The sequence below is a fragment of the Hypanus sabinus genome, chromosome 2 (genome assembly GCF_030144855.1).
Source record: "Hypanus sabinus isolate sHypSab1 chromosome 2, sHypSab1.hap1, whole genome shotgun sequence".
Classification (NCBI taxonomy): domain Eukaryota; kingdom Metazoa; phylum Chordata; class Chondrichthyes; order Myliobatiformes; family Dasyatidae; genus Hypanus; species Hypanus sabinus.
The window spans coordinates 107,821,959-108,864,007 of NC_082707.1; the positions used below are offsets into that span (position 1 = coordinate 107,821,959).

General features: G+C 46.3%; 4 protein-coding genes across 18 annotated transcripts; 3 read left to right on the plus strand and 1 right to left on the minus strand.

Moving 5' to 3' along the window:
* Positions 1-15,300: 15,300 nt before the first annotated feature.
* Positions 15,301-626,070, plus strand: paplna (papilin a, proteoglycan-like sulfated glycoprotein). Of its 8 annotated transcripts, none has more exons than XM_059951694.1 (26): positions 15,301-15,543; positions 68,578-68,693; positions 77,827-77,887; positions 81,392-81,494; positions 94,744-94,874; positions 99,364-99,487; positions 99,569-99,652; positions 100,614-100,786; positions 103,715-103,841; positions 154,303-154,429; positions 282,612-282,677; positions 292,591-292,798; positions 293,115-293,291; positions 449,912-450,085; positions 450,979-451,129; positions 452,090-452,155; positions 474,134-474,410; positions 478,180-478,285; positions 566,080-566,209; positions 593,365-593,635; positions 593,960-594,097; positions 604,121-604,248; positions 614,090-614,198; positions 617,818-617,978; positions 618,726-618,936; positions 625,879-626,070. In XM_059951694.1, the coding sequence occupies exons 1-25, from the start codon at positions 15,484-15,486 to the stop codon at positions 618,902-618,904; spliced, it is 3,447 nt and encodes a 1,148-aa protein (XP_059807677.1). In that variant the 5' UTR covers positions 15,301-15,483; the 3' UTR covers positions 618,905-618,936; positions 625,879-626,070. The 8 variants fall into 8 exon arrangements, with proteins under 8 accessions (XP_059807677.1, XP_059807686.1, XP_059807703.1 ...); XM_059951703.1 differs by having other exon boundaries at positions 99,572-99,652; XM_059951729.1 differs by lacking the exon at positions 15,301-15,543 and adding an exon at positions 69,454-69,518 and having other exon boundaries at positions 68,613-68,693.
* Positions 255,798-262,371, plus strand: LOC132382022 (mucin-3B-like). The gene is made up of 2 exons (XM_059951840.1): positions 255,798-255,961; positions 258,770-262,371. Exon 2 carries the CDS (start codon positions 259,368-259,370, stop codon positions 260,454-260,456), a length of 1,089 nt encoding a protein of 362 aa, XP_059807823.1. The 5' UTR covers positions 255,798-255,961; positions 258,770-259,367; the 3' UTR covers positions 260,457-262,371.
* Positions 626,071-626,682: 612 nt separating the features above from the next.
* Positions 626,683-905,744, minus strand: numb (NUMB endocytic adaptor protein). Of its 8 annotated transcripts, none has more exons than XM_059951802.1 (13): positions 905,689-905,743; positions 852,429-852,518; positions 841,815-842,083; positions 798,415-798,557; positions 790,137-790,211; positions 745,562-745,594; positions 734,976-735,050; positions 697,398-697,538; positions 692,323-692,527; positions 659,372-659,653; positions 648,106-648,267; positions 647,881-648,012; positions 626,683-628,269 (listed from the first exon to the last, which is right to left on the minus strand). In XM_059951802.1, the coding sequence occupies exons 4-13, from the start codon at positions 798,538-798,540 to the stop codon at positions 627,638-627,640; spliced, it is 1,863 nt and encodes a 620-aa protein (XP_059807785.1). In that variant the 5' UTR covers positions 798,541-798,557; positions 841,815-842,083; positions 852,429-852,518; positions 905,689-905,743; the 3' UTR covers positions 626,683-627,637. The 8 variants fall into 8 exon arrangements, with proteins under 8 accessions (XP_059807785.1, XP_059807770.1, XP_059807794.1 ...); XM_059951787.1 differs by having other exon boundaries at positions 905,533-905,739; XM_059951811.1 differs by lacking the exon at positions 841,815-842,083 and having other exon boundaries at positions 905,689-905,744.
* Positions 905,745-970,792: 65,048 nt separating this feature from the next.
* LOC132403810 (uncharacterized) lies at positions 970,793-984,089 on the plus strand. Its single transcript, XM_059987530.1, has 3 exons — positions 970,793-970,830; positions 976,203-982,270; positions 983,911-984,089. The coding sequence occupies exons 2-3, from the start codon at positions 980,962-980,964 to the stop codon at positions 984,087-984,089; spliced, it is 1,488 nt and encodes a 495-aa protein (XP_059843513.1). The 5' UTR covers positions 970,793-970,830; positions 976,203-980,961.
* The last annotated feature ends 57,960 nt before the right edge of the window (positions 984,090-1,042,049 follow it).

Consider the following 1,042,049-nt stretch of genomic DNA (forward strand, 5'->3'; position numbering starts at 1 on the left):
CAATGTTCTATAGATTCAGGAACAGTTCCTGCTGATTGGAGGGTGGCTAATGTTGTCCCACTTTTCAAGAAAGGAGGGAGAGAGAAAACAAGGAACTATAGACCGTTTAGCCTGACGTCAGTGGTGGGAAAGATGCTGGAGTCAATTATATAAGAGGAAATTACGACATGTTTGGATAGCAGTAGAAGGATCAGTCTGAGTCAGCATGGATTTATGAAGGGAAAATCATGCTTGACTAATCTTCTGGAGTTTTTTGAGGATGTAACTATGAAAATGGACAAGGGAGAGCCAGTGGATGTAGTGTACCTGGACCTCCAGAAAGCTTTTGATAAAGTCCCACATAGGAGATCAGTGGGCAAAATTAGGGCACATGGTATTGGGGCAGAGTACTGACATGGATTGAAAATTGGCTGGCTGACAGGAAACAGAGTAGCGATTAATGGGTCCCTTTCAGAATGGCAGGCTGTGACCTGTGGGGTACCGCAAGGTTCGGTGCTGGGGCCGCAACTGTTTACAATATACATTAATGATTTAGATGAAGGGATTAAAAGTAACTTTAGCAAATTTGCCGATGACACAAAGCTGGGTGGCAGTGTGAAATGTCAGGAGGATGTTATGAGAATGCAGGGTGACTTGGACAGGATGGTGGGCAAATGTATGGCAGATGTAGTTTAATGTGGATAAATGTGAGGTTATCCACTTTGGTGGCAAGAACAGGAAGGCAGATTACTATCTAAACGGAGTCAAGTTAGGAAAAGGGGAAGTACAACGAGATCTAGGTGTTCTTGTACATCAGTCAATGAAAGCAAGCATGCAGGTACAGCAGGCAGTGAAGAAAACTAATGGCAGGCTGGCCTTTATAACGAGGAATTGAGTTCTTCTGCAGCTGTACAGGGCCCTGTTGAGAGCCCACCTGGAATATTGTGTGCAGTTTTGGTCTCCAAATTTTAGGAAGGACATTCTTGCTATTGAGGGAGTGCAGCATAGGTTCACAAGGTTAATTCCCAGAATGGCGGGATTGTCATATGTTGAAAGATTGGAGCGACTGGGCTTGTATACACTGGAATTTAGAAGGATGTGAGGGGATCTGATTGAAACATAGAAGATTATTAAGGGATTGGACATGCTGGAGGCAGGAAGCATGTTCCCGCTGATGGGTGAGTCCAGAACTAGAGGCCACAGTTTAAGAATAAGTGGTAGGCCATTTAGAACAGAGATGCGGAAAAACTTTTTCACCCAGAGAATGCTCTGCCCCAGAAGGCAGTGGAGGCCAAGTCTCTGGATGCATTCAAGAGAGAGTTGGATAGAGCTCTTATAGATAGCGGGGTCAAGAGATATGGGGAGAGGGCAAGAACGGGGTACTGATTGTGTATGATCAGCCATGATCACAGTGAATGGCGGTGCTGACTAGAAGGGCCGAATGGCCTACTCCTGCACCTACTGTCTATTGTCTATTATTCTGAAGTTGTGCCCTATGGTCTGAGACTCACCACAGAAACATCCTCTCCACATCCTTTCTGCTTGGACCTTTCAACATTCAATAGGTTTCAAAGTGATTCTCCCTCATTCTTCTAAATGTCAGTGAGTAAAGGCCCAGAGCCATCAATTGCTACTTATATGATAACCTTTTCATTCCCAGAATCATTCTTGTGAACCTTCCCTGGACCCAATGTCAGCATATCCTTTTTTAAATAGGGGCCAAAACTGTTCGCAATACCCCGTGAGACCTCAATGCCTTATAAGGCCTAGGCATTACATCCTTGCTTTTATATCATAGTCCTCTTGAAATGAACGCTAACATTGTGTTTGCCTTCCTCACCACCGACTCAACCTAAAAATTAACCTTTAAGGAATCCTGCACAAGAACTCCCACATCCCTTTGCACTTAAGATTTTTTAATTTTCTCCCATTTAGAAAATAGTCTGTGCTTTTATTTCTTCTACCAAAGTGCATGATCATATAATTCCCAACATTGTATTCCATCTGCCACTTCTTTGCCCATTCTCCTAATCTGTCTCCTGCTGCAGCCTCCCTACTTCCTCAACAGTACCTGCCCCTCTACCTATCTTCATACCGTCTGCAAACTTGGCCACAAAGCCATCAATTCTGTCATCCAAATCATTGACATACGATGTAAAAAGAAGAGATCTCAACATCAACCCACGTGGAACACCACTAGTCACCAGCAGCCAATGAGAAAAGGCTCTCTTTATTCCCACACTTTGCCTCCTGCCAATCAGCTAATGTAATACCATCGGCTCTTATATTGTTAAGCAGCCTCATGTGCAACCTTATGAAATGCCTTCTGAAAATCCAAGTACACAACATCCACCAATTCTCCTTTGTCTTTTCCAACAGATTTATCAGGCAAGATTTTCAGTGCCTCCAAGTACCCCGAAACTATATCCTTAACAATCAACTCTAACATCTTCCTAACCACTAAGGTCAGGCTAACTGGACTATAATTTCCTTTCCTTGCCATCCTCTCTTCTTGAAGGGTGGATTGACATTTGCAATTTCCTCATCCTCCAGAACCATGCCAGAATCTATTGATTCTTAAAAGATCGTTACTAATACCTCACAGTCTCTTCAGCCACTTCTTTCAGGACCCTGGGGTGTATTCCATCTGGTCCAGGTGACTTAACTTCTTTCAGACCTTTCAGTTTCCCAAGCACTTTCTCCCTGGAAACAGCAACTACACTCACTTCTGCCCCCTGCCACTCTCAAACTTCCAGCATACTGCTAGTGTCTTCCACAGTAAAGATTGATGCAAAATATTTAAATCAGTTTGTCTGCCATTTCCTTGTCCCAATTACTACCTCTCCAGTGGTCCGATATCTACTCCTACTCTGTCTATCTGAAAAATACTTTTAGTATCTTCTTTGAAATTATTGACTAGCCTACCTTCAGATTTCATCTCCCCCCCCCCCCAAGGCTTTTTAGTTGCCTTCTGTTGGATTTTAAAAGTTTCCCAATCTTCTAACTTCCCAATAATTCGTGCTCAATTATACTTTTTGACTTCCCTTGTCAGCCATGGTTATGCCATCTTACCTTTAGAATACTACATTTTTGGGATATTCCTACCAAAGAAGCTCAAATTAAGCCCAAACCCAGCCAACCATTGGACTCTACTAACAACCTTTAAGAACAAAATGCTCTCCCGAATTCTATTTTTCCACAACTTTGGTTTTGAATAATGATTCTCAGAACTTCATCTCTAGGTTTGGGGTGTGTGTACAGTAATTTTGATGAACTGAATCCTTTGCCATTTGCACTCAGTTCCAGATTTTTTATTTCTTCAGCTACTGAGGTGGGGTTAAAACACACCTCCTTACATTAACTGATACATTAACCATTGTATTGGCAAACAATTGTGTGCAGAGACAGAGGATAGGGTCTTATAAGAGGCTTTTAGATAGATACATGGAGCTTAGTAAAATAGAGGGCTATAGGTAAGCCTAGTAACATCTGAGGTAGGGACATGTTCAGCACAACTTTGTGGGCCAAAGGGCCTGTATTGTGCTGTAGGTTTTCCATGTTTCTATTCTATGTGAGAGATGAATAGAGTTGGAGAGCAGTAATTTGAGAAGTACCAACTGAGCAAATTACGTATGTATCAGCACAATTTTCACTTTGGTCAAGCAGAGCTAACTTTTGTCTGTTAACATTAAAAATGATTGAAATCTGTTGGTTTTCTTGAATCCAATGCCACAGGTGTAGCTCTAAGTTGTTAAGAGCAGATTTGGAGATTAGTCGAGGCAAGGACCTTTGTTCTCCATGGACTCGCTTTGGCATATGCTGAGATGGTCCTGACTTCCTCCACCTTACATTCATGGAGGGAGGGGCTGTGGGTAGGGCCTGTAATGGAGGAAAGAGGAGGGGAGAGCTGAGCTGGACACATTATGGTTGCTAGGTGGCTGCTCTAAGATGTGTTCAGTGAATTTGGAGGGAAAAATTGTCTGGTAAAGGTATCCTGAAGTTTCTCAGCCTTGGGGTTTCGGGGACATCCCATACTGACTGTGGGACTCTGTTCTCCCTCAAACCAGAGTTGGAGTAACTGTTTCTTGCCCCTACAGTTTTCCTGTGGTAATCTCCCCTCTCCCTAATCTCTGTGCAAGGTCCCTGCCTCAGCAGAGACCCTGCAGGCACCCTCTCCTACCTCCTCTCTGACTCCGCACCATAAACTTGAATACTCTCCCCTGGTGTAAGGCCCTTCCACATCTTCTCCCTGCCCCTTTGTTGCACCTTCCTTGTCTCTCCAATCCCACTACATTTGCCCTCCAGCTCTAAATACATCTGCTCCCGCTACCCCATCACAGTTTGATGTGACTGGACCTCTTACCCTGATATACCTGACCCATTAAACTGTGCTTGGTTGCTCTCTACACGCAGACACTGTGTTACAGCTCTGCACTGCCTTTCTCTCCTCTCAGAATAAGGTATCCAACACATTCCCTGAGCTTCAAGTGTCCTTTGACAGAAACTGGGGGAAATGAATGTGTGCAGGACACCCATCTCTTGCAAAATACAAACTACTGGAGGAACTTAGCAGGTCAAGCAAGTGTTCGTATGAGCAGCATCTGCAGTCTCATACTGACATTTATCTCTTACAATAGAGATTCTGAAACCACATACCAGACTCTACATGGCCATCAGAAACTTTCCTCAGAAGCACAGGGATTACCTGATTTTAACTCTATACCTCTTCCTCCACATCTCTATTTGTCCTCTCAATTCTTCCAAATCTCCCACCATATGTGTCTTCACCCACCCACCTCTCCTCCTCACCCTCTGCACATCCCTCCTCCCTGTCTCCACTTCTCATTTCTCTTTTCTCCCCACTCTGCTCTCCTATTTTCTCTTTCATATCTATCCCTTTGGATTTTAGACACTTGTGATTTGTAAGCACAGCAAGATTCCACAAATAGGTGTTTGGAAGTGATTGGCAGATATGCAGAGTGGGGATGTCTCAGCTAGGACATCCTAGGTACCTCACACACTCCTTCAAATCTACTGTCTCACATCCAGCTGGAGAAATACATCCTGTCTCTGGGTCGGACACCCACTGCAAATGGTTCCGTATTTGGTCAGACAGGACAGGGCAACACACTTTGGGTTTCACCAGGACAACTTCAATACATCATAATGACAGAGGTGAAGGTGACTGAATAGCATCAAGCAGCCTCAGTAAAACTGAAGTCATTGAGCATCAAAGTGATAACACTAAAGTGGCTGCACCTGCTCCTCATACAAAGGGAGATAGTTGTGGTAGTTGAAAGCAAATTCCCCCAGTCATAGAAAGTACAGCACAGGAACAGGTCCATGATGTGTCAAACCAATCAAATGGCCAACTAAACTAATCGATTCTGCCTACTCAATATGGTCCATACCTTTCCATTTCCCTCACATTCCCATGCCTCTCTAAACATCTCTTAAAAAGCCCGATTGAGATTGAAAAGATACTGCCTGTCTACTCTGTGCCACTCATAATCTTAAAAACCTCTATCAGATCTCCCTTCAGCATCTGACACTCCAGAAAAAAATAACCCAAGTTTGTCTGACCTCTCATGATAGCACATGCTTTCTAATCCTGGCAACAAACAAGAAAATCTGCAGATGCTGGAAATCTGAGCAACACACACAAAATGCTGGAGGAACTCAGCAGGCCAGGGAGCATGTATGGAAAAGAGTACAGTTGACATTTTGGGCCGAAAGCCTTCAGCAGGGTCCTGGTAAACCTCTTTTGCACCCTCTCCAAAGCTCTGACTTCCTTCCTATAATAGAACAACCAGAACTGTTGCAATACTCCAGATGTGGCCGAACCAGAGTTTATAAAGCAACAATGTAACTCCTTGACTTTTGAACTCAGTGCCTTGACTGATAAAGGCAAGCATGCCACATGCCTTTTCAACCACCCTATCAACCTGTGTGCCACTTTCAGGGAACTCTGAACCTGGACCCCAAGATCCCTCTGCTCATCAATGCTCAGCATCTTATCAGTGTACTGTCTCTTTATGTGTAACCCACCAAGCTGCAACATTTCACACTTGGCTGGGTTAAACTCCATCTGCCATTTCTCAATCCATACCTACAACTGATCTATATCCCTTTTCCATTTTTCTGTGCTCTCCACAACACCACCAGGCTCCGTATCAACTGCAAGCTTATTAACACACCCATCTGTATTTTCATCTGCCCAGTCTGTTGAAGCTGACTTTACACGCAAGGACAGGCATGTCCCTATTTTACCAGGGTATGAGCCCGCCTGTCAAAGTGATGTACCAAGGTTTCAATAGGTACATTTAATGTCAGAAAAATGTATACACTATCCATCCTGTGATTTTTTTTTCTTTGCAAACATCCATGAAAATAGGAGTGCCGCAAAGAATGAATGAGTTAAAATGTTAGAACCCCAAAGACCCTCCCAGCTTCCCCCCTCCCACACACAAGCAGCAGCAAATCAATGATCCCCCAGCCCCACCAGCAAAAAAGCATCAGCACCCTCCACCGAGCACTCAAATGTGCAGCAAAGCATCAATAAAGACACAGACTTGCAGTACTCCAAAGACTACTCGTTCACCCAGTAATTAGACATACCACAGCCTCTCCCTGTCTCCCTAATAAGGGAAAAAGGCATCTCCATTTCACAGCAAGAGGGGACACATAACGAAACAATTGGCTGATTTGTTAAATCAGTCTGGGCAGACTGGGTAGATGGTGTTAAAAATCTGTTATGTCGATTTTTCCAGCTCTGTTCCCAGAGTTGGCCCCAGCAAGGCGCACCTCTCTGGACACACAGCCCACAGCTGCTAACCTGCTGCTCCTGTTGTTCTGCGTTCTCCCACGGTGATCAATTAGGGGCAACAGCCTAGAATCAGCCTGTCTCCAGAGTCAAGAAAATCAAACACCCTGAAGGTGCACTACTCTTCCAGGCTGCGTCCTTGGGGTATCAAAAAGTGGCCGGTCATGAGGCCCTGAGAGCGGGTCCCATTCCCGCAAAGAACCAGTCAGAGTGTAACTCCAGGTCAGTGTCTTCAAAAGAACCTTGAATAGGGAAAAAAAGGAGAGATATCAGAGAAAGAAATAGAGCTTTTTCTGGGTGTGACCGTTGTTATATGCCAGCAGCTACTTGAAACCAGAGGTGAGAGCTAAGCAGCTGAGTGGCCGGTGGTGACCAAAGGTGAGTGAGCTGCCCCTGAAAAGACATGACAGGCACCATCACCAGGGGTGCTACACCCCCTCCCCAGACACCCTATATACAGCAGCATACACTGGATGAATTCCTCCTATAATCATTAGGAACATTTATAGTAGTGTAGTATCATTTGTAGTGTTACAATTTGTTCTGTATTTCATTGAAAAATATAATTTATTACCAGTTAAACAGTAGTTTGTCATTTTTATCTATTTCCATCAAACTTTGGCTAATTGGAGCAGAAGTTTATTTACTTGGGACAAAATGTACTTGTCCCCATGTGTCCCAATTAACCGGAATCCACTGTATACTATAAAGAGCCAAGGGTCCCCAGTACAGATCCCTGTGGAACACCACTAATCACAGTCGTCCAGCTAGAATAAGGCCCTTTGACCACTATCCTCTGTCCTCTATGTGCAAGCTAGTTCTGAATCCAAATGGCCCATGCATCCTAATCTTCTAGATGAGCCTCCCATGAGAGAGCTTGTCTTACTAAAATGCATGAAGACATCATCCATAGCCTTTCCTTCATCAATCACCCTCATCAACTCATCAAAAACTGCAATCAGGTTAGCAAGACACAACTTGCCCCAGGACATAATTGCAGTGTCCTAGGACCAGTGACCTTCATCGGCGGCTGTGATCAGTAGTGGGGATGCTTACTGCTGACTGCATTTGCAACATCTTAACAAGGGAACCAGTCCATGCTGCAGGTAACAAGACTTCCAGACCATTCAATTATGGGCTAATGTGATGCAGCTGTTACACCAGGTGACACACAGCTCCGAGAGATTCGAGCCACATATTCTTGAATTTCAGTGATGCCATCAACCATCAGTACGCTTAAGGTCACTGTTATGAGGAGAGGCTGCACTGAACGTAGAATGCAGCACAGTGCAGTGAATTGGTCTTTTGGCCCACCATATTTGTGCTGCCGATCTAGACTCATCCCATTTGTCTGAACTAGTCTATATCCCTCCATTTCCTGCCTGTCCAATTCTTACATGTCTCTATCATATCTGCTTCCATAACTCCCTGGTAACATGTTCCAGGCACCTGCTGTTTTGTGTTTAAAAAAAATAATTACCTCGCAAATCTATAAGCTTTCCCTCCTCACCTCAAACCTGGGAAAACGATTAACCACTTAGCCTAGCTCTGTCTCTCATAATTTCATAAACTTCTACCAGGCTGTTTCTCAGCTTCTACGTTTGTAGCTCTCCAGAGAAAACAATTCAAGATTCCTCTAATACTCTATAGTCAAATAGACTGTAAGTAAAGAGCTAATACTTTCTGATCTGGGCAACACCCTGGTGAAATTCTCCTGCACCTTGCCTAAAACCTCCACATCCTTATTGCAATGGGACATCCAGAACTGCACACAATGCTCTGGGTGTGACTGAACCAATGTCTTATATAGCTGCAAAATTACTTGTCAGCTTTTATATTCAAAGTCCCAATCAATGAGGGCAAGTAGCCATATGTCAGATCAGCCATCATCTTACTGAATGGCAGAGCTGGCTTGACAGGCCAGGTGGCTGACTCCTGCTCCTATGTCATTCCCTTCCCCCACCTTTCTGCTTGTCCATTCGTCCCCCCCATCCCTGCCCACCGATCTCCCTCCTGGCACTTATCCTTGTAAATGGAACAAGTGCTACACCTGCCCTTACACTTCTACCCTCACCACCATTCAGGTCCCCAGACAGTCCCTCCAGGTGAGGCGACACTTCACCTGTGAGTCGGCTGGTGTGGTACACTGCGTCCGATGCTCCCGGTGTAGCCTTTTATATATTGGTGAGATCCGACGCAGACTGGGAGTCCGTTTCGCTGAACACCTACGCTCTGTCTGCCAGAGAAAGCAGGATCTCCCAGTGGCCACACATTTTAATTCCACATCCCATTCCCATTCTGATATGTCTATCCATGGCCTCCTCTACTGTCACGATGAAGCCACACTCAGGTTGGAGGAACAACACCTTATATACTGGCTGGGTAGCCTCCAACCTGATGGCATGAACATTGATTTCTCTAACTTCCATTAATGCCCCTCCTCCCCTTCTTACCCCATCCCTGATATACTTAGTTTTTTTTTTGGTTTTTTTCCCCCTCCCTTTTTTTTCTCTCTCTGCCCATCACTCTGCCTGTTCTCCATCTCCCTCTGGTGCTCCCCTTCCCTTTTCTTTCTCTCTAGGCCTCCCGTCCCATGATCCTTTCCCTTCTCCAGCTCGGTATCACTTTAACCAATCACCTTTCCAGCTCTCAGCTTCACCCCACCCCCTCTGGTCTTCTCCTATCATTTCACATTTCCCCCTCCCCCTCCTACTTTCAAATCTCTTACTATCTTTCCTTTCACTCAGTCCTGATGAAGGGTCTTGGCCCGAAACGTTGACAGCGCTTCTCCCTATAGATGCTGCCTGGCCTGCTGTGTCCCACCAGCATTTTGTGTGTGTTGCTTTCTATTTATATGGCAACTTTCAGGGAACCATGGACTTGGACTCTAAGATATCTCTGTACATTGAAGCTGTTAAGGGCCCTGCCATTTACTGTATTCTTTGATGCACCATCAATAACTCACTCTGAGACGTAAAGGCGAGATATCGGCTTTTTTTGACTGGAAGAAGGAACAAGCAGTGAGTGACCACCACACTGCATCCTGGAGACTGAGAGGCCGGGCCCAGGCTCTGATCGCCTTTATACAGGGGTCTGTGGGAGAAGCCACAGGAGCAGTCAGCAGGGGACGTGTCCAGACAGGCACACGTAGTTCACCACATTCTTTCCCTTTTGACTTCCCAAAATACAACATCTCACATGGATGGGTTTCTTTGCATTGCAGCATCCGAGGAGACTGAGGGGTACCTGACAGAGATGAACAAAGTGACACACAACCTTGGATAATAGAAAACATTTCCTTGTAGCAGAAATGTGTAAGACCAGAGGCCACAGGTGGAAAGGAAAGAGTACAAAGTTTCGGGGGATCTGAGGACGAGCGGTTAGCTGAAGTGTAGAACACACTGCCTGAGGGATGGTGGAGGGAGACACACAATATTTAAATACCTGAACAAATACTTGAATCAGGGCTGGTCAACAACAGAGTATAGATGGGTGGCAATAGACTGCATATGACCTCTTCCTGCACTGTCTAACTGCATCCACTACTCCACCTGCTTTGGACCCCTCAAGGGGTAACACTGGGCAGGAGGTTGGAGGCCTTGTGGACAAGAGAGGGCAAGAGGGATCACAGGATGAGGAGGGCAACAGGGAATTGAGAGGTACAGGAGTCTTAGGGGTTATAGGAAATCAGAGAAGTGGGTGCTGTTAAGGGAACAGGTTGGTGAGGGGTAACTCTGTTGCAGCCTGTTCTGGGAACTATGGGAGTCCAATACATTGACTACCTCGGGGGTAGTGAGGGTGGCTGTCCATGCTTGTGACGATGGTCCTTCCCTTCACTGTCCCTGATATTCCTCTCAACTGGTGACTGTGATGTTCTGCCAAACCAGCACGAGAGAGAGTTGATTTGAATGAAGAATAGCAGCTGAAACAGGGTGGGGTGGGAGTCTGAGGGACCGCTCCCTGTCTAATGCTATTGAAACTGTTCATGATCAAAAGGCCCAAACGCCCCAGTTTTGCAGGATTTCTGCAAGACAGAACATGCAGACAATCTCTGACATCCTATCATTTTTATGAGTTCAGCAAAGATGAGCCAGCTGCCACTAATCTTCAACACCCATACCGTCCTGATGGTCCAACCCCTCCTCCATTGCCTGCTCCCTCCCTCTAAACTGGACCAATTGAACACCAAGTTCATTTGGTGGTTTCCAGTGGATAGAGCCTACCTCCCCCTCTCCTCACAAAAACACACCTCACAACCCTCCTCACACCCACCCTACACCTGTCCACATCACCCACGCACCTCCCTCACGTCACACTCTTACTCCTTCTACCTCAAGTCAGTCTGCTTTTACACTGTCACCCTTCCATCTCACATCCCTCCCTCCCCCACCCCGCCCGGCTCTCACCCTCCCTCCCTCCCTCCCTGTCCTGCCCCGCCCCGCCCGGCTCTCACCCTCCCTCCCTCCCTCCCTGTCCTGCCCCGCCCCACCCGGCTCTCACCCTCCCTCCCTCCCTCCCTGTCCTGCCCCGCCCCGCCCGGCACTCACCCTCCCTCCCTCCCTGTCCTGCCCTGCCCCGCCCCGCCCCGCCCGGCTCTCACCCTCCCTCCCTCCCTCCCTCTCCTGCCCCCCCGGCTCTCACCCTCCCTCCCTCCCTCCCTGTCCTGCCCCGCCCGGCTCTCACCCTCCCTCCCTCCCTCCCTGTCCTGCCCCGCCCCGCCCCGCCCGGCTCTCACCCTCCCTCCCTCCCTCCCTGTCCTGCCCCGCCCCGCCCCGCCCGGCTCTCACCCTCCCTCCCTCCCTCCCTCCCTGTCCTGCCCCGCCCCGCCCGGCTCTCACCCTCCCTCCCTCCATCCCTGTCCTGCCCCGCCCCGCCCCGCCCGGCTCTCACCCTCCCTCCCTCCCTCCCTCCCTGTCCTGCCCCGCCCCGCCCGGCTCTCACCCTCCCTCCCTCCCTCCCTGTCCTGCCCCGCCCCGCCCGGCTCTCACCCTCCCTCCCTGTCCTGCCCCGCCCCGCCCGGCTCTCACCCTCCCTCCCTGTCCTGCCCCGCCCCGCCCGGCTCTCACCCTCCCTCCCTCCCTCCCTCCCTCCCTGTCCTGCCCCGCCCCGCCCGGCTCTCACCCTCCCTCCCTCCCTCCCTGTCCTGCCCCGCCCCGCCCGGCTCGCACCCTCCCTCCCTGTCCTGCCCCGCCCCGCCCGGCTCTCACCCTCCCTCCCTCCCTCCCTCCCTGTCCTGCCCCGCCCCGCCCGGCTCTCACCCTCCCTCCCTCCCTCCCTCCCTGTCCTGCCCCGCCCCGCCCGGCTCTCACCCTCCCTCCCTCCCTGTCCTGCCCCGCCCCGCCCGGCTCTCACCCTCCCTCCCTCCCTCCCTCCCTGTCCTGCGCCGCCCCGCCCGGCTCTCACCCTCCCTCCCTGTCCTGCCCCGCCCCGCCCGGCTCTCACCCTCCCTCCCTCCCTCCCTCCCTGTCCTGCCCCGCCCCGCCCGGCTCTCACCCTCCCTCCCTCCCTCCCTGTCCTGCCCCGCCCCGCCCGGCTCGCACCCTCCCTCCCTGTCCTGCCCCGCCCCGCCCGGCTCTCACCCTCCCTCCCTGTCCTGCCCCGCCCCGCCCGGCTCTCACCCTCCCTCCCTCCCTCCCTCCCTGTCCTGCCCCGCCCCGCCCGGCTCTCACCCTCCCTCCCTCCCTCCCTCCCTGTCCTGCCCCGCCCCGCCCGGCTCTCACCCTCCCTCCCTCCCTGTCCTGCCCCGCCCCGCCCGGCTCTCACCCTCCCTCCCTCCCTCCCTCCCTGTCCTGCGCCGCCCCGCCCGGCTCTCACCCTCCCTCCCTCCCTCCCTGTCCTGCCCCGCCCCGCCCGGCTCTCACCCTCCCTCCCTGTCCTGCCCCGCCCCGCCCCGCCCGGCTCTCACCCTCCCTCCCTCCCTCCCTCCCTCCCTGTCCTGCCCCGCCCCGCCCGGCTCTCACCCTCCCTCCCTGTCCTGCCCCGCCCCGCCCGGCTCTCACCCTCCCTCCCTGTCCTGCCCCGCCCCGCCCCGCCCGGCTCTCACCCTCCCTCCCTCCCTCCCTGTCCTGCCCCGCCCCGCCCCGCCCGGCTCTCACCCTCCCTCCCTCCCTCCCTCCCTGTCCTGCCCCGCCCCGCCCGGCTCTCACCCTCCCTCCCTCCCTCCCTGTCCTGCCCCGCCCCGCCCCGCCCGGCTCTCACCCTCCCTCCCTCCCTGTCCTGCCCCGCCCCGCCCGGCTCTCACCCTCCCTCCCTCCCTCCCTCCCTGTCCTGCCCCGCCCCGCCCGGCTCGCACCCTCCCTCCCTGTCCTGCCCCGCCCCGCCCGGCTCTCACCCTCCCTCCCTGTCCTGCCCCGCCCCGCCCGGCTCTCACCCTCCCTCCCTGTCCTGCCCCGCCCCGCCCGGCTCTCACCCTCCCTCCCTGTCCTGCCCCGCCTCGCCCGGCTCTCACCCTCCCTCCCTGTCCTGCCCCGCCCCGCCCGGCTCTCACCCTCCCTCCCTGTCCTGCCCCGCCCCGCCCGGCTCTCACCCTCCCTCCCTGTCCTGCCCCGCCCCGCCCCACCCCGCCCGGCTCTCACCCTCCCTCCCTCCCTCCCTGTCCTGCCCCGCCCCGCCCGGCTCTCACCCTCCCTCCCTCCCTCCCTGTCCTGCCCCGCCCCGCCCGGCTCTCACCCTCCCTCCCTCCCTCCCTGTCCTGCCCCGCCCCGCCCGGCTCTCACCCTCCCTCCCTCCCTGTCCTGCCCCGCCCCGCCCGGCTCTCACCCTCCCTCCCTCCCTCCCTGTCCTGCCCCGCCCCGCCCGGCTCTCACCCTCCCTCCCTCCCTCCCTCCCTGTCCTGCCCCGCCCCGCCCGGCTCTCACCCTCCCTCCCTCCCTCCCTGTCCTGCCCCACCCCGCCCGGCTCTCACCCTCCCTCCCTCCCTCCCTCCCTGTCCTGCCCCGCCCCGCCCGGCTCTCACCCTCCCTCCCTCCCTCCCTCCCTCCCTGTCCTGCCCCGCCCCGCCCGGCTCTCACCCTCCCTCCCTGTCCTGCCCCGCCCGGCTCTCACCCTCCCTCCCTGCCCTGTCCTGCCCCGCCCCGCCCGGCTCTCACCCTCCCTCCCTCCCTGTCCTGCCCCGCCCTGCCCGGCTCTCACCCTCCCTCCCTCCCTGTCCTGCCCCGCCCCGCCCGGCTCTCACCCTCCCTCCCTGTCCTGCCCCGCCCCGCCCGGCTCTCACCCTCCCTCCCTCCCTGTCCTGCCCCGCCCCGCCCGGCTCTCACCCTCCCTCCCTCCCTCCCTGTCCTGCCCCGCCCCGCCCGGCTCTCACCCTCCCTCCCTCCCTCCCTGTCCTGCCCCGCCCCGCCCGGCTCTCACCCTCCCTCCCTGTCCTGCCCCGCCCCGCCCGGCTCTCACCCTCCCTCCCTGTCCTGCCCCGCCCCGCCCGGCTCTCACCCTCCCTCCCTCCCTCCCTCCCTGTCCTGCCCCGCCCGGCTCTCACCCTCCCTCCCTCCCTCCCTGTCCTGCCCCGCCCCGCCCGGCTCTCACCCTCCCTCCCTCCCTCCCTGTCCTGCCCCGCCCCGCCCGGCTCTCACCCTCCCTCCCTCCCTGTCCTGCCCCGCCCCGCCCGGCTCTCACCCTCCCTCCCTCCCTCCCTGTCCTGCCCCGCCCCGCCCGGCTCTCACCCTCCCTCCCTCCCTCCCTCCCTGTCCTGCCCCGCCCCGCCCGGCTCTCACCCTCCCTCCCTGCCCTGTCCTGCCCCGCCCCGCCCGGCTCTCACCCTCCCTCCCTCCCTGTCCTGCCCCGCCCCGCCCGGCTCTCACCCTCCCTCCCTCCCTCCCTCCCTGTCCTGCCCCGCCCCGCCCGGCTCTCACCCTCCCTCCCTCCCTGTCCTGCCCCGCCCCGCCCGGCTCTCACCCTCCCTCCCTCCCTCCCTCCCTGTCCTGCCCCGCCCGGCTCTCACCCTCCCTCCCTCCCTGTCCTGCCCCGCCCCGCCCGGCTCTCACCCTCCCTCCCTGCCCTGCCCCGCCCGGCTCTCACCCTCCCTCCCTCCCTGTCCTGCCCTGCCCCGCCCGGCTCTCACCCTCCCTCCCTCCCTCCCTGTCCTGCCCCGCCCCGCCCGGCTCTCACCCTCCCTCCCTCCCTGTCCTGCCCCGCCCCGCCCGGCTCTCACCCTCCCTCCCTCCCTGTCCTGCCCCGCCCCGCCCCGCCCGGCTCTCACCCTCCCTCCCTCCCTGTCCTGCCCCGCCCCGCCCGGCTCTCACCCTCCCTCCCTCCCTGTCCTGCCCCGCCCCACCCGGCTCTCACCCTCCCTCCCTCCCTGTCCTGCCCCGCCCCGCCCGGCTCTCACCCTCCCTCCCTCCCTGTCCTGCCCCGCCCCGCCCGGCTCTCACCCTCCCTCCCTCCCTGTCCTGCCCCGCCCCGCCCGGCTCTCACCCTCCCTCCCTGCCCTGTCCTGCCCCGCCCCGCCCGGCTCTCACCCTCCCTCCCTCCCTGTCCTGCCCCGCCCCGCCCCGCCCGGCTCTCACCCTCCCCCTCAGAGTTGTAGATCCCGCTGGCGACGCGGCTGAAGCAGCGAAAAGGATCGGAGCGGCTTCTGGTGAAGGCGCCGCCCGGACCCAGAGAGGGATCAGGAGCGGCGAGGGAGAAGAGCCGGAGCGAGATCAGTATCTGGAGCCGGGGCCGACCGGGACCCGGACTCGGATACGATGCTGCCTCTCCAGCCGCTGCCAGTCGCGCTGCTGCTGACTTGGGTGTCCGAGTCTTTGGTGAGTACAAACTGCCGCCGGTTCAGGATGGGGTGGGGGGTAATCCCAGGATCAGCTGTGGGTGTTTGATGCCGAACAGTAAGGGGAGACCACTCGGCCCCTTCAGACCATGCTAGTCGGGGAAGCCTCCCCTGATCTTCACAGCGCTCGGTTAATTCCATGGCTTCCCTTCCTCAGGTTCTCCCCCCCCTCCCCGGTAACGGGTCAGTGAGAATAGGATTTACCCCTCTCGTCCCTCACCTTCCTCGCTCTGTCACTGTGAATCTGTGCTCATGATATCTGATCTCATTGTCTCAGAACCTTACTTTAAGCACCCTCTCTCCTCCCCTGTTCTATAGAAAATAACTTCAGCCCATCCAAAAGTCAGGCTGCACCTGTAGGGAGGAAATGAGCTAATGTCAGTCTCACCAGACAGAAACAGGCCCTTTTTAGCCCACGTTGTCCAGGCCAGTATACACTGATCCTATTAACATCGTTATGTTCCTATCAGCCCTGTCTCAGCAATTGTAGTGCTTGTCTTCATACTTGTGCTGAGAGTCCCTGCCTCCACTACCCTCTCAGGTGATGTATTTCTGATTTCAAACCTGTCTGGGGCAAAAATTCGCCTTCAAATCCCCTACAATAAAACCATAGAATATCTACAGCACATTACAGGCCCTTCGACCCACAATGTTGTGCTGACCGTGTAACCTATTACCTTTCAGCTCTATTTTCAGACATCTACTTTTGGGTAAAGTTTCTCACCTTCAGCCTTTATCAGTCTCCTATACTCCAAGGAGAACTGACTTAGCCTCTCCTCATCTCAGGTAACATCCCAGTGAATCTCCTTTGCACCTTCTGCGATGTAGCCACGTCCGTCGTGTGCTGTGCTGAACAGAGGTGCAAATGAAGGCTTGCCAGAGATGTAATTGAGATTCTGCAAAGCAGGAGGATGCAGAAAAATAAAGGCTTTTCTCCGACAAGGAGGTTCCTGAGTTTAAAGTGAGGAGCAGAGGCATGGATAAGGAATTTGGGTGAAGGGGAATTGTGATGGAAGTGATTCAGTGAACTTCAGAGGGAAATTGGAGATGAACTGGGATATCTTTCAGGCTGTTAGGACAGAGTGCGGAAGTGGGGTTAGGAGGGATCTTGCAGGCTGTTAGGAGGGCGAGGAGGAGAGAGTTAGCGAGAACAGGAAGGTAGCAGCACTGGGGAGGAGGTGAACAGAAGCAGGCAAAGGAAGAAGTGGCTGTATACAGTGGAGCTTAGAGATAGTATCACACAGCATATAATTCAGCCCTTCAGCCGTCCATGTCCATGCTGGCCAGCAAGCACCCTCCTGCACCAATCCCATTTGGTCATTTATATGAGACAGGGCAGTGATGGGAGGCACATGCCTGACAGTGTTGAGCATTTTGGTAGGTAGCCGGAAAGCCTTTGTGTAACAATGGAGACCCAGGTTCAGAGCTCTGTGGAAGTGTCTGCACTGGTGGTTATGAAGGCTTGATTGCCTTTATTAGGCGAGGTATTGAGTTCTAAGGTCAGGAAGTTGTGTTGCAGCTTTATACAACTCCAGCTGGGCTGCATCGGGAGTACTGCAAGCAGTTCTGGTCACCCCATTATAGGAAGGATGTCGAGGCCTTGGAGAAGGTACAGAAGAGTTCACCAATATGTTGCCTGGATTAGAAGCCACATGCTATCACAAGAGGTTAGACAAACTTGGAGTGGTGGATTGAGGGGAGACCAGTTAGAGGTTTATCTGATTATGAGAGGCAAAGATAGAGACAGACGGTATTTTTTCTCTCAGGGGTCAAGTGTGTAATACCAGGTAATATATATAAGGTGAGGGGGGTAATTTCAAAGGAGATGTGAGGGGCAAGTTGTTTTTACATAGAGTGGTGGGTGCCTGGAATGTGTTCCTGGGGTGGGGTAGAGGCAAATACAAACTTTGTACATTAGGGACTTTTAAGAGACGTTTGGATAGGAAAATGGATGTGAGGAATTTGGACAGATATGGATGTTGTGTCAGCTGAAGGGACTTGTTTAGTTGACCATTTGATCACTAATTGAATTGCTTTGCCACAACATTCTGGGCTGAAGGGCCTGTTCCTGTATCATTCCATGTTCTAAAGTTGGAGAAAATGGATCGATAAACCTTAGTTTCCAACTTTGTCACGAGTTGTGAGTGTGGTTTGTGAAATGGCTAAAGGAAATTTTGGCAAGTGTCCAGGTACTGTGATGGTTGCAGTCAACATTGCTGTGCTTGTTAACTGAAAGGGTTAGGCTAAGTGTTTTGGGCAGAAACTACTGTCATCACACAGTCGAGAACAGCAGGCGTGGGATCACTGTGTGCAATTTGCAATAACACTAGGGAACTGAGGGAGTATGAAATAAGTCAGAGCAAGGGTGTGACTTTGGTGCAAGCCTTTACTCAGGAGGCAGATGTTGGTGATGATGCACTGTGGAGGTGTGATTGAGTCCACAGAGGAGAGCCTATTTCCTTACCATGTTGAGGGGGTCATTAGTCACAGCCTGCAAATCAGAAGAGAATACTGTAGTCACCAACATTGATCCCAACAGAAAAACAGTCTAACTGGGCAGTTGGGTTGTACTGAACATAGAAAAATAGAAATCTACAGCACATTACAGGCCCTTTGGCCCACAATGTTGTGCCAACCATGTAACCTACTCCAGAAACTGCCTAGAATTTCCCCAGTGTACAGCCCTCTATTTTTCTAAGCTCCATGTACCTATCTTAAGAGTCTCTTAAAAGACTATTGTATCTAGCTCTACTGCTGTCACTGGTGATGCATTTCATGCACCCACCTCTTCCTCTATCAGGTCACCTCTCATCCTCCGTTGCTCTGAGAAAAAGCCGAGTTCCCTCACCTGTATTGGTCTCTGCCTTTCCTTTGGATTCAATCAGCTGCATGGAGAAGGAGAGCTGACTACATGGGCAACAGCTTGCTCTCCATATCATACGGCCCAAGCTTGCATACTGGCTGGCGTTTCACATAGTCAACTGGACCGCAACCTCCATGATCAATTCAGGGCCTCAGTGGGCTGTACTTCAGGGTCAGAGCTTCAGGAGTGTTACTGTGGTGATGAAGGATTGGCAAAGGATGCCTATATTGGAACTGAAGAGGAACTTGCTCACCTTGTCCTTCTGAGTAGTGGAGGTAGCCAGATCAGGAGGAAGCCCCAGTGAGCATCTAGCAGGGTGTGCAGTGCAGCTGTGGAGTAGAGGTAGCGGGTAGGAAAAGTGGTGTAACTATCACACTCTCACCGGACAGTGACGGGTGTGGAGTAATCCAATCACTCCAGATGTATATTGTGGTTGGTTGAAAGTAGGTGCTGAGTGATTTATAGAAGGTTTGTATTGTGTAAACTCTGGTGTGTGGTGATACCATTATCAGTGATGCACTAATCCCATTACCATCACTGTCAGTAAGAAGAACCCATTCCAACCGGACTTGCTGAATGAACCACTAACACTTAGGCTACTTAGCCTCCAGAGAAAGGCCACGTTGAAGTGGAGATTTTCTACACAATACTACCCTGAGCCGAGTTGCTTGCTGGCTGGATTTTCACATTGGAGGACACATCCTCTGGAAGGAAGTCCGTATAACCATATAACAATTACAGCATGGAAGCAGACCATCTCGGCCCTTCTAGTCCATGCCAAACGCTTACTCTCACCTAGTCCCACCTACCTGCACTCAGCCCATAACCCTCCATTCCCTTCCTGTCCATTTACCTATCCAATTTTTTTTAAATGACAAAATCGAACTTGCCTCAGTCCAGCATAACTGAGCATGTATATATAAACCAGGAATACACTGATAATCAAACACTCACTGGTAACCCATCCAAAGGACCTGTTTCCATGTGATAAAACTCTCATACTGTGTATTTTCTATAGATGCTGCTTGACTCAAAGAATTCCTTCAGTTTCTCCAAATGTTTCTAATATGTTTGGTTAGAAGTCTTTTGCTTGTTCATGAAGCAGTGTTAGTGACATTTTCCCTTCTGACTCAGGAGATCAAAATCTGATTGCGTTCACACCTTGCTCCAGAGTCCTGGGGACCAAGTGCAGTGCATTTAATGGGAATCCGGCACTGTCAGAGGCTCTGGCCTTGTTGGGACAATGAAGAGGACATTGATTACTCTCTAGTGGAGAGAAAAGTCCCAAAAACAGTAGTTAGAGAACTGGGAAGTTTTGCAGTGAAGCTGAAGCTAATTATATCATCACTGTTTGGTCTTGCTTTGCACAAATTGGCTGCTGGTTTCCTAGGTTACAACAGTGGTTACACTTCACAGAGTATAGTGTCAGAACAGGCCTTTCAGCCCGACTTGTTTGTGCCCACTACTTCCAGAACCCACTTTAGGCCTTCAGGGAGGTGGAGCTTTGCAATAAAAATACTTTGCTTGCTACCTCTCAGTTTAGGACAAACAGAAGTTGCCCAGAAGTGCAAATTTTCCTTGTACCAGTGCTTCATATACTACTTTATAAAAATAGTGCTTCATTCTTCGTGAAAATCAATCCTCTTTCAATGATCATCCAGCGACTGATTTAAAAAAAATCATTAAATTTGCAACTTCATTGTAGTTGTGATTTAAAGGAGTAAATGATCCTTTCCGTACAATGAAAGGCAAACTGACAATGGCTTTGCTTTCACTAAACAATCTGAGCACTCACAAATGTGCATTCCTTAGAGTCTGACGTCAGGCGTATTATCGTATTTGTTCCTTCAGTGCACTTTAGAATATCAGAACCACCTCATCCACCCACTTCAAGGCAGAGACCTTAACCCTTAAGAAGCCCGAGTAGGAGAGGATTTTTGCCCACAATGTACTGATGCAGTTTAGTTTTCCAGCCCAGTGTGTGCCAACAGCAGAGTTATAAGTGCAGACCTGACAAATAAGCTGATTCTGGGTGGCTCTTCTGAGATATTGTTTATAGTTGTGTTAGTTCCAAGGACAGACTGTGAGCATTCCACTCATTAAAATAATAACACACCATATTTATGAGTGTTCAAAAGCAGAATGCTGCAGAAACAGACTGTATGAAGAAAACATTACCCCATGTTTCAGCACTTGTGAGGTATGTTGTTTCTTTCTCATCAAGCTCTGTCAGTCACTGTCACCCTGTACCACACTGACACCTTAAATTCACATTCCCCTGTACTACACTGACACCCTACAGTCACGATCGCCCTGTACCGCACTGACACACTACAGTCCCTCTCCGCCTGTACTACACTGACATGCTACAGTCACAATCCCCTGTACCACACTGACACCTTAAATTCACATTCCCCGTACCACACTGACATCCTACGTCACAGTTGCCCTGTAACACACTGACGCTCTGCAGTCCCTCTCGCCCTGTACCACGCTGATACCCTACAGTCCCTCTCGCCCTGTAGCACACTTTTTATTACAAAATCCTTTATTACAAATATCGGTGCTATACAATATATACAAAACAGTGGCAAACACAGTTACTGCACTACAAATAGACAATAGACATTACACCAGAATGTTGCCATCTCTATCCACGATGGCATTTACACCCCGCGGAGCCCAACGGTCTCGAAACTCCTCTAAGGCCACTATGGACTGCGCGTGTTCTTTTTCAATTTTTACCTGGGCACGAACATACCCCCTAAACATTGCCAGGCAGTCTGCCCGGGGAGATCCTCCCGCCACCCGTTTCCAAGACCCTCGGATGGCGGATTTCGCCAGCCCCAGGAGCAAGTTGACTAGGACATCCTCATCCCTCCATGCCCCCTTCCTTACTGGGTGACCATATATAAATAGGGTGGGGCTAAAACACTGACATCCTAAAGTAATTGTCACACTGTACCACACTGACACCCTACAGTATCTGTCAAGTTGCACCACACTGACATTCTACAATCTCTCTCGCCTTGTACCACACTGACATCCTAAAGTCTCTGACACCCTATGCCACGCAAACACACTACAGTCAAGTTCCCCTGTACCACACTGACACCATACAGTCATGCTCGCCCTGTACCACACTGACACCATACAGTCATGCTCGCCCTGTACCATACTGACAAACTACAGTCACTGTCACCCTTTACCACACTGACATTCTACAGTCCCACTCACCCTGTATCACACTGACACCCTATAGTCATGCTTATCCTGTACCACACTGACACCCTACAGTCCCTTTTGCCCTGTACCACACTGGCACCCTACAGTCACACTTGCCCTGTTCCACACTGACACCCTTCAGTCACATACCCCTGTACCACACTGACACCCTACAGTCACACTCACCCTGTACCACACTGACATGCTACAGTCCCACTCACCCCGTACCACACTGACACCCTACAGTCACATTCCCTTGTACCACACTGACAGCCTACAGTCATTTTTCCCTGTAACACACTGATATCCTATAGTATCTGTCACCCTGTACCACACTGACATCCTACAGTCACTCTTGCTCTGTACCACATGACACCCTACAGTCACGCTCGCCCTGTACCACATGACACCCTACAGTCACGCTTGCCCTGTACCACATGACACTCTACAGTCACGCTCGCCCTGTACCACATGACACCCTACAGTCACTCTCGCCCTGTACCACACAGACACCCTACAGTCACGTTCTCCCTGTATCACACAGATACCCTACAGTCACTCTCACCCTGTACCACACAGACACCCTACAGTCACGTTCGCCCTGTAACACACAAGCACCCTACAGTTGTGCTCGCTCTGTACCACACGGCACCCTACAGTCACTCTCGCCCTGTACCACACAGCACCCTACAGTCACGGTCGCCCTGTACCACACAGACACCTTACAGTCACGGTCGCCCTGTACCACACAGACACCTTACAGTCACGCTCGCCCTGTACCACACAGCACCCTACAGTCACGGTCGCCCTGTAACACACAGACACCTTACAGTCACACTCGCCCTGTACCACACAGCACCCTACAGTCACAGTCGCCCTGTACCACACAGACACCTTACAGTCACACTCGCCCTGTACCACACAGCACCCTACAGTCACGGTCGCCCTGTACCACACAGACACCTTACAGTCACGCTCGCCCTGTACCACACAGCACCCTACAGTCACGGTCGCCCTGTACCACACAGACACCTTACAGTCACACTCGCCCTGTACCACACAGCACCCTACAGTCACGGTCGCCCTGTACCACACAGACACCCTACAGTCATGTTCGCCCTGTAACACACAGATACCCTGCAGTCAAGTTCGCCCTGTACCACACAGACACCCTACAGTCACTCTCACCCTGTACCACACAGACACCCTACAGTCACGTTCTCCCTGTATCACACAGATACCCTACAGTCACTCTCACCCTGTACCACACAGACACCCTACAGTCACGTTCGCCCTGTAACACACAAGCACCCTACAGTTGTGCTCGCTCTGTACCACACGGCACCCTACAGTCACTCTCGCCCTGTACCACACAGCACCCTACAGTCACGGTCGCCCTGTACCACACAGACACCTTACAGTCACGCTCGCCCTGTACCACACAGACACCTTACAGTCACGGTCGCCCTGTACCACACAGACACCTTACAGTCACGCTCGCCCTGTACCACACAGCACCCTACAGTCACGGTCGCCCTGTACCACACAGACACCTTACAGTCACACTCGCCCTGTACCACACAGCACCCTACAGTCACGGTCGCCCTGTACCACACAGACACCTTACAGTCACACTCGCCCTGTACCACACAGCACCCTACAGTCACGGTCGCCCTGTACCACACAGACACCCTACAGTCATGTTCGCCCTGTAACACACAGATACCCTGCAGTCAAGTTCGCCCTGTACCACACAGACACCCTACAGTCATGTTCGCCCTGTAACACACAGATACCCTGCAGTCACGCTCGCCCTGTACCACACAGACACCCTACAGTCACGTTCTCCCTGTATCACACAGATACCCTACAGTCACTCTCACCCTGTACCACACAGACACCCTACAGTCACGTTCGCCCTGTAACACACAAGCACCCTACAGTTGTGCTCGCTCTGTACCACACGGCACCCTACAGTCACTCTCGCCCTGTACCACACAGCACCCTACAGTCACGGTCGCCCTGTACCACACAGACACCTTACAGTCACGCTCGCCCTGTACCACACAGCACCCTACAGTCACGGTCGCCCTGTACCACACAGACACCTTACAGTCACACTCGCCCTGTACCACACAGCACCCTACAGTCACGGTCGCCCTGTACCACACAGACACCTTACAGTCACGCTCGCCCTGTACCACACAGCACCCTACAGTCACGGTCGCCCTGTACCACACAGACACCTTACAGTCACTCTCGCCCTGTACCACACAGCACCCTACAGTCACGGTCGCCCTGTACCACACAGACACCCTACAGTCATGTTCGCCCTGTAACACACAGATACCCTGCAGTCAAGTTCGCCCTGTACCACACAGACACCCTACAGTCACTCTCACCCTGTACCACACAGACACCCTACAGTCACTCTCACCCTGTACCACACAGACACCCTACAGTCACGTTCTCCCTGTATCACACAGATACCCTACAGTCACTCTCACCCTGTACCACACAGACACCCTACAGTCACGTTCGCCCTGTAACACACAAGCACCCTACAGTTGTGCTCACCCTGTACCACACGGCACCCTACAGTCACTCTCACCCTGTACCACATGGCACCCTACAGTCACGCTCGCCCTGGACCACACGGCACCCTACAGTCAAGTTTGCCCTGTACCACACAGACATCCTACAGTCACCCTTGCCCTGTACCACATGACACACTACAGTCACGTTCACCCTGTACCACACAGACACCCTACAGTCACGGTCGCCCTGTACCACACAGACACCTTACAGTCACGCTCGCCCTGTACCACACAGCACCCTACAGTCACGGTCGCCCTGTACCACACAGACACCTTACAGTCACACTCGCCCTGTACCACACAGCACCCTACAGTCACGGTCGCCCTGTACCACACAGACACCTTACAGTCACACTCGCCCTGTACCACACAGCACCCTACAGTCACGGTCGCCCTGTACCACACAGACACCCTACAGTCATGTTCGCCCTGTAACACACAGATACCCTGCAGTCAAGTTCGCCCTGTACCACATGACACCCTACAGTCACTCTCGCCCTGTACCACACAGACACCCTACAGTCACGTTCTCCCTGTATCACACAGATACCCTACAGTCACTCTCACCCTGTACCACACAGACACCCTACAGTCACGTTCGCCCTGTAACACACAAGCACCCTACAGTTGTGCTCGCTCTGTACCACACGGCACCCTACAGTCACTCTCGCCCTGTACCACACAGCACCCTACAGTCACGGTCGCCCTGTACCACACAGACACCTTACAGTCACGGTCGCCCTGTACCACACAGACACCTTACAGTCACGCTCGCCCTGTACCACACAGCACCCTACAGTCACGGTCGCCCTGTAACACACAGACACCTTACAGTCACACTCGCCCTGTACCACACAGCACCCTACAGTCACGGTCGCCCTGTACCACACAGACACCTTACAGTCACACTCGCCCTGTACCACACAGCACCCTACAGTCACGGTCGCCCTGTACCACACAGACACCTTACAGTCACGCTCGCCCTGTACCACACAGCACCCTACAGTCACGGTCGCCCTGTACCACACAGACACCTTACAGTCACACTCGCCCTGTACCACACAGCACCCTACAGTCACGGTCGCCCTGTACCACACAGACACCCTACAGTCATGTTCGCCCTGTAACACACAGATACCCTGCAGTCAAGTTCGCCCTGTACCACACAGACACCCTACAGTCACTCTCACCCTGTACCACACAGACACCCTACAGTCACGTTCTCCCTGTATCACACAGATACCCTACAGTCACTCTCACCCTGTACCACACAGACACCCTACAGTCACGTTCGCCCTGTAACACACAAGCACCCTACAGTTGTGCTCGCTCTGTACCACACGGCACCCTACAGTCACTCTCGCCCTGTACCACACAGCACCCTACAGTCACGGTCGCCCTGTACCACACAGACACCTTACAGTCACGCTCGCCCTGTACCACACAGACACCTTACAGTCACGGTCGCCCTGTACCACACAGACACCTTACAGTCACGCTCGCCCTGTACCACACAGCACCCTACAGTCACGGTCGCCCTGTACCACACAGACACCTTACAGTCACACTCGCCCTGTACCACACAGCACCCTACAGTCACGGTCGCCCTGTACCACACAGACACCTTACAGTCACACTCGCCCTGTACCACACAGCACCCTACAGTCACGGTCGCCCTGTACCACACAGACACCCTACAGTCATGTTCGCCCTGTAACACACAGATACCCTGCAGTCAAGTTCGCCCTGTACCACACAGACACCCTACAGTCACTCTCACCCTGTACCACACAGACACCCTACAGTCACGTTCTCCCTGTATCACACAGATACCCTACAGTCACTCTCACCCTGTACCACACAGACACCCTACAGTCACGTTCGCCCTGTAACACACAAGCACCCTACAGTTGTGCTCGCTCTGTACCACACGGCACCCTACAGTCACTCTCGCCCTGTACCACACAGCACCCTACAGTCACGGTCGCCCTGTACCACACAGACACCTTACAGTCACGCTCGCCCTGTACCACACAGCACCCTACAGTCACGGTCGCCCTGTACCACACAGACACCTTACAGTCACGGTCGCCCTGTACCACACAGACACCTTACAGTCACGCTCGCCCTGTACCACACAGCACCCTACAGTCACGGTCGCCCTGTACCACACAGACACCTTACAGTCACACTCGCCCTGTACCACACAGCACCCTACAGTCACGGTCGCCCTGTACCACACAGACACCTTACAGTCACGCTCGCCCTGTACCACACAGCACCCTACAGTCACGGTCGCCCTGTACCACACAGACACCTTGCAGTCACTCTCGCCCTGTACCACACAGCACCCTACAGTCACGGTCGCCCTGTACCACACAGACACCCTACAGTCATGTTCGCCCTGTAACACACAGATACCCTGCAGTCAAGTTCGCCCTGTACCACACAGACACCCTACAGTCACTCTCACCCTGTACCACACAGACACCCTACAGTCACTCTCACCCTGTACCACACAGACACCCTACAGTCACGTTCTCCCTGTATCACACAGATACCCTACAGTCACTCTCACCCTGTACCACACAGACACCCTACAGTCACGTTCGCCCTGTAACACACAAGCACCCTACAGTTGTGCTCACCCTGTACCACACGGCACCCTACAGTCACTCTCACCCTGTACCACACGGCACCCTACAGTCACGCTCGCCCTGGACCACACGGCACCCTACAGTCAAGTTTGCCCTGTACCACACAGACATCCTACAGTCACCCTTGCCCTGTACCACATGACACACTACAGTCACGTTCACCCTGTACCACACAGACACCCTACAGTCACGGTCGCCCTGTACCACACAGACACCTTACAGTCACGCTCGCCCTGTACCACACAGACACCCTACAGTCATGTTCGCCCTGTAACACACAGATACCCTGCAGTCAAGTTCGCCCTGTACCACACAGACACCCTACAGTCACTCTCACCCTGTACCACACAGACACCCTACAGTCACTCTCACCCTGTACCACACAGACACCCTACAGTCACGTTCTCCCTGTATCACACAGATACCCTACAGTCACTCTCACCCTGTACCACACAGACACCCTACAGTCACGTTCGCCCTGTAACACACAAGCACCCTACAGTTGTGCTCACCCTGTACCACACGGCACCCTACAGTCACTCTCACCCTGTACCACACGGCACCCTACAGTCACGCTCGCCCTGGACCACACGGCACCCTACAGTCAAGTTTGCCCTGTACCACACAGACATCCTACAGTCACCCTTGCCCTGTACCACATGACACACTACAGTCACGTTCACCCTGTACCACACAGACACCCTACAGTCACGGTCGCCCTGTACCACACAGACACCTTACAGTCACGCTCGCCCTGTACCACACAGACACCCTACAGTCATGTTCGCCCTGTAACACACAGATACCCTGCAGTCAAGTTCGCCCTGTACCACACAGACACCCTACAGTCACTCTCACCCTGTACCACACAGACACCCTACAGTCACTCTCACCCTGTACCACATAGACACCTTACAGTCACGTTCGCCCTGTACCACACACACCCTACAGTCAAGTTTGCCCTGTATCACACAGACATCCTGCAGTCACTCTTGCCCTGTACCATACGACACACTACAGTCACGTTCACCCTGTACCACACAGCACCCTACAGTCACTCTCGCCCTGTCCCACACTTTACTGTCTTCATTGAGAAACTTGCTACTCCAGACACAATGTCCACTTTTTCCCTTCAAGGGTCCTTATCCTTTTCTCCTCATGTACTTTAAATCTCTTTGGCTTCTCCTTTATCTTTGGCAAAGGCAACTGATGGTCTTTGTGAATTCCTTCTTCAGTGCATTTCTCAGGGTTTCATGCCTCCAGCTGCCTGTCCATGGTTCCTGCCTCTTTTTTCTAGACAGAGCCTCAATATCACTCATCATCCAGTGTTCCCTATTCCTACCAGTTGTACTCATCACTCTAACAGAAGTATGCACACCTCTGCATCTTACCTTTAAATGCCATCCACTTGCCAGATGGCTCTCTGCCTACAAACAATCTCTCCAATCAATTTAATACTGTGAAATACAGTTACAATTTGCTTTTTCCCAGTTTGGATCTCTGCCTTGTAGACCAGATCTGTCCCTTTCCATAACTATTAGAAGCATGGTCACCGGTCCCAAAGTGCTCTGTCACTGCAGTCACTTGACACACCCTAACAAAGAGAGACTGTTTTGAGGGTGGTAGGAGGGAGCTTAGGGAGTCGGAGTTAGGGGATGTTTAGGGTGTGTGATTGGGTGCCAGTAGATTGGCCGCTATGCCCAGGATGGTGTCAAAGTACTTGAACGTTCTTGAGGCCACACTCATTCAGACAAGTGTTTTATCAGGCTCCTGACCTGTGCCCTGTAGATGGAGACAGAGTTTGGGTGCCTCTGTGATAGTTACTCCTCCCCACAGGGTCCTGAGTCTCTGACCTACCGAGAGTATCTTGCCCCAAAGTGTTAGTGTTTCACCTTTGGCAGCCTGAAGACTGAATCCCCCTCACCTACACTCTTTGACCCTTTTGCAAAAGCTTCTCTTATAAGCCCGACTGCAGCTCAGCCAACACTGTTAAACATAGTTTGGTGTCTCTTCTGTAAGAGCAATGTTCGACAACAGTGACAGGAGCCTTAAGGAGAGCGAGGCACATCTTTGCTACTGTTGGGAGACTAAGTGTGATCCCAGCCCTGTTCAAGAGATCACAAACTCTTCTGCTAAGGGGGTGGTTCTGCAAGGAGCTGGTTGAATGAGCAGTGCCAGGGGATCTGAAAGGTACACAGTTGCCCTGGTTCACAGAACTCGGGGAAGTGCAAGGGTAACTCTCAAATCCACTCACCTTTTGTAGGGTGAGTGAGAATTAGGATGTCTGTGCTGTTGGCATACAGCCCCTGTGCACAGACACTCCAGTAACCCCATCCAGTGCACAGCTTGGATGGGGCCTGCACCTGCCTCCTGTGGTTTTAGTCAGTACTTTATCCTTCCATAGTTAATCTATTACTTCACTCCCCTATGATATTACTTCCTTTCACAGCAGTGATTCTATCCCCCTTTTAAGTTTGCATGAGACTCTTTCTTGGCCAGTTCAGAGAGGCTGGTACCTTTGACCATAGGTACGTTGTGGGGAATAAGTAGACTTGGGATAATCCAATTGCCAGACATTAGCAAAATTATGAAGCACCGAAGGTTGGTCAAGGCACCAAGGAGCACTGTTAGTTTGAGTACCCTGTTGTACATTCTCTGACAGTGAGCTGACATTCTGAAATCAGCTCCCTGGATTGGAACAGCAAAGCTGAGTGTATTGGATAGATCCACTTGTGCCCTGTAGGTGGGGGCAGTACTGCTGGAATAGTCACTCCCCACAGGGTCCCCAGTCTTTATCGGCTATAATAACTGGGTTTTTTGATCTAGACAATCAAAGTCTCCAAAACCTGCAGTAATTAATTTGTAGTTTGAATGTGCTGTTGTGGCCATTCTGTGCCGTTGCTTTGTGTTATTTGCGGGGCAGTAAATTGGAATAAAATCCGTTTCATTGATAGTGTATTTATGTGTTGCTATAACCAGAGGTCTCTCACCATTGAGCTGCTGGGAAGATACTTGCTCCATTAAATCAGAGCTTTTCATTAGGATGCTTCCTGGCTCTGTTGTTGCCTTTAATTAATCCTGCCAAGGCTGTAGGCCCTCTTGTTCGTCAGATAGGTTTGGCACTATTTCTGAAACCTACTAGAAGTAGCAATCTTGGATGCCATAGAATATTGTAACTCTGGTTAAGGAAAAGGAGGCTTGAGTCAGATCAAAATCAAATAAAGTCTAGAAAATAAAGAAATACAACAGAATTTATGTAAGACTAAATGTAAACAAACAACCAATATCAAAATCATGCAAATAAAAAAAAAAAATAATACTGAGACTATGAATTGCAGTGTCCTTGAAAGTGTGTCTTTTGTGGAGTCAGTTCAGCATTGAGGTGAGTGAAGTTATCCATGCTGTTTGATGAATGTAGGGGAATAGCTGTTCAGGAAAATGGTGATGTGGGACTTGAGGGTCTTGTACCTTCTGCCTGGTTGTAATAGGGAGAAGAGAACATGGTCTGTATATTGGTGTTCTTGATGATAGATGCTGCTTTCTTGTGGGAGGACTCTTTGTAAGTGTGCTCAGTGATGGGGAGACCGTTGCCTGTGATAGACTGGGTTGTATTCCACTCTCCCCCCCCCCCCCCCCACTAATTTTTTGTAGACTTTTCCATTCCTAGGTATTGGTTTTTCCATATCATGCTGTGATGTAATGAGTCAGGATACTCTCCGCTGTGCATCTATAGAGTTTTGTCAAAGTGTTAGATGACATAACAAATCTACACAAACATCTAAGAAAGTTGAGGCACTTTCTAGCCTTCTTTGTGACGGATCCTCCTCTCTGGATTTCTGATCCCCTAATAAGGACTGGCTCATGGGCCTCCATCTTGGATGATAGTGTTGAATGCTGAGCTGTAGTCAGTGAAGAGCAACCAGCTGTATGCAACTTCTTTCTCCAGATGTGATTCACTCCAGGGCAGAATGAAGAGTCCACTGTAAATTGGAATGGATACAAGTCACACCTCAAACAGGAGCTGATATGCTTCATGACCAATCTCTCAAAGCACTTTACCACAGTGAATGCAAGTACAACTGGAGGATAGGCATTGAGGTGGGCTGCCAAGTTCTTCTGGGACACCAGTATGATTGAAGTCTGCTTGAAGCAGGTGGGTGCCTCAGACTGCTGCAGTGAGAGGTTGAAGATATCAGTGATACTCTAGCTGGTTGATCAGCACCGGGCTGAGGTGTTACTCAGCCAGGTACAGCATTTGGGCCAGATGGGCTCATCCTCTTGAAGGATGTTAGCCTCAGACACTGAGATCACAGGGTCATTGGGGGCTGTGTGACTTCGTGAAAGTGCCCCCACTTTCTGTCAGTTAAAGTGACAATAAAAGGCATTGAACTAAGTAAATGAAACCTCATTGCCATTTATTTTGTTTGGTTTTGCTTTGTAGGAGGTGATGACATTCAAGCCCTGCCATAGTTGTTGGGCATTCTTTTGTGATTCCAATTTTGTTCAGAGTTGCCATTTTGCATGTCTGAACCTCTTGTACACTCCTGGGTTGCCAGCTGTGAACACCGCTAATCTGATCCTCAACAGATTTGCATCTCATGGTTCATCCAGGGCTTCTGGTTAGGATACTCTGCAGATGCTGGAAATCCGAGCAACACGCACACCATGCTGGAGGAACTCAGCAAGCCAAGCGGCATCAATGGAAAAAAATACCGTCGACGTTTTGGGCTGAAACCCTTTGGCAGGACTGGAGGAAAAAAAGATGAAGAATAGATTTAAAAGGTGGAGGGAAGAGGGAGATAAACACAAGGTGACAGGTGAAATCTGAAGGGGGAGGAATGAAGTAAAGAACTGGGAAGTTGATTGGTGCAGGAGATACATGGCTGGAGAAGGTGGAGTCTGATAGAAGAGGATAAAGGCCATGGAAGAAGAAAAGAGGGAGGGGAGCACCAGAAAGAGGTGATGGGCAGACAAGGAGATAAAGTGAAAGAGGGAAAAGGGGATGGAGAATGGTGAAGGGGGCAGGGGGTCATACCAGAAGTTCAAGAAATTGATGTTGATGCCATCAGGTTGGAGGTTACCCGAACGGAATATAAGGTGTATTTTCCTCAACCTGAATGTGCCTCTTCGCAACACTAGAGGAGATCATGAGATATCCTTGGGAGACAGAACAAAGGTAAATTCTAAGAGTTTTCTTAAGTATATCAAGAAAAACAATGCTAGGGAGTGAATTAGGCCCTCAACAATCAAGATAGAAATGTATGTGTGCAGTCTCTGGAGAAGGGCGGAGCTCTCAAGGATCTACTTCTACCATTGAGGAAAACCTGAAGATGGGGGACCTGGAAAGGTTAATGAAGATGTTTTAAAGAAAACATGAAGATGGGGGACCTGGAAAGGTTAATGAAGATGTTTTAAAGAAAACATGAAGATAGGGGACCTGGAAAGGTTAATGAAAATGTTTTAAAGAAAACATGAAGATAGGGGACCTGGAAAGGTTAATGAAGATGTTTTAAAGAAAACATGAAGATAGGGGACCTGGAAAGGTTAATGAAGATGTTTTAAAGAAAACATGAAGATAGGGGACCTGGAAAGGTTAATGAAGATGTTTTAAAGAAAACATGAAGATGGGGGACCTGGAAAGGTTAATGAAAATGTTTTAAAGAAAACATGAAGATGGGGGACCTGGAAAGGTTAATGAAAATGTTTTAAAGAAAACATGAAGATGGGGGACCTGGAAAGGTTAATGAAAATGTTTTAAAGAAAACATGAAGATGGGGGACCTGGAAAGGTTAATGAAGATGTTTTAAAGAAAACATGAAGATAGGGGACCTGGAAAGGTTAATGAAGATGTTTTAAAGAAAACATGAAGATAGGGGACCTGGAAAGGTTAATAACGATGTTTTAAAGAAAACATGAAGATAGGGGACCTGGAAAGGTTAAAGAAGATGTTTTAAAGAAAACATGAAGATAGGGGACCTGGAAAGGTTAATAACGATGTTTTAAAGAAAACATGAAGATAGGGGACCTGGAAAGGTTAATAACGATGTTTTAAAAAAAACATGAAGATAGGGGACCTGTAAAGGTTAATGAAAATGTTTTAAAGAAAACATGAAGATAGGGGACCTGTAAAGGTTAATGAAAATGTTTTAAAGAAAACATGATGATAGGGGACCTGGAACGGTTAATAACGATGTTTTAAAGAAAACATGAAGATAGGGGACCTGGAAAGGTTAATGAAGATGTTTTAAAGAAAACATGAAGATAGGGGACCTGGAAAGGTTAATGAAAATGTTTTAAAGAAAACATGAAGATGGGGGACCTGGAAAGGTTAATAACGATGTTTTAAAGAAAACATGAAGATAGGGGACCTGGAAAGGTTAATGAAGATGTTTTAAAGAAAACATGAAGATAGGGGACCTGGAAAGGTTAATGAAGATGTTTTAAAGAAAACATGAAGATAGGGGACCTGGAAAGGTTAATAACTATGTTTTAAAGAAAACATGAAGATAGGGGACCTGGAAAGGTTAATGAAGATGTTTTAAAGAAAACATGAAGATAGGGGACCTGGAAAGGTTAATAACTATGTTTTAAAGAAAACATGAAGATAGGGGACCTGGAAAGGTTAATAACTATGTTTTAAAGAAAACATGAAGATAGGGGACCTGGAAAGGTTAATGAAGATGTTTTAAAGAAAACATGAAGATGGGGGACCTGGAAAGGTTAATGAAGATGTTTTAAAGAAAACATGAAGATAGGGGACCTGGAAAGGTTAATGAAAATGTTTTAAAGAAAACATGAAGATAGGGGACCTGGAAAGGTTAATGAAAATGTTTTAAAGAAAACATGAAGATGGGGGACCTGGAAAGGTTAATGAAGATGTTTTAAAGAAAACATGAAGATAGGGGACCTGGAAAGGTTAATGAAAATGTTTTAAAGAAAACATGAAGATGAGGGACCTGGAAAGGTTAATAATGATGTTTTAAAGAAAACATGAAGATAGGGGACCTGGAAAGGTTAATAACGATGTTCTAAAGAAAGCATGAAGATAGGGGACCTGGAAAGGTTAATGAAGATGTTTTAAAGAAAACATGAAGATGGGGGACCTGGAAAGGTTAATGAAGATGTTTTAAAGAAAACATGAAGATGGGGGACCTGGAAAGGTTAATGAAGATGTTTTAAAGAAAACATGAAGATAGGGGACCTGGAAAGGTTAATGAAGATGTTTTAAAGAAAACATGAAGATAGGGGACCTGGAAAGGTTAATGAAGATGTTTTAAAGAAAACATGAAGATAGGGGACCTGGAAAGGTTAATGAAGATGTTTTAAAGAAAACATGAAGATGGGGGACCTGGAAAGGTTAATGAAAATGTTTTAAAGAAAACATGAAGATGGGGGACCTGGAAAGGTTAATGAAAATGTTTTAAAGAAAACATGAAGATGGGGGACCTGGAAAGGTTAATGAAAATGTTTTAAAGAAAACATGAAGATGGGGGACCTGGAAAGGTTAATGAAGATGTTTTAAAGAAAACATGAAGATAGGGGACCTGGAAAGGTTAATAACGATGTTTTAAAGAAAACATGAAGATAGGGGACCTGGAAAGGTTAATAACGATGTTTTAAAGAAAACATGAAGATAGGGGACCTGTAAAGGTTAATGAAAATGTTTTAAAGAAAACATGAAGATAGGGGACCTGTAAAGGTTAATGAAAATGTTTTAAAGAAAACATGATGATAGGGGACCTGGAACGGTTAATAACGATGTTTTAAAGAAAACATGAAGATAGGGGACCTGGAAAGGTTAATGAAGATGTTTTAAAGAAAACATGAAGATAGGGGACCTGGAAAGGTTAATGAAAATGTTTTAAAGAAAACATGAAGATGGGGGACCTGGAAAGGTTAATGAAGATGTTTTAAAGAAAACATGAAGATAGGGGACCTGGAAAGGTTAATGAAGATGTTTTAAAGAAAACCTGAAGATGGGGGAGCTGGAAAGGTTAATGAAGATGTTTTAAAGAAAACATGAAGATAAGGGACCTGGAAAGGTTAATAACGATGTTTTAAAGAAAACATGAAGATAGGGGACCTGGAAAGGTTAATAACGATGTTTTAAAGAAAACATGAAGATAGGGGACCTGGAAAGGTTAATAATGATGTTTTAAAGAAAACATGAAGATAGGGGACCTGGAAAGGTTAAAGAAGATGTTTTAAAGAAAACATGAAGATAGGGGACCTGGAAAGGTTAATGAAGATGTTTTAAAGAAAACATGAAGATAGGGGACCTGGAAAGGTTAATGAAGATGTTTTAAAGAAAACATGAAGATAGGGGACCTGGAAAGGTTAATAACTATGTTTTAAAGAAAACATGAAGATAGGGGACCTGGAAAGGTTAATGAAGATGTTTTAAAGAAAACATGAAGATAGGGGACCTGGAAAGGTTAATAACTATGTTTTAAAGAAAACATGAAGATAGGGGACCTGCAAAGGTTAATGGAGATGTTTTTAGGAAAACGTGAAGATAGGGGACCTGGAAAGATTAATGGAGATGTTTTGAAAACCGTCCATATCATAGTAGGAGAGGTGGTGCCTGTGTTAATGTGCATGAAGGTAGACAGATCTCTAGACCTGAGCAAAGCATATCCAAATGAACCTGGAGAAGAAATTGCAGCATCCCTCACTGAGATATTTGAAACATCGCCGTCTTTTGGCAAGGTGCTGGAAGTCTGGAGGATAGTAACTGTTGTGTCTGCCAGGATAGACCTGATAATTAGAGAACCATCAGCCTAACATTCATAGCAGACAAGCTGCTGGAAAACACTCCAGTGGGTAAGGTGTACTTACATTTGGAAAGGCAGAAATTGATCAGGGGTAGTCAGCATGGTTTAGTGTTACAAATTGGATTGAGTTTTTGTAATGGTGGTGAGGAAGGATGCTGAGAGTAGCGTGATCAGTGTAGTGTGTATAGATTCCAGCAAGGCTGTTGATAGGGTAGGCTGCTCTGGAAGGTTAGTTTGTATGGGATCCAAGGAGAATTAATAATATGAATAATTGGCTAGATAGCAAACAGAAGGTGTTGGTGGAAGGATGATTCTCAGATAGGTGGCGTGTGACTAGTGGTGTGTCACAAGAGTCAGTTTGTGCAGTCATCTATATTAATGATTTGGATGAAAACACAAAAATAGGCGGTGTTTTAGACAGTGAAATGGAGTATCAAGAATTTCAGCAAGATGTTGTTCAACCCCATTGATTGAGATGCAGCATGGAGTAGAGCGTAGACCCTTCTGGCCCTTTAAGCCACACTGCTCAACAGTTCCCCGATTTAACCCTAGCCTAATCACACAACAATTTACAAAGACCAATTAAATTATCAACTGGGCTGTCTTTGGACTATGGGAGGAAAGCGGAATACAAGGAGCAACAATGAACGTGGAATGCGGTCACGGGGAGAACATACAAACTCCTTACCAGCAGTGTCAGGAATCTTGTATCTGAGTAGATGGGCTGATGCCCAGAGGCAATTGGAATTTAAATAAGTGCTGAGAGAGTCATTTTGGAAGGATAAATCAAGGTGGGAGTTTTACATTGAATGAAAGGCCCCTGAGCAGTGTTGTAGACAGGTGTGTAGACAAGGCCATGACGAAGGCTTCTGCCATGCTGGTCTTCATCAATCGAAGCTCTGAATATGACAGTGTGAGGTGATGTGATTATACAAGATGTTGCGTGAAGCCATGTTTGGAGTATTGTGTTTATTTTGGTGACCCTGTTATGCAAAGGATGTGTTTAAAAAGGGAGAAGTACAATAAGGATTTCGATGGATATTTCTAAGACTCAACGGACTGAGGTTAGACCAGGGGTCGGCAACCTTTACCACTGAAAGAGCCATTTGGACCCGTTTCTCACAGAAAAGAAAGCACTGGGAGCCACAAAACCCGTTTGACATTTAAAATGAAATAACACTGCATACAATGTTTCTTTTTTTGCCTTTATGCTATGTATAAACAAACTATAATATGTTGCATTTATGAAATCGATGAACTCCTGCAGAGAAAACAAAATTACATTTCTGCATGCAACAAAAACATTTTGAACTCCGAAAAAAAGACGTTGGGTTGAAGGTTACTTTTAAGTAAAATACTCAATGTCTATTTGAGTCCTTCTTGTATTTATGACAAATGCCAAACTTAAATTTTCCGCCAGCAGAAAACCAAAAATAACGTCAGCCAGCTGTCAACCTGAATAATAAAAGGACTATTTCACTGAACAATGAAAAAATATGAATATACGTAAAATAATAGGCAATTAAAATATTTATCATACTTGGTTAATGGGATTTCTGCTCCTGGACCTCAGCTCACAGCGTCTGCACATTAGGGCTGTATGACATCACCTTCATCTTTACACAGGATCGCAAGCTGTCATCTGTGAGGCGTGCGCGATGTTTGTTTTTAATAAAGTTCATGTTGGAGAACACCTGCTCACATACATATGTGGATCCAAAGATTGAAAGGACTCCAATGTTTACATAAATGTCGGGGATAGCATTCCATGTTTCGAACACAAGTTTGTCCGGTTTGGGGAGGTTTTCAATATCACTCCATTTGTGATTCTGAGCAAGAACGGCCTTCTGACGGGGAACATCTTCAAGGTCTGCTGTCAAGCGTCTAAACTTGGACACCCATATGTCTTTGTCGGCTATGTCGGCCAGTTCCATCTCAAGATCAGGTTGACTCACACCTGCCAATGCAGTCGTATTCAGTAGGGATGGATCGATGCTTAGGGGAGTGACCGGGAAGGATAATGTGTTTTTTTCCTCTCTGAACTCACAGAAGCGTTTCCCAAAAGATGTTTGCATTGCGATGATTGCAGAATGTAAATACTCCGAATTTATCATGTTGTGAGCTTGTTTGAACTCTCTCAAATTGGGGAAGTGAGACCATGTGCCTTTCTGTAAATCTCTGGCAAGCACTGTCAACTTGCGCTCGAATGCCAAAACATCCTCCAACATGTGTAGGGCTCTACGTCCTTTCCCCTGAAGAGCTGTGTTCAGCGTGTTCAGGTGCGCTGTCATGTCTACCATGAAGTGTAGCTTTTCCAGCCACTCTGGCTGTTCCAGCTCAGGAAAGGTGAGCCCTTTGCTGCCCAGGAAAGTTTTCACTTCTTCCAGACACGCAACAAAATGTTTCAGCACCTCCCCTCTGGACAGCCAGTGATAAAAACACGTTGTAGCGGTGTGCTACACGCAGTCAGTAAAATGCAGTCAAAGATAACTTTATTCGAACTAAACAGCCTTGCTTTTAAGCCTCCCTCAACCCACCCCCAATGGGCGCGGATGCTCCAAAAGACACGTACTCACAAACCCCCGTAGGCTATCTCCCTTAGCCGGAACGGTGGCTAATTGTGAGCCGGTTCGGATGTGCCAGAAAATGGGTCGGCACAACGTTTTATTTCGGTTGTACAAGATCACCATAATCTTCAAATTTAGAATTACATTTCAAAAACTAACAAACTAACATAAAATACATTTTAATTAAATACTCATCATTTATCTTCCAAAGCCACAGGGAGCCGCAGCACAGAGATGAAAGAGGCGCATGCGGCTCCGGAGCCGACCCCCGGGTTAGACAGTGTAGTGCAGGAGACGGAGGGTGATCTCATGGAAGTATTTCAAAGCATGAGGGATATAGGTAGGGTGAGCAGTCTTTTTTCCAGGGTTGGGGAATCAAAGACTAGAGGACATAGTTTTAAGTAAAACGTGAAAGGAAAATAAAAACCTGAGGGTCAATTTTTTTATAGTGTGGGTGGTAGGTACAGTATATGGAACCACCTGGCAGAGAAAGTTGTTCTGTTGTTTAAGAAAGGCTGTAAGAATAAATTAGGAACTTATAGGGCAGTGAGCCTGATGTTAGTTCTGGGTAGATTATGAGGTGATTAAAGAGAATGAAGGGGATTTGATAGGAAACCAAATACAAAATCGTATTCAAAATCATGAGGGGTAAAGATATGGTAAGTGCAAACAGACTATTTTTATAGAGGTTGGGTGAGACTTGAGCTAGAGGTCATAGGTTAAGGGTAAAAAGTGAAATATTTAAGGAGAACCTGGGGGAATTTCTTCACTTGGAGGGTGGTGAGAATATGGAACAGGCTGCCAATGAAAGTGATGTATGTGGCTACAATTTCAGCAATGTAAGGCAAGTTTTGTTCAGTACATGAATGAGAGGGATGCTCAGGCCATGGTTCAGGTGTAAGGTGATAGCACTACGCAAAATAATAGTTCAGCATGGGCTGAAGGCTGTTTCTGTTCTGTAATGCTCTATGACTATTAATACCAATGAAGTTCTCCATCTATTTGTAAGAAAGTGTTGCCCAAAGCCCTCTAATGCTCTCTTATCTATCTTTTAAATGTTGCTGATGTTGCCTGCCCCAACCACTATTTATTGCAGTTCATTTCAAACACACACCATTCTTTGTGTGAAGATGACCCTTGATGTTCTTAAATCTAAGCCCTCTTGTTTTAGCACCACTGAACCCCACCCATCCTAGGTAAAAGACTATGTGCTTTCACCCTGTCTATGCCTCTCAGGATTTTATATATGTGTAACCCCCTGGGTCGCCTCAGGCTCGCTCAGCTCGTTCTCATCTAGGGGGAGCAGCCTTCGGCCCCGCCAAACTGGGTAATCAGCTGGTGTGGATGCTGTGTGATGTCCCCGCCTCGCCCAAAAACAGACAGTACACCATATGCAATTAAATGAGTACAATTTATAAAGGTTACTATAACTAAGTGATTAATAACGATACAGTATATATGAAGGGAAAAAAATAAAGGAAAGGCGCCAAACTTATCAAAGTCCAAACCACTTCGTGCACAACCGTTGGAGCTCAATTACTGAAGTCTTCTGGCCACCATTCAATCCCCTCCGAACTCCTCGACTCGCAGCTCAGGACCATCCGAAGTGGTCAACCAAGCACATCTAGCTTCATCTCCTCTCCTCGGAGTACCTCCTGGCCTTGGACCCCCGCTTGGGGTCCGTTCCTCGCCCCGTTTAGAGCATCGTGTCCTCTCTCTCTCTCACCCCCTTGCGCCAATCTCCCCAAAATGCCCGCCACCAATAGCTTACAGACTCAGAAGAAAGAACAACATTAATCCCAATTGGTTTACAAAGGAATACAATTCTAGTTATCAGTAAATTTTAACCCAAACAAGTGTCCAGCACTCTCTCACAACAAAGAAGCATTCCTACTTTTAACAAAACAAAGAAGCCATTTTGATTACATACACAGTAACAAAGAAAAAGAAGAAATCCCCTTTACATATGTACCTCTGTCAGGTCATCCCGCGGTCTGCTATGTTCCAGGGAATAAAGTCCAGATTGCACAACTCTGTAATTAGATCCTGGATTTCTTCACTTGCAAACTCCAGTCAATTCAGATTAGCAACTCCATCTCCTCCATGATCTCGATCAGCACTGGTGCACCTGCTCTCCTCACTTTACACCTATGACTGTGTGGTTAAATACAGCTCCAGCACTATATTCATGTTTGCTGATGACACCATTGTTGTGGGTCAAATTGAAGGTGGTGATGAATCAGCATACAGGAGAGACATTGAAAATTTAGCTATGTGGTGTAATAACAACAACCTGTCACTCATTGTCAATAAGATCAAGGAATGGATTGTAGACTTCATGAGAGGGAAACCAGAGGTCCATGAGCTAGTCTTCATTGGGGGATCAGAGGTGGAGAGGGTTATCACCTTTAAATTCCTGAGTGTTAACATTTCAGAGGACCTGTCCTGGGCTCGGCACGTAAGTGCAATTGTGAAGAAAGCATGGCAGTGCCTTTACTTCCTTAGGAATCTGTGGAGATTCGACATTTTATGAAAAACCTTGATACACATCTTTAGATGGTCATGGAGAGTATACTGAGTGACTGCATTACGGCCTGGTATGGGAACACCAATACCTTTGAAAGGAAAATCCTACAAAAGGTAGTGGATTCGGCCCAGTACATCACGGTACAGCATTGAGCACATCTTAATGAACACTGCCATAGAAAACAGCATCCATCATCAGAGATTCTCATCACTCAGTCCATGCTCTTTTCTCATTACTCCCATCAGGTAGAAGATATAGGTGCCTCATGACTTGCACCACCAGGTTCAGGAACAGTTGCTACCCCTCAACCATCAGGCTCTTGAACTAAAGGGGATAGCTACGCTCACATGCCTCTTCATTGTGATGTTCCCACAACCAATTATCTCTCTTTAAGGACTCTTGTGTCTCATTATTTTATGTTCTCATTATTTATTGCTATTTTATTTGTATTTGCATTTTGCACAGTTGTGTTCTGCACTTTGGTTGATCTTTGTTTGATCCTGTTATAATTACTGTTCTATAGATTTGCTGAGCATGTCCACAGGAAAAATGAATCTCAGAGCTGCATATGGTGACATATAGGTACTTTGACAATAAAGTTTAATTTCAACTTTGAAATTTGATCTCAGACCCTCAAGTCAAGGCTGGTAATCTTTTCTCATTCTCTCTAGTTTAATAACGTCTTTCTTTTGGTAGTCTGACCAAAACTGTACACAATATTCCAAATGTGGCCTCACTAATGTCTTGTATGACTACAGCATAACTTCAAAACTGCCAGGTGATGGCGACCAGACTTCTTCATCCCCCAGTCTAGGTGTGACGTTGCTCTCAGTGAATCATGCCCTTGTACATGTAGGTGCCTTTGTTCTATAACACTCCTGGAGGCCCGACCGTGTCTCTCTGAAATCGAAACACGAAACATTCAGCAGGTTGAAACTTTATTAAACATTGGCGAGGCTACATTTTGAGGCCTAATTGCCACACTGTAGGCAGGATGTGACTACATTGGAGAGGCTGTGGATGATTCACAAGGATGTGGCCTGTGATGGAGTGTTTCATTTATGAGGAGAGATGGGAAAAGCTGTGCTTATCCTTCCTGGAGGGGAGGAGGAGGCTGAGGTGGACCTGAGGGACATAAAAAGGGTAGGTAGTAGGAAACAGTCTAGCTAACTCCCTCCCTGCCACAGGTGTTGATGGTCAGAGGGCAGGTGTGTAAGGTGAGGAGTGGTAGGCGATCTGAGGATGAATGAATGCCTCCCCCCAGAGGCTGGGGGGAATCTGGATGGCGTTGCTTGAAGTGGTGGTGCGGGTAAACACTTTTACAATGTTTATGTATTTAGACAAACCATTGAATCACCACAGTAGACATGGCTATGGACCATGAGCATCATCTGGGGACCAAGAAATAGAATTAAGATAAAATCCCATGGCATTACAGGAAAGATACTGGCATAGATAGCAGATAGCTGACAGACAGGAGGCAGCAAGTGCGAATGAAAGAGGGCTTTTCTGGTCGGCTGCCAGTTACTCGTGATGTTCCTCAGGGTCAGTACTGGGACCGCTGTTTTTCACATTTTTTGTCAGTGATTTGCATAATGGAATTGATGGCTTTGTGGCAAAGTTTGCAGCTGATACAAAGATAGGTGGAGGGTTTGGTAGTGCTGAGGAAACAGTGCAGCAAGACTTAGACAATTTGGAAGAATGGGCAAAAAAGTGGCAGATGGAATACACTGTTGGGAAATGTATAATGCATTTTGGTGAAAGGAACAATAGTTTAGACTATTATCTAAATGGGGAGAAAATTCAAACATCAGAGGTGCAGAGGGACTTAGGAGTCCTTGTGCAAGACTCCCAGAAGGTTAATTTACAGGTTGAGTCTGCGGTAAAGAAGGCAAATGCAATGTTGGCATTTATTTCAAGGGGAATAGAATATAAAAGAAAGGAGATAATGCTGAGCCTTTATAGACACTACTCAGGCCACATTTGCAGTATTGTCAGCAGTTTTAGGCCCCATATCTCAGAAAGGATATGTTGTCATTGGAGAGAGTCTGGAGGAAGCTCACAACGATGATTCTGGGAATGAAGGGGTTAACATATGAGGAGTGTTTGACAGCTTTGGGCCTGGACTCACTGGAACTTAGAAGAATGTGAGGGGATCTCATTGAAACCTACCGAATGTTGAAAGGACTCGATAAGGTGGATGTGGAGAAGATGTTTCCTCTGGTGGTGGTATCCAGAACTAGAGAGCGCAGCCTCAAAATTGGAGGGTGGCTCTTTAGAACAGAGGTAAGGAAGAATTTTTTAGCCAGTGAGTGGCAAATCTGTGGAATACTCTGCCACAGACTGTGGTGGAGGCCAAGTCCATGTGCATACTTAAGGTGGAAGTTGATTGTTTCCTGATCAGTCAGGGTATCAAAGAATATGGCATGAAGGGAGGTTTTAGGGGTTGACTGGGATCCAGGATCAGCCATGATGGAATGACGGAGCAGACTTGATGGGATGAATGGCCTAATTCTACTCCCATGTCTTATGGTCTCATGGTCCAACAGCCAGAAGTTTGCGATCAGAAATTTAAGTCTGTTTCTCATTGTACAGATGCTGCCTGACCAGCTGAGTCTTCTGGCTTATTCTGTTATTGTTCAGGGGTGGGCTATCATTTGAGCAAGGTCAAGCTGGGTTGGGGTAGTGTTGCAGCTGTTAGGGTAATGCTATCACAGCACCAGCAATTGGGTTCAATTCTGCCACCTTATGCAAGGATATTGTTCGTTCTCCCCATGGCCATGTGGGGTTTCTCCAGGTGTCCAGTTTTCTTCCCACTGCCCGAAGGTATATGGGTTCATAGGTCACATGAGTGTAATTGGGTGACATTGGTTAATGGGCCAGAAGGGCCTGTTACTGTGCTGTATCTCTAAATAAAAATTCAAAAAAGTAAAAGTCAGGTTTGTTGTCATTTGCACAAGCATAGGTGCAATGAAAAACTTCACACATAGCATGAGGTACATAGCGTTCTGTACATAGAACCCAGAGGAATGAGGAGGAGAAACTAAAGACAGATGTATCAGTATTACAGTAGAATAAAGGGAATTCTAGAGGCATGAAAGAGAAGTTGGCCAGAATTGATTGGAAAAGAACACTGGCAGGGATAACGGCAGAGCAGCAATAGCTGAAAATTCTGGAAGCAATTCGTAAGGGAGAGAGGCAGAAGAAAGGAAGTTTAAAACAAAAACAGCATACACTTTCTTCAGAAAGGAAGACACAATCAAGTTTTTTAAGTTAGTACATTGAATAATTCAGGGTTGATAAACTGTGAGTACCAGGTGATGATAATAATTTTAAAAAGCAGAAATGGTTGGCTGTATTGGAAAGACTGATGGATTTGATCACAGGTAATTGGCTCACGTATACTGAGCTCGGAAGAGTATTTTGAAGCAAATTAAGTAGCCAATGAAAAGAGAATGCCAATTTTGCTAAAGGCATACAGTTTGCTTTGACATTTGACTGATCTAACCAAACCAACAGAAATGAGCATTGCTGCTGTGGAAAAAGTGATACAGGAACACTTAGAACCAAAGCCATTATTGATTGCAGGACCCTTTAGATTTCGTAAGCAGAATCAAAAGGAAGGTGAGTCCATATCAGCACATGTGGCTGAATTGAAGAAGCTGTCTGAGCATTGTCAGCTCAGTAATGGGATCAATTTGTGGAATCTTAAAAGAAAGCATTCAGAAGTAGTTCCTAACTGAAGCACAACATACATTCGAACAAGCAGTGGGAATTGCTGTTTCAGTGAAAACCACAGATGGAGACACAATCGAGTTACAGTCAGGAAGGCAAGTACAGTGCCTATAAAAAATATTCACCCCCTTGGAAGTTTTCATGTTTTATTGTTTTACAACATTGAATCACAGTGGATTTAATCAGGCTTTTTTGACACTGATCAACTTTTCGTGTCAAAGTGAAAACACATCTCTACAAAGTGATCTAAATTTATTGCAAATATAAAACACAAAGTATTTTATTGCATAATTACTCACCCCCCTTCAAGTCAGTATTTAGTAGATGCACCTTTGGCAGCAATTAGAGCCTTGAGTCTGTGTGGATCGGTCATCAGCTTTGCACATCTGGATGCTGCAATTTTTCTCCATTCTTCTTTACAAAACTGAGCAAACTCTGTTAAATTGCATGGGGATCGTGAGTGAACAGTCCTTTTCAAGTCCAGCCAATTTTCAATTGGATTGTGGTCTGGACTCTGACTTGGCCACTCCAGGATGTTGACTTTGTGTTTTTAAGCTTTTGCTGTGTAGCTTTGGTTTTATGCTTGGGGTCATTGTCTTGCTGGAAAACAAATCTTCTCCATTGCAGTTTTCCTACAGTTTTCTTGTGTGCCATACTCTGCCAGAGCCTCAGCGACCACTTTTTTTTTTCAAGTGGTTGTCTTGGAGGAAAGATTCTGTGAGTGGTCCCCCACGTCCTTCTCACAGCGCAGTTGTTTTTTTTAATGAGGTCGAGTTGCGAGCTCAACACTCGACCTGGCACAGATGGAAAGCATGTCCGGGAGCGGCCTGACTGGATTCGAACTCGGGAACCTTCACTATGGACTCCAGCACTGATGTCACTGCACCACCAGCCGGCCATCAGGTGTACCTCCTGGATTTCAGTGTGTTTTGCTGTATTCATTTTACCCTCTACCTTCACAAGCCTTCCTGAACTTGCTGCAGTGAAGTGTCCCTACAGCACGATGCAGTAACAACTGGGCTTCATGGTAGGGATGGTGTGTTTTTTTTAATCACTAATTTTTATTGCAACACCAACAAATTACATTCAATACAACCAGTTGCTGATTACATTTTGACTGTTTAATCCAACCACCCCCAACCCTCATTGCCATCCCCCCTCCACCCTTCCCCCACACTCCTCTCCCCTCCGCCAACCAACTGAATAGCAGTGCATACACAGACAGAGCATTCCTAGTTTAACAGAAGATCTTTAAAGTTAGATTAAAAAATTTGTCCACATTAAGATAGTGTTTGGTTGTGCATCATTTACCCTTGCTGATGGTAATTCCAGGTAAGAAATGTCCAAAAAGCTCCGAAGCAAGTGAGTACTTGAAATATCATGAGGAGGTTTCCAACGCTGGACTACAATCTTCTTAGCTCCAGTCAGGCCTGCCAGCCAGACTTTGCGTGTTTTTTCTGTAAGGGAAAGGTGGAAGTCATCATTTAGAAGATGTACAGCGGGGTCCATTGGTAATTGTACCCCCATTAGTTCTGTAAGAGTACTGATAACCTTCCCCCACAAACCAAAAACCCCTGGACATTCCCATACAACATATACAAAAGAGCCAATGGTTCCGTGGGGACAAAATGAGCAATATGGGTCAGGAACCAGTCCCATTTGATGTCTAATTCTTGGTGTTATATATGCTCGATGACAAAATTTCAGGTGTATATACTGATAATTCAGGTTTTTCGAAGCACCGGCAGCATTATCCCAAATCGCATCCCAGTCCAAGTCTTGTCCCAGTTCAGATATGTCCCTATCCCAGGCTTTCATTCCTGATGTGGGCATATATCTCTGGGAGTTTAATTTATAATAGATATATGACACCATCTGTCTTGGAGCACTCTGTACCCAACTTAAAATGGGATGGTCCTTCAAATCTGACCCCCAGATAACCCCGTAGGCTTGACAAGCTGATCTTACTCTAAAGTAGAAGAAAAGAGAGTGTTTATCAATAATATATTGAGATACCAGTTCTTGAAAGCTAAGAATAGCACTTACCTTATTAATATCTTGAAGAGTAGTAATACCTTTATCATCCCAAGTTCTTTTAGTGAATGGTTTCCCCCCAGATAAAAGATGATTATTGTTCCATAATGGAGATGATTTACACCATACGCTTTTAAATTTTAGGGATTTTTCTGCTGCTCTAAACACTTGTATCATATGGGTTATAATTGGACTGTAATACAAATCACAGTTTTTGATATACACACCCATAAGGAGAAAGTCCTTCAACCTTATTGGTACTATTAGATCTTATATAACCATATAACAATCACAGCACGGAAACAGGCCAACTTGGACCTTATAGTCCATGCCAAATGCTTACTCTCACCTAGTCCTACCGACCTGCACTCAGCCCATAACCTTCCATTCCTTTCCTGTCCATATACCTATCCAATTTTACTTTAAATGACAATATCGAACCTGCCTCTACCACTTCTACTGGAAGCTCGTTCCACACAGCGACCACTCTCTGAGTAAAGAAATTCCCCCTTGTGTTACCCTTAAGCTTTTGCCCCCTAACTCTCAACTCATGTTCTCTTGTTGGAATCTCTCCTACTCTCAATGGAAAAAACCTATCCATGTCAATTCTATCTATCCCCCTCATAATTTTAAATACCTCCATCAAGCCCCCCCTCAACCAACTACGCTTCAAAGAATAAAGATCTAACTTGTTCAATCTTTCCCTGTAACTTAGGTGCTGAAACCCAGGTAACCTTCTAGTAAATCTCCTCTACTCTCTCTATTTTGTTGACATCTTTCCTATAATTTGGTTACCAGAACTGTACACAATACTCCAAATTTGGCCTTACCAATGCCTTGTACAATTTTAACATTACATCCCAACTCCTACACTCAATGCTCTGAATTATAAGGGCCAGCATACCAAAAGCTTTCTTCACCACCCTATCCACATGAGATTCCGCCTTCAGGGAACTATGCACCATTATTCCAATATCACTCTATTCTACTGCATTCTTCAATGCCCTACCATTTACCATGTATGTCCTATTCTGATTATTCCTACCAAAATGTAGCACCTCACACTTAGCATTAAACTCCATCTGCCATCTTTCAGCCTACCCTTCTAACTGGCTGATGCACCATCAATAACTCACTCTGAGACGTAAAGGCGAGATATCGGCTTTTATTGACTGGAAGAAGGAACCAGCAGTGAGTGACCATCATACTACATCTTGGAGACTGAGGCCGAGCATCAGGCCTCGATCGCCTTTATACAGGGGCCTGTGGGAGGAGCCACAGGAGCAGTCAGCAGAGGGCGTGTCCAGACAGGCACATGTAGTTCACCACACTGGCGTAAATCTCCCTGCAAGCTTTGAAAACCTACTTCAGTACCCACAACGCCACCCATCTTAGTATAATCTGCATACTTACTAATCCAATTTACCACCCCATCATCCAGATCATTAATGTATATGGCAAACAACATTGGACCCAGTACAGATCCCTGAGGCACACCACTAGTCACCGGCCTCCAACCTGACAAACAGTTATCCACCACTACTCTCTGGCATCTCCCATTCAGCCACTGTTGAATCCATTTTACTACTTCAATATTAATACCTAACGATTGAACCTCCCTAACTAACCTTCCATGTGGAACCTTGTCAAAGGCCTTACTGAAGTCCATATAGACAGAATCCACTGCTTTACTCTCGTCAACTTTCCTCATAACCTCTTCAAAAAATTCAGTAAGATTTGTCAAACATGACCTTCCATGCACGAATCCATGTTGACTGTTCCTAATCAGACCCTGTCTATCCAAATTATTACATATACCATCTCTAAGAATGCTTTCCATTAATTTATCCACCACTGACGTCAAACTTACAAGCCTAGGTTTACTCTTAGAAATCTTTTTAAACAATAGAACAACATGAGCAATACGCCAATTCTCCGGCACCATCCCTGTTTCTAATGACCTTTGAAATATTTCTGTCAGAGCCCCTGCTATTTCTACACTAACTTTCCTCAATGTCCTATCTGGACCCAGAGAGTTATCCACTTTTATATTCCTTAAAAGTGCCAACACTTCCTCCTCTTTAATCATCATAGTTTCCATAACTTCCCTACTTGTTTCCCTTACCTTACGCAAATCAATATCCTTCTCCTTAGTGAATACCAAAGAACAGAAATTGTTCAAAATGTCCCCCATCTTTTTTGGCTCCACACATAGCTGTCCATTCTGATTCTCTAAGGGACCAATTTTATCCCTCACTATCCTTTTGCTGTTAATATAGCTGTAGAAACCCTTTGGATTTATTTTCACCTTACTTGCCAATCTTCTTTTAGCTTTTCTGATTTCTTTCTTAAGATTCTTTTTACATTCTTTATATTCCTCGAGCACCTCATTTACTCCATGCTGCCTATATTTATTGTATATCTCTCTCTTTTTCCGAACCAAGTTTCCAATATCCCTTGAAAACCATGGCTCTCTCAAACTTTTAACCTTTCCATTCAACCTAACAGGAACATGAAGATTCTGTACCCTCAAAATTTCTCCTTTAAGTGACCTCCATTTCTCTATTACATCCTTCCCATAAAACAAATTGTCCCAATCCACTCCTAAATCCTTTCGCATCTCCTCAAAGTTAGCCTTTTTCCAATCAAAAATCTCAACCCTGGGTCCAGTCTTATCCTTCTCCATAATTATATTGAACTAATGGCATTGTGATCACTGGAGCCGAAGAGCTCCCCAATACATACCTCCGTCACCTGACCTATCTCATTCCCTAACAGGAGATCCAACACTGCCCCTTCTCTAGTTGGTACCTCTATGTATTGCTGCAAAAAACTATCATCTTGTTCCATGTTTTTCCATGACGGAACTTTACCCTCCTCCATCCAATAGCTAAGACTTTTTAATACAAATGCCCAGTGATACAATTTAAAATTTGGACATGCCAATCCCCATCCGACTTTTTGATTTGTAGAGCTGACCACTTACCATTTACCATTCCAAACATAGCATTGTAGTAAGGAGACCAGTTTTTGCCAATATCCTGCTGGAGGCGCAAGTGGGACCATTGAGCGTCAAAATTAATGCGGGGTAAGATGTTCATTTTAATGACCGGTATACAGGTTGGGACTGATGCTGGCAGGTGTCTCCACCTATTAATATCTTCTATTTTTTTCAAAATTAAAGAGTAATTTGTTTTAGCCACAGACGATAGGGAAATATTAACTTTAATACCCAAGTAGCACTAACTAGCACCAACAAATTAGAAAAACAAATTAGGTTCTCATAGACAATCATATCAAAGAGACAAGAAAAAAAAACCTGGACAAACCTGTTAACCTATATAATTAAAACCGTTCCCATCTCAAATATATTATAACACATTATCAAGACTCCAACAGCTCTCTTGCGGGGGACTGTTGCTTTAATAGACCGTTGCTTAGTGATAACGCCAGTGATGTCTTATCTCGAGCCCAGGAACGTAAACAAGTCTACCGGAGACATAACCCGAAATGAACAAGTACAACTAAAGTTATTCAGAACAAACTGCTGTTTTTCAGCTTCATTCTTGATGAAGTATCTCATTTGGGTGTGTTGAATATCACCTTAGAAAGTAAAAGATATAAAGTATATTCTAGGCGGGCTTATATCACCTTACCATGTTATCCTTGCCTTAAAACTCTAACCTGCAATACTCAGAAACAAATTGGCCCTTTAATTAACTAAATACAAAAGTGCATCAAATGACTTTCCAATAAAAGAATAACCAGAAATCTTCACACCTAGTACGTTAACTTGACTGTGCCTGTTAGATTGTGCATACAGGCTGGTCTGAGCTCTTAATGCAGTTCCATCTGCTCCCGAGGGGTGTGTTGACTTTGCCAGGGTCTTCTTCCATATCTCCCAGCACCGATGATTTCAGGGCTTTTGCTTCCTCTGCTGAGTTAAACAACATCTTCATGCCCTTGATATTCACTCTCAAAATTGCCGGGTATATGAAGAACAAGTCGATCCCCTTCTGTCAAAACTTCGCACAGATGTCCTTGTATCCCTGCTATTCCTGCATCATGCTGGGGCTGTAGTTGGCAAAGAACTGCAGCTGGAGGCCATCCGGGAGAGTAGGTTTGGCTTTCCTCGTGCCCTCCAAGATAGCCTGCCGGTCGGTATACCGTAGAAGCTTAAAAACCATGGTCCGCAGTCTTGAGGTGTTGTTGGAAAAGATCCTATGTGCTCTATCGATCTCCAATGGAGTGCTGTGGGAATTCTTGAGCACTGGAATTCAATTAGGCAGCATCTCCTGGGGGTAGCCTCTCGGATCGTCACCCTCAGCGCCAGCCGCACATTGTTTCTCCTGGATCTGTCCTCCAAATCGTTTAGCTTCTTCCATATCTTAGTCACCTCTGCGAGACAGGAGCTAGTATCTTTCTCATTCTTGCGTAAACTAACCTGAATGTTGGCTATTTTGTTGAAGACTGTGCTAAATTTTTTTAGCATGAATGTCCGCTTGCTCCTTTAACTACCGGAGAATGTTGCCATTCTCTGCCATATGCTTCTGTATGGGGTTGAGACCCTTTTCCAGCGACTCCTTTAGCATGTGAGCTACTGTTTCTTGCAGCGATTCCATCTCCTTTGCCATTGTTTGCTTAATTAGCATAGCCATTTCCTCAGATGAATTGCTATCTTGGTGTTGTCTGCTGGTATCTTATTTCTTGGTTGAATTTGGATCTTTTTTTTGAGGTCATGTCTTTAGTTCGATCTTTCTCCAACTCAAGCTTGTATTAAGACTGTATATGAGCCCTGAAGAACGTGAAAAAGGAGGATTATATGTCAGCGCTCAGTGCTGTGCTACCATTTTGTCTCGTGCCTCACTGGAAGTCCCGGGATGGTGTGTTTTTGATGATGTGCGGTCTTTGGCTTACAGCAAACATAGTGTTTAGTCTGATAGCTGAAAAGCTCAATTTTAGTTTCATCAGAACATGGAACCTTCTTCCAGCTGACTTCAGAGTCTCCTACATGTCTTCTGGAAAACTAGCCGAGATTTCATGTGAGGTTTTTTTCCCAACGGTGGCTTTCTCTTTGCCACTCTCCCATAAAGCTGCGACTGGTGAAGCACCTGGGCAACAGTTATTGTATGCGCAGTCTCTCCCATCTCAGTCACTGAAGATTGTAACTCCTCCAGAGTTGTCATAGGTCTCCTGGTGGCCTCCCTCACTAGTCCCCTTCTTACACGGTCACTCAGTTTTTGAGAATGGTTTGCTCTAGGCAGGTTTACAGCTGTGCCACATTCTTTCCAATTCTTCTCTGTATCATTCCAATTTTAGTATATATGCTGCCAAAGTGAGCACATTCTTTCCATTTCTTGATAATTGACTTAACTGTACTCCAAGGGATATTCAGTGACTTTCTTGTATCCATCTCCTGACTTGTGCTTTTCAATAACCTTTTTGTGGAGTTGCTCAGAGTGTTCTTTTGTCTTCATGGTGTAGTTTCTGCCAGGATACTGACTCACCAGCAGTTGCACCTTCTTCTTCTTCTTGTGTTGTTTTATGGCGGTTGGCAAACCAGCTTTAGGGTGCATTATCGTCACCTACTAGACTGGAGTGTGGATCATTTGATAAACAGGAGGAATGAGAAGAATTGCATCCCCTAAATTCTACATAATAAACCAGTCTTCCAGATACTTCATGATGTAAGTCCATATTTCTCTTGAACTCCCACTTAAAATATCTTCTATACCCACAGCAGTTTTTTTGTTTATCTTAAACGCTCCTATCATCTTCACTCTTTCTCTTTTATACTTCTTACATTTTATCAGTACATGTTCAACTGTTTCTGGTTGATTACAGTATTCACACAACCCAGTTGGATGTTTCCCTATTTTATATAATGTGTAATTAAGACTTGTGTGTCCAATTCTTAAACGACTGATCACTTCTATCTTTCTATGCTCACCTGATATTCTTTGGTGTCTGCCTTGCCTTTGTATTTTGCACAGTTGCCTCCCTGTTTCACTCTCATCCCAATACTTCTGCCATGTCTCCTCAATATGTGTTTTTATAATGCTTTTGTCTTCTGCTTTGCTTAGAGGGATTTGGACCTCTATTATAAACAATTTGAGTGATTGTTTAGCTATAATGTCCACTTTATCATAACTCTCCACACCACAATGAGCAGGAGCCCAAAGGAAGCTTATTTCTACCCCATTTTGGGTCAGTGTACATAACTGGCAATAAAATATCCTGTCTACTTTCTGATTTTCTTGATTTGATGGAGGTTAATGCAGACAAACTGAACAAATCATGGCCTTTTTGACATTATTTTCTTCTATCCAAGGTAATGCACTCAATATTGCCATTAATTCTGTTATATACACTGATAAATAGTTTGATGTTCTTTTCCTAATGCTAGTTTTGCACTGAGGAACGTAGACTGCAATACCTGTGTGGCCAGAGAAAGAGTCTTTTGATCCATCCATAAATATTATTAATTCGTTTGTAAAATGCAGGTCTATATGTTCTTGTACTATCAGTTTGATTCCACAGTTAGACTTTTTTTTAAAAGTTGTTGCAGGTTTATATCCACTGTATGTATTGTAAAGAGCCATGGGGGAACATCAGATAATGGAACTGTAGGGCTATATTCCATCTCATGTAGTCCATATTTTTGTGCTGCTGCATCCCCAATCCATCCAACCCTATTATAATTTGAATTATTATGTTTTCAGCAGATTTTTAATATAGCTTTAGCTGGATGTGAATAATTATGCCCCATGATGTTAACCCAGTAATGTAGCATTAGCTTTATTCTTCTGTCTTAATGGCATTTCCCCCGTTTTGACATGAAGAGCTGATACCAGTGATGTTCTGAACGCACCAATGCATATCCTGAGGGCCTGAGCTTGCTCAACATCCAGCATTTTTAAAGGCAACACGAGTGAATCTGCAGATGCTGGAAATAAATAAAAAACACAAAATGCTGGCAGAACTCAGCAGGCCAGACAGCATCTATGGGAGGAGGTAATAACGACGTTTCGGGCCGAAACCCTTTATCAGGAGTGAAGTAACATGGGATGGTCGAGGGGGGATAAGAAGTGGGGGGAAGGATAAAGTAGAGAGCTGGGAAGTGATAGGCTGGAGGGAAATGGGCTGGGGGAAGGGGAAGAATTATGGGAAATAAAAGAGAAAGAAAGGTAGGGCTGGGGGGAGAGATTATAGTGAGGGGGGGAAAGAGAGAGAAAGAAAACCAGACTAAATAGGGATGGAGGTTAGGGTGGGGGGGCAGGAGTATCAACGGCAGTCAGTGGGTTGGATGTCCATGCCGGCAGGAAGGAGGCTACCTAGGCGGTGTGGTGAACTACATATGCCTGTCTGGATATGCCCCCCTGCTGACTGCTCCTGTGGCTCCTCCCACAGACCCCTGTATAAAGGCGATTGAGGCCTGAGCCCTGCCCTCAGTCTCCAGGATGTAGTATGGTGGTCAATTATTGCTTGTTCTTTCTTCCAGTCAATAAAAGCCGATATCTCGCCTCTTGTCTCAGAGAGTTATTGATGGTGCATCAATTTTATTGACTGGAAGTTTTAAAACATGGAAAGTATTTTACGTCTGGAAAAATTAGATTTGGACCCCCAAACTCCAGAAGCAGCTCTTGCCTTTGAACTCTGGCTTGCATGCTTCCAATCATACTTGGAGGAGGTTCGTGGGACTGAGGCCGCTATTATGCACAGAATTCTCCTCTCGAAGGTCACCCTGAAAGTTTACTCACTTATCAGGGACCTGCCGACCTACCAAGAGGCACTGGATGCCCTCAAAAGACAGTACCTGTGGCCGGTGAACACTGTCTACGCAAGACATCGCTTAGCGACGCGGCGGCAGCGAACAGGTGAGTCAAGCGGGGAGTTTCTCTGATCCCTATAGACACTCGTCCGAACTTGCGACTGCAAAACTCTGACGGTGGAACAACATGCAGAGCTGCTAGTACGAGACGCCTTCGTTATGGGGATCAGGTCAGTGTACGTGCGCCAGCGGTTATTGGAAAATGCCGATCTTACCTTACGCTCGGCGATCGAGCTGGCTGACACGCTGGAGGCTGCTCTGCACAATGCTGATGCTGTCCAGCCGCGTGATCCCCCGCCGGTCCCACGGACACCTCAGACCCCGCCACCTGCGAGCGAATTCACCAACGCTGCTGCTGGTTGCGGCTCCACGAACTCCCTGAACCCAACCACAGCTGCTGCCAGTCGCAGGTCCATGCAGTGTTACTTCTGTGTACTCAAAAAGCACCCCCGTAAATGCTGCCCGGCCCGAGAAGCGACCTGCTGCAGCTGCGGGAAGAAGGGCCATTTCGCCAAGGTCTGTAAGTCTGAACCACGAGCGGGGTCGGGCAGTGCTGCGAGTGAGACATGGGGGCCACCATCTTGCCTGCCCGCCTCATGCAAGGCATGGGGGCCGCCATCTTGCCTGACCGGATGGGGGCGGCCATCTTTGTCGCCCTCGACCCACCGGTGCTTACCGGGCACCAAGATGGCAGTTCAACTCTGGCCTCTGTAACCCTCGACCAAAGCGCCCCACACCAGCTTGCAAGGTCAATGATGGACATCCTGGTGGAGGGGCACAGGACTAGCTGCCTTTGACACGGGCAGCACTGAGAGTTTTATTGACCCGGACGCGGTGCAACACTGCGGACTCGTGACATGGCCGGTAAGCCAGAAGGTCACCATGGCTTCTGGGTCGTATTCCACAGACATCCGGGTGGGTTGTGTAGCGACATTGGTGGTGCAGGGCACAGAATATCAGAACTTTGCGCTACTGATCATGCCTCAACTGTGCACGCCTGTGCTATTGGGGCTGGACTTCCAGAGCCACCTTGAAAGTGTGACAATGGCATATGACGGGCCCCTCCCACCACTCACTGTCAGGAATCCTCAGTTTGGTGGGACTTCGCCATATACCCCGCTACTGACCACACACACACACCGAACCACACATCCCACCCAGCACCATGCCGACAGCTGCGCTACTGACACCACTTGCAGCCTCTCCACCCTCAAGATCCCTCCCCCACCGCTGTTCGCCAACCTGACCCCCAACTGTAAACCTGTGGCAACTAAAAGCAGGAGGTACAGTGCGGGGGACAGGGCCTTCATTCAGTCAGAGGTGCAGCGCCTGCTCAGGGCGGGGATCATTGAGCCAAGCACAAGTCCTTGGAGGGCCCAGGTGGTCATTGTTCGGACCGGGCAGAAAAATAGGATGGTCGTGGACTATAGCCAGACCATCAATAGGTTCACGCAGCTTGACGTGTACCCCCTACCCCGCATCGCGGATATGGTCAACCAGATAGCTCAGTACAAGGTGTACTCGACAATAGATCTGAAATCCGCTTATCACCAGCTCCCCATCTGCCCAGAGGACCGCCCCTACACCACCTTCGAGGCGGGCGGCAGGCTCTATCTCTTCCTGTGCATCCCCTTTGGTGTCACAAATGGTGTCTCTGTCTTCCAGAGGGAAATGGACCGGATGATGGACCAGTGCCAACTGAAGGCCACATTTCCCTTTCTGGATAATATCACCATCTGTGGTCACGACTGGTCGGATCACAACACCAACCTCCAACGATTTTTCCAAGTGGCCAAAGCCCTGAACCTTACTTATAACAGGGACAAGTGTGTGTTCGGAACCACCCGGCTCGCTATCCTTGGGTATGTCGTGGAGAATGGGGTCATTGGCCCTGATCCCGACCGTATGCGCCCCCTGTTAGAACCCCCTCTTCCCACCACCCTCAAAGCCCTCAGACAGTGCCTAGGCTTCTTTCAAAGCCCAATGGGTCCCCCATTACGCAGACAAGGCCCGCCCCCTGGTCAAGTCTACCACTTTTCCCCTCTCTGCCGAGGTCTGCGCGGCCTTCAGCTGCATTAAAGGGGACATTGCCAAAGCAATGATGCATGCGGTGGACGAGACCATTCCCTTCCAAGTAGAAGTAGACACCTCCGATTTCGCACTGTCTGCTACCCTCAATCAGGCAGGCAGGCCAGTAGCATTCTTTTCTCGTACCCTTCAAGGCCCTGAAATTCGGCACTCCGCGGTGGAGAAAGAAGCCCAGGCCATAGTGGAGGCTATTAGGCACTGGAGGCACAAACTCGCTGGCAGAAGGTTCACCTTGCTGACTGACCAGCGCTTGGTTGCGTTCATGTTCAGCAACATACAGTGGGGCAAAATCAAAAATGACAAAATTTTGCAGTGGAGAATAGAACTCTCCACCTACAACTCTGATATCCTGTACCGGCCTGGAAGGTTCAATGAGCCCCCTGATGCCCTATCCTGGGGAGAGTGTGCCAGCGCACAGCTCGACCAGCTATACGCCCTCAATGCACATCTTTGCCACCTGGGGGTCACCCGATTTTACTATTTCGTGAAAGCCCAGAACCTGCCGTACTCCCTTGAGGACATCAGGATGATGACCAGGGACTGCCAAGACTGTGCTGAGTGCAAACCGCACTTCTACCGTCCTGAAACGGTGCAACTTGTCAAGGCCACCTGCCCTTTTGAACGACTGAGTGTTGACTTTAAGGGCCCCCTTTCCTCCACTGACCGCAATGTCTATTTTCTCAATGTTATCGAAGAGTACTCGCGGTTCCCCTTTGCCATCCCCTGCCCCGACACCACTGCCACGTCTGTCATAAAAGCCCTGAGCCAGCTCTTCACTCTGTTCGGATATCCCTGCTATATCCACAGTGATAGGGGGTCCTCCTTTATGAGTAATGAGCTGCACCAGTACCTGCTGGCTAGGGGCATTGCTACTAGTAGGACCACGAGCTATAATCCCTGGGGAAATGGACAGGTGGAGAGGGAGAATGCCACAGTGTGGAAGGCCACACTTTTAGCCCATAAGTCAAAAGGGTTGCTGGTCTCTCGATAGCAGGAGGTCCTCCCCGAGGCACTCCACTCTATCCGCTCCCTGTTATGCACGTCCACCGATGCCATCCCTCACGAGCGTCTATTCTCTTTTCCCAGGAAGTCTGCCACTGGGACCACCCTACCAGTTTGGCTGACGTCCCCGGGGCCAATGCTGCTCCGGAGACATGTGAGAAACAATAAATACTCCCCGCTGGTCGAGAGGGTTCACCTTCTACATGCGAACCCCCAGTATGCTTACGTGGTCTTACCTGATGGGTGGGAGGACACGGTCTCCGTCTGTGACCTGGTACCCACAGGAGCAGCAGACCACTACCCCGAACACTCCACGGTAACTATGAACCCTGTACCCGAGGTGACACCGCGCACGCCGAGCCCTACACAGACTCCTCACGACACTCCTATACCGGGCGCCTCGCACACACATGAGGGATCACTGACGCCTAGTGGGCTGACACCTCCAGTTAGGCCGGAACCAGCACAACCACCGTCTCTGGTGCAATCACCACCGGCACCTGTGCAATCACAACCAGTGCTACGTAGATCGCAGCGACAGATTTGACCACCTGATAGACTTAGCCTGTAAATATACTTGTAAGAAACTTCGCCCTGTGGGGACTCTCTTTTAAAACAAAGGGGGGGGGGGTAAATGTGGTGAACTACATATACCTGTCTGGACACGCCCCTCTGCTGACTGTTCCTGTGGCTCCTCCCACTGACCCCTGTATAAAGGCGATTGAGGTCTGAGCCCTACCCTCAGTCTCCAGGATGTAGTATGGTGGTCAATTACTGCTTGTTCTTTCTTCCAGTCAATAAAAGCTGATATCTCGCCTCCCGTCTCAGAGAGTTATTGATGGTGCATCAGGCAGGAGATAAGGTATTGCTCCATCGACCTGCGTGTGGCCTCATCTTGACGGTAGAGGAAGCCATGGACAGACATATCGGAGTGGGAGTGGTCTGTGGAATTGAAGTGTGTGGCCACAGGGAGATCCCACCACTGCTGGAGGACCGAGCGTCGGTGTTCACTGAAACAGTCTCCCAGTCTGTGGCAGGTCTCCCCAATGTATAGATGGCCACATCGGGAGCACCAGATACAGTATATCACCCCAGTTGACTCACAGGTGAAGTGGTGCCTCACCTGAAAGGACTGTCTGGGGCCTGGGATGGTGGTGAGGGAAGAAGTGTGGGGGCAGGTGTAGCACTTCTTCCGTTTGCAGGGATGAGTGCCTGGAGGGAGGTCCGTGGGGAGAGATGGGGGGGTTGAATGGACAAGGGAGTCACGTAGGGAGCGATCCCTGCGGAAAGCCGAGAGTGGGGGGGGCAAAAATATGGTCTACACGAGATGGAATATAGACCTACAGTTCCATTATCCAATGCATAACCCTCCGTAACTTCCGCCACCTCCTACATAATCCCACTACCAACCACATCTTGCCCTCCCCCCACTTCTTATCCCCCCTCGACCATTCCACATCACTTCACTCCTGATGAAGGGTTTCGGCCTGAAACGTCGTTATTACCTCCTCCCATAGACGCTGTCTGGCCTGCTGAGTTCTGCCAGCATTTTTTTGTGTTTTTTTATGCGGCATTTTTAAATTGCTTTCAGCAGCTGACATGTATGCTACACATCCATAATCCAAGGTAGCCCTCGTTAGAGCTTGATAAATATTTAATAGCGATAACCTGTTCACACCCCAATCCTGTCCAGCAAGACACCTCAATAAGTTGTTTATTTTTTTACATTTGTTTGTAATTTTCTCAATTTGCTTTTTCCATGTAAGTTTCTCATCAAATAACAAACCAAATTACCTGAACCTGCTCTAATTTTTGTTCATATAATTTCATGGTAACTGGTTTGTGATTTCTTGAGAAATATATCACTTATCGCTTGCAAATTGCCTATAGACAATTTGAAACCCCATTTATTTGCCTACTCCTCCACTTTATTAATTACACTTTGCATTTTCCTTTGTATATAAATTAAATTTCTTCCCCTCACCCATAAAGCCCCATCATCTGCATATAAGGAGATGTTCAACTTGCACAAATATGTCATTTATCATTATGGTAAATAGTAATAGACTACAGACACTACCTTGTGCTGTTCCGTTTTCAACCAAATATATCCTGAAGTACTCTTCTTCCATCTTGACTTGAATTGTTCGATCAAAAAGAAAGTCTAGAATCCAGTTATATAATTTTCCTTCCTCCCCTAATTCTTTCAATTTAATTAACACTCCCTCTTTCCAGAGCATATCATATGCCTTTTCTGTGTCGAAGAATACCACCAGGACCATTTTTTTATTTGTTTGAGCCTAGGTGTGAAGTTAATGCAATTGGTCTATAGTTTGTTGGGTTTGATGAATCTTTACCAGGTTTTAATTTTGGAACAATAACAGAATGTTTCCATGCAGATGGTATTTTACCTATTTCCCATATATTATTAAACAGTCTCTGTAGAACTAGAAGTGCACTTCTAGATAATTGCTTCAGCATTATACTCTGTACTTGGTTCTTCCCAGGAGAAGTTGGCCGTGCATTCATAATGGCTGTTTCTGTTTCTGTTATGCTAATAGGTGTATCTAGATTTAGAACTACTTCTGATGTTGCTCTTTTGTCCGTCGTTCCTGAATTTTGCTTAAGCCTTCCTTTGCTGTTTCTTTTATATTGTATTGATGTTTCTACGGAATGTTGTCTTTTTAACACTTTAAATGCGTTATTTCTTACTTTTATACTTCTACATTCACAATTCCACCATGGAACACTTTTCCTCTCTCTTCTACCTTTACTTTTCGGAATTGTTTCTTCTGCAGAATTTATAATTGCTGTGACCAATTTATCATTCATTTCTCCTATATCCAATATATTTTCATCTAAAATCTAAAATCTAAAATCTAAAATTGGGAATATCTCCCAATCTGCCTTATTTAGTTTCCACCTTGACACTCTAGGTCCTTTATTTTATTCTATCTTAAGCTTAATCTGAATCCTTGTGAGTATGGGATAGCGATCACTTCCTACTGTAGTTTGTTTTAATACGTTCCAAATACTGATCCCTGCTAATTCTCTACTTACAAATGTTAGATCTATTGCAGATTCTGTGTTTTGGGAAATATTTTCTGCAGACCTGACTATAATTTTAACTTCCTCAGTTCTCTTGTCTGTCTGTGCTGAACAGTTAATTACATCTACCATAAACAGTACAAAATCCTTTCTACTCATTATTAGTGTATCCTTATTTATCATATTACAGCCCTCATAGTTCACTGGTTTATTATTCCCTATATTTGTTCGTTTGATAGCCTTTTCCTTTTCAGCGATTCCTTTCACTGCCTCTGCGTAGCTAATCCCTTGAGTTACTTTAACATATTGTATCTCAGCTGCCTTCTTGCTATTAATGCACCCTTGATAAGCTGCACTGTGTTCCCTGCCACAATTGCAGCATTTCAATTTAGTTCCTGCTTCACATTTCCTGTATTCATGTTCTCCAGCACATCTCCCACATCTTTGTTTCCCACTGCAGACCGCCGCAATATGCCTGAATTTCTGACATTTAAAGCATCGTAAAGGCAGTGGTATATGTATTCTGACCTCATAACACATATGCCCTAAATAAACTTTAGTCAGCAATCTTTCTTCATCAAAATTAATCATGACCGATAAACTATCACACTTTTTTACATTTCTTGTAACTTTCAAATGTTTGGCCTCAATAATTTTTGTTCCTTTTATGTTCTGTTTAATCTTATCTATAGTAACTTTTGTTGGTATCCCTGAAATAACTCCTCTAGTCCACTTTCTGTTGTTGGGTATTGAACATTGTACTTTTTTGCCATCTATTTTATTTAATCTTATCACTTTGCCTTGCTGAGCACTATCCAGACAAATCACTAATCCAATTTCATAAAATCTTTGCTCTTTTGACCTCGCCTATAAGTTTGTTGATTAACTTTGTCAAATGAATTGGGTTCCAATCATCAAAATACCTTCGCTCAGTTTTATAATTGCTTTAATCTCATCTTCTTTTCATTGTTTTGCTTTGGTCATCCCCTGACTCCTGACTCCTTAGAGTTTGACATCTCATACCTCTTTCTTTTCTTTCATTTTCCACTCCTTTCCATCAGCTTCCATCTCTAAGTCATTTCCCAAATCGTCACTTCCTCCTGCTATCCTCCGTCCATTCACATTCTATTTGTTTAGCCAACCGCCGTTCTTCCTCCACTCCAAGCTCCCAGTCGCAGTTGCACCTTCCAGATTGATGCACCATCAATAACTCACTCTGAGACGTAAGGCGAGATATCGGCTTTTATTGACTGGAAGAAGGAACAAGCAGTGAGTGACCACCATACTACATCCTGGAGACTGAGAGGCCGGGCTCAGGCCTTGATCGCCTTTATACAGGGGCCTGTGGGAGGAGCCACAGGAGCAGTCAGCAGGGGGCGTGTCCAGACAGGTATATGTAGTTCACCACATTCACCCCCCCTTGTTTTAAAAGAGTCCCCATGTGGCGAAGTTTCTTACAGGTTAAGTCTATCAGGTGGTCGAATCTGTCGCTGTGATCTACGTAGCACCGGCTGTGATTGCACAGATGCCGGTGGTGGTGATTGCACAGGAGACGGAGGTTGTGCTGGTTCCAGCCCACTAGGCACCAGTAGTCCCTCACGCATGTGCGAGGCGCCTGGTAAATATGCGTATGAAACGCCCGGTATAGGAGTGTCGTGAGGAGTCTGTGTAGGGCCTGGTGTGCGCGGTGTCACCTCGGGTACAGGGTTCGTAGTTACCGGAGAGTGTTCAGGGTAATGGTCTGCTTCACCTGCGGGCGCCAGGTCGCAGATGGAGACCGTGTCCTCCCGCCCATCAGGTAAGACCACGTAGGCATACTGGGGGTTCGCATGTAGAAGGTGAACCCTCTCGACCAGCGGGGTGTATTTAGTACTCCTCACATGTTTCTGGAGCAGCACTGGCCCCGGGGACGTCAGCCAAACTGGTAGGGTGGTCCCAGTGGCAGACTTCCTGGGAAAAGAGAATAGGTGTTCGTGAGGGGTGGCGTTGGTGGACGTACATAACAGAGAGCAGATAGAGTGGAGTGCCTCAGGGAGGACCTCCTGCTATCGAGAGACCGGCAACCCTTTTGACTTAAGGGCTAAAAGTGTGGCCTTCCACACTGTGGCATTCTCCCTCTCCACCTGTCCATTACCCCGGGGATTATAACTCGTGGTCCTACTAGTAGCAATGCCGCTAGCCAGCAGGTACCGGCGCAGCTCGTCACTCATAAAGGAGGACCCCCTATCACTGTGGATATAGCAGGGATATCCGAACAGAGTGAAGAGGTGGCGCAGAGCTTTTATGATGGACGTGGTAGTGGTGTCGGGGCAGGGAATGGCAAAGGGGAACCGCGAGTACTCGTTGATAATATTGAGAAAATAGACATTGCAGTCGGTGGAGGGAAGGGGGCCCTTAAAGTCAACACTCAGTCGCTCAAAAGGGCGGGTGGCCTTGACAAGTTGCGCCGTGTCAGGACGGTAGAAGTGCGGTTTGCACTCAGCACAGATTTGGCAGTCCCTGGTCATCGTCCTGATATCCTCCAGGGAGTACGGCAGGTTCCGGGCTTTCACGAAATGGTAAAATCGGGTGACCCCTGGATGGCAAAGTTGTGCATGAAGGGCGTACAGCTGGTCGAGCTGTGTGCTAGCACACATTCCCTGGGATAGGGCATCAGGGGGCTCATTGAGTCTGCCAGGCCGGTACAGAATATCATTCTATTCTCCACCGCAAAATCTTATCATTTTTGATTTTGCCCCGCTGTTGGTTGCTGAACATGAACGTAACCGAGCGCTGGTCGGTCAGCAAGGTGAACCTTTTGCAGCGAGATAGTGCCTCCAGTGCCTAATAGCCTCCACTATGGCCTGGGCTTCTCTCTCCACCGCGGAGGGCCGAATTTCAGAGCCTTGAAGGGTACGAGAAAAGAATGCTACTTGCCTGCCTTCCTGATTGAGGGTAGCAGCCAGAGCGAAATCGGAGGTGTCTCTCTCTACTTGGAAGGGAATGGTCTCATCCACCGCATGCATCGTAGCTTTGGCAATGTCCCCTTTAATGCAGCTGAACGCCGCGCAGGCCTCAGCAGAGAGGGGAAAAGTGGTAGACCTGACCAGGGGGCGGGCCTTGTCTGCATAATGAGGGATGTTTTCTGACTCCACAGAAATAACACAGCACGGGCTTTTGACGGGCCGCAGCCGTGGTCGGGTTCGGGGAGGCCGGACTCAGGCCTTGATCGCCTGAGTCTGTGGGAGGAGCCACAGGAGCAGTCAACAGGGGGCGTGTCCAGACAGGTATATGTAGTTCACCACACCGATACAGGAGTATTTTTACTACACCTTGACTGTACAGTCGGCCCTCATCCACGGATTCAACCAACTGAGGATCGGGAAAACCTGGAAGTTCTCTCTCCAGCACTCGTTGTTTGAGCATGTACAAACTTTTTTTTCTTGTCATTATTCCCTAAACAATACAGTATAACAACTATTTACATAGCTTTTACATTGTATTAGGTATAAGTAATCTAGAAATGACTTAAAAGAACAGGCTGTCCCCGGGTTATGAATGAGTGCCATTCCTGAGTCCGTCTTTAAGTTGGATTTGAAGTCGAAACAGGTACATCCGGTATTATTACTGTCAGTTAGTCAAACGTTTTTCTTTTTTTTTGTAATTTATTTTTTTATTGAAGTTCATCAGCAAACAAACATTTCCATAAGATGTATTCAGACATTGTACATATATATCATATAATCATATTTGTCACAAATCCACATCATATTCATCTGAGGTATACACTTAGAGAAATGAATGGAGAGAAAAAAGAAGCAAAAGGGAAAAAACTATGTACAAGTAGGGAGTGATTTTTTTTACAACATACTCATTGATTTGTGAGAATAAAATCTGGCCTATGAGGCATTATGTAGCTAAACCATTTTTCCCAGTATGAAGTAAATTGTTCCAGCTTATGATTAACAGATGCTGTTATCTTCTCCATTTTGTAAATGTCCATTATAATTTCCATCCATGCATTTAAAGTTGGGTTCTCCTGTGATAACCATTTCCTAGTAAGAGTCTTTTTACCAGCCACCGATAGTATATTCATTAAATATTTATCTCTTTTCAACCATTCTTGAGGTATATATCCAAAATATATGGTCTTACTCTCAAAGAGTATTTCACATTTAAAGATGTCTTGTAGGGCATTGTGTATCCCCCTCTTTGATAACAGGGCAGTCCCAAAAAATATGATAATGATTTGCATTTTGACTTCCACAATTTCTCCAGCAAACAGGGAGGTTACTATCATAATGGGATTTCTGAGAGGGTGTAATAAAATATCTTATCAAGTTTTTCCATCCAAACTCCTTCCATTTCTGTGAACTGGTACACTTCCATTGATACCTCCATATTATTGTCCATGTTTTAACGCTGGCAATGAGGCCAACTGAAAGTGAATTAAGAAGTATACTGGATGAAGCCGCAACTGTTTCCATGCTGAACACCATGAATCATTGCCCAACAGAGGACAAATAGGTGTTGGTGCCAACCATTGTGTCTTTGGTTTCTAAAGCATATTGGTCCAAAAAGGACCATGCTGCTCAGAAGACCTGTAAAAGTGATGAAAGCAGTAATCAGACTACAATTTTTGTAGGTAACTTATCCGTGAGAGCCTCTGATGTGTTAATCAGGCAGTTACTTGGGAAATGTGGCTTGGTTTTAAGCTGGAAGAGAGTTCAAGGAGCTGCAGGAACGTTACAACTATTCATCTTTTGTGAGTAAAAGGAAGCAGAGTCTACTCTGTGTGTAGTAAGGTTATTGCATGAACTTCAAGTGGGAGGCAAAAAGCTGCTTGTCAAAGTAGATGCAAAGACCAAAGCCCAGCTGGATGAATGGAAGGAGTCAATGAAGACAGGAAAACAAAGGGTTCATCAGATGATGTGGATGAGGAAACCAAGAGGAGAGATCAGATCATAAAGGGAAAAATAGAAGGATTCATGAGAATACTCCAGTGAACTAAATGCACCTTCCCAAGATATAGATGCACAAACTAGAAGAAGAAGAAGAAAAAGGATAAATTCTCCTCAGTGATTAAATCTTTAGACCTGAATGGAACAATTAAAAAATTTACTATGCTGTGGATGTCTGTTTATATAAGTTTCATTCTATAAAATACTGTGTAAATAGCTGAGATATAAACATATAACAATTGCAGCATGCTGACTGTTATCTAGTCCCACCAACCTGCACTCAGCCCATAACCCTTCATTCCTTTCCTGTCCATATACCTATCCAATTCTACTTTAAATGACAATACTGAACTTGCCTCTACCACTTCTACTGGAAGCTCGTTCCACACAGCTACCACTCTCTGAGTAAAGAAATTTCCCCTCATTTTATCCCTAAACTCTTGCCCCTAACTCTCAACTCATGTCCTCTTGTTTGAATCTCCCCTACTCTCAATGGAAAAAGCCTATCCACGTCAACTCTATCCCCCTCATAATTTTAAATACCTCTATTTTACACAATACTCCAAATTTGGCCTTACCAAAGCCTTGTACAATTTTAACATTACATCCCAACTCTTATACTCAATACTGATATATAAAGGCCAGCATACCAAAAGCTTTCTTCACCACCCTATCCACATGAGATTCCACCTTCAGGGAACTATGCACCATTATTCCTAGATCACTCTGTTCTACTGCATTCTTCAATGCCCTACCATTTACCATGTATGTCCTGTTCTGATTATTCCTACCAAAATGTAGCACCTCACACTTAGCATTAACTCCATCTGCCATCTTTCAGCCCACTCTTCACTCTTGCGTAAATCTCTCTGCAAGCTTTGAAAACCTATTTCATTATCCACAACGCCACCTACCTTAGTATCATCTGCATACTTACTAATCCAATTTACCACCCCATTATCCAGATCATTAATGTATATGAAAAACAACATTGGACCCAGTACAGATCCCTGAGGCACACCACTAGTCACCGGCTTCCAACCTGACAAACAGTTATCCACCACTACTCTCTGGCATCTCCCATCCAGCCACTGTTGAATCCATTTTACTACTTCAATATTAATACCTAACGATTGAACCTTCCTAACCAACCTTCTGTGTGGAATCTTGTCAAAGACCTTACTGAAGTCCATATAGACAACATTCACTGCTTTACCCTCGTCAACTTTCCTGGTAACCTCTTCAAAAAATTCAGTAAGATTTGTCAAACGTGACCTTCCAAGCACAGATCCATGTTGACTGTTCCTAATCAGACCCTGTCTATCCAGATAATTATATGTACCATCTCTAAGAATCTAAGAATAGAGATGTCTTCTTTATCGAGTTAGATTTTATAGCTAAGCTGGGAAGCGTGTTGTGTATTTAATATTTCAATAATATTGGAGTAATGTGTGTGCATGTGCGTGTGTGTGTGTGTGTGATCTTCATCAGTGGTTCTGTTCCACCACATGATCAGTAGTGGGGATGTTCACTGATGATTGCATTTGCAACATCTTAACAAGGGAACCAGTCGTGCTGCAGGTAACAATACCACGAAGTTATTCAGTTATGGGCTCATATGGTGCTGCTGTTACACCAGAATACACAGCTCTACCTTCAACAATCACCCTCATCACCTGTCAAAAAAAACTCAATCAACTTAGTAAGACATGACTGCCCTGCGCACTTGGCCATGCTGACTGTCCCTAATGATGCCATGGTTTCCAAACACTCATAAATCCTATCCCTCAGAATTCCCTCCAGTACCTTCCCTGCCACTGATGTGGGACTCTCCGGTCTATAGTTTCTAGGATTTTCCCTGGTTCCCAGCAATATCATCTTTGCACCTCTCAATAACCTAGGGTATATTGCATCAGGCCCCAGGGTCTTATCCACCTTAATGCTTTTGAAGAGACCCAACACTACCTCATCCTTCACTTCAATGTGTTTGGCATGGATCTCTCTTTCTTCCTGATTCATGGTAAATACTGATGTCAAATTACTCATTTAGAACCTCACCTGTATTCTCCACATCCAAGCAAATGTTTTCCTTTATCTTTTAGTGGTCCCACCCTCTCCTCAGTTATCCTCTTGCTCTTGATGTATGTATGGAATACGTTGGGATTCACCTTAATCCTACTTGCCAAGGACTTTTCATGGGCACTCCTGACTCACATAATTCCCTTCTTCAGTTCTTTCCTGGCTTCTTTATAATCCTAGCTTCCCAAGATTTACATACTTCCCCTTTTTCTTCTGAACTACATTCATTACCTCCCTGGACATCCACCTTGCCATCCTTGTCCTTCCTTCTGACTGGAACATACTTGCCTTGTTCTCTGTACAGTTCGTCTTTAAGCACCCTCCACACGTCAGATGTGGACTTGCCTAAAAACAACTGTTCCTAATTAACTCTCCCTAGTTCCTCCCTAATGCCCTCATAATCTGCCCTGCTCCAATTTGAATCTCTCCCACAAGGCCCACACTTCTCCTTATCTATAGCCATCTTATGGCCACTGTTCCACAACTGCTCACCCACCAAAAGGTCGGTCACCGGGCCAGGCTCATTACCAGGATCAGTAAACCCCATCCTCTCAATAGACTGTGTCCATGTTGGTTTAAGAAACCTGGATGCACCTAACAAATTCATCTAAGCTACTTGCACTAAGAAGGTGCCAGTTTATATTACGGAAGTTGAAGTCCCTCATGAAAACAACCCTATTACTTTTATACCTTTCCTTAATCCGCCTGCATATCTGTTCCTCAATGTCCCCATGGCTATTGGGGGGGCATGTCTGTTGTACAATCTCATCAGTGATTGCACCCTTCCTATTTTTGAGTTTTACCCATATAGACTCAGTGGCCAAGCTCTCCATTATTATTCCCTGTGAGCACAGCCGTGATTTGTCCCTGATTTGCAGCTTCCCACTCCCACTTTTTACCTCCCTCTCTCTTTTCAAAAATATTGAAACTCTGTGATATTCACCACCCATTCCTGTCCCTCTCTTAACCAAGTCCAGTTTGTGGATATATTCTGTTGCAGGCTGATGATGTACAAGTTCTCATTGTGTCCTGTTGGTTTGCACCCAGCCTGTAAGGAAGAACCGCCAGGCAGATTACTGGGGCCCGTGGGGAGAGTGGGGAGATTGCAGCCGGACATGTGGAATTGGTGTTACCTTCCGAGAGCGTCGCTGTTACTTGAACCGGTGAGTAGAGAGCTGGGAGCCCGGTTCCGTGTGAAACCGCACTGCACTGTGCCTGATTGCGTGAGGTGGCACAACTGCAGGCTGTGAGAAGGTGGGGTGCTTGATGGAGGGCATTTGAGGGCTATTCTAGCAGATAGTCATGTCAATATCTATCACCTAGACTGTCACCCCCTTCCCCGTCAGCTGGCTCCACCTGCTCCTTCCTCACTCCACCTTCTTCCTCTTCTATGTCTGCCTCCATCTATCATGTCTTCCCACTCCACCCCTCTCCTCTCCTACCCCTCATCCTTCACCCTTTCTCAATCCATCAATCACCTCGGACTTCTTCATCACCATTCCTTGTCTCTTCTTTATCCTGGCCACTCTTAGTCCTGATGCCAAAACATCAACAGTTACTTCCTCCCCTCTCTTCCCTTCCCCTCCTCAACCCACTGACACAACCAGCAGACTGTGCATTGCTTGGCATCAGTCACTTGGTGCATGGCAGATGTACAAACGTAGATGGGAGCTTGCTCTGGGAGAAATATGGAAAGTAGAGTTCTTCCTAATTCCAAATATCACCTCTGGCTCCACTTCATGTTATTTCTAAATGAGACCTAACATCTTTGCATTTGAAAAGATCTCTCTTGCCTGCTTCTGCTCTCTCTCCGGGAGCCCTCTCTCATAAGGTTATGAATCTATTACATATTAATAAACCTGCAGTAACCCAATCCATTCTCTTCAGGGCAAACCCTCTGTTTAATGTTCTGATTCAATACAGGTGACAACAAATAGGAGAGCAAGGCCCTGACTGTGTTATGGTGTTGGACAGTTCAGAAGCATGGGGTAAGGAAATGGCCCAGAATGGGCTCAGTGGTGATGGAGTTGAAAGTGCACAACATTATAAAATATTTACACGCTGGTCTTCCAATAAACAGAAAAGGAAGTTCCTTACTAGCAGATATTCTCAGCAGCTCACTGCACTGTTAAAAACTTTATCTGAAGAGCGCTGGGGTTGGAGTCAGGGAATTCCTGTCCGTGGAGATTCCCAGACAACCTGGATCCATTTTTTACTGTCCTTCCCTGTACCTAGATTTTGCAATAGTTCCAGAGCTCTAGTGTTTGGACACTGTTGGAGCCTATTATTAAGATGAGCTCTCAGGGTTCTTGGAGGCAGATGATAAAAAAGGCCAAAGTCAGTATGTTTTATTTTGCATGAAATGTTCCTTTGATTTCTCTAATCTTCTTGAATAGATCTCTTGTTTTTCCAATTCTGTTGGCTTCTTTAGCTTCTTTGCATCACTCCTTTGTTATGAACCCTGTAACTGGGTCACTTACCAGCAAAGATAGAGAGGTCCGTTGAAGTCTGATGATACGATTTTTAACAGTATTTATTAGTAAAAATACACAAAAATAATATCAATGCAAATATACAGATAATATACATCATCACTACTAAATCTAAAAATGCAGTTATAATAATAATCAATAAGAAATAAGCTCTATCGTTGTCTAGGGGATAATGTATTGTCCGATGGAAATACAAAGTTCACTCAGTTCATGCAGGCTGCAGCCTTTGGGGACCGCTGGGTTTGCAATGGTTGGAGAGAGAGAGAGTTTTGGGAGAAAAACTTGCCGGCTTTCCTTTTATGATTTCGATCCGTCAGGAGTCCCGTTGGTGTGGCCGTTCACTTGTGGCCTCTCCTTTAGCTAAACCCTTCCGTGATGAGCCCGCCACCCTGGCAAGGGAGGACACACATGAGCCCTTACTGGCTGTCGCTATTAAATGCTGTCACGGGGTCTCTAGCATTTCTCCTGGTGCATCTAAAGGGGTTGTTCCCCAGACCCTCTTTTATCCTTACTCACGGGGTCTCAGATGTCAATCAGGTTGGGATGATGCAATCCCTCAACCAGCCCACTCTGGTCTTCAATGAATAGTACAGTACTCAATACACAGTTCCGTCTCCAAGAGACAATGGCCGTTATCAGTGGTCCCGTTTTGCTGAGGGCAGGGCACATTCCAAACCCTGTGTATTCTGCGTCTCTCTCTCTCTCTCTCTCTCATTTCCTGGGTCCCAGACCCGAATTAATAGTGATCTTGCGATTCTCAAAAAGGAGGGGGGCGACTTTGTACCCTTTGGTCCCTCAGAGTTGCGTCACATTTGTAACACCTTTAAGTAAGTGTCCTTATCTTCTTGAACTTTGCATTTAGATAGAGGTATTTGTTCCAGTCTCCATTGGCCTTCACTTCTCTTAGCTGCTCAGCCAGTTGTAGAGCCTCCACAGAAAGCCATTTTGCTTTCCCGCTCTTTTAGTTTGCAATATTTTTTGTTGCCACCTCTTCTATGATGCTCCTTACTTCTATCCATAATTCTTCTGGCTTTCTCTCTACCAGGTTTAATCCATTGAATCTGTTCTTCACCTCTGCATCATATTATTGATGGATGCTATCAACATCAAGCTTTGCTGGTACATTGGTTTTTCTGATGCTCTGCTGTTTCAGTTCTGAATATTGCAACAAGCAGCAAGATTAGAGAAATCAAGGGAACGTTTCATGCAAAAATGAGTATAGTAAAAGACAAAGAAGGGAAGGACCTTACAGAAACAGAATACATAAAAGAGAGATGGCAGGAATATATATAAGAATTGTACAGGAAAGATTCCAACAGCAAAGACACCTGCAATGACTCCCTCATCGATCTAGAGCCGGACATTCTGGACAGTGAAGTCACATGGGCGTTAGAAAACATTGCCAATAATAAGGCTGTAAGATGTGACAGGATTCCAGTTGAATTGTTTAAAACTTTAAAAGGTGGTGCTATAAAAATGTTGCATGCAATTTGCCATCAGATGTGGAAAACCCAACAATGGCCTTTAGACTGGAAAAGATCAGTTCATATCCCAATTCCCAAGAAGGGAAATGTAAAGGAATATTCAAATTACTGAACAATTTCACTAATTTCGCATGCTAGCAAGGTAATGCTAAAGGTCATGCAAGCGAGACTTCAGCAATATATGGAATGAGAACTGCTAGATGTACAATCTGGTTTTAGAAGAGTTAGAGGCACCAGAGATCAAATTGCTAACCTACGCCAGATAATAGAGAAATTGTGGGAATTCCAGAAAAGTATTTATCTATGTTTTATTGACTACTCTAAAGCCTTCAACAGTGTGAACCACAATAAACAATGGCAAATTCTTAAAGAAATTGTGATACCTATACATCTGATCTGCCTTATGAGAAACTTGTATGAAGATCAAGAAGCAACAGTTAGAACTGAACACAGAACAATAAACTGGTTCAAGATTGGGAAAGGAGTACAAAGCTGGATGCTGTCACCCTACTTATTTAATCTATAAGCTGAACACATCATGAGGAATACTGGTCTAGAGGACTCAAAGGTTGGAATCAGAATTGCCAGATGAAATATTAACAACCTCAGATATGCAGATAATTGTACTCTAATGGCTGAAAATGAGGAGGATCTGAGGAAGTTTCTAATCAAAGGGAAAGAAGAAAGTGCAAAAGCTAGTTTGTTGCTCTTATTAAGAAAACCAAGATTATGTCGACCAGCCTTATTAACTCCGTGGTAAAGGAAGTGAAAGCAGTGACGGATTTTGTCTTCTTCAGTTCAAAGATTTCTATAGATAGTAACTGTAGCCACAAAATTAAACGGCGCTTACTTCTGGGGAGGGCAGCAATGGCAAATTTAGATAAAATACTGAAGAGTGTAGACATAACGTTGTTTACGAAGATCCATATAGTTGAGTCTATGGTATTTCCAGTTGTAATGTATGGCTGTTAGACCTGGACTATTAGTAAGGCTGAAAACAAAAGAATCGACGCCTTTGAATTTGGATGCTGGAGTAAAGTGTTAAGAGTTTGTTGGACAGCGAGAAGATCCAACAAGTCAATACTTGGAGAAATACAGCCAGACTGCTCATGAGGAGGCTTGATAATGAGACCAAAGCTCAAATATTTTGGACACATCATGAAAAGCCAGGATTCCTTGGAGAAGACTGTCATGTTAGATAAAAGAAGGAGAGGGTGACAGAGGCTACGATGGATAAATAATACTCAGACAATGCTGTTGTAAAGAAATACTTTTATAACGATCAAACACGAGGAAATCTGCAGATGCTGGAAATTCAAACAACACACACAAAATGCTGGTGGAACACAGCAGGCCAGGCAGCATCTATAGGGAGAAGCACTGTCGACATTTTGGGCCTTCTCCCTATAGATGCTGCCTGGCCTGCTGTGGTCCACCAGCATTTTGTGTGACTTTTATAACGATGATTAGTGAGGTACAGAGAAATCTTGTGTCTTCTTTAAAACATTGATCAAGCCCAGCATGTCAAACTCACAAAATGGAGAATAGAATGTCTTCACAAAATGGCAGCCTCCAACCCCAAGCATGCAGCAAGAACAAAGCCAGTTAGACTGTCTGCTTCCACTGCCCTTGATTCATTTGAATTCACTGATTTGTAGACTGTCATTCTTTCTGGCCAACAATGCGTAGATAGAGTGGATGTGGAGAGGATGTTTCCTTTGGTGGGGGAGTTAGAACCAGTGGGCTCAACAAAAGAGGGATGTCCATTTAGAACAGAGATGAGGGGGAATTTCTTTAGCCAGATGGTAGTGAAACACAAATGGCTGTGGCAGCCAAGTTATTTGATATATTTAAAGTGGAGATTGATATGTTCTTGATTAGTCAGGGTGTCAAATTTTACAGGGAGAAGGTAAGAGAATGGGGTTGAGAGGGATAATAAATCAGCCATGATGAAATAGTGGAGAAGACTCAATGGGATGAATGGCCTAATTCTACGCCTGTGTCTTATGGTTTTGTGCTTGCATTGGGTGGTGGTAGTGCAGCAGGTAGTTCCAGAATATTATCCTGCTACCAGTCTGTATAGAGGCACCTTTCACCCACTGCCTGGGGTTTTGGACAGAGATTTCCAATATGTCCCATTCCCTCAATGTGAATGCTGGTACAAGAATCAAAGTCAAAGAAGAGTTTATTGTCATGTACACAAGTGCAGTGAAAAACTTACTTGTAGCAGGATCTCTGGTATATAGCATCTGATAAACAAGAAAATCATAAATTATACATTTTTTCAAAAAAGAGCACATTCAGAACAAAGCAAGTTTGTTTTTATGGGAAGTGTTCAAAGTGGTTACAGGTGTGCCAAACCTTAGTGATTAGGATTGTATTGCTTGGTTCAAGAAACGAATGGTTGAATGGGAAATAGCTGTCCTTGAACCCTCTCCCAGTATAGCTTCACTGTCTCCACAGTCCTTCCCCTGCTTAACTCTTCCTTGGCTATGCCCAAGATTGGTTAAAGTTATTGGGGTGGAGTTGGAACCTACAACTTGATTTGAAGGTAGTAAGTAGATCCGTAAACAGTTCCTGAGGTAAGGTGGAGTGGACAACAGGACCTTGTGGGATGGGAAATGGTCAGAGAGACATGCAGTACCAGAACTAATCTTTTGGTCCAACTTGTCTGTCCTGACCAAGATGCCCATATAAACCAGTCCCGATTCCTTATGTTTGGTCCATATCCCTCTAAACCTTTCATATCCACTTGCCTGTCCAAATGTCTCTAAACACGAACTCTGCCACTTCCACTGGCAGCTTGTTCCATAAACCCACCACCATCTGTGTGAAAAACTTGCCCCTCAGGTCCCCTTTAAATTTCCCTTTCACCATAACCCATGCCCTCTGGATTTGCTCTCCTCTGACTGATCATTCACCTCATGATTTTATAAACCCCTTGGCCTCATTTGCCCCAGGGAAAACACTTCCAGCCTCTCTCCATATAACTCAAGTCTTGCTGTCCTGGGAGGATTGTGGGGAATGTTTTTTGCTCCCTTTCTGGTTTAGTGATTTGCAGTTCTCGGTGAGCAGAGTGCACACAGTGCTCCAGGTGCATCAACTCCCATCTGTTGTATCAAATGATCCCACATGTGTTTTCATTGTGTTTGTGGCTGCAGGAGAAATGATTGCTGCAAGTTTTGGAAGCATTTATGGACTGTGACTAATGACACAATTTAATCTTTGATGGTTAGTGATTCATCAGCAAAATTGAAATGTGAGCGTGTTTGTTCAAACCTAAATTGAGTCAAGTGCCTGGACTGGGAATGGGTGTGGTTGTAATTTGCTCAGGGCACTCTGATGATTAAAACATAGAACAGAACAGCACCTTACAGACCCTCCGGCTCATGATGGTCCAAACAAAGGTGTAATTGTTCATTCTTTACCTCTCTTATACCATCACAAGACACTGCCTGATAGTAAGAAGGTTGGAGAAAATGGTTGACAAAGCTGAGGCTCTTACGGAGGACAGGACGTTTTGTCTCAGAGAGGGGAAGGTCAGAGGGACTGGTGGAGACCTGGCATAGATGAGATCGGGGATCAGTGGGGGTGGGAAGGAGGTTGGTAGTCTGAGGAGAAGGGAGCTGGTGAGAGATGAGAGGAAGATGGAGTCTCCAAGGACCCAAGAGCTGGTGGTGGGTGAGCTCCCTGTGACTACCTGGATCTCCTCCGGTTTCCTCTCACATCATATGTGGGTTGGTAGTTTGGTAGGTTGCACAGACCCTAGGGGTTGCAAAGTTACGTAGTGGTTGGCTTAACAGCAGTGACCCAGATTCAGACCCACCGCTGTCTGTAAGGAGTTGAATGTTTCCTAACGTGACTACTGGGGTTTCCTCTGGGCATTCTGGTTTCCTCTCACAGTCAAAAGAGGTACGGGTTAGTAGGTTAATTGGTCACATGGGTGTGATTGGGTGGCAAGGGCTCGTTGGGCTGGAAGGGCCGGGCTGGTATCTCTATCTGGGGAGACTGCTGACGATCTGTGCATTGAGGTGAGTGTGGGCAGACCAGGATGGACTCAAAAGAATTCTGAACGCTATCATGTCGGCTGTAGCAGGAGAATTTTGCCCATTTAGCCCCTTTGCTTTGGTGGGATATGCGGGCCAGACAGACCATGCTTATATGTGGTGTTGGTGAGCAGGGTATGCTGGGTTCAGGAACTCTCACACATCTGAGCTGAGACAGGCGTCGAGCTCCAGTGCAAGGTTTTGCTCTCTCAGCAATGCAGGACATCAGCCAGAGCACCACAGAATCCGAAGAGCAAGAGCTTCTGTTGTAAGCACCTGGAGCTGGGATACCCCTTCCCAGGCTGGAGATAAAACGACTTGGCCTTCTGCCCCAGATTCTCCTCTCTGACTCTCCCAATTCTTTTTGGTGACCCCCTGACTCCCCTCTCTCGTCCCCCGAAAGCCTGCTCTGACCCCACTGAAACTCTTCTCTGAGACCCTGATTCCCCTCTCTGACTCCCGGATTCTCCTCTGACCCCCCGGTTCCCCCCCCCGAGCCCCCTGATTCCCCTATCTGACCCACCAATTCCCTTCTCTAACACCCCCATTCCCCTCTCTTGAGATCCCCAACTCCCCTCTCTCACCCTCTGATTCCCCTCTCTCGCCCCCGATAGCCTGCACTGACCCCTCCCCCAATTCCCCTCTCTGAGCCCCCAGATTCTCTTCTCCTCTCTGACCCCCCCCCCGATTCCCCTCTCTGACCCCTCCCTTGATTCCCCCCTCTGAGCCCCCCTGATTCCCCTCTCTGACCCCCTGGTTCCCCAATTGGCAGATCATTTCTCATACCATCAAAATTGCCTTTTCTCCATTTTATAATCTCAACCTGAAGACCAGACCTATCTTTCTGCATAATCACCTTGAAACTAATGGCATTGAGATCACTGGATGCAAAGTGTTGCCCTCCACAAACTTCTCTCACCTGCCTTGTCTCATTCTCCAATATGCAATCTAGTTTTGCACTCTCTCTTATTGGGACTTCTGTGTGCTGATTAAGGAAACTTTCCTGAGCACATTTGACTAACTCTTTCCCACTCTGCCCTTTTGTAGTAGAAGAATCCTGGAAGGTCTGGCTGTATCCACGATTCCCTGCAGTTGGTATGGTTAGACTTTCCCTTCATAAGTGGATGTTTGTATTATGCACAGCAGGAGTCACTTCACAGCATTTGAAAGTGACCCAAAAGGTAATTGGCCCAATGGAATGGACCAAGGCTCAGGCCCACGTGGAGTGGACCAAGGCTCAGGCCCAAGCAGAGTGGACTAAGGCTCAGGCCCACATGGAGTGGACCAAGGCTCAATCTGGAACCTCTGGTCCATATGTCAACCAGCATCATGGAGGTCTAAGCATTGCCACTACCTCCAAGTCTTCCTGTAAACCAAGCTGTCATTTCTGCTCTGGAATGGATGTTGAATGCTCTGTCTCTATTTGGCTATACTATAAGAAATCCTGTGCCCTGCACTAGGGATTCCTCAGCTAAGTGTTTACCTGCCAAATCATCCTATTCTTACCTTCATTGGCATGTGACACAGGCAACAAACTAGAGATGACTACCTTGGAGGTCCTGCTTATCAGCTTTCTATCTAGCTCTCTTCAGGACATTCCCACATTGCTACCTATGTCATTGGAGCAATTATGCACCAAGACTTCTGGCTGCTCCAACTCCTCCTCCTGTGGACCAGACCTAAGACATCCCCTTAGCTTTCCAGGGCCTTACTTAAGCCTCTAGTTGTAGATACTTCTGTTATGGGGAAGAGTCTCCTTATATCTACCCCTACTCTCCCTCTGCCTCTCATAATGTTGCATGCTTTCATCACCCACCACCCCGCACATTGCCTCCCTCCCCCTGTTCCAAAGGAAACAAACCTTGCCTTGTCCGGCCTCTCCGGAAACCCATTTGTTCTTGTTTGGCCTTTATTGCTCTGGATTTCCTGGAACAGCCTGCGATGTGAGTTTACTGCTTCAGGCACACAGGCCTTGTGCACCATCTCCACAAGATGCCCAAGGCTTGGTGGAGTGGAATGGGTGGGCAGCCTTAACAGGCCATGGAATTAGAATCCTTTGCAGCCAGGAAGGAGATGAGGCAATCTCTGGGTTAACGCAGCCATCTCTGAGATCCTTGTGCTGAACTCTAGGGCTGAGCTGTGACTATACATATCCCTGCCATTTTTGTAGCTTCTGGTCCCAGTCTGGGGATCCTGCATTGTCTAATGGTTAATCTGAATTCCTATAACAATGTATGTGCCTCCTCAAACCCCAGATTTTCACCTTCTTTGCAGGAGAGCTGGTGGGAACAGTTGTCTGGGACCGCTGAGAGACTACCGTGTTTGCAACATGCAGGTAGGGGACGCAGCTCTGCATCCCTGAGGTGCGGAGCTGCAGCCAGCGAGGCTTCTTGTAGGGATCAGTGTGTAGAGATCAGAAGCTGCAGTTAATACTAGGCTGGTGGGAGGGAGGAGATTCAGCCAAATGATTGGGACCTGAAATGGCTTAAGGGTGTGTCCCGATCAGTTGGGAGGACCAGGGTTGACGAGTGGTCCCGCATTTGGCTCAGGAGGAGCTGACTGGAAGAGAGGTTGCTGAGGGTCTGGATTGTCTGGGTGGTGGGGAGGGGGGAGGGTCTCAGTTCTGATAGCTGTGTTGTGGTTTGAAGGGAAGGATTCCTGTGCTGAAATGGTTTTCAACATTTTCAAGGTTTACTGTCTTCACTCATGTGCTATCTGTCAAGGATTGGGTGGGGTGTCAGGAGTAAATTGGTTTATTATAGTCATGTGCCCCAAGGTGCAATGAAAAGCTTTGTTTTCAAAGATTTGTTTCCATATACAGTGCTGAAATTTGCAGCCATCATCCAGATCACATAGAGTGTCACATTTATAGAGAAATTGCACATAGCCTAAACGACACAAGGTAGATTCTGAGGACTGTCTTATCACTGTTAGTTTTCTAAGAGTCGGTTGGAAGCAGTTCTTCAGCCTGTTGTTTTGTGCTTTCAGACTAGGCAGGGGAGAGGAGAGAATATCGCAGGTGAGTAGGCTTTTCGATGAGGCTGACTGTGAGCAGTCTGAGGAGCGGAGATAGTTTCTGTCATGTGCTGAGTTGTGCCCACGGCTCTCTACAGTTTCTTGTGGTCGTGGGCTGAAAAGTTATTATAAGTTGGTGAATGTTGGTGTATTTCTTTACCTTCCTGAGGAAGTCAGCTGTTATCTGGCTGTGATGCTTGTGGTGTCAGCGTGGTTGGACCAAGCCAGGCTGTTGGTGATATAGGAATGTGAAACTACTTTGGCCTCAGAGTTCACGTCTGTTCTCCCTGACGTTGAGCGGATGAACATGGGATGTAAACTAATGGGAGCTATACTGCAGCGTACATCTCCCCGTATCACAGGCAGATACAACGAGACCACACAGATGTAGGGTAAGGAGAGTTTAGACAGGATGTGATGGGCAGCAGTCCCTGGAATATACTGCCAGAGAGAATATTGCAGGCAAATTCATCAACAGTGACTGGATGACCATAAGACAATAAGACTTAGGAGCAGTAGACCATGTGGCCCATCGAGTCTGCTCCGCCATTCAATCATGGGCTGATCTAATTCTTCCAGTTATCCTCATTCCCCAGCCTTCTCCCCATCACCTTTGATGCCCTGGCTAATCAAAAACCTATCTATCTCTGCCTTAAATGCACCCAATGACTTGGCCTCCACAGCTGCACGCGGCAACAAATTCCACAGATTTACCACCCTCTGACTGAGGTAATTTCTTCGCATCTCAGTTCTAAATGGATGTCCTTCAATGCTGAAGTCATGCTCTCTTGTCCTAGGGATGAGAACTTAGATCACTGAGACATCTCAGGCTATGTGCTAGAAGATAGGATTGATATGGATGGGTCCACTGGTCAGCATTGACATGCTGGGCTGAATGGCTGTATGGTTGTGGTGTGGGGGAGAGGGAGAAAGGCCCAGAAGCAAGAGCAGCCATCCAGTCCCTGGAGCCTGCTCCAGCACCCATTGCTCCCCTGGCCTTTTGCCCCAGTGCCTGCAGCAGCTCCTTCAGTGTCGACTCATATTGACTTCAATCAAACCGGAAGACTGAATCTCTGCAACCCACAAGGTCTGGAGGTTCACCGCTCGTATAAACAGCAGATGTGAAGCCACGATGCTTTGTTCACTTAGCCGGTTCATTGCTGTGGACTCTGATAGTCTGGTGCACATGATATGCCCCAGCACTCACATCTGACAACTTACAAACATAGAAACATAGAAAATAGGTGCAGGAGTAGGCCATTCAGCCCTTTGAGCCTGCACCGCCATTCAGTATGATCATGGCTGATCATCCAACTCAGAACCCTGTACCTGCTTTCTCTCCATACCCACTGATCCCTTTAGCCACAAGGGCCATATCTAACTTCCTCTTAAATATAGCCAATGAACCGGCCTCAACTGTTTCCTGAGGCAGAGAATTCCACAGATTCACCACTCTCTGTGTGAAGAAGTTTTTCCTCATCTCGGTCCTAAAAGGCTTCCCCTTTATCCTTAAATTGTGACCCCTCGTTCTGGACTTCCCCAACATTGGGAACAATCTTCCTGCACCTAGCCTGTCCAATCCCTTTAGAATTTTATACGTTTCAATAAGATCCCCCCCTCAATCTTCTAAATTCCAGTGAGTATAAGCCTAGTCGATCCAGTCTTTCTTCATATGAAAGTCCTGCCATTCCAGGAATCAATCTGGTGAAGCTTCTCTGTACTCTCTCTATGGCAAGAATGTCTTTCCTCAGATTAGGGGACCAAAACTGCACACAATATTCTAGGTGCGGTCTCACTAAGGCCTTGTACAACTGCAGTAGAAACTCCCTGCTCCTGTACTCAAATCCTTTTGCTATGAATGATAACATACCATTTGCCTTTTTCACCGCCTGCTATACCTGCATGCCCACCTTCAACAACTGGTGTACGATGACACCCAGGTCTCGTTGCATCTCCCCTTTTCCTAACTGGCCACCATTCAGCTAATAATTTGTTTTCCTGTTCTTGCAACCAAAGTGGATAACCTCACATTTATTCACATTAAATTGCATCTGCCATGAATTTGCCCACTCACCTCACCTATCCAAGTCACCCTGCAGGTGACTTGAACCCCTTGAACCCCTAGGCTATGTAGCAGTTCATAGGTCAACTGGTTACTGTGAACTACCCCTAGTGTGTGAGAGAGGGCTCAAGTCTAGGGAGAGGCAATGGGAATGTAGCAAGAATGAAATGGGCTGGCAGGACAGGAAGGAGGTGGAGTGAGTGGATGAGGGGTTGAGAGGGAAAGGGCAGAGGAGGTAGTGATAGAAGATGAAGGACAATGGGTAGGGTTGGAGGGTGCAAGGAGGGGAGGTTTGGGAGAAGAGGTGATGGGGAGGAAAAGCAAAAAGTAGAGTGAGAGAGGGTGAAGAAGGAGGAGTTTGAGAGGATGAGGAAAAGTTTGAGAGCATTGGGACAGAGGAGTGTGAGTGAGTGTTGGGACAGAGGAGTGTGAGTGAGAGGGTGAGGAGGAGGAGATTGAGTGAGAGGGTTGAGACGGAGAGTTTGAGGGAGAGGGTTGGACGGAGGAGTGTGAGTGAGAGGGTGAAGAGGAGGAGTGTGAGTGAGAGGGTTGGGATGGAGGATGATAATTTGGGGAGTTGTGGAGCTGAAAATACGAAGAGGGCGAGAACGGGGAGAAGATGGTGGTGTGAGGGTGGAGGAGGGGGAGATGGACGGGAGGATTGTGTGGTGGGCAGTGATGGGGTTTGACTCCTCATTGGTCACAGAGAGTGGCCAGAGAGTTGCTTCCTTGGTCTGATTATTTAGGCTTTTTGTTCCACAGGACTGTCTGGAAGGTTCGAGGGATTTCCGGGAAGATCAGTGCTCTGCCTTTGATGGGACTGATTTCCAGGGAAAGAGGTACAAATGGCTGCCATATTACGGAGGTGAGCAGGTTCATGGATTTTGATGACATTGTAAACCCTTCCCTTTGTTAGCCTGCTTGCCAGAATGGTGACCCCTGTCCTTACACCAACGGTGCTGGCTGCAGTTTGTAGGGACACTGAATAGCAGTAAGCTCTGTTTACAATGGGCAGTGTCTTTCCTGAGCGTCACATCCCCCTCACTGATAAAGTGATAATCCTCTAGGGCGGGGGTCGGCAACCTGCGGCTCCCGAGCCATTTGTGGCTCTTTCACCTCTGTGCTGCGGCTCCCTGTGGCTTTGGGAAATAATTGGTCAGTATTTAATTAAAATGTATTTTATGTTAGTTTGTTAGCTTTTGAAATGTAATTCTAAATTTGAAGATTATGGTGATCTTGTACAATCTAAGTGTGGCGACACATTTCCTCACAATTAGCCAGCATTCCGGCTAAGGGAGATAGCCTACGGGGGTTTGTGAGTACGCGTCTTTTGCAGCATCTGCGTCCATGGGGGCTGGGTTGAGGGAGGCTTAAAAGCAAGGCTGTTTAGTTCGAATAAAGTTACCTTTGACTGCAGTCTTTATTTTAGCGCTGCGTGTAGCGCTACACCGCTACAACGTGTTTTTTATCGCTATTAATATACATCACCACTGCCAATGCCTGACACCCGCCAGTGCGCGCTTTCTTTTAATTCTTCGATCCAAGGTAGGCTACCTATGTAGTAACCTTCAACCCAACGTCTTTTTTTCAGAGTTCAAAATGTTTTTGTTGCATGCAGAAATGTAATTTCGTTTTCTCTGCAGGAGTTCATCAATTTCAAAAATGCAACACATTATAGTTTGTTTATACATAGCATAAAGGCAAAAAAAACCCGTTGTATGCAGTGTTATTTCATTTTGTGGCTCCCAGTGTTTTCTTTTCTGTGGGAAATGGGTCCATATTGGCTCTTTTAGTGGTAAACGTTGCCGACCCCTGCTCTAGGGTCAGTACTTCCCAGTGTCATTGGTATTAATTACTATCACATACAGTGAACAACTTGTTGGTATGCCTTCCTGACAGGTTGCTATGTAAGGAGGTACGTTGAGATAGTAGAAAAGGATAACAGAATGCAGAATAATGTGTTACAGGGATGATGCGGAGCTCATAGACATAGAATGTGCAAGGCCAGGGCCAGGTTGGCTGGTCAATCAAAGTTCATCTTTATCACACACTAGTTCCATTCAGGAGTCTTATATCAGTGGGGCTAAAGCTGTTCATGAGCCTGGGGTGTGATGGGAGAGGGCAGAAGGAAGAAAGGCCAGTGTGGGAAGCAGCTTTGATTATGTTGTCTGCTTTCCTGAGACAACAGGAAATTATAAATGAAAAGCAATGTGAGGAAGCTGGTTTTCGTGATACACTGTGCTGTAAGCACAATTTTGCAATTTCTCCATGCTCAAGAACAACTGCATTCCCATACAACTCTTGTATGATAAGAAGGCAGATATGGTTGTTTCCAGTGTCTGTTCTTTAAAGGTTCATGATTGACCATAAAGCAGTAGACTGACTCATCAATAGCTTTGCAGCAGGGTAAATGGTTTGTTTCTCTGAGAGAAAAATGAAAAAAGTCTCCATCTGACTGTGTTTGGGCATATGATTGTGTTTGGGCATATGATTGTGTTTCCTAACTTTATCTTGCGCTTCAGAGGTGTTGAAAATTGTGAAAGAATTTGATAAAGAGCCGGGGCAAAGGATGGGTGATGTCAGTCACACCACAATCCTGATTGGGTAACTGTGTACTCGTGCTCTACCTGTGGCAGCCCCTGACAGTGTCACCATTACTCCAAACTTCTCATTTAGCTCTCGACAAATCATCAAATTCACATCCATGTTCCAGCATATTTATCCCGTTGGTACAGAAGCTTTTTCGTTGACATGGGTTATGGACTGTTGTTTGGCAACAGGCAAGTTTTAGCTCAGCAGTAATTAATTCTGTTTTTTTCCTGGACTCAAATTTATCTGAGGACTCTGGCTACAACACAGAAGCTGCTCAACCCATGGACCAGGTTCAGCAGTGCAGCTGAGAGCAGAACAACAATGGTCTTTCAGACAGAGCCTGGGATTGAGGGTCGTACCTTTGCACTGGCCATGTGGGAATCACAGTCTGCCCAGAAGGCTGTGGGAGAATGGGGTGGGTGATTTTTGAGGTGGACTACTCTTACACAGGGTTCACAGACCTGCTACAGGTTCTCAAGAGCAACCTGGAATCTTTGCATCCTCCAATCATAGGGTTTGAAATCAAGTGTACCTTTAGGGAGCCTGCTGTCAGAAATGTAAATGAAGTGGACTGTCCCACAAAGCTGAAGTGAGAGACGGCCTCAGTTCTGGGACATTTCACAGGACTGGATTCTGATATTTGTTCAAGTATATAGAAGGCTCGGCAGGTATTGTGCTGGTGGTTTAAGGTGCCTACTCTAGATCATACATAAACTAGGGTCACTGTTGCTCAATATTCCATTAAGTTGCAGTTTCGATCTTCAAACCACCAAAAGTTGTGCTGGCAACGTAACGTAAGTGGAGAAAAGTACGGAAAATGCTAGGAACCACGGTAGCATAGCGGTCAGCAGGACACTATTACAGCTTGGGATGTCCTGCACAGAGTTCAATTCCAGTACAGTTCTGTAAGGAGACTCTGTATTTCCTCACTATAGAATGGCTGGGTTTCCTTGGGTCTTCTGGTTTCTTCCCACAATCCAAAGAGATACCGAGTAGGTTGGTTGGTTATTGTAAATTGACATGATTAGATTAGGGCTAATTGGTTTTCTCGGGTTGCTGGGGCAGCAAGGCTCAAAGGGCCAGAAGGGACTACTCCATACTGTATTGCTGAATAAATACAATAAAATTAACTTGGGTCAGGCAGCAACTCTAGAGACATTTTGTACTGAGACCCTTCATCAAGACTCCTTAAGGTTCTTAGCCCGGTACTTCAACTGTTTCCTTCCAGAAATGCTGCTGAGTTCCTCCAGCATTTTGTCTGTGTTGCTCAAGATTTCCAGCATCTGCAGAATCTCATGTGTGTGAAAACAGAGTACATTTCATCACTGATGGAGTTAATTGAATTGGAATAGGTTTGTATTACCACATGTACCGAGATACAGATGACCGGCTGGTGGCACAGTGACATTAGCACCGGACTCCGGAGCGAGGGTTCCCGAGTTCGAACCCAGTCAGGCTGCTCCCAGACATGCTGTAGGGATGCTTCACTGCAGCAAGTCCAGGAAGGCTTGTGAAGGTAGAGGGTAAAATGAATACAGCAAAACACACTGAAATCCAGGAGGTACACCTGATGGCCGGCTGGTGGTGCAGTGACATCAGTGCTGGAGTCCATAGTGAAGGTTCCCGAGTTCGAATCCAGTCAGGCCACTCCCGGACATGCTTTCCATCTGTGCCAGGTCGAGTGTTGAGCTCGCAACTCGACCTCGTTAAAAAAAACAACTGCGCTGTGAGAAGGACGTGGGGGGCCACTCACAGAATCTTTCCTCCAAGACAACCACTTGAAAAAAAAAGTGGTTGCTGCGGCTCTGGCAGAGTATGGCACACAAAAAAAAACGAGACACAGGAAAACGTTTGTCCATACAGGTCAAATCTTTACACAGTGCATTGAGGTAGAACAGGATAACACAGTAACAACACAGAATAAAGTGTAACGGCTACAGAGAAAGTGTAGTCTAGGTAAATAATTAAGTGCAATATCCTGGCTAGAAGGTTTGCTAATCCTACTCAGCAGAATTTAATCACAAACAAGAGAACAACTGCAGCTGTTGGAAATCCAAGCAACACACACACAATGCTGGAGGAACTCAAAAGGCCAGGCAGCAACAATGCTAAAAAGTACAAATGAGGTTTTGGGCTGAGACCCTTTGGCAGGACTGGAGAAAAAAAAAGATGAGGAATAGATTTAAAAGGTGGGAGGAAGAAAGATAAACACAAGGTGATAGGTGAAACAGTTGGGGGAGGTGGGGGGTTGGAGGGGTGAAGTAAAGAGCTGGGAAGTTGATTGTTGAAAGAGATACAGGGCTGGAGAAGGGGGAATCTAATAGGAGAGGATAGAAGACCTTGGAAGAAAGGAAGGGGAGGTGATAAGGTGAGAGAGGGAAAAGGAGATGGGGAGTGGTGATGGAGAGGGCGGGGTTTGAGAAATCTATGTTCTTGCCCTCAGGCTGGAGGCTACCCAGACGGAATATAAGGTGTTGCTCCTCTAACCTGAGTGTGGCCCCATCGTAACAGTGGAGGAGGCCATGGATAGACATATAGGAATGGGAAGTGGAATTAAAATAGGCGGCCACTGGGAGATCCCAAGCGTAGGTGCTTGGTAAAGCAGTCTCCCAATCCATGTCTAGTCTCACAGGAGGCCACGCTGGGAGCAACACAATATATAACCCCAACAGACTCACAGGTGAAGTGTTGCCTCAACTGGAAGGAATGTTTGGGGTCCTTAATGGTAGTGAGGGAGGAGGTGTAGCACTTGTTCCACTTGCAAGGATAAGTGTCAAGAGGGAGATCAGTGGGGAGGGATGAAGGGACAAGGTTTGTCGCATAGAATGGACAAGGTCTGATCCCTATGAAAAGCAGTAAGTGCGGGGATCCCGGTTGAGATGGCAGAAGTTATGAAGAATTATGTGTTGGTGGGGCAAATGCAAGGAGGCAGTGAATTGATAAAGGCAAGATCCTGAACAGTGGTGCTGAGCAGAGAGATCTTGGGATTCAAGTTCACAGGTTGATAAGGTGGTTAAGGCTTGTGGAATATTTGCTTTTATTAGTCGAGGCACTGAGTTCAAAAGTCAAGAAGTTACTTTGCAACTTTATAAAACTCTGGTTGGGTCACATCTGGAGTATTGCATATAGTTCTGGTTGCCCCACTATAGGAAGAATGTTGAGGCTTTGGAGAGGGTGCAGAAGATGTTTACCAGGATGCTGCCTGGATTAGAGGGCATGTGTTACCATGAGAGGCTGGATAAATTTGGGCTGTTTTCTCTAGAGCGCTGGAGGCTGGGGTGAGATCTGATAAAGGTTTATAAGATTATGAGAGGCATAGATAGAGTAGACGGGGAGTATTTTTTACCCGGGATCTAATATCAAAGGGCATACATTAAAGGTGAGAGGGGCTAGGTTCAAAGGAGATGAGAAGGGTAAGTGTTTTGCTCAGAGTGGTTGATGCCTGGAATGTGCTGCTTAGTATGCTGGTAGAGGGAAATATATTAGAGGCTTTTAAGAGATGTTTGGATAGGGACATGGATTTGGGGGATTGTGTAGATAGGAGGGATTAGTGTTTGGGTATTTTTGAGTTGCTTTTTAGCTGGTTTGGTACAACACTGGGCCAAATGGCCTGTTCCTATGCTGTACTGTTCTGTAATTCTGTTGTGAGCACAAGAGTCCATCATATACTAGGGAGCCATTGAATAATCTTATAACATTGTAGCAGGAGCTGTCCTTTGGCCTGATAGTACATGCTTTCAGACTTTTCAATCTTCTGCTAAATGGGAGAGGGTTGAAGAGAGACTGTCTGAAGTGAGTGGAGTCTTTGGCTGATCTAGTAAAGTACAGAGTCCATGGTTTCTGTGACATACTGAGCTGTGTCCACAACGCTCTGCAGTTTCTTGTGTTAAGGAAAAACTTCTCCCAGAGAGTTGTGGGTGTCTGGAATGCACTGCCTCGGAAGGTAGTGGAGGCCAGTTCTCTGGATGCTTTCAAGAAGGAGCTAGATAGGTATCTTATGGATAGGGGAATCAAGGGATATGGGGACAAGGCAGGAACTGGGTATTGATAGTAGATGATCAGCCGTGATCTCAGAATGGCGGTGCAGGCTCGAAGGGCCGAATGGTCTACTTCTGTACCTATTGTCTATTGTCTATTGATCATGTGCACAGCATTTGCCATGTCAAGCTGTTTTGCATCCGGATGGAATGCTTTCTATAGTATCAATGTAATGGGGGCATGCCAGAGTTTTTTAGCACCTGAGGATGTAAGAGGCATGGGTGAATTTTCTTGAATATACTTGGTTGACCAGTACAGATTCTCAATGTTCACTGCTAAGAATGTCTATGTGTTGGAGCAGGACAGACTATTGATGTCACTCCTAGGAAGCTAAAGCTGTCAACCTCACCCTCCATACTATTGGATAGTACAGCACAGAAAAAGTCTCTTACGCTCACAACACCCATGTCAACCTTTTTGTCCATCTATGCTAATCCTATTTGCCCACGTTAGGGCGATATCCTGCTACACCTTGCCTATCCAACTACCTGTCTAATTGCTTCTTAAAGCAATTAAGAATAGTGATTGTATTTGATTGCACCACCTCCTCTGACAGTGCATTCTAGATATCTACCAAATTAGATCCCATTTGGAACTACTTTCTCTCACTGTCACAGAATTGGTGGCTTTGTGGTCAAGTTTGTGGATGATACAAAGATAGGTGGAGGGGCAGGTTAGTGTTGAGGAAGCAGGAAGTCTGCAGAAGGACTTAGACAGATTAGGAGAATGAGTAAAGAAGTGGCAGATGGAATATAGTGTAGGGATCGTTGGTTATGTAGTTTGGTAGAAGGAATAAAGGCATGGATTATTTTCTAAATGGGAAGCAAACTCAGAAATCAGAGATGCAAAGGGACTTGGGAATCTTCATGCAGGATTTCCTAAGGTTAATTTGCAGGTTGTGTTGGTGGCAAGGAAGGCAAATTCAATATTAGCATTCACCATCAGAGTAAGGATGTAATGCTGAAGCTTTATTATCATTGGTCGGGCAGCATTTGGAATATTTGGCCTTTGGGCTCTATCACTTCGCAACACAATATCCTAACTTTTGTAGCAACACACACAAAATGCTGGTGGAACACAGCAGGCCAGGCAGCATCTATAGGAAGAAGCACTGTCAACGCTTCGGGCTGAGACCCTTTGTCAGGACTGGCCAGAATGAAATTCCATCTGCTGATGCTCTACCCAACTTACTGACTGATCTATATTGTGTTGTAGGATTAGACAACCTCCCTCGCTATCCACAACGCCACAAACTTTGGTGTCTTCAGTAAAGGTTCTACACGACTATCTTCAGTGAAGACTGTATGCTTAGTACAATTATTTTCCTGGCTGAGGTGGGCACTGGTGAATAGATAAATCAGGAAAAGCTGGTGATCCATAAGAAGGCCATTCAGTCCATCAGGTCTGCTCTACCATTCCATCGTGGCTGATTTATTATCCTTCTCAACCCCATTCTCCTGCCTTCTCCCTATAACCTTTGACATCCTGTCTAATCAAGAACCTATCAACCTCCACTTTATTGAATTGAATTGAACGAGTTTTATTGTCATTATACATAGGTACAATGAAACTCTGTTTGGCTTCCTCTCAGGCAATCAAACAAAGCGGTAGATAAAACAAGACAGTAATAGAAACAGTATTAAATAGATAAGTAGCAGAAAATACGTTACAGCAGCACCAGAATGACATTGTAATGCACAAAGTATTTGAGTTAGTGCAAGTATTTAAGTACTTGTGTGTGCTCGCAGTTTCATTCATTGTTCTGTGGGAGTGGTCACAGCTCTGGGGTAGAAGCTGTTCCTCAGTCTATTTGTTCTGGTTTTTAGTGTCCTGAACCTTTTGCTGGACGGAAGTGGGTCAAATAGGGAGTGGCTGGGGTGTGTGGTGTCTCTGGTTATACAGCTTGCTTTCCTCCTGAGTCTGGTGGAATAGATGGTGTCCAGTCCTGGGAGCTCTATCCTGACAATTCGCTGGGCCACCTTCACCACACGATGCAGGTCTTGTCGCTCAGCGGCTGTGCATCTGGCATACCACACTGTGGCGCTGTTGGTCAGGATGGTTTCAATTGTGCTTCTGTAGAAGTTAAGCAACAGCTTTTGTGGGAGTTTGGTCTGTTTCAGCTTTCTGAGGAGGAATAGTCTTTGATGTGCCTTTTTTACAAGCAGCGAGGTGTTAGTGTCCCTATCAACCTCCACTTTAAATATGCCCAATGCTTTGGCAATGAATTCCACAGTTTTGCCACCCTCTAGCTAAAGAAATTCATCCTCGTTTCTGGACATCCCTCTATCCTGAAGCTGTGGCCTCTCATCCTTGACTCCCTCACTATAGAAACTTAAATATTGCATTTGCCTTCCTTAATACCAACTTAACCTGTAAGTTAATCTTTAGGGAATTCTGCACAAAGCTTCCCAAGTGCCTATGTATATCTGATTTCTGAATTTCTCTCCATTTAGCAATGCCTTTATTCCTTTTACCAAAGTGCATGGTCACATATATCCTTTCAATATTTGATAGGTTTCAGTGAGGTTCATCCTCATTCTTTAAAGTTTCACTGAGTACAGATACATCAAACAGGTCCAGATACATCAAACTCTCCTCATATGTTGACCCATACAAAATGCTGGAGGAACTCAGCAGGCCAGACAGCATTTATGGAAAAATGAAAACTTGACATTTTGAGCCGAGACCCTTCATCAGAACTCAGCCATAATGTCAACTATATACGCTTTTGTACATTTGTGTGTGTTGCTTGGATTTCCATCATCTGCAGATTTTCTCTTGTTTGTCATTTGTTAATCTTTTCATTCCTGGAATCATTCTTGTGAAGCTCCTGTGGACCCTCTCCAATGCCAGCACATCTTTTCTTAGATATGGGGCCCAAAACTGCTCACATTGCTCCAAGTGTGGTCTGATCAATGTCTTTGAGCACAGCCCAAGCTGAATGGCATTCACTCATGTCTCTCCCCCTCTCCACCCCCTGCTCTGACACACATCCTCACATCCTGCTGCCCTTTGACCTTCCACCATCCCAGTGCTTACAGGGACTGTCTCTCTGAGCAGAACTTGTCACCATGTAAAGTATGCCTCCTTCTAGAGCATCTTAATAAATGCAGGAGGTGTGGCACAGGCAGCAGGTGAGGGAACTCCACAGAGGGCTGTGGACCAAATGTTGGCAGGTTTGGTATTGGAGGGTAATGGTGGGCACTGACGGGGCAGGTCAGAAGGCTTGCCTATGTACTCTATGACCCTGCATATTAAAGTATTGTGCTTTACTTGAAGGACATGGCAGTTGGGGAGTTCCTAACTGATCATACACTGCAGTGTTCCATATGACATGTGATAATGTTGTACTACTGTAATGGGAAATCCATGACACTCATGTCAAGCAACACACGCAAAATGCTGGTGGAACACAGCAGGCCAGGCAGCATCTATAGGGAGAAGCATTGTAGATGTTTTGGGCCGAGACCCTTCGTCAGGACTGATGTCAAATCAGGATTGCACACACAAGCAGAAGCACATGTTGCTAGTTTTTCAGGAAAGGTTGAATATAAAAGCATAACACCGTAAGTCATAGGAGCAGAATTAGGCCACTCAGCCCATTGGATCTGTTCCACCATTCCATCATAGCTGATTTATGATCCCTCTCAATTCCATTTTCCTCCCTTCTCTCCGTGACCTTTGACATCCTGAACATAGAACCTATCAAACTCTGCCTTAAATACACCCACGACCTGGCCTCCACAGCCACCTGTGGCAACAGGTTCCACAGATTCACCACCCTCTGGCTAAGGAATTTTTTCTTCATCTCAGTTCTAAGTGGATGTCCCTCTATTCTGAGGCTGTTTGCTCTGGTCCTAGTCTTCCCCACTATAGGAAACATCCTATTTATATAGGCCTGTCAATACCTCATAGGTTTCAATGAGATTACCCCTCATTCTTCTAAACTGAAGCAAGTGCAGGCCCAGAGTCATAAGATATAGGAGCTGAATTAGGCCATTCAGCCCATCAAGTACTTCTCATATGTTAACCATTTCATTCTTGGGATCATTCTCATGAACCTTTTCCGATGTCAGCACATCTTTTCTTAAATAAAGGGGCCAAAGCTGCTTACAATACTCCAGGTGTGGTCTGACCAATGTCCATAAAGACTCACCATTGCATCCTTGCTTTGTATTCTAGTCTTCTTGAAAGGAGTTCAATTGCTTTCCTTACCACTGACTCAACCTGCAAATTAACCCTCAGAGAACCCTACACAAGGACACCCAAGTCCCTTTGCACCTTGATTTTTTCACCATTTAGAAAATAGTCCATGCCTTTATTCCTTTTGCTAAAGTGCATGATCATGCATTTCGCTACACTGCACTCCATTTAGCCACTTTGCCCATTCTCCTAATCTGTCCAAGTCCTTCTGAAGACACCCTACTTCATCAACTCTACCTGCCCCTCCACTTTTCTTCGTATTGTCCGCAAACTTGACTACAAAGCCATCAATTCATTCCTCCGCAACACTGACATATAACATTAAAAAAAATCGGTTCCAACACTGACCCCTGTGGCCCCACCAGCCACCGGCAGCCAACCAGAAAAGGCCCCCTTCATACCCTCTCTTTGCCTCCTGCCAGTTAACCAATCTCCTATTGATGCTAGTATCTTTCCTGTGATACCATGGACTCTTAACTTGTTAAGTAGCCTCATGTGTGGCAGCTTGTCAAAGGCCTTCTGAAGATCAAAGTAAACAACATCCACTGACTCTCCTTTGTCTATCCTGCCTGTTATTTTCTGAAAGAATTGTCAGGCAAGATTTCCCCTTTAGAAAACCATGCTGACTCTGACCTATTTTATCATGTGTCTCCAAGTAACCTGAAATCTCATATTTAATAATAAACTCCAACGTCCTTTCAACCACTCAGATCAGGCTAACCGGCCTATTTCATTTCTTCTGCCTCCCTCCCTTCATTACTAATGTCTTCATAATCTCTTCAGCTACATCTTACAGAGTCCTGGGGTGTAGTCCATCTGGTCCACCTTACCTACCTTCAGACCTTTCAGTTTCCAACGCATCTTCTCCCTAGTAATAGTAACAACATTCACTTCTGCTCCCTGTCATTCTCACATTTCTAGCATTCTGCAGGTGTCTTCCACAGAGAAGACTGCCATAAAACTGTTATTCAGTTTGTCCGCCATTTCTTTGTCCCCATTACTGTATCTCCAGTGTCATTTTCCAGTGGTCTCATATCCATTTGTGCCTCTCTTTCACTCTTTATAAATAGGATAAAACTTTTGTATCCTCTTATACTATTAGCTAGCTTGCCTTCATATTTTAATGTTTTCTGTCTTTATAGTTTTTTCATTGCCTTCTGTTGGTTTTAAGCTTCTCAATCCCCTTAATTCCCATTAATCATTGTTCTATTATGTCCCCTCTTTAGCATTTATGCTGATTTCCCTTGTCAGCCACAGTTGCCTCATCTTCCCTTTAGAATACTTCTTCAGCTTTGGGATATATTGGAATTGCCCCCAGAAACTCCAGCTATCATCTGCCATCATCCCTGCTCGTGTCCCCTTCTAATCAACTTTGGCCTACTCCTCTCTCATACCTCTGTAATTTCCTTTATTTAGCTGTAATATTGATATATCCAATTTTAACTTCTCCTTCTCAAACTGCATGGTGAATTATATCATATTATGATCACTGGTGTCTTCTTTTACCTTAAGCTCCCTAATCAGATCTGGGTTATTACATAATACCAAATTCATAATTGCTGTTCTCCTAGTAGACTTAACCACAAGATGCTCCAAAAAGCTATCTCATAGGTATTCTACAAATTCTCACTCTTGGGCTCCAGCACCAACCTAATTTTCCCAATCTATCTGCATGTTGATTATCATAACATTGACTTTTTTACGCATCTTTTTTAATCCCCGTTATAATTTCTACTCCAAATCCTGGCTAGTTTTCAGAGTCCTCTATATAACTCCTATCAGTTTCTTAACTTTTCTGTGGAGTGCAGGAGAATGAGGGGCGATCTTGCATAGGTATACAAAATTACCAGGGATATAGATGGGGTAAAAGCATGGAGGCACTTTGCACTCAGGTTGTTTGAGACTGGGACTAAAGGTTGTAGGTTTAGAATGAAAGGTGAAGTATTTAAGGGGTATCTGAGAGGGAACTTCTTCACTCAGAGGATGGTGTGAACGTGGAATGTGCTACAAGATACAAACACAGTAGTACATGCACACAGATACACTGAACCATACACAGACAGACATGAGCTAGCAAACAATATCAAAGTGTAAAAGCTTTTAAAGTATGCAAAAAATAAAAGAGAGATGAGACTGCTAGAAATTAAGGCCAGAAAAATAATGATGGGGACAAGGAGATGGCAGATGAACTTAGTATTTTGCAACAGTCTTCACCGTGGAAGACTCGAGCAGTGAGCCAGATGTTGTATCACGTGAAGGAAGAGAAATGCGTGCAGTTACTATTTCAAGGGAGAAGGTGCTCAGAAAGCTGAAAGACCTAGGGATACGTAAGTCACCCAGACCAGAACTGCACGCTAAGATTCTGAAAGTGGTAGCAGAAGAGATTGTGGAGGCATTAGAAATGATCTTTCAAAAAACATTGGACTCTGGCATGGTACCAGAGGACTGGAAGATTGCAAATGTCACTCCACTCTTTAAGAAAGGAGGGAGGCAGCAGAAAAGAAATTATAGACCAGTTAGCCTGACCGCAGTGGTTGGGAAGATATTGAAGTCAATTGTTAAGGATGAGGTGATAGAGTACTTGGTGACACAGAACAGGATAGGACAAAACAGCATGGTTCCCTTAACAGAAAATCGTGTCTGACAAACCTATTGGAATTCTTTGAGGAGATTACACATGGGAGATTCTGGGAATGAAAGGGTTATCATATGAGAAACGTTTGATGGCTCCAGGTCCGTACTTGCTGGAATTCAGAAGAATGAGTGAGGGGGGATCTCATCGAAACCTTTGGAATGTTGAAAGGCCTAGACAGAGTAGACATGGAAAGGGAGTTTCCCATGGTGGGAGAGTCTAGGACAAGAGGGCACAGCCTCAGGATAGAGGGGTATCTATTTCAAATAGAGATGCAGTGTAATTTCTCTGGTCCACTCATCCCTCCCACCCAACACCTGCCCCGACACATCCTCCCTCAACTCTATCTAGGGACCAAAGCAGTCATCTCAGATGAGGCAGTTATTCTCACATAATCATCCAGGGTTATTTATTGCTTCTGGTGCTCCCAACATGATCTGCTGTACATCAGGAACACCAAACACAGACTAGGCGACCACTTTACCAAGCACCCGTCTTCCATCCGTCTTGGCCTTTCGGAGTTTCTGGTCACTAGCCCAGACCTCCTGCTGTCTGCTCTCTTCTCTTCCAGTCCAAGCAGGGGTCTCACTGTCCATTCCCTCAACAGATGGTGTTCCTCACTAACACTGAGCTCTTCACCCTCCCACAGCTTCCAATAAGTGTGAGCTGAACTGCATCCCTCAGGGGGAGAACTTCTACTACCGACATAGCCGGGCAGTGAAGGATGGCACGCTCTGTGAGCCTGGACACCGCCACATCTGCATACAGGGCGTCTGCAAGGTAAGGCTGACTGCTGGCTGGGCTGAGGAGCAGGACGCCTTCTGGCTGCTCTCCGCACTCCTCACCCACAGAAGATGCCGCTCCTGTCTGCTCAAATCTCTGGGAGCTTCCTTACTGCTTATCCCTCATTGCATCTCACCACTCACCAGGGCCCTCCACCTCACTCACCACTCACCGGGGGCCCTCCACGTCTCTCACCACTCACCAGGACCTCCACCTCACTCACCACTCACCGGGGGGCCTCCACCTCTCTCACCACTCACCGGGGGCCCTCCACGTCTCTCACCACTCACCGGGGGCCCTCCACGTCTCTCACCACTCACCGGGGGCCCTCCACGTCTCTCACCACTCACCGGGGGCCCTCCACGTCTCTCACCACTCACCAGGGCCCTCCACGTCTCTCACCACTCACCGGGGGCTCACACCTCTCACCACTCACCAGGGCCCTCCACGTCTCTCACCACTCACCGGGGGCCCTCCACGTCTCTCACCACTCACCGGGGGGCCTCCACCTCTCTCACCACTCACCGGGGGCCCTCCACGTCTCTCACCACTCACCGGGGGCCCTCCACGTCTCTCACCACTCACCGGGGGCCCTCCACGTCTCTCACCACTCACCGGGGGCCCTCCACGTCTCTCACCACTCACCAGGGCCCTCCACGTCTCTCACCACTCACCGGGGGCTCACACCTCTCTCACCACTCACCAGGGCCCTCCACGTCTCTCACCACTCACCGGGGGCCCTCCACGTCTCTCACCACTCACCGGGGGCCCTCCACGTCTCTCACCACTCACCGGGGGCCCTCCACGTCTCTCACCACTCACCAGGGCCCTCCACGTCTCTCACCACTCACCGGGGGCTCACACCTCTCACCACTCACCAGGGCCCTCCACGTCTCTCACCACTCACCGGGGGCCCTCCACGTCTCTCACCACTCACCGGGGGCCCTCCACGTCTCTCACCACTCACCGGGGGCCCTCCACGTCTCTCACCACTCACCGGGGGCTCACACCTCTCTCACCACTCACCGGGGGCTCACACCTCTCTCACCACTCACCGGGGGCCCTCCACGTCTCTCACCACTCACCAGGACCTCCACCTCTCTCACCACTCACCGGGGGCCCTCCACGTCGCTCACCACTCATCGGGGGCTCACACCTCTCTCACCACTCACCGGGGGCCCACACCTCTCTCACCACTCACCGGGGGCTCACACCTCTCTCACCACTGACCGGGGGCCACACTTCTCTTAAAACCTCTTAGATGTTTTAAGAGGGACAGGGCAGGCAGGGAGTGTGGTAAAAGTAGGGGAGGGGGAAGTAGCATTGTCAGTCAGGATAGTATCACAGCTACAGAAAGGGAGGACACCCTGATAGCAACAGAGACTCTGAGGAACAGATTGCAAGGCAGCTTTTGGAAAGGAAAACACTATTCTTTGAAGAATTAAACCTTATCATGTGTGGGACCAACATCCTGGTGGATAGATTTTGTAGAGCTGTTGGGGAGGGTCCAAACTAGTTTGGCAAGGGGATGGGAACCAGAGTGATAGGTTAGGGAATGTGGTAGTTGGTACACAAGAAGATGGAGCATGTAGACAGTCTATGAGGAAGGATAGGTGGTTGATAGGGCAAGGGGATAGGGTGAAGTGAGTCTAATTCAATGCAAGAAGTATCAGGAGCAAGGGTGATGATCTGAGAGCATGGGTTAGTTATCAGAACGACAATGTTGTGATCATCACGGACACTCGCCTGTCACAAGGGCAGAAATGACTGCTGGATGTTTCAGGCTTTAATTGGAGCATGTTCCAGGGTTGCGGTGGATTAAGTTGGTTGGTGGGGGTGGCATTGCTAATCAGGGATAGTAACCCATCTTCAGAAAGGGGGAGGTGGCTTGGAGATCATGGAGGAATTGTCTTCTGAGTCGTGTGGTGGAAGTCTGAAGCAGGAAGGGAGCAATCACTCTATTGGGAGTATCCTATAGAACCTCCTACAGCACCAAAGCCACTGAAGAACAGATTAGGAAGTAGATTCTGGAATGGTGCAAAAATAACAGGGTTGTTTTCATAGGGGACTTCAACTATTGATTGGCAGCTCCTTAGTACAAAAGGTTTAGATAGGTGGATCCCTGACAGGTCAGTTCGAGGAGAAGCCATACTGGATCTGGTACAGGGTATGAACCTCGGTCACTTGGTGGGTGAGTATTTCAGAGACAATGACCATAACTCACTGACCTTTACCATAGCTTCAGGTAGGGATCAGGGCAAACGGCAATATGGGAGTGTGTTTAATATGGGGAGGTGAATTATGGTGCTATTACGTAGAAACTTGGAAATCTGAATTGGGAACATGTACGCAGGCTAATAAACAATGGGAATGTGGAAGTTGTTTAGGGCTCTGTTTAGGTTAGTCCCAATGAGCCAGGGAAGGAACGATCTAGTCAACCAACTAGGAACCAGTATGCAACATCTAGTCAACAGGAAGAAAAAAACGTAATTACTGTTTCGAAAGCAAGAATCAGACGGTCTCTAGGGAATTACAAGTTATCCAAGAAGGAGTTTAAGTATGGACTGAAGAGAGCTAGAAAGGGGCATGAGAATTAAGGCGAGTAAGATTAAGGAAAAAGCTCTAGCTTCTACTAGTATGTGAAGAACAGGAGGATGAGTAGAGTGGGGGGAGGACTGATCAAAACGTGCCTGGAGTCAGAGGAGGTGGGGAGGCCCTAAATGAATACTTTGCCTTAGTGTTCACTATTGAGAGGGATCTTGATGTTTGTGAGGACAGCGTAATGCAGGCTGATATTGTGGAACATATGGATGTTCAGAATAAGGGTGTGCAGGAAAACATTAGGGTAGCTATGTCTTTGGAAGTGTATGGGATATACCCCAGATTTCTACAGAAAGCGAGGGAAGAGATTGCTGCACCTTTGACGATGATCTCTGTGTCTTCTCTAGTCTCCAGAAGATTGGAGGGTGGCAAATATTATTCCTTTGTTCAAGAAAGGTAATAGAGACAACCCTGAGAATTAAAAACCATTGAATCTTAGTTCAACGAGGGCAAACTATTGGAGGGGGTTCTTAGAGATAGAAATTAGCATGTGGAGAAATGTTCTTTGAGGAAGTAAGTAAACAAATGGATGAAAACAGAGCAGTGGATGTGGTGTATATGGATATTATTAAGGCATCTGACAAGGTTTCCATGGAAACTCATTCAGAATTTAAAGAAGCATGGGATCCAAGAAAACTAGGCTACATGGATTCAGAACTGATGACAAAAGGTGTAGGAGATGAAACTAGGAGGTTAGTGACCAGTGGTGTCTGCAGGGATCTGTTCCCTGACTCCTGTTCTTGGTGATTTTTATGAATGACTTGGATGCAGAAGTGGAAGACTGGGTTAGTAACTTGCAAAGGACATGAAGATTGGTGGTGTTGTGGACAGTGTAGAAGGTCGCCTCATTATGGAAGGATGCGGAAGCTTTGGAGAGGGTGCAGTTGGAAGTTACCAGGATGCTGCCTGGATTAGAGAGCATGTCTGGTTGAACAAGCCAGGGCTTTTCTCTTCGGAATTAGGGAGGAGTGTGAAGTGATTCGCTTTGGAAGGTTGAACTTGAAGGCAAAATACAAGACTAATGGTTAGAGTGTGGAGAAACAAGGGATCCATGCATCCCTCAAAGTTATCACACAAGTTTATAGGGCTATTGAGAAGGCACATGGTGTGTAGGTCTTCATTAGTTGGGAATTGAGGTCAGGAGTTGTGAGGTAATGTTGCAAGCTGATCAGACCACACTTGGAGAATTGTGTTCAATTCTGGTCACCTCATTATAGAAAGGATGTGAAAGATTTGGAGAAGGTGAAGACAAGATTTACCAGGATGCTTCCTGGATTGGAGAGAATATCTAATAAGGGTAGGTTGAGTGAGCGAGCAAGGGATTTTGTCTTTAGAACAGAGGAGGATGAGAAGTGACTTGAAAAAAGAGTTGAAGATAAAACGAGGCATAGATTTAGTGGACATTTCTTTGGATAGAAACGGCTAATACGATGGGATATAACTTTAAAGTGTTTGGAGGAAAGACAGGGAGAGGGTGATATCAGAGGTTACACAGAGACTGCTGGGTATGTGGTAGAGACAGGTACATTAGGGATTAAGGCACATGGATGAAAGAACAATGGTAGGCTGTGCATGAGGAAAGGGTTAGAGTATTTTAAATGGTCAATACAACATTGTGGGCAGAAGGGTGGTCATACTATGGTCTGTCATAATATATATACCTCTGTCAGGACATCCACCCCACCCCACCCTCCAAATCTGTAATGCCCCAGGGAAAACAAAACCTCTGCCCTTTTCTGGCATCCCTCAAAGTGAACAACCCATTCTAGTCAACATGCTAGTGAATTCGACCTCTCTCTCTGCAGTGCAAACCCTTCCTCCCTGTGTGCTTTCCGTCTGAGCAAGTCCCTATGCCTCTCGATAACACTGGCTTTCCTCATTCTAGACGGTTGGTTGTGACAACACGTTGGAGTCATTACAGACTGAGGACAAATGCTTGGAGTGTGGAGGGGACGGCAGCAGCTGTTATGAAGTCGGGGGGATATTTGACACTGTTGATTTGCCCAAAGGTATGGTGCTGTGATCCATTCCTGTCTGTGTAGGTGTGTTATGTGGCAGACCAGTGAGTCATCACCACTCATTTCTCACAGCAGGTTACAACCAGATCCACGTCATCCCCATTGGCGCCATGAGTATTCACATCCGGGAGGTGCTCCCAACACGCAATTTCCTTGGTAGGTCACAATCTTTCTCATCTCTCCCTACCACCTACTCTGCATCAGGATGTGAGGTGCGAGGATGGACATTGACTCCTCAGGTGCTGCTGTTCATCCTCCCACACCTCCTACTGAGTGTTTGTGATGCTGAGACACTCTCTGTCTGCTCCTTCTGGGAGAACTCCACACAGAATCACCACAGCTGACTCTTCAGCATTACCACCACCATCCTGATGATGGCCAGTCAGTCTGGGAATTCTGTTGGATGTGGCACAGGCAGGAATGGTTCCTGGAGACTGGAGTAGAATTGCTGTGGAGAGTCAGAAATTGACATGTCCTGTACCCCAACACTACCTTCCACAAAATCCCCTTTGTCTGGATGCTGGGTCTCAGAGTCCCTCTCCCATGGGACTTTGCACACCACTCGGATCCCCACACTTGCCATCACATTTGCCCTCACCCCTTCTCGCTTCTCCGCCTCACTCCCCCCACATCAACCCTCACACTCACACTCCCCCTTACACCTTCCCTCACTCTCCTCTGTCCCCCTCATTCGCCACCTCACACTCCCACTCATCTCCCACTCAGAATTCCCCTCACATGCCCCCTCCTCACTCTTCCCCATTGATATTCCTGCTCCTCCTTCACTGGGGAGCAGAGGCTTCGTTAAAGCGAGGACATACTGAGTGCCCTAGTGAACGATGAATGCCCCTTTCCTACCACCTGATCTGCATCATTAACCACCCCGTCGCCCTTGGTTCCAGGCCCCCCCAGCAATAGAGGCCATTCAGCCTGTTAGTGTGTGTTGGCCCAGTATAGAGTCCTTGCTGCTCCCACATTCCCAGCAATTACCCTATGGCCTTTTGAGTTTCCCCCTATCTGACCCTCCTGAGCCCATGCAGACCCCACTGACCCTCCCTCGATCCCCACTGCACATCCTGCGTCGTCCAGCGGTAATCCCCGGTCTTTCTGTCTACAGCCCTGAGAAACGCCCAGGGTGAGTACTACCTGAATGGAGAGTGGACCATCGACTACAGTCGCACTCTGCACATCGCTAGCACACTATTACACTATGCACGCGGATCTGAGGGAGACCTGGCACCCGAGGTGATCCACGCACGAGGGCCCACCTCTGAGCCCCTCATCCTCGAGGTTAGTGTCACAAGCACAGAGCCTGTAACTAGGGTAGCAGGCTACACAGGCACCAGATCCCTCACCGAGGGAGGGGCTCTCCCTTCCTGAGTGAAAGATCCTGTCTCTTCACAAACTGAGAAATTGTCCCCCGAGCAAGACATCCTCTCTGAGCAAGTGAAGGCTCATCCCCTCCCGAGTGAGCGTGCCTCCACTGACTGCTCTCTGAGCAAGAAATTAGCCCCTCTTCTGAGAGGGAACCTCCCTGAGAGGGCTCATCCCTGAGTGAGGGATCCTCCCCAAGGAAGGCATTTCCTCAGGGCACATGAGGAACCTTCCTCAGAGAGCAATCCTCTCTCAAGTGAGGAAACCTCTCCTCGCTCTGGGTCAGGATCTGTCGTATTAATGATAAGACTCTTGACAGTGTGGAGGATCTTGGGGTCTGAGTCCATAGCACACTCAAAGCTGCTGCACAGGTTGACTCTGTGGTTAAGAAGGCGTACATTGCATTGGCCTTCACTGATCGTGGAATTGAGTTCAAGAGCCGAGAGGTAATGTTGCAGCTATATAGGAGCCTGGTCAGACTCCACTTGGAGTACTGTGCTCAGTTCTGGTTGCCTCACTACAGGAAGGATGTGGAAGCCATAGAAAGGGTGCAGAGGAGATTTACAAGGATGTTGCCTGGATTGGGGAGCATGCCTTATGAGAATAGGTTGAGTGAACTCGTCCTTTTCTCCTTGGAGCGATGGAGGATGAGAGGTAACCTGATAGAGGTGTATAAGATAATGAGAGGCATTGATCGTGTGGATAGTCAGAGGCTTTTCCCCAGGGCTGAAATGGCTAACATGAGAGGGCATAGTATTTAGATGCTTGGAAGCAGGTACAAAGATGTCAGGGGTAAGTTTTTTTTTACACAGAGTGATGAGTGTGTGGAATGGGCTGCCGGTGGCGATAGGGTCCTTTAAGAGACTCCTGGATGGATACATGGAGCTTAGAAAAATAGAGGGCTATGGGTAAGCCTAGGTGGTTCTAAGGTAAGGGTATGTTTGGCACAGCTTTGTGGGCGGAAGGGCCTGTATTGCGCTGTAGGTTTTCTATGTGTCTATGTTTCTAACACCCCGATTGTCCCCAGGCTCTGGAAACTCAACTGGACTGGTCACTCACACTCTCAGTGATGAATCCACCTGGCACTATTGAGACAATCCAGCTGGATTCTGGTCAGTGAAAACTCCAGGATGGTGTCAGTGGGGAGCTGATTGTGTTGCAAAGACAAAGAGCATGGAGACAAGTCCTTTGGGCTACTGTGACCCTGCTGACCATCGACCTTCTCATCTTCATCCCACTTACACACACACGTTTCCCCCACTATCCAAAAGTAGAGCATTCTTATGAAACCTTTCGTAAGCGGAAATGGCGTAAAGCGAAGAAGCAATTACCATTAATTTGTATGGGAAGAATCTTTGAGCGTTCCCAGACCCAAAAAATAACCTAACAAATCATGTGCTATTTGGTATAAAACCTAAAATAACACTAACATATGGTAAAAGCAGAAATGATATAAATACACAGCCTATATAAAGTAGAAATAATGGATGTACAGTGTAGTTTCACTTACCAGAATTGGGAAGATTTAGCCAAAACCGATTTGTAGAGGAAAAAAATCAGCACGTACACGCATGCGCACACATCTGCCCGCGCAAGGCTTCACGGTCATGGTAGTCTTTCTTGAGGTAAACACAAGTTTAAAGTGGGTGCCTTTTTTCGTAAAAGTGAAAATCCTCTTCAGATTTCTTTCGTTTAGTGATAACAGGTTCTAATGTAAACAACAACACACACAAAATACTGGTGGAACACAGCAGGCCAGGCAGCATCTATAGGGAGAAGCGCTGTCAACGTTTCGGGCCGAGATCCTGACAAAGGGTCTGACGAAGATGCTGCCTGGCCTGCTGTGTTCCACCAGCATTTTGTGTGTGTTGTTGTTTGAATTTCCAGCATCTGCAGATTTCCTCGTGTAGGTTCTAACGTAGGTCTTTTGTAAAAGTGAAGTGGCGCAAAGCGAACTTTCGTAAAGCAGGGGATACCTGTACGCACACACTCACTCATGCGCATACACACACACTCACATATGCACACACTTGCCCACTCACACACCAACACACCTACATGCACACACAGACCTACACACAAACACACACACTCACATACACTTACGCAGACATACACACACACAGTCACTTATGCACACACAGACACACGCACATCTATAAACACACACAGACCTACACTCATGCACGCACACACACTCACATACATACACATGCTCACACACAAAGGCACACACACAGGCACACATAAACAGATACGCACACATACACATACACCCATACAGACACACACACACTCTCACACACACACTCACACACCACTATAATCCTTTCACTAACTATCCCCACTAAGGGCTTATTCTGAGTGGCAACATTATCTAGGAGTGGGGGTGGGGGTGGGTAGAACACCTGGAGAAGCTTCAAACGGCTAGTGGGGGAACGCTGGTCATCCTGTACTCTTGAAGACCCCACCAGTTACTGTGTAAATCCTGCCAAGTTAAAGTCACAGGGAGCATTGAGTGACTGGGGCTGTGCATGGAACCTTGGCCCTGCATTTTTGGGACACCCCAGGCCACAACTTGTGAACTGCTGATAGCCACAGCCGCTGGAATTTGTTAGATATATAACCCAGAAGCAGACCACTCATCCCAATACATCCATGCTGGCCTTCACATGATATGTGTCACTGGTCACATTCCCTGGCCAATGGGGAAGTCACAGTAACCTCTCTCCAAGGAGTACCAGATCGACGTACACCTTTTCTGGAGGAGACCATTTGCTCGGCCGTATGTTGATTTCAAAAGCACCAATGTTACATGTGAAATTACCTCTTGTGTCTTTGCAGATCATTAGCCAGGAGCCCAACCACGGCATTGAATACAAGTATTACCTCTCACGCCGCAGGAAGCAGTCACAGGGTTACATCTGGAGTATGGGCTCCTGGAGTGTGTGCAGCAAAGAATGTGGGGGTGGTGAGTGACTGTTTCTAACACATCTCCCCATTCCCTCTCAATGAAATTCTCTATAAGCAGGCAAAGCATCTTGTGACCAGAGGATGATCAGGGGTGTTTAACAAGCCAGACAGAAAAACTCTGAGTACAATGATCTCCACTCTAAGTATACCCAATGACTAGATCTCCACAGTTATCTGTGGCAACGATTCACCCCTGGTAAAATGCTCTAAATGGATGTCCTTCTAATCAGAGGCTTTGCCCTTTAGTACTAGACTTCCCCCATTCGGGGCAGCATGGTTAGCACAATGCTTTCCAATATCAGCAACCCAGGTTCAATTCCCACAGCTGCTGGTAAGGAGTTTATACTTTCTCCCTGTGACTACGCGAGTTTCCTCCAGGTGCTTCTGTTTCCTCCCACATTCCCAAGATGTACTAGTTGGTAGTTTACTCGGTCATTGTGTATTGTCCTGCGATTAAGCTAGGAACAAATCGGGGGTTACTGGGTGGCGGGGTTCGAAGGGTCAGAAGGGGTCTGTTCCATGCTGCATGCTAAATAATCGATATTGTTTCAGTGAGGTCCCCACTCTATATTCAATAGTATTGAGTATGGATCAATGAGATTTCTACTCTATATTCAATACCGCGTATGTTTCAATGAGATCCCCACTGTATATTCAATGCGATCCCCACGCTATATTCAATAGAGAGTACATTATCAATGAGATCCCCACTCTACTTTCCATACTGAGTATGTTTCAATAAGCACTCTCTCTATATTCAATACTGAGTACGTTTCAATGAGATCCCCACTGTATATGTAATACAGGCAGTCCCCGGGTTGTGAACGAGTTCCATTCCTGAGTCCGTCTTTAAGTCAGATTTGTACGTAAATCGGAACAAGTACTTCTGGTATTATTCAGCATCAGTTAGTCAAACATTTGTCTTAGTATATAGTATATATTTTACCTTTCTATGCATATAAAACACTTAAGAAACATATGTATTCCAATAATTAAATCACTGCATTGCTTAGTAATAATTGTAGCTTTCATTGGGGCAGGGCCTTTCACATGCTCCATTATTCTCACTTTATCTTTTAAAATTGTTCCGATCGTTGATCAACTGTAGCCTAATGCTTTTCCAATGACCGATGATGTTTCACCTCTTTCCAAACACTTTATTATTTCCAGTTTATTTTCAATCGTGATCGCTCCCCGTCAATGGAACAGAAACACTGCGGGTGGTGCGTCCCGAGCTCCGCCAGGTCCTAAGGACCACCGCACTGAATTCCCCGGGTCCTAAAGTCCACCGCACTGAGACAGGTTAAATGGGACAAGTGGGAGCTGTGATCCCCACTCTATATTCAATACTGAGCACCTTTCAATGAGATCCCCACTCAATATTCAATATTGAGTACTTTTAAATAAGATCCCCACTTTATATTCTATACTATGTTTCAAAGATATATCCACTCTGTATTCAATACTGAGTACGCTTCAATATGATCGCTACTCTATATTCAATACTAAATACTTTTAATGAGATCCCCACTCTCTATGAAATACAAAGTACATTTCAATGAAATATCCACTCCATATTCAATACTGAGGATGTTTCACTGAGATCCCTACTCTACATTAAATACTGAGTACATTTCAATCTTACCCTCACTCTCTATGAAATACAGAGTACAATTCAATGAGATATCCACTATTCAATACAGAGTATCTTGTCCCTGACAACGACACCAGCAAGAAGTGCATCCAGCTGCAGCTTCTAACAAACCGCATTAGGGAACTGGAGCAGGAGCTGGATGGCCTCTGGATCATTTGGGAGAATGAGGAGTTTATAGATAGTAGTTTCAGGGAGGTAGTTACACCAAAGAAGCAGCACGCAGGTACTGGGTTACCGTCAGGTGAGGGAAGGGGAAAGGGCAGGCAGAGCAGGGCTCCCCTGTGACCATTCCCCTCAACAAGTATACTGATTTGGATACTGTTGGGGGGGGGGGGATGACTTACCTGGGACAAGCTGCAGCAGCAGGATCTCTGGCACTGAGTCTGGTTCTGCAGTGTAGAAGGGAGGGTGGAAGAAGAGGAGGATGATAGTGATAGGGGACTCAATAGGTAGAGGTACAGACAGGAGGTTCTGTCGTCGTGACAGAGACTCCTGGATGGTTTGTTGCCTCCTGGGTGCCAGGGTCAGGGATGTCTCTGATTGCATGCACAGCATTCTGAAATGGGAGGGTGAGCAGCCAGATGTCGTACACATCGGTACCAATGACGGAGGAAGAAAGAGTGAGGAGGTCCTGAAGAGTGAGTATAGAGAGTTTGGTAGGAAGTTAACAAGCAGGACCTCGAGAGTGGTAATCTCAGGATTGCTACCTGTGCCATGTGCCAGTGAGGGTAACAATAGAATGCTCTGGAGGATGAACACATGGCTGAGGAACTGGTGTAGGGGGCAGGATTTCAAATTTCAAGATCATTGGGACCTCTTCTGGGGCAGGTGGGACCTGTACAAGAGAGACGGGTTACTCCTGAACTACAGGGGGACCAATATCCTTGTAGGGAGGTTTGTTAGAGCTGTTGTGGGGTGGGGGAGGGGATTAAACTAGATTTGCAAGGAACGGCAACCAGAGTGCCAGAGCAGAGCAGAGCAGGGGTGAAAATAAATTATTTTAAAGGTTCATGCAAAGTCACAAATAGAAGGGTTGTGTGTGGTGGTAATAATCTTCTGAAGTGTGTCTATTTCAATGCGAGGAGTATTGTGGGGAAGGCTGACGAGCTGAGGGCGTGGATTGACATGTGGAATTATGACATTGTAGCCATTAGTGAAACTTGGCTACAGGAGGGGCAGGACTGGCAGCTCAATGATCCAGGGTTTAGATGTTTCAGACGTGATAGAGGCAGAGGGATGAAGGGTGGGGGAGGGTGGCATTGCTAGTCAGGGAAAATATTACAGCAGTGCTCAGGCAGGACAGATTAGAGGGCTTGTCTACCAAGGTCATATGGGTGGAACTGAGAATCAGGAAAGGTAGGACCACATTAATGGAGTTGTATTATAGACCACCCAATAGTCAGCGAGAATTGGAGGAGCAAATCTGCGAGAGATAGCAGACAACTGCAGGAAACATAAAGTTGTGATTGTAGAGGATTTTAATTTTCCACATTTTGATTGGGACTCCCATACTGTTAAAGGTCTAGATGGGTTAGAGTTTGTAAAATGTGTTCAGGAAAGTTTTCTAAATCAATATATAGAGGTACCGACTAGAGAGGATGCAATATTAGATCTCCAATTAGGAAACGAGTTAGGACAGGTGACAGAAGTGTGTGTAAGGGACCACTTTGGTTCCAGTGATCATAACACCATTAGTTTCAATTTGTCCATGGATAAAGATAGATTTGGTCCTTGGGTTGAGGTTCTAAACTGGAAAAAGGCCAAATTTGAAGAAATATGAAAGGATCTAAAAAGCGTAGATTGGGACAGGTTGTTCGCTGACAAGGATGTGATTGGTAAGTGGGAGGCCTTCAAAGGAGAAATTTTGAGAGTGCAGAGTTTGTATGTTCCTGTCAGGGTTAAAGGCAAAGTGAATAAGAATAAGGAACCTTAGTTCTATAGGGATATTGGAACTCTGATAAAGAAGATGTATGACAGGTATAGAAAACGGAGCAAATAAGGTGCTTGAGGAGTATAAAAAGTGCAAAAAAAATACTTAAGAAAGAAATCAGGAGGGCTAAAGGAAGACATGAGGTAGCTTTAGCAGTCAAGGTGAAGGATAATCCGAAAAAGGATAGTAAGGGATAAAATTGGTCCTCTTGATGATCAGAATGGTCAGCTATGTATGGAATCAAAAGATATGGGGAGATCTTAAATGGATTTTTTTGCGTCTGTATTTACATGGAGTCAATGGAAATAAGGCAAACAAGTAGTGAGGTCATGGAATCTATACAGATTGAAGAGGAGGAGGTGCTTGTTATCTTAAGTCAAATCAGAGTAGATAAATCCCCAGGACCTGACAGAGTATTCCCTCGGACCTTGAAGGAGACTAGTATTGAAATTGCAGGGGCCCTGGCAGATATATTTAAAATGACAGTATCTATGGGTGAGGTGCCAGAGGATTGGAGGATAGCTCATGATGTTCTGTTGTTTAAAAAAGGCTCTAAAAGTATTCCGGAAAATTATAGGCCAGTAAGTTTGACGTTGGTAAAAGGTAAATTATTGGAAGGAATACCAAAAGATAGGGTCTACAAGTATTTACGTAGACAGGGACTTATTAGGGAGAGTCAACGTGGCTTTGTGCATGGTAGGTCATGTTTAACAAATCTATTAGAGTTTTTCGAGGAGGTTACCAGGAAAGTGGATGAAGGGAAGGCAGTGGATGTTGTCTACAGTAAGGCCTTTGACAAGGTCACGCATGGGAGGTTAGTTAGGAAGACTCAGTCACTTGGTATACATGGTGAGGTAGTAAGATGGATTAGAAATTAGCTCAATGGGAGAAGTCAGAGAGTGGTAGTGGAGGATTGCTTCTCTGAGTGGAGGCCCGTGACTAGTGATGTGCCACAGGGATCAGTGCTGGGTCCATTGTTACTTGTCATCTATATCAATGATCTGGATGATAATGTGGTAAATTGGATCAGCAAATTTGCTGATGATACAAAGACTAGAGGTGTAGTAGACAGTTAGGAAGGTTTTCAAAGCTTGCAGAGGGATTTGGACCAACTGGAAAAATGGGCTGAAAGTGGCAGATGGAGTTTAATACAGACAAGTGTGAGGTATTGCACTTTGGAAGGACAAACCAAGGTAGAACATACAAGGTAAATGGTTGGGCACTGAGGAGTGCAATAGAACAGAGGGATCTAGGAATACAGATACAAAATTCCCTAAAAGTGGTGTCACAGGTAGATATGGTGGTAAAGAGAGCTTTTGGTACATTGGCCTTTATAAAACAAAGTGGTAAGTATAGGAGTTGGAACATTATGGTGAGGTTGTATAAGGCATTGGTGAGGCTGAATTTGGAGTATTGTGTGTAGTTTTGGTCACTGAATTACAGGAAGGTAATTAATAAGGTTGAAAGAGTGCAGAGGAGGTTTACAAGGATGTTGCTCGGACTTGAGAAACTGAGTTACAGAGAAAGGTTGAATGGGTTAGAACTTTATTCCCTGGAGCGTAGAAGAATGAGGGGAGAATTGATAGAGGTGTATAAAATTATGATGGGTATAGATAGAGTTAATGCAAGCAGGCTTTTTCCACTGAGGCTAGGGGAGAAAAAACCCAGAGGACATGTGTTAAGGGTGAAGGGGGAAAATTTAAAGGGAACATTGTGGGGGGGCTGGCTTCTTCACACAGAGAGTGGTGGGAGTGTGGAATGAGCTGCCAGATGAAGTGGTAAATGCGGGCTCACTTTTAACATTTAAGAAAAACTTGCACAGGTATATGGATGAGAGGTGTATGGAGGGATATGATCCAGGTGCAGGTTAGTGGGAGTAGGCAGAAAAATGGTTCGGCACAGCCAAGGGCCAGAAGGCCTGTTTCTGTGCTGTAATGTTCTGTGGTTCTATGGATATCCACTCTGTATTCAATACCAAGTATGTTTCAGTGAGATCCCCACTGTATATTCACTACTGAGTATGTTTCAATGAGATATCCACTCTATATTCAATACTGAGTATGTTTCAGTGAGATCCCCACTGTATATTCACTACTGAGTATGTTTCAATGAGATATCCACTCTATATTCAATACTGAGTATGTTTCAGTGAGATCCCCACTCTATATTCAATACTTAGTACGTTCCAATGAGATTGTAACATGACCGAGGCAGTGGATGAACCCAAGTGCAGAACACAGGCTCGGAGGCAGAGTTGGGTGGCGTTCTTGACATAGCGAGCGTGAAATCGGTATCCAGGAGCAATGCTAGACATAGAACTGGCGGTCCTAAGAACCATGAAATGAGGTTACTCACACCAGAGTCAACCAACAAACTGGCAGCTCCTTGTTGTGGTCACAGGGTTTTTATCCTACACTTGCTGATGGAAAGCAGGTATGTGTAGTTAATGGAATCTGGGAATGATTGGAATCTAAACGAGGGGATTGAGGCCCAATTCCTGAGGTAAATAGCCAGGTGGGGGATTGCCAGAAGGGACCATGACAGAGATATTTACTCTATATTCAATGTAGAGTACGTTTCAATTAGACATCCAATCTATATTCAATAGAGTATGTTTCAATGAGATATCTGCTCTATATTCAACACAGAATATTTCAAAAAGATCCCGGCTCTATATTCAATACTGAGTATGTTTCAATGAGATATCCAATCTATATCAAAAACTGAATACATTTTAATGAGATCCCCACTTTGTATTCTATTCTGAGTATGTTTCAATGACAATAGACAATAGGTGCAGAAGTAGACCATTCGACCCCTTGAGTCTGCACCAAGATACGTTTCAAAATGAATATGTTTCAAAAAGATCCCCACTCTATACTCAATACCAAGGATGTTTCAATGAGATCCCCACTCTACATTAAATACTGAGTATGTTACAATCAGATCCCTGCTCGGTATTCAATACAGAGTACATTTCAATGACTATCAACTCTATGTTCAATACAGAGTATGATTCAGTGAGATATCCACTCTATATTCAATACTAAGTACGTTCCAATGAGATTGCCACTCTATATTCAATACAGAGTATGTTTCAATGAGATACCCACTCTATATTCAATAATGAATACATTTCAATGAGATATCCACTCTATATTCAATAATGAGTACATTTCAATGAGATATCCATTCTGTATGCAATACAGAGTACATTTCAATGACTATCAACTCTATGTTCAATACAGAGTATGATTCAGTGAGATATCCACTCTATATTCAATACTAAGTACGTTCCAATGAGATTGCCACTCTATATTCAATACAGAGTATGTTTCAATGAGATACCCACTCTATATTCAATAATGAATACATTTCAATGAGATATCCACTCTATATTCAATAATGAGTACATTTCAATGAGATATCCATTCTGTATGCAATACAGAGTACATTTCAATGAGATTGTCACACTGTAGGGGGCAATGGTGCTGGAGGAGGACCCAAATGCAGGACACAAACACGTTTTTGTCAGGTTAACTAAAATAGAGTTTATTACTCTTTACAAGGAGAACTGTGATGCAAGGATAGAACAGGGAAATCAAGGAGAGCAAAGAAGAGAGGGGACTAGGCGTAGTGGACGAGGGCTCAGGCCCGGGACTAGGCTGGGACTCAGGGTCTGGGGGAGCCAGGACTTAGAGATCGGGGATCAGACCCAGAACTTGGAACACAGACCTTGGGCTTGGAGACTTGGAACACGGAATGCCATGGCCAGGACTTGGAGACGAGGAACACTACGGCCAGGACTTGGAGACTTGGGACTTGGATCACCACAGCCAGCACTTGATACTTTGGACTTGGAACATCAGGGCCAGGACTTGATACTCAAACACAGGACATGAAACACTGAGCCGGGACTCTGCCTTAAGACACCAGGCATGGAGCCGGGACCCCTCTTCTTCAAGGGACAGTCAGACACAGGACATGAAACACTGAGCCGGGACTCACATCAGGCATGGAGCCGGGACTCTTTAACACCGGGGTCAGGACACTTCTAGGGTACAGGGCCGGGACCCCTCTTTAGACAGGACATGGATATGGAAACCACACAACGACAGTCTATTCGAGTAGTGACAAACTGAACTGGATACACGACAAGACAACGGACGGTACTATCACTGGACCCAAGTTTGTTCCAGGCTGCGGGAGCTCTTAACTCACTCTGGTGGGTTAACCTTGCCTGGACCCACTCTGGCAAGGAAGGCAAATTGCTGGCACTTGCTGCGGGAGGAGTTTTGGCTAGCTCCAGCAAGTAACTTAGTTGGCTCCAGCTAGATGACTTTGGCTCGCGGTAGCTACGGTGACTTTGCTAATGCTCCATAACACTCTCTCGCCGAACGGCTGAAGCTAGGGGCTTATAAACTGCCAGTTTGGTTGAGAGTAATTTACCTTAATCACCAAGCTCGAAGGACACGTGAAACAGGGAATTAAAGGGGAACAAGGAGTCAACGGTCTGGATCATAACACAACCTAGATAAATTTAAAGGGAAACCGATCTGGACCATGATAGAGATATACAATCTATATTCAGTGCAGAGTATGTTTCAATGGGATGTCTACTCTATATTCAATACAATGTACGTTTCAATGAGATATCCACTCTATATTCAATAATGAGTACGCTTCAATAAGTACCCACTCTATATTCAATAATGAGCACGTTTCAATGAGATATACAATCTAAATACTATATAGAATATGTTTCAATGAGCTATCTACTCTATATTCAATACTGAGTACATTCAGAGTATATTCAGTACCCTGACCTGACAGGGTATACCCTCGGACCTTGAAGGAGACTAGTGTTGAAATTGCAGGAGCCCTGGCAGATATATTTAAAATGTCGGTATCTACGGGTGAGGTGCCAGAGGATTAGAGGATAGCTCATGTTGTTCAGTTGTTTAAAAAAGGCTCTAAAAGTATTCCAGGAAATTATAGGCCAGTAAGTTTGATATTGGTAGAAGGTAAGTTATTGGAAGGAGTACTAAGAGATAGGATCTACAAGTACTTACATAGACAGGAACTTATTAGGGAGAGTTAACATGGTTTTGTGCATGGTAGGTCATGTTTAACAAATCTATTAGAGCTTTTTGAGGAGGTTACAAGTGAAGTGGATGAAGGGAAGGCGGTGGATGTTGTCTACATTGTCTTCAGTAAGGCCTTTGACAAGGTCCTGCAAAGGAGGTTAGTTAGGAAGTTTCAGTCGCTAGGTATACATGGTGAGGTAGTAAATTGGATTAGACATTGGCTTAATGGGAGAAGTCAGAGAGTGGTAGGGGAGGATTGCTTCTCTGAGTGGAGGCCTGTGACTAGTGGTGTGCCACAGGGATCAGTGCTGGGTCCATTGTTATTTGTCATCTATATCAATGATCTGGATGATAATGTGGTAAATTGGATCAGCAAATTTGCTGACGATACAAAGATTGGACAGTGAGGAAGGTTTTCAAAGCTTGCAGGGGGTTCTGGACCAGCTGGAAAAATGGGCTGAAAAATGGCAGATGGAGCTTGATACAGACAAGTGTGAGGTATTGCACTTTGGAAGGAAATCCCAAGGTAGAACATACAAGGTAAATGGTAGGGCACTGAGGAGTGCAGTAGAACAGAGGGATCTGGGAATACAGACAAAATTCCCTAAAAGTGGCATCACAGGTAAATAGGATAGTAAAGAGAGCTTTTGGTACATTGGCCTTTATAAATCAAAGTATTAAGAATAAGAGTTGGAATGTTATGGTGAGGTTGTATAAGGCATTGGTGAGGCTGAATTTGGAGTATTGTGTACAGTTTTGGTCACCAGATTACAGGAAGGATATTAATGAAAGAGTGCAGAGAAGGTTTACAAGGATGTTGCCAGGACTTGAGAAATGGAGTTACCGAGAAAGGTTGAATAGGTTAGGACTTTATTCCCTGGAGCGTAGAAGAATGAGGGGAGAATTGATAGAGGTGTATAAAATTATGATGGGTATAGATGGCTTTTTCCACTAAGGCTAGGGGAGAAAAAAACCGGAGAACATGTGTTAAGGGTGAAGGGGGAAAAGTTTAAAGGGAACATGGGGGGGGGGCTTCTTCACATGGAGAGTGGTGGGAGTGTGGAATGAGCTGCCAGATGAAGTGGTAAATGCGGGCTCACTTTTAACATTTAAGAAAAACTTGGGCAGGTACATGGATGAGAGGTGTATGGAGGGATATGGTCCAGGTGCCGGTCAGTGCGACTAGGCAGAAAAATGGTTCGGCACAGCCAAGAAAGGCCAAAAGGCCTGTCTCTGTGTTCTATGGTTCTATATTCAATACTAAGTACGTTCTAATGAGATCCCCACTCTATATTCAATACTGAGTACGTTTCAGTGGGATCGCCACTCTATATACAGCACAGACTGCGTTCCAATATTCTATATTCAATACTGAGCACGATTCAATGAGATATCCACTCTATATTCAATATGAGTATGTTTCAATGAGAACCCCACTCTATATTCAATGCTGAGTACATTTCAATGAGATATCCAATCTAAAGCCAATACAGTGTATGTTACAATTGGATATCCACTCTATATTCAATACCGAGTAAGTTTCAATAAGATCCCCACTATACATTCAGTACTGAATACGTTTCAATGACAAATCCACTCCATATTCAATACCGAGTACGTTTCAATGAGATCCCCACTATACATTCAGTACTGAATACGTTTCAATGACAAATCCACTCCATATTCAATACCGAGTACGTTTCAATGAGATCCCCACTATACATTCAGTACTGAATACGTTTCAATGACCAATCCACTCTATATTCAATACTGAGTACGTTTCAATGAGATCCCCACTCTATATTCAATACTGAGTACATTTCAATGAGATCCCCACTATACATTCAGTACTGAATACGTTTCAATGACCAATCCACTCTATATTCAATACTGAGTACGTTTCAATGAGATCCCCACTCTATATTCAATACTGAGTACATTTCAATGAGATCCCCACTATACATTCAGTACTGAATACGTTTCAATGACAAATCCACTCCATATTCAATATCGAGTACGTTTCAATGAGATCCCCACTATACATTCAATGCTGAGTACATTTCAATGAGATCCTCACTCTATATTCAATACTGAGTACATTTCAATGAGATCCCCACTCTACATTAGGGCGAGCCTTAATGGCCCTGATGACTACACCTGCAAAAGGTGCATCCAGCTGCAGTTCCTGTCAAACCATGTTAGGGAACTGGAGCTGGAGCTGGATGAACTTCGGATTATTCACGAGGCAGAGGCAGAAATAAACAGGAGTTACAGGGAGATAGTCACCGCTAAGAGTCAGGAGACAGGTAGCTGGGTAGACTGTCAGGAGAGGGAAGGGGATTAGACAGAATGAGCAGAGCACCCCTGTGGCTGTTCCCATCAACAATAAGTATACAGTTTTGGATACTGTTGGTGGGGTCGACCTACCAGGGACAAGTTGCAGTGGTTGCGTCTCTGGCACCGAGACTGGACCCTCAGCTCAGAAGGGGAGGAGGGAAAAGAGGAGAGCAGTAATGATAGGGGATTTGATAGTTAGGGGGGCAGGTAGGAGGTTCTGTGGAAGAGATCGAGAATCCTGGATGGTCTGTTGCCTCCCTGGTGCCAGGATCCGCGATATCTTGGATCGAGTTCTCAGTATTCTCAAGAGGGAGAGTGAGCAGCTGGATGTCGTGGTCCATGTAGGGACCAATGACATGGATAGGAAGAGTGAGGAGGTCCTGAAAGGTGAGTTTAGGGAGCTAGGCACCAAGTTAAAGGACAGGACCTCCAGGATAGCAATCTCAGGATTGCTACCAGAGCCACGTGCAGGCGGGTTTAGAAATAGTAACACAGTGCAGATCAATACATGGCTGAAGACAGTGCAGGAGGGATGGCCTCAAATTTATAGATAATTGGGCAGTTTTCCAGGGAAAGTGGGACCTGTTCCGGCGGGACAGTTTACATCTGAACTGGAGGGGAACAAATATTCTTGCAGGCAGGTTTGCTAGAGAGGCTCCTGTGGATATAAACTAGATACAAGGGGGGAGGGGAACCAGACTGTAGCAACAGATATATGGGAGAAGGAAGAAAAAGAAGACAGTAAAGTTCTTTGTACTGTTAGAGATAAACAGAGAGGAAGAGGTGGAGAATTTCTTAAATGCGTTTATTTTAATGCTAGGAGCATTGTAAGAAGGGTGGATGAGCTTAGAGCATAGATTGATACCTGGAAATATGATGTTGTAGCTATTAGTGAAACATGGTTGCAGGAGGGGTGTGATTGGCAACTAAATATCCCTGGATTTCATTGCTTCAGGTATGATAGAATCAGAGGGACAAGAGGGGGAGGTGTCGCATTGCTTGTCAGAGAAAATATTACGGCGGTACTCTTGCAGGATAGATTAGAGGACTTATCTAGGGAGGCTATTTGAGTGGAATTGAGGAATGGGAAAGGTGTAGTAACACTTATAGGGTTGTATTTATAGACCACCTAATGGGGAGCGAGAATTGGAGGAGCAAATTTGTAAGGAGGTAGCAGATATTTGTAGTAAGGCCAGGGTTGTGATTGTGGGAGATTTTAATTTTCCACACATAGACTGGGAAGCCCATGCTGTAAAAGGGCTGGATGGTTTGGAGTTCGTAAAATATGTGCAGGATAGTTTTTTGCAGCAATACATAAAGGTACCAACTAGAGAAGGGGCAGTGCTGGATCTCCTGTTAGGGAATGAGATAGGTCAGGTGACGGAGGTATGTGTTGGGGAGCACTTCGGGCCCAGTGATCACAATGCCTTGAGTTTCAATATAATTATGGAGAAGGATAGGACTGGACCCAGGGTTGAGATTTTTGATTGAAGGAAGGCTAACTTTGAGGAGATGCGAAAGGATTTAGAAGGAGTGGATTGGGACCATTTATTTTATGGGAAGGATGGAATAGAGAAATGGCAGTCATTTAAAGGTGAAATTTTGAGGGTATAGAATCTTTATGTTCCTGTTAGGTTGAAAGGAAAGGTTAAAAGTTTGAGAGAGCCATGGTTTTCAAGGGATATTGGAAACTTGGGTTTTTCCGGTGATGTCATTGTCGAGAATGGCAACTTAAGTCACTAGCTCCTCCGGAAAATCGTGTATTAAGCCGTTAACCCATCAAATAAAGTATTTTTTGAAAAATATTTGAACTGAAAAGAGGGGCAAGAATAGGAAAAAAGAATGGAAATTTAAAATGGCGATAAAAATATTAAACCACCAAGAAGGTAAACTGCTTGACCTGGAGGGAGGATCACGGTGGAAAAATATCAGAATATACAATGTTCCCGAAGGAGCGGAGGACTTGTCTATGATGGAGTTTGTCGGAAAGTTGCTGCGGGACACGCTGGAGCTTCCCTCGACTATGGAGCTATCATAAAGCTGCTTGATGATATTCATCATCTCTTCCAGTACACCATAGTGTCGTAAGCTGCTCCACATTGACTTTCTGTCCAGGCTGTCAAATGCCTTCTCAAAATCAATAAAACACACATATAGTGGAGTTTGCCATTCTATTGTCTGCTCCACAATGACTCTAAGTGTAGCTATCTGGTCAATGCATGATCTCTCTTTCCTGAACCCTGCCTGCTCATTTCTAAGTCTCTAGTCAATGGTGTCTTTCATCTGCTCCAAGATGACCCTGGTGAGAACTTTGCTAGGAATGGACAACAAGGTGATTCCCCTCCACTTGCCACGCAGTGAAAGATCTCCAGATTTTGGCAGCTTCACAAGGAGGCCCTTCTTCCAATCTGATGGGATCTCTCCTGTTCTCCATATCAAATTCAGCAGTATATGCAAATGGTCCACCATAACCTCTCCACCCCTCTTTCATTGCTTCTGCAGGAATGTTGTCTTCTCCAGCAGCCTTGCCGTTCTTCTGGCTTTTCAGGGCTTTTTGATTTTCTTGCTTGGTGATTTCACCTATGTTGATGTTGAGTGGGTCTCCAGGCTCCAGGTCAGGTGGGTTCTGTGGTGGTGGTCTATTCAATACTTCCTGGAAGTGTTCCTTCCATCTCGCCAGCCGATCTTCAACCAAAGTGAGCAGATGGCCTGTCTTGTCTCTGACAGGTCTGTTGAAATTGCTTTTCTTCCCTCTCAAAAGCTTAGTTGTTGTGTAGAGTGCTTTGAGGTCCCCTTTACTGACCGCTGTTTCTGCTTGCTCTGTTATTTCATTGAAGTATGACCTCTTGTCCTTTCTAAGCTGTTTCTACCCCTCCTTGGCCATCACGCTGTACCTGTTGGTGGCGATTTGTTTCTGTTGCCGTGTTAGGGCCTGATTCAACTCCTGTTTGAGCTTTTCCCTCTCCTCCACCTTCTGCCATGTCTCGTCCCTGATCCAAGGTTTACTGTTGACTGGTGGTCTTCCCAGTACTTCATCACAGGCTCCTACAGTGGCCTGCTTGAAGGTAATCCAGGCGTGTTCCACTGTTCTCTCATCTTGTTCTTCTATTTGAAGAGCTCCAAAGCGGTTTTGCAAGGCGATGTGGAAATCTTCCTTGTTCTCTTCCATCTGTAGTTTTCTAACATCAAACTTTATTCGCATGTTCTGTTGCTTCTTCTTGGCTGACAGCTTCATCTTCAGCTTTGCAACAACCAAATGGTGGTCAGATCCAATATCTGCTCCTCTTTTGGCTCGCACATCTTGCAATGAACTTCTCCAGCGCTGGCGGACTATGATGTGATCAATCTGGTTCTCTGTTTGATGGTCAGGCGAGACCCAGGTTATCTTGTGGCAGCGTCGATGGGGAAAGAGGGTACCTCCAATGGTCAGTTCATTGAAGGCACAGAGTAAGGTAAGGAGTTCTCCATTTTCATTCATATTCCAAACCATTCTGGCCCATCTCTCTCTCCTGCCAGTGTTATCGCTGCCTACTTTGGCATTCAGATCTCCCATGACGATCAACATATCTTGCTCAGGTACCTTTCCAACTACTGCTTGAAGCTGGGTGTAGAAGAGATCTTTTTCTTCTTCCTCTGCGTTGTTAGTTGGGGCGTAGCACAGGATAATGAATACCTTCTGGAATATGGACTCAAACCTGGCTGTGATGACACGGTGGGACACTGGTTCCCATTCTGTCAAACTTCTGGCTGCTTCTTTGGACAACATCAGGGCCGCACCAGCCTCATGCGGGTCTTCCTTTTTTACTTTGCCGGAATAGAGCAGAGTTTCTCCCGTCTGCAGTTTGGTCTCACCAAAAGTATTCCACCTTGCTTCGCACATGCCCAGGAGTGTGAGGTGGTATCCGTTCATTTCCTTCAGTGCCTGTGTGCATCTACCTGTCTCCCAAAGCGATGTCACATTCCATGTTCCGATTAGGATAGATTTCTTCTGTGAAAGCAGCTTTGGAACCTCCATTATGGTTTTCCTTGGGTGAAGGAGGGTTGTCAGCCCTGCAGCTTCCTGACGGGTTTGGTTGCAGCGTGTCGTCAGCCTCCTGAATGGGACCCTGCTTTTCCCGAGATCTGGGTTAGTGGTTGATAATCTGTTGACAGTTTCTGTAACAATTGCTTGTTTTACGTGAACGGGTTGTTAGCCCATTGCACAACCCCCAACCTGGAGGACCAGGGGTTTTCTGTTGGGGTCACCTGCCCGGGTTTGAAGTCAGAGTTTACCCTCTCCTAGATAGGCTGCCATCCAAGGCTAACGAGTCCTATCTACCCGGGTTTGGAATCGGAGTTCCTTCTCCTAGGCTATGTTGGTTCGCGGCACCTTCTTCCATATTATCCAGTGCACCCCTCACACGAGGGATCCCCCATCCACCACCCAGGGGACGCACCTCAACGCTGTATAGCCCCAGCGCGAGGGGTTATCCCCCACAGCTAGACATTTCCTCTAGCTCAACGCAGGGTCATCTACCAGAGATCTCAGCCTTGGAATCACACGTTCGTTGCCATTTTTGTTATTATTTACGTTTCTTGGTTCTTATTTGTTCAGGGAGTAGATCGATTAAGTTTTATTCTGCTAATTTCAATGATATATTGACAGATAAATACAGATGGCTAAGGACAAAGTAAAATTCATTTCTTTTAATGTAAATGGACTATTAAATCCAATCAAATGTAATAGAATTTTATCCAAAATGGAAAAAGAGCAAGCCCATGTAGTATATTTACAAGAAACTCATTTAAGAGATAATGAGCATAGAAAACGAAAGAGAATGGGCTTCACTAATTTGTTTTTCTCCTCATATAAATTGGAACATAGGAGAAGGAGTTGCTATTCTTATCTCATTCTTATTTGTTACATTAATGGCTAGAAGATCTATCCTATTGAACTGGAAAGAAATTAATCCTCCAACTATACTTCAGTGGTTTTCTCAAACTATCTCTTGTTTGAGCTTAGAAAAAATTAGAAGTGTTGACTTTGATTCTTCAGTTAAATTTGAAGAAACTTGGCTATTCTTATCTCAAGCCAGCTAAATTTTGAAAAAAAATATTCGAAATAGGAGATAAAGAAGGCAGATATATTCTGGTAAGGGGGAACATAGACAGCAATTCAGTTACTCTATTGAATATATATGCACCCCCGGGAAGTGATATTGGTTTCTTTCAGAAAATTATTGATATTATGGTAATGGAAACAGAAGGTCTCCTGATATGCAGGGGAGCCTTAAATTTACAATTACAGCCAAACTCAGACTCTTCCAATAGAAAAACCTATGAAACAAAATCTTTACATAAGAAAGTTAATACACTTTTTGAGGATGTTGGTTTAATTGATATATGGAGGGACCTTTTCCCTGACAGAAGGGATTACACTCATTATTCTGCTCCACATTCTGTATATACAAGAATAGACTATTTCATAACATTTGGAAAAGACAAAGACAAAATAAACACCTGTGACATTGGGACAATAGATGTAAGTGACCATGCACCTATATATTTATCTGTTGATTTTGACCTACAACCAAAGAATACTATATAGAAACTAAATTCAAGTCTACTCAATGATCCCTACTTTAAGGAACAAATTAAAAAAGAAATTGGTCTGTACTTAGAATTTAATGATAATGGAGAGGTTTCACCCCCCATTTTATGGGATACTCTGAAGGCAGTCTTAAGAGGGAAAATTATAGTGATATCTTCATATCAGAAAAAAATAAGGAATAAAACATTAGAGGAATTACAAAATAGGCTGAAGGAACTAGAGAAAAAACACAATTTGGCACAGGATGCATTAGTGGAAATTAAAAGAATTAGGAATGAAATAAATAAATTGGCTATGCAAGAAATCAGGAAAAACTTAATGTTTCTGAAACAAAGACATTATGAAAGTGGATCGAAATCTTTGAAAATACTGGCGTGGAAACTGAAAAAAAAGATAGCAGAAAATACAATTCATAGAATTAGGGACCCAAGAACGAAAATGATAAAAAAAATAAGCTAAGTGAAATTCAAGAAGCTTTTGAAGTGTTTTACAAAACTCTATATTCCACTTACCCACTTTAAGTGAAGAACAAAATAGAACGATCACTGCTGACATAACTAAAGTTGAATTAAAAGCTGCAATTAGTAGGCTTAAATTAACCAAGTTACCAGGATCAGATGGGTACACGGCAGAGTGGTACAAAGAATTTAAAAATGAGTTAATTCCTGTTTTACTCCCCACATTGAACTGGGCTCTAAAAAAGGCACAAATGCCACCCAGTTGGAAGGAAGCGATAATCTCAGTTATACCGAAAGAAGGCAAGGATAAAATGGACTGCAGGTGATTTAGACCAATATACGTTCTTAATGTAGATTATAGATTATTTACCTCCATCATGACCAAAAGATTCGAGGAGTTTCTACCCATACTGATACATAATGATCAGACAGGTTTTATACAACAATGCCAGACACAAGACAATATACGAAGGACACTTCACATTATGGATCATATACAAAAAAATAAAATCGAAGCAATAGTGATAAGCGTGGATGCTGAAAAGGCATTTGATTCAGTTAATTCGAATTTTCTTTACAGCGTTTTACATATATTTGGTTTCCAAGACACAATTATTAAAACTATACAGGCACTATGATGCATTCTTGGAACAGCTTGTATGAGAGCCGACCAGGGACAAGGCTATTCTGGATTTAGAGTTGTGTAATGAACAGGATTTGATAAGCGATCTTGAAGTAAAGGAGTCATTAGGAGGTAGTGACCATAATATGATAAGTTTTTATCTGCAATTTGAGAAGGATAAGAGCAAATTGGAAGTGTCAGTGTTTCAGTTGAACAAAGGAGACTATGGAGCCATGAGGGAGGAGCTGGCCAAAGTTAAATGGATGGATATCCTAGCAGAAAAGACAGTGGAACAGCAATGGCAGGTATTCTTGGGAATAATGCACAAGGTGCAAAATCAGTCCCTCCCCCAGAGAAGGAAGGATTCAGAGGGGGGAAAGGGGCCACAGTGGTTGACAAAGGAAGTCAGAGATTGCATAGCATTAAAAAAAAGAAGTATGACAGAGCTAAGGTGAGTGGGAAGACAAATGATTGGGAAATTTTTAAGGAACAACAGAACTTAACTAAAAAGGCAATACGGGGAGAGAAAATGAGGTACGAACGCAAGCTAGCCAGGAATATAAAGGAGGATAGCAAAAACTTTTTTTAGGTATGTGAAGAGAAAGAAGATAGTTAAGAACAATGTTGGGCCCTTGAAGAATGAATTGGGTGAAATTGTTATGGGAAACAGAGAAATGACAGAAGAATTTAATAAGTACTTTAGATTTGTCTTCACTAGGGAAGACAGAAGCAATCTCCCAGATCTATGGATGGGCCAAGGACATAGGGTAACAGAAGAAATGAAACAGATTGACATAAGGAAGGAAACAGCGATGAGTAGACTGATGGGACTGAAGGCTGACAAATCCCCAGGTCCAGATAGTCTGCATCCTAAGGTACTAAAGGAGGTGGCTCTGGAAATTGCGGATGCATTGGTAATCATTTTCCAATGTTCCTTAGATTCAGGATCAGTTCCTGAGGATTGGAGAATGGCTAATGTTATCCCACTTTTTAAGAAAGGAGGGAGGGAGAAAACAGAGAACTATCATCCTGTCAGCCTAAGATCAGTAGTGGGGAAGATGCTAGAGTCCATTATTAAAGATGAAATAGTGGCATATCTAGATAGCAGTGATAGGATTGGGCCGAGCCAGCATGGATTTACCAAGGGCAAATCATGCTTGACTAATCTGTTGGAGTTTTTTGAGGATGTAACCAGGAAGTTAGACAAGGGAGATCCAGTGGATGTAGTGTACCTTGATTTTCAGAAGGCATTTGATAAGGTCCCACATAGGAGATTGGTGGGTAAAATCAGAGCTCATGGCATTGGGGGGAAGATATTGACATGGATAGAAAACTGGTTGGCAGATAGAAAGCAAAGGGTAGCGGTGAATGGGTGTTTCTCGGAATGGCAGGTGGTGACTAGTGGGGTTCCACAGAGCTCGGTATTGGGACCACAGCTGTTTACGATCTGCATCAACGATTTAGATGAAGGCGTTGAGAATAATATCAGCAAGTTTGCTGATGATACTAAGCTGGGTGGCAGTGTGACATGTGATGAGGATGTTGGGAGAATTCAGGGTGACTTGGATAGGCTGGGTGAGTGGGCAGATACATAACAGATGAAGTTTAATGTGAATAAGGTTATCCACTTTGGGAGTAAGAACAGGAAGGCTATCTGAACTATCTGAACGGTGTAGAGTTAGGTAAGGGAGAAATACAAAGAGATCTAGGAGTCCTTGTTCATCAGTCACTGAAGGTGAATGAGCAAGTGCAGCAGGCAGTGAAGAAGGCTAATGGAATGTTGGCATTTATTACAAAGGGAATTGAGTACAAGAGCAAGGAAATCCTTTTGCATTTGTACAAGGTCCTGGTGAGACCACACCTGGAGTATTGTGTACAGTTTTGGTCTCCAGGGTTAAGGAAGGACATCCTGGCTGCAGAGGAAGTGTAGCGTAGATTCACAAGGTTAATTCCTGAGATGTCCGGACTATCTTACGCAGAGAGGTTAGAGAGACTGGGCTTGTACACGCTGGCATTAAGGAGATTGAGAGGGGATCTGATTGCAACATATAAGATTATTAAGGGATTGGACAAGATAGAGGCAGGAAATATGTTCCAGATGCTGGGTGAGTCCAGTACCAGAGGGCATGGTTTGAGAATAAGGGATAGGTCATTTAGGACAGAGTTAAGGAAAAACTTCTTCTCCCAGAGAGTTGTGGGGGTCTGGAATGCACTGCCTCAGAAGGCAGTGGAGGCCAATTCTCTGGATGCTTTCAAGAAGGAGCTAGATAGGTATTTTATGGATAGGGGAATCAAGGGATATGGGGACAAGACAGGAACCGGGTATTGATAGTAGATGATCAGCCATGATTTCAGAATGGCTGTGCAGGCTCGAAGGGCCAAATGGTCTACTTCTGCACCTATTGTCTATTGTCTATAATCCTACTGCTAGGATTAAAATCAATGGATATTTATCAAGTAGTCTTACCCTAGAAAGGGGCACAAGACAGGGTTGTGCATGGTCACCACTACTCTTCGCATCATATCTGGAACCATTAGCTCAATACATCAGACAAAATGAAGATATCAGGGGAATTTCTATTAAAGGGATAGAGCATAAGTTGGCTTGTTACATGGATGACATTTTGATCTATCTAGGGCAACCAATCTACTCTTTACCTAAATTGATGCAATCCTTTGAACAATATGGTCAATTATCAGGATACAAGGTCAACATAGATAAAACCCAGTTACTTTCATATTACTATAGCCCACCAAGAGAAATTGAAAGTAGATATCCCTGAGCATGGCACACAGAGTCTTTCAAATATTTGGGCATCATTATGCCAAAAGATTTGGCAAAATTATCAGAATGTAATTATCAGCCTTTATATAAAAACTAAAGAAGATATGGCAAGATGGAACCTGATTCCTTTTTTCAGTCTCAGTTCAAGGATTGAGAATATTAAAATGAATATACTGCCCAGACTGTTATATCTGTTTCAGGCCCTACCAATAGAGATTAATCAAAATCAATTCAATGAATGGAACAAGATGTTATCAAGGTATATTTGGCAGGGTAAAAGGCCTAGAGTTCATCTCAAAACTTTGCAATTAGCCAAGGAAGAGGGGGGATGGGACCTACCTTCTCTTAGAGATTATTATTTTACAGCACAGTTGAGAACTGTGATATGTTCCTGCAACCCATCATATGACGCTCAATGGAAAAACATTGAGGAGCGGGTACTTCCCATCCCCATACAAGCAATTTTGGCTGATAACAACCTGCAAAGGTACATAAATACTATTGATAACCCATGGATGAAGTTGACTTTTAAAATATGGGAATCTACTATACTGCCTAGACTGTTATATCTCTTTCAGTAGAAGGATCAGTCCGAGTCAGCATGGATTTATGAAGGGAAAATCATGCTTGACTAATCTTCTAGAGGTTTTTGAGGATGTAACTATGAAAATGGACAAGGGAGAGCCAGTGGATGTAGTGTACCTGGACTTCCAGAAAGCTTTTGATAAAGTTCCACATAGGAGATTAGTGGGCAAAATTAGGGCACATGGTATTGGGGGCAGAGTACTGACATGGATTGAAAACTGGCTGGCTGACAGGAAACAAAGAGTAGTGATTAATGGGTCCCTTTCGGAATGTCAGGCTGTGACCAGTGGGGTACCACAAGGTTCAGTGCTGGGACTGCAGCTGTTTACAATATATATTAATGATTTAGATGAAGGGATTAAAAGTAACATTAGCAAATTTGCTGATGACACAAAGCTGGGTGGCAATGTGAAATGTCAGGAGGATGTTATGAGAATGTAGGGTGATTTGGACAGGTTGGGTGAGTGGGCAAATGTATGGCAGATGCAGTTTAATGCAGATAAATGTGAGGTTATCCACTTATATGTTGAAAGATTGGAGCGACTGGGCTTGTATACACTGGAATTTAGAAGGATGAGAGGGGATCTGATTGAAACATATAAGATTATTAAGGGATTGGACACACTGGAGGCAGTAAACATGTTCCCGCTGATGGGTGAGTCCAGAACTAGAGGCCACAGTTTAAGAATAAGTGGTAGGCCATTTAGAACAGAAATGCAGAAAAACTTTTTCACCCAGAGAATGCTCTGCCCCAGAAGGCAGTGGAGGCCAAGTCTCTGGATGCATTCAAGAGAGAGTTAGATAGAGCTCTTATAGATAGCGGGGCCAAGGGATATGGGGAGGGGGCAGGAACGGGATACTGATTGTGTATGATCAGCCATGATCACAGTGAATGGCAGTGCTGGCTAGAAGGGCCAAATGGCCTACCCCTGCACCTACTGTCTATTGTCTACTATAAATGAACATAATCTAGAGGGAGATATTGCAATTCTTAAATGGTTTGCATATGACTCTGATTTCACACCAAATAAATTGGATGCTAGTTTTAAGGTCTGCACAGCTAAAGGAATAACAGTTCTTTGCAACATAATGAAAGAAGGAACACCATTCAGTTTTGAAATGCTTATTAGAAAAACAAGAATTTTATCAGTATTTACGGATGTGACAATATGTTAATAAGACACTTAAAAATGTAACCAAGGCAAATACATGCTTGATAGAGCTATTTAGAAAAACATATAGTTCAGATAACGGTAGTAGAATCATTTCAAGCATGTATAAGGGGTTGTCAAATCTTAAAACACTTTTGACTTCATACATTAAAACAAAATGGGAGAAGGAAGGAGGGATAATTATATCTGAGGAAGAATGGACAACAATATGGAGGTATCAATGGAAGTGTACCAGTTCACATAAATGGAGGGAGTTTGGATGGAAAAACTTGATAAGATATTTTATTACACTCTCTCAGGAATCCCATTATGATAGTAACCTCCCTGTTTGCTGGAGAAATTGTGGAAATCAAAATGCAAATCATTATTATATTTTTTGGGACTGCTCCGTTATCAAAAACTAGTGGAGGGGAATACACAATGCCCTACAAGACACCTTTAAATGTGATATATAACTCAAGAATGGTTGAAAAGAGATAAATATTTAATGAATATACTCTTGGTGGCTGGTAAAAAGACTCTTACTAGGAAATGGTTATCACAGGAGAGCCCAACTTTAAATGTATGGATGGAAATTACAATAGACATTTACAAAATGGAGAAGATAACAGTATCTGTTAATCATAAGCTGGAACAATTGGATTCACTGGGAAAAATGGTTTAACTACATAATGCCTCATAGGCCTGATTTTATTCTCACAAATCAATGAATATGTTGTAAAAGGAATTCACTCTGCAGCAGTGTGCTACACACAGCGCTGAAGTAACGACACGCAGTGGGTGAGTTGCAGTTGCAAAAGGGATTTATTCAAACTTCGCGGCCTAGCTTTAAAGCCTTCCTGTTCCTGCCCTCCCTGGGCGGGAATGCTGTAGAGATGTTCACAGTCCCGTTCCCTGCGCGGGCTTTTCCCCTTGTTGGTGAAGCAGGCTTGGTGCTCTCTTTGGAACCTGCCTCAATGCCGGCACGTGCTGCTTTGTGAGCCGGTTCGAGTGCGCTGGGAAGTGGGTCGCCGCATACCCCTCCCCCCAGAACCGACGATACACCCCGCAATGTCCAGTCTGGGCCGGACTCTGTTTGGGAGGTCTGCCTCTGCACCGCGGTGCCTGAATCTCGACCAGCTGCGCCAAGTCCACATGAGCCAGTTTGAGTCGGTCCACCGTGAAAACCTCCACTTGCCCCCCAATATTCAGCACGAATCTGGACCCGTTGTTTCTGATCACCGTAAACGGCCCCTCGTAGGGCCACTGTAGCGGTGCCCGATGTCCGCCCCGTCATACAAAAACGAACTTACAGTTCTGCAGGTCTTTGGGTACGCAGGTTGGGTTCTGCCCATGCTGTGAAGTGGGTATGGGGGCCAGGTTACCGAGCCTCTCGCGTAGTCTGTCCAGGACTGCTGTGGGTTCTTCCTCTTGCCCCCTTGGGGCTGGTATGAACTCTCCTGGGACGACCAGGGGTGCGCCGTACACCAACTCGGCTGACGAGGTGTGCAGATCCTCTTTGGGCGCCGTGCGGATTCCGAGCAGGACCCAGGGAAGTTCGTCCACCCAGTTAAGCCCTTTGAGGCGGGCCATGAGAGCCGACTTCAGGTGACGGTGGAAACGCTCCACTAGTCCATTTGATTGTGGGTGATAGGCAGTTGTGTGGTGCAGCTGTGTCCCCAAAAGGCTGGCCATAGCTGACCACAGGCTGGAGGTGAACTGGACGTCTCTGTCGGAGGTAATGTGGGCCGGTACACCAAAGCGAGATATCCAGGTTGCAATCAGTGCTCAGGCGCAGGATTCAGAGTTGGTGTCGGTGAGCAGGACTGCCTCTGGCTATCTTGGGAACCGGTCTACAATAGTCAGGAGGTGCCGTGCTCCTCGCGACACTAGCAGGGGACCCACGATATCCACATGAATGTGGTCGAAACACCAGCGGGTGGGGTGGAACTGCTGCGGCGGAGCTTTGGTGTGCCGCTGCACCTGGGCTGTTTGGCAGTGCATGCACGTTCTGGCCCATTCACTGACCTGCTTGCGGAGTCCGTGCCAAACAAACCTGCTGGAGACCAACCAGACAGTTGTCCTGATGGAGGGGTGCGCTAAGTTATGAATGGAGTTGAAAATGCGCCGCTGCCGGGACGACGGGGCGGGGTTGGCCGGTGGTGGTGTCACAGAGTAGGGCCCTCTCACCTGGGCCTACGGGGAGGTCCTGGAGCTGCAAACCGGAGACTGCGTTCTGTAACTAGGGATCTCCTTGTCTGCCTGCTGTGCCTCCACCAGCACTTCATAGTCTACCCCCTGGGGCAGGGTTGGATGTTAGGGTGAGAGAGGGTGTCCGCCACAACATTGTCCTTTCCAGAGACATGCCGGACATCCGTCGTGTATTCGGAGATGTAGGACAGATGCTGGCGGGATAACCAGGGGTCGGACTCTTTCGTGAACGCAAAGGTAAGAGGTGTGTGGTCCGTGAACGCAGTGAAGGGCCTACCTTCCAAGAAGTACCTGAAATGCTGGATTGCCAGGTATAGTGCCAACGGTTCCCGGTCAAAAGCACTGTATTTGAGCTCGGGTGGTCGTAGGTGTTTGCTGAGGAATGCCAGGGGTTGCCAGCGACGCTTGATGAGTTGTTCCAGCACTCCACCGACTGCCATGTTAGATGCGTCCACTGTGAGGGCGGGAAGGATGTCTGTTCTGGGGTGCACTAGCATCGCGGTGTTTGCCATGGCTTCTTTCGTTTTCATGAAAGCGGCTGCGGACTCGTCGTCCCATGTGACATTACATGCCCTTACCCTTACCCTGACCCGACATCAGGGCGCATGATACAGGCTGCTGAGGGGAGGAAGCAGTGGTAGAAATTCACCATACCCATGAATTCCTGCAGGCCTTTGATTGTGTTGGGTCGGGGGAAGTGGCGGACTGCGTCTACCTTGGCGGGCAAAGGGGTTGCCCCATCTTTAGTAATTCTGTGGCCCAGGAAGTTGATGGTGTCGAGCCCGAACTGGTATTTGGCCTGGTTGATTGTCAGACTCCACGTCCCTCCACAGACACCCAGTCCCTCCACAGACTCCACGTCCCTCCACAGAGTCCACGTCCACCCACGGACACCCAGTCCCTCTACGGACTCCACGTCCTCCCACGGATTCCACGTCCCCCCACGGATTCCACGTCCCTCCACGGACACCACGTCCCTCCACGGACTCCACGGCCCTCCACGGTATCCCAGTCCCTCCACAGACTCCGAGTCCCTCCACAGACTCCACGTCCCTCCACAGACTCCACGTCCCTCCACAGACTCCCAGTCCCTCCACAGACTCCACGTCCCTCCACAGACTCCCAGACCCTCCACAGACTCCACGTCCCTCCACAGACTCCACGTCCCTCCACAGACTCCACGTCCCTCCACAGACTCCCAGTCCCTCCACAGACTCCACGTCCCTCCACAGACACCCAGTCCCTCCACAGACTCCCAGTCCCTCCACATCCCTCCACAGACTCCCAGTCCCTCCACAGACTCCACGTCCCTCCACAGACTCCACGTCCCTCCACAGACTCCACGTCCCTCCACAGACTCCCAGTCCCTCCACAGACTCCACGTCCCTCCACAGACTCCACGTCCCTCCACAGACACTCAGTCCTTCCACAGACTCCCAGACCCTCCACAGACTCCCAGTCCCTCCACAGACTCCACGCCCCTCCACAGACACTCAGTCATTCCACAGACTCCCAGACCCTCCACAGACTCCCAGACCCTCCACAGACTCCCAGTCCCTCCACAGACTCCACGTCCCCCAACAGACTCCCAGTTGCTTCACAGACTCCAAGTCCCCCAACAGACTCCACGTCCCTCCACGGACACCCAGTCCCTCCACGGACTCCACGTCCATCCACAGACTCCACGTCCCTCCACAGTATCCCAGTCTCCCAGTCCCTCCACAGACACTCAGTCCTTCCACAGACTCCACGTCCTTCCACAGACTCCACGTCCCTCCACAGACTCCACATCCCTGCACAGACTCCAGGTCCCTCTACAGACTGACGTCCCTCCACAGACTCCACATCCCCCAACAGGCTCCACGTCCCCCAACAGACTCCCAGTCCCTCCACAGACTCCACGTCCCTCCACAAACAACACGTCCCTTCACAGACTCCCAGTCCCTTCACAGACTCCACGTCCCTCCACAGACTACACGTCCCTTCACAGACTCCCAGTCCCTTCACAGACTCCCAGTCCCTCCACAGACTCCACGTCCCTCCACAGACTCCACGTCCTTCCACAGACTCCACATCCCTCCACAGACTCCCAGTCCTTCCACAGACTTCACATCCCTCCACGGACACCAAGATCCGCTACGGACTCCACGTCCCACCACAGACTCCCAGTCCCTCCACAGTCTGCACGTCCCCCCACAGAGTCCACGTCCCCCCACAGACTCCACGTCCCTCCACAGACACACAGTCCCTCCACAGACACCCAGTCCCTCCACAGACACCCAGTCCCTCCACAGAGTCCCAGTCCCTCCACAGACTCCACGTCCCTCCACAGACACCACGTCCCACTACAGACTCCACGTCCCCCAACAGACTCCACGTCCCTCCACAGACTCCACGTCCCTTCACAGACTCCACGTCCCTCCACAGACTACATGTCCCTTCACAGACTCCAAGTCCCTTCACAGACTCCACGTCCCTCCACAGGCTCCACGTCCCCTCACAGACTCCACGTCCCCCCACAGACTCCACGTCCCTCCACAGACTCCACATCCCTCCACGGACACCCAGTTCCGCTATGGACTCCACGTCCCTCCACGGACACCCTGTTGCGCTACGGACTCCACGTCCCACCACAGACTCCCAGTCCCTCCACAGTCTGCACGTCCCCCCACAGACTTCACGTCCCTCCACAGTATCCCAGTCGCTCCACAGACTCCCAGTCCCTTCACAGACCCAGTCCCTCCACAGACTCCCAGTCCCTCCACAGACTCAACGTCCCTCCACAGACTCCACGTCCCTCCACAGACTCCACGTCCCTCCACAGACTACCAGTCTGTCCACAGACTCCACGTCCCTTCACAGACTCCACGACCCGCCACAGACTACATGTCCCTTCACAAACTCCCAGTCCCTCCACAGACTCCACGTCCCTCCACAGACTCCACGTCCCTCCACAGACACCCAGTTCTGCTACGGACTCCACGTCCCACCACAGACTCCCAGTCCTTCCACAGTCTGCACATACCCCCACAGTCTGCACGTCCCCCCACAGACTCCACGTCCCTCCACAGACTCCACGTCCCTCCACAGACTCCACGTCCCTCCACAGACTCCACGTCCCTCCACAGACTCCCAGTCCCTTCACAGACTCCCAGTCCCTCCACAGACACCCAGTCCCTTCACAGACACCCAGTCCCTCCACAGACTCCACGTCCCTCCACAGACTCCACGTCCCTCCACAGACTCCCAGTCCCTCCACGGATCCACGTCCCTTCACAGACTCCACGTCCCACCACAGACTACACCACCCTTCACAGACTCCACGTCCCTCTACAGACTGACGTCCCTCCACAGACTCCACGTCCCTCCACAGACTCCACGTCCCACCACAGACTCCCAGTCCCTCCACAGACTCCACGTCCCTCCACGGACTCCACGTCCATCCACAGACTCCACGTCCCTCCACAGTATCCCAGTCTCCCAGTCCCTCCACAGACACTCAGTCCTTCCACAGACTCCACGTCCTTCCACAGACTCCACGTCCCTCCACAGACTCCACATCCCTGCACAGACTCCAGGTCCCTCTACAGACTGACGTCCCTCCACAGACTCCACATCCCCCAACAGGCTCCACGTCCCCCAACAGACTCCCAGTCCCTCCACAGACTCCACGTCCCTCCACAAACAACACGTCCCTTCACAGACTCCCAGTCCCTTCACAGACTCCATGTACCTCCACAGACTACACGTCCCTTCACAGACTCCCAGTCCCTTCACAGACTCCCAGTCCCTCCACAGACTCCACGTCCCTCCACAGACTCCACGTCCTTCCACAGACTCCACATCCCTCCACAGACTCCCAGTCCTTCCACAGACTTCACATCCCTCCACGGACACCCAGATCCGCTACGGACTCCACGTCCCACCACAGACTCCCAGTCCCTCCACAGTCTGCACGTCCCCCCACAGAGTCCACGTCCCCCCACAGACTCCACGTCCCTCCACAGACACACAGTCCCTCCACAGACACCCAGTCCCTCCACAGACACCCAGTCCCTCCACAGAGTCCCAGTCCCTCCACAGACTCCACGTCCCTCCACAGACACCAAGTCCCACTACAGACTCCACGTCCCCCAACAGACTCCACGTCCCTCCACAGACTCCACGTCCCTTCACAGACTCCACGTCCCTCCACAGACTACATGTCCCTTCACAGACTCCAAGTCCCTTCACAGACTCCACGTCCCTCCACAGGCTCCACGTCCCCTCACAGACTCCACGTCCCCCCACAGACTCCACGTCCCTCCACAGACTCCACATCCCTCCACGGACACCCAGTTCCGCTATGGACTCCACGTCCCTCCACGGACACCCTGTTGCGCTACGGACTCCACGTCCCACCACAGACTCCCAGTCCCTCCACAGTCTGCACGTCCCCCCACAGACTTCACGTCCCTCCACAGTATCCCAGTCGCTCCACAGACTCCCAGTCCCTTCACAGACCCAGTCCCTCCACAGACTCCCAGTCCCTCCACAGACTCAACGTCCCTCCACAGACTCCACGTCCCTCCACAGACTCCACGTCCCTCCACAGACTACCAGTCTGTCCACAGACTCCACGTCCCTTCACAGACTCCACGTCCCGCCACAGACTACATGTCCCTTCACAAACTCCCAGTCCCTCCACAGACTCCACGTCCCTCCACAGACTCCACGTCCCTCCACAGACACCCAGTTCTGCTACGGACTCCACGTCCCACCACAGACTCCCAGTCCCTCCACAGTCTGCACATACCCCCACAGTCTGCACGTCCCCCCACAGACTCCACGTCCCTCCACAGACTCCACGTCCCTCCACAGACTCCACGTCCCTCCACAGACTCCACGTCCCTCCACAGACTCCCAGTCCCTTCACAGACTCCCAGTCCCTCCACAGACACCCAGTCCCTTCACAGACACCCAGTCCCTCCACAGACTCCACGTCCCTCCACAGACTCCACGTCCCTCCACAGACTCCCAGTCCCTCCACGGATCCACGTCCCTTCACAGACTCCACGTCCCACCACAGACTACAACACCCTTCACAGACTCCACGTCCCTCTACAGACTGACGTCCCTCCACAGACTCCATGTCCCTCCACAGACTCCACGTCCCACCACAGACTCCACGTCCCTCCACAGACTCCACGTCCCTCCACGGACACCCAGTTCCGCTACGGACTCCACGTCCCACCACAGACTCCCAGTCCCTCCACAGTCTGCACGTCCCCCCACAGACTCCACGTCCCCCCACAGACTCCACGTCCTCCCACAGACTCCACGTCCCTCCACAGACTCCACGTCCCTCCACAGACTCCACGTCCTTCCACAGACACCCAGTCCCTGCACAGACTCCCAGTCCCTCCACAGACTCCCAGTCCCTCCACAGACTCCACGTCCCTTCACAGACTCCACGTCCCTCCACAGACTACACGTCCCTTCACAGACTCCCAGTCCCTCCACAGACTCCACGTCCCTCCATAGACTCCACGTCCCTCCAAAGACTGCACGTCCCACCTCAGACTCCCAGTCCCGCCACAGACTCCCACTCCCTCCACAGACTCCCAGTCCCTCCACAGACTCCATGTCCCTTCACAGACTCCACGTTCCTCCACAGACTACACGTCCCTCCACAGACTACATGTCCCTCCACAGACTCCCAGTCCCTCCACAGACTCCACGTCCCTCCACAGACTCTACGTCCCTACACAGACTCCACATCACTCCACGGACACCCAGTTCCGCTACCGTCTCCACGTCCCACCACAGACTCCCTGTCCCTCCACAGTCTGCGCGTCCGCCCACAGTCTGCGCGTCCCCCCACAGTCTGCACGTCCCCCCACAGACTCCACGTCCCCCCACAGACTCCACGTCCCTCCACAGACCACGTCCCTGCACAGACTCCACGTCCCTCCACAGACACCCATTCCCTCCACAGACACCCATTCCCTCCACAGACACCCATTCCCTCCACAGGCACCCATTCCCTCCACAGACACCCATTCCCTCCACAGACACCCAGTCCCTCCACAGAGTCCCAGTGCCTGCACAGACTCCCAGTCCCTCCACCGACTCCACGTCCCTTCACAGACTCCACATCCCTCCACGGACACAGTTCCGCTACGGACTCCACGTCCCACCGCAGACTCCCAGTCCCTCCACAGACTGCACGTCCCCCCACAGACTACAAGTCCCCCCACAGACTCCACGTCCCCCCACAGAATCCACGTCCCTCCACAGACTCCACGTCCCTGCACAGACTCCACCTCCCTCCACAGACACCCAGTCCCTCCACAGACACCCAGTCCCTCCACAGAGTCACAGTCCCTGCACAGACGCCCAGTCCCTCCACAGACTCCACGTCCCTTCACAGACTCCACGTCCCTTCACAGACTCCACGTCCCTCCACAGACTACACGTCCCTTCACAGACTGCCAGTCCCTCCACAGACTCCACGTCCCTCCATAGACTCCACGTCCCTCCAAAGACTGCACGTCCCACCTCAGACTCCCAGTCCCTCCACAGACTCCCACTCCCTCTACAGACTCCCAGTCCCTGCACAGACTCCATGTCCCTTCACAGACTCCACGTTCCTCCACAGACTACACGTCCCTCCACAGACTACATGTCCCTCCACAGACTCCCAGTCCCTCCACAGTCTCCACGTCCCTCCACAGACTCTACGTCCCTACACAGACTCAACATCACTCCACGGACACCCAGTTCCGCTACGGTCTCCACGTCCCACCACAGACTCCCTGTCCCTCCACAGTCTGCACGTCCCCCCATAGTCTGCACGTCCCCCCACAGACTCCACGTCCCCCCACAGACTCCACGTCCCTCCACAGACCACGTCCCTGCACAGACTCCACGTCCCTCCACAGACACCCATTCCCTCCACAGACACCCATTCCCTCCACAGACACCCATTCCCTCCACAGACACCCATTCCCTCCACAGACACCCAGTCCCTCCACAGAGTCCCAGTGCCTGCACAGACTCCCAGTCCCTCCACAGACTCCACGTCCCTTCACAGACTCCACATCCCTCCACGGACACACAGTTCCGCTACGGACTCCATGTCCCACCGCAGACTCCCAGTCCCTCCACAGACTGCACGTCCCCCCACAGACTACAAGTCCCCCCACAGACTCCACGTCCCCCCACAGAATCCACATCCCTCCACAGACTCCACGTCCCTGCACAGACCACCTCCCTCCACAGACACCCAGTCCCTCCACAGACACCCAGTCCCTCCACAGAGTCCCAGTCCCTGCACAGACTCCCAGTCCCTCCACAGACTCCACGTCCCTTCACAGACTCCAAGTCCCTCCACAGACTACACCACCCTTCACAGACTCGCAGTCCCTTCACAGACTCGCAGTCCCTCCACAGACTCCACGTCCGTCCACAGACTCCACGTCCCTCCACAGACTGCACGTCCCTTCACAGACTGCAGGTACCTCTACAGACTGACGTCCCTCCACAGACTCCACGTCCCTCCAGAGACTCCATGTCCCACCACAGACTCCCAGTCCCTCCACAGAATCCCAGTCCCTCCACAGACTCCACGTCCCTCCACAGACTCCACGTCCCTCCACAGACTCCACGTCCCTCCACAGACTCCGAGTCCTTCCACCGTCTCCACATCCCTCCACGGACACCCAGTTCCGCTACGGACTCCACGTCCCACCACAGACTCCCAGTCCCTCCACAGTCTGCACGTCCCCCCACAGTCTGCACATCCCCCCACAGTCTGCACGTCCCCCCACAGACTCCACGTCCCCCCACAGACTCCACGTCCCCCCACAGACTCCACGTCCCTCCACAGACTCCACGTCCCCCCACAGACTCCTCGTCCCCCCACAGACTCCACGTCCCTCCACAGACTCCACGTCCCTGCACAGACTCCACGTCCCTCCACAGACACCCTGTCCCTCCACAGACACCCAGTCCCTCCACAGAGTCCCAGTCCCAGCACGGACTCCCAGTCCATCCACAGACTCCACGTCCCTCCACAGACTCCACGTCCCTCCACGGACTCCACGTCCCTTCACAGACACCACGTCGCTTCACAGACTCCAGGTCCCTCTACAGACTGACGTCCCTCCACCGACCCCACGTCCCTTCACAGACTCCCAGTCCCTCCACAGACTCCACGTCCCTTCACAGACTCCACGTCCCTCCTCAGACTGCACATCCCTTCACAGACTCCCAGTCCCTCCACAGACTCCACGTCCCTCCACAGACACCCAGTCCCTCCACAGACTCCCAGTCCCTCCACAGACTCCACGTCCCTCCACAGACTCCACGTCCCTTCACAGACTACACGTCCCTTCACAGACTCCCAGTCCCTTCACAGACTCCCAGTCCCTCCACAGACTCCCAGTCCCTCCACAGACTCCACGTCCCTTCACAGACTCCACGTCCCTCCTCAGACTGCACATCCCTTCACAGACTCCCAGTCCCTCCACAGACTCCACGTCCCTCCACAGACACCCAGTCCCTCCACAGACTCCCAGTCCCTCCACAGACTCCACGTCCCTCCATAGACTCCACGTCCCTCCAAAGACTGCTCGTCCCACCTCAGACTCCACGTCCCTCCACAGGCTCCACGTCCCCTCACAGACTCCACGTCCCCCCACAGACTCCACGTCCCTCCACAGACTCCACATCCCTCCACGGACACCCAGTTCCGCTATGGACTCCACGTCCCTCCACGGACACCCTGTTCCGCTACGGACTCCACGTCCCACCACAGACTCCCAGTCCCTCCACAGTCTGCACGTACCCCCACAGACTCCACGTCCCTCCACAGTATCCCAGTCGCTCCACAGACTCCCAGTCCCTTCACAGACTCCCAGTCCCTCCACAGACTCCCAGTCCCTCCACAGACTCAACGTCCCTCCACAGATTCCACGTCCCTCCACAGACTCCACGTCCCTCCACAGACTACCAGTCTGTCCACAGACTCCACGTCCCTTCACAGACTCCACGTCCCGCCACAGACTACATGTCCCTTCACAAACTCCCAGTCCCTCCACAGACTCCACGTCCCTCCACAGACTCCACGTCCCTCCACAGACACCCAGTTCTGCTACGGACTCCACGTCCCTCCACAGACTCCACGTCCCTCCACAGACTCCCAATCCCTCCACGGATCCACGTCCCTTCACAGACTCCACGTCCCACCACAGACTACACCACCCTTCACAGACTCCACGTCCCTCTACAGACTGACGTCCCTCCACAGACTCCACGTCCCTCCACAGACTCCACGTCCCACCACAGACTCCACGTCCCTCCACAGACTCCATGTCCCTCCACGGACACCCAGTTCCGCTACGGACTCCACGTCCCACCACAGACTCCCAGTCCCTCCACAGTCTGCACGTCCCCCCACAGACTCCACGTCCCCCCACAGACTCCACGTCCTCCCACAGACTCCACGTCCCTCCACAGACTCCACGTCCCTCCACAGACTCCACGTCCTTCCACAGACACCCAGTCCCTGCACAGACTCCCAGTCCCTCCACAGACTCCCAGTCCCTCCACAGACTCCACGTCCCTTCACAGACTCCACGTCCCTCCACAGACTACACGTCCCTTCACAGACTCCCAGTCCCTCCACAGACTCCACGTCCCTCCATAGACTCCACGTCCCTCCAAAGACTGCACGTCCCACCTCAGACTCCCAGTCCCGCCACAGACTCCCACTCCCTCCACAGACTCCCAGTCCCTCCACAGACTCCATGTCCCTTCACAGACTCCACGTTCCTCCACAGACTACACGTCCCTCCACAGACTACATGTCCCTCCACAGACTCCCAGTCCCTCCACAGACTCCACGTCCCTCCACAGACTCTACGTCCCTACACAGACTCCACATCACTCCACGGACACCCAGTTCCGCTACCGTCTCCACGTCCCACCACAGACTCCCTGTCCCTCCACAGTCTGCGCGTCCGCCCACAGTCTGCGCGTCCCCCCACAGACTCCACGTCCCTCCACAGACCACGTCCCTGCACAGACTCCACGTCCCTCCACAGACACCCATTCCCTCCACAGACACCCATTCCCTCCACAGACACCCATTCCCTCCACAGGCACCCATTCCCTCCACAGACACCCATTCCCTCCACAGACACCCAGTCCCTCCACAGAGTCCCAGTGCCTGCACAGACTCCCAGTCCCTCCACCGACTCCACGTCCCTTCACAGACTCCACATCCCTCCACGGACACAGTTCCGCTACGGACTCCACGTCCCACCGCAGACTCCCATTCCCTCCACAGACTGCACGTCCCCCCACAGACTACAAGTCCCCCCACAGACTCCACGTCCCCCCACAGAATCCACGTCCCTCCACAGACTCCACGTCCCTGCACAGACTCCACCTCCCTCCACAGACACCCAGTCCCTCCACAGACACCCAGTCCCTCCACAGAGTCACAGTCCCTGCACAGACGCCCAGTCCCTCCACAGACTCCACGTCCCTTCACAGACTCCACGTCCCTTCACAGACTCCACGTCCCTCCACAGACTCCACGTCCCTCCACAGACTCCCAGTCCCTCCACAGACTCCACGTCCCTCCATAGACTCCACGTCCCTCCAAAGACTGCACGTCCCACCTCAGACTCCCAGTCCCTCCACAGACTCCCACTCCCTCTACAGACTCCCAGTCCCTGCACAGACTCCATGTCCCTTCACAGACTCCACGTTCCTCCACAGACTACACGTCCCTCCACAGACTACATGTCCCTCCACAGACTCCCAGTCCCTCCACAGTCTCCACGTCCCTCCACAGACTCTACGTCCCTACACAGACTCAACATCACTCCACGGACACCCAGTTCCGCTACGGTCTCCACGTCCCACCACAGACGCCCTGTCCCTCCACAGTCTGCACGTCCCCCCATAGTCTGCACGTCCCCCCACAGACTCCACGTCCCCCCACAGACTCCACGTCCCTCCACAGACCACGTCCCTGCACAGACTCCACGTCCCTCCACAGACACCCATTCCCTCCACAGACACCCATTCCCTCCACAGACACCCATTCCCTCCACAGACACCCATTCCCTCCACAGGCACCCATTCCCTCCACAGACACCCATTCCCTCCACAGACACCCAGTCCCTCCACAGAGTCCCAGTGCCTGCACAGACTCCCAGTCCCTCCACCGACTCCACGTCCCTTCACAGACTCCACATCCCTCCACGGACACAGTTCCGCTACGGACTCCACGTCCCACCGCAGACTCCCATTCCCTCCACAGACTGCACGTCCCCCCACAGACTACAAGTCCCCCCACAGACTTCACGTCCCCCCACAGAATCCACGTCCCTCCACAGACTCCACGTCCCTGCACAGACTCCACCTCCCTCCACAGACACCCAGTCCCTCCACAGACACCCAGTCCCTCCACAGAGTCACAGTCCCTGCACAGACGCCCAGTCCCTCCACAGACTCCACGTCCCTTCACAGACTCCACGTCCCTTCACAGACTCCACGTCCCTCCACAGACTCCACGTCCCTCCACAGACTCCCAGTCCCTCCACAGACTCCACGTCCCTCCATAGACTCCACGTCCCTCCAAAGACTGCACGTCCCACCTCAGACTCCCAGTCCCTCCACAGACTCCCACTCCCTCTACAGACTCCCAGTCCCTGCACAGACTCCATGTCCCTTCACAGACTCCACGTTCCTCCACAGACTACACGTCCCTCCACAGACTACATGTCCCTCCACAGACTCCCAGTCCCTCCACAGTCTCCACGTCCCTCCACAGACTCTACGTCCCTACACAGACTCAACATCACTCCACGGACACCCAGTTCCGCTACGGTCTCCACGTCCCACCACAGACGCCCTGTCCCTCCACAGTCTGCACGTCCCCCCATAGTCTGCACGTCCCCCCACAGACTCCACGTCCCCCCACAGACTCCACGTCCCTCCACAGACCACGTCCCTGCACAGACTCCACGTCCCTCCACAGACACCCATTCCCTCCACAGACACCCATTCCCTCCACAGACACCCATTCCCTCCACAGGCACCCATTCCCTCCACAGACACCCATTCCCTCCACAGACACCCAGTCCCTCCACAGAGTCCCAGTGCCTGCACAGACTCCCAGTCCCTCCACCGACTCCACGTCCCTTCACAGACTCCACATCCCTCCACGGACACAGTTCCGCTACGGACTCCACGTCCCACCGCAGACTCCCATTCCCTCCACAGACTGCACGTCCCCCCACAGACTACAAGTCCCCCCACAGACTCCACGTCCCCCCACAGAATCCACGTCCCTCCACAGACTCCACGTCCCTGCACAGACTCCACCTCCCTCCACAGACACCCAGTCCCTCCACAGACACCCAGTCCCTCCACAGAGTCACAGTCCCTGCACAGACGCCCAGTCCCTCCACAGACTCCACGTCCCTTCACAGACTCCACGTCCCTCCATAGACTCCACGTCCCTCCAAAGACTGCACGTCCCACCTCAGACTCCCAGTCCCTCCACAGACTCCCACTCCCTCTACAGACTCCCAGTCCCTGCACAGACTCCATGTCCCTTCACAGACTCCACGTTCCTCCACAGACTACACGTCCCTCCACAGACTACATGTCCCTCCACAGACTCCCAGTCCCTCCACAGTCTCCACGTCCCTCCACAGACTCTACGTCCCTACACAGACTCAACATCACTCCACGGACACCCAGTTCCGCTACGGTCTCCACGTCCCACCACAGACGCCCTGTCCCTCCACAGTCTGCACGTCCCCCCATAGTCTGCACGTCCCCCCACAGACTCCACGTCCCCCCACAGACTCCACGTCCCTCCACAGACCACGTCCCTGCACAGACTCCACGTCCCTCCACAGACACCCATTCCCTCCACAGACACCCATTCCCTCCACAGACACCCATTCCCTCCACAGACACCCATTCCCTCCACAGGCACCCATTCCCTCCACAGACACCCATTCCCTCCACAGACACCCAGTCCCTCCACAGAGTCCCAGTGCCTGCACAGACTCCCAGTCCCTCCACCGACTCCACGTCCCTTCACAGACTCCACATCCCTCCACGGACACAGTTCCGCTACGGACTCCACGTCCCACCGCAGACTCCCATTCCCTCCACAGACTGCACGTCCCCCCACAGACTACGTCCCCCCACAGACTCCACGTCCCCCCACAGAATCCACGTCCCTCCACAGACTCCACGTCCCTGCACAGACTCCACCTCCCTCCACAGACACCCAGTCCCTCCACAGACACCCAGTCCCTCCACAGAGTCACAGTCCCTGCACAGACGCCCAGTCCCTCCACAGACTCCACGTCCCTTCACAGACTCCACGTCCCTTCACAGACTCCACGTCCCTTCACAGACTCCACGTCCCTCCACAGACTCCACGTCCCTCCACAGACTCCCAGTCCCTCCACAGACTCCACGTCCCTCCATAGACTCCACGTCCCTCCAAAGACTGCACGTCCCACCTCAGACTCCCAGTCCCTCCACAGACTCCCACTCCCTCTACAGACTCCCAGTCCCTGCACAGACTCCATGTCCCTTCACAGACTCCACGTTCCTCCACAGACTACACGTCCCTCCACAGACTACATGTCCCTCCACTGACTCCCAGTCCCTCCACAGTCTCCACGTCCCTCCACAGACTCTACGTCCCTACACAGACTCAACATCACTCCACGGACACCCAGTTTCGCTATGGTCTCCACGTCCCACCACAGACGCCCTGTCCCTCCACAGTCTGCACGTCCCCCCATAGTCTGCACGTCCCCCCACAGACTCCACGTCCCCCCACAGACTCCACGTCCCTCCACAGACCACGTCCCTGCACAGACTCCACGTCCCTCCACAGACACCCATTCCCTCCACAGACACCCATTCCCTCCACAGACACCCATTCCCTCCACAGACACCCAGCCCCTCCACAGAGTCCCAGTGCCTGCACAGACTCCCAGTCCCTCCACAGACTCCACGTCCCTTCACAGACTCCACATCCCTCCACGGACACACAGTTCCGCTACGGACTCCACGTCCCACCGCAGACTCCCAGTCCCTCCACAGACTGCACGTCCCCCCACAGACTACAAGTCCCCCCACAGACTCCACGTCCCCCCACAGAATCCACGTCCCTCCACAGACTCCACGTCCCTAAACAGATCACCTCCCTCCACAGACACCCAGTCCCTCCACAGACACCCAGTCCCTCCACAGAGTCCCAGTCCCTCCACAGAGTCCCAGTCCCTGCACAGACTCCCAGTCCCTCCACAGACTCCACGTCCCTTCACAGACTCCAAGTCCCTCCACAGACTACACCACCCTTCACAGACTCGCAGTCCCTTCACAGACTCGCAGTCCCTCCACAGACTCCACGTCCGTCCACAGACTCCACGTCCCTCCACAGACTCCACGTCCCTCCAGAGACTCCATGTCCCACCACAGACTCCCAGTCCCTCCACAGAATCCCAGTCCCTCCACAGACTCCACGTCCCTCCACAGACTCCACGTCCCTCCACAGACTCCACGTCCCTCCACAGACACCGAGTCCTTCCACCGACTCCACATCCCTCCACGGACACCCCGTTCCGCTACGGACTCCACGTCCCACCACAGACTCCCAGTCCCTCCACAGTCTGCACGTCCCCCCACAGTCTGCACGTCCCCCCACAGTCTGCACGTCCCCCCACAGACTCCACGTCCCCCCACAGACTCCACGTCCCCCCACAGACTCCACGTCCCTCCACAGACTCCACGTCCCCCCACAGACTCCTCGTCCCCCCACAGACTCCACGTCCCTCCACAGACTCCACGTCCCTGCACAGACTCCACGTCCCTCCACAGACACCCTGTCCCTCCACAGACACCCAGTCCCTCCACAGAGTCCCAGTCCCAGCACGGACTCCCAGTCCATCCACAGACTCCACGTCCCTCCACAGACTCCACGTCCCTCCACGGACTACACGTCCCTTCACAGACACCACGTCGCTTCACAGACTCCAGGTCCCTCTACAGACTGACGTCCCTCCACAGACTCCACGTCCCTTCACAGACTCCCAGTCCCTCCACAGACTCCCAGTCCCTCCACAGACTCCCAGTCCCTCCACAGACTCCACGTCCCTCCACAGACTCTACGTCCCTACACAGACTCCACATCACTCCACGGACACCCAGTTCCGCTACGGTCTCCACGTCCCACCACAGACTCCACGTCCCTCCACAGACCACGTCCCTGCACAGACTCCACGTCCCTCCACAGACACCCATTCCCTCCACAGACACCCATTCCCTCCACAGACACCCATTCCCTCCACAGACACCCAGTCCCTCCACAGAGTCCCAGTGCCTGCACAGACTCCCAGTCCCTCCACAGACTCCACATCCCTCCACGGACACCCAGTTCCGCTACGGACTCCATGTCCCACCACAGACTCCCAGTCCCTCCACAGTCTGCACGTCACCCCACAGGCTCCACGTCCCCCCACAGACTCCACGTCCCCCCACAGACTCCACGTCCCTCCACAGACTCCACATCCCTCCACGGACACCCAGTTCTGCTATGGACTCCACGTCCCTCCACGGACACCCTGTTCCGCTACGGACTCCACGTCCCACCACAGACTCCCAGTCCCTCCACAGTCTGTACGTCCCCCCACAGACTCCACGTCCCTCCACAGTATCCCAGTCGCTCCACAGACACCCAGTCCCTCCACGGACTCCACGTCCCTCCACAGACTCCACGTCCCACTACAGACTCCTTATCCCTCCACAGACTCCACGTCCCCCAACAGACTCCCAGTCCTTCCACAGACTCCACGTCCCTTCACAGACTCCACGTCCCTCTACAGACTGACGTCCCTCCACAGACTCCACGTCCCACCACAGACTCCACGTCCCTCCACAGACTCCCAGTCCTTCCACAGACTCCACATCCCTCCACGGACTCCACATCCCTTCACAGACTCCCAGTCCCTCCACAGACTCCACGTCCCTTCACAGACTCCACGTCCCTCCTCAGACTGCACATCCCTTCACAGACTCCCAGTCCCTCCACAGACTCCACGTCCCTCCACAGACACCCAGTCCCTCCACAGACTCCCAGTCCCTCCACAGACTCCACATCCCTCCACAGACTCCCAGTCCCTCCACAGACTACACGTCCCTTCACAGACTACACGTCCCTTCACAGACTACACGTCCCTTCACAGACTCCCAGTCCCTTCACAGACTCCCAGTCCCTCCACGTCCCTCCATAGACTCCACGTCCCTCCAAAGACTGCACGTCCCACCTCAGACTCCCACTCCCTCCACAGACTCCCACTCCCTCCACAGACTCCCAGTCCCTCCACAGACTCCATGTCCCTTCACAGACTCCACGTTCCTCCACAGACTCCACGTCCCTCCACAGACTATATGTCCCTCCACAGACTCCCAGTCCCTCCACAGACTCCACGTCCCTCCACAGACTCTACGTCCCTACACAGACTCCACATCACTCCACGGACACCCAGTTCCGCTACGGTCTCCACGTCCCACCACAGACTCCCTGTCCCTCCACAGTCTGCACGTCCCCCCACAGTCTGCACGTCCCCCCACAGACTCCACGTCCCCCCACAGACTCCACGTCCCTCCACAGACCACGTCCCTGTACAGACTCCACGTCCCTCCACAGACACCCATTCCCTCCACAGACACCCATTCCCTCCACAGACACCCATTCCCTCGACAGACACCCAGTCCCTCCACAGAGTCCCAGTGCCTGCACAGACTCCCAGTCCCTCCACAGACTCCACGTCCCTTCACAGACTCCACATCCCTCCACGGACACACAGTTCCGCTACGGACTCCACGTCCCACCGCACACTCCCAGTCCCTCCACAGACTGCACGTCCCCCCACAGACTACAAGTCCCCCCACAGACTCCACGTCCACCCACAGACTCCACGTCCCTCCACAGACTCCACGTCCCTCCACAGACTCCACGTCCCTGCACAGACTCCACCTCCCTCCACAGACACCCAGTCCCTCCACAGAGTCCCAGTCCCTTCACAGACTCCACGTCCCTCCACAGACTACACCACCCTTCACAGACTCGCAGTCCCTTCACAGACTCCCAGTCCCTCCACAGACTCCACCTCTGTCCACAGACTGCACGTCCCTTCACAGACTCCCAGTCCCTCCACAGACTCCATGTCCCTCCACAGACTCCCAGTCCCTCCACAGACTGCATGTCCCTCCACAGACTGCATGTCCCTCCACAGACTGCATGTCCCTCCACAGACTCCACGTCCCACCACAGACTCCATGTCCCTCCACAGACTCCCAGTCCCTCCACAGACTGCATGTCCCTCCACAGACTGCATGTCCCTCCACAGACTCCACGTCCCACCACAGACTCCACGTCCCACCACAGACTACATGTCCCATCACAGACTCCCAGTCCCTTCACAGACTCCCAGTCCCTCCACTGACTCCACATCCCTCCACAGACTCCCAGTCCCTCCACAGACTCCACATCCCTCCACGGACACCCAGTCCCTCCACAGACTCCACATCCCTCCACGGACACCCAGTTCCGCTACGGACTCCATGTCCCACCACAGACTCCCAGTCCCTCCACAGTCTGCACGTCACCCCACAGGCTCCACGTCCCCCCACAGACTCCATGTCCCCCCACAGACTCCACGTCCCTCCACAGACTCCACATCCCTCCACGGACACCCAGTTCCGCTATGGACTCCACGTCCCTCCACGGACACCCTGTTCCGCTACGGACTCCACGTCCCACTACAGACTCCCAGTCCCTCCACAGTCTGTACGTCCCCCCACAGACTCCATGTCCCTCCACAGTATCCCAGTCGCTCCACAGACACCCAGTCCCTCCACGGACTCCACGTCCATCCACAGACTCCACGTCCCTCCACAGACTCCACGTCCCCCCACAGACTCCACGTCCCTCCACAGACTCCACGTCCCCCCACAGACTCCTCGTCCCCCCACAGACTCCACGTCCCTCCACAGACTCCACGTCCCTGCACAGACTCCACGTCCCTCCACAGACACCCTGTCCCTCCACAGACACCCAGTCCCTCCACAGAGTCCCAGTCCCAGCACGGACTCCCAGTCCATCCACAGACTCCACGTCCCTCCACAGACTCCACGTCCCTCCACGGACTCCACGTCCCTTCAGAGACACCACGTCGCTTCACAGACTCCAGGTCCCTCTACAGACTGACGTCCCTCCACAGACTCCACGTCCCTTCACAGACTCCCAGTCCCTCCACCGACTCCCAGTCCCTCCACAGACTCCACGTCCCTTCACAGACTCCACGTCCCTCCTCAGACTGCACATCCCTTCACAGACTCCCAGTCCCTCCACAGACTCCACGTCCCTCCACAGACACCCAGTCCCTCCACAGACTCCCAGTCCCTCCACAGACTCCACGTCCCTCCATAGACTCCACGTCCCTTCACAGACTACACGTCCCTTCACAGACTCCCAGTCCCTTCACAGACTCCCAGTCCCTCCACAGACTCCACGTCCCTCCATAGACTCCACGTCCCTCCAAAGACTGCACGTCCCACCTCAGACTCCCAGTCCCTTCACAGACTCCCACTCCCTCCACAGACTCCCAGTCCCTTCACAGACTCCACGTTCCTCCACAGACTCCACGTTCCTCCACAGACTACACGTCCCTCCACAGACTCCCAGTCCCTCCACAGACTCCACGTCCCTCCACAGACTCTACGTCCCTACACAGACTCCACATCACTCCACGGACACCCAGTTCCGCTAGGGTCTCCACGTCCCACCACAGACTCCCTGTCCCTCCACAGTCTGCACGTCCCCCCACAGTCTGCACGTCCCCCTACAGACTCCACGTCCCCCCACAGACTCCACGTCCCTCCACAGACCACGTCCCTGCACAGACTCCACGTCCCTCCACAGACACCCATTCCCTCCACAGACACCCATTCCCTCCACAGACATCCATTCCCTCCACAGACACCCATTCCCTCCACAGACACCCATTCCCTCCACAGACACCCAGTCCCTCCACAGAGTCCCAGTGCCTGCACAGACTCCCAGTCCCTCCACAGACTACACGTCCCTTCACAGACTCCACATCCCTCCATGGACTCCACATCCCTCCACAGACTCCCAGTCCCTCCACAGACTCCCAGTCCCTTCACAGACTCCCAGTCCCTTCACAGACTCCCAGTCCCTTCACAGACTCCCAGTCCCTCCACAGACTCCCAGTCCCTCCACAGACTCCACGTCCCTTCACAGACTCCACGTCCCTCCTCAGACTGCACATCCCTTCACAGACTCCCAGTCCCTCCACAGACTCCACGTCCCTCCACAGACACCCAGTCCCTCCACAGACTCCCAGTCCCTCCACAGACTCCACGTCCCTCCATAGACTCCACGTCCCTCCAAAGACTGCTCGTCCCACCTCAGACTCCCAGTCCCTCCACAGACTCCCACTCCCTCCACAGACTCCCACTCCCTCCACAGACTCCCAGTCCCTTCACAGACTCCACGTTCCTCCACAGACTCCACGTTCCTCCACAGACTCCACGTCCCTCCACAGACTATATGTCCCTCCACAGACTCCCAGTCCCTCCACAGACTCCACGTCCCTCCACAGACTCTACGTCCCTACACAGACTCCACATCACTCCACGGACACCCAGTTCCGCTACGGTCTCCACGTCCCACCACAGACTCCCTGTCCCTCCACAGTCTGCACGTCCCCCCACAGTCTGCACGTCCCCCTACAGACTCCACGTCCCCCCACAGACTCCACGTCCCTCCACAGACCACGTCCCTGCACAGACTCCACGTCCCTCCACAGACACCCATTCCCTCCACAGACACCCATTCCCTCCACAGACACCCATTCCCTCCACAGACACCCAGTCCCTGCACAGAGTCCCAGTGCCTGCACAGACTCCACGTTCCTCCACAGACTCCACGTCCCTCCACTGACTCCACATCCCTCCACAGACTCCACGTCCCTCCACAGACTCCCAGTCCCTCCACAGACTCCACATCCCTCCACGGACACCCAGTTCCGCTACGGACTCCATGTCCCACCACAGACTCCCAGTCCCTCCACAGTCTGCACGTCACCCCACAGGCTCCACGTCCCCCCACAGACTCCACGTCCCCCCACAGACTCCACGTCCCTCCACAGACTCCACATCCCTCCACGGACACCCAGTTCCGCTATGGACTCCACGTCCCTCCACGGACACCCTATTCCGCTACGGACTCCACGTCCCACCACAGACTCCCAGTCCCTCCACAGTCTGTACGTCCCCCCACAGACTCCACGTCCCTCCACAGTATCCCAGTCGCTCCACAGACACCCAGTCCCTCCACGGACTCCACGTCCCTCCACAGACTCCACGTCCCACTACAGACTCCTTATCCCTCCACAGACTCCACGTCCCCCAACAGACTCCCAGTCCTTCCACAGACTCCACGTCCCTTCACAGACTCCACGTCCCTCTACAGACTGACGTCCCTCCACAGACTCCACGTCCCACCACAGACTCCACGTCCCTCCACAGACTCCCAGTCCTTCCACAGACTCCACATCCCTCCACGGACTCCACATCCCTTCACAGACTCCCAGTCCCTCCACAGACTCCCAGTCCCTCCACAGACTCCACGTCCCTTCACAGACTCCACGTCCCTCCTCAGACTGCACATCCCTTCACAGACTCCCAGTCCCTCCACAGACTCCACGTCCCTCCACAGACACCCAGTCCCTCCACAGACTCCCAGTCCCTCCACAGACTCCACGTCCCTCCATAGACTCCACGTCCCTTCACAGACTACACGTCCCTTCACAGACTCCCAGTCCCTTCACAGACTCCCAGTCCCTCCACAGACTCCACGTCCCTCCATAGACTCCACGTCCCTCCAAAGACTGCACGTCCCACCTCAGACTCCCAGTCCCTTCACAGACTCCCACTCCCTCCACAGACTCCCAGTCCCTTCACAGACTCCACGTTCCTCCACAGACTCCACGTTCCTCCACAGACTACACGTCCCTCCACAGACTCCCAGTCCCTCCACAGACTCCACGTCCCTCCACAGACTCTACGTCCCTACACAGACTCCACATCACTCCACGGACACCCAGTTCCGCTAGGGTCTCCACGTCCCACCACAGACTCCCTGTCCCTCCACAGTCTGCACGTCCCCCCACAGTCTGCACGTCCCCCTACAGACTCCACGTCCCCCCACAGACTCCACGTCCCTCCACAGACCACGTCCCTGCACAGACTCCACGTCCCTCCACAGACACCCATTCCCTCCACAGACACCCATTCCCTCCACAGACATCCATTCCCTCCACAGACACCCATTCCCTCCACAGACACCCATTCCCTCCACAGACACCCAGTCCCTCCACAGAGTCCCAGTGCCTGCACAGACTCCCAGTCCCTCCACAGACTACACGTCCCTTCACAGACTCCACATCCCTCCATGGACTCCACATCCCTCCACAGACTCCCAGTCCCTCCACAGACTCCCAGTCCCTTCACAGACTCCCAGTCCCTTCACCGACTCCCAGTCCCTTCACAGACTCCCAGTCCCTCCACAGACTCCCAGTCCCTCCACAGACTCCACGTCCCTTCACAGACTCCACGTCCCTCCTCAGACTGCACATCCCTTCACAGACTCCCAGTCCCTCCACAGACTCCACGTCCCTCCACAGACACCCAGTCCCTCCACAGACTCCCAGTCCCTCCACAGACTCCACGTCCCTCCATAGACTCCACGTCCCTCCAAAGACTGCTCGTCCCACCTCAGACTCCCAGTCCCTCCACAGACTCCCACTCCCTCCACAGACTCCCACTCCCTCCACAGACTCCCAGTCCCTTCACAGACTCCACGTTCCTCCACAGACTCCACGTTCCTCCACAGACTCCACGTCCCTCCACAGACTATATGTCCCTCCACAGACTCCCAGTCCCTCCACAGACTCCACGTCCCTCCACAGACTCTACGTCCCTACACAGACTCCACATCACTCCACGGACACCCAGTTCCGCTACGGTCTCCACGTCCCACCACAGACTCCCTGTCCCTCCACAGTCTGCACGTCCCCCCACAGTCTGCACGTCCCCCTACAGACTCCACGTCCCCCCACAGACTCCACGTCCCTCCACAGACCACGTCCCTGCACAGACTCCACGTCCCTCCACAGACACCCATTCCCTCCACAGACACCCATTCCCTCCACAGACACCCATTCCCTCCACAGACACCCAGTCCCTGCACAGAGTCCCAGTGCCTGCACAGACTCCACGTTCCTCCACAGACTCCACGTCCCTCCACTGACTCCACATCCCTCCACAGACTCCACGTCCCTCCACAGACTCCCAGTCCCTCCACAGACTCCACATCCCTCCACGGACACCCAGTTCCGCTACGGACTCCATGTCCCACCACAGACTCCCAGTCCCTCCACAGTCTGCACGTCACCCCACAGGCTCCACGTCCCCCCACAGACTCCACGTCCCCCCACAGACTCCACGTCCCTCCACAGACTCCACATCCCTCCACGGACACCCAGTTCCGCTATGGACTCCACGTCCCTCCACGGACACCCTATTCCGCTACGGACTCCACGTCCCACCACAGACTCCCAGTCCCTCCACAGTCTGTACGTCCCCCCACAGACTCCACGTCCCTCCACAGTATCCCAGTCGCTCCACAGACACCCAGTCCCTCCACGGACTCCACGTCCCTCCACAGACTCCACGTCCCACTACAGACTCCTTATCCCTCCACAGACTCCACGTCCCCCAACAGACTCCCAGTCCTTCCACAGACTCCACGTCCCTTCACAGACTCCACGTCCCTCTACAGACTGACGTCCCTCCACAGACTCCACGTCCCACCACAGACTCCACGTCCCTCCACAGACTCCCAGTCCTTCCACAGACTCCACATCCCTCCACGGACTCCACATCCCTTCACAGACTCCCAGTCCCTCCACAGACTCCCAGTCCCTCCACAGACTCCACGTCCCTTCACAGACTCCACGTCCCTCCTCAGACTGCACATCCCTTCACAGACTCCCAGTCCCTCCACAGACTCCACGTCCCTCCACAGACACCCAGTCCCTCCACAGACTCCCAGTCCCTCCACAGACTCCACATCCCTCCACAGACTCCCAGTCCCTCCACAGACTACACGTCCCTTCACAGACTACACGTCCCTTCACAGACTCCCAGTCCCTTCACAGACTCCCAGTCCCTCCACGTCCCTCCATAGACTCCACGTCCCTCCAAAGACTGCACGTCCCACCTCAGACTCCCAGTCCCTCCACAGACTCCCACTCCCTCCACAGACTCCCAGTCCCTCCACAGACTCCATGTCCCTTCACAGACTCCACGTTCCTCCACAGACTCCACGTTCCTCCACAGAGTACACGTCCCTCCACAGACTATATGTCCCTCCACAGACTCCCAGTCCCTCCACAGACTCCACGTTCCTCCACAGACTCTACGTCCCTACACAGACTCCACATCACTCCACGGACACCCAGTTCCGCTACGGTCTCCACGTCCCACCGCAGACTCCCTGTCCCTCCACAGTCTGCACGTCCCCCCACAGTCTGCACGTCCCCCCACAGACTCCACGTCCCCCCACAGACTCCACGTCCCTCCACAGACCACGTCCCTGCACAGACTCCACGTCCCTCCACAGACACCCATTCCCTCCACAGACACCCATTCCCTCCACAGACACCCATTCCCTCCACAGACACCCAGTCCCTCCACAGAGTCCCTGTGCCTGCACAGACTCCCAGTCCCTCCACAGACTCCACGTCCCTTCACAGACTCCACATCCCTCCACGGACACACAGTTCCGCTACGGACTCCACGTCCCACCGCAGACTCCCAGTCCCTCCACAGACTGCACGTCCCCCCACAGACTACAAGTCCCCCCACAGACTCCACGTCCACCCACAGACTCCACGTCCCTCCACAGACTCCACGTCCCTGCACAGACTCCACCTCCCTCCACAGACACCCAGTCCCTCCACAGAGTCCCAGTCCCTTCACAGACTCCACGTCCCTCCACAGACTACACCACCCTTCACAGACTCGCAGTCCCTTCACAGACTCCCAGTCCCTCCACAGACTCCACCTCTGTCCACAGACTGCACGTCCCTTCACAGACTCCCAGTCCCTCCACAGACTCCATGTCCCGCCACAGACTCCCAGTCCCTCCACAGACTGCATGTCCCTCCACAGACTCCACGTCCCACCACAGACTCCACGTCCCACCACAGACTACATGTCCCATCACAGACTCCCAGTCCCTTCACAGACTCCCAGTCCCTCCACAGACTCCACATCCCTCCACGGACACCCAGTCCCTCCACCGACTCCACGTCACTCCACAGACTCCACGTCCCTCCACAGACTCCACGTCCCTCCACCGACACCCAGTCGTTCCACAGACTCCACATCCCTCCACGGACACCCAGTTCCGCTACGGACTCCACGTCCCTCCACAGACTCCACGTCCCCCACAGACTCCCAGTTGCTCCACAGACTCCACGTCCCCCTGCTGATTCCTCCTCCCCCTGCAGACTTCACATCCCCATGCTGACTCCTCATCCCCCTGCAGACTCCTCGTCCCCATGCTGACTCCTCGTCCCCCTGAAGACTCCTCATCCCCCTGCTGCCTCCTCATCCCCCTGCTGCCTCCTCATCCCTCTACTGACTCCACGTGCATCTAGATTCCTCGTCCCCCTGCTGACTCCTCATCCCCCTGCAGACTCTTCGTCCCCATGCTGACTCCTCATCCCCCTGCAGACTCCACGTCCCCCTGCTGACTCCCTGTCCTCTGCAGACTTCATGTCCCTCCACAGACTCCCTGTTTCCTCAACACTACATGCCCCTTTCCCTATTTTGGTATCATATGCAAACCTGGTCTCAAAGCCATTAATTCCATCATTCAGAATATTAGCATATAGCATGAAAAGCAGCCTGCCCAACACCAACCTCTGTGAAACTCCATTCATCAGTGGCAGCAAGCTGGAAAAGGCTTCGCCTGCCCACACTCTTTTCCTTTTGCCCATCTTGCACGTATTGTTTCTGTTAGCCAATGGGCTTTTGTTTCACTGCCTCGTGTGGTACCTTGTCAAAGGTGTTCTGAAATCCAAGAAGGCAAATCCACTGACTGTCTATCCTGCTTGTTATTTCCACAAAGAATTCCAGTAGATTTTTCAGGCCTGATTTTCACTGAAGGAAATCATGCTGACTTTGCCTTATTTTATCAAGTGCTTCCAAATACCCTGAAACCTCATCCTTAACAATGGACTCCAACATCTTATTTACCACTGAAGTCAAGTTAACTGACCTATAATATCCTGTCTGTTGCCTCCCTCCCTTCTTAATAAGTTGAGTGACATCTACACTTTTCCAGTTCGCTGGATTCATTCCAGAATCTAGTGATTCTTGAAAGACCACTAATGTCAACCCATCTCTTCAGTTACCATTTTCATTGTCCTAGGGTGTAGTTGGTCTGGTCCAGGTGACTCGTCCACCTTCAGAAATTACAGCTTCTCAAAGCAATTCCCCTTTAGTAATTGTGACTCCACTCACTTCTGCCCCCGATGCTCTCAAATTTCTGGTGTCTTCCACAGTGAAGACTGACACTGGATTTAGTTTCTCTTTGTTCCCCTTTAACACTTTTCTGGTGTCACTTTCCTCTCTTTTCCTGCCCTTTCATATATTTGGAAAAACTATTTGTATCCTCATTCACAGTAATAGTGAAAGGTGTGTGCAGGCACAGACTCCTACTGTGCCTTAATGAATAGACAACATGCTCTGTCTCTGTCTCTGCTTTGGTGAATGCCTTTGTTCTGTGTTTGGAACAACTATTGGGATGTTCTGTCATCCCTGATGTTGCTGTCTGCCGTTTTCTGCCACATGCAGGTTTCCAGACCAGACTGGTCTTCTGCACCATTGACAACGAGGCATATCCCGACTACCTGTGCCGAGAACAGGTCCGGCCCAGCAATAACAAAACCTGCAATCCCCAGAGCTGCCCCAGGACTAAGCGGTGAGTCTGTAGCCAGCATGATACCACTCTGCCCACTTCCGACAGATGTCGTGCACCAGGGTCCACATTCTCATCCAGGGTCCACATTCTCATCCAGGGTCCACATTCTCATTCAGGGTCCACATTCTCATCCAGGGTCCACATTCTCATTCAGGGTCCACATTCTCATCCAAGGTCCACATTCACATCCAGGTTCCACATTCTCATCCAGGCTCCACATTCACATTCTCCTCCAGGGTCCACATACTCATCCAGAGTCCACATTCACATTCTCATCCAGGGTCCACATTCTCATCCAGGGTCGACATTCCACATTCTCATCCAGGGTCCACATTCTCATCCAGGGTCCACATTCTCATTCTCATCCAGGGTCCACATTCCACATTCTCATCCAGGGTCCACATTCCACATTCTCATTCTCATCCAGGGTCCACATTCCACATTCTCATCCAGGGTCCACATTCTCATCCAGGATCCACATTCCACATTCTCATCCAGGGTCCACATTCCACATTCTCATCCAGGGTCTACGTTCTCATCCAGGTTCCCCATTCCACATTCTCATCCAGGGTCCACATTCTCATTCAGGGTCCACCTTCCACATTCTCATCCAGGATCTACGTTCTCATCCAGGTTCCACATTCCACATTCTCATCCAGGGTCCAAATTCTCATTCAGGGTCCACATTCTCATCCAGGGTCCACATTCCACATTCTCATCCAGGGTCCACATTCCACATTCTCATCCAGGGTCCACATTCCACATTCTCATCCAGAGTCCACATTCCACATTCTCATCCAGGGTCCACATTCTCATCCAGGGTCCACATTCCACATTCTCATCCGGGTTCCAAATTCTCATTCAGGGTCCACATTCTCATCTAGGGCCCACATTCTAATTCAGGATCCACATTCTCATCCAGGGTCCACATTCCACATTCTCATTCAGGGTCCACATTCCACATTCTCATCCAGGGTCCACATTCCACATTCTCATCCAGGGTCCACATTCCACATTCTCATCCAAGGTCCACATTCCACATTCTCATCCAGAGTCCACATTCCACATTCTCATCCAGGGTCTACATTCCACATTCTCATTCAGGGTCCACATTCCACATTCTCATCCAGGGACCACATTCCACATTCTCATCCAGGTTACACATTCTCATCCAGGGTCCACGTTCTCATCCAGGGTCCACGTTCTCATCCAGGGTCCACGTTCTCATCCAGGGTCCACATTCTAATCCAGATTCCACATTCTCATCCAGGGTCCACATTCTAATCCAGGTTCCACATTCTCATCCAGGGTCCATGTTCTCATCCAGGTTCCACATTCTCATCCAGGGTCCACATTCTAATCCAGGGTCCACATTCCACATTCTCATTCAGGGTCCACATTCCACGTTCTCATCCAGGGTCCACATTCTCATCCAGGGTCCACATTCCACATTCTCATCCAGGGTCCACATTCTCATCCAGGGTCCACATTCTCCTCCAGGGTCCACATTCCACATTCTCATCCAGGTTCCACATTCTCCTCCAGGTTACACATTCTCATCTAGAGTCCACATTCCACATTCTCATCCAGGGTCCACATTCTTATCCAGGGTCCACATTCTCATCCAAGGTCCACATTCCACATTCTCATCCAGGGTACACATTCCACATTCTCATCCAGGGTCCACATCCTCATCCAGGGTCCACATTCTCATCCAGGGTCCACATTCCACATTCTCATTCAGGGACCACATTCCACATTCTCATCCAGGGTCCACAATCTCATCCAGGTTACACATTCTCATCCAGGGTCCACATTTTAATTCAGGGTCCACATTCCACATTCTCATCCAGGGTCCACATTCTCTTCCAGGGTCCACATTCTCATTCAGGGTCCACATTCCACATTCTCATCCAGGGTCCACATTCTCATCCAGGTTACACATTCTCATCCAGGGTCCACATTCTCATCCAGAGTCCACATTCCACATTCTCATCCAGGGTCCACATTCTCATCCAGGGTCCACATTCCACATTCTCATCCGGGTTCCAAATTCTCATTCAGGGTCCACATTCTCATCTAGGGCCCACATTCTCATTCAGGATCCACATTCTCATCCAGGGTCCACATTCCACATTCTCATTCAGGGTCCACATTCCACATTCTCATCCAGGGTCCACATTCCACATTCTCATCCAGGGTCCACATTCCACATTCTCATCCAAGGTCCACATTCCACATTCTCATCCAGAGTCCACATTCCACATTCTCATCCAGGGTCTACATTCCACATTCTCATTCAGGGTCCACATTCCACATTCTCATCCAGGGTCCACATTCCACATTCTCATCCAGGTTACACATTCTCATCCAGGGTCCACGTTCTCATCCAGGGTCCACGTTCTCATCCAGGGTCCACGTTCTCATCCAGGGTCCACGTTCTCATCCAGGGTCCACATTCTAATCCAGATTCCACATTCTCATCCAGGGTCCACATTCTAATCCAGGTTCCACGTTCTCATCCAGGGTCCATGTTCTCATCCAGGGTCCACATTCTAATCCAGGGTCCACATTCCACATTCTCATCCAGGGTCCACATTCTCATCCAGGGTCCACATTCTCATCCAGGTTCCACATTCTAATCCAGGGTCCACATTCTAATCCAGGGTCCACATTCTCATCCAGGGTCCACATTCAACATTCTCATTCAGGGTCCACATTCTCATTCAGGGTCCAGATTCCACATTCTCATCCAGGGTCCACATTCTCATTCAGGGTCCACATTCCACATTCTCATCCAGGGTCCACATTCCACATTCTCATCCAGGGTCCACGTTCCACATTCTCATCCAGGGTCCACATTCTCCTCCAGGATCCACATTCTCATCCAGGGTCCACATTCTCAACGAGTTTCCACATTCTCATCCAGGGCCCACATTCTCATCCAGGGTCCACGTTCCACATTCTCATCCAGCGTCCACATTCCACATTCTCATCCAAGGTCCACATTCTCATCCAGGTTCCACATTCTCATCCAGGGTCCACATTCTCATCCAAAGTCCACATTCCACATTCTCATCCAGGGTCCACATTCCACATTCTCATCCAGGGTCCACATTCCACATTCTCATTCAGGGTCCACATTCCACATTCTCATCCAGGGTCCACATTCTCATCCAGGTTACACATTCTCATCCAGGGTCCACATTCTCATCCTGGGTCCACATTTCACATTCTCATCCAGGGTCCACATTCCACATTCTCATCCAGTGTCCACATCCTCATCCAGGGTCCACATTCTCATCCAGGGTCCACATTCTCATTCGCGGTCCACATTCTCATCCAGGGTCCACATTCCACATTCTCATTCAGGGTCCACATTCCACATTCTCATCCAGGGTCCACATTGTACATTCTCATCCAGAGTCCACATTCCACATTCGCATCTAGGGCCCACATTCTCATCCAGGGTCCACATTCCACATTCTCATTCAGGGTCCACATTCCACGTTCTCATCCAGGGTCCACATTCTCATCCAGGGTCCACATTCCACATTCTCATCCAGGGTCCACATTCTCATCCAGGGTCCACATTCTCCTCCAGGGTCCACATTCCACATTCTCATCCAGGTTCCACATTCTCCTCCAGGTTACACATTCTCATCTAGAGTCCACATTCCACATTCTCATCCAGGGTCCACATTCTTATCCAGGGTCCACATTCTCATCCAAGGTCCACATTCCACATTCTCATCCAGGGTACACATTCCACATTCTCATCCAGGGTCCACATCCTCATCCAGGGTCCACATTCTCATCCAGGGTCCACATTCCACATTCTCATTCAGGGACCACATTCCACATTCTCATCCAGGGTCCACATTCTCATCCAGGTTACACATTCTCATCCAACGTCCACATTTTAATTCAGGGTCCACATTCCACATTCTCATCCAGGGTCCACATTCTCTTCCAGGGTCCACATTCTCATTCAGGGTCCACATTCCACATTCTCATCCAGGGTCCACATTCTCATCCAGGTTACACATTCTCATCCAGGGTCCACATTCTCATCCTGGGTCCACATTTCACATTCTCATCCAGGGTCCACATTCCACATTTTCATCCAGTGTCCACATCCTCATCCAGGGTCCACATTCTCATCCAGGGTCCACATTCTCATTCGCGGTCCACATTCTCATCCAGGGTCCACATTCCACATTCTCATTCAGGGTCCACATTCCACATTCTCATCCAGGGTCCACATTCCACATTCTCATCCAGGTTACACATTCTCATCCAGGGTCCACGTTCTCATCCAGGGTCCACGTTCTCATCCAGGGTCCACGTTCTCATCCAGGGTCCACATTCTAATCCAGATTCCACATTCTCATCCAGGGTCCACATTCTAATCCAGGTTCCACATTCTCATCCAGGGTCCATGTTCTCATCCAGGTTCCACATTCTCATCCAGGGTCCACATTCTAATCCAGGGTCCACATTCCACATTCTCATCCAGGGTCCACATTCTCATCCAGGGTCCACATTCTCATCCAGGGTCCACATTCTCATCCAGGTTCCACATTCTAATCCAGGGTCCTCATTCTAATCCAGGGTCCACATTCTCATCCAGGGTCCACATTCAACATTCTCATTCAGGGTCCACATTCTCATTCAGGGTCCAGATTCCACATTCTCATCCAGGGTCCACATTCTCATTCAGGGTCCACATTCCACATTCTCATCCAGGGTCCACATTCCACATTCTCATCCAGGGTCCACGTTCCACATTCTCATCCAGGGTCCACATTCTCCTCCAGGATCCACATTCTCATCCAGGGTCCACATTCTCAACGAGTTTCCACATTCTCATCCAGGGCCCACATTCTCATCCAGGGTCCACGTTCCACATTCTCATCCAGCGTCCACATTCCACATTCTCATCCAAGGTCCACATTCTCATCCAGGTTCCACATTCTCATCCAGGGTCCACATTCTCATCCACGGTCCACATTCCACATTCTCATCCAGGGTCCACATTCCACATTCTCATCCAGGGTCCACATTCCACATTCTCATTCAGGGTCCACATTCCACATTCTCATCCAGGGTCCACATTCTCATCCAGGTTACACATTCTCATCCAGGGTCCACATTCTCATCCTGGGTCCACATTTCACATTCTCATCCAGGGTCCACATTCCACATTCTCATCCAGTGTCCACATCCTCATCCAGGGTCCACATTCTCATCCAGGGTCCACATTCTCATTCGCGGTCCACATTCTCATCCAGGGTCCACATTCCACATTCTCATTCAGGGTCCACATTCCACATTCTCATCCAGGGTCCACATTGTACATTCTCATCCAGAGTCCACATTCCACATTCGCATCTAGGGCCCACATTCTCATCCAGGGTCCACATTCCACATTCTCATTCAGGGTCCACATTCCACGTTCTCATCCAGGGTCCACATTCTCATCCAGGGTCCACATTCCACATTCTCATCCAGGGTCCACATTCTCATCCAGGGTCCACATTCTCCTCCAGGGTCCACATTCCACATTCTCATCCAGGTTCCACATTCTCCTCCAGGTTACACATTCTCATCTAGAGTCCACATTCCACATTCTCATCCAGGGTCCACATTCTTATCCAGGGTCCACATTCTCATCCAAGGTCCACATTCCACATTCTCATCCAGGGTACACATTCCACATTCTCATCCAGGGTCCACATCCTCATCCAGGGTCCACATTCTCATCCAGGGTCCACATTCCACATTCTCATTCAGGGACCACATTCCACATTCTCATCCAGGGTCCACATTCTCATCCAGGTTACACATTCTCATCCAGGGTCCACATTTTAATTCAGGGTCCACATTCCACATTCTCATCCAGGGTCCACATTCTCTTCCAGGGTCCACATTCTCATCCAGGGTCCACATTCCACATTCTCATCCAGGGTCCACATTCTCATCCAGGTTACACATTCTCATCCAGGGTCCACATTCTTATCCAGGGTCCACATTCTAATCCAGGGTCCACATTCTCATCCAGGGTCCACATTCTCATCCAGGGTCCACATTTCACATTCTAATCCAGGGTCCACATTCCACATTCTCATCCAGGGTCCACATTCTCTTCCAGGGTCCACATTCTCATTCAGGGTCCACATTCCACATTCTCATCCAGGGTCCACATTCTCATCCAGGTTACACATTCTCATCCAGGGTCCACATTCTCATCCTGGGTCCACATTTCACATTCTCATCCAGGGTCCACATTCCACATTCTCATCCAGTGTCCACATCCTCATCCAGGGTCCACATTCTCATCCAGGGTCCACATTCTCATTCGCGGTCCACATTCTCATCCAGGGTCCACATTCCACATTCTCATTCAGGGTCCACTTTCCACATTCTCATCCAGGGTCCACATTGTACATTCTCATCCAGAGTCCACATTCCACATTCGCATCTAGGGCCCACATTCTCATCCAGGGTCCACATTCCACATTCTCATTCAGGGTCCACATTCCACGTTCTCATCCAGGGTCCACATTCCACATTCTCATCCAGGGTCCACATTCTCATCCAGGGTCCACATTCTCCTCCAGGGTCCACATTCCACATTCTCATCCAGGTTCCACATTCTCCTCCAGGTTACACATTCTCATCTAGAGTCCACATTCCACATTCTCATCCAGGGTCCACCTTCTTATCCAGGGTCCACATTCTCATCCAAGGTCCACATTCCACATTCTCATCCAGGGTACACATTCCACATTCTCATCCAGGGTCCACATCCTCATCCAGGGTCCACATTCCACATTCTCATCCAGGGTCCACATTCCACATTCTCATTCAGGGACCACATTCCACATTCTCATCCAGGGTCCACATTCTCATCCAGGTTACACATTCTCATCCAGGGTCCACATTTTAATTCAGGGTCCACATTCCACATTCTCATCCAGGGTCCACATTCTCTTCCAGGGTCCACATTCTCATCCAGGGTCCACATTCCACATTCTCATCCAGGGTCCACATTCTCATCCAGGTTACACATTCTCATCCAGGGTCCACATTCTTATCCAGGGTCCACATTCTAATCCAGGGTCCACATTCTCATCCAGGGTCCACATTCTCATCCAGGGTCCACATTTCACATTCTAATCCAGGGTCCACATTCCACATTCTCATCCAGGGTCCACATTGCACATTCTCATCCAAGGTCCACATTCCACATTCTCATCCAGGGCCCACATTCTCATCCAGGGTACACATTCCACATTCTCATCCAGGGTCCACATCCACATCCAGGGTCCACATTCTCATCCAGGGTCCACAGTCCACATTCTCATCCAGCTTACACATTCTCCTTCAGGGTCCACGTTCTCACCTAGGGTCCACATTCTCATCCAGGGTCCACATTCTCATCCAGGGTCCACATTCCACATTCTCATCCAGGGTCCACATTCCACATTCTCATCCAGGGTCCACATTCCACATTCTCATCCAGAGTCCACATTCCACATTCTCATCCAGGGTCCACATTCTCATCCAGGGTCCACATTCCACATTCTCATTCAGGGTCCACATTCCACATTCTCATCCAGGGTCCACATTCCACATTCTCATCCAGGTTACACATTCTCATCCAGGGTCCACATTCTCATCCAGTGTCCACGTTCTCATCCAGGGTCCACGTTCTCATCCAGGGTCCACATTCTCATCCAGGGTCCACATTCTAATCCAGATTCCACATTCTCATCCAGGGTCCACATTCTAATCCAGGTTCCACATTCTCATCCAGGGTCCATGTTCTCATCCATGTTCCACATTCTCATCCAGGGTCCACATTCTAATCCAGGGTCCACATTCCACATTCTCATCCAGGGTCCACATTCTCATCCAGGGTCCACATTCTCATCCAGGTTCCACATTCTAATCCAGGGTCCACATTCTGATCCAGGGTCCACATTCTCATCCAGGGTCCACATTCAACATTCTCATTCAGGGTCCACATTCTCATTCAGGGTCCAGATTCCACATTCTCATCCAGGGTCCACATTCCCATCCAGGGTCCACATTCTTATTCAGGGTCCACATTCCACATTCTCATCCAGGGTCCACATTCCACATTCTCATCCAGGGTCCACGTTCCACATTCTCATCCAGGGTCCACATTCTCCTCCAGGTTCCACATTCTCATCCAGGGTCCACATTCTCATCGAGTTTCCACATTCTCATCCAGGGTCCACGTTCCACATTCTCATCCAGGGTCCACATTCCACATTCTCATGCAAGGTCCACATTCTCATCCAGGTTCCACATTCTCATCCAGGGTCCACATTCTCATCCACGGTCCACATTCCACATTCTCAGCCAGAGTCCACATTCCACATTCTCATCCAGGGTCCACATTCCACATTCTCATCCAGGGTCCACATTCCACATTCTCATCCAGGGTCCACATTCCACATTCTCATTCAGGGTCCACATTCCACATTCTCATCCAGGGTCCACATTCTCATCCTGGGTCCACATTTCACATTCTCATCCAGGGTCCACATTCCACATTCTCATCCAGTGTCCACATCCTCATCCAGGGTCCACATTCTCATCCAGGGTCCACATTCTCATTCGCGGTCCACATTCTCATCCAGGGTCCACATTCCACATTCTCATTCAGGGTCCACATTCCACATTCTCATCCAGGGTCCACATTGTACATTCTCATCCAGAGTCCACATTCCACATTCGCATCTAGGGCCCACATTCTCATCCAGGGTCCACATTCCACATTCTCATTCAGGGACCACATTCCACATTCTCATCCAGGGTCCACATTCTCATCCAGGGTCCACATTCCACATTCTCATTCAGGGTCCACATTCCACATTCTCATCCAGGGTCCACATTGTACATTCTCATCCAGAGTCCACATTCCACATTCGCATCTAGGGCCCACATTCTCATCCAGGGTCCACATTCCACATTCTCATCCAGGGTCCACGTTCCACATTCTCATCCAGGGTCCACGTTCTCATCCAGGGTCTACGTTCTCATCCAGGGTCCACATTCTAATCCAGATTCCACATTCTCATCCAGGGTCCACATTCTAATCCAGGTTCCACATTCTCATCCAGGGTCCATGTTCTCATCCAGGTTCCACATTCTCATCCAGGTTCCACATTCTCATCCAGGTTCCACATTCTAATCCAGGGTCCACATTCCACATTCTCATCCAGGGTCCACATTCTCATCCAGGGTCCACATTCTCATCCAGGTTCCACATTCTAATCCAGGGTCCACATTCTCATCCAGGGTCCACATTCTCATCCAGGGTCCACATTCAACATTCTCATTCAGGGTCCACATTCTCATTCAGGGTCCAGATTCCACATTCTCATCCAGGGTCCACATTCCCATCCAGGGTCCACATTCTTATTCAGGGTCCACATTCCACATTCTCATCCAGGGTCCACATTCCACATTCTCATCCAGGGTCCACGTTCCACATTCTCATCCAGGGTCCACATTCTCCTCCAGGTTCCACATTCTCATCCAGGGTCCACATTCTCATCGAGTTTCCACATTCTCATCCAGGATCCACATTCTCATCCAGGGTCCACGTTCCACATTCTCATCCAGGGTCCACATTCCACATTCTCATGCAAGGTCCACATTCTCATCCAGGTTCCACATTCTCATCCAGGGTCCACATTCTCTTCCAGGGTCCACATTCTCATTCAGGGTCCACATTCCACATTCTCATCCAGGGTCCACATTCTCATCCAGGTTACACATTCTCATCCAGGGTCCACATTCTCATCCTGGGTCCACATTTCACATTCTCATCCAGGGTCCACATTCCACATTCTCATCCAGTGTCCACATCCTCATCCAGGGTCCACATTCTCATCCAGGGTCCACATTCTCATTCGCGGTCCACATTCTCATCCAGGGTCCACATTCCACATTCTCATTCAGGGTCCACATTCCACATTCTCATCCAGGGTCCACATTCCCATCCAGGGTCCACATTCTTATTCAGGGTCCACATTCCACATTCTCATCCAGGGTCCACATTCCACATTCTCATCCAGGGTCCACGTTCCACATTCTCATCCAGGGTCCACATTCTCCTCCAGGTTCCACATTCTCATCCAGGGTCCACATTCTCATCGAGTTTCCACATTCTCATCCAGGGTCCACATTCTCATCCAGGGTCCACGTTCCACATTCTCATCCAGGGTCCACATTCCACATTCTCATGCAAGGTCCACATTCTCATCCAGGTTCCACATTCTCATTCGCGGTCCACATTCTCCTCCAGGTTACACATTCTCATCTAGAGTCCACATTCCACATTCTCATCCAGGGTCCACATTCTTATCCAGGGTCCACATTCTCATCCAAGGTCCACATTCCACATTCTCATCCAGGGTACACATTCCACATTCTCATCCAGGGTCCACATCCTCATCCAGGGTCCACATTCTCATCCAGGGTCCACATTCCACATTCTCATTCAGGGACCACATTCCACATTCTCATCCAGGGTCCACATTCTCATCCAGGTTACACATTCTCATCCAGGGTCCACATTTTAATTCAGGGTCCACATTCCACATTCTCATCCAGGGTCCACATTCTCTTCCAGGGTCCACATTCTCATTCAGGGTCCACATTCCACATTCTCATCCAGGGTCCACATTCTCATCCAGGTTACACATTCTCATCCAGGGTCCACATTCTCATCCAGAGTCCACATTCCACATTCTCATCCAGGGTCCACATTCTCATCCAGGGTCCACATTCCACATTCTCATCCGGGTTCCAAATTCTCATTCAGGGTCCACATTCTCATCTAGGGCCCACATTCTCATTCAGGATCCACATTCTCATCCAGGGTCCACATTCCACATTCTCATTCAGGGTCCACATTCCACATTCTCATCCAGGGTCCACATTCCACATTCTCATCCAGGGTCCACATTCCACATTCTCATCCAAGGTCCACATTCCACATTCTCATCCAGAGTCCACATTCCACATTCTCATCCAGGGTCTACATTCCACATTCTCATTCAGGGTCCACATTCCACATTCTCATCCAGGGTCCACATTCCACATTCTCATCCAGGTTACACATTCTCATCCAGGGTCCACGTTCTCATCCAGGGTCCACGTTCTCATCCAGGGTCCACGTTCTCATCCAGGGTCCACATTCTAATCCAGATTCCACATTCTCATCCAGGGTCCACATTCTAATCCAGGTTCCACGTTCTCATCCAGGGTCCATGTTCTCATCCAGGGTCCACTTTCTAATCCAGGGTCCACATTCCACATTCTCATCCAGGGTCCACATTCTCATCCAGGGTCCACATTCTCATCCAGGTTCCACATTCTAATCCAGGGTCCACATTCTCATCCAGGGTCCACATTCAACATTCTCATTCAGGGTCCACATTCTCATTCAGGGTCCAGATTCCACATTCTCATCCAGGGTCCACATTCTCATTCAGGGTCCACATTCCACATTCTCATCCAGGGTCCACATTCCACATTCTCATCCAGGGTCCACGTTCCACATTCTCATCCAGGGTCCACATTCTCCTCCAGGATCCACATTCTCATCCAGGGTCCACATTCTCAACGAGTTTCCACATTCTCATCCAGGGCCCACATTCTCATCCAGGGTCCACGTTCCACATTCTCATCCAGCGTCCACATTCCACATTCTCATCCAAGGTCCACATTCTCATCCAGGTTCCACATTCTCATCCAGGGTCCACATTCTCATCCACGGTCCACATTCCACATTCTCATCCAGGGTCCACATTCCACATTCTCATCCAGGGTCCACATTCCACATTCTCATCCAGGTTACACATTCTCATCCAGGGTCCACGTTCTCATCCAGGGTCCACGTTCTCATCCAGGGTCCACGTTCTCATCCAGGGTCCACATTCTAATCCAGATTCCACATTCTCATCCAGGGTCCACATTCTAATCCAGGTTCCACATTCTCATCCAGGGTCCATGTTCTCATCCAGGTTCCACATTCTCATCCAGGGTCCACATTCTAATCCAGGGTCCACATTCCACATTCTCATCCAGGGTCCACATTCTCATCCAGGGTCCACATTCTCATCCAGGGTCCACATTCTCATCCAGGTTCCACATTCTAATCCAGGGTCCTCATTCTAATCCAGGGTCCACATTCTCATCCAGGGTCCACATTCAACATTCTCATTCAGGGTCCACATTCTCATTCAGGGTCCAGATTCCACATTCTCATCCAGGGTCCACATTCTCATTCAGGGTCCACATTCCACATTCTCATCCAGGGTCCACATTCCACATTCTCATCCAGGGTCCACGTTCCACATTCTCATCCAGGGTCCACATTCTCCCCCATGATCCACATTCTCATCCAGGGTCCACATTCTCAACGAGTTTCCACATTCTCATCCAGGGCCCACATTCTCATCCAGGGTCCACGTTCCACATTCTCATCCAGCGTCCACATTCCACATTCTCAGCCAAGGTCCACATTCTCATCCAGGTTCCACATTCTCATCCAGGGTCCACATTCTCATCCACGGTCCACATTCCACATTCTCATCCAGGGTCCACATTCCACATTCTCATCCAGGGTCCACATTCCACATTCTCATTCAGGGTCCACATTCCACATTCTCATCCAGGGTCCACATTCTCATCCAGGTTACACATTCTCATCCAGGGTCCACATTCTCATCCTGGGTCCACATTTCACATTCTCATCCAGGGTCCACATTCCACATTCTCATCCAGTGTCCACATCCTCATCCAGGGTCCACATTCTCATCCAGGGTCCACATTCTCATTTGCGGTCCACATTCTCATCCAGGGTCCACATTCCACATTCTCATTCAGGGTCCACATTCCACATTCTCATCCAGGGTCCACATTGTACATTCTCATCCAGAGTCCACATTCCACATTCGCATCTAGGGCCCACATTCTCATCCAGGGTCCACATTCCACATTCTCATTCAGGGTCCACATTCCACGTTCTCATCCAGGGTCCACATTCTCATCCAGGGTCCACATTCCACATTCTCATCCAGGGTCCACATTCTCATCCAGGGTCCACATTCTCCTCCAGGGTCCACATTCCACATTCTCATCCAGGTTCCACATTCTCCTCCAGGTTACACATTCTCATCTAGAGTCCACATTCCACATTCTCATCCAGGGTCCACATTCGTATCCAGGGTCCACATTCTCATCCAAGGTCCACATTCCACATTCTCATCCAGGGTACACATTCCACATTCTCATCCAGGGTCCACATCCTCATCCAGGGTCCACATTCTCATCCAGGGTCCACATTCCACATTCTCATTCAGGGACCACATTCCACATTCTCATCCAGGGTCCACATTCTCATCCAGGTTACACATTCTCATCCAGGGTCCACATTTTAATTCAGGGTCCACATTCCACATTCTCATCCAGGGTCCACATTCTCTTCCAGGGTCCACATTCTCATTCAGGGTCCACATTCCACATTCTCATCCAGGGTCCACATTCTCATCCAGGTTACACATTCTCATCCAGGGTCCACATTCTCATCCTGGGTCCACATTTCACATTCTCATCCAGGGTCCACATTCCACATTCTCATCCAGTGTCCACATCCTCATCCAGGGTCCACATTCTCATCCAGGGTCCACATTCTCATTCGCGGTCCACATTCTCATCCAGGGTCCACATTCCACATTCTCATTCAGGGTCCACATTCCACATTCTCATCCAGGGTCCACATTGTACATTCTCATCCAGAGTCCACATTCCACATTCGCATCTAGGGCCCACATTCTCATCCAGGGTCCACATTCCACATTCTCATTCAGGGTCCACATTCCACGTTCTCATCCAGGGTCCACATTCTCATCCAGGTTACACATTCTCATCCAGGGTCCACATTCTCATCCTGGGTCCACATTTCACATTCTCATCCAGGGTCCACATTCCACATTCTCATCCAGTGTCCACATCCTCATCCAGGGTCCACATTCTCATCCAGGGTCCACATTCTCATTCGCGGTCCACATTCTCATCCAGGGTCCACATTCCACATTCTCATTCAGGGTCCACATTCCACATTCTCATCCAGGATCCACATTGTACATTCTCATCCAGAGTCCACATTCCACATTCGCATCTAGGGCCCACATTCTCATCCAGGGTCCACATTCCACATTCTCATTCAGGGTCCACATTCCACGTTCTCATCCAGGGTCCACATTCTCATCCAGGGTCCACATTCCACATTCTCATCCAGGGTCCACATTCTCATCCAGGGTCCACATTCTCCTCCAGGGTCCACATTCCACATTCTCATCCAGGTTCCACATTCTCCTCCAGGTTACACATTCTCATCTAGAGTCCACATTCCACATTCTCATCCAGGGTCCACATTCTTATCCAGGGTCCACATTCTCATCCAAGGTCCACATTCCACATTCTCATCCAGGGTACACATTCCACATTCTCATCCAGGGTCCACATCCTCATCCAGGGTCCACATTCCACATTCTCATCCAGGGTCCACATTCCACATTCTCATTCAGGGACCACATTCCACATTCTCATCCAGGGTCCACATTCTCATCCAGGTTACACATTCTCATCCAGGGTCCACATTTTAATTCAGGGTCCACATTCCACATTCTCATCCAGGGTCCACATTCTCTTCCAGGGTCCACATTCTCATCCAGGGTCCACATTCCACATTCTCATCCAGGGTCCACATTCTCATCCAGGTTACACATTCTCATCCAGGGTCCACATTCTTATCCAGGGTCCACATTCTAATCCAGGGTCCACATTCTCATCCAGGGTCCACATTCTCATCCAGGGTCCACATTTCACATTCTAATCCAGGGTCCACATTCCACATTCTCATCCAGGGTCCACATTGCACATTCTCATCCAAGGTCCACATTCCACATTCTCATCCAGGGCCCACATTCTCATCCAGGGTACACATTCCACATTCTCATCCAGGGTCCACATCCACATCCAGGGTCCACATTCTCATCCAGGGTCCACAGTCCACATTCTCATCCAGCTTACACATTCTCCTTCAGGGTCCACGTTCTCACCTAGGGTCCACATTCTCATCCAGGGTCCACATTCTCATCCAGGGTCCACATTCCACATTCTCATCCAGGGTCCACATTCCACATTCTCATCCAGGGTCCACATTCCACATTCTCATCTAGAGTCCACATTCCACATTCTCATCCAGGGTCCACATTCTCATCCAGGGTCCACATTCCACATTCTCATTCAGGGTCCACATTCCACATTCTCATCCAGGGTCCACATTCCACATTCTCATCCAGGTTACACATTCTCATCCAGGGTCCACATTCTCATCCAGTGTCCACGTTCTCATCCAGGGTCCACGTTCTCATCCAGGGTCCACATTCTCATCCAGGGTCCACATTCTAATCCAGATTCCACATTCTCATCCAGGGTCCACATTCTAATCCAGGTTCCACATTCTCATCCAGGGTCCATGTTCTCATCCATGTTCCACATTCTCATCCAGGGTCCACATTCTAATCCAGGGTCCACATTCCACATTCTCATCCAGGGTCCACATTCTCATCCAGGGTCCACATTCTCATCCAGGTTCCACATTCTAATCCAGGGTCCACATTCTGATCCAGGGTCCACATTCTCATCCAGGGTCCACATTCAACATTCTCATTCAGGGTCCACATTCTCATTCAGGGTCCAGATTCCACATTCTCATCCAGGGTCCACATTCCCATCCAGGGTCCACATTCTTATTCAGGGTCCACATTCCACATTCTCATCCAGGGTCCACATTCCACATTCTCATCCAGGGTCCACGTTCCACATTCTCATCCAGGGTCCACATTCTCCTCCAGGTTCCACATTCTCATCCAGGGTCCACATTCTCATCGAGTTTCCACATTCTCATCCAGGGTCCACGTTCCACATTCTCATCCAGGGTCCACATTCCACATTCTCATGCAAGGTCCACATTCTCATCCAGGTTCCACATTCTCATCCAGGGTCCACATTCTCATCCACGGTCCACATTCCACATTCTCAGCCAGAGTCCACATTCCACATTCTCATCCAGGGTCCACATTCCACATTCTCATCCAGGGTCCACATTCCACATTCTCATCCAGGGTCCACATTCCACATTCTCATTCAGGGTCCACATTCCACATTCTCATCCAGGGTCCACATTCTCATCCTGGGTCCACATTTCACATTCTCATCCAGGGTCCACATTCCACATTCTCATCCAGTGTCCACATCCTCATCCAGGGTCCACATTCTCATCCAGGGTCCACATTCTCATTCGCGGTCCACATTCTCATCCAGGGTCCACATTCCACATTCTCATTCAGGGTCCACATTCCACATTCTCATCCAGGGTCCACATTGTACATTCTCATCCAGAGTCCACATTCCACATTCGCATCTAGGGCCCACATTCTCATCCAGGGTCCACATTCCACATTCTCATTCAGGGACCACATTCCACATTCTCATCCAGGGTCCACATTCTCATCCAGGGTCCACATTCCACATTCTCATTCAGGGTCCACATTCCACATTCTCATCCAGGGTCCACATTGTACATTCTCATCCAGAGTCCACATTCCACATTCGCATCTAGGGCCCACATTCTCATCCAGGGTCCACATTCCACATTCTCATCCAGGGTCCACGTTCCACATTCTCATCCAGGGTCCACGTTCTCATCCAGGGTCTACGTTCTCATCCAGGGTCCACATTCTAATCCAGATTCCACATTCTCATCCAGGGTCCACATTCTAATCCAGGTTCCACATTCTCATCCAGGGTCCATGTTCTCATCCAGGTTCCACATTCTCATCCAGGTTCCACATTCTCATCCAGGTTCCACATTCTAATCCAGGGTCCACATTCCACATTCTCATCCAGGGTCCGCATTCTCATCCAGGGTCCACATTCTCATCCAGGTTCCACATTCTAATCCAGGGTCCACATTCTCATCCAGGGTCCACATTCTCATCCAGGGTCCACATTCTCATCCAGGGTCCACATTCAACATTCTCATTCAGGGTCCACATTCTCATCCAAGGTCCACATTCCACATTCTCATCCAGGGTACACATTCCACATTCTCATCCAGGGTCCACATCCTCATCCAGGGTCCACATTCTCATCCAGGGTCCACATTCCACATTCTCATTCAGGGACCACATTCCACATTCTCATCCAGGGTCCACATTCTCATCCAGGTTACACATTCTCATCCAGGGTCCACATTTTAATTCAGGGTCCACATTCCACATTCTCATCCAGGGTCCACATTCTCTTCCAGGGTCCACATTCTCATTCAGGGTCCACATTCCACATTCTCATCCAGGGTCCACATTCTCATCCAGGTTACACATTCTCATCCAGGGTCCACATTCTCATCCTGGGTCCACATTTCACATTCTCATCCAGGGTCCACATTCCACATTCTCATCCAGTGTCCACATCCTCATCCAGGGTCCACATTCTCATCCAGGGTCCACATTCTCATTCGCGGTCCACATTCTCATCCAGGGTCCACATTCCACATTCTCATTCAGGGTCCACATTCCACATTCTCATCCAGGGTCCACATTGTACATTCTCATCCAGAGTCCACATTCCACATTCGCATCTAGGGCCCACATTCTCATCCAGGGTCCACATTCCACATTCTCATTCAGGGTCCACATTCCACGTTCTCATCCAGGGTCCACATTCTCATCCAGGGTCCACATTCCACATTCTCATCCAGGGTCCACATTCTCATCCAGGGTCCACATTCTCCTCCAGGGTCCACATTCCACATTCTCATCCAGGTTCCACATTCTCCTCCAGGTTACACATTCTCATCTAGAGTCCACATTCCACATTCTCATCCAGGGTCCACATTCTTATCCAGGGTCCACATTCTCATCCAAGGTCCACATTCCACATTCTCATCCAGGGTACACATTCCACATTCTCATCCAGGGTCCACATCCTCATCCAGGGTCCACATTCCACATTCTCATCCAGGGTCCACATTCCACATTCTCATTCAGGGACCACATTCCACATTCTCATCCAGGGTCCACATTCTCATCCAGGTTACACATTCTCATCCAGGGTCCACATTTTAATTCAGGGTCCACATTCCACATTCTCATCCAGGGTCCACATTCTCTTCCAGGGTCCACATTCTCATCCAGGGTCCACATTCCACATTCTCATCCAGGGTCCACATTCTCATCCAGGTTACACATTCTCATCCAGGGTCCACATTCTTATCCAGGGTCCACATTCTAATCCAGGGTCCACATTCTCATCCAGGGTCCACATTCTCATCCAGGGTCCACATTTCACATTCTAATCCAGGGTCCACATTCCACATTCTCATCCAGGGTCCACATTGCACATTCTCATCCAAGGTCCACATTCCACATTCTCATCCAGGGCCCACATTCTCATCCAGGGTACACATTCCACATTCTCATCCAGGGTCCACATCCACATCCAGGGTCCACATTCTCATCCAGGGTCCACAGTCCACATTCTCATCCAGCTTACACATTCTCCTTCAGGGTCCACGTTCTCACCTAGGGTCCACATTCTCATCCAGGGTCCACATTCTCATCCAGGGTCCACATTCCACATTCTCATCCAGGGTCCACATTCCACATTCTCATCCAGGGTCCACATTCCACATTCTCATCCAGAGTCCACATTCCACATTCTCATCCAGGGTCCACATTCTCATCCAGGGTCCACATTCCACATTCTCATTCAGGGTCCACATTCCACATTCTCATCCAGGGTCCACATTCCACATTCTCATCCAGGTTACACATTCTCATCCAGGGTCCACATTCTCATCCAGTGTCCACGTTCTCATCCAGGGTCCACGTTCTCATCCAGGGTCCACATTCTCATCCAGGGTCCACATTCTAATCCAGATTCCACATTCTCATCCAGGGTCCACATTCTAATCCAGGTTCCACATTCTCATCCAGGGTCCATGTTCTCATCCATGTTCCACATTCTCATCCAGGGTCCACATTCTAATCCAGGGTCCACATTCCACATTCTCATCCAGGGTCCACATTCTCATCCAGGGTCCACATTCTCATCCAGGTTCCACATTCTAATCCAGGGTCCACATTCTGATCCAGGGTCCACATTCTCATCTAGGGTCCACATTCAACATTCTCATTCAGGGTCCACATTCTCATTCAGGGTCCAGATTCCACATTCTCATCCAGGGTCCACATTCCCATCCAGGGTCCACATTCTTATTCAGGGTCCACATTCCACATTCTCATCCAGGGTCCACATTCCACATTCTCATCCAGGGTCCACGTTCCACATTCTCATCCAGGGTCCACATTCTCCTCCAGGTTCCACATTCTCATCCAGGGTCCACATTCTCATCGAGTTTCCACATTCTCATCCAGGGTCCACGTTCCACATTCTCATCCAGGGTCCACATTCCACATTCTCATGCAAGGTCCACATTCTCATCCAGGTTCCACATTCTCATCCAGGGTCCACATTCTCATCCACGGTCCACATTCCACATTCTCAGCCAGAGTCCACATTCCACATTCTCATCCAGGGTCCACATTCCACATTCTCATCCAGGGTCCACATTCCACATTCTCATCCAGGGTCCACATTCCACATTCTCATTCAGGGTCCACATTCCACATTCTCATCCAGGGTCCACATTCTCATCCTGGGTCCACATTTCACATTCTCATCCAGGGTCCACATTCCACATTCTCATCCAGTGTCCACATCCTCATCCAGGGTCCACATTCTCATCCAGGGTCCACATTCTCATTCGCGGTCCACATTCTCATCCAGGGTCCACATTCCACATTCTCATTCAGGGTCCACATTCCACATTCTCATCCAGGGTCCACATTGTACATTCTCATCCAGAGTCCACATTCCACATTCGCATCTAGGGCCCACATTCTCATCCAGGGTCCACATTCCACATTCTCATTCAGGGACCACATTCCACATTCTCATCCAGGGTCCACATTCTCATCCAGGGTCCACATTCCACATTCTCATTCAGGGTCCACATTCCACATTCTCATCCAGGGTCCACATTGTACATTCTCATCCAGAGTCCACATTCCACATTCGCATCTAGGGCCCACATTCTCATCCAGGGTCCACATTCCACATTCTCATCCAGGGTCCACGTTCCACATTCTCATCCAGGGTCCACGTTCTCATCCAGGGTCCACGTTCTCATCCAGGGTCCACATTCTAATCCAGATTCCACATTCTCATCCAGGGTCCACATTCTAATCCAGGTTCCACATTCTCATCCAGGGTCCATGTTCTCATCCAGGTTCCACATTCTCATCCAGGTTCCACATTCTCATCCAGGTTCCACATTCTAATCCAGGGTCCACATTCCACATTCTCATCCAGGGTCCACATTCTCATCCAGGGTCCACATTCTCATCCAGGTTCCACATTCTAATCCAGGGTCCACATTCTCATCCAGGGTCCACATTCTCATCCAGGGTCCACATTCAACATTCTCATTCAGGGTCCACATTCTCATTCAGGGTCCAGATTCCACATTCTCATCCAGGGTCCACATTCCCATCCAGGGTCCACATTCTTATTCAGGGTCCACATTCCACATTCTCATCCAGGGTCCACATTCCACATTCTCATCCAGGGTCCACGTTCCACATTCTCATCCAGGGTCCACATTCTCCTCCAGGTTCCACATTCTCATCCAGGGTCCACATTCTCATCGAGTTTCCACATTCTCATCCAGGATCCACATTCTCATCCAGGGTCCACGTTCCACATTCTCATCCAGGGTCCACATTCCACATTCTCATGCAAGGTCCACATTCTCATCCAGGTTCCACATTCTCATCCAGGGTCCACATTCTCTTCCAGGGTCCACATTCTCATTCAGGGTCCACATTCCACATTCTCATCCAGGGTCCACATTCTCATCCAGGTTACACATTCTCATCCAGGGTCCACATTCTCATCCTGGGTCCACATTTCACATTCTCATCTAGGGTCCACATTCCACATTCTCATCCAGTGTCCACATCCTCATCCAGGGTCCACATTCTCATCCAGGGTCCACATTCTCATTCGCGGTCCACATTCTCATCCAGGGTCCACATTCCACATTCTCATTCAGGGTCCACATTCCACATTCTCATCCAGGGTCCACATTCCCATCCAGGGTCCACATTCTTATTCAGGGTCCACATTCCACATTCTCATCCAGGGTCCACATTCCACATTCTCATCCAGGGTCCACGTTCCACATTCTCATCCAGGGTCCACATTCTCCTCCAGGTTCCACATTCTCATCCAGGGTCCACATTCTCATCGAGTTTCCACATTCTCATCCAGGGTCCACATTCTCATCCAGGGTCCACGTTCCACATTCTCATCCAGGGTCCACATTCCACATTCTCATGCAAGGTCCACATTCTCATCCAGGTTCCACATTCTCATTCGCGGTCCACATTCTCCTCCAGGTTACACATTCTCATCTAGAGTCCACATTCCACATTCTCATCCAGGGTCCACATTCTTATCCAGGGTCCACATTCTCATCCAAGGTCCACATTCCACATTCTCATCCAGGGTACACATTCCACATTCTCATCCAGGGTCCACATCCTCATCCAGGGTCCACATTCTCATCCAGGGTCCACATTCCACATTCTCATTCAGGGACCACATTCCACATTCTCATCCAGGGTCCACATTCTCATCCAGGTTACACATTCTCATCCAGGGTCCACATTTTAATTCAGGGTCCACATTCCACATTCTCATCCAGGGTCCACATTCTCTTCCAGGGTCCACATTCTCATCCAGGGTCCACATTCCACATTCTCATCCAGGGTCCACATTCTCATCCAGGTTACACATTCTCATCCAGGGTCCACATTCTTATCCAGGGTCCACATTCTAATCCAGGGTCCACATTCTCATCCAGGGTCCACATTCTCATCCAGGGTCCACATTTCACATTCTAATCCAGGGTCCACATTCCACATTCTCATCCAGGGTCCACATTGCACATTCTCATCCAAGGTCCACATTCCACATTCTCATCCAGGGCCCACATTCCCATCCAGGGTACACATTCCACATTCTCATCCAGGGTCCACATCCACATCCAGGGTCCACATTCTCATCCAGGGTCCACAGTCCACATTCTCATCCAGCTTACACATTCTCCTTCAGGGTCCACGTTCTCACCTAGGGTCCACATTCTCATCCAGGGTCCACATTCTCATCCAGGGTCCGCATTCCACATTCTCATCCAGGGTCCACATTCCACATTCTCATCCAGGGTCCACATTCCACATTCTCATCCAGAGTCCACATTCCACATTCTCATCCAGGGTCCACATTCTCATCCAGGGTCCACATTCCACATTCTCATTCAGGGTCCACATTCCACATTCTCATCCAGGTTACACATTCTCATCCAGGGTCCACATTCTCATCCAGTGTCCACGTTCTCATCCAGGGTCCACGTTCTCATCCAGGGTCCACATTCTCATCCAGGGTCCACATTCTAATCCAGATTCCACATTCTCATCCAGGGTCCACATTCTAATCCAGGTTCCACATTCTCATCCAGGGTCCATGTTCTCATCCATGTTCCACATTCTCATCCAGGGTCCACATTCTAATCCAGGGTCCACATTCCACATTCTCATCCAGGGTCCACATTCTCATCCAGGGTCCACATTCTCATCCAGATTCCACATTCTAATCCAGGGTCCACATTCTGATCCAGGGTCCACATTCTCATCCAGGGTCCACATTCAACATTCTCATTCAGGGTCCACATTCTCATTCAGGGTCCAGATTCCACATTCTCATCCAGGGTCCACATTCCCATCCAGGGTCCACATTCCCATCCAGGGTCCACATTCTTATTCAGGGTCCACATTCCACATTCTCATCCAGGGTCCACATTCCACATTCTCATCCAGGGTCCACGTTCCACATTCTCATCCAGGGTCCACATTCTACTCCAGGTTCCACATTCTCATCCAGGGTCCACATTCTCATCGAGTTTCCACATTCTCATCCAGGGTCCACGTTCCACATTCTCATCCAGGGTCCACATTCCACATTCTCATGCAAGGTCCACATTCTCATCCAGGTTCCACATTCTCATCCAGGGTCCACATTCTCATCCACGGTCCACATTCCACATTCTCAGCCAGAGTCCACATTCCACATTCTCATCCAGGGTCCACATTCCACATTCTCATCCAGGGTCCACATTCCACATTCTCATCCAGGGTCCACATTCCACATTCTCATCCAGGGTCCACATTCCACATTCTCATTCTGGGTCCACATTCCACATTCTCATCCAGGGTCCACATTCTCATCCTGGGTCCACATTTCACATTCTCATCCAGGGTCCACATTCCACATTCTCATCCAGTGTCCACATCCTCATCCAGGGTCCACATTCTCATCCAGGGTCCACATTCTCATTCGCGGTCCACATTCTCATCCAGGGTCCACATTCCACATTCTCATTCAGGGTCCACATTCCACATTCTCATCCAGGGTCCACATTGTACATTCTCATCCAGAGTCCACATTCCACATTCGCATCTAGGGCCCACATTCTCATCCAGGGTCCACATTCCACATTCTCATTCAGGGACCACATTCCACATTCTCATCCAGGGTCCACATTCTCATCCAGGGTCCACATTCCACATTCTCATCCAGGGTCCACATTCCACATTCTCATCCAGGGTCCACATTGTACATTCTCATCCAGAGTCCACATTCCACATTCGCATCTAGGGCCCACATTCTCATCCAGGGTCCACATTCCACATTCTCATCCAGGGTCCACGTTCCACATTCTCATCCAGGGTCCACGTTCTCATCCAGGGTCCACGTTCTCATCCAGGGTCCACATTCTAATCCAGATTCCACATTCTCATCCAGGGTCCACATTCTAATCCAGGTTCCACATTCTCATCCAGGGTCCATGTTCTCATCCAGGTTCCACATTCTCATCCAGGGTCCACATTCTAATCCAGGGTCCACATTCCACATTCTCATCCAGGGTCCACATTCTCATCCAGGGTCCACATTCTCATCCAGGTTCCACATTCTAATCCAGGGTCCACATTCTCATCCAGGGTCCACATTCTCATCCAGGGTCCACATTCAACATTCTCATTCAGGGTCCACATTCTCATTCAGGGTCCAAATTCCACATTCTCATCCAGGGTCCACATTCCCATCCAGGGTCCACATTCTTATTCAGGGTCCACATTCCACATTCTCATCCAGGGTCCACATTCCACATTCTCATCCAGGGTCCACGTTCCACATTCTCATCCAGGGTCCACATTCTCCTCCAGATTCCACATTCTCATCCAGGGTCCACATTCTCATCGAGTTTCCACATTCTCATCCAGGATCCACATTCTCATCCAGGGTCCACGTTCCACATTCTCATCCAGGGTCCACATTCCACATTCTCATGCAAGGTCCACATTCTCATCCAGGTTCCACATTCTCATCCAGGTTCCACATTCTCATCCAGGGTCCACATTCTCTTCCAGGGTCCACATTCTCATTCAGGGTCCACATTCCACATTCTCATCCAGGGTCCACATTCTCATCCAGGTTACACATTCTCATCCAGGGTCCACATTCTCATCCTGGGTCCACATTTCACATTTTCATCCAGGGTCCACATTCCACATTCTCATCCAGTGTCCACATCCTCATCCAGGGTCCTCATTCTCATCCAGGGTCCACATTCTCATTCGCGGTCCACATTCTCATCCAGGGTCCACATTCCACATTCTAATCCAGGGTCCACATTCCACATTCTCATCCAGGGTCCACATTCTCATCCAGGGTCCACATTCTCATCCAGGTTACACATTCTCATCCAGGGTCCACATTCTCATCCAGTGTCCACGTTCTCATCCAGGGTCCACGTTCTCATCCAGGGTCCACATTCTCATCCAGGGTCCACATTCTAATCCAGATTCCACATTCTCATCCAGGGTCCACATTCTAATCCAGGTTCCACATTCTCATCCAGGGTCCATGTTCTCATCCATGTTCCACATTCTCATCCAGGGTCCACATTCTAATCCAGGGTCCACATTCCACATTCTCATCCAGGGTCCACATTCTCATCCAGGGTCCACATTCTCATCCAGGTTCCACATTCTAATCCAGGGTCCACATTCTGATCCAGGGTCCACATTCTCATCCAGGGTCCACATTCAACATTCTCATTCAGGGTCCACATTCTCATTCAGGGTCCAGATTCCACATTCTCATCCAGGGTCCACATTCCCATCCAGGGTCCACATTCTTATTCAGGGTCCACATTCCACATTCTCATCCAGGGTCCACATTCCACATTCTCATCCAGGGTCCACGTTCCACATTCTCATCCAGGGTCCACATTCTCCTCCAGGTTCCACATTCTCATCCAGGGTCCACATTCTCATCGAGTTTCCACATTCTCATCCAGGGTCCACGTTCCACATTCTCATCCAGGGTCCACATTCCACATTCTCATGCAAGGTCCACATTCTCATCCAGGTTCCACATTCTCATCCAGGGTCCACATTCTCATCCACGGTCCACATTCCACATTCTCATCCAGGGTCCACATTCCACATTCTCATCCAGGGTCCACATTCCACATTCTCATCCAGGGTCCACATTCCACATTCTCATTCTGGGTCCACATTCCACATTCTCATCCAGGGTCCACATTCTCATCCTGGGTCCACATTTCACATTCTCATCCAGGGTCCACATTCCACATTCTCATCCAGTGTCCACATCCTCATCCAGGGTCCACATTCTCATCCAGGGTCCACATTCTCATTCGCGGTCCACATTCTCATCCAGGGTCCACATTCCACATTCTCATTCAGGGTCCACATTCCACATTCTCATCCAGGGTCCACATTGTACATTCTCATCCAGAGTCCACATTCCACATTCGCATCTAGGGCCCACATTCTCATCCAGGGTCCACATTCCACATTCTCATTCAGGGACCACATTCCACATTCTCATCCAGGGTCCACATTCTCATCCAGGGTCCACATTCCACATTCTCATCCAGGGTCCACATTCCACATTCTCATCCAGGGTCCACATTGTACATTCTCATCCAGAGTCCACATTCCACATTCGCATCTAGGGCCCACATTCTCATCCAGGGTCCACATTCCACATTCTCATCCAGGGTCCACGTTCCACATTCTCATCCAGGGTCCCCGTTCTCATCCAGGGTCCACGTTCTCATCCAGGGTCCACATTCTAATCCAGATTCCACATTCTCATCCAGGGTCCACATTCTAATCCAGGTTCCACATTCTCATCCAGGGTCCATGTTCTCATCCAGGTTCCACATTCTCATCCAGGGTCCACATTCTAATCCAGGGTCCACATTCCACATTCTCATCCAGGGTCCACATTCTCATCCAGGGTCCACATTCTCATCCAGGTTCCACATTCTAATCCAGGGTCCACATTCTCATCCAGGGTCCACATTCTCATCCAGGGTCCACATTCAACATTCTCATTCAGGGTCCACATTCTCATTCAGGGTCCAAATTCCACATTCTCATCCAGGGTCCACATTCCCATCCAGGGTCCACATTCTTATTCAGGGTCCACATTCCACATTCTCATCCAGGGTCCACATTCCACATTCTCATCCAGGGTCCACGTTCCACATTCTCATCCAGGGTCCACATTCTCCTCCAGATTCCACATTCTCATCCAGGGTCCACATTCTCATCGAGTTTCCACATTCTCATCCAGGATCCACATTCTCATCCAGGGTCCACGTTCCACATTCTCATCCAGGGTCCACATTCCACATTCTCATGCAAGGTCCACATTCTCATCCAGGTTCCACATTCTCATCCAGGTTCCACATTCTCATCCAGGGTCCACATTCTCTTCCAGGGTCCACATTCTCATTCAGCGTCCACATTCCACATTCTCATCCAGGGTCCACATTCTCATCCAGGTTACACATTCTCATCCAGGGTCCACATTCTCATCCTGGGTCCACATTTCACATTTTCATCCAGGGTCCACATTCCACATTCTCATCCAGTGTCCACATCCTCATCCAGGGTCCTCATTCTCATCCAGGGTCCACATTCTCATTCGCGGTCCACATTCTCATCCAGGGTCCACATTCCACATTCTAATCCAGGGTCCACATTCCACATTCTCATCCAGGGTCCACATTCTCATCCAGGGTCCACATTCTCATCCAGGTTACACATTCTCATCCAGGGTCCACATTCTCATCCAGTGTCCACGTTCTCATCCAGGGTCCACGTTCTCATCCAGGGTCCACATTCTCATCCAGGGTCCACATTCTAATCCAGATTCCACATTCTCATCCAGGGTCCACATTCTAATCCAGGTTCCACATTCTCATCCAGGGTCCATGTTCTCATCCATGTTCCACATTCTCATCCAGGGTCCACATTCTAATCCAGGGTCCACATTCCACATTCTCATCCAGGGTCCACATTCTCATCCAGGGTCCACATTCTCATCCAGGTTCCACATTCTAATCCAGGGTCCACATTCTGATCCAGGGTCCACATTCTCATCCAGGGTCCACATTCAACATTCTCATTCAGGGTCCACATTCTCATTCAGGGTCCAGATTCCACATTCTCATCCAGGGTCCACATTCCCATCCAGGGTCCACATTCTTATTCAGGGTCCACATTCCACATTCTCATCCAGGGTCCACATTCCACATTCTCATCCAGGGTCCACGTTCCACATTCTCATCCAGGGTCCACATTCTCCTCCAGGTTCCACATTCTCATCCAGGGTCCACATTCTCATCGAGTTTCCACATTCTCATCCAGGGTCCACGTTCCACATTCTCATCCAGGGTCCACATTCCACATTCTCATGCAAGGTCCACATTCTCATCCAGGTTCCACATTCTCATCCAGGGTCCACATTCTCATCCACGGTCCACATTCCACATTCTCAGCCAGAGTCCACATTCCACATTCTCATCCAGGGTCCACATTCCACATTCTCATCCAGGGTCCACATTCCACATTCTCATCCAGGGTCCACATTCCACATTCTCATTCAGGGTCCACATTCCACATTCTCATCCAGGGTCCACATTCTCATCCTGGGTCCACATTTCACATTCTCATCCAGGGTCCACATTCCACATTCTCATCCAGTGTCCACATCCTCATCCAGGGTCCACATTCTCATCCAGGGTCAACATTCTCATTCGCGGTCCACATTCTCATCCAGGGTCCACATTCCACATTCTCATTCAGGGTCCACATTCCACATTCTCATCCAGGGTCCACATTGTACATTCTCATCCAGAGTCCACATTCCACATTCGCATCTAGGGCCCACATTCTCATCCAGGGTCCACATTCCACATTCTCATTCAGGGACCACATTCCACATTCTCATCCAGGGTCCACATTCTCATCCAGGGTCCACATTCTCATCCAGGGTCCACATTCCACATTCTCATTCAGGGTCCACATTCCACATTCTCATCCAGGGTCCACATTGTACATTCTCATCCAGAGTCCACATTCCACATTCGCATCTAGGGCCCACATTCTCATCCAGGGTCCACATTCCACATTCTCATCCAGGGTCCACGTTCCACATTCTCATCCAGGGTCCACGTTCTCATCCAGGGTCCACGTTCTCATCCAGGGTCCACATTCTAATCCAGATTCCACATTCTCATCCAGGGTCCACATTCTAATCCAGGTTCCACATTCTCATCCAGGGTCCACGTTCTCATCCAGGGTCCACGTTCTCATCCAGGGTCCACATTCTAATCCAGATTCCACATTCTCATCCAGGGTCCACATTCTAATCCAGGTTCCACATTCTCATCCAGGTTCCACATTCTCATCCAGGTTCCACATTCTAATCCAGGGTCCACATTCCACATTCTCATCCAGGGTCCACATTCTCATCCAGGGTCCACATTCTCATCCAGGGTCCACATTCTCATCCAGGTTCCACATTCTAATCCAGGGTCCACATTCTCATCCAGGGTCCACATTCTCATCCAGGGTCCACATTCAACATTCTCATTCAGGGTCCAGATTCCACATTCTCATCCAGGGTCCACATTCCCATCCAGGGTCCACATTCTTATTCAGGGTCCACATTCCACATTCTCATCCAGGGTCCACATTCCACATTCTCATCCAGGGTCCACGTTCCACATTCTCATCCAGGGTCCACATTCTCCTCCAGGTTCCACATTCTCATCCAGGGTCCACATTCTCATCGAGTTTCCACATTCTCATCCAGGATCCACATTCTCATCCAGGGTCCACGTTCCACATTCTCATCCAGGGTCCACATTCCACATTCTCATGCAAGGTCCACATTCTCATCCAGGTTCCACATTCTCATCCAGGGTCCACATTCTCTTCCAGGGTCCACATTCTCATTCAGGGTCCACATTCCACATTCTCATCCAGGGTCCACATTCTCATCCAGGTTACACATTCTCATCCAGGGTCCACATTCTCATCCTGGGTCCACATTTCACATTCTCATCCAGGGTCCACATTCCACATTCTCATCCTGTGTCCACATCCTCATCCAGGGTCCACATTCTCATCCAGGGTCCACATTCTCATTCGCGGTCCACATTCTCATCCAGGGTCCACATTCCACATTCTCATTCAGGGTCCACATTCCCATCCAGGTTCCACATTCTCATCCAGGGCCCACATTCCCATCCAGGGTACACATTCCACAATCTCATCCAGGGTCCACATCCACATCCAGGGTCCACATTCTCATCCAGGGTCCACAGTCCACATTCTCATCCAGCTTACACATTCTCCTTCAGGGTCCACGTTCTCACCTAGGGTCCACATTCTCATCCAGGGTCCACATTCTCATCCAGGGTCCGCATTCCACATTCTCATCCAGGGTCCACATTCCACATTCTCATCCAGGGTCCACATTCCACATTCTCATCCAGAGTCCACATTCCACATTCTCATCCAGGGTCCACATTCTCATCCAGGGTCCACATTCCACATTCTCATTCAGGGTCCACATTCCACATTCTCATCCAGGGTCCACATTCCACATTCTCATCCAGGTTACACATTCTCATCCAGGGTCCACATTCTCATCCAGTGTCCACGTTCTCATCCAGGGTCCACGTTCTCATCCAGGGTCCACATTCTCATCCAGGGTCCACATTCTAATCCAGATTCCACATTCTCATCCAGGGTCCACATTCTAATCCAGGTTCCACATTCTCATCCAGGGTCCATGTTCTCATCCATGTTCCACATTCTCATCCAGGGTCCACATTCTAATCCAGGGTCCACATTCCACATTCTCATCCAGGGTCCACATTCTCATCCAGGGTCCACATTCTCATCCAGGTTCCACATTCTAATCCAGGGTCCACATTCTGATCCAGGGTCCACATTCTCATCCAGGGTCCACATTCAACATTCTCATTCAGGGTCCACATTCTCATTCAGGGTCCAGATTCCACATTCTCATCCAGGGTCCACATTCCCATCCAGGGTCCACATTCTTATTCAGGGTCCACATTCCACATTCTCATCCAGGGTCCACATTCCACATTCTCATCCAGGGTCCACGTTCCACATTCTCATCCAGGGTCCACATTCTCCTCCAGGTTCCACATTCTCATCCAGGGTCCACATTCTCATCGAGTTTCCACATTCTCATCCAGGGTCCACATTCTCATCCAGGGTCCACGTTCCACATTCTCATCCAGGGTCCACATTCCACATTCTCATGCAAGGTCCACATTCTCATCCAGGTTCCACATTCTCATTCGCGGTCCACATTCTCCTCCAGGTTACACATTCTCATCTAGAGTCCACATTCCACATTCTCATCCAGGGTCCACATTCTTATCCAGGGTCCACATTCTCATCCAAGGTCCACATTCCACATTCTCATCCAGGGTACACATTCCACATTCTCATCCAGGGTCCACATCCTCATCCAGGGTCCACATTCTCATCCAGGGTCCACATTCCACATTCTCATTCAGGGACCACATTCCACATTCTCATCCAGGGTCCACATTCTCATCCAGGTTACACATTCTCATCCAGGGTCCACATTTTAATTCAGGGTCCACATTCCACATTCTCATCCAGGGTCCACATTCTCTTCCAGGGTCCACATTCTCATCCAGGGTCCACATTCCACATTCTCATCCAGGGTCCACATTCTCATCCAGGTTACACATTCTCATCCAGGGTCCACATTCTTATCCAGGGTCCACATTCTAATCCAGGGTCCACATTCTCATCCAGGGTCCACATTCTCATCCAGGGTCCACATTTCACATTCTAATCCAGGGTCCACATTCCACATTCTCATCCAGGGTCCACATTGCACATTCTCATCCAAGGTCCACATTCCACATTCTCATCCAGGGCCCACATTCTCATCCAGGGTACACATTCCACATTCTCATCCAGGGTCCACATCCACATCCAGGGTCCACATTCTCATCCAGGGTCCACAGTCCACATTCTCATCCAGCTTACACATTCTCCTTCAGGGTCCACGTTCTCACCTAGGGTCCACATTCTCATCCAGGGTCCACATTCTCATCCAGGGTCCGCATTCCACATTCTCATCCAGGGTCCACATTCCACATTCTCATCCAGGGTCCACATTCCACATTCTCATCCAGAGTCCACATTCCACATTCTCATCCAGGGTCCACATTCTCATCCAGGGTCCACATTCCACATTCTCATTCAGGGTCCACATTCCACATTCTCATCCAGGGTCCACATTCCACATTCTCATCCAGGTTACACATTCTCATCCAGTGTCCACGTTCTCATCCAGGGTCCACGTTCTCATCCAGTGTCCACGTTCTCATCCAGGGTCCACATTCTCATCCAGTGTCCACGTTCTCATCCAGGGTCCACGTTCTCATCCAGGGTCCACATTCTCATCCAGGGTCCACATTCTAATCCAGATTCCACATTCTCATCCAGGGTCCACATTCTAATCCAGGTTCCACATTCTCATCCAGGGTCCATGTTCTCATCCATGTTCCACATTCTCATCCAGGGTCCACATTCTAATCCAGGGTCCACATTCCACATTCTCATCCAGGGTCCACATTCTCATCCAGGGTCCACATTCTCATCCAGGTTCCACATTCTAATCCAGGGTCCACATTCTGATCCAGGGTCCGCATTCTCATCCAGGGTCCACATTCAACATTCTCATTCAGGGTCCACATTCTCATTCAGGGTCCAGATTCCACATTCTCATCCAGGGTCCACATTCCCATCCAGGGTCCACATTCTTATTCAGGGTCCACATTCCACATTCTCATCCAGGGTCCACATTCCACATTCTCATCCAGGGTCCACGTTCCACATTCTCATCCAGGGTCCACATTCTCCTCCAGGTTCCACATTCTCATCCAGGGTCCACATTCTCATCGAAATTCCACATTCTCATCCAGGGTCCACGTTCCACATTCTCATCCAGGGTCCACATTCCACATTCTCATGCAAGGTCCACATTCTCATCCAGGTTCCACATTCTCATCCAGGGTCCACATTCTCATCCACGGTCCACATTCCACATTCTCAGCCAGAGTCCACATTCCACATTCTCATCCAGGGTCCACATTCCACATTCTCATCCAGGGTCCACATTCCACATTCTCATCCAGGGTCCACATTCCACATTCTCATCCAGGGTCCACATTCCACATTCTCATTCTGGGTCCACATTCCACATTCTCATCCAGGGTCCACATTCTCATACTGGGTCCACATTTCACATTCTCATCCAGGGTCCACATTCCACATTCTCATCCAGTGTCCACATCCTCATCCAGGGTCCACATTCTCATCCAGGGTCCACATTCTCATTCGCGGTCCACATTCTCATCCAGGGTCCACATTCCACATTCTCATTCAGGGTCCACATTCCACATTCTCATCCAGGGTCCACATTGTACATTCTCATCCAGAGTCCACATTCCACATTCGCATCTAGGGCCCACATTCTCATCCAGGGTCCACATTCCACATTCTCATTCAGGGACCACATTCCACATTCTCATCCAGGGTCCACATTCTCATCCAGGGTCCACATTCCACATTCTCATTCAGGGTCCACATTCCACATTCTCATCCAGGGTCCACATTGTACATTCTCATCCAGAGTCCACATTCCACATTCGCATCTAGGGCCCACATTCTCATCCAGGGTCCACATTCCACATTCTCATCCAGGGTCCACGTTCCACATTCTCATCCAGGGTCCACGTTCTCATCCAGGGTCCACGTTCTCATCCAGGGTCCACATTCTAATCCAGATTCCACATTCTCATCCAGGGTCCACATTCTAATCCAGGTTCCACATTCTCATCCAGGGTCCATGTTCTCATCCAGGTTCCACATTCTCATCCAGGGTCCACATTCTAATCCAGGGTCCACATTCCACATTCTCATCCAGGGTCCACATTCTCATCCAGGGTCCACATTCTCATCCAGGTTCCACATTCTAATCCAGGGTCCACATTCTCATCCAGGGTCCACATTCTCATCCAGGGTCCACATTCAACATTCTCATTCAGGGTCCACATTCTCATCCAGGGTCCACATTCCACATTCTCATCCAGGGTCCACATTCTCATCCAGGTTACACATTCTCATCCAGGGTCCACATTCTTATCCAGGGTCCACATTCTAATCCAGGGTCCACATTCTCATCCAGGGTCCACATTCTCATCCAGGGTCCACATTTCACATTCTAATCCAGGGTCCACATTCCACATTCTCATCCAGGGTCCACATTGCACATTCTCATCCAAGGTCCACATTCCACATTCTCATCCAGGGCCCACATTCTCATCCAGGGTACACATTCCACATTCTCATCCAGGGTCCACATCCACATCCAGGGTCCACATTCTCATCCAGGGTCCACAGTCCACATTCTCATCCAGCTTACACATTCTCCTTCAGGGTCCACGTTCTCACCTAGGGTCCACATTCTCATCCAGGGTCCACATTCTCATCCAGGGTCCGCATTCCACATTCTCATCCAGGGTCCACATTCCACATTCTCATCCAGGGTCCACATTCCACATTCTCATCCAGAGTCCACATTCCACATTCTCATCCAGGGTCCACATTCTCATCCAGGGTCCACATTCCACATTCTCATTCAGGGTCCACATTCCACATTCTCATCCAGGGTCCACATTCCACATTCTCATCCAGGTTACACATTCTCATCCAGGGTCCACATTCTCATCCAGTGTCCACGTTCTCATCCAGGGTCCACGTTCTCATCCAGGGTCCACATTCTCATCCAGGGTCCACATTCTAATCCAGATTCCACATTCTCATCCAGGGTCCACATTCTAATCCAGGTTCCACATTCTCATCCAGGGTCCATGTTCTCATCCATGTTCCACATTCTCATCCAGGGTCCACATTCTAATCCAGGGTCCACATTCCACATTCTCATCCAGGGTCCACATTCTCATCCAGGGTCCACATTCTCATCCAGGTTCCACATTCTAATCCAGGGTCCACATTCTGATCCAGGGTCCACATTCTCATCCAGGGTCCACATTCAACATTCTCATTCAGGGTCCACATTCTCATTCAGGGTCCAGATTCCACATTCTCATCCAGGGTCCACATTCCCATCCAGGGTCCACATTCTTATTCAGGGTCCACATTCCACATTCTCATCCAGGGTCCACATTCCACATTCTCATCCAGGGTCCACGTTCCACATTCTCATCCAGCGTCCACATTCTCCTCCAGGTTCCACATTCTCATCCAGGGTCCACATTCTCATCGAGTTTCCACATTCTCATCCAGGGTCCACATTGTACATTCTCATCCAGAGTCCACATTCCACATTCGCATCTAGGGCCCACATTCTCATCCAGGGTCCACATTCCACATTCTCATTCAGGGACCACATTCCACATTCTCATCCAGGGTCCACATTCTCATCCAGGGTCCACATTCCACATTCTCATTCAGGGTCCACATTCCACATTCTCATCCAGGGTCCACATTGTACATTCTCATCCAGAGTCCACATTCCACATTCGCATCTAGGGCCCACATTCTCATCCAGGGTCCACATTCCACATTCTCATCCAGGGTCCACGTTCCACATTCTCATCCAGGGTCCACGTTCTCATCCAGGGTCCACGTTCTCATCCAGGGTCCACATTCTAATCCAGATTCCACATTCTCATCCAGGGTCCACATTCTAATCCAGGTTCCACATTCTCATCCAGGGTCCATGTTCTCATCCAGGTTCCACATTCTCATCCAGGGTCCACATTCTAATCCAGGGTCCACATTCCACATTCTCATCCAGGGTCCACATTCTCATCCAGGGTCCACATTCTCATCCAGGTTCCACATTCTAATCCAGGGTCCACATTCTCATCCAGGGTCCACATTCTCATCCAGGGTCCACATTCAACATTCTCATTCAGGGTCCACATTCTCATCCAGGGTCCACATTCCACATTCTCATCCAGGGTCCACATTCTCATCCAGGTTACACATTCTCATCCAGGGTCCACATTCTTATCCAGGGTCCACATTCTAATCCAGGGTCCACATTCTCATCCAGGGTCCACATTCTCATCCAGGGTCCACATTTCACATTCTAATCCAGGGTCCACATTCCACATTCTCATCCAGGGTCCACATTGCACATTCTCATCCAAGGTCCACATTCCACATTCTCATCCAGGGCCCACATTCTCATCCAGGGTACACATTCCACATACTCATCCAGGGTCCACATCCACATCCAGGGTCCACATTCTCATCCAGGGTCCACAGTCCACATTCTCATCCAGCTTACACATTCTCCTTCAGGGTCCACGTTCTCACCTAGGGTCCACATTCTCATCCAGGGTCCACATTCTCATCCAGGGTCCGCATTCCACATTCTCATCCAGGGTCCACATTCCACATTCTCATCCAGGGTCCACATTCCACATTCTCATCCAGAGTCCACATTCCACATTCTCATCCAGGGTCCACATTCTCATCCAGGGTCCACATTCCACATTCTCATTCAGGGTCCACATTCCACATTCTCATCCAGGGTCCACATTCCACATTCTCATCCAGGTTACACATTCTCATCCAGGGTCCACATTCTCATCCAGTGTCCACGTTCTCATCCAGGGTCCACGTTCTCATCCAGGGTCCACATTCTCATCCAGGGTCCACATTCTAATCCAGATTCCACATTCTCATCCAGGGTCCACATTCTAATCCAGGTTCCACATTCTCATCCAGGGTCCATGTTCTCATCCATGTTCCACATTCTAATCCAGGGTCCACATTCCACATTCTCATCCAGGGTCCACATTCTCATCCAGGGTCCACATTCTCATCCAGGTTCCACATTCTAATCCAGGGTCCACATTCTGATCCAGGGTCCACATTCTCATCCAGGGTCCACATTCAACATTCTCATTCAGGGTCCACATTCTCATTCAGGGTCCAGATTCCACATTCTCATCCAGGGTCCACATTCCCATCCAGGGTCCACATTCTTATTCAGGGTCCACATTCCACATTCTCATCCAGGGTCCACATTCCACATTCTCATCCAGGGTCCACGTTCCACATTCTCATCCAGCGTCCACATTCTCCTCCAGGTTCCACATTCTCATCCAGGGTCCACATTCTCATCGAGTTTCCACATTCTCATCCAGGGTCCACGTTCCACATTCTCATCCAGGGTCCACATTCCACATTCTCATGCAAGGTCCACATTCTCATCCAGGTTCCACATTCTCATCCAGGGTCCACATTCTCATCCACGGTCCACATTCCACATTCTCAGCCAGAGTCCACATTCCACATTCTCATCCAGGGTCCACATTCCACATTCTCATCCAGGGTCCACATTCCACATTCTCATCCAGGGTCCACATTCCACATTCTCATCCAGGGTCCACATTCCACATTCTCATTCTGGGTCCACATTCCACATTCTCATCCAGGGTCCACATTCTCATACTGGGTCCACATTTCACATTCTCATCCAGGGTCCACATTCCACATTCTCATCCAGTGTCCACATCCTCATCCAGGGTCCACATTCTCATCCAGGGTCCACATTCTCATTCGCGGTCCACATTCTCATCCAGGGTCCACATTCCACATTCTCATTCAGGGTCCACATTCCACATTCTCATCCAGGGTCCACATTGTACATTCTCATCCAGAGTCCACATTCCACATTCGCATCTAGGGCCCACATTCTCATCCAGGGTCCACATTCCACATTCTAATCCAGGGTCCACATTCCACATTCTCATCCAGGGTCCACATTGCACATTCTCATCCAAGGTCCACATTCCACATTCTCATCCAGGGCCCACATTCTCATCCAGGGTACACATTCCACATTCTCATCCAGGGTCCACATCCACATCCAGGGTCCACATTCTCATCCAGGGTCCACAGTCCACATTCTCATCCAGCTTACACATTCTCCTTCAGGGTCCACGTTCTCACCTAGGGTCCACATTCTCATCCAGGGTCCACATTCTCATCCAGGGTCCGCATTCCACATTCTCATCCAGGGTCCACATTCCACATTCTCATCCAGGGTCCACATTCCACATTCTCATCCAGAGTCCACATTCCACATTCTCATCCAGGGTCCACATTCTCATCCAGGGTCCACATTCCACATTCTCATTCAGGGTCCACATTCCACATTCTCATCCAGGGTCCACATTCCACATTCTCATCCAGGTTACACATTCTCATCCAGGGTCCACATTCTCATCCAGTGTCCACGTTCTCATCCAGGGTCCACGTTCTCATCCAGGGTCCACATTCTCATCCAGGGTCCACATTCTAATCCAGATTCCACATTCTCATCCAGGGTCCACATTCTAATCCAGGTTCCACATTCTCATCCAGGGTCCATGTTCTCATCCATGTTCCACATTCTCATCCAGGGTCCACATTCTAATCCAGGGTCCACATTCCACATTCTCATCCAGGGTCCACATTCTCATCCAGGGTCCACATTCTCATCCAGGTTCCACATTCTAATCCAGGGTCCACATTCTGATCCAGGGTCCACATTCTCATCCAGGGTCCACATTCAACATTCTCATTCAGGGTCCACATTCTCATTCAGGGTCCAGATTCCACATTCTCATCCAGGGTCCACATTCCCATCCAGGGTCCACATTCTTATTCAGGGTCCACATTCCACATTCTCATCCAGGGTCCACATTCCACATTCTCATCCAGGGTCCACGTTCCACATTCTCATCCAGCGTCCACATTCTCCTCCAGGTTCCACATTCTCATCCAGGGTCCACATTCTCATCGAGTTTCCACATTCTCATCCAGGGTCCACATTGTACATTCTCATCCAGAGTCCACATTCCACATTCGCATCTAGGGCCCACATTCTCATCCAGGGTCCACATTCCACATTCTCATTCAGGGACCACATTCCACATTCTCATCCAGGGTCCACATTCTCATCCAGGGTCCACATTCCACATTCTCATTCAGGGTCCACATTCCACATTCTCATCCAGGGTCCACATTGTACATTCTCATCCAGAGTCCACATTCCACATTCGCATCTAGGGCCCACATTCTCATCCAGGGTCCACATTCCACATTCTCATCCAGGGTCCACGTTCCACATTCTCATCCAGGGTCCACGTTCTCATCCAGGGTCCACGTTCTCATCCAGGGTCCACATTCTAATCCAGATTCCACATTCTCATCCAGGGTCCACATTCTAATCCAGGTTCCACATTCTCATCCAGGGTCCATGTTCTCATCCAGGTTCCACATTCTCATCCAGGGTCCACATTCTAATCCAGGGTCCACATTCCACATTCTCATCCAGGGTCCACATTCTCATCCAGGGTCCACATTCTCATCCAGGTTCCACATTCTAATCCAGGGTCCACATTCTCATCCAGGGTCCACATTCTCATCCAGGGTCCACATTCAACATTCTCATTCAGGGTCCACATTCTCATCCAGGGTCCACATTCCACATTCTCATCCAGGGTCCACATTCTCATCCAGGTTACACATTCTCATCCAGGGTCCACATTCTTATCCAGGGTCCACATTCTAATCCAGGGTCCACATTCTCATCCAGGGTCCACATTCTCATCCAGGGTCCACATTTCACATTCTAATCCAGGGTCCACATTCCACATTCTCATCCAGGGTCCACATTGCACATTCTCATCCAAGGTCCACATTCCACATTCTCATCCAGGGCCCACATTCTCATCCAGGGTACACATTCCACATTCTCATCCAGGGTCCACATCCACATCCAGGGTCCACATTCTCATCCAGGGTCCACAGTCCACATTCTCATCCAGCTTACACATTCTCCTTCAGGGTCCACGTTCTCACCTAGGGTCCACATTCTCATCCAGGGTCCACATTCTCATCCAGGGTCCGCATTCCACATTCTCATCCAGGGTCCACATTCCACATTCTCATCCAGGGTCCACATTCCACATTCTCATCCAGAGTCCACATTCCACATTCTCATCCAGGGTCCACATTCTCATCCAGGGTCCACATTCCACATTCTCATTCAGGGTCCACATTCCACATTCTCATCCAGGGTCCACATTCCACATTCTCATCCAGGTTACACATTCTCATCCAGGGTCCACATTCTCATCCAGTGTCCACGTTCTCATCCAGGGTCCACGTTCTCATCCAGGGTCCACATTCTCATCCAGGGTCCACATTCTAATCCAGATTCCACATTCTCATCCAAGGTCCACATTCTAATCCAGGTTCCACATTCTCATCCAGGGTCCATGTTCTCATGCATGTTCCACATTCTCATCCAGGGTCCACATTCTAATCCAGGGTCCACATTCCACATTCTCATCCAGGGTCCACATTCTCATCCAGGGTCCACATTCTCATCCAGGTTCCACATTCTAATCCAGGGTCCACATTCTGATCCAGGGTCCACATTCTCATCCAGGGTCCACATTCAACATTCTCATTCAGGGTCCACATTCTCATTCAGGGTCCAGATTCCACATTCTCATCCAGGGTCCACATTCCCATCCAGGGTCCACATTCTTATTCAGGGTCCACATTCCACATTCTCATCCAGGGTCCACATTCCACATTCTCATCCAGGGTCCACGTTCCACATTCTCATCCAGCGTCCACATTCTCCTCCAGGTTCCACATTCTCATCCAGGGTCCACGTTCCACATTCTCATCCAGGGTCCACATTCCACATTCTCATGCAAGGTCCACATTCTCATCCAGTTTCCACATTCTCATCCAGGGTCCACATTCTCATCCACGGTCCACATTCCACATTCTCAGCCAGAGTCCACATTCCACATTCTCATCCAGGGTCCACATTCCACATTCTCATCCAGGGTCCACATTCCACATTCTCATCCAGGGTCCACATTCCACATTCTCATCCAGGGTCCACATTCCACATTCTCATTCTGGGTCCACATTCCACATTCTCATCCAGGGTCCACATTCTCATACTGGGTCCACATTTCACATTCTCATCCAGGGTCCACATTCCACATTCTCATCCAGTGTCCACATCCTCATCCAGGGTCCACATTCTCATCCAGGGTCCACATTCTCATTCGCGGTCCACATTCTCATCCAGGGTCCACATTCCACATTCTCATTCAGGGTCCACATTCCACATTCTCATCCAGGGTCCACATTGTACATTCTCATCCAGAGTCCACATTCCACATTCGCATCTAGGGCCCACATTCTCATCCAGGGTCCACATTCCACATTCTCATTCAGGGACCACATTCCACATTCTCATCCAGGGTCCACATTCCACATTCTCATTCAGGGTCCACATTCCACATTCTCATCCAGGGTCCACATTGTACATTCTCATCCAGAGTCCACATTCCACATTCGCATCTAGGGCCCACATTCTCATCCAGGGTCCACATTCCACATTCTCATCCAGGGTCCACGTTCCACATTCTCATCCAGGGTCCACGTTCTCATCCAGGGTCCACGTTCTCATCCAGGGTCCACATTCTAATCCAGATTCCACATTCTCATCCAGGGTCCACATTCTAATCCAGGTTCCACATTCTCATCCAGGGTCCATGTTCTCATCCAGGTTCCACATTCTCATCCAGGGTCCACATTCCAATCCAGGGTCCACATTCCACATTCTCATCCAGGGTCCACATTCTCATCCAGGGTCCACATTCTCATCCAGGTTCCACATTCTAATCCAGGGTCCACATTCTCATCCAGGGTCCACATTCTCATCCAGGGTCCACATTCAACATTCTCATTCAGGGTCCACATTCTCATTCAGGGTCCAAATTCCACATTCTCATCCAGGGTCCACATTCCCATCCAGGGTCCACATTCTTATTCAGGGTCCACATTCCACATTCTCATCCAGGGTCCACATTCCACATTCTCATCCAGGGTCCACGTTCCACATTCTCATCCAGGGTCCACATTCTCCTCCAGGTTCCACATTCTCATCCAGGGTCCACATTCTCATCGAGTTTCCACATTCTCATCCAGGATCCACATTCTCATCCAGGGTCCACGTTCCACATTCTCATCCAGGGTCCACATTCCACATTCTCATCCAGTGTCCACATCCTCATCCAGGGTCCACATTCTCATCCAGGGTCCACATTCTCTTCCAGGGTCCACATTCTCATTCAGGGTCCACATTCCACATTCTCATCCAGGGTCCACATTCTCATCCAGGTTACACATTCTCATCCAGGGTCCACATTCTCATCCTGGGTCCACATTTCACATTTTCATCCAGGGTCCACATTCCACATTCTCATCCAGTGTCCACATCCTCATCCAGGGTCCACATTCTCATCCAGGGTCCACATTCTCATTCGCGGTCCACATTCTCATCCAGGGTCCACATTCCACATTCTCATTCAGGGTCCACATTCCACATTCTCATCCAGGGTCCACATTCCCATCCAGGGTCCACATTCTTATTCAGGGTCCACATTCCACATTCTCATCCAGGGTCCACATTCCACATTCTCATCCAGGGTCCACGTTCCACATTCTCATCCAGGGTCCACATTCTCCTCCAGTTTCCACATTCTCATCCAGGGTCCACATTCCCATCCAGGGTCCACATTCTTATTCAGGGTCCACATTCCACATTCTCATCCAGGGTCCACATTCCACATTCTCATCCAGGGTCCACGTTCCACATTCTCATCCAGGGTCCACATTCTCCTCCAGTTTCCACATTCTCATCCAGGGTCCACATTCTCATCGAGTTTCCACATTCTCATCCAGGGTCCACGTTCCACATTCTCATCCAGGGTCCACATTCCACATTCTCATGCAAGGTCCACATTCTCATCCAGGTTCCACATTCTCATTCAGGGTCCAGATTCCACATTCTCATCCAGGGTCCACATTCCCATCCAGGGTCCACATTCTTATTCAGGGTCCACATTCCACATTCTCATCCAGGGTCCACATTCCACATGCTCATCCAGGGTCCACGTTCCACATTCTCATCCAGGGTCCACATTCTCCTCCAGGTTCCACATTCTCATCCAGGGTCCACATTCTCATCGAGTTTCCACATTCTCAACCAGGGTCCACATTCTCATCCAGGGTCCACGTTCCACATTCTCATCCAGGTCCACATTCCACATTCTCATGCAAGGTCCACATTCTCATCCAGGTTCCACATTCTCATCCAGGGTCCACATTCTCTTCCAGTGTCCACATTCTCATTCAGGGTCCACATTCCACATTCTCATCCAGGGTCCACATTCTCATCCAGGTTACACATTCTCATCCAGGGTCCACATTCTCATCCTGGGTCCACATTTCACATTCTCATCCAGGGTCCACATTCCACATTCTCATCCAGTGTCCACATTCTCATCCAGGGTCCACATTCTCATCCAGGGTCCACATTCTCATTCGCGGTCCACATTCTCATCCAGGGTCCACATTCCACATTCTCATTCAGGGTCCACATTCCACATTCTCATCGAGGGTCCACATTGTACATTCTCATCCAGAGTCCACATTCCACATTCGCATCTAGGGCCCACATTCTCATCCAGGGTCCACATTCCACATTCTCATTCAGGGTCCACATTCCACGTTCTCATCCAGGGTCCACATTCTCATCCAGGGTCCACATTCCACATTCTCATCCAGGGTCCACATTCTCATCCAGGGTCCACATTCTCCTCCAGGGTCCACGTTCCACATTCTCATCCAGGTTCCACATTCTCCTCCAGGTTACACATTCTCATCTAGAGTCCACATTCCACATTCTCATCCAGGGTCCACATTCTTATCCAGGGTCCACATTCTCATCCAAGGTCCACATTCCACATTCTCATCCAGGGTACACATTCCACATTCTCATCCAGGGTCCACATCCTCATCCAGGGTCCACATTCTCATCCAGGGTCCACATTCCACATTCTCATTCAGGGACCACATTCCACATTCTCATCCAGGGTCCACATTCTCATCCAGGTTACACATTCTCATCCAGGGTCCACATTTTAATTCAGGGTCCACATTCCACATTCTCATCCAGGGTCCACATTCTCTTCCAGGGTCCACATTCTCATCCAGGGTCCACATTCCACATTCTCATCCAGGGTCCACATTCTCATCCAGGTTACACATTCTCATCCAGGGTCCACATTCTTATCCAGGGTCCACATTCTCATCCAGGGTCCACATTCTCATCCAGGGTCCACATTTCACATTCTAATCCAGGGTCCACATTCCACATTCTCATCCAGGGTCCACATTGCAGATTCTCATCCAAGGTCCACATTCCACATTCTCATCCAGGGCCCACATTCTGATCCAGGGTACACATTCCACATTCTCATCCAGGGTCCACATCCTCATCCAGGGTCCACATTCTCATCCAGGGTCCACAGTCCACATTCTCATCCAGGGTCCACATTCCACATTCTCATCCAGGGTCCACGTTCCACATTCTCATCCAGGGTCCACATTCTCCTCCAGGTTCCACATTCTCATCCAGGGTCCACATTCTCATCGAGTTTCCACATTCTCATCCAGGATCCACATTCTCATCCAGGGTCCACGTTCCACATTCTCATCCAGGGTCCACATTCCACATTCTCATGCAAGGTCCACATTCTCATCCAGGTTCCACATTCTCATCCAGGGTCCACATTCTCTTCCAGGGTCCACATTCTCATTCAGGGTCCACATTCCACATTCTCATCCAGGGTCCACATTCTCATCCAGGTTACACATTCTCATCCAGGGTCCACATTCTCATCCTGGGTCCACATTTCACATTCTCATCCAGGGTCCACATTCCACATTCTCATCCAGTGTCCACATCCTCATCCAGGGTCCACATTCTCATCCAGGGTCCACATTCTCATTCGCGGTCCACATTCTCATCCAGGGTCCACATTCCACATTCTCATTCAGGGTCCACATTCCACATTCTCATCCAGGGTCCACATTCCCATCCAGGGTCCACATTCTTATTCAGGGTCCACATTCCACATTCTCATCCAGGGTCCACATTCCACATTCTCATCCAGGGTCTACGTTCCACATTCTCATCCAGGGTCCACGTTCCACATTCTCATCGAGTTTCCACATTCTCATCCAGGGTCCACATTCTCATCCAGGGTCCACGTTCCACATTCTCATCCAGGGTCCACATTCCACATTCTCATGCAAGGTCCACATTCTCATCCAGGTTCCACATTCTCATTCGCGGTCCACATTCTCCTCCAGGTTACACATTCTCATCTAGAGTCCACATTCCACATTCTCATCCAGGGTCCACATTCTTATCCAGGGTCCACATTCTCATCCAAGGTCCACATTCCACATTCTCATCCAGGGTACACATTCCACATTCTCATCCAGGGTCCACATCCTCATCCAGGGTCCACATTCTCATCCAGGGTCCACATTCCACATTCTCATTCAGGGACCACATTCCACATTCTCATCCAGGGTCCACATTCTCATCCAGGTTACACATTCTCATCCAGGGTCCACATTTTAATTCAGGGTCCACATTCCACATTCTCATCCAGGGTCCACATTCTCTTCCAGGGTCCACATTCTCATCCAGGGTCCACATTCCACATTCTCATCCAGGGTCCACATTCTCATCCAGGTTACACATTCTCATCCAGGGTCCACATTCTTATCCAGGGTCCACATTCTAATCCAGGGTCCACATTCTCATCCAGGGTCCACATTCTCATCCAGGGTCCACATTTCACATTCTAATCCAGGGTCCACATTCCACATTCTCATCCAGGGTCCACATTCTCATCGAGTTTCCACATTCTCATCCAGGATCCACATTCTCATCCAGGGTCCACGTTCCACATTCTCATCCAGGGTCCACATTCCACATTCTCATCCAGTGTCCACATCCTCATCCAGGGTCCACATTCTCATCCAGGGTCCACATTCTCTTCCAGGGTCCACATTCTCATTCAGGGTCCACATTCCACATTCTCATCCAGGGTCCACATTCTCATCCAGGTTACACATTCTCATCCAGGGTCCACATTCTCATCCTGGGTCCACATTTCACATTTTCATCCAGGGTCCACATTCCACATTCTCATCCAGTGTCCACATCCTCATCCAGGGTCCACATTCTCATCCAGGGTCCACATTCTCATTCGCGGTCCACATTCTCATCCAGGGTCCACATTCCACATTCTCATTCAGGGTCCACATTCCACATTCTCATCCAGGGTCCACATTCCCATCCAGGGTCCACATTCTTATTCAGGGTCCACATTCCACATTCTCATCCAGGGTCCACATTCCACATTCTCATCCAGGGTCCACGTTCCACATTCTCATCCAGGGTCCACATTCTCCTCCAGTTTCCACATTCTCATCCAGGGTCCACATTCCCATCCAGGGTCCACATTCTTATTCAGGGTCCACATTCCACATTCTCATCCAGGGTCCACATTCCACATTCTCATCCAGGGTCCACGTTCCACATTCTCATCCAGGGTCCACATTCTCCTCCAGTTTCCACATTCTCATCCAGGGTCCACATTCTCATCGAGTTTCCACATTCTCATCCAGGGTCCACGTTCCACATTCTCATCCAGGGTCCACATTCCACATTCTCATGCAAGGTCCACATTCTCATCCAGGTTCCACATTCTCATTCAGGGTCCAGATTCCACATTCTCATCCAGGGTCCACATTCCCATCCAGGGTCCACATTCTTATTCAGGGTCCACATTCCACATTCTCATCCAGGGTCCACATTCCACATGCTCATCCAGGGTCCACGTTCCACATTCTCATCCAGGGTCCACATTCTCCTCCAGGTTCCACATTCTCATCCAGGGTCCACATTCTCATCGAGTTTCCACATTCTCAACCAGGGTCCACATTCTCATCCAGGGTCCACGTTCCACATTCTCATCCAGGTCCACATTCCACATTCTCATGCAAGGTCCACATTCTCATCCAGGTTCCACATTCTCATCCAGGGTCCACATTCTCTTCCAGTGTCCACATTCTCATTCAGGGTCCACATTCCACATTCTCATCCAGGGTCCACATTCTCATCCAGGTTACACATTCTCATCCAGGGTCCACATTCTCATCCTGGGTCCACATTTCACATTCTCATCCAGGGTCCACATTCCACATTCTCATCCAGTGTCCACATTCTCATCCAGGGTCCACATTCTCATCCAGGGTCCACATTCTCATTCGCGGTCCACATTCTCATCCAGGGTCCACATTCCACATTCTCATTCAGGGTCCACATTCCACATTCTCATCCAGGGTCCACATTGTACATTCTCATCCAGAGTCCACATTCCACATTCGCATCTAGGGCCCACATTCTCATCCAGGGTCCACATTCCACATTCTCATTCAGGGTCCACATTCCACGTTCTCATCCAGGGTCCACATTCTCATCCAGGGTCCACATTCCACATTCTCATCCAGGGTCCACATTCTCATCCAGGGTCCACATTCTCCTCCAGGGTCCACGTTCCACATTCTCATCCAGGTTCCACATTCTCCTCCAGGTTACACATTCTCATCTAGAGTCCACATTCCACATTCTCATCCAGGGTCCACATTCTTATCCAGGGTCCACATTCTCATCCAAGGTCCACATTCCACATTCTCATCCAGGGTACACATTCCACATTCTCATCCAGGGTCCACATCCTCATCCAGGGTCCACATTCTCATCCAGGGTCCACATTCCACATTCTCATTCAGGGACCACATTCCACATTCTCATCCAGGGTCCACATTCTCATCCAGGTTACACATTCTCATCCAGGGTCCACATTTTAATTCAGGGTCCACATTCCACATTCTCATCCAGGGTCCACATTCTCTTCCAGGGTCCACATTCTCATCCAGGGTCCACATTCCACATTCTCATCCAGGGTCCACATTCTCATCCAGGTTACACATTCTCATCCAGGGTCCACATTCTTATCCAGGGTCCACATTCTCATCCAGGGTCCACATTCTCATCCAGGGTCCACATTTCACATTCTAATCCAGGGTCCACATTCCACATTCTCATCCAGGGTCCACATTGCAGATTCTCATCCAAGGTCCACATTCCACATTCTCATCCAGGGCCCACATTCTGATCCAGGGTACACATTCCACATCCTCATCCAGGGTCCACATCCTCATCCAGGGTCCACATTCTCATCCAGGGTCCACAGTCCACATTCTCATCCAGGGTCCACATTCCACATTCTCATCCAGGGTCCACGTTCCACATTCTCATCCAGGGTCCACATTCTCCTCCAGGTTCCACATTCTCATCCAGGGTCCACATTCTCATCGAGTTTCCACATTCTCATCCAGGATCCACATTCTCATCCAGGGTCCACGTTCCACATTCTCATCCAGGGTCCACATTCCACATTCTCATGCAAGGTCCACATTCTCATCCAGGTTCCACATTCTCATCCAGGGTCCACATTCTCATTCAGGGTCCACATTCCACATTCTCATCCAGGGTCCACATTCTCATCCAGGTTACACATTCTCATCCAGGGTCCACATTCTCATCCTGGGTCCACATTTCACATTCTCATCCAGGGTCCACATTCCACATTCTCATCCAGTGTCCACATCCTCATCCAGGGTCCACATTCTCATCCAGGGTCCACATTCTCATTCGCGGTCCACATTCTCATCCAGGGTCCACATTCCACATTCTCATTCAGGGTCCACATTCCACATTCTCATCCAGGGTCCACATTCCCATCCAGGGTCCACATTCTTATTCAGGGTCCACATTCCACATTCTCATCCAGGGTCCACATTCCACATTCTCATCCAGGGTCTACGTTCCACATTCTCATCCAGGGTCCACGTTCCACATTCTCATCGAGTTTCCACATTCTCATCCAGGGTCCACATTCTCATCCAGGGTCCACGTTCCACATTCTCATCCAGGGTCCACATTCCACATTCTCATGCAAGGTCCACATTCTCATCCAGGTTCCACATTCTCATTCGCGGTCCACATTCTCCTCCAGGTTACACATTCTCATCTAGAGTCCACATTCCACATTCTCATCCAGGGTCCACATTCTTATCCAGGGTCCACATTCTCATCCAAGGTCCACATTCCACATTCTCATCCAGGGTACACATTCCACATTCTCATCCAGGGTCCACATCCTCATCCAGGGTCCACATTCTCATCCAGGGTCCACATTCCACATTCTCATTCAGGGACCACATTCTCATCCAGGTTACACATTCTCATCCAGGGTCCACATTTTAATTCAGGGTCCACATTCCACATTCTCATCCAGGGTCCACATTCTCTTCCAGGGTCCACATTCTCATCCAGGGTCCACATTCCACATTCTCATCCAGGGTCCACATTCTCATCCAGGTTACACATTCTCATCCAGGGTCCACATTCTTATCCAGGGTCCACATTCTAATCCAGGGTCCACATTCTTATCCAGGGTCCACATTCTCATCCAGGGTCCACATTTCACATTCTAATCCAGGGACCACATTCCACATTCTCATCCAGGGTCCACATTGCACATTCTCATCCAAGGTCCACATTCCACATTCTCATCCAGGGCCCACATTCTCATCCAGGGTACACATTCCACATTCTCATCCAGGGTCCACATCCACATCCAGGGTCCACATTCTCATCCAGGGTCCACAGTCCACATTCTCATCCAGCTTACACATTCTCCTTCAGGGTCCACGTTCTCACCTAGGGTCCACATTCTCATCCAGGGTCCACATTCTCATCCAGGGTCCGCATTCCACATTCTCATCCAGGGTCCACATTCCACATTCTCATCCAGGGTCCACATTCCACATTCTCATCCAGGGTCCACATTCCACATTCTCATCCAGGGTCCACATTCTCATCCAGGGTCCACATTCCACATTCTCATTCAGGGTCCACATTCCACATTCTCATCCAGGGTCCACATTCCACATTCTCATCCAGGTTACACATTCTCATCCAGGGTCCACATTCTCATCCAGTGTCCACGTTCTCATCCAGGGTCCACGTTCTCATCCAGGGTCCACATTCTCATCCAGGGTCCACATTCTAATCCAGATTCCACATTCTCATCCAGGGTCCACATTCTAATCCAGGTTCCACATTCTCATCCAGGGTCCATGTTCTCATCCATGTTCCACATTCTCATCCAGGGTCCACATTCTAATCCAGGGTCCACATTCCACATTCTCATCCAGGGTCCACATTCTCATCCAGGGTCCACATTCTCATCCAGGTTCCACATTCTAATCCAGGGTCCACATTCTGATCCAGGGTCCACATTCTCATCCAGGGTCCACATTCAACATTCTCATTCAGGGTCCACATTCTCATTCAGGGTCCAGATTCCACATTCTCATCCAGGGTCCACATTCCCATCCAGGGTCCACATTCTTATTCAGGGTCCACATTCCACATTCTCATCCAGGGTCCACATTCCACATTCTCATCCAGGGTCCACGTTCCACATTCTCATCCAGGGTCCACATTCTCCTCCAGGTTCCACATTCTCATCCAGGGTCCACATTCTCATCGAGTTTCCACATTCTCATCCAGGGTCCACGTTCCACATTCTCATCCAGGGTCCACATTCCACATTCTCATGCAAGGTCCACATTCTCATCCAGGTTCCACATTCTCATCCAGGGTCCACATTCTCATCCACGGTCCACATTCCACATTCTCAGCCAGAGTCCACATTCCACATTCTCATCCAGGGTCCACATTCCACATTCTCATCCAGGGTCCACATTCCACATTCTCATCCAGGGTCCACATTCCACATTCTCATCCAGGGTCCACATTCTCATCCTGGGTCCACATTTCACATTCTCATCCAGGGTCCACATTCCACATTCTCATCCAGTGTCCACATCCTCATCCAGGGTCCACATTCTCATCCAGGGTCCACATTCTCATTCGCGGTCCACATTCTCATCCAGGGTCCACATTCCACATTCTCATCCAGGGTCCACATTGTACATTCTCATCCAGAGTCCACATTCCACATTCGCATCTAGGGCCCACATTCTCATCCAGGGTCCACATTCCACATTCTCATTCAGGGACCACATTCCACATTCTCATCCAGGGTCCACATTCTCATCCAGGGTCCACATTCCACATTCTCATTCAGGGTCCACATTCCACATTCTCATCCAGGGTCCACATTGTACATTCTCATCCAGAGTCCACATTCCACATTCGCATCTAGGGCCCACATTCTCATCCAGGGTCCACATTCCACATTCTCATCCAGGGTCCACGTTCCACATTCTCATCCAGGGTCCACGTTCTCATCCAGGGTCCACGTTCTCATCCAGGGTCCACATTCTAATCCAGATTCCACATTCTCATCCAGGGTCCACATTCTAATCCAGGTTCCACATTCTCATCCAGGGTCCATGTTCTCATCCAGGTTCCACATTCTCATCCAGGGTCCACATTCTAATCCAGGGTCCACATTCCACATTCTCATCCAGGGTCCACATTCTCATCCAGGGTCCACATTCTCATCCAGGTTCCACATTCTAATCCAGGGTCCACATTCTCATCCAGGGTCCACATTCTCATCCAGGGTCCACATTCAACATTCTCATCCAGGGCCCACATTCTGATCCAGGGTACACATTCCACATTCTCATCCAGGGTCCACATCCTCATCCAGGGTCCACATTCTCATCCAGGGTCCACAGTCCACATTCTCATCCAGGGTCCACATTCCACATTCTCATCCAGGGTCCACGTTCCACATTCTCATCCAGGGTCCACATTCTCCTCCAGGTTCCACATTCTCATCCAGGGTCCACATTCTCATCGAGTTTCCACATTCTCATCCAGGATCCACATTCTCATCCAGGGTCCACGTTCCACATTCTCATCCAGGGTCCACATTCCACATTCTCATGCAAGGTCCACATTCTCATCCAGGTTCCACATTCTCATCCAGGGTCCACATTCTCTTCCAGGGTCCACATTCTCATTCAGGGTCCACATTCCACATTCTCATCCAGGGTCCACATTCTCATCCAGGTTACACATTCTCATCCAGGGTCCACATTCTCATCCTGGGTCCACATTTCACATTCTCATCCAGGGTCCACATTCCACATTCTCATCCAGTGTCCACATCCTCATCCAGGGTCCACATTCTCATCCAGGGTCCACATTCTCATTCGCGGTCCACATTCTCATCCAGGGTCCACATTCCACATTCTCATTCAGGGTCCACATTCCACATTCTCATCCAGGGTCCACATTCCCATCCAGGGTCCACATTCTTATTCAGGGTCCACATTCCACATTCTCATCCAGGGTCCACATTCCACATTCTCATCCAGGGTCCACGTTCCACATTCTCATCCAGGGTCCACGTTCCACATTCTCATCCAGGGTCCACATTCTCATCGAGTTTCCACATTCTCATCCAGGGTCCACATTCTCATCCAGGGTCCACGTTCCACATTCTCATCCAGGGTCCACATTCCACATTCTCATGCAAGGTCCACATTCTCATCCAGGTTCCACATTCTCATTCGCGGTCCACATTCTCCTCCAGGTTACACATTCTCATCTAGAGTCCACATTCCACATTCTCATCCAGGGTCCACATTCTTATCCAGGGTCCACATTCTCATCCAAGGTCCACATTCCACATTCTCATCCAGGGTCCACATCCTCATCCAGGGTCCACATTCTCATCCAGGGTCCACATTCCACATTCTCATTCAGGGACCACATTCCACATTCTCATCCAGGGTCCACATTCTCATCCAGGTTACACATTCTCATCCAGGGTCCACATTTTAATTCAGGGTCCACATTCCACATTCTCATCCAGGGTCCACATTCTCTTCCAGGGTCCACATTCTCATCCAGGGTCCACATTCCACATTCTCATCCAGGGTCCACATTCTCATCCAGGTTACACATTCTCATCCAGGGTCCACATTCTTATCCAGGGTCCACATTCTAATCCAGGGTCCACATTCTCATCCAGGGTCCACATTCTCATCCAGGGTCCACATTTCACATTCTAATCCAGGGTCCACATTCCACATTCTCATCCAGGGTCCACATTGCACATTCTCATCCAAGGTCCACATTCCACATTCTCATCCAGGGCCCACATTCTCATCCAGGGTACACATTCCACATTCTCATCCAGGGTCCACATCCACATCCAGGGTCCACATTCTCATCCAGGGTCCACAGTCCACATTCTCATCCAGCTTACACATTCTCCTTCAGGGTCCACGTTCTCACCTAGGGTCCACATTCTCATCCAGGGTCCACATTCTCATCCAGGGTCCGCATTCCACATTCTCATCCAGGGTCCACATTCCACATTCTCATCCAGGGTCCACATTCCACATTCTCATCCAGAGTCCACATTCCACATTCTCATCCAGGGTCCACATTCTCATCCAGGGTCCACATTCCACATTCTCATTCAGGGTCCACATTCCACATTCTCATCCAGGGTCCACATTCCACATTCTCATCCAGGTTACACATTCTCATCCAGGGTCCACATTCTCATCCAGTGTCCACGTTCTCATCCAGGGTCCACGTTCTCATCCAGGGTCCACATTCTCATCCAGGGTCCACATTCTAATCCAGATTCCACATTCTCATCCAGGGTCCACATTCTAATCCAGGTTCCACATTCTCATCCAGGGTCCATGTTCTCATCCATGTTCCACATTCTCATCCAGGGTCCACATTCTAATCCAGGGTCCACATTCCACATTCTCATCCAGGGTCCACATTCTCATCCAGGGTCCACATTCTCATCCAGGTTCCACATTCTAATCCAGGGTCCACATTCTGATCCAGGGTCCACATTCTCATCCAGGGTCCACATTCAACATTCTCATTCAGGGTCCACATTCTCATTCAGGGTCCAGATTCCACATTCTCATCCAGGGTCCACATTCCCATCCAGGGTCCACATTCTTATTCAGGGTCCACATTCCACATTCTCATCCAGGGTCCACATTCCACATTCTCATCCAGGGTCCACGTTCCACATTCTCATCCAGGGTCCACATTCTCCTCCAGGTTCCACATTCTCATCCAGGGTCCACATTCTCATCGAGTTTCCACATTCTCATCCAGGGTCCACGTTCCACATTCTCATCCAGGGTCCACATTCCACATTCTCATGCAAGGTCCACATTCTCATCCAGGTTCCACATTCTCATCCAGGGTCCTCATTCTCATCCACGGTCCACATTCCACATTCTCAGCCAGAGTCCACATTCCACATTCTCATCCAGGGTCCACATTCCACATTCTCATCCAGGGTCCACATTCCACATTCTCATCCAGGGTCCACATTCCACATTCTCATCCAGGGTCCACATTCCACATTCTCATTCTGGGTCCACATTCCACATTCTCATCCAGGGTCCACATTCTCATCCTGGGTCCACATTTCACATTCTCATCCAGGGTCCACATTCCACATTCTCATCCAGTGTCCACATCCTCATCCAGGGTCCACATTCTCATCCAGGGTCCACATTCTCATTCGCGGTCCACATTCTCATCCAGGGTCCACATTCCACATTCTCATTCAGGGTCCACATTCCACATTCTCATCCAGGGTCCACATTGTACATTCTCATCCAGAGTCCACATTCCACATTCGCATCTAGGGCCCACATTCTCATCCAGGGTCCACATTCCACATTCTCATTCAGGGACCACATTCCACATTCTCATCCAGGGTCCACATTCTCATCCAGGGTCCACATTCCACATTCTCATTCAGGGTCCACATTCCACATTCTCATCCAGGGTCCACATTGTACATTCTCATCCAGAGTCCACATTCCACATTCGCATCTAGGGCCCACATTCTCATCCAGGGTCCACATTCCACATTCTCATCCAGGGTCCACGTTCCACATTCTCATCCAGGGTCCACGTTCTCATCCAGGGTCCACGTTCTCATCCAGGGTCCACATTCTAATCCAGATTCCACATTCTCATCCAGGGTCCACATTCTAATCCAGGTTCCACATTCTCATCCAGGGTCCATGTTCTCATCCAGGTTCCACATTCTCATCCAGGGTCCACATTCTAATCCAGGGTCCACATTCCACATTCTCATCCAGGGTCCACATTCTCATCCAGGGTCCACATTCTCATCCAGGTTCCACATTCTAATCCAGGGTCCACATTCTCATCCAGGGTCCACATTCTCATCCAGGGTCCACATTCAACATTCTCATTCAGGGTCCACATTCTCATTCAGGGTCCAAATTCCACATTCTCATCCAGGGTCCACATTCCCATCCAGGGTCCACATTCTTATTCAGGGTCCACATTCCACATTCTCATCCAGGGTCCACATTCCACATTCTCAACCAGGGTCCACGTTCCACATTCTCATCCAGGGTCCACATTCTCCTCCAGGTTCCACATTCTCATCCAGGGTCCACATTCTCATCGAGTTTCCACATTCTCATCCAGGATCCACATTCTCATCCAGGGTCCACGTTCCACATTCTCATCCAGGGTCCACATTCCACATTCTCATGCAAGGTCCACATTCTCATCCAGGTTCCACATTCTCATCCAGGGTCCACATTCTCTTCCAGGGTCCACATTCTCATTCAGGGTCCACATTCCACATTCTCATCCAGGGTCCACATTCTCATCCTGGGTCCACATTTCACATTTTCATCCAGGGTCCACATTCCACATTCTCATCCAGTGTCCACATCCTCATCCAGGGTCCACATTCTCATCCAGGGTCCACATTCTCATTCGCGGTCCACATTCTCATCCAGGGTCCACATTCCACATTCTCATTCAGGGTCCACATTCCACATTCTCATCCAGGGTCCACATTCCCATCCAGGGTCCACATTCTTATTCAGGGTCCACATTCCACATTCTCATCCAGGGTCCACATTCCACATTCTCATCCAGGGTCCACGTTCCACATTCTCATCCAGGGTCCACATTCCCATCCAGGGTCCACATTCTTCTTCAGGGTCCACATTCCACATTCTCATCCAGGGTCCACATTCCACATTCTCATCCAGGGTCCACGTTCCACATTCTCATCCAGGGTCCACATTCTCCTCCAGTTTCCACATTCTCATCCAGGGTCCACATTCTCATCGAGTTTCCACATTCTCATCCAGGGTCCACATTCTCATCCAGGGTCCACGTTCCACATTCTCATCCAGGGTCCACATTCCACATTCTCATGCAAGGTCCACATTCTCATCCAGGTTCCACATTCTCATTCAGGGTCCAGATTCCACATTCTCATCCAGGGTCCACATTCCCATCCAGGGTCCACATTCTTATTCAGGGTCCACATTCCACATTCTCATCCAGGGTCCACATTCCACATGCTCATCCAGGGTCCACGTTCCACATTCTCATCCAGGGTCCACATTCTCCTCCAGGTTCCACATTCTCATCCAGGGTCCACATTCTCATCGAGTTTCCACATTCTCAACCAGGGTCCACATTCTCATCCAGGATCCACGTTCCACATTCTCATCCAGGTCCACATTCCACATTCTCATGCAAGGTCCACATTCTCATCCAGGTTCCACATTCTCATCCAGGGTCCACATTCTCTTCCAGTGTCCACATTCACATTCAGGGTCCACATTCCACATTCTCATCCAGGGTCCACATTCTCATCCAGGTTACACATTCTCATCCAGGGTCCACATTCTCATCCTGGGTCCACATTTCACATTCTCATCCAGGGTCCACATTCCACATTCTCATCCAGTGTCCACATTCTCATCCAGGGTCCACATTCTCATCCAGGGTCCACATTCTCATTCGCGGTCCACATTCTCATCCAGGGTCCACATTCCACATTCTCATTCAGGGTCCACATTCCACATTCTCATCCAGGGTCCACATTGTACATTCTCATCCAGAGTCCACATTCCACATTCGCATCTAGGGCCCACATTCTCATCCAGGGTCCACATTCCACATTCTCATTCAGGGTCCACATTCCACGTTCTCATCCAGGGTCCACATTCTCATCCAGGGTCCACATTCCACATTCTCATCCAGGGTCCACATTCTCATCCAGGGTCCACATTCTCCTCCAGGGTCCACGTTCCACATTCTCATCCAGGTTCCACATTCTCCTCCAGGTTACACATTCTCATCTAGAGTCCACATTCCACATTCTCATCCAGGGTCCACATTCTTATCCAGGGTCCACATTCTCATCCAAGGTCCACATTCCACATTCTCATCCAGGGTACACATTCCACATTCTCATCCAGGGTCCACATCCTCATCCAGGGTCCACATTCTCATCCAGGGTCCACATTCCACATTCTCATTCAGGGACCACATTCCACATTCTCATCCAGGGTCCACATTCTCATCCAGGTTACACATTCTCATCCAGGGTCCACATTTTAATTCAGGGTCCACATTCCACATTCTCATCCAGGGTCCACATTCTCTTCCAGGGTCCACATTCTCATCCAGGGTCCACATTCCACATTCTCATCCAGGGTCCACATTCTCATCCAGGTTACACATTCTCATCCAGGGTCCACATTCTTATCCAGGGTCCACATTCTCATCCAGGGTCCACATTCTCATCCAGGGTCCACATTTCACATTCTAATCCAGGGTCCACATTCCACATTCTCATCCAGGGTCCACATTGCACATTCTCATCCAAGGTCCACATTCCACATTCTCATCCAGGGCCCACATTCTGATCCAGGGTACACATTCCACATTCTCATCCAGGGTCCACATCCTCATCCAGGGTCCACATTCTCATCCAGGGTCCACAGTCCACATTCTCATCCAGCTTACACATTCTCCTTCAGGGTCCACGTTCTCACCTAGGGTCCACATTCTCATCCAGGGTCCACATTCCACATTCTCATCCAGGGTCCACATTCCACATTCTCATCCAGGGTCCACATTCCACATTCTCATCCAGGGTCCACATTCCACATTCTCATCCAGGGTCCACATTCCACATTCTCATCCAGGGTCCACATTCTCATCCAGGGTCCACATTCCACATTCTCATTCAGGGTCCACATTCCACATTCTCATCCAGGGTCCACATTCCACATTCTCATCCAGGTTACACATTCTCATCCAGGGTCCACATTCTCATCCAGGTTCCACATTCTTATCCAGGGTCCACATTCTCTTCCAGTGTCCACATTCTCATTCAGGGTCCACATTCCACATTCTCATCCAGGGTCCACATTCTCATCCAGGTTACACATTCTCATCCAGGGTCCACATTCTCATCCTGGGTCCACATTTCACATTCTCATCCAGGGTCCACATTCCACATTCTCATCCAGTGTCCACATTCTCATCCAGGGTCCACATTCTCATCCAGGGTCCACATTCTCATTCGCGGTCCACATTCTCATCCAGGGTCCACATTCCACATTCTCATTCAGGGTCCACATTCCACATTCTCATCCAGGGTCCACATTGTACATTCTCATCCAGAGTCCACATTCCACATTCGCATCTAGGGCCCACATTCTCATCCAGGGTCCACATTCCACATTCTCATTCAGGGTCCACATTCCACGTTCTCATCCAGGGTCCACATTCTCATCCAGGGTCCACATTCCACATTCTCATCCAGGGTCCACATTCTCATCCAGGGTCCACATTCTCCTCCAGGGTCCACGTTCCACATTCTCATCCAGGTTCCACATTCTCCTCCAGGTTACACATTCTCATCTAGAGTCCACATTCCACATTCTCATCCAGGGTCCACATTCTTATCCAGGGTCCACATTCTCATCCAAGGTCCACATTCCACATTCTCATCCAGGGTACACATTCCACATTCTCATCCAGGGTCCACATCCTCATCCAGGGTCCACATTCTCATCCAGGGTCCACATCCTCATCCAGGGTCCACATTCTCATCCAGGGTCCACATTCCACATTCTCATTCAGGGACCACATTCCACATTCTCATCCAGGGTCCACATTCTCATCCAGGTTACACATTCTCATCCAGGGTCCACATTTTAATTCAGGGTCCACATTCCACATTCTCATCCAGGGTCCACATTCTCTTCCAGGGTCCACATTCTCATCCAGGGTCCACATTCCACATTCTCATCCAGGGTCCACATTCTCATCCAGGTTACACATTCTCATCCAGGGTCCACATTCTTATCCAGGGTCCACATTCTCATCCAGAGTCCACATTCTCATCCAGGGTCCACATTTCACATTCTAATCCAGGGTCCACATTCCACATTCTCATCCAGGGTCCACATTGCACATTCTCATCCAAGGTCCACATTCCACATTCTCATCCAGGGCCCACATTCTGATCCAGGGTACACATTCCACATTCTCATCCAGGGTCCACATCCTCATCCAGGGTCCACATTCTCATCCAGGGTCCACAGTCCACATTCTCATCCAGCTTACACATTCTCCTTCAGGGTCCACGTTCTCACCTAGGGTACACATTCTCATCCAGGGTCCACATTCCACATTCTCATCCAGGGTCCACATTCCACATTCTCATCCAGGGTCCACATTCCACATTCTCATCCAGGGTCCACATTCCACATTCTCATCCAGAGTCCACATTCCACATTCTCATCCAGGGTCCACATTCTCATCCAGGGTCCACATTCCACATTCTCATTCAGGGTCCACATTCCACATTCTCATCCAGGGTCCACATTCCACATTCTCATCCAGGTTACACATTCTCATCCAGGGTCCACATTCTCATCCAGGGTCCACGTTCTCATCCAGGGTCCACGTTCTCATCCAGGGTCCACATTCTCATCCAGGGTCCACATTCTAATCCAGATTCCACATTCTCATCCAGGGTCCACATTCTAATCCAGGTTCCACATTCTCATCCAGGGTCCATGTTCTCATCCATGTTCCACATTCTCATCCAGGGTCCACATTCTAATCCAGGGTCCACATTCCACATTCTCATCCAGGGTCCACATTCTCATCCAGGGTCCACATTCTCATCCAGGTTCCACATTCTAATCCAGGGTCCACATTCTCATCCAGGGTCCACATTCTCATCCAGGGTCCACATTCAACATTCTCATTCAGAGTCCACATTCTCATTCAGGGTCCAGATTCCACATTCTCATCCAGGGTCCACATTCCCATCCAGGGTCCACATTCTTATTCAGGGTCCACATTCCACATTCTCATCCAGGGTCCACATTCCACATTCTCATCCAGGGTCCACGTTCCACATTCTCATCCAGGGTCCACATTCTCCTCCAGGTTCCACATTCTCCTCCAGGTTCCACATTCTCATCCAGGGTCCACATTCTCATCGAGTTTCCACATTCTCATCCAGGGTCCACATTCTCATCCAGGGTCCAAGTTCCACATTCTCATCCAGGGTCCACATTGCACATTCTCATGCAAGGTCCACATTCTCATCCAGGTTCCACATTCTCATCCAGGGTCCACATTCTCATCCACGGTCCACATTCCACATTCTCATCCAGTGTCCACATTCCACATTCTCATCCAGGGTCCACATTCCACATTCTCATCCAGGGTCCACATTCCACATTCTCATTCAGGGTCCACATTCCACATTCTCATCCAGGGTCCACATTCTCATCCTGGGTCCACATTTCACATTCTCATCCAGGGTCCACATTCCACATTCTCATCCAGTGTCCACATCCTCATCCAGGGTCCACATTCTCATCCAGGATCCACATTCTCATTCGCGGTCCACATTCACATCCAGGGTCCACATTCCACATTCTCATTCAGGGTCCACATTCCACATTCTCATCCAGGGTCCACATTGTACATTCTCATCCAGATTCCACATTCCACATTCGCATCTAGGGCCCACATTCTCATCCAGGGTCCACATTCCACATTCTCATTCAGGGACCACATTCCACATTCTCATCCAGGGTCCACATTCTCATCCAGGGTCCACATTCCACATTCTCATTCAGGGTCCACATTCCACATTCTCATCCAGGGTCCACATTGTACATTCTCATCCAGAGTCCACATTCCACATTCGCATCTAGGGCCCACATTCTCATCCAGGGTCCACATTCCACATTCTCATCCAGGGTCCACGTTCCACATTCTCATCCAGGGTCCACGTTCTCATCCAGGGTCCACGTTCTCATCCAGGGTCCACATTCTAATCCAGATTCCACATTCTCATCCAGGGTCCACATTCTCATCCAGGGTCCACATTTCACATTCTAATCCAGGGTCCACATTCCACATTCTCATCCAGGGTCCACATTGCACATTCTCATCCAAGGTCCACATTCCACATTCTCATCCAGGGCCCACATTCTGATCCAGGGTACACATTCCACATTCTCATCCAGGGTCCACATCCTCATCCAGGGTCCACATTCTCATCCAGGGTCCACAGTCCACATTCTCATCCAGCTTACACATTCTCCTTCAGGGTCCACGTTCTCACCTAGGGTCCACATTCTCATCCAGGGTCCACATTCCACATTCTCATCCAGGGTCCACATTCCACATTCTCATCCAGGGTCCACATTCCACATTCTCATCCAGGGTCCACATTCCACATTCTCATCCAGGGTCCACATTCCACATTCTCATCCAGGGTCCACATTCTCATCCAGGGTCCACATTCCACATTCTCATTCAGGGTCCACATTCCACATTCTCATCCAGGGTCCACATTCCACATTCTCATCCAGGTTACACATTCTCATCCAGGGTCCACATTCTCATCCAGGTTCCACATTCTTATCCAGGGTCCACATTCTCTTCCAGTGTCCACATTCTCATTCAGGGTCCACATTCCACATTCTCATCCAGGGTCCACATTCTCATCCAGGTTACACATTCTCATCCAGGGTCCACATTCTCATCCTGGGTCCACATTTCACATTCTCATCCAGGGTCCACATTCCACATTCTCATCCAGTGTCCACATTCTCATCCAGGGTCCACATTCTCATCCAGGGTCCACATTCTCATTCGCGGTCCACATTCTCATCCAGGGTCCACATTCCACATTCTCATTCAGGGTTCACATTCCACATTCTCATCCAGGGTCCACATTGTACATTCTCATCCAGAGTCCACATTCCACATTCGCATCTAGGGCCCACATTCTCATCCAGGGTCCACATTCCACATTCTCATTCAGGGTCCACATTCCACGTTCTCATCCAGGGTCCACATTCTCATCCAGGGTCCACATTCCACATTCTCATCCAGGGTCCACATTCTCATCCAGGGTCCACATTCTCCTCCAGGGTCCACGTTCCACATTCTCATCCAGGTTCCACATTCTCCTCCAGGTTACACATTCTCATCTAGAGTCCACATTCCACATTCTCATCCAGGGTCCACATTCTTATCCAGGGTCCACATTCTCATCCAAGGTCCACATTCCACATTCTCATCCAGGGTACACATTCCACATTCTCATCCAGGGTCCACATCCTCATCCAGGGTCCACATTCTCATCCAGGGTCCACATCCTCATCCAGGGTCCACATTCTCATCCAGGGTCCACATTCCACATTCTCATTCAGGGACCACATTCCACATTCTCATCCAGGGTCCACATTCTCATCCAGGTTACACATTCTCATCCAGGGTCCACATTTTAATTCAGGGTCCACATTCCACATTCTCATCCAGGGTCCACATTCTCTTCCAGGGTCCACATTCTCATCCAGGGTCCACATTCCACATTCTCATCCAGGGTCCACATTCTCATCCAGGTTACACATTCTCATCCAGGGTCCACATTCTTATCCAGGGTCCACATTCTCATCCAGAGTCCACATTCTCATCCAGGGTCCACATTTCACATTCTAATCCAGGGTCCACATTCCACATTCTCATCCAGGGTCCACATTGCACATTCTCATCCAAGGTCCACATTCCACATTCTCATCCAGGGCCCACATTCTGATCCAGGGTACACATTCCACATTCTCATCCAGGGTCCACATCCTCATCCAGGGTCCACATTCTCATCCAGGGTCCACAGTCCACATTCTCATCCAGCTTACACATTCTCCTTCAGGGTCCACGTTCTCACCTAGGGTACACATTCTCATCCAGGGTCCACATTCCACATTCTCATCCAGGGTCCACATTCCACATTCTCATCCAGGGTCCACATTCCACATTCTCATCCAGGGTCCACATTCCACATTCTCATCCAGAGTCCACATTCCACATTCTCATCCAGGGTCCACATTCTCATCCAGGGTCCACATTCCACATTCTCATTCAGGGTCCACATTCCACATTCTCATCCAGGGTCCACATTCCACATTCTCATCCAGGTTACACATTCTCATCCAGGGTCCACATTCTCATCCAGGGTCCACGTTCTCATCCAGGGTCCACGTTCTCATCCAGGGTCCACATTCTCATCCAGGGTCCACATTCTAATCCAGATTCCACATTCTCATCCAGGGTCCACATTCTAATCCAGGTTCCACATTCTCATCCAGGGTCCATGTTCTCATCCATGTTCCACATTCTCATCCAGGGTCCACATTCTAATCCAGGGTCCACATTCCACATTCTCATCCAGGGTCCACATTCTCATCCAGGGTCCACATTCTCATCCAGGTTCCACATTCTAATCCAGGGTCCACATTCTCATCCAGGGTCCACATTCTCATCCAGGGTCCACATTCAACATTCTCATTCAGAGTCCACATTCTCATTCAGGGTCCAGATTCCACATTCTCATCCAGGGTCCACATTCCCATCCAGGGTCCACATTCTTATTCAGGGTCCACATTCCACATTCTCATCCAGGGTCCACATTCCACATTCTCATCCAGGGTCCACGTTCCACATTCTCATCCAGGGTCCATATTCTCCTCCAGGTTCCACATTCTCATCCAGGGTCCACATTCTCATCGAGTTTCCACATTCTCATCCAGGGTCCACATTCTCATCCAGGGTCCAAGTTCCACATTCTCATCCAGGGTCCACATTGCACATTCTCATGCAAGGTCCACATTCTCATCCAGGTTCCACATTCTCATCCAGGGTCCACATTCTCATCCACGGTCCACATTCCACATTCTCATCCAGTGTCCACATTCCACATTCTCATCCAGGGTCCACATTCCACATTCTCATCCAGGGTCCACATTCCACATTCTCATTCAGGGTCCACATTCCACATTCTCATCCAGGGTCCACATTCTCATCCTGGGTCCACATTTCACATTCTCATCCAGGGTCCACATTCCACATTCTCATCCAGTGTCCACATCCTCATCCAGGGTCCACATTCTCATCCAGGATCCACATTCTCATTCGCGGTCCACATTCACATCCAGGGTCCACATTCCACATTCTCATTCAGGGTCCACATTCCACATTCTCATCCAGGGTCCACATTGTACATTCTCATCCAGATTCCACATTCCACATTCGCATCTAGGGCCCACATTCTCATCCAGGGTCCACATTCCACATTCTCATTCAGGGACCACATTCCACATTCTCATCCAGGGTCCACATTCTCATCCAGGGTCCACATTCCACATTCTCATTCAGGGTCCACATTCCACATTCTCATCCAGGGTCCACATTGTACATTCTCATCCAGAGTCCACATTCCACATTCTCATCCAGGGTCCACGTTCTCATCCAGGGTCCACGTTCTCATCCAGGGTCCACGTTCTCATCCAGGGTCCACATTCTAATCCAGATTCCACATTCTCATCCAGGGTCCACATTCTAATCCAGGTTCCACATTCTCATCCAGGGTCCATGTTCTCATCCAGGTTCCACATTCTCATCCAGGGTCCACATTCTAATCCAGGGTCCACATTCCACATTCTCATCCAGGGTCCACATTCTCATCCAGGGTCCACATTCTCATCCAGGTTCCACATTCTAATCCAGAGTCCACATTCTCATCCAGGGTCCACATTCTCATCCAGGGTCCACATTCAACATTCTCATTCAGGGTCCACATTCTCATTCAGGGTCCGGATTCCACATTCTCATCCAGGGTCCACATTCCCATCCAGGGTCCACTTTCTTATTCAGGGTCCACATTCCACATTGTCATCCAGGGTCCACATTCCACATTCTCATCCAGGGTCCACGTTCCACATTCTCATCCAGGGTCCACATTCTCCTCCAGGTTCCACATTCTCATCCAGGGTCCACATTCTCATCGAGTTTCCACATTCTCATCCAGGGTCCACATTCTCATCCAGGGTCCACGTTCCACATTCTCATCCAGGGTCCACATTCCACATTCTCATCGAGTTTCCACATTCTCATCCAGGGTCCACATTCTCATCCAGGGTCCACGTTCCACATTCTCATCCAGGGTCCACATTCCACATTCTCATCCAGGTTCCACATTCTCATCCAGGGTCCACATTCTCATCGAGTTTCCACATTCTCATCCAGGGTCCACATTCTCATCCAGGGTCCACGTTCCACATTCTCATCCAGGGTCCACATTCCACATTCTCATCCAGGGTCCACATTCTCATCCAGGTTACACATTCTCATCCAGGGTCCACATTCTTATCCAGGGTCCACATTCTCATCCAGGGTCCACATTCTCATCCACGGTACACATTCCACATTCTCATCCAGGGTCCACATCCTCATCCAGGGTCCACATTCTCATCCAGGGTCCACAGTCCACATTCTCATCCAGCTTACACATTCTCCTTCAGGGTCCACGTTCTCACCTAGGGTCCACATTCTCATCCAGGGTCCACATTCTCATCCAGGGTCCACATTCCACATTCTCATCCAGGGTCCACATTCCACATTCTCATCCAGGGTCCACATTCCACATTCTCATCCAGAGTCCACATTCCACATTCTCATCCAGGGTCCACATTCCACATTCTCATTCAGGGTCCACATTCCACATTCTCATTCAGGGTCCACATTCCACATTCTCATCCAGGTTACACATTCTCATCCAGGGTCCACATTCTCATCCAGGGTCCACGTTCTCATCCAGGGTCCACGTTCTCATCCAGGGTCCACGTTCTCATCCAGGGTCCACATTCTAATCCAGATTCCACATTCTCATCCAGGGTCCACATTCTAATCCAGGTTCCACATTCTCATCCAGGGTCCATGTTCTCATCCAGGTTCCACATTCTCATCTAGGGTCCACATTCTAATCCAGGGTCCACATTCCACATTCTCATCCTGGGTCCACATTCTCATCCAGGGTCCACATTCTCATCCAGGTTCCACATTCTAATCCAGGGTCCACATTCTCATCCAGGGTCCACATTCAACATTCTCAGTCAGGGTCCACATTCTCATTCAGGGTCCAGATTCCACATTCTCATCCAGGGTCCACATTCCCATCCAGGGTCCACATTCTTATTCAGGGTCCACATTCCACATTCTCATCCAGGGTCCACATTCCACATTCCCATCCAGGGTCCACATTCTCATCCAGGTTACACATTCTCATCCAGGGTCCACATTCTTATCCAGGGTCCACATTCTCATCCAGGGTCCACATTCTCACCCAGGGTCCACATTTCACATTCTCATCCAGGGTGCACATTCTCATCCAGGTTCCACATTCTAATCCAGGGTCCACATTCTCATCCAGGGTCCACATTCTCATCCAGGGTCCACGTTCCACATTCTCATCCAGGGTCCACATTCTCCTCCAGGTTCCACATTCTCATCCAGGGTCCACATTCTCATCGAGTTTCCACATTCTCATCCAGGGTCCACATTCTCATCCAGGGTCCACATTCCACATTCTCATCCAAGGTCCACATTCTCATCCAGGTTCCACATTCTCATCCAGGGTCCACATTCTCCTCCAGGGTCCACATTCCACATTCTCATCCAGGGTCCACATTCCACATTCTCATCCAGGGTCCACATTCCACATTCTCATCCAGGGTCCACATTCCACATTCTCTTTCAGGGTCCACATTCCACATTCTCATCCAGGGTCCACATTCTCATCCTGGGTCCACATTTCACATTCTCATCCAGGGTCCACATTCCACATTCTCATCCAGTGTCCACATCCTCATCCAGGGTCCACTTTCTCATCCAGGGTCCACATTCTCATTCGCGGTCCACATTCTCATCCAGGGTCCACATTCCACATTCTCATTCAGGGTCCACATTCCACATTCTCTTCCAGGGTCCACATTGTACATTCTCATCCAGAGTCCACATTCCACATTCGCATCTAGGGTCCACATTCCACATTCTCATTCAGGGACCACATTCCACATTCTCATCCAGGGTCCACATTCTCATCCAGGGTCCACATTCTAATTCAGGGTCCACATTCCACATTCTCATCCAGGGTCCACATTCTCTTCCAGGGTCCACATTCTCATCAAGGGTCCACATTCTAATTCAGGGTCCATATTCCACATTCTCATCCAGGGTCCACATTCCGCATTCTCATCCAGGTTACGCATTCTCATCCAGGGTCCACATTCTCATCCAGGGTCTACATTCCACATTCTCATTCAGGGTCCACATTCCACATTCCCCTCCAGGGTCCGCATTCTCATTCAGGGTCCACATTCTCCGCCAGGGTCCACATTCTCCTCCAGGGTCCACATTCCATATTCTCATTCAGGGTCCACAGTCCACATTCTCATTCAGGGTCCATATTCCACATTCTCATCCAGGTTACACATTCACATCCAGGGTCCACATTCCACTTTCTCATCCAGGTTCCACATTCTCATCCAGGGTCCACGTTCTCATCCAGGGTCCACGTTCTCATCCAGGGTCCACATTCCACTTTCTCATCCAGGTTCCACCTTCTCATCCAGGGTCCACATTCTCATCCAGGGTCCACGTTCTCATCCAGGGTCCACATTCTAATGCAGATTCCACATTCTCATCCAGGGTCCACATTCTAATCCAGGTTCCACATTCTCATCCAGGGTCCACATTCTCCTCCAGGTTCCACATTCTAATCCAGGGTCCACATTCTAATCCAGGGTCCACATTCTCATCCAGGGTCCACATTCTCATCCAGGGTCCACATTCAACATTCTCATTCAGGGTCCACATTCTCATTCAGGGTCCACATTCTCATCCAGGGTCCACATTCCCATCCAGGGTCCACATTCTCATTCAGGGTCCACATTCCACATTCTCATCCAGGGTCCACATTCCACACTCTCATCCAGGGTCCACGTTCCACATTCTCATCCAGGGTCCACATTCTCCTCCAGGTTCCACATTCCCATCCAGTGTCCACATTCTCATCAAGTTTCCACATTCTCATCCAGGGCCCACATTCTCATCCAGGGTTCACGTTCCACATTCTCATCCAGGGTCCACGTTCCACATTCTCATCCAAGGTCCACATTCTCATCCAGGTTCCACATTCTCATCCAGGGTCCACATTCTCATCCACGGTCCACATTCCACATTCTCAGCCAGAGTCCACATTCCACATTCTCATCCAGGGTCCACATTCCACATTCTCATCCAGGGTCCACATCCTCATCCAGGGTCCACATTCTCATCCAGGGTCCACATTCTCATTCTTGGTCCACATTCTCCTCCAGGTTACACATTCTCATCTAGAGTCCACATTCCACATTCTCATCCAGGGTCCACATTCTTATCCAAGGTCCACATTCCACATTCTCATCCAGGGTACACATTCCACATTCTCATCCAGGGTCCACATCCTCATCCAGGGTCCACATTCTCATCCAGGGTCCACATTCCACATTCTCATTCAGGGACCACATTCCACATTCTCATCCAGGGTCCACATTCTAATCCAGGGTCCACATTCCACATTCTCATCCAGGGTGCACATTCTCATCCAGGGTCTACATTCTCATCCAGGTTCCACATTCTAATCCAGGGTCCACATTCTCATCCAGGGTCCACATTCTCATCCAGGGTCCACATTCTCATCCAGGGTCCACATTCTCATCCAGGGTCTACATTCCACATTCTCATTCAGGGTCCACATTCCACATTCCCCTCCAGGGTCCGGATTCTCATTCAGGGTCCACATTCTCCGCCAGGGTCCACATTCTCCTCCAGGGTCCACATTCCATATTCTCATTCAGGGTCCACAGTCCACATTCTCATTCAGGGTCCATATTCCACATTCTCATCCAGGTTACACATTCACATCCAGGGTCCACATTCCACTTTCTCATCCAGGTTCCACATTCTCATCCAGGGTCCACGTTCTCATCCAGGGTCCACGTTCTCATCCAGGGTCCCCATTCCACTTTCTCATCCAGGTTCCACCTTCTCATCCAGGGTCCACATTCTCATCCAGGGTCCACGTTCTCATCCAGGGTCCACATTCTAATGCAGATTCCACATTCTCATCCAGGATCCACATTCTAATCCAGGTTCCACATTCTCATCCAGGGTCCACATTCTCATCCAGGTTCCACATTCTAATCCAGGGTCCACATTCTAATCCAGGGTCCACATTCTCATCCAGGGTCCGCATTCTCATCCAGGGTCCACATTCAACATTCTCATTCAGGGTCCACATTCTCATTCAGGGTCCAGATTCCACATTCTCATCCAGGGTCCACATTCCCATCCAGGGTCCACATTCTCATTCAGGGTCCACATTCCACATTCTCATCCAGGGTCCACATTCCACACTCTCATCCAGGGTCCACGTTCCACATTCTCATCCAGGGCCCACATTCTCATCCAGGGTCCACGTTCCACATTCTCATCCAGGGTCCACGTTCCACATTCTCATCCAAGGTCCACATTCTCATCCAGGTTCCACATTCTCATCCAGGGTCCACATTCTCATCCACGGTCCACATTCCACATTCTCAGCCAGAGTCCACATTCCACATTCTCATCCAGGGTCCACATTCCACATTCTCATCCAGGGTCCACATCCTCATCCAGGGTCCACATTCTCATCCAGGGTCCACATTCTCATTCGCGGTCCACATTCTCCTCCAGGTTACACATTCTCATCTAGAGTCCACATTCCACATTCTCATCCAGGGTCCACATTCTTATCCAAGGTCCACATTCCACATTCTCATCCAGGGTACACATTCCACATTCTCATCCAGGGTCCACATCCTCATCCAGGGTCCACATTCTCATCCAGGGTCCACATTCCACATTCTCATTCAGGGACCACATTCCACATTCTCATCCAGGGTCCACATTCTCATCCAGGTTACACATTCTCATCCAGGGTCCACATTCTAATTCAGGGTCCACATTCCACATTCTCATCCAGCGTCCACATTCTCATCCAGGGTCCACATTCTCATCCAGGGTCCACATTCCACATTCTCATCCAGGGTCCACATTCTCATCCAGGTTACACATTCTCATCCAGGGTCCACATTCTTATCCAGGGTCCACATTCTCATCCAGGGTCCACATTCTCATCCAGGGTCCACATTTCACATTCTAATCCAGGGTCCACACTCCACATTCTCATCCAGGGTCCACATTGCACATTCTCATCCAAGGTCCACATTCCACATTCTCATCCAGGGCACACATTCTCATCCAGGGTCCACATTCTCTTCCAGGGTCCACATTCTCATCCAGGGTCCACATTCCGCTTTCTCATCCAGGGTCCACATTCTCATCCAGGTTACACATTCTCCTTCAGGGTCCACGTTCTCACCTAGGGTCCACATTCTCATCCAGGGTCCACATTCTCATCCAGGGTCCACATTCCACATTCTCATTCAGGGTCCACATTCCACATTCTCATCCAGGGTCCACATTCTCATCCAGGGTCCACATTCCACATTCTCATCCAGGTTACACATTCTCATCCAGGGTCCACATTCTAATTCAGGGTCCACATTCCACATTCTCATCCAGGGTCCACATTCTCTTCCTGGGTCCACATTCTCATCCAGGGTCCACATTCTAATTCAGGGTCCACATTCCACATTCTCATCCAGGGTCCACATTCCGCATTCTCATTCAGGTTACGCATTCTCATCCAGGGTCCACATTCTCATCCATGGTCTACATTCCACATTCTCATTCAGGGTCCACATTCCACATTCCCCTCCGGGGTCCGCATTCTCATTCAGGGTCCACATTCTCATCCAGGTTACACATTCTCATCCAGGGTCCACATTCTAATTCATGGTCCACATTCCACATTCTCATCCAGGGTCCATATTCTCTTCCAGGGTCCACATTCTCATCCAGGGTCCACATTCCGCATTCTCATCCAGGGTCCACATTCTCATCCAGGTTACACATTCTCATCCAGGGTCCACATTCTTATCCAGGGTCCACATTCTCATCCAGTGTCCACATTCTCATCCAGGGTACACATTTCACATTCTAATCCAGGGTCCACATTCCACATTCTCATCCAGGGTCCACATTGCACATTCTCATCCAAGGTCCACATTCCACATTCTCATCCAGGGCCCACTTTCTCATCCAGGGTCCACATTCTCTTCCAGGGTCCACATTCTCATCCAGGGTCCACATTCCGCATTCTCATCCAGGGTCCACATTCTCATCCAGGTTACACATTCTCCTTCAGGGTCCACGTTCTCACCTAGGGTCCACATTCTCATCCAGGGTCCACATTCTCATCCAGGGTCCACATTCCACATTCTCATTCAGGGTCCACATTCCACATTCTCATCCAGGGTCCACATTCTCATCCAGGGTCCACATTCCACATTCTCATCCAGGTTACACATTCTCATCCAGGGTCCACATTCTAATTCAGGGTCCACATTCCACATTCTCATCCAGGGTCCACATTCTCTTCCAGGGTCCACATTCTCATCCAGGGTCCACATTCTAATTCAGGGTCCACATTCCACATTCTCATCCAGGGTCCACATTCCGCATTCTCATCCAGGTTACGCATTCTCATCCAGGGTCCACATTCTCATCCAGGGTCTACATTCCACATTCCCCTCCGGGGTCCGCATTCTCATTCAGGGTCCACATTCTCATCCAGGTTACACATTCTCATCCAGGGTCCACATTCTAATTCAGGGTCCACATTCCACATTCTCATCCAGGGTCCACATTCTCTTCCAGGGTCCACATTCTCATCCAGGGTCCACATTCCGCATTCTCATCCAGGGTCCAAATTCTCATCCAGGTTACACATTCTCATCCAGGGTCCACATTCTTATCCAGGGTCCACATTCTCATCCAGTGTCCACATTCTCATCCAGGGTCCACATTTCACATTCTAATCCAGGGTCCACATTCCATATTCTCATTCAGTGTCCACAGTCCACATTCTCATTCAGGGTCCATATTCCACATTCTCATCCAGGTTACACATTCACATCCAGGGTCCACGTTCTCATCCAGGGTCCACGTTCTCATCCAGGGTCCACATTCCACTTTCTCATCCAGGTTCCACATTCTCATCCAGTGTCCACATTCTCATCCAGGGTCCACGTTCTCATCCAGGGTCCACATTCTAATCCAGGTTCCACATTCTCATCCAGGGTCCACATTCCACATTCTCATCCAGGGTCCACATTCCACATTCTCATCCAGGGTCCACATTCTAATCCAGGTTCCACATTCTCATCCAGGGTCCACATTCTCATCCAGGTTCCACATTCTCATCCAGGGTCCACATTCTAATCCAGGGTCCACATTCCACATTCTCATCCAGGGTCCACATTCTAATCCAGGTTCTACATTCTCATCCAGGGTCCACATTCTCATCCAGGTTACACATTCTCATCCAGGGTCCACATTCTAATTCAGGGTCCACATTCCACATTCTCATTCAGGGTCCACATTCCACATTCCCCTCCGGGGTCCGCATTCTCATTCAGGGTCCACATTCTCATCCAGGTTACACATTCTCATCCAGGGTCCACATTCTAATTCAGGGTCCACATTCCACATTCTCATCCAGGGTCCACATTCTCTTCCAGGGTCCACATTCTCATCCAGGGTCCACATTCCGCATTCTCATCCAGGGTCCACATTCTCATCCAGGTTACACATTCTCATCCAGGGTCCACATTCTTATCCAGGGTCCACATTCTCATCCAGTGTCCACATTCTCATCCAGGTAACACATTCTCATCCAGGGTCCACATTCTAATTCAGGGTCCACATTCCACATTCTCATCCAGGGTCCACATTCTCTTCCAGGGTCCACATTCTCATCCAGGGTCCACATTCTAATTCAGGGTCCACATTCCACATTCTCATCCAGGGTCCACATTCCGCATTCTCATCCAGGTTACGCATTCTCATCCAGGGTCCACATTCTCATCCAGGGTCTACATTCCACATTCTCATTCAGGGTCCACATTCCACATTCCCCTCCGGGGTCCGCATGCTCATTCAGGGTCCACATTCTCATCCAGGTTACACATTCTCATCCAGGGTCCACATTCTAATTCAGGGTCCACATTCCACATTCTCATCCAGGGTCCACATTCTCTTCCAGGGTCCACATTCTCATCCAGGGTCCACATTCCGCATTCTCATCCAGGGTCCACATTCTCATCCAGGTTACACATTCTCATCCAGGGTCCACATTCTTATCCAGGGTCCACATTCTCATCCAGTGTCCACATTCTCATCCAGGGTCCACATTTCACATTCTAATCCAGGGTCCACATTCCATATTCTCATTCAGGGTCCACAGTCCACATTCTCATTCAGGGTCCATATTCCACATTCTCATCCAGGTTACACATTCACATCCAGGGTCCACGTTCTCATCCAGGGTCCACGTTCTCATCCAGGGTCCACATTCCACTTTCTCATCCAGGTTCCACATTCTCATCCAGGGTCCACATTCTCATCCAGGGTCCACGTTCTCATCCAGGGCCCACATTCTAATCCAGGTTCCACATTCTCATCCAGGGTCCACATTCCACATTCTCATCCAGGGTCCACATTCCACATTCTCATCCAGGGTCCACATTCTAATCCAGGTTCCACATTCTCATCCAGGGTCCACATTCTCATCCAGGTTCCACATTCTCATCCAGGGTCCACATTCTAATCCAGGGTCCACATTCCACATTCTCATCCAGGGTCCACATTCTAATCCAGGTTCCACATTCTCATCCAGGGTCCACATTCTCATCCAGGTTACACATTCTCATCCAGGGTCCACATTCTAATTCAGGGTCCACATTCCACATTCTCATCCAGGGTCCACATTCTCTTCCAGGGTCCACATTCTCATCCAGGGTCCACATTCTAATTCAGGGTCCACATTCCACATTCTCATCCAGGGTCCACATTCCGCATTCTCATCCAGGTTACGCATTCTCATCCAGGGTCCACATTCTCATCCAGGGTCTACATTCCACATTCTCATTCAGGGTCCACATTCCACATTCCCCTCCGGGGTCCGCATTCTCATTCAGGGTCCACATTCTCACCCAGGTTACACATTCTCATCCAGGGTCCACATTCTAATTCAGGGTCCACATTCCACATTCTCATCCAGGGTCCACATTCTCTTCCAGGGTCCACATTCTCATCCAGGGTCCACGTTCTCATCCAGGGTCCACATTCTAATCCAGGTTCCACATTCTCATCCAGGGTCCACATTCGACATTCTCATCCCGGGTCCACATTCCACATTCTCATCCAGGGTCCACATTCTAATCCAGGTTCCACATTCTCATCCAGGGTCCACATTCTCATCCAGGTTCCACATTCTCATCCAGGGTCCACATTCTAATCCAGGGTCCACATTCCACATTCTCATCCAGGGTGCACATTCTCCTCCAGGGTCCACATTCTCATCCAGGTTCCACATTCTAATCCAGGGTCCACATTCTCATCCAGGGTCCACATTCTAATTCAGGGTCCACATTCCACATTCTCATCCAGGGTCCACATTCTCTTCCAGGGTCCACATTCTCATCCAGGGTCCACATTCTAATTCAGGGTCCACATTCCACATTCTCATCCAGGGTCCACATTCCGCATTCTCATCCAGGTTACGCATTCTCATCCAGGGTCCACATTCTCATCCAGGGTCTACATTCCACATTATCATTCAGGGTCCAGATTCCACATTCTCATCCAGGGTCCACATTCCACATTCTCATCCAGGGTCCACATTCCACATTCTCTTTCAGGGTCCACATTCCACATTCTCATCCAGGGTCCACATTCTCATCCTGGGTCCACATTTCACATTCTCATCCAGGGTCCACATTCCACATCCTCATCCAGGGTCCACATTCTCATCCAGGGTCCACATTCTCATTCGCGGTCCACATTCTCTTCCAGGGTCCACATTCTCATCCAGGGTCCACATTCCGCATTCTCATCCAGGGTCCACATTCTCATCCAGGTTACACATTCTCATCCAGGGTCCACATTCTTATCCAGGGTCCACATTCTCATCCAGTGTCCACATTCTCATCCAGGGTCCACATTTCACATTCTAATCCAGGGTCCACATTCCATATTCTCATTCAGGGTCCACAGTCCACATTCTCATTCAGGGTCCATATTCCACATTCTCATCCAGGTTACACATTCACATCCAGGGTCCACGTTCTCATCCAGGGTCCACGTTCTCATCCAGGGTCCACATTCCACTTTCTCATCCAGGTTCCACATTCTCATCCAGGGTCCACATTCTCATCCAGGGTCCACGTTCTCATCCAGGGCCCACATTCTAATCCAGGTTCCACATTCTCATCCAGGGTCCACATTCCACATTCTCATCCAGGGTCCACATTCCACATTCTCATCCAGGGTCCACATTCTAATCCAGGTTCCACATTCTCATCCAGGGTCCACATTCTCATCCAGGTTCCACATTCTCATCCAGGGTCCACATTCTAATCCAGGGTCCACATTCCACATTCTCATCCAGGGTCCACATTCTAATCCAGGTTCCACATTCTCATCCAGGGTCCACATTCTCATCCAGGTTACACATTCTCATCCAGGGTCCACATTCTAATTCAGGGTCCACATTCCACATTCTCATCCAGGGTCCACATTCTCTTCCAGGGTCCACATTCTCATCCAGGGTCCACATTCTAATTCAGGGTCCACATTCCACATTCTCATCCAGGGTCCACATTCCGCATTCTCATCCAGGTTACGCATTCTCATCCAGGGTCCACATTCTCATCCAGGGTCTACATTCCACATTCTCATTCAGGGTCCACATTCCACATTCCCCTCCGGGGTCCGCATTCTCATTCAGGGTCCACATTCTCACCCAGGTTACACATTCTCATCCAGGGTCCACATTCTAATTCAGGGTCCACATTCCACATTCTCATCCAGGGTCCACATTCTCTTCCAGGGTCCACATTCTCATCCAGGGTCCACATTCCGCATTCTCATCCAGGGTCCACATTCTCATCCAGGTTACACATTCTCATCCAGGGTCCACATTCTTATCCAGGGTCCACATTCTCATCCAGTGTCCACATTCTCATCCAGGGTCCACATTTCACATTCTAATCCAGGGTCCACATTCCATATTCTCATTCAGGGTCCACAGTCCACATTCTCATTCAGGGTCCATATTCCACATTCTCATCCAGGTTACACATTCACATCCAGGGTCCACGTTCTCATCCAGGGTCCACGTTCTCATCCAGGGTCCACATTCCACTTTCTCATCCAGGTTCCACATTCTCATCCAGGGTCCACATTCTCATCCAGGGTCCACGTTCTCATCCAGGGCCCACATTCTAATCCAGGTTCCACATTCTCATCCAGGGTCCACATTCCACATTCTCATCCAGGGTCCACATTCCACATTCTCATCCAGGGTCCACATTCTAATCCAGGTTCCACATTCTCATCCAGGGTCCACATTCTCATCCAGGTTCCACATTCTCATCCAGGGTCCACATTCTAATCCAGGGTCCACATTCCACATTCTCATCCAGGGTCCACATTCTAATCCAGGTTCCACATTCTCATCCAGGGTCCACATTCTCATCCAGGTTACACATTCTCATCCAGGGTCCACATTCTAATTCAGGGTCCACATTCCACATTCTCATCCAGGGTCCACATTCCGCATTCTCATCCAGGTTACGCATTCTCATCCAGGGTCCACATTCTCATCCAGGGTCTACATTCCACATTCTCATTCAGGGTCCACATTCCACATTCCCCTCCGGGGTCCGCATTCTCATTCAGGGTCCACATTCCACATTCTCATCCAGGGTGCACATTCTCGTCCAGGGTCCACATTCTCATCCAGGTTCCACATTCTAATCCAGGGTCCACATTCTCATCCAGGGTCCACATTCTCATTCAGGGTCCACATTCTCATTCAGGGTCCAGATTCCACATTCTCATCCAGGGTCCACATTCCACATTCTCATCCAGGGTCCACATTCCACATTCTCTTTCAGGGTCCACATTCCACATTCTCATCCAGGGTCCACATTCTCATCCTGGGTCCACATTTCACATTCTCATCCAGGGTCCACATTCCACATCCTCATCCAGGGTCCACATTCTCATCCAGGGTCCACATTCTCATTCGCGGTCCACATTCTCTTCCAGGGTCCACATTCTCATCCAGGGTCCACATTCCGCATTCTCATCCAGGGTCCACATTCTCATCCAGGTTACACATTCTCATCCAGGGTCCACATTCTTATCCAGGGTCCACATTCTCATCCAGTGTCCACATTCTCATCCAGGGTCCACATTTCACATTCTAATCCAGGGTCCACATTCCATATTCTCATTCAGGGTCCACAGTCCACATTCTCATTCAGGGTCCATATTCCACATTCTCATCCAGGTTACACATTCACATCCAGGGTCCACGTTCTCATCCAGGGTCCACGTTCTCATCCAGGGTCCACATTCCACTTTCTCATCCAGGTTCCACATTCTCATCCAGGGTGCACATTCTCATCCAGGGTCCACGTTCTCATCCAGGGCCCACATTCTAATCCAGGTTCCACATTCTCATCCAGGGTCCACATTCCACATTCTCATCCAGGGTCCACATTCCACATTCTCATCCAGGGTCCACATTCTAATCCAGGTTCCACATTCTCATCCAGGGTCCACATTCTCATCCAGGTTCCACATTCTCATCCAGGGTCCACATTCTAATCCAGGGTCCACATTCCACATTCTCATCCAGGGTCCACATTCTAATCCAGGTTCCACATTCTCATCCAGGGTCCACATTCTCATCCAGGTTACACATTCTCATCCAGGGTCCACATTCTAATTCAGGGTCCACATTCCACATTCTCATCCAGGGTCCACATTCTCTTCCAGGGTCCACATTCTCATCCAGGGTCCACATTCTAATTCAGGGTCCACATTCCACATTCTCATCCAGGGTCCACATTCCGCATTCTCATCCAGGTTACGCATTCTCATCCAGGGTCCACATTCTCATCCAGGGTCTACATTCCACATTCTCATTCAGGGTCCACATTCCACATTCCCCTCCTAGGTCCGCATTCTCATTCAGGGTCCACATTCTCACCCAGGTTACACATTCTCATCCAGGGTCCACATTCTAATTCAGGGTCCACATTCCACATTCTCATCCAGGGTCCACATTCTCTTCCAGGGTCCACATTCTCATCCAGGGTCCACATTCCGCATTCTCATCCAGGGTCCACATTCTCATCCAGGTTACACATTCTCATCCAGGGTCCACATTCTTATCCAGGGTCCACATTCTCATCCAGTGTCCACATTCTCATCCAGGGTCCACATTTCACATTCTAATCCAGGGTCCACATTCCATATTCTCATTCAGGGTCCACAGTCCACATTCTCATTCAGGGTCCATATTCCTCATTCTCATCCAGGTTACACATTCACATCCAGGGTCCACGTTCTCATCCAGGGTCCACGTTCTCATCCAGGGTCCACATTCCACTTTCTCATCCAGGTTCCACATTCTCATCCAGGGTCCACATTCTCATCCAGGGTCCACGTTCTCATCCAGGGTCCACATTCTAATCCAGGTTCCACATTCTCATCCAGGGTCCACATTCCACATTCTCATCCAGGGTCCACATTCCACATTCTCATCCAGGGTCCACATTCTAATCCAGGTTCCACATTCTCATCCAGGGTCCACATTCTCATCCAGGTTCCACATTCTCATCCAGGGTCCACATTCTAATCCGGGGTCCACATTCCACATTCTCATCCAGGGTGCACATTCTCGTCCAGGGTCCACATTCTCATCCAGGTTCCACATTCTAATCCAGGGTCCACATTCTCATCCAGGGTCCACATTCTCATTCAGGGTCCACATTCTCATTCAGGGTCCAGATTCCACATTCTCATCCAGGGTCCACATTCCACATTCTCATCCAGGGTCCACATTCCACATTCTCATCCAGGGTCCACATTCTCATCCTGGGTCCACATTTCACATTCTCATCCAGGGTCCACATTCCACATCCTCATCCAGGGTCCACATTCTCATCCAGGGTCCACATTCTCATTCGCGGTCCACATTCTCTTCCAGGGTCCACATTCTCATCCAGGGTCCACATTCCGCATTCTCATCCAGGGTCCACATTCTAATCCAGGTTCCACATTCTCATCCAGGGTCCACATTCCACATTCTCATCCAGGGTCCACATTCCACATTCTCATCCAGGGTCCACATTCTAATCCAGGTTCCACATTCTCATCCAGGGTCCACATTCTCATCCAGGTTCCACATTCTCATCCAGGGTCCACATTCTAATCCAGGGTCCACATTCCACATTCTCATCCAGGGTCCACATTCTAATCCAGGTTCCACATTCTCATCCAGGGTCCACATTCTCATCCAGGTTACACATTCTCATCCAGGGTCCACATTCTAATTCAGGGTCCACATTCCACATTCTCATCCAGGGTCCACATTCTCTTCCAGGGTCCACATTCTCATCCAGGGTCCACATTCTAATTCAGGGTCCACATTCCACATTCTCATCCAGGGTCCACATTCCGCATTCTCATCCAGGTTACGCATTCTCATCCAGGGTCCACATTCTCATCCAGGGTCTACATTCCACATTCTCATTCAGGGTCCACATTCCACATTCCCCTCCTAGGTCCGCATTCTCATTCAGGGTCCACATTCTCACCCAGGTTACACATTCTCATCCAGGGTCCACATTCTAATTCAGGGTCCACATTCCACATTCTCATCCAGGGTCCACATTCTCTTCCAGGGTCCACATTCTCATCCAGGGTCCACATTCCGCATTCTCATCCAGGGTCCACATTCTCATCCAGGTTACACATTCTCATCCAGGGTCCACATTCTTATCCAGGGTCCACATTCTCATCCAGTGTCCACATTCTCATCCAGGGTCCACATTTCACATTCTAATCCAGGGTCCACATTCCATATTCTCATTCAGGGTCCACAGTCCACATTCTCATTCAGGGTCCATATTCCTCATTCTCATCCAGGTTACACATTCACATCCAGGGTCCACGTTCTCATCCAGGGTCCACGTTCTCATCCAGGGTCCACATTCCACTTTCTCATCCAGGTTCCACATTCTCATCCAGGGTCCACATTCTCATCCAGGGTCCACGTTCTCATCCAGGGTCCACATTCTAATCCAGGTTCCACATTCTCATCCAGGGTCCACATTCCACATTCTCATCCCGGGTCCACATTCCACATTCTCATCCAGGGTCCACATTCTAATCCAGGTTCCACATTCTCATCCAGGGTCCACATTCTCATCCAGGTTCCACATTCTCATCCAGGGTCCACATTCTAATCCGGGGTCCACATTCCACATTCTCATCCAGGGTGCACATTCTCGTCCAGGGTCCACATTCTCATCCAGGTTCCACATTCTAATCCAGGGTCCACATTCTCATCCAGGGTCCACATTCTCATTCAGGGTCCACATTCTCATTCAGGGTCCAGATTCCACATTCTCATCCAGGGTCCACATTCCACATTCTCATCCAGGGTCCACATTCCACATTCTCATCCAGGGTCCACATTCTCATCCTGGGTCCACATTTCACATTCTCATCCAGGGTCCACATTCCACATCCTCATCCAGGGTCCACATTCTCATCCAGGGTCCACATTCTCATTCGCGGTCCACATTCTCTTCCAGGGTCCACATTCTCATCCAGGGTCCACATTCCGCATTCTCATCCAGGGTCCACATTCTCATCCAGGTTACACATTCTCATCCAGGGTCCACATTCTTATCCAGGGTCCACATTCTCATCCAGTGTCCACATTCTCATCCAGGGTCCACATTTCACATTCTAATCCAGGGTCCACATTCCATATTCTCATTCAGGGTCCACAGTCCACATTCTCATTCAGGGTCCATATTCCACATTCTCATCCAGGTTACACATTCACATCCAGGGTCCACGTTCTCATCCAGGGTCCACGTTCTCATCTAGGGTCAACATTCCACTTTCTCATCCAGGTTCCACATTCTCATCCAGGGTCCACATTCTCATCCAGGGTCCACGTTCTCATCCAGGGCCCACATTCTAATCCAGGTTCCACATTCTCATCCAGGGTCCACATTCCACATTCTCATCCAGGGTCCACATTCCACATTCTCATCCAGGGTCCACATTCTAATCCAGGTTCCACATTCTCATCCAGGGTCCACATTCTCATCCAGGTTCCACATTCTCATCCAGGGTCCACATTCTAATCCAGGGTCCACATTCCACATTCTCATCCAGGGTCCACATTCTAATCCATGTTCCACATTCTCATCCAGGGTCCACATTCTCATCCAGGTTACACATTCTCATCCAGGGTCCACATTCTAATTCAGGGTCCACATTCCACATTCTCATCCAGGGTCCACATTCTCTTCCAGGGTCCACATTCTCATCCAGGGTCCACATTCTAGTTCAGGGTCCACATTCCACATTCTCATCCAGGGTCCACATTCCGCATTCTCATCCAGGTTACGCATTCTCATCCAGGGTCCACATTCTCATCCAGGGTCTACATTCCACATTCTCATTCAGGGTCCACATTCCACATTCCCCTCCGGGGTCCGCATTCTCATTCAGGGTCCACATTCTCATCCAGGTTACACATTCTCATCCAGGGTCCACATTCTAATTCAGGGTCCACATTCCACATTCTCATCCAGGGTCCACATTCTCTTCCAGGGTCCACATTCTCATCCAGGGTCCACATTCCGCATTCTCATCCAGGGTCCACATTCTCATCCAGGTTACACATTCTCATCCAGGGTCCACATTCTTATCCAGGGTCCACATTCTCATCCAGTGTCCACATTCTCATCCAGGTTACACATTCTCATCCAGGGTCCACATTCTAATTCAGGGTCCACATTCCACATTCTCATCCAGGGTCCACATTCTCTTCCAGGGTCCACATTCTCATCCAGGGTCCACATTCTAATTCAGGGTCCACATTCCACATTCTCATCCAGGGTCCACATTCCGCATTCTCATCCAGGTTACGCATTCTCATCCAGGGTCCACATTCTCATCCAGGGTCTACATTCCACATTCTCATTCAGGGTCCACATTCCACATTCCCCTCCGGGGTCCGCATTATCATTCAGGGTCCACATTCTCATCCAGGTTACACATTCTAATTCAGGGTCCACATTCCACATTCTCATCCAGGGTCCACATTCTCTTCCAGGGTCCACATTCTCATCCAGGGTCCACATTCGAATTCAGGGTCCACATTCCACATTCTCATCCAGGGTCCACATTCCGCATTCTCATCCAGGTTACGCATTCTCATCCAGGGTCCACATTCTCATCCAGGGTCTACATTCCACATTCTCATTCAGGGTCCACATTCCACATTCCCCTCCGGGGTCCGCATTATCATTCAGGGTCCACATTCTCATCCAGGTTACACATTCTCATCCAGGGTCCACATTCTAATTCAGGGTCCACATTCCACATTCTCATCCAGGGTCCACATTCTCTTCCAGGGTCCACATTCTCATCCAGGGTCCACATTCCGCATTCTCATCCAGGGTCCACATTCTCATCCAGGTTACACATTCTCATCCAGGGTCCACATTCTTATCCAGGGTCCACATTCTCATCCAGGGTCCACATTTCACATTCTAATCCAGGGTCCACATTCCATATTCTCATTCAGGGTCCACAGTCCACATTCTCATTCAGGGTCCATATTCCACATTCTCATCCAGGTTACACATTCACATCCAGGGTCCACGTTCTCATCCAGGGTCCACGTTCTCATCCAGGGTCCACATTCCACTTTCTCATCCAGGTTCCACATTCTCATCCAGGGTCCACATTCTCATCCAGGGTCCACGTTCTCATCCAGGGTCCACATTCTAATCCAGGTTCCACATTCTCATCCAGGGTCCACATTCCACATTCTCATCCAGGGTCCACATTCCACATTCTCATCCAGGGTCCACATTCTAATCCAGGTTCCACATTCTCATCCAGGGTCCACATTCTCATCCAGGTTCCACATTCTCATCCAGGGTCCACATTCTAATCCAGGGTCCACATTCCACATTCTCATCCAGGGTGCACATTCTCGTCCAGGGTCCACATTCTCATCCAGGTTCCACATTCTAATCCAGGGTCCACATTCTCATCCAGGGTCCACATTCTCATTCAGGGTCCACATTCTCATTCAGGGTCCAGATTCCACATTCTCATCCAGGGTCCACATTCCACATTCTCATCCAGGGTCCACATTCCACATTCTCTTTCAGGGTCCACATTCCACATTCTCATCCAGGGTCCACATTCTCATCCTGGGTCCACATTTCACATTCTCATCCAGGGTCCACATTCCACATCCTCATCCAGGGTCCACATTCTCATCCAGGGTCCACATTCTCATTCGCGGTCCACATTCTCATCCAGGGTCCACATTCCACATTCTCATTCAGGGTCCACATTCCACATTCTCATCCAGGGTCCACATTGTACATTCTCATCCAGAGTCCACATTCCACATTCGCATCTAGGGTCCACATTCCACATTCTCATTCAGGGACCACATTCCACATTCTCATCCAGGGTCCACATTCGCATCCAGGGTCCACATTCTAATTCAGGGTCCACATTCCACATTCTCATCCAGGGTCCACATTCTCTTCCAGGGTCCACATTCTCATCAAGGGTCCACATTCTAATTCAGGGTCCACATTCCACATTCTCATCCAGGGTCCACATTCCGCATTCTCATCCAGGTTACGCATTCTCATCCAGGGTCCACATTCTCATCCATGGTCTACATTCCACATTCTCATTCAGGGTCCACATTCCACATTCCCCTCCAGGGTCCGCATTCTCATTCAGGGTCCACATTCTCCTCCAGGGTCCACATTCCACTTTCTCATCCAGGTTCCACCTTCTCATCCAGGGTCCACATTCTCATCCAGGGTCCACGTTCTCATCCAGGGTCCACATTCTAATGCAGATTCCACATTCTCATCCAGGGTCCACATTCTAATCCAGGTTCCACATTCTCATCCAGGGTCCACATTCTCATCCAGGTTCCACATTCTAATCCAGGGTCCACATTCTAATCCAGGGTCCACATTCTCATCCAGGGTCCACATTCTCATCCAGGGTCCACATTCAACATTCTCATTCAGGGTCCACATTCTCATTCAGGGTCCAGATTCCACATTCTCATCCAGGGTCCACATTCCCATCCAGGGTCCACATTCTCATTCAGGGTCCACATTCCACATTCTCATCCAGGGTCCACATTCCACACTCTCATCCAGGGTCCACGTTCCACATTCTCATCCAGGGTCCACATTCTCCTCCAGGTTCCACATTCTCATCCAGGGTCCACATTCTCATTGAGTTTCCACATTCTCATCCAGGGCCCACATTCTCATCCAAGGTCCACATTCCACATTCTCATTCAGGGACCACATTCCACATTCTCATCCAGGGTCCACATTCTCATCCAGGTTACACATTCTCATCCAGGGTCCACATTCTAATTCAGGGTCCACATTCCACATTCTCATCTAGCGTCCACATTCTCTTCCAGGGTCCACATTCTCATCCAGGGTCCACATTCCACATTCTCATCCAGGGTCCACATTCTCATCCAGGTTACACATTCTCATCCAGGGTCCACATTCTTATCCAGGGTCCACATTCTCATCCAGGGTCCACATTCTCATCCAGGGTCCACATTTCACATTCTAATCCAGGGTCCACATTCCACATTCTCATCCAGGGTCCACATTGCACATTCTCATCCAAGGTCCACATTCCACATTCTCATCCAGGGCCCACATTCTCATCCAGGGTCCACATTCTCTTCCAGGGTCCACATTCTCATCCAGGGTCCACATTCCGCATTCCCATCCAGGGTCCACATTCTCATCCAGGTTACACATTCTCCTTCAAGGTCCACGTTCTCACCTAGGGTCCACATTCTCATCCAGGGTCCACATTCTCATCCAGGGTCCACATTCCACATTCTCGTCCAGGGTCCACATTCTCATCCAGGTTACACATTCTCATCCAGGGTCCACATTCTAATTCAGGGTCCACATTCCACATTCTCATCTAGCGTCCACATTCTCTTCCAGGGTCCACATTCTCATCCAGGGTCCACATTCCACATTCTCATCCAGGGTCCACATTCTCATCCAGGTTACACATTCTCATCCAGGGTCCACATTCTTATCCAGGGTCCACATTCTCATCCAGGGTCCACATTCTCATCCAGGGTCCACATTTCACATTCTAATCCAGGGTCCACATTCCACATTCTCATCCAGGGTCCACATTGCACATTCTCATCCAAGGTCCACATTCCACATTCTCATCCAGGGCCCACATTCTCATCCAGGGTCCACATTCTCTTCCAGGGTCCACATTCTCATCCAGGGTCCACATTCCGCATTCTCATCCAGGGTCCAAATTCTCATCCAGGTTACACATTCTCCTTCAGGGTCCACGTTCTCACCTAGGGTCCACATTCTCATCCAGGGTCCACATTCTCATCCAGGGTCCACATTCTCATCCAGGTTACACATTCTCATCCAGGGTCCACATTCTAATTCAGGGTCCACATTCCACATTCTCATCTAGCGTCCACATTCTCTTCCAGGGTCCACATTCTCATCCAGGGTCCACATTCCACATTCTCATCCAGGGTCCACATTCTCATCCAGGTTACACATTCTCATCCAGGGTCCACATTCTTATCCAGGGTCCACATTCTCATCCAGGGTCCACATTCTCATCCAGGGTCCACATTTCTCATTCTAATCCAGGGTCCACATTCCACATTCTCATCCAGGGCCCACATTCTCATCCAGGGTCCACATTCTCTTCCAGGGTCCACATTCTCATCCAGGGTCCACATTCCGCATTCTCATCCAGGGTCCACATTCTCATCCAGGTTACACATTCTCCTTCAGGGTCCACGTTCTCACCTAGGGTCCACATTCTCATCCAGGGTCCACATTCTCATCCAGGGTCCACATTCTCATCCAGGTTACACATTCTCATCCAGGGTCCACATTCTAATTCAGGGTCCACATTCCACATTCTCATCTAGCGTCCACATTCTCTTCCAGGGTCCACATTCTCATCCAGGGTCCACATTCCACATTCTCATCCAGGGTCCACATTCTCATCCAGGTTACACATTCTCATCCAGGGTCCACATTCTTATCCAGGGTCCACATTCTCATCCAGGGTCCACATTCTCATCCAGGGTCCACATTTCACATTCTAATCCAGGGTCCACATTCCACATTCTCATCCAGGGTCCACATTGCACATTCTCATCCAAGGTCCACATTCCACATTCTCATCCAGGGCCCACATTCTCATCCAGGGTCCACATTCTCTTCCAGGGTCCACATTCTCATCCAGGGTCCACATTCCGCATTCTCATCCAGGATCCACATTCTCATCCAGGTTACACATTCTCCTTCAGGGTCCAAGTTCTCACCTAGGGTCCACATTCTCATCCAGGGTCCACATTCTCATCCGGGGTCCACATTCCACATTCTCATTCAGGGTCCACATTGCACATTCTCATCCAGGGTCCACATTCCACATTCTCATCCAGGTTACACATTCTCATCCAGGGTTCACATTCTAATTCAGGGTCCACATTCCACATTCTCATCCAGGGTCCACATTCTCTTCCAGGGTCCACATTCTCATCCAGGGTCCACATTCTAATTCAGGGTCCACATTCCACATTCTCATCCAGGGTCCACATTCCGCATTCTCATCCAGGTTACGCATTCTCATCCAGGGTCCACATTCTCATCCAGGGTCAACATTCCACATTCTCATTCAGGTTCCACATTCCACATTCCCCTCCGGGGTCCGCATTCTCATTCAGGGTCCACATTCTCATCCAGGTTACACATTCTCATCCAGGGTCCACATTCTAATTCAGGGTCCACATTCCACATTCTCATCCAGGGTCCACATTCTCTTCCAGGGTCCACATTCTCATCCAGGGTCCACATTCCGCATTCTCATCCAGGATCCACATTCTCATCCAGGTTACACATTCTCATCCAGGGTCCACATTCTTATCCAGGGTCCACATTCTCATCCAGTGTCCACATTCTCATCCAGGGTCCACATTTCACATTCTAATCCAGGGTCCACATTCCATATTCTCATTCAGGGTCCACAGTCCACATTCTCATTCAGGGTCCATATTCCACATTCTCATCCAGGTTACACATTCACATCCAGGGACCACGTTCTCATCCAGGGTCCACGTTCTCATCCAGGGTCCACATTCCACTTTCTCATCCAGGTTCCACATTCTCATCCAGGGTCCACATTCTCATCCAGGGTCCACGTTCTCATCCAGGGTCCACATTCTAATCCAGGTTCCACATTCTCATCCAGGGTCCACATTCTAATCCAGGTTCCACATTCTCATCCAGGGTCCACATTCTCATCCAGGTTCCACATTCTCATCCAGGGTCCACATTCTAATCCAGGGTCCACATTCCACATTCTCATCCAGGGTCCACATTCTCATCCAGGTTCCACATTCTCATCCAGGGTCCACATTCTCATCCAGGTTCCACATTCTCATCCAGGGTCCACATTCTAATCCAGGGTCCACATTCCACATTCTCATCCAGGGTCCACATTCTCGTCCAGGGTCCACATTCTCATCCAGGTTCCACATTCTAATCCAGGGTCCACATTCTCATCCAGGGTCCACATTCTCATTCAGGGTCCACATTCTCATTCAGGGTCCAGATTCCACATTCTCATCCAGGGTCCACATTCTCATTCAGGGTCCACATTCCACATTCTCATCCAGGGTCCACATTCCACATTCTCATCCAGGGTCCACATTCTAATCCAGGTTCCACATTCTCATCCAGGGTCCACATTCTCATCCAGGTTCCACATTCTCATCCAGGGTCCACATTCTAATCCAGGGTCCACATTCCACATTCTCATCCAGGGTGCACATTCTCATCCAGGGTCCACATTCTCATCCAGGTTCCACATTCTAATCCAGGGTCCACATTCTCATCCAGGGTCCACATTCTCATCCAGGGTCCACATTCTCATCCAGGGTCCACATTCTCATCCAGGGTCCACATTCAACATTCTCATGCAGGGTCCACATTCCACATTCTCATCCAGTGTCCACATTCCACATTCTCATCCAGGGTCCATGTTCCACATTCTGATCCAGGGTCCACGTTCCACATTCTCATCCAGGTTCCACATTCTCATCCAGGGTCCACATTCTCATCCAGGGTCCACGTTCCACATTCTCATCCAGGGTCCACATTCCACATTCTCATTCAGGGTCCACATTCCACATTCTCATCCAGAGTCCACATTCCACATTCTCATCCAGGGTCCACATTCCACATTCTCATCCAGGGTCCACATTCCACATTCTCATTCAGGGTCCACATTCCACATTCTCATCCAGAGTCCACATTCCACATTCTCATCCAGGGTCCACATTCCATATTCTCATCCAGGGTCCACATTCCACATTCTCATTCAGGGTCCACATTCCACATTCTCATCCAGGGTCCACATTCTCATCCAGGTTACACATTCTCATCCAGGGTCCACATTCTTATCCAGGGTCCACATTTCTCATACTCATCCAGGGTCCACATTCCACATTCTCATCCAGGGTGCACATCCTCATCCAGGGTCCACATTCTCATCCAGGGTCCACATTCTCATTCGCGTTCCACATTCTCGTCCAGGGTCCACATTCTCATCCAGGGTCCACATTCCACATTCTCATTCAGGGTCCACATTCCACATTCTCATCCAGGGTGCACATCCTCATCCAGGGTCCACATTCTCATCCAGGGTCCACATTCTCATTCGCGTTCCACATTCTCGTCCAGGGTCCACATTCCACATTCTCATTCAGAGTCCACATTCCACATTCGCATCTAGGGCCCACATTCTCATCCAGGGTCCACATTCCACATTTTCATTCAGGGTCCACATTCTACGTTCTCATCCAGGGTCCACATTCTCATCCAGGGTCCACATTCCACATTCTCATCCAGGGTCCACATTCTCCTCCAGGGTCCACATTCCACATTCTCATCCAGGGTCCACATTCCACATTCTCATCCAGGGTCCACATTGCACATTCTCATCCAGGGCCCACATTCTCATCCAGGGTACACATTCCACATTCTCATCCATGGTCCACATCCTCATCCAGGGTCCACATTCTCATCCAGGGTCCACATTTCACATTCTCATCCAGGGTCCGCATTCCACATTCTGATCCAGGGTCCACATCCTCATCCAGGGTCCACATTCTCATTCGCGGTCCACATTCTCATCCAGGGTCCGCATTCCACATTCTCATTCAGGGTCCACATTCCACATTCTCATCCAGGGTCCACATTCCACATTCTCAGCCAGGGTCCACATTGCACATTCTCATCCAGGGTCCACATTCCACTTTCTCATCCAGGTTCCACATTCTCATCCAGGGTCCACGTTCTCATCCAGGGTCCACGTTCTCATCCAGGGTCCACATTCCACTTTCTCATCCAGTTTCCACATTCTCATCCAGGGTCCACATTCTCATCCAAGGTCCACATTCCACATTCTCATCCAGGGTACACATTCCACATTCTCATCCAGGGTCCACATCCTCATCCAGGGTCCACATTCTCATCCAGGGTCCACATTCCACATTCTCATTCAGGGACCACATTCCACATTCTCATCCAGGGTCCACATTCTCATCCAGGTTACACATTCTCATCCAGTGTCCACATTTTAATTCAGGGTCCACATTCCACATTCTCATCCAGGGTCCACATTCTCTTCCAGGGTCCGCATTCTCATCCAGGGTCCACATTCCACATTCTCATCCAGGGTCCACATTCTCATCCAGGTTACACATTCTCATCCAGGGTCCACATTCCACATTCTCATCCAGGGTCCACATCCTCATCCAGGGTCCACATTCTCATCCAGGGTCCACATTCCACATTCTCATTCAGGGACCTCATTCCACATTCTCATCCAGGGTCCACATTCTCATCCAGGTTACACATTCTCATCCAGGGTCCACAATCTAATTCAGGGTCCACATTCCACATTCTCATCCAGGGTCCACATTCTCTTCCAGGGTCCACATTCTCATCCAGGGTCCACATTCCACATTCTCATCCAGGGTCCACATTCTCATCCAGGTTACACATTCTCATCCAGGGTCCACATTCTTATCCAGGGTCCACATTCTCATCCAGGGTCCACATTCTCATCCAGGGTCCACATTTCACATTCTAATCCAGGGTCCACATTCCACATTCTCATCCAGGGTCCACATTGCACATTCTCATCCAATGTCCACATTCCACATTCTCATCCAGGGCCCACATTCTCATCCAGGGTACACATTCCACATTCTCATCCAGGGTCCACATCCTCATCCAGGGTCCACATTCTCATCCAGGGTCCACATTCCACATTCTCATCCAGCTTACACATTCTCCTTCAGGGTCCACGTTCTCACCTAGGGTCCACATTCTCATCCAGGGTCCACATTCTCATCCAGGGTCCACATTCCCCATTCTCATTCAGGGTCCACATTCCACATTCTCATCCAGGGTCCACATTCTCATCCAGGGTTCACATTCTCATCCAGGGTCCACATTCCACATTCTCATCCAGGTTACACATTCTCATCCAGGGTCCACATTCTAATTCAGGGTCCACATTCCACATTCTCATCCAGGGTCCACATTCTCTTCCAGGGTCCACATTCTCATCCAGGGTCCACATTCTAATTCAGGGTCCACATTCCACATTCTCATCCAGGGTCCACATTCCGCATTCTCATCCAGGTTACGCATTCTCATCCAGGGTCCACATTCTCATCCAGGGTCTACATTCCACATTCTCATTCAGGGTCTACATTCCACATTCCCCTCCTGGGTCCACATTCTCTTCCAGGGTCCACATACTCATCCAGGTTACACATTCTCATCCAGGGTCCACATTCTAATTCAGGGTCCACATTCCACATTCTCATCCAGGGTCCACATTCTCTTCCAGGGTCCACATTCTCATCCAGGGTCCACATTCCACATTCTCATCCAGGGTCCACATTCTCATCCAGGTTACACATACTCATCCAGGGTCCACATACTTATCCAGGGTCCACATTCTCATCCAGGGTCCACGTTCTCATCCAGGATCCACATTCTAATCCAGGTTCCACATTCTCATCCAGGGTCCACATTCCACATTCTCATCCAGGGTCCACATTCCACATTCTCATCCAGGGTCCACATTCTAATCCAGGTTCCACATTCTCATCCAGGGTCCACATTCTCATCCAGGTTCCACATTCTCATCCAGGGTCCACATTCTAATCCAGGTTCCACATTCTAATCCAGGGTCCACATTCTCATCCAGGGTCCACATTCTCATCCAGGGTCCACATTCAACATTCTCATTCAGGGTCCACATTCTCATTCAGGGTCCACATTCCACATTCTCATCCAGGGTCCACATTCCACATTCTCATCCAGGGTCCACATTCTAATCCAGGTTCCACATTCTCATCCAGGGTCCACATTCTCATCCACGTTCCACATTCTGATCCAGGGTGCACATTCTCATCCAGGGTCCACATTCTCATCCAGGTTCCACATTCTAATCCAGGGTCCACATTCTCATCCAGGGTCCACATTCTCATCCAGGGTCCACATTCTCATCCAGGGTCCACATTCAACATTCTCATCCGGGGTCCATGTTCCACATTCTGATCCAGGGTCCACGTTCCACATTCTCATCCACATTCCACATTCTCATCCAGGGTCCACATTCCACATTCTCATCCAGGGTCCACATTCCACATTCTCATTCAGGGTCCACATCCTCATCCAGGGTCCACATTCTCATCCAGGGTCCACATTCCACATTCTCATTCAGGGTCCACATCCTCATCCAGGGTCCACATTCTCATCCAGGGTCCACATTCCACATTCTCATCCAGGTTACACATTCTCATCCAGGGTCCACATTCTAATTCAGGGTCCACATTCCACATTCTCATCCAGGGTCCACATTCTCATCCAGGGTCCACATTCTAATTCAGGGTCCACATTCCACATTCTCATCCAGGGTCCACATTCCGCATTCTCATCCAGGTTACGCATTCTCATCCAGGATCCACATTCTCATCCAGGGTCTACATTCCACATTCTCATTCAGGGTCCACATTCCACATTCCCATCCAGGGTCCGCATTCTCATTCAGGGTCCACATTCTCCGCCAGGGTCCACATTCTCCTCCAGGGTCCACGTTCCACATTCTCATCCAGGGTCCACGTTCCACATTCTCATCCAGGGTCCACATTGCACATTTGCATCTAGGGCCCACATTCTCATCCAGGGTCTGCATTCCACATTCTCATTCAGGGTCCACATTCTCATCCAGGTTACACATTCTCATCCAGGGTCCACAGTCTTATCCAGGGTCCACATTCTCATCCAGGGTCCACATTCCACATTCTCATTCAGGGTCCACATTCCACATTCTCATCCAGGGTCCACATTCTCATCCAGGGTCCACATTCCACATTCTCATCCAGGTTACACATTCTCATCCAGGGTCCACATTCTGCATTCTCATCCAGGTTACGCATTCTCATCCAGGGTCCACATTCTCATCCAGGGTCTACATTCCACATTCTCATTCAGGGTCTACATTCCACATTCCCCTCCAGGGTCCACATTCTCTTCCAGGGTCCACATTCTCATCCAGGTTACACATTCTCATCCAGGGTCCACATTCTAATTCAGGGTCCACATTCCACATTCTCATCCAGGGTCCACATTCTCTTCCAGGGTCCACATTCTCATCCAGGGTCCACATTCCACATTCTCATCCAGGGTCCACATTCTCATCCAGGTTACACATACTCATCCAGGGTCCACATACTTATCCAGAGTCCACATTCTCATCCAGGGTCCACATTCTCATCCAGGGTCCACATTTCACATTCTAATCCAGTGTCCACATTCCATATTCTCAGTCAGGGTCCACAGTCCACATTCTCATTTAGGGTCCATATTCCACATTCTCATCCAGGTTACACATTCACATCCAGGGTCCACATTCCACTTTCTCATCCAGGTTCCACATTCTCATCCAGGGTCCACGTTCTCATCCAGGGTCCACGTTCTCATCCAGGGTCCACATTCCACTTTCTCATCCAGGTTCCACATTCTCATCCAGGGTCCACATTCTCATCCAGGGTCCACGTTCTCATCCAGGATCCACATTCTAATCCAGGTTCCACATTCTCATCCAGGGTCCACATTCCACATTCTCATCCAGGGTCCACATTCCACATTCTCATCCAGGGTCCACATTCTAATCCAGGTTCCACATTCTCATCCATGGTCCACATTCTCATCCAGGTTCCACATTCTCATCCAGGGTGCACATTCTCGTCCAGGGTCCACATTCTCATCCAGGTTCCACATTCTAATCCAGGGTCCACATTCTCATCCAGGGTCCACATTCTCATCCAGGGTCCACATTCAACATTCTCATTCAGGGTCCACATTCTCATTCAGGGTCCACATTCCACATTCTCATCCAGGGTCCACATTCCACATTCTCATCCAGGGTCCACATTCTAATCCAGGTTCCACATTCTCATCCAGGGTCCACATTCTCATCCAGGGTCCACATTCTCATCCACGTTCCACATTCTGATCCGGCGTGCACATTCTCATCCAGGGTCCACATTCTCATCCAGGTTCCACATTCTAATCCAGGGTCCACATTCTCATCCAGGGTCCACATTCTCATCCAGGGTCCACATTCTCATCCAGGGTCCACATTCAACATTCTCATCCAGGGTCCACGTTCCACATTCTGATCCAGGGTCCACGTTCCACATTCGCATCCACATTCCACAATCTCATCCAGGGTCCACATTCCACATTCTCATCCAGGGTCCACATTCCACATTCTCATTCAGGGTCCACATTCCACATTCTCATCCAGGGTCCACATTCTCATCCAGGTTACACATTCTCATCCAGGGTCCACATTCTTATCCAGGGTCCACATTTCACATACTCATCCAGGGTCCACATTCCACATTCTCATCCAGGGTCCACATCCTCATCCAGGGTCCACATTCTCATCCAGGGTTCACATTCTCATTCGCGGTCCACATTGTCGTCCAGGGTCCACATTCTCATCCAGGGTCCACATTCCACATTCTCATTCAGGGTCCACATTCCACATTCTCATCCAGGGTCCACATTGCACATTCTCATCCAGAGTCCACATTCCACATTCGCATCTGGGGCCCACATTCTCATCCAGGGTCCACATTCCACATTCTCATTCAGGGTCCACATTCTACATTCTCATCCAGGGTCCACATTCTCATCCAGGGTCCACATTCCACATTCTCATCCAGGGTCCACATTCTCCTCCAGGGTCCACATTCCACATTCTCATCCGGGGTCCACATTCCACATTCTCATCCAGGGTCCACATTGCACATTCTCATCCAGGGCCCACATTCCCATCCATGGTCCACATCCTCATCCAGGGTCCACATTCTCATCCAGGGCCCACAGTCCAAATTCTCATCCAGGGTCCACATTGCACATTCTCATCCAGGGTCCACATCCTCATCCAGGGTCCACATTCTCATCCAGGGTCCAGAGTCCACATTCTCATCCAGCTTACACATTCTTCTTCAGGGTCCACGTTCTCATCTAGGGTCCACATTCTCATCCAGGGTCCACATTCTCATCCAGGGTCCACATTCCACATTCTCATTCAGGGTCCACATTCCACATTCTCATCCAGGGTCCACATTCTCATCCAGGGTCCACATTCCACATTCTCATCCAGGTTACACATTCTCATCCAGGGTCCACATTCTAATTCAGGGTCCACATTCCACATTCTCATCCAGGGTCCACATTCTCATCCAGGGTCCACATTCTAATTCAGGGTCCACATTCCACATTCTCATCCAGGGTCCACATTCCGCATTCTCATCCAGGTTACGCATTCTCATCCAGGATCCACATTCTCATCCAGGGTCTACATTCCACATTCTCATTCAGGGTCCACATTCCACATTCCCATCCAGGGTCCGCATTCTCATTCAGGGTCCACATTCTCCGCCAGGGTCCACATTCTCCTCCAGGGTCCACGTTCCACATTCTCATCCAGGGTCCACGTTCCACATTCTCATCCAGGGTCCACATTGCACATTTGCATCTAGGGCCCACATTCTCATCCAGGGTCTGCATTCCACATTCTCATTCAGGGTCCACATTCTCATCCAGGTTACACATTCTCATCCAGGGTCCACAGTCTTATCCAGCGTCCACATTCTCATCCAGGGTCCACATTCCACATTCTCATTCAGGGTCCACATTCCACATTCTCATCCAGGGTCCACATTCTGATCCAGGGTCCACATTCCACATTCTCATCCAGGTTACACATTCTCATCCAGGGTCCACATTCTAATTCAGGGTCCACATTCCACATTCTCATCCAGGGTCCACATTCTCTTCCAGGGTCCACATTCTCATCCAGGGTCCACATTCTAATTCAGGGTCCACATTCCACATTCTCATCCAGGGTCCACATTCCGCATTCTCATCCAGGTTACGCATTCTCATCCAGGGTCCACATTCTCATCCAGGGTCTACATTCCACATTCTCATTCAGGGTCCACATTCCACATTCCCCTCCGGGGTCCGCATTCTCATTCAGGGTCCACATTCTCATCCAGGTTACACATTCTCATCCAGGGTCCACATTCTAATTCAGGGTCCACATTACACATTCTCATCCAGGGTCCACATTCTCTTCCAGGGTCCACATTCTCATCCAGGGTCCACATTCCGCATTCTCATCCAGGGTCCACATTCTCATCCAGGTTACACATTCTCATCCAGGGTCCACATTCTTATCCAGGGTCCACATTCTCATCCAGTGTCCACATTCTCATCCAGGGTCCACATTTCACATTCTAATCCAGGGTCCACATTCCATATTCTCATTCAGGGTCCACAGTCCACATTCTCATTCAGGGTCCATATTCCACATTCTCATCCAGGTTACACATTCACATCCAGGGACCACGTTCTGATCCAGGGTCCACGTTCTCATCCAGGGTCCACATTCCACTTTCTCATCCAGGTTCCACATTCTCATCCAGGGTCCACATTCTCATCCAGGGTCCACGTTCTCATCCAGGGTCCACATTCTAATCCAGGTTCCACATTCTCATCCAGGGTCCACATTCCACATTCTCATCCAGGGTCCACATTCCACATTCTCATCCAGGGTCCACATTCTAATCCAGGTTCCACATTCTCATCCAGGGTCCACATTCTCATCCAGGTTCCACATTCTCATCCAGGGTCCACATTCTAATCCAGGGTCCACATTCCACATTCTCATCCAGGGTGCACATTCTCGTCCAGGGTTCACATTCTCATCCAGGTTCCACATTCTAATCCAGGGTCCACATTCTCATCCAGGGTCCACATTCTCATTCAGGGTCCACATTCCACATTCTCATCCAGGGTCCACATTCCACATTCTCATCCAGGGTCCACATTCTAATCCATGTTCCACATTCTCATCCAGGGTCCACATTCTCATCCAGGGTCCACATTCTAATCCATGTTCCACATTCTCATCCAGGGTCCACATTCTCATCCAGGTTCCACATTCTCATCCAGGGTCCACATTCTAATCCAGGGTCCACATTCCACATTCTCATCCAGGGTGCACATTATCATCCAGGGTCCACATTCTCATCCAGGTTCCACATTCTAATCCAGGGTCCACATTCTCATCCAGGGTCCACATTCTCATCCAGGGTCCACATTCTCATCCAGGGTCCACATTCAACATTCTCATGCAGGGTCCACATTCCACATTCTCATCCAGTGTCCACATTCCACATTCTCATCCAGGGTCCATGTTCCACATTCTGATCCAGGGTCCACGTTCCACATTCTCATCCAGGTTCCACATTCTCATCCAGGGTCCACATTCTCATCGAGTTTCCACATTCCACATTCTCATCCAGAGTCCACATTCCACATTCTCATCCAGGGTCCACATTCCACATTCTCATCCAGGGTCCACATTCCACATTCTCATTCAGGGTCCACATTCCACATTCTCATCCAGGGTCCACATTCTCATCCAGGTTACACATTCTCATCCAGGGTACACATTCTTATCCAGGGTCCACATTTCACATACTCATCCAGGGTCCACATTCCACATTCTCATCCAGGGTCCACATCCTCATCCAGGGTCCACATTCTCATCCAGGGTCCACATTCTCATTCGCGGTCCACATTCTCGTCCAGGGTCCACATTCTCATCCAGGGTCCACATTCCACATTCTCATTCAGGGTCCACATTCCACATTCTCATCCAGGGTCCACATTGCACATTCTCATCCAGAGTCCACATTCCACATTCGCATCTAGGGCCCACATTCTCATCCATGGTCCACATTCCACATTTTCATTCAGGGTCCACATTCTACCTTCTCATCCAGGGTCCACATTCCACATTCTCATCCAGGGTCCACATTCTCCTCCAGGGTCCACATTCCACATTCTCATTCAGGGACCACATTCCACATTCTCATCCAGGGTCCACATTCTCATCCAGGTTACACATTCTCATCCAGGGTCCACATTCTAATTCAGGGTCCACATTCCACATTCTCATCTAGCGTCCACATTCTCTTCCAGGGTCCACATTCTCATCCAGGGTCCACATTCCACATTCTCATCCAGGGTCCACATTCTCATCCAGGTTACACATTCTCATCCAGGGTCCACATTCTTATCCAGGGTCCACATTCTCATCCAGGGTCCACATTCTCATCCAGGGTCCACATTTCACATTCTAATCCAGGGTCCACATTCCACATTCTCATCCAGGGTCCACATTGCACATTCTCATCCAATGTCCACATTCCACATTCTCATCCAGGGCCCACATTCTCATCCAGGGTACAGATTCCACATTCTCATCCAGGGTCCACATCCTCATCCAGGGTCCACATTCTCATCCAGGGTCCACATTCTACATTCTCATCCAGCTTACACATTCTCCTTCAGGGTCCACGTTCTCACCTAGGGTCCACATTCTCATCCAGGGTCCACATTCTCATCCAGGGTCCACATTCCCCATTCTCATTCAGGGTCCACATTCCACATTCTCATCCAGGGTCCACATTCTCATCCAGGGTCCACATTCCACATTCTCATCCAGGTTACATATTCTCATCCAGGGTCCACATTCTAATTCAGGGTCTACATTCCACATTCTCATCCAGGGTCCACATTCTCTTCCAGGGTCCACATTCTCATCCAGGGTCCACATTCTAATTCAGGGTCCACATTCCACATTCTCATCCAGGGTCCACATTCCGCATTCTCATCCATGTTACGCATTCTCATCCAGGGTCCACATTCTCATCCAGGGTCTACATTCCACATTCTCATTCAGGGTCTACATTCCACATTCCCCTCCAGGGTCCACATTCTCTTCCAGGGTCCACATTCTCATCCAGGTTACACATTCTCATCCAGGGTCCACATTCTAATTCAGGGTCCACATTCCACATTCTCATCCAGGGTCCACATTCTCTTCCAGGGTCCACATTCTCATCCAGGGTCCACATTCCACATTCTCATCCAGGGTCCACATTCTCATCCAGGTTACACATACTCATCCAGGGTCCACATTCTTATCCAGGGTCCACATTCTCATCCAGGGTCCACATTCTCATCCAGGGTCCACATTTCACATTCTAATCCAGGGTCCACATTCCATATTCTCATTCAGGGTCCACAGTCCACATTCTCATTCAGGGTCCATATTCCACATTCTCATCCAGGTTACACCTTCACATCCAGGGTCCACATTCCACTTTCTCATCCAGGTTCCACATTCTCATCCAGGGTCCACGTTCTCATCCAGGGTCCACATTCCACTTTCTCATCCAGGTTCCACATTCTCATCCAGGGTCCACATTCTCATCCAGGGTCCACGTTCTCATCCAGGATCCACATTCTAATCCAGGTTCCACATTCTCATCCAGGGTCCACATTCCACATTCTCATCCAGGGTCCACATTCCACATTCTCATCCAGGGTCCACATTCTAATCCAGGTTCCACATTCTCATTCAGGGTCCACATTCTCATCCAGGTTCCACATTCTCATCCAGGGTGCACATTGTCGTCCAGGGTCCACATTCTCATCCAGGTTCCACATTCTAATCCCAGAGGTCCACATTCTCATCCAGGGTCCACATTCTCATCCAGGGTCCACATTCAACATTCTCATTCAGGGTCCACATTCTCATTCAGGGTCCACATTCCACATTCTCATCCAGGGTCCACATTCCACATTCTCATCCAGGGTCCACATTCTAATCCAGGTTCCACATTCTCATCCAGGGTCCACATTCTCATCCACGTTCCACATTCTGATCCAGGGTGCACATTCTCATCCAGGGTCCACATTCTCATCCAGGTTCCACATTCTAATCCAGGGTCCACATTCTCATCCAGGGTCCACATTCTCATCCAGGGTCCACATTCTCATCCAGGGTCCACATTCAACATTCTCATCCAGGGTCCATGTTCCACATTCTGATCCAGGGTCCACGTTCCACATTCTCATCCACATGCCACATTCTCATCCAGGGTCCACATTCCACATTCTCATCCAGGGTCCACATTCCACATTCTCATTCAGGGTCCACATTCCACATTCTCATCCAGGGTCCACATTCTCATCCAGGTTACACATTCTCATCCAGGGTCCACATTCTAATTCAGGGTCCACATTCCACATTCTCATCCAGGGTCCACATTCTCATCCAGGGTCCACATTCTAATTCAGGGTCCACATTCCACATTCTCATCCAGGGTCCACATTCCGCATTCTCATCCAGGTTACGCATTCTCATCCAGGATCCACATTCTCATCCAGGGTCTACATTCCACATTCTCATTCAGGGTCCACATTCCACATTCCCATCCAGGGTCCGCATTCTCATTCAGGGTCCACATTCTCCGCCAGGGTCCACATTCTCCTCCAGGGTCCACGTTCCACATTCTCATCCAGGGTCCACGTTCCACATTCTCATCCAGGGTCCACATTGCACATTTGCATCTAGGGCCCACATTCTCATCCAGGGTCTGCATTCCACATTCTCATTCAGGGTCCACATTCTCATCCAGGTTACACATTCTCATCCAGGGTCCACAGTCTTATCCAGCGTCCACATTCTCATCCAGGGTCCACATTCCACATTCTCATTCAGGGTCCACATTCCACATTCTCATCCAGGGTCCACATTCTGATCCAGGGTCCACATTCCACATTCTCATCCAGGTTACACATTCTCATCCAGGGTCCACATTCTAATTCAGGGTCCACATTCCACATTCTCATCCAGGGTCCACATTCTCTTCCAGGGTCCACATTCTCATCCAGGGTCCACATTCTAATTCAGGGTCCACATTCCACATTCTCATCCAGGGTCCACATTCCGCATTCTCATCCAGGTTACGCATTCTCATCCAGGGTCCATTCTCATCCAGGGTCTACATTCCACATTCTCATTCAGGGTCCACATTCCACATTCCCCTCCGGGGTCCGCATTCTCATTCAGGGTCCACATTCTCATCCAGGTTACACATTCTCATCCAGGGTCCACATTCTAATTCAGGGTCCACATTACACATTCTCATCCAGGGTCCACATTCTCTTCCAGGGTCCACATTCTCATCCAGGGTCCACATTCCGCATTCTCATCCAGGGTCCACATTCTCATCCAGGTTACACATTCTCATCCAGGGTCCACATTCTTATCCAGGGTCCACATTCTCATCCAGTGTCCACATTCTCATCCAGGGTCCACATTTCACATTCTAATCCAGGGTCCACATTCCATATTCTCATTCAGGGTCCACAGTCCACATTCTCATTCAGGGTCCATATTCACATTCTCATCCAGGTTACACATTCACATCCAGGGACCACGTTCTGATCCAGGGTCCACGTTCTCATCCAGGGTCCACATTCCACTTTCTCATCCAGGTTCCACATTCTCATCCAGGGTCCACATTCTCATCCAGGGTCCACGTTCTCATCCAGGGTCCACATTCTAATCCAGGTTCCACATTCTCATCCAGGGTCCACATTCCACATTCTCATCCAGGGTCCACATTCCACATTCTCATCCAGGGTCCACATTCTAATCCAGGTTCCACATTCTCATCCAGGGTCCACATTCTCATCCAGGTTCCACATTCTCATCCAGGGTCCACATTCTAATCCAGGGTCCACATTCCACATTCTCATCCAGGGTGCACATTCTCGTCCAGGGTTCACATTCTCATCCAGGTTCCACATTCTAATCCAGGGTCCACATTCTCATCCAGGGTCCACATTCTCATTCAGGGTCCACATTCCACATTCTCATCCAGGGTCCACATTCCACATTCTCATCCAGGGTCCACATTCTAATCCATGTTCCACATTCTCATCCAGGGTCCACATTCTCATCCAGGGTCCACATTCTAATCCATGTTCCACATTCTCATCCAGGGTCCACATTCTCATCCAGGTTCCACATTCTCATCCAGGGTCCACATTCTAATCCAGGGTCCACATTCCACATTCTCATCCAGGGTGCACATTATCATCCAGGGTCCACATTCTCATCCAGGTTCCACATTCTAATCCAGGGTCCACATTCTCATCCAGGGTCCACATTCTCATCCAGGGTCCACATTCTCATCCAGGGTCCACATTCAACATTCTCATGCAGGGTCCACATTCCACATTCTCATCCAGTGTCCACATTCCACATTCTCATCCAGGGTCCATGTTCCACATTCTGATCCAGGGTCCACGTTCCACATTCTCATCCAGGTTCCACATTCTCATCCAGGGTCCACATTCTCATCGAGTTTCCACATTCCACATTCTCATCCAGAGTCCACATTCCACATTCTCATCCAGGGTCCACATTCCACATTCTCATCCAGGGTCCACATTCCACATTCTCATTCAGGGTCCACATTCCACATTCTCATCCAGGGTCCACATTCTCATCCAGGTTACACATTCTCATCCAGGGTACACATTCTTATCCAGGGTCCACATTTCACATACTCATCCAGGGTCCACATTCCACATTCTCATCCAGGGTCCACATCCTCATCCAGGGTCCACATTCTCATCCAGGGTCCACATTCTCATTCGCGGTCCACATTCTCGTCCAGGGTCCACATTCTCATCCAGGGTCCACATTCCACATTCTCATTCAGGGTCCACATTCCACATTCTCATCCAGGGTCCACATTGCACATTCTCATCCAGAGTCCACATTCCACATTCGCATCTAGGGCCCACATTCTCATCCATGGTCCACATTCCACATTTTCATTCAGGGTCCACATTCTACCTTCTCATCCAGGGTCCACATTCCACATTCTCATCCAGGGTCCACATTCTCCTCCAGGGTCCACATTCCACATTCTCATTCAGGGACCACATTCCACATTCTCATCCAGGGTCCACATTCTCATCCAGGTTACACATTCTCATCCAGGGTCCACATTCTAATTCAGGGTCCACATTCCACATTCTCATCTAGCGTCCACATTCTCTTCCAGGGTCCACATTCTCATCCAGGGTCCACATTCCACATTCTCATCCAGGGTCCACATTCTCATCCAGGTTACACATTCTCATCCAGGGTCCACATTCTTATCCAGGGTCCACATTCTCATCCAGGGTCCACATTCTCATCCAGGGTCCACATTTCACATTCTAATCCAGGGTCCACATTCCACATTCTCATCCAGGGTCCACATTGCACATTCTCATCCAATGTCCACATTCCACATTCTCATCCAGGGCCCACATTCTCATCCAGGGTACAGATTCCACATTCTCATCCAGGGTCCACATCCTCATCCAGGGTCCACATTCTCATCCAGGGTCCACATTCTACATTCTCATCCAGCTTACACATTCTCCTTCAGGGTCCACGTTCTCACCTAGGGTCCACATTCTCATCCAGGGTCCACATTCTCATCCAGGGTCCACATTCCCCATTCTCATTCAGGGTCCACATTCCACATTCTCATCCAGGGTCCACATTCTCATCCAGGGTCCACATTCCACATTCTCATCCAGGTTACATATTCTCATCCAGGGTCCACATTCTAATTCAGGGTCTACATTCCACATTCTCATCCAGGGTCCACATTCTCTTCCAGGGTCCACATTCTCATCCAGGGTCCACATTCTAATTCAGGGTCCACATTCCACATTCTCATCCAGGGTCCACATTCCGCATTCTCATCCATGTTACGCATTCTCATCCAGGGTCCACATTCTCATCCAGGGTCTACATTCCACATTCTCATTCAGGGTCTACATTCCACATTCCCCTCCAGGGTCCACATTCTCTTCCAGGGTCCACATTCTCATCCAGGTTACACATTCTCATCCAGGGTCCACATTCTAATTCAGGGTCCACATTCCACATTCTCATCCAGGGTCCACATTCTCTTCCAGGGTCCACATTCTCATCCAGGGTCCACATTCCACATTCTCATCCAGGGTCCACATTCTCATCCAGGTTACACATACTCATCCAGGGTCCACATTCTTATCCAGGGTCCACATTCTCATCCAGGGTCCACATTCTCATCCAGGGTCCACATTTCACATTCTAATCCAGGGTCCACATTCCATATTCTCATTCAGGGTCCACAGTCCACATTCTCATTCAGGGTCCATATTCCACATTCTCATCCAGGTTACACCTTCACATCCAGGGTCCACATTCCACTTTCTCATCCAGGTTCCACATTCTCATCCAGGGTCCACGTTCTCATCCAGGGTCCACATTCCACTTTCTCATCCAGGTTCCACATTCTCATCCAGGGTCCACATTCTCATCCAGGGTCCACGTTCTCATCCAGGATCCACATTCTAATCCAGGTTCCACATTCTCATCCAGGGTCCACATTCCACATTCTCATCCAGGGTCCACATTCCACATTCTCATCCAGGGTCCACATTCTAATCCAGGTTCCACATTCTCATTCAGGGTCCACATTCTCATCCAGGTTCCACATTCTCATCCAGGGTGCACATTGTCGTCCAGGGTCCACATTCTCATCCAGGTTCCACATTCTAATCCAGGGTCCACATTCTCATCCAGGGTCCACATTCTCATCCAGGGTCCACATTCAACATTCTCATTCAGGGTCCACATTCTCATTCAGGGTCCACATTCCACATTCTCATCCAGGGTCCACATTCCACATTCTCATCCAGGGTCCACATTCTAATCCAGGTTCCACATTCTCATCCAGGGTCCACATTCTCATCCACGTTCCACATTCTGATCCAGGGTGCACATTCTCATCCAGGGTCCACATTCTCATCCAGGTTCCACATTCTAATCCAGGGTCCACATTCTCATCCAGGGTCCACATTCTCATCCAGGGTCCACATTCTCATCCAGGGTCCACATTCAACATTCTCATCCAGGGTCCATGTTCCACATTCTGATCCAGGGTCCACGTTCCACATTCTCATCCACATGCCACATTCTCATCCAGGGTCCACATTCCACATTCTCATCCAGGGTCCACATTCCACATTCTCATTCAGGGTCCACATTCCACATTCTCATCCAGGGTCCACATTCTCATCCAGGTTACACATTCTCATCCAGGGTCCACATTCTTATCCAGGGTCCACATTTCACATACTCATCCAGGGTCCACATTCCACATTCTCATCCTGGGTCCACATCCTCATCCAGGGTCCACATTCTCATCCAGGGTTCACATTCTCATTCGCGGTCCACATTCTCGTCCAGGGTCCACATTCTCATCCAGGGTCCACATTCCACATTCTCATTCAGGGTCCACATTCCATATTCTCATCCAGGGTCCACATTGCACATTCTCATCCAGAGTCCACATTCCACATTCGCATCTGGGGCCCACATTCTCATCCAGGGTCCACATTCCACATTCTCATTCAGGGTCCACATTCTACATTCTCATCCAGGGTCCACATTCCACATTCTCATCCCGGGTCCACATTCTCCTCCAGGGTCCACATTCCACATTCTCATCCAGGGTCCACATTCCACATTCTCATCCAGGGTCCACATTGCACATTCTCATCCAGGGCCCACATTCTCATCCATGGTCCACATCCTCATCCAGGGTCCACATTCTCATCCAGGGTCCACAGTCCAAATTCTCATCCAGGGTCCACATTGCACATTCTCATCCAGGGTCCACATCCTCATCCAGGGTCCACATTCTCATCCAGGGTCCAGAGTCCACATTCTCATCCAGCTTACACATTCTTCTTCAGGGTCCACGTTCTCATCTAGGGTCCACATTCTCATCCAGGGTCCACATTCTCATCCAGGGTCCACATTCCACATTCTCATTCAGGGTCCACATTCCACATTCTCATCCAGGGTCCACATTCTCATCCAGGGTCCACATTCCACATTCTCATCCAGGTTACACATTCTCATCCAGGGTCCACATTCTAATTCAGGGTCCACATTCCACATTCTCATCCAGGGTCCACATTCTCATCCAGGGTCCACATTCTAATTTCAGGGTCCACATTCCACATTCTCATCCAGGGTCCACATTCCGCATTCTCATCCAGGTTACGCATTCTCATCCAGGATCCACATTCTCATCCAGGGTCTACATTCCACATTCTCATTCAGGGTCCACATTCCACATTCCCATCCAGGGTCCGCATTCTCATTCAGGGTCCACATTCTCCGCCAGGGTCCACATTCTCCTCCAGGGTCCACGTTCCACATTCTCATCCAGGGTCCACGTTCCACATTCTCATCCAGGGTCCACATTGCACATTTGCATCTAGGGCCCACATTCTCATCCAGGGTCTGCATTCCACATTCTCATTCAGGGTCCACATTCTCATCCAGGTTACACATTCTCATCCAGGGTCCACAGTCTTATCCAGGGTCCACATTCTCATCCAGGGTCCACATTCTCACCCAGGGTCCATATTTCACATTCTCATCCAGGGTACACATTCCACATTCTCATCCAGGGTCCACATCCTCATCCAGGGTCCACATTCCACATTCTCATCCAGGGTCCACATCCTCATCCAGGGTCCACATTCCACATTCTCATCCAGGGTCCACATCCTCATCCAGGGTCCACATTCTCATCCAGGGTCCACATTCTCATTCGCGGTCCACATTCTCGTCCAGGGTCCACATTCTCATCCAGGGTCCACATTCTACATTCTCATCCAGGGTCCACATTGCACATTCCCATTCAGGGTCCACATTCCCATCCAGGGTCCACGTTCCACATTCTCATCCAGGGTCCACATTCTTATCCAGGGTTCGCATTCTCATCCAGGGTCTACATTCTCATCCAGGGTCCACATTTCACATTCTCATCCAGGGTCCACATTCCACATTCTCATCCAGGTTCCACATTCTCATCCAGGGTCCACATTCTCATTCGCGGTCCACATTCTCATCCAGGGTCCACATTCCACATTCTCATTCAGGGTCCACATTCCACGTTCTCATCCAGGGTCCACATTGCACATTCTCATCCCGGGTCCACATTCCACATTCACATCTAGGGCCCACATTCTCATCCAGGGTCTAAATTCCACATTCTCATTCAGGGTCCACATTCCAGGTTCTCATCCAGGGTGCATATTCCACATTCTCATCCAGGGTCCACATTCTCATCCAAGGTCCACATTCCACATTCTCATCCACAGTCCACATTCCACATTCTCATCCAGGGTCCACATTCCACATTCTCATCCAGGGTCCACATTCCACATTCTCATTCAGGGTCCACATTCCACATTCTCATCCAGGGTCCACATTTTCATCCAGGGTCCACATTTCACATTCTCATCCAGGGTCCGCATTCCACATTCTGATCCAGGGTCCACATCGTCATCCAGGGTCCACATTCTCATCCAGGGTCCACATTCTCATTCGCGGTCCACATTCTCATCCAGGGTCCACATTCTCATCCAGGGTCCGCATTCCACATTCTCATTCAGGGTCCACATGCCACATTCTCATCCAGGGTCCACATTGCACATTCTCATCCAGGGTCCACATTCTCATTCGCGGTCCACATTCTCATCCAGGGTCCACATTCTCATCCAGGGTCTGCATTCCACATTCTCATTCAGGGTCCACATTCCACGTTCTCATCCAGGGTCCACATTTCCATCCAGGGTCCACATTCCACATTCTCATTCAGGGTCCACATTCCACATTCTCAATTAGGTCCACATTCTCATCCAGGGTCCACATTCCACATTCTCATATAGTGTCCACATTCCACATTCTCATCCAGGGACCACATTCCACATTCTCATCCAGGGTCCACATTCTCATTCAGGGTCCACATTCCACATTCTCATCCAGGGTCCATGTTCCCATCCAGGGTCCATGTTCTCATCCAGGTTCCACATTCTCATCCCGGGTGCACATTCTAATCCAGGGTCCACATTGTACATTCTCATCCAGGGTCCACATTCTCATCCAGGCTCCACATTCTCATCCAGGTTCCACATTCTAATCCAGGGTCCACATTCTAATCCAGGGTCCTCACTCTCATCCAGGGACCACATTCAACATTCTCATCAAGGTCCACATTCCACATTCTCATCCAGAGTCCACATTCCACATTCTCATCCAGGGTCCACATTCCACATTCTCATTCAGGGTCCACATTCCACATTCTCATCCAGGGTCCACATTCTCATCCAGGTTACACATTCTCATCCAGGGTCCACAGTCTTATCCAGGGTCCACATTCTGATCCAGGGTCCACCTTCTGATCCAGGGTCCACATTTCACATTCTCATCCAGGGTCCACATTCCACATTCTCATCCAGTGTCCACATCCTCATCCAGGGTCCACATTCTCATCCAGGGTCCACATTCTCATTCGCGGTCCACATTCTCATCTAGGGTCCACATTCTCATCCAAGGTCCACATTCCACATTCTCATCCAGAGTCCCCATTCCACATTCTCATCCAGGGTCCACATTCCACATTCTCATCCAGGTTCCACATTCCACATTCTCATTCAGGGTCCACATTCCACATTCTCATCCAGGGTCCACATTCTCATCCAGGTTACACATTCTCATCCAGGGTCCACAGTCTTATCCAGGGTCCACATTCTCATCCAGGGGCCACATTCTCATCCAGCGTCCACATTTCACATTCTCATCCAGGGTCCACATTCCACATTCTCATCCAGGGTCCACATCCTCATCCAGCGTCCACATTCTCATCCAGGGTCCACATTCTCATTCGCGGTCCACATTCTCATGCAGGGTCCACATTCTCATCCAGGGTCCGCATTCCACATTCTCATTCAGGGTCCACATTCCACATTCTCATCCAGGGTCCACATTGCACATTCTCATCCAGGGTCCACATTGCACATTAGCATCTAGGGCCCACATTCTCGTCCAGGGTGTGCATTCCACATTCTCATTCAGGGTCCACATTCCACATTCTCATACAGGGTCCACATTCCACATTCTCATCCAGGGACCACATTCCACATTCTCATCCAGGGACCACATTCCACATTCTCATCCAGGGTCCACATTCTCATCCAGGGTCCATGTTCTCATCCAGGGTCCATGTTCTCATCCAGGTTCCACATTCTCATCCAGGGTCCACATTCTAATCCAGGGTCCACATTCCACATTCTCATCCAGGGTCCACATTCTCATCCAGGGTCCACATTCTCATCCAGGTTCCACAGTCTAATCCAGGGTCCACATTCTAATCCAGGGTCCACATTCTCATCCAGGGTCCACATTCTCATCCAGGGTCCACATTCAACATTCTCATTCAGGGTCCACATTCTCATCCAAGGTCCACATTGCACATTCTCATCCAGGGTCCACATTCCACATTCTCATCCAGGGTCCACATTCCACATTCTCATTCAGGGTCCACATTCCACATTCTCATCCAGGGTCCACATTCTCATCCAGGTTACACATTCTCATCCAGGGTCCACAGTCTTATCCAGGGTCCACATTCTGATCCAGGGTCCACATTTTCATCCAGGGTCCACATTTCACATTCTCATCCAGGGTCCACATTCCACATTCTCATCCAGGGTCCACATCCTCATCCAGGGTCCACATTCTCATCCAGGGTCCACATTCTCATTCGCGGTCCACATTCTCATCCAGGGTCCACATTCTCATCCAGGCTCCACATTCTCATCCAGGTTCCACATTCTAATCCAGGGTCCACATTCTAATCCAGGGTCCTCACTCTCATCCAGGGACCACATTCAACATTCTCATTCAGTGTCCACATTCTCATCCAAGGTCCACATTCCACATTCTCATCCAGAGTCCACATTCCACATTCTCATTCAGGGTCCACATTCCACATTCTCATCCGGGGTCCACATTCTCATCCAGGTTACACATTCTCATCCAGGGTCCACAGTCTTATCCAGGGTCCACATTCTGATCCAGGGTCCACATTCTCATCCAGGGTCCACATTTCACATTCTCATCCAGGGTCCACATTCCACATTCTCATCCAGTGTCCACATCCTCATCCAGGGTCCACATTCTCATCCAGGGTCCACATTCTCATTCGCGGTCCACATTCTCATCTAGGGTCCACATTCTCATCCAAGGTCCACATTCCACATTCTCATCCAGAGTCCACATTCCACATTCTCATCCAGGGTCCACATTCCACATTCTCATCCAGGTTCCACATTCCACATTCTCATTCAGGGTCCACATTCCACATTCTCATCCAGGGTCCACATTCTAATCCAGGGTCCACATTCTCATCCAGGGTCCACATTCTCATCCAGGGTCCACATTCAACATTCTCATTCAGGGTCCACATTCTCATCCAGGGTCCACATTCCACATTCTCATTCAGGGTCCACATTCCACATTCTCATCCAGGGTCCACATTCTCATCCAGGTTACACATTCTCATCCAGGGTCCACAGTCTTATCCAGGGTCCACATTCTGATCCAGGGTCCACATTTTCATCCAGGGTCCACATTTCACATTCTCATCCAGGGTCCACATTCCACATTCTCATCCAGAGTCCACATCCTCATCCAGGGTCCACATTCTCATCCAGGGTCCACATTCTCATTCGCGGTCCACATTCTCATCCAGGGTCCACATTCTCATCCAGGCTCCACATTCTCATCCAGGTTCCACATTCTAATCCAGGGTACACATTCTAATCCAGGGTCCTCACTCTCATCCAGGGACCACATTCAACATTCTCATTCAGTGTCCACATTCTCATCCAAGGTCCACATTCCACATTCTCATCCAGAGTCCACATTCCACATTCTCATCCAGGGTCCACATTCCACATTCTCATTCAGGGTCCACATTCCACATTCTCATCCAGGGTCCACAGTCTTATCCAGGGTCCACATTCTGATCCAGGGTCCACATTCTCATCCAGGGTCCACATTTCACATTCTCATCCAGGGTCCACATTCCACATTCTCATCCAGTGTCCACATCCTCATCCAGGGTCCACATTCTCATCCAGGGTCCACATTCTCATTCGCGGTCCACATTCTCATCTAGGGTCCACATTCTCATCCAAGGTCCACATTCCACATTCTCATCCAGAGTCCACATTCCACATTCTCATCCAGGGTCCACATTCCACATTCTCATCCAGGTTCCACATTCCACATTCACATTCAGGGTCCACATTCCACATTCTCATCCAGGGTCCACATTCTCATCCAGGTTACACATTCTCATCCAGGGTCCACAGTCTTATCCAGGGTCCACATTCTGATCCAGGTTCCACATTCTCATCCAGGGTCCACATTTCACATTCTCATCCAGGGTCCACATTCCACATTCTCATCCAGTGTCCACATCCTCATCCAGGGTCCACATTCTCATCCAGGGTCCACATTCTCATTCGCGGTCCACATTCTCATCTAGGGTCCACATTCTCATCCAAGGTCCACATTCCACATTCTCATCCAGAGTCCACATTCCACATTCTCATCCAGGGTCCACATTCCACATTCTCATCCAGGTTCCACATTCCACATTCTCATCCAGGGTCCACATTCTCATCCAGGTTACACATTCTCATCCAGGGTCCACAGTCTTATCCAGGGTCCACATTCTCACCCAGGGTCCATATTTCACATTCTCATCCAGGGTACACATTCCACATTCTCATCCAGGGTCCACATCCTCATCCAGGGTCCACATTCCACATTCTCATCCAGGGTCCACATCCTCATCCAGGGTCCACATCCTCATCCAGGGTCCACATTCTCATCCAGGGTCCACATTCTCATTCGCGGTCCACATTCTCATCCAGGGTCCACGTTCTCATCCAGGGTCCGCATTCCACATTCTCATTCAGGGTCCACATTCTACATTCTCATCCAGGGTCCACATTGCACATTCCCATCCAGGGTCCACATTCCCATCCAGGGTCCACGTTCCACATTCTCATCCAGGGTCCACATTCTTATCCAGGGTTCGCATTCTCATCCAGGGTCTACATTCTCATCCAGGGTCCACATTTCACATTCTCATCCAGGGTCCACATTCCACATTCTCATCCAGGTTCCACATTCTCATCCAGGGTCCACATTCTCATTCGCGGTCCACATTCTCATCCAGGGTCCACATTCCACATTCTCATTCAGGGTCCACATTCCACGTTCTCATCCAGGGTCCACATTGCACATTCTCATCCCGGGTCCACATTCCACATTCACATCTAGGGCCCACATTCTCATCCAGGGTCTAAATTCCACATTCTCATTCAGGGTCCACATTCCAGGTTCTCATCCAGGGTGCATATTCCACATTCTCATCCAGGGTCCACATTCTCATCCAAGGTCCACATTCCACATTCTCATCCACAGTCCACATTCCACATTCTCATCCAGGGTCCACATTCCACATTCTCATCCAGGTTCCACATTCCACATTCTCATTCAGGGTCCACATTCCACATTCTCATCCAGGGTCCACATTCTCATCCAGGGCCCACATTCTCATCCAGGGTCCACATTCTCATCCAGGGTCCACATTTCACATTCTCATCCAGGGTCCGCATTCCACATTCTGATCCAGGGTCCACATCGTCATCCAGGGTCCACATTCTCATCCAGGGTCCACATTCTCATTCGCGGTCCACATTCTCATCCAGGGTCCACATTCTCATCCAGGGTCCGCATTCCACATTCTCATTCAGGGTCCACATTCCACATTCTCATCCAGGGTCCACATTGCACATTCTCATCCAGGGTCCACATTGTACATTTGCATCTAGGGCCCACATTCTCATCCAGGGTCTGCATTCCACATTCTCATTCAGGGTCCACATTCCACGTTCTCATCCAGGGTCCACATTTCCATCCAGGGTCCACATTCCACATTCTCATTCAGGGTCCACATTCCACATTCTCAATTAGGTCCACATTCTCATCCAGGGTCCACATTCCACATTCTCATATAGTGTCCACATTCCACATTCTCATCCAGGGACCACATTCCACATTCTCATCCAGGGTCCACATTCTCATTCAGGGTCCACATTCCACATTCTCATTCAGGGTCCATGTTCCCATCCATGGTCCACATTCTCATCCAGGGTCCACATTTTCATTCAGGGTCCACATTCCACATTCTCATCCAGGGTGCACATTCTCGTCCAGGGTCCACATTCTCATCCAGCTTCCACATTCTAATCCAGGGTCCACATTCTCATCCAGGGTCCACATTCTCATCCAGTTTCCACATTCAACATTCTCATTCAGGGTCCACATTCTCATTCAGGGTCCACATTCCACATTCTCATCCAGGGTCCACATTCCACATTCTCATCCAGGGTCCACATTCTAATCCAGGTTCCACATTCTCATCCAGGGTCCACATTCTCATCCACGTTCCACATTCTCATCCAGGGTCCACATTCTAATCCAGGGTCCACATTCCACATTCTGATCCAGGGTGCACATTCTCATCCAGGGTCCACATTCTCATCCAGGTTCCACATTCTAATCCAGGGTCCACATTCTCATCCAGGGTCCACATTCTCATCCAGGGTCCACATTCTCATCCAGGGTCCACATTCAACATTCTCATCCAGGGTCCATGTTCCACATTCTGATCCAGGGTCCACGTTCCACATTCTCATCCAGGTTCCACATTCTCATCCAGGGTCCACATTCTCATCGAGTTTCCACATTCCACATTCTCATCCAGAGTCCACATTCCACATTCTCATCCAGGGTCCACATTCCACATTCTCATCCAGGGTCCACATTCCACATTCTCATTCAGGGTCCACATTCCACATTCTCATTCAGGGTCCACATTCTCATCCAGGTTACACATTCTCATCCAGGGTCCACATTCTTATCCAGGGTCCACATTTCACATACTCATCCAGGGTCCACATTCCACATTCTCATCCAGGGTCCACATCCTCATCCAGGGTCCACATTCTCATCCAGGGTTCACATTCTCATTCGCGGTCCACATTCTCGTCCAGGGTCCACATTCTCATCCAGGGTCCACATTCCACATTCTCATTCAGGGTCCACATTCCACATTCTCATCCAGGGTCCACATTGCACATTCTCATCCAGAGTCCACATTCCACATTCGCATCTGGGGCCCACATTCTCATCCAGGGTCCACATTCCACATTCTCATTCAGGGTCCACATTCTACATTCTCATCCAGGGTCCACATTCTCATCCAGGGTCCACATTCCACATTCTCATCCAGGGTCCACATTCTCCTCCAGGGTCCACATTCCACATTCTCATCCAGGGTCCACATTCCACATTCTCATCCAGGGTCCACATTGCACATTCTCATCCAGGGCCCACATTCTCATCCATGGTCCACATCCTCATCCAGGGTCCACATTCTCATCCAGGGTCCACAGTCCAAATTCTCATCCAGGGTCCACATTGCACATTCTCATCCAGGGTCCACATCCTCATCCAGGGTCCACATTCTCATCCAGGGTCCAGAGTCCACATTCTCATCCAGCTTACACATTCTTCTTCAGGGTCCACGTTCTCATCTAGGGTCCACATTCTCATCCAGGGTCCACATTCTCATCCAGGGTCCACATTCCACATTCTCATTCAGGGTCCACATTCCACATTCTCATCCAGGGTCCACATTCTCATCCAGGGTCCACATTCCACATTCTCATCCAGGTTACACATTCTCATCCAGGGTCCACATTCTAATTGAGGGTCCACATTCCACATTCTCATCCAGGGTCCACATTCTCATCCAGGGTCCACATTCTAATTCAGGGTCCACATTCCACATTCTCATCCAGGGTCCACATTCCGCATTCTCATCCAGGTTACGCATTCTCATCCAGGATCCACATTCTCATCCAGGGTCTACATTCCACATTCTCATTCAGGGTCCACATTCCACATTCCCATCCAGGGTCCGCATTCTCATTCAGGGTCCACATTCTCCGCCAGGGTCCACATTCTCCTCCAGGGTCCACGTTCCACATTCTCATCCAGGGTCCACGTTCCACATTCTCATCCAGGGTCCAGATTGCACATTTGCATCTAGGGCCCACATTCTCATCCAGGGTCTGCATTCCACATTCTCATTCAGGGTCCATATTCTCATCCAGGTTACACATTCTCATCCAGGGTCCACAGTCTTATCCAGGGTCCACATTCTCATCCAGGGTCCACATTCTCACCCAGGGTCCATATTTCACATTCTCATCCAGGGTACACATTCCACATTCTCATCCAGGGTCCACATCCTCATCCAGGGTCCACATTCCACATTCTCATCCAGGGTCCACATCCTCATCCAGGGTCCACATTCCACATTCTCATCCAGGGTCCACATCCTCATCCAGGGTCCACATTCTCATCCAGGGTCCACATTATCATTCGCGGTCCACATTCTCGTCCAGGGTCCACATTCTCATCCAGGGTCCGCATTCCACATTCTCATTCAGGGTCCACATTCTACATTCTCATCCAGGGTCCACATTGCACATTCCCATCCAGGGTCCACATTCTCATTCGCGGTCCACATTCTCGTCCAGGGTCCACATTCTCATCCAGGGTCCGCATTCCACATTCTCATTCAGGGTCCACATTCTACATTCTCATCCAGGGTCCACATTGCACATTCCCATCCAGGGTCCACATTCCCATCCAGGGTCCACGTTCCACATTCTCATCCAGGGTCCACATTCTTATCCAGGGTTCGCATTCTCATCCAGGGTCTACATTCTCATCCAGGGTCCACATTTCACATTCTCATCCAGGGTCCACATTCCACATTCTCATCCAGGGTCCACATTGCACATTCTCATCCCGGGTCCACATTCCACATTCACATCTAGGGCCCACATTCTCATCCAGGGTCTAAATTCCACATTCTCATTCAGGGTCCACATTCCAGGTTCTCATCCAGGGTGCATATTCCACATTCTCATCCACAGTCCACATTCCACATTCTCATCCAGGGTCCACATTCCACATTCTCATCCAGGGTCCACATTCCACATTTTCATCCAGGGTCCACATTTCACATTCTCATCCAGGGTCCGCATTCCACATTCTGATCCAGGCTCCACATCGTCATCCAGGGTCCACATTCTCATCCAGGGTCCACATTCTCATTCGCCGTCCACATTCTCATCCAGGGTCCACATTCTCATCCAGGGTCCGCATTCCACATTCTCATTCAGGGTCCACATTGCAGATTCTCATCCAGGGTCCACATTGTACATTTGCATCTAGGGCCCACATTCTCATCCAGGGTCTGCATTCCACATTCTCATTCAGGGTCCACATTCCACGTTCTCATCCAGGGTCCACATTTCCATCCAGGGTCCACATTCCACATTCTCATTCAGGGTCCACATTCCACATTCTCAATTAGTTCCACATTCTCATCCAGGGTCCACATTCCACATTCTCATATAGTGTCCACATTCCACATTCTCATCCAGGGTCCACATTCTCATTCAGGGTCCACATTCCACATTCTCATCCAGGGTCCATGTTCCCATCCAGGGTCCATGTTCTCATCCAGGTTCCACATTCTCATCCAGGTTCCACATTCTCATCCCGGGTGCACATTCTAATCCAGGGTCCACATTGTACATTCTCATCCAGGGTCCACATTCTCATCCAGGCTCCACATTCTCATCCAGGTTCCACATTCTAATCCAGGGTCCACATTCTAATCCAGGGTCCTCACTCTCATCCAGGGACCACATTCAACATTCTCATTCAGTGTCCACATTCTCATCCAAGGTCCACATTCCACATTCTCATCCAGAGTCCACATTCCACATTCTCATCCAGGGTCCACATTCCACATTCTCATTCAGGGTCCACATTCCACATTCTCATCCAGGGTCCACATTCTCATCCAGGTTACACATTCTCATCCAGGGTCCACAGTCTTATCCAGGGTCCACATTCTGATCCAGGGTCCACATTCTCATCCAGGGTCCACATTTCACATTCTCATCCAGGGTCCACATTCCACATTCTCATCCAGTGTCCACATCCTCATCCAGGGTCCACATTCTCATCCAGGTTCCACATTCTCATTCGCGGTCCACATTCTCATCAAGGGTCCTCATTCTCATCCAAGGTCCACATTCCACATTCTCATCCAGAGTCCACATTCCACATTCTCATCCAGGGTCCACATTCCACATTCTCATCCAGGTTCCACATTCCACATTCTCATTCAGGGTCCACATTCCACATTCTCATCCAGGGTCCACATTTCACATTCTCATCCAGGGTCCACATTCTCATTCGCGGTCCACATTCTCATCCAGGGTCCACATTCTCATCCAGGGTCCGCATTCCACATTCTCATTCAGGGTCCACATTCCACATTCTCATCCAGGGTCCACATTGCACATTCTCATCCAGGGTCCACATTGCACATTTGCATCTAGGGCCCACATTCTCGTCCAGGGTGTGCATTCCACATTCTCATTCAGGGTCCACATTCCACATTCTCATACAGGGTCCACATTCCACATTCTCATCCAGGGACCACATTCCACATTCTCATCCAGGGACCACATTCCACATTCTCATCCAGGGTCCACATTCTCATCCAGGGTCCATGTTCTCATCCAGGGTCCATGTTCTCATCCAGGTTCCACATTCTCATCCAGGGTCCACATTCTAATCCAGGGTCCACATTCCACATTCTCATCCAGGGTCCACATTCTCATCCAGGGTCCACATTCTCATCCAGGTTCCACAGTCTAATCCAGGGTCCACATTCTAATCCAGGGTCCACATCCTCATCCAGGGTCCACATCCTCATCCAGGGTCCACATTCTCATCCAGGGTCCACATTCTCATTCGCGGTCCACATTCTCATCCAGGGTCCACATTCTCATCCAGGCTCCACATTCTCATCCAGGTTCCACATTCTAATCCAGGGTCCACATTCTAATCCAGGGTCCTCACTCTCATCCAGGGACCACATTCAACATTCTCATTCAGTGTCCACATTCTCATCCAGAGTCCACATTCCACATTCTCATCCAGGGTCCACATTCCACATTCTCATTCAGGGTCCACATTCCACATTCTCATCCAGGGTCCACATTCTCATCCAGGTTACACATTCTCATCCAGGGTCCACAGTCTTATCCAGGGTCCACATTCTGATCCAGGGTCCACATTCTCATCCAGGGTCCACATTTCACATTCTCATCCAGGGTCCACATTCCACATTCTCATCCAGTGTCCACATCCTCATCCAGGGTCCACATTCTCATCCAGGGTCCACATTCTCATTCGCGGTCCACATTCTCATCTAGGGTCCACATTCTCATCCAAGGTCCACATTCCACATTCTCATCCAGAGTCCACATTCCACATTCTCATCCAGGGTCCACATTCCACATTCTCATCCAGGTTCCACATTCCACATTCTCATTCAGGGTCCACATTCCACATTCTCATCCAGGGTCCACATTCTAATCCAGGTTACACATTCTCATCCAGGGTCCACAGTCTTATCCAGGGTCCACATTCTCATCCAGGGGCCACATTCTCATCCAGCGTCCACATTTCACATTCTCATCCAGGGTCCACATTCCACATTCTCATCCAGGGTCCACATCCTCATCCAGCGTCCACATTCTCATCCAGGGTCCACATTCTCATTCGCGGTCTACATTCTCATCCAGGGTCCACATTCTCATCCAGGGTCCGCATTCCACATTCTCATTCAGGGTCCACATTCTCATCCAGGGTCCGCATTCCACATTCTCATTCAGGGTCTACATTCCACATTCTCATCCAGGGTCCACATTGCACATTCTCATCCAGGGTCCACATTGCACATTTGCATCTAGGGCCCACATTCTCGTCCAGGGTGTGCATTCCACATTCTCATTCAGGGTCCACATTCCACATTCTCATACAGGGTCCACATTCCACATTCTCATCCAGGGACCACATTCCACATTCTCATCCAGGGACCACATTCCACATTCTCATCCAGGGTCCACATTCTCATCCAGGGTCCATGTTCTCATCCAGGGTCCATGTTCTCATCCAGGTTCCACATTCTCATCCAGGGTCCACATTCTAATCCAGGGTCCACATTCCACATTCTCATCCAGGGTCCACATTCTCATCCAGGGTCCACATTCTCATCCAGGTTCCACAGTCTAATCCAGGGTCCACATTCTAATCCAGGGTCCACATTCTCATCCAGGGTCCACATTCTCATCCAGGGTCCACATTCAACATTCTCATTCAGGGTCCACATTCTCATCCAAGGTCCACATTCCACATTCTAATCCAGAGTCCACATTCCACATTCTCATCCAGGGTCCACATTCCACATTCTCATCCAGGGTCCACATTCCACATTCTCATTCAGGGTCCACATTCCACATTCTCATCCAGGGTCCACATTCTCATCCAGGTTACACATTCTCATCCAGGGTCCACAGTCTTATCCAGGGTCCACATTCTGATCCAGGGTCCACATTCTCATCCAGGGTCCACATTTCACATTCTCATCCAGGGTCCACATTCCACATTCTCATCCAGTGTCCACATCCTCATCCAGGGTCCACATTCTCATCCAGGGTCCACATTCTCATTCGCGGTCCACATTCTCATCTAGGGTCCACATTCTCATCCAAGGTCCACATTCCACATTCTCATCCAGAGTCCACATTCCACATTCTCATCCAGGGTCCACATTCCACATTCTCATCCAGGGACCACATTCCACATTCTCATCCAGGGACCACATTCCACATTCTCATCCAGGGTCCACATTCTCATCCAGGGTCCATGTTCTCATCCAGGGTCCATGTTCTCATCCAGGTTCCACATTCTCATCCAGGGTCCACATTCTAATCCAGGGTCCACATTCCACATTCTCATCCAGGGTCCACATTCTCATCCAGGGTCCACATTCTCATCCAGGTTCCACAGTCTAATCCAGGGTCCACATTCTAATCCAGGGTCCACATCCTCATCCAGGGTCCACATCCTCATCCAGGGTCCACATTCTCATCCAGGGTCCACATTCTCATTCGCGGTCCACATTCTCATCCAGGGTCCACATTCTCATCCAGGCTCCACATTCTCATCCAGGTTCCACATTCTAATCCAGGGTCCACATTCTAATCCAGGGTCCTCACTCTCATCCAGGGACCACATTCAACATTCTCATTCAGTGTCCACATTCTCATCCAAGGTCCACATTCCACATTCTCATCCAATTCCACATTCTCATCCAGGGTCCACATTCCACATTCTCATTCAGGGTCCACATTCCACATTCTCATCCAGGGTCCACATTCTCATCCAGGTTACACATTCTCATCCAGGGTCCACAGTCTTATCCAGGGTCCACATTCTGATCCAGGGTCCACATTCTCATCCAGGGTCCACATTTCACATTCTCATCCAGGGTCCACATTCCACATTCTCATCCAGTGTCCACATCCTCATCCAGGGTCCACATTCTCATCCAGGGTCCACATTCTCATTCGCGGTCCACATTCTCATCTAGGGTCCACATTCTCATCCAAGGTCCACATTCCACATTCTCATCCAGAGTCCACATTCCACATTCTCATCCAGGGTCCACATTCCACATTCTCATCCAGGTTCCACATTCCACATTCTCATTCAGGGTCCACATTCCACATTCTCATCCAGGGTCCACATTCTAATCCAGGTTACACATTCTCATCCAGGGTCCACAGTCTTATCCAGGGTCCACATTCTCATCCAGGGGCCACATTCTCATCCAGCGTCCACATTTCACATTCTCATCCAGGGTCCACATTCCACATTCTCATCCAGGGTCCACATCCTCATCCAGCGTCCACATTCTCATCCAGGGTCCACATTCTCATTCGCGGTCCACATTCTCATCCAGGGTCCACATTCTCATCCAGGGTCCGCATTCCACATTCTCATTCAGGGTCCACATTCCACATTCTCATCCAGGGTCCACATTGCACATTCTCATCCAGGGTCCACATTACACATTTGCATCTAGGGCCCACATTCTCGTCCAGGGTGTGCATTCCACATTCTCATTCAGGGTCCACATTCCACATTCTCATACAGGGTCCACATTCCACATTCTCATCCAGGGACCACATTCCACATTCTCATCCAGGGACCACATTCCACATTCTCATCCAGGGTCCACATTCTCATCCAGGGTCCACGTTCTCATCCAGGGTCCATGTTCTCATCCAGGTTCCACATTCTCATCCAGGGTCCACATTCTAATCCAGGGTCCACATTCCACATTCTCATTCAGGGTCCACATTCTCATCCAGGGTCCACATTCTCATCCAGGTTCCACAGTCTAATCCAGGGTCCACATTCTAATCCAGGGTCCACATTCTCATCCAGGGTCCACATTCTCATCCAGGGTCCACATTCAACATTCTCATTCAGGGTCCACATTCTCATCCAAGGTCCACATTCCACATTCTAATCCAGAGTCCACATTCCACATTCTCATCCAGGGTCCACATTCCACATTCTCATCCAGGGTCCACATTCCACATTCTCATTCAGGGTCCACATTCCACATTCTCATCCAGGGTTCACATTCTCATCCAAGGTCCACATTCCACATTCTCATCCAGCGTCTACATTCCACATTCTCATCCAGGGTCCACATTCCACATTCTCATTCAGGGTCCACATTCCACATTCTCATCCAGGGTCCACATTCTCATTCAGGGTCCACATTGCACATTCTCATCCAGGGTCCATGTTCTCCTCCAGGTTCCACATTCACATCCAGGGTCCACTTTCTAATCCAGGGTCCACATTCCACATTCTCATCCAGGGTCCACATTCTCATCCAGGGTCCACATTCTCATCCAGGGTCCACATTCTAATCCAGGGTCCACATTCTAATCCAGGGTCCACATTCTCATCCAGGGTCCACATACTCATCCAGGATCCTCATTCAACATTCTAATTCAGGGTCCACATTCTCATTCAGGGTCCAGATTCCACATTCTCATCCAGGGTCCAAATTCTCATCCAGGGTCCACGTTCCACATTCTCATCCAGGGTCCACGTTACACATTCTCATCCTGGGTCCACGTTCCACATTCTCATCCAGGGTCCACATTCTCATTCAGGGTGCACATTCCACATTCTCATCCAGGTTCCACGTTCCACATTCTCATCCAGGGTCCACGTTCCACATTCTCATCCAGGGACCACGTTCCACATTCTCATCCAGGGTCCACATTCTCATTCAGGGTCCACATTCCACATTCTCATCCAGGGTCCATGTTCTCATCCAGGGTCCATGTTCTCATCCAGGTTCCACATTCTCATCCAGGGTCCACATTCTAATCCAGGGTCCACATTCCACATTCTCATCCAGGGTCCACATTCTCATCCAGGGTCCACATTCTCATCCAGGTTCCACATTCTAATCCAGGGTCCACATTCTAATCCAGGGTCCACATTCTCATCCAGGGTCCACATTCTCATCCAGGGTCCACATTCAACATTCTCATTCAGGGTCCACATTCTCATCCAAGGTCCACATTCCACATTCTCATCCAGAGTCCACATTCCACATTCTCATCCAGGGTCCACATTCCACATTCTCATCCAGGGTCCACATTCCACATTCTCATCCAGGGTCCACATTCCACATTCTCATCCAGGGTCCACATTCTCATCCAGGTTACACATTCTCATCCAGGTTCCACATTCACATCCAGGGTCCACATTCTAATCCAGGGTCCACATTCCACATTCTCATCCAGGGTCCACATTCTCATCCAGGGTCCACATTCTCATCCAGGTTCTACATTCTAATCCAGGGTCCACATTCTCATCCAGGGTCCACATTCTCATCCAGGGTCCACATTCTCATCCAGGTTACACATTCTCATCCAGGGTCCACAGTCTTATCCAGGGTCCACATTCTGATCCAGGGTCCACATTCTAATCCAGGGTCCACATTCCACATTCTCATTCAGGGTCCACATTCTCATCCAGGGTCCACATTCTCATCCAGGTTACACATTCTCATCCAGGGTCCACAGTCTTATCCAGGGTCCACATTCTGATCCAGGGTCCACATTCTAATCCAGGGCCCACATTCCACATTCTCATCCAGGGTCCACATTCTCATCCAGGGTCCACATTCTCATCCAGGTTCCACATTCTAATCCAGGGTCCACATTCTCATCCAGGGTCCACATTCAACATTCTCATTCAGAGTCCACATTCTCATCCAAGGTCCACATTCCACATTCTCATCCAGAGTCCACATTCCACATTCTCATCCAGGGTCCACATTCCACATTCTCATCCAGGGTCCACATTCCACATTCTCATTCAGCGTCCACATTCCACATTCTCATCCAGGGTCCACATTCTCATCCAGGTTACACATTCTCATCCAGGGTCCACAGTCTTATCCAGGGTCCACATTCTGATCCTGGGTCCACATTTTCATCCAGGGTCCACATTTCACATTCTCATCCAGGGTCCACATTCCACATTCTCATCCAGGGTCCACATCCTCATCCGGGGTCCACATTCTCATCCAGGGTCCATGTTCTCATCCAGGTTCCACATTCACATCCAGGGTCCACATTCTAATCCAGGGTCCACATTCCACATTCTCATCCAGGGTCCACATTCTTATCCAGGGTCTTCATTCTCATCCAGGTTCCACAATCTAATCCAGGGTCCACATTCTAATCCAGGGTCCACATTCTCATCCAGGGTCCACATTCTCATCCAGGATCCACATTCAACATTCTCATTCAGGGTCCACATTCTCATTCAAGGTCCAGATTCCACATTCTCATCCAGGGTCCACATTCTCATCCAGGGTCCACGTTCCACATTCTCATCCAGGGTCCACGTTACACATTCTCATCCTGGGTCCACGTTCCACATTCTCATCCAGTGTCCACATTCTCATTCTGGGTGCACATTCCACATTCTCATCCAGGTTCCACGTTCCACATTCTCATCCAGGGTCCACGTTCCACATTCTCATCCAGGGTCCACATTCCACATTCTCATCCAGGGTACACATTCCACATTCTTATCCAGGGTCCATGTTCTCATCCGGGGTCCACATTCTCATCCAGTTTCCACATTCACATCCAGGGTCCACATTTTCATCCAGGGTCCACATTCCACATTCTCATCCAGGGTTCACATTCTTATCCAGTGTTCGCATTCTCATCCAGGGTCCACATTCTCATCCACGGTCCACATTCCACATTCTCATCCAGGGTCCACATCCTCATCCAGGGTCCACATTCTCATCCAGGGTCCACATTCTCATTCGCGGTCCACATTCTCATCCAGGGTCCACATTCTCATTCAGGGTCCACATTCCACGTTCTTATCCAGGGTCCACATTCCACTTTCTCATTCAGGGACCACATTCCGCGTTCTCATCCAGGGTCCACGTTCTACATTCTCATCCAGGGTCCACATTCTCATCCAAGGTCTACATTCCACATTCTCATTAAGGGTCCACATTCCACGTTCTCATCCAGGGTCCACATTCTACATTCTCATCCAGGGTCCACATTCTCATCCAAGGTCCACATTCCACATTCTCAACCAAGGTCCACATTCCACATTCTCATCCAGAGTCCACATTCCACATTCTCATCCAGGGTCCACATTCCACATTCTCATCCAGGGTCCATATCCTCATCCAGGGTCCACATTCTCATCCAGGGTCCACATTCTCATTCGCGGTCTACATTCTCATCCAGGGTCCACATTCCCATCCAGGGTCCGCATTCCACATTCTCATTCAGGGTCCACATTCCACTTTCTCATCCAGGGTCCACATTGCACATTCTCATCCAGGGTCCACATTGCACATTTGCATCTAGGGCCTACATTCTCATCCAGGGTATACATTCCACATTCTCATTCAGGGTCCACATTCCACGTTCTCATCCAGGGTCCACATTCCACGTTCTCATCCAGGGTCCACATTCCCATCCAGGGTCCACATTCCTCATTCTCATTCAGCGTCCACATTCCACATTCTCATTTAGGGTCCACATTCTCATCCAGGGTCCACATTCCACATTCTCATACAGGGTCCACATTCCACATTCTCATCGAGGGACAACATTCCACATTCTCATCCAGGGTCCACATTCTCATTCAGGGTCCACATTCCACATTCTCATCCAGGGTCCATGTTCTCATCCAGGTTCCACATTCTCATCCAGGGTCCACATTCTCATCCAGGTTCCACATTCTAATCCAGGGTCCACATTCTAATCCAGGGTCCACATTCTCATCCAGGGTCCACATTCTCATCCAGGGTCCACTTTCAACATTCTCATTCAGGGTCCACATTCTCATTCAGGGTCCAGATTCCACATTCTCATCCAGGGTCCACATTCTCATCCAGGGTCCAAGGTCCACATTCTGATCCAGGGTCCAGTTTCCACATTCTGATCCTGGGTCCACGTTCCACATTCTCATCCAGGGTCCACATTTCACATTCTCATTCAGGGTCCACATTCCACATTCTCATTCATGGTCCACATTCCACATTCTCATCCAGGGTCCACATTCCACATTCTCATCCAGGGTCCACATTCTCATCCAGGTTCCACATTCTCATCCAGGGTCCACATTCTCATCCAGTTTCCACATTCACATCCAGGGTCCACATTTTCATCCTGGGTCCACGTTCCACATTCTCATTCAGGGTCCACATTCCACGTTCTCATCCAGGGTCCACATTCTTATCCAGGGTTCGCATTCTCATCCAGGGTCTACATTCTCATCCAGGGTCCACATTTCACATTCTCATCCAGGGTCCACATTCCACATTCTCATCCAGGGTCCACATCCTCATCCAGGGTCCACATTCTCATCCAGGGTCCGCATTCTCATTCGCGGTCCACATTCTCATCCAGGGTCCACATTCCACATTCTCATTCAGGGTCCACATTCCACGTTCTCATCCAGGGTCCACATTGCACATTCTCATCTCGGGTCCACATTCCACATTCGCATCTAGGGCCCACATTCTCATCCAGGGTCTACATTCCACATTCTCATTCAGGGTCCACATTCCATGTTCTCATCCAGGGTCCACATTCCCATCCAGGGTCCGCATTCTCATTCAGGGTCCACATTCTCATCCAGGGTCCACATTCTCATTCAGGGTTCACATTCCACATTCTCATCCAGGTTACACATTCTCATCCTGGGTCCACATTCTCCGACAGGGTCCACATTCTCCTCCAGGGTCCACATTCCATATTCTCATTCAGGGTCCACATTCCACTTTCTCATTCTGGGTCCACATTCCACATTCTCATCCAGGTTACAGATTCTCATCCAGGGTTAACGTTCTCATCCAGGTTCCACATTCTCATCCAGGGTCCACATTCCACATTCTCATCCAGGGTCCACATTCCACATTCTCATCCAGGGTCCACTTTCTCAATCAGGGTCCACATTCTAATCCAGATTCCACATTTTCATCCAGGGTCAATGTTCTCATCCAGCTTCCACATTGTCATCCAGGGTCCACATACTCATCCAGGGTCCACATTCTCATCCATGGTCTACATACTCATCCAGGTTCCACATTCTCATTCAGGGTCCACATTCTCATCAAGGGTCAATGTTCTCATCCAGGATCCACATTCTCATCCAGGGTCCACATACTCATCCAGGGTCCACATTCTCATCCAGGGTCCACGTTCTCACCCAGGTTCCACATTCTCATTCAGGGTCCACATTCTCCTCCAGGGTCAATGTTCTCATCCAGGGTCCACATTCTCATCCAGGGTCCACATACTCATCCAGGGTCCACATTCTCATCCAGGGTCCACATTCTCATCCAGGGTCAATGTTCTCATCCAGGATCCACATTCTCATCCAGGGTCCACATTCTCCTCCAGGGTCAATGTTCTCATCCAGGGTCCCCATTCTCATCCAGGGTCCACGTACTCATCCAGGGTCCACATTCTCATCCAGTGTCCACATTCTCATCCAGGGTCAATGTTCTCATCCAGGGTCCACGTTCTCATCCAGGGTCCACGTTCTCATCCAGGGTCCACATTCTCATCCAGGGTCCACATTCTCATCCAGGGTCCACATTCTCATCCAGGGTTCACATTCCGCATTCTCATCCAAGGTCCACGTTCTCATCCAGGTTCCACATTCTCATCCAGGTTCCGCATTCTCATCCAGGTTCCACATTCTCATCCAGGTTCCACATTCTCATCCAGGGTCTACATTCTCATCCAGGGTCAATGTTCTCATCCAGGATCCACATTCTCATCCAGGGTCCACATTCTCATCCAGGGTCCACATACTCATCCAGGGTCCACATTCTCATCCAGCGTCCACGTTCTCATCCAGGGTCAATGTTCTCATCCAGGTTCCACATTCTCATCCAGGGTCCACATACTCATCCAGGGTCCACATTCTCATCCAGGGTCCACGTTCTCATCCAGGGTCAATGTTCTCATCCAGGGTCCACATACTCATCCAGTGTCCACATTCTCATCCAGGTTCCACATTCTCATCCAGGGTCCATATTCTCATCCAGGGTCCATATTCTCATCCAGGGCCCACTGAGGAAGTGTGTCTGCTGGGTGGAGTGCAGGTAGTAGCATGGTAGGAGGGGGTTTGTCAGTAGGAGTGTGGGGGTTCAGCATCCGACAGACAGGGAGAGCAGCAATCCCAATGATGTGGTTGTCAGATCCTGGAGCAAAGCTTCTCCATGAAATGCAGCGACTTTCACCTCATGCTGGTCTGGAATGAGCTCTGTGAACGTGATTGTCACTTCTATAAACAACCCTCCCATTTTTTTCCCAATTTGCAATCAAGAAATATTCTGCTCTGGCACCCTGGAGTCGGCGCAGGGATTGTGAGAAGTTGGGATGAAGAGTGCCATAAACCAAGGCGAGGACATTAGGGAGAGGTCAAGACTTGCTGTTCAGAATGTGTTATCACTGAGGTGTGGGCCAGCTCTGTAAGGGGACATGTAGAAGGATGTGGAGTCTGCCGGGGTCATGGAATCTGCAGGGGGTCGTGGTGTTTGAGGTGATAGATGTGCTCTTAAAATTGTGTACAGAATAAGCAGGACAGTTTTTAAACTTGGCTCTGTTCCACATGCAAGGATTTCATTCATAAATCCGCCCAGTCCTTGGAGTTGGAGGCAGTGCCTGAAACCCAGAATTTACAGGTAACCAAGGCCGCAACAGGCAACCAGTGGGAGCTGCTTTGTCGTTTGTAGTGTAGCAGACTCTGCTTGTGGTGGTGGTATGCTGCTGCTGCTGGGTGAGGTATTTGCAAATGCTGGCTCAGTAGGCGGGCTATCTGCCCTGATGTTGTGTGAGGCCCTGTGGGCTCAAGATCCCCTCAGCCCACCAAACCGATATTCAGCTTCCAGACACAAAACTCATCAAAAACATTTCAACACACCAGTCAATGCCAGAGTCCTTCAGGGAAATCTGACCCTTGCTTTGCCATTCACAGACCATTGCTCCTTCCCAATCCCTGTCCCCTCCTCTTCCCTGCAGTACGTCCCAACATTCCCATCATCGCTTCAATGGACTGTGCATGGGTGTACACATTCTCAATGGAATTGTGAACACGGGTATGTTGGTTTTGTGTGTGTGTGTCTCTCTCTCCCCCTCTCTCTCTCTCTCTCTCCCTCTCCCTCTCCCTCTCCCCCCCGGGAATGTTCTGTCTTATCTCTCCTTATAAAAAGTGTTAGTCTATAATAGTTTTGTATTTGAACATAGTTACTGAATTCTTTAAACCTTCTTTTGCACAGAGTATTAAGGTAACACTGATATGGTACTGCAGCCCAGCCCATAGTGTACTTGTTCCCTGCTTGCAGCAGGTGTATGAGAGGTAGATCTTTTCAGTTTGTGCGTCTGACTGTCTGTGCACTGAACTTGTATGGGCTTGTATCGCACCATCTCTCTCCACACATACCTTGTCCCACCCCTGTCTCACATCACTCCTTCCACAAACTTTGTCCCACCTCCATCTCACCACTCCCTCCCCATCTCCCCTCACTCCCTCCCCCATCTCACCTCACTCCCTCCACATATACCTTGTCCCACCCCCATCTCACCTCACTCTGCCCATCCTTTGCAGCTTCTGACTGCCTGCATACTATTCCCATCAGCCAGTCCTTGTAGACTGTGATCTCCCGGCCACACACATTTACCCAAATCTGTTGTTGGACCTGCTGGACTTTTGGCTTTGAGATCTGGTCCCCAAAAATGGAAGACTCTCTTTGACTTCCCCACAGACCCCGGTGCAAGGTTTCATCTGGTGCGCCCTGTTTGAGAATGTCTGGTCCTTTGCTAAATCCATTGATCGCTCTGTGTCCACTTCCTCACTGCCTCTGCTTATTGGTGGGGGTTGTGTGTTTTGCTGGAGTGCTTGTTCTTTGCAGAGCTGTGCAGCAGGGGCAGTGTGAGAGGTGTGGGATACTGTTCGAGCCAAGGGGACCATGTTAGATGTGGCACAGTTTTAGTGCTGGGGTAATGGTATAGAACATAAGAGATGGGAGCAGCAGTTGGCCATCTGGCCTGTCGAGCTTTTTTCTCCATTCAGTGTGATCTGGCCGTGGACTCAGTTCCATTTACCCGCCTTTTCTCCAGAATCTTTCATTCTCCTGCTATGCAAAAATGTATCTATCTGTTTGTTAAATGTATTTAATGAGTTAGTCTCTACTCTTTACCTGGGTAGAGTATTCAGCACTGCTCTCTGGGAGAAATGGTTTCTCTTCAACCCCGTCTTAAATCTATTCCCCCAAATCTTGAGACTATGTTCCCTAGTCCTAGTGTGATGTACCATTGGAAACAACTTCCCTGCCTCTGTTTCATAATTTGATATGTTTCTATCAGATCTCCCCTCATTCTTCTGAGTTCCAACAAATACAGTTCCAGGGGACCTAGTCTCTCCTCATAGTCTAACTCCTCATCTCCAGAATCAGCCTGGTTAACCTCCACTGCACCACTCCAAAGCTTTCCTTCCTCAAATAAGGAGACCAGAACTGCAAACTGTACTCCAGATGTGGCCTCACTGGTGCCCTGTACAGCTGCTTTTAAATGCAATTCCTCTAGCAATGAAGGCCAACATTTCATTTACTTTCTTGATAGCCTGCTTCACAAGCAAACCAGCCTTTGCAATTCATGCACAAACACTCTCAGGTCACTTTGAACAACAGCATACTTCACCATTTAAATAATAATCTGATTTTATTTTTCTTTGTAATGTGAATGTCCTCTCACTTAACCTGTCTATAGCTCTCTGAAGACCCTCAGCAAACTTTACATAATTTGCTGTTTTTTTTCACTCAGTTTATTGTCATCAGTAAACAGGCTACACCTGGTTATTTTACCTTCCAAGTCATTTATAAATAACGTGAACAGTTGTGTGCCCAACACCAGTGTTACTCTGCTCAACACTGACTGCTATCTAAAGAAAGAAGATCACCTTTATTTGTCACATGTACATCAAAACACCAAAACAAACAGTGAAGTGCATTGTTTCAGTCAAATCAAATCAACAAAAACTGTGCTGGAAGCCAGCTAGTGCCACCACGCTTTTGAAGCCAATGTAGCATGCACACAACCTACTAACCCTAACTTGTATGTACGGCTCCTATTTTTTTCCAAATTTAGACATGCTATCGTTTGGGAAAACCATTGAAATGTAGTGTGGGGGGGTGGGGGGTTGGAATCTTTCCATTTAAATAAAATGGATCTTCTGGCTAGTAATGTAACAAATGCAATTAAACAACAAGCTGATGAGGATAAATGACTGGAGTCTATCACTGGTAGTCCAAAAGTTGCAGTAATAGGATGAGGTTGTAAATCAACACACGTAGGACTACTGAAAAAATATCAAAAATATCTTTCCAATATTTTCCTATAAGAGGGCAAGACCAGAACATTGTGTCAAGGAAGCTACTTCAGAATTACATCTATCACAAACAGGATTTATATGATGGTAAAAATGAACTATTTATCCTTGGACATATGAGCCCTATGAACCACATTAAATTGTATCAAAGCGTGTCTGGCATACATTGAAGAAGTATTAACTAGTTTAAGAATTTTCTCCCATTTCTCTGTAGATAAAGATATTTGAAGTTCTCTTTCCCACTCATTCTTATTTTTATCAGATGTACCTAGACGTAATTTCATAATCAGATCATAAATAACTGCTATTAAACTCTTCTGAAAGGGGTTTAAACCTACAAATTTTTCTGTAACTTCAATTTGATGTGACATTGGAAAGGTAGATAAAGTAGCATTCAGAAAGTTTCTAATCTGTAAATATCTGAAAAAGTGTGATCTAGGCAAATTATATTTATTAGACAACTGTTCAAAAGACATAAAACATCAAAAGAATAAATCATGAAAGCATGTTATTCCTTCTGTTTTCAATTAAAAAAAGCTTGATCAATTCTAGGTTGGAAAAAAAGTTAGATATAATAGGACTCGACAGGATAAATTTATTCAATCCAAAGATTTATGAAATTTAAATCATATTTGTATTGTATGTTTAACTATTGGATTTATCATTAGTTATTGATAATCATTGATTATTGAATCAATAATATTAAAAAAAAGTTTAAGAATAAAAATTGATACTGCCTGAAAGAGATACAGAAATTTAGGTAAAATAAACATCTTAATAGCATTAATTCTACCAATCAAAGATAAGGACAGTGGGGACTATTTAGTAAACAGTTGTTTAACATGATCAATCAAAGGTAAAAAATTAACTTTAAATAGGTACTTATATTTCTTAGTAATTTTAACCCCCAAATAAGTAAAATAATCAGTAACCAATCTAAATGGTGATTGTCTATAAATTGGAACTTGAATATTTAATTGGAAAAGCACACTTATCAAGATTCAATTTATAACCAGAAAAACTACTAAACTGAGCAAGTCGTGCTATTACTGCAGCAGGTTAGAAATATGTAATAACAGGTAATCTGTATATAGTGATATTTTATGCATCCCATTCCCACGAATAATGCCAGGTATATTAGGTGAATCATGAATAGCAATTGCCAAAGGCTCCAGGGCAATATCAAATAGTAAAGGGCTTAAAGGACAGACCTGTCTAGTACCTCGAAAAAGCCTAAAAAAAGGGATCTCTGATTATTGGTAAATACAGCAGCCAAGGGTATATGATATATCAATTGAATCCAAGATATAAATTTTGAGCTAAAATTAAATTTCTCAAATGGGAATATTTATTTAATATACTTGAGAAATTTAATTTTAGCTCAAAATTTATATCTTGGATTCAAATGCCTTCTTGGCGTCAAGCAAAATAACACATTGTGGAGTATTAGATGAAGTAGTGTATACAATGTTCATTAAGCTCCTAACATTAAAATCTGAGTAACAATTTTTAATAAATCCTGCCTGATCCTCAGAAATAATTTGAGGCAATACCTTCTCTAATCTAACTGCTAATATTTTGGATAAGATTTTAGAATCCACATTCAACCAAGCTCTGTATGATACACATTCAGTGGGGTCTTTATCTGTTCCTTAATGAAATTAACAAAATTTAAATCCTGAAGCAAAATAGAATTGAACTGCCATTGTCTAGTACTAAAAGTTACTTCACTAAATTTAATTGATAACTTGAAAGACGCATGATCAGAAATGGCAATTACATCATACTCACGGGTAGTGACAGACGAAACTAATTGAGAATCAATAAAGAAGTAATCAATTCTAGAGTAATTATGATAAACATGAGAAAAGAAAGAGAACTCTTTATCATTAGGATGTAAAAGCCTCTAAATTTCTAAAATTCCTGAGTCAACTAAAAAGAAATTAATAAAAGTAGCAGATTTGTTTGGAAGTACCTGACTGGGTACAGACCTATCCATCATAGGATTCAAACAACAATTAAAATCTCCACCCATTATTAACCTGTATTCATTTAAATTGAGAAGAGAGCTAAATAAATACTTAAAGAATTCAGGATAGTCAGTATTTGGTACATAAACATTAACCAAAACTACTTTTTTGTTACCAGTAAACCAGTAATTAATAGAAATCTACCATATGGATCTGAGATTGTATCATAATGAACGAATGAGATCGAAGGGTCTATAAAAATGGAAACACCTTTCACTTTGGTCGATGACTTTCAGTGAAACTGTTGATCTTTCCAAAACCTAAAAAAGTTATCCTCCTTCCTCACATGAATCTCCTGTACAAAAATAAATCTGAGCATTCAATCTATGAGAAACTTTTAAATTAAATCTTCTTCCATTTAATTGGATGATTCAAACCATTTGTGTTCCATGAAACAAAGTTAATAATATTGTCCATTTTCCTTAAATAAACCATATGGTTTGTAAAGGTTTAACCAAATTGCATAAGAAACTCATGAACCAGGAAGAGGAAAAGAAGTTTGAAGAGGAACCGGAAGTTACGACAATACAGACATTTTTGTAGTTTCAAGGCAGCACAAATGAAAAATACTGAACTAAAATAAGATCCTCCCCCCTCCCCCAAAGCCATGAAACCTGGCCAATAGGCAGCCAGGAGACTATCTAAGAACCACCCAACCCCCATCTCTCTTGATGGCAAGTCTCCAAATTTTAAAGAAAAAACACCACCCGTAGCCAAAACATTACGAAAGAATGCCAAATACAAGCTAAGTGAAAAAACAACTTTTTGTAGACCATTTTAAAAAACAAGGTCTTAAAAAATAAAACAGAGTACAATCTTCATAATAATTAATCACCAAGTCAAAGTCTTAATAATTTTCTAAAACAAGCAATTAAAAAATAAAAAAAGTAGAATAATAAAGGAAAAGGAAGAGAAATTTAATATGAAACAGACATAAGCCGAAACAAAGTATCCAAGACATCAGCCCAAGGGCAAGACTCCACGAACTTAAAATGTCCGAATCTGTAAGCTGATTATTAACTAATAAACCCGGTATGTACAAGCATAAAGAAACGGAAAATTGATTAAACATCCAAGCTCAAGCAGCATTCTTTGAGAAATTGTTTTGCGCTGTCCACTGATATAAACCATTTAAACAATTTATCGGGTAAGACACTCTTAAATGGGTGGGGTACAGCAAAGCTGGTCGAAGATTCCTTTGATATAATTCTGACATCACCGCTTTAAAACGCAATCTTTCTTGTATTACCTCGGGACCAAGGTTATGATGATCAATAATTCCTTTACGACAAGCAATTTGAATTAAGCGCTCCTTAGTACTCACATAGTGAAATCGAAGAATAACGTGACAGGGTTTTAACTCTTTCAAAGGTTTTGGTTTAACAACCTATGCGCGTGATAGAGTGCTGGAGGAGAGGTAAAAACCTCCGAACCAAAAACTTCCATTAAAAATTGAGAGAAAAACTCAGTAAGGTCCCTGCTCCCGACGTCTTCACTGAGTCATATTATTCGCAAATTCTGTTTGCGATTACGACTCTCCAAATCAATAAACTTGGCTTTATACTGCTCCAATGTATGAGTAGTCAAATTTAATTTCTTTTCAAAAGAATCCATTCTAGAATCTCTCTGTTTCCCAGCTTCAGAAAGCTTGGAAATTTGCCGTTGTTGTTTTTCGTTCTCTTTTTCAGTTTACCTTTGTTCTCCTTCAACATTACTTCCAATCCAGCGATTCTTTTGTCAAGTTTTTCATCCAACTTTTCATCCTGGAAAGTTATTTGAAATAACTTATAAAGTAAGTCGAGGCTGTGTAAGTTGTTCTTCTTTCTTCCCGTTTCCATTACCAGTTTCCTAGCCTTTGGCTAATGCCTTTCTTGCTCTGGAAGTCATTTCCTTCAATTAAACTTCAAAATTCAAACGTATAAAGATGTTAAAGACACTTTGATATATATAATAAAAGGGTGATTAGGAAATTGAAAAAAGACCAGAGCAGAGCCAAAAATGTGACCTACTCCATCTAGCGCCACCAAGAGAGTCAGAGAGAACTCATAAAACCCTCTGAACCTTCTTCCCTTTTAGATAATAGTCTGCACTATTGTTCCTTTCACCAAAATGCATTATGGTACATTTCCCAACACTGTATTCCATCTGCCATTTTTTTTGCCCGTTCTTTCGATTTTTCTAAGTCCTGCTGCAATTACATTACTTCCTCAGCACTACCTACCCCTCCACCTATCATTGTATCATCCACTAACTTTGCCACAAAGCCATCAATTCCATTATCTAAGTTAGTGGTCGTCAACCAGTCGATTGCGATTGACCGGTTGATATTTGAGACTTACCCAGTAGGTCCCGAAAAAAAACAAAAATAAATACACAAATACATTATGCCTGATAAACCTTTTGATGCAAATATGTAGTAACTTATACTTTGTAAAAGGACCACTTGACAACTTCATGCCCAAAAGTAAACTTTATCTAAGACGGTAAAATGATATTCGCATAAAGGTTTTCACTAATGCGCACCAGGCAGAAAAGACTGGAAGGAAAACCCCACAACTCCAGAAACAATTTCTCTTAACAAACAGTTTCCGTAGTGGGAGTATTGCTATAATACCATGATCCTAATTGGTATTAACTTATCTTTATAATACTCACATTGCAACCCTTCTCCCACTTTAAATTCCAACATTCCCCAAACGTACAAGAAATGGGAAACAAAACCAGTGGTGTCATTAGCTTGCGTACCCCTGAAACTTGTACTAGTGTGTCAGTATGTTTACCAATACCAGGAAAGTTGAGGAGCTGAAATTGGGGTTGAAGGCCAAGCAAACATGCTGCTCAGAGGATGTGGATCGACAGTGTCAAGGACTTGTCAATCTGTGAATATTTTTTCACGACAGTTTGGATGTAATACAAATAGCTCAGCTTGTTGTATTTGTCAGAATGGCTTTCCAGGGTTTTGCAAAAAACGGAGGGCTTCCTCACTCTTTTGCACTTAAAGGAGAGAACAAGAGGTGAGGATAAATACAATGAGTTTTTAAAAAATGTCCGTGAAAATGACATCCCCATTCATAAGCTGGTGGCAATTACTGATAAAGAACGGCTGATAAAGAGAGAGCCTGATTTTCCGGACTTGCTGGATTATCACTGTGTGATTCATCAGCGGGCCTTGGCTGGGAAGGTTGTGGACTTTTCTCATGTACTGACACTGGTGGTCAAACTGATAAACTTGATTCGAGCAAAAGCGCTTCAGCACCACTTATTCAAGGTGTTATTGGATGAGCTTGATGCTGCTATGGCCTGTTTGATACGCTAGTTACAGTGTTTTCTTGGTTAAATTAATTTGAAAGTTTGACAAAAGCATTTTATGCAATTAAAATACAATTAGCCCAAATAAAGGCCTCAAGTTGGAAGTACAATCTGAGCTGTTTTTTCTCTAAACGATTTAGTAGGTCGATCTTGCCTTTCACTAAGGTGGAGGTAAGGGATCTTGGGCTTAAAAAGGTTGGTGGCCCCTAATCTAAATCATTGACAAACAGTGTGAAAAACAGTGGTCCCAATACTGACCCCCTGAGAAACACTACTAGGCACCAGCAGCCAATCAATAAAGGCTCTTTTTAATCCCACTAACTGCCTCCTGCCTGTCAGATATTCCTCTATTCATGCCAGTATCTATCCTGCAATACCAGAGGATTTTATCTTAAGCAGTTTCGTGTGAGGCCTTCTGAAAATCCAAGTAAATGACATCCGCTGCCTTTCCTTCATCCATCCTGTTGCTTATTTCCTCGAAGAACTCTCACAGATTTGTCAGGGAAGATTTCCCTTTATAGAAACTAGACTGACTGACTTACTTTATCATCAGTGTCCAAATACCTTGAAACCTTATCCTTAATAATGGACTGGAACACTTTCCCAACCACTGAGATTAGGCCAATTGGCCTATAATTTCCTTTCTTTTGCCTTCTTCCCTTCTTAAAGAGTGGAGTGAGATTTGCAATCTTCCACTCCTCTGGGACCATGCCAGAATCAAGTGATTCTTGAAAGATCATGACCAATGCATTCGTTATCTCTTCAGTAACCTCTCTATGGGTCTTTTGGCAGCCTGCTTTATAATTTAGCAGGCCTCCAGCTTGCCCTCATATTTCATCTTTTCACATAGCTTTTTTTACTTGCCTTTTGTTAGATTTAAAAGCTTCCCAGTCATCCAACATCCTTCTCACTTTTGCTACCTTATATTCCCTTTCCTTGGCTTTTATGGCTTAACTTCCTTTGTCAGCCATGGTTGCCTAGCCCTGCCATTTAAGAATAACTTTTTGTGTGGGACATATCTATCCTTCAGCCATTTCTGCTCTACCTTCATCCCTGCCATCATCCCCTCCAATCCACTGGGAAGCTCCTCTCTCATGTCTCTGTAATTCCCTTTATTCCATTCCGATACTGATACATGTGACTTGTGCTTCTCCCTCTCAAACTGCAGTGTGAATTCAATCATATTCTGATCACTGCCTCCTAAGGGTTCCTTTACATTAAGCTCCCTAATAAGATTCAGATTATTACACAACACCCAATCTAAGATGGCTTTTCCCTGAGAAGACTCAAGTACAAACTGTTTTAAAAAGCCACCTTGTAGGCAAATTCACTCTTGCGATCTGACACCAACATGATCTTCCCAATCCCCTTGCGTATTGAAGTCCCCCATTACAGTTGTGTCATTACCCTTATTGCATGCCCTTTCCAGCTCCCTTTTGTGATCTTAACCCCACATCTTGGCTACTATTTGGAGGCCTATATATGATTCCCATAATGGACTTCTTTACCCTTACAGTTTCTTAACTCCATGCACAAAGATTCAACATTCTCAGACCCTACATTACCTTTTTCTAAAGATGTAATTCCATCTCTTACCAACAGGGACATGCCACCAACAGACCCGAGGCCCTCTTGCCTGTCCTTATGATAGGAAGTATATCTTTTGATGTTAAGTTCCCAACCATGGCCTTCGATTAGCCAGTATGGAGGAGTCATTAACAATATGGTAACAGTTTAATAGCCAATGAAGTTGGGGGGGGGTGGAAATGATGTTAGAGCAGTGGGAAGGAGAGTTATTTCACTGTTGCATCTTATCCTCACCTGATCACCCATGCCACTGTGATGTATGTTTTCTCTTGTTGGATTGAGCAGCTGGAAGACAGGCGGCTGGAGCAGGTGTTCAGCAACGTGCGGAGGGGGAATGCAGACACGTTCTGTGTACTGCTCCCTTTTGGACAGCAGTGGAAGAGAGTTGGTGTGGGACGACTCTGACTGTGCTGCCATCAGGGAAAAGCCACCCTCGCAGCAGGTGTGCAACCTGCGACAGTGTGCGAGCTGGAGCACCGGCCACTGGTCACAGGTTTGTGAAACAGAGTGCTCCCATCAACCGGTCCGACCCACCCAGGCCTTGTCCCTCATTTGGCCTCGCCCATCAACGGGTCCCATCCATCAACAACCCACCAATCAGTTACAGGCCTCTGCCATCTCCAGCCCAGGCAATTCAACCTCCCTTCTTTTCCTGGGCTCCATGTCTCTTCCAGTGCATCATACAGTTTCTCTAGTTGGTTTCAATGACTATTCAGTGGCACCCTGCCATTGCAGGTCAGGAGATGTGCTGCACAGGTCCCAGTTGCAGAGTGCCACTGAAGCTGACAATGCCATCTCCTGTGTTGCAGTGCTCAGTAACCTGTGGGGAGGGGTTTCGCTCTAGGACCCTCTCATGTGTGACGCCATCAGGTAGCCAACTCCCGGACTTTGCGTGTTCCTCCCAGTCGAAGCCCACCAACACCCAGACCTGTGTGCTGCAGAGCTGCAGGGACATGTTCTCCTGGTACATCGGAGCCTGGGGATCGGTGAGTGTGGGGCAGGGGCAAGGGGGTGTCTGGGTCAGCATGTGGGAGGTCTTGGTCTGAAGTGGAAGCGGAGTTATGAAGGGGAGGATGGAGTATGGTTCTGTATTGGAGAGGGATCATAGAGTCATACAACATGGAAATAGGCCCTTGGGCCCAACTGGTCCATGCTGACCACAGCATCCTCCCTAGTAGGCCCAGTTGCCCTTGTTTGGCCCATTACACTCCAGGCTCTCCTCTCAATGTACCTATCAAAGCGCCTCTTAAAAGTTTGCAATGGTACCCTCATCCACTAAAGTCCAAATTATTATCCAAGTACTGTATGTTATGTCAACGTGTGCCACCCTGGCTTTCACTTTCTTGCGGGCATTCACAGTAGAACAAAGAAATACAATAGAATCAATGAAAAATTCCACACAAAGAGAGGTTAACAAACAACAGATATACAAAAGAAGACAAACTGCAAATACAACAAAAAATAATAAATAGTGAAAGGACAACACTGAGAACATGAGTTGGAGAGTCCTTGAAAGTGAGTCAAGGTTTAAAGTTCAAAGTTACTTTATTATCACAGTACATATGCCACTATATACAACCCTGAGATTCATTTTCAGTTGGGCATACTCGGGAAGTCAACAATAGAATATCCGTAATAGAATCCATGAACGCCCACACAAATCTAAGTGTTCAACCAGTGTGCAAAAGATAACAAACTGTGCAAATACAAAAGAAAGAAATGATAAATAAATAATAAGCAATAAATATTGAGAACATGAGATGAAGAGTCTTTGAAAGTGAGTCCATATTTTGTAGGAATATTTCAGTGAAGTTAACCCCTTGATGATTGAGCGATATTAATTGATCCTGGACCTGGTGGTGTGGATCTTGAAGCTCCTGTACTTCCTTCCCGATGGCAGCAGCGAGAAAAGAGCACATCATGGACAGTGGTTGTCACTGATGATGGATGCTCCTTTCCTGCGACAACACTTCATGTACAGTGCTCAGTGCTGGGGAAAACTTTACCTGTGATGTACTAGGCCATATACACTACTTTTTGTAGGATTTTCCATTCAAGGGCATTAGTGTTTCCATACAAGGCTGTGATACAGCCAGTCTATATAACCTCCAGTTTGTCAAAGTTTTAGATGTCATGCTGAATCTTCACAAATTCCTAAGGAAGTTTGCTGCCCTGCTTTCTTTGTAATTGTACTTAAGTGCTCGGCCCAGGACAGACCCTCTGAAATAAGAACACAGAGGAATTTAAAGATGCTGACCCTCTTCACCTCTGAATCTCTGATGAGTTCTGGCTCACGGATCTCTGGTTTCCTCCTGTAGTCAATAATCAGCCCCTTGGTCTCGCTGACGTTGAGTAAGAGGTTATTGTTAAGGCACCTCCCAGCCAAAGTTTCAGTCTCAATTAAAAAAGGTTGTGGAATCAGTTCAGTGTTGAGGTGAGTGAAGTTATCTATGCTGGTTCAGGAGCCTGATAGTTGAAGGGTAACAACTGTTCCTGAACCTGATGATGTGGGACCTAAGGTTCCTGTTCCTCCTTTCTGATGGCAGAGGAAAGAAAAGAGCATGGTGCAGATGGTGATGGATGCTGCCTTCTTTGGCAGTGCTCCCTGCGAATGTGCTCAGAGGTAGAGAGGGCCTTTCCTTTGATGGACTGAGCTGTACCCACTACCTTCTATAGGCTGTTCTGTTCTTGGGCATTGGTGTTTCCACACCAGGCCGTGATGCAACCAGTCAGGCATCTACAGAAGTTTCTCATGGTTTTAGATGCCATGCGGAATCTTCTCAAACCTCTAAGAAAGTAAAGGTGCTGCCGTGCCCTCTTCCTGATAGCACCTACATGCTGGTCCAGGACAAATTCCTTGAAATGATAACATCATCAACTATATAACCATACAACAATTACAGCACGGAAACAGGCCTTCTCAGCCCTTCTAGTTCGTGCCGAATGCTTACTCTCACCGAGTCCCACCAACCTGCACTGGGCCCATAACCCTCCATTCCTTTCCTGTCCATATACCTGTCCAATTTTACTTTAAATCACAATATTGAAACTGCCTCTACCACTTCTACTGGAAGCTCGTTCCACACAGCTACCACTCTCTGAGTTCCCCCTCGTGTTACCCCTAAACTTTTGCCCCCTACCTCTCAACTCATGTCCTCTTGTTTGAATCTCCCCTACTCTCAATGGAAAAAGCCTATCCACGTCAACCCTATCTATGCCCCTCATCATTTAAATACCTCTATCAAGTCCCCCCTCAACCTTCTATGCTCCAAAGAATAAAGACCTAACTTGTTCAACCTTTCTCTGTAACTTAGGTGCTGAAACCCAGGAAACATTCTAGTAAATCTTCCCTGTACTCTCTCTATTTTGTTGACATCTTTCCTATAAGTCGGTGACCAGAACTGTACACAATACTCCAAATTTGGCCTCACCAATGCCTTGTACAATTTTAACATTACATCCCAACTCCTATACTCAATGCTCTGATTTATAAATGGCAGCATACCAAAAGCTTTCTTCACCACCCTATCCACATGAGATTCCACCTTCAGGGAACTATGCACCATTATTCCTAGATCACTCTGTTCTACTGCATTCTTCAATGCCCTACCATTTACCATGTATGTCCTATTTTGATTATTCCTACCTGTGGTAAACTATGTATACCTGTCTGGACACGCCCCTCTGCTGACTGCTCCTGTGGCTCCTCCCACAGACCCCTGTATAAAGGTGATTGAGGCACTGCTCCTCCCTCAGTCTTTGAGATGTTGTGCTCCCTTTTCGCTGTTAATAAAAGTCTATCGTTCACTTCCAGTCTCCTAGAGTTATTGATGGTGCATCACTACCAAAATGTAGCACCTCACACTTATCAGCATTAAACTCCATCTGCCATCTTTCAGCCCACTCTTCTAACTGGCCTAAATCTCTCTGCAAGCTTTGAAAACCTACTTCATTATCCACAACGCCACCTACCTTAGTATGCTCTGCACACTTACTAATCCAATTTACCACCCCATCATCCAGATCATTAATGTATATGACAAACAACATTGGACCCAGTACAGATCCCTGAGGCACACCACTAGTCACCGGCCTCCAACCTGACAAACAGTTATCCGCCACTACTCTTTGGCATCTCCCATCCAGCCACTGTTGAATCCGTTTTTACTACTTCAATATTAATACCAAATGATTGAATCATCCTAACTAACCTTCCGTGTAGAACCTTGTCCAAGGCCTTACTGAAGTCCATATAGAGAACATCCACTGCTTTACCCTCATCAACTTTCCTCATAACCTCTTCAAAAAATTCAATAAGATTTATCAAACATGACCTTCCACGCACAAATCCTTGCTGACTGTTCCTAATCAGACCCTGTCTATCCAGATAATTATATATACCATCTCTAAGAATACTTTCCATTAATTTACCCACCACTGACGTCAAACTTTCAGGCCTATAATTGCTAGGTTTACTCTTAGAATCCTTTTTAAACAATGGAACCACATGAGCAATACGCCAATCCTTCGGCACCATACCTGTTTCTAATGACATTTGAAGTATTTCTGTCAGAGCCCCTGCTATTTCTAAACTAACTTCCCTCAGGGTCCTAGGGAACATCCTGTCAGGACCCGGAGATTTATCTACTTTTATATTCCTTAAAAGCACCATCACTTCCTGTTCTTTAATCGTCATAGTTTCCATAACTTCTGTACTTGTTTCTCTTACCTTACACAATTCAATACCCTTCCCCTTAGTGAATACCAAAGAAAACAAATTGTTCGAAATCTTCCCCATCTGTTTTGGCTCCACACATAGCTGTCCACTCTGATTTTCTAAGGGACCAATTTTAGCCCTCACTATCCTTTTGCTGTTAATATAACTGTAGAAACCCTTTGGATTTATTTTCACCTTACTTGCCAAAGCAACCTCGTATCTTGTAGCTTTTCTAATTTCTAATTTCTTTCTTAAGATTCTTTTTACATTCTTTATATTCCTCAAGCACCTCATTTACTTCATGCTGCCTATCTTTATTGTAGATAAAAGTAGACTAAAGTTACTGACCCTCTCTGTTTCCAATGCTCTAATAAGGACTGGCTTGTGGGCTCCAGTTTCCTCCTCCTAGGGTCAGTAATCAGCTCCTTGGTCTTACTGATATTGTGTGAGAGGTTGTGCTGTAGCACCACTCAACCAGATTTTCAACCTCCCTCCTGTTTGATCATTTGTCACCACCTTTGATTTGGCCAGCAACATTAGTCAGTAAGCTTAAATGTGGCACTTAGCCACACAGTCATAAGTGTAAAGGGAGTAAAGCAGAGGGCTAAGCACTTAGCCTTGTGGTGCACCAGTGCTGGTGAACATTGTGAAGGAGATGTTGTTGCCAATCCAAACTGACTGGGGTCTGCATGCCAGGAAATAGAGGATCCAGTTGCACAAGCAGGTATTGAGGCCAAGGTCTTTAAGCTTATTGCTTAGTTTCGAGAGGATGATAGTGTGGAATGCAGAGCTGTAATCAATGAACAGCACCCTAATGTGTGCATCTTCATTGCCCGGATGTAAGTGCCTCCATTTCCTCTGGCAGCCCTTTCCAGATACTCACTAACCTCTGTGTAACAAAGATGTCTCCTAGTGTCATATCCCAATGATTTAATAAACATCTGAAGTTACCCCTCTATGAGTGTCTCCTGAATTCCAAGGAATAAAGATTCAGCACGCTCAACCTCTCCGTGACACAGACTCTCTAGTCCAAATAGCATAACAAAATCTGTTTAAATTTAAATGTTTAAATCTACATAAATCTATTTTGCATGCACCATCTAAACAGTTTTTCTAACCACATCCTCATGATAGACTTGTGTAACGGTAACATGGTGTCTGTAATCCTAAACTTAATGTTCTGGCCTTCTTCGCCACCTTCTTTACTTGCAGTGAACTGCGCACTTTGTACTTCTCAGCTCCCCCTGTTCACAACACTGCCCAGTACCCGCCATTTACTGTACAGATCCTACCCTGTTCAGAACACTCCCCAGTGGCCACCATTTACTGTACAGGTCCTACCCTGTTCACTACACTCCCCAGTGCCCGCCAATTACTGTACAGGTCCTACCCTGTTCGCAACATTCCCCAGTGCCCGCCATTTACTGTACAGGTCCTACCCTGTTCACAGCATTCCCCAGTGCCCACCATTTACTGTACAGGTCCTACCCTGTTCACAACACTCCCAAGTGCCCGCCAATTACTGTACAGGTCCTACCCTGTTCACAACATTCCCCAGTGCCCGCCATTTACTGTACAGGTCCTACCCTGTTCACAGCATTCCCCAGTGCCCACCATTTACTGTACAGGTCCTACCCTGTTCACAACACTCCCAAGTGCCCGCCAATTACTGTACAGGTCCTACCCTGTTCAGAACACTCCCCAGTGGCCGCCATTTACTGTACAGGTCCTACCCTGTTCACTACACTCCCCAGTGCCCGCCAATTACTGTACAGGTCCTACCCTGTTCACAGCATTCCCCAGTGCCCACTATTTACTGTACAGGTCCTACCCTGTTCACAACACTCCCCAGTGCCTGCCATTTACTGTACAGGTCCTACCCTGTTCACTACACTCCCCAGTGCCCTGCATTTACTGTACAGGTCCTACCCTGTTCACAACACACCCCAGTGCCCTGCATTTACTGTACAGGTCCTACCCTGTTCACAACATTCCCCAGTGCCCTGCATTTACTGTACAGGTCCTACCCTGTTCACAGCATTCCCCAGTGCCCACTATTTACTGTACAGGTCCTACCCTGTTCACAACACTCCCCAGTGCCCGCCATTTACTGTACAGGTCCTACCCTGTTCACTACACTCCCCAGTGCCCTGCATTTACTGTACAGGTCCTACCCTGTTCACAACACTCCCCAGTGCCCACCATTTACCGTACAGGTCCTACCCTGTTCACAACATTCCCCAGTGCCCTGCATTTACAGTACAGGTCCTACCCTGTTCACAACACTCCCCAGTGCCCTGCATTTACTGTACAGGTACTACCCTGTTCACAACACTCCCCAGTGCCCTGCATTTACTGTACAGGTACTACCCTGTTCACAACACTCCCCAGTGCCCTGCATTTACTGTACAGGTCCTACCCTGTTCACAACACTCCCCAGTGCCCACCATTTACCGTACAGGTCCTAACCTGTTCACAACATTCCCCAGTGCCCTGCATTTACTGTACAGGTCCTACCCTGTTCACAACATTCCCCAGTGCCCTACATTTACTGTACAGGTCCTACCCTGTTCACAACATTCCCCAGTGCCCTGCATTTACTGTACAGGTCCTACCCTGTTCACAACATTCCCCAGTGCCCGCCATTTACTGTACAGGTCCTACCCTGTTCACAACATTCCCCAGTGCCCACCATTTACTGTACAGGTCCTACCCTGTTCACAACATTCCCCAGTGCCCGCCATTTACTGTACAGGTCCTACCCTGTTCACAACATTCCCCATTGCCCACCATTTACTGTACAGGTCCCACCCTGTTCACAACATTCCCCAGTGCCCACCATTTACTGTACAGGTCCTACCCTGTTCACAACACTCCCCAGTGCCTGCCATTTACTGTACAGGTCTTACCCTGTTCACTACACTGCCCAGTGCTTGCCATTTACTGTACAGGTCCGACCCTGTTCACTACACTCCTCAGTGCTTGCCATTTACTGTACAGGTCCTACCCTGTTCACTACACTGCCCAGTGCTTGCCATTTACTGTACAGGTCCTACCCTGTTCACTACACTCCTCAGTGCCCGCCAATTACTGTACAGGTCCGACCCTGTTCACAACACTCCCCAGTGCCCTGCATTTACTGTACAGGTCCTACCCTGTTCACAACATTCCCCAGTGCCCGCCATTTACTGTACAGGTCCTAATCTGTTCACAACATTCCCCAGTGCCCGCCATTTACTGTACAGGTCCTACCCTGTTCACAACACTCCCCAGTGCCTGCCATTTACTGTGCAGGTCTTACCCTGTTCACGACACTGCCCAGTGCCCGCCATTTACTGTACAGGTCCTACCCTGTTCACAACATTCCTCAGTGCCCACCATTTACTGTACAGGTCCTACCCTGTTCACAACACTCCTCAGTGCCCACCAATTACTGTACAGGTCCTACCCTGTTCACAATACTGCTCAGGGCGTGCCATTTACTGTACAGGTCCTACCCTGTTCACAACACTGCCCCGTGCCCTGCATTTACTGTACAGGTCCTACCGTGTTCACAACACTGCCCAGTGCCCGCCATTTACTGTACAGGTCCTACGCTGTTCACAACACTCCTCAGTGCCCGCCATTTACTGTACAGTTCCTACCCTGTTCACAACATTCCCCAGTGCCCGCCATTTACTGTACAGGTCCTACCCTGCTCACAACACTCCTCAGTGCCAGCCATTTACTGTACAGGTCCTACCCTGTTCACTACTCTCCCCAGTGCCCTGCATTTACTGTACAGGTCCTACCCTGTTCACAACACTCCCCAGTGCCCGCCAATTACTGTACAGGTCCTACCCTGTTCACTACACTGCCCAGTGCTTGCCATTTACTGTACAGGTCCTACCCTGTTCACAACACTCCCCAGTGCCCTGCATTTACTGTACAGGTCCTACCCTGTTCACTACACTGCCCAGTGCTTGCCATTTACTGTACAGGTCCTACCCTGTTCACAACACTCCTCAGTGCCCGCCATTTACTGTACAGGTCCTACCCTGTTCACAACACTCCCCAGTGCCCACCATTTACTGTACAGGTCCTACCCTGTTCACAACATTCCCCAGTGCCCTGCATTTACTGTACAGGTCCTACCCTGTTCACAAAAATCCCCAGTGCCCACCATTTACTGTACAGGTCCTACCCTGTTCACAATATTCCCCAGTGCCCACCATTTACTGTACAGGTCCGACCCTGTTCACAACACTCCCCAGTGCCCACCATTTACTGTACAGGTCCTACCCTGTTCACAACATTCCCCAGTGCCCACCATTTACTCTACAGGTCCTACCCTGTTCACAACATTCCCCAGTGCCCTGCATTTACTGTACAGGTCCTACCCTGTTCACAACACTCCTCAGCCCGCCATTTACTGTACAGGTCCTACCCTGTTCACAACATTCCCCAGTGCCCAACATTTACCGTACAGGTCCTAACCTGTTCACAACATTCCCCAGTGCCCTGCATTTACTGTACAGGTCCTACCCTGTTCACAACATTCCCCAGTGCCCTGCATTTACTGTACAGGTCCTACCCTGTTCACAACATTCCCCAGTGCCCTGCATTTACTGTACAGTTCCTACCGTGTTCACTACACTCCCCAGTGCCCTGCATTTACTGTACAGGTCCTACCCTGTTCACAACATTCCCCAGTGCACACCATTTACTGTACAGGTCCTACCCTGTTCACAACATTCCCCAGTGCCCTGCATTTACTGTACAGGTCCTACCCTGTTCACAACATTCCCCAGTGCCCGCCATTTACTGTACAGGTCCTACCCTGTTCACAACATTCCCCAGTGCCCTGCATTTACTGTACAGGTCCTACCCTGTTCACAACACTCCCCAGTGCCCACCATTTACTGTACAGGTCCTACCCTGTTCACAACATTCCCCAGTGCCCTGCATTTACTGTACAGGTCCTACCCTGTTCACAACATTCCCCAGTGCCCTGCATTTACTGTACAGGTCCTACCCTGTTCACAACACTCCCCAGTCCCTGCCATTTACTGTACAGGTCCTACCCTGTTCACTACACTGCCCAGTGCCTGCCATTTACTGTACAGGTCCTACCCGGTTCACTACACTGCCCAGTACTTGCCATTTACTGTACAGGTCCTACCCTGTTCACAACACTACCCAGTGCCCACCATTTACTGTACAGGTCCTACCCTGTTCACAACATTCCCCAGTGCCCTGCATTTACTGTACAGGTCCTACCCTGTTCACAACATTCCCCAGTGCCCACCATTTACTGTACAGGTCCTACCCTGTTCACAACACTCCCCAGTGCCCACCATTTACTGTACAGGTCCTACCCTGTTCACAACACTCCCCAGTGCCCACCATTTACTGTACAGGTCCTACCCTGTTCACAACACTCCCCAGTGCCTGCCATTTACTGTACAGGTCTTACCCTGTTCACTACACTGCCCAGTGCTTGCCATTTACTGTACAGGTCCTACCCTGTTCACTACACTGCCCAGTGCCTGCCATTTACTGTACAGGTCCTACCCTGTTCACTACACTGCCCAGTGCCCACCATTTACTGTACAGTTCCTACCCTGTTCACAACACTCCCCAGTGCCCTGCATTTACTGTACATGTCCTACCCTGTTCACAACATTCCCCAGTGCCCGCCATTTACTGTACAGGTCCTACCCTGTTCACAACACTCCTCAGTGCCCTGCATTTACTGTACAGGTCCTACCCTGTTCACTACACTGCCCAGTGCCCGCCATTTACTGTACAGGTCCTACCCTGTTCACAATACTGCTCAGGGCGCGCCATTTACTGTACAGGTCCTACCATGTTCACAACACTGCCCAGTGCCCTGCATTTACTGTACAGGTCCTACCGTGTTCACAACACTGCCCAGTGCCCGCCATTTACTGTACAGGTCCTACGCTGTTCACAACACTCCTCAGTGCCCGCCATTTACTGTACAGTTCCTACCCTGTTCACAACATTCCCCAGTGCCCGCCATTTACTGTACAGGTCCTACCCTGTTCACAACACTCCTCAGTGCCCGCCATTTACTGTACAGGTCCTGCCCTGTTCACAACACTCCTCAGTGCCCGCCATTTACTATACAGGTCCGACCCTGTTCACAACACTCCTCAGTGCCCACCATTTACTGTACAGGTCCGACCCGGTTGACTACACTCCCCAGTACCCGCCATTTACTGTACTGGTCTAACCCTGTTCACAACACTCCCCAGTACCCGCCATTTACTGTACAGGTCCGACCCTGTTCACAACACTCCCAGTGCCCGCCATTTACTGTACAGGTCCGACCCTGTTCACAACACTCCCCAGTGCCCGCCATTTACTGTACAGGTCCGACCCTGTTCACTACACTCCCCTGTGCCCTGCATTTACTGTACAGGTCCTACCCTGTTCACAACACTCCCCAGTGCCCGCCATTTACTGTACAGGTCCTACCCTGTTCACAACACTCCCCAGTGCCCACCATTTACTGTACAGGTCCTACCCTGTTCACAACACTCCCCAGTGCCCGCCATTTACTGTACAGGTCCTACCCTGTTCACTACACTGCCCAGTGCTTGCCATTTACTGTACAGGTCCTACCTTGTTCACAACACTCCTCAGTGCCCGCCATTTACTGTACAGGTCCTTACTGTTCACAACACTCCCCAGTGCCCACCATTTACTGTACAGGTCCTAGCCTGTTCACAACATTCTCCAGTGCCCGCCATTTACTGTACAGGTCCGACCCTGTTCACAACACTCCCCAGTGCCCGCCATTTACTGTACAGGGTCGACCCTGTTCACAACACTCCCCAGTGCCCGCCATTTACTGTACAGGTCCGACCCTGTTCACAACACTCCCCAGTGCCCGCCAGTTACTGGACAGGTCCTACCCTGTTCACAACACTCCCCAGTGCCCACCATTTACTGTACAGGTCCTACCCTGTTCACAACACTCCCCAGTGCCCGCCATTTACTGTACAGGTCCTACCCTGTTCACTACACTCCCCAGTGCTTGCCATTTACTGTACAGGTCCTACCCTGTTCACAACACTCCTCAGTGCCCGCCATTTACTGTACAGGTCCTACCCTGTTCACAACACTCGCCAGTGCCCACCATTTACTGTACAGGTCCTACCCTGTTCACAACATTCTCCAGTGCCCGCCATTTACTGTACAGGTCCTACCCTGTTCACAACACTCCCCAGTGCCCGCCATTTACTGTACAGGTCCGACCCTGTTCACAACATTCCCTAGTGCCCTGCATTTACTGTACAGGTCCTACCCTGTTCACTACACTGCCCAGTGCTTGCCATTTACTGTACAGGTCCTACCCTGTTCACAACAATCCACAGTGCCCTGCATTTACTGTACAGGTCCTACCCTGTTCACAACACTCCCCAGTGCCTAACATTTACTGTACAGGTCCTACCCTGTTCACAACACTCCCCAGTGCCCACCATTTACTGTACAGGTCCTACCCTGTTCACAACATTCCCCAGTGCCCTGCATTTACTGTACAGGTCCTACCCTGTTCACAACATTCCCCAGTGCCCTGCATTTACTGTACAGGTCCTACCCTGTTCACAACATTCCCCAGTGCCCTGCATTTACTGTACAGGTCCTACCCTGTTCACAACACTCCCCTGTGCCCACCATTTACTGTACAGGTCCTACCCTGTTCACAACACTCACCAGTGCCCACCATTTACTGTACAGGTCCTACCCTGTTCACAACACTGCCCAGTGCCCACCATTTACTGTACAGGTCCTACCCTGCTCACAACACTGCCCAGTGCCCACCATTTACTGTACAGGTCCTACCCTGTTCACAACACTGTCCAGTGCCCTGCATTTACTGTACAGGTCCTACCCTGTTCACAACACTCCCCAGTGCCCGCCATTTACTGTACAGGTCCTACCCTGTTCACAACACTCCCCAGTGCCCGCCATTTACTGTACAGGTCCTACCCTGTTCACAACACTGCCCAGTGCCCTGCATTTACTGTACAGGTCCTACCCTGTTCACAACACTGCCCAGTGCCCGCCATTTACTGTACAGGTCCTACCCTGTTCGCAACACTGCCCAGTGCCCGCCATTTACTGTACAGGTCCTACCCTGTTCACAGCACTGCCCAGTTCCCGCCATTTACTGTACAGGTCCTACCCTGTTCACAACACTCCTCAGTGCCCGCCATTTACTGTACAGGTCCTACCCTGTTCACAACATTCCCCAGTGCCCGCCATTTACTGTACAGGTCCTACCCTGTTCACTACACTCCCCAGTGCCCACCATTTACTGTACAGGGCCTACCCTGTTCACAACACTCCGCAGTGCCCGCCATTTACTGTACAGGTCCTACCCTCTTCACTACACTGCCCAGTGCTTGCCATTTACTGTACAGGTCCTACTCTGTTCAGAAAACTCCCCAGTGCCCTGCATTTGCTGTACAGGTCCTACCCTGTTCACTACACTGCCCAGTGCTTGCCATTTACTGTACAGGTCCTACCCTGTTCACTACACTCCTCAGTGCCCGCCATTTACTGTACAGGTCCTACCCTGTTCACAACATTCTCCAGTGCCCACCATTTACTGTACACGTCCTACCCTGTTCACAACACTCCCCAGTGCCTGCCATTTACTGTACAGGTCCTACCCTGTTCACAACATTCCCCAGTGCCCGCCATTTACTGTACAGGTCCTACCCTGTTCACTACACTCCTCAGTGCCCGCCAATTACTGTACAGGTCCTACCCTGTTCACAACACTCCCCAGTGCCCGCCATTTACTGTACAGGTCCTACCCTGTTCACAACACTGCCCTGTGCCCTGCATTTACTGTACAGGTCCTACCCTGTTCACAACACTGCCCAGTGCCCTGCATTTACTGTACTGGTCCTACCCTGTTCACAACACTCCCCAGTGCCCGCCATTTACTGTACAGTTCCGACCCTGTTCACAACATTCCCTAGTGCCCTGCATTTACTGTACAGGTCCTACCCTGTTCACTACACTGCCCAGTGCTTGCCATTTACCGTACAGGTCCGACCCTCTTCACAATATTCCCTAGTGCCCTGCATTTACTGTACAGGTCCTACCCTGTTCACTACACTGCCCAGTGCTTGCCATTTACCGTACAGGTCCGACCCTGTTCACAATATTCCCTAGTGCCCTGCATTTACTGTACAGGTCCGACCCTGTTCACAACATTCCCCAGTGCCCGCCATTTACTGTACAGGTCCGACCCTGTTCACAACACTGCCCAGTGCCTGCCATTTACTGTACAGGTCCTACCTTGTTCACTACACTGCCCAGTGCTTGCCATTTACTGTACAGGTCCTACCCTGTTCACAACACTGCCCAATGCCCGCCATTTACTGTACAGGTCCTACCCTGTTCACAACATTCCACAGTGCCCACCATTTACTGTACAGGTCCTACCCTGTTCACAACACTCCTCAGTGCCCGCCATTTACTGTACAGGTCCTACCCTGTTCACTACACTGCCCAGTGCTTGCCATTTACTGTACAGGTCCTACCCTGTTCACAACATTCCCCAGTGCCCACCATTTACTGTACACGTCCTACCCTGTTCACAACACTCCCCAGTGCCTGCCATTTACTGTACAGGTCCTACCCTGTTCACAACATTCTCCAGTGCCCACCATTTACTGTACACGTCCTACCCTGTTCACAACACTCCCCAGTGCCTGCCATTTACTGTACAGGTCCTACCCTGTTCACAACATTCTCCAGTGCCCACCATTTACTGTACAGGTCCTACCCTGTTCACTACACTCCTCAGTGCCTGCCATTTACTGTACAGGTCCTACCCTGTTCACAACACTCCCCAGTGCCCGCCATTTACTGTACAGGTCCTACCCTTTTCACAACACTGCCCTGTGCCCTGCATTTACTGTACAGGTCCTACCCTGTTCACAACACTGCCCAGTGCCCTGCATTTACTGTACAGGTCTTACCCTGTTCACAACACTCCCCAGTGCCCGCCATTTACTGTACAGTTCCGACCCTGTTCACAACATTCCCTAGTGCCCTGCATTTACTGTACAGGTCCTACCCTGTTCACAACACTGCCCAGTGCTTGCCATTTACTGTACAGGTCCTACCCTGTTCACAACACTTCCCAGTGCCCACCATTTACTGTACAGGTCCTACCCTGTTCACTACACTGCCCAGTGCTTGCCATTTACTGTACAGGTCCTACCCTGTTCACTACACTGCCCAGTGCTTGCCATTTACTGTACAGGTCCTACCCTGTTCACATCATTCCCCAGTGCCCGCCATTTACTGTACAGGTCCTACCCTGTTCACAACACTCCTCAGTGCCCGTCATTTACTGTACAGGTCCTACCCTGTTCACAACACTCCCCAGTGCCCGCCATTTACTGTACAGGTCCTGCCCTGTTCACAACATTCCCCAGTGCCCTGCATTTACTGTACAGGTCCTACCCTGTTCACAACACTGCTCAGTGCCCACCATTTACTGTAAAGTTCCTACCCTGTTCACAACATTCCCCAGTGCCCTGCATTTACTGTACAGGTCCTACCCTGTTCACAACATTCCCCAGTGCCCTGCATTTACTGTACAGGTCCTACCCTGTTCACAACATTCCCCAGTGCCCGCCATTTACTGTACAGGTCCTACCCTGTTCACAACATTCCCCGGTGCCCAACATTTACTGTACAGGTCCTACCCTGTTCACAACACTCCCCAGTGCCCGCCATTTACTGTACAGGTCCTACCCTGTTCACTACACTCCCCAGTGCCCTGCATTTACTGTACACGTCCTACCCTGTTCACAACACTCCCCAGTGCCCGCCATTTACTGTACAGGTCCTACCCTGTTCACAACACTCCCCAGTGCCCACCATTTACTGTACAGGTCCTACCCTGTTCACAACATTCCCCAGTGCCCACCATTTACTGTACAGGTCCGACCCTGTTCACAACACTCCCCAGTGCCCGCCATTTACTGTACAGGTCCTACCCTGTTCACAACATTCCCCAGTGCCCACCATTTACTGTACAGGTCCTACCCTGTTCACAACACTCCCCAGTGTCCGCCAATTACTGTACAGGTAATACCCTGTTCACAACACTCCCCAGTGCCCGCCATTTACTGTACAGGTCCTACCCTGTTCACAATACTCCTCAGTGCCCTGCATTTACTGTACAGGTCCTACCCTGTTCACAACACTCCCCAGTGCCCGCCATTTACTGTACAGGTCCTACCCTGTTCACAACATTCCCCAGTGCCCTGCATTTACTGTACAGGTCCTACCCTGTTCACAACACTCCCCAGTGCCCGCCATTTACTGTACAGGTCCTACCCTGTTCACAACACTCCCAAGTGCCCACCATTTACTGTACAGGTCCTACCCTGTTCACAACATTCCCCAGTGCCCTGCATTTACTGTACAGGTCCTACCCTGTTCACAACACTCCCCAGTGCCCGCCATTTACTGTAGAGGTCCTACCCTGTTCACAACATTCCCCAGTGCCCTGCATTTACTGTACAGGTCCTACCCTGTTCACAACACTCCCCAGTGCCCGCCATTTACTGTACAGGTCCTACCCTGTTCACAACACTCCCCAGTGCCCACCATTTACTGTACAGGTCCTACCCTGTTCACAACACTGCCCAGTGCCCTGCATTTACTGTACAGGTCCTACCCTGTTCACTACACTGCCCAGTGCTTGCCATTTACCGTACAGGTCCGACCCTGTTCACAATATTCCCTAGTGCCCTGCATTTACTGTACAGGTCCTACCCTGTTCACAACACTGCCCAGTGCCCTGCATTTACTGTACAGGTCCTACCTTGTTCACTACACTGCCCAGTGCTTGCCATTTACTGTACAGGTCCTACCCTGTTCACAACACTCACCAGTGCCCACCATTTACTGTACAGGTCCTACCCTGTTCACAACACTGCCCAGTGCCCACCATTTACTGTACAGGTCCTACCCTGCTCACAACACTGCCCAGTGCCCACCATTTACTGTACAGGTCCTACCCTGTTCACAACACTGTCCAGTGCCCTGCATTTACTGTACAGGTCCTACCCTGTTCACAACACTCCCCAGTGCCCGCCATTTACTGTACAGGTCCTACCCTGTTCACAACACTCCCCAGTGCCCGCCATTTACTGTACAGGTCCTACCCTGTTCACAACACTGCCCAGTGCCCTGCATTTACTGTACAGGTCCTACCCTGTTCACAACACTGCCCAGTGCCCGCCATTTACTGTACAGGTCCTACCCTGTTCGCAACACTGCCCAGTGCCCGCCATTTACTGTACAGGTCCTACCCTGTTCACAGCACTGCCCAGTTCCCGCCATTTACTGTACAGGTCCTACCCTGTTCACAACACTCCTCAGTGCCCGCCATTTACTGTACAGGTCCTACCCTGTTCACAACATTCCCCAGTGCCCGCCATTTACTGTACAGGTCCTACCCTGTTCACTACACTCCCCAGTGCCCACCATTTACTGTACAGGGCCTACCCTGTTCACAACACTCCGCAGTGCCCGCCATTTACTGTACAGGTCCTACCCTCTTCACTACACTGCCCAGTGCTTGCCATTTACTGTACAGGTCCTACTCTGTTCAGAAAACTCCCCAGTGCCCTGCATTTGCTGTACAGGTCCTACCCTGTTCACTACACTGCCCAGTGCTTGCCATTTACTGTACAGGTCCTACCCTGTTCACTACACTCCTCAGTGCCCGCCATTTACTGTACAGGTCCTACCCTGTTCACAACATTCTCCAGTGCCCACCATTTACTGTACACGTCCTACCCTGTTCACAACACTCCCCAGTGCCTGCCATTTACTGTACAGGTCCTACCCTGTTCACAACATTCCCCAGTGCCCGCCATTTACTGTACAGGTCCTACCCTGTTCACTACACTCCTCAGTGCCCGCCAATTACTGTACAGGTCCTACCCTGTTCACAACACTCCCCAGTGCCCGCCATTTACTGTACAGGTCCTACCCTGTTCACAACACTGCCCTGTGCCCTGCATTTACTGTACAGGTCCTACCCTGTTCACAACACTGCCCAGTGCCCTGCATTTACTGTACTGGTCCTACCCTGTTCACAACACTCCCCAGTGCCCGCCATTTACTGTACAGTTCCGACCCTGTTCACAACATTCCCTAGTGCCCTGCATTTACTGTACAGGTCCTACCCTGTTCACTACACTGCCCAGTGCTTGCCATTTACCGTACAGGTCCGACCCTGTTCACAATATTCCCTAGTGCCCTGCATTTACTGTACAGGTCCGACCCTGTTCACAACATTCCCCAGTGCCCGCCATTTACTGTACAGGTCCGACCCTGTTCACAACACTGCCCAGTGCCTGCCATTTACTGTACAGGTCCTACCTTGTTCACTACACTGCCCAGTGCTTGCCATTTACTGTACAGGTCCTACCCTGTTCACAACACTGCCCAGTGCCCGCCATTTACTGTACAGGTCCTACCCTGTTCACAACATTCCACAGTGCCCACCATTTACTGTACAGGTCCTACCCTGTTCACAACACTCCTCAGTGCCCGCCATTTACTGTACAGGTCCTACCCTGTTCACTACACTGCCCAGTGCTTGCCATTTACTGTACAGGTCCTACCCTGTTCACAACATTCCCCAGTGCCCACCATTTACTGTACACGTCCTACCCTGTTCACAACACTCCCCAGTGCCTGCCATTTACTGTACAGGTCCTACCCTGTTCACAACATTCTCCAGTGCCCACCATTTACTGTACACGTCCTACCCTGTTCACAACACTCCCCAGTGCCTGCCATTTACTGTACAGGTCCTACCCTGTTCACAAAACTCCCCAGTGCCTGCCATTTACTGTACAGGTCCTACCCTGTTCACAACATTCTCCAGTGCCCACCATTTACTGTACAGGTCCTACCCTGTTCACTACACTCCTCAGTGCCTGCCATTTACTGTACAGGTCCTACCCTGTTCACAACACTCCCCAGTGCCCGCCATTTACTGTACAGGTCCTACCCTTTTCACAACACTGCCCTGTGCCCTGCATTTACTGTACAGGTCCTACCCTGTTCACAACACTGCCCAGTGCCCTGCATTTACTGTACAGGTCTTACCCTGTTCACAACACTCCCCAGTGCCCGCCATTTACTGTACAGTTCCGACCCTGTTCACAACATTCCCTAGTGCCCTGCATTTACTGTACAGGTCCTACCCTGTTCACAACACTGCCCAGTGCTTGCCATTTACTGTACAGGTCCTACCCTGTTCACAACACTTCCCAGTGCCCACCATTTACTGTACAGGTCCTACCCTGTTCACTACACTGCCCAGTGCTTGCCATTTACTGTACAGGTCCTACCCTGTTCACTACACTGCCCAGTGCTTGCCATTTACTGTACAGGTCCTACCCTGTTCACATCATTCCCCAGTGCCCGCCATTTACTGTACAGGTCCTACCCTGTTCACAACACTCCTCAGTGCCCGTCATTTACTGTACAGGTCCTACCCTGTTCACAACACTCCCCAGTGCCCGCCATTTACTGTACAGGTCCTGCCCTGTTCACAACATTCCCCAGTGCCCTGCATTTACTGTACAGGTCCTACCCTGTTCACAACACTGCTCAGTGCCCACCATTTACTGTAAAGTTCCTACCCTGTTCACAACATTCCCCAGTGCCCTGCATTTACTGTACAGGTCCTACCCTGTTCACAACATTCCCCAGTGCCCTGCATTTACTGTACAGGTCCTACCCTGTTCACAACATTCCCCAGTGCCCGCCATTTACTGTACAGGTCCTACCCTGTTCACAACATTCCCCGGTGCCCAACATTTACTGTACAGGTCCTACCCTGTTCACAACACTCCCCAGTGCCCGCCATTTACTGTACAGGTCCTACCCTGTTCACTACACTCCCCAGTGCCCTGCATTTACTGTACACGTCCTACCCTGTTCACAACACTCCCCAGTGCCCGCCATTTACTGTACAGGTCCTACCCTGTTCACAACACTCCCCAGTGCCCACCATTTACTGTACAGGTCCTACCCTGTTCACAACATTCCCCAGTGCCCACCATTTACTGTACAGGTCCGACCCTGTTCACAACACTCCCCAGTGCCCGCCATTTACTGTACAGGTCCTACCCTGTTCACAACATTCCCCAGTGCCCACCATTTACTGTACAGGTCCTACCCTGTTCACAACACTCCCCAGTGTCCGCCAATTACTGTACAGGTAATACCCTGTTCACAACACTCCCCAGTGCCCGCCATTTACTGTACAGGTCCTACCCTGTTCACAATACTCCTCAGTGCCCTGCATTTACTGTACAGGTCCTACCCTGTTCACAACACTCCCCAGTGCCCGCCATTTACTGTACAGGTCCTACCCTGTTCACAACATTCCCCAGTGCCCTGCATTTACTGTACAGGTCCTACCCTGTTCACAACACTCCCCAGTGCCCGCCATTTACTGTACAGGTCCTACCCTGTTCACAACACTCCCAAGTGCCCACCATTTACTGTACAGGTCCTACCCTGTTCACAACATTCCCCAGTGCCCTGCATTTACTGTACAGGTCCTACCCTGTTCACAACACTCCCCAGTGCCCGCCATTTACTGTAGAGGTCCTACCCTGTTCACAACATTCCCCAGTGCCCTGCATTTACTGTACAGGTCCTACCCTGTTCACAACACTCCCCAGTGCCCGCCATTTACTGTACAGGTCCTACCCTGTTCACAACACTCCCCAGTGCCCACCATTTACTGTACAGGTCCTACCCTGTTCACAACACTGCCCAGTGCCCTGCATTTACTGTACAGGTCCTACCCTGTTCACTACACTGCCCAGTGCTTGCCATTTACCGTACAGGTCCGACCCTGTTCACAATATTCCCTAGTGCCCTGCATTTACTGTACAGGTCCTACCCTGTTCACAACACTGCCCAGTGCCCTGCATTTACTGTACAGGTCCTACCTTGTTCACTACACTGCCCAGTGCTTGCCATTTACTGTACAGGTCCTACCCTGTTCACTACACTGCCCAGTGCTTGCCATTTACTGTACAGGTCCTACCCTGTTCACTACACTGCCCAGTGCCCGCCATTTACTGTACAGGTCCTACCTGTTCACAACACTCCCCAGTGCCCACCATTTACTGTACAGGTCCTACCCTGTTCACAACATTCCCCAGTGCCCTGCATTTACTGTACAGGTCCTACCCTGTTCACAACACTCCTCAGTGCCCACCATTTACTGTACAGTTCCTACCCTGTTCACAACATTCCCCAGTGCCCTGCATTTACTGTACAGGTCCTACCCTGTTCACAACATTCCCCAGTGCCCTGCATTTACTGTACAGGTCCTACCCTGTTCACAACATTCCCAGGTGCCCAACATTTACTGTACAGGTCCTACCCTGTTCACAACACTCCCCAGTGCCCACCATTTACTGTACAGGTCCTACCCTGTTCACAACATTCCCCAGTGCCCACCATTTACTGTACAGGTCCTACCCTGTTCACAACACTCCTCTGTGCCTGCCATTTACTGTACAGGTCCTACCCTGTTCACAACACTCCCCAGTGCCCGCCATTTACTGTACAGGTCCTACCCTGTTCACAACACTCCCCAGTGCCCACCATTTACTGTACAGGTCCTACCCTGTTCACAACATTCCCCAGTGCCCACCATTTACTGTACAGGTCCGACCCTGTTCACAACACTCCCCAGTGCCCGCCATTAACTGTACAGGTCCTACCCTCTTCACTACACTGCCCAGTGCTTGCCATTTACTGTACAGGTCCTACCCTGTTCACAACACTCCCCAGTGCCCTGCATTTGCTGTACAGGTCCTACCCTGTTCACTACACTGCCCAGTGCTTGCCATTTACTGTACAGGTCCTACCCTGTTCACAACATTCCCCAGTGCCCACCATTTACTGTACACGTCCTACCCTGTTCACAACACTCCCCAGTGCCTGCCATTTACTGTACAGGTCCTACCCTGTTCACAACATTCTCCAGTGCCCACCATTTACTGTACACGTCCTACCCTGTTCACAACACTCCCCAGTGCCTGCCATTTACTGTACAGGTCCTACCCTGTTCACAACACTCCCCAGTGCCTGCCATTTACTGTACAGGTCCTACCCTGTTCACTACACTCCTCAGTGCCCGCCAATTACTGTACAGGTCCTACCCTGTTCACAACACTCCCCAGTGCCCGCCATTTACTGTACAGGTCCTACCCTGTTCACAACACTGCCCTGTGCCCTGCATTTACTGTACAGGTCCGACCCTGTTCACAACACTCCCCAGTGCCCACCATTTACTGTACAGGTCCTACCCTGTTCACAACATTCCCCAGTGCCCTGCATTTACTGTACAGGTCCTACCCTGTTCACAACACTCCCCAGTGCCCGCCATTTACTGTACAGGTCCTACCCTGTTCACAACATTCCCCAGTGCCCTGCATTTACTGGACAGGTCCTACCCTGTTCACAACACTCCCCAGTGCCCGCCATTTACTGTACAGGTCCTACCCTGTTCACAACATTCCCCAGTGCCTGCCATTTACTGTACAGGTCCTACCCTGTTCACAACATTCCCCAGTGCCTGCCATTTACTGTACAGGTCCTACCCTGTTCACAACACTCCCCAGTGCCCGCCATTTACTGTACAGGTCCTACCCTGTTCACAACATTCCCCAGTGCCTGCCATTTACTGTACAGGTCCTACCCTGTTCACAACATTCCCCAGTGCCCTGCATTTACTGTACAGGTCCTACCCTGTTCACAACACTCCCCAGTGCCCACCATTTACCGTACAGGTCCTACCCTGTTCACAACGCAGCCCAGTGCCCGCCATTTACTGTACAGGTCCTACCCTGTTCACAACACTCCCCAGTGCCCACCATTTACTGTACAGGTCCTACCCTGTTCACAACACTCCCCAGTGCCCTGCATTTACTGTACAGGTCCTACCCTGTTCACAACACTCCCCAGTGCCCGCCATTTACTGTACAGGTCCTACCCTGTTCACAACACTCCCCAGTGCCCACCATTTACTGTACAGGTCCTACCCTGTTTACAACACTCCCCAGTGCCCGCCATTCACTGTACAGGTCCTACCCTGTTCACAACACTCCTCAGTGCCCGCCATTTACTGTACAGGTCCTACCCTGTTCACAACACTCCCCAGTGCCCACCATTTACTGTACAGGTCCTACCCTGTTCACAACACTCCCCAGTGCCCGCCATTCACTGTACAGGTCCTACCCTGTTCACAACACTCCTCAGTGCACGCCATTTACTGTACAGGTCCTACCCTGTTCACAACATTCCCCAGTGCCCTGCATTTACTGTACAGGTCCTACCCTGTTCACAACAATCCCCAGTGCCCACCATTTACTGTACAGGTCCTACCCTGTTCACAACATTCCCCACTGCCCTGCATTTACTGTACAGGTCCTACCCTGTTCACAACATTCCCCAGTGCCCTGCATTTACTGTACAGGTCCTACCCTGTTCACAACATTCCCCAGTGCCCTGCATTTACTGTACAGGTCCTACCCTGTTCACAACATTCCCCAGAGCCCGCCATTTACTGTACAGGTCCTACCCTGTTCACAACACTCCCCAGTGCCCACCATTTACTGTACAGGTCCTACCCTGTTCACAACACTCCGCAGTGCTTGCCATTTACTGTACAGGTCCTACCCTCTTCACTACACTGCCCAGTGCTTGCCATTTACTGTACAGGTCCGACCCTGTTCACAACACTTCCCAGTGCCCACCATTTACTGTACAGGTCCTACCCTGTTCACTACACTGCCCAGTGCCCACCATTTACTGTACAGGTCCTACCCTGTTCACAACACTCCCCAGTGCCCGCCATTTACTGTACAGGTCCTACCCTGTTCACAACACTGCCCTGTGCCCTGCATTTACTGTACAGGTCCTACCCTGTTCACAACACTGCGCAGTGCCCTGCATTTACTGTACTGGTCCTACCCTGTTCACAACACTCCCCAGTGCCCGCCATTTACTGTACAGTTCCGACCCTGTTCACAACATTCCCTAGTGCCCTGCATTTACTGTACAGGTCCTACCCTGTTCACTACACTGCCCAGTGCCCACCATTTACTGTACAGGTCCTACCCTGTTCACAACACTGCCCAGTGCTTGCCATTTACCGTACAGGTCCGACCCTGTTCACAATATTCCCTAGTGCCCTGCATTTACTGTACAGGTCCTACACTGTTCACTACACTGCCCAGTGCTTGCCATTTACCGTACAGGTCCGACCCTGTTCACAATATTCCCTAGTGCCCTGCATTTACTGTACAGGTCCGACCCTGTTCGCAACATTCCCCAGTGCCTGCCATTTACTGTACAGGTCCGACCCTGTTCACAACACTGCCCAGTGCCTGCCATTTGCTGTACAGGTCCTACCTTGTTCACTACACTGCCCAGTGCTTGCCATTTACTGTACAGGTCCTACCCTGTTCACAACATTCCCCAGTGCCCTGCATTTACTGTACAGGTCCTACCCTGTTCACAACACTCCCCAGTGCCCGCCATTTACTGTACAGGTCCTACCCTGTTCACAACATTCCCCAGTGCCCTGCATTTACTGTACAGGTCCTACCCTGTTCACAACACTCCCCAGTGCCCGCCATTTACTGTACAGGTCCTACCCTGTTCACAACACTCCCCAGTGCCCACCATTTACTGTACAGGTCCTACCCTGTTCACAACACTGCCCAGTGCCCTGCATTTACTGTACAGGTCCTACCCTGTTCACTACACTGCCCAGTGCTTGCCATTTACCGTACAGGTCCGACCCTGTTCACAATATTCCCTAGTGCCCTGCATTTACTGTACAGGTCCTACCCTGTTCACAACACTGCCCAGTGCCCTGCATTTACTGTACAGGTCCTACCTTGTTCACTACACTGCCCAGTGCTTGCCATTTACTGTACAGGTCCTACCCTGTTCACTACACTGCCCAGTGCTTGCCATTTACTGTACAGGTCCTACCCTGTTCACTACACTGCCCAGTGCCCGCCATTTACTGTACAGGTCCTACCCTGTTCACAACACTCCCCAGTGCCCACCATTTACTGTACAGGTCCTACCCTGTTCACAACATTCCCCAGTGCCCTGCATTTACTGTACAGGTCCTACCCTGTTCACAACACTCCTCAGTGCCCACCATTTACTGTACAGTTCCTACCCTGTTCACAACATTCCCCAGTGCCCTGCATTTACTGTACAGGTCCTACCCTGTTCACAACATTCCCCAGTGCCCTGCATTTACTGTACAGGTCCTACCCTGTTCACAACATTCCCAGGTGCCCAACATTTACTGTACAGGTCCTACCCTGTTCACAACACTCCCCAGTGCCCACCATTTACTGTATAGGTCCTACCCTGTTCACAACATTCCCCAGTGCCCACCATTTACTGTACAGGTCCTACCCTGTTCACAACACTCCTCTGTGCCTGCCATTTACTGTACAGGTCCTACCCTGTTCACAACACTCCCCAGTGCCCGCCATTTACTGTACAGGTCCTACCCTGTTCACAACACTCCCCAGTGCCCACCATTTACTGTACAGGTCCTACCCTGTTCACAACATTCCCCAGTGCCCACCATTTACTGTACAGGTCCGACCCTGTTCACAACACTCCCCAGTGCCCGCCATTAACTGTACAGGTCCTACCCTCTTCACTACACTGCCCAGTGCTTGCCATTTACTGTACAGGTCCTACCCTGTTCACAACACTCCCCAGTGCCCTGCATTTGCTGTACAGGTCCTACCCTGTTCACTACACTGCCCAGTGCTTGCCATTTACTGTACAGGTCCTACCCTGTTCACAACATTCCCCAGTGCCCACCATTTACTGTACACGTCCTACCCTGTTCACAACACTCCCCAGTGCCTGCCATTTACTGTACAGGTCCTACCCTGTTCACAACATTCTCCAGTGCCCACCATTTACTGTACACGTCCTACCCTGTTCACAACACTCCCCAGTGCCTGCCATTTACTGTACAGGTCCTACCCTGTTCACAACACTCCCCAGTGCCTGCCATTTACTGTACAGGTCCTACCCTGTTCACTACACTCCTCAGTGCCCGCCAATTACTGTACAGGTCCTACCCTGTTCACAACACTCCCCAGTGCCCGCCATTTACTGTACAGGTCCTACCCTGTTCACAACACTGCCCTGTGCCCTGCATTTACTGTACAGGTCCGACCCTGTTCACAACACTCCCCAGTGCCCGCCATTTACTGTACAGGTCCTACCCTGTTCACAACATTCCCCAGTGCCCTGCATTTACTGTACAGGTCCTACCCTGTTCACAACACTCCCCAGTGCCCGCCATTTACTGTACAGGTCCTACCCTGTTCACAACATTCCCCAGTGCCCTGCATTTACTGTACAGGTCCTACCCTGTTCACAACACTCCCCAGTGCCCGCCATTTACTGTACAGGTCCTACCCTGTTCACAACATTCCCCAGTGCCTGCCATTTACTGTACAGGTCCTACCCTGTTCACAACATTCCCCAGTGCCTGCCATTTACTGTACAGGTCCTACCCTGTTCACAACACTCCCCAGTGCCCGCCATTTACTGTACAGGTCCTACCCTGTTCACAACATTCCCCAGTGCCTGCCATTTACTGTACAGGTCCTACCCTGTTCACAACATTCCCCAGTGCCCTGCATTTACTGTACAGGTCCTACCCTGTTCACAACACTCCCCAGTGCCCACCATTTACCGTACAGGTCCTACCCTGTTCACAACGCAGCCCAGTGCCCGCCATTTACTGTACAGGTCCTACCCTCTTCACAACACTCCCCAGTGCCCACCATTTACTGTACAGGTCCTACCCTGTTCACAACACTCCCCAGTGCCCTGCATTTACTGTACAGGTCCTACCCTGTTCACAACACTCCCCAGTGCCCACCATTTACTGTACAGGTCCTACCCTGTTTACAACACTCCCCAGTGCCCGCCATTCACTGTACAGGTCCTACCCTGTTCACAACACTCCTCAGTGCCCGCCATTTACTGTACAGGTCCTACCCTGTTCACAACACTCCCCAGTGCCCACCATTTACTGTACAGGTCCTACCCTGTTCACAACACTCCCCAGTGCCCGCCATTCACTGTACAGGTCCTACCCTGTTCACAACACTCCTCAGTGCACGCCATTTACTGTACAGGTCCTACCCTGTTCACAACATTCCCCAGTGCCCTGCATTTACTGTACAGGTCCTACCCTGTTCACAACAATCCCCAGTGCCCACCATTTACTGTACAGGTCCTACCCTGTTCACAACATTCCCCACTGCCCTGCATTTACTGTACAGGTCCTACCCTGTTCACAACATTCCCCAGTGCCCTGCATTTACTGTACAGGTCCTACCCTGTTCACAACATTCCCCAGTGCCCTGCATTTACTGTACAGGTCCTACCCTGTTCACAACATTCCCCAGAGCCCGCCATTTACTGTACAGGTCCTACCCTGTTCACAACACTCCCCAGTGCCCACCATTTACTGTACAGGTCCTACCCTGTTCACAACACTCCGCAGTGCTTGCCATTTACTGTACAGGTCCTACCCTCTTCACTACACTGCCCAGTGCTTGCCATTTACTGTACAGGTCCGACCCTGTTCACAACACTTCCCAGTGCCCACCATTTACTGTACAGGTCCAACCCTGTTCACTACACTGCCCAGTGCTTGCCATTTACTGTACAGGTCCTACCCTGTTCACTACACTGCCCAGTGCCCACCATTTACTGTACAGGTCCTACCCTGTTCACAACACTCCCCAGTGCCCGCCATTTACTGTACAGGTCCTACCCTGTTCACAACACTGCACTGTGCCCTGCATTTACTGTACAGGTCCTACCCTGTTCACAACACTGCCCAGTGCCCTGCATTTACTGTACTGGTCCTACCCTGTTCACAACACTCCCCAGTGCCCGCCATTTACTGTACAGTTCCGACCCTGTTCACAACATTCCCTAGTGCCCTGCATTTACTGTACAGGTCCTACCCTGTTCACTACACTGCCCAGTGCTTGCCATTTACCGTACAGGTCCGACCCTGTTCACAATATTCCCTAGTGCCCTGCATTTACTGTACAGGTCCTACACTGTTCACTAAACAGCCCAGTGCTTGCCATTTACCGTACAGGTCCGACCCTGTTCACAATATTCCCTAGTGCCCTGCATTTACTGTACAGGTCCGACCCTGTTCGCAACATTCCCCAGTGCCTGCCATTTACTGTACAGGTCCGACCCTGTTCACAACACTGCCCAGTGCCTGCCATTTACTGTACAGGTCCTACCTTGTTCACTACACTGCCCAGTGCTTGCCATTTACTGTACAGGTCCTACCCTGTTCACAACACTGCCCAGTGCCCGCCATTTACTGTACAGGTCCTACCCTGTTCACAACATTCCACAGTGCCCACCATTTACTGTACAGGTCCTACCCTGTTCACAACACTCCTCAGTGCCCGCCATTTACTGTACAGGTCCTACCCTGTTCACAACACTCCCCAGTGCCCACCATTTACTGTACAGGTCCTACCCTGTTCACAACACTCCCCAGTGCCCACCATTTACTGTACAGGTCCGACCCTGTTCACAACATTCCACAGTGCCCACCATTTACTGTACAGGTCCTACCCTGTTCACAACACTCCTCAGTGCCCGCCATTTACTGTACAGGTCCTACCCTGTTCACAACACTCCCCAGTGCCCACCATTTACTGTACAGGTCCTACCCTGTTCACAACATTCCCCAGTGCCCTGCATTTACTGTACAGGTCCTACCCTGTTCACAACACTCCCCAGTGCCCACCATTTACTGTACAGGTCCTACCCTGTTCACAACATTCCCCAGTGCCTGCCATTTACTGTACAGGTCCTACCCTGTTCACAACATTCCCCAGTGCCCTGCATTTACTGTACAGGTCCTACCCTGTTGACAACATTCCCCAGTGCCCGCCATTTACTGTACAGGTCCTACCCTGTTCACAACATTCCCCAGTGCACTGCATTTACTGTACAGGTCCTACCCTGTTCACAACATTCCCCAGTGCCCGCCATTTACTGTACAGGTCCTACCCTGTTCACAACACTCCCCAGTGCCCTGCATTTACTGTACAGGTCCTACCCTGTTCACAACATTCCCCAGTGCCCTGCATTTACTGTACAGGTCCTACCCTGTTCACAACATTCCCCAGTGCCCTGCATTTACTGTACAGGTCCTACCCTGTTCACAACATTCCCCAGTGCCCTGCATTTACTGTACAGGTCCTACCCTATTCACAACATTCCCCAGTGCCCTGCATTTACTGTACAGGTCCTACCCTGTTCACAACATTCCCCAGTGCCCTGCATTTACTGTACAGGTCCTACCCTGTTCACAACATTCCCAGGTGCCCAACATTTACTGTACAGGTCCTACCCTGTTCACAACACTCCCCAGTGCCCACCATTTACTGTACAGGTCCTACCCTGTTCACAACATTCCCCAGTGCCCACCATTTACTGTACAGGTCCTACCCTGTTCACAACACTCCTCAGTGCCTGCCATTTACTGTACAGGTCCTACCCTGTTCACAACACTCCCCAGTGCCCGCCATTTACTGTACAGGTCCTACCCTGTTCACAACACTCCCCAGTGCCCACCATTTACTGTACAGGTCCTACCCTGTTCACAACATTCCCCAGTGCCCACCATTTACTGTACAGGTCCGACCCTGTTCACAACACTCCCCAGTGCCCGCCATTAACTGTACAGGATCTACCCTCTTCACTACACTGCCCAGTGCTTGCCATTTACTGTACAGGTCCTACCCTGTTCACAACACTCCCCAGTGCCCTGCATTTGCTGTACAGGTCCTACCCTGTTCACTACACTGCCCAGTGCTTGCCATTTACTGTACAGATCCTACCCTGTTCACAACATTCCCCAGTGCCCACCATTTACTGTACACGTCCTACCCTGTTCACAACACTCCCCAGTGCCTGCCATTTACTGTACAGGTCCTACCCTGTTCACAACATTCTCCAGTGCCCACCATTTACTGTACACGTCCTACCCTGTTCACAACACTCCCCAGTGCCTGCCATTTACTGTAGAGGTCCTACCCTGTTCACAACACTCCCCAGTGCCTGCCATTTACTGTACAGGTCCTACCCTGTTCACAACATTCTCCAGTGCCCACCATTTACTGTACAGGTCCTACCCTGTTCACTACACTCCTCAGTGCCTGCCATTTACTGTACAGGTCCTACCCTGTTCACAACACTCCCCAGTGCCCGCCATTTACTGTACAGGTCCTACCCTTTTCACAACACTGCCCTGTGCCCTGCATTTACTGTACAGGTCCTACCCTGTTCACAACACTGCCCAGTGCCCTGCATTTACTGTACAGGTCCTACCCTGTTCACAACACTCCCCAGTGCCCGCCATTTACTGTACAGTTCCGACCCTGTTCACAACATTCCCTAGTGCCCTGCATTTACTGTACAGGTCCTACCCTGTTCACTACACTGCCCAGTGCTTGCCATTTACTGTACAGGTCCTACCCTGTTCACAACACTTCCCAGTGCCCACCATTTACTGTACAGGTCCTACCCTGTTCACTACACTGCCCAGTGCTTGCCATTTACTGTACAGGTCCTACCCTGTTCACTACACTGCCCAGTGCTTGCCATTTACTGTACAGGTCCTACCCTGTTCACATCATTCCCCAGTGCCCGCCATTTACTGTACAGGTCCTACCCTGTTCACAACACTCCTCAGTGCCCGTCATTTACTGTACAGGTCCTACCCTGTTCACAACACTCCCCAGTGCCCGCCATTTACTGTACAGGTCCTGCCCTGTTCACAACATTCCCCAGTGCCCTGCATTTACTGTACAGGTCCTACCCTGTTCACAACTCTCCTCAGTGCCCACCGTTTACTGTAAAGTTCCTACCCTGTTCACAACATTCCCCAGTGCCCTGCATTTACTGTACAGGTCCTACCCTGTTCACAACATTCCCCAGTGCCCTGCATTTACTGTACAGGTCCTACCCTGTTCACAACATTCCCCAGTGCCCGCCATTTACTGTACAGGTCCTACCCTGTTCACAACACTCCCCAGTGCCCACCATTTACTGTACAGGTCCTACCCTGTTCACAACACTGCCCAGTGCCCACCATTTACTGTACAGGTCCTACCCTGTTCACTACACTCCCCAGTGCCCTGCATTTACTGTACAGGTCCTACCCTGTTCACAACACTCCCCAGTGCCCGCCATTTACTGTACAGGTCCTACCCTGTTCACAACACTCCCCAGTGCCCACCATTTACTGTACAGGTCCTACCCTGTTCACAACATTCCCCAGTGCCCACCATTTACTGTACAGGTCCGACCCTGTTCACAACACTCCCCAGTGCCCGCCATTTACTGTACAGGTCCTACCCTGTTCACAACATTCCCCAGTGCCCACCATTTACTGTACAGGTCCTACCCTGTTCACAACACTCCCCAGTGTCCGCCAATTACTGTACAGGTACTACCCTGTTCACAACACTCCCCAGTGCCCGCCATTTACTGTACAGGTCCTACCCTGTTCACAACACTCCTCAGTGCCCTGCATTTACTGTACAGGTCCTACCCTGTTCACAACACTCCCCAGTGCCCGCCATTTACTGTACAGGTCCTACCCTGTTCACAACATTCCCCAGTGCCCTGCATTTACTGTACAGGTCCTACCCTGTTCACAACACTCCCCAGTGCCCGCCATTTACTGTACAGGTCCTACCCTGTTCACAACACTCCCAAGTGCCCACCATTTACTGTACAGGTCCTACCCTGTTCACAACATTCCCCAGTGCCCTGCATTTACTGTACAGGTCCTACCCTGTTCACAACACTCCCCAGTGCCCGCCATTTACTGTACAGGTCCTACCCTGTTCACAACATTCCCCAGTGCCCTGCATTTACTGTACAGGTCCTACCCTGTTCACAACACTCCCCAGTGCCCGCCATTTACTGTACAGGTCCTACCCTGTTCACAACACTCCCCAGTGCCCACCATTTACTGTACAGGTCCTACCCTGTTCACAACACTGCCCAGTGCCCTGCATTTACTGTACAGGTCCTACCCTGTTCACTACACTGCCCAGTGCTTGCCATTTACCGTACAGGTCCGACCCTGTTCACAATATTCCCTAGTGCCCTGCATTTACTGTACAGGTCCTACCCTGTTCACAACACTGCCCAGTGCCCTGCATTTACTGTACAGGTCCTACCTTGTTCACTACACTGCCCAGTGCTTGCCATTTACTGTACAGGTCCTACCCTGTTCACTACACTGCCGAGTGCTTGCCATTTACTGTACAGGTCCTACCCTGTTCACTACACTGCCCAGTGCCCACCATTTACTGTACAGGTCCTACCCTGTTCACAACACTCCCCAGTGCCCACCATTTACTGTACAGGTCCTACCCTGTTCACAACATTCCCCAGTGCCCTGCATTTACTGTACAGGTCCTACCCTGTTCACAACACTCCTCAGTGCCCACCATTTACTGTACAGTTCCTACCCTGTTCACAACATTCCCCAGTGCCCTGCATTTACTGTACAGGTCCTACCCTGTTCACAACATTCCCCAGTGCCCTGCATTTACTGTACAGGTCCTACCCTGTTCACAACATTCCCAGGTGCCCAACATTTACTGTACAGGTCCTACCCTGTTCACAACACTCCCCAGTGCCCACCATTTACTGTACAGGTCCTACCCTGTTCACAACATTCCCCAGTGCCCACCATTTACTGTACAGGTCCTACCCTGTTCACAACACTCCTCTGTGCCTGCCATTTACTGTACAGGTCCTACCCTGTTCACAACACTCCCCAGTGCCCGCCATTTACTGTACAGGTCCTACCCTGTTCACAACACTCCCCAGTGCCCACCATTTACTGTACAGGTCCTACCCTGTTCACAACATTCCCCAGTGCCCACCATTTACTGTACAGGTCCGACCCTGTTCACAACACTCCCCAGTGCCCGCCATTAACTGTACAGGTCCTACCCTCTTCACTACACTGCCCAGTGCTTGCCATTTACTGTACAGGTCCTACCCTGTTCACAACACTCCCCAGTGCCCTGCATTTGCTGTACAGGTCCTACCCTGTTCACTACACTGCCCAGTGCTTGCCATTTACTGTACAGGTCCTACCCTGTTCACAACATTCCCCAGTGCCCACCATTTACTGTACACGTCCTACCCTGTTCACAACACTCCCCAGTGCCTGCCATTTACTGTACAGGTCCTACCCTGTTCACAACATTCTCCAGTGCCCACCATTTACTGTACACGTCCTACCCTGTTCACAACACTCCCCAGTGCCTGCCATTTACTGTACAGGTCCTACCCTGTTCACAACACTCCCCAGTGCCTGCCATTTACTGTACAGGTCCTACCCTGTTCACTACACTCCTCAGTGCCCGCCAATTACTGTACAGGTCCTACCCTGTTCACAACACTCCCCAGTGCCCGCCATTTACTGTACAGGTCCTACCCTGTTCACAACACTGCCCTGTGCCCTGCATTTACTGTACAGGTCCGACCCTGTTCACAACACTCCCCAGTGCCCGCCATTTACTGTACAGGTCCTACCCTGTTCACAACATTCCCCAGTCCCCTGCATTTACTGTACAGGTCCTACCCTGTTCACAACACTCCCCAGTGCCCGCCATTTACTGTACAGGTCCTACCCTGTTCACAACATTCCCCAGTGCCCTGCATTTACTGTACAGGTCCTACCCTGTTCACAACACTCCCCAGTGCCCGCCATTTACTGTACAGGTCCTACCCTGTTCACAACATTCCCCAGTGCCTGCCATTTACTGTACAGGTCCTACCCTGTTCACAACAGTCCCCAGTGCCTGCCATTTACTGTACAGGTCCTACCCTGTTCACAACACTCCCCAGTGCCCGCCATTTACTGTACAGGTCCTACCCTGTTCACAACATTCCCCAGTGCCTGCCATTTACTGTACAGGTCCTACCCTGTTCACAACATTCCCCAGTGCCCTGCATTTACTGTACAGGTCCTACCCTGTTCACAACACTCCCCAGTGCCCACCATTTACCGTACAGGTCCTACCCTGTTCACAACGCAGCCCAGTGCCCGCCATTTACTGTACAGGTCCTACCCTGTTCACAACACTCCCCAGTGCCCACCATTTACTGTACAGGTCCTACCCTGTTCACAACACTCCCCAGTGCCCTGCATTTACTGTACAGGTCCTACCCTGTTCACAACACTCCCCAGTGCCCGCCATTTACTGTACAGGTCCTACCCTGTTCACAACACTCCCCAGTGCCCACCATTTACTGTACAGGTCCTACCCTGTTCACAACACTCCCCAGTGCCCGCCATTCACTGTACAGGTCCTACCCTGTTCACAACACTCCTCAGTGCCCGCCATTTACTGTACAGGTCCTACCCTGTTCACAACACTCCCCAGTGCCCACCATTTACTGTACAGGTCCTACCCTGTTCACAACACTCCCCAGTGCCCGCCATTCACTGTACAGGTCCTACCCTGTTCACAACACTCCTCAGTGCACGCCATTTACTGTACAGGTCCTACCCTGTTCACAACATTCCCCAGTGCCCTGCATTTACTGTACAGGTCCTACCCTGTTCACAACAATCCCCAGTGCCCACCATTTACTGTACAGGTCCTACCCTGTTCACAACATTCCCCACTGCCCTGCATTTACTGTACAGGTCCTACCCTGTTCACAACATTCCCCAGTGCCCTGCATTTACTGTACAGGTCCTACCCTGTTCACAACATTCCCCAGTGCCCTGCATTTACTGTACAGGTCCTACCCTGTTCACAACATTCCCCAGAGCCCGCCATTTACTGTACAGGTCCTACCCTGTTCACAACACTCCCCAGTGCCCACCATTTACTGTACAGGTCCTACCCTGTTCACAACACTCCGCAGTGCTTGCCATTTACTGTACAGGTCCTACCCTCTTCACTACACTGCCCAGTGCCCTGCATTTACTGTACAGGTCCTACCCTGTTCACAACACTCCCCAGTGCCCACCATTTACTGTACAGGTCCTACCCTGTTCACAACACTCCCCAGTGCCCGCCATTTACTGTACAGGTCCTACCCTGTTCACTACACTCCCCAGTGCCCGCCATTTACTGTACAGGTCCTACCCTGTTCACAACACTCCCCAGTGCCCACCATTTACTGTACAGGTCCTACCCTGTTCACAACACTCCGCAGTGCCCTGCATTTACTGTACAGGTCCTACCCTGTTCACAACATTCTCCAGTGCCCACCATTTACTGTACAGGTCCTACCCTGTTCACAACACTCCCCAGTGCCCACCATTTACTGTACAGGTCCTACCCTGTTCACAACATTCCCCAGTGCCCTGCATTTACTGTACAGGTCCTACCCTGTTCACTACACTCCCCAGTGCCTGCCATTTACTGTACAGGTCCTACCGTGTTAACAACACTGCCCAATGCCCACCATTTACTGTACAGGTCCTACCCTGTTCACAACACTGCCCTGTGCCCTGCATTTACTGTACAGGTCCTACCCTGTTCACAACACTGCCCAGTGCCCTGCATTTACTGTACAGGTCCTACCCTGTTCACAACACTGCCCAGTGCCCGCCATTTACTGTACAGGTCCTACCCTGTTCACAAACTGCCCAGTGCCCACCATTTACTGTACAGGTCCTACCCTGTTCACAACACTCCCCAGTGCCTGCCATTTACTGTACAGGTCCTACCCTGTTCACAACACTCCCCAGTGCCCGCCATTTACTGTACAGGTCCTACCCTGTTCACAACACTCCCCAGTGCCCTGCATTTGCTGTACAGGTCCTACCCTGTTCACTACACTCCCCAGTGCCCTGCATTTACTGTACAGGTCCTACCCTGTTCACAACACTCCCCAGTGCCCTGCATTTACTGTACAGGTTCTACCCTGTTCAAAACACTGCCCAGTGCCCGCCATTTACTGTACAGGTCCTACCCTGTTCGCAACACTGCCCAGTGCCCGCCATTTACTGTACACGTCCTACCCTGTTCACAACACTCCCCAGTGCCCTGCATTTGCTGTACAGGTCCTACCCTGTTCAATACACTCCCAGTGCCCTGCATTTACTGTACAGGTCCTACCCTGTTCACAACATTCCCCAGTGCCCGCCATTTACTGTACAGGTCCTACCCTGTTCACAACATTCCCCAGTGCCCACCATTTACTGTACAGGTCCGACCCTGTTCACTACACTCCTCAGTGCCCGCCATTTACTGTACAGGTCCTACCCTGTTGACAACATACCCCAGTGCCCGCCATTTACTGTACAGGTCCTACCCTGTTCACAACACTCCCCAGTGCCCACCATTTACTGTACAGGTCCTACCCTGTTGACAACATTCCCCAGTGCCCGCCATTTACTGTACAGGTCCTACCCTGTTCACAACACTGCCCAGTGCCCGCCATTTACTGTACAGGTCCTACCCTGTTCACAACATTCTCCAGTGCCCACCATTTACTGTACAGGTCCTACCCTGTTCACAACACTCCCCAGTGCCTGCCATTTACTGTACAGATCCTACCCTGTTCACAACACTGCCCAGTGCCCGCCATTTACTGTACAGCTCCTACCCTGTTCACAACACTCCCCAGTGCCCACCATTTACTGTACAGGTCCTACCCTGTTCACAACACTCCCCAGTGCCCACCATTTACTGTACAGGTCCTACCCTGTTCACAACATTCCCCAGTGCCCACCATTTACTGTACAGGTCCTACCCTGTTCACAACATTCCCCAGTGCCCTGCATTTACTGTACAGGTCCTACCCTGTTCACAACACTCCCCAGTGCCCACCATTTACCGTACAGTTCCTAACCTGTTCACAACATTCCCCAGTGCCCTGCATTTACTGTACAGGTCCTACCCTGTTCACAACATTCCCCAGTGCCCTGCATTTTCTGTACACGTTCTACCCTGTTCACAACATTCCCCAGTACCCTGCATTTACTGTACAGGTCCTACCCTGTTCACAACATTCCCCAGTGCCCTGCATTTACTGTACAGTTCCTACCCTGTTCACATCACTGCCCAGTGCCCTGCATTTACTGTACAGGTCCTACCCTGTTCACAACACTGCCCAGTGCCCTGCATTTACTGTACAGGTCCTACCCTGTTCACAACACTGCCCAGTGCCCTGCATTTACTGTACAGGTCCTACCCTGTTCACAACACTGCCCAGTGCCCTGCATTTACTGTACAGGTCCTACCCTGTTCACAACATTCCCCAGTGCCCTGCATTTACTGTACAGGTCCTACCCTGTTCACAACACTCCTCAGTGCCCGCCATTTACTGTCCAGGTCCGACCCTGTTCATAACACTGCCCAGTGCCTGCCATTTACTGTACAGGTCCGACCCTGTTCACAACACTCCTCAGTGCCCGCCATTTACTGTACAGTTCCTACCCTGTTCACAACACTGCCCAGTGCCCTGCATTTACTGTACAGGTCCTACCCTGTTCACAACACTGCCCAGTGCCCTGCATTTACTGTACAGGTCCTACCCTGTTCACAACACTCCTCAGTGCCCGCCATTTACTGTACAGTTCCTACCCTGTTCAGAACACTGCCCAGTGCCCTGCATTTATTGTACAGCTCCTACCCTGTTCACAACACTCCCCAGTGCCCACCATTTACTGTACAGGTCCTACCCTGTTCACAACATTCCCCAGTGCCCACCATTTACTGTACAGGTCCGACCCTGTTCACAACACTGCCCAGTGCCCTGCATTTACTGTACAGGTCCTACCCTGTTCACAACACTCCCCAGTGCCCGCCATTTACTGTACAGGTCCTACCCTGTTCACAACACTCCCCAGTGCCCACCATTTACTGTACAGGTCCTACCCTGTTCACAACACTCCCCAGTGCCCACTATTTACTGTACAGGTCCTACCCTGTTCACAACATTCCCCAGTGCCCACCATTTACTGTACAGGTCCGACCCTGTTCACAACACTCCCCAGTGCCCGCCATTTACTGTACAGGTCCTACCCTGTTCACAACATTCCCCAGTGCCCTGCATTTACTGTACAGGTCCTACCCTGTTCACAACACTCCCCAGTGCCCGCCATTTACTGTACAGGTCCTACCCTGTTCACAACATTCCCCAGTGCCCTGCATTTACTGTACAGGTCCTACCCTGTTCACAACACTCCCCAGTGCCCGCCATTTACTGTACAGGTCCTACCCTGTTCACAACATTCCCCAGTGCCTGCCATTTACTGTACAGGTCCTACCCTGTTCACAACATTCCCCAGTGCCTGCCATTTACTGTACAGGTCCTACCCTGTTCACAACACTCCCCAGTGCCCGCCATTTACTGTACAGGTCCTACCCTGTTCACAACATTCCCCAGTGCCTGCCATTTACTGTACAGGTCCTACCCTGTTCACAACATTCCCCAGTGCCCTGCATTTACTGTACAGGTCCTACCCTGTTCACAACATTCTCCCAGTGCCCGCCATTTACTGTACAGGTCCTACCCTGTTCACAACACTCCCCAGTGCCCACCATTTACCGTACAGGTCCTACCCTGTTCACAACACTCCCCAGTGCCCACCATTTACCGTACAGGTCCTACCCTGTTCACAACGCAGCCCAGTGCCCGCCATTTACTGTACAGGTCCTACCCTGTTCACAACACTCCCCAGTGCCCACCATTTACTGTACAGGTCCTACCCTGTTCACAACACTCCCCAGTGCCCTGCATTTACTGTACAGGTCCTACCCTGTTCACAACACTCCCCAGTGCCCGCCATTTACTGTACAGGTCCTACCCTGTTCACAACACTCCCCAGTGCCCGCCATTTACTGTACAGGTCCTACCCTGTTCACAACATTCCCCAGTGCCTGCCATTTACTGTACAGGTCCTACCCTGTTCACAACATTCCCCAGTGCCCTGCATTTACTGTACAGGTCCTACCCTGTTCACAACACTCCCCAGTGCCCACCATTTACCGTACAGGTCCTACCCTGTTCACAACGCAGCCCAGTGCCCGCCATTTACTGTACAGGTCCTACCCTGTTCACAACACTCCCCAGTGCACACCATTTACTGTACAGGTCCTACCCTGTTCACAACACTCCCCAGTGCCCTGCATTTACTGTACAGGTCCTACCCTGTTCACAACACTCCCCAGTGCCCGCCATTTACTGTACAGGTCCTACCCTGTTCACAACACTCCCCAGTGCCCACCATTTACTGTACAGGTCCTACCCTGTTCACAACACTCCCCAGTGCCCGCCATTCACTGTACAGGTCCTACCCTGTTCACAACACTCCTCAGTGCCCGCCATTTACTGTACAGGTCCTACCCTGTTCACAACACTCCCCAGTGCCCACCATTTACTGTACAGGTCCTACCCTGTTCACAACACTCCCCAGTGCCCGCCATTCACTGTACAGGTCCTACCCTGTTCACAACACTCCTCAGTGCACGCCATTTACTGTACAGGTCCTACCCTGTTCACAACATTTCCCAGTGCCCTGCATTTACTTTACAGGTCCTACCCTGTTCACAACAATCCCCAGTGCCCACCATTTACTGTACAGGTCCTACCCTGTTTACAACATTCCCCACTGCCCTGCATTTACTGTACAGGTCCTACCCTGTTCACAACATTCCCCAGTGCCCTGCATTTACTGTACAGGTTCTACCCTGTTCACAACATTCCCCAGTGCCCTGCATTTACTGTACAGGTCCTACCCTGTTCACAACATTCCCCAGAGCCCGCCATTTACTGTACAGGTCCTACCCTGTTCACAACACTCCCCAGTGCCCACCATTTACTGTACAGGTCCTACCCTGTTCACAACACTCCGCAGTGCTTGCCATTTACTGTACAGGTCCTACCCTCTTCACTACACTGCCCAGTGCCCTGCATTTACTGTACAGGTCCTACCCTGTTCACAACACTCCCCAGTGCCCACCATTTACTGTACAGGTCCTACCCTGTTCACCACACTCCCCAGTGCCCGCCATTTACTGTACAGGTCCTACCCTGTTCACTACACTCCCCAGTGCCCGCCATTTACTGTACAGGTCCTACCCTGTTCACAACACTCCCCAGTGCCCACCATTTACTGTACAGGTCCTACCCTGTTCACAACACTCCGCAGTGCCCTGCATTTACTGTACAGGTCCTACCCTGTTCACAACATTCCCCAGAGCCCGCCATTTACTGTACAGGTCCTACCCTGTTCACAACACTCCCCAGTGCCCGCCATTTACTGTACAGGTCCTACCCTCTTCACTACACTGCCCAGTGCCCTGCATTTACTGTACAGGTCCTACCCTGTTCACAACATTCCCCAGTGCCCTGCATTTGCTGTACAGGTCCTACCCTGTTCACAACACTCCCCAGTGCCCACCATTTACTGTACAGGTCCTACCCTGTTCACAACACTCCCCAGTGCCCACCATTTACTGTACAGGTCCTACCCTGTTAACAACACTCCCCAGAGCCCGCCATTTACTGTACAGGTCCTACCCTGTTCACAACACTCCCCAGTGCCCGCCATTTACTGTACAGGTCCTACCCTGTTCACAACACTCCGCAGTACCCGCCATTTACTGTACAGGTCCTACCCTCTTCACTACACTGCCCAGTGCCCTGCATTTACTGTACAGGTCCTACCCTGTTCACAACACTCCCCAGTGCCCTGCATTTGCTGTACAGGTCCTACCCTGTTCACAACACTCCCCAGTGCCCACCATTTACTGTACAGGTCCTAACCTGTTCACAACACTCCCCAGTGCCCACCATTTACTGTACAGGTCCTACCCTGTTCACAACACTCCCCAGTGCCTGCCATTTACTGTACAGGTCCTACCCTGTTCACAACACTCCCCAGTGCTTGCCATTTACTGTACAGGTCCTACCCTGTTCACTACACTGCCCAGTGCCCGCCATTTACTGTACAGGTCCTACCCTGTTCACAACACTCCCCAGTGCTTGCCATTTACTGTACAGGTCCTACCCTGTTCACAACACTCCCCAGTGCCCGCCATTTACTGTACGGGTCCTACCCTGTTCACAACACTCCCCAGTGCTTGCCATTTACTGTACAGGTCCTACCCTGTTCACTACACTCCCCAGTGCTTGCCATTTACTGTACAGGTCCTACCCTGTTCACAACACTCCCCAGTGCCCGCCATTTACTGTACAGGTCCTACCCTGTTCACAACACTCCCCAGTGCCCGCCATTTACTGTACAGGTCCTACCCTGTTCACAACACTCCTCAGTGCCCGCCATTTACTGTACAGGTCCTACCCTGTTCACTACATTCCCCAGTGCCCGCCATTTACTGTACAGGTCCTACCCTGTTCACAACATTCCCCAGTGCCCACCATTTACTGTACAGGTCCTACCCTGTTCACTACATTCCCCAGTGCCCGCCATTTACTGTACAGGTCCTACCCTGTTCACAACATTCTCCAGTGCCCACCATTTACTGTACAGGTCCTACCCTGTTCACAACACTCCCCAGTGCCCACCATTTACTGTACAGGTCCTACCCTGTTCACAACATTCCCCAGTGCCCTGCATTTACTGTACAGGTCCTACCCTGTTCACTACACTCCCCAGTGCCTGCCATTTACTGTACAGGTCTTACCGTGTTAACAACACTGCCCAATGCCCACCATTTACTGTACAGGTCCTACCCTGTTCACAACACTGCCCTGTGCCCTGCATTTACTGTACAGGTCCTACCCTGTTCACAACACTGCCCAGTGCCCTGCATTTACTGTACAGGTCCTACCCTGTTCACAACACTGCCCAGTGCCCGCCATTTACTGTACAGGTCCTACCCTGTTCACAAACTGCCCAGTGCCCACCATTTACTGTACAGGTCCTACCCTGTTCACAACACTCCCCAGTGCCTGCCATTTACTGTACAGGTCCTACCCTGTTCACAACACTCCCCAGTGCCCGCCATTTACTGTACAGGTCCTACCCTGTTCACAACACTCCCCAGTGCCCTGCATTTGCTGTACAGGTCCTACCCTGTTCACTACACTCCACAGTGCCCTGCATTTACTGTACAGGTCCTACCCTGTTCACAACACTCCCCAGTGCCCTGCATTTACTGTTCAGGTCCTACCCTGTTCACAACACTGCCCAGTGCCCGCCATTTACTGTACAGGTCCTACCCTGTTCGCAACACTGCCCAGTGCCCGCCATTTACTGTACACGTCCTACCCTGTTCACAACACTCCCCAGTGCCCTGCATTTGCTGTACAGGTCCTACCCTGTTCAATACACTCCCAGTGCCCTGCATTTACTGTACAGGTCCTACCCTGTTCACAACATTCCCCAGTGCCCGCCATTTACTGTACAGGTCCTACCCTGTTCACAACATTCCCCAGTGCCCACCATTTACTGTACAGGTCCGACCCTGTTCACTACACTCCTCAGTGCCCGCCATTTACTGTACAGGTCCTACCCTGTTCACAACACTCCCCAGTGCCCGCCATTTACTGTACAGGTCCTACCCTGTTCACAACACTCCGCAGTGCCCGCCATTTACTGTACAGGTCCTACCCTCTTCACTACACTGCCCAGTGCCCTGCATTTACTGTACAGGTCCTACCCTGTTCACAACACTCCCCAGTGCCCTGCATTTGCTGTACAGGTCCTACCCTGTTCACAACACTCCCCAGTGCCCACCATTTACTGTACAGGTCCTAACCTGTTCACAACACTCCCCAGTGCCCACCATTTACTGTACAGGTCCTACCCTGTTCACAACACTCCCCAGTGCCTGCCATTTACTGTACAGGTCCTACCCTGTTCACAACACTCCCCAGTGCTTGCCATTTACTGTACAGGTCCTACCCTGTTCACTACACTGCCCAGTGCCCGCCATTTACTGTACAGGTCCTACCCTGTTCACAACACTCCCCAGTGCTTGCCATTTACTGTACAGGTCCTACCCTGTTCACAACACTCCCCAGTGCCCGCCATTTACTGTACGGGTCCTACCCTGTTCACAACACTCCCCAGTGCTTGCCATTTACTGTACAGGTCCTACCCTGTTCACTACACTCCCCAGTGCTTGCCATTTACTGTACAGGTCCTACCCTGTTCACAACACTCCCCAGTGCCCGCCATTTACTGTACAGGTCCTACCCTGTTCACAACACTCCCCAGTGCCCGCCATTTACTGTACAGGTCCTACCCTGTTCACAACACTCCTCAGTGCCCGCCATTTACTGTACAGGTCCTACCCTGTTCACTACATTCCCCAGTGCCCGCCATTTACTGTACAGGTCCTACCCTGTTCACAACATTCCCCAGTGCCCACCATTTACTGTACAGGTCCTACCCTGTTCACTACATTCCCCAGTGCCCGCCATTTACTGTACAGGTCCTACCCTGTTCACAACATTCTCCAGTGCCCACCATTTACTGTACAGGTCCTACCCTGTTCACAACACTCCCCAGTGCCCACCATTTACTGTACAGGTCCTACCCTGTTCACAACATTCCCCAGTGCCCTGCATTTACTGTACAGGTCCTACCCTGTTCACTACACTCCCCAGTGCCTGCCATTTACTGTACAGGTCTTACCGTGTTAACAACACTGCCCAATGCCCACCATTTACTGTACAGGTCCTACCCTGTTCACAACACTGCCCTGTGCCCTGCATTTACTGTACAGGTCCTACCCTGTTCACAACACTGCCCAGTGCCCTGCATTTACTGTACAGGTCCTACCCTGTTCACAACACTGCCCAGTGCCCGCCATTTACTGTACAGGTCCTACCCTGTTCACAAACTGCCCAGTGCCCACCATTTACTGTACAGGTCCTACCCTGTTCACAACACTCCCCAGTGCCTGCCATTTACTGTACAGGTCCTACCCTGTTCACAACACTCCCCAGTGCCCGCCATTTACTGTACAGGTCCTACCCTGTTCACAACACTCCCCAGTGCCCTGCATTTGCTGTACAGGTCCTACCCTGTTCACTACACTCCACAGTGCCCTGCATTTACTGTACAGGTCCTACCCTGTTCACAACACTCCCCAGTGCCCTGCATTTACTGTTCAGGTCCTACCCTGTTCACAACACTGCCCAGTGCCCGCCATTTACTGTACAGGTCCTACCCTGTTCGCAACACTGCCCAGTGCCCGCCATTTACTGTACACGTCCTACCCTGTTCACAACACTCCCCAGTGCCCTGCATTTGCTGTACAGGTCCTACCCTGTTCAATACACTCCCAGTGCCCTGCATTTACTGTACAGGTCCTACCCTGTTCACAACATTCCCCAGTGCCCGCCATTTACTGTACAGGTCCTACCCTGTTCACAACATTCCCCAGTGCCCACCATTTACTGTACAGGTCCGACCCTGTTCACTACACTCCTCAGTGCCCGCCATTTACTGTACAGGTCCTACCCTGTTGACAACATACCCCAGTGCCCGCCATTTACTGTACAGGTCCTACCCTGTTCACAACACTCCGCAGTGCCCACCATTTACTGTACAGGTCCTACCCTGTTGACAACATTCCCCAGTGCCCGCCATTTACTGTACAGGTCCTACCCTGTTCACAACACTGCCCAGTGCCCGCCATTTACTGTACAGGTCCTACCCTGTTCACAACATTCTCCAGTGCCCACCATTTACTGTACAGGTCCTACCCTGTTCACAACACTCCCCAGTGCCTGCCATTTACTGTACAGATCCTACCCTGTTCACAACACTGCCCAGTGCCCGCCATTTACTGTACAGCTCCTACCCTGTTCACAACACTCCCCAGTGCCCACCATTTACTGTACAGGTCCTACCCTGTTCACAACACTCCCCAGTGCCCACCATTTACTGTACAGGTCCTACCCTGTTCACAACATTCCCCAGTGCCCACCATTTACTGTACAGGTCCTACCCTGTTCACAACATTCCCCAGTGCCCTGCATTTACTGTACAGGTCCTACCCTGTTCACAACACTCCCCAGTGCCCACCATTTACCGTACAGGTCCTAACCTGTTCACAACATTCCCCAGTGCCCTGCATTTACTGTACAGGTCCTACCCTGTTCACAACATTCCCCAGTGCCCTGCATTTTCTGTACAGGTTCTACCCTGTTCACAACATTCCCCAGTACCCTGCATTTACTGTACAGGTCCTACCCTGTTCACAACATTCCCCAGTGCCCTGCATTTACTGTACAGTTCCTACCCTGTTCACATCACTGCCCAGTGCCCTGCATTTACTGTACAGGTCCTACCCTGTTCACAACACTGCCCAGTGCCCTGCATTTACTGTACAGGTCCTACCCTGTTCACAACACTGCCCAGTGCCCTGCATTTACTGTACAGGTCCTACCCTGTTCACAACACTGCCCAGTGCCCTGCATTTACTGTACAGGTCCTACCCTGTTCACAACATTCCCCAGTGCCCTGCATTTACTGTACAGGTCCTACCCTGTTCACAACACTCCTCAGTGCCCGCCATTTACTGTCCAGGTCCGACCCTGTTCATAACACTCCCCAGTGCCTGCCATTTACTGTACAGGTCCGACCCTGCTCACAACACTCCTCAGTGCCCGCCATTTACTGTACAGTTCCTACCCTGTTCACAACACTGCCCAGTGCCCTGCATTTACTGTACAGGTCCTACCCTGTTCACAACACTGCCCAGTGCCCTGCATTTACTGTACAGGTCCTACCCTGTTCACAACACTCCTCAGTGCCCGCCATTTACTGTACAGTTCCTACCCTGTTCACAACACTGCCCAGTGCCCTGCATTTACTGTACAGCTCCTACCCTGTTCACAACACTGCCCAGTGCCCTGCGTTTACTGTACAGGTCCTACCCTGTTCACAGCACTGCCCAGTGCCCGCCATTTACTGTACAGTTCCTACCCTGTTCACAACACTGCCCAGTGCCCTGCATTTACTGTACAGCTCCTACCCTGTTCACAACACTGCCCAGTGCCCTGCGTTTACTGTACAGGTCCTACCCTGTTCACAGCACTGCCCAGTGCCCGCCATTTACTGTACAGGTCCTACCGTGTTCACAACACTCCCCAGTGCCCGCCATTTACTGTACAGGTCCGACCCTGTTCACAACACTCCTCAGTGCCCGCCATTTACTGTCCAGGTCCGACCCTGTTCATAACACTCCCCAGTGCCTGCCATTTACTGTACAGGTCCGACCCTGTTCACAACACTCCCCAGTGCCCGCCATTTACTGTACAGGTCCTACCTTGTTCACAACACTCCCCAGTGCCCGCCATTTACTGTACAGGTCCTACCCTGTTCACAACACTGCACAGTGCCCGCCATTTACTGTACAGGTCCTACCCTGTTCACAACACTCCCCAGTGCCCGCCATTTACTGTACAGGTCCTACCCTGTTCACAACACTCCCCAGTGCCCGCCATTTACTGTACAGGTCCTACCTTGTTCACAACACTCCCCAGTGCCCGCCATTTACTGTACAGGTCCTACCTTGTTCACAACACTCCCCAGTGCCCGCCATTTACTGTACAGGTCCTAACCTGTTCACAACATTCTCCAGTGCCCACCATTTACTGTACAGGTCCTACACTGTTCACAACATTCTCCAGTGCCCGCCATTTACTGTACAGGTCCTACCCTGTTCACAACACTCCCCAGTGCCCGCCATTTACTGTACAGGTCCTACCCTGTTCACAACACTCCTCAGTGCCCACCATTTACTGTACAGGTCCTACCCTGTTCACAACATTCTCCAGTGCCCGCCATTTACTGTACAGTTCCTACCCTGTTCACAACATTCCCCAGTGCCCGCCATTTACTGTACAGGTCCTACCCTGTTCACAACATTCTCCAGTGCCCACCATTTACTGTACAGGTCCGACCCTGTTCACAACACTGCCCAGTGCCTGCTATTTACTGTACAGGTCCGACCCTGTTCACAACACTGCCCAGTGCCTGCCATTTACTGTACAGTTCCGACCCTGTTCACAACATTCCCTAGTGCCCTGCATTTACTGTACAGGTCCTACCCTGTTCACTACACTGCCCAGTGCCCACCATTTACTGTACAGGTCCTACCCTGTTCACAACACTCCTCAGTGCCTGCCATTTACCGTACAGGTCCGACCCTGTTCACAACATTCCCTAGTGCCCTGCATTTACTGTACAGGTCCTACCCTGTTCACTACACTGCCCAGTGCCCGCCATTTACTGTACAGGTCCTACCCTGTTCACAACACTCCCCAGTGCCCACCATTTACTGTACAGGTCCTACCCTGTTCACAACACTCCCCAGTGCCCACCATTTACTGTACAGGTCCTACCCTGTTCACAACATTCCCCACTGCCCACCATTTACTGTACAGGTCCTACCCTGTTCACAACATTCCCCAGTGCCCACCATTTACTGTACTGGTCCGACCCTGTTCACAACACTCCCCAGTGCCCGCCATTTACTGTACAGGTCCTACCCTGTTCACAACATTCCCCAGTGCCCTGCATTTACTGTACAGGTCCTACCCTGTTCACAACACTTCCCAGTGCCCTCCATTTACTGTACAGGTCCTACCCTGTTCACAACACTCCCCAGTGCCCACCATTTACTGTACAGATCCTACCCTGTTCACAACATTCCCTAGTGCCTGCCATTTACTGTACAGGTCCTACCCTGTTCTCAACACTCCTCAGTGCCCGCCAATTGCTGTACAGGTCCTACCCTGTTCACAACACTCCCCAGTGCCCACCATTTACTGTACAGGTCCTACCCTGTTCACAACATTCCCCAGTGCCTGTCATTTACTGTACAGGTCCTACCCTGTTCACAACACTCCCCAGTGCCCGCCATTTACTGTACAGGTCCTACCCTATTCACAACATTCCCCAGTGCCCTGCATTTACTGTACAGGTCCTACCCTGTTCACTACACTGCCCACTGCTTGCCATTTACTGTACAGGTCCTACCCTGTTCACTACACTCCCCAGTGCCCACCATTTACTGTACAGGTCCTACCCTGTTCACAACACTCCTCAGTGCCTGCCATTTACTGTACAGATCCTACCCTGTTCACAACACTCCCCAGTGCCCACCATTTACTGTACAGGTCCTACCCTGTTCACAACATTCCACAGTGCCCGCCATTTACTGTACAGGTCCTACCCTGTTCACAACATTCCCCAGTGCCCTGCATTTACTGTACAGGTCCTACCCTGTTCACAACACTCCCCAGTGCCCACCATTTACTGTACAGATCCTACCCTGTTCACTACACTCCCCAGTGCCTGCCATTTACTGTACAGGTCCTACCCTGTTCACAACACTGCCCAATGCCCACCATTTATTGTACAGGTCCTACCCTGTTCACAACATTCCCCAGTGCCCACCATTTACTGTACAGGTCCGACCCTGCTCACAACACTCCCCAGTGCCCGCCATTTACTGTACAGGTCCTACCCTGTTCACAACATTCCCCAGTGCCCGCCATTTACTGTACAGGTCCTACCCTGTTCACAACACTGCCCAGTGCCCGCCATTTACTGTACAGGTCCTACCCTGTTCACAACACTCCCCAGTGCCCACCATTTACTGTACAGATCCTACCCTGTTCACAACATTCCCCAGTGCCCGCCATTTACTGTACAGGTCCTACCCTGTTCACAACCTTCCCCAGTGCCTGCCATTTACTGTACAGGTCCTACCCTGTTCACAACATTCCCCAGGGCCCTGCATTTACTGTACAGGTCCTACCCTGTTCACAACACTCCCCAGTGCCCTGCATTTACTGTACAGGTCCTACCCTGTTCACAACACTCCCCAGTGCCCACCATTTACTGTACAGGTCCTACCCTGTTCACAACATTCCCCAGTGCCCTGCATTTACTGTACAGGTCCTACCCTGTTCACAACACTCCCCAGTGCCCACCATTTACTGTACAGATCCTACCCTGTTCACTACACTCCCCAGTGCCTGCCATTTACTGTACAGGTCCTACCCTGTTCACAACATTCCCCAGTGCCCTGCATTTACTGTACAGGTCCTACCCTGTTCACAACACTGCCCAGTGCCCGCCATTTACTGTACAGGTCCTACCCTGTTCACAAACTGCCCAGTGCCCTGCATTTACTGTACAGGTCCTACCCTGTTCACAACACTGCCCAGTGCCCGCCATTTACTGTACAGGTCCTACCCTGTTCGCAACACTGCCCAGTGCCCGCCATTTACTGTACAGGTCCTACCCTGTTCACAACACTCCCCAGTGCCCACCATTTACTGTACAGGTCCTACCCTGTTCACAACATTCCCCAGTGCCCGCCATTTACTGTACAGGTCCTACCCTGTTCACTACACTCCCCAGTGCCCGCCATTTACTGTACAGGTCCGACCCTGTTCACAACACTCCCCAGTGCCCGCCATTTACTGTACAGGTCCTACCCTGTTCACTACACTGCCCAGTGCTTGCTATTTACTGTACAGGTCCTACCCTGTTCACCACACTCCCCAGTGCCCTGCATTTACTGTACAGGTCCTACCCTGTTCACAACACTCCCCAGTGCCCGCCATTTACTGTACAGGTCCTACCCTGTTCACAACACTCCCCAGTACCCGCCATTTACTGTACAGGTCCTACCCTGTTCACAACACTCCGCAGTGCCCGCCATTTACTGTACAGGTCCTACCCTCTTCACTACACTGCCCAGTGCTTGCCATTTACTGTACAGGTCCTACCCTGTTCACAACACTCCCCAGTGCCCTGCATTTGCTGTACAGCTCCTACCCTGTTCACTACACTCCCCTGTGCCCGCCATTTACTGTACAGGTCCTACCCTGTTCACTACACTGCCCAGTGCCCGCCATTTACTCTACAGGTCCTACCCTGTTCACAACACTCCCCAGTGCCCGCCATTTACTGTACAGGTCCTACCCTGTTCACAACACTCCGCAGTGCCCGCCATTTACTGTACAGGTCCTACCCTCTTCACTACACTCCCCAGTGCCCACCATTTACTGTACAGGTCCTACCCTGTTCACAACACTCCCCAGTGCCCACCATTTACTGTACAGGGCCTACCCTGTTCAAAACACTCCGCAGTGCCCGCCATTTACTGTACAGGTCCTACCCTCTTCACTACACTGCCCAGTGCTTGCCATTTACTGTACAGGTCCTACCCTGTTCACAACACTCCCCAGTGCCCTGCATTTGCTGTACAGGTCCTACCCTGTTCACTACACTCCCCAGTGCCCGCCATTTACTGTACAGGTCCTACCCTGTTCACAACATTCCCCAGTGCCCGCCATTTACTGTACAGGTCCTACCCTGTTCTCAACACTCCTCAGTGCCCGCCATTTACTGTACAGGTCCTACTCTGTTCACTACACTGCCCAGTGCTTGCCATTTACTGTACAGGTCCTACCCTGTTCGCAACACTCCTCAGTGCCCTGCATTTACTGTACAGGTCCTACCCTGTTCACAACACTCCTCAGTGCCTGCCATTTACTGTACAGGTCCTACCCTGTTCACAACATTCTCCAGTGCCCACCATTTACTGTACAGGTCCTACCCTGTTCACAACACTCCCCAGTGCCCGCCAATTACTGTACAGGTCCTACCCTATTCACAACACTCCCCAGTGCTTGCCATTTACTGTACAGGTCCTACCCTGTTCACTACACTCCTCAGTGCCCGCCATTTACTGTACAGGTCCTACCCTGTTCACAACATTCCCCAGTGCCCGCCATTTACTGTACAGGTCCTACCCTGTTCACAACACTCCTCAGTGCCCGCCAATTACTGTACAGGTCCTACCCTGTTCACAACACTCCCCAGTGCCCGCCATTTACTGTACAGGTCCTACCCTGTTCACAACACTCCCCAGTGCCCACTATTTACTGTACTGGTCCAACCCTGTTCACAACACTCCCCAGTGCCCGCCATTTACTGCACAGGTTCGACCCTGTTCACAACACTCCCCAGTGCCCGCCAATTACTGTACTGGTCCGACCCTGTTCACAACACTCCCCAGTGCCCGCCATTTACTGTACAGGTCCGACCCTGTTCACTACACTCCCCAGTGCCCTGCATTTACTGTACAGGTCCTACCCTGTTCACAACACTCCCCAGTGCCCGCCATTTACTGTACAGGTCCTACCCTGTTCACAACACTCCCCAGTGCCCACCATTTACTGTACAGGTCCTACCCTGTTCACAACACTCCCCAGTGCCCGCCATTTACTGTACAGGTCCTAACCTGTTCACTACACTGCCCAGTGCTTGCCATTTACTGTACAGGTCCTACCCTGTTCACAACACTCCTCAGAGCCCGCCATTTACTGTACAGGTCCTACCCTGTTCACAACACTCGCCAGTGCCCACCATTTACTGTACAGGTCCTACCCTGTTCACAACATTCTCCAGTGCCCGCCATTTACTGTACAGGCCCTACCCTGTTCACAACACTCCCCAGTGCCCGCCATTTACTGTACAGGTCCGACCCTGTTCACAACATTCCCTAGTGCCCTGCATTTACTGTACAGGTCCTACCCTGTTCACTACACTGCCCAGTGCTTGCCATTTACTGTACAGGTCCGACCCTGTTCACAACATTCCCTAGTGCCCTGCATTTACTGTACAGGTCCTACCCTGTTCACTACACTGCCCAGTGCCTGCCATTTACTGTACAGGTCCTACCCTGTTCACAACACTCCACAGTGCCCGCCATTTACTGTACAGGTCCTACCCTGTTCACAACACTCCCCAGTGCCCACCACTTACTGTACAGGTCCTACCCTGTTCACAACATTCCCCAGTGCCCTGCATTTACTGTAGAGGTCCTACCCTGTTCACAACACTCCCCAGTGCCCTGCATTTACTGTACAGGTCCTACCCTGTTCACAACACTCCCCAGTGCCCACCATTTACTGTACAGGTCCTACCCTGTTCACAACATTCCCCAGTGCCCTGCATTTACTGTACAGGTCCTACCCTGTTCACAACACTCCCCAGTGCCCACCATTTACCGTACAGGTCCTACCCTGTTCACAACATTCCCCAGTGCCCTGCATTTACTGTACAGGTCCTACCCTGTTCACAACACTCCCCAGTGCCCTACATTTACTGTACAGGTCCTACCCTGTTCACAACATTCCCCAGTGCCCTGCATTTACTGTACAGGTCCTACCCTGTTCACTACACTCCCCAGTGCCCGCCATTTACTGTACAGGTCCTACCCTGTTCACAACATTCCCCAGTGCCCGCCATTTACTGTACAGGTCCTACCCTGTTCTCAACACTCCTCAGTGCCCGCCATTTACTGTACAGGTCCTACTCTGTTCACTACACTGCCCAGTGCTTGCCATTTACTGTACAGGTCCTACCCTGTTCGCAACACTCCTCAGTGCCCTGCATTTACTGTACAGGTCCTACCCTGTTCACAACACTCCTCAGTGCCTGCCATTTACTGTACAGGTCCTACCCTGTTCACAACATTCTCCAGTGCCCACCATTTACTGTACAGGTCCTACCCTGTTCACAACACTCCCCAGTGCCCGCCAATTACTGTACAGGTCCTACCCTATTCACAACACTCCCCAGTGCTTGCCATTTACTGTACAGGTCCTACCCTGTTCACTACACTCCTCAGTGCCCGCCATTTACTGTACAGGTCCTACCCTGTTCACAACATTCCCCAGTGCCCGCCATTTACTGTACAGGTCCTACCCTGTTCACAACACTCCTCAGTGCCCGCCAATTACTGTACAGGTCCTACCCTGTTCACAACACTCCCCAGTGCCCGCCATTTACTGTACAGGTCCTACCCTGTTCACAACACTCCCCAGTGCCCACTATTTACTGTACTGGTCCAACCCTGTTCACAACACTCCCCAGTGCCCGCCATTTACTGCACAGGTTCGACCCTGTTCACAACACTCCCCAGTGCCCGCCAATTACTGTACTGGTCCGACCCTGTTCACAACACTCCCCAGTGCCCGCCATTTACTGTACAGGTCCGACCCTGTTCACTACACTCCCCAGTGCCCTGCATTTACTGTACAGGTCCTACCCTGTTCACAACACTCCCCAGTGCCCGCCATTTACTGTACAGGTCCTACCCTGTTCACAACACTCCCCAGTGCCCACCATTTACTGTACAGGTCCTACCCTGTTCACAACACTCCCCAGTGCCCGCCATTTACTGTACAGGTCCTAACCTGTTCACTACACTGCCCAGTGCTTGCCATTTACTGTACAGGTCCTACCCTGTTCACAACACTCCTCAGAGCCCGCCATTTACTGTACAGGTCCTACCCTGTTCACAACACTCGCCAGTGCCCACCATTTACTGTACAGGTCCTACCCTGTTCACAACATTCTCCAGTGCCCGCCATTTACTGTACAGGCCCTACCCTGTTCACAACACTCCCCAGTGCCCGCCATTTACTGTACAGGTCCGACCCTGTTCACAACATTCCCTAGTGCCCTGCATTTACTGTACAGGTCCTACCCTGTTCACTACACTGCCCAGTGCTTGCCATTTACTGTACAGGTCCGACCCTGTTCACAACATTCCCTAGTGCCCTGCATTTACTGTACAGGTCCTACCCTGTTCACTACACTGCCCAGTGCCTGCCATTTACTGTACAGGTCCTACCCTGTTCACAACACTCCACAGTGTCCGCCATTTACTGTACAGGTCCTACCCTGTTCACAACACTCCCCAGTGCCCACCACTTACTGTACAGGTCCTACCCTGTTCACAACATTCCCCAGTGCCCTGCATTTACTGTAGAGGTCCTACCCTGTTCACAACACACCCCAGTGCCCTGCATTTACTGTACAGGTCCTACCCTGTTCACAACACTCCCCAGTGCCCACCATTTACTGTACAGGTCCTACCCTGTTCACAACATTCCCCAGTGCCCTGCATTTACTGTACAGGTCCTACCCTGTTCACAACACTCCCCAGTGCCCACCATTTACCGTACAGGTCCTAACCTGTTCACAACATTCCCCAGTGCCCTGCATTTACTGTACAGGTCCTACCCTGTTCACAACATTCCCCAGTGCCCTGCATTTACTGTACAGGTCCTACCCTGTTCACAACACTCCCCAGTGCCCTACATTTACTGTACAGGTCCTACCCTGTTCACAACATTCCCCAGTGCCCTACCTTTACTGTACAAGTCCTACCCTGTTCACAACATTCCCCAGTGCCCTGCATTTACTGTACAGTTCCTACCCTGTTCACAACACTCCCCAGTGCCCACCATTTACTGTACAGGTCCTACCCTGTTCACAACACTCCCCAGTGCCCGCCATTTACTGTACAGGTCCTACCCTGTTCACAACACTGCACAGTGCCCACCATTTACTGTACAGGTCCTACCCTGTTCACAACACTGCCCTGTGCCCTGCATTTACTGTATAGGTCCTACCCTGTTCACAACACTGCCCAGTGCCCTGCATTTACTGTACAGGTCCTACCCTGTTCACAACACTCCCCAGTGCCTGCCATATACTGTACAGGTCCTACCCTGTTCACAACACTCCCCAGTGCCCGCCATTTACTGTACAGGTCCTACCCTGTTCACAACACTGCCCAGTGCCCTGCATTTACTGTACAGGTCCTACCCTGTTCACAACACTGCCCAGTGCCCGCCATTTACTGTACAGGTCCTACCCTGTTCGCAACACTGCCCAGTGCCCGCCATTTACTGTACAGGTCCTACCCTGTTCACAACACTGCCCAGTGCCCGCCATTTACTGTACAGGTCCTACCCTGTTCACAACACTCCTCAGTGCCCGCCATTTACTGTACAGGTCCTACCCTGTTCACAACATTCCCCAGTGCCCGCCATTTACTGTACAGGTCCTACCCTGTTCACTACACTCCCCAGTGCCCGTCATTTACTGTACAGGTCCGACCCTGTTCACAACACTCCCCAGTGCCCGCCATTTACTGTACAGGTCCTACGCTGTTCACTACACTGCCCAGTGCTTGCCATTTACTGTACAGGTCCTACCCTGTTCACAACACTCCCCAGTGCCCTGCATTTACTGTACAGGTCCTACCCTGTTCACAACACTCCCCAGTGCCCGCCATTTACTGCACAGGTCCGACCCTGTTCACTACACTCCCCAGTGCCCGCCATTTACTGTACAGGTCCGACCCTGTTCACAACACTCCCCAGTGCCCACCATTTACTTTACAGGGCCTACCCTGTTCACAACACTCCGCAGTGCCCGCCATTTACTGTACAGGTCCTACCCTCTTCACTACACTGCCCAGTGCTTGCCATTTACTGTACAGGTCCTACTCTGTTCACAACACTCCCCAGTGCCCTGCATTTGCTGTACAGGTCCTACCCTGTTCACTACACTCCCCAGTGCCCGCCATTTACTGTACAGGTCCTACCCTGTTCACAACATTCCCCAGTGCCCGCCATTTACTGTACAGGTCCTACCCTGTTCTCAACACTCCTCAGTGCCCGCCATTTACTGTACAGGTCCTACCCTGTTCACTACACTCCTCAGTGCCCGCCAATTACTGTACAGGTCCTACCCTGTTCACAACACTCCCCAGTGCCCGCCATTTACTGTACAGCTCCTACCCTGTTCACAACACTCCCCAGTGCCCACCATTTACTGTACAGGTCTTACCCTGTTCACAACACTCCCCAGTGCCCACCATTTACTGTACAGGTCCTACCCTGTTCACAACACTCCCCAGTGACCACCATTTACTGTACATGTCCTACCCTGTTCACAACATTCCCCAGTGCCCACCATTTACTGTACAGGTCCTACCCTGTTCACAACACTCCCCAGTGCCCGCCATTTACTGTACAGGTCCTACCCTGTTCACAACACTCCTCAGTGCCCGCCATTTACTGTACAGGTCCTACCCTGTTCACTACATTCCCCAGTGCCCGCCATTTACTGTACAGGTCCTACCCTGTTCACAACATTCCCCAGTGCCCACCATTTACTGTACAGGTCCTACCCTGTTCACTACATTCCCCAGTGCCCGCCATTTACTGTACAGGTCCTACCCTGTTCACAACATTCTCCAGTGCCCACCATTTACTGTACAGGTCCTACCCTGTTCACAACACTCCCCAGTGCCCACCATTTACTGTACAGGTCCTACCCTGTTCACAACATTCCCCAGTGCCCTGCATTTACTGTACAGGTCCTACCCTGTTCACTACACTCCCCAGTGCCTGCCATTTACTGTACAGGTCCTACCGTGTTAACAACACTGCCCAATGCCCACCATTTACTGTACAGGTCCTACCCTGTTCACAACACTGCCCTGTGCCCTGCATTTACTGTACAGGTCCTACCCTGTTCACTACACTGCCCAGTGCTTGCCATTTACTGTACAGGTCCGACCCTGTTCACAACATTCCCTAGTGCCCTGCATTTACTGTACAGGTCCTACCCTGTTCACTACACTGCCCAGTGCCTGCCATTTACTGTACAGGTCCTACCCTGTTCACAACACTCCACAGTGTCCGCCATTTACTGTACAGGTCCTACCCTGTTCACAACACTCCCCAGTGCCCACCACTTACTGTACAGGTCCTACCCTGTTCACAACATTCCCCAGTGCCCTGCATTTACTGTAGAGGTCCTACCCTGTTCACAACACACCCCAGTGCCCTGCATTTACTGTACAGGTCCTACCCTGTTCACAACACTCCCCAGTGCCCACCATTTACTGTACAGGTCCTACCCTGTTCACAACATTCCCCAGTGCCCTGCATTTACTGTACAGGTCCTACCCTGTTCACAACACTCCCCAGTGCCCACCATTTACCGTACAGGTCCTAACCTGTTCACAACATTCCCCAGTGCCCTGCATTTACTGTACAGGTCCTACCCTGTTCACAACATTCCCCAGTGCCCTGCATTTACTGTACAGGTCCTACCCTGTTCACAACACTCCCCAGTGCCCTACATTTACTGTACAGGTCCTACCCTGTTCACAACATTCCCCAGTGCCCTACCTTTACTGTACAAGTCCTACCCTGTTCACAACATTCCCCAGTGCCCTGCATTTACTGTACAGTTCCTACCCTGTTCACAACACTCCCCAGTGCCCACCATTTACTGTACAGGTCCTACCCTGTTCACAACACTCCCCAGTGCCCGCCATTTACTGTACAGGTCCTACCCTGTTCACAACACTGCACAGTGCCCACCATTTACTGTACAGGTCCTACCCTGTTCACAACACTGCCCTGTGCCCTGCATTTACTGTATAGGTCCTACCCTGTTCACAACACTGCCCAGTGCCCTGCATTTACTGTACAGGTCCTACCCTGTTCACAACACTCCCCAGTGCCTGCCATATACTGTACAGGTCCTACCCTGTTCACAACACTCCCCAGTGCCCGCCATTTACTGTACAGGTCCTACCCTGTTCACAACACTGCCCAGTGCCCTGCATTTACTGTACAGGTCCTACCCTGTTCACAACACTGCCCAGTGCCCGCCATTTACTGTACAGGTCCTACCCTGTTCGCAACACTGCCCAGTGCCCGCCATTTACTGTACAGGTCCTACCCTGTTCACAACACTGCCCAGTGCCCGCCATTTACTGTACAGGTCCTACCCTGTTCACAACACTCCTCAGTGCCCGCCATTTACTGTACAGGTCCTACCCTGTTCACAACATTCCCCAGTGCCCGCCATTTACTGTACAGGTCCTACCCTGTTCACTACACTCCCCAGTGCCCGTCATTTACTGTACAGGTCCGACCCTGTTCACAACACTCCCCAGTGCCCGCCATTTACTGTACAGGTCCTACGCTGTTCACTACACTGCCCAGTGCTTGCCATTTACTGTACAGGTCCTACCCTGTTCACAACACTCCCCAGTGCCCTGCATTTACTGTACAGGTCCTACCCTGTTCACAACACTCCCCAGTGCCCGCCATTTACTGCACAGGTCCGACCCTGTTCACTACACTCCCCAGTGCCCGCCATTTACTGTACAGGTCCGACCCTGTTCACAACACTCCCCAGTGCCCACCATTTACTTTACAGGGCCTACCCTGTTCACAACACTCCGCAGTGCCCGCCATTTACTGTACAGGTCCTACCCTCTTCACTACACTGCCCAGTGCTTGCCATTTACTGTACAGGTCCTACTCTGTTCACAACACTCCCCAGTGCCCTGCATTTGCTGTACAGGTCCTACCCTGTTCACTACACTCCCCAGTGCCCGCCATTTACTGTACAGGTCCTACCCTGTTCACAACATTCCCCAGTGCCCGCCATTTACTGTACAGGTCCTACCCTGTTCTCAACACTCCTCAGTGCCCGCCATTTACTGTACAGGTCCTACCCTGTTCACTACACTCCTCAGTGCCCGCCAATTACTGTACAGGTCCTACCCTGTTCACAACACTCCCCAGTGCCCGCCATTTACTGTACAGCTCCTACCCTGTTCACAACACTCCCCAGTGCCCACCATTTACTGTACAGGTCTTACCCTGTTCACAACACTCCCCAGTGCCCACCATTTACTGTACAGGTCCTACCCTGTTCACAACACTCCCCAGTGACCACCATTTACTGTACATGTCCTACCCTGTTCACAACATTCCCCAGTGCCCACCATTTACTGTACAGGTCCTACCCTGTTCACAACACTCCCCAGTGCCCGCCATTTACTGTACAGGTCCTACCCTGTTCACAACACTCCTCAGTGCCCGCCATTTACTGTACAGGTCCTACCCTGTTCACTACATTCCCCAGTGCCCGCCATTTACTGTACAGGTCCTACCCTGTTCACAACATTCCCCAGTGCCCACCATTTACTGTACAGGTCCTACCCTGTTCACTACATTCCCCAGTGCCCGCCATTTACTGTACAGGTCCTACCCTGTTCACAACATTCTCCAGTGCCCACCATTTACTGTACAGGTCCTACCCTGTTCACAACACTCCCCAGTGCCCACCATTTACTGTACAGGTCCTACCCTGTTCACAACATTCCCCAGTGCCCTGCATTTACTGTACAGGTCCTACCCTGTTCACTACACTCCCCAGTGCCTGCCATTTACTGTACAGGTCCTACCGTGTTAACAACACTGCCCAATGCCCACCATTTACTGTACAGGTCCTACCCTGTTCACAACACTGCCCTGTGCCCTGCATTTACTGTACAGGTCCTACCCTGTTCACAACACTCCCCAGTGCCTGCCATTTACTGTACAGGTCCTACCCTGTTCACAACACTCCCCAGTGCCCGCCATTTACTGTACAGGTCCTACCCTGTTCACAACACTCCCCAGTGCCCTGCATTTGCTGTACAGGTCCTACCCTGTTCACTACACTCCCCAGTGCCCTGCATTTACTGTACAGGTCCTACCCTGTTCACAACACTCCCCAGTGCCCTGCATTTACTGTACAGGTCCTACCCTGTTCACAACACTGCCCAGTGCCCGCCATTTACTGTACAGGTCCTACCCTGTTCGCAACACTGCCCAGTGCCCGCCATTTACTGTACACGTCCTACCCTGTTCACAACACTCCCCAGTGCCCTGCATTTGCTGTACAGGTCCTACCCTGTTCAATACACTCCCAGTGCCCTGCATTTACTGTACAGGTCCTACCCTGTTCACAACATTCCCCAGTGCCCGCCATTTACTGTACAGGTCCTACCCTGTTCACAACATTCCCCAGTGCCCACCATTTACTGTACAGGTCCGACCCTGTTCACTACACTCCTCAGTGCCCGCCATTTACTGTACAGGTCCTACCCTGTTGACAACATACCCCAGTGCCCGCCATTTACTGTACAGGTCCTACCCTGTTCACAACACTCCCCAGTGCCCACCATTTACTGTACAGGTCCTACCCTGTTGACAACATTCCCCAGTGCCCGCCATTTACTGTACAGGTCCTACCCTGTTCACAACACTGCCCAGTGCCCGCCATTTACTGTACAGGTCCTACCCTGTTCACAACATTCTCCAGTGCCCACCATTTACTGTACAGGTCCTACCCTGTTCACAACACTCCCCAGTGCCTGCCATTTACTGTACAGATCCTACCCTGTTCACAACACTGCCCAGTGCCCGCCATTTACTGTACAGCTCCTACCCTGTTCACAACACTCCCCAGTGCCCACCATTTACTGTACAGGTCCTACCCTGTTCACAACACTCCCCAGTGCCCACCATTTACTGTACAGGTCCTACCCTGTTCACAACATTCCCCAGTGCCCACCATTTACTGTACAGGTCCTACCCTGTTCACAACATTCCCCAGTGCCCTGCATTTACTGTACAGGTCCTACCCTGTTCACAACACTCCCCAGTGCCCACCATTTACCGTACAGGTCCTAACCTGTTCACAACATTCCCCAGTGCCCTGCATTTTCTGTACAGGTTCTACCCTGTTCACAACATTCCCCAGTACCCTGCATTTACTGTACAGTTCCTACCCTGTTCACATCACTGCCCAGTGCCCTGCATTTACTGTACAGGTCCTACCCTGTTCACAACACTGCCCAGTGCCCTGCATTTACTGTACAGGTCCTACCCTGTTCACAACACTGCCCAGTGCCCTGCATTTACTGTACAGGTCCTACCCTGTTCACAACACTGCCCAGTGCCCTGCATTTACTGTACAGGTCCTACCCTGTTCACAACATTCCCCAGTGCCCTGCATTTACTGTACAGGTCCTACCCTGTTCACAACACTCCTCAGTGCCCGCCATTTACTGTCCAGGTCCGACCCTGTTCATAACACTCCCCAGTGCCTGCCATTTACTGTACAGGTCCGACCCTGTTCACAACACTCCTCAGTGCCCGCCATGTACTGTACAGTTCCTACCCTGTTCACAACACTGCCCAGTGCCCTGCATTTACTGTACAGGTCCTACCCTGTTCACAACACTGCCCAGTGCCCTGCATTTACTGTACAGGTCCTACCCTGTTCACAACACTGCCCAGTGCCCTGCATTTACTGTACAGGTCCTACCCTGTTCACAACACTGCCCAGTGCCCTGCATTTACTGTACAGGTCCTACCCTGTTCACAACATTCCCCAGTGCCCTGCATTTACTGTACAGGTCCTACCCTGTTCACAACACTCCTCAGTGCCCGCCATTTACTGTCCAGGTCCGACCCTGTTCATAACACTCCCCAGTGCCTGCCATTTACTGTACAGGTCCGACCCTGTTCACAACACTCCTCAGTGCCCGCCATGTACTGTACAGTTCCTACCCTGTTCACAACACTGCCCAGTGCCCTGCATTTACTGTACAGGTCCTACCCTGTTCACAACACTGCCCAGTGCCCTGCATTTACTGTACAGGTCCTACCCTGTTCACAACACTCCTCAGTGCCCGCCATTTACTGTACAGTTCCTACCCTGTTCACAACACTGCCCAGTGCCCTGCATTTACTGTACAGCTCCTACCCTGTTCACAACACTGCCCAGTGCCCTGCGTTTACTGTACAGGTCCTACCCTGTTCACAGCACTGCCCAGTGCCCGCCATTTACTGTACAGGTCCTACCGTGTTCACAACACTCCCCAGTGCCCGCCATTTACTGTACAGGTCCGACCCTGTTCACAACACTCCTCAGTGCCCGCCATTTACTGTCCAGGTCCGACCCTGTTCATAACACTCCCCAGTGCCCGCCATTTACTGTACAGGTCCTACCCTGTTCACAACACTGCACAGTGCCCGCCATTTACTGTACAGGTCCTACCCTGTTCACAACACTGCCCAGTGCCCGCCATTTACTGTACAGGTCCTACCCTGTTCACAACACTCCCCAGTGCCCGCCATTTACTGTACAGGTCCTACCTTGTTCACAACACTCCCCAGTGCCCGCCATTTACTGTACAGGTCCTACCTTGTTCACAACACTCCCCAGTGCCCGCCATTTACTGTACAGGTCCTAACCTGTTCACAACATTCTCCAGTGCCCACCATTTACTGTACAGGTCCTACACTGTTCACAACATTCTCCAGTGCCCGCCATTTACTGTACAGGTCCTACCCTGTTCACAACACTCCCCAGTGCCCGCCATTTACTGTACAGGTCCTACCCTGTTCACAACACTCCTCAGTGCCCACCATTTACTGTACAGGTCCTACACTGTTCACAACATTCTCCAGTGCCCGCCATTTACTGTACAGGTCCTACCCTGTTCACAACATTCCCCAGTGCCCGCCATTTACTGTACAGGTCCTACCCTGTTCACAACATTCTCCAGTGCCCACCATTTACTGTACAGGTCCGACCCTGTTCACAACACTGCCCAGTGCCTGCCATTTACTGTACAGTTCCGACCCTGTTCACAACATTCCCTAGTGCCCTGCATTTACTGTACAGGTCCTACCCTGTTCACTACACTGCCCAGTGCCCACCATTTACTGTACAGGTCCTACCCTGTTCACAACACTCCTCAGTGCCTGCCATTTACCGTACAGGTCCGACCCTGTTCACAACATTCCCTAGTGCCCTGCATTTACTGTACAGGTCCTACCCTGTTCACTACACTGCCCACTGCTTGCCATTTACTGTACAGGTCCTACCCTGTTCACTACACTGCCCAGTGCCCGCCATTTACTGTACAGGTCCTACCCTGTTCACAACACTCCCCAGTGCCCACCATTTACTGTACAGGTCCTACCCTGTTCACAACACTCCCCAGTGCCCACCATTTACTGTACAGGTCCTACCCTGTTCACAACATTCCCCAGTGCCCACCATTTACTGTACAGGTCCGACCCTGTTCACAACACTCCCCAGTGCCCGCCATTTACTGTACAGGTCCTACCCTGTTCACAACATTCCCCAGTGCCCTGCATTTACTGTACAGGTCCTACCCTGTTCACAACACTGCCCAGTGCCCGCCATTAACTGTACAGGTCCTACCCTGTTCACAACACTCCCCAGTGCCCACCATTCACTGTACAGATCCTACCCTGTTCACAACATTCCCTAGTGCCTGCCATTTACTGTACAGGTCCTACCCTGTTCTCAACACTCCTCAGTGCCCGCCAATTACTGTACAGGTCCTACCCTGTTCACAACACTCCCCAGTGCCCACCATTTACTGTACAGGTCCTACCCTGTTCACAACATTCCCCAGTGCCCACCATTTACTGTACAGGTCCGACCCTGTTCACAACACTCCCCAGTGCCCGCCATTTACTGTACAGGTCCTACCCTGTTCACAACATTCCCCAGTGCCCTGCATTTACTGTACAGGTCCTACCCTGTTCACAACACTGCCCAGTGCCCGCCATTTACTTTTCAGGTCCTACCCTGTTCACAACACTCCCCAGTGCCCACCATTTACTGTACAGATCCTACCCTGTTCACAACATTCCCTAGTGCCTGCCATTTACTGTACAGGTCCTACCCTGTTCTCAACACTCCTCAGTGCCCGCCAATTGCTGTACAGGTCCTACCCTGTTCACAACACTCCCCAGTGCCCACCATTTACTGTACAGGTCCTACCCTGTTCACAACATTCCCCAGTGCCTGTCATTTACTGTACAGGTCCTACCCTGTTCACAACACTCCCCAGTGCCCGCCATTTACTGTACAGGTCCTACCCTGTTCACAACATTCCCCAGTGCCCTGCATTTACTGTACAGGTCCTACCCTGTTCACTACACTGCCCACTGCTTGCCATTTACTGTACAGGTCCTACCCTGTTCACTACACTCCCCAGTGCCCATCATTTACTGTACAGGTCCTACCCTGTTCACAACACTCCTCAGTGCCTGCCATTTACTGTACAGATCCTACCCTGTTCACAACACTCCCCAGTGCCCACCATTTACTGTACAGGTCCTACCCTGTTCACAACATTCCCCAGTGCCCGCCATTTACTGTACAGGTCCTACCCTGTTCACAACATTCCCCAGTGCCCTGCATTTACTGTACAGGTCCTACCCTGTTCACAACACTCCCCAGTGCCCACCATTTACTGTACAGATCCTACCCTGTTCACTACACTCCCCAGTGCCTGCCATTTACTGTACAGGTCCTACCCTGTTCACAACACTGCCCAATGCCCACCATTTATTGTACAGGTCCTACCCTGTTCACAACATTCCCCAGTGCCCACCATTTACTGTACAGGTCCGACCCTGCTCACAACACTCCCCAGTGCCCGCCATTTACTGTACAGGTCCTACCCTGTTCACAACATTCCCTAGTGCCCTGCATTTACTGTACAGGTCCTACCCTGTTCACTACACTGCCCACTGCTTGCCATTTACTGTACAGGTCCTACCCTGTTCACTACACTGCCCAGTGCCCGCCATTTACTGTACAGGTCCTACCCTGTTCACAACATTCCCCAGTGCCCTGCATTTACTGTACAGGTCCTACCCTGTTCACAACACTGCCCAGTGCCCGCCATTTACTGTACAGGTCCTACCCTGTTCACAACACTCCCCAGTGCCCACCATTTACTGTACAGATCCTACCCTGTTCACAACATTCCCCAGTGCCCGCCATTTACTGTACAGGTCCTACCCTGTTCACAACCTTCCCCAGTGCCTGCCATTTACTGTACAGGTCCTACCCTGTTCACAACATTCCCCAGTGCCCTGCATTTACTGTACAGGTCCTACCCTGTTCACAACACTCCCCAGTGCCCTGCATTTACTGTACAGGTCCTACCCTGTTCACAACACTCCCCAGTGCCCACCATTTACTGTACAGGTCCTACCCTGTTCACAACATTCCCCAGTGCCCTGCATTTACTGTACAGGTCCTACCCTGTTCACAACACTCCCCAGTGCCCACCATTGACTGTACAGATCCTACCCTGTTCACTACACTCCCCAGTGCCTGCCATTTACTGTACAGGTCCTACCCTGTTCACAACACTGCCCAGTGCCCTGCATTTACTGTACAGGTCCTACCCTGTTCACAACACTGCCCAGTGCCCGCCATTTACTGTACAGGTCCTACCCTGTTCACAAACTGCCCAGTGCCCTGCATTTACTGTACAGGTCCTACCCTGTTCACAACACTGCCCAGTGCCCGCCATTTACTGTACAGGTCCTACCCTGTTCGCAACACTGCCCAGTGCCCGCCATTTACTGTACAGGTCCTACCCTGTTCACAACACTCCCCAGTGCCCTGCATTTACTGTACAGGTCCGACCCTGTTCACAACACTCCCCAGTGCCCGCCATTTACTGTACAGGTCCTACCCTGTTCACAACATTCCCCAGTGCCCGCCATTTACTGTACAGGTCCTACCCTGTTCACAACACTGCCCAGTGCCCGCCATTTACTTTTCAGGTCCTACCCTGTTCACAACACTCCCCAGTGCCCACCATTTACTGTACAGATCCTACCCTGTTCACAACATTCCCTAGTGCCTGCCATTTACTGTACAGGTCCTACCCTGTTCTCAACACTCCTCAGTGCCCGCCAATTGCTGTACAGGTCCTACCCTGTTCACAACACTCCCCAGTGCCCACCATTTACTGTACAGGTCCTACCCTGTTCACAACATTCCCCTGTGCCCGCCATTTACTGTACAGGTCCTACCCTGTTCACAACACTCCCCAGTGCCCGCCATTTACTGTACAGGTCCTACCCTGTTCACAACATTCCCCAGTGCCCTGCATTTACTGTACAGGTCCTACCCTGTTCACTACACTGCCCACTGCTTGCCATTTACTGTACAGGTCCTACCCTGTTCACTACACTCCCCAGTGCCCACCATTTACTGTACAGGTCCTACCCTGTTCACAACACTCCTCAGTGCCTGCCATTTACTGTACAGATCCTACCCTGTTCACAACACTCCCCAGTGCCCACCATTTACTGTACAGGTCCTACCCTGTTCACAACATTCCCCAGTGCCCGCCATTTACTGTACAGGTCCTACCCTGTTCACAACATTCCCCAGTGCCCTGCATTTACTGTACAGGTCCTACCCTGTTCACAACACTCCCCAGTGCCCACCATTTACTGTACAGATCCTACCCTGTTCACTACACTCCCCAGTGCCTGCCATTTACTGTACAGGTCCTACCCTGTTCACAACACTGCCCAATGCCCACCATTTATTGTACAGGTCCTACCCTGTTCACAACATTCCCCAGTGCCCACCATTTACTGTACAGGTCCGACCCTGCTCACAACACTCCCCAGTGCCCGCCATTTACTGTACAGGTCCTACCCTGTTCACAACATTCCCTAGTGCCCTGCATTTACTGTACAGGTCCTACCCTGTTCACTACACTGCCCACTGCTTGCCATTTACTGTACAGGTCCTACCCTGTTCACTACACTGCCCAGTGCCCGCCATTTACTGTACAGGTCCTACCCTGTTCACAACATTCCCCAGTGCCCTGCATTTACTGTACAGGTCCTACCCTGTTCACAACACTGCCCAGTGCCCGCCATTTATTGTACAGGTCCTACCCTGTTCACAACACTCCCCAGTGCCCACCATTTACTGTACAGATCCTACCCTGTTCACAACATTCCCCAGTGCCCGCCATTTACTGTACAGGTCCTACCCTGTTCACAACCTTCCCCAGTGCCTGCCATTTACTGTACAGGTCCTACCCTGTTCACAACATTCCCCAGTGCCCTGCATTTACTGTACAGGTCCTACCCTGTTCACAACACTCCCCAGTGCCCTGCATTTACTGTACAGGTCCTACCCTGTTCACAACACTCCCCAGTGCCCACCATTTACTGTACAGGTCCTACCCTGTTCACAACATTCCCCAGTGCCCTGCATTTACTGTACAGGTCCTACCCTGTTCACAACACTCCCCAGTGCCCACCATTGACTGTACAGATCCTACCCTGTTCACTACACTCCCCAGTGCCTGCCATTTACTGTACAGGTCCTACCCTGTTCACAACACTGCCCAGTGCCCTGCATTTACTGTACAGGTCCTACCCTGTTCACAACACTGCCCAGTGCCCGCCATTTACTGTACAGGTCCTACCCTGTTCACAAACTGCCCAGTGCCCTGCATTTACTGTACAGGTCCTACCCTGTTCACAACACTGCCCAGTGCCCGCCATTTACTGTACAGGTCCTACCCTGTTCGCAACACTGCCCAGTGCCCGCCATTTACTGTACAGGTCCTACCCTGTTCACAACACTCCCCAGTGCCCACCATTTACTGTACAGGTCCTACCCTGTTCACAACATTCCCCAGTGCCCGCCATTTACTGTACAGGTCCTACCCTGTTCACTACACTCCCCAGTGCCCGCCATTTACTGTACAGGTCCGACCCTGTTCACAACACTCCCCAGTGCCCGCCATTTACTGTACAGGTCCTACCCTGTTCACTACACTGCCCAGTGCTTGCTATTTACTGTACAGGTCCTACCCTGTTCACCACACTCCCCAGTGCCCTGCATTTACTGTACAGGTCCTACCCTGTTCACAACACTCCCCAGTGCCCGCCATTTACTGTACAGGTCCTACCCTGTTCACAACACTCCCCAGTACCCGCCATTTACTGTACAGGTCCTACCCTGTTCACAACACTCCGCAGTGCCCGCCATTTACTGTACAGGTCCTACCCTCTTCACTACACTGCCCAGTGCTTGCCATTTACTGTACAGGTCCTACCCTGTTCACAACACTCCCCAGTGCCCTGCATTTGCTGTACAGCTCCTACCCTGTTCACTACACTCCCCAGTGCCCGCCATTTACTGTACAGGTCCTACCCTGTTCACAACATTCCCCAGTGCCCGCCATTTACTGTACAGGTCCTACCCTGTTCACTACACTGCCCAGTGCCCGCCATTTACTCTACAGGTCCTACCCTGTTCACAACACTCCCCAGTGCCCGCCATTTACTGTACAGGTCCTACCCTGTTCACAACACTCCGCAGTGCCCGCCATTTACTGAACAGGTCCTACCCTCTTCACTACACTCCCCAGTGCCCACCATTTACTGTACAGGTCCTACCCTGTTCACAACACTCCCCAGTGCCCACCATTTACTGTACAGGGCCTACCCTGTTCAAAACACTCCGCAGTGCCCGCCATTTACTGTACAGGTCCTACCCTCTTCACTACACTGCCCAGTGCTTGCCATTTACTGTACAGGTCCTACCCTGTTCACAACACTCCCCAGTGCCCTGCATTTGCTGTACAGGTCCTACCCTGTTCACTACACTCCCCAGTGCCCGCCATTTACTGTACAGGTCCTACCCTGTTCACAACATTCCCCAGTGCCCGCCATTTACTGTACAGGTCCTACCCTGTTCTCAACACTCCTCAGTGCCCGCCATTTACTGTACAGGTCCTACCCTGTTCACTACACTGCCCAGTGCTTGCCATTTACTGTACAGGTCCTACCCTGTTCACAACACTCCCCAGTGCCCTGCATTTACTGTACAGGTCCTACCCTGTTCACAACACTCCTCAGTGCCTGCCATTTACTGTACAGGTCCTACCCTGTTCACAACATTCTCCAGTGCCCACCATTTACTGTACAGGTCCTACCCTGTTCACAACACTCCCCAGTGCCCGCCAATTACTGTACAGGTCCTACCCTGTTCACAACACTCCCCAGTGCTTGCCATTTACTGTACAGGTCCTACCCTGTTCACTACACTCCTCAGTGCCCGCCATTTACTGTACAGGTCCTACCCTGTTCACAACATTCCCCAGTGCCCGCCATTTACTGTACAGGTCCTACCCTGTTCACAACACTCCTCAGTGCCCGCCAATTACTGTACAGGTCCTACCCTGTTCACAACACTCCCCAGTGCCCGCCATTTACTGTACAGGTTCGACCCTGTTCACAACACTCCCCAGTGCCCGCCAATTACTGTACTGGTCCGACCCTGTTCACAACACTCCCCAGTGCCCGCCATTTACTGTACAGGTCCGACCCTGTTCACTACACTCCCCAGTGCCCTGCATTTACTGTACAGGTCCTACCCTGTTCACAACACTCCCCAGTGCCCGCCATTTACTGTACAGGTCCTACCCTGTTCACAACACTCCGCAGTGCCCACCATTTACTGTACAGGTCCTACCCTGTTCACAACACTCCCCAGTGCCCGCCATTTACTGTACAGGTCCTAACCTGTTCACTACACTGCCCAGTGCTTGCCATTTACTGTACAGGTCCTACCCTGTTCACAACACTCCTCAGAGCCCGCCATTTACTGTACAGGTCCTACCCTGTTCACAACACTCGCCAGTGCCCACCATTTACTGTACAGGTCCTACCCTGTTCACAACATTCTCCAGTGCCCGCCATTTACTGTACAGGTCCTACCCTGTTCACAACACTCCCCAGTGCCCGCCATTTACTGTACAGGTCCGACCCTGTTCACAACATTCCCTAGTGCCCTGCATTTACTGTACAGGTCCTACCCTGTTCACTACACTGCCCAGTGCTTGCCATTTACTGTACAGGTCCTACCCTGTTCACTACACTCCCCAGTGCCTGCCATTTACTGTACAGGTCCTACCCTGTTCACAACACTCCACAGTGCCCGCCATTTACTGTACAGGTCCTACCCTGTTCACAACACTCCCCAGTGCCCACCATTTACTGTACAGGTCCTACCCTGTTCACAACATTCCCCAGTGCCCTGCATTTACTGTACAGGTCCTACCCTGTTCACAACACTCCCCAGTGCCCACCATTTACCGTACAGGTCCTAACCTGTTCACAACATTCCCCAGTGCCCTGCATTTACTGTACAGGTCCTACCCTGTTCACAACATGCCCCAGTGCCCTGCATTTACTGTACAGGTCCTACCCTGTTCACAACACTCCCCAGTGCCCTACATTTACTGTACAGGTTCTACCCAGTTCACAACATTCCCCAGTGCCCTACCTTTACTGTACAAGTCCTACCCTGTTCACAACATTCCCCAGTGCCCTGCATTTACTGTACAGTTCCTACCCTGTTCACAACACTCCCCAGTGCCCACCATTTACTGTACAGGTCCTACCCTGTTCACAACACTCCCCAGTGCCCGCCGTTTACTGTACAGGTCCTACCCTGTTCACAACACTGCACAGTGCCCTGCATTTACTGTACTGGTCCTACCCTGTTCACAACGCAGCCCAGTGCCCGCCATTTACTGTACAGGTCCTACCCTGTTCACAACACTCCCCAGTGCCCACCATTTACTGTACAGGTCCTACCCTGTTCACAACACTCCCCAGTGCCCACCATTTACTGTACAGATCCTACCCTGTTCACAACACTGCCCAGTGCCTGCCATTTACTGTACAAGTCCTACCCTGTTCACAACATTCCCCAGTGCCTGCCATTTACTGTACAGGTCCTACCCTGTTCACTACATTCCCCAGTGCCCGCCATTTACTGTACAGGTCCTACCCTGTTCACAACATTCCCCAGTGCCCGCCATTTACTGTACAGGTCCTACCCTGTTCACAACATTCTCCAGTGCCCACCATTTACTGTACAGGTCCGACCCTGTTCACAACACTGCCCAGTGCCTGCTATTTACTGTACAGTTCCGACCCTGTTCACAACATTCCCTAGTGCCCGCCATTTACTGTACAGGTCCTACCCTGTTCACTACACTGCCCAGTGCTTGCCATTTACTGTACAGGTCCTACCCTGTTCACAACACTGCCCAGTGCTTGCCTTTTACTGTACAGGTCCTACCCTGTTCACTACACTGCTCAGTGCCCACCATTTACTGTACAGGTCCTACCCTGTTCACAACATTCCCTAGTGCCCGCCATTTACTGTACAGGTCCTACCCTGTTCACAACACTCCTCAGTGCCCGCCATTTACTGTACAGGTCCTACCCTGTTCACAACACTCCCCAGTGCCCACCATTTACTGTACAGGTCCTACCCTGTTCACAACATTCCCCAGTACCCTGCATTTACTGTACAGGTCCTACCCTGTTCACAACACTCCCCAGTGCCTACCATTTACTGTACAGGTCCTACCCTGTTCACAACATTCCCCAGTACCCTGCATTTACTGTACAGGTCCTACCCTGTTCACAACACTCCCCAGTGCCCACCATTTACTATACACGTCCTACCCTGTTCACAACACTCCTCAGTGCCCGCCATTTACTGTACAGGTCCTACCCTGTTCACAACACTCCCCAGTGCCCACCATTTACTGTACAGGTCCTACCCTGTTCACAACACTCCCCAGTGTCCACCATTTACTGTACAGGTCCTACCCTGTTCACAACATTCCCCAGTGCCCACCATTTACTGTACACGTCCTACCCTGTTCACAACATTCCCCAGTACCCTGCATTTACTGTACAGGTCCTACCCTGTTCACTACACTCCCCAGTGCCCACCATTTACTGTACAGTTCCTACCCTGTTCACAACATTCTCCAGTGCCCACCATTTACTGTACAGGTCCTACCCTGTTCACAACATTCTCCAGTGCCCACCATTTACTGTACAGGTACTACCCTGTTCACTACACTGCTCAGTGCCCTGCATTTACTGTACAGGTCCTACCCTGTTCACTACACTCTCCAGTGCCCGCCATTTACTGTACAGGTCCTACCCTGTTCACAACATTCCCCAGTGCCCGCCATTTACTGTACAGGTCCTACCCTGTTCACAACATTCCCTAGTGCCCTGCATTTACTGTACAGGTCCTACCCTGTTCACAACACTCCCCAGTGCCCTGCATTTACTGTACAGGTCCTACCCTGTTCACAACACTGCCCAGTGCCCACCATTTACTGTACAGGTCCTACCCTGTTCACAACACTCCCCAGTGCCCTGCATTTACTGTACAGGTCCTACCCTGTTCACAACACTCCCCAGTGCCCACCATTTACTGTACAGGTCCTACCCTGTTCACAACATTCCCCAGTGCCCTGCATTTACTGTACAGGTCCTACCCTGTTCACAACACTCCTCAGTGCCCTGCATTTACTGTACAGGTCCTACCCTGTTCACAACATTCCCCAGTGCCCTGCATTTACTGTACAGGTCCTACCCTGTTCACAACACTCCCCAGTGCCCACCATTTACTGTACAGGTCCTACCCTGTTCACAACATTCCCCAGTGCCCTGCATTTACTGTACAGGTCCCACCCTGTTCACAACACTCCTCAGTGCCCTGCATTTACTGTACAGGTCCTACCCTGTTCACAACATTCCCCAGTGCCCTGCATTTACTGTACAGGTCCTACCCTGTTCACAACACTCCTCAGTGCCCTGCATTTACTGTACAGGTCCTACCCTGTTCACAACACTCCCCAGTGCCCACCATTTACCGTACAGGTCCTATCCTGTTCACAACATTCCCCAGTGCCCTGCATTTACTGTACAGGTCCTACCCTGTTCACAACACTCCTCAGTGCCCACCATTTACCGTACAGGTCCTACCCTGTTCACAACATTCCCCAGTGCCCTGCATTTACCGTACAGGTCCTACCCTGTTCACAACATTCCCCAGTGCCCTGCATTTACTGTACAGGTCCTACCCAGTTCACAACACTCCTCAGTGCCCACCATTTACTGTACAGGTCCTACCCTGTTCACAACACTCCCCAGTGCCCACCATTTACTGTACAGGTCCTACCCTGTTCACAACACTCCCCAGTGCCCACCATTTACTGTAAAGGTCCTACCCTGTTCACAACACTCCCCAGTGCCCGCCAATTACTGTACAGGTCCTACCCTGTTCACAACGCTCCCCAGTGCCCACCATTTACTGTACAGGTCCTACCCTGTTCACAACACTCCCCAGTGCCCACCATTTACTGTACAGGTCCTACCCTGTTCACAACATTCCCCAGTGCCCACCATTTACTGTACAGGTCCGACCCTGTTCACAACACTCCCCAGTGCCCACCATTTACTGTACAGGTCCTACCCTGTTCACAACACTCCCCAGTGCCCACCATTTACTGTACAGGTCCTACCCTGTTCACAACACTCCTCAGTGCCCGCCATTTACAGTACAGGTCCTGCCCTGTTCACAACACTCCCCAGTGCCCGCCATTTACTGTACTGGACCTACCCTGTTCACAACACTCCCCAGTGCCCGCCATTTACTGTACAGGTCCTGCCCTGTTCACAACACTCCTCAGTGCCCGCCATTTACTGTACAGGTCCTACCCTGTTCACAACATTCCCCAGTGCCCTCCATTTACTGTACAGGTCCTACCCTGTTCACAACACTCCCCAGTGCCCACCATTTACTGTACAAATCCTACCCTGTTCACAACACTGCCCAGTGCTTGCCATTTACTGTACAAGTCCTACCCTGTTCACAACATTCCCCAGTGCCTGCCATTTACTGTACAGGTCCTACCCTGTTCACAACATTCCCCAGTGCCTGCCATTTACTGTACAGGTCCTACCCTGTTCACTACATTCCCCAGTGCCCGCCATTTACTGTACAGGTCCTACCCTGTTCACAACACTGCCCAGTGCCTGCCATTTACTGTACAGGTCCTACCCTGTTCACAACATTCTCCAGTGCCCGCCATTTACTGTACAGGTCCTACCCTGTTCACAACACTCCCCAGTGCCCGCCATTTACTGTACAGGTCCTACCCTGTTCACAACATTCTCCAGTGCCCACCATTTACTGTACAGGTCCGACCCTGTTCACAACACTGCCCAGTGCCTGCTATTTACTGTACAGGTCCGACCCTGTTCAGAACACTCCTCAGTGCCTGCCATTTACTGTACAGTTCCGACCCTGTTCACAACATTTCCTAGTGCCCTGCATTTACTGTACATGTCCTACCCTTGTCACTACACTGCCCAGTGCTTGCCATTTACTGTACAGGTCCTACCCTGTTCACTACACTGCCCAGTGCTTGCCTTTTACTGTACAGGTACTACCCTGTTCACTACACTGCCCAGTGCTTGCCATTTACTGTACAGGTCCTACCCTGTTCACAACATTCCCCAGAGCCCGCCATTTACTGTACACGTCCTACCCTGTTCACAACACTCCTCAGTGCCCACCATTTACTGTACAGGTCCTACCCTGTTCACAACATTCCCCAGTGCCCGCCATTTACTGTACACGTCCTACCCTGTTCACAACACTCCTCAGTGCCCACCATTTACTGTACAGGTCCTACCCTGTTCACAACACTCCTCAGTGCCCACCATTTACTGTACAGTTCCTACCCTGTTCACAACATTCCCCAGTGCCCTGCATTTACTGTACAGGTCCTACCCTGTTCACAACATTCCCCAGTGCCCTGCATTTACTGTACAGGTCCTACCCTGTTCACAACATTCCCCGGTGCCCACCATTTACTGTACAGGTACTACCCTGTTCACAACACTCCCCAGTGCCCACCATTTACTGTACAGGTCCTACCCTGTTCACAACATTCCCCAGTGCCCTGCATTTACTGTACAGGTCCTACCTTGTTCACAACTTTCCCCAGTGCCCTGCATTTACTGTACAGGTCCTACCCTGTTCACAACATTCCCCAGTGCCCTGCATTTACTGTACAGGTCCTACCCTGTTCACAACACTCCTCAGTGCCCACCATTTACTGTACAGGTCCTACCCTGTTCACAACGCAGCCCAGTGCCCGCCATTTACTGTACAGGTCCTACCCTGTTCACAACATTCCCCAGTGCCCGCCATTTACTGTACAGGTCCTACCCTGTTCACAACACTCCCCAGTGCCCACCATTTACTGTACAGGTCCTACCCTGTTCACAACACTCCCCAGTGCCCACCATTTACTGTACAGGTCCTACCCTGTTCACAACATTCCCCAGTGCCCACCATTTACTGTACAGGTCCGACCCTGTTCACAACACTCCCCAGTGCCCGCCATTTACTGTACAGGTCCTACCCTGTTCACAACATTCCCCAGTGCCCTGCATTTACTGTACAGGTCCTACCCTGTTCACAACACTGCCCGGTGCCCACCATTTACTGTCCAGATCCTACCCTGTTCACAACATTCCCCAGTGCCTGCCATTTACTGTACAGTTCCTACCCTGTTCACAACACTCCTCAGTGCCCACCATTTACTGTACAGGTCCTACCCTGTTCACAACATTCCCCAGTGCCCACCATTTACTGTACAGGTCCGACCCTGTTCACAACATTCCCCAGTGCCCGCCATTTACTGTACAGGTCCTACCCTGTTCACAACATTCCCCAGTGCCCACCATTTACTGTACAGGTCCTACCCTGTTCACAACATTCCCCAGTGCCCGCCATTTACTGTACAGGTCCTACCCTGTTCACAACATTCCACAGTGCCCTGCATTTACTGTACAGGTCCTACCCTGTTCACAACGCAGCCCAGTGCCCGCCATTTACTGTACAGGTCCTACCCTGTTCACAACACTCCCCAGTGCCCACCATTTACTGTGCAGGTCCTACCCTGTTCACAACACTCCCCAGTGCCCACCATTTACTGTACAGGTCCTACCCTGTTCACAACACTCCTCAGTGCCCGCCAATTACTGTACAGGTCCTACCCTGTTCACAACACTCCCCAGTGCCCGCCATTTACTGTACAGGTCCTACCCTGTTCATAACACTCCCAGTGCCTACCATTTACTGTACAGGTCCTACCCTGTTCACAACACTCCCCAGTGCCCATCATTTACTGTACAGGTCCTACCCTGTTCACAATATTCCCCAGTGCCCACCATTTACTATACAGGTCCGACCCTGTTCACAACACTCCCCAGTGCCCGCCATTTACTGTACAGGTCCTACCCTGTTCACAACATTCCCCAGTGCCCTGCATTTACTGTACAGGTCCTACCCTGTTCACAACACTGCCCGGTGCCCGCCATTTACTGTACAGGTCCCACGCTGTTCACAACACTCCCCAGTGCCCACCATTTACTGTACAGATCCTACCCTGTTCACAACACTCCCCAGTGCCCACCATTTACTGTACAGGTCCTACCCTGTTCACAACACTGCCCGGTGCCCGCCATTTACTGTACAGGTCCCACCCTGTTCACAACACTCCCCAGTGCCCACCATTTACTGTACAGATCCTACCCTGTTCACAACATTCCCCAGTGCCTGCCATTTACTGTACAGGTCCTACCCTGTTCACAACATTCCCCAGTGCCCGCCATTTACTGTACAGGTCCTACCCTGTTCACAACATTCCCCAGTGCCCACCATTTACCGTACAGGTCCTACCCTGTTCACAACATTCCCCGGTGCCTGTCATTTACTGTACAGGTCCTACCCTGTTCACAACACTCCCCAGTGCCCACCATTTACTGTGCAGGTCCTACCCTGTTCACAACACTCCCCAGTGCCCTGCATTTACTGTACAGGTCCTACCCTGTTCACAACACTGCCCAGTGCCCGCCATTTACTGTACAAGTCCTACACTGTTCACAACACTCCCCAGTGCCCGCCATTTACTGTACAGGTCCTACACTGTTCACAACACTCCCCAGTGCCCGCCATTTACTGTACAGGTCCTACCCTGTTCACAACACTCCCAGTGCCTACCATTTACTGTACAGGTCCTACCCTGTTCACAACACTCCCCAGTGCCCGCCAATTACTGTACAGGTCCTACCCTGTTCACAACACTCCCCAGTGCCCGCCATTTACTGTACAGGTCCTACCCTGTTCACAACACTCCGCAGTGCCCGCCGTTTACTGTACAGGTCCTACCCTGTTCACAACACTCCCCAGTGCCCGCCATTTTCTGTACAGGTCCTACCCTGTTCACAACACTCCCCAGTGCCCGCCATTTACTGTACAGGTCCTACCCTGTACACTACACTGCCCAGTGCTTGCCATTTACTGTACAGGTCCTACCCTGTTCACAACATTCCCCAGTACCCTGCATTTACTGTACAGGTCCTACCCTGTTCACAACATTCCCCAGTACCCTGCATTTACTGTACAGGTCCTACCCTGTTCACAACACTCCCCAGTGCCCACCATTTACTATACACGTCCTACCCTGTTCACAACACTCCTCAGTGCCCGCCATTTACTGTACAGGTCCTACCCTGTTCACAACACTCCTCAGTGCCCACCATTTACTGTACAGGTCCTACCCTGTTCACAACGCAGCCCAGTGCCCGCCATTTACTGTACAGGTCCTACCCTGTTCACAACATTCCCCAGTGCCCGCCATTTACTGTACAGGTCCTACCCTGTTCACAACACTCCCCAGTGCCCACCATTTACTGTACAGGTCCTACCCTGTTCACAACATTCCCCAGTGCCTGCCATTTACTGTACAGGTCCTACCCTGTTCACAACACTCCTCAGTGCCTGCCATTTACTGTACAGGTCCTACCCTGTTCACAACACTCCCCAGTGCCCACCATTTACTGTACAGGTCCTACCCTGTTCACAACACTCCTCAGTGCCCGCCATTTACTGTACAGGTCCTACCCAGTTCACAACACTCCCCAGTGCCCACCATTTACTGTACAGGTCCTACCCTGTTCACAACATTCCCCAGTGCCCACCATTTACTGTACAGGTCCGACCCTGTTCACAACACTCCCCAGTGCCTGCCATTTACTGTACAGGTCCTACCCTGTTCACAACATTCCCCAGTGCCCGCCATTTACTGTACAGGTCCTACCCTGTTCACAACATTCCCCAGTGCCCACCATTTACCGTACAGGTCCTACCCTGTTCACAACATTCCCCGGTGCCTGTCATTTACTGTACAGGTCCTACCCTGTTCACAACACTCCCCAGTGCCCACCATTTACTGTGCAGGTCCTACCCTGTTCACAACACTCCCCAGTGCCCTGCATTTACTGTACAGGTCCTACCCTGTTCACAACACTGCCCAGTGCCCGCCATTTACTGTACAAGTCCTACACTGTTCACAACACTCCCCAGTGCCCGCCATTTACTGTACAGGTCCTACACTGTTCACAACACTCCCCAGTGCCCGCCATTTACTGTACAGGTCCTACCCTGTTCACAACACTCCCAGTGCCTACCATTTACTGTACAGGTCCTACCCTGTTCACAACACTCCCCAGTGCCCGCCAATTACTGTACAGGTCCTACCCTGTTCACAACACTCCCCAGTGCCCGCCATTTACTGTACAGGTCCTACCCTGTTCACAACACTCCGCAGTGCCCGCCGTTTACTGTACAGGTCCTACCCTGTTCACAACACTCCCCAGTGCCCGCCATTTTCTGTACAGGTCCTACCCTGTTCACAACACTCCCCAGTGCCCGCCATTTACTGTACAGGTCCTACCCTGTACACTACACTGCCCAGTGCTTGCCATTTACTGTACAGGTCCTACCCTGTTCACAACATTCCCCAGTACCCTGCATTTACTGTACAGGTCCTACCCTGTTCACAACATTCCCCAGTACCCTGCATTTACTGTACAGGTCCTACCCTGTTCACAACACTCCCCAGTGCCCACCATTTACTATACACGTCCTACCCTGTTCACAACACTCCTCAGTGCCCGCCATTTACTGTACAGGTCCTACCCTGTTCACAACACTCCTCAGTGCCCACCATTTACTGTACAGGTCCTACCCTGTTCACAACGCAGCCCAGTGCCCGCCATTTACTGTACAGGTCCTACCCTGTTCACAACATTCCCCAGTGCCCGCCATTTACTGTACAGGTCCTACCCTGTTCACAACACTCCCCAGTGCCCACCATTTACTGTACAGGTCCTACCCTGTTCACAACATTCCCCAGTGCCTGCCATTTACTGTACAGGTCCTACCCTGTTCACAACACTCCTCAGTGCCTGCCATTTACTGTACAGGTCCTACCCTGTTCACAACACTCCCCAGTGCCCACCATTTACTGTACAGGTCCTACCCTGTTCACAACACTCCTCAGTGCCCGCCATTTACTGTACAGGTCCTACCCAGTTCACAACACTCCCCAGTGCCCACCATTTACTGTACAGGTCCTACCCTGTTCACAACATTCCCCAGTGCCCACCATTTACTGTACAGGTCCGACCCTGTTCACAACACTCCCCAGTGCCCGCCATTTACTGTACAGGTCCTACCCTGTTCACAACATTCCCCAGTGCCCTGCATTTACTGTACAGGTCCTACCCTGTTCACAACACTGCCCGGTGCCCACCATTTACTGTCCAGATCCTACCCTGTTCACAACATTCCCCAGTGCCTGCCATTTACTGTACAGTTCCTACCCTGTTCACAACACTCCTCAGTGCCCACCATTTACTGTACAGGTCCTACCCTGTTCACAACATTCCCCAGTGCCCACCATTTACTGTACAGGTCCGACCCTGTTCACAACATTCCCCAGTGCCCGCCATTTACTGTACAGGTCCTACCCTGTTCACAACATTCCCCAGTGCCCACCATTTACTGTACAGGTCCTACCCTGTTCACAACATTCCCCAGTGCCCGCCATTTACTGTACAGGTCCTACCCTGTTCACAACATTCCCCAGTGCCCTGCATTTACTGTACAGGTCCTACCCTGTTCACAACGCAGCCCAGTGCCCGCCATTTACTGTACAGGTCCTACCCTGTTCACAACACTCCCCAGTGCCCACCATTTACTGTGCAGGTCCTACCCTGTTCACAACACTCCCCAGTGCCCACCATTTACTGTACAGGTCCTACCCTGTTCACAACACTCCTCAGTGCCCGCCATTTACTGTACAGGTCCTACCCTGTTCACAACACTCCCCAGTGCCCGCCATTTACTGTACAGGTCCTACCCTGTTCACAACACTCCCAGTGCCTACCATTTACTGTACAGGTCCTACCCTGTTCACAACACTCCCCAGTGCCCATCATTTACTGTACAGGTCCTACCCTGTTCACAACATTCCCCAGTGCCCACCATTTACTATACAGGTCCGACCCTGTTCACAACACTCCCCAGTGCCCGCCATTTACTGTACAGGTCCTACCCTGTTCACAACATTCCCCAGTGCCCTGCATTTACTGTACAGGTCCTACCCTGTTCACAACACTGCCCGGTGCCCGCCATTTACTGTACAGGTCCCACCCTGTTCACAACACTCCCCAGTGCCCACCATTTACTGTACAGATCCTACCCTGTTCACAACACTCCCCAGTGCCCACCATTTACTGTACAGGTCCTACCCTGTTCACAACACTGCCCGGTGCCCGCCATTTACTGTACAGGTCCCACCCTGTTCACAACACTCCCCAGTGCCCACCATTTACTGTACAGATCCTACCCTGTTCACAACATTCCCCAGTGCCTGCCATTTACTGTACAGGTCCTACCCTGTTCACAACATTCCCCAGTGCCCGCCATTTACTGTACAGGTCCTACCCTGTTCACAACATTCCCCAGTGCCCACCATTTACCGTACAGGTCCTACCCTGTTCACAACATTCCCCGGTGCCTGTCATTTACTGTACAGGTCCTACCCTGTTCACAACACTCCCCAGTGCCCACCATTTACTGTGCAGGTCCTACCCTGTTCACAACACTCCCCAGTGCCCTGCATTTACTGTACAGGTCCTACCCTGTTCACAACACTGCCCAGTGCCCGCCATTTACTGTACAAGTCCTACACTGTTCACAACACTCCCCAGTGCCCGCCATTTACTGTACAGGTCCTACACTGTTCACAACACTCCACAGTGCCCGCCATTTACTGTACAGGTCCTACCCTGTTCACAACACTCCCAGTGCCTACCATTTACTGTACAGGTCCTACCCTGTTCACAGCACTCCCCAGTGCCCGCCAATTACTGTACAGGTCCTACCCTGTTCACAACACTCCCCAGTGCCCGCCATTTACTGTACAGGTCCTACCCTGTTCACAACACTCCGCAGTGCCCGCCATTTACTGTACAGGTCCTACCCTGTTCACAACACTCCCCAGTGCCCGCCATTTTCTGTACAGGTCCTACCCTGTTCACTACACTGCCCAGTGCCCGCCATTTACTGTACAGGTCCTACCCTGTTCACAGCACTCCCCTGTGCCCGCCATTTACTGTACAGGTCCTACCCTGTTCACAATATTCCCCAGTGCCCACCATTTACTGTACAGGTCCTACCCTGTTCACAACATTCCCCAGTGCCCTGCATTTACTGTACAGGTCCTACCCTGTTCACAACACTCCCCAATGCCCACCATTTACTGTACAGGTCCTACCCTGTTCACAACACTCCCCAGTGCCTGCCATTTACTGTACAGGTTCTACCCTGTTCACAACATTCCCCAGTGCCCTGCATTTACTGTACAGGTCCTACCCTGTTCACTACACTGCCCAGTGCTTGCCATTTACTGTACAGGTCCTACCCTGTTCAGAGCACTCCCCAGTGATCGCCATTTACTGTACAGGTCCGACCCTGTTCACAACATTCCCCAGTGCCCGCCATTTACTGTACAGGTCCTACCCTGTTCACAACATTCTCCAGTGCCCGCCATTTACTGTACAGGTCCTACCCTGTTCACAACACTCCCCAGTGCCCGCCATTTACTGTACAGGTCCTACCCTGTTCACTACACTGCCCAGTGCCCTGCATTTACTGTACAGGTCCTACCATGTTCACAACACTGCCCAGTGCCCTGCATTTACTGTACAGGTCCTACCGTGTTCACAACACTGCCCAGTGCCCGCCATTTACTGTACAGGTCCTACCCTGTTCACAACACTCCTCAGTGCCCGCCGTTTACTGTACAGTTCCTACCCTGTTCACAACATTCCCCAGTGCCCGCCATTTACTGTACAGGTCCTACCCTGTTCACTATACTGGCCAGTGCCCTGCATTTACTGTACAGGTCCTACCATGTTCACAACACTGCCCAGTGCCCTGCATTTACTGTACAGGTCCTACCGTGTTCACAACACTGCCCAGTGCCCGCCATTTACTGTACAGGTCCTACCCTGTTCACAACACTCCCCAGTGCCCACCATTTACTGTACAGATCCTACCCTGTTCACAACACTGCCCAGTGCCTGCCATTTACTGTACAAGTCCTACCCTGTTCACAACATTCCCCAGTGCCTGCCATTTACTGTACAAGTCCTACCCTGTTCACAACATTCCCCAGTGCCTGCCATTTACTGTACAGGTCCTACCCTGTTCACTACATTCCCCAGTGCCCGCCATTTACTGTACAGGTCCTACCCTGTTCACAACACTGCCCAGTGCCTGCCATGTACTGTACAGGTCCTACCCTGTTCACAACATTCTCCAGTGCCCGCCATTTACTGTACAGGTCCTTCCCTGTTCACAACACTCCCCAGTGCCCGCCATTTACTGTACAGGTCCGACCCTGTTCACAACACTGCCCAGTGCCTGCTATTTACTGTACAGGTCCGACCCTGTTCAGAACACTCCTCAGTGCCTGCCATTTACTGTACAGTTCCGACCCTGTTCACAACATTCCCCAGTGCCCGCCATTTACTGTACAGGTCCTACCCTGTTCACTACACTGGCCAGTGCCCTGCATTTACTGTACAGGTCCTACCATGTTCACAACACTGCCCAGTGCCCTGCATTTACTGTACAGGTCCTACCGTGTTCACAACACTGCCCAGTGCTTGCCATTTACTGTACAGGTCCTACCCTGTTCACAACACTCCTCAGTGCCTGCCATTTACCGTACAGGTCCGACCCTGTTCACAACATTCCCTAGTGCCCTGCATTTACTGTACAGGTCCTACCCTGTTCACAACACTCCCCAGTGCCCGCCATTTACTGTACAGGTCCTACCCTGTTCACTACACTGCCCAGTGCTTGCCATTTACTGTACAGGTCCTACCCTGTTCACAACATTCCCAGTGCCTGCCATTTACTGTACAGGTCCTACCCTGTTCACTACATTCCCCAGTGCCCGCCATTTACTGTACAGGTCCTACCCTGTTCACAACACTGCCCAGTGCCTGCCATGTACTGTACAGGTCCTACCCTGTTCACAACATTCTCCAGTGCCCGCCATTTACTGTACAGGTCCTTCCCTGTTCACAACACTCCCCAGTGCCCACCACTTACTGTACAGGTCCGACCCTGTTCACAACACTGCCCAGTGCCTGCTATTTACTGTACAGGTCCGACCCTGTTCAGAACACTCCTCAGTGCCTGCCATTTACTGTACAGTTCCGACCCTGTTCACAACATTCCCCAGTGCCCGCCATTTACTGTACAGGTCCTACCCTGTTCACTACACTGGCCAGTGCCCTGCATTTACTGTACAGGTCCTACCATGTTCACAACACTGCCCAGTGCCCTGCATTTACTGTACAGGTCCTACCGTGTTCACAACACTGCCCAGTGCTTGCCATTTACTGTACAGGTCCTACCCTGTTCACAACACTCCTCAGTGCCTGCCATTTACCGTACAGGTCCGACCCTGTTCACAACATTCCCTAGTGCCCTGCATTTACTGTACAGGTCCTACCCTGTTCACAACACTCCCCAGTGCCCGCCATTTACTGTACAGGTCCTACCCTGTTCACTACACTGCCCAGTGCTTGCCATTTACTGTACAGGTCCTACCCTGTTCACAACATTCCCAAGTGCCCACCATTTACCGTACAGGTCCTACCCTGTTCACAACACTCCCCAGTGCCCGCCATTTACTGTACAGGTCCTACCCTGTTCACAACATTCCCCAGTGCCCTGCATTTACTGTACAGGTCCTACCCTGTTCACAACATTCCCCAGTGCCCTGCATTTACTGTACAGGTCCTACCCTGTTCACAACGCAGCCCAGTGACCGCCATTTACTGTACAGGTCCTACCCTGTTCACAACACTCCCAAGTGCCCACCATTTACTGTGCAGGTCCTACCCTGTTCACAACACTCCCAAGTGCCCACCATTTACTGTACAGGTCCTACCCTGTTCACAACACTCCCAAGTGCCCACCATTTACTGTGCAGGTCCTACCCTGTTCACAACACTCCCAAGTGCCCACCATTTACTGTACAGGTCCTACCCTGTTCACAACACTCCTCAGTGCCCGCCATTTACTGTACAGGTCCTGCCCTGTTCACAACACTCCCCAGTGCCCGCCATTTACTGTTCAGGTCCTACCCTGTTCACAACACTCCCCAGTGCCCGCCATTTACTGTACAGGTCCTACCCTGTTCACAACACTCCCCAGTGCCCGCCATTTACTGTACAGGTCCTACCCTGTTCACAACACTCCCAGTGCCCGCCATTTACTGTACAGGTCCTACCCTGTTCACAACACTCCCCAGTGCCCGCCAATTACTGTACAGGTCCTACCCTGTTCACAACACTCCTCAGTGCCTGCCATTTACCGTACAGGTCCGACCCTGTTCACAACATTCCCTAGTGCCCTGCATTTACTGTACAGGTCCTACCCTGTTCACAACACTCCCCAGTGCCCGCCATTTACTGTACAGGTCCTACCCTGTTCACTACACTGCCCAGGGCTTGCCATTTACTGTACAGGTCCTACCCTGTTCACAACATTCCCCAGTGCTTGCCATTTACTGTACAGGTCCTACCCTGTTCACAACACTCCCCAGTGCCCACCATTTACTGTACAGGTCCTACCCTGTTCACAACACTCCTCAGTGCCTGCCATTTACCGTACAGGTCCGACCCTGTTCACAACATTCCCTAGTGCCCTGCATTTACTGTACAGGTCCTACCCTGTTCACAACACTCCCCAGTGCTTGCCATTTACCGTACAGGTCCGACCCTCTTCACAATATTCCCCAGTGCTTGCCATTTACTGTACAGGTCCTACCCTGTTCACTACACTGCCCAGTGCTTGCCTTTTACTGTACAGGTACTACCCTGTTCACTACACTGCCCAGTGCTTGCCATTTACTGTACACGTCCTACCCTGTTCACAACATTCCCCAGTGCTTGCCATTTACTGTACAGGTCCTACCCTGTTCACAACATTCCCCAGTGCCCTGCATTTACTGTACAGGACCTACCCTGTTCACAACACTGCCCAGTGCCCTGCATTTACTGTACAGGTCCTACCCTGTTCACAACACTCCCCAGTGCCCACCATTTACTGTACAGGTCCTACCCTGTTCACAACATTCCCCAGTGCCCTGCATTTACTGTACAGGACCTACCCTGTTCACAGCACTGCCCAGTGCCCTGCATTTACTGTACAGGTCCTACCCTGTTCACAACACTCCTCAGTGCCCACCATTTACTGTACAGGTCCTACCCTGTTCACAACATTCCCCAGTGCCCTGCATTTACTGTACAGGTCCTACCCTGTTCACAACATTCCCCAGTGCCCTGCATTTACTGTACAGGTCCTACCCTGTTCACTACACTGCCCAGTGCTTGCCATTTACTGTACAGGTCCTACCCTGTTCACAACACTCCCCAGTGCCCACCATTTACTGTACAGGTCCTACCCTGTTCACAACACTCCCCAGTGCCCACCATTTACTGTACAGGTCCTACCCTGTTCACAACATTCCCCAGTGCCCTGCATTTACTGTACAGGTCCTACCCTGTTCACAACATTCCCCAGTGCCTGCCATTTACTGTACAGGTCCTACCCTGTTCACAACATTCCCAAGTGCCCGCCATTTACCGTACAGGTCCTACCCTGTTCACAACACTCCCCAGTGCCCGCCATTTACTGTACAGGTCCTACCCTGTTCACAACATTCCCCAGTGCCCTGCATTTACTGTACAGGTCCTACCCTGTTCACAACATTCCCCAGTGCCCTGCATTTACTGTACAGGTCCTACCCTGTTCACAACGCAGCCCAGTGACCGCCATTTACTGTACAGGTCCTACCCTGTTCACAACACTCCCCAGTGCCCGCCATTTACTGTACAGGTCCTACCCTGTTCACTACACTGCCCAGTGCTTGCCATTTACTGTACAGGTCCTACCCTGTTCACTACACTGCCCAGTGCTTGCCATTTACTGTACAGGTCCTACCCTGTTCACAACATTCCCCAGTGCTTGCCATTTACTGTACAGGTCCTACCCTGTTCACAACACTCCCCAGTGCCCGCCATTTACTGTACAGGTCCTACCCTGTTCACAACACTCCTCAGTGCCTGCCATTTACCGTACAGGTCCGACCCTGTTCACAACATTCCCTAGTGCCCTGCATTTACTGTACAGGTCCTACCCTGTTCACAACACTCCCCAGTGCTTGCCATTTACTGTACAGGTCCTACCCTGTTCACTACACTGCCCAGTGCTTGCCTTTTACTGTACAGGTACTACCCTGTTCACTACACTGCCCAGTGCTTGCCATTTACTGTACAGGTCCTACCCTGTTCACAACATTCCCCAGTGCTTGCCATTTACTGTACAGGTCCTACCCTGTTCACAACATTCCCCAGTGCCCTGCATTTACTGTACAGGTCCTACCCTGTTCACAACATTCCCCAGTGCCCTGCATTTACTGTACAGGACCTACCCTGTTCACAACACTCCCAAGTGCCCACCATTTACTGTACAGGTCCTACCCTCTTCACTACACTGCCCAGTGCTTGCCATTTACTGTACAGGTCCTACCCTGTTCACAACACTCCCCAGTGCCCTGCATTTGCTGTACAGGTCCTACCCAGTTCACTACACTCCTCAGTGCCCGACATTTACTGTACAGGTCCTACCCTGTTCACAACACTCCCCAGTGCCCGCCATTTACTGTACAGGTCCTACCCTGTTCACTACACTGCCCAGTGCTTGCCATTTACTGTACAGGTCCTACCCTGTTCACAACATTCCCCAGTGCTTGCCATTTACTGTACAGGTCCTACCCTGTTCACAACACTGCCCAGTGCTTGCCATTTACTGTACAGGTCCTACCCTGTTCACTACACTGCCCAGTGCTTGCCTTTTACTGTACAGGTACTACCCTGTTCACTACACTGCCCAGTGCTTGCCATTTACTGTACAGGTCCTACCCTGTTCACAACATTCCCCAGTGCTTGCCATTTACTGTACAGGTCCTACCCTGTTCACAACACTCCCCAGTGCCCGCCATTTACTGTACAGGTCCTACCCTGTTCACAACACTCCTCAGTGCCTGCCATTTACCGTACAGGTCCGACCCTGTTCACAACATTCCCTAGTGCCCTGCATTTACTGTACAGGTCTTACCCTGTTCACAACACTCCCCAGTGCTTGCCATTTACTGTACAGGTCCTACCCTGTTCACTACACTGCCCAGTGCTTGCCTTTTACTGTACAGGTACTACCCTGTTCACTACACTGCCCAGTGCTTGCCATTTACTGTACAGGTCCTACCCTGTTCACAACATTCCCCAGTGCTTGCCATTTACTGTACAGGTCCTACCCTGTTCACAACATTCCCCAGTGCCCTGCATTTACTGTACAGGTCCTACCCTGTTCACAACATTCCCCAGTGCCCTGCATTTACTGTACAGGACCTACCCTGTTCACAACACTCCCAAGTGCCCACCATTTACTGTACAGGTCCTACCCTCTTCACTACACTGCCCAGTGCTTGCCATTTACTGTACAGGTCCTACCCTGTTCACAACACTCCCCAGTGCCCTGCATTTGCTGTACAGGTCCTACCCAGTTCACTACAATCCTCAGTGCCCGACATTTACTGTACAGGTCCTACCCTGTTCTCAACACTCCTCAGTGCCCGCCATTTACTGTACAGGTCCTACCCTGTTCACTACACTCCCCAGTGCCCGCCATTTACTGTACAGGTCCTACCCTGTTCACAACATTCTCCAGTGCCCACCATTTACTGTACAGGTCCTACCCTGTTCACAACACTCCCCAGTGCGTGCCATTTACTGTACAGTTCCTACCCTGTTCACAACACTCCCCAGTGCCCGCCATTTACTGTACAGGTCCTACCCTGTTCACAACATTCCCCAGTGCCCGCCATTTACTGTACAGGTCCTACCCTGTTCTCAACACTCCTCAGTGCCCGCCATTTACTGTACAGGTCCTACCCTGTTCACTACACTCCCCAGTGCCCGCCATTTACTGTACAGGTCCTACCCTGTTCACAACATTCTCCAGTGCCCACCATTTACTGTACAGGTCCTACCCTGTTCACAACACTCCCCAGTGCCTGCCATTTACTGTACAGGTCCTACCCTGTTCACAACACTGCCCAGTGCCCGCCAATTACTGTACAGGTCCTACCCTGTTCACAACACTCCCCAGTGCCCGCCATTTACTGTACAGGTCCTACCCTGTTCACTACACTCCTCAGTGCCCGCCAATTACTGTACAGGTCCTACCCTGTTCACAACACTCCCCAGTGCCCGCCATTTACTGTACAGGTCCTACCCTGTTCACTACACTCCCCAGTGCCCGTCATTTACTGTACAGGTCCGACCCTGTTCACAACACTCCCCAGTGCCCGCCATTTACTGTACAGGTCCTACCCTGTTCACTACACTGCCCATTGCTTGCCATTTACTGTACAGGTCCTACCCTGTTCACAACACTCCCCAGTGCCCTGCATTTACTGTACAGGTCCTACCCTGTTCACAACACTCCCTAGTGCCCGCCATTTACTGCACAGGTCCGACCCTGTTCACTACACTCCCCAGTGCCCGCCATTTACTGTAGAGGTCCGACCCTGTTCACTACACTCCCCAGTGCCCGCCATTTACTGTACAGGTACTACCCTGTTCACAACACTCCCCAGTGCCCACCATTTACTGTACAGGTCCTACCCTGTTCACAACACTCCCATGTGCCCACCATTTACTGTACAGGGCCTACCCTGTTCACAACACTCCGCAGTGCCCGCCATTTACTGTACAGGTCCTACCCTGTTCACAACACTCCCCAGTGCCCTGCATTTGCTGTACAGGTCCTACCCAGTTCACTACACTCCCCAGTGCCCGCCATTTACTGTACAGGTCCTACCCTGTTCACAACATTCCCCAGTGCCCGCCATTTACTGTACAGGTCCTACCCTGTTCACAACACTCCCCAGTGCCCGCCATTTACTGTACAGGTCCTACCCTGTTCACAACACCTCCCAGTGCCCGCCATTTACTGTACAGGTCCTACCCTGTTCACAACACTCCGCAGTGCCCGCCATTTACTGTACAGGTCCTACCCTGTTCACAACACTCCCCAGTGCCCGCCATTTACTGTACAGGTCCTACCCTGTTCACAACACTCCCAGTGCCCGCCATTTACTGTACAGGTCCTACCCTGTTCACAACACTCCCCAGTGTCCGCCAATTACTGTACAGGTCCTACCCTGTTCACAACACTCCCCAGTGCCCGCCATTTACTGTACAGGTCCTACCCTGTTCACAACACTCCGCAGTGCCCGCCATTTACTGTACAGGTCCTACCCTGTTCACAACACTCCCCAGTGCCCGCCATTTTCTGTACAGGTCCTGCCCTGTTCACAACACTCCCCAGTGCCCGCCATTTACTGTACAGGTCCTACCCTGTTCACTACACTGCCCAGTGCTTGCCATTTACTGTACATGTCCTACCCTGTTCACAACACTCCCCAGTGCCCACCATTTACTGTACAGGTCCTACCATGTTCACAACATTCCCCAGTGCCCTGCATTTACTGTACAGGTCCTACCCTGTTCACAACACTCCCCAGTGCCCACCATTTACCGTACAGGTCCTAACCTGTTCACAACACTGCCCAGTGCCCTGCATTTACTGTACTGGTCCTACCCTGTTCACAACACTGCCCAGTGCCTGCCATTTACTGTACAGGTCCTACCCTGTTCACAACATTCTCCAGTGCCCGCCATTTACTGTACAGGTCCTACCCTGTTCACAACACTCCCCAGTGCCCGCCATTTACTGTACAGGTCCTACCCTGTTCACAACATTCTCCAGTGCCCAACATTTACTGTACAGGTCCTACCCTGTTCACTACACTGCCCAGTGCTTGCCATTTACCGTACAGGTCCGACCCTGTTCACAACATTCCCTAGTGCCCTGCATTTACTGTACAGGTCCTACCCTGTTCACTACACTGCCCAGTGCTTGCCATTTACTGTACAGGTCCTACCCTGTTCACTACACTGCCCAGTGCTTGCCATTTACTGTACAGGTCCTACCCTGTTCACTACACTGCCCAGTGCTTGCCATTTACTGTACAGGTCCTACCCTGTTCACAACATTCCCCAGTGCCCGCCATTTACTGTACAGGTCCTACCCTGTTCACAACACTCCTCAGCCCGCCATTTACTGTACAGGTCCTACCCTGTTCACAACACTCCCCAGTGCCCACCATTTACTGTACAGGTCCTACCCTGTTCACAACATTCCCCAGTGCCCTGCATTTACTGTACAGGTCCTACCCTGTTCACTACACTGCCCAGTGCTTGCCATTTACTGTACAGGTCCTACCCTGTTCCCTACACTGCCCAGTGCTTGCCATTTACTGTACAGGTCCTACCCTGTTCACAACACTCCCCAGTGCCCACCATTTACTGTACAGGTCCTACCCTGTTCACAACATTCCCTAGTGCCCTGCATTTACTGTACAGGTCCTACCCTGTTCACTACACTGCCCAGTGCTTGCCATTTACTGTACAGGTCCTACCCTGTTCACTACACTGCCCAGTGCTTGCCATTTACTGTACAGGTCCTACCCTGTTCACAACACTCCCCAGTGCCCACCATTTACTGTACAGGTCCTACCCTGTTCACAACATTCCCTAGTGCCCTGCATTTACTGTACAGGTCCTACCCTGTTCACTACACTGCCCAGTGCTTGCCATTTACTGTACAGGTCCTACCCTGTTCACTACACTGCCCAGTGCTTGCCATTTACTGTACAGGTCCTACCCTGTTCACAACACTCCCCAGTGCCCACCATTCACTGTACAGGTCCTACCCTGTTCACAACACTCCCCAGTGCCCGCCATTTACTGTACAGGTCCTACCCTGTTCACTACACTCCCCAGTGCCCGTCATTTACTGTACAGGTCCGACCCTGTTCACAACACTCCCCAGTGCCCGCCATTTACTGTACAGGTCCTACCCTGTTCACTACACTGCCCAGTGCTTGCCATTTACTGTACAGGTCCTACCCTGTTCACAACACTCCCCAGTGCCCTGCATTTACTGTACAGGTCCTACCCTGTTCACAACACTCCCCAGTGCCCGCCATTTACTGCACAGGTCCGACCCTGTTCACTACACTCCCCAGTGCCCGCCATTTACTGTAGAGGTCCGACCCTGTTCACTACACTCCCCAGTGCCCGCCATTTACTGTACATGTACTACCCTGTTCACAACACTCCCCAGTGCCCACCATTTACTGTACAGGTCCTACCCTGTTCACAACACTCCCATGTGCCCACCATTTACTGTACAGGGCCTACCCTGTTCACAACACTCCGCAGTGCCCGCCATTTACTGTACAGGTCCTACCCTGTTCACAACACTCCCCAGTGCCCTGCATTTGCTGTACAGGTCCTACCCAGTTCACTACACTCCCCAGTGCCCGCCATTTACTGTACAGGTCCTACCCTGTTCACAACATTCCCCAGTGCCCGCCATTTACTGTACAGGTCCTACCCTGTTCACAACACTCCCCAGTGCCCGCCATTTACTGTACAGGTCCTACCCTGTTCACAACACCTCCCAGTGCCCGCCATTTACTGTACAGGTCCTACCCTGTTCACAACACTCCGCAGTGCCCGCCATTTACTGTACAGGTCCTACCCTGTTCACAACACTCCCCAGTGCCCGCCATTTACTGTACAGGTCCTACCCTGTTCACAACACTCCCAGTGCCCGCCATTTACTGTACAGGTCCTACCCTGTTCACAACACTCCCCAGTGTCCGCCAATTACTGTACAGGTCCTACCCTGTTCACAACACTCCCCAGTGCCCGCCATTTACTGTACAGGTCCTACCCTGTTCACAACACTCCGCAGTGCCCGCCATTTACTGTACAGGTCCTACCCTGTTCACAACACTCCCCAGTGCCCGCCATTTTCTGTACAGGTCCTGCCCTGTTCACAACACTCCCCAGTGCCCGCCATTTACTGTACAGGTCCTACCCTGTTCACTACACTGCCCAGTGCTTGCCATTTACTGTACATGTCCTACCCTGTTCACAACACTCCCCAGTGCCCACCATTTACTGTACAGGTCCTACCCTGTTCACAACATTCCCCAGTGCCCTGCATTTACTGTACAGGTCCTACCCTGTTCACAACACTCCCCAGTGCCCACCATTTACTGTACAGGTCCTACCCTGTTCACAACATTCCCTAGTGCCCTGCATTTACTGTACAGGTCCTACCCTGTTCACTACACTGCCCAGTGCTTGCCATTTACTGTACATGTCCTACCCTGTTCACAACACTCCCCAGTGCCCACCATTTACTGTACAGGTCCTACCCTGTTCACAACATTCCCCAGTGCCCTGCATTTACTGTACAGGTCCTACCCTGTTCACAACACTCCCCAGTGCCCACCATTTACCGTACAGGTCCTAACCTGTTCACAACACTGCCCAGTGCCCTGCATTTACTGTACAGGTCCTACCCTGTTCACAATACTGCCCAGTGCCTGCCATTTACTGTACAGGTCCTACCCTGTTCACAACATTCTCCAGTGCCCGCCATTTACTGTACAGGTCCTACCCTGTTCACAACACTCCCCAGTGCCCGCCATTTACTGTACAGGTCCTACCCTGTTCACAACATTCTCCAGTGCCCAACATTTACTGTACAGGTCCTACCCTGTTCACTACACTGCCCAGTGCTTGCCATTTACCGTACAGGTCCGACCCTGTTCACAACATTCCCTAGTGCCCTGCATTTACTGTACAGGTCCTACCCTGTTCACTACACTGCCCAGTGCTTGCCATTTACTGTACAGGTCCTACCCTGTTCACTACACTGCCAGGTGCTTGCCATTTACTGTACAGGTCCTACCCTGTTCACTACACTGCCCAGTGCTTGCCATTTACTGTACAGGTCCTACCCTGTTCACAACATTCCCCAGTGCCCGCCATTTACTGTACAGGTCCTACCCTGTTCACAACACTCCTCAGCCCGCCATTTACTGTACAGGTCCTACCCTGTTCACAACACTCCCCAGTGCCCACCATTTACTGTACAGGTCCTACCCTGTTCACAACATTCCCCAGTGCCCTGCATTTACTGTACAGGTCCTACCCTGTTCACTACACTGCCCAGTGCTTGCCATTTACTGTACAGGTCCTACCCTGTTCACAACACTCCCCAGTGCCCGCCATTTACTGTACAGGTCCTACCCTGTTCACAACACCTCCCAGTGCCCGCCATTTACTGTACAGGTCCTACCCTGTTCACAACACTCCGCAGTGCCCGCCATTTACTGTACAGGTCCTACCCTGTTCACAACACTCCCCAGTGCCCGCCATTTACTGTACAGGTCCTACCCTGTTCACAACACTCCCAGTGCCCGCCATTTACTGTACAGGTCCTACCCTGTTCACAACACTCCCCAGTGTCCGCCAATTACTGTACAGGTCCTACCCTGTTCACAACACTCCCCAGTGCCCGCCATTTACTGTACAGGTCCTACCCTGTTCACAACACTCCGCAGTGCCCGCCATTTACTGTACAGGTCCTACCCTGTTCACAACACTCCCCAGTGCCCGCCATTTTCTGTACAGGTCCTGCCCTGTTCACAACACTCCCCAGTGCCCGCCATTTACTGTACAGGTCCTACCCTGTTCACTACACTGCCCAGTGCTTGCCATTTACTGTACATGTCCTACCCTGTTCACAACACTCCCCAGTGCCCACCATTTACTGTACAGGTCCTACCCTGTTCACAACATTCCCCAGTGCCCTGCATTTACTGTACAGGTCCTACCCTGTTCACAACACTCCCCAGTGCCCACCATTTACCGTACAGGTCCTAACCTGTTCACAACACTGCCCAGTGCCCTGCATTTACTGTACAGGTCCTACCCTGTTCACAACACTGCCCAGTGCCTGCCATTTACTGTACAGGTCCTACCCTGTTCACAACATTCTCCAGTGCCCACCATTTACTGTACAGGTCCTACCCTGTTCACAACACTCCCCAGTGCCCGCCATTTACTGTACAGGTCCTACCCTGTTCACAACATTCTCCAGTGCCCAACATTTACTGTACAGGTCCTACCCTGTTCACTACACTGCCCAGTGCTTGCCATTTACCGTACAGGTCCGACCCTGTTCACAACATTCCCTAGTGCCCTGCATTTACTGTACAGGTCCTACCCTGTTCACTACACTGCCCAGTGCTTGCCATTTACTGTACAGGTCCTACCCTGTTCACTACACTGCCCAGTGCTTGCCATTTACTGTACAGGTCCTACCCTGTTCACTACACTGCCCAGTGCTTGCCATTTACTGTACAGGTCCTACCCTGTTCACAACATTCCCCAGTGCCCGCCATTTACTGTACAGGTCCTACCCTGTTCACAACACTCCTCAGCCCGCCATTTACTGTACAGGTCCTACCCTGTTCACAACACTCCCCAGTGCCCACCATTTACTGTACAGGTCCTACCCTGTTCACAACATTCCCCAGTGCCCTGCATTTACTGTACAGTTCCTACCCTGTTCACAACACTCCCCAGTGCCCTCCATTTACTGTACAGATCCTACCCTGTTCACAACACTGCCCAGTGCCTGCCATTTACTGTACAAGTCCTACCCTGTTCACAACATTCCCCAGTGCCCTGCATTTACTGTACAGGTCCTACCCTGTTCACAACACTGCCCAGTGCTTGCCATTTACTGTACAGGTCCTACCCTGTTCACAACATTCCGCAGTGCCTGCCATTTACTGTACAGGTCCTACCCTGTTCACTACATTCCCCAGTGCCCGCCATTTACTGTACAGGTCCTACCCTGTTCACAACACTGCCCAGGGCCCTGCATTTACTGTACAGGTCCTATCCTGTTCACAACACTGCCCAGTGCCTGTCATTTACTGTACAGGTCCTACCCTGTTCACAACACTCCCCAGTGCCCGCAATTTACTGTACAGGTCCTGCCCTGTTCACAACACTCCCCAGTGCCCGCAATTTACTGTACAGGTCCTACCCTGTTCACAACACTCCCCAGTGCCCGCAATTTACTGTACAGGTCCTGCCCTGTTCACAACACTCCTCAGTGCCCGCCATTTACTGTACAGGTCCTACCCTGTTCACAACACTCCCCAGTGCCCGCCATTTACTGTACAGGTCCTACCCTGTTCACAACATTCTCCAGTGCCCAACATTTACTGTACAGGTCCTACCCTGTTCACTACACTGCCCAGTGCTTGCCATTTACCGTACAGGTCCGACCCTGTTCACAACATTCCCTAGTGCCCTGCATTTACTGTACAGGTCCTACCCTGTTCACTACACTGCCCAGTGCTTGCCATTTACTGTACAGGTCCTACCCTGTTCACTACACTGCCAGGTGCTTGCCATTTACTGTACAGGTCCTACCCTGTTCACTACACTGCCCAGTGCTTGCCATTTACTGTACAGGTCCTACCCTGTTCACAACATTCCCCAGTGCCCGCCATTTACTGTACAGGTCCTACCCTGTTCACAACACTCCTCAGCCCGCCATTTACTGTACAGGTCCTACCCTGTTCACAACACTCCCCAGTGCCCACCATTTACTGTACAGGTCCTACCCTGTTCACAACATTCCCCAGTGCCCTGCATTTACTGTACAGGTCCTACCCTGTTCACTACACTGCCCAGTGCTTGCCATTTACTGTACAGGTCCTACCCTGTTCACAACACTCCCCAGTGCCCGCCATTTACTGTACAGGTCCTACCCTGTTCACAACACCTCCCAGTGCCCGCCATTTACTGTACAGGTCCTACCCTGTTCACAACACTCCGCAGTGCCCGCCATTTACTGTACAGGTCCTACCCTGTTCACAACACTCCCCAGTGCCCGCCATTTACTGTACAGGTCCTACCCTGTTCACAACACTCCCAGTGCCCGCCATTTACTGTACAGGTCCTACCCTGTTCACAACACTCCCCAGTGTCCGCCAATTACTGTACAGGTCCTACCCTGTTCACAACACTCCCCAGTGCCCGCCATTTACTGTACAGGTCCTACCCTGTTCACAACACTCCGCAGTGCCCGCCATTTACTGTACAGGTCCTACCCTGTTCACAACACTCCCCAGTGCCCGCCATTTTCTGTACAGGTCCTGCCCTGTTCACAACACTCCCCAGTGCCCGCCATTTACTGTACAGGTCCTACCCTGTTCACTACACTGCCCAGTGCTTGCCATTTACTGTACATGTCCTACCCTGTTCACAACACTCCCCAGTGCCCACCATTTACTGTACAGGTCCTACCCTGTTCACAACATTCCCCAGTGCCCTGCATTTACTGTACAGGTCCTACCCTGTTCACAACACTCCCCAGTGCCCACCATTTACCGTACAGGTCCTAACCTGTTCACAACACTGCCCAGTGCCCTGCATTTACTGTACAGGTCCTACCCTGTTCACAACACTGCCCAGTGCCTGCCATTTACTGTACAGGTCCTACCCTGTTCACAACATTCTCCAGTGCCCACCATTTACTGTACAGGTCCTACCCTGTTCACAACACTCCCCAGTGCCCGCCATTTACTGTACAGGTCCTACCCTGTTCACAACATTCTCCAGTGCCCAACATTTACTGTACAGGTCCTACCCTGTTCACTACACTGCCCAGTGCTTGCCATTTACCGTACAGGTCCGACCCTGTTCACAACATTCCCTAGTGCCCTGCATTTACTGTACAGGTCCTACCCTGTTCACTACACTGCCCAGTGCTTGCCATTTACTGTACAGGTCCTACCCTGTTCACTACACTGCCCAGTGCTTGCCATTTACTGTACAGGTCCTACCCTGTTCACAACATTCCCCAGTGCCCGCCATTTACTGTACAGGTCCTACCCTGTTCACAACACTCCTCAGCCCGCCATTTACTGTACAGGTCCTACCCTGTTCACAACACTCCCCAGTGCCCACCATTTACTGTACAGGTCCTACCCTGTTCACAACATTCCCCAGTGCCCTGCATTTACTGTACAGTTCCTACCCTGTTCACAACACTCCCCAGTGCCCTCCATTTACTGTACAGATCCTACCCTGTTCACAACACTCCCCAGTGCCCTGCATTTACTGTACAGGTCCTACCCTGTTCACAACACTGCCCAGTGCTTGCCATTTACTGTACAGGTCCTACCCTGTTCACAACATTCCGCAGTGCCTGCCATTTACTGTACAGGTCCTACCCTGTTCACTACATTCCCCAGTGCCCGCCATTTACTGTACAGGTCCTACCCTGTTCACAACACTGCCCAGGGCCCTGCATTTACTGTACAGGTCCTATCCTGTTCACAACACTGCCCAGTGCCTGTCATTTACTGTACAGGTCCTACCCTGTTCACAACACTCCCCAGTGCCCGCAATTTACTGTACAGGTCCTGCCCTGTTCACAACACTCCTCAGTGCCCGCCATTTACTGTACAGGTCCTACCCTGTTCACAACATTCCCCAGTGCCCGCCATTTACTGTACAGGTCCTACCCTGTTCACAACGCTCCCCAGTGCCCACCATTTACTGTACAGGTCCTACCCTGTTCACAACACTGCCCAGTTCCTGCCATTTACTGTACAGGTCCTTCCCTGTTCACAACACTCCTCAGTGCCCGCCATTTACTGTACAGGTCCTACCCTGTTCACAACATTCCCCAGTGCCCGCCATTTACTGTACAGGTCCTACCCTGTTCACAACGCTCCCCAGTGCCCACCATTTACTGTACAGTTCCGACCCTGTTCACAACATTCCCCAGTGCCCGCCATTTACTGTACAGGTCCTACCCTGTTCACAACACTGCCCAGTGCCAGCCATGTACTGTACAGGTCCTACCCTGTTCACAACATTCTCCAGTGCCCGCCATTTACTGTACAGGTCCTTCCCTGTTCACAACACTCCCCAGTGCCCGCCATTTACTGTACAGGTCCTACCCTGTTCACAGCATTCTCCAGTGCCCACCACTTACTGTACAGGTCCGACCCTGTTCACAACACTGCCCAGTGCCTGCTATTTACTGTACAGGTCCGACCCTGTTCAGAACACTCCTCAGTGCCTGCCATTTACTGTACAGTTCCGACCCTGTTCACAACATTCCCCAGTGCCCGCCATTTACTGTACAGGTCCTACCCTGTTCACTACACTGGCCAGTGCCCTGCATTTACTGTACAGGTCCTACCATGTTCACAACACTGCCCAGTGCCCTGCATTTACTGTACAGGTCCTACCGTGTTCACAACACTGCCCAGTGCTTGCCATTTACTGTACAGGTCCTACCCTGTTCACAACACTCCTCAGTGCCTGCCATTTACCGTACAGGTCCGACCCTGTTCACAACATTCCCTAGTGCCCTGCATTTACTGTACAGTTCCGACCCTGTTCACAACATTCCCCAGTGCCCGCCATTTACTGTACAGGTCCTACCCTGTTCACTACACTGGCCAGTGCCCTGCATTTACTGTACAGGTCCTACCATGTTCACAACACTGCCCAGTGCCCTGCATTTACTGTACAGGTCCTACCGTGTTCACAACACTGCCCAGTGCTTGCCATTTACTGTACAGGTCCTACCCTGTTCACAACACTCCTCAGTGCCTGCCATTTACCGTACAGGTCCGACCCTGTTCACAACATTCCCTAGTGCCCTGCATTTACTGTACAGTTCCGACCCTGTTCACAACATTCCCCAGTGCCCGCCATTTACTGTACAGGTCCTACCCTGTTCACTACACTGGCCAGTGCCCTGCATTTACTGTACAGGTCCTACCATGTTCACAACACTGCCCAGTGCCCTGCATTTACTGTACAGGTCCTACCGTGTTCACAACACTGCCCAGTGCTTGCCATTTACTGTACAGGTCCTACCCTGTTCACAACACTCCTCAGTGCCTGCCATTTACCGTACAGGTCCGACCCTGTTCACAACATTCCCTAGTGCCCTGCATTTACTGTACAGGTCCTACCCTGTTCACAACACTCCCCAGTGCCCGCCATTTACTGTACAGGTCCTACCCTGTTCACTACACTGCCCAGTGCTTGCCATTTACTGTACAGGTCCTACCCTGTTCACAACATTCCCCAGTGCCCTGCATTTACTGTACAGGTCCTACCCTGTTCACAACATTCCCCAGTGCCCTGCATTTACTGTACAGGTCCTACCCTGTTCACAACATTCCCCTGTGCCCTGCATTTACTGTACAGGTCCTACCCTGTTCACAACATTCCCCAGTGCCCTGCATTTACTGTACAGGTACTACCCTGTTCACAACATTCCCCAGTGCCCTGCATTTACTGTACAGGTCCTACCCTGTTCACAACATTCCCCAGTGCCCTGCATTTACTGTACAGGTCCTACCCTGTTCACAACATTCCCCGGTGCCCACCATTTACTGTACAGGTCCTACCCTGTTCACAACACTCCCCAGTGCCCACCATTTACTGTACAGGTCCTACCCTGTTCACAACATTCCCCACTGCCCTGCATTTACTGTACAGGTCCTACCCTGTTCACAACACTCCTCAGTGCCTGCCATTTACTGTACAGGTCCTACCCTGTTCACAACACTTCCCAGTGCCCACCATTTACTGTACAGGTCCTACCCTGTTCACAACACTCCCCAGTGCCCACCATTTACTGTACAGGTCCTACCCTGTTCACAACATTCCCCAGTGCCCACCATTTACTGTACAGGTCCGACCCTGTTCACAACACTCCCCAGTGCCCTCCATTTACTGTACAGATCCTACCCTGTTCACAACACTGCCCAGTGCCTGCCATTTACTGTACAAGTCCTACCCTGTTCACAACATTCCCCAGTGCCCTGCATTTACTGTACAGGTCCTACCCTGTTCACAACACTGCCCAGTGCTTGCCATTTACTGTACAGGTCCTACCCTGTTCACAACATTCCGCAGTGCCTGCCATTTACTGTACAGGTCCTACCCTGTTCACTACATTCCCCAGTGCCCGCCATTTACTGTACATGTCCTACCCTGTTCACAACACTGCCCAGGGCCCTGCATTTACTGTACAGGTCCTATCCTGTTCACAACACTGCCCAGTGCCTGTCATTTACTGTACAGGTCCTACCCTGTTCACAACACTCCCCAGTGCCCGCAATTTACTGTACAGGTCCTGCCCTGTTCACAACACTCCTCAGTGCCCGCCATTTACTGTACAGGTCCTACCCTGTTCACAACATTCCCCAGTGCCCGCCATTTACTGTACAGGTCCTACCCTGTTCACAACGCTCCCCAGTGCCCACCATTTACTGTACAGGTCCTACCCTGTTCACAACACTGCCCAGTTCCTGCCATTTACTGTACAGGTCCTTCCCTGTTCACAACACTCCTCAGTGCCCGCCATTTACTGTACAGGTCCTACCCTGTTCACAACATTCCCCAGTGCCCGCCATTTACTGTACAGGTCCTACCCTGTTCACAACGCTCCCCAGTGCCCACCATTTACTGTACAGTTCCGACCCTGTTCACAACATTCCCCAGTGCCCGCCATTTACTGTACAGGTCCTACCCTGTTCACAACACTGCCCAGTGCCAGCCATGTACTGTACAGGTCCTACCCTGTTCACAACATTCTCCAGTGCCCGCCATTTACTGTACAGGTCCTTCCCTGTTCACAACACTCCCCAGTGCCCGCCATTTACTGTACAGGTCCTACCCTGTTCACAGCATTCTCCAGTGCCCACCACTTACTGTACAGGTCCGACCCTGTTCACAACACTGCCCAGTGCCTGCTATTTACTGTACAGGTCCGACCCTGTTCAGAACACTCCTCAGTGCCTGCCATTTACTGTACAGTTCCGACCCTGTTCACAACATTCCCCAGTGCCCGCCATTTACTGTACAGGTCCTACCCTGTTCACTACACTGGCCAGTGCCCTGCATTTACTGTACAGGTCCTACCATGTTCACAACACTGCCCAGTGCCCTGCATTTACTGTACAGGTCCTACCGTGTTCACAACACTGCCCAGTGCTTGCCATTTACTGTACAGGTCCTACCCTGTTCACAACACTCCTCAGTGCCTGCCATTTACCGTACAGGTCCGACCCTGTTCACAACATTCCCTAGTGCCCTGCATTTACTGTACAGGTCCTACCCTGTTCACAACACTCCCCAGTGCCCGCCATTTACTGTACAGGTCCTACCCTGTTCACTACACTGCCCAGTGCTTGCCATTTACTGTACAGGTCCTACCCTGTTCACAACATTCCCAAGTGCCCACCATTTACCGTACAGGTCCTACCCTGTTCACAACACTCCCCAGTGCCCGCCATTTACTGTACAGGTCCTACCCTGTTCACAACATTCCCCAGTGCCCTGCATTTACTGTACAGGTCCTACCCTGTTCACAACATTCCCCAGTGCCCTGCATTTACTGTACAGGTCCTACCCTGTTCACAACGCAGCCCAGTGACCGCCATTTACTGTACAGGTCCTACCCTGTTCACAACACTCCCAAGTGCCCACCATTTACTGTGCAGGTCCTACCCTGTTCACAACACTCCCAAGTGCCCACCATTTACTGTACAGGTCCTACCCTGTTCACAACACTCCCAAGTGCCCACCATTTACTGTGCAGGTCCTACCCTGTTCACCACACTCCCAAGTGCCCACCATTTACTGTACAGGTCCTACCCTGTTCACAACACTCCTCAGTGCCCGCCATTTACTGTACAGGTCCTGCCCTGTTCACAACACTCCCCAGTGCCCGCCATTTACTGTTCAGGTCATACCCTGTTCACAACACTCCCCAGTGCCCGCCATTTACTGTACAGGTCCTACCCTGTTCACAACACTCCCCAGTGCCCGCCATTTACTGTACAGGTCCTACCCTGTTCACAACACTCCCAGTGCCCGCCATTTACTGTACAGGTCCTACCCTGTTCACAACACTCCCCAGTGCCCGCCAATTACTGTACAGGTCCTACCCTGTTCACAACACTCCTCAGTGCCTGCCATTTACCGTACAGGTCCGACCCTGTTCACAACATTCCCAAGTGCCCTGCATTTACTGTACAGGTCCTACCCTGTTCACAACACTCCCCAGTGCCCGCCATTTACTGTACAGGTCCTACCCTGTTCACTACACTGCCCAGTGCTTGCCTTTTACTGTACAGGTCCTACCCTGTTCACAACATTCCCCACTGCCCTGCATTTACTGTACAGGTCCTACCCTGTTCACAACACTCCTCAGTGCCTGCCATTTACTGTACAGGTCCTACCCTGTTCACAACACTTCCCAGTGCCCACCATTTACTGTACAGGTCCTACCCTGTTCACAACACTCCCCAGTGCCCACCATTTACTGTACAGGTCCTACCCTGTTCACAACATTCCCCAGTGCCCACCATTTACTATACAGGTCCGACCCTGTTCACAACACTCCCCAGTGCCCTCCATTTACTGTACAGATCCTACCCTGTTCACAACACTGCCCAGTGCCTGCCATTTACTGTACAAGTCCTACCCTGTTCACAACATTCCCCAGTGCCCTGCATTTACTGTACAGGTCCTACCCTGTTCACAACACTGCCCAGTGCTTGCCATTTACTGTACAGGTCCTACCCTGTTCACAACATTCCGCAGTGCCTGCCATTTACTGTACAGGTCCTACCCTGTTCACTACATTCCCCAGTGCCCGCCATTTACTGTACATGTCCTACCCTGTTCACAACACTGCCCAGGGCCCTGCATTTACTGTACAGGTCCTATCCTGTTCACAACACTGCCCAGTGCCTGTCATTTACTGTACAGGTCCTACCCTGTTCACAACACTCCCCAGTGCCCGCAATTTACTGTACAGGTCCTGCCCTGTTCACAACACTCCTCAGTGCCCGCCATTTACTGTACAGGTCCTACCCTGTTCACAACATTCCCCAGTGCCCGCCATTTACTGTACAGGTCCTACCCTGTTCACAACGCTCCCCAGTGCCCACCATTTACTGTACAGGTCCTACCCTGTTCACAACACTGCCCAGTTCCTGCCATTTACTGTACAGGTCCTTCCCTGTTCACAACACTCCTCAGTGCCCGCCATTTACTGTACAGGTCCTACCCTGTTCACAACATTCCCCAGTGCCCGCCATTTACTGTACAGGTCCTACCCTGTTCACAACGCTCCCCAGTGCCCACCATTTACTGTACAGTTCCGACCCTGTTCACAACATTCCCCAGTGCCCGCCATTTACTGTACAGGTCCTACCCTGTTCACAACACTGCCCAGTGCCTGCCATGTACTGTACAGGTCCTACCCTGTTCACAACATTCTCCAGTGCCCGCCATTTACTGTACAGGTCCTTCCCTGTTCACAACACTCCCCAGTGCCCGCCATTTACTGTACAGGTCCTACCCTGTTCACAGCATTCTCCAGTGCCCACCACTTACTGTACAGGTCCGACCCTGTTCACAACACTGCCCAGTGCCTGCTATTTACTGTACAGGTCCGACCCTGTTCAGAACACTCCTCAGTGCCTGCCATTTACTGTACAGTTCCGACCCTGTTCACAACATTCCCCAGTGCCCGCCATTTACTGTACAGGTCCTACCCTGTTCACTACACTGGCCAGTGCCCTGCATTTACTGTACAGGTCCTACCATGTTCACAACACTGCCCAGTGCCCTGCATTTACTGTACAGGTCCTACCGTGTTCACAACACTGCCCAGTGCTTGCCATTTACTGTACAGGTCCTACCCTGTTCACAACACTCCTCAGTGCCTGCCATTTACCGTACAGGTCCGACCCTGTTCACAACATTCCCTAGTGCCCTGCATTTACTGTACAGGTCCTACCCTGTTCACAACACTCCCCAGTGCCCGCCATTTACTGTACAGGTCCTACCCTGTTCACTACACTGCCCAGTGCTTGCCATTTACTGTACAGGTCCTACCCTGTTCACAACATTCCCAAGTGCCCACCATTTACCGTACAGGTCCTACCCTGTTCACAACACTCCCCAGTGCCCGCCATTTACTGTACAGGTCCTACCCTGTTCACAACATTCCCCAGTGCCCTGCATTTACTGTACAGGTCCTACCCTGTTCACAACATTCCCCAGTGCCCTGCATTTACTGTACAGGTCCTACCCTGTTCACAACGCAGCCCAGTGACCGCCATTTACTGTACATGTCCTACCCTGTTCACAACACTGCCCAGGGCCCTGCATTTACTGTACAGGTCCTATCCTGTTCACAACACTGCCCAGTGCCTGTCATTTACTGTACAGGTCCTACCCTGTTCACAACACTCCCCAGTGCCCGCAATTTACTGTACAGGTCCTGCCCTGTTCACAACACTCCTCAGTGCCCGCCATTTACTGTACAGGTCCTACCCTGTTCACAACATTCCCCAGTGCCCGCCATTTACTGTACAGGTCCTACCCTGTTCACAACGCTCCCCAGTGCCCACCATTTACTGTACAGGTCCTACCCTGTTCACAACACTGCCCAGTTCCTGCCATTTACTGTACAGGTCCTTCCCTGTTCACAACACTCCTCAGTGCCCGCCATTTACTGTACAGGTCCTACCCTGTTCACAACATTCCCCAGTGCCCGCCATTTACTGTACAGGTCCTACCCTGTTCACAACGCTCCCCAGTGCCCACCATTTACTGTACAGTTCCGACCCTGTTCACAACATTCCCCAGTGCCCGCCATTTACTGTACAGGTCCTACCCTGTTCACAACACTGCCCAGTGCCAGCCATGTACTGTACAGGTCCTACCCTGTTCACAACATTCTCCAGTGCCCGCCATTTACTGTACAGGTCCTTCCCTGTTCACAACACTCCCCAGTGCCCGCCATTTACTGTACAGGTCCTACCCTGTTCACAGCATTCTCCAGTGCCCACCACTTACTGTACAGGTCCGACCCTGTTCACAACACTGCCCAGTGCCTGCTATTTACTGTACAGGTCCGACCCTGTTCAGAACACTCCTCAGTGCCTGCCATTTACTGTACAGTTCCGACCCTGTTCACAACATTCCCCAGTGCCCGCCATTTACTGTACAGGTCCTACCCTGTTCACTACACTGGCCAGTGCCCTGCATTTACTGTACAGGTCCTACCATGTTCACAACACTGCCCAGTGCCCTGCATTTACTGTACAGGTCCTACCGTGTTCACAACACTGCCCAGTGCTTGCCATTTACTGTACAGGTCCTACCCTGTTCACAACACTCCTCAGTGCCTGCCATTTACCGTACAGGTCCGACCCTGTTCACAACATTCCCTAGTGCCCTGCATTTACTGTACAGGTCCTACCCTGTTCACAACACTCCCCAGTGCCCGCCATTTACTGTACAGGTCCTACCCTGTTCACTACACTGCCCAGTGCTTGCCATTTACTGTACAGGTCCTACCCTGTTCACAACATTCCCAAGTGCCCACCATTTACCGTACAGGTCCTACCCTGTTCACAACACTCCCCAGTGCCCGCCATTTACTGTACAGGTCCTACCCTGTTCACAACATTCCCCAGTGCCCTGCATTTACTATACAGGTCCTACCCTGTTCACAACATTCCCCAGTGCCCTGCATTTACTGTACAGGTCCTACCCTGTTCACAACGCAGCCCAGTGACCGCCATTTACTGTACAGGTCCTACCCTGTTCACAACACTCCCAAGTGCCCACCATTTACTGTGCAGGTCCTACCCTGTTCACAACACTCCCAAGTGCCCACCATTTACTGTACAGGTCCTACCCTGTTCACAACACTCCCAAGTGCCCACCATTTACTGTGCAGGTCCTACCCTGTTCACAACACTCCCAAGTGCCCACCATTTACTGTACAGGTCCTACCCTGTTCACAACACTCCTCAGTGCCCGCCATTTACTGTACAGGTCCTGCCCTGTTCACAACACTCCCCAGTGCCCGCCATTTACTGTTCAGGTCCTACCCTGTTCACAACACTCCCCAGTGCCCGCCATTTACTGTACAGGTCCTACCCTGTTCACAACACTCCCCAGTGCCCGCCATTTACTGTACAGGTCCTACCCTGTTCACAACACTCCCAGTGCCCGCCATTTACTGTACAGGTCCTACCCTGTTCACAACACTCCCCAGTGCCCGCCAATTACTGTACAGGTCCTACCCTGTTCACAACACTCCTCAGTGCCTGCCATTTACCGTACAGGTCCGACCCTGTTCACAACATTCCCAAGTGCCCTGCATTTACTGTACAGGTCCTACCCTGTTCACAACACTCCCCAGTGCCCGCCATTTACTGTACAGGTCCTACCCTGTTCACTACACTGCCCAGTGCTTGCCTTTTACTGTACAGGTCCTACCCTGTTCACAACATTCCCCACTGCCCTGCATTTACTGTACAGGTCCTACCCTGTTCACAACACTCCTCAGTGCCTGCCATTTACTGTACAGGTCCTACCCTGTTCACAACACTTCCCAGTGCCCACCATTTACTGTACAGGTCCTACCCTGTTCACAACACTCCCCAGTGCCCACCATTTACTGTACAGGTCCTACCCTGTTCACAACATTCCCCAGTGCCCACCATTTACTGTACAGGTCCGACCCTGTTCACAACACTCCCCAGTGCCCTCCATTTACTGTACAGATCCTACCCTGTTCACAACACTGCCCAGTGCCTGCCATTTACTGTACAAGTCCTACCCTGTTCACAACATTCCCCAGTGCCCTGCATTTACTGTACAGGTCCTACCCTGTTCACAACACTGCCCACTGCTTGCCATTTACTGTACAGGTCCTACCCTGTTCACAACATTCCGCAGTGCCTGCCATTTACTGTACAGGTCCTACCCTGTTCACTACATTCCCCAGTGCCCGCCATTTACTGTACATGTCCTACCCTGTTCACAACACTGCCCAGGGCCCTGCATTTACTGTACAGGTCCTATCCTGTTCACAACACTGCCCAGTGCCTGTCATTTACTGTACAGGTCCTACCCTGTTCACAACACTCCCCAGTGCCCGCAATTTACTGTACAGGTCCTGCCCTGTTCACAACACTCCTCAGTGCCCGCCATTTACTGTACAGGTCCTACCCTGTTCACAACATTCCCCAGTGCCCGCCATTTACTGTACAGGTCCTACCCTGTTCACAACGCTCCCCAGTGCCCACCATTTACTGTACAGGTCCTACCCTGTTCACAACACTGCCCAGTTCCTGCCATTTACTGTACAGGTCCTTCCCTGTTCACAACACTCCTCAGTGCCCGCCATTTACTGTACAGGTCCTACCCTGTTCACAACATTCCCCAGTGCCCGCCATTTACTGTACAGGTCCTACCCTGTTCACAACGCTCCCCAGTGCCCACCATTTACTGTACAGTTCCGACCCTGTTCACAACATTCCCCAGTGCCCGCCATTTACTGTACAGGTCCTACCCTGTTCACAACACTGCCCAGTGCCTGCCATGTACTGTACAGGTCCTACCCTGTTCACAACATTCTCCAGTGCCCGCCATTTACTGTACAGGTCCTTCCCTGTTCACAACACTCCCCAGTGCCCGCCATTTACTGTACAGGTCCTACCCTGTTCACAGCATTCTCCAGTGCCCACCACTTACTGTACAGGTCCGACCCTGTTCACAACACTGCCCAGTGCCTGCTATTTACTGTACAGGTCCGACCCTGTTCAGAACACTCCTCAGTGCCTGCCATTTACTGTACAGTTCCGACCCTGTTCACAACATTCCCCAGTGCCCGCCATTTACTGTACAGGTCCTACCCTGTTCACTACACTGGCCAGTGCCCTGCATTTACTGTACAGGTCCTACCATGTTCACAACACTGCCCAGTGCCCTGCATTTACTGTACAGGTCCTACCGTGTTCACAACACTGCCCAGTGCTTGCCATTTACTGTACAGGTCCTACCCTGTTCACAACACTCCTCAGTGCCTGCCATTTACCGTACAGGTCCGACCCTGTTCACAACATTCCCTAGTGCCCTGCATTTACTGTACAGGTCCTACCCTGTTCACAACACTCCCCAGTGCCCGCCATTTACTGTACAGGTCCTACCCTGTTCACTACACTGCCCAGTGCTTGCCATTTACTGTACAGGTCCTACCCTGTTCACAACATTCCCAAGTGCCCACCATTTACCGTACAGGTCCTACCCTGTTCACAACACTCCCCAGTGCCCGCCATTTACTGTACAGGTCCTACCCTGTTCACAACATTCCCCAGTGCCCTGCATTTACTGTACAGGTCCTACCCTGTTCACAACATTCCCCAGTGCCCTGCATTTACTGTACAGTTCCTACCCTGTTCACAACGCAGCCCAGTGACCGCCATTTACTGTACAGGTCCTACCCTGTTCACAACACTCCCAAGTGCCCACCATTTACTGTGCAGGTCCTACCCTGTTCACAACACTCCCAAGTGCCCACCATTTACTGTACAGGTCCTACCCTGTTCACAACACTCCCAAGTGCCCACCATTTACTGTGCAGGTCCTAACCTGTTCACAACACTCCCAAGTGCCCACCATTTACTGTACAGGTCCTACCCTGTTCACAACACTCCTCAGTGCCCGCCATTTACTGTACAGGTCCTGCCCTGTTCACAACACTCCCCAGTGCCCGCCATTTACTGTTCAGGTCCTACCCTGTTCACAACACTCCCCAGTGCCCGCCATTTACTGTACAGGTCCTACCCTGTTCACAACACTCCCCAGTGCCCGCCATTTACTGTACAGGTCCTACCCTGTTCACAACACTCCCAGTGCCCGCCATTTACTGTACAGGTCCTACCCTGTTCACAACACTCCCCAGTGCCCGCCAATTACTGTACAGGTCCTACCCTGTTCACAACACTCCTCAGTGCCTGCCATTTACCGTACAGGTCCGACCCTGTTCACAACATTCCCAAGTGCCCTGCATTTACTGTACAGGTCCTACCCTGTTCACAACACTCCCCAGTGCCCGCCATTTACTGTACAGGTCCTACCCTGTTCACTACACTGCCCAGTGCTTGCCTTTTACTGTACAGGTACTACCCTGTTCACTACACTGCCCAGTGCTTGCCATTTACTGTACAGGTCCTACCCTGTTCACAACATTCCCCAGTGCTTGCCATTTACTGTACAGGTCCTACCCTGTTCACAACACTCCCCAGTGCCCACCATTTACTGTACAGGTCCTACCCTGTTCACAACACTCCTCAGTGCCTGCCATTTACCGTACAGGTCCGACCCTGTTCACAACATTCCCTAGTGCCCTGCATTTACTGTACAGGTCCTACCCTGTTCACAACACTCCCCAGTGCTTGCCATTTACTGTAGAGGTCCTACCCTGTTCACTACACTGCCCAGTGCTTGCCTTTTACTGTACAGGTCCTACCCTGTTCACAACATTCCCCAGTGCCCTGCATTTACTGTACAGGACCTACCCTGTTCACAACACTGCCCAGTGCCCTGCATTTACTGTACAGGTCCTACCCTGTTCACAACACTCCCCAGTGCCCACCATTTACTGTACAGGTCCTACCCTGTTCACAACATTCCCCAGTGCCCTGCATTTACTGTACAGGACCTACCCTGTTCACAACACTGCCCAGTGCCCGCAATTTACTGTACAGGTCCTGCCCTGTTCACAACACTCCTCAGTGCCCGCCATTTACTGTACAGGTCCTACCCTGTTCACAACATTCCCCAGTGCCCGCCATTTACTGTACAGGTCCTACCCTGTTCACAACGCTCCCCAGTGCCCACCATTTACTGTACAGGTCCTACCCTGTTCACAACACTGCCCAGTTCCTGCCATTTACTGTACAGGTCCTTCCCTGTTCACAACACTCCTCAGTGCCCGCCATTTACTGTACAGGTCCTACCCTGTTCACAACATTCCCCAGTGCCCGCCATTTACTGTACAGGTCCTACCCTGTTCACAACGCTCCCCAGTGCCCACCATTTACTGTACAGTTCCGACCCTGTTCACAACATTCCCCAGTGCCCGCCATTTACTGTACAGGTCCTACCCTGTTCACAACACTGCCCAGTGCCTGCCATGTACTGTACAGGTCCTACCCTGTTCACAACATTCTCCAGTGCCCGCCATTTACTGTACAGGTCCTTCCCTGTTCACAACACTCCCCAGTGCCCGCCATTTACTGTACAGGTCCTACCCTGTTCACAGCATTCTCCAGTGCCCACCACTTACTGTACAGGTCCGACCCTGTTCACAACACTCCTCAGTGCCTGCCATTTACTGTACAGTTCCGACCCTGTTCACAACATTCCCCAGTGCCCGCCATTTACTGTACAGGTCCTACCCTGTTCACTACACTGGCCAGTGCCCTGCATTTACTGTACAGGTCCTACCATGTTCACAACACTGCCCAGTGCCCTGCATTTACTGTACAGGTCCTACCGTGTTCACAACACTGCCCAGTGCTTGCCATTTACTGTACAGGTCCTACCCTGTTCACAACACTCCTCAGTGCCTGCCATTTACCGTACAGGTCCGACCCTGTTCACAACATTCCCTAGTGCCCTGCATTTACTGTACAGGTCCTACCCTGTTCACAACACTCCCCAGTGCCCGCCATTTACTGTACAGGTCCTACCCTGTTCACTACACTGCCCAGTGCCCGCAATTTACTGTACAGGTTCTGCCCTGTTCACAACACTCCTCAGTGCCCGCCATTTACTGTACAGGTCCTACCCTGTTCACAACATTCCCCAGTGCCCGCCATTTACTGTACAGGTCCTACCCTGTTCACAACGCTCCCCAGTGCCCACCATTTACTGTACAGGTCCTACCCTGTTCACAACACTGCCCAGTTCCTGCCATTTACTGTACAGGTCCTTCCCTGTTCACAACACTCCTCAGTGCCCGCCATTTACTGTACAGGTCCTACCCTGTTCACAACATTCCCCAGTGCCCGCCATTTACTGTACAGGTCCTACCCTGTTCACAACGCTCCCCAGTGCCCACCATTTACTGTACAGTTCCGACCCTGTTCACAACATTCCCCAGTGCCCGCCATTTACTGTACAGGTCCTACCCTGTTCACAACACTGCCCAGTGCCTGCCATGTACTGTACAGGTCCTACCCTGTTCACAACATTCTCCAGTGCCCGCCATTTACTGTACAGGTCCTGCCCTGTTCACAACACTCCCCAGTGCCCGCCATTTACTGTACAGGTCCTACCCTGTTCACAGCATTCTCCAGTGCCCACCACTTACTGTACAGGTCCGACCCTGTTCACAACACTCCTCAGTGCCTGCCATTTACTGTACAGTTCCGACCCTGTTCACAACATTCCCCAGTGCCCGCCATTTACTGTACAGGTCCTACCCTGTTCACTACACTGGCCAGTGCCCTGCATTTACTGTACAGGTCCTACCATGTTCACAACACTGCCCAGTGCCCTGCATTTACTGTACAGGTCCTACCGTGTTCACAACACTGCCCAGTGCTTGCCATTTACTGTACAGGTCCTACCCTGTTCACAACACTCCTCAGTGCCTGCCATTTACCGTACAGGTCCGACCCTGTTCACAACATTCCCTAGTGCCCTGCATTTACTGTACAGGTCCTACCCTGTTCACAACACTCCCCAGTGCCCGCCATTTACTGTACAGGTCCTACCCTGTTCACTACACTGCCCAGTGCTTGCCATTTACTGTACAGGTCCTACCCTGTTCACAACATTCCCAAGTGCCCACCATTTACCGTACAGGTCCTACCCTGTTCACAACACTCCCCAGTGCCCGCCATTTACTGTACAGGTCCTACCCTGTTCACAACATTCCCCAGTGCCCTGCATTTACTGTACAGGTCCTACCCTGTTCACAACATTCCCCAGTGCCCTGCATTTACTGTACAGGTCCTACCCTGTTCACAACGCAGCCCAGTGACCGCCATTTACTGTACAGGTCCTACCCTGTTCACAACACTCCCAAGTGCCCACCATTTACTGTGCAGGTCCTACCCTGTTCACAACACTCCCAAGTGCCCACCATTTACTGTACAGGTCCTACCCTGTTCACAACACTCCCAAGTGCCCACCATTTACTGTGCAGGTCCTACCCTGTTCACAACACTCCCAAGTGCCCACCATTTACTGTACAGGTCCTACCCTGTTCACAACACTCCTCAGTGCCCGCCATTTACTGTACAGGTCCTGCCCTGTTCACAACACTCCCCAGTGCCCGCCATTTACTGTTCAGGTCCTACCCTGTTCACAACACTCGCCAGTGCCCGCCATTTACTGTACAGGTCCTACCCTGTTCACAACACTCCCCAGTGCCCGCCATTTACTGTACAGGTCCTACCCTGTTCACAACACTCCCAGTGCCCGCCATTTACTGTACAGGTCCTACCCTGTTCACAACACTCCCCAGTGCCCGCCAATTACTGTACAGGTCCTACCCTGTTCACAACACTCCTCAGTGCCTGCCATTTACCGTACAGGTCCAACCCTGTTCACAACATTCCCTAGTGCCCTGCATTTACTGTACAGGTCCTACCCTGTTCACAACACTCCCCAGTGCCCGCCATTTACTGTACAGGTCCTACCCTGTTCACTACACTGCCCAGTGCTTGCCTTTTACTGTACAGGTACTACCCTGTTCACTACACTGCCCAGTGCTTGCCATTTACTGTACAGGTCCTACCCTGTTCACAACATTCCCCAGTGCTTGCCATTTACTGTACAGGTCCTACCCTGTTCACAACATTCCCCAGTGCCCTGCATTTACTGTACAGGACCTACCCTGTTCACAACACTGCCCAGTGCCCTGCATTTACTGTACAGGTCCTACCCTGTTCACAACACTCCCCAGTGCCCACCATTTACTGTACAGGTCCTACCCTGTTCACAACATTCCCCAGTGCCCTGCATTTACTGTACAGGACCTACCCTGTTCACAACACTGCCCAGTGCCCTGCATTTACTGTACAGGTCCTACCCTGTTCACAACACTCCTCAGTGCCCACCATTTACTGTACAGGTCCTACCCTGTTCACAACATTCCCCAGTGCCCTGCATTTACTGTACAGGTCCTACCCTGTTCACAACATTCCCCAGTGCCCTGCATTTACTGTACAGGTCCTACCCTGTTCACTACACTGCCCAGTGCTTGCCATTTACTGTACAGGTCCTACCCTGTTCACAACACTCCCCAGTGCCCACCATTTACTGTACAGGTCCTACCCTGTTCACAACACTCCCCAGTGCCCACCATTTACTGTACAGGTCCTACCCTGTTCACAACATTCCCCAGTGCCCTGCATTTACTGTACAGGTCCTACCCTGTTCACAACATTCCCCAGTGCCTGCCATTTACTGTACAGGTCCTACCCTGTTCACAACATTCCCAAGTGCCCACCATTTACCGTACAGGTCCTACCCTGTTCACAACACTCCCCAGTGCCCTGCATTTACTGTACAGGTCCTACCCTGTTCACAACGCAGCCCAGTGACCGCCATTTACTGTACAGGTCCTACCCTGTTCACAACACTCCCCAGTGCCCGCCATTTACTGTACAGGTCCTACCCTGTTCACTACACTGCCCAGTGCTTGCCATTTACTGTACAGGTCCTACCCTGTTCACAACATTCCCCAGTGCTTGCCATTTACTGTACAGGTCCTACCCTGTTCACAACACTCCCCAGTGCCCACCATTTACTGTACAGGTCCTACCCTGTTCACAACACTCCTCAGTGCCTGCCATTTACCGTACAGGTCCGACCCTGTTCACAACATTCCCTAGTGCCCTGCATTTACTGTACAGGTCCTACCCTGTTCACAACACTCCCCAGTGCTTGCCATTTACTGTACAGGTCCTACCCTGTTCACTACACTGCCCAGTGCTTGCCTTTTACTGTACAGGTACTACCCTGTTCACTACACTGCCCAGTGCTTGCCATTTACTGTACAGGTCCTACCCTGTTCACAACATTCCCCAGTGCTTACCATTTACTGTACAGGTCCTACCCTGTTCACAACATTCCCCAGTGCCCTGCATTTACTGTACAGGTCCTACCCTGTTCACAACACTCCCCAGTGCCCACCATTTACTGTACAGGTCCTACCCTGTTCACAACATTCCCCAGTGCCCTGCATTTACTGTACAGGACCTACCCTGTTCACAACACTGCCCAGTGCCCTGCATTTACTGTACAGGTCCTACCCTGTTCACAACACTCCTCAGTGCCCACCATTTACTGTACAGGTCCTACCCTGTTCACAACATTCCCCAGTGCCCTGCATTTACTGTACAGGTCCTACCCTGTTCACAACATTCCCCAGTGCCCTGCATTTACTGTACAGGTCCTACCCTGTTCACTACACTGCCCAGTGCTTGCCATTTACTGTACAGGTCCTACCCTGTTCACAACACTCCCCAGTGCCCACCATTTACTGTACAGGTCCTACCCTGTTCACAACACTCCCCAGTGCCCACCATTTACTGTACAGGTCCTACCCTGTTCACAACATTCCCCAGTGCCCTGCATTTACTGTACAGGTCCTACCCTGTTCACAACATTCCCCAGTGCCTGCCATTTACTGTACAGGTCCTACCCTGTTCACAACATTCCCAAGTGCCCACCATTTACCGTACAGGTCCTACCCTGTTCACAACACTCCCCAGTGCCCGCCATTTACTGTACAGGTCCTACCCTGTTCACAACATTCCCCAGTGCCCTGCATTTACTGTACAGGTCCTACCCTGTTCACAACATTCCCCAGTGCCCTGCATTTACTGTACAGGTCCTACCCTGTTCACAACGCAGCCCAGTGACCGCCATTTACTGTACAGGTCCTACCCTGTTCACAACACTCCCAAGTGCCCACCATTTACTGTGCAGGTCCTACCCTGTTCACAACACTCCCAAGTGCCCACCATTTACTGTACAGGTCCTACCCTGTTCACAACACTCCCAAGTGCCCACCATTTACTGTGCAGGTCCTACCCTGTTCACAACACTCCCAAGTGCCCACTATTTACTGTACAGGTCCTACCCTGTTCACAACACTCCTCAGTGCCCGCCATTTACTGTACAGGTCCTGCCCTGTTCACAACACTCCCCAGTGCCCGCCATTTACTGTTCAGGTCCTACCCTGTTCACAACACTCCCCAGTGCCCGCCATTTACTGTACAGGTCCTACCCTGTTCACAACACTCCCCAGTGCCCGCCATTTACTGTACAGGTCCTACCCTGTTCACAACACTCCCAGTGCCCGCCATTTACTGTACAGGTCCTACCCTGTTCACAACACTCCCCAGTGCCCGCCAATTACTGTACAGGTCCTACCCTGTTCACAACACTCCCCAGTGCCCGCCATTTACTGTACAGGCCCTACCCTGTTCACAACACTCCGCAGTGCCCGCCATTTACTGTACAGGTCCTACCCTGTTCACAACACTCCCCAGTGCCCGCCATTTTCTGTACAGGTCCTACCCTGTTCACAACATTCCCCAGTGCCCTGCATTTACTGTACAGGTCCTACCCTGTTCACTACACTGCCCAGTGCTTGTCATTTACTGTACAGGTCCTACCCTGTTCACAACACTCCCCAGTGCCCACCATTTACTGTACAGGTCCTACCCTGTTCACAACACTCCCCAGTGCCCGCCATTTACTGTACAGGTCCTACCCTGTTCACAACATTCCCCAGTGCCCACCATTTACTGTACAGGTCCGACCCTGTTCACAACACTCCCCAGTGCCCGCCATTTACTGTACAGGTCCTACCCTGTTCACAACATTCCCCAGTGCCCTGCATTTACTATACAGGTCCTACCCTGTTCACAACATTCCCCAGTGCCTGCCATTTACTGTACAGGTCCTGCCCTGTTCACAACATTCCCAAGTGCCCACCATTTACCGTACAGGTCCTACCCTGTTCACAACACTCCCCAGTGCCCGCCATTTACTGTACAGGTCCTACCCTGTTCACAACATTCCCCAGTGCCCTGCATTTACTGTACAGGTCCTACCCTGTTCACAACATTCCCCAGTGCCCTGCATTTACTGTACAGGTCCTACCCTGTTCACAACGCAGCCCAGTGACCGCCATTTACTGTACAGGTCCTACCCTGTTCACAACACTCCCAAGTGCCCACCATTTACTGTGCAGCTCCTACCCTGTTCACAACACTCCCAAGTGCCCACCATTTACTGTACAGGTCCTACCCTGTTCACAAACCTCCCAAGTGCCCACCATTTACTGTGCAGGTCCTACCCTGTTCACAACACTCCCAAGTGCCCACCATTTACTGTACAGGTCCTACCCTGTTCACAACACTCCTCAGTGCCCGCCATTTACTGTACAGGTCCTGCCCTGTTCACAACACTCCCCAGTGCCCGCCATTTACTGTTCAGGTCCTACCCTGTTCACAACACTCCCCAGTGCCCGCCATTTACTGTACAGGTCCTACCCTGTTCACAACACTCCCCAGTGCCCGCCATTTACTGTACAGGTCCTACCCTGTTCACAACACTCCCAGTGCCCGCCATTTACTGTACAGGTCCTACCCTGTTCACAACACTCCCCAGTGCCCGCCAATTACTGTACAGGTCCTACCCTGTTCACAACACTCCCCAGTGCCCGCCATTTACTGTACAGGTCCTACCCTGTTAACAACACTCCGCAGTGCCCGCCATTTACTGTACAGGTCCTACCCTGTTCACAACACTCCCCAGTGCCCGCCATTTTCTGTACAGGTCCTACCCTGTTCACAACACTCCCCAGTGCCCGCCATTTACTGTACAGGTCCTACCCTGTTCACTACACTGCCCAGTGCTTGCCATTTACTGTACAGGTCCTACCCTCTTCACTACACTGCCCAGTGCTTGCCATTTACTGTACAGGTCCTACCCTGTTCACAACACTCCCCAGTGCCCTGCATTTGCTGTACAGGTCCTACCCTGTTCACTACACTCCCCAGTGCCCACCATTTACTGTACAGATCCTACCCTGTTCACAGCACTCCCCTGTGCCCGACATTTACTGTACAGGTCCTACCCTGTTCACTACACTGCCCAGTGCCCGCCATTTACTGTACAGGTCCTACCCTGTTCACAGCACTCCCCTGTGCCCGCCATTTACTGTACAGGTCCTACCCTGTTCACAATATTCCCCAGTGCCCTGCATTTACTGTACAGGTCCTACCCTGTTCACAACATTCCCCAGTGCCCTGCATTTACTGTACAGGTCCTACCCTGTTCACAACATTCCCCAGTGCCTGACATTTACTGTACAGGTCCTACCCTGTTCACAACATTCCCAAGTGCCCACCATTTACTGTACAGGTCCTACCCTGTTCACAACATTCCCCAGTGCCCTGCATTTACTGTACAGGTCCTACCCTGTTCACAACGCAGCCCAGTGACCGCCATTTACTGTACAGGTCCTACCCTGTTCACAACACTCCCAAGTGCCCACCATTTACTGTACAGGTCCTACCCTGTTCACAACACTCCTCAGTGCCCGCCATTTACTGTACAGGTCCTGCCCTGTTCACAACACTCCCCAGTGCCCGCCATTTACTGTTCAGGTCCTACCCTGTTCACAACACTCCCCAGTGCCCGCCATTTACTGTACAGGTCCTACCCTGTTCACAACACTCCCCAGTGCCCGCCATTTACTGTACAGGTCCTACCCTGTTCACAACACTCCCAGTGCCCGCCATTTACTGTACAGGTCCTACCCTGTTCACAACACTCCCCAGTGCCCGCCAATTACTGTACAGGTCCTACCCTGTTCACAACACTCCCCAGTGCCCGCCATTTACTGTACAGGTCCTACCCTGTTCACAACACTCCGCAGTGCCCGCCATTTACTGTACAGGTCCTACCCTGTTCACAACACTCCCCAGTGCCCGCCATTTTCTGTACAGGTCCTACCCTGTTCACAACACTCCCCAGTGCCCGCCATTTACTGTACAGGTCCTACCCTGTTCACTACACTGCCCAGTGCTTGCCATTTACTGTACAGGTCCTACCCTCTTCACTACACTGCTCAGTGCTTGCCATTTACTGTACAGGTCCTACCCTGTTCACAACACTCCCCAGTGCCCTGCATTTGCTGTACAGGTCCTACCCTGTTCACTACACTCCCCAGTGCCCGCCATTTACTGTACAGGTCCTACCCTGTTCACAGCACTCCCCTGTGTCCGCCATTTACTGTACAGCTCCTACCCTGTTCACTACACTGCCCAGTGCCCGCCATTTACTGTACAGGTCCTACCCTGTTCACAGCACTCCCCTGTGCCCGCCATTTACTGTACAGGTCCTACCCTGTTCACTACACTGCCCAGTGCCCGCCATTTACTGTACAGGTCCTACCCTGTTCACAGCACTCCCCTGTGCCCGCCATTTACTGTACAGGTCCTACCCTGTTCACAATATTCCCCAGTGCCCACCATTTACTGTACAGGTCCTACCCTGTTCACAACATTCCCCAGTGCCCTGCATTTACTGTACAGGTCCTACCTTGTTCACAACACTCCCCAGTGCCCACCATTTACTGTACAGGTCCTACCCTGTTCACGACACTCCCCAGTGCCCACCATTTACTGTACTGGTTCTACCCTGTTCACAACATTCCCCAGTGCCCTGCATTTACTGTATAGGTCCTACCCTGTTCACAACATTCTCCAGTGCCCGCCATTTACTGTACAGGTCCTACCCTGTTCACTACGCTCCTCTGTGCCCGCCATTTACTGTACAGGTCCTACCCTGTTCACTACACTGCCCAGTGCCCTGCATTTACTGTGCAGGTCCTACCATGTTCACAACACTGCCCAGTGCCCTGCATTTACTGTACAGGTCCTACCGTGTTCACAACACTGCCCAGTGCCCGCCATTTACTGTACAGGTCCTACCCTGTTCACAACACTCCTCAGTGCCCGCCATTTACTGTACAGTTCCTACCCTGTTCACAACATTCCCCAGTGCCCGCCATTTACTGTACAGGTCCTACCCTGTTCACTACACTGGCCAGTGCCCTGCATTTATTGTACAGGTCCTACCATGTTCACAACACTGCCCAGTGCCCTGCATTTACTGTACAGGTCCTACCGTGTTCACAACACTGCCCAGTGCCCGCCATTTACTGTACAGGTCCTACCCTGTTCACAACACTCCCCAGTGCCCACCATTTACTGTATAGATCCTACCCTGTTCACAACACTGCCCAGTGCCTGCCATTTACTGTACAAGTCCTACCCTGTTCACAACATTCCCCAGTGCCTGCCATTTACTGTACAGGTCCTACCCTGTTCACAACATTCCCCAGTGCCTGCCATTTACTGTACAGGTCCTACCCTGTTCACTACATTCCCCAGTGCCCGCCATTTACTGTACAGGTCCTACCCTGTTCACAACACTGCCCAGTGCCTGCCATTTACTGTACAGGTCCTACCCTGTTCACAACATTCTCCAGTGCCCGCCATTTACTGTACAGGGCCTTCCCTGTTCACAACACTCCCCAGTGCCCGCCATTTACTGTACAGGTCCTACCCTGTTCACAACATTCTCCAGTGCCCACCAATTACTGTACAGGTCCGACCCTGTTCACAACACTGCCCAGTGCCTGCTATTTTCTGTACAGGTCCGACCCTGTTCAGAACACTCCTCAGTGCCTGCCATTTACTGTACAGTTCCGACCCTGTTCACAACATTCCCTAGTGCCCTGCATTTACTGTACAGTTCCTACCCTGTTCACAACATTCCCCAGTGCCCGCCATTTACTGTACAGGTCCTACCCTGTTCACTACACTGGCCAGTGCCCTGCATTTACTGTACAGGTCCTACCATGTTCACAACACTGCCCAGTGCCCGCCATTTACTGTACAGGTCCTACCCTGTTCACAACACTCCCCAGTGCCCGCCAATTACTGTACAGGTCGTACCCTGTTCACAACACTGCCCAGTGCCCTGCATTTACTGTACAGGTCCTACCGTGTTCACAACACTGCCCAGTGCTTGCCATTTACTGTACAGGTCCTACCCTGTTCACAACACTCCTCAGTGCCTGCCATTTACCGTACAGGTCCGACCCTGTTCACAACATTCCCTAGTGCCCTGCATTTACTGTACAGGTCCTACCCTGTTCACTACACTGCCCAGTGCTTGCCATTTACTGTACAGGTCCTACCCTGTTCACTACACTGCCCAGTGCTTGCCTTTTACTGTACAGGTACTACCCTGTTCACTACACTGCCCAGTGCTTGCTATTTACTGTACAGGTCCTACCCTGTTCACAACATTCCCCAGTGCCCGCCATTTACTGTACACGTCCTACCCTGTTCACAACATTCCCCAGTGCCCAGCATTTACTGTACAGGTCCGAACCTGTTCACAACACTCCCCAGTGCCTGCCATTTACTGTACAGGTCCTACCCTGTTCACTACACTGCCCAGTGCTTGCCATTTACTGTACAGGTCCTACCCTGTTCACAACATTCCCCAGTGCCCGCCATTTACTGTACACGTCCTACCCTGTTCACAGCATTCCCCAGTGCCCACCATTTACTGTACAGGTCCGACCCTGTTCACAACACTCCTCAGTGCCCGCCATTTACTGTACAGGTCCTACCCTGTTCACAACACTCCCCAGTGCCCTGCATTTACTGTACAGGTCCTACCCTGTTCACAACATTCCCCAGTGCCTGCCATTTACTGTACAGGTCCTACCCTGTTCACAACATTCCCAAGTGCCCGCCATTTTCTGTACAGGTCCTACCCTGTTCACAACACTCCTCAGTGCCTGCCATTTACCGTACAGGTCCGACCCTGTTCACAACATTCCCTAGTGCCCTGCATTTACTGTACAGGTCCTACCCTGTTCACTACACTGCCCAGTGCTTGCCATTTACTGTACAGGTCCTACCCTGTTCACTACACTGCCCAGTGCTTGCCTTTTACTGTACAGGTACTACCCTGTTCACTACACTGCCCAGTGCTTGCTATTTACTGTACAGGTCCTACCCTGTTCACAACATTCCCCAGTGCCCGCCATTTACTGTACACGTCCTACCCTGTTCACAACATTCCCCAGTGCCCAGCATTTACTGTACAGGTCCGAACCTGTTCACAACACTCCCCAGTGCCTGCCATTTACTGTACAGGTCCTACCCTGTTCACTACACTGCCCAGTGCTTGCCATTTACTGTACAGGTCCTACCCTGTTCACAACATTCCCCAGTGCCCGCCATTTACTGTACACGTCCTACCCTGTTCACAGCATTCCCCAGTGCCCACCATTTACTGTACAGGTCCGACCCTGTTCACAACACTCCTCAGTGCCCGCCATTTACTGTACAGGTCCTACCCTGTTCACAACACTCCCCAGTGCCCTGCATTTACTGTACAGGTCCTACCCTGTTCACAACATTCCCCAGTGCCTGCCATTTACTGTACAGGTCCTACCCTGTTCACAACATTCCCAAGTGCCCGCCATTTACTGTACAGGTCCTACCCTGTTCATAACATTCCCCAGTGCCCTGCATTTACTGTACAGGTCCTACCCTGTTCACAACGCAGCCCAGTGACCGCCATTTACTGTACAGGTCCTACCCAGTTCACAACATTCCCCAGTGCCCTGCATTTACTGTACAGGTCCTACCCTGTTCACAACACTCCCAAGTGCCCACCATTTACTGTGCAGGTCCTACCCTGTTCACAACACTCCCAAGTGCCCACCATTTACTGTACAGGTCCAACCCTGTTCACAACACTCCTCAGTGCCCGCCATTTACTGTACAGGTCCTGCCCTGTTCACAACACTCCCCAGTGCCCGCCATTTACTGTTCAGGTCCTACCCTGTTCACAACACTCCCCAGTGCCCGCCATTTACTGTACAGGTCCTACCCTGTTCACAACACGCCCAGTGCCCGCCAATTACTGTACAGGTCCTACCCTGTTCACAACACTCCCCAGTGTCCGCCAATTACTGTACAGGTCCTACCCTGTTCACAACACTCCCCAGTGCCCGCCAATTACTGTACAGGTCCTACCCTGTTCACAGCACTCCCCAGTGCCCACCATTTACTGTACAGGTCCTACCCTGTTCACAACACTCCCCAGTGCCCGCCATTTACTGTACAGGTCCTACCCTGTTCACAACACTCCCCAGTGCCCGCCATTTTCTGTACAGGTCCTACCCTGTTCACAACACTCCCCAGTGCCCGCCAATTACTGTACAGGTCCTACCCTGTTCACTACACTGCCCAGTGCTTGCCATTTACTGTACAGGTCCTACCCTCTTCACTACACTGCCCAGTGCTTGCCATTTACTGTACAGGTCCAACCCTGTTCACAACACTCCCCAGTGCCCACCATTTACCGTACAGTTCCTAAGCTGTTCACAACATTCCCCAGTGCCCTGCATTTACTGTACAGGTCCTACCCTGTTCACAACATTCCCCAGTGCCCTACATTTACTGTACAGGTCCTACCCTGTTCACAACATTCCCCAGTGCCCTGCATTTACTGTACAGTTCCTACCCTGTTCACAACACTCCCCAGTGCCCACCATTTACTGTACAGGTCCTACCCTGTTCACAACACTCCTCAGTGCCCGCCATTTACTGTACAGGTCCTACCCTGTTCTCAAAATTCCCCAGTGCCCGCCATTTACTGTACAGGTCCTACCCTGTTCACTACACTCCCCAGTGCCCGTCATTTACTGTACAGGTCCGACCCTGTTCACAACACTCCCCAGTGCCCGCCATTTACTGTGCAGGTCCTACCCTGTTCACTACACTGCCCAGTGCTTGCCATTTACTGTACAGGTCCTACCCTGTTCACAACACTCCCCAGTGCCCTGCATTTACTGTACAGGTCCTACCCTGTTCACAACACTCCTCAGTGCCCACCATTTACTGTACAGGTCCGACCCTGTTCACTACACTGCCCAGTGCTTGCCATTTACTGTACAGGTCCTACCCTGTTCACTACACTGCCCAGTGCTTGCTATTTACTGTACAGGTCCTACCCTGTTCACAACATTCCCCAGTGCCCGCCATTTACTGTACACGTCCTACCCTGTTCACAACATTCCCCAGTGCCCAGCATTTACTGTACAGGTCCGAACCTGTTCACAACACTCCCCAGTGCCTGCCATTTACTGTACAGGTCCTACCCTGTTCACTACACTGCCCAGTGCTTGCCATTTACTGTACAGGTCCTACCCTGTTCACAACATTCCCCAGTGCCCGCCATTTACTGTACACGTCCTACCCTGTTCACAGCATTCCCCAGTGCCCACCATTTACTGTACAGGTCCGACCCTGTTCACAACACTCCTCAGTGCCCGCCATTTACTGTACAGGTCCTACCCTGTTCACAACACTCCCCAGTGCCCTGCATTTACTGTACAGGTCCTACCCTGTTCACAACATTCCCCAGTGCCTGCCATTTACTGTACAGGTCCTACCCTGTTCACAAGATTCCCAAGTGCCCGCCATTTACTGTACAGGTCCTACCCTGTTCATAACATTCCCCAGTGCCCTGCATTTACTGTACAGGTCCTACCCTGTTCACAACGCAGCCCAGTGACCGCCATTTACTGTACAGGTCCTACCCAGTTCACAACATTCCCCAGTGCCCTGCATTTACTGTACAGGTCCTACCCTGTTCACAACACTCCCAAGTGCCCACCATTTACTGTGCAGGTCCTACCCTGTTCACAACACTCCCAAGTGCCCACCATTTACTGTACAGGTCCAACCCTGTTCACAACACTCCTCAGTGCCCGCCATTTACTGTACAGGTCCTGCCCTGTTCACAACACTCCCCAGTGCCCGCCATTTACTGTTCAGGTCCTACCCTGTTCACAACACTCCCCAGTGCCCGCCATTTACTGTACAGGTCCTACCCTGTTCACAACACGCCCAGTGCCCGCCAATTACTGTACAGGTCCTACCCTGTTCACAACACTCCCCAGTGTCCGCCAATTACTGTACAGGTCCTACCCTGTTCACAACACTCCCCAGTGCCCGCCAATTACTCTACAGGTCCTACCCTGTTCACAGCACTCCCCAGTGCCCGCCATTTACTGTACAGGTCCTACCCTGTTCACAACACTCCCCAGTGCCCGCCATTTACTGTACAGGTCCTACCCTGTTCACAACACTCCCCAGTGCCCGCCATTTTCTGTACAGGTCCTACCCTGTTCACAACACTCCCCAGTGCCCGCCAATTACTGTACAGGTCCTACCCTGTTCACTACACTGCCCAGTGCTTGCCATTTACTGTACAGGTCCTACCCTCTTCACTACACTGCCCAGTGCTTGCCATTTACTGTACAGGTCCAACCCTGTTCACAACACTCCCCAGTGCCCACCATTTACCGTACAGTTCCTAAGCTGTTCACAACATTCCCCAGTGCCCTGCATTTACTGTACAGGTCCTACCCTGTTCACAACATTCCCCAGTGCCCTACATTTACTGTACAGGTCCTACCCTGTTCACAACATTCCCCAGTGCCCTGCATTTACTGTACAGTTCCTACCCTGTTCACAACACTCCCCAGTGCCCACCATTTACTGTATAGGTCCTACCCTGTTCACAACACTCCTCAGTGCCCGCCATTTACTGTACAGGTCCTACCCTGTTCTCAAAATTCCCCAGTGCCCGCCATTTACTGTACAGGTCCTACCCTGTTCACTACACTCCCCAGTGCCCGTCATTTACTGTACAGGTCCGACCCTGTTCACAACACTCCCCAGTGCCCGCCATTTACTGTGCAGGTCCTACCCTGTTCACTACACTGCCCAGTGCTTGCCATTTACTGTACAGGTCCTACCCTGTTCACAACACTCCCCAGTGCCCTGCATTTACTGTACAGGTCCTACCCTGTTCACAACACTCCTCAGTGCCCACCATTTACTGTACAGGTCCGACCCTGTTCACTACACTGCCCAGTGCTTGCCATTTACTGTACAGGTCCTACCCTGTTCACAACACTCCCCAGTGCCCTGCATTTACTGTACAGCTCCTACCCTGTTCACAACACTCCCCAGTGCCCACCATTTACTGTACAGGTCCTACCCTGTTCACAACACTCCCCAGTGCCCACCATTTACTGTACAGGTCCTACACTGTTCACAACACTCCCCAGTGCCCACCATTTACTGTACAGGGCCTACCCTGTTCACAACACTCTGCAGTGCCTGCCATTTACTGTACAGGTCCTACCCTCTTCACTACACTGCCCAGTGCTTGCCATTTACTGTACAGGTCCTACCCTGTTCACAACACTCCCCAGTGCCCTGCATTTGCTGTACAAGTCCTACCCAGTTCACTACACTCCTCAGTGCCCGACATTTACTGTACAGGTCCTACCCTGTTCTCAACACTCCTCAGTGCCCACCATTTACTGTACAGGTCCTACCCTGTTCACTACACTCCCCAGTGCCCGCCATTTACTGTACAGGTCCTACCCTGTTCACAACATTCTCCAGTGCCCACCATTTACTGTACAGGTCCTACCCTGTTCACAACACTCCCCAGTGCGTGCCATTTACTGTACAGTTCCTACCCTGTTCACAACACTCCCCAGTGCCCGCCATTTACTGTACAGGTCCTACCCTGTTCACAACATTCCCCAGTGCCCGCCATTTACTGTACAGGTCCTACCCTGTTCTCAACACTCCTCAGTGCCCGCCATTTACTGTACAGGTCCTACCCTGTTCACTACACTCCCCAGTGCCCGCCATTTACTGTACAGGTCCTACCCTGTTCACAACATTCTCCAGTGCCCACCATTTACTGTACAGGTCCTACCCTGTTCACAACACTCCCCAGTGCCTGCCATTTACTGTACAGGTCCTACCCTGTTCACAACACTGCCCAGTGCCCGCCAATTACTGTACAGGTCCTACCCTGTTCACAACACTCCCCAGTGCCCGCCATTTACTGTACAGGTCCTACCCTGTTCACTACACTCCTCAGTGCCCGCCAATTACTGTACAGGTCCTACCCTGTTCACAACACTCCCCAGTGCCCGCCATTTACTGTACAGGTCCTACCCTGTTCACTACACTCCCCAGTGCCCGTCATTTACTGTACAGGTCCGACCCTGTTCACAACACTCCCCAGTGCCCGCCATTTACTGTACAGGTCCTACCCTGTTCACTACACTGCCCAGTGCTTGCCATTTACTGTACAGGTCCTACCCTGTTCACATACTCCCCAGTGCCCTGCATTTACTGTACAGGTCCTACCCTGTTCACAACACTCCCCAGTGCCCGCCATTTACTGCACAGGTCCGACCCTGTTCACTACACTCCCCAGTGCCCGCCATTTACTGTAGAGGTCCGACCCTGTTCACTACACTCCCCAGTGCCCGCCATTTACTGTACAGGTACTACCCTGTTCACAACACTCCCCAGTGCCCACCATTTACTGTACAGGTCCTACCCTGTTCACAACACTCCCATGTGCCCACCATTTACTGTACAGGGCCTACCCTGTTCACAACACTCCGCAGTGCCCGCCATTTACTGTACAGGTCCTACCCTGTTCACAACACTCCCCAGTGCCCTGCATTTGCTGTACAGGTCCTACCCAGTTCACTACACTCCCCAGTGCCCGCCATTTACTGTACAGGTCCTACCCTGTTCACAACATTCCCCAGTGCCCGCCATTTACTGTACAGGTCCTACCCTGTTCACAACACTCCCCAGTGCCCGCCATTTACTGTACAGGTCCTACCCTGTTCACAACACCTCCCAGTGCCCGCCATTTACTGTACAGGTCCTACCCTGTTCACAACACTCCGCAGTGCCCGCCATTTACTGTACAGGTCCTACCCTGTTCACAACACTCCCCAGTGCCCGCCATTTACTGTACAGGTCCTACCCTGTTCACAACACTCCCAGTGCCCGCCATTTACTGTACAGGTCCTACCCTGTTCACAACACTCCCCAGTGTCCGCCAATTACTGTACAGGTCCTACCCTGTTCACAACACTCCCCAGTGCCCGCCATTTACTGTACAGGTCCTACCCTGTTCACAACACTCCGCAGTGCCCGCCATTTACTGTACAGGTCCTACCCTGTTCACAACACTCCCCAGTGCCCGCCATTTTCTGTACAGGTCCTGCCCTGTTCACAACACTCCCCAGTGCCCGCCATTTACTGTACAGGTCCTACCCTGTTCACTACACTGCACAGTGCTTGCCATTTACTGTACATGTCCTACCCTGTTCACAACACTCCCCAGTGCCCACCATTTACTGTACAGGTCCTACCCTGTTCACAACATTCCCCAGTGCCCTGCATTTACTGTACAGGTCCTACCCTGTTCACAACACTCCCCAGTGCCCACCATTTACCGTACAGGTCCTAACCTGTTCACAACACTGCCCAGTGCCCTGCATTTACTTTACAGGTCCTACCCTGTTCACAACACTGCCCAGTGCCTGCCATTTACTGTACAGGTCCTACCCTGTTCACAACATTCTCCAGTGCCCGCCATTTACTGTACAGGTCCTACCCTGTTCACAACACTCCCCAGTGCCCGCCATTTACTGTACAGGTCCTACCCTGTTCACAACATTCTCCAGTGCCCAACATTTACTGTACAGGTCCGACCCTGTTCACAACACTGCCCAGTGCCTGCTATTTACTGTACAGGTCCGACCCTGTTCAGAACACTCCTCAGTGCCTGCCATTTACTGTACAGTTCCGACCCTGTTCAGAACATTCCCTAGTGCCCTGCATTTACTGTACAGGTCCTACCCTGTTCACTACACTGCCCAGTGCTTGCCATTTACCGTACAGGTCCGACCCTGTTCACAACATTCCCTAGTGCCCTGCATTTACTGTACAGGTCCTACCCTGTTCACTACACTGCCCAGTGCTTGCCATTTACTGTACAGGTCCTACCCTGTTCACTACACTGCCCAGTGCTTGCCATTTTCTGTACAGGTCCTACCCTGTTCACAACATTCCCCAGTGCCCGCCATTTACTGTACAGGTCCTACCCTGTTCACAACACTCCTCAGCCCGCCATTTACTGTACAGGTCCTACCCTGTTCACAACACTCCCCAGTGCCCACCATTTACTGTACAGGTCCTACCCTGTTCACAACATTCCCCAGTGCCCTGCATTTACTGTACAGGTCCTACCCTGTTCACAACACTCCTCAGTGCCCACCATTTACTGTACAGTTCCTACCCTGTTCACAACATTCCCCAGTGCCCTGCATTTACTGTACAGGTCCTACCCTGTTCACAACATTCCCCAGTGCCCTGCATTTACTGTACAGGTCCTACCCTGTTCACAACATTCCCCAGTGCCCTGCATTTACTGTACAGGTCCTACCCTGTTCACAACATTCCCCAGTGCCCTGCATTTACTGTACAGGTACTACCCTGTTCACAACATTCCCCAGTGCCCTGCATTTACTGTACAGGTCCTACCCTGTTCACAACATTCCCCAGTGCCCTGCATTTACTGTACAGGTCCTACCCTGTTCACAACATTCCCCGGTGCCCACCATTTACTGTACAGGTCCTACCCTGTTCACAACACTCCCCAGTGCCCACCATTTACTGTACAGGTCCTACCCTGTTCACAACATTCCCCACTGCCCTGCATTTACTGTACAGGTCCTACCCTGTTCACAACACTCCCCAGTGCCTGCCATTTACTGTACAGGTCCTACCCTGTTCACAACACTCCCCAGTGCCCGCCATTTACTGTACAGGTCCTACCCTGTTCACAACACCTCCCAGTGCCCGCCATTTACTGTACAGGTCCTACCCTGTTCACAACACTCCGCAGTGCCCGCCATTTACTGTACAGGTCCTACCCTGTTCACAACACTCCCCAGTGCCCGCCATTTACTGTACAGGTCCTACCCTGTTCACAACACTCCCAGTGCCCGCCATTTACTGTACAGGTCCTACCCTGTTCACAACACTCCCCAGTGTCCGCCAATTACTGTACAGGTCCTACCCTGTTCACAACACTCCCCAGTGCCCGCCATTTACTGTACAGGTCCTACCCTGTTCACAACACTCCGCAGTGCCCGCCATTTACTGTACAGGTCCTACCCTGTTCACAACACTCCCCAGTGCCCGCCATTTTCTGTACAGGTCCTGCCCTGTTCACAACACTCCCCAGTGCCCGCCATTTACTGTACAGGTCCTACCCTGTTCACTACACTGCACAGTGCTTGCCATTTACTGTACATGTCCTACCCTGTTCACAACACTCCCCAGTGCCCACCATTTACTGTACAGGTCCTACCCTGTTCACAACATTCCCCAGTGCCCTGCATTTACTGTACAGGTCCTACCCTGTTCACAACACTCCCCAGTGCCCACCATTTACCGTACAGGTCCTAACCTGTTCACAACACTGCCCAGTGCCCTGCATTTACTTTACAGGTCCTACCCTGTTCACAACACTGCCCAGTGCCTGCCATTTACTGTACAGGTCCTACCCTGTTCACAACATTCTCCAGTGCCCGCCATTTACTGTACAGGTCCTACCCTGTTCACAACACTCCCCAGTGCCCGCCATTTACTGTACAGGTCCTACCCTGTTCACAACATTCTCCAGTGCCCAACATTTACTGTACAGGTCCGACCCTGTTCACAACACTGCCCAGTGCCTGCTATTTACTGTACAGGTCCGACCCTGTTCAGAACACTCCTCAGTGCCTGCCATTTACTGTACAGTTCCGACCCTGTTCAGAACATTCCCTAGTGCCCTGCATTTACTGTACAGGTCCTACCCTGTTCACTACACTGCCCAGTGCTTGCCATTTACCGTACAGGTCCGACCCTGTTCACAACATTCCCTAGTGCCCTGCATTTACTGTACAGGTCCTACCCTGTTCACTACACTGCCCAGTGCTTGCCATTTACTGTACAGGTCCTACCCTGTTCACTACACTGCCCAGTGCTTGCCATTTACTGTACAGGTCCTACCCTGTTCACTACACTGCCCAGTGCTTGCCATTTTCTGTACAGGTCCTACCCTGTTCACAACATTCCCCAGTGCCCGCCATTTACTGTACAGGTCCTACCCTGTTCACAACACTCCTCAGCCCGCCATTTACTGTACAGGTCCTACCCTGTTCACAACACTCCCCAGTGCCCACCATTTACTGTACAGGTCCTACCCTGTTCACAACATTCCCCAGTGCCCTGCATTTACTGTACAGGTCCTACCCTGTTCACAACACTCCTCAGTGCCCACCATTTACTGTACAGTTCCTACCCTGTTCACAACATTCCCCAGTGCCCTGCATTTACTGTACAGGTCCTACCCTGTTCACAACATTCCCCAGTGCCCTGCATTTACTGTACAGGTCCTACCCTGTTCACAACATTCCCCAGTACCCTGCATTTACTGTACAGGTCCTACCCTGTTCACAACATTCCCCAGTGCCCTGCATTTACTGTACAGGTACTACCCTGTTCACAACATTCCCCAGTGCCCTGCATTTACTGTACAGGTCCTACCCTGTTCACAACATTCCCCAGTGCCCTGCATTTACTGTACAGGTCCTACCCTGTTCACAACATTCCCCGGTGCCCACCATTTACTGTACAGGTCCTACCCTGTTCACAACACTCCCCAGTGCCCACCATTTACTGTACAGGTCCTACCCTGTTCACAACATTCCCCACTGCCCTGCATTTACTGTACAGGTCCTACCCTGTTCACAACACTCCTCAGTGCCTGCCATTTACTGTACAGGTCCTACCCTGTTCACAACACTTCCCAGTGCCCACCATTTACTGTACAGGTCCTACCCTGTTCACAACACTCCCCAGTGCCCACCATTTACTGTACAGGTCCTACCCTGTTCACAACATTCCCCAGTGCCCACCATTTACTGTACAGGTCCGACCCTGTTCACAACACTCCCCAGTGCCCTCCATTTACTGTACAGATCCTACCCTGTTCACAACACTGCCCAGTGCCTGCCATTTACTGTACAAGTCCTACCCTGTTCACAACATTCCCCAGTGCCCTGCATTTACTGTACAGGTCCTACCCTGTTCACAACACTGCCCAGTGCTTGCCATTTACTGTGCAGGTCCTACCCTGTTCACAACACTCCTCAGTGCCTGCCATTTACTGTACAGGTCCTACCCTGTTCACAACACTGCCCAGTGCCCTGCATTTACTGTACAGGTCCTGCCCTGTTCACAACACTCCCCAGTGCCTGCCATTTACTGTACAGGTCCTGCCCTGTTCACAACACTCCCCAGTGCCTGCCATTTACTGTACAGGTCCTACCCTGTTCACAACATTCCGCAGTGCCTGCCATTTATTGTACAGGTCCTACCCTGTTCACTACATTCCCCAGTGCCCGCCATTTACTGTACAGGTCCTACCCTGTTCACAACACTGCCCAGTGCCCTGCATTTACTGTACAGGTCCTATCCTGTTCACAACACTGCCCAGTGCCTGTCATTTACTGTACAGGTCCTACCCTGTTCACAACACTCCCCAGTGCCCGCAATTTACTGTACAGGTCCTGCCCTGTTCACAACACTCCTCAGTGCCCGCCATTTACTGTACAGGTCCTACCCTGTTCACAACATTCCCTAGTGCCCGCCATTTACTGTACAGGTCCTACCCTGTTCACAACGCTCCCCAGTGCCCACCATTTACTGTACAGGTCCTACCCTGTTCACAACACTGCCCAGTTCCTGCCATTTACTGTACAGGTCCTTCCCTGTTCACAACATTCCCCAGTGCCTGCCATTTACTGTACAGGTCCTACCCTGTTCACAACATTCCCCAGTGCCTGCCATTTACTGTACAGGTCCTACCCTGTTCAGTACATTCCCCAGTGCCCGCCATTTACTGTGCAGGTCCTACCCTGTTCACAACACTGCCCAGTGCCCTGCATTTACTGTACAGGTCCTACCCTGTTCACAACACTCCCCAGTGCCCGCCATTTACTGTACAGGTCCTACCCTGTTCACAACACTGCCCAGTGCCTGCCATTTACTGTACAAGTCCTACTCTGTTCACAACATTCCCCAGTGCCTGCCATTTACTGTACAGGTCCTACCCTGTTCACAACATTCCCGAGTGCCTGCCATTTACTGTACAGGTCCTACCCTGTTCACTACATTCCCCAGTGCCCGCCATTTACTGTACAGGTCCTACCCTGTTCACAACACTGCCCAGTGCCTGCCATTTACTGTACAGGTCCTACCCTGTTCACAACACTCCCCAGTGCCCGCAATTTACTGTACAGGTCCTGCCCTGTTCACAACACTCCTCAGTGCCCGCCATTTACTGTACAGGTCCTACCCTGTTCACAACATTCCCCAGTGCCCGCCATTTACTGTACAGGTCCTACCCTGTTCACAACGCTCCCCAGTGCCCACCATTTACTGTACAGGTCCTACCCTGTTCACAACACTGCCCAGTTCCTGCCATTTACTGTACAGGTCCTTCCCTGTTCACAACATTCCCCAGTGCCTGCCATTTACTGTACAGGTCCTACCCTGTTCACAACATTCCCCAGTGCCCGCCATTTACTGTACAGGTCCTACCCTGTTCACAACATTCTCCAGTGCCCGCCATTTACTGTACAGGTACTACCCTGTTCACAACATTCTCCAGTGCCCGCCATTTACTGTACAGGTCCTACCCTGTTCACAACATTCTCCAGTGCCCGCCATTTACTGTACAGCTCCTACCCTGTTCACAACATTCTCCAGTGCCTGCCATTTACTGTACAGGTCCTACCCTGTTCACAACATTCCCCAGTGCCTGCCATTTACTGTACAGGTCCTACCCTGTTCACAACACTGCCCAGTGCCCTGCATTTACTGTACAGGTCCTACCCTGTTCACAACACTCCCCAGTGCCCGCCATTTACTGTACAGGTCCTACCCTGTTCACAACACTCCCCAGTGCCTGCCATTTACTGTACAGGTCCTACCCTGTTCACAACACTGCCCAGTTCCCTGCATTTACTGTACAGGTCCTACCCTGTTCACAACACTGCCCAGTGCCCGCCATTTACTGTACAGGTCCTACCCTGTTCGCAACACTGCCCAGTGCCCGCCATTTACTGTACAGGTCCTACCCTGTTCACAACACTGCCCAGTGCCCGCCATTTACTGTGCAGGTCCTACCCTGTTCACAACACTCCTCAGTGCCCGCCATTTACTGTACAGGTCCTACCCTGTTCACAACATTCCCCAGTGCCCGCCATTTACTGTACAGGTCCTACCCTGTTCACTACACTCCCCAGTGCCCACCATTTACTGTACAGGTCCTACCCTGTTCACAACATTCCCCAGTGCCCTGCATTTACTGTACAGGTCCTACCCTGTTCACAACACTCCTCAGTGCCCACCATTTACTGTACAGTTCCTACCCTGTTCACAACATTCCCCAGTGCCCTGCATTTATTGTACAGGTCCTACCCTGTTCACAACATTCCCCAGTGCCCTGCATTTACTGTACAGGTCCTACCCTGTTCACAACATTCCCCAGTGCCCTGCATTTACTGTACAGGTCCTACCCTGTTCACAACATTCACCAGTGCCCTACATTTACTGTACAGGTCCTACCCTGTTCACAACATTCCCCGGTGCCCACCATTTACTGTACAGGTCCTACCCTGTTCACAACACTCCCCAGTGCCCACCATTTACTGTACAGGTCCTACCCTGTTCACAACATTCCCCACTGCCCTGCATTTACTGTACAGGTCCTACCCTGTTCACAACACTCCTCAGTGCCTGCCATTTACTGTACAGGTCCTACCCTGTTCACAACACTTCCCAGTGCACACCATTTACTGTACAGGTCCTACCCTGTTCACAACACTCCCCAGTGCCCACCATTTACTGTACAGGTCCTACCCTGTTCACAACATTCCCCAGTGCCCACCATTTACTGTACAGGTCCGACCCTGTTCACAACACTCCCCAGTGCCCTCCATTTACTGTACAGATCCTACCCTGTTCACAACACTGCCCAGTGCCTGCCATTTACTGTACAAGTCCTACCCTGTTCACAACATTCCCCAGTGCCCTGCATTTACTGTACAGGTCCTACCCTGTTCACAACACTGCCCAGTGCTTGCCATTTACTGTGCAGGTCCTACCCTGTTCACAACACTCCTCAGTGCCCACCATTTACTGTACAGGTCCTACCCTGTTCACAACACTGCCCAGTGCCCACCATTTACTGTACAGGTCCTACCCTGTTCACTACATTCCCCAGTGCCCGCCATTTACTGTACAGGTCCTACCCTGTTCACAACACTGCCCAGTGCCCTGCATTTACTGTACAGGTCCTATCCTGTTCACAACACTGCCCAGTGCCTGTCATTTACTGTACAGGTCCTACCCTGTTCACAACACTCCCCAGTGCCCGCAATTTACTGTACAGGTCCTGCCCTGTTCACAACACTCCTCAGTGCCCGCCATTTACTGTACAGGTCCTACCCTGTTCACAACATTCCCCAGTGCCCGCCATTTACTGTACAGGTCCTACCCTGTTCACAACGCTCCCCAGTGCACACCATTTACTGTACAGGTCCTACCCTGTTCACAACACTGCCCAGTTCCTGCCATTTACTGTACAGGTCCTTCCCTGTTCACAACATTCCCCAGTGCCTGCCATTTACTGTACAGGTCCTACCCTGTTCACAACATTCCCCAGTGCCTGCCATTTACTGTACAGGTCCTACCCTGTTCACTACATTCCCCAGTGCCCGCCATTTACTGTGCAGGTCCTACCCTGTTCACAACACTGCCCAGTGCCCTGCATTTACTGTACAGGTCCTACCCTGTTCACAACACTCCCCAGTGCCCGCCATTTACTGTACAGGTCCTACCCTGTTCACAACACTGCCCAGTGCCTGCCATTTACTGTACAAGTCCTACTCTGTTCACAACATTCCCCAGTGCCTGCCATTTACTGTACAGGTCCTACCCTGTTCACAACATTCCCCAGTGCCTGCCATTTACTGTACAGGTCATACCCTGTTCACTACATTCCCCAGTGCCCGCCATTTACTGTACAGGTCCTACCCTGTTCACAACACTGCCCAGTGCCTGCCATTTACTGTACAGGTCCTACCCTGTTCACAACACTCCCCAGTGCCCGCAATTTACTGTACAGGTCCTGCCCTGTTCACAACACTCCTCAGTGCCCGCCATTTACTGTACAGGTCCTACCCTGTTCACAACATTCCCCAGTGCCCGCCATTTACTGTACAGGTCCTACCCTGTTCACAACGCTCCCCAGTGCCCACCATTTACTGTACAGGTCCTACCGTGTTCACAACACTGCCCAGTTCCTGCCATTTACTGTACAGGTCCTTCCCTGTTCACAACATTCCCCAGTGCCTGCCATTTACTGTACAGGTCCTACCCTGTTCACAACATTCCCCAGTGCCTGCCATTTACTGTACAGGTCCTACCCTGTTCACAACATTCCCCAGTGCCTGCCATTTACTGTACAGGTCCTACCCTGTTCACAACACTGCCCAGTGCCCTGCATTTACTGTACAGGTCCTACCCTGTTCACAACACTCCCCAGTGCCCGCCATTTACTGTACAGGTCCTACCCTGTTCACAACACTCCCCAGTGCCCGCCATTTACTGTACAGGTCCTACCCTGTTCACAACACTGCCCAGTGCCCTGCATTTACTGTACAGGTCCTACCCTGTTCACAACACTGCCCAGTGCCCGCCATTTACTGTACAGGTCCTACCCTGTTCGCAACACTGCCCAGTGCCCGCCATTTACTGTACAGGTCCTACCCTGTTCACAACACTGCCCAGTGCCCGCCATTTACTGTGCAGGTCCTACCCTGTTCACAACACTCCTCAGTGCCCGCCATTTACTGTACAGGTCCTACCCTGTTCACAACATTCCCCAGTGCCCGCCATTTACTGTACAGGTCCTACCCTGTTCACTACACTCCCCAGTGCCCGTCATTTACTGTACAGCTCCGACCCTGTTCACAACACTCCCCAGTGCCCGCCATTTACTGTACAGGTCCTACCCTGTTCACTACACTGCCCAGTGCTTGCCATTTACTGTACAGGTCCTACCCTGTTCACAACACTCCCCAGTGCCCTGCATTTACTGTACAGGTCCTACCCTGTTCACAACACTCCCCAGTGCCCGCCATTTACTGCACAGGTCCGACCCTGTTCACAACACTCCCCAGTGCCCGCCATTTACTGTACAGGTCCTACCCTGTTCACTACACTGCCCAGTGCTTGCCATTTACTGTACAGGTCCTACCCTGCTCACAACACTCCCCAGTGCCCACCATTTACTGTACAGGTCCTACCCTGTTCACAACATTCCCTAGTGCCCTGCATTTACTGTACAGGTCCTACCCTGTTCACAACACTCCCCAGTGCCCACCATTTACCGTACAGGTCCTAACCTGTTCACAACACTGCCCAGTGCCCTGCATTTACTGTACAGGTCCGACCCTGTTCACAACACTGCCCAGTGCCTGCCATTTACTGTACAGGTCCTACCCTGTTCACAACATTCTCCAGTGCCCGCCATTTACTGTACAGGTCCTACCCTGTTCACAACACTCCCCAGTGCCCGCCATTTACTGTACAGGTCCTACCCTGTTCACAACATTCTCCAGTGCCCACCATTTACTGTACAGGTCCGACCCTGTTCACAACACTGCCCAGTGCCCTCCATTTACTGTACAGGTCCGACCCTGTTCAGAACACTCCTCAGTGCCTGCCATTTACTGTACAGTTCCGACCCTGTTCAGAACATTCCCTAGTGCCCTGCATTTACTGTACAGGTCCTACCCTGTTCACTACACTGCCCAGTGCTTGCCATTTACCGTACAGGTCCTACCCTGTTCACAACACTCCTCAGTGCCTGCCATTTACCGTACAGGTCCGACCCTGTTCACAACATTCCCTAGTGCCCTGCATTTACTGTACAGGTCCTACCCTGTTCACAACACTGCCCAGTGCCCTGCATTTACTGTACAGGTCCTACCCTGTTCACAACATTCCCCAGTGCCTGCCATTTACTGTACAGGTCCTACCCTGTTCACTACATTCCCCAGTGCCCGCCATTTACTGTACAGGTCCTACCCTGTTCACAACACTGCCCAGTGCCTGCCATTTACTGTACAGGTCCTACCCTGTTCACAACACTCCCCAGTGCCCGCAATTTACTGTACAGGTCCTGCCCTGTTCACAACACTCCTCAGTGCCCGCCATTTACTGTACAGGTCCTACCCTGTTCACAACATTCCCCAGTGCCCGCCATTTACTGTACAGGTCCTACCCTGTTCACAACGCTCCCCAGTGCCCACCATTTACTGTACAGGTCCTACCCTGTTCACAACACTGCCCAGTTCCTGCCATTTACTGTACAGGTCCTTCCCTGTTCACAACATTCCCCAGTGCCTGCCATTTACTGTACAGGTCCTACCCTGTTCACAACATTTCCCAGTGCCTGCCATTGACTGTACAGGTCCTACCCTGTTCACAACATTCCCCAGTGCCTTCCATTTACTGTACAGGTCCTACCCTGTTCACAACACTGCCCAGTGCCCTGCATTTACTGTACAGGTCCTACCCTGTTCACAACACTCCCCAGTGCCCGCCATTTACTGTACAGGTCCTACCCTGTTCACAACACTCCCCAGTGCCCGCCATTTACTGTACAGGTCCTACCCTGTTCACAACACTGCCCAGTGCCCTGCATTTACTGTACAGGTCCTACCCTGTTCACAACACTGCCCAGTGCCCGCCATTTACTGTACAGGTCCTACCCTGTTCGCAACACTGCCCAGTGCCCGCCATTTACTGTACAGGTCCTACCCTGTTCACAACACTGCCCAGTGCCCGCCATTTACTGTGCAGGTCCTACCCTGTTCACAACACTCCTCAGTGCCCGCCATTTACTGTACAGGTCCTACCCTGTTCACAACATTCCCCAGTGCCCGCCATTTACTGTACAGGTCCTACCCTGTTCACTACACTCCCCAGTGCCCGTCATTTACTGTACAGCTCCGACCCTGTTCACAACACTCCCCAGTGCCCGCCATTTACTGTACAGGTCCTACCCTGTTCACTACACTGCCCAGTGCTTGCCATTTACTGTACAGGTCCTACCCTGTTCACAACACTCCCCAGTGCCCTGCATTTACTGTACAGGTCCTACCCTGTTCACAACACTCCCCAGTGCCCGCCATTTACTGCACAGGTCCGACCCTGTTCACAACACTCCCCAGTGCCCGCCATTTACTGTACAGGTCCTACCCTGTTCACTACACTGCCCAGTGCTTGCCATTTACTGTACAGGTCCTACCCTGTTCACAACACTCCCCAGTGCCCACCATTTACTGTACAGGTCCTACCCTGTTCACAACATTCCCCAGTGCCCTGCATTTACTGTAACAGGTCCTACCCTGTTCACAACACTCCCCAGTGCTCACCATTTTCCGTACAGGTCCTAACCTGTTCACAACACTGCCCAGTGCCCTGCATTTACTGTACAGGTCCTACCCTGTTCACAACACTGCCCAGTGCCTGCCATTTACTGTACAGGTCCTACCCTGTTCACAACATTCTCCAGTGCCCGCCATTTACTGTACAGGTCCTACCCTGTTCACAACACTCCCCAGTGCCCGCCATTTACTGTACAGGTCCTACCCTGTTCACAACATTCTCCAGTGCCCACCATTTACTGTACAGGTCCGACCCTGTTCACAACACTGCCCAGTGCCCTCCATTTACTGTACAGGTCCGACCCTGTTCAGAACACTCCTCAGTGCCTGCCATTTACTGTACAGTTCCGACCCTGTTCAGAACATTCCCTAGTGCCCTGCATTTACTGTACAGGTCCTACCCTGTTCACTACACTGCCCAGTGCTTGCCATTTACCGTACAGGTCCTGCCCTGTTCACAACACTCCTCAGTGCCTGCCATTTACCGTACAGGTCCGACCCTGTTCACAACATTCCCTAGTGCCCTGCATTTACTGTACAGGTCCTACCCTGTTCACAACACTGCCCAGTGCCCTGCATTTACTGTACAGGTCCTACCCTGTTCACAACACTCCCCAGTGCCCGCCATTTACTGTACAGGTCCTACCCTGTTCACAACACTCCCCAGTGCCCGCCATTTACTGTACAGGTCCTACCCTGTTCACAACACTGCCCAGTGCCCTGCATTTACTGTACAGGTCCTACCCTGTTCACAACACTGCCCAGTGCCCGCAATTTACTGTACAGGTCCTACCCTGTTCGCAACACTGCCCAGTGCCCGCCATTTACTGTACAGGTCCTACCCTGTTCACAACACTGCCCAGTGCCCGCCATTTACTGTGCAGGTCCTACCCTGTTCACAACACTCCTCAGTGCCCGCCATTTACTGTACAGGTCCTACCCTGTTCACAACATTCCCCAGTGCCCGCCATTTACTGTACAGGTCCTACCCAGTTCACTACACTCCCCAGTGCCCGTCATTTACTGTACAGGTCCGACCCTGTTCACAACACTCCCCAGTGCCCGCCATTTACTGTACAGGTCCTACCCTGTTCACTACACTGCCCAGTGCTTGCCATTTACTGTACAGGTCCTACCCTGTTCACAACACTCCCCAGTGCCCTGCATTTACTGTACAGGTCCTACCCTGTTCACAACACTCCCCAGTGCCCGCCATTTACTGCACAGGTCCGACCCTGTTCACAACACTCCCCAGTGCCCGCCATTTACTGTACAGGTCCTACCCTGTTCACTACACTGCCCAGTGCTTGCCATTTACTGTACAGGTCCTACCCTGTTCACAACACTCCCCAGTGCCCACCATTTACTATACAGGTCCTACCCTGTTCACAACATTCCCCAGTGCCCTGCATTTACTGTACAGGTCCTACCCTGTTCACAACACTCCCCAGTGCCCACCATTTACCGTACAGGTCCTAACCTGTTCACAACACTGCCCAGTGCCCTGCATTTACTGTACAGGTCCTACCGTGTTCACAACACTGCCCAGTGACTGCCATTTACTGTACAGGTCCTACCCTGTTCACAACATTCTCCAGTGCCCGCCATTTACTGTACAGGTCCTACCCTGTTCACAACACTCCCCAGTGCCCGCCATTTACTGTACAGGTCCTACCCTGTTCACAACATTCTCCAGTGCCCACCATTTACTGTACAGGTCCGACCCTGTTCACAACACTGCCCAGTGCCTGCTATTTACTGTACAGGTCCGACCCTGTTCAGAACACTCCTCAGTGCCTGCCATTTACTGTACAGTTCCGACCCTGTTCACAACACTCCCCAGTGCCCGCCATTTACCGTACAGGTCCTACCCTGTTCACAACACTCCTCAGTGCCCACCATTTACTGTACAGGTCCTACCCTGTTCACAACATTCCCCAGTGCCTGCCATTTACTGTACAGGTCCTACCCTGTTCACAACACTCCCCAGTGCCCACCATTTACCGTACAGGTCCGACCCTGTTCACAACATTCCCTAGTGCCTGCCATTTACTGTACAGGTCCTACCCTGTTCACAACGCTCCCCAGTGCCCTGCATTTACTGTACAGGTCCTACCCTGTTCACAACACTCCCCAGTGCCCACCATTTACTGTACAGGTCCTACCCTGTTCACAACATTCCCCAGTGCCCTGCATTTACTGTACAGGTCCTACCCTGTTCACAACACTCCCCAGTGCCCACCATTTACTGTACAGGTCCTACCCTGTTCACAACATTCCCCAGTGCCCTGCATTTACTGTACAGGTCCTACCCTGTTCACAACACTCCCCAGTGCCCGCCATTTACTGTACAGGTCCTACCCTGTTCACAACATTCTCCAGTGCCCACCATTTACTGTACATGTCCGACCCCGTTCACAACACTGCCCAGTGCCCACCATTTACTGTACAGGTCCTGCCCTGTTCACAACACTGCTCAGTGCCTGCCATTTACTGTACAGTTCCGACCCTGTTCAGAACATTCCCTAGTGCCCTGCATTTACTGTACAGGTCCTACCCTGTTCACTACACTGCCCAGTGCCCACCATTTACTGTACAGGTCCTACCCTGTTCACAATACTGCTCAGTGCCTGCCATTTACTGTACAGGTCCTACCCTGTTCACAACACACCCCAGTGCCCGCCATTTACCGTACAGGTCCTACCCTGTTCACAAAACTCCTCAGTGCCCACCATTTACTGTACAGGTCCTACCCTGTTCACAACATTCCCTAGTGCCTGCCATTTACTGTACAGGTCCTACCCTGTTCACAACACTCCCCAGTGCCCACCATTTACCGTACAGGTCCGACCCAGTTCACAACATTCCCTAGTGCCTGCCATTTACTGTACAGGTCCTACCCTGTTCACAACGCTCCCCAGTGCCCTGCATTTACTGTACAGGTCCTACCCTGTTCACAACACTCCCCAGTGCCCACCATTTACTGTACAGGTCCTACCCTGTTCACAACATTCCCCAGTGCCCTGCATTTACTGTACAGGTCCTACCCTGTTCACAACACTCCCCAGTGCCCACCATTTACTGTACAGGTCCTACCCTGTTCACAATACTGCTCAGTGCCTGCCATTTACTGTACAGGTCCTACCCTGTTCACAACACTCCCCAGTGCTTGCCATTTACTGTACAGGTCCTACCCTGTTCACAACACACCCCAGTGCCCTGCATTTACTGTACAGGTCCTACCCTGTTCACAACACTCCCCAGTGCCCTGCATTTACTGTACAGGTCCTAGCCTGTTCACAACATTCCCCAGTGCCCTACATTTACTGTACAGGTCCTACCCTGTTCACAACACTCCCCAGTGCCCTGCATTTACTGTACAGGTCCTACCCTGTTCACAACACTCCCCAGTGCCCACCATTTACTGTACAGGTCCTACCCTGTTCACAACACTGCCCAGTGCCCTGCATTTACTGTACAGGTCCTACCCTGTTCACAACACTCCCCAGTGCCCTGCATTTACTGTACAGGTCCTAGCCTGTTCTCAACATTCCCCAGTGCCCTACATTTACTGTACAGGTCCTACCCTGTTCACAACACTCCCCAGTGCCCTGCATTTACTGTACAGGTCCTACCCTGTTCACAACACTCCCCAGTGCCCACCATTTACTGTACAGGTCCTACCCTGTTCACAACACTCCCCAGTGCCCTGCATTTACTGTACAGGTCCTACCCTGTTCACAACATTCCCCAGTGCCCACCATTTACTGTACAGGTCCGACCCTGTTCACAACACTCCCCAGTGCCCTCCATTTACTGTACAGGTCCTACCCTGTTCACAACACTCCCCAGTGCCCACCATTTACTGTACAGATCCTACCCTGTTCACAACACTGCCCAGTGCCTGCCATTTACTGTACAAGTCCTACCCTGTTCACAACATTCCCCAGTGCCTGCCATTTACTGTACAGGTCCTACCCTGTTCACTATATTCCCCAGTGCCCGCCATTTACTGTACAGGTCCTACCCTGTTCACAACACTGCCCAGTGCCTGCCATTTACTGTACAGGTCCTACCCTGTTCACAACACTGCCCAGTTCCCGCAATTTACTGTACAGGTCCTGCCCTGTTCACAACACTCCTCAGTGCCCGCCATTTACTGTACAGGTCCTACCCTGTTCACAACATTCCCCAGTGCCCGCCATTTACTGTACAGGTCCTACCCTGTTCACAACGCTCCCCAGTGCCCACCATTTACTGTACAGGTCCTACCCTGTTCACAACACTGCCCAGTTCCTGCCATTTACTGTACAGGTCCTTCCCTGTTCACAACATTCCCCTGTGCCTGCCATTTACTGTACAGGTCCTACCCTGTTCACAACATTCCCCAGTGCCTGCCATTTACTGTACAGGTCCTTCCCTGTTCACAACATTCCCCAGTGCCTGCCATTTACTGTACTGGTCCTACCCTGTTCACTACATTGCCCAGTGCCCGCCATTTACTGTACAGGTCCTACCCTGTTCACAACACTGCCCAGTGCCCACCATTTACTGTACAGGTCCTACCCTGTTCACAACACTCCCCAGTGCCCGCCATTTACTGTACAGGTCCTACCCTGTTCACAACACTGCCCAGTGCCTGCCATTTACTGTACAAGTCCTACCCTGTTCACAACATTCCCCAGTGCCTGCCATTTACTGTACAGGTCCTACCCTGTTCACTACATTCCCCAGTGCCCGCCATTTACTGTACAGGTCCTACCCTGTTCACAACACTGCCCAGTGCCTGCCATTTACTGTACAGGTCCTACCCTGTTCACAACACTCCCCAGTTCCTGCCATTTACTGTACAGGTCCTTCCCTGTTCACAACATTCCCCAGTGCCTGCCATTTACTGTACAGGTCCTACCCTGTTCACAACATTCCCCAGTGCCTGCCATTTACTGTACAGGTCCTACCCTGTTCACTACATTCCCCAGTGCCCGCCATTTACTGTACAGGTCCTACCCTGTTCACAACACTGCCCAGTGCCCGCCATTTACTGTACAGGTCCTACCGTGTTCACAACACTGCCCAGTGCCCTGCATTTACTGTACAGGTCCTACCCTGTTCACAACACTCCCCAGTGCCCGCCATTTACTGTACAGGTCCTACCCTGTTCACAACACTCCCCAGTGCCCGCCATTTACTGTACAGGTCCTACCCTGTTCACAACACTGCCCAGTGCCCTGCATTTACTGTACAGGTCCTACCCTGTTCACAACACTGCCCAGTGCCCGCCATTTACTGTACAGGTCCTACCCTGTTCGCAACACTGCCCAGTGCCCGCCATTTACTGTACAGGTCCTACCCTGTTCACAACACTGCCCAGTGCCCGCCATTTACTGTGCAGGTCCTACCCTGTTCACAACACTCCTCAGTGCCCGCCATTTACTGTACAGGTCCTACCCTGTTCACAACATTCCCCAGTGCCCGCCATTTACTGTACAGGTCCTACCCTGTTCACTACACTCCCCAGTGCCCGTCATTTACTGTACAGGTCCGACCCTGTTCACAACACTCCCCAGTGCCCGCCATTTACTGTACAGGTCCTACCCTGTTCACTACACTGCCCAGTGCCCGCCATTTACTGTACAGGTCCTACCCTGTTCACAACGCTCCCCAGTGCCCACCATTTACTGTACAGGTCCTACCCTGTTCACAACACTGCCCAGTTCCTGCCATTTACTGTACAGGTCCTTCCCTGTTCACAACATTCCCCAGTGCCTGCCATTTACTGTACAGGTCCTACCCTGTTCACAACATTCCCCAGTGCCTGCCATTTACTGTACAGGTCCTACCCTGTTCACTACATTCCCCAGTGCCCGCCATTTACTGTACAGGTCCTACCCTGTTCACAACACTCCCCAGTGCCCGCCATTTACTGTACAGGTCCTACCGTGTTCACAACACTGCCCAGTGCCCTGCATTTACTGTACAGGTCCTACCCTGTTCACAACACTCCCCAGTGCCCGCCATTTACTGTACAGGTCCTACCCTGTTCACAACACTCCCCAGTGCCCGCCATTTACTGTACAGGTCCTACCCTGTTCACAACACTGCCCAGTGCCCTGCATTTACTGTACAGGTCCTACCCTGTTCACAACACTGCCCAGTGCCCGCCATTTACTGTACAGGTCCTACCCTGTTCGCAACACTGCCCAGTGCCCGCCATTTACTGTACAGGTCCTACCCTGTTCACAACACTGCCCAGTGCCCGCCATTTACTGTGCAGGTCATACCCTGTTCACAACACTCCTCAGTGCCCGCCATTTACTGTACAGGTCCTACCCTGTTCACAACATTCCCCAGTGCCCGCCATTTACTGTACAGGTCCTACCCTGTTCACTACACTCCCCAGTGCCCGTCATTTACTGTACAGGTCCGACCCTGTTCACAACACTCCCCAGTGCCCGCCATTTACTGTACAGGTCCTACCCCGTTCACTACACTGCCCAGTGCTTGCCATTTACTGTACAGGTCCTACCCTGTTCACAACACTCCCCAGTGCCCTGCATTTACTGTACAGGTCCTACCCTGTTCACAACACTCCCCAGTGCCCGCCATTTACTGCACAGGTCCGACCCTGTTCACTATACTCCCCAGTGCCCGCCATTTACTGTACAGGTCCGACCCTGTTCACTACACTCCCCAGTGCCCGCCATTTACTGTACAGGTACTACCCTGTTCACAACACTCCCCAGTGCCCACCATTTACTGTACAGGTCCTACCCTGTTCACAACATTCCCCAGTGCCCACCATTTACTGTACAGGTCCTACCCTCTTCACTACACTGCCCAGTGCTTGCCATTTACTGTACAGGTCCTACCCTGTTCACAACACTCCCCAGTGCCCTGCATTTGCTGTACAGGTCCTACCCAGTTCACTACTCTCCCCAGTGCCCGCCATTTACGGTACATGTCCTACCCTGTTCACAACATTCCCCAGTGCCCGCCATTTACTGTACAGGTCCTACCCTGTTCTCAACACTCCTCAGTGCCCGCCATTTACTGTACAGGTCCTACCCTGTTCTCAACACTCCTCAGTGCCCGCCATTTACTGTACACGTCCTACCCTGTTCACAACACTCCCCAGTGCCCACCATTTACTGTACAGGTCCTACCCTGTTCACAACACTCCCCAGTGCCCGCCATTTACTGTACAGGTCCTACCCTGTTCACAACACTCCGCAGTGCCCGCCATTTACTGTACAGGTCCTACCCTGTTCACAACACTCCCCAGTGCCCGCCATTTTCTGTACAGGTCCTGCCCTGTTCACAACACTCCCCAGTGCCCGCCATTTACTGTACAGGTCCTACCCTGTTCACTACACTGCCCAGTGCTTGCCATTTACTGTACAGGTCCTACCCTGTTCACAACACTCCCCAGTGCCCACCATTTACTGTACAGGTCCTACCCTGTTCACAACACTCCCCAGTGCCCACCATTTACCGTACAGGTCCTAACCTGTTCACAACACTGCCCAGTGCCCTGCATTTACTGTACAGGTCCTACCCTGTTCACAACACTGCCCAGTGCCTGCCATTTACTGTACAGGTCCTACCCTGTTCACAACATTCTCCAGTGCCCGCCATTTACTGTACAGGTCCTACCCTGTTCACAACACTCCCCAGTACCCGCCATTTACTGTACAGGTCCTACCCTGTTCACAACATTCTCCAGTGCCCAACATTTACTGTACAGGTCCGACCCTGTTCACAACACTGCCCAGTGCCTGCTATTTACTGTACAGGTCCGACCCTGTTCACAACATTCCCTAGTGCCCTGCATTTACTGTACAGGTCCTACCCTGTTCACTACACTGCCCAGTGCTTGCCATTTACTGTACAGGTCCTACCCTGTTCACTACACTGCCCAGTGCTTGCCATTTACTGTACAGGTCCTACCCTGTTCACTACACTGCCCAGTGCTTGCCATTTACTGTACAGGTCCTACCCTGTTCACAACATTCCCCAGTGCCCGCCATTTACTGTACAGGTCCTACCCTGTTCACAACACTCCTCAGCCCGCCATTTACTGTACAGGTCCTACCCTGTTCACAACACTCCCCAGTGCCCACCATTTACTGTACAGGTCCTACCCTGTTCACAACATTCCCCAGTGCCCTGCATTTACTGTACAGGTCCTACCCTGTTCACAACATTCCTCAGTGCCCACCATTTACTGTACAGGTCCTACCCTGTTCACAACATTCCTCAGTGCCCGGCATTTACTGTACAGGTCCTACCCTGTTCACAACATTCCCCAGTGCCCTGCATTTACTGTACAGGTCCTACCCTGTTCACAACACTCCTCAGTGCCTGCCATTTACTGTACAGGTCCTACCCTGTTCACAACACTTCCCAGTGCCCACCATTTACTGTACAGGTCCTACCCTGTTCACAACACTCCCCAGTGCCCACCATTTACTGTACAGGTCCTACCCTGTTCACAACATTCCCCAGTGCCCACCATTTACTGTACAGGTCCGACCCTGTTCACAACACTCCCCAGTGCCCTCCATTTACTGTACAGGTCCTACCCTGTTCACAACACTCCCCAGTGCCCACCATTTACTGTACAGATCCTACCCTGTTCACAACACTGCCCAGTGCCTGCCATTTACTGTACAAGTCCTACCCTGTTCACAACATTCCCCAGTGCCTGCCATTTACTGTACAGGTCCTACCCTGTTCACAACATTCCCCAGTGCCTGCCATTTACTGTACAGGTCCTACCCTGTTCACTACATTCCCCAGTGCCCGCCATTTACTGTACAGGTCCTACCCTGTTCACAACACTGCCCAGTGCCTGCCATTTACTGTACAGGTCCTACCCTGTTCACAACACTCCCCAGTGCCCGCAATTTACTGTACAGGTCCTGCCCTGTTCACAACACTCCTCAGTCCCGCCATTTACTGTACAGGTCCTACCCTGTTCACAACATTCCCCAGTGCCCGCCATTTACTGTACAGGTCCTACCCTGTTCACAACGCTCCCCAGTGCCCACCATTTACTGTACAGGTCCTACCCTGTTCACAACACTGCCCAGTTCCTGCCATTTACTGTACAGGTCCTTCCCTGTTCACAACATTCCCCAGTGCCTGCCATTTACTGTACAGGTCCTACCCTGTTCACAACATTCCCCAGTGCCTGCCATTTACTGTACAGGTCCTACCCTGTTTACTACATTACCCAGTGCCCGCCATTTACTGTACAGGTCCTACCCTGTTCGCAACACTGCCCAGTGCCCTGCATTTACTGTACAGGTCCTACCCTGTTCACAACACTCCCCAGTGCCCGCCATTTACTGTACAGGTCCTACCCTGTTCACAACACTGCCCAGTGCCTGCCATTTACTGTACAAGTCCTACCCTGTTCACAACATTCCCCAGTGCCTGCCATTTACTGTACAGGTCCTACCCTGTTCACAACATTCCCCAGTGCCTGCCATTTACTGTACAGGTCCTACCGTGTTCACTACATTCCCCAGTGCCCGCCATTTACTGTACAGGTCCTACCCTGTTCACAACACTGCCCAGTGCCTGCCATTTACTGTACAGGTCCTACCCTGTTCACAACACTCCCCAGTGCCCGCAATTTACTGTACAGGTCCTGCCCTGTTCACAACACTCCTCAGTGCCCGCCATTTACTGTACAGGTCCTACCCTGTTCACAACATTCCCCAGTGCCCGCCATTTACTGTACAGGTCCTACCCTGTTCACAACGCTCCCCAGTGCCCACCATTTACTGTACAGGTCCTACCCTGTTCACAACACTGCCCAGTTCCTGCCATTTACTGTACAGATCCTACCCTGTTCACAACATTCCCCAGTGCCTGCCATTTACTGTACAGGTCCTACCCTGTTCACTACATTCCCCAGTGCCCGCCATTTACTGTACAGGTCCTACCCTGTTCACAACACTGCCCAGTGCCCTGCATTTACTGTACAGGTCCTACCCTGTTCACAACACTCCCCAGTGCCCGCCATTTACTGTACAGGTCCTACCCTGTTAACAACACTCCCCAGTGCCCGCCATTTACTGTACAGGTCCTACCCTGTTCACAACACTGCCCAGTGCCCTGCATTTACTGTACAGGTCCTACCCTGTTCACAACACTGCCCAGTGCCCGCCATTTACTGTACAGGTCCTACCCTGTTCGCAACACTGCCCAGTGCCCGCCATTTACTGTACAGGTCCTACCCTGTTCACAACACTGCCCAGTGCCCGCCATTTACTGTGCAGGTCCTACCCTGTTCACAACACTCCTCAGTGCCCGCCATTTACTGTACAGGTCCTACCCTGTTCACAACATTCCCCAGTGCCCGCCATTTACTGTACAGGTCCTACCCTGTTCACTATACTCCCCAGTGCCCGTCATTTACTGTACAGGTCCGACCCTGTTCACAACACTCCCCAGTGCCCGCCATTTACTGTACAGGTCCTACCCTGTTCACTACACTGCCCAGTGCTTGCCATTTACTGTACAGGTCCTACCCTGTTCACAACACTCCCCAGTGCCCTGCATTTACTGTACAGGTCCTACCCTGTTCAAAACACTCCCCAGTGCCCGTCATTTACTGCACAGGTCCGACCCTGTTCACAACACTCCCCAGTGCCCGCCATTTACTGTACAGGTCCTACCCTGTTCACTACACTGCCCAGTGCCCGCCATTTACTGCACAGGTCCGACCCTGTTCACAACACTCCCCAGTGCCCGCCATTTACTGTACAGGTCCTACCCTGTTCACAACACTCCCCAGTGCCCGCCATTTACTGCACAGGTCCGACCCTGTTCACAACACTCCCCAGTGCCCGCCATTTACTGTACAGGTCCTACCCTGTTCACTACACTCCCCAGTGCCCGCCATTTACTGTACAGGTCCTACCCTGTTCACAACACTCCCCAGTGCCCACCATTTACTGTACAGGTCCTACCCTGTTCACAACATTCCCCAGTGCCCTGCATTTACTGTACAGGTCCTACCCTGTTCACAACACTCCCCAGTGCCCACCATTTACCGTACAGGTCCTAACCTGTTCACAACACTGCCCAGTGCCCTGCATTTACTGTACAGGTCCTACCCTGTTCACAACACTGCCCAGTGCCTGCCATTTACTGTACAGGTCCTACCCTGTTCACAACATTCTCCAGTGCCCGCCATTTACTGTACAGGTCCTACCCTGTTCACAACACTCCCCAGTGCCCGCCATTTACTGTACAGGTCCTACCCTGTTCACAACATTCTCCAGTGCCCACCATTTACTGTACAGGTCCGACCCTGTTCACAACACTGCCCAGTGCCTGCTATTTACTGTACAGGTCCGACCCTGTTCAGAACATTCCCTGGTGCCCTGCATTTACTGTACAGGTCCTACCCTGTTCACTGCACTGCCCAGTGCTTGCCATTTACCGTACAGGTCCGACCGTGTTCACAACATTCCCTAGTGCCCTGCATTTACTGTACAGGTCCTACCCTGTTCACAACACTGCCCAGTGCCCTGCATTTACTGTACAGGTCCTGCCCTGTTCACAACACTCCCCAGTGCCCGCCATTTACTGTACAGGTCCTACCCTGTTCACAACACTCCCCAGTTGCCCGCCATTTACTGTAGAGGTCCTACCCTGTTCACAACACTGCCCAGTGCCCTGCATTTACTGTACAGGTCCTACCCTGTTCACAACACTGCCCAGTGCCCGCCATTTACTGTACAGGTCCTACCCTGTTCGCAACACTGCCCAGTGCCCGCCATTTACTGTACAGGTCCTACCCTGTTCGCAACACTGCCCAGTGCCCGCCATTTACTGTGCAGGTCCTACCCTGTTTATAACACTCCTCAGTGCCCGCCATTTACTGTGCAGGTCCTACCCTGTTCACAACACTCCTCAGTGCCCACCATTTACTGTACAGGTCCTACCCTGTTCACAACATTCCCCAGTGCTCGCCATTTACTGTACAGGTCCTACCCTGTTCACTACACTCCCCAGTGCCCGTCATTTACTGTACAGGTCCGACCCTGTTCACAACACTCCCCAGTGCCCGCCATTTACTGTACAGGTCCTACCCTGTTCACAACACTCCCCAGTGCCCTGCATTTACTGTACAGGTCCTACCCTGTTCACAACACTCCCCAGTGCCCGCCATTTACTGGACAGGTCCTACCCTGTTCACAACACTCCCCAGTGCCCTGCATTTACTGTACAGGTCCTACCCTGTTCACAACATTCCCCAGTGCCCGTCATTTACTGTACAGGTCCGACCCTGTTCACAACACTCCCCAGTGCCCGCCATTTACTGTACAGGTCCTACCCTGTTCACAACACTCCCCAGTGCCCTGCATTTACTGTACAGGTCCTACCCTGTTCACAACACTCCCCAGTGCCCGCCATTTACTGTACAGGTCCTACCCTGTTCACAACACTCCCCAGTGCCCTGCATTTACTGTACAGGTCCTACCCTGTTCACAACATTCCCCAGTGCCCGCCATTTACTGTACAGGTCCTACACTGTTCACTACACTCCCCAGTGCCCACCATTTACTGTACAGGTCCTACCCTGTTCACAACATTCCCCAGTGCCCTGCATTTACTGTACAGGTCCTACCCTGTTCACAACACTCCCCAGTGCCCACCATTTACCGTACAGGTCCTAACCTGTTCACAACACTGCCCAGTGCCCTGCATTTACTGTACAGGTCCTACCCTGTTCACAAAATTCTCCAGTGCCCGCCATTTACTGTACAGGTCCTACCCTGTTCACAACACTCCCCAGTGCCCGCCATTTACTGTACAGGTCCTACCCTGTTCACAACATTCTCCAGTGCCCACCATTTACTGTACAGGTCCGACCCTGTTCACAACACTGCCCAGTGCCTGCTATTTACTGTACAGGTCCGACCCTGTTCAGAACACTCCTCAGTGCCTGCCATTTACTGTACAGTTCCGACCCTGTTCAGAACATTCCCTAGTGCCCTGCATTTACTGTACAGGTCCTACCCTGTTCACTACACTGCCCAGTGCTTGCCATTTACCGTACAGGTCCTACCCTGTTCACAACACTCCTCAGTGCCTGCCATTTACCGTACAGGTCCGACCCTGTTCACAACATTCCCTAGTGCCCTGCATTTACTGTACAGGTCCTACCCTGTTCACTACACTGCCCAGTGCTTGCCATTTACTGTACAGGTCCTACCCTGTTCACTACACTGCCCAGTGCTTGCCATTTACTGTACAGGTCCTACCCTGTTCACTACACTGCCCAGTGCTTGCCATTTACTGTACAGGTCCTACCCTGTTCACAACCTTCCCCAGTGCCTGCCATTTACTGTACAGGTCCTACCCTGTTCACAACGCTCCCCAGTGCACTGCATTTACTGTACAGGTCCTACCCTGTTCACAACACTCCTCAGTGCCCGCCATTTACTGTACAGGTCCTACCCTGTTCACAACATTCCCCAGTGCCCACCATTTACTGTACAGGTCCTACCCTGTTCACTACACTGCCCAGTGCCCGCCATTTACTGTACAGGTCCTACCCTGTTCACAACATTCCCCAGTGCCCACCATTTACTGTACAGGTCCTACCCTGTTCACAACATTCTCCAGTGCCCTGCATTTACTGTACAGGTCCTACCCTGTTCACAACATTCCCCGGTGCCCACCATTTACTGTACAGGTCCTACCCTGTTCACAACATTCCCCGGTGCCCACCATTTACTGTACAGGTCCTACCCTGTTCACAACATTCCCCGGTGCCCACCATTTACTGTACAGGTCCTACCCTGTTCACAACACTCCCCAGTGCCCACCATTTACTGTACAGGTCCTACCCTGTTCACAACATTCCCCACTGCCCTGCATTTACTGTACAGGTCCTACCCTGTTCACAACACTCCTCAGTGCCTGCCATTTACTGTACAGGTCCTACCCTGTTCACAACACTTCCCAGTGCCCACCATTTACTGTACAGGTCCTCCCCTGTTCACAACACTCCCCAGTGCCCACCATTTACTGTACAGGTCCTACCCTGTTCACAACATTCCCCAGTGCCCACCATTTACTGTACAGGTCCGACCCTGTTCACAACACTCCCCAGTGCCCTCCATTTACTGTACAGGTCCTACCCTGTTCACAACACTCCCCAGTGCCCACCATTTACTGTACAGATCCTACCCTGTTCACAACACTCCCCAGTGCCCACCATTTACTGTACAGATCCTACCCTGTTCACAACATTCCCCAGTGCCTGCCATTTACTGTACAAGTCCTTCCCTGTTCACAACATTCCCCAGTGCCTGCCATTTACTGTACAGGTCCTACCCTGTTCACAACATTCCCCAGTGCCTGCCATTTACTGTACAGGTCCTACCGTGTTCACTACATTCCCCAGTGCCCGCCATTTACTGTACAGGTCCTACCCTGTTCACAACACTGCCCAGTGCCTGCCATTTACTGTACAGGTCCTACCCTGTTCACAACACTGCCCAGTGCCCGCAATTTACTGTACAGGTCCTGCCCTGTTCACAACACTCCTCAGTGCCCGCCATTTACTGTACAGGTCCTACCCTGTTCACAACATTCCCCAGTGCCCGCCATTTACTGTACAGGTCCTACCCTGTTCACAACGCTCCCCAGTGCCCACCATTTACTGTACAGGTCCTACCCTGTTCACAACACTGCCCAGTTCCTGCCATTTACTGTACAGGTCCTTCCCTGTTCACAACATTCCCCAGTGCCTGCCATTTACTGTACAGGTCCTACCCTGTTCACTACATTTCCCAGTGCCCGCCATTTACTGTACAGGTCCTACCCTGTTCACAACACTGCCCAGTGCCCGGCATTTACTGTACAGGTCCTACCCTGTTCACAACACTCCCCAGTGCCCGCCATTTACTGTACAGGTCCTACCCTGTTCACAACACTGCCCAGTGCCTGCCATTTACTGTACAAGTCCTACCCTGTTCACAACATTCCCCAGTGCCTGCCATTTACTGTACAGGTCCTACCCTGTTCACAACATTCCCCAGTGCCTGCCATTTACTGTACAGGTCCTACCCTGTTCACTACATTCCCCAGTGCCCGCCATTTACTGTACAGGTCCTACCCTGTTCACAACACTGCCCAGTGCCTGCCATTTACTGTACAGGTCCTACCCTGTTCACAACACTCCCCAGTGCCCGCAATTTACTGTACAGGTCCTGCCCTGTTCACAACACTCCTCAGTGCCCGCCATTTACTGTACAGGTCCTACCCTGTTCACAACATTCCCCAGTGCCCGCCATTTACTGTACAGGTCCTACCCTGTTCACAACGCTCCCCAGTGCCCACCATTTACTGTACAGGTCCTACCCTGTTCACAACACTGCCCAGTTCCTGCCATTTACTGTACAGGTCCTTCCCTGTTCACAACATTCCCCAGTGCCTGCCATTTACTGTACAGGTCCTACCCTGTTCACAACATTCCCCAGTGCCTGCCATTTACTGTACAGGTCCTACCCTGTTCACTACATTCCCCAGTGCCCGCCATTTACTGTACAGGTCCTACCCTGTTCACAACACTCCCCAGTGCCCGCCATTTACTGTACAGGTCCTACCGTGTTCACAACACTGCCCAGTGCCCTGCATTTACTGTACAGGTCCTACCCTGTTCACAACACTGCCCAGTGCCCGCCATTTACTGTGCAGGTCCTACCCTGTTCACAACACTCCTCAGTGCCCGCCATTTACTGTACAGGTCCTACCGTGTTCACAACATTCCCCAGTGCCCGCCATTTACTGTACAGGTCCTACCCTGTTCACTACACTCCCCAGTGCCCGTCATTTACTGTACAGGTCCGACCCTGTTCACAACACTCCCCAGTGCCCGCCATTTACTGTACAGGTCCTACCCTGTTCACTACACTTCCCAGTGCTTGCCATTTACTGTACAGGTCCTACCCTGTTCACAACACTCCCCAGTGCCCTGCATTTACTGTACAGGTCCTACCCTGTTCACAACACTCCCCAGTGCCCGCCATTTACTGCACAGGTCCGACCCTGTTCACTATACTCCCCAGTGCCCGCCATTTACTGTACAGGTCCGACCCTGTTCACAACACTCCCCAGTGCCCACCATTTACTGTACAGGTCCTACCCTGTTCACAACATTCCCCAGTGCCCACCATTTACTGTACAGGTCCTACCCTCTTCACTACACTGCCCAGTGCTTGCCATTTATTGTACAGGTCCTACCCTGTTCACAACACTCCCCAGTGCCCTGCATTTGCTGTACAGGTCCTACCCAGTTCACTACTCTCCCCAGTGCCCGCCATTTACTGTACAGGTCCTACCCTGTTCACAACATTCCCCAGTGCCCGCCATTTACTGTACAGGTCCTACCCTGTTCTCAACACTCCTCAGTGCCCGCCATTTACTGTACAGGTCCTACCCTGTTCACAACACTGCCCAGTGCTTGCCATTTACTGTACAGGTCCTACCCTGTTCACTACACTCCTCAGTGCCCGCCATTTACTGTACACGTCCTACCCTGTTCACAACACTCCCCAGTGCCTGCCATTTACTGTACAGGTCCTACCCTGTTCACAACATTCCCCAGTGCCCGCCATTTACTGTACAGGTCCTACCCTGTTCACAATATTCCCTAGTGCCCACCATTTACTGTACAGGTCCTACCCTGTTCACAACACTCTCCAGTGCCCACCATTTACTGTACAGGTCCTACCCTGTTCACAACACTCCCCAGTGCCCACCATTTACTGTACAGATCCTACCCTGTTCACAACACTGCCCAGTGCCTGCCATTTACTGTACAAGTCCTACCCTGTTCACAACATTCCCCAGTGCCTGTCATTTACTGTACAGGTCCTACCCTGTTCACAACATTCCCCAGTGCCTGCCATTTACTGTACAGGTCCTACCCTGTTCACTACATTCCCCAGTGCCCGCCATTTACTGTACAGGTCCTACCCTGTTCACAACACTGCCCAGTGCCTGCCATTTACTGTACTGGTCCTACCCTGTTCACAACATTCCCCAGTGCCTGCCATTTACTGTACAGGTCCTACCCTGTTCACTACATTCCCCAGTGCCCGCCATTTACTGTACAGGTCCTACCCTGTTCACAACACTGCCCAGTGCCTGCCATTTACTGTACAGGTCCTACCCTGTTCACAACACTCCCCGGTGCCCACCATTTACTGTACAGGTCCTACCCTGTTCAGAACACTCCCCAGTGTCCGCCATTTACTGTACAGGTCCTACCCTGTTCACAACACTCCCCAGTGCCCGGCATTTACTGTACAGGTCCTACCGCGTTCACAACACTCCCCAGTGCCCGCCATTTACTGTTCAGGTCCTACCCTGTTCACAACACTCCCCAGTGCCCACCATTTACTGTACAGGTCCTACCCTGTTCACAACACTCCCCAGTGCCCGCCATTTACTGTACAGGTCCTACCCTGTTCACAACACTCCGCAGTGCCCACCATTTACTGTACAGGTCCTACCCTGTTCACAACACTCCCCAGTGCCCGCCATTTACTGTACAGGTCCTACCCTGTTCACAACACTCCCAGTGCCCGCCATTTACTGTACAGGTTCTACCCTGTTCACAACACTCCCCAGTGTCCGCCAATTACTGTACAGGTCCTACCCTGTTCACAACACTCCCCAGTGCCCGCCAATTACTGTACAGGTCCTACCCTTTTCACAACACTCTCCAGTGCCCGCCATTTACTGTACAGGTCCTACCCTGTTCACAACACTCCGCAGTGCCCGCCATTTACTGTACAGGTCCTACCCTGTTCACAACACTCCCCAGTGCCCGCCATTTTCTGTACAGGTCCTACCCTGTTCACAACACTCCCCAGTGCCCGCCATTTACTGTACAGGGCCTATCCTGTTCACTACACTGCCCAGTGCTTGCCATTTACTGTACAGGTCCTACCCTGTTCACTACACTGCCCAGTGCCCACCATTTACTGTACAGGTGTTACCCTGTTCACTACACTGCCCAGTGCTTGCCATTTACTGTACAGGTCCTACCCTGTTCACAACACTCCTCAGTGCCCACCATTTACTGTACAGGTCTTACCCTGTTCTCAACACTGCCCAGTGCCTGCCATTTACTGTACAGGTCCTACCCTGTTCACAACACTGCCCAGTGCCTGCCATTTACTGTACAGGTCCTACCCTGTTCACAACACTGCCCAGTGCCCGCCATTTACTGTACAGGTCTTACCCTGTTCACAACACTGCCCAGCGCCCTGCATTTACTGTACAGGTCCTACCCTGTTCACAACACTGCCCAGTGCCTGCCATTTACTGTACAGGTCCTACCCTGTTCACAACACTGCCCAGTGCCTGCCATTTACTGTACAGGTCTTACCCTGTTCTCAACACTGCCCAGTGCCCGCCATTTACTGTACAGGTCTTACCCTGTTCACAACACTGCCCAGCGCCCTGCATTTACTGTACAGGTCTTACCCCGGTTTGAATGCCAAAATGGATCAGCTTAGTCTTCTCAAAGTTGAAATCCATTTGCCATTCCTCAGCTCGTCTTCCTAACTGATCAAGATCTCCTCGTTATTAATGGAGGGACCAACCCTGACCCCTGAGGCATCCTACTAGTTACAAGCTCCAGTTGGAAAAGTGACCTGCATCTTCCTCTGTTTCCTATCATTGAACCAATTCTGAATCCACCTTGCCAGCAACTCCTGTATCCAATGCAACGTAACCTTCCAGATCAGCCTCCCATGGAGGATCTTGTCAAAGGCTGAAATAAAGTCGATGTATACAACATCCACTGCCATACCCTCATCTGTCCCTTAAGTTACCCTTTCGAAAAACTCCACACGATTCATCAGGCATGAGCTTCCAAAACTGTGCTGACTGTTCCTGATCAGGCCTTCCCTATCTGAGTAATGGTAGATCTTTATCCCTCAGATAATTTCCCTATGACTGAAGGCATGCTCACTGGCCTGTCCTTACTTCCCTTCATGATCAATGCAACCCTCCACCCTCTATCCTTCTGAAACTTTACCAGTGGCCAGCGATGAAGCAAATATCTCTACAAAGGCCTCTGTGACTTATTTCCAGCCTTTTCTGAGGTCCAGGCGGTGCACTTGGTCAGGCCCTGGGGAATTGTCAGGTGTTGGAGCTGGGAAAGATGTGTGTGGGTAGTGGATGGGAGAAGAGATTGGGTGTCTCAGGAGGAGCTGCTGAGCTCTGTCCTCTCTGATTGTTGAATCCTCCTTCAACCCCAGTGTTCAGTGTCCTGTGGAGAAGGGTTCCAGTCACGGCCCGTCTCCTGTATGTCCCAGCAAGGGGGCCAGTTGCCAGACTCGGCCTGTTCCTCACAGCCCAAGCCTGCTGCCGTCCAGACCTGTATTCGGAATCACTGCCGTGTCTTCTCCTGGCACGTTGGTGCCTGGGGCCTGGTGAGTCCTCTGCTCTAGGATGGGTGGTGCTGATCTTGGGGAGGAAAGATGGATAATAACTTCTGCTGTGGGCCTCACCTTGGATCATTCCTTCTCACCATCTCTAGCGTTGTGGGAGGAGGGTGTTGCTGGATGGGTGTTTTTGGATTCTGATGATTTTAATCCAAGGTTCATTCTGAAGTTGGGAAAGAGGCTTCACAGTCATTTTATTAAGAGTTGACAGAACAAAGGGAAGTTGGAACAAAGAGTGACAGAAGTATATCAAGTGAAGGAAAAGCTGAGATTAGAATGGCACCTAGCACAGACAGCTGTTTTTATTCCACAGACATAAGGGAAATGCCATTCAAATTTATAGATAAGAATTAACCAATTGGGAAGCTATTATTCAAATACTGCAGCCGCAGGTTAGCCAATGAGAAAGCACTTACTTAAGTAATACGAAGCAAAGAGACATCCAGAGCTCTCCAAAATGATGCTTTGTATTTCCAGTCATGGAAATAAACTGTTATATGCATAAAATAACTGCTTAGAATATATGTAGATAGTTAATTGTTAAACTCTAAAGAAAATAATACTTGAACAGTTGGATCTAACAGTGTTTTGGGACAAAACAGGAGGATGGGTGCTTTGGGATGGGAATTGTTGCTGCAGGTCAGGTGTTTTTGATTTTGGAGGGGTGTTGAGTTGTGGAATAAAAGGATGTTTGAGGTGGGAGGACATGTTACTGGACTGGTGGTATGGTAAGGCTTGTTCTGGGAGGATGGTCATCCCAGGTGCAAGAGATGCTGACTGTAGCTGTGTGTCTCAGTGTGGAGTGGGCACTGTCCCCTTGATGTGATGGACAGCCGTTCCAGGCCCCCTTGCTGTAACCCATGTCTGTCACTGTCCTGCAGTGCTCCAAGAGCTGTGCATTGGGTCACAGGAAGCGACAGGTTATCTGCTACGACCAGGACAGGAACAACCAGGACCCGAGCAAGTGTGACCCCAGGATGTACCCACGTGAGACAGAAGTCTGCAACACCCAGCCCTGCTACCTGCCACAAGGTGAGCTGTGTCCACAGCACGTCCTGTGTCCTCACATTTGCCACAGGCTCACCTCCATCATGGAAGAGCAAGCATCCTGCATCAGGTGCACTGCCTGCACTCTTCATGTTCCTGTGAGCTCTGTGTGCAAGGGGTTGTGGTGAACTGTGTATACCTGTCTGGACACCCACCCACCCCCGCTGACTGCTCCTGTGGCTCCTCCCACAGACCCCGGTATAAAGGCAATTGGAGCACTGCTCCTCCCTCAGTCTTCAACATGTCGTGCTCCCTTTTCGCTGTTAATAAAAGCCTATCATTCACTTCCAGTCTCCTAGAGTTATTGATGGTGCATCAGGGGTACATATGTGTCCTGAAGGTCACATACTCTCCTCCCTCTGCTGTTCACGTCCCTATGGTAACCTTCCTGAAAATATCACTCCCCCCTCAGGTGTGTGGCTGATGAGTTTTGAGTTTTGGTCTATGATAGGGATAGTCAACTCTCACTTCCTACCTATCACAGAGAGGGAAATTGACCAGCCCTCTCTCACTCCATGTGGACCCAGTGCAATTCCAAGGCTGAGGAGCAGAGGGGCTGTAGTTGGCGAGATGTTAAACAGAAACTGCATGCATGGCCTTGGGCATTTACACGGCAACAGGCTGAGGCAGGTCTCCCCAGGAACCCCACAAATCTCTGCCGCTGATTATCAGGTTAGTGACAGTGCTGCTTGTGGGATTCTGCTGTGCATATACTGTCGCCTATGTTACACCTCTGACAACACTGGCCATTATCTGCCAAGAGTTTCCTGCCGTCCTGGTGTTGAGAGAAGTGACAGTAAGCCAAATCGCTTCACCATCAACCCATGATGGAGAGCCGAGGTTCAGTGACTCCCCCCCCCCCCCAATACACATACGTACAGTGCCACACACACACTCTTTCCCACCTGCATGCTTGGTTAAATTCTTTTTCATTTATTCCTTAAGTTGTTCCGAGTTTCCAAGATCCGACCGGATTTGATCCAGAGGAAGAGTTTGTGACCATTCCCTCTGGTAAGTAGTTCCTTCTGACCTCACTCCTTGTGTGAAACAGCTGGGGAAGAAAGAAACACTCCTGTGGGTGTATTGTTATCTGTGTGTTCCAAGTACATTTATTATCAAAGTATGTATACCTTATCCAACCTTGAGATTCATCTCCTTACAGGCAGCCACGAAACGAAGGCACCCCAAAGCAAATCCCATACATCTGAAAAAAGATGTCTAACACCCAGTGTGCAATGAAAAAAGCATCATGCAGACAGTAACCACAAGTGAATAGTGTTTCTGAAACAGAGAAAAACCTATAGCACAATACAGGCCCTTCGGCCCACACAGTTGTGCTGAACATGTCCCTACCTTAGAAATTACTCGTAATTTTACTCTATTTACCTCTATTTTACTAAGCTCCATGTACCTATCTAAAAGCCTTTTAAAAGACCCTATCATATCCGCCTCCACCACTGTTGCCAGCAGCTCATTCCACGCACTCACCATTCTCTGAGTAAAAAAACTTACCCTTGACATCTCCTCTGTACCTACTCCTCTGCACCTTAAACCTATGTCCTCTTGTGGCAACCATTTCAGCCCTGGGAAAAAGCCTCTGACTATCCACACAATCAATGCCTCTCATCATCTTGTACACCTCTATTAGGTCACCTCTCAACCTCCTTCACTCTAAGGAGAAAAGGCCAAGTTCATTGCTTCCCAATCCAGGCAACATCCTTGCAAATCTCCTCTGCACCCTTTCTATGGCTTCTACATCCTTCCTGTGGTGGCTACCAGAACTGAGCACAGTACACCAAGTGGGGTCTGACCAGGGTCCTATATAGCTGCAACATAATATGATAAGTTTTTATCTGCAATTTGAGAAGGATAAGGGCAGATCGGAGGTGTCAGTGTTGCAGTTGAACAAAGGAGACTATGGAGCCATGAGGGAGGAGCTGGCCAAAGTTAACTGGACGGATATCCTAGCAGAAAAGACAGTGGAACAGCAATGGCAGGTATTCTTGGGAATAATGCACAAGGTGCAAAATCAGTTCCTCCCCCGGAGAAGGAAGGATTCAAAGGGGGGAAAGGGGCCACAGTGGTTGACAAAGGAAGTCAGAAATTGCATATCATTAAAAAAAGAAGTATGACAGAGCTAAGGTGAGTGGGAAGACAAATGACTGGGAAATTTTTAAGGAACAACAGAACTTAACTAAAAAGGCAATACGGGGAGAGAAAATGAGGTACGAACGCAAGCTAGCCAGGAATATAAAGGAGGATAGCAAAAGCATTTTTTAGGTATGTGAAGAGAAAGAAGATAGTTAAGAACAATGTTGGGCCCTTGAAGAATGAATTGGTTGAAATTGTTATGGGAAACAGAGAAATGACAGAAGAATTTAATAAGTACTTTAGATCTGTCTTTACTAGGGAAGACACAAGCAATCTCCCAGATGTATGGATGGGCCAAGGACATAGGGTAACAGAAGAAATGAAACGATTGACATTAGGAAGGAAATGGTGATGAGTAGACTGATGGGACTGAAGGCTGACAAATCCCCAGGTCCAGATAGTCTGCATCCTAAGGTACTAAAGGAGGTGGCTCTGGAAATTGCGGATGCATTGGTAATCATTTTCCAATGTTCCTTAGATTCAGGATCAGTTCCTGAGGATTGGAGAATGGCTAATGTTAACCCACTTTGAAATAGTGGCATATCTAGATAGCAGTGATAGGACTGGGCTGAGCCAGCATGGATTTACCAAGGGCGAATCATGCTTGACTAATCTATTGGAGTTTTTCGAGGATGTAACCAGGAAGTTAGACGGGGGAGATCCAGTGGATGTAGTGTACCTTGATTTTCAGAAGGCATTTGATAAGGTCCCACATAGGAGATTGGTGGGTAAAATCAGAGCTCATGGCATTGGGGGGAAGATACTGACATGGATAGAAAACTGGTTGGCAGATAGAAAGCAAAGGGTAGCGGTGAATGGGTGTTTCTCGGAATGGCAGGTGATGACTAGTGGGGTGCTACAGGGCTCGGAGTTGGGACCACAGCTGTTTACGATTTACGTCAACGATTTAGATGAAGGCATTGAGAATAACATCAGCAAGTTTGCTGATGATACTAAGCTGGGTGGCAGTGTGACATGATGAGGATGTTAGGAGAATTCAGGGTGACTTGGATAGGCTGGGTGAGTGGGCAGATACTTGGCAGGTGACGTTTAATGTGAAAAAGTGTGCAGTTATCCACTTTGGGAGTAAAAACAGGAAGGCAGATTATTTTCTGAACGGTGTAGAGTTAGGTAAGGGAGAAATACAAAGAGATCTAGGAGTCCTTGATCATCAGTCACTGAAGGTGAATAAGCAAGTGCAGCAGGCAGTGAAGAAGGCTAATGGAATGTTGGCCTTTATTACAAACAGAATTGAGTACAAGAGCAAGGAAATCCTTTTGCATTTGTACAGGGCCCTGGTGAGACCACACCTGGAGTATTGTGTACAGTTTTGGTCTCCAGGGTTAAGGAAGGACATCCTGGCTGTAGAGGAAGTGCAGTGTAGATTCACAAGGATAATTCCTGGGATGTTCAGTGTCTAACACAGAGAGGTTAGAGAGACTGGGCTTGTACACACTGGAATTAAGGAGATTGAGAGGGATCTGATTGCAACATATAAGATTATTAAGGGATTGGACAAGATAGAGGCAGGAAATATGTTCTGGATGCTGGGAGAGTCCAGTACCAGAGGGCATGGTTTGAGAATAAAGGGAGACTAGGGAAGTATCCATGTCAGTATCTTACCCCCAATGCCATGAGCTCTGATTTTACCTACCAATCTCCTATGTGGGACCTTATCAAATGCCTTCTGAAAATCAAGGTACACTACATCCACTGGATCTCCCTTGTCATTTAGGACAGAGTTAAAGAAAAACTTCCTCTCTCAGAGAGTTGTGGGGGTCTGGAATGCACTGCCTCGGAAGACAGTGGAGGCCAATTCTCTGGATGCTTTCAAGAAGGAGCTGGATAGGTATCTTATGGATAGGGGAATCAAGGGACAAGGCAGGAACCAGGTATTGATAGTAGATGATCAGCCATGATCTCAGAATGGCGGTGCAGGCTCAAAGGGCCGAACGGTCTACTTCTGCACCTATTGTCTATTATCTATTGTCTATGACATTACCTCTCGGCTCCTAAATTCAATTCCACAATGGATGAAGGCCAATACACCATATGCCTTCTTAACCACAGAGTCAACCTGCGCAGCTGCTTTGAGCATCCTATGGACTCAGACCCCAAGATCCCTCTTTTCTTAAAAACTTTTTTTATTGGGTTTTCAAATTATTACAGAAAGAAAAAAAATATATACCCTTCCCCCTCCCCCTAACATCCCTATAGAAAAAAAGAAAAAGAAAAAAAAAGAAAGAAAGAGAGAGAGCCTGGATATCGGAAGATCCCCACATGCTCCACGGAGTTCATAATAACTTTAGTATATATATTTATTTCTTTCCCCAAATAACCAATTATTTTATTTTATCTTCGGAGCACCTATATATTTAATCCTGTCTTTTGTAAATAAGGGCGCCAAATTTTCAAAGATGTTTCATATTTATCTCTTAAATTATAAATAATTTTTTCAAGTGGAATACAGCTGGAAATTTCATTCTTCCAATGATCTATACTTAAGTATGAATCCGATTTCCAAGTAACTGCAATAGCCCTTTTGGCTACTGCCAGTGCAATTTTTGTGAATTCTTTCTGATATTTATTCAGTTTGGGTTTCAATTTTATCCCTTCAATATCGCCTAGTAAAAATAATATTGGATAATGTGGAAGTTGTGTTCCAATAACTTGTTCCAATAAAATTCTTAATTTAAATTGTCCAAAAAGGTTGAATTTTAGAACAAGACCAAGTAGAATGTAAAAAAGTACTGATTTCTTGGTTACATCAGAAACACTGATCAGATAAATTTGGATTTAATTTATTTATTTTCTGTGGTGTAATATATAATTAATGTAAAAAATTATATTGTACTAATCTTAACTGGACATTTATTGTATTTGTCATACTATCAAGACATAGTCTTGACCAATTTGTTCCTTCAATTTTAATATTCAAGTTACTTTCCCATTTTTGTCTTGACTTATGGATTCCTTGTTTAATTGCCTGTTTTTGAATCAAGCTATACATACAAGAGATAAATTCTTAGTTTTTCCTTTTTGAATTAAAGTTTCTATTTCATTAGATTTTGGCAATAACATTGTTTGACCTAATTTTTCTCTTAAGCAAGCCCTTAATTTGAAGTAACAAAAAAGAGTGTTGTTTGATACTTTATATTTATTCTTTAATTGATCAAATGACATTAATATACCTCCTTCAAAAAAAACTCCTATATATCTAATCCCTTTTTGAAACCAATTATATAAAAGTTGATTATCCATTGTAAAAGGAATAAGTCTATTTTGAATTAAAGATCTCTTTGCTAATAAAGATTTCTTTGTCTCATCATCAACATTTATCTTATTCCATAAGTCAATCAAATGTTTTAATATAGGAGATTCTTTCTTTTCCTGTATCCATTTAGATTCCCATTTATATATAAAATCTTCTGGTGTATTTTCTCCTATTTTATCTAGTTCTATTCCAATCCATGCCGGTCTCTCTCACTCAAAAAAAAGATGCAATAAATCAGAGTTGATTTGCTTTATGATTCTTAAAATTTGTAAGCTGTAACCCTCCTAGATCAAATTTCCATGTCAATTTTTCCAACGATATTCTTGACATCTTACCTTTCCAAAGAAACTTCTTCACATATTTATTTAACTCTTGAAAAAACTTCTGGGGTAGTTGTATTGGTAGTGATTGGAATAAGTATTGTAGTCTAGGGAATATATTCATTGTTACGGTATTTACTCTACCTACTAATGTTATTGGTAATATCATCCATTTATCAAGATCTTCTTGAATTTTTTTCAGTAATGTTAGGTAATTTAATTTATATAAGTTCTTTATATCATTATCAACTCTTATACCTAAATATTTTATACCATTTGTTGGCCATCTAAATTGAGTTATTAATCGACATTGACTATAATCTCCTTTAGTAAGAGGTAAAATTTCACTTTTATCCCAATTTATTTTGTAACCTGATATTTTCCCATATTCTTCTAACCTAGAGGATAATTTACGCAACGAGTGCAATGGGTTTGTTAAATAAAGCAGAACATCATCAGCAAATAAGTTAATCTTGTATTCCTCCTGGTTAACTCTGAAACCCTTAATATCTGGGTCCACTCTAATTAACTCAGCTAATGGTTCTATCGCCAACACAAATAAAGCAGGTGATAATGGACAACCTTGCCTAGTTGACCTTGTTAACTGAAATGGTGTTGAAATTTGACCATTTGTCACTACTTTAGCTTTGGGATTAGTATTTAAGGTTTTAATCTATTTTATAAAAGATACTCCTAATCCATATTTTTCCAATACCTTAAATAAAAAATCCCATTCCAATCTATCAAATGCTTTTTCTGCATCTAAAGCAACTGCCACACTCATTTCCTCCCTCTTTTGCGCCAAATGAATTATACTAAATAACCGAGTTACATTATCTGCTGATTGTCTATTTTTAATAAATCCTGTTTGATCCATGTGTATTAATTTTGGTAAGTATTTAGATAATCTGTTAGATAAAATTTTTGCTATTATTTTATAATCAGTGTTTAACAAAGAAATAGGTCTATATGATATTGGCTTTAAAAGATCTCTATCTTTTTTTGGCAATACTATTAAAATAGCTGTCGAAAAAGATTCTAGAAGTTTATGCGTTCTTTCTGCTTGATGTATTAACTCCATAAAAGGAGGAAATAATAAATCTTTAAACTTTTTATAAAACTCAGGCGGAAGACCATCTTCTCCTGGAGATTTATTATTTTGATATGATCCTAGAGCTTCTTCGACCTCTTTTAATGTAAAAGGCATATCTAATCCCTTCTGTTCTTCCGTATTCAATTTTGGAAGAGTTATTTGTGATAAAAACCTTTCTATCTTGACATTATCATTTTGTGATTCTGATTTATACAATTCAGAATAAAAATTCTTGAAAGTTTCATTCATTTCTAAAGGTTTATAAGTAATTTTATTTACTCTTGTTTGAATTGCATTTATCGTTTTAGAAGTATGGTCTGTTTTTAACTGCCATGCAATGACCTTATGTGATCTTTCACGTAGTTCATAGTATCTCTGTTTAGTTCTCATAATTGCTTTTTCTGTTTGATATGTCTGAAGTGTATTATATTGTAACTTCTTGTTAATAAGTTGACTTCGTTTTTCTTCTGTCATATCTTTGAAATTCTTTTTCTAATTTTGTAATCTCTTTTTCCAATTGATCTATTTCTATCATATATTCCTTCTTAATTTTAGAAGTATAACATTATCTGACCTCTCAAATATGCCTTCATTGCTTCCCACAATATAAATTTATCATCAACTGAATGTGAATTTGTATCTAAAAAGAACTGAATCTGCTTTTTCATAAATTCACAAAAATCTTGATGTTTTAGTAATATTGAATTAAATCTCCATCTATAAATTGATTCCTCTTTATCTATCATTATCATTGTCATTATCAAAGGTGAATGATCTGACAATATTCTCGCTTTATATTCCATATTTTTCACTCTGTCTTGAATATTTGTTGATAATAGGAAAAAATCTATCCTTGAATATGTTTTATGTCTATTTGAATAAAATGAATAATCTCTTTCTTTTGGGTTAATTCTTCTCCATATATCAATCAAATTTAAATCTTTCATCAATGATAGAGTTAATTTTGCTACTTTTGATTTTGTGACAACCTTTGCTGATCTATCTAAAACTGGATCCAGACAAAAGTTAAAATCTCCACCTATTAATATTTTGTCATGTGTGTTAGCCAAATTCAAAAAGACCTCTTGTATAAATTTTACATCATTTTCATTTGGTGCATTAGAGTCCATAGTTCTGAAAAAATTTGACAATTTACAATTACATATCTCCCCGCCGAATCAATTAATATGTTTTGTATTTTAATTGGTAAATTTTTATTAACCAAAATTGCAACTCCTCTCACCTTTGAATTAAATGAAGCTGCAATAACATTTCCAACCCAGTCTCTTTTTAATTTCTGATGTTCTATCTCTGTTAAGTGTGTTTCTTGTAAAAAAGCTATATCTATTTTCATTTTTTTAATGTATGTTAAGATATTTTTTCTTTTCACCGGTCCATTAAGCCCATTAAAATTAAAACTTAAAAAATTCAGTAAATTAGTCATTATTTTTAATTGTGTTACTCCAATCTATAATAATACCTAATCTTTCAACTTTCGTGGTATCTTGGGGAATCTTTTTAAAATTCTCCATGTTGCTATGTGTGTCCCCACTGATCGTCCAGGCAGAAAGATAGAAGAAAAATAGATTATAAAGAGAAAAACAAAACCCCCCCGACTATTGTGAACAGAAAGAACACAACATTACCCCCCTCTGTTGTACGGGTCATGGTAATCACCATGATTATACACGTGAATCCCGCAGTAATCTGTATATATAATATATTTTATATAATATATATAATCTGTATATATATCTCAGTAATCTGTAAGCTCCCCAGCCCCCCCACAACATAAAAAATATATATATAAGAAGAAAAAAAATTCTCTTCTCAATTAGTATTTCTCAAATTTTGCCTTTCTCCTCTGTATCGTCCTTAAATGTCCATCACTTCCATTCACTGTCTCTGTTTTCATCTTTAATCCATTATGCTTGGAAATCTCTATGTGTAGTTAGTGAATAATTGGGAGTTTTTGTGCGAACTCCTCCGCTTCTCGATAATCAGTAAAAAATCATCTTTTTCCATGCTCCAAAAAAATTATCGGTGTTGCTGGGTGATACATGATAAATTTATAACCCTTTTCCCATAAAGCTTTTTTAGCTGGGTTAAATTCCTCCTTTCTCTTCAAAAGGTTATAACTTATATCAGGATAGAGAAGAACTGCTTTCTCTTTTTGGCACATTGGGCAGCCACCTTCAGGATCTTTTCTTTATCTTGGTATCTTAAGCATTTTATCAAAATTGATCTTGGATTTTGATCAGCTTGAGGTCTTGACCTTAAGGCTCTATGAACCCTTTCAATTTCAATTAGAGTTTCTCCTTCCATTTCCAAGTTTTCAGGGATCCATTTTTGAAAAAAATTTTTTGGATCTTCTCCTTCTATATCTTCTTTAAGTCCAACAATTTTAATATTGTTTCATCTACTAAAATTTTCAAGCTTATCCATTTTTTCCAACAATTGTTTTCTTTCTGATGTCCAGGCAGTAATATCATCTTCCATTTTATTCATTCTTTCAACCATGGCCGTTGTACCTTCCAAATCTATAATTCTCTTTTCCATTTTTTCCTGTCTTTTTGTCATTTTATCAAAATAATCTCCATATTTATAATTTTTTGGATTACTTTTAATGTGTTTAATTTTTCTAATTTACGCATTATTTGCATCAAAGTCTTTTCTATATTTCCAGAAAAACTTTTACCTCCATCTTCATCTGATTTTTCCAGAGAATCTGAATCTACCTCAGATTCACTTTCACTTTAGGTTTCAATCGTAACTGGGATTTGTAGTTCTGGTTGCTATCGTTTGCGCATGCTCCTTCCTTCACGTTTGCGCAGTACTCATTGGTCTTTTTCTTTAGAAATGGTCGATGTTGCCGCAGTTTTCTGTTCTGTATCGCCGGAGGTGAAATGTACCTGAGCCTGCGGTTCTTTGGCAGAAGTGGGCCTCGATTCTGTTCCAACTTGCGTTGTCTTCACGGTAGTAGTTTTCTTCATCTTCTGTTTGTCAGGCATAACTTGAAACAATCCGGAGTAGTTTATAAGTAGCTTTTAGAAAGTATTGACTAACTTTTCTTCACTTAAACATTAATTTACTGATTTTTTATGGGAGAGCTGGGTTCCCGCGTTTCAATCCTACATCATCACGTGACGTCCCCTACACCAAGATCACTCTGATCCTCCACACTGCCAAGAGTCTTACCATTAATACTATATTCTGTCATCATAGTTGACCTACCAAAATGAACCACTTCACACTTATCTGGGTTGAACTCCATCTGCCACTGCTCAGCCCAGATTTGCATCCTATCAATGTCCTGCTGTAAGCTCTGACAGCCCTCCACATTATCCACAACATCTCCAACCTTTGTGTCATCAGCTTGTGTCAAACTTACTAACCCATCGTTCCACTTCCTCATCCAGCTCATTTATAAAAATCACGAAGAGTAAGGATCCCAGAACTGATCCCTGAGGCACACCACTAGTAACTGACCTCCATACAGAATATGATCCGTCTACAACCACTCTTTGTCTTCTGTGGGCAAGCCAGTTCTGGATCCATAAAGCAATGTTCCCTTGGATCCCATGCCTCCTTACTTTCTCAGTAAGCCTTGCACGGGGTAACTTATCAAATGCCTTGCTGAAATCCATATACACTACATCTACTGCTCTTCCTTCATCAATGTGTTTCCTCAACAAATTCAATCAGGCTTGTAAGGCACAACCTGCCCTTTGCAAAGCCATGCTGACTACTCTTAAACATATTATACCTCTCCAAATGTTCATAAATTCTGCCTCTCAGGATTTTCTCCATCAACTTGCCAACCACTGAGCTAAGACTCAATGGTCTGTAATTTCCTGGGCTATCTCTACTCCCTTCCTTGAAGAAAGGAACAACATCCACAACCCTCCAATCCTCCAGAACCTCTCCTGTCCCCATGATGATGCAAAGATCATTGCCAGAGGCTTAGCAAACTCCTCCCACAGCAAACTTGCCTCCCACAGTAGTCTGGGGTACATTTTGTCCGGTCCTGGCAACTTATCCAACTTGATGCTTTCCAAAAGCTCCAGCACATCCTCTTTCTTAATATCTACATGATCAAGCTTTTCAGTCCGCTGCAAGTCATCACTACAGTCACTAAGATCCTTTTCCATAGTGAATACTGAAGTAAAGCATTCATTAAGTACCACTGCTGTTTCTTCTGGTTCCATACACACTTTCCCAATGTCACACTTGATAGGTCCTATTCTTTCATGTCTTATGCTCCTGCTCTCCACATACTTGTAGAATGCCTTGGGGTTTTCCTTAATTCTGCCTGCCAAGGCCTTCTTATGGCCCGTTCTGGCTCTCCTAATTTCCTTCTTAAGCTCCTTCCTAATAGCCTTATAATCTTCTAGATCTCTAACATTACCTAGCTCTCTGAATACCTTTTCTAAGCTTTTCTTTTCTTCTTGTCTAGATTTACTACAGTCTTTGTACACCACGGTTCCTGTACCCTACCATAACTTCCTGAGAACATCTGTTTCCAATATTAGCTTTCAATTTAAACCATGGAACCATAGAACCATAGAACATTACAGCACAGTACAGGCCCTTCAGCCCTCCATGTTGTGCCGACCCATATAATCCCCCCAAAAAATTACTAAACCCACACTACCCCATAACCCTCTATTTTTCTTTCATCCATGTGCCTGTTCAAGAGGCTCTTAAATACCCCTAATGTTTTAGCCTCCACCACCATCCCTGGCAAGTCATTCCAGGCACTCACAACCCTTTGTGTAAAAAACTTACCCCTGATGTCTCCCCTGAACTTCCTTCCTTTAATTTTGTACATATGCCCTCTGGTGTTTGCTATTGGTGCCCTAGGAAACAGGTACTGACTATCCACCCTATTTATGCCTCTCATAATCTTGTAGACCTCTATCAAGTCTCCTCTCATTTTTCTATGCTCCAAAGAGAAAAGTCCCAGCTCTGCTAACCTTGCTTCATATGACTTGTTCTCCAAACCAGGCAACATCCTGGTAAATCTCCTCTGCACCCTCTCCATAGCTTCCACATCCTTACTATAATGAGGTGACTAGAATTGAACACAATACTCTGTGTGGTCTCACCAGAGATTTGTAGAGTTGCAACATGACCTCTCTACTCTTGAACTCAATCCCCCTGTTAATGAAGCCTAGCATCCCATAGGCCTTCTTAACTACCCTATCAACCTGTGCAGCGACTTTGAGGGATGTATGGATTTGAACCCCAAGGTCCCTTTGTTCATCCACACTCTTAAGTAACTGACTATTAATCCTGTACTCAGTCCTTCCAAAATGCATCACCTCACACCTGTATGGATTGAACTCCATCTGCCATTTTTCTGCCCAACTCTGCAGCCTGTCTATATCCTCTTGTAACCTTCAACAATCTGCAGCTCCATCCCCAACTCCTCCAATCTTCGTATCATCCGCAAACTTACTCATCCATCCTTCCACCTCTACATCCAGGTCATTTATAAATATCACAAATAGCAGGGGTCCCAGGACAGATCCCTACAGCACTCCTCTAGTCACCGACCTCCAGGCAGAATACCTTCCTTCCACAATTACCCTTTGCTTTCTTCCTTTAAGCCAGTTTTTTATCCAAACAGCCAGGTTCCACTTATCCCATGCCTCATGACTTTCTGGATGAGTGTCTCATGAGGGACCTTGTCAAATGCCTTGCTAAAGTCCATGTAGACCATATCCACTGCCCTACTCTCATCAATTTCTTTTGTTACCTCTTCAAAAAACTCAATCAGGCTCGTGAGGCACAATCTTCCCTTCACAAAGCTATGTTGACTATCCATGAGTCGTCTGTACTTCTCCAAATGCTTGTAGATCCTATCCTTAAGAATCCTTCCCAGAAGTTTGCAGACCACTGACGTAAGACTCACTGGTCTATAGTTCCCAGGTTTCTCCCTATTATCTTTTTTAAACAAGGAAACTACATTTGCCATTCTCCAGTCCTCCGGCACTTCCCCTTTAGCCAAAGAGGATTCAAAGATCATAACTAATGCTCCAGCGATCTCTTCTCTCAGTTCTCACAACAACCTGGGGTGTATCATATCCGGCCATGGGGATTTATCAATCTTGATGTTCTTAAGAAGATCCAACACTTCTTCTTCCATAATCTCCACATTGGCCTGCTCTATTTCAACCTCACCCTGATCAAGATCTTTTTCACTTGTGAATACTGAAGCAAAGTATTCATTTAGAACCTCCCCAACCTCCTCCGCCTCCAGGCACACGTTGCCCTCTTTATCCTTCGTTCTCGTCATCCTCCTGTTCTTCACATGTGCATAGAACGCCTTGGGGTTCTCCTTAATCCTACGTGCCAAGGCTTTCTCATGCCCCCTTCGAGCTCTCCTAAGTCCTTTCTTTAGCTCCTTCCTGGCTACCCTATATTTCTCATGAGCCCCTCCGACTTCCTGCTTCTTATATCTAACATATGCTTCCTTTTCCCTCTTGACGAGTTGCCTGATGTGTTTCGTCAGCCACGGTTCCCTTTTCCTACCATTTTTTCCTTGCCTCAGTGGGACAAACCTATCGTGAACCCAGCTCAAGTGGTCCCTAAACTTCTCCCACATTACTTCTGTGCTTTCCCCCTTTGAACATCTGTTTCCAATTTACTCTTGCTAGTTCCTGCCTCATCCCTTCGAAGTTAACCCTTCCCCAGTTAAGCACTTTACCATTTTGTCTGATTTTATCCCTTTCCATAGCTATGCTGAAGATAAGGGAGTTGTGGTCACTCTCACCAAAATGCTCCCCCACCAAGAGGTCTGTCACCTGACCAGAGTCGTTACCCGGAACTAGATCCAGTATAGCCTTTCCTCTCATTGACTGGTCCACATACTGTGTCAGGAATCCTTCTTGAACACACCTGACGAACTCAGCCCCATCTATCCCCCTTGCACTCAGGAGGTGCCAGTCAATATGAGGGAAGTTGAGATTACCCATAACTACTACCCTGTATTTTGTGCACCATTCTGAAATCTGTCTACTTATCTGCTCCTCGGTGTCCCGAGGGCTATTTGGGGGCCTATAGACTACTGCCAGCACAGTGATTGATCCCTTCCTATTTCTGACTTCCACCCAGACTGACTCCATGGACACTCCTTCTGCAGCGTCCTCCCTTTCTATAGCCGTGATACTATCCCTGACCAGCAATGCCACTCCCAGCGCTTTTCTACCTCCCATCCTATTCTTTTTAAAACACCTGAATCCCGGGACCTGCATCATCCAATCCTGCCCTACCTCCAACCAAGTTTCAGTAATGGCCACAACATCGTAGTTCCATGTACTAATCCATGTTCTAAGTTCATCCTCTTTGTTCCTAAAACTTCTAGCATTGAAATAGACACATTTTAACCCCTTACCTGGCTACAATTATGTTCTGTCCCCTGCCTGACCTTCCTCATCAACTCAGAGCTCTTAGCATCATGCCCTTGTCCTTCTACCTTAATCCCTGCACTCACAGTCTGCTTCCCACCCCCCCCCCCGCCAAACTAGTTTAAGCCCTCCCCAACAGCTCTATCAAACCTGCCCACCAGAATATCGGTCCCCCGGGATTCAAGTGCAACCCATCCTTTTTGTACAGGTCACACCTGCCCCAAAGGAGGTCCCAATGATCCAGAAATCTGAATCCCTGCCCCCTGCTCCATTCCCTCAGCCGTGCATTTATCCTCCACCTCATTCTATTCCTATTCTCACTGTCGCGTGGCACAGGCAGTAATCCCAAGATTACTACCTTTGAGGTCCTGCTTTTCAACTTCCTTCCTAACTCCCTGTAGTCTTCTTTCAGGACCTCTTCCCTTTTCCTACCTATGTCATTGGTCCCAATATGTAGCATGACCTCTGGCTGTTCTCCCTCCTTCCGCAGGATATCTTGGACGCAATCAGAAACATCCCGGACCCTGGCACCTGGGAGCCAAACTACAATCCAGGTTTCTTTCCTGCGTCCACAGAATCACCTGTCTGACCCCCTAACTATAGAGTCCCCTATCACTACTGCCTTCCTCTTCCTTTCCCTACCCTTCTGAGCCACAGGGCCAGACTCTGTGCCAGAGGCACGGCCACTGTTGTTTCCCCCAGGTAGGCCCCAACAGTACTCAAACAGGAGTACTTATTGTCAAGGGATCCAACCACAGGGGTACCCCCTAGTACCTGACTCTTCCCCTTTGCTCTCCAGACTGTGACACATTTCTCTGTCCCCCGTGGTCCCTGAGTGACCACCTGTAACTCCTCTCTATCACCTCCTCACTCTCTCTGACCAGACGAAGGTCATCGAGCTGCAGCACCAGTTCTCTAACACGGTCCCTTAGGAGTTGCACCTCGATGCACCAGGTGCAGATGTGGCCATCCGGGATGCCGGGAGACTCCAGGACCTCCCACATCTGACACCGATCACAGAAAACCAGCCTCACACACATACTACTTCCTTTTGCAATCAACAACTGCCTTGCCTCGTCCCGTTACCGCCTAAGCCCGTTGAGCAAAAGCCCTTTCACTCTGCTGCCTCTCACTCCACTGCCCACTCCCAACGCTGCCCGCTGGATATGGCTGCCTTCTTTTTAAACTGTTCACGTTCAACTGGCAGACGTCACGCGCCTGCGCAGTCTGGCCTCTCTCTTCCCCCGAGAACTAAAAATGTCTTCCTGCTGGAAATCCTTAGGTGCTCTCCGGCTGCCTTCTTGTTCCTGTCTGATAGCCTCATAATTCCCCTTACTCCAATGAAATGCTTTTCTGACTTGTCTGTTCCTATCTCTCTCCAGTGCTACTGTAAAGGAGATAGAATTATGATCACTCTCTCCAAAATGCTCTCCCACTGAGAATCTCACATCTGACCAGGTTCATTTCCCAATACCAGATCAAGAGAGTCCTGTAGTTCACCGCAGAGCCAATTTAAGATTGTGAAGCAGCCATCCAAACTGGCCCCTACCTCACCTCGGGTCCTGACACACCAACCTTTTCAATCCGGATTGGCACTTAACTCTCCATTTGGACACAGGTTCTGCTGTTTCAAGCAGCAATCTGAACCGGCCCCTACCTCAACACACCAACCTTTTCAATCTGTCCCAGCACTTAAATCTCTATCCAAACAACGGCTTGTGCCATATGGATATGTCGGACTTCGCCACTTCAACTTGGCCTGTAAGTCTCTGTTCACATCGTGTTCAGTCTCCTTGATATGCTCTGGACCCCACAGCTTCAACTTGGCCTGTAAATCTCGGTCCCAGGGTCCCACGGGGTGAAGTAACTGACAATATTTTAGACAAGTATATTTACAGGTCAAGTCTATCGGGTGGTCAAGTCCGTCGCTGCGATCTACGTAGCACCGGTGACGGTGGTTGTGCTGGCTCCGGCCCGACTTGAGGTGTCAGCCCATTAGGCATCAGTAATCCCTCATGCGTGTGCGTGGCCCCCGGTATGGGAGTGTTGTGAGGTGTCTGTGTAGGGCTTGGAGTGTATGGTGTCTCGTGGGTATATATATCGGTAGGTACCAGGTTCATAGTCACAGTGGAGTGTTTGGGGTAGGGGTCTGGTGCTCCTGCAGGTACCAGATCACGGATGGAGACCGTGTCCTCCCGCCCATCAGGTAAGACCATGTAGGCATACTGGGGGTTCACATGAAGTAGGTGAACCCTCTCGACCATCGGGGAGTATTTATTGCTCCTCGCATGTTTCCAGAGCAGCACTAGCCTTGGGGACATCAGCCAAGCCAGTAGGGTGGTCCCGGTGGTCGACTTCCTGGGAAAAGAAAAGAGTCGCTCATGAGGGGTGGCATTGGTGGACGTGCATAACAGGGAGCGGATGGAGTGGAGTGCCTTGGGGAGGACCTCCTGCCAGCAAGAGACCAGCAGTCCCTTTGACCTAAGGGCTAAGAGTGTGGCCTTCCATGCTGTGGCATTCTCCCTCTCCATCTGTCCATTCCCCCAGGCATTATAGCTCGTGGTCCTACTAGTTGCAATACCCCTAGCCAGCAGGTATTGGCGCAGCTCGTCACTCATAAATGAGGACCCTCTGTCACTATGGATATAGCAGGGATATCCAAACAGAGTGAAGAGCTTGCGCAGGACCTTTATGACGGACGTGGCTGTGGTATCGGGGCAGGAAATGGCAAAGGGGAACCATGAGTACTCGTCAATTATGTTAAGAAAGTACACATTGCGGTCAGTGGAGGGAAGGGGGCCCTTAAAGTTGACACTCAATCGCTCAGTTATAAGTTGTGCCTTCTCAGGTCGGTAGTTTGCACTCGGTGCAGACTTGGCAGTCCATGGTCATCGTCCTGATGTCCTCAAGGGAGTAAGGCTGGTTCCGGGCTTTCACGAAATGGTAAAATCAGGTGACTCCCGGGTGGCAAAGATCTGCATGGAGGGTGTATAGCTGGTCGAGCTGCGCGCTGGCACACGCTCTCCGGGATAGGGCATCAGGGGGCTCATTGAGCCTTCCAGGCCAGTACAGGATGTCATAGTTGTAGGTGGAGAGTTCGATTCTCCACCTCAAAATTTTATCATTTTTGATTTTGCCCCGCTGTTGGTTGCTAAATATGAACGTGACTGAGCGCTGGTCGGTCAGCAGGGTGAACTTTTTGCTGACGAGATAGTGCTTCCAGTGCCTAATTGCTTCCACTATGGCCTGGGCTTCTTTCTCCACCGCAGAGTGCCGAATTTCAGGGCCTTTGAAGGGTACAGGTGAAGAATGCTACCGGCCTTCCTGCCTGATTGAGGGTAGCAGACAGCGTGAAGTCGGAGGCATCACTCTCTACTTGGAAGGGAATGGTCTCGTCCACCGCATGCATCGCTGCTTTCACAATGTCCCCTTTAATGCGGCTGAAGGCCGTGCAGGCCTCAGCTGAGAGTAGAAATGCAGTGGACTTGACCAGGGGGCGGGCCTTGTCTGCGTAATGAAAGATTCATTGGGCGTAATAGGAAAAGAAGCCCAGGCACCGTTTGAGGGCTCTGGGGGTGTTGGGACGAGGGAGTTCCAATAGGTCGGGATCAGGGCCAATGACTCCGTTCTCCATGACACACCCAAGGATAGCAAGTTGGGTGGTTCCGAATACACACTTGTCCCTGTTATAGGTAAGGTTAAAAGCTTTGGCCGCTTGGAAAAATTTTTTGAAGGTTGTTGTTGTGATCCTGCTGGTCGTGACCACAAATGGTGATGTTATCCAAATATGGGAATGTGGCCTTCAGTTGGCACTGGTCCACCAGCTGGTCCACTTCCCTCTGGAAGACAGAGACACCATTTGTGACACCGAAGGGGACACGCAGGAAGTGATAAAGCCTGCCGTCTGCCTCGAAGGTGGTGTAGGGGCAGTCCTCCGGGCGGATGGGGAGCTGATGGTAAGCAGATTTTAGGTTTATGGTTGAGTGCACCTTGTACTGAGCTATCTGATTGACCATATCAGGCCCTGAAATTCGGCACTCCGCGATGAAGAAGGAAGCCCAGGCCATAGTGGAAGCTATTAGGCACTGGAAGCACTATCTTGCCTGCAAAAAGTTCACCCTGCTGACCGACCAGTTCAGTCGCGTTCATGTTTAGCATTCATGTAGGGGGTATGCGTCAAGCTGCGTGAACCTATTGATGGTCTGGCTATAGTCCACGACCATCCTTTTTTTCTGCCCGTTCCGAACATCCATCACCTGGGCCCTCCAAGGACTTGTGCTTGGCTCAATGATCCCTTCCCTGAGCTGCCACGGCACCTCCGACTTAATGAAGGCCCTGTCCCCCATGCTGTACCTCCTGCTTTTAGTTCCCACAGGTTTACGGTCGGGGGTCAGGTTGGCGAACAGCGGTGGGGGAGGGATCTTGAGGGTGGAGAGGCAGCAAGTGGTGTTTCGTAGTGCAGCTGTTGACATGGTGTTGGGTGGGATGTGTGGGTTGGGGGGGGTGGTGTGTGTGTGTGTGTGTGGTCTGTAGCGGGGTATGTGATGTATTCCTACAAAACTGAGGATTTCTGACAGTGATTGGTGGGAGGGGCCCGTCATACTCCATTGTCACACTTTTCAGGTGGCTCTGGAAGTCGAGCTCCAATAGCACAGGGGCACACAGTTGAGGCATGACCAGTAATGTAAAGTCTTGATATTCTGTGCCCTGCACCACTAGTGTCGCTGCACAACCCCCCCAGATGTCTGTTATATGTGACCCAGAAGCCATGGTGACCCTCTGGCTTACCAGCCATGTCACGAGTCTGCAACATTGCACCGTGTCTGGGTGGATAAAGCTCTCAGTGCTGCCCATGTCAAACAGGCAGCTTGTCCTGCACCCCTCTACCAGGATGTCCATCATTGACCTTGTGAGCTGGTGGGGAGCACTTTTGTCAAGGGTCACGGAGGCCAGAGTTGAATCACTGTCTTGGTCCAGCGTGGTGGGGTGCCCGGTAAGCACCTGTGGGTCGTAGGCGGAGCAAGGTAGCGCCAACCAAGATGGCCGCCTGATGCCTCGCACACGGCGGCGGGCAGGCAAGATGGTGACCCCCATGCCTCGCATGCAGCGCTGCTCGATCCTGCTTGTGGTTTGGACTTACAGGCCTTGGCGAAGTGGCCCTTCTTTTCGCAGCTGGAGCAGGTAGCTTCTCGGGTCGGGCAGTGTTTCCGGGGGTGTTTCTTGAGTCCGCAGATGTAACACTTCGTGGACTTGCGACTGGCAGCAGCTGTGGTCAATTTGCTGGTGGGTTGCGGGGTCTGCAACGTCCACGAGGCTGTCGGGAGATCACGTGCCTGGAGAACATCAGAGTTGTGCAGAGCGGCCTCCAGCGTGTCGGCCAGCTCAATTGCTGAATGTAAGGTAAGATCGGCGTGCTTCAGCAACCGCTGGTACACGTACACTGACCTGGTCCCTGTGACGAAGATGTCTCGTACCAGGAGCTCCGCATGCTGTTCGGCCATCAGCCCCCGGCAATCACAGTCCCGCACAAGTGTCTGTAGGGCCCGGACAAACTCAGCACTTGACTCTCCGGCCCGCTGCCGCCGTGTCACTAAGCAATGTCTTGCATAGACGGTATTTACTGGCCGCAGGTATTGTCTTCTGAGGGCACTCATCGCGCTGTCGTAACTCAGCTGGTCTCTAATCATCGAGTAGACCCGTGGACTGACCCTGGAGAGGAGAACTCTGCGCTTCGCGGTGGACTCGGTCACTCCCAGGTATGATTCGAAGCAGGCTGGCCAGAGTTCGAAAGCGTTGCCAGCCTCAGGTGTTGGCGGGTCGATGTCCAATTTGTCGGGCCTCAAAATGCCTTAAAATTACTGCTAATGAAATTGATGCACTATCAATAACTCCAAAAGACTGGAAGTAGAGTAAATACTGCAAGGCTTTTATTAGCAGTAAAATGGAGCACGTCCATGCCGGATGACTGCCCTGGACTGTGGAAGGAGCAGTGACGCAATCACCTTTATACAGGGGTCTGTGGGAGGAGCCACAGGAGCAGTCAGCAGAGGGGTGTGTCCAGACAGGTGTACATGGTTTACCATAAAATCTCCGTCCACATTGTGTTCAGTCTCATTGATACGCTCTGGGGCCTGGACCCCGCAGCCTTGATTCAGCCTGCGCCTGACCTTTCACACTCCTCCCTGCTCTCGGCAACTGGCCTGCCACCTTGCCTCAGTTCTGGCACATTGAATTGCCTCCAAGTATTACTTGTGATGATCATTTGCTAGAAAAAGAGTGATTAACAAGGTATTTAGTTGCATCCTTGTTTCATCAGCCACGAGCCAGAAGACACTGAGGCTCACCTGTGCCATGTTAAACATGAGTGGGAATGGCGTACAGGGTGAGTGCCACACAACTGGAGATGTGCTGCAAGAGGGAGGACTTTAGGGCACCAGATTCTGGGAACCTTGCAAATGATTGAACAGCTTGTCTTATGAAGAGCGTCTGATGGCTCTGGGGCAGTATTCACCAGAATTCAGAAGAATGAAGGGTGACCTCACTGAAACCAATTGAATGCTGAAAGTGCTAGAAGAATGGAAAATAGCAAATGTCACTGCACTCTTTAAGAAAGGACGAAGGCAATAGAAATGAAATTACAGGTTTCCCCCGCAACCTGAAAGTAGAGCGTTCCTAAGAAACCGTTTGTAAGCCAAAATGTTGTAAAGCGAAGAAGCAATTACCATGAATTTATATGGGAAAATTTTTCAAGCGTTCGCAGACCCAAAAAATAACCTACCAAATCATACCAAATAACACATAAAACCTAAAATAACACTAACATATAGTAAAAGCAGGAATGATATGATAAATATACAGCCTATATAAAGTAGAAATATTGTATGTATGGTGTAGTTTCATTTATCAAAATTGGGAAGACAGCGAGCCAAAATCGATTTGGAGAAAAAAAATCGGCACGTACACGCATGCGCAAACAACTGCCCACACAAGGCTTCGTGGTCATTGTAGTCTTTCTCAGGGTAAACACATGTACAAAGTGGGTGTCTTTTTTTTCATAAAAGCGAAAATCCTCTTTGGTTAATGAAAACAGGTAGTAATGTAGGTCTTTCATAACAGTGAGTTGACGTAAAGCGAACATTGGAAAAGTGGGGGACACCTGTATAGACCAGTTAGCCTGACCTCATTGTTTGGGAAGATGTTGGAGTCAATTGTTTAGGATGAGGTGATGGAGTACTTGGTGACAGAGGACAAGATAGAACAAAGTCAGCATGGTTTCCTTAAGGGAAAATCCTGTCTGATGAACCTGTTGGAATTCTTTGATGAGATTACAAGTAGGAAAGATAAAGGGGTTGCAGTGGATTTTGTATATTTGGACTTTCAAGACCTTTGACTAGGTGCCACATGAGTTTGCTTGCCAAGTTAAGGGCCCCATGATATTACAGGAAAGTTTCTGGCATGGCTGATCGGCAGGAGGCAGAGAGTGGGAATAATAGTATCTTTTTCTGGTTGGCTGTCAGTGACTAGTGGTGTTCTGCAGGGGTCAGTGTTGGGACCACTTCTTATTATGCTGTATATCAATGATTTAGATGATGGAATTGATGGCTTTGTTGCCAAGTTTGTAGATGATATGAAGATTGGTGGAGGGGCAGGTAGTGTTGAGGAAACAGGTAGAGGACATAGTCAGATTGGGAGAATGGGCAAATGAATACAATGTTGCAAAATGCATGGTCATGTACTTTGTTCATAGAAATTAATGTGCAGACTATTTTCTAAACAGGGAGAAAATCCAAAAATCTGAGCTGCAAAGGGACTTGGGAGTCCAATTATTTTTGCCCTCAACCCATATTGTCTGGTCTTGTACAGTGGACACCTCTGCATGAGGGAGCAGTTGCAATTCCAGCCTATCTATGCCTCTGAAAATTTTGTAAACCTCAGGCATGTCCCTTCAGAGTCTTCCAGTCCAAGGAAAGCAAAATAAATTGAAATGCTTCATTGCAGACAAGATCCCTGATAAGTTTCCTTTGCCTGCTCTACAGGACATCACATCCTCCCTGTCATGTAGCTTTGACAGCACTGTCTGATCAGTAAACATTGAGGACAAAGTCAACAAGTGAATGTTAAAATACAGCTCTGATTTTGGAACACTGAGAAGTAAACTGATGTTGGAAAGGTATCAGCCTGCAAACCAAACTAAAGAGGTGCTGGATTGTTATATCCACTTGATGCTTGTGAAACCTGGATGGTGTTAATTAGATCTTCCAGACAACTCAACCACTTCTACACTTCTGTCAGGCTGATCAACAACTCCACCATTAACCCATTCACCACCACTACGTACACAGCACTTAGCATTGCACAGTCTCTGTATAACAGTTACCTGGACATTGTGTTTGATGAGATTGCTTTTATATTTTTAGTTATTTTTTTGTTGCATGTCCTTTATGCCGCATCATGTAATGATCATTTTGTTCTCCTTTACACTGCTGCACACAATCCTGAATCTTGACTAAGATATGAAGTTCACAGTTTGATCTTTGTCATCCTGCCGTTGTAAGTGATAGACATTGAAATGTGTACAAGAAGTGAAGTGGGTCATAGCAACCTTGATGATTCCTTCAAAATAAGCTCAAGAGCATCTTGTGGTCTCCTGGGTTGTAAAAGTTACTATAAAAAGCGCAAGCCTTTGCAAATTCATCCAACCAAAAAGGAACATTTTCCAACATTTCTTCTTTCTTTCAGCTCGGTTGTTCCCAGAGTTTCTGCCTGTTCAAGCTGAGACAAATCTGCTCCCAGCCTCGTCTGCTCCACAGGAGTCGGAGCTCTCGTGGTTTCAATATTACGTTTCTGAATCAGATTCCCCGTTCAACAACCCATTGAGGACTGAGTCACGGCAGGAACCACTGTCAAGGGTGTTGGACTGTAACACACAAACTTACGGGTGTTGCCCAGATGGTTATGCTGCAGCCAGGGGCCCAGGTGGGGCAGGCTGCCCTCTCATCCCTTGCTACAAAAGCAGGTAAGGAAAGCAGGCCACTGCCCACAATCTGTCTTTTAATTTGAAAGTATCCTTCATACATAAAAGATAGAAAGTTTTATAAATTTAAACTCAAAGTGATTAGTTCATAGAGCTTCAAAATCAGAATCCTACCAACCTGTCCACACTAACCAAGTTGCATACTTGAACTAGCTCCATTTCACTGTGTTTGACCTTTATCCCTCTAAACCTTTCCTATTCATTGTGGTTGTACCCACTTGTACCACTTCCTCTGGCAGCTCATTCCACCCTATGTGTGAAAAAGTTGCCTCTTTAAAATGTGACCAGCTGATTGAAATATTTGCCTCAGAGGGTGAAGATTGGGAAAGGAAAATGTTGAAAGATTGAGAGAAGAGGCATCCAGCTCTTAATGATGAAACTCTTCAGTGAACTGAAGGTGCTTGGAAGTTACTCTGTTAGTCCCTGTAAGGTTTGGGGAAAATACCACAACAACATAAAAGGTTTGAGTTGAAAGGTGAAAGATTGAAGGGAAAACATCTTCACTCAGAGGGTGGCATGAATGAGAAACCCGCTGCCTGATACACAAGGTGATAAGAGGCACAGGCAGAGTGGACAGCTAGAGATCTTTTCCCATGGTGGAAATGCTGATATAATGGGCTATAACTTTAAGGTGTTGAGAGGAAGATGCAGGCAGATATTGAGAAAAGCTTTTTACACAGGCATGAGTGGTGGTGGAGACAGATACATTAGGAACATTTAAGAGACTCCTAGATAGGCACATGGGTGGTTATGTGGGAGGTAAGGATTAGATTGATCTTTGAGTAGGTTAAAGGGCTGGTACAACATTGTGGGCTGAGTGGCTTAGGCCATGCTGTACTATGCTATGTTTGATGCAAATCTTTCCTCTCTCATCTTAAACCTGTGTCCTTTAGACAGAGTCTCCTACGCTGAAAAAAGACTGTGTCTGTCTACTTTATCCATACCACACAATTTTATAAACCTCTATAAAGTCTCCTGTCAGCCTCCTGTGTTCTGGGGGAAAAGTTTCTACCTAACTCACACTCTCCTGATGCAGTGATGTCCTCATGAATTTTATTGTACTCTTTCCAGTTTAATGGCATCCTTCTTAACACAAATTTCAATGACTCTGTGTATTCGTTGAGGCCCTTACTCCTCACAGGCACCCTATTGGTTCTTTCCAGTATCTGAGCTCAGGCAAACTCCTGGCTTGAAGAGGCACCATCTTTGGACCTTATTGTTGTGGGGCAGTGGATCCTGTTGGCAGTCATGGAAGCTGGGAGCAGTGTAGGCATTACAGCCTCTTTCATCAGCCCACTGCCTTGTCCCTGGTTCAGGCACTGAACTCCCAGCCACTGACCCTGCTGAAACACTTGGGCTAATTTGATAGAGATAGAGGGTTGGGAGATTTCCTGCATCAGCCAAACAAAGCCCAGGGTTGTTGTTTGATTCCATTGTCACATGATCTTCCCCAGTCACCGAGGACCGGCTGGTCTTCCTCAAGGCAGAGTGGATAATGGTACTGTCTCTCAGCCAGTAAGGTGGGTACAACATCAGTCGTGCAATTGGGCTGAATGTGGTTTACATTCTGACAGAAAGAAGAGGACAGTGGACCATTATTAATGTGGGAAGTTTAGACGTTCAGAGGTACACTAGTCACTAAGAACAAATGGTGGGTCTGTTGTCCTTCATTGCAGAAGTGTTGTATTTTTGTCAGTTAAAGCAAAGCAGGGTTTCAACAGTGAATTCAAAGGTCTGGGGGAGTGTGGTAGATCAGAGTGATGGAAGGGTACATGTACAGTATATAGTCCACAAAAATAGTAAACAGGGGTGAAGCATTTAGCATGAGCACTGAGCAACAGGAGCTGGGGTATCATGTTCCATCTGTAGAAGGTGGAGAGGACCAAACACAGAATGACACGGAGTTTGAAACGGTGTATTACTACCATTGGGGAGGAGACTACAGACTTCACAACACTTCAAGAAGCACCTTTCAAGCTATTTGATTGATGCTCTATCAATAACTCCAAAAGACTGGAAGTAGAGTAAATACTGAAAGGCTTTTATTAGCAGTAAAACAGAGCAAGTCCATGCTGGATAACCGCCCTGGACTGTGGGAGGAGCAGTAACGCATTCCAGGGGTCTGTGGGAGGAGCTACAGGAGCAGTCAGCAGAGGGGCGTGTCCAGACAGATATACATGGTTCACCACATGCGTATTTTGCGATTTATTTTGGTGTCTCATAATAATTTTTATGCCTTGCATTGTACTGCTGCTGTAAAAAACATTTCAATGATAATAAACCTGATTCTGATTCAGATGTACCAGGACTAGAAGGTTTGAGACTCGGGGAGACTGGATAGCGCAGGACTCAGCAGTGAAGATTCAGCAAATGGTTCCTGAGCTGCTGAGGCTGTTGAATGAGGAGATGTTAGTTTGACTGGCCCTGTAGTTTTTTAAAGTGTGGTAAGCCATGTATATAGGTTGTAACTGGGTTATCTGTCTGGACATGCCTGGACACGGCCCTCTGCCTTCTGCTCCTGTGGCTCCTCCCACAGACTCTTGTATAAAGGCCATTGTCTTACTGCTTCTCCAGGACAGACATACAGCATGGATGTGGATTCATTTTACAGTTAATGAAAGCCTTTCAGTATTTACTCTACTTCCAGTGTTTTGGAGTAATTGATAGTGCATCATAAAGTAAAGGTTATTATAACAGTTAAGATTGTTGCAGAAGTAGACAAACAGGATGCATGGTCTAGTACAGTGGGTGACAGTCTCAGGATACAGGTAAAGTGAATTTCTTTACCCAACGGCCGCTGAATGTGTGGAACTCTTCCTACATTTGGCTGTGGAAGCTGAATAGGCAGATTTCTAGGAGCAAAAGGCTTTGGAGGATGGTTGTGCAAAGAGCATGGGATGATGCACTTCAATCTGTTGAACAGCGGAACAGACTCAGCTGCATGGCCTACTTGTGCTCTAGTCAGTGTGTTTCTGTGGACAGTGGATGATCCTCATTTACAATCCCTCGTTCTGAAATTTTTTGTTAATTTTTCAAAGTAAATTTTACCTCCTTACCTCAGATTGGTTTCCAGTGGTGGATGTGTCATCAGAGAGTGTCCTGACCTCTCTCCCACACCTTGTCCTGCACCCTGGCACGAGGATACTGCTCCATTGTTTATAGGGCTGTTTGCTGAGCCTGCAGTTGACATTATCAGTGCACACCTGAGCATTGTTTCTGCCGAGAGTCCGCATTTATATTGGTCCCGACTTGCTGTTCTCATCACACTGGTCATTGGACTCTGCTGGGTCCCTGCTGACCAGATAGCTGGGTGATCTCTGCTGATTTGTATCCCTGGTTATCAGTCATTGTGAACGTTAACACTCTATTGTGTACTCTATGGCTTCTTGAATGGTGACAAAATGTTTGCGACCTATCCTTCAGGCTCAATGAACACCCCAAGATACCAATCTCCTCTTTCATTTCAAACTGCTCCATTGATTTAATGAATGCTAGAGATAGTGGAAACAATTCCAAATGAAAGACTTGCAGTCCAAACTGGTATTAAAAAGGCAAAGGACACCATCAAAGAACAGTCCTCAGGACAATACCTGTCGTCCACAAGTTGTGCTGCTATGATGAAGTCTCCTTCCTACCCCAGCAATGTATACAGGTTTCTGCCTGCCCAGAGTCAGTGAGAAGTAGAACATTTCACAATCCCATTCAAACAGGCCCATGTTTATTGGATTATGTGTCTGTCTGAAATGCTCAGGTACGGGTGTTGTCCAGATGGACTGACGTCTGCAAGAGGGTTTAACCAGCTCGGGTGTCCGAGGCATCCAACTGATGATCTTCTTGATGAAGGTGAACTGATCTCTGTGAGTATTGAGCACATATTCCACTGTAAAGCCATTACACTGAGCAAATCTTCCACTGTAAAGCCATTACACTGAGCAAATCTTCCACTGTAAAGCCATTACACAGAGCAAATCTTCCACAGTAAAGCCATTACACTGAGCAAATCTTCCACTATAAAGCCATTACACTGAGCACATCTTCCACTATAAAGCCATTACACTGAGCACATCTTCCACTATAAAGCCATTACACTGAGCACATCTTCCACTATAAAGCCATTACACAGCAAATCTTCCACGATAAAGCCATTACACTGAGCAAATCTTCCACTATAAAGCCATTACACTGAACAAATCTTCCACTGTAAAGCCGTTACACTGAGCACATCTTCCACTGTAAAGTCGTTACACTGAGCACATCTTCCACTGTAAAGCCGTTACACTGAGCACATCTTCCACTATAAAGCCATTACACTGAGCACATCTTCCACTATAAAGCCATTACACTGAGCACATCTTCCAGTATAAAGCCATTACACTGAGCATGTCTTCCTCTGTAAAGCCATTACCATATATAACCATATAACAATCACAGCACGGAAACAGGCCATCTCGGCCCTCCTAGTCCATGCCACTCTTAATCTCACCTAGTCCCACCTACCCGCACTCAGCCCATAACCCTCCAGTCCTTTCCTGTCCATATACCTATCCAATTTTACCTTAAATGACATAACTGAACTGGCCTCTACTACTTCTACAGGAAGCTCATTCCACACAGCTATCACTCTCTGAGTAAAGAAATACCCCCTTGTGTTTCCCTTAAACTTCTACCCCCTAACTCTCAAATCATGTCCTCTCGTTTGAATCTCCCCTACTCTCAATGGAAACAGCCTATTCATGTCAACTCTATCTATCCTTCTCAAAATTTTAAATACCTCGATCAAATCCCCCCTCAACATTCTGCACTCCAATGAATAGAGACCTAACTTGTTCAACCTTTCTCTGTAACTTAAGTGCTGAAACCCAGGTAACATCCTAGTAAATCATCTCTGCACTCTCTCTAATTTATTGAAATCTTTCCTATAATTCGGTGACCAGAACCATACATAATATTCCAAATTTAGCCTTACCAATGCCTTGTACAATTTCAACATTACATCCCAACTTCTGTACTCAATGCTCTGATTTATAAAGGCCAGCTTTCCAAAAGCCTTCTTCACCACCCTATCTACATGAGACTTCACCTTCAGGGAACTATGCACTGTTATTCCTAGATCTCTCTGTTCCACTGCATTCCTCAATGCCCTACCATTTACCCTGTATGTTCTATTTGGATTGTTCCTGCCAAAATGTAGAACCTCGCACTTCTCAGCATTAAACTCCATCTGCCAATGTTCAGCCCATTCTTCTAACCGGCATAAATCTCCCTGCAAGCTTTGAAAACCCACCTCATTATCCACAACACCTCCTACCTTGGTATCATCGGCATACTTACTAATCCGATTTACCACCCCATCATCCAGATCATTTATGTATATTACAAACAACATTGGGCCCAAAACAGATCCCTGAGGCACCCCACTGGTCACCGGCCTCTATTCCAATAAACAATTATCCACCACTACTCTGGCATCTCCCATCTAGCCACTGTTGAATCCATTTTATTACTCCAGCATTAATACCTAACAACTGAACCTTCTTAACTAACCTTCCATGTGGAACTTTGTCAAAGGCTTTGCTGAAGTCCATATAAACTACATCCACTACCTTACCCTCATCAACATTCCTCGTAACATTTTTGAATTCAAAAAATTCAATAAGGTTTATCAAACATGACCTTCCACGCACAAATCCATGCTGGCTACTCCTAATCCGATCCTGTCTATCCAGATAATTATAAATACTATCTCTAAGAATACTTTCCATTAAGTTACCCACCACTGATGTCAAACTGACAGGTCTATAATTGCTAGGCTTACTTCTAGAACCCTTTTTAAACAATGGAACCACATGAGCAATACGCCAATCCTCCGGCACAATCCCCGTTTCTAATGACATCTGAAAGATCTCCATCAGAGCTCCTGCTATCTCGACACAAACTTCCCTCAAGGTCATGGGGAAAATCCTGTCAGGACCCGGAGATTTATCCACTTTTAAATTTCTTAAAAGCGCTTCCACCTCTTTAATTGTCATAGGTTCCATAACTTCCTTACTTGTTTCCCACATCTTACACAATTTAATATCCTTCTCCTTAGTGAATACCAAAGAGAAGAAATCATTCAAAATTTCTCTCATCTCCCTTGGCTCCACACATAGCTGACCACCCTGATTCTCTAAGGGACCAATTTTATCCCTCACTATCGTCTTGCTTTTAATATAACTATAGAAACCTTTCGGATTTACTTTCACCTTATTTGCCAAACCAACCTCGTATCTTCTTTTAGCTTTTCTAATCTCTTTCTTAAGATTCCTTTTACATTCTTTATACTCCTCGAGCAATTCCTTTACTCTATGCTGCCTATATCTATTGTAGACATCCCTCTTTTTCCGAACCAAGTTTCTAATATCCCTTGCAAACCATGGTGCTTTCAAACCTTTAACCTTTCCTTCAACCTAACAGGAAAGCCATTACACTGAGCACGTCTTCCTTTGTAAAGCCATTACACTGAGCACGTCTTACACTGTAAAGCCATTACACTGAGCATGTCTTACACAATAAAGCTGTTACACTGAGCACGTCTTCCTGTATAAAACCATTACACTGAGCACATCTTCCACTGTAAAGCCATTAAACTGAGCACATCTTGCACTGTAAAGCCGTTACACTGCACACATCTTCCACTGTAAAGCCGTTACCCTGAGCACATCTTCCATTATAAAGCCATTACACTGAGCACGTCTTCCACTGTAAAGCCGTTACATTGAGCACATCTTCCACTATAAAGCCATTACACTGAGCACGTCTTCCACTGTAAAGCCATTATACTGAGCATGTCTTACACAATAAAGCTGTTACACTGAGCACGTCTTCCTGTATAAAACCATTACACTGAGCACGTCTTCCACTGTAAAGCCATTACACTGAGCACATCTTCCTCTGTAAAGCCGTTACACTGAGCATGTCTTCCACTGTAAAGCCGTTAGACTGAGCACGTCTTCCTCTGTAAAGCCATTGCACTGAGCACATCTTCCACTGTAAAGACATTACACTGAGCACATCTTCCACAGTAAAGCCATTGTACTGAGCACGTCTTCCTCTGTAAAGCCGTTACACTGATCACGTGATGCACTGTAAAGCCATTACACTGAGCACATCTTCCAAAGTAAAGCCGTTACATTGAGCACATATTCCAGTGTAAAGCCGTTACACTGAGCAAATCTTCCTCTGTGAAGTCATTACACTGAGCACATCTTCCACTATAAAGCCAATACACTGAGCACATCTTGCACTATAAACCCGTTACACTGAGCATGTCTTAGACTGTAAAGCAATTAAACTGAGCATGTTTTACACAATAAAGCTGTTACACTGAGCACGTCTTCCTGTATAAAACCATTACACTGAGCACGTCTTCCACTATAAAGGCATTACACTGAGCACGTCTTCCACTGTAAAGCCATTACACTGAGCAAATCTTCCTCTGTAAAGCCGTTACACTGAGCATGTCTTCCACTGTAAAGCCGTTACACTGAGCACGTCATCCACTGTAAAGCCATTACTCTGAGCCCATCTTCCACTTTAAAGACATTACACTGAGCACGTCTTCCACTGTAAAGCCATTAGACTGAGCACATCTTCCACTGTAAAGCTATTACACTGAGCACATCTTCCACTATAAAGCCATTACACTAAGCACGTCTTCAACTGTAAAGCCATTACACTGAGCCTATCATCCACTGTAAAGCCATTACTCTGAGGAAATCTTCCACTGTAAAGCCGTTACATTGAGCAGATCTTCCACTGTAAAGCCATTACACTGGGCAAATCTTCCACTGTGAGGTTATTAGACTGAGCACATCTTCCACTATCAAGCCATTACACTGAGCATGTCTTACACAATAAAGCCGTTACACTGAGCATGTCTTCCTGTATAAAACCATTACACTGAGCACGTCTTCCACTGTAAAGCCATTACACTGAGCACATCTTCCACTGTAAAGCCATTACACTGAGCACATCTTCCACTGTAAAGCCGTTACACTGAGCACATCTTCCAAAGTAAAGCCGTTACATTGAGCACATATTCCAGTGTAAAGCCGTTACACTGAGCACATCTTCCACTGTAAAGCCATTACTGTGAGAACATCTTCCACTGTAAAGCCATTACTCTGAGGAAATCTTCCACTGTAAACCCATTACACTGAGCATGTCTTCCTCTGTAAAGCCGTTACACTAAGCACGTCTTCCTCTGTCAAGCCGTTTCGCTGAGCAAACCTTCCATTGTAAAGCCATTAAACTGTGCATATCTTCCACTGTAAAGCTATTACACTGAGCACATCTTCCACTGTAAAGCCATTACACTGAGCCCATCTTCCACTTTAAAGACATTACACTGAGCACGTCTTCCACTGTAAAGCCATTAGACTGAGCACATCTTCCACTGTAAAGCTATTACACTGAGCACATCTTCCACTATAAAGCCATTACACTAAGCACGTCTTCAACTGTAAAGCCATTACACTGAGCATGTCTTCCTCTGTAAAGCCGTTACACTGAGCATGTCTTCCACTGCAAAGCCATTACACTGAGCATATCTTCCATTATAAAGCCATTACATTGAGCACATCTTCCACTGTAAAGCCATTACACTGGGCAAATCTTCCGCTGTGAGGTTATTACACTGAGCACATCTTCCACTATCAAGCAAATACACTGAGCACATCTTCCACTATATAGCCGTTACACGGAGCACGTCTTCCACTGTAAAGCCATTACACTGAGCAAATCTTCCACTAGAAAGCCGTTATACTGAGCACGTCTTCCACTGTAAAGCCATTACACTGAGCACGTCTTCATGTAGAAAGCCATTTCACTGAGCACATCTTCCACTGTAAAGCCGTTACATTGAGCACATCTTCCACTGTAAAGCCATTACTGTGAGCACATCTTCCACTGTAAAGCCATTACTCTGAGGAAATCTTCCACTGTAAAGCCGTTACACTGAGCATGTCTTCCTCTGTAAAGCCATTACACTGAGCATGTCTTCCACTGTAAAGCAGTTACACTAAGCACGTCTTCCTCTGTCAAGCCGTTTCGCTGAGCAAATCTTCCACTGTAAAGCCATTACACTGTGCATATCTTCCACTGTAAAGCCATTACACTGAGCACATCTTCCACTGTAAAGCCATTACACTGAGCCCATCTTCCACTTTAAAGACATTACACTGAGCACGTCTTCCACTGTAAAGCCATTAGACTGAGCACATCTTCCACTGTAAAACTATTATACTGAGCACATCTTCCACTATAAAGCCATTACACTAAGCACGTCTTCAACTGTAAAGCCATTACACTGAGCATGTCTTCCACTGCAAAGCCATTACACTGAGCATATCTTCCATTATAAAGCCATTACATTGAGCACATCTTCCACTGTAAAGCCATTACACTGGGCAAATGTTCCGCTGTGAGGTTATTACACTGAGCACATCTTCCACTATCAAGCAAATACACTGAGCACATCTTCCACTATATAGCCGTTACACGGAGCACGTCTTCCACTGTAAAGCCATTACACTGAGCAAATCTTCCACTAGAAAGCCGTTACACTGAGCACGTGTTCCACTGTAAAGCCATTACACTGAGCACATCTTCCACTGTAAAGCCATTACACTGAGCCCATCTTCCACTGTAACGCCGTTACATTGAGCACATCTTCCACTGCAAAGCCATTACACTGGGCAAATCTTCCGCTGTGAGGTTATTACACTGAGCACATCTTCCACTATCAAGCAAATACACTGAGCACATCTTCCACTATATAGCCGTTACACTGAGCACGTCTTCCACTGTAAAGCCATTACACTGAGCACTTCTTCCACTGTAAAGCCATTACACTGAACACATCTTCCACTATATAGCCGTTACACGGAGCACGTCTTCCACTGTAAAGCCATTACACTGAGCAAATCTTCCACTAGAAAGCCGTTATACTGAGCACGTCTTCCACTGTAAAGCCATTACACTGAGCACGTCTTCATGTAGAAAGCCATTTCACTGAGCACATCTTGCACTGTAAAGCCATTAAACTGAGCACATCTTCCAATTTGAAGCCATTACACTGAGCACGTCTTCCTCTGTAAAGCCGTTACACTGAGTACATCTTCCACTGTAAAGCTATTACACTGAGCACGTCTTCCTCTGTAAAGCCGTTTCACTGAGCACATCTTCCACTGTAAAGCCATTACACTGAGCACATCTTCCACTATAAAGCCATTACACTGAGCACGTCTTCCACTGTAAAGCCATTATACTGAGCATGTCTTCCTCTGTCTAGCCATTACAATGAGCAAATCTTCCGCTGTGAAGTCATTACACTGAGCTCATCTTCCACTATAAAGCCAATACACTGAGCACATCTTCCACTATAAAGCCGTTACACTGAGCACGTCTTACACTGTAAAGGCATTACACTGAGCACGCCTTCCACTGTAAAGCCATTACACTGAGCAAATCTTCCTCTGTAAAGCCGTTACACTGAGCATGACTTCCACTGTAAAGCCGTTACACTGAGCACGTCATCCACTGTAAAGCCATTACTCTGAGGAAATCTTCCACTGTAAAGCCATTATACTGAGCATGTCTTACACGATAAAGCTGTTACACTGAGCACGTCTTCCTGTATAAAACCATGACACTGAGCACGTCTTCCACTGTAAAGCCATTACACTGAGCACTTCTTCCACTGTAAAGCCATTACACCAAGCACCTCTTCCTCTGTCAAGCTGTTTCGCTGAGCAAATCTTCCACTGTAAAGCCGTTACATTGAGCAGATCTTCCACTGTAAAGCCATTACACTGGGCAAATCTTCCACTGTGAGGTTATTAGACTGAGCACATCTTCCACTATCAAGCCATTACACTGAGCATGTCTTACACAATAAAGCCGTTACACTGAGCATGTCTTACACAATAAAGCCGTTACACTGAGCATGTCTTACACAATAAAGCTGTTACACTGAGCACGTCTTCCTGTATAAAACCATTACACTGAGCACGTCTTCCACTGTAAAGCCATTACACTGAGCACATCTTCCAAAGTAAAGCCGTTACATTGAGCACATATTCCAGTGTAAAGCCGTTACACTGAGCAAATCTTCCTCTGTGAAGTCATTACACTGAGCACATCTTCCACTATAAAGCCAATACACTGAGCACATCTTGCACTATAAACCCGTTACACTGAGCATGTCTTAGACTGTAAAGCAATTAAACTGAGCATGTTTTACACAATAAAGCTGTTACACTGAGCACGTCTTCCTGTATAAAACCATTACACTGAGCACGTCTTCCACTATAAAGGCATTACACTGAGCACGTCTTCCACTGTAAAGCCATTACACTGAGCAAATCTTCCTCTGTAAAGCCGTTACACTGAGCATGTCTTCCACTGTAAAGCCGTTACACTGAGCACGTCATCCACTGTAAAGCCATTACTCTGAGCCCATCTTCCACTTTAAAGACATTACACTGAGCACGTCTTCCACTGTAAAGCCATTAGACTGAGCACATCTTCCACTGTAAAGCTATTACACTGAGCACATCTTCCACTATAAAGCCATTACACTAAGCACGTCTTCAACTGTAAAGCCATTACACTGAGCCTATCATCCACTGTAAAGCCATTACTCTGAGGAAATCTTCCACTGTAAAGCCGTTACATTGAGCAGATCTTCCACTGTAAAGCCATTACACTGGGCAAATCTTCCACTGTGAGGTTATTAGACTGAGCACATCTTCCACTATCAAGCCATTACACTGAGCTTGTCTTACACAATAAAGCCGTTACACTGAGCATGTCTTCCTGTATAAAACCATTACACTGAGCACGTCTTCCACTGTAAAGCCATTACACTGAGCACATCTTCCACTGTAAAGCCATTACACTGAGCACATCTTCCACTGTAAAGCCGTTACACTGAGCACATCTTCCACTGTAAAGCCATTACTGTGTGCACATCTTCCACTGTAAAGCCATTACACTGAGCACGTCCTCCACTGTAAAGCCATTACACTGAGCACGTCTTCCGCTGTAAAGCCGTTGCACTGAGCAGGTCTTCCACTGTAAAGCCATTACACTGAGCACGTCTTACACTGTAAAGCCATTACACTGAGCACGTCATCCTGTATAAAACCATTACACTGAGCAGGTCTTCGACTGTAAAGCCATTACACTGAGCACTTCATCAACTGTAAAGCCATTACACTGAGCACGTCTTCATGTAGAAAGCCATTTCACTGAGCACATGTTGCACTGTAAAGCCATTAAACTGAGCACATCTTCCAATTTAAAGCCATTACACTGAGCACGTCTTCCTCTGTAAAGCCGTTACACTGAGTACATCTTCCACTGTAAAGCTATTACACTGAGCACGTCTTCCTCTGTAAAGCCGTTTCACTGAGCACATCTTCCACTGTAAAGCCATTACACTGAGCACATCTTCCACTATAAAGCCATTACACTGAGCACGTCTTCCACTGTAAAGCCATTATACTGAGCATGTCTTCCTCTGTCTAGCCATTACAATGAGCAAATCTTCCGCTGTGAAGTCATTACACTGAGCTCATCTTCCACTATAAAGCCAATACACTGAGCACATCTTCCACTATAAAGCCGTTACACTGAGCACGTCTTACACTGTAAAGGCATTACACTGAGCACGCCTTCCACTGTAAAGCCATTACACTGAGCAAATCTTCCTCTGTAAAGCCGTTACACTGAGCATGACTTCCACTGTAAAGCCGTTACACTGAGCACGTCATCCAGTGTAAAGCCATTACTCTGAGGAAATCTTCCACTGTAAAGCCATTATACTGAGCATGTCTTACACGATAAAGCTGTTACACTGAGCACGTCTTCCTGTATAAAACCATGACACTGAGCACGTCTTCCACTGTAAAGCCATTACACTGAGCACTTCTTCCACTGTAAAGCCATTACACCAAGCACCTCTTCCTCTGTCAAGCTGTTTCGCTGAGCAAATCTTCCACTGTAAAGCCGTTACATTGAGCAGATCTTCCACTGTAAAGCCATTACACTGGGCAAATCTTCCACTGTGAGGTTATTAGACTGAGCACATCTTCCACTATCAAGCCATTACACTGAGCATGTCTTACACAATAAAGCCGTTACACTGAGCATGTCTTACACAATAAAGCTGTTACACTGAGCACGTCTTCCTGTATAAAACCATTACACTGAGCACGTCTTCCACTGTAAAGCCATTACACTGAGCACATCTTCCAAAGTAAAGCCGTTACATTGAGCACATATTCCAGTGTAAAGCCGTTACACTGAGCAAATCTTCCTCTGTGAAGTCATTACACTGAGCACATCTTCCACTATAAAGCCAATACACTGAGCACATCTTGCACTATAAACCCGTTACACTGAGCATGTCTTAGACTGTAAAGCAATTAAACTGAGCATGTTTTACACAATAAAGCTGTTACACTGAGCACGTCTTCCTGTATAAAACCATTACACTGAGCACGTCTTCCACTATAAAGGCATTACACTGAGCACGTCTTCCACTGTAAAGCCATTACACTGAGCAAATCTTCCTCTGTAAAGCCGTTACACTGAGCATGTCTTCCACTGTAAAGCCGTTACACTGAGCACGTCATCCACTGTAAAGCCATTACTCTGAGCCCATCTTCCACTTTAAAGACATTACACTGAGCACGTCTTCCACTGTAAAGCCATTAGACTGAGCACATCTTCCACTGTAAAGCTATTACACTGAGCACATCTTCCACTATAAAGCCATTACACTAAGCACGTCTTCAACTGTAAAGCCATTACACTGAGCCTATCATCCACTGTAAAGCCATTACTCTGAGGAAATCTTCCACTGTAAAGCCGTTACATTGAGCAGATCTTCCACTGTAAAGCCATTACACTGGGCAAATCTTCCACTGTGAGGTTATTAGACTGAGCACATCTTCCACTATCAAGCCATTACACTGAGCATGTCTTACACAATAAAGCCGTTACACTGAGCATGTCTTCCTGTATAAAACCATTACACTGAGCACGTCTTCCACTGTAAAGCCATTACACTGAGCACATCTTCCACTGTAAAGCCATTACACTGAGCACATCTTCCACTGTAAAGCCGTTACACTGAGCACATCTTCCACTGTAAAGCCATTACACTGAGCACATCTTCCACTGTAAAGCCGTTACATTGAGCACATCTTCCACTGTAAAGCCATTACTGTGAGAACATCTTCCACTGTAAAGCCATTACTCTGAGGAAATCTTCCACTGTAAACCCATTACACTGAGCATGTCTTCCTCTGTAAAGCCATTACACTGAGCATGTCTTCCACTGTAAAGCCGTTACACTAAGCACGTCTTCCTCTGTCAAGCCGTTTCGCTGAGCAAACCTTCCATTGTAAAGCCATTAAACTGTGCATATCTTCCACTGTAAAGCTATTACACTGAGCACATCTTCCACTGTAAAGCCATAACAATGAGCCCATCTTCCACTTTAAAGACATTACACTGAGCACGTCTTCCACTGTAAAGCCATTAGACTGAGCACATCTTCCACTGTAAAGCTATTACACTGAGCACATCTTCCACTATAAAGCCATTACACTAAGCACGTCTTCAACTGTAAAGCCATTACACTGAGCATGTCTTCCTCTGTAAAGCCGTTACACTGAGCATGTCTTCCACTGCAAAGCCATTACACTGAGCATATCTTCCATTATAAAGCCATTACATTGAGCACATCTTCCACTGTAAAGCCATTACACTGGGCAAATCTTCCGCTGTGAGGTTATTACACTGAGCACATCTTCCACTATCAAGCAAATACACTGAGCACATCTTCCACTATATAGCCGTTACACGGAGCACGTCTTCCACTGTAAAGCCATTACACTGAGCAAATCTTCCACTAGAAAGCCGTTATACTGAGCACGTCTTCCACTGTAAAGCCATTACACTGAGCACGTCTTCATGTAGAAAGCAATTTCACTGAGCACATCTTCCACTGTAAAGCCGTTACATTGAGCACATCTTCCACTGTAAAGCCATTACTGTGAGCACATCTTCCACTGTAAAGCCATTACTCTGAGGAAATCTTCCACTGTAAAGCCGTTACACTGAGCATGTCTTCCTCTGTAAAGCCATTACACTGAGCATGTCTTCCACTGTAAAGCCGTTACACTAAGCACGTCTTCCTCTGTCAAGCCGTTTCGCTGAGCAAATCTTCCACTGTAAAGCCATTACACTGTGCATATCTTCCACTGTAAAGCCATTACACTGAGCACATCTTCCACTGTAAAGCCATTACACTGAGCCCATCTTCCACTTTAAAGCCATTACACTAAGCACGTCTTCAACTGTAAAGCCATTACACTGAGCATGTCTTCCACTGCAAAGCCATTACACTGAGCATATCTTCCATTATAAAGCCATTACATTGAGCACATCTTCCACTGTAAAGCCATTACACTGGGCAAATGTTCCGCTGTGAGGTTATTACACTGAGCACATCTTCCACTATCAAGCAAATACACTGAGCACATCTTCCACTATATAGCCGTTACACGGAGCACGTCTTCCACTGTAAAGCCATTACACTGAGCAAATCTTCCACTAGAAAGCCGTTACACTGAGCACGTGTTCCACTGTAAAGCCATTACACTGAGCACATCTTCCACTGTAAAGCCATTACACTGAGCCCATCTTCCACTGTAACGCCGTTACATTGAGCACATCTTCCACTGCAAAGCCATTACACTGGGCAAATCTTCCGCTGTGAGGTTATTACACTGAGCACATCTTCCACTATCAAGCAAATACACTGAGCACATCTTCCACTATAAAGCCGTTACACGGAGCACGTCTTCCACTGTAAAGCCATTACACTGAGCAAATCTTCCACTAGAAAGCCGTTACACTGAGCACGTCTTCCACTGTAAAGCCATTACACTGAGCACATCTTCCACTATAAAGCCATTACACTGAGCACGTCTTACACTGTAAAGCCATTATACTGAGCATGTCTTACACAATAAAGCTTTTACACTGAGCACGTCTTCCTGTATAAAACCATGACACTGAGCACGTCTTCCACTGTAAAGCCATTACACTGAGCACTTCTTCCACTGTAAAGCCATTACACTGAACACATCTTCCACTGTAAAGCCGTTACACCAAGCACCTCATCCTCTGTCAAGCTGTTTCGCTGAGCAAATCTTCCACTGTAAAGCCGTTACATTGAGCAGATCTTCCACTGTAAAGCCATTACACTGGGCAAATCTTCCACTGTGAGGTTATTAGACTGAGCACATCTTCCACTATCAAGCCATTACACTGAGCATGTCTTACACAATAAAGCCGTTACACAGAGCATGTCTTACACAATAAAGCTGTTACACTGAGCACGTCTTCCTGTATAAAACCATTACACTGAGCACGGCTTCCACTGTAAAGCCATTACACTAAGCACGTCTTCAACTGTAAAGCCATTACACTGAGCATGTCTTCCACTGCAAAGCCATTACACTGAGCATATCTTCCATTATAAAGCCATTACATTGAGCACATCTTCCACTGTAAAGCCATTACACTGGGCAAATGTTCCGTTGTGAGGTTATTACACTGAGCACATCTTCCACTATCAAGCAAATACACTGAGCACATCTTCCACTATATAGCCGTTACACTGAGCACGTCTTCCACTGTAAAGCCATTACACTGAGCACTTCTTCCACTGTAAAGCCATTACACTGAACACATCTTCCACTGTAAAGCCGTTACACCAAGCACCTCATCCTCTGTCAAGCTGTTTCGCTGAGCAAATCTTCCACTGTAAAGCCGTTACATTGAGCAGATCTTCCACTGTAAAGCCATTACACTGGGCAAATCTTCCACTGTGAGGTTATTAGACTGAGCACATCTTCCACTATCAAGCCATTACACTGAGCATGTCTTACACAATAAAGCCGTTACACTGAGCATGTCTTACACAATAAAGCTGTTACACTGAGCACGTCTTCCTGTATAAAACCATTACACTGAGCACGGCTTCCACTGTAAAGCCATTAGACTGAGCACATCTTCCACTGTAAAGCTATTATACTGAGCACATCTTCCACTATAAAGCCATTACACTAAGCACGTCTTCAACTGTAAAGCCATTACACTGAGCATGTCTTCCACTGCAAAGCCATTACACTGAGCATATCTTCCATTATAAAGCCATTACATTGAGCACATCTTCCACTGTAAAGCCATTACACTGGGCAAATCTTCCACTGTGAGGTTATTAGACTGAGCACATCTTCCACTATCAAGCCATTACACTGAGCATGTCTTACACAATAAAGCCGTTACACTGAGCATGTCTTACACAATAAAGCTGTTACACTGAGCACGTCTTCCTGTATAAAACCATTACACTGAGCACGGCTTCCACTGTAAAGCCATTACACTAAGCACGTCTTCAACTGTAAAGCCATTACACTGAGCATGTCTTCCACTGCAAAGCCATTACACTGAGCATATCTTCCATTATAAAGCCATTACATTGAGCACATCTTCCACTGTAAAGCCATTACACTGGGCAAATGTTCCGTTGTGAGGTTATTACACTGAGCACATCTTCCACTATCAAGCAAATACACTGAGCACATCTTCCACTATATAGCCGTTACACTGAGCACGTCTTCCACTGTAAAGCCATTACACTGAGCACTTCTTCCACTGTAAAGCCATTACACTGAACACATCTTCCACTGTAAAGCCGTTACACCAAGCACCTCATCCTCTGTCAAGCTGTTTCGCTGAGCAAATCTTCCACTGTAAAGCCGTTACATTGAGCAGATCTTCCACTGTAAAGCCATTACACTGGGCAAATCTTCCACTGTGAGGTTATTAGACTGAGCACATCTTCCACTATCAAGCCATTACACTGAGCATGTCTTACACAATAAAGCCGTTACACTGAGCATGTCTTACACAATAAAGCTGTTACACTGAGCACGTCTTCCTGTATAAAACCATTACACTGAGCACGGCTTCCACTGTAAAGCCATTAGACTGAGCACATCTTCCACTGTAAAGCTATTATACTGAGCACATCTTCCACTATAAAGCCATTACACTAAGCACGTCTTCAACTGTAAAGCCATTACACTGAGCATGTCTTCCACTGCAAAGCCATTACACTGAGCATATCTTCCATTATAAAGCCATTACATTGAGCACATCTTCCACTGTAAAGCCATTACACTGGGCAAATGTTCCGTTGTGAGGTTATTACACTGAGCACATCTTCCACTATCAAGCAAATACACTGAGCACATCTTCCACTATATAGCCGTTACACTGAGCACGTGTTCCACTGTAAAGCCATTACACTGAGCACATCTTCCACTGTAAAGCCATTACACTGAGCCCATCTTCCACTGTAACGCCGTTACATTGAGCACATCTTCCACTGTAAAGCCATTACACTGGGCAAATCTTCCGCTGTGAGGTTATTACACTGAGCACATCTTCCACTATCAAGCAAATACACTGAGCACATCTTCCACTATAAAACCGTTACACTGAGCACGTCTTCCACTGTAAAGCCATTACACTGAGCACATCTTCCACTATAAAGCCATTACACTGAGCACGTCTTACACTGTAAAGCCATTATACTGAGCATGTCTTACACAATAAAGCTGTTACACTGAGCACGTCTTACACTGTAAAGCCATTATACTGAGCATGTCATACACAATAAAGCTGTTACACTGAGCACGTCTTTCTGTAATAAACCATTACACAGAGCACGTCATCCACTGTAAAGCCATTACACTGAGCACGTCTTCCACTGTAAAGCCATTACACTGAGCATATCTTCCACTGTAAAGCCATTACACTGAGCACATCTTCCACTGTAAAGCCATTACACTGAGCCCATCTTCCACTTTAAAGACATTACACTGAGCACGTCTTCCACTGTAAAGCCATTAGACTGAGCACATCTTCCACTGTAAAGCTATTACACTGAGCACATCTTCCACTATAAAGCCGTTACACTGAGCACGTCTTACACTGTAAAGGCATTACACTGGGCAAATCTTCCACTGTGAGGTTATTAGACTGAGCACATCTTCCACTATCAAGCCATTACACTGAGCATGTCTTACACAATAAAGCCGTTACACTGAGCATGTCTTACACAATAAAGCTGTTACACTGAGCACGTCTTCCTGTATAAAACCATTACACTGAGCACGGCTTCCACTGTAAAGCCATTAGACTGAGCACATCTTCCACTGTAAAGCTATTATACTGAGCACATCTTCCACTATAAAGCCATTACACTAAGCACGTCTTCAACTGTAAAGCCATTACACTGAGCATGTCTTCCACTGCAAAGCCATTACACTGAGCATATCTTCCATTATAAAGCCATTACATTGAGCACATCTTCCACTGTAAAGCCATTACACTGGGCAAATGTTCCGTTGTGAGGTTATTACACTGAGCACATCTTCCACTATCAAGCAAATACACTGAGCACATCTTCCACTATATAGCCGTTACACTGAGCACGTGTTCCACTGTAAAGCCATTACACTGAGCACATCTTCCACTGTAAAGCCATTACACTGAGCCCATCTTCCACTGTAACGCCGTTACATTGAGCACATCTTCCACTGTAAAGCCATTACACTGGGCAAATCTTCCGCTGTGAGGTTATTACACTGAGCACATCTTCCACTATCAAGCAAATACACTGAGCACATCTTCCACTATAAAACCGTTACACTGAGCACGTCTTCCACTGTAAAGCCATTACACTGAGCACATCTTCCACTATAAAGCCATTACACTGAGCACGTCTTACACTGTAAAGCCATTATACTGAGCATGTCTTACACAATAAAGCTGTTACACTGAGCACGTCTTACACTGTAAAGCCATTATACTGAGCATGTCATACACAATAAAGCTGTTACACTGAGCACGTCTTTCTGTAATAAACCATTACACAGAGCACGTCATCCACTGTAAAGCCATTACACTGAGCACGTCTTCCACTGTAAAGCCATTACACTGAGCATATCTTCCACTGTAAAGCCATTACACTGAGCACATCTTCCACTGTAAAGCCATTACACTGAGCCCATCTTCCACTTTAAAGACATTACACTGAGCACGTCTTCCACTGTAAAGCCATTAGACTGAGCACATCTTCCACTGTAAAGCTATTACACTGAGCACATCTTCCACTATAAAGCCGTTACACTGAGCACGTCTTACACTGTAAAGGCATTACACTGAGCACGCCTTCCACTGTAAAGCCATTACACTGAGCAAATCTTCCTCTGTAAAGCCGTTACACTGAGCATGTCTTCCACTGTAAAGCCGTTACACTGAGCACGTCATCCACTGTAAAGCCATTACTCTGAGGAAATCTTCCACTGTAAAGCCATTATACTGAGCATGTCATACACGATAAAGCTTTTACACTGAGCACGTCTTCCTGTATAAAACCATGACACTGAGCACGTCTTCCACTGTAAAGCCATTACACTGAGCACATCTTCCACTGTAAAGCCATTACACTGAGCACATCTTCCACTGTAAAGCCGTTACATTGAGCACATCTTCCACTGTAAAGCCATTACTGTGAGCACATCTTCCACTGTAAAGCCATTACTCTGAGGAAATCTTCCACTGTAAAGCCGTTACACTGAGCATGTCTTCCTCTGTAAAGCCATTACACTGAGCATGTCTTCCACTGTAAAGCCGTTACACTAAGCACGTCTTCCTCTGTCAAGCCGTTTCGCTGAGCAAATCTTCCACTGTAAAGCCATTACACTGTGCATATCTTCCACTGTAAAGCCATTACACTGAGCACATCTTCCACTGTAAAGCCATTACACTGACCCATCTTCCACTTTAAAGACATTACACTGAGCACGTCTTCAACTGTAATGCCATTACACTGAGCATGTCTTCCACTGCAAAGCCATTACACTGAGCATATCTTCCATTATAAAGCCATTACATTGAGCACATCTTCCACTGTAAAGCCATTACACTGGGCAAATGTTCCGCTGTGAGGTTATTACACTGAGCACATCTTCCACTATCACGCAAATACACTGAGCACATCTTCCACTATATAGCCATTACACGGAGCACGTCTTCCACTGTAAAGCCATTACACTGAGCAAATCTTCCACTAGAAAGCCGTTACACTGAGCACGTGTTCCACTGTAAAGCCATTACACTGAGCACATCTTCCACTGTAAAGCCATTACACTGAGCCCATCTTCCACTGTAACGCCGTTACATTGAGCACATCTTCCACTGTAAAGCCATTACACTGGGCAAATCTTCCGCTGTGAGGTTATTACACTGAGCACATCTTCCACTATCAAGCAAATACACTGAGCACATCTTCCACTATAAAGCCGTTACACGGAGCACGTCTTGCACTGTAAAGTCATTACACTGAGCAAATCTTCCACTAGAAAGCCATTACACTGAGCACGTCTAACACTGTAAAGCCATTATACTGAGCATGTCTTACACAATAATGCTGTTACACTGAGCACGTCTTTCTGTATAAAACCATTACGCAGAGCACGTCATCCACTGTAAAGCCATTACACTGAGCACGTCTTCCACTGTAAAGCCATTACACTGAGCATATCTTCCACTGTAAAGCCATTACACTGAGCACATCTTCCACTGTAAAGCCATTACACTGAGCCCATCGTCCACTTTAAAGACATTACACTGAGCACGTCTTCCACTCTATAGCCATTAGACTGAGCACATCTTCCACTGTAAAGCTATTACACTGAGCACATCTTCCACTATAAAGCCGTTACACTGAGCACGTCTTACACTGTAAAGGCATTACACTGAGCACGCCTTCCACTGTAAAGCCATTACACTGAGCAAATCTTCCTCTGTAAAGCCGTTACACTGAGCATGTCTTCCACTGTAAAGCCGTTACACTGAGCACGTCATCCACTGTAAAGCCATTACTCTGAGGAAATCTTCCACTGTAAAGCCATTATACTGAGCATTTCTTACACGATAAAGCTTTTACACTGAGCACGTCTTCCTGTATAAAACCATGACACTGAGCACGTCTTCCACTGTAAAGCCATTACACTGAGCAATTCTTCCACTGTAAAGCCATTACACTGAACACATCTTCCACTGTAAAGCCGTTACACCAAGCATCTCTTCCTCTGTCAAGCTGTTTCGCTGAGCAAATCTTCCACTGTAAAGCCGTTACATTGAGCAGATCTTCCACTGTAAAGCCATTACACTGGGCAAATCTTCCACTGTGAGGTTATTAGACTGAGCACATCTTCCACTATCAAGCCATTACACTGAGCATGTCTTACACAATAAAGCCGTTACACTGAGCATGTCTTACACAATAAAGCTGTTACACTGAGCACGTCTTCCTGTATAAAACCATTACACTGAGCACGTCTTCCACTGTAAAGCCATTACACTGAGCACATCTTCCACTGTAAAGCCATTACACTGAGCACATCTTCCACTGTAAAGCCGTTACATTGAGCACATCTTCCACTGTAAAGCCATTACTGTGAGCACATCTTCCACTGTAAAGCCATTACTGTGAGCACATCTTCCACTGTAAAGCCATTACTCTGAGGAAATCTTCCACTGTAAAGCCGTTACACTGAGCATGTCTTCCTCTGTAAAGCCATTACACTGAGCATGTCTTCCACTGTAAAGCCGTTACACTAAGCACGTCTTCCTCTGTCAAGCCGTTTCGCTGAGCAAATCTTCCACTGTAAAGCCATTACACTGAGCACATCTTCCACTGTAAAGCCATTACACTGAGCCCATCTTCCACTTTAAAGACATTACACTGAGCACGTCTTCCACTGTAAAGCCATTAGACTGAGCACATCTTCCACTGTAAAGCTATTACACTGAGCACATCTTCCACTCTAAAGCCATTACACTAAGCACGTCTTCAACTGTAAAGCCATTCCACTGAGCATGTCTTCCACTGCAAAGCCATTACACTGAGCATATCTTCCATTATAAAGCCATTACATTGAGCACATCTTCCACTGTAAAGCCATTACACTGAGCAAATGTTCCGCTGTGAGGTTATTACACTGAGCACATCTTCCACTATCAAGCAAATACACTGAGCACATCTTCCACTATATAGCCGTTACACGGAGCACGTCTTCCACTGTAAAGCCGTTACACTGAGCACGTGTTCCACTGTAAAGCCATTACACTGAGCACATCTTTCACTGTAAAGCCATTACACTGAGCACATCTTCCACTGTAACGCCGTTACATTGAGCACATCTTCCACTGTAAAGCCATTACACTGGGCAAATCTTCCGCTGTGAGGTTATTACACTGAGCACATCTTCCACTATCAAGCAAATACACTGAGCACATCTTCCACTATAAAGTCGTTACACGGAGCACGTCTTCCACTGTAAAGCCATTACACTGAGCAAATCTTCCACTAGAAAGCCGTTACACTGAGCACGTCTTCCACTGTAAAGCCATTACACTGAGCCTATCATCCACTGTAAAGCCATTACTCTGAGGAAATCTTCCGCTGTAAAGCCTTTACACTGAGCACATCTTCCTGTAGTAAGCTATTACACTGACCACATCTTCCACTGTAAAGCTGTTACACTGAGCACGTCTTCCTTTGTAAATCCATTACACTGAGCACGTCTTACACTGTAAAGCCGTTACACTGAGCATGTCTTACACAATAAAGCTGTTACACTGAGCACGTCTTCCTGAATAAAACCATTACACTGAGCACGTCTTCCACTGTAAAGCCATTACACTGAGCACATCTTGCACTGTAAAGCCATTACACTGAGCACGTCCTCCACTGTAAAGCCATTACACTGAGCACGTCTTCCGCTGTAAAGCCGTTGCACTGAGCAGGTCTTCCACTGTAAAGCCATTACACTGAGCACGTCTTACACTGTAAAGCCATTACACTGAGCACGTCATCCTGTATAAAACCATTACACTGAGCAGGTCTTCGACTGTGAAGCCATTACACTGAGCACTTCATCAACTGTAAAGCCATTACACTGAGCACGTCTTCATGTAGAAAGCCATTTCACTGAGCACATCTTGCACTGTAAAGCCATTAAACTGAGCACATCTTCCAATTTAAAGCCATTACACTGAGCACGTCTTCCTCTGTAAAGCCGTTACACTGAGTACATCTTCCACTGTAAAGCTATTACACTGAGCAGGTCTTCCTCTGTAAAGCCGTTTCACTGAGCACATCTTCCACTGTAAAGCCATTACACTGAGCACATCTTCCACTGTAAAGCCGTTACATTGAGCACATCTTCCACTGTAAAGCCATTACTGTGAGCACATCTTCCACTGTAAAGCCATTACTCTGAGGAAATCTTCCACTGTAAAGCCGTTACACTGAGCATGTCTTCCTCTGTAAAGCCATTACACTGAGCATGTCTTCCACTGTAAAGCCGTTACACTAAGCACGTCTTCCTCTGTCAAGCCGTTTCGCTGAGCAAATCTTCCACTGTAAAGCCATTACACTGTGCATATCTTCCACTGTAAAGCCATTACACTGAGCACATCTTCCACTGTAAAGCCATTACACTGACCCATCTTCCACTTTAAAGACATTACACTGAGCACGTCTTCAACTGTAATGCCATTACACTGAGCATGTCTTCCACTGCAAAGCCATTACACTGAGCATATCTTCCATTATAAAGCCATTACATTGAGCACATCTTCCACTGTAAAGCCATTACACTGGGCAAATGTTCCGCTGTGAGGTTATTACACTGAGCACATCTTCCACTATCACGCAAATACACTGAGCACATCTTCCACTATATAGCCATTACACGGAGCACGTCTTCCACTGTAAAGCCATTACACTGAGCAAATCTTCCACTAGAAAGCCGTTACACTGAGCACGTGTTCCACTGTAAAGCCATTACACTGAGCACATCTTCCACTGTAAAGCCATTACACTGAGCCCATCTTCCACTGTAACGCCGTTACATTGAGCACATCTTCCACTGTAAAGCCATTACACTGGGCAAATCTTCCGCTGTGAGGTTATTACACTGAGCACATCTTCCACTATCAAGCAAATACACTGAGCACATCTTCCACTATAAAGCCGTTACACGGAGCACGTCTTGCACTGTAAAGTCATTACACTGAGCAAATCTTCCACTAGAAAGCCATTACACTGAGCACGTCTAACACTGTAAAGCCATTATACTGAGCATGTCTTACACAATAATGCTGTTACACTGAGCACGTCTTTCTGTATAAAACCATTACGCAGAGCACGTCATCCACTGTAAAGCCATTACACTGAGCACGTCTTCCACTGTAAAGCCATTACACTGAGCATATCTTCCACTGTAAAGCCATTACACTGAGCACATCTTCCACTGTAAAGCCATTACACTGAGCCCATCGTCCACTTTAAAGACATTACACTGAGCACGTCTTCCACTCTATAGCCATTAGACTGAGCACATCTTCCACTGTAAAGCTATTACACTGAGCACATCTTCCACTATAAAGCCGTTACACTGAGCACGTCTTACACTGTAAAGGCATTACACTGAGCACGCCTTCCACTGTAAAGCCATTACACTGAGCAAATCTTCCTCTGTAAAGCCGTTACACTGAGCATGTCTTCCACTGTAAAGCCGTTACACTGAGCACGTCATCCACTGTAAAGCCATTACTCTGAGGAAATCTTCCACTGTAAAGCCATTATACTGAGCATTTCTTACACGATAAAGCTTTTACACTGAGCACGTCTTCCTGTATAAAACCATGACACTGAGCACGTCTTCCACTGTAAAGCCATTACACTGAGCAATTCTTCCACTGTAAAGCCATTACACTGAACACATCTTCCACTGTAAAGCCGTTACACCAAGCATCTCTTCCTCTGTCAAGCTGTTTCGCTGAGCAAATCTTCCACTGTAAAGCCGTTACATTGAGCAGATCTTCCACTGTAAAGCCATTACACTGGGCAAATCTTCCACTGTGAGGTTATTAGACTGAGCACATCTTCCACTATCAAGCCATTACACTGAGCATGTCTTACACAATAAAGCCGTTACACTGAGCATGTCTTACACAATAAAGCTGTTACACTGAGCACGTCTTCCTGTATAAAACCATTACACTGAGCACGTCTTCCACTGTAAAGCCATTACACTGAGCACATCTTCCACTGTAAAGCCATTACACTGAGCACATCTTCCACTGTAAAGCCGTTACATTGAGCACATCTTCCACTGTAAAGCCATTACTGTGAGCACATCTTCCACTGTAAAGCCATTACTGTGAGCACATCTTCCACTGTAAAGCCATTACTCTGAGGAAATCTTCCACTGTAAAGCCGTTACACTGAGCATGTCTTCCTCTGTAAAGCCATTACACTGAGCATGTCTTCCACTGTAAAGCCGTTACACTAAGCACGTCTTCCTCTGTCAAGCCGTTTCGCTGAGCAAATCTTCCACTGTAAAGCCATTACACTGAGCACATCTTCCACTGTAAAGCCATTACACTGAGCCCATCTTCCACTTTAAAGACATTACACTGAGCACGTCTTCCACTGTAAAGCCATTAGACTGAGCACATCTTCCACTGTAAAGCTATTACACTGAGCACATCTTCCACTCTAAAGCCATTACACTAAGCACGTCTTCAACTGTAAAGCCATTCCACTGAGCATGTCTTCCACTGCAAAGCCATTACACTGAGCATATCTTCCATTATAAAGCCATTACATTGAGCACATCTTCCACTGTAAAGCCATTACACTGAGCAAATGTTCCGCTGTGAGGTTATTACACTGAGCACATCTTCCACTATCAAGCAAATACACTGAGCACATCTTCCACTATATAGCCGTTACACGGAGCACGTCTTCCACTGTAAAGCCGTTACACTGAGCACGTGTTCCACTGTAAAGCCATTACACTGAGCACATCTTTCACTGTAAAGCCATTACACTGAGCACATCTTCCACTGTAACGCCGTTACATTGAGCACATCTTCCACTGTAAAGCCATTACACTGGGCAAATCTTCCGCTGTGAGGTTATTACACTGAGCACATCTTCCACTATCAAGCAAATACACTGAGCACATCTTCCACTATAAAGTCGTTACACGGAGCACGTCTTCCACTGTAAAGCCATTACACTGAGCAAATCTTCCACTAGAAAGCCGTTACACTGAGCACGTCTTCCACTGTAAAGCCATTACACTGAGCCTATCATCCACTGTAAAGCCATTACTCTGAGGAAATCTTCCGCTGTAAAGCCTTTACACTGAGCACATCTTCCTGTAGTAAGCTATTACACTGACCACATCTTCCACTGTAAAGCTGTTACACTGAGCACGTCTTCCTTTGTAAATCCATTACACTGAGCACGTCTTACACTGTAAAGCCGTTACACTGAGCATGTCTTACACAATAAAGCTGTTACACTGAGCACGTCTTCCTGAATAAAACCATTACACTGAGCACGTCTTCCACTGTAAAGCCATTACACTGAGCACATCTTGCACTGTAAAGCCATTACACTGAGCACGTCCTCCACTGTAAAGCCATTACACTGAGCACGTCTTCCGCTGTAAAGCCGTTGCACTGAGCAGGTCTTCCACTGTAAAGCCATTACACTGAGCACGTCTTACACTGTAAAGCCATTACACTGAGCACGTCATCCTGTATAAAACCATTACACTGAGCAGGTCTTCGACTGTGAAGCCATTACACTGAGCACTTCATCAACTGTAAAGCCATTACACTGAGCACGTCTTCATGTAGAAAGCCATTTCACTGAGCACATCTTGCACTGTAAAGCCATTAAACTGAGCACATCTTCCAATTTAAAGCCATTACACTGAGCACGTCTTCCTCTGTAAAGCCGTTACACTGAGTACATCTTCCACTGTAAAGCTATTACACTGAGCAGGTCTTCCTCTGTAAAGCCGTTTCACTGAGCACATCTTCCACTGTAAAGCCATTACACTGAGCACATCTTCCACTATAAAGCCATTACACTGAGCACGTCTTGCATTGTAAAGCCATTATACTGAGCATGTCTTCCTCTGTCTAGCCGTTACAATGAGCAAATCTTCCGCTGTGAAGTCAGTACACTGAGCTCATCTTCCAATATAAAGCCAATACACTGAGCACATCTTCCACCTTAAAGCCGTTACACTGAGCACGTCTTACACTGTAAAGGCATTACACTGAGCACGCCTTCCACTGTAAAGCCATTACACTGAGCAAATCTTCCTCTGTAAAGCCGTTACACTGAGCATGTCTTCCATTGTAAAGCCGTTACACTGAGCACGTCATCCACTGTAAAGCCATTACTCTGAGGAAATCTTCCACTGTAAAGCCATTATACTGAGCATGTCTTACACGATAAAGCTGTTACACTGAGCACGTCTTCCTGTATAAAACCATGACACTGAGCACGTCTTCCACTGTAAAGCCATTACACTGAGCACTTCTTCCACTGTAAAGCCGTTACACCAAGCACCTCTTCCTCTGTCAAGCTGTTTCGCTGAGCAAATCTTCCACCTTAAAGCCGTTACATTGAGCAGATCTTACACTGTAAAGCCATTACACTGGGCAAATCTTCCACTGTGAGGTTATTAGACTGAGCACATCTTCCACTATCAAGCCATTACACTGAGCATGTCTTACACAATAAAGCCGTTACACTGAGCATGTCTTACACAATAAAGCTGTTACACTGAGCATGTCTTCCTGTATAAAACCATTACACTGAGCACGTCTTCCACTGTAAAGCCATTACACTGAGCACATCTTCCACTGTAAAGCCATTACTCTGAGGAAATCTTCCACTGTAAAGCCGTTACACTGAGCATGTCTTCCTCTGTAAAGCCATTACACTGAGCATGTCTTCCACTGTAAAGCAGTTACACTAAGCACGTCTTCCTCTGTCAAGAGGTTTCGCTGAGCAAATCTTCCACTGTAAAGCCATTAGACTGAGCACATCTTCCACTGTAAAGCTATTACACTGAGCACATCTTCCACTATAAAGCCATTACACTGAGCACATCTTCCACTATAAAGCCATTACATTAAGCACGTCTTCAACTGTAAAGCCATTACACTGAGCATGTCTTCCACTGCAAAGCCATTACACTGAGCATATCTTCCATTATAAAGCCATTACATTGAGCACATCTTCCACTGTAAAGCCATTACACTGGGCAAATGTTCCGCTGTGAGGTTATTACACTGAGCACATCTTCCACTATCAAGCAAATACACTGAGCACATCTTCCACTATATAGCCGTTACACGGAGCACGTCTTCCACTGTAAAGCCATTACACTGAGCAAATCTTCCACTAGAAAGCCGTTGCACTGAGCACATCTTCCACTGTAAAGCCATTACACTGAGCCTATCATCCACTGTAAAGCCATTACTCTGAGGAAATCTTCCACTGTAAAACCTTTACACTGAGCACATCTTCCTGTAGTAAGCTATTACACTGACCACATCTTCCACTGTAAAGCCGTTACACTGAGCACGTCTTCCTTTGTAAATCCATTACACTGAGCACGTCTTACAGTGTAAAGCCGTTACACTGAGCATGTCTTACACAATAAAGCTGTTACACTGAGCACGTCTTCCTGTATAAGACCATTACACTGAGCACGTCTTCCACTGTAAAGCCATTACACTGAGCACATCTTGCACTGTAAAGCCATTACACTGAGCACGTCCTCCACTGTAAAGCCATTACACTGAGCACGTCTTACACTGTAAAGCCATTACACTGAGCACGTCATCCTGTATAAAACCATTACACTGAGCAGGTCTTCGACTGTAAAGCCATTACACTGAGCACTTCATCAACTGTAAAGCCATTACACTGAGCACGTCTTCATGTAGAAAGCCATTTCACTGAGCACATCTTGCACTGTAAAGCCATTAAACTGAGCACATCTTCCAATTTAAAGCCATTACACTGAGCACGTCTTCCTCTGTAAAGCCGTTACACTGAGCAAATCTTCCACTGTAAAGCTATTACACTGAGCACGTCTTCCACTGTAAAGCCGTTTCACTGAGCACATCTTCCACTGTAAAGCCATTACACTGAGCACATCTTCCACTATAAAGCCATTACACTGAGCACGTCTTGCACTGTAAAGCCATTATACTGAGCATGTCTTCCTCTGTCTAGCCGTTACAATGAGCAAATCTTCCGCTGTGAAGTCATTACACTGAGCTCATCTTCCAATATAAAGCCAATACACTGAGCACATCTTCCACTATAAAGCCATTACATTGAGCACATCTTCCACTGTAAAGCCATTACACTGGGCAAATGTTCCGCTGTGAGGTTATTACACTGAGCACATCTTCCACTATCAAGCAAATACACTGAGCACATCTTCCACTATATAGCCGTTACACGGAGCACGTCTTCCACTGTAAAGCCATCACACTGAGCAAATCTTCCACTAGAAAGCCGTTACACTGAGCACGTCTTCCACTGTAAAGCCATTACACTGAGCCTATCATCCACTGTAAAGCCATTACTCTGAGGAAATCTTCCACTGTAAAGCCTTTACACTGAGCACATCTTCCTGTAGTAAGCTATTACACTGACCACATCTTCCACAGTAAAGCCGTTACACTGAGCACGTCTTCCTTTGTAAATCCATTACACTGAGCCCGTCTTACACTGTAAAGCCGTTACACTGAGCATGTCTTACACAATAAAGCTGTTACACTGAGCACGTCTTCCTGTATAAGACCATTACACTGAGCACGTCTTCCACTGTAAAGCCATTACACTGAGCACTTCTTCCACTGTAAAGCCATTACACTGAACACATCTTCCACTGTAAAGCCGTTACACCAAGCACCTCTTCCTCTGTCAAGCTGTTTCGCTGAGCAAATCTTCCACTGTAAAGCCGTTACATTGAGCAGATCTTCCACTGTAAAGCCATTACACTGGGCAAATCTTCCACTGTGAGGTTATTAGACTGAGCACATCTTCCACTATCAAGCCATTACACTGAGCATGTCTTACACAATAAAGCCGTTACACTGAGCATGTCTTACACAATAAAGCTGTTACACTGAGCACGTCTTCCTGTATAAAACCATTACACTGAGCACATCTTCCACTGTAAAGCCGTTACATTGAGCACATCTTCCACTGTAAAGCCATTACTGTGAGCACATCTTCCACTGTAAAGCCATTACTCTGAGGAAATCTTCCACTGTAAAGCCGTTACACTGAGCATGTCTTCCTCTGTAAAGCCATTACACTGAGCATGTCTTCCACTGTAAAGCCGTTACACTAAGCACGTCTTCCTCTGTCAAGCCGTTTTGCTGAGCAAATCTTCCACTGTAAAGCCATTACACTGTGCATATCTTCCACTGTAAAGCCATTACACTGAGCACATCTTCCACTGTAAAGCCATTACACTGAGCCCATCTTCCACTTTAAAGACATTACACTGAGCACGTCTTCCACTGTAAAGCCATTAGACTGAGCACATCTTCCACTGTAAAGCTATTACACTGAGCACATCGTCCACTATAAAGCCATTACACTAAGCACGTCTTCAACTGTAAATCCATTACACTGAGCATGTCTTCCACTGCAAAGCCATTACACTGAGCATATCTTCCATTATAAAGCCATTACATTGAGCACATCTTCCACTGTAAAGCCATTACACTGGGCAAATGTTCCGCTGTGAGGTTATTACACTGAGCACATCTTCCACTATCAAGAAAATACACTGAGCACATCTTCCACTATATAGCCGTTACACGGAGCACGTCTTCCACTGTAAAGCCGTTACACTGAGCACGTGTTCCACTGTAAAGCCATTACACTGAGCACATCTTCCACTGTAAAGCCATTACACTGAGCACATCTTCCACTGTAACGCCGTTACATTGAGCACATCTTCCACTGTAAAGCCATTACACTGGGCAAATCTTCCGCTGTGAGGTTATTACACTGAGCACATCTTCCACTATCAAGCAAATACACTGAGCACATCTTCCACTATAAAGCCGTTACACAGAGCACGTCTTCCACTGTAAAGCCATTACACTGAGCAAATCTTCCACTAGAAAGCCGTTACACTGAGCACGTCTTCCACTGTAAAGCCATTACACTGAGCCTATCATCCACTGTAAAGCCATTACTCTGAGGAAATCTTCCACTGTAAAGCCTTTACACTGAGCACATCTTCCTGTAGTAAGCTATTACACTGACCACATCTTCCACTGTAAAGCCGTTACACTGAGCACGTCTTCCTTTGTAAATCCATTACACTGAGCACGTCTTACACTGTAAAGCCGTTACACTGAGCATGTCTTACACAATAAAGCTGTTACACTGAGCACGTCTTCCTGTATAAGACCATAACACTGAGCACGTCTTCCACTGTAAAGCCATTACACTGAGCACATCTTGCACTGTAAAGCGATTACACTGAGCACGTCCTCCACTGTAAAGCCATTACACTGAGCACGTCTTCCGCTGTAAAGCCGTTGCACTGAGCAGGTCTTCCACTGTAAAGCCATTACACTGAGCACGTCTTACACTGTAAAGCCATTACACTGAGCACGTCATCCTGTATAAAACCATTACACTGAGCAGGTCTTCGACTGTGAAGCCATTACACTGAGCACTTCATCAACTGTAAAGCCATTACACTGAGCACGTCTTCATGTAGAAAGCCATTTCACTGAGCACATCTTGCACTGTAAAGCCATTAAACTGAGCTCATCTTCCAATTTAAAGCCATTACACTGAGCACGTCTTCCTCTGTAAAGCCGTTACACTGAGTACATCTTCCACTGTAAAGCTATTACACTGAGCACGTCTTCCTCTGTAAAGCCGTTTCACTGAGCACATCTTCCACTGTAAAGCCATTACACTGAGCACATCTTCCACTATAAAGCCATTACACTGAGCACGTCTTGCACTGTAAAGCCATTATACTGAGCATGTCTTCCTCTGTCTAGCCGTTACAATGAGCAAATCTTCCGCTGTGAAGTCATTACACTGAGCTCATCTTCCAATATAAAGCCAATACAGTGAGCACATCTTCCACTATAAAGCCGTTACACTGAGCACGTCTTACACTGTAAAGGCATTACACTGAGCACGCCTTCCACTGTAAAGCCATTACACTGAGCAAATCTTCCTCTGTAAAGCCGTTACACTGAGCATGTCTTCCACTGTAAAGCCGTTACACTGAGCACGTCATCCACTGTAAAGCCATTACTCTGAGGAAATCTTCCACTGTAAAGCCATTATACTGAGCATGTCTTACACGATAAAGCTGTTACACTGAGCACGTCTTCCTGTATAAAACCATGACACTGAGCATGTCTTCCACTGTAAAACCATGACACTGAGCACGTCTTCCACTGTAAAGCCATTACACTGAGCACTTCTTTCACTGTAAAGCCGTTACACCAAGCACCTCTTCCTCTGTCAAGCTGTTTCGCTGAGCAAATCTTCCACTGTAAAGCCGTTACATTGAGCAGATCTTCCACTGTAAAGCCATTACACTGGGCAAATCTTCCACTGTGAGGTTATTAGACTGAGCACATCTTCCACTATCAAGCCATTACACTGAGCATGTCTTACACAATAAAGCCGTTACACTGAGCATGTCTTACACAATAAAGCTGTTACACTGAGCATGTCTTCCTGTATAAAACCATTACACTGAGCACGTCTTCCACTGTAAAGCCATTACACTGAGCACATCTTCCACTGTAAAGCCATTACACTGAGCACATCTTCCACTGTGAAGCCGTTACATTGAGCACATCTTCCACTGTAAAGCCATTACTGTGAGCACATCTTCCACTGTAAAGCCATTACTCTGAGGAAAACTTCCACTGTAAAGCAGTTACACTAAGCACGTCTTCCTCTGTCAAGAGGTTTCGCTGAGCAAATCTTCCACTGTAAAGCCATTACACTGTGCATATCTTCCACTGTAAAGCCATTACACTGAGCACATCTTCCACTGTAAAGCCATTACACTGAGCCCATCTTCCACTTTAAAGACATTACACTGAGCACGTCTTCCACTGTAAAGCCATTAGACTGAGCACATCTTCCACTGTAAAGCTATTACACTGAGCACATCTTCCACTATAAAGCCATTACACTAAGCACGTCTTCAACTGTAAAGCCATTACACTGAGCATGTCTTCCACTGCAAAGCCATTACACTGAGCATATCTTCCATTATAAAGCCATTACATTGAGCACATCTTCCACTGTAAAGCCATTACACTGGGCAAATGTTCCGCTGTGAGTTTATTACACTGAGCACATCTTCCACTATCAAGCAAATACACTGAGCACATCTTCCACTATATAGCCGTTACACGGAGCACGTCTTCCACTGTAAAGCCATTACACTGAGCAAATCTTCCACTAGAAAGCCGTTACACTGAGCACGTCTTCCACTGTAAAGCCATTACACTGAGCCTATCATCCACTGTAAAGCCATTACTCTGAGGAAATCTTCCACTGTAAAGCCTTTACACTGAGCACATCTTCCTGTAGTAAGCTATTACACTGACCACATCTTCCACTGTAAAGCCGTTACACTCAGCACGTCTTCCTTTGTAAATCCATTACACTGAGCACGTCTTACAGTGTAAAGCCGTTACACTGAGCATGTCTTACACAATAAAGCTGTTACACTGAGCACGTCTTCCTGTATAAGACCATTACACTGAGCACGTCTTCCACTGAAAAGCCATTACACTGAGCACATCTTGCACTGTAAAGCCATTACACTGAGCACGTCCTCCACTGTAAAGCCATTACACTGAGCACGTCTTCCTCTGTAAAGCCGTTGCACTGAGCAGGTCTTCCACTGTAAAGCCATTACACTGAGCACGTCTTACACTGTAAAGCCATTACACTGAGCACGTCATCCTGTATAAAACCATTACACTGAGCAGGTCTTCGACTGTAAAGCCATTACACTGAGCACTTCATCAACTGTAAAGCCATTACACTGAGCACGTCTTCATGTAGAAAGCCATTTCACTGAGCACATGTTGCACTGTAAAGCCATTAAACTGAGCACATCTTCCAATTTAAAGCCATTACACTGAGCACGTCTTCCTCTGTAAAGCCGTTACACTGAGTACATCTTCCACTGTAAAGCTATTACACTGAGCACGTCTTCCTCTGTAAAGCCGTTTCACTGAGCACATCTTCCACTGTAAAGCCATTACACTGAGCACATCTTCCACTATAAAGCCATTACACTGAGCACGTCTTGCACTGTAAACCCATTATACTGAGCATGTCTTCCTCTGTCTAGCCGTTAGAATGAGCAAATCTTCCGCTGTGAAGTCATTACACTGAGCTCATCTTCCAATATAAAGCCAATACACTGAGCACATCTTCCACTATAAAGCCATTACATTGAGCACATCTTCCACTGTAAAGCCATTACACTGGGCTAATGTTCCGCTGTGAGGTTATTACACTGAGCACATCTTCCACTATCAAGCAAATACACTGAGCACATCTTCCACTATATAGCCGTTACACGGAGCACGTCTTCCACTGAAAAGCCATTACACTGAGCACTTCTTCCACTGTAAAGCCATTACACTGAACACCTTCCACTGTAAAGCCGTTACACCAAGCACCTCTTCCTCTGTCAAGCTGTTTCGCTGAGCAAATCTTCCACTGTAAAGCCGTTACATTGAGCAGATCTTCCACTGTAAAGCCATTACACTGGGCAAATCTTCCACAGTGAGGTTATTAGACTGAGCACATCTTCCACTATCAAGCCATTACACTGAGCATGTCTTACACAATAAAGCCGTTACACTGAGCATGTCTTACACAATAAAGCTGTTACACTGAGCACGTCTTCCTGTATAAAACCATTACACTGAGCACGGCTTCCACTGTAAAGCCATTACACTGAGCACATCTTCCACTGTAAAGCCATTACACTGAGCACATCTTCCACTGTAAAGCCGTTACATTGAGCACATCTTCCACTGTAAAGCCATTTCTGTGAGCACATCTTCCACTGTAAAGCCATTACTCTGAGGAAATCTTCCACTGTAAAGCCGTTACACTGAGCATGTCTTCCTCTGTAAAGCCATTACACTGAGCATGTCTTCCACTGTAAAGCCGTTACACTAAGCACGTCTTCCTCTGTCAAGCCGTTTCGCTGAGCAAATCTTCCACTGTAAAGCCATTACACTGTGCATATCTTCCACTGTAAAGCCATTACACTGAGCACATCTTCCACTGTAAAACCATTACACTGAGCACATCTTCCACTGTAAAGCCGTTACATTGAGCACTTCTTCCACTGTAAAGCCATTACTGTGAGCACATCTTCCACTGTAAAGCCATTACACTGAGCACATCTTCCACTGTAAAGCTGTTTCGCTGAGCAAATCTTCCACTGTAAAGCCATTACGCTCAGCACATCTTCCACTATAAAGCCATTACACTGAGCACGTCTTCCCCTGTAAAACCATTACACTGAGCATGTCTTACACAATAAAGCTGTTACACTGAGCACGTCTTCCTGTATAAAACCATTACACTGAGCACGTCTTCCACTGTAAAGTCATTACACTGAGCACGTGGTGCAATGTTAAGTCATTACACTGAGCACATCTTCCACTGTAAAGCCATTACACTGAGCACATCTTCCACTGTAAAGCCGTTACATTGAGCACATCTTCTACTGTAAAGCCATTACACTGGGCAAATCTTCCACTGTGAGGTTATTACACTGAGCACATCTTCCACTATCAAGCCATTACACTGAGCATGTCTTACACAATAAAGTCATTACACTGAGCATGTCTTACACAATAAATCTGTTACACTGAGCATGTCTTCCTGTGTAAAGCCGTTACACTGAGCATGTCTACCACTGTAAAGCCGTTACACTAAGCACCTCTTCCTCTGTCAAGCTGTTTCGCTGAGCAAATCTTCCACTGTAAAGCCATTAAACTCAGCACATCTTCCACTATAAAGCCTTTACACTGAGCACGTCTTCCACTGTAAAGCCATTATACTGAGCATGTCTTACACAATAAAGCTGTTACACTGAGCACGTCTTCCTGTATAAAACCATTACACTGAGCACGTGTTCCACTGTAAAGCCATTACACTGAGCACATCTTCCACTGTAAAGCCATTACACTGAGCACATCTTCCACTGTAAAGCCGTTACATTGAGCACATCTTCCACTGTAAAGCCATTACTGTGAGCACATCTTCCACTGTAAAGCCATTACTCTGAGGAAATCTTCCACTGTAAAGCCGTTACACTGAGCATGTCTTCCTCTGTAAAGCCATTACACTGAACATGTCTTTCACTGTAAAGCCATTACACTGAGCATATCTTCCACTATTAAGCCATTAAACTGAGCACATCTTCCACTGTAAAGCCATTATACTGAGCATGTCTTACACAATAAAGCTGTTACACTGAGCACGTCTTCCTGTATAAAACCATTACACTGAGCACGTCTTCCACTGTAAAGCCATTACACTGAGCACATCTTCCAGTGTAAAGCCGTTACATTGAGCACATCTTCCACTGTAAAGCCATTACACTGGGCAAATCTTCCACTGTGAGGTTATTACATTGAGCATATCTTCCACTATCAAGCCATTACACTGAGCATGTCTTACACAATAAAGCCGTTACACTGAGCATGTCTTACACAATAAAGCTGTTACACTGACCATGTCTTCCTCTGTAAAGCCGCTACACTGAGCATGTCTTCCACTGTAAAGCCGTTACACTAAGCACCTCTTCCTCTGTCAAGCTGTTTCGCTGAGCAAATCTTCCACTGTAAAGCCATTACGCTCAGCACATCTTCCACTATAAAGCCATTACACTGAGCACGTCTTCCACTGTAAAGCCATTACACTGAGCATGTCTTCCACTGTAAAGCAGTTACACTAAGCACGTCTTCCTCTGTCAAGAGGTTTCGCTGAGCAAATCTTCCACTGTAAAGCCATTACACTGTGCATATCTTCCACTGTAAAGCCATTACACTGAGCACATCTTCCACTGTAAAGCCATTACACTGAGCCCATCTTCCACTTTAAAGACATTACACTGAGCACGTCTTCCACTGTAAAGCCATTAGACTGAGCACATCTTCCACTGTAAAGCTATTACACTGAGCACATCTTCCACTATAAAGCCATTACACTAAGCACGTCTTCAACTGTAAAGCCATTACACTGAGCATGTCTTCCACTGCAAAGCCATTACACTGAGCATATCTTCCATTATAAAGCCATTACATTGAGCACATCTTCCACTGTAAAGCCATTACACTGGGCAAATGTTCCGCTGTGAGGTTATTACACTGAGCACATCTTCCACTATCAAGCAAATACACTGAGCACATCTTCCACTATATAGCCGTTACACGGAGCACGTCTTCCACTGTAAAGCCATTACACTGAGCAAATCTTCCACTAGAAAGCCGTTACACTGAGCACGTCTTCCACTGTAAAGCCATTACACTGAGCCTATCATCCACTGTAAAGCCATTACTCTGAGGAAATCTTCCACTGTAAAGCCTTTACACTGAGCACATCTTCCTGTAGTAAGCTATTACACTGACCACATCTTCCACTGTAAAGCCGTTACACTGAGCACGTCTTCCTTTGTAAATCCATTACACTGAGCACGTCTTACAGTGTAAAGCCGTTACACTGAGCATGTCTTACACAATAAAGCTGTTACACTGAGCACGTCTTCCTGTATAAGACCATTACACTGAGCACGTCTTCCACTGAAAAGCCATTACACTGAGCACATCTTGCACTGTAAAGCCATTACACTGAGCACGTCCTCCACTGTAAAGCCATTACACTGAGCACGTCTTCCTCTGTAAAGCCGTTGCACTGAGCAGGTCTTCCACTGTAAAGCCATTACACTGAGCACGTCTTACACTGTAAAGCCATTACACTGAGCACATCATCCTGTATAAAACCATTACACTGAGCAGGTCTTCGACTGTAAAGCCATTACACTGAGCACTTCATCAACTGTAAAGCCATTACACTGAGCACGTCTTCATGTAGAAAGCCATTTCACTGAGCACATGTTGCACTGTAAAGCCATTAAACTGAGCACATCTTCCAATTTAAAGCCATTACACTGAGCACGTCTTCCTCTGTAAAGCCGTTACACTGAGTACATCTTCCACTGTAAAGCTATTACACTGAGCACGTCTTCCTCTGTAAAGCCGTTTCACTGAGCACATCTTCCACTGTAAAGCCATTACACTGAGCACATCTTCCACTATAAAGCCATTACACTGAGCACGTCTTGCACTGTAAAGCCATTATACTGAGCATGTCTTCCTCTGTCTAGCCGTTAGAATGAGCAAATCTTCCGCTGTGAAGTCATTACACTGAGCTCATCTTCCAATATAAAGCCAATACACTGAGCACATCTTCCACTATAAAGCCATTACATTGAGCACATCTTCCACTGTAAAGCCATTACACTGGGCAAATGTTCCGCTGTGAGGTTATTACACTGAGCACATCTTCCACTATCAAGCAAATACACTGAGCACATCTTCCACTATATAGCCGTTACACGGAGCACGTCTTCCACTGAAAAGCCATTACACTGAGCACATCTTCCACTATAAAGCCATTACACTGAGCACGTCTTCCACTGTAAAGCCATTACACTGAGCACATCTTCCACTGTAAAGCCATTACACTGAGCACATCTTCCACTGTAAAGCCGTTACATTGAGCACATCTTCCACTGTAAAGCCATTTCTGTGAGCACATCTTCCACTGTAAAGCCATTACTCTGAGGAAATCTTCCACTGTAAAGCCGTTACACTGAGCATGTCTTCCTCTGTAAAGCCATTACACTGAGCATGTCTTCCACTGTAAAGCCGTTACACTAAGCACGTCTTCCTCTGTCAAGCCGTTTCGCTGATCAAATCTTCCACTGTAAAGCCATTACACTGTGCATATCTTCCACTGTAAAGCCATTACACTGAGCACATCTTCCACTGTAAAGCCATTACACTGAGCACATCTTCCACTGTAAAGCTGTTTCGCTGAGCAAATCTTCCACTGTAAAGCCATTACGCTCAGCACATCTTCCACTATAAAGCCATTACACTGAGCACGTCTTCCCCTGTAAAGCCATTACACTGAGCATGTCTTACACAATAAAGCTGTTACACTGAGCACGTCTTCCTGTATAAAACCATTACACTGAGCACGTCTTCCACTGTAAAGTCATTACACTGAGCACGTGGTGCACTGTTAAGTCATTACACTGAGCACATCTTCCACTGTAAAGCCATTACACTGAGCACATCTTCCACTGTAAAGCCGTTACATTGAGCACATCTTCTACTGTAAAGCCATTACACTGGGCAAATCTTCCACTGTGAGGTTATTACACTGAGCACATCTTCCACTATCAAGCCATTACACTGAGCATGTCTTACACAATAAAGTCATTACACTGAGCATGTCTTACACAATAAATCTGTTACACTGAGCATGTCTTCCTGTGTAAAGCCGTTACACTGAGCATGTCTACCACTGTAAAGCCGTTACACTAAGCACCTCTTCCTCTGTCAAGCTGTTTCGCTGAGCAAATCTTCCACTGTAAAGCCATTAAACTCAGCACATCTTCCACTATAAAGCCTTTACACTGAGCACGTCTTCCACTGTAAAGCCATTATACTGAGCATGTCTTACACAATAAAGCTGTTACACTGAGCACGTCTTCCTGTATAAAACCATTACACTGAGCACGTGTTCCACTGTAAAGCCATTACACTGAGCACATCTTCCACTGTAAAGCCATTACACTGAGCACATCTTCCACTGTAAAGCCGTTACATTGAGCACATCTTCCACTGTAAAGCCATTACTGTGAGCACATCTTCCACTGTAAAGCCATTACTCTGAGGAAATCTTCCACTGTAAAGCCGTTACACTGAGCATGTCTTCCTCTGTAAAGCCATTACACTGAACATGTCTTTCACTGTAAAGCCATTACACTGAGCATATCTTCCACTATTAAGCCATTAAACTGAGCACATCTTCCACTGTAAAGCCATTATACTGAGCATGTCTTACACAATAAAGCTGTTACACTGAGCACGTCTTCCTGTATAAAACCATTACACTGAGCACGTCTTCCACTGTAAAGCCATTACACTGAGCACATCTTCCAGTGTAAAGCCGTTACATTGAGCACATCTTCCACTGTAAAGCCATTACACTGGGCAAATCTTCCACTGTGAGGTTATTACATTGAGCATATCTTCCACTATCAAGCCATTACACTGAGCATGTCTTACACAATAAAGCCGTTACACTGAGCATGTCTTACACAATAAAGCTGTTACACTGACCATGTCTTCCTCTGTAAAGCCGCTACACTGAGCATGTCTTCCACTGTAAAGCCGTTACACTAAGCACCTCTTCCTCTGTCAAGCTGTTTCGCTGAGCAAATCTTCCACTGTAAAGCCATTACGCTCAGCACATCTTCCACTATAAAGCCATTACACTGAGCACGTCTTCCACTGTAAAGCCATTACACTGAGCATGTCTTACACAATAAAGCTGTTACACTGAGCACGTCTTCCTGTATAAAACCATTACACTGAGCACGTCTTCCACTGTAAAGCCATTACACTGAGCACGTGGTGCACTGTTAAGTCATTACACTGAGCACATCTTCCACTGTAAAGCCATTACACTGAGCACATCTTCCACTGTAAAGCCGTTACATTGAGCACATCTTCTACTGTAAAGCCATTACACTGGGCAAATCTTCCACTGTGAGGTTATTACACTGAGCACATCTTCCACTATCAAGCCATTACACTGACCATGTCTTACACAATAAAGCCATTACACTGAGCATGTCTTACACAATAAAGCTTTTACACTGAGCATGTCTTCCTCTGTAAAGCCGTTACACTGAGCATGTCTACCACTGTAAAGCCGTTACACTAAGCACCTCTTCCTCTGTCAAGCTGTTTCGCTGAGCAAATCTTCCACTGTAAAGCCATTAAACTCAGCACATCTTCCACTATAAAGCCTTTACACTGAGCACGTCTTCCACTGTAAAGCCATTATTCTGAGCATGTCTCACACAATAAAGCTGTTACACTGAGCACGTCTTCCTGTATAAAACCATTACACTGAGCATGTGTTCCACTGTAAAGCCATTACACTGAGCACATCTTCCACTGTAAAGCCATTACACTGAGCACATCTTCCACTGTAAAGCCGTTACATTGAGCACATCTTCCACTGTAAAGCCATTACTGTGAGCACATCTTCCACTGTAAAGCCATTACTCTGAGGAAATCTTCCACTGTAAAGCCGTTACACTGAGCATGTCTTCCTCTGTAAAGCCATTACACTGAACATGTCTTTCACTGTAAAGCCGTTACACTAAGCACGTCTTCCTCTGTCAAGCCGTTTCGCTGAGCAAATCTTCCACTGTAAAGCCATTACACTGAGCATATCTTCCACTGTAAAGCCATTAAACTGAGCACGTCTTCCACTGTAAAGCCATTATACTGAGCATGTCTTACACAATAAAGCTGTTACACTGAGCACGTCTTCCTGTATAAAACCATTACACTGAGCACGTCTTCCACTGTAAAGCCATTACACTGAGCACATCTTCCACTGTAAAGTCGTTACATTGAGCACATCTTCCACTGTAAAGCCATTACACTGGGCAAATCTTCCACTGTGAGGTTATTACACTGAGCATATCTTCCACTATCAAGCCATTACACTGAGCATGTCTTACACAATAAAGCCGTTACACTGAGCATGTCTTACACAATAAAGCTGTTACACTGAGCACCTCTTCCTCTGTCAAGCTGTTTCGCTGAGCAAATCTTCCACTGTAAAGCCATTACACTCAGCACATCTTCCACTATAAAGCCATTACACTGAGCACGTCTTCCACTGTAAAGCCATTACACTGAGCACGTCTTCCACTGTAAAGCCATTACACTGAGCACGTGGTGCACTGTTAAGTCATTACACTGAGCACATCTTCCACTGTAAAGCCATTACACTGAGCACATCTTCCACTGTAAAGCCGTTACATTGAGCACATCTTCTACTGTAAAGCCATTACACTGGGCAAATCTTCCACTGTGAGGTTATTACACTGAGCACATCTTCCACTATCAAGCCATTACACTGAGCATGTCTTACACAATAAAGCTATTACACTGAGCATGTCTTACACAATAAAGCTGTTACACTGAGCATGTCTTCCACTGTAAAGCCGTTACACTAAGCACCTCTTCCTCTGTCAAGCTGTTTCGCTGAGCAAATCTTCCACTGTAAAGCCATTAAACTCAGCACATCTTCCACTATAAATCCATTACACTGAGCACGTCTTCCATTGTAAAGCCATTATACTGACCATGTCTTACACAATAAAGCTGTTACCCTGAGCACGTCTTCCTGTAGAGAACCATTACACTGAGCACGTGTTCCACTGTAAAGCCATTACACTGAGCAAATCTTCCACTGTAAAGCCATTACACTGAGCACATCTTCCACTGTAAAGCCGTTACATTGAGCACATCTTCCACTGTAAAGCCATTACTGTGAGCACATCTTCCACTGTACAGCCATTACTCTGAGCATATCTTCCACTCTAAAGCCATTAAACTGAGCACGTCTTCCACTGTAAAGCCATTTCACTGAGCACATCTTCCACTGTAAAGCCATTACACTGAGCATGTCTTCCTCTGTAAAGCCATTACACTGAGCATGTCTTCCACTGTAAAGCCATTACACTGAGCATATCTTCCACTATAAAGCCATTAAACTGAGCACGTCTTCCACTGTAAAGCCATTACACTGAGCACATCTTCCACTGTAAAGCCATTACACTGAGCAAATCTTCCTCTGTAAAGCCGTTACACTGAGCATGTCTTCCACTGTAAAGCCGTTACACTGAGCACGTCATCCACTGTAAAGCCATTACACTGAGCCCATCATCCACTGTAAAGCCATTACTCTGAGGAAATCTTCCACTGTAAAGCCGTTACACTGAGCACATCTTCCACTGTAAAGCCATTATACTGAGCATGTCTTACACGATAAAGCTGTTACACTGAGCACGTCTTCCTGTATAAAACCATGACACTGAGCACGTCTTCCACTGTAAAGCCATTACACTGAGCACTTCTTCCACTGTAAAGCCGTTACACCAAGCACCTCTTCCACTGTCAAGCTGTTTCGCTGAGCAAATCTTCCACTGTAAAGCCGTTACATTGAGCAGATCTTCCACTGTGAATCCATTACACTGGGCAAATCTTCCACTGTGAGGTTATTAGACTGAGCACATCTTCCACTATCAAGCCATTACACTGAGCATGTCTTACACAATAAAGCCGGTACACTGAGCATGTCTTACACAATAAAGCTGTTACACTGAGCACGTCTTCCTGTATAAAACCATTACACTGAGCACGGCTTCCACTGTAAAGCCATTACACTCAGCACATCTTCCACTGTAAAGCCATTACACTGAGCACGTCTTACACTGTAAAGCCATTATACTGAGCATGTCTTACACAATAAAGCTGTTACACTGAGCACGTCTTTCTGTATAAAACCATTACGCAGAGCACGTCATCCACTGTAAAGCCATTACACTGAGCACGTCTTCCACTGTAAAGCCATTACACTGAGCATATCTTCCACTGTCAAGCCATTACACTGAGCACATCTTCCACTGTAAAGCCATTACACTGAGCCCATCTTCCACTTTAAAGACATTACACTGAGCACGTCTTCCACTGTAAAGCCATTAGACTGAGCACATCTTCCACTGTAAATCCATTATAGTGAGCATGTCTTACACAATAAAGCTGTTACACTGAGCACGTCTTCCTGTATAAAACCATGACACTGAGCACGTCTTCCACTGTAAAGCCATTACACTGAGCACTTCTTCCACTGTAAAGCCATTACACTGAACACATCTTCCACTGTAAAGCCGTTACACCAAGCACCTCTTCCACTGTCAAGCTGTTTCGCTGAGCAAATCTTCCACTGTAAAGCCGTTACATTGAGCAGATCTTCCACTGTGAATCCATTACACTGGGCAAATCTTCCACTGTGAGGTTATTAGACTGAGCACATCTTCCACTATCAAGCCATTACACTGAGCATGTCTTACATAATAAAGCCGTTACACTGAGCATGTCTTACACAATAAAGCTGTTACACTGAGCACGTCTTCCTGTATAAAACCATTACACTGAGCACGGCTTCCACTGTAAAGCCATTACACTCAGCACATCTTCCACTGTAAAGCCATTACACTGAGCCCATCTTCCACTTTAAAGACATTACACTGAGCACGTCTTCCACTGTAAAGCCATTACTCTGAGGAAATCTTCCACTGTAAAGCCATTATACTGAGCATGTCTTACACGATAAAGCTGTTGCACTGAGCACGTCTTCCTGTATAAATCCATGACACTGAGCACGTCTTCCACTGTAAAGCCATTACACTGAGCACTTCTTCCACTGTAAAGCCATTACACTGAACACATCTTCCACTGTAAAGCCATTACACTGAACACATCTTCCACTGTAAAGCCGTTACACCAAGCACCTCTTCCTCTGTCAAGATGTTTCGCTGAGCAAATCTTCCATTGTAAAGCCGTTACATTGAGCAGATCTTCCACTGTAAAGCCATTACACTGGGCAAATCTTCCACTGTGAGGTTATTAGACTGAGCACATCTTCCACTATCAAGCCATTACACTGAGCATGTCTTACACAATAAAGCCGTTACACTGAGCATGTCTTACACAATAAAGCTGTTACACTGAGCACGTCTTCCACTATAAAGCCGTTACATTGAGCACATCTTCCACTGTAAAGCCATTACTGTGAGCACATCTTCCACTGTAAAGCCATTACTCTGAGGAAATCTTCCACTGTAAAGCCGTTACACTGAGCATGTCTTCATCTGTAAAGCCATTACACTGAGCATGTCTTCCACTGTAAAGCCGTTACACTAAGCACGTCTTCCTCTGTCAAGCCGTTTCGCTGAGCAAATCTTCCACTGTAAAGCCATTACACTGTGCATATCTTCCACTGAAAAGCCATTACACTGAGCCCATCTTCCACTTTAAAGACATTACACTGAGCACGTCTTCCACTGTAAAGCCATTAGACTGAGCACATCTTCCACTGTAAAGCTATTACACTGAGCACATCTTCCACTATAAAGCCATTAGACTGAGCACATCTTCCACTGTAAAGCTATTACACTGAGCACATCTTCCACTATAAAGCCATTACACTAAGCACGTCTTCAACTGTAAAGCCATTACACTGAGCATGTCTTCCACTGCAAAGCCATTACACTGAGCATATCTTCCATTATAAAGCCATTACATTGAGCACATCTTCCACTGTAAAGCCTTTACACTGTGCAAATGTTCCACTGTGAGGTTATTACACTGAGCACATCTTCCACTATCAAGCAAATACACTGAGCACATCTTCCACTATATAGCCGTTACACGGAGCACGTCTTCCACTGTAAAGCCATTACACTGAGCAAATCTTCCACTAGAAAGCCGTTACACTGAGCACGTGTTCCACTGTAAAGCCATTACACTGAGCACATCTTCCACTGTAAAGCCATTACACTGGGCAAATCTTCCGCTGTGAGGTTATTACACTGAGCACATCTTCCAGTATAAAGCCGTTACACGGAGCACGTCTTCCACTGTAAAGCCATTACACTGAGCAAATCTTCCACTAGAAAGCCGTTACACTGAGCACGTCTTCCACTGTAAAGCCATTACACTGAGCCTATCATCCACTGTAAAGCCATTACTCTGAGGAAATCTTCCACTGTAAAGCCTTTACACTGAGCACATCTTCCTGTAGTAAGCTATTACACTGACCACATCTTCCACTGTAAAGCCGTTACACAGAGCATGTCTTACACAATAAAGCTGTTACACTGAGCACGTCTTCCTGTATAAGACCATTACACTGAGCACGTCTTCCACTGTAAAGCCATTACACTGAGCACGTCTTCCACTGTAAAGCCATTACACTGAGCCTATCATCCACTGTAAAGCCATTACTCTGAGGAAATCTTCCACTGTAAAGCCTTTACACTGAGCACATCTTCCTGTAGTAAGCTATTACACTGACCACATCTTCCACTGTAAAGCCGTTACACTGAGCATGTCTTACACAATAAAGCTGTTACACTGAGCACGTCTTCCTTTGTAAATCCATTACACTGAGCACGTCTTACACTGTAAAGCCATTACACTGAGCAAATCTTCCACTAGAAAGCCGTTACACTGAGCACGTCTTCCACTGTAAAGCCATTACACTGAGCCTATCATCCACTGTAAAGCCATTACTCTGAGGAAATCTTCCACTGTAAAGCCTTTACACTGAGCACATCTTCCTGTAGTAAGCTATTACACTGACCACATCTTCCACTGTAAAGCCGTTACACAGAGCATGTCTTACACAATAAAGCTGTTACACTGAGCACGTCTTCCTGTATAAGACCATTACACTGAGCACGTCTTCCACTGTAAAGCCATTACACTGAGCACGTCTTCCACTGTAAAGCCATTACACTGAGCCTATCATCCACTGTAAAGCCATTACTCTGAGGAAATCTTCCACTGTAAAGCCTTTACACTGAGCACATCTTCCTGTAGTAAGCTATTACACTGACCACATCTTCCACTGTAAAGCCGTTACACTGAGCATGTCTTACACAATAAAGCTGTTACACTGAGCACGTCTTCCTTTGTAAATCCATTACACTGAGCACGTCTTACACTGTAAAGCCGTTACACTGAGCATGTCTTACACAATAAAGCTGTTACACTGAGCACGTCTTCCTGTATAAGACCATTACACTGAGCACGTCTTCCACTGTAAAGCCATTACACTGTGCACATCTTGCACTGTAAAGCCATTACACTGAGCACGTCCTCCACTGTAAAGCCATTACACTGAGCACGTCTTCCGCTGTAAAGCCGTTGCACTGAGCAGGTCTTCCACTGTAAAGCCATTACACTGAGCACGTCTTACACTGTAAAGCCATTACACTGAGAACGTCATCCTGTATAAAGCCATTACACTGAGCAGGTCTTCGACTGTGAAGCCATTACACTGAGCACTTCATCAACTGTAAAGCCATTACACTGAGCACGTCTTCATGTAGAAAGCCATTTCACTGAGCACATCTTGCACTGTAAAGCCATTAAATTGAGCACATCTTCCAATTTAAAGCCATTACACTGAGCACGTCTTCCTCTGTAAAGCCGTTACACTGAGTACATCTTCCACTGTAAAGCTATTACACTGAGCACGTCTTCCTCTGTAAAGCCGTTTCACTGAGCACATCTTCCACTGTAAAGCCATTACACTGAGCACATCTTCCACTATAAAGCCATTACACTGAGCACGTCTTGCACTGTAAAGCCGTTATGCTGAGCATGTCTTCCTCTGTCTAGCCGTTACAATGAGCAAATCTTCCGCTGTGAAGTCATTACACTGAGCTCATCTTCCAATATAAAGCCAATACACTGAGCACATCTTCCACTATAAAGCCGTTACACTGAGCACGTCTTACACTGTAAAGGCATTACACTGAGCACGCCTTCCACTGTAAAGCCATTACACTGAGCAAATCTTCCTCTGTAAAGCCGTTACACTGAGCATGTCTTCCACTGTAAAGCCGTTACACTGAGCACGTCATCCACTGTAAAGCCATTACTCTGAGGAAATCTTCCACTGTAAAGCCATTATACTGAGCATGTCTTACACGATAAAGCTGTTACACTGAGCACGTCTTCCTGTATAAAACCATGACACTGAGCACGTCTTCCACTGTAAAGCCATTACACTGAGCCTATCATCCACTGTAAAGCCATTACTCTGAGGAAATCTTCCACTGTAAAGCCTTTACACTGAGCACATCTTCCTGTAGTAAGCTATTACACTGACCACATCTTCCACTGTAAAGCCGTTACACTGAGCACGTCTTCCTTTGTAAATCCATTACACTGAGCACGTCTTACAGTGTAAAGCCGTTACACTGAGCATGTCTTACACAATAAAGCTGTTACACTGAGCACGTCTTCCTGTATAAGACCATTACACTGAGCACGTCTTCCACTGTAAAGCCATTACACTGAGCACATCTTGCACTGTAAAGCCATTACACTGAGCATGTCCTCCACTGTAAAGCCATTACACTGAGCACGTCTTCCTCTGTAAAGGCGTTGCACTGAGCAGGTCTTCCACTGTAAAGCCATTACACTGAGCACGTCTTACACTGTAAAACCATTACACTGAGCAGGTCTTCGACTGTAAAGCCATTACACTGAGCACTTCATCAACTGTAAAGCCATTACACTGAGCACGTCTTCATGTAGAAAGCCATTTCACTGAGCACATCTTGCACTGTAAAGCCATTAAACTGAGCACATCTTCCAATTTAAAGCCATTACACTGAGCACGTCTTCCTCTGTAAAGCCGTTACACTGAGTACATCTTCCACTGTAAAGCTATTACACTGAGCACGTCTTCCTCTGTAAAGCCGTTTCACTGAGCACATCTTCCACTGTAAAGCCATTACACTGAGCACATCTTCCACTATAAAGCTATTACACTGGGCAAATCTTCCACTGTGAGGTTATTAGACTGAGCACATCTTCCACTATCAAGCCATTACACTGAGCATGTCTTACACAATAAAGCCGTTACACTGAGCACGTCTTCCTTTGTAAATCCATTACACTGAGCACGTCTTACAGTGTAAAGCCGTTACACTGAGCACATCTTCCACTATAAAGCCATTACACTGAGCACGTCTTGCACTGTAAAGCCATTATACTGAGCATGTCTTCCTCTGTCTAGCCGTTACAATGAGCAAATCTTCCGCTGTGAAGTCATTACACTGAGCTCATCTTCCAATATAAAGCCAATACACTGAGCACATCTTCCACTATAAAGCCGTTACACTGAGCACGTCTTACACTGTAAAGGCATTACACTGAGCACGCCTTCCACTGTAAAGCCATTACACTGAGCAAATCTTCCTCTGTAAAGCCGTTACACTGAGCATGTCTTCCACTGTAAAGCCGTTACACTGAGCACGTCATCCACTGTAAAGCCATTACTCTGAGGAAATCTTCCACTGTAAAGCCATTATACTGAGCATGTCTTACACGATAAAGCTGTTACACTGAGCACGTCTTCCTGTATAAAACCATGACACTGAGCCCGTCTTCCACTGTAAAGCCATTACACTGAGCACTTCTTCCACTGTAAAGCCATTACACTGAACACATCTTCCACTGTAAAGCCGTTACACCAAGCACCTCTTCCTCTGTCAAGCTGTTTCGCTGAGCAAATCTTCCACTGTAAAGCCGTTACATTGAGCAGATCTTCCACTGTAAAGCCATTACACTGGGCAAATCTTCCACTGTGAGGTTATTAGACTGAGCACATCTTCCACTATCAAGCCATTACACTGAGCATGTCTTACACAATAAAGCCGTTACACTGAGCATGTCTTCCTTTGTAAATCCATTACACTGAGCACGTCTTACAGTGTAAAGCCGTTACACTGAGCATGTCTTACACAATAAAGCTGTTACACTGAGCACGTCTTCCTGTATAAGACCATTACACTGAGCACGTCTTCCACTGTAAAGCCATTACACTGAGCACATCTTGCACTGTAAAGCCATTACACTGAGCACGTCTTCCTCTGTAAAGCCGTTGCACTGAGCACGTCTTCCACTGTAAAGCCATTACTCTGAGGAAATCTTCCACTGTAAAGCCATTATACTGAGCATGTCTTACACGATAAAGCTGTTACACTGAGCACGTCTTCCTGTATAAAACCATGACACTGAGCACGTCTTCCACTGTAAAGCCATTACACTGAGCACTTCTTCCACTGTAAAGCCATTACACTGAACACATCTTCCACTGTAAAGCCGTTACACCAAGCACCTCTTCCTCTGTCAAGCTGTTTCGCTGAGCAAATCTTCCACTGTAAAGCCGTTACATTGAGCAGATCTTCCACTGTAAAGCCATTACACTGGGCAAATCTTCCACTGTGAGGTTATTAGACTGAGCACATCTTCCACTATCAAGCCATTACACTGAGCATGTCTTACACAATAAAGCCGTTACACTGAGCATGTCTTACACAATAAAGCTGTTACACTGAGCACATCTTCCTGTATAAAACCATTACACTGAGCACGTCTTCCACTATAAAGCCATTACACTGAGCACATCTTCCACTGTAAAGCCATTACACTGAGCACATCTTCCACTGTAAAGCCGTTACATTGAGCACATCTTCCACTGTAAAGCCATTACTGTGAGCACATCTTCCACTGTAAAGCCATTACTCTGAGGAAATCTTCCACTGTAAAGCCGTTACACTGAGCATGTCTTCCTCTGTAAAGCCATTACACTGAGCATGTCTTCCACTGTAAAGCTGTTACACTAAGCACGTCTTCCTCTGTCAAGCCGTTTCGCTGAGCAAATCTTCCACTGTAAAGCCATTACACTGTGCATATCTTCCACTGTAAAGCCATTACACTGAGCACATCTTCCACTGTAAAGCCATTACACTGAGCCCATCTTCCACTTTAAAGACATTACACTGAGCACGTCTTCCACTGTAAAGCCATTAGACTGAGCACATCTTCCACTGTAAAGCTATTACACTGAGCACATCTTCCACTATAAAGCCATTACACTAAGCACGTCTTCAACTGTAAAGCCATTACACTGAGCATGTCTTCCACTGCAAAGCCATTACACTGAGCATATCTTCCATTATAAAGCCATTACATTGAGCACATCTTCCACTGTAAAGCCTTTACACTGGGCAAATGTTCCGCTGTGAGGTTATTACACTGAGCACATCTTCCACTATCAAGCAAATACACTGAGCACATCTTCCACTATATAGCCGTTACACGGAGCACGTCTTCCACTGTAAAGCCATTACACTGAGCAAATCTTCCACTAGAAAGCCGTTACACTGAGCACGTGTTCCACTGTAAAGCCATTACACTGAGCACATCTTCCACTGTAAAGCCATTACACTGGGCAAATCTTCCGCTGTGAGGTTATTACAGTGAGCACATCTTCCACTATCAAGCAAATACACTGAGCACATCTTCCACTATAAAGCCGTTACACGGAGCACGTCTTCCACTGTAAAGCCATTACACTGAGCAAATCTTCCACTAGAAAGCCGTTACACTGAGCACGTCTTCCACTGTAAAGCCATTACACTGAGCCTATCATCCACTGTAAAGCCATTACTCTGAGGAAATCTTCCACTGTAAAGCCATTACACTGAGCACGTCTTACACTGTAAAGCCATTACACTGAGCACGTCATCCTGTATAAAACCATTACACTGAGCAGGTCTTCGACTGTAAAGCCATTACACTGAGCACTTCATCAACTGTAAAGCCATTACACTGAGCACGTCTTCATGTAGAAAGCCATTTCACTGAGCACATGTTGCACTGTAAAGCCATTAAACTGAGCACATCTTCCAATTTAAAGCCATTACACTGAGCACGTCTTCCTCTGTAAAGCCGTTACACTGAGTACATCTTCCACTGTAAAGCTATTACACTGAGCACGTCTTCCTCTGTAAAGCCGTTTCACTGAGCACATCTTCCACTGTAAAGCCATTACACTGAGCACATCTTCCACTATAAAGCCATTACACTGAGCACGTCTTGCACTGTAAAGCCATTATACTGAGCATGTCTTCCTCTGTCTAGCCGTTACAATGAGCAAATCTTCCGCTGTGAAGTCATTACACTGAGCTCATCTTCCAATATAAAGCCAATACACTGAGCACATCTTCCACTATAAAGCCGTTACACTGAGCACGTCTTACACTGTAAAGGCATTACACTGAGCACGCCTTCCACTGTAAAGCCATTACACTGAGCAAATCTTCCTCTGTAAAGCCGTTACACTGAGCATGTCTTCCACTGTAAAGCCGTTACACTGAGCACGTCATCCACTGTAAAGCCATTACTCTGAGGAAATCTTCCACTGTAAAGCCATTATACTGAGCATGTCTTACACGATAAAGCTGTTACACTGAGCACGTCTTCCTGTATAAAACCATGACACTGAGCCCGTCTTCCACTGTAAAGCCATTACACTGAGCACTTCTTCCACTGTAAAGCCATTACACTGAACACATCTTCCACTGTAAAGCCGTTACACCAAGCACCTCTTCCTCTGTCAAGCTGTTTCGCTGAGCAAATCTTCCACTGTAAAGCCGTTACATTGAGCAGATCTTCCACTGTAAAGCCATTACACTGGGCAAATCTTCCACTGTGAGGTTATTAGACTGAGCACATCTTCCACTATCAAGCCATTACACTGAGCATGTCTTACACAATAAAGCCGTTACACTGAGCATGTCTTACACAATAAAGCTGTTACACTGAGCACGTCTTCCTGTATAAAACCATTACACTGAGCACGGCTTCCACTGTAAAGCCATTACACTGAGCACATCTTCCACTGTAAAGCCATTACACTGTGCACATCTTCCACTGTAAAGCCGTTACATTGAGCACATCTTCCACTGTAAAGCCATTACTGTGAGCACATCTTCCACTGTAAAGCCATTACTCTGAGGAAATCTTCCACTGTAAAGCCGTTACACTGAGCATGTCTTCCTCTGTAAAGCCATTACACTGAGCATGTCTTCCACTGTAAAGCCGTTACATTGAGCACATCTTCCACTGTAAAGCCATTACTGTGAGCACATCTTCCACTGTAAAGCCATTACACTGAGCACATCTTCCACTGTAAAGCCATTACGCTCAGCACATCTTCCACTATAAAGCCATTACACTGAGTACGTCTTCCACTGTAAAGCCATTACACTGAGCATGTCTTACACAATAAAGCCGTTACATTGAGCACATCTTCCACTGTAAAGCCATTACACGGGGCAAATCTTCCACTGTGAGGTTATTACACTGAGCACATCTTCCACTATCAAGCCATTACACTGAGCATGTCTTACACAATAAAGCCATTACACTGAGCATGTCTTACACAATAAATCTGTTACACTGAGCATGTCTTCCTCTGTAAAGCCGTTACACTGAGCATGTCTACCACTGTAAAGCCGTTACACTAAGCACCTCTTCCTCTGTCAAGCTGTTTCGCTGAGCAAATCTTCCACTGTAAAGCCATTACACTGAGCATGTCTTCCTCTGTAAAGCCATTACACTGAACATGTCTTTCACTGTAAAGCCATTACACTGAGCATATCTTCCACTATAAAGCCATTAAACTGAGCACATCTTCCACTGTAAAGCCGTTACACAGAGCATGTCTTACACAATAAAGCTGTTACACTGAGCAAATCTTCCACTAGAAAGCCGTTACACTGAGCATGTCTTCCTCTGTAAAGCCGTTACACTGAGCATGTCTACCACTGTAAAGCCGTTTCACTAAGCACCTCTTCCTCTGTCAAGCTGTTTCGCTGAGCAAATCTTCCACTAGAAAGCCGTTACACTGAGCACGTGTTCCACTGTAAAGCCATTACACTGAGCACATCTTCCACTGTAAAGCCATTACACTGGGCAAATCTTCCGCTGTGAGGTTATTACACTGAGCACATCTTCCACTATCAAGCAAATACACTGAGCACATCCTCCAGTATAAAGCCGTTACACGGAGCACGTCTTCCACTGTAAAGCCATTACACTGAGCAAATCTTCCACGAGAAAGCCGTTACACTGAGCACGTCTTCCACTGTAAAGCCATTACACTGAGCCTATCATCCACTGTAAAGCCATTACTCTGAGGAAATCTTCCACTGTAAAGCCTTTACACTGAGCACATCTTCCTGTAGTAAGCTATTACACTGACCACATCTTCCACTGTAAAGCCGTTACACAGAGCATGTCTTACACAATAAAGCTGTTACACTGAGCACGTCTTCCTGTATAAGACCATTACACTGAGCACGTCTTCCACTGTAAAGCCATTACACTGAGCACGTCTTCCACTGTAAAGCCATTACACTGAGCCAATCATCCACTGTAAAGCCATTACTCTGAGGAAATCTTCCACTGTAAAGCCTTTACACTGAGCACATCTTCCTGTAGTAAGCTATTACACTGACCACATCTTCCACTGTAAAGCCGTTACACTGAGCATGTCTTACACAATAAAGCTGTTACACTGAGCACGTCTTCCTTTCTAAATCCATTACACTGAGCACGTCTTACACTGTAAAGCCGTTACACTGAGCATGTCTTACACAATAAAGCTGTTACACTGAGCACGTCTTCCTTTCTAAATCCATTACACTGAGCACGTCTTACACTGTAAAGCCGTTACACTGAGCATGTCTTACACAATAAAGCTGTTACACTGAGCACGTCTTCCTTTCTAAATCCATTACACTGAGCACGTCCTCCACTGTAAAGCCATTACACTGAGCACGTCTTCCGCTGTAAAGCCGTTGCACTGAGCAGGTCTTCCACTGTAAAGCCATTACACTGAGCACGTCTTACACTGTAAAGCCATTACACTGAGAACGTCATCCTGTATAAAACCATTACACTGAGCAGGTCTTCGACTGTGAAGCCATTACACTGAGCACTTCATCAACTGTAAAGCCATTACACTGAGCACGTCTTCATGTAGAAAGCCATTTCACTGAGCACATCTTGCACTGTAAAGCCATTAAACTGAGCACATCTTCCAATTTAAAGCCATTACACTGAGCACGTCTTCCTCTGTAAAGCCGTTACACTGAGTACATCTTCCACTGTAAAGCTATTACACTGAGCACGTCTTCCTCTGTAAAGCCGTTTCACTGAGCACATCTTCCACTGTAAAGCCATTACACTGAGCACATCTTCCACTATAAAGCCATTACACTGAGCACGTCTTGCACTGTAAAGCCATTATACTGAGCATGTCTTCCTCTGTCTAGCCATTACAATGAGCAAATCTTCCGCTGTGAAGTCATTACACTGAGCTCATCTTCCAATATAAAGCCAATACACTGAGCACATCTTCCACTATAAAGCCGTTACACTGAGCACGTCTTACACTGTAAAGGCATTACACTGAGCACGCCTTTCACTGTAAAGCCATTACACTGAGCAAATCTTCCTCTGTAAAGCCGTTACACTGAGCATGTCTTCCACTGTAAAGCCGTTACACTGAGCACGTCATCCACTGTAAAGCCATTACTCTGAGGAAATCTTCCACTGTAAAGCCATTATACTGAGCATGTCTTACACGATAAAGCTGTTACACTGAGCACGTCTTCCTGTATAAAACCATGACACTGAGCACGTCTTCCACTGTAAAGCCATTACACTGAGCCTATCATCCGCTGTAAAGCCATTACTCTGAGGAAATCTTCCACTGTAAAGCCTTTACACTGAGCACATCTTCCTGTAGTAAGCTATTACACTGACCACATCTTCCACTGTAAAGCCGTTACACTGAGCACGTCTTCCTTTGTAAATCCATTACACTGAGCACGTCTTACAGTGTAAAGCCATTACACTGAGCATGTCTTACACAATAAAGCTGTTACACTGAGCACGTCTTCCTGTATAAGACCATTACACTGAGCACGTCTTCCACTGTAAAGCCATTACACTGAGCACATCTTGCACTGTAAAGCCATTACACTGAGCATGTCCTCCACTGTAAAGCCATTACACTGAGCACGTCTTCCTCTGTAAAGCCGTTGCACTGAGCAGGTGTTCCACTGTAAAGCCATTACACTGAGCACGTCTTACACTGTAAAGCCATTACACTGAGCACGTCATCCTGTATAAAACCATTACACTGAGCAGGTCTTCGACTGTAAAGCCATTACACTGAGCACTTCATCAACTGTAAAGCCATTACACTGAGCACGTCTTCATGTAGAAAGCCATTTCACTGAGCAGGTCTTCCACTGCAAAGCCATTACACTGAGCATATCTTCCATTATAAAGCCATTACATTGAGCACATCTTCCACTGTAAAGCCTTTACACTGGGCAAATGTTCCGCTGTGAGGTTATTACACTGAGCACATCTTCCACTATCAAGCAAATACACTGAGCACATCTTCCACTATATAGCCGTTACACGGAGCACGTCTTCCACTGTAAAGCCATTACACTGAGCAAATCTTCCACTAGAAAGCCGTTACACTGAGCACGTGTTCCACTGTAAAGCCATTACACTGAGCACATCTTCCACTGTAAAGCCATTACACTGGGCAAATCCTCCGCTGTGAGGTTATTACAGTGAGCACATCTTCCACTATCAAGCAAATACACTGAGCACATCTTCCACTATAAAGCCGTTACACAGAGCACGTCTTCCACTGTAAAGCCATTACACTGAGCAAATCTTCCACTAGAAAGCCGTTACACTGAGCACGTCTTCCACTGTAAAGCCATTACACTGAGCCTATCATCCACTGTAAAGCCATTACTCTGAGGAAATCTTCCACTGTAAAGCCATTACACTGAGCACGTCATCCTGTATAAAACCATTACACTGAGCAGGTCTTCGACTGTAAAGCCATTACACTGAGCACTTCATCAACTGTAAAGCCATTACACTGAGCACGTCTTCATGTAGAAAGCCATTTCACTGAGCACATCTTCCACTGTAAAGCGATTACACTGAGCACATCTTCCACTGTAAAGCCATTACACTGAGCACATCTTCCTCTGTAAAGCCGTTACACTGAGCATGTCTTCCACTGTAAAGCCGTTACACTGAGCACGTCATCCACTGTAAAGCCGTTACACTGTGCATGTCATCCACTGTAAAGCCATTACACTGCGCCCATCATCCACTGTAAAGCCATTACTCTGAGGAAATCTTCCACTGTAAAGCCGTTACACTGAGCACATCTTCCACTGTAAAGCCTTTATCCTGAGCATGTCTTACACAATAAAGCTGTTACACTGAGCACGTCTTCCTATATAAAACCATTACACTGAGCACGTCTTCCACTGTAAAGCCATTACACTGAGCACATCTTCCACTGTAAAGCCATTACACTGAGTACATCTTCCACTGTAAAGCCATTACACTGAGCACATCTTCCAGTGTAAAGCCGTTACATTGAGCACATCTTCCACTGTAAAGCCATTACACTGGGCAAATCTTCCACTGTGAGGTTATTACACTGAGCACATCTTCCACTATCAAGCCATTACACTGAGCATGTCTTACACAATAAAGCCATTACACTGAGCATGTCTTACACAATAAAGCTGTTACACTGAGCATGTCTTCCTCTGTAAAGCCGTTACACTGAGCAAATCTTCCACTGTAAAGCCATTACACTCAGGACATCTTCCACTATAAAGCCATTACACTGAGCACGTCTTCCACTGTAAAGCCATTATACTGAGCATGTCTTACACAATAAAGCTGTTACACTGAGCACGTCTTCCTGTATAAAACCATTACACTGAGCACGTCTTCCACTGTAAAGCCATTACACTGAGCACATCTTCCACTGTAAAGCCATTACACTGAGCACGTCTTCCACTGTAAAGCCGTTACATTGAGCACATCTTCCACTGTAAAGCCATTACTGTGAGCACATCTTCCACTGTAAAGCCATTACTCTGAGGAAATCTTCCGCTGTAAAGCCGTTACACTGAGCATGTCTTCCTCTGTAAAGCCATTACACTGATCATGTCTTCCACTGTAAAGCCGTTACACTAAGCACGTCTTCCTCTGTCAAGCCGTTTCGCTGAGCAAATCTTCCACTGTAAAGCCATTACATTGTGCATATCTTCCACTGTAAAGCCATTACACTGAGCACATCTTCCACTGTAAAGCCATTACACTGAGCACATCTTCCACTGTAAAGCCATTACACTGAGCCCATCATCCACTGTAAAGCCATTACTCTGAGGAAATCTTCCACTGTAAAGTCGTTACACTGAGCACATCTTCCACTGTAAAGCCATTATACTGAGCATGTCTTACACAATAAAGCTGTTACACTGAGCACGTCTTCCTGTATAAAACCATTACACTGTGCACGTCTTCCACTGTAAAGCCATTACACTGAGCACATCTTCCACTGTAAAGCCATTACACTGAGCAAATCTTCCTCTGTAAAGCCGTTACACTGAGCATGTCTTCCACTGTAAAGCCATTACACTGAGCACATCTTCCTCTGTAAAGCCGTTACACTGAGCATGTCTTCCAATGTAAAGCCGTTACACTGAGCACTTCATCCACTGTAAAGCCGTTACACTGTGCATGTCATCCACTGTAAAGCCATTACACTGAGCCCATCATCCACTGTAAAGCCATTACTCTGAGGAAATCTTCCACTGTAAAGCCGTTACACTGAGCACATCTTCCACTGTAAAGCCTTTATCCTGAGCATGTCTTACACAATAAAGCTGTTACACTGAGCACGTCTTCCTATATAAAACCATTACACTGAGCACGTCTTCCACTGTAAAGCCATTACACTGAGCACATCTTCCACTGTAAAGCCATTACACTGCGTACATCTTCCACTGTAAAGCCATTACACTGAGCACATCTTCCAGTGTAAAGCCGTTACATTGAGCACATCTTCCACTGTAAAGCCATTACTGTGAGCACATCTTCCACTGTAAAGCCATTACTCTGAGGAAATCTTCCACTGTAAAGCCGTTACACTGAGCATGTCTTCCTCTGTAAAGCCATTACACTGAGCATGTCTTCCACTGTAAAGCCATTACACTAAGCACGTCTTCCTCTGTCAAGCCATTTCGCTGAGCAAATCTTCCACTGTAAAGCCATTACACTGTGCATATCTTCCACTGTAAAACCATTACACTGAGCACATCTTCCACTGTAAAGCCATTACACTGAGCCCATCATGCACTGTAAAGCCATTACTCTGAGGAAATCTTCCACTGTAAAGCCGTTACACTGAGCAGATCTTCCACTGTAAAGCCATTATACTGAGCATGTCTTACACAATAAAGCTGTTACACTGAGCACGTCTTCCTGTATAAAACCATTACACTGAGCACGTCTTCCACTGTAAAGCGATTACACTGAGCACATCTTCCACTGTAAAGCCATTACACTGAGCACATCTTCCTCTGTAAAGCCGTTACACTGAGCATGTCTTCCAATGTAAAGCCGTTACACTGAGCACTTCATCCACTGTAAAGCCGTTACACTGTGCATGTCATCCACTGTAAAGCCATTACACTGAGCCCATCATCCACTGTAAAGCCATTACTCTGAGGAAATCTTCCACTGTAAAGCCGTTACATTGAGCACATCTTCCACTGTAAAGCCATTACACGGGGCAAATCTTCCACTGTGAGGTTATTAGACTGAGCACATCTTCCACTATCAAGCCATTACACTGAGCATGTCTTACACAATAAAGCCGTTACACTGAGCATGTCTTAAACAATAAAGCTGTTACACTGAGCACGTCTTCCTGTATAAAACCATTACACTGAGCACGTCTTCCACTGTAAAGCCATTACACTGAGCACATCTTCCACTGTAAAGCCGTTACATTGAGCACATCTTCCACTGTAAAGCCATTACTGTGAGCACATCTTCCACTGTAAAGCCATTACTCTGAGGAAATCTCCCACTGTAAAGCCGTTACACTGATCATGTCTTCCTCTGTAAAGCCATTACACTGAGCATGTCTTGCACTGTAAAGCCGTTACACTAAGCACGTCTTCCTCTGTCAAGCCGTTTCGCTGAGCAAATCTTCCACTGTAAAGCCGTTACATTGAGCACATCTTCCACTGTAAAGCCATTACACGGGGCAAATCTTCCACTGTGAGGTTATTAGACTGAGCACATCTTCCACTATCAAGCCATTACACTGAGCATGTCTTACACAATAAAGCCGTTACACTGAGCATGTCTTACACAATAAAGCTGTTACACTGAGCAAGTCTTCCTGTATAAAACCATTACACTGAGCACGTCTTCCACTGTAAAGCCATTACACTGAGCACATCTTCCACTGTAAAGCCGTTACATTGAGCACATCTTCCACTGTAAAGCCGTTACATTGAGCACATCTTCCACTGTAAAGCCATTACACGGGGCAAATCTTCCACTGTGAGGTTATTAGACTGAGCACATCTTCCACTATCAAGCCATTACACTGAGCATGTCTTACACAATAAAGCCGTTACACTGAGCATGTCTTACACAATAAAGCTGTTACACTGAGCACGTCTTCCTGTATAAAACCATTACACTGAGCATGTCTTCCTCTGTAAAGCCATTACACTGAGCATGTCTTGCACTGTAAAGCCGTTACACTAAGCACGTCTTCCTCTGTCAAGCCGTTTCGCTGAGCAAATCTTCCACTGTAAAGCCATTACACTGTGCATATCTTCCAGTGTAAAGCCATTACACTGAGCACATCTTCCACTGTAAAGCCGTTACATTGAGCACATCTTCCACTGTAAAGCCATTACTGTGAGCACATCTTCCACTGTAAAGCCATTACTCTGAGGAAATCTTCCACTGTAAAGCCGTTACACTGAGCATGTCTTCCTCTGTAAAGCCATTACACTGAGCATGTCTTCCACTGTAAAGCCGTTACACTAAGCACGTCTTCCTCTGTCAAGCCGTTTCGCTGAGCAAATCTTCCACTGTAAAGCCATTACACTGTGCATATCTTCCACTGTAAAGCCATTACACTGAGCACATCTTCCACTGTAAAGCCATTACACTGAGCACATCTTCCACTGTAAAGCCGTTACATTGAGCACATCTTCCACTAGAAAGCCGTTACACTGAGCACGTCTTCCACTGTAAAGCCATTACACTGAGCCTATCATCCACTGTAAAGCCATTACTCTGAGGAAATCTTCCACTGTAAAGCCATTACACTGAGCACGTCATCCTGTATAAAACCATTACACTGAGCAGGTCTTCGACTGTAAAGCCATTACACTGAGCACTTCATCAACTGTAAAGCCATTACACTGAGCACGTCTTCATGTAGAAAGCCATTTCACTGAGCACATCTTCCACTGTAAAGCGATTACACTGAGCACATCTTCCACTGTAAAGCCATTACACTGAGCACATCTTCCTCTGTAAAGCCGTTACACTGAGCATGTCTTCCACTGTAAAGCCGTTACACTGAGCACGTCATCCACTGTAAAGCCGTTACACTGTGCATGTCATCCACTGTAAAGCCATTACACTGCGCCCATCATCCACTGTAAAGCCATTACTCTGAGGAAATCTTCCACTGTAAAGCCGTTACACTGAGCACATCTTCCACTGTAAAGCCTTTATCCTGAGCATGTCTTACACAATAAAGCTGTTACACTGAGCACGTCTTCCTATATAAAACCATTACACTGAGCACGTCTTCCACTGTAAAGCCATTACACTGAGCACATCTTCCACTGTAAAGCCATTACACTGAGTACATCTTCCACTGTAAAGCCATTACACTGAGCACATCTTCCAGTGTAAAGCCGTTACATTGAGCACATCTTCCACTGTAAAGCCATTACACTGGGCAAATCTTCCACTGTGAGGTTATTACACTGAGCACATCTTCCACTATCAAGCCATTACACTGAGCATGTCTTACACAATAAAGCCATTACACTGAGCATGTCTTACACAATAAAGCTGTTACACTGAGCATGTCTTCCTCTGTAAAGCCGTTACACTGAGCAAATCTTCCACTGTAAAGCCATTACACTCAGGACATCTTCCACTATAAAGCCATTACACTGAGCACGTCTTCCACTGTAAAGCCATTATACTGAGCATGTCTTACACAATAAAGCTGTTACACTGAGCACGTCTTCCTGTATAAAACCATTACACTGAGCACGTCTTCCACTGTAAAGCCATTACACTGAGCACATCTTCCACTGTAAAGCCATTACACTGAGCACGTCTTCCACTGTAAAGCCGTTACATTGAGCACATCTTCCACTGTAAAGCCATTACTGTGAGCACATCTTCCACTGTAAAGCCATTACTCTGAGGAAATCTTCCGCTGTAAAGCCGTTACACTGAGCATGTCTTCCTCTGTAAAGCCATTACACTGATCATGTCTTCCACTGTAAAGCCGTTACACTAAGCACGTCTTCCTCTGTTAAGCCGTTTCGCTGAGCAAATCTTCCACTGTAAAGCCATTACATTGTGCATATCTTCCACTGTAAAGCCATTACACTGAGCACATCTTCCACTGTAAAGCCATTACACTGAGCACATCTTCCACTGTAAAGCCATTACACTGAGCCCATCATCCACTGTAAAGCCATTACTCTGAGGAAATCTTCCACTGTAAAGTCGTTACACTGAGCACATCTTCCACTGTAAAGCCATTATACTGAGCATGTCTTACACAATAAAGCTGTTACACTGAGCACGTCTTCCTGTATAAAACCATTACACTGTGCACGTCTTCCACTGTAAAGCCATTACACTGAGCACATCTTCCACTGTAAAGCCATTACACTGAGCAAATCTTCCTCTGTAAAGCCGTTACACTGAGCATGTCTTCCACTGTAAAGCCATTACACTGAGCACATCTTCCTCTGTAAAGCCGTTACACTGAGCATGTCTTCCAATGTAAAGCCGTTACACTGAGCACTTCATCCACTGTAAAGCCGTTACACTGTGCATGTCATCCACTGTAAAGCCATTACACTGAGCCCATCATCCACTGTAAAGCCATTACTCTGAGGAAATCTTCCACTGTAAAGCCGTTACACTGAGCACATCTTCCACTGTAAAGCCTTTATCCTGAGCATGTCTTACACAATAAAGCTGTTACACTGAGCACGTCTTCCTATATAAAACCATTACACTGAGCACGTCTTCCACTGTAAAGCCATTACACTGAGCACATCTTCCACTGTAAAGCCATTACACTGCGTACATCTTCCACTGTAAAGCCATTACACTGAGCACATCTTCCAGTGTAAAGCCGTTACATTGAGCACATCTTCCACTGTAAAGCCATTACTGTGAGCACATCTTCCACTGTAAAGCCATTACTCTGAGGAAATCTTCCACTGTAAAGCCGTTACACTGAGCATGTCTTCCTCTGTAAAGCCATTACACTGAGCATGTCTTCCACTGTAAAGCCATTACACTAAGCACGTCTTCCTCTGTCAAGCCATTTCGCTGAGCAAATCTTCCACTGTAAAGCCATTACACTGTGCATATCTTCCACTGTAAAACCATTACACTGAGCACATCTTCCACTGTAAAGCCATTACACTGAGCCCATCATGCACTGTAAAGCCATTACTCTGAGGAAATCTTCCACTGTAAAGCCGTTACACTGAGCAGATCTTCCACTGTAAAGCCATTATACTGAGCATGTCTTACACAATAAAGCTGTTACACTGAGCACGTCTTCCTGTATAAAACCATTACACTGAGCACGTCTTCCACTGTAAAGCGATTACACTGAGCACATCTTCCACTGTAAAGCCATTACACTGAGCACATCTTCCTCTGTAAAGCCGTTACACTGAGCATGTCTTCCAATGTAAAGCCGTTACACTGAGCACTTCATCCACTGTAAAGCCGTTACACTGTGCATGTCATCCACTGTAAAGCCATTACACTGAGCCCATCATCCACTGTAAAGCCATTACTCTGAGGAAATCTTCCACTGTAAAGCCGTTACATTGAGCACATCTTCCACTGTAAAGCCATTACACGGGGCAAATCTTCCACTGTGAGGTTATTAGACTGAGCACATCTTCCACTATCAAGCCATTACACTGAGCATGTCTTACACAATAAAGCCGTTACACTGAGCATGTCTTAAACAATAAAGCTGTTACACTGAGCACGTCTTCCTGTATAAAACCATTACACTGAGCACGTCTTCCACTGTAAAGCCATTACACTGAGCACATCTTCCACTGTAAAGCCGTTACATTGAGCACATCTTCCACTGTAAAGCCATTACTGTGAGCACATCTTCCACTGTAAAGCCATTACTCTGAGGAAATCTCCCACTGTAAAGCCGTTACACTGATCATGTCTTCCTCTGTAAAGCCATTACACTGAGCATGTCTTGCACTGTAAAGCCGTTACACTAAGCACGTCTTCCTCTGTCAAGCCGTTTCGCTGAGCAAATCTTCCACTGTAAAGCCGTTACATTGAGCACATCTTCCACTGTAAAGCCATTACACGGGGCAAATCTTCCACTGTGAGGTTATTAGACTGAGCACATCTTCCACTATCAAGCCATTACACTGAGCATGTCTTACACAATAAAGCCGTTACACTGAGCATGTCTTACACAATAAAGCTGTTACACTGAGCAAGTCTTCCTGTATAAAACCATTACACTGAGCACGTCTTCCACTGTAAAGCCATTACACTGAGCACATCTTCCACTGTAAAGCCGTTACATTGAGCACATCTTCCACTGTAAAGCCGTTACATTGAGCACATCTTCCACTGTAAAGCCATTACACGGGGCAAATCTTCCACTGTGAGGTTATTAGACTGAGCACATCTTCCACTATCAAGCCATTACACTGAGCATGTCTTACACAATAAAGCCGTTACACTGAGCATGTCTTACACAATAAAGCTGTTACACTGAGCACGTCTTCCTGTATAAAACCATTACACTGAGCATGTCTTCCTCTGTAAAGCCATTACACTGAGCATGTCTTGCACTGTAAAGCCGTTACACTAAGCACGTCTTCCTCTGTCAAGCCGTTTCGCTGAGCAAATCTTCCACTGTAAAGCCATTACACTGTGCATATCTTCCAGTGTAAAGCCATTACACTGAGCACATCTTCCACTGTAAAGCCGTTACATTGAGCACATCTTCCACTGTAAAGCCATTACTGTGAGCACATCTTCCACTGTAAAGCCATTACTCTGAGGAAATCTTCCACTGTAAAGCCGTTACACTGAGCATGTCTTCCTCTGTAAAGCCATTACACTGAGCATGTCTTCCACTGTAAAGCCGTTACACTAAGCACGTCTTCCTCTGTCAAGCCGTTTCGCTGAGCAAATCTTCCACTGTAAAGCCATTACACTGTGCATATCTTCCACTGTAAAGCCATTACACTGAGCACATCTTCCACTGTAAAGCCATTACACTGAGCACATCTTCCACTGTAAAGCCGTTACATTGAGCACATCTTCCACTGTAAAGCCATTACTCTGAGGAAATCTCCCACTGTAAAGCCGTTACACTGAGCATGTCTTCCTCTGTAAAGCCATTACACTGAGCATGTCTTGCACTGTAAAGCCATTACTGTGAGCACATCTTCCACTGTAAAGCCATTACTGTGAGCACATCTTCCTCTGTAAAGCCGTTGCACTGAGCACATCTTCCACTGTAAAGCCATTACACTGAGCACATCTTCCACAGTAAAGCCATTATACTGAACACGTCTTCCTCTGTAAAGCCGTTACACTGAGCACGTGGTGCACTGTTAAGCCATTACACGGAGCACATCTTCCACTGTAAAGCCGTTACACTGAGCACATCTTCCACTGTAACGCCATTACACTGAGCACGTCTTCCACTGTAAAGCCATTACTGTCAGCACATCTTCCACTGTAAAGCCATTACTCTGAGGAAATCTTCCACTGTAAAGCCGTTACACTGAGCATGTCTTCCTCTATAAAGCCATTACACTGAGCATGTCTTCCATTGTAAAGCCGTTACACTAAGCACGTCTTCCTCTGTCAAGCCGTTTCGCTGAGCAAATCTTCCACTGTAAAGCCATTACACTGTGCATATCTTCCACTGTAAAGCCATTACACTGAGCACATCTTCCACTGTAAAGCCATTACACTGAGCACATCTTCCACTGTAAAGCCGTTACATTGAGCACATCTCCCACTGTAAAGCCATTACTGTGAGCACATCTTCCACTGTAAAGCCATTACTGTGAGCACATCTTCCTCTGTAAAGCCATTGCACTGAGCACATCTTCCACTGTAAAGCCATTACACTGAGCACATCTTCCACAGTAAAGCCATTATACTGAACACGTCTTTCTCTGTAACGCCGTTACACTGAGCACGTGGTGCACTGTTAAGCCATTACACGGAGCACATCTTCCACTGTAAAGCCATTACACTGAGCACATCTTCCACTGTAACGCCGTTACATTGAGCACATCTTCCACTGTAAAGCCATTACACTGGGCAAATCTTCCGCTGTGAGGTTATTACACTGAGCCCATCTTCCACTATCAAGCCATTACACTGGGCACATCTTCCACTGTAGTGCCATTACACCGAGCACGTCATCCTCTGTAAAGCCATTACACTGAGCACGTCTTCCTCTGTAAAGCCGTTTCACTGAGCACTTCTTCCACTGTAAAGCCATTACACTGATCACATCTTCCAGTATAAAGCCATTACACTGAGCATGTCTTACACAATAAAGCTGTTACACTGAACATGTCTTCTTCTGTAAAGCCGTTACACTGAGCATGTCTTCCACTGTAAAGCCGTTACACTAAGCACCTCTTCCTCTGTCAAGCCGTTTCGCTGAGCAAATCTTCCACTGTAAAGCCATTACACTGAGCACATCTTCTACTATAAAGCCATTACACTGAGCACATCTTCCACTGTAAATCCATTATACTGAGCATGTCTTACACAATAAAGCTGTTACACTGAGCACGTCTTCCTGTATAAAACCATGACACTGAGCACGTCTTCCACTGTAAAGCCATTACACTGAGCACTTCTTCCACTGTAAAGCCATTACACTGAACACATCTTCCACTGTAAAGCCGTTACACTAAGCACCTCTTCCTTTGTCAAGCTGTTTCGCTGAGCAAATCTTCCACTGTAAAGCCGTTACATTGAGCACATCTTCCACTGTAAAGCCATTACACTGGGCAAATCTTCCACTGTGAGGTTATTAGACTGAGCACATCTTCCACTATCAAGCCATTACACTGAGCATGTCTTACACAATAAAGCCGTTACACTGAGCATGTCTTACACAATAAAGCTGTTACACTGAGCACGTCTTCCTGTATAAAACCATTACACTGAGCACGTCTTCCACTGTAAAGCCATTACACTGAGCACATCTTCCACTGTAAAGCCATTACACTGAGCACATCTTCCACTGTAAAGCCGTTACATTGAGCACATCTTCCACTGTAAAGCCATTACTGTGAGCACATCTTCCACTGTAAAGCCATTACTCTGAGGAAATCTTCCACTGTAAAGCCGTTACACTGAGCATGTCTTCCTCTGTAAAGCCATTACACTGAGCATGTCTTCCACTGTAAAGCCATTACACTAAGCACGTCTTCCTCTGTCAAGCCATTTCGCTGAGCAAATCTTCCACTGTAAAGCCATTACACTGTGCATATCTTCCACTGTAAAACCATTACACTGAGCACATCTTCCACTGTAAAGCCATTACACTGAGCCCATCATGCACTGTAAAGCCATTACTCTGAGGAAATCTTCCACTGTAAAGCCGTTACACTGAGCAGATCTTCCACTGTAAAGCCATTATACTGAGCATGTCTTACACAATAAAGCTGTTACACTGAGCACGTCTTCCTGTATAAAACCATTACACTGAGCATGTCTTCCACTGTAAAGCGATTACACTGAGCACATCTTCCACTGTAAAGCCATTACACTGAGCACATCTTCCTCTGTAAAGCCGTTACACTGAGCATGTCTTCCAATGTAAAGCCGTTACACTGAGCACTTCATCCACTGTAAAGCCGTTACACTGTGCATGTCATCCACTGTAAAGCCATTACACTGAGCCCATCATCCACTGTAAAGCCATTACTCTGAGGAAATCTTCCACTGTAAAGCCGTTACACTGAGCACATCTTCCACTGTAAAGCCTTTATCCTGAGCATGTCTTACACAATAAAGCTGTTACACTGAGCACGTCTTCCTATATAAAACCATTACACTGAGCACGTCTTCCACTGTAAAGCCATTACACTGAGCACATCTTCCACTGTAAAGCCATTACACTGCGTACATCTTCCACTGTAAAGCCATTACACTGAGCACATCTTCCAGTGTAAAGCCGTTACATTGAGCACATCTTCCACTGTAAAGCCATTACACTGGGCAAATCTTCCACTGTGAGGTTATTACACTGAGCACATCTTCCACTATCAAGCCATTACACTGAGCATGTTTTACACAATAAAGCCATTACACTGAGCATGTCTTACACAATAAAGCTGTTACACTGAGCATGTCTTCCTCTGTAAAGCCGTTACACTGAGCAAATCTTCCACTGTAAAGCCATTACACTCAGGACATCTTCCACTATAAAGCCATTACACTGAGCACGTCTTCCACTGTAAAGCCATTATACTGAGCACATCTTCCACTGTAAAGCCATTACACTGAGCACGTCTTCCTATATAAAACCATTACACTGAGCACGTCTTCCACTGTAAAGCCATTACACTGAGCACATCTTCCACTGTAAAGCCATTACACTGAGCACATCTTCCACTGTAAAGCCATTACACTGAGCACATCTTCCACTGTAAAGCCGTTACATTAAGCACATCTTCCACTGTAAAGCCATTACACTGAGCACATCTTCCACTGTAAAGCCATTACACTGAGCACATCTTCCACTGTAAAGCCGTTACATTGAGCACATCTTCCACTGTAAAGCCATTACACTGAGCACATCTTCCACTGTAAAGCCATTACACTGAGCACATCTTCCACTGTAAAGCCGTTACATTAAGCACATCTTCCACTGTAAAGCCATTACACTGAGCACATCTTCCACTGTAAAGCCATTACACTGAGCACATCTTCCACTGTAAAGCCGTTACATTGAGCACATCTTCCACTGTAAAGCCATTACTGTGAGCACATCTTCCACTGTAAAGCCATTACACTGAGCACATCTTCCACTGTAAAGCCGTTACATTAAGCACATCTTCCACTGTAAAGCCATTACACTGAGCACATCTTCCACTGTAAAGCCATTACACTGAGCACATCTTCCACTGTAAAGCCGTTACATTGAGCACATCTTCCACTGTAAAGCCATTACTGTGAGCACATCTTCCACTGTAAAGCCATTACTCTGAGGAAATCTTCCACTGTAAAGCCGTTACACTAAGCACGTCTTCCTCTGTCAAGCCGTTTCTCTGAGCAAATCTTCCACTGTAAAGCCATTTCACTGTGCATATCTTCCACTGTAAAGCCATTACACTGAGCACATCTTCCACTGTAAAGCCATTACACTGAGCACATCTTCCACTGTAAAGCCGTTACATTGAGCACATCTTCCACTGTAAAGCCATTACTGTGAGCACATCTTCCACTGTAAAGCCATTACACTGAGCCCATCGTGCACTGTAAAGCCATTACTCTGAGGAAACCTTCCACTGTAAAGCCGTTACACTGAGCAGATCTTCCACTGTAAAGCTATTATACTGAGCATGTCTTACACAATAAAGCTGTTACACTGAGCACGTCTTCCTGTATAAAACCATTACACTGAGCACGTCTTCCACTGTAAAGCGATTACACTGAGCACATCTTCCACTGTAAAGCCATTACACTGAGCACATCTTCCTCTGTAAAGCCGTTACACTGAGCATGTCTTCCACTGTAAAGCCGTTACACTGAGCACGTCATCCACTGTAAAGCCGTTACACTGTGCATGTCATCCACTGTAAAGCCATTACACTGCGCCCATCATCCACTGTAAAGCCATTACTCTGAGGAAATCTTCCACTGTAAAGCCGTTACACTGAGCACATCTTCCACTGTAAAGCCTTTATCCTGAGCATGTCTTACACAATAAAGCTGTTACACTGAGCACGTCTTCCTATATAAAACCATTACACTGAGCACGTCTTCCACTGTAAAGCCATTACACTGAGCACATCTTCCACTGTAAAGCCATTACACTGAGTACATCTTCCACTGTAAAGCCATTACACTGAGCACATCTTCCAGTGTAAAGCCGTTACATTGAGCACATCTTCCACTGTAAAGCCATTACACTGGGCAAATCTTCCACTGTGAGGTTATTACACTGAGCACATCTTCCACTATCAAGCTATTACACTGAGCATGTCTTACACAATAAAGCCATTACACTGAGCATGTCTTACACAATAAAGCTGTTACACTGAGCATGTCTTCCTCTGTAAAGCCGTTACACTGAGCAAATCTTCCACTGTAAAGCCATTACACTCAGGACATCTTCCACTATAAAGCCATTACACTGAGCACGTCTTCCACTGTAAAGCCATTATACTGAGCATGTCTTACACAATAAAGCTGTTACACTGAGCACGTCTTCCTGTATAAAACCATTACACTGAGCACGTCTTCCACTGTAAAGCCATTACACTGAGCACATCTTCCACTGTAAAGCCATTACACTGAACACATCTTCCACTGTAAAGCCGTTACACTAAGCACCTCTTCCTTTGTCAAGCTGTTTCGCTGAGCAAATCTTCCACTGTAAAGCCGTTACATTGAGCACATCTTCCACTGTAAAGCCATTACACTGGGCAAATCTTCCACTGTGAGGTTATTAGACTGAGCACATCTTCCACTATCAAGCCATTACACTGAGCATGTCTTACACAATAAAGCCGTTACACTGAGCATGTCTTACACAATAAAGCTGTTACACTGAGCACGTCTTCCTGTATAAAACCATTACACTGAGCACGTCTTCCACTGTAAAGCCATTACACTGAGCACATCTTCCACTGTAAAGCCATTACACTGAGCACATCTTCCACTGTAAAGCCGTTACATTGAGCACATCTTCCACTGTAAAGCCATTACTGTGAGCACATCTTCCACTGTAAAGCCATTACTCTGAGGAAATCTTCCACTGTAAAGCCGTTACACTGAGCATGTCTTCCTCTGTAAAGCCATTACACTGAGCATGTCTTCCACTGTAAAGCCATTACACTAAGCACGTCTTCCTCTGTCAAGCCATTTCGCTGAGGAAATCTTCCACTGTAAAGCCATTACACTGAGCACATCTTCCACTGTAAAGCCATTACACTGAGCCCATCATGCACTGTAAAGCCATTACTCTGAGGAAATCTTCCACTGTAAAGCCGTTACACTGAGCAGATCTTCCACTGTAAAGCCATTATACTGAGCATGTCTTACACAATAAAGCTGTTACACTGAGCACGTCTTCCTGTATAAAACCATTACACTGAGCACGTCTTCCACTGTAAAGCGATTACACTGAGCACATCTTCCACTGTAAAGCCATTACACTGAGCACATCTTCCTCTGTAAAGCCGTTACACTGAGCATGTCTTCCAATGTAAAGCCGTTACACTGAGCACTTCATCCACTGTAAAGCCGTTACACTGTGCATGTCATCCACTGTAAAGCCATTACACTGAGCCCATCATCCACTGTAAAGCCATTACTCTGAGGAAATCTTCCACTGTAAAGCCGTTACACTGAGCACATCTTCCACTGTAAAGCCTTTATCCTGAGCATGTCTTACACAATAAAGCTGTTACACTGAGCACGTCTTCCTATATAAAACCATTACACTGAGCACGTCTTCCACTGTAAAGCCATTACACTGAGCACATCTTCCACTGTAAAGCCATTACACTGCGTACATCTTCCACTGTAAAGCCATTACACTGAGCACATCTTCCAGTGTAAAGCCGTTACATTGAGCACATCTTCCACTGTAAAGCCATTACACTGGGCAAATCTTCCACTGTGAGGTTATTACACTGAGCACATCTTCCACTATCAAGCCATTACACTGAGCATGTCTTACACAATAAAGCCATTACACTGAGCATGTCTTACACAATAAAGCTGTTACACTGAGCATGTCTTCCTCTGTAAAGCCGTTACACTGAGCAAATCTTCCACTGTAAAGCCATTACACTCAGGACATCTTCCACTATAAAGCCATTACACTGAGCACGTCTTCCACTGTAAAGCCATTATACTGAGCACATCTTCCACTGTAAAGCCATTACACTGAGCACGTCTTCCTATATAAAACCATTACACTGAGCATGTCTTCCACTGTAAAGCCATTACACTGAGCACATCTTCCACTGTAAAGCCATTACACTGAGCACATCTTCCACTGTAAAGCCATTACACTGAGCACATCTTCCACTGTAAAGCCGTTACATTAAGCACATCTTCCACTGTAAAGCCATTACACTGAGCACATCTTCCACTGTAAAGCCATTACACTGAGCACATCTTCCACTGTAAAGCCGTTACATTGAGCACATCTTCCACTGTAAAGCCATTACTGTGAGCACATCTTCCACTGTAAAGCCATTACTCTGAGGAAATCTTCCACTGTAAAGCCGTTACACTGAGCATGTCTTCCTCTGTAAAGCCATTACACTGAGCATGTCTTCCACTGTAAAGCCGTTACACTAAGCACGTCTTCCTCTGTCAAGCCGTTTCTCTGAGCAAATCTTCCACTGTAAAGCCATTTCACTGTGCATATCTTCCACTGTAAAGCCATTACACTGAGCACATCTTCCACTGTAAAGCCATTACACTGAGCACATCTTCCACTGTAAAGCCGTTACATTGAGCACATCTTCCACTGTAAAGCCATTACTGTGAGCACATCTTCCAGTGTAAAGCCATTACACTGAGCCCATCATGCACTGTAAAGCCATTACTCTGAGGAAACCTTCCACTGTAAAGCCGTTACACTGAGCAGATCTTCCACTGTAAAGCTATTATACTGAGCATGTCTTCCTCTGTAAAGCCATTACACTGAGCATGTCTTCCACTGTAAAGCCGTTACACTAAGCACGTCTTCCTCTGTCAAGCCGTTTCTCTGAGCAAATCTTCCACTGTAAAGCCATTTCACTGTGCATATCTTCCACTGTAAAGCCATTACACTGAGCACATCTTCCACTGTAAAGCCATTACACTGAGCACATCTTCCACTGTAAAGCCGTTACATTGAGCACATCTTCCACTGTAAAGCCATTACTGTGAGCACATCTTCCAGTGTAAAGCCATTACACTGAGCCCATCATGCACTGTAAAGCCATTACTCTGAGGAAACCTTCCACTGTAAAGCCGTTACACTGAGCAGATCTTCCACTGTAAAGCTATTATACTGAGCATGTCTTACACAATAAAGCTGTTACACTGAGCACGTCTTCCTGTATAAAACCATTACACTGAGCACGTCTTCCACTGTAAAGCGATTACACTGAGCACATCTTCCACTGTAAAGCCATTACACTGAGCACATCTTCCTCTGTAAAGCCGTTACACTGAGCATGTCTTCCACTGTAAAGCCGTTACACTGAGCACGTCATCCACTGTAAAGCCGTTACACTGTGCATGTCATCCACTGTAAAGCCATTACACTGCGCCCATCATCCACTGTAAAGCCATTACTCTGAGGAAATCTTCCACTGTAAAGCCGTTACACTGAGCACATCTTCCACTGTAAAGCCTTTATCCTGAGCATGTCTTACACAATAAAGCTGTTACACTGAGCACGTCTTCCTATATAAAACCATTACACTGAGCACGTCTTCCACTGTAAAGCCATTACACTGAGCACATCTTCCACTGTAAAGCCATTACACTGAGTACATCTTCCACTGTAAAGCCATTACACTGAGCACATCTTCCAGTGTAAAGCCGTTACATTGAGCACATCTTCCACTGTAAAGCCATTACACTGGGCAAATCTTCCACTGTGAGGTTATTACACTGAGCACATCTTCCACTATCAAGCCATTACACTGAGCATGTCTTACACAATAAAGCCATTACACTGAGCATGTCTTACACAATAAAGCTGTTACACTGAGCATGTCTTCCTCTGTAAAGCCGTTACACTGAGCAAATCTTCCACTGTAAAGCCATTACACTCAGGACATCTTCCACTATAAAGCCATTACACTGAGCACGTCTTCCACTGTAAAGCCATTATACTGAGCATGTCTTACACAATAAAGCTGTTACACTGAGCACGTCTTCCTGTATAAAACCATTACACTGAGCACGTCTTCCACTGTAAAGCCATTACACTGAGCACATCTTCCACTGTAAAGCCATTACACTGAGCACGTCTTCCACTGTAAAGCCGTTACATTGAGCACATCTTCCACTGTAAAGCCATTACTGTGAGCACATCTTCCACTGTAAAGCCATTACTCTGAGGAAATCTTCCGCTGTAAAGCCGTTACACTGAGCATGTCTTCCTCTGTAAAGCCATTACACTGATCATGTCTTCCACTGTAAAGCCGTTACACTAAGCACGTCTTCCTCTGTCAAGCCGTTTCGCTGAGCAAATCTTCCACTGTAAAGTCATTACATTGTGCATATCTTCCACTGTAAAGCCATTACACTGAGCACATCTTCCACTGTAAAGCCATTACACTGAGCACATCTTCCACTGTAAAGCCATTACACTGAGCCCATCATCCACTGTAAAGCCATTACTCTGAGGAAATCTTACACTGTAAAGTCGTTACACTGAGCACATCTTCCACTGTAAAGCCATTATACTGAGCATGTCTTACACAATAAAGCTGTTACACTGAGCACGTCTTCCTGTATAAAACCATTACACTGTGCACGTCTTCCACTGTAAAGCCATTACACTGAGCACATCTTCCACTGTAAAGCCATTACACTGAGCAAATCTTCCTCTGTAAAGCCGTTACACTGAGCATGTCTTCCACTGTAAAGCCATTACACTGAGCACATCTTCCTCTGTAAAGCCGTTACACTGAGCATGTCTTCCAATGTAAAGCCGTTACACTGAGCACTTCATCCACTGTAAAGCCGTTACACTGTGCATGTCATCCACTGTAAAGCCATTACACTGAGCCCATCATCCACTGTAAAGCCATTACTCTGAGCACATCTTCCACTGTAAAGCCATTACACTGAGCCCATCATCCACTGTAAAGCCATTACTCTGAGGAAATCTTCCACTGTAAAGTCGTTACACTGAGCACATCTTCCACTGTAAAGCCATTATACTGAGCATGTCTTACACAATAAAGCTGTTACACTGAGCACGTCTTCCTGTATAAAACCATTACACTGTGCACGTCTTCCACTGTAAAGCCATTACACTGAGCACATCTTCCACTGTAAAGCCGTTACACTGAGCACATCTTCCACTGTAAAGCCTTTATCCTGAGCATGTCTTACACAATAAAGCTGTTACACTGAGCACGTCTTCCTATATAAAACCATTACACTGAGCACGTCTTCCACTGTAAAGCCATTACACTGAGCACATCTTCCACTGTAAAGCCATTACACTGCGTACATCTTCCACTGTAAAGCCATTACACTGAGCACATCTTCCAGTGTAAAGCCGTTACATTGAGCACATCTTCCACTGTAAAGCCATTACTGTGAGCACATCTTCCACTGTAAAGCCATTACTCTGAGGAAATCTTCCACTGTAAAGCCGTTACACTGAGCATGTCTTCCTCTGTAAAGCCATTACACTGAGCATGTCTTCCACTGTAAAGCCATTACACTAAGCACGTCTTCCTCTGTCAAGCCATTTCGCTGAGCAAATCTTCCACTGTAAAGCCATTACACTGTGCATATCTTCCACTGTAAAACCATTACACTGAGCACATCTTCCACTGTAAAGCCATTACACTGAGCCCATCATGCACTGTAAAGCCATTACTCTGAGGAAATCTTCCACTGTAAAGCCGTTACACTGAGCAGATCTTCCACTGTAAAGCCATTATACTGAGCATGTCTTACACAATAAAGCTGTTACACTGAGCACGTCTTCCTGTATAAAACCATTACACTGAGCACGTCTTCCACTGTAAAGCGATTACACTGAGCACATCTTCCACTGTAAAGCCATTACACTGAGCACATCTTCCTCTGTAAAGCCGTTACACTGAGCATGTCTTCCAATGTAAAGCCGTTACACTGAGCACTTCATCCACTGTAAAGCCGTTACACTGTGCATGTCATCCACTGTAAAGCCATTACACTGAGCCCATCATCCACTGTAAAGCCATTACTCTGAGGAAATCTTCCACTGTAAAGCCGTTACACTGAGCACATCTTCCACTGTAAAGCCTTTATCCTGAGCATGTCTTACACAATAAAGCTGTTACACTGAGCACGTCTTCCTATATAAAACCATTACACTGAGCACGTCTTCCACTGTAAAGCCATTACACTGAGCACATCTTCCACTGTAAAGCCATTACACTGCGTACATCTTCCACTGTAAAGCCATTACACTGAGCACATCTTCCAGTGTAAAGCCGTTACATTGAGCACATCTTCCACTGTAAAGCCATTACACTGGGCAAATCTTCCACTGTGAGGTTATTACACTGAGCACATCTTCCACTATCAAGCCATTACACTGAGCATGTCTTACACAATAAAGCCATTACACTGAGCATGTCTTACACAATAAAGCTGTTACACTGAGCATGTCTTCCTCTGTAAAGCCGTTACACTGAGCAAATCTTCCACTGTAAAGCCATTACACTCAGGACATCTTCCACTATAAAGCCATTACACTGAGCACGTCTTCCACTGTAAAGCCATTATACTGAGCACATCTTCCACTGTAAAGCCATTACACTGAGCACGTCTTCCTATATAAAACCATTACACTGAGCACGTCTTCCACAGTAAAGCCATTACACTGAGCACATCTTCCACTGTAAAGCCATTACACTGAGCACATCTTCCACTGTAAAGCCATTACACTGAGCACATCTTCCACTGTAAAGCCGTTACATTAAGCACATCTTCCACTGTAAAGCCATTACACTGAGCACATCTTCCACTGTAAAGCCATTACACTGAGCACATCTTCCACTGTAAAGCCGTTACATTGAGCACATCTTCCACTGTAAAGCCATTACTGTGAGCACATCTTCCACTGTAAAGCCATTACTCTGAGGAAATCTTCCACTGTAAAGCCGTTACACTGAGCATGTCTTCCTCTGTAAAGCCATTACACTGAGCATGTCTTCCACTGTAAAGCCGTTACACTAAGCACGTCTTCCTCTGTCAAGCCGTTTCTCTGAGCAAATCTTCCACTGTAAAGCCATTTCACTGTGCATATCTTCCACTGTAAAGCCATTACACTGAGCACATCTTCCACTGTAAAGCCATTACACTGAGCACATCTTCCACTGTAAAGCCGTTACATTGAGCACATCTTCCACTGTAAAGCCATTACTGTGAGCACATCTTCCAGTGTAAAGCCATTACACTGAGCCCATCATGCACTGTAAAGCCATTACTCTGAGGAAACCTTCCACTGTAAAGCCGTTACACTGAGCAGATCTTCCACTGTAAAGCTATTATACTGAGCATGTCTTACACAATAAAGCTGTTACACTGAGCACGTCTTCCTGTATAAAACCATTACACTGAGCACGTCTTCCACTGTAAAGCGATTACACTGAGCACATCTTCCACTGTAAAGCCATTACACTGAGCACATCTTCCTCTGTAAAGCCGTTACACTGAGCATGTCTTCCACTGTAAAGCCGTTACACTGAGCATGTCATCCACTGTAAAGCCGTTACACTGTGCATGTCATCCACTGTAAAGCCATTACACTGCGCCCATCATCCACTGTAAAGCCATTACTCTGAGGAAATCTTCCACTGTAAAGCCGTTACACTGAGCACATCTTCCACTGTAAAGCCTTTATCCTGAGCATGTCTTACACAATAAAGCTGTTACACTGAGCACGTCTTCCTATATAAAACCATTACACTGAGCACGTCTTCCACTGTAAAGCCATTACACTGAGCACATCTTCCACTGTAAAGCCATTACACTGAGTACATCTTCCACTGTAAAGCCATTACACTGAGCACATCTTCCAGTGTAAAGCCGTTACATTGAGCACATCTTCCACTGTAAAGCCATTACACTGGGCAAATCTTCCACTGTGAGGTTATTACACTGAGCACATCTTCCACTATCAAGCCATTACACTGAGCATGTCTTACACAATAAAGCCATTACACTGAGCATGTCTTACACAATAAAGCTGTTACACTGAGCATGTCTTCCTCTGTAAAGCCGTTACACTGAGCAAATCTTCCACTGTAAAGCCATTACACTCAGGACATCTTCCACTATAAAGCCATTACACTGAGCACGTCTTCCACTGTAAAGCCATTATACTGAGCATGTCTTACACAATAAAGCTGTTACACTGAGCACGTCTTCCTGTATAAAACCATTACACTGAGCACGTCTTCCACTGTAAAGCCATTACACTGAGCACATCTTCCACTGTAAAGCCATTACATTGTGCATATCTTCCACTGTAAAGCCATTACACTGAGCACATCTTCCACTGTAAAGCCATTACACTGAGCACATCTTCCACTGTAAAGCCATTACACTGAGCCCATCATCCACTGTAAAGCCATTACTCTGAGGAAATCTTCCACTGTAAAGTCGTTACACTGAGCACATCTTCCACTGTAAAGCCATTATACTGAGCATGTCTTACACAATAAAGCTGTTACACTGAGCACGTCTTCCTGTATAAAACCATTACACTGTGCACGTCTTCCACTGTAAAGCCATTACACTGAGCACATCTTCCACTGTAAAGCCATTACACTGAGCAAATCTTCCTCTGTAAAGCCGTTACACTGAGCATGTCTTCCACTGTAAAGCCATTACACTGAGCACATCTTCCACTGTAAAGCCATTACACTGAGCACATCTTCCAGTGTAAAGCCGTTACATTGAGCACATCTTCCACTGTAAAGCCATTACACTGGGCAAATCTTCCACTGTGAGGTTATTACACTGAGCACATCTTCCACTATCAAGCCATTACACTGAGCATGTCTTACACAATAAAGCCATTACACTGAGCATGTCTTACACAATAAAGCTGTTACACTGAGCATGTCTTCCTCTGTAAAGCCGTTACACTGAGCAAATCTTCCACTGTAAAGCCGTTACACTCAGGACATCTTCCACTATAAAGCCATTACACTGAGCACGTCTTCCACTGTAAAGCCATTATACTGAGCATGTCTTACACAATAAAGCTGTTACACTGAGCACGTCTTCTTGTATAAAACCATTACACTGAGCCCGTCTTCCACTGTAAAGCCATTACACTGAGCACATCTTCCACTGTAAAGCCATTACACTGAGCACGTCTTCCACTGTAAAGTCGTTACATTGAGCACATCTTCCACTGTAAAGGCATTACTGTGAGCACATCTTCCAGTGTAAAGCCATTACTCTGAGGAAATCTTCCACTGTAAAGCCGTTACACTGAGCACATCTTCCACTGTAAAGCCATTACACTGAGCACATCTTCCACTGTAAAGCCATTACAGTGAGCCCATCATCCACTGTAAAGCCATTACTCTGAGGAAATCTTCCACTGTAAAGTCGTTACACTGAGCACATCTTCCACTGTAAAGCCATTATACTGAGCATGTCTTACACAATAAAGCTGTTACACTGAGCACGTCTTCCTGTATAAAACCATTACACTGAGCACGTCTTCCACTGTAAAGCCATTACACTGAGCACATCTTCCACTGTAAAGCCATTACACTGAGCACATCTTCCACTGTAAAGCCGTTACATTGAGCACATCTTCCACTGTAAAGCCATTACACTGGGCAAATCTTCTGCTGTGAGGTTATTACAGTGAGCACATCTTCCAGTATCAAGCCATTACACTGAGCATGTCTCACACAATAAAGCCATTAGACTGAGCATGTCTTACACAATAAAGCTGTTACACTGAGCATGTCTTCCTCTGTAAAGCTGTTACACTGAGCATGTCTTCCAGTATAAAGCCATTACACTGAGCACATCTTCCACTGTAAAGCCGTTACATTGAGCACATCTTCCACTGTAAAGCCATTACACTGAGCACATCTTCCACTGTAAAGCCGTTACATTGAGCACATCTTCCACTATCAAGCCATTACACCGAGCACATCTTCCACTGTATTGCCATTACACCGAGCACATCTTCTACTGTAAAGCCATTACACTGAGCACATCTTCCACTGTAAAGCCGTTACATTGAGCACATCTTCCACTGTAAAGCCATTACTGTGAGCACATCTTCCACTGTAACGCCATTACACTGAGCCCATCATGCACTGTAAAGCCATTACTCTGAGGAAATCTTCCACTGTAAAGTCGTTACACTGAGCAGATCTTCCACTGCAAAGCCATTATACTGAGCATGTCTTACACAATAAAGCTGTTACACTGAGCACGTCTTCCTGTATAAAACCATTACACTGAGCACGTCTTCCACTGTAAAGCGATTACACTGAGCACATCTTCCTGTATAAGACCATTACACTGAGCACATCTTCCACTGTAAAGCCATTACACTGAGCACGTCCTCCACTCTAAAGCCATTACACTGAGCACGTCATCCTGTATAAAACCATTACACTGAGCAGGTCTTCGACTGTAAAGCCATTACACTGAGCACTTCATCAACTGTAAAGCCATTACACTGAGCACGTCTTCATGTAGAAAGCCATTTCACTGAGCACTTCTTCCACTGTAAAGCCATTACACTGAGCACGTCTTCCTCTGTAAAGCAGTTGCACTGAGCACATCTTCCACTGTAAAGCCATTACACTGAGAACGTCTTACACTTTAAAGCCATTACACTGAGCACGTCATCCTGTATAAAACCATTACTCTGAGCACGTCTACCACTGTAAAGCCATTACACTGAGCACGTCTTATACTGTAAAGCCATTACACTGAGCACGTCATGCTGTATAAAACCATTACACTGAGCACGTCTTCCACTGTAAAGCCATTACACTGAGCACTTCATCAACTGTAAAGCCATTACACTGAGCACGTCTTCCTGTATAAAGCCATTTCCCTGAGCACATTTTGCACTGTAAAGCCGTTACACTGAGCACATCTTCCACTGTAAAGCCATTACACTGAGCACATCTTCCAGTATATAACCATTACACTGAGCAAATCTTCCACTTCCTAGTCATTACACTGAGCAAATCTTCCACTATAAAGCAGTTACACTGAGCACGTCTTCCCCTGTAAAGCCGTTTCACTGAGCACGTCTTCCACTGTAAAGCCATTATACTGAGCATGTCTTACACAATAAAGCTGTTACACTGAGCACGTCTTCCCGTATAAAACCATTACACTGAGCCCGTCTTCCACTGTAAAGCCATTACACTGAGCACATCTTCCACTGTAAAGCCATTACACTGAGCACGTCTTCCACTGTAAAGTCGTTACATTGAGCACATCTTCCACTGTAAAGGCATTACTGTGAGCACATCTTCCAGTGTAAAGCCATTACTCTGAGGAAATCTTCCACTGTAAAGCCGTTACACTGAGCATGTCTTCCTCTGTAAAGCCATTACACTGAGCATGTCTTCCACTGTAAAGCCGTTACACTAAGCACGTCTTCCTCTGTCAAGCCGTTTCGCTGAGCAAATCTTCCACTGTAAAGCCATTACACTGTGCATATCTTCCACTGTAAAGCCATTACACTGAGCACATCTTCCACTGTAAAGCCATTACACTGAGCACATCTTCCACTGTAAAGCCATTACACTGAGCCCATCATCCACTGTAAAGCCATTACTCTGAGGAAATCTTCCACTGTAAAGTCGTTACACTGAGCACATCTTCCACTGTAAAGCCATTATACTGAGCATGTCTTACACAATAAAGCTGTTACACTGAGCACGTCTTCCTGTATAAAACCATTACACTGAGCACGTCTTCCACTGTAAAGCCATTACACTGAGCACATCTTCCACTGTAAAGCCATTACACTGAGCACATCTTCCACTGTAAAGCCGTTACATTGAGCACATCTTCCACTGTAAAGCCATTACACTGGGCAAATCTTCTGCTGTGAGGTTATTACAGTGAGCACATCTTCCACTATCAAGCCATTACACTGAGCATGTCTCACACAATAAAGCCATTAGACTGAGCATGTCTTACACAATAAAGCTGTTACACTGAGCATGTCTTCCTCTGTAAAGCTGTTACACTGAGCATGTCTTCCAGTATAAAGCCATTACACTGAGCACATCTTCCACTGTAAAGCTGTTACATTGAGCACATCTTCCACTGTAAAGCCATTACACTGAGCACATCTTCCACTGTAAAGCCGTTACATTGAGCACATCTTCCACTATCAAGCCATTACACCGAGCACATCTTCCACTGTATTGCCATTACACCGAGCACATCTTCTACTGTAAAGCCATTACACTGAGCACATCTTCCACTGTAAAGCCGTTACATTGAGCACATCTTCCACTGTAAAGCCATTACTGTGAGCACATCTTCCACTGTAACGCCATTACACTGAGCCCATCATGCACTGTAAAGCCATTACTCTGAGGAAATCTTCCACTGTAAAGTCGTTACACTGAGCAGATCTTCCACTGCAAAGCCATTATACTGAGCATGTCTTACACAATAAAGCTGTTACACTGAGCACGTCTTCCTGTATAAAACCATTACACTGAGCACGTCTTCCACTGTAAAGCGATTACACTGAGCACATCTTCCTGTATAAGACCATTACACTGAGCACGTCTTCCACTGTAAAGGCATTACACTGAGCACATCTTGCACTGTAAAGCCATTACACTGAGCACGTCCTCCACTCTAAAGCCATTACACTGAGCACGTCATCCTGTATAAAACCATTACACTGAGCAGGTCTTCGACTGTAAAGCCATTACACTGAGCACTTCATCAACTGTAAAGCCATTACACTGAGCACGTCTTCATGTAGAAAGCCATTTCACTGAGCACTTCTTCCACTGTAAAGCCATTACACTGAGCACGTCTTCCTCTGTAAAGCAGTTGCACTGAGCACATCTTCCACTGTAAAGCCATTACACTGAGAACGTCTTACACTTTAAAGCCATTACACTGAGCACGTCATCCTGTATAAAACCATTACTCTGAGCACGTCTACCACTGTAAAGCCATTACACTGAGCACGTCTTACACTGTAAAGCCATTACACTGAGCACTTCATCAACTGTAAAGCCATTACACTGAGCACGTCTTCCTGTATAAAGCCATTTCCCTGAGCACATTTTGCACTGTAAAGCCATTACACTGAGCACATCTTCCACTGTAAAGCCATTACACTGAGCACATCTTCCAGTATATAACCATTACACTGAGCAAATCTTCCACTTCCTAGTCATTACACTGAGCAAATCTTCCACTATAAAGCAGTTACACTGAGCACGTCTTCCCCTGTAAAGCCGTTTCACTGAGCACTTCTTCCACTGTAAAGCCATTACACTGAGCAAATCTTCCACTATAAAACCATTACTCTGAGCACGTCTACCACTGTAAAGCCATTACACTGAGCACGTCTTACACTGTAAAGCCATTACACTGAGCACGTCATGCTGTATAAAACCATTACACTGAGCACGTCTTCCACTGTAAAGCCATTACACTGAGCACTTCATCAACTGTAAAGCCATTACACTGAGCACGTCTTCCTGTATAAAGCCATTTCCCTGAGCACATTTTCCACTGTAAAGCCATTATACTAAGCACGTCTTCCTCTGTCAAGCCGTTTCGCTGAGCAAATCTTCCACTGTAAAGCCATTACACTGAGCAAATCTTCCACTATAAAGCCATTGCACTGAATACATCTTCGACTGTAAAGCCGTTACGCTGAGCACGTCTTCTGCCGTGAAGCCTTTAAACTGAGCAAATTCAGTAAGATTTGTCAAACATGACCTTCCACGAGCAAATCCATGTTGACTGTTCCTAATCAGACCCTGTCTATCTAGTAATTATATATACCATCTCTAAGAATACTTTCCATTAATTTATCCATCACTGACGTCAAACTTATAGGGCTATAATTGCTAGGTTTACACTTAGACCCCTTTTTAAACAATGGAACAACATGAGCAATACGCCAATCCCCCGGCACCATCCCTGTTTCTAATGACATTTGAAATATTTCTGTCAGAGCCCCTGCTATTCCTACACTAACTTCCCTCAATGTCCTAGGGAACATCCTGTCAGGACCTGGAGATTTATCTACTTTTATATTCCTTAAATTAGCCAGCATTTCCTCTTCTATAATGGTCATAGTTTCTATATCTTTTGTACTTGTTTCCCTTACCTTACACAATTCAATATCCTTCTCCTCATTTAATACCGAAGAAAAGAAATTGTTCAAAATCTCCCCCATCTCTTTTGGCTCCACACATAGCTGTCCACTCTGATTCTCTAAGGGACCTATTTTATCCCTCACTATCCTTTTGCTATTAATATAACCCTTTGGATTTATTTTCACCTTACTTGTCAAAGCAACCTCGTATCTTTTAGCTTTTCTAATTTCTTTCTCAAGATTCTTTTTACATTCTTTATATTCCTCGAGCACCTCATTTTCTCCATGCTGCCTATATTTATTGTCTCTTTCCTAACCAAGTTTCCAATATCCCTTGAAAACCATGGCTCTCTCAAACTTTTAACCTTTCCTTTCAACCTAACAGAAACATAAAGATTCTGTGCCCTCAAAATTTCACCTTTGAATGATCTCCATTTCTCTGTTACATCTTTCCCATAAAACAAATTGTCCCAATCTACTCTTTCTAAATCCTTAACTTTCAGGGAATCTTGCACAAGGTCTCACAAGACCCTTTCCCCCTCTGATATATGAATTTTCTCTCTGTTTAGAAAATAGTCTACATCTTTCTACTAATGTGCATGACTATACACTTCCCTACACTGTATTGCATCTGCTATTTCTTTGATCTGTCTAAGTTCTCCTGCAGACTCCCTGCTTCCTCAACACCACCTGCCCCTTCACCTACCTTTGTATTGTCCACAAACTTGGCCATAAAGCCATCAATTCCATCATCCAAATAGTTGACATGTAAGCTGAAGAGGTGGTCCCAACACCAACCCCTGTGGAAGACTACTAATCACCATCAGCCAGCCAGAAAAGATCCCCTTTATTCCCACTGTTTGCCTCCTGCCAGTCATCCAATCTTCTACCCATGTTAGTATCTTTCCTGATATGCCATCGGGTTTCCTGTAATACCATTGATCTGGGAATACAGACCCATAATTCCTTGAAAGTGGCATCACAGGTAAATATGGTTGTAAAGAGGTGGGTGTGTTAATCACAACCAGAATATAGGACCTATATTATCAAGTCAAGTCAAGTCAAGTCACTTTTATTGTCATTTCAACCATTACTGCTGGTACAGTACATAGTAAAAATGAGACAATGTTTTTTCAGGACCATGGTGTTACATGACACAGTACAAAAACTAGACTGAACTATGTAAAAAACAACACAGAGAAAAACAAAACTACACTAAACTACAGACCTACCTAGGACTGTATAAAGTGCACAAAACAGTGCAGGCGTTACAATAAACAATAAACAAGACAATAGGGCAGTAAGGTGTCAGTCCAGGCTATGGTTATTGAGGAGTCTGATAGCTTGGGGGAAGAAACTATTATATGGTCTGGGCGTGAGAGCCCAAATGCTTTGGTGCCTTTTCCCAGATGGCAGGAGTTTGTATGAGGGGTGTGTGGGGTCCTTCATAATGCTGTTTGCTTTGTGGATGCAGTGTGTAGTGTAAATGTCTGTAATGTCGGGAAGAGAGACCCCGATGATCTTCTCAGCTGACGTCACTATCTGCTACAGGGTCTTGCGAACCAAGGTGGTGCAATTTCCGAACCAGGCAGTGATGCAACTGCTCAGGATACTCTCAATACAACCCTTGTAGGATGTGATGAGGATGGGGGTGGGAGATGGACTTTTCTCTGCCTTCGCAGAAAGTAGAAATGCTGCTGGGCTTTCTTTGCTATGGAGCTGGTGTTGAGGGACCAGGTGAGATTCTGTACCAGGTGAACACCAAGAAATTTGGTGCTCTTTACGATCTCTACTGAGGAGCCATCGATGTTCACTCCGTGCCCTCCTGAAGTCAACAACCATCTCTTTTGTTTTGTTCACATTTAGAGACAGGTTGTTGGCTGTGCACCAGTCCGTTAGCCGCTGCACCTCCTCTCTGTAATTTGACTCGTTGTTCTTGCTGATGAGACCCACCACGGTCATGTCATTGGCGAACTTGATGATGTGGTTCGAGCTGTGTTTTGCAGCACAGTCATGGGTCAGCAGAGTGAACAGCAGTGGACTGAGCATGCAACCCTGGGGAGCCCCCGTGCTTAGTGTGATGTTGTTGGAGATGCTGCTCCCGATCCGGACTGACTGAGATCTCCCAGCTGAGATCCAGTTGCAGAGGGAGGTGTACAGGCCCAGTAGGCTCAGCCTTCCAATCAGTTTCTGAGGGATGATTGTGTTGAATGCTGAACTGAAGTCTATAAACAGCATTCGAACGTACGTGTCTTTTTTGTCCAGGTGGGTTAGGGCCAGGTGGAGGGTGATGGCAAAGGCATCATCTGTTGAGCGGTTGGGATGGTACGCAAACTGCAGGGGGTCCGGTGAGGGGGGCAGCAGGGTCTTGATATGCCTCATGATGAGCCTCTCGAAACACTTCATGATGATGGATGTGAGTGCAACGGGACGGTAGTCATTTAGGCAGGACACTGAAGACTTCTTCGGCATAGGGACAACGGTGGCAGCCTTGAAGCACGTTGGAACGGTGGCGCTGCTCAGGGAAATGTTGAAGATGTCAGTGAGAACATCTGCTAGCTGGTCTGCACATCCTCTGAGCACTCTACCAGCAGCCTTCCGTGGGCTGACCCTGCACAGGGTTCTTCTCACATCGGCCACGGTGAGACACAGCACCTGGTCATTTGTAGGAGGTGGACTTCCTCGCCGCCACATTATTTTCCACCTCATAACGGGCATAGAAGTTATTCAGCGTATCAGGGAGGGAGGCATCACTGGCACAGTCAGGCGATGTTGTCCTGTAATTGGTGTTGTCCTGGATGCCCTTCCACAGTGTGTCGTGTGTCGCCGCTGTCCTGGAAGTGCCTGTGGATTTGCTGGGTGTGTGCACAATTCGCCCTTCTCATGGCCCGGGACAGTTTGGCCCTTGCTGTTGATAGGGCTGCCTTGTCGCCTGCTATGCAGGTGGAGTCATGGGACCTCAGCAGCGCGCACACCTCTGCGGTCATCCACGGCTTCTGGTTGGCACGTATAGTGATGGTCTTGGACAGAGTAACGTCATCAATGCACTTGCTGATGTAGCTGGTCACTGATGCTGTGTACTCCTCTAAGTTGGTAGAGTCGCCATCGGTTGCAGCCTCCCTGAATGTGTGCCAGTCAGTGATAAGTCAACAGTGATAGGTGATAAGTCAACTATAAGTCACTTATAAGTGGCTAATACGCTCAATTTCATTTCTAAAAGGGTTTATCTAATGAATTTAATATTAAACACACAGCTCATATTTTCCTCGCATGAATATAGGGATAAGCCAATTATAACTCACTTATAAGTAAATAGTATCATAACATTTTGAGTAATGTTTAGATATTAAACAGACAGTGCATATTTTCCACATATGAACATATAAAGTCATTGTAACACACCAGTGAGAGGACAGGGTAAAGGCCGGGGCCGTGGCAGTCGCAGTCTGGAGAGAGTGACCGGCCGAGCGAGGAGTGCGACAGGATGCCTGCCTGCTCCACCCCTGTAGGTAGGTAGGATCTATTGGCCGACAAAAGTTTGGCTCAAGAGATGAATTTCAGTCGATCGCAGCGAGGTAGCTGCTCTGCTACTTACAATACCCTGAACCTGGATTAGGTCGTCTGTGAATATTTTAGCACCAGGTTCCCCACAAACATTTGATGTGCTACACAGGTTTAGAGGCAGCGCCCATCTGTCCACGCTCCAGGCTAGCAGCAACGGCACTTCTCGAGTTCTCACCAGCCATACGAGACAGCTGGTTACCCGAGGCCAACCTGGTGCAAAGATATCGCTGCATTCAAGTTCAACAGTGGGCGTGACAGGGAATGAGGAAAGGTGCAGCTGACTCATGTCGTTTCATATCGCCAAATCATATTGTTTCCTCGTTGGGGATCACTGGGATAGTAGAAGGTGTATGGCATGCTTGCCTTTGTTAGTCAAGGCTTTGAATTTAGAAGCTGGGAAGCTATGCTACAGCTGCTAGGCCATATTTAGAGGTTTGCATTGAATTCCAGTTGCCTCATTATCAGAAAGATGTGGTGGCTTTGGAAAGGATGCAGAGATAGTTTACCAGGATGCTGTCAGATTTGGAGGACATGTTCTATAAGGAGAAGCTGGTCCTTTTCTCCAGAGTGGCAAATGTGAAGAGGAGATTTAATAGAGAAAATTATGAGAAGCATAGAGAGGAGAGCCAGAATATTCTCCCCAGTATTGGAGTGTGCAATACTAGGCTGCCGGCAATGGTGGTGGAGGTGGATACGATAGGGCCTTTTAAGAGACTCCTGAACAGGTACATGGAGCTCAGAAAAATAGAGGGTCATGAGTAACCCTAGGTAATTTCTAAGGTAAGGACATGTTTGGCACAGCTTTATGGGCCGAAGGGCCGGTATTGTGCTGTAGGTTTTCTATGTTTCTATTACTGGAGGGCCCTTATTTAAGGTGAGAGGGATTAGGTTAAAAGGAGATGTGTAGGCAAGTTTTTTAAAATACAGAAATCACTGTCAGGGATAGAATGGAGATACGTAGATAGCATAGGAGCATTTAAGCAACAGCGAGGCTCATGAATGTGTAGAGAAATGGTGGGGGGGAGGATATGATCAATGTGTGGTGAAGAGGGATTAGATTATTAAGGTTTAATCATTGGTTTAATTGGTTTGGCATAACATTGTGGGGTGGGCTGAAAGGCCCGACCTCTGGTTCTGTTCCATTTTCTGTGTGACACAGGCCCAGATAGGTAGACCACAGCTCATCTGGGCGAGGACTTCCAGTGGGGTTGGAACATGCGCAGTGCAGCACCCCATGTTGAGAAAGTCTCTACATATGACCCTGTCAAATCAATGGAGACAGCTTCACTCAACCTCACACCCACTCTTCATGATGGTCACTGTTACCCACACACCCCCCACCAGCCATGATATTGAACAATGGGTCCTGGGGAGGTCAGCAATTACCAGACTGACGGGGACACAAGTAACTGGACCCAGGACCTCTTGGGTCCACTTTGGTGCACTGGCACCACTGCCTGTCTGATCCAACTTCACTCTGCCCCACCATGGCTCACTGAAGCTACCCCAATCCACTCAAACCCCAATCGCTCATTCACATACTCTTGACCAGCCCTGACCTCCACCCCATCAAGCTTACCCACTGAACCTCACCCACCCCCATCCAGGCAAATGCTCCACCCTATCTCACTGAAATCCCCCCCCCCGCTAACCCCACCCTGAATCACCCACCTGTGACCCCATCCTCCCCATCCCCATCCTTCCTCTTACCTGACTCTACTCCAGCTCCAAACTCCAACAACACAGAAACTTCAATATGATCCCACATTCGAAGCGTCCTGTGGCCTGCCATCCCTCTGCTCAATCTACTAACCCCAAGTAATCTTTCCAGATCTCCCACCCCTCAACATCCTTCCTCCCAGAACCCCACATCCTGTGATCCAGACTTTCTATTCCCACTCACTACCTCCCTACACTCATCCACCTCACACAATCCCTCCTTTCTTGTTGAGGGAACTCTAAAGCCTTGTATCCAGTGACTTGGGTCATTTCCCTATTTTCGAATAGTTCACTGGGAACCCTGGTAAAGCTACTCAATAGGGTGCACTTCAGTCACCCCTCACACAAAGGAAGGTGATGTAATGGTGTTCAATCATCCTAGTCCCAGGACATTACTGTGGGAGTTCCTTGTCCCAGACCTTAACTATCTTCTGCTACTTCACCACTGACATTCCTTTCAATACAGGGACAGATGTGGGATGACTACAAACAGTTCACTTTAATCTAGGCCTATTTAGCAATCTGGCATGGCAGGTAATCTGTGCACCACAGAAGTGAAAGGCAGGGACCATCTCTACCATCTACCCTTGTCATTCAATGATATGTCCTGCCAGTAATGGCCTGTTGTCAGCATTGGCCACAAACACAGCTGCATCAGCCTTTTGACTATTGTGGCCACAGCAACAGGCCCAAGTCTGGGCCTACTGTGCTGAGTGATCCTATCCATCCTGACAAAGGCCTCCCACAGGTAATGAAACACTGACCTGGATCAGCATAGATCCAGGGAGCTTGGCACTGTCCAGCACAGGGTGGGGCTGAGAGCACATGCTTGCTACCATCACCTCATGGGAGGGAAAGAATTGGCCAATAAAGGCAGCAGGGGTGGTGAAAATATTGACCAGCACTGCCTTGTCACCCCTGGTGTAGGAACCAAGAGTGATGGCCCAGAGCAGTTCACCGGATGAGTGCAGGAGTTCCATGTATGGCTGCTGTCAGGATGAGGCCTCCTTTGCCCAGGGACCAAGTGGTGAAGGGTGCAGAGACAGGCCCAACCACGGTAAGTAGATCTCGAGATGTGCGCTTACTGTCTGCCATTCCCACACAGAAATGAAGTATGTGCAGTGAAAATTACAGTGGAGAAGGTGCTCAGGAAGCTTACCATAAATTCCGGTGTATAAACTGACCCGGAGTATAAGACAACTCCCCATTTTCAAGGTTAAGAAAGTGACTTTTTCATGTTACCTTTGTATAAGCCGACCTCTTTTGTAGAGCTTTTTGATTTAACCAGAAAAGATCACAAGATCTCACGTGCCCGTACTCAGCTTTGCCGGATTCAGAACTTGGAAATTTTGTGAACCGGTACCTGCTAAGAAAGTAAGCCTACACGTTGTAGAGCATTATAAGTGAATTCTTAATAAATAAATCAGGGAGGGAAGTTTTGGATTAGGTTCCCAATGGAAAAGAATCCTCTGAAATGTAATCCCCGTGAAACCATTTAGTGCCCATCGTAATTAAAACATAATTAAGACATAACACGGGGTAGTGGGATCAGTACGTGTACTCAGTATTGAGTTCACGACCACAAAAGATAAAAACAAATGCGATATGATGCTGGCTTCAAGCTGAAGGTTGTTGATTTTGCAAAAGGAACGAGTAATTCTGCTGCTAAGAACCATAGAACATTACAGCATAGAAACAGGCCCTTTGGCCCTCCTTGGCTGTGCTGAACCATTTTTCTGCCTAGTCCCACTGACCTGCACCAGGCCCATATCCCTCCATACATCTCTCATCCATGTACCTGTCCAAGTTTTTCTTAAATGTTAAAAGTGAACCCGCATTTACAACTTAATCTGGCAGCTCATTCCACACTCCCACCACTCTCTGTGTCAACTCCCCCCCCCCCCCCCGTTCCCTTTAAACTTTTTCCCTGCACCCTTAACCCATGACCTCTGGTTTTTTCCACCCCTTGCCTCAGTGGAAAAAGCCTGCTTGCATTCACTCTATCTATACCCATCATAATTTTAAATACATCTATCAAGTCTCCCCTCATTCTTCTGCACTCCAGGGAATGAAGTCCTAACCTATTCAACCTTTCTCTGTAATCAGTTTCTGAAGTCCTGGCAACATCCTTGTAAACCTTCTCTGCACTCTTTCAACCTTATTAATATCCTTCCTGTAATTCAGAGACCAAAACTGTACACAATACTCCAAATTCAGCCTCACCAATGCCTTATACAACCTCACCATTACATTCCAACTCCTATACTCAATACTTTGATTTATAAAGGCCAATGTACCAAAAGCTTTCTTTACTACCCTATTTACCTGTGACACCACTTTTAGGGAATTTTGTATCTGTATTCCTAGATCCCTCTGTTCTACTGCACTCCTCAGTGCCCAACCATTTACCTTGTATGTTCTACCTTGGTTTGCCCTTCCAAAGTGCAATACCTCACACTTGTCTGTATTAAACTCCATCTGCCACTTTCAGCCCATTTTTCCAGTTGGTCCAAATCCCTCTGCAAGCTTTGAAAACCTTCCTAACTGTCTACTACACCTCTAGTCTTTGTATCATCAGCAAACTTGCTGATCCAATTTACCACATTATCATCCAGATCATTGATATAGATGACAAATAACAATGGACCCAGTACTGATCCCTGTGGTACACTACTAGTCACAGGCCTCCATTCAGAGAAGCAATCCTCCCCTACCACTCTCTGACTTCTCCCATTGAGTCAATGTCTAATCCAATTTACTACCTCACCATGTATACCTAGCGACTGAATCTTCTTAATTAACCACCCATGTGGAGTTTAGTGTAAATGAGAAACAAGTGAGAGAGTGAGAGAGAGTGGAGAAAGGCAGAGGACACCCTGAGGGAAATACCAAAGACAAAATTTGCAAACCACGGGAAAACATGCCAGTGACCAGAACTCAAAGAAAAAGTTTTAGAGTGGGTGAATCACCACCGATCGTCTGGGTACATTGTTACCAGAGAAACGATTCGAGTTCAAGCATTGAAGTGGGATAAAAAACGAAAATTTCAAAGCTACGCGAAGTTGGTGCACCCGATTTATGAATAGACGTGATCTTGTGTTGAGACAAAAAACAAAGATTGCTCAGAAAATTCCCGCAGGGTGTTGTTGTTTACATCCAAGAGCGCTGCTGGATGGATGAAGCGGGTTGCTTGAAATAGGTTAAAGAGGTGTGGCGACGACATCCCGAAGGTTTCGGGAAAGAAAAGTCGCTACTTGCCTGGACATGTTCAAAGCGTACTTGTCAGGTGAGACAAAAGCAGCACTGAAAGCTGAAAATACGGAGATTGCAGCTATCCCCGGTGGTTTGATCTCCGTGCTCCAGCCACTAGATGTGAGTTTAAACAAACCGTTCAAAGAATTCATGCATCGACAGTGGAACAAATTTGACTCAGAAGCAGCCAATAAATACGACCTATCTTCTGTGTATTTGTTTTTCGGAAGTTGACACCCTCTATAAAAGCTGACACCCTAATTTTAGGACCAAAATGTAGAGCCAGATTTTCAGCTTATACACCAGAATTTACGGTAATGGTTTGCAGGTGGATAAATCTCCTGGACCTGATGGAATGCACCTTCGGGTTCTGAAGGACGTAGCTGGGGAGATTGCGGAGGCATTTACACTGATCTTTCAATAATCAATGGATTCTGGCATTGTACTGGATGACTGGAAAATTGCAAATGTTACTCTGCTATTTAAGAAGGGTGGGAGGCAGCGAAAAGGAAACTTATAGACCCGGTGGCATGACATCAGTGGTTGGAATTGATTGTCAAGGATGAGATTACGGAGTACCTGGAGGCACATGACAAGGTGGGCCAACATGGTTTCCTGAAAGGAAAATCCTGCCTGACTAATGTGTTTTGAGAAATGACAAGCAGGGTGAACAAAGGAGATGTAGTAGATGTAGTGTACTTTGATTTTCAGAAGGCCTTTGACAAGGTGCCGTACTAGCAAGATAAGAGCCCATGAAATTACAGGGACATTACTAGCTTAGGTGGAGTACTGGCTGATCAGCAGAAAACAGAGAGTGGGAAAAAAAAGATCCTATTCTGGCTGGCTGCCGGTTACCAGTGGAAGTTCCACAGGGATTGGTGTTGGGACTGCTGCTTTTTACGATGTGTGTCGATGATTCGGACTATGGGATTAATGGATTTGTTGCTAAATTTGCCAATGATACAAAGTTAGGTGGTAGAGTGGGTAGTTTTGAGGAAATAGAAAGCCTGCACAGAGACTTAAGATAGTTTAGGGTACTGGACAAAGAAGTGACAAATGAAATATAATGTGTATGGTCATGCACTTTGGTGGAAGAAATAAATGGGCAGACTATTATTTAGATGGGAAAAGAATTCAAAATGCAGAGATGCGAAGGGACTTGGGAGTCCTTGTGCAAGATACCTCCAGGTTGAGTCAGTGGTGTAGAAGTCAAATGCAATGCTGGCATTCATTTCCAGAGGTATAGAACATAAGAGCAGGGATGTGATGTTGAGAACAGAGATGTGGAGAAATTACTTTAGTCACAGAGTGGTAAATCTGTGGAATTTGTTGCCACGAGCTGCTATGGAAGCCAAGTCATTTATGGCAGAGATAGATAGGTTATTGATTAGCCAGGGCATCAGAGGGTATGGGGAGAAGGCAGGGGAGTGGAGATGACTGGAAGAATTGGATCATCCCATGATTGAATTGCAGAGCAGACTTGACAGGCCAAATGGTCTACTTGTGCTTCTATAGCGTATGGTCTTATAGCCCAGACCCTCATCTCCCTCTCCATGGGCGCTCCAGAGTGGGCTGGTTAGCAACACTTACAAAAACACCAGCATTTATATAGAACCTCAGTCTGGAAAAATACCGTAACAAGCCATAGGAACAGCGTTGGAAATTTCAGAGCCGGGGAACGGCTAAGATGAAGTGTATTGAGACAAGAGTGAGGGTGAGGACACAGCTCAGTGCTTTGGGGGATCCGTGGGGTGAGGGTTCTTAGTGTGGTGGGCTGATTGTTACTGGTCTAGTGGAGGATCTGTGGGGAGAGGGTTAGTGGTGTGGTGGGGGATCTCTGGGGTGAAGGTTAGTGATGTGGTGGAGGATCTGTGGGGTGAGGGTTAGTGATGTGGTGGGGGATCTGTGGGGTGAGGTTCAGTGATGTGGGGGATCAGTGGGGTGAGGGTTATTGGTGTGGTGGGGGATCTGTGGTGTGAGGGTTAGTTCTGTGGTGGGGGGATCTGTGGGGTAAGGGTTAGTGATGTGGTGGGGGATCTGTGGGCTGAGGGTAAGTGATGTGGTGGGGGATGTGTGGGGTGAGGGTTAGTGGTTTGGTGGGGGATCTAATCGCTGAGGGTTAGTTGTGTGGTGGGGGATCTGTGGGGTGAGGTTTAGTGGCGTGGTGGGGGATCTGTGGGGTGAGGGTCAGTGGTGTTGTGGGGGATCTGTGGGGTGAGGGTTAGTGGTGTGGTGGGGGATCTGTGGGGGGAGGTTTAGTGATGTGGGGGATCTGTGGGGTGAGGGTTAGTGGTGTGGTGCGGGATCTATGGGGTGAGGGTTAGTGATGTGGTGGGGGATCTGTGGGGTAAGGGTTAGTTGTGTGGTTTGGGATCTGTGGGGTGAGGTTTAGTGGTGTTGTGGGGGATCTGTGGGGTGAGATTTAGTGGTGTGGTGGCGGATGTGGGGTGAGGGTTAGTGATGTTGTGGGGGATCTGTGGGGTGAGGTTTAGTGGTGTGGTGGCGGATGTGGGGTGAGGGTTAGTGATGTTGTGGGGGATCTGTGGGGTGAGGGTTAGTGGTCTGTTGGCGGATCTGTGGGATGAGGGTTAGTGATATGGTGGGGGATCTGTGGGGTGAGTGTTAGTGGTGTGGTGGGGGATCTGTGGAATGAGGTTTAGTGATGTGGTGTGGGATCTGTGGGGTGAGGGTTAGTGGTGTGGTGGGTGATCTGTGGGGTTAGGGTTAGTGATGTGGTGGGGGAATTGTGCGGTGAGCGTTAGTGGTGTGTTGGGGGATCTGTGGGGTGAGGGTTAGTTATGTGGTGGGTGATCTGTGGGGTGAGGGTTAGTGGTGTGGTGTGGGATCTGTGGGGTGAGGGTTAGTGGTGAGGTGGTGGATCTGTGGGGTGAGGGTTAGTGGTGTAGTGGGGGATCTGTAGGGTGAGGGTTAGTGGTGTGGTGCGGGATCTGTGGGATGACGGTTAGTGATGTGGTGCGGGATCTGTGGGGAGAGGGTTAGTGGTGTGGTGGGGGATCTATGGGGTGAGGGTTAGTGGTCTGGTGGCGGATCTGTGGGGTGAGGGTTAGTGGTGTGGTGGGGGATCTGTCGGGTGAGTGTTAGTGGTGTGCTGGGGGATCTGTGGGATGACGGTTAGTGATGTGGTGGGGGAATTGTGGGGTGAGCATCAGTGGTGTGGTGGGGGATCTGAGGGGTGAGGGTTAGTGGTCTTTTGGCGGATCTGTGGGATGAGGGTTAGTGATGTGGTGGGGGATCTGTGGGCTGAGTGTTAGTGGTGTGGTGGGGGATCTGTGGGGTGGAGGTTAGTGGTGTGGTGGGGTATCTGTGGGATGAGGGTTAGTGATGTGGTGGGGGATCGGTGGGGTGAGTGTTAGTGATGTGGTGGGGAATCTGTGGGGCGAGGGTTAGTGGTGTGGTGGGGAATCTGTTGGGTAAGGGTTAGTTATGTGGTGGGGGATCTGTGGGGTGAGGGTTAGTGGTGTGGTGCGGGATCTAGGATGAGGGTTAGTGATGTGGTGCGGGATCTGTGGGGAGAGGGTTATCTGGTGTTGTGGGGAATCTGTGGGGTGAGGGTGAGTGGTGTGGTGGTGGATCTGTGGGGTGAGGGTTAGTGGTGTGGTGTGGGATCTAGGATGAGGGTTAGTGATGTGGTGCGGGATCTGTGGGGAGAGGGTTAGTGGTGTGGTGGGGGTACTGTGGCGTGTGTGTTAGTGATGTGGTGGCGAATTTGTGGGGTGAGGTTTAGTGATGTGGTGGTGGATCTGTGGGGTGAGGGTTAGTGATGTGGTGGGGGAACGGTGGGGTGAGTGTTAGAGGTGTGGTGGGGGATCTGTTGGGTGAGGGTTAGTGGTGTGGTGGGGGATCTGTGGGATGATGGTTAGTGGTATGGTGGGGGATCTGTGGGATGACGGTTAGTGATGTGGTGGGGGAATTGTGGGGTGTGCGTTCGTGATGTGGTGGTGGATCTGTGAGTGAGTGTTGGTGATGTGGTTGGGTATCTGTGGGATGAGGGTTAGTGATGTGATGGGGGAACGGTGGGGTGAGTGTTAGTGGTGTGGTGGGGGATCTGTGGGATGATGGTTAGTGGTGTGGTGGGGGATCTGTGGGATGACGGTTAGTGATGTGGTGGGGGAATTGTGGGGTGTGCGTTAGTGGTGTGGTGGGGGATCTGTGGGGTGAGGGTTAGTGGTCTGTTGGCGGATCTGTGGGATGAGGGTTAGTGATGTCGTGGGGGATCTGTGGGGTGAGTGTTAGTGGTGTGGTGGGGTATCTGTGGGATGAGGTTTAGTGATGTGGTGGGTTTCTGCGACGTGTGGGTTAGTGATATGGTGGCGGATCTGTGGGGTTAGGGTTAGTGATGTGGTGGGGGATCTGTGGGGTGAGTGTTAGTGGTGTGGTGGGGAATCTGTGGGGCGAGGGTTAGTGGAGTGGTGGGGGATCTGTGGGGTGAGGGTTAGTGGTGTGGTGGGGGATCTGTGGGGTGAGGGTTAGTGGTGTGGTGGGGAATCTGTGGGGTGAGGGTGAGTGGTGTGGTGAGGGATCTGTGGGATGAGGGTTAGTGATCTGGTGCGGGATATGTGGGGAGAGGGTTAGTGGTGTGGTGGGGGATCTGTTGGGTGAGGGTTAGTGGTGTGGTGGGGGTTCTGTGGCGTGTGTGTTACTGATGTGGTGGCGGATCTGTGGGGTGAGGGTTAGTTATGTGGTGGGGGATCTGTGGGGTGAGGGTTAGTGGTGTGGTGGGGGATCCGTTGGGTGAGGGTTAGTGGTGTGGTGGGGGTTCTGTGGCGTGTGTGTTAGTGATGTGGTGGCGGATCTGTGGGGTGAGGGTTAGTGGTGTGGTGGGGGATCTGGGATGAGGGTTAGTGATGTGGTGCGGGATCTGTGGGGAGAGGGTTATCTGGTGTTGTGGGGAATCTGTGGGGTGAGGGTGAGTGGTGTGGTGGGGGATCTGTGGGATGAGGGTTAGTGATCTGGTGCTGGATATGTGGGGAGAGGGTTAGTGGTGTGGTGGGGGTTCTGTGGCGTGTGTGTTAGTGATGTGGTGGCGAATTTGTGGGGTGATGTTTAGTGATGTGGTGGTGGATCTGTGGGGTGAGGGTTCGTGATGTGGTGTGGGATCTGTGAGTGAGTGTTAGTGGTGTGGTGGGGGATCTGTGGGGTGAGGGTTAGTGGTGTGGTGGGGGATCTGTGGGGTGACGGTTAGTGGTGTGGTGAGGGATCTGTGGGGTGAGGGTTAGTGGTGTGGTGGGGGATCTGTGGGGTGTGGGTTAGTGGTGTGGTGGGGGATCTGTGGGGTGAGGGTTAGTGGTGTGGTGGGGGATCTGTGGGATGATGGTTAGTGGTGTGGTGGGGGATCTGTCGAATGACAGTTAGTGATGTGGTGGGGGATCTGTGGGATGACGGTTAGTGATGTGGTGGGGGAATTGTGGGGTGAGCGTCAGTGGTGTGGTGGGGGATCTGAGGGGTGAGGGTTAGTGGTCTTTTGGCGGATCTGTGGGATGAGGGTTAGTGATGTGGTGGGGGATCTGTGGGGTGGAGGTTAGTGGTGTGGTGGGGTATCTGTGGGATGAGGGTTAGTGATGTGGTGGGGGATCGGTGGGGTGAGTGTTAGTGATGTGGTGGGGAATCTGTGGGGCGAGGGTTAGTGGTGTTGTGAGGGATCTAGGATGAGGGTTAGTGATGTGGTGCGGGATCTGTGGGGAGAGGGTTAGTGGTGTGGTGGGGGATCTGTGGGGTGAGGGTTAGTGGTCTGTTGGCGGATCTGTGGGATGAGGGTTAGTGGTGTGGTGGGGGATCTGTCGGGTGAGTGTTAGTGGTGTGCTGGGGGATCTGTGGGATGACGGTTAGTGATGTGGTGGGGGAATTGTGGGGTGAGCGTCAGTGGTGTGGTGGGGGATCTGAGGGGTGAGGGTTAGTGGTCTTTTGGCGGATCTGTGGGATGAGGGTTAGTGATGTGGTGGGGGATCTGTGGGGTGAGTGTTAGTGGTGTGGTGGGGGATCTGTGGGGTGGAGGTTAGTGGTGTGGTGGGGTATCTGTGGGATGAGGGTTAGTGATGTGGTGGGGGATCGGTGGGGTGAGTGTTAGTGGTGTTGTGAGGGATCTGTTGGGTAAGGGTTAGTTATGTGGTGGGGGATCTGTGGGGTGAGGGTTAGTTATGTGGTGTGGGATCTGTGGGGTGAGGGTTAGTGGTGTGGTGGGGAATCTGTGGGGTGACGGTTAGTGGTGTGGTGGGGGATCTGTGGGGTGAGGGTTAGTGGTGTGGTGGGGAATCTGTGGGGCGAGGGTTAGTGGAGTGGTGGGGGATCTGTGGCGTGAGGGTTAGTTATGTGGTGGGGGATCTCTGGGGTGAGGGTTAGTGGTGTGGTGGGGGATCTGTTGGGTGAGGGTTAGTGGTGTGGTGGGGGATCTGTGGGGTGAGGGTTAGTGGTGTGGTGGGGGATCTGTGGGGTGAGGTTTAGTGGTGTGGTGGGGGATCTGTGGGATGATGGTTAGTGGTGTGGTGGGGGATCTGTGGGATGACGGTTAGTGATGTGGTGGGGGAATTGTGGGGTGTGCGTTAGTGGTGTGGTGGGGGATCTGTGGGGTGAGGGTTAGTGGTCTGTTGGCGGATCTGTGGGATGAGGGTTAGTGATGTGGTGGGGGATCTGTGGGGTGAGTGTTACTGGTGTGGTGGGGTATCTGTGGGATGAGGTTTAGTGATGTGGTGGGTTTCTGCGAATTGTGGGTTAGTGATATGGTGGCGGATCTGTGGGGTTAGGGTTAGTGATGTGGTGGGGGATCTGTGGGGTGAGTGTTAGTGGTGTGGTGGGGAATCTGTGGGGCGAGGGTTAGTGGAGTGGTGGGGGATCTGTTGGGTGAGGGTTAGTTATGTGGTGGGGGAACTGTGGGGTGAGGGTTAGTGGTGAGGTGGGGAATCTGTGGGGTGACGGTTAGTGGTGTGGTGGGGGATCTGTGGGGTGAGGGTTAGTCGTGTGGTGGGGAATCTGTGGGGCGAGGGTTAGTGGAGTGGTGGGGGATCTGTGGGGTGAGGGTTAGTTATGTGGTGGGGGATCTCTGGGGTGAGGGTTAGTGGTGTGGTGGGGAATCTGTGGGGTGACGGTTATTGGTGTGGAGGGGGATCTGTGGGGTGAGGTTTAGTGGTGTGGTGGGGGATCTGGGATGAGGGTGAGTGGTGTGGTGGGGGATCTGTGGGGTGAGGTTTAGTGGTGTGGTGGGGGATCTGTGGGATGATGGTTAGTGGTGTGGTGGGGGATCTGTGGGATGACGGTTAGTGATCTGGTGGGGGAATTGTGGGGTGTGCGTTAGTGGTGTGGTGGGGGATCTGTGGGGTGAGGGTTAGTGGTCTGTTGGCGGATCTGTGGGATGAGGGTTAGTGATGTGGTGGGGGATCTGTGGGGTGAGTGTTAGTGGTGTGGTGGGTATCTGTGGGATGAGGTTTAGTGATGTGGTGGGTTTCTGCGACTTGTCGGTTAGTGATATGGTGGCGGATCTGTGGGGTTAGGGTTAGTGATGTGGTGGGGGATCTGTGGGGTGAGTGTTAGTGGTGTGGTGGGGAATCTGTGTGGCGAGGGTTAGTGGAGTGGTGGGGGATCTGTTGGGTGAGGGTTAGTTATGTGGTGGGGGAACTGTGGGGTGAGGGTTAGTGGTGTGGTGGGGAATCTGTGGGGTGACGGTTAGTGGTGTGGTGGGGGATCTGTGGGGTGAGGGTTAGTCGTGTGGTGGGGAATCTGTGGGGCGAGGGTTAGTGGAGTAGTGGGGGATCTGTGGGGTGAGGGTTAGTTATGTGGTGGGGGATCTCTGGGGTGAGGGCTAGTGGTGTGGTGGGGAATCTGTGGGGTGACGGTTATTGGTGTGGAGGGGGATCTGTGGGGTGAGGTTTAGTGGTGTGGTGGGGGATCTGGGATGAGGGTTAGTGATGTGGTGCGGGATCTGTGGGGAGAGGGTTATCTGGTGTTGTGGGGAATCTGTGGGGTGAGGGTGAGTGGTGTGGTGGGGGATCTGTGGGATGAGGGTTAGTGATCTGGTGCGGGATATGTGTGGAGAGGGTTAGTGGTGTGGTGGGGGATCCGTGGGGTGAGGGTTAGTGGTGTGGTGGGGGATCTGTGGGATGAGGGTTAGCGATGTGGTTGGGTATCTGTGGGGAGAGGGTTAGTGATGTGGTGGGGGATCTGTGGGATGAGGTTTAGTGATGTAGTGGGGGATCTGTGACGTGTAGGTTAGTGATATTGTGGCGGATCTGTGGGGAGAGGGTTAGTGGTGTGGTGGGGGATCCGTTGGGTGAGGGTTAGTGGTGTGGTGGGGGTTCTGTGGCTTGTGTGTTAGTGATGTGGTGGCGGATCTGTGGGGTGAGTGTTAGTGGTGTGGTGGGGGATCTCTGGGGTGAGTGTTAGTGGTGTGGTGGGGAACCTGTGGGGCGAGGGTTAGTGGAGTGGTGGGGGATCTGTGGGGTGAGGGTTAGTTATGTGGTGGGGGATCTGTGGGGTGAGGGTTAGTGGTGTGGTGGGGGAACGGTGGGGTGAGTGTTAGTGGTGTGGTGGGGTATCTTTGGGGTTAGGGTTAGTGATGTGTTGGGGGATCTGTGGGGTGAGTGTTAGTGGTGTGGTGGGGAATCTGTGGGGCGAGGGTTAGTGTATGGTGGGGGATCTGTGGGGTGAGGGTTAGTGGTGTGGTGGGGGATCTGTGGGGTGACGGTTAGTGGTGTGGTGGGGTATCTGTGGGGTGACGGTTAGTGGTGTGGTGGTGGATCTGTGGGGTGAGGGTTAGTGGTGTGGTGGGGGATCTGGGATGAGGGTTAGTGATGTGTTGCGGGATCTGTGGGGAGAGGGTTATCTGGTGTTGTGGGGAATCTGTGGGGTGAGGGTGAGTGGTGTGGTGGGGGATCTGTGGGATGACGTTTAGTGGTGTGGTGGTGAATCTGTGGGGTGAGGGTGAGTGGTGTGGTGGGGGTTCTGTAGCGTGTGTGTTAGTGATGTGGTGGCGAATTTGTGGGGTGATGTTTAGTGATGTGGTGGTGGATCTGTGGGGTGAGGGTTCGTGATGTGGTGTGGGATCTGTGAGTGAGTGTTAGTGGTGTGGTGGGGGATCTGTGGGGTGAGGGTTAGTGGTGTGGTGGGGGATCTGTGGGGTGACAGTTAGTGGTGTGGTGAGGGATCTGTGGGGTGTGGGTTAGTGGTGTGGTGGGGGATCTGTGGGGTGTGGGTTAGTGGTGTGGTGGGGGATCTGTGGGGTGAGGGTTAGTGGTGTGGTGGGGGATCTGTGGGATGATGGTTAGTGGTGTGGTGGGGGATCTGTCGAATGACGGTTAGTGATGTGGTGGGGGTATTGTGGGGTGTGCGTTAGTGGTGTGGTGGGGGATCTGTGGGGTGAGGGTTAGTGGTCTGTTGGCGGATCTGTGGGATGAGGGTTAGTGATGTGGTGGGGGATCTGTGGGGTGAGTGTTAGTTATGTGGTGGGGGAACTGTGGGGTGAGGGTTAGTGGTGTGGTGGGGAATCTGTGGGGTGACGGTTAGTGGTGTGGTGGGGGATCTGTGGGGTGAGGGTTAGTCGTGTGGTGGGGAATCTGTGGGGCGAGGGTTAGTGGAGTGGTGGGGGATCTGTGGGGTGAGGGTTAGTTATGTGGTGGGGGATCTCTGGGGTGAGGGTTAGTGGTGTGGTGGGGAATCTGTGGGGTGACGGTTATTGGTGTGGAGGGCGATCTGTGGGGTGAGGTTTAGTGGTGTGGTGGGGGATCTGGGATGAGGGTTAGTGATGTGGTGCGGGATCTGAGGGGAGAGGGTTATCTGGTGTTGTGGGGAATCTGTGGGGTGAGGGTGAGTGGTGTGGTGGGGGATCTGTGGGATGAAGGTTAGTGATCTGGTGCGGGATATGTGTGGAGAGGGTTAGTGGTGTGGTGGGGGATCTGTGGGATGAGGGTTAGTGATGTGGTTGGGTATCTGTGGGGAGAGGGTTAGTGATGTGGTGGGGGATCTGTGGGATGAGGTTTAGTGATGTAGTGGGGGATCTGTGACCTGTAGGTTAGTGATATTGTGGCGGATCTGTGGGGAGAGGGTTAGTGGTGTGGTGGGGGATCCGTTGGGTGAGGGTTAGTGGTGTGTTGGGGGTTCTGTGGCGTGTGTGTTAGTGATGTGGTGGCGGATCTGTGGGGTTAGGGTTTGTGATGTGGTGGGGGATCTCTGCGGTGAGTGTTAGTGGTGTGGTGGGGAATCTGTGGGGCGAGGGTTAGTGGAGTGGTGGGGGATCTGTGGGGTGAGGGTTAGTTATGTGGTGGGGGATCTGTGGGGTGAGGGTTAGTGGTGTGGTGGGGGAACGGTGGGGTGAGTGTTAGTGGTGTGGTGGGGGATCTTTGGGGTTAGGGTTAGTGATGTGGTGGGGAATCTGTGGGGCGAGGGTTAGTGTATGGTGGGGGATCTGTGGGGTGAGGGTTAGTGGTTTGGTGGGGAATCTGTGGGGTGACGGTTAGTGGTGTGGTGGGGGATCTGTGGGGTGAGGGTGAGTGGTGTGGGTGGGGGATCTGGGATGAGGGTTAGTGGTGTGGTGGGGAATCTGTGGGGTGAGGGTGAGTGGTGTGGTGGGGGATCTGTGGGATGACGGTTAGTGGTGTGGTGGGGAATCTGTGGGGTGAGGGTGAGTGGTGTGGTGGGGGATCTGTGGGATGAGGGTTAGTGATCTGGTGCGGGATATGTGGGGAGAGGGTTAGTGGTGTGGTGGGGGTTCTGTGGCGTGTGTGTTAGTGATGTGGTGGCGAATTTGTGGGGTGAGGTTTAGTGATGTGGTGGTGGATCTGTGGGGTGAGTGTTGGTGATGTGGTTTGGTTATCTGTGGGATGAGGGTTAGTGATGTGGTGGGTTTCTGCGACGTGTGAGTTAGTGATATGGTGGCGGATCTTTGGGGTTAGGGTTAGTGATGTGGTGGGGGATCTGTGGGGTGAGTGTTAGTGGTGTGGTGGGGAATCTGTGGGGCGAGGGTTAGTGGAGTGGTGGGGGATCTGTGGGGTGAGGGTTAGTTATGTGGTGGGGGATCTGTGGGGTGAGGGTTAGTGGTGTGGTGGGGAATCTGTGGGGTGACGGTTAGTGGTGTGGTGGGGGATCTGTGGGGTGAGGGTTAGTGGTGTGGTGGGGAATCTGTGGGGCGAGGGTTAGTGGAGTGGTGGGGGATCTGTGGCGTGAGGGTTAGTTATGTGGTGGGGGATCTCTGGGGTGAGGGTTAGTGGTGTGGTGGTGGATCTGTTGGGTGAGGGTTAGTGGTGTGGTGGGGGATCTGTGGGGTGAGGGTTAGTGGTGTGGTGGGGGATCTGTGGGGTGAGGTTTAGTGGTGTGGTGGGGGATCTGTGGGATGATGGTTAGTGGTGTGGTGGGGGATCTGTGGGATGACGGTTAGTGATGTGGTGGGGGAATTGTGGGGTGTGCGTTAGTGGTGTGGTGGGGGATCTGTGGGGTGAGGGTTAGTGGTCTGTTGGCGGATCTGTGGGATGAGGGTTAGTGATGTGGTGGGGGATCTGTGGGGTGAGTGTTAGTGGTGTGGTGGGGTATCTGTGGGATGAGGTTTAGTAATGTGGTGGGTTTCTGCGACTTGTGGGTTAGTGATATGGTGGCGGATCTGTGGGGTTAGGGTTAGTGATGTGGTGGGGGATCTGTGGGGTGAGTGTTAGTGGTGTGGTGGGGAATCTGTGGGGCGAGGGTTAGTGGAGTGGTGGGGGGATCTGTTGGGTGAGGGTTAGTTATGTGGTGGGGGAACTGTGTGGTGAGGGTTAGTGGTGTGGTGGGGAATCTGTGGGGTGACGGTTAGTGGTGTGGTGGGGGATCTGTGGGGTGAGGGTTAGTCGTGTGGTGGGGAATCTGTGGGGCGAGGGTTAGTGGAGTGGTTGGGGATCTGTGGGGTGAGGGTTAGTTATGTGGTGGGGGATCTCTGGGGTGAGGGCTAGTGGTGTGGTGGGGAATCTGTGGGGTGACGGTTATTGGTGTGGAGGGGGATCTGTGGGGTGAGGTTTAGTGGTGTGGTGGGGGATCTGGGATGAGGGTTAGTGATGTGGTGCGCGATTTGTGGGGAGAGGGTTATCTGGTGTTGTGGGGAATCTGTGGGGTGAGGGTGAGTGGTGTGGTGGGGGATCTGTGGGATGAGGGTTAGTGATCTGGTGCGGGATATGTGTGGAGAGGGTTAGTGGTGTGGTGGGGGATCCGTGGGGTGAGGGTTAGTGGTGTGGTGGGGGATCTGTGGGATGAGGGTTAGTGATGTGGTTGGGTATCTGTGGGGAGAGGGTTAGTGATGTGGTGGGGGATCTGTGGGATGAGGTTTAGTGATGTAGTGGGGGATCTGTGACGTGTAAGTTAGTGATATTGTGGCGGATCTGTGGGGAGAGGGTTAGTGCTGTGGTGGGGGATCTCTGGGGTGAGTGTTAGTGGTGTGGTGGGGAATCTGTGGGGCGAGGGTTAGTGGAGTGGTGGGGGATCTGTGGGGTGAGGGTTAGTTATGTGGTGGGGGATCTGTGGGGTGAGTGTTAGTGGTGTGGTGGGGTATCTTTGGGGTTAGGGTTAGTGATGTGGTGGGGGATCTGTGGGGTGAGTGTTAGTGGTGTGGTGGGGAATCTGTGGGGCGAGGGTTAGTGTATGGTGGGGGATCTGTGGGGTGAGGGTTAGTGGTGTGGTGGGGGATCTGTGGGGTGACGGTTAGTGGTGTGGTGGTGGATCTGTGGGGTGAGGGTGAGTGGTGTGGTGGGGGATCTGTGGGATGACGGTTAGTGATCTGGTGCGGGATATGTGTGGAGAGGGTTAGTGGTGTGGTGGGGGTTCTGCGACGTGTGAGTTAGTGATATGGTGGCGGATCTTTGGGGTTAGGGTTAGTGATGTGGTGGGGGATCTGTGGGGTGAGTGTTAGTGGTGTGGTGGGGAATCTGTGGGGCGAGGGTTAGTGGAGTGGTGGGGGATCTGTGGGTTGAGGGTTAGTTATGTGGTGGGGGATCTGTGGGGTGAGGGTTAGTGGTGTGGTGGGGAATCTGTGGGGTGACGGTTAGTGGTGTGGTGGGGGATCTGTGGGGTGAGGGTTAGTGGTGTGGTGGGGAATCTGTGGGGCGAGGGTTAGTGGAGTGGAGGGGGATCTGTGGCGTGAGGGTTAGTTATGTGGTGGGGGATCTCTGGGGTGAGGGTTAGTGGTGTGGTGGGGGATCTGTTGGGTGAGGGTTAGTGGTGTGGTGGGGGATCTGTGGGGTGAGGGTTAGTGGTGTGGTGGGGGATCTGTGGGGTGAGGTTTAGTGGTGTGGTGGGGGATCTGTGGGATGATGGTTAGTGGTGTGGTGGGGGATCTGTGGGATGACGGTTAGTGATGTGGTGGGGGAATTGTGGGGTGTGCGTTAGTGGTGTGGTGGGGGATCTGTGGGGTGAGGGTTAGTGGTCTGTTGGCGGATCTGTGGGATGAGAGTTAGTGATGTGGTGGGGGATCTGTGGGGTGAGTGTTAGTGGTGTGGTGGGGAATCTGTGGGGCGAGGGTTAGTGGAGTGGTGGGGGATCTGTTGGGTGAGGGTTAGTTATGTGGTGGGGGATCTCTGGGGTGAGGGTTAGTGATGTGGTGGGGAATCTGTGGGGTGACGGTTAGTGGTGTGGTGGGGGATCTGTGGGGTGAGGGTTAGTCGTGTGGTGGGGAATCTGTGGGGCGAGGGTTAGTGGAGTGGTGTGGGATCTGTGGGGTGAGGGTTAGTTATGTGGTGGGGGATCTCTGGGGTGAGGGTTAGTGGTGTGGTGGGGAATCTGTGGGGTGACGGTTATTGGTGTGGAGGGGGATCTGTGGGGTGAGGGTTAGTCGTGTGGTGGGGAATCTGTGGCGCGAGGGTTAGTGGAGTGGTGGGGGATCTGTGGGGTGAGGGTTAGTTATGTGGTGGGGGAACTGTGGGGTGACGGTTAGTGGTGTCGTGGGGGATCTGTGGGGTGAGGGTTAGTCGTGTGGTGGGGAATCTGTGGGGCGAGGGTTAGTGGAGTGGTGGGGGATCTGTGGGGTAAGGGTTAGTTATGTGGTGGGGGATCTCTGGGGCTAGGGTTAGTGGAGTGGTGGGGGATCTGTTGGGTGAGGGTTAGTGGTGTGGTGGGGGATCTGGGATGAGGGTTAGTGATGTGCTGCGGGATCTGTGGGGACAGGGTTATCTGGTGTTGTGGGGAATCTGTGGGGTGAGGGTGAGTGGTGTGGTGGGGGATCTGTGGGATGACGGTTAGTGGTGTGGTGGGGAATCTGTGGGGTGAGGGTGAGTGGTGTGGTGGGGGATCTGTGGGATGAGGGTTAGTGATCTGGTGCGGGATATGTGGGGAGAGGGTTAGTGGTGTGGTGGGGGTTCTGTGGCGTGTGTGTTAGTGATGTGGTGGCGAATTTGTGGGGTGAGGTTTAGTGATGTGGTGGGTTTCTGCGACTTGTGGGTTAGTGATATGGTGGCGGATCTGTGGGGTTAGGGTTAGTGATGTGGTGGGGGATCTGTGGGGTGAGTGTTAGTGGTGTGGTGGGGAATCTGTGGGGCGAGGGTTAGTGGAGTGGTGGGGGATCTGGGATGAGGGTTAGTGATGTGCTGCGGGATCTGTGGGGACAGGGTTATCTGGTGTTGTGGGGAATCTGTGGGGTGAGGGTGAGTGGTGTGGTGGGGGATCTGTGGGATGACGGTTAGTGGTGTGGTGGGGAATCTGTGGGGTGAGGGTGAGTGGTGTGGTGGGGGATCTGTGGGATGAGGGTTAGTGATCTGGTGCGGGATATGTGGGGAGAGGGTTAGTGGTGTGGTGGGGGTTCTGTGGCGTGTGTGTTAGTGATGTGGTGGCGAATTTGTGGGGTGAGGTTTAGTGATGTGGTGGGTTTCTGCGACTTGTGGGTTAGTGATATGGTGGCGGATCTGTGGGGTTAGGGTTAGTGATGTGGTGGGGGATCTGTGGGGTGAGTGTTAGTGGTGTGGTGGGGAATCTGTGGGGCGACGGTTAGTGGAGTGGTGGGGGATCTGTTGGGTGAGGGTTAGTTATGTGGTGGGGGAACTGTGGGGTGAGGGTTAGTGGTGTGGTGTGGAATCTGTGGGGTGACGGTTAGTGGTGTGGTGGGGGATCTGTGGGGTGAGGGTTAGTCGTGTGGTGGGGAAACAGTGGGGCGAGGGTTAGTGGAGTGGTGGGGGATCTGTGGGGTGAGGGTTAGTTATGTGGTGGGGGATCTCTGGGGTGAGGGTTAGTGGTGTGGTGGGGAATCTGTGGGGTGACGGTTATTGGTGTGGAGGGGGATCTGTGGGGTGAGGTTTAGTGGTGTGGTGGGGAATCTGTGGGGTGACGGTTATTTGTGTGAAGGGGGATCTGTGGGGTGAGGTTTAGTGGTGTGGTGGGGGATCTGGGATGAGGGTTAGTGATGTGGTGCGGGATCTGTGGGGAGAGGGTTATCTGGTGTTGTGGGGAATCTGTGGGGTGAGGGTGAGTGGTGTTGTGGGGAATCTGTGGGGTGAGGGTGAGTGGTGTGGTGGGGGATCTCTGGGATGAGGGTTAGTGGTGTGGTGGGGGATCTGTGGGATGAGGGTTAGTGATGTGGTGCGGGATCTGTGGGGAGAGGGTTATCTGGTGTTGTGGGGGATCCGTGGGGTGAGGGTTAGTGGTGTGGTGGGGGATCTGTGGGATGAGGGTTAGTGATGTGGTTGGGTATCTGTGGGGAGAGGGTTAGTGATGTGGTGGGGGATCTGTGGGATGAGGTTTAGTGATGTAGTGGGGGATCTGTGACCTGTAGGTTAGTGATATTGTGGCGGATCTGTGGGGAGAGGGTTAGTGGTGTGGTGGGGGATCCGTTGGGTGAGGGTTAGTGGTGTGGTGGGGGTTCTGTGGCGTGTGTGTTAGTGATGTGGTGGCGGATCTGTGGGGTTAGGGTTAGTGATGTGGTGGGGGATCTCTGGGGTGAGTGTTAGTGGTGTGGTGGGGAATCTGTGGGGTGAGGGTTAGTGGTGTGGTGGGGGATCTGTGGGGTGAGGGTTAGTTATGTGGTGGGGGATCTGTGGGGTGAGGGTTAGTGGTGTGGTGGGGTAACGGTGGGGTGAGTGTTAGTGGTGTTGTGGGGGATCTTTGGGGTTAGGGTTAGTGATGTGGTGGGGGATCTGTGGGGTGAGGGTTAGTGGTGTGGTGGGGGAACGGTGGGGTGAGTGTTAGTGGTGTTGTGGGGGATCTTTGGGGTTAGGGTTAGTGATGTGGTGGGGAATCTGTGGGGCGAGGGTTAGTGTATGGTGGGGGATCTGTGGGGTGAGGGTTAGTGGTGTGGTGGTGGATCTGTGGGGTGAGGGTTAGTGGTGTGGTGGGGAATCTGTGGGGTGACGGTAAGTGGTGTGGTGGGGGATCTGTGGGGTGAGGGTTAGTGGTGTGGTGGGGAATCTGTGGGGCGAGGGTTAGTGGAGTGGTGGGGGATCTGTGGTGTGAGGGTTAGTTATGTGGTGGGGGATCTCTGGGGTGAGGGTTAGTGGTGTGGTGGGGGATCTGTTGGGTGAGGGTTAGTGGTGTGGTGGGGGATCTGTGGGGTGAGGGTTAGTGGTGTGGTGGGGGATCTGTGGGGTGAGGTTTAGTGGTGTGGTGGGGGATCTGTGGGATGATGGTTAGTGGTGTGGTGGGGGATCTGTGGGATGACGGTTAGTGATGTGGTGGGGGAATTGTGGGGTGTGCGTTAGTGGTGTGGTGGGGGATCTGTGGGGTGAGGGTTAGTGGTCTGTTGGCGGATCTGTGGGATGAGGGTTAGTGATGTGGTGGGGGATCTGTGGGGTGAGTGTTAGTGGTGTGGTGGGGTATCTGTGGGATGAGGTTTAGTGATGTGGTGGGTTTCTGCGACTTGTGGGTTAGTGATATGGTGGCGGATCTGTGGGGTTAGGGTTAGTGATGTGGTGGGGGATCTGTGGGGTGAGTGTTAGTGGTGTGGTGGGGAATCTGTGGGGCGAGGGTTAGTGGAGTGGTGGGGGATCTGTTGGGTGAGGGTTAGTTATGTGGTGGGGGATCTCTGGGGTGAGGGTTAGTGATGTGGTGGGGAATCTGTGGGGTGACGGTTAGTGGTGTGGTGGGGGATCTGTGGGGTGAGGGTTAGTCGTGTGGTGGGGAATCTGTGGGGCGAGGGTTAGTGGAGTGGTGGGGAATCTGTGGGGCGAGGGTTAGTGGAGTGGTGGGGGATCTGTGGGGTGAGGGTTAGTTATGTGGTGGGGAATCTGTGGGGTGACGGTTAGTGGTGTCGTGGGGGATCTGTGGGGTGAGGGTTAGTCGTGTGGTGGGGAATCTGTGGGGCGAGGGTTAGTGGAGTGGTGGGGGATCTGTGGGGCGAGTGTTAGTGGTGTGGTGGGGAATATGTGGGGCGAGTGTTAGTGGAGTGGTGGGGGATCTGTGGGGTGAGGGTTAGTTATGTGGTGGGGGATCTCTGGGGTGAGGGTTAGTGGTGTGGTGGGGAATCTGTGGGGTGACGGTTATTGGTGTGGAGGGGGATCTGTGGGGTGAGGTTTAGTGGTGTGGTGGGGGATCTGGGATGAGGGTTAGTGATGTGGTGCGGGATCTGTGGGGAGAGGGTTATCTGGTGTTGTGGGGAATCTGTGGGGTGAGGGTGAGTGGTGTGGTGGGGGATCTGTGGGATGAGGGTTAGTGATCTGGTGCGGGATATGTGTGGAGAGGGTTAGTGGTGTGGTGGGGGATCTGTGGGATGAGGGTTAGTGATGTGGTTGGGTATCTGTGGGGAGAGGGTTAGTGATGTGGTGGGGGATCTGTGGGATGAGGTTTAGTGATGTAGTGGGGGATCTGTGACGTGTAGGTTAGTGATATTGTGGCGGATCTGTGGGGAGAGGGTGAGTGGTGTGGTGGGGGATCTGTGGGATGAGGTTTAGTGATGTAGTGGGGGATCTGTGACGTGTAGGTTAGTGATATTGTGGCGGATCTGTGGGGAGAGGGTTAGTGGTGTGGTGGGGGTTCTGTGGCATGTGTGTTAGTGATGTGGTGGCGAATTTGTGGGGTGAGGTTTAGTGATGTGGTGGTGGATCTGTGGGGTGAGGGTTCGTGATGTGGTGTGGGATCTGTGGGGTGAGTGTTGGTGATGTGGTTTGGTTATCTGTGGGATGAGGGTTAGTGATGTGGTGGGTTTCTGCGACGTGTGAGTTAGTGATATGGTGGCGGATCTTTGGGGTTAGGGTTAGTGATGTGGTGGGGGATCTGTGGGGTTAGTGTTAGTGGTGTGTTGGGGAATCTGTGGGGCGAGGGTTAGTGGAGTGGTGGGGGATCTGTGGGGTGAGGGTTAGTTATGTGGTGGGGGATCTGTGGGGTGAGGGTTAGTGGTGTGGTGGGGAATCTGTTAGGTGACGGTTAGTGGTGTGGTGGGGGATCTGTGGGGTGAGGGTTAGTGGTGTGGTGGGGAACCTGTGGGGCGAGGGTTAGTGGAGTGGTGGGGGATCTGTGGCGTGAGGGTTAGTTCATGTGGTGGGGGATCTCTGGGGTGAGGGTTAGTGGTGTGGTGGGGGATCTGTTGGGTGAGGGTTAGTGGTGTGGTGGGGGATCTGTGGGGTGAGGGTTAGTGGTGTGGTGGGGGATCTGTGGGGTGAGGTTTAGTGGTGTGGTGGGGGATCTGTGGGATGATGGTTAGTGGTGTGGTGGGGGATCTGTGGGATGACGGTTAGTGATGTGGTGGGGGAATTGTGGGGTGTGCGTTAGTGGTGTGGTGGGGGATCTGTGGGGTGAGGGTTAGTGATGTGGTGGGTTTCTGCGACGTGTGAGTTAGTGATATGGTGGCGGATCTTTGGGGTTAGGGTTAGTGATGTGGTGGGGGATCTGTGGGGTGAGTGTTAGTGGTGTGGTGGGGAATCTGTGGGGCGAGGGTTAGTGGAGTGGTGGGGGATCTGTGGGGTGAGGGTTAGTGGTGTGGTGGGGAATCTGTGGGGTGACGGTTAGTGGTGTCGTGGGGGATCTGTGGGGTGAGGGTTAGTTATGTGGTGGGGGATCTCTGGGGCGAGGGTTAGTGGAGTGGTGGGGGATCTGTTGGGTGAGGGTTAGTGGTGTGGTGGGGGATCTGGGATGAGGGTTAGTGATGTGCTGCGGGATCTGTGGGGACAGGGTTATCTGGTGTTGTGGGGAATCTGTGGGGTGAGGGTGAGTGGTGTGGTGGGGGATCTGTGGGATGACGGTTAGTGGTGTGGTGGGGAATCTGTGGGGTGAGGGTGAGTGGTGTGGTGGGGGATCTGTGGGATGAGGGTTAGTGATCTGGTGCGGGATATGTGGGGAGAGGGTTAGTGGTGTGGTGGGGGTTCTGTGGCGTGTGTGTTAGTGATGTGGTGGCGAATTTCTGGGGTGAGGTTTAGTGATGTGGTGGGTTTCTGCGACTTGTGGGTTAGTGATATTGTGGCGGATCTGTGGGGTTAGGGTTAGTGATGTGGTGGGGGATCTGTGGGGTGAGTGTTAGTGGTGTGGTGGGGAATCTGTGGGGCGACGGTTAGTGGAGTGGTGGGGGATCTGTTGGGTGAGGGTTAGTTATGTGGTGGGGGAACTGTGGGGTGAGGGTTAGTGGTGTGGTGTGGAATCTGTGGGGTGACGGTTAGTGGTGTGGTGGGGGATCTGTGGGGTGAGGGTTAGTCGTGTGGTGGGGAAACAGTGGGGCGAGGGTTAGTGGAGTGGTGGGGGATCTGTGGGGTGAGGGTTAGTTATGTGGTGGGGGATCTCTGGGGTGAGGGTTAGTGGTGTGGTGGGGAATCTGTGGGGTGACGGTTATTGGTGTGGAGGGGGATCTGTGGGGTGAGGTTTAGTGGTGTGGTGGGGAATCTGTGGGGTGACGGTTATTTGTGTGAAGGGGGATCTGTGGGGTGAGGTTTAGTGGTGTGGTGGGGGATCTGGGATGAGGGTTAGTGATGTGGTGCGGGATCTGTGGGGAGAGGGTTATCTGGTGTTGTGGGGAATCTGTGGGGTGAGGGTGAGTGGTGTGGTGGGGGATCTGTGGGATGAGGGTTAGTGATCTGGTGCGGGATATGTGTGGAGAGGGTTAGTGGTGTGGTGGGGGATCCGTGGGGTGAGGGTTAGTGGTGTGGTGGGGGATCTGTGGGATGAGGGTTAGTGATGTGGTTGGGTATCTGTGGGGAGAGGGTTAGTGATGTGGTGGGGGATCTGTGGGATGAGGTTTAGTGATGTAGTGGGGGATCTGTGACCTGTAGGTTAGTGATATTGTGGCGGATCTGTGGGGAGAGGGTTAGTGGTGTGGTGGGTGATCCGTTGGGTGAGGGTTAGTGGAGTGGTGGGGGATCTGTGGGGTGAGGGTTAGTTATGTGGTGGGGGATCTGTGGGGTGAGGGTTAGTGGTGTGGTGGGGGAACGGTGGGGTGAGTGTTAGTGGTGTGGTGGGGGATCTTTGGGGTTAGGGTTAGTGATGTGGTGGGGGATCTGTGGGGTGAGTGTTAGTGGTGTGGTGGGGAATCTGTGGGGCGAGCGTTAGTGTATGGTGGGGGATCTGTGGGGTGAGGGTTAGTGGTGTGGTGGGGGATCTGTGGGGTGACGGTTAGTGGTGTGGTGGTGGATCTGTGGGGTGAGGGTTAGTGGTGTGGTGGGGGATCTGGGATGAGGGTTAGTGATGTGCTGCGGGATCTGTGGGGAGAGGGTTATCTGGTGTTGTGGGGAATCTGTGGGGTGAGGGTGAGTGGTGTGGTGGGGGATCTGTGGGATGACGGTTAGTGGTGTGGTGGGGAATCTGTGGGGTGAGGGTGAGTGGTGTGGTGGGGGACCTGTGGGATGAGGGTTAGTGATCTGGTGCGGGATATGTGGGGAGAGGGTTAGTGGTGTGGTGGGGGTTCTGTGGCGTGTGTGTTAGTGATGTGGTGGCGAATTTGTGGGGTGAGGTTTAGTGATGTGGTGGTGGATCTGTGGGGTGAGGGTTCGTGATGTGGTGTGGGATCTGTGAGTGAGTGTTGGTGATGTGGTTTGGTTATCTGTGGGATGTGGGTTAGTGATGTGGTGGGTTTCTGCGACGTGTGAGTTAGTGATATGGTGGCGGATCTTTGGGGTTAGGGTTAGTGATGTGGTGGGGGATCTGTGGGGTGAGTGTTAGTGGTGTGGTGGGGAATCTGTGGGGCGAGGGTTAGTGGAGTGGTGGGGGATCTGTGGGGTGAGGGTTAGTTATGTGGTGGGGGATCTGTGGGGTGAGGGTTAGTGGTGTGGTGGGGAATCTGTTAGGTGACAGTTAGTGGTGTGGTGGGGGATCTGTGGGGTGAGGGTTAGTGGTGTGGTGGGGAACCTTTGGGGCGAGGGTTAGTGGAGTGGTGGGGGATCTGTGGCGTGAGGGTTAGTGATGTGGTGGCGAATTTGTGGGGTGAGGTTTAGTGATGTGGTGGTGGATCTGTGGGGTGAGTGTTGGTGATGTGGTTTGGTTATCTGTGGGATGAGGGTTAGTGATGTGGTGGGTTTCTGCGACGTGTGAGTTAGTGATATGGTGGCGGATCTTTGGGGTTAGGGTTAGTGATGTGGTGGGGGATCTGTGGGGTGAGTGTTAGTGGTGTGGTGGGGAATCTGTGGGGCGAGGGTTAGTGGAGTGGTGGGGCATCTGTGGGGTGAGGGTTAGTTATGTGGTGGGGGATCTGTGGGGTGACGGTTAGTGGTGTGGTGGGGAATCTGTGGGGTGACGGTAAGTGGTGTGGTGGGGGATCTGTGGGGTGAGGGTTAGTGGTGTGGTGGGGAATCTGTGGGGCGAGGGTTAGTGGAGTGGTGGGGGATCTGTGGTGTGAGGGTTAGTTATGTGGTGGGGGATCTCTGGGGTGAGGGTTAGTGGTGTGGTGGGGGATCTGTTGGGTGAGGGTTAGTGGTGTGGTGGGGGATCTGTGGGGTGAGGGTTAGTGGTGTGGTGGGGGATCTGTGGGGTGAGGTTTAGTGGTGTGGTGGGGGATCTGTGGGATGATGGTTAGTGGTGTGGTGGGGGATCTGTGGGATGACGGTTAGTGATGTGGTGGGGGAATTGTGGGGTGTGCGTTAGTGGTGTGGTGGGGGATCTGTGGGGTGAGGGTTAGTGGTCTGTTGGCGGATCTGTGGGATGAGGGTTAGTGATGTGGTGGGGGATCTGTGGGGTGAGTGTTAGTGGTGTGGTGGGGTATCTGTGGGATGAGGTTTAGTGATGTGGTGGGTTTCTGCGACTTGTGGGTTAGTGATATGGTGGCGGATCTGTGGGGTTAGGGTTAGTGATGTGGTGGGGGATCTGTGGGGTGAGTGTTAGTGGTGTGGTGGGGAATCTGTGGGGCGAGGGTTAGTGGAGTGGTGGGGGATCTGTTGGGTGAGGGTTAGTTATGTGGTGGGGGATCTCTGGGGTGAGGGTTAGTGATGTGGTGGGGAATCTGTGGGGTGACGGTTAGTGGTGTGGTGGGGGATCTGTGGGGTGAGGGTTAGTCGTGTGGTGGGGAATCTGTGGGGCGAGGGTTAGTGGAGTGGTGGGGGATCTGTGGGGTGAGGGTTAGTTATGTGGAGGGGGATCTGTGGGGTGAGGGTTAGTCGTGTGGTGGGGAATCTGTGGGGCGAGGGTTAGTGGAGTGGTGGGGGATCTGTGGGGTGAGGGTTAGTTATGTGGTGGGGGAACTGTGGGGTGAGGGTTAGTGGTGTGGTGGGGAATCTGTGGGGTGACGGTTAGTGGTGTCGTGGGGGATCTGTGGGGTGAGGGTTAGTCGTGTGGTGGGGAATCTGTGGGGCGAGGGTTAGTGGAGTGGTGGGGGATCTGTGGGGCGAGTGTTAGTGGTGTGGTGGGGAATCTGTGGGGCGAGTGTTAGTGGAGTGGTGGGGGATCTGTGGGGTGAGGTTTAGTTATGTGGTGGGGGATCTCTGGGGTGAGGGTTAGTGGTGTGGTGGGGAATCTGTGGGGTGACGGTTATTGGTGTGGAGGGGGATCTGTGGGGTGAGGTTTAGTGGTGTGGTGGGGGATCTGGGATGAGGGTTAGTGATGTGGTGCGGGATCTGTGGGGAGAGGGTTATCTGGTGTTGTGGGGAATCTGTGGGGTGAGGGTGAGTGGTGTGGTGGGGGATCTGTGGGATGAGGGTTAGTGATCTGGTGCGGGATATGTGTGGAGAGGGTTAGTGGTGTGGTGGGGGATCCGTGGGGTGAGGGTTAGTGGTGTGGTGGGGGATCTGTGGGATGAGGGTTAGTGATGTGGTTGGGTATCTGTGGGGAGAGGGTTAGTGATGTGGTGGGGGATCTGTGGGATGAGGTTTAGTGATGTAGTGGGGGATCTGTGACGTGTAGGTTAGTGATATTGTGGCGGATCTGTGGGGAGAGGGTTAGTGGTGTGGTGGGGGTTCTGTGGCATGTGTGTTAGTGATGTGGTGGCGAATTTGTGGGGTGAGGTTTAGTGATGTGGTGGTGGATCTGTGGGGTGAGGGTTCGTGATGTGGTGTGGGATCTGTGGGGTGAGTGTTGGTGATGTGGTTTGGGTATCTGTGGGATGAGGGTTAGTGATGTGGTGGGTTTCTGCGACGTGTGAGTTAGTGATATGGTGGCGGATCTTTGGGGTTAGGGTTAGTGATGTGGTGGGGGATCTGTGGGGTTAGTGTTAGTGGTGTGTTGGGGAATCTGTGGGGCGAGGGTTAGTGGAGTGGTGGGGGATCTGTGGGGTGAGGGTTAGTTATGTGGTGGGGGATCTGTGGGGTGAGGGTTAGTGGTGTGGTGGGGAATCTGTTAGGTGACGGTTAGTGGTGTGGTGGGGGATCTGTGGGGTGAGGGTTAGTGGTGTGGTGGGGAACCTGTGGGGCGAGGGTTAGTGGAGTGGTGGGGGATCTGTGGCGTGAGGGTTAGTTCATGTGGTGGGGGATCTCTGGGGTGAGGGTTAGTGGTGTGGTGGGGGATCTGTTGGGTGAGGGTTAGTGGTGTGGTGGGGGATCTGTGGGGTGAGGGTTAGTGGTGTGGTGGGGGATCTGTGGGGTGAGGTTTAGTGGTGTGGTGGGGGATCTGTGGGATGATGGTTAGTGGTGTGGTGGGGGATCTGTGGGATGACGGTTAGTGATGTGGTGGGGGAATTGTGGGGTGTGCGTTAGTGGTGTGGTGGGGGATCTGTGGGGTGAGGGTTAGTGATGTGGTGGGTTTCTGCGACGTGTGAGTTAGTGATATGGTGGCGGATCTTTGGGGTTAGGGTTAGTGATGTGGTGGGGGATCTGTGGGGTGAGTGTTAGTGGTGTGGTGGGGAATCTGTGGGGCGAGGGTTAGTGGAGTGGTGGGGGATCTGTGGGGTGATGGTTAGTTATGTGGTGGGGGATCTGTGGGATGAGGGTTAGTGGTGTGGTGGGGAATCTGTGGGGTGACGGTTAGTGGTGTGGTGGGGGATCTGTGGGGTGAGGGTTAGTGGTGTGGTGGGGAATCTGTGGGGCGAGGGTTAGTGGAGTGGTGGGGGATCTGTGGCGTGAGGGTTAGTTATGTGGTGGGGGATCTCTGGGGTGAGGGTTAGTGGTGTGGTGGGGAATCTGTGGGGTGACGGTTAGTGGTGTGGTGGGGGATCTGTGGGGTGAGGGTTAGTGGTGTGGTGGGGGATCTGGGATGAGGGTTAGTGATGTGGTGGGGGATCTGTGGGGAGATGGTTAGTGGTGTGGTGCGGGATCTGTGGGGAGAGGGTTAGTGATGTGGTGGTGGATCTGTGGGGTGAGGGTTAGTGGTGTGGTGGGGGATCTGCCAGGTGAGTGTTATTGTTGTGCTGAGGGATCTGTGGGGTGAATGTTAGTGGTGTGGTGGGGATCTGTCGGGAGAGGGTTAGTGGTGTGGTGGGGGATCTGTCAGGTGAGTGTTATTGTTGTGCTGAGGGATCTGTGGGGTGAATGTTAGTGGTGTGGTGGGGATCTGTCAGAAGAGGGTTAGTGGTGTGGTGGTGGATCTGTGGGGTGAGGGTTAGTGGTGTGGTGGGGGATCTGTCAGGTGAGTGTTATTGCTGTGCTGAGGGATCTGTGGGGTGAGGGATTTTGGTTGCAAGGTGCAGTGAGGGCCGTCAGTGTGAAGGCTGCATTAACGCTGCTGCTTCCTGACTGTCCACAGCATTCCCAGCCCACTGCCAGCTCCTGTTTGCCAATGGCCCATGTACAGACTGGACCGTCCGCTGGTTTTTCATCCCCGAATCTGCCGTCTGTAACCGCTTTTGGTATGGGGGTTGTCACGGAAACCAGAACAACTTTGAGACCGAGGATGAGTGTCTTCATCACTGCAAGAGGACTGGATTGGAGGCTCCTCACACAGAGTGGCAGAACCAAGCTGGGCGTTCATCCAACAAGGACGCATCTCCCACTGAGCAAGAGCAGGCTGTCTATAGGTAAGTTCATGGGGAACCCATCCCCACATCCAGACAAAGAACTTTTCACACAAATAGCTCCCACTTGCTGCACCCCTGTACACCTCCTGTACTCAGCCCATGCGCATGCAAGCAATGAATCTGCAGCCTGACATGGCACATCTACAAACAGACGCTACATGCTCTGTGTACACACTGCCACCCCCTGTACACACACACCAGCAAACCCTTCCCTTGCTCCTCCAGCCTAGCGGGGTCTCCGTACCACGTGATCTCTAGTGCACCAATTTCTCAGCTGAGCTGTTTTCTGATCTCTGATTCACCCGTCTCTCTTGCTCTCAACAGGTTACAGATAGATCGTGCGGATCCTGTGTCTGTGGAGACCAGGTCTGGGGAAACAGCCCGGTTACTGTGCAGAGTGGATGCCTCACCATCTCTTCATGTGGAGTGGCGCCGAAATGGGAGACCAGTGTATTCAGCTAGGTGACTCAGTAATTGCTGCTCCACGTAGGCAACCCCATCTCACTCCCCAAGCCATTTTCTCTCTTTCCCAGTTGCATCCTTCCCACACTGATCTCCACACCTACACTAAACTGAGGCTAATTACACTGCTAATTACCCCACGAGCCCTCACCTCTTTTGGTTGTGGAAAGAAACTGGACAGCTGGAGGGAATCCACATGGTCACAGCGAAGTAGAAGCTGTACAATGATGGCATCAGAGATCAGGATTAAAGTCGTCATTGTTGCTGTGAGGCAGTGGCTCTACGTGAGGTGCCGGTGGGGTGGGGGTAGGGTGGTCATTGGTGATGTGATGAGCCGGTGGGGTGGGGGTAGGGTGGTCATTGGTGATGTGATGAGCCGGTGGGGTGGGGGTAGGGTGGTCATTGGTGATGTGATGAGCCGGTGGGGTGGGGGTAGGGTGGTCTTTGGTGATGTGAGGTGCCGGTGGGGTGGGGGTAGGGTGGTCTTTGGTGATGTGAGGTGCCGGTGGGGTGGGGGTAGGGTGGTCATTGGTGATGTGAGGTGCCGGTGGGGTGGGGGTAGGGTGGTCATTGGTGATGTGAGGTGCCGGTGGGGTGGGGGTAGGGTGGTCATTGGTGATATGATGAGCCGGTGGGGTGGGGGTAGGGTGGTCATTGGTGATGTGAGGTGCCGGTGGGGTGGGGGTAGGGTGGTCATTGGTGATGTGAGGTGCCGGTGGGGTGGGGGTAGGGTGGTCATTGGTGATGTGATGAGCCGGTGGGGTGGGGGTAGGGTGGTCATTGGTGATATGATGAGCCGGTGGGGTGGGGGTAGGGTGGTCATTGGTGATATGATGAGCCGGTGGGGTGGGGGTAGGGTGGTCATTGGTGATATGATGAGCCGGTGGGGTGGGGGTAGGGTGGTCATTGGTGATGTGAGGTGCCGGTGGGGTGGGGGTAGGGTGGTCATTGGTGATGTGAGGAGCTGGTGGGGTGGGGGTAGGGTGGTCATTGGTGATGTGAGGAGCTGGTGGGGTGGGGGTAGGGTGGTCATTGGTGATATGATGAGCCGGTGGGGTGGGGGTAGGGTGGTCATTGGTGATGTGAGGTGCCGGTGGGGTGGGGGTAGGGTGGTCATTGGTGATGTGAGGAGCTGGTGGGGTGGGGGTAGGGTGGTCATTGGTGATGTGATGAGCCGGTGGGGTGGGGGTAGGGTGGTCATTGATGTTGTGAGGTGCCGGTGAGTTGGGCGTAGGGTGGTCATTGGTGATATGAGGTGCTGGTGGGGTGGGGGTAGGGTGGTCGTTGGTGATATGAGGTGCTGGTGGGGTGGGGGTAGGGTGGTCGTTCTCCTGATACAGCATTGCTTATAAAGTTCCAAAACTTCCAAAGTTCAGTGAAGTAAAGAGTGTCTCCAGTGTGTTTACATGGCAGGTGTTTGATAAGTACCCTCAGAGCAGCCCCATGTAGAAGGTTAGGATGCACTTAGCCATTTGGATTCGGACTTGGTCTGCCCAAAGAAGACAAATAGCCATCGTGGATGGGACTGATCCTGGATGAAGGAGTATGAGTAGTGGTGTTCCACGGAGGTCTCTGCTCTACCGGTGATTTGAATAAAACAGCAATTGGTAGGTTCGTAAGTTCGCAGATAATACAGAGATTGTGTCATGCATAGCATAGAGGCTGGTGAAGAGAAATGGAGTTTAACCTGGCCAAGTGTGAAGTGTTGCAGTTTGATACGTCAAATGTAAAATAATGGCAAGAATCTGTACATTGTTGATGTACAGAGTGGTCTTGACGTGACGTCAAACACCATAGCTTCCTGGAAGTGGCCACACATGATGGTAAAGTGGGAAAGAAGGCTTGTCTTTGCCAGGTGAAGCACTGAGTTCAGGAGTCGAGAAGTTATGTTGCAGCTCTGGTTAGGTGGCATTGAAAATAATGCTTTCAATTCAGGTCCCCCTATTGAGTGAAGATTATCAGGGATATGGAGAGATTGTGAAAGGGATCTACCCCTGATCCAGATAGCACTGATAAGTGCAACAGTTTGCATGCAGCTCTGATGTGACTGGTCAAATATTATTGTTTATATAACCATATAACAATCACAGCACAGAAACAGGCCATCTCGGCCCTCCTAGTCCGTGCCGAACTCTTAATCTCACCTAGTCCCACCTACCCGCACTCAGCCCATAACCCTCCACTCCTTTCCTGTCCATATACCTACCCAATTTTACCTTAGATGACACAACTGAACTGGCCTCTACTATTCTACAGGAAGCTCATTCCACACAGCTATCACTCTCTGAGTAAAGAAATACCCCCTCGTGTTTCCCTTAAACTTCTGCCCCCTAACTCTCAAATCATGTCCTCTCGTTTGAATCTCCCCTACTCTCAATGGAAACAGCCTATTCACGTCAACTCTATCTACCCCTCTCAAAATTTTAAATACCTCGATCAAATCCCCCCTCAACCTTCTATGCCCCAATGAATAGAGACCTATTCTCTATAACTTAAGTGCTGAAACCCAGGTAACATCCTAGTAAATCGTCTCTGCACTCTCTCTAATTTATTGATATCTTTCCTATAATTCGGTGACCAGAACTGCACACAATATTCTAAATTTGGCCTTACCAATGCCTTGTACAATTTTAACATTACATCCCAACTTCTGTACTCAATGCTCTGATTTATAAAGGCCAGCGTTCCTAAAGCCTTCTTCACCACCCTATCTAAATGAGACTCCACCTTCAGGGAACTATGCACTGTTATTCCTAGATCTCTCTGTTCCACTGCATTCCTCAATGCCCTACCATTTACCCTGTATGTTCTATTTGGATTATTCCTGCCAAAATGTAGAACCTCACACTTCTCAGCATTAAACTCCATCTGCCAACGTTCAGCCCATTCTTCTAACCGGCATAAATCTCTCTGCAAGCTTTGAAAACCCACCTCATTTATCCACAACACCTCCTACCTTAGTATCATCGGCATACTTACTAATCCAATTTACCACCCCATCATCCAGATCATTTATGTATATGACAAACAACATTGGGCCCAAAACAGATCCCTGAGGCACCCCGCTAGTCACCGGCCTCCATCCCGATAAACAATTATCCACCACTACTCTCTGGCATCTCCTATCTAGCCACTGTTGAATCCATTATATTCCTCCGGCATTAACACCTAACGACTGAACCTTCTTAACTAACCTTCCATGCGGAACTTTGTCAAAGGCTTTGCTGAAGTCCATATAGACTACATCCACTGCCTTACCCTCATCAACATTCCTCGTAACTTCTTCAAAAAATTCAATAAGGTTTGTCAAACATGACCTTCCACGCACAAATCCATGCTGGCTACTCCTAATCAGATCCTGTCTATTCAGATAATTATTAATACTATCTCTAAGAATACTTTCCATTAATTTACCCACCACTGATATCAAACTGACAAGTCTATAATTGCTAGGCTTACTTCTAGAACCCTTTTTAAACAATGGAACCACATGAGCAATACGCCAATCCTCTGGCACAATCCCCGTTTCTAATGACATCTTAAAGATCTCCGTCAGAGCTCCTGCTATCTCTACACAAACTTCCCTCAAGGTCCTGGGGAATATCCTATCAGGACCCGGAGATTTATCCACTTCTAAATTTCTTAAAAGCGCCAGTACTTCCACCTCTTTATTTGTCATAGGTTCCATAACTTCCTTACTTGTTTCCCACACCTTACACAATTCAATATCCTTCTCCTTAGTGAATACCGAAGAGAAGAAATCGTTCAAAATCTCTCCCATCTCCCTCGGCTCCACACTTAGCTGACCACTCTGATTCTCTAAGGGGCCAATTTTATCCCTCACTATCCTCTTGCTTTTAATATAACTGTAGAAACCTTTCGGATTTACTTTCACCTTATTTGCCAAACCAACCTCGTATCTTCTTTTAGCTTTTCTAATCTCTTTCTTAAGATTCCTTTTACATTCTTTATATTCCTCGAGCAATTCCTTTACTCCATGCTGCCTGTATCTATTGGAGACATCCCTCTTTTTCCGATAAAAAATTTCTAATATCCCTTGAAAACCATGGTGCTTTCAAACCTTTAACCTTTCCTTTCAACCTAACAGGAACATAAAGATTCTGTACCCTTATAATTTCACCCTTAAATGACCTCCATTTCTCTATTACATCCTTCCCATAAAACAACTTGACCCAATCCACTCTCTCTAAATCCCTTCGCATCTCCTCAAAGTTAGCCTTTCTCCAATCAAAAATCTCAACTCTAGGTCCAGTCCTGTCCTTCTCCATAATTATATTGAAGCTAATGCTATTGTGATCACTGGACCCGAAGTGCTCCCCAACACATACATCTGTCAGCTGACCTATCGCATTCCCTAACAGGAGATCCAACACTGCCCCATCTCTAGTTGGTACTTCTATGTATTGTTGCAAAAAACTATCCTGCACACAATTCACAAACTCTAAACCATCCAGCCCTTTTACAGAATGAGCTTCCCAGTCTACGTGTGGAAAATTAAAATCTCCCACAATCACCACCTTGTGTTTACTACAAATATCTGCTATCTCCTTACACATTTGCTCTTCCAACTCACGCTCCCCATTAGGTGGCCTATAAAACACTCCTATCAGTGTTACTACACCTTTCCCATTCCTCAATTCCACCCAAATAGCCTCCCTAGAGGAGCTCTCTAATCTATCCTTCCAAAGCACCGCCATAAGATTTTCTCGGACAAGCAATGCAACACCTCCTCCTCTGGCCCCTCCTACTCTATCACACCTGAAGCAACTAAATCCAGGAATATTTAGTTGCCAATCACACCCTTCCTGCAACTATGTTTCACTAATAGCTACAACATCATAATTCCAGGTATCAATCCACGCTTTAAGCTCATCCACCTTTCTTACAATGCTCCTAGCATTAAAATAGATACATTTAAGATACTCTCCACCTCCTCCTCTCTTTTCATCCCTAACAATGCATTCAAATTTATTATCCTTTTCTTTCTTCTCCCCTACATCTTCGGGCTGAGCGCATCCCTTCTCCATCACCTGCCTTTCCTCCCTCACACACTGTCTATTTACTTGCTCTACTGGTGAACTAACCTCCTCTCCCATAGTCTCCTCAAATTGATTCCCGCCCCCCCCCATCTCACTAGTTTAAAGTCTACCCTGTAGCCCTAGCAAACCTCCCCGCTAGGATATTGGTCCCCCCAGGATTCAAGAGTAACCCGTCCTTCTTGAACAGGTCACGCCTGCCCCAGAAGAGGTCCCAATGATCCAGAAACTTGAATCCCTGCCCCCTGCTCCAATCCCACAGCCACGCATTCATCCTCCACCTAATTCTATTCCTACTCTCACTGTCGCGTGGCACAGGCAGTAATCCCGAGATTACTACCTTTGCGGTCCTCCTTCTTAACTGCCTTCCTAACTCCCTGTACTCTCGTTTAGGACTACAACATCTGAAGTTCAGTAACAGCTACAGATACTTCAGTAAGCAGCGTCCTTTTAAGATGCTTAAAATATCCATTGATACTCAAAATTGGCAGATCCTAGATGGTACACCTGGGTTGCAAGTGCAGTTCCACTTTAAGAAAACAAAAGCTGAGCTACAGGCCTTAGGCCACCCTCCACCACCCTCCCCCCCCCCCCACCCCGTATTCGTGACTATCTAGCTGACAAATGTACACTCTCTGGAAAATGTAATTGAAGACCCTAGAGCAAGACTGCAGTACCAAAGGGATTTGAGGGACTACTGCGTCTTGTACTTCATTAAAACATGGTTCACCTCCACCATTTTGGACACAGCACTGCAGCCCACAAAGACAGGACAGATGAGCCTTTGGAAGGTAGAGGAGGGGGAGTATATTTTATGATGGTTTGCAGATGTGGTGGTTTTGTCTAAGTCCTTCTCACCCAATCTGAAACATCTGGCAATCAGATATCATCCATTTTTTCTGCCAAGGGAGTTTTCCGCCTTCATCCTGAAAGCAGTGTACATTCCACCTCAGGCCAACATCAAGAAGGCACTGGAGAATCTGAGCAAACAGCGCAGCCAGATGCCTTTCCTATCGTTGCAAGAGATTTCAATCAGGCCATTTTGAAGACATCTCTGAACAGCTACGTATCACCTGTTGAACCAGAGGAGCAAACACACTTTACCACTGTTATACCATCATCAAGAACGCTTGCTGTGCCATCCTATGCCCGCACTTTGGAAAGTCTGATCACCTGGCTGTTCTTCTACTCCCAGTGTACAGACAGAGACTACAGCCTGCAGCATCAGTGGGGAGGACCAAGGTCAGGCGAGGAGGAGGAGCACTTACAGGGATGCTTTGAGTTGGTGGACTGGACAATACTCAGGGATTCATCATCTAATCTGAATTAATACACCTCAATCGTCAACAACTTCAAGACCTGTGTGCATGAGGGTGAGAACATACTGAATATACCCAAACCAAAAGGCAAGGATGAACCAGGAGATTCATAGTCTGCTGAGGGTTAGATCTGTGGCATTCAAAACCACTGATCCAGAAATATACAAGGTATGAGCTACAGAAAGCTCTCTTAAGAGCGAGAAAAGCTATTCTGATTGAGTTTAGAGATGAAATTGGAGGGTTTGCAGGCCATTACTTCCCCAAGTCTGATTGTGATGCTTCATTTTCATTTGAGCCCAATGCCTTTTATGTACACTTTGAAAGTGAGAATAAAGCTTCACCTTTGCAAATCCCTGCAACATCTGGTGGCCCTGTGATCTGTCTTGGAGGCCAAGGTCAGAACGTCTTTCAAAAGGGTGAACACTCGCAAGGCTTCAGGCCCTAATGCTGTCCCTGCTAGGGCATTGAAAATGTGCTAACCAACTGGTGGGAATTGTTCAAGGACACCTTCAATCTCTCACTGCTGCCATCGGAGGTTCCCACGTGCTTCAAAAGAGTGACAAGAAGAGCAGGGTGAGCTGCCTCAATGACTATTGCCCAGTTTCCCTCACATAAGACTATAAGATATAGGAGCAGAACTAGGCCATTTGGCCCATCGAGTCTGCTCCGCCATTTTACCATGGCTGATCGATTTTCCATCTTAGCCCCATCTCCCTGACAAATCAAGCATCTACCAACCTTGGCCTTAAACAGCTCCACCTACTGTGATTGTTTTGAGATGAAGTCCTGATGAAGGGTCTTAGCCCAAAATGTTGACTGCTTACTCCTTTTCACAGATGCTGCCTGGCCTGCTGAGTTCCTCCAGCATTTTGTGTGTGATGAAGTGCTTTGAGAGGTTGGTCACAGCCAGAAGCAACTCCTAATGTTCTGGACCTGCTGCAATTTGTCTGTCACCACAATAGGTCTACAGTGGATGCAATCTCACTGGTTCTCCACTTGGCCTAGGATCACATGGACAGTTGCAATACCTACATCAGGCTGCTGTTTACTGACTATAGCTCAGTGTTCAACACCATCATACCTCAGTGCTCATCAGCAACCCAAAACCTGGGCATATGTACTGTTACATACCCCGTGGGTATCTTGAGACTGTCTTATGACCATGATGTAATTGAGTATCTGGTGAGCATGATGTAATGGTCTTGTGATGATGGGGTGATGTAATTTCCTGCCAGTGTGAGGTCACATGATGTAATTTTCCCACCAGTGGGAGGTCATGTGATGGCCTGTTCCAACAGGTATAAAACGGAAAAGCCTTGTTGTGACACAGGTCAATTTGTTGCTTAATTCGTCAGTTACTCCATTATGCTGCGTATTCATTTCATGGCGCAGTTTTGTTTTAAAGTGGAATTTTAATTTCTAAAGTCTCAAAGGTTACTGCAGGCAGTTTTGCCACAATGCTGCCAGTTTTAGTCCAGTCGGAGAGTGAAGAATTTATCGAAGTATAGAGACTCGAAGGATCAAGTAGAGTTGGTGTCGTCGGCGGTAGTACAGGGTCGACCTTATTGAATCCTCATTCAAAGAGATGGTAACCTTCATCCGAGATAATCCCTGCTATAAGAACAGAAAGGATTGGGGCAGAGTTATTCATCAAGGAAAAGGTCAGTTCCTTTAAGCCATTTTTATTTCCTTCGTCGTAAATCCTTTGGGCAAGGCATATTTCAGCGGGATCAGCAGTAACATCACGTCATTGAGGAATTCATTACTTCAGGAAAGTCTCTCCTAATTGACTGTATAAATCAACTGAACTTTTGCATTTATCGCATTAAGAACTGTGTTTGCATTTATCACTTTAAGAACTGTTCCTAGTTGCCATAAAGCAGTTAACTTCCCGTTAAGTTAGTCGTTTGTTTACTTTTCATTCTTTTATTGAGCAGTGTTTAATAAATGTTTCGTTTGTTTATAAAAAACCTGCCTCAATTCTATATTCCTTGTTGCTGTATCTTACCTTCCTCTGCAGTTTAATCCTCAACCTCCTCATCAGGAGACCACAGTCTGTGGAGATCAAAAATAACATCTCTTCCTCACTGAAAATCCAACACTGGCACACCTCAAAGATGTATGCTTAGATCATTGCTCTATTCTCTCTATACCCACAACTATGTGGCATGGCAAAATTCAAACACCAGCTACAAATTTGCTGATGACACAATTGTCAGAATTTCAGATGATGACAAGGAGGCACACAGGAGTGAGAAAGATCAGCTGGTTGAGTCATGTGGTAGCAACAGCCTTGCTCTGAACATCAGTAAACTAAGGAATTGATTGTGGACTTCAGGAAGGGAAAGTCGAGGGAACACACACCAGTCCTCATCAAGCCATCAGCAGTGGAAAAGGTGAGCAAAGTTCCTGGGTGTCAACATGTCTGAAGATCTATCCTGGGCCCAACATATAGATGCAATTACATAGATTCCATTGCAGCAACTGTTTTTCTTTAGAAGTTTGATGGGAATTGGTTTGTCATCAAAAATACTCACAAGTTTCTACGTGGAGAGCTTTCTAACTGGTTGCATCACTGTCTGGTATGGAGGAGCTGTTGCACAGCAAGAGCTGCAGAAGGTTGTAAACTTAGCCAGCTCCATCATGGGGCCTCGCCAGCATCGAGCACACCTTCAGATGGCGATGCCTCAAAAAAGCAGCATTTATCATTAAGGACCCACCCATCATCCAGGACATGCCCACTTCTCATTGTTACCATCAAGGAGAAGGTACAGGAGACTGAAGACATGCACTCAGTGTTTCAAGAACAGCTTCTTCCCCTCTGCCATCTGATTTTGAATGGACCATAAACCCATGAACACTCCCTCAGTTCTTTTTCCACTCTCTTTCTGCACTACTTCCTAATTTAATGTTTTTATTTGCTCGTTGTAATTTATACAGTAGTTTTTTATTATTATGTGTTGTAATGTACCACTGGCACAAAACAACAACATATGCCAGTGATATTAAACCTGATTCTGATACAAGGACACGATCTGGATGAGAGGGTATTTACTATAAGGATAAGTTGGACAAACTAGGATTGTTTACTTACTCATGACCAGCAGAGGCTGAGGGGTGACCTGACATGAGATTATAAAATTATTAGGCAAAGGTAGAGTTTTCCTATATGTCACATACTAAGAGGTGAGGAGGGGAAAGTTCAAAGGAACAAGTGTGTAACTTGTAACAAGTGCTTGGAATGTACTGTCAGATGGTGGTGGGAGCAGTTATGTTCAAGAGGCACGGAGACTGGCACATGGATATACACAGAATGGAGAGATATGGACATTGTCTATCCAGGACAGATTAGTTTATTTAGGTAATTATTTACTAATTTAATTAGTTTGGAACAACATTGTGGACATAGTAAATCCACTGGGCAGCAAGCTGAGCAGAAGCTGAACAGGTGTTGGTTTCAATGGTGTTGACAATCTCATTGACTAGTCCACCAGGGAGAACTCCTGCTCTTCCTCAGGTACTGAAAGCTATAGGGGCACAATCCAAGATAACTGCTGAGAATGGTGTCCTTGTTTAATCTGTGGGCTGTACTGACTGGGGGCTAAGTGATCTTTCTGTTCTGACCTGATCAATCTCTGTTCTGGTAGGCACAGCAAACATTCTGACGACTCACTGGTGATCAGCCAAGTTCAGCAGCAAGACGCTGGATTGTATACCTGTCAAGCATCGAACGGACGGGACCAGGATGTTCGCCAAGTCGAGCTAAAGGTCCAAGGTAATGTTGATGTGGTTATGTTAGACCTCAAAGCAGGAACCTCTCAGGCGGAAGGACCACAGTCTGGTAGAGCAACTCGGCCAATTGGGCTCATCTGTGGGGAGGGTTTGAGGGAAGAAATTGTTGATGTTTTGGGTGTTTTGATGCAGGACCCAGCATCAGTCCTGGTGTAGATTACAGCATTGGTAGTGTCTTCCATCTCCCTCAGTACTCCCCCAGTGATGGGACTGCTCCCATGTAGTGAAATTGCATGACAGAAACAGACCAACTGATGCATACTGACCATAGAACCATAGAGCAAAGCATTCGACACTGTGCAAAGAGAGCTCTTATGGGATGTCCTCCTCAGGTTTGGCTGTTCCAATAAATCTGTTAACATCCGCCAGTCCCATGATGGGATGACTACTCGGGTGACCATAGGAGGACAAGAGTCCGAGCCCTAAGCACAGGGGTGAGGCAGGGGTGTGTGCTAGCGCCAGTGCTCTTTAACATCTTCCTTCTGTGTGTACCAAGCTTCTCCACAATGAGATTGAGGATAGCAGCGGTGTGGCAGTGGATGCCAGATTAGATGGCAACCTCTTTAACATCAGGAGGCTCCACGCAACCACCAAACTCTGTAGAGAGTAGGTCCTGGAGCTGCAGAATGCAGGCGAGTGTGCTTTTGTGGCCCATACTCCGGAGGATCTTCAGACTGTCTTTGCTGAGAGTGTACAGCAGGATGGGCCGGACTGTCAATACGACCAAGACAGAAGTGGTTTGCCAATGGAGTACCAGTGTCCCACCCACCGTACCTGCCTTCACTGTTGATGATGAAAAGCTGTCAGCAGTGCCATCTTTCAAATATCTGGGGAGCATTCTCTCTGAGGATAGCACCATTGACAACAACATCCATTAAACAGGCATCAGCTGCCTTTGGGAGACTTCAGTGTAGAGTTTTTCAGAACAGGAGCCTTAGTCCCTTCACGAAGGTCGCCGTATACCAAGCGGTCTGTGTCACCACCCTCCTTTATGGCTGTGAAGCTTGGGTAACCTACAGCCGTTACACCGAGTCCTTGGAGCGCTTCCACATAAGCTGCCTTCAGCACATCCTGGGAATTACCTGGCGTGAGCAGACGCCTCACACTGAAATACTTGTAAAGACCAACTGCAGGAGTATTGAGGCCATGATCACCCAGCGTCAGCTGCAGCGGCTGGGGCGCGTGATAAGGATGCCCCCGTGTCGGCTACCCTGCAGAGTGTTATACGGCCTGACACATCATGGTCGACGCTCAGCTGGAGGGCCGAAGAAGCGCTATAAGGATCAGATGAAGAATGCTTCAAGGAAGTACAAGATCAGACCCGAGGACCTGGAGGTTGTTGCTGCTGACCGTATCACAAGGCGACAGTTGTGTAGGGACGGGGTTCGTACTCTGGAGACGGAAAGAACAACCAGAAGATAGCAGAAGAGCCAGGAGAAATGCAGCCGTGGTTGCCATCACTACCACCACTACCACAAATGCATGTCCCACCTGCAACAGAGTTTTTGGGTCCAGGATAGGACTGTATAGTCATCAAAGATCTCACCGTTAAAGGAGTGGATGTCGTTATCTGATTCTGATGGACAACCAAAGAAGAAGAGAACCACAGAACATTACAGCACAGAAACAGGCCTTTTGGCCCTTCTTGGCTGTCCGGAAACGTTTTTCTGCCTAGTCCCCACTGACCTGCACCTGGTCCATATCCCTCCATACACCTCTCATCCATGTACCTGTCCAAGTTTTTCTTAAATATTAAAAGTGAGCCTGCATTTACCACTTCATCTGGCAGCTCATTCCACACTCCCACCACTCTCTGTGTGAACTAATGTTCCCACTAATGTTCCCTTTAAATTTCCCCCCTTCACCCTTAACCCAGGTCCTCTGGTTTTTTTCTTCCCTAACCTCAGTGGAAAAAGCCTGCTTGTATTCACACTATCTATACCCATTATAATTTTATATACCTCTATCAAGTCTCCCCTCATTCTTCTACACTCCAGGGAATAAAGTCCTAACCTATTCAACCTTTCTCTGTAACTCAGTTTCTCAAGTCCCGGCAATATCCTTGTAAACCTATACTCAAACTTTGATTTATAAAGGCCAATGTACCAAAAGCTCTCTTTATTACTCTATCTACCTGTGACACAACTTTTAGGGAATTTTGTATCTGTATTCCTAGATCCCTCTATTCTACTGCACTCCTCAGTGCCCTACCATTTACCTTGTATGTTCTACCTTGGTTTTTCCTTCCAAAGTGCAATACCTCATACTTGTTTGTATTAAACTCCATCTGCCAGTTTTCAGTCCATTTTTCCAACTGGTCCAACTCCCACTGACCTAGATCTGTATCTGAATTAGACCCATTTGTCTGTGTTAGGCCTATATTTACCTTCAGTGGCCACTTTATTAAGTACCTCTTAACATATGTTCATGGTCTTCTGCTGCTGTAACCCACAGACTTTAAGATTCGATGTGCTGTGCATTCAAAGGTGCTTTTCTGCACACGACTGTTGTAACAGGTGTTTATTTGAGTTACTGTCGCCTTCCTGTCAGCTTAAACCAGTCTGGCCGTTCTCCTCTGACCTCTCTCATTAGCAAGGCATTTTCACCTATGGAACTGCTGCTCCCTGAATGTTGTCTGTTTCTTGCACCATTCTTTGTAAAATTTAGGGACTGTGTAAGTGGACAGTGGCTTGGATGAGAACATGTGCAAGGTAGAACTTGCGTTTGAGAAGCTGGAGGCATAACAAGTGTAGGCAGGACAGTAGTTCAGGCAGTGGAATGCTCCTCCTATATGACGTGGGATTTCATGGTAACCTAACAGTCTCCGTGATCTGCAGGGTTGCACCCAATTTCAGCCTCATTACCAAGTTCTCAAGGATGGCAGAAAGAGGAGCAGTGATGTGAAAGTGAAAAACGGTTTGAAATAAATGGTCCAGGTCTGTTGAGAATCAGAGAGGACAGGAAAATTTTTAATTGGGGTAGGGCAAGTTATTGGGGAAGGCTAGAACTTGCGGGTATGAATTGCAGTGATGTTTTTGCAGGGAAATGTATTATGGACAAATGTATTATGGTCAATGTTTAAGGATCTCTTGCAAGATGTTAGGGATAAATTTGTCCCAGTGAAAAAGATAAAGAATGGTAGGGTGACAAGTGAGGTGGAAAATCTAGTCAGGTGGAAGAAGGCAGCATACATGAGGTTTAGGAAGCAAGGATCAGATGGGTCTATTGAGGAATATAAGGTAGCAAGAAAAGAGCTTAAGAAGGGGCTGAGAAGAGCAAGAAGGGGGCATGAGAAGGCCTTGGCGAGTAGGGTAAGGGAAAACCCCAAGGCATTCTTCAATTATGTGAAAAACAGAAGGATGACAGGAGTGAAGGTAGGACCGATTAGAGATAAAGGTGGGAAGATATGCCTGGAGGCTGTGGAAGTGAGTGAGGTCCTCAATGAATACTTCTCTTTGGTATTCACCAATGAGAGGGAACTTGATGGCAGTGAGGACAGTATGAGTGAGGTTGATGTTCTGAAGCATGTTGATATTCAGGGAGAGGAGGTGTTGGAGTTGTTAAAATACATTAGGACAGATAAGTCTCCGGGATAAGTCCCTGACAGAATATTCCCAGGGCTACTCCACGAGACGAGGGAAGAGATTGCTGAGCCTCTGGCTAGGATCTTTATGTCCTTGTTGTCCAAGGGAATGGTACCGGAGGATTGGAGGGAGGTGAATGTTGTCCCCTTGTTCAAAAAAGGTAGTAGGGATAATACGGGTAATTATAGACCAGTGAGCCTTGTGTCTGTGGTGGGGAAAGCTGTTGGAAAAGATTCTTAGAGATAGGATCTATGGGCATTTAGAGAATCATGGTCTGATCAGGGACAGTCAGCATGTCTTTGCGAAGGGCAGATCGTGTCTAACAAGCCTGATAGAGTTCTTTGAGGAGGTGACCAGGCATATAGATGAGGGTAGTGCAGTGGATGTGATCTACATGGATTTTAGTAAGGTGTTTGACAAGGTTCCACACGGTAGGCTTATTCAGAAAGTCAGAAGGCATGGGATCCAGAGAAGTTTGGCCAGGTGGATTCAGAATTGGCTTGCCTGCAGAAGGTAGAGGGTTGTGGTGGAGGGAGTAAATTCAGATTGGAGGATTGTGACTAGTGGTGCCCCACAAGGATCTGTTCTGGGACCTCTACTTTTCATGATTTTTATTAATGACCTGGATGTGGGGGTAGAAGGGTGGGTTGGCAAGTTTGCAGATGACACAAAGGTTGGTGGTGTTGTAGATAGTGTAGAGGATTGTCGAAGATTGCAGAGAGACATTGATAAGATGCAGAAGTGGGCTGAGCAGTGGCAGATGGAGTTCAACCCAGAGAAGTGTGAGGTGGTACACTTTGGAAGGACAAACTCCAAGGCAGAGTTACTCCAATGGCAGGATACTTGGTAGTGTGGAGGAGCAGAGGGATCTGGGGGTACATGTCCACAGATCCCTGGAAGTTGCCTCACAGGTAGATAGGGTAGTTAAGAAAGCTTATGGGGTGTTAGCTTTCATAAGTCAAGGGATAGAGTTTAAGAGTCGAGATGTAATCATGCAGCTCTCTAAAACTCTGGTTAGGCTACACTTAGAATACTGTGTCCAGTTCTGGTCGCCTCAGTATAAGAAGGATGTGGAAGCATTGGAAAGGGTACAGAGGAGATTTACCAGGATGCTGCCTGGTTTAGAGAGTATGGATTATGATCAGAGATTAAGGAAGCTAGGGCTTTATTCTTTGGAGAGAAGGAGGATGAGAGGAGACATGATAGAGGTGTACAAGATATTAAGAGGAATAGATAGAGTGGACAGCCAGCGCCTCTTCCCCAGGGCACCACTGCTCAGTACAAGAGGACATGGCTTTAAGGTAAGGGGAGGGAAGTTCAAGGGGGATATTAGAGGAAGGTTTTTTACTCAGAGAGTGGTTGGTGTGTGGAATGCACTGCCTGAGTCAGTGGTGGAGGCAGATACACTAGTGAAGTTTGAGAGACGACTAGACAGGTATATGGAGGAATTTAAGGTGGGGGGTTATATGGGAGACAGGGTTTGAGGGTCGGCCCAACATTGTGGGGTGAAGGGCCTGTAATGTGCTGTATTATTCTATGTTCTAAATTAGGTATTTGACAGAAAGAGGCTGCAGAGGGCTATGGATAAGTTACCTGAGTAGACAAGAAGTTGGCAGATGCACTATAATGTGTGAGGTTATCCACTTAGGAAGGAAGAATGCAAAGTATTGTTTACATGGAATGAGACTGCAGATATCGTAGAATAAAAGAATCAGATTGCAGTGTGTGAAACATATGTAATTCTAGCAAGTAATCAGGAAAGTTGGTGGAAGTTTTGTAAGTTTTGATGCAGTTTTGCACTGGTGAGGCTGCACCTGGAGTACACTGTGCAGGTTTTGGTCTCCATATTTCATAATGGATGCCAACAGCTTTAAGGACGTTGACTGTGCTACATGTGCTGCCCCCACAACTACCCCCCTCCCTGAGCTCTGCGGACTCCAAACCGGAAGTTGAGGAATTCAAAGCTGCCTCAGGTTGACAATCTCTCTGGCAATCGAGGTGTGCACAGTTAGACCTTGGATAAATTACTAGAGATCCTTTCAAAGACCAGCTCTCCCTCACCTCTCACTGCGTTTGTTTGACTTTGCTGTGTAGGAGGTGGGCTCCAAAAGATAGGCTTCAAGGGCTGTAAACTCTTAGCTATAGTGCAAGTGTGGTGAGCGGGAAGGCCTGTTCCCATGACGTTACCCTTTTCCCCACCATTACCTGTTTCTCCGCCATTACCCGTTTCCATACCATTACTCTTTTCCGCGCCGTTACCCTTTTTTGCACCATTAACCACTTCACACTTATCTCGGTTGAACTCCATCTGCCACTTCTTAGCCCAGTTTTGCATCCTATCAATGACCCACTGAAACCTCTGACAGCCCTCCATACTATCCACAACACCTCCAACCTTTGTGTCATCAGCAAATTTACTAACCCATCCCTCCACTTCTTCATCCAGGTCATTTATAAAAATCATGAAGAGTAAGGGTCCCAGAACAGATCCCTGAGCCCTGTGGCTGACCTCCATGCAGAATATGACCCGTCTACAACCACTCTTTGCCTTCTGTGGGCAAGCCAGTTCTGGATCCACAAAGCAATGTCCCCTTGGATCCCATGCCTCCTTACTTTCTCAATAAGCCTTGCATGGGGTACCTTATCAAATGCCTTGCTGAAATCCATATACACTACATCTACTGCTCTTCCTTCATCAATGTGTTTAGTCACATCCTCAAAAAATTCAATGAGACTTGTAAGGCATGACCTGCCCTTGACAAAGCCATGTTGACTACTCCTAATCATATTATGCCTCTCCAAATGTTCATAAATCCTGCCTCTCAGTATCTTCTCCATCAACTTACCAACACTGAAGTAAGACTCACTGATCTGTAATTTCCTGGGCTATCTCTACTCCCTTTCTTGAATAAAGGAACAACATCCGCAACTCCAGAACCTCTTCAGTCTCCATTGATGATACAAAGATCATCGCCAGAGGCTCAGCAATCTCCTCCCTCACCTCCAGCAGTAGCCTGGGGTTCATCTCATCCAGTCCCTTGTCTTATCCAACTTAATGCTTTCCAAAAGCTCTAGCACATCCTCTTTCTTAATATCTACATACTCAAGCTTTTCAGTCAGCTGCAAGTCATCACTATAATCACCAAAATCCTTTTCCATAGTGAATACTGAAGTAAAGAACCAATTCATTAAGAACCTCTGCTATTTCCTCTGGTTCCAAACACACTTTCCCACTGTCACACTTGGTAGGTCCTAATCTTCCACGTCTTATCCTCTTGCTCTTCACATACTTGTAGAATGCCTTGGGGTTTTCCTTAATCCTGTCTTCCAAGGCCTTCTCATGGCCCCTTCTGGCTCTCCTAATTTCTTTCTAAAGCACCTTCCTGTTAGCCTTATAATCTTCTAGATCTCTAACATTACCAAGCTCTCTGAACCTTTGGTAAGCTTTTCCTTTCTTCTTGATTTATTACAGCTTTTGTACACCACAGTTCCTGTACCCTACCATAACTTCCCTGTCTCATTGGAACGTACCTATGCAGAACTCCACACAAATATCCCCTGAATATTTGCCACATTTCTTCAGGACTTTTCCCTGAGAACATCTGTTCCCAATTTAAGCCTCCAATTTCCTGCCTGATAGCTTCATAATTCCCCTTACTTCAATTAAACACTTTTCTAATTTGTCTTTTCCTAACTCTCTCCGATGCTAATGTATAGGAGAAAGAATTATGATCACTATCTCCAAAATGCTCTCCCACTGAGATCTGACACCTGACTAGGTTCATTTCCTGTGTCAAGAAACCTTCTTGAACACACCAAACAAACTCTGTCCTATCTAAACCCTTTGCTCTAGGGAGATGCCAGTCGATATTAGGGAAATCAAAATCTCCTATCACGACAACTCTCTTATTATTACACCTTTCCAGGATCTGTTTCCCTATCTGCTCCTTGATATCCCTGTTACTACTGGGTGGCCTATAAAAAACACCCAGTAAAGTTACTGACTCCTTCCTGTTCCTAAATTCCACCCACAGAGACTCCGTAGACAATCCCCCCTTGATGTCCACCTTTTCTGCATCCGTGACTCTATCTCTGATCAACAGTGCCACACCCCTCACCTCTCTTGCCTCCCTCCCTGTCCTTTCTGAAACATCTAAAACCCAGCACTTTAAGTAACCATTGCTGCCCCTGAGCCATTTGAGTCTCTGTAATGGCCACCACATCATATCTCCAAGTACGGATCCACGCTCTAAGCTCATCCGCTTTGTTCACAATACTCCTTGTGTTAAAATAGACACATCTCAAACCGTCGGTCTGAGTGCATCCCTTGTCTATAATCGGCCTATCCTCCCTCTCGCACTGTCTCCAAGCTTTCTCTTACCCAACCGCCTCTTCCCCAGTCTCTTCAGTTTCGTTCTCACCCCCAACAATTCTAATTCAAACTCTCCCCAGTCGTCTTAGCAAACCTCCCTGTTATGATATTGACCCCTGGGATTCAAGTGTAACCCATCCTTTTTGTACAGGTCACTCCTGCCCCAAATAGGTCCCAATGATCCAGAAATCTGTATCCCTGCCCCCTGCTCCAATCCCTCAGCCGTGCATTTAACCTCCACCTCATTCTATTCCTATACTCACTGTCACGTGGCACAGGCAGTAATCCTGAGATTACTACCTTTGCGGTCCTGCTTCTCAACTTCCTTCCTAACTCCCTGTAGTCTGTTTTCAGGACCTCTTCCCTTTTCCTACCTCTGTCGTTGGTACCTGTTTGTACCACGACCTCTGGCTGTTCTTCTTCCCACCTCAAGATACCGTGGACGCGATCTGAAACATCCCGGACCCTGGCACCTGCGAGGCAAACTACCATCTGAGTTTCTTTCCTGCATCCACAGAATCGCCTGATTGTCTGACCCCCTAACTATAGAGTCCCCTATCACTGTGGCCATCCTCTTCCTTTCCCTACCCTTCTGAGCCACAGGACCAGACTCTGTGCCAGAGGCACAGCCACTGTTACTTCCCCCAACAGTACTCAAACAGGAGTACTTACTGTTCAGGGGGATAGCCACAGGGATACTCACTAGTACCTGACTTTTCCCCTTCCCCCTCCTGACTGTGACCCACTTGTCTGCCTCCCATGAGAGGCTGGGCCAGGACTTCCCACATCTGACACCAAGCACAGAAAACCGGCCTCACACACATACTTCCTTTCCTCAATTAACACAGGTAAACTTACCTCACCTTGTTACCACCTAAGCCCGCTGAGCTAAAGCCGGATCACTCTGATACCCTCTCAGTCCGCTACCCGCTGGATATGGCGGTCTTTTAAAAAACTTTTCCCACTCTACTGGCTGACATCACACGCCTGTGCAGTCTTGCCTCTCTTTACTCCAACTAGTAAAAATGCCTTTGTTCTGGAAATCCTTAGCTGTTCACTCACAGCCTTCTTGCTCCGAATGAGGGACAAGCTGCTCTCCCTCGTCCTCCTGCCTACCTGTGATTGCCCAAGGCCACTCATTGCACTTAATATAAAATGTAACCTCTTGCTTTGTTTAACCCAGAGCTGGATTGAGAAGTTGGGAGACATTAAGTTCGATTTTTCTCAGTTAATTAATCCTACATACATTGCCCCTCAGTGTTTAATTTGCAGTGTTAGTCTAGGATAGGGAATACTTCTAGCATAAGGAATTTTGCCCCAATAGTCCCCTCTCCTGGAAAGCTGAGGCTAGAGTGACCAATGTCTGTGGAAACTGCAGTCAGTAGGGCTGGATGTCCCACTATATATTCTGCATCTGGGCTGAGTGCTCTCTCTACACAGGACTGGCAGACACTGCTCTGGGGAGATTGTCCTTTACATCAAAGCTTGCAACATACGAGGTGATGCTGGGATGGGTTCTCTGTTTATGGAATCGTGTCCCAATAGGGTGACACCCCCACCCACCCAAAGCCCTTCCCTGCCCTTTTCTTTAGAGGGGAGAGGGTCACACCCTGAGGAAAATCTCCAAGAACTCCAGGAACTCATCCCACTGCCGTTCCCATTCCTGTCACTGTTCCGGCGATGAAGCTTATCCCACTGCCATTCCCATTCCTGTCGTTGTTCCAGCTGCTGTCGGTGTTCCTGTTCCATCTCCCACTAGCCATCTTGGCTACAGGGGACATCAGTGTGTATTTTTTCTTGTGAATGAGCAGGGGTGGGGTTCTGAACTTGGGTTCCAGAGGTACTAACACAACCTCTGTCTCGGTCAGGTGAGCTGGAGATTATTGAGCCTCCACGGAATTCGGATGTGACCTTGGGAGGACGAACCGAGCTTTCCTGTGTGGTGTCTGACAGCCGAGCGCACGTGCGATGGACCAGGTAAACTGGGACAGGTGGTCTAAACCCCACCCTGGGGAAGAATGTCCTGTCCTGGTGGCCCCCACGCTGGGGAATTGTTCCTGGACAGTGATCCAATCAGTTCCCATGCAGCATCATGACACAGCTGAGGGAGATGTGGGGCTTATTAAGGGGATAGGGAGGTATGGGGAAGAGGGAGGGAGGGGGCTAAGATGTCGGTGCTGTCTTGGATGGTGTAATTACTAATAGTTACATGCTGTAAATATTGCCGATTATTAATCTACACTCTAGTCCCACCACTCTTTCAGGTAGAATTCACCAACTGAATTCCTATTTGGTCTGACTCTCCCCGGCCAACATAACCCACTTAGAGGTTCTGCTGTGTTTGGTAGGACAGCTTTCCGTACCCCACACTAGGTTCCTTGGCAGGATGTGAACAAGCATCGATGCCCCAGCCCAAGTCCCTCCTCATTCTCATTAGCCTTGGTAAGGGTAGGAGATCACCAGGGTCATCATGGAAAGGAGACAAGAATGTGCACAGAGAGCCCGTGAAGACCTACAACATCACACTGGATCCTGGGAATTCCCATTCCTTGACCTGTCATGGTGATGGACACGGACTGGGGTAGTCCACCTCACTGCCTGCTCTTGCTCCTGACTCATTTGTGGGGGAAAGTGTCCAGATTGTCCACAGGCTTGATGCCAGGCTCCCTGACCAAGCCATCAGAGCTCCCAATGGGCAGAGATTTCAGGAAGAAAAAGGGAATATTTTTCCCCAGAGAGTCTCCTTGTGGGGAAGAAACAGAAGCCCATCCCAACTGGCTCCTGGGATCCTCTGGCCCGTGACTGATCGTGGTTTTTGAAGAAGATGGTGAGGATTTTATACCTCAGAAGTACGCAGAGCTTCGTGCAGGCAGTGTAAGGAGTGGACCAAGTCCCTAATAACCTATACACCCACCCCTCAGTCCCCTTCTCCTCCGGTCACACACTGATCTCGTCAGCCACCTCAGGCAAATGGCATCCTCGATCCAAAACCTAATTGCAAAGATGCTTCTACTCCACAGTGAGTGTGTGCCTTTGAGAAAACACCAGTTATACCAAAACCAGAAGCTGTGGATGAACCAGAACATTCACAATATGCAGAGAGTTAGATCTGTGGCATTCAAGACCAGCAATCATGAACCCTACAAGAAGTCCAGGTACAAGGCCATCGTCAGAGGGAAAAGGCAATTCTGGGTAAAGTTCGAGACACAGTCAGATGCACGACAGCAGTGACTGGGTTTCCAATCTGTAACAGCATAAAAGTCTATGATGCTTCACTCTTTGATGCTGGTGCTTTTTATGCACGCATTGAAAGGGAGAATAAAACTACACCTGTGTGAATCCCCACGGCTTCTGGCAAATCTGCTATCTCCTGTTTTTGAGGCTGATGTCAGGAAGGTGAACCCTCACAAAGCATCAGGCCCTGATAGTGTAACAGGCAGGGCACTGAAAACCTGTGCCAACCAACTCGTTGGAGTGTTCAAGGTCACCATCAACCTTGTACTGCTACAATTGGAGGTTTCCACCTGCTTTAAAAGGATGTCAAGCAAGAAAGAGCTGGATGGCCTGCCTCAACAACTAAAGCCAGTGGCACATTACTGTGATGAAATGCATTGAGAGGCTGGTCAAATATCCCCTGCCTGAGCAAGGACCTGGAGCTGCTGCGATTCACCTATCACCACAATATGCCTACAGTGGACACAATCTCAGTGGCTCTCCACTTGGTCATGGATCACCCGGACGTCGGTTAGTCTAGTGGTGTCACAACAACAACCTTGCATTCAATGTCAGCAGATTCAGGAATTGAGTGTGGACTTCAGGAAGGTGAAGTTCTGAGAACGTGCATCAGATATCGTTGAAGGATGAGCAGCTTCAAGTTCCTGGGCATCAACATCTCAGCGGTTCTATCCTGGCCCATCATACTGAAACAATTACAAGGAAGGCATACCAGCAGCTATACTTCGTCAGGAGTTTGAGCAGATCTGGTACGTCACCAAAGACTCGAGTAGATTTCTGAAGTTGTACTTTAGAGAGCATTCTGATTGGTTGCTTCTCCATCTGGTATAGGCAATTATAAGAGGCTGCAGAGAGCTCCATAATGAGCACAACCATCCCCACCATCGATGACAGTTTCAAAAGCAGTGTCTGTCAGTAAGGACCCTTACTGTCCGGGGCATTACTACTATCAGGGAGGAGGTACATGAGCATGAAAATGCCCACTGGTCGCATTAGGAAAGGTTTTTTACCTCTGCCATCAGATTTTGCAATGGTCCATGAACCCACGAGCACTACTTTGGTATTTCCTCTTTCCCTCCCTACCTACCCACTCACTCAGCCACACTGTGCTGCTGCCACTATCCAGTGAGTTTCATGCTTTCTGTCAGTCACAATTACTCTGACTCTGAGAAACCCCACAGGAAGAAGTTGATTCTGTTTTTTTAGTGTGCAATGGGCTGTGGACCCACATTTCTCCCAACTCGCCTTCAAGGAGGTTTGCACTCGTACAGGGCACTGCTCATTAACATCAGCGGCCAACACCAATGCACCTAAAATGGAAGTGCACAGCTCCAGGCTGCCAAAGACAAGCTGAGTGTGGGACCCATCTCTGCTTCAACCTCTTGTTTTCAGCCATAAGAGTGAGCACAGTGGTGCCAGGATCAGTCAGTACTGCGCCTCCATTCCATGGCCACAACGCTGACATCCAATTGCCTCCTGCTTGTCCACTCTCTGCAAAGCAGAAATCAGGAGTGTGATGGAACGCTCTCCACTGATCTGGTCCATACAACACTCAAGAACCCAATACCATCCAAGACAAAACAGCAACTCAATCAGCATCCCTTCCCCATCCATTGCATCCATTCCCTACACACCATAGTGTACATTGGCTAAAAATGCAATCCATTTACTCTCCCAGTTTGCCCCAACACCACCTCTACCGCCAAGAAGGGCAGGAACAGCAGATGTGGGTGAATGCCACCTCCTGCGCATTCTATCTAAGCCAAGCACAATGCAATATTAGAATGATATTACCTGTCCTGTATCACCTCTATAACTCCTTCCCCTGCAGTCCTGCAGTGGTTCAAGGAGGTGGCTCACACCCTTCTCAAGGGTAGTTTGGGTCAGGTCAGACATAAATCCACTGTCCCACACCGGGTTTCAACAGATGCCCAGGCTCTAGCAAGTCTACCTGAATAATGACTGAAAGCTGAATTGATGTGAGGATGATTTGCTGGTATCTTCCTTAATGAAGAAATTAATTAGTTAAAGTCTGCCTCGAGCCTTATAAGCTCATCAGGCTGGTGCTTATGCTGGTTTCTGTGGAGTGAAGCGACTAAGAGTATGAGACTCACCCCGGATAGGACACCAGTCTATCGCGAGGTTAACCCCAGCATTTTGCCGGTACCCGTTTTCAGCTGGGTGGACTGGAGCAATGTGTGGTTAAGTGCCTTGCTCGAGGACACAACACGCTGCCTCGGCTGGGGCTCAAACTCACGACCTTCAGATCACTAGTTCAATGCCTTAACCACTTGGCCACAAGCCACACCAATGAAGAAATGGTGCAGCCAGACTATGCTAAGTAGATTTGTTTTTAATGCAGGAATGGGATCCCTGTGAGAGTGGACACCAATCACATCACCATTTCACCGGGTGGCACCTTGACTTTACACAATGCTCAGCTGAGAGACGCTGGGACCTACACCTGCAATGCCTACAGTGGATCTCGCTCGGTCAGCGCCAGTGCTGAGCTGACAGTGACATGTGAGTAAGATGAGAGTCTGACGGTCTGTGGTAGTTGTCCTAGTACCTTTGTACAGTGATTGTGCTGTCCATCTCCACCCTTTGGCCGACAGTGGGAGTAGCCGGTTAAGGGAGGAGGCTGAGGCATTTACTGATCATCTCTGGATTCTTGGTAACAGTTCCATCTGACACCTGGCCTCATTTTCTGGTGGGGACCCAGAGATACTGTTAGTGAGTTCATTCTATTCCTCCTGAAACAAAAATCCAAACACAAGTGGAGCTGTTCAAGAAAAATGCACCCAGGTCATTCTGTCATTCATTGCTGGTACTTTACTGTGATTTCCAGATGCTATATTGCAGAACTTGAAGAATTCAGTGCTGACCTCTGCTGCTGTCTGGGTGAAGTTTGTAACTGTGAGCTTTAGGCATAGATGTGTGGGTTGATAGGTTAATTGGCTGTTAAATGGTGCCTCGTGAGGGGGAGAGTCTGGGTGGAGTACGGGCAGAATGAAATGGGTGGTTGGTCAGTACGCTGGGCCAGTGGGCCTGTCTCCATGTTGTATGAGTCTGTGACACCCTGAAATATATTCAAGTGTAGTATGTACTAGTCACTGGAGCTGGCAAATTTCAGTGGTGACCCCTGTCACATCCCAGTCAACACTGCTGTCCTGCATTTCTGCATCTGTCAGTGAGAATCTGCTTCCCTGTGGTAGAGGGTAGCACTCGTGCCTACTGCATTCCAAATACTTTTCATGTGATATTTTTCAGCTGCAGAAGCAACAACGTCCCCTACAGCCCTTGATTCACTGTGTGTGGACCTGCCGGAGCTGGCAAACTGTGATCTGATAATGCAGGCCAACCTGTGCTCCAACCAGTACCACGCCAGTTTTTGCTGTTCAACTTGTTCCAAACATCTGACTCACAACCGGCTGCTGCAGCAGGGATAACGGGGCCATGCACGGAGAGCGGTAGCTCACAGGTGATGGGTGAAACCTCTTTCTTGGTGCAGTGACTAATCAATGTTCTCAGGCATTAATACGATGGGAAAATATAACTTGCCCAAAGTGAAGCAAATCAAAGGGTTTCTAAGTCCATATAGAATAAAGAAGGGAAAAAGATCACATTCAGTATCATTTGCCTGTGTACTGGCTCTAAGTCGTGGGCGAGAGGCAGGCAACAGAAAGGGAGTGATGGATGTAAATAATAAGCTGGAGCTAGAGTAGAAAAGATGTTGCTTGGATTGGATCTTGAGTTATAAGGAGAGGCTAGAAAGGGCTGGGACAGTTTTCACTGGAGGAAAGGAGGCTGACCTTGCTCAGGTTTATAAACTCAATGAAAGGTGGAGGTCTTTTCCTTAAGGTAGGGGGATAAAAATTAATCAGCATAGGTTTAACGTGACAGGGGAAAGAGTCAGGGGGGACTTGAGGGGTAACTTCCTCACATGGGTGGAATGAGCTGCCAGAGCTGGATACAGTTTGAATGTGGACAGATATATGGATAGGAAAAGTCTAGATGGATATGGCCAAATACAGGCTGAGATGGGAATCTTGGTCAGTATGGATGAGTTCCATGTTGTATGACTTCATGATCTGAAGTGCATCCTCACTTGGAAGCTGTGCAGAGGGCTCAAGTCACTGCACTTTTTCCTTGTGGATGTTAAATAAGATTCAGCAAGAGACTGCTGGTTTTCCTCATTTGCATGGATGTTGGACTTAACCTAAAGTTCATGAGCATCTCAACAGCCCCATGCTGTCAAATGGATATATTTAGTGTGAGGAGGCTGTAGTTCATGCTATACCTCTGCTGACTCCAAAAGAGCTAGCAGTTATTCCCTGTTTCCTGTGCTTCCTAAATGTCACACTAACCAAAAGATCAAGTGCTGTTGAAGTATTCTCTGGGCTCACAAAATAATGTTTTGAGGGAGATGTTACACTTTTTTCCAGTGATACAATCCCAACATTCAGCTTTTACTTCTGGGTATATTTGCATTCCTTCAAAACTGTAGTTTAATGGCACCCCATTGTAGAATATTGCCTGGAAACATCCTATTTCTTCTGGCATATTTTAACATTGTACAGCTTTGCACACACTTGCTTGGGCTAAGTGGTCTGTTTCATGCTGTAAGCTCACCATGTCTCAGCTTTGCACCTCATCCTGAACTGCTGGCTATTCTCTTGAATAAGCGATCCAGTATAATTTGTAATGTAGTTGTGTTGGCTGATGTGAGTACAAGCCTGGCCCCCTAATGATCGATTGGAGCCAGGCTAAAAATGTTCCCCATGGTGTGGTTTGCAGTATTTCAGGGATGCAGATGTTGCTGGCATGACCAATTTGTATAGTCTCCTGAAGTGAGAGAGACACTCTTCAGAAACTGCAGCTCACTGCAGTCTTTTTGGTGACAATGTGTGTAGTTGTGGGCAGTATGGATTCTGATCCAGTGGCAACGATGGAAGAGTAATTCCTTTTTCGTCAAAATAGGATGAAGGTTGGATGGAAGTCAAGTCATTGTGACCCACGCACCATAGATACAGAATTTTAACTTATTTCCAACAATCAATATATCTGCTTAATCAGAATTCACTCCGGCCTTTGGAGTGAGCTGGGAAGTCAGAGCAGGAGTTGGCCATTGGTCCCCTATGTCCGTTCAATAAAATCATAGCTGACCATTTCCCAGTCGCAGTTCCTATGATCTCCTGCATATCCAAGGTTCACCCACCATAGTGTCAATGATGGTCTCCGAGCTTTCCAGATTAGTCACTTACCCGCACACCAGTCTTTTGTGAATCGCCCACAGGACATCCCAGTCCCTAAGATCTCCCTCAGCATTGAACTACTTAAAATTTTAAGTCCTGCCTCCACATTTGTCTGTCCAGATCATTGTCACAATGCCCACGCCACATTTTATATTTCTCTTTGTCCTTGTGTCACCAGAAACAAAACACACTTTGGTGGCCGCTTTATTAGGTGCAGAAAGTACTTAATAAAGTAGACACTGAGTATATTTTGTATGTTAGTGGTCTTCTGCTGCAGTAGCCCATCCACTGCAAGGCTTCATGTGTTATGCATGCAGAGATGTTCTTCTGCACACCATTGATGCAATGTAATTTGAGTTACTGTGGTCTTTCAGACAGCAAGAACCTATCTGATCATTCTCCTCTGACCTCTCTCATTCATCCACAGAACTGGCACTCACTGTAAATTCTAGAGCAGAGGTCTCCAAACTGGGGTCCACAGACCCCTTGGTTAGTAGTAGGTGTCCGTGGCATAAAAAAGATTGGGAACACCTGCTCTAGAGATTGTTGTACATGAGCATCCCAGGAAATCAGTAGTTTCTGATATATTCAAACCACCCCATCTGGCATCACCAATATGGTCAAAGTCACTTGGATCACATTTATTTCCCATTCTGATGTTTGGTCTGAAAACTGAACTTCTTGGCTATGCCTGCATGCTTTCATGTACTGAGTTTCTCCCATATGATTGGTTAATTAGATATTTGCATTACCAAGGTGTGGCCATTGGGTGCAGATGTTCATGTTACAAGTTGAAACCCCCCCCAGCAATGAACTCCCTCCTTTCAGTACTACTATTTCTGCCACTCAGCCATTGTTCCATTCTTGGTTCTGCATCCCCTTTCAATTTCAATGACAAGCCTGTTGTATGTCAGTTTATCAAACACTTTTATGAAATTTGTATAACAAATCACATTAACCTTATCAACCCTCTGGTACTATATCAAAAATATGATCATTAATTTTGCCTTGAATAAATTCACTCCTGTCTAGGTAACTGCTATCGTTGTCCCTGATTGGCTCATGACATCTCACTGACAGCAGACAGTATTTATTCTGTATGTATTTCCCCATAAGGATACTCTGGTTTCCTGTACTTTGGTAAACTCCATGCCCTCTCACAGTGACTGTTTTATTGAAGTTTCCTGTATTCCCCTCCTTCCTGCCCATTTTGTGCTGGTAATGGCTACTGGAGCAGAATTAGGCCATTTGGCCCATTGAGTCATTCAATCATGGCTGATTTATTATCCCTCTCAACCCCAATCTCCTGCCTTCTGTTCGTAATCTTTGACACCTTCACTAATCCCCATTTAATTATCAGTCGCTAAATATACCCAGTGACTTGGCCTCCACAACCGTCTATGACAATGAATTCCATAGATTCACTACCCTCTGGCTGACGAAATTACTCTTCATCTCTGTTCTAAAGAGACATCCTTCCATTCTAAGGCTGTGCCCTCTAGTCCTAGACTCCCCACTATAGGAAACATCTCCACTTCCATTCTATCTAGGCTTTTCAATATTTAATAGGTTGCAATGAGATCTCCCCATGTTCTTCTAATATCCAGCAAGTACAGGCCCAGAGCTTCAAATAGTCTTCATACATTACAGAATATCTTTGGCTGTCAATCTCCCAACTATGATCTTCTTTCAGCCATGACTCAGTGATGCCCACTGCATCATACCTGCCTAGGTCATCTACATTATTCCGTATACTGAGTGCATTCAAATATAACCCTTTTAGTTCTGTATCCACCCTTTTCAAATTAATTCTTATACCCCTCTAAACTTATTGTCTTTTTATTTATTCTTGTCTTTCATAACCTCTCCTACATTCTCCTTCTCTTTTACTTTACCCTCTCTTTTCCAAACCATTGAGTCTACTGTTTAGATGTAATTCAACCCATTGCCCCGACTGCAGTTTTGCCCAATCAACTGCCTATCCTTCCTCATAGTCTCAGTACATCTACTTGTACACCAACTGATCTATCATTCTAGTAGCCACAGCTCTGCCTAATTAGTTTAACCCTCCACCCCCCCCACAGCAGCTCCAGTTTCTTGCACGCATAATGTTCCTACATCTTGTTTGCCCTCCTAGTTCTCCCACTGGCATTCTATTTGCTAGTTTATTGTCTATTAATCAGCCACTTGTATCTTCCTTTCTTACACTCATTTGGGTATAATTACGAAGTTTCTAAATTTTGATCACTACAGTTGTCAAAATTTATGTAAGGTTTACAGCTGGGAACCACAGTGCTTGTGTATGTCACTTTTCCTTTAAACTCAAGATTCATTGGTAAGTATGTTGTGTAATGTATTAAACTTAAAATGGTGCTTGGGTGTCTATGAGGAGGACCATCTAACAGTCCAGTAAAATCTGCTTACCCAACCCCAAAAGCCAGCCAGGGCCATATGATACAGAGAGCAAACTGCTCCCCCTCTCCACGCAGCTGATGAATCCAAAGGAACGGCAGAGACTGGTACAGTTTGGCTCCAGCCGTGTCACAGGAGTTGCCAGTTGACATTGAACTCAATGTAGGACTGTCTTAGGGACTCTAGCTTGGGATTTTTCCTCAGGGTTTACTCCCAAAGCTTTCTCCATGACTAGGTATAGCTGCAAACTAGTGGTTTGAGATCAGAATTTTCCCTCTTAGATGCGGCTGATGAGCCGCATTTTCCCAAAGCACCTGGTTTTAAGGCATCAGTAACCCACCTTTGCCCCCTTTCTTTTAGTAGAAAAGATTCCACCAGGCTTAGTAGCTAAGCCACATGAAGCCCAGGAGCTGTATTTGGTTGTCAGATGCTATTTGAGATGCACACAATCCTAATAAAGAGGTGAGAGGTGACATAGCATCAGAAGATGTAGTGTCCCTGTGGGAGGATTTAAGAAACTACAATGGTAAAAAGATGCTGATGAGAGTTATATTCAGGCCTCCAAGTATGAGTCAGGACTTGGGCTATACATTACAATGGAGCATGTAACAAGGGCAATGTTGTAATAATCATGGGGCATTTCAATATGCAGGAGGACTGAGAAAATCAGGTTGGTGCTGGATCCCAGGAAGGAATCTGTAAAATGTTACGACATGGCTTTTTAGTGCAGCTTGTGGTTGAGTCCACCAGGGGAATGGCAATTCTAGATTAGGTGTTATTTAATGACCCAGATTTGATGAGGGAGCTTAAGATAAAGGAACCCTTAGGAGGCAGTGATCATGTTAGAATAACAAGCAGAATGGGCAAAGAAGTGACAGATGGAACAAATAGTGTAGTGAGTGCATGGTCATGCATTTTGGCAGAAGGAATAGAAGTGTAGAATATTCTCTAAATGGGGAGAAAATTCAGAAATTGGAGGTGCAAGGGGATATGGGAGTCCTCATGCAGGATTGCCAAAAGGTTTATTTGCAGGTTGAATCATCGGTAAGGAAATCAAACACAATGTTAGGATTCATTTTGAACAGACTAGAATACAAAAGCAAGGACATAATGTTGAGGCTTTAAAAGGCATTGGTCAGAAAGAAATTGGTGTTGTGAGCAGTTTTAGACCCTTTATCCAAGAAAGAGAATGTGGTGGCATTGGAGAAGGTCCAAGGGGTTCACGAGCATGATCCCAGGAATGAAAGAGTTAACATGAGTGTTTGATGGCTCTGGGCCTGTACTTACTGGAGCTTAGAAGAATAAAGGGGGTGGGGGGAATCTCATTGAAACCTTTTGAATATTGAAAGGCCTAGACAGTGTAAATGTGGAGAGGATGTTTCCTACATTGGAAGAGTCCAGGAGGGCACGGCTTCGGAAATAAGGAACATCCATCTGGTGAAGAGATGAGGAAATTTTTTTTTAAGCTAGAGGGTGGTGAATCTGTGGAATTCATTGCCACAGATGGCTGTGCAGGCCAAGTTGTTGAGTAAACTTAAGGTGGAGCTTGATAGGTTTTTCATGAATCAGGGTGTCAAAGGAAATTAGAATTGATGGACTGAATGGCAAAATTTGCTTTTATGTTGCAACTTCATAAAACTCTGGTTAGCCCACATCTAGAATATTGTATATGGTTCTGATCACCCCCACTACAGGAAGGGCGCAGAGGCTTTGGAGAGGGTGCAGAAGAGGTTTAGAGGGCATGTGCAATCACAAGAGGCTAGACAAACTTGGGTTATTTTCTTTGGAGTGGCAGAGGCTGCGGGGAAATCTGATAGAGGTTTGTAAGATTATGAGTAGACAGGGAGTATTTTTTTCCCTGGGGCATAAATGCCTAATATCAGAGGGCATGTATTGAAGGTGAGAGGGGCTAGGTTCAAAGGTGACACGAGGGGCAAGTTTTTTTACTCAGAGGAGTAGATATCTGGAATACACTGCCTGGTATGCTGGTAGAGACAAATACACGAGAGGCTTTTAAGAGACGTTTAGAGTGTCACATGAATGTGAGGAAGATGGAGGGATATGGACACTGTGTAGGTAGGAGGGATTAGTTTTGGGGGTTTCTGATTTTTTTTAGCTGGTTCGTCACAACATTGGGGCTGAAGGGCCTGTTTCTGTGCAGTATTGTTCTATGCTTTATGGTCATTGGGAGCTTAACCTCATTACTTCCCCCAGCTATGATAACCTTAAGGAAGCTAATGCCCAGAATATCCAGAAATTGTTCCACCCGTTACATTTATTTCCTCCCAAGCTTTCCTTTAGTTCATTTTAGGCAACCAAGGACACAAAGGATACAGCAACCATAATAATAAACTATGAGCAGAATTTAAGCAATAAACAACTGGGTTGTGAAGAAAAATAACTGAAATTGAACCACACAACTATAAAGTTGTGCTCATGTCGACTTTGATCTTCCCTGTAGGAGGACAGGTTAGGTCACCTTTGTGCAGCTAATGGAACTGCTCTCTCACATCTTATGATTTGGTTCAGTTCTGAACTCCACTGTGCTAATCTCCTCATTCATGTTGATCATGCTGCCTGTCTCAATGGTAAGATCATCATTTATAGCTTAGCTTTCATTCTGAACCAATAAAATCCTTCTGGTGGGGTGATCACAAAACAATCACAAGCCATATACTGTACAGTATAGGGGACTTTAGCAAAGTCAATCTAGCTTGACACTTGGAGATGAGTCATGCATTTTTTTTCTGCTATAGGTCCACTTTACTTGAAATGACATGCAAAGGCCTACCGTAGAATCTGATCAAGAGGTGCTACAAGTAGTTTTTGAAAATTCATACCACACCTAAATGTACAAGCAGTTATATTTTTTAATTATCCAAGAAACTTGTAAGTATATTTGAAGACATACTGGATGTAAGATTTAGAATTAAAAGTTGATGCACATATTTTACCGTGTGATATACAGAATATAATTTAAGGATGGGAGGTTTATTCACCTTAAGAGATCTTAATATCTGCAAACAGAATTTGTGAAGACCTTGGTGTTTTTATACGAGAAGTTGGGTATATTCACTAAATTATCATTCTTTCACTAGACTCAACTGTTTTGAACACACTGTCACTTCTTTGCTGACTCTAGAAGCACACTTTAAGGACAATGTTTCTGTTAAAGTGTATTATGTACTGTTTATTAACTGTTTATTTCATTAGCAAACTAAATGACTTATTTTGAATCTATATATTTGTATTTTAGATCATGACAAAATTCTTTGATACAGGAATTTAAAAAAAAGATATCCTGCCAAGATGGGAGTAGGTTTGGGTATGCATATTTCCTTGCATAGCTTTACAGACTTCTTTAAAATAAAAGTTATACTGAGTTATTGTTGCAATTAGAGTTCATTGATCTGGGATTTTCTTGCTCTGTGACACAAGTACATATGGGGGCTAGTCAAGGAAAATACCATTTAGTAACTGGAATCAGTCATTCACAGATCCACACAATATTCCAACATAGAAAGTGGAGTGATTTCAAATAATCCAAAACGCTTTTCAAATAAGGTCAGTCTTCCAACCATTTATTTGTTAAAGATTATAAATCTCCAGTATAAATTTCTTTTTATTACAAGTGATTGTAAGGCTCGTGCAAGTGAACATTAAAACAAAACTAGAAAGCATACCTGCTGAACTTTAAATTAAGATGCCAAGTAACTAACTCAGAAGAAATGAAGTTTTCACTAGATGGAGATAGGTTAAAGTATCACAAGTGACCAAGGAGCCAGCTTATCTGTATTGTGCAAATCAATTTTTACCATTCCGGCAATCAAACCTGGCTGGTCTCTAATAAATCTATTCAAGATAACCAGGGATCAAGAACATTGTCAATAACACAAAATATTGCTGAACAAAATACAAGATTGATCATGGTTAATGTACATCATAACAATACTGCTCTGTACTAATGATTTGTAATAGGGCATCTGTTCAAGCAAGTGTGCTACCCATAGCAAAGAGATAATTGCAAACACCACTTTAAAAGATGGAATACATGAATTACTTACATTAGTATCAGCAATAAACCACTCTCTTTGTATATACATTCGGTGTTTTACCTTTGGCAAGATTACATACAGCTCAATTTCCGTACTATTAAAATATATACTAATGCATAAAAATAAAGATTTTGGCATCAATGTATTCAAATTGGAAGCTCCAACACAAGAACTGCAGCATCTTCCTGCAGTCCAACCACAGAGTACCCACATATTTATAGGTAGAAAGAGTTTAGAAATCAGCAACTGATTCCCAATGTGTACCATTAGAATAAACCAGTTTTCAAAGGCAGATAATGGACAAGCCCCTTTGATGGGACAACTTAGCCAGATGGTTGAGTCCAGCTTTGCATCATGTTTATAACAGTTCTCCGGAAATGCTGAAGCAGTTCTTCACGCCCATTATCACCAGTGAACATTCTCCACATACTCTCTAGGGAAAGGTAAACCAGAGCTTTGCTTAAAGCTCAATTTCAAAAGTCTTCTGTAAATCACTGGAGAATGGATTAGTTGGAGAAGGTGTTGCCCGCTGCTTTGACTTGCACTCCAGTGCATTCCACTGAGCTTCGAATGCATCCTCTGGAATACCTGCTGCCACCCGAGTGCTTTTGGTTTCCACTGCCCAGTTGCTACTTTCTGTTTCATTCGAAACTGCCGAACCATTAATCTGCTTGTCAGGTTTAAAGTACGGGCTACGGTTTGTAACAATCCCTGCCATGTTCTGACCCTGCTGTGCATGGGTAACCTGAGTATGGCCGGCTGTGCCAAAGACATTTGCAACCATTTGTGAAGGGGTAATGCCCACCACTGGCAGACTTGGAGCTTGAAATGGAATGCCATTGTTGACCTGCAGAGGGTAAGGCTGACCAGGAATAAAAGCAGGCTGCATGGGAGGCACCATGCTGACTTGTGCTGTTGGAAGGCTGATGAATGTGCCACTCTGAAAGGACTGTGATGCTGAAGGCTGGGGTGATGGCTGCATCCGGACACTCTTTGACACTTCTTCAAGCCAGCGGTCTGCTTCTGATGGTGTGCGCTTGTGACTGGGCTGAAATGATGCTGTTACAGCAGCAGATGGGCCCCAGTCACCACCTGTGTAACACAAGAGGAAGAGTGAAAAAACAAACTGCAGCATCAAATCCAAACACATTGTGGGGAAAAAGCGATTCTCTGCTAAACAAGTAAGGAAAACATTTAATCAATTTCCTTACAAAAGTACTTAGCAGTTTAAATGTTTTGGCAAGGACTAGATGGGCCAAATGGCCTTTCCGTGCTTGCATTTCCCTGTGACTGTAAGAGTACCTGATACCACCTAGTCTTGTACATTGTATCCTCAGGCACATATACTCTGCTTTTCTCTAGATTTACACTAGAGTGAGTGACCTGCCATGCTCCTGTTGACATCCCTCAGATATCTCTTTACATCATGGCTGTACTCATAATCCCACACAGTTTAGTATCAGCAGCAAACTAGGAACACTGATATTCTTTACCAAATCACTTATGAATTTTGAATGGCTGGTACCCAAGTACCAATTCTTGTACCAGTCATAACCTGCCACCCAAGAAGGGTTCCTTTATTTCCTGCTTAGCTATAAACACTTATGAATACACGTCTGTATATTGCACAACCTAATACTTTGATGTCTGAAAGCAGAGTAACCAAAAATGGGGCAGAACGCTGCACAGAAGGTCACAGTTGGACACTGCAGTCTTGAATGGGTTGTAATGTCAGAGAAGGTCATAGAGTCTCAAATGAAGGAAACCAAAACCATGAAGGTGTTTTTTTCTGAACATGCATCAGTAATTTTTATTGGCTTTTATTTATAGTATACATCCCCAAAACGACCAGGAGTTTTGCAACAATCTAAAGGAACTCAGCAAGTCAAGCAAGCAGCTGTGGGTGTGTGGGGTGGTGGGAGATAAAAAGGCCCAGAAAGTCACACAGTATTCTCGATGGGGCTTCACAAGTGTTTTATAGAGATTCACAAACAGGAGGAAGTCTGCAGATGCTGGAAATCCAAAGCAATGCACATAAAACTCAGCAGACATGGCAGCATCTAGGGAAATTAATAAACAGTCAATGTTTCAGCTGAGACCCTTCATCAGAACCAGAAAAAAAGATGAGCAGTCGAGAGTAAGAGGGGGGGGGAGGGAAGGAAGCAGTATGAGGTGGTAGGTGGTAAGTGAAACCAGGAGAGGAGATTCTGTAAAGAGCTGGGAAGTCAGTAGGTGAAAGGGCTGGAGGAGGGCTAATCTGATAGGAGGGTAGGAGAAAAGGGAAGGAAGAACACCATGGAGACGATGAGGTGAGAGACGGAAACAGGAATGGGAAATGGTGGAGAAGACGGGGCAATTACCAGAACTTCAAAAAATCGATGTTCATGCCATCAGGTTGCGGGCTACCCAGGTAAATACAAACTGCAATTTGAATGTGGCCTCATCGCGGCAGTAGAAGAGGCCATGGACTGAAATATTAGAATGGAAATGGGATGTGGAATTGAAATGGATGGCTACTGGGAGGTCCGCTTTTTCTAGCTGTGCTCAGCTCCCAATCTACATTGAGCCTCACCAAAATACAGGAGGCCACACCGGGAGCACCAGACACAGTAGGTGACCCAAACAGGTGAACTGTCACCTCACCTGAAAGGACTATTTGGGGTCCTGAATGGTAGCGATGGAGAAGGTGTAGGGGCAAGTGTAGCACTTGTTCCACTTCCAAAGGTAAGTATCAGGAGGGAGATTAGTGGGGAGGGACAAGTGGACAAGGGAGTTATGTAGGGAGTGAATGCTGCAGAAAGCTGGGGGAGGGGGAGAAGTCAGGAGATTGGGGCTGAGAGGAAAATCGGATCAGCCATGATGAAATGGCGGAGCAGTCTTGATGGGCCAAATGGCCTAATTCTGTTCCCATATTTTATGGTCTTATGTGCTTGGTGGTGAGATCTCATTGGAGATAGCGTAGGATTTGGAGAATTATGTGCTAGACATGGAGGCCAGTGGGGTGGTAGGTGAGGACAGGAGGAACCCTATCCCTGGTGGAGTAGTGGGAGTACAGAGTGATGTAAGCAAAATGGAAGAGATACGGGGGAAGACAGCGCTGATAGTGGAGGAAGGCAAGCTTTCTTTGAAGGAGGAGGTCATCTCATTAGCTCTGGAATGAAAAGCCTTATCCTGAGAACAGATGTGGCAGAGAAGGAGTAACAGAGAAGGGGATTGCATTTTTATAAGTGACAGGCTGGGAAGAAGTACGGTCCAAGCAGCTGTGAGAATCAGTGGATTTTTAAAAGGTATCAGGAGATAGACTATCTGCAGAGATTTAGATTTAGATTGATTTAGGAAGCCTACAGCACAATACAGGCCCTTCAGCCCACAAAGCTGTGCCGAACATATCCTTACTTTAGAAATTAACTAGAGTTACCCATAGTCCTCTATTTTTCTAAGCTCCATGTACCTATCCGCTGTCTGAACCCTTAGAGCACAGGTGGCACATGGGACCTCATGTACCTATCCAGCAGTCTCTTAAAAGACCCTATTGTATCCGCCTCCACTATTGCTGGCAGCCCATTCCACACAATCACCACTCTCTGTGGAAAAACCTTACCCCTGACATCTCCTCTGTACCTACTTCCAAACACCTTAAAACTGTGCTAGTCATTTCAGCCCTGGGAAAAAGCCTCTGACTATCCACACGATCAATGCCTCTCATCATCTTATACACTCAGGTCACCTCTCAACCTCCGTCACTCCAAGGAAAATAGGGCGAGTTCACTCAACCTATTCTCATTAGGTACGCTCCCCAATCCAGGCAATATCCTTGTAAGTTTCCTCTGTACCCTTTCTATGGTTTCCACATCCTTCCTGTAGTGAGGCAACCAGAACCGAGCACAGTACTTCAATTGGGGTCTGACCAGGGTCCTATATAGCTGCAACATTACTTCTTGGCTCCTAAACTCAATCCCATGATTGGTGAAGGCCAATGCACCGTATGCTTTCTTAACCAGGGTCAACCTGCGCAGCAGCTTTGAGTGTCCTATGGACTCGAACCCCAAGATCCCTCTGATCCTCCATACTGACAAGAGTTTTACCATTAATACTATATTCTGCCATCATATTTGACCTACCAAAATGAACCACCTCACATTTATCTTGGTTGAACTCCATCTGCCACTTCTCAGCCCAGTTTTGCATCCTATCAAAGTCTTGCTGTAACCTCTGACAGCCCTCCACACTATCCACAACATCCCCAACCTTGGGGTCATCAGCAAATTTACTAACCCATCCTTCTACTTCCTCATCTAGGTCATATATAAAAATCACAAAGAGTAGGGGTCCCAGAACAAATCCCTCAGGCACACCACTGGTCAATGACCTCCATACAGAATATGACCTGTCTCCAACCACTCTTTGCCTTCTGTAGGCAAGCCAGTTCTGGATTCACAAAGCAATATCCCCTTGGATCGCGTGCCTCCTTACTTTCTCAATAAGACTTGCATGGGGTACCTTGTCGAATGCCTTGCTGAAATCCATATGCACTCCATCTACTGCTCTACCTTCATCAATGTGTTTAGTTACATCCTCAAAAAATTCAGTCAGGCTCGTAAGGCACGACCTGCCTTTGACAAAGCTATGCTGACTGTTCCTAATCATATTATACCTCTCCAATTGTTCATAGATCCTGCCTTTCAGGATCTTCTCCATTCACTTACCAATCACTGAAGTAAGACTCACTGGTCTATAATTTCCTGGGCAATCTCTACTCCCTTTCTTGAATAATGGAACAACATACGCAACCCTCCAATACTCTGGAGCCTGTCCTGTCCCCACTGATGATCATTACCAGAGGCTCAGCAATCTCCTCCTACAGTATCCTGGGTTACATCTTGTCCCGGTGACTTATCTAACTCGATGCTTTCCAAAAGCTCCAGCGCATCCTCTTTCTTAATATCTACATGCTCAAGCTTTTCAGTCTGTTGCAAGTCATCCCTACAATTGGCAAGATCCTTTTCCATAGTGAACGCTGAAGCAACGTATTCATTAAGTGCCTCTGCTATCTCCTCCGATTCCATTCACACTTTTCCACTGTCACACTTGATTGGTCCTATTCTCTAATATCTTATCCTCTTGCTCTTCACATACTTGTAGAATGCCTTGGGGTTGTCCTTAATCCTGTCCACCAAGGCTTTCTCCTGGCCCCTTCTGGCTCTCCTAATTTTTTTCTTAAGCTCCTTCCTGCTTGCTTTATAATCTTCTAGATCTCTACTGTTGCCTCGTTTTTTGAATCTTCTTGACTAGATTTATAACAGTCTTTGTACACCACAGTTCCTGTACCCTACCATCCTTTCCCGGGCTCATTGGAACACACCTATGCAGAACTCCATACAAATATCCCCCAAACATTTGCCATATTTCTTCCATACATTTCCCTGAGAATATCTGTTCCCAGTTTATGCTTCCAAGTTTCTGCCTGATAGTCTCATATTTCCCCTTACTCCAATTAAATGCTTTTCTAACTTGACTGTTCCTATCCATCTCCATTGGAGATACAATTATGATCACTATCTCCAAAATGCTCTCCCACTGAGAGATCTGACACCTGACCAGGTTCATTTCCCAATACCAGATCAAGTACAACCTCTCTTCTTGTTGGCTTATCTACATATTGTGTCAGGAAATCTTCCTGAACACACGTAACAAACTCCACGCCATCTAAATCCCTTGCTCTAGGGAGATGCCTATTAATATTTGGGAAATTAAAATCTCCCACCACTACAATCCTGTTATTACACCTTTCCAGAATCCGTCTCCCAGTGTCTGAAAGGGGAGGGTTGGAGTGTTCAGGGAAGCTAGGGTGAGAGGAAGATGGAGTCTTCAAGGATCCAAGAGCTGTGGAGGGACCTGAGGGACAAGGGATAGAGACAGAGAGTTCTGGAAAGGCAAGTGAGGTGTTGGAAATGGACTGGAAATTTGAGAGCACGGTGGAAGTTGGAGGAAAGTTGATGAAGTTGATGAGCTCAGTGTGGGTTCAGGAAGCCACATCCGTGCATTCGTCGATGAAGAATTTGGAGGGGGGGGGGCAGGGGTGATAACAGTGTAGGTTTGGAACATAGGCTGTTCCACGCAGCTGACAAAAAAGCAGGCATAGTTGGGACCCATGCGAGTGCCCACGGCTATACTTCTGGTTTGAAGGTCGTGGGAGGAAGCATCAAGAGTGAGGACCAGTTCTGCCAAAAAGAGGAGAGTGATGGTGGAGGGGAACTTGTTGGATCTGTTGTCCTGAAAGAAGCGGAGAGCTTTATGGCCTTCCTGATGGGCAATGTCTATGTACAGGGACTGGACATCCATAACTAGGGCCAGCGAAATTGAAGTCATTGAAAAGATCAAGGTCGTGTGAAGTGTTACAGATGTAGGTAGGAAAGGACTTATTTTTAGCATGTCACACCAGACAGTCAGCCATTCTTGTCTGGTGCGTGCTGTCAGGATTGGTCTCCTTTCAGATTAACCGGGTCACAATATGAACATTCCTGACTCGACCCTTGTATTTTTTACAAGGCCGAATGGGTAGCTCGACGCTCAACCCGGCACGGATGGAGTGCGTGCTCAGAGCTGGCTGGACTTGGATTTGAACTCAGGAGCCTTCGCTCTGGAGTCCGGCGCTGATGCCATTATGCCACCAGCCGGCCAAGGAAGGGACTGAACCAGGGTCTAGGTATGCAGATACAAGTTACGTGGGGCAGTTAGAGTTATGTTTCTATCTCAGAGTTTGGAGTTCAATTCTGATGCATCCTCCCTGTGTAATGTGTGGGCATTCTCCAGGACGCTCCAGTTTACTCCCACAGTCCAAAGACATACCAGTTGACAGATTAATTGGATATTGTAAATTGTCCCGTGATTAGGCTAGGATTTAATCAGGTGTTGCTGGGGCAGTGCAGCTCGAAGGGTCAAAAGGGTGTACAGTGCACTGTATCTCAAAATAAAATAAAAAGTCGATGAATAGAGGAAGGGAAAAGAACAAAACAACTGAGGAAAACAGTTACCATGAATTCTGGTGTGTAAGTCGAGAATTTGGCCCTAAATTTTGGTCCTAAAATTAGGGGTTCGGCTAATACAGAGGGTGCCAACTTTGGAAAAACGGATACATGGAAGACAGGTCGTATTTATTGGCTGTTTTTGGGTCAAATTTGATCCACTGTCAATGCATGAATTCTTTGAATGGTTTGTTTAAACTCACATCTAGTGGCTGGAGCACAGACATCAAACCACCGGGGATGACAGCAATGTCTGTATTTTCAGCTTTCAATGCTGCCTGACAAGTGACAAGTGCACTTTGAACATGTCCTAGACAAGTAGCGACTTATCCTACCTGAAACCTTCTGGACATCAACGCCACTCCTCTTTAACCTACTTCAAGCAACCCGCTTCGTCCATCCAGCAACGTTCTTGAACGTTTCATGGGGGTTACATTTCAGAGGGTTCTTTTCCATTGGAAACTTAATTCAAAATTTCCCTCTGATTTATTTATTAAGAATTTGCTCTTAACGCTCTACAATGTGTAGGCCTGTTTTCTTAGCAGATACAGGTTCACAAAATTTCCAGGATTGATCCAGCATGTGAGATTTTGTGATCTTCTCTGGTTAAGTCAAAAACTAAACAAAGGTAACATGAAAAAGTCACTTTTTTAACCTTAAAAAAAGGGGGGGGGGGTGGTTCTGCTTATACTCCGGGCCGGCTTGTACTACGGAATTTACGGTATTTTGAATGGAGCAAAACAGCGTTCAGAAAATGTATTAGCAAGATACACAATTGTAAAAATTAAAATTTGTACAGTTGAGTCACAGATCATCTCCCCCATTTCCAAATATACTAAGCATAAAAGAGGTAACACACCCTCTTGAGCTAGGGGTATGATGTTGATTTAAATATGTCAAAGTTAAATAGTACTAGTTCACTTGAGTGAAAACATACCTGGTTTAAGAAGAGAAACTGAACGAAGGGGACAAAAATAGAATGGCAAAGAAAATGGAAGTGTGCGGCAGTCAGTGTGAGATGTTGGGTAAGTGAAGCTTTGGAATAATTGTACCCTGGCAACAATCTACTGTTCAGATAGATAGTAGCTTTCTTTAAATATCCTAAGAGCTTAAACCTATGACAGGAGGGATTAATGTTGCTGATTGGCCAGAGAGAAGCTTATCTCTCAGTTAAATTAGCTTGGATGTTCAGACATAAAGCGAGTGAGTGCCTGTGTGTGAGATCAACAGGTGTAACGGGAAACTCACAGAGCACCACTGTGGATGATTTACAGGCTGTCAAGCTCCACCACTGGTACAAGAAGTTTATGACTGAATGCCCATCAGGGCAACTGACTTCGCATGAATTCAAACAGTTCTTCGGCCTTAAGGGATTGAGCCCAGAAGCCAATACTTATAATGAGCAGAGGTTTAAAACCTTTGATATGAATTAGGTATGGAAAGAGAAAATCAAAATATTCTATTAACTTTGTCTATATGAAAAGGATATCAAGAAATCAGTAATTTGAAGGGGTACATAAAGTAGTTTAACAATGAGATAATTAATAGTGAGGTGGATGAGATGAGATTGAAAATGAAGGCTGATAGAGTAGAAGAAGTGATTTGGCATTTAAACGTATTAAGTGTATAATGCGGGGTGGGTGGGTGTGTGTGTAGACCTTGAGATTGTCTGACGTAATGAATGGGTAATGTGAGATACAGTAAAGGATCTAAGATGCAATCACTCTGCATGGGACCAGAAATTCAGTGTATGAAAAATTACTATGAATGAAAAGTACTTCACTATTTTATTTGGTTTTGGCAGTTACCATACAATTTCCCTAATGTCAGCATTACATTTAGAAATTATGAAAATTCTGTTATTACATTAAAATAGGGAAAGCTTAAACTCGGATGATTTCTTTTTTATTGACCGATCCATATAAGGTGATAATAATTAGAATATAAGACAATAAGACAATAAGACTGTGGATTTTAATATAAAACACCAGGAACCTGCTTGAACAAATAGAGACAATGGATCTACCTGGACAGACAGATTAATGAATCTTCGGTAGAAGGTAGGAACAGGAGGTGTGGGGTGAGGGAACTATGAGATGGTTCCATTTGATGGGAGATCCCCAGAGCTAATACAGCTCTCACCCTACCTTCCCTGAACACCCCAACCCTCCCCCTTCAGACACTACCAACCCTCTTCTCCTCCACCCAACCCGATCCCAGCTCTCATCTGTGCTAGGTTGTCACAATTCCCTCAGACCTTCCCCTTTGAGGCAGTGGGAAACAATGGCCTGTTCGAGGAGGTGTCAGAGTTTTCGCCTGGTCTCAGCAAGGTAGAGGTCAGTCCATTAGACTACTACAACATCCCCCTTATCTGAAGGCTAGATGGTGAGGCTGGAATCGGAGAGAGCAGTGATAAAGTCAAGACGATTGATGTCTCATCAGCAGTTAGCAATAGAAAGATCCAAAGCAGGCAGAAGACCAGAGTGGGGTGTCCAGGAAGAGGAGGAGGGTTGAAGATCAGAGAAGGGGTCATCGATGCTAGCCAGAGAGTCATTCCCAAAGATGTAGGCTTGAAGACGGAGGCGACGGAAGAAGAGTTTAGTGTTGTGGCAGGTGTGGAACTCACTGAGGTGTGGGTGCAGGGAGCCAAAGATGAGGTTCTTACTGAGAACAGAACATTCTGCCTCAAAGGGGAAGGTCAGAGGGAACTGGGTCTCCAAGGACCCAAGAGCTGCGGAGCGACCTGAGAGACAAGGGATTACAAAGTGGTGGTGGGGGGGGGGGGGGAAGAGGGGAAACTGGGGTTCCAAGTCAAGTCAAGTCGTCACTTTTTATTATCATTTCGACCATAACTGCTGGTACAGTACACAGTAAAAATGACACAGCTTTTTCAGGACCATGGTGTTACATGAAACAGTAAAAAAACTACACTGAACTACGTGAAAACAACACAGAAAATAAAAACTACACGAGATTATAGATCTACCCAGGACTGCATAAAGTGCTCAAAACAGTGCAGGCATTACAAGAAATAATAAACAAGACAACAGGTCAGTAAGTTGGTTATATAGTCTGGTTGTGAGAGCCCAAATGCTACGGTGCCTTTTCCCAGACGGCAGGAGGGAGAAGAGTTTGCTTTGCGGATGCAGCATGTAGTGTAAATGTCTGTAATGGTGGTAAGAGAGACCCTGATGATCTTCTCAGCTGACCTCACTTTCCGCTACAGGGTATTGTGAACCAAGATGGTGCAATTTCCGAACAATGCAGTGATGCAGCTGCTCAGGATGCTCTCAATACAACCCCTGTAGAATGTGATGAGGATGGGGGGGGGGGCGGGTGGAGATGGACTTTTCTCAGCCTTCACAGAAAGTAGAGATGCTGCTGGGCTTTTTTTGCTATGGAGCTGGTGTTGAGGGACCAGGTGAGATTCTCCGCCAGGCGAACACCAAGAAATTTGGTGCTCTTAACGATCTCTACCGAAGAGCCGTCGATGTTCAGAGGGAAGTGGTTGTTCTGTGCCCTCCTGAAGTCAACAACCATCTCTTTTGTTTTGTTCACATTCAGAGACAGTTTGTTGGCTCTGCACCAGTCCATTAGCTGCTGCACCTCCTCTCTGTAAGCTGACTCGTCGTTCTTGCTGATGAGACCTACCACGGTCGTGTCATCGGTGAACTTGATGATGTGGTTTGAGCTGTATGTTGCAGCACAGTCATGGGTCAACAGGGTGAACAGCAGTGGACTGAGCACACAGCCCTGGGGGGCCCCGTGCTCAGTGTGATGGTATTGGAGATGCTGCCTCCGATCCTGAGGTCTCCCAGTCAGGAAGTCTAGGATCCAGTTGCGGAGGGAGGTGTACAGGCCCAGTAGGCTCAGCTTTCCGTTCAGTTTCTGGGTGATGATTTTGTTGAATGCTGAACTGAAGTCTATAAACAGCATTTGAACGTACTTGTCTTTTTTGTCCAGGTGGGTTAGGGCCAAGTGGAGGGTGATGGCAACGGCATTGTCTGTTGAGCAGTTGGGACGGTACGCAAACTGCAGGGGGTCCAGCAGGGTCTTGATGTGCCTCATGACAAGACTCTCAAAACACTTCATGATGATGGATGTGAGAGCAACAGGACGGTAGTCATTGAGACAGGACACTGAAGACTTCTTCGGCACGTGGATGATGGTGGTGGCCTTGAAGCACGTTGGAACGGTGGCGCTGCTCAGGGAGATGTTGAAGATGTCAGTGAGAACATCTGCTAGCTGGTCTGCACATCTTCTGAGCACTCTACCAGGGATGTTGTCTGGTCCAGCACCCTTCCGTGGGTTGACCCTGCACAGGGTTCCCCTCACATCGGCCATGGTGAGACACAGCATCTGGTCATTTGTAGGAGGGGTGGATTTCCTCGCTGCCACATCATTTTCTGCCTCAAAACAAGCGTAGAAGTTGTTCATTGCATCTGGGAGGGTGGCATCACCCGCACAGTCAGGTGATGTTGTCCTGTAGTTGGTGATGTCCTGAATGCCCTTCCGCATGCGCTGTGTGTCACCGCTGTCCTGGAAGTGCCTGTGGATTTGCTGGGTGTGCGCACACTTTGCCCTTCTGATGGCCTGGGACAGTTTGGCCCTTGCTGTTGTTAGAGCTGCCTTGTCGCCTGCTCTGAAGGCAGAGTCACAGGTCCTCAACAGCACACGCACCTCCATGGTCATCCATGGCTTCTGGTTAGAGCATGTAGTGATGGTCTTGGACAGAGTAACATCATCAATGCACTTGCTAATGTAGCTAGTCACTGATGCTGTGTACTCCTCTAAGTTGGTAGAGTCGCCATCAGTTGCAGCCTCCCTGAACGTGTGCCAGTCAGTGTGCTCAAAGCAGTCTTGAAGAGCAGAGATGGCTCCTGCTGGCCAGGTTTTCACCTGCTTCTGAACTGGTCTGGAGTGCCTGATGAGCGATCTGAACACTGGGATTAGCATAACAGAGATGTGGTCTGAGTAACCGAGGTGGAGGCTGGGCTCCATCCCTATACACGTTGGGGATGTTTGTGTAAACCAGGTCCAACGCATTCTCCCCCCCGTTGCAAAGTCCACATACTGATGGAATTTGGGGAACGCTGACTTTAAGATTCGTGTGGTTAAAATCTCTGGCGACAATAAACAGACCATCAGGATGTGCGTTCTGCAGTTCGCTAATAGCCCCGTACAGTTCACAGAGCGCCTCCTTAGCATTAGCGCTGGGGGGAATGTAGACACCGACTATGAGGACAGTGGTGAATTCCTGTAGCAAATAAAATGGTCTGCATCTAACCGCCACAAACTCCACTAACAATGAGTAGTGTCTGGAAACCAGCACAGAGTTCTTACACCATTCTGTATTGATGTAAACACACAAGCCACCACCGCGGGTCTTAGCAGAAAGAACTGCGACCCTGTCCACTCGAAACAAGGTGAACCCGTCCAGCTGAACGGTGGCGTTCGAAATTCCAACAGTGAGCCACGTCTCTGTAAAAACATACGCACAGCAGACTCTGTACTCCTGCCAAGTATTTTGTTGGGAGTCAGATGTAGTCCAATTTATTGTCCAGGGAGCAGACATTGGAGAGCAGAATGGACGGGAGAGCCGGCCGGCTAGGGTTTGCTTTTTGCCTGGCACGGACCCCTGCCCGCTTGACTCGCTTCCGCTTCCTCGCACATCGGTTATGATGTCTCCATCTCTGGCCACCAGCAGCACATAAAATATCGGCCTGGAGGTGCTGTCTCTTATATTCTGTTACCCAGCTAATGAAGGATAGTATCCTGTGTACCTTCTTCACCTCCTTACCTCCTATGCCCACCATCTTCTTGGATTTTTGGTCTTGTCATAGTGATAAGAGTTGAAAGCATGGAAACAGGCCCTTTGTCTAACTCAGCCATGTTGACCCACTACTGTTTGTGGCCAAATCAAAGGAGGTGATGAATTGGTTATGAGGAATGGTGCCACAACAACAACCACTCACTCAACATCAGCAAAACCAAAGAGCTGATTATTGACTACAGGAAGAAGCCAGAGGTCCATGAGCCAGTGTTCATCAGGTTTAGTACCTCAATCACTGCTTTGACTGTGAGCAAATATGTTTTTCCTTTAGCGGATCTACCTTTTCTTTAGTTATCCTTCTTTCCTCACAGTAGAAAATATCTTGGGATTCTCTTTGATCCAGTTCACCAAGGACATACCATCATCCCTTTTGCCCTGCTTAAACATTTTCCTGTCATCTTTGATAGGAAAATGATTTTTACTCCAGTCTGATTTTAGCTTCCTGCTGTTACGAATGTGCCGCAACTCTGAGGGGCCGAAGGGTACAAAGTCGCCCCCTCCTTTTTGAGAATCGCAAGATCGCTATTAATTCGGGTCTGGGACCCAGAAAATGAGAGAGAATCCACAAGGTTTGGAATGTGTCCTGGCCTCAGCGAAACAAAACCACTGATAACGGCTATTGTCTCTTAGAGACAGAATTGTGTATTGAGTACCGTACTATTCATTGAAGCCCCTCAGGGGACGACCAGAGTGGGCTGGTTGAGGGATTGCATCATCCCAACCTGATTGACATCTGAGGACCCCGTGAGTAAGGATAAAAGAGGGTCTGGGGAACAACCCCTTTAGACGCACCAGGAGAAACGCTAGAAATCCCATGACAGTGTTTAATAGCGACAGCCGGTGGGGGGCTCGTGTGCATCCTTCCCTTGCCTGGGATTGGCGGGCTCACCACGGAAGAACGACTTTAGCTAAAGGAGAGGCCAGAAGTGAACGGCCACACCAACGAGACTCCGACGGATCGAAATCATAAAAGGAATCGGCAAGTTTTTCTCCAAATCTCTCTCTCTCCCTCTCTCCAACCATTGCAAACCCAGCGGTACCCAAAGGCTGCAGCCTGCATGAACTGAGTGACTTTTATATTTCCATCGGAAAACGATAGAGCTTATTTCTTATTATTATTATTATACCCGCACTTTTAGATTTAGTATTGACGACGTATATTATCTGTATATTTACATTGACATTACTTTTGTGTAATTTTAGTAATACTGTTAAAAATTGTATCATCAGACTTCAACGGACCTCTCTATCTTTGCTGGTAAGTGACCCAGTTACGGGGTTCGTAACAAAGTGGGGGCCTCGTCTCGAGATTTGATACCAAATTGGAGGGCCAGTGAATCGGGCTTTTAAGTCCAAACGTGGGTCTGGTTGTGCGGGTAACCAGACGGGAAACCAGCAAAGATGGACGTTGACAAATTTATAGAAAACCTGACTCTGGAGGCGCTAGAGGCTGCCACAAAGTTGGACTTGATAAATATTGCGAAAGGACTAAATCTCGCAGAGGTGAGGTTGTCGATGAAAAAGCGGGAGGTGCGAAGGGTCATAACTCAGTATTATATTGTGAAGAATGTGTTTTCAGCTGAGGTATTGAAAAATATCCCTGAAAAGGTACCAGCTAGTGGGACGGCTCAGTTAGAGTTGGAGAAATTGAGGCTGAACACGGAACAGAGGAAGAGGGAGCATGAGCTCCAGCTAAAGGAGTTAGAGCAGGAGAGAGCTGAGAAGCAGAGGGAGCATGAAATTCAGTTAAAACAGCTGGAAGCAGCTGAAAAGGAGAAGGAAAGGGCCGAGAAAGAAAAGGATGTTGATAGTTATTTCTTGCATTTTGAAAAGGTGGCAGTGAGTGGAGTCAGAGGTGGCCCAAAGAGCAGTGGGTGGCGTTGTTACAAAGTGTGTTAAAAGGGAAGGCACAACGGGCATATGCGGCCTTGTCCATGGAGGAGGAGGAGTCTGAGAATTATGAGAAAATAAAGGAGGCCATTCTTCGGACCTATGAATTGATACCTGAAGCATATAGACAAAAGTTCAGAAATTTAAAGAAAGGGTGGAATCAGACGTATGCAGAGTTTGCCTATGAGAAGGGTGTGCTCTTGGATTACTGGTGTGCAGCAGAAATAGTGGAAGAAGATTTTTGGCGTCTCAGGGAGTTAATTCTGATTGAGGAATTTAAAGGTTGTGTTTCGGATGATATCCGGATGTATTTGAATGAGACGCCGAATAAGTCCATCTCCGAATTTGCTAGGTTCGCAGATGAATATGCCCTAACCCACAAGACAAAGTTTTCCTCAAATAAAAGTTACCAGAGAGACCGTGGGAACAGTAGAGAAAGCCCGCCGGCTGAGGCAGAGATCCCACTGGGAGCTAGTGGTAAAATTAAGGAGGAGGAAAGGCAAGGAGAGGTCCTGGCTTGACCTGTTTTAATTGTGGAAAGGTGGGTCATATTGCATCTAAGTGCCTTGCTCAAAGGAAGGAGGTAGGAGAAGGGAGAGCAGCAGTCCCTACAGGATGTGTTGTGGTGATCAGTAAATCGATGAGAGAGCCCCAGGTAGACAGAATACGAGAGGGGTCTGAGAAATGTATTTCAGAAGGAACCGTGTCTGTGAAAGAGGGAGACACACCAGTTCCAGTGCGGATCTTGGGAGACAAGGGAGCTGAACTGTCACTGATTCGCAGTACGGTACTAGGATTTGGTCCTCAGACTGGAGAGGTAGCTTTGAGAGGAATAGGAAAAGGGACAGAAGCGGTGCCTTTGCATAGGATCGTTATAAATTGTGAGCTGGTATCTGGACCAGTTGAAATAGGGGTGCGATCAGAGTTTCCGAGAACTGACGTAGACATCCTTCTGGGTAACGATTTAGCTGGTGGTGAAGTCTGGTCGGCCATGGAGCTGCTGAGCCAACCTGTAAGTGTGGAGGTCCCGCCCCTAGATTCCAAGATATATCCTGCATGCGCGACAACTTGCAGCATGTCGAGAAAGGCAGCTGAGAAAGAGACCAGTTTAAATCCGGCCAGTATCGATTTGGCTGAGACGTTTTTACTGACCCTGTACCAAGAGGGGTTAGAGGGTGGTAAAACGGAGAATAGGAAAGTGAAAGACAGTAAGGGAGAGGAGGTAGACCTGCCCTTAGCCAGGAGGAAATTTATAGAGACACGGAGTAAAGATGAGAAACAGATAAGGCTGTTAAAAGGTCCAGGGTTGGTCTTGGATGATCTGTCTGGTTTGGCAGAACTGTTTGAAGAAGTTGAAAATTCTAAAGGTGTTCCCTTTAATGAAATGAGGGCAGTCCTAGATGAAAAGGATGCCATTACTTTGAAGAAGTCTGCTGGGTTAGCAGATGAGGTTGTTTCAGCCCGCGGGGTTGAGTTTACTCTGGAAGGGAGTTGCCCAGAGAGTAACTGGGAGGATCAGGAGAATTTAGAATTTGAAAAGGGTACGGGTATTGAAAGCCTGGAAGAGGCAGATGTCCCGTTTGAGTGTGTTCAAGATGTGGACGCACGTGGTACTGAACCTAGTAAGGGAACTCAGGAAAAGTCTGAGGTATTTGATTCAGTTGAAAAGGAATGCAGTCCTTGTGGGTCAGATGGACTTGGTTCAGTGAAGAAAGGGTTAACCGTGGTACTAGTGGGAAGTGAGAATTCCCAGTTGTTTGTGTTTGAAGGTGTGTTAAAAGTTAGTGAGGAGATAAAAGGTGCTGAGGTGAATATTATTATTGAAGGAAAAGGGAAAAGTGTAGTTCCTAAATTGAATGAAGAAAATTTAGAGTCTGGATTGATGTCAGAAGCAGCAACCAGGCTACAGACAATGGCTTGGTAACACGGTGCCTGCGAATCAATTACAGGTTGATTTGGAATGTAAAGGTGCCCCACACGCTAATGTTATTCAAGAGTGTACTGTGAAGAGGCAGAATTTGAAATGCTGTTTGGACAAAGAGAGATCGCTTGCAGAGTTTAAACTGAAAACTCATGCTACCAACTTGCTTAAAATTAAAGAATTGTGTGGAAATTCGGAAAATGGTCTAAGTTTGGAACACATTGTTGATGAAATAACTCCTATGAAAGGAGCATGCAAAAGCCTATTCCACACTAGTATACAAGTTAACCACGTGGGAGTTAACTGGAAAAGGGGCGAGGGTTGACGGGATGCCATTTTAAATAACAGGATCCAGTTTTAAGGGATTTTGACAAAGCATGTAAATAATAAAATCAACCCCCATGGAAGATTGACTGTTAAGTTTGAAAGTAAAATAAAGATTAGTATTTGCATGAACTTTTGTAAAATACACGTAAGCTAAGATCATAACTCTTTAGTTTTTGTTTGCTGAAGAAAAGGAATAAAAAATAGGTGGTTATCAAATTAAAGTCTGATGCTACAAGAAATAAGGTACAAGATGTTAAGATATTAAAGGAAGTGACAATGTAATCGCTAACTGTTTAGATGCTCAATTGAATGTATAACTGTATTACTCTGTAGTGAAAAAAAACTCTTTGGTATTGTGTTAGATTCTGAAATCCTGTAAGACTCTGTATTAATTCATTTTTACCGGTGGTAAAAATCTTAGAAGGAAGGGGGTTACGAATGTGCCGCAACTCTGAGGGGCCGAAGGGTACAAAGTCGCCCCCTCCTTTTTGAGAATCGCAAGATCGCTATTAATTTGGGTCTGGGACCCAGGAAATGAGAGAGAATCCACAAGGTTTGGAATGTGTCCTGGCCTCAGCGAAACAAAACCGTTGATAACGGCTATTGTCTCTTAGAGACGGAATTGTGTATTGAGTACTGTACTATTCATTGAAACCCCTCAGGGGATGACCAGAGTGGGCTAGTTGAGGGATTGCATTATCCCAGCCTGATTGACATCTGATACCCCGTGAGTCAGGATAAAAGAGGGTCTGGGGAACAACCCCTTTAGATGCACCAGGAGAAATGCTAGAAATCCCATGACAGCGTTTAAGAGCGACAGCTGGTGGGGGGCTCGTGTGCGCCCTTCCCTTGCCTGGGATTGGCGGGCTCACCACCGAAGAACGGCTTTAGCTAAAGGAGAGGCCAGAAGTGAACGACCAACACCAACGAGACTCCGATGGATTGAAATCATAAAAGGAATCGGCAAGTTTTTCTCCAAATCTCTCTCTCTCTCTCCAACCATTGCAAACCCAGCAGTCCCCAAAGGCTGCAGCCTGCATGAACTGAGTGACTCTTGTATTTCCATCGGACAATACATTATCCCCTAGACAACGATAGAACTTATTTCTTATTGATTATTATTATACCCGCACTTTTAGATTTAGTATTGACGACGTATATTATCTGTATATTTGAGTTGACATTACTTTTGTGTATTTTTACTAATAAATACTTTAAAAATCCTATCATCAGACTTCAACGGACCTCTCTATCTTTGCTGGTAAGAGGCCCAGTTACGGGGTTCGCAACACATTTACCTTAAATATAGAGATGTAGTCAACTATTCCCAAAATGTTCATGCACTATCAGGTTATCACCTGGTTGGCTCAGTATGTTCTCTTTCGAACTCAAGCCCTCCAATCCTGGCAAAATCCTTGTGAATCTTCTCTGCACCCTTTCTAAGATGTGGCATGGTATTAGGAACAGAAATGCACACAATATTTCAGCTGTGACTTGTGCTTGATGCCCCAACTGATGAAGGTAAGCCTGCTATACACCACCTTCACCAGTCTCTACCAGAATCACAACTTCCAAGAAACTATGAAAGTTTTATTTTAATTATTTAGAAATAGAGTGTAGCAGGCCCTTTTGGACCAATGAGCTGTACTGCCTAGCAACCCACTGATTTAACCCTAGCCTAATCACAGGACAATTTATAATGACCAATTAACATACTAACCAGTACTGAGAGAGGAAACTGAAGCACCCAGAAGAAAGGTACACAAAGAATGTACAAACTTTCTAAGAGGACGCCAGAATTGAACTCAGAACTCTGATGCCCCGAGCTGTAACAGCATGGTGCTAACCGCTACACTATGGTGGCACCCCACGGTAGCTTTCCGAAAATAAACTATAAAAAAGAACTATTGGGTCATACAACACAGAAACAGACCATTTGGCCCATCTAGTCCATGCCAAATTGTTATTTTGATTAGTCCCATCAAACATGTACTTATCTAAACTTCTCTTAAATGCTGCAATCAAATCTGCATCCACCACTTCCACTGGCAGCTCATTCTACACTCTCACTACTCTCTGAATGAAGTTCCCCCTGTGGTTCCCCTTAAATATTTCACCTTTCACTTTGAACATATGACCTCTAATTTTCATCTCACTCAACCACATTTGAAAAAGGCTACTTGCATTGACTATTGAAAGGATTACAACATTCCAAAGGACCCTGCCATTCACTGTGTATGCCCTGCCCTGGTTTAGTTTCACAAAATACATCATTTTGCCCTGTTCCAATAAAATTTAATCTACTAATCTTTCAATTTCCCAGTTGATCTGGATCCTGTTGTAACCTTACACACTTTCACTATCTGCTAATAAAACACAACTTTGGTGTCATCTGGAAGCTTACTTGCGACATAAGCTACATCATTATCAAAACCATTATGACAAACAGCAGGGGACCCAGTACCGAATCCCTGCAGCACACCACTGGTCACAGACTTCCACTCTAGGGGAAAAAAAAACAATTACCTCACTACATTTGCTTCCTACCACAAAGCTAATTTTGTATCCAATTGGCCTGCTAACCCTGAATCTCATGTGATCTAATCTCTCTGACTCATCTATCTTGTCCAGTTAAGAGTTGAAGTTCAAATAGCTAGCATTTACTGTTTTGCCATTATCAATCATCTTACTTATTTCTTCAAAAGCACATCAAATTCATAAGGCATAATTTATCACATACAAAGCCATGCTCTAACTATTCAGTGTACTGAGATACTTCACTCGAGCCTTAACATCATTGGCTGGGTCATAACCTTACACAACTTCCCAAAATGCATCACTCTATACTTAAGATTTAATTCCATCTGCTGTTGCCTGACTCAACTTAGATGAGCTGGAATATCCTCTTCAATATTAGTTTCCATGTACTTAGTACTAGATTGTTGGATTGTGGAAGGGTCAAGCAAGATAGTGAAGAGATAAATTCCATATGAAGTCACTGCCTCTACTTTTATTGCTGTCCTGGTCCTAACTCAGGTTCAATCTCAACTTCCAGTGGTAACCTGTGTTTGCATTTTCTCCCTGTGACTGCCTGGATTTTCCCAATTTCTTCTCATATTCCAAAGACATAAGGATTCATAATTTAATTGGCTGCAGAAAGCTGCCCCAGTGGTAAAATCTGGAGGAGTTGATGGGGATAGGATCAGTTGTTCATGTTGGCATAGACTCGGTCTGAATGGCTTTCTTTCTAAGGTATATGACTCTATAAACAAGGCACAGAGGGCTGCGTTGAGAATCACAGCAGCAAATTCAGTGGAGACAGATGCAATACTAAACAAAACTTATTGGAAGATGAAGAAACTGTTTTTATATTGAAGGAAGGTAACACTGGCATGTCAATTCAAGATTAAAGCAGAAAATGTAAACAACCAGGGTGAAATTGTGCCAGTGGTAGGGACAAGGAATGCAGGGTTAGTGTAAACGACAATAAACATTTCATATCTAGTGTAAAACACCAAATATCAGTGACAGATTAAATTACATTAGAGCATGCTGAATTTGAAATAACAAGTTACTTCTGATGTTCTGCACTCACACCGAACAATATGTGATCTTTTCAAATCTTTCTGATTCTGTCCAGATTAATTATAATTTGTTCTTTTGATTCCATCTTCTGCCAGGTACATAAATGGTGTGTATAAGCTTACCTGCAGCAACCATTGTTCTGTCACTGGTTGTAGGTGGGGCCTGGGACCAAGGGTTGGTGTCCCGCACTAGCATCACTGTGGGAGACATGGCTGGAGCTGCAACAGGTGCTGAGAAGGCTGATGTTCCATTGACTACATTGAGAAAATGCAGATGGTCATAATTCTAATACAAACTTTGTGGCAAAGTTTATTCACATCTGAATTGTCATCAAAACAGATGCTTACTTTGGGAGGGTGTCACTTGAGGAGTCACTCCCACAGCAGGCTTGGTCATTGGTGCAGATGAGAATGGATCATCCACTTGTCCACTGAAAGCATGTGTTATCTGAGAGCACAGGGAACTTATACTGTCGATTTCAGCTGCACGATCACCTTCCACTTCAGGCACTACATAAAAATGGAGGAATATAATTTTTAATCTATCACAAATGTCGCACAAACTAAGATTTCATCTGCTGTATTCCAGCATACCCCTTTGATTTGGCATTTTACCAGATGCAGATCAAGGAATAGCTGAGTAGACTATTGACCAGGAATCATCACTGACACATGTAAAAGGTGATCTCAACCACAACCTTGCATTACTGATCATGAAACAGTGACCCCTCTATGGGCAAAAACCTGGCCAAGAATGAAGAACAGATAACTGGGTGTGACAATGAAAAGACATAATACCACAAGAATTGGTACCCAGTTGTTGGAACTAAACATTAGAAGTGAAGATACAATGGATAATCAGTATTCCAGTAATTTAACTAAACAACACAGCACAATTTTTTCCTCTTTTCCTAGATATCAAGTAAACAGAAATAAAGCTTAAAACTGCAGGAAAAATAAATTTTAAGTATCTAGATCATACAACAGAAGTTGTTAAACAGTTTAAAGTGCAAGGTGAAAGGTGATAAAATAAAATCAAGGAAAACCAAGAGTTTCAGAATTTCAGGGAATGGAGTATACTGTGAGAGACTAAGGCTACCTGTGGTCATTGTTCAGTCAGCTTGGGAAATTTGAGCTGGGGAGAGCAGTATAACCAAATAAAGAGGGAGAAACATCAACTCCCATCATGTGCAACAAGTAATGAGAGAGATCATATGATTGGATACCTTCAGTCCACAGCAGTGCAGGCATGAACCCAGCATCACAGCATTGAGACACCACATTGTTTGCACCAGGCCTTCCAACCCCAGTCCTCACAGGCTGCCTGCTGCCACAGCTGTGCTACCGTGACAATGATCTAATGTGGTAGCCATTGGCAGTGGCAGTGGCAGCGGATTATGCTGCCTGAGTCTGAGGAGAGCAGAGGCTTGCTTCACATTCTGGCACAGCTTCACACAATCAGGCACATTCCTTCTAAAAGCAGAGGTAGGTATGAGCCTGGGAGTATTCAAGTTGGGGTGCCATGAAAGTGGTAGAGAAATAATGCTGTGTGAAGTAACATTCAGCAGGGTATCAATGTAACCCTGAGAAGACCAGGGTGGGGCATTTGGGCAGGGGAAATGAGGAAACTACGGCAAGTCATTATGCACTGAGAAGTAGTGTAGAAGATATGTACTGGAATGCACACACACCTCAGGGAAGAACTGGGAGTAAGGTGGTGAGGTACCAAGAATACTTTCCTTTAGATGACAAGATGTGAGAGAATAGGATCAATCAAGTGTGACAGTGGAAGTGTGTATGGAACCAGAGGAAATAACGGAGGTAATGAGTATTTTGCTTCAGTATTCACAATGGAAAAGGATCTTGGTGATTGTAGGGATGACTTGCAGTGGACTGAAGAACCTGAGCAAGTAGATATTAAGGAAGAGGATGGGCTGGAGCTTTTGGACCAGACAGGATGTAAGCCAGGCTACTGTTGGAAGCGAGTGAAGAGATTGCTCATTGCATTGCATCATCAATGAGGACAGGAGAGGTTCCGGAGGATTGGAGGATTGCGGATGTTGTTCCCTTATTCAAGAAAGGGAGTAGGGATAGCCCAGGAAATTATAGGCCAGTGAGTCTTACTTCAATGGTTGGTAAGTTGATGGAAAAGATCCTAAGAGGCAGGATTTATGAACATTTGGAGAGGAATACTCAGCATGGCTTTGTCAAAGGTGCCTTACGAGCCTGATTGAATTTTTTGAGGATGTGACTAAACATATTGATGAAGGTAGAGCCGTAGATTTCAGCAAGGCATTTGATAAGGTACCCATGCTAGGCTTAGCGACAAAGTAAGGAAACATGGGATTCAAGGGGACAATGCTTTGTGGATCCAAACTGGCTTGCCCACAGAAGGCAAATAGTGGTTGTAGGTAGATCATATTCTACATGGAGGCTGGTGACCAGTGGTGTGCCTCAGGGATCTGTTCTGGGACCCCTACTCTTTGTGATTTTTATAAATGACCTGGCTGAGGAAGTGGAGGGATGGGTTAATAAATTTGCTAATGACACAAAGGTTGGGGCTGATGTGGATAGTGTGGAGAGCTGTCAGAGGATACAGCAGGACATTGATAGGATGCAAAACTGGGCTAGAAAGTGGCAGAGGGAGTTCAACCTAGATAAGTGTGAGATGGTTCATTTTGGTAGGTCACATATGATGGCAGAATATAGTGTTAATGGTAAGACTCTTGGCAGTGTGGAGGATCAGAGGGATCTTGGGGTCCAAGTCCATAGGACACTCAAAGCTGCTACGCAGGTTGACTCTGTGGTTAAGAAGGCATACGGTGCGCTGGCCTTCATCAACCATGGGATTAAGTTTAGGAGCCAAGAGGTAACATTGCAGCTATATAGGACACTGGTCAGACCCCACTTGGGAGAACTATGCTCAATTCTGGTCACTTCACTATAGGAAGGTTGTGGAAACCATAGAAAGTGTGCAGAGGAGATTTACAAGGATGTCGTCTGGATTGGGGAGCATGCCTTATGAGAATAGGTTGAGTGAACTTGGCCTTTTCTCCTTGGAGTGACAGAGGATGACAGGTGACCTGATAGAGGTTTACAAGATAATGAGAGGTATTGATCATGTAGATAGTCAGAGGCTTTTTCCTAGGGCTGAAATGGCTAGCACGAGAGGGTGTTGTCTTAAGGTGCTTGGAAGTAGGTATAGAGATGTCAGGGGTAAGTTTTTTTTTTACACAGAGAGTGGTGAATGCTTGGAATGGGCTGCCAGCGGTGGTGGTCCGGCAGAAACGATAGGGTCTTTTAAGAGACTCCTGAATGGCTACATGGAGCTTAGAAAAATAGAGGGCTATGGGTAAAGCCTAGGTAGTTCTAAGGTAGGGACATGTTCGGCACAGCTTTGTGGGCCAAAGGGCCTGTATTGTGCTGTAGGTTTTCTATGTTTCCATGATAAGACACAGGTGCAGAATTAGGTCATTTGGCTGAGAAGAGTCTGCTTTGCCATTACACCATCAACCCCTCTCAACACCATTCTCCTGGCATCTACCTGTAACTTTGACACCCTTAGTAATCAAGAACCTATCAATCTCTGCTTTAAATATACCCAATGACTTTGCCTCCATAGCAGTCGGTGGCAATGAATTCCATAGACTCACCACCCTCCAGCTGAAGAATTCTTCATCTCTCTTCTAAAGGGACATCCTTCTGTTCTGATACTATGCCCTTGGTCCTAGACACCCCCCACTATAGGAAACATCTTCTCCACTCCACTTTCAATATTCAATGTTTCAATGAGATGCTTCATACCTCTAATCTCCAGCAAGAACAGGCCCAGAGCCATCAAATGGTCTTTCATTCCTGGGATCATGCTCATGAACTTCCTTTGGACCCCCACTAATGCCAGCACGTTCGTTCTTAGGTAAGTGGTCCAAAACTGCTCACAACACTCCCAAATGGGGTCCGACTAAAGCCTCAGCAATACATCTTTGCTTTTGTATTCTAGTCATAGAAACATAGAAAACCTATAGCACAATACAGGCCCTTCGGCCCACAAAGCTGTGCTAAACATGTCCTTACCTTAGAAATTACCTCTATTTTTCTGAGTTCCATGCACCTGTCCATGAGTTTCTTAAGGAGTAGAGGTCCCCGAACAGATCCCTGAGGCACACCACTGGTGACCAACCTCCATGCAGAATATGACCCCTCTACAACCACTCTTTGCCTTCTGTGGGCAAGTTATTTCTGGATCCACAAAGCAATGTCCCCTTGGATCCCATGCCTCCTTACTTTCTCAATAAGCCTTGCATGGGGTAATTATCAAATGCCTTGCTGAAATCCATATACACTACATCTACTGCTCTACTTTCATCAATGTGTTTAGTCACGTCCTCAAAAAATTCAATCAGGCTTGTAAAGGCAGACCTGCGTTTGACAAAGCCATGCTGATTATTCCTAATCATATTATGCCTCTCCAAATGTTCATAAATCTTGCCTCTCAGGATCTTCTCCATCAACTAACCAACCACTGAAGTAAGGCTCACTGGTCTATAATTTCCTGGACCATCACTACTCCCTCTCAAAATGAATGCTAACACTGCATTTGCCTTCCTTACAACTGACTTAACCTGCAAGTTAACCATTTGCACCTCTGATTTCTGAATTTTCTCCTATAGATAATAGTTTACACCTTTATTACTATACACTTCCCTACACTATATTCCTTCTGCCACTTCTTTGCCCATTCTCCTATGTCCTCCAGCAGATCCCCTACCTCCTCAACGCTACCTGCCCCTCCATCCATCTTCATATTGTCCACAAACATGGCCACAAATCCATCAATGTTGTTATTATGACATAGTAGAGTCAGAGAGTCATACAAAAATACAGCACAAAAACAGCCCCTTCAGCCCATCTAGTCTGTGCCAAACCATAAACTGCCTACGCCCATAGACCTGCTCCCAGACCATAACCCTCCATCCCCCTGCCATCAATGTCCCTACCCAAATTTCTCATAAACATTGAAATAAAGTTTCCATGCACCACTTGTGCTAGCAGTTCATTCCAGACTCTCACAACACCCTGAATGAAGATGTATCCCCTCATGTTCCCCTTGAACTTTTCACCTTTCACCCTTAACCAATGACTTTTAATTGTAGTCCCAACTTCAATGGAAATGCATTCAATGGAAACTTCAATGCTTGCATTTACCCTGTCTATACCCTTCATAATATTGTATACCTCTATCAAATTTCCCCTCGATCTGCTATGTTCCAAGGAATAAAGTCCTAACCTATTCAATCTATTTCCTTATAACTCCAGTCCTGGCAAAAGCCTTGTAAGTTTTCTCAGAACTCTTTTAAACTTATTTACATTTTTCCTGCAGGTAGGTGACTAAAACTGCAGGCAATACTCCAAGTTAGGCCTCACCAATGTTTTATACAACTTCAATAAAACATCCCATCTCCTGTACTCAATACCTTGACTTATTACGACCTATCTACATGTGCTGCCACTTTCAATGAATTATGGATCTGTACTCCCAGATCCCTTAGTTTTACTGTACTCCCCAGTGCCCTACTGCTCACTGTATAAGACCTATCCTGGTTGGTCCTATCAAAGTACATTACTTTGCACTTGTCTGAATTAAATTCCATGTGCCATTTTTAGCCCATTTCCCCAGCTAGTCCAGATGCCATTGCAAGCTCTAATAGTCTTCCTCGCTATGCACTACACTCCCCAATATTTGTTGATCCAGTTAACCACATTATCATCCAGATTGATAATATATATGACAAACGACAAAAAAAGACCCAGCACCGATTTCTGCAGGACTCCACTAGTTACAGGCCTCCAGAGGAGCAATCATCTGCTACCACACTCTGGCACAACTCAGGGAGGTGTGCTTAGCCCAATGCTCTAGCCTCTCTACACCTGTAACCGTGTGGCTAGGCACAGCTCAAATGCCAATTGTACATTTGCTGATGATACAACCTTTGTTGGTAGAATTTCAGATATATGCCAGTGATATTAAACCTGATTCTGATTTCTCCCACAAAGCTAATGCTAATCCAATTCATCTTGAATGCAGGGTGACTGAACCTTCGTGACCAACCTCCCATGTGGAACCTTGTCAAATGCCTTGCTCATGTCCACGTAGACAACATCCACTGCTTTGCCTTCATCTAATCCTGATAACTTCCTCGAAAAACTCTATAAGATTGGTTAGAAACAACTTACCATGCATAAAGCTATGCTGACTATAACTAATCAATCCATGTCTATTCAAATATTCATATCTCTGGTCTCTTGGGATACCTTCCAATATCTTTCCCACTACTAATGTCAGGCTCACTGGTCTACAATATCCAAGTTTACTTTTAGAGCCTTCCTTAAACAGCAGTAAAACATGAGCTGTCCTCCAGTCCTCTGGTACCTCATTGGTTACCAAGGATGATTTAAATCTCTCTTCTAGGGCCCCTGCATTTTCTGCACTTGTATTCCACAGATTCAAGGGAACACCTTGTCAGGCCCTGGAGATTTATCCACCTAACTTGCCTCAAGGCAGCAAACATCTCCTCCTCTGTAATCTGTTTAGGATTCATAACCTTGATGCTGCTTTGCCTCACTTCTATTGAGTCTATGTCCATCTCCCAAGTAAATACAGATGCTAAAAACCTATTTAAGGTCTCCCCTATCTCCTTCAGCTCCATGCATGGATTACTATACTGATCTTCCAGAGGACCAATTTTGTCCCTTGGTATCCTTTTGCTCTTAACATACCTGTAGAATCCCTTTGGATTTTCCTTCACCTTATCTCCTCATGCCTTCCTTTAACCTTCCTGATTTCTTTCTTAAGTGTTGTCTTTCATTTCTTATACTCCATTAAGTACCCCATTTGTTTCTACCTTGCATACCTGCTACGCACTGCTTCTTTTTTTTCTTAAACAGGACCTAAATATCTCTTGAAACCCCAAATTCCTTAAACCTGTCATCCTTACCTTTTATTCTGACAGGCACATACAAGCTTTTTACTCTCAACATTTCACTTTTGAAGGCCTCTCAGTTATGAAGTATAGCTTTGCCAGAAAACAGCCTGTCCCAATCCACATTTGCCAGATCAATTCTGATACCATCAAAATTGGCTTTTCTCCAATTTAGAATCTCAACCCATAGACCAGACTTATCTTTTTTCCAAAACACCAAACTGCCACGAATCGATGTCTTACATACTCAATCGACAAAAGTCTTGACCATTCTAATTTTTAAAAAATATATAGTCCTGACAAAGGGTCTCGGCCCGAAACGTTGACAGCGCTTCTCCCTATAGATGCTGCCTGGCCTGCTGCGTTCCACCAGCATTTTGTGTGTGTTGCTTGAATTTCCAGCATCTGCAGATTTCCTCGTGTTTGTTTTTTTTATATAGATTGTGTTTTAGGTGTTTATCTGTTGTCTTCTCATTAATGTGTCAGAAAAAAAGAGCAAATTTTAGATTTCCAAACATATATTCAATCAAATAACACTGTTCCTCCAGATCACTGTTGCCAACAAAACAATTATCTCACCTAGCAAACAGTAAGCAGCATGCTGTTCTAATGATAAGACTTCAGTGTTGGCAGGGTATTCATTAGTCTCTCAGCCTGAGAGAAGTAATTATCCAGTCTGTCAGTCCTAGTCCTGATGTTCCTGTACATGCTTCCTGATGGTAGTGGGTCAAAGAGTAGTGGGTTAAAGACATAAGTAGGGGCAAGGAAGACCCCGATGATTATTACTGCCCTCTGCAGGATCTTGTGGTCTGATGCCTTGCAGCTCCCATACCACATAATGATGCAGCCAAACAGGATACCCTTGATAGTGCTTTTGTAAAAAGTTATTAGAACGGGGTTGGGCAACCTTGCATGCCTCAATTTCTCAGAAAGTGTATACACTGCTGTGCCTCCTTGACTAATGTGTGCGTGGGCCCAGGTTAGATTGTCATTACGTGCAAACCAAAGAACTTTGTGCTCTTCACAGTCTCCATGGAAGAGCCATTGATGTGCAATGGAAAGAGATCGACTTGTACCTTCCCAAAGTTCACAAACATCTCTTTTGTCTTGTCTACGTTAAGACTCAGATTGTTGTTCTCACATCATTTGACAAGCCACTCTACCTCCTCCCTGTATGCCGACTCATTATTGTTACTCATGAGGCCAACCACTGTTGTATCATCAGCAAACTTGATGAGGTAGTTTGAGATGGATCTGGCAGTGCAGTTATGAGTCTGCAGTGTGAACGGCAGCAGGCCACAGGGGGCACCAGTGCTCAGTGTCATGAACTTGAGATGTTGCTGCCAACTCAGTCTGACTGGGGTTTTTCTGCCAAAAAGTCCAAGAACAGCCTTTGAGGGATGATTGTATTAAATGTCGATCTGAAGTTAATGATCAACACCCTGGCTCAGGAGGCATTGTGTTCTAGGTGGGACAGGATGAAGTGAATGACCAAGGCAATAGCATTGTCAGTGCATTGGCTTGAGCAGTAAGCGAATGGAAAAGGGTCTAATGTAGCTGGAAAGTGGGATTTTATATAATCCATTATCAGCTGCTCAGAGTACTTCATGACCGTTGAGGTCAGGGCCACTGGGTGGTAATCGTGAGATTAGTTATTTTCGGCACCAGAATGATGGTGGCTGCCTTAATGGACTGTGGGGCAGTGGACTGTTGCAAAGTGGCCCACACAATCCCTGAGCACAACTTTGTGTGGGTGTACCCTGGCGAGGATCCTCCTCACCTTGGCTGTGGCTCCTCAGGTGGGAGAGGGGGCTTTCCTCAATATCGCATCATTCATTGTGTCAAATCAATCATAGCCCACCAGGAAGGAAGGCATCACTATCGTTGATGCACAGGGTGGACTTGTAATCTGTTATGGCTTTTAAAACCTTGCCACATGCACTGTATATCCCGTGTCCCTGGTGTTTCAATTTGTTGAGAGTACTCTGTCTTCTTGATGGCATATGAGAGCATGGCTCTTATTGACCATAGAGTTATCCTGCCCCACGATCTGAAGGCAGTATCCAATTTCTAAGTAGTGCACAAACCTCTGCAGGTTTGCCCTGGCAGTGCAGTGTTTAATCACTGTAATTTCCTTATGGCCCGTCCCAATCCCGCATATCATACTGCAGGTGGCAACTTCTGGCCAGGTTCTGATCTCCCTGTAAACTGGTTTGACTTGTTTAACCAGTGGTCTGTATGCAGGGATTAGCATAATAGATGTGCGGTTTGAGTAGAGGTAGCCTAGTAGGCTCCATGACTCTTGTTATAGAGCAAGGTTAATATATTCTCTCCTCTAGGTGGCCCAATCAAGTGCATCTCAAATGTTATAGGAATCAAGAAATTGCTACTGCCCTGGTAGAGATTTTTATACCTTCCTTTGCCACTGGTGAGATACTGGAAGACTGGAAAGCGGCTAATGTTGCCCTACCAGCCCTTCTTAAATAAAGGCACAAGTTAAGTTGTTACCATCAGTGGCAGCAAAATTCCTGAAGGGGATCCTAAGAGGAAGGATCTATCTGTAATTGGAAATGCAAGGACTGATTAAATTTAGTCAGCATGGCTTTGTGTATGGAATATAGAGCATCACAAATTTAATTGAATTTTATTTTGAAGTGGTGACAGAAAGAATTGCATATGTTGTCTACATAGATAGTTAGCAAAGCTTTTGACAAGATATTAAATGGTAGGTTTGTTTGAAAGGTTAAATCACAAGGCATCAAGGGTGTACACAAAATAGACCTGGTGATAGTGGAGAGTTGTTTACAGAGGCCTGTTATCCATGGTGTGATGGTTCCCTATTTGCTTGTCTTATGTTAATGGTTTGGATGAGTATACAGGTGATATGACACTAAAGATTTTTTGACAGATTCTGAAGATGATTGTGTCAGGTTACAACAGGATCTAGAGCAACTGGGAAAGGGGGGAGAGGGAAGAGAGAAAAGGAATGTTAGGTGGAATTTAACTCAGACAATTGCAAAGTTAAAGGAGTTTAGGACATACACGGAGAATGGCAGAACCTTTACAGTATTGTAGACCTTGGGGTACAAGTAGATAGTTCTCTGAAAACTCAGGACACTAAGTGCAAGAGTTGGGACATCATATTACAAACTTACAAGTCACTGTGAGATAGCATTTGAATATTGTGTTACGTTATGGTCACCTACCGACAAAAAATGATGAGTTTAAGCCAGGGAGATTCAGAAAAGATTCATAGGAATGGTCCTGGGACTAGGGGGTTTGAGTTACAAAGATAGACTGGACAGACTGGAACTCTTTCTCCCCAGAATGGAGCAGGCTGGGTCACCATGGGTATAAATAGGGTGGATGATCACAGAGCTTTCCCCAGGGTAGGCAAGTCCAAAACTAGAGGGTACAGGTCTAGGGTGAGAGGTGATAGGTTTAAAGGACATCTGAAGAGCAACGTTTTTCACACGGGGTAGTGGGTAAGTGGGACGAGCTGCTAGAGGAAGTGGTAGAGGCTGGTACAAGAATACAATGTTTAAAAGGCAGGTTGATGAATAGGAATAGTTTACTTATTTATTTAGAGATTCAGTGCAGAACAAGTCCTTCTAGCTCAACAAGTCGCACTGCCCAGCAACACATGTATTTAACGCTAATCTAAACATAGAACAATTTGCAATGACCAACTAACTGGTACATCTTTGGACAGTGGGAGGAAGCCTACATGCTCACAAGGAGGAACATATAAACTTACAGATGGCATGGGAATTGAACTCCTATACCCCAATCTGTATTAACATTGAGCAAACCACTACATTATTGTAGTGCCCCCACTAGAGGGATAGAGGACAAATACAAACAAATGGGACTAGGTCCAGAAGGCAACTCAGTTGGCATGGGTGAGTTGAGCCAAAGGGCAAAGAAAGTATAACCTTATGACTCCACATCTGAGAGTACATTGCTGCACCTGGAGAATTTTATATGTGAAAACAAGTTATTCTTTACAATACAGGTAGCTAAGGAGATATTTATAGGTAACCTAGATAAGATGACTATGAAGGGACTATTTTCTTCTGCAGTGAAGTCAGAACACAAGGTAAATAAATTTAAGGTAATAGATAAAAGGTCTGAGGTAGTTGAAAGGAAAATCAAATGCCCAATGACTGAGGGAAATGAACAGTACTCTTCAGCACACTTAAAACAATACTAGGTGAACTGTTATGAAGCAGGAAACAAAGGGCAGGAGGTGGAATTAGTGCAAGTAACTCATTTTTTGAAGGATATGGAGGCTTTTGGGCCATATTGCTACCTGTGTTAGATATTTCTTTAATTCTACTAATAAGCCCAATACCTAGAAGGTTAAGTCTGTATGCACTCCACTTGTCCATACCAACACGAATATCTGCAGAGGGAACCAATGTCTCATTATGCTTTTAGTACCACGCTCAGCTGTTTTAGAGTTTATTTGTGGAAGGACAATTCCCATGGAATCCAAGCAAAATGGATGCTTTCACATTTCTGAAAATTGCAACTCCCAATACTTTCACTGTGAAACCACTGTATGAATAACTTCGTTTCATTAGAATTTAAGCTTTTTAACCCGAACAACAAAAATCAACAAGACTTCCCACCTGTATTTTTAATTTGGAAATCAGTTTTCCGTTGTGTTGTTGAAGGCAATTCATTTACTCGAAGTGACATTTGCCTCTTAAACGGAGATGTTGTCTGGCTCAGCACTGGGAATCCTCTGAAAGATCCTTGCCTGGCAAGCTGCTCAGCAGGTGCATGCCTTCTGGGTATGGCGTGTATGTTGTTGGATTCTTTGCTTTCTGTAACAGTGGACAGGGCTGATGGTGAAATTGATGGGGCTGCAGCAAAAGCAGCAGTGGTAACAACTGTCCTCTCTGTTTCAGCTGTAAATTAAACATGACATTCTTAAGTAGATCACATGCTTTATTTTTTTTTACAAAAGCAAAGCTGCAGTGAGAATAATTTCTTCAAAGGCAAGTCATTTTAAACGTTTTATGGCATTTTTTGACTGACAAAATAAAAGAAACAACAGCCCATTAAAAAAAACTCATCTTTTAAAGCCAATAGGAATCTGCAAGGCAAACAACAACACTTTAATCATCACTATCACCTACCATGCACATAAGAATACACTCTGAACTTGCACTCTTATACAAACTCAGTGGCAGACAAGGCAGTCTGAAAAACAGTCACAGTGCACAGAACCAGGCCCATTGGCCCATGCTAATCCCATTTACTGGTTTGTAGTCTGCCATGCCTTGCTGATTTACTTGCTTGTCTTGATGTTGTGTGAATACTTGCTGTCATCACTCCCTCAACAGTGCACTTCTGTTTTCAATCATCCTCTAAGGAAATGGCCTTATCAAATCCCCTGTAAGTCCTTTACCACTTATCCCAGAAATTTTCTACTTAATATTTTGTCCATGTCCCACTGTTATAATAGTTCCCGGAAACACTTGACCTCACTAAGACTTTGCACGTTACTGTCTAGCTGCACTGCAACCTCTAACTGTAACACTTTATTCTGCACCCTGTCATTGTTTTACCTTGTGTACCTCAATGCACTGTGTAATAAATTAATCTGTGTGAACAGTATGAAGACAAGATTTTCATTGTAGCTTGATACATATAACAGTAATACACCAGTTTACTTCAGCCCCTCAGGTTTTGCATGGCTCAATCAGTTCTCCCCTCTGTCTCCTCTACTCCAAGATTAACAATCACAGCCTATCTATACTCCATCTCAGGTAACATCATAATGAATGCTCTTGTTACCCTCTCTGGTTGAATCAGATCTTTTCTGTAATGTGGTGACCAGAAATGTACATAGTACTCTGGAGTAGCTGAACCAGAATCAAAGAACACATAAGTGTGTCCTTTGGCCCACCACGTCCATGCTGATCTTTTCGCCCATCTACACCAATCCCACAACTTCCAAGCTTTGGCTACTTAGGTGTCCCTTACATGAGAAAAAGACTGCATTCACCCTACTGAAGCCTCTCATAATTTTATAAGACAAGCTGTTCAATGGCTGAGGCAGGTACAATAACACTTAAAAGACATTTAAATAAGTAAATAGATAGGGAATGGGCCAAACGCTTAGTTGGATAGCCTGGTCAGCATGGATGTATTGGGCTGCAGAGCCAACTTCTATGCTGTTATACTCTGATTTGAGACCACTGTGGAACATCAATGATCAGATCAGTGTCTATGAAACAAGTATATTTAAGATTCTCTGCTAAGAATGAGCCCAAGTCCAAGTGTGGCTTGCAGAATTGCCTCCTTAGTAAACAGAAAATGTGTCTGTGTATTACTCAGCATTGTTTTCCAGCGGTTCGATATCAACTGTCACCTCTCTTTTATGTATCTGAAGAAATAGCTGGTATCCTCTTTAATATTATTAGCTATCTTACTTTCACACTCTATCTTTACCTTCTTAAGTACTTCTTTTTCAGTTGCCTTTTGTTGGTTTTTAAAAGCTTCCCAATCCTCTAACTTCCCGCTAATTTTTGCTCTATTATATGCCCTCTCTTTGGCTTTTATGTTGGCTTTGACTTCTCATGTTAGCCACAGTTATGTCATCGTTCCTTTAGAATACTTCTTCCTCTTTGGGATGTAAACTCTCCAATCATGGCACAACACCCAATCCAGAATAACTGATCCCCTAGTGGGCTCAACCACTAACTGCTCTAAAAAGCCGGCTCATAGGCATTCTAGAAATTCCCCCCCTTGGGATCCAGCACCCGATTTTCCCAATCTACATGCATATTGAAGTCCCCCATGACTATTGTAATATTGTCCTTTTGGCATGCATTTTCTATCTCCCATTGTAGTTTGTAGGCCACAACCTTATTATTGTTTGGGGTCTGTATACAATTCCCATCAGGGCCTTTTTACCCTTGCAGTTCCTTAGCTCTATCCATAGTGATTCAACTCCTTCCAATTTGATTTCATTTTTTACCAAAAGAGCAACGCCATCCCCTCTGCCTTCCAGCCTGTCCTTTCCATACAATGTGTATCCTTGGACTAAGCTCCCAGCTCTAATCTTCTTTCCACAGGTCTCCTTTTCTCTGTTTTGCTTATGTCAGCATAAGACTATATGACATGGTTCAAAGTTCAAAGTAAAATTTATTATCAGAGTACATACATGTCACTACATACAACCGAAATTCTTTTTCCTGCAGGGAAACTTAGCAAATCTATAGAACAGTAACTGTAAACAGGGTCAATGAACAACAAACTGTGCAAATGCAAATATAAATAAATAGCAATAAATTAGGAGCATGAAATGACAAGGTAAAGAGTCCTTAATGTGAGACCATCAATTGTGGGAACATTAGAAATAGAATGACTGTAGTTATCTCCATTTGTTCAACAGCCTGATGATTGAGGGGTAGTAACTGTTCCTGAACCTGGTGGTGCCGAGTCCTGAGGCACTTGTACCTTCTACCTGATGGCAGCAGTGGGAAAAGAGCAAGGCCTGGCTGGTGAGGATCTTTTGAAGGATGCTGCCTTTCTATGCAACATTTCATGTAGATGCTCGACGGTTGGGAGGGCTTTACTTGTGATGTACTGAAGGCTGAATCCACCTTTTGTTGGATTTTCCACTCAAAGGCATTGGTGTTCTGATGCCAGGCTATAACGCAACTAGTCAGTACATTTCCATAATACATCTGTACAAGTCTGCCAAACTTCTTGATGACATGCCAAATCACCACAGACTCCTGAGAAAGTAAAGGAGCTTTTGTGCAATTATATTTATTTGATGGGTCCAGGACAGGTCCCAGGTCCTCTGAGATAGTAGCACTCAGGAATTTAAAGTTAATGGCCATCTCCACTTGTGACGGGTATTGGCCCATGGACCTCTGGTTTCTCTCTCCTGAAGTCTGCAATCAGTTCCTTGGTCCTACTGACAATGAGTGAGAGGTTGTTGTTATTACACCACTCAGCCAATTTTTCTATCTCCCTCCTGTATGCTGATTTATCACCACCCTTTGATACAGCTCCCAACAGTGGTGTCATCAGCAAACTTGTATATGGTACTGGAGCTGTACTTAGCCACACAGTCATAAGTATAACGTGAGTAGAGCAGGGGGTTAAGCAAACATCCCTGTGACACTCCTGTGCTGATGGGAGATTGTGGAGATGTTTTTGCCAATCCGAACTGATTGGGGTCTGCAAGTGAGGAAATCCAGAATCCAATTGCACAAGGGGCTATTGAGGCCCAAGTCTTGGAGTTTACTGATTAGTTTTGAGGGGACGATGGTGTTAAATGCTGAGCTGTAATCCATAAAGATCCATCTTTGCTCTCCAGATATTCCAGGGTTGAGGCCAATGAGATAGCATCTGCTGTAGACTTGTTGCTTCGGTAGGCAAATTGGAGCGATCCAAGGCGCCACTCAGACAGGAGCTGATAGGCTTCAACACCAGCCTTTCAAAACACAAAACAATAAAAAAACACTTCATTGTGGATTTGAGTGCCACTGGGTAATAGTCTTTGAGGCAGATTAGCACACTCTTCTTGGGCACCAGTATGATTGAAGCCTGCTTGAAGCATGTGGATATCACACACTGCAGAGCAAGAGGTTGAAAATATCTGTGAACACACCACTCATTTGATTAGCACAGGTCTACAGTACTCAGCTTTCCTTGGATTTACTCTTGAAGGCAGCCCACACATCATTTTCACAGACAGGAGCAGAATTAGGCCATTCATCCCATCGAATCTGTTTCACAATTACGTCATGCCGATTTAATATCCTTCACAACCCCATTCTCCTTCTACCCATAAACTTTTGAAGCCTTTGCGAATCTAGAACCTATCAACCTCTGCCTTAAATATACATAATGACTTGGCTTTCACATCCATCCTGGCAGTGAATTCCATAGTCTGACCACTCTCAGGCTTAAGAAATTCCTCATTTTGTTCCAAAGGAACAGTGTTGTATTCTGAGGCTGTACTCACTGTTCCTAGACCAAAATTGCACACAATTCTCCAAGGGTCATCTGACCAATTCCTTACAAAGCCTCAGTTTTATATCCTTGCTTTTATATTCCAGTACTCTATAAATTAAAGCCAACATAGCATTTTTGTTCCTTATCAGAATCAGGTCACTAGCATATGTAGTGAAATTTGTTGTTCTGTGCAGCAGTACATTGTAATACTTAATAATAAAAAACTATAAATTACAATAAGTAAAATATAAAAATAATTAAATGAGGAATGCAAAATAAGAGCAGAAGATAGTGAGAGTGTTCATAGATTCGTTGTCTATTCAGAAATCTGATGGAATTTTGAGTCTTCAGGCTCTTGTACTTCGTGATTATAGCAAGGGCATGATAGCGGTCCTTAATGAAGTAGGCTGCCTCTTTGAGCCGTCATCTTTTAATGGTGCCCTGAATGCTGGAGAGGCTAGTACCCATGATGGAGCTGAGCTTACAACTTCCTGCAGCTTTTTCCAATCCTGTGCAGAGGTCCCTCCATACCAGACAGTGAGAGTTAGAATGCTCTCCATGGTACACCTGTAGAAACCTGTGAGAGTCTTTGGGACATACCAAGTGTCCTCAAACTCATAATGAAATGTAGCCATTGTTGTGCCTTTTTTGTAACTGCATCAATCTATTGGGCCCTGGATAGATCTTCACAAAGATGTTGACACCCAGGAACTTGCAAGTGCTCGCCCTTTCCTGTGCTGATCCCTTGATGAGGACTGGTGTTTGTTCCATAGAACCATAGAACATTACAGCACAGAAACAGGCCTTTTGGCCCTTCTTGGCTGTGCCAAACCATTTTTCTGCCTAGTCCCACTTACCTGCACCTGGGCCATATCCCTCCAAACCCCTCTCATCCATATACCTGTCCAAGTTTTTCTTAAATGTCAAAAGTGAGCCTGCATTCACCACTTCATCTGGCAGCTCATTCCACACTCCCACCACTCTCTGCGTGAAGAAGCCCCCCCAATGTTCCCTTTAAACTTTTCCCCCTTTACCCTTAACCCACGACCTCTGGTTTTTTCCTCCCCTGGCCTCAGTGGAAAAAGCCTGCTTGCATTCACTCTATCTATACCCATCATAATTTTATACACCTCTATCAAATCACTCTCATTCTGCTACGCTCCAGGGAATAAAGTCCTAACCTATTCAACCTTTCTCTGTAATTCAGTTTCTCAAGTCCCGGCAACATCCTTGTAAACCTTCTCTGCACTCTTTCAACCTTATTAATATTCTTCCTGTAATTAGGTAACCAAAACTGCACACAATACTCCAAATTCAGTCTCACCAATGTCTTATACAACCTCACCATTACATTCCAACTCTTATAATCAATACTTTGATTTATAAAGGCCTTGACTTCCCCTTCCTGAAGTCCACAATCAACTCCTTGGTCTTATTGACACTAAGTGCAAGGTTCTTGTGTGACACCACTTAACCAGCTGATCTATCTAGCTTCTATATGCCCTTTGTCACCATTTGAAATTCTGCCAACAATAGCGGGTGTTTAAATTGTAGAGCAATGGGCTAAGCATACATCTTTCGAGGTGCAACAGTTGTTGATTGCCAACGAGGAGACGATGTTATTTCTGATCTGCACTGACTGTGGCTTCCCAGTGAGGAAGATAAGGATACAGTTGCAGAGGTAGGTACAGAGGACCAGGTTTGGAGCTTGTTGATTAGAACTAAGAAATGTTGATTGCTTTAAATGCTGAGCTGTAATCAACAAACAGTAGCCTGACATAGGTATTGCTGCTGTCCAGGTGATCCAAGGCCAGTGAGATTGCTGTGGTGATAGTCAAATTGTAGCGGGCCCAGGTCCTTGCTTTGGCAGGGGTTGATTCTAGCCATGACCAACCTTTTAAAGCACTTCATTACAATAGACTTGAGTGCCCAGTGGCATCTCATCCCACTTTTCTTGGGCACTGGTATGATTGTAACTGACTCAACCTGCAAATTATGAATTTTATACTCATTTAGAAAATAGTCTACATGTTTAATCCTTCTACCAAAGTGCACTTCCCTGCACTATATTCCATTTGCCACTTCTTTGCCAATTCTCCTAATCTGCACAAGCTTCTTGGTAGACTTCTTGCTTCCAACTCTATCCGCTCCTCCACCTATCTTTATATTATCCACAAACTTGACCACAAAGCCGTCAATTCCATAATTCAAATTATTGACATATAACATGAGGTTCAGCTGGAGACGCTCATGGAGTGAGTACCGTTTTGGATTCGCTCCATAACTTTTACTTTTTTTAACCTTTGATCACCCTTATTCAGCGTATTTTTACCTATACCGAAAGTTTCTTTATTCTTTTTTGTTGGATTTACTGCCAAGCGTTTGTTGTGAACTTTTGATGATATGCAAACAGAAATGTCTCTCAGGTCTAAGGGACGGGATCCCGGACGTAATCCGAATGGTAACGGAAAAAAGCAGGCTCCGACACAACAAACACCATTAACTTTTGAATTGTTTATGGAGGTTTTGAATCAAAAATTTGCTGAACTACAACAATTTTTTAAAGAAGATATAAGGGCTTTTCAAGAGTACATGGTTAAGACGGATTTAGTAATTAAACAGCAACAAGCTCTTATTACGTCTCTGCAAGAAGAAGCTCGGAAGCGAGATTTGACTATTGGAAAACTGCAACAGGATTTAATTTTGACCATTAAGCTGATGGAAGCCCTTAAAGCCAAGAGTGACGATTTTGAGAATCGTTCCTGAAGACAGAACGTACGTATACTTGGTCTTCCAGACGGCATAGAAAAAGATGACCCTTCGAAATATTTTGCTCAACTTTTAAAAGAAGCGTTTCCGACAATTTTCCCGAATAACCCCCCTTTATTGGATCGGGCACATAGAATTCGGCGTCGATCACCGAGTGTTACAGACAAACCTTCGGTGATAATTGTCCGGTTCCATTATGTACATGACAAAGAACAAGTTATAAGAGCAGCTCGTCGGGCAGGAATGATTAAAATCAAAGAATTCTGCTTCCGCCTGATCGAAGATTTTAGTTCAGATCTTTTAAAAAGAAGGCTTCTTTTTAAACCGTTGATGGCTGAATGTTATGAGAAAAATCTGAAACCTGCGCTTCTATACCCTGCGAAGCTTCGAATTTGTCCGTCGAATGCTCCACGACAAGTTTTCCTTTCAACTTCAGAAGTGAGAAAATATCTGGAGGAGAACTTCCCTACTGCTACAGACACCAGTCTTTAATAAATGAATGATTCTGATCGTATAAGATGGTTCTCGATCTCTTAAACCAGAATTATAATCTGGTTATTGGTGTAGGTTCATCCTACACTTTATACTCAAGTTAAAGTGTGTTTGCGTCATGTTAATTGTTTTGCCTTATACACTTTAATCATTTAACTACATACTTGTCTATTAACTTTGTTTCCTCGAAGGTATATTTTTAATTCTTTGAAGGTAAATTTTTCCTTGATTAAGATGGTGGTTTTTTGGAAAAGATTTTTGGTTTTGCTTAAGATGGCATTATGTTTATATTTTTCGTGTTTCTTCCAGACAAGGCATCGCTTATCTTAGCTTAAATATTTTTTGTTTTGTCTGGGCCAGAGCCCGAGTTATAATTGTTTTTAGTGATTATATTTTTATTCTTTTTACAACTAACTATACTTAGAAATATGGTTTTTATTATAGCGATTTTATTTTTAAAGTCGGGGTGATTCTTTTATATATATCCTTTTTATATGGAGTGTTCTTCAGCTGACATGGGGGTAGGATTAGTCTTACTTTTTCTCTTTTTAAGTCATATTTTGGCTTTTTCTCTTTTTCTCGGGGGGTGGGGGGATGGTCTGTTTTCTAATTCTATTTTTTTTGTACTAGTTTGTGTTAGTTTTTTTATTCAGGCTGTTTTTGAACTTCAAATATGTCTGTGTTGTCATCACTTCCGGGTCTTCTCACTACTTTTGTTCCTCTTCCGGGTGCATGAGTTTATAAGTTGGTTAACCCTTTCTATACCAAAGGGTTGATTATAGAATTATGGCTCAGACCATTAATTTTGTGTCTTGGAATACTAATGGTTTAAATCATCCAATTAAACGAAAGAAGATTTTCAAAGTATTCCAAAGACTTAATGCTCATATCATTTTTGTACAAGAAACTCATGTGAGCAGGGAGGACAAATTTCGTTTTTTTAGATTTTGGCAGGGTCAACAGTATCATGCAAATTCGAATGCTAAAGTAAAAGGAGTTCCAATTTTTATTGACTCCTCTATTTCATTTGTTCAACATGATATTTTTTCGGATCCGAATGGCAGATTTTTGTTAATTACGGGTTTACTTTGTAATAAAAAGGTTGCTTTGGTTAATGTTTATGCTCCAAATGTGGATTGTCCTGACTTTTTTAAGTCTTTATTTACTTCTTTACCCAATCTAAACGAATATAAGTTAATAATGGGTGGTGACTTTAATTGTTGTTTAAATCCTCTGATGGATAAATCTTTATCTATTCAGACTTTACCTAATAAGTTGGCCACTTGTATTAACTCTTTTTTGACTGACAATGGAGTTTTTGATGCTTGGAGATTTTGGCATTCTAATGACAAAGAGTTTTCTTTTTTCTCACATGTTCATCACTCTTATTCAAGAATTGATTATTTTTTTGTAGACTCTTGTTTTATTCCATTGGTAATCGGTTGTAACTATGATATCATAGCTATCTCTGATCATGCTCCGTTATTACTTTCTATGAAACTTACGGATACAGCTTTTAATGCTAGACAATGGCGATTTGACTCTACCTTGTTACAAGACTCTGACTTTATTAAATTTATGGAGGAGCAGATCGACTTCTTCTTCTCAACTAATTCTACAGATGATATTTCCTGCGGAACACTTTGGGACACTTTTAAAGCTTATATACGTGGACAGATTATTTCTTATTCTGTTGGTTTGAGGAAACGTATCAAGATGGAAACTCTTTTATTGGTTGATAAAATTAAAGAGATTGATAAGAAATATTCGATTGCTCCTAGTAAGGAGCTTTACAAACAAAGGGTTGAACTTCAAATGGAACATAGTTTATTACTTACATCCTCGATTGAAAATCAATTAATGAAAACTAAATCTGATTTTTATATACATAGTGATAAATCTGGTAAACTGTTAGCTAGTCAATTGAAGAATGCTCTGGTTAAACGTCAAATCACTAAGATTGGTCAGCAGAATGGGAATCTGACAGTTAATCATGATGAGATAAATAAGGCATTTCAAGATTTCTATACCTCCCTGTATCAATCTGAATTTCCTCAAGATTATAATACCATGTCTGATTTTCTGGGGAAATTAAATTTTCCAAGGTTATCATCTGATGATCTTTTGATATTGGATACTCCTATTACGGATGTAGAAATTAAAGGGGCTATTTCCTCAATGAATTCTGGGAAAGCACCGGGTCCAGATGGTTATACAGTTGAATTTTTTAAATTTTTTTCCGCTACTCTTTCCCCTTGGTTAGGTAAGGTTTTTGAGGAGGCCATTAGATTAGGGAATTTGCCACAATCTTTTTATAGAGCTTCCATTTCTCTAATATTGAAGAAAGATAAAGACCCTACTAATTGTGCTTCTTATAGACCTATATCTTTATTGAATGTAGACTCCAAGATTTTTTCTAAGTTACTGGCATCTAGATTGGAGAAGGTATTACCCAAAATTATTTCAGATGATCAAACTGGCTTTATTAAAAATCGTTATTCTTTTTTTAACATTAGGAGATTGTTGAATATTGTTTATACTCCCTCACATGATACTTCAGAATGCGTGATTTCATTAGATGCGGAGAAAGCATTTGACAGAGTTGAATGGCCTTACTTATTTAAGGTGTTGGAGAAGTTTAATTTTTGTCCGATATTTATATCATGGATTAAATTGATTTATCATACTCCAGTAGCCTCAGTGATTACCAATAATCAAAGATCTCCCTTTTTTCGCCTATTTCGGGGCACTAGACAGGGATGTCCTCTTAGTCCATTACTATTTAACATTGCCTTAGAACCTTTGGCAATTGCCATCAGACAATCACAGGATATTTTGGGTATTAATCGTGGGACAGATATTCATAAGTTATCTTTGTATGCAGATGATTTATTACTATTCATTTCTAACCCGGAGAAATCCATTCCAGCAGTTTTATCATTATTGGCTCAATTTAGTGAGTTTTCTGGGTATAAGTTAAATCTTAATAAAAGTGAATTGTTTCCATTAAATAAACGGGTCCCAATTTATGGAAATTTACCCTTTAAATTAGTTAATGACTCTTTTACTTATTTAGGGATCAAAATCACAAAGAACCATAAAGATTTGTTTGGATTTAATTTTTTACCCTTAATTGATCAGATTAAAGGTTTGTTTACTAAGTGGTCACCTTTGTCTCTATCTCTAATAGGTAGGATTAATGCTATTAAGATGGTTATTTTACCTAAGTTTTTATATATTTTTCAAGCGATACCAATTTTTATCCCGAAATCTTTTTTTACTAATGTTGACTCTAAAATTTCTTCATATATATGGCAGTATAAAATCCCAGGTTAGGTAAAACATATTTACAGAAGACAAAAAAGGAAGGCGGGTTAGCATTACCTAATTTCAGATTTTACTATTGGGCAGTTAATATTAGATATTTGTTATGCTGGTTGAAAGATGGGGGTGGATCTTTTGGCCCTTGTTGGGTGAGTTTAGAAACTAAATCGGTATCAGCTTATACTTTGGGTTCTATTTTAGGGACCTCTCTCCCTTTTGCTCTTTCTAAATTGCCGAAACGAATTGACAACCCGATAGTTAAACATACATTGCGTATATGGTTTCAATTTCGGAGATTTTTTGGGTTGACTCAATTCGTTTTAAATAGTCCTATTGTATCTAATTGTTTTTTTCACCCTTCCATTATAGATCAAGCTTATTCAGCTTGGAAAACTAAGGGATTACTAAGATTTTCTGATTTATTTTTAGATAATTGTTTCATGTCTTTTGAACAATTATCCAACAGATATAACAGATATAACAGATTTCATTTTTTTAGATATTTACAGATTAGACATTTTTTAAGTTCTGTACTCTCTACGTTTCCAAATTTTGTGCCTTCAGATACTTTGGAGAGTTTATTTGAATTAGACCCTTTTCAAAAAGGGCTTATTTCAAAACTTTATAATATAATTATGAAGATACGTTCAGAGCCCCTTTATAAGACTAAACAGGATTGGGAAAGAGAGTTTTAGTATTTCTAGTGAGAATTGAGATAGAATTCTTCAATTAGTTAATACATCATCGTTATGTGCCAAACATTCACTAATACAATTTAAGGTTGTACATAGGGCCCATATGTCCAAGGATAAATTAGCTCATTTTTACTCTCATATAAGTCCTATTTGTGATAGATGTCATTCTGAAATTGCGTCTTTAACTCACATGTTTTGGTCGTGTTCATTTTTGGAGAAATATTGGAAAGATATTTTTGATATTATATCTGCGGTTTTGAATATTGATTTACAACCTCATCCTATTACTGCAATTTTTGGTTTACCAATGTTAGATTCACAGCATTTATCTTCTTCAGCCCGTCGAATGATTGCATTTCTAACTCTGATGGCTAGAAGATCTATATTGTTGAATTGGAAAGAAATTGATCCTCCCACTGTATTTAATTGGTTCTCTCAAACTATGTTATGTTTAAATTTAGAAAAACTTAGAAGTGGTACTTTTGAGACTTCTATTAAATTTGAAAAGTTATGGAGACCATTTATTCAACATTTTCATATAATGTAATATGACCCTGTGCCAAGTACATTTGATTTCCCAGCTTTTAGCTTATGTATTTTGAGAGGACCGGAAGTGACGGCATTGATGAATACTTATTTTTGTGAGATATTATAAACAGCCCACTTTTTTTTTCCTTCTCTTTTGTTTGTTTTTTTTTCTTTTATATTACTTATTAGTTATAGTTATTAGATTAGATTAGTTAGTTTTGCATTATATAAATTTTTTTGTTTTTTTTCTTTCTTTTTTCTGTTTTTTTTATATTATACATTATGAAATATTTAGATTTACTATGTCCATACATATATCTTATGGCTTATGTCTTGGTAAACTCATTTATATTGTAACTATTATGTATGTTTTTTTTTCATATGTAATGGAATGTGTATGTTGGTAATTTTTTTATCAATATATCATCTGTATTCTGTCCATATTATTAATATTAATAAAAAGATTTAGAAAGAAAGACATATAACATGAAAAGAGGAGACCCAAAATCAGCCCCTCAGAACTCCACTAGTCAATTAATAGTCATAATGGACTCAAACTTCAAAGTAATATTATCAAAGTACACATATGTCACCACATACGACCCTGAGATTCATTTTCTTGTGGGCATACTCGATAAATCTATAGAACAATAACCTGCATCAGAATCAATGAAAGATCGCCCAGCTAGGATGTTCAAACCAAGTTCAGGAGACAACAAACTGCAAATACAAAAAGACACAAATGATAATAATAATTACAGAGAACAAGAGTCCTTGAAAGTGAGTCTATTGGTTGTGAGAATATTTCAATGATGGGTCAAGTGAAGTTATACCGCTTTGGTTCAGGAGCCTGTTGGTTGAGGGGTAATAACTGTTCTTGAATCTCCTGATGTGAATCCTAAGCCTCCCATACCGCCTTCCTTTTGGCAGAAGTGAGAAGAGAGCATGTCCTGGGTGGTGGGGGTCCCTGATGCTGCCTTTCTGCAACAGCATTTCATGTAGATGTGCTCAATGGTTAAAACATAGAAACATACATAGAAATCTACAGCACATTACAGGCCCTTCAGCCCACAATGTTGTGAGAGTTTTTCCTGTGACGGACTGGGCCATATCCACTACTTTTTGTAGGATTTTCCATTCAAGAGAATTGGTGTTTCCATATTAGGCTGTGATGCAACCACACTTCAATAGAAGTTTATCAGTTTTAGATGTCATGCCAAATCTCTGCAAACTCCTAAGGAAGTAGAGGCGTTGCTGTACTTTCTTCATAATTCCACTTATATGCTGAGCCCAGGACAGATTCCCTGAAATAATAACACTAAGGAATTTAAAGTTTCTGACCCTCTCTACCTTTAATCCTCCAATAAGAACTGATTCACAGTCTTCTGGTTTCCTTCTCCTAAAGTCAACAATCAGCTCCTCAGTCTTGCAGACATCAAGTGAGAAGTTGTTGTTATGGCACCACTCAACCAGACATTTAATCTCCCTCCTGTATGCCGATTCATCACCATCTTTGATTCGGCCCATGACAATGGTGTCGTCAGCAAACTTGAATATACATTGGAGCTGTGCTTAACCACACAGTCATAAGTGTAAAGCGAGTAGAGCAGGGGGCGAAGCCCACATCCTTGTGGTGCACCTATGCTGATAGAGATCATGGAGGAGATATTGTTGCAAATCCAAACTGACTGGGGTTTGCAATTGAGGAAGTTTAGGATCCAATTGTACAAGGAGGTATTGAGGCCAAGATCTTGGAACTTAAGAGTTTTGAGGGGATAATGTATTAAATGCTAAACTGTAGTTGATAATAAGTATCCTGATGTATGCATCAGTGCTGTCAAGATGTTCCATGGTTTAGTGAAAAGCTAATGAAATGGCATCTGCTGTGGACCTATTGCACCAGTACGTAAATTGGAGCTCTTCAGGCAGGAGTTGCTTTCGGCACGGACTAGAAGGGCCAAGATGGCCTGTTTCTGTGCTGTAGTTGTTATATGGTTATATGATATGCTTCATCACCAACCTTTCAAAACACTTCATGGATGAAAATGTTACTGGGTGATAGAGGCAGGTTACCACACTCTTCTTGGGTACTGGTATCATTGAAGCCTGGTTGAAGCGTGATTCAAAGATCTCAGTGACACACTCCGGTCAGTTGATCAGCACAAATTTTTAGTATTTGGCCAGGTACCCTGTCTGGGTCAGATGCTTTTCATGGGTTCTCCCACCTGAAGGCTGCTTGCACGTCAGCCTCAAAAGACTGAGATCACAGAATCATTGGGGGAGGTGGGACTTCATGATGGTTCCTTCCTGTTTTGACAGTCAAAGCAAGCGTAGAAGGTTTGTGCTCACCAGGAATTGAAGCCTTACTGTTGCCTATGACGCTTGGTTTAACTTTATAAAAGGTGATAGCATCAAAGTCCTGCCACAACTGTAGAGCATCCTTCATTGATTCCAGTCTAGTCCAGAATTTCCACTTCACCCATGAGATGGCTTTCCAGAGATTGTACCTACACCTCTTATAACTTACTTCATCACCAGACTTGAATGCCTCTGATCTGGTTCTTGGCAGACTGTGGATCTCATGGTTCATCCAGGGATTCTGAATGGGGAAGACCGAATGATTTTGTGGGGACACATTTGACTACAACTGTTTATTTAATCAAGACCATTACAACCATGGTTTATTTATTCAGATCCACAGATGAGTCCCTGAACACAGCCCTGTCCAGTGACTTGAAGCAATCCCAAAGCTGCTCCTCTGCCTCACACGTCAACCTCTTTGTTGTCCTAATCTCTGGAGCCTTGCTCTTTAGCCTCTGCCTATACACAGGTAGGAGAAGAACAGCCAAGTAATCCAATTTAATGAAATGAGGCCTGGGTAAGCATTCCTCATCTTAGTATAACAGTGGTCTAGTGTGTTGGGACTGCTGTGTGTAATTGGTCAGTATTTTCTTCAAACAAGCTTGGTGAAAGATCCTGGTGGAAGACTATGATTTGAAATGAGTCAGGATGGAATGTTTCTTGTTTGGAGGCAGTATCTCAAGCACATGATTATAGTCAGCTGCTCATGGTATGTAAACTGTGACCAGGATTATGGAGAACTCCCTAGGTAAATTAGAATGGATGGCATTTGACCATTAGGTACTCAAATTTAGGGGAACACGAGTTCAACAAAACTGCCATATCGGAGCACCACCGAGAGTTTATCATGAAACACATACCTCCACTTTTTCTCTTTTCCAAATCAGAGTTCAGTCCATTCAGTAAATTGAAAACTATTCCAAAATCTTTTTGAAATCTCACCACTAATGCCTCCACAAACTCTTCAGCTACCTCTTTCAGAACCTGGGGTGCAGTCCACCTGGTCCAGGTGACTTATCTACCTTGCAGCTTCCTAAGTACCTTCTCCTCAGTAATAACAACTACACTCACTTCTGCCCCAACACTCAAATTTTTGGCCTACTCCTGGTGCCTCTCAGTGAAGAATGACATAAATACTTATCAACTTTGTCCACCATCTCTTTGCCCCCATTACCTCCAGTGTCATTTTCTAGTGGTTCTACATCCACTCTGGCCTCTCTTTTACTCCATATATCTGGAAAAAAAAACTTCTGGTATCCTCAATTATTGGGTAGCTTCCATCTTTTCTCTCCTTTTTGCATTTTTTAGTTGCCTTCTTTTGTTTTTTAAAAGCTTTCCAATCCTATAAGATGGTGGCACACAGCAGCTTCTGTGGGGCCAGAGATGTTACTGTCTTTTGCAAATGTATTTTTTATGATCACGGGACATTGAGAACTTGGAGAGCTGCAACTCTACCCATCAGAGGATTGCTTGTTGGTGGAAGAGTTGGGCTTGGTGCGGATCATGTTGATGCCTGCGTCAAAGAGGTTGGTGAGCTAAGGTGGTGTGCAGTCTAACAGCATGTGATTGACTCAGTTGCTTTTCTTGAGATCGCAAGACCCTGTTGAACATTTTTGATGTGGAATGTTGCAAGTCTAACTCACTGACGTGTTGGCAGATGATAGGGGAGCTGCATGGCCTTGGTTGAGGTGAGGACTGAGCCTCAGGCCATGGTGTCACTTGTTTGCAGCTGCCCAGGAGAGAGGCTTTGGAGTTAACATGAGGAAATCTGCAGATGCTGGAAATTCAAACAACAACACACACAAAATGCTGGTGGAACACAGCAGGCCAGGCAGCATCTATAGGAGAAGCACTGTCGACATTTCGGGCCGAGACCCTTCGTCAGGACTAACTGAAAGGAAAGATAGTAAGAGATTTGAAAGTAGTGGGGGGAGGGGGGAATGAAGCTAAGAGCTGGAAAGGTGATTGGTACAAGTGATACCAAGCTGGAGAAGGGAAACACCATGGGATGGGAGGCCTCGGGAGAAAGAAAGGAGAGGGGTGGGGGAAACACCAGTGGGAGATGGAGAACGGCAAGCAACTAAATATGTCAGGGATGGGGTAAGAAGGGGAGGAGGGTCATTAACGGAAGTTAGAGAAGTCAATGTTCATGCCATCAGGTTGAAGGCTACGCAGCCGGTATATAAGGTGGTGTTCCTCCAACCTGAGTTTGGATTCATTTTGACAGTAGAGAGGCCATGGATAGACATATCAGAATGGGAATGGGACGTGGAATTAAAATGTGTGGCCACTGGGAGTTGTTGCATTCCATTGGAATGCCAGGTGGGGTGTGAAACAGCATCCAAGCTGGAGTCAGTGCTGCTCCCTAGTGTTCATTTAGCAGAAGACAAGACAAGTATTATGTGCAACTGCAAACTACTGTAACATTCATGGACTCAGGGTCATGGACTTCTTTTTGTGTGATTGTATGTGCTTGCTATCTCATATGAGCACTATGTGCATTCTGCTGTTGATAATGTGTTCAGCACCTTGGCCCAGGAGTAACACAGTTTTGTTAAGCTGTATTCATGGGTGTTCATGTATATTTGAATTACAATTCAACTTGAATCTGAATCCTCTAGCTTCCCAATATTTTTCGCTATATTGTATCCCTTTTTTTTTGCTTTTATTCCATCTGTGACTTCCCTTGTCAGCCACAGTCACCTCATCCTCCCTTAAGAAAACTATAACTTCTTTGAGATGCATCTATGAAACTTGAGCCTTTGCTGTTCTGCCATCATCCCTAGTGTGCCTGAGACTTTTGCATAGAACTGTATTTGTCAACATGGAGCGGACGGTGAGTTTGTAAATCTGGTAGAGCAAAGGATATTAGTACTGGCGAGGATGGAGTGCTGCAGGACGGGTGAGGGACAAGTGACAGAGGAGGAGTGCCAGGGCAGGGAGGGGTGGGGTTCCATGTGTAGATATACCCAGCCCTGAGGTAACAGCTTCAAACAATTGGTTTACTGATAATTACAGAATGTCTCTCTGGTGCTTCCCACTCCATCCCCTTCATCCAACCATGATTCCTTTCTCCCTGTCTTCTTCCCACTCTCAGCCGAGGCCCATATCAGAATCAGGTTTATCATCACTCACATGAAGAATTTTTTTTGTGTGGCAGTACAGTGCAATACATAAAATTACTACAGTACTGTACATCTGATTTTCTTCTCCTTCTAGCAAATTATGAACATACACAGCACCCAATCCAGCATTGCCTTTTCCTTGATGGGCCCAACCATAAGCTTTAAAAACCTATCTTGCAGGCATTTGACAAATTCTTTCTTTCATGATTAAGAACCAACCTGATTTTCCCCAATAAAACTACAAATTTAAATCCCCCAAGACTTACGCAACATTGCCCTTTTTATAGGTCTTTTCTATCTCGCATCTTACCCCACATCCTGGCTACTGTGTAACTCCCATCAGAATCATTTTACCTTTGAAGTGTCTTAACTCTACTCACAAGGATTCTATATCTTCTGATCCTCTGTCATTTCTTTCTAAGCATTTGATTTGTTTTAAGCCAACAGAGCCACCCACCCCTTCTTCCTACCTGACTGTTCTTTCAATACAATGTTTATCCTTGGATGTTAAGCTCCCAACTATGATCTTCTTTCAACCACAGCATCACACCTGCCAAATTCTAACTGTGCAACAAGATCATCTACTTATTCTGTATAATATGTGCATTCAAATATAACACCTTCACTCGTGTATTCATCACCCATTTCATTTTTGACTCCATGTTCCTGGAAGTTACATTTTTATTCCTTTATAAACTGTTTTTTAAAATTTATTCTGGAAACTTTCGTAATCTCGCCTTCACAATTCTTCACTTTTACTTTATCCTCATTTTTCCATACTGTTAAACCCACACTCCGAGAACTTAAAGACATACTTCAATCTATTCCACTAACAGCAATTTTCCCGAACAACTGCCTAGGAACAGCAGGTATTCCTGATAGTAGTTTAACAACAGTCAAATGTGTTAGGAGCCTTGGTGAAACAAGTCACAGAGAAGTACAGCACAGAAACAGGCAACTTGGCCCATACCAAACCACTTAAACTGCCTACTCCTATCGACCTGCACTGGGATCATAGCATATCATCAACCCCCAAATTCCCCCTCCCTGGAAAAAAAAACTCAAAAGCAGAACAAACACATCGACCTTTAAATCCAAAGAGCAAAACCAAACAGCTGCTAATTGACTACAGGAGGAGGAACCCAGAGGTCAATGAGCCAGTCCTCATTAGGGGATCAAAGTTAGAGAGGGTCAGTAACTTTAAATTCATTGGACTTACGATTTTAGAGGATCTGTCCTGGGACCAGCAATTACACAGAAGGCCTCTACTTCTCTAGAAGTTTGCTCAGATTCAGGATGTGACCCAAAACTTTGACAAACTTGTTTTGATGTGTAATGGAGAGTATCCTGACTGCTTGCATTAGGTTCTGGTATGGAAACAATAATGCCCAAAAAAGGAAAAGCCTTTAAAAGATAGTGGATACAGCCCAGACCATTGTGGGAAAAGCCCTCCCAAAAACTGAGCACATACACAAAAAAGTGCTCCCACAAGAAAGCCGTGTCCATCATCAAAGACCCCACCATCCAGGCCATGCTCTCTTCTCACTACGGCCATGTGGAAAGCTGCTACAGAAGCTTCAGGACCCACTCCAGCAGGTTCAGTAAGTTACTGCCCTTCAACTATCAAGCTCCTGAACCAGCATGGATAACTTCACTCAACACTGAACTAATTTGTCAACCTATGGACTCACTTTCAAGGACTCTACAACTCTTGTTCTCAATATTTTAAAAAATTACTTATTGTTATTATTACTTTTTTTTGTAGTTGCAGATTTTGCCTTGGTTTGCACATTGGTTCTTTGTCTTTGCTTGTGTGTAGCTTTTTAGAGGTTCTTTGTTTCTTTGTATCTACTGTGAATGCCTGCAAGGATCACTACCACGCAGGTCATTCTCAATATCCATTGCTTATTTATTCACGAGTATTATTTCTTTTTACTTTGTACTTGCAGTTTGATATTTTTTGCACATTTGGTTGTTTGTCTGTTTGTGTGGTGCTTTATTGATTCTATTATGGTTGTTGGATTTACTCAATATGCCTGCAAAAATGAATTTCAGAGCTGTATATAGTGATAGACATGTACTTTGATAATAAATTTACTTTGAACTATCCTTTCTCACAGTCTCAATATACACTGCATCAAATTACACACCAACTGCTGTATCATCTGACAAATTAGTTTAAACTAATCAATTAAAACTCCCCAACTGCTCTAACAAACTGGCCTGCAAGGATTTTGGTTCCTTTCAAGTTCAGGTGTAACCTGTCCTTGCTTTCATCTTTTTCCACTTTTCTGAATTAAATGTTGCCTGTCATGATGTATCTGTGCACTAGCCTAGGCAATATCATGATCACCGTGTGAACTCTACTTTGCAGCTCCAGTTGAGTACACCACTAAATGCAACAAGGCTTCAGTGAATTACAGCACTCTGCCCTTGCCAATACTGATGGCTTTTTGACAATTCTAACTGTAAGCAATCTTTTTAACTGTGTTTAAAAGTCTCTGACCATATTAATTACCCCACACTAATTTAAGTGGTGGTGGCATCTATTAGTCTCGCGAGACCATGGATCTGTGCCTGGAAAGTCTGCTGGAGTGTCCTCTCCAGGGCACAGGCTTGGGCAAAGTTGTATGGAAGACCGGCAGTTGCCCATGCTGCAAGTCTCCCCTCTCCATGACGCTGATGTTGTCCAAGAGAAGGGCAAGGTCCGATACAGTTTGGCACCAGTGTCATCGCAGGAGTTGCCAGAATGAGGTTGAAGACAACATTGGACTACTTTAGGGAATCCAGCTCCGGATTTGTCTTCAGGGTTTATTCCCGAAGCCTTTCCCATGAGTAGGTATGGCCGCAAGGCAGCGGAGGTTTGAAATCAGAGTTTCCCCTCTCTTAGATGGACTGCCTTCCCAGGCTGACGAGATCCATCTACCCGAATTTAGTAAATGAGCTAAAACCTCTCACTCACCTTTTACATCATAGTTACCAGCTCTATCTCAATGATTTGATTCAGCTCCTTTACAAAGGATCTCTGAGCACTTCCCCTACAGTGTGTGCTGGGTCCATGAAGTAAGGATGAGATGGGTTGGCACCTGACCTCCAGCTCATCTTCGTCTTCTCTGTTACAAAGTGCAGGTGCTAACCTATGCCCTGCTCTTATCCAACAGCCTTCACTAGCTGTACAGGTTAAAATACAGACCATTATGTCCTCCAAAATATTGTTACAACATTCTTTGCTGTTCACTACACTGTATTGTGTCAAGAATTTGATGCTCAATTATCTGACCCACATTCAATTCAGATACCGCTTCTTCCCCTCCACCATCTGATTTCTGAACGGTCCATAAACAAAACCAGTTTTTTAGTTTGCACTATTTATGTACAGTTTATAGTAATATATCAAAAAAATTCAGTAAGATTTGTCAAACATGACCTTCCACGCAAAAATCTATGCTGACTGTTCCTAATCAGACACTGTCTATTCAGATAATTATATATACTATCTCTAAGAATACTTTCCATTAATTTACTCACCACTGATGTCAAACTTACAGGCCTATAATTGCTAGGTTTACTCTTAGAACCCTTTTTAAACAATGGAACCACATGAGCAATAAGCCAATCCTCTGGCACCAGCCCCGTCTCTAATGACATTTGAAATATTTTTGTCAGTGCCCCTACACTAACTTCCCTCAAGGTCCTAGGGAATATCCTGTCAGGATCCGGAGATTTATCCACTTTTATATTCTTTAAAAGCGCCAGTACTTCCTCTTCTTTAATAATCATAGTTTCCATAACTACCCTACTTGTTTCCCCTACCTTACACAATTCAATATCCTTCGCCTTAGTGAATACAGAAGAAAAGAAATTATTCAAAATCTCCCCCATCTCTTTTGGCTCCGCACATAGCTGTCCACTATGATTCTCTAAGGGACCAATTTTAGCCCTCACTATCCTTTTGCTATTAATATAACTGTAGAAACTCTTTGGATTTATTTTCACCTTACTTGCCAAAGCAACCTGTAATTATATAGTAAAAAGCAGCCTATAGGCTTCACATGGATAGAAACATAAAATCCTACAGCACAATACAGTCTCTTTGGCCCACAAAGCTGTGCCAAACATGTCCTTACCTCAGAAATTATCTTGGGTTACCCATAGCCCTCTATTTTCCTAAGTTCCATGTACCTATCCAGGAGTCTCTTAAAAGACCCTGTTGTATCCGCCTCCACCACCGTCGCCAGCAGCCCATTCCATGCACTCACCACTTTCTGCATAAGTAACTTACCCCTGACATCTCCTCTGTACTTATATCCATGCACCTTAAAACGGTGCCCCCTCATGCTGGCCCATTTCAGCCCTGACATGATCAATGCCACTCAACATTTTAAATACTTTTCAACCTCCATCACTCCAAGGAGAAAAGGCCAAGTTCATTCAACCTATTCTCATAAGGCATGCTCCCCAATCCAGGCAATATCCTTGTAAGTCACTTCTGCACCCTTTCTACGGTTTCCACATCCTTCCTGTAGTGAGACGACCAGAACTGAGCACAGTACTCCAAGTGGGTTCTGAACAGGGTCTTATATAGTTGCAACATTACCTCTCGGCTCCTGAACTCAATCCCCCAATTGATGAAGGCCAATGCACTGTATGCCTTCTTAACCACAGAGTCAACCTGCACAGCAGCTTTGACTGTCTTATGGATTCGGACCTCAAGACCCTCTGATCGTCCACACTGCCAAGAGTCTTACCATTAACACTATAACCTGCCATCATATTTGATCTACCAAAATGATCCACCTCACACTTATCTGGGTTGAACATCATCTGCCACTTCTCAGCCCAGTTTTGCATCATTTCAATGTCCCGCTGTCACCTCTGACAGCCCTCCATACTATCCACAACACCCCCAAACTTTGTGTCATCAGCAAATTTACTAACCCATCCCTCCACTTCTTCATCCAGGTCACTTATAAAAATCACGAAGAGTAGGAGTCCCAGAACAGATCCCTGAGGCACAACACTGGTCACCGACTTCTATGCAGAATATGACCCATCTACAACCACTCTTTGCCTCTCGTGGGCAAGCCAATTCTGGATCCACAAAGCAATGTCCCCTTGGTTCCCAAGCCTTTCTCAATTACTTTCTCAATAAGCCTTGGATGAGGTACTTTGTCAAATGCCTTGCTGAAATCCATACAATCTACTGCTCTACCTTCATCAATGTGTTTAGTCACATCCTCAAAAAATTCAATCAGGCTCACAAGGCATGACCTGCCTTTGACAAAGCCATGCTGATTATTCCTAATCATATTATGCCTCTCCAAATGCTCATAAATCCTGCCTCTCAGGATCTTCTCCTTCAACTTACCAACCACTGAAGTAAAACTCACAGGTCTATAATTTCCTGGACTATATCTACTCCTTTTCTTAAAATAAGGGAATATCTGCAAAACTCCAATCCTCTGAAATCTCTCCCGTCCGCACTGATGACGCAAAGATCATCATTAGAGGCTCAGCAATCTCTTCCCTCGCCTCCCACAGTAGCCTGGGGTACATCTCGTCTGGTTCCAGTGACTTATCCAACTTGATGCTTTCCAAGAGCTCCAGCACATCCTCTTTCTTAATATCTACATGCTTGTGTTGGCGCATGGCCTAGTGGGCAAGGCATCAGAATAGTAACCTGAAGGTCTCTGGTTCGAGCCCCATTTGAGGCAGCGCGTTTGTGTCCTTGAGCAAGGCACTTAACACATTGCTCTGCGACGTCACTGGTGCCAAGCTGCATGGGTCCTAGTGCCCTTCCCTTGGACAACATCGGTGGCGTGGAGAGGGGAAGGCCTGCGGCTTGGGCAACTGCCGGTCTCCCATACAACCCTGCCCAGGCCTGCGCCCTGGAAACTCCAGGCACAGATCCATGGTGTCTCGAGACCGACAGATGTCACCACCACATGCTCAAGCTTTTCAATCCACTGTAAGTCATCCCTACAATCTTCGAGATCCTTTTCCGTAGTGAATACTGAAGCAAAGTATTCATTAAGTACCTCTGTGAGAGATGATATAAGATTTATGGAGCAGAATGTTGAATCCATCTGGGTACAGATTAAGAAAAGTAAAGGGAAAATAAAACACTGGTGGGAGTTGTCTATAGGCCACCTAATAAATATATTGCAGTGGCAGAGGCAATTAACCAAGAAATAACTGAGGCTTGTAAGAACGGAACGGCAGTTGTCATGGGGGATTTTAACTTCCACATAGATTGGGTGAATCAGGTTGGTCAAGGGAGACTTGAGGACTTCATAGAATGCATCCCTGAGAGCTTTCCTGAGCAGCATGTTAGTGAATCTACAAGGGAAAAAGCCATCTTAGATCTAGTCCTGTGCAATGAAACAGATAAAATTAACGATCTTGTAGTCAGGGATCCTCTTGGAAAGAGTGATCTTAGTATGATTAAATTTTGCATTCAGGTGGAGGATGGAATAGTTAGATCTAAAACTAGTGTATTATGCTTGAACATGGGAGACTACAACAGGATGAGGGTGGAGTTGGCTAATGTGGATTGGGAGCACAGGCTATTTGGTAGGACAGTTGAAGAACAGTGGAATACTTTCAAAGAGATTTTTCCCAGTGTTCAACAAAAGTATATTCCAGTCAAAAGTATGGACAGTAAGTGTGGGGAGAGCCAGCCTTGGATAACTAAAGAAATAAAAGAAAATATCAAATTAAAAGCTTGTGTACAAAGTCGCAAAGAGTAGCGGGAGACTGGAGGATTGGGAAAACTTCTTGGAAAAAGTGGAAGAGGGTGGCTAAAGTCAACGTAGATCCCCTGGAAGACGAGAAGGGGAAATTGATATTGGGTGATAAGGAAATGGCTGAGGCATTGAACGACTATTTTGTGTGGAGGACAGGTGCTGAGGGAATTGGCAGAGGTTATAGCAGACATGTTGGTAATAATTTACCAAAACTCTCTAGACTCTGGGCAGGTCCCGGCGGACTGGAAGACAAAAAATGTCACTCCACTTTTTAAAAATGGATATAGGCAAAAGACGGGCAACTATAGGCCAGTTAGCCTAACATCTGTAGTCAGGAAATGCTTGAAGCTGTCATTAAGGAAGAAATAGCGAGACATTTAGAAAGGAGTGGTTTCATTTGACAGACGCAGCTTGGATTCAGAAAGGGCAGGTCCTATTTAACAAATTTACTGGAGTTCTTTGAGGACATAATGAGTGCAGTAGATAGAGGGGAACAGATGGATGTCTAGAAGGCGTTCGATAAGGTGCCGCACAAGAGACTTATAAATAAAATTCAGATGCATGGAGTCGGAGGAAGTGTATTTGCATGGATAGTGGATTGATTAACCGATAGAAGGCAGGGAGTTGGTATAAATGGGTGTTTCTCCAGTTGGCAGTCAGTGGTGAGTGGGGTGCCGCAGGGGTCATTGCTGGGCCCGCAGCTGTTTACCAATTACATTGATGATTTGGAAGAGGGGACTGAGTGTAGTATAGCAAAATTTGCTGATGACACTAAACCGAATGGAAAAGCAAATTGTACAGAGGATATGGAGAGTCTGCAGAGGGATATAGATAGGTTAAGTGAGTGGGCCAAGGTCTGGCAGATGGAATACAACGTAGGTAAATGCGAGATCATCCACTTTGGAAGGAATAATAGGAGAGAAGATTATTATTTAAATGGTGAAAGTCTGCAGCATGCTGTCGTGCAGAGGGACTTGGGAGTGCTTGTTCATGAATCACAAAAAGTTGGCTTGCATATAGAACAGGTTATTAAGAAGGCAAATAGAATGTTGGCCTTCATTGCTAGAGGGATTGAATTCAAGAGCAGAGAGATCATGCTGCAACTATACAGGGTACTGGTGAGGCCATACCTGGAGTACTGTGTGCAGTTCTGGTCACCATACTTGAGGAAGGATATACTGGTTTTGGAGGCAGTGCAGAGGAGGTTCACAAGGTTGATTCCAGGGATGAAGGGGTTAACCTATGAGGAGAGATTGAGTTGCCTGGGACTATACTGTCTGAAGTTCAGAAGAATGAGAGGGGATCTTATAGAAACATACAAAATTTTGAAAGGGATAGATAAGATAGAAGTAGGAAAGCTGTTTCCATTGGTAGGTGAGACTAGAACTATGGGACATTGCCTCAAGATTCATAGAACATAGAACAATACAGCACAATTCAGGCCCTTTAGCCCACAATGTTGTGCCGACCCTTAAACCCTACCTCCCATATAACCCTCCATCTTAAATTCCTCCATATACCTGTCTAGTAGTCTCTTAAATTTCACTAGTGTATCTGCCTCCACCACTGACTCAGGCAGTGCATTCCACACACCAACCACTTTCTGAGTAAAAAACCTTCCTCTAATATCCCCCTTGAACTTTCTTCCCCTTACCTTAAAGCCATGTCCTCTTGTATTGAGCAGTGGTGCCCTGGGGAAGAGGTGCTGGCTGTCCACTCTATCTATTCCTCTTAATATCTTGTATACCTCTACCATGTCTCTTCTCATCCTCCTTCTCTCCAGAGAGTAAAGCCCTAGCTCCCTTAATCTCAGATCATAATGCATACTCTCTAAACCAGGCAGCATCCTGGTAAATCTCCTCTGTACCCTTTCCAATGCTTCCACATTCTTCTTATAGTGAGGCGACCAGAACTAGACACAGTACTCCAAGTGGCCTAACTAGAGTTTTATAGAGTTGCATCATTACCCCGCAACTCTTAAACTCTATCCCTCGACTTATGAAAGTTAACACTCCATAAGCTTTCTTAACTACCCTATCTACCTGTGAGGCAACTTTCAGGGACCTGTGGACATGTACCCCCAGATCCCTCTACTCCTGCACTCCCAAGTGTACTATCATTTACTTTGTACTCTGCCTTGGAGTTTGTCCTTCCAAAGTGTACCACCTCACACTTCTCCAGGTTGAAGTCCATCTGCCACTTCTCAGCCCACTTCTGCATCCTATCAATATCTCTCTGCAATATTCAACAACATTATCCACAACACCACCAACCTTTGTGTTGTCTGCAAACTTGCCAACCCACCCTTCTAGCCCCACATCCAGGTCGTTAATAAAAATCATGAAAAGTAAAGGTACCAGAACCGATCCTTGTGGGACACCACTAATCACAACCCTCCAATCCGAATGTACTCCCTTCACCACGACCCTCTGCTTTCTGCAGGCAAGCCAAATCTGAATCCACCTGGCCAAACTTCCCTGGATCCCATGCCTCCTGACTTTCTGAATAAGCCTACCGTGTGGTACAGGGGAGAAGATTTAGGACGGAGAAGAGGAGAAACTGTTTTTCCCAGAGAGTGGTGAATCTGTGGAATTCTCTACCCAGGGAAGCAGTTGAGGCTTCTTCATTAAATATATTAAAGATCCAGTTAGATAGATTTTTACATAGTAGAGGAATTAAGGGTTATGGGGAAAAGGCAGGTAGATGGAGCTGAATTTACGGACAGATCAGTCATGATCTTATTGAATGGCAGGGCAGGATCGATGGGCCTGATGGCCTACTCCTGCTCCAATTTCTTAAGCTCTTATGCTCCGGTTCCATACACACACTTTTCCACTGTCACACTTGATTGGTCCTATTCTCTCACGTGCATCACACTTGATTGGTCCTATTCTCTCACGTGCATCAAGAGGGCTAAGACTGCCTACACTCAAAAAATTCAGCAACATCTGTCCGATAATGATCCTTGGCATATGTGACTGGGCAACAAGGGCATTATTGACTATAAAAGGAAAAACCGTGCTGTCTCTGTCCCAATGGATATGGATACATCATTGCATACTTCTTTTGACCACCATTCTCTGCTTCCATTTTGCAATTTCATATCCATCCAGTCACCAGCTCTACAATCATTGTTGCTCTTGTAACACTTACCCAACAGACTGGTATATGTCTAAGGGAAAAGGAAATCCAGCCAATCACCAACCCCACTTCCCATACACGCAGGTGCTGTGAGAATCATGTTTATGCTGTGCGCACACACATCATATCTAATTCACACCAGATGCCGTTATGGAATACATTTTAAAGATCTTACTAAAACTAAAAGAGTACTATGCAATACAATATATATGAAGGAAAAGAAAATAAAGTAAAAGGCGCCAACTTATCAAAGTTCAGTCAGTTTAGTGCACATCGTTGGAGCTCAACCATCGAACCATTCGACCCCTCGTCACTTTCCTCCAACCTCCACGTCCTTGCACCTGGGACCACCCCCAGTGGTCAACCGAGCAGTGCAGCGCACATCCACCTCCTCGGCGTCTTCTTCCCAACTCCCCTGAAAAGACGGCGAAAACCCCCCAGCTCCCAGCCTCACAAGACAAAATAACATTCCCCATTGGTCAACAAATGAATACAATCCCGATATCAGCAAGTCTAAAGCTAAACAACTGCGAGAGAAAGCACTTACCATACAAAGAAGCATTCCTACTCTTAACAAAACAAGGAAGCCATTTTGATTAACATACCCAGTACATTGTATACTCTCAAGATTATTATGTGGTATTTCAAAGAACTCTTCAGGAGATAGATATTATGATTAATTCACAAAGAAGTGCTCAAAAATTGCTCAACCTCCATGCTTCAGGATTGCTTTGAACAGACTACCTGACAGGTGTTTAAGGAGGCTGCTACAAAAGGAGAAGACACATTCATCAAGAAATATGCTCCATCTGTTATCTACTACATCAGTAAGTGTGTAGACAATGATGTTATCTCAAGGACGGTCATCTTGCAAACCAACCATAAGCCCTGGCTGAATGCACACCAGGATGCTGCCTTCAAGCCTGATGGCAGAACAGCTCTCCAAGCAGCCAGCAGAAACGTCATTTTATGCATCAAGAGGGTTAAGACCACCTATGCTCAAAAAATTCAGCAACATCTGTCTGATAATGATCTTTGACATATGTGACCCGTGCATCGAGGGTATTACCGACTATAAAAGGAAAAACAGTGCTGTCTCTATCCCTGATGTTCTAAGCATTTTACACACACTTGGGGGCATGCAACACAACACCAACCATGAAAGTTACCCAACTCCCAGGTGAGGAGCCACCATCTGTAACAGCAGCAGACATGAAGTCAACCACCTTAAGGCAGCAGGTCTGACAACATCCCAGGCTAAATACGCAGTGAGTACACACACCAGCTCAGTGAGGTCTTCACAGACATCGTCAACAGTTCACTCATCTAGGCTGCTGTCCCCACATGCTTCAAATCAGCCACCATCATCCCTATACCAAAGAACACTACGCCTTCCGAACTAAATGACTACCTTCCAGTGGCACTGACACCAATCAGCATGAAGTGTTTCGAATGGCTGGTAATGGCATATATCAAAACGCTATTCTTGCCATATTGGGTACTCACCAATATGAACAAACGTACCAACAGACCTATTCTACGACAGATGCCTGGCCCTGACACACCTGGGAAACAAGGGCACTTGCATTAGAATGCTGGTTTTGGATTTCAGTTTGGCATTTAGCACTATTGTCCCACAGTCCTTGGTGAACAAACTCCCACTCCACACTCTAAATACATGACTGTGCAACTGGGGTGTTGGACTTCCTAATCAACAGACCTTAGATAGTTAGGCTGTGTGCTGAATGGATTGCTATACACTGCTCACATATAACTGCACAACTAAACACCCAAGTAATCACATTGTCAAATTCACAAATGACATGACAGTGATGGGGATCATCACCAACAACGATTAGGTGGCCTTCAGAGAGGAGGTAGAAGAGCTCAAAACCCAATGCCAGGCAAATAACCTCTTCCTCAATATCAACAAAACAAAGAAGATGTTTATCGACTTCAAAAGAACTCACACTACTCACACCCTTCTTTACTTCACTGGCACAGCAGTGGAAACTGTGAGCAGAATCAAACTCCCACGAGTGCACAATCCACAATGTCTCATGGCCTCATAATACATTCACACAATCAAAAAAGCTCACCATCACCACTACTTCCTGAGGAGGCTGAAGAAAGCTAGACAATGCACATCAAAACGTATGTCATTCTATAGATGTGTAGTAGAGAGCATCCTAACAAGCATGGTACAGAAACTGCACTACAGTGGGCAGGATGGGTCATCACTGGCATCAGCTTACCTGCCATCAAGGACATATATACAGAAAGCTGCCAGAAAAGGGCCAATTACATAGTGTAGGACGCCACCCACCCTGCTCATGGACTGTTTGTTCCACTCCCACCAGGATGTAGATAATGTAGCATCCATGCTAGCACAACCAGACTCAAAAACAGTTATTTTCCCCAAGCAGTCAGGGTGCTCAACACCTCTACCCACAAACCTACCTCTCCACACCTCCAACCACCATTACTTCATAATTTCCTGTCAGAGTTACCTTATGTAAAGACATTCCTGTGTACAGAGTTACCATTACATACATAATGATGTATTGATGTATAAATTGATGTATAAAAGCTATCTTAAATGTTTTATTATTATTATTGTGTTTTTATTTTATTTTGATTTTTTTCATGCTGCATCAGATCTGGAATAACAATTATTTCATTCTCCTTTATACTTGTGTACTGAAAATGACATTAAACAATCTAGAATCTTCAAGATAATTTATTAGGGAACTTCAGTTAATCCAGCATGTATGTCCTTAAAGAAGAATATGGACTCTTTTTTTAAAAAATCTGCTGAGTAATTTTCCCAAGTATTATTTTTGTTTTCCACCACCAATGTTTCCCTTTTGAAGTTATTATACAAGTGCATTTCTATAGGCTACAAGCTGTCATCCGAACCCCCATTTCACTCAGTCAAAATGTGAAGTTTCAGATAAATGCTAAATTACAAACAGATTTGAAAACCTGCAACCCATCCAGAAATTACTTTTCAAAAAACAGACCTTTTTAAAATGCCTTTATTTTTATCCTTTTCTTTCGACCTCTTTTCCTGGGATATTGACAGGTACCTATTATTTCATAAAGGCCTTTAGTGTAAGTCAATTGGGAAATCAGTAAAATATAATGGGCTTGAGTAAAGCCAAAAAACAGTTTTGTGAGATGCAAACTGTTGTGGTAATGTGGGATTAGTTAAACAAGGGTAACACTAAATCAGGTGTAAACCAACCATCAAAAGCCTAATCACAACAGTTTAGCAACACCTTGATCACTTTGCAATAAAATAGACTTTTTTAATCTGTGTTTTCTCATGAAAACTGTGTATAATTTATGCTAATTTGTTTTTCTTGTGAATGCTGCTTATCTGATGCTATGTACCTCTAATGCTCCTGCAAGTAAATTAACCATTCCACCAACATATACATGTGCTTGTCCATAGGACAATATGCTAGACTTTAACTGAGTGCATGTGCATGGGGGAAGGGCCACGAGTTAGGTGGTTTGGGAAAGTACTCTGCATATAGACTGGGTAAGCCAATTTATAAATTTTCCTGCCACATTGCTATTGTGTATACAAATAACTTTCTCAGTCAGTATTTAGGTAATGAACTATGGAATAAGCTATCATAGATGAAGTTTTGTGTGTTGAGAAAAGATTAGTAACTGAAGGGACTTTACTGAAAGTCCTGCATCAGAGGCTGGTCAAGAAGTTTCAGTCACTTAGCATTCAGGATGAGAGAATAAATTGGATTCAACTTTGGATTCACGGGAGAAGCCAGAGAGTGGTAGCAGATAGTTGCCTCTCTGCCAGGAGGCCTGTGACTAACAGCATGCCACAGGGATTGGTGCTGGGTTCATTGTTGTTTGTCATCTATATCAACAACGATCTGGATGATGATGTGGCAAACTGGATCTACAGATTTACGGATGATGACAAGATTGGGAAAGATATCATAGCTTGCAGTGGGATCTGCACCAGCTGGAAAATGCCAGATGGAATTTAATGTAGACAAGTGTGAGGCGTTACACTTTGGGAGGACAAATCAGAAGAGGAATTTCACAGTGAACAGTAGGGTACTGAGGAATATGGTAGAACAGTCGGGTACTGAAGAATATGGTAGAACAGAAGGATTTAGGTATACTGATCCACAATTCCTTGAAAGTGGTATCACACGAATATCGGGTCATAAAGAATGTTCTTGTCACATTGGCCTTCATAAATCAAAATATTGTTACAGGAGTTGGGATGTTATGTTGAAGTTGTACAAGACATTGGTGAGACCAAATTTGGAGTGTTCTGTGCAGTTCTGGACAACTACATACAGGAATGATATCAGTAAGATTGAAAAGAAAAGTTGAGGATCCGAGTAATAGGGAAAAGTTGAGCAAGTTCCATGGAGCGTGGGAGAATGTGGGAGATTTGAATGAAGTATACAAAATTATGAGAAGTATAGGTAGGGTTAATGCAAGCAGGCTATTTTCAATGAGTTTAGATGAAACTAGATCTGGAGGTCAAAGGTTAAGATTAGAATGTGAAATATTTAAGAGAAACTTCAGCAAGAACTTTTTCGCTCATGGTGGTGCAAGTGTGGAACAAGAGGAAGTGAGAAGTTTGGAATAATACATAGATGGGAGGCCTGTAGAAAGGTGTGGTCAGTGTGGGTCAATGGGACAAGGTAGAATAACAGACAAGATGGGCAGAAGGGCTCTTTTTCTGTGCTTCGGTGCTCTATGACTTTACTAATTAATAAAGCTGTAGTTAAGGACCCTTCAGTGAAGAGCAATTTCAAAATGATAGAACTGAATGTGATTTGTTTCAATCTGAAGCCAGGGTCTTAAAATACCAACTCTGACAGTCAGAGCACGAGTTGGCTATGTTAAGACTGAGAAATTACAGGAACAATGGCTAATGAATAGAATATTTACACACTATATATAGCAGCTTTAACACACAAAATCCCCACATGAATTGTGATCCAATCATAGTTAAAATACTTTCAGAATTCAGTAAAGAGAATCAATGCATTGAAAGAGGGAAAATTCAAAAAATATAAGTAGACTAATGAGAAACAATCAGACAAACCTTCCATGTCAAAAGAAAAAGAGTAGCACATTTAGAAGTTTGAAGAAGCTTGTTACACATTTTTCATTCTGGAATCATCCTCATAAGGGAATGGGAAAAATACTTCAGACCATATTTGGGTCATGGTAGAAACTGGGAAGTTTGTTCTAGGAGATGACATAGATATAAAAGCTATGTTATACATTTTTGTGTTTGTTGTAGTACATTCTTCTTGTCTACAAGTTATCATTAAGCATGACATTGTTGCAGCTGGTGGAAGAATTACTCCTTTTTCGTCCCACCTCCCTTTACCATCTCGTTATGTTGCTTCTTTACCTTTCTTGGTGTCCTGTATCTGTTTCATAATTTCTTCACACTCTGCTTGCTCAGTGGCTGAGATTACTCTGAAGGAACCTTCCCTGGTGAAGGTGGTTCGATTGGCATCAAAAGTGGCAGTAACATTACATTCCTTCTCACGTTTCTGCTTCCTTTCCAAACATGCTGCAAAAGCACAGCCCACAGCATGGCTTAAGCGCTCACCCTGTGAAACATTACAAAATCATTAGCATAACACCAGGGCCTTGATTTCTTATAGAACTGTTAAAAAAAGACAGTCAGCATCACTTACCCATATGTCCGACATGCCAGTTCTCCTATCTAGGTACAGATAAGTAAAATTAACTCCTTGCTCAGCTACATGGAGATCACTATCAATCAAGAAAAGTGGCCAACAAAAACCTCTGGCCGAAGATCCTTTGTTTGTCGATTTTTTTTCCCAGGGAATGGGTAGAAATCAGCTAGGAAAGGACAAGAGATTAAAGTAGGGCTGTTCTCAACTGTGTGTTGTGCTGCACCACACAACACATTCATCCACAGTGCAGCCTTCATATGAAGCACATCTTTCATCTGAGGTAGGGTGGGAAGCAAATCAAAATTTCAGCATGCATTCTCTGTCAAAGTAATTCCTGAAGTATCTATTTTACTGAGATGGAAAATTATTTAATTATATTAGCTTTGCAACTGAAATTTTCGCAGCAGACTGAATCAGAATCAGATACATTATGACAGACAAAACATGTAGATAACAGCAACAGCAAAGTTCAAGTCCATTCACCACTGAAAACTGAAAATCTAGTTCATCGATTGCGAACTACTTTTGGGGAAAAAATAGGTTCATTGGTTCACAGTTTTTGAAATTTTTTAAAATTTGGAAGTCATTGGACAAGATATGGATGGGCGGGATTTATGTTCGTTGGGAAAGACCGGATCTCATAAGTCACGGAAGATATTTTAGTGCAGTGGAGATCATGCCTCAAATATTTATTTAGAGATAAAGCATAGTAATAGGCCCTTCTGGCCCAACAAACCTGTGCTGTCCAATTACACCCATGTGACCAATTAACATACTAACTTGCACATTTTTGGAATGTAATAGGAAGCTGTAGCACCGGGAGAAAACTCACACATTCATGGAGGAACATACAAACAGACAGCGGCAGTAATGAATCCAGGTTGCTAGCATAATGCTAAACTCAAAGCTACAGTGGCATCCATTATGACACTGAGCTTTCTTGAGAAGGTAAATAAGAAAACTGATGAAGGCAGCATGGTAGATGGGGTTTATATTGATTTTAGCAAGGCATTTGATAAGGTCCTGCATGGTAGACTGGTAAAGAAGATCTGAGGTACTTTGGTGAACCAAATCCAAAATTGAATAGGTTATAAAAGGCAAAGAATAGTACTTGTTAGGATCTTCTGACTGGAAGTCTATAACAGATGGCATACTTTGGAGTAGCAAGTGGAAGAGCTAGACCCTTGCAGAGTGAGAGCCATTTAAAAACAATAAGTCTCGTTGAGAGTGAGTTTTATTTGAGCCAATAAAAAGAAGCAAGGTGTAAGTGGAGCGGGCAGTGTTAGAGCAGTCAGATTTCGACCCAAGAAACTCAGTTGAGAAGAGGTAAAGGCTCTAGGTAAGTTTCTGATAATATTTTATCTTTCTTTGTCTATTAGTATATAGCTACTGCAGTGAGAATGAATCCAGAGTCAATGGTATGTTAAGAAACTGCAAGGGTGAAAAGACCCTGATGGGAGTTATATACAGGCCTCCAAACATAGCCAGAATGTGAATGACAAATTACAGTAGGAGGTAGAAAAAGCATACAAAAACAGCCGTGTTATGGTGGTCATGGAGGATTTCATTATGCAGCTAGATTGGAAAAATTATGTTGATGCTGGACTGCAAGAGAAGGAATTTGTAGATTGCTACAAAGTGGCTTTTTAAGTAGCATGTTCTTGAGCCCACTAGGGAAAAGGCAATTCTGCATTGGGTATTTTGTAATGAACCAGATTTGATTAGAGAGCTGAAGGTAAAGGAATTGTTGAGAACCAGTGATCATAATATGATAAAATTCACCCTTCAGTTTGAGAAAGTAAAGCTAAGACTGGATGTATCCGTATTACAGTGAAATAAAGGGAATAACAGAGGCATGAGAAAGGAGCTGGCCAAAGTCAATTGAAAGGAAACACTGGCAGGATGACAGAACAGCAATAGCTGGAGTTTCTGGGAGCAATTCGGAAGGTGCAGGATAGATATATCCTAATGAAGCAGTGTTCTAAATGGTGGATGAAACACCCATGGACAACAAGGGAAGTCAACTGCAGCATAAAAGCAAAATAGAAAGCATACAATATTGCCAAAATTAGTGGGAAGCTAGGGATTAGGAAGCTTTTAAAAAACAAAAGAAGGCAACTAAAAAGCATTAGGATAAGGATGAAATATGAAGATGAGCTAACCAATCATAAATAAAGGATAACAGAAGGTCTTTCAGATATACAAAAAGTAAAAGAAATAAGAATGGATTTTGGATTGCTGGAAACTGATTCTGGAGAGGTTGTAATAGGGGACAAAGAAATGGCCGATGAGCTCAGTAATTATTTTGTGTCAGTCTTTACTGAGGAACACACTAACAGAAGGTGCTTAGGAAGCTGAAAGGTCTGAAGAGAGATAAGTCACCTACACAAAATGGACTACATCACCACCACCCGCTTGGGTTCTTAAGGAGGTGACTGAAGAGATTGAAGAGGCGTTAGTAGTGATCTTTCAAGAATCAGTAGATATTCTGGAATGGTTCACCATTCACCATTCTGGAAATTGTAGGCTAATTAGCCTTGCTTCAGTGGCTGGAAAGATTTTGGTGTCCATTATTAAGAATGGATCCTTCGGGGTACATGATTAAATAGGGCAAAGTCAGTATGGTTTCCTTTTGTAGAAATCTTGCCTGACAAACCTGATAGAACTTTTTTTTTTTTTTTTTTAAATAATTTTTTATTGCATTTTTAAATGATTACAAAGTATGAAAAAACAATGTATATAACCCATACCCCCTCCCCTTAACCCCTCCCCCCTAACTGCCCCATAGAAAAAAAAAAGAAAGAAAGAAAGAAAGAAAGAATGCCTGGTGGTTGGAAGATCTCCACATGCTCCATGGAGTTCGTAATAATTTTAATATGTATATTTATTTCTTTCCCCTAATAACCAATTGTTTCATCTTAAAAGCATCTATATATTTAATCCTGTCTTTTGTAAATAAAACTTTTTGAGGAAATAACAGGCAGGATAGACAAAGGAGAGTCAATGGATTTTGTTTGCTTGGATTTTCAGAAGCTCTTTGACAAGATGCTGCCCATGAGCCTGCTAAGATAAGAGCCCATGGTATTACAAGAAAGATAATAGCAAGGATAGCAGAGAGGTTGACTGACAGGAGGAAAAGAGTAGGTGTAAAGGAATCCCACTCTTTCTGGTTGGCTAACGGTGACTAGTGGTGTTCTGCTGGGGTCAATGTTGGGACCGCTTCTTTTCACATTATATGTTAATGATTTGGATGACAAAATTGAAAGCTTTGTGGCCAAGTTTTCAGACCATACAAAGATAGGTGGAGAGGCAAGTATTGCATGGAGTTTGATGGGTTTGGGCCTGCACTTGCTGGAGTTTAAAAGAATGAGAATGGGGAGTAAAAGAATGGAGTAGTGGGAGTGAAATCTCATTGCAAACTATTAAATTTTGAAGGCCAAGACAGAACAGACATGGTGAGGATATTTCCAGTAGTTGGAGAGTCTAGGACCACAGGGCAGAGATTTAGAACAGAAGAACATCATTTTAGATCAGACATGAGGAGGAATTTCTTTAACCAGAGGATCGTGAATCTGTGGAATTCATTACCACAGATGGCTGTGGAGGGCAAGTCATTGGGTACATTTAAAATGGAGGTTGATAGGTTCTGATCAGTAAGGGTGTCAAAAGTTATGGGGAGTAGGCTGGAGATAGCATTGAGAGAGATAATAAATCAGCCATGATTGAATGGCACAGCAAATTTGATGGGGTAAGTATCCTAACTCTTCTTGGCCTTATGGTATTTTAGGGGTTGATACTGGTACTGCTTATATATAATGGATAAGAATATAGGTGGTCTAAGATAGTAAAAATTGTAAAATTGCATCAGAGTAACAAAAAAATGACGCACCAGTTTTCAAACTTGGAGCTGTACTAAGGTCTACTGGACCGCACAGTGCATGGTTTCTTAATTGAAGATTGCAGCTCAGATTGATACATTGTTGTTCAAGGGAAACAACCAGAGGTCTTGAACAAATACAAAACACTTTGTATTTTAATAATTAATTTCTGAAATGTGTTTTTTTAAAAACACTACAGAGATATAGGTCAATACCAAGAATCTGCTTTTCGAAGTAGCAGATTGTTTTGGAGTTAAACGCGACACAACACTGCACAAGGTCAGGTGACTGCAAATGGACACAGCAAATGAGTAGATGCAAGCGCCTGAAAGTTTTTCCATTTTGTTAGAATAGCACTCCTATTATACAGCACACTTTCTACTCTAAGCAGGGCGGAGAGATTTGGCTAATTGTCATTGTTGCTGTGGCCGAGCACAGACTAGGAATAAAACCTGTGATCACATGACCTTGCACTGTGGAATGAGTCAGAAGCTTGATGAGAAAAAGACCAAGAGAAATAACATTTACTTAAATGTAAATGGGATAGAATGATTTTTCAATTCAAAAAGACACAACTTCAACAGAACCATTCAACTGCCACAATGTTGGTGGGGAACAGATAACTTACATGGAACAATTGCAAATCAATATCCTACCACAAACATAATTCAAGAAAAGCCAACAGCAATCCTAATCTTCCTTCATAACCTCAGGTGAAGTGGCCCCACCCTTGCTTATATTCCCTGCAGTAACAATAGAATCTGACTAGATCTGACTTTCACTATCAAGCTAAAGAACCTTATGCTTCCTCTTACAGTCTGAAGAGCACTGTATGATTCCTTTGGCCTGTCTCCCCACCTTACTCCCACCATAACAATAGATACCGCCTTGAGTTTCATTACCGAATCTCGTATCGCCAAGAAGCAATGACAGATCCAACGTCTGGTCGTACCATCTCGACAAATGTATGAGAATGCCTTGTCAAAGTTTCGATCAGGAGCACAGAAGGATACCTTCTCTATAGTTTGATCAACAATTAGGTCCTGAGAGAAAAAGGGAAAACAAGTTATTACAAAAGAACTATAATGTTTTACCAATAATCTGTCATCTGTCTAGCTGCCCGTTAGAATTACTTGAAAACATTCAATCTTTTTATTTTAGTCAGGCACTAGATGGCAGCCTTGCATTCTGTACTAATTGTACACTGATGTCATTTCCAAAGTTGAGCATAAGACACAGGAGCAGAATTAGGCCATTCAGCCCACTGAGTCTGCTCTGCCTTTCCAACAGATTATTTATTATCCCTCTCAACCCCACTCTCCTGTTATTCTGGGAATGTACAATGTTTCTTTTAAAGCAACTGATACATATGAACCTTGGTATCTAGAAAACGTCCTTGCTTTTTTTAAAAAAAAGAACTCAACTAACTGGGCCTATCCATTATTAGTAAAATACTTGTGCACACTGTTGCATGATTACTGAGCTAGTCCAATCCCTCTTTTACAGCCTCAGTGTCTTTCATAATTGCTGAACCCTATTAGATCACATGATACAAGACCCCTGATATACACCTAATAGTCAAGGCCTACGGACACAAACATTTCAACAATTCAGAAATAAAGCTTGCGCTACAAAGAAAAAAATACTACATCCTACTTTTCTCATTTCAAGTACCCATAAATCCTGATTCCTTATACATGCAGCCAGTCTTGGAATCAAACTTTCATATTTCCCCAGACTTATCCCCTGCACACTGCCACAATCCATTGCTACAGTTCCAAACTGAAGAGTTAAAAGCTACACACACAAAATACTGGAGGAACTCAGCAGGCCAGGCAGCATCCATGGAAAATAGTGCAGTCAATGTTTCAGGCCGAAACCCATTGGCAGGACTGGAGAAAAAATGCTGAGGAGTAGATTTAAAAGGTTGGGGGGGAGGGGTATGGATGAAGTAAACAGCTGGGAAGTTGATTGGTGAAAGAGACAGAAGGCCATGGAAGAAAGAAAAAGGGAGGAGCACCGGAGGAAAGCAATGGGCAGGCAGAGACAAGGTGAGAGAGGGAAAAGGGGATGGGAAATGGAGACAGGGTTGTGGGGGAATTACTGGAAGTTTGAGAAATTGATGTTCGTGCCATCAGGTTGGAGGCTATCCAAACAGAACATAGGTGTTGTTTCTCCAACCTAAGTGTGGCCTCATCACAATATTGAAGGAGGCCATGGATGGACATTTGGAATGGGAATGGGAAGTGGAATTAAAATGGGCGGCCACTGGGAGATCCTGCTTTTTCTGGCGGATGGAGCATAGATACTCAACAAAGTGATCTCCCAATCAAAGTCGGGTCTCACCAATATACAGGCTGGGAGCACCAAAGACTTATGCCTTATGCAGCTGGATCCTGGACTTCCCGTCAGATTGCCGGCAGATGGTAAGAGTGGACTCCCTCACCTCCACACCTCTGATTCTCAACACAGGAGCCCCTCAGGGCTGTGTATTAAGTCCCCTCCTTTACTCCCTGCATACCCATGACTATGTCGCCACCCACAGCTCTAATCTGCTAATTAAATTTGCTGATGACACTACATTGATTAGCCTGATCTCAAACAATAATGAGGTGGCCTACAGGGAAGAAGTCATCTCTCTGACACAGTGGTGTCAAGAAAACAACCTCTCCCTCGATGTCGCAAAAAGGAGCCAGTTGTGGACTACAGGAGGAATAGAGACAGGCTAATCCCTATTGACATCAATGGATCTGGAGTTGAGAGGGTGAACAGCTTTAAGTTCCTCAGCATCCACATCACTGAAGACCTCACATGGTCTGTACACACCAGCTGTGTGGTGAAAAAGGCACAACAGCGTCTCTTTCATCTCAGAAGGTTGAGGAAGTTTGGAATGGGCCCCCAAATCCTAAGGACTTTCTACAGGAGCACAACTGAGAGCATCCTGACTGGCTGCATCACTACCTGGTATGGGAACTGTACCTCCCTTAATCGCAGGACTGCAGAGAGTGGTGCAGATAGCCCAGCACATCTGCAGTTGTGAACTTCCCATGATTCAGGCCATTTACAAAGACAGGTATGAAAAAAGGGCCCATAGGATCACTGGGGACCTGAGCCACCTCAACCACAATCTATTCCAGCTGCTACCATCCAGGAAACTGTACCACAGCATTAAAGCCAGGACTGCTATTCCTTAAAAGTATGCAAAGATTTGGCATGACATCCAACTTCTATAGATGCATAGTGAAGAGTATATTGACTGGATACATCACAGCCTGCTATGCAAACACCAATGCCCTTGAATGGAAAATCCTACAAAATGTAATGGATTCTGCCTAGTTCATCACAAGTAAAGCCTTCCTTATTATTGAGCATATCTACATGAAACACTGTCATAGGAAACCACCATCCATTATCAGGATTCCTCACCACCCAGGAAATGCTCTCTTCTCGCTGCTGCCATCAGGAAGCAGGTACGAAAGCCTCAGGACTTGCACCACCAGGTTCAGGAACAGTTATTACATCTCAACCATCAGGCTGTTAAATCATTGGGGATAACTTCACTTGCCCCTTCACTGAATAGTTTCCACATCCTATGGACTCACTTCCAAGGAATCTTCATCTCATCTTCTCAATGTTTATTGCATATTTATTATTATTTCTTTTTTTGTATTTGTAGGTTTGTCTTTTGCACACTGGTACTCTGTTAGGTGCAGTCTTTCATCGATTCTATTATAGTTATTGGATCTACTGAGTGTGCCCACAAGAAAACAAATCTGGGGGTTGTATATGGTAACATATATGTACTTAAAATAGAGGGTTATGAGGTAGTGTGGGTTTAGTACTTTTTTTTAAGGATATGGGTTGGCACAACATGGAGGGCTGAAGGGCCTGTACTGTGCTGTAATAGAATAGTACTATAATGCTGTAATGTTCTATGGTACTTTGATAATAAATTTATTTAGAGCTTTGAATTCTGGAATATTGTCCACTCCACCTCCCTTTACCATACTTTCTTGACCCTCATGACTGGTGCTGCAGTCTTTAGTCTCTGCTTATACACTGGGATAGGAAGTACAACTAGGTGATTGGACTTTCCAAAGTGTGAGCGTGGGATGGCACAGTAACTGTTCTTGATGGTGGTAGTTGTTCAGAAACTTCAAGCTATTTTGTGACTGCTAATCACAGTGCTCTGGTCCTCTAATGCCTGCCTGATTTTGGATTGAGGTGAAATGTACACCACTACCAGCATGATGGTGGAAAACTCACTCAGCAAATAAAATGGACAATATTTGACTGCTAGGTGTTCCAGGTTGGGTAAACAGGACTGAGACAGAACCACTACATTTGAGCATCACAATGAGTTAATAAAGCATAAAGCATACTCCAACCTCCTCTGCCTTCAAAACACTGAGCTGTCATTCCTCTGCGGAGAATGGTGAAACTATTAGGCTGAAAATGCCAGTGTGAGCCATGTTTCTGTAAAGCAGAGTACACAGTTCTCCCTGATGTCCATATAATATAGCAATCTTGCTCTGAGATTTTGAACTTTATTTTACAGACACGGTACATTCACCAGCAGGATAGTTGGGAGTGGAAGTCTAAGGCCTCTGCATTTCAATCATACCTGTGTGTAAATCCGCTTCTTTTTTCTTAAAGGAGAACTGCATTTGCAACCTGAGTCTGCCATTTGAGGTTTGTTGATTTTGAGTTTTAAAATAATGCTGATGTTATGAATGTACCACAGCTCTGAGGGGCCGAAGGGTGCGGGGTAGCCCCCTCCTTTGTGAGAATCGCAAGATCACTATTGATTTGGGTCAGGAGACCCAGGAAATGAGAGAGAGACGTGCGGAATGTCTTGCTCCCCCGGCGATATAAAGCTTCGGGAAACGGCCATTGTCTCTTGGAGACGAATTTGTGTATTGCAATACTGTGCTACGTGGAAGCCCTCAGGCAAAGTGGGCTGGTTGAGGGAGGGATTGCCTCACCCCAACCTGATTGACGTCTGAGACCCTGTGAGTCAGGATAAAAGAGGGTCTGTGGGAACAGCCCCCTCAGACGCACCAGAAGAAACTCTAGCGATCCCATAATAGCGGAAGCTGGTGGGGTGGCCATGTGCGTTGGGTTCCATTTGCCCGGAACCGGTGCCCTTTACCACAGAAAAACGGCTTTTAGCTAACAACGGGGAAGCCAACTCCCAACGACTCGAAGGATTGACATCATAAAAGGACTGGGGCAAGTTTTAAACCCGTCTTTCTCTCAAACCAAAACGCTGCAGCTTGAACGAACTAACAGTGACTTTTATCTTTCCATCGGACAATATATTATCCCCTAGACAATGATAGAGCTATTTCTTATTGATTATTATTATACCCGCGCGTTTAGATTTAGTATTGACGACGTATATTATCTGTATGTTTGCATTGATCTTATTTTTGTGTATCTTTATCAATAAATACTGTTAAAAATAGTACCATCACGGACCTCTCTATTTTTGCTGGTAAGTGACCCAGTTACAGGGTTCGTAACACTGATTACTAAGTACCCATTGCCTTGACTCTGGATTTCAGCTGCAGTAGTCCTAAACAGAAATATTTGATGATTCTCATCAGAGCTGCAAACAAAGAGTTGCCACTTAATGGCACTATCTTACCAGACAAAGATTTGCAGACTCGGGGAATAATCACGGTGAAGGAGTTGCAGCCTATCCTTGTGATTACTGTCTGGCAGGAAGTCAAAGATCCAATTGCAAAGAAAAGTGTTGAGTTCCAGATCTTGGAGTTTGGAGGTGCATTGCTGTACTCAATAAATAGTCTGATATAAGGGTCTTTCCTGTCCAATGCTCTAGGGATGAGTGGAGGGCCAGGGAGATGGCATGTGCCGAGTATCCCTGTTCCATGCCAAGATATGCCCTGATAATATTCTCTGTTCCTGGTTAAACCTTGTCCGGTTAATATTAGTTGCAGCATTTCACTGTGGTTAAATCACCTTTTAGGCTTTCCTACTGAATAAATGATAGAATATTGACTGTAAATTACTATGAAATCTCCAAAGCTTTGAAAGGTGATGTGTGAAGTTTTTTTTAAAACTTCCATTTCTTTATGAAGCAGTTCCCATGATATCATTTTTTTCAGAAATAGAAAACAAATGCAATAAAAGTGCACACATCTCAGCAAAAAGTACAATGGATTAAGCAAACATTGCATTCTTTATTTAAAACTTTCCTTTGAGCTATATTTCAGGCAACTTATTCAATGGCAGCCAGAGTCAGAGCATGGAACCAGGCTCTTTGGCCCACCATGTCCATGCCAACCACTTATCTACACTAATCCCACTTGCTCCGAAGATGATAGAGAATGTAAAAATGAAGATTATACTCACAACAGTTGTAGGGTTGCTACTGAAGAGGACATTGAGGGACAGGATTCATGTACATTTACAAAGGGCCAGTCAGCATGGCTTTGTGCAGCATGGCTTTTTTTGACACAAACCAAGTTTTTTTGGTGATGAAGGTGCACGAGGAAGGCAAGGCAGTGTACATTATCCATATAGACTTCAATAAGGCATTTGATAAAGCAGATTCGATTCAGAAGATATAGATGCAGATCCAAGGTCTATGACCAGTGTATTGCACAAGGATCAGTGCTGTTACCTCTGTTGTTTGTGATATATCAATAATTTGGAGAAAAAACACAGATGGGTGGATTAGCATCCTGAGCAACATAAACTGTACAGGACACAGTAGGTCTCTTCGGCCCATGATATTCTGCTAATTAGTCATCAAATGCCCAACAAAGGCAATCACTGCTGCCTACACAATGAACATATCTTTTCATTTCCTGCATTTTTGGGTGCCTATCCAAGAAACTTATGAATGTCTCTATTACTCTCTGTGTCAGTGCATTCCAGGCACCCACCACTGTAAAAATAAAGTTACACCCGTCACCTTAAATGCATGTCATTTGGTATTAGACATTTCAACCCTGGGAGAAAAGATATTGGCTGTCTACTCTAACTGTGCCTCATAATTTAATAAATATCTACAAGATCTCCCCTCAGCCTCTGCAGAGAAAACAATCCAATCCTGATAAATGCCTTATTGCACACACTCTCTAATCAAGACAACACCCCAGTACATCACTTCTGTATCCTCTCCAAAGCTGCAACATTTCCTATAATGGTGCAAAATAGAACTGAAGACAATATTCCAGATTAAGCTTAACTGGAGTATTATAAAGCTGCAACATTAACTTCCTGACTCTTCAACTCAGCTCCTTGACTAATAAAGTACAACATACAACCATATACTTAAGACCAGAATTAAGCCATTCAGTCCATCAAGTCTGCTGCACCAGGGGGGACGTCACGTGATGACGTAGGATCGAGACGTGGGATTCCAGCTCTCCCGTAAAAAGTAATAAAACAAAGTTTAAGTGAAGAATAGTTAATTAATACCTTCTAGAAACTACTTATAAACAACTCAGGATTATCTTTGGAAATGTCTCCTAAACAGAAACAGGAGAGAACTACTACTTTGAAGACAGCACGAGTCGGCGGGGAAGAAGGCCCGGCCGTCTTGGCGGAGCCTCGTACTCAAGTTAGATCTCTTCCCGGCGAAGTACATGCCCCCTCCGATGGTGCAGGGCAGGAAGCTGCAGCAATATCGACGGTCTCTAAGAAGAAACAGCGAGAACAGCGCATGCGTGAAGAAACGAGTATGCACAAACAGGTGCAAACAGAACTACAAGTTCCAACTGTGACTGGAAGTGAAAATGAAAGTGAATCGGAAGTAGAATCAGATTCTCTGGAACACACAGATGAAGAAACAGACGAAGAAGAAGAACAGGAGGAAATTAAAGGTGGAAATTTTTCTGGAGACTTAAGAGAAGTCCTGACACAAATAATGCATGAATTAAAAGTAATAAAAACAGATATTAGAAATGTGAAGGTTACGCTTGATAAAGTGGTGAAAAAACAAAAGAAGATGAAAAAGAAAGTTAAAAGTTGGAAGAAAAAATAGGAGACAACACTGAAAGAATGGATAAGATGGAAGATAATATTCTTGCCTGGACATCAATAAGAAAACAGTTGTTGGAAAAAGTAGATGTGCTTGAAAATTTTAGCAGACGGAACAACATTAAAATTGTTGGTCTTAAAGAAGGTACGGAGGGAGAAGATTCAATAAAATTCTTTCAAAAATGGATTCCGGAAACTTTGGAAATGGAATAGGGAAGTCAGCTAATTGAAATTGAAAGGGCTCACAGAGCTTTAAGACCAAAACCTCAACAAGGTCAAAATCCACGATCAATCTTGATAAAATGTTTAAGATATCAAGATAAAGAAAAGATCTTGAAGGCAGCTGCTCAGGGTGCCAGAAAGAGAAATGGGCCATTGATGATAGAAGGGAAAAGAGTTCTTTTTTATCCTGACATAAGTTACGACCTTTTGAAGAGGCGGAAGGAAATTAATCCAGTGAAAAAATCCTTATGGGAAAAGGGTTATAAATTTATATTGAGTTACCAAGCGATATTGATAATTTTTCTGGATGATGAAGAAGATTTTTTACTGATCATCAGAAAGCGGAGAAATTCATACAAGAACTCCCTAATATTCACAAGATGCAGTAAAGAATTATAGAAGTGAAATGGATTAAAGATGAAGATTGAGATAGGGATTGGATTTGATGGACATTTATGAGTAGAAGAACATAAATATATTTTAACTATATGATCGAAGGGGAACAAGAAAAAAGAAAATAATTGACATTAATTTTTTTTCTTCTTCATTTATATATATATATTTTTTTCTCTTTTCTTTTTTTTGCAGGGGAGCTGGAGGAGCTTCTGATCGATGGCTGTGGGATTCACGTGCGCAATCATGGCGATTGCCGTGACCCGTAAAACGGAGGGGGGTAATGTTGTGTTTCTTTTTATTCACAACATTAGTGGGGGGGTACTTTGTTTTTTTTTCTCTATATCAATTATCTTTTTTCTATTTTTCTTTTTTTTGCCTGGATGACTGGAGAGAGACACATAGCAACATGGAGAATTTTAAAGAGATTCCCCAAGGTAGTATGAATGACTAATTTACTTAATTTTTTAAGTTTTAATGTTAATGGACTTAATGGACCTGTGAAAAGAAAAAGAGTTTTAACATATATTAAGAAAATGAAAGGAGATATAGCTTTTTTGCAGGAAACACATTTAACAGAGACAGAACATCAGAAGTTAAAGAGAGATTGGGTTGGAAGTGTTATTGCAGCTTCATTTAATTCAAAATCGATGGGAGTTGTAATTTTGGTTAATAAAACCTTACCAATTAAAATACAAAATGTATTAATTGATTCTGTGGGGAGATATGTGATTATACCTTGTCAAATCTTTTTGGAATTATGGACTCTTATGAACATTTATGCACCAAATGAAAATGATGCAAAATTCATATGTTTTTTTGAATTTGGTTGACACACATGATAAAATATTAATAGGTGGAGATTTTAACTTTTGTTTAGACCCAGTTCTAGATAGGTCAACTAAAGCTGTTGCAAAATCAAAAGTAATAAAGTTAACTTTATCATTAATGAAAGACTTAAATCTGATTGATATATGGAGAAAAATTAATCCAAGAAAAAGAGATTATTCATTCTATTCAAACAGACATAAAAGTTATTCAAGGATTGATTTTTTCCTATTATCAAAGAATATTCAGGATAGAGTGAAAAGTGTGGAATATAAAGCAAGAATACTGTCAGATCATTCCCCCTTGATAATGACAATGATAATGATGGATAAGGAGGAATTGATTTATAGATGGAGATTTAATTCAATTTTATTAAAACGTCAAGATTTTTGTGATTTTATGAAAAAACAGATCCAATTTTTTTGGATACAAATTCACATTCAGTTGAGGATAAATTTGTATTATGGGAAGCGATGAAAGCATATTTGAGGAGTCAGATAATAAGTTATACTTCTAAAATTAAGAAGGAATATATAGTAGAAATAGCTCAATTAGAAAAAGAGATTACAAAATTAGAAAAAGAATCCCCAAGATATACGACAGAAGAAAAAGGAAAACAACTTGTCAATAAAAAATTACAATATAATACACTCCAGACGTATCGAACAGAAAAGGTAATTATGAGAACTAAACAGAGATATTACAAATTAGGTGAAAGATCACACAAGATTCTTGCTTGGCAGTTGAAAACAGAACAGGCTTCCAAAACAATAAATGCAATTAGAACAAATGCAAATAAGATTACTTATAAACCTTTAGAAATTAATGAAACGTTTTAAAAATTTTACTCCGAATTATATCAATCAGAATCACAAAATGAGATTGCTGAGATAAGCCAAATTTTTATCACAAATAACTCTTCCAAAATTAAATTTGGAAGAACAGAAAGGACTAGATATGCCCTTTACATTAAAAGAGGTTGAAGAAGCGTTAGGGTCACTTCAGAGTAATAAATCCCCAGGAGAAGACGTTTTTCCGCCTGAACTTTATTAAAAAATTTAAAGATTTATTAATGCCTCCTTTTATGGAGTTAATATATCAAGTGGAAAGAACGTATAAACTCCCACAATCTTTTACGACAGTGATCATAATAGTATTGCCAAAAAACGATAGAGATCCTTTAAAACCAACATCATATGGGCCTATCTCTTTGTTGAATACAGATAATAAAATAATAGCAAAAATTTTATCTAATAGAATATCTAAATATTTACCAAAATTAAGATATTTATTAAAAATAGACAATCGACTGATAATGTAACTTGGCTACTTAGCATAATTCACCTGGCACAAAAAAGAGAGGAAATGAGTGTGGCAGTTGCTTTGGATGCAGAAAAAGCATTTGATAGATTGGAATGGGATTTTTTATTTAAGGTATTGGAAAAATATGAGTTAGGAAAATCTTTTATAAAATAGATTAAAACCTTAAATATTAGTCCTCAAGCTAAAGTAGTGACAAATGGTCAAATTTCAACATCATTCCACTTAACAAGGTCAACTAGACAAGGCTGCCCATTATCGCCTGCCCTATTTGTATTAGTGATAGAACCATTAGCTGAAATAATTAGAACTGACTCAGATATTGTGGGCTTCAGAGTTAACCAAGAAGAATATAAGGTTAATTTATTTGCTGATGATGTTCTGATTTATTTAACAAACCCATTGCAATCGTTGCAAAAATTATCTTTTAGATTGGAAGAACATGGGAAAATATCAGGGCATAAAGTAAACTGGGATAAAAGTGAAATTTTACCCCTTACCAAAGGAGATTATAGTCAATGTCGACTAGTATCTCAATTTAGATGGCCAACAAACGGTATAAAATATTTGGGTATAAGAGTCGATAATAATATAAAGAATTTATATAAACTAAATTATTTGCCATTATTGAAAAAAATAAAAGAAGATCTTGATAAATGGATGATGTTACCAATAACATTAATAGGTAGAATTAATGCTGTAAAAATGAATATATTTCCTAGATTACAATATCTATTCCAAACATTACCAATATAACTGCCTCAGAAGTTTATTCAAGAATTGAATAAATGTGTGAGGAAGTTTCTTTGGAAAGGAAAAATGTCAAGAATATCATTGGAAAAATTGACATGTAAATTTGATTTAGGAGGGTCACAACTTCCAAATTTTAAGAATTATTACAAAGCAAATCAACTTAGATTTATTGCATCTTTTTTTGATGAAGAAAAACTGGCATGGATTAGAATAGAACTGGATAAGATAGGAGAAAATATACCAGAAGATTTTATATATAAACGGGAATCCAAATGGATATGGTAAAGAAAGAATCTCTTATATTAAGACATTTGATTGAGTTATGGAATAAGGTAAATATGGATGATGAAATAAAGAAATCCTTATTAGCAAAAAGAACCTTAATTCAAAATAGGCTTATTCCTTTCACAATGGATAATCAACTTTTACATAACTGGTTTCAAAAAGGGATCAGATATATAGGTGACTGTTTTGAAGGAGGTATATTGATGTCATTTGATCAATTAAAAAATAAATATAAAATATCAAATAACACTCTTTTCTGTTATTTTCAATTAAAGGCCTATTTACGAGATAAACTGGGTCAAACAATGTAAATGCCAAAACCTAATGAAATAGAAATCTTAATTCAAAAAGAAAAAATTAAAAAATTTACATCTTGTATGTATAATTTGATTCAAAAACAGACAATTAAACCAGGAATTCATAAAATCAAGACAAAAATGGGAAACTGATTTGAATATTAAAATTGATGAAAAAAATTGGTCAAGACTATGTCTTGATAGTATGATAAATACAATAAATGTCCGACTTAGATTAGTACGATATAACTTTTTACATCAATTATATATATCACAGCAAATAAATAGATTAAATTCAAATGTATCTGACCAATGTTTTACTTTTACTGGAACAAATTATTGGAATACAACTCCCACATAGCCCAATATTATTTTTACTAGGTGATATTGAAAGGATAATACTGAAACCTAAATTGAATAAATATCAGAAAAAATTTATAAAAATTGCATTGGCAGTAGCCAAAAAAGCTATTGCAGTTACTTGGAAATCAAATTCATATTTAACTATGGATCGTTGGAATAATGAAATATATAGCTACATTCCACTTGAAAAAATTACTTATAATTTAAGAAATGAATATGATATATTTTTGAAAATTTGGCACCCCTATCTACAAAAGATAGGATTAAATATATAGGTCCTTTGAAGATAGAATTATAAGTTATTTGGGGAAAATAGAACTCCATGGAGCATGTGGTGGATCCTCCGATATCCAGGCAATCTTTCTATCTTTTTTCTTTTCTTTTTTTCAGATAGGGATTTAAGGGGGGGAGGGCCAATATTAATTTTTCACTATTCTAATATTCTATTCATTTTATGTAACCTGGAGTTACACTCTGACTTCAGTTCTTTGCAGGAATGGGACCCGCTGTCAGGGTCTCATGACCACCTGCTTTTTGATATGCCAAGGACATGGCCTGGAAGGCTAGCCCTACTTCAGGATGCCAGATTTTCGTGCCTTTGGAGGTGGGCTGATTCGAGGCTGGTGTCACTGCTGCTGACTGATGCATCACGGGAGGACAAGAAAGATCGGAAGCAGTGGGCTTGCTGTTGGCTGTCTGCCTAGAGCAGAGCTTGGAAAAAGCGATGCAACAGACTTTTAACACCAGAAATCAGCAAGTTGTTCTGTTATGTCTCCCTTCTTGCTGTGAAATAGGGACACCTCTTTTCCCCTTATTGCGGTGGGGGGGGGGGGGGGGGGGAGAGAGAGAGAGAGAGAGAGAGAGAGAGAGAGAGAGAGAGACTGTTGTATGTCGAATTACCAGGTGAATGAGTAGGCTTTGGGGTACTGCAAGTCTGTGTCTTTACTGATGCTTTGCTACACACTTGAGTGCTCGGTGGGGGCGCTGATGCTTTTTTGCTGGTTGTGTGAGCATCGCCTTGCTTGTGCATGGGTGGGAGGAGTTTGGGGAGGGCTTTGGCGTTCTAAAATTTAACTGTCATTCATTCTTTGAGGCACACCTCTGTTTTCATGGGTGCTCGCGAAGAAAAAAAATTTCAGGATGTAAATTGTATATGTAATGCCCTGGGAAAGATTCACTGTTAATGTAATGGTTTCTCTGTAGCAGTAGTGTTAGGGTTATGACTAGAGTTAATGGGGGCTTTGGAATGCACGCTGTCCAATGAGGGGAGTGTTTTTCTTTCTTCTGTGCCTGAGAGTGAGGGATTCGCGGGCTTTTGTTCATCGGACCATGGAGAGAGAAGATGCCGGAACAGAAAGATAGTAGACTGCAGGATGGAGTGGACATAGAATGGGGCTGGGAGTCGACAACGCCTGGGTGAAATCAATGGAGAACTAATGGATGGGGAAACCATGAGCTCCAATGTGCACATTAGACTGTTTCATTAAAATGGGTCTTTTCTTTGTTTTTCTTTACTAACCCTCTAGTCAAATTGAGAATTACAAAGCTGAATCGTTTAATTGCTTATGGTGAACTGTCTGTTATTTTCTGGTACTGATTTGTAATGGGAAGACATCACGCAGCATCCACACAAATGAGAATTCTCAAGTTTAGCAGGGCCGGAGACAGCCTTCCCTTCGATTAATGCAGCTGGCATAACCTGAAGGTTACATTTGAGGGGGTTTCGTTCCGGGATTGATTTCGTTGGATGCTGTGTGATTGCCCTGAGCACTGAACCAGTGGGTTGTATGTTTTAAGTCTGTGCTAGTATGGATGCAATTGGGGTGGAGCAGTGGTGTTCATCCACGGGGTTACCAGTAACTAATGCGTGCATATTGAGTGGGGTAAATATTCATACTCTGGATGAATTGTTAATTCGCCTGATATGTACTGTTAAAGTTGTCGGCAAAATCTCGATTGTTGGGCGGAGGTTTGATAAAATGGCAGGAACCAACCTCGTTTTACTGCAGATTAGCATTGACGTAACAGCATTGGAGCTGCCCAGGTGAGGTGGGGCCGTGGACTGTCCATACTGTAGGGAGGAAGAGAGTGTAGCAGAGTGGGCTGAGTTTCCCATAGCTGGGGATGGAGACTTGAAAGACAGGGTTATATCATTTCTGAGGAGTGAGGGGAAGGAGTGGTCAGATTTGGAATGTCTAATTAGTCCCTGCCCCCCAGGGAAGAGTGAGAATTCTGAGTTAGTATCTGCCCTTATCTCTCTGGCAAATAAATGGAAAAATGCCCAGGTCCAAAGTCCCAGCTACAGAAGGCTCTGCCTGTTCTCAGGAATGAAGCCCACCCCTAAAGAGGAAGAGGAGTATGAGGCTTGGGTGGAGCAGACCTCTCATTTGTTAGATGAGTGGCAGTGCTCCATTGACGTAAAGCGACAGAGCTTGGTTGAGCATTGGAGGAGGCAGGCCGCTGACATGGCGAGAGCCACGAAGTCCCAGTATCCCCTAGCCATGGCTGCCGATTACATGGGAGCTTTGGAAAATGTGTTTGGCATGATAGGAAGCCCAATGGAGCTCACGGTGGGGTTTCAGAACGTGTCAGGAGAAAGGGGAGAAGCTTTTTGCCTACATTTTTCGGCTACAGAGGCAGCTACATTGCTTGTGGCATAGAGGGGCCATTCAGACGGCTGGGGTGAATCAGTTAAGAAAGGACCAGGTAGCAATGGGTGCCCAGTCCCAGGACCTGATCGCTTGGGGTCTCCGACTATCTCTTAAGACATGCTCCTGCCCCCCCCCCCCCCCCCCCGTTTGTTGAGCTGATCTGAGAAGCATGAGAGGAGGAGAATATGCCACAAGTGTGGGAGGCCTCCATCAGCCTCGGTAGTGGTCCCCTGAGATGAAGTGACCATGGATAGCTTGCCCAAGGGAGTAGTAGAGGAGATTGTGGCAAAGTTGAGAACTGAGATGTCTTGGTTGTTATCAGCAGGAGTGCCCCCCCCCCCATATGATGGAGCTGATAGGGAGGTGGATCCTCTAAGCTGACGGATTATATGGAGGGCAGCTAGCAGCCAGTGTCACACAAGGAGGGAAGTGGCCAGTGTTGTTTGTTATAACTGTGGTGAAGAGGGACACTTCAGGCGGGAGTGTGAACGACAGGAAACCTTTCAGAGAGTGTGCCCCCGAATACCTAGGCTGAGAAAGCTGTAGGGAAAACTTAAAAGAGACCCAGAGAGGGGATGGCCTGGCATATTGGAGGGAACACATTCCCAGCAATATATGAAGGCACACCCTAAAGCAAGGAACCATATTCCTGAAGGCTTAGTGGAGCCAAGCTCCAGTGTATTGCTACAGATAAGAGGGTAGTTATGCTAGAGCCATACTTGACACAGGGTCGCAGGTCACTTTGCTGTAATGTTCATTTTACAAACAGTATTTGATGCATTTACCATTGACGCCATTCAGCACACTAGAGATCTGGGGTCTTACTGCGGGTGATTATCCGTATGATGGCTATTTGTCAGTGAAGCTAGAATTTTCAGAGGACGATGTAAGAGTGGCTGAGGTCCTTGATACATTAGCGCTAGTTTGTCCGGATCCCATTGAGAGAGTTTCAATTCTTGTGGGGACCAACACTCCTGTTGTGAGGAGACTCATGGGAGCCTGCAAGGAGTAAGCTGGAGAGCTTCCTGAGAACATTGTCTGTTCACCTGGTGTTTCAAGCTGATTTTGAGCAAGTGCTTGTCTGCAGTGGGCCGGACGACGAGTTTAGATGAGGGACTGTGTGGTTCACCCAGTCCAAGTCAATTGTGTTACAGCCCTGGGAATTAACGAGAATAATGGGAAACCCCATATTTCCTGGAATACCTGAAGGTGAGACCTTCTTGGTGGATGCTCCAGAAGACCACAAAGAGGAGTCGGGAATGACTGCTGGGGTACTGGTGAGGCCCGAACTGCAGAAACCCTCAGTTGTACAGACGAACAGGATGGCAGTGACTGTCAGAAACACAAGGAGGTCACCTTCAAGCAGGGAATGCCCCGGCACATCTTTTCCCGGTGACAGTAATGTCTTGTGTCCCTGTGAGCCAAGTCAGGGAGAAACTAGTGGAAAAGGGGGAAAGTTTACTGCTGAGTCATTCAACTTCAGGGACTCCCCGGTACAGGTGGCCCCCGTCTTTCGAACGTTCACTTTACGACAGCTTGCTGTTACTAAAGACCTATATTAGTACCTGTTTTCGCTAACCAAAGAGGATTTTCGCTTTTACGAAAAAAAGACACCCACTTTATATATGTGTTTACCCCAAGAAAGACTACAATGACCATGAAGCCTTGTGCAGGCAGTTTGTGCATGCGTGTATGTGTGTAGGTGTGTACGCTCCTATTTTTTTTTCTCCAAATTGATTTTGGCTCGCTGTCTTCTCGAGTTTGATAAGTGAAACTACACCGTACATACAATATTTCTACTTTATATAGGCTGTATATTTATCTTATCATTCCTGCTTTTACTATTTGTTGGTGTTATTTGGTTTGATTTGGTAGGTTTTTTTTGGGTCTGGGAACGCTCAAAAATTTTTCCACATATAAATTAATGGTAATTGCTTCTTCACTGTACGACATTTCAGCTTACAAACGGTTTCATAGGAATGCTCTACCTTCGGATTGTGGGGGAAACCTGCACCTGCGGGTTGGAAGAGGTTGGTAGAGAAGACATTGAAGCTGGAAGGTGTCTTTTCCACTGATGAGTTTGACGTGGGTTATCCTAAAAGTGCTCATCACACTACCCAGGTGACTGAGGACACCCCATTGACAGAGGGATCAGTGACTGGCCCCTACAGAAGTGGAAGATGTTCGGCAGCATTTGTGTAAGTTGAAGGAAGCTGGGATCATCACCAAGTCCCAAAGCCCCTATGCGTCCCAGTAGTAGTGGCCGGAAAGAAGAATGGTGCAGATGTGTATGGACTCTAGGACTCTGAATAGGCATACCATTCCCGACCAATATATGGTCCCAAGGATCGAAGACGTGCTGGCCTGTCTGAGTGGTGTGAAGTGCTTCAGAGTGCTAGACTTGAGGAGTGGATATAACCAGATCCCCACGAAGGAGGCTGACAAAGAGAAGACAGCATTTATATGTCCACTGGGATTCTTCTAGTTCGAAAGGATGCCCCAGGGCATATTGATAGGCCCTGCGATCTTCCAGCGTGTCATGGAGAAAACGGTGGGGATATGAACTTGCTTGAGGTATTGGTGTATCTGGATGACCTCATAGTATTTCGGTTCACCTTGGAAGAACATGAAGTGAGGCTACTGAAGGTGCTGAGCTGCCTGAAAGCTGAAGGGTTAAAACTTACCCTGGACAAATGCCAGTTCTGCAAGACGTCTGTTAGATATGTTTGGCACATAGTTTCACAGGACGGAGTAGCTTGAGATCCATCTAAGGTAGAAGCGGTGACATCTGGCCAAGGCCCCAGACTGTGTGCGCTTTCGGCTTGTTCCTTGGGTTTTGTGGTTACCACTGGAGGTTTGTGAAGGGCTTTGCGAAAATGAGTCACCCGTTGAATCAGCTTCTGTGTGGTTACCCTACCTTGGGGAAGAAAGGGAGGAGGACAAAAGGAGAGGAGAGTACAGAGTACGTTAGCCCTTCGGAGCCTTTTGGACTGAGGTGGGATGTGAAATGTGAAGAGGCCTTTCGGTTGCTAGAGGAGATGCTGACCCAGGCACCAGTACTGGCTTTTGCAGACCCTCGATTGCTGTATGTACTGCATACGGATGCCAGCAGAGAGGCTTAGGAGATTTCCTGTATCAGGATTAGGACAGGTGCCAGATGGAGTCTGTTGCCCTCTGAGAAAAACTATCCCATGCACAAGTTGGAGTTTCTGGCATTGAAATGAGCTGTGGTGGATAAGCTGAGTGACTATGTCTGTGGTGCAAAGTTTGAGGTGAGGACAGACAACAATCCCCCAACTTATATCCTGACTGTGGCAAAAATGATTGCCACAGGCCATCTGTGGTTGGTGGTGTTGTCTGCCTATGGTTTCAGCCTGAAGTACCAGCCAGGAAGGAGGAACACTGATGCTGATGCTTTGTCCCAATGTGCACATGAAGGGCTGGACAGAGACAAAGAGTGGGAGAGCATTACTGTCTTGGGGGTGAAAGCCATGTGCCCGTTCGCCATCATGGTGAAGGCAGATGGAAAGCAAGGGCAGGATTGAGCAGTAGATCAACTGGGAGCTTCTGATGACGCTATTCCACAAGTTTACTGTAACCTGACTGCTTTGAAGATAAACCAGTTGCCGGAATTGAGTCCTGGGGAAGTGGTAGCTGCTCAGCGAGATGACCCGGGCATCGGTACCATTTGATCAGTGATCAAAAAGGGAGTCATCACTCAGGTGGTGAAGACAAAACACACTGCGGTGCCTCCATTACAGAGAGAATGGACCAGGTTGGAGTTGAGGAACCAGATCTCTTACCGGGTCACATCATCTCTGGACCGACATTGCCGTTCCCAGTTGGTTCTGCCTGAGAAGTATTGGAGGATTGTGTTGAAGTCATTTCATGATGATTCTGGACATTTGGGAGTTGAAAAGTCCTATGGACTGCTCGGAGACTGGTTCTACTGGCTGCGAATGAAGCTGGAACTTGAAGAATACTGCAAGTTGTCCATTCGATGCATACGAAGGAAGATGCTGCCTACGAGGGCCATTCCGTTGTCCCACTTGCAGAGTGCAGGGCCCCTTGACTTGGTGTGTATAGATTTCCTGTCAATAAAGGCAGATGCCTGCAACATGGCGAATGTCTTAGTCATCACGGATCACTATACCAGATATGCACAGGCTTTCCCTACCAAGCACCACAGGGTGTCCATGGAGGCCAAAGTGTTATGGAAGAAGTATTTAATTTAGTATGGTCTTTCCAGCCAAATCCATAGTGATCAGGGACAGGATTTTGAGAGTAGGTTCGTCCATGAGTTACTGAGCATGCTTGGAGTCGAGAAGTTGAGGACCACGCCTTATTACCCGCAGGATGACTCCCAGCCTGGGAGGTTTATTCGGACCCTGTACCCGAAATAAAGTTAGCTGGTACAGGTGTCCCCCGTTTTTCGAATGTTCGCTTTACGTCAACTCACTGTTATGAAAGACCTACATTAGTTATCTGTTTTTGCTAACAGAAGGTGTTTTCACTGTTACGAAAAAGGCAGCACGCGCACTGAGCTGCCAAGTTCCTCCCCCGGAACTGCATTCATTGCTTAAACACGTGCCTGTGAGCATCTGTCTTTATGTTGATTTATTTTGTGCATCTGTTAGCAAGATGAGTTCTAAGGTTTCAGAAAAGCCTAAAAGAGTGCGTAAGGTTGTTACACTTAGCGTAAAACTAGACATAATTAAGCGTTTCGATCGTGGTGAACAAAGTAAGGACATAGTGAGTTTGGCTAAGGGTTTGTGGAAGTTGACGAAGATGATGTTGAACAGGTTTTGGCATCCCATGACCAAGAACTGACAGATGAAGAGGAAAGGATAACAATTGAAGCCGAACGCAGTAGTGAAGACGTCCAGGAACTGAACGGGAAGCAACTGCGTGAGATTTTCGCTGCGATTGACAACGCTGCAATGATTGCAGAAAAGTATGACTTTAATTTTGAAAGGGTATGTAGGTTTACAACATATTTGCAGGATGGCTTGAGTGCTTACAAAGAACCAAATGATAGAAAAATGCGTGAGGCTAAGCAGTCACACATACTGTCATTTTTCAAGCATTCCACATCAGCCACAGCAGACAACGAAACTTGACCTTCGACATTGAGGCAGGCAGGCATAGAAGATGAGCTGCCTGCACTGATGGAAACAGACGATGATGAGATGACACCCGTCTCCTCTACCTCCCACTACCCCAACCTCCAACAACTCAGTCTAACACACCATCATCAGTGTGCTCGCTCTCTTCTCGATTCTGGTAAGTAAAACTACACTGTACATAGATTATTTCTACTTTATATAGGCTGTATATTTTTATGTGTTATTTAGTAGCTTCATAGCTTAAAGGTTACTGGAAAGTGTGTTTCTGCTGGAAGCACTTTGCGCCGTGTGGTGTTTTTTGCCGTGAGTGCTGCTGAGAGCGCTTGCATGGGATTTTCACTGCGGTGGACAGTGCTGCAATACTTGCAGAAAAGTATTCCTACATTATATAGGCTGTGTATTTAACAGATCATTCCTGCTTTTACTATGTGTTACTGTTATTTTAGGTTTTATGAGTTATTTGGAATGATTTGGTAGGTTATTTTTTGGGTCTGCGAACGCCCACAAATTTTTCCCATATAAATAAATTGCAATTGCTTCTTCACTTTACGACATTCCGGCTTACGAACCATTTCATAGGAACGCTCTACCTTCAAATAGCGGGGGAAACCTGTACTTGTCATATTATCTGATGTTTGAGTGTGAGGCGAGGTTGCCCATTGACCTTTGCTGTGGGACTCACGAGGGGGACGTATTACCAAAAACTTATCTGATGTGTCTGATATGAGAAGGGAACTGAAAAAGGCTCATGAATTAGCTGGGGTCATGGCCGCCAAGCAGAATCAAGGAATTAGGAGGAGGGGTGATCAAAAGGTGAGGCTCTGCCAACTCCTGCCAGGCGACCGAGTCCACGTAAGGAATCTGGGGCTACCTGGGAAGGATAAGTTGGCTGACCACTGGACAGCTATGCCCTATGTGGTGGAGAGTCAGATGCCAAACGTACCAGATTTCCGGATGAAACCAGAGGATGAGAATGTGTCTGTCAAGATTCTCCATTGGAACCACTTTCTGCCTCTGGAACATGAGGTGCAGGCCGACCCAGAGCCTAACCTGGAGCCTACCACTAGTAAGAGAACTCTGTGGTGACACAGCACGACTGAAGGACCACAGCAGGAGAGATTAGGCAGGCCGCACTCCTGAGTGGGATACTGATTCGGAGGATGAGGACTTGGAGGTGTGATATATGCTGCCTTTTGCTAACTCCCCACTGATTGAGACTCCCCTTCTCATGCTGAGTCAGGTGAAATCGGGCATTCTATCTGTGGACAGCCTCACTTGCAGTGGGACCCAGCAAGGGATGAAGCGGGGTTCAGCCAAGGGACAAAGGGGTCTGAGTTGCAGGTGGGCACAAGTGATAGGCCGGGGGAGGCCTTGCCCGGTAGACCAGAAGTATCCCCAGTAGTATCAGAACATGAAGAAGTAGATGATGGGGTAAGGAGGTCTCAAAGAATTAGGAGATGAGCGTTCCCCTGCTGGTTGTGAATGGAGTAACAGCTTCTTGCAGTCACTCCTATCTCACTTACTTTACTGTTTTCAATCTGTTTTGAAACCTCACTTTTAAATGTGATTTTTTTTTACTATGAGTACAAGGAGTGCCAAAGGTACTAAAAAAGATGCTCCTGCACCTTTGGATTCTATAATGGATTTGCTTTGAAGACACAGAAAAGAATCTTCCGACGAGTTCCAACAACTTAGATCTGAATTTAAACTAATGGACGCAAAATTGGATTCTATTCATAAAACCTTAACCGAGCATGGTAAATGAATAGAAGAGAATGAAGGAACTCTGATGATTTTGGATGCAAGAATGGATGACTAGCACAGGGGTCGGCAACCCGCGGCTCTTTCAACTCTGTGCTGCGGCTCCCTGTGGCTTTGGAAAATAAATGTTGAGTATTTAATTAAAATGTATTTTATGTTAGTTTGTTAGTTTTTGAAATGTAATTCTAAATTTGAAGATTATGGTGATATTGTACAATCTAAATAAAACGTTGTGGCGACCCATTTCCTGGCACATCCAAACCGGCTCACAATTTGCCAGCGTTCCAGCTAAGGGTGATAGCCTACGGGGGTTTGTGAGTACGTGTCTTTTGGAACATCCGCGCCCACGGGGGGGCAGGTTGAGAGAGGCTTAAAAGCAAGGCTGTGTAGTTCAAATAAAGTTATCTTTGACTGCAGTTTACCCACTCCGTGTCGTTATTTTAGCGCTGCGTGTAGCACACCGCTACAACATGTTTTTATCGCTATTAAAATATGTCACCACTGCCAATGCCTGACACCCGCCAGTGCGCGATTTCTTTTAATTTTTCGATCCAAAGTAGGCTAACGATGTAGTAACCTTCAACCCAACGTCTTTTTTTCGGAGTTCAAAATGTTTTTGTTGCATGCAGAAATGTAATTTCGTTTGCTCTGCAGGAGTTCATCGATTTCATAAATGCAACACATTATAGTTTGTTTATACATAGCATAAAGGCAAAAAAAAACGTTGTATGCAGTGTTATTTCATTTTAAATGTCAAACGGGTTTTGTGGCTCCCTGTGTTTTCTTTTCTGTGGGAAGCGGGTCCATATGGCTCTTTCAGATGTAAAGGTTGCCGACCCCTGGACTAGCAAAAGCAATCTAAATCTAATGAGAAACTAAGATAGAAGATTATCAATTTAGAAAACAGAAGCAGAAGAAATAACCTACGAATTCTGGGTCTTGAAGAGTTAACGGAAGGTGATCAGCCTACTGAATTCTTTGCAAGCTTTTTGGTACAATTATCTCCTAAAATCTTACCGTCTGCACCTATGATCAATTGAGCTCATAGATCGCCTGTCCTGAAACCACCTCTGGGAGCCAAGCCCAGATCAGTTATAATTTGTTTTCATGAATTTCAAACAAAGGAACGTTTAATTCATGAATCTCGTCGAAGAGGAATGATTGATTACAAGGGTCAAATGATTATAATTGTCGAGGATTTTTCACCCGAGGTCATGGATAAGCACGCTAAATTCAAAGAGGTTATGTTGGAACTTTTTAACAAAGGTTTAAAGCTGTCTCTTTGTTATCCTGCTCGTCTTAGAATCATTCTGCAATATGGTTCTAAAGAATGGTTTTCCCCGAGTGGAGAAGCTCGGGATTTTTTAAAGACAATAGATCGACTGTTTAGTATCTTGCTATATGAATAATTGCTTCTCTTACTTTTGGTGAACTTCCGCAGCTAAACTTCCTTGTGATTTAATGCTTTGCTTAGAGAATAAGATTTTAATGAGTTAATACCGAGTGTGATTATACGTTATGAATTTAGATAAGCTTTTATTATTTCATACACTTTTCTCAAGGTTTTTTTTTTAATCAATATGGCTTAGTTTGGGTATTTTTTGTTCTATTGTCATAATCAATCTATTTGTGTCTTTGTTATGAGGGCTAAGCTTTTTTTGGCCGTTATTTAGTCTAGCTTGGAATACAGTTGACCTTGGAATTAATTAGGAGTCAATCAGCAGGCTGTTTTAGGAGGGTGATGTCATTAGTTGTGGCTGTCAGCCTTCTTTTGGCTGGCCTTCTGACTTCGGGGGTGAGGGGGGGTGTCTTTTTCTGGGAGCTGTTTTGGGATGTTAGCCAAATCTGTTGCTTGGTTACCCTTATTTCAAGGCTTATTGTTTGGTTTTAATGTTCATTTTACTGGTTATTACTTTAATTTCTCTATTAAATAGTATTAATAATGGGTCATACTATTAACTTACTCAGTTTTAACGTGAAAGGATTAAATCACCCTGTGAAGTGGAATGAGATTTTTGGCTATATTTAAAAACTTAAGGCCCCAATTATTATTTTTTTTTAACAAGAAACACATAAAAACCTTTATAGCTAAATGGCAAATTAAAGACATTTGTAAAGGCAATGGTGATAGGAAAACAGTTGGATCAACCTATTTCATATGAGGAAATTGCCAAGGCTGTACGTTCCTTGCACTCGGGGAAGGCTCCGGGTCTTGATGGATTTTCTGCAGAATTTTATAAGGCTTTTTCCTCATGGCTTATACCTCATTTATGTGTAGTTTTTTCGGACTCCTTTATGTTGGGTTGGTTGCCACAATCTTTTTATGAAGCTTCGATTTTGCTTATTCTTAAAAAGAATAAGAACCCAACCGAATGCTCTTCATACAGATCAATTTCTTTACTTAATGTTGATACTAAAATCCTATCTAAAGTTCTGGCCTGTAGAGTTGAAAATCTTTACTATCTATCATTTCTGATGATCACATGGGATTTATTAAATATCAATATTCCCACTTTAATATTCATCATTTATCAAACATTATTTATTCCTCTTCTAAGGAGGTATCAGAATGTGTGATGTCTTTGGATGCTGAGAAAGCTTTTGATCAGGTTGAATGGAATTGTTTATTTAAAACTTCAGAAAAATTTAATTTTGGGCCCGATATTATTCAATGGATTAAATTACTGCATCTATCTCCTTCTGCCAGGGTCCTTCCTAATTTTCAGTATTCCAAACCTTTTAAACTTCAATGTGGAACTAGACTCTTTGACTTGGCCTTCGAACCCTTAGTCATTGCTTTTCGAGAATCTAACGATATTACTGGTATTCTAAGGAGAGGGACTATTCATAAAGTTTCGCTTTATGTTGATAACCTATTGCTTTTTGTTTCTAATGTCAAGACTTCACTACCTCCTGTGCTTTCTCTGCTTTCTTGTTTCAGGATACAAAACTGAATTTCCATAAGAGTGAACTTTTTCCTTTGAATAATTTGTCATCAATTAATACCAAACTTCCTTCTAAAATTGCAAAAAAGATCAATTTACCTCTTTGGGTGTAAAAATGACCAAGAATTATAAACAACTATTTAATGAAAATTTTCTTACTCAATTTTGTTAAAAGGACAATATCAAAGCTGGTCACCTTTTTCGTTATCCTTGATTGGCCAAATCAACTCTATTAAAATGAACATTTTACCTAAACTTATATACCTTTTTCAGGCATTACCTGTTTTTATTCCTAAATCTTTTTTTTGATTCTCTTGATTCTATTACATCTTCTTATATATGGAAAAACAAACATTCTTGACTAAATAAAGTTCATTTTCAAAAACCTAACAAGAATGGGGGTTTAGCTTTACCAAATTTTAGGTTTTATGATTGGGCAGTCAATATACAAAATCTTACATTTTGGACATACTATATTAACCGTGAGGACTGTCCGAAATGGGTTTCTTTAGAAGCTAACTGTCAATAAATTTTCTATTATTTCTCTTCTTGGATCCCAACTCCCTTTACCTTTAAGTAAACTAACTGAAAATTTGGTAGTTAAACATACTTTTTTTCCACTTCCTTCTGGGAGAAGGTTCAGGAGCATGAAGATACGTACGGCCAGATTTGGGAACAGCTTCTTTCCAACTGTGATAAGACTGCTGAACAGATCCTGACCCGGATCTGGGCCGTACCTTCCAAATATCCAGACCTGACTTGCACTACCTTACTTTCCCTTTTCTATTTTCTAATTATGATTTATAATTTGAATTTTTATTATATTTACATCGATTTGTACTTCAGGGAGCACAAAGCGCAGAAACAAATATCACTGTGATGATTGTACACTCTAGTCAATTGTTTGGTGACAATAAAGTATTTGTATTTGTACTTTGAGGATCTGGGTACAATTTAGGAAATTCTTTCAGCTATTGAGATTTCTTTGTCTAGTCCAGGGGTCAGCAACCTTTACCACTGAAAGAGCCACTTGGACCCGTTTCCCACAGAAAAGAAAACACTGGGAGCCGCAAAACCCGTTTGACATTTAAAATGAAATAACACTGCATACAACGTTTTGTTTTGCCTTTATGCTATGTATAAACAAACTATAATGTGTTGCATTTATGAAATTGATGAACTCCTGCAGAGAAAACGAAATTACATTTCTGCATGCAACAAAAACATTTTGAACTCCGAAAAAAAGACGTTGGGTTGAAGGTTACTTTTAAGTAAAATACTCAACGTCTATTTGAGTCCTTCTTGTATTTATGAAAAACGCCAAACTTAAATTTGCCGCCAGCAGCAAACCAAAAATAACCTCAGCCAGCTGTCAACCTGAAAAATAAAAGGACTATTTCACTGAACAATGAAAACATATGAATATACGTAAAATAATACGCAATTAAAATATTTATCATACTTGTTCAGGTTGACTCACACCTGACAATGCAGTCGTATTCAGTAGGGATGGATCGATGCTTAGGGGAGTGACCGGGAAGGATAATGTGTTTTTTCCCTCTCTGAACTCACAGAAGCGTTTCCCAAACGATGTTTGCATTGCGATGATTGCAGAATGTAAATACTCCGAATTTATCATGTCGTGACATTGTTTGAACTCTCTCAAATTGGGGAAGTGAGACAATGTGCCTTTCTGTAAATCTCTGGCAAGCAACGTCAACTTGCGCTCGAATGCCAAAACATCCTCCAACATGTGCAGGGCTGTACATCCTTACCCCGTTGAAGAGCTGTGTTCAGCGTGTTCAGGTGCGCTGTCATGTCTACCATGAAGTGTAGCTTTTCCAGCCACTCTGGCTGTTCCAGCTCAGGAAAGCTGAGCCCTTTGCTGCCCAGGGAAGTTTTCACTTCTTCCAGACGCGCGACAAAGCGTTTCAGCACCTCCCCTCTGGACAGCCAGCGATAAAAACACGTTGTAGCGGTTGCTACACGCAGTCAGTAAACTGCAGTCAAAGATAGCTTTATTCGAACTAAACAGCCTTGCTTTTAAGCCTCCCTCAACCCGCCCCCCATGGGCGCGGATGCTGCAAAAGACACGTACTCACAAACCCCCGTAGGCTATCTCCCTTAGCCTGAACGCTGGCTAATTGTGAGCCGGTTCGGATGTGTCAGGAAATGGGTCGCCACAACGTCTTATTTAGATTGTACAAGATCACCATAATCTTCAAATTTAGATTTACATTTCAAAAACTAACAAACTAACATAAAATACATTTTAATTAAATACTGACCATGTAGCGGTGTGCTACACGCAGCGCTAAAATTACGACACGGAGTCGGTAACTGCAGTCGAAGGAAAAAACTTTATTCGAAATCTTCAGCCTCACTTTTAAGCCTCCCTCAACCTGCCCCCCCCCCAATGGCGCAGAGGCTCCAAAGCTCTGTGCTCGCAAACCCCCGTAGGCTATCTTATTGTGAGTCGGTTCGGATGTGCCAGGAAAAGGGTCGCCACAACCAATTATTTCCCAAAGCAACAGGGAGCCGCAGCACAGACGTAAAAGAGCCACATGTGGCTCCGGAGCCGCGGGTTGCCGACCCCCGGTCTAGTCCCATTTGTTTTAACTATTTTTTTAAACCTTCGATGACTGATTCAGTTTTTAAAGAATGGGATGAGTATTAAATACTTCCATGATTTGTTTGTTGGAGGAGGTCTTCTTTTGTTTGAGCAGATGTCAGCTAAATATAGTTTACTCAAAACTCATTTTTTTCGTTATTTACAAATTAGAGACTTCCTGCATTCTCAACTATATACATTTCCTAAAAGTTCCGATAAGGATTTATTAGATGTAATTTTTAATTTGGAACCTTTTCATAATAGTTCAATATCCAATATTTATGGTATGTTGCTAGGAATGAGAAATGTACCTATAGACAAAATTTAAAATCTTTGGGAACAAGATTTACAGACTTAAATTTCTGAGGAAACTTGGAATGAAATTTTTAAATTGGTTAACAACTTCATTGTCAAGTGCCCGTCATTCCCTTTTACAATTTAAAGTGTTCATAGGGCTCACGTCTAAAGATAAGCTATCTCGTTTTTATTTGGATATATCCCCTTTCTGTGATAGATGTAATAATGGAGAAGCTTCATTAATTTACATGGTGTGGACATGTTTGATCCTTGGAAGATACTGGAAGGAACTATTCCAAACTTTCTCCGTACTTTTCAAGGTAAATCTTAAACCTAACCCTTTGACCGGATTATTTGGTATTGTCGGAGGAAAAAAGACCTTATTTTGGAGACACCCGATTTGCATATTTTGGCTATTATTTCTCTTACACCTAGGAGGGCGCTCTTGCTTAAATGGAAGGATGCTGTTCCGCTACTCATGCTCAATGGTTATGCCATGCTTAAATTTAGAGAAGACCCGATGTTGTTTTTGAATCTAGCCTAGACTTTTATACAGTGTGGGGACCATTTATGAGTTATTTTCAAAACCTTTGATTTGTTGTAAAAGTACAGATGGTGGGTGGCTAATAATGAATTTTATTATATGATAAGGGTTTTCCTTTCCCTTTTTTCTTGCTTTTCCTAACAGCTCTGACTTTGGTAGTGGGTTTAGATTTATTTTTCCGAATAACAAAATTATTAATTCAATATTACGATTTAATTTAATTTTTATGAATAGAGGGTTTTGTGAGTGTAACTGTGTAATATAATGTATTTGGTACTATTTTATTTTTTTCTTTTGACTTACAATATATATCTTCTTGTACTCTGTATTCCTTTATGCAGAAACTAATAAAAATATTGAAAGAGGAGACCACCAGAGGGGCTGGCGTATGTAGCACCCAGAGAACAGTGTTGCTCCTACCTTTGTGGGTAGCCATGTCACTGCATTTTGCACCAGGGTTGGACTTTGTGCTTTGCAAGTAGGGATGGCAAATTATCTCAAAGTCATGAGGACATGACTCAATTCTGGTGGGGGGAGAATGTAACACACTGGGAAAGGTGTCCCCCCTCAACCTTCTACGCTCCAAAGAATAAAGACCTAACTTGTTCAATCTTTCCCTGTAACTTAGGTGCTGGAACCCAGGTAACATTCTAGTAAATCTTCTCTGTACTCTCTCTATTTTGTTGACATCTTTCCTATAATTCGGTGACCAGAACTGTACACAATACTCCAGATTCGGCTTACCAATGCCTTGTACAATTTTAACATTACATCCCAACTCCTATACTCAATGCTCTGATTTATAAAGGCCAACATACCAAAAGCTTTCTTCACCACCCTATCCACATGAGATTCCACCTTCAGGGAACTATGCACCATTATTCCTAGATCACTCTGTTCCACTGCATCCCTTAATGCCCTACCATTTACCATGTATGTCCTATTTACATTAGTCCTACCAAAATGTAGCACCTCACACTTATCAGCATTAAACTCCATCTGCCATCTTTCAGCTCATTCTTCTAACTGGCCTAAATCTCTCTGCAAGCTTTGAAAACCCACTTCATTATCCACAACGCCACCTATCTTAGTATCATCTGCATACTTAATAATCCAATTTACCACCCCATCATCCAGATCATTAATGTATATGATAAACAACATTGGACCCAGTACAGATCCCTGAGGCACACCACTAGTCACCGGCCTCCAACCTGACCAACAGTTATCCACCACTATTCTCTGGCATCTCCCATCCAGCCACTGTTGAATCCATTTTACTACTTCAATATTAATACCTAACGATTGAACCTTCTTAACTAACCTTCCATGCGTAACCTTGTCAAAGGCCTTACTGAAGTCCATACAGACAACATCCACTGCTTTACCCTCATCAACTTCCCTCGTAACCTCTTAAAAAAATTCAGTAAGATTTGTCAAACATGACCTCCCACGCACAAATCCATGCTGACTGTTCCTAATCACACCCTGTATATCCAGATAATTATATATACAATCTCTAAGAATACTTCCCATTAATTTACCCACCACTGACGTCAAACTGACAGGCCTATAATTGCGAGGTTTACTCTTAGAACCCTTTTTAAGCAATGGAACCACATGAGCAATATGCCAATCCTCCAGCACCATCCACGTTTTTAATGACATTGGAAATACTTCTGTCAGAGCTCCTGCTATTTTTACACTAACCTCCCTCAAGATATTCAAGGGAATATCCTGTCACCAAGGGAATATCCTGTCAGGACCGGAAGATTTATCCACTTTTATATTCCTGAAAAGTGCCAATACTTCCTCTTCTTTAATCGTCATATTTTCCATAACTTCCCTATTCGTTTTCCTTACCTTACACAATTCAATATCCTTCTCCTTAGTGAATACTGATGAAAGGAAATTGTTCAAAATCTCCCCCATCTCTTTTGGCTCCACACATAGCTGTCCACGCTGATTCTCTAAGGGACCAATTTTACCCCTCACTATCCTTTTGCTGCTTTTCTAGTTTCTTTCTTAAGATACTTCTTATATTCTTTATATTCCTTGAGCATCTCATTTACTCCATGCTGCCTATATTTATTGTAGATATCTCTCTTTTTCCTAACCAAGTTTCCAATATCCCTTGAAAACCATGGCTCTCTCTCGAACTTTTAACCTTTCTTTTCAACCTAACAGGAACATAAAGATTCTGTACCCTCAAAATTTCACCTTTTTAAATGACTGCCATTTCCCTATTACATCCTTCCCATAAAACAAACTGTCCCAATCTACTCCTTCTAAATCCTTTCGCATATCCTCAAAGTTAGCCTTTCACCAATCAAAAATCTCAACCCTGGGTCCAGTCCTATCCTTCTCCATAATTATATTGAAACTAATGGCATTGTGATCACTGGACCCAAAGTGCTCCCCAACACATACCTCCGTCACCTGACCTATTTCATTCCCTAACAGAAGATCCAACACTGCCCCTTCTCTAGTTGGTTCCTCTATGTATTGCTGCAAAAAACTATCCTGCACACATTTTACAAACTCCAAACCATTCATCCTTTTTACAGTATGGGCTTTCCAGTCTGTGTGTGAAAAATTAAAATCTCCCACAATCACAAACCTGAGCTTACTACAAATATCTGCTATCTCCTTGTAAATTTGCTCTTCCAATTCTCACTTCCCATTAGGTGGTCTATAATACACCCCTATTAGTGTTACTACACCTTCCTCAATTCCACCCAAATAGTCTCCCTAGACGAGCCCTCTAATCTATCCTGCCAGAGCACCACTGTAATATTTTCACTGACAAGCAATACAACACCTCCCCCTCTTGTCCCTTTGATTCTATCACACCTGAAGCAAAAAAATCCAGGAATATTTAGTTGCCAATCACACTCCTCCTGCAACCATGTTTCACTAATAGCTACAACATCATATTTCCAGGTATCAATCCATGCTCTAAGCTCATCCACCTTTCTTACAATGCTCCTAGCATTAAAATAAATGCATTTAAGAAATTCTCCACCTCTTCCTCTCTGTTTATCTCTAACAGTCCAAAGAACTTTACTGTCTTTTTCTTCTTCCTTCTCCCATACACCTGTTCCTGCACTCAGGTTCCCCTCCCCCCTCATATCTATTTTAAATCCACGGGAGCCTCTCTAGCAAACCTACCTGCAAGAATATTTGTCCCCCTCCAGTTCAGATGTAAACCGTCCCACCAGAACAGGTCCCATCTTCCCTGGAAAACTGCCCAATTATCTATAAATCTGAAGCCCTCCCTCCTGCACCATGTCTTCAGCCACATGTTGATCTGCACTATCTTACTATTTCTAACGTGCACATCGCACTGGTAGCAATCCTGAGATTGCTATCCTGGAGGTCCTGTCCTTTAACTTGGCACCTAGCTCCCTAAACTCACCTTTCAGGACCTCCTCACTCTTCTTACCCACGTCATTAGTCCCTACATGGACCACGACATCTGGCTGCTCACCCTCCCTCTTGAGAATACTGAGAATTCGATCCGAGATATCGCAGACCCTGGCACCAGGGAGACAACAGACCATTCGGGATTCTCGATCTCTTCCACAGAACCTCCTATCTGTCCCCCTAACTATCGAATCCCCTATCACTACTGCTCTCCTCTTTTCCCACCTTCCCTTCTGAGCTGAGGGTCCAGTCTTGGTGCCAGAGACACAACCACTGCAACTTGTCCCTGGTAGGTCGTCTCCACCAACAGTATCCAAAACGGTATACTTATTGTTGATGGGAACGGCCACAGGGGTGCTCTGCTCTTCCTGTCTATTCCCCTTCCCTCTCCTGGCAGTCACCCAACTATCTGTCTCCTGACTCCTAGAGGTGACTACCTCCTTGAAACTCCTGTCTATTTCTGCCTCTGCCTCCCGAATGATCCGAAGTTCATCCAGTTCCAGCTCCCTAACACGGTTTGCCAGGAGCTGCAGCTGGATGCACCTTTTGCAGGTGTAGTCATCAGGACAACAGTGCTCGCCCTGACTTCCCACATACTGAAAATGGAGCACTCAACTGCCCTAACTGCTGCCTCGATTACCTACTCCTAATCTAATTAGATTTATTAAAGGAGCTTACCCGGCCTGACCTCACCTGGAGTGAAGCTCGTACTCAGCCTCTGCTCACTTTTTAAATTCCCCGGCTGATCTCAGAGGCCGACTTTCACGTGCTTGCGCAGTCCTGCCCCATTCAAATCTTGTCTCTACCTGTCCTCGCCAAAGCTGTCCCACTCTGCCTCAGTCCAGTCCGACGATGGCCGCTGTATATGGCGGTCTTTCTTTTTAAACCTTTGGTGCGCTATGTCACACGCCTGCGCAGTCTAGCCTCTTTGTCGCGATCAGTTAAAAAAACAGCTTCTCTCCGAGCTTCTTTTACCTCGTCTCTCTCCGCCTCTTGCTGCGATTTAAATAACCGTTGAAAACTTCCTCTCCTTTTTAAACCTTTGGCACGCTATGTCACACACTTGCGCAGTCTAGCCTCTTTGCTGCAATCAGTTACAAAAAACAGCTTCTCTCCAAGCTTCTTTTACCTCTTCCCTCTCTGCCTCTTGATGCGATTCTCAAACTCATCACTCCCATTTCACGCACATCTGCTCTCACCCCATCCGCCTGCCACCCCACTCGGGATGGGGTTCCCCTTGTCCTCACCTACCACCCCACCAGTCTCCAGGTCCAACATATAATTCTCCATAACTTCCGCCACCTCCAACAGGATCCCACTACCAAGCACATCTTTCTCTCCCGCCTTTCTGCTTTCCGCAGGGATCCCTTGTCCATTATTCCCCCCCCCCCCATCCCTTCCCACCGATCTCCCTCCTGGCACTTATCCTTGTAAGCGGAACAGGTGCTACACTTCCCCTTACACTTCCTCCCTCACCACCATTCAGGGCCCCACACAGTCCTTCCAGCTGAGGCGACACTTCACCTGTGAGTCAGCTGGTGTGGTATACTGTGTCCGGTGCTCCCGGTGCGGCCTTTTATATATTGGTGAGACCCGACGCAGACTGGGAGACTGTTTTGCTGAACACCTATGCTCTGTCCGCCAGAGAAAGCAGGATCTCCCAGTGGCCACACATTTTAATTCCATGTCCCATTCCCATTCTGATATGTCTATCCATGGCCTCCTCTACTGTCAAGATGAAGCCACACTCAGGTTGGAGGAACAACACCTTATATTCCATCTGGGTAGCCTCCAACCTGATCACATGAACACTGATTTCTCTAACTTCTGTTAATGCCCCTCCTCCCCTTCTAACCCCATCCCTGATTTATTCCCCCCTTCCTTTTTTTTCTCTCTCTGCCCATCACTCTTTGCCTGTTCTCCATCTCCCTCTGGTGCTCCCCTCCCCCTTTCTTTCTCCCTAGGCCTCCCGTCCCATGATCCTTTTCCTTCTCCAGCTCTGTATCCCTTTTGCCAATCACCTTTCCGGCTCTTATCTTCACCCCACCCCCACTTGTCTTCTCTTATCATTTCGTATTCCCCCCCCCCACTTTCAAATCTCTATCTTTTCTTTGTTAGTCCTGACGAAGGGTCTCAGCCCGAAACGTTGACAGTGCTTCTTCCTATAGATGCTGCCTGGTCTGCTGTATTCCACCAGCATTTGGTGTGTCCCGCTGCTTAAATCTGTCTTTTTTCAAAACTCAGCCATTTCTTCTTGGAGCGACAGAGAATAAGAGGTGACCTGAGAGGTGTATAAGATGATGACTGGCATTGATCGTGTGGATAGTCAGAGGCCTTTTCCCATGTCTGAAATGGCTTGCATGAGGGGACACAGTTTTAAGGTGCTTGGAAGTAGGTACAGAGGAGATGTCAGAGGTAAGTTTTTTTTTAAACAAAGTGTGTGGCGAGTGTGTGGAATGGGCTTCTGGTGATGGTGGTGGAGACAGATATGATAGGTACATGGAGCTTAGAAAAATAGAGGGCTATGGGTAATGCTAGGTAATTCCTAAAGTACGTACGTGTTTGGCACAGCTATGTGGATCAAAGGGCCTGTATTGTGTTGTAGGTTTAAAATGTTTTTATGTTTCTAAATTCACCAGCTCTGTCAGGTTCCAAATCTCCTTTATCTGGTCATTTTGTCCTTCCTTGTTACTGGAACGAAAGTTCTGTACTTCATGCTGATTGTCTTTAAGCACCCTCCACATGTTAGTTGTGGAATTTCCCAAAAACAAATTTTCTCGGTTTATTTATTTATTGAAGTGCAGCGGTGAACAGGCCCTTCCAGCCCTTTGAGAGTGCAACCCAGCAATCCCCCAAATTTAATCTACCAACTGGTATGTCTTGGGAACATAGAAGGAAACTGGGGCACCTGGAGGAAACCCACGCCGTTAAGGGGAGAACATACAAACTCCTTACAGGTAACTTTCCTTAGTTTCTAATACTCTCATAATTTTCCTTGCTCAAATTTATTACTCTCTTGCAATGTCTATACTTATGCTCATCTGTGTTCATCTTAAAACTTGAGTTGTGATCATTCAGGCAGTGTCCCACTGAAAGGTTAGTCACCTGGTTAGAGTCATGACCCAACACCAGAGCCCTCCTCTTGTTTAATTATCTACATATTCAAAGTACAAAGTAAATTTTATTATCAAAATACATACTACCCGAAGATTAATTTTTCTTGCGGGCATACTATCTACAGAATAGTAACCATAACAGGATCAATGAAAGTCCAGAGTGCAGAAGACAACAAACTGTAATTTCACATATAAATTAATAGCAATAACGATTGAGAACTTGTGATGAAGAATCCTTGAAAGTGAGTCAATTGGTGGAAACATTTCAATATTGGGGCTAGTGACATTAAGCCGCTTTTGTTCAAAGCCTGATGGTTGAGGTGTAATAACTGTTCCTAAACCTGGTGGTGCGAGTCCTGAGGCTCTGATGGCAACAGTAAGAAGACAGCATGTCCTGCATGGTGGAGAATCCTGATAATGGATAGTGATTTCCTATGACAATATTTCATGTAGATATGCTCAATGATAGGGAGGGCTTTATCCATGATGGACTAGGCAGAATCCATTCCTTTTGTCAGATTTTCATTCAAGGGCATTGGTGTTTCCATAGCAGGCTGTGACACAGCCAGTCAACATACTCTCCTCTATACATCTAAGGAAGTTTGTCAAAGTTTTAGATGTCATGCTGAATCTCCATAAACTCCTAAGGAAGTAGAGTAATTTTCTTCATAATTGCACTTATTGCTGGGCCCAGGACAGGCCTTCTGAAATAGTAACAACTAAGAATTTAAAGTTGCTGATCCTCCGACTAGCACATGGACTTCTAGTTTCCCTCTCCTGAAGTCTATAAATCAAGTAAATATTGATTGAAGAAGCCCCTCTGACAAATTCCGCCCCATCTACATGCCTCTTGATTTCGACTCATAAGTATTAGGTACCAGTTTTTATTCAGCTGAAGTAATCTACAACAACACTGTTGTTTTCACACCATTCTCTCATCTGCCTATGTACCTGTTTCTCCATGTCCCAACTGGGGAGGAGGAGGAGGAGGGTGTGAGAGAGTGTGAGTGTGTGTAAGAGTGTGTGGTTAGTGGAGGGGGGGGCATGTATAGCATATTCCCCTCAAATTCATTGTACTTTTCTTACTTTTGAGTTCCAGCCACATAGTCTCAGATGATGAGCCCTCCATAACATCACACAAAAAGATGCTGTGGATAGGGATAGAGACATTGAGAGAGGGACGGAATGGCTGATACAAGTATCCAACTGTTAGCAATCAGAATGCTGAGATAGACAGGAGACCACTGACAAGTCTAGTTCTCATTAGAAATAGAAAAGATTCAAGAGACAAGGGGCAGTTGATATTACTGTTCTGAAAAGTGACTGCTTTGCTAACTCTTTTAGAAAACCAAGTAAGACATAGGAAGCCATATATTTTTGCTGGAACAGGAGAAAATAACATTTAATACGAAAGAGGTTGTGCTGGTAGAGAGAATTAAGAGGAGAGAATTAAAATACAGCATACAAACAAAGGCTTGGAAGGATCACCTTTGCAGCCAGCTGAACATTATCACCTGTACAACAAAAGATTTTGAACAAGGTGGTAAAGGACTAAGAGAGTGACAGAGTTACAGTTTGAAGTTAGAGGTCCTCCATCAGGACCCACAGCCTGCAAAGCTGAATAGTTCCAACACTGTTTATTTTTAAATGTTAGCTTACTGGTATCTGTAGTTACTCTGATTTTCATGTATGAATTTGCATTGTCATCTACCCAGTGTTCAAGAATCATAATTTCACACACCCTTTCCCTTGGTGATACAGTTGTGATGAAGTAACAGTATGAACAAGTCGGGACAAATATAGAATTGTTAAAGATAGGTGCTATAGCTATTTCAAAAGTATGCTGAAAGAATGCCATAGTGAGAAGTCTATGAATGAAAGAAATCATCCACAATTTTTCTGCCAATACTCAATAGTGTAAGCCTCATGACCAGGAGACAGAAAGGAAAGTCAAGTTACTTAATATAATTATTATAAGAGAAATGAAACTAATCATTTCTGGACTTGGTTCCATTAGTGGCATTAGTTTATAAACTATCAGTAAAGCAAACTACATTTTCAGGTTTAAATTGAATCAAAGGCAGAAGTTCACCACATTTTTTATGTAAAACAATTTTTACTCTCTGATCAATGGATCATCAAAATGTACTTATAACGCAGTCTCATTACTTGTAGTGCCCCAAATCAAAACACTCCAGCTCATCATTTATGAGCTGTGGCCTACTGCTAGATTCCTCATGGAGTTCAGAAGCAAAAAAACATTTTGCTGTGGTTCACCAGCATTCATGCTAGGAAATCCACTCAAGAATCCTACATTGGTTAGACATGGCATGGAACACTAGAATTACACTTGTGTCATTATGTTTATTTTGCATTTGTGGTAGTTATTATAACTTGTTATGTTTATCCTCTTTTTATAATGTACTGTTCAATTGCCACAGAAGGCAGATTTTCATGGCGTTTATACTGTTTATGTATGCTTATGACAACAAGGTTCCTTAAGGTTTTATAGCCGGGGAAAAATAGTGGGGATTTGCTCCCACTACCTGTTAAATGCTCCTAATGGAGTACATCTCAAATAGCCTCTGACAACCAAGTCCAGGTCCTAGCTTTCATGAGTGGCTTAACAATTTCTATTGACAGGAAAAGGGGCAAAGGCAGGTTACTGGCACTTTAAAACCAGTCACATCAGCCAGAAGGGGATCATCAGCTGTGGTTGGTAAATCATCTAAGAGAAGAAAAACTTTGATTTTAAACCTCCACTGCCTTGCGGCTATATCCTCTCATTGGGAAGACTTTGGGAGTAAACCCAGAGGAAAGATCCAGAGCTGGAGTCCCTAAGGTAGCCCTACACTGACTGGCAGCTCCTGCAATGCCGCTGGTGCCAACTGTATTGGTCACTGCTATTCCTTTGAGTTCATTAGCTGCATGAAGAGGGGGAGCCTGCTGCATCAACAACAGCTTACTCTCCATATCATATTGCCCTGGCTTGTGTATCATGTAGGCAGTGAGGATAAAAAAAATCCATGGTTGACCTCAAAAAAACTCATGGCAATAAAATTAAAAGTTGAACCACTGATTTCAAAAGAGGTTGCAGGAAGGTGGAGAATAAAAGCAAAGGCAGGATTATCTAAAATACGTTTAATATTTTTATTAATTTTTGTTTTGTTTTAGCCAAATATTAAAAAAAACATTTTAATTATTTCTTAAATACTCCTAATTGTCTAGATACTCATAAGGTTTAGCCTCAAGTAGAACTGAATCAAACTGAAATCAGCTGAGTTAAATCAGAATGAAAGATGATTGATGGCATGGGGTGTGGGTAGAATGAGCAACACATTGCAGAAAACACAAGGCTAATTTGCTTTGTTTAATTTCCTCCACATTAAACAATCTGGAAATTAAAATTTAAAAAGCAATTAAAGATATTAAGAGTTAATGAAGGTTATCTCAAACTGGAAAGAAAAGCAATGCTGTGCAGAGGCTGTAGAATTCAAAAAGAAACAGACAAAAATAAACAATAAACTGACCTTTGTTTTCTCATCCACTACTCGCAGTCCATCCGCTGATACCCAGAGTACAGCCTTCACTGCCTTCTTTCCGGTCTTAAAAAGGAAAGAAAAGTAAAAATTTAGTCAAATCATTTCATTCAATCAGTGCTCTTGATGAGAAACAAGAAGACATTAGCAAGCAAGAACAGCAGTGAACAAGATCAGATTTCATGGACAGCTGGAACACCACAGATTTAAGGCACTGAAAGAGAACAGGAAAAATCACACCATTAAACACACAAAGATTTCTCACCCAATTCTTTAACTAAAATATATTTTAAAAACTGGAAGTTTCAGAACACTGACACTCAAGGAGTTACACCACTAACATGGCAGGCAGTTTTTCTCCTACTGGGGAAATAAAGCCATTTTAATTCCACACTCCCCATACACTCTTTGGTTAAATTAGATTTATTGCAATTTTAAAACATTAGGACTCATTTCTATTACCTGAGTAAGGAACATTACTCACCACCTGATAGCGGGGAACATGAATAAATGCATCTCCCAGGTTTCCTGTTGGCCCATTTCCATGGTGCACCTCCACAGACCACAGCCTCATACAGTGCTTACAAACCTTTTCTTCGAAGATTGTCAGAGACACAGGGCTCCCTATCCAGCTTGTGAAAATAGTGGAATCATTACAGAGATTGTTTTTTTTTAAATCAAGAGCCAACAAATGTATTCATATTCCATATTCCATATAAGCAAAAAAAAAGTCAACAAAATGACAAAGAAGGGAGCCCTAGATCTACAGTAATGCTGCAGAGCATATTACAATTAGAGGTCAATGCCAAGAGAAAGGAGATGGAGTGATTAAATGTGATGCAATTACTGCAAGTGAGAAACAGTTCAGTTTCCTTGAGATGGGGACTGACCAATGTCATTTGGTGATGGAAGTAGGAAGTGAAGCCCTCTAGCTCAGGTTAGCAAGCAAGTCATTAAGAGACTTCTCCCAAAGGTTTCCTCATCTTCCTTATGCTGTGTTCCATCCCACCACAAAGGTCTGGGGAATGCAATCAGCCACTGTTGAACCTGTCAAACCAAATTAATTTGAATAATTAAATTATCAAATCCTGGGAACATTTTCCAACCTGGGCTTTCCCTGTTAACTTAAAGCTGGAAGTCAGCAGGTTCTGAGCAATCAGTGCAACCACAGCCCACGGACTTCTGGATTTTAAAATTCATTAATTGCATCAGCAGGGTGAAAAACTAACTGCCCAACTATCACCTACTTTTATTTATACGGATAGAAAAGATCAATAATGAGGCAAGTTTTAGCACGGCTGCAAAGAAGCTGGAAATTTGTTTTTGACTAACGCATTTGACACACTAGACAAATTTTATTTCACTGTACCTTCAACATGGAGAAAATGATCAGAATGCCAGTCAAGTACTTTAGTATATTCTTATATTACTGAAGATCCCAGAGAATGTCTCATTAAAGGCTGAGACTTATTGAGTTAGGAGCCAATCAGCATGTCAAGTCTTGAAACCTCAAGAAGGCAGAGGTCACACACATTAATTGCTAGCCTCTGCTGTAGAATGGAACCAAATTGGTAAAATGGTCAGATTAGGAATCAAGAGACAAAAGTATAACAGGAATTAATCTGCAGAAATCACAATAAATTTTGGTCTTGTTGATGAAGGAGGAATATGGGTGAGGGGCCACAGGCCAGCTTACATGAGATGCAGCCGGTTTTTGCCCACAGGGAGAAATTCTGATTGGCAAAAGGGAGGTCACAAGTTTTCCTGAAGGGCCAGGAATCAGTACATCATAATGGCATAGAAAGAGGTTCATTCCAACTCCCTTCAGAAAGCTCAGGTTGACCATCTGCAAGAACACAGTCATTTGCAAGAATTTCCTGTTCAAAGTTTTCCCTCACACCTTTCTCATGGTTTTGAATCTTCATAACCTAGTCCTCAAATTACCTACAAATGGATAAATAGAACAATTGCTTCCTTCCAAATGCACAGCATTAGTACCTCTTAAATCTCTTCTCACATTTTATTCTCACTGTTGTCTCAGTGCTGCAACAATTCCTGCATACACTTACCATGGGTCCATCTGTTCCTCCCAGTCCTTTATAATGATACTGCTTTATTCTCCAGATGAAGGGTCTCGGTCTGAAACACTGGCTGTTTATTTACACTGTTTATTTACACTTACTCCATTAACACTGCCTGACCTGCTGAGTTTCTCCTGCATTTTGGGCTTGTTATTCTCTCTCCTGATTTTTCTGTCAATACACATTACTGCTGCATTACATTTCATTGACTTCTGTGTGTGCTCTCATGGAAACCTATGTCTAAAAACCCAAAACTACAACCTCAGTTTTAACTATACCTGCAAATAAAGAATAGTCAGCTGAATTTAAAATTTAAATTTTATTATATATTGTGTACAAGATAAAATATAAGGAAACCAAGAAACAATCTGCTGGGGAACTCAACAGATTAAATGGCATCTGTGGACTGATAACATTAACATTCCTTCCACCGATGGGGCACAACTCTGAATTCCTCCAGCAATTTTGTGTGTTGCTCCAGACTGCAGCATCTGCAATCTCATATCTCCAACATTTATCATGACATCAATTTCTGCATTTAAATCAATATATTTTCAGTGACCCTTTTACTCATTGGGCCTCAAGTCCATGAGACCACCTTCTCTGTGAGATTGATCAAATACTATCAAGATCCAAGCAAATAATATTAACTACACCCCCTTCAACAACTGTGTAACCTCAATAATTTACCTTTATCCATATTGACACTTCATTATTAATTCAACTTCTCCAAGTCTATTATCCTATGACTGTTGGTTCATAAATTTCCCTGGCTCAGACTAAATTGCCAGGAACAGAGTCTTATACTTTGCATTTATATTTAACTTCAGACCTTTAGTGCCTCCCTTGCTCTGGACAGGATTGAGTATATGACCATGAATCAGCTGAAATTCAAATAAATGTAAATATTCTGGAACCCAAAATAAATCCAGAGCACAGAAACAAGCCTTCCAGCCCAGCCCAGCACACCATGCCAAATATCAAGTACCCATCTATATTGATATCATTTACCATACTTGGCCACAGCCTGTTATGCCTTGGCAACTCACATGTTCATCCAGATGCAACGTAACGCTTAACTTTGACACTCTTCACCTCCACTCCCCTTCAGACAAATGTATTCCAGATTCCAACCACCGTCCCAGTGAAAAAAAACCCCAAATCTCCTCATCTCAAACATCTACCCTGTCATAGAAAAAGATACTTCATGGACAAATGTTTATTATTTATTTTTATTTACTCTAAGCCCATCATAATTTTATATATTTGTATCAGGTAGACCTCAACCTCTGTTCCAGGAAAACAAACTCAGCCTCCTAGTGAATTGTTCTGCCTCCTCTCCAGTGAGCTGCATATGATACTCCAGCTATGGTCGAAACAGTATATTATAGAAATCGATGGAAAGCATCCGTTAAAAGAGAATAAAAGATTGGTAGGTTTTTGCCCTGACACAAATAAACGCTAATATTTTCCATACAATCTGTTCAAGCTGTTCATACCTCCATAGAGGTACCAACTAGAGAGGATGCAATATTAGATCTTCTATTAGGAAACGAGTTAGGACAGGTGACGGAAGTGTGTGTAGGGGAACACATTGGTTCCAGTGATCATAACAACATTAGTTTCAACTTGATCATGGATAAAGATAGATCTGGTCCTCGGGTTGAGGTTCTAAACTGGAAAAAGGCCAAATTTGAAGAAATGAGAAAGGATCTAAAAAGCGTGGATTGGGACAGATTGTTCTCTGGCAAGGATGTCATTGATAAGTGGGAGGCCTTCAAAGGAGAAATTTTGAGAGTGCAGAGTTTGTAGGTTCCTGTTAGGATTAAAGGCAAAGTGAATAAGAATAAGGAACCTTGGTTCTCTAGGGATATTGGAACTCTGATAAAGAAGAAGAGAGAGATGTATGACATGTATAGGAAACAGGGAGCAAATAAGGTACTTGAGGAGTATAAAAAGTGCAAAAAAAACAATTAAGAAAGAAATCAGGAGGGCTAAAAGACATGAGGTAGCTTTCGCAGTCAAGGTGAAGGATTCTACAGGTATATTAAGAGCAAAAGGATAGTAAGGGATAAAATTGGTCCTCTTGAAGATCAGAGTGGTCGGCTATGTATGGAACCAAAAGAAATGGGGGCGATCTTAAATGGGTTTTCTAAGGAAACTGGCATGGAGTCAATGGAAATAAGGCAAACAAGTCGCGAGGTCATGGAACCTATACAGATTGAAGAGGAGGAGAAGCTTGCTATCTTGAGGCAAATCAGAGTAGATAAATCCCCAAGACCTGACAGGGTATTCCCTCAGACCTTGAAGGAGACTAGTGCTGAAATTGCAGGGGCCCTGGCAAAATGTCAGTGTCTATGGGTGAAGTGCCGGAGGATTGGAGGATAGCTCATGTTGTTCCGTTGTTTAGAAAAGGCTCTAGAAGTAATCCGGGAAATTACAGGCCGATAAGTTTGACGTCGGTAGTAGGAAGGAGTACTAAGGGATAGGATCTACAAGTATTTGCATTCACAGGGACTTAGGGAGAGTCAACACAGCTTTGTGCGTGGTAGGTCATGTTTAACAAATTGATTAGAATTTTTTGAGGAGGTTACCAGAAAAGTGGATGAAGGAAAGGCAGTGAATGTTGTCTACATGGACTTCAGTAAGGCCTCTGACAAGGTCCCACATGGGAGGTTAGTTAGGAAGATTCAGTTGCTAGGTATACATGGTGAGGTGGTAAATTGGATTAGACATTGGCTCAATGGGAGAAGCCAGAGAGTGGTAGTGGAGGATTGCTTCTCTAAGTGGAGGCCTGTGACTAGTGGTGTGCCACAAGGATCAGTGCTGGGTCCATTGTTATTTATTGTCTATATCAATGGTCTGGATGATAAGGTGGTTAATTGGATCAGCAAATTTGCTGATGATACAAAGATTGGAGGTGTAGTGGACCATGAGGAAGGTTTTCAAAGCTTGCAGAGGGATCTGGACCAGCTGGAAAAATGGGCTAAAAAAATGGCAGATGGAGTTTAATAGAGACAAGTGTGAGGTATTGCACTTTGGAAGGAAAAAAACCAAGGTAGAACATACAAGGTAAATGGTAGGACACTGAGGAGTGCAGTAGAACAGAGGGATCTAGGAATACAGATACAAAATTCCCTAAAAGTGGTGTCACAGATAGATAGGGTAGTAAAGAGAGCTTTTGGTACATTGGCCTTTATAAATCAAAGTATTGAGTATAAGAGTTGGAATGTTATGGTGAGGTTGTATAAGGGATTGGTGAGGCCGAATTTGGAGTATTGTGTGCAGTTTTGGTCACTAAATTACAGGAAGGATATTAATAAGATTGAAAGAGTGCAGAGAAGGTTTACAAGGATGTTGCTGGGACTTGAGAAACAGAGTTAACGAGAAAGGTTGAATAGGTTAGGACTTCATTCCCTGGAGTGCAGAAGAATGAGGGGAGACTTGATAGATGTATTTAAAATTATGATGGTTATAGATAGAGTGAATGCAAGCAGGCTTTTTCCACTGAGGCTAGGGGAGAAAAAAAAAACAGAGAACATAGGTAAAGGATGAAGGGGGAAAAGTTTAAAGGGAGCATTGACGGGGGGGCTTCTTCACACAGAGAGTGGTGTGAGTGTGGAATGAACTGCCAGATGAAATGGTAAATATGAGCTCACTTTTAACATTTAAGAAAACCTCGGACAGATACTTGAAAGGTGTATGGAGGGATATGGGCCAGGAGCACGTCAGTGGGACTAGGCAGAAAAATGGTTCGGCACAGCCAAGAAGGGCCAAAAGGCTTGTTTCTGTGCTATAATGTTCTATGGTTCTATATTCTCAAGAGAAGGAATTTCTACGATATGGCTTTTCAGAGCAGGTTGTGGTTGAGCCCATAGGAGAAAAAACAATCTCGATTGGGTTTTGTGTAATGAACTAGATTTGATTGGGGAGTTAAGGTAAAAGAACCCTTAGAAGGTGCTGCTCCTCCTAAAGAGTTTGAGAGGGCAAGGCTAAAATCAGATTTATCAGTATTACAGTGGAATAAATGGAATTTGAGGCAGGAGCTGGCCAAAGTTGTTTGGAAGGGGACACTATGAGGAATGACAACAGAACAGCAATGGCTGGAGTTTCTGGGAGTGGTTCCAAATGTGCAGGATAGATAGATCCCAAAGAAGAATAATTCTAAAAGGACAAAGAGGAAACTGTAACTGACAAGCCAAAGACAGCATAAAAGAAAAAGACAGGGCATATAACGTATAAAAGATTACTGGGAAATTAGAGGATTGGAAGGCTTTAAAAAAAAAACAAACATAAGGCAACTAGAAAAGCAAAGAGCAGAGAAAAGATGAAATATGAGGATAAAACAGGATACCCAAGGTAGCAATAGGGGACAAAAAATGGTGAAAATCTTATGCATTTTGTGTCAGTCTTCAATGTAGAAGACACCAGCAGTGTGTGTCAGAAAATTAAGTGTTGGGGGCAGAAGTGAGTGTAGTTGGCATTACTAAGGAAAAATGCTTGGAATGCTGAAAGGTCTGAATGTAAATGTCACCTGGGCCAGATTGGCTACATCCAAGAGGTCTGAAGGAGGTTGCTGAAGAGGTTGTTGAGATATTAGTAGTGATCTTTCACAAATCACTAAATTCTCAAATGGTTCCACAGTTGCAAATTGCAAATGTCACTCCACAATTAAAGACCATAAGATATTGGAGCAGAATTAGGCCATTTAGCCTATCGAGGCTGCTCCATCTGGAAGGAGGGAGGCAAAAGAAAAGATATTAAAGCCAGTTAACCTGGTTTCAGTGGTTGGGAAATTTTGGAGTCCATTATTAAGGATAAGGTTGCAGGGTACTTGGATGCCCATGATAATGCAAACTTTGGTTTGTTTTGTTTCCTTAAGGGTAAATCTTGCCTGACTAATCAGTTGGAATTCTTTTAGGTAATAACAGGCAAGATAATCCAAGGAGGGTCAGTAGATGTTGTTTCCTTGGATTTTCAGAAGGTGTTTGACAAGGAGTCGCATATGAGGCTCCTAAACAAGGTAAGCGCCCATGGTATTACAGGAATGAACGGATAGACGACTGGCTGACTGGTAGGAGAAAGAGAGTGGGAATAAAGGCCAGTATTGGGATCACTTCTTTTCACACTATATGTCAATGACTTGAATGATGGAAATGATCGCTTTATGGCCAAGAGTGCAAACAATACGAAGATAAGTGGATGGGCAGATAAGTTTGAGAATGCAGGGAGTCTGCAGAAAGACTTGGACAGACTAAGAGCAGGGGCAAAGTGGCAGATGGAATATAGTGCAGGGAAGTATATGTTCATGCACTTTAGTAGAAGAAATAAAGGTGCGGACTATTTTCTAAATGAGGAGAAAATTCAAAAAATGCAAGGTGCAAGGAGTCTTGTGAGTCCTCGTGCAGGATTCCTGAAAGGTTAACTTGTAGGCTGAGTTGGTGGTAAGGCTGGCAAACACAATTTTAACTTTCATTTCAGGTGAACTAGAATATAAAAGCAAAGCTGTAATGCTGAGGATTTATAAGGCATTGGTCAGACAGCATTTGTTTTGTGAGCAGTTTTGAGCCCTTTATCCAAGAATAGGTGCTGACATTGGAGATGGTCCAGAGGAGGCTCAAAAAAATTATTCCAGAATGAAAGGATTAACATACGAGGGAGGAATGCTTGATGGCTCTGGGCCTGTCTTATAATCGCTGGAGGTTAGAGGAATTTGTGGGGAGGGGAGGAGGAATCTCATTGAAGCTATCAAACATTGAAAGGCCTAAATAGAGAGGGTGTGAAGAGAATGTCTCCTATAGTGGGGGAATCTAGGACCAGCGGGCACAGCCTCAGAAAAAAAAGGATGTTCCTTTATACGAGAAATGAGGAGGCGTTTCTTCAGCTAGAGGGTTTTGAATCTGTGGAATTCATTGCCACAGATAGCTGTGCAGGCCAAGTCATTGGGTACATTTGAAGCAGAGGGTGATAGGTTGTTGATTATTAAGGGTCTCAAAGGTTATGGGGAGAAGTCAAGAGAATGGGGTTGAGAGCGATGATGAGCAGATTGAGCAATTGAGCAGACCTGATGGGTCAAATTGACTAATTCTGCTCCTCTGTCTTATGGTCTTACATTGCATTTGAGCACCAAGACAAGGGAAACATGGCCACCAACTACTAAAATTAAAACAAGATCCCAACAGCTGAGAGAAATGATTTTATGTTTGATCTTAGCCCTTCAAGGAGCACCTGGAGTGCGCGCGCACACACACACCAAGAATGAAGTTTAGATCCTGTCCATCAAGGGAATATGATCTTTACCAGGTGACAACCTCAACAAAAATATAGGAGAAGTACTGACTACTCTACCAGCCTCATGGACATCACTTCAAACAACAAAGAGCCCCTCCACTAATAGTGGAAGGCAGAATGATTATGGAGTTAGATCATTTAACTTAATGCCACACATTTGAAATTAGCATGGTCCCAAACTCTCTTGTGTAAAAATATCACCAAACCTACCCAAAGAAAACACTTAAGAATGTGCTCCAATCCTTGGGAAAATATGAACACTCCCTGCTACACCTGGAAATACCTGGCTATGACTGTGAACCTCTGGTACGTGCAGACCCCACTTCAAACGCTACAGGGCACTTCTTGCACATTCCACAGAGTATCACTCCCACACTGGTGTAATCTGTTGCCTCACAACCTTCACAACCAGAGTGGAAGCAAATCTTTCTTGATCCCAAAGGACTTCTTCCTCAGAAAATAACTAGATGAGCATAGAGAATCTGATTCATCCTTATTCCACCTGTAAAGTACCAAGAGTATAGTAACCACATCCCTTTGAACATTTATTAAAACAATTAGAGATATTGCAATTCATTTCCAAATAATGTTTGGGGTCAGCCTGATGATTGAGTAGAAACTCAAAGATTTGCTTACACACAAGCTAATACCTTGCAACAGATAGTCATACAGTGCCAGAAATGGGCACTTTGTCCCACCAAGTCTATGGCAGCCACTGGCCGATTAACATACTAACATGTTGTCTTTGGGATGTGGAAGGAAATCAGAGCAACAGAAAGAAACCCATCGGAGAATATGTAAACGTTGCACAGACAGCACCACAAGTGTGTTACTGGAGTTGTAAGGCAGCAGTTCAACTGGTTGAGATAGAATTTCTCTTTTGCACTGCTGAGTATAAAAAAAACTGTACCAGGAAGACCAAGTGGGAATAAATGACCCACGAAAAGAAAAATTCATATGGGTAGCAAACACGACCAAAACAAAATGAATAGCCGACAAACCATTATGGGTTCACAAAAACACTGCACTACAGGTAGACAGATAATGTCAAAACAATAGACAGCACAAAATGAACAACCAAATTAGCTGTCAGCAACACCACATTCTGAATTAATTTAAATCTGGTCGATTAATAGGTAACAACCAGTTTCAAAAAGCTTAGTTTCAGGAAAATTTTATTATTTTCATATTTAAAAATGTGCTGTTTTGTGGATCCATTAGATCAACACAAATGTATGCTGCTGATACTACATATGAACAACCATCTGTGAAGATGATTGATCTACAGTGATTTACTTGTTTCTAGATACAGTGAGGAACAGGCCCTTCTGGTCCAATGAGCCACACTACCCAGCTACACACTTGTTAACCCTTGCCAAATTACACAGAATTTAAAATGATCAATTAATGTATGAATGTTTTTGGACTGTGGGAGGAAACCAGAGCACCCAGATGAAATCCACATGTTCACAGGGAGGAACATACAAGCTACTTACAGATGGCACCAGAATTGAACTCTGAACTCTGATACCGCAAGCCTTAATAGCATCATGCTAACCACTATGTTGCCTCCACCTTGCATTATCACAATTATTCAATATGTCTATAATTTCTGCAACATGCTAAATGCTCCACAAAAGAACTATGGTAAATTACAACATCTAACTTCAGAGTGTGTGTAAATCAGTTGAGTTCCCATGATCAAATTGGACAAATTAAGATAATCTGTCCCTTGAATTGATTTTGGTTCGCAGAGTGAAGCTATATTGCAGTCTTTAAATGTATGTGTTAAATATTTTGCCTTTTTATTCCTCTATGCCAGTTTTAATAAGCACTAATCAGATCACAGATCATCCTTTACATGTTACAGGAGAAACTGACAAGTGCAGCCCCTCTACATCCAAGAGAGTGATTTTTTGTCATTTATTTCCCCTCTTCTCCCAAACAGTAACACATACATCATTCAAAATCGGTTGCAACAGCAAAATAAGAAGAAATTTATATTCACTTCACACACCAAACCATTTTAGACCAGTGGGGGAAAAAACTGCAAACCACTTGTATTAAAAAAATTTACTTTAGAAATGAACAAACAGAGCTTTATGCAACTTTGGCCAATAAATTACTGAAAGTTACTGTCTGAAATTTAAATAGAGTGGTGTAATCCCTTAGTGCGTTAAGATCAGACTAGGCATTCAAACTTACTTTTCCAAACAGGGCTTTGAAGAACTTCCTTTCCTGGAGTGACAGGGGGAACAAGTCAGGAGACTATTACTGTGAAAAGCTACAAATACTGCAGAAGTTTCAAATCAAAGCGTGAGAACTAGTTTGGAAAGTTCTCCAGAAAGGATGTAAAGAGTCATATGTGAAGGTCACCCATAATAATGCAATGCACTCTATGGACTTGCATTAAGCTATAAGCCACCAACATGATTTAAGAACTGGGCAGAATGGTAGCTGGAGGTCCGCCACATGCTGAGCAACCAGTTAGATTTGGTATCAGCTTGGTGCTCAAGAACACGTCTAAGTTCAGTCTAAGTTGGCAGCAGCAGTTTTAACAGTACTGAACTATTTTGAGTCAGAGGCACGAGGGCCATAAGACACAACCAAAGAAAGCATCGCTATACTTGAATTTGGTCATTGCAAAATGTAAACTACCATATTATAAAAACTTTAATATTTTGTGAAATTTTTAAACTGAATCACTATCTCAAATGTTGCAAACTTGCCAGAACTGCAAACTGTGGACGATTTACCAAATGTATAGCTGAAATTCAATGTTACGATTGTATGCAGTTGAACACAATTACACGAACGAAATGAATGCTGCTGCCAAGTGTTAAGATGCTAAACCAGTTATTAGATATTAATAAGTAAATCAATCCTATTGATGAATCTGTTAGCTAAGAAATTTCAGTACCACTAAATTAGGAGCATTAATTGTTTAATGGAAAGATTTTGCCTAGCAACATTAGTTAAAGTATCATACATGCAGGATTATAACTACTGTGCACTACAAGAAGAAATGAGCATTGAGTTTTAATGTTTCTTATACCTGCTGAAACAAAAACAAACACTTTATATCATGATATAATAGTTATAATTAAATTACAAGAAATAGGGGCATATACAATTTGTCCCTAAAATGGAGTTCTTTTTATTTTGAAGAAAATCTGAACATGAAGAGAACAACCATCAATGACATGAGACGTAATATGATCACCAATCCACACAGAATAAATGGTGAATAGAGAAGGCTTGTGCATGGGTAATGGTTTTGTCCTGGGTAGAAGTGGATACTCAGCATTGCCAAAAGGGAGGAAAAATTAATCTAAATCAAAAATCAATGGCAGAACAACTTCAAACAATAAAGATCTAATTCCAATGTGAATTATGGTATTTTGTTAGAAAGTGAGAATCTTAGGAAACCGCAAACAGGGAAAAAAATTCTAACAAAATTTAAACTGCAATATCAAAAGCCTGATAATTCATTTCATTTTGCTATTATTGTTTACGTTATGCAATATTCTGACAAGAATTCTGATTTACTTTAATGATTTTGCTCAATTTATTAGGTCTATTGATTTCCAAAAACAAGCTAGAACTGAACGATGAGGCTACAAAAATACAGACAAATCCATCAAGCAATGATGACATTGAAACAGGAGTTGATAATAATAATGATGTTGAAGAACTAAAATCTCAATCATTCAGATAGATGAGGAAATTCCAGTGATTTTAAACAACTTATCTCAGAAGAGCTACAATAAAGTCATAATAATTTAAAATGACATGAAGGCAATGTCACTACAGATCAGATCAGATATAAAACTAAAGTATGGGATGGATGTCACTGTTTCAGAGGACCTGTCCTGGACCTATCATATACTGTAAATACTATTGCAAAAAAGCACAACAGCACCTCTACTTCCATAGAGTCTGTGGAGATTTGGCACATCATCAAAAACCATGGCAAACTTGTATACAGTTATCTGTGAGGGATTGGTTCTGGGACCCCTTGCGGATACCAAAATTCACAGATGCTCAAGTCCCTTATTCAACCTGAATGCGGTGAACCTTAGGACCCAGCGGAACCCCAGGCCTTATTTAGCGTCAGAGCTCTGAATTCGCAGTGTTTCTGTTCACAAAAATAATCACGATCACAATTGAAAATAAAGTGGAAATAATAGAGCAATCAGAAAGAGGTGAAACGCCATCGGTCATTGGAAAAGCGTTAGGCTATGTCGGTCAACGATAGTAACAATTTTAAAGGATAAAGTGAGAAAGGCTCTGCCCCGTTGAAAGCTACAATTATTACTAAGCGACACAGAGGTTTAATTATTGGGTTTTGGGTTTTTGATCCTCCACATCAACCCGGCACAGTGGAGAGCACACTCGGGAGAGGTCTGTCACTGATTCAAACTCGGGAACTTCCGTTCCCAAGCCCGGCACTGAAATATATGCTCTTAAGCGTTTTATATGCATAGAAAGGTAAATTATATACTATATACTAAGACAAATGTTTGACTAACTGACGCAAAATAATACTGGATATACCTGTTCCGACTTACTTCCAATTTTTTTCTATCCTGATCCACGATAACCTACACACATCCTCCCGTATACTTTAAATCATCTCTACATTACTTACAGTACCTAATACAATGTAAATGCTATGTAAAATAATTGGTATACTGCATTGTTTAGGGAATAATGACAAGAAAAAAAAGGCTTTACATGCTCGAACAACAAGTGCTGGAAGAGCACTTCTGGGTTTTCACGATTCACGGTTGGTTGAATTCATGCATGCGGAATTCGCTATTAAGGAGGGCTGACTGTATACAGATGTGTGGTGGAAAGTGTAAGACTGGCTGCACTACATCAATGCCTTTGCAGAAAATCCTACAATGGTTAATGGATTCAGTCCAGTACATCTCAGTAAAGCCCTCCCAATCATTGAGCACTTGCCATTCATCCGTCCACACTGATCTCGCTCCTGACACTTTTCTTTGCAAGTGAAACAAGTGCTACAGCTGCCTCTTTACCTCCTCCCTAACTACCATTCAGGGCCCTAAATAGTTCTTCCAGGTGAGTCTGTTAGGGTCAACTACTGTATCTAGCGTCTCTGGTGTGGCCTCCTGTATATCAGTGAGACCGGACGTAGATTGGGAGACCGCTTCGCCGAGCACCTACATACTTACCGCCAGAACAAGTGGGATCTCTCAGTGGCCATCCACCTTAATTCCATTTCCCATTCCCATTCCAACATGTCAGACTATAGCCCCCTTTACTGTTGCAATGAAGCCACACTCAAGTTGGAGGAGCAACACCTTATATTCCATCTGGGTAGCCTCCAATGTCGATTTCTTGAACTTCCAGTAACACACCTCCCTTCTCTATTGCCCATTCCACTCTCTCATCTTATCTCTTTACCTGCCCATCACCTCTCTCTGATGCTCCACCCCCTTTTCTTCCTAACCCTTCTATCCTCTCTGATCAGATTCCCCCTTCTCCAGCCATGTAACTGTTTCACCAATCAACCCCCCAGCTCTTTACTTCACCCCTCCTGGTTTCACCTATCACCTTGTGTTGCTTCCTCCCCTCCCCCCACCTGACTCTGACTCCTTTTTTTCTCTTCTGTCCTGATGAAGGGTCTCGGCCCAAAACCTCGACTATACTCTTTTCGATAGATGCTGCCTGACCTGCTGAATTCCTCCAACATTTTGTGTGTGTTGGCTGGATTTCCAGCATCTGCAGATTTTCTCTTGTTTACAATAGTCTGACAATAGTCAACCCATTCTCTTGCCTTCACCACATAACCTTTGATACCCTTACTAATTAAGAATCTAAGAAAACCTCTGCACTAAATATACCCCAAAACTTGGCTTCCCCAGCCATCTGTAGCAATGAGTTTTACAGATTCACCACCTTCTGGCTAAAGAAATTCCTCCTCTTCTCTGTCCTGAAGGGATATTCTTGCACTCTGAGACTGGGCCCTCTGATCCTAGACTCCTCACTATAGAAAACTTCCTCTTCATGTTCACTCTATCCAGGCCTTTCAATATTCAATAGGTTTTAATGAGATCTCCCCTCATTCTTCTAAACTGCAATGAGTACAGGCCGAGAGCCATCAGACACTCCTCATACCAGGGGTTCCCAACCCATTTTTATGCCATAGACCCCTACCATTAACCAAGGGGTCTGTCAAATTTTAACTGGGCAAAAATATTAGGAATGTTCACCAGCATGCAAATATTTTGGCTTAAATGTTCTCCAAGTGTGGTATTTTTAAGGCTGGAATCTCCTGCACTGTTTATGTACACACTGATAATGTAAGAGCCTCAACACCAGAGATAGTCAGGTAGAAGCTGTTCAGAGGAAAGACGACCAGTCTTGAAACCTGATAAAGGTAAGCCACACTTGAAGAAAGGGAGCAGAAAAAGTGGGGCAGAAAACTGCCTGATTATTGCAAAGTACTTGAGGAACAATTGTTCAAGCTCATGACTGGACTAGCCACCCTCAAAGGCATTTAATATTCAGACTGCAAGTTTCTGCTTTGACCAGCAGTTCAGAGACTTGCTAGCATTGTGCAGTTTGGAGTTGTCTTCAACAGCGAGAAAAATGAGACTGAGAACAAATAGAGTATTCATCAATGGACTAAACTCAATGGAAATGTTGAAAGCAGTTGAGATACAAGTACATACTTTTAAAAAAATGAGAAGAAATAAATGCCCTTTGTCAGTCAATTCTACTTGAACAAGGAAGCCTTTAACTAGCTTTGAGTCTGACTTCTGTAAATGCCTATTGTTAATGTTTTCCTCTTCTAAAAACTGTTTGTGCTTATTGTAGACATTCAATGTAAGAGCAAGGGAACGGAACTTTGAATTTTGACTTCTTATCTCATACAATTCAATTTGTGCTTTTGCACAAACATGGACTGTAAAGCTAAAATCTCAGAAACGTGCATTTAATCTTCCTTAGCTTGATGGTCTGCTGCATTTATTCAGCAATAGAGAATTCTGCTCAATTCTCGGCAATGCACATTTGGCTAGCAGTATTTAGTTAGGTTTGAATGGTGAAAGTGATGAATGTAATGCAAATAGTTGCCATGGGATTGGTCTACGAAGTGATATTATACAACTCACCTCAATTATTGATTAACAGGAAAACTATTGGGTGAATTAGCTCGAACAATAAATCCTCCTCAGTTATCTTAGAAGACCCAAGCTAAAACAGAGTGTGCAAGTCACCTCCACAAGGAGGAATTGAAAAGACTTGTAGAAATCATTCTGAGAGGAAGAGAGGAACAGCCCCTCAACTCTAAATGACAGAGAGGGGATCTGTGATACAGGCTCACCCACCCTTAACCATCTCCAAGTAATTATCTATCCAACTCAGATTTAAAATACAAATGACCTTCTAGTAGCTGATATTTACATGTTTCATTTTCACCTGAAAGAAATGCCACCTTGTGCTGAACTACCCAATTAGCAGAATTAGTTTTGTCCACCTACGGCGCCATCTAATTAATTCTGAGCCTAAAAGACATTTTGTCTGCTGCCTCTACATCTGCTTATTTCTTTGACCAGAAGTTTTCATTCCAAACAATGAACAACTTCTCCCGTTCAGAACTACTAATCCACTTGGGCCTTCTCACTCGCCTCTTACCCTTTAGGAATCTATTCAAAGTCTGCCATCAACTGCAAGAGGACAAGAATCACCTTGCTTTTTTCAAGTCCCTTCAATCCCTTTCAACCCTCTGAAGTTGCAGCTCTCTGCTCACAGAGAACCATCCTGGTATCATCCTTAAATGTTTTGACAAGGGTGGTGCTATTGTGATGCAGCATTACTTTTAATGTCAATCTCCACCTTGTTGTCATCTTTGCAGTCATTCTCTGACTCTTCCCTTCTTGAATCTGTCTCTTTCTCTCTCTCAGGAGAAAAGCTAGCTATAAATTTCCATTACCAGCCTATAGAATTTCATAGATACCTGGACTTTTAATTCCTCCCACTTACATTCTCAAAGTATTCCATTCTATTTTCCAGTTCCAATGACTCTATTGTGTTTAGCCCAATTATGAAACTAAAATGTCTTATTTCTTCCATATGTGCAGCTTTCCCTTTACCTTAAAAGGCAAATTCCTTGACTATATCTCAAGGCAAGTTCCAAATTCAAAATAAATATATTATCCAAGTATGTACAGTCCTGTGCATAAGTCTTAGGCATATATATATACACCTAACCCTAAACCACCAGGCAAGGTCATTTGATTCCAAACAATTGGTTTATTGATCATTACAGAATGTCTCTCTAATGCTTTCTCCCCTGTCCATTTCCCTTTTCCCTGACCATGATTCCCCTCTCCCTTCCCCCTTCTCACACTCAGTGCAGAATAGAAACCCATATCAGATTCAGGTTTATCATCACTCACATCATAAAATCTGTTATTTGCAGCAACAGTACAGTGCAATACACAAAGTTACTACAATTAGGCACATATATAGCTATATGACACCAGAAACTACCATGAGATTCATTTTATTGCAGGCTGTAAGTACAATAGAATCAATTAAAAAGTATACACAAATATCGATACACAACCAATGTGCAAAAGATAAACTGTGCAAATAAAAATAAATAAATGAACTGAGAACAGGAGTTGTGAGTCCATAGGTTGTGGAATCAGTTCAGAGTTGAGGTAAGTCAAGCCAAGTTTATTATCATCTAACTATATACGTGTAATTAACATAAATAACCATATAATGTACGTTCTTCAAACCAGGGTGAAAAGCATATAGTATACATAACACATGATAACTTATAAAATCTACAGATGAATCACACATTTGTAAAAAACTAAGGTGTATTGATTTTAAATATTGGAAGATACAGAACAGATTAACCAGTGACACTTTGAATACAATGTAGCTGGGAGTTCAGAAGCCTCATAGCTTGGGGTAAGAAACTGTTTCCCATCCTGACCATTCTTATTTTTATAGATCGTATCCTGCCTGATGCTAGAAAGTCAAAGAGGATGCTGGATGAATTATTACTAAGGGCCCCGCTTATGCAGTGCTCCCGAGAAATGGATGGTAGGGAGACCCCCTATGATCCTCTCAGGGGTTCTCACAGTCCTTTGTAGGGACTTCCAGTCCAGTGCTCGACTGCTCCCATACCAGAAAGAGATGCAACTTGTCAAGATGCTCTCAATTGTGCTCCTGTAAATGTAGTTACAATAGGATGTGGTAGCCTTACTTGCCTTAATCTTCTTAGGAGGTGGAGGCGCTGCTGTGCCTTCTTGTGCAGGGAGGTGATATTAAGGGACCAGGTGAGGTCATCTGTGATGTGAACTCCTAGGAACTTGGTGCACTTAGGTCTCTCAACGGAGGAGCCATGTACTCACAGAGAGGTGAATGGTCCAGTGATTCAAGAGTCTGATGGTTGAAAGGCAATAAGAGTCCCCGTACCTGGTGGTGTGGAACCTATGGCTCCTTCCCAATGGCAGCAGTGAGAAGAGTGCATGACCTAGATGATGAGGGTCCTTGATTGTGGATAATGCACAATTCTGGTAGTGCTCCTTGCAGATGTGCTCAGTGGTGGTGAGATCTTTGCCTGTAATGGACTGGGCTACATCGGCCACTGTTTATAGACTTTCTCTTCTTGGGCACTGGTGTTTCCATACCAAGCCATAATCTCCACAACGCATCATTAGAAATTCGCCAGAATTTTAGTTGACGTACCAAACCTGAGCAAACTCTAAGTACATAAAGCACTGTCATGCTCGACTTTCTCATCATTTGGTAGAGATTATATATCTTATCAACTTCCTGCACCTCTGCTTTCATATACCTTTCAAATATACAGAGACTACTTAAACACAAAATACTCTGCAAATGCTGGGGTCAAAGCAACATGCACAACATGCTGGAGGAACAGGTTGGGCAGCATCTGTGGAAACGAACAGTCAATGTTTCGGGCCAAGACCCTCCGCCAGGACTGAAGAGGGAGAGGGCAGGGCCCCTATAAAGAAGGTGGGGGAGGGTGGGAAGGAGAAGGCTGGTTGGTGCCAGGTGACACCTCTGGAGACAGACTGTCCAATGACATCTTCTATAAACCCACTAACTCTCATAACTACCTCGACTATACCTCTTCCCACCCTGCCACATGCAAAAGTGCTATTCCCTATTCCCAGTTCCTCCGCTTTCGCCGCATCTGCTCCCAGGATGATGCTTTCCGTTCCAGGACATCTCAAACGTCCTCTTTCTTTAAGGATCATGGTTTCCCTTCTGCCGTCATCAAAGATGCTCTCACCCACATCTCCTCCATTTCCCGCACTTCGGCCCTCACCCCATCCTCCTGTCACAACAGGGACAGAGTTCCCCTCGTCCTCACCTACCACCCCACCAGCCTCTGGATCCAGCACGTTATCCTCCGCAACTTCCCCCACCTTCAACAGGACTCCACCACTAAGCACATTTTTCCCTCTCTACCACTCTCCGCTTTCCGCAGGGATTGTTCCCTCTGTGACTCCCAGGTTCATAAGTCCCTCCCCACGGATCTCCCTCCTGGCACTTATCCCTGCAAGCGTAAGTGCTACACCTGTCCCTACACCTCCACTCTTACCACCATTCAGGGTCCCAAACAGTCCTTCCAGGTGAGGCAACACTTCACTTGTGAGTCTGTTGGGGTAATCTATTGCATCTGGTGCAGCCTCCTCTATATCAGTGAGACCGTTTCGTCGAGCTCCTCCACTCCATCCGCCACAACAGACAGGATCTCCCAGTTGCCACCCACTTCAACTCTGCTTCACATTCCCATTCGGATATGTCCATACATGGCCTCCTCTACTGCCATGATGAGGCCAAACTCAAGTTGGAGGAGCAACTCTTCATATACTGTCTGGGTAGTCTCCAGCCCCTTGACATGAACATTGAATTCTCTAACTTCCGGTAATTCCCTCCCCCTCCCTTCCCAGTTTCACTCTGCCTCCTCCTCCAGCTGCCTATCACCTCCCTAATGGTTCCACCTCCTTCTACTACCCATAGTGCTGTCCCCTTACATTCCTTCTTCACCTTTCCTGCCTATCCCCTCCCTTACCCCTTGATCTTTATAGGGCCCCTGTCCCCTCCCTCTTCAGTCCTGATGAAGGGTCTCGGCCCGAAACATTGACTGTTCGTTTCCACAGATGCTGCCTGACCTGCTGAGTTCCTCCAGCGTGTTGTGCATGTTGCAGCAACTACTTGCCTGTAGCAAACAAAACAAAAAAAGTCAATAAGTATTTTACTAATCACACTATTCCTGGGAAATGATCACTGCAATCAATAGTCTGTAACTTCCCTCTCGGAGTTCAATTTTTGAACTTCCTACTTGACCTGGCATTTTTGAACTGTGAACTTAAGTCTTGAAGATGCAGGATGGTTGTGGCATTTACAAGCCGAATCAAGGCGGCGGGTCAGGACCCAAGGCTTGATCGATTTAAGCACTGGACCAAATTGCAAAGGTCAAGTAGGGCTGAATCAAGGCGATGGAACCCAAGCTCAGGAGTGTATTGAAGTGGCAGGGCCCAGGTTCGAGAGCAAGGAACGACTCGAGGTTTGATCAATTTAAGTGCCGGGCCAGATTAGTCATACAGTCATAAAAAAGTACAGCATAAAAACAGTCCCTTTAGCCAATTTAGTCCATTCTAAAACCATTTAATTTGCCTACACCCATCGACCATTGTCCTCCATACCCCTACTATCAATGTACCAATCCAAACTTTGCTTAAAAGTTAAAATCAAACTTGCATGCACCATTTTCACTAGCAACTTATTCCACACGTCTACAACCCCAAGTGAAGATTCCTGTCATGCTCCCCTTAAACTTCTCACCTTTCACCCTTAACCCATGCCCTCTGGTTGTAGTCCCACCTAACCTCAGTGGAAAAAGCCTGCTTGCATCTACCCTATCTATATCCCTCATAATTTTGCATGCTTCGCTCAAATCTTCTTTGTTCAAAGGAACAAAGTCCTAACCCAGGCATGGGTAAACTACGGCTTTTTAATCCGGTCCGCAGAACTTGATGAAATTATATTAATAAACCTTGTTAACGCTTTTTCCCCGCAATTCTGGCGTTTTCCCAATAGATGACACACTCTGTATACATTTGTGGCGACCCATTTCCTGGCACATCTGAACCGGCTCACAATTAGCCAGCGTTCCGGCTAAGGGAGATAGCCTGCGGGGATTTGCGAGCACAGAGCTTTGGAGCCTCTGCGCAGGGGAGCAGGTTGAGGGAGGCTTAAAAGTGAGGCTGGGGATTTCGAATAAAGTTTTTTTCTTCGACTGCAGTTACCGACTCCGTGTTGTAATTTTAGCGCTGCATGTAGCACACCGCTCGCTACACATTGACCTTTGTTGAGGTGCAGCGTATTACTCCACATTTGCGCTTTACTCTTTGTTCGGCTCGACCTATTTGTGTGAACAGGCGTTCAGCGTCATGAACATCAACAAAGCCAGCCACAGATCCAAGTTAACTGACCAACACCTCAGATCCATCCTGAGAATCGCCACAACAAAACTAAATCCAGACTTTGATGCGCTGGCTAAAAAGGGAGACCAACAACACTGTTCCCACTGAAATTAAAAATAAGTTTCTTCGTTGTGTTATGTAAAAAATGCATTTGAAAATATTTTTTTCAATAAGCCTGACATGTTACATGTCATTTCTGTTATGTGATGGACATGAGTAGTGCGCAGGTGCACGTACGTTCTCAAAATAAAAAATGCGCTCCAGATCAAATAACGCGCTCCGCATACTGGCGCGCTCTCACTGTTCTGTCATTCTGCGGGTCATTGTTGAGTTTTGGCACAGGGGACAATTGAATAAGAAGGAGCAGGAGAAGTAGACCTGCATCTCCTACCGTTTTTGAAATAAAGACAGTCAGGAGGAGAGTGATGATGATAATATCTTGAAGGATAACAGAATTTTCAGTGCTTTAAAATAATAACTGTTACTATTTAAAAAAGCTGTATTTTATTCATTTAATTTTCAGTGTTTTAAAAGTCATTTCAATAAATAGCTAAATACCATGGGACTTCAAAGACAGATATTTTGTTGTAATGCATTTGCTCATTTTCAATTGAAATTAAAGCACATGTTTTCGACATATCCCATGATATTTTATTTTCTCATATGAGGTGTATTACCAAAACACTCAGTCCATCTGCTCCTGGTCCGGCCCCCCTGTCAAATTTTAGAACCCTTTGTGGCCCTCAAGTCAAAAAGTTTGCCCACCCCTGTCCTAACCTATTTAATCTTTGCTTATAACTCAAGTTCCCCAGACCCAGCAACATTCTTGTAAATTTTCAGTGTACTCTTTCAACCTTACTTACATTTTCCTGTAGGTGACCAAAACTGCATACAATTCCCCAAATTAGGCCTCACCAATGTCTTATACATGTAAAGGGGGTTTCTTCTTTTTTCTTTGTTACTGTTGGGAAAGGGTTTCTTCTTTTTGTTAACTAGCAGGAATGCTAATTTACTGATAACAAGAATGGTATTCCTTTGTAAACCAAATAAGGATTAATGTTCTTTCTTCTGAGTCTGTAAGCTTTTGTTGACGGGCTTTTGGGCAGATCGGCACGAGGGGGTCGAGAGAGAGGACGCAATGCTGTAAGTTGGGCGAGGATCGGACCCCAAGCGGGGGTCCAAGGCCGGGAGGTTCTCCAAGGAGGGGGGATGAAGCTAGATGTGCTTCGTTGACCACTCGGAGGGTCCTGAGCTGTGAGCCGAGGAGTTCGGAGGGTCCTGAGCTGCGAGTCGAGGAGTTTGGAGGGTCCTGAGCTGCGAGTCGAGGAGTTCGGAGGGTCCTGAGCTGTGAGTCGAGGAGTTCGGAGGGTCCTGAGCTGCGAGTCGAGGAGTTTGGAGGGTCCTGAGCTGCGAGTCGAGGAGTTCGGAGGGGATCGAATGGTGGCCAGAAGACTTCAGAAATTGAGCTCCAACGGTTGTGCACGAAGTGGTTTGGACTTTGATAAGTTTGGCGCCTTTCCTTTATATTTTTTCTCTTCATATATACCGTATCGTTATTAATCACTTAGTTATAGTAACCTTTATAAATTGTACTCATTTAATCGCATATGGTGTACTGTCTGTTTTTGGGCGAGGCGGGGACATCACATAACATCCACACCAGCTGATTACCCAGTTTGGCGGGGCCGAAGGCTGCTCCCCCTAGACTAGAATAAGCTGAGCGAGCCTGAGGCGACCCAAGGGGTTACATTGTGGGGTGCTCGTCCCGGATTGGATTGTCAGGGGCTGTGGAATCGCGCAGGCAGCAGAGCGGAGATGGACAGAGATAAGATTGTTTGTTGATGCCAGTTTGAAGATGTACCAGTACAGTACGCATGCGTAGTGAGCGGAGTGGATTTTCGAGTTTCAGGGGACGCGATAGTGCGGAGTTTAAGTTCGGAGAAGGGTATTGGGCAGGTATTGGGTAGGTGTGGTAAAGAGGTGGAGTCTGGCTGGGTGTTGGTTCGTACGAGTGCTGAAGTCAGGACGTTGGAACTGCCGGCGACGGTCAGTGTTCCGGGGGAGGAGGGGCCGTGGGGGCTCCACTTCTACAAGGATGAGGCTGAGGAGATATCGGGGGAAGAGCTAGAGCTAGAGGTGGACCCCAGAGAGGTGCCTGGCACTAGTAAAGGGAGGTGGGAGGAGGGAGTCGTGACTAAGCCCCACTCCCCAGGTAGGGTGGAAGCCTCGGAGCTGGCAGCCACACTTAATTCCCTGGTGGGGGGTGGCCGAAAGGCCACGGCTGAAGCTGGGGGTGTTCTCCGGAGCCAAGCCTACTCCGGATGGGCAGGTGGACTATGAGACCTGGATCGAGCAGACGTCCTTGATGTTAGAGGGGTGGCCAGGCTCGGAGGAGGAGATGAGGCAGCGATTGGTGGAAAGTTTGAGGGGTTTAGCAGCCAAAACCGTCCGGGAGTTGAAAGCTGAGAAGCCTGGGGCCTCAGTGGAGGACAGTATAGAAGTTTTGGAGGGAGCGTTTGTGTTGTCAGGGGAACCCTGGCTGCTTTTAGCAGAGTTCCAATGCCTGGAACAATGGAGAGGGGAAAAGCTCTCCGAGTACATATTTAGGACGGAGGGGATGCTCTCGGGGCTGCGGCGCCGGGGGGTAGTGAAGGCGACTGACGTGGCTAGCGTGAGGATGAGTCAGCTATTCAGTGGCTCTCTGGAGGAGGACAAGGTGGTGTGGACAATCCAGCAGGCTTATAGGAAAGGTCCCCCTCCATCCTTCGGGCAACTGATTAGAGAGGTGCGAGAGGAAGAGAGAGCGTTGGGACGGAAAAGGGGCGCGGGCCTACGGGAGCGATCCTCAGCAATACAAGAAGTGGTGGCTGGGTGGAGGAATGACAACCCCCCGGGGAGTAGGGAAGCCCCTTTGGAGGGGAGGTACCTACTCTCAGGGGCGATCAGTGCAGTGGATTGGGAGCAGGAGCTGTCCTGGGGGAGGAGGGGTGGCAGGCAGCGTGTGCTTTAACTGTGGGAAAGAGAGGCATTTCAGGCGGGACTGTGGAAGGCCGAGGGGGTGCTACAGCTGTGGAGAGGAGGGACACTTTAGGTGGGATTGTGAGAGACAAGGAGTCCCGCGGAAGACAAGCCCCCCTATGACTAAAAAGGGAGAGGTGTCGGGAAACTAAGGAGAGGCTCAGTGAGGGAACGGACTGGAGCCTCTGGAGGAACACTTTCCCAGAGATCAGACGGAAGACAACCGGGTGCCCACGCCTCTATTCCGGATGGGCTGGTAGGACCTCGTGCCAGTGTGGGTCTACGGATAGAGGGAATTTACGCAAAAGCCGTTCTTGATACGGGATCGCAGGTAACCTTATTGTACTGGTCTTTCTACAATCAATATCTAAAGCATTTGCCCGTAACCCCATTTGACGCCCTGCAGATTTGGGGTGTGAGCGAGGGTGACTACCCGTACGATGGGTACCTATCGGTGAGATTGGAGTTCTCGGAGGGCGATGTGGGAGTGTCGGAAGCCATTGAGACGTTGGTGTTGGTGTGTCCTGACCCGGTGGAAACCGGTGGTGCTGCCCTCCTGGTGGGGACTAACTCCCCAGTTGTGCGACGGCTCCTGGGGGCTTGTAAGGAGAAAGGGGGGGAAGACTTTCTGGAGACCCTCTTGGCGCATCCAGTGTTTCGAGCAGTGTTCGCAGAAGGGGTTGCCTCCCAAGGGCTGGATCCAGAGTGTAAACGAGGGACAGTGTGGTGTACGCAGGCGAGGCCCAAGGTGATCCGACCTGGGGAGGTAGCCCAAGTGATGGGGACCCCCAGATTCCCAGGAGTGCTGATAAGGAGAAGATGGCCGTTACAAATTCCTTAGGTCTTCGGGTCTGAAAAGATGCCACAGGGCATATCTGGAGCCCTTGCAACCTTCCTGCGGGGCAGGTGGAAGACCATAGGGGATGTGGAGGCGTTTGGAGTTTTGGTGTATGTGGATGATCTCTTGGTGTTTGGATTTGCCTCAGGAGAATATGAAGTGAGGTCGTTGCAGGAGCAGCTGAGAACTACCGAGTTAAAGTGTTTTCTGGACACGTGCCAGGGCTGGTGAAGGTCGCAGCTCGTGACTGACTGTCTCTACGGAATCAAGTTTGAAATGAAGACGGAGAGACTGGAGAAAGTGATCTGGAACCATTCGGAAGACTTACAAGTTGGAGAGAATGAAGAAAGTTGTCTGACTGAGGGTAATAGCAAACTGAGAACCCGGAGAGGGGAGTTTGCGGAGGTGAAGAAATTACAGACAAATCTCAGAAGAGAGAAGTGGAAGCTTGAAGGGAACCGGAAGATGACCATCGACAGTTCAAATTAAGTGCAAAACCTGGAAGTTGATCTGGAAGAAGTCATGAGGAAGAAGAAGCAGCAGGAGAGAAGTGCAGTGAATACTGAACAGGAGGCTGAAGAGCCTGCGGGATCAGTGCAGGCCACGTGTTTCCGTTTGGAGAAGATCAAACAGCAGCTACCGATCACAGAAATGAGGAAGAATACAGATTCGATGGATGATGTGCTGGATGTGTGGTACATGCTGCCTTTTGCTGACTTTCCCTTGATTGAGGAAGAGACCTTTGGCCCTTCTCCCATTGAGTCAGGTGTAGCGGGGGGAGTTAGCTGTGTGCAGTGTGGGGCATGAGTGAGAGGTTGAGAGAGGAGTTGGTAGTGGGCCCAAGGTATGCCCAGTTGTGTCCGAGCCTGAAGGGTTTAGGGGAGGGGGTACGGAGGTCTCAGAAGGGTTAGGGAACTCCCAGATAGTTGGCCTAAGTAGGGCATGAGGTTTACTGTGTGGGGAGGAGATGTCACTGTTTGTGCTTGGGTTACGGTGTGTTGGCAGGAAAGGTGGCGAGTTATTTAGTAGTCATGAGGACATGACTTTTATTTGGTGGAGGAAGAGTGTAAAGGGGGTTTTGTGGCGGCTCATTTCCTAGCGTATGCGAACCGACTCACAATTAGATAGCCTACGGGGGTTTGCGAGCACAGAGCTTTGGAGCCTCTTCGCCATGGGGGGCCGGTTGACAGAGGCTTAAAAGTGAGGCTGAAGTTTTCGAATAAAGTTTTTCCTTCGACTGCAGTTACCGACTCCGTGTCGTAATTTTAGCGCTGTTTGTAGCACACCGCTACAATTGGTGACCCCGACGGTCCAAACGATTTTTGGACCAGAAATGACCGACGCCGCCTCTGTTCATGCGGTTTCGTTGACACTGCCGGGTTTCTGGACACAGCGCCCGGACCTATGGTTCCAGCAAGCCGAAGCCCAATTCCACGTTCGCCGGATCACCTCAGAAGACACCCGCTACTACTACGTGGTGAGCTCCCTCGACCAGGACACAGCGGCCCAGGTCACGGAGTTCGTACAGTCGCCCCCGGCAGACGGCAGGTACACGGAATTCAAAGCCCTGCTCCTCAGGACTTTCGGACTCTCACGGCGCGAGCGGGCTGCCCGTTTACTGCACCTGGATGGCTTGGGCGACAGACCTCCATCGGCTTTAATGAACGAGATGTTGTCTCTGGCCGAGGGACACACAGGCCTCATGTTTGAGCAGGCATTCCTGGAGCAGCTGCCCGAGGACATACGCCTGCTGCTGTCCGACGCGGATTTCAGTGACCCCCGGAAGGTGGCAGCCCGGGCGGACTTGCTGTGGAACGCCAAAAAGGTGAGCGGGGCGTCCATCGCACAGATCTCCCAGCCACGCTCCCGGCAGCAAACCAGTCCAGGCCCGGCTGCAGAGCCCACTAACCCCCGGCCCAATGACCACTGGTGCTTCTACCACCAGCGGTGGGGCGCAGAAGCCCGCCGTTGCCGCCCGCCCTGCAAGTTCCCGGGAAACGCCAGGGCCAGCCGCCGCTGATGGCTACGGCGGCTGGCCATCGGGATAGCCTCCTGTATGTGTGGGATAGCAGGTCGGGACGCCGCTTTTTGGTCGATACTGGGGCTGAGGTCAGCGTTTTACCTCCGACAAGTTACGACACTCGCAGCAGGGCACCGGGTCCCCCCCTGAGGGCCGCGAATGGCAGCACAGTAAGGACCTATGGCACCCGTCAGGTGCAGCTACAGTTCGGCCCCAGCCAGTTCACGTGGGACTTCACACTGGCCGCCGTAGCCCAACCGCTTCTGGGTGCGGATTTTTTGCGAGCTCACAGCCTGCTGGTTGACCTGCCCAGGAAGAGACTGGTACACGCCGAGACCTTTCAGACGTTCTCCCTGGGCGCGGCCCAGTTGCCAGCCCCTCACCTCGGCTCCATCACGCTGTCCGACAACGACTTCACCAGGGTCCTGGCGGAGTTCCCATCGGTTCTGGCACCGCAGTTCACAGCAGCCATGCCCAGGCACGGCGTACAGCACCACATCCCGACACAGGGACCACCCCTCCATGCCCGTGCTCGGCGGCTTCCCCCGGACAAGCTCCGACTGGCGAAGGAGGAGTTCCAGAGAATGGAGGAATTGGGGATCATCCGGCGGTCCGACAGCCCCTGGGCTTCCCCCCTGCACATGGTGCCCAAAGCGACGGGGGGCTGGAGACCGTGCGGCGACTACCGCAGGCTGAACGAGGCTACCACACCGGACCGCTACCCTGTGCCGCACATTCAGGACTTTGCGGCAAACCTGCACGGCGCCCGGATCTTCTCCAAGGTCGACCTTGTCCGAGGGTACCATCAAATCCCGATGCATCCCGACGACGTCCCCAAGACGGCTCTCATCACCCCGTTTGGCCTCTTCGAGTTCCTCCGCATGCCGTTCGGCCTGAAGAATGCCGCACAGACGTTCCAGCGGTTAATGGACGCGGTGGGACGGGACCTGGACTTCGCGTTCATCTATTTGGATGACATCCTCATAGCCAGCGGCAGTCGTCAGGAGCATCTGTCCCACCTCCGTCAACTCTGCGCCCGACTGAGTGAGTACGGTCTTACAATCAACCCTGCCAAATGCCAGTTCGGACTTGATACCATTGACTTCCTGGGCCACAGGATTACTAAGGACGGGGCAACCCCTCTGCCCGCTAAGGTAGATGCGGTCCGCCACTTCCCCCGACCCACCACGGTCAAAGGCCTTCAGGAATTCGTAGGTATGGTCAATTTCTACCGCCGCTTCCTCCCTTCAGCTGCCCGGATCATGCGCCCCCTGTTCGCCCTGATGTCGGGTCCGAGCAAGGACATTACCTGGGACGAGGAGTCCGCCGCCGCTTTCGTTCAAACGAAGGAAGCTTTGGCTGACGCCGCAATGCTAGTACATCCCAGAATGGACACCCCTACCGCCCTCACAGTGGACGCATCAAACACGGCAGTCGGTGGGGTGCTGGAGCAGCTCATCGCAGGTCGCTGGCAACCCCTGGCGTTTTTCAGCAAACACCTGCGGCCACCCGAGCTCAAGTACAGTGCTTTTGACCGGGAACTGTTGGCGCTCTACCTGGCAATCCGGCATTTCAGGTACTTCCTAGAAGGTCGGCCCTTCACCGCGTTCACGGACCACAAACCGCTTACCTTTGCGTTTACGAAAGCATCCGACCCCTGGTCATCCCGCCAGCAACGCCACCTGTCCTACATCTCTGAATACACAACGGATGTCCGGCACGTCTCGGGTAAGGACAATGTCGTGGCGGATGCGCTCTCTCGCCCTACCGTTCATGCCCTTTCCCAAGGGGTAGACTTTGAGGCACTGGCAGAGGCACAGCAGGTAGATGAGGAGATTCCGAGTTACAGGACTGCAGTCTCTGGTTTGCAGCTCCAGGACCTCCCCGTGGGCCCAGGTGAGAGGACCCTACTCTGTGACGTCGCCACCAACCAGCCCCGTCCGGTCGTCCCCGCAGCCTGGCGGCGACGTGTTTTCGACTCCATTCATAACTTGGCGCATCCCTCCATCCGGACAACTGTCCGGATGGTTTCCAGCAGGTTCGTTTGGCACGGACTCCGCAAACAGGTCAGTGAATGGGCCAGGACGTGCATGCACTGCCAGACGGCCAAGGTTCAGCGGCACACCAAAGCCCCACCGCAGCAGTTCCATCCCGCCCACCGGCGTTTCGACCACATTCATGTGGATATCGTGGGCCCCCTGCCAGTGTCGCGCGGAGCGCGTTACCTCCTGACTATCGTGGACCGGTTCACAAGATGGCCAGAGGCGGTCCCGCTCACCGACACCACCTCCGAATCTTGCGCCCGAGCTCTGATCGCCACCTGGATATCCCGCTTTGGTGTACCAGCCCACATTACCTCCGACAGAGGCGCCCAGTTCACCTCCAGCCTGTGGTCAGCTATGGCCAGCCTTTTGGGGACTCAGCTGCACCACACCACTGCCTACCACCCACAGTCGAACGGGCTAGTGGAGCGTTTCCACCGTCACCTGAAGTCGGCCCTCATGGCCCGCCTGCGAGGAGCCAACTGGGCGGACGAGCTTCCCTGGGTCCTTCTCGGCATCCGCACAGCGCCCAAGGACGACCTGCACGCCTCGTCGGCCGAGTTGGTATACGGCGCGCCCCTGGCCGTCCCCGGGGAGTTCCTACCAGCCCCGAGGGGGCAAGAGGAAGAACCCGCTGCAGTCCTGGGCAGACTTCGCGAGAAGCTCGGTAACCTGGCCCCCATACCCACTTCACAGCATGGGCGGCACCCGACCTGCGTACCCAAAGACCTACGGAACTGTAAGTTTGTGTTTGTACGAAGGGGCGGGCATCGGCCACCGCTGCAGCGGCCATACGAGGGGCCGTTTACGGTGCTCCGGAACAACGGGTCCACGTTCGTGCTGGACGTTGGGGGGAAGGAGGAGGTTTTCACGGTGGACCGCCTCAAGCCGGCCCATGTGGACCTGGCGCAACCGGCCGAGTTTCCGGCGCCTCGGCGCAGAGGCCGACCTCCCAAGCAGGTTCTGGCCCAGGCTGTGGACATTGGGGGGTGTATCGCCGGTTCTGGGGGGGGGTTATGTGGCAGCTCATTTCCTAGCGTATGCGAACCGACTCACAATTAGATAGCCTACGGGGGTTTGCGAGCACAGAGCTTTGGAGCCTCTTCGCCATGGGGGGCCGGTTGACAGAGGCTTAAAAGTGAGGCTGAAGTTTTCGAATAAAGTTTTTCCTTCGACTGCAGTTACCGACTCCGTGTCGTAATTTTAGCGCTGTTTGTAGCACACCGCTACAGTTTCTTCTTTTTTCTTTGTTACTGTTGGGAAAGGGCTTCTTTGATTTGTTAAAAGCAGGAATGTTTCTTTGTTGCGAGAGTGCTGGAAGCTTGTTTGGGTTAAAATTTACTGATAACGAGAATTGTATTCCTTTGTAAACCAAATAGGGATTAATGTTCTTTCTTCTGAGTCTGTAAGCTTTTGTTGACGGGCTTTTGGGCAGATCGGCGCGAGGGGGTCGAGAGAGAGGACGCAATGCTGTAAGTTGGGCGAGGATCGGACCCCAAGTGGGGGTCCGAGGCCGGGAGGATCTCCAAGGGGGGGGGGGGGGTTGAAGCTAGATGTGCTTGGTTGACCACTCAGAGGGTCCTGAGCTAGGAGTCGAGGAGTTCGGAGGGGATCGAATGGTGGCCAGAAGACTTCAGAAATTGAGCTCCAACGGTTGTGCACGAAGTGGTTTGGACTTTGATAAGTTTGGCGCCTTTTCTTTATTTTTTTCTCTTCATATAAACTGTATCGTTATTAATCACTTAGTTATAGTAACCTTTATAAATTGTACTCATTTAATCGCATATGGTGTACTGTCTGTTTTTGGGCGAGGCGGGGACATCACACAGCATCCACACCAGCTGATTACCCATTTTGGCAGGGCCGAAGGCTGCTCCCCCTAGACGAGAATAAGCTGAGCGAGCCTGAGGCGACCCAGGGGGTTACATAAGGGGGTTTCTTCTTTTTTCTTTGTTACTGTTGGCGGGCGCGAGGCATTAACTCGATTCTCACAGCACCTGCGTGTATGGGAGGTGGGATTGGTGTGTGGCTGGATCTCCTTTTCCCCTACATATACCAGCCTTTTGGGTAAGTGTTACATACAATTTCTTCATAACATCCCATCTCCTGTACTCAATACTTTATGAAGGCCAAGGTGCCAAGCTTTATGATCCTATCTACTTGTGATGCTACTTTGTCTGCATTAAATTCCAGCCGCCATTTTTCAAACCATTTTTCCAGCTGATTTGCATCTATCTGCAAGCGATGATAGCCTTCCCCTCTGTCCACTATACCCCCAATCTTGGTGTCATTTGCAAATTTGCTGATCCAGTTAAGCACATTATCATCCAGATCATTGATACAAATGACAACAGATCTAACACCAGTTTCTGTGGCACACCACTGGTCAGAGACCTCCAGTAAGAGAAACAACCATCTACTGCCACTCTCTGGCTTCTCCCACAAAGTCAATGTCAAATCCAATTTACTATATCATCTTGAATGCAGGACAGCTGAACCTTCTTGACCAACCTCCTAAGTGGGACCTTGTCAAAGACCTTGCTGAAGTCTATGTGGACAAAATCCACAGCCTTGCTTTCATTAACTAATCCTGGTAATTTCTTCTAAAAACTCTATAATTAGTTATACCTGACCTTCCACATATGAAGCCATGCTAACTATCCTTAATCAGTCCATGTCTATCCAAATACTTATATATCTGTTCCCTTAGAATAACTTTCAATAACCTTCCCACTACTGACTCATTGTCAGACTACTTGGTCTATAATTTCCTGGTTTATGTTTACAGCTTTTCTAGAGCAGTGGAACAACATTGGCTATCCTCCAATCCTCTGGTACCTCTTCTGTCACTAAGAATAATTTAATTATCTCTACTTGGGCCCCAACAATTCTACACTTGCATCCCGTAGGGTCCGAGGGAACACCTTGTCAAGCCTGGAGATTTATCCACTGATTAATCTCGGGACAGCAAACACCACCTCCTCTGTAATCTGTACAGGGTCCATGAAGTGGATGCCACTTTGCCTCACTTTTGTAGACTCTGTGTCTGTCGCCTGAGTAAATACAGATGCAAAAAATTTATTTAAGATCTCCCCCGTCTCTTTCGGCTCCACACATGGATTACCATTCTGATCTTCGAGAGGACCAATTTTGTCCCTTGCAATCCTTTTGCTCTTAACACATCTGTAGAATCTCTTAGAATTCTCCTTCACTTTATCTGCTAAGGAAACATCATGCCTTCTTTTGTTCCACCTGATTTCTTACTTAAGTGTTCTCTTGTATTTCTTATACTCTATAAGCATCTCATTTGTTCCTACTTGCCTATATTTGCTATGCACCTCATTTGTTCCTTATTATCTTTACATTTTATTCTGACAGGCATGTACAAGCTTTGTACTCTCAAATTGTCACTTTTGAAGGTCTCCCACTTTACCAAGTACACCTTTGTCAGAAAACAGCCTGTCCTAATCTACATTTACCAGATCATTTTTGATACCATCAAATTTGGCCTTTGTCCAATTTAGAATCTCAACTTGTGTTCAGACCTATGTTTTTGCATATTTACTTTGAAACTAATGTCACTGTGGTCACTAGGTTTAAAGTGTTCCCCTACACCAACTTCTGTCACCTGCCCAGTCTCATTCCCGAATAGCAGAATGAAAACGTCAGGGTGTCGGGGCTGGAGGTGAGGGACGGGCTCAGTGCTCAGCTTGCTGCTCCATGAGATTTACTCATCTCCATACTGAACTGAAGCCATGACGTGCAACTAAAGGGCTCCTGAATCAGCTGCAGCGATTATTGGCTTTGTGGCTATGGACTTACTTTCATGAACTTTAGCTGCTTGCACATTTTGATTTTTTTTCCCTGTACATTGGGCGTTTGACAGTTTTTTCTTTAAATGGTTCTATTGGGTTTCTTTGTTTTTGTGGCTGCCTGTAAGGAGACAAATCTCAAGGTAGTATATAGTATATGCACTTTCATAAAAATATACTTTGACTATTAGACAAAGCAGGACATAATTCCCTTTGTTCTCACCTCCTACCCTACCAGCCTACACATTCTGTGAATAAGCCTTCACAATTTCCATCAGCTGAAATAAGATTCCACCACCATACATGTTTCTCTGTTCATTATTAGCACTTAAAAATTACCCTTCCCTTTATGACTCCCTGGTGTGTTCTTTAGTCTCCATTGACCAGCTGTCATATGGCACTTTCTTATGCAGCTATAGCTGATACAATACGTATTTGCTTGATGGGTTTCCTTTCCACTAGCTAGGGACCTAACAGCTTCTCTAGGTGAAACAACACTTTTCCCATTGAATGCACCACATTTATTGTTCAGAATGCAGTCTCATCCACACTGGAAAGGCAGATTGGGTGACTACTTTGAGGAGTACCTGCAATCAATCTTCTGAAATTATGCTGTTTCCTATTGACTTCCCCTTGAATTTTCCATCCCACTTTGACTTTTCTGCCCTCATGAACTGTTATAACAAAGCCCAAGACTCATTTGAGGAACTGCACCTCATACTCATGGGGGATGGTGCAAGCTTCCACATTTGGTCTGCAAATTCTACAACTTCAGGTATCTTGTCAGCATCAGACATTGCATTTTCACTCAAAGTCAATCATACTGATTCAATATTTCTCTTTCTGTAAGCAGTCTAACCTTCTATGCATGCCTCAAAGCCCTGCTAATTGCAACACATGCTTCTTTATGTTTATTATCAGCATCTAGCCATTTAGTTGGAGGACCTCACAGAAATACTAGCCTCACCCCACCACAAATATTATGTTCATTCTATCTCTCTTCTACCTTCCCTGCAAATTAAAACCAAATTGATGTCTCCACGCAACAGTTCTAATTAAAGGTCTTAACAAAAAACATTCATACATTTTTTTCCACAATGCTCATTAAGTTTTTACAGCACTTTGTTTTTAAACTGCAGAAAAGTTTTCAACACCAGTCTCATCACTTCTCCTTAATAAACTGTAAACCTAAATTAACTGGATAATGAGCAATTTGATCAAAAGGATACAAAAAACAGAAAAAGGAACAGAACTCGTAGGCAGTCCAATGTATTCAGCCATTCAATACGATTGCTGATTCTGTGTCTAGTTTCTTGTCCAACTCTCCTTTCCTGCAGTTACTTTGGTGTCCAAGAATCTTATGAATTTCAACCTTAATATACAAAGCAACTGAACACTGCTCTCAAAGCTGAAAAATTCCACAGATTTGTAACATTCAATATAAAGAAATTTCTCCTCAACTCAGTGCTATTTTGTAGTTCCTTTATTCTGACGTGAGATGCCCCAGAGCAGGGATACCCAACTTTTTTTATGCCATGGACCAATATCAATACTTGTAAGACATAGGAGCAGAATTAGGCTATCAAATCTGCTCCGTCATTCCATCATGGCAGATCTCAGATCCCAGTCAACCCCATACGCTTGGTTCTCATCATAACCTTTGATGCCCTGTCTGATTAGGGAACGATCAACTTCCAACTTAAATATACGCATGGACTTGGCCTCTGCCACAGTCTGTGGCGGAGCATTCCAGAGATTTACTACTCTCTGCCCAAAAAAATTCCTCCTTACCTCTGTTCTAAAAGGTTGCCCCTCAATTTTGAGGCTGTGCCCCCTACAGACAGACATAGTTTATTGATCCCGAGGGAAATTGGGTTTCGTCACAGTCACACCAACCAAGAATAGTGTAGAAATATAGCAATATAAAACCATAAATAATTAAATAATAATAGGTAAATTATGCCAAGTGGAAATAAGTCCAGGACCAGTCTATTGGCTCAGGGTGTCTGACACTCCGAGGGAGGAGTTGTAAAGTTTGATGGCCACAGGCAGGAATGACTTCCTATGATGCTCAGTGTTGCATCTCGGTGGAATGAGTCTCTGGCTGAATGCACTCCTGTGCCTAACCAGTACATTATGGAGTTAGTCCTGATGAAGGGTCGTGGCCCAAAACATTGACAATGCTTCTCCTTATAGATGCTGCCTGGCCTGTTGTGTTCCACCAGCATTTTGTGTGTGTTGTTTGAATTTCCAGCATCTGCAGATTTCCTCGTGTTTACACATTATGGAGTGGACGAGAGACATTGTCCAAGATGGCATGCAACTTGGACAGCATCCTCTTTTCAGACACCACTATCAGAGTCCAGTTCCACCCCCACAACATCACTGGCCTTACGAATGAGTTCTGGATGTCCCCACCAGAGGAAACATCCACCCTATCTAGTCCTTTCCACATTCGGTAGGCTTCAATGAGATCACACCCCAACACCTTGCATTCTTCTAAATTCCAATGAGTACAGGCTCACAGCTGTCAAATGCTCCTCATATGTAAACCCCTTCATTTCCAGAATAATCATCGTGAACCTCTTCTGGACTCTCTCCAACAACAACACATCCCTTCTGAGATATGGGGCTCAAAACTGTTGTCAATACTCCAAGTGCGACCTGACTACTGTCTTATAAAGGCTCAGCATTATCTCCTTGTTTTTATATTCTATCCCCCTTGAAATAAATACCAACATTACATTTGCCTTCTTTACCACAGACTCAACCTGTAAATTAACTTACTGGGAGTCTTGCATGAGGACTCCGAAGTCCCTCTACAGCTCCAATATTTGAAACTTCTCCCCATTTAGATAATACATTATTTTTCCTGTTACTAAAATTCATTATCATATATTTCCCAACACTATATTCCATCTGCCACTTTTTTGCCCATTCTTCCATTCTGTCTATATCCTGCTGCAACCACATTGCTTTCTCAGCACTAACTACCCCTCCACCTATGTTTGTATCATCTGCAAATTTTGCCACAAAGGCAGCAATTCAATTATCTAAATCACTGCCAAACAATGTGAAAAGTAGCAGTTGCAATACTGACCTCTGAGGAAGGCCACTAGTCACTAGCAGCCAACCACTCGCTGCCTCCTGCCTATCAGCCATTCTGCTATCCATGTGTTACGTACCCCGTATCTGGGCCACTTACCAGCAAAGATAGAGAGGTCCGTTGAAGTCTGATGGTACTATTTTTAACAGTATTTATTGATAAAAATACACAAAAATAATATCAATACAAACATATAGATAATATACATCGTCAATACTAAATCTAAAAGCGCGAGTATAATAATAATCAATAAGAAACAGCTCTATCGTTGTCTAGGGGATAATGTATTGTCCGATGGAAATATAAAAGTCATGTCAGTTCATTCAGGCCGCAGCTTTTGGTTGGAGAGAGAGACGATTTTTTTAGAACTTGCCCGTTTTCCTTTTTATGATGTCGATCCTTCGAAATGTCATCAGTGGTGATCTCTTCTTTAGCTAAGCCGTCTTCCGTGGTAGGGCCTCAATCCCGGGCAACGGGAAAGGACACACGTGGGCCCTCCACCGGCTGTTGCTATTAAACGCTGTCACGGGATTTCCAGCGTTTCTCCTGGTGCGTCTAAAGGGGTTGTTCCCCATTCCCTCTTTTATCCTGACTCACGGTGTCTCAGATGTCAATCAGGTTGGGATGATGCAATCCCTCAACAAACCCCCTCTGATCATTCCCTGAGGGCTTCCAGGAAGTACAGTACTCAATACACAATTCCATCTCCAAGAAACAATGGCCGTTTCCCGTGACTTTGTATCACTGAGAGGCCAGGACATTCCAAACCCTTTTGTGGATTCTGCGTGTCTTTCTCTCATTTCCTGGGTCCCCTGACCTGAATTAATAGCGATCTTGCGATTCTCAAAAAGGAGGGGGATACTTTGTACCCTTCGGCCCCTCAGAGTTGGGGCACAGGCGTAACACCCCCTTTCTTCAACACGTTTTTACCATCGGTAAAAATGAAGTAATATAGAGTCTTACAGGATTTTAGAATCTAACACGATACAAAAGTTTTTTTTTCTCTACAGAGTAATACAGTTATACATTCAATTCAGCATCTAAACAGTTAACGATTACATTGTCACTTCCTTTAATACCTTAACATCTTGTACCTTCCTAAATTCTTGTAGCATCAGACTCCAATTTAATAACCACCTATTTTTTTTATTTCTTATTTTCTTGGGCAAACAAAAACTAAAGAGTTGTCTTTATTATTCACATGCTTTGTCAAAATCCCTTAAAACCGGCTTCTGCTATTTAAAAATGGCGTCCCATTAACCCTCGCCTCTTTTCCAGTTAATTCCCTCGTGGTGAGCTTGTGCACCCTGGCGAAATAGGCTCGCCCACTCCTTTTATTTTATCAACAATGTGTTCCAAACTTAGACCATTTTCTGAATTTCCACACAGTTCTTTAATTTTACGCAAGGTGCTAGTTTTCTCTTCAGGACCCTTCAGGCTTTTAGGTCTCAATGCCAGTGATCCCTCTTTGTTCAAACAGCATTTCGAATTCTGCGGTTTCACACCACACTCTGGAATAACAATAGCGTGTGGGGCCCCTTTACCTTCCAACTCAACCTGTAATTGATTCACAGGCTTTGTGGTACCAAGCCATTGTCTCTGTAGCCTGGTTGCTGCTTCTGATATCAGTCCAGCCTTTAAATTTTCTTCATTCAATTTGGGAACTACACATTTCCCTTTTCCTTCAATAATAATATTCACCTCACCACCTGTTATCTCCTCACTAACTTTTAACACACCTTCGAGCACGAACACCTGGGAACTCTCACTTCCCACTATTACCAAGGTTAACCCTTTCTTCACTGAACCAAGTCCATCTGACCCGCAAGGACTGCATTCCTTTTCAACCGAATCAAATACCTCGGACTTTTCCTGAGCTCCATTACTAGGTTCGGTACTACGTGCATCCACATCTTGGACACACTCAAACGGGACATTTGCCTCTTCCAGGCTTTCAATACCCGTACCCTGTTCAAATTCTAAATTCCCCTGATCCTCCTAGCTACTCTCTGGGCAACTCCCTTCCAGAGTAAACTCAACCCCGCGGGCTGAAACAACCTCATCTGCCACCTCAGCAGACTCCTTCAAGGTAATGGCATCCTTTTCATCTAGGACTGCCCTCATCTCATTATCGGGAACACCTTTAGAATTTTCAACTTCTTCAAACAGATCTGCAAAGCCAGACAGATCATCCATGTCCAACTCTGTACCTTTTAACAGCTTTTTCTGTTTCTCATCTTCACTTCGTGCCTCTATAAATTTTCTCCTGGCTAAGGGCAGGACTACCTCTTCGCCCTTACTCTCTTTCACTTTACTACTCTCCGTTTTACCACCTTCTAAACCCTCGTGGTACAGGGTCGGTAAAAACGTCTCGGCCAAATCGATACTGGCTGGATTTAAACTGCTCCCTTTCTCAGCTGCCTTTCTCGACATGCTATGAGTGATCACGCATCACGCATCACGGGATAGATCTTGGAATCTAGGGGCAGGACCTCCACCGGCTATCTCATCAGCGTCATTGCTGACCAAACCTTACCACCAGCTAAATCATTACCCAGAAGGACGTCCGCGTCAGTTCTCAGGAATTCTGATCGCACCCCCATTTCAACTGGTCCAGATACTAGCTCACAATTCATAATGATCCTATGCAAGGGCACCGTTTCCATCTCTTTTCCTATTCCTTTCACAGCTACCATTCCCGTCTTGCGACCAAAATCCAGTACCTTACTGCTAATCAATGACAGTTCAGCGCCCGTGTCTCTCCAGATCCGCACGAGAACTGGTGAGTCTCCCTCTCTCACAGACACGGTTCTGTTTGACATACAAGTCTCAGACCCTTCTTGTACTCTGTCTACCCAGGGCTCTCTTGTCAATTTACTGATTACCACGGCACATTCTATAGGGACTGCTGCTTTCCATTTTCCTGTCTCCTTCCTCGGAGCAAAGCACCTAGATGCAATATGTCCCCCCTTTCCACAATTAAAACAGGTCAAGCCCGGAAATCCCTTGCTGTCTTGCCTCTCCTCCTCAATCTTACCACTAGCTCCCGGCGGGACCTCTGCCTCAGCCGGCGGGCTTTCTCTATCGTTCCCATGGTCTCTCTGGTAACCTTTATTCAAGGAAAACTTTGTCTTCTGGGTTAAGGCATATTCATCTGCGAACCTAGCAAATTCGGAGATGGACTTATTCGGCTTCTCATTCAAATACATCCGGATATCCTCCGAAACACAACCTTTAAATTCCTCAATCAGAATTAACTCCCTGAGACACCAAAAATTCTCTTCCACTGTTTCTGCTGTACACCAACGATCCAAGAGCACTCGGAGGCAAACTCGGTATACGTCTGATTCCACCCTTTCTTTAAATTTCTGAACTTTTGTCTATCCGCTTCAGGTACCAATTCGTAAGTCCGGAGAATGGCCTCCTTTACTTTGGCATAATTCTCCGCCTCTTCCTCCTCCATGGACAAGGCCGCATATGCCCGTTGTGCCTTCCTTTTTAACACACTTTGTAACAGCGCCACCCACTGCTCTTTGGGCCACTTCTGATTCATTGCCACCTTTTCAAAGAGCAAGAAATAACTATCAACATCCGTCTCCTCGAACGGAGGTGCTACCCTCAACTCCCGACTAACATTAAACTGCTCCTCTCGGTCTGACCCTTGAACTCTTCGCTCTTGCCTTAACTTCTCCATATCCAAGTCATGTTGCCTCTGTCTCTCTGCCTCCTCATACTCTCTCTCCTTCTCGGCTCTCTCCCTCTCTTTCTCAGCTGCTTCCAGCTGTTTTAACTGAATTTCATGCTCTCTTTGCTTCTCAGCTCTGTCCTGCTCTTTTTTCACCTCTAACTCCTTTAGCTGGAGCTCATGCTCCCATTTCACTTCTAACTCCTTTAGCTGGAGCGCATGCTCCCTTTGTTTGTCGGCTCTTTCTTTCTCTTTCTCAGCTGCTTTCAGCTGCTTTAACTTAATTGCATGTTCCAACCTTAATTTCTCCAACTCTAACTGAGCCGTCCCACTAGCTGGTACTTTTTCAGGGATATTTTCCAATACCTCAGCTGTAAGCACATTCTTCCCAATATAATACTGAGTTATGGCCCTTCGCACCTCCCGCTTTTTCATTGACAACCTCACCTCTGCGAGGTTTAGTCCCTTCACCATATTTATCAAGTCCGATTTGGTGGCTGCCTCTAGCGCCTCCAGAGTCGGGTTTCCTATAAATTCGTCTACGTCCATCTTTGCTGGTTTCTCGTCTGGCTACCCGCGTACCAGATCCAAGTTTGGACTTACAAGCCCGATTCACTGGCCCCCCAATTTGGTGTCAAATCCCGAGACGAGAACCTCAAGTTGTTACGTACCCCATAACTGGGTTACTTACCAGCAAAGATAGAGAGGTCCGTTGAAGTCTGATGGTACTATTTTTAAACAGTATTTATTGATAAAAATACACAAAAATAATATCAATGCAAACATACAGATAATATACGTCGTCAATACTAAATCTAAATGCGCGGGTATAATAATAATCAATAAGAAATAGCTCTATCGTTGTCTAGGGGATAATGTATTGTTTGATGGAAATATAAAAGTCATGTCAGTTCATTCAGGCTGCAGCTTTTGGTTGGAGAGAGAGACGTTTTTTTAGAACTTGCCCGTTTTCCTTTTTATGATGTCGATCCTTCGAAATGTCGTCAGTGGTGATCTCTTCTTTAGCTAAGCCGTCTTCCGTGGTAAGGCCTCAATCCCGGGCAACGGGAAAGGACACACGTGGGCCCTCCACCGGCTGTTGCTATTAAACGCTGTCACAGGATTTCTAGCGTTTCTCCTGGTGCGTCTAAAGGGGTTGTTCCCCATTCCCTCTTTTATCCTGACTCACGGTGTCTCAGATGTCAATCAGGTTGGGATGATGCAATCCCTCAACAAACCCCCTCTGATCATTCCCTGAGGGCTTCCAGGAAGTACAGTACTCAATACACAATTCCATCTCCAAGAAACAATGGCCGTTTCCCGTGGCTTTGTATCACTGAGAGGCCAGGACATTCCAAACCCTTTTGTGGATTCTGCGTGTCTTTCTCTCATTTCCTGGGTCCCCTGACCTGAATTAATAGCGATCTTGCAATTCTCAAAAAGGAGGGGGCTACTTTGTATCCTTCGGCCCCTCAGAGTTGGGGCACAGACTTAATACATGACAGTATCTTTCCTGTAATTCCATAGGATTTTATCTTGTTAAGCAGCCTCATGTGTGGCACCTTATCAAACAAGTAAATGACATCCACTGCCTCTCCTTTGGGGACTTGATAGAGGTCTACAAGATTATGAGAGGCATGGATAGGGTGGATAGTCAGTACCTGTTTCCCAGGGCACCAATAGCAAACACCAGAGGGCATATGTACAAAATTAAGGGAAGGAAGTTTAGGGGAGACATCAGGGGTAAGTTTTTTACACAGAGGGTTGTGAGTGGCTGGAATGACTTGCCAGGGATGGTGGTGGAAGCTAAAACATTAGGGGTATTTAAGAGCCTCTTGGACAGGCACATGGATGAAAGAAAAATGGAAAGTTATGGGGTAGTGTGGGTTTAGTACTTTTTTTAAAGAATTATATGGGTCAGCACAACATGGAGGGCTGAAGGGCCTGTACTGTGCTGTAGTGTTCTATGGTTATACCAACCAATCTCTAAATTTGCTATTGGTGCCCTGGGAAACAGGTACTGACTATCCACCCTATCCATGCCTCTCATAAATGGGTTGGTGCTTGTGTATTGTAATACAGTTAGGGAGTGGGCTGAGGTGTGCGTATTGTAATGTAGTCAGGGGTGTGGGTTGAAGTGTGTGTATTTTACAGAATGCAGACCGGAGTGGGTTGAAGTATGTGTATTTTACAGAATGTAGACGGGGGTGGGTTGAAGTGCGTGCATTGTAATGCAAGGCACATCAGGAACAAATTATTTTTATTTATTTGGAGGAACAGGCCCTTTGATTTTCACCAGCCCTCAACCCACCAACAAGTCTGATTTAACCCTAACCTAATCGCAGGACAATTTACAATATCCAATTAATCTTACCAGTAAGTCTTTGGTCTGTAGACCCAGAGAAAACCTAGACATTCCATAGGAGGTTGAACTGAGAGTCCTTCCAGTGGATGTTGGGATTGAACTTTGAACTCCAATAGCATTGCCCAAAATACTACTCTACCATGGCACCCAAAGTTGATGAACTTAGACAATGTGTCAGTACATGGAATTACAACGTTGTGACCATTACAGTAGCTTGGCTGTCACAAGGGCAGGAATGGCTGCTCAGTGTTCTGGGGTGGATGTTTCAAAATGGATGAGGAGGTTATTAAAGAGATGGAGGAGTGGCATTGCTAATGAGGGATGGTATCACAACTGTAGAAAAGGAGAATGTCACGAAAGGATTGTCAGTGTGGATGGAAGTCAGAAACAGTAAGGGAGCAATGACTCTATAGGAAGTACTCTGTAGACTCTCCCATTAGCAACAGGAATGCTAAGATATAGATCGGAAGGCAGAATTTAGAAAGGGGCAAAAATAACAGGGTTGTTGTCACAAGTGACTTCAACTTCCCTTATATTGATTGGCACCTCCTTAGTGCAAAAAGTTTAGATTGGGTGGAATGTGTTTGGTGTGTCCAGGAAGGACTCATGAGACAATATGCTGACAGGCCAACTAGGGGAGAGGCCTGTGCATGCGACTCTTTCATCTCTGTGCTGCGGTTCCCTGTGGCTTTGGAAAATAAATGATGAGTATTTAATTAAAATGTATTTTATGTTAGTTTGTTAGTTTTTGAAATATAATTCTAAATTTGAAGATTATGGTGATCTTGTACAATCTAAATAAAACGTGTTTTTTGTCGCTATTAATATACGTCGCCTGACACCCGCCAGTGCGCGATTTCTTTAATTTTTCGATCCAAGGTCGGCTAACTATGGAGAATTCTAAAAAAAGAAAAGTGACTGAAGAAAACAGAACGTTTAATGATACGTGGGCAGATTCATTTGCTTTCACTGCTGACGAGACTGGTTTACCGGTATGCTTAATATGCAATGAGAAACGAGCAAACAACAATAAGTCAAAAGTCGCAAGATATTTCCAGAATAAACACGCAGCCTTTGCTCAAAAATATCCGGATGGAGATGAGAGAAAAAAATCCGTTTCGGAACTGATGGGGAAGGTTGATCTGAGCAAAAATCATTTCAAGAAGTGGATGAAGTCTGGAAAATCAACTACATATGCTAGTTTTGTCGCCGTTCAGGAAATAGTCAGGCACAGGAAGCAGTTTACAGATGGTGAATATATAAAATAATCTTTCATTAAGATTTCAGAACATCTATTCACGGACTTTAAAAACGAGTGAAATTGTGCAGAAAATCAGGGATATGCCCTTCTCTGCAAAGACTGTCAAAGACAGAACCATAAAAATGGCAGAAGACATCACAAGACAGCAAATTAAAAACATCAATTCAGCTGCGGCCTACTCGATTGCCTGTGACGAGTCAAAAGACAAAGGTGATATTGAACAAATACCACTGTTCTGCCGGTAAGTAAACTCTGCCGGGCCACAGGAAGAAATGATTGAGTTGATACCTCTAAAAGGCCAAACACGGGGGGAGGACATCTGTGAGGCTGTCTTGAATTGTTTAAGAGCCAAAGGAAAAAAGACCACCCACCTGGTGTCAGTAGCTACTGATGGGGCACCAAGTATGACAGGAGCACACAAGGGATTTGTGGGTTTACTGCAGAAGTCGCTGGACAGAAAGCTGCTGACTTTTCACTGCATCTTGCACCAAGAGGCACTGTGCGCTCAAGCATTTCCTCCTGAATGCACAGAAGTAATGGATGCTGTCATTCAGATTGTCAATAAAATAATGGCAAAAAGTTTAAATCACCGTCAATTCCGTTTGTTACTGGACGAGCTGGAAAGCGCATATTCTGATCTCCTGCTGCACAACAAAGTCCAGTGGCTGTCAAGAGGGGAGGTGCTGAGACGCTTTGTCGCGTGTCTGGAAGAAGTGAAAACTTTCCTGGGCAGCAAAGGTCTCACCTTTCCTGAGCTGGAACAGCCAGAGTGCCTGTAAAAGCTACATGGTGGACATGACAGTGCACCTGAACACGCTGAACACAGCTCTTCAGGGGAAAGGACGCACAGCCCTACACATGTTGGAGGATGTTTTGGCATTCGAGCGCAAGTTGACAGTGCTTGCCAGAGATTTACAGAAAGGCACATTGTCTCACTTCCCCAATTTGAGAGAGTTCAAACAAGCTCACGACATGATAAATTCGGAGTATTTACATTCTGCAATCATCGCAATGCAAACATCGTTTGGGAAACACTTCTGTGAGTTCAGAGAGGTAAAAAACACATTATACTTCCCGCTCACTCCCCTAAGCATCGATCCATCCCTACTGAATACGACTGCATTAGCAGGTGTGAGTCAACCTGATCTTGAGATGGAACTGGCCGACATCGCCGACAAAGACATATGGGTGTCCAAGTTTAGACGCTTGACAGCAGACCTTGAAGATGTTGCCCGTCAGAAGGCCGTTCTTGCTCAGAATCATAAATGGAGTGATATTGAAAACCTCCCCAAACCGGACAAACTTGTGTTCGAAACATGGAATGCTATCCCCGACATTTATGTAAACATTAAAAAGTATGCGCTTGGATCTGTCGATCCAAGTCCTGTCGATCTTTGGATCCACATATGACTGTGAGTAGGTGTTCTCCAACATGAACTTTATTAAAAACAAACATCGTGCACGCCTCACAGATGACAGCTTGCGATCCTGTGTAAAGATGAAGGTGACGTCATACAGCCCTGATGTGCAGATGCTGTGCGCTGAGGTCCAGGAGCAGAAATCCCATTAACCAAATATGATAAATATTTTAATTGCCTATTATTTTACGTATATTCATATTTTTTCATTGTTCAGTTAAATAGTCCTTTTATTTTTCAGGTTGACAGCTGGCTGATGTTATTTTTGGTTTGCTGCTGGCGGACAATTTAAGTTCGGCGTTTTTCATAAATACAAGAAGAACTCAAATAGACATTGAGTATTTTACTTAAAAGTAACCTTCAACCCAACGTCTTTTTTTCGGAGTTCAAAATGTTTTTGTTGCATGCAGAAATGTAACTTCGTTTTCTCTGCAGGAGTTCATCGATTTCATAAATGCAACACATTATAGTTTGTTTATACATAGCATAAAGGCAAAAAAAACGTTGTATGCAGTGTTATTTCATTTTAAATGTCAAACGAGTTTTGTGGCTCCCAGTGTTTTCTTTTCTGTGGGAAACGGGTCCAAATGGCTCTTTCAGTGGTAAAGGTTGCCGACCCCTGGTCTAGGGAATCTCTTAGTGGGAGAGCATTTCAATGATAGTGACCACAACTCCCTGATCTTTTCCTACAGCCTTGAACAGAGATATGAGCAGAATACATGGAACAGTATTTAACTGGGTGGGGAGAAGAATGACACTGTTAGACAGAAACTTGGTAGTGTAACTAGAAACAGGTGTACCAAGGGAAATACAGAACTGAAATGTGGATGTTGTTTAGAAAGCACTTGTATGGGGTTCTCTACAGGTTTGTCCCATTGTTCAGATGGTAGGGTGAAGAACCATACTTAACAAAAGATGTGAAATGTCTGGTCAAGAGGAAGAAAGTTTACTTAAGATTTAGAAAGCAAGGATCAGACAGGGCTCTGGGGAGTCACAAAGTAGCCAGGAAGGAGCTTAAGAATGGACAGGAGAGCTTGAAGGGGGCATGAGAAGGCCTTGGTGAGTTGGATTCAGGAAAATCCCAAGGCGTTCTACACCTCGAGAAAGAACGAGAGTGAGGAGAGGACCTATCAAGGACTGAAGAGGAAATGAGCCTGAAGTCAAAGGAGGTTGGGGAGGTCTTAACGAATACTTTGTTTCAGTATTCACCAGTGAGAGGGACCATGATGTTTGTGAGGACAGTGTAATGCAGGTTGAGATGCTAGAACATATCGCCATTAAGAAGCAGGGTGTGATTGAATTTTTGAAAAACATTAGGATAGATTAGTCCCAGGGCTGGGTGGGATATACTCAACATTACAATGGGAAGTGAGGGAAGAGATTGTTGTACCTTTGGCGATGATCTTTGAATTCTCACTGTCTGGGGCCAGGTGATTGGAGGGCAGCAAATGCTTTTGCCTTCATTCAAGAAAGGGTGTAGGAATAAACCAGAGAATTATGAAAAAACTAATAATAATAAAAAGATTTAGAAAGAAAAAGAAAAGAGAATTATGGACCAGTGACTCTTTATAAATCAGTGGTGAGCAAATTATTGGAGGTCAGTGACAAGTGATGTTCCACAGGAATCTGTTCTGGGGCCCTTGCTCTTTGTCATTTTAATAAATGATTTGGTGAGGAAATGGAAGGGTGGGTTAGTAAGTTTGCAGATGACTTAAAGTTTGGAGTCGTGGCTAGCGTAAAAGGTTGTCATACATTATAACAGGACTTTTACAAGATGTAGGCTAGAAAAGTTCAACTGGAAAAGCGTGGAGAGATTTACTTTGGAAGGTTGAACGAAAGCAGAAAATAAGGTTAATGGTAGCTTTCTCAACAGTGTGGAGGAACATAGGAGTTGATGTCCATTAATTCCTCAAAGTTGTCATGCAACTTAATCAGGTTATTAAAGTGTATGGTTTCAGCCCAAAACGTCGACTGTACTCTTTTCCTAGATGCTGCCTAGCCTGCTGAGCTCCTCCATTATTTTGTGTGTGCTCTATCAAATCCTGGAATGCTGCATTCAGTTCTGGTCACCCAATCATAGGAAGGATATGGTAGCTGTAGAGGGGACCCAGAGAGAATTTACCAGGGTGTAGCCTGGATAAGAGAGCATGTCTAATGAGAATAGGCTGAATAAGCTTGGGCTTTTCTCTTTGAAATGAAGGGGGGTGAGAAGTGACTTGATACTGGCATACAAGATGAATGATAGACAGAATGGATAGACAAAGACATTTTTCTGGGTGATTTCTTTTTTAGCACACAGAAAGTGGTGGGTGCACGGACTGCTCTGCCAGGAGTAATGGTAGAGGCAGACACATTAGTGACATTTAAGAAACATCTCAGATAGGCACATGGATAATTGAAAAGTGCAAGGCTATGTAGGAGGGAAGGGTCAGATTGATGTTAGAGTAGGTTATAATTGGCACAGCATTGTCAGTGGAAGGGCCTATACTGTGCTATAGTGTTCCATTTTCAATGAAAATGCATCACTGATTTTATGCTCAGGTTACAAATGGAAGGCTGTTCTGAAACTCCATAAAATCTTTATATAGAATATAAAAGCAAGAATATAATGCTGAGGCTTTAGAAGACACTGGTTAGACTGCACACAGATTATCATGACCAGCTTTGGGCCCCTTATTGGAGTAAAGATGTGTTCTCATTGGAGAGATTCCAGAGGAGGTTAATAAAAATTATCCCAGGATCGAAAGGGTTAATGCATTAAAAGTATTTGATGGCTCTGGGCCTGTACTCTTTGGAGCATGGAAGAACAAGGGAGGTCTTTCACTGAAACCTAACGAACAGTGGAAGACCTAAGATAGAGTGGAAGTGGATGTTTACTCCAATGGGAAGAATTTACTTATCCAGGAAGTGCTGAATCTGTGGAATTTATTGCCACAGACAGCTGTGGCCAAGTCACTGGGTATATTTAAAGCAGAAATTGACAGGTTCTCAATGAGTAAGGCAACAAAGGTCATGGGGAGAAGGCAGGCGAATGGGGTTGAAAAGGATAAAAATTAATCATGATGGAATGTCAGAAAGACTTAATGAGCCATATGCCTAATTCTGCTCATACATCTTATGGTCTCATTAACATTTCCTTATTTTGTATTCCAATTTTCTAACTTCTGTTTTAATGATCTATTTTCTATCTAAATGCCCTCTTAAGGTGAAACATGGAGATATATACAGATGGATGACTTTCTTTCGTTATGATCCAAGAAGCAAATGCCTGCATGAAGCACATCCTAAACAGCATTTCAAGTTGAAGTTTAACCATACATGAATACCACCAAATGAAACAGCATTCCTCCAGGTCCAAGGTGCAAAGCTAACACAGAACAAGGCACATAGAGCACAAATAAGATAGCAAATAGTCACACAAGAAATATATAACATAGTCCATCCATGAGTGACATATCCTGTTGATAGATAGCACATGGATGTTGCTGAGAAGAACAAGCCCTCAGCAATCCACAGATGAATGCATGCAAACCAGCTTGTCGTCCACCAAGCAAACACTGGAAGGCAGCGTCGATAGGAGGGACCTGGCCCCAATCCAATATGACACCACATCACACTGCCTCCAGCATCTCCCCTCCATGGAGGCTGCAACAGGCTACTCCACTGTTTGGGCATGGCTGCTCAATAACAATTAAATTTGCGTTACACAAATGCCAGACAATCTTCATCAATACAAGGAAGGCGTAACTACACAAGACATTCACCACTACAATTACCAGGTACCCCACCATCAACATCCTGTTGATTGCAATTAATCAAAATTTGAAATCATGAAAATACCATGGCTCCGAGAGCAGTTCAAACAATGGGTATCCCTTGTTGAATGAGACACCAGTATCTTTCCAATATCTGCAAGGAACAAGTCCAGAATGTTATGGAAATCAGTCCACTTGCCCAGCAGTGTGTAGCTACAGTAGGACTTATCAACCAAACATGACCAAGCAACTGCTTGAATAGGAGTCATGATTGGTACTGTAGTGCAATAAGTGATAGATTACCTTCTCAACCTACAACCTCTACCGAAGGGCAGCATAGGAATCTCAGATCTGTGATCTCAGGTCCTCTTCAGGACCCACACATCAACTTGGAAATATTCCACAATTCTTCACAACTGTAACATCTAAATCCTGTAATCTTTATGCCTAAAGCACTGTTAGATTATCTTCAGTAAAAGGACTATGGCATTTTCTGAGAATGGCTTAGTGCCATATGTTCAAGGCCAATGATAGATATACAAATTTGGACTATGCTTCTGACATTGCATACTATAAATCAATTAGTAAAAAGAGATAATACTCATGAAAAAACAGTTGAACATTAGTAATTAATGAATATCTAAAAGGTCAGGATAAAATAGTTGGCAAGTTAGGGTACAGGTTTCCAAGGAGAGCTGTGCCAGCAGCAGCTCATTTTAGCAGTCGATATTTCCACAAGGAAAATTCACAGGTGTTTGGTGTCATGATAACATCCTTTTCCTCAATGTCAGCAAAACAAAAGAGCGAGATTGACTTCAGGAAGGGACAGTGCACATGCTCCTATCTACACTAATGGTGTTGAGGTTGAGAGCTTCCAGTTCCTGGGAGTGACTATCACTAATAGCATCCTGGTTCAACCATGGCAGAGGTCATTGCTGAGAGAAAGCCTCTATTTTTCAGGAGGCGAAAAGACATTTGGTATACCCCCATCAACTCTTACACATTTTTAATCAATGCACCACAGAAAGCATCACAGAATACATAATGGCTTGGTATGACAAATTGCCGTGAAAGTGACAAGAAACTGTAGGGAGTTGTCGACATGACTCAGTACATCACAAAACTTAACCAAAACTGGACTCTGTTATATATTGGCTGCTTTGCTAATACAGTGAGAAATATAATATAAGACCCTAAGCACCCTGACATCCTCTTTTCTCCTTCTCCATCAAGAAGATACAAAAAACATAGAAACACATACCACAAGGTCAAGGACAACATCTAATCCACTGTTAAGACTACTGAAGAGATAAGTTGGACTACTGACCTCACAATCCACCTCAGTATTATTTTGCACCTTATTGTTTACCTGTACTGCCCTTCCTCTATATATCTACTTTATTCTGCATTCTATTATTGTTTTACCTTGTTCTATCTCAATGCCCTCTGCATTGATCTGCTCTGTATGAGCAGCATGTGAGACAGGTTTTTCCACTGTATATCTGTACATGTGACAACAACAAAACAAATCCGGTTCCAATTCCAAATGTAGGCAGCAATGGATTGAAGTGGTAATGGAGAATGTGCATATCCAAAGTTAACGTGACTACAGTCATTGCTTTGATACAAATCATATAGATCCATTTTAGCTTTTGTGAAGTGGCACTGGGGCACACTGCAGATTTACTCATTGGTATTATTTTAATCAAGAAAGCATTACTCCTTCAATAACATTATATCAAAGGCAGCAGAAATGGAAAATAAACTAGCAGCAATCAAATTTTAAATAATAGTCAAGCTTGAACAGTAAGTTCTGGGGAAAAGTTATTGGAATAGCACACATGATTCTCTAACTTCAGATTCCCCTGTGTTGCACTGTTCACGTCAACATCAAACACAACCTTGGGCAGCCTGCAAGTGTTGCTTCACATTCCAGTGCCAACATGGTATGGCCACCATGTTCACAGGACAACAGCAAAACAAACCCTGTTCCTCCCTACCACCTGCAAAAGCCCATACACAGACAGTCCTCCAACCTGATGTCTTCAGCCTCCAGTGCACTCAGACTCAGACTCTCTGGGCCTTCACCTTCCATTGTGGACTTACAGAACAGGTTTTTGGCCATAAAGCCTCGACTTCCAATCGACCTTTGGCATCAACTCAGGATTTGCCAATGATGATAAATGAAGACCCTGGACGTGGACTCTGAATTCTAGGGCTTGAACACCAATGATCGGGATCCCAAACACTACACCTCCAACTCCAATGTTGCCAAATCAGGGTCACTGTTACTTGTGCCTCCTGGCCACATGGAACTCCGATCCAGAAGATGCCGTCGACTTGCTGACCTGAAGGGTGGGGGGCCACCATCACTGGTCTGCCAGTCTGACATACAATCACGGATGTCCTTCGTCTTACATTCATGTCACTGACCTTTGAACTCTAAGCAAAGGCCTAGATTCCTAACTACCCATCTTCCTATCCCTAACACAAATCTGACACTCAACTCTCCTCTAACCTCAAAACCATCTTACGAGCCCAAGAAACAATTAATCTGAGCCATGACCTCAGAGACCACAACTCGGCATTATCTTCATCGTAAAGTCCTCAGTTTTATATACCTCAAGGGTCACCTCTCAGCCTCTGATGCTCCAAAGGAAACAGTCCCAGCTTATCTAGCTTCTCCTTCTAACTCAAGCCCTCCCACTCCCAGAAACATCCTGGTGAATCTTCTCTGCACCTTTTCCAAGTTAATCACATCCTTGCTTTTGTATGGTGACCCCCAAGTGACCACCAACTTCTTGTACATTTGCAACTCCTTTACTGAATGCCGTCAGGGGAGAACCATAGAACACTACCGCACAGTACAGGCCCTTCAGCTCTCCATGTTGTGCCGACCCATATAATTCTTTAAAAAAAGTACTAAACCCACACTACCCCATAACCCTCTATTTTTCTTTCATCCATGTGCCTGTCCGAGAGGCTCTTAAATACCCCTAATGTTTTAGCCTCCACCACCATCCCTGGCAAGTCATTCCAGCCACTCACAACCCTCTGTGTAAAAAACCTACCCCTGATGTCTCCCCTAAACTTCCCTCCCTTAATTTTGTACATATGCCCTCTGGTGTTTGTTATTGGTGCCCTGGGAAACAGGTACTGACTATCCACCCTATCTATGCCTCTCATAATCTTGTAGACCTCTATCAAGTCCCCTCTCACTCTTCTATGCTCTAAAGAGAAAAGTCCCAGGTCTGCCAACCTTGCTTCATATGACTTGTTCTCCAATCCAGGCAACATCCTGGTAAATCTCCTCTGCACCCTCTCCATAGCTTCCACATCCTTCCTATAATGAGGTGACCAGAATTGAACACAATACTCTTAAGTGCAGTCTCACCAGAGATTTGTAGAGTTGCAACATGACCTCTCTACTCTTGAACTCAATCCCCCTGTTAATGAAACCTAGCATCCCATAGGCCTTCTTAACTACCCTATCAACCTGTGCAGCGACCTTGAGGGATGTATGGATTTGAATCCCAAGGTCCCTTTGTTCATCCATACTCTTAAGTAACTGACCATTAATCCTGTACTCAGTCTTCTGGTTTGTCCTTCCAAAATGCTTCACCTCACAATTATCCAGATTGAACTCCATCTGCCATTTTTCTGCCCAACTCTGCAGCCTGTCTTGTAACTTTCAACAACCTGCAGCTCCATCCACAACCCCTCCAATCTTCGTATCATTCGCAAACTTACTCACCCATCCTTCCGCCTCTACATCCAGGTCATTTATAAAAAATCATAAATTGCAGGGGTCCCAGGACATATCCCTGCGGCACTCCATTAGTCATTACTTCATTACTTCGAAGTGACTACTTCACTAGTCCAGAAGTAGCAGGATATATTGTCAGCTGAAGCTTACTGACTGTCAAAAGGTGCAAAAGTGAAATTTCCACCATACTTTTGTTTTCTCCTTCAATGGGGATTTTATTCTTTTTCTCCTATCATTTAACATTATTTGGCCAAAAATCAATTAGACTGCAACACACACAAAATGCTGGTGGAACGCAGCAGGCCAGGCAGCATCTATAGGTATAAGTACAGTCGACGTTTCGGGCCGAGACCTTATGTCAGGACTAACTGAAAGAAGAGATAGTAAGATATTTGAAAGTGGAAGGGGGAGTGGGAGATTTGAAATGATAGGAGAAGACAGGAGGGGGAGGGATGAAGCTAAGAGCTGGGAAGTTGATTGGCAAAAGGGATACAGAGCTGGATAAGGGAGAGGATCATGGGGTTGGAGGCCTAGGGAGAAAGAAAAGGGGATGGGAGCACCAGAAGAAGATGGAGAGCAAGGAGTGATTATGAGAGGGACAGAAAGAGAAGAGAGAGAAAAAAAGGGGGAAATAATAAATAGATAAATAAATAAATAAATAAATAAATAAATAAGGAATGGGCTAAGAAGGGGAGGAGAGGGCATTAACAGAAGTTAGAGAAATCAATGTTCATGCCATCAGGTTGGAGGCTACCCGGAAGGAATATAAGGTGTTGTTCCCCCAACCTGGGTGTGGTTTCATCTTGACAGTAGATGAAGCCATGGATTGACATATCAGAATGGGAATGTGACGTGGAATTAAAATGTGTGGAATGTGTGGATCCTGCTTTCTCTGGCAGACGAGTGTAGATGTTCAGCAAAACGGTCTCCCATTTTGCTTCAGGTCTCACCAATATATAGAAGGCCACAATGGGAGCACCGGAGGCAGTATATCACACCAGTCACACAGGTCACACAGGTAAAGTGTCGCCTCACCTGGAAGGACTGTCTGGGGCCCTGAATGGTGGTGAAGGAGGAAGTGTAAGGGCAGGAGCAGCAATTGTTCCACTTACAAGATTAAGCGCCGGAAGGGAGATCAGTGGGAAGGGATGCGGGGGGGGAGGGAACGAATGGACAAGGGAGTCGCGTAGGGAACGATCCCTGCAGAAAGCAGAAAGAGAGGGGGTAGGGAAAGATGTGCTTGGTGGTGGGATCCCGTTGGAGGTGGCGGAAGTTACAGAGAATTATATGTTGGACCCAGAGGCTGGTGGGGTGGGAGGTGATGACAAGGGAAACCCTATCCCTGGTGGGGTGGCAGCAAGATGGGGTGAGAGCAGATGTGTGTGAAATGGGAGTTGCATTTGAGAGCAGAGTTGATGTCCTGAATGGTGGGGAGTCGGCTGGTGTGATATACTGCGTCCAGTGCTCCCGGTGCGGCCTTTTATATATTGGTGAGACCCGACACAGACTGGGAGACTTTCGCTGAACACCTACGCTCTGTCCGCCAGAGAAAGCAGAATCTCCCATTGGCCACACATTTTAATTCCATGTCCCATTCCCATTCTGATATGTCTATCCATGGCCTCCTCTATTGTCAAGGTGAAGCCACACTCAGGTTGGAGGAACAACACCTTATATGCCAGCTGGGTAGCCTCCAACCTGATGGCATGAACATTGACTTCCGTTCATGCCCCTCCTCCTTTTCTTACACCATCCCTTATTTATTTATCTATTTATTATTTCCCCCCTTTTTTTCTCTCTCTGTCCCTCTCACAATCACTCCTTACCTGCTCTACATCTTCCTCTGGTGCTCCCCTCCCCCTTTCTTTCTCCCTAGGCCTCCCTTCCCATGATCCTCTCCCTTCTCCAGTTCTGTATCTCTTTTGCCAATCAACTTTCCAGCTCTTAGCTTTATCCTCCCTCTCCTGTCTTCTCCTATCATTTTGGATCTCCCCCTCCCACTTTCAAATCTCTTACTATCTTTTCTTTCAGTTAGTCCTGACGAAGGATCTCAGCCCAAAACGCTGACTGTACTTCTTCCTATAGATGCTGCCTGGCCTGCTACGTTCCACCGGCATTTTGTGTGTTGCTTTAATTTCTAGCATCTGAAGATTTCATGTTTGCATTTTTAGACTGTAGGTAATCTGCCCCAACTCCACAATACTCCACATCAAATCCTACATTTATGTCTATTTGCCTATTTGCTATTTTGCTAATAGGCCTGAATGCCTATTTAGCCTACATATCCACTGGTAACTTCTTTCTCCCATCTACACATTTTCATTAACTTAGTTGAAAACTTACTTGAAAACTTTTATTGACATTTGTTCCATCATGCAATTCATAACTTACTGAAGATACAGCTAACAATTTTTTCAGTGACACATCATTATATGTAACACCAATTCCACAATCTTCTACATTACAAAGTCACTCATTTAACACTTGATGTTTGACCAAGATCAAGGTTAATAGTAACAAAGCCAAAGCTGGTTACGTTTGCAATACTAAAAATATTTTATAGAACAGCACACTATCAGTGAAACTCTACGTACAACTGCACCTCAATATTTGTTTTTCACACATATAATGTTTTATAGTATAGCACTGTTGTAAACTACAATCCAGATAGAAAGTGATTGATTCAATCCTCATTCTATTAAATACCATCTCCAAGTAACACAGTTTTGTTGTGTCTTACTAATATGACTCCATGGAAGATTCTGCTAAGGATGCCGGCATAAGGCTTCCTTTGCCTTAGCAATAAATCAGTGGAGATATGAAGTCCTAGAGTCCATGTCCTGTCTCTGCAAGATGGGGAATGCCATGCTACAATCATGGGCAAGAGGAGAAATAATGGTGCAAGAAAATTAAAACAAAACCCCACCATTGCAGCCCATTTAGCTAGCACAGATAAGATGCTACATTCGTACTCCAGCGTGCAGTGGAGTACAAAACAAACCTGAACTATTTCATGTACTTAAAGTACAAGAGTCAGCAACCATAAATCATGACAAAGTGCAACACCAAGCTAGGAGCAGCAAACTACAAAGAACATTAGTTAAGCAACATAAAAGCTAGTATTTTCTGATATTATGTGCAATTTTTAACTGTTATGTGCTGTTCAAAATGTAAATACATACAGATTTCAGTTTCTTTACAGCTTCCTCACAGATGTGCATCCCTCGAGATTCATCTACCTCCACATGGCCTAAGTACTGAAAAGGAAGAATGCAAGCTCTGATTAGTCTTAAAATACATCTCAGGTAATACAAAGTTTATGTAAAATCCTAAGAGACTCCTCATGGAATTGCTTCCCATTAAGCATTTGTAACAGATGAATCAAGGTACTTCACTATCTGCAATCTCAATAGCTATAGGTTCAGTTCAACCAACAGGGAGGAAAATCAATGAAAGCTTTTGCTCAAGATCACAAACACACACTTTGAAGCTTTGCAAAGATAATGTTGGGTTTGATTGTGAATAACCAGCTGAAAAAAGGGTAACTACTTAGTCAATCTATCGGGAGATCGTTCACATGAGTGCAACTCTGTGGCTAATGAAAGCTGTGCCCACAAAATAGAATATCACAAGAGAATGACACAACCTGAGAATGTGGAGGCAAGTACACACAACATTTAACCATTATCTGGATGTGCACTTGAATCAAGGTATAGAAGGCTACTGACCAAGTGCTGGTAAATTGAATTGGTAAAGATAACTGCTTGATGGTCATACCTGCATTCCAGATTTCAAGTTCTCATTAAATATTACAGATCCTAATTAAACTTTTCTTCACAGATAATGCTGAATATTGAGAATTTATAGTTTTAATTTCAAGTTTACAGTTCTTTGTTTTCCATGCATATTTTCCAGTCTATTTTCTGGAAAAATTTAACAAATTCTGAAAGTTCCCACATTCCCATTTACCCTTATTTCTTATAATACATTCTGAGAAAATGTCTCATCAATGCTTTTTCAAAAGCTAGGTGCAACAGATTCACTTGTACTTGTCTACGTACCCTTCTGAAGTTCACTAAAGGTTTCTGGTTATAATAATGGAACTACTGTTAGCCTATCTGGTTCATAGATTCACACAACACAGAAGGGTGCCCTGATAGCCCACTTTGATCAAGCCAACTATATTGAACCTTTATGATAATCCATTTGCCCACAGGGTCATATCTTTACAGGCATTTTCTATTCAAAAGGCTTTCAATGTTTTAATTCTACCTTTTTTTAAAAAGATAAAGATTAGCTTTATTTGTCAAATATGCATCGAAACATGCAGTGAAATGAGTTACTTGCATCAATGACCAAACTAGTCTGAATATATGCAACCCACAATTGTCGCCACACTTCTGGTACCAACATAGCATATCCACAACTTACTAACCCTAACCCGTACGTCTTCTGAAATGTGGCAGGAAACCAGAGAACCAGGAGGAAACCCACAGTCATGGGGAGAACACACTCAGCAAAATCAGTAGTGGGAACTGAACCCTGATCATACAACTGCCATTGTAAAGCATTATACTAACCACTACCAACTCCTTTGGCAACTGTTTCTAGATCACAACATTGTGGAAAAACTTACCCCTTAGATCTCCTTTAACTTTCTCCATATTCCCCTTAAACCTATGCCCTCCAGTTCTCAACTGTCCTACCTGAAGAAAGATTCCAGCAAACCTATCCATGCCCATCATAATTTTATGAACACTTATAAAGTTACCACTCAGCTTTCTACATTCCAGTAAAAACAAACTCAACCAATACAATCTCTCAATATAATAATGGCCTTCCATTCACCAACACCTTGGTGAATCTAGGGTGCCACAGTACGTAGCGGTTAGTGTGACGCTATTACAGCTCGGGACAGAGTTTGGAGTTCAATTTCGCCATCCTCTGTAAGTTGTACGTCGTACATGGGTTTCCTCTGGATTCATCCCCCAGTACAAAGTTAGCAGATTGTCCTGTGATTAGGTAAGGGTTAAACAAAGGGTTGTTGGGCAGTACGGCTCGTTGTGCCATCAATCATGTAGTGTGTTATCTAAATAAATTTCTGCTCTTTCTGTTGTGATCACAGAGGCCCCATGTACCGCCTAGGCACTAAGGGTTCAGACGACGATGATGACATATTGTGATCACACCTTTTTAGCGTAGCAACCTGAACTGTACATAATCCTCTTACTGTGGTTTAACAAATTTTTGCACAACTGCAAGATGACATCTATAAAAGTAAGCATATCAAATGCCTCTTTTCACTATTGGGAACGATGGACTTGCAGCCCAAGGTATCACAATGCATCAACACTCCCTGCCATTTCGTTGATATGTCCGAACAGAATTTGATCTCCCAAAGTGTTACCCCACTTCTATAGATTAAATTCAAACTGCCACTGTTCAGCTGATCCATGTCGCATTGGATTGTTAGACGCCCATCTTCCCTATCTATGATTTCACCGATGAAAACTTACATCACAGTACAGGCCCTTCGGCCCATGATGTTGTACCAATCTTTTAACCTACTCTAAGATCAATCTAAACATTCCCTCCTACATATCCTTGCATTTTTCCAACATCCATGTGCCTATCAAAGAGTTCCTTAAATTCCCCCTAATGCTCAATCACCATTCCTGGCAGGGCATTCAATGCATCCACCAATTTCTGTATAAACAACTAACTCTGACATTCCCTCTATTACTCCAGTTACCTTAAAATTATCAGAATCAGGTTTAATATCACCAGCATATGTCGTGAGATTTGTTAACTTTGTGGCAGCAGTATAATGCAATAGGTTTGAATAGGTTTCAAGAGATACCTTTAATGTCAGAAAAATATATACAATATACATCCTGAAACTCTTCTTCTTCACAAACATCCATGAAAACAGAAGAATGCACCAAAGAATGAATGACAGTTAAACATTGCGAAGTTCCCTCCCACGCACAAGCAGCAGCAAGGCAATGACCCCTCTACCCCCACCAGCGGAAGAAGATCAGCACCCTCCACTGACCACTCAAGTGTGCAGCAAAGTATTAATAAAGACACAGACTTGTAGTACCCCAAAGACTACTCGTTCACCCGGTCATTCAACATACCACAGGCTTTCTCCTTAATAAGGGAAAAAAAAGAGTTGTCCCTGTTTCTCAGCGAAAGGGGAGACATAAAAAACAACTCGCTGATTTACAATGTCAACAACAAGAAGCTGTTCCTGAATCACTGAGTGTGTGCCTTCAGGCTTCTTCCTCATGGTAACAATAAGAAGAGAGAATGTCCTGGGTGGTGGGGGTCTTTAATGATGGAAGTCGCTTTTCTGAGGCACTGCTCCCTAAAGAAATCTTGGATAATATGGAGGTTATGTCCCATTCTATTAGCCATTTCTGCTTTGAAAAAAAAATCTGGCTATCCACTTTATCTATACCTCTTATACATTTTGTACACCTATATCAAGTCACCTCTCACCCTCCTTCGCCCCAAAGGGAAATGCCATAGCTTACATAATCTATCATCCCAAGACATGCCCTCCAGTCCAGGCAACATCCTGATAAATTTCCTCTGCACCCTCTCTTTAAAGTTTCCACTTCCTTCCTATAATGAAGTGACCATAACTGAAAAGAATATTCATGGTGTAAAAAAGCTATAACATTATCGCACAGCTGTTGAACTCAATCTCATCTAATGACAGTTTTGAGTCATCTATGGATGTGGACCCCAAGATCCTTCTGTTTCTCCACACAGCTAAGAAACCTGCCTTCAACCCTCCATTCTGCCTTCAAATTTGACATTGCAAAGTGTATCACTTCGCACCTTTCTGGGTTGAACACCATCGAACTTTTCAGCCTAGCTCTGCATTCTATCAATGTCCTATTGCAAACTACAACAACCCTTCACACTATCCACAAATCAACCACCCTTTGCGTCGTCTGCAAACTTGCTAACCCACTTTTCCACCCTCATTCAAGTCATTCATAAAAATCACAACGAGCAGGGGTCCCCAGAACAGATGCCTGCAGATACCACTGATCACTGACCTCCAAGCAGAATATAGTCGATCTACTACTATCCTCTGTCTTCTATAGGCAAGCATATTCTGTATCTGTACAGCCAGGTTTCCCTGGATACCATGCCTCCTGACTTTCTGCATGAACCTACCATGGAGAACCTGATTAAATGCCTTACTAAAATCACTATGAACCACTGCTCCACCTTAATTAAAGTGCTCAATCATATCCTCAAAGAATTCAATCAGGTTCAGGAGGCATGATCTGCCTCTCTCTCACGCAAAGCCATACTGACTATCCTTAATTAGACTATGCTTCTCCAAATACTTGTAAATCCTGTCTTTAAGAATTTTCTCCAATAATTCGCCCACCACTGAAGAAAGACTCATTGATCTATAATTCCCAGGATTACTCCTACACCCTTCCCTGAAGAAAGGAGTAACATTACTACCCTGCAATCATCAGTGGCCAGTAAGGATGCAAAGACAACCACCAAGGGCATAGCATTCTCTTTCCTTGCTTCCTGAAATAACCCAGGATATAACCAAATTTTGCGTCATCTGTAAACTTCATAATCAGGGTACATACATCACTTACAGGTCCCACACCAATCACTGTAATACACCACTAACAGACTTCATGACAGAGAAAACAACCACATGAATATCCCATATCCTATCAACAAGCCAATTTCTGATCCAGTTTGCCAATACACCTTGGATTCCCTGTGCCTTAACTTTCTGAACCAGTCTACCGTGCAAGATGTAGTCAAGAGCCTTACTGAAGACTGCATAAACTCGTGAACTGTATACTTCAATCAATATTCTTAGTTACTGCCTTAAGAAAGTGATCAGATTTGCAACACATAACCTCCCCTACACAAAATTTGCTGACCCCTGAAGTTCTCTAGTTTTAAGTCTAAAATTAAATTGGGATAACCAATATACCTCAAAAATAGAGGGATTCCTCATCTCTGTTCTAAATCGACATTGTTCTATTCTGAGGCTGTGCTCTCTGGTCCTAGATTTCCCCACTAATGAAAATATCCTATCCACATCTGCTCCAAACAGGCCTTACAATATTTGATGAATTTCAATGAGATGCCCCCACTTCTATTCTCCAGCAAGTACAGGCTATATTTCTCACACATCAACCTTTTCATTTCTGGGTTCATTCTCTTGCTCCAATTACTCCAAGTGTGGTCAGACCAGCATTATATCCTTACTTTTATATTCTTGTTCTCTTAAAGTGAATGCTAACATCGCATCTGCCTGTCTCACTACCGACTCAACCTGCAAGTAAAGCTTCCAGGAAATCCTGTACTAGGACTCTGAAGTCCCATGCACCTCCACTTTCTGAATTCCCTGTTTATAAAATAATCTATGCCTTTATTCCTTCTTCCAAAGTGCAGGACTATACACTTCCTTACACTATATTCCATTTGCCACTTCTTCGCTCATTCCCTTAATCTAAATCCTTCTGCAGACTCCTTGCCCCTTTGCCTATCTTTGGACACAAAGCCATCAATTCTGTCTTCCAAATCACTGGCATGTAATGTGAAATGGTCCCAACACTGACCCTGAAGAAAAATACTAGTCACCAGCAGCCAACTAGGAAAGGTCCCCCTTCTTCCTAATCTTTGCCTCCTGCCAGTCAGCTAATCTTCTGTTCATGCTAATATCTTTCCTGTAATACCATAGGCTCTTGTTTAGCAACCTGTGTGGCATCTTGTCAAAGGCCTTCTAAAATTCAAGTAAATAACATCCATTGATTCTCCTTTGTCCATCCTGCTTATTATTTCCTCAAAGATTTCCAACAGATTTGTCAGAGGCAAGATCTCCCCTTAAGGAAACCATGCTGACAGTCTATTTTATCGTGCTACACTGAAACCACATCCTTAATAATGGATGATAATATCTTGCCAACTACTGAAGTCAGGCTAACTGGCCTATAATTTCCTGTCTTTTGCCTCCCCCCCCCCACCTGCCTTAAAGAGTGGAGTGACATTTATGGCTTTCCAGTCCTCTGGAACCATTACAGAATCTAGTAATTCTTGAAAGATCACTATACAAATGCCTCCACTAAGTTCTGGTAATATGGCATGGTTGGACTGATTGGCCACTCCGGGTCCAATCAAAAGTGCATTTGTTCGCCTTGTAGTTTTTTTTAAATGATCGCAAGTCACTGCTGGATGCTCAGAACATCAAGTATTTCAGGACTATCCCATCAGTCAGTTGCTCAATAACCATGGAGTTGCACTTATTGCTTATCATTCAGTTGTTGCCCAGACAGTATGAGTGATTATATTGGTCATTTTTATTGTGATCGCAAGACCCTGTTGGACAATGGTAACGTAGAATATTGCAAGTCCAGTTCACTGGCAAGACTGACGGTGGGGGAGCTGCGTTGCCTCAATTGTAGCAAGAACTAGACCTAGGCTGCAGGGTCACCTCAGATGCAAAGGCCTGTTGCAGATGCCCAAGGGAGGAGAGCTGAGACAGCATGGGAGACAGCAGAGCTCTCTGTGGGGCACACTGGAACTTGTATTGAGTTAGACCCTCCCATCAGAGCTGCTCTCAGTGTTCGCTCGTTGGAAGAAAAAGCTGAACCAGGACAATCTACAGTCAAGCCACTCAGGGACTTCAGCTATATTTTTTCTTTATGTCTGCATGTATCCTCTTTTATATTAATAGTTTACTTATTTTAATACAGGTATCCCCCACTTTACACCACTTCACTTTTACAAGAGACCTACATTAGTAACCTGTTTTCCCATTACAAAGAGGATTTTCGCTTTTACGAAAATTTTTAATGGTTTTTCACTTTACGCCATTTCAGCTTAAGAAAAGTTTCATAGGAACACTCTACCTTTGTAAGGGGGGGGGGGTGGGGAGGGCACCTGCACTTAATTTTTTCCCCTTGTTGCATTTGGTTGCTTCCCATTCCTCAACTTCCCACTATTTTTTGGGGATACTGTACAAAATACTGCTCTTCTGGTTTTATGCTGTCTTTTATTTCCCTTCTCAGCCACAATTTGCTGATCCTCTTGAACAGTGGTTCTGGAACTTTTATATGCCATGAACCTCAACCATGGCCTCTGCACTCGGGTAATCACACTCTTTCTCTCCTGACGGTAAGAGTTTGTTGCTGAGGATGAGTTGGGAGAACTCAAATCAAAGCGACACTGCAAACTGTAACATCAAAACAGTGAGAGACGCTGGTCTCCCTCTCGTTATGGCAGAAACAATATCCCTCTCCCCCTTGTTAGAAAGAGAGGGCCCGTTAAAATAGCAAAGTGTTGGGATGGTCACTGGATTCCATTGGACTCCTTGGGGGCCATGCTGTGCTTGCTTGGTAGGTAGTGGGACTGATGCTCTTTATTGAAATAAGTGGGGAGAGGGGGAGGGGAGGACTGATGCTTTTGCTGCTGCTTGTGTGTGGGCCAGGGAAAGGGGGGCTTTGTGGTTTTTAACAATTTTTCTATCATTCGTTCTTTGGGGTTTTTCTTCTGTTTCATGGATGTCTGCAGAGAGTAAGAATTTCAGGCTGTATATTGTATACATTCTCTGATATTAAATGGAACCATTGAATCATTAACCAAGGAATCCATGGATTCCAGGTTGGAAACCCTTGCTCGAGAAAGCCTCTTTTTTGGGATTAACCAATCCTGCTCCTTTCAAGTTTCTCCCAGAAACTTCAGCCATTACTGCTCTGTCGTTAACCCTGCTAGTATCCCCTTCCATCCAATTTTGACCAACTCTTCTCTTATATCTCTATAGTTCCCTTTAGTCCACTCTAATACTGATATATTTGATTTTAGATTGTCCCTCTGAAACTGCAGTGACTTCTATCATATTATAACTTCCTAAAAGTTCCTTTACCTTAAGCTCCCAAATCTAGTTCATTGAATAACCAATCTAGAATTGCCTTTTTCTTTGTGTACTCAACCAGAGGCTGCTCTAAAAAGCCATCGCATTCCTTCTGGAGAATGCTTCTGAAATGGTGTTTCAGAGCAGCACCAACCTGTTTATTCTAATCTACTTGCAGGCCATCGTAACATTGCCTTTTTTACATGCCTTTTCTATAGCCAGTTGTAATTTTTACCCCACATCCTACTGTTTAGAGGCCTGTATATAACTCCCCATCAGGGTCTTTTTACATTTGCAGTTCATTGACTCAAGGACTGAACATCTTCTGATCCTATGTCACTTAAGGATTTTTTTTTAAAACAGCAGAGCTACCCCACCTGCCTGCAAAGCAATGCAGCAAAATATTCAATAACATCCTGAAGAGAAGAAGCACCACATAGTTACTTCTGAAATTCTGATATTTTGCTGGTTCTATAAAAGTCTTTTTTAAACCAAATACAAACAAAATCATTGAATTTAGTTAAATAAAAGTTCAGACAAGACCTCACCTTAACTTGGAAACTACATTTGCCACCACGGACTGCTTCTTCATCCGTCTGCCACTGGTGCGGACGGCTTGATTCAGGAACATATACATCTTTCTTGCGCCTAAAACTCTGTCGCAACTTGTTCATTTTTAACCACCAACTTCCTGAAACACAAGTGTAAAAATTTGCATATTATGTGGAAACCATAGAAAGGGTGCAGAGGAAATTTGCAAGGATGTTGTCTGGATTGGGGAGCATGCTTTATGAGAATAGGTTGAGTGAACTTGGCCTTTTCTCCTTGGAGCGATGGAGTATGAGAGGTGACCTGATAGAGGTTTACAAGATGATGAGAGGCATTGATCGTGTGGATAGTCAGAGGCTTTTTCCCAGAGCTGAAACGGTTGCCACAAGAGTACACAGGTTTAAGGTGCTGGGAAGTAGGTACAGAGGAGACTTCAGGGGTAAGTTGTTTGTTTTTTTTTACGCAGAGAGTGGTGAGCGCGTGGAATGGGCTGTCGGCAACGATGGTGGAAGCCAATACAATAGGGTCTTTTAAGAGAGTTTTGGATAGGTACATGGAGCTCAGTAAAATAGAGGGCTAAAGGTAAGCTTAGTAATTTCTATGGTAGGGACATGTTCGGCACAACTTTGTGGGCCAAAGGGCCTGTGTTGTGCTGTAGGCTTTCTATGTTTCAACGTTCCTATTAAGTTTGACCCACTGAAAGTAGTGTTATTCCTTTTTTGTAAAAGCAGTAATTATTTCTCCAGCACAAATAATTAAATTAGCAAACTAAAATCAGAATCAGATTACCATTGATTTAAATGACAGGAAACAAGTCAATTACACTAATGAATTCAAATTAGCAAAATGACTGTACCAATTATTCATCTAATCTTCAACACTAATTCTGATGTATTTACACATATGAAAATCCAATGCAACTCCAGATTAAATAGCGAAGTTGCAATCACAGCAAATTGCTTTAGCTGTTGCATATACAATATTCTCTGGTTAATTGGGGCAGCTGATCATTTAGGACAACGCTTAAAGAAACAAACTAATCGAGAAAATATCTAGGATACCCTTTATTTATTTGGGACAGTGTGCTGCTTAATTGAGACAGGAGACTCTTGCTGAATAGTTTCTAACTAGCAACAGTCAGGTGCAATTGTGTGACCGTTAACACTACACTGTGCTTACAGCGAAGGATTTTAAAACAGCGTCAATTGTGTGTGTGTGTGTTATGTTATCCATTCCCATCAACGGATGCCGATTCAGGAAAGTACATCTGAACTTGAGTTAGTGAACAGACAGGATGCCAGGAAATTTATTGTTGGATTACGATGCCATTCATGCTGGAAGGCAATAAGGCAGTCCATTAGCTGCACTAGATGGCTACGCTGATTTTGTTCATTAACAATCAAAAGAACATGGTAGCATACACTGGATGAATTACTCTGTTGAAAACTATTAGGAACTAATACAGTTTTATAGTGCTATAGTAATATTAGTAATGTTTTAATTGGTTCTGGATTTCATTTAAATATATATTGGTTATTCAGTTAAAAGTACTTTGTCTTTTTAACTATTTGCATGAAGCTTCGGTTAATTGGTGCAGCCGCTTAATTGGGCCAAAATGTACTGATAATGATGTGTCCCAATTAACTGGGATCCACTGTGTCTTAAGTAAATTACAGTTATTTATTATTATGAATTCCAATATACTGCTGCCACAAAACAACATATTTCATGAAATATGCCAGTGCTATTAAACCTGATTCTGATAAGGCGACCAGACTGAACACAATATTCAACATGTAGTCTGACCAGGGTTTTATAGAGCTGCAGCATTTCTTTGCGGGTCTTGAATTCAGTCCCCTGACTAATGAAGAACACACCATGGATATTTTTAACAACCATATCAACTTGCATGACAACTTTGAGGGATCTATGGACAAGATCTCTCTGTTTCTCCACTCTGCTGAAAATCCTGCCATTAACTTTATATTCTGTCTACAAATCACTTCATATTTTTCTGGGTTGAACTCCATCTGCCACTTTTCAGCCCAGCTCTGCATCCTGTCAATGTCCCACTGCAACCTAAAAAAAAACCCTGCACAGCTCTACCAACCATTGTGACAACTACAAACTTACTAACATGCCCTTCTACTTCCCCATCCAAGTTATCTGTAATAATTACAAGGAGCAGGGGTCCCAGAACAGATCTTTCCTTTCAGTTAGTCCTCAGCCCAAAACATCGAAAATGCTGTCTCTAAGAGCTTTTGCCAATAATTTGTCCACCAATTCCCTGGGATATTCCTACTCCCTTGCTTGAACAAAGGAATGACATTTTGCCATCCTCTAATCATCTGGTACTACTCGAGGATGTAAAGATCATTGCCAAAAGTGCAGCAAGCTCTTCCCATAGTAACCTCTGGGTTATCCCTTCTGGCTCCAGGGACTTAACTATCCTAATGTTTTTCCAAAGTGCAGCACATCCTCATTCTTCACAATGTTCATGCAAGTCAGCCTGTTTTGCACTGTCCTCACAAATGTCAAGGTCTCTTTCACTGGTGAATACTGCTTTCATTAAGGACCTCCCTCCTCTACTCCTGATTGTTCCTAACCTCACTCTGGCTATCCTCCTGCTCTTCACATACATGTCCAATGTCTTGGGGATTTTCTTAATCATATTTGCCAAGGTCTCTTCTTGCCCCCTTCTAGCTCTCCTAAGTCCATTGTTCAGCTCCTTTCCAGCAACCTTGTAACTCTCTATAGCCTATCCTTGCTTCCTAAACCTAAAGGAAGCTGCTTTCTTCTGCCTGACTGGATAATCCACAGCTGGTCAACCATGGTTCCTTCACCCTACCATCCTTTTTTCCCTTTTCTCTGGCAACATCTTAAAATCTTCTTCACTCTTCTCAGTTTAACTACATTGTTCAGACAACAGGGTAACTAATGCTGTAAGCAGTACTCAAAGTCTGGGCTTACCAACAACTTACAGAACTGCAACATAATGTTTCAATTCCTATACTCAATGCCCTGTCCCACCATACATTCTTAACAAGTTTCTTTCAGATTGGAAGTCTGTGACCAGTGAGATGTCACAGATATTAATGATTTGGATAATAGAATGATACTTAATACATCAATTTTCAGAAGACTAGCTGGACACAGGATGATGAGGATCCAGTGCGGTTCTTGCAGGACATAAGTATAGCAGATGGAATATAATGTGGGAAATTGAAGTATTCACCTTACATAAACAAAAACAAGGTGCCTACATGACCTTGGATATGAATCTCTAAAGTTAACATGATGGTTCAGCAAGTAACTTGGATGGCAAATGAAATTTTGACTTTTATCCTTGACTGCCACCTTGTTGCAATTAGTTGTACAGGTTGGGCCTCTCTATCCAGAGGAGGATAAGTTTGTAGCTGGGATGAGGCAAAAGATTCTTAGGCAGGAGGCTCTGCTGGATGGATTAAGAATACTGTCTATACAGGCTAGACTTTTAGAGGAATAAGAGGTGAATTGGAGGATGATAGAGCTGAGGATGAGCCAGCAAGTTTACAAGTTGATGATGGATGTAACATGAATATAAGGAAGGACAAGCCAATAATTGGGTACAACTGCAGACAGAGCAAAGAGCTAAGTTGTACCACAGAGGCAAAATTCAAAAGGGCGAAGAATGCAGGACTGAAGGTGTTGTATTTAAATGCACGTAGCATTCGGAATAAGGTGGATGAACTCATGGCACAAATAAAGATTGTTCGGGTAAGACTTCCGGTAAGATGGCGATTGCTTAGCTGCTCCGAACTTTTGTTCCGTTACTGTCGCTATCTTTGCACTAAATGTCTCCATTTTTTAAACCTTAGTCGGGAACTTTTTCGGTACCTTACTTGCCTGTGAACACATCTAACTTACAATGTCTAGCAAGAGCTCTAAATCCGGGAGAAAGGAAGCTCCGGCTCTCTCAGACGAGACCCTGGCTGCGCTCGGTCAGCTCTGAGATGAAATTTTAAAGGAATTCAAAACCGCTTTCAAACGGTTGGAGGTCAAGATTGATCAAATCAACGACAAGGTGGGCAAACATGCCCAATACTTATCTTGCATCGATTCGACTTCTGAAGATTTAGAAAGTCGTGTTCGATACTTGGAGACTCTCTGTTCCAGCTTGGAGGAAAAGTGTAACAAACTCCTTTTCAAAACGGTGGATCTCGAAAATCGCAGCAGACGCTGCAATCTTAGAATTCTTGGATTGACAGAGGCCACCGAACAGGGATCAACAGTGAAGTTTTTCGCCAAGTTTCTCTGTGAGATATTCGGGAAAGATTTGCTTCCGAACTCGCCTGAGCTCGAATGGGCACACCGGGTCCATGTTCCCACCGGAATTCTGGGCAACCGCCCACGACCAGTAATCTTGTGCTTCCATCAATACCAGGTAAAACACTGTCTGATCGTAGAGGCACGTCACAGAGGTTCTTTTATTTTCCAGGATACAACCATTCGCTTTGTGGAAGATTTTGCACCCCAGACCTTAAAGATGCGCGCTGAGTTTAAAGGCGCAATGAAAGTGCTTTTTGATTATGGTTTTAAACCCTCTCTTCGGTCCCCTGCTGATCTACGAATCAAACTTAACACTGGGAAATACAAATGGTTTAAGTCAGCCAAGGAAGCTGAAGCATTTGTGGCAAGTCTTCCGGCTATCCAGCCATCTTCGGAACCCGATCAGACCGCCTAAAATGGTGGATAAGTACTTCTCGTAGTAAAATTACTTTTTCTGGACTCAGACTTTACTTGAATCATTCAGACATTATTCATCGAAACTCTAAGGGCTGTTGACAATCTCTCCCTGGATTTGGCGTGTGTGTAATCTATCTTTTATTGTTGTACAACTTTATCTACAGAGTTCTACAACTGACTTTAACTTGTTTTGGAGGTTTGAGGTCTTCAGTGAAGGCCTTCCTGTTTGTTCGTTCACAGTTTAATTGCCGATCTATTTTTCCTTCTTTTTATATTTATTTATTTTATTATACTTTTTTCTTTTCTTCACCCCTTTTCTCTAATTTCTGAATTTTTTCTCTCTTCTCTGTAAATGGTTGATAAATACTCATCTTGAATTTATAATTTTCCCCTTCCTCTCCTTTTTTTTTAATCCCTTTTTCCTTTCTCTTACTTTATTCTTCTATAATTTTTTCGCTGGCAGGTTAGTTTTGGTCCTCTTCCGATTTTCTCTGTATTAAGTTTTATATTCCTGCAGAAGGTGTTCTGATCTGTAGTTAGGTTTTTTAGTGCATAAACTAGTTACTATTTATTATAGTACTTACACTGAACTGCTGTTAACGACACAGATCTGGAAGTTGTATTTGGGTTAATTTTTTTGGTAGAGCTAGCTACTTGTTTTGGTAGCCGTCTAGTTTTGAGTTGTGTGGGTGGGGTGGATTTTCTAGCTCCAACATCACTCACAGTATATACTATATCTCTTTATTGCTCAGGACATGTATATGTTTTGATTTAACGAATCTATGTTTACATCTCTGCTCCCAGACTGCTATTGTACTGCTTGACTTTTTATATGCCTTCTGCCTTTTATGCATTAGTAATCAATAATGGCTAGTGCACTTAAATTCGTGAGCTGGAACGTAAAGGGATTGAATCACCCTGTTAAAAGGTGGAAGGTATTCTCACATATCAAACAACTCAAAGCTGACATTGCTTTCCTTCAAGAAACTCATATACGTTGTTCTGATAACTCCCGGCTTTTGTCAAAGTGGGCGGGTCAGCATTTTCATTCATCCTTTACCGCTAAAGCTAGGGGAGTCTCCATTCTTATTAACTCAAATATTCCTTTTGAACTCCATAATAAAATATCTGATATAAATGGCCGTTTTATTATTGTTTCTGGCAAACTATATAACACTAAAGTTGCACTAGCAAACCTGTATGCCCCCAACTTTGATGATGTTAATTTTTTTGAACGGTTTTTTTCCTCACTACCAGACTTAAACTCATACTCTCTTATACTGGGTGGTGACTTTAATTGTTGGTTAGACCCCAATTTGGATCGATCGTCCTCTGTTACTAGACCACCTACTAAATCTGCCTTAGCTATCCAATCGTTTCTCTATAATTATGGTATCTCTAATATATGGCGTTTCCATCCTACGGAGAGAGATTATTCTTTTTTCTCACATGTTCACCATACCTTCACTAGAATTGATTATTTCTTACTTGATAACCAACTTATTCCATTTGCCTACTCTTGTGACTATCAGAGTATACTGATCTCTGACCATGCCTCAATTACTCTCTCTCTGAATTTGCCTGGTCTCCCTCAGAGGAATAAACACTGGCGGTTTGATTCAACTTTACTATCGGATGATGATTTTTTAAAATTTATTAAGGATCAGATAACCTTTTATTTTAACACTAATAGATCACCTGAAGTGCCATCCCAGATTGTCTGGGATGCCATGAAAGCATATCTGAGGGGGCAAATAATCTCTTACACAGCAAATCTCAACAGAAGATCCCGTGCAGATCGATTAGACCTCATTAACCAGATTAAAGAATTGGATCAAATATATGCCCAAACTAAGAACCCTGAATTATACAAGAAGCGTGTTGAACTCCAAACTAAACTTAACCTTCTGTCCACTCAACCTGTCGAACGCCAACTTCTCGAAAGCAAGAGTCGCTTTTACATTCATGGGGATAAGTCTGGTAAATTCCTAGCCAATCAGCTGAGGCGTTCCAAAGCCAAACAACATATTACAAAGATCCGGAAGGAGAATGGAGACTTTACATCGGATCATTTAGAAATTAATGACACATTTAAAAATTTTTATTCTCGGCTTTATTCCTCTGAATCTCTGAATGACAGTATCTCTGTTGATCAATTTTTACAGAATCTGAATATCCCCTCACTTTCATCTGATTTCAAAGCCAAACTCAATGCACCTATGTCATTAGAAGAAAGATCTACTGCAATTTCTGCACTGTCCTCAGGGAAATCTCCTGGACCTGATGGGTTCCCTGTAGAATTTTATAAATTATTCTCTTCTCTTCTTTCTCCTCAGTTACTTTCAGTATTATCTGACTCGTTTAATTACAGCAAATTGCCACCCTCTTTCAGTGAGGCATCTTTTATTCTTCTTTTAAAAAAGGGCAAAGACCCAACAGAGTGTTCCTCGTATAGGCCGATCTCTCTGCTCAATGTTGATGTAAAGATCTTAGCTAAAGTTTTGGCTCATAGATTAGAAACCATCATTCCCTCCATTATCTCTGATGACCAAACAGGCTTTATTAAAAACCATTTCCCTTTTTTTAACATTCGGCGTTTATTTAATATCTTATACTCACCTCCAACTGGGATTCCTGAATGTGTTATTTCCCTTGATGCGGAGAAAGCATTTGATCGTATAGAGCGGAACTACCTTTTTGCAGTTTTAGAAAAATTTGACCTTGGCCAAAGTTTCATCTCTTGGATCCAATTACTGTACCTGTGTCCTACTGCCTCTGTTTTAACCAATTTTCAGAAATCCCAAGTATTTCATCTCAAACGTGGCACCCGCCAGGGATGCCCCTTAAGTCCCTTTCTCTTTGATTTGGCTATGGAACCTCTGGCGATAGCATTTCGAAACTGCCCTGAATTGACTGGGATTTGGAGAGGGGGTGTTGAGCATAAAGTTTCTCTCTATGCTGATGACTTATTACTCTTTCTCTCAAATCTGTCTACATCCTTACCTCTAATGTTTTCACTTCTTGACCAGTTTAGCCAGATCTCTGGCTATAAACTTAATTTACATAAGAGTGAACTTCTCCCAATTAATAAAGAAGCACAAGAACTAACATTTCATGATCTCCCTTTTAAAGTAGTCCATAATCAATTTACTTATCTTGGAATTACAGTCGCAAGGAAGTTTAAAGATCTCTTTCGTGAAAACTTTGCCAACCTTCATATGCTATAAAACAGAGTCTGGTACAATGGTCACCTCTATCTATGTCTTTGGTAGATCGTATTAATGTTGTTAAAATGTATGTTCTCCCCAAATTTTTATACCTATTTCAATCTATCCCAATTTTTATTCCTAAATCTTTTTTTGATTCCTTAGACTCTATTATTTTGTCATATCTGTGGCAGAATAAGCGCTCTAGAATTAATAAAATCCATCTCCAAAAATCTAAAAAAGAGGGTGGCATGGCTTTACCTAACTTTCGTTTATATTATTGGGCAGCTAATATACGTTGTGCTACCTTCTGGTCTTTCTTCCATGGCCAACCCGAGTGCCCTAACTGGGTGGCGATGGAGCTGAGCTCCACCAAAGAATTATCTACCTCTGCACTTCTTGGCTCTGCACTCCCTAGTAGTCTGCCCAGATCAATAGCTAATCCTCTTGTTAGACACACTTTGCATATATGGGCTCAGATCAGGAAATGCTATGGTTTCCAGGGGTTTCCCGTTTCCAGCCTATTGCTCATAATCACCTTTTTTTACCTACTACATACAATTCAGCATTCCAGGTTTGATATAGGAAGGGCATTAGACATTTTGAAGATCTTTTCATTGATAATTGCTTCGCTTCTTTTCAGCAGCTCTCTGTTAAGTTCAATCTGCCCAATGCTCATTTTTTCAGATATCTCCAAATCCGACACTTTATTACTCCTTTAATTCCTAACTTCCCTGAAATGCCTGCGAAAAATGCTATGGACCTATTTCTTTCCATGAATCCACTAGGTAAAGGCTTAATATCAATCATCCAAGATAAACTAGCGGCCTTACGACGGGCCCCCATGGATAACATCAAAATGGCCTGGGAGCAGGATTTAAATATCTCCTTATCTGAGGAGAGCTGGGATTCAGTTCTCAAATCGGTTAATTCAACCTCTCTTTGTGCTCGCCACTGCCTTTTACAGTTTAAGATTGTTCATAGAGCCCATATGTCTAAATCTAAACTATCTTGATTCTACCCTAGCATTAGTCCGCTCTGTGATAAATGCAAGAGGGGCGTGGCCTCGCTCATCCATATGTACTGGTTCTGTCCTAGCTTGGAGAAATTCTGGAAAGATGTTTTCACTACGTTATCGTGTATTCTGAATCAGCACCTAGAACCAAACCCCTTAATTGCTCTGTTTGGTTTTTGGGGCGAGACAGATTTATGTCTGGGTCCGACTAAATGCCGAATATTATCCTTTGCCTCTCTTCTGGCTAGACGCTTGATCCTCCTCAGATGGAGATGCTGCCCCGCCCACTCATGCTCAATGGCTTAACGACATCATGGCCTGTTTGGACCTCGAAAAAATTCATTATTCAGTTCTCAATTCGGATCTAAAGTTCCATAAGGTCTGGGGACCTTTTATCGAGTACTTTCATAACCTTCCTCTTGACTAGGGTTTTTTTTTTCTTTTCGGTCCCTTGCTTTCAGCTCCTGTTTTTTTCTGGTAGAAGGCATTATTATCCTCTGTTGCTGAGTGTATTCACAGTCTGGGAGCTTGGCTGTCCTGACTTATACTCTCTATATTGTGTTGTGGTTGGTCTGGAGTTGCTGTTGTTTTTTCTTGTGTTGTGGGGCTTGGGGAGGACACTAAGCTTACTTGTCTTTAAATTAGGTGCTTTTTTTTGCCAAATTCTCTTCTTTTGTAGCATATTGTTATTGTATGCTTAATTTTGCACTGTTTTAATGTTCCTCATTGGGATTTGGGATTTTTAATTTGTAAAATGTTTTGAAAAACTAATTTAAAAAAATTTTAAAAAAGATTGTTCGGTATGGCATTGTGGACGTCAATGAGTCATGGCTGAAAGAAGGCCACATTTGGGAGCTTAACATCAAAGGATATACTTTGCATCAAAGGACAGGCAGCAAGGTATAGGCGGTGGTGTTGCTCTGTTAGTAAGAGAAGGAATTACAACTTAGAAAGAGGTGACATAGTCTCAGAGAATGTTGTGTCTTTCTGGGTGGAGTTAAGAAACTGTAAGGGTAAAAATAACCTTTATGGGAATCATATATACGCCTCCAAATAGTAGCCAAAGTATGGGGTTAAGATTGCTAAGGGACCTGGAAAAGGCCTGTAATAAAAGGGTAATAACAGAATGGTAAGGGGGACTTCAATATGCAAGGAGATTGGAAAAATCAGGTTGGTGACTTATTGCAAGAGAGGGACTTTGTTGGCGAGATGGCTTTTCAGAGCAGCTTGTGCTTGAGCCAACTCGGAGAAAGACCATCTTAGATTGGGTGTTGTGTAATAACCCAGATCTTATTACAGAGCTTAATGTAAAGGAACCTGCAGGATGCAATGATCATAATATGATTGAGTTCATACTGCAGTTTGAGAGGAAGAAGCAAATATCACATGCATCAGGATTACAATGGAATAAGGGGATTTACAGAGGAATGAGAGAGGCGTTTGGCCAGGTGGATTGGAGGATGATACTGGCAGGTATGATGGCAGAGCAAAGCTGGCTAAGTTTCTGGGAATAGTTCACAAGGTGTAGGATAAAAATGTCCCACAGAGCAAGGAGTTCTCAAATGGCAAGGAAGGCAACCATGGCTAACAAGGGAAGTTGACTACATAAAAGCCAAGGAAAGGTCATATAAGGTACCAACAGTGATTGGGAAATTGAATGATTGGTAACTTAAAATCCAAAAAAAGGCAACTAAGAAAGCAGTAAGAATGGAAAAGATTAAATATAAGGGCAGACTAGCCAATAATATAAAGCACCATACCAAAAGTTTTTTCATTTATATAAACACTAAAAAGGAGGTGAGAGTTGATATTGGATCACTGGAAAATGATGATGGTGAGGTAGTAATTGGGGACAAAGAAATGGCAAATGAATATTGGGTACTTTGCATCAGTCTTCAATGTGAAAGACACTAGCAGTGTGCCAGAGTCAGTGAGCAGAAGTGAGTGCCGTTGCTATCACAAACAAAAAAAGTGCTAGGTAAACTCAAAGGTCTTAAGGTGATAAGTTAGCTGGACCAAAAGGACTACATCTTGGAGTCCTGAGAGAAGTTGCTGAGGAGATAACGATATAGTCATGATCTTTGAAGAATCACTTGATTCTGACATGGTCATGGAGGAATGAAAAATTGTAAATGTCACTCCATTCACTCCACTCTTTAAGAAGGGAGGAATGCAAAAGAAAGGAAATTATAGACCAGTTAGCCTAACCTCAGTGGTTGGGAAAATGTTAGAGTCTATTAAGGATGAGGGATCAAGGTTCTTGGAGACTAATGATAAAATAAGTCAAAGTCAGCATAGTTTCTGTGAAGGGAAATCTTGCCTGACAAATATGTTAGTGTTCTTTGAGCAAGTATCAAGTAGGTGGACAAAGGAGAGGTAGGTAATGTCATTTATTTGGATTTTCATAAATTATTTGATAAGGACCCATACATGCGGCTGCTTAACAAGATAAAATCCTTTCACATTACAGGAAAGATACAGGAATGGATAGCAGAATGGCTGACAGGCATAGACAGTGAGTGGGAATAAAAGGAGCCTTTTCTGGTTTGCTGCCAGTGACCAGTGGGGTTCCTCAGGAGTCACTATTGGGACCACTGCCTTTCACATTGTTTGTCTGTGATTTAGATAATGAAATTGATGGCTTTGTGGTGAAGTTTGTGAGTGATATGAAGATTAGTAGAGGAGTAGGTAGTGCTGAGAAAGCAATGCAGGACTTAGACAAATTGGAAGAGTGGGCAAGAAAGTGGCAGATGAAATACAATGTTGGGAAATGTATAATAATGCACACTGGTAAAAGGAACAATAGTGCGGACTATTATCTAAATGGGGAGATGCAATGTTAGCATTTATTTCAAATGGGAATAAAATATAAAAACAAGGAGATCATTCTGAGCCCTTATAAGACACTAGTCAGGTCACATTTGGAGTATTGTCAACAGTTTTGGGTCCTGTATCTCAGAAAGAATGTGCTGCCATCGGACAGAGTCCAGAGGAGGTTCATGAGGCAATAAAAGGGTTAACACATGAGGAGCGTTTGACAGCTTTGGGCCTATACTCACTGGAATTTAGAAGAATACGGGGGGTTGGGGTGAGCAGGGAATCTCATTGAAACCTACCGAATGTTGAAAGAACTAGATAGGGTGGATGTAGAGAGAGGAATGTTTCTTATGGTGGGGGCATTCAGTACTAGAGGGTACAGCTTCAAAATTGAGGGGCAACTTTTTAAGAACAGAGGTATAGAAGATTTCTTTTTAACTCGAATGCTTTGCCACAGACTGCAGTGGAGGCCAAGTCCGTGATTATACTTAAGGCAGAAGTTGATCATTACCCGATCGGTCAGGGCATCAAAGGATATGACGAAAGGGCAAGTGTATGGAGTTGAGTGGGTGCGGATTCAGCCATGACGGAATGGCAGAGCAGACTCAACAGGCTGAATAGCCCAATTCTGCTCTTATGTCTTATGGTCTTGCTCTTTAAAACTTAAATTCTTAAGAGACTTGAAATATTGATGTTTCTCTGGTTAGGGTTCCAATCTGAAACAGCGTTCAGAAAAGAAATCCTTTGCCCATAAAACAGCATATTTTTGATTTCTCTATGCTGTTGAGGTTCAGTTGCCAAGTGCATTCAAGAAAGTTTTTGGTCACAACAGACATGAAGATTGTGCACAAGATAAGCTTGAGACACTGGACCACTGTGACCTGATTCTAGAGAGCAGAGAACAGCCAATTGATGTTTTTTGTGGCTAAAGGGATCAGGGGGTATGGAGAGAAAGCAGGTTCAGGGTTCTGAGTTGGATGATCAGCCATGATCATACTGAATGGCGGTGCAGGCTTGAAGGGCCAAATGGCCTACTCCTGCACCTATTTTCTATGTTTCTGTTTTCCATTTGTTGTACTTTGAGCACATTGTGATGGAAATACTGCACTCAGAGCTTTAATCATGACCTAAAAACACACCATCCACCTAAATGAATGCATTAAAAAATGACTGATTCAATGCAATAATAGTTTCCACCAACTGCCCCCAAACTGTTTACAGCATTGTCTAGTCTAGTCATTATTTTCTTCCAGATTGCTGCAAGGAATAAATGTATAAAAGCATCATCTTCATCTTGAACGAATTGCTACTGAAATATTTCAGATGCTCATGCCATAAAACCTCTCACCACCACCACAGACCACAGGTGGTGCCAATTCACTTGGGGCTACAACACAAAGTAAAGATCGAAGGTTAACAGGGTATTTTAAAATAACTATCTTAAAAAAGGGCTTCTTACATGTCACCACAAAAAAACCAAAACATCTGTGCCAAAGCATAGATAGCTAAGTTGCCCTGTGATAGCAGAAATATTGTTTAAGGAAGGACTGAGTATATAGTTGACAGCACACTTCCTCACTGTTAGTTGTTTATGGGATCCAGTACCACTCCACATAAAGTGTAGCAATGCAATGTAGGTGGGTCTTTCTTTTGGATAAGCTATCAAATGAAGCTTCATCTACTCCATCAGGGACGTAAGAGATCCTATGACATCATAATGTGGTAACCAGTATAAAGTGTTTCTAGTTGCTGTATTACAGGAAGGACACAGCAGTTCTGAAGGGTTCAAATGAGTTTTATAAGGATATATGCAGCCCTCCGTTTAGTAGACAGGTCATATTTGTGTAATCTTAGAGAAATGCTGATGTTAGAATTTCAGAAGTGTGTACCTCCAGAGTCAGAGTGTGGATCTTGGAAGGAAGCCATGACAGAAAAGCCACTGTATCTACTGCAAGAAGCATTTCACTGTTCAGGCAGCATTTATATCCTTCCAAAACCCAATGGAAAGCATCCTGTAAATTTTAACTGTTGGAATGACTACAAGTGCTTGGACAATAAAGGATACTATAAATGATCAACTCCTTTAAAAACCTGCTTCATGAAATCAATTTAGACCATAAGTATAGGAGCAAAATTAGGCCATTTGGCCCATCGTTTCTGCTCTGCCATTTTATCATGACTGATCCAATTTTCGTCTCAGCCCCAATCTCCTGCCTTCTCCCCATATCCCTTCATGCCCTGACCAGTCAAGAATTTATCAACCTCTGCCTTAAATATATAAAGATTTTGCCTCCCCAGCTGCCTGTAGCAAAGAATTCCACAGATTCATCACTTTCTGGCTAAAGAAACTGCTCATCTCTGTTTTAAAAAGATGTCCCTCTATCCTAAGGGTGTGTTCTCTGGTCATAGAGTCTCCCACCACAGAAAACATTCCCTCTACATCCACTCTATCAACACCTTTCACCATTCAATTGGTTTCAATGTGGTCACTCCTCATTCTTCTGAATTCCAGTGAATACAGACCCAGAGCCATCAAATGCTCTTCATGTGACAAGCCATTCATTCCTGGAATCATTGTGAAATTCCTTTGAACCCTCTCCAGTTTCAGCACATTCTTTAAGGGACCCAATTGAAGAACATAAGAGTATAATTAATCGGACCAGGAGTAGGCCATCTGGCTAACTGAGCCTGATTCGGCATTGAATAAGATCATGACTGACCATGGACTCATCTCCACCCATCTGCCTTTTCCCCATAACCCTCAATTCCCTTAATATTCAAAAATCTATCCAACCTTGTCTTAAATATATTTACTGAGGTAGCTTCCAATGCTTCATTGGACAGAGAATTCCACAGATTCACCACTCTTTGGGAAAAGCAGTTCCTCCTCATCTCCATCCTAACTTTACTCCCCCAAATCTTGAGGCTATGTCCCTTAGTTCTAGTCTCATCTACCAGAGGAAGCAACTTTTCTGCCTCTATCTTATCCCTTTCATAATTTCATAATGTTTTGTAAGATCTCCTCTCATCCTTCTGAATTCCAGCAAGTAATCGCAGGCAACTCAATCCCTCCTCATAATCTAATCCCCTTATCTCTGAAATCAACCTGGTGAACCTCCTCTGCACTGCCTCCAAAGCCAATATATCCTTCCTCAAATAAGATCTGAACTGTATGCAGTACTCCAGATGCAGCCTCACCAGTACCCTTTACAGTTGCAGCAATACCTCCCCTACTCTTAAATCCAATACCCCTAGCAATGACAGTCAACATCCCATTTGCCTTCTCCATTGCCTATTGCACCTGCAAGCTAACCTTTTGCAATTCATGCACAGGCACTCCCAAGTCCTCTGCACAGAAGCATGCTACAATTTTTTTACCATTGAAATAATAATCTACTCTTCCATTCTTCCTTCCAAAGTGGATGACCTTGCACTTACCAACATTGTACCCCATTTGCCAGACCCTTGCCCACTCACTTAATTTATCTATATCTCTCTGCAGACTCTCCATATCCTCTGCACAATTTGCAGAGTTGCAGACCACAGTATGTGCGCTTGCAACACTGTGTGTCAGACTGAGTGGTCAGCAGCACTGGGGCTCCAAAGGGGACTGTCCTGTCTCCCTTTCTCTTCACCATCTACATCTCGGACTTCAACTACTGCACAGAGTCTTGCCATCTTCAGAAGTTTTCTGATGACTCTGCCATAGTTGGATGCATCAGCAAGGGAGATGAGGCTGAGTACAGGGCTACGGTGGGAAACTTTGTCACATGGTGCGAGCAGAATCATCTGCAGCTTAATGTGAAAAAGACTAAGGAGCTGGTGGTGGACCTGAGGAGGGCTAAGGTACCAGTGACCCCTGTTTCCATCCAAGGGTCAGTGTGGACATGGTGGAGGATTATAAATACCTGGGGACACGAATTGACAATAAACTGGACTGGTCAAAGAACACTGAGGCTGTCTACAAGGATCAGAGCCGTCTCTATTTCCTGAGGAGATTGAGGTCCTTTAACATCTGCCAGACAATGCTGAGGATGTTCTACGAGTCTGTGGTGGCCAGTGCTATCATGTTTGCTGTTGTGTGCTGGGACAGCAGGCTAAGGGTAGCAGACACCAAAAGAATCAACAAACTCATTTGTAAGACCAGTGATGTTGTGGGGGTGGAACTGGACTCTCTGACGGTGGTGTCTGAAAAGAGGATGCTGTCCAAGTTGCATGCCATCTTGGACAATGTCTCCCATCCACTCCATAATGTACTGGTTAGGCACAGGAGTGCATTCAGCCAGAGACTCATTCCACCGAGATGCAACACTGAGCATCATAGGAAGTCATTCCTGCCTGTGGCCATCAAACTTTACAACTCCTCCCTCGGAATGTCAGACACCCCGAGCCAATAGGCTGGTCCTGGACTTATTTCCACTTGGCATAATTTACCTATTATTATTTAATTATTTATGGCTTTATATTGCTATATTTCTACACTATTCTCGGTTGGTGCAACTGTAACGAAACCCAATTTCCCTCCGAATCAATAAAGTATGTCTGTCTATCTTTTCCAGTCAATTTAGTATCATCAGCAAAATTAAATACACTACACTCGGTCCTCTCTTCCAGATCGTTAATGTATATCATTGCAGGCCCAGCATGGACCCCTGTGGCACACCACTCACCACTGATTGCCAACCAGAATAACACCCATGTATCCCAACTCTCTGCTTTCTATTGGTTAACCAATCCTCTATCCATGCTGATACATCACACCTAACTATATATCCTTATCTTATGTCTTTTATGTGGCAAATTATCAAACGCCTTCTGGAAATCCAAGTAAATAACATCCACCTGTTCCCCATAATTCCCTCCAGGCTTGATAAGCAGCTCAGAGACTTCGGCCTTCACCCTGCCTTGTGCAGTTGGATCCTGGACTTCCTGTCAGATCAATGGCAGGTGGCAAAAGTGGACTCCCTCACCTCTGCCCCTCAACACAGGAGCACCCCACAGCTATATCCTAAGCCCCCTCCTTTACTCTGTATACCATGACTGAATTGCCACCCACACCTCCAATCTGCTAATTAAATTTGCAGACAATACTACATTAATTGGCCTTATCTCAAATAATAATGAGGCAGCCCACAGAGAAGTCATCACCCTGGCACAGTGGTGTCGCAAAAACAAAGGAGCTGGTTATGGACTACAGGAGAAACGGAGACAGGCCCAGCCCTATTGACATCTTATGGATCTGGAGATGAGAGGGTGAACAACTTTAAGTTCCTTGGTATACACAGCACCAAGGATCTCACATGGTCTGTACATACCGGCGCCTCTTTCACCTCAGACGATTGAAGTTTGGTATGGTCCCGCAAATCCTAAGATCTTTCTACAGCAGCACAATTGAGAGCATTCTAACTGGCTATATCACTGCCTAGTATGGGAACTGTACTTTCCTCAATTGCAGGACTCTGCAGAGAGTGGTGTGGACAGCCCAGCACATCTGTAGATGTGAACATCCCACTAGTCAGTATATTTACAATGACAGCTGCTTAAAAGGGCCCCAAGGATTATTGGGGATCCAAGTCACCCCAACCACAAACTGTTCCAGCTGCTAGCATCTGGAAAATGGTACTGTCTCTTCGATCCACCTACCTGCCCCACTTGCAGTCACACGCTCTTGTCCCTAACCTCACAATGAGTTTGAGGCAGCTAATCTAATGGGTGTACCTTTCACTCCTGAAACAGAGTGCCAGGTAACTCTCCTCCTCCCTGATGTGCCGCAGTTTCTGAAGCTCAGATTCTAGGTCATCAACTCTGAGCCTGAGCTCCTCAAGCAGCCAACACTTGCTGCAGATGTGGTCACCAGGAACCACAATGGGGTCCACCAGCTCCCATATCATGTAGCTACAGCACATCACCTGATCCTGCATCTTCCTTCCTTTATTTATTTAGTTGATGCTTGGTGACTTTTTTATATTTAACCACGACAAAAACTTGAAGGGATTATCTATAGAGACACAAGAGCTATATAGCACAGAAACAAATCCTTTGGACCAACTAGGCCATGTCAACCTGGTGACTAACTTTGCTATTTGCCTGCTTGACACAGTCAACTCCATGCATCTCTCCAAATATCTTTTAAGTGGTCAAAGTCAAATTTACTTCAATTTATAAAAAGGTAGGTGGCACCGGTGTACATCAGTGACTGGACTACAGGAATTTGTACCAGTTTTCCTCTTAGTATACTCCTGAACTACCTCTGCTGTAATCTGCAGCATGCAAATTTCCTCTTAACAATGGACTATGAAAATACATTAATGATCTTCAGATCTCACGTTTGACAATTAAATGCAGAGCAGCTGAGTGTAGCACCTTTGAAGGTCAACGCCAAGGCCAAAAATGCAGTCGGAGAGGTGGGATTGAAACCAGGCTGAAGCACAGAGGGATGGGGCCACTTCTGCCCACCATCTTGATAGCAAATGTACAGTCACAGCAAAATAAGATTGATGATCTCAGGTGCAAGACTGCTGTATCAGAGGCATATGAGGTTGATCTCAATTGTTTGTTGATTTGAGAATTGGTTAACAGTGAACACAGCTATCTGATTAGAAAGTTTTATGATTTTCAAAATGGATCAAACCTTGAATTCTAGTAAGGAGAAAGGTGGCAGCATGTGCTTTTTAGTCAATTCTCATTGGTGTATGGACCTTGGGGGTTATGTCGACCTCCTGTTCCCCTGACTTGCAAAACCTAATGATTAAATGTAGACCATTCTATTTGCATCAGGAGTTCTCATCTGTAATCCTGACCACAGATTATATACCACCAGTGGCCAATTATAAGCAAGCACTCACAAAACTGCACAATGTTGTCTGCAGGCAAAAAACATCCCATCCTGATGGATTTCAAATTATAATTGGCAACCTTAGCCAAGACTGTTTGAAGAAAACCCTGCCCAATTATCACCAACATGTAACCTGTTCCACCAGAGGTCCCAACACACTGGACCATTGCTACACTACAATAAATTCCTTATATCCACTTGGGAGTACTTGGAGACTACTGATAAAATTAGTCAAAGTCAGCTTGGTTTCTGTAAAGGAAACCTGGCCTAACATATCAGTTAGAGTTCTTCGAGGAAATAAGGGTGGACAACGGAGAGGCAGACGATGTCATTTACTTGCATTTTCCAAAGCATTTGATAAGGTGCCACATATGAGGCTGTTTAACAAGATAAAATCCTACGGCATTACAGGAAAGATACTAGCACGGATAGAGGAATGGCTGACAGCCAGGAAGCAGACAGTGGGAATAAAAGGGGCCTTTTCTGGCTGCCTGCTGAAGAGTAGTGGTATTCCTTGGGGTGAATATTGGAACTGCTACATTTCACATTGTCAACGATTTGGGCAATGAAATTGATGGCTTTGTGGCAAAGTTTGCAGAGGATATGAAGATAGGTGGAGGGGTTGGTAGTGCTGAGGAGAACGTGATTGCAGCAGGACTTGGACAAATTGGAAAAATGGGCAAAAAAATAGCAGATGGAAAACAGTGTTGGGAAATGTATGATAATGCATTTTGGTAAAAGGAAAAATAATGTAGACTCTTATCTAAATGGGGAAAAGGTTCAAACATCAGAGGTGCAGAAGGACTTAGGACTCCTTGTGCAAGACTCCCAGAAGGTTAATTTACTGATTGAGCCTGTGGTAAAGAAGGCAAATGCAATGTTGGCATTTACTTCAAGGGGAATACTAAGGCTTTATAAGACACTAGTCAGGCTGCACTTGGAGTGTTCTCAACAGTTTTGGGCCCCTTATCTCAGAAAAGATGTGTTGTCATTGGAGAGAGTCCAGAGGAGGTTCACAAGAGGGGATTCCAGTAATGAAGGGGTTAACATATGAGGAGCAGCTGGCAGTTTTGAGCTTGTACTCACTGGAATTTAGAAGAATGCGGGGGGATCTCATTGAAACCTACCCAATGTTGAAAAAGGACTAGATATGGTGGATGTGGAGAGGATGTTTCCTATGGTGGGAACATCCAGAGCTAGGAAGCACAGCTTCAAAATTGAGGGTGAGACCTTTTAGAACAGATTTAAGGAAGAATTGTTTTAGCCAGGGAGTTGTGAATCTGTAGAATGCTCTGCAGTGGAGGCCAGGTCTGGGGGTATATTTGAGGCATAAGTTCATAATTTCCTGATTGGTCGGGGCATCAAATGATATGGCGAGAAGGCAGGTGTATGAGTGGGTTCTGAGATCAGCCATGATGGAATGGCAGAGCAGACTTGATGGGCTGAATGGTCTAATTCTGCTCCTATGTCTTATGCTCTTATGGATCCATGGTGATGAAGTATCTTGAGAGGCTTGTGTTGAAGCATATCAACTCCTGTCTGAATGGTGACTTGGATCCGTTCCAATTCGTCTACCAAAACAACAGGTCAACAGCAGTTGCTATCTCGTTGGCTCTTCACAACCCTAGAACATCTGGAGAGCAAAGATTGATTATAACTTGGCATTTAACGCCACAATTACTTTAAAACTAACCAGTGAAGTCCAGGACCTGGGCCTCAATACCACCTTGTGCAACTGGATCCTGAATTTCCTCGCTTGCAGACCCCAGTCAGTTCAGATTGGCAAAAACATCTCCTCCACAATCTCTACCAAGATGGGAGCACCACAGGATGTATGTTTAGCCCCCTGCTCTACTCGCTTTACACCTATGACTGTGTGGCTAAGTACAGCCCCAGCACCATATACAAGTTGGCTGACAACACCACTGCTGTGGGCTGTACCAAAGGAGGTGATGAATCGACATACAGAAGGGAGAGTGAAAACTAGGCTGAGTGGTGAAATAACAACCTCTCATTCAATGTCAATAAGACCAAGGAAAAGATTGTAGACTTCAGGTGAGGGAAACCAGAGGTCCATGAGCCAGTAATCATAGGAGCAGAGGTGGAGAGGGTCAGTAACTTTAAATTCCTGAGTGTCACTATCTCAGAGGACCTGTCCTGGACCCATCACACAAATATAATTGCAAAGAAAGGACAACAGTGCCTCTACTTTCTAAGGAGTCTGCAGAGGTTCAGCATGTCATCAAAATCCTTGGAAAACTTCTATAGATGTGAGGTGGAAAGTGTACTGCCTGTTATGGGAACACCAATGCCTTTGAGCAGAAAATCGTACAAAAGGTAGTGGATTCAGCCTAGTACATCATGGGTAAAACCCTCCCAAACCACTGAGCACATTTACATGAAATATTCCCACAGGAAAGCAGCATCTATCAAAGATCCTCACCACCCAGGCCATGCTCTTTTCTCATTGCTCCCATCAGGTAGAAGGTACAGGTGCCTTAGGACTATCATCAGGTTCAAGATCAGATACTACCATTCAGCCGTCAAGCTCTTGAACAAATGGGGATAGCTACACTCATTTAAGGACTCTGTTATATTGTTATTTCATGCTTGTTATTTATTGCTATATAAATTTATTGCTATTTATTTATACCTGCATTTGCACAGTTTGATTACAGTTACTGGTTCCTGATGTTTACAGTTACCATTCTATAGATTTGCTAAGTATGCCCACAGAAAATGAATCTTGGGGTTGAATGTGGTGTTATAAATACTCTGATAATAAATTTTATTTTGAACTTTGATACCAATGCCTTATACAGTCTTAATAACTTACTCAATATCCTGAATGAGGAAGGCAAGCACACCAAATGCTTCATCACCACACACGTGTCATCACTTTCAACCAACTACATACCTGCAACCCTTGCTACCATTTAATGTGCAATCCTTTGGCCTGTCTTACTAAAATGCAATATCTCACATTTACCTGAATCAAACCCTAAAGTTTGAATCTCTACAGTTAACAATTCCACAGTTAATCAGGTTAACCTTCAACATACAGGACACTACCAATTTTATGGTCATCTACAAATTTACTGACCATGCCATCTACATTCTCATTCAACTCGTTGATTATTGGACCCAGTGCCAAACCCAACAGCATGACACTGGTCAACACACACAAAATGCTGGAGGAACTTAGCAGGCCAGGCAGCATTTGTAGAAAAGGGTAAAGTTGACATTCCGGACCAAGAACCTTCAGTCCAAAAACATCGACTTTACTCTTTTCAAGAGATGCTGCCTAGTTTGCTGAGATCCTCCAGCATTTTGTGTGTATTACTTGGACTTCCAACAGCTGCAGGTTTTCTCTTGTTTCAGCATGACACTGGTCACAGGACTTCATTCTGAAAATCAAGCATCTACCACCACCCTCTTGTCTCCTATCATTGAGCCAATTTTGTATCCAATTGCCTATCTTGTCCTGAATTCCATGTGATCTAACCTTCCGGACCATCCTATTATGTGGTAACTTGTCAAAGGCCGTGCTGAAGTCCACATAGACGACGTTTATCAGGCTGCCCACATCAGCATTTTCAGTCACCTCTTCAAAAACTTCAAACTTTAAAAAACTGAAATACAATAATTTAACACTTTGATTCATTTGTTATCTTCCAATCCAAACTTTACTTGCAGTATTTTTGATCTAAAGCAGCACATTTTCTTCACAACTCATTTAATCTTTCTCTGTTTTAAAAAGTGTCAAATGCCTGACAATCTTGAATTTATTTGCATTATGTATTAAATGGAACAAAATTAATTCTAATTAAACACTTCTTATATTACAATGTATTAAATATTGAAATATTTTAAAGCTGTAAGAAACAGAAATGCAAACTGTTCACTCCTTATGGCACAGATGTTATTTCTTTATTCTGAAAGATCTTTGGCAAGAAGTTTTTTCCCACTCCCTTGACTACTGCAAAACTGATTGCTTCAGTACTGGTCATACATAGACTGAAAAGCCTATACATAGCCTCAGTTTCTGAGGCTGCAGAGAAGTCAAGAATGAAAAGGGATGGAACTGTGACCAAAATTGTTTGATAAACTTATTTGTGGGATTCCAAAACAGAGTTAAAAGAAATGTACATAAATCAATACAGCATAGGAACAAAGTCTTCAGCCCAGACTGTGCCAAAATAATTGAACCAATAATTAAATACCAAGCTACACTAATCCATTCTGCCTGCACAATTTCTGCAGAAATCTTCTGATGGCTCAGCAATAGTTGGGAGTATAAAGGGAGGACAGGAGGATGAAAACAACACCCTGGTGGAGGACTTTGTCAAATGGTACAAGCTGAATCATCTACAGCTCAACTTCAGTAAGATAAAAGAGATGGTGATGGACTTTAGAAAGACGAAGCCTGCACTGCTCCCTGTTAGTATTGACGGTGAGGATATGGGTGTGGTGAGGACTTACAAGTACCTGGGGGTGCACCTGGATGGCAGACCTGAGTGGAAGACCAACAAAGATGCTGTGTACAAGAAGAGCTAGTCACCTCTATTTCTTGAGGGGACTGAGGTCTTTGGCATATGCAGGCCTCTCCTTCACACGTGCTATCAGTCTGTTGTCTCTAGTACAATCTTTTATGTGGTGGTGTGATGGGGAAATGGCATCGACTCAGGTAATGCTACTACTACGACATTGACTCGGGCCTAGGGGGTGGGTGTTGGGCACAGTGACGGAATCTCCACTCCTCCCTCTCCCTCATCAGTGTGTTCAGTTCGTCTACATTAGCGGCGCCACTATCTTCTAGAAGTGTGTTGACCATAGTCTTGGGAGGGCGCCCAGGGTCATCCTCCCATGCTTGGGCTCCCATACGATGACTAGGACTGCAGGTAGCTCAGGGTGGCATAGACAGTGCCCCGCTAGTTGCAGTCTTCTCACCTCAATTTTAGTAATGAGCATTGGTACGTCGTCATAGAGCTCAACGTTCGTCATGTGCTGTTGCCAACTCACATCAAGAGCCATCCGGAGCATTCAGGTGATGCAAACAGGCTCAATAAACTGATTAGAAAGGCTGGTTCTTTTATTGGAGTCAAACTGGACACACTGGAGGCTGTGGTAGAACAAAGATGGAAAATCTTGGCAAATCTGGGCAATGTTTCTGCCTCATCCTCTGTGTGCCGCCTTGGCTGAACAGAAGAGCACTTTTAGTAATCGACTAAGACAACTGCGCTGCTCCAAAGAGCACTATATGAGGTCATTCTTACCCTCAGCCAAAAGGTTCTATAACGAGACAACCTATAGCTAGGTGGTAACTTCTTTTTATTCATTCTACTGCCCTTTTAATATTTGTACATTTGTGAACTTGTAATGCTACTGTGGCACTGTAATTTCCTTTGGGATCAATAAAGTATTTATCTATATTCCTCCATTCTCTGCACATTCATGTGACTATGCAAGAGCTTCTAAAATGCTTCTATTGCATTTGCATCCACTACCATTCTGGCAGTACATTCAATGCACCCATGACTTATTGTATATAAAACAAATACTTGCACTACACACCTCCTTTGAATTTACCACCTTTCATCTTAATTTCATGGCCTGTAGTATTAGACATTTAGACCCTTGGAAAAAGATTCAGGCTGTCTACTCTATTTATGCTTCTCATAATCTTAAACCTTGATCAGGTTTTCCCCTCAGCCTCTGCTTTCCAGCAAAAGCAACCCAAGTTTGGCTAACCACTCCTTATAGTATATACCCCTCTAATCCATGATTTAGAGTCCTTGATGCCTTGAAACATGCAGATGTGAGACATTACAGAATGTGAAATGATGAGATCACTTTTTTTCCTTGAAAATGAGTGAGAGTGGTTCAGTTGACAATGTAAAATTAGTTTTAAAAAATTAGTTTTAAAATTGTAGTTGACTGGAATGTGTAGATTAGAAAAGAAGTCTGAGTATTCTTGATTATTGAGTAGGGAATAAGCTCCTCAGACTGGAACTTTGACTGGTGCCAAGGATCCCTGAGATTCTCCAAATCAGTCACATGTGACAACATCTGCAAATGCACACAGCCATTGATTAAGTATTTCACTTTTGGACATCATCAACATGCCATGGATCATCTGTCAGCCTTATGGAAACAGAACATTGATAAGTGAAAGATGAAAGTCATAAACAGGTAAGCAAGATGGAAAAATGGACCACCAGCTACGATAGAGGCCCAGAAGTTGAAGTCCATGGGTGAGCGTGTCCAGAGGTCAGTATTCTGCAAGCCAGAGCAAGGGACTGGAGGTTTGAGGCCCAACGTCTGAGAGTCCAGGGATAAAGGCTGGTGGTCAGAGGCCTGTGTGTATGAGAGTGGGTGAAAGAGTGGGAAAGGGGTTGAATTTACTGTTGTTTTGTTATAGTTCAAAGTATGTATACATTATACGATCTTGAGATAGGTCTCCTTACAGGCAGCTACAAAACAAAGAAACCCAAAAGAACCCATTAATAAAGACATACACCCAATGTGCAGAGTGAAAAAAACAAGCAAATATCATTCAGAACTGAAGTCAACAAAAGAGAGCCCTACCAGACCATCAGTTCAGCGCAGAGCTGAATAAACATCTCTGAGCAGTGAGCTGAACAGGTCTGTTCCTCGCCTTGGGCTCTGACACCTTGACCTTTTCAATCTGGCCCATCGCTTAAATCATCGTCCATGCATTCACTTGCTTTGATATGCTCTGGGGCCTGGACCCAGTCGCCTCGATTCAGCCTGTAGCTGACCTTTCCGATTTAATTAACCAAACCTATGAACTTTACTCCTTCCAGCGATGACCCCAGTGCCTCACCTCGGTGCTGTTGCTGCATCAAATTACCTCCAAGTCCAAAGACTGTGGTTTGCAGTGATCATTTATTAGAAAAAATGTGATTAACATTGAGTTGTATTTAGTTGTTTTCTTCGTTTCATTGGCCACCAATATGTAGTCACTGAGCTTCACCAGTGCCATCTTAAAACTTAGCGTGCTACGATGTTGAGTAGAACAACAAAATCAACTATCTGTTGCCACCTGAATATGTGGTGAGATTTGTGGACTGCCCCTAGCACATAGTAGGGCTGTGTTGGTTATTAATGCAAACAACACATTCCATTATATGTTTCAATGCATATGTGATAATTAAATTTGAACCTGAATCCTTGCAGCATCTACCTACTCTGCATCCTCTCCAAAGCTTCGATATCCTTCCTATAATGGAATTACCAGAACTGAATGCAATACTCCAGAGTTTATTAAACTCCTGAGTTTCCCTTGAACTCAATGCCTCAAATAATAAAGACAGACATGCCAAACACCACCTATACCATCTTATCAATCTGTTCATCTGCTATCAGGGAGCTATGGACGCGGAACCCAAGATCCCTCTGCACATCAATGTTGTTTAGGGTCCTGCCATTAGCTGTGTATCGCCTTCCAAGGTACAACACCTTGATTTTCATATGGCCAGATGAAATGCCGTCATTTCTCTTCCCATATCTGTAACGGCGCAATATTCTGCTGCATCTTTTGGCAATCTTTGTATTGTCTGTGAATCCACATTTTCATCCACGTCACTAATATATACATGGCATTAACTACTCCAAGTGCGGCTTGATCTTCACCTAAGTCACAATAACAGACATCCCACCCTGCAAAAACTCATTTCAGGAGTGTATCCAGAGATACCAGCCACATGACAGACGCACTGCCACCTGGCTGGTCAGAGGACACACCACATGCCAATCAACATTTGATCCTTCCCAACTAATCAATGCACACCTAAATTATTGGTCACCTTAATTGGATTATCTCACCCAGCCCCATACTATAAAAGGTGAGACGTGCCTGGCTCAGTCTCTCTTACAGACCACCTCATTGAAGGTAAGTGCTTTGATTTATGTTTATCGTTGGTCCTGGTAAGGGAGCCGCAGCTATCCAAGATCAAGCGGGATAGCTGTCGTAGTGCTTTTCCCTTGTTCTTTGTATGTGTAACTGTACCCTGTCCCCACACCACTTTCTGTGTGTTGTACAGCTGACCCGACCTTCCCCACACGTGTTAACCCTAAACGGTTTTTTTGTTAGAATATTGTAGTTGCTTGTGTTGACCCAACTTGCCCTTGTAAATAAATTCCTTATTATTAAAACTGTGTGTGTCCAGGCCTCTACTGTTGAGACTCAAAGAACCAGTTATTTTCCATCACATTTGGCGCTGTGGAGCAGGGTCTCATAGGTTTTGGCTGGACACAAGCACAGGGGATAATGTTCTGGAATGAGGGGAAGAAAGCCAGTGCAGGCACCCAGGATAAGATCCCCAGGTGGGCTGATGAAATGGAGGGATTTGAGAGTCTGGCCAGCATGCTGGCAGACCACGGAAAACCAGTGGACTGGTCTGAGCAGATACAGCCCCGTGGAGAGAAGCTGGGCCATCATGTGGTCTCCCTCCTGAAGGAATCAGGGTTCCCCAGAGCCAAGGGGAGTCAAAGGGGTGCCTTCTGGTTGTTTGCATCCCTGCTGAGACGCCAGGTTAGAATTACTGATCACCTGCAACACTTGTGTGGTCAGAAGGATAGGGAAATTGAAGACCTCAGTCAGCGTTATTGCACGCTGAAGGAAGCAGTACAGGCTGCCCAGGCCCGAACCAATGACCTTGAAGTTAGGGGAACTGAACTTGCCTGTCGCCTCATAAAACTTCAGCAGGCCAGGGTAGTCCGTCGGTCCGGCTGGTAGCCGGAGCCATTAAAGATTCGAGCCTTTGTCCAGTGCAGCGACAAGCTGGACGCATGGCTGGGGGATGGGAACATCTGGCTGGATAGTGACGATGAGGGGATGCCCGAGGAGCCAAAGTCCTACAACCACCCTTCTCCCTTCTCACCCGAGCTCCAACATGCCCGACCCGTCACCATGTGGTCCCAGGTTCACTGCAGGGAGGAAGGGGATGAGGGGGAGACGCTCGGACTTTCCCCTAGACACTCCGAGACCACAGAGACCCGGGACTTCTCCCCCAAGGAGCTGACCCAGTTGGCGGATCGGTACCGCCAATGACCAGGCAAGCACCTGGCCGCCTGGCTGCTCCGGCTGTGGGACGAGGGGGGCCCCAACCTCAGCCTCTCCCATCAGGAGGCAAGTGCCCTGGGAAGCCTCTCTGACCAGCAGAGCATAAACAATGCGCTGCAGGCGCCACAAGCAGAAATCTGCGACGGCACAACCCTGTGGTGACCGCGGTATGAGCTCACTATCCCACACTTCTGGAGTGGGATCTACGCGGGCGCTCACAATGGGGTCCGGTCAGTGAGGGCACCCGGGTTATCAGGGAATGGGCACTGGTCAACGGCATCTATCAAGGTGCCTGTGACCGTAACTTCCTTGAAAACACACGAGTGACCGGTGCCCTAGCAGGATACCTGGTCACTACCGTGCGACCCGATCTGAAATCTGTAATCCTGCCCCTCATGGCACCAGCCAGCGGTAGGACCGTACAGGATGCCATCACCCTCCTGGAGAGATCAGAATATATGCAGAGGGGAGGTCAGCAGGAGACGCTCATGGAGTAAGCATTGTTTCAGATTCGCTCCATAACCTTTACTTTTTTTAAACCTATGATTACCCTTATTTAACTTACTTTTACCTACACCAAAAGATTCTTGCTACTTTCTTGGACTTATCTTCAACAGTTTATTGTGAATTTTGAAGAAATGAATACAGAAATGGCTCTTAGATCTAAAGGGCGAGAACCTGGGAAAGATCTAATGGGAACGGGAAGAAGAAAAAGACCGATCCCAAGCGCACTGAATTGACTTATGAAATATTATTGGAGGTTTTAAATGAAAAATTTGAAGGACGACAAATTTTCAAACAACATATAAAGGCCTTCCAAGATTATATGGATAAGACGGATTCAGTAGTTAACCAGCAGCAAGTTCTAATGGCAACTTTGCAAGAGGACGCTCGGAAGCGAGACTTGATAATTGAAAAACTGGAGCAGAAATTACTTTCGACGATTAAACAGGTGGAAACACTTAAAGCCAAGAGTGTTGACTTTGAGAATCGGTCCAGAAGACAGAACTTAAACATACTTGGTCTCCCGGAAGGTATTGAACAAGGGGACCCCTCAAAGTACTTTGCTCAACTTTTAAAGGATGTGTTCCCTTCTGTATTCCCAGACAGTCCTCCGTTACTTGATCGCACTCACAGAATTATGCGTCGTTCACCAAGTGCTTCAGCTAAACCACCGGTTGTAATTGTCCAATTTCATTATGTGCATGTTAAAGAGCAACTTATTCGTGTGGCTTGGTGTGTAGGGATGGTCAAATTTCAAGAATTCAATTTTCGATTAGTGGAAGATTTTAGTCCAGAAGTAATGAAGACAAGGCTTCTTTTTAAACCTCTGATGTTCGAATGTTATGAGAAAAATCTAAAACCTGCGCTCTTAAACCCTGCGAAGCTCAGAATCTCGCCTCCCAATGCATCTCGGCGTGTTTTCTTTTCTACATCTGAAGCGAGAAGCTTTTTGAATGAGAACTTCCCTACTGCTGCAGATTCTCGTCTCTAATAAATGAGTGATTTTGATCGTTGCAAGATGGTTTTTGTTTCCGAAACCAGATTTTGTTTCTGGCTATTGGTGTAGGTTTACTCTATATTTTATACTCTAGTTAAAGTTTTTTTTGATGTACTAGTCTTTTTATTTTACTTACTTCAATCACTGTACTTTAGCTTTGGTCATTTTTATTAATCTTTCAAAGGTGAATTTTTTTTTTACTAAGATGGCGGTTTCTCTAAAATATTTTTGGCTTTTTTTTTGATTTCACCATTTTTTTTCTCTCGTCTTCTTCCTATAATGCATTTCTTATCACAGTTTAATTTTTTTTTGGTTTGTTTGGGTTTTAACCCAATTTATAAGTTACTAGTGATTATATTCTTTTTGGTTTTTTTTTTACTAGCAATTATATTAAGAAGTTTGGTTTTAGTATAGTGATTATTATTTCTTTAGAGTTTGGGTGGATCTTTTTTATCCTTTATATACGGAGTTGCCTTCTGCTGATATGGGGGTAGATTTAGTTTCATCTCTCCTTTTTCCCAGCCTTTTCCTGGCTGGGGAAGTCTTTTCTCTTCTTGCGTGGGGGGTGTTTTTCTAAATCTTATGTTCTTTACATCAGTTTTTTTTAGTTTCTTCATTTGGGCTGATTTTAAACCACTAAAATGTCTGCGATATCATCACTTCCGAGTCCGCCTCTTACTTTTGTTCCTCTTCCGGGTGCATGAGTTCATAATTTGGTTAACCCTTTATATACCAAAGGGTTGATTTCAGAAATATGGCTCAGACCATTAATTTTGTCTCTTGGAATACTAATGGCTTAAACCATCCGATTAAACGGAAAAAGATTTTCAAAGTATTCCAAAGACTTAATGCACACATTATTTTTGTACAAGAAACTCATGTGAGGAAAAAGGACAATTACTGCTTTTTTAGGTTTTGGAGGGGTCAACAGTACCATTCCAATTCGAATGCTAAAGTAAAGGGAGTTTCAATTTTTATTGACTCCTCTATTGCATTTGTCCAGCACGATATCTTTTCGGATCCAAATGGTAGATTTTTGTTAATTACTGGCTTACTTTTTAACAAAAAGGTTGCTATGGTTAACGTTTATGCTCCAAATGTGAATTATCCTGATTTTTTAAGTCCTTATTTATTTCTCTACCTAATCTAAATGAATATAAGTTAATAATGGGTGGTGACTTTAATTGTTGTTTAAATCCTTTGTTGGACAAATCTATATCTACTCAGACTTTACCTAATAAGTCGGCCACTTATATTAACTCTTTTTTGACTGATAATGGAATTTTTGATATTTGGAGATTTCGGCATTCTAAGGACAAAGAGTCTTCATTTTTCTCACATGTTTATCATTCCTACTCAAGAATTGATTATTTTTTTTATTGACTCTTGTTTTATTCCATCGGTAATTGGTTGTAATTATGATATTATAACCATCTCTGACCATGCTCCATTAAAACTTTCTATTAAATTTACAGATACAGCTTCTAGTGCTAGACAATGGCGATTTGATTCTACCTTACTGCAAGATCCAGATTTTATTAAATTTATGAAGGAACAGATCGATTTCTTCTTTTCAACTAATTCCACAGATGATATTTCTTGCGGAACACTTTGGGACACTTTTAAAGCATATGTACGTGGACAGATTATCTCCTACTCCGTTGGTCTGAGAAAACGCATTAAGAAGGAAACTCTTATTGGTTGATAAAATTAAAGAGATTGACAAGAAATATTTGGCTACTCCTAGTAAGGAGCTTTACGAACAAAGGGTTGAACTTCAAATGGAACATAGTTTATTACTTACATCTTCGACTGAAAATCAATTAATGAAAACCAGATCTGATTTTTATATGCATAGTGATAAATCGGGTAAACTGTTAGCTAGTCAAATGAAGAATGCTTTGGTTAAACGTCAAATTACTAAGATTCATCAGCAGAATGGGGATCTGACAGTTAACCATGATGAGATAAACAAATCTTTTCAAGATTTTTATACCTCCCTGTAACATTCTGAATTCCCTCATGATTATAATACCATGTGTGATTTTCCTGGGAAATTGAATTTTCTAAAATTATCATCAGATGATCTTTCAATATTAGAAACTCCTATTACGGATGCAGAAATTAAAGGGGTTATTTCCTCTATGAATTCTGGGAAAGCACCAGGTCCAGATGGGTATACAGTAGAATTTTTTAAATGTTTTTCCGCTACTCTTTCTCCTTGGTTATGCAGGGTTTTTGAAGAAGCAATTAGATTGGGTAATCTGCCATAATCTTTTTATAGAGCTTCCATTTCTTTAATATTGAAGAAAGGTAAAGGCCCTACTGACTGTGCATCCAATAGACCAATATCTTTATTGAATGTAGATTCCAAGATATTTTCCAAGTTACTGGCATCCAGGCTGGAGAAGGTATTACCCCAAATTACTTCGGAAGATCAAACTGGTTTTATTAAAAATCACTATTCTTTTTTCAATGTTAGGAGATTATTGAATATTGTTTATACTCCTTCACATAGCACTTCAGAATGTGTCATTTCACTAGATGCGGAGAAAGCATTCGATGGAGTTGAATGGCCATACTTATTTACTGTGCTTGAGAAGTTTAATTTTAGTCCAACATTAATTTCCTGGAATAAACTGATATATCATACTCCAGTAGCCTTGGTGCTTACTAACAATCAAAGATCTCCCTTTTTTCGTTTATTTCGGGGTACTAGACAAGGCTGTCCTCTTAGTCCATTATTATTTGATATTGCTTTAGAACCCTTGACAATTACTATCAGAGAATCACAGAACATTTTTGGCATTAATCATGGGACGGATATACATAAGCTATCATTATATGCAGATGATTTATTATTATTTATTTCTGATCCTGAGAAATCCATTCCTGCAGTTATATCATTGTTGGCTCAATTTAGTAATTTTTCTGGGTATAAATTAAATCTTAATAAGAGTGAATTGTTTCCTTTAAATAGACAGGTTCCAATTTATGGAAATTTACCTTTTAAATGACTCCTTTATTTACTTGGGGATTAAAATCACAAAAAAACTATAAGAACTTATTTAAGGTTAATTTTTTTACCCCTAATCGATCAGATTAAATGTTTGTTTACTAAATGGTCACCAGTATCTTTATCTCTGATAGGTCGGATTAATGCTATTAAGATGGTTATTTTACCCAAGTTTTTATATATATTTCAAGCGGTACCAATTTTTATTCCGAAATCTTTTTTTGCTAACGTTGATTCAAAAATTTCCTCATATACATGGCAGAATAAAAATCCTAGATTAGGTAAAATATATTTACAGAAGGCAAGGAAGGAAGGTGGATTGGCATTGCCTAATTTTAGATTTTATTATTGGGCAGTTAATATCTGATATTTGATATGTTGGTTAAAGGATTGGGATTTATCTTTTAGCCCTCATTGCGTGAACCTGGAAATTAAATCTGTACAAGGATTTTCATTGGGTTCTATTTTAGGGAATTCTTTTCCCTTTGCTCTTTCTAAATTGCAGAAATGAATTGACAATCCAATAGTTAAACATACTTTATGTATATGGTTTCAATTTCAGAAATTTTTTGGGTTGACTCAGTTTGTTTTAAATATTCCTATTGTATCCAATTGACTTTTTTATCCTTCTATTATAGACCAAGCTTATTCAGCTTGGAAGACTAAAGGATTACTACGATTTTCTGATTTATTTTTGGATAATTGTTTTATGTCTTTTGAACAATTATCTAATAAATATAATTTGCCTAGATTTCATTTTTTTAGATATTTACAGATTAGGAATTTTTTAAACACTATACTTCCTACTTTTCCAAATTTTGTGCCTTCAGGTATTTTGGAGAATTTGTTTGAACTAAATCCTTCTCAGAAAGGGCTAATATCAAAACTTTACAATATAATTATGAAGATACGTTCAGAGCCCTTCTATAAGATTAAAAATGATTGGGAAAGAGAACTTAACCTTACTATCCCTATTGAGAATTGGGATAAAATTCTTCAATTAGTTAATACATCATCTCTATGTGCTAAACATTCATTAATAGTTTAGAGTTGTGCAAGGGCTCATATGTCCAAGGATAATTGGCTCATTTTTATTCCTATATAAATCCTATTTGTGACTGATGTCATTCTGAGATAGCGTCTTTAACTCATATGTTCTGGTCGTGTCCGCTTTTGAAAAAATATTGGAAAGACATTTTTGATATTATTTCTATGGTATTGAACATTGATTTACAACCTCATCCTATTACTGCAATTTTTGGTTTACCAATGATGGACTCAGTCCATTTATCCTCTTCTGCTTGTCGAATGACTGCATTTCTTACATTAATGGCTAGAAGATCTATTTTGTTGAATTGGAAAGAAATTAATCCTCCTACCGTATTTCATTGGTTTTCTCAAACTATGTTATGTCTAAATTTAGAAAAAATTAGAAGTGTTGTATTTGATACTTCTATTAAATTTGAAAAGATATGGAGACCATTTATTCAATATTTTCACATGATGTAATATGACCCTGTTCCAAGCCTATTTGTTTTTTCAGTTTCGATTTTATATATGTTGAGAGGATTGGAGTTGACGACACTGATGATTTTGTATTTTTGTGAGATATTATAAACAGCCCCTTTTTTCCCCATTTTTTTTCTCTTTTTTGTTTTTTTTTCCTTATTAGTTATTAGATTATTAGATTAGTTGTTTTTGCATAATTTTTTTTCTTTTTCTTTTTTCTGTTTTTTTTAATATATTATGATATACCTAGGTTTACCTTGTTTATTTGTTACTTGTATCGTCCATGATTTGGGAATACTCGTTTATACTGTAACTATCGCTTACGTATTCTTTCATGTTCAGTTGTAATGTGCATGTTTGTAATCCCATTATCTATGTATCAATTTTATTTTGTTGATATTAATAATAATAATAAAAAGATTGAAAAAGAAAGAATATATGCAGAGGGGGGGTACCTACGCAGGTCCGCAAGACTGAGACAAGGACCCTAGACACTATCCCTCTCAGATATACACGCAGGCAGCTGTACACGGACCTGCTGCGTGCAGGGGTGGATCGTAACAATATAGATGGCATCCCCACCTCCAACCTATATGCCCTGTGGAAGGAGCATTGCAAGGGGAAGACTAGTTACAAAAAGACCACCAGACCCGTTGCAGGGGGCGCCCACAGCCCCCAGACCGCCAGGCCAGATCATCACTCTCCGCGCCTCCCTTACCTGAAACTGTCTCGAAGGCCCTCAAAGCAGAACTCACAGGTAATGTCCCACCTCCACCAGCAAAGTGCCTCACCCCCGGCATGGCAGCCCTCTTCCCCCCTCTCTTAGGATGAAGGCCAGGGCCCCCGGCGCATTTGCTCTCTCGCCCTTTCCTGCCCGGGGGACCTGAGGCCACATATACCCGTCGCAGTACATTGGGGAAAGGGAAACACACAGAGGTGGACCTGAGGCCACATATACCCGTCGCAGTACATCGGGGAAAGGGAAACACACAGAGGTGGATGGCGCTTGTCGACATAGGCGCCCAGCACACGATGATCCCAGGCAATCCTGCCTTATGGAGGGGTACGGACATGCAGATAGAGGGATTGGGGGGCTCCCTTTTACCCACCAGGGAGGTCACACTTCGCCTAGCCATAGGCAACCATTCCCCCAGACGTGTACAAGTCCTTATTGCCTCCTCCCTGGAATGTATCCTCGGGATTAATGTTTTAAAGGGACAATCACTTGAAACAAACGGGCAAGTTCACCTTCGGCATCACGCAAGCCACTATCGTTGTCGGGGCGGCTAAGTGGGAGCCAATTGTTATTCCCCCTTCCTCCAAGATCATCTGTAACAGTCAGTACAGAGTGCCGGGGGGGAGGGGGGGCGCCAAGAAATTGCAGACTCCATTCAAGCCCTGTTACGGGAGGAAATTATTAGAACTGCTACCTCGCCTTTCAATAGCCCCATTTGGCCCGTCCAAAAGAAGAACGACTCCCGGCAGATGACCATTGATTGTAGGCAATTGAACAAGGCTGCACCCCACCTCGCCGCCGCTGTACCTGACATTGTCACCCTTATTGAAGACATCGCAGGCCGTCCCCATAAACCCTGGTACGCTGTTGTCGATTCAGCGAATGCATTTTTCTCAGTTCCCCTGCACTCAGATAGCCAAGACCAGTTTGCCTTTACTTGGGATAACCGACAATACACATTTTGTCGCATGCCCCAAGGCTACATTCACTGCCCCACTCTCTGCCGTGGCCTTGTCTCCCGCGATTTACACAACATCCAATTCCCGACGGAGATTTCAATTGCACATTATATAGACAATATTCTTCTCCAAGGTCCTTCTGAGACCATTGTGTCAAAGGCCCTTCACATGCTAATCGAATCCCTCAGGGGATGGGGCTGGGCCATTAATATAGAAAAAATACAGGGCCCCAGCCAAGGTGTCATTTTCCTCGGAGTACAATGGAACTCCGGGGACAGAAGCATACCTGATGCTGGTAAAAATAAAACTTTAAATTTTGCCGTCCCCTCGAATAAAACTGACACACACAGATTCGTGGGGCTACTGGGCTATTGGCGGCAGCATATACCCCACTTGACCATGCTTCTCCGGCCACTATAGGATCTCCAGGAAAAAATCCACATTTCTCTGGGGGCCAGCGAAACAGGCTGCCTTTGATACAACGAAACTAGCGGTGGAACAAGCTATGCTACTTTCTTCCCGCCAGGCGGGTCTGCCTTTTGAGTTACAGGTCTGAGCGAGTGGGACGGTCGCCGAGTGGAGCCTCTGGCAGAAGACCCCAGGGCGTAGAGTCCCCCTCGGTTTCTGGACTAAGTCCCTTCGAGCACCAGCTACTAGCCTGCTACCTGGCACTCCTCGCCACAGAACACCAAACAGGCACCGACCCTGTCGTCCTTCACCCCCATCTCCCCATAATGTGATGGGTCAAGTCCCCCAATTCTACCCACAAGGAGGGCTGTGCCCAGAGGTCCTCCATTGTCAAGTGGAAGTGGTACATTGAGGACCAGGCTGAGCCCGGTCCTGAAGGGGTCAGCAGCCTCCATGAACAAGTCATGGCTTTCCCCCAGTCCCAGGACCCTGCCCCGGACATCCCCGAGGTACAACCCTCCCCAGCATGTTGGGGTCAACCCTTCGATTCCCTCAACCCCGACAGCAAACTGCACGCCTGGTTCACAGATGGCTCCAGCCGCTGGAAAGGGGGTAAACAATTTGGAAAGCGGCAGCACTTCATCCCGCCAAGGGTAAAATTTTAACCACCGAGGGGGAGGTGGGTTCCAGTCAACTTGCTGAGCTGGCAGCAGTAGCCCTCGCCCTCCAAAACACTACCAGACCAGTCCACATCTATACTGACTTCTGGGCAGTAGCTATTGGCATTGCTGTGTGGATGGCCCAGTGGCAAGATGTGGGGTGGGAAATACATAGACGTCCCCTCTGGGGACAGCACCACTGGCGTTTCATTTGGGACCAGGCTACCTACAAAAAAATTTCTGTCCACCATATGGATGCCCATACCGGAAAAGATAATGAAGAGGCAACGTTTAACACTGCTGTGGACCAGGCTGCCTAAATATCATCTGCCACCACTTCCACCCCTGACACAGACCCCAGTACACTGGCTGCATGGGCACACCGCAAAGGTGGCCACTTAGGGGCGAATGGCACGCGGCGCTGGGCTGAACAATTCGGTGTCGCCTTGACACTCGATCAATGTAAAACCTCTGTAGATAACTGCCCCATCTGCCAGCAAGTCAAGCCACGGGACTGGCCGATAGGGCCATCAGGCCACATTCATCGCGGCATGGGGGCGGGTCAGGTATGGCAAATCGACTATATTGGACCGCTCCCGCGACAGGATAAGAAGCAGTATGTCCTCACGATGGTGGACACATACTCCGGTGTCCTGGTGGCGGTGCCCTGTGAGAGGGCCGACCAGAACGGCACCATCAGAGGATTACAGCACCTCTCCTCTCTATGGGGTCCCATGGGAGGTACAATCCAATCAGGGCTCACATTTTGCTGGGATCAAAGCCCAAACCTGGGTGGCTGAGGCAGGGATCTCGTGGCTGTTCCATATACCCCACCACCCCCAGGCTTTGGGGTTAATTGAAAGAATGAACGGCCTGATCAAGGAAAAAATTCACACTGACACCCTCTCGCACGCTGCAGGGATGGCTAAGTGTCCTTCAGCAGGCCGTCGACCAGTTAAACACACGGCCCACTAGCCAAGGGGGATCCCCACTGGCCCGCCACCCGGCACAGTCCCCATCTCCCAACTGGGAAACCACTGAACCCCCCGAGACCGAGGACTCGGGAAGAGTATGGATCAGACAGCCACAAAGCCTCCCCAGAAAGGGAGAAATTGTCGCGCGCAGTCAAGGGGACACCCGCTGGGTTGCCATTCCAGGTAAATCTGATTTGTCCTGTATACATACCTGGCATTTAACCAGATGGGAATGAGTTTCCTCCTACACCTACCCCCACCCTGTCTCCCTCTACAGGACAATGGTGCGACTCCGGTCGTCCCTCCTGGTCGCTGCGATGATTGGCTCCATGACAGCTGCCAACACCTTCCTCAGGGTCGCTTACAAGTTTGCCAGCAACACCAACAGATCGGACTGCTGCATCTGCTTACGGGCCCCAGCACATGCTGATGATGCGCTGCCACTCACGCCGATCCCGCTGGATGACATTGAGATGAACTGTTTACACAGACTGTTTGCTCCTGCTGGTTTTGGTATATCTGTTTGGAGGGGGGCCCTGCTGGCAGTCCTCCACCACTCTCCCCCCCCCCCCCCCCGCTACACAACATCTCTTCCCTTGACCCCCGATGGGGTGGGTGCTTCAGGAACTGGTATTTCCCTCCCTACAATTTGACCTCCACCCGAGTCCCCACCCTCAGTTATTCCATAGCAACTGTGAACGAAACTGGTACCTGGGTGCCCCACTGACCACTGCCGACAATGCCGCTCAGCTTGGAGCTCCCTGGACCCTGAATGGGACCCATTGGATCTGCGGCCACAGTGATCCAGATGACCAGTGTGCTCAAGACTCTGGCCAACGAGACAGCAGAGGCACTGCAACACACGGAGGATGCCCTCACCCGAAAGGCGGCAGAACTGACAGCTGTCAGGATGGTTGCCCTGCAGAACTGAATGGCACTGGACTACTTACTCGCTGCTGATGGTGGAACGTGTGCAGTGGTTGGTAAGGAATGCTGTACCTTTATCCCTGATGAGTCCAGCAACATCACTCACTTGGCTGCTCACACTTGGGACTCGGTGGCTAAAATTCAAAAATCAAGGGACCAGCTCCTCCAGCACAACACCTCATGGGGCAATTGGTGGCCATTTAGATCCCTAGAGTGGGCAACTGTCATTCACTGGTCCATCGCACTCATTCTTGGAATCATAGCCATTTTATACTATGTTGTGCATGATAGCTGATTAAGAGTGTCTCTGCAATTACTTAGCTGCTTAAAAATGGTTATTTCTGGTAAATGCGATATTGTTTCACCCTCATGTGTGTGTTGGCTATGTGGTGCGTCTTCCGAGGGGTGGAGTGTATCCAGAGATACCAGCCACGTGACAGACGCACTGCCACCTGGCTGGTCGGAGGACATACCACATGCCAATCAACATTTGATCCCTCCCAATTAATCAATGCACACCTAAATTATTGGTCACTTTAATTGGATTATCTCACCCAGCCCCATACTATAAAAGGTGAGACATGTGCCTGGCTTGGTCTCTCTTACAGACCACCTCATTGAAGGCAAGTGCTTTGATTTATGTTTGGGAAGGTTTATCCTGGTAAGGGAGCCGCAGCTATCCAAGGTCAAGGGGGATAGCTGTCGTAGTGCTTTTCCCTTGTTCTTTGTATGTGTAACTGTACCCTGTCCCCACACCTCTTTCTGTGTATTGTACAGCCAACCCAACCTTCCCCACACGTGTTAACCCTAAACATTTTTTTTGTTAGAATACTGTAGTTGCTTGTGTTGACCTGACTTCCCCTTGTAAATAAATTCCTTATTATTAAAACTGTGTGTGTCCAGGCCTCTACTGTTGAGACTCAAAGAACCAGTTATTTTCCATCACAACAGGGAGGTAGCACCAGAAACCTCCGGCCCCCATAACCCCATACCCCACCCCCGTCGAACTCCAAGGGTGTATGTATACAGGACATTTTATTATGAAAGAACACAACAATTTATTTGATCACATATTGAAACTATTTACATATATATATTTTCCTTGTTGAGTATTTTGTTTGCAGCCTCAATGCTAATAGCTAAATGCTAATGCAAATAGTTCTATTTCTTTTGCAAACTTTCTTTGTACTGTGATGTGGCTTGCTTGGCAGATTTGAGCATTTTGCCATTAGTCTCAACCTCATAGCAGTCTGTGTCAATGAAATTTTGCAAGACAGTAGATTTACAAGATTCACAATTATATTATATGATCATGGAGTCACTGTTTTATTCTATTACGACCAAGCAAGTCTACAGGGAGTTTGGCCTCATCACATAGGACGTCAATAGAGTAGCTCCTTAGCAGCTTGCCAGCTAGTTTAAATAACATTAGCTATGCTAATGAATGAATGACACCTGTTCACCTCAACATGTCTTTTACAGTCATTTTAACCCACCATGGGCAATAGAAAAGTCACTGTTGCAATCAATGCAGCAAGCAACTGTCATTATTTTTAACCCCTATCAGGCAAGGATACACTTTAGAGTAGTCTGGGGTAAAGTACTTCCTGTATTTTCTCTTTTTGGAACACACTGCCATGGCACTGCAGGACACTGAATTGATGGACAATGAAAGAGAGAGAGGTTGACTGTAAAGCCCGCCCACCAAGAAAACTGATAGGTCTACTTAGCACAAAGGGAGACCAATCAGAATGTTCTCTCTCTCTCCCCCTCCCTCCCTCTCAAAAAAAATCGATTTCCGGGATACTGTATATAATTTGCGGGCGTCAGGGAGCTGCTATCAATATGCAGGAGACTCCTGAAACTTCCGGGAGAGGTGGGATGTCTGCAATAACACACAAACACAGTCTGCTCAAACTAATCACACAAACAATTGGACTTTCTGTGTCTGTATTGAGCACATTGTTTAATCATTCATGGTCCAGGCTGGGAGAAGTATGTGAACCCTTGTTTTTAATAACTGGTAAAATCTCCACCAAACATTTTCTGTAGCTGCTGATCAGACTTGTACAATGGCTAGGAGAAATTTTAGACTAATCCTCCATACAAAACTGTTTCAGTTCACCTGTATTTCTACTATACCTTACATGAGCAGTCCTCTTCAGGTCATGCCACAGCATCTCAATTAGATTAAGGCCTACACTCTGACTTGGCCATTCCTAAAAACAAATTTCTTCCTTTTAAACCATTCTGTTTTTGATTTATTCTTGTGTTTTGGATCATTGTCTTGTTGCATCATCCAACTTCTATTAAGTTTCAAGTGATGGACTGCTACCCTGACATTCTCCTATAAAATGTCTTGATACAATTTTGAATTTATTGTTCCCTCAATGATTGCAAGCTGTCCAGGACCCGAGACAGCAAAGCAACCCAAACTATGATGCTCCTTCCACCGTGCATCACAGTTGGGATAAGGTTTTGGTGTCAGTGTGCAGTCCCCTTTTTTTTCCAAACAGTGATGTGCATTTCTCCCAAAAAGTTCAACTTTTGTCTCAGCTGTCCACAGAACATTGTCCTAGAAGCATTGTGGAACATCCAAGTAGTTTTTTTGCAAACCTGAGACATGCAGCAATGTTTGCTTTTGAAGAACAGTGGCTTCCTCCGTGATATCCTACCATGACTCCATTCTTGTTCACTGTTTTTCTTATTGTGGACATATGTACAGAGACTTTAGCAAGTTCTAAAGATTTCTGTAGGTCTTTTGCTGTGAATCCCTTGTTGAACCAGATGTCTATTGGAAACACAGCTCATTAGCCCCTCAATAACAGCCACTGGACTCAGCGGTGAGAAAATCACATTTCTTTTACTCCATGTGACTTGGGTCCCACCAAAGCTAAGAAATAACTGATTGTACACTGCATACTGTTATAAAGGTGTATTTATGAAAGTCAACTTAATAAAACTGTTATTAAAAGAAAAAATAAAAGGGCTCTTCATTAAAACAGTACACATGGTTGGAGCTCAGATCTTCCAAAAGTTGGATGTGTCCATTTTACTCATGGCGTCAACTCCGATCCCCAGTAGAATTTTCCATCTTGGACTCCATCAAAATGACATTCCAGTGGGATTGAATCCTACAGCTGGTTCTCTCAAGACTCTTCCCTCTCCAGCTCCCATCACAAAAAAGACCTCGATTCACCTCAGTGACTATCATAAAACCACTCTGCACAGCTTTCTCTCGAACCTTCTCCTAATTCCACCATTCCAATTGGTTGACTCGACATTCCTAAGCTGAACATCACAACTCCTCATCTTTAACAGTAACCCAAACACTACCAGCAGAACACAATGCTTCTACACAAATCCATTAAATGAAATACCCTACCCATTAGCTTTCTTAACTAGGGTATTATAGCTGTTACCCTTGGGTTCTTTTTTACCTCCTTAACACCCGACTCCAAATACCTTTTGTAGAAGCAACACACACAAAATGCTCTCAGCCAAAGTGTCCTGCTGAAGGGACTTGGCCGGAAACGTCGACTGTACGTTTTTTTCCATAGATGCTGCCTGGCTTGCTGAGTTCTTTCAGCATTTTGTGTGTGTTGCTTGGATTTCCAGTATCTACAGATTTTCTAGTTTTTAAGCTTTTACAGAAGGCATGTTCCCAGATTTTCACATTTTTTGAACCTTGACTGATTTTTAAATGGTGTTCAATATTGACAAGAAGAAATATAATTGTTTGTGTGTTATTAGTTTAGGCAGATCCTATTGGTCTATTACTGTGACCTAGATGAAAATCAGACCACATTTTATAACTAATTAATGCAAAAAATCAGCTAAATGCAAAGGGTTCCCAATTTTTTTCTTGCAACTATATACATATCTGGCTGCATGGCCAAGACAGAGGTCCCCGTATTGCTTCCTGTGAGCACCACTAATTTCAGACCCCTAGCCAGAACAAGTCCCATCGACTGTGACTATGTCTTCCATAGGCAAGCCAATTTTGAATCAAAATGACCACGTCAGCATGGACTTACAAATGTAGGTACAGGAAGAAAGCAACTACATAAGTTACAACAGCAGGCAGCACCTAATATGACAGAGGATGATAAACTACAACATGTAGCAGGAAAGAATGTCAGAGAGTGAGGTAGCTAAAGGAAATAAGTTTGAAGCAACTAGATATTTTGCACGAGATGAGCTTCAAACCACAAGTGAATACTGAGCTGACAAAAGGGCAAAAGCAGGTCAGGTCAGGTCAAGGGAAACTTCTAAGGAATTCCCATTCAATGGACCAGGATGGGAACTGAAGTGACTGGTGCAGCTAAACATCTATGTGCTATTAAAACTTTCATGCTGTCTGTCTGTTTCTCTGTTTGTGACCTCCAACTACTGCAAACAGTGCATTACAGTGGCACTTTTTTTTTGGCTAAATCAACTTAAAATGCACTAACTTACAGAATGCAGGTAAACCTCAGAAGCGACACCAAGGGCAGGGTGATAGTTAATCGCGACCGGAATATAGGTGATAAGTCAAATATAAGTCACTTATAAGTGGCTAATACACTCAATTTCATTTCTAAAAGGACTTATCTAATGTATTTAATATTAAGCACACAGTGCATAGTTTCCTCGCATTAATATAGTGATAAGTCAATTATAACTCACTTACAAGTCAATAGCATCATAACATTTTAAGTAACTTTTGGATATCAAACACAGTGCATATTTTCCTTGAATGAATATATAAAATCATTGCAACACATCAATATCACTGAATCAGTGGGAGCCCTGGGCTTGTTTCCCTGCAACAAGACGGTCCCGGGGTCTCGAAGCAGGTTCCTTATGTCCAGTCTATTCAGCAATTTAGTTTTCATGGCTCTCAGCACTTGCTCACCATTTTTCCGCTCAAAAAACTCAACGGGTTTATGCAGGGTGCTTGGGCTCAAGGTACCGAAGCAATTTTGAGGGCTTCATTCCCTCATTAGACAGCCTCCACGCCCGAACTCCAGCTTCCCACCTACCTGCAGCCAGATGCCTTGGCCAGGTGCGGCTGGTTGTGGGTGGAGTGACAGGACAAGGTAAGCGCCGGAGGTCCCTGTGCCGGGGCTGCGATAGTCACAGTGATCCCAGGCCCTAGGGTATCACTGCGTTTAGCTGACTGATGACTTCGCATGCGTTCAAGTTCAACAGTGGACGTGACAGGGAATGAAGAAAGGTGCAGCTGACTCATATCGTTTCATATCGCCAAATCACATCGTTTCCTCATATGGTTGGGGACCACTGCCATAGGCTGAAACATAGAAATCGATATTACAGGTCCTTTGCCCCACAATGTTGTGCCGACCATATAATCTACTCTAGAAGCTGCCTGGAATTTCCCCAGTGTACAGCCCTCTATTTTTCCAAGCTCCATGTATCTAAGTCTCTTAAAACAACCCTATTGTATCTGCAATAATTGATACAATATAACTTGTCTGGTTTAACAGACTGCTAGGGGTTCCATGTTCAAACACCAGACAAGCAAAGGCTTTTTATTTTGAGCAGCTGATTTGTGGACCACTGACTGACACAAGTCTCTGGTATTCCATGGCAAGCGAATCCAGCTTTTGGGTGCTGCTGAGGACAGAGGACAGCCTGAGCATTCCATGAGTCGTAATCCATAGTGAGAAGAGTACACTGTCATTGATCTTATTAACTGTACGGATCTCCCACCCACTGCCACCAACCTCATAGTTCCCTCACACTACACCTCACATTTCTACCTCCTACCCAAGATTCACAAACCTGCTTGTTCAGGTAGACCCATTGTTTCTGCCCCACTGAACATCCATCTGCATATCTTGACTCAGTTTTATCCCTCCTGGTTTAGTCCCTTCCTACCTACACCCATGACACTTCACACACTCTTGATCTCAATGATTTCAAGTTCCCCGGCCCCCACTATGGATGCCCAGTCCCTATACACCTCCATCCCCCATCAGGAGGGCCTCAAAGCTCTCAGTTTCTTTCCGGACACCAAATCCACCCCACAACCACTCCCCTTTGTCTTGCAAAACTTGTCCTCACTCTCAATAATTTTCCTTCAAACAAAAGGTGTGGTCATGGATCCTTGCTATACCTACCTTTTTGTTGGCTATGTGGAACAGTCTATGTTCCAAAACTATACTGGTATCACTCCCCAACTTTTCCTATCCTACATCAACAATTGCACTGGTACTGCTTCCTGAATCCATGCCCGAGCTCAATGACTTCATCCACTTTGCCTCCAACTTCCACCCTGCCTTCAAATTTACCTGATCCATTTCCAACACCAACTTCCCCTTTCTCAATCTCCCTGTCTCTATCTCTGGAGACAGCTTATCTACTGATTTCTATTATAAACCCACTGACTTTCACAGCTACTTGGACTTCCCACCCTGTTACTTATAAAAATGCCATTCCCTTCTCTCAATTCCTCTGCCTTCATTGCATCTGTTTTCACAATGAGGCTTTCCATTCCAGAACTAATGAGATGTCCTCCTTCTTCAAAGTAAGGGGCTTCCCTTTCTCCACGATCAATGCTGACCTCAACCATATCTCTTCCATTTCATGCCCTCACCCCATCCTCCCACCACCCCACCATGGATAGTGTACCTCTTGTCCTCACCTACCACCCCACCAGCCTGTGTCCAGCACATAGTTCTCTGTACCTTCCACCATTTCCAATGGGATCTCACCACCAAGCACATCGTTCCCTCTTTCCCCCCCCCCCCACCACTTTCTGCAGGGATCACTCCCTATGTGACTCCTTTGTCCATTCATCCATCCCCACTAACCTCCCTTCTGGAACTGACCCTTACAAGCAGAAAAGTGCTACACTTGTAACACCCCCTCACTCACTACCATTCAGGACACAAACAGCCCTTCCAGGTGAGGTGACACTTCGCCTGTGAGTCTGTTGGGGTCATCAACTATATCTGGTGCTTCCAGTGTGGCCTCCTGAATATCAGTGAGACCTGATGAAGATTGGGAAACCAGTTTGCTGAGCACTTGTACTCCGTCCACCAAAACAAAACAGGATCTTCCAGTGGCCATCCATTTTAATTCCACTTTCCATTTTGACATGCCAATCCATGGCCTCTTCTACTGTCTCTATGATGCCACACTCAGGTTGGAGGAGCAATACCTTATATTCCATCTGGGTAGCCTCCAAACTGATGGCATGAACATCAATTTCTCAAATTTCTGGTAATGCCCACCTCGCACCATTCCCATTTCCCTCTCTCACCTTGCCTGCCAATCAGCTCCCTCTGGTGCTCCTCTCCCTTTTCTTTCTTCCATGGCCTTTGGTCCTCACCTGTCAGAAATATCAACTGTACTCTTTTCCATAGATGCTACCCTGGCCTGCTGAGTTCCTGCAAAATTTTGTGCGCTACTTGGATTTCCTACAGCTGTAGATTTTCTCTTGGTTGTGAGAAGATATTTGTCTCTTTTCAGCCCGAAAATGTCTGTGTCTGCAATTTGCCATGGATTTTTGTGGGTCAGAGAGGTCAGCATGATTTCTGTGCAGTTTTCTGCATGCTTTACGACTGTTTTACATAATCTCTCAGCTGTGTGTTCAAATCAGGCCACCACATGGATTCCTTGCTCTTAGATAATAATTTTCAATTCCTTGATGTCCTTGGTAGATTTGACTTGATGTCTTTGACATGCATAGAAGCAAGAATGACAAGTCTGGAACCCTTTAGCAGCAAACCATCAAGAATGGTGAGTCACTAACAAGAGAAAATCTGCAAATGCTGGAAATCCAAGCTCCGTCAACAAAACAAGCCTGAAAAATGAGGACATCTACAATGGGCATGTGGGTCACACAGGTGCACGGTTATCTCATGCTCCTTCTGAGTGGGGAAGTTGAAGAGCTGTTGAACCTTCAACCATAATGTTCAAGACCAATGATCCTGAAACTGATAAGTAATCCAAGAAAGACATATGAAAGGCCATCACAAAAGCAAAATAGTAATTCCATGTGTGAAGTTACTGACACAATTGGATGCACGTCAGCTGGGCAGGGTTTGCATGCCATTTCTTCCTTTAAGATGAAACCTAACAGCATAAATGGCAGTGATACTTCATTCCCCAATGAACCCAATGCATTTTATTTACAATTTGGAAAAGAGAACACTACAACAGTGTATTTCCACTGCATACAGCTAAGAATATAGAACAGAGAAATCTACAGCAGATTACAGGACCTTTGACCCAAAATGTTGTGCCGACCATGTAACATACTCTGGAAACTGCCTAGAATTTCCCTACCACATAGCCCTCTATTTTTCCAAGCTCTATGTATCTAAGAGTCTCTTATAAGACCTTATTGTGTCTGCCTTTACCACTGTTGCCGACAGTACATTCCACACACCCACCACTCTGTGCAAAAGAAAAACACTAACCTCTAACATCCCCCTTGTATCTACTTCCAAGCATCTTAAAACAATATCCCCTCATATTAGCCATTTCAGCCCTAGCGATCCACACGATCAATGCCTCTCATCATCTTAGACACCTCTATCAGGTCATCTCTCATCCTACATCACTCCAAGGAGAAAAGGCCATGTTCACTCAACCTATTCTCATAAGGCATGCTCTCCAATCTGTAAATCTCCTCTGCAATCTCTCTATAGTATCCAAATCCTTCCTGTAAAGTGATCAGAACTGAACACTGCTCCAAGTAGGGTCTACCTAAGGTTTTATATAGCTTTAACATTACCTCACACCTCTTGAACGCAGTCCCACGGTTAATGAAGGCCATCACTACACATGCCTTCTTAACAACACTGTCAACCTGCGCAGCAGCTTTGAGTGTCCTGTGGATACGGACCCCATGATCTCACTGATCCTCCACACTGCCAAAAGTATTACAATTCATATTATATTCTGTCTTCAAATTTGACTTACCCAAATGAACCACTTCACACTTACCTAAGTTGAACTCCATCTGCCATTTCTCAGTCAGTTCTGCATCCTATCGACGTACTGCTGTAACCTCTGACAACCCTCCAGACTATCCACAACACCCCCAACTTTTGTGTCACTAACAACCTTACTAACCACCCTTCTACTTCCTCATCCAGGTCATTTATAAAAATCACAAAGGAAAGGGGTCTCAGAACCGATCTCTGTGAACACCACTGGTCACTGTCCTCCATGCAGAATACTAACCATCTACAGCCACTCTTTGCCTTCTATGGGCAGGCCAATTCTGGGTCCACAACGCAAGGTCTCCTTGGATCCCATGCCTCCTTACATTCAGGATGAGTCTTAGATGGGGAACCTTAACAAATTCCTTACAGAATCCATATACACTAAACCACTGCTCTATCTTCAATGTGTTTTGTTACATCCTCAAAGAATTCAATCAGGCTCATAAGGCAAAGCCGTGCAGACGATCCCTAATCAGATTATGTCTCTCCAAATGCTCATAAATCCTACCTCTCAGGATCTCCTCCAACAATTTGCCCTGCAGTAAAGAAAGGCTCACTGGTTTAAAAATTTCCTGAGTTAAGTCTACTCCCTTTCTTGAATAACTGAACAACATTTGATACCTTCCAATCCTCTGGTACTTCTCCCATCCCTATTGATGATGCAAAGATCATCACCAGAGGCTCAGCAATGTCCTCCCTTGCTTTCCACAGTAGCCTGGGATACATCTCATCCGGTCCCAGCAACTTGTCTAAGTTAATACCTTTCAAAAGCTTCAGTACATCCTCTTTCTTAATGTCTATACACTCAAGCATTTCAGTCCACTGTAAGACATCCCCACAATTGCCAAGGTCCTTTTCACTGGCGAATACTGAAGCAAAGTGTTCGTTACGTACCTCCGCTATCTCCTCCGACCTCATGCACATGTTTGCACTATTGTTCCTGATTGGTCCTATTCTTAGGTGGCTCATCCTCTTGATCTTCACATACCTGTAGAATGCCTTAGGATTTTCCTTAATCCTGCTCACCAAGGTCTTCTCATGGCCCCTTCTGGCTCTAAAATATAAATCCTGAGCTCCTTCCTGGCACTCTTGTAATTTTTTTTTAGAGCTTTAACAGTACCTTGCTTCTTGAACCTTTCGTAAACTTTTCTTCTTAATTAGATTTTCTACATCCTTTGTACACCATGGTTCTTTTACCCTACAATCTTTTCCCTGCCTTAATGGAACGTACCTATGCAGCAGACCATGGAAATGTTCCCTGAACATTTGCCACATTTCTGCCATGCATTTTGCTGAGAACATCTGCTCCCAATTTTTGCCTAATAGCATTACTTTTACTCCTAATCCAATTAGATGTTTTCCCAAATTTTCTGCTCCTATCCTTCTTCACTGCTATGGCGAAGGACAGAAGAGTTGTCATCACCACTTCCAAAATACTCTCCCACCGAGAGATCTGACACCTGACCAGGTTCACTTCCCAATACCAGATCAAGTACAGCCTCTCCTCTAGTTGGCTTAAATACAAAAACATGAGAAAATCTGTAGATGCTGGAAATTTAAGCAACACACACAAAATGCTGGTGCAACACAGCAGGCCTGGTTCAGGTCAAGACCCTTCGTCAAGACTAATGGGAAAAAGAGACAGTAAGAGATTTGAAAGTAGGAAGGGGAGGGGGGAGACCCGAAATGATAGGAGAAGACAGGAGGGGGAGGGATGATGCTAAGAGCTGGGAAGTTGATTGGCAAAAGGGATACAAGGCTGGAGAAGGCGGAGTATCATAGGACAGAAGGCCCTGGAAGAAAGAAAGGGGGAGGGGAGCACCAGAAGAAGGAGAACAGGCAAGGAGTTATTATGAGGGAAAGAGAGAGAGAAAAAAATTAAAGATTAAAAATTAGGGATGCGGTAAAGAAGGGGAGGAGGGGCATTAACTGAAATCAATGTTTGTGCCATCAGGTTGGGGGCTACCCAGTCGAAATATAAAGTGTTGTTCCTCCAACCTGAGTGTGGCTTCATCTCAACAGTTGATGAGGCCATGGATTGACATATCGGAGTGGGAATAGGGCGTGGAATTAAAATGTGTGGCCATTGGCTGATCCTGATTCACTGGGAGATCCTGACCGTTTCACTGAACACCTACGCTCTGTCCACCCCTCCCACTTTCAAATATCTTACTATCTCTTTTTTCTGTTAGTCCTGACAAAGGGTCTCAGCCCGAAACATCGACTGTGCTTCTTCCTATAGATGCTGCCTGGCCTGCTGCGTTCTACCAGCATTTTGTGTGTTGCTTGAATTTCCAGCATCTGCAGATTTCCTCATCTCTGTCTCTTCACTTTGGTTCCCAGCCCCCCTGCAAATCTAGGTTAAACCCTCCCCAAGTAGCATTAGCAAACCTCCCTCCCAGGATAATGGTTCCCCTCCAGTTCAGATGCAATCCATCCCATTTGTACAGGTCACCCCTTCCTCAGAAAAGATTCCATTGATCCAAGAACATGAAATACTCCTCAGCCACTCATTCATCTGTGCCATCTTCCTGTTTTGACCTCCCTGCTCATGGCACTGAGAGTATCTGGAGTTCATCACCTTGGAAGTCCTGCTCTTCAGCTTCCTTCCTAGCTCCCTAAACTTACAGCACAGGACCTCTACACTTCCCCTGCCTATGTCATTGGTACCAACATGTACCATGACTTGTGGCTGCTCATCCTCCCCTTCAAAAATATTCTGCAACCGCTCAGACATCCTGGACCCTAGCACCTGCGAGGCAACACACTATCCTGGCATCTCTTCTGCTGCCATAGAATCTCATATCTGTCCCCCAAATTATCAAGTCCCCTATGACTATTATTCTGCCTGACCACCCTACCCTTCCAAGTCTCAGAGCCAACCACAGTGCTATTGGTCTGGTTACTGCTCCCTTGCCCACATAGGTCATCCCCCCTCAGCAGTATCCAAAGGAGTATACCTGATACTGAGGGGAAAGGACACAGGGGGACCCTGCACTGCCTTCTTTCTCCTTTTGCCTCTCTCGGTGTTCACCCATCTACTCCCCAAATTCGGCACTCTGGGTGTAACCACCTGCTCAAAACCACCTGTCAATTATTCTGCCTCCCAGGTGATCCTTAGTTCATCCAACTCCAGCTCCAGTTCCTTAATGCAGTCTTTCAAGAGCTGGAGTTGGCTGCACTTCCCACAGGTGTAGTCATCAGGGAGACCATCAGGTTCCATGAATTCCCACATCCTACAGGAGGAGCATTCCCCTGTTATACTGCCATCCTGCCTGCACTGTACAATGAGCAACCAAGACCAAATCAGCAATTACAAAAGGAAAATCTAACCCTTCTAACCCGTTTCTTTGGCCTCAGCTTCTTCTCATCAAAGCCTGATGCTCCTACTCTCACCACTGGTCTACTCTCAACAATGGCCACTCCACTTGCCTCTTGTGTACTTCTATTTACTTCACAGTGCTCTGTTCCCTCTGCTGACTGGGCCTCCAGAATGCCTGAATGCCCACAAAGCTCTCCTTTTATACAAGCTTCGCCGACCTGCAAGTAACCTCATCAAAGGTCTGCAAATTTCTAAAGATGTATGATGGAGAGCATTCTGACTGATTATACACATCAAAGCACAGGTTTGCAAGAGGCCGCTGTGGGTTCCAGGCTCAGCCAGCTCCATCACAGGAACAACCCTCCCTACCCTGTGATCTATCTCAAGAGATGACGTCGGAACATCCTTCAAGAGGGTGAACACTCTCAAGGAATCAGGCTCTGTTGGCATACAAGTCAGAGTACTAAAAACCAGTGCCAACAAACTGGCCGGAGCATTAAAGAATACCTTCAATCTCTCACTGTTGTTATTGGAGGTTCCCACGGGCTTCAAAAGAGCATCAATCATACAAGTACCCAAGAAGAGCAGATCGAGTTGCCTCAGCAGCTGTCACCCGCTACAATTTGCCTACCTCCACACCAGGTCTACAGTAGATGCAAACTCACTGGTTTTCCATTCTGCTTTGGAGCATCTGAACAACAGTAAAACATACTTCAGATTAATGTTTATCAATTACAGCTTGGCATTCAACACCATTATCCTCGCATTACTAATAAACTTCTGCAAATGGATCCCTGTCTTACTTATCATTAGACCACAATCAGTGCCGATCAGTAATAACATCTCCTCATTTACAATTACAAATGCACCTCAAGGATGCATGCTTAGCCCAGCCTCTGATCTCGATACTCATGACTGCGTGGCTGGGATAGCAGCTCAAATTCATCTATAAATGCACCAATTACACCGCTGCTGGAGGAAGAATTTCAGATGGCCACAAGGAGGCATACAAGAATGAGAAGGTTTGGCTGATTTGAGTGGGGTCACAGCAATAACTCCACACTCAACTTCAGCAAGACCAAGAAATTGATAGTAGGCTTTAGGAAGGGGAAGTCAGGAGAACACACAATGGTTTTAAGGGTGAGCAGTTTCAAGATCCTGGTCCTCATCAACTCAGAGGACCTATCCTGGGTCCACCAAATTGATCAAATCGTGGAGGCAGCACTTCAGTGGTTCTATTTCATTAGGAATTTGACGTGATTTATAACGTCACCAAAGACTCCTGCAGATTTCTAAAGAAAAACAATGCAGAGCATTCTGACTGATTATATGTATCAAAGCTTAGTATGGAGGCTCCAATGCACAGGATTGCTAGAGGCTGCTGTGGGTTCCAGGACCAGCCAGTTCCATCACAGGAACAACCCTCTATGCCAATGGATGCCAAAGAGGCATCCATCATTAAAGATTTTCACCATCTGAGACATGCCCTCTCTCGATCACTACCACTGGAGAGGAGGTACAGGAAACTGAAGACTCATACTCAACATTTTCAGAACAGTTTCTTCCCCTCTTCCAGTCTTTTGAATGGCCCATGAACTCATGAACACCATCTTGCTATTCATCTTTTGCAATTTTATTTTGTAAATGAGCTTTTAATATGTCTGCACTACTGCTGCCACAAAAAACAAATTTCATGACATATCAGTGATAATAAACCTGATGTTATTTCTGTGCATATATGTGCTCATGACAAACTTAACTTTGACCTTACAGTAAAGTCCCAGGAAGTTGCCTGCAAGAGTATACAAGAAAAGATGTGAACTAGCAAGAGGACATCAACACCAGATAATAAACATTGTTGAAGTAGCTCAGTGAGGAGAATGGTCTCCACAATGGATATGCAGTTTGTTTAAAATTGTGAAGCAAGCAATCTTAAGACATAAACCATAAGACATTGGAACAGAATTAGGCCATTCAGCCTATCGAGTCTGTTCTTGATTGCTTTCATGTATGCATCTATAGAGTGCCTTTGTTCACATTGAATCAAGTCACAAAAGAGCAGCTTAGAATAGCATGTGTTTCAAATGTCTGGTGTCAGGCCTATGAACTACAAGATCTGCCATTAAACTGATCAAGTGTAATTTAGGCCTCAAAGCTACCCCTGTTGTTTCAGGAAGCTGACACTGGTTTGCAGGACTTGTGGAGATAACTTTGGTAATATCGCTCAAATACTAATTATGGATCGTCAATGTCTCAAGAGGTGTCAAGAGGGTATGGATAACTGCCGCCTGCAGACATGAACTTCATGTCAGATTTCAAATGGGCTAAGTATAAGATCAATGTAATTGGGCAGTTGATGATTGGGTATCCTCTGATGGACCCTTTCTAGGTTGTATGGCTCAATTAAACACACTTTTTCTCAAATATACGAAGGCTGTTTTGATGAACTGAAGAACATGAATTTCATTGACACATGCCTGCACAGAGAGTTATCTTCCATATAGGGAAGAGAGCTTACAATATGAATGAAGGACATATTAGAGAAATTAAATAAAAACTTCATATATATCACACAAAAGAAAATGGGTCAAGGTAGGATTTGTGTAAAAAAGATTGTTTGATAGTTGGTGGAGACTTGGACCAAATAACCTGTTTCTGTGTTGGATCTTTAACCTAGCAGAAAATAACAGAGAACAAAGCGTCAAGTGAAAGGAGGAACTGAAAGTTCATAAATAAGAAAATAATATTAGGGCTTTTGGCAAAAGGTTGCAACTTGCAAGTTTGGCACCCTTGGGACCTAACCAGTGCTAGGCCACAGAAATTACTCTAACATACTTCAACATAAACATACCAAACCCCTAGAATGGTCAAGTTTAATCTGCACAAACTTTTAAGTGGCATCCTCCTGTGAACACTGTCCTTAAACTAGCTATCTGCAAAGATTTTCTACATGGAACACACATGGAACAGTCTGGTACTGATATTTTATGGTATATTATGGTAGTTGAGACTAAATGAACCCCTCCTCTGTATCATCCATATCTATCCATTCAATTCATATTCATGCATCTATCTAAAAGCCTCAAACTCCACCAAACTGCCTGCTTCCACTACTAACCCCGGAAACACAGCAACAATAAACTTTACCCAGGCCCTTCAATACTACAGTTGGGCCAACCTGCAATGAAGTCTAGAGCACAGTGATACTGATGAAAGATTATTCAGATCAACCAGTCTCTAGTTTATACTGATTATCTGATCAGCTTACATTCTTTTCTTGTTGTGCTCTGGGATCTATCTTAGATTATGCTATTAACAAAATTAAAATGATCAATGCTTATCCTTTTCTTCACCTTTTTTCAAATCTTCAAATCCAGTACGATTCTTCCTCTGACTGATTTTTAGTCCTCTTCGTACTATCAACGTTTTGTCCTCTTCATCAACTGTGAAAATGAACAAGTGGTCAGTTAATGTCTTCATTTCATTATCTAGAACTGTTACACCTCTAAATACCTTTGAAAAATCTTCTGGCACTTTAATCCACTCACTTAGAATGATACTAATAACTATAATACAATATTTTCTTGATGCCATGAACTACAACACATATCATTAACACTAGACCAGCCTTTTCAGTTTCTATTAGAACTGATTTGCAATTGAACTCTCTTGACTTGGATGCAGCCTGATCTACCAATACACACAGGTAAAGAAAAAGAAAATACTCCAGGATTAGCTGCTTTGCTTGAGTCTTTCCCACCTCCAACCCCTTGCCACTGCAGTCATTTAATACAACTGTAACTACTAAGGTTCACTGTGGTCTCCGCCTGTTCCCATGTATCATGGAAACAACATATTACCTACCCTGCTGTATCACGACAAAAATTAATTCAACATGAATAAAAGTAGCCAGCAGAAAAAACTGAAAATTTTTTAATCAAACAACATGAATTTAGTTTTAAAATACAAATTACCGTTATACTTTTGAAGTGGATTTTCCTGTTCAGAAAATGAAAATCTATTGTACTTACACTGCCTTTCTGTCAAGTCGAAATAATACTTTACCTCAATTTTTTAAACATGTGATTCAATTTACAGTGAGCACAATAACAAAGCCTCCTGCACCACTAATCATCAAGGAGGGAGGAAGGGAGCCGTGGTGCGTGGGGAGGAATGGACCGACGTGTGGGGAGTGGGGGGTGAGGGGGAGGAGAGGACTGACACGTTAGTGGGGGAGGGAAGGAGAGGGCCAGCGCGTGGGGGGTGGAGGGCCGTTGTTTAATAAGCATTCCTGCCAATTGAACACTGCACAATCAGCAGGAAACATCTGCATGACCAACTTTATTGGAAGTTGCTGAAGAACCTCGTGACGATTTGGTCTAAAACTTCACCACCAGAAGCTTCCACTACCCTGTCTTGGCATTGGGATTATTGACCATCAGGAACCACAATAATCATTTTCTGGGAATCACAGTGCCTATAAGAAGTATTCACCCCCGCCCCCGCTTGGAAGTTTTCACGTCTTGTTTTACAACATTGAATCACAGTGGATTTAATTTGGTTTTTTTGACACTGATCAATAGAAAAAGACTCTTTCATGCCCAAGTGAAAACAGATCTCTACAAAGTGATCTAAATTAATTACAAATATAAAACACAAAATAATTGATTGCATTAGTATTTACCCACCCGCTCTCCCCCTTAATATGACACACCAAATCATCACTGGTGCAGCCAATTGGTTTTAGAAGTCTCATAATTAGTTAAAAGGTGTGCAATAAAGGTGTTTCAATTGTTCCTTATAAAAATAAACCTGTATCTGGAAGATCCATCTGCTAATGAGTCAGTATCCTGGCAAAAACTACACCATGAAGACAAGAACCCTCCAAGCAACTCCATGAAAAGGTTATTGAAAAGCACAAGTCAGGAGATGGATACAAGCAAATTTCCAAGTCACTGAATATTCCTTGGAGTACTGTTAAGTCAAGCATCAAGAAAGGTGCTTCACCAGTCATAGCTTTGTGGAAGGGTGGCAAGGAGAAAGCCACTTTTGGGGGAAAAAACACACATGACTTGGCTAGACTTTGCCAGAAGTCATGTGGAAGAAGGCTGTATGGTCTGATGAAACCAAAATTGAGTTTTTTTGGCCATCAGGTTTAATGCTGTGTTTGGTGTAAGCCAAATGCCGCACATCATCAAAAACACACCATCCCTACCATGAAGCATGGTGATGGCTGCATCATTTTGTGGGATGCTTCAGTGCAGCAGTCCCTGGAAAGCTTATGAAGGTAGACGGTAAAATGAATGTAGCAAAATACAGGGACATCCTGGAGGAAAACCTGATGCAGTCTGCAAGAGAACTGTGACTTGTGGACAAAGGCACTCTATAGCCCATTTCCATTCCAGCAAGACAGTGACCCAAGCATGAAGCCAAAGCCATACAGGAATGACTTAAAAACAAAATTAAATGTCCTGGAGTTGTCAAGTAGAGTCCAGATCTCAATCCAATTGAGAATTTGTGGCTGGGCTTCATGCATGATCCCCGTGCAATCTCACCAGTTTTGTAAAAAAGGATGGGGGAAAATTGTAGTGACCAGATGTGCAAAGCTGATAGAGACCTATCCACAGACTCAAGGCTGTAATTGCTACCAAAGGTGCATCTACTAAATACAGGTTCCCCCCACCATCCGAAGGTAGAGCGTTCCTATGAAATGGTTCATAAGTCAGAATTTTGTAAAGTGAAGAAGCAATTACCACTTATTTATATGGGAAAAATTTGTGAGCATTCGCAGACCCAAAAAATAAGCTACCAAATCATGCCAAATAACACATAAAACCTAAAATAACAGTAACATATATATCGTAGATTCCGGACTACAGAGCGCACCTGATTAAAAGCCGCACGCTCTAATTTTAGAAAGAAAATCAATTTTGTACTTGTACAGGCCGCACCGGATTTTAAGCCGCAGGTGTCCCACGTTGTAATATGAGATATTTACACAGAAAGATATTACACGTGAGGATTTTTTAACTTTTAATTAAATCCGTATGGTAACATAAACAAATACATATTGCAAATGCTTTTTTTCGAACAGTGCCTGTAACACAGCTACTTTTAAATATACATACGTATCGGTAACACACAAATTACGTTGCGTATACTTTTTTACTGAACAGTGCACGAACAACATTCCAGTATCTCCTAACGACTGGTAAAAAAAATATATATACTGCAGCCTATCAGGAAAAGTTATTGATCGCCTTCTTCATCTTCCTCCTGCGCACTAAAACCATCAAAGTCCTCTTCTTCAGTGTCCGAATTGAACAACCTAAGGATCTCGTCACTCACTTCAGTCTCTTCGTTGTCGCTCTCACTTGAGCGCACGCGGTCCTCTTCATCACGTAGCAGTCCAGCCTTTCGAAACCCGTTGGTGATGGTGGATGTTGTGACACGGCTCCACGCATTTAGGATCCACTGGCAGACTTGAGCTAAAGATGCTCTTCGCATGCGTCCTGTTTTGGTAAAGGATTTCTCGCCACTCGTCATCCAAGCCTCCCACTCAACGCGCAGCGCCACTTTAAATGCCCGGTTCATGCTAATGTCCAGTGGCTGCAAATACTTCGTGGTGCCCCCAGGAATCACAGCTGGAATTGAGTTTGTACTCTTGATGGCAGCTTTCACTGAATTTGTTATATGGGCCCTCATGCTGTCCATAACGAGCAATGCTTTTTTCTGTGAAAAAATCCCCCTGGTCGCTTGGCGTAGCACTCTCTCAGCCAATCCTTCATTAGACTCTCCATCATCCAACCTTTCTTATTGACTTTCACCATGATTTCTTTTGGGAATTTTTCCTTTGGCATTGTCAGCCGCTTAAAAATCACCATCGGTGGAAGCTTTAGTCCGTATGCTGTGCAGCTCAGAACACAAGTAAAATGCATTCTTTCATGGCCACTTGCTTTCAGTGTGATGGACAAGTCACCTTTTTTATTAACAGTCCGAGTGAGAGGCAGGTCAAACGTCAAAGGTACTTCATCCATATTTATGATATCATCTGGCCCGATGGAATTCTCCGCTATCTTTGTCTGAGTGAATGTGCTGAAGTTAGCAAGTTTTTCCTCGTGGTCGGGAGGGAGCTGCTGACACAGAGTTGTGCGTACCCTGACGGAGAGGCCTTTTCGTCTCATAAATCTAAAACACCACGATGGCCCACCTCTAAAATCTTTGATTTTCATTTTGGTGGCGATTGCTTTAGCCTTCAGTCTGATCTGCATGGTGGAAACACTGCGGCCACCTGCTCTCTGTGTGTTAACCCAGTCTTCAAGAAAGTTTTCAAGTTCGGGCCATCTGCTATGATTACCTCTGAAAGCTTTTGTCGTCTTGTTGCATTGACTCAGTTCTTCACGCTGGCGTCTCCACCGTCTCACCATCGATTCATTTATGCCAAGATTATGTGCAGCAGCTCGATTTCCTTCTTCAACCGCCAGATTGATCGCCCTTAACTTAAAAGCTGCATCATATGCTTTTCTTCGAGTGTTTTCCATGTTGATGAGGGTGAGTACAAATGACTGATTTACAATAATTTAATTGTGAAAGTGCGCTTGATTTATCGTACAATTTCATTGGACCTCTGTGAACTACTCATCAATTTTATTGGTCTACTGTTACGAGGCAAAATGTTTTTGGCGGCATGAAAAAAAAACATGCATTAGCCGCACCGTAGTATAGGCCGCAGTGTTCAAAGCGTGGGAAAAAAGTAGCGGCTTATAGTCCGGAATTTACGGTAGTAAAAGCAGGAATGATATGATAAACACACAGCCTATATAAAGTAGAAATACTTTTCTGCAATCATTGCAGCAGTCCACCATAGCAAAAATCTGACGCAAGCGCTCTCAGCAGAAACACTTGGTGCAAGCGCTCTTGGCAGAAACACTCTCCCCAGTAACCTTTAAGCCATAACAAATTGTACCAAATAACACATAAAAATACACAGCATATATAAAGTAGAAATAATGTATGTACAGTGTAGTATCACTTATCAGAATCGGGAAGACAGCGAGCACACTGACAATGGTGTGTTAGGCTGAGTCGGAAGTTGGGGTGGTGGGACACTGGGGTGTCATCTCACCATCATCTGTTTCCATCAGGGCAGGCAGGTCATCTTCTTCTATGTCTGCCTGCCTCAATATCGAAGGTCGAAGTTTGTTGTCTGCTGTGGCTGATGTGGAAGGCTTGAAAAAACGACAGTATGCTTGACTGCTTAGCCTCACGCATTTTTTTTTATCATACAGTTCTTTGTAAGCACTCAAACCATCCTGCAAATATGCCCTAAATTTATGTGCCCTTTCAAAATTAAAGTCGTACTTTTCTGCAATCATTGCAGCGTTGTCAATCGCAGCGAGAATCTCACGTAGTTGCTTCTCTTTCGGTCTGTTCGCTACTGCATTCGATTTCTATTGTTATCCTTTTCCAATTGCATCAGCTCTTCATCTATCAGTCTTTGGTCACAGGATACTAAAACCTCTTCACCATCATCTTTGTCAACTTCCACTAACCAAATTCACTTCGTCCTTACTTCGTTCACCACAATTGAAACGCTTAATTATGTCTAGTTCGACGCTAAGTGTAACACCCTTATGAGCTCTTTTCGGCTTTTCCGATACCTTAGAACTCATCTTGCTAACAGATGCACAAAATAAATAGACAAAGCACAGATGCTCACAGGCACGTGTTTAAGAACTGGTGGCTAGAATGCTGTTCTGGGGGAGGAGCTTGGCTGCTCGGGGCATGCGCTGCCTTTTTATGCGCGCTGCTTTTTTTGTACCAGTGAAAACACCTTCTATTAGCGAAAACAGATAACTAATGTAGGTCTTTCGTAACAGCGAGGTTTCGTAAAGCGAACGTTCAAAAAAAGGGGGCACCTGTACTGATTTAAAGGGGCTGATTAATTGAACAATTATTGTGTTTAATAATTGTAAAAAACTTTAGACCAATTTGTAGCAATTTGTTTTCACTTTGACACGAAAGTCTTTTCTGTTGATCAGTGTCAAAAAAGCCAAATCAAATCCACTGTGATTCAATGTTGTAAAAACAAAACATGAAAACTTCCAGAGATGGAGGGATGGAATACCTTTTATAGGCACTGTTTGGCTTGAAGGAAAGGAACATTTTCTCCTTTGTCATGCATGCTTCAGGGGAATGCTGAGGATGTCAGATGGTGGTTCATCAGTGGTCCAGGAGTTCATGAAGGACTGCATTGCAAATCAGCAAGCAACAGGTGCATCTGTAAAGGCACCACATAAGAGTAGAAATGCAGGGGATAATCTTTTAAATAAGGTAGATATTAACAGTGGAAATGTAGGGTCTGGAGGTTTATGGCTGATGGAAGATTATAGCTGGGAGCTGGGAGCAAGGATACAAGCGTATCGAAAGGAAAGGCAGGAAGGCAGAGGGTGTGCACTGTTGGTAAAAAGTGAAATTAAATCATTAGAAAGAGGTTAGAAGATGTTGAATCATTGTGGATAAAGCTAAAATTACACTGATGGGAGTTGTATACAGAACCCCAATATTAAGGATGTGATGTACAAATTACAATGTGAGATAGAAAATGTTTGCCAAAAGGGCAATGTTACAATAGTAATGGGAATATATACAGGTATAGATTAGGAAAATCAGGTTGGTGCCGGATTCCAAGAGGGGTTATTTCTAGAATGTTTACGAGATGGCTTTTTAACGGAGCTCGTGGTTGAGCCCATGAGAGGTCTGCTATTCTGGATTAGGTGTTATGCAATGATCCGGAATTAATAGAGAGCTTAAGGTAAAAGAACTCATAGGAGAAAGTGATCATAATATGATTGAATTCACCCTGAAATTTGAGGAGGAGAAGCTAAAGTCAGATCTGTTGGAAGTAGAGGTATGAGAGAAGAGATGACCAGAATTGGTTGGAAAAGAACACTCGCGGGAATGATGGTAGAGCAGCAATGGTTTAAATTTCTGGAAGCAATTTGGAAGGTACAGGATGTATCTTAAAACAAAAGTAATTAAGAAGATAAAGATGGAATATGAAAGTGAGCTAGCAAGTAATATTAAAGAGGATACCAAAAGTTTCTTCAAATACATAAAGTAAAAGAGAGGCGAGAGTGGATATTGGACCACTGGAAAATGATATGTAATTGGGGACAACGAAATGGCGGAAGAACTGAATAAGTCTTTTGCATCAGTCTTCACTGCGGAAGACATCAGCAGTTCCAGGTGTCAGGGGTCATGAAATGTGTGAAGTTACTATTACTAGGGAGAAGGTTCTTGGGAAACTGAAAGGTCTGAAGGTTGCTAAGTGACCTGGACCAGATGGTGTACACCCAGGGTTCCATCTGTCTTCTGTATACATTCTTCACAATTTTAAATACGTTTAGATATCTCTTTTGCCATGGTCACATGGAAAGCATAAAAATTCTACAAGACCTCTAGGTGAGGATTGACCTTGAATTCCTGGTGATCAGAGATCCATGCTGTTTCAGAAGCCTGATCATTGTTGGGTCATAATTGTTCCTGCAATTGCTGGTGTGAGACACAAGTCTGTAGCTCCTGATGATGGAGTAGTGATAAGAGGACGTGGTCTTGGATGGTGGGGGCTCTTGATGATGTATGCTGCTTTATTATATGGCAGTACTCCATGCAAGTATTCTCAATGGTGCTGCAAGCTTTGCCTGTGATGGGCTCAGCTATATCCACCACTTTCTTTTGCCTTTTCCCTTCTTAGGCACTGGTGTTTCCATACAAGGCCGTGATGCAACCGGTTAGGATACTCTCCATTGTGCATCTATAGAAGTTTGTCAAAATGTTTAACTTAAAACTAAACAAAGTTTTAAGAAAATTGAGGTTTTGTTGTGCCTTATTTGTGATGATGTGTGTGCTGGTCCCAAGACAGATCCTCTGATACGTTAACACCGTGGAATTCAAAGCAACTGACCCCCCTCTACCTCCATTCCACTAATAGGAACTGGCTCATGGGCCTCCAATGTCTTCCTGTAGTCAATAATCAGCTTGTTGGAAAGAGAGGTTGTTGTGGATTTTCTATCTCCCTTCTATCTGCCAATTTGTCATCACCTTTGACTAGGCCAACAGCTGTGGTGTTGCCAGCAAACTTAACTGTGGCATTGGAGCTGTATTTAGACAAACAATGGCTAAACAAAAGTGAACAGGAGTCTTAAGTACACAGCCATGTGGTGTACCTATGCAGATAGTGATTGAGGAGGAGATATTATTGCCAATCCGTAGAAACTGGAGTCCGCCAGTGAAGAAATCGAGGATCCAGTTGTGCAGAGTTAATGAGCCCCAGGTTTTGAAGCTGAATGATGAGTTTTGAGGTGATGATAATATTGAATGCTGAGCTGTCGTCAATGAAGAGCATCATTATTATCCAGGTGTTTCAGAGCTGAGTGTAGAGACATTGAAATGGCATCTGCTGTTGACCTGGTGTGACGATAGTCAAATTGGAGTAAATCCAGGTCGCCTCTCAGGTAGGAGTTGATATGCTATGACTAGCATCTCAAAGTATTAGATTAGAGTGGATGTTAGTGGCACTGGATGATGGTCATTGAGACAGGTTACTACATTCTTTTTAGGCATTGGTATGATTGAAGCCTGCTTGAAGCTGACGGATACCTTAGACAGATGAAGTGAGAGCTTGAAGATGTTAGTAAGCACCATGACAAGCATAGGTTTTTAGTACTTGGCCAGGTACGCCTTTTGGTCCAGGTGCTTTCTATGGATTCACCCTCCTGAAGGATATTCTCACATTGTCCTCAGAGACACTGAGATCACAGGGTCATTGAGGACCATGGGGGTTCGTGAAAGAGTCTCTATGTTCTGTCAAAGTGACAATAAAAGGCATTCAGCTAATTGTTAAGTGAAACCTCATTGCCATTTATGTTATTTGGTTTTGCTTTGTAGGAGATGTTGACATTCAAGCCCTGCCATAGTCGTTGAGCATCCTTGTCTGATTTATGTTTAGTTTAGAATTACCATTTTGTATTGAGAGAGTCTTCTGATAGTCATATTTGGACCTCTTGTACTTTCCCGGCTGTTGGTTCTAAACACCACCAACATAGCCCTATGAAGATTGTGAGTCTCTTGCTTCATCCAAGGTTTCTGATTGGGAAAGATTCCGAATGATTTTGTGGGGACATACCTGTCCATACTAGTCTTTATGAAGGCTGAGACAACTGTGGCCTATTCATTCATGGCCCACTCCACTTACTCAAAGCAGTCCTAGAGCTGCACTTCTGCCTCCTGATACAATCTCTTCTTGTCACTGCAATTTGATAGCGTGTTCTTGTCTCTGCCTGGATGCAGATAGGAAGATTTTCTACAATGCAGTCAAAGGAATGATGGGCATTTTTCTTGATGTTAGGGCAGTAGTGATCAAATGCATTGGACCCTCTTGTGCTGCAGGTGATGTGTTGGTGGTAGATGGGCAGAGATTTCTTTAAGCTAGCCTGATTGAATTCACCTCTAATGATAAAGCTCATATCTGCACATACAGGTGGCCCCCATTTTTTGAACGTTCGCTTTACAACAGCTCGCTGTTACGAAAGACCTACATTAGTACCTGTTTTCGTTAACCAAAGAGGATTTTCACTTTTACGAAAAAAAGGTGCCTGCTTTATACGTGTGTTTACCCCAAGAAAGACTACCATGACCGTGAAGCCTTGGACGGGCAGTGGTGTGCGCCTGCATGTACATGCATAGGTGTGTATGTGCACATGCCTATTGTTTTTTCCAAATTGATTTTGGCTTGCTGTCTTCCCAATTTTGATAAGTGAAACTACACCATACATACAATATTTCTACTTTATATAGGCTGTATATTTATCATATAATTCCTGCTTTTACTATATGTTAGTGTTATTTTAGGTTTTATATGTTATTTGGTATGATTTGGTAGGTTACTTTTTAGGTCTGGGAACGCTCAAAAATTTTTCCAATATAATTTAATGGTAATTGCTTCTTTGCTTTATGACATTTTGGTTTACAAAGGGTTTCATAGGAATGCTCTACCTTCAGATAGCAGGGAAAACCTGTACTTTTGTTAATATAGAAACTATATCCTCTAGTTTCTGCTTCTTAACAAAATACAATTCTTGACACTTCTCAGCACTGAGTTACTGATAGAAGTAAGGGAGGAAATTGCAAAAGCTCACGTCATGATGTTAGAGTATTGGGGCTGTTGGAAGAGGGTTGGCAAACTATAAATGTTACACCATTGAAGTTATATAAGGTAAGCTAGTAACCTCAAACAAGTTAGTTGAATGCATTCCTGAAGAAAATTCCAAAGAACACATCTGAATTAATTGTTGAAAGGTAGAATATATCTTGCTTGTGTGTTAAGCTAATTGTTGTAATTCACGTTAATGTTCTTCAGATATTACGCAATGTTTGTCCACTGTTAACACATTTGGGAATGTTCCCTAATCTGATAGAGATGGTGAAATGAAGGTAGATCAACCTCCAAGGTCTGGCCAGGTATCTCTGAGAACACGGAGATATTGTGGGAGCTCTGGCTGAGATATAAGCATGGTCATTAGTGATGAGTGAAATGCCAGAAGACAGGCAGCTAATGTTGTATCTTTATTTAACAAAGGCTGCAAAGAAATTCTGGGAATTATACACCAGGAAGCGTAACATCTGTGGCAGGTACACTACTAGAGGGGATACTGAGGGATTAGATATATAGTCCTTATCCGCGGGGGATTGGTTCCGGGACTCCCCGTGATTCCCAAAATACACGGATGCTCAAGTCCCTTAATTAACCGTCTCAATACGGTGGACTTTAGGACCCAGCGGAACCCCGGACCTTATTTAACCTGTCTCAGTGCAGTGGTCTTTAGGACCCCGCACAGCTCTGAATCCGCAGCGTTTCTGTTCATGAAAATAATCACGATCACGATTGAAAATAAGGTGGAAGTAATACAGCGATCGGAAAGAGGTGAAATGCCATCAGTCATTGGAAAAGCGTTAGGCTACAGTCGGTCAACGATCGGAACAATTTTAATGGAGCATGTGGAAGACATTGCCCCTGATGAAAGCTACAATTATTACTAAGCAATGAAGTGGATTAATTATTGAAATATGTGTCGGGGCCAAGGGAGCCTCCAAGTGTATTGGTGCCAACTGGGAATTTGGTACTGACACCATGGATTTCTGTGACAGCAGAACACGATTCAGAAGTAACTCTTTCTTCGCTGTTTCTCAATTGTTTTATATGCATAGAAAGGCAAAATATGTACTACATATTAAGAAAAATGTTTGACTAACTGACGCTAAATAATACCGGATGTACCTGTTCCGACTGTAATCCGACTGAAAGATGGACCAGGAACGGAACTCGTTCATAACCCGAAGACTGCCTGTACTTTCAAATCATCTCTAGATTATTTTTAATACCTAATACAAAGTAAATGCTATGTAAATAGTTGTTATACTGTATTGTTTAGGGAATAATGACAAGAAAAAATAGTCTGTACACGCTCAAACAATGTGCTGGAGAGAGAACTTCCGGGTTTTCCCGATCCGCGGTTGGTTGAATCCACGGATGCGGAACCCGCGGATAAGGATTTGGAAAGATGGTTTGAATTGAATAATCGGCATGGTTTGAATTGAATAATCAGCATGGTTTTATGTATGGAAGATCATGTCTCATGAATTTGCAGTTTTTGAAGAAGTATCCAAAGTTGATGAGAGCAGGACCATAGACATAGTCTACACTAGCAGTCACCAACCTTTTTAAGCCCAAGATCCCCTACCTCTGCCATAGTGAAAGGTGAGATCGATCCATTACACGCATGCGCAATGAAGCAAAAAAGACTGGAAGTAAAACCCCGCAACCCAGAAGTAGAAATAATGTATGAACACCAGGGGTACCCACCCATTTTTGCACCGCGGACCGATTTAATATTGACAATATTCTTGCAGACCGGCCGACGGGGGTGGGGGGGGGGGTGTTAAACACGACCGGAATACAGTAATACTTGAAGCAGGTTCCTTATATCCAGTCTATTCCGCAATTTAGTTTTCGCGGCTCTCGGCACTTAGCTTCTGTCCTGCTTGCTCACGTTTTTTCCGCTCAAAAAACTCAACGTGTGTCTTTAAGCACAGGGTGCTTGGACTCAAGGTACCAACACAGTTTTGAGGGCTTCATTACCTCATTAGACAGCCTCCTGGCCCAAACTGCAGCCTCCCACCCACCCGCTGCCTTGGCCAGGTGCAGCTGGTTGTGGGCGGGGTGAGAGGACAAGGTCAGGGCAGGAGGTCCCCATGCCAGGGCCGTGGCAGTTGCAATCCGGAGAGAGCAACCAACCGAGCGAGGAGTGTGACAGGGTGCGCACCAGCCTCCCTTGTAGGACCAATTGGCCGACAAAAGTTTGTTTCAGTAGATCGCAGTGAGGTAGCTGCCCTGATACTTACGAAACCCTGAGCCCAAATCAGGCAGTCTGTGAATATTTTATCACCGGGTTCCCCACGAACATTCGGTGTGGTAAACAGGTTCAGAGGCGGTACCCATCTATCCGCTCTCCAGGCCAGTAGCAACGGCACTTCCCGCCGGCCGGTTACCCAAGGCCAGCCAGTGATCTCTGGCGCAAGAGTATCACTGCGTTTAGGTGACTGATGACCTCGTGTGCATTCAAGTTCAACAGTCAGCGTGACAGGGAATGAGGAAAGGTGCAGCTGACTCATATCGTTTCCTCGCGGCCCAGTGGTTGGGGACCACTGAATTACACGGTGTAGTGCGGGGGAGCTACACGCATGCGCACTGGGTAGAAAAAACGGAACTAAAACCCCGCAACCCGGAAACAAATTTCTCAACAGTAATTGTGTATTTCTTTTTTTTAACCAGGATCTACTGGGAAAGTCTCAAAGATCGACCAGTCGATCACGATCAACACGTTGGCAACCACTAGTCTACATGGACTTCAGAAAGGGCTCTGATGTGGTCCCACATGGTGGGCTGCTGTGGAAAGTTGAATCACATGGAATATAGGAACAGCTAGCTTTCTTGCATACACAATTAGCTAGATGGTAAGAAGCAGAGGGTGATGGTGGAAGGTTTTTTTTTTGAACGGATGGGCTGTAACTTGAGGTCAGTGCTAGGCTTATTTGGATGAGAACATAGAAGACATAGTCAGTTAGTTGGTGGCTGACACTAGAATAGGTGGTTTTGTAGACAGTAAGAATGTTTACACAATTTAGAGCAATCTTGATCAGCTGGGGAAGTGGGCCAACAAATGGCAAATTGAGTTTAATTCTGGTAAGATACTATATTTTGGCATGTATAATCCAGCTGGAATTTTACAATGAGTGGCAAGGCCCTGGTAAGAGTTTTAAAACAGGGGGACATAAGTTACACGAAATTGGTTCCTTGAAAGTGGTATGGCAGATTGGTAGGGTGGTGCGGAGGGCTTTTGGTACACTAGATTTCAAAGCTCAAAGAGCATTTATTATGAAACTAAAGTATGTTTCTGTGACCATATACTATCTTAAGTTTTTTTTGCAATTGTTTAAAGAAAAATAAATATAATAGCATTTAAGAAAAACTATACAAAATCAGACTGACCAACTACCAATGTGCAAAATAAAACAAACAGTGCAAATAATTAACTGTAAATATATACTGAGAACATTCATGGTAAAATACTTGAAAGTAAGTCTAAGTTGTGGAGTCAATTCAGCTTTGAGGTGAATGAAGTTATCCATGCTGGTTCAGGCGTGTGGATAACTTCACTTCCTTATTGGGAGACTACAGTCAGTATGAATCAGGAATAACATCCTCTTGGCTGACAGTTAACACCAGTGCACCTCAAGGATGTGTGTTTAGCCCACTACTCTACTCTCTCCATATCCAGGACTGTGTGACTTGGAAAAGGATCCAGGATTGGAAAAAGCTGTAAAAAATTGTAAACTCAGCCAGCTCCATCTTGGGCACTAGCCTCCCCAACACTGAGGACATCTTCAGAAGGTGATACCTCAAAAAGGCAGCATCCTTCATTTAAGGACTCCTCCATCCATGACATGCCTTGACATTACTAACATTATAGAAGAGGTACAGGAGCCTGAAGATGAACATTTTAAAAATTTCAGGACAGCCTCTTCATCTCCACCATCATATTTCTAAACGGACAATCAGCCCATAAATACTGTCTCACTACTTCTTTTCCTCTTTTTGCATGACTTATTTTTTAATATAGTTATTATAACTTATAGTATATTGTATGTATGGCACTGTACTGTTGTTGCAAAACAACAAATTTCATGCTTCTAAGCCTGATGGTTCAGTTGGGCCATTGAGTATAAAAATTGGATTGGATTGTTATTTTGCATTTGTACAGATTGTTGGTGAGGCCACATTTGGAATATCATTTAGTTGTGCTCACCCTGCTATGGAAGATGCTATCAAACTGACAATGGTGCACTAGATATTCATAAAGATGTCAAGACTCAAAGGAATGACTTAAGAAGAGAGGTTGAGAAGGTTTGGACCTTCTCCAGGTTAAGATGAGAGAGGAAAAACTTAACAGGGCCCTGAAGGGCAATTATTTTTCCACTCATCAGTCACTAAATGGCTTGCTTGAGACAGGTCTATAAAAACATTTAGCGCACGCATGCACACACGCATGTTAGGGAACAGAAAGGAAGTTCCACAGATGAGCATGAGATTCTCAGGCTTGGAGAGAGATCAGAGTATTGTAAGAAACATAAGGTTGTAATAGTAGGTGATTTTAACTTCCCACATATTGACTTGGACTCCTGCATAAAAAAGGCTGGATGGGATAGAGTTTGTCAGATGTGTTCAGTAAAATTTCCTTATTCAATACATCCGGACTCACTTTCAAGGACTCATTTCACATTGCATCTCATCTCGATACTTACTGGCTATTTATTTTTTGTATTTGCACAATTTGTCTTTTGCATATTGGCTGAATGCCCAAGTTGGTGTCTCTTTCATGATTCCTGTATGGATTTATTCAGCGTCCCCACAAAGAAATTAATCTCTGGGTGGTACATGGTAACATATATGTACTTTGATAATAAATTTGCTTTCAACTTTTGAAATTTGAGGTCCGACCTTGAGAGAGTGTGATACTAGATCTCCTGTTAGGGAATGAGACAGAGCAAGTGACAGATGTTTACGTAGGGTAACACTTTGCATCTAGTGATTATAATATCAATATTTTCAATATAATTATGGAGATGGATAGATCTGGTCATTGGGTTGAGAATCTAACTTGAAAGGCCAATTTTGATGATATCAAAGGATCTGGCAAGTATGGATTGGGAAAGGTTATTTTCAGGCAAAGGTGCTGAGTGTTTTTTTTTCCCGGTGACGTCATCATCGAGATTGGCAGCTTAAGTCACTAGCTCCTCCAGAAAAACGCGTATTAAGCCCTGTTAACCCATCAAATATAATATTTTTCAAAAAATATTTGAACTGAAGAGGGGCAAGAATGGAGAAAAAGAATGGAAATAAAAAAAGCAACACTGCGGAGACTGCGTCCAAGAGGAGTGCAGCAAGCGGCTCTCCTACCCGACCGTGTGTTAGCGAGACAGCCGCTGGGCCTCGTTCAGGCGAAATGGCGAATGTGATCGAAATCCTGAAAGGAATAATGGAGTTCCAGAAAGATATAAAACAGCAGCTCCGTGATATTAAGTCAGAGCTTGCCAGCGTCAATCAAAAAATAGCGGTGGCAGAGACTCGAATTGAGAAGGTGGAAGATCGCGTTCAAAACGTGGAAAAGATACGGAGTAAGACAATAAAAATATTACATCACCAAGAAGGTAAACTGCTTGACCTGGAGGGAAAATCACGGTGGAAAAATATCAAAATCTACAACGTTCCCGAAGGAGCGGAGGGCTCGTCTATGATGGAGTTTATTGGAATTTTACTGTGGGACGCGCTGGATCTTCCCTCGGCTATGGAGCTGGAAGACGAAAGAGCCCACCGCGCACTCGTCCCGAAACCTACACAGGATAGTGTTATGAATGCACCACAGCTCTGAAGGGGCGGGGGAGCCCCCTCCTTTATGAGAATCGCAAGAGCACTAGTTGAGGGGGGGGGGGTCAGTAGACCCAGGAAATGGGAGAGAGAGATGTGCTGAATACCCCGTTCCACCGCGATGCAAAATAATGTGACATTGACCATTGTCTCATGAAGACCACTTGCAAGCCCTCAGGCAAAGTGGGCTGGTTGAGAGAGAGATTGCATCATCCCAACCTGATTGACATGTGAGACTCCATGAGGAAGTATAAAGGAGGGTCTGGGGGGAACACCCCCTTCAGATGCACCAGAAGAGACGTTAACGATCCCGTAGTAGCGGGAAGCCATTTGAAGGAAGCCACGTGCGTTGGATTCCGTGCCTGGAATCATGGAAAACCACTTTTAACTAACAACGGGGAAGCCCGCTCCCCTGATTCAACAGACTCGCTTCATAAAGACCCGGGCAAGTTTCTTTCCTCACCAATCTCTTTCTCTCTCTCCAACAAGTGAAAACCCAGTGGCACCCCCCCCCCCCAAAATCCAGAAGCCTGCAGGAATTTGAGTGACTTTTATATTTCCATCGGACAATATATTATCCCCTAGACAAACGATCAAGCTGTTTCTTATTGATGATTATTATTAGACCCGTGCTTTTAGATTGAGTAGTGACGACGTATAGTATCTGAATGTTTGTATTAATCGTATTTTTGTGCCTCTTCATAAATAAAGACTTTTAAAAATAGTACCATCGGACTTCAACGGACCTCTGTATCTTTGCTGGTAAGTGATCCAGTTACGGGATTTCATAACAGTTGGGGTTCTCGTCTCAGGATTTGACACCAAATTGGCGGGCCAGTGAATCGGGCTTGTAGGTCCAAAACTTGGATCTGGTTACACGAGTAGCCAGATGGGAAACCAGCAAAGATGGACGTGGGGGAATTTATAGAAAACCCGACTCTGGAGGCGTTGGAGGTGGCCTCCAAATCGGACTTGACTGCCCTGTTATCAAAAAACTATTGGAGGGGGGATACACAATGCCCTACAAGACATCTTTGAATATGAAATACCCTTAGAGAGCAAGACCATATATTTTGGATATATACCTCAAGAATGGTTGAAAAGAGATAAATATTTAATGAAGATACTCTTGGTGGCTGGTAAAAAGACTCTTACTAGGAAATGGTTATCACAGGAGAGCCCAACTTTAAATGTATGGATGGAAATTACAATGGACATTTACAAACTGCAGAAGATAACAGCATCTGTTAATCATAAGCTGGAACAATTTGATTCATACTGGGAAAAATGGTTTAACTACATAATACCTCATAGGCCTGATTTTATTCTCACAAATCAATGAATCTGTTGTAAAAAAAAATCACTCCCTACTTGTACATAGTTCTTTCTTTTTGCTTGTTTTTTCTTTCCACCTTATCTTACATCTTATGGAAATGTTTGATGATGAACTGCAATAAAAAAAATAAACTACAAAGAAAAAGAAAAAGGTGCTTAGCAAGTTCAGGCAGAAAGGAGAAAATGAGATGCTGGAGGAATAAAGAAATGCAAGAGAAGCAAATCAGGAGGGCTAAAATAGGGCATGAGGTTGCTCTACTAAATAAGGTGAAGGAGAATCCGAAGAGCCTCTACAAATATATTAACAGCAAACTTTTTTTTGCATCTGTATTTACTTGTGACACAGACACAGAATCTATGGAAATGAGGCAAAACAACAGCAAGTTCATGAACCTTGTATGGATTCCAGAGCAGGAGGTGTTTGCTGTCTTGAGACAAATTAGGGTGTACAAATCCCCTGGGCCTTCTGAGGTATTCCCTCAGACCTTGTGAAAAGCTAGTGCAGAAATTGCAGGGGTCTTAGCAGAGGTATTTAAAACATCCTAAGCAATGGGTTAGGGGCTGGAGGATAGCTAATGTTGTTTTGTTTAAGAAAGGCTCTAAAAATAAGCCGGGGAACTATTGGCCGGTAAAACTGACATCAGTAATGGGTGAGTTATTGGAAGGTATTCTAAGGGACTGTGTATACATCCTTTTCAATTCTGTCTGCCTTTTACATGGCAATTCATCCTGCTGACTGCAATGTTGCCCTACCAACAACTTCTCCTCAGTACACATTGCCTGTTTGTAAACCAGCTACCTCATCTTCAGTACTAATATCTGCCTTTCCTACGATACTTCTTGCATTGAAATACAGTCGGCCCTCCTCATCCGCAAGGGATTGGTTCCGGGACCCCTTGCGGATACCAAAATTCGTGGATGCTCAAGTCCCTTATTCAACCTGTCTCAATCCGGTGGACCTTAGGACCCAGCAGCAGAGATCTGAATCCACCGTGTTTCTGTTTGTGAAAATAATCACGATAACAATTGAAAATAAAGTGGAAATAATAAAGCGATCAGAAAGAGGTGAAACGCCATCAGTCACTGGAAAAGCATCAGGCTACATCGGTCAACAATCAGAACAATTTTAAAGGATAAAGTGAAAAAGGCTCTGCCCCAATGAAAGCTACAATTACTACTAAGCAACGCAGTGGCTTAATTATTGGGTTTTGGGTTTTTGATCCTCCACATCAACCCGGTATGGTGGAGAGCACACTCCTTAGCGATCGGTCACCAGATCGAACTCAGGAACTTCCCGAGCCCACCACTGAAACAAATGTTTATACGCATAGAAAGGTAAAATATATACTTCATACGAATGCAAACGTTTGACTAACTGACGTTAAATAATACCGGATGTACCTGTTCTGACTTACTTAGTAAGAGAACTTCCGATTTATTTTGATCCCGATCCACGATAACCCACGCACATTCTCCCGTATACTTTAAATCATCTCTAGATTACTTATAATACCTAATACAATGTAAATGCTATGTAAAATAGTTGTTATACTGCATTGTCTAGGGAATAATGACAAGAAAAAAAAGTCTGTACATGCTCGAACAACAAGTGCTGGAAGAGCACTTCCGGGTTTTCGCGATTCACGGTTGGTTGAATTCGTGCATGCGGAATTCGCGGATAAGGAGGGCGGACTGTATATGCAGCTTAGGGACACTAGGCGCCACACTGTGCTTAACCTTTTGATTCCTAACTTTGTCTGAGATCTTACCAACATCTGCCTCCACAACCTCTCCACTGGCACTCTGATTCCCATCCCCCTGCAAGTCTCGTCTAAAAAACCCATCGTGCAAACCTTCCTGAAAGGATATTAGTCTCCCACCAGTTCAGGTACAAACCGTCCCTTCCGTAAAGGTCCCATCTTCCCTGGAAGAGAGCCTAATGTTCCAAAAACCTTATGCCCCCCCCCTCCCCACACCAACTCCTTAGTGACACGTTAAACTGTTCTGGCCTCACTAGCACATAGCATGGGTAGCAATCTGAGATCGCAGGAGGTCCTGTCCTTTAACTTAGCAACTAACTCCCTATGCAGAATCTCATCACTTGTCCTAACCACGTCATTGGTACCTACGTGGACCATAAATTTTGACTATTCACCCTCCCACTTAAGAATGCTGAGGACACAATCAGAGATATCCCAGACCCCGGCACCATCCAGGAATCTCATTCTTGCCTACAATATTTCCTGTCCATTCCCCTCACTAATGAATCCCCTGTAACCACAGCAAACCTCTTCTCAGTTTTCTGCATCCTGCATGTTGGATGCAACTACCTTTCTATATGCCCTATCACCGCCTCAACCTCCCGAATGATCCAGAGTTTATCTGGTTCCAGCTCCAACTCACTAACGCAGATTGTTAGAAGCTGAAGCTGGATGCAGTCGTCAGGTACACTGGAGGTCTCCCTGCCTTCCCATGTCCTGCAAGAGAAGCATTACCCTCTCAGCCTCAATATCCCACCTTCTACCCATATTCATTCATGCCACGACTAATCAAGAATTTATCAACCTCAGCCGTAAATATACTCAGTGACTTGGCCTCCACAGCCAACTGTGGCAACGAATTTCACAGATTCGCCACCCCGTCAAAGGAAATTCATCATCTCCATTCTTAATGGGCAGCCCTCTATTCTGAGGATGTGTTCGCTGCTCTTAGACTTTCCCACCATAGGAAACATCCCCTCCACATCCACTCTACCAAGGTCTTCAACCATTCAATAGGTTTCAATGAGGCCACCCCTCATTCTTCTGAATTCCAGTTAATACAGTCCCAGAACCAAACACCCTTCAAACGACAAGCCATTCAATCCTGCAATAATTTTTGTGAACCTCCTTTAAACCCTCTCCAGTTTCAGCACATCCCTTCTAAGAGCCCAAAACTTCTCACAATACTCGCAAGGCCTCACCAGTGCATTATAAAATCCCAACATTACATACATAATTTCATATTCTAGTCTGCTTGAAGTGAATGCTAATATCACATTTGCCTTTCTCACCACAAACTCTATCTGTAAATTAATCTTTAGGAAATCCTACACAAGGACTCAATAGTCTCTTCACACCTCTAATATTTTCTCTCCAACTGGAAAATAGTCAACCCTTTCATTTCTTCTATCAAAATACACGACCGTATGCTTCCCAACACTACATTCCATCTGCCATTCCTTTGCCATTCCCCTCATGTCTGTCCTTCTGTAGCCTTTCTAATTCCTTAAAACTACCTGCCCTGCCACTTATCTTCATATCATCTGCAAGCTTTGCAACAAAGCTACCAATCCAAATCATTGACATACAACACAAAAAGCGGTCCCCACATAGATCCCTCTCCACTAGTCACCAGCAGCTAACCAGAATAGGCTCCATTTATTCCCACTCTTTGCCTCCTGCCAATCAGCCATTGCTTTATCCATGCTAGAATCTTTAGAAATGCCAAGGACTCGTAGCTTGTTAAGCAGCCTCATGCGTGGCACCTTGCAAAAGGCCTTCTGAAAATCCAAGTACACAGCATCCATTGATTGTCCTCTGTCCACTCGGCTTGTTATTTTTTCAAAGAATCCCAACAGATTAGTCAGATAATATTTTCCCTTAAAGAATCCACACTGACTTTGGCCTATTTTATCATGTGCCTCCAGGTACCCTGAAATCACATCCTAAACAATCAACTCCAACATCTTGCCAAGCACTGGGGTCAGACTAACTGACCTACAGCTTCCTTTCCTCTGCCTCCCTCCCTCCCTTCTGAAGAATTATGTGACATTTGTAATTTTCCAGTCTTCCAGGAAGATCATTGCCTCTGCAATCTCTTTAACCACCTCTTTCAGAACCTTTGGGTGTACACCATCTGGTCCAGGTGACTTATCGACCTTCAGACCTTTCAGCTTTCCAGGAACCTTCAGTTTGTCCACAATTCCCTTGTCCCGTATCACTTCCTCTCCAGCATCACTTTCCAGTAGTACAATATCTACTCTCATCTCGCTTTCACTCTTTAAATATCTGAAGAAACTTTTGGTATCCTCTTTAACATTACCAGCCAACTTACCTTCATATTTATTTTGATATTTTTGAATAAAAGATTACACGTTGTGTGGGGCATAGATAAAGTGCAAGCAGGCTTTTTCCACTGAGATTAGGTGAGATTAGAATTAGAGGTCACAAACAAGAGAAAATCTGCAGATGCTAGAAATCCAAGCAACATGCACAAAATGCTGGGGGAGCTCAGCAGGCCAGGCAGTATCTATGGAATAAAGAACAATCAACATTTCAGTCCTGCTGAAGGGTCTCAGCCCGAAATGTTGACAGTATATTCTTCCATAGATGCTGCCTGTTCTGCTGAGTTCCTCCAGCGTTTTGTATTAGAACTAGGGGTCATGGGTTAATAGTGAAAGTGAAATGTTTAAAGGGAATTTCTTTACAGGTGGTGAGAGTGTGGAACAAGCTACTAGCAGAAGTGATGGATGTAGGTTCAATTTCAACATTTCAGTGAAGTTTGTATAATTAATGGATGGGAGGGGATTGGAGGGCTATGGTCCAGGTGCAGGTCGATGGGTCTAGACAAGATAAGTTAGGGATGGACGAGATGGGTCTAATGGCCTAGTTGTGCTGAGAATTTCTATGACCAGCCTCAGTAGTTGCATGTTTTGTTATATAACACTGCTTTCAGTCGGATGTAAGTGTTCTCAGATTACAAATATGCACCCACGTTTTTCCATTCATTCAACCCAGCCAATTGAATTGACTTTATTATTTACATCCATCATATACACGAGGAACAAAAATCTTTACGTTAGATCTGTCCAACTGTGCAATGTACAATTACAGTCGGCCCTCCTTTACCGCAGGTTCTGCATGGGCAGATTCCACCAACCGCGGATCGGGAAAACCCAGAAGTTCTCTCTCCAGCACTTGGTGTTTGAACATGTACAGACTTTTTTTTCTTGTCATTATTTCCTAAACAATACAGTATAACTATTTACATAGCTACATTATATTAGGTATTATAAGTAATCCAGAGACGATTTAAAGTACGTGGGGGGACGTGCATAGGTTACCGTGGATTGGGAATCAAAAGAAAACGGAAGTTCTCTACGTCGGAACAGGTACATCCAGTATTACTTAGCGTCAGTTAGTCAAACATTTGTCTTAGTATATAGCATATGTTTTACCTTTCTATGCATATAAAACACTTAAGAAACGTATGTATTTCAATAATTAAACCACTGCGTTGCTTAGTAATAATTGTAGCTTTCATTTGGGCAAGGCCTTCACGTGCTCCATTATTCTCACTCTATCCTTTAAAATTGTTCCGATCGTTGGCCGACTGCAGTCTATGCTTTTCCAATGACCAATGGTGTTTCACCTCTTTCCGATCGCTTTATTATTTCCACTTTATTTTCAATCGTGACCGCTTTCCGTCAACGGAACAGAAACAGCGGTAGCCGTGGGCAACAGGTCCTGAGCTCCGCCAGGTCCTAAAGTCCACCGCACCGAGACAGGTTAAATAAAGGTCGTGAGCATCCATGTTTTTTGGTATACGCGGGGCATCCCAGAACCAATCTCCCGCAGATAAGGAGGGCCGACTGTATAGTAATTTATGATAAATAGTATGTGCAACAGGATAGTCAATATAACAAAGAAATACAGTTGTGTCAGCATGAGTTAAGTAGTCTGATGGTCAGGGGGAAGCAACTGTCCCAGAGCTGGTTGATCCTGGCTTTTATGCTGTGGTACCATTTCCCTCATGCTAACAGCTGGAACAGTTTGTGGGTGGGGTGACTTGGGTCCCCAATGGGCCCTTTTTACATACCTGTCTTTGTAAATGTCCTGAATAGTGGGAAGTTCACATCCACAGATGCACTGGGCTGTCCACAGCACTCTCTGCAGAGTCCTGTGATTGAGGGAAGTACTGTTCCCATACCAGGCAGTGATGCAGTCAGTCAGAATGCTCTCAATTGTGCCCCTGTAGAAAGTTTTTAGGATTTGCGGGCACATACCATACCTCTTCAACCATCTGAGGTGAAAGAGGCACCATTGTGTTTTTTTCACCATATAGCTGGTATGTAAAGACCACGTGAGATGCTCGGTGATGTGTATGCCAAGAAACTTAATTTAAAGCTGTTCACCCTCTCAGCCTCAGATTCATCAATGTCCATAGGGTTTAGCCTGTCTCTATTTCTCCAGTAGTCCACAACCAGCTCCTTTGTTTTTGCAACATTCAACAAATAGGTGTAACATCTGACAGCAACAGCAGGTTCAAAGGTTCATTTATTATCAAATAATCTAACTCTGAAATTCTTCTCCAGATAGCCACGAAACCAAGAAACAAACAAGTGGCAGCACGATTATCAACCCCCAGATCCCTCCTCCCCACACAGGAAACTGAAAAATGGAACAGGCACATCATCCTCCAAATCCCTCTCCGTTGCATACAAAAAAAAACTAGATCATACATTAAACACAGAATATAAAAAACTATAATACTGAAAAAGTTCACAGGCCAAGTCCATATTAATATCTATATCCAAAACACAGAAAACCTGGGCACTGTAGCAGTCTTCCCTCTCCAGTAGCAGAGTTATCCCACCAGCGATCAAAAGGCAAGCAGCCAGCACTCCCACTCCACATTCCCCTTGATGTTTCAATCTGATGCAGCATATACCAATGTGCAATTAATCAGCAATTTTTAAGCCACCAGAGGGAAGTTATATTCTCCTTCTATGCTAGTCTCTTTTCTTCCCTCCTCCCACCCTGCCCCCAAACATCGAGCACACTTTCATCCCATCCCAAGTAGATTTTTACCCAAAAAAAAATCAATAGTTTTATGGCCATCATTACTGACACTTCTCTTTAATAGCAGAATTAATGAAATCAATTTCCCCAGCTGCTAGAGCAGGGCTTTGACTAGTCCTGGGTTAATAGACCCTCTGAATGCTTCTCCATTAACCTTCAGTAACTCTGCCACTGTAACTATTCTACAGAGGGAGGACTACTGCTCCACTGCATCAGCAATGTCGCCATGTAAGGAGTGCAAATTCCAGAGCACAGCAAATATCCATTTCTTGTAATTGACAGCAGAGTTTACATCATCCAACTTCATTGTTTAAATAAGGTCAAGGCAATATAATGAAATCTGAATTTTTACAAAGGATTGCGTCTATAATACAGACACAAAATGACAGAGCTTGTTTCATCATTAAACTCAGAAGGAAGAGGTCAGCAGAAAATATCACATGACATGAACTTTGCAACAGGAAGTGACAAATTTCAACATTCACAGAGAACACACAAACCGGATGAAACAAATTATTTAAAGATATGAAACTAATCCTATAATATTTTTCAAGATTCAAGATTGTTTATAATGTTATTTTCAGTACACAATTGTAAAGAACAAAATAATTGTTACTCTGGATCTGATGCAGCACAAAAAACACAAACAATTATAATAAAAAACACAAATATAAATACACAAGATGGTTTCGACACAGACTGATTGCGCTAGGTATGGGAGTGTCGATACACAAGTTGACTGACAGGAAATAATTAAATAGTGGTAGTTGGAGGTGTGAAACACAGAACACTCAGGAAATTGGGACTTCTGAAATGATTACCAGCAACAAGCTGTTTCAAATAAAGCTATATACAAACTAATTATGCTATAATTTGCACTCAAACAATTGATTACATCACAGATGTAATCTTTCAATTTTATCCTTGTGAAATGATAAAATTTTCATTTTAGTTACAAGAGAACTTGCAAACACACCAAACCATCTCCCCTCAGCCTTATCCATTGCTAGCATGAGGCCAAACGCAAACTAAAACACCTCTTATTCTGCCTGGGATGTCCAAAACCCAAGGGTATGAACAATTTTGGTTAACCCACACAACGTTCCTTTTCATCCGGATCCACCTAGGTTCTCTCATCCCACACTCCTCCTTTTCAATTACTTCCCAGCCTCAAGACCCAGCTTCTATCCCCTGATCCACTTGGTTCTGTTCACACACTCAACCCATTGAGTTTCATATCCTCCCACACCTGGTTCCATCTGCACATCAAGCTCCTCCTCACCAAGTTCCACTTATTGCTTGTCAAGGACTGCCTCACCCCTCCTCCGCTACCTCTTTTCTGGCCACCTGCCCTTTAGCTCTCAGTGCCAGGGTCACAACCCAAAAGTTAACTGTCCAGTTGCTTCCATAAATGCTGCCTGACCTATGAATTTCCTTCAGCAATTTGCTTTCCATCCCCGATTCTGGTATCAGTCATCTCTCGTGTCTCCACTTGGAATGATAAATGGAAATCACTACCTCCTCAAGAGAAGTGGGGAGATGGCCTATGTGGTACCCTGCCCTTGCTCTGTGAATTCTTCCAATTTGTAAATGTTGCCAGTGACTGTGGTTCAGCTATTCTGTCCTTATTTGAGTCAAAGGCCACCTTCAGGTATTCAAAATGTTTGCAGATATATTAACATTTTAAAAACTGCACTTTCAGTAGAAGCCAAATTATCAAAGAAAAAATAAACAGCATTTCCAACCAGAAAACTAGCACATCAATCAATGAAACAATTTCTTAAAGATCAGCCAAAGTTTTTTTTGATCATATATAAAATGTTTAATGCCATTAGATTGCATATTCAAAATCAATACTAAACATTAACATAAATTTGGGCTGAACTTTTGTGCAGCTAAGGCAGGGCTGCATTGTCAGAAGTTCCCATGGCCCATGTGGAACTTGTAGACTTCCTCACAATGTCATGTTCAAAACCACAGAGTTAGAGAGCACAGAAAAAGGCACTATAGCTCAACCAGTCCATACCAACCAAGATGTCTCATCCAACTTAATCCCATTTGCCAGTATTTGGCCCATAACCTTCTAAATAGTTCCAATCCACATACCTATCCAACTGTCTTTTAAAGTTGTACCTGCCTCAACCAATTCCTCTGGCTGTTCAATCTACTTAGCTAACACCCTTTGTAGAAAAAAATATTGCCCTTAAGTTCCTATGAAATCTTTCCCCCTCTCCTTAAAATCTCTAATCAATTTCCCAACCACATGGGGAAAAAAAAAGTGCATTCACTCTACCTATATTCCTAATAATTTTTTTTCACTTTGATAAATCAACTCTCAGTCTCCTACACTCCAAGGAATAAAGTCCTAGTTTGTCCAACCGCTCCCTATAACTCAGTCCTTCAAATCCTAGCAGCAGACTTGTTATAAAACCTAACAGAAAATATTCACATCTTTCCTATAGCAGGGCAACCAAAACTAAATACAATACTCCAAGGGCAGCGTCTCCAACATCCTGTCCAAACACATCATTACAAAGCTACCTTCCTGCGACTCCACTTTCAGTGAACCATATGTACTCCAGTACTCCAAGTCCCACTGCTTGACAACACTCAGAGCCCTGCCATTCACTGAAATTCCTAACTGGATTTGATAGACCAAAATGAAAAAACCCGCACTTATCCAAATTAAATACCATTTGTCATTCCTCATCTTATCAAGATCTCTCTAATTTTTTAATCACCTGCTTCATTCTCCACTATACTAGCTACTTTAGTGTCAACTGCAAGCTTACTAACCATGACTTGTACATTCTCATTTAAATTATGAATACAAATGAAAAACAACAATGGAACCAGCACCAACTCCTGAGGTACACAAGAAATACCCTTCCAACATCACCCTCAGTTTTCTATCAAGCTAATCACATATCCAATTTGCCAGCTCTTCCTAGATTCCACATGATCTAACATTCCAGAGCTGCCTTCCTTGTGAAACCTTAAAGGTCTTATAAACCACATCAACCACCCTACTTTCATCAACTTTCCTGGTCACATCAAAAGACTCAAATTCACAAGACCCGATCTCCCATGCACAAAACCATGCTGATTACTCTGAATCAACTCCTGCTTTTCAAGATGTATGTATATCTTATCTCTCAGGATCCTCTCCACTAACTTTCCTACCAGATGCCACTTGCTCTTGCAGTACCCTTCTATATCTTTTGCACTTAAATAATTACTATACAGGCAAGTTGCTTTCACATTAAGATACAACTTCAACTAAGATAGGGATATTAAACTAATTTTTTTTTTAAAAAACCTCTTTGAGTTCACAAATATTCTTGCAAGCAGCTTGTTATTTCAAGTAACACTGTCAGATTTTTGGTTTTGGGATATCTACTCATTGTTTCAAATAATCCAAAATTACACTTTGTGAAGCCAAGGGGAAAAATTTGTACTTCATAATGCATTCTGAGCAACACTCGCATAGCACACTTTGCTAATACAGCTACAATGCAGTGTGCTGTCATATTTGGATGATGTGTGAAAATATTTACTTTCATTAGTAGAATAAAGGTCCCCTTGATAATCAGCATTGTTTTTCCCAGTATCAACAAACATCACATGACTCTTGCCAACAACTCCAAGTGCTTGAAAGTGCTCCATATAGGATCTAAATATTCAGGTCAAACACTCCTAGAATATATTCAGCAGTTTCATTCCAGGAAAGGAATGAAAATAAATTCATATATTATTTAACAGCCAAGAGGATTAATAAAGACACTACCAAATTAGTAAGGAAATGCACTTCCAGAGGCATCTACAGTATATTCCTTGAGATGAGGAGAAAAACAAAATCAGTTCTTTAGTTGATAACTGTATTAAAGCAAATCAAGTTTAATTGTCATTCAAACCATACATAGATACAGCTTTATGAGACAGTATTCCTCTGGGACCACAGTGCAAAACACTCAAAATAGCAAGCAAACATTCAAAAATAACGAGCAACACAATTCAAAATATTCAGCAAAGAAGCATATACACTCAGGATCTTGGACTATATATTGTCCAAGACCCTGAGCAACAATGCTTTTCATTACTTCTCAGCGTTTTATGCTTAAAGCAAATTACGTTTTTGAAATGTTTTCCCCAAATTTAAAGTTTATCCCAACCCTGAGTGGAAGGTTAGTTCATTTGGTGACGTGGAAACCACAGAAAGGGTGCAGAAGAGATTTACAAGGATGTTGCCTGGATTGGAGAGCATGCCTTATGAGAATAGGTTGAGTGACAGAGGATGAGAGGTGTACAAGATGATGAGAGGCATCGATCGTGTGGATAGCCAGAGGCTTTTTGCCCGGGCTGAAATGGCTAACATGAGGGGGCATAGTTTTAAGGTGCTTGGAAGTAGATAAAAAGGGGGAAGTTTTTTTTCTAAAAACAGAGTGGTGGGTGTGTGGAATACACTACCAGTGACAGTGGTAAAGGCAGACACAATAATGTCTTTTAAGAGACTCTTAGATTGGTATTTAGAGCTCAGAAAAATAGAGGGCTATGTGGTAAGGAAATTCTAGGCAGGTTCCAGAGTATGTTTCAGGGTCAGCACAACATTGTGGCTGAAGGGCCTGTAATGTGCTATAGATTTTCCTGTTCTCTGTTCTTTTCAAGATTGTTTATGCCTCTAGTGTCACCCCTCAGCCTCTTATATGCCAATGAATAAAGCCTTAGCCTATCCAACCTCTCCCTATAATCAGGCCTTTCAGTTCAAACAACACTCAAACTTCTATGTTCTCTTTCCAGCTGAATGATTTCATTCCTATAAATAGAGCAACTAAAACTGAAAACAATACTCCAGGTGCACCTCACCAATGTCCTACATAGCTGCAACATATTGCCCCAACTTCTCTACTAAATGCCCTGTCTGATGAAGGCCTGTGTGACAAATGCTTACTTTACCACCCTGTCTAATTCAACGCCACTCTATAGAACTACGTACTTGTAATCCTCAATCCGTCCATTCCACACACTCACTGTCCATTCGCTGTCAAAGTGCTACACTGTCTGACTAAACCAAAATGCAAACCCTCACACTAATCTGGATTACATTACATCCACTGTGCGATGAAGTGCTTTGTATGGTTGATCATGAAGTACATCAACTCCACTCCAATTTGCCTCCCATCACAACAGGTCAACAGCAGATGTGATTTCATTGTTTCTTTACTCAGCCCTTAAACATCTGGACAAGACACACAAAATGTTGAAGGATCTCAGCAGCTCAGGCAACATCTACAGAAATGAATAAATAGTCGATGATTCAGGTTGAGATCCTTCTTCAGGACTGGGGGTGCTAAAATAAAAGGGGGCAGAAAGTGGAAGGACAGCTAAAAGGTAATAAGTGAAGCCGGGTGAGTAGCAAAGGAAAAGGGCTGGGGAGTATGGAATCTGATAGGAGAGTGGACATAGGAGGAAGGGGGGGGGGCAGAGATGACAGGCAAGTGAGAAAAGGTAAGAGGACAGAGTGGGGAATATAAGGGAGAGGGAGTGAAGATTTCCCCAATCAAAATTTCCTCCTCTATTGGGGAAGATAGGAAATAGCCTGCTCACACTTATTCTCTCTATATCCCTCAATCTTTTTAGACCTCTATCAAATATTCCCTCAGCAACACACACAAAATGCTGGAGGAACTAGCAAATCTTCCCTCACTCTTCTCAGCTCCGGGGACTTCCAGTAAGATGGCAATTGCTTAGCTGCTCCAAACTTTTGGTCCGTTATTTTCGCTATCTTTGCACTAAATGTCTCCATTTTTAAACCTTAGTTAGGAACTTTATTTGGTTTCTTTTACTTGCCTGTGAACACATCTACCTTACAATGTCTAGCAAGAGTTCCAAATACGGGAAAAAGGAAGTTCCAGCTCTGTTGGCTGAGACACTCGCTGTGCTGGAACAACATCGAGACGATATTTTAAAGGAATTCAAAACCGCTTTCAAACAGCTGGAAGCCAAACTGGATATGATCAACGATAGAGTGGACGAACATGCTTAACACTTATCTCGCGTCGATTCGCCTTCTGAAGATTTAGAAAGTCGTGTTCGATACTTGGAGACTCTCTGTTCCAGCCTAGAGGGGAAATGTAGCAAACTCCTTTCCAAAATGGTGGATCTCGAAAATCGCAGCAGATGTTGCAACCCTCGAATTCTTGGGTTGCCAGAGGCCACCGAACAGGGATCAACCGTGAAGTTTTTCGCCGAGTTTCTCTGTGACATATTCGGGAAAGATTTGCTTCTGAACCCGCCTGAGCTCGAAAGGGCACACAGGGTCTACGTTCCCCCTGGAATTCTGGGCTCCCGCCCGCGACCGGTAACTTTGTGCTTTCATCAATACCAGGTAAAACACCGTCTGATTATGGAGGCACGTCACAGAGGTACTTTTACTTTCCAAAATACGATCATTCACTTTGTGGAAGATTTTGCACCCCAGATCTTAAAGATGCGCGATGAATTTAAAGGCGTAATGAAAGTGCTTTTTGATCGTGGTTTTAAACCCTCTCTTCGCACTCCTGCTGATTTACGAATCACGCTTAATACTGGAAAATATAAGTGGTTTAACTCAGTGAAGGAGGCTGAGGCATTTGTTGCAAGTCTTCCGGCTATCCAGCCATCTTCGGAACCCGATCGGACCTCCTAAAATGGTGGATAAGTACTTCTCGTAGTAAAATTACTTTTTCTGGACTCAGACTTTACTTGAATCACTCAGACATTATTTATTGAAACTCTAAGGGCTGTTGACAATCTCTCCCTGGACTTGGTGTGTCTTTTTTAAATAGGCATTCTGTGCTTAATGTTTCCCTATGCACGTTTAAATAGTACTTGTGTAATCTATTTTATTCTTGTATAACTTTATCTATAGAGTTCTACAATTGACTCTAACTTGTTTTAGAGGTTTGAAGTCTTTATTGAAGGCCTCCCTGTTTGTTGGTTCACAGTTTAACTGCTGATTATTCTTTATTTTTTTATTTACTATTTTTTTTTCACCCTTTTTTTTAATCTTTGATTTTCCTCTCTGTAAATGGTTGATAAGTACTCTTCTTGAATCTATAATTTTCCCCTTCCTCCCTTTTTTCCCCTCTTACTTTGAAGTTTTATATTTCTGCAGAAAATGTTCCAATTTGTAGTTATGTTTTCTAGTGCATATACTAGTTACTATTTGCTATAGTATTTATATGGAACTGCTGTTAATGACACAGATCTAGAAGCTATATTTGGGTTAATTTTTTTGGTAGAGCTAGCTGCTTTTTTTGGTAGCCGTCTAGTTTTGGGTTGTGTGGGTTTTCCAGTTCCAACATCACTCACTGTATTTATTGGTTGTCTTTATTGCTCAGGACATGTTTATGTTTTGATTTCACGAATCTATGTTTACATTTCTGCTCCCAGACTGCTATTGTATTGCTTGACTTTTTATATGCCTTCTGCCTTTTATGCATTAGTAATCAATAATGGCTAGTGCACTTAAATTCGTGAGCTGGAACGTAAAGGGATTGAATCACCCTGTTAAAAGGAGGAAGGTATTCTCACATATCAAACAACTCAAAGCTGACATTGCTTTCCTTCAAGAAACTCATATACGTTGTTCTGATAACTCCCGGCTTTTGTCAAAGTGGGCGGGTCAGCATTTTCATTCATCCTTTACCGCTAAAGCTAGGGGAGTCTCCATTCTTATTAACTCAAATATTCCTTTTGAACTCCATAATAAAATATCTGATACAAATGGCAGTTTTATTATTGTTTCTGGTAAACTATATAACACTAAAGTTGTACTAGCAAACCATTATGCCCCCAACTTTGATGATGTTAACTTTTTTGAACGTTTTTTTACCTCACTACCAGACTTAAACTCATACTCTCTTATACTGGGTGGTGACTTCAACTGTTGGTTAGATCCTAATCTGGATTGATCGTCCTCTGTTACCAGATCACCTACAAAATCTGCCTTAGCTACTCTTCTCAGCTCCATGGAATAAAGTCACAATTTATTCAATGTTTCCCTACAAATCAAGCCCCCAAGTACCAGCAAAATCTTGGTAAATTTTCTCTGTACTCTTTCAACCTTATTGATATCTTTCCTGTAGGTAGGTGACCAGAATTACACACAATAATCCAAATTTGGCCTCACCAACGACTTACAACAACATAGTATCAGAACTCCTGCACTCACTACTTTAATTTATGAAGGCCAATGTGCTAAAAGCCTTCTTTACAAGACCTGTGATGCCATTTTCAAGGAATTATGGATCTGTATTCCCTGATCCCTCTGTTCTACTGCATTGTCATACTATTCACTGTACAATTCTGATACTGGTTTGTCCTCGCAAAGTGAAAGCTTCACACTTGTCTGTTTTAAATTCCAACTGCCATTTTTCAAACCATATTTCCAGCTGGTCCAGATCCTGCTGCAAGTTTTGATGGTCTTCCTTGCTGTCCATTATAGCCTCAAACTTCATGTCATCGACAAATTTGTTGATCCAGGAGCCAAAGGGGTAAGGGAAAACAAAAGGGGGGGGGGGGGTGGGAGTGAATAAGGGAAGTTAAAAAAAATCAGAGTTGATGCCATGAGGTTGGAGACTACCAAGACAGTGATTGGCCTCAGTGTGGCAACAGAGGAGGCTATGGACACACATGCCAGTATAGGAATGGGAAGTGGAATTACAAAGGTAACCTCCAGAAGGTCCTCACATTTTTGGTGGACTCAATGAAGTTGAATCTCACTGATGTAGAGATGGCCACACCGGGAGCATCAGATACAATAAGTTACCCCAGTGGATTCACAAGTGAAGTGCTACCTCATCTGGTAGGATTGTTTTGGGTCTGATTGGTGGTGAGACAGACAGATGTAACTATCTATTAGCCATGGTTACAGGGATATGTGCCTGGAGGAGAATCGGTGGGGAGGGACAAGCGAACAAGTAAGTCCAGAGAGAGCAATAACTGGAGAAAGAGGGGAGAGGGAGATATGAGATTGATGGTGGGATTCCAGTAGAGATGGTGAAAACTTTGGAGAATGCTGTGTTAAATATGGAGGTTTTTTGTGTAGTAGGTGAGAACAAGGAAGAACCCTTTCCCTATCATGTTGGAGGTGGAAGAGATGGGGGCAGATGTGTGCGAAATAGAGGTGTAGCTGCCTCATTTCAATGTTGCGCCTTTTGTTCCAATTCTTTCTTTCTACAACATTCTGTAGTCTCACTCCACTTAAGCAATAAGTTGTTTGTTCATTCCTTGTTCCAAAGTTCTAAAGTTCTAAGTAAATTTACCAAAGTACATATACAGTGGTCCGAGAAAGTTTGTAAACCTTGTCGAATTTTCTCTATTTCTGCATAAATATGATCTAAAATGTGATCAGGTCTTCACATAAGACCTAAAACTAGATAGATAGAACCCAAGGCAAACACGAGGAAATCTGCAGATGCTGGAAATTCAAACTACACACAAAAAATGCTGGTGAAACACAGCAGGCTAGGCGGCATTCCACCAGCATTTTATGTGTGTTGCTAGATAGAACCCAATTAAATAAATAACATAATAAACAACATATTTATTGAGAAAAATGATCCAATATTACATGTATTTATTGGAAAAAGTATATGAACCTATTTGGAGTCAGGTGTTCCAATCAAGGAGATGAGATTTGTCATGTTACTGACAGAGCCTACTCTTCTCAGGAAAGATCTGTTTACATGGACCATGCCTCAATCAAAGCTTTCAGAGGACCTCAGAAGAAGAATCGCAGAGAAGCATGAAGCTGGAAAAGGCCACAAAAGTATTTCTGAAAAACCAATTTATATTAAAAAAAAATTGCTGCATGTCTCAAGATTGCAAAAGACCACCTGGATGTTCCACAACACTTCTGGGACAAAGGTCTATGGATAGATGAGATAAAAGCTGAACTTTTTGGCAGAATTACACACCATTATGCTTGGAGGAAAAAGGGCACGTCATCATAGTCTGGGGCTGCTTTGCAATCGTTGAGGCAACAATAAATTCAAAATTTGAAAAGACAAAATTGATTTGAAAGACAAAAGAGTAAATCAACCACAGAATGGTTTAAAAGAAGAAAATTTGTGTTTTGGAATGGCCAAGTCAAAGTCCTGATCTTAATTCCATAGAAATGTTGTGGAAGGACCTGAAGTAAGCAGTTCACACAAGGAAGCCCACCAACATCCCAGAGCTGAAGCAGTTTTCTAAGAAGGAATGGCCCAAAATTCCTTCAAGCCGATATATAGGACTGATCAAGTTACTGGAAACAGTTGATTGAAGTTATTGCTGTACAAAGGGATCACAACAAACACATGTAATATTGGATCATTTTTCTTAATAAATAAACAAGTGTAATGCTTTTTGTGTTATTTATTTAATTAGGTATTATTTATCTAGTTTTAGGACAAGTGAAGATCTGGTCATATTTTAGATCATATTTACACAAAATTAGAGAAAATTCTACAGGGTTCAACTTTCTAGCACCACTGTATGTCAGCATGTACTACCCTGAGAATTATTTTCTTGTGGTCATTCACAGTAAATAGAAAGAAACAACAGAATCAATGAAAAACTGGACGGAGACAAACAGCCATTCCGCAAAATACAAAAAGGAAAAAGAAAGCAAAATAATAATAATAAACAATAACTATCGAGTACATGGATTGTAGAGTCCTTGGAAGCAAGTCCATAGGTTGCGGAATCAATTCAGTATTGGGGTATGTAAAGCTGTCCACTCTGATTGAGGAGCCTGATGTTAAGGGGTAATAACTGATCCTGAATCTGGTGGTGTGCTCTTGTACCTCCTCCAGTGAGAAGAGAGGATGTACTGGATGGAGCTGCTTTTCTGTGACAGCACTCCTTGCAGATGTGCTCAATAGTGGGAAGAGCTTTACCTGTGATGGACTGGGTTATTTCTGTTCAAGAACATTGGTTTTCCCAAACCAGCCAGTATACTCTCCGCCACACATCTGCAGAAGTTTGTCAAAGTTTTAGATTTCTTTGTAATGGCACTTACATGCTGGACCCAAGACAGATCTTGGGTAACACCAACAAATTTCAAGTTACTGACCCTCTCCACATACGATTCCCCAATGAGAACTAGCTCAAACTCCAGTTTCCCCCTCCTGTAGTCAGCTTTCTGGTTTTACTGAGTGAGGGGTTGTTATTCACGATCCTCAGAGCCCAATGTGATAACCTCACAATTATTCCTTCTATTTTATACCTACTTACTTAATGCAACGACATTTCTTTCACATTCTATGTATACTCTAAACTATTTATAAATAATAAATCTTACCATAATGCTGTCTGTTGCTTTATCCAAGTCATTAATTTAGACTGTAAGTAGTCATCATCACTCTAAGAAAAGTACAATCTGGCTGATGACCAACATCAAGTCAGATTCAGTTTTTCATGTAGTTTAGCTCAGCTTTATAGCTTCAGAAACTCTAAAACAGCAATTTGGCTTGGATAAAAGGGGCTAAAGTGAGAACAATGACATAAATAACAGTTATTTATTACAATAAATACATACAGGTCGTATTTATTGGCTATTTTTGAGTCAAATTCATTCTACTGTTGACATACAAATTCTTTGAATGGTTTGTTTAAACTCATATCTCGTGGCTGGAGCACGGACGTCAAACTACCAAGAATGACTGCAATGTCCATATTTTTAGCTTTCAATGCTGCTTTTGTCTCACCTGACAAGTGCGCTTTGAACATGTCCCAGACAGGTAACGATTTTTCCTTCCTGAAAGCTTTGGGACGTCGACGCCACACCTCACCTCTTTAACCCACTTCAAGCAACCAGCTTCGTCCATCCAGTAGCATTCTTGAATGTAAACAACAACACCCCATGGAAATTTTCTGAGCAATCTTTGTTTTTTGTCTCAACACAAGATCACGTCTATTCATAAATCGGGTGCACCAACTTCGCTTAGCTTTGACATTTTCGCTGACCTCAAGATGCTTTTCGTCCCATTCAATGCTTGAACTCCAATCATTTCTCTGGTAGCAATGTATCCAGACAATCGTTGGTGATTCACTGTTTCTTCCAGTTCTGGCTACTGACATATTTTCCTGCAGTTTGCACATTTCATCTTTGGCATTTCCCTCAGCATGTCCTCTGCCTTTCTCCACTCTGTCACTTGTTTCTCATTTACACTAAACTTCTTAGCAGCTGCAGAATTATTTGTTCCTTTAGTAAAATCAACAACCTTCAGCTTGAAGCCAGCATCATATCGCAATCATTTTAATCTTTTGTACATGGTGATCGCAAACTCAATACTGAGTACACGTACTGAGCCCGCTACCCCGTGTTATGTTTTAACAAGATTACGATGGGCGCAAAATGGTTTCACGGGGGTTACATTTCAGGGGATTCTTTTCCTTTGGAAAACTATTCCAAAATTTCCCTCTGATTTATTTATTAAGAATTCGCTTATAATGCTCTACAATGTGTAGGCCTGTTTTCTTAGCAGGTACTGGCTCACAAAATTTCCAGGTTCTAAAATCCAGCATGTGAGATTTTGTGATCTTTTCTGGTTAAATCAAAAACCTCTACAAAAGGGGTCGGCTTATACAAAGGTAACATGAAAAAGTCACTGTTTTAGCCTTGAAAATGGGTGATCGGCTTATACTCCAGGTCAGCTTGTACACCGGAATTTTCGGTAAATTAGTCCTGATGAAGGGTCTCAGCCCAAAATGTTGACTGTTTACTCTTTTCCATTGGTGCTGCCTGGCCTGGTGAGTTCTTCCAGCATTTTGTGTGTAACATAAATTAGGGAACCGCTTTGTTGAGCACCTCCACTCCATTCACCGAAAGTGTAATTTCTTGGTGGCCACCCATACCTATCCCTATTCCCATCTCAATATGTTGGTCCATGGCCTCCTCTGTGATGAAACCACTCTGAGGTATCTCTCCCTGATATTCTGGCTAGGTAGCCTCCAACCTGATGGCATGAACATAAATTTCTTCTTCCAGCAATTTTAGCCCCCTTCCCTTTTCTTCTATTCGTCTCTTCTCATCATCTGCCTATCACCTTCCCCGGTACTTCACCTTCTTCCCTTTCTCTCATGACTCACTCTTCTCTCCTATGAGACTTTCTTCTCTAGCTCTTTAGTTTTTCCACCCACCTGGCTTCACCTACCTCCTTCTAGATGGTCCTCCTTCCTCTCCACCAACCTTTTTATTCTGATGCCTTCCTTCTTCCTCTCCATTCCTGAAGGATCTCAGCCCGAAATGCCAACTTTTTATTAATTTCCATAGACACTGTTTGGCCTGCTGATTTCCTCCAGCATTTTGTGTGTTGATGAGCATCCAAGGCTGTCACTACACGGAATGGACTGTCACTACATTTTCACAGCCCTCCAAAACAGCTCTCTTCTCCCCCCAAGTTTAAATGATTAACATATAATCTTACTGAAGGTAATCGATGGATGCGATGAAGCTAAATGCACAGAAGTGTTTCTTTCATTGAAATCAAGGAGATCATGCTGGGGAGAGGTATATAAAACCTAAAAATTAGAGCTGAACATACTTACAGATGAAATAAGTGTGTTTTCTCAATGCAGGTGTTGAAATCTTAACTCTCCCTCAGATGAGGGTCAGACAGTTCAATAATTCAATCACAACTGCTGCATCAAGATCAAAGGAGATTTGTGTGTCATTTTTCCAAGCAAAACTGAATTTAAATTATTCATAACATGAAATGACAGAGAGGGCTGGAGGCAATTGCACAATCTGTGGTGGAGCCATTGCTCTGGTTAATTGTTGCAAACAGACATGCTCCAGAGCACTGCACTTCCTTTTTACTTCAAAAATGTTACTTTATTCTTAAAGTTTGTAATTGTAGAAAATATACTCCTATTTTCAGAAGAATGCTATTCATTTATAATGCATGATAAAAATGATTTTTTTAAAAATATTCTCCTCAATGCATATGGTAGGAGGCCCTGAACTGTGACATTGCCTGACGGAGTCTTTGTGTCAGGTGAAACAAGCTTCAGTACATCCTTCAGCAAGCAGTCCTGCACTTTGGAATGTATCGGTCAGCATCATAGGCTATGGACAGCTCCCTCTCTGAAAGGCCTGCAAGTATAGGGCAAACCACAGGAATCTTTCAAGAAGCCAGTGAGCCATCTAACAGGATCTAATATTTCTTTTTCCCCTCAGCACTGAGGACATGCTGTGCAGTCTACACTCTGATGTACTAATGGTCAAACACCCTCCTCCATTCAGAATGTTCTACAAGCAACAGGTAACACTGCACAGCCCAGATGAAAGGAATTTTCCACAGCAGTTATGGCCAGACCCATTTCTCACATCACAAGGTACAAACAGAACTTCAGCACACAGGGACACTAGGTGTTTTGTTTATTTAAGGTGTATAGAAAGCTTGGTGAAGCCACACACTAAATGACAGCCATCACAATGAGGGCCATGTTGAATACATTTTCCCCCACTCCCAATTTTCTTCGGACATTTGGACATCAAGTCTGTACAAACAATTTGCAAATCTCCAGACAAAATAGAAAATTGATTGGTTCACTACCGTACCAGATGCATGCGTACAGGCCACACACACGGAGAAGTTTGGCTCCCACATTTCCAATTCCTGCTTCATATTAGCCACATATTCCACTTTGACCAATGCCACGACTTCTCTGAACTATATTTCCAGGTAATAAGATGTGAATGTAACAGGACTAGCTGTCACAAAGTAATGCTTCACATTTTGCTGGAATTATATCTGGTCTTGGGGCCCTCTCAAATTGGTCTCAATGTTCATCGGTTCGATTACTGACAATGTGCTAATGATGACCATAAACAGGAAAGTCATGCCTTAATGCATCCATTGTCTGGAATGTACCTCCTATTAGCTTTTGGAAAACAAAAGAGAAAGCGACATGTAAGCAAGGAGGTTTAAAGTTCATTTTAAAGGGCATTAGTCAAGGATTACTGATTTTATTACTTGTGACAAGGCCAAGAAACACTGTAGAAGCCAGTTGCCATCACCAAGATTCCAACAACCATGAAAGATTTATCTCAGTATTGTTCAGTGGATCTTTATCCAAGAAACTTAAATGTATTATCTGTCAATTTAATTATTGCCACACTTCCAAACCAACTCAAATTGTTAAGTAGCCAAAGTGCAAGCTCATATTTTGTTAAGTTGCAAGTATAACCACATTTTTGAATTTGAATACAACACCTACCAGAAATCTTGAAACATTTCTGACATGCTCAGCTGGAATTTAACTTTAGAAGCTACTTCAAACAGTGAAACAATGGTCAATTAAGTTGTGAAAAATATATCTACATATTAACAACTAAAAACAAAAAAAAAGTGGAAGTCTAATAATCCAGCACCCTCTCATAACTTCAGTGATGTTGGGACTGGCAGATTTCCCATATTGTTGGTTAGTTTTGAAATTAATGGTCCAATGAGGATCATCTGAGGCTACAGAAAACTATTGATAATCTGAGAAACTGGAATGGAATTTAATCCTGTTAAGTGCTACTGATTAATTTTGAGAGGCCGGATTAAGCTAACACATGCATGATCAATACAGGACCTTAGAGTATACTGAGGGAACAGAGGGATCTTGATGTACATGTTCAAACACTGCTGAAGATGGCAGAACAGATAGCTGGAATGATAAGAGCAGCAAATAGCAATGCCAATCTTCATGAGCCAGGCACAGAATGCAAAAGCAGGGATGTCACATTGCATGTTGTGTTATAAAACATTAATTAGGTCACAGTTGGAGTAATGTGTAGAGTTCTGTTATTTTGGAGAGGGTGCAGAGGAGATTCACCGGAATGTTGAAACGCTTCAGTTAGAAAGAGTGACTATAAATGCTGGGCTTGTTTTTCTTGGAGCAGAGGAAATCGAGAGGGGACCCGAAATTCACTTTGAACATGTTTTGAAATTGTAGTTTCCTTTCTGCTTTATGTAACTAAACTAGCACAGACTCTTTGCTGGGACTATTTCGACCATACAGCAGATAAGAAGCACATTATTGAAACGTGCACCTGGTAATCTTGCTGCAATAGAGCTCAGAATAAAGGGTCTGCTTTGAGAATCCTTTGTCAGCCACAAAGCCATTCAAATGTAAACACACCTCACAGGGGAAAATGAAGCTGTATTGTTTATCCTTACAGTATATTTGGAGCATTCTGCAGACAACATTGATGGTAGCTCTGCAGTGCTTTGATGATTCCCTCACAGATATTAGTAAAACAGATGGATTTTTACAGAATGCAGAAGTCATAATTTCAGAAAATTCTGCACTGCATATGTTAGCCACTTAATTAAAATGCAGCCCAACTTCAGTATGCTTACAGAATGTAGATATACAGTATATCAATACCATTCTCATTAATTCTTTTCACAAAAAATGAGAATGACCTGGAGGCCAGAACTCATGCCTTGATGTGGCACGTTCTCTCAGCAGTATCTGAGAGAGAGAAAGCAGCTGTCCGAACTTCTTAACAGCTCAGCTATACTGTCCAATTCAAGATGAAATTGCTCAAAATGGGGAAAAAATAACTTCCTTCATCTCCACCAGTCTCTCAGGATTGAGCACAATTTGATTTCACTCCAGTTTTGTTGGTTCCAAGGTGGCTGAGGAGACCAATCATGAATCTACAGGCTGCCACAGATGTAGCAGGAAATGTCTGTACAAGAGGTGGGACATGTTCCGATCTTTCCCACTGATCCTAACAAAGAAACAAAATACTCTTTGTCCATTTTAAATGGTCAGAGACAAGGACTGTTGCAAGTCTGTACTACAGCTAACATGAATGCTAACATAACAGCTAACATAACTTTCTCTTCCAGCCTCGAACCCTCTTGCTGTGATCGAGAGTATTAACTGTCCATGCTATGAGCCTGCATCAAATAAGCACACAATGCAGCCTCACCATCCAAGCTAGCCAAGTGCCTGATTCTAGGGATGTCGGCTTGGGAGAGGACATCATTCACTTATCACTGGATTTGGAAAATTAAAGGCAATGTCAGCAGCACCATTCCAATGCTATGAGGTGCCAGGTTGTTTATGCTATCAGGTTGTTTATGTCTCCTGGTACACAAGATGCAGATTGTATGAAATAAATGCAACACACACAAAATGCTGGAGGAACTCAGCAGGTCAGGCAGCATCAATGGAAAAGAGTACAGTCAACTTTCAGGCCGAAACCCTTTGGCAGGACTCTTGATAAAAGCAGGAAGGCCACCTGATTCTCATCATCTGCTTTGCCATTTGATACAAAGCTATCAAATTTTATGGCTGTACCACTTCCCTATTCTTCTATTCCTTCAAGATACAAAAAACATCCATTAATATATTCAGTAACCAAGCTTCTACACTCTCTTGGGTATAGAATTGCAAAGATTTACCACTGCCCTACTAAAGAATCCTCACCCTATTTTAACCTTGAATGGACAGCTATTTTGAAACTAAAACTGCAAGTTTTTGGCAACTTGTCCCAGAGGGAGACATCACCTCAATATCTTACTTTCAACCCTAAAAGAATTTTCCTTCTTGCACCAGTAACCTAATCACTCTAATGTTAACCAAGACTAGCACATTTCAGAGTTTGCAAGCTATTCAACCATGAGCATAACCACTGATACGCAACCGTGCTTTCATTTGTATTTACACTTTCCCCAAGTAATTATCAGAATGTAAACAGAAATGGGAAACTTGCCCAAATTAACTGCCTATCCAAGGTCTGAGGTCAAATGCAGCCTTATAATTCTTCACCATCTTGGAAGGAATAATACCATAAGACCAATTATGAAATATTTTCTAAACCTCAGTGTTCAACCCATTCTTTCCACATTGTGCACAATATGGTTGCAATTTGACAATACTAGTAAAATAAACATGTATAATGACAGATTTACCTGAAATAGTAAGAAGGAAATAAAAACTCTTAGGGATAAGGATACTGCAAAACATTTAACATTCAATTTTGTATTTCAGTCGGTAACTCGGTCAATGGCTCACGGAAACCTAGGCAATGTCTCTGATCACTGTAAATTTATTCCTCAGTATTTATTACCGAACAGCGACCAGAGGCACTGTGGAATTATAGTTTTAAACCTATATGGAATTAGAGTTTTAAAAAAATTAATAAAATGACTAAGGTCCTTTGTACAATAACTATCAAATTATGACTTATCATTTAGAAGCAAAGATCTTTGAAAAGAAACAGCACTGACACTGCTGTTAACTTCAATATTGCTTGTCATTTTTCAGTACACATTTCTAAAAAAAACTTAAGTAAAATCTACATCAGGTGAAATGTGCAGAAGTGATTACATGATACCACATGATTCCTTTTGCATTTGTACAGGGCCCTGGTGAGACCACACCTGGAGTATTGTGTGCAGTTTTGGCCTCCAGGGTTACGGGAAGACATCCTGGCTGTAGAGGAAATGCAGCATAGATTCACAAGGTTAATTCCTGGGATGTCCGGACTGTCTTACGCAGAGAGGTTAGAGAGACTGGGCTTGTACATGCTAGAATTAAGGAGATTGAGAGGGGATCTGATTGCAACATATAAGATTATTAAGGGATTGGACAAGAAAGAGGCAGGAAATATGTTCCAGATGCTGGGAGAGTCCAGTACCAGAGGGCATGGTTTGAGAATAAGGGGTAGGTCATTTAGGACAGAGTTAAGGAAAAACTTCTTCTCCCAGAGAGTTGTGGGGGTGTGGAATGCACTGCCTCGGAAGGCAGTGGAGGCCAATTCTCTGGATGCTTTCAAGAAGGAGCTAGATAGGTATCTTATGGATAGGGGAATCAAGGGATATGGGGACAAGGCAGGAACTGGGTATTGATAGATGATCAGCCATGATCTCAGAATGGCGGTGCAGGCTCGAAGGGCCGAATGGTCTACTTCTGCACCTATTGTCTATTGTCACATTGATGTACACTAGAAAAATGTGGCTAAACTTGAAAGATACTGAAACTAATATTTTATAGAGAAGAAAAAGGAGAATAACCAAAAATTCACAAACTGAATTAACCCTTTATCCCCATTTACTTCTGAACATTTGTTTTCAACTCCCATGGTAAAACTGGATTAGTAGAATAATTGTCCACTGTAAATTGTCCCTATTGTGTTAGTGAGTAACAGAACCTTGGGAGAATTGATGGGAATATAAAAAAATAAAATAGGATAAATGCAAGAATAGTGTAATTGGATTAGAGTTAAATGGTGGATTGAAGGTGTCATTTCTGCAGTGCTTCTCCCCATGACTAGGGCAACTCACAAATGTAGTCAAGAGACTTAGAGTTTAGGGGAATGGGCAAAGTAGTGACAATGGAAATACAATGTTGGAAAGTGCACTGTCATGCACTTTAGTGGAAGAAATAAATGGGAAGATTATATTTAGACAGGGAGAGAATTCAAAATACAGAGATGCAGAGGGATTTGGGAGTCCTTGTGCAAGATACCCTAAAGGTTAACCTCCAGGTTGAGTCGGTGGTGAAGAAGGTGAACGCAATGTTGGCATTCATTTCCAGAGGTATACAATGTAAGAACAGGGATGTGATGTTGAGGCTCTATGAAGCACTCATAAGACCACACTAGGATTATTGAATGCAGTTTTGGAAAGAATATACTGGCATTGGAGAGGGTACAGAGAAGATTCACAGGAATGATTCCAGGAATGAAAGAGTTACCATATGAGGAACGTCTGGCAGCTCTGGGGCTGTATTCCCTAGCGTTCAGGAGAATGAGAGGGATCTCAAAGAAACATTCCAAAAGTTAAAAGGCCTGAACAGATTAGATATGGCAAAGTTATTTCCCATGGTAGGGAATTCTAGGACAAGAGGGCACAAATTCAGGATTGAATGCCATCCATTTAGAACTGAGATGTGGAGAAATTACTTCAGTCAGAGGATGATAAATCTGTGGAATTTGTTGCCAGGAGTCGCTGTGGAGGCCAAATCATTGGGTGTATTTAAGGCTGAGATAGATAGGTTCTTGATTAGCCAGGGTATCAAAGGGCATGGGGTGAAGTCAGGGGAGTAGTGATGAATAGAATAATTGTATCAGCCCATGATTGAATGGTGGAGCAGACTCGATGGGCCAAATGACCTACTTCTGCTTCCAGATCTTATATTAATTTTTGTAAAAGATTAAACCTAATTACATTAAAATCTCACTCAATGAACATTTCTCTGCTGCTCCCTGGTGTACTTTCTATTTTAAAGTAAAACTTAAGTTACTCGGGGGGAAAAACAGTCAGATCAACTGGTTTAGGGTGCTAGGCACTTGATTAGCGCTCATCAAACGAAATTCATGAACATACATTAAATCCATCTCTTTTCAAAACATCCCTTACCATTACAAGGAAGACATGACAACATTTCTACTTTCTTAGATGGTTCTGCAGATTCGGCATATCATGTAAAACTTTGATCAACTTCTATAGATGTATGGTTTCAGATCTCAACATTATCAAGGCTGTCTGGGATTAACCAGAGAGACAAAAACAAATAAGACAGCCAAAGTCTGTAGAAGAACTGTGGCAAGTTCTCCAAAATGAAACATAGAATAGAAACATAGAAAACCTACAGCACAATACAGGTCCTTTGGCCCACAAAGTTGTGCCGAACATGTCCCTACCTTAGAAATTACTAGTCCTATATTTTACTAAGCTCCACATACCCATCTAAAAGCCTCTGAAAAGACCCTATCATATCCACCTCCACCACCGTTGCCAGCAGCCCATTCCATGCACTCACCACTCTCGTAGTAAAAACCTTACCCCTGACATCTCCTCTGTACCTACTCCCCAGCACCTTAAACCTATGTCCTCTTGTGGCAATCATTTCATCCCTGGGAAAAAGCCTCTGACTATCCACACGATCAATGCCTCTCATCATCTTGTACACCTCTACCAGGTCACCTCTCATCCTCCTTTGCTCCAAGGAGAAAAGGCCAAGTTCACTCAACCTTATTCTCATAAGGCATGCTCCCCAATCTTGGCAACATCCTTGTAAATCTCCTCTGAACCCTTTCTATGGCTTCCAGTAGCGAGGCAACCAGAAATGAGCACAGCACTCAAAGTGGGGTCTGACCAGGGTCCTATATAGCTGCAACATTACCTCTCGGCTCCTAAATTCAACTCCACAGTTGATGAAGGCCAATACACCGTACACCTTCTTAACCACAGAGTCAACCTGCACAGCTGCTTTGAGTGTCCTATGGACTCAGACCCAAAGATCCCTCTGATCCTCCACACTGCCAGAAGTCTTACCATTAATACTATATATATTCTGCCATATATGACCTAACCAAACGTTCACACTTATCTGAGTTGAACTCCATCTGCCACTTCTCAGCAGTTTTGCATCCTATCAATGTCCCACTGTAACCTCTGACAGCCCTCCACACTATCCACAACACCCCCAACATTTGTCACCAGCAAACTTACAAACCCATCCCTCCACTTCTTCATCCAGGTCATTTATAAAAATCACAAAGAGTAAGGGTCCCAGAACAGATCCGAGCCCTGTGGCTGACCTCCATGCAGAATATGACCCGTCTACAACCACTCTTTGCCTTCTGTGGGCAAGCCAGTTCTGGATCCACAAAGCAATGTCCCCTTGGATTTCATGCCTCCTTACTTTTCTCAATAAGCTTTGCATGAGGTACCTTATCAAATGCCTTGCTGAAATCCATATACACTACACGTACTGCTCTTCCTCAATCAATGTTTTTCAATCAGGCTCATAAGGCACAACCTGCCCTCGACAAAGCCATGCTGACTGCTCCTAATCATATTATACCTCTCCAAATGTTCATAAATCCTGCCTCTCAGGATCTTCTCCATCAACTTATCAACCAGAGTTAAGTTTCACTGGTCTCTAATTTCCTGCGCTATCTCTACTCCCTTTCTTCAATAAAAGAACAATATCCACAACCCTCCAAACCTCCGGAACCTCTCCCATCCCCATTGATAATGCAAAGATCATCGCCAGAGGCTCAGCAATCTCCTCCCTCACCTCCCACAGTAGCTTGGGGTACATTTTGTCCGGTCCCGGCGACTTATCCAACTTGATGCTTTTCAAAAGCTCCAGCACATCCTTTCTTAATATCTACATGCTCAAGGTTTTCAGTCTGCTGCAAGTCACCACTACAATCACTAAGATCCTTTTCTATAATGAATACCGAAGTAAAGTATTCATTAAATACCTCTGATATTTCCTCCTGTTCCATACACACTTTCCCACTGTCACACTTGACAGGTCCTATTCTTTCACATCTTATTCTCTTGCTCTTCACATACTTGTAGAATGCTTTGGGGTTTTCCTTAATTCTGCCTGCCAAGGCCTTCTCATGGCCCCCTCTGGCTCTCCCAGTTTCCTTCTTAAGCTCCTTCCTATTAGCCTTACAATCTTCTAGATCTCTCTAGAACATTACCTAGCTCTCTGAACCTTTTATAAGCTTTTCTTTACTTCTTGACTAGATTTATTACAGCCTTTGTACACCACGGTTCCTGTACCCTACCATAACTTCCCTGTCTCATTGGAACGTACCTATACAGCACTCCACACAAATATCCCCTGAATATCTGCCACATTTCTTCCATACTCCTCCCTGAGAACATCTGTTTCCAATTTAAGCCTCCAATTTCCTACCTGATAGCCTCACAATTCCCCTTACTCCAATTAAATGCTTTTCTAACTTGTCTCTTCATATCTCTCTCCAATACTATTGTAAAGGAGATAGAATTATGATCAATATCTCCAAAATGCTCTCCCACTGAGAGATCTGACACCTGACTAGGTTCATTTCCCAATACCAAATCAAGTACAGCCCCTCCTCTTGTAGGCTTATCTACATACTATGTCAAGAAACCTTCCTGAACACACCTAACAAACTCCACCCCATCTAAACCCCACACTCCAGGGAGATGCCAATCAACATTTGGAAAATTAAAATCTCCCATCACGACAACTCTTTTATCTACAGCTTTCCGGGATCTGTTTCCTTATCTGCTCCTCGATATCCATTACTATTGGGCAGCCAATAAAATACCCAGTAAAGTTATTGACCCCTTCCTGTTCCTAACCTTCACCCACAGAGACTCTGTAGACAATCCCTCCTTGGCATCCACCTTTTCTGCTGCCGTGACACCATCTCTGATCAACAGTGCCACCTCTTTTGCCTTCCTCCCTGTCCTTTTTGAAACCTCTAAAACTCAGTACTTGAAGTAACTAATCCTGTCCCTGAGCCATCCAAGTCTCTGTAATGGCCACCACATCATATCTCCAAGTACTGATCCACGCTTTAAACTCATCCGCTTTGATCACAACACTCGTGTTAAAATAGACACATCTCAAGCCTTCAGTCTGAGCACGTCCCTTCTCTATCGTCCCTCTCGTACTGTCTATAAGCTTTCTCTATTTGTGAGCTAACCTCCTCTTCCCCAGTCTCTTCAGTTTGGCTCCCATCCCCCAACAATTCTAGTTTAAACTCTCCCCAGTTGCCTTAGCAAATCTCCCCGCCAGGATATTGGTAATCTGAATCCTTGCCCTCTGCTCCAATCCCTCAGCCACACATTTATCCTCCACCTCATTCTATTCCTATTCTCACTGTCACATGGGACAGGCAGTAATCCCGAGATTACTACCTTTGTGGTCCTGCTTCTCAACTTCCTTCCTAACTCCCTGTAGTCTTTTTTACCTTTTTTCTGTCATTGGTACCAATATGTACTACAATTTCTGGCTGTTGTCCCTTCCACTGCAGGGCACCTTGGATGCGATCTGAAACATCCTGGACCCTGGCACCTGGGAGGCAAACTACCATCCAAGTTTCTTTCCTGCTTGGAACAATATACCAGACAATTTTCTTATAAAACTGTACAACAGCGTTTTGCAGAGAATTGATTTAGTTTTAAAGGTAAAGAACAGACACACCAAATATTGACTGATTTCATTAGTATGCACTCATTATATTAAATGTGTTGATACTTACAAACTTTTCATTTTTTTTACTTCTGAAAGCATTTTTGCTTCATAGAACTTTTTTTTAAAGATTTTTGCACAGTACTCTACAGAGAGCGCTGCCAAAACAAAACATACATCATCGAGGATCCCCACCATTTAGGCAACACTCTCTTCTCACTGCTGCGATCAAGATGTACAGGAACCTTCAGTCCCACATCACCAGGTTCAGGAAGATATTATGCTTCAACTATCAGGCTTCAAACCAGCATGGCTAACTTCACTCACCTCAACTCTGAACTGATTCCACAAGCTACAGACTCACTTTCAAGGACCCTACAACTCATGTTCTCACCATTATTTATTTACCTATAATTATTTTGTATCTGCAGAGATTGCATTCTTTTTCGCATTGGTTGTCAGTTTTGTGTGTCGTTTTTCATTGATTCTATTATATTTCTTGACAGTTACCATGAATACCTTGCAAGAACATGAATCTCATGGTAAAGTATATTTTCATAATAAATCTACTTTAAAATTTTAAAGCCATGGGAATGCCACAAAATTTGCTCTCTTAAATTCCACATTTAATTCCTCACTTATTGCAACAGGACCTGCTCATAATTCTTGGGCTGGGCAGGATCCAAGGGGAAATCAAACCACATTCTCATAACAATGAATGGCAATGCCATCACCAAATGACCCAGCCTTTTTTTTAAAAAAACATGGGGGATATGCAGAAGTATAATCACTACTAACCAGAAACTTTTCCAGCCAAACAGATCAAGTAAGGAACTCATGCTGCAGCTTTATCAAACTTTATAGTCAGACCACAATTGGGAGTAGTGTGCAGATCTGGTCACTCCATTAGAAGGATGCAGACAATAGAAAAGGTGCAGTAATAGTTTACCAGGATGCCACTCTGAAAGAATTGAAAATCTTAAATTGATTTTTTTTTGATATTTGTATTTACTTGGAAGACAGATGGAATCTGGAGAATTAAGGCAAAACAGCAGTGAGATCATGGATCACAAACGACTAGAGGAGGAAATGCTTGCTGTCTTGAGTCAAATTAAAGCACCATCCCTGGGACCTGACAAGGTGTTCACTCAAACCTTTTGAAAGCTTTTCAGGTATACCAGGAAAGTTATTGAAGGCAAGACAGTGGATGTTGTCTACATGGACTTTAGCAAAGCCTTCGACAAGGTCTTGAATGGGAGGTCGGTCAAGCAAGTTCAGTTGCTTGGCATTCAGGATGTGATCATACACTGGATTAAACATTGGCTTCGCAGGAGAAGCCAGAGTGGTATTAGACAGTTGCCTCCGAGTGGAGGCCTGTGACTAGTGGTGTGCAGCAGGGCTCAGTGCTGGGTCCGTTGCTGATAGTCATCTATGTCAATGATCTGGATGATAATGTGGTTAACTGGATCAGCAAATTTGCAGATGACACCAAAATTAGGGAGTGCAGTCAACAGTGAGGAGGACCATCAAACTTTACCATGGGATCTGGACTAGATAGAAAAATGGGATTAAAATGACAGATGGAATTTAATATAGACAAATGTGAGGTGTTGCACTTTGGAAGGACAAACCAGGATTGGACTTGCACAGTACTGAATTGAATTGACTTTATTCCTTACATCCTTCACATACATGAGTAAAAATCTTTACATTACGTCTTCATCTAAATGTGCAATTATAATAATTTATAATAAATAGAATAATCAATGTAATATAGAGTACACTCAAGTCAGCATGAGTTCATCAGTCTGATGGCCTGGTGGAAGAAGCTGTCCCGGAGCCTGTTGGTCCTGGCTTTTATGCTGTTGTACTGTTTCCCTGATGGTAGCTGCTGGAATAGATTGTATTTGGGATGGCTTGGGTCCCCAATGATCCTATGGGCCCTTTTTACACGCCTGTCCTTGTAAATGTCTTGAATCATGGGAAGTTCATGGTGGGCTGTCCGCACCACTCTCTACAGAGTCCTACGATTAAGGGAGGTACAGTTCCCATACCAGGTAGTGATGCAGCCAGTCAGGATGCTTTAAATTGCACCTCTGTAATTGCTTCTTAGGATTTGGGGCCCATACCAAACGTTCTGAACTGTCTGAGGTGAAAGAGGCACTGTTGTGCACCACTGTGGATCACTGAGGTCCTCGGTGATGTGGATGCCGAGGAACTTGGTTTACCCTCTCAACCCCAGATCCACTGATGTCAATAGGGGTTAGCCCGACTCCATTCCTCCTGTAATTCACAACCAGCTCCTTTGTTTTTGTGACATTGAGGGAGGGATTGTTTTCCTGACACCACTGTGTCAGAGAGATGACTTCTTCCCTGTAGGCCACCTTGTAATTGTTTGAGATAAGGCCAATCAATGTAGTATCCTCAGCAAATTTAATTAGCAGATTGGAGCTGTGGGAGGCGATACAGTCATGGGTATACAGGGAGTAAAGGAGGGGACTCAGTACGCAGTAGGACTAAGGAATGTGGTAAAACAAAGGAATTTGGGAACAGAGATCCATTCTTTGAAAGTGGAATCTCAGGTATATAGGGAGCTTTGGCACATTGGCTTTCATAACAGGAGCTGGGATGTTATGTTGAAGTTGTATAAAACTTCGGTGAGGCCTATTATGAGCATTATGTGCAGTTCTGGTCACTTACCCAAAAGAAATGTATGAATATAACTGAAAGAGAACAGAGAAAATTTTCAAGTATGTCACCAGGATAGGAGGACCTGAGTTATCAGGAAAGATTAAATAGACTGGTACCTTATTCCCTGAAGTATAGGAGAATGAGGGGAGATATGAGGGTTCTAAAGAAGTATTATGAGGGGTACAGATAAGGCAAATGCAAACAGGCTTTTCCCACTGAGGTTGGGTGAGACTAGAACTAAAAGTCATGGGTTAATGGTGAAAGGTGAAATGTTTAAGGGGAATATGAATGGGAACTTGTCACTCAGAGGATGGTGAAAGTGCTGAACAAGCTGCCAGAGTAAGTGGTGCATGCAGATTCAACTTCAACATTAAAGAGGTTTGGATAAGTACATGGAATGGAGGGGCAAGAACGATGGGACAAGGCGAAATAATACTTCAGCACAAACAAGATAGACCAAAGGCATTATTTCAGTGTGGTAGTGCTCTATGATTCAGAGTTACAGAGAAAGAGAGATTAGAGGGTATTAGCTATAAGGAAAGATTTGACAAACTTGAATTGTTTCCCTAGAGCAGATACAAAGGGGAGACCAGATAGAGGCTTTAAAATTATAAGCATAGAGGGGGTAGACAGTCAGAATCTCTGTTGGTAGGAACACCAGATGACATGACTTTAAATTTAGAGGGGAAGGTTTAAAGGCAATGTGAGGGGCATTTTTCTCCACTGAATGTGTGATAAGTACCTGAAATAGGTTATCAGAGTAGTGAGGAAGCATGCATTGATGGAGTTCAAGAGCTTTTAGATAGAAATAAATATGAATGGAAGGATATGGATGATATATGGAAGAGGGATATTCAGTAAACATCTGCATCAAGATCAGGGCAATATCATGGGCCAAATAGTCTTTACAGTGTTATACTATGCTTCATATAAACTGACTGAGCATTAAAGACATGAAAGGTCAAACATGTACCAGCACCTAAGCTTCTAGCTCTTTGCCAGCAATGAAGAACATAACTGGGGGAAGCATTAATCAATACTGCTTCACTATATCATGAAATCCCTGTCAATTTTCCTGCTCAATTTCATTTTCCTACATAATCCCTGAAATAATCAGAAATCTATTGATCCCTGTATTTAATTAAACTGACAAGAGTTTTCTACAGCCTTCCAAGATGGGGAGCTGCAAAGGTTCAACACTTTGCACACTGTAAATTTCTCCTTTTTTCCTCATTTTTAAATGACCTATCCATAGTTTGAGATTGTGGCCCTTGCCAGAGAAATCATCTCTTCTTTCATTTTTCTAAACTGGATAGAGGCTTCAGCTACTCAATCTCTCCTCATACAGCAAGTCTATCTTTCTTGGAAGCAGTAGAGCAAATCTTTGTTGCACTTTCTTTCTGCCAAGAAACTGGCAGTTACCTAAACTGTGGGCAATACTCAAGGTGCCTTCTCATTATGGTCTCTACAACTATAGTCACACATAGAACATTAACAGTACAGGCTCTTCAGCCCACCATGTTCTGCTGACCTTTTAACCTACTCTAAAAGATCAATCTAACATCCCTCCTACATACCCTCCTTTTTTCTATCAGCCATGCAACTAAATGCCCCTAAATGTATCTGCCAAACATCTTTACTCTCAAATTCAAATCCTCGCATAACTTCAATGTGCGTCAGTGTACACAATAGTTGCACAATATACTATTTGTCTTCCTAAGTGCTGTACTTCACATTGGCTGTCAGTGACTTGTTCAAATGGACTCAACATGTTTCTGTCACAATTTTTAATAATCTTTTTTCTGATTTGCCCACCAAATAAGCAATTTTTCATTGCTGCTGCCATCCACCCCTATGCATCCCAAAAAGTCAACAATTTCTTTCTCTCTCCAGATGTTACTGGATGCACCAAGTTTCTCCACAGATTTTTTTTTGCTCCAGATTCCAACTTCTGCAGTTTCTTGTGTCTCTACATTTACCCTAAGTTTTCCTGAAACCTCTTTACACTCTCCATCCTTTCATTATTCCTACTTGTTTAGCTGTCAGGAGTAAACTTAGGAATTATGCATTGGGTCGCTTCAAGTGATGAATATGGTGAATAGCAGGGCCCGAAACACAGATACCTGCGACTAGTCACAGCCTGTGCAAGGCTTATCGACAGCTTAATTACTGAAGGATATCAGTGTGAGGCACGAAACGCCCGATGACTGTCGAGTGAATCAGCACTGCAAGTGTGTTGATTTCAGGTATCCATCAACCAAACTGCTTTGGGCTGGCAGGGAGACCAGGACCTGAAGCAGCCTCCGAGCATCCATTACACAGTAAGAAGAGAAGTCGAACGAGCGCCCAGTTAGCGGCAGGCTCGGTCCCACAGTCCACAGATCCGGGGCAAAGGGTAACCCGACAAGGGCAAGTGCTAGGCATCGATCTCCCCCAACTTTAAATGGGGGCAGAACCAGCGTGATTGGCGACGCGCCGCCGGGCTTCGGGCGCGCTCCCGAACCTCCAGACCGCGCCTCGGCAGTTGAATAAACAAGGGTGGGGAGAGTGTGTTGGGGCACCGAGCGAACACCTTACCTCAGTGACCGGGCGTCCGACTGCCGCGCCGCTGGGCACCTCTCAGCGCGATAACCCACCGTCACCGGCGGAACGGGAATACGAAACTAATTCAAATCTAATTCAGCCCCAGAGACGTGGCTGAGTCAGCGACTCAAACACACAGCCCTGCCTCACCTGCCAGTGCGCACCGAGCGCTCTCTTCGTTGGTGTGCCGGGGGAGGGGATGAGAAAGGGGAGGTGGAAGAGGGCGGGACGAAAGCCAAACAGATGCGTCCCGCCTCCTTGTCTCTGTCGTGTTACGATTGGTCTATCGGACAAGCACGTCATTGCCATAGCAGTTGCTTACTAGAGAAGTGGCAGCGTCTGTCAAACCCAATATCGCGCGCCCACATGCACGCACTCTGGCGACTGGGTGAGGTCATCACGTTGGGAAGTTCGCCTGACCGCCTGCATCGCCTCTGCTGTGCATGCGCATGCACTCTTCCGGTTCGCGGACGAAAGATTTAGACAGGTGAGGTCGAGGGATGTGGGTTTGAGGTGAAAGATTTACTTGCTGTTTTCTTCGATGTTTTAAAACAAAACCTGCAATTAGTGCTTCTCTCAAGTAACCGTTCTCTTAAGATTACTTAGAGGACCTTTCAAATCCATATTTTCAGATTATTAGTGTCCCTAATCTCTGATGTCAAATCACGAACGAGAGAATCCGCAGATGTCCTGCTGAAGGGTCTCGGCCCGAAACGTCGACTGTAATCTTTCAGTAGATGCTACCTGACCTGCTGAGTTCCTCCAGCATTTTGTGATGTCTAATATTGCTGGTCAACATGCTTCTCTTAATTTTTCTTACTGACTAAAATATTTTTTGTTCTGCGTTCTGTAATGAAGCAATAAAAAAGCAGTATTATTTTCAGAAGACACGAAGGCACAATATTACTTTAAGCATAGTTAGCTAATTTAAGGATTGTCCTCAAAGATAAAAGTTTGTACTTTTATTGACTTTTTTAGGAACCTTTACAAAGCATGTAAAATGCAAATAGGATCCAAGTGAAAGTGACAAGCTGAATCTAAAATTGGGTCAGTAGCAGAAAATAAGGTAAAATGTTTACAGAACTTCCAGTAAGTCAACGCCTGCACAGAATGTCTAGTTTCACAGGGTGCATGCTACCAAGCCACAGGTGGAGAAGCCCTACTCCTTTGTGAAATCATGCAGAGATACACCACAGAAATAGGCCCTTTGGCCGCGGAGTGCCTTCTGGCCATCAAGCATCCAATTAATCCGTTTTATTCTTCTCACATTACCATGTACCCCTCTGTTGCACACGAGACTTACAGAGTAACAACTTAGATTAACAGGGTCCTCATTAGGAGGTCAGTAACTTTAAATTTCTTGGTGTTATCATTTCAGAGGATGTGTCCTGGGGCCAGCACATAAGTGCCATTACGAAGAAGGCAGGGCAGGACTTCTACTTTCTTAGAGGTTTGTGCAGATTTTGCATGTCATCAAAAACTTTGACAAACTTCAACAGACACAATGTTGAGAGCATTCTGACTGTTTGCATCTTGGCCTGGTATGGAAATACCAATGTCCAAACATGGAAAAGCCTACAGAAAGTGGTGAAAGCAGCCCAGTCCATCAGAGGAAAAGCCCTCCCATCATTGAGCACATCTCTGAGAAGCACTGCCACAAGAGTGCAGCCTCCATCAAGGCTGTATTTTCAGGAAGGAGGTCAAGGAGCTTTGGCGCTCACACCACCAGGTTCAAGAACAGCTATTACACTTCATCTGGCTCTTGAAGCAGTGTGAAGGACTGTACAGCTTGTGTTATCAGTATTATTTGTTTTCTTCGTATTTGTGTACTTTTGGTCTTTAGTTAATTGTCAGCTGATTGTGCGTAGGTTTTCATTGATCCTGTTGTATTTCTTTGTCCTATAGTGAAATTGTCTCAGCATAGACAGTATCTGAGATTAGAATTGGACCCTGGTTTCTAATGCAGTTCTACAGCATCACTTTGTCTCTCCTGTAAAAACAAATTACTTAGCTTTTCATTTCTGTTGATCAAACTCACTTTTTTCACTATCAGTATGCTTGGCTTCCCCCCAACATCATCTGGCTAAAGCTCCCACCCCTGATCATCCCTGGGGCCACTCAACAATCTGATTGCCCCAATACTGTGATCATCTGCCCTGATAACTCTGCATGCTTGCAGTGATCATCTCTCTGACACCACACACCTTTCCACACTACAACTCGAATCTAACAATTCTCTGTTGTTACCAATCACCCTATCCCTACCCTAATGATCAAATTTCTTCTCACTTTATGCACAATACACTTTATTTGTGATCTGTGGGGGAACCCAAGAGGAAATGCCGATTTAGCTATGTGGCACATCCTTTAGGAAAGTTCCCATTTAGTGGTGCAGTCATGTATGAGTTGAAATCCAGAGTTCCAACAAAATAGAGCCTACTGAGATTACATGTTCTTGGCTCCTTGAAAGTAATTGAACAGGTACAGATGATTAGTAATATACTTATTAATGTTTGCTTTTATGAGCCAATAAATTATTACAGTTAAAAAGTCAGAACTATCTAAAATCCTAGTCCGACCACAATTATGAGGCATTTTTTGATGGAGCAAATAGCCAACTAAGGTGTGGAGAAAGAAAAGAACTGCTTCAAAGTCCTGTTTTTGTTCCTAGCCTATTCTTTGTGCAATCCTCTCACCGGGATAGTAACAATCTCAGCTCGTCAGCTAACTCTGGCTAACAACCAAGGGACTCGCATTGCCTGGGTACTAGTAAGACCATCACCCTCGATAGCGGTACACGTCTAGGGTCAGTATGATTTAGATTCCATCGACAGAAAAGTTGGGATGTTCTGATTAATTGTAGTGAATGTTGTGTAAATACAGTTATCGTTTACCAGGAAATGACAGATCGTACACCAGCATGAAATTACAAAGGAAGTACATTTACCAATTTTTAAATTTTAACACTTAACAGAAAAATTAAAGGATCCATTATAGTTAAATCAGTCCAAATATGCACATTAACATTGGAGCTCACTTTTGGAACAGTTGGGTGTATTGATTTACTCACACGCTGAACCCACATTCTGCATGAACGACACCCAGGACTGTGTTGCCATGCACAGCTCTGCTGATCAAATATGCAGATGACATGACATTGATAGTCCTCATTTCCAACAATGATGAGATAGCCTACAAAGGAGAAGTCAACACCTCGACATGGTGGAGCCAAGAAAACAACCTCTCCCTCAATGTCAAAAAAATGAAAGAGTTGATCATGGAATACAGGAGGAACGGGGACAGGCATCAATAGGATTGTAGTTGAGAGGGTGAGTAGTTTCAAGTTCCTCGGTGTACACATTACCGAAGATCTCCCGTTTTGTACATACCAGCCAGGTGGTGAAAAAAAAACACAACAATGCCTCTTTCACCTCAGACAGCTAAGAAGTTCAGCATGAATCCCCAAATCCTCATGACCTTCTACAGGGGTACAATTGAGAGCATCCTGACCGGCTGTGTCATCAACTGGTACAGGAACAGTACCATCTTGAATTGCAGGGCTCTGCAGAGAGGTACGGACAGCCCAGCACATCTGTGGATGTAAACGTCCCTCTATTCAGGACATTTACAGCAGCAGATGCATAAAAAGGGCTCAGTGGATCATCAGGGACTCCAGCCACCCCAACCACAAACTCTCTCAGCTGCCACTGTCCAGCAAACGGTACCGCAGCATTAAGACCAGGCCCAACAAGCTCCAGGACAGTTTTTTTCACCAGTTTGTCAGAAATACATTGATTTGATTGCATATCTGACTGTACATGTATACAGTCTTAGTGTCTGGGCAATATCTTCCCACATTCCCCCTCTTTATTACCTGTACATTGCAACAGAGATGCAACATAAAAATTTTTACAGCCTTGGATGTAAGAAATAAATATAAATACCGGCCACAGTTAGAACTTTTCTCAAACAAGCTGGCTAACTCAGGAGTATTGATACTTACTCCTTGGGACCATTTATCTGCACAAAGCACTTCTCACAGTGGGTCTCTCCTTCAATCATCTTCCCTTGTGCTTCACTCCACAGCTCCTACCAAAAGACCCTAAGCCAGACTGCTGTCCTTTAGAAATCTGATCCTGCCCAGCTCAAGCTCTCTTGAATCTTTCATAACATCCCACTGTACAAAGTGTTACAATACGTTACCAAGACAAACCTGATTGGCTGACATAACAGTCCTAATTTGCCAAATGGCTAATCATTTTATCTATAGTTGAAGCCAAAACACGAGTCTATCAGGCTTACTAACAGGACACACTGCGGTTGTAGAAAGCTGCTGAAAATAAAAATACCTCACAGCATAGCAGTAGAAATCTTAACAGGGGCATTTGTTTCCACATTCAATATCCTAATTCATAGCCAATTATCACATCTACTGTATGGTTCAACTCTGCCCTTCTGATTTGGCCTCTAGTGGATCACAAATTTTACATTCACCTCTCATTGATATAATTAAGGAGAATATCTGAATGGATAATGTAATGCTAGTGCAAAATACATTAAAAGGCATCAAATTTATTGCAGAGTACCAGCTTCTGGTTTAAAATGGCGTTGGTGAAGCATAGCAACGACCTGAAGCAAACAAAACTACTAACTACCCAATTAATCACACTATATGGAAAACAAACACTGCAATCGATAGCCTGTAACTTCCCTTTATGCGTTTGAATTGTCTATGACCTGTTATTTTTGCGGTGTGAACTGAAGTCTCAAAGGTGTGGGACAGTTGCAGCACGGTGTGTGCAGGCTATTTGAGGCAGCAAGGTCCAGGCCATTGCTAAGTGAACTTGGAGATGATTCGAAGCAGCAGAACTGACAAAAGGCAGAGTTGAGGTGGCGAGTCCTGGACCTGAGAGCAAGGAACAAGCCATTGTTTGACTGATTTAAGTGCCGGGCCAAATTGGTAAGGTTGGATACAGGATGGATTGAGGCGGTGGATCCTGAGCATGTGAGAGCATTGAAGTGGCAAGGTCTAAAAGCAAGGAACAACCTGATTTTGGCCAATTTAAGCGCTGGGCCAGACTGAAGAGGTTAGATTGTTTTTGAGGTTAGGTGAGGCATAGACTGGTGTTCAGCTTGCTGCTCGCAAGGTTTACTTGTTTCTGCATTGAACTGAGGCTGTAGCCTTTAACTAATGGGCTCCTGGATCACCTGTGACTGGCTTCGTAGTTATGGATTCACTTTTGTTTGTATGATTTATTTTTTTATGCACTTTGAGTGTTTGATAGGTTCTATTGGATTTCTTTGTTTTGTGGCTCCCTGTAAGGAGATGATCTCGGTTATATGTAGTACACAGACTTCGATAATAAATGTTGAGTTACATTTGGATGATGCAGTTGGTAGTATCAACAATATTTTATGCATCATTATTTGAGGTGATTTCTCAACTTTGGTTCTGCACCAAACCAGTGGCTGTCGTCATCCCAGTCTCTGATCAGAATAGCACCTCCTAGTAAATAAGAGGATCTGCTCTAGAGTGGATTATGAGGCCCTGATCCAAATGAACTGTTTAACTTTTAACAGGAATAGTGGTGGTGTATGTATACGACACAGCACATAATGATGAGCGAAGTTGAGGCTAACTTACTAGGCTAGTAACTAGCAAATTCTAGCAATCCATATCTGAATTCAAGCTCCATCATGTTGAGCACTTAAAATTCAGTTTAAATAATGTGGAATTTTATCAAAGGCCTATTTTAGTGATGATCACAGTTTAGGCAAGGAAATCTATATTGTCAGGAACAAGCTGAGTGAGTAGTGCCACAGCAACAGCCTCTCACTCAGTATCAGTAAAACTAAAGAACTGTTGGTTGACTGCAGGAAGAGGAAGGAGGGGAAACGTGTCAGTCTTCATATGGAGGATCAGCAGTGGAGATGGTTAGTAGCTATGAATGCGCAGTAATGTAAGAAGCTGCAGAGAGCAGTGGACTCAGCTCAATGGATCATGGGAAATTCATCTTCGTCATTGGTAGTATATACATGTGGTGCTGCCAAAAAATGGCATCATCAAAGATCCCCATTATCATGGCTGTGCCATACTTTCACAGCTACCATTGGACAGGAGGTACGGAGCTACTCCCTTTCAACTATTTGGTACTTGAACCATCTGCATAAGCCGCATTGCTATCTCAGTACAACAATATTACCACTTTGCACATTGAACTTTGTTTTTCTCTTTGTTCTAATTGTGCTCTTCCGTGTACAATTATAATGTAAATTATGTTTTACTTCTGAATGCTGTGTGCCTGTGGCAAGTAAGTCTTTCATTGTATGTGTGCACTTGTGATTTGATACGTGACCTTAGCAAAATAGTTCACTCTGAACTTCTTTAAAACTACCCTTGCAAGTTGCATCAAAGACAGCAAGATTAAAGCACAACTTCAAACCTCTTAGATTTTATCCAGGGCAAATTTGCTCCCACCTCAGGTAACCTTGCCAATCTTCCTCACTGATATTTGGGGACTGGTGTCTAAATTTGCAAGCATTGCTAGGTTTTTCAAGTAACAGCCAGGTAGGCTTATACTCACAGAATCTTATGTTACAGCTGATGTGCAAGACTCTTCCATTACAATCGCAGTCTACATCCTGTCCCACCAGCAGTTGGAATCCCTGGGAACTCCGATTGTGACTGTGACTGTGAACTGTGTGAACTCAAAGAGAAAACTCCTGACTACCGTATCCTGTCCTTCAACGGATGAATTTGTGCTCCCCTATTTTGATCAATACTAAGGTGAAAGCTGGCAGACTCAGTCTGTAGCAGCACTGAGTGAACCAATGTTCAGGATAAATCTACTCAACCTTATCCTTCTCACGTACTTGTATCTGATACATCTGTTCTTGACACTGTACAAGTGATAAATGCGTCTGTACTCCATTCTCTCAGGTTGTGTTACCATTGAACTAAATGGGATGCAGTCCAGATTTCACAAATAAGACTGTAAGACAGCAGAATTAGGCCATCCAGCCCATTGAGTCCACTCCGTCGTTTCATCATGACTGATCCCAGATATCATTCAATCCCATACACTTGCCCTCTTCACCATATCCCTTGTTGACCCAGCCAATCAGGAATCTATCAACTTCCGCTTTAAGTGTATCCGTAGACTTGGCCTCCGCCTCGGTCTGTGGCAGAACATTTCACAGATTCACCACTCTTTGGCTAAAAACCTCTTAACTTCTGTTTGAAGAGGTCACCCCTCAATTATGAAGCTGTTCACTCTAGTGTTCTGGTTCCCACCAGAGAGAACATCCTCTCCACATTCACCTTATCTAGCCTTTTCAACATTCAGTAGGTTTCAATGAGATTCCCCCCCCCCCCCCCCACATTCTTCTAAATTCCAGTGAGTACAGGTTCAAAGCTGCCAAACAGGTATGTTAACCCCTTCATTCCCAGAATCATTCTTGTGACCCTCCTTTGGACTCTCTCCAATGACAGTACATCCTCTCTGAGATAAGGAGTCTAAAATTGCTGACCAAGTGCGGCTGACTAGTGTCTAATACCGTTTCAGCATTATCTCCTTGTTTTTATATTCTATTCCCTTTGAAATAAGTTGCATTTGCCTTCTTTGCCACAGATTCAACCTGTAAATTAACCTTCTTGGTGTCTTGCACGAGGATTCCTAAGTCCCTTTGCACCTCTGATGTTTGAATTTTCTCCCCATGTAGATAATAGCTTGCTCTATTGTTCTTTTCACCAAAATGCATTATCATACATTTCCCAACAAAGTATTCCATCTGCCACTTTTTTTGCCCATTCTTTCAATTTGTCTGTCCTGCTGCAATCTCTTTACTTCCTCAGCACTATCTACCCTTATCTTCATATCATCTGCAAACTTTGCCACAAAGCCATCATTTCCATTATCAAAGTCATTGAGAAACGTTGTGAAAAGTTGCAGTCCCAATACTGTTCCCTAAGGATCACCATTAGTCACTGGCAGCCAACCAGAAAAGGCCCCCTTTATTCCCACTCGCTGCTTCCTGCCTGTCAGCTATTCCTCTATCCACACCAGTATCTTTCCTGTAACACCATAAGATTTCATCTTGTTAAGCAGCCTCATGTGGAGCACTTTATTAAATGGCTTCTGAAAATCTAAGTAAATGACATCCACTACCTTTCCTTTCTCCACTCTGCTGGTTACTTCCTCGAAGAATTCTAACAGATTTGTCGGGCAAGATTTCCCTTTACAGAAACTATGCTGACTTTGACTTATTTTATATCATTAGACTCCAAGTACCCCTAAAACTCGTCCTTAATAATGGACTCCAACACTTTCCCAACCACTGACATTAGGCTAGCTGTCCTATAATGTCCTCTCTTTTGCCTTCCTCCCTTCTTAAAGAGTGGAGTGACATTTTCAATTTTCTAGTCCTCCACAGCCAGAATCAAGTGATTCTGAAAGATCATGACCAGTATATCCATTATATCTTCAGCAACCTCTCTCAGGACTCTGGGATGTTGTCCATCTGGTCCAGGTGACTTATTACCTTAAGACCTTTAAGTTTGCCTAGCACGTTGTCCTTTGTAATAGCAATGGCACTCTCTTCTGCTCCCTGACATTCACTGACCTCTGGCAAACAGCTAGTGCCTTCCACAGTAAAGACTAAAGCAAAGTACTTATTAAGTTCATCTGCCGTTTCTTTGTCTCCCATTACTTCCTCACCAACATCATTTTCCAGTGGTCCAATATTAACTCTCACCTCCCTTTTATTCTGAAACTAAAAAACTTTTAGTATCCTGCTTTATATTATCAGCTAGTTTGCTCTCGTATTTCATCTTTTCCCTTCTTGTAGTTTATTTAGTTGCCTTTTGTTAGATTTTAAAAGCATCCAAGTCATCCAACTTCCCACTCACTTTTGCTACCAGCATTTATGGAAAAGCTCTTTCTTTGGCTTTTATGCAATCCTTAACTTCCTTCGTCAGCCACAGTTGCCTACCCCGCCATTTGAAAACTACTGAGGGACATATCTATCCTGTGCCTTATGAACTAATCCCAGAAACTTCAGCCACCTCTGTTCTGCCATCATCCCCTCCAATCCACCTGAGCAAGCTCCTCTCTCATGCCTCTGTAATTCCCTGGTTTCCTGGGTGGCATAAATCTAGGGAAGACGCTCTCAAATCCCACCAGACTGCTGAGATTCAGACAGCTCATCTACCTCAAACCCTGGTTTGTATGGGTGCTGTGTAATTTGCTACCCTGTTACAAATTAGTGCCAGAAATAACAGACAGTACACTGTGTATGATTAAAGGAATTATATTTGTGAATCTTAACTAAAGGGTTAGTAAAGAAAAACAAAAATAACAGGGCCCATTTTAATTAAACAGTCAAAAGTGCACAAGTTGGAGCTCAACTTGAACTTCTCTGTCACTCACGTGCTAGGCCCTCGGTCAGCATGAAAGCACACACCACTTTCCGAACATTGCTTGCATCCATCCCGAACAAATGGGTCTCCCACCCGGTCGTTTCCTACGACTGGTTCTCCCCAGCGTCTTCTCTCTTCAACTCCCACCGAGCTTGAGCCCAAGGCCAACCTTATTGTCCCTCACCTAATTAAACCTCCCACCAATTGGATGGCACACATTCCACATCATCCCTTATCTTCAAAAATAAGCCAAGCAGGCTGAAAGCAGAACAAACAGCTCCCATAGAGCTGCGAAATGAAACATCTAAAGCATAACAGTACAGATATGAATCAGGGCATTACACCTTTATTCCATTACGCTACTGATACATGTGACTTGGGCCTCTCCCTCTCAAATTGCAGTATGAATTCAACTATATTATGATCACTGCATCCTAAGGGTTCCTTTATATTAACCTTCCTAATAAGATCTGGTTCATTACACAACACCCAATCTAAGATGGCCTTTCACCTAGTAGGCTCAAGCACACCTTGCTCTAAGAAGTCATTTCGTAGGTATTCAACAAATTCCCTCAACGTCAATCTAATTTTCCCAGTCCCCTTGCATATTGAAGTCCCCCATTACAATTGTGTCATTACCCTTATTATATGCCCTTTCCAGCTCCCTTTGCAATCTCAACCCCACATCTTGGCTACTATTTGGAGGCCTATATATGATTCCAATAATGGTTTTTTCACCTTGCAGTTTCGTAACTCCACCCACAAAGATTCAACATTCTCTGACCTTATATCACCTCTTCCTAAAAATGTAATTCCATTTCTTACCAACAGAGCCACACCACTGCCTTCCTGCCTGTCCTTTTGATACAAAGTATATCCTTTGATGTTAAACTCCCAACTATGACCTTCTTTCGGCCACGGCTCAGTGATGGCCATATCAGACCAACCAATCTCTAATTGCGCCATGAGTTCCTCCACCTTATTCCAAATGCTACGTGCATTTAAATACAGCACCTTCAGTCTTGCATTCTTTACCCTTACGAATTTTGCCTCTGTGGTACAACTTGACTCTTCACTCTGCCTGCAGTTGTACCCAATCATTGGCTTGTTCTTCCTTACGCTCATATTAGATAGTGCATCATCTGCTTGTAAACCTGCTGTCTCATCCTCAGCTTTATCATACTGGTTCCCATCACCTTGCCATATAAGTTTAAATACTGGGCATTCATAAGGTACTGTGGATAATCATTGGTAGCAGTGGTGTGGTCACCTACCACAATCTGTGACTTAATGGCCTTGTGTTTCCCTCATTCTACCACTTCTATCTATTATGGGTACCAACCCTATTTCAATGACTGTTGAAGGGCATGCTGGAATGCCATCAGTACCTTTTAATGTAGTGCAAACTGGCAGAGTAGAGACAGAAAGCCTATTGGCATAGTGTCAAGACAACAATATCTCCTTCAATGTCTGCAAAACAGAAGAAATGGGAAGAAAGAAGACTTCAGGAATCAGGATAGAATGTATCCTGATATCATTGTACCTTTTATATCATTGGGTGAAAATGGTTGCAAGCTCAAATTCCTAGGTGTAAGCATAACCTAGTGGCACAGACACCAACAATTGGTTCAGGAGTCTAAGGAAATTTAGCATGTCCCTGTTGATCCTCAATAATTTTTACTCCTATCTAGATGCAACACAGCTTTATATAAGACCATAAGCTCTAGGAACAGATTCAGGCCATTTGGCATTTCAAGTCTATACTGCCATTATATCATGGATGATTTATTATTCCTCTGAACTCCATTCTCCTGTCTTCTCCCCATATTCTTTAACACCCTTTATAAAGAATCTATCAAACTCCACTTTAAATACACCCGATGACTTGGCCTCCACAGCTAGAGAAAACATACTCTCCACATCCATTTTTTTTAAGCCTTTGAGATTCAAAGGTTTCAATGAGATCCCCCTCATTCTTCCATCTTGCCTGATATTTTCTCAAAGAAGTCTAATAGATTTGACAAATAAGATTGCCCCTTAAGGAAACAATGCTAACTTTGGCCTATTTTATCAAGTGCCTCCAAATACCCCATTACCTCATCCTTATAAAGGACTCCAACATTTTGCCAACCACTCAAATCAGATAACGGCCTAAAATTTCCTGTCTTTTGCCTCCCTCCCTTCTTAAAGAGTGGAGTGACATTTGCAATATTCCAGCCCTCCAGAACCATTCCAGAATCTAGTGATTCTTGAAAGATCACTACAAATGGCTTCACAGTCTTTTTCCTGGAGTGTGTACCATCTGGTCCAGGTGATGTATCTACATTCAGACTTTTCAGTTTCTCAAACACCTTTTCTTTCATAATAGCAGAACCTCATAAAGGTTCCTTTATCTTACTCTAATCAAATCTGGTTCATTACAAAACACCTAATCCAGAAGCGACTTTCCCCCAGTAGGCTCCCCGCAAGTTTCTCTAAAAAACCTATCTTGTAGACATTCTACAAGTTCCTTCTCTTGGAATCCAGCACCAACCTGGTTTTCCCAATCTACCTGCATATTGAAATCCTCCATAACAATCATAATATTACTGTTTTTTTATGCCTTTTCTGTCTCATGTAACTTCAGTTATAATGTGTATCTTAGGATGTTAAGCTCCCAACTGTGCTCTTCTTTCAGCCAAGACTCAGTGACGCCCGCAATTGGGTGACCTGCCAATTTGTAACTGCACTACAAGATCATCTACCTTGTTCTGGATACTGGGTTTTTTCAAATATGACATCTTCAGCCCTGTATTATCACCTTTTTCAGTTTTGTCTCCATGTTACTGGAAGTTAAACTTTTGTCCCTTAATAATTTTTTATTTTTTCTTTAAATTTATTTTCTTTGAAACAGCTCCCTCCTTCCCAATACTGGTTCCAATGTCTCATGAATTCAGAACCATTTCTCCCACACCAATTTTTGACCATGCATTTCAAAGTTCAACATAAAATTATCGGAGTATGTACATGTCACCACATACAATCTTGAGATTGTTTCTCCTGTAGGCTTACTCAACAGAATAATAACTAAACAGGATCAATGAAGGAGCAAGAGTATGGAAGACAACAAATTGTTGAAATGCAACTATAAACACATAGCAATAAATAACAAGAAGATGAAACAAAAGTTAAAAAGTCCTTAAAGTGAGATCATTGGTTGTAGGAACATCTCAACAGATGTGTGCAATTACCCTGTTTTGTTCAAGAACCTGAGGGGTATTAATTGTTCTTGTACCTGGAGGTGTGGTCCTGAGGCACTTGTACCTTCTGATCTCTAATTCCATTAACCCTGTGTCAATTTGCATATAGCTCAGATAATAATCCAGGGAGTAATTCTTTTTGATTTTTGCATTTCAGTTTAGCCCCCAAGTTACTCAAATTCCCTCAACAGAACCTCCTTCTTTATTCTTCCTCTGTCATTACCCCCACATGGAGCACAACAACTGGATCTCTCCCCCCCCCCCACTGCAAATTCCTCTGCAAATCAGATGAAGGTCCTGAACCTGGGCATGAAGCAGCCAACACAGCCTTCAGGACTCTTGATCCTTGTAACAGAGAATTGTGTTTATTCTCCTGATTATACTATCCAACTACATTTCTCTCACTCCTCCCCATGAATGGCTCCCAAAACCACAGTGCCATGTTGTTCATCCATTCTATGGCCCCTTCTTACAGGAAGCAACAAATTTGACTAATTGATGGCAATTTATTTGCCTAAAACCACAAGAAATTTCTGAGAATTGTGAGGTTAGCCCAGCCTATCATGCAAACCAGCTTCTCCTCCACTGACTCTGTCTATACTTGCAGCTGCTTGGAAAAATAGCCAGCATAATCAAAGACCCCCCCCCCCCCCACCACACACACACACGCGTCATTCTCCCTTCTTCTCAATCACCCTGCGCCCCCAAATCAGATTGAATATATAGAAGCTTGAGAATATGTACCACAAGGTTCGATGATAGTTTTTGCCCTTTTATAAGAACTGAACAGACTTCTTGTATGTGAAATATGGGCTCTTGATTTCCCCGTCTACTTTGTCGTGGCCCTTACACTTTATTGTGTCTACCTCCATTGCATTTTCTTTGTAACTCTAACGGTGTAGGGTAATGTGTTGAGTGACATGATACATATTGTTCATAATAGGAACTCTTCTACGTAGTTCACAGACACCATCATTGAGTGGTTCTGTTCGCTTTGAGAGATGGTGTCTGACATAGTGACATCAGTGGAAGGCGACTGTTTTTATTTTGGTTTTATCATAATGGAAGTAAACTGGCTTTTGTTATGCACATAAAATGACTCTAGCATGTTTTATTCACAAAATCCTCCAAAAGTATATTCTGCATGTGAATGGAAAATAGCAAAAGCTGCATTCTGAATGATGTCACAACAAACAATTGGCATCAATGCTTGACATCCTGTCATGTCCAATTATGACAGTTAAGCAGTTAATGGAAAGGGGATAGCAAGAACATCTATGTCCGAAATGATGGTGAAGATCAGCATGTAAAAAGTGACACATCACAGAGAATATCCAGCCAGAAATGTTGATTAGATAACATGATTCAATTCACTGCAAGAAATAGCTGAGAGCACCAGACTGGTAAAAGACTTGACAATCCCAACTATAATACTGAAGACCTGCTGTTCAGAACTGGAGATAAGTTGCACTGAGCTGTTCTGGTACATTTACAACACTGGAATCTGCTTGACAAACTGGGAAATTGTTTAGACAAGGGCCCTCCAACCTTTTACATGCCATGGACCAATACCAATAATCAAGGGGTCCATGGACCGCAGATTGAGAACCCCCTGGTTTAGATGATCTGTGCATGACAATAGGACAAATTATAGGAGGGGTGATTGGTAAGTTCGTGGCCTAAGGTAGAAGGAGTCAATTTCAGAAAACCCAGCACATTTATTTTTCAGCATAGTCCCCTCCTATATTAGACTATCTGCCTTCAATAACAAGCAAGTGTGCTGTCAGGTGGCACATAAACACAGCAGCCTGCTCATCAGTGCTGCTTCAAACCTCAAACCTTAATCCAAAGATGAGCTGAACAGCTGAATTCCAGAGAGGAAGCAAAACTGACTGCCCTTAATGTAAATGCAGCATTTGGCTAAGCAACCCTTGGCATCAAATTGAAAATGCTTGCACAAATGAAAATAGTTGTGTTTGCTGGAAATCAATTTATCCAGCTCCTGCATATTACTGGAGGACCTTCATCAGTGACCTTCTTTCCATTATAAGTTCAGCAGTGGTGATGTTCTCTGAAGATTGTACAATGTTCAATTCCATTTGCAGTCATTCAGTAAATTAATATTCCATGCCTATATGCAACAAACTTTAACTTTGAGGTTGGATTACATCTATGCCGCCAACCTCCAACAAGAGAGTCCAACCACCTACTTTTGACATGTAGCTGGTAGATTTCTCCCACCCAGTCACCCCTGACCAGAAACTAAATAGGATTATTACTATGGCTACAACAGCAGGTCAGAGGCTGGGGTTCTAGTGAAGAGTCACTCGCCTTCTGCCATTCCAAATCTTTCTACAGTCTTCAAGGCACAAATCAGGAGTTTGATGAAGCATGCTGCATTTGCCTGGTTGAGTGCAGGTCAGGTAATTCAAGTTCAAGAGCAAAGTTGCCCTCTTACTTGACAGTCTAACAACCACCCTACACATTAATACTGCCAAACTGTCTGCAACATGTCACACCAATAAAATGCACAATAATTACCAATTAAATGCCACTTCTGTCACCAGAACTGAAAGCAGAAAGTAGACCACCAACTCTCTTAAGTCACACATCATCTTGAAAGGCATCACTGTTCCTTCATATCAAGAAGCACTGTCAGGTACCTTGTACCACAAGGCTCGCAGCAGCTAGCTACCACATATTCAAAGGTAATTAAGGGTAGTGGCGGTAATATTGACAATAAATAGTGGCTGTACCTTCAGTTCCTTGGACCTCAGTTGTGGAATACTCTTTCTAGACCTCCCCACTTCCCCAGCTCCTCATTTATTCTAATATCTCCTTTTGTGGGCTGCTTTCAAATTTTGTTTTGGAATGTACCCGTCATTCAAAGTTCAAAGTGAATTTATTATCAAGATATACATATGTCACTATAGACAACCTTGAGATTTATCTTCTTGCAGGCAATCTCAATATATCCAATAACCATAATAGAATCAATGAAAGACCACACCAACAGGGTGGACAACCAGTGTGCAAAAGACAGAAACAGTAAAAGAAGAAATAATAATTAATTAATAAGCAAACAATAAATAGCGAGAACATGAGATGAAGGGTGTGGAAGGGTGAAGGAAGTGAGTCCATAGGTTGCAGAAACAATTCAGTGATAGGGTAATTTCACTTGCCCTATCTGGTTCAAGAGGCTGATAGTTGAGGGGTAATCACTGTTCCTGTACCTGGTGGTGTAAGTACTGAGGTTCCTGTACCTCCTTCCTAATGACAACAGCAAGAAAAGAGACATGGTCTGGTGGTGGGTGTCCCTGATGATTGATGCTGCTTCTCTGCAATACCGCTCTGTGTAGGTATGCTCAATGGTGGGGAAGGCTTTACTCATGATGGACTGAGATGTATCCACTACTTTTTGTAGGATTTTCTGTTTAAGGGCATTAGTGATTCCATAGGAGGCTGTGATGCAACCTGTCAATATACTCTCCACCACACATCTGTAGAAGTTTGTCAAATCTTTATATGTCATGTCAAATCTTTGCAGACTTCTAAGGAAGGGGAGGCGCTGGGCCCAGGACAGGTCTTCTGAAATGATAACAGTGAGGAATTTAAATTTGATCCTCTCCACCTCTAATTCCTCAAAGAGGACTGGGTCATGGACCTCCAGTTTTCTCCTCTTGAAGTCAATAATCAGCTCCTTGGTTTTGCTGACATTGAGTAACAAGTTGTTGTTATGGCACCACTCAGCCAAATTTTCAATCTCCCTCCTATATACTGATTCGTCACCACCTGCCTACGACAGTTGTGTCATCAGCAAACTTGAATATACATTGAAGCTGTGTTTTGCCACACAGTCATAAGTGAGTAGAGCAGGGGGCTAAGCACTCAGCCCTGTGATGTACCTGTGCTAATGGAGATTGTGGAGGAAATGTTGCTGATCCAAACTGGTGTTTGCAGGTGAGGAAATCCAAGATTTAAATGCACAATGAGGTATTGAGACCAAAGTCTTAAAGTTTACACCTCCCTACACCCTGGCACACCAGTCCCCACCTCCCCTACACCCACACTGTTTACATCTCCCTACACCCTGGCACAACAGTCCCCACCTCCCCATGCACCCTGGCACACCAGTCCCCCCTCCCATGCACCCCAGCACACCAGTCCCACCTCCCTACACTCTGGCACACCAGTCCCCCTCTCCCATGCATCCTGGCACACTGGTCACCCCTCCCCTACACCCTGCCACACCGTTTACACCTTTCTACACCCCGGCACTCCAGTCCCACCTCCCATGCACCCTGTCACACCAGTCCCACCTCCCTACACTCTGGCACACCAGTCCCCCTCTCCCATGCATCCTGGCACACTGGTCACCCCTCCCCTACACCCTGCCACACCGTTTACACCTTCCTACACCCCGGCACTCCAGTCCCACCTCCCATGCACCCTGTCACACCAGTCCCACCTCCCTACACTCTGGCACTCCAGTCCCCCTCTCCCATGCATCCTGGCACTCCAGTCCCCACCTACCCATACACCCTGGCACACCAGTCCCACCTCCCATGCACCCTGGCACTCCAGTCCCCACCTACCCATACACCCTGGCACACCAGTCCCACCTCCCATGCACCCTGGCACTCCAGTCCCCACCTACCTATACACCCTGGCACACCAGTCCCACCTCCCATGCGCCCTGGCACACTCAACCACACTGGTTCCAACCTTCCCAACACCCAAGCTCACCAATCCCAACTCCCTTTACACCCCACTACAAAGGTCCTCAACACACCCTACACCCAGCACAGCTACCCCTCCCATAAAATATCATAATACATATCAAAGTCGGGTTTTTCGACAAATGCACACATATGCATAAGTTTAATGAAAAATATTGAGCAGCATTATAAGAACATAAGATCAGATAAGCAGCATTCACAATGAAACAAACCTATACCAGTTATTAATAGAAAGAATACAATATGAAAAATAAACAAGGTCCATGTTAGTGCCATGTGATCTAAGTGCTCACACTGTTTCTCAGATGTAGTGATTAGGGATGTGCTGGTTGGTTCAAGGAGCAAATGGTTGGTAGCAAGTGGCTGTCCTTGAACCTGTTCGTATGGGACTTCATGCTTCGGTGCATCTTACCTTGTGTTAACTACAAGAAGATGGCATGGCCTGGATGATGGGAATCTTTGATAATAGATGCTGCTTTCATGAGGCAGCATCTCTGGTAGATGGTATTCGCACTGGAGCGTTGTGTGCCTGTGATGTATTGGGCTGAGTCACTACACTCTGCAGTTTCTTTGGTCACACCAGACCATGATGAAATCAGTCAGGATACTGAATGTTCAGTGTCATGTCGAACCTTCTCAAATCTGCAAAGAAACTAAAGATGCTGGAACACCTTTCTTGTGATTGCATCTGTGTGCAGTGTTCAGGACTGGTCATTCAATTATATTAACACTCAGCAGCTGCTGCTGCGGATCGGTGTATTTTCACCCTCTTTCCCACTCCTCATATCAACAATCAGCCTTTTCATTGTACTGGCATTGAGTGAGAGGTGGTTGTTGCATATCACTCAACTGGGTCATCACTATCTGTGATTCATCCATTGACTGTAGTGTCATCCACAGATTTGTATAAGGCCTTGGAGCTGTTCTCATTCACATTATTGTGCTTATAGAGAGTAAAGCAAGGGGCTTAGCACACAGTGTTGAAGTACACCACTGATGGTGTTCAGGGAGGAGAAGCTGTTGTTTCCAAACATCACTGGTTGAGGTCTCCCAATGAGGAAATCAAGAATACAATTACAGAGGGAGGTAATGCCCAGCTTCCCTTCTTACCCCATCCTTTATTTATTTATTTATTTGTTTGTTTGTTTGTCTGTCTGTCTCTTTATTTATTTATTTCCCCCTCTTTTTTTTTCTCTCTTTTTTCTCTCTGTCTCTCTCACAATCACTCCTTGCCTGCTCTCCATCTCCCTCTGGTGCTCCCCTCCCCCTTTCTTTTTCGCTAGGCCTCCCGTCCCATGATCCTCTCCCTTCTCTAGCTGTGCATCCCTTTTGACAATCAATTTTATAACCATTTAACAATTACAGCACGGAAACAGGCCATCTCGGCCCTTCTATTCCGTGCCGAACACTTACTATTTCCTAGCACAAGTTAACACAAGGTAATGATTTTCCGGCTCTTAGCTTCATCCCTTCCCCTCCTGTCTTTTCCTATCATTTCAGATCTCCCTCTCCCCTTCCCACTTTCAAATCTCTTACTATCTCATCTTTCAGTTAGTCCTGATGAAGGGTCTTGCCCGAACCGTCAACTGTTCTTCCTATGCTGCCTGGCCTGCTGCATTCCACCAGCATTTTGTGTGTGTTACAGTGCTTGATGATCAGTTTGGATGGTATGGCCATGTTGCATGCCAAGTTGTAGATGATAAACTGCAACCTGATATATAATATTTGTTCTTGTTGTCCAGATAGTCCATAACAAAATGAAGGGCCAGAGAAATTCCATCTGCTCCCATAGAAATAGCATCTGTGTTCCTGTTCATCCTCTTCCCATGCACTTGGAAACCATGAAGAGAGTGTTGTAAAAGGCCTGGAGCTGGATACCGGGAACACAGTTAGCTCAGTGCCTGGGACAAGACTATTATATGGTCAGGACCTCACTTGGAATGTGAGCTAGAAGGGTGCATGGAAGCAGGGAGGGGGCAGTGAGCAGGGGGCTCTGTGCCTGAGCCCATATGTGTGTATGTCTCAGAGACAGAGTGTATATACCAAGGAGCAGCAGCACCTGCCCATTAATGTGTGACTGTTGGTACCATATAGCAGAGCCTGGTCTGCAACATGTACTTCATGCTAATGAAACCAAACTCAAGCAACTCCCACTTCACAGTACAAAGTTCAGGATCTGCAACATCAGAAGCCTCATGGACAATCCCAACAGTGACAAATCTAAATATCTTGCAAATATCTAAATACTTTAACTTGCAAACTCCAGTGCTTTGATATTGATGTCATCACACTGAGAGATGCTGGAGGTAGATAGTTTAAAGGTAATAGTTGCACCCTTTCCTAAAGTGCATCTACCCAATATGTGAGTATCCTGCCTCTCAGTGACCTCTGCAGAATTAAAGAACATCTTATGTAACCAGTACATACACCCCAATCCTAGAAGCTTTGGATGAGATGAAGAGGTCTTCTTTTCCTCTCTTGAACAAGACACTAGTGTGTATCCCAATGGGAGACAAGGTGATCTTCCTAGACCCCTTCAGTGCCAAGGCAAGAAGACACTAAACCTCCTGGCAAGGCATGATTGGCAAAGGAAGAGATTTTATTGGTGACAACATGCTCAAAGTATGGCCTTGTTATGAAAATCCTGTTTTTTTCCATGAGAGACCAGATGTCAAGACAACACTCCAGTTCAAGAAATGGCCTGTATTAGATGTAATCACCCATCATCCACGTGAGGGACAATAAAGCTATGTACGTCACCTGTTCCTGGTGACACCTACTCCATTCTATTATCAACTCTTATCACGAAACAGGCCCTTCAGCCCAATTCATCTGTGCTGACCGAGGTACCTACCTGAGCTAGCCCCACTTGCCTGCATTTCCCTCCAAACTTTTCCTATCCATGTTTCTGTCCAAACGTCTTTCAAACATTGTAGTTGTACCCACTTGTACCACTCACAATTATCCTTCAGATTTAGGACTATGGTTTTTGTTTCTGCTCTGATTTCTACAAGAAGACCCAGAGAGAGCTGGTTCACTCTAGCTTGCCTGGCCCACATCTCAGCTTCTCTTGTGATCATTGGAATGCCAGAGATACCTTCAGCCTGGTCTTTCATTTTTAGACTTGTTAAGCTTAGAAGTGTGCATATTTTTGTATTGCTTCCTACACTATTTGTATATTTAGCCATTAGGATCATTATGATACCACACTGTTTGATATTAATGAGTGAAACTTCTTTAATTCCTTCCATTCAACCCACTGACCAAATGACTTTATTAACAGATCAGCCCCTTCCTCCAGCCTCCCTGCAGATTAGTATGCTGCCCATGACTAGTGGTGTGTTCCACAGGAGTTGGTCCTCGGACGGCTTCTTTGCATGTTATATGTCAGTGATTTGGATGATTGTTTTGTGGCCAAGTTTGCAGATGATATGAAGTTAGATGGAGGGGCAGTTAGTGTTGAGGAAGCAAGAAGTCTGCAGAAAGATTTAGACATATTAGGAGAATGAGTAAAGAAGTGGCAGGTGGAATATAATGTAGGGATTGTTGGTCATGCAGTTTGGTAGAAGGAATAAAGGCATAGACTATTTTCTAAATGGGGAGTAAATTCAAAAATCAGAAGTGCAAATGGGCTTGGGAGACCTTGTGCAGGATTCCTTAAAAGTTTGATTGCAGCTTGAATCAGTTATAAGGAAGGCAAATGCAATGTTATCATTCATTTCAAGAAGGCTATAATATAAAAGCGAAGGTGCAATGGTGTTTGACAAGGCCTTGGTCAGACCACACTTGGAATTTTGTGAGCAGTTTCAGGCCCTTATCTAGGACAGGATGTGCTGGCATTGAAGAGGATCCAGAGGAGGTTCATGAGAATGATCCCCAGAATGGTTATGGGGTACTATGGGTTTAGTACTTTTTTTAAGGATTATATAGGTCAGCACAACATGGAGGGCTGAAGGGCCTGTACTGTGCTGTAGTGTCCTATGGTTCTAATGAAAATGTATGAGATGTATTTGATGGCTCTGGGCCTGTACTCGCTGGTATTTAGAAGAATCAGGGGGGACCTGATTGAAACCTATCAGAATATTGAAAGACCTAGATTGTCTGGATGTGGACAGGAGGTTTCCTATTAACACACACAAAATGCTGGAGGAACACAACAGGACAAGCAGAGTCTATGGAAAAAAGTATAGTTGATGTTATGGGCTGAAACCCTTTAGCAGGACTGGGGAAAAAAAAGCTAAGGAGTAGATCTAAAAGGTGGAGGGAGGGGAGGGAGAAACACCAGGTGATACCAGGAGGGGGAAGGATGAAGTAAAGAGCTGGGAAGTTGATTGGTGAAAGAGACAGAAGGCCATGGAAGAAAGAAAAAGCAAGGGAGGAGCACCAGAGGGAGGTGGTGGGTGGGCAAGGAGATAAGGTGAGAAAGTGAAAAGGGGATGGGAAATGGTAAAAGGGGGTGGGGAGCATTAATGGAAGTATGATTTCTCAACATCGATTTCTCAAACTTCCAGTAATGCCCCACACCCCCTCGCCTTCACCATTTCCCATCCCCTTTTCCCTCTCTCACCTTACTCCTCCCTCCCCCCCACCCTTTTCTTTCTTCCATGGTCTTCACTGGTGCCCCTCAGGGCTTTGACTAAGCCCCCTCCTTTACTCTCTGTATATCCATGACTGTGTCACCACCCAGAGCTCCAATCTGCTAATTAAATTTGCTGACACTACACTGATTGGCCTAATTTCAAGCCATCACCCTGACACAGTGGTGTCAATGTTGCAAAAACAAGGGAGCTAGTTGTAGACTTCAGGAAGAATGGAGACAGGCTAACCCCTATTGACATCAATGGATCTGGGGTTGAGAGGGTGAACAGCTTCAGATTCCGCAGCATAAACATCGCTAAGGATCTCACATGGTCTGTACATACCGACTGTGTGGTAAAAAAGGCACAACAGCACCTCTTTCACCTCAGACGCTTGAAGAAGTTTGGTATGGGCCCCCAAATCCTAAGAACTTTCTATAGGGGCACAATTGAGAGCATCCTGACTGGCTTCATCACTGCCTGGAATGGGACCTGTACTTCTCTTAATCGCATGACTCTGTAGAGAGTGGTGCAGACAGCCCAGCGCATCTGTAGACGTGATCTTCCCATTATTCAGGACATTTACAAAGACAGGTGTGTAAAAAGAGCCCGAAGGATCACTGGGGACCCAAGTCAACCCAACCACAAACTGTTCCAGCTGCTACCATCCAGGAAACAGTACTGCAGCATAAAAGCCAGGACAAACATTCTCCGGGACATTAGACTGCTTAACTCATGCTGACACAATTGTATTTTTATGTCATATTGACTATTGTGCTGTACATAATATTTATTATAAATTACTATAAATTGCACATTGAACATTTAGACAGAGATGTAATGTAAAAATTTTTGCTCTTCATGTATATGAAGGATGTAAGTAATAAAGTTGATTCAATTCAATTCCTGCTGAAGGGTTTTGACCCGAAACATCAACAGTACTTTTTTTCATAGATACTGCCTGGTCTGCTGAGTTCCTCCAGCATTTTGTGTGTGTTGCTTGGATTTCCAGCATCTGCAGATTTTCTCTTGTTCGGAGGTTTCCTATAGTGGGTGAGTCTAGGACCAGAAGGCACAGCCTCAGAATAGAAGAGATGAGGAGGAATTTTTTTAGCCAGAGGGTGGTGATTCTACAAAAGTTAGTGCCACAGACGGCTTTGGATCCCAAGTCATTGGGCATATTTAAAGATAAGGTTGATAGGTTCTTGAGTATTAAAGGTTAAAGGGGGAGGGCAGGAGAATGGGGTTGAAATAGATAATGTATCAGCCATGATGAAACGGCAAAGCAGACTAATTGTGCTGCTATGTCTTTTGGTCTAATCACAAAGGAAGCACTCCAGCAGTGATATTTCATGAACCCATGAACATTACCTGTATGATGGATGACTAAGAACCTTTCTTTAATGCACATGTACAAGAGGGGTTGAAGGAGGGAATTTTGAAGCTTTGGGTCAAGGCTACAGAAAGAGGTCAGAAGTGGATAATTGCAGAGTCCTCAAGGATTGCAGGTCTCAAGGAGGTCTCAAGCCTACAAAGTACCCAGGACACCTTCAGGAAGCGATGTCTCAGAAAGACAAGAGTTCATTATTAAGGATCTCCTGCACCCGGGGCATGCCCTTTTCTCACTGTTACCATCAGGTAGGAGGTACAGAAGCCTGAAGGAACACACTCTAGCAATTCAGGAACATCTTCCCCTCTGCCATCCAATTCCTAAATGGACATTGAACCCTTGAATGCTACCTCACTTTTTAATATATATTATTTCTGCTTGTTTTTGCACAATTTTTAATCTATTCAATATACATATACTGCAATCTATTTATTTATTTATTTATTTATTTTTCTTATTTATCATGTATTGCATTGAACTGCTGTTGCTAAGTTAACACCAGTGATAATAAAAATTCTGATTCTGAGTCTTAGATTTCTGCAGCACGTGATCAGAGTGAGCAAGTGTAAATGTTTCTGATTGAGGTTATTGTCCACACTGATTGAGATGCGGCTCAGCAAATTACTGTTTAATCATTCTGTAGTGATTTTGTAACTAATCTTATGTTTACATGACATTTCTTTGTGTACAAAATATGTCACCTGTTTTTCAGTTTATGTTGTCTCCACAAGACTACTACCAGCGACTGCTCTTCCACTGTGTCCCATAAACATTGGTTAAGTGATAATCACTGTTCTATTGTATAACACTAAACAAATGTGATTTGTTGGTTCCTGCTGTTATAATACCCATGCATAAATTCAAAAGCATTTATGTATGACCTTTGTCCATAAAGTTTATTACTATCTGTTGTTTTGTGTCCAATTCCTCCAGGCCTAACCATTTAAGTGGAAACTAGGGCGTGAGTTTCTCTGCCAGGTTATTTACTGATTAGAAGACCCACTGGAGCATCAGCAGCTTTGGTATTCATCTCCCCTTCAAGGAAGAACTTGTGTTTATTGAGAGGCTCTTGCAAATTTTGAGTCATTAAAGCGGACTCATTCTTATTGTGTGTGTGGCAGGGCCCCACAAACATCTTTGCTTGTGTGTTGTGTGTGTGTGAGAGAGAGAGAGCGCGCTAAAACATAAATACTCAGCAGATCAGTCTAAACTTTTGGAGAAAGGAGCTCTTAACACTGAGGCCAATGACTTTTCATAAGAGCTAGGAAAAGGAAAATTCCAGTCTGGTTTAATTTGCGGAGAATTGGGAGGGTGAGAGAACGGAATGGGATCAAGACTGTACAGTTGGCTCAAGTGCTGCCATTGCCAAGTAAGAGAGGGTGTAAATGCTTGATACGCAAAGCTGATCTGGGTAGGGGATATAAAGGAAGAAGAATGAAGGCAGTAAAGAGAATATTGGAAATGTGAAATGCAGAACTTTATAATTGCTGGAAATCAGAAAACAATCAAATGATGTGTGGAGGAAAAGTACTCAGTTTATGTTACGTATGTGTGACCTTGCATCAGAACTCGCCAGTTGTGACAGAAACAGGAAAGGCTGGTTATCTGTTATTATTGACTTCAAATATTGAGTCCTAGAGATTGCATCATGTCCAAATAGTTGATTAGCTGCCTTTCCTTGTCCTTTTGTTGGACATCATTGTAACAAATAGATGGTCAAATGCAGAGACACAAGAAACTGTAGATGCTGGAAACTGAAACAACACAAAATATGAAGGAACTCAGGAGGTTAGGCAGGGTCAATGGAGGGAAATGGGCAGTCAATATTTTGGATCAATGAAAGATGGAATACAACAGTAAGCGCCAATAATATTAGAGGATTCCAATAGTTTCTTCAGATACATAAAGTGTAAAAGAGAAACAAGACTGACTTTGGTCTGCTGGCAAATGATGCTGGAGAGGTAGTAATGGGGTCAAGGAAATTGCAGACGAACTGAGTAAGTATTTTGCATCAGTCTTCAATATGAAAGACTAGTAGTACAAAGGAAGTTGCAAGAGGCACAGGGCATGAAGTGTGTAACGTTAACATAACTAGAGGAAAGGTTCTTGGGAAAGGTCTGAAGTTAGACAAGTCACCTTGACCAGATGGCGTACACCCCAGAGTTCTGATAAAGGTGGCTGAAGAGATTGTGGAGGAACTAGTAATGATGTTTCAAGAATCACTAGATTCTCGACAAGGCAACCCAAACAACAGCAAGGGCCAAACTGTCCCGGGCCATCAGAGGGGCAAAGTGAGCAACGCCCAGCAAATCTACAGCCACTTCCAGGACAGCAGCGACACGCTGCTGTGTGGAAGGGCATCCAGGATATCACCAATTACAGGACAACATTACCTGACTGTGTGGGTGACGCCTCCCCCCCAGATGCGCTGAATAACTTCTACGCCCTTTTTGAGGTGGAAAATGACATGGTGGTGAGGAAGTCCACCCCTCCTACAAATGACCAGGTGCTGTGTCTCATCATGGCCAATATGAGAAGAATCCTGTGCAGGGTCAACCCACAGAAGGCTGCTGGACCAGACAACATCCCTGGTAGAGTGCTCAGAGGATGTGCAGACCAGCTAGCAGATGTTCTCACTGACATCTTCAACATCTCCCTGAACAACGTCACCGTTCCAACGTGCTTCAAGGCCGCCACCATCGTCCACGTGCCGAAGAAGTCTTCAGTGTCCTGCCTAAATGACTCACATCCATCATCATGAAGTGTTTCGAGAGGCTCATCATGAGGCATATCAAGACCATGCTGCCCCCCTCACTGGACCCCCTGCAGTTTGCGTACCGTCCCAACCGCTCAACAGACGACGCCATTGCCACCACCCTCCACCTGGCCCTAACCCACCTGGACAAAAAAGACACGTACATTAGAATGCTGTTCATAGACTTCAGTTCAGCATTCAACACAATCATCCCTCAGAAACTGATTGGAAAGCTGAGCCTACTGCCCCTGAACACCTCACTCAGCAACTAGATCCTAGACTTCCTGACTGGGAGACCTCAGTCAGTCCAGATTGGGAGCAGCATCTCCAACACCATCACACTGAGCACAGGGGCCCCCTAGGGCTGTATGCTCAGTCCACTGCTGTTCACTCTGCTGACCCATGATTGTGCTGCAACACACAGCTCAAACCACATCATCAAGTTCGCCAATGACACAACCATGGTGGGTCTCATCAGCAAGAGTGACGAGTCAGCTTACAGAGAGGAAGTGCAGCGGCTAACGGACTGGTGCAGAGCCAACAACCTGTCTCTGAAAGTGAACAAAACAAAAGAGATGGTTGTCGACTTCAGGACGGCACGGAGCAACCACACCCCGCTGAACATCGATGGCCCCTCGGTAGAGATCGTTAAGAGCACCAAATTTCTTGGTGTTTACCTGGCGGAGAATCTCACCTGGTCGCTTAACGCCAGCTCCATAGCAAAGAAAGCCCAGCAGTGTCTCTACTTTCTGCGAAGGCTGAAGGAAGTCCATCTCCCACCCCCCCCCCCCCCCCCATCCTCATCACATTCTACAGGGGTTGTATTGAGAGTATCCTGAGCTGCTGCATCACTGTCTGGTTCAGAAATTGCACTATCTCGGATCGCAAGACCCTGCAGTGGATAGTGAGGTCAGCTGAGAAGATCATCAGGGTCTCTATTCCCACCATCACAGACATTTACACTACACGCTGCATCCGCAAAGCAAACAGCGTTATGAAAGACCCCATGCACCCCTCATACAAACTCTTCTCCCTCCTGCTGTCTGGGAAAAGGCACCAAAGTATTCGGGCTCTCACGACCAGATTATGTAACAGTTTCTTCCCCCAAGCTATCAAACTCCTCAATACCCAGAGCCTGGACTGACACCTTACAGCCCTATTGTCTTGTTTATTATTTATTGTAATGTCTGCACTGTTTTGTGCACTTTATGCAGTCCAGTGTAGGTCTGTAGTCTAGTGTAGTTTTTTTCTGTGTTGTTTTTTTATGTAGTTCAGTCTAGTTTTTGTACTGTCTCATGTAACACCATGGTCCTGAAAAAACATTGTCTTATTTTTACTATGCACTGTACCAGTGCATATGGTTATGGTCAAAATGACAATAAAGGTGACTTGACTTGGAATGGTTCTGGAAGAGTGGAAAATTGCAGATGTCACTCCACTCTTCAAGAAGGGAGAGGGGCAGAAGAAAGGAAACTAGTTAGTCTGACCTCAGTGGTTAGGAAGATTTTGGAGTCGATTATTAAGACGAGGTTCTGGGGTACCTGGAAACACATGCTAAAATAGGCTGTAGTCAGCATGGTTTCCTCAAGGGGAAACCTTGCCTGACTAATCTGTTGAAATTCTTTGAAGAATAACAAGCAGGATCGAGAAAGGAGAATCAGTTGATGTTCTGTACTTGGATTTTCAGAAGGCTTTTGACAAGGTGTCAGACATAAGGCTGCTTACCAAGCTACGAACCCATGGATTCGTAGGAAAGATTCTAGCATGGATAAAGCATTGGCTGATTGGCAGGAGCCAAAGAGTGGGAATAAAGGAGCCTTTTCTGATTGGCTGCTGGTGACTAGTGGTGTCTACAAGGGTTTGTGTCAGGACCGATTCTTTTTAATGTTCTTTAATGTCAGTGATTTGCATGATGGAATTGATTGCTTTGTTGCAAAGTTTGTGGATGATATGAAGAAAGGTGGAAGGGCAGGTAATCTTGAAGTAGGAGAGGCTACAGATTAGGAGAATGGGCAAAGAAATGCCAGATGGAAAAAGTGTAGGGATGTGTACAGTCATGCACTTCGGCAGAAGAAATGAAATGGAGAGAAAATACAAAAATCTGAGGCGCAAAGGGACTTGGGAGTCCTTGTGCAGGATTCCCTAAAGGTTAATTTGCAGGATGAGTCTGTGGTGAGCAAGGCAAATGAGATGTTAGCATTTGTTTCGAGAGGACTAGAATATAAAAGCAAGGATGTAGTGTTGAAACTTTATAAAACAATGGTGAGGCCTCACTTGGAGTATTGTGAGCAGGTTTGGGCCCCTTAAAAAGGATGTGCTGAAACTGGAGAGGGTTCAATGGAGGTTCACAAAAATTATTCCAGGATTATCATATGAAAAGTAAACCCAGCAATTATAGGCCTGTCAGTTTAACGTCAGTGGTGGGTAAATTAATGGAAAGTATTCTGAGAGATGGTATATATAATTATCTGGATAGACACGGTCTGATTAGGAACAGTCAACATGGATTTGTGCGTGGAAGGTCACGTTTGACAAATCTTATTGAATTTTTTGAAGAGGTTACAAGGAAAGTTGACGAGGTTAAAGCAGTGGATGTTTTCTGTATGGACTTCAGTAAGGCCTTTGACAAGGTTCCACACAGAAGGTTAGTTAGGAAGGTTCAGTCGTTAGTTATTAATATTGAAGTAGTAAAATGGATTCAACAGTGGCTGGATGGGAGATGCCAAAGAGTAGTGGCGGATAACTGTTTGTCAGGTTGGAGGCCGGTGACTAGTGGTGTGCCTCAGGGATCTGTACTGGGTCCAATGTTGTTTGTCATATACATTAATGATCTGGATGATGGGGTGGTAAATTGGATTAGTAAGTATGCAGATGATAGTGAGGTAGGTGGCATTGTGGATAATGAAGTAGGTTTTCAAAGTTTGCAGAGCGATTTAGGCCAGTTAGAAGAGTGGGCTGAACGATGACAGATGTAGTTTAATGCTGATAAATATGAGGTGCTACATTTTCAATAGACAATAGACAATAGGTGCAGAAGTAGACCATTCGGCCCCTCAAGTCTGCACTGCCATTCTGAGATCATGGCTGACCATTCACTATCAATACCCAGTCCCTGCCTTGTCCCCATATCCCTTGATTCCCCTATCCATCAAATATCTATCTAGCTCCTTCTTGAAAACATCCAGAGAATTGGCCTCCACCGTCTTCCGAGGCAGTGCATTCCACACCTCCACAACTCTCTGGGAGAAGAAGTTCTTCCTCAAATCTGTTTTAAATAACTGACCTCTTATTTTCAATCCATGCCCTCTGGTACTGGACTCTCCCAACATCTGGAACATATTTCCTGCCTCAATCCTATCAAATCCTTTAATTATCTTAAACGTTTCAATCAGATCCCCTCTCAATCTCCTCAATTCCAGTGTGTACAAGCCCAATCTCTCCAATCTCTCTGCGTAAGACAGCCCTGTAAGAATAATCCAAATAGGACATACATGGTAAATGGTAGGGCATTGAAGAATGGAGTAGAACAGAGTGATCTAGGAATAATGGTGCATAGTTCCCTGAAGGTGGAATCTCATGTGGATAGGGTGGTGAAGAAAGCTTTTGGTATGTTGGCCTTTATAAATCAGAACATTGAGTATAGGAGTTGGGATGCAATGTTAGAATTGTACAAGGCATTGGTAAGGCCGAATTTGGAGTATTGTGTACAGCTCTGGTCACTGAATTATAGGAAAGATGTCAACAAAATAGAGAGAATACAGCGAAGATTTACTAGAATGTTACCTGGGTTTCAGCACCTAAGTTTCAGGGAAAGATTGAACAAGTTAGGTCTTTATTCTTTGGAGCGTAGAAGATTGAGGGGGGACTTGATAGAGGTATTTAAAATTATGAGGGGGATAGATAGAGTTGACGTGGATAGGCTTTTTCCATTGAGAGTAGGGGAGATTCAAACAAGAGGACATGAGTTGAGAGAGGGCAAAATTTAAGGGTAACACGAAGGGGAATTTCTTTACTCAGAGAGTGGTAACTGTATGGAACGAGCTTCCAGTAGAAGTGGTAGAGGCAGGTTCGGTATTGTCATTTAAAGTAAAATTGGATAGGTATATAGACAGAAAAGGAATGGAGGGTTATGGCTGAGTGCGGGTCAGTGGGACTAAGTGAGAGTAAGCATTCGGCACGGAATAGAAGGGCCCAGATGGCTTGTTTCCGTGCTGTAATGGTTATATGATTATATGGTTAAGTGCCTGATGGCTCTGGGCCTGTATTGACTAGAATTCAGAAGAATGATGGGTGACCTTATTGAAACTTACAAAATGGTGAAAGTAATGTTTACTTACTTTTAGAAATTACCAAGGGTCTATTACCATAACGGTCTATTTTTCTAAGCTCCATGTACCTATCCAAGAGACCCAAAAAGACCCTATTGTATCCGCCTTCACCACCGTTGCTGGCAGCTCATTCCACGCACTCACCACTCTCTGTGTAAAAAAAACTTACCCCTGACATCTCCTCTGTACCTACTTCCAAGCACTTTGAAACTGTGCTCTTTTGCATTAGCCATTTCAGCCCTGGGAAAAAGCCTCTGCTTCTCCACACAACCAATGCCTCTCATCATCTTATACACTTCTATCAGGTTACCTCTCATCCTCCGTCCCTCCAAGGAGAAAAGGCCAAGTTCACTCAACCTAATCTCATAAGGCATGATCGCCAATCCAGGCAACATCTTTGTAAATCTCCTCTGCACCCTTTCTATAGTTTCCACACCTTTCCTGTATTGAGGTGACCAGAACTGAGCACAGTACTCCAGGGTCCTATATAGCTGCAACATTACCTCTCAGCTCTTGAACTCAATCTCACAGTTGATTAAAGCCAATACAGTATGCCTTCTTAATCACAGAGTCAACCTGCGCAGCAGCTTTGAGTATCCTATGGACTTGGACCTCAAGATCCCTTTGATCCTCCACACTGCCAAGAGTCTTACCGTTAATACTATATTCTGCCATCATATTTGATATACCAAAATGAACCACCTACACTTACTCCATCTGCCACTTCTCAGCCAGAGTTTTGCATCCTATCAATGTCCCACTGTAACCCCTGACAGCCCTCCATACTATCCACAATACCCCCAAACTTTGTGTCATCAGCAAATTTACTAACCCGTCCCTCCACTTCCTCATCCAGGTCATTTATAAAAATCACGAAAGGTAGGGGTCTCAGAACAGATCCCTGAGGCACAATAAGAATATGATCCATCTACAACCACTCTTTGCCTTCTGTGGTCAAGCCAGTTCTGCATCCACAAAGCAATCTCCCCTTGGATCCCATGCCTCCTTACTTTCTCAATAAGCCTTGCATGTAGTATCTTATCAAATGCTTTGCTGAAATCCATTTACAATATATCTGTTGTTGTTCGTCCTTCGGAGTCGAAAATGACCACGACTTCAGTCAGGTGGAGGGTTTGTGACTGTGGGTCTGGAGGTGACTGGTGAGGCCAATCCAGGTCCTAAAAGCTCGCCCACATGTGGGACACATGGGGGTAGGTGCTGCAGTGGAAGTGGAGGTAGCTCGAGCCTTGCGCATGGCGCGTTTCCTCTGAGCCTCTGTGGTGCGTCTGATTTCTGCTGCATACGCTCCTTTAGTGGTCCTGCTCCACCAGGTTGGGCGGTCCAGAGCAAGCGATTCCCAGCTACTGGGATTGATGTTGAGGTCTTTGAGGCAGTCTTTGAAACGTTTCTTCTGCCCTCCATCTGAGCGCTTGCCCTCCATCTGAGCGCTTGCCCTGGCTCAGCTCTCCATACAGCAGCTGTTTTGGTAGTCGACTGTCAGACATCCTGACGACATGACCAGCCCATCTGGCTTGGGCTTTCTGTAGGAGTGCTAGCCCGCTCCAGGACCTCTGTGTCTGGGACTTTGTCCTGCCATCGTACGTGGAGAAGTCTGCAGAGGCAGCTCAAGTGGAAGTGGTTGAGCTGTTTAGCATGTCTGCTGTAGACAGTCCAGGTCTCACTGGCATAGAGGAAGGTGGTGAGAACCACTGCTCGGTAGACCTTCAGCTTGGTGGTAAGGCTGAGTCCTCTCCGCTCCCATACATTCTCACGGAGTCTCCCAAAGGCGGCACTGGCTTTGGCAATTCTGTTGCTGATCTCTGCATCTATGTTCACCGCTCGGGATAGAGTACTGCCCAGATAAGTAAAGCTGTTGACTGCCAGTAGTTTCTGCCCTTTTACTGTGATGTGTGGTTCCTGGTAGGGCTTTCTGGGTGCGGGCTGGTACATAACTTCGGTCTTTTTGGTGCTGATTGTAAGTCCAAAGTTGTCACAGGCTCGTGAGAAGCAGTCCATTTCTCGCTACATCTTCTGCTGTGTGCTGGCATTGAGGGTGCAATCATCGACAAATAAGAGGTCTCTGACGACAGTCTCCTTTACCTTTGTAACAGCCTGTAGATGCCAGAGGTTGAATAGCCCACCACCAGTTCTGTATCTGACATGTATACCATCCTGACAATCGCAGAAGGCATCATTCAGCATAGCAGAGAAGACCATACTAAAGAGTGTAGGGGCGAGAACGCATCTTTGCTTCACACCGCTTGTCACTGGGAAGGCTTCTGACTCGTCACCATCATCTAAAACTTTCAGTGTGGAACTGTCGACATGATATTTGCTGCACGCCAACTCTAGGAAATCTCAAGAATACATCTACTGCTCTACCTTCAGCAATGTATTTAGTCACATCCTCAAAAAATTCAGTCAGGCATGTAAGGCATGGCCTGCCTTTGACAAAGCCACGCTGACAATTCCTAATCATATTATGCCTCTCCAAATGTTCATAAATCCTACCTCTTAGGATGCTCTCCATCAACTTACCAACCACCAAAGTAAGACTCACTAGTCTATAATTTCCTGGGCTATCACTACACCCTTTCTTTAATAAGGAATCAACATCTGCAACCCTCCAATCCTCCTGATCTTCTCCCATCCCCATTGATGATGCAAAAATCAATGACAGAGGCTTAGCAATCTCCTCCCTCAACTCCCACAGTAGCCTGGGGTATATCTTACCCGGTCCCGGTGACTTATCCAACTTAATGCTTTCTAAAAGCTCCAGCATATACTCTTCCTTAATATCTACATGCTCGAGCTTTTCAGTCTGCTATCAGTGATCCCTACAATCACCAAGGTTGTTTTCCGTAGTGAATACTGAAGTAAAGTATTCATTAAGTACCTCTGCTACCTGCTCAGGTTCCATACACACTTTTCCACTGTCACACTTAATTGGTCTTATTCTCTCATGTCTTATCCTCTTGCTCTTCACATACTTATAGAATGCCTTGGGGTTTTCCTTAACCCTGCTCACCAAGGCCTTCTAGTTTTGTTCTTAAGTTCCTTCCTGCTAGCCTTATTATTTTCTAGATCTCTATTATTGCCTGTTTTTTTGAATCATTCTTAAGCTTTTCTTTTCTTCTTGACTTGATTTTCAACAGCCTTTGTATACCATGGTTCCTGTACCCAACCATGTCTCCTGTCTCATTGGAATGTACCTATGCAAAACACCACACAAATATCTCCTGAACATTTGCCACATTTCTGCCATATATCTCCCCGAGAACATCTGTTCCCAGTTTATACTTCCAATTTCCTGCCTGATAGCTTCATATTTCCCCTTACTTCAATTAAATGTTTCCCTAACTTTTCTGTTCTTATGTTCTCCAATGCTATGGTAAAGGAGATCAAATTGTGATCACTATCTCCAAAATGCTGTCCCACTGAGACATCTGACACCTGACCAGGTTCATTTCCCAATGCCAAATTTAGTACAGCCTCTCCTCTTGTAGGCTTATCTACATATTGTGTCAGAAAACCTTCCTGACACACTTAACAAACTCCACCCCATCTAAACCCTTTGTTCTAGGGAGATGCCAATCAATATTGGAGAAATTAAAATCTCCCATAACGACAACCCTGTTATTATTGCACCATTTCAGAATCTGTCTCCCTATCTGCTCCTTGAAGTTCCTGTTACTATTGGGTAGTCTATAAAAAACACCCAGTGAAGTTATTGACCCCTTCCTGTTTCTAACTTCTGCCCACAGAGACTCAGTAGACAATCCCTCCATGGCTGCCTCCTTATCTGCAGCCATGACACTACCTCTGATCAGCAGTGCCATATGCCGACTTCTCCCGCTCCCCCATCCTAAAGCCTGGCACTCTAAGTAGCCATTCCTGCCCCTGAGCCATCCAAGTCTCTGTAATGGCCACAATGTCATAGCTCCAAGTACTGATCCATGCTCTAAGGTCATCTGCTTTGTTCATGATACTCCTTGCATTAAGATAGACACATCTCAAACCATCAGTCAGAGCACATCCCTTCTCTACCACTGGCCTATCCTCCCTCTTACACTGCCTACAAGCTTTCCCTATTCGTAAGCCAACTGCCCCCTCCTCTGTATCTTCAGTTTGATTTCCACCCCACAGCAATTCTAGTTTAAACTCTCCCCAATAGCCTTAGCAAACCTCCATTCCAGGATATCGGTCCCTCTCGGATTCACGTGCAACCCATCCCTATTGTACAGGTCATGCCTGCCCCAAAAGAGGTCCCAAAGATCCAGAAATCTGAATCCTTGCCCCCTACTTCAATCCCTCAGCCATGCATTTATCCTCCACCTCACTCTAATCCTATACTCACTATCACGTGGCACAGGCAGTAATCCCGAGATTACTACTCTTGTGGTCCTGCTTCTCAGCTTCTTTCCTAGCTTCCTGTAGACTGTTTTCAGGACCTCCTCCCTTTTCCTACCTATGTCATTGGTACCAATATGTACCATGACCTCTGGCTGTTCTCCTTCCCACTTCAGAATATCATGGACGTGATAAAAAACATACTGGACCCTGGCACCTGGGAGGCAAATTACCTTCCGACTTTCTTCCCTGCGTCCACAGAGTCACCTGTCTGACCCCCTAACTATAGAGTCCCCTATCACTGCTGCCATCCTCTTCCTTTCCCTACCCTTCTGAGTCACAGGGCCAAGCTCTGTGTCAGAGGTGCAGCCACGTTGTTTCCTCCCCAGTAGGTCATTCCCCCCCCCCAACAGTACTCAAACTGGAGTACTTATTGTTAAGGGGCCAGCCACAGGTACTCTGTAATATCTGACTCTTACCCTTCCCACTCCTGACTGTTACCCACTTACCTGCCTCCCAAGGCCCCAGTGTGACTACTTGCCCATAGCTATCTATCACCTCCTCACTTTCCCTGACCAGACGAAGGTCATCGAGCTGTATCTCCAGTTCCCTAAGGAGCTACAGTTCAACACACCTGGCGCAGATGTGGCCATCTGGGAGACTGAGTGTCTCCCAGACTTCCCACATCCGACACCCATTCAGAACATCAGGTTCACAGACAGACTTCCTATTCCTATTCTTCACAAATTACTTACCTCGCCTCAACCCATTATTACTGAAGCCCCATTGAGCCAAAGCCCTCCTACTCTGACTCCCTGTACTAAACTGTATGCTCTATAAAGCTGTCTCCTTTTCAAATTCTTCCCACCGATCTAACTTGCTGACATTCATGTGTCTGCTCAGTCATGCCTCAATCAAACAGCTGAAGAGAAAATGCACTCCTTTTAAATTCTTCCCACCAGTTCAATATGCAGGTAGATTGGGAAATTCAGGTTGGAGCTGGATCCCAAGAGAAGGAACGTGTAGAATGCCGACAAGATGAGGCAGCCATGCCCCATCCTTTTTATAGCATATTTCTTCATCTTTTGGATGTATCTATCCTGCACCTTCCAAATTGCAGCCATTCCTGTTCTGCCATCATACCTGCTAATCTCCCCTTCCAATCAACTTCTCTCATGCCTCTGCAATTCCCTTTACTCCACTCTAATACTGATACATCTGACTTTAACTTCTCCCTGAAACTGCAGGCTGAATTCTACCATATGATGATCACTGCCTGGTTCATTACACAACACCCAACCTGTAGTGGTGTGCTACATGCAGCGCTAAAATTACGACACTGAGTCGGTAACTGCAGTCGAAGGAAAACTTTATTCGAAATCCTCAGCCTCACTTTTAAGCCTCCCTCAACCTGCCCCCCCCCCCCGTGGCGCAGAGGCTCCAAAGCTCTGTGCTCGCAAACCCCCGTAGGCTATCTCCCTTAGCCGGAAAGCTGGCTAATTGTGAGCTGGTTCGGATGTGCCAGGAAATGGGTCACCACAAACCCACTATTTCCTTTCCCCTCATAGGCTCAACCATAAGCTGCTCTAAAAAGTTATCTGATAGGCATTCTACAAATTCCTTCTCTTGTGATCCAACACCAACCAGTTTTTCCCCTGTTACGTACCCCGTAACTGGGTCACTTACCAGCAAAGACAGAGAGGTCCGTTGAAGTCTGATGGTACTATTTTTAACAGTATTTATTGATAAAGGGGCACAAAAATAAGATCAATGCAAACATACAGATAATATACGTCATCAATACTAAATCTAAAAGCGCGGGTATAATAATAATCAATAAGAAATAGCTCTATCGTTGTCTAGGGGATAATGTATTGTCCGATGGAAATATAGAAGTCACTGTTAGTTCGTTCAAGCTGCAGCATTCTGGTTTGAGAGAGAGTGATGGGTTAAACTTGCCCAGTTCTTTTATGATCCCAATCCTTCGAGTCGTGGGGAGTTGGTTTCCCCGTTGTTAGCTAAAAGCCGTTTTTCAGTTGTACGAGCCACCGGTTCTGGGCAAAGGGAACTGAACGCACATGGTCTCCTCCCACTGGCTTCCACTATTACGGGATCACTAGTGTTTCTTCTGGTGCGTCTGAGGGGCTGTTCCCACAGACCTTCTTTTATCCTGACTCACAGGGTCTCAGATGTCAATCAGGTTGGGGGTGATGCAATCCCTCTCTCAACCAGCCCACTTTGCCTGAGGGCTTCCACGTAGCACAGTTTTGCAATCCACAAGTTCGTCTTCAAGAGACAATGGCCGTGTCCCGTAGCTTTATATCGCCAGGGAACGAGACATTCCACACGTCTCTCTCATTTCCTGGGTCTCCTGACCCAAATCAACAGTGAACTTGCGATTCTCACAAAGGAGGGGGCTGCAGGCATAACACCCCCTTTCTTCAACGCGTTTTCACCAGCGGTTCAAACGAAGTAGTACAGAGTCTTACAGGATTGTAGAACCTAACACAATACAAAAGCTTTTCCTTTTCACTACAGAGTAACACAGTTATACATTCAATTCAGCATCTAAACAGTTAACGATTACAGTGTCACTTCCTTTAATATCTTAACATCTTGTACCTTACTAAAGTCTGGTAGCATCAGACTTCAATTTAATAACCGCCTATTTTTATTTCTTTCCTTCAGTAAACAAAAACTAAGGAGTTGTGATCTTAGCTTACGTGTATCTACAAAAGTTCATGCAAATACTAATCTTTCTGTTGCTTTCAAACTGACCAGGCAGGCTTCCATGGGGTTGTCTTTATTATTCACATGCTTTGTCGAAATCCCGTAAAACCGGCTTTTGCTATTTAAAAATGGCGTCCCCATTATCCGTCACCTCTTTTCCGGTTAGTTCCCATGAGGGAAGCTTGGGTACCCTGGCGAAATAAGCTCTCGCCCGCTTCTTTCATAGGAGTTATTTTATCAACACCATGTCCCAAACTTAGACCTTCTTCTGAATTTCCACCCAATTCTTTAATTTTACACAGGTTGCTAGTCCTCTCTTCAGGACCCTTCAGGCTAGTAGCTTTCAGTTTGAACTCTTTGTTCAAGCAGCATTTCGTTCTGCCTTTTCACACCACACTCTGGAATAACAATAGCATGCACCCCCCCCGTCATCTTCCAATTTAATCTGTAAGCGATCTGCAGGTTTAAAATTTTCTTCATTCGATTTGGGAACTACATATTTCCCGTTTCCTTCAATAATAATATTTATCTCCCCACTTTTGATTTCCGCATTAACTTTTAACACACCGTCGAGCACAAACACCTGGGAACTCTCACTTCCCACTATTACCAAGGTTAACCCTTTCTTCACTGAACCGTCTATCTGACCCACAAGGATGGCCATCCCTTTCAACTGAATCAAATACCTCAGACTTTTTCTGAGCTCCGTTACTAGGTTCGGTACCACGTGCATCCCCATCTTGGACACACTTAAACGGGACATTGGCTTCTTTCAAGCTTTCAATACCTGTACCCGGTCCAAATTCTAAATTCCCCTGATTCTCCCAGCTACTCTCTGGGCAACTCCCTTCTGGAGTAAACTCAACCCCGTGGGCTGAAACAACCTCATCTGCCAACCCAGCAGACTTCTTCAAGGTAATGGCACCCTTTTCATCTAGGACTGCCTTCATTTCATTATCGGGAACACCTCTAGCATTTTTAACTTCTTCAAACAGTTCTGCCAAACCAGACAGATCATCCATGTCCAACCCTGGACCTTTTAACAGCTCTAGCTGTTTCTCATCTTTATCTTCCGCCTCTAAAACTTTTCTCCTCACTAAGGGCAGGTCTACCTCCTCTCCCTTACCCTCTTTCACTTTACTACTCTTCATTTTACCACCCTCTGAACCCTCATGGTACAGGGTCGTTAAAAACATCTCGGCAAAATCGGAACTGGCCGGATTTAAACTGCTCCCTTTCTCAGCTGCCTCTCTCGACATGCTGCGAGTGACCGCGCATGCGGGATAGATCCTGGAATCTAGGGGTGGGGCCACAACACTCACCGGTCGGCTGGTCATCGTCATTGCTGCCCAAACCTTACCACCTGCTAAATCGTTACCGAGAAGGACGTCCGCGTCAGTTCTCGGGAATTCTGATCGCACCCCTATTTCAACTGATCCAGATACCAGCTCACAATCCATAATGACCTTATGTAAGGGCACCATTTCCATCCCTCTACTTATTCCTTTCACAGCTACCATTCTCGTCTTGCGACCAAACTCTAGTACCTTACTGCTGATCAATGATAGTTCAGCCCCCGTGTCTCTCCAGATCTGTACTGGAACTGGTGTGTCTCCCTCCCTCACAGACATGGTTCCGTTTGACAGACAAGTCTCAGACCCTTCTCGTACTCTGTCTACCCAGGGCTCTCTTGTCGATTTACTGATTACCACGGCACATCCGATAGGGACTGCTGCTTTCCCTTTTCCTGTCTCTTTCCTCGGAGCAAAGCACCTAGATGCAATATGCCCCCCTTTCCACAATTAAAACAGGTCAAGCCTGGAAATCTCTGGCCGTCTGGCCTTTCCCCCTCAACCTTACCACTAGCTCCCGGCGGGACCTCTGCCTCAGCCGGCGGACTTTCTCGATCGTTCCCACGGTCTCTCTGGGAACTTTTATTCGAGGAAAACTTTGTCTTGTGGGTTAGGGCATATTCATCTGCGAACCTAGCAAATTCTGAGATGGACTTATTCGGCTTCTCATTCAAATACATCCGGATATCCTCCAAAACACAACCTTTAAATTCCTCAATCAGAATTAACTCCCTGAGACACCAGTAATCCTCCCCCACTATCTCTGCTGTACACCAACGGTCCAAGAACACACCCTTCTCATAGGCAAACTCGGTATACATCTGATTCCACCCTTTCTTTAAAGTTCTGAACTTTTGTCTGTACACTTCCGGTACTAGCTCATAACTCCGGAGAATGGCCGCCTTCACATTGTCATAACTCTCCTCCTCTTCCTCCTCCATGGCCAACGTCGTATATGCCCGCTGTGCCTTCCCTTTTAACACACTTTGTAACAGCGCCACCCACTGATCTCTGGGCCACTTCTGATTCACTGCCACCTTTTCAAAAAGCAAGAAATAACTATCAACATCCGTCTCCTCAAACGGGGGTACTAACCTCAACTCTCGACTAACGTTGAACCACTCCTCTCGGTCTGACCCCTGAACTCGTGGCCCTTGCCGTAACTTCTCCATCTCCAAGTCATGTTTCCTCTGTTTCTCTGCCTCCCTCTCCTTCTCAGCTCCTTCTTTCTCTTTCTCAGCTGCTTCCAGCTGTTTTAACCGAATTTCATGCTCTCTTTGTTTCTCAGCTCTTTCCTGCTCCCGTTTCACCTCTAACTCCTTTAGCTGGAGCGCCTGCTCCCTCTCTCTCTCGGCCCTTTCCCTCTCTTGCTCTCTCTCTGCCCTTTCCCTCTCTTTCTCTCTCTCGGCTCTTTCATTCTCCTTCTCAGCTGCCTCCAGCTGCTTTAACTTAATTGCATGTTCCAAAGTTAATTTCTCCAACTCTAACTGAGCCGTCCCACTAGCTGGTGCCTTTTTAGGGATATTTTCCAATACCTCAGCTGCAAACACATTCTTCCCAATATAATACTGAGTTATTGCCCTTCGCACCTCCCACTTTTTCATGGACAACCTCACCTCTGCGAGGTTTAACCCCTTCACCAAATTTATCAAGTCTGATTTGGTGGACGCCTCTAGCACCTCCAGAGTTGGGTTTTCTATAAATTCAACCACGTCCATCTTTGCTGGTTTCCCGTCTGGCTACCTGCGTAACCAGATCCAAGTTTTGGACTTACTAGCCCAACTCACTGGCCTCCCAATTTAGTGTCAAATCCCAAGACGAGAACTCCAATTGTTACGAACCCCGTAACTGGGTCACTTACCAGCAAAGATAGAGAGGTCCGTTGAAGTCTGATGGTACTATTTTTAACAGTATTTATTGATAAAGGGGCACAAAAATAAGATCAATGCAAACATACAGATAATATACGTCGTCAATACTAAATCTAAAAGCGCGGGTATAATAATAATCAATAGGAAATAGCTCTATCGTTGTCTAGGGGATAATGTATTGTCTGATGGAAAGATAAAAGTCACTGTTAGTTTGTTCAAGCTGCAGCCTTCTGGTTTGAGAGAGAGTGATGGGTTAAACTTGCCCAGTTCTTTTATGATCCCAATCCTTCGAGTCATGGGGAGTTGGTTTCCCCGTTGTTAGCTAAAAGCCATTTTTCAGTGGTACGAGCCACCGGTTCTGGGCAAAGGGAACCGAACGCACGTGGTCTCCTCCCACTGGCTTCTGCTATTACGGGATCGCTAGCATTTCTTCTGGTGCATCTGAGGGGCTGTTCCCACAGACCCTCTTTTATCCTGACTCACAGGGTCTCAGATGTCAATCAGGTTGGGGGTGATGCAATCCCTCCCTCAACCAGCCCACTTTGCCTGAGGGCTTTGCCACGTAGCACAGTATTGCAATCCACAAGTTCGTCTTCAAGAGACAATGGCCGTGTCCCGTAGCTTTATATCACCAGGGAACGAGACATTCCGCACGTCTCACTCTCATTTCCTGGGTCTCCTGACCCAAATCAATAGTGAACTTGCGATTCTCACAAAGGAGGGGGCTGCAGGCGTAACACCCCAATCTACCTGCATATTGAAATCCTCCATTATCATAACATTGCCCTTTCTACGTCGCCTTTCAATCTCCCATTGAATGTTGTATTCCACATTATGGCTACTGTTTGGTGACCTGTGTATAATACACATCAATATCTTTGTGCCCTGTAGTTTCTTAAGATGTAGAACCACAGGGTTCTACATCTTCCTATCATATGTCCCTTCTTTCTAAGGATTTGATTTTTTTTACACCAACAGAGCCATCCCACCCCTCTGCTTCCCTCTATGTTCTTTTGATACAATGTGTATTGTTGCGTACCTGTGGGTGTCTTGTACCTGTCACGTGACTAATGATGTGATTGAAGTTAGCTGGACATGAGGTAATGGTCTTGTGATGGGGGAGTGATGTCATTTTCCCACCAGTGAGAGGTCATGCGATAGTTTTTTCAACCGGGTATAAAAGGAGAACTCTGAATTTGCTACTGACTCCACGCTGCTGCATATTCCAATGTTATGACACAGTTTCATTAAAGAATGGAGTTTTTTTCAAAAATGGATCCCGGAAAATTTGGAAATGGAAGAGGGAACCCAGTTGATTGAAATCGAAAGGGTCCACAGAGCTTTAAGACCAAAACCTCAACCTGATAAAAACCCATAACCAATCTTGATAAAATGTTTAAGATATCAAGATAAAGAAAAGATCTTGAAGGCGGCTGCCCAACGTGCCAGAAAGAGAAACGGGCCATTGATAATAGAAGGGAAAGCAGTTATTTTCTATCCTGATATAAGTTATGACCTTTTGAAGAGAAAGAAGGAATTTAACCCAGCGAAAAAAGTTTTTTGGGAAAAGGGTTATAAATTTAAATTGCGCCACCCGGCAACACTGATAATTTTTTTGGATGACGGAAAAAGAAGATTTTTTACTGATCATCGGGATGCAGAGGAGTTTGTACAAGAACTCCCAAATATTCACTAGACACAGTAAAGACTTAAAAGTGAAACAGATTAAAGATGAAGATGGGGACACTGAAGTGAGTTGATGGACATTGAGGACAGAAGAATATTTAAATATACTTTTAATTATATGATACAGGGGGAGAAAGGTAAAAATTTGAGAAATATTAATCGAGAGTAGTGTTACTATTTTTTCTTCTCTTATATATACTTTTTTCATGTTACGGGGGAGCTGGGGGAACTTCGGATCGATTGCTATGGGATTCACGTGTGTAATCATGGCGTTTGCCATGACCCGCATAATGGAGGGGGGTAATGTTGTGTTTTTTTTCATTCACAACATTAGTAGGGTTTTTTTTGTTTTTTTTCTTTATTATCTATTTTTCTTTTATTTTTCTTTCTTTGCCTGGATGATCGGAGGGGAGACACATAGCAACATGGAGAATTTTTAAATAGTTCCCCAAGATACTATGAGAGTTGAAATATTATATATTATTATAGACAGGAGTAACCCCATTAAAAATAATGACTAATTTACTGAATTTTAAAAGTTTATTGTTAATGGGCTTAATGGACCGGTGAAAAGAAAAATAATTTTAACATACATTAAGAAAATGAAAATAGATATAGCTTTTATACAAGAAACACGTTTAACAGAGATAGAACATCAGAAATTAAAGAGAGATTGGGTCGGAAATGTTATAGCAGCTTCATTTAATTCAAAAGCGAGGGGAGTTGCAATTTTGATCAACAAAACTTTACCAATTAAAATACAAAATGTATTAATTGATTCTGCAGGGAGATATGTAATTGTACATTGTCAAATCTTTTCAGAACTATGGACTCTTATGAATATTTATGCACCAAATGAAAATGATGTAAAATTTATACCAGAGGCTTTTTTGAATTTGGCTGATGCACACGATAAAATATTAATAGGTGGAGACTTTAACTTTTGTCTAGACCCAGTTTTAGATAGGTCAACAAAGGTTGTTACAAAACCAAAAGTAGCAAAATTAACGTTATCATTGATGAAAGATTTAAATTTGATTGATATATGGAGAAGAATTAACCCAAGAGAAAGAGATTATTCATTTTATTCAAATAGACATAAAACTTATTCAAGGATAGATTTTTTCCTACTATCGGCGAATATTCAAGACAGAGTGAAAAATATGGAATATAAAGCAAGAATATTGTCAGATCATTCCCCTTCGATAATGATAATGATGAATAAGGAGGAATTGATTTACAGATGGAGATTTAATTCAATATTATTAAAACGTCAAGATTTTTGTGATTTTATGAAAAAAACAGATTCAGTTTTTTTAGATACAAACTCACATTCAGTTGATGATAAATTTATATTATGGGAAGCAATGAAGGCATATTTGAGAGGCCAGATAATGTTATACTTCTAAAATTAAGAAGGAATATATGGTAGAAATAGATCAATTGGAAAAAGAGATTAGAAAATTAGAAAAAGAATCTCAAAGATATATGACAGAAGAAAAACAAAGACAATTTGTTAATAAGAAGCTACAATATAATACACTTCAGATATACCGAACAGAAAAAGCAATTATGAGAACTGAACAGAGATATTATGAACTAGGTGAAAAATCCCACAAGAATTCTTGCTTGGCAGTTAAAAACAGACCAGGCTTCCAAAACGATAAATGCAATTAGAACAAGTGTAAATAAGATTACTTATAAACCTTTAGAAATCAATAAAACTTCAAAAAAATTTTATTCTGAACTGTATCAATCAGAATCACAAAATGATATTGTTGAGCTAGAAAGGTTTTTATCACAAATAATTCTCCCAAAATTGAATTCGGAAGAACAGAAGGTATTAGATGTGCCTTTTACATTAAAAGAGGTCGAAGAAGCTTTAGGATCACTTCAAAGTAATAAATCTCCAGGAGAAGATGGTTTTCCGCCTGAATTTTACAAAAAGTTTAAAGATTTATTAATTCCTCCTTTTATGGAGCTATTACACCAAGCGGAAAGAATGCATAAACTTCCAGAATCTTTTTCGACAGCTATTTTAATAGTATTGCCAAAAAAAGACAGAGATCTTTTAAAACCAACATCATATAGACCTATTTCTTTGTTGAACATGGACTATAAAATAATAGCAAAGATTTTATCTAATAGATTATCTAAATACTTACCAAATTAATACACATGGACCAAACAGGATTTATTAAAAACAGACAATCAGCAGATAATGTAACTCGGTTACTTAGCATAATTCATTTGGCACAAAAGAGGGAAGAAATGAGTGTGACAGTTGCTTTGGATGCAGAAAAAGCACTTGATAGATTGGAATGGGATTTTTTATTTAAAGTATTGGAAAAATATGGATTAGGAGTATCTTTTATAAAATGGATTAAAACCTTAAATACTAACCCCAAAGCTAAAGTGGTGACAAATGGCCAAATTTCAACATCATTTCAGTTAACAAGGTCAACCAGACAAGGTTGTCCATTATCACCTGCTTTATTTGTGTTGGCGATAGAACCATTAGCTGAATTAATTAGAACTGACTCAGATATTATGGGTTTTAGAGTTAATCAGGAGGAATATAAGATTAACTTATTTGCTGATGATGTTCTGATTTATCTAACTAACCCATTGCATTTGTTGCGTAAATTATCTTCTAGATTGGAAGAATATGGGAAAATATCAGGATATAAAATAAATTGGGATAAAAGTGAAATTCTATCCCTTACTAAAGGAGGTTATAGTCAATGTCGATTAATTACTCAATTTAGATGGCTGATAAATGGTATAAAGTATTTAGGTGTAAGAGTTGATAATGATATAAAGAATTTATATAAATTAAATTATTTGCCTTTATTGAAAAAAATTTGAGGATCTTGAAAAATGGATGATGTTACCAATAACATTAATAAGTAGAGTCAATGCTGTAAAAATGAATATATTCCCTAGATTACAATATTTATTCCAAACACTACCAATACAATTACCGCAGAAGTTTTTTCAAGAGTTAAATAAATTTGTGAGGAAATTCCTTTGGAAAGGTAAGATGTCAAGAATATCATTGGAAAAATTGACATTGAAATTTGACCTAGGAGGGTTACAATTACCAAATTTTAAGAATTATTACAAAGCAAATCAACTTAGATTTATTGCATCTTTTTTCCTTTCTTTCTTTTTCAATCTTTTGATTAAATTTCATATATATAAAAACATAATATAATAATGAATAGGTTATAAATGCATAAGACTTGAAATTGAATTAATAGTAGGATAACTATATCCTATTAAAATATCAACAGAAAAACATAGTACATTATCAATCAAGTCTATAATAATTATATGAAAAAAAAATAATCGTCAAAAGAAAAAGAAAAAAATTATAAAAATACAGGCAAAAAATATATATATTAAAAAATACTAAATTAAACTAACATAGGCAATAATAACAGTTTATTTGTATATGATAGTGCCAAAAACTCCGGAACTCCATATCTGAACAAGAATAAGTAGAGAGAAGGTCTGGAAGAGGCCAAATTAATTCATATGAAAATGTCGAATGAACGGTCCCCAAGTTTCTTCAAATTTAATTGATGAGTCAAAAATAGTGCTTCTAATTTTTTCCAAGCTCAGAAAAGAAATAGTTTGAGAGAACCACTGAAACGTGGTAGGAGGATTTACTTCTTTCCAATTTTGTAATATAGACCTTCTGGCCATTAATGTTACAAAAGCATTCATTCGTCTAATTGAAGGGGAAAACTGATTACCATCATTTGGTATACCAAAAATTGCAGTAATAAAATGAGGTTGTAAATTGATATTCCAAATTGAGGAAATGGTAGCAAATATGTCCTTCCAATAGTTATGTAAAGTGGGACATGACCAAAACATGTGGGTCAATGAAGCCACATCTAAATTACATCTGTCACATTGAGGGTTAATATGAGAATAGAATCGAGCAAGCTTATCTTTAGACATATGAGCTCTATGTACAATTTTAAATTGTATTAAAGCATGTTTAGCACATATAGAAGAAGAATTAACCATTTGTAAAATTTTTTCCCATTTTTCTATTGATATATTATATTGAAGTTCTTTTTCCCATTCTTGTTTAATTCTACCTGATATTTCTGGTTGTATCTTCATAATCATATTATAAATAAAAGCCACTAATCCCTTCTGATAGGGATTTAAGGTAAAAATCATACCTAAAAAGTCCATTGAAGTTGAATTGGGGAAGGATGGTAGAATTTTATGTAAAAAATTTCTAATTTGTACAAATCTAAAAAAGTTAGATTTAGGTAACTCAAATTTGTTGGTAAGTTGGTCGAAAGACATCAAACTACCTTCAGAGAAGAGATCACGAAAGCATTTTATACCTTTCCTTTTCCATATGCTAAAAGCTTGATCTGTCAAAGAAGGTTTGAAAAAAAAATTAAGTAAAATAGGGCTATCAAGAACAAAGTTTTTCAGAGTAAAAAATTTACGAAATTGAAACCAAATTCGTAATGTATGTTTGACAACAGGGTTGGATATCTGTTTATTGAATTTAACTAAATCAGCAGAAAGAGAAGAACCCAGAACGGAGAATAGAGAATATCCCTGTGCCTCATTGCATTCTAAATTTACCCACTGTGGGCACAATGGTGAATCCAAATCTGATTTCCAATAAATTAAGTTACGAATATTATTCGCCCAATAGTAAAATCTAAAGTTAGGTAGAGCTAAACCACCATCTTTTTTAGATTTTTGTAATTGCCTTTTACTTAACCTAGGATTTTTATTTTGCCACACAAATGAAGAAATTTTTGAATCAATGTTATCAAAAAAAGATTTAGGAATAAAAATTGGTAAAGCTTGAAATAAATATAAAAATTTCGGTAGAATCATCATTTTAATAGCATTAATCCGACCAACTAATGATAAGGATAAGGGAGACCATCTTGTAGTAAGTTGTTGAATTTGATAAAGCATAGGTAAAAAATTCAATGTAAATAAATCTTTATATTTCTTGGTAATTTTTATACCTAAATAAATAAAGTTATCATCAACAACTTTAAATGGTATCCTTTCATTCAATAAAGTTTGCGCGTTTAAAGGGAATAAATCACTCTTATCCAAGTTTAATTTATAACCAGAAAAACTACCAAATTGAGCCAACAAGGATAAAATAGCGGGAATAGACCTGTCAGGATCAGAAATATATAACAACAAGTCATCAGCATAAAGTGATAACTTGTATAATTTCTCATTGCGGGTAATACCAAAAATATTAGGAGATTCACGAATAGCAATGGCTAAAGGTTCTAATGCAATATTAAACAATAAAGGACTTAAGGGACAACCTTGCCTCGTACCACGAGATAATTGAGAAAAAGAAGATCTGTAATTATTTGTAAGAACAGAAGCAACAGGTTTATGATATATTAGTTTGATCCATGATATAAAATTAGGACTAAAATTAAAATATCTCAGTGTTAAATAAGTATACCCATTCAACTCTATCAAAAGCTTTTTCAGCATCTAGTGAAATAACACATTCTGGAGTTGTGGGTGATGAAGTATAAATTATATTAATCAATTTTCTAATATTAAAAAAGGAATACTGATTCCTAATAAAACCAGTTTGGTCTTCTGAAATAATCTGTGATAGTACCTTTTCTAACCTAATAGCTAAAATTTTTGTAAGAATCTTAGAGTCTACATTTAATAGTGATATAGGGCGATAAGATGCACATAAAGTGGGATCCTTATCTTTTTTAAGAGTTAGAGAGATAGTAGCTTCATAAAAAGACTGAGGCAATCTCTTCTTAACAAATGCATCATTAAAAATTTCACATAACCAAGGGGAAAGCAAAGAAGAAAAAATTTTTAAAAATTCTATAATATAACCATCAGGACCAGGAGCTTTCCCTGAATTCATTGATGAGATGGCCTCTCCTATTTCGGCCAAAGAGATAGGAGCATCAAACAAGCTACGATCTTCATCTGTCAGTTTGGGAATATTCAAATTGTTAAAAAAGTTATCCATCATGGACAGATCGCCGTCAAATTCTGATTGATAGAAAGATTTATAAAAATCTTGAAAAGTGTTATTGATCTCTTTATGATCAGTAGTCAGATTGCCGTCTTGTTTACGAATTTTAATAATTTGTCGCTTAGTCGAGATAGCTTTTAATTGGTTAGCTAATAATTTACCAGTTCGATCACCATGGATATAAAATTGAGCCTTGGTCCTAATTAATTGATTCTCAGTTGAAGAAGATAATAATAAGCTATGCTCCATTTGAAGCTCAACTCTCTTCTTATAAAGTTCTTTGCATCTTTTTTTGATGAAGATAAACCAGCATGGATTAGAATAGAATTAGATAAAATAGGAGAATATATACCAGATTTTATATATAAATGGGAATCTAAATGGATATGGGAAAAGAAAGAATCTCCTATACTAAAACATTTGATTGATTTATGGAATAAGATAAATGTTGATGATGAGATAAAGAAATCTTTATTAGCAAAGAGACCTTTAATTCAAAATAGACGTATTCCTTTTACAATGGATAATCAACTTTTATATAACTGGTTTCACAAAGGGATGAGATATATAGGAGACTGTTTTGAAGGAGGTTTATTAATATCATTTGACCAATTAAAGAATAAATATAAAATATCAAATAACACTCTTTTCTGTTATTTCCAATTAAGGGCTTACTTAAGAGATAAACTGGCTCAGACAATGTTAATGCCGAAACCTAAGGAAATAGAAACTTTAATTCATAAAGGAAAAATTTAAAAAATTATTTCTGGTATGTATAATTTGATTCAAAAACAGGAATTAAACAAGGAATTCATAAGTCAAGACAAAAATGGGAAACTGATTTGAATATTAAAATTGATGAAACAAGTTGGTCACGATTATGTCTTGACAATATGACAAATACAATAAATGTTTGACTAAGATTAGTACAATATAACTTTTTACATCAAATATATATTACACCACAAAAAATAAATAGATTAAACTCAAATTTATCTGATCAATGTTTTTGATGTAATCAAGAAATTGGTACTTTTTTACTCTCTACTTGGTCTTGTTTTAAAATTCAACCTTTTTGGACAAATTTAAGAGTTTTACTGGAACAAATTATTGGAATACAACTTCCACATAATCCAACATTATTTTTACAAGGCGATATTGAAGGGATAAAATTGAAATCCAAATTGAATAAATATCAGAAAGAATTCATAAAAATTGCATTGGCAGTAGCCAAAAAGACTATTGCAGTTACTTGGAAATCGGATTCATGCTTGTATAGATTGTTGGAAGAATAAAATTCTTAGCTGCATTCTGCTTGAAAAAATTACTTATAATTTAAGAGATAAATATGAAATATTTCTGAAAATTTGGCGCCCTTATTTACAAAAAATAGGATTAAATATATAGGTGCTCCGAAGATAAAATTATTGGTTATCTGGGGAAAGAAATAAATATACATATTAAAGCTATTATAAAGCTAGAATGTGCCTCCGATATCCAGGCATTCTTTCTTTCTTTCCTTTTTCTTTCTTTCTTTTTTCTTCTCTTTTTTTTTCATAGGGATATGTTAGGGGGGGGGGGGAAGGCCTGATAATTTTTTTTTCCTTCTGTAACCATTTTGAAAATTCAATAAAATTTTTTTTTTAAAAGAGTGGAGTTTTACTTTCTGTTTTAAGTCTTAAAGGTTATTGCCGGCAGTTTTGCCATATTACTGCCAGTCCAGTCATTGGAGAGTGAAGATTTGAAATTCAGGAAGTTAAAGATTGAGGAAAGTTGATTTCAACGGTAAAGCAGGTTTGACCTTGTTTGATCCTCGTTCGGAAGGAATTCGTCAGCTATGCCCATGATAACCCCTGTTCTACCAGAAGAATAGAGGGTTGGGTAAAGTTTCACCAAAGAAAGTTCAGTGCCTTTAGGCCGTTTCATTTTTCTTCATCGTAAATCCTTTGATCAAAGCATACTTTGACTGGGCTAAGCAGTAACGCCATGAAAGAGAATTTATTATCAAGGAAAGCCTTTCCTTTAACAGACTGTAAATCATTTTGGACTTTCGCATTACCGCTTTAAGAACTGTTCGAGCTGCCGTATTGCAGCTGACTTCCAGTTACGTTAGTCATTTGTTTACTTGTGGGTTTTTATTGTGTTTAATAAATGTTTTATTTGTTATAAAAGACCTGCCTCAATTACATATTCATTGTTGCTGATTTGTAACAAATGGGGGCTCGTGGAATGAACCAGTTTTGAGTTTCAATGCTTGTTTCATTTTTGATCGGTGTTTTAGAAAAGGGAAATATTGGATTCTTTTGTTTGATTAGCTTGTGAGTGGTATTCAGCAACAATGAATATTGATGACTTTCTGGCTTCGCCAAACACAGAGTTGTTAGTGAAGGCGAAAATAAATGTTGTACTTGAGATTGTTAGTAGATTGGAACTTAAAGAGATCTCGCGGTCTACATCAAAGGCTCTAATACAGAGAAAAGCTATGTCACACTATGTAGATTCGGGAGATTTTGATGAATCGGTTTTAGATTCGTTTCCAATAAGTACTCTGGAGATGCAGTTACAAATCGAACAATTGAAGTAGGAACAAAGCAAAGTGGACTTTGAGCGTTGTAGGTTAGAAGCTGAAAATAAAAAGAGGGAATTTGAATGTGCGATGGCGGAATTAAGCTCTGGTTCTAAGAAAAAGTTTGTTGTTAGTCAGGAAATTAAATTCGTCCCTCCTTTTTGTGAAACAGAAGTAGAAAAATATTTCCAACATTTTGAAAAGATTGCTCTGATTTCAGAGTGGCCAAAAGAGAAGTGGTCAGTGTTGTTGCAGAGAGTAATTAAAGGCAAAGAACAACAGGTTTATGCAGCTTTAACCACTGAGCAAGCGCTTGATTATGATATTGTGAAACAGCAGATATTGAGTGCGTATGAGTTGGTCTCAGAAGCTTATAGAGAAAGATTCAGAAATCTGAAGAAATCTGTGGAGAAAACGTTTGTGGAGTTTGCCTACAATAAAGCTGTGTATTTTCAGAGATGGGTTTCCTCTAAAAATATAAATGGGAACTGTAATAAATTGAAAGAGCTGATTTTAGTGGAGGAATTTAAAAGAAGCATTCCTGTTGAAGTAAGGACATACTTAACTGAGACAGACATTGATGCATTGCAGGACTCTGCTAAATTAGCTAATGAGTATGTTTAATTCATAAGGATAAATTTTCTCAGGGTAGAACTTTTAAAAGGTAAAATAACACAGAGACTCAAGGTAAATCAGAAATTAAATCAGAAATTGGTGAGAAGGGTAAAGAGGAAGGAAAACCTGTGAAGGAAAGACAGTTTGGTCCCATTTGTAATTATTGTAAGAAATCTGGTCATGTAATAGCTAACTGTTTCCGATTGAAAAAGAAAGAGAAGGAAGCAGTCTCAGATGCTTGTGTGCAACATACTGAAACAGCTGTAAAATCACAGGGTTTGATAAACACAGATCAGGTTTTATTAGAGTCTGACCAAGTTAAAAGGGGATATGATCATTTTATAACTGAAGGGCTTGTATCCTTGGAAGAAGGATCTACTCCAGTGTCAATAAAAATTCTTAGGGATACTGGAGCTTCTCAATCACTGATGTTAGACAGTGTGTTAAAGTTTAATGAAGAGTCTGACACTGGTGAGGTAAATTATATACAAGGTGTTGGGAGTGCCCTTATGCCTGTACAATTACATAAAGTAAATTTAAAGTCAGGGTTAGTTACAGGACTTGTTAAAGTAGGACTACAGCCTAGCTTACCTGTGAAGGATATTTCTTTATTGTTAGGTAATGACTTGGCAGGTGGACAAGTTTTTCCTGAAGAGCATTTGACAATGGAGTCAGAGGAACCACAGATGAATTCTAACACAGATTCTTCCTGTGTTGTGACTAGAGCTATGGCTAAAAAGATTGATGCGCAGAATGATGTTGTTACTCATGTCTGTTCAACTCAGGATTCGAGTTTTGAGGATGTGTCAGAAACTTTCTTACCTTCATTGTTTGAACAAGATTCTTGGAGTAAGTCTGACCATGAAGATCTATCTCTGTCCAGGAAGGAGATGATAGCAGAGCAGAGTAGAGACTCAGATTATAAAATTAAAAGAACAAGCTCTACCAGATAGTGAAATTGAGAAGGTCCAGTAGGATGTTATTTTGAAAAAGGAGTGTTGATGAGGAAGTGGAGATCACCTACAATTCCTGCAAGTGATGAATGGAACATTGTTTACCAGGTAGTTGTCCCCAAAGTTTATCAAAATGAGATTTTAACTTTAGCTCATAATGTGCCCTTAGGTGGACATCAAGGGGTAAGGAAAACTGTGGACAAGATTTTAAAACATTTTTACTGGCCTGGTTTAAGAAAAGATGCGGCTGTAGCGGTGTGCTACATGCAGCGTTAAAATTACGACACGGAGTCGGTAACTGCAGTCGAAGGAAAAAACTTTATTCAAAATCCTCAGCCTCACTTTTAAGCCTCCCTCAACCTGCCCCCCGTGGTGCAGAGGCTCCAAAGCTCTGTGCTCGCAAACCCCCGTAGGCTATCTAATTGTGAGCCGGTTCGGATGTGCCAGGAAATGGGTCGCCACATAACCACCCCCAGAACCGGCGATACACCCCCCAATGTCCACAGTCTGGGCCGGACCCTGCTTGGGAGGTCGGCCTCTGTGCCGAGGTGCCGGAAACTCGGCCGGTTGCGCCAGGTCCACATGGGCCGGTTTGAGGCGGTCCACCATGAAAACCTCCTCTTTCCCCCCAACGTCCAGCACGAACGTGGACCCACTGTTCCGGAGCACCATAAACGGCCCCTCGTATGGCCGCTGCAGCGGTGGCCGATGCCCGCCCCTTCGGACAAACACAAACTTACAGTTCTGCAGGTCTTTGGGTACGCAGGTCGGGTTCCGCCCGTGCTGTGAAGTGGGTATGGGGGCCAGGTTACCGAGCTTCTCGTGTAGTCTGCCCAGGACTGCTGCGGGATCTTCCTTTTGCCCCCGTAGGGCTGGTAGGAACTCCCCGGGGACGACCAGGGGCGCGCCATATACAAACTCAGCCGACGAGGCGTGCAGGTCATCCTTGGGCGCTGTGCGGATGCTGAGTAGGACCCAGGGAAGCTCGTCCACCCAGTTAGCTCCTCGCAGGCGGGCCATGAGAGCCGACTTCAGGTGACGGTGGAAACGCTCCACTAGCCCGTTCGACTGTGGGCGGTAGGCAGTTGTGTGATGCAGCTGAGTCCCCAAAAGGCTGGCCATAGCTGACCACTGGCTGGAGGTGAACTGGGCGCCTCTGTCGGAGGTAATGTGGGCCGGTACACCAAAGCGAGATATCCAGGTGGAGATCAGGGCTCGGGCGCAAGATTCGGAGGTGGTGTCAGTGAGCGGGACCACCTCTGGCCATCTTGTGAACCGGTCCACGATAGTCAGGAGATGCCGCGCTCCGCGCGACACTGACAGGGGGCCCACGATATCCACATGAATGTGGTCGAAACGCCAGTGGGCGGGATGGAACTGCTGCGGTGGGGCTTTGGTGTGCCGCTGCACCTTGGCCGTCTGGCAGTGCATGCACGTTTTGGCCCATTCACTGACCTGTTTGCGGAGTCCATGCCAAACGAACCTGCTGGAAACCATCCGGACAGTCGTCCGGATGGAGGGATGCGCCAAGTTATGAATGGAGTCGAAAACACGGCGCTGCCAGGCTGTCGTGACGACGGAACGGGGCTGGCCGGTGGCGACGTCACAGAGTAGGGTCCTCTCACCCGGGCCTACAGGGAGGTCCTGGAGCTGCAAACCAGAGACTGCGGTTCTGTAACTCGGAATCTCCTCATCTGCCTGCTGTGCCTCTGCCAGTGCCTCAAAGTCTACCCCTTGGGAAAAGGCATGAACGGTAGGGCGAGAGAGCGCATCCGCCACGACATTGTCCTTACCCGAGACGTGCCGGACATCCGTCGTGTATTCAGAGATGTAGGACAGGTGGCGTTGCTGGCGGGACGACCAGGGGTCGGACGCTTTCGTAAACGCAAAGGTAAGCGGTTTGTGGTCCGTGAACGCGGTGAAGGGCCGACCTTCTAGGAAGTACCTGAGATGCTGGATTGCCAAGTAGAGCGCCAACAGTTCCCGGTCAAAAGCACTGTACTTGAGCTCGGGTGGCCGCAGGTGTTTGCTGAAAAACGCCAGGGGTTGCCAGCGGCCTGCGATGAGTTGCTCCAGCACCCCACCGACTGCCGTGTTAGATGCGTCCACTGTGAGGGCGGTAGGGGCGTCCATTCTGGGATGTACTAGCATTGCGGCGTTCGCCAAAGCTTCCTTCATTTGAACGAAAGCGGCGGCGGACTCCTCGTCCCAGGTAATGTCCTTGCTCGGACCCGACATCAGGGCGAACAGGGGGCGCATGATCTGGGCAGCTGAAGGGAGGAAGCGGTGGTAGAAATTGACCATACCTACGAATTCCTGAAGGCCTTTGATTGTGGTGGGTCGGGGGAAGTGGCGGACCGCATCTACCTTAGTGGGCAGAGGGGTTGCCCCGTCTTTAGTAATCCTGTGGCCCAGGAAGTCAATGGTATCGAGTCCGAACTGGCATTTGGCGGGGTTGATTGTAAGACCGTACTCACTCAGTCGGGCGCAGAGTTGACGGAGGTGGGACAGATGCTCCTGACGACTGCTGCTGGCTATGAGGTTGTCGTCCAAATAGATGAACGCGAAGTCCAGGTCCCGTCCCACCGCGTCCATTAACTGCTGGAACGTCTGTGCGGCATTCTTCAGGCTGAACGGCATGCGGAGGAACTTGAAAAGGTCAAACGGGGTGATGAGAGCCGTTTTGGGGACGTCGTCAGGATGCAACGGGATTTGATGGTACCCTCGGACGAGGTCTACCTTGGAGAAGATCCGTGCGCCGTGCAGGTTTGCTGCAAAGTCCTGAATGTGCGGCACAGGGTAGCAGTCTGGTGTGGTAGCCTCATTCAGCCTGCGGTAGTCGCTGCACGGTCTCCAGCCTCCCGTCGCTTTGGGCACCATGTGCAGGGGGGAGGCCCATGGGCTGTCGGACCGCCGGATGATCCCCAATTCCTCCATCCTCTGGAACTCCTCCTTCGCCAGTCGGAGCTTGTCCGGGGGAATCCGCCGAGCACGGGCGTGGAGGGGTGGTCCCTGGGTCGGGATGTGGTGCTGTACGCCATGTCGGGGCATGGCCGCTGTGAACTGCAGTGCCAGAACCGATGGGAAATCCACCAGGACCCTGGTGAAGTCGTTGTCGGACAGCGTGATGGAGCCGAGGTGAGGGGCTGGCAACTGGGCTGCACCCAGGGAGAACGTCTGAAAGGTCTCGGCGTGTACCAGTCTCTTCCTGGGCAGGTCGACCAGTAGGCTGTGAGCCCGCAAAAAGTCCGCACCCAGAAGCGGTTGGGCTACGGCGGCCAGTGTAAAGTCCCACGTGAACTGGCTGGAGCCGAACTGTAGCTGCACCTGACAGGTGCCATAGGTCCTTACTGTGCTGCCGTTCACGGCCCTCAGGGGGGGCCCCGGTGCCCTGCTGCAAGTGTCATAACTCGTCGGAGGTAAAACGCTGATCTCGGCACCAGTATCGACCAAAAACCGGCGTCCCGGCCTTCTGTCCCACACATACAGGAGGCTATCCCGATGGCCAGCCGCCGTAGCCATCAGCGGCGGCTGGCCCTGGCGTTTCCCGGGAACTTGCAGGGCGGGCGACAACGGCGGGCTTCTGCGCCCCACCGCTGTGGTAGAAGCACCTGTGTTAATTGGGCCGGGGGTTGGCGGGCTCTGCGGCCGGGCCTGGACTGGTTTGCTGCTGGGAGCGTGGCTGGGAGATCTGTGCGATGGATGCCCTGCTAACCTTTTTGGCGTTCCACAGCAAGTCCGCCCGGGCTGCCACCTTCCGGGGGTCACTGAAATCCGCGTCGGACAGCAGCAGGCGTATGTCCACGGGCAGCTGCTCCAGGAATGCCTGCTCAAACATGAGGTAGGGTGTGTGTCCGTCGGCCAGAGACAACATCTCATTCATTAAAGCCGAAGGAGGTCTATCGCCCAAGCCATCCAGCTGCAGTAAACGGGCAGCCTGCTCGCGCCGTGAGAGTCCGAAAGTCCTGAGGAGCAGGGCTTTGAATTCCGTGTACTTGCCGTCTGCCGGGGGCGACTGTACGAACTCCGCGACCTGGGCCGCTGTGTCCTGGTCGAGGGAGCTCACCACGTAGAAGTAGCGGGTGTCTTCTGAGGTGATCTGGCGAACGTGGAATTGGGCTTCGGCTTGCTGGAACCATAGGTTCGGTCGCTGTGTCCCGAAACCCGGCAGTTTCAACGAAATCGCATGAACAGAGGCGGCGTCGGTCATTTCTGGTCCAAAAATCGTTTGGACCGTCGGGGTCACCAATTGTAGCGGTGTGCTACATGCAGCGCTAAAATTACGACACGGAGTCGGTAACTGCAGTCGAAGGAAAAAACTTTATTCAAAATCCTCAGCCTCACTTTTAAGGCTCCCTCAACCTGCCCTCCGTGGCGCAGAGGCTCCAAAGCTCTGTGCTCGCAAACCCCCGTAGGCTATCTAATTGTGAGCTGGTTCGGATGTGCCAGGAAATGGGTCGCCACATGGCGATGTTTTGTAGAACGTGCCATACTTGTCAAATTGTGGGTAAACCAAATCAAGTTACGTCATTGGCTCCATCGCAACCTATTCCAGCATTTGGTGAACCATTTTCTAAAATTATTATAGATTGTGTAGGTCCATTACCAAAGACAAAAACTGGTTATCAGTACGTTGACTATCATGTGCACTGCGTCTAGGTTTCCAGAGGCAGTACCACTTAGGAATATAACAGCTAAAACTGTAACAAAGATGCTTATAAAATTCTTTACTTATTTTGGGTTACCTAAGGAAATACAATTTGATCAAAGCAGTAACTTTATGCCTGGATTGTTTCAACAGATAGTTTATAAGTTGGGAGCTAAGCAAATCACTTCATCTGCATATCATCCAGAATCGCAAGGTGCCTTGGAGAGGTTTCATTCTACCCTCAAGAATATGATTAGGACATATTGTGCGGAAAATGAAAGTGATTGGGATGAGGGTATAAACTTAATTCTATTTGCAGTAAGGGAATCGGTACAAGAATCCTTAGGTTTCAGTCTATTTGAACTTGTATTTGGGCATAGAGTTAGGGGACCTTTAGTCTTATTAAAAGAACAACGGATTAATAAAGAGGTACACACTAATTTGTTAGACTATGTTGTGAAATTCAAGGACAGCTTACATAAAGCTTGTAGGTTAGCTAGGGAAAATTTAAGATTGGCTCAGGAGGAAATGAAAAGCTGGTATGATAAAGAAGCTAGGATGAGGACATTTAAACCCGGAGATAAAGTGCTGGTTCTTTTCCCAGTGCAAACGAATCCTTTACAAGCTGGATTTCATGGTCATTGTGAAATTGTGTCTAAAATCAATGAGGTGGATTATGTGATAAAAACTCCAGATCGTAGAAGGCCAACACAACTTTGCCATATGAATATGATAAAGCCATATTATTCTGCTACTATGACTGTTGTGGTCAATGATAATGAGTTTGATCTCACTAGAGACATAATGGATAATTCATCTGAAACTCATTCTGAACCCAACATTGTTTCTGCCAGGTTACCCAACTCAACCATTCTGGAAAATATTGATGAGAAATTAGCACATTTACAACCAGAGCAGAAACAGCAAATGAAACAATTAATTTTTAAATATTTGTTTCCAGATGTTCCTAGAAGAACTACCATAGCTTCACATGATGTAGATGTTGGAGATGCCAAACCCATTAAACAACATCTATATAGGATGAACATGGAAAAATGTGAACTTGCCGAGAAAGAAATTAAATATATGCCAGAGAATAATATTATTAGACCTTCTAACTCAAGTTGGAGTTCACCTTGTGTTATGATGCCAAAACCAGACGGTAGTATTAGGTTTTGTACGGACTATAGGAAAGTGAACGCTGTAACGAAAACAGATGCATATCCAATTCCTAGAGTAGATGATTGTGTAGATAAAGTGGGAAAAGCAAAGTTCCTTACAAAGATTGATTTATTGAAAGGGTATTGGTGTGTTCCATTAATGGATAGAGGTAGAGAGATATCTGCATTTGTAACTCCATCTGGATTATATGAATATAATGTTCTTCCATTTGGGATGAAGAATGCCCCAGGTACTTTCCAGAGGATGATTAACTCTGTGATTCAGGGATTGAAAGATACAGATGCTTATATTGATGATTTAGTGACAGGAAATGATACTTGGGAAGCACACATTATTGTGGTGGAAAAATTGTTTGAAAGGCTTTCCAAAGCTAACAGCTATTAATTTAGCTAAAAGTGAATTCGGACATGCCACTGTGATTTACCTTTGGTTATGTTGTGGGTCAAGGTAAGGTAGCTCCTGTTCAGGCAAAAGTCTGGGCAATTTTAGAGATTCCCACTCCAACTGGGAAAAAAATTCTCAGAAGATTTTTGTGAATGGTAGGATATTATTGAAAATTTTGTAAGAATTTTGCTAATGTGGCCCTTCCATTAACTAACCTCTTGAAGAAGAATGAGAAGTTTGTGTGGACAGTGCCTTGTCAAGAATTGTTTGAGAAATTGAAAACTATGATATGTCAATACCCTGTGCTCAAGGCACCTGACTTTGAAAAACCTTTCTCATTAGCTGTAGATGCTAGCGATGAGGCTGCAGGAGCAGTATTAATGCAAAGGAGTAAGGGTGATGAGGTTGATCATCCAGTAGCTTACTTTTCTAAGAAATTTAATAAGCATCAAAGGAACTATTCGACAATAGAGAAGGAATTGTTACTTTCGTTTTAGCTTTAGAACATTTTGATGTGTATGTTGATACAACTCAAATACCACTTATGGCTTACACTGATCATAATCCGTTAGTGTTTCTAAGTAAGATGAAAAACAAAAACAGAGGTTATTAAATTGGAATTTAATGTTACAAGAGTACAATATTTTAATAACTCATATTAAAGGTAAAGATAATGTGATTGCTGATTGGCTATCTCGATGTTGAAAGTACATCATAATTTTTTTTTATGGAGTGATATTTTAACATTTGTAACACTCCTGTGTAATAATCTGTAAGTTGATGTATGATAATACTATGTATACTGTGTATGTTGTAAATTTTTATACGTTTGTTTTTCTTTTCTCTTGTAAATAATTGTTAAAATTTTGTTCTTGGCAGACCAAGAACAAAAGACACGTGGGTGTCTTGTACCTGTCACATGACCATGATGTAATTGAAGTTATGCTGAAAATGAGGTAATGGTCTTGTGATGGGGGAGTGATGTCACTTTCCCGCCAGTGAGAGGTCATGTGATAGTTTTTTTCAACCGGGTATAAAAGGAGAACCCCACCCTGTGACGTGGGCAGTTCGTTGCTGAACTCGCTACTGACTCCATGCTGCTGCGTATTCCGATGTTATGACACAGTTTCATTTAAGAGTGGAGTTTTACTTTCTGTCCTGATGAAGGGTTTCGACCCGAAACGTTGACTGCTTCTTTCAACGGATGCTGCCCGACCTGCTGAGTTCATCCAGCTTTTTTGGACGTCTTGAGTTTTACTTTCTGTTTTAAGTCTTAAAGGTTATTGCCGGCAGTTTTGCCATATTACTGCTAGTCCAGTCATTGGAGAGTGAAGATTTGAAATTCAGGAAGTTAAAGATTGAGGAAAGTTGATTTCGACGGTAAAGCAGGTTTGACCTTGTTTGATCCTCGTTCGGAAGGAATTCGTCAGCTATGCCCATGATAACCCCTGTTCTACCAGAAGAATAGAGGGTTGGGTAAAGTTTCACCAAAGAAAGGTCAGTGCCTTTAGGCCGTTTCATTTTTCTTCATCGTAAATCCTTTGATCGAAGCATACTTCGACTGGGCTAAGCAGTAACGCCACCAAAGAGAATTTATTATCAAGGAAAGTCTCTCTTTTAACGGACTGTAAATCATTTTGGACTTTCGCATTACCGCTTTAAGAACTATTCGAGCTGCCGTATCTCAGCTGACTTCCGGTTACGTTAGTCGTTTGTTTACTTGTGGGTTTTTAGTGTGTTTAATAAATGTTTTTTTAAATAAAAAGCCTGCTTCAATTACATATTCATTGTTGCTGATTTGTAACAGTATATATCCTTGGATGTTAAACTCCTAACTATGTTCTCCTCTTAGCCACAAGTCAGTGATGCCCACAATGTCATATCTGTAAATTTGAAACTGTGCTGCAAGGTCATCTACCTTGCTCTGTATAACTGTGATCCAAATATAGAATCAGAATCAGGTTTATTATCACAAGCATGTGACATGAAATTTGTTAACTTAGCAGCAGCAATTCAATGCAATACATAATCTAGAAAAAATACTAAATGAAATAAAAATAATAATAAATAAATAACTAAATAAATAGATTGCAGTATACATATATTGTGGATATATAGTGGATTAAAAATCATGCAAAAAATAGAAACACTGTATATTAAAAAAAGTGATGTAGTGTTCAAGGGTTCAATGTCCATTTAGGAATTGGATGCAGAGGGGAAGAAGCTGTTCTTGAATTGCTGAGTGTGTGTCTTCAGGCTTCTGTACCTCCTACCTGATGGTAACAGTGAGAAAACGGCATGCCCTGGGTGCTGGAGGTCCTTAATAATGGACGCTGCCTTTCTGAGACACTGCTCCTTAAAGATGTCCTGGGCACTTTGTAGGCTAGTACCCAAGATGGAGCTGACTAGATTTACAACCCCCTGCAAATTCTTTTGGTCCTGTGCAGTATAACACCTTCAGGCATGTATTCATCACCCTTTTCAATTTTGTCTCCATGTTGCCAGAAATTAAATTCTATTTCTTTCTAAACTTTTTGTCTTTTTCTTTATTCTGGAGACTTTCTTAACCTCTCCTTCATGCTCCTTCCCTTTTACTTTACCCTCACTATTCCAAACTTTTGAACCCACTCCAGTGCTACTTAATTCAAAACATTTACTACAGCACTAGTTATGTGATTTGCCAGGACCCTAGTCCCAGCATGTTTCAGGTGGAGCTTGTTCTATGGGAGGTTATCCCTCCTTCCACAATAGCGCTGCCAGTGTCCCACAAATTCAAATCCACTTGTCCCACACACATCTTTGAGTCACGCCTCATATCCTGTATATGAGGCGTGATATAATAGGATCCTCTCTGATCCTATTAACCCTTTGCCAATATGCACATGGCTCAGGTAACAATCCAGTGATCATTACCTTTTTGATTCTGCATTTTAACTTGAGTAGCTCCTATCTGCTCAAATTCCCTCAGCAGGACCTCTTTCCTTGTTCTTTCTCTGTCGTTGGAACCCACAAGGGCCACAGCAACTGGATCTTTCCCGTTCACTCCAAATTCCTGTGCAAATTAGATGAGATGTTCTGAACCCGGGCACCAGGGAGACAACATAATCATTGGACTCTCGATCCTTGTGACAAAGAATTGTGTTTATTCCTCTGACTGTACTATTCCCAGTTACAACAACATTTCTCTTCTCTCACCCCTCTTAAGTAGCTCCCTGAACCATAGTGCCATAGTTCAATTACTGATCCTTCCTACAACCTCACGCTCATCTTCACAGGGAGCAACAATCTCATCCCTGTAGGGCCAGCTCAAGGGCTGTCTCCTCCAGCACTACCTCTTGGATTTCTTTCCCCACCTCCCTTGCATTCACAGTCTTTTGTCACTGCCACAGACCAAATTTGAACTATTTAATCTAATAGGGATGACTGTCCAGGTAATTTTCTCCTTCCCTGATGTTTTGCAGTGTTTGAAACTCAGATTTCAGATCATTAACTTTGAGCCTGAATTCCTTGAACAACTGAAACTTGCTGTAGGTGTGGTCACCGGGTACCCCAATGGGTTCCAGTAGCTACAACTCATCGCCTGACCCTGCATCCCGAGTTTATTTAATTTGTTGTGATTTGATACTAATACTATATACAATGAAAAACCCATACCTGTTCTTACCTGCTACTCACCTGTGTCTCTGCCTCTTCTTGCCAAATCCTCAGTTCTCCACTCTACACTGCTCACTCACTCAATAACTGTTTTGCTTGTGCCTCACTTTTTTTAATTGGCTCAAGCTGAGACTCACTTCCCAGCTAGACTTGTTTTTAATGACTCCCCCTCAAACCAGATCTTGCTCTCTCCCAGTGAGACTTTGTTGTTTGCAAATAGTTTTCACTCTGCACAGACCTCTCCATCTCCACAGCTCTATGCCTCCCCCCACCCCCCCCCCCCCCCCGCAAACGAACAATGGTTTGTTCGTATTTCCTTGGCTGTGAAGTACTTTTGTATTTCCTGAAATGGTAAAAGGTGCTGCAGAAAAAGCATTGTCCTAACTTAAGTGTGACTAAATATGGAAGGAGTGGAACAAGAGGAATGGTTCCTCCTTTTATAAGCATCCAGTTGACCATACTTTTTCCACCTCACCAGACAGCTGCAGTTGAATGTGCATGAATTGAGTACACTTACCTGGAGTGCTAGCACAAGAAACATCCCCACCATCCAGGCCATGCTCTCTTCTTGCTGCTACCATCAGGCAGGAGCTACAGAAGCCTTAGATTCCTTACAGCCTGACCTTACAACATCATGCTCCTGAACCAGCATGGATAACTTCAAAGACTATAACTCCAAATCAATCTTACGACCTACAGACTCATTTTCAAGGACTCTTGCAACTTACATTGTATTTTTTTATTTGCATGGTTTGTTTTTTGCACATTGTTGTTTTTCAGTCTTTGTATCTGTATGGTTTTTCATAGTTTCAATTGTATTTCTCTTAAATGCCTGCAGGAAAATGAATCTCGAGGTAGCAGATGGTAACATGTATGTACTTTGATAATAAATTTACTTTGAAATTTGCACAATGTCTGGTACAGTAATGCTGATGACAACTTTTTCTGAACTCTCAGACATGAACTAAATTCTTTCCTCACACTGTATATTGAAGTGTTACTGAAATTATGAAAATTAATAATTATGCTGATGACACAAAGGTTGGAGGTGTTGTGGATAGTGTGGGGGACTGTCAGAGGTTACAGTGGGACATTGATAGGATACAAAACTGGGCTGAGAAGTGGCAGCTGGAGATCAACCCAGATAAGTGTGAAGTGGTTCATTTTGGTAGGTCAAATATGATGGCAGAATTTAGTATTAATGGTAAGACTCTTGGCAGTGTGGAGGATCAGAGGGATCTTGGGGTCAGAGTCCATAGGACGCTCAAAGCAGCTACACAGGTTGACTCTGTGGTTAAGAAGGCATACAGTGTATTGGCCTTCATCAATCGTGGAATTGAATTTAGGAGCTGAGAGGTAATGTTGCAGTTATATAGGACCCTGGTCAGACCCCACTTGGAGTACTGTGCTCAGTTCTGGTCGCCTCACTACAGGAAGGATGTGGAAGCCATAGAAAGGGTGCAGAGGAGATTTACAAGGATGTTGCATGGATTGTGGAGCATACCTTATGAGAATAGGTTGAGTGAACTTGGCCTTTTCTCCTCGGAGCGACAGAGGATGAGAGGTGACCTGATGGAGGTGTATAAGATGATGAGAGACGTTGACCATGTGGATAGTCAGAGGCTTTTTCCCAGGGCTGAAATGGTTGCCACAAGAGGACACAGTTTTAAGGTGCTGAGGAGTAGGTACAGAGGAGATGTCAGGGGTAAATTTTTAACTCAGAGAGTGGTGAGTGCGTGGAATGGGCTGCCGGCAACGGTGGTGGAGGCAGATACAATAGGTTCTTTTCAGAGGGTTTTAGATAGGTACATGGAGCTTAGTAAAATACGGACTATAGGTAAGCCTAGTAATTTCTAAGGTAGGGACACGTTCGGCACAACTTTGTGGGCTGAAGGGCCTGTACTGTGCTGTAGGTTTTCTATGTAATAACAGCCACCAAACATTAATGTCCATTGGAGTCTGTGCCACCCTTGGACCCTTATTAACCTGCTTTAATGCTTTGAGGGATTTGTGCTCTGTAATCCCTTGCTTTCCCACTCTCCAATCCAGCCTTCCAATGCAGAGTGCAGATCATCAATGTCGTCTGCAAACCACATTGGGCCACCACTTCCACTCACTGTGGGACACCACCACTTTGTTTGCCTGCCTAAGAAACCAACCTGAAACCTCCAATTACTTTTTTTTCTGTTTGTAGTGAGCTTTATATCTGCTCCTCCCACTAACTTTACACACTCAGCCTTCAGATGTGCATGTGTGTTCTCCACACAGAGGCCTACTGAAAATTAAAATAAATTCCAACTACTGCATTTCCTTGTTGAATTTTGTTACTCGTTTAAGTATCCCAACAGAGTATGACTTGCCTTTAGAAATGGCACAATTGCTCTTCATCATATTTCCAATTGCAGGAATATTTTTCTATCACATCTTTGAGTAAACCTTCCTCACACTGACATAAAGCCAGTCACTTTATCATTCCCTGGACTTCAGTCTCAGATTTTAAACACAGGCAGACTTCCAAACCTTGGGCACATGTAGTGTAGAAGGGACCCACAAGAACGTCTGAATGTGTTGGAACTGCTGAGCACCAGCTCTTGAACTTGACAGGGAAACTGCATTCATAGATTGACCTGACTGCAGTGTCTTATTGGAACTTAGAATTACTGCTCATTTATTTAAACTGGCATTTATTGGCCATCCCTACATGCCATTGGACTGAGTAGCTTGCTGGATCATTTCAGAGAGTCAACCACACCAGAGTCACACTTATGTCAGAATGAGGAGAAGAGTTGGGTTTCTCGCCCTTGGACATCAGCAAACCAGACAGGTATTTTATTTTATGTATTTTATTTTATTTTATTTTATGTCTTTTTACATGTTCCAAATGATAAACTGAAATTAAAATTCACAATGGAATTTGACCGTGGGTCTCTGGATTACTAGTGTTTAAAGTGTTTTGTGGCTTCACTAGCGGTCAAAGCTCTTACTGTTTGAATATTTCACACCGTCTTTGACATCCAAATGTATTCAATTACAGAAAATAGAAACATTATTTAAAAGAATCTAAAAAAACAGATCAAACAAATACACTTTAACTAATTTAAATATTTTAAGAGCTTCCACTTCTTTTCACAGCTGTTTTCTCCCTCATTTACTGTGTAGTCTAAAATTGGTAGGGTTATGTTCCCTAAATGGAGGCTGTGGTTAAACACACCAGCTCTGAAATATGAGACCTATACGAGGGTAACTCCAGTATTAGTGCTAGCTTAAGGAATTGAAGATGTAGCTTCACAGATCATTCGAAAGACTGACTATAATCTAAGGATATTAATTTATTGATTTATTAATTATAACCACTTTCATGCCATTTGCTAGTATTCACCCACACCCTCACCCTCACCCTGGGAAGTTTTCCTGTTTTATTGTTTTACAACATTGAATCACAGTGGATTTAATTGGGCTTTTAGGACACTGATCAACAGAAAAAGACTCTTTCATGTCAAAGTGAAAATAGATCTCTACAAAGTGAATTGATTTTATTGAATTAACTTTATTTCTTACATCCTTCACATACAAGAGTAAAAATCTTTACATCATGTCTCTGTCTGAATGTGCAATTTAAGTTAATTACAACTATAAAACCCAAAATAATTGATTGCATAAGTATATTCCCCCTTCATGTCAGTATTTAGTAGATGCACCTTTAACAGCAATTACAGCCTTGCGTCTGTGTGGGTAGGTCTCTGTCAGCTTCGCACATCTGGACACTGCAATTTTCCCCATTCTTCTTTACAGAACTGCTCAAGCACTGTCAGATTGTTTGGGAATCGTAAGTGAACAGCCCTGTCAGTGCAGCCACAAATTCTCAATTGGATTGAGGTCTGGGCTCTGACTTGGCCACTCTAGGACATTAACTTTGTTGTTTTTAAGCCACTCCTGTGTAGCTTTGGCTTTATGTTTGGGGTCATTGTCTTACTGGAAAACATATCTTCTCCCAAGTCACAGTTCTCTTGCAGACTGCATCAGGTTTACCTCTGAGATTTCCTTATAGTTTGCTGTATTCATTTTACCCTGTACCTTCAAAGCCTTCCAGGGCCTGCTGTACTGAAGCATCCACACAGCATAATGCAGCCACCACCATGTTTCACGGTGTGTTGAGAATGGTGTGTTTTTGATGATGTGCAGTGTTTGACTTATACCAAACATAACGTTTGGTCTGATGGCCAAAAAGCTCAATTATGGTTTAATCAGACCATAGAACTTTCTTCCAGCTGACTTCAGAGTCTCCCACGTACCTCCTGGTGAACTCTAGCCCAGATTTCATGTGAGTTTTTTCAACAGTGGCTTTCTCTTTGCTACTCTCCCATAAAGCTGTGACTAGTGAAGCACCTGGACAACAGTTGTATGCGCAGTCTCTCCCATCTCAGCCACAGAAGCTTGTAACTCCTCCAGAGTTGTCATAGGTCTCCTGGTGGCCTCCCTCACTAATCCCCTTCTTACACAGTCACTCAGTTTTTGAGAATGGTTTGCTCTAGGCAGGTTTACAGCTGTGCCACATTCTTTCCATTTCTTGTACTCCAAGGGATATTCAGTGACATGGAAATGTTCTTATATCCATCTCCTGATTTGTGCTTTTCAATAACCTTTTCACAGAGTTGCTTGGAATGTTCTTTTGTCTTCTTGGTGTAGCTTTTGCCAGGATACTGACTCACCAGCAGTAGTTGGACCTTCCAGATACAAGTCTATTTTCACTACAATCAATTGAAACACACAAGTGATCTCCATTTAATTATGTGACCTCTAAAACCTTTTGGCTGCACCAGTGATGATTTGGTGTGTCATATTAAGGGGGGGGGGATACTTATGCAATCAATTATTTTGTGATTTATATTTGTAATTAATTTAAATCACCTTGTAGAGATCTGTTTTCACTTTGACATGGAAGAGTCTTCTTCTATTGATCAGTGTTAAAAGGCCAAATTAAATCCACTGTGATTCAATGTTGTAAAACAATAAAACATGAAAACTTCCAAGGAGGTGATTACTTTTTGTAGACTTGTATATTTGATCAGCCTGAATTTCACATGGTCTGTGTACTTGCAGAGATTTTAGATAGATCCCTTGACTCTAAGTACACTGTGTATTGCATTAGAAGCTGTTCCATTGTCCTACTGAGGGTTCCAACATTGCCTAGATTTTCACTCCCTAATTATGATTAGATCCTGTACAAAACCAAATTTGTGACTTTGGGATTCAGCAGTCTTCTTTATTTCAGAGCTCGTGGGTGAGTCACCTATGGCTCTTGATTCAGGAATCTGAGCTGCAGCAGTGACTCAGCCTGAGTAACATTGCAAAAACCTCTTTTGGAATGTCACTAGTCACAGGCTACTCCACGATAGGAATTTAAGAGAAAATCTAATAGTAGTGGGAAAATCACACGAAAATAGTTATGGTTGTTGAAGGTCAATCACATCCAATCATCAGTGATGATGTGGACACCACTGCAGGAGTTCCTCAGGACAGTGTCTTCAGTCCAACCATCTTCAGCTGCTTCATGTTGTCCACCCTGCTTGCCCAATTTCCTGTGTTCAGTCATATCCCTTCAGGCCTTCAATCATTCTATTAGAGTCATAGAAAAGTACAACACAGAAAGAGGCCCTTCAGCCCATCTAGCCCATGCTAACACAACTTAAACTGCCTTCTGTCATTGACCCGCAGTAGAACCATAGTTCTGTATACCCGAACCATCCATGTACCTATCAAAATTTCACTTAAATGTTGAAATCGAGCTCACTTTCCACAGGGCCAGCTCTTTCTGTTACTTCATCCCTCTTCACCCACCTGTTTCTGAGCCCTGGAAGATCCAAGATTGTTTAATGTCATTTCCTGTACACAAGTGTAAAGGAGAATTAAATCCAGTAATTGTTACTCCAGATCCAATGCAGCACAAAAGATAAAGACCACAGTAATAATAATAAAAACAAAGAATATAAATTAATCAATTAGCTTGTATACGTAGATTGATTGTTTACCCATAAAGTGATGCAAAGCTTTACAAGAGGTGACTGATGGGCAATAATAAAGTAGCTGTGATCAGCCTTACTCCTTGGGTAAAGTAACTGAGTCTGGTGTGGATGCTACATGCCTCCCCCCCTGACGGGAGTGGGGCAAACAGTCCATGAGCAGAATGTATACAATCCTTCATGATGTTTGTACTGCTCTCCTTGTGTGTGAAACAGGAAGTACATAATTCTGCAGTAGGTGAAACTCTACTCAGCTGAACACAGGAGTCAAGGTATAACGTTCAAGTTTCAGGTGCTTTATTTGGACAGCACTCACGTATACAATCGAATAAAACTGGGCACTTGCGTATACAGTCGAATGAAACTGATTGCTCACGTGCACAATCGAATAAAACTGGGCATTTGTGTATCATCATCATCATCAGGTGCCATGCCCAGTTTGAGCTTTGACTGCCATGGCCCACACACTCCTGTTTCAAGTCAAGTGGATCAATTCATTGGAATTCATTTCCAGTTCTCTGTTCTCTGCAGTTCTGCTGTCTCCATCATCATTTGTCTTTGCCTTCCACTTGCTTTCTTCCCTTCAATCTTTCCCTTAATTATCATGCATTCTAGCTCCTCATTCCTAATCACATGTCCAATGAAGTTAAGTTGCCTTTTCATGATCTCATACATTATTTCTCTTTTCGTGCTTGCTCTATTTATGACATCCTCATTAGATATTCGTTTCATCCATGATATTCTTTACATCCTCCTCAAAAACCACATCTCTGCTGCTTCAATTCATTTCCTCATGTTACTAGATATTGTCCAACATTCTGAGCCAAATAACATAACTGGATAAACTTAATATTTCAGTACTCTGAAGCGGTTTGTCATGCGTAGTTTACTGTTGGTCAGTATACTCTTCATTCTCGTAAAGGTGTCTTTTGTGATCCCTATTCTTCTTTTGATGTCCATGTCGCACCTGCCATCTGATGTCACCCAGCTTCCTAAGTAGCAAAAGTTCTGTACTTGTTTTATGTCTTCCCCGTTTGTTCTCAGCCTGCAGATAGGATTCAATTAAGTTTTGTAGTTCTTCTTCCGTACCTGCAATTAATACAGTGTCATCTGCATATCTGAAATTATTGATGTTTTCACCCCAGACTTTGATTCCCAAGATGTCTCTAATTTTTTGTTATATTGTTTCACTGTACACATTAAACAAATTGATGCACCATCAATAACTCTCGGAGACTGGAAGTGAATGATAGGCTTTTATTAGCAGCAAAAGAGAGCACGACATCTTGGAGACTGAGGGAGGAGCAGTGCCCCAATCGCCTTTATACAGGGGTCTGTGGGAGGAGCCACAGGAGCAGTCAGCAGAGGGGCGTGTCCAGACAGGTATACATAGTTTACCACACAAATCAGGGGAGAAAATTTAAAGACAGCAGCGCCATCAGAATTTAAGTCAGCAGCACAATCAGCTTAAGTTGGCAAAGCTATATTTCAAAGCAAAAGCCTGAACAATGTTAGTGGCACCTTTCTGTATATATGTCCTTGCTGGTGGGTAGGCTGGTGTTTCTGATGCTTTTGACAGTTTTAGCTACCTGCTGCAGAGCCTTCCTGCCCATCACAGTGCAGTTTCTGTACCTTGCAGTGATGCAGCTTTTATTGTTTTATGCATGTGCAGATGGGCAATGTGCAAATTCAATGAAAGCTTGCTTGTAGCAGCACCACGGAAATGTAATGGATAGTGTAACAGCTTTGGTTATCAGAGTTCAGTTCTGACACTGACTCTATGGAATTTGTACATCCTCCACATGAACGTGTGGGTTTCCTCCGGGTGCTCCATTTCCTCCCACATTCCAAAGACATACTGGTTAGTAGTTTAATTGGTCTTTGTAAATTGTCCTGTGATTAAGCTAGGATTAAATAGGTGGGTGGCTGAGCAGTCCAGCTCATTAGGCCAGAAGGGCCTATTCCACACTATATCCCTAAATAAATCAATCAATCACAGGACACAGTATCATTCAAGTACATACACAGGAAAAAATAGCATATGCACCATTTTACAAGAAAGAACAGAGTAGAATTTTAAAAATTAAGTTCATTTGACTGTAACGTTGGCAGTATTGCCAAAGTGCCCCAATTAGGGGTTTGTGTCTTGACCTGATATGTTTATTCTCCTCCATAGATGCTGCCTGTCCTATTCAGTTGCTTCAGCATTTTGTGTGGGTTAAAGAGAAGTATCTAGTTTTGAACCTGTTGGTATGGAACTTCAGACTTCCATATCTCCTGGCCAATGAGAAGATGGAGTGGCCTGGATGGTGATGATACCTTTTTCAAGTAATGCCTCATGGGTATACTACCAATGGTGATGAGGGACTTTCCATGGCCTGTTGTGCTGAGTCCACTACTCTCTGCAGCTTCTTACATTCCTGGGCAATCAAATGGCCACACTAGACCATGATTCAATAACTATGGATAGTTCCAACAGTACATCTGCAGACATTTATTAGAGTTTTTGGTGACACAGAATCCAGTCTATTTTTTGACAGTGAGCAAATTAATCATAGTTTCACTTCAATTACTTATACATTTCTTAAATGGACGAGTACATCTCCCACTCTCACAGTGCATTTGTGAAGCTGCTTACCTCCCTTTGTTCTGATTCTTCTACTGACTAGTGACCCACCAAAAACAATTTTTATCAAAGCCACTAGTAGTTTTTCAGAGCTGTCAAATCTTTCCTGTTGTAAAGAAAGCCACTGAAGATAACTCATAATAAAAACTCTTCAAATCTGCATCATTATAGTAATTAGCAATGTACACATAATCAGGTCTTCCTGTCATTGTCAAAGCTTTATTACCCAGAGAGGATATAAGTTCAGGCTAGGGCTAACTGTAGTTGTATAAAGATTTAGCACAACTTGTACCCTCTTAGTAAGTTGGTGTGCAAGGTTAGGACCCATAAAATCCAGGGAAATCTAGAGAGATCGATTCAAAATTGGCAGGATGTAGGGAGCAGAAAGATAGTGGTTGAAGGTTGTTTCTCCAAATGAACAAAGCTTGTGGAATTAGTGGGTGACATAAAATTAGGAGATGCTGATAGTGAAAAAGGTTATTGTGTATTTCTGATCAGTTTGGGAAATGGACTGAAGAGTGGCAAATGAACATCAGTACAGATAAGTGTGAGATGATACAATGTGGAAAGTCAAACTAGCACTGGACTTAGACTACAGTTGGCAAGGCACTCGGGAATGTAGTGGAACAGGAGGAGCCCGGAGTTATAACTGCATATCAGTGAAAGAGGTAGACAGTGGTGAAAAAAAACTTTCAGCACACTGGCCATCATCAGACACAGAGTGCAAAAACAAAGGAATGCTGCAAGATATAGAAGTATAAGCTGTGGGTGATAATGGAGGAAGATGGGCAGATGAAATCTAAAGGGGGAGGGGACAAGAAAGGACAAGAGAAGAAACCCATGTGGATAGGTGTACAGTGGGCAGGTGAAACCAGGTGGATGAATTGCACTAGGTGTCTGCACTGATATTGTTTATTTACCTTGATCTATGAAGACCAATGTCCCAAAAGCTTTCTTTACAACCTTATCTACCTGTGATACTACTTACGAGGAATTATTCAGATTCAGTTTATTGTCATTTAGAAACCACAAATGCAATGCAGATAAAAAATGAGACAACGTTCCTCCAGAATGATATCACAAAAGCACATGACAAAACAGACTACACCAGAAAATCCACATAACGTTTGGCAATCCCCAATCCAGAGTCCAGAGAGGCTGCTGCATATTAATATCGCGCTACTGTCTAGTGCATACCCCAGAAAGGAGCTCCAAATCCACCAGACAAAAACAAGACCAAAAACTAAAGCTACAAGACCTGCACAAAACCACATAATTACAACATATATTTACAACAATGCAAACAATAGCATAATTGATTAAAAAAAAACAGACTATGGGCACAGTAAAAATATTCCAAGATGTTAAAGGACTGTAAGTTCAAAAGAAATCACCACAGTTTCCACAAGTCCCCAGGGTCCCGATAGACTCGCCATCCCACACCAGCAGCAGAAGGGAGTACCCCCGCTATGGACTTCCAAGGTGCCGCCTGACTCAGCCTCGCAGACGCAGCACACGATGGAAGCTCTGTCGAAACCAGCCTCGCAGATGTAGTACACACTGAAAGCGACCTGAGCCCGTCGAACCTCCGAGCCGAGGACCATCCCCTCCGGCACAGCTTCTCTGAGCACCATCCTCTGCTGAGCATATTATGACAGCCCCACCAATGGCCACCGGCAATGCGACCCCAAGGACTGGGGGCCTGTTCTTCCCAGCAGAGTCCCGGACCTCACAGCAGCAGCAGCAACGAAGGAGGTCTTCCTGGAATTTCCCAATTTTTTCCGTGCTTCCACGTCCGTTTTCAATCGATTATGATTGCACACAGCACCCCACTTCACAAATAACAGATAATCAGTTCCGGAATGGCCGCTGCAAGCTGCGTTGTGCCGCCATCTTGGATCTCTATTATGGACCTCTATTCACAGATCCCTCAGTTCCACTTGTTATGATCCCAGCCCCCTCCTTTGTGAGAATTGCAAGAGCACCCGTTTTGGGGGGGGGGGGGGGGTCAGAAGACCCAGGAAGTGAGAGAGAGAGAGAAACGTGCCAAATTGCATGTCCCACCCGGGATACAGAACAAGACCTCAGCGACTATTGTCTCATGTAGACCACGTGAAAAGCCCTCGGGCAAGGTGGGCTGGTTGAGAGAGAGATTGCATCATCCCAACCTGATTGACACCTGCGATCCCGTGAGGAAGTATAAAGGAGAGTCTCAGGGGGACAGCCCCCTCAGACGCACCAAGAAGACACGAGAGAGTGTTCCCGCAGCAGCGGGAAGCCATTCTGAAGGAAGCCACGTGCGTTAGATTCCGGGATTGGAATTTGTGGCTGGAATCACAGAAAACCACTTTTAACTAACATTGGGGAGAGGAAACCAATGCTCCCCCCAATTTCACGGAAGCTTCATCAAGACTCGGCAAGTTCTTTCTCTTCTCCCCCAATCTCTCTCTCTCTCAGTCACCCCACATGAAACCCAGCGATTTTCAAAGGGCTGAGGCCGGCAGACTTTCTGAGTGACTTTTATATTTCCAACGGACTATCTATTAACCCCTAGACAACAGCAGAGCTCACTTCTTAATGATGATTATTACTATACCCGCGCTTTAGATTGAGTGTTGACGATGTGCACTATCTGAATGTATGTATTAACCTTACTTTTGTGCCCCTTTATAAATAAAAACGTTTGAAAATAGTGACATCAGACTTCAACGGACCTCTCTATCTTTGCTGGTAAGTTCTCCAGTTACGGGATTTGTAACAGTTGGGGTTCTCGTCTCGGGATTTGACACCAAATTGGGAGGCCAGTGAATCAGGCTTGTAAATCAAACACTTGAATCTGGTTACGTGGGTAGACAGACGGGAAACCAGCAAAGATGGACGTGGGTGAACTTATGGAAAACCCGACGGTGACAAGCTAGAGGCGGCCACAAAATCAGACTTGTTAAATTTAGCGAAGGGGTTGAACCTCACAGAAGTGAGGTCGTCCATGAAAAAGCGGGAGGTACGAAGGGCCATAACTCAGTATTACGTTGAGAAGAATGTGTTTGAAGATGAGGTATTGGAAGATATCCCTGACAAAGTACCATCAAGTGGGACGGTTCAGTTCGAGGTGGAGAAATTAAAGTTGGAACGTGAAATTAAGTTAAAAGAGCTGGAAGCGGCTGAGAGAGAGAGAGAGAGAGAGAGAGAGAGAGAGAGAAAGGGTTGAGGGAAAGAGGGAAAGGCAAGAGAGAGAGAGGGAAAGGCAAAGACAGCGTGAAATTCACCTAAAGAAGCTAGAAGCAGAAGAGAAAGAGAGGGAATGGGCCGAGAAAGAGAAACAGAGGCAACATGACCGGGAAATTGAGAAGATGAGAAACGAGCGAAGAGATCAAGGGTTAGACCAAGCGGAGCGGTTTAATGTTAGTAGGGAGTTGAGATTGGTGCCCCCGTTCAAGGAGACAGATGTCGATAGTTATTTCTTGCTTTTTGAAAAGGTGGCAGTAAATCAGAAGTGGCCAAAAGAGCAGTGGGTGGCGTTGTTACAAAGTGTGTTAAAGGGGAAGGCCCAACGAGCATATGCGGCGTTGTCCCTGGAGGAGGGAAGATCGGAGAATTATGATGAGGTAAAAAAGGTCATTCTCTGGACTTACGAATTGGTACCTGAGGCCTATAGACAAAAGTTTAGAAATTTAAGGAAAAGGTAAATCAAACGTATACCGAGCTAGCCCATGAAAAGGGGGTGCTCTTGGACCATTGGTGCACCGCGGAAAGGGTGGACAAGGATTATGGGCATCTCAGGGAGTTACTTTTGATTGAGGAATTTAAAAGTTGTGTTCCGGAGGAGATCCGGATGTATTTGAATGAGAAACCGGATAAGTCCATGTCAGAATTTGCTAGGTTTGCGGACGAATATGTCCTAACCCACAAGACAAAGACTTCCTCGAATAAAGGTCCCCAGAGAGACAGAGGTCCCACCGGGAGCTAGCGGTAAGGTTGAGGGGGAAAGGCAAGACGGCCAGAGGGTCCAGGTTTGACCTGTTTTAATTGTGGAAAGGAGGGGCACATTGCATCTCGATGCTTTGCTCCGAGGAAGGAGATAGGAAGAGGGAAAGCCGCAGTCCCTATCAGGTGTGCCGTGATAATCAGCAAATCGACCAGAGAGCCGAGGGTAGACAGAGTACGAGAAGGCTCTGGGTGTTGTCTGTCACACAGAACCGTGTCTGTGACGGAGGAAGACACACCAGTTCCCGTTTGAATCTGGAGGGATACGGGCGCTGAACTATCCCTGGTTAGCCGTAAGGTACTAGAATTTGGTCGGGAAACGGGCATGGTAAAGGTGGAAGGAATAAATAAACGGATAGAAATGGTGCCCTTATATAAGGTCATTCTGGATTGTGAGCTGGTGTATGGATCAGTTGAAATAGGGGTGCCATCAGAATTCCCGAGAGCTGACGTGGACATCCTGCTGGGGAACAACTTAACAGGGGGTAAGGTTTGGTCAGCCATGCTGCCAACCTGGCGACCGGCAAGTGTGGTGGCCCCACCCCTAGCGCCCAAGGACCATCTCGCCGGCGTGGTCACTCGCAGCATGTTGAGAGAGACAGCTGAGAACGAGAGCAGTTTAAATCTGGCCCATTTTGATTTGGCCGAGACGTCTTCGATGACCCTGTGCCATGAGGGTTTAGAGGGTGGTAAGACGAAGAGTAGTAAAGTGAAAGGGCGTAAGGGAAAGGAGATAGATCTCCCTTTAGCGAAGAGAAAGGTCCTAAAGGTAGGAAATAAAGATGAGGAACAGATAAAGCTGTTAAAAGGTCCGGAGTTGGACATGGATGATCTGTCTGGTTTGGCAGAATTGTTTGAAGAACTTGAGAGTTCTAAAGGTGTTCCCGATAATGAGAGGAGGGCAGTCCTAGATGGAAAGGGTACCCTTGCCTCGAAGGAGTCTGCTGAAAGGGCCGAGGAGGTTGTTTCAGCTCGCAGGGTTGCGCCTTCCCTGGGTGAGAGCTGCCCAGAGCGTAACTGGGAGAATCGGGGGAAGTTAGAATTTGAAAAAGTTACGGGTGTTGAAAGCCTGGAAGAGGCAAATGTCCCGTTTGAGTGTGTCCGAGATGGGGATGCACGTGGTGCTGAACCTGGTAAAGGAGCTCAGAAGAAGTCTGAGGTATCTGATTCAGGGGAACGGGGCAGCTGTCCTTGTGGGTCAGATAGACTTGATTCAGTGGAAAAAGGGTTAACCTTGGTAACCAGGGGAAGTGTGAGTTCCCTGGTGTTTGTACTCAAAGGTGGGTTCAAAGTTAAAGCAGAATTTAAGAATGGGGGGATGATTGTTGTTGAAGGAAACGGAAAGTCTGTAGTTTCCAAATCGAAGGAAGAAATCTTGAGCCTGGCAGATCGCTCACAGAGTGAGCCGGGGGATAGCGGGGACCCCCACTCTATTGTTATGCCAGGATGGGGTGTGAAGAGGCCACCTTCGACATGCTACTTGAGCGAAGAGTTAGAATCAAACACCAACAGCCTGAAGGGGACTGATAAAAGGGCCAGCCACCTGGGTAAAATCAAAGAATTGGGTGGAGATGGTCTGGGGCATGGTGTTGCAAAAATAACCCCAATGAACGGGGCGGACGGGAGTTCACCACGCAAAACTACTCAAGTTCCCCACGGGGGGGGGGGGGGCTCGCTGAAAAAGAGGCGACGGTTAATGGGGATGCCATTGTTAGACAGCCAAGCAGGTTGAACAGGTTTGCGCCAAAGCCTGTGAATAATAAAGACAGCCCTTTGGAGACCTGCCGGTTAAGTTAAACAACCGAAACGATTAGTATTCACGTAAACTTTTGTAAATGCACCTAAGCTAAGGTCACACCTCCTTAGTTTTGTTGCTTAAGAGAAAAAAATAAATAGGTGGTTATTGAATTGAAGTCTGATGTATGGTTCGCAATGTTAAGATATTAAAGAAAGGGACACTGTAATCATTAACTATTTAGATACTGACTTGAATGTATAACGGTAGTACTCTGTGAAAAGAAAAACTTGTGTATTGTGTTAGATTCAAAACTCCTGTAAGACTGTGTACCACTCTGTTTTAACCACTGGTAAAAACGTTTTAAGTGGGGAGGTGTAATGATCCCAGCCCCCTCCTTTGTGAGAATCGCAAGAGCACCCGTTGGGGGGGGGGGTGCGGTCAGTAGACCCAGGAAGTGAGAGAGAGAGAGAGAAACGTGCCAAATTGCACGTCCCACCCGGGATACAGAATAAGACCTCAGCGACTATTGTCTCATGGAGACCACGTGAAAAGCCCTCGGGCAAGGTGGGCTGGTTGAGAGAGAGATTGCATCATCCCAACCTGATTGACACCTGCGATCCCGTGAGGAAGTATAAAGGAGAGTCTTAGAGGGACAGCCCCCTCAGACGCACCAAGAAGACACGAGAGAGTGTTCCCGCAGCAGCGGGAAGCCATTCTGAAGGAAGCCACGTGCGTTAGATTCCGTGATTGGAATTTGTGGCTGGAATCACAGAAAACAGCTTTTAACTAACATCGGGGAGAGGAAACCAACGCTCCCCCCGATTTCACGGAAGCTTCATCAAAACTCGGCAAGTTCTTTCTCTTCTCCCCCAATCTCTCTCTCTCTCTCGGTCGCCCCACATGAAACCCAGCGATTTTCGAAAGGCTGAGGCCTGCAGACTTTCTGAGTGACTTTTATATTTCCAACGGACTATCTATTAACCCCTAGACAACAGCAGAGCTCACTTCTTAATGATGATTATTATTATACCCGCGCTTTAGATTGAGTGTTGACGATGTGCACTATCTGAATGTATGTATTAACCTTACTTTTGTGCCCCTTTATAAATAAAAACGTTTGAAAATAGTGACATCAGACTTCAACGGACCTCTCTATCTTTGCTGGTAAGTTCTCCAGTTACGGGATTTGTAACACACTACACTTCTCAATGCCCTACCACTGGCCGTGTAAGTCCTACCCTGTTTTGTCCCCCCAAATTGTAACACCTCACACTTGTCTTCACTAAATAACATCTGCCATATTTTGGCCCATTTTCCCAGCTGGTCCAGATCCCACTGCAAGCTTTGATAGTCTTCCTCTCTGTCCACTACACCCACAATCTTAGTGTCATCTGCAAATTTGCTGACCCAGTTTACTACATTATCATCAAGATCACTGATATAGATGACAAACAACATGGACCCAGCACCAATCCCTGCAACACACTAGTCACAGGCCTCCAGTCAAAGATGCAACCATCTGCTCTTGCTCAACAGCTTCTCCCGCAAAGCCAATGTCTAATCCAATTTTCTGCCTCATCTTGAGTGCCGAGCAACTGAATATTCTTGACCAATCTCCCATGTATGACCTCGGCAAAGGCCTTTCAGAATTCCATGTTGGCAACAGCCATTGCCTTTCCTTAATCGACTTTCATGGTAACCTCCCTGAAAAATGATAAACACTGGTTAGACAGAACCTACCATGCACGTAGCCGTGTTAACTATCTCTAATCAGGCTGTCTATCCAAATACTTACATATCAGGTCCTTTAGAATATTTTCCAACAACTTTCCCACTACTAATGTCAGGCTCACTGGCCTATAATTTCCCATCTTCTCTTAGAGCCTTTCCTGAACAACAGAAGAACATTAGCTATCCTCCAATTCTCCAGCACTTCACCCGCGGTTAAGGACATTTTTAAATGCCTCTGCCAGGGCCCCTGCAATTTCTGCACCAGCATCCCATAAAATCCAGGGTCACCTTGTCAGGTCCTGGAGATTTAAGCACCCTAATATGTCTGAAGACAGCAAGTACCCCATCTTCTGTAATCTGGATACGGCCTATGACCTCACTGCTGTCTTGTCTCAGCTCTAGACTCTGCATCCATCTCCTGAGGCAATACAGATGCAAAAAAATCCATTTAAGATCTCTCCCATCTCTTTCGGCTTCATGCATAGATGATTACATTAATCTTCAAGTGGACCATTTTTGTCCTTTGCTATCAATATGCTCTTAATACTTCTGTAGAACCCCTTGGAATCTCTTTCACCTCGTCTGCCAGAGCAACCTCATGTCTTCTTTTATCCCTCCTGATTCCCTTTGATTTCTCTTGTATTTCTTATACTCCTTGCTGCCTACATCTGCTATGCACTTCCTTCTTCTTAACCAGGGCTCAATACCCCTTGAAAACCAAGTTTTCATAAACCAGTTAGCTTTGCCTTTTATTCTAATAGGAACATACAAACTGTACTCTCAATATTGAAGGCCTCCCACATATCAAGAATCTCTTTGTCAAAATACTGTGGTGCAGGAGTTCCCAACCTGGTTAATAGTAAGGGTCCATAGCATAACAAAAGTTGGGCACTCCTTAAGATGAAACAGACCAGGCTTCTGATCATCTGCCCTAATATTGTCTAATTTGGTTTGGAATAATTTTTGCTTGATATATTGCATTGGTTTACTACTATCATGTGTACTGAGACAGAGTGAAAGGGTTTTTTTATTTTGCATATCATACTGAAAGATCACGCCATGGATGTACATTGAGGGAGTAAAAGGGAAAGCAGAACACAGTGTTGCATGTACGTACAGGAAAAGTGCACTGCAAGTCAATAATAAGGTACATGGATCCTGACAAAATAGATTGGGAGATCAAGAGTTCTGTTCAGGAGTGAGTCTAAAAGTAGCAGGATAGACACCGCCCTTGAGCCTGCGGGTTCATGTTCTCAGAGTTTTGTATCTTCTTCCCGATGGGAATGGGGAGAAGTGAGAAGCCTGGGGTGGAGGGGTTTTTGATTATGTTCCCAAGGCAGCAGGAAGTATAGACAGGGTCAATGGAGGGGAAGTTTAATTTTCTGATGGACTTGTCTGTGTCAATTTCTTGCAGTCTGGGACTGAGCAGTTGCATTCTGAGCCATAACCCTAATACTTAGTTCAATTATGGGTGCTCGGGAAATGGAAGTTGTTGAGAGATTATCTCGTTCATCATGCAGACAGTAAGATGTTGCGAAGCATGTAAAGGCTCCAGAAATTATTTAAACTAGTAATCTGATCAAGAGTTTCAGTTTACACTGGAGGAGGTGGTTGCTGCAATGTCCAGCTGTCATTGGAAGCTTGGGATAAGTTACCTCCTTGAAATCCATCTAGGTTATTCATTATATTTTAAATAATATATATCTTTAATATTGAGCAGCTTTGTTGCATAAGAAAATGACAGGAAATTTTGAGAAGAGATGTGCAAGGTATTAGCAGAATTATGGCTGTGAACCCCTTGCTGAAGTTTGGGTTAAAAAGTAGATCAGGCTGGCAATGCAGCCTTCTGGAGAGGAGAATCTTCAGGCATGATTGGGGGAGCAATGTGTCGCCTCCGGCTCGCTCAGCTCGTTCTTGTCTAGGGGGAGCAGCCTTCGGCCCCGCCAAACTGGGTAATCAGCTGGTGTGGATGCTGTGTGATGTCCCCGCCTCGCCCAAAAACAGACAGTACACCATCTGCGATTAAATGAGTACAATTTATAAAGGTTACTATAACTAAGTGATTAATAACGATACAGTATATATGAAGAGAAAAAATAAAGAAAAGGCGCCAAACTTATCAAAGTCCAAACCACTTCGTGCACAACCGTTGGAGCTCAATTACTGAAGTCTTCTGGCCACCATTCGATCCCCTCCGAACTCCTCGACTCGCAGCTCAGGACCCTCTGAGTTGTCAACTGAGAGAAATGATTCTTAAGGAATCCATTTAGAATGTGCTGACACAGAAAGAACGTGCAAAGCAACTTGCAGGGCAACGTATAAACCAATTTGCAAAATCAGGATGAAACAATAGCTTGCTGATTAAAGAAGCGATACGGGTAACGGGAAGACATGCTTAACGGTTGAACAATAACGGTGTTAATGCGCTGAGGCTGATAAGTGGGCCAAAGGGGTAATCACATTTGTAATTTTGTAATGAGATTAAAGAAGAATGTAGGGTATAAAAAACTGTGCAAAGTGTAATTCGGCACTCAATCTAGCAGGAGCTGGTTGGGTCCGACTCTGCAGACTCGAAAAATAAAGTTTACCGTTCTGCAAATTGCTGAGACTCAGTGTGTTTCTGACAATGTGGGGGCTCGTCCGGGATCCACACTCCGGCCGCGGTGGACACGAGGAAGGACATCGGAGACGGTGCACCCCGCCGAGTTTGGCGGTCCCTGACTCCTTGCTCGTCGCTCCAACGCGGCTTGAGCGAGTGATATCCGGACAGCGCAGAGCGGTAAACGGGGAGAAGGGGACAGTACCTGGTACTGGAAGTCCCCAGGACGCACCGGGTAAGTGCCTACTATTATAGTAGAACGGTGCGGGAATAAGTAAGGACGGAGAAGACCGGGATCGCTACCCGGGGGTCCTCCTGATTAAGTAAGAGCGGAATAAGATGGGAGGGGGTGGCTCTAAAAAGAAAGAGGAGACGGAGAAGACCGGGACCATACCCGGGGGTTCCTCCTGATAGCCCCCTCGGTAGAATGTTTGAGAATTGGGGATGTGGAAGACTAAAAGGGAAACAAAAGAAAAAAAAAATGATACAGTACTGTTTAATTTGGTCGAAACAGCCGATAGAAAAACCTGCGGTCTGGTGGCCGTGGCTTGGGTCTGAGGAGGATTGGGTACGACAAGCCTTAAACATTTACGTTAATTCAAAACCAAGTGTAAAACCGGAAGAAATTGCTTATGCTTTTTGTTGGGCTCCCTGGCCAGGAGTAACAACAAAGAGTTTTAAATTGGGCATTAAAGGGGAGCGGAAGTGGGACCCACTCGATCATTTACCCCCTCCCTATGTCCAGCCTTCTGCGCCCCTTGCGGGAGCAGAGGGAGGACGTGAAGAAAGTGAAAAAAACAGAAGAAATAGACCCGGAGAGGGAAGAGAGGGATGTTAGGGAAAAAGCAAAAGCAAGGATCGAAACAAGGAGTGTGACAAGAGCAGATAAGAAAAAGAAAGACGAATTAAAAAAGGAAGAGGTACAGCTGTGTCCCCTTCGAGAGGTTCCAATGGGAGGAGAACGGGCAGGAACAGGATTTGTAAACGTCCCTCTGACAAGTACCGAAGTACGAGGATTTAAGAAAGATATGAAAACTTTATTAGAAGATCCAATGGGACTGGCAGAACAGTTGGATCAATTCTTAGGACCTAATGTTTACACTTGGGAAGAAATGCATGCGATTATGGGAACGCTATTTTCTGCACAAGAGAGGCAAATGATACGACAAGCTGCAATATCAATTTGGGGAAGGGAACAGCCGAATGAGTTACCGGGGGACCAGAAATTTCCAGTAAACGACCCACAGTGGGACAAACAAGCAGAAGAGAGAAGACGGCAATATCCCATTGCCATGGAAGGGAGGAGGGGATTACAACCTGTAATTGAGACATTAGTATCAGATGGACTCTTGGAAGAATGTATGTCACCCTTTAATACCCCCATCCTACCGGTCCGAAAGCCCGACGGCACGTATCGAATGGTTCAAGATCTGAGAGGCTTAAATGCGGTAGTCCAAACACGATACCCGGTAGTGCCTAACCCCTATACATTAATGAGCAAAATACCTCCTGAACATGAATGGTTCAGTGTGATAGATCTAAAAGATGCCTTTTGGAGTTGCCCGTTGGAGGAAGGTAGCCGAGATATGTTCGCATTTGAATGGGAAAATCCCTTCACTGGGCGGAAGAAGCAACTCCGGTGGACCGTCTTGCCCCAAGGGTTCACGGAGTCCCCAAACCTATTCGAACAGGTACTGGAGCAAGTATTGGCTGGATTCCATTGTACCGAAAAGAACCAACTATTACAGTATGTCGATGACCTACTACTATCGGGACCAGCAGAGGAGGTAGTGCGAGACGATACTACAAGACTCCTGAATTACCTAGGAGAAAAAGGATTGCGGGTGTCCAAGAAGAAACTGCAATTTGTCGAGAAGGAAATAACATATCTCGGACACAGAGTCAGTAAAGGGCACCGCCAAATAACCCCAGAAAGAATAGCGGGAATAACTAAAATACCGCTTCCCAGGACAAAGAAGGAAATAAGACAATTTCTGGGCTTAGTGGGCTATTGCCGGATTTGGATAGAGAATTATACCCCCCTGGTGAAGTTTATGTACGACAAATTGGCAAAGGAAGACCGGGGAATAATCAGCTGGACCGAAGAAGAAGAACAGAAGTTCAGGAAAATAAAAGGGCAACTAATTCGGGCCCCGGTATTAACACTGCCAGCACTGGAAAAGCCCTTTCAGCTGTATGCAACAAACAATGAAGGAACTGCGTTAGGAGTACTAACCCAAGAAAAAGGAGGAAAGCGGCAACCTGTGGCCTTTTTATCAAAAATGTTAGACCCGGTATCCCGGGGATGGCCGACGTGCATACAAGCCGTAGCTGCAGCAGCCGTACTAGTAGAAGAAGCACGGAAATTAACCTTTGGGGGAAGAATGACGGTGTATACCCAGCACTCCGTTAGCACCCTCTTAGCCCAAAAAGCTCAGAGGTGGTTGACGGACTCTCGCATACTGAAATACGAAACCATTCTGATGGTCGGGGATGATGTAAGCTTTGAAAGGAACAATAGTTGTAACCCGGCACAGTTCTTATACATGGAATCAACAGGGGAGCCCGACAAACATCAGAAGGCGAGTGGAAGACCCCCGACGGACGGCAAGTACTGAATAAGGAAGTAACTCGTCATATACTGCAACAACTACACCAACAAAGCCATTGGGGAGTGCAAGCTATGTGCGACACTATCCTAAGGGACTATGTTTGTAAAGGGATATTCACACTAGCTCAACAGGAGGTGTGGGGCTGTTACACCTGCCAAAAGGTAAACAAGAAAATGATGCGTGCCACCCATAAGGGGGGACAAACACTAGCCGACCGACCGTCCCATCGGATCCAAATAGACTTTACGGAACTACCACAAGTTCAGAGATGGAAGTACCTGTTAGTAATTGTGGATCACTTCACTCGGTGGGTGGAAGCATTCCCAACCACTAAAGCGGACGCCCCTACAGTGGCACGGATCCTATTAGAAAATATAGTCCCAAGATATGGAATAATGGGGTCTATTGATTCAGATAGGGGAACACACTTTGCCTCAAAAACACACCAGCTAATCTGTGACGTCTTAGGAATCCAGTGGAAGCTGCACACCCCCTGGCACCCTCAGAGCTCAGGAAGAGTTGAGAGGATGAACAGTACTTTGAAGACGCAATTGACAAAACTAATGATGGAAACCAAGCTACCCTGGACCAAGTGTCTACCCCTGGCCCTACTAAGAATCCGCACGGCTCCTCGAAAAGATATAGGAGTATCCCCTTATGAAATGTTGTTTGGCCTTCCATATTGGAACAAGGTGGAGGGCTATCCTTCCCTGCAAGGGGGAGATGTCTTTGTAAGGGACTATTTACAGGCACTGTCTCGTTCTTTTGCAGAATTGCACAGGAAGGGGTTACTCGCACAAACCCCACCTCTGGACTTCGCACTCCACCGAACACAGCCCGGTGACTGGGTCCTGATTAAGACTTGGAAGCCAGAGAAGTTACAGCCGCAGTGGGAAGGCCCATTCCAGGTGCTACTGACCACCGAAGCCGCAGTAAGGACAAAAGAAAAAGGGTGGACCCACGCCGCGAGAATCAAGGGACCCGTAAAGCCCGAAGAAGGTGCAGAATGGACTTGCGTCCAGGGAGAAGACCCGATGGTGCTAAAGCTCAAAAGACGGACAGAATGAACTTTGGGACTGTAATGTATATACTGCTATTGTTGAGAAGCGCTGAAGGGGGATTTGATAAGTGCAGGACGACGGTAAGGGTGGGCATGACGGTTTTTCCAGGGTCCTTTGTGTCACACTCGCATGTAAACGAGAAATGTTATGACTACAACAAAAAGGAGGAGTATGTGGAAAGTTTAATCTAACCAACTGCTGCTTAAAGATAGATGACAACGGAAAGGTTGTTCAAAAAATATCAGATAAAATAAGGAAACTGGCCCACGTGCCGGTACAGACCTGGAAGCTGCTGGGGTATTGGGACTGGCTGGACGGATGGTTGAAAGGAGGCTGGTGGCGAACCGCTTTAGGGGTTATAGGAGGGGGATTGATGGTCCTCCTTCTGCTACCATGTCTGATCCCCTGCTTGCGGGAGCTAGTAGCTCGGGTGGCAAGACAAGTCATGCAACCAGGGGCCCCGGCTGATCCTGTTCAGGTACTCCTACAAAGGGAAATAGAGCTAGAGGAAGAAGCCTATGTAAACCCGTGGCAAAAGCCCAACTGATAGCACATTCTAAAAAGAAAAAGGGTGGATTGAGAGAAATGATTCTTAAGGAATCCATTTAGAATGTGCTGACACAGAAAGAACGTGCAAAGCAACTTGCAGGGCAACGTATAAACCAATTTGCAAAATCAGGATGAAACAATAGCTTGCTGATTAAAGAAGCGATACGGGTAACGGGAAGACATGCTTAACGGTTGAACAATAACGGTGTTAATGCGCTGAGGCTGATAAGTGGGCCAAAGGGGTAATCACATTTGTAATTTTGTAATGAGATTAAAGAAGAATGTAGGGTATAAAAAACTGTGCAAAGTGTAATTCGGCACTCAATCTAGCAGGAGCTGGTTGGGTCCGACTCTGCAGACTCGAAAAATAAAGTTTACCGTTCTGCAAATTGCTGAGACTCAGTGTGTTTCTGACAACGTGGGGGCTCGTCCGGGATCCACACTCCGGCCGCGGTGGACACGAGGAAGGACATCGGAGACGGTGCACCCCGCCGAGTTTGGCGGTCCCTGACTCCTTGCTCGTCGCTCCAACGCGGCTTGAGCGAGTGATATCCGGACAGCGCAGAGCGGTAAACGGGGAGAAGGGGACAGTACCTGGTACTGGAAGTCCCCAGGACGCACCGGGTAAGTGCCTACTATTATAGTAGAACGGTGCGGGAATAAGTAAGGACGGAGAAGACCGGGATCGCTACCCGGGGGTCCTCCTGATTAAGTAAGAGCGGAATAAGATGGGAGGGGGTGGCTCTAAAAAGAAAGAGGAGACGGAGAAGACCGGGACCATACCCGGGGGTTCCTCCTGATAGCCCCCTCGGTAGAATGTTTGAGAATTGGGGATGTGGAAGACTAAAAGGGAAACAAAAGAAAAAAAAAATGATACAGTACTGTTTAATTTGGTCGAAACAGCCGATAGAAAAACCTGCGGTCTGGTGGCCGTGGCTTGGGTCTGAGGAGGATTGGGTACGACAAGCCTTAAACATTTACGTTAATTCAAAACCAAGTGTAAAACCGGAAGAAATTGCTTATGCTTTTTGTTGGGCTCCCTGGCCAGGAGTAACAACAAAGAGTTTTAAATTGGGCATTAAAGGGGAGCGGAAGTGGGACCCACTCGATCATTTACCCCCTCCCTATGTCCAGCCTTCTGCGCCCCTTGCGGGAGCAGAGGGAGGACGTGAAGAAAGTGAAAAAAACAGAAGAAATAGACCCGGAGAGGGAAGAGAGGGATGTTAGGGAAAAAGCAAAAGCAAGGATCGAAACAAGGAGTGTGACAAGAGCAGATAAGAAAAAGAAAGACGAATTAAAAAAGGAAGAGGTACAGCTGTGTCCCCTTCGAGAGGTTCCAATGGGAGGAGAACGGGCAGGAACAGGATTTGTAAACGTCCCTCTGACAAGTACCGAAGTACGAGGATTTAAGAAAGATATGAAAACTTTATTAGAAGATCCAATGGGACTGGCAGAACAGTTGGATCAATTCTTAGGACCTAATGTTTACACTTGGGAAGAAATGCATGCGATTATGGGAACGCTATTTTCTGCACAAGAGAGGCAAATGATACGACAAGCTGCAATATCAATTTGGGGAAGGGAACAGCCGAATGAGTTACCGGGGGACCAGAAATTTCCAGTAAACGACCCACAGTGGGACAAACAAGCAGAAGAGAGAAGACGGCAATATCCCATTGCCATGGAAGGGAGGAGGGGATTACAACCTGTAATTGAGACATTAGTATCAGATGGACTCTTGGAAGAATGTATGTCACCCTTTAATACCCCCATCCTACCGGTCCGAAAGCCCGACGGCACGTATCGAATGGTTCAAGATCTGAGAGGCTTAAATGCGGTAGTCCAAACACGATACCCGGTAGTGCCTAACCCCTATACATTAATGAGCAAAATACCTCCTGAACATGAATGGTTCAGTGTGATAGATCTAAAAGATGCCTTTTGGAGTTGCCCGTTGGAGGAAGGTAGCCGAGATATGTTCGCATTTGAATGGGAAAATCCCTTCACTGGGCGGAAGAAGCAACTCCGGTGGACCGTCTTGCCCCAAGGGTTCACGGAGTCCCCAAACCTATTCGAACAGGTACTGGAGCAAGTATTGGCTGGATTCCATTGTACCGAAAAGAACCAACTATTACAGTATGTCGATGACCTACTACTATCGGGACCAGCAGAGGAGGTAGTGCGAGACGATACTACAAGACTCCTGAATTACCTAGGAGAAAAAGGATTGCGGGTGTCCAAGAAGAAACTGCAATTTGTCGAGAAGGAAATAACATATCTCGGACACAGAGTCAGTAAAGGGCACCGCCAAATAACCCCAGAAAGAATAGCGGGAATAACTAAAATACCGCTTCCCAGGACAAAGAAGGAAATAAGACAATTTCTGGGCTTAGTGGGCTATTGCCGGATTTGGATAGAGAATTATACCCCCCTGGTGAAGTTTATGTACGACAAATTGGCAAAGGAAGACCGGGGAATAATCAGCTGGACCGAAGAAGAAGAACAGAAGTTCAGGAAAATAAAAGGGCAACTAATTCGGGCCCCGGTATTAACACTGCCAGCACTGGAAAAGCCCTTTCAGCTGTATGCAACAAACAATGAAGGAACTGCGTTAGGAGTACTAACCCAAGAAAAAGGAGGAAAGCGGCAACCTGTGGCCTTTTTATCAAAAATGTTAGACCCGGTATCCCGGGGATGGCCGACGTGCATACAAGCCGTAGCTGCAGCAGCCGTACTAGTAGAAGAAGCACGGAAATTAACCTTTGGGGGAAGAATGACGGTGTATACCCAGCACTCCGTTAGCACCCTCTTAGCCCAAAAAGCTCAGCGGTGGTTGACGGACTCTCGCATACTGAAATACGAAACCATTCTGATGGTCGGGGATGATGTAAGCTTTGAAAGGAACAATAGTTGTAACCCGGCACAGTTCTTATACATGGAATCAACAGGGGAGCCCGACAAACATCAGAAGGCGAGTGGAAGACCCCCGACGGACGGCAAGTACTGAATAAGGAAGTAACTCGTCATATACTGCAACAACTACACCAACAAAGCCATTGGGGAGTGCAAGCTATGTGCGACACTATCCTAAGGGACTATGTTTGTAAAGGGATATTCACACTAGCTCAACAGGAGGTGTGGGGCTGTTACACCTGCCAAAAGGTAAACAAGAAAATGATGCGTGCCACCCATAAGGGGGGACAAACACTAGCCGACCGACCGTCCCATCGGATCCAAATAGACTTTACGGAACTACCACAAGTTCAGAGATGGAAGTACCTGTTAGTAATTGTGGATCACTTCACTCGGTGGGTGGAAGCATTCCCAACCACTAAAGCGGACGCCCCTACAGTGGCACGGATCCTATTAGAAAATATAGTCCCAAGATATGGAATAATGGGGTCTATTGATTCAGATAGGGGAACACACTTTGCCTCAAAAACACACCAGCTAATCTGTGACGCCTTAGGAATCCAGTGGAAGCTGCACACCCCCTGGCACCCTCAGAGCTCAGGAAGAGTTGAGAGGATGAACAGTACTTTGAAGACGCAATTGACAAAACTAATGATGGAAACCAAGCTACCCTGGACCAAGTGTCTACCCCTGGCCCTACTAAGAATCCGCACGGCTCCTCGAAAAGATATAGGAGTATCCCCTTATGAAATGTTGTTTGGCCTTCCATATTGGAACAAGGTGGAGGGCTATCCTTCCCTGCAAGGGGGAGATGTCTTTGTAAGGGACTATTTACAGGCACTGTCTCGTTCTTTTGCAGAATTGCGCAGGAAGGGGTTACTCGCACAAACCCCACCTCTGGACTTCGCACTCCACCGAACACAGCCCGGTGACTGGGTCCTGATTAAGACTTGGAAGCCAGAGAAGTTACAGCCGCAGTGGGAAGGCCCATTCCAGGTGCTACTGACCACCGAAGCCGCAGTAAGGACAAAAGAAAAAGGGTGGACCCACGCCGCGAGAATCAAGGGACCCGTAAAGCCCGAAGAAGGTGCAGAATGGACTTGCGTCCAGGGAGAAGACCCGATGGTGCTAAAGCTCAAAAGACGGACAGAATGAACTTTGGGACTGTAATGTATATACTGCTATTGTTGAGAAGCGCTGAAGGGGGATTTGATAAGTGCAGGACGACGGTAAGGGTGGGCATGACGGTTTTTCCAGGGTCCTTTGTGTCACACTCGCATGTAAACGAGAAATGTTATGACTACAACAAAAAGGAGGAGTATGTGGAAAGTTTAATCTAACCAACTGCTGCTTAAAGATAGATGACAACGGAAAGGTTGTTCAAAAAATATCAGATAAAATAAGGAAACTGGCCCACGTGCCGGTACAGACCTGGAAGCTGCTGGGGTATTGGGACTGGCTGGACGGATGGTTGAAAGGAGGCTGGTGGCGAACCGCTTTAGGGGTTATAGGAGGGGGATTGATGGTCCTCCTTCTGCTACCATGTCTGATCCCCTGCTTGCGGGAGCTAGTAGCTCGGGTGGCAAGACAAGTCATGCAACCAGGGGCCCCGGCTGATCCTGTTCAGGTACTCCTACAAAGGGAAATAGAGCTAGAGGAAGAAGCCTATGTAAACCCGTGGCAAAAGCCCAACTGATAGCACATTCTAAAAAGAAAAAGGGTGGATTGAGAGAAATGATTCTTAAGGAATCCATTTAGAATGTGCTGACACAGAAAGAACGTGCAAAGCAACTTGCAGGGCAACGTATAAACCAATTTGCAAAATCAGGATGAAACAATAGCTTGCTGATTAAAGAAGCGATACGGGTAACGGGAAGACATGCTTAACGGTTGAACAATAACGGTGTTAATGCGCTGAGGCTGATAAGTGGGCCAAAGGGGTAATCACATTTGTAATTTTGTAATGAGATTAAAGAAGAATGTAGGGTATAAAAAACTGTGCAAAGTGTAATTCGGCACTCAATCTAGCAGGAGCTGGTTGGGTCCGACTCTGCAGACTCGAAAAATAAAGTTTACCGTTCTGCAAATTGCTGAGACTCAGTGTGTTTCTGACAACGTGGGGGCTCGTCCGGGATCCACACTCCGGCCGCGGTGGACACGAGGAAGGACATCGGAGACGGTGCACCCCGCCGAGTTTGGCGGTCCCTGACTCCTTGCTCGTCGCTCCAACGCGGCTTGAGCGAGTGATATCCGGACAGCGCAGAGCGGTAAACGGGGAGAAGGGGACAGTACCTGGTACTGGAAGTCCCCAGGACGCACCGGGTAAGTGCCTACTATTATAGTAGAACGGTGCGGGAATAAGTAAGGACGGAGAAGACCGGGATCGCTACCCGGGGGTCCTCCTGATTAAGTAAGAGCGGAATAAGATGGGAGGGGGTGGCTCTAAAAAGAAAGAGGAGACGGAGAAGACCGGGACCATACCCGGGGGTTCCTCCTGATAGCCCCCTCGGTAGAATGTTTGAGAATTGGGGATGTGGAAGACTAAAAGGGAAACAAAAGAAAAAAAAAATGATACAGTACTGTTTAATTTGGTCGAAACAGCCGATAGAAAAACCTGCGGTCTGGTGGCCGTGGCTTGGGTCTGAGGAGGATTGGGTACGACAAGCCTTAAACATTTACGTTAATTCAAAACCAAGTGTAAAACTGGAAGAAATTGCTTATGCTTTTTGTTGGGCTCCCTGGCCAGGAGTAACAACAAAGAGTTTTAAATTGGGCATTAAAGGGGAGCGGAAGTGGGACCCACTCGATCATTTACCCCCTCCCTATGTCCAGCCTTCTGCGCCCCTTGCGGGAGCAGAGGGAGGACGTGAAGAAAGTGAAAAAAACAGAAGAAATAGACCCGGAGAGGGAAGAGAGGGATGTTAGGGAAAAAGCAAAAGCAAGGATCGAAACAAGGAGTGTGACAAGAGCAGATAAGAAAAAGAAAGACGAATTAAAAAAGGAAGAGGTACAGCTGTGTCCCCTTCGAGAGGTTCCAATGGGAGGAGAACGGGCAGGAACAGGATTTGTAAACGTCCCTCTGACAAGTACCGAAGTACGAGGATTTAAGAAAGATATGAAAACTTTATTAGAAGATCCAATGGGACTGGCAGAACAGTTGGATCAATTCTTAGGACCTAATGTTTACACTTGGGAAGAAATGCATGCGATTATGGGAACGCTATTTTCTGCACAAGAGAGGCAAATGATACGACAAGCTGCAATATCAATTTGGGGAAGGGAACAGCCGAATGAGTTACCGGGGGACCAGAAATTTCCAGTAAACGACCCACAGTGGGACAAACAAGCAGAAGAGAGAAGACGGCAATATCCCATTGCCATGGAAGGGAGGAGGGGATTACAACCTGTAATTGAGACATTAGTATCAGATGGACTCTTGGAAGAATGTATGTCACCCTTTAATACCCCCATCCTACCGGTCCGAAAGCCCGACGGCACGTATCGAATGGTTCAAGATCTGAGAGGCTTAAATGCGGTAGTCCAAACACGATACCCGGTAGTGCCTAACCCCTATACATTAATGAGCAAAATACCTCCTGAACATGAATGGTTCAGTGTGATAGATCTAAAAGATGCCTTTTGGAGTTGCCCGTTGGAGGAAGGTAGCCGAGATATGTTCGCATTTGAATGGGAAAATCCCTTCACTGGGCGGAAGAAGCAACTCCGGTGGACCGTCTTGCCCCAAGGGTTCACGGAGTCCCCAAACCTATTCGAACAGGTACTGGAGCAAGTATTGGCTGGATTCCATTGTACCGAAAAGAACCGACTATTACAGTATGTCGATGACCTACTACTATCGGGACCAGCAGAGGAGGTAGTGCGAGACGATACTACAAGACTCCTGAATTACCTAGGAGAAAAAGGATTGCGGGTGTCCAAGAAGAAACTGCAATTTGTCGAGAAGGAAATAACATATCTCGGACACAGAGTCAGTAAAGGGCACCGCCAAATAACCCCAGAAAGAATAGCGGGAATAACTAAAATACCGCTTCCCAGGACAAAGAAGGAAATAAGACAATTTCTGGGCTTAGTGGGCTATTGCCGGATTTGGATAGAGAATTATACCCCCCTGGTGAAGTTTATGTACGACAAATTGGCAAAGGAAGACCGGGGAATAATCAGCTGGACCGAAGAAGAAGAACAGAAGTTCAGGAAAATAAAAGGGCAACTAATTCGGGCCCCGGTATTAACACTGCCAGCACTGGAAAAGCCCTTTCAGCTGTATGCAACAAACAATGAAGGAACTGCGTTAGGAGTACTAACCCAAGAAAAAGGAGGAAAGCGGCAACCTGTGGCCTTTTTATCAAAAATGTTAGACCCGGTATCCCGGGGATGGCCGACGTGCATACAAGCCGTAGCTGCAGCAGCCGTACTAGTAGAAGAAGCACGGAAATTAACCTTTGGGGGAAGAATGACGGTGTATACCCAGCACTCCGTTAGCACCCTCTTAGCCCAAAAAGCTCAGCGGTGGTTGACGGACTCTCGCATACTGAAATACGAAACCATTCTGATGGTCGGGGATGATGTAAGCTTTGAAAGGAACAATAGTTGTAACCCGGCACAGTTCTTATACATGGAATCAACAGGGGAGCCCGACAAACATCAGAAGGCGAGTGGAAGACCCCCGACGGACGGCAAGTACTGAATAAGGAAGTAACTCGTCATATACTGCAACAACTACACCAACAAAGCCATTGGGGAGTGCAAGCTATGTGCGACACTATCCTAAGGGACTATGTTTGTAAAGGGATATTCACACTAGCTCAACAGGAGGTGTGGGGCTGTTACACCTGCCAAAAGGTAAACAAGAAAATGATGCGTGCCACCCATAAGGGGGGACAAACACTAGCCGACCGACCGTCCCATCGGATCCAAATAGACTTTACGGAACTACCACAAGTTCAGAGATGGAAGTACCTGTTAGTAATTGTGGATCACTTCACTCGGTGGGTGGAAGCATTCCCAACCACTAAAGCGGACGCCCCTACAGTGGCACGGATCCTATTAGAAAATATAGTCCCAAGATATGGAATAATGGGGTCTATTGATTCAGATAGGGGAACACACTTTGCCTCAAAAACACACCAGCTAATCTGTGACGCCTTAGGAATCCAGTGGAAGCTGCACACCCCCTGGCACCCTCAGAGCTCAGGAAGAGTTGAGAGGATGAACAGTACTTTGAAGATGCAATTGACAAAACTAATGATGGAAACCAAGCTACCCTGGACCAAGTGTCTACCCCTGGCCCTACTAAGAATCCGCACGGCTCCTCGAAAAGATATAGGAGTATCCCCTTATGAAATGTTGTTTGGCCTTCCATATTGGAACAAGGTGGAGGGCTATCCTTCCCTGCAAGGGGGAGATGTCTTTGTAAGGGACTATTTACAGGCACTGTCTCGTTCTTTTGCAGAATTGCGCAGGAAGGGGTTACTCGCACAAACCCCACCTCTGGACTTCGCACTCCACCGAACACAGCCCGGTGACTGGGTCCTGATTAAGACTTGGAAGCCAGAGAAGTTACAGCCGCAGTGGGAAGGCCCATTCCAGGTGCTACTGACCACCGAAGCCGCAGTAAGGACAAAAGAAAAAGGGTGGACCCACGCCGCGAGAATCAAGGGACCCGTAAAGCCCGAAGAAGGTGCAGAATGGACTTGCGTCCAGGGAGAAGACCCGATGGTGCTAAAGCTCAAAAGACGGACAGAATGAACTTTGGGACTGTAATGTATATACTGCTATTGTTGAGAAGCGCTGAAGGGGGATTTGATAAGTGCAGGACGACGGTAAGGGTGGGCATGACGGTTTTTCCAGGGTCCTTTGTGTCACACTCGCATGTAAACGAGAAATGTTATGACTACAACAAAAAGGAGGAGTATGTGGAAAGTTTAATCTAACCAACTGCTGCTTAAAGATAGATGACAACGGAAAGGTTGTTCAAAAAATATCAGATAAAATAAGGAAACTGGCCCACGTGCCGGTACAGACCTGGAAGCTGCTGGGGTATTGGGACTGGCTGGACGGATGGTTGAAAGGAGGCTGGTGGCGAACCGCTTTAGGGGTTATAGGAGGGGGATTGATGGTCCTCCTTCTGCTACCATGTCTGATCCCCTGCTTGCGGGAGCTAGTAGCTCGGGTGGCAAGACAAGTCATGCAACCAGGGGCCCCGGCTGATCCTGTTCAGGTACTCCTACAAAGGGAAATAGAGCTAGAGGAAGAAGCCTATGTAAACCCGTGGCAAAAGCCCAACTGATAGCACATTCTAAAAAGAAAAAGGGTGGATTGAGAGAAATGATTCTTAAGGAATCCATTTAGAATGTGCTGACACAGAAAGAACGTGCAAAGCAACTTGCAGGGCAACGTATAAACCAATTTGCAAAATCAGGATGAAACAATAGCTTGCTGATTAAAGAAGCGATACGGGTAACGGGAAGACATGCTTAACGGTTGAACAATAACGGTGTTAATGCGCTGAGGCTGATAAGTGGGCCAAAGGGGTAATCACATTTGTAATTTTGTAATGAGATTAAAGAAGAATGTAGGGTATAAAAAACTGTGCAAAGTGTAATTCGGCACTCAATCTAGCAGGAGCTGGTTGGGTCCGACTCTGCAGACTCGAAAAATAAAGTTTACCGTTCTGCAAATTGCTGAGACTCAGTGTGTTTCTGACAACGTGGGGGCTCGTCCGGGATCCACACTCCGGCCGCGGTGGACACGAGGAAGGACATCGGAGACGGTGCACCCCGCCGAGTTTGGCGGTCCCTGACTCCTTGCTCGTCGCTCCAACGCGGCTTGAGCGAGTGATATCCGGACAGCGCAGAGCGGTAAACGGGGAGAAGGGGACAGTACCTGGTACTGGAAGTCCCCAGGACGCACCGGGTAAGTGCCTACTATTATAGTAGAACGGTGCGGGAATAAGTAAGGACGGAGAAGACCGGGATCGCTACCCGGGGGTCCTCCTGATTAAGTAAGAGCGGAATAAGATGGGAGGGGGTGGCTCTAAAAAGAAAGAGGAGACGGAGAAGACCGGGACCATACCCGGGGGTTCCTCCTGATAGCCCCCTCGGTAGAATGTTTGAGAATTGGGGATGTGGAAGACTAAAAGGGAAACAAAAGAAAAAAATGATACAGTACTGTTTAATTTGGTCGAAACAGCCGATAGAAAAACCTGCGGTCTGGTGGCCGCGGCTTGGGTCTGAGGAGGATTGGGTACGACAAGCCTTAAACATTTACGTTAATTCAAAACCAAGTGTAAAACCGGAAGAAATTGCTTATGCTTTTTGTTGGGCTCCCTGGCCAGGAGTAACAACAAAGAGTTTTAAATTGGGCATTAAAGGGGAGCGGAAGTGGGACCCACTCGATCATTTACCCCCTCCCTATGTCCAGCCTTCTGCGCCCCTTGCGGGAGCAGAGGGAGGACGTGAAGAAAGTGAAAAAAACAGAAGAAATAGACCCGGAGAGGGAAGAGAGGGATGTTAGGGAAAAAGCAAAAGCAAGGATCGAAACAAGGAGTGTGACAAGAGCAGATAAGAAAAAGAAAGACGAATTAAAAAAGGAAGAGGTACAGCTGTGTCCCCTTCGAGAGGTTCCAATGGGAGGAGAACGGGCAGGAACAGGATTTGTAAACGTCCCTCTGACAAGTACCGAAGTACGAGGATTTAAGAAAGATATGAAAACTTTATTAGAAGATCCAATGGGACTGGCAGAACAGTTGGATCAATTCTTAGGACCTAATGTTTACACTTGGGAAGAAATGCATGCGATTATGGGAACGCTATTTTCTGCACAAGAGAGGCAAATGATACGACAAGCTGCAATATCAATTTGGGGAAGGGAACAGCCGAATGAGTTACCGGGGGACCAGAAATTTCCAGTAAACGACCCACAGTGGGACAAACAAGCAGAAGAGAGAAGACGGCAATATCCCATTGCCATGGAAGGGAGGAGGGGATTACAACCTGTAATTGAGACATTAGTATCAGATGGACTCTTGGAAGAATGTATGTCACCCTTTAATACCCCCATCCTACCGGTCCGAAAGCCCGACGGCACGTATCGAATGGTTCAAGATCTGAGAGGCTTAAATGCGGTAGTCCAAACACGATACCCGGTAGTGCCTAACCCCTATACATTAATGAGCAAAATACCTCCTGAACATGAATGGTTCAGTGTGATAGATCTAAAAGATGCCTTTTGGAGTTGCCCGTTGGAGGAAGGTAGCCGAGATATGTTCGCATTTGAATGGGAAAATCCCTTCACTGGGCGGAAGAAGCAACTCCGGTGGACCGTCTTGCCCCAAGGGTTCACGGAGTCCCCAAACCTATTCGAACAGGTACTGGAGCAAGTATTGGCTGGATTCCATTGTACCGAAAAGAACCAACTATTACAGTATGTCGATGACCTACTACTATCGGGACCAGCAGAGGAGGTAGTGCGAGACGATACTACAAGACTCCTGAATTACCTAGGAGAAAAAGGATTGCGGGTGTCCAAGAAGAAACTGCAATTTGTCGAGAAGGAAATAACATATCTCGGACACAGAGTCAGTAAAGGGCACCGCCAAATAACCCCAGAAAGAATAGCGGGAATAACTAAAATACCGCTTCCCAGGACAAAGAAGGAAATAAGACAATTTCTGGGCTTAGTGGGCTATTGCCGGATTTGGATAGAGAATTATACCCCCCTGGTGAAGTTTATGTACGACAAATTGGCAAAGGAAGACCGGGGAATAATCAGCTGGACCGAAGAAGAAGAACAGAAGTTCAGGAAAATAAAAGGGCAACTAATTCGGGCCCCGGTATTAACACTGCCAGCACTGGAAAAGCCCTTTCAGCTGTATGCAACAAACAATGAAGGAACTGCGTTAGGAGTACTAACCCAAGAAAAAGGAGGAAAGCGGCAACCTGTGGCCTTTTTATCAAAAATGTTAGACCCGGTATCCCGGGGATGGCCGACGTGCATACAAGCCGTAGCTGCAGCAGCCGTACTAGTAGAAGAAGCACGGAAATTAACCTTTGGGGGAAGAATGACGGTGTATACCCAGCACTCCGTTAGCACCCTCTTAGCCCAAAAAGCTCAGCGGTGGTTGACGGACTCTCGCATACTGAAATACGAAACCATTCTGATGGTCGGGGATGATGTAAGCTTTGAAAGGAACAATAGTTGTAACCCGGCACAGTTCTTATACATGGAATCAACAGGGGAGCCCGACAAACATCAGAAGGCGAGTGGAAGACCCCCGACGGACGGCAAGTACTGAATAAGGAAGTAACTCGTCATATACTGCAACAACTACACCAACAAAGCCATTGGGGAGTGCAAGCTATGTGCGACACTATCCTAAGGGACTATGTTTGTAAAGGGATATTCACACTAGCTCAACAGGAGGTGTGGGGCTGTTACACCTGCCAAAAGGTAAACAAGAAAATGATGCGTGCCACCCATAAGGGGGGACAAACACTAGCCGACCGACCGTCCCATCGGATCCAAATAGACTTTACGGAACTACCACAAGTTCAGAGATGGAAGTACCTGTTAGTAATTGTGGATCACTTCACTCGGTGGGTGGAAGCATTCCCAACCACTAAAGCGGACGCCCCTACAGTGGCACGGATCCTATTAGAAAATATAGTCCCAAGATATGGAATAATGGGGTCTATTGATTCAGATAGGGGAACACACTTTGCCTCAAAAACACACCAGCTAATCTGTGACGCCTTAGGAATCCAGTGGAAGCTGCACACCCCCTGGCACCCTCAGAGCTCAGGAAGAGTTGAGAGGATGAACAGTACTTTGAAGACGCAATTGACAAAACTAATGATGGAAACCAAGCTACCCTGGACCAAGTGTCTACCCCTGGCCCTACTAAGAATCCGCACGGCTCCTCGAAAAGATATAGGAGTATCCCCTTATGAAATGTTGTTTGGCCTTCCATATTGGAACAAGGTGGAGGGCTATCCTTCCCTGCAAGGGGGAGATGTCTTTGTAAGGGACTATTTACAGGCACTGTCTCGTTCTTTTGCAGAATTGCGCAGGAAGGGGTTACTCGCACAAACCCCACCTCTGGACTTCGCACTCCACCGAACACAGCCCGGTGACTGGGTCCTGATTAAGACTTGGAAGCCAGAGAAGTTACAGCCGCAGTGGGAAGGCCCATTCCAGGTGCTACTGACCACCGAAGCCGCAGTAAGGACAAAAGAAAAAGGGTGGACCCACGCCGCGAGAATCAAGGGACCCGTAAAGCCCGAAGAAGGTGCAGAATGGACTTGCGTCCAGGGAGAAGACCCGATGGTGCTAAAGCTCAAAAGACGGACAGAATGAACTTTGGGACTGTAATGTATATACTGCTATTGTTGAGAAGCGCTGAAGGGGGATTTGATAAGTGCAGGACGACGGTAAGGGTGGGCATGACGGTTTTTCCAGGGTCCTTTGTGTCACACTCGCATGTAAACGAGAAATGTTATGACTACAACAAAAAGGAGGAGTATGTGGAAAGTTTAATCTAACCAACTGCTGCTTAAAGATAGATGACAACGGAAAGGTTGTTCAAAAAATATCAGATAAAATAAGGAAACTGGCCCACGTGCCGGTACAGACCTGGAAGCTGCTGGGGTATTGGGACTGGCTGGACGGATGGTTGAAAGGAGGCTGGTGGCGAACCGCTTTAGGGGTTATAGGAGGGGGATTGATGGTCCTCCTTCTGCTACCATGTCTGATCCCCTGCTTGCGGGAGCTAGTAGCTCGGGTGGCAAGACAAGTCATGCAACCAGGGGCCCCGGCTGATCCTGTTCAGGTACTCCTACAAAGGGAAATAGAGCTAGAGGAAGAAGCCTATGTAAACCCGTGGCAAAAGCCCAACTGATAGCACATTCTAAAAAGAAAAAGGGTGGATTGAGAGAAATGATTCTTAAGGAATCCATTTAGAATGTGCTGACACAGAAAGAACGTGCAAAGCAACTTGCAGGGCAACGTATAAACCAATTTGCAAAATCAGGATGAAACAATAGCTTGCTGATTAAAGAAGCGATACGGGTAACGGGAAGACATGCTTAACGGTTGAACAATAACGGTGTTAATGCGCTGAGGCTGATAAGTGGGCCAAAGGGGTAATCACATTTGTAATTTTGTAATGAGATTAAAGAAGAATGTAGGGTATAAAAAACTGTGCAAAGTGTAATTCGGCACTCAATCTAGCAGGAGCTGGTTGGGTCCGACTCTGCAGACTCGAAAAATAAAGTTTACCGTTCTGCAAATTGCTGAGACTCAGTGTGTTTCTGACATCAACCAAGCACATCTAGCTTCATCCCCCCTCCTCGGAGTACCTCCTGGCCTCGGACCCCCGCTTGGGGTCCGTTCCTCGCCCAGCTTACAGCATTGCGTCCTCTCTCTCAACCCCCTCGCGCCGATCTCCCCAAAAGCCCGTCAACAAAAGCTTACAGACTCAGAAGAAAGAACATTAATCTCCATTTGGTTTACAAAGGAATCCAATTCTCGTTATCAGTAAATTTTAACCCAAACAAGCTTCCAGCACTCTCTCGCAACAAAGAAGCATTCCTACTAGTTAACAAAACAAAGCCCTTTTGATTACATACACAGTAACAAAGAAAAAAGAAGAAACCCCCTTTACAAGTAGATCAGGCTGGCAATGCAGCCTTCTGGTGAGGAGAATCTTCAGGCATGATTGGGGGAGCAATGGCAATGGCAATGGAAAAGAGGAATATTAATCAGGCAGTATTAGGAGTAATCAGGGAAGATGGCATTGATGGTTTTTGTTTTAAATACAGGATTACATGGGTAGAATTCAGGAACCAAAAAAATGGGTGATCACTTTGCTGATGAAATAGATTGGCAACAGGCCTCCCAAAGTCAGCAGGAGATAGAGGGGGAAATGTGTGGACAACATCTAGCCAGATTTATAGTAGAAGAGAGAAGTTAATGTTGGTTACTATATCTAATATGAATAAGGATCAACGCCCCCAAAATGCTGCAGGCAGCATCTATGGAGGGAAATGATATTTCATACCAAAACCCTTCATCTGACCAAGGATTGCCTTGCTGTGAAAAACTTAGAAGGAGTGAAGGTTTTAACATGGGAGAAAAATAAAGTTGTGAGCATAAAGTAAGAACAACAAGCTCACAGCATACAGGATATCCATGCATACCGATGGTTTGACAACGGGAAAAGGAAGAATAGGGCATTGAAAACAAGTGAAGGCCCTCAGGAGCAGAGAATGTAGGATGCTACTGAAAATAGAAGTAAGGAGGACAAAGAGGGTGAACACAACACCAAGCTCTGTATCTGCATCTGCAACTAGATACTTGATTTCAATAGACCTCACCAGTTCCCCAACACCACCACTGTCACGTTCTCCTTCGGGTGTTACGAAACGCCGAATTTAACGTCCGGATAAACCACAGTTAATAAGAACCAGATCGCAGTAAGATTAACCATTTACTGTTCACTCTTCACATTAACATATGGTGAAAACTGTTGATAAAACAATACAAGATTGATACAGTATTTGTTCCTTCCTTAATATCACATTTCAAGTGTAAATACTTGCAAAGGTGACTATAACTACATTACACTAAGGTGCAGTATACAGGGAGAGTTTACCTGCTCCATTGACTACTTTAAATACACTTCCATGCAAACTATCCGCGACTCTTTAACTAACGAAAGCATAAACATTATCTACCGACGTTACCTCTAACAGGATCAGCATTAATATCTTAGTTCAATATATCGATTATCTATTAACTTACAGCGTTGCTCTCACTGTGATTTCTCATGCCTGCAAAACTGCTTGTGCTCAGGTGAGCCTCGTGGAAAGCCCCCACCCTCGCGCTAATTTCAAACCGGTGTTTTCCCACAAGACGCGGCGAAACCGGATGTGACGTCATCGCATGCCGATATATTTTACATGCAATGAATACACTTTAAACACTTCTAATTCTAACTAGAAAATACTATTGAATGAATTACTAAGCGAAAATATTATAAACTAAATAACTGTCGTAAAGACAGCACACTCCCCGCTTGACCTTCGTAAGGTCACAATGAGCAGAGTACAAAACTTAGTCTCTTAATCAGTCATTGGGTAGAAGTAGAATAACTTCTGTAACTGGCCCTTGGTAAATTTTCACATCGCCTTGGTCGGTAGTCTTCAATTCGATCTTCCTGACATGTCCATCCTCGCTAGGGAATGTAACAGTGATTCTGGCCGTTGGCCAGATTCCTGTGGGGTTCTGTCCACTTTTGTCTCTGTTGCAACAAAGGTAGATATTTTTGTCTCCAGCGAGGCCAGAACTGATTTGCCAGAGCCTGGACTTGTCTCCATTGCTTTGTGTACAAATCCTTGTCTGAGAAGTCTCCTGGTGGAGGAGGTGCTCCTGCCTTCTGCGTAAGGAGCGTTGATGGCGAAAGTATAAAGGGGTTTTCTGGGTCGGAAGACACAGGTAGGAATGATTGTGCGTTTATAATGGCTGTGACCTCTGCCATTAGGGTGCACAGTACCTCGTGGGCCAATCGGGTGCGTTGCTGTATCTCAGGTTTCCTTTTCCAGGTTTTCCGTAAGGACGTGAACCGTTTGACTGCCTGCTCTTTGTTATCTGGTGAGCGCTGGCGTGGTTCTCTGATTGGCAATGGGGCAACCCCATTATTTGCTTCATCTCTGAAGACCTTGGTGTCTTTGGGTTTTAAAGAAATGGTATCTTGAGCTGATTGTGCAAGTTTGTCGTCATACTTCGTTAGAGCGAAGACTGACTGGCCCAGCGACTCGTCGCTTGCCTCGCGCTTGTTAACGCCTTGTTGTGCTTCCTTGATGCACGGGACACTCGGGCAGGGTTGAAAGATTGAATGGCGGCCACTCTCTAGCACATTGGTCTTGAGTGTGTTAACCATCGGTTTGTGTACGTCACCGAGACACACCTCTCCTATCACCACCCAGCCCAGATCCAGACGTTGCGCGAAGGGGGCGTTGAGTGGTCCATTGATCTGCTGCCTAACCTTGTGTACCTGGATAACATCTCTTCCTAATAGCAGGAGTATTTCCGCTTTCGGATCCAGTTCTGGGATGTGTTTGGCGATGTGGTGGAGATGCGGCTGGTGTAGCACCGCACTTGGTGTCGGGATCCCAGCGCGGTTATTCATGATTTCATTGCACTCTAAGAGCGGAGGGAGACAGATGACGACTTTACCATCCAGGGACTCGATCTGGATGCCTTCTGCCTTCCTTCCTTGGGTTTTCATGTTGCCTGAGCAAGTTTTGAGGTAGTATGGGAACCGCTCACTCTCAATGTTGAACAATTTAAAGAACTCTGGACTGACTAGTGAACGATTGCTCTGATCGTCCAGAATCACATAGGCTTTGATGGCCTTGTCTTTGGCTCCTTTAGGGTACACCTTAGTGAGGCAGATCTTGGAACAAGAACGACTTGACTGAGCTTGACCGCAAACTTCTGTACAGTTCGTGCTGACAGCTATTGACCTAGAGTGAGCCTCTCCCTCCCCGCCGTCCTGTTGTGGGGGTGAAGGAGCGCTCTCGGTTTGTGGTGACAGGTCGGGATGCATGGCCTCGACGTGATCTGGGCTGCCACATTCCGGACACTTCACGGCGATCGTACACTCTCTGGCGAGGTGAGAGGTTGAGGAACAGCATCTAAAACATATTCTTTTCTCCTTGAGAAGAGCCGTCCTCTCTTCAAGGGGTTTTTCCCTAAACATTCTGCATGCTTTCAGGGGGTGAGGTTTGTTATGCAATGGACAATACTTGCCAGGGTCGTTGTTAGTCGTAAGGGCTTCGGTCTTGAGCACTGACACGGGTTTATCAATGTTGAAAACATTCGAAACGGATCTGCCTGGCTTGGTGTAAATCGAACTGCTTCCTGGACCTACAAGGCTAGGGTCGTTTCGCCTCTTCGCCTCCTTGCACACAAACCTAGTGAGGAGCTCAAAGGGAGGAAATCGACCATCGTGGTCTTCCTTGTACTCTGAGGCAACAGTCAGCCACTTGTCCTGCAGCCCAAATGGAAGTTTGTCCACAATTGGTCTAATCCCGGATGGAGTATCTAGGAATACTAGACCAGCTGAATAGCCATCTTCTTTGGCGCCTTGGATCTCCATGAGTAAATCTCCGAATTCTCTTAACTTAAAGTGATCTTTGGCTGACACCTTAGGAAAGTTTTCCAGACGTCGATATAGCGCCCCTTCAATAATGTCGGGGGACCCATATCTCTCCCAAAGTCTCTCCCACGCTTCGCTTAAGGCTAGCTCAGGTTTGTTGATGTACACTGAACGCATGCGTCTCACCTGGTCGCGTGATTCTTTCCCCAGCCATTTCGCCATAAGGTCCAACCTTTGGGTTGCACTGAGCTGGACCCCGTCAATCACGTTGGTGAATGTGGAGAGCCAAGCACGGTAATTTTCGGGTTTATCGTCAAACTGGTACAGTCCCGAAGTGACGAGATCCCGTCGTGCTAAATACTGCAGCGTGGGATCGGCTGCAAGCGGCATGCGGGCTGGAGAAGTACGTTGGCGCCCATATGACTGAGAACGCACGTTTCTCATGGAATTTGCCATCCTGGATTCAACCTCCGCGTCTCTTCGCATCGAACTTTGTAACTTTGGTGTCAAAGTATATCGGTTGTCAGCTCTTTCATTCTTGACTTCATCGCGGGGCCGCGAGGGTAAATTCTCTTCCTCGTAGCTGGGGAAGTTATCGAATAGGTATGGAGAGGGGAGACGAGCCTACCTGTCTGCTTGATATTGTACATAGTCGCTCGTGCGTTCCAGTCTGGTCCTTTCCAAAGCAGAGCTTGTTTCGGTCAGATCACGCGACCCTTCAGCTTCTTCTATGTACTCTGCTTCCACCCTGGCAGCTTCTCCTTCTCCTTCTAGCTGCAGCACATGCAACTCTGTCGATATTTTTGTCATTTCCAACTGGGTTTCGGCTTCTCTGGCGGCTTGTTCTCTTTGTCTGGCAGCCTCTTCTTTCTGGATTTCGGCTTCTCTGGCAGCCCTTTCTTTCTGGATTTCGGCTTCTCTGGCAGCCTCTTCTCTTTGTCTGGCGGCCCTTTCGGCTTCTTTGGTGGCCAGTTTCATTTTCAAAACTGCCTCTTGTTTGGCGTAATGCAGTCGCACCTTGGCGGCTTCTGCCTTGGCTCTTGCCTGTGTGGACTTACTTGATGTCGTTCTACTGCCCTTGTCGCTGGGCGCCATCGACTTGATCCCGGATCGAGCTGACATTGCAGCACTTGGAACACCTGATAACGCCTGGGTGGGCTTACTTGATGTCGGTTTACTGCCCTTGTCGCTGGGCGGCGTCGACTTGATGCTGGATTGAGCTGACATTGCAGCACTTGAAACACCTGATAATGCCGCTTTTTCACTGTCACGTTCTCCTTCGGGTGTTACGAAACGCCGAATTTAACGTCCGGATAAACCACAGTTAATAAGAACCAGATCGCAGTAAGATTAACCATTTACTGTTCACTCTTCACATTAACATATGGTGAAAACTGTTGATAAAACAATACAAGATTGATACAGTATTTGTTCCTTCCTTAATATCACATTTCAAGTGTAAATACTTGCAAAGGTGACTATAACTACATTACACTAAGGTGCAGTATACAGGGAGAGTTTACCTGCTCCATTGACTACTTTAAATACACTTCCATGCAAACTATCCGCGACTCTTTAACTAACGAAAGCATAAACATTATCTACCGACGTTACCTCTAACAGGATCAGCATTAATATCTTAGTTCAATATATCGATTATCTATTAACTTACAGCGTTGCTCTCACTGTGATTTCTCATGCCTGCAAAACTGCTTGTGCTCAGGTGAGCCTCGTGGAAAGCCCCCACCCTCGCGCTAATTTCAAACCGGTGTTTTCCCACAAGACGCGGCGAAACCGGATGTGACGTCATCGCATGCCGATATATTTTACATGCAATGAATACACTTTAAACACTTCTAATTCTAACTAGAAAATACTATTGAATGAATTACTAAGCGAAAATATTATAAACTAAATAACTGTCGTAAAGACAGCACAACCACACTTCTCAGGTTGGCGGAACTGGTACTCACACTTAATAACTTTTCTTTCGGCTCTTCCCACTTTCTTCAGACCAAGGGTGTTGCTATGGGCACTCGCATAGGCCCTAGCTACGCCTGCTTCTTCGTGGGACATGTGGAACAGTCTATGCTCCAAATCTATACTGGTATTGCTCCCCAACTTTTCCTTTGATACATTGGTGCTGCTTCCTGCACCCATGCTGAGCTCGTCAATTTCATTGGCCTTGCCTCTAACTTTCACCCAGCCCTCAAATTCACTTGGTCCATCTTGGACACTTCTCTCCCCTTTCTCGATCTCTCAGTCTCCATCTCTGGAGATAGACTGTCCACTGACATCTTCTTTAAACCCACTGACCCCCATAACTACCTTGATTATACCTCTTCCCACCCTGCCAAATGTAAAAATTCCATTCCCTATTCCCAGTTCCTCAGTCTCCGCCACATCTGCTCCAAGGATGAGGCTTTCCATTCCAGGACATCCCAAATGTCCTCTTTCTTTATGAACCATGGGTTCCCTTCTGCCGTCATCAATGATGCCCTCACCCGCATCTCCTCCCCATTTCCCGCACTTCGGCCCTCCACCACAACAGGGACTGTCCCCCCCTTGTCCTCACCTATCACCCCATCAGCCTCCACATCCAGCATATTATCCTCCACAACTTCCGCCACCTTCAACAGGACCCCAACACTAAGGACATCTTTCCCTCTCTACCCCTCCCTGCTTTTCACAGGGATCGTTCCCTCTGCGACTGCCTGGTCCACACGTCCCTCCCCACGGATCTCCCACCTGGCACTTATCCCTGCAAGCATAAGTGCTACACCTGTCCCTACACCTCCTCTCTTACCACCATTCAGGGCCCCAAACAGTCCTTCCAGGTGAGGCAACACTTCACTTGTGAGTCTGTTAGGGTAATCTATTGTATCCGGTGCTCCTGGTGTGGCCTCTACATCTGCAAGAGCCGATGCAGATTGGGGGACCGCTTCGTCCAGCACCTCTGCTCCGTCCACCACAACAGACAGGATCTCCCGGTTGCCACACACTTCAACTCTCCTTCACATTCCCATTTGGATATGTCCATACACGGCCTCCTCTACTGCCATGATGAGGCCAAACTTCGGTTGGAGGAACAACATCTCATACACCGTCTGGGTAGTCTTGGTATGAACATCAATTTCTCCAACTTCTGGCAATTCCCTCCCTCTCCCTTCCCCCATCCCACCTTCACTCTGTCTCCTCTTCTAGTTACCTATCACCTCTCATGGCTCTGCCTTCTTCTACTACCCATAGTGCTTTTCCCTTACATTCCTTCTTCACCTCTCCTGCTGATCCCCTCCCTGCTTCCCCTCCCCCACCCCTGATTGGTTTTCCACCCTCCCCCCACCTTGATAGGGCCCCTGCCCCCTCCTTCTTTAGTCCTGACGAAGGGTCTCGGCCCGAAACATTGACTGCTTCTTTCAACGGTTGCTGCCCGACCTGCTGAGTTCATCCAGCTTTTTTGTATGTCTTCACTTGATTTCCTTATCGGGAGACCTTAGTCAGAGAGGACAGTTAACAGGTCCTCTTTGCTGAGCACCAACACAGGTGCACTTCAGGGCTGTGTGCTTAGCCTCCCACTTTACTCTACACACACAACTGTGTGGCTAAGCATGGCTCCAATTCCATACATGAATTCACCAACAAAATCAGTTTTGCTGGATGAATCACAAATTGTGATGAGTACAAGAGTGAGATGGGACATTTCATTGAGTGGTGCTACAACATCCTCTCAATCAACATCAGCTTAACAAAAGAGCTGATGCTAACTTCAGGAAGGGGAAGAAGGGCAAACACGTGCCTAGTCAGTGGTGAAGAGGGTCAGTGGCTCTAAATTCCTGGCTGTTAACATATTGGATGAACTGCCCTTGGCTCAGAACACAGAAGCAATCACAGTAAAGGTGCACCAGCATCTTTACTTTCTTAGGCTGTTCAAGAGGTTCAACTTGTCGCTGAACACTCTCACAAAATTCTATGGATAAACTGTTGACAGTAGCTCTCAGCTGGTTGCATCATGGGTTGGTACAGCACTTCAAATACACGGGAATGAAAGAAGCTGCAGAGAGTGGTGGACTCAGGCCAGTACATTAGGGGCACACTCCACTCACCACCCCCATCAACAATTCTTGAACCAACTGTTCACTATAGTTCAGCAATTCTATGACTACTTTGTTCACTTTGCACTAAAATGGACTTGATTTTTTTTGTTATACTTATATTAGAAACATAGACACAAAAAATCTACAGCACAATACAGGCCCTTCGACCTACAAAACTGTGACAAATATGTCCTTACCTTAGAAATTACCTAGGTTTACCCATAGTCCTCTATTTTCCTAAGCTCCATATACCTGTCCAGGAGTCTCTTAAAATACTGTATCATATCCACCTCCGCCATCATCACCGGCAGTCCATTCCACGTGCTCACCACTCTCTGCAAAAAAAAACTAACCCCTGACATCTCCGTACCTACTTCCAAGCACCTTAAAACTGTGCCCTTTTGTGCTAGCCATTTCAGCCCTGGGAAAAAGCCTTTGACTATCTACATGATCAATGTCTCTCATCATCTTGTACACCTCTTTCAGGTCACCCCTCATCCTCTGTCACTCCAAGGAGAAAAGGCCAAGTTCACTCAACCTATTCTCATAAGGCATGCTCCCCAATCCAGGCAACATCCTTGTAAATCTCCTCTGCACCCTTTCTATGGTTTCCACAACCTTCCTATAGTGAGGTGACCAGAACTGAGCACAAGTGGGATCTGACCAGGGTCCTATATAGCTGCAACATTACCTCTCAGCTCCTAAACTCTATCCCACCATGTCATGGTCTGGTCCATAGATTCCGCAGTCCAGTTGTTTCTGTTTTCCCTTGTTCCATTGGACACCTTAATTGAGGCACCTGATTCTCATTTCGGGCTGGCAACATAAATAGCTCTGGGATCCAGCTATACATTCGCTGGACCATCCCGTCAGAAACCCACATCAACAAGCTCAGCATCAGAAACACATCCCAAGAAACTCAGTATCCGAAACCCATACCAAGAAGCTCGCTACCAGAAACCAGTTACCAGAAATACGTGACCTCAGCCAGTGCGGGATGTCTGGACCATTATCAGAGCTACTGAGTATCATGGACTCTAAGTTGTTTTGGTGCCTGTGGCTGCTTAGCGAATTCAGTCGTTTTCGTGTCCAGCTGAGTTGCCGGCTGTCTGCCGCTGCTCTGAGTAAGGTACGAATTCTGACGCTTTCATGGCCATCTGAGAATTGCTGGCAGTTGGCAGTAAGAAAAATCCCAGCTCTGTGTCCAAGAAGAGTCCAAGTCTAGTCAAGTCTGAGTCTGAGCCCAAGTCCGAGTTCTGGGTCAAGAGCCAAGTCAAGACCCGAGTTCCAACTCATGACCCGAGTTCTGGGTCAAGCCAAGCCCGAGATCTAGTCAAGAGCCAAGTCAAGACCCAGGTACTGAGTCCCTGCCAAGACCCGAGTTCCCAGTCAAGTCCAAGTCCCAAGACCTAGCCCAGGTTGTATCCGATGTCTACGTCCATGTTGTCATCTTGTCCTCGCTCCTTGGCTTCCCTAGTATTCTTAATAAACATTGTCCTGTTCATACTAATTCAGTGTCTGTGTCTTGCATTAATGCACCATATGCCTTCTTAACTACTGAGTCAATCTGCATAACAGCTTTGAGTGTCCTATGGACTTGGACCCCAAGATCCCTTTGATCCTCCACACTTCTTGTATAATTTTTGTGTAATTTCTGTTTTGTCTTTTTCCTTGGGAGTGCTGCTAATCTCCTGTTGTATGCCTATGACACTGCTGCAAGTGTGTTTTTGCACTTGTGCATATGTGTATTTGTGCATATGACAATATAATTGACTTTGACTTTAAGTCAAAGTACTAAAACATTTTGTATACCAAGAGCAAGGTGGCAACCAGGGAAAATGTGACACCCATTAGGGAATAAAAAAACAACATGATGTGGCAAAGGACACCATGGCTGGAGAAGTTAGATAGGAAAGTGATGAATTTCTGGAACAATAAAGGGGTGGCATTGAGGATTAAAGATGAATAAATGCCCAGGACCAGATGTGATTTTCCACAGGCTGCTATGAGAAGCAAGGGATGAGGTTGCAGAGACCCTGATAGAGATTTCTGAATCTTCACTGGCCACAGGTGAAGTGCCAGATGACTGGAGGAGAGCAGCAGGAGGAAACAGGGGTAAGCAACATAATTACAGGCCATTGAATCCAGTGTCTGTGGGAAGGCAAGAATATTGGAAAATTTGTTAAGACCATAAAGATATAGGAGCAGAATTCATCCATTTGACCCCAGTCTGCTCTGTCCTTTCATCATGACTGATCCACTTTTACTCTCAGCCCTAATCTCCTGCCTTCTACCCATATCTCTTCATGCCCTGACCAATCAAGGATCTATCAACCTCTGCCTTAAATACACATAAAGACTTGGTGTCCACAGCTGCCTGTGACAATGAATTCCATTGATTCACCACTCTCTGGCTAAAGCAATTCTGTCTCCTTTCTAACAGGATGTCCCTCTATTTGAAGCTATGTCCTTTGGTCTCGGATTCTCCCTTCATAGGAAACATCCTCTCCACTCCCACTCTATCAAGGCCTTTCACCAGTCGATAGGTTTCAATGAAGCTATCCCTCATTCTTCTAAATCCAGTGAATACAAACCCAGAGGCATCAAATGCTCTTCATATGACAAGCCATTCAATCCGGGGAATCATTTGTGAACCTCCTTTGAACCCTCTCCAGTTTCAGCACATCCCTTCTAAGGGGCCAAAATTGCTCACAATCCTCCAAGTGAGACATCACCAATGCTTTATAAAGTCTCAACATTACATTCTTGCTTTTATATTCTAGTCCTCTTGAAATGAATGCTAACATTGCATTTGCCTTCCTCACCACTGACTCAACCTGCAAATTAACATTTAGGGAATCCTGCACAAGGACTCCCAAGTCCCTTTGCACCTCTGAGTTTTGTATTTTCTCTCCATTTGGAAACTAATCAACCCTTTCATTTCTTCTGCCAAAATACATGACCGTATACTTCCTGACACTATTCCATCTACCATTTCTTTGCCTATTCTCCTAATCTGTTTAAGTCCTTCTGTAGCCTCTCTACTTCCTCAAAACTACCTGGCCCTTCACCTATTTTCATATCATCTGCAACCTTTGCAACAAAGTCATCAATTCCATCATCCAAATCATTGATATATAATGTAAAATAATTTATCCCAACACAGACCCTCATGGAACACCTGGTAGTCAACCAGAAAAGGTTCCCTTTATTCCCACTCTGCCTCCTGCTGATCAGCCACTGCTTTATCCATGCTAGAATCTTTCCTGTAATACTCCAGGCTTGTTGTGATGTGAGTCATTGACAAAGATGAATTAGATCCAAATTGAGATATCCAAAGCAAGGTTCGAGACATGGTATTACACTGGATCTGAGCTCAAAACAAACAGGAGATGATATCATGAGTCGACTTACAATTGAGTTCAGGTGTTCCTTAAAAAAAAAGATCTCTTTCAGGTGCCCAGCAACTCTCCTCGAGTCTGAATCCTTCCCAGTCCATGAGGTATTGCTGAACACCTCGAACAGTATATGAGTCCAAAAGTCTTTTCACCGTGAAGACCGTCCCCCCTCAATAAACCTGGTTGGTGGTGGGGCTAAGAGGCTGGTGCAGACAGGTTTTAATTTAGAAATGTGCAGACTTCCTACTGGTCGCCGATGGAGTAGCAGCTTTTTGCAATTGCTTCTATCTTACTTACTTTACTGTTTCCAACCTGTTTTGAAACCTTACTTTTAAACGTGATATTGTTTTACTATCGGTACAAGGGATGCCAAAGGTACTAAAAAAGATCCTCCTGCATCTTTGGAATCTATTATGGAGCTCCTTCGAAAACACAGAAAAGAATCTTCTGCTGAAATTAAACAAATAGATGCCATATTGGATTCTATTAAAATAAAAACCCTAACTGGACATGATAAATGAATAGAAGAGAATGAAGCAACTCTGACGATTTTGGATGCGAAAATTGATGACCTGCAAAAGCTTTGTGAAAAACAATCAAAGTCTAATGAAAAATTAAGACAGAAGGTTATCAATTTAGAAAATAGAAGCAGAAGAAATAACCTACGAATTCTGGGCCTTGAAGAGTTAACAGAAGGTGATCAGTCTATGGAATTCTTTGCAAGCTTTTTGACACAACTATTTCCTAAAATGTTATCGTCTGTCTATGATTGATAGAGCTCATAGATCGCCTGTGCCCAGACCAACTCCAGGAGCAAGACCCAAATCAGTAATGATCTGTTTTCATGAATTTCAAACAAAGGAACTTCCAATTCGTGAATCCCGTTGAAGAGGAATGATTGATTATAATGACCAGAAAATTAGAATTGTCAAGGAGCTTTCACCCGAGGTCATGGATGAGCATGCTAAGTTCAAAAAGGTTATGTCAGAACTTTTTAACAAAGGTTTCAAGCCTTCTCTTCATTAGCCTGCTTGGCTCAGAATTATACTGAGGGATGGCTCTAAAAAATGGTTCCATTCGACCAAAGAAGCCCAGGAATTCTTGGAAACTGGATATTAACTGTTCAGTATCTTTCTACATGAATAATTGCTTCTTTTACTTTTGGTAAACATTTGTAGCTAACTCTCATTTCGAACCTTTTAATGCTTTACTTTGAGAATAAGATTTTAACAAGTTAATACCTTGTGCGGTGATACGTTTTGAATTTTGAGTTTTTTTATTATTTTATATTATACTTATTCTTTGAGGTTTTTTATCAATAAGGCTTAGTATGGGTATTTTTCATTTTATCATTTTGAAACTGTAATAATTAATCTATATCTGTTCTTGTTACAAGGGTTAAGTTTTGACTCCATCTGTTGTTTTGTCTAACAACACACACAAAATGCTGGTGGAACACAGCAGGCCAGGCAGCATCTATAGGAAGAAGCACTGTCAACATTTCAGGCCGAGACCCTTCATCAGGACTAACTGACATTGTTTTGTCTAGGTTAGAATGCAACCAAATTTCAAATCAATTTGGAGCTAAACGAGGAGGTTTTTTTTTGAGGGGATGTTATCATTAGGTGTAGCTGTCAACTGTCTATTGGTCAACCTTCTGACTTTGGGGGGGGGGGTAGATGGATTTTCTTTCTGGAAGCTGTTTTGGACTCTCAGCCAAATCTGTTGCTTGGTAACCCTATCTCAAGTTTCTTTCTTTGGTTTTAATATACATTCCAATGGTTATTACTTTAACCTTTCTTTTAAAGAGTATTAAAATGGATCAAACTATTAAGTTAATTAGTCTTAATGTGAAAAGGTGATATCACCCTGTGAAACAGAATAAAATTTTTGCTTATATTAAAAAACTTAAGTTCCCAGTTATTTTTTTACAAGAAACTCACATATGTAAATGTGACAATTTACGTCTTTTTAGCCAGCGGAGAGGACTACATCTTCATTCCTCTTTTCAGGCTAAGTCTTGGGCATTTTTGATCTTTATAGATAACACAGTTCCATTTGTCCAACATAAAGTAGTGTCTGATACTAATGGGAATTTTGTTTGTAGTGTCAGGAAAATTAGATAATAGATTAATGGTACAGATTTAACCATATAACCATATAAAAATTACAGCACCGAAACAGGCCATCTTGGCCCTTCTAGTCCATGCCAAACACTTACTCTCACCTAGTCCCATTGACCCGCACTCAGCCCATAACCCTCCATTCCTTTCCTGTCCATATACCTACCCAATTTTACTTTAAATGACAATACCGAACCTGCCTCTACCACTTCTACTGGAAGCTCGTTCCACACAGCTACCACTCTGAGTAAAGAAGTTCCCCCTCATGTTACCCTTAAACTTTTGCCCCCTAACTCCCAACTCATGTCCTCTTGTTTGAATCTCCCCTACTCTCAATGGTAAAAGCCTATCCTCGTCAATTCTATCTATCCCTCTCATAATTTTAAATACCTCTATCAAGTCCGCCCTCAACCTTCTATGCTCCAAAGAATAAAGACCTAACTTGATCAACCTTTTCCTGTAACTTAGGTGCTGAAACCCAGGTAACATTCTAGTAAATCTTCTGTACTCTCTCTTTAGCGGTTTCCCCCGCTATCCAAAGGTAGAGCATTCCTGTGAAACCATTTGTAAGCCAAAATATCATAAAGCTAAGAAGCAATTACCATTAATTTATATGGGAAAATTTTTTGAGCATTCCCAGACCAAAAAAATAACCTACCAAATCATACCAAATAACACAAAATCTAAAATAACACTAAAATATAGTAAAAGCAGGAATAATATGATAAATATAGAGCCTATTTACAGTATATAATATACAGTAGAAATACTTTACGTACGGTGTGTTTCATATATCAAAATCAGGAAGACAGCAAGCCAAAATCGATTTGGCGGGGGGAAAAACGGCATGTACACACATGTGCATGTACACACTTAAGCACGTACACACATACGTACATGTGTACACACGCACACGCATGCACACACAACCGCCCGCACAAGGCTTCACGGTCATGGTGGTCTTTCTCGGGGTAAACACACGTATAACGCAGGTGTGTTTTTTTTTCATAAAAGCAAAAATCCTCTTTGGTTAGTGAAGATAGGTATTAATGTAGGTCTTTCGAAACAACAAGCTGTTGTAAAGTGAATGTTTTTAAAATGGGGGCCACCTGTATTTGCTAATCGGTATGCCCCGATTCTTTGAGTATTTTTTTTTCGTTGTTGCCAGATTTGAGTCTTTACTCATTGGTAATGGGAGGAGATTTTAATTGTTGGTTAGATCCAAATTTAGATCTGTCATCTTCTAAATCAGCGACACCCAATTAATCAGCTTTGTTTATTCAATCTTTCCTATTGAAGTATGGTATTGTTGATGTCTGGCATTTCTTATATCCAGTAGACAGGAAGTATTCATTTTTCTCTCATGCCTATCATACATATTCCAGAATTTATTATTTTTTATTGATAGCCAAATGATTCCATTAGTTTAATCCTGTGAATATAAAGAGATTGCTGTCTCAGATCATGCTCCTGTGTTTTTGTCTTTAAATCTCCCTGGTCTCTCTCAAATAAATAGATTTTGACATTTTAATCTAACTTTGCTATCTAATAAGGATTTTTTTAAACTTTCTGGAGAGACAAATTATTCTTTTGTTAAAAAAGAATACACTGGAAGAGACTTCTAGTCTTATTATTTGGGATGCCTTCAAGGCCTAAATTAGAGGACAAATTATTTCTTCTACTGTGAATGTTAAGAAAAAAGCCAATAAAGAGAGAATTGATTTAGCTAATCAGTTGAAACAATTAGATCAAAAATATGCCTTGGCTCCAGATTCTGTTTTATATAAAAGGCGTGTTGAAAGTAAAACTAAATATGATCTTTTAACATATCCAATTGAAATTCAACTCCTAAAAGATAAAAGTCAATTTTATATTCATGGAGACAAAACAGATCAATTATTGGCAAACCAACTAAAAACCTTTATAGCTAAAGGGCAAATTAAAGAAATTTGTAAAGTTAACAACAATAGGACAACTGACAATTTAGAAATAAATTATACCTTTAGAGAATTTTATTCTAAACTTCATTGTTCTGACTCTCCTAAATCCTGTAATGAATAATGTTTTGGACCAATTAAACATTACTACACTTTCTGTTGATAACCAAGAACAGTTGGATCAACCTATTTCTTATGAGGAAATAGCCGAGGCTGTACGTTCATTGCACTCGGGGAAGGCTCTGGGTCCTGATGGATTTTCTGGAGAATTTTATAAGGCTTTTTCCTTACTGCTTATACCTCATTTATATTCAGTCTTTTCAGATTCCTTTAAGTTGGGTAGATTGCCACAATCTTTTTATGAAGCTTGTATTCTTATCTTTAAAAAGAATAAGAACCCAACTGAATGCTCTTCATATAGACCAATGTCCTTACTTAATGGTAATACTAAAATCTTATCCAAAGTTCTGGCTCATAGGATTGAAAATATCCTGATGATCAGACTGGATTTATTAAAAATGTTATCTAGTCTCCAAGGAGATATCGGAATGTGTGATATCCTTAGACGCTGAGAAGGCTCTTGAGCGGGTTGAATGGAATTATTTAAAATCTTAGAAAATTTTAATTTTGGGCCCAATTTCATTCAATGGATTAAATTACTTTATTTATCTCCCTCTGCTCAGTTCTTACTAATTTTCAGAATTCCAAACCATTTAAACTTCAGCATGGAACCAGACAAGGCTGTCCTTTGAGCCCTTTGCTCTTTGATCTGGCCTTAGAACCCTTAGCCATTGCTTTTCAAGAATCTAGTGATATCACTGGTATTTTAAGGTGAGGTACTACTGTTACAAATGTGCCACAGCTCTGAGGGGCCGAATGGTGCGGGGTAGCCCCCTCCTTTTTGAGAATCGCAAGATCACTATTGAGTCAGTTCAGGAGACCCAGGAAATGAGAGAAAGACATGCAGAATCCACAAAGAGTTTGGAATGTGTCCTGGCCCCCGAAAGGCGGAACCATTGATACCGGCTATTGTCTCTTGGAGATGGAATTGTGTATTGAACCCTGTACGATGCATCGAAGCCCCAGGAAATGAACTGGGGGGGGGGGGTTGGTGGAGGGATTGCATCATCCCAACCTAATTGATATCTGAGACCCTGTGAGTCAGGATAAAAGAGGGTGTGTGGGAACAGCCCCTCAGACGCACCAGAAGAAACGCTAGAACTCCTGTAACAGCGTAATAGCGAAAGCCGGTGGCAACAGCCCACGTGCGTCCCTTTCCATTTGCCTCAGAATTGGTGGGTCTTGCCACAGAAGCACGGCTTTAGCTAACCACAAAGGGGAAACCAGTCCCCTAATGACTCTCGAAGGATTGACATCATAAAAGGAATGGGCAAGTTAAACCTCCGTCTTTCTCTCCAACCAAAGAAGGCTGCAGCCTACAGCTTGAATGAACTAAAGTGACTTTTATATTTCCATCGGACAATACATTATCCCCTAGGCAACGATAGAGCTATTACTTATTGAGTATTATTATACCCGCGCTTTTAGATTTAGTATTGACGACATATATTATCTGTATGTTTGCATTGGTATTCTTTTTGTGTATCTTTATCAATAAATACTGTTAAAAATAGTACCATCAGACTTCAATGGACCTCTCTATCTTTGCTGGTAAGTGACCCAGTTACAGGGTACGTAACACTACCCACAAAGTTTCGCTCTATGGTGATGACCTATTGCTTTTTATTTCTAATATCAAGACTTTGTTATCTTCTGCACTTTCTTTACTCTCCTGTTTCAGCCAGTTTTCAGGATATAAACTGAATTTATAAGAGTGAACTTTTTCCTGTGAATAATTTGGTATCAATTAATACTAACCTTTCTTTTAAAATTGTAAGAAATCAATTTACCTATTTGGGTGTAACAATTACTAAGAATTATAAACACCTACTTAAAGAAAACTTTCTTACCCTACTGAATTATGTAAAAAGGGCATTATCAAATTGGTCACCCCTCTCATTAACATTGATTGGCTGAATTAATTCTATTAAAATGAATATCTTACCTAAATTTATATACCTGTTTCAGGCCTTACCCGTTTTTATTCCCAAATCCTTTTTTGATTCTCTTGATTCTATTCTATCTTCTTATATATGGAAAAACAAACATTCTTGACTAAATAAAGTTCATCTTCAAAAAGCTGAGAAGAATGGGATAGATTGGGTATTAAATGCTTCCAGGATCCGTTTGGTGGAGGAAGTCTCTTTTCATCTGAGCAATTGTAAGCTAAATATAGCTCACCAAAATCCCACTTTTTTTTCCCAATATCTTCAAATTAAAGACTTTCTGCGATCATAATTATATATATTTCCTAAAAGTCCCGATAAAAAATTATTAGATGTAATTTCTAATGATTCAATATCCAATATTTATGGCATGTTGCTGGGAATGAGAAATGCACCTTTAGACAAAATTAAAAATCTTTGGGAACAAGATTTACAGATTTCAATCTCTGAGGAAACTTGGAATGGAATTTTTTAAATTGGTTAACACTTCATCATTATGTGCCTGCCACCCCCTCCTACAATTTAAAGTGGTCTATAGGGCTCACATGACCAAGGATAAGCTATCTCGTTTTTATTCTGATATATCTCCTTATTGTGTTAGATGTAACAATGGAGAAGCTTCACTAGTTCATGTTTTGGACATGTCCGAGTCTTGAAAAATACTGCAAGGAAGTATTCCAAACTTTCTCTGTTCTTTTCAAAGTAAATTTTAAGCCTCAAACACAAGGAAATCTGCAGATGCTGGAAATTCAAACAACACACACAAAATGCTGGTGGAACACAGCAGGCCAGGCAGCATCTATAGGGAGAAGCACTGTTGAAGTTTCGGGCTGAGCCCCTTCATTAAGCCTAAGCCTAACCTTTTTTTTAAAAGGGTATTTTAAGCCTAACCCTTTGACTGCGTTATTTAGTATTGTTGAAGGAAAAGGTATTATTTTGGAGACATCTGATTTGCACATTTTGGGTTTTATTTCTCTTATAGCCAGGAGGGCACTCTTGCTTAAATGGAAGGATGTCGTTATGCCTACTCTTGCTCAATGGTTACATGATGTTATGTCATGCTTAAATTTAGAGAAGATCCGTTGTTCAATTTCTGAATCTATTCTAGACATTCAAATATTGTGGGGATCATTTTTGAACTATTTTCAAATCTTTTGATTTGTTCTTAAAGTACAGATGTTGGTTAATAACATATTTCACTATATGATAAGGATTTTTTTCCTTTTTTCTTTCTTTACCAAACAGCTTTGGTCTTGGTAGTGGGTTTAGATTCTTTTTTGTATAATAAAATGATCACATTTCAATATTACGATTTAATTTAATTTATATGAACATAGGATAATGAGATTCCAAGTGTGATTCAAATATAATGTATTTGATAATATTGTCCTTTTTCTTGACCCATAATATGTCTTATTGTACTCTGTATTCTTCTATGTGGAAATTAATAAAAATATTGACAAAGAAATGTGGAAGGTAGGATTGATCTTTAGGGTCTTGGGGACCTTAATGTTGTAAGCCACTAGGTTTACTTTCCTCAGGATTTTAAAGAGTCCAATGAACTTAGGTCAACTTTCTAGATTTCACTCAGAGGGGCAAATCATGAGTGTAGAGCCAGACCTGTCACCCCGGCTGTAAAGCAGGTCCCAGGCTTCTCTTTCAGTTTGCCTTGGTCTTTGCTTTACAGATAGAGCCCAGCAAAAGCTTTCTTGCCCCAATCCATCTTTTCTTGCAGCATTAGATGAAGTCTTTGGCTCAGGGACCCCAACCTCAGCCTCTTGTTCCAGAAAGAAAGGCAGAGGATAACCATACTGGTACTTGACCAGTGACATCCCATTTGCCAAATTCTGCAAAGTATTGTGGGTGACCTCTGCCCATTTCAAATGGTCACACCACTCAGATATTTCTGAGGCCAGGCATCTCAGGGTACGTCCTAAATCCTGCTTGTTCCTCTGTCTGGCCATTGGACTGTGAGTGAAACCCAGAGGAAATGCTTGCTGTTGCCCCAATCAGTTGACAGAACACCCTCCAGAAATGTGATGTAAATTGTGGATCACAATCCAAGTCAATATCCATAGATATCCATAGATCCATAGGTATCCATAGATCCTAAAGACCTGATCCAGGATGATCTCAGCTGTCTCAGCTGCTTTTCCCAAGGCAATGAACTAGTAGGCTTTCAAAACTTGATTGACAATGACCATGATGACCAACTTCCCCTTGGATGGTGGGAGACCCATGACAGTCTATGGACACATGTCCCCAAGATCTTTCTGGAACTAGTAGGGAGCAGAGGAGCCTTTGAGACGGGTATAGGGTTCCTTGTTCCGGGCATACACCTCGCCTATCTGCACATTCTGCCCAACCTCTGTCATCATTCTGGGCCAGCAATACCTCCTCTTCATCATTCCTCTTTCATCATTCTGGGCCAGCAATACCTCCTCTTCATCATTCTGGCCAGCAATACCTCCTCTTCATCATTCTGGGCCAGCAATACATCCTCTTGATAAATTTGCAATCCCTGGAGTGCGGTCATTCTTGATGAATGTCCTCATTAGTGTACCTGGGACCGGACAGAACTTGGGACAAACAGCATAACCGGAGGGCTGTTCCTAGGAATCTCCCCTTGTGTTTAGGCTTTGTGAACAAGGGCATCAATACCCCAACAGATTGGCATTATCACCCTGGACAGGGGCAAAATGGTGGAAGCCTGTTCCTCTCATCAAATTGAAGGGCTTTTTGACCCTAGTCAGTACATCAGGATGAATTCAAAGCAGTTAAAGAACAAAGCCCACCTGGCCTGCCTGGAATTCAGCCTCTTGAATATAAGCCAGGTTCTTATGGTCAGTCCAAATGATAAAAGGGTTCTTGGTCTCCTCTAGCCAGTGATGCCATTCCTCCAAGGCTAACTTACCAAACGAAGCTCCTGCCAATGTCTGCAGCATCCTCTTACATGAAGGGAAGATCTGGAAACCAAGATACAAGCTGTTGTGAACCACTGCTTAAACTCTGCAAAAGCAGACTCCACTTTAATCATCCAAACAAATAAGTTAGCAAATCCCAGGAATCGCTGGACTTGTTTGATTCTGGATGGTGGTGGCCAGTCTATGACTGCCTAGGTCTTGGTAGGGTCCATCTTGGGATTGTCATTGGAGATGATGAAACCCAAAAAATGAAACAGTCGTCACATGAACCTCTGACTTGAGATAAAGTCCATGATCTAGACACCTCTTTATAATGTCCCTGACGTGAGCAATGTGCTCCTCCATGGACTTCAAGATTATATCATACAGGCAGACAGAAGCATACTTACGGAGAGTATTCCAGAGCACTTCGTTTATAAAGGCCTGGAAAATGTCAGAGCATTTGCAAGGCCGAACTAGGTATTTATAGCGCCCTGTCAGTTATTTGAATGCAAGCTTCCACTCATCACTTCCTTAATATGGACCAGACTGTACACACTCCTTAGGTCAAATTTTGAGAATACCCTCAATCCTTGGAGCATCTCAAAAGCCGTATTCATGAATGGAAGGGGGAGTGTTTCATGGGTGTTATGTGGTTCAATCCCCTGTAATCAATGCTTGGCTGCAAGCTCCCATCTTTCTTTTGTACGAAGAAGAGTGAGGTGGAGGGCCGAATGAAGCCCATGGTAAGAGCTTTCTTTATATATTCCTCCATTGTGCTTCTCTCTGGGCCTGAGAGCGCGTACAGTCGACTCCATGGGGGACAGGTACTGGACAGCAGGGTCAGTGCGCTGGAAGAGTCAAAGCCTATCCCTTGCTGAAGGCCTCTTCCAAGCCCTTGTAAATGGAAGGCATTCAACAGACCTGGGAGTCCTCTCCCTACCCTCAAAATTCCTTCATGTAAATGGAGGTCAAATCAGAACCGAATACCCCTCTATCCTCAGGCAATGGCAATGAGGCATTACAGAGAGTTCTGTCCCCTGGGAGCAGGCTTCAAGGATCAGCATGCAGGAGTCTCTCCTTTCCTTGAGATCTGGCCAAAGGAAGCCTTAAACTTAGCAGCAAGTTCCCTAGACCTCTCGGGCCTCTCCTGAACTAGAGATTTCCTCTCTAGTTCCTGTGGGATCCTGACCAGACAGTGTCAGGACTTGCAGTCCACGTGGCCAGAACCAGCCTGTCCACTCTTGAGGACAGAACTAGATCTCCAGAAGTTCTTAGCAAAAATTCCCCCTCCCTCTAGTGCGCAGATGGTTGATGCTGGGACAGCCAAGCATAAGCAAGATTCAGGGGTATGAGTGGACAGTAGAAACCGATGTCTTCCACATGATCCCCTATCCTCATCTCCAAAACTATAGTTTGTTGCTGGATCTGCCCGGAGCCTAGTGGGTGGCTGTCCAGGACTGGTGTGGCCATGGGCTGGCACAACTCTCACCGTGATATGTCAAACCAATGGGCGATTCTTAAATCCAGAAAATTACCCACTGCCCCAGAGACCACAAAAGCCCTCACCTACTTCAGGTTCTTAACCCAGGTGAGCTCCATCTTCAGCATGAAACCAGAATCTGTGGCATTGTGCGTACTGGCTTCTACCATCAGTCCTCCCAACAATGGCTGGTCTTTGCTGTTCTCCAGGTGGCTGCAGCTTTGAACATCTGCTCCCCCCCAGTAAAAGCAGTGACCTTGGACTTGTCATTGGTAGGGAGTCCAGTACCACCAACCTATATGGATTTGACTGGATCATGATCAGGTGATGGGCTGGTCATGGTTGGAGGTTGGGGAGTGGAACTGTAATATATAGGGAGTAGACTGACAGGATCTCCTCGACCTGGTCCCACTTTTCCTCTTCCAGTTGATGGTCAAGATGATGGACTGGTTTCTCTGCTGGCTCTCCCAAGTTGAGGACATCCTTCAGTTCATCTCAGAGTCCATGGTAGTAGAGCGTGTTCAACACCTTCCTGTTCCAACCACTCTCCTGGGCCAAGGTTTGGAATTCAGTCACATAGTCAGCTGCTGACCGCCCCCCATCAACGCCCCACGTCAAATTTTAATCAGATAGTCAGAGGCTCAGCTGGTTCCATCAGTATGATGAAACACTTTCCTCAGGGTGACCTCAAACTCCAGATTAGGGCAAATCTCTGACCTACGATCCCAGTGCGCAGTGGCTCATCAAGTCAGAAAAATAATAATGAAGGTCACCTTTCTGCACTCTGAGGGGAACTGGGATAGCTGGAATTTAAATATTAATGAGCGTTGGACAAGGAAGCAGTGGCAAGAACTCAGGTCACTCATCTCTCTGGGGATGGAAGATCTACTGGCTCCACTGGGCGGCCAACAGCCACAGCCGAGTGGCTTTGGCTTCCTCCCTGCAATAATTGGCAAATGGTGACCTGGAGGTTGTGCATTTCCAGGCTTTGTCTGGAAATGGGAAATGTTCTCACTGTGGCTGGCCTTAGCTGATGAAAGGCTCCAATATCCAGCTGGTTCCATGTCGGCTCTGTTGTACTGTGATGAGAGTCTTTGAGGAGGAGGAATTAGGCTCAGATACTGAGATACCCAAAGCAAGGTTCGAGACATGGTATTACACACACAAAATGATATCGTGGGTAGGCTTATGATTGATCATTGAACCACAGTTCAAGTGTTCCTTAACTACTCAATTCTTGGTGTTCAAAGCATGATTACCAATTAGCAAGTCTACCCTGAGCACTTAAAGGGGCGCATCAGCTATTCGTACTCTGGGGAGTTTGAGTGTCTAAATCCTGGTAATCCTGGTAATCCTGGCACGTTTGGGTGGGGTGTCATAGCATTCACACCTTGTTAAGCAGCCTCATGTGTGGCACCTTGTCAAAGGCCTTCTGAAGATCAAAGTACACATCAACCAATTCTCCTTTCTCTATCCTGCTTGTTATTACTTCAAATAATTGCAACAGATTCGTCAGGCAAGATTTTCCCTTGAGGAAACCATGCTGACTACAACCTATTTTATCATGTGCCCTCAAGTACCCTGACACCAACACCTTCCCAACCACTGGGGTCAGACTAACTGGCCTATAACTTCCTTTATTCTGCCTCTCTCCCTTCTTGAAGAATGGAGTGACATTTGCAATTTTCCAGTTCTCTGGAACCATGCCAGAATCTTTTGATTCTTGAAAGATCATTACTTATGCCTCCACAATCTCTTCAGCCACCTCTTTCAGAACCCTGGGGTGTATTCCATTTGGTCCAGGTGACTATTTACCTTCAGACTTATCAGTTTCCCAAGATCCTTCTTTCAAGAAATGGTACCTTCACACACTTCATGACCCCTGACAACTGGAGCTTCCACCATACTGCCAGTGTCTTCCACAGTGAAGACTGATGCAAAATACCTATTCAGTTCATCTGCCATTTCTTTTACTACCTCTATTGGTTAGCTTATTTTGGTATTCCATCTTTACCTTCTTAATGACTTTTTAGTTGCCATCTGTTGGGTTTTAAAAGCTTCCTAATCCTCTAATGTTCCACTCATTTCTGCTCTATTATATGCCCTCCCTTTGGTTTTTATGTTGGCTTTCACGTCTTTTGGTTAGCCACGGTTGTACCTTCTTTCTTTTAGAACACTTTTTCCTCTTTGGGATGTATACATCCTGTGCCTTCCAAATTGCTTCCAGAAATTCCAGCCATTGCTGCTCTGCCATCATCCCTGCCAGTGTTCTTTTCCAATCAATTCTGGCCAGCATCTCTCTCAGGCCTCTGTAACTCCCTTTACTCCACTGTAATACTGATACATTGACTTTAGCTTCTCCCTCTCAAATTTCAGGGTGAATTCGATCAAATTATGATAATTTTCCCCTGAGGGTTCTTTCACTCTAATAAATTCTGGTTCATTGCAAAACATCTAATCTCATACAGCTGATCCACTAGTGGGCTCACCCATGAGCTGCTCTAAAAATCCATTTTGTAGGCATACCCCTCTTGGACTCCTCAACCAACCTGATTTTCCCAATCTACCTGCACATCGAAACCCCCCATGACTAGTGTAACATTGCCCTTTTGGCATGTATTTTCTATCTCTCATTGTAATTTGTGGGCCACATCCTTACTACTCAGTCCTGTATTCACTCTTTGCGATTTTGTCTGTTTTTTACATTGCAACCCATCCTGTTGACTGCAATTTTGTCCCATCATCTGCTTCTCCTTGCTAGAAGTATCATTACACATTCTCTCTATAAATCTACTACCTCATCTTTAGCACTATCACTCTAGCTCTCATTCCTCTGCCCCAAATTAAAAACCTCCTGAACAATTCTAGAAAACCTGCCCGCTTGGACATTGGATCCCCTCAGGTTCAGATGTAACCAGTTTCTTTCGAACCTTTATTATTATTATTATACAAAATAACAAGAGCACATTGAAGTAACACTTATAATGTCTCAAAAAAAAACAAACAATATTTTAAGGATTGAAAAATATGGTGACTCAAAACAGAAAAAAACCCGACTAAAGCAAGAAAAAAGTGAGAAAAAAAAAGAACGCGTTAGGTGTTCAACCCTGGAGTCACGCATCATACAAAAAGCTTCTAAAGATAAACATCAAACTGCCAGCAAAAAAAAAAAATTATACCAAAATTTACAATTAGATCATGGAGGAAATCTATCAATTAACTCAAATGGTAGTAATGAGCAATGAACATAGGTTCGAAGGTTCAACTTCTAATTTTCTCCAAACTAAGACATAACATCACTTGAGAGAACCATTGTGACAGAGTGGGAGCTGAGATATAGAATATAGAATAGTACAGCACACCACAGGCTCTTCGGCCCACAATGTTGTTTTAGACCCTCAAACCCTACCTCCCATATAACCCCCACCTTAAATTCCTCCATATACCTGTCTAGTCGTCTCTCAAACTTCACTAGTGTATCTGCCTCCACCACCGACTCAGGCAGTGCATTTCACACACCAACCATTCTGAGTGAAAAACCTTCCTCTAATATCCCCCTTGAACTTCCCTCCCCTTACCTTAAAGCCATGTCCTCTTGTATTGAGCAGTGGTGCCCTGGGGAAGAGGAGCTGGCTGTCCACTCTATCTATTCCTCTTAATATCTTGTACACCTCTGTCATGTCTCCTCTCATCCTCCTTCTCTCCAAAGAGTAAAGCCCTAGCTCCCTTAATCTCTGATCATAATCCATACTCTCTAAACCAGGCAGCAGCCTAGTAAATCTCCTCTGTACCCTTTCCAATGCTTCCACATCCTTCCTATACTGAGGCAACCAGAACTGGACACAGTACTCCAAGTGTGGCCTAATTAGAGTTTTATAGAGCTGCATCATTACATCACATCTACTAAACTCTATCCCTCGACTTATGAAAGCTAACACCCCATAAGCTTTCTTAACTACCCCATCTACCTGTGAGGCAACTTTCAGGGATCCGTGGACATATACCCCCAGATCCCTCTGCTCCTCCACATTACCAAGTATCCTGCCATTTACTTTGTACTCTGCCTTGGAGTTTGTCCTTCCAAAGTGTACCACCTCACACTTCTCCGGGTTGAACTTCATCTGCCACTTCTCAGCCCACTTCTGCATCCTATCAATGTCTCTCTGCAATCTTTGACAATCCTCTACACTATCTACAACACCACCAACCTTTGTGTTGTCTGAAAACTTGTCAACCCACCCTTCTATCCCCACATCTGGGTCGTTAATAAAAATCACAATAAGTAGAGGTCCCAGAACAGATCCTTGTGGGACACCACCAGTCACAACCCTCCGATCCGAATGTACTCCCTTCACCACGACCCTCTGCTTTCTGCAGGCAAGCCAAATCTGAATCCACCTGGCCGAACTTCCCTGGATCCCATGCCTTCTGACTTTCTGAATAAGCCTACCATGTGGAACCTTGTCAAATCTCTTACTAAAATCCATGTAGATCACATCCACTGCACTACCCTTATCTATATGCCTGGTCACCTTCTCAAAGAACTCAATCAGGCTTATTAGGCACGATCTGTCCTTCACAAAGCCATGCTGACTGTCACTGATCAGACCATGATTCTCTAAATGCCCATAGATCCTATCTCTAAGAATCCTTTCCAACAGCTTTCCCACCACAGACACAAGGCTCACTGGTCTATAATTACCTGGACTTTTCCAACTACCTTTTTTGAACAAGGGGACAACATTTGCCTGCCTCCAGTCCTCCGGTACCATTCCCGCGGAGAACGAGGACATAAAGATCCTAGCCAAAGGTTCAGCAAATATCCTTCCACTTCAACAAAATGGCCCTCTTAGCTACCAATGTAACAAACTGATTATTTTGAGGAATTATTCCAAAGAGCACAGTTAACTTGTTAGGTTGTAAATTAATTTTAAGTGCTTTAGAATTTGTAGAAAAAACTGACTTCCAAAACTGTTCCAGTATAGAACAAGACCAAAAGCATAGCTGTCTCAGTTTTACATCTATAACAATAACTATCAACATTAGGAAAGATTTTAGACAATCTCTCCTTCGTCAAATAATAACAATCTACAATTTTAGATTGAATCAATGAATGACTAGCACAAATCGAAGAAGAGTTAACCAACTTCAAGATCCGCATCCAGTCCTCCGCCTCCAGTTACAAGCAGTTTGTTTTTTTTTAAATCTCCAAACATATAAAATTGACTTTTTAGCTTGAGCAAGTAGCCTTCAATAGGATGAGTTAATAATAAATTATATTGTGATTGAATAATAAACCCTTTGTTTAAATAAGTTGATTTTAAGGGAAATCACATATAGTATCTAAATCTTTAATTTGTTTTGAAATCTTACCTAATTCTACTTTAGTCTGTTTTTTAAGCTTAGCTGAATAAGAAATGATCTGACCATGTAGAAATGCTTTAAGTGTATCCCATGTGATTAATTTAGACATACCCCCTGTAGTGTTCTCGCACAGGTGTAAAAGAACTCTGAACTAAGCACCAAGTATAAACCAATCAATGAGGCGGTCCCAGTAAGATTAACCGTTTACTGTTCACTCTTCCACATTAACATATGGTGAAAGCTGTTGATAAAACAATACAAAATATATACAATATTTGTTTCCTTCTTGACATCACATTTACATCATAAATACTTGCAAAAGTAAAACTACAACAACTATATTACATTAAAGTGCAACATATGGTCAGAATCTACCTATGCCATCGACTGGCTTTAAATACACTTCAACACAAAATATCCGGAACTCTTTAAATAACAAAAAAATAAACTTTATCAACCATCATTACTTTTAACAGAATCAGCGTTAACATTTTTAATTCAACATATCGATTATCTCATGAACTTACGGCATTGCTTCACTAATGTTTCTAGTGCGTAGAAAGAAAACTTTTCTCGCACTGATCCTGCACACACAAGCCCCCTCCTTCCCGTTTCTCCAAACCGGTATTTTCCCACAAGACGCAGTGAAACCGGGTGTGACGTCATCGCATGCCGCGATATATCACAGACAACGAATTTACTTTAAACAATCTTAACTTTAACTAGAAAATGATAACAAACGAATTACTAAGCGAAAATATTATAAACTAAACAAATGCCATAAAGGCAACACACTCCCCGCTTGACCTTCGTAAGGTCACAATGAACAGAATACAAAACTTCAGTCTAAATCAGTCGTTAGGTAGAAGTAGAATGACTTCTGCAACTGGCCTTTGGTAAATTTTCACATCACCTTGGTCAGAAGTTTTCAACTCGACCTTCCTGACATGTCCATCTCTACTAGGGAATGTGGCAGTGATTCTGGCCATTGGTTAGCTGTTGCGGGCGATTTGCTTGTCCCTGAGCAGGACTAAATCTCCAACTTGAAGATTCCTGCAGGGTTCTGTCCACTTTTGTCTGTGTTGCACAAAGGTAGATATTCCTGTCTCCAACGAGACCAGAACCAATTTGCCAGAGCCTGGACCTGTCTCCATTGCTTTGTGTACAAATCCTTATCTGAGAAGTCCCCAGGTGGGGGGAAGCTCCTGCCTTCTGCGTAAGGAGCATTGATGGCGAGAGCATGAAGGGGTTTTCCGGGTCAGAAGACACAGGTAGGAGTGGTTATAATGGCTGTGACCTCTGCCATTAGTGTGCACAGTACCTCGTGGGTCAGTCGGGCTGCAGAAACATTGAATCAAGAATTCTTCTGGCGATACCAATCATCCGCTCTCATGCGCCTCCCATGTGAGAGGTGTGTGGTGTGTTGAACTCCCAGTTGCATCCCTGCTGACTGAGGTACTTTTGCACCGTCTTGTCCATCCCAAGCTCCTTTGACGCTCCAACAAAGTTCATGCCGCAATCAGACCTTAACTGTTTTGCAGGGCCTCTTAGTGCAAAGAAGCGCCTGAGTGGGTTAATACAGCTGGATGTATCCAAAGATTTGATGACCTCAGTGTGTACCGCTCTTGAACTCATGCAGCTGAACATGATGGCCCACTGCTTGCCCTCTGCTTGTCCTCCTCTTGTGTGTCTCGTAGTGATAGTCCAGGGACCAAATACGTCAAGCCCCACATATGTAAAAGGAGGGCAGGCTTCAAGGCGTTCTGGTGGGAGGTCCGCCATACGTTGAGCTTCCAACTTGACTCACAGTTTCCTGCAGGTTACACATTTGTGGAGTACTGAATTAATCAGTGTTTTACCTCCGAAGATACACAGTCCCGTTGCCCTTATTGCTCCTTCCATCAGGTGACGGCCCTGATGCTTTACCTGTTCATGGTGATGGCGAGTGAGCAGTAAGGACACATGGCTGTCTTTGGGCAGGATTACTGGACTCTTTTCTGCAGCTGGAAGTTGGGAGTGTATTAACCAGCCTCCAATGCAGATGATATCGTTCTTCAGGATTGGGTTGAATTTCTTCAAAGGGCTGTCCTTTGGTATTGGTTTATTAGCTTGGAGAGCCGAAAACTCCCCTGCAAAAGCTGCTCTTTGATTTGCTTTAAAGATGACGTCCTTTGCCTGGGTCAATTCATCCGCAGTGCGAGGTAAGTTACATTTGTGCCATAAGAAACGGAGGAAATTGCGATGGTCCTCCTGTACTAAGAAGCTACGGAACATCTGCTGGATGTCCGCTAAGACTGCGACCTTCTCCTTCCAGAAGCACAGCAGGACCCCGAGAAGGGTATTGTTAAGGTCGGGGCCTGTAAGGAGCACGTCATTAAGGGAGACACCAGCACACTGAGCACTGGAGTCAAAGACCACCCTGATCCGATTGGGCTTTTGTGGGTGGTAAACCCCAAACGTTGGGAGGTACCTGCACTCCCCGATTTCCCTCAGTGGCAGTGCTACTTCAGCATGTCCATTAGCGAAGATCTTCTCCATAAATATTACATATTGTTACTGCATCTCAGGTTTCCTTTTCAGGGTTTTTTGCAAGGACGTGAACCGCTTGACTGCCTGCTCTTTGTTGTTTGGCAAGCGCTGGTGTGGTTCTTTGAAAGGTAGTGGGGCGACCCAATTATTTGTTTCATCTCTGAAGACCTTGGTGTCCATTATTTTTAAGAAAATGGTGTCTTGAGCTGATGGAGCAAGTTTATTATCATGCTCAGTTTGAGCGAAGACGGACTGACCCAGTGTCTCGTTGGTGACTTTACATTTGTTAAGGCCTTGTCTTACTTCCTTGATACACATGAAACTTGTGCAGGGTGAAAAATTGAATGGCCGCCACTCTCTAGCACATTGGTCTTGAGTGTGTTAACTGTCGGTTTGTGTACATTGCCAGGGCACACCTCTCCTATCACCACCCAGCCCAGATCCAGGCGTTGCGCAAAGGGGGCATCGTGTGGTCCATTGACCTGCTGCCTAACCTTGTGCACCTGGAGAACATCTCTTCCTAATAGCAGGAGTATTTCTGCTTTCGGATCCAGTTCTGGGATGTGCTTGGCAATGTGGTGGAGATGTGGCTGGTGTAGCACTGCACTTGGCGTTGGGATCTTAGTGCGGTTATTCAAAATTTCATTGCACTCTAAGAGTGGAGGGAGACAGATGACGACTTTACCATCCAGGGACTCGAGCTGGAAGCCTTCTGCCTTCCTTCCATATGTTTCCACGTTGCCTGAGCAAGTTCTAAGGTAGTATGGGAACTGATTACTCTCAATGTTGAACAAGTCAAAGAACTCTGGTCTGACTAGTGAACGACTGCTCTGATCGTCCAGAACTGCATAGGCTTTGATGGCCTTGTCTTTGGCTCCTTTAGGGTACACCTTAGTGAGGCAGATCTTTGAACAAGAACGGCTTGACTGAGCTTGACTGCAAACTTCTGTGCAGCTTGAGCTGACAACAGTTGTCCTGGAGTGAGCCTCTCCCTCCCCGCCGTCCTGTTGTGGGGGTGAAGGAGCGTTGTCGGTTTGCAGTAACGGGCCGGGATGCATGGCCCCATCGTGATTAGTGCTATTACATTCCGGGCACTTCACAGTGATCATACACTCTCTAGCAAGGTGAGAGGTAGAGGAACAGCATTTAAAACATATTATTTTCTCCTTGAGAAGGGCCATTCTCTCTTCAAGGGTTTTTTTCCTAAACTTTCTGCATTTTTTGAGGGGGTGGGGTTTGTTATGCAATTGACAATTCTTGCTAGGGTCATTGTTAGTTGTAAAGACTTCAGTTTTATGCACTGAGATGGTTTATTAATGTTGAAATTATTCAAAGTGGATTTATCTGGTGTAAATTGTACTGCTTCCTGTATCCATGATGCTAGGGTTGTTTCACTTCTTCGTCTCATTGCACATAAACCTAGTGAAATACTCAAAAGGAGGAAATCGACCATCATTCTCTTCCTTGTACTCTGAGCCAACAGACACCCACCTTTCCTGCAGCCCAAATGGAAGTTTGTCCACGATTTGTCTAATCCCATATGGAGTATCTAGGTATAATAGACCAGTTAGATAGCCATCTTCTTTGGCGCCTTGAATCTCCATGAGTAAATCTCCGAGCTCTCTTAACTTAGTGTGGTCCTTGGCTGACACCTTAGGAAAATTTTCCAGACGTCGGTATAGTGCTGCTTCAATAATTTTGGGGGCCGCGTAGCCCTCCCGAAGTCTCTCCCATGCTTTGCGTAAGGCTAGCTCGGGGTTGTTGATGTACACTGAACGTATGCGTCTCACCTGTTCGCATGATTCTTTTCCCAGCCATTTTGTCATAAGGTCCAACTCTTGGGTTGCTCTGAGCTGGACTCCCTGGATAGCATTGGCGAATATGGAGTACCATGCACGGTAATTTTCAGGTTTATCGTCAAACTGGTATATTCCTGAAGTGACGAGATCTCGTCGTGCTAAATACTGTGCCATGGGTTCATCTGCAAGTGGCATGCTGGCTGGGGGAATATGTCGGCGGCTATATGACTGAGGGTGTACATTTGTTATGGAATTTGCTGTTCTGAATTCAGCCTTTGCCTCTCTTCTCGCCAAATCTGGTAAGTTTGGTGTCGAGAAGTATAAATTGCCTTCCTCAGGTGAATGTGATGCAATTGGGCCTCTCTGAGGCTCCTCATGAGGTGGGACATTAGCATATAAGTATGGAGAGGAAGAACGAATCTTCAAGTCCATTTGAGATCGGACATAGTCGCTTGTGCGTTCCAATCTGATCTTTTCTGAAGTAGATTTTACGTCAACCAGAACATGCATTTCTTCAGCATTTTCTATTATCTCTGCTTCCACCCTGGCAGCTTCTGCTTCTCGGTGTAGCGTCAGCACTTCTAACTCTGACTCTATCCTTACCTTTTCCAACTGGTTTTCGGCTTCTCTGGCAGCCGCTTCCTTTTTCAATTTTGCTTCTTGTTCGGCGTACAACGCTCGCACCTTGGCGGCTTCTGCCTTAGCTCTTGCTTGGGCAGCCTTACTTGTTGATGCCCTACTGCCCCTGTCACTGGATGGCAACGACTTGATGCTGGATCGTGATGCCATTGTAGCACTTGAAACACCTAATAATGCTGCCTTTTCACTGTAGTGTTCTCACACAGGTGTAAAAGAACTCTGAACTAAACACCAAGTATAAACCAATCAATGAGGCGGTCCCAGTAAGATTAACCGTTTACTGTTCACTCTTCCACATTAACGTATGGTGAAAACTGTTGATAAAACAATACAAAATATATACAGTAATTTTTTCCTTCTTGACATCACATTTACATCATAAATACTTGCAAAAGTAAAACTGCAACAACTATATTACATTAAAGTGCAACATATGGTCAGAATCTACCTGTGCCATCGACTGGCTTTAAATACACTTCAACACAAACTACCCGCAACTCTTTAAATAACAAAAAACATAAACTTTATCAACTGTCATTACTTTTAACAGAATCAGCGTTAACATTTTTAATTCAACATATCGATTATCTCATGAACTTACGGCATTGCTTCACTAATGTTTCTAGTGCGTAGAAAGAAAACTTTTCTCGCACTGATCCTGCACACACAAGCCCCCTCCTTCCCGTTTCTCCAAACCGGTATTTTCCCACAAGACGCAGTGAAACCGGGTGTGACGTCATTGCACGCTGCGATATATCACAGACAACGAATTTACTTTAAACGATCTTAACTTTAACTAGAAAACGATAACAAACAAATTACTAAAGCGAAAATATAATAAACTAAACAAATGCCTTAAAGGCAACACCCCCCCCCCCATATCATTAAAAAGAAAAAAATTCTTTTATCTGGGTTTCAATAAAGCTAACAAAGTCAGAATTCTGCAATAATGTCTGAGCTAGGTGCTAAGGTGGGTGGGCAAGGATGACATCATTGAATTCGAAAGAAACTCAAAGGTGCATGATCAGATACAGCAATAGTGTCATATTCACAATTCTTAACACTAGGCAAGAAGCAAGGGTCAACTATAATATAATTTCTCCGAATATTTTCTATGAACATATGAAAAAAAGAATATTCTCTGTCATCAGGGTGTAAATATCTCCAGGGTATAAATATCTCCTTAGTTCAATCAATCAAAAAGGAATTAATAAGTGAAGCAGAGTGATTTGAAAGTCGCTGATGGGTTGAGCTCTTGTCAATCAAGGGATTTAACCAACAGTTAAAATCCCTGCCTATAATCAACATATATTTATTTAAAGCAGGCAATAGAGCAAATACCTTTTTAAGAAAAAGATCATCTAAGTTAGGACCATACAAATTGACCAAAACAACTTTTCTATTACAAATTACCCCTTTAACAATTATAAATCTACCATTAAAATCTGACTTAATATCCTCTTAAAGGAACAAAATATTGGACACCCTTTTAGTTTTACTTTCAGAAGTAGAGTCAAATTTCAAACCATTCCATGATCTAAAAAAATCTATCTTGATCTCCCGCCCTGATAGGCGTCTCTTGGGCAAAAATTATATCAGGCTGGAATCAATTAATGATTTTAAAAGACTTTTTTCATTTGATAGGATGATTCCAGCCACGTACATTCCAACTTATTACATTAATCTATTTAAATTCCATACTATAATTTTATTCTACTTTACACATGCACAGAGCACATACCAATACAGGATTATCAAAAATGGCGGCAATGAAGAATACAACCACATAAAAATCACGCATGCCGGAACCACCCAATGGAAAAAAAACACTAACTCTAACCCCACCCCTCCCCCCATAACTCAGAAAAAAGCATGCACCAATGGAAAAAAAACACTAACTCTAACCCCACCCCTCCCCCCATAACTCAGAAAAAAGCATGCACCCTATGATAGAAAACTGCCCTGTCCATCCAAAAAAAAAGTTTAAAAAGGTTCTCTACCCCGGCCCCTAATTTAAAAAAAAATGAAATCCACTGACCTTGTAAGAGAAACAACAAAGTCACAGAGGAAAGTGTTTACATTCCAGCATCTACAAACGATCCCATGTTTATATTTAATCTTTTAAACAAAGAGAAAACCAAAAAAATTATTCTCTCTTAAAAAAACCAGTGCCATCTTAAATTTAACAATAGATCCCCTAAAAAAGCTTTGAATTCAGTTTTAAGATGCTATAGTATTCTATTACATAAAAAACATACTAATATATTGAATCGAAATTAAAAAAATAAGCAGTTATTAAGATCTAAAATATATTACCTAGAAAAACCAAGCATAGTATTTAACAAATCAACACAATTTTTTTTAAAAAGCTTAAAAAAAAGCAAGAAACTTTAATAGGATATTTAACCCAACTAAATTTTCAAAAATACTAATAATATTATATAAATAATTGAAACCTCCTCTAAGTGTGTGTGTATATTTTATATATATAAAAAAGGGAAATAGCCCCATTAGTAGGAAAAACTACCATTTAGTTAATTAACAAACAAAAAAAAATCAAACCAGATTAAAGGAATAAGTCCTCTTATCTTCTTTTTCTCAGTTGAATGTCCGAATAACCATTTAAATAGTCATACTTGAACCATGAATCTTCTTTCCAAAACAAACCAATGATATGCAATAATGAACAGGTCCCCTAGTCTTCATAAATCAGCCTTCATAAGTCTTCTTTCGGAAATGCTAATGCAGATAACCGAACAATCTTCCAGACAGTTCAATCGGCAGTTATAGCAGGTATGGTTTGAACAAACGCCAGTGCAACTTTAGGATAAAAAAAAATGTACGAGGAGAAGAATCAGGAGGAAAAACTTTATCTCTTGTTGGGTAACGCAAGGAAGGAAACAATTTCTTTTCATATGCCTGTTTCATTACCTGAGCAAATTTTGATCTTTGCTCCATTACCTCCTTTGGATAATCTTCTTAGAAACGGAGCTCAGATTTCTCAAATCTGCAAACTCTCTGCTTTCTTGCCTGTCGTATTATTTGATCCTTAATCTTAAAATGAAAACAAACCAAAACAGAAGGTGGTTTATCTTGATGTCTCAAAGTAAGCGATCTGTATGCTCTTTCTATAGTAGGCGGCTGCGATAGTATAGTAGGGTAAGGTATAAAAAAGCTTACCAAAGTAAACAGTTAAGTCTCCATTTCATGAATGGTGTCTCTGTCTTCCAGAGGGAAATGGACCGGATAGTGGACCAGTACCAACTGACGGCCACATTTCCCTATCTGGATAACATCACCATCTGTGGTCACGACAGGCCAGATCATGACGCCAACCTCCAACGATTTCTCCAAGTGGCCGCAGCTCTGAACCTTACTTATAACAGAGACAAGTGTGTGTTCGGAACCACCCGCCTCACTATCCTTGAGTATGTTGTGGAAAACGGGGTCATTGGCCCTGATCCAGACCGTATGCGCCCCCTGTTAGAACCCCCTCTTCCCACCACTCTCAAAGCCCTCAGACGGTGCCTGGGTTTTTTTTTCCTATTACGCCCAATGGGTCCCTCATTATGCAGACAAGGCCCGCCCCCTGGTCAAGTCTACCACTTTTCCCCTCTCTGCTGAGGCCTGCGCGGCCTTCAGCTGCATTAAAGAGGACATTGCCAAAGCTACGATGCATGCGGTGGACGAGACCATTCCCTTCCAAGTGGAGTGTGACGACTCCGATTTCGCTCTGGCTGCTACCCTCAATCAGGAAGGCAGACCAGTAGCATTCTTTTCTCGTACCCTCCAAGGCTCCGAAATTAGGTACTCCGCGGTGGAGAAAGAAGCCCAGGCCATAGTGGAGGCTGTTAGGCACTGGAGGCACTATCTTGCTGGCAAAAGGTTCACCTTGCTGACCGACCAGCGCTCGGTTGCGTTCATGTTCAGCAACCAACAGCGGGGCAAAATCAAAAATGATAAGATTTTGCAGTGGAGAATAGAACTCTCCACCTACAACTATGATATTCTGTACCGGCCTGGCAGACTCAATGAGCCCCCTGATGCCCTATCCCGGGGTACGTGTGCTAGTGCACAGCTCGACCAGCTATACGCCCTTCATGCACAACTTTGCCATCCAGGGGTCACCCGATTTTACCATTTCATGAAAGTCCGGAACCTGCCGTACTCCCTGGGGGACATCAGGACGATGACCAGGGACTGCCAAATTTGCGCTGAGTGCAAACCGCACTTCTACCGTCCTGACACGGCGCAACTTGTCAAGGCCACCCGCCTTTTTGAGCGACTGAGTGTTGACTTTAAGGGCCCCCTTCCCTCCACTGACCGCAATGTCTATTTTCTCAATGTTATCGACGAGTACTCACGGTTCCCCTTTGCCATTCCCTGCCCCGACACCACTGCCACGTCCGTCATAAAAGCCCTGCGCCAGCTCTTCACTCTGTTCGGGTATCCCTGCTATATCCACAGTGATAGAGGGTCCTCCTTTATGAGTGAAGAGCTGCGCCAGTACTTGCTAGCTAGGGGCATTGCTACCAGTCGGACCACGAGTTATAATCCCCGGGTTAATGGACAGGTGGAGAGGGAGAATGCCATAGTGTAGAAGGCCACACTTTCAGCCCTTAAGTCAAAAGGGTTGCCGGTCTCTCGATGGCAGGAGGTCCTCCCTGAGGCACTCCACTCTATCTGCTCTCTGTTAT

What these genes read in the sequence shown, in the direction of transcription:
- LOC132403810 (XM_059987530.1), top strand. Translation starts at nt 980,962, where the DNA reads ATGGTAAAGGTGGAAGGAATAAATAAACGGATAGAAATGGTGCCCTTA. An exon ending in GGCGGACGGGAGTTCACCAC is followed by an intron (nt 982,271 to 983,910) that starts GCAAAACTACTC and finishes CTTGCTCAACAG; the next exon opens with CTTCTCCCGCAAAGCCAATG.
- paplna (XM_059951694.1), top strand. Translation starts at nt 15,484, where the DNA reads ATGCTGCCTCTCCAGCCGCTGCCAGTCGCGCTGCTGCTGACTTGGGTG. An exon ending in CTTGGGTGTCCGAGTCTTTG is followed by an intron (nt 15,544 to 68,577) that starts GTGAGTACAAAC and finishes GTTTGCACCCAG; the next exon opens with CCTGTAAGGAAGAACCGCCA. An exon ending in ACATCGGAGCCTGGGGATCG is followed by an intron (nt 293,292 to 449,911) that starts GTGAGTGTGGGG and finishes CTTCAACCCCAG; the next exon opens with TGTTCAGTGTCCTGTGGAGA.
- numb (XM_059951811.1), bottom strand. Translation starts at nt 798,540, where the DNA reads ATGAACAAGTTGCGACAGAGTTTTAGGCGCAAGAAAGATGTATATGTT. An exon ending in TAGTGGATGAGAAAACAAAG is followed by an intron (nt 697,539 to 734,975) that starts GTCAGTTTATTG and finishes TTTTTCTCTCAG; the next exon opens with GACCTAATTGTTGATCAAAC. An exon ending in TCAAGTGACACCCTCCCAAA is followed by an intron (nt 648,013 to 648,105) that starts GTAAGCATCTGT and finishes TTCTCAATGTAG; the next exon opens with TCAATGGAACATCAGCCTTC.
- LOC132382022 (XM_059951840.1), top strand. Translation starts at nt 259,368, where the DNA reads ATGTTCCACATTCTGATCCAGGGTCCACGTTCCACATTCTCATCCACA.